General features: G+C 39.1%; 15 protein-coding genes and 1 long non-coding RNA gene across 41 annotated transcripts; 7 read left to right on the top strand and 9 right to left on the bottom strand.

The window, feature by feature from the left end:
• Positions 1-98,344: 98,344 nt before the first annotated feature.
• On the bottom strand, positions 98,345-151,402 carry plpp3 (phospholipid phosphatase 3). Of its 2 annotated transcripts, none has more exons than XM_057840610.1 (7): positions 150,960-151,402; positions 128,615-128,769; positions 125,501-125,593; positions 125,237-125,424; positions 124,872-124,929; positions 118,781-118,957; positions 98,345-102,541 (listed from the first exon to the last, which is right to left on the bottom strand). In XM_057840610.1, exons 1-7 carry the CDS (start codon positions 151,096-151,098, stop codon positions 102,413-102,415), a joined length of 939 nt encoding a protein of 312 aa, XP_057696593.1. In that variant the 5' UTR covers positions 151,099-151,402; the 3' UTR covers positions 98,345-102,412. The 2 variants fall into 2 exon arrangements, with proteins under 2 accessions (XP_057696593.1, XP_057696592.1); XM_057840609.1 differs by lacking the exon at positions 128,615-128,769 and adding an exon at positions 128,172-128,329 and having other exon boundaries at positions 150,960-151,399.
• On the top strand, positions 104,284-113,515 carry LOC130918690 (uncharacterized). The gene is made up of 4 exons (XR_009063812.1): positions 104,284-104,669; positions 107,722-107,882; positions 108,780-108,861; positions 113,068-113,515. It is a non-coding gene; the product is annotated as an uncharacterized LOC130918690 (long non-coding RNA).
• Positions 151,403-157,175: 5,773 nt separating the features above from the next.
• On the top strand, positions 157,176-171,463 carry prkaa2 (protein kinase, AMP-activated, alpha 2 catalytic subunit). 2 transcript variants are annotated; one of them, XM_057841399.1, is made up of 10 exons: positions 157,178-157,494; positions 159,212-159,353; positions 160,053-160,146; positions 160,347-160,491; positions 164,942-165,029; positions 166,340-166,564; positions 166,623-166,785; positions 166,864-167,202; positions 170,636-170,762; positions 170,829-171,463. In XM_057841399.1, exons 1-10 carry the CDS (start codon positions 157,395-157,397, stop codon positions 171,077-171,079), a joined length of 1,674 nt encoding a protein of 557 aa, XP_057697382.1. In that variant the 5' UTR covers positions 157,178-157,394; the 3' UTR covers positions 171,080-171,463. The 2 variants fall into 2 exon arrangements, with proteins under 2 accessions (XP_057697383.1, XP_057697382.1); XM_057841400.1 differs by lacking the exon at positions 170,636-170,762 and having other exon boundaries at positions 157,176-157,494.
• Positions 171,464-174,225: 2,762 nt separating this feature from the next.
• On the bottom strand, positions 174,226-207,469 carry LOC130919440 (uncharacterized). Of its 4 annotated transcripts, none has more exons than XM_057842161.1 (20): positions 207,265-207,469; positions 202,707-203,797; positions 202,519-202,652; positions 196,036-196,236; positions 191,371-191,638; positions 191,182-191,294; positions 191,012-191,040; positions 190,890-190,924; positions 189,630-189,807; positions 189,405-189,564; positions 187,052-187,175; positions 185,644-185,678; positions 185,499-185,580; positions 185,381-185,415; positions 185,223-185,292; positions 185,061-185,132; positions 184,955-184,974; positions 179,176-179,209; positions 177,216-177,305; positions 174,226-177,092 (listed from the first exon to the last, which is right to left on the bottom strand). In XM_057842161.1, exons 1-19 carry the CDS (start codon positions 207,271-207,273, stop codon positions 177,227-177,229), a joined length of 2,769 nt encoding a protein of 922 aa, XP_057698144.1. In that variant the 5' UTR covers positions 207,274-207,469; the 3' UTR covers positions 174,226-177,092; positions 177,216-177,226. The 4 variants fall into 4 exon arrangements, with proteins under 4 accessions (XP_057698144.1, XP_057698148.1, XP_057698146.1 ...); XM_057842165.1 differs by having other exon boundaries at positions 202,707-203,812; XM_057842163.1 differs by lacking the exon at positions 207,265-207,469 and adding an exon at positions 204,504-204,577 and having other exon boundaries at positions 202,707-203,812.
• A 5,166-nt stretch (positions 207,470-212,635) lies between these two features.
• On the bottom strand, positions 212,636-764,730 carry dab1a (DAB adaptor protein 1a). Of its 13 annotated transcripts, XM_057840956.1 has the most exons (20): positions 764,587-764,730; positions 749,898-750,041; positions 611,388-611,466; positions 527,001-527,114; positions 474,456-474,515; positions 469,856-469,936; positions 386,056-386,268; positions 342,742-342,881; positions 325,747-325,845; positions 300,984-301,115; positions 288,463-288,582; positions 288,035-288,073; positions 259,503-259,658; positions 253,415-253,477; positions 253,244-253,340; positions 237,438-237,829; positions 236,765-236,963; positions 235,778-235,926; positions 227,099-227,196; positions 212,636-215,950 (listed from the first exon to the last, which is right to left on the bottom strand). In XM_057840956.1, exons 7-19 carry the CDS (start codon positions 386,123-386,125, stop codon positions 227,116-227,118), a joined length of 1,737 nt encoding a protein of 578 aa, XP_057696939.1. In that variant the 5' UTR covers positions 386,126-386,268; positions 469,856-469,936; positions 474,456-474,515; positions 527,001-527,114; positions 611,388-611,466; positions 749,898-750,041; positions 764,587-764,730; the 3' UTR covers positions 212,636-215,950; positions 227,099-227,115. The 13 variants fall into 13 exon arrangements, with proteins under 13 accessions (XP_057696939.1, XP_057696938.1, XP_057696941.1 ...); XM_057840955.1 differs by lacking the exon at positions 469,856-469,936; XM_057840958.1 differs by lacking the exons at positions 469,856-469,936; positions 527,001-527,114.
• Positions 764,731-830,548: 65,818 nt separating this feature from the next.
• oma1 (OMA1 zinc metallopeptidase) lies at positions 830,549-856,599 on the bottom strand. The gene is made up of 8 exons (XM_057842294.1): positions 855,894-856,599; positions 851,982-852,210; positions 851,737-851,910; positions 851,550-851,657; positions 844,790-844,918; positions 838,794-838,868; positions 837,311-837,460; positions 830,549-837,212 (listed from the first exon to the last, which is right to left on the bottom strand). The coding sequence occupies exons 1-8, from the start codon at positions 856,196-856,198 to the stop codon at positions 837,015-837,017; spliced, it is 1,368 nt and encodes a 455-aa protein (XP_057698277.1). The 5' UTR covers positions 856,199-856,599; the 3' UTR covers positions 830,549-837,014.
• A 937-nt stretch (positions 856,600-857,536) lies between these two features.
• mysm1 (Myb-like, SWIRM and MPN domains 1) lies at positions 857,537-873,899 on the bottom strand. The gene is made up of 19 exons (XM_057841422.1): positions 873,796-873,899; positions 873,468-873,531; positions 873,311-873,381; positions 873,167-873,241; positions 872,998-873,079; positions 872,815-872,913; positions 869,667-870,145; positions 869,465-869,595; positions 869,293-869,396; positions 867,414-867,491; positions 867,275-867,345; positions 867,141-867,195; positions 866,970-867,020; positions 864,819-864,893; positions 862,447-862,635; positions 862,252-862,384; positions 861,386-861,491; positions 861,260-861,317; positions 857,537-858,749 (listed from the first exon to the last, which is right to left on the bottom strand). The coding sequence occupies exons 1-19, from the start codon at positions 873,849-873,851 to the stop codon at positions 858,474-858,476; spliced, it is 2,253 nt and encodes a 750-aa protein (XP_057697405.1). The 5' UTR covers positions 873,852-873,899; the 3' UTR covers positions 857,537-858,473.
• A 2,324-nt stretch (positions 873,900-876,223) lies between these two features.
• On the bottom strand, positions 876,224-933,615 carry suco (SUN domain containing ossification factor). 4 transcript variants are annotated; one of them, XM_057841127.1, is made up of 23 exons: positions 933,349-933,614; positions 905,325-905,454; positions 903,219-903,302; positions 902,785-903,119; positions 901,995-902,135; positions 901,599-901,779; positions 899,774-899,885; positions 899,525-899,652; positions 899,376-899,443; positions 899,195-899,302; positions 897,398-897,503; positions 896,715-896,735; positions 896,346-896,401; positions 895,689-895,780; positions 894,116-894,181; positions 892,024-892,107; positions 887,292-887,385; positions 884,204-885,406; positions 884,028-884,115; positions 881,264-881,368; positions 880,809-881,073; positions 880,550-880,605; positions 876,224-878,918 (listed from the first exon to the last, which is right to left on the bottom strand). In XM_057841127.1, the coding sequence occupies exons 1-23, from the start codon at positions 933,399-933,401 to the stop codon at positions 878,379-878,381; spliced, it is 4,116 nt and encodes a 1,371-aa protein (XP_057697110.1). In that variant the 5' UTR covers positions 933,402-933,614; the 3' UTR covers positions 876,224-878,378. The 4 variants fall into 4 exon arrangements, with proteins under 4 accessions (XP_057697110.1, XP_057697111.1, XP_057697113.1 ...); XM_057841128.1 differs by lacking the exon at positions 896,715-896,735 and having other exon boundaries at positions 933,349-933,615; XM_057841130.1 differs by lacking the exon at positions 901,995-902,135.
• Positions 933,616-934,910: 1,295 nt separating this feature from the next.
• Positions 934,911-944,701, top strand: tmed5 (transmembrane p24 trafficking protein 5). Its single transcript, XM_057840039.1, has 4 exons — positions 934,911-935,226; positions 940,093-940,190; positions 940,264-940,432; positions 943,508-944,701. The coding sequence occupies exons 1-4, from the start codon at positions 935,038-935,040 to the stop codon at positions 943,700-943,702; spliced, it is 651 nt and encodes a 216-aa protein (XP_057696022.1). The 5' UTR covers positions 934,911-935,037; the 3' UTR covers positions 943,703-944,701.
• A 189-nt stretch (positions 944,702-944,890) lies between these two features.
• pigc (phosphatidylinositol glycan anchor biosynthesis, class C) lies at positions 944,891-955,949 on the top strand. The gene is made up of 3 exons (XM_057840780.1): positions 944,891-945,141; positions 949,858-950,090; positions 950,160-955,949. Exons 2-3 carry the CDS (start codon positions 949,863-949,865, stop codon positions 950,814-950,816), a joined length of 885 nt encoding a protein of 294 aa, XP_057696763.1. The 5' UTR covers positions 944,891-945,141; positions 949,858-949,862; the 3' UTR covers positions 950,817-955,949.
• On the bottom strand, positions 946,841-1,009,796 carry dnm3a (dynamin 3a). 3 transcript variants are annotated; one of them, XM_057840777.1, is made up of 22 exons: positions 1,009,539-1,009,796; positions 1,008,852-1,009,113; positions 1,006,266-1,006,339; positions 1,003,743-1,003,892; positions 1,003,470-1,003,673; positions 1,001,233-1,001,331; positions 999,798-999,958; positions 999,571-999,713; positions 999,303-999,438; positions 994,271-994,338; positions 994,055-994,193; positions 993,907-993,993; positions 993,735-993,805; positions 993,606-993,666; positions 990,732-990,758; positions 989,447-989,551; positions 979,545-979,654; positions 968,363-968,474; positions 963,931-964,092; positions 962,051-962,262; positions 961,876-961,980; positions 946,841-954,974 (listed from the first exon to the last, which is right to left on the bottom strand). In XM_057840777.1, the coding sequence occupies exons 2-22, from the start codon at positions 1,008,986-1,008,988 to the stop codon at positions 954,941-954,943; spliced, it is 2,397 nt and encodes a 798-aa protein (XP_057696760.1). In that variant the 5' UTR covers positions 1,008,989-1,009,113; positions 1,009,539-1,009,796; the 3' UTR covers positions 946,841-954,940. The 3 variants fall into 3 exon arrangements, with proteins under 3 accessions (XP_057696760.1, XP_057696761.1, XP_057696762.1); XM_057840778.1 differs by lacking the exon at positions 990,732-990,758; XM_057840779.1 differs by lacking the exon at positions 961,876-961,980.
• A 202-nt stretch (positions 1,009,797-1,009,998) lies between these two features.
• Positions 1,009,999-1,021,102, bottom strand: mettl13 (methyltransferase 13, eEF1A lysine and N-terminal methyltransferase). The gene is made up of 9 exons (XM_057841645.1): positions 1,020,849-1,021,102; positions 1,019,622-1,019,894; positions 1,017,361-1,017,835; positions 1,015,957-1,016,156; positions 1,015,696-1,015,885; positions 1,015,410-1,015,559; positions 1,014,922-1,015,134; positions 1,011,220-1,011,351; positions 1,009,999-1,010,846 (listed from the first exon to the last, which is right to left on the bottom strand). The coding sequence occupies exons 1-9, from the start codon at positions 1,020,999-1,021,001 to the stop codon at positions 1,010,575-1,010,577; spliced, it is 2,058 nt and encodes a 685-aa protein (XP_057697628.1). The 5' UTR covers positions 1,021,002-1,021,102; the 3' UTR covers positions 1,009,999-1,010,574.
• Positions 1,021,103-1,021,423: 321 nt separating this feature from the next.
• Positions 1,021,424-1,028,254, top strand: itpa (inosine triphosphatase (nucleoside triphosphate pyrophosphatase)). The gene is made up of 8 exons (XM_057841450.1): positions 1,021,424-1,021,516; positions 1,021,743-1,021,800; positions 1,021,980-1,022,044; positions 1,022,164-1,022,237; positions 1,025,729-1,025,760; positions 1,025,824-1,025,936; positions 1,025,999-1,026,075; positions 1,026,245-1,028,254. Exons 1-8 carry the CDS (start codon positions 1,021,454-1,021,456, stop codon positions 1,026,375-1,026,377), a joined length of 615 nt encoding a protein of 204 aa, XP_057697433.1. The 5' UTR covers positions 1,021,424-1,021,453; the 3' UTR covers positions 1,026,378-1,028,254.
• A 6,049-nt stretch (positions 1,028,255-1,034,303) lies between these two features.
• On the bottom strand, positions 1,034,304-1,039,025 carry rangrf (RAN guanine nucleotide release factor). Its single transcript, XM_057841679.1, has 2 exons — positions 1,038,865-1,039,025; positions 1,034,304-1,035,421 (listed from the first exon to the last, which is right to left on the bottom strand). Exon 2 carries the CDS (start codon positions 1,035,369-1,035,371, stop codon positions 1,034,799-1,034,801), a length of 573 nt encoding a protein of 190 aa, XP_057697662.1. The 5' UTR covers positions 1,035,372-1,035,421; positions 1,038,865-1,039,025; the 3' UTR covers positions 1,034,304-1,034,798.
• A 642-nt stretch (positions 1,039,026-1,039,667) lies between these two features.
• On the top strand, positions 1,039,668-1,058,185 carry vamp4 (vesicle-associated membrane protein 4). Of its 4 annotated transcripts, none has more exons than XM_057842206.1 (9): positions 1,039,668-1,039,824; positions 1,040,604-1,040,716; positions 1,040,838-1,040,945; positions 1,048,098-1,048,144; positions 1,050,190-1,050,240; positions 1,052,977-1,053,077; positions 1,054,001-1,054,080; positions 1,054,154-1,054,205; positions 1,057,418-1,058,185. In XM_057842206.1, the coding sequence occupies exons 2-9, from the start codon at positions 1,040,714-1,040,716 to the stop codon at positions 1,057,441-1,057,443; spliced, it is 468 nt and encodes a 155-aa protein (XP_057698189.1). In that variant the 5' UTR covers positions 1,039,668-1,039,824; positions 1,040,604-1,040,713; the 3' UTR covers positions 1,057,444-1,058,185. The 4 variants fall into 4 exon arrangements, with proteins under 4 accessions (XP_057698189.1, XP_057698191.1, XP_057698188.1 ...); XM_057842205.1 differs by having other exon boundaries at positions 1,039,679-1,039,847; XM_057842208.1 differs by lacking the exon at positions 1,040,604-1,040,716 and having other exon boundaries at positions 1,039,671-1,039,824.
• A 10,009-nt stretch (positions 1,058,186-1,068,194) lies between these two features.
• On the top strand, positions 1,068,195-1,090,577 carry myoc (myocilin). Its single transcript, XM_057840037.1, has 5 exons — positions 1,068,195-1,069,042; positions 1,074,942-1,075,007; positions 1,075,092-1,075,166; positions 1,079,315-1,079,526; positions 1,087,968-1,090,577. The coding sequence occupies exons 1-5, from the start codon at positions 1,068,577-1,068,579 to the stop codon at positions 1,088,547-1,088,549; spliced, it is 1,401 nt and encodes a 466-aa protein (XP_057696020.1). The 5' UTR covers positions 1,068,195-1,068,576; the 3' UTR covers positions 1,088,550-1,090,577.
• The last annotated feature ends 4,843 nt before the right edge of the window (positions 1,090,578-1,095,420 follow it).

Raw genomic sequence — 1,095,420 nt, forward strand, 5'->3', positions numbered from 1 at the left:
TCTTTTCCATCAATGCCTTTAAAAATGGATACTATAGCTTCTGTTTTTAAGCGCGTGTAGCCTATTCATCATCATGTGGTCTCTGTGTGATCATCTGGATGTGAGATGTGGCCTACACCAGCTTCTTGCAATTCTCATTTTGTGTTTTAATAGACTTTCCTTAATCATTATTAATCTCCTCTTTACACTATTTAAATCCCTTTATTCGTCAGAACAAACGTTTGTTCCATTTTTCATGTGTGTTTAGCGTTTCACTGCCTTTCGCCTCCTTCTGGTTTGTGTTTCCTACTGTTGGCGTGCTAATAATTTTCTGCGGATACATAAAGTTGAATAGAACATTGTGTTGGAACAGAACGTCCCTTCCCAGGCTGCACTGTGAGGACATCAGCTTGTCATTTCCTACAGTACCTTCATGATTTTGTACATGAACAGGTTCTGAGGACCGTAATTGCACCAAGCTGTGAGTGAAATAACACACTTGTGAGGACATATTATGTAAAACTGACTTTTTAATGCCTTCTATGCAAATGGTTAAGTCTCTGGAGTTTGACAAAAAGATGTTAGACTTTGTAGACAAGACACATGGCAACTGTTTAATATTGTGATAGGGTGTGTCGTGTTTCAGTTTGTTATTGTAGGGGACATAAAATGTGTTAAAGTAGTCAAAACATGTTAATTTATCGTTGATGATGTCGTTTAATGTCATAAAACCCAAACTGGGTCATTCCCTCTTTCCCCTGCCGCCTAATAACAAAAATATTGACCATTCAATAAAACAACTCGTGGGGGAAAAAAAGAAAAAGTCCACAGGGAACAAGTAATAAAGATTGCGTTAAGCCCCTAAGGCTGAGTTTGAATTTGTAATCTATCAGCTTCAAGTTCAAGGCTAAATGAAATTTAAAGGGAATGCGGGGGTCTGCATTGAGTGGATGCTTTGCCTTCAGCCTGTGGTCATGCCAGGTTCATGTTGGGAAAGTGACACACGTCCTTTTTCAGGGTCCTTTTTTGATTAAGCACTTAGAGAATCAACTCCAATAGCTTTAAAGCCGTAATGTGACACAGCCAGAGTGGAGGCTCAAAGATTAAAGTCTATTTTTTGTGTTTATCCTCATATACGCTTATCACAATATTCTGGACACAGCCCTGTCTAATATAAAAATATGTTTTTGGCGTCATCTTGTGGCACTTGTAAATTACACTGAATGCAAGTGAAACAGATACATTAAAAAAAAAAAAAAAAAAACAAGTGTTGCTACCTCTCTGTTGATGTGACACAAACTCACAGCACTCACAGAAATGTACATTGTCCAAACTGTGAAACATGGAGGAAGTTCTGTTATGTTCTGGGGCCAACTGTTTTGATAAAAGATGTGGTTGTTCAATAATATGTCCCCTTTAGTATTATGATTCTAAATAGAATGCATGATTAGCCGAAAGAGTGCACACCTTCCACAGCACAGTATGAATGTAAAGACATCTTTGTTTGTCCGCTGATCAAGTTGAAAAGAATCCCATTCTCATTCTCCCATGAATTATCAAACTGTTCAAGTAAAACATCACATCGGTGTCTCAATGTTTAGACCAAGTGTTTCCAAACTACGGTCGACGGACCAATTGCGGTCAGCAGGCCAGTTTCTATTGGCCCGCAGCAAACTAAAAATACCATTGAATATGGCTGCACAAGAAGCTTAAATTCAGTTAACATTCTGTTGCACTTCTCAGCTTTAGTCACTTAAACAGTGCGTCTCCATATGCTCAGAAGTCAAAGCCTGACAACATGTTTAAATCAACGGGGGAAACTGAATAATTTCAGTACAGTGGTATTGCTACTTACGAAATTAATTGATTCTGGAAGTAGATTCTTGACTTGAAAATTCTGTAAGTAGAGGCGCATTTTCCATGTTAGGTCCTAATCAATTCCAAGCCCCCCAAAATTCAGACATAAATCTTTTATAATGCATGAAAATGCATCAAAACATGTAACAAATATATGTTACAATTCGATAATTGCACAATAAACATAAAATTTGAGTTGTGCTTAATGCAAAAGTTAATACACTCACATAAAGCTGTCGGAAAACGAGGAGCGAATGAACAGGCCGCAGGGATACATACATACAAATACAGTAGAGGTCCCTCTTAGCCAATTGGATGCCAAGAATGCTAGGCAATAGCCAATGGCAGAGCAGCTACAGTATAAGTATGTTACATTCAGTAAACTCTGGGGGCTGTGAATACCAGCCAATAGTGTATTTTGGCCTTTCTTATCCTGAAATTTCTTTCTTATCAAGAGGAAATATTTTCACATTGAGGTGTGTCTTAACCTTAAAATTCTGTATGTAGAGATGTTCGTTAGTCGAGGTACCACTGTATTTTGTTTTAGATGAATAAACCTTTATAAATAATCTATATCAGTAATAATAATATAAAAAAATATATCATTATATAGAGGATATACTAAAAAAAAAATCCAGTGTGATAAATTTAGCTATCTTGGTTGTGGTTTTCCTGACCTTTTCTGCTGCTGCTGGACATTTTTTCTTTGCTTTTGCCAAGTTTTTTTAAAAGTAGTTTATAAATAAATATGCATTTCAATTAGTGCTGCAACGATTAATCGAATAACTCAAGTAATTTGAGTAGGAAAAAAGCTTCAAATCAAATTTTGCTGCGTCGAGTATTTGTTTAATAAAAGTTGCGTTGTAATGGTTTGTTTTGAAAGCGTTTGCATTTAGTTTTATTGATTTGGGTGGATACACTGCCTTCTAGTGGCAACAGTGAATTTGACATAACTCATTTCACATGGCTCAATCCAGCTGCTCCCTGTTAAGACCAACATAAGCAAAGTTTTTGTTTGAGCTGTTTAAAAAAAAAAAATTTTTTTATGCATCAGTAATTTAGTTTATAAGTTTATTTAGCCATTTTTGTGGGAATATGTGTTTGAACCATTTGTAAGAGCATTGTAAAAAAAAAAAAAAAAAATTTGCATTTTATAGCATTTAAGCTAGCGGACTTTTGCTATGTAATTTAGCCAATCGTTCTTTTGTTGTACTTAGATCCTCATTTATTTATTCATTTATTTATTCAGTTTGAGGCTCAGCTCAGGTATTTAGATTTTTTACTTTCCTTATCCTATTACGCAATTATTCGTACTAGCTTGTTCATCGATTAATTGACTACTAAAATAATCGATAGCTGCAGCCCTAATTTCGATATTCTTATACTGTATCGGCCCGAATATAAGACGGGGTTTTTTGCATTGAAATGACACTCAAAAATTGGGAGTCGTCTTATATTCGGGGTCTAGACATTATACCCATTCACGACGCTAGATGGCGACAGATATCATTGAAGCGAATGCTGAACTTGAGGAGTAATGTTCTGTCATGACAGATCTCAGCTACTCCCAAGTTTCACCAGTTTGCATTATTTTTTTGCAATGTTTTTCCTTATTCAGATTTGTTTCAAGACTACAGTTACAGTTAGACCTCACTTTGATGGTTAATGCAGTTATTGCAAATTTTTTTTTTAATCACAATAGATTGGTTTATTTACATTTCAAAAAACAGAAGCCATTCATTTACGAATGTGATTGCAATTTAGTTTACATATTTAAATGTTCAGATATTAAGATTTGAAAGAGGCAAAATAACATGCTTTTTCTCTCAAATATATTGTTATAATCATTTGTTTCGGATGTACTGTAATTATTTTCTGTATAAAAATTAATTTGGTATTCAAAAAGTATTTTTTCAAACTTCAGTCTTGAAAAAGAGGGAGTCGTCTTATAATCGGGGCCGTCTTATATTCGGGCCAATACGGTACTTCTTGATTCTTCATCCACTGCCATTGACAGTTCTAGACATCAAAGCAACAGTTTCAACTGGTAACACTGAGTGATCATGTTTCACTGCCACTGACGGCAATAGACGTCCAATCCAATTTGACTGGGAGGGTTGCCCTCTGTTTAACAAATGAGAGTGGAAGGATTTCAAGTTGACCCATGCATCCTTTGATTTTTCTGAGAGTGCACCATGGAGAAAAAAAGTTTTGACCCCCTCCCTGTTTAGAGGGTGAAGGCCCGTGCATTTTATTGAGTTTATTGAACGCACACACATTTCATTTTGGCAATCCTGCTCTGCTATTGCAATTGCTTGAACTTGCACAATACAGTATTGGCTGCATAACTGTGTGATCTAATGCCATCCTGCCTCATGCAAATTGCCAATTAACGCACAAGGTCAACTCTGATTTATGAAAAGAGGTCGTATAAGCTATGACATAAGCATTTTGTGTTTCCCATGGCAGTTTCTGGCCCGTTGACAACCTTGAGTGTGACTGATTAAGCTATTTCCACCTCCGATGATGCAATTTGGTCTCAAATGCACAAGACAAATTTGAGTGTAAATACAGCTGAGCTTTATTACTTTTTTCTTTCTAAAAGTCACTTTGAATCCATCTTTTTCCCATATTGTTGGGTGAATATAAGTGTGCAAAATTCTGCCGTTACCCTGTCGCATTGTTTTAACATTACATTTTTTTAAACCAGTAGATTAAATAATATACTTAACCAATATACAGTACAAAAAATATAAAATATTTAATGTGATTGCTTTTTCTATATCAATTTAATTGCGCAAATATTTACATTTGTGAATTACGATGATTACTTTATCTATGTATGAGTAGTTTTTTTAACTTGGAAAAAAAAAAAGAAAATTACCCCCTTTTTAAAAGAATGTATTTTTTAAATTTTTATTTTCTAATTTAATTAATACCTATTTCATAGGAGGAATCATATTGTCAGTACCGTAAATTTCAGACTAGAAGGCGCACCTGACTATAAGCCGGTATCCACCAAATTTGACACGAAAACGACATTTGTTCATAGATAAGCCGCACTGGACTGCTGCAGCTGTCCTCACCGTATTATGGGATACTTACACCAAAATATATTAACTGATAAAACTTTATTTGACAGCGGCATCCTAAGACTGTTAGAAGCTCAAATAAACCACCATTGCTTCAAGAAGCTTCATTTGGCCATCACTGCTCTCATGAGACAGTCAACCTTTGATGCCACCTGCTGTCAACACTGTTGTCGTCCAACATGCCTCCTAGCATGCATTACAGCGCTACAGATGTAAATAATACTAAAAATTTAAGTTGTATCTTAAGTATTGCTTTAATTACTCTTCCAGTTATTTCATTAATTTAATGCCATAATCTGCCGATAACAATTAATGACATCTGTCATAAGCATTCAGTGCCCATTATAGTTTCATGTCATAATTAGGAATGTCTTATGACAGTCTTATGAGCCACTGTCAAAGAGTTACCTACCAACCCAAATACAGTGGTGAGAACAAGTATTTGGCAGTGTATCAAATACTGTAAATCAGCAAATAAGATGCACTGGACTATAAGCCGCATGATTTAAAATGAGGGAAGAAAGTAGCGGTTTATAGTCCGAGAATTATGGTAGCACTTTTTTTTTTTTTTTTTTTTAACTTTTCATGTTTTAATGACATTTAAATGCTAGTACATATTTAATTAACTATAGGCCTATGCATTATAAAACATTATTCAGTTCACTCTAAATTATTTGCAGACAGCCAAAGAATACTCACAAAAAAACCTTTAAAAAGAAATATGTATACAGTGGGGCAAATAAGTATTTATTCAACCACCAAATGTGCAAGTTCTCCTACTTGAAAAGATTAGAGAGGCCTGTAATTGTCAACATTGGTAAACCTCAACCATGAGAAACAGAATGTGGGGAAAAAAACAGAAAATCACATTTTTGGATTTTTAAAGAATTTATTTCCAATTTAGAGTAGAAAATAAGTATTTGGTCACCTACAATCAAGCAAGATTTCTGGCTGTCAAAGAGGTCTAACTTCTTCTAACGAGGTCTAACGAGGTCTAATGAGGCTCCACTCATTACCTATATTAATGACACCTGTTTTAACTCATTATCTGTATAAAAGACACCTGTCCACAAGCTCAGTCACTCCAAACTCCACTATGGCCAAGATCAAAGAGCTGTCGAAGGACACCAGTGACAAAATTGCAGACCTGCACCTGGCTGGGAAGACGGAATCTGCAATAGGTAAAACGCTTGGTGTAAAGAAATCAACTGTGGGAGCAATTATTAGAAAATGAAAGACATACAAGACCACTGATAATCTCCCTCGATCTGGGGCTCCATGCAAGATCTTCTCCCCGTGGCGTCAAAATGATAACAAGAACGGTGAGCAAAAATCCCAGAACCACATGGGGGGACCTGGTGAATGACTTACAGAGAGCTGGGACCACAGTAACAAAGGCTACTATGAGTAACACAATGCGCCGCCAGGGACTCAAATCCTGCACTGCCAGACGTGTCCCCCTGCTGAAGCCAGTACACGTCCAGGCCCGTCTGCGGTTCGCTAGAGAGCATTTGGATGATCCAGAAGAGGACTGGGAGAATGTGTTATGGTCAGAGGAAACCAAAATAGAACTTTTTGGTAGAAACACAGGTTCTCGTGTTTGGAGGAGAAAAAATACTGAATTGCATCCGAAGAACACCATACCCACTGTGACGCATGTGGGTGGAAACATCATGCTCTGGGGCTGTTATTCTGCAAAGGGACCAGGACGACTGATCTGTGTAAAGGAAAGAATGAATGGGATCATGTATCGAAAGATTTTGAGTGAAAATCTACTTCCATCAGCAAGGGCATTGAAGATGAGACGTGGCTGGGTCTTTCAGCATGACAATGACCCCAAACACACAGCCAGGGCAACAAAGGAGTGGCTTCGTAAGAAGCATTTCAAGGTCCTGGAGTGGCCTAGTCAGTCTCCAGATCTCAACCCCAAAAAAAATCTGTGGAGGGAGTTGAAAGTCCGTGTTGCCCAACGACAGCCCCAAAACATCACTGCTCTAGAGGAGATCTGCATGGAGGAATGGGCCAAAATACCAGCAACAGTCTGTGAAAAGCTTGTGAAGAGTTACAGAAAACATTTGGCCTCTGTTATTGCCAACAAAGGGTACAAAAAAAAGTATTGAGATGAACTTTTGGTATTGATCAAATACTTATGTTCCACCATGATTTGCAAATAAATTCTTCAAAAATCAAACTTGATTTTTTTTTTTTTTTTTTTTTCACATTCTGTCTCTCATGGTTGAGGTTTACCCCTGTTGACAATTACAGGCCTCTCTAATATTTTCAAGTGGGAGAACTTGCACAATTAGTGGTTGACTAAATACATATTTGCCCCACTGTATTTTAAATACTTTTCGCCCCCTATACCAGTACATATTTTTCGGTTTCCTCTCTAGATCATATAAACGTATAAATGTGCTCGAAAGAACCCTTGGAACCACTTCCATATTCTTGGAAGAAAAACACAATTATAGTCAATTAAGACAAACATTAAATTCAGCATAAAAGTCAGGCCTGGACATTATTAATAGTATAAATCACAGTTTTCGCTGGAATTAACAGATTTTTCTTGGATTAGTAACAGAGCAGCATTTTTAGCAAGCGTCGGTCCTGTGAGCCAAGTGGCAAATTTTCTCTTTCTGGCGTAAGGAGCCAACAAGATTGTTAGAAAACCAACACGCCATCACGCCAAAGCAGCTGGAAACGGTTGCGCTGATTAAAGCTGAAGTTTACTTGGTCGTCCTTCGGTGATTTCCAAACTGACAGAAAAAAAGTTTGCATTTTTAATCTAGGAAATGGAAAGTAAGTACTAATAGTAAATGTAATTTAGGCGAGACACTCATTGAAATAAAAGGAAATGCATTAAGTAGTTACTTGGCTGGACTTGCTTGATTTTTGACACAGTTCCTGACAACTTGAAAATTATAAGATAAGTCCTGTTACTTCTTCCCACTTGGCACATTTGTTCACTTTACCAACAGGAAGTTGCCTGTCTGAATTTGTAGTTTTGTCCATATCCACACTAAATAAGAAATTTCCATGAACTGACACATCACTGCTACTTTGCCGCTGTGGGAAAAAGGGATGTGTGGCCGTCTACAGTATGTGTGTGTTAGAGAGAGAGGATTTGGATTTAAGTCGGTGACAAACAGTCATTTTCCGCCCTGATAGGCACCGCAGTGGGAACTTCCTGTGGGCAACACACTCACACCGCAGCCCACTGAATCCACTCTGCAGTCAAGAAAAAAGGTGATACTCTATGATGCTCCCTCATAATACAAATGGTTTGTTGTCATTCGCTGTCAATGTTAGCCACTGAGTTAATCAATGGTCACATATCACAGTGGTTCTTGATCACAGTAGTCTAACAAGTACAAAAAGTGCCAAACTATGGCTGTTCAGTCCTCATGTTATGTTGGTTTCTTTGTTCCACCCCAAAAAGTTCACCTTCGTGATATCATCAGATTGTTAAAAACATACATGCATGGGGTATATGTTAACAGGGTCAAAAGTAGATTTTCACAGTGAGGGGGAAGGAACTGCGGTGGACTTTAAGTAAGCAACAAAACTCTTCTCCCAAGAGGGTAAACAAACGTCAACTGATGATGATGATTACCAGCTTGCCTGCAGTAGTTGTTCATATGCCCCTTCCTGGCATTCCTGATAGTCTCCAGCAAAGTGTTGAGTTAAGGTCTCTGCGGTACGTGTTGTCATACTGACAGTCTGCATGTGTTTGTGGTGAAGTTACACAATGTGAGTTCTTCTGAATCCCACTCGAGAAGGAAATTTGGTCAACTTGCTCCCAAAGAGACAAGACTGCAGTACTTTTTCAGCATTGTGAGCTATCCCTGGAGGGCAATTGCATCCATCCATCCATCCATCCATCCATCCATCCATCCATCCATCCATCCATCCATCCATCCATCCATCCATCCATCCATCCATCCATCCATCCATCCATCCATCCATCCATCCATCCATCCATCCATCCATCCATCCATCCATCCATCCATCCATCCATCCATCCATCCATCCATCCATCCATCCATCCATCCATCCATCCATCCATCCATCCATCCATCCATCAGTTTTTCCAACCAATCACTCACACAACCAACACTCCATTTGGTATATATTGTAGTGTGTAATTCATTGATACACCATCACATCCTAAGTTTTTCCAACCAATAAATAACTCATATACAGTATATGTACTGTATAGTATATTAGCCCTTAAATACCTGCAACATGAAGCAATTATCAGAGAATCCCAAAATTTGAAAAATAAGGTCGTAATGAAACCTTTTTTTCAAATTTGTAAAAAGGAAAGTCAAAATGAATATGTGTAATATGCGCTCTGATATCTATAACCCTTGCTAAATCCTGTTTTTTTTTTCTCTCATGGAACCTGCAGATGCATGTGTTGACTTGCATCCATCATTTTTTTTTCAAAAAGAAATGTCAAAATTCTGAATTAGTCTCAAAATCATGAAATTTCAGGTGTATCAAATGTGATACATTTGGCAATAAAGGGTTAGAGCTGAAACGATCACTCGAATAACTTGAGTTTTTAACTCAGTTTTAAATGTTGATTGGGGAATTTTCTCCGCCTCGATGAATGGTTTAATTTTGCCAGCTCTAAGTATGACGTATTGCCCGGACTACTTTTAATGTGGCACAACGCGCTGACGTCACGTGCGTACAGGAGGAAGGGAGAGGGAGCGGCTATATTTGATTTCAACCATGCATGAAAAATAGAGGTAACGACGAAAAAGCCGACAAAAGCGACAAGAAAGGCACCAAGAAAAAGCGAATACTGTTTCATGGATTCACTGTAAGACAGCGCTTGCATAACCAGGGGTGAAAGTGGACCGGAACGAGCCGGAACGGAGTTCCGCTATGAATTTATTAGGCGGAACCGACTGGAACGCCGCTTTGATCCCGCAAATATGACGGCAACTGTCCAAACACTGTTTAAAAAAAAAAAAAAAACCCTGCCACGCTGCCACACACGCATCTCCAATAAGAATATACTAACGTCAGATTTACATAAGTGTTCACAACAAGCCTAATAAAGAGCTTGTGTAGCGTCATCCATTTCCACCGATATTTATTATGCATTTATTTCTTCGACGTAGTTCGTTCCAGCGTCTCTGTCTCTCTACCTCTGACAAGTGGCGTCGCAGGCAGCAAAACAAAACAAACAAAAAAATAAAGACATGGACTCTGCTGTCCGTTCAATTGGCTGACATACTGACACGTGATGAGCAAGGATAATTATCTCTGACAGGAGACTGAGATGAGCGGAAGAGGAGCCTGAGAGGGACGGTTTGCAGCCAGAGTTCTCTCCGTTTTTTTGGAACAGCAAATAGAGGAAAAAAAACAAGCTTATTGAATTAAAGGAGCAAAGCAACGGAAAATTGATCAGATCTTTAAGAGAAAGGAGAGAATTGATGAGGTTTATTTTATTTTAATCTTCAATGTTAACGTGCACTTTGGACTTTTGTTCATGTATGTAAGGCTACTTATTTATTTCCTTATAATTTACAACAAAAAAAAAAAATCTGTTTGCTTTGTCTTCAAAATATATTCCATTTCACTCTGCATACTGTATGTTATTTGTACTTATTTTTTTGTTAATATATACTAGTAGGTAACATACATTATTTAAAAAAGTCAATTTTTACATTAGCTTCCATTTTAAAGTGCATCCTGTGTTATTGAATAGTTAAAATTGAGGTTTTCCTTTTTAAATTTGGAAAAATGAGGGGAAAATAAAAATTAAATGGAGTTTTAAATGGAATTTTGTAAATCAGTGAAAAAAAATACAATTTTGAATGGAAATCAGTTTCTCATTTATGCCTTGTTCCAGTGTAATGCAGTAGCCTAATGCATGTGTTAAACCTTTCATTCATTCATTTTCTGAGCCGCTAATCCTCACGAGGGTCACGGGGACGCTGGAGCCAATCCTAGCTAACTATGGGCAATATGCGGGGTACATCCTGAATCAGTTGCCAGCCAATCGCAGGGCACAAGGAGACGAACAACCATTCACGCACAGAGTCATACTTAGAGACAATTTAGAGCATTCGATCAGCCTACAATGCATGTCTTTGTGATGTGGGAGGAAACCGGAGTACTCGGAGAGAACCCACGCAGGCACAGGGAGAACATGCAAAGTCCACACAGGAAGGCCGGGGCCCGGGATTGAACCCTTGATTTTTTGCATTTCGGTGGTTTTAGGCCGGCCCGCCTTGCACACTGCTTCACTGAAGGCACCGTTTACTCTGAGAGTGGAGGAGCAATACTCGGGACAAGATAAATTTAAGTTAATGCAAGGGCGTAGGTTTGCATAGGGACGGCAGGGACGTAACACTACCAACTTTTGAGGATGCTCAAATTGTCCCCACCAACTTTTAAGCAACCTTATTTGCATTATATAATTATTTTAGATATATAAGAAATGCAGATTGTCGTCCCATATGTTGTAAGGATAGAATAGACCCTACCATTATTAAGTGAATTATTTTCATTATGTTCAGACTTACATTTATCCCTTTTCACTTGGTGAATGTGCCTGTCCATTTTTTCCCCTCAAATGCACATTTGATTGGCTGATGATTTGACCCCCTCCCCTCCCCGCCACACACAACACACACACCCACACAGCCCCAACAGATTTATGTCGACAACATGCCGCCTCCTCCGCCCCCTAAGAAGAAGAGGAGGAATATTAGAAGTTCAGCAGGTGTAATTGAGTAGTGTAAAAAGACATCAATGTTGTGGAGGTGGGGGAAACACCACTGATTTTGATACAGAAAGTCAAACCTGCATCAGGAGTTAGCATAACATTAAACTGTGTGAACTAGCTAACCTGCAAAACTACTTCGGTCAGGTCATCCTCCACAAGGACCAACGAAGTCAAGCTAGCTGTCCCTCATGTGGATCATTGATTGAATTATGTGCATTATGGTTATGTAACGTGGTGGCTTCAGACTGCAAGTCCCTTTAAAAAAAAACAAAAAAAACTGGGCGCTATCCAAGAATGGGGCCACTTCAAGGGGACACTGACATGAACATGAACTGACACGGAAAAAAATTTTGTGAAATGAAATCGCACATCAGAATTTCATAGATGTTGTTATATCGTCCCTACCAATGTTAAGACCAAACCTACGCCCCTGAGTTAACGTAGCGCTAATAAATAAGATTAACGTTACTGTACTTTGCTAACGTAATGTTAGCCCTGCGGAAGGCTAGGTTTCTAATGATTATGACTACTGTCGATGCGTGGCTAACGTGTCTTTCATACAGGCTTTATTTATTCTGTTAAAACACAGCCTGTCGAGTGATGAGGGTGTAAAATAAAAACAGAATAAAGCTAACTGTCTATTTTAATCTGCTCCAATACAGCAGGTATCATACATTTATTTTGAACACTGCAAAAACTTAAAATCCTATCAGGACTAATAATTTAGACTTTAACTTAAACCTTAACAACAGCTTAAAAATAGTTTGACACAAATGGAAATTCAATTAATACAAGTAGGAAAAACACCTTACTTTGAAGTGATGTGTGTTATCAAGCATAATTAAATTTTTAGGTAAGAAATAAGATTTTTATTTTTATTTTTTTTAGTTTATTTTTTTTTAAGATCTTAAGTTTTTTGGGTGAAAGCAGTGAATTTGTTGTTGATTTTTTTCTAATAACATCTGAGGTGCAATTGTTGGCTGTATTCAACAATGTACATCTAAAATAAAGACATTGATTGTCTGAAAATGGTTCAATATTCGGTGAAATGTCTCATGTATTTTTACAATTTTTATATTTTTATAATTTTTCTTTACCTAAAAAAATGTTTTATCCGATTATTCGATGGAATTTTCAGAAGAATGCCTGATTACTAAAATATTCGATAGCTGCAGCCTTGCAGTATAGTATATAATTCCTTCCTCCCTTATGACATTATAGGATGAAACAAAAATCTTAGAAAATACAATAAACGAAGCAGAAAAAAAACACCCTGAATGTACACTGTTACTGTTCACCTCTGTTTATTAAATAAACTGCAATCCCTCCAAGTATGTATTTCACCTCTGCTTCTGCAGCCAGTACATTTGATTTCCTGCTGTCTTCTCACTTCCTCCATTCCAGCAGTTCACCTGGGGCAAGTTGAAGCTTTATAAATTAAAAAAGACTGTCTTCAAGTAGTTTAGGTCAGTTGGACCATCATTGTATATTCCTGTGCGTGTGTGTGTTTGGACTGAAGTGACTCACATTCTTTCCACGTTCTCAGGTGCATGTCCACGTAACCAAACGTGTGTGTATGTGTGTTGAATGAGTTTGCAGCAACATGGTAAAGCCATCATTTCAATGGGATTTCAAAAAGGAGGCCGTTGGGTGCTTAGGTAGTCGTTCTCTTTTATCCAAAGAGACAAACACACACTTTTGCTCCAATTCAGGTGATAGATCTTTCAGAATAAACATTCAGTATTGCAGCCTTGAGGTCCTGTTTTTTCATCCAAAACTAAAATCCAGTTGTGCTTGGTGGATGATTTTACTACTTTCCTTTGACAGTAGATCATTTGACGGGTTGGAGCCTATTTCTTTTGCTCTGGAAACACCACTTTTTTTTTCGGGACAAAAAAAAAAAAAAAAAAAAAAAAGATGAGAAATTTTGCTTTCATTTTGAATTTAATGCCTGCAAGATATTCCAAAAAGCTGTGAAAATGGCAACAAAATACTGGGGAAAAACTCCAAAAATAACACGCTTTTGGTGAACAGATAACTGGAAACAACTTTCCAAAGTTTCATTATTGGGTAAGAAAAAAGATGCATCCTCGAAAGGCAGGTTTAGTTAGAATAGTTATAGAATAGTTAGGGGAGGTTGAACAATTTGTAAATCATTGCGTGTGCAAAAAAAAAAAAAAAAAAAAGTAAAAATTGCAACATTACAACACTGTAAAACGTTGACATTTCCCCCAAAATATTACGTTTTTTAAAGCTACAACAGAATTATTGTAATACAACCACTTTTTTAATACAATATTTTACTTTTGTCAGTTTTTTGCAAATTACTACAAAGTTCAACCTTTTTCTTTTAACATAGTGATCAATCATTGATGGTTTTGACGTCCCAATTAAAATTGACTGTTTTTCTAGTGTAACTCTCTTGAAATCATAACACATGACCAGTCACAAACAAACACTTAGCATCTTGCGCAGACATACCTTTACAAATTAGATTTGAACCCTATTATTCAATTTATATCATGTGAGCAGATGCCTTGTACAATTTTAAGAAAAAGGAGAACCACATTGAGCGATGTTTTGGGGAAAGTCCCGCTCCTGATCCCCAAACTGGAAACATCATCACATGTTGATTTTTAGCTTGGTTCCTACACGAGTCACATGGAAGACAGCTAACGCACACTCAGTCATCCTTCAGGGCTTGTAACTGGTGTCATGGCCTAAATTTAATGCCCTCGCAAGTTGAAATTTACAGCTTGGAAAGTACTTTTATTGTGTTAGAATTACAGACACTGACAGTGAACTGATCCTGTGGGGTAGAAGACAATTGCCTTATGTCTAACAGTGCACCTGTGGATTATTTTACACGATGTATTATTTTCACCATAATGTAACATAACAATAGTTGATCGTATATTTTTTCTTCACACCTTTCCAACAATTTTAGTTTTCTGCAAAATGATGTCGTTGAAATAAATAGAGAGTACTGATATAGCGCTTTATCTACATTGTTACAATGCCCAAAGCGCTTTACATTAGCACACATTTACCCTTTCACGTACACATTCACACACACACACCAATGGTGCTGCTGCCATGCAAGACGCTGCCAACCCATTGGGGGCAAGTTAGGGTTCAGCGCCTTGCCCAAGGGCACTTCGACAGTGGGCAGTCATAGCCTGGAATCGAACCGCTGACACTTCGGTCCCAGGAAACTCAAGCTACCAACTGTGCCACGGCCGCCCATACAAAATGCAAATACAAAAACGTTTGCTTAGTTAAAGCAACACTAGGTAACTTTTCAGTTTTGGTCGATTTTAGCGACGCCGGTTGACAAAAGCGGTTGTGTTATGCCTTAAAGTGCCTGTGACACGAAAAAGCATGTTTATTTCATAATACACGCGGTATTTTATGCCCCTGAATGATATGGGCCGCTTGGATGTGTGTGGAAGCGATCGCTATTTTTATTTAGTTTTTTGAATCCCGCGCCATGAAAATGAGTGACTTCCGGCTTCGGTCTTGCATTGAGGAGGAGGGCGCTGTGACGTGTACGGTAGAAGACGTCCTCTTCACGCTACAGTGTACTGTTGTGTATGAGGACGAAGGATTCAGCTGATTTTGCGGATTAATACGTTTATTTTTCGCATCACGCCAGCCAAACGGCTGCAGAAAAATCATTCTGTATGAGGGAGAGGCGTATGCGCCTTTTTGGAGTTTCAAAAGGTTCCCATTCACCGTGGATATTTACTGTGGGACAATTGGACTTACGAGGAAGTGAGTAAACATCTTGTTTTGTATTATGTCAAATACGAATACAGCGATTACAAAGTAATCACTACAAACTTCCTTTAAATGAAGGACTACTTACGTTTGATCATTGATAGGCATGTAAAAAGCTCTCCTAATGCTCATTAGCAGCAGCACGTTAGCTGCACAACAACTCCAGCCACCCTCCTCTGGGGAACGAACTGTAAATTGCTCTCCGCCAGGCGGTTTGCCGATCCGCGAAGACAATCGACAACCGGGTCGTCATGTCAAATAATCCAGGATAGTTATGTGTGATTTTCCGCTTCGAAGACTTTGAAACATCACTCGGTTCGGGTTAGCATGTCGGCTAGCTGTCACGCCTTCTGGTTTGTTTACATTCTCTGAAGCCAGGGAAGGGAAATGACATATGTCCGATTTAGGTGTCATAAAATATCGTTCGGGAGGAGCGACAGTAAAGGTGAAGTCGACAGTTTTGACCATTATGGAGTAATTTTGCCATGTCGTCCTGAATAAATGCAGTTTTATTATTTCATATTCCATCCAGCACAAGACTGTTATTTGACATATTTGTCATGACCATGCCATTTATTTAGCAATTGGGGAAAATACTTGGATGAAAAGAATATCCTGTAAAAATATTGAAGTAAAGAGACAGAAACAATGACATTTTGCCGCTCTCTTCGTCGCGTTTTCCTCGTTGTGAATAGTTCCCCCTCGACGGGCTGACTGGTCCTTCTCAAGCCATTTATATAGCTATTGGGGAAAAATACTTGGATAAAAAGAATATCCTGTAAAAATATTGGAGTAGAGAGACTGAAACAATGACATTTTGCGGGTCTCTTCGTCGCGTTTTCCTCGTTCTGAATAATTCCCCCTCAATGGGCTGAATAGTAAAACCAATGAGCCCAGTCTACCGCCGACGTCATCCACCTGTTGGGGACGCTAAAGCCCAATAATGGTAGGCGTGGCTAACCGGCAGATTAAAAGACTAATTTCTCGTCATCTGTGCTTTGCTAAATTGTTGTATATAGTCGAATCGTCTCAAAATATGATTCTAATTCACATAATAATGCCATTTAAGACTTTTTTTCTCGTTTCATATGCTCTTTAATGAAGACTGCATTTCCCATGAGGACCAGCGCACACCCGCACAGTGTCATAAAATGATCTCCGTGTCGCCTGCATGTGCCTGGATTAAAATGACATTTCTGTTTCCGGCGGCTGTGTGAAGGATGAATAGCAATAAGGTATGGAGTCCAGTAAACAATAGAATATGATGGTTAGCAACCGTGTGGCTTAGTGTGGCTAACCACCCCACCCGAAAACATTAAAGTTGACGAGTTCGGTTGTTGGGGGAGGGGTTGTCACACCAGCGAGTGAAAGCCGGGCCAATGTTTATTTTTGAGTATTCTGGTAGCCTACTTTTTTTTCCTCCCCGGACAAAACTTTTTCTCCTTTATTGCTCTGCCATCTCTGCAGAATTTGCGTGAAAGCGTTTGCATCGACTTCCGTCTTTATAATGAATGAGGAAAGGGGGAAATGACGTATGCCATAAAGCAGTCAGCACATTTGTAATTTTTTTTGGTGTGTGGAAGGGTTTGTGCCACCCTCTTCATAGTTAATTAGTGCTGGTGAAAGCGATACAGACCCCTCAAGATATAACATATCACAAATGTTATGAAAATATTTTATAAAGGTTGAAAAGTTACCTAGTGTTGTTTCAAACCCTTTGCCCACCGTATAATATTAAAATTCCTGTAAAATTAATTAAAAAAAAAAAATCCTCTCATGAAAATTGTATACAGTGCTGGCCAAAAGTATTGGCACCCCTGCAATTCTCTCTGTCGGATAATGCTCAATTTCTCCCAGAAAATGATTGCAATTACAAATGCTTTGGTAGTAATATCTTCATTTATTTTGCTTGCAATGAAAAAACACAAAAGAGAATGAAAAAAAAAAATCGTTATCATTTTACACAAAACTCAAAAAATGGGCTGGACAAAAGTATTGGCACCCTCAGCCTAATACTTGGTAACACAACCTTTAGACAAAATAACTGCGAACAATCATGCGGTATCCATCAATGAGTTTCTTACAATGCTCTGCTGGAATTTTAGACCATTCTTCTTTGGCCAACGGTCCAGGCCTCTGAGATTTGAAGGGTGTCTTCTTCAAACTGCCATTTTCAGATCTCTCCACAGGTGTTCTTTGGGATTCAGGTCTGGACTCATTGCTGGCCACTTTAGAAGTCTCCAGTGCTTTCTCTCCAACCATTTGCTAGTGATTTTTGAAGTGTGTTTTGGGTCATTGTCCTGCTGGAAGACCCATGACCTCTGACGGAGACTCAGCTTTCTCACACTGGGCCCTACATTATGCTGCAAAATTTGTTGGTAGTCTTCAGATTTTATAATGCCATGTGCATGGTCAAGCAGTCCAGTGCCAGAGGTAGCAAAGCAACCCAAAAACATCAGGGAACCTCTGCCATGTTTGACTGTGGGGATCATGTTCTTTTCATTGAAGCCTTCGTTTTTTTCCCCTGTTAACTCTATGTTGATGCATTTTCCCAAAAAGCTCTACTTTTGTCTCAACTGATGGGAGAACATTCTTCCAAAACGTTTTTGGATTTCTCAGGTAAGTTTTGGCAAACTCCAGCCTGGCTTTTTTATGTCTCTAGGTCAGAAGTGGGGTCTTCCTGGGTATCCTACCATAGAGTCCCTTTTCATTCAGACACCGACGGAATTTTTTCCCCGTCCACATCTAGGGAGGTTAGCCACAGTGCCATGGGCTTTACACTTATTGATGACACTGCGCACGGTAGACACAGGAACATTCAGGTCTTTGGAGATGGATTTGTAGCTTTGAGATTGCCCATGCTTCCTCACAATTTTGCTCAAACAGTTCTTTGGTCTTCTTTCTTTTCCCCGTGCTCAATGCGGTACACACAAGGACACAGGACATAGGTTGAGTCAACTTTAATCCATTTTAACTGGATGCAAGTGTGATTTAGTTTAGATTTCCACCACCTGTTATGTGCAACAGGTCAGTCACAGGTGGTGTTAATTACAGAAATTAGAGAAGCATCACATGATTTTACTTTTGTCCGGCACATTCTTTGGAGTTATGTGTAAAATGATAATGATTTATTTATTTATTTTCCCATTCTCATTTGTTTTTTTCATTGCAAGCAAAATAAGTGAAGATATTACTACTAAAGCAGTTGTAATTGCAATCATTTTCTGGGAGAAATTCAGCATTATCTTACAGAATTGCAGGGGTGCCAATACTTTTGGCCAGCACTGTAATAATATCAAATATGTTTCTTCATGATTTGTTATTTATTACTGATGAAACCACTTATAAATCTTAACACTATTTGTGTATACCAATGAATATTGACACCAGAGTGTAGGTTTGGTCTCAAGATTGGTAGGGACAATGTAACAGCATAACCTGCATGTACACTTTTTGCTCGGGATGGGACATTAATAGGACCAAACAGATTGGGTGAACGGGGGTCAGGGCTACATTTCTCAACAATATGCACCTAATTAATTGATATGCTAAATCAGGGGGGCTCATTAAGTCGATCACGATCGACCAGTCGATCGCAACGCTAGTGTGGGTAGCTCGCGGCATCCAAAAAAACCCAACAAAAAAACAAACCAACTATTTTTTTTAATGTATATAGTTAATTATGATTATGTTGTGTGAGCAACGTATGAGGTTATGTAGCTTCTTGCTCACGTTTTTCGGGGTTCTATAGTTTCCACTACATTTCCCAAAGTTTGCTTATTGTTAACAGCAGAAACCACAATCAGAAGGACACTTCTAAGCAGCTCCCTACTTGAGTTTTGCAGGTTGGCAAGTTCACACAGTTTAATGTTATGCTAACACTGATGCTGGTCGGACTTTCAGTAGCAAAATTAGTGGTGTGTTTCCCACCTCCACAACATTGGCGTCTTTTTAAATTACATACAGTGGCTGCTGCTGGCTGGAAAAAAACAAAAAAAAAACAACTTCTAATATCAAACATCTTCAAAGGGGGCGGAGGAGGCGGCATGTTGTCGACATGTATTTCTGTCGGGGCTGTGTGAGTGTGACCGTGTGTGTGTGTGTGTATGTCGGGGGTGGGTCAAGTTATCAGCCAATCAAACGTGCAATTAAAGTGGGAAAAAAGTGGACCGTTGCATTCAGCAAATGAAAAGGGGTAAATTTAAATTAGAACATAATGAAAATAATTCACTTAATAATGGTAAAGTCAATTATATCCTTACAACATATCGGAAGAAATTCTAAATTACCTGTATAACTCATATATATATATATATATATATATATATATATATATATATATATATATATATTAGGGCTGTCAAAATTATCGCGTTAACGGGCGGTAATTTATTTTTTAAATTACATTAAAATATTTGACGCAATTAACCGCACATGCCCCGCTCAAACAGATTAAAATGACAGCACAGTGAAATGTCCACTTGTTGTATTTTTTGGAGTTTTGTCGCCACATGCTGGCGCTTGGGTGCGACTGATTTTATAAGCTTCAGCACCCATGAGCATTCGGTAAGTAATTATTGACATCAACAATGGCGGGCTACTAGTTTATATTTTGATTGAAAATTTTACAAATTTTTTAAAAACGAAAACATTAAGAGGGGTTTTAATATAAAATTTCTATAACTTGTACTAACATTTATCTTTTAAGAACTACAAGTCTTTCTATCCATGGATCACGGATCGCTTTAACAGAATGTTAATAATGTTAATGCCATCTTGTTGATTTATTATTATAATAAACAAATACAGTACTTATGTACCATATGTTGAATGTATATATCCATCTTGTGTCTTATCTTTCCATTCCAACAATAATTTACAGAAAAATATGGCATAATTTATGGTTTGAATTGCGATTAATTGCGATTAATTACAATTAATTAATTTTTAAGCTGTACTCGATTAAAAATCTTAATTGTTTGACACCCCTAATATATATATTTATATATAACGTTGCTTAAAAGGTTGGTGGGGACAATTTGAGCATCCTGAAAATTTGGTTGTGTTATGTCCCTACCGTCCCTATGCAAACTTACGCCCTTGATTGACACATTGCACATTTTCCCTCACAGCACACGTTAAACTATGTCTTCTCAACATTGCAACTTCACTCAGTACAAACACACACATGCTAGGATTTTTTTTGTTGGTCAGCAGCAAGCCTCATGTCCATCTAAGAGTGAATGTGTGTATACATAAACACATTGAAGGGGGATATACGTAGCTGCAGGGGTAGTGACAGAAATGTCATTACTCAGCAGTTATTCACTCAAACACCAGTCCTACATTCTCATCCTGGTCCTCGCTTATGAGTGATGTTCAGGAAACAGCTTAGGCGTCAGCCACAATGCACTTAGTACACACAAACACACACAATATGGCAGGGAGAGAAGGTTTTGACAGTTTGCCCAATAGGAAAAGATAACAAGCCTTTGATGAAGTCTAGAAAGACACTTTTCTCACCAGCGTTGCATAATGACTTGCTGCTTTATGAATGCCTGATAAAAAAAACAAAAAAACATCACAGGCGCCTCGTGAAAGATGTTTCCTTTTCATATTAACTCGCAAAAATCGCTAATTTGTAAGTGCTCATTAAGCCAAAGTGGAGGTTTACACAGTAGGAGCTTTGTAAAATGCGACAAAAGCTGCGTTCAATTCAAACAAAGTTGTTCAATGGCTTCGGAGGTTTGCCAGCCCTGGTGCCCTCTAAGGCTGATAGACAAGCATGTTGGATGCTTAGCTGTTTATTACACGAGTTCAGCTCATTTCCTTTCGGCCACTTAACAAAACACAAGGCAGGCGTTGACGGACATTAGATTAAAATTGGCGTTTTTGTTTACGTCAGAATGCGATGCTCTTTGACACCTGAATGTCCGAAAGGGTGTGTTGGGGTCAGAGGTGAGAGCTCATGGGCTCTTGTGGCCTCCTATCAGGGGAATTGAACTTCCTGTTCAGACTTGAGCTTGTCTGTCTAGAAAGAAGGGATATCAAAGGGTGAAACCTCAGTAAATCTGCTGAGACGTCAGGCTGTCTAGTGATGTCATTAAACGTTTTGAGATTTGACCAAATCGTCAAAGACTTCGCTAAACCTGGTTGGAATGCAAAAAAATTGTGAAAACCCTCCACAACTTAAAACAGATCTGGTCTAAATGTGCCAGCAAATCTCTTGAGACATCAGGGAAATCTTCAGAAGATTATGTGAGATTTCAGTCTTGTAAAATTTAAGTCAATTTTAAGAGATTTCAGTCAATCTGGTGTAACTGCACACAAGTTTTAAAGGGATCCACAGATAGAAAGACTTGTAGTTCTCAAAAGATGAACATTATTATGAGTTAAAATAATTTGAACAATTTGAATTGATGAACATTAATGAGCATGACAGCACTGTTGATATCTCACTAAACAAACAGCAAAAGCAAAATGAACAGGAAAGAAAAGGAAAAGTGTTCTGCCGAAATGTGCTACACCGGCAAAACGTGCTACAAGAGGCAAATTCGACACCCAAAGTACTACTGTGTGCTTTCAGCTTGTTTTTTTTAGATGCCTACAGACAGAACATACTAAAAATGCCTTAGGAAAATACTTAAACATAGTAATATCAAATAAGGGTGGTTTAAATATGCTACGTGACTAATGTGGTCAACAGATCAACAATCTGCTTTAACGCTACCACAAGAAAACATAATGCTTAAAAGTTTGAGAGGGGAACACATGCAAAATGTATTTTGAAGCAATGAAAAAGTAATAAAAGACTCAATAAAAACACAAATCGTAAATACTCGCTGCTTTTAACCAATGTGCGCATGTGTTGGACATCTCACCGTGTAGAAGGAATTGCAGTAACCCGGTAGTGTTCGTCTAGCGACAGAGACAGACTACGTCATCACCGCGAACGTCCATTGCACGCATAAAACATGGCGACCTGCGTAGGTGAAAACATGTACTAAATATTATAGATTTTTAAATAAATGGCAATATTTTATCTTTTTCTAATAACATATTTTAGTAAAGAGAACAATTGTGGCATATTAGAGCATATAAGTCTTTAAGTCCAAGGTTCCCTGTAAGACTTGTAAGGCGTCACTAAATCTGGCTATAAAATCGTGAGAGATTTCAGAAAATCTGATGACACTGCAGAAGTCAGACCTCTTTCGGACCTTGTTACTGGGACAAATTCACACCTTAGACTGGAGCATAATCTCATATAGTAATCGCAAAAGACACAACTGTTTGTTGTCCTTGGTGGGGGATAAGGCAGCACTGAAAAAAAACTGACTTCTGTAAAACATGTTAAACTTCTTAAAATCTTTTTAGATCTCAGCAAATCTGGCAAGCAAATCTTGTGAGACTCCAATATATATTATGTAACCTCAGAAATCCTAGTGAGACTTCGGTAAATCTGACAAGACTCCCCCAATTGTGCCAAATTTTAATCATATCAAATGCTAATAAATCTTACAAGATAGTTATGCTTCTGAGACTTGCTACTAAATACTAGAGATGTGTTTTGATTGTTATTTCCTTGTTTGTTTCTCATGATTCCATATTTTTTTCCTTAGAATGGAGTGATTCATATATATTCCCCTGAACTTGCTCTGTAAAATTAACATTTACTGACAACCACAATGTTTTTTCTTTCTTTCTTTTAGTTTTTCTGAATGCTAAACAGTGGCCCCACTTTGGCCACCCCACTGGCCACCCTGCTTGCCAGTATATCGTTAGATTGTTGTAGCATCAGTTATGCATTTCATCCCATTAGACAATTCAGTAATTATTTTTGCGTTACATTAAACAACGATATGTGTGTATGTTGCACATACGGTATAGCCAGATGATCTGTTGATCCCCGTTGGGAAGTACTTTTTATGTTTTGTTCATTCAGTAATAATTATTTTTGTGTCACATTAACATAGTGTTGGGAAATATCCAATTAAGATGTGATTGCCTCTGTACTTGCTTTTATTTTTATCTGCCAGCACCTGCTTTTCCCCAGTAACTATTTTGTTTTGTTAAATGTACACCTTATGCCTAATATATACAGTGGGGAGAACAAGTATTTGATACGCAGTCAATGGGAAAACCCATTGGCAGTGTATCAAATACTTGTTCTCCCCACTGTACATAACACAATAAAACAAAATTCTTGTGGAACTCAAAATGTTCACTGGACAGTTATGGACTATGCACATTAAATCACTAGTAACATAAAATATTTCACAATACACCAAAGTATATCAGTAGCCATGTCCTTAAGTCTTTCTGATAGTTTTCCCCTGACCTTTTTACTGCAATAATATAATGAAAACCTGAAATTATGGCTTTTAGTTTTGGTGTGCCACCCCAAGATTTTAAGTGGCCCCACCTGGCCACCCCTATGAAAAATTTCTGGAGGTGCCACTGATGCCAAAGAGTTGCACTTTTGAACTAATTAATTATTTTTTTCAAGCTTTTTATCTGAGTTTGTTCTATATGATAAAATGTCTGACTGAGTGCTTGTCCGAGACTTCCATACTTTTTGCTTGGGGTTGTACTTTGGTGAATCCAGAAAGGTTCAGTAAACTTAGCCAGACAGAAGATGGACACAAAATGTGTTCTAAAACCATGCCCCTCCCAACTCCACCTCCTCTAACTGACATTTTTATCATTCTGGCGAGCTCAGCTGTTCCAGATATTCTAACTCTCCAAGTCTTCCACTCAAAGTGGGTCACCATTACAACCTCCTGCATGAGGTCAGCCTGTCAGTTGGACACTTCCTCTTCTGTGTTTTGAATGTAAAGTGCAAAAAAAAACAAAAAAAAAAACAAACAAACTCAAAAGCATATTTCCTTTGCCTCTAAATGCAGTTTGACAGGCATGCTATTGCAACCTGGAAGATCGATCCTGACAGGGGTAGCTTGGCGACTGGCATGGCGGCAACCTTCTCTGCTTACACTTTCAATCACGCTAACTATGCTTTGATCGGCCACAACAGCTGCTGGAAATGATGGTGGTGATGTCCCACCCAGATTCCTGCGCTGCCCTTGGCACTGCCAGGTAGATGTAGCAACTATGGTAAGTCCGGTGTTTGTGTGTCTGTGTGTGAGTCATACAGGGAATGTTAGTGAGTGACTGCAAGGTCAACAACCAAACTTGGTGGGGTCTATTTTGGAAGAGGAAGCGTATACTGTAAAGAGGTATGGTTAGCTTGATGTTGAGCATAAGCAGCAGTGTTGTCAGTAACACGTTGCTAAGTAAAGCCTTACTGTAATCTGATTACTTTCTTTAAGTAAGGAGCAATGTAACGCGTTCATTTTTTCAAACCAGTAATCTGATTAAAGTTTCCTTTGAGTCTGTGCGTCACTATTTTGTTATTGCCTCATAATGTATGTAAAAAGAGGATTTCAAATGGAGAATGTTAGAATGATTTCTCACTACGGGTTCATTTCCATGGTAACCACTCACCGTTACCTGTTTTGGTCTCGAGTCACACGCACTAAGTGTTTTGGGACTGAGAAAGGTGTGTGCCATCGGCCCAGCGCGAATGCAGCCACTTGTTGAGATGTACAAGGGAATGTTGATCTGTTTGCGTCCATGAATGAACGGAGTATTTTCCCTTCATTTTGGAGGGTTCCAGCGATAGGTTGGGCCGCTACATGAGTGGCCGGTTCGTAGCTTTGCCGTTGCAACGTAGGGTAGTCATCGCTCCAAGTCGGCAAGCATTTTTTTCATCATATTCGTCCATCCATCCTGTTGCACATTTAGGCTGTAAGGTGATGTGTTTGTTGAGCATCTTTGGGCTGTGTTGTCAGTCCGATTGAGTGTAAAGTGCTTAGTTGCCGCCATGTTTCGTGGCCAAATTGACAGCGTGAGTGTACAGCGTACGCATTCACGCCCGCCCCCACCTTTGTGTTTATTGCACTGTGCAAGTCATTGGTGTGTTATTGATTATTTTGCAGTCAGTTAGTATTGTTTTACATTGGCACTGAGATGCTGCTAAACCCTAACCTGAAGTTCAAAATTTTTGACATTAGGCGGAATCTTCGAGTTAGCGGGGGTTTAATTAGACAATGGAGTTGATTAGAACAAATTCCATGCAGTTTTTCAGTTACAGTGGTACCTCTACATATGAAGTTAATTTGTTCCAAGACCTTGTTTGTAAGTCGAAATGGTCGCATGTCGAGCAGGATTTTCCCATAAGAATACATTATAATTCCATGAATTCGTTCCACAGCCCAAAAACCTACACTAAATCTGTTAAAAATGGCAGGTTGTTTGCATATTATGTGTTTTGGATCCCCCCTAATGGCAAGTTGCAATTTGTTGTTTTTCTGATCAGGCATATTTTGGCTACCTAAAGAAAGCTAAGACCTACGTTCTCATAGAAAGAAAATAAAAAGGCAACGCATTGATGAGGAGAAAGTTTTGGTCTGATTAATTCGGGATGGGCATCATTATTGTTCTAACCGGATTATCTGCAGTGGTATCCATTCTTCTAGTCAGACCAGCTTAGTGCTTTTTTACAAAATCCTTAATAAATACTACTGGTACTATTGCAAAAAGCAATTACAAGAGCAAAACAAATATATTATGTATTTTGCGTAGTGTACCTGAATGCACCGCGGGGCTGACGGGAGAGTGAGAGAGTGCAGCTGACTTTCTCTTTTCACGTTTTGTTGTTGCTATCAGTTGGCGATGCATGTTGTGTTCCACAAGTTCTGAAATAAATGATTAAAAACCTGACGAAGCTGCTGGTGATGGTACCAGAATAATAATTGTCACCTTAACTAGGCCTGAACGATATTGGAAAAAACTATTGCTGCGATTTTTTGGGGGTTTTCGATATATTGCGATATTATATTGCGATATTAAAAAACAATGTATATATTTTTTTTTTCAAGAAATTTTCACAAGATTACTTAAATAGCTGTTTGGAAAGACTTTAGAGGACTCACCATCACCACAGTGTACAGTCATCCCTTGTTTTTCGCGGTTAATGGGGACCAGAACCCGCCGCGATAAGTGAAAAACCGCGAAGTAGCGCACCCCCCCATTATTTATTATTATTATTATTTTTTGTGTGTGTGTTTTTTATGCCCAATGTATTTATTCAGATTTAGCATTGGAAAGAGATACATATAAGACATGTTTTTTTTCTCACTTTTCCCCCCAAAGTGATTTAAAAAATGTATATAAATAAATGGTTTTTAAGCACTTCAAATGTCATAATTATGATAAGTTTTAAACACAACTGTCCAACCAAATCATTTTTGAACAAGAATAAAGTTACTGTAGCAGATACATTTTTGGCTTTATTAAATGCTTCTATTTATCTACTTTAGCTGTGACCGTTGAAGTGACATGTAGAAATTTCAAACTCCTCATGATCACTTCTGGCATTTAAATGTCTCCAACATCCCCACAGTACACACATTCATTCCAGCGCGGCTTCCTTGCAACTGTTTAACAAGTTAAACGATGATTGACGGATGCCCGTGTGAAGTCTGCTTCTTTGGCCAGATCAAAGCCATCGTTGTGCCGCAGTGACTGAGAGGATCAAAAGGCTGGGAGAGGGAGGGTAGGAGGCTGTGCGCAGACCAGAAAGTGAGGCTTATGTGGATCAAAAAAAAGAAAAACTATCGCACGTGCTTGCGATGGGACTATCGCGCACACGCACGTCGCGATGGCGATGTTTAAACGATATATCGTTCAGGCTTAACCTTAACGTATAAAGACTGGCGAACAGAGGTCAAGCAGTTCATGGACATGCACCCCACGCTTATATTTTTCTATCATTCCATCTTCATTTCAATGGTAAGCCTCACCTTTTTTTCTTTTTTCATCACCTGCTTTAACATTCTTGGAACCCATGTTGATTTCTCTCACAAGAAAATCTGCCATGCGTCCGTCTTGCGGGAAAACAAAGAAACTGCGGTGCTGTCATAGATCTTTGTATTTAGAGCATGTCGTCTGATGTAGAAACAAATGTCGAGTCAAATTTTAAGTCTTGAAAAGATCGTGTGTCGAAGCGATCGTATGTCGAGGTACTACTGTATTTGTTAGCTTCAGGGCTCCGGAGTGGCTAAGCTAGCATGAGTCAATTGTGGTTGAACTCAACTCCATTGAGTAATTAAACCCCCGCTAACTCGAAGATTAAGACTCACGTGAAAAATTCTGATCTTCCCCTCTAAATTCAATTATCGGAAAGTCAATTACATGTGATGGCATTTTTCTGTTGTCATTATTATGTTGAGGTAGCAAAGAGAGAGAAATTAGTAAAAGATAGCTGAAAATTACTTTTAGAGTAACCTAGTTACTTTGATAGTAATCAGTAAAGTAGATTACTTTTTTGAGGCGTAATCATTAATCAGTAATTCAATTACTTTTTCAAGTAATACTTGACATCATTGATAAGAAATGACGTTTAACCTTTTAACCTAACAAAAAACACATCAATGTATTGGTGAATTAATTTTACTGAATAGATTTACAAAGGATTTTGGTCTCTAATGCACACGCTAATTTTTTTTTTCACATCTTTTTGATGCCTAATTTTATGGAATGTGCGACTGCAGTCTTCCACAGTTTCAGTGTAAACTTTATATAACTGCCTGAATTGTAGCAGCAAGCAATATTTAACATACCGTCCAAATGGACAGAAATGTCTACACAATTTCATGCCAATAAGGAAAACTTTTTGCACTTTTTTTTTCACTGTAAACTTTCCACAAGTCGCAATTACTGTATGTGAAGAATTGGTTATTTAGATCTAACTGGCCAACCTCTTGTTCAATTTTGGGAATGGGTTTTTGAGACTTTTCTGGTCTGTCCTCTTATGGTAAACACATCCAACCAATTTCACAGTGATGCGTGAAACTGGTGCCAGCGTCAGATTTATTCCCCCTTCCATTTCAGTGCTGAGTTTTTGCAGATTTCATAACTCTTTGACGTGAGATTCTAGAGAGAGCTCTGTTCAACATTGCAAAACTATTTCATTTTTTATTACCCTCGATTTGGCTGCTTTAATGTACATGGAAAATATTTTGTTGCTGAAACCAGACCGCCCAAATTTTTCACTGGCCTGTCCAAATGCCCTCGATGCACCTGCTTGCCCTGAGCTTCTTTATGTGCATGTTAAGTTGAATTCAAACCATTTGTTGCACATTATTGTGGATCATTTTCCAATAAAATCACATTACCATCTGTGATGTAAAACCTTAAGTACGACACCCACACCCTCCTTGTGGATCACTTTCAATTCCGACATCACTCACATCATTTTATCTGTGTTGTGCAAATGGTTAAACTCTTCTGTGAATCATTTACGAGCCCACTTATCATCTCATGTTCGCCAGGATTGTTGGAGCCAATCCCATCTATGTGCTTTACTGTATATTGGAAAGAATGGGCCATTGACGGCTCTAGATGTTCAATCCAGGGAGGAGGGCTGTCGAAAAAAGTTAACTGCTTGGTATCCCTAAATGTCACGTAAGTGTAAAATGGAGGAACAAGCTCATTTTTCCTCAATAACTCCACACCACCACTGAAGTGATGAGACCCTCCTCTGTGGGGGATTGATGGGGTGCGGAGGGGTGACTGGGATTCCAGTAAAGTGTTGTGAAACAGCCCCACCGCCATTTGCCAGACGTCATTCCAGTGCGATGGTGTGCGCTTCCAGTGTGTCAGAGCATCCAGGCTCAAGCATTCCACAAAGATGGAGTCAACACTTCTGCTGTCTGGCCTAAACAACTTGGGAGGAAATCTTTTCAAGACAACAAAAACAGACCATTTTCCTCTTTAGGTTCATCCAGAAATCACCTTTATATGGAAGAAACTGGCCGAGTTTTAGCTGTACAATGTGACCCCATTCAGCTCCCAGTTGTCTTCATCCAGGGCCTGTAAGCAGGTGATGAAAGTTTCTGGCTCCAGCAGTATGGAAGTGTAGCCTCTTCCTGAACCCAACTGCAATGTTTTTGTCTGATAAATCAGTCATTCAGAGTTTTACCGTAGAAAAGAGAATTACTGCTCTAGGTATCAGGGTCTGAGCAAGCCAAATAAAACGCCGTTTGAGGCCTGTCGGTACTCAAAATCTAGCCACATTTGGCAAGAGTATTCATCCTGAGAAATATTTATGTTGAATAGAGGTGGCAGGTTTGATGCTCCAAAATTGACATTGAAGCACCTTCTGGAATCTTTGGAAAATTCAAGCCTGTTACACAAAGCAACACGAGATATTTTTTCGGCAAGTCTATAACGAATAGTGCCAAAAGCAACAATGCCTGAAAAACACAGGAAGTCTGCCGTTTTAGGTCATTGTCATCATTACCGTATTTTTCGGACTACAAGTCGCACCTGAGTATAAGTTGCATCAGCCATAAAATGCCCATCGAAGAGAAAAAAAACCATATATAAGTCGCACCGGAGTATAAGTCTCATTTTTGGGGGAAATTTACTTGATACAAGTCCAACGCATAGAACAGATGTCATGTTGAAAGGCAATTTAATATAAAAATACAATAGAGAACAACATGCTCAAGAAGTGTACAGTGCATGAACAACGAAATGCGAATATACTGTTCTCACCAGGACGGTACGGCTCGGTCCTGGCTATACAGCGAGCAAAACTCCCAAATGACGATGCTGGACGTCCGTATAATTTGCTGAATCAATTTCGCCCTCGATACCAAACAGGTTCGCATCAACGTAAATAAATGATAATTAGGTGCTATTACAGCAATGACACAAACGGTTAGCATGGTTTCGCTAGCATTAGCACATCGTTCAAACAACCACAAAACTAGCTCTAAGTGTCCGATCGCGGGTGGAAAACACACAACAACAACAGAAAAGATTATACACACAGGCGTTGCCTCTGTAGAGATATTTTACAAGCATAAACAATGAACGTAGGTTCGCAGCCATGTTTCTCTCTCGCTGACTCGGCCACTCACCCAGAGCTGTGTAGCTGTCAGTCTTCTTCTGGCGTGTGAGTGCTCATCTACACGTAAACAAGTGCGAGTGCGCCCCCCCGTGGGCTTGAACGCGCCACAAACTAAAAGCATGCATTTCAATATAAAAAAGTCCAATAATACGATTGAACACACATTGCCAAAGGCAGAACGCGAATGTGGCCAAAGCTATTAAGAATTATTCAGATAACTATAGCATAAAGAACATGCTAACAACTTTACCAAACCACCAGTGTCACTCCAAAACACCAAAATAACATGTGAAATGATATCACAATGTGTTAATAATTTCACACATGTCGCTCCTCAGTATAAGTTTCACCCCCAGCCAAACTATGAAAAAAACTGCGACTTATAGTAAAAAAAAACGGTGTAAGGGCACTATCATGAAACAACTTATTCCTATCTTATTTTTGTGCAATAGCTAATAAATTTGTCTCAGATCTTAAATAATTAACAGCTGCTTGACACAACTGCCAAAAATTGCAGTTGCAGAAAAATATGACTCCTGTATCCAGTTCCATTCAGAGATGAAATGAGTTGAAGCAGTGCCTAAAAAGTCACGGGAAGTCAGCCGTTTTAGATTGGAGCGTTTCCCTCAGAAAAATAAAATACGATGTACAACTTATTTACACAATTACTAACACATCTGAACCTAATATGGACAACTGGTTGGAGCTGAAGTGCAAATATTTCAGTTTTCATGATTGTATGTGATCTGAACAAGATGCCTGAACAAAATCAGCCCCGCAAATCAGTTTTATTTAGCAACATGAAATTTGGAGGACATTATGTATCAGGATTCAATGCAAAAACAAAAAAATAAAAAAACACCTTAAACATCTACAACCGATAAGTCTCTGAGGGTCAGCCATTCTGGAACAAAACAGTCATTTGCATTATTTCTATTGGCCATTTGGAAAACATCTAGTGAAGCACTGGTAACATTTTTTTCTTTTGGCTCCGATACGGATTCCAACACCTGGTTGTGGATGCCGATACTGTACCGATACCATGTTTTTTTTTAAATTAAAATAAATAAATAAAATCTTTTAATACTAAAGTACTGCTTACTCACTTAAATGTAAAGTAATTGTGGTCAGACACTGCTTAACTCATTGTCTGCCATTAACGGTAGACGTGAGACGTCCCATCCATTTGAAGTGAGAAGGTGGGAGCGAATGAATGTTCATTCATTGCTTCCTTCCCACTTTAAATGGATGGAACTTCTATGAGAGATAAACTCATTTGATTATTGGATACCACAAGATTGGACATCTATTACTAATGGAATAATGGGAGCAATTTTAACAACTTTTAACCATTGATTCAGGGTAACGGGTAAATTAAGGTAAAAAATTGGGCTAGGGCCAATTGTCCCAAAAACCTTTTACACTTCACATAGTTTGAAGTTTTTTTTATTTATCTATTTTTTTTGTTTTTAGGAAAAAAACAATAACAAAAAATAAAAAAAAGAAAATTATCACCAGTTACTTTGCCAAGTAATTAATTACTCTTACATTCAGGTAACTGAGTTACTAACGCAATTACTTTTTGGGAGAAGTAGTTTGTAACTATAATTACTTTTTTAAAGTAAGATTAACAACACTGATTATCATCTTGGGAAAGAAAGAAAGTGTGCTGTATATTTCTGGCGAGTGTGTAACTTGAGTAGAGCAACTAGTGGTTGGAAACTATACAGTGGAACCTCTACATATGAAGTTAATTCGTTCCAGGACCTTGTTTGTAAGTCGAAATGGTCGAATGCCGAGCAGGATTTTCCGATAAGAATGCTTTATAATTCCATTAATTCGTTCCACCTACACTAAACCCATAACAAATGCTGCTGGTACACAGAACAGAGCAAATACCAGAAAAACTTGACGAAGCTGCCGATTTTTGGGCGATGTTACCACAATAATAATTGCCACCTTAACTTATAAAGACTAGCGAACGGAGGTCGGAGGAAGTCCTTCGAAATCGTCGACATTCCACGGCCATATTGTCGAGCCAGTTCACACTCAAATTTTTCTATCATTTCCATCTTCATTTCAATTTTAAGCCTCACCTTTTTCCCTGTTTTCACCACCTGCACTAACATTCTTGGAACCCATGTTGATTTCTCTCACAAGAAAATCCGCCGTGCGTCCGTCTTGCATACTGTCTTTCTACATCTGTCGTATGTAGAAAAAAAGGGCGTGTCAAATTTTACGCCGAATGTCGAAAAAATCGTGTGTCGAAGGACCACTCTATCTCGTAAAATACATATTGCACAGCATTGGGACATTATTTCTTCATACTCACCGATACCAACGATATCATTCTAGTGTATATCGGTATTGATAACGATACTAGTATCAATATCGGTGCAACACTAAAACTAACAACAATTGTGCGCCTTTTACACTAGACCTGTGGTTATTAACATTTCTAAAGGTGCCGAACCCCACAAGTTTCACATGTGAATTCCCCGAACCCTTCAGAATTAGACAATAAACCAATTTTTTTTCAAATTCAAAACCGATATATCTAAGCTAGCAAGCAAATAATTTATCAAATTATTATTTTGACTGTAAAAATTTAAGACAACGCTGCCCATTGGTCTGTTGGATTCCCTCATACCAAGTGCGAGTCAACCTTCCACTGAGCAAACCAGTTCCTCCTCCCACAGATCGAGGACTAACAGTTAAAAGAAATGGAGTAAGCCTGTAAATTGGGAGCAAACCGGTTGGAAACCTGGTCCAAAAAGCAACTTTGCCTGGATTTAATCAGGATACGAAAATAGGGCTCTGCGTTTTTTTCCCTCAGCCGAACTCCTTAGACTTACTCACCGAACCCCTGGGGTTCGATCAAACCCAGGTTAAGAACCACTGCACTAGAGATTTATGTGACACTTCATTCTGAAACATTTTACATACATTTATCAAAGAGGTGCTCGAAATAGAAAAGCATGAACTTATTTGTTAAAGGAAAACTGCCAACCCTCCAAGTCAAAATGGATTGGACGGCTTTCACCGTCAATGGCAGCCAAAGAGTCAATTCATCTTTGGTTACTGTAGCACATGACATCATCTAATAACACTGCCTGTGTGCTCGTTAACCACTGACTGCTGATGACCGCCTTGGCCAAGCGGTACTGGGCGGGTTCACTTCAGAACGAGTTCAGTTTATACTGGGATTAGTTAATTTGTAATTGATGGTATTATTTGTAGATTAGCTAAGCACATCAGGAATAGCGGTGCTCCCACACTGCATGATTTACACTGCAAAAATGTTTTTTGGAGCTCATCTTACACAGCGCTTGCTTCTATAACGAGTCCAATTGGGGATGAAAAACAGACTTGGTGCCACTCCACATCTCCACCCCTCATTCTGCAGGGATTGCCGCCATATGTTCCCTATAGAAGCATCATTAGAACACGTCCACCTTTCTGCGGGCCTCCCCGGGCGACGTAATCGTGGAGATGGGACTGTGTTTTAACGATACGTCACTGCCGCTGTGTGCGTCATGTTGACATCTTCTGTCTTCTGTCTCTTCACCTCATCCGTCTGCTGCCACCCTCCTCATCATCAGCACTCCTGTAGGTCATTTGTCACTGCAGACATCACAGACTCAAATGGTTAGAGTATGTATATCCTATAGCGGGATGGATGGACAAAGTATGGCACGGGTGCCATGCACAGCCATGAAATTTTTCATTCTTGGAGGGGTTGATTTTCAAGATCGCCGGAATAAGTATAGGAAAAGTCTCATAACTCATTGGATTCCAATAACAGCAATGTCAAGCTCAAGACTGAGTCAAAGACTGGACCAAGAAACCAGAAAACCCTGTGACCAATTTAAAAATGAATTTAAAATCATGACTATTTGTAGTCAATACCCTGCCTCAGGCAAAGACCGAAACCAAGACCTAGACCAAGGCTGAGTGTTTTGGGAGATATGAGTAGGGCTGGGCATCGTTTGAATTTGAACGGTTCCAGTTCCAATTCCATGTTTCGATTCCGGTTTCAAACGATTCTCGATTCTAATTCTTTTAATAGGCAGGGTAAAAAAATTGCATAGTTTATATTCATTTCTTCTCGGTTATTTTTTAAATCATATGAACTTTCAATTAACTATGAATTTTTCACAGGGCTATTTTTAACTTGTATATATGTAGATATCAGTCTTTGAACTTGAATATGATGAATTTTCTTTCTACAGGAGTACACTTTATTTTTCAAAAGCTCACAGAGCAAACATTTACACATATTCTTTTGCCTATGTTATAGAGTGCTGCAGACATTTTTACTTGTTATTGAGCTTCCACCAATGGGCTAACCTAACCTGGTGCAGAATATAAAACAAACAAACAAACAAAAAAAAACCAACAACTTTTAAAACCCAGTCCAGATTAGCAGCGGGGTTACAGTACAAAATCAGAAACAGTTTTTGTTGAGGAAAATGATCATAACTGCCTTCTGAGGCAGTAAGCTTGAGCGTTCTGGACAGATATTGTTTCCTGCAGTGGAGAACACATGTTCACTGGGCGTGGATGAAGCTTGAATGCATAAATATGACAAAGCGAGAAAAAGTCGCAAATATTACGTATGGGTAAGGTAGCTGTGAGCCGCTACGCACTTTATATACATGTACCTTAGCTGGGAACTACGACAAAGCATTAGTATAAATTCTTCTATTGATTATAATTTGATGTAGATGAGGCAAAATAATAAGGTTTCCTTATTGGTAAAACCGATTCTGTTGCGTTTACAGATACGCAATGTTTACGTTGTGACAATACCAGTTAGGCCAGTGAGTGATGCTGTATAAGTGTGTACATATAATACGTAGAAGAAGAGATGAGAGAGTCTGGCTAGGATGCTATGGGATGTCTGCATGTGCTCACTGCTACGAGTTCATTAAAAAAGTAATGGAATGCTTCATATGGCTACTTCTTTCTAAACATGCAACACAACAGATTCTAAAACAAAAGATGCTTTTAATACTGTTGATTTTAATGGAGGCAGCAACGCGCTACGTAAAGTACATAGTTGTTTATATAGCTACATTAGCCCCGATGTAATAATAAGACTAATTCTATTCTATTCTATTCTATTGTATTCCCATCCATCCATCCATCCATTCATCCATCCATCCATCCATCCATCCATCCATCCATCCATCCATCCATCCATCCATCCATCCATCCATCCATCCATCCATCCATCCATCCATCCATCCATCCATCCATCCATCCATCCATCCATCCATCCATCCATCCATCCATCCATCCATCCATCCATCCATCCATCCATCCACTGAAACAGAATCGAAATTTTAAAATTTGAACGGTTCCAGGAGCATCGGAGTGTTGGTCCCGGATCCCATTGATGCACGATACCCAACCCTAGATATGAGGCCAGATCAGAATAGAATAGAATACTACTCTTTGTCCATTTATATCAGTTGTATTCCCAAAATTCTGCAGTTTGGGGAAGACCCTTTTCTTTTCCAGCAGGGTTTGGATGAGTTGGTGCGGACTTACACACCCTGTAATAGAGATGGGGCGCAAGCAGGTCCAACAAAAGTGATTTTAATCCTGAAAAAATGTTATTCTGGCTGAAATTCCCACGGACTCACTCCAAAAACCACGCGTGAGGAATGACCCAACGTTCCAATGCTTATTGTTATGTTTTGACCTCAACTTGTCCAAATGTGCTTTTAGCCACGAGAAACAAGACTTACGCAAGAGCACGCTGTTAACCTTGCTATTTTCATAGCAGCCACACAGTCAGCAGTGAATACTAGAATGAGCCAAACCAGCCGATTTTGCGACCGTACCGCAACCGACATGATTGTCAACAATTACTGTACGTGCTTGTAACGGATGTGTCCGACCTTTTGGTTTCCGCTATATACCGACAGTCCGAGGGATCTTTTCTCCTTTTAAACAACAGAACAGTGAGTCATGTGCTCTATAAAATAAAACAAAAAAAGAGAAGACCAGCGGGATTCAAGCAAACCGTCGGTACTTTTGCTGTTTCATACCCAACAGCTGACTGCACTTAGGTGTTGTTAACCGCACAAGAACAAAGCACGAAGGCCGCGCTTCAACGCCTCCTTTTACAAGCTGTCCCACACAAAGATGAAGGTCATTGGCTCCGAGTCAGGCCATCCAGAGCTGACAATTGTGCCGTGAGTTAGTCATGTGCTAAAAATCTTTGTACGTAAGTGTGCTAAGTGGAAGCCAAAGACATTCGTCAGACGGCCTAAATTGTTGAACATCGTTAGTCATACAGTGAAACACATTTGGGATTGGAAATGACTTGAAACAAGAGTTGTTAGGTTCTGAGTTAACTTGGAAAATCACATTTCATTTAGTTTGATTTTACACCTGAAACTGTTCATTATATATTTATTCGTCACTATATTCACATTGCTATTAGTGAAACGTAATAATTTTTCAATTATATAATAATAATCATAATAAATAGTCAATATGAATATACAATTTCAATTTATTTTACAAAGTGCTATGTAAATGAACAATACACACTTTACGTTACTTTTGATTTACTTTTTTAATATTATCTGAACAGAACTATTGAAAAAAGTAAATAATTCTTGTTTTAATTTTTTTTAAATTTCAAAGTAGTATTTTGAGAGAATGATTATAATCTTATAATCTTAATCCTATTAATAATAATAATAGTAATGCTACTTTAATTTTCCTTTTTTTTAAAAAAAAAAAACCCTATGAGTTTCTTTTAATACCAATTATAAAAAGTTTATTATTATTATTATTTTTTTAATATATTTGAAATGTTATATATTTTAAGCAACACTTGGTAACTTTTCAGTTTTGGTGGATTTTAGTGATGCCGGTGGACTAAAGCGATAGTGTTTTGCCTCAAGGAAGATTGTGTTTCCCATGAGGACCAGCGCTGTGTTTCCTACGAGGACCAACGCCTGCCCACATAGTGTCGTAAAATCATGATGGTCGCCTTCAGATGGATTAAACAGTTGTTGTTTCCAGCAGCTGTTTGAAGGATGAATGTTAATAAGGTAATGAATCCAGTTGTGGCTAAACAATAGCATATGACGGTTAGCAACCGTGTGGCTTTGTGTGGCTAACCCCCACAACCATGAGTTCGGTTGGGGGGCGGGGCATCACGCCAGCGAGTGAAAGCCAGGCCAATGTTCATTCCTGTATATCCTGGTAGCCGCCCTTTATTTTCCACTTCAGACAAAACTTTTTGCCTCTGTTGCTCTGCCATCTTTGCAGAATTCCCGTGAAAGGGTTCGCATCGACTTCCGTCTTCATAATGAATGGGGAAATGGGGTAGTGACGTATGCCATAAAACAGTTAGCACATTTTTAGTTGTTTTTTTTTTTTTGTGTGTGGCAGGGTTCGTGCCATCCTCATCAAAGTTAAATAGTGCCGGTGAAAGTGATACAGACCCTCTCAAGATATAAAACAGGTGTCATTCAACTAGTTGTCAGTAGAGGTAAGATCGGGCCTAAAAAATCCAGCCCGACCCAACCCGGCCCGCGGGTATTAAAGCCTGACCCAGCCCGAGCCCGATCAATTAACTTGATTTGAAGGCACGAGCCCGAAACCGCCTGAAATTTTATGATTTATTTGTGAGGACTTAGGAGAAGGAGGAAATGTGGAATTTGATGTGTCACTCAGACCTGGACAGAGAACTGCTTGGAAAAAGGGAGTCGGGACTGGTTGCGTTTTGTGTGATCACATTTGTGACGAAGCCTGCGCATAATGATGACAAATTAAAGCCTGTCTTCTGTAACGAATTCTCCCAGTTAAACAAGACTTTAAGATGTGTAGTCCGTAATCATTTATATGTTTTATATTTGTGTATCTGTTCTATCAGGCTGATAGTGGATTTGACAATTATTTTAATTTCTTTGAGTTGGCAGAAAGAAAAAAAACGTTTTCGTAATGTTTAAATAGTCTACATATTTTTATGATTATTATAAATGCATTTACACAATGCATTACAAAAATAACACTTGAAAAGTTTGTTAAATATATTTCTCATATGAGAGCAAAGCGCCACTTTTGTTTACATTCAGCAAAGCCGACACAGGTTTCTGTATCCCATCTTCAACAATAAATTTGAAGCCTATCCATACTCCACTCCTACGGGTGCATGTTTGCCTTTTCAATTCCCCCGTCTTTAGTTTGATTTTCACTTCTCGCATCTTTATATCGGAAAGGAAATACCAGGATCCAGACTCACGCAGGGCGCCAGGGCGGGAGGGGAAGTTTAAAAAGAGGGCGGGGCCACGGCGTTCACGTGCGCAGGCAGGCACTGGCTCTGCGGATCCTGTTTGCAATTACCATACAGAGCCTTCTCTGTTTTATCCAAATTATTTATGACAAGTATTCCTTAGTTTAACATCTATACATCATTTTAGTATACATATATAAATATATATTTATTGAAAAAAGTTGGTGAGAGAGAAGTCCGGCGAGACCTGAACATAAATAATTGACATTTTGGGCCCGAAATTCAGGTCTGGTTCAGGCTCAAAATCTTACCTCTAGTCTAGATATATCACAAATGTTATGAAAATATTTTATAAAAGGTTGAAAAGTTACCTAGTGTTGCTTTAAGTCATGAGTTTTTTTTTTTATACCAATTATAAAAAGTTTATTTAATTATTTTTAAATTATATTTTTATTTTTAATAACTAGTGAACTTAGTTTTTATTTTTTTATTTTTTTATTTTTTAAATCAAAACAATTTATTGCATTTAATTGATATTACAAACTCTCCCAGAAAAATGAGTGATTTTTTACTCTTCCTTAAAAAAAAAAAAAAAATTTAGGATCAACAATGACAACAAAGTGATAATAACAGAAGAGGCCGATTCTTTGGTGATGCGTTTGAGATATCGAAACTATAGACAATTATTTTGCCAATATAGGCTTCCTCAAATTCAAAAGCTTGATTGACAACTCCATTTGGTCAAGAGGTTGAAAACGGATCATACATGGAGACAACCTGCCCTTTTTTTATGGTTACGGCTATAAATATATATGATAATGGCTATAATAAACATATACATACTCATGGCTGTCTGCTCCTCTACCAAATTTCAGGGATTCTGGTGGCGCTTATGACAGCAAGACATCGTCACTTCTGTTTATTTCACCTCTTCCATAAGCCCCTTCTCGTCTCTCGCAGGACTCGATCTTTGACTCTTTGAGTTGGGTGGGGTGCAACACGCTTCAGTGAAAGCCCCCTTTTCGGAGACCACTGAAAACACAAACGTTCCCAAACGCGGTTAACCGCATATTAGTGGTCAGTACAGTTGCATAAAGTGGAACAAAATGAAGCATCTCACGAACTGTGATGTCAAGTTTCAGTTTTTACGTTAAGTCAGCTTTCACCATCAACAGTGAAAGTCTTTGTGTGATTTGGGGTCACATTTCACAATCCCATGTTGCAACATGGGTTTAAAAATCATTTGTATTATTGTCCGTAATTAGTAAATCAGCTGGAATCTCGTCGAAATCCTGCGGTTGGAGCTGAATAGGGAGTAGAACGTGTGGTTTACCCCTAGCAGAGGGACGATAGTAAATACCACCCCCCTCCGAATAGTGACCACCCACCATTGTGGGACAGCTTCCCTGTCTTTTGCCTGACCCAGATTGCTATTGCCAGAATTTATCATCGTGCTGAGTGAATTATGGCAGACACAGTATTTGGTGTTAGTGCTGATGTTGAACAAAAAAATATCATCAATTTAATAATGTATTACAAAATCCACTGTACTCAAATCCACAAACCAGAGGTGTGATAAATCACTACACAACACAAACATATGGTGCTAAAAATCAATTAACTCATTGGCTGCCATTAAGTCAAGTCACGTTTATCCATATGGTGATAGACATCCATTCCATTTGAAGTGGGAATGGGTTGGGAAATAGAATGTCTTCATGATGATTGACTGGATGTGAATGATTATTCGCTGCCAGCCTTTCACAGTTCAAATGGATTAGATGTCTGTCACTTTAAATTGTAGTGAATGAGTTAAAAGAAAAAAAAACTTTTTGTCCAGGATTTCTTGGCTGAACCAATGTTTTGTGTTAACTTGAATACGTTTCCATTAGAATTCCAGATCCTCAACATCCTGATGCAATATTTACAATCATGCTCACAGTTAATGTGCTCATCAATCTCCCTACAGGCCATTGTAAACATTTACAAGACACATTTGATTTCCCCCAAAGTATCTAAAGGGAATACAGTAAATGCAATCCAGATCAAGTCACTATAAATTCCATTGACTTCCTTTTCGGCATTGTATGTGTCTATTCCATATGTGGTATCTGACTGACATATTGGCGATCAGTCCTTAGACTGCCTTTTGTCTGGACTCGGATAAGTTTTAGTACAGGAAAAACCTGAACAGACACGAGAAGGATGGAGGAAGGGCGTAGGAAGAGGAAGCTGCCAGTCTTGCGGTCATCAAACGGCGGTCCTGTGCCAGGAAGAGCCGTCCCGAATCCCGATAGCGCTCATGGGTCAGCTCATCACCGTGTGGGCTGTAAATAACCACCCTTATGACTCTATTGTTCCTGGCACGGCCTTCCCATGGCCGCCTCCTCCACACGTCCACTTTCACCTCGTTTTGTCAGGAGTCGGGAAGTGCGTAAACCCTCTGCTTTCTCCGTGATTTAGCTTGGGTGGAGTTTTCCCTCATGTGACCGTTGTTTGCGGCCTTAATGACTTGCTGTCATAACAAAGCAGTCTTCATCCGCTTTTTATTGCTAAACTGCAAAGATGGGCTAAGGAATATTTTAACACAAACGCTGCGTCAGCACATACATAAAGACTACATCAAAACCACAGAGTTAGATGTGAACCGTGATGTATTATGCCCTTTGGAGAAATGTGTGTATTTTATCCCATAAAAATGTATGAATAAACTCTCACCGCAGATATTTTCATCAGAAGGTTTGCATCAAACAATTGCATTGTCTGTTTGTTTGATTAAAGGATGGTTCCCAGGAACTATTGAAAGGCAAACATGCCTCATGGCGCCTTTGGCCATTGTATCAAATTTTCTGATTTTAAAGTTCATCAAATTTGAAGGAAAAAAATACTGCTTGTGCTGTGCTTTGGTCCACAGCAAGGCCTGCAATGATGATCTTGTCGGGAAAACGCGGGCAGGCAGGTGGTGTGGACCCAATTGCAGGGAAACAAAAAGCAGCAAGGCAGGTGGCGGTGAACTCAAAAAACGTTTTAATAGTAACTAACCAAAAGCACAAAGTACAACCATAAGGACTGGTGATCAAAAAGGCAATGTTCAAACCAAGGGCGTAGGTTAGGTCTCAACATTGGTAGGGACGATATGGCATAACCTGCACGTACACTTTTTGCTGGGGACGGGACATTTTTAATGATCAATGCAAAATAAATCTGTATTGACTTGTACTAACTTTTATGTGTATTCGTTCATCCTACACCGTTCAATTCAAACCTTTGTTTTCAAAAATGACTAATGAAACATTTTGAAAAATTCCAGAAAAAATGTCCGGATTTTATGAGCAAATTTAAATTGCATTATTTGAACATGAATTATATCAACATACACAATATATACAAGCTTGTTAATCATCTCTTAACTATCCAGGAATAAAAAAAAAAAAAACAACAACAAAAAAAACATTTGTCTGAAGACCTCTCAACATTGTCTAAATAAAGAAATTAAATATAACTGAAAAAAAAACTTCATTGTCAGGGAATAACAAAAAGAAAAAAATAACATAAAAATGGAGCCGTCCTTCATGTAAAACACTACTGCTTTTGTCCACAAGCACAGCCAAACTCAACAAAAAAAGAAAGGTCCAGTTAGCTGCTTTAAGACCACATAAATCAAATAATAAGTAAAATTGGGGAGATGGGGTATAACTCGGTTCACTACATTTCTCACAGTTTAATTAACGTTAACAGTAATGGTAAATGGTGTTACACTTGTATAGCGCCTTTCCAGAAAACACATAAAGGAGGACACTTCTCTCTAAGCAGCTACCTATACTCGAGTTTTGCAGGTTAGCAAGTTCACACAGTTTAATGTTATGCTGACTCTGATGCAGGTCAGACTTTCAATAGCAAAATTAGGGACGTGTTCCCCACTTCCACAACATTGGCATCTTTTTACATTTCTTACAGTGGTTGCTGCTGGCTGGGGAAAAAAAAACTTACCTAAGTTTGTGTGTGTGTGTGTGTGTGTGTGGGGGGGGGGGGGGGTTAGTCATCAGCCAATCAACTGTGCGTTTAGGAGGAAAAAAATGGACAGGCACATTCAGCAAGTGAAAAGAGGTACATGTAAGTCTGAACATAAATCACTTAATAATGGTGGGGTTAATTACAACAATTAAAACATATGGGAAGACAATCTAAAGGACCTGTATAACTTAAGTCATTATAAAACACAAAGTTGCTTAAAAGTTGGTGGGGACAATTTGAGCATCCTGAAAAGTTGGTAGTGTTTTGTCCCTACCGTCCCTATGTAAACCTACGCCCTTGGTTCAAACCAAAACTTACTTAATCGGAGGGATTGGTACACAAGGGCTTGACAGGACTTGAAATTGACATTGACATAGACAATGATGCAACAAGGAGTGAAAAGAAAATGGGAGCTTATATAAACACATGCAGACAAGTGGTTACGAGACAACGAGGAACAGCTGGGCAACACATGAGGATGCAGATTGGAGGATAAACTTGGAGCAGGCACAACAGGTGAAATCAATGGGCAATCACAGGGACGAGTCACACTAGGAGAAAACCAACACAAAACCTAACAGATCTGGCAACTGCAATCGATGAGAGTTGGCACCAAATTGATGACAAATACCGTTGGTCACTCATTAAGTCTATGCCTCAGAGACTGCAAGCTGTCATAAAAGCCAGAGGTGGTGCAACTAAATACTAGAGATGTGTTTTGATTGTTATTTCTTTATTTGTTTCTTGTAATTCCATATATTCTTCCTCAGAATGAAGTGATTCTATATTTATTTTCTTGCACTTGCTCTATAAAAGTAACATTTACTGACATCACAATGTTTTTTCATTCATTTCTTTTATTGTTTCTGATTGGTAAAGAGTTGAACTTTTGAACTAATTCATTATTTTTACCAGCTTTTTATCTAAGTTTGTTCTGCATGATAAAATATCTCAGTGAGTGGTCGTCCGAGACTGGTGATTCCATACTTTTTGCTTGGGGTTGTATCTTCCATTTCACTGTGCATACTGTAAGTCATTTGTATTAATCTTTGTTAATGTATGTTACTTATATCAATATTATTTAAATATAAATAAGTAAATGTTTACATTATCTATAATTTTAATGTACATCCCAGTGTTGTTTTTGTCAGCGATGACGATAACGAAAATATTTCGTCAATGAACAATTTTTTTCATGACGATGACATCACGACGATGCCCTGAAGACGTGTCTTGGGGGACATAAGCATAACGAGATGGATGCCTGTTGTAGTCTGACGAGACGAGAACGAGATAAAAATTAGTAAATTCACAATGTGTGATATTTTCCAATGGCGTACCGCACGCAGGCTAATTTTAGACCGTGACGTCGCATCATAAAGCGGAAGTAAAGCCGAAGTGGGACATTATAGACCCACCCTCGCATAGACACAACGTAATTTCTGCTACTTTTCTCCGGTAATCTTTCAAAAACGAACATGCCGATCACGCATTGCTTTTTTGGAACTTGTAGAAACGACTCTAGTCATGAAGGATGTTTTCTTCATACGTTTCCGGAAACCAAAAACTTGGGAGGAAAAAATTTTAAGACCGAATCAACTTGCGCGGACTTTAACACCAGCTCGGTGAATCCATTCACATTTCATATGCAGAAAACATTATGTTGGGTTGGCATGGTCTTTCAGAGGACAAAGAGGTAAGCCATTTTTATATTTTTAACTTATTTTTTTAGCGTGACATTGTGCCGTACTGCTTCTGTCTGACAATGAATGACCTGAAAAGAATTACAATGGTATCTGACTGCCACTGCTACCGTTTCTGTTATATATATAAAAACAACTACTTTAATAAGGCGGAAGTGTAAATAAATTATAGAATTAAGATGTGTTATCAATGAAAAAATTAAAAGTGTTCGTTGGCTGTCACTGAGTAGCATTTGCGATCGATACACAAAGCTAACTAAATTACCCCGCAGGACGTAGGACAACCAGAGGATATATAAGAAAGACAGGGCTGATGGTAAAGGATAGCTTGTTGAAACAGGAGAATGTCATTGTGAACCGCATCGATAAAAAAGCTAAAGCTATGCTTAGGTCGGCTCGTTTTTTTTCCGTCTTTTTCAGCCTTCGACACTAAAGCCATCTCTTTAACTGAACATTTTTATGTTCTTCCACATCTTTGCCAGTCAATTTGGCACCAGGCACATCATTTTTGGAGAGAATTGGTAGGTTTAGCTCTGTAAACATCTCCTTCGTACACGAGTTCCATTCATTTCCTATTACTGTTGCTAAGTAGGGACAAGCCACCGTTTGTCCCTACTTAGCAACAGTAGCTAATGTCATGAATATTAATGAGCGGAAGTGACGTGTTGCTTGTAGTACGCCATTGTATGTGTAGTTAGCAAGCATTTAGCAGTGTGTGGTCGTGTCACTCATGTGACGTGCTGCCCCCCCCCCCCGACCACCGTGCTCCCCGCCCACATGCGTACTCACCGGCCAGTGAGTAAGACTGTGCCCATTCTAGGCTCCTTTTGTGAAACATACGTGTTGTCAACATAAGTTTTGCTTCTGTATCTTTGCTAGATATGCCATGTTGCCTTAGCCTTTAAAGGTCTGTGCTGAGTGATCATCACACACTACGTAACTTGTAGCGTTAGCATAGCGTTCGTGTTAGCATTAGCATTTAGTGTGGTAAGTGTCATCTTAACCTCTTGGAAAACCTTTTATATATAGTTTGTGGCGTCAAGGTGAGTTTAATTAATTGCAAATATTGTGCTGTTTTCCTGCTGAGTGTGTATTATCATCATGAAAATGTTGCTGTCCCTGAAGACGCTACAGTTATGTGCTCGTCTGTTATGTTCATTTGAAATTGTTGGAAACCTTTTATTTATTAATTTTTTTATATACTCATGGACTACATTTTTGAAGTTTATAGACAAAAACATTTTGAGAATTGTTGACTAAAACTAATGAAGACGAACACATTTTGAAATGCCTAAAATATGACTAAGACTAATAAGTATTTTCATCCAAAAGGCTAAGACTAACTCATTTGCTCCCAAAGATGTATAAATACCTTCTATTTTTAATTGTTTCAGTGTCCCAAAAACGTATTTATACGTCTTTTACGTTTTTTTTTTCTTCTTTTTTACAAAAGACATCTCTAGGTTTTGATGCATCTTTGCTCCAAAGCACAACGTTCAAAAGCCATTTTAAAGTAATAAAACTGGCCACTGGAGGGCAGTAGCACCTTTGGTATCCTTTCATATTGGACCATGAAAGTAAATGAATGAAGAAAAATAGTCAGGAAACGGAAGTTGGAAGAAGTGAAAAGCGTGAGAAAAATGTCGAGAACGATGGAAAACACAAGGCACATGCCCCACACAAGTTCTCTAGGTGAATTCTGTTATGAGGTATTGGTCACTACAACAGAAAGATTAAAAAAAATCTATCTTGATGAGACAGGACAGGCGGTGATGAGGGAAAAATTTACCCCGTCTGCCAATACAGCCGCGGCCACAACAGCGTCATCTCTCAGTTCAATAGTTTAGTTATGTGTAAATAAATTGTTACTTTGCTGTCAAAAGCTCTATTTGTCTTGTTGTTTACGTTATTTTCTAGAAGGGAAACATTATTCAGATGTTTGGGATGTCACAAAAGCAAAAAATAGTTGTGTTAAAGTCAAAGTTATGTTTGAAATGTATGCTTTTACAAAAAGCTCAATTTCTCTGTTTTTTCAACAGAAATTGGAAACTTGCTCAAACTAAGCTATTTTCTAATGCTGATTTTCAAAGAATGGAAAAATATATGAACTCTTTTTTCTGCCAAAAGAAGAGTCTAATCTTTCTTTTGGTGGGTTCCATGTTTATATAGCAATAGAACAGAATTTTCTGTGGGCCTTGCAAAATCCTTCAAAATCCAGTAAAACGGCCGGGAGCGAAGGGGGTTGCTCCGGTTAAAATGGCTGGGAGTGAATGAGCTAAGGTGAAAATTAAAATGGCTGCCAAATTCAACATTGGTACAACCTATGTTTTTAAGTAGTTAAAATTGAAGATTTTGAATCTAGATGTGAGGAAATGAGGGAAAATAATAATTAGGAGATGTGGGTTGGGGTTACTGCTCTTTTGATGTGAACTACATCTGAAGAAATTTGAGCAATTACATTTAAACTAACAGCAAAGAAGTTGGAGGAGTCTTTCTAGACAACCGTCATGTTGATTCTAAAGCAAGCACTGTGGCCTTTCCTTCTGTCCTCAGACAGCCACGACTAAACACAATCTTAAGCAATCTGTCGTTTTTGTTTCCATTGTTGTTTTGTCCCATGCGACACACACACGTACACTGAGGCCCCTCCAACATTCTCCAGAGCTTTGAGTCTGTCATCCAATTTTGTGATGTGGTTAACATGTTCTCCAGAACTCGCTGGTTTGGTTCAAAGTGTGTGGCTTTTAGCACCAAAAGCAAATTTTCTGGGATTTTGTTTTGTTTATGTCGCGCGGTCACCGACGATAAATCAGGTTTTAAAGTGACAGTGTCGCAGCCTATTTGACAAGATCGTCTCACATATAGACACAGTGAGTGACTTTTATCCCAGTCCTTGAATCTTCACTAAGTAGACTTGATGCCGTCATAACCGCAGTGAACAGAAAAATGTAAAAAACACGTCCCAATGCTTTCAAAGGCTTGAAGATGTTCTGAATTTAAACATGACGGAAGCAGATAAAAATGTGCTTTCGGGTTTGTTGCCACGTCAGTTAGTGTTTGTCGATTTAATGACTACTCCTTTATTTATTTATCTATTTAAATTTTTTTTTTTTTTTTTTTTTAAACCATCACAAAAGATGATAATGGCTGCCATTGGATGTCTATTGCGCACAATGACAGTCGAAAATACCCCATCAACATACAGTGGCATTAAAAGTATCTTAACCTTTTGGAATTTCTCACATTTCTGCATGAAATCACCATCAAATGTGATCTGATCTTTGTCAAAATCACATAGATGTAAAATCAGTGTCTGCTTTAACTAAAACCACCAACGTTTATAGGCTTTCATATTTTAATGAGGATAGTATACAAACAATGACAGAAAGGTGAAAAATAAGTCAGTGAACCCTCTGCCTAAGGAGGCCTAAAGAGCACTTGAAACCAATTTTTACTAAACAAGTCAGGTGTGTGCCCAATCACTGATGAGCGGTTCAAAGCTGCCCTGCCCACTATAAAACACACACCTGGTATGAAGTGTCGTGATGTGCATCATGGCTCGGTCAAAAGAGCTTTCTGAAGACATGAGATCAAGGATTGAAGGATTGTTGATTTGTATAAAGCTGGCATAGGATATAAAACCATCTCTAAAAGTCTGAACGTTCATCAATCGACAGTCAGAGAAGTTGTCTACAAATGGAGAGAGTTTGGCACTGTTGCTTCTCTCCCAAGGAGTGGCCGTCCACCAAAGATGACGCCAAGAGTTCAGTGCAGAATACTCAAATAGGTAAAAAAGAACCCTAGCATGTCTGCTAAAGACTTACAGAAATCACTGGCACAGTCCAATATCTCCGTGCACACATCAACTATATGTAAAACTATGCCCAGGAATGGTGTTCATGGGAGGACTCCACGGAGGAAGCCACTGCTGTCTAAAAAAAACACTGTTGCTCATTTATTGTTCCCAAAAAGGCACTTGGACACTCCACAGATGTTTTGGCAAAATATTTTGTGGACTGATGTAACCAAAGTTTATTTGTTTGGGAGTAACACACAATGTCATGTGTGGAGGAAAAAATAGAACAGCTCATCAACATCAACACCTCATCCCCACCATGAAGCATAGTGGAGGGAGCATCATGATTCGGGGCTGTTTTTCTGCCTCAGGGCCTGGACAACTTTCAATCGTGAATGGAAGAATGAATTCTAAAGTTTTTCAGGATGTTTTGCAGCAAAACCTGAGGCTGTCTGTCATACAGTCAAAGCTAAAAAGAGGATGGATATTTTAACAAGACAATGTTCCAAAACACAGAAATAAATCAACTTCATAATGGTTTCAGAAGAACAAAATACACGTTCTGGAGTGGCCAAGTCTAATCCCAGACTTGAACTCCATTGAGATGCTGTGGCATGACCTAAAGACATCATCATTCCACCAGACATCCCTGGAATCTGACTGAACTACAGCAGTTTTGTTGAGAAGAATGGGCCAAGATTAGTCCTGATCAATGTGCCAGACCGATCTGCAGCTACAGGAAGCTTGTGGTTGAAGTTATTGCTGCCAAAGGGAGGGCCACAAAATCTTAAATGTGATGGTTCACTTACTTGTTTTTTCCCCTTCTGTCATTGTTTGCATACTATCCTCATTAAAATATGAAAACCTATAAATGTTTGGGTGGTTTTAGTTAAAGCAGACACTGTTTTTACATCTGTGGGATTTTGACAAAGATCAGATCACATTTGATGGTTATTTTATGCAGAAATGTGAGAAATTCCAAAAGGTTCAGATACTTTTTCATATCACTGTAGTTTAAAAGCTATACAACGTCTCACGTATTAGAGGTAAAAAAACAGAAGAATTCTTTCATGTTCATGAACGTGACATTGGTAGCATGTTTTAATAATTTCCTGCTTATTCAGAAGCAAATTAATTCCTTCCCCAGCGAGTCAGTGAATGTCGCATACCTCCATCATACTCATTATTATTATTGTTCAAACATGTGCGATCCATCTACCCACAACAAAGGAAGTGCCAAGTTAAAGACAGGAAGCTGAGCCACATTTGAAGGGGGTTTGTTTCATTCTTCAAAGTGTGTGCGTGTTACTCAACCTAAATTCATTTAAATAACACTTTAACATCTAAAAGTTGAGTGTGAATTGACAAACATCACATGGAAGCAGACCGTTTTAGTCCCGATTGTCCCACAAACCTAAACTAGGCGTGAAACCCTACCCTTGCTTTTGAAAACCTACTTTGAAAAAAAAAAACTTGCTTGAAATTTAATTTAAAACCCAGGCTTCTTGTTAAAACCTGACTTATACTAGCCTACTTAAAACCGAAACACAGCTAGAGATACTAATTCAAAACCCTAAACCTGTAGTAAAACCCGACCGTGAAACCTCAAAACGTTGCCTTGAAGATGTGACCCTGATTTGATGGCCTAAATTGAATTTATCTTAAAAACCCAGTTTGAAAGCCAAATCCTCTATCAAATGTTGCTTATATTAATAAGCAAGTAATTCCAGGAAGTGGTTGCCCAACATCAAGACAAACAATTTTCAGTGCCGGTACTATTTTAGCAAATCAAATGCGAGTATCCCAGATTGTCCGCCCTTCCTCATCATTAATATTCAATATCACATGTATGTCCTTGAGTCTATCAGCATGTGCGCACGTGGGTTTAACTAACCTCACAGAGTGGCTGCGCTGTTAAACGTTGTCATTTTTTCTGTGTTTAAGCATTATTTTCTCTAATATCAGAGTTCTAAGAAATTCGAATATTTGCATACTTAAAGCAACACTTTGTAACTTTTCAGTTTTGGACGCTTTTAGCGACGCCGGTGTACGAAAGTGGTAGTGTTTTGCCTTAAGGATGACTACGTTTCTCGAACTCGTCAGCACTGACGAGTTTGGTTGGGGGGGGGGTTGGCGGGTGTCACGCCAGCGAGTGAAAGCAGAGCAAAATGTTTATTCTGTATATCCTGTTAGCTGCCCTTTCTTTTTTCTCCTCAGACAAAACTTTTTGTCTCTGTTGCTCTACCATCTTTGCAGACTTTGCGCAAAAGTGTTAGCATTGACTTCGGTCTTTATAATGAATGGGGAAAAGGGGAATTGACGTACGCTGTAAAGCAGTCTGCACATTTGTATTTTTTTTTTTATTGTGTGGCATGTTTCCTTCCACCCACCTCAAAGTTAATAAGTGCCGGTGGAAGTGATATAGAGCCCCTCAAGATATAAACGAGGTATCATTCAACTAGTTGTCAGTCGACATATCACAAATGTTATGAAAATATTTTATAGAGGTCGAAAAGTTACCTAGTGTTGCTTTAAATACCGTAACTGTCTTTCACCTGAAGGTCATTTATATGAGGTGCTGTCTATCCTTTTAAAACCAGGAAACTTCTTGAAGTGCTACTTTGAAACCTTAACTCTCCTCAAAACATATTCCTAACTCTTACTTGAATCTGTAAATTGAAACACACACCCTACTTTGAAACCCCAACACAGTTTTGAAACTAATTTAAGACCTGTCTTACTTGAAAAATCTCTTTAAACACAAAAAAATGCCTTAAAGGAAACTTTGAAGCCTGATTGAAACCTTTATTTGAAACTCCAACCTGTCATAAAACCCTACTTTGAAACCCTAATTAAAAAACTTACCTTGGTTTAAGACCCCGATTTTAAACAATAACCCTACTTTGAAACCCTAAAAGAAAAACTCACTAATTTCCCACCCATAATTTTGTCTCAAATCCCTACTTAAAAACTCCAACACTGGCAAATTGAAGCTCCAAACCTATCTTGAATCCCCAAATTGAAACCTTAAAGGGGAAGTTCAGAATTTTTGTCATCAGGTTTAATCATCAAGTTAGCTAGGGTTTAGTTAGTCGGTGGAGTTGATTTCAACAAATTCCGTGTAGTTTGTTAGTTATTGGTTATTTTCTGGGCGCTGGAGTGGCTAAGCTAGCGCAAATCAATTGGGCTGACTTAGCATGCCCCAAAAAAATTACATATGCGCAAATGAAAATCAACGATGACCCATGCAATCAATAGTGTTGGCTATGTTTTCAGGATAAAGTTATTACAACTTACCTTTGCATGTCAATAATTGCAATATGAACAGAAAAATGTGTAATCCAACAGCTCTGCAGAGGAGCAGAGCGGAGTGGTATCACATCATTTTTTTTTTCCACCAGTGACTTTTTATGTTCTAGCCAGCAGCAAAGTAACCACTTTATATTGCTCCTCGTTCTTCATAAGGAATTTGTGGAAACTTGCTTTGCCCATTTCTTCTGTCTGTTTTCTAGAGCTTCTAGATACACATTTCGCCATATCGCTGACCGTTAGTTAACTCAGCAGACAGATGTTGCATTCGAGGAAGGTGGGAAGTGGGAGTTTCCAATCTCCGATCTGGAAAAATATAATTGGAACACCTCCAATATTTGATTGCTTAAAAGAAGGAAGGTTTGCTGGAAGAAAAAAATGTCTTATGATGGCCAAAATAAAAAACTCCTTGTCGCGATCATCCGAGCGGGTTAAGTCGGACTTCCCAGAGTCCTCGAATGCAGCGTGAGGACGAGTGGCCGAAGCACCCCTATCTATTGTGGTCGTATTACGCATCCCCAAAAAAAAGTCCTGCAGAATGAAATGAATTACGACCATCGACTCACTCTAGCTTAGCTACTCTGGAGCCCTGAAACTAACAAATAACTTACAAACTGTTGAAATCAACTCTACCAACTAATTAAACCCCAGCTAACTCGAAGATTAAGCCTAATGTCAAAAATTCTGATGTTCCGCTGTAACCGTAGTAGGATTGACATTTGCTTTTCTGGAGGAATGTCTCTTTTTATTACGGGAACGTAAGCCTCAGACGGGTTCAAAGGTTGACATACTTCCCGCTATTTCAACCCCACTACCAACGCTGTCAGCCACCCCTCCCCCACCACCCCCACACAAATTAGTGCCACCCTTCCGCTTAAGCATGTTATCTCAGCTCTGCCATCTTGCTCACATTTTTCCTCAACTAATGCTAAGCGACTGGAATGTTCTGTCAGAGGCACAAAACAGCAGCACAGGGCCAAGGTGGGAAGGCTGAACTTTGACCCCTTGGCCCATCATGCCTTTAAATTCAATAGGGAAGCCAGACAACTTGATAGGATTTGGCGGATCTCGGGAGTCCGTCGACTTGAACGTGACCTTAAACCAGAGGTGGGTAGTAGCGCGTTACATTTACTTGAGTAACTTTTTGAGAAAAATGTACTCCTAGGAGTAGTTTTACTAAGCCTTTTTCTTGAGTAGATTTGTGACGAAAAAACGCTACATATACTCCGCTACTTTAGGCTACACTAGTCGTTACATTTTTCCTCTTTATTCCATATACAGTATTAGATTTTACTTCTCTTTTTTGCAAGAGACTCACACTGAGAGTGGCTCTACCAGTTTCACCAATGAGACGTCGCAACAATAATCACATGACTTTATTATACCAATCAGACTGAAGTTTGCCGTTCTACGACCACACTCGCCTGGTCAATCACGTGGCGTCATTAAAGCACCGTAAATAATGAGGTATTTGACATATATGACTTGAAAGCGCGGATTTTAATCTTTATCCTACTTTTTATTTGGCACCGACTGACCGGAGATATGATCCTTTTAGTTTCATAAGTTAGTTTCAAAATATTTTCTCCACTAGTGGGCACTCATGCTCTTTGGTCGAATAATGGCTCATTTCTGTAGATTTTTTTATCTGTCGCCGGAATTCAATGTTTTTTTTGTGTGTATTTCTTTGGCTTAATGTGGTTACGTAATATGTTATACAGTGGTACCTCGAAATGCGATCGCTTCAACACACGATCTTTTCGACAGCCGACGTAAGATTTTGACTCGCCATTTGTTTCTTCATCCGACGACATGCTTGAAAAACAACGATTTATGACAGCGCCGCAGTTACTTTGTTTACCCGCAAGACTGACGCACACTGGATTTTCTTGTGAGAGAAATCAACGTGGGTTCCAAGAATGTTAGTGCAGGCGGTGAAAAAGTGAAAAAAGTGAGGCTTACCATGGAAATGATTAAAAAAAAAATGTGAGCATGGTGGGCACGTCCATGAAGTAACTTGACAATACGGCCGTAGAATGTCTACAATATCGATTGCCCTCCTCTGATATCCCTTCACCAGTCTTTATAAGGTGACACTTATTATTGTGGTAACATCGCCAAAAAATTGTCAGCTTCGTCAAGTTTTTGTCAGTTATTTCAGAACTTGTGCAACACAACATGCCTATTGTCCGCCCCAGCTGAACAAAGTGAAACTAAAAAGTCCTCCCTCACTCTGTCAAGTCAGCCATGCGTTCAGGTACACCATGCAAAACACATTCACCACATTAGAACCCCATTTGTTACATTATTACAGGTATTATTATTATTATCATTACTATTGAAATATTATTCAGATTTTTATCCATTATTTATTTTGCTTTGTGTAATTGCTATTTGCAATAGTACCAGCATCATTTATTAAGGATTTAGTGTAGGTTTTCAGGAATTAATGGGATTATAATGTATTCTCATGGGAAAATCCTGCTCGACATATGACCATTTCGATTTACAAACACGGTCCTGGAGCAAATTAACTTTGTATGTAGAAGCACCATTGTAGTAGAGTATAACAAGCACAGTTCATATAGATAACTTTGTGCTGAAAAAAAAAAACATTGTTTTAAAAATAATCAAATATCTTAAGCAGTTACTCACATTGTTACCCATTACTTGAGTATTCTTTTTTACTTGTACTTAAGTACAGTTTTTGAATGACTACTTTTACCCACACTTGAGTAATATTATTTTAAAGTAACGCTACTCTTACTTGAGTACTACTCAACTGATGAGTCATAGTAATGCTGCAGGCTTTACTTTCTAAGTCTTCTTAATGGGACACATGCCAAGTTATGGATTTTATTTTTGTCATGTACTCATCAGTAACTCAACATGACACCTATTTATTCTGCAAATGGAAAAGGTAACTATGCTTGACACCCTAATTTGAAATTTCATCCAAGTTTTGAAACCTGAACATTTGCTTGAAAACCTTCTCTTGAGGTTTTTATTTAAAATTCTAACTCTCCTTTTAAACCCCAAACCTGTCTTAAAACTTTAATTTAAAACCTTAAACATGTAATAAAATTGCAACCCTAACTTCAAGACCTAAACCCTAACCCAGACTTCAAGCCTACATTTGAAACCCTAACTCTGCTTGAAACCTAAATGTGAACCCTGAACTCCATCTTGATACAATTATTGTTTTCTACAACGATGACTATTACCAAAATTTTTTGTCAACAAACAATTTTCTCATGACAATGACGAGCTAAAAACGTGACTTGGGATACTAGAACATAACCACGCGAATGCAAAGTTTGGTCTGACGAGACACGAGACGTAAATGCAACATAGTTTCTGTCATATGTTCAAAATGTGTGACATTTTCATATTGTGTGTGGAGTACGTCACCTCGCGTCATAGCAGTGTTTAGGCCGTGTCATTAATGTGAGGTGTGCTGTGCCTCTTCCTCGCTCTCCTAACTGGAGTTTAGGAAGTGTTTCAAGCTAGGCCTCGTTCCATCTTGAGTGTTTGGAAACACATGATAAGATTTGTTTTCTAATCTTGACAAGAGAGAATATGCAATGTTATTTTAGCCTTTAAAGGGCTGTGCTGAGCAGTGTTGGGCACGTTACTTTAAAAAAGTACTACTCACTACTTCTTCCAAAAAAGTAACTGAGTTAGTAACTGAATTACTCTATAGTAAAGGTAACTAGTTACCAGGGAAAGTAACTTTTTCCGTTACTTTAAAAAGAAGTTGTTGTATGTCAAAGAATTTGAAATTTTCTGAGCAGTATTCGAGTCAGTTGAATAGAAAAGAACAGACAGGTAGTTGTGTTATAGAACCTTGTAATATTTATTGCACCTCACCAGCAACAGATTTTTCCTACACTTGAAGTGCAACAAAAATAAACAGATTTGAATTGCTTACCACAGATGTCGACAAAAGCTTTGCCCCGGGACATAAATTACACTTTACATGCACGTTCTTTCCTTTAATTTCGACCAACTTGAAACAGTATTTATATCTCCACCTTGTAAAAGACAAATTTTCCTCTGAATGCTCTGCCATCATATCCCTCTGCATCTGCTTTGCGAGTGTGTGTTTGCCGCTCGCGCTGTTCCGGTTCGTGTGTGAAAACACCGGCTCTGAAGTACGTGCGCTTCTAGGCTCGAGTGTTTACGTCACAGAATGGGAGATCACGTGAGATTTGACAACAACGCAGCCGTAGTGGAAGCAGGTCTGGCTCGCGGGACATTAAACTTTAACTTGCCAGTTCGATAAAGAGACAAACTCGTTACCAAGGCGAAGAACAGATATGTGATCAAACTTAAGGATGTGAACAATGTTGACCCTTACGAGCAAGCCGAAGACAAATGGAGTAAAGATGTCGATGGGCTTCCACAATTATGCGAAATGGACATTCTGCTGTATTTATTTTTTGGTGTATGTTACTAAACTCATCAGCGATTCCAAAATTACAAATCGGTACAAAGCTACGAACAGTTTTGCTGCGGATGGGTGCAGGACCTGCACATTATGACCATATCAAATGGCAACTCCATCGTTCTTGCAAAGATAGGCTATGTGTGTTTACTATTTTCATTGCCATGAACCTGAACGCACCCCAAGTCTTGGATGACAAATAAACAGAGCAGAGTAGACTCGCTAAGGCTGGTAATTTCTTCAATCTATTCAAAGTAAGTAACGCACCGCTTTTGACCGTCAGTAATGGTAACGGCGTTGTAACGGCGGAAAAAATAGTTAGATTACCCCGTTACTGAAAAAAATCACGCCGTTATGTAACGGCGTTATTTATAACGGTGTTATTCCCAACACTGGTCCTGAGTGATCATCACACATGAAATGTAACGCATCCTGTTAGCAAAGTATTCACGTTAGCATTAGCATTAATTTTAGCGAGGCGAGCATCCTCTTAAACACTCAGACAACTTTTTTTTTTTTTTTTTACTTACAGTTCCTGGCTTCTAATTAGGTTTACGTAATTGAAAATAATGTACTGCTTTTCCTGTTGAGTGTGTATTATCATCACAAAGTTGGTGTTGTCCTTGTAGATGCTAAAAAAAACGCTCTTCTGTTTATGTTCATTCGAAATTGTTGGTAACATTTTTTTTTGGACTAAAACTTTTGAATTTTACAGACAAAAACATTCTGAGTAACTGTCGACCAAAACAAAACGAAATTTGCATGAGATTTCGTTGACTAAACCAAGACGATCACATTTTGAAATGGCTAAAATATGACTTAGGGGAAAAACATGCGAGAGGAGCGATGGCGAAAATGCAAATGTCATCGCCGTCGAGCTGAAAGCCAACACTCGGGGCACGATGCAACTGTTGCTGCAAGCGACCTGTGCGTCATCGCTCGTCTTTGATTGGAAATGAATTTGGATTTAAAAAATTTCCGGTGTTTTCTGAGCACCAACAACTTCCCATACTGCTGCTTTTTTATTTATCGTCCCAGAAATCATGCCGAGAGGTGTCATGAAGTATGTGCAGTTCGCACGTACACTGCTAAAATGATACGCTCCTCCATATTTATTTTATTTTTTTCTGTAATGACAAGCTATGTTATGCAATCATTAAAACAGCAACCGTACAAGAGATAAGAGAGAAAAATTAATTATCCATGTTGACAGTTTTTTGTTTTTTTCCCCCCATTTTGACAAAGTGTGGTTTGTGGATGTCAATTTCCGGGTTGGCCAATCTTGGCCAGTGGCGATCAATAAATCTGTTGCTGATTGTTTGTAGTGCCAGTCGACAGCGACAGAACTAGAACCATGTCCTATTTCTTATATTGCTGGTGCACGAACGTCCCGTGTTGCTTCACCACAATTTGGCAATTTTTGCCTCGCCGCGCTCGTTCCATAGGAAATGTATTCAACGTGAGCGTCCAAAAGACTAAGACTTAGAAAAAATTAAATGGGCTGCCAAAAACAACAATGCCTGAAACCTTAATTTAAAACCCAACCCTTTCTTGAAACCGTACTCAGGAACCCTGACTGAATTTGAAACCCTAACACTGATTTGACAACCCAAATCAAAATCTTTACTATATCTTAAATTGAAAATCTTAACACAAGTCTTAAAGGGAAAGACCACCCATAGTACAGATAGCATTCATATGGAAGACAGTTACTCAAAGTAATTAAGTATGCAAGTCACACATCTATAAGAACTCTGATTATGGGGAATATCATGTTTAAACACACACGAAAAAAATGACACAGTTTATGGGCGGAGCCATTTTGTGATGTCACTTGTACTCACGCACAACATACACATTGATAAACTCGAGCCCAGGTACATGTGATAATGGGTATTAATGACATAATGAAGAAGAGTGGTAATTTGGGATACTCACATTTGATTGGCTAAAATAGTATTTAGTACTAGTAAATGTAAGGAAGGTACATGTTTATCCACATGTAAGGCGGCCACTTCCTCGAAATACTGGCTTTTATTGAAAAATTTCTCCAATATGCCATATTAAAAAAAAACTGAATTCAGTGTTTTTTTTTTCAATTTAGTAAACAAGATTCTTTCCACTGGGATGATGTGTTTTCTATCCCTTTAACTCAAAATATGTGATTTGGTCTTAAATCAACTTTAATTATTGGCAATGGAACTAAATGAATTGTAAAAGTTGAAAATAATCATTTTAATTTGTGTTTTTGTTCTTGTTTAGTTCTCCTGTTGAAGTCTTGATCGTAATACGGTCTTATCTTTTTTGTTATTCTTATTCTTATTATTGCCCCGACTGGCCAGGTACGGCAACTACAATCGGGAAGTATTTTTTGATTGTATATCATCTAGCCCTCCAACATCCGAAATAAACTTTTTCACATTGTTACCAGGAGGTTCTTGCAGTCTGCACATATAGTAACTGGCCAGACAGATTCTTTGACTCATTAGCTGCCAGCAGGGGTGAAAGAGGGCCAGAACGGTCAGGAACGCAGTTCCGGTATACGATTTAGGGCCTGAATGCTGTTCCTGTATACGGTGCTTTGATTCCAAAAGTATGACGGCAACTGTCATAACGCTATGTAAAAAAAAAAAAAAATGCTAACCTGCCACACATGCATTTCATCTCCAAGAATTAAACAATCTTCCAGCATCAGATTACATAAACAAGTGTTAACAACAAGCACAATAAAGTTGTTGTGTAGCGCAATCCGTTTCCATCGATATTTATTATTTATTTTATTCCAAGGACGGCATGGAGGTTTCCCCAGCTGCTGCAGTTATCTGAGTCTGATGATGATGAGTCATGTCAGTGCGAATGCATGCAGCAAAGCAAAACACCTGGACTCATTTATCCATTCAATTGGCTAACATACTGACATGTGATCAGCACAGATAGTTAGCTCTGTTTGGTTCAAATGTGCATTTTTTTCTGGAACAGCAAAAAAAAAAAAAAAAAAAGTTTGTTGCATGGATGCGACAAAAAAAGGGCAAGGCAACAGAAATCGATGAAATCTTTAAGAGCAAGGAAAAAGTTGAGGAGGGTTATTTATCATATTTAGTTTTATTTGCTCTGATGGGGAGGTTCAGAACATCTTAGCTGTCAATGTGCACTTTGGACTTATATTTGTTCATTCATGTTAGGTTACTTATTCATTTTCTTATGATTTAAAAAAGTCAATGTTTGCGCGAACTTCAAAATATATTCCGTTTCACTCTACATAATATAAGTCATTTGTACTTATTTTTCTGAATGTATGTTACTTATAGCTTTACTAAAGCAAAAGTAAATGTTTATATTAACTTCAATTTTAATACACATCCTATGTTCTTAAGTAGTTAAAATTGAGATTTGGCATTTAGTATGTGAGGAAATGAGGGAAAATAAAAATTAGGACATGGAGGTTGGTTGGGGTTATTGCTGTATTTGTTGACTTTTATTTTGCAAATCATTGAAAAAATATAATTTTGAATGAAAATCAGTTTTTGTATGTGTTATAGAAATAGCCGTACTAAAACAGTTTTCTTTGCATTTCACTAGTTTAAGGAGGTTTGACACAAAAAAATGAAAATAAATAAATAAACAAAATTTCTGGCTCCATGGCGACCTACACGTCGGGGAGTTCCGGTAAGAAATTGTAGCCACTTTCACCCCTGGCTGCCAGTGACAGTGATAGATGTCCAATTCATTTTGACTGGGGGTGTAAGCAATGATGATTTGGCTTTCACCGTCAACCGCAGCCAATGAGTTTACTCATTCTCATTCTTAACTCATTGATGATTTATCGCATAGGGAGTTATGTACAGTGCGTATTGTTTATTGAGTCCAGTGAAGGATGTTCACTCACGTTATTCTGTAGTTGCGGGCTGACTAAAGAAAATAACAGTTTACTCGCGTTGGCTCTGACCGCACCAGTCATACTTCAGGAATTCTTGTGGTTGGACACAACACTTGCAAAGAAACTCAGATGTTGTTGCGCAACGTGACGAAATGATGACGCAAACTCATAAGGGGGCAGACGTCTCTTCCCAACAATATTATTTGGCTTCACTGGAAGCAGACGCTAAGCAATATGATAACAAACCTATTGGGAAGTCACTTTTGGGAAAGTCTCCAAGCTTTGTCTTGCTCACTTCCTTTGTTAATTATTATTATTTCTTTTTAAATTCAGACTTAAGTAATATAATACGTAGTGTAATGCAGTTATGCTCCAACAAGATAGGTGGGTACAAAGTCATGAAGTACAACCACAATTTGTAGATAAAGGTCACTCAATTACGCACTGTCCTTTTTTGGTAAGAGTGAAGGCTTTTAAGTGTGTCTTATACTTAAAAAATATCGTAAATATATGGCGGAAAACACAGACAAGACTGAAAAAGCAGTTTCTGCTCTTGCACTCCTCTTTAAAAGAAACTACTGTATTTTAAGCCAAAAGAACTGTTGTGTTTGATAGAACAATATGTCTATATGCTGCCATAGCAGATTCATGGCGCATTAAGCCCCCGAACTATTTTTAATTTGTTCGTTTTACCCTGAAATCCTCATTTACAGACGTCAAGCAACCTCTTTTGTTTCAAACCAGCCGTAAAATGAAGGTAATTTATTTATTATTCAAAATGTCTGTCATTTTTAGCTTAAAGTCATTAATTGATCTCTAATATTTCGTTTAAAAAAACAAAACGACTTTAAAAATGATTCACGAATATATTTGAAACTTTTAAACAAATTACGTAACAATGAAAAAAATGGCATCTGTAAAAAAGTCACGGATATCTACCTCATAACTATTGCTTAATTGTATTTTTTTGGTACTGTTGCATTTTCTCCGATATGTGAGATGATAAATAATGGATCCAAACAAAGAATAGTTACATTTACATTTAAAAGGGTAAATATATGAATAAGAAACTCTCAACCACTCCTTGATGTCTGATTTCTGCATTGCGACCCTTGTTATATTACAATGTTTCACCCATAAAATCCCCCTGTGTCTTGAAATCAGTGATACATGCTACATGGAGTTTTTGGATCAAAACAAGGTAAGTACGCGATAATATCTCGTTAAAGTTATGGCGTCTGTAATTCTGCTCTCATGTGCTCCCTTCTCCAGATTTTGCTGTCTAAAAAAAAATTATTATTATTTTTTTTAAATGTCCCTCTGTTCAAAATTTTTCTTCCTCCAGAAAATTGAGATTTTAAGCTTTACAATGATGTATCACACATGCATACTGGACAGTTTTGAAAGTTGGCCAAATTGGGGGTCTCAGAGCGGAACTTCACGTCACCTGAGTGTTTTCAGCCATATATATATATATATATATATATATATATATATATATATATATATATATATATATATATATATATATACTGGACTGTCTCAGGAAATTAGAATACACAATATTCTAATTTTTTGAGACAGTCCTGTGTATATATACAAGACTGTCTCAGGAAATTAGAATACACAATATTCTAATTTCCTGAGACAGTCAGGAAATTAGAATATTGTGTATTCTAATTTCCTGAGACAGTCCAGTATATATATATATATATATATTCTTTCCAAATTCAAAAATAAAGACTATATTTTCAGTTTTTTTTCTATTTGTTTTTGTCACTGAAAATAAAATACAGTGGTACCTCTGTTTATGTACGTCTCATACTGGTTTAGCTCATTGAGTTTACTGAATGTAACATATAGCTACTCTGCCATTGGCTATTGCCTAGCATCTTCCTGGCATCCAATGGACCTATCGCAAAGCCCCGCCCCATTGGAAAACTTTGACAACCCGAGGCTCTGTTAAATTCTCTCAGTGACAGTGACTGAGTGAACGAATGATTTATGGATGGTGGCGGCATACATGTGCAACATGTATACGACGTAAACAAATGCTCAACATTGAGAGAGCGGCATGCATTCGAGTTGATCGTAGCCAAATGCTAGGTGTGTGCTTGAGGAGAACTTTCCCTCATGTGCGTCCGTGACCAAACGTAAGTACATCTTCTTTTCTTTTTAATAGAAAGATAGTGGTTTTAACTTTGGACTTTCAGTGCTGGGGTCTTGACAGCTTAGATCACATATATTTTATTCTATTTGTGTAGTGACAGGCTAGTAAACAAGTTGGCAGTCAAATGCTTGCAAAATTAACATTAATAGTTAAGTCTACGTTTTTACTACATGCATTCATATTTTTTTACAAATCGATTATTAACTTACCTTTGAGCAAGCATAAGTGTCCTTGAGTGACTGTCTTGACATTCATTTGTTTTTACCGTATTTGGTCGACGACAGAGACTTATCCATAGCTTGCATTTGGCATTTGACACAATAAAATCCTCCACCCAATCTTTCAGGGTACTTGGTGCTGGAATTTCAGGTAACTCACGCACAGCCTTAAACCATCAGGTTTTTGCAATTTTAAAGTTAGAAAAAAGATGTTTTAAGTCACGACCACACAATACATCCCTTTGCAAGTTTCCGGCTGGTGACCGACATTTCGGATTTGGGTGCATGGTTTTGCGATAGGTCATTGGCTAAGAGAGACCTATACTGTACGTGTATGTGTGTATCCCAGCGTCCTCTTCATTTGACCCTCATGTTCCGACAGCTTTACCTGAGTGTATTATCTTTTATTCTTCATTCTTTGTTTTAATGACATTATGCACAAATCTCATTTTATGTTGATTGTATAATTATCGAATTGTAACAGGTATTTGTTACATATTTTGATGCATTTTTATGCATCAAAAGATTTATGTCTGAATTTTAGGGGCCTTGGAATGGATTAGGGCATTGAAATGGTAAACGCGTCTCTACTTAGGGAATTATCACTTTATAAAACTACTTAGTATGTAGAGGTACAAAAAAAAGAGATTTTTTTTTTTTTTTTGCTGAAAATGGGCTTCCTGCCTTTAGTAAAAAAAATATGCTGTGGTACCTCGACATACGATTGCTTCGACACACGATTTTTGTGACATCAGACGTAAAATTTGACTCGCCATTTGTTTCTACATCCGACGACATGTTCGAAATACGACGATTTATGACAGCGCCGCAGTTTCGTTTTCCCACAAGACAGACGCACGCAGGACACAGACAGACAGCTAATCACGCACTCACTCATGGCTAGGGACAATTTGAAATTGTCAATCAGCCTACCACGTTTTGGATAGTGGGAAGAAACTAAAGTACCTTGAGAAAACCCACGCACGCTTTGGGAGAACATGCAAACTCCACACAGGAAGGCCAGAGCCAGAGATTGAACCCTTGATCTCAGAACTGTGAGGCCGACGTGCTAACCACTGAGTCGCCGTGTTGTTGATGGACAACATTTGAACTTCAATTTTGAAGTTCGAATGGCTTGGACATCCCTCTCCGTCGATGGCAGCGAAAGAGTTTATTGTGTGTTCTCAACTGGTCTCTGATGTCTGAAGATTTGCCTTTTTTACTGCAGCCCCCCCTCCCTTATTTGGAGATGGTGCTGAACCTGTCTTATTGCTCATTCCAAGTGCTCTCCAGGGTTCTCTATTAGGATGCACTCATGTTGGCCTGCATTTTTCATTATTTGGCTTCAATTTCAGTCCGGTGAGGAATGCGCGCATGACTTTTGTGTATGTTGGCGCCGTACCAGAACCGCCTTTTCTTTTCGCCTCTGACCTCCTGCGAGCTCTCCGCGGAGGCCTTCTTCTCTTCATCATTCATAACAGCAGACACCAGGCGGAGGGGTTGAACGCGGCGGGGAGCGAGGGGGTACGAGGCACAATGATGGGAACGCGTGTTTGTGCCAGCTCCAATTTAACATTGCACAATCTGTGAAACTGGCACACACACATACCACAAAGACGTCCACTAAATGCTTCCAGATAGACAAACGTGGTTTTCCCCAGGCTTGCTGTCCTCGAAAACATCTTTCAACACTTTTAAACATACTGTGATAGTTCAAGAACAAACTGTATGAGAGTAGCTTATTTTTGGTACAAGTGGTAAAGGGTGACACTTTAAGGAACCAGATGAACAAATTTGGTCGCAAATTTGCATGGACTCATTTTAAAAAATGTAGCTAGATGTTTATCACTTTTTTTGGGAACTGTTCTACTAAGTAACACATACATACCTGTGCCTTATTGGAAAACTTTTGTTGTCAAAACAATCCAATTATGAGTACAGTGATCCCTGGTTACTTCGCGCTTCAAACTTCACTCACATTGTTTTTTTCAATTAAAAAAAAAAAAATCTATATAGAGATGAGCTGTCCCGAGCCGATCTTGTAGTTTCACTCTCGCTCCCTCCCTCGCTCCCTCTCCCTGCTCTTTGTTCATCAGGCAGTGCACGTGCACTGGAATTGCTTATTAAAGTTAACGATTATTGACGGATGTTTGTGTTTAATCTTACCAGAGACACGAACTTCAAAAGCGCCGCATGTGTGAATCATCGTTTAACTTGTTAAACAGTTGCTGTGGCAACTCATTGTGTATAAGTGTGTAACCGATCAGCTTGAGCGGATTTGAGTAGACTCGTTCAATGAAGCATTTAATAAAGCCAAGCATTTTTCTACTACTTTTTTCTTTGTTTATAAATAATTCGGTGGGACAGTAACATTTAAAACAAACATTTGAAGTGCTGAAATTTTTTTTTTTTTTTAATTATACTTTGGGAAAAATGAAAATACATGCCTTGCATGTATTTCTTTCCAATGCTAAATCTGAATAAATACATAAAAAACACACACAAAATTTAAATAAATAAATAAATAAAAAATTGGGGGGGGGGGGGGGGGCGCTATTTCGCAGAATTTCAGTTATTGCGGCGGGTTCTGATCCCTACTGACAGCGAAAAACGAGGGATCACTGTATGAGACCTATGCCACTTTTTGGAGAATCTAAAAAGCCATGCAAGGTAATGTACAGTGGGGCAAATAAGTATGTAGTCGACAACCAATCGTGCAAGTTCTCCTACTAGAAAAGATTTCTGGCTGTCAAAGAGGTCTAACTTCTTCTAACGAGGTCTAATGAGGCTCCACTCGTTACCTGTATCAGTGGCACCTGTTTTAACACATTATCAGTATAAAAGACACCTGTCCACAACCTCATTCAGTCACACTCCAAACTCCACTATGGCCAAGACCAGAGAGCTGTCGAAGGACACCAGAGACAAAACTGTAGACGTGCACCAGGCTGGGAAGACTGAATCTGCAATAGGTAAAAGGCTTAGTATAAAGAAATCAACTGTGGGAGCAATCATTAGAAAATGGTAGACATACAAGACCACTGATAATCTCCCTCGATCTGGGGCTCCATGCAAGATCTCACCCCGCGGCGTCAAAATGATAACAAGAAAGGTGAGCAAAAACCAGAACCACACGGGGGGACCTAGGGAATGACCTACAGAGAGCTGTGACCACAGTAACAAAGGCTACTATCAGTAACACAATGCACCGCCAGGGACTCAAAATCCTGCACTGCCAAACGTCTCCCCCTGCTGAAGAAAGTACATGTCCAGGCCCGTCCGCGGTTCGCTAGAGAGCATTTGGTTGATCCAGAAGAGGACTGGGAGAATGTGTTATGGCCAGATGAAACCAAAATAGAACTTTTTGATAGAAACACAGGTTCTTGTGTTTGGAGGAGAAAGAATACTGAATTGCATCCGAAGAACATCATACCCACTGTGAAGCATGGGGTTGGAAACATCATGCGTAGGGGTTGTTTTTCTGCAAAGGGACCAGAACAACTGATCTGTGTAAAGGAAAGAATGAATGGGGCCATGTATCGAGTGATTTTGAGGGAAAATCTCCTTCCATCAGCAAGGTCATTGAAGATGAGACGTGGCTGGGTCTTTCAGCATGACAATGATCCCAAACACACAGCCAGGGCAACAAAGGAGTGGCTTCGTAAGAAGCATTTCAAGGTCCTGGAGTGGCCAAGCCAGTCTCCAGATCTCAACCCCATAGAAAATCGGTGGAGGGAGGGAAAGTCCATTATGCCCAACGACAGCCCCCAAACATCACTGCTCTAGAGGAGATCTGCATGGAGGAATGGGCCAAAATACCAGCAACAGTGTGTGAAAAGCTTGTGAAGAGTTACAGAAAATGTTTGGCCACCATTATTGCCAACAAAGAACTTTTGGTATTGACCAAATACTTATTTTCCACTGTGATTTGCAAATAAATTCTTTACAAATAAAACAATGTGATTGTCCGTTGTTTTTTTCTTCTTCCCCACATTCTGTCTCTCATGGTTGAGGTTTACCCATGTTGACAATAACAGGCCTCTAGAACTTGCACAATTAGTGGTTGACTAAATATTTATTTGCCCACTGTATGACTTTTCCAAAGCGAATCATTCTAAAATGTGTATCACGTGTAACATTGGGACATTTTTTCGTCTGTGGATGGTACCAAATTAAAAGATGAATGAACCATTATAATGCAAAGTGTGTTCAAATGTGAAAATTCTAACAAGTGTGACCATTTGGTGAACGTTTTGTTGTCAAAACTGTTGAATGGTACAACATAAATAAAAAACACAGTAACAGAACTCTGCAATACGAACGGTATTTTTCCAAAGTACAAAATTCTCAAATATGTATCCGTACAATCTTTTGTTATCAAAAGGCGCCAAATCAAGGGACCAGTGTCCCTTTTTAGAACACTTCCAATGTGAAGAAAATGTGATGATAAACCGATTCAACAGACTATCTGTTTGTAAAGGCACTATTGTTTTTTTTCTCCACATCATATCGAATCATATTGCTTTTAAAACAAACCGTAACCGGAATATTGCGTCTTTAAAGATATCAAATCACCACTCCTTTATCGTCTAATCCCACTGATTCCCAAACGTAATGTCCCAGGGGTCGGCAACCCAAAATGTTGAAAGAGCCATATTGGGCCAAAAGAACAAAAAATATGTCTGGAGCCGCAAAAACTTAAAAGCCTTAAATAAGCATTATAATGGAGGCCACACATGCTGTCTGTATCTATGTTAGCTATATTAGCCTACTCAAAATCGCTAAGTTGGCTACAAATATATAATGAGTCTTCATTAATAAATGTGTATTTTACCTGCAGTGCATCCTATAGAGAATAAGGCACCACGTGACTACTCTGTTGTACGACGCTGCCTCAAGTTTAACTTCATTACAATTAGGGTTGTTCCGATCCTGTTTTTTTGCTCCCGATCCGGTCCCGATCGTTTTAGTTTGAGTATCTGCCGATCCCGATATTTCCCAATCCGATTGCTTTTTTTTTTTTAAACTATAACTAAATAACATAGGGTGTTAAGAAAAAGATCAACTACTACCTTTCTTCCCCTCATTGATTGCCACAATATTTCTAATGGTTCAGAAAGGGATTGTACGGCTTTAGCCAATTAAAAAAGGGCTTCAAAGGCTGCCAAAATTCTCTCTGCTCATTTTACGTTGCCTTTTAATTCTATGAATACGTAAGATGAGGCCATTATAGATTGAATGCGAAAATGCGTGAGTGGGTAGTGCAGCGCATGCGTTCATTGTGTTAAATATTTAAATGTTATTACCGCCGTTATCTCGATAAAATTGATAGCCCTAGTTTATGCCAAAACTACAGACTATGGATGAGTGTAAGACATTTTGTCTGTAACGTTACATACAATTAGAAAACGATTTAATTAGAAAATACTTCGTGACTTCACAATGGCTCCAGGGATATGAAGTTTTTCGTGGTGCTTTCAGTTATGAAAAAGGACAAGGTATGATGGAAATCTGGACATACAGTAAACACATGGTCCATGCAGCGTTTTAATGTTTATTTGTGAGCGCCTTGAAAGGTGGAAAAGCGCGATATAAGTATAACACCATAACATCATAACCATATGAGGGCAGTAAAACTATAAAACTTAAATGATATTGATTGACTTCAAGTAAAAATGGGCATGGACCTCAACTCCCGCACTTTCAAATGAGACCAACCAGCACACGTGGCTGACGTAATTACAGCTTCAAAGATGATATGCCTAAACATGCCACCACTGACACGTTCAGTGTCATAGGGCTAAAACAAAAAGTATATTTCTCCCACCTCTTTTTTTCATTTTCAAAAATCTTTTACAAAGCTCCAGGGAGCCACTAGGGCAAGGCTAAGGAGCCGCATGGGGCTCTAGAGCCGCGGCTTGCTGACCCCTGGTCTAAGTTTACCTTTTTTTAATCAAAACTAGGGCTGTCAAATGATTAAAAATTTTAATCGAGTTAATTACAGCTTTAAAATTAATTAATTGTAATTAATCGCAATTCAAACCATCTATAAAATATGCCATATTTTTCTGTAAATTATTGTTGGAATGGAAAGATAAGACACAAGACGTATATATACATTCAACATACGGTATATAAGTACTGTATTTGTTTATTATCACAATAAATCAACAAGATGGCATTAACATTATTAACATTCTCTTAAAGCGATCCATGGATAGAAAGACTTGTAGTTCTCAAAAGATAAATGTAAGTACAAGTTTTAGAAAATTTATATTAAAACCCCTTTTAATGTTTTCGTTTTATTAAAATTTGTAAAATTTTCAATCAAAAAATAAACAAGTAGCTCGCCATGGTTGATGTCAATAATTACACCATGCTCACTCATGGTAGTAACCCATAAAATCAGTCGCATCCAAGCGCCAGCAAAGGGCACCAAACACCAAAAACAAGTAACAAGCCGACATTACATTGTCCTGTCATTTTAATCTGTTTGAGCGGTGCATGTGCGTTAATTGAGTCAAATATTTTAACGTGATTAATTTAAAAAAATTAATTGCCGCCTGTTAACTCGATGATTTTGACAGCCCTAATCAAAACCTGTGAATAAAACCAAACTAAGCACTCCATCACACCTTCTTATTGGCATGTATGTACACATACCAAATATAACATCAGTACCATGTTGTTTTTGGCACACTTTCGTTGACAAATAATGTAAACTATATGTGAGCAGCTTCACTTGTCATAGTTTTGTCTATTTGGCGCCCTGCCGATTGACTAATGAATATGTTTTCCTGCTTGTGCATATCAACAGGAACCATCAAGTAACTTCCTAATGACCTAATTACTTAAGCACACTCACACACATAGTTGATATTCACACAGAGCCCCTTCTTGCTCCAATAAGGCCATAAACAGAAGGATTAGTGCAGCCTGTTAAGAGTAAATCTTAGTCCGTGCCCGCACATTCTTTGGCCAACCACAGAAAGGCACTTAATACAAGGTTCATTCAGTTCACGCAACAAACAAACTGCTGACGTCCAATCATGTGGCTCTTTTCATCCTTTTGCTGTGGATTGAAATGAGTATCAGTAGTCGACATCCAATCCATTGGAACGTTCATTCATTCTCTGCCACCCTTCCTACTTCAAATGGATTGGACATCCATGGCAGTCAATGGCAGCCAGTGAGTTAATGATGACTTTTTGAATGAAACTCTTTGGTTGCTATTGAAAGTGATAGACCTCCAGACCATTTTGATTGTTTTACTAGTTTTTGTTTTTTTAATTATATGTATGTGGCGGAAAACACTCAAGTGACTTGAAGTTTCGCTCTGAGAGCCCCAATTTGGCCAAATTTCAAAATTCAAAATTGTCCTATATGCATGTGTGATACATCATTGGAAAGCTTAAAATCTCAATCTCAATCTCAAAGAAACATTTTGAACCAGAGGGAATTTTTTTTTTTTTTTAATGTTTTTCAAACAGCAAAACCCTAACTGGAGGTGAGAGCACGCAAGAGCAGAATTACAGACGCCACGACTTTAACGAGATATTATCGCGTACTTACCTTGTTTCGATCCAAAAACCCCATGTAGCATGTATCACTGAGTGTCAAGACACAGCTGTGAATGGTCACAGCTGGATTTTTGGGGGATTTTATGGGTGAAAAATGGTAATATACGAGGGGCATTCAAAAAGTAATGCACTCAAGAGCATTGCTCGAACAGGAGCAATGCTTACCAATCTTGTTTATATTTGGCACAAATATGATAGGACGCACCTTTTTGCGATTGTTATACTTGTTTTTCTTATTTTCAGATTTTTAAAGCTTAAACTAGCTTTCAAAATGGCAGCCCCTCTTGAAGCTCGTCAGAGGTGGATGGCGACCACTACGGGGCTTATTGGCTATGCTGGCTTTACCCACCTCTTCATGGTCTTCAGTACAGTTTTTAAATTGCTGTACCCATCTTTTTACAGTACTACAGTCTATGGTATCATCCTTGTAGACATTTTTCAGCCGGTTGTGAATCCTCAGAGGGTTAGGGTTTTTCGATTACAGCTCTTTGTTTCTGACGAGCTTCAAGAGAGGCAACCATTTTGGAAGCTAGTTTTAAGTTTTAAAAATCTGAAATAAGAAAAAAAAAACATATCAATCGCAAAAAGGTGTGTCCTTTCATGTTTGTGCCAAATATAAACAAGATTGGTAAAATCCTGTACGAGCAATGCACTTGAGTGCATTACTTTTTGAATGCCCCTTGTAACAAGGGTCGTGATGCAGAAATCGCAAACACCAAAGAGTGGTTGAGATTTTCTTTTTCATATATTTACAATTTTAAACTTTTTAAAATTTTTCTTTGTTTGGATCGATTATTTATCATCTAAAATATTGGGGAAAATGCGACAGTAACAAAAAAAATACAATAAAGCGATAGTTATGAGGTAGATATCCATGACTTTTTTACGGACGCCAATTTTTTCACTGTGACGTAATTAGTTTAAAAGTTTAAAATATGAGAGTGAATATTTTTTTGATTTAGATTTTTTTTTTTAAAACAACATATTAGACATCAATTAATGATTCTAAGCTAAAAATGACAGACATTTCAAATAGTAAATATGATTACTTACTGTACCTTCTTTTTATGGCTAGGTCAAAACAAAAGCAGTTGCGCGACGTCTGTAAAAGGGTAAAACGGACAAATTAAAAATAGTTCCAGGGCTTATCGCGCCATGAATCTGCTATGGCAGCATATAGACATATTGTTCTATCAAACACAACAGTTCTTTTGGCGTAAAATACAACAGTTTATTTTAAGAGGGGTGCAAGAGCAGAAACTGCTTTTTCAGCCTTGTCTGTGTTTTCCGCCAAATGGTTCCAGCAAAATTGGACAAAAAGCAATCACTTATCAATCCACTGCCATTGAAAGTCATGGACATCCAGTGTTGTGCACGAACTCGTTCAATAAACGATAGTTCATTAACACGTTCATATTTTGGGTGAACGTGAACTGAACGCATATTTTTGTCTCATGAACGTTACTGTGAACGCACTCATTCTAGCGGTTGTGAGCGGTGTTCATTGTTAAGTTCTGGAGTTGTGTACCAAGGAAGAAAAGAACTCTCGCGCACGTCTCACTAGATCTCATATTGTTACGGCAGTGTTGTTTTGCAAATATGGGAGCTTTGCTCCCGAAGCTTTTATGGCGGCGAATAACCATTCTTTCACATTTAGTTAGGTTTTAAATATTATCCATAGATGCTAAATAAACAGGTTGCATCATAAACATACTGCAACATGAATACAGCATAAATAGACGCCGTGAGAAAAAAATTCCTTTGTGTGCGTCCATGAGCAATCGTAAGTACATAATTTCTTTATTTCTAGAATGTTTTTGGTGTTTACTTTGGAATCACTGAATTCGCGGCCGTTTGTAACGTTACGTGCATGTGCAGAACAACAAAGTTTATGATGGGGTAGAAATCTGACAGAACACTTGCACAGTACCAACATTTAAGTGAGTTTTACGAACAAGTCGGTACCAACGCAAATTTGAAATTGAATATGAAGATAAATCTGACACTGTTTCAGTGTTTAAGTGGATAATATAATTGCTGTTGTGGTTCTAATATCGACTCTGTCAATAACAGCTTGCAGCAATTATTGGGGAGAAGAAAGAACTACAAGTTTTTTTTTTTTTTAATCTTCAATTTTAGTTCAAAATTTTGAATCATGAACTATGAACTGAACAGCTCATTTTAAAATTTGTGAACTCCAATTTGAACTAGTTCATGTAGAAAATGAACTTTCCCAACACTATACATTAAATCCATTTCAACCAAGATGGCTGGAATTAAGTGAACATGTTTCACTTTAAATTTAGCCAACCCTCCCGGTCAAAATGGTTGGACGTCTATAGCCGTTAATGGCAGCTAATGAGTTGACGAACATATTCACATTTGTGAGGGTGCGCAAGTTGGAGAGGATTCAACAGACAAGGTTATGATGACTACTATTTATTCATTAACTACCACAAGAACGAGATTGTGACTGGTGCGAGAGCCAAGGCTTAGGGCAGGTGTGGATCGTTCTGCTCTCCTTCTACGCGGCGAGACGTCCAACACATGCGCTCATCGGTTAAAAGCGGCGAGTACTTACTATTTGTGTATTTATTCCCTCTCATACTTTTAAGTATTGTGTTTTCTTGTGGTAAATTTAATGCAGATTGTTGATCTGTTGACCGCATTAGTCACGTAGCATATTTAAACCACCCTTATTTGGTAATATTACATTTAAATGTTTTCTTAAGGCATCTTTGCATGTTCTGTCTGTATGCATCTAAACAAAACAAGCTGAAAGCGCACGGTAGTACTTTGGGTTTCAAATTCGCCTCCTGTAAGACGTTTCGACGGTGTAGCACATTTTGGCAGAACACCCTACGCTCGTTTCATCTCATCCCTTCTTTCCTGTTCATTTTGCTTTTGCTGCTCGTTTTGTGAAATATCAACTAGTGATGCACAATATTACATTTTTCAACCGATACCGATAACCGATAATTTCCTCCTCATTCCAACCGATGTCAAGCCGATAATTCTATTAAAAGAAAAAATTTTAAAGTATACATAAGAGAAAATATTGCTGTGCAAAAATATAATTTATTGCTCTTTTTTTTAACATCAAATCTGAACAAGTAGTCAATTCCAACATCTAAATAATGACAGATTGTCTGACATTGTGTAATGGTAAACTTTTGACAACAATTACTTACAGAGTAAATACCAAAGTTGCACAAAAATGCCTTTAAAAGTAAGCCATTCCTAACATATATAACATTAGTACACTGCAAAAACACACCTCCTTAAAACTAGTAAGTTTTAAGTGTAAATCAATTGGAAATAAGTGAAATTATCTGCCAGCGCTTCAAGTGTATTTCTCTCAGATTTCTTGGAAGAAAAATAGCTAGCTGAAAAAAAGCTTAACAGCCTTATTTTAAGCAGTAAATTATTATACTGTACTTAATCCTTAAAAAAAAAAAAACTTGGAAGAAGGAAAGATTTTGAATAATATCTGTGGCTACAGAATATTGTTACAACAGGAATGTGCATATTTAATATGATAAGTGTTAATAAGTGCCAATAAGTTTTGATTATCTACTGTGACTGTTATTGAGCAGACAAGTAAGTTAAATAATTTGAAAAGTTATTGCTAATGTTATATGCTTTGTTGCACACTATGAAAATGATTAACTCAAAAGAGGGAGATGTCATGTATCCATTCTGCAGCACTTTGTTTACATTTGCGGCACTCACGACACTTGCTTTATAGCAGCTAAACTGATACACGGCAGTACTATTTGAACGGAGTTAGAGCTCGCATCCCCGTGCGTGTTGTTTTGTGCCTGAGTTTGTTTAGCCGTAAATAAAGGCAGCGTTACAAAGTCATCTGACCGCTCTGCAGTTTACATACTGAATGCATTAGTGACGGGCTGACTTCTTGTGTGCTTTTCTGCATGTTTAAATTATCATCTAACCACTGTGCCGTCATGATAAGCTTGCTTACTAGACATCACTTGTCGTAATGTCCGTGGTGAAACTGATGTGATTGTCATGTTTTTCATGAAGAATGGTGGTCGTATAAACGGCATTATTTTTTTTATCCGGGGCTTTTGCTCTCGGGTCACTTAGGTAAAAAAAGAAATCGTCTTTTGCTTTGTCTTGGCGGCGGCAGCTACGTTCGTCCCGGATAATCCGCCTGCCCCGGCTGGTTTGCCGTGGCGTATTCGAGGCCTGGCTCTGCTCCGGACGGAGGCGCACGCCTCGCGTCCCGCACGCCATGGGGGAACGCTCGAGAAACCGGGGTGTTCGCCGGAGGTCCTGCTGCCGGGGAACCGGGCTCGGCCCGCCTCGCCCTAGGGTGGCCTGCCGGACCGGCCAGAGCGGCGGGCTCCGTCGGAAGACTGCTACTTGTCAACTATCGGTCTCGAGTCGTGCCGGTGTTTAGCCTTAGATGCGAGTTTACCACCCGCTTTGGCTGCATTCCCAAACAACCCGACTCCGGGAAGACCGCAGCGTCTCCGTCACAAGCCCCGTAGTTTAGCTTAGTTTGTGTTTACAATAGCTTTAGCATTCCGGTAGCAGCAGCCTCGTATTCGTTCCAAAAATCTTTGTGATGCAGTTTTAAAAGGCTGCTGGGTTAGTGGTGTTGAATGAAGACGCTTTCTTTCCGCCTCGTGGAAGTTCTGCAGTGCATGTTTCGCAGATGGCGAGAGCGTCCTTTTTAAAAAAAAAAATTTTTGTTTTACACACTATAAATCCAGCCAGGCTAGTAACAGCCGCCATAATCTACAAGTGCTTCTTGTCGTGTAACTGCGCCTCCTCAACCCCTCCTCCCTCAGGGGCTTCAGAGAGGGGAGGGGTTGAGGAGGCGGCATGCTGAATTGTTCGGTTGCGCACATTTGGAGGCTAAATCAAGTATATAATTATCGGATTGCATTATCAGTTGAATTTTTCTATTATCTGGATTATCTGTATGACGTCATAATTGCCATTATCGGCCGATAATTATCGGTGACTGATATTATCGTGCATCTTTAATATTGACAATGCTGTCATGCTCATTAATGTTCCTCTCGCGTTCAAATCGAAAGGGTTGAACAGATGACATGTTTATGTTGCTAGAGTCATACTCTGGAAGCCCGGCAGGGTAACCATGTGACGTCACCGCCCTGCAACATAAAAAATGATTTGTATAAAAAAAAAAAAAAAACATCAAGAGGGGTTTCAATATCAAATTCTTTTAGCTCATAATAACTTGTATCTTTTAAGAACTACAAGTCTTTCTGTCCGTGGATCCCTTTAAACACACCGAGATATTGAGTAGCCATTTTTTCCTGTCTGGCATTGGACAGGAAGTGACAGTGGCATGCGAATAAATCACGGCGATGGGCCGCTCGCAGATGTCGTTCATATTCCACATCCTCAGTCACATCGGATAAATGGTGCTTCTGTAAATGTTAAATAGAAAAAACAAATTCGCTCTCACTCTCTTGGGAACTTGGCTGCATTATACCCCAATGGACGCAAAAAAAATTCAAGACCCTCTCAGTTCTCCGCCCCACATCTAGCTTCTTCCACATTGAGACGGGAAGGTGTTCTGCTTATAGAAGCCGAGCGTGAATGAAGGATTGTGGGACTGCGGCCACAAGGGGGGGGAGAGAAGCGGACCGTTCACCCTGCTGGAGCTGAGCCCTAACCTGGGTACACACTGAATCTTTTGCCCTTTAGTATGGAGCTTGCACGTGGATATGCGCCTGTCAGAGGGCAAGCAAAGACATTTCACGTGTCGCTACTCTGAGGGACGTTTCCAACATTTCCTGAACAATCGGAAACATGATACTACTTCATAAAAAAAGTTCCCATGAGAACTAGTGTATGAATCGTTAATATTAGTGATGTTCCTTTGCACAGTATCCAAAGAAATGTGGAGTTATTATTCACTTTACTTACTAAAATAGTACTTTTAGTTGATTAAAAAAAAAAAGAATCTTTTGTTTTAATTGTGCTTAGAGGAAGTACACAACAATTAGTTTGTTCAAACATGTTGATATATAACTGAATGGTCCAATTGTTGATGAAATTGAGAAATATTATTTTGCATTTTTATAAAACAATACAATTTCCAAACAATTTGTTTTCATTTTTATTTATTTAATGGGCTTTTCAATAGTTTATTATTGAAAAAAAAATATTGAATATATTATGAATTTACTTTATAAAAATAAAAACCTTATTTTTTATTATTCTTTTTTAATCAAAATCAAATAAAATTACTCTCACAGCTGAAAGAAAAAAAATGGGCGGGAAAAAACAGGTCTAATAACAATTTTTATTTACTGTTCAACACGACAAAAATTAAAAAAAATAAAAAATAAAAAAACATTGAAATAAAAACACATGCATAAGTACACATGGAAAAATTTTTTGTCTTTACATATTGTATCGGCTAGAATAAAAAGAATTAATTAAAAAATAATAATACAAGCAGTATATTATGAATCCTACAAAAAACACATGATACCGTTATTTCACATTTTCATTAAAAAAATTTAAGATCAGCATTTTGAAATATAAACTTGAAAAAAAAAAAGTGTTTCATTTATTGAGATTATTGTTATGATTATAGGAATTTGATTTTATTTAATTTTTTCCATATTGCTGCAAAAAAAATATATATATATTTTTTCGTAAATTAAAACATACCCCTAATTAAATCTATTCCAATATTGGGGAAGGGTTTTTTTTTTTGTTTGTTTGTGTTTTTTAAACCGCCAAAGCCTCACATAAAATGGACTTCGCATTCGGTCATTGTTTGCGTATGACCCCCGTCAAGGTCAAACACAACCTTTTTAGGATCCTGACGTTTTCCGCCGAGTGAGCATTTCCACCATTTCCGACACATAAAGAAGACATAAAAAGTGTTATCCTTTTGGGACGAAGAGGAGATAGGGCGGGTGACAGCAGACAATGGACAGACAAGGCCCAAGAGGAGGAGGAGAAGGGTCACAGCAGGAAGCCGAGCCGGGCGGCTCCTGGTCCTCCTCGTCTTCGTCTCCGCCATAGACGAGCCTTCGCTTTCATCCCTCGACAATCGAACGCCTTACCTGTTAACCTCTGACCTCCGAGCACATGAGCGCCTGCCTCCTGACCCCCGACCTCTCACCCGGGCAGTGTCCTGTCATCCATCACCCTTCCTCTCCCCTTCCCCCGCGCCTCAGCATCCACTTTGCAGGTTAGGCAGTCACAAAATACAGCATGTGATCAAATCAAAAGCCATGACGGCTAACTTGACATTTTTACATTCCTTCCAGCTCAGGAATGAAACTCGAAAAACACCCCAATGTAGTCAAAGACATCCGTGACATTGTCCCTTAGAGAGATCGTAAATACTCGCGGACAGTTATAATGTGGAGGAAACACTATCTCGGTCTTCCATGGGCCAACAATGACAGACAGACAACAAACAAACATCTGCTCAGCGTTTGTCTGTGACGCTTTATTAGGTACACCTGAACTCAGAATGTGTTTAAGTTATTCTGCCATTGACAGCGATAGATGTCTAATGGAAGCCAATGAGTTAACCTATACAGGATACAACGAAAAAGCTGCATACTTTAAGGCTAGGTTCATACTTCAGGTCTTAATGCACAAATCCGATTTTTCTTCATATCTGTTTTTTTGGCGTGCTTGTTCAGACTGCCTTTTTCCATTAAGCCATGTGAAGTATTCCGCACTCGAACTAACTCGCAATCCGATATGCGCTGAGAAAACTGACCCACATGTGCAGAAGCATCAAGACAAATGACATACACATGCTGGCTCTATGTCATTCTAGGGTGATCATATTTTGATTTCCAAAACGTTTAGTGTCATATTCAAAGTTTCTAAACAAGTTTTAGGGGTACTTCCGCTTTAGATCCTTATGTCTGCTTGCAACTTCCGTTTTAGAATTTCTCCATCCAAAACAACTGCTGGAGCTGGAGTAACATTACTCATCAAAATCCCTTAAAAAAAGACAATTTGGAAATACCGCATCCATCTGCTATCATTACGACAGGGGAGGACAACATGTTCATTAAGGTAGATATAGAACCAAGCTCATGCCACCACAAAGACTGGGTGTTTTTGTAGCCATGTTGCCGCTGTGTAATGGAAGGTATGTATCCCTGCATTTTCATGTGTCCGGTGCTCAAAAAATACCAAAGCTAAAATCTTGCGCATTAAACGACTTGTTGCCTTTGATATTGTTATTCCGATGATGATTGTAATTATGGTGATCAGAGGCGTAGCAAGGGTCCCTGGGGGCCCCAGGCAACATGGAGCCCTTTGAGCATGTGCAAGTCAGGGGGACAGCTGGACTTGGAGCAATAGCATATTTAATAAAAGTCTAATAACGCCTCACTCTCTTAAAGCGCTTTTTAGGACACTCAAAGTGCCCCCCCACCCCCAGCATCTTATCGGTTTTTGGCTTTTATCAGTAAAAGTGGCGAAAACTAAGCACTTTACACTCATATGGATGTACAACATCATTTTAAGATGCTAAACTAACACCTTCCCTCTTAAAGCAAATGTGCAATGCGAATATAATGTAAAGAACGCTCTCCTCAATGCAGCGAGAACGAGTGGGATCAACCAGCCGACGTAACAGGAAAAACACGAAACGGTCGCGCTAATAATGGCTCTGACTTATCATAAGAACTTTATGGCATGAAGAGGAAATACTTACATTCTTTCATGGACGCACAGATTAATCCTCTAACAGGTGGGGTGGCCGTCCTCTGCTCGAAATGTGTACCTTACGCTTACGCCTATTCTCGTTCTCAGAATATGCAGCGCTTGTGACGTAGGACAATAACAGGACAGGTTGCTATGGGAACGTGCGCAGCGGCATACCGCATACCCAAGGAACCTTGCTAAAAGGAGTATTAAAATTGCTAATAAAATCGTTTAGGATTCTTTTAGATGCATATATGTTATATTTTTCATATAGAGTATTCAATGAGGAATACGATAGACCCATTACTAGACTTTCTTGGAAAAATCACAATTTCTTTAAGTAGTCACATGAATAATGAGGTGGCCTGTGAAAACCAACATCAAATATTGCAGCAAGGACTTTTCATAAGGTACTTGGTGAACAACTCTTAGCACATACCTGCAGTGATAAAACCGATTGGACTTGCTTAAACAAGTATGCTAATTGGGACTGATCACAGAACTGTTACAGAATCTGACAAATGATTCCATGGTACTGAATCACACCCAATACTTGTCGCTATGACAGTGCGGTGAAGCTGAATGTGCTAATTCTTTGTGTGCCAAATCTGATGGCCCTCTGAGGGCCCCTGCTGGCTGGGGGGCCTAGGCAATTGCCTGCGTATGCCTAATGGGACGCTACGCCTCTGATGGGGATCTTTAATAGTACTAACTACAACTATCCGGGGGTGGCCGAGAGGCTGGGACAGACGGTGGCTCGCCTTGCGGCGGACCGTCAGCTCGAGCCAGAGATCCAACTACGAGCTTTTTAACTGCAGCAACTTTAAGATACGCTATTGCAAAAAAATGGCATATTTTATAGATGGTTTGAATTGCGATTAATTACGATTAATTAATTTTTAAGCTGTGATTAACTCGATTAAAAATTTTAATCGTTTGACAGCCCTAGTATTTTTCTTACGCTCAGACTTACATTTAACCCTTTTCACTTGCTGAATGTCTAAATGCTGAATCAATTGGTGAAATTTTCCCCTCAGGCGTACGTTTGATTGGCTGATGACTAGAACAAACAAACACGCACACTCACACAACCCCGACAGAAATTCATGTCAAGATGCCACCTCCTCCACCTCCTTCAAAGACGAGAGATGCTAGAATTTTTTTTCGGCCAGCCGCATCAACAGCCACTGTAAGTAGACGTCAATGTTGTGGAGGTGGGGAACACGCCACTAATTTTGCTACTGAAAGTCTGACCTACTTCACAGTTAGCATAACATTAAACTGTGTGAACTTGCTAACCTTCAAAACTCGAGTAGGATTTTTTTTCCTACCGTTTTTAAGCCCCCCCCCCCCAAAAAAAAGTAACACACAAAAAAACACAACCAATGTAAATTTCCTTTATATGAAGGGGGATTTCCCCCATTTTCTCTCTTGAAAGATTACAGAAAACAATTTTAATCTTTAAACATTTTTTTATCTTAGACAACACATCAGCATATTTGTGAGAAATGTAGCCCTGACCCCCGTTCACCCAATCTGTTTGGTCTTATTAATGTCCCGTCCCCGGCAAAAAGTGTATATGCAGGTTATGCTGTTATAGTGTCCCTACCACTGTTTAGAGCAGGGGTGGGCAAACTATTCCACAAAGGGCCACAGTGGGTGCGGATTTTTGTAGCAACCCGTTAAGAGGACACATTTTCACCAATCTGCTGTTTTACAAGTGCAATCAGTCGATTGCAGTCAGGTGCTTCTCATTTCTGCTGAAACCTCATTGGTTATGCTATCTGTGCTGGGTCAGTTGGAACAAAGACCAGGACCCACTGCGGCCCTCGAGGACAGGTTTGCCCACCCCTGGTTCAGAGCAAACCCTTGAGCTATTGGAGCTGGAATTACCAAGGATAGCGGGAGAAAGCCCGTCTGTAGGCTGCCGAGGGTCTGCGGAATGTCGGGTCAAAGTTTGGCGAGGCTCCCAGGTCTCTCCGGAGCTCAGCTGTCTGATTTCACATTCTGGTATGCTATTTTTTCTAATAATTTTATTATTAAGAAGAAGAAATGGAATCATATTGTCCAAATGTTTTATTGTGATCAATATCTGCATTAAAAAAGAATTACATACTATTTTTGTTTATATGTACATACCTTGTAGTATTTCCTTGTAACAACAAAATCCGTGTCAGCCCTTCTGCATTCGGCAAATGTAATATTATTTGTAATGGCATACCGCACGCATTCTATTGTTAGACCGTGACGTCGCATCGCACTTAAAGCAGAAGTGGGACATTATAGATCCGCCCTTGCATAGAGACGATGTTATTTTTGCTACTGTTCTCTGGTAATCTTTCAAAAATGAACATGCTGATCACACATTGATTTTTTGGAACTTGTAGAAACGACTCGAGACATTACAACATATGAAGGATGTTTTCCCAAAACCAAAAACTCGGAGGAATAAATGTGAAGAATGAATCAATTTACGCGGACTTTTAACGCCAGCTCGGTGAATAAATTCACATTTCATATGAAGTAAACATTTTGTTGGGTTAGCATGGTCTTTCAGAGGACAAAGAGGTAAAAATATTTGTAAACCTATTTTTTTGCGTGACGTTGTGCCGTGCTGCTTCTGTCCGACGATGGATGACCTGAAAATAATTAAAACTGTACCTGACTGCCACTGTTATTGCCCTTTTCTGTTATAAAAAACAACATTAGTAAGAGGCAAGTGTAAATAAATGATACAATTAGAAGTGAAAAGTGTTCGTTGGCGATCACCGCGGTCATTTACGATCGCTACACAAATATAGCAATGTAAATTACCCCCAAGAACGGTTGGTGACTTAGGACAACCAGAGGATATAATATATAAGAAAGACAGAGCTGGTTTGTAAAGGATAGCTTGTTGAAAAAGGAGAATTTCATTGTCAGTTGCGTAAGAAAAAGGTGTAGATGAAAAAGCTAACGCTATGCTTAGGTCGGCTCGTTTTGTCGTCTTTTTCAGCCCTCGATACTCAAGCCAAGACATTTTTATGTTCTTCCACATCTTTGCCAGTGAATTTGGCACCAGGGACATCATTTTCAGATAGAATTGCTAGGTTTAGCTCTGTAAAAATCTCCTTCGCAAACAATTTCCATTCATTTCCTCTTGGGGACAAGCTCCCGTTTGTTCCCCCCCCTTAGCAACAGTAGCTAACTTCATGAATATTAATGAGCGGAAGTGACGTGTTTCTTGCGGTACGCCATTTCACCTCATTTTGGTCACTCATGTGGCCGGTGTATCAATCTATACCTCACGTCAACACAGGCAACGGGTTGTTATAATTTTGTTCACAAATGATCAACGGAGCAATCAGAACAATCATACAATCTCATCAACGTCTCATCTACGTCGTGCTGAATCCATTTTTGGATATTCAATGGGTTTCTCTGGCATGATTTTGCAGTTTTAACGTTTTAAACACACTGCTTACTTCATACGCAATTTATGTCGTTCTTTATGAACCGGAAGTTCGGAGCAGACATTTTCCAAGATGACACTTTTTGCTAAATTTTGCATTAGAAAGCTTTCATGCAGGTTGGTTTCCTGCAAGTGGGTACAGTGATGTGGAATGATGTTTAATGAAGTGATTTAGACGTGATTCCAGGTCACTTTCTGTTGATTTTCAGTCACTTCCTGCTGATTTCCGGGCAATTCCGGTTGATTTGGGAGGTTTTCCTGGTCACCTCCAGTATATTTTGGGTCATTTCCTTTTGATGTCTGGGAAAACTAGGTCAGTTCTTGTCGATTTTTGGTCACGTCATGTTAATTTTCGCTAAATTTCAGGTCACCCATGTGGATTTCGGGTCACTTTTTGTTCATTTCCGTCTGGGAAGTACCACCAATGTCACTTCCTAATCATTTTGATACCAACTGCAGCAAGTGATCTAATCAAAACCCTCGAAAGCTCATGTGACATTTTCACATTCCTTCTTCGCGCTTTCAATTTTGGGGCTGCTTTGCGTCACAGCAACGCGTGTTCAGAATTTGCGAAATGAAAAGTTGATTTTCAAAGACTGAAGAAATTCTGTCTGAAATGTGCTGTTCAATGTCAGCAACACTAATACATGTAACTCATTATAGTTAAGAACAGCCAAGAATTTCACTTTAAAGCCCGTCGTGGCCCCTTCTTTACATTCTGTACTTTTGGTGCTGATAAGGCTGATGCTCTCCCTCGATCCGAACATAAACAAGCTGTACCAGGTTGAAGCCGATGACAGGCCAACTATGTGAGTTTCTACAACAACAAAAAAAGATTCATAACATATATCTTGGCCCACAAAAAGGCAAACTTCATCACCCTTCAGTCCTTCTGATAGCACGCTTGAATGATGCTCACCATAAAAGCAATAATTCTAGTTTGCGATCATGTTCGGAGTCTCCAGAGTGCACATTCCAACAGATTCCTGAATGGAATCGTCACAGCGTGACGAGAAGGACCTTCGGTGGCAAATGCTGGGAGCAGCTTGCAGACTCTATGCGCCATACGTAAGTGTTCATCTCACATGCAAGGCCAGGAATTCTGGCAGCTGTTTGTGGATAGAAGCCAGAGAAACTCAGCTAATCGGCAGTCCATGACAGTGCGTTTAACCCCCTTGATGCATCGGAGGAATACATAGGAACATGGAAAGAATAATCATTTAAAAAAAAAAAAGAAAGAAAATCCTAAATTAAATGGAAAAACCATAAATAAAAAAATATATTTGAAACATGAGAAAACAAAATTTGAAAAACACAATAATTCATTACAACATTTCAACATTTCATATAAAACATGAATAGGATTCTTTTAATAAAATTATTTTTTATGATAATTAATATATATATATATATATATTAGGGCTGCAGCTATCAATTATTTTGCAGTCAATTTATCTACTACTTAGTTCAAATAATCGAGTAATCGGATTAAGAACATTTAATGCTTTGCAAAATAAATTTTAGGAGATCTAAAACAGTCTTGCTTAGATTGTACTTTCAACAGAGCATTAAATATAGATACAAAATAAAATCCCCCGAGTGTTTCTTCAAACTATGCAGAACTGCACTTTCATTTAAAATTCAATTAAAAATACTTGAGCTTTGCTCCAAATGGCATACAAAAATGACAAAACGAGGATCGAAGTACAACAAAAGAACAATTGGCTAACTTGCATAGCAAAAGTCCGCTAGCTTGAATGCAATAAAATGCTAGAGGTGTTTTACAATGTTCTTAGCAAATCGTTCAAACACATATCCTCACAAAAAAAAAAAAACAACAAAAAACGGCTAAATATACCTATAAACTAAATTATGAATGCATTATCCCACAAAAAACAAAAAAACAAAAAAAAAAAAAACGTCTAAATATACCTATAAACTAAATTATGAATGCATTAAAAAAACATTAGCTCAAAGAAAAGCTTACTTAATGTTGGTCTTAACAAGGTGCAGCTGGATTCAGCTATGATAAATGAGTTATGTCATTTTCACTGTTGGCATTTGAGGGCAGTGTATCAACCCAAATCAACGAAACTAAATACAAACACTTTCAAAACAAACCATTACAACTAGGGTTGTTCCGATTATGTTTTTTTGCTCCCGATCCGATCCCGATCATTTTAGTTTGAGTATCTGCCGATCCCAATATTTCCCGATCAGATTGCTTTTTTTTTGCTCCCGATTCAATTCCAATCATTCCCGATAATTTTTCCCGATCATATACATTTTGGCAATGCGTTAAGAAAAAAATTAATAAAATTCGGACCAATATATACAGTACTGTGCAAAAGTTTTAGGCAGGACACCTGCCTAAAACTTTTGCACAGTACTGTATATATATTTTTTTAATTATTAAATTTATTAGGATCATGGAAGCTTCCACTTGGGGAAAATATATACATACAATATATCCTGTATACACGTAATATAATAAAAATATACAGTACTATGCAAAAGTTTTAGGCAGGTGTCCTGCCTATGACTTTTGCACAGTACTGTACATTGAACATACAGTACATAAGTACTGTATTTGTTTATAATGACAATAAATCCTCAAGATGGCATTTACATTATTAACATTCTTCCTGTGAGAGGGATCCACGGATAGAAAGACTTGTGACTTTGTATATTGTGACTAGTTATTGCCATCTAGTGTATTTGTTGAGCTTTCAGTAAATGATACTGCAGCCATGCCCAAATGCATGATGGGAAGTGGAACCATGACTGTGCGTAGTGCTACCAATTGATATATCTTCTCTGCGTTGGGAAATAACAAGGTGTTAAGAAAAAGATCAATTGCTACCTTGCTTCCCCACATTGCTTCCCATGATATTTCTAATCGTAGGGAGAGGGATTGTAAGGCTTTAGCCAATTAAAAAAGGCTCCAAAGGCTGCCAAAATTCACTGTACTCATTTTACGCTGTCTTTTATCTCTCTATATAGGTAAAACGGCGCCATTACAGATTGAGCGCGACAATTTGTGAGTGGGTCGTGCAGCGCATGCATTAATTGCATTAAATATTTTAACGTGATACATTTTTAAAAAAATCAATTACCGCCGTTATAGGGGTAAATTTGATATCCCTACCTGAAGCCTAAACTAAAGACTCTGGATGAGTGTAACATATTATGTCTGTAACGTTAAATACAATTAGAAAACAATTTAATTAAAAAATATATATATTAAAAAAAGGCATGGCCGATATTTTTTTGCCAATTCCGATACTCTGAAAATGACGTGATTGGACCCGATCTATCGGCACATCTCTAATTACAAAGCCACTCTAATCAAACGAATACTCGAAGCAGCAAAATTTGATTCGAAGCTATTTTATAATTGAATTACTCGAGTTAATCGATTAATCGTTGCAGCACTAATAAATATATATGAATAGCCTTAACAAATAATATCACCACTCATTGCTTCCATTGATAGCACTCAACTTCGTCCTTCCGGTACAAATGGATTGGACGTCTACTCGAGACAAATGCATTTCAATTCACAGCACAAGGATGACTGGACGCCACATGGTGGGACGTCTAGCATCTTCAATAGCTCTGAATGACTTTAAATATAAGTAGTCAAGCATGTGTGGTGAGACCAGAGTTATTATCACTAGCAGAAGCGTGAAGGCGTTATTTGGAGGTCCGGTTGTTACATAAGCGCCTTTAAAGTCCACGTAGTTGACGTCTGCTTTCACTTAAAACGTCTGACCGCCGCAACCTAGGGTGATGAGTTTTCAAGTCCTCGGGCCAGTCCTCCTGCTGAAAGTTAGCAACTGGAATCCCTGGATGGACTTCAAAAGGGACCCAACGAAAACAAGAAAACTCGAGAGTAACCAAATTCCTGCGTCGTTCCATGTGGGCCATTGGCAGATGTCTTTTCCGTGCACCGGTGAAGAGAGGATGAGTTGGCGTTGGACGTTGTGCAAAAGGGCCTCACTGGGGTCACGAGGGGGCCCCGTTGGGGTGGGGTGGGCGGCACGTCTGGAGAAATTAAATCCGAGGAATGGCGAGGCGGAGCAAGGGAGTAGGCGGATGTCAAAGTCATTGATGTTGCCCTCACACCTGTTTGCACTCTTACAGTTTCCAAATGTATTTTCTCTTGCAGTTTTTTTTCAGCACAGTCTAATCGAATGGAAGTGATGAATGTTTTTAAAATAATTCGTTAATTACGTTCACGATGCGAAAAAAATGTTTTGTATGGACTGTACTACCGAATTTGTGCAAATTGCTGTTGCACATATTAGATATTTTCAAAAGTTTTTTTTTTTTTCCTAAAACCTGGCCCGTGCATATATAGTACCATTTTTCTGTGGTACTTACTGTATCTAGTAAAGGCACATTCAAATTTATTATATTAGTGTCTGCCTGTTCTTGATTTTATTTTTTATTGTAACAATCTATTACAGTTGTGAAACTTTAAGCTAATTCCTAGCATAACTCAAACATGTTAACAAGTAAATGGTTAAAAACAGATGTTGAACAGTTGTAGACACAAAGAAACATCATCATCACCGATCCCCCAAAAGTGTACTTGCTAGTAGATAATATGTGCTCCATTCATGTGGTAAAACAACTCATATTACAGTCGTGACATGCACATGTAGGACAGCATTTTTAAAGCATGTTTTTTTAATTAACATTTTAATTATTTTTAGCCATTCCAACTTCAAACTCCTCATGGAAATTTTAATTTCATGATCTTTTCATTTCGACGAAATTTTCTTGTTCATTTCTAACTCTTTTCATTTAAAGTTAATGTTATGGTAATTTCAAAGTCATTTCATTTCAAGGTCATTAAAAGGGCAGGTGAAGAGCTTTTCTGATTTTGGTGTAATTTTACAAATATAAACTTTGGACGACTTCATCGAAACAACCACGTTGCGTTTTTTTAGCCCTTCCGTCAATATAGCATTCCTAAACCAGGAAGTGTGATGTAATGCAATAGACTATCCACAGCGAGCATAGCAGCAGCAACAATATAAGTGATATTTCCACCAAAAATAACCATTCAGGATCGCTCTTTCTTGATGCTAACGATGGCAAAGGCTTCCAGGAAAGATGATCAACAATGAATCCCTACATGTTTGAAGCTGATGCATCAAATGATGACAAATTACTCGGCACAGCAGACGTTGGTGATGAAGTCGATTGGCAGCTCGACACGATATGAAAGGAAGAGTGGTAGGCCTATGTCTAGCATTGTGAGTTCTCTCTGAACCTTTCTTTTCCCAGTCATTGTGTGATATAATTATCAGTAATTGCAAAACGAGATGAGTAGTTATATAGATCTAGTAATAGATGTATCAAATTGACATGAATAGACAGGCATATGACAGGCAAGCAACAACAACAAAACTGGTCGCACGTCAACGAACAGGCAGTTGGTTTTCCCTCCTATATCAACAGAACTGCATCAAATTTTATAATTAGAAAAGCCAGTAAGGGTCTACTTATGTCTTTGAAAAACCAAGGTTGTATCCTCCTAGACCGGGGGTCAGCAACCCGTGTTTTGAGAGCCGCATGCAGCTCTTCAGCGCTGCCCTAGTGGCTCCCTGGAGCATTTTCAAAAATCTTCGAAAATGGAAAAAAAAAAGGTTGAGGGAAATATATTTTTTGTTTTGATATGGTTTCTATAGGAGGACAAAAATGACACAAACATTCCGTAATTCTCGCTATATGACTGGCTGAAGAGTCAAAACGAACTCCCATAAAATGCATGTTTAAAAATGGAACGTCGGTGACAACAACACTTGCCCGAACTGTTGGGTTCTTTTTTTCTGTAACCACGGACAATTTATATGAGGAAATTTTCCACTACGTAAAAACAGGAGAATGCAGCAACAAGCAACAGGACTCTCTCCTCAAAATGTCCCAAAATGTGTGCGCACACATTTGCCCATTTATATAACTTTGACATTTGTCAAACACTCTCTGTGTGTGATATCATCAATCGCTTTACATACGCATTTTTAAATAGGCACTTTAAGACAACGCATTCAAGAACAACCGGACCATTTTTAAACAGGAATTTTGTAAACCCTTACGAAACGTCACTGTCAAGCGCAGGCCCCCCGAGGGGATAGTGGGGGTGAATGGATAGTGTACTGTACCTACACCGGGAGATAATAAAGCGTGGTAAGTACATGAAGGATACATTCATCAACATATCAGAACACCTATTTGCAGACTTCAAAAACAAAATCGAGATAAAAAAAAACAACAAAAAAGAACAAAGACCAATGTTCCATTTTGTTGTTTTTTGAAACAACAAAATAAAAGTTACATCAAAAATCAGATTTCTTTATTTTATTTCTATAATTTCATAAAAGCAATGAAACAAGTCATTAATCTTGTAATGAAGTTAAACTTGAGGTGGCATCATACAACAGAGTAGTCAAGTGGTGTGTTGGATGCACTGCAGGGAAGATAAACATTAAATCATAAAGGCTCATTATGTATTTTTAGCTGACTTTGTCATTTTGATAGTAGGCTAATATAGCTAATACAGATACATAGTTACCTGGCACGGCCAGACTGTTCTCCCTGTATTTTTCAAACACTGTGAGAATAGTCTGGGGCCCAGCCCATTAACGGCCTCTCGAGCAAGCACAAAATCAACCGTCCAATCAGATTCGTTTATTTGCGTGATGTGTTTTTAACGAGTAACATCAGTCTTCCGCGTCGGAAGTCGTCTCCACAACAACACAGATGGCGAACAGGAGAGCCGAGAATATGTTCCAATCCACGGTAAAATCAGTTTTAAATTACCAAAAACACATCGACACAAGTAATTGACAACAGTCTGTCTCGCGCTAGCCATGTTGAATAAACTCCGCTCGCCTCCTATGTTCGCTTCCGCGCGCAAGTCCCTCGTCGCTTTACTAACGTCATGTCCGCCCGTCGCTGATTGGTCCACTCCGCTGTCTGTTTGCTGTGGCTTACTCCGCCCTGGAAATTTTATACGCTGAATGGTGGCCAGACTCAATAGCTGAAACAGCAGTAAGTCTGGTGTACCAGGCTAGATACATACAGCATGTGTTGCCTTCGTTATTAGGCTTATTTAAGGCTTTTAATTTTTTGCGGCTCCAGGCATATTTGTTTTTTGTTATTTTTTGGTCCAATATGGCTCTTTTCAACATTTTGGGTTGCCAACACATGTCCTAGACTTTCAAAGCTGTCGTGGCTGAAATGTTTAAAACAGACATGTTTGGGGAGCTGGGGAGAAGTTCTTTCACTTGTCTCTCAAAAAAGATGTCCAAATCCTTGAAGAAGAAGGTTTTTTGGGTCACTGATAGAGTCTTGAGCTTTCGTGAATCTCGCAAGTATAACCAAGAAAATGTTTGCAGTATATGGTGAGGATATCGCTGTGCTATACTTTTGTATTGGAGTGCTGGCGAGGTCTTCGGGAAATGACGTTATCAGGTAGCGGCCGGCAGCAAGCCGCATCCCTCGTTGCTAAGGTGTTGCTATGGCAGTAACTCAAAAACTTTGCGGTCAATTCTAAAACTTTTTTTAGTAGTGTGAGTTTTGAGACGAAAAATGATGCATTCAATACAATTTAACCCAGTAAAACACTCATGAATTGAAGTCTTCACCTGCCATTAAATACAAAGATTAATTTATGGTTATTTCATTTCAAGGTCACTTCATTTTCATGGTCATTTCAAGGTAATTTGATTCCAAAACCATTTTTTGACCATAAAATGAAATAATCTTGAAATTAAATTACTTAAAATAACCTTGGATTCACCCCTGCCAGTCAAAATAAATTGGACGTCTAGTGCCATCAATGAAAGATGAGCATTCAGCAAGACCTAGCAGCTTAAATTAATTTGATGTCTCTTGAAGTCAATGGCTGGCAGTTAATTCTGGTTCGCTTACATGTTAATTCTAGGGTAATTTCTGTGGATTTTGGGCCTTTCCGGGCGACTTCCTATGCGTTTTGGGGCACTTATTGGTCAATTTCTGTTTTGGGTCACTTTCAGATCATTTTGGGAAATTCCCGGGTCACTTCCTTTTGATTTTGGGGCAATTAAAAAATGCAATTAAAATTTTTTTCTCAAATATAATGACCAACAATTAAGATTTTTTTGCAGGTCAGAGAGAATGGGAACATTTTTGTTGTAGTTGAATGTGAAATTGGATGAAAATGTAAGGGAAGGTTTATGCGAATAGTTTTTAAATCTGTTACGAAACAGCTGTACTGAAACACTGAAGTGATTATTTCTCTATTACATCGTTCTGTTGTCAGTCTACTGCAGTTCAAATAATATTTAAGGCACTTAATCCACTCAAGTAAATGCCTGGTCCATTTGTCCCTGCTGTATCCTCGAGCCCCAAAATGGGAATGCAGGAATGAGGTTAATCCATCCTTCCTGTGTGCCATAGTTAACATGAGCCTCTGCTCTAAGCACATTTGACGCCCCCGCCGGATTGATTTTTGATTCATTTTCACATCCAAAGCGCCAAAAGATCCCCCGGTGCTGGACAAAGACACGACGTTCTCATGTCAGATCATCGTCAGAAAAACATCGCATTAATCCTGGATAATAATCCTGTCGCTCCTGCCTACACATTGACTGACTTCATTTTGGTGAGAGCATCCGGCACCCCATTGTGCCCTCCTTTTCATACAAAAAAAAATAGGTTAATACTTGACTCAAAATCTGTCTTTTCTTTCACTTTGAAGGCATTTACATAGTGGTCGGATGACACTCCTACTATTAATCCAAATTTTGTTCAATGGGTCTTATTGTGTCTACAATCTGCTTCCGTTTGCCGAAAGGAAGTATCTTTAAATTGAAACTTCCTGATCACTGGTCGAGACCAAACGCCGTCAGTCAAACACTAGCATGCTTGTCAAATGGTTTGCTTTTCACACTTAATTTAACTGATTTGTACCTTTGACAGCGATAGAATACATTTGCACTTGGAGGGATGGCAGCAAATGAACATTCGTTCAGATGAAATGGATGAGACATCTACTAGCGACATACTCATTTCAGTTCACAACAGAAGGATGAAAATAGCAACATAATTGGATGTCCATCGTCGTCAATGGCAGCAAATGATTTAAGGCTCATACATGAAGGAATCTGACCTTCTAGCAAGACCGCCGGAATCGTGCCAGCCGAACTGCTGGACCCGTGCTGGCGCAGCTCCAACAACCCGGGCCGGCGAGACCCCGACAATCCGGGCAGAAGGCCAAACTCCGCGCGTTCACCTTAGTCATAACCCCTTTGTATTGACTCCATTTTGAAAGGTTTAAAGAAGGCTCACCGAAAACAAGTTGACAATTTATCCGGGTCGACAGCGATCAAACAGAAAGGTGAAAAAGACTCAGGCGAGGAGGCAAACTCGTTCCAAAGTCACCATATCACATGTCAACAAAAGGTTCCCGAGAAAAAAAATGACGCTTAGTTAAACATTCAGTCTTTTGAAGGCTCTCGTGGCGGGCCGTGGGCAGGAAGAAGGGTGTGTTTGGCATTATTGTCTGTGGATTGGACAGGAGGATTTGGGAGTTACTGTTGTCAGGGCAACGTGGGTTGTGGATTTTTCTACCTCAGCATCAAAGGGGCTCTTGGAGTCATCAGTCGTGTTATCCATTGGATATCGGGCGTTCTCCGGTGTTCCTTGTGTTGAGACAGGGCATTCCGCCATTTGTTCTGGACTGTCCAGGAGAAATGATTGCGAGAGTTGGTGGTGCAGACGTGGGCCTGTCAGCGTCAATCTTGCTCATGACGCACACGTAGGGCTTCCGTGATAAGAAGGCGTCGTGTATCTTTTATGCCCTATTTTCTGCTTGTTTTCCTTAAACTATGGTATAAGTGCTATTTATTTTATATTGGGTTTGTTAGAGTAATACAAACAGTCAAACAGTAAATACGACAAACGACGCTATTCCCTGATTGATTATATTGTGTGTTAGAATAATGCAAACAGTTAGATGGTGCCCATGAGAAAAGGTCCTTCATACAGATCAAGTGCATAGTGACATTTAAGTGCTGTATAAGTACATGTGTTTTTTTTTTTTTTTAGGGCCCGAGCACCAACTGGCACGAGAGCCTTATCAGAATGCAAAGGACCATTTTTTTTTTTTTTAATGGCAAATGAGAATGGCCAATTTGGAGGCCTTAACTTGCACAAAAACTCACCAAAATTTGCACATACATGCGGCTTTGGGTAAATGTCGATAATTTTGCAATGTTGCGACAAAATGAAACAAATGGCTCAGTGGCTCCCCCTTGAATTTTTCAAAAAGGGCTTTCCTATTAAGTTTTTTCAACGTAGAGCAATGAAATTTGGGGAGTCGATACGTTGTGCAAAACTGCTCCAAAAATTAGGTATTTTGGATTGAATGTAAGACTTATATCAATTTATAGGGTGCACATTTGAGACCTTGGAGCCTAGGGAGTTAGTTGGATCCTCCTCAAAATTGGTGAGACTGTTCATGAGACATATGAGATCTTAAATTATCAAAATGGTCAGTTTTCATTCACGGGCCTGACCTGGGCGGGGTGCCAAAGTCGGCCATTTTTATGGCAACATGCCATAGTCAGTAAATGACTAATAACTCCCTGATACAAGGTGCAGTCTGTTTCATATCTGCCATTTATGAAAGGTATCTCAGCCTGAACACAACTGCATTGAAATATTACTCATTAGGCCTGGTGCCCCCTGGTGGGAACAGGAAACTGTCTAATTTTATGAGAGAGGCTCCTCCTCCAAGGGAAAGAAATCAATTGACCTCAAATCTGCATCAGTGGAGCCTGAAGACATGTGTTCAGCTGCCTGATGAAAAATATTAAGTTAGTTAAGTTATATTAAGTTAATTTTCGTTGAATCTGAGGGGTCCAAACAGGAAAGTGAAAATGACAGTCGCCATTTTATCTCACCACAAATTTTGAACATTCATTACTTGGCAGATATACAACATACAGTGCCTTGCAAAAGTATTCGGCCCCCTTGAATCTTGCAACCTTTCGCCACATTTCAGGCTTCAAACATAAAGATATGAAATTTATATTTTTTTGTCAAGAATCAACAACAAGTGGGACACAATCGTGAAGTGGAACAACATTTATTGGATGATTTAAACTTTTTTAACAAATAAAAAACTGAAAAGTGGGGCGTGCAATATTATTCGGCCCCTTTACTTTCAGTGCAGCAAACTCACTCCAGAAGTTCAGTGAGGATCTCTGAATGATCCAATGTTGTGCTAAATGACCGATGATGTCCCACTTGTTGTTGATTCCTGACAAAAAATTAAAATTTTATATCTTTATGTTTGAAGCCTGAAATGTGGCGAAAGGTTGCAAGGTTCAAGGGGGCCGAATACTTTTGCAAGGCACTGTATCTGCGCCAAACTTCCTTGCTTGGTGAGAGTCGTACCCTGAAGTGTCATTTGTATCAACTCTGCAGCGCCAACTATTGGCAACAGAAAGTCACTCTTTTACTTATACATGTCCAGTTCTTTTCAGGTTGGTCATTGTAGTTACAAGACCTTTTGCAAGGTGACATTTAAAAGCCAATGTCCACATGTCTCTGTTTGTTGCCATGACGACTCTCTGTTTGCTATTAAAAGAATGCAGATTTTTTTATGGACTTAGGCACCTTATAGAGCCACAAAATTTGGCACACTAGGTCAGATTGGGCCAAAAACGCGAAAACCGCGAAAATCAAGGGAACACATATACATTTTTTTTTTTTTTTACTGTATTCCTGCCCTTTTCGCGTGGTTCGCGGTTTTTACGAAAAACGAGGGAATACAGCGAAAAAAGTTTTGTAACGTAACGTATTACAATTCTCGTAGCAAATCGCTCACACGTAACCTCACAAGCTGTAGGTCTAAAATTAATTACAAATGCATACACAAACATATACTAGCTGAAACTACTTACAGCCTTATGTGGGCCAAACCAGAGCGCAGGTATCCTTTATCAATGTCAGACATATGAGTCTGCAAAGTCATAAAGGGCGACAGTTCAGCCAGACCCAATGCTGCCAACAGAGGGCAGTGTATCCGCCATCATTAATCAAAATACAATACTTTTGGACTTTTGGATCGTTATTTCCGGGTACTTAAAGGGTTAATTCCGACTTATGCGGAAATTCGGGTTACGTCGCCAACGTAGGAATGGAACTCGTTCGTAAACCCGGGGGACTTCCTGTATAACAATTTAGTAACTAAATAGAATAACAGCGCTAGCCACAAAATTAATGCATGGTAAACATGAACGTGATTGCGTGCTAACTTACCTTCAAAGTTGTGAATATACTTAGAAATAGCCATTCTCCTTCTTGGAAGCTGACGTGAGCAATTCATCTCATGTCTTTTAATGAAAAGGGAGTTAAGTCGAGCATCCTGCGAGTGGAAAACACATTTTTCTAGGATTTAGACGGTCAGAGGTAAGTGAGTAAATGAAGGACTGTTCTGCATAAATGAGGATGTTTAAGGCATATTACTTTCTAGATTGTCTGTCTGACTTCTGTTTAAAAAAAAAAAAGAAAAGCCACAAAAGATTACATAAAAAAATAAATACGAACACACACTCAGACTAAGGCAGCAAGTTGCAAGTGTAGAAAGGTCCGATGAAACGATTAAGGCCCGAGCAGGTTAGCCCCACGCCAGCTGGGCTCACGCCAAAAAACACGACCACAACACGGGCCTCTCTCTGGCTTGGCTAGGGCCCTGGGCTGTTACAGCCACGCATGGTTGGGCCCAGTCAGGCCCGCCAGCTGTTCGCTCCTGACTGCGCGCTTTCAAGCTGACCTCAGAGCAGCCAAACTGTCATTATTGACGAAAGGCGGCAAGCTTGGAAAACTTATTGTCATTTTGAATGATGAATTGTAGTAAGAAGTGATGACTGAGTGATTAAACCCTGTATAAGTGACTATTTCTGGTAACTAAAAAAAACTCCATAAAGACCACTATCCACAAAGACGATTAAATTGCTCCATCCATGTTAATCTAATTACCGATTAAATATACAGCCATACCTCTACTTACGAAATTAATTGGTTCTGGAGGTAGTTTCGTGAACTGAAAATTTCGTAAATCGAGATGCGTTTTCCATGTAAAAACCCTAATTTGTTCTAAGCCCCCAAAATTCAGACGTAAATCTTTTGTAAAACATAAAAACGCATCAAAACATGTCACAAATACATGTTACAATCAGATTATTGGACAGTAACCACAAAATCTGAGTTGTGTATAAAATACAAAGAATAAAAAACTAAAAGTTAATTCACTTACAAAAATGTAAAGTTGGAGCGCCTCATGGCGAATAAAGAGGACACTGGGATACGCACATACGCATACAGTAGAAGTCCCTCTCAGCCAACTGGGTGCCAGGAAGATGCTAGGCAATAGCAAATGGCAGAGGAGCTATAAGTATATGTTACGTTCAGTAAACTATGGGAGCTGTGAGGAGCAGCCCATACTGTATTTTTTGCCTTCTGTATCCTGAAATTTCTTTTGTAACAAGAGGCAATATTTTCCTGTTGAGGAATGTCATAACCAGTGTTGTCACTAACGCGTTAGTAAAGCCCCTTTCCCTTACGCCGAAACACCGTTAAAATCCCGGGATTTAAACGGGCAGCCATTGTATGTTAGAGCAATTTCCCGGGTCGTCTGACACGTAGATTACGTGGACATTTCACGGGTCGCGTTTTAGTATAATGTCTGGGAAAGTAACGGGATGAGGTGTATGTGAAAGCAAGCGTTAAATTCCTGGGTCACAGCATGATGGCTGATGACTGCAATATCATGGCGGGCCGATTGTCAAATCCTCTTTCTTCACAGTAAGACGAAAAGTGGTAAACAAACATCGCAGTTATCAACATAGCAAGCTAGAAATAGCTAAATTAAACTGAAAACATAACGAAAGTAAATTGCTACTGGATCCTAGCCGCGGAAGAAAGTCCATCGTCCATCTTTGAAAATGTGTGGTTTATTTTGTTGCCGATGTTAGGGTCTGCAACTGAGGAAACAAGGTTGTACCTCAAAGCAAAAAACAACAGAGGGAAGCGTTCAAGGGTTTATTAACAAAAATACACGCGATCGCGGAAAAGTGGGAATAACATAATGGGTCCGTGACAGTAGGTCAAAGGGGATCAATAATACTAACGTAAGCAGTAGGCAGAGAGGCGATAAGACAACAAAACAAATACACTCGAATATCAGCACAACGTAGGGGATTTCGAAACAAGGGCAACAGAGATGTTGAATGGCGCCCAGCAAATTAATATCTCAGCACCCTTCTCTTGGATCGCTTGTGCTCAAATACAGTCTTGATGAGCTTGAATTGGCTGCAGTTACAACGTCGTGAAGACGTGAATGCTCCCACAACCGGCTCTGTAAAAAAACACAATTTGACCAACATTGTGACAGCCGATGCCGACCAAAAATGACGTAATGTCCGGGTTATATAATCGTGCCAGCAGCCCTTCTCGCACAGTGCGACAGTGGGCAACACAGGACAAGTCTGCGAAAGTGTCCAACCCGCGTCTTTCCCGGGATATCTCTACATGCCTGAAAGCAATTATGCGAATAAATTCCGTGTCACATTGCACAGGAATTTACCGGGATATGTTTGTGAAAGGGGCTTAAGTAACACGTTATTGTAATTTGATTACTTTCTTTCACTAACGAGCAAATCTAACGCGTTCATTTTTCCAAACCAGTAATCTGATTAGTTTCCTTACTGTTTGCGTGTTACTATTTTGTTATTACCTCATAATGTATGTAGAAAGAATAGTGTTGTCATGTACGAAGAGCATTTTGAATAGAAAATGTTAGAAAGGTTCCCACTACGCCAACGTTTCCATGGTAACTGCTCATAGTTACTTCCTGTTTTGGTCACACGCGCTAAATGTTTTGGGACTGAGAAAGGCGTGTGCCAGCACAGGTGCACATTCGAGCCCAGTGCTGTCACCTGTTGAGATGTGTATTTTTCCTTCATTCTGGAGGGTTCTAACTAGAGATGTCCTGATCGATCGGATGCCGATCGATCGGTCCGATCACGTCATTTTCAAAGTATCGGAATCGGCAAAAAAATATTGGCCCGGCCATGCCTTTTTAAATATATACATATTTTTTAATTAAATCGTTTTCTAATTGTATTTAACGTTACAGACATAATATGTTACACTCATCCAGAGTCTTTAGTTTAGGCTTAAGGTAGGGTTATCAAATTTATTCCTATAACAGCGGTAATTAATTAAAAAAAGAAAAAAGTATCACGTTAAAATATTTAACGCAATTAATGCATGCACTGCATGACCCACTCACGCATTGTCGCGCTCAACCTGTAATGGCGCCATTTTACCTATATAGAGAGCTAAAAGGCAGCGTAAAATGAGTAGAGTGAATTTTGGCAGCCTTTGGAGCCTTTTTTTTAATTGGCTAAAGCCTTACAATCCCTCTCCTTACGATTAGAAATATCATGGGAAGCAATGTGGGGAAGCAAGGTAGCAATTGATCTTTTTCTTAACACCTTATTTTATTTCCCAACGCAGAGAAGATATATCAATTGGTAGCACTAGGCACAGTCATGGTTCCACTTCCCATCATGCATTTGGGCATGGCTACAGTATCATTTACTGAAAGCTCAACAAATACACTAGATGGCAATATTTATTCACAATATACAAAGTCGCAAGTCTTTCTATCCGTGGATCCCTCTCACAGAAAGAATGTTAATAATGTAAATGCCATCTTGAGGATTTATTGTCATAATAAACAAATACAGTACTTATGTACTGTATGTTGAATGTATATATTTGTCCGAGTTTTATTCATTTTTTTCTTAATGCATTGCCAAAATGTATATGATCGGGAAAAACTATCGGGAATGATTGGAATTGAATCGGGACCAAAAAAAGCAATCGGATCGGGAAATATCGGGATCGGCAGATACACAAACTAAAACGATCAGGATCGGATCGGGAGCAAAAAAACATGATCGGAACAACCCTAGTTCTAACGATAGGTTGGAATTGCTACATGCGCAGCTGTTTCGTAGCTTTGCAGATTATTTACATCATATTCGTCCACATATGTGGACACCAGGTCTTTATAAGAATACCGTTCCAATGTTGATTTAATTTTTATTTTTTACAAAATATTTAACTCATTGCCCACCATTGACAACGTTTAAACTAAGAAGGCTGTGAATGCTAAAATTTCAGTGCCGTTGACGGCATGGGAGGGCTAGCAGCGATCATTCGGTGCCAGTCTCCCCCTGTCAAAATGGATTGAACGTCTTCCGCCGTCAGTAGCAGCCAGGTATAATAATAGATTAATTAGGACAAACCCCAAAGTATGTTCGTAACGAGCTTTTTTATTTAAAAGCACATGTAGTAGAGCTAGTTACATTTTGCAGAAAAACAACAACATACCACTATTTCTTTTGTACAAAAGACAACACAAGACAATACAAAAATACTAATATGGAATTGAATAGAAACTGCAGGTGTATTTACTGGGTGCATATTACAAAACGTTACTATGGCAATATACAATACTTGTCTAGATACAAAAAAAGTCTGTCCGCTGTTGCTTTTCAAGCAGCATTTTGCAAAGAACACAGGTCTGTAATCATAGTGGATATATCTTAAACATGTACACAGTTACTTTTTTAGTGATCTTTACATTATTTATATATATATTTTATATATAAAAAAGGAAAACAGCGTTTGAGAGGCCATCGGACGGACTTTAACGTGATGATGTGCAACCGCGTGTGTGTGCGAGGCTTGAAAAGGGGACAGCGAAACATATGAGATCCACAGTTTTTTGTAGAACCACGACAAAAACAAACACACACACACACACTTAGGACAGTGACACAAAGGGTTCATTCACAGCGCACAATGCGCACACATACACACACATGTATTGCTAATGAGTGACTGGGGTGTGTGAGGGCCCCTCCCTGCCCGCAGAAAAGAACCCTAAAAAACCCCACATGATGTGCCAGATTGGCTGTCAATCACCCTGACCTCACCCCTTGTCAGTTCTTCCTGTTTCGGAAACCAATCAGAATAGCCCCGGCACTGAAGGAGGGCGCAAGGCACAGCCACGCCTCTCACATGCACTACTTACGAAATGTTTGGGATACTTGGCTTGGTTTAGGTTTAACCTAAAATACACTATAATCATTAGAGGTTAATTCAACTGTTGTATGCGTACACAAAAAATAAAACGTCGTATTTTAAGTAGAAATAACTCAAATTCCTAAGTTCTCAAGTTAATATCTGAACTTGATTAAATGAGTACAGTTAACTTGATCAGGTTTGTGGGCCGTACTTTAATTTCTGAGGAAACTGAACTTGCAATGTTATGTGAATTTAGCCTTACTCACGATGCTTCAGATGAGCACACTGTGAACTAGACTGCTTTGCAGAATGGTTTTAGCTCAGTTGTCTGCCTGCTCCGCTGCCAGTGTGAAACCCTGAGTTCGAGCAATGATTGGAGCAAAGTAGTTAGATATTTATTTAAAATGAAGTCCGGTGTAGGTACACAATCAGCTCAGGTTATTCAAAATGTTCGGGGCTAAAGACGACACAACAACACTCGTGTTGCACAGACTGTTTGGGTTGTTTTTTCTATTGTGTCAATAATGGATGATTTATCTGAATACATTTTTCACCATTCAAAGAAAGGAACATACGACATCAGGCCTGATGTAAAAAGCATGCAAAACAAACAAAAAAAAAAACAAATGAACGACAAAAAAACCCATAATACATTAAAAGGGTTGAGTCTGACGCAGGGTGGTATGAAAATGCCACGGTTTCAAACATTTTTCATCATACCGTTCCTAAGGTATTAGCTATTTTTGAAAAATGCAGGGAGAAATCCATCGCTTGCAGCTGCAGGGCTCAGCCCTCCCCCACCGGTTGTTGCTCAGTGTCAGTAAGTAAGCTGTGCTACACGATGGCTAGAGGAGGTGAAACTCCTGAACTTTTTCCCCCATCGAAAAAACGAAATCGCTGGTATGGGAATACTTCTGCTACAGAAAAGCTATAGACAGCCGCGGCTTACAGGAGGAGGGCCAACCAACATGAAAAACATGTTTGCGGAGGGTGGCTGCTGAGGAGGCAATACCTCCAATTTGATTTGGCATTTATACTAAATTAAAGGTTATTAAACACTGTCATGAACGTTTCCGACCAGCTACGAGAGTTAACTCCAGTGTGTTTAGTGTGTCTAGCGGTGGTAAAACGTGGTGTTTTTTTTCTCTCTGGAAACTGTGTATTGAGAAAGACTGTGTGTATAATGTAAACATGATAGGAGTTATAAACACGTGCTTTTTCTAGAAAATAATTATTTTTGTTCTGATGGTAATAATGTTGAACTGTGGCTGTGTGTTTAGGCTCAATTAAAGGACAGCGTTTACTTTATTTCATTTAGAATATTTCAGTTATTTTTTTGTTATTTTAACTTAACATTACTTCCAATTTGCTAATATGTTTTGACAAACAAAAATCCTGTTCAATGTGTAAAAAAAAACAAAAAACATTTGGGTTTTTTTTTCAAACATTTTTTTAACCCAGATATCTCAAAGTAACACATTTTAGAGCTGTATTTGCAACACGTTGATACTGTGAAATTTAAAAGCCAGCGAGTAAAACTGACTGATTTTTGCAAAACTAGTTTAAAAATGGACAGAAATGGGCCCTCATATTTAATGTCCTGTAACATGAGAAAGATGTGTGCCTACACGTTTGCTCTTTAATATAACGTTCACATTCATTTGTTAATAATCACCTTTGTGAGTGATATATTCAATCGCTTTACGTGCGCATTTTTAAACAGGCACTTTTGAACGAACGCATTACTATGACTCTCAAAAACATATGGCGTACTTTTGAACAGGCATTTTAGAGGAGAGCAAGGCTGTGGGAGACCTACTCTTCGGCCAATCATATAGCCATAATAACGAAACGTCACTGTCAAGCGCAGGCTCCAGAACAGTTTGTGCAACCTGAGCTGATTGTGTACTTACACTGGTTTACTTAACCCCCCTCCCCCAAGTTTCATTAATTCTCAAAGTTTCAAAATAATATGAGGCCCTCTAGTGGCAATATGTATTCAATATTATAGAGTTGATTTTTGAACATCTAAAACTAAAACAAAAAACAAAACAAAAAATTAGAAACATTCACTTCAATATTTCCTTTAAAATTGTTTTCAAGTGTGCCCTTTTAAAACAGACTACTCATCTGACTAAAAAACAAACTTGCCAATTTTCTGGTAATTTTATCACATTTATAATTTTTAATTTTTGCAAATTTAAAGGGCCATAATTAACGGGACCTTGAGTGTTGAATCTTAAACGTGATCTTGAATTCTTGAATTGTCCGGCCATTTTCTCTGTTTTGTGATCTGAGAATTTTAAGGGAAAATAAATCCAATCACCTCTACAACTCTCATCGGATTTCAACTATCTTCACAGTTCTTGCAAAGCTTTTTATAAACCAAGTAGTATCTTGTTCTGGTGGGATGACTCACATTTTGGCATCATGAAACAAAAACGATAACTAGCAAGAGAGAGACTGGTATATATAAGGGAAAGGCATTCCAGTGGACTCGTTGAAAACTGAAAATTGTGTAAAAAGTACTGAAACCATAGAAGCTCAACTTTGGAAAAAAAAATCAAATTAGGTTCACTTGTAATGGTTATAGTGCATTTTAGGTTCATTCTGATACCTCACCCAAGGCCAATATAGTGGACACCAACTTTTTCAATACATTTAAAAGAACTGGTTGCAAAACAAGGAGTCTGCCAATATGTGGGAGTCCAATGTTTTCCTCCCATTTGGTGGTAGTGTTAGTGCCGGGGGGCCACCCACCCACATAACTCCAACCCCCCACCCAGATTTGACCTAAATCTAAAGTAAATGCAACATCCCGGGTTTTAGGCCGCACTGAGCGCGCTTAGTCGGACGCCCGTCGAGTGAGGCCGGCGTGACATTCAAAAACAGCGTCGTCGGGTTTCCGCCTTGACGCGCCAGGCAGCGAGTGGTGATCATGGACAACGAACAAAAAAAAAAAAAAAAAACAACAACAGAAAAAGAAAAACAGTGCTTTAAATTACATTTTTTCATCCTTCCTGTCGCTAAGGAAGTTGTTGCTGCTGCTCCAAGGCCACGGAGGCTTCAGAGAGTAAACATCGCTAGAATTCCTTCTCTCCCTTTCGTGGGAAGTTTGTTTTTGTCTCTTCATTTTCATGATTTTGTTGTTTTATTACCTCTTTCAAGCTCCGCCTGTCATTTTCCAATTTGGGGTTGAAACTCCCCGCGGCCGCCGAGATAAGCTACATTCTACTGTCCGACGGGAGGTGAGAGGCGACGTGATTGGTCGCAGGAGGAGCGGGGTCTTGCTCACACCATGTTATGGTGGTTGTTTCTCTCGATGATGTCGGACGAAGGGAGCAGCTCCTTCTTGATGGGCGATGGTGGTGGCGTGGCCTGCTTCGGTCTGGGCTTGAACAGGTCGGACACGTAGTACACCTGGAAGTGGGACATCATCACAATGAGCTTAAGAGGAGATAAAAGAAGATAACTCATTGACAGTGTCATTATTTATCATTAGTTCTTATTTTAAATGTTTTTTAATTTATAACAATATTCTTTATTACTTATTTATGTTATGATTTCATAATTACAGTGAACCCTCACTTAAAACTTTGCACCCTCAGTCCATCCCAGATTTTTTTTTTCAACGAAAAAAAACAAAAATAAATGAGCTGTCCCGAGCCAATCGCGTAGTCTCACTCTCACTTCCTCCTCTCTCTCTCCCTGCTCTTTGTTGGTCAGGCAGTGTGTGCACTGGAGTTGCTAAATAAAGTTAAAAATGACTGACACATGTTGATGTTTGATGTTGCCAGAGAAGCGAGCTTCAAAGCGCCGTATGTGTCAATCATCGTTTAACTTCTTATACAGTTGCTGTGGCAACTCATTGTGTGTCAGTGAGCAGCTTGAGCGGATTTGAGTGGACTCAATGAGGCATTTAATAAAGCCAAGCATTTTTCTGCTTTATTCTTGTTTAAAAATAATTCGGTGGGACAGTAACATGTTTAAAACTTATCATAACTAATACATTTGAAGTGCTTAAAAACCACATATTTAAAAAATTATATATAAAGGTTTTTTAATCATACTTGGGAGAAAAAGGTGAAAAAACATGTCTTATATAGATATCTCTTTCCAAAGCGATATCTGAATAAATACATAAAAAAAAAAAAAAAAATGTAATGTTAGTTTTTCACTTATCGCAGTGGGTTCTGGTCCCTTTTAACCGCGAAATATGAGGGATCACCATATTACTTTTTAGTTAATTATTAATAATATAATTGCTGTAATTTTTGGACTATAAGGAACTACTTTTTTCCCCACTTTGGACCCTGCAGTCTTTTTTAGTGTAAATATCCCATTACACAATCTGAAAACTAGCATTTTATAATCCAAAGTCGCTTGTATATTAGCAAAAACTTTTTTGGGTAAAATTTGGTAGGTGCAACTTATAGTCGGGTGCGCTTTGTAGTCCGAATGTTATGGTAATTTAGTATTCTTAATCAATTGTTTGTGATAAATCCCTTTGACTTGATATTTGAGATGTAATAGTTCTTAGATGGAGGAAAACAATAGAATGCCATCAAAACAAATTTAATGGCCTTTTAACTTTCATCCTTTAGGGGCACTTTTTTTTTTTTTAAGTATAAAGATTGATATTATTCATACTTCTTATATTTGCTCCAAGACAGTCACACAATTTTGTATACAAGCTATATAAAGACTAAAGTTATGATAACAATTTAAAATAGCATGAAGTATTTAAATTCTTTTCTTATTACATAATTCTACTCAATTTCAAAATAAGTCCCCTAATAAGTTTTCTACTTCTGGAACGCATCAAGGTAAAAGCTGCATGACCTCACATTTTGCAAAACTTTAATTTCGAGCACCAGCAGGTGACTAATCCGCCAGACGGAAGTGACTTGCGCGCGGCTCACCCAAACATGAAATGTATATTCTGGCTAATCCCCAATTACGCGACACCATCGACCACACTGGCCACATGACGAAAGAGGAAAGAATGGTGCCGGCAAAATCTCTTCCTACCATCAGGATGACATCATAAAGGAAATGAGGTGAACAGGAAGTGTTGAATGTAATATCTAGAAAACCCACAAAATTATACTTCTTTGTCATTGCTCTGATAATAAAACTCCCTTCAATTACCGCGTGACATTCACCGACCGTTTCTTGACCTTCATGCTTGACCTTCGTCTTGTGCATGACATCACCCACACAAAGCACACAGCTGCCTTTATGAAGATAAAGGCTGTCTTTGTGTGTGTTGACGATCTTAAGCGTGTAATATTGCATGAAAAGTTTGTTTTGGGATCATTTTTAGTGGCATATTTACAGTTTAAACTACTAATAAAGGAAATTACATAGATTTTCAGCTTCTCGTGACAAGGCTGAGTGTTTATTACTGTAATAAGGAGAGTAATGGTGGGCTCATACCCCCGGGCCTCCTCCACGAGACGTCATGGGAAGCCGTCGAGACACTTTTCCCATCGGAGGCAGCTGTGTTGGCGAAGCCTACGAACTTTCACCCCCTAAACCTGTCACGGTAATGAACTTATCACCACTTCCTGTGCACGGACACGCGCCTCCTCGTATAGCCAACTGTACAAATGTGTGTGTCCATGTGCACTGGCCCCAATCACAATTGAAATGTCAAGGCTGACACATAAAGGACGCCGCGGCACGCAGGAAGTGAATGTGCAGCAACTGTTAGTCATTAGCTTTGTTCGCAATGGCGACTGCTACTCGCGATAATATACTTTAATCATCTATTCTTTCTCTTTTTGCATGGGTGGTTGCCGGATTACAAATTGATGTCTTCTTAATGATGCAATTTCCAGAAAAACATACGCTGAGTACCGTATTTTCCGCACTATAACGCGCATTGGAGTATAAGGTGCATTTTGATTGAATGGCCCATTTAATTTTTAAAAAATATATCTACAGGGCGCATGGCATTATAAGCAATACTAGCAATAATTGTGGTTGAGTTTGCATTACGCATCCACTAGATGGAAGTGCGCTAAAGGGAATGTCATGCCAAGTTGAACTAATATTGATCCATATATCTAATGGACACCCATGTTGTTTTCGTCAACGATGACGACAACAAAAATAATTTGTCAACAAACATTTTTTTCATTTTAATGACGTCACGATGACGCGCTGAAAACGTGTCTTGGGAGACTAAAACATAACGAGATGGATGCCAGTTGTGGTCTGACGACACGAGAATGAGTTAAAATTTTGCTTGGTTTCAGTCATAAAATTACAATATGTGATATTTTGTTATTTTATGTGTGGTTAGCACGCATTTAGCAGTGTTTGGTCGTGTCACTCATGTGAAGTGCTGCCCCCCACACACTTACTCACTGACCGGTGAGTAACACTGTGCCCATTCCAGGCTCCTTATGTGAAACATATGTGTCAGGTGCTGCTTGGTAAGTTTTGCTTTCCTATCTTGGCAAGCTAATCCATGTTGCTTTAGCCTTTAAAGGTATGTGCTCAGTGATCATCACACACTAAACTAACTTATAGCGTTAGAATAGCAATCGCGTTTGCATAGTGTCTTCTTGAACTCTTGGAAAATACCGTTTTGGGCCGAATATAAGATTGTGTGTTTTGCATTGAAATAAGACTTAAAAGGGGGAGGGGGGGGTCGTCTTATATTCGGGGTCTAGACATGATACCCACTCACAACGCTAGATGGCGGCAGATATCATTGAAGCGACTGCAGAACTTGACTCCCCAGGCCAAAGCGACCCCTTATGGTTAATGCAGTTATTGCAATTTTGTTGTTTTATAATATATACACTATGTATAATATAATATATAATATAATATAATATAATTGATTGGTTTATTTACATTTCAAAAACCAGAAGCCATTCATTTACGAATGTGATTGCACTTTAGTTTACATATTTAAATGTTCACATATTAAGATTTGAATGAGGGAAAATAACATGCTTTTTCTCTCAAATATATTGTTATAATAATTTGTTTCAGATGTACTGTAATTATTTTCTGTATAAAAATCAATTTGGTGTTCAAAAAAGTCTTTTTTCAAACTTGAGTCTTGAAAAAGAGGGGGTCGTCTTATAATCAGGGCCGTCTTATATTCGGGCCAATGCGGTATTTTACATAGAGTTCGTGGCGTCCCGGTTAGTTTAATTGATTGCAAATAATGTGCTGTTTTCCTGCTGAGTGTGTATTATCATCATCTACAGTTATGTGCTCGTCTGTCATGTTCATTCAAAATAGTTGGAAACCTTTTATTCATTCATAGACTAAAACTTAAAACTACACGAAATTTGTCTTTGACTAAAACTACACGAGGACGAACACATTTTGAAATGACTAAAATATGACTCAGACTAATAAGTATTTACATCCGAAAGACTAAGACTGGGACGAAAATTAATATGGCTGCCAAAAACAACATTGATGGACACAAAACAAAAATCATGCTTCATGGTCAGAGGTATTGAAATATTATCCAATGTGAATAAAAAATCCCCCCAAATATTCTATCTGCATATTATCGGTATTGGCCAATACCACACAGCTGGGTGCCAGGAGCCAAAATATGGTATCGGTGCAACCCTATGTACAATGGTCCATTACTGCCATCTGCTGGCGGTTGTGTGGCAGTCAAATTGTCATTAAAGCAGTGTTGTTTTTGACAGCCCTTTTAATTATCGTTTTAGTCATTTAGACGATAATACTTATTAAGTCATATTTTAGTCATCTCAAAATGTGTTTCTCTTTGTTTAGTTTTTGTTAACAAAAACTCAAGACTAATTTTTTCTAGTTTTAGTCAAAGTATACTAAAAATGTTTTCGTCTGTAAAATAAAAAATACTTTAATAAATAAATAAAGGTTTCTAACTATTTTGAATGAACATTGATGGACGAGCATATATTGTAGTGTCTACAAGGACAAGGCCAACTTGGTGATAATACACACATTTAGCAGGAAAACAGCACATTATTTTCAATTAATTATACCCACCTGGACGACATGAAGTGTATGTAAAAAATGTTGTCCGAGAGTTTAAGAAAATGCTCGCCGTTAGCATTAGCCTAATGCTAACGCGAGTGCGAGGCTAGCTGCACAGGTTACAATTAGTGTGGGATGATCACTCAGCACAGACCTTTATAGGCTAAAGCAACACTGCTACAATGCAGGCTAACTAAAAATAAACATTGTGAATTTGTGACGGAAACTATTGCGCATTTTCGTCTTGTTCTCGTCTCATCAGACGAAGACTGTCTCCTGAAACACATTTTTAGCTCGTTATCGTCTCGTCATCGTCATGAAAAAAGGGTTCGTTAAGGAAATATCTTTGTTTTCGTCATCGCTGACAAAAACAACACAGCATTGGAGCATTTTGTGATCAAAGTCAGAATAGGCCTAATAATCAGCAAGATTATCATGAGCCTGGTTTCTTATATACTTGATTAACTTGCTGCTAGAACTCCCAGTAAAAATGGATTGGACATCTATTGCCATCAATGACAGTAATTACGGGTACTGATTGTGTTGTGTGTTGTCTTTAGTTCCTCCACCTCGACTTTCCTTTTTTCACCCCTCAGAATCGCTGACCTGACGTCTCAACCGCAGCGACAATGAACTTTGAAAAACAAACGATGCAGTTTTCCCCCCGACAGCTGCTTCCTGCTGGATGTGCCTCTCGCGACCTTGCTTGAGCCGCATGTTGAAAAGTGGGTCATGCTGTCTGATAAGGAAGTGCCAGGTAAGATGCGTGAGCTGCTTCCTGTTTTTAGTTTCATTGGCTTCTAAGGGTGGGTAAAAATATGGAATGGGTTTATGGAAAGACAAATTGATTGGATGGACGCGTAAAATTTAATTACAAGTTGCGGCGTGAACATATTAACTCAATGGCTGCCATTGACCGTGAGGGACGTGCATTCCAGTATGACTCTTCCAGTTCAAATTGACTGTACGTGTATCTTTTGACAAACATTACAGTAGAAGTGTGAAAATAACCACAAAGAGCCTCAGGTTGCATGCCCCTGATTGAATGCCCATTGTCGTTAAATGCATTGAAAGAGTTAACAATTATAATGTTTTTTGCTTAACTTTAAACTATCTAACTATTGTTATGTATTTACAAAAAAAATTAAAAGTCAGAGGCTCCTAAGACAAATTTAGAAATTTACCAAATAGAAAAAGTAGCACAATTGGGGTTGAGGTTGTTTCGCTTTAAAACATACATTCATTATATAATAGCCACCATCTGTTTTCACATTGTGATCACATTTATGTCTGCACACATTAAACCACACCATATGTAGACTAATCAATTATAGTATATTTACAGTGGGATGACATCTTCTTAAGATGTCATCAACCACGAAAATCACGCGTGCACTCAGTGACCTTTTTCCCCCCGCTTCGCTCTGACATTATTTTAACGAGCCGACTCGTGTTTTCGTTCACTCTAAAGTCATAATAAATAATGAGGGAGCCGCGCCGGCATCTATGATGTGAAACATTTCTGTAGTAAGTAAGATTTATTCCTCACACGGTCGCCGTGGCGGCATCTATGATATGAAACATTTCTGTAGTAAGGAAGATTTATTCCTCATACGGTCGCCGTGGTCGCTCATCATCTGTCACTTCCCTGCAGTGCCGTGACTATTCACAGATGTGCATGCATGCCATTGGGACCAATCAGCAAAGGTGGTGAAAGTACTCAGAGTCTACTTACTGTAAGTAGAAGTACAGTTCTTTTCCACAACACACATATTTTTATTGGGGCACTGTGTTAACCTGCGCCTTTAAGTATAAATAGTGCAAACTCCAAAATGTACTTCAGTACTATGTACAGAGTTCTATATGTATATGGCGGAAAACACAGACAAGACTGAAAAAACACTTTCTGCTCTTGCACTCCTCTTTAAAAGAAACTGCTGTATTGTAAGCCAAAATAACTGTTGTTTTTGATAGAACAATGTCTATATGCTGCCATAGCAGATTCATGGCGCATTAAGCCGCCAAACTATTTTTAATTTGTCCGTTTTACCCTGAAAACCCCCGTTTACAGATGTCGCGCAACTGCTTTGGTTTCAACCCAGCCATAAAATGAAGGTAATTAATTATATTTATTATTCAAAATGTCTGTCGTTTTTAGCTTATAATCATTAATTGATATCTCATATTTTGTTTAAAAAAAAAAAACGACTTTAAAAATTTATTCACTCCAATATTTTAAATTTTTAAAGAAATTATGTCACAATGAAAAAATGGCGTCTGTAAAAAAGTCACGGATATCTACCTCATAAGTACCGCTTAATTTTATTTTTTTTGTTACTGTCGCATTTGCTCCGATATGTTAGATGATTAATAATCGATGCAAACAAAGAAAAATTGAAAAAAAGGAAAAAAAAAATGTTTAAAAGGGTAACTATATGAAAAAGAAAATCTCGACCACTCCTTGATGTCTGCGATTTCTGCATCCCTTGTTATATTACCATGTTTCACCCATAAAACCTCCCCAAAAATCCAGCTGTGGCCATTCACAACTGTGTCTTGACACTCAGTGATACATGCTACATGACGTTTTTGGATTGAAACAAGGTAAGTATCCGATAATATCTCCTTTAAGTCCTGGCGTCTGTAATTCTGCTCTCGCGTGCTCTCACCTCCAGATAGGGTTTTGCTGTTTAAAAAAATTTGTTTTAAAAAAAAAATGCCCTCTTGTTCAAAATTTTTCTTCCCTCAGAAAATTGAGACTTTAAGCTTTCCAATGATGTATCACACATGCATATTGGACAGTTCTGAAAGTTGGCTAAATTGGGGGTGTCAGAGCGGAACTTCAAGTCACCTGAGTGTTTTCCGCCATTTACTGTACATATTTTGATTCTATAAAATAAAGTGACACCTATGGTAAAAACGTCTCAAAAACTGGCAACTTTGGGTTATTATTTTTTAGCTAACTTGACACTAACTCAAGCACAACTTTAGGATAGAAATCTCGAACTGAAAGTTTCTGAGGGGAGAGTTTAGGTGTAAATCATTTATGCACTCGAACAATGAAATGTATTGATTTTTTTTCCTGTTCATGTTTAGTTTTATCGTACCTCACCTGGATAGTATTAAACCGCTTTAAGACCATCAATTTATTTTGAGGGAATGGTCTAAATCTGCCAAACTCTGTTTGGATTCGAATTTGCATATGGTCGATCAAATTTCGAGCTCAATTTATAATTTATTTTTTGATCTTTGATCTCGATGTTAAAATGGTTTAGCCCTTGTAAAAAGCTTGGTAAGAAGAACGCACAGACTTCCATTTATAAATTTAGGAAGTAAAAGTAAGAAGTCATCACAAAAACAAATACTCATGTAGAGATACCTGAAAAAGATACTTAACTGACTGAAGCAAATGCATTGAAGTCTTCTGTTGCTGCGCGGCAGTGTGCATGCGCCATGCCCAGAGGTGGGTACTAACACATTATGTGTACTCCTTTACATTTACTTGAGTAACTTTTTGACAAAAAAATACTTCTAAGAGTAGTTTTACTGAGCCATACTTTTTATTTGAGAAGATTTGTGAAGAAAAAAACGCTACTCTTATGCCCCTTTCCCACTGAAACTAGTGGGTCAACGTGCGTTTTTTCCAAGCCGATGCAACCCACTAGCAATTGGCATTTGGCACCTTTCCCATTGTCGAAAAAAAGCTGTGCTTTTTTTTTTTTTTCACCCCAGCCCTCCTCAGCTGTGCGTAAGGTTACGTGACGTCACCACGCTATGATGCGCGTCGACAAGTGGGACCGAATTCATTGAGTTCAAGGAAGTAAACAATGCAGAGCAACATGGAAGCCTCCTTTCCGTTTGTGTTCTCTGTTTTCATGCTTTTTACTGCCCTCAAAATGGTCGAAATGCAGCAAAGGATCAACTCTGTGCTTGTGCTGAGGCAACGTAGGCGACATGAATTTTGGTTTGAAATTGAAAGGAGTTATGACTCATCACGTAAGAGCCTACGTCACCACGTAGATTAGGGTGTTGACTGTTGACCCGGGGTTTTGCTTTCACACTGCATGACGACCAGAGCCGAGGTGATTTTAACGTGGGTCGCTTGGCGGGTTGATTGACACGGGTTGAGGCGGGTCGCTGCACCTTTCCCACTGCCACCAAAAGCCGATTGTTAGTGGGTTGACATGGTTTTTTTGGCCAGTGGGAAAGGCCTATTACTCTACACAAGAGTCATTACATTTTTCTTCTTTATTCTACATATAAGATTTACCGTATTGGCCCGAATATGAGACGGTGTTTTTTGCATTGAAATAAGACTGAAAAAGAGGGGGTCGTCATATATTTGCGGTCTAGACATTATACCCATTCACGACACTAGATGGCGCCAGATATCATTGAAGTGATGTTCTGTCATGACAGATCTCAGCTACTCTCCCCATTCACGACGCTAGATGGCGCCAGATATCATTGAAGCGATGTTCTGTCATAGACTTCACTTTGATGGTAATGCTGTTATTGCAATTTTGTTGTTTTATCACAATAGATTGGTTTATTTACATTTCAAAAACCAGAAGCCATTCATTTACGAACGTGATTGCACTTAAGTTTACATATTTAAATGTTCGGATATTAAGATTTGAATGAGGCAAAATTACATGCTTTCTCTCTCAAATATATTGTTATAATCATTTGTTTTGGATGTACTGTAATTATTTTCTGTATAAAAAATAATTTGGTGTTCAAAAAGTATTTTTTCAAACTTGAGTCTTGAAAAAGAGGGTGTCATCTTATAATCAGGGCCGTCTTATATTTGGGCCAATTCGGTATTATTGCCAATAGTAGGTCTACTAATTTCACCAATGAGACGCCGCAACAATAATCACGACTTCATTAAACCAATCAGACGCAAGCTTCACGTTCTATGCTCACGCAAGCCTGTTAGATCACGTGGCGTCTTAGATCATGTGACGTCTTTAAAGCAAAAAATGAATTATTTCACATAGAGCTCTGCCCTCAACATGACTCGAAAGCACGGATTTAAACTTCTCTCCCAGTTTATCTTTGGCCCCGATTGACCGCGGAAAACTGGAGATGCTTTGAATTTCATAATAGTAACTAGGAAGGAGCTATTCACTATTCATACTAGGAACTATTTTCTCCACTTGAGGGCACTCAGGCTCTTTGGGCGAATAATGCTTCATTTCTTTTTTTTTTCTCTCGCCGGAGGTCGATGATTTTTTTGTTTGTTTTTTTTTTTGCTTAATATAGTTATGTAATGGGTTATTCTACAGTATCTTTATAACGACAGTTCATATACATAAATTTGTGCTGAGAGAAAAAAAATACAATTGTTTTAAAAAACATAACTCACAATGTTACTCAATACTTGAGTATTCCTTTCACGAAATACTTTTTTATTTCTACTTGAGTACATTTTCTGTATGACTACTTTTACTTTTACTTGAGTAAGATTATTTTGAAGTAACGCTACTCTTACTTGAATAAAACTTTTGGCTACTCTACCCACCTCTGGCCGTGCCAACATCAGTCTCGGTGCCATAGCTCCTCTCTTGGGTATTTTTTATTAATCTAATCCGTTCCGTGATGCATGAAGGTATGATTTAACTGTAAGTGTGTGCTGATACTTTTCCCCACCGGCAGCCAAGTTAAGCCAAGAGGCCCACTGTGCTGATGGAATTGCCTAAAAAAAAATCCCCCAAACTGAAGTAATTAACAGGTTCATTCCTGTTTCAAAGGCTTATCGTCTCTCTTTTTCCCTTCCACAATTCTGGCTCCTTCAAGCTCTCCTACATGATGACTATGATGATGATGAAAATCATCTGGGGGCGTAATTCACCCTTTCGCCGAGAGTAGATTTACATTGAGACAAACACAACCGCGCACCAGCAAACAAGCTTCACGCAATGTGTTTTTCATTACAGGGAATCGCATTCTCCTCACTTCACTGTTTGCTCCTTTCCATTTGTGGCCAAGTGGAGCAGAAGAGGAAAGAAGAGGTGGACTTGGCTTTAATCCTGATACTGCGTGTTGTTTGATGTGAAAGCATAGCGCCACAAGCAATTATGTTTATCAGAGTTTTTTGTTATTTTGTTTTTTTTACTCAGCCATAACGAAAATCTAAGGTTAAGTGTCTCAGGTTTGGGAAAATATGCCTTTTATTCTTTGAATGCCACAATATTTATAAATGGGTCATTCCCTATGTGGAGGATGTTTTATGTACTCAATTCATATAATTCATACAGAATAACTAAAACATGCTGTTGAAGAATCTATTTATTTGTCCTGAGACCACAGGAAAAAAGCTGAAAAAAAAAAAGCTTAAAAATATTTACAATACCAAATAAATCGGGATGTACCCCCATTGTCCAAATTGAATGTCAAATAAAACAACGAAATAATTGTTTATTTTTTTAATTATTCGTTTCATTGCTGTCTCTTTTAACAGTGAGAAAATTTGTTTTAATAAACAAAATATTTCAAATGTGAATTATTATTTGTGAATCCTGCAGCTAATAGTCTAGTGCGGCTTATTTGTTTATTTATTTGGGTTAATAGGTAACACTTTATGTGACAGCGGCATCATAAGACTGCAGTAAGACTGTCATAATTATGACATGACACTGCCATGAGCATTTATGAATGCTAATGACGGATGGCTGATTAAACCCTGCTGTCACACATATCATCATCACAAATGTTATCACACAAAAAGCGGGTCGGGCTTTAATACCCGCGGACCAGTTTGGGTCGGGCTGGACTTTTTAGGCCCGATTTTACCTCTATCTTAAAGTCTTGATGAGCTTAAATTGGCTTCAGTTACGAAGTCGGGAATGCTCCCTTCGGAACAAAAACACGATTTAAGCAACATTATGTTTAACAAACTTTTCCAGCGTTATTTCATTGTGTACATGCATTTATAATGGTAATAAAAATATGTAGACTATTTAAACATTAAGAAAATGTGCATTTTTTTTCTGCCAACTGAAAATTCATTACAAAAGACAGTTAAGACATCGGGAACGCTCCCTCTTGAACAAAACGCAATATGACCAACATTGTGACAGCCGATGCCGACCAAAAATGACGTAATATCCGAAACAGATCACCAATGGACTCATTTGAAGTATATGAATGGTGGTCTGTTTTGGTGTTCAGAATCCACGATACTTCTGCCTGCAGGGTTTTCGTTCCACCGACAAACGGACGCATCCCCGATGCAGAGGTGGATGGACTCACCGTTTTGCAGGTTGTGGTGGTTTGGCACGCATGAGTTGCATTTCGATTTGTAGTGCAGTGCATCGTAAAAATTCTATGCGTCATCTTCGTTATGGATTTAAAAAAAAAAACTTCACGGATATAATTTAGGTTGCACTGAGATGTTCTTGAAAATTTAAGACCACGGTGAAAAGATTCAGACTTACAACAGCCAATTGAATACTTTTAATACCTTTAATAATGGAAAACTAAATACAATGCTTTTTTAATACTTTTAATAACCCGCAGGTACCCTGATATATATATATATATATATATATATTTATATAGAGAGAGAGATGTATATGTATGTATATGTATGTATATATATATATATATACTGGACTGTCTCAGAAAATTAGAATACACAATATTCTAATTTTTTGAGACAGTCCTGTGTATATATACAGGACTGTCTCAGGAAATTAGAACAATATTCTAATTTCCTGAGACAGTCCTGTATATATACACAGGACTGTCTCAAAAAATTAGAATATTGTGTATTCTAATTTTCTGAGACAGTCCAGTATATATATATATATATATATATATATATATATATATATATATATATATATATATATATATATATATATATATATATATATATTAGGGCTGTCAAAATTATCGCGTTAACGGGCATTAATTAATTTTAAAAATTAATCACGTTAAAATATTTGACGCAATTAACGCAGATGCCCCACTCAGAGAGATTTAAATGACAGTACAGTGAAACGCTCACTTGTTGTGTTTTAAGGAGATTTGCCGCCCTCTGCTGGCGCTTGGGTGCGACTGATTTTATAGGCTTCAGCACCCATGAGCATTGTGTAAGTAATTATTGACATCAACAATGGCGGGCAACTAGTTTATTTTTTATAAATATATATTATTTTATATAGTTTGCAGTGAATAAGTAAACAATGCTGCATCCTAATTATGACCTACAAGGCTGGCTGAAAGCAGCAAAGCCACTATCCCAAAAACAAAGATTAAGAGTTAATAATATTACAAATGTATGAGCAATAAGATGTAGTACCTGCTAGGTTTTGCCAGTGAACACAACCTGGAGTGGTTAAAAAATATATTTAAAGTTTGTTACTCCATTTTTGCAGACTAAATCCAAGGTCAAATTAAAAAATACCTCATGATTGGAGTAAGACAATATGACAAAAAAGGAAGAAACTAGTGATTAGAATGTAACAAGTTCCTCAAGTCTTTCGTAGAAGTATCAGATTAGAATGTAACATGTTCCTCAAGTCTTTCGTAGAAGTATAAAATGGAGAAGTTCTTTGTCAATTACCAAGTAGAGAATGTTAATGAAAAGGTGGCCGATCAGATAATAGAATTTAAATAGGGAAGCGAAAACCACTGTGACAGTTGCATGACGAGATGCCATTTTTGAATAAGCCCTATATAAAACTTATTTTAAAAAAACAAAAAACAACTTCCAGTTTTCTATGATTGCTGTTTCCAGATCAGATTAGTTTTGCATATAGAAGCCTTGTAATGGACTTTTTCCCCCCTCCAAAGCCTGGCACATATTTTTAATTAGATTAAGATCGAGATTATTTGCAGGATCAAGGCCCCCTACCAAAACTGTGCCATCAGTGCATTTACACACCACACGCCGTGCATTATCACAGATGCTTTTTAGGCCCTACCCTCACCCACTCGGGCCCCCATTGTGCCCAAGGGTGCAGCCGCAACCCGAGCACCCCACTCAAGTGCTGACTCTGTTGTGTGTTTTTAATTTTTGCTTGACGGCGAGATGCATTATCGTCTTGATGGATGATTTCATGAGCCTTTACGTCTTTTCAAATGATGGGTTTAACGGCAGGTGAAGACCTCATTTCATGAGTGTTTTGCACGGTTAAATCGTACTGAATGCCTCATTCGCTTTCTCAAAGTCACATTAACAATTTTTTTTTTTAATTGACCGCATAGTTTTTTAGTTACTGCCGTAGCAACATCTTAGCAACGAGAGCCACGCCTTGCTGCCGGCTGCTACCTGATAACGTAGTTTCCTCAAGACCTCGCCAGCACTCCAATACGAAAGTATAGCACCACGCTATCCACGACATACAGTGGTATGTAAAGGTATCTGAACCTTTTGGAATTTCTCATATTTCTGCATAAAATCACTATCAAATGTGATCAGATCTTTGCTAAAATCACACAGATGAAAAAGCAACGTTTGCTTTAACTAAAACCATCCAAACATTCATGCAGCTGCAAATCAGTCTGGCACATCGTGCAGGACTAATCTTGGCCCATTCTTCTCCACAAAACTGCTGTAGTTCAGTTAGATTCCTGGGGGTATGGCATGAATTGCTGTCTTTAGGTCATGCCACAGCATCTCAATGGGTTCAAGTCTGGACACTCCAAACGTGCATTTTGTTCTTCTGTAACCATTCTGAAGTTGATTTACTTCCGTGTTTTGGACCATTTTCTTGTTGCAGCATCCATCCTCTTTTTACCCTCAACTGTCTGACAGACGGCCTGAGGTTTTTCTGCAAAACATCCCGATAAACCTTAGAATTCATTAATTCATTCTTCCATTGCGAGTTGTCCAGGCCTTGAGGCAGCAAAAAAGCCCCCAAATCATGATGCTCCCTTCACCATGCTTCACGGTGGGGATGAGGTATCGATGTTGGTGAGCTGTTCCATTTTTTCTCCACACATTAAATTGTGTGTTACTCCCAAACAATTCAACTTTGGTTTCATCAGTCCACAAAATATTTTGCCAAAACTTCGACAGCAGGGATTTCCTCCCATGAACACTATTCTTGGTCATAGTTTTACATATAGTTGATGTGTGCACACAGATATTGGACAGTGCACGTGATTTCTGTAAGCAGACACTCTAGATTCTTTTTTACATCTCTGAGTATTCTGAGCTGAACTCTTGGCGTCATCTTTAGTGGACGGCCACTCGTTAGGAGAGAAGCAACGGTACCATACTCTCTCCATTTGTATACAACTTCTCTGACTGTCCATTATTGAACATCCAGACTTTTAGAGATGGTTATGCATCCTTTCCCAGTTTTATACAAATCAACAATCCTTGATCGAAGGTCTTCAGACAGCTCTTTTGACCAAGCCATGATGCACATCAGAAATGCTTCTCATCAAGACATTTCTTACCAGGTATATGTTTTATAGCGGGCAGGGCCACTTCAAACCACTTATCAGTGATTGGGCACACACCTGACTTAAAATGTTTTGTAAAAATTAGGGCTGTCAAAATCATCGCATTAATGGGCGGTAATTAATTTTTTTAATTAATCACATTAAAATATTTGACGCAATTAACGCACATGTCCCGCTCAAACAGACTAAAATGGCACAACAGTGTAATGTCCGCTTGTTACTTGTTTTTTGGTGTTTGGCTCCCTCTGCTGGCGCTTGGGTCCAACTGATTTTATGGGTTAGTACCATGAGTGAGCATGGTGTAATTATTGACATAAACAATGGCGGGCTACTAGTTTATTTTTTGATTGAAAATGTTACAAATTTTATTAAACGAAAACATGAAGAGGGGTTTTAATATAGAATTTCTGTAACTTGTACTAGTTATTATCTTTTATTTATTTTCTATAAATTTTTATAAATATTTATATATTTTATTTATTTATATATTTATATATTTTATTTATTACTTTTATTTATCTTCTAAGACCCACAAGTCTTTCTATCCATGGATCGCTTTAACAGAATATTAACAATGGTAATGCCATCTTGTTGATTTATTGTTATAATAAAGAAATACAGTACTTATGTACCGTATGTTGAATGTATATATCTATCTCGGTCTTATCTTTCCATTCCAACAATAATTTACAGAAAAACATGGCATATTTTATAGATGGTTTGAATTGCGATTAATTGCGATTAATTAATTTTTGAGGTGTAATTAACTCGATTAAAAATTTTAATCGTTTGACACCCCAAATATATATATATGTATATATATATATATATATATATATATATATATATATATATATATATATATATATATATATATATATGCTGTATATAGGTCAGCAGTAAACTGCTAGCTAAACAGCTAGCTTCTCCTCTTGAGAAAAAGCTAACATTAGTATGGATTTGCAACCCTGTTACCTGCAGTCCTGTTAGTGTGATTATGCCACATATTACAAATATCAAATCAATCATCTAATAAAACTTTTACCATTGATCGTGGAGATCATGTAATCACGCCTTGGTAATTTATTACCTATTATTTATGAATATGTAGCAGAAAACCAGAAAAGCGAAGGCTTATTTTTCAAGAATATCAGAGCCCAAACATCCTGCAGTTCTTGAACGATTATCAGGAGAACACAAGCACACAAGATATAATTTGTAGGCACTCACTATGCAGTAGGCCACCAGGGCTCCTTGCACAAAGCCTGCCAGCACGTCAGTAGGGTGGTGCTTGTGGTCGGAGACACGCGACAGGCCGGTGTAGAACGCCATCATCAGCAGAGTGAACTGGAGTAGCGGGCGCAGGAGACGGGCACCACGCCACGTGAAGCGGGACTGGAGATAGAACTGTAGAGATAAAGCGTGTTGTGTGACATAAAAGTACAGCATTATTTATAGAATTGGTGTCAAACCCATGGCCCAGGGGCCAGATCTGGTCTACCAAATCATTTTGGGTGGCCCGCAAAACAACTTCATACTTGTTGCTGTTATACCGAAGTTGCAGATAGTCGTTATTTATAATAATATTGAAACATTTGTTTTTACCAATCCAATGGCTTCTTTTTTTCAGAAACTGATATAATTCTTTTTCTTGTGTTCATGTAATATTAAAAGGAGATCAGCTGTAGATATGGGTTTGCAGTCATAATGGCTTTCAAAGGTAAACCACAACTACCATGTGGCTGGTGACAAAAACATGTTTTGACGTCCCTGATTTATAGACATAAGGATTAATTAGATCAACTTAGTTTGAAATATAGCTACCATATATTTTTTTAATTACAGTACTCTAAATCACATCTGAGTATAAATAGCACACACCAAAAACAAACATACAGCAAACATATTTTCAAGTAATAACAATGAAATGAAGAACAACAGGAGAAATTGTTAACGTAACATACTTTATTGACACTTATTCAGATAACTACAGCCTAAACAACACAATCTTACTCCAAATTACTACTAAATCCATTCCAGTCTTCGGGGCAGTTTACATGGTGATGCTCCGAGAATACGACAAATTTCATATTTGCATTTATATGGTTCCGTCTCCATTCGAACAAGGTCGCAATTCCGTTTGAAAACGATATATCGTAATTTCCCGAATATAAGGCGCACCCGTGGATAACGCGCACCCCAAATTTACTTGTAAAATCAAGGGAAAATTATTGTACCCGTGTATAACGCGCACCCTAATTTTAGCACCAATAAATAGAACAATATAAGAAAACAGAGCTCGTGTACAGATACAGAAATGTCATTTTACTGACTGGTGAAACACAACACAAGCATAGCACATTGGTAGTTCAAAACATTACCGTAAACTGACAATATGTATGGTAATAATATGATCTGAAAACTTCTTGAATTTACCAGAATCCAGGAGAAAACAAAACAGAGGTGACTTTTCTTTTAAAGGCTGCTGTATAACTTGCTTGTTTCATCATGATGAATAAATTTTTCCTCCATGGATTGATACGGTAAAATGAAAGTGAGAACGTAAGTCGGAAATCCGAGAGAGCTCATCGCTGTCGACATGACAGTAACAATAGGAACTATTGTTATTTGGGTTTGAGTTTCCCGAGGGACAGATATAGTTGACGGACACAGGAAGTCTGTGTTGTTACGTTTGTTATGGTCCGAGTTGCCGAGCTGCAATAAACGCTGACTCAAATGAGTTCAAGAAACTAAATTCTGTGCTTTATGAAGAGTGAAGAAAGCAGAATTTTACACAGACGAAGTCATTCGGCCGATCAGAGAGAAGTATTACCGAAACAAAATGGTGACGTCACGTACCGTAATGGTCGGCAACGGATCGCCGCATACGTTTCTTCAACACAACATGGCCATGTCAATTTAAAAAAAAAAAAAAAGTTTTTTATATTATATATATATATATATATATATATATATATATATATATATATATATATATATATATATATACTTATATACTTGTAAAATCATGGTGTGCATTACCAACGGGTACATGGATGGAGACAGAAATATGTATGTATATATATATACATATATATACATACATACATACATACATATTTCTGTCTCCATCCATGTACCCGTTTGTAATGCGCACCATGATTTTACAAGTTGATTTTGGGGAAAAGAAGTGCACGTTATATTTGGGAAATTACGGTAGTATTCATGTCACGTTCTAGGGGGCAGTGCACTTTGACACCAACAACCTCCTTAGCCCGGGAGGCAACATACCCGCCCACTCCAAGCATGGCATTATTTGTTTTGCTCCAAAAGGCACAAAAATGGAAATACTAAACATATTTAAATTAAAAATATTATCGAAACAGTAAATTAAAGCCGACGTTCCACCATGTTTGCTGTTTTTAATGTTTAGTAGCAGTGCTGACGTCATTGGCGCGAGAGCTTTCCATGATATGGTTGCGGAGCAACCCTCCACAATCAAATCCTTGGAGCTCTGAATCAAAGGTTTGCGTCTTTGCCTTCCATTTTCTCCGACACCATATAAAGGCGAGGCCATTCCGCAACATAATCATTGCGTCTTGGTGTCGCCATGTAAACTGCCCCTTCAACTTCAGTACCGCTTCTGAATGACTCTGCCAACTCTGAAGGTAGAGGCCACGCCTAAAGCACCCTTCCTGTCACAGTAAGCGGTATAAATTGCACCTGAGTATAAGTGGCATGCACAGCCAAACTACAAAAGAAGTGTGACTTATAGTCTGGAAAATACGGTACTACTTTTATACTTCAAGAACACTTCATAGACTAGACGTAGGGTTTTCTCATGAGCAAATTTCTAACAGACTGTCATCATTGGCAAAACAAGTGCTTTAACTCACTTTTGTCTGTTTACGTGTAGCCGCGTTCACAAATGCAAACTCGTCTGTGGTCATGAAAACGCTTGTTTTGTATTCTCGCATTGCCTTTCTCACCCTGCACCTGCACACCCGGGCCAACTTCCTGCGGGCGCAAAAAGTCTAGACCATATCAAAGTGGACGTGGCCCAGGAGAAGTGTAGAGCTTCACACACCCTCAACTGCCCGTGACCTGGACTGGCCGATTTCATGGCTCTACACGCCAGCTGTAAAAACATCAGCGCACAGGTTTGGGGGGAGGGGGGGATAGACAGAACCGCAGACTGACGTACACAGTTTTCAACAATTTCTATCCTGAATTAATGTAAACGGATGCAGCTCTTGAGAAGGTTCTGGTTCACGATCGGGTGGGGGGGGTTCCAACCACTGTATTCCCACGCGTTAAGTGGTGAGGTCAGATGAGGTGCCTCAGACATCCTCTCGTTTACCCTTCGCTTCCTGTTTCTCACAGAAGTGGGCAAAGCCTCCGCCAAGGTCTGCCCAGCCCAAAAAGTCTGACGTGTGTGCATCTTATAATCAGTCATGCTAACAATATCTGCAGACAGCCGCAGTTGAGCGAGAGCCCCGCTAGGCGTGGACCCCAAAAGCTCCTGTGCGTTTCCTTTCGGACACTCTATCATTGTTACTTTTTCTGCATTTCGGAAAGAGAGGAAGGAGATCCCTCCCATCCCTCCCGGTCGTGGCAGGGATTGTTTAGACTGCAGACTTCCTGTGCGGCGGTTCTCAGGTAGTCGGGGCGAGGACGAGCCAGCCCTCGGCTGACATCCTAAACCTCTCGACTTAAAGTGCACTTTCTTGAGGGGCGATGAGAGAAGGCTAAGGCTGGATACTAAGGCATGACTGGAGCCATAACAAGTACTGTAAATGAAAATGCTACAAATGCGATAGATACTTTAGTCTACTTTGCATGTTAATACTTCAAAACAGATATTTGACATTCAAGAATGGGAGGACATTTTACATCTTAACCTTCCAGTTTCTGAGTCAATTTACTTGTTCTGAGACCAAATCTAAAAAAACTGAAAAAAGAATGCTCCTTTTTTATTTTTAAATTTCAAATAAGTCTGGAGTACCTTGTAAAAAGGCCTAGAAGTGACATCATCAAAGTTTTCATGCAGCAGCAAATTCATGTTCTTGCTTCTATTTTTCATATTTTTATAAACTAGTTTAAATGTCCTAATCATTTCATGTCCATCATGTCCTGTTAAACATTTGACCAAACATACAGAATATATATATTTTAGGGCTGTCAAAATTATCGCGTTAACGAGCGGTAATTAATTTTTTTAATTAATCACGTTAAAATGTTTGACGCAATTAATGCACATGCCCCGTTTAGATGAAAATGACAGCAGTGTAATGTCCGCTTCTTACTTGTTTTTGTTGTTTGGCGCCCTCTGCTGGCGCTTGGGTCCAAATGATTTTATGGGTTTGGGGAGTGAGCATGGTGTAATGACATCAACAATGGCGAGCTACTAGTTTATTTTTTGATTGAAAATTTTACAAATCTTAATAAAACGAAAACATTAATAGGGGTTTTAATATAAAATTTCTATAACTTGTACTAACATTTATCTTTTAAGAACTACTAATAAACAAATACAGTACTTATGTGCCGTATGTTGAATGTATATACCGTATCCGTCTTGTGTCTTATCTTTTCATTCCAACAATAATTTACAGAAAAATATGGCATATTTTATAGATGGTTTGAATTGCGATTAATTACGATTAATTAATTTTTAAGCTGTAATTAACTCGATTAAAAATTTTAATCGTTTGACAGCCCTAATATATTTACTTATGTACAGTAAGTTTGGCTTCTTGGTCAGTGGTAACAGCTAGCTTCTAGTCCTGGGAAAATTTTTTACTACTGATCGGCAATCTTTTTACCTATAACCTATATATGTGATTATGCCAATGTCATAAATTATGAAATAATAATTGTACTATAAATGTGTAAGATGAGATCAAGCCTTTGATAGTGTATTACCTATTATTGATGAATAGTTAGCAGTAGATAAAACTTTTTGTTTTACTTTTTTTTTGTTTTTTTTTTTCTTTCAATTCTAGAATGACCCATATCTTGATACATATATATATTTTTTTAAGTAAAATGAGTTACGACAACGAAATCCCAAACCACATCTGTGTTCTGTTACGTTGACTTTAGTGGGTTGGGAGGCAGGCCTTTGGAATGTCAGTTTAAAAGACTCCCCAAACGTTTTTGTCTCACCCAAACAGTCTGATCTGAGCAGAACGACAGAAGACTCCCATATTCCCACAGCAGAGACAGACAAAAGCGACGTTAAGTCTAGTCATTTCGAAAATCCATCCAGCCCACTCCAGTCCAATCTTCTCCTCGCTGCCTTTCTGGTTGCTTTGTTTCAAAGAGTGCGTTAAATGAAAACACACAGAATGTGTTTTATGCCCTTCTTCCCCCTCCCCGCATTCACACCAGGCTCCGATAAAACGTCATAACTGTGGTCAGGACCATAAATATCCCACGCATGTTGTTTCTATTTGTCCAACAAATGTTTGGCTCTGTTACCCAAGTTTTTTGGGGAGGTAAAACCTGCTAAAACAGACACATATAGTGTGCACATTGAATAAAACAAGTGAGAGGAGAGCTTAAGACAACTGCCAACGGAACGTCTCTGGAGGATGTTCAAGTTTATACTCAAACCACATCAGGCGTTGTTTATTCCCATGAAATACAGTATATTGTTTCCTGGGTGGGCGACTGGTGTTTGGGGGTGTGTTGAAGTGGTTATATGGTGGACAAATCAACATGTTACCATTCCTTGCCTTTCTGGTTTGCGGGTGGTTGGTTTTCCGCCCCAAAGTGAATCCATCACGGCAACAAACAAGAACCATGGAGGAAAACAGCTCCGCTCATGAACATTTTCGACCACATAAATTTGCATAAAAACTACAACAGCCTTTTTTGTTTTTGTGTTTTTTTTCAACTTCTTCTCTCAAGGGAGAACAGCTGAGTTTTTTTTTCTCAACTCTTAACTCAACTCTAACACGAGAAACATGCAAAGGGTTGATCGTGCGAGTATGTAATTTAGGCCTCTGGAAGTACAAAATTCCTCCAGGGTGCTGCACCCAAATGGACCCTCATTAACAGATGTATGGGGAGGGGCGTAAAACGGGGGTAGGAAGTGCACCAGCAGCTGCAATGAAGAAAACAGGTGGAGTGTATCCATCCATCCCTTAGATGAGGATGTTTTTGTTCCTCTCTTTCATTCTTTCATTGCAGCGCCCACACCCTCTTCCCACATGTTGGCTACAATCAATGAACAATTGTTTTTTTTTCTCTATCTTGTCTATGTAAGATAACTATGACATCATCCAAACTTTACCCCCACAGGTGGGTTACTTACCGCCAGGTAGAGCATGGAGAACATGGAGAAAGAAGCATGTCCGGAGAAGAAAGACTTCCTGTGGAAATAAATATCACAGTTCAAAAGAGGGTCGTTGCAACAAGTGGTTTAAAAATGCCTGGCCAAAGAACTCTGAAAAAAGTCAAGGCAAGGCACACGAAAAAGACAACAGCGTCATATAAAGGAAATTCAAGGCAATTGCATGTTACTATTACTGTATGTATGTCACATAAAGGAGTTAAAAATGATTACCCTAGAACAATGCATTTGAAAAAAAATACAAATAAAGGTAAATAGTCTAATTAAACCTCTAACAAACACGTTTAAACACCGAGGATCATGGTGTTAAAAATGTTTCCAACCACCTGGCCTCTTGCACGTCACTGTCCTTCCCACTGCAGGTGTACTCGGTGATGTAGCCGAGCGAACAGTTGATGGCGGTGAAGTCTGGCTTGCACACATCCAGGAAGTGTGGCCTCATTCGACCCACGGAAACCTTGGCAATGTCCGTGAATGACTGGCTAATGGCACAGCCAAAGATAAACACGCCTATCTGTGAGACAGCATCACACATTTTACGGAGAATGTCACCTGCACATCACATTTAAGTGAACGGATCGAGTACTGACCTGTTTGTAGAAGGCGGCGACATATGGGTTTCCTACAAAGGACTTAGTCCCTTCATGTAGCTGGTGAATCCTGTAGGATTCTCCGATCACGATCTACAAAGAGAGGACTAGTTGATCTCTAAAGGATTGGCTGAAGCTGTGACTCAGAGACAATCATGCGCTATGACGTTGACTCGTGCAAGAAACCATCTCAAAATCACACAACAGCGACAATCACACAAAGACACACACATAGAGACACAATGAGCATGGCCTGCCTTTCCCTCAGGCAGTTTGAATGTGATGGGAGATTATTAACGGGTGTTTAAAAATGATGGGACCTTTAATGGAGATGGATGAAGCCAATGTAATGAAATATGAAGCCCCTTTCCTCTCCTAAGGTGTGTTCATAGGTGTGGTTCGCCTAAACATACAAAGAGCATTTTACAGACCGTTAAAAGCCCTACTGTACGAAATTTTCTCGTCTTGGGTTAATATCTCTACCATGAATGCCCTGACTTTGATGGTACTTAAATGGTACTAATGGTATTAGTTGGGGTGGACGAACCTCCCTATGAGTCCTGCGGTATTTCAACCAAAGTGGTTTTATATAGCCTAAGGCCCCATGACAAGGCCCTGTCTGTACTTGAGGAAGGCTTAAGCTTGAGCTAGCCTTCGAGCCACGGGCCTGTCAATCACCTCCACACCTCAAGGGGTGTCTAACTGACATGCTGACCACTCTCTATCGTTAAAACTATATCCGCTAGATTCAGTCTCCGACTTCCAGAGTATAGACCTGACCGTCGTCTTGGACTCAGACATGCTAGCAAGACGAAGATGCTATCTCCTGTTTGTTTATTAGAATAGCACAGTATGTGTTACTCCTGATAAACACACCTATCGCTGCCTAATGGGTGGTCACCTGGCAAGCTCACAGCCAGAGCAAACAAACACTGAGATTTACTCGTGTGTTTGTGCTATTGTCTGTAAATCAGTGGAGATTAATCTCCCAAGAGGCCAATGCGGTCCTTAACAGCTTATTTAGACTGCCAACACTTACATTCAGTCTTCTGTCTTCTTAATTGCATATTTGTGTTTATCTGGGATAATATGTAAGGAATACAACCAACGACACAGCAGGGAATTCCCTTATGGCATACATGGAATGGCTCGTACAGTGTACAGACTCAAAGGAACTCCGTCGGCATGGCAGCAGACGCCGCTAATGGAGTACAGCTGCGCGAGACACGCCAGCTTTGCCCACACATGAGCGTGTACGAGCTAAACCGTACAAGCACACAGAAAGAAGAGCTGAGCTAGTGCTATGTACTGTCTGGGAACTTTTGATGGGAGGTTGTGCTGCAAAGATCATCTAGCCTGACCATGTGCCACTAATTGACACCTACAAACCCAACCGCATGTCATTAAAGCATGTTTCCACTAACCCTGACACCTCCCCTTTTCTCTCTTCCCTTCTAAGTCGGTGGAACAAGAGTTGGGTCATTGGAATGAACACTTCATGCTAACTTGGGTGACTAGCAGCTTAAGTATGAAACAATTCACCCGCCATGTCATGCAAAGGGACACTGGCAATTGGCATATAAGTTATGACGATGGGTAAAAACTCTTTAGTGTTTGGCAAACACACACAGAAACACTTGTGACGCTTGAGGAAGGGGTGGCGGGGTTTCTCATTTGTACTGACTCACTTGGGGAACAAATAGCTTTGATGATTCAAAGTGGATGGAGTATGTTTTAGGAAATATGGAAGGAGGAGGACATGTAAAGCACATTTATAGCATCGGACTACATGATAACATACTGGCAGAGATGGGATCTAGGCACGCTTGCAGGTCTCTGGTAAGTCTTCAGGCCTGAACTACAATTCTCAAGCAAGTCCAAAGTCGTTTTGTTGTTGCAAGTCAAGTCACGGGTTACCTATAGTCCTGTGATGAGCCAAGTCCCAAGACAACTCAAGCTACCAATGCCCTTCAAGTTAAGTGTCACATTGTGCTGCTGGTCAGATTTTGTTTTGTTACAGAGATGTTACTGTGGGAGCGTTCCCGACATCGCATCTGCAACTAATTCCAATTCATCAACAGTAATTTATAAACGCAGGCTATCTAAGAGAAGGGTGCTGAGATATTTTCTCGCTGATCGCCATTTGACATCTCGTACTCTCGTCTCGTTGCATTTACTTGTTTCGCACCTACGTGGGGTTTTTGTTCGTCTGCTGCTCTCGTTTGTATCCTCTACCTCTTGCAGGTGTTTGAGTGTCTTCATTTATTTTTTGGGCTCTCTGCCTATTGCCTTAGTTACCCTCAAGTTAGCATTATTGAACCCTGTCGACCTGCTGTCACAGACCTGTTTTGTTATTTCCACTTTTGCGAGATCGCTTGTTTTTTTTTTTTGTATTAAATAAACCCTTGTACGCATCCCTCAGTTGTTGTCTGCTTGTCCAACCTTGTTTCCGCATTTGCGGACCCTAACATCAAGTCTCAAGTCTTGGACTCTCTCCAAGTTTAGTCGCAAGTAATCGAAACAGTGACTCTAATCCAAGTCACAATGACTTGAGTTCCCATCTCTGCATAATGGACTAAGGTGGAGCTACTGTCATTTAATAGCTAGTTAAGGGGAGTAAAAGGCTTACATTGAAGGAAAAAAATAGAGGGAAGTGTGTAGGTCGACTTACAGAGATGATGGCAATAAGAATGCCAACACCACAAAGCATGGCATCGCTAATGGTGTCGCCCTCTTTTTGTGGGTAGCGGATGGACTCGTCCGAACAGTAAAACCCGCGCTGGTATGGCTTTATGGTGCTAGTCTCAATGATCAGGAAAGGCAGGCTAGCTACAAAACAGAGAGAGGGAGGGCAAGACAGGAAGAAGGAGAGAGAGAAAGTACCAGGTCAGTGACACGGACATAAACAGGAGAAAGCACAAGGAGCGCCCTGGCACTACGGGCTCATGGGATATAACAGAAGTCGGTGGCCGGAGGATGTCACTTTGCACTTTGCTGGTGACTAATTTCACCTCTATAAGCTTTTATGGTCAAAATGTTTTCAAGAAGCCCCCGTTTCTGCTTTCCATTGTTCCCCAATGCAGAGGGCGCTCGTTGTGGGGTTGGGTCACTTACAGACACCGCGGGCAGTGTCAACCCAACAGAAGTGAGCACCGAGGATGGCACGGTGCTGTTCTTGTAGGGGTACGTCAGGCTGGAGTCCCCACAGTAAAACCCTCTCTGGTATGGACGAATAGAAGTACGGTGCAGAACCAGGCTGGGCAGCATTGCTAAACACACATACACAAATGGATGGATGGATGATGACACACTCATACACATCTCCATCAGGAATCAACACCTGCTGCATGTAAACTCACCTGTAACCTGAAAAGAAAACATATTAAAGGACCCCACAGGTGTGTGACAGCTAACTGGATGTTTATGCAGCAAACACTCTACCACTGCTCTGATGACAGAGCAACACTGAGCTGTTTATCTTTTAGCAGGAGAACCCCAGCCCCCCTCTCAAGTCCATACCACCATGGCAGAGCAAATAGACACTTGGGGGTAGGGAGGTCTATTACTACAGACAAATGAAGCAAATGCGACAGGCAGTCCAGCCTAGTTCTCTGAGGATGGGTTTACAGTGGTGAAAACCTACCATAGTACTATGGTTTCTGTATTTTTAAAAATGGACAATGGTCCATTACCACTGTCAGGTAGACAAGTGCTTTTGTAAAAAAAATACAATTTTGTCAGTACATCTTGGCACCTGGGTTGTTGGGTTGGCTCCCAGGGGACCATTCAAGATTGAATTACCTCTTGACCAAATAGAATATCGCAATAATAGGTGCTGACAGTCTTCACGCATGAGTGGTGATTATCAGATCTACCTAACAGTCTGGAGATATGCAAATACTTTGCAAAAGATTCTACATTGTTCATAGGTGTGATTTTGACTTTTGCCTATTATATCCATCCAGGGTGTACCTTGTGTCTCTTATCTTAAGTCAGCTAAGCTGGACTCCAGCTCAAGAGAACATTAGCTATAGAAAATGGTGAGATGAAGGCATCTAATACCATGAGAGAAATATAAAAACACAAATCCCCTAAATCCTGGCATGGAACCCTTGGTTTCAAACGTGTAGGGAACTTTAAAATGTGTTCATATTAAGGCAAACAAACCAAGCCCTCCCAACTGTGGAACATTTTTGCACATGAGAGCATGTTTGGCACTGCAATGGCTCATAAATAAATGGAGAAGAAGACACTGAGGCGTCCCGAAGACCCACTGACATACGAAGCCAGAGACTGTTCTTCTCAGTGTCTTTGAGATTAGGTTCGAACCGAGAAGTCTCCCCTCCACTCGCAGTGTATCCCCACCTAATGAAGCAAAGAACCACAGCCTTTGTCTCACCACTGATGGGGAGGCATGGAGATTGTGTTACCGAGTGCCTGTCCTCAAAAACACACCAGTAAGGAAAAGTGGGGGAAAAATCCTCAGCACACATCTGATCCAGAGTTCTTTTGCATGCCATGCTTTAACATCTGCTCCTACTTGGAGGAAGAATGCACTGCCTCAGGTGTCAGACTGACCACTGACTTAATAATGAAGCCACGTCTACTTGTGGTTTGCACGATCGGCCTGCATTCTTTCCTCAAAGTAAAGATGATGTCGGTAATTTTGGTTTTGACCTGTAACAATAATGACACTACAGCAGGTGCATTTATATCCTGAATTTACAAAATGTTTACGTATTTTAAGAATTAAATTCGGTCTTTGACCTAGATAGATCTATTTTACTTACTCACTAACAAAATAAAAATACTTGCTGCAACTAAGCTGGCCATGTACCCTGCCATGACATCATCTAAGTTTTGTACTACAAGACAAATAATCATGCTTTAAAAGCCTTTTTTAGAAAAACAGAGCCTTTCGATGAGGTCAAGGTGTAGATTTCATCGATTGGTGGTAAACTCCATCTGTTGTCGAGCGCCATGTGATCATCTAAAGCTCCCAATCTTAGGGGTCAACTGTTTATGATATCTCGAGGGAAACGTGGCGGGTCTGTGTGTCAAAGGGCAGCAGATGGGATGGGCACCTGCGCAAACAGGGTGCAGTGCCAGGGTTCCTGGTGGGGGCCAGTTTAAGGGCTCAGGCTACTCTTTGATGGTGAGTCATGAGAACAAAGTCAATGGTCGATTTCGGGTGCAGATATTCACGTGAATCGTTTAGCTTAACGCCTGAGTGAACTTGGCAGCACTTTAATACGTTAAACACAGTGAAAACACCAGTGGGCGTTGTGCTAATGCCCAGCGCAAAGCCAGTACCGCTGGGTAAACAATCATCACGAGTTGAACCATTTTCTTCTGTGTTGTTGTGTGAGGGGAGAGGTCCATGGGAGGGGGTTGGGGGGATTCTTATGCTAATTCTGAGAAGGGAAAGAAGGTTAGAGGCTTAACAGACATGAGAAAGACAACCACACACGCTAACCAATGCTTAGCGATGCAAGGACACCATGGGAAACTTGGTGGCTGACTCAGTGAATAGAAAGTGAGGGTAAGCGTTTGACAATAAGTGAATGACTCGCTTGTGTGTGAATGCCAAGACATGCCAACCTATTGTACACCACCAACCCTATTCTGAAAAGTTGCCAATGAGTGCTATAGTTGCGTACGGAATGGTAATTGCCAATCTGCCTTGTGTAAAGCAGTGTACATAGGTTCTCTGGATTTTATCTCCAATGTCTGCTCAGAAAATAATCCGGTTTGCAAATTGTACCACTCAACTGAGAGCAGTACGAACACACACGGTGCTTTCCCCCCGTCATTAATTTTCGATTGCCAGAAGTTAGTGGGTTTTAGGTTGGTTCAAAATACAAAACATGTTCCAAAAATCACTGTTGTAGCTGGCAACTTCAAACAGATCTCTTAAATAAGGCCATGAGAGAAAAATATGTTACTTCTCAGAATCTGCTGCTTCTTTCTCCTTTATGCTTCCTGGTTACTGCTCTTCCACGTAAACGGTAACTCTGTTTTTTTCTCCCCTGAGACCACAAGATCTCAACCAATCAATATCTGAAGTAGGGGTAAACTGATACATCACCTAGATTTTAGGATCAAGACAGTAGCTTATAAAATGTTTAAAACAACGTACTGACATATTGTCCCCAAAATATTACCTCATCCACGAATGGTGAGACACCTTCAACTGGAATTGGTTCAGAACTGTATTTGTGCACTGTGAACCCCGTTTTAACTTCCGCTGTAAGCATCTGCAGATGGAAGAAACATGACCCTCTTTGTTGGGCTAAAGAGTGACTGACCTTCGCAAGGCCCGCTGACCCAGACTGATTGGAGGAGTGATGGGGAGAGTGGCAGAGGAAGTGTTGAAAACAAAAGGTATGGTCGAGGCAGGGGGAGAAGAGAAAGAGGTGGGCTGGCTTGTTGGCAAAAGCCCGCTGCGCTTCAGTGAATTAAAAACTATAGGCTTTACTAACTCAATCATGAGGTCAGTATCATTCAGTGACACTTGAGAATCTCCTGGGTGAGAATGAGCTCGAAAACAGTTCAGCCTCTCATCGTTGTGGTCTGGCCTCTCTCTCTGACGGGCGCCACAATTCTTTACGGCAAAGCCTGAAAAAAACATGTAGCGTGCAGAAACACAGGGTGGGTGGTTGGTCGGGGAACAGTTCTATTAGTCTTATCAGATGAGGCTATGCAATTCTTTCTTTAAGTCTGTGAGGGGAAACCACTGCGGACCATTTGACATCAGTTGCCCCTTCCCCCAGGCACTGGTCCAATTCAGAGAGGCGGAGGGATGGAGGTATTTCTCCGGCTGCTTGAAGTAGTGTTTATGTGCGCAGTTCACGGCTGGGTCTTTTGAGCCTGTGTGACTGCCATCCACTCAAAATCCAGTCACATGACTCCTGCATGTCGACTATCTGGAAAAAGCAAATTGGTGTTGCTCTGCTGTAACACGGTTCGTCATTGGCATCCCCTGCTATCTCATCTGTTTGTCCGTCCATCTTTATTTGAAGACTGAATCACACTGTTGTAAAACTTGGTGGAAGAGTCTATCTTGGCCAGAGTAAGAAGGATTTTATATTTCTTAAGCGATTGATCAACAAATGTCCTCAAACTTGGTAAAACTTCCATATGAATGAATAACAGATAACTTTTTTCAGTGTCGACCACCAGGCAACTGTTCCCCACGGATCGGAAGAACGACTAGAAACAAATGGCCTCTAATTCATCGAAATCGGTAAAAATGTAATGGTCTGCCTTGCTAAATCAAAAGAATAACTATATGCATTTTGCAGGCAATCTTCGGCCCTCCCTGTGCAAATTGTGTCAATGCTTTCCTTGTTATCTCATTTACATGTGTCTATTGGCTATGTACATCTTTTGTATTTGTACGTGGCGACACTCCTGTGGCTGAGGGAGCGGTACCAAGCCCATAGCTGAGGGTAGGTGCGCTAGAATGTGTTAAGATTTGTTTTGACGGCATACTTTCTGTCCATTAACTTGCCTGATTAGATATAGTGGTGCTAGTGTGATTTAGTCAGAGTGTGCACCTCCATATACAGTGGGGCAAATAAGTATTTAGTCAACCACTAATTCTTACCCATGTTGACAATTACAGGCCCCTCTAATCTTTTCAAGTAGGAGAACTTGCACGATTGGTGGTTGACTAAATACTTATTTGCCCCACTGTACATTGGCCCATGTTTTGTTTACCTGATATTTGAAAGCTTGAGTGAGGAAGATTACGTAGTTAGTGCCCGTTTGATTGGTTTAGAGCTAATTTTGGTATAGCGGGAGTCAGATTAGCTGTTTGGCTCCCTTCCGAGTCTCAAACTGTTCATCTAGCAGACACAAAGAAAACAAAAATAGGGTAAATTCTGCGCTTGATCCACGTTTACACTGAGGGATGATTCAGTTCAGCTCAATTTTTGGGGGGGAAAAACTGCATAGTGTGTAGTGAGGTGGGAGTAAATAACTTTTATAAATTCAAAATCTTTCACTGTAAAGTTAATTGTATATATATATATATATTTATAAGAAAAGACAAACAAGCCCTAAAATTGGCAAATAAAGTCTGATTTAGCTGCCCAAACTCTGGTAAGCAGGATGGCAACAGCTGAGTCAGTTACCTTAAAAGTGTGACATCATAGGCTAATAGCCTGCGTGCTGACATGATGTGTAAACAAGAGAGCAACAGCTTTAAATCCTCCCTCAATCTTAGTCATAATCCAGTTTCAACACACAGCTGTGTATCTAATATTACCTGCCATTAGTACATCACTACACAGGCTGCAAAATATACAGAATTCAATGGGGACCAACGTTTATCAACAGTGCATTAAGTCTGTAGGCACCGTTCTGTTATATCTGCTGTTATATATGCTTCTGGGAATAATCGCAAACAATAGCCGGTTTTACATAGACTAATGCGGCAAGTGGATTCCACTTGACACGATACTAATATCCCCATGGAGAAAAGGAAAGTCTTCAGCCCTAAGCAGCACCCTTCTGTGCCCGCCATTCACATTTTAATAGGCTTTGGAGGCTTTTGCGTGCAGAATTAGAACAATATATCCCGATTATAGCGAGCGACGGCGAGCATCAGCCAGTGCGAGAGTTGACATAGGGTGGAGCCTCGCGGAGCAAGCTGTATTGTCGTATGCGCGAAAGGAGGATTTCCATGTACAGCAGGGGTGTCCAAACTTTTTGCAAAGGGGGCCAGATTTGGTGTGGTAAAAATGGTAAAAAATCTTGGCTGACGTCCTTTACGCAGAACAATATATTTAAGCAAATTTTAGCAAGCCATTCTGTGTGTCATATTTGCTTTATTATTATTTTTTTAATTTATAATTTCAACAATCTCGCAACTAGCATTCTCTTTCGACTCTCGGGCTCTTGCGAAATACTGCTGCTGTGAAATTAAACTAGCTTCAAAAGTTGCTTCAATTTCTCGCTGCCTATCTTCCCCGTAATCTTGTCGTACATATCAGCGTGTCTTTTTTGGTAATATCGCCTCACATTGAATTCTTTAAAAACAGCGACTGTCTCTTTGCAAATGAGGCAGACACAGTTGTTGCGTATTTTATTGAAGAAATAGTCCAATTTCCACCTATCCTTGAAGCGTCAGCCGTCGCAGTCAACTTTTTTTGTTGTTGATTGTCGCCATTTTAGAAAATTGGAAGTCAAGGATCACACGGGGTAATGTTGCTTAGCGTGCTGCTGCCTTTTAGTGGGTAAATGAGGAGCAGCATTTAGTGTGTAAGCTACTTCATATGCTGGTAGCTGTACTGCTTACCAATTTATTAAGTCTATGTGCGTGCCAGACGTTACTGATCTTATGACAGAGGCTGGGGGCCGGATGAAATTTGACCACGGGCCGCATTTGGCACCCGGGCCGCACTTTGGACATGTCTGATGTACAGGCTCTCGAAATGGGCCACATGACCTGTTCCACGAAAGAACGAGACGTGTTAAGAACAATCGTTTGGGAAGTTAGTGAGGATCTGAGGCCTCTTGACGTATTCTTTCTCCACTCAGTCAAACTTTACCCTTATTGTTCTTTATTCAACCTCTGGTCACTACATAGAAAACAGGACACTGATGCCTGTTTTTATTCTACACAGAAATGAATTGAAATACGTAAAAAATTATATGGTAGAAGAAAATTACACTTGCCGTCGCTTGGTAGGATTTTGACGCTAAGTAGCTGTAAGTACTAGTAGAAAATTGCCAAATTTGTATTGTTCTGCCTTACAGATAAGGAGTGATTTGTGTGACGAAAAGTACTTGTAATCGGTCAAAATACAACATCCATTCATCTTTTATTCTCTGTACAGCTTATTCTCACACATAGACTTTGTATTTAGTAGAAAACGAGTTCTTTTCTAACTGTACAAATATTGTTTTGTTTGCGCTAATCAAAAAACTGATAACCTAAACAACACATCTATCCCTACACATCCTCACTAAACCTGATATGTACGTATATATTTGTGAGTCACTGTTGCCTGGTTTATGCGTACAGATCCATTACCTCCAGGCCCATCCCAGTCTCTTGAGGAAAGCCGACATACTTCCAGCAATTCAAAGTCCCTCTATTTTACACTATCAATGCAGCGTAACCTGAGTAAACACTATAGCAAAACACTCAAAAGAGGCCTCTACGTGCGGATGTTGTACTGTATGTTTTCTAGCCACTCTATATTTATGTGACAGCGTGGGAGCACTGTATTTTTGGGGAAAATACGCCACACAGGAGTGAATCTAAGTTGCACCAGCAAAAAAATGCACAATTGAGAGGAAAAAAACATATACAGTAAATAACGCCTGAGTATAAGTTGCAGACATAGCTAAACTTTGAAAAATGAGTGGGACTTATGGTCGGGAAAATATGGTAGGTGTGACCTTTTCTTGAAAATAGGTATTTAAGAAAAAAAAAAATCTGATGTCTTTGGTTTAATTGGCCATTAAGTGTCGTTTGTCCCTAAAATTGATAGAAACCCTTATCTAAAAGGATCTTGTTGCTTAGCAAGCATATCTGAGTGTATTTGCTGATCTTTCCTGATGCTGTTAAGGCATTAATACCATCCTGTGTGCATCCCGCCTTCCGCTGCTTCACACACAATAGGATTAGTTCTTAGCAGATCTCTGCTAAATCTTAGCTGAGTGTTCCATCTTGCTTTCATTGTCAGTCGTCTCTGGTCACGACACGTCTCATTTTTTATTATTTAACCCATTCACCGCCATCAACGCCAACATTAGCATGATTTAATGGAAGAACCAATGAGCGAATAAGCAACTGGGTGAACTATAAATCCTTCTCCACACCCTCTTGGGATGAAAATACAGCCAACCTGGGATCCCTCCAATGTGAGGAATGCTTTACTTTTATATCCTGAGGTCACTGAAGAGAGGTAGCAAAAGTACTCACACTTGTGTAAATAAAGACTCACGTACAGTGGTTCTCAACTCCAAATCTGGTTCACGTTTCTCCATGTCACTGCTGTCCCTATGTTTTCCAAAGATTTCTATCATTCAAATAATCAATTTGGATCTGAACCGCATTCAAAATTTAAAAGCTCAGATTGCACAGACGTAATTCCACACTTCTCCATATGCCAAATGTTAACCTGGGTATTTTAACACCATCTACGTTTGAATTTGAAATTCAGGTGTTAATTTGTTCAAACTTCCATTTTGGGAGTGTGAGTGAAAGTGAGCAGAACCAAGAAAGGCAAAAGGTGAGGGACATGACACACATAGCTCTTGGATTCTTCTGCAGCGCGTCTGTGTCACAAAGTCTTCGTCTTGTGCCTGTGTGGGCCCGCGTGGGTGTCAAGAGTGGATGACTGTGGCTATACTGGCAGCGTCTGCAAAGATTTCCCCCCACAAACATTTTTTAGATGCTCACCGCCAGAGTCTCCCGCAGTTAAAAACACAAACTGGGCTTGTTGCAAACAAACCCCAGGTCTTATTTGCACACGTTCATTGTGGTGCTCGTAGTGTATTATGAACTCATATGCGTCCAAGTGGTCAAAACATCACACATATAAAATTAATTCACCAAACTCTGCCCGTTTCTCAACGTACTGCCCAGTCCATGCACTTTGACGGATTCACAGGCAACATTTTTGCCCAAAAGAATACAAGAACACATGGTTTGCTCATAAAGGGGTGGGGTTTTTTTTACCCTTCACCCCAAGAAAAAGCGAAACAAAAAAAGTTACCGAATGTATTTACTAGACTCACATTTTTTAATCTGATTCACATTATTTAAATTAGAAAAAAATTACAAAATCAAAGCAGACCAAGACTGTAAAGTATTTGGTTTTCACCAAGAATGTACGGTTCCACTAAAATTTGTCAAAAACATCCCCATTTTGGCCCCATTCATTCCAATGGCAAATTCAATACCTACTAAAGACCCACAAAAACCTTTCCATTCACTCTCATAGACTTTCAATACGAATTCACAAAGAAATTTTTGTGGGTGTTCATTATTTTTGACCAAAAAATGTCATGAGTGACCCAGAAATCTATACAAAATGACCTTGAAAATGCCCCCAAATCAACAGGGAGTGATAGAAAATCACCAAGCTGTGACCTGGAATAGCCCTAAATCAACAGGGAAGCACCCGAAATCAACAAGAGGTGACCCGGTATTGTCCCACAAATCAACAGGAAGTGCCTCACGGGAGTTCACCAATCATTATTAGCCCAAATTAGGAGTTTCACTTGAAACATCCAGTGTGAAAATATCTTTTTCCCTGATATGTGTCACACATGAAATAACAACACGTGCACACACATACAGTGCAGTGGCTGAGGTCAGCAGAGTGGTGTACACATTGAATCCCTGTCCTACCCCTCCCTCTATGTGGCAAACGGGGGGCCGCTGCAGCAGCATGTGCTTACTCAGAGAGATTTTATTCAAAGGAATAAATGCCATTTCTTTTTTCCTCTTTCTTTTTCTCCCCCAGCCCTCTCTTTTTTTTTTCTTTCTTTTTTTTTTTTTACTAGCAGGCATTTGCTGGGACACCCTCGAGAGGGCTTTGATCAACAGCAGAGCCCTGTGTTGCTATTAGCTTGCAGGCACAGATTAAACAGGATATATTTTGGATTTTTGGACTTTTTGTTGTTAGTGGAGGCTCCACCCTAATCAGGATAATTGGCATAGAAAATGGATGAATGTCACATACATGTTACTGAAACACCTGGAAACGGTTTTAAAATGTGAAATAAATGCATAAAATATCTCCTTTAAGAGACCCCCGGAGCAGTTTTGTTGGAAATCAGATCCACCTACCCCCGTTAACAAGAGGAGAGAGAGGACGGGATATTTATAATGTCTTTTAAAAAAAGATCTCATCAACGGGCCACGCTGGTGTTTGAAAAGGCAGGCCAAGCGCTCAGCTGCTGCTATGAAGGGGAAATCTGAGCAGCGCAGAAGGGGGTCTCAGGTTTGGTTTGGGGGAGCGGGATTCCATCAGGGTATTTGGCTGGCCGGCTGACTGGGCGTTGCACTCTTGATGCCATAATGGCATTATAGCCCCAAGGGACAAAAGTCTGGCAACAGAGAGGAGGGCTAGGCGCGTCTTTGAAACCCGACGCCTTTGTCCTGGATAACGGCTCGCGGAATTCCTTCCCTTTCTTGTCCTCCATTGCCACTCATCTGCTCCTCATTACCTCTATCACAGAGGGGACAATGGGTGTCAAACCACAGCCTCGGTGTGACTGCTACAACGACTAGCATAGAGTTCTTTGTATGTAAACAGGATAGGGCGCTGTGTTAGCAGGCAGAGGCAGCAAAAGTACTCATACTCTGCACTCAAGTAGAACTTATTACAAGTAGCCTACTGAGTAGAGCCCTTGACTAAAGTTAAACAAAAAAAGTACAGTCTTAAATGTACTAAAATGGAAAACAGATGATTTTTGTAGTGTTTGTTTTGATAACTCTGTACAACAGTAAAAAAAAAAAAAAAAAAGTTGTTTTTCGTGTTACAGTGAAATATTATGTAAAATATTACACTAAAGAACAACAACAACAAAAAACCTTAACTTATTTACTGTCATTGGCGACAATAGACGCCCAAACCAGGGCTGGCGAATGATCGCTGCCAAACCTCCCAGTTCAGGATTCGATGTCACTCGCCCTTAATGGCAGCCAATGAGTTGATAGAATATTTAATATTCAAGCCACTGTAACGTTAAACAGAATTTGAACTTATGCAAAATCAACAGAGAAAAAAATTACATAAATAATGATTCACAGAGAATGTCTGAATACCAGAAACAGTTGTTTTTTATTGTTGACACAGAACGCCGTTCATAGATAAGGCCGTGCTCTCCGATAAAGTTACAAAGCTGATTAGAATCTGAAAGAAAGGGGCAGTTTACATGGCGGCTCTGCGACACGAAGACGCAATGACTGTGTTGCTGAGTGGCCTCGCGTGCATATGGTGTCGGCGAAGACGAAAAATTCAGAATCCTGCCTCCAAAGTGGAAGAATTCGATTGCGGGGGATTGAGAGGGGGCAATCTCGGCATGCATATCAAAGGCTCCCGCGGCGCGACACCGCGCCTATAACGTCAGCACTCGTACACGTCACGTTGGGCGTGCGCATCGGTGCTACTAAACATTAAAAACAGCAAATATGGCAGAATGTCGGCTTTAATTTACTGTTTTAATAATAATTTTAAATTAAATATGTTGAATGTTTCCATCTTTGTGTCTTTTTGAACAAAAGAAAAATGCCATCGCTTCGAGTGGTCGGGCATATTTTTTTCCGGGCTGAGGAACTTTGGTGGGGTCAAAGTGTATCATTCGCTGTCGCCTTGTAAATCTGCACTGCCCCCTAGGGCCTGGTATGAATACTACATCGTTTTCATGCGGAATTGCAACATTGTTCGAATGAAGACGGGCCCATATAAATGCCAACATGAAATTTTTTTGTCTTCTCGGAGAGTCACCATGTCAACGGCCCCAAAGTCTCAGCCGAGCAGATAAGCGCTCCACCAACCCTCCATCTAAAAATGTGGCTTGGCGTTGAAATAAACTATTGCCAGATCATCAAGTAACCATGAGTGCATTTTTCTCATTCACTTATTCGCCCTCTGACCCCTCCCAACTCTGTCTGCCACCGGCCCGTTGGTCCTCATTAGCAGAAACAAAGGCACTCCGAGATGCATCAAAAGGCTTATTGTCTGCAGTATTACAGTGAAAAGTCCCAAGCCCCGCCCCCCAAAACATTGCATCTCTAAATCCACACAATATGCACACACACATAGAGAGGATTGCGCGTAGTAAGAGAAAGTGACAGACAAGAGAGGCCTGTGTAACAGCAGGGAGGCCACGACTGGGACAGCATGGTGCACCACAAGCATGCAGTGAGGACCGCAGCTTGCTGTCTGGCGGGCACAAGAGAGGCTAGAAGTACACACACAGGCTTCTTTTTTTCATAACATGCAAGCGGAGCGACGCAAGTCACTTAATCAGTGCATTCATATAGCAGAGGTTAGGCAAAGTTCTCTAATTTAATCCAACAATTGCTGTGTAATTATGAACGCAAACCCATATAAATATGCTATCGCCTCATTTTTTACATAACATTACATTACATTACATAAAAAACAAATACATGTGATTTTGAAATCAGAAGCCCAAAAACAAAACAAAAAATGCTTGCAATATCTCAATTTTCAACAGTTGAGGTCATGAAATTTGCCACAGAATTGGCATCAAGTTATTTTCTAAGTGGTCTTAAAAATGTCTTTAAAAGTCTGATATGTCACTTGATTAAACCACATAAAAGGATGTGACGGGACTTACAATGTTGCCTTCAGATACCTTTTGTGTTCTAAAATCCTCTTTTGATGCCAATTACGAGCAAACTTGTCAAATACAGTCCTAAAATGAACTTCCGACGAGGATATTCTCCTCCACTACCTTATTTCACTGCGATTGACAATGAAAAGATGTATTTTCATTTCAATTTGGTTGCAACAGCCTCATGCACCAACATTTTTGTCCTCATGCTATTTTCCCATGAATGCAGCTTGAGTGTGAAAAAGCCTAGAAAGCCTCCCAACTCTTATTTTCCCTGGGAGTAACAACATCCTGAGTTGGTCGAGTGCCCGCAAAGGCAATAAAAAATTCAAACACACACACACACACATAGAAAAGTTTACAGTGAGGCGCTGACGAGTAATTGCACACTCATCTAAATAAGCACTTGCGAGTGTGTTTACCTGAGAGGGCTGTAATCATGAATGATCGTAAAGACTATTGTTGTACAAAAGTAAACGTTATCTGCACTGTGAAACGTGAACGTTGACAAAGTTGTCAAATGTAAAAAAGAAAACACTAACCGATCAAATTTCTCGAAACACAAAACCTCGATCAACATCTTCATCTTTTGGATATGCTGTTTTGTCAAACAGAATGTTTCTCATTCAAATGTCTGAGAAGTTTCAGCAACAAAATAATCAAAAATGTCAAAATTGCATTTTTTTTTTACTGTTTTAGGTGAAATGTAATTGTGAAATGTGTACATAATATCCAAGGTTTCTACAGTTTTAAATCAAGTGAAATTTAAGGCTTTTAACAAACCTTTTAAAATCATTCTGAACAGAATTTGACTCCAATTAGGAGCAATGTCAGTGGCCAACCTTGCAAAATAACAACTCCTACAATGCAAGAAAATGTCAAAACTTTATAAAATTAATAATTAATAAGTCATTTAATATTGTAGGAATTTATAACCTAACAGCCACACAATAATATAAGACACTTGGTCAAGATAAGAGGTTTTTTCTAGTCATTGTCAATGAAAAAGCTAAAAGTCCTATTTGGGATACAGTGCTGCTGTAGAGTTCTAATGACAGCTTTGGGCACCCATAAAGCCCATGGGACACACATACACTCATGCTCACACCTCTTTGGTAGACACAAAACCCCAGGGGTTCATTCATTTTTAGTCAAGTGACAGACTAGCACACAAAACACCACATGGGGATGCAGAAAATATACAGTGCAGCATACATTCTCACCCTTGTTGTCATCTGTTGCAAATACAACCGTGCCATAGGGACCTCGCAACATAAACATGTGCATCCACAGCCAGCTTAAGGTGTTTATATCTTTGTCTCCGTATTTTTGACTGTTAGATTGCCAATAAATATTCTAGTGGCATGTCTCGTAAGTGTCACAAAGTAAGCACGTGGTTGCTAAATGCATCTTCCCTCAACTTTGTGGTGAAGTTTAAGAAGAAATCTAAATCAGCCATGTTATATTTGTTGGTCAGGAATAAGCAGTAAGGTTCGTAGTTTAATTCGACTCATCATTCACTCCCAGTCAAAATTAATTAGACATCCAACTGTCGATGGCAGTAACTGAGTCAATGGGGCAAAAAAAATCTGGAATGTAAAACAAAAAAATTCAAAACCTAAAAGGGCACAGTAGTTTATCGTACATTTACAAACAACTGCGCATATAAAGGAAAAGCGTATTCTTGCGCTGCAATGAACATAGCTGGAAATGTGCAGAAAAGTTGGTATGTGAATACTATATACTGTAACTACTAGTATGTAAATGTATCATTGTTTTCCAAAACTAAATCAGATGTTGGCAAATATTTCATTTAGATTCATTTTAAATCGGCTTATACTTGTACAGCACCTTTCTACTTTCAAGGTACTCAAAGCGCTTTGACTCTATTTCCTCATTCACCTACTGATCAAGCAGCATCAGGAGCAATGTGAGTTTCAGTATCTTGTTAATGGACACTTTAACATGGTCACTTTGGGTTGGGACACAACTACTCTACGACTGAGCCATGCCACCATCAAGCAAATTCTTTTATCAAAGAATAGAAAAAACAGAAAATGTTTTTTTATTTTCAAATATATTTTCCTTTGACAAATAATAATTTAAAACATATATTTTATAAATAAATAAAAAGGAGAATATATACAGTATATCACAAAAGTGATTACACCATCACATTTCTGCAGATACTTAAGTCTATAAACCCTAACCCCTAAACCCCAACCTAACTCTAACCCTCACTGACAAAATTACACTTTGACACAATGAAAAGTAGTCTGTGTGCAGCTAACTCAAAATATAGCCATTAACATACTGTATAAACCCCTGGCAACAAAAGTGAGTACACCTCTTAGAAACTACGTACATCCCTAAATGTCCAAATTGAGTACTGCTTGTCATTTTCCCTCCAAAATGTCATGTGACTCTTTACAGGAGTGCTGTCAGCATTGCTGCAGAGATTGAACAGGTGGGGCGTCAGCCTGTCAGTGCTCAGACCATACGCCGCACTCTACATCAAATTGTTGTGCATGGCTGTCACCCCAGGAGGAAGCCTCTTCTGAAGATGGTACAAAAGAAAGCCCGCAAACAGTTTGCTGAAGACATGTCAACAAAGCACATGGATTACTGGAACCATGTCCTATGGTCTGATGAGACGGGCGGGATTTCTTGTGTACTGTCTACAGGAGAGGCTGCCTCCTGGGGTGACAGACATGCACACCAATTTGATGTAGAGTGCGGCGTATGGTCTGAGCGCTAACAGGCTGTCCCTCCACCTCTTCAATCTCTGCAGCAATGCTGACAGCACTCCTTTAACGAGTCACATGACATTTTGGAGGGAAAATGACAAGCAGTACTCAATTTGGACATTTAGGCATGTACATAGTTTCTAAGGGGTGTACTCTCTTTTGTTGCCAGGGCTTTAGATATTGATGGCTATATTTTGAGTTATTTGAGGGGAAAATAAATTAACTCTATTATATAAGCTGCACACAGACTCCTTTTCATTGTGCCAAAGTGTCATTTTGTCAGTGTTGTCCCATGAAAAGATATACTTAAATATCTGCAGAAATGCGAGGGGTTTACTCACTTTTGTGATACACTGTACTGTTTTCTCTTTTTGATAAAAATAAAATAAATAAAAAATTATAACTACTTTTAAGAGGTTAAAAAAGGAGGAATTTGACAACTTTCAGGCTAACAATGTCTTTAAACGATTAATCGACTATCAAAATAGTTGCCATCATGCGCTGTCAGCCCTCTGTCGTTGTCAATGGGCAGCCAATGATTCAAACTCTTGATTCGTGAGGAAAAAAGCCAAATAAATACAGTACAGCACTTTACATTACAGTAACCCTGTGACTAAATCATAGCATGCACTCTGCTTCACTCCCAAAATGACACCAGATGTCACATCAAGAGCGCTTTGGTCATGGCACGGCAACCAGATGAAGAATGTGAGAATTTCCAGGAAATATTTGTGGAGCCCAGCTCGGGATTGAAGTGGCCGAGAAGCCCGAGAGGTTAAAGCTGTCCGGCTTTAATGAGCTGAACCGCGTGACTACTTGTGGTGCTATGCCGGCTAATGGTGAAAGGGTGTATTAGGTTAAAGTCCCCAGGGACACTCAGCGAGCTGATTCCTCAGGGCAGAAAGGCAGAACTGCAGCTACTAATTTCCCCAAATATCACTCATCAAAGTGCCCGACGCCTTTTGGCCAAGGGTTACTGCGGCTCATGTTCTGATATATCAAAGAACCATCAGACCAATGTTAACTTAAAATGTCACTTAATGGCGTGTTGACGCCTAAAAAATTCCTAATTGGGATCGACAACCAACTTTTACATGGGTTAAGTTTTCTCATGAAGAGTCATGACTTTGAAAAAAAGAAGCTCTGTCTGGCAATGCAAGCAAAATGTATTTCCTCTAACAGTGCCCATATTTTTCCCCATCAAAAAGGTTGTGTCTAGAATTGTGAGAAGAGTTATTGCAAGTCTCCCAGATGAGTGAAATGTTGACTTTCGTAAAAGAGTTCTGTGCGAGGTATTAAAGATGATTATACGATAAAAAACTCAATGCTCTGTTGCTGTCAAAACACACACACAAACAACACCAATAGAAGCACGTGAATCGCCTTCTGGATTAATTACAAGTAGGGCTGGCAAAAACGAATATTTTGATAGCCAACTAATCACAGATTATTTTTGTGATTAGTCGGTACACATTGTACATAAATCACATGTTATTTACTGTTTTATTATTCTGGTTCATCTGGAAATGTGCAATAAAACTAAAAACTATGCAGTTAGAAATGTTGGACAATGAATGCTATGTAACTATGTAAGCAAAAGCAGATGTTTGCAAATATTGTATTTGGATTCATGACAAAGACAATACTGGTGAACAAAATTTTTGTTGTGTTAGGTCTAACAGCTGGATCTAACAACAGATCTCAGTTTCTTCATATCCCTTATCAACTATAAGATCTTGGTTTTCTTCAAAAATATGACTTTGTGTTTGCTTTATTGAATATTGACATACGATGAAATACGAAAACAGGTATTACTGTAGTGTATATTTAAAGGGATCCACGGATAGAAAGACTCGTAGTTATTAAAAGATAAAGGTTATAATGAGTTAAAATAATTTTGATATTGATACCCCTCTTGATGTTTTCATTTTTATACAATTTGTAAAATTAGTTTAACTAGTAGGTCGCCATTGTTGTTGACGTCGCAGGGCAGTGACGTCACATGGTTACGCTGCCAGGCTTCCAGAGTATGACTCTAGTGACACAAACATGTCATCTGTTTAACCCTTTCAATTTGAACCCAAAAGGAACAATGAGCATGACAGCACTGTTGATATTTCAATAAACGAGCAGCAAACGCAAAATGAACAGGATAGACGGGATGAGACGATAGGAGAGTAGGGGGAAAAAAAACGGTGTTCTGCCAAAATGTGCTGCACCGGCAAAACGTGCTACAAGGGGCGAATTTCAGCTTTCAGCTTGTTTTTTCTTAGATGCATACAGACAGAACATACTAAAGAGGCCTTAAGAAAATACTTAAACATAGTAATATCAAATAAGGGTGGTTTAAATATACCACGTGACTAATGTAGTCAACAGATCAACAATCTGTTTAAAGCTACCACAAGAAATCACAATGTTTAAAAGTATGAGAGGGAAACACATGCAGAAAGTATTTTGAGGCAATGAAAAGGTAATAAAGACGAAATAAAAACACAAATAGCAAGTACTAGCCGCTTTTAACCGATGAGCGCATTTGTTGGATGTTTCGCTGCGTAGAAGGTATTGCAGTAACCCGGTAGTATTCGTCGAGTGACAGTGACAATCTACGTCATCACCCCGAGCGTCCATTGCGTGCTTAAAACACGGCGCCCTCCGTAGGTCAAAGCATGTACTAAATATTATAGATTTTACAATATTACAAACAATATTTTATGTGTTTCTAATAATATATTTTAGTAAAAGAGAACAATTGTGGCTTATTAGAGCCTACAAGTCTTTTGCGTCCGAGGTTCTCTTTAACACAATTATGTTTTACAAAGGATATGGCTAGTTGTTTGTGCGTAGTAACAACATAGAAATTAGGTAAGCCGTGGAGAAAAAAAATGACCTGATAAAGAGAAACAGAGATCACTTTTGGATTCTTCACTCGAAAATTAGTTAAAAACAACTGTCATCTAAAACAACGATTTCTTTTCAAAATTGTTGCCCAGTGTGCAGAATCACTCTGCTTTCATCAATAACAAAATTTTGTTTTTTTTAAATCGAAGAGATTAACAGGCTAAAAAAAGTCTCAAAAAGATTATTCAAGTATTAAAATAGTTGTGATAAATTTGATAATTACTTGTCAATTACTCGTGACAGCCCCAACTGAAAGTAATTAACAGCATCTCAGAAATGAATTCTTTCCGTAGTATCAAAAATGGGGTTATATTTTGTTTCACTAAGATAAATTGTAATACACCATTTACTATATCTTTTACATTTCAATTCCTTCCAACAATAAAACAAACTACTATGTTGTAGAAAAAGCAACCAAGCTAATTTTAGAGCTTTTTTAGTGCGCTCTTTCCCCCTGGAGGGATACAGGACAATTGTGTAGGAATTTTCACAAACGCGACAATGCAATGTCGCAACCCGTGGTCTCGCTGTTGTGAAACTGCAGGGCCAAACATAACTCCACTTCGCTCATAATAGCATAAAGTAAACCCAAAAAAAGAACTACATGGAAGATTGTGAAGCCAGATTCTATGACTGCACTTGCAACTGCGTGTTTGTGAGTCTATAAATTTGTTGTGCGTGTGTGTCTCCATCCTGCTGTGTTTATGCATCATTAGCAGCTTTGATTACCAGAAGCAAAGCAAAAGAGGCCCTTTTTTGAAGGTACCCACGGGTGTGATTATGGAGAACCTCAGATGTTCTTTTCGCCTCAGGTTGTGTTGCTGTTAAGACAGTTAAAAAGTGTGTTTGTGTGTGCCAGCTGGACAAGAATGGCAGGCATCAATGTATAGCGTGCGCCTATTCACCCCACAACACAGAAACAGGACAATCTGAGGCCCTTCACACTCACACATTCCTTGCACCCCCATTCACACCACTACCCCCTTATCCAAGCCCGGATCACTAGAATTGGGCCAACCAACCACAACAAGGCGGCCAGATTGTATTTAGCATTACAAAAGTGGCCATTTGCTTCTTTTGTGTCAACGTGCATACATACAACTGCTTACCGTATTTTTCGGACTACAAGTCGCACCTGAGTATAAGTCGCACCAGCCATAAAATGCCCAACGAAGAGAAAAAAAACATATATAAGTCGCACTGGAGTATAAGTCGCATTTTGGGGGACATTTACTTGATAAAATCCAACACATAGAACAGATCTGTCATCTTGAAAGGCAATTTAATATAAAAATACAATAGAGAACAACATGCTGAATAAGTGTATAGTGCATGAACAACGAATTGCGAATATACTGTCCTCACCAGGACGCTACGGCTCGGTCCTGGCTATACAGCGAGCTAAACTCCCAAATGAAGATGCTTGACATCCGTATAATTTGTGGAATCAATTTCGTCCTCGATACCAAACAGGTTCGCATCAACGTAAATAAATGATAATTAGGTGCTGTTACAGCATTGACACAATTGGTTAGCATGCGTTGGCTAGCATTAGCACATCGTTCAAGCAACCACACGACTGGCTTTAAGTCTCCGATCGTGGGTGGAAAACACAACAACAACAGAAAAGATGATACACACAGGGGTTGCCTCTGTAGAGACAAGTATAAACAATGAACGTAGGTTCGCAGCCGTGTTTCTTTCTCGCTAACTCGCCCACTCACTCAAGCTGCGTAGCTGTCCATCTTTTTCTGGAGTGTGAGCGGTCTTCTTCACGTAAACAAGTGCGAGTGCGCCCTTACGTGGGCGTGAAAGCGCCACAAACTTAAAGCATGCGTTTCAATATAAAAAAAAGTCAATAATACTATTGAACACACGTTGCCAAAGGCAGAACGCGAACGTAGCCATAGCTATTAAGAGTTATTCAGATAACTATAGCATAAAGAACATGCTAACAAGTTTACCAAACCATCAGTGTGACTCCAAAACACCAAAATAACATGTGAAATGATATCATAATATGTTAATAATTTCACACATAAGTCGCTCCTGAGTACAAGTCGCACCCCCAGCCAAACTATGAAAAAAACTGGGACTTATAGTCCGAAAAATACGGTAAATGTAACTTCATAAAGGTAATAGATGCCCAATTAAATATGATCATTGAATGCTAACCATCTGAGATCAAAAGAATTTAATGTGTATCGCTGTCAAAGGTAGTGAATGAGTTAACCGTTGGCTCCCCCAATAGCAGTCAATGAGTTAAAATTGGTATATTTTCATGGAATTTCCTGCTCCATACATTTGCTTAATTGAGTTCAAGCGTATTATAACACATAACATTCCCTCTCATTTCTACCAAATGTCCTTCTCCATAATAAAAATAAAGAGAAAAGAGACAAGTTTAACTTTACCCGTTGTTATTTCTATCAAAATTTTACATCACCTTCATTCGAGCGAGCAATGACAGTTATTAGACTGAGAAATGTCATTTCCTTTGGAACATTCTCTATATCTACAGATGTGTGTGTTCTTGAGTCTTAACATGTCAAGGAAGTTAGTGAAGCCAGGAAAGTTGTTTCATGTGCACTTGGAAAAGCTCATCTGTGTTTTTTTTCCCCCCTCCTTTTTTTTAACAAGTGCTGATGAAACACTTTAAAGCTCTCGGAAAAAGAAAAAAAAGTGTGAGCTTCTCAGACAAGGCAGTAAAAACAAACGTGTAACATCTCAGGAGCCTCTGCATCACATCTTTGGCGACTACCAACTAGTAACTCCTGATGCCTTTTCCATGGACTGATTATTGACAGTGCGAATCCCACCTGCTCTTCCAGCGCAGGGTCCTTGCTTTGGATCGGAGACGAATTCTCCTCGTGCCACAACACATGCATAAGCAATTATTAGGCACAAGGCCGTGGAAAGGAGGGGCAAGAGTGCACTTTTTAACAACAGGTGAAATGAAGCGATTGGAACTTCTGTATAAAGAGGCGAAAGAAAGGCTACTGGATATTAGAAAGTGAAAGAAAAAGCCAGAATTAAAATTCATAGCTGATAGGATACTTCATGAATTTAAAAAAATTTGGTTGGTGGTGCAGGTTTTCCTTAAATGTTTCAAATGAGGGTTGGAAGTCCGTTTATTTAAATAAAGGATGTTGACTAAGGACTTTTAACTTGTTCACTGCCACTGACAGCGACATATGTCAAATCCATTTGAACTGGAATGGCTTGCATTGAATGATCATGTTTTAGTGCCATTGACGCTTATAGATGTCAAATCTATTTGTAGTGGGAGGGCTGTAAGCGAACGAACAACGTCCAGTCCAAATGGATTGGATGTCTATCGCTGTCAGTGGTAGCCAGTGAGTTATTTTATGTAAAATGTTAAATCTGTTTGAACAATAGGAAAGTATTTGGTCTGTTTCCTTGTTTTGAGCATATCAAGTGGTAATTCGACAAAATTACAGCGTGCTCAATATGAAAACAGCAAATGCGCAATGGCAGCCTATGAGTTGACTCTTTCAGTGCCACTGACAATAGACAATCATAGCCGCAAGCTGCAGCTCCACAGCCACATGCAGGTCTTTTTATGCTTCGATTGTGAATTTAAATTAGTTTTCCAGTAGATAGATGACCAATCCATTTGGATTGAATTATTATTATTTTTTTTTTTACATTAATTTAGCTCAAATATGATGAGGGTAAAATGCAATTGCTTCACCCACGTTAACCATGCATGTGTATATTTAATTAATTTTACAGTTGGAGAAAGCTCTTTTAAAACACATTAAGGACAATATAATATGGAGAGATGAAAAAAAAAATTCAATTTTTGACTTATTGTGATTAATTTGGAATGGCTTGTAAATGTAATACCCAGTGAAAATCCGCATAAGCAACATAAACTGAATCTCTCTAAACTTTAAGAAAGACATGGCAAACCTTAGCAGCATCAACAAGACAGCAACTCAAACAGAAAATAGACAAAGTAGAACAAACCACGTGAACACAACAGGGACTCATGAACAATAAAATAATTCAACAATAATTTGTCTACATGAACAGCTCTGGTTGGAATGACAGCTTTTGTATCTTTTTTTTGGCTGGCTGGGGGTTCAAATGACCAAAGTTTAGGGGGGCACGGGAGGATGGAAGCGGGGGGGGGGGGGGGGGGGGGGCACCTAGTGCTATTTAAAGGGCACGTCACAACACTTCAAAACATTTATGCCCCCGGGGAGTAGCATATGTAAAGTGAGTGATCATCATGCTACCTGCTTTGTGCTTGACAGATAGTAGAAAACAGCACTGTGCATTCTTTACTAGAACTATTTGTGCAGTTCTGGGGCACTGGCGCTGCATGATAAGATGTTACAGCACATTACATTGGCAGATAAACTTTTTTTGATTGACAACCGTTACAAACCACGGAAGCACAAGTGCAACATGAACATTGAAAAAATATGAAAATCGTGTTTTGCGCTTACCAAGTAGAAGACATAAGATGTCCAGCGCAACCAGAAGCTTCCTCTTGCTGCTGTCGACACCGTTGTTGTTGTTTAACGTGGAGTTCCCTCCGTTCCTTGTCTCTTGAGCCATGGCTTTCTCATACATGTAGTTTTGCATTGGACAACTCCACTCGTTTCGGCTCCGGATCCCACAGGCGCACCTCGTACTAGTGTCAGTTCTTTAGGAGGGTTAAAAAAAACAAACTAAAAACTAAAGGCAAAAACGGTGTTAAGTGGAGAGTTTGCGTTTTTTTTTTTTTTTTTTTTTTTTTTTTTAGAGCCGGTGACTAGTAAATTAATGTCAGCCAAACGCTACTTTGTAAATCTATTGAGAAAAGTGGCGCACATCGACAGACGCTCTTGTTATATCTTCACCCTTCTACTGCTCCTCCTCCAACTCTTCCTCCCCCTGCGCGCTCTCTCTCTCTTTAAGTTCCCTCAATCTGTAGAATGTCCACAAGGCTCAGCCCTCAAACGCCTCCATCCCGGCATGGAAAACTTTTTTCCCTTTCCAGGATTGAGGAGCCCGGACGGCTAAACGCGTCCACGGCGCCTCTGGTGGTAAAATGCGGTAGGACATGCGCACCAGAGCGCTGAAGGCTCGGAAGAAAGGGGGGGAAAGACGTATTTAGTGACACCCACCGGCCAATAATGTAATAACCCCACATTAAAATGTACTTTGCAGTACATAAAAAAAAAAAAAAAAAAAATCAGAGGTAGGTAGAGTAGCCAAAACATTTACCAAAGTAAGAGTAGCGTTACATCAAAATACTCAAGTAAAAGTAAAATTAGTCGTCCAAAAATGTTCTCAAGTACAAGTAAAAAATTATTTGGTGAAAAGAATACTCAAGTAATGAGTAACATTGTGAGTAACTGCTCACATTTTTTTTTAAACGATGGTATTTTTTTTCTGAGAACAAAGTTATCTATATGAACTGTTGTTATAATGATACTGTACAATTACCCATTACACACCCACATTAAGCCAAAGGGGGGGGGGGGGGATCAAAATCAATTGAATTCCAATGAGATTAAAAAAAAAAAATACATAAATGAAGCATTATTTGTCCAAAAAACATCAGTGCCCTCTGGTGGAGAAAACAGTTCCTAGTTTGAATAGAATTCACAATTACTGTTATGAAATTAAAAGGATCATATCTCAGTTTTTCCGTGGTCAATCGGTGCCAAATAAAAACCCGGAGACAGTTTAAAATCTGTGCTTTCGTGCCATGTTGAGGGCAGTGCTCTATTTCAAATACTTCATTTTTTTTACGGTGCTTTAAAGACACCACATGATTGAACAGGTTGGCGTGAACATAGAACAGCAAGCTTGCATCTGATTGGAATAATGGAGTCATGTGATTAGTGTTGCAACGTCTCATTGGTGAAATTGGTAGAGCTACTCTTGGCATCGCAGGCAAAATAAATCTAATATGTGAAATAAAGAGGAAAACTGTAACGACTCTTGTGAAGCCCAAAGTAGCGGAGTAAGAGTAGTGTTTTTTTCTTCACAAATCTACTAAAGTAAAAGTAAAAGTATGGCTTAGTAAAACTACTCTTTGAAGTACATTTTCCTCAAAAAGTTACTCAAGTAAATCTAACGGAGCACATTTAACACGTTACTACCTACTATTACAAATAATCGATGTATCAAGACCAACATTAAAATACTTTTCATCAAAAACATGAACATCATTTCATTAATTTGCTGTTATTGACAGCAGTAGGCAGTCAATCCATTTGAACTGGAATCATCAAATGAATTGGACATACAATGGGGTCAATGAAATCTAGTGAGGTAATTATAGGAACTTTTTCAAATGTTTCAATCTTTTTTTTTTAAACAATTGACTACACCTAGTAGAATAACCATGTGAAATACAGTAGCACAAAGTATTGAAGTATTCAAATCCTACGTTTCTTATACCTCTGATGATTAAGAAAAGATTGTAAACCCTCAAAATTACATGCAAAGCCATTGTGAAATGAATGTGATGTCAGTTACGCCAACGTGTACAGGTCATAAATGGTGATAACGCAAAACAGGTAAAAATAGCTGAGAAAATAGGACTCTTTATAATTTCTGTACCTGTTCAGTCTGTTGCTGTCTTTCTCTGTCTGGGACTTATACTAAGCACGTGTCACTTGCTAGATCCATAATAGCTTGTTTCTCCAATAGCCGCACATAACACTGTGGGTAGCCAATGTTGTGTGAGACGTCGGGATACTCTGATACTCACATTTGATTTGCTAAAATAGTACTGGCATTTTAAAATGTCTGACAATTGTTATTTCGACTACTTCTGTGGAGAGTGAAATTTTGTGCTTTTTTTGCTTTATTAAACAAGATTCTTTCTAATGCGATTGACATGATTAAAGTGTTTTCTATCCTTTTAGCCCATTAATAACGGTGTTGGAGTATAATGGCATACTAACAGCGTTATTTTTGTCAGTAGTGAGTAATTTAAAATTAATTACTTTTCCCATCTTTGCAACGCCGTTACCGTTACTAAGGATGTGAAGGCTCGCTTTACTACAATTTGGGTGAATGACACCGGAGACACGGAGAGGGCAGAGCAGGAGGAGGGAAGGCGGTCGTGACACCGTTGCAAACGCGATGCTTGGTGGCTCGGAGAGTTAGCAAAGCATTCGCGTTTTCGCGAGCATTAGCATTTAGCGTGGCGATCATCATGTTAAACGCTTGGGAAACTTTTTACATTGTAGAGATATATTTCCATTTATTCAGACAAATACATATATGTTCATTTCACATGGTTGGACATGATCTTCTTATATAGCTCTGTGTGATCTACAGTACAAGAACTTCTGCTCTTTTTGGGTTGTCTAGCTATGGGCGGCACTAGACAGATTAATATATAAATGGTATGCGCGCTGGGATTTGGGGCACTTATTCTGGGGTCACCTCGTGATGTTTTGGGAAATGTGTCCTGATCGATCAACTTTTTCCTTAATAAATGTATATATCTTAGATGATTAAATCTCTCTTTATGTTCCTGAATTGTGTGTTGTCATCTCCGGTTCGTTAAGAGAATTAAAGAACCCGTAAAAAGACAAAATCGACTTTCTTTTCCTTCAACATACAGTTTGTGGTGTTCAGGTGGGTACAATTAATTGAAAATGATGGACTATATTCCTGTTCAGTATGCATTATCATCACCAAGTGAGCGTTTTCCTTGTAGATGCTACAATTTAATAATAATTTGATTTTGTTTTTTATTACCAAAAATAGTCACTTGCACTACATTTTTCTAGAATGACATATCCATAAACCATGTGTGATGTTTTTAAAATCAAAACAACGAGAGCAAAGATAGAAGAGGCGAGAGATTCAAGCCCCACCTGCATATTGAAAAATATATCTATATATATTAGGGGTGTGACGGTACCCACAAGTCACGGTTCTGTACAACATGAAAAAGTTTTTTTTTTCTCAGAGCATTTGAAAGTTAAAAGTTTGTATACCATTACACTCTTATATGGGTGAAATTGAAAAAATATACCCTAATTTTCGGACTATAAGCCGCTACTTTTTTCCCTCATTTTGAATCTTACGGCTTATAGTCCAGTGCGGCTTATTTGTTGATTTATTTGGGTTAACAGGTAACACTTTATTTGACAGCGGCATCATAAGACTGTCATAAGAACATCATAATTATGACATGACACTATCATGGGCATTACTGAATGCTTATGACAGATGTTAATATGTGTCATATTATTTCACCAACTCCATTTATGTCCAGCTCAGATCTTTTGCGGCCATTCAAAAGTGAGATAATTTGTTGGATGACACTAACCGACCTCTATTATAAGCATTCATTAATGCTTATGACATTGTCATGTAACAATTATGACTGTCATATGACATTATTATGGCACCACTATCCCAGAAAATGTTACCAAATACCATAACTAGCAATTAATGAAACAACTGGAACAGTAACTGAAGAAATAATTAGCACAGAACATGATTGTTATTTACATCTGTAGCACCGCAATGCATGCTAGGAGGAATGTTGGATGACAACAGTGTTAAAAGCAGGTGGCAGCAAAGGTTGACTGTCTCCCCCGAGGGAGCATTGATGGCCAAATGAAGCTTTTAGAAACAATAAGGCTTTGCACCCAATTGGTTCAAAGCTTAATGGTGGTTCATTTGGTCTCATGACAGTCCTATGATGCCATTGTCAAATGAAGTGTTACCAGTTAATATCTTTTGGTGTAAATATCCCATAATACAATGAGGACAACTGCGGCTTATAGTCCAGTGCGGCTTATCAATGAACAAATGTCGTATTCGTTTCAAATTTGGTGGGTGGCGGCTTATAGTCAGGTGCGCCTTATAGTCCAGAAATTACGGTATATATAAAAATGTTTTTTTTTTTTTTTTTAATGAAAAAGGCAGTTCAATTCAAACAGTTGATATAAAAATATTTGATGTGAAAGATGTTATAGACTGGATCATGTAATAACGTGTAGAACATGAAAAATAACGTCAGTTACTTTGCAGAGTAACTAATTACTAGTGATGGGACGAAATGGGCCGAGGTTCCGAAGCTTGTGTCGAGTAATGGGAGGGGCGTTTCCACGAAGCTTGTAGCGAGGCGCGCGTCATTTCGGCAAAACCCGGAAATGATGACGTGGGAAGCCTCGCCGGTGGCCGGTGTTGTGCCGGCTGCGGCGGCTGAATCTCGTGAGCGCTTCGGAAGTGATCTGACGTTTGGCACGCATTGCAAAAACAGGACAGACTACGGTATAAATTGGTTGCAAAACGCAATGGCGATCGCCTATTATTTCACATTTTGTGGATTTCGGGCTCCTGTACTTGTTACTTCTGTGCGCAACAGTGCAACCAGTGCAATCTTTTTTCGAGCCTTGTCCTTTGCTTGCGATGGAACCTGCGCGAAAAAAGCGATCCTCCCCTGTATGGGAACATTTTGATTTGATTGCTTTCAATAAAGTAAGGGAGAAAAACTACTTTAATATAAATGTGAGTGTGTGTGTGTACCTATCTGAACCAAACATCAACAGATTGAACAATCCATTAGTGTACTTGGAGGCACAAAAGAATACCTACCCAGATTTATATAAACTGCCACTCACATTTCAATGCACCCCAGCTTCATCTGTGCCTTGTGAAAGAATATTTTCTAAAGCTGGTGAAATATTGTCAAAAAAAAAAAAAAAAAAAAGAAACCGTTTACAGCCAGCCACTGTGGGAAAGCTATTATTTCTAAATAAAAATGAATAACAAATTACCCTACTAAGCACTTGTTGTATTTCTAACAAATTACTAACACAAGCATATTCATATCTTTGTCATAAGCAAATAGCCATTGAATTCTTAACAATGTTGACCTCTTGGGCTTCTAGACCACTTGATGGCGCCATAGGGTAAATGAAGCACCATGAAGCTTTGCTACATGTGCAAACCAATTGGCTGCAAAGCTTCATTGCTTCATGAGGCTTCATTTGGCCATCACTACTAGTTACTCTTATGTTGAGGTAACTGAGTTACTAATTCAATTACTTTTTGGGAAAAGTAATTACAGTAAGTACCTGTAGCTAATTACTTTTTAAAAGTAAGATTAACAACAATGGTTGTAAGTGATCTTTGTCAAAACTAGTACAGGTAATACAATTGGTTGCACTTGTAGAATGATTTGGCAAATAAATGAATAACTGTCTTAACAGTGTGTTTTTCCCCACATAACCAAACATGAGCATGACAATTTATTCACTTGCTGGAAAATATTATGAAATCACGGTTAATCACCAGTCTTGGTGTTCAGTCAGTTGTTCAATTATGCTAAAAAAAAAGTACATAATTGACACGACCAAAAAGTAAAGTCATTACAAATGGAAACTTTTTGACTTTAGGAAAACTACAGTAAATCTAGGGAAAATTTGTGGTAATCAGTAAAGGTAACCTGGCAAGAATAAATGGAGAATGGAAGAATGCAGTGTACAGAAGACATGAAGGCTACAGAGTACGAGCGCAAACTGTTTTCCAAAATTAGGCCTATCCTGACACCTAGTGACCATACATGCGAATTAATCCAAATCAAACCTGCGAGAGATTCGGTCCACCATTCATAGTCAGATAGTTTGTGTTGTATTTTACAGGCCAGTTTATCGGTTTTGTGATAGGGGAACGTTTATTATGAAACGCTGGCGAGAGACCTAGTTGACACTGAAAATTGCTTTCAAGGGATCGACGTAAAGCAGCGAGTCCGCTCATGGTCACCTTTAAAGCCGAGAGAGGCGGAGAGCAAAGACACGAAGCGGCCCTCCCCTCCGCGCGCCCCGCTGGGTGACAGGCGAGCAAAGCGAGCACACCCACTCGCCCACTCCGCGCGAAGAGAGCGGAGCCCCGGCCGTCGGCGAACAGAGAAGATGGCAGAGCGGCAACAGCAGAAGCACGAAGGCAGGGTCAAAATCGGACATTACATCCTGGGCGACACGCTCGGAGTGGGGACTTTCGGCAAAGTAAAGAGTTAAGTCATGTTTATATTTGTGCGCTTGTCGGTTTGGGAACTAGTCGGCGTGAACCCCCTCCACTCCGTCCCTTTTTTGGACGTGTAGAATCCAAGTTAGCGATGTTTAGTTGCTTTGCGTAGCTGGGCCGAGTAACGCTAGCTACGGTAGATAGCCTAAGCGTAATTGTGCTTCGAGAATACGCAAGCTTCAAAGTCAAATTCTGTCACCAAAACCGACTACCGTCAGTATCTATTCATGGGGCAGGTGGATTTACACCGGCACAATAAACGCAACTAGGTTTTAATATAAACATTGAAACGTATATAATATAGTGAGCTTTATGAGTTTATATTGTAATATTTTGGCGCCTGCGTTGCAGTAAAGGACACCCATTTGCTTGTCATTATCCAACCTTCTCTTTTAGATTAATAATTGTGTGGCCCAAAGTCACTCTCCCCGTGTTGGTAGCTAAAATAACAATTTAAATGTAATATAACTCAGGGAAGAAAGCCACATACTGCGTTCTGATATTACAGAGGCGTAGCATTTGATTTCGCGCCAGCTAGTTTGGACCACCTGGTGACCTTGTGAGCTTCAACTTGTCAACTCGCCCACTTTAGTGTAACAAAACGTTATATCACAACGGTAGGTATAGAAATATAAAATGTTCAACATGTTGTGACAAATGAAACCCATACATTCTTTAAAGACACAATCCACTCAATTTATTTAAAAATGCATTTACTGTAACCAAAAATTGATACTAGCTACTCAGTGTTAATAAAGAAATCCTCACCCTCCAAGTGTATGTGCTATTACTTAATCATTGTAGCTTAAAAGTAGACAATTTTAAACAGTGAAAAGCGGTGCAACAGGTTTCCAAAACAACTATCAGCAACCACTCTCCCCTTAGAACCCACATGCACCCACCTGCAAATCCCAAATGTAATCTTGAACTCCCGAAGTTGCAAAATAAGCATGCTAAAATAGTTTAACCGTGTACAGTGTGATACAGCACAATTTGATACGGTGTCAGAATTTTAATTTCAAACCCAAATAATGAGATTTGTCCTTCAATGTCAACCAGCACATCTACAAAAAGATCCTTCGGCATTTACGAGAAGACAAGAAACCAGCAGGACGAATTGTGGCTGCTTCTCTATGACAACATACCTGCTTTTCCCTTCCCATCTTTCCCAAGCTAACAATGGATTTAAAACTTAAAAACAACTTATGCAAAAATCTCTCACCCTGATGCTCTATATCCGCATCAACCCACAGACTCTGGTTAGACACTTGCTCTCAAATCGAACAATTTAATTTAATTCCAAGAGAGGTAAAAATGCTGTATAATTGGTATCTGTGTATCCCCGCTTCAAGAATGTTGGCCTGACTATTTCCAGCAGGCAAAACCTTAACAGAATAATTAACAGACCACAGGATAATTGCCAAGGACAATCTTTCATGTCTGACAATCGGGCATTTGCTGACTATATTAAACGAAACTACAATACAATACATTTATCCTGTCCACCCCAGAGGAAAAAAATCTTGTTAAAAAAAAGTTGCGAAAAAAAAAAACACAACCTAATTTTTCAGAGGTCTAAAAAAATTTGTGTATTTAACTTGAATGTCATCGGTAATACAGGTTTTCTTTCCCCATAAGATGGCAATTAATGCATGCACATTGCTTCAGCTCTAATGTTAACCTGCTTTGTATCTATTTTCCTCAGTCGGGGAGCACCAATTGACAGGTCATAAAGTGGCGGTGAAGATCCTGAACAGGCAAAAGATCCGAAGCCTGGATGTGGTGGGCAAAATCAAACGGGAGATTCAGAATCTGAAACTATTCAGGCACCCACACATCATCAAGCTGTGAGTAGAGAACCTCACACTCACAGTTCTACTTGTTTCGTTTGCTCTGCTCGTTGCTGTTTGTTTACCACAGCTGCACCGCATGCCTGCGAGGCTCACAGAAGGTAGAACGAACTCAGGCCAGCCTGTTCAAGTTAATATAGCACTCCCTGCCTGGCTAAATCCTCTTCAAGGGGTCTTGGCTCTACTTGTATTTTCCCTCTGACCTTGCCAGCTTCCTCTCGCTTCCTTTCCCGTGCTCTCCTTCTGCCAAACCACGTCTCGACAATCTCTGTGTTATTTTTAGGCCCCCTCTGAGGGTCAAGCCTCTGTCACCCTACGAGTTACAGCAGATATGCGTACTCCGCGGCATTGTGCTGTGGATCACTGCTACAAACCCACTTTTACAAGGCACTGGGCGACATAAAATGTAGACGGTGATGAACGGCCAAATCGCTCAGGGGCAGCCATTCATGAGATAGGGCCTTTTATTTCTTGTGACCTTTTATCTATCTAATAATCATTAGGTCCCACTCAGCAGCTGTATATCACAGTTTGGCCTTGCCGTGCTCTTTTTCTTTTAGTGCCTGAATGAATTATGCATACTGTAAATACATTAGGAGGCTTTCTGATCAGACAGCAGCCTTGACCAACGTTTTTATAGTTTTGTAGAACCTAGAGGCTCAGTATATAAAACAGAATTATGTGTTTGGGTTTCAGGTACCAAGTGATAAGCACACCAACAGATTTCTTCATGGTCATGGAGTATGTGTCTGGTGGAGAGCTCTTTGACTACATCTGTAAACATGGACGGGTAAAAGTTGATGTATTCATTCACTGGAAGGACATTTAAGGTGGAATGCAGTTGTTTTCGCCTTTACTTAAATAATAATACTTCATTTTTCATCAACACTAAAAGCAAATCTGTGATTTAAACCCAGACATAGTCTAAACAACGTTTAGCAACAACCATCCTTCCCCTTTCCTTTGACTCCCTTCTCCTTCATCTGCCAGGTGGAAGATACTGAAGCTCGCCGCCTTTTCCAGCAGATTATCTCGGCCGTTGACTACTGCCACAGACATATGGTGGTCCACAGAGACCTCAAGCCTGAGAATGTCCTCCTGGATGCCAGCAAGAATGCCAAGATCGCTGACTTTGGTAAGATTTTCTCAAAGCTAGCCTATTTATTGTGAAAAGGTTTATTTATTTATTTTATTTTATTTTTTTTTATTATAAAAATTGGGTTAAAGGTGCAGAACAGAGATTTCTGTACCTTTCTCCCACCACCAAGTGAACTAATTGGCTGCCGTTGATTATCTATCACTGTCAATGCCAGCCAATGAGTTAATACTGAAAAATTTAATAAATCTTGAAAAAACTTTTACTGGATTTTAAGGGTGTAACGATACATGTATTTGTATTGAACCGTTTCAGTACGTGGTGGTCGGTTCGGAACGGAGGTGTACCGAACGAGTTTCTGATGTAATGTAACCCTTACTTTTCGAGGCTGTGAGTCGATCGGGTTAAAGTTTCTTTGTGTCAGGCATGAAAATCTCTCACCTTTAGGCGAAATTCGCCGTTTTGAAGTCAAAAAGGGTGACCTACGTGAATTGCGTTTTATTGAATTATTATTATTATTATCATGTGATTAACTTATTACGTAAACTGAGCACTTCAGAAATCGGTCCTTTAAAAAAGTGACACTTTGACAGTCAGCAAATCCTTCTAGATGCTTCGCTGACGAGAACCAATCATCGGCCCAAACTGCATTCCATTATTCCAATTGCGCGCACTCTTTACGTGTACATGGAGTGCTTGGAGAGCCTTTGGTTGCATTGCAAAGCTGCGAAAACAAAAAGCAGGCCTTATCCACACCGGGGCAAACCAGAGCGCAGCATACACGCTTGTCTGCATTTGCCAGTAGATTGAATTTGGTGAGTAATGCTTTCAATCGTTTTCATATTTTGCAATATAAAAAAGTTACTGCCTTTCGTTGCAGCTTGCGTTGAACACTGCCAGAGTTAGCCAAATCTCCCGTAAAAAATAGCTCCTGTTAAATTAGCGTCAAGCTTGTGTATTTAGCAGTAATATAAACGAAGAAACACACTGTTGAGTCAAATTAAGCGGCATGGTCTCGGATGGAGGGGGGCGCCTCGCATCGCTCCCGTTGTCCGCCTGAGACGCGTTATTTTCGGCTGGGACTTGAGTTTACGGCCGGTGTCGGCACAACACCGGCCCGACGAGTGGTGGGAATGATTCTTGCTTCTTAAAGCTTTTCAGAAATACAGTGATCCCTCATTTTTCGCGGTTAATGGGGACCAGAACCCGCTGCAATAAGTGAAAACCGCGAAGTAGCGCCCCCTACCCCCAATTTTTTTGTGCGTGTTCAATGTATTTATTCAGATTTTACATTGGAAAAAAGATGCATATATAAGACATGTTTTTTCACTTTTTCCCCCCCAAAGTATCATTTATAAATGGGTTTAAGCACTTCAAAATGTAAGAATTATGATACGTTTTAAACATGTTACTGCCCCACCGAATTATTTTTAAACAAGAATAAAGTAGTAAGAAAATGCTTGGCTTTATTAAATGCTTCATAGTGAGTCTACTCAAACCATCTCAGGCTGCTCACTTTGTTAAACGATGATTGACACATGTGTAAACTTTTTCTATGATTGAATTGGTTTTTTTTGGGGAGATTTAAGTGAGTTATATTTTTCTTTTGTTTGAAGCAACTTATTTTTTGATTGAATAATAAAGACACAAATGTCCTAGCAAAAATGTGGTCCAAACGCAAAACATCATTACTTCAATGGAAAAAGTTTTTTCAATCAAGAAAAATAGTTTTCAAATGCTTTTTTTTTGTCTCAAATTTATTTTTGCAATCAAAAACTTTTTTTTTTGATTGAAGTGACTTTTTTGGGATTAAAAAAATATATTTTGATTGAAGCAACTTTGTTTTTGATTGAAGCAACTTTTTTTGGGGGGGGGGGGGTTGAATTATAAAGACACAAATCTACCACCATACTTATTGAGAGAGAAAGAAATTAAGAAAGCTTTAAGAATAAAAGCCACAGGGGAGTCAGATTTTTTTTTTTTTTAAGATTTATATTTCATTATATAGACATGCCTCGTAAGGAAAGGAGATTGAGGGATAAAGAAATGAGTTGGATGAGGCTGCTAAAGGCAGTGGATACCTCATCAGCTGGGTGAATAGGACACTTGGTAAGAATAAGTTTGCAAGGATAGTCGGGTATAAAATACAATTATAAACACAATTACAATGTTATTTTTCTAGAAGATTTTATGTCATTGCTTTATTAATTATTAGGTGCTAGAGTTGTTAAGTATGGATAATAATGAAATAATAGTTTTGAGAAAACTGCAGTTGGTGGCTCAGTGACCATCTGATGTGGTTTGTTCTCAGATGAACAAGTTGAGGAAGGAAGTTTTGATGCAGAGGTTGAAGGAAGAAAAGAGGCAGACTGACTGAGTCACAGCCAGAAAGTGTTGATGACAGTGTTGATTTCTATTCACTGTTGCCCCCTCCCAATTAAAGTATGTCACAGTCGCAGCCAATTATTATCTAAAGCTGGTTAAAATTGAAGTTATGTTGTTTTGAGGTGTATTAAATACTTGTTCATGTGCCCCTTTTGAGCTACGAGCACCCGCCACTCCACCGGTCTCTGCACGGCCCTGCTGAAACACAGTGTAGGTCGAAAGAGCTCAATATTTTGTTGGGTTTTACAGTGTACCGGAACATATTTCATCCGAACCCTTCTCACCTTTTTAAGCCCTGACCCATTTTCATGCCTGTTGTGTAGATTATATTTACTCCGTCTTCTCTATTATAATGAGGACCAACACGGTTGACAGTATAACCCAGAAACGTCAATGGCGCGACAACGTGGCCACCGTGAGAATGCAGTGAAACGCGGGCATTAAAGTCAATTAGCCAATGCACACCAGTCGCAGTGCGGCCGCACAACACGACGCACGCGAAAAGAACGGCAGAGTTCATTATTTCACGCGAGACGCGACCCTCCTGCGTCAATACTACTACCGGTAGCTAGGATCGGGCAGACCGGAAGTCACTCGTGTAAAAATACGGTGGATCTGGTCGATTTTCAAACTAATATGCAATCGTAACCCACTTTTTGAGTCCATCAGATCTCTTGAGTGGTAGATCGGGGAACAGTTGACTTGTCTTTGTTGATTTACTGCTGTCTTCTCTGCTATAATAATAACCAACACGGCCCCGTGTTCAATACAAAACCCTCCTACCACAACAAAACAAGTAGGAAGTAATATTCACATAGGAACTAAAGTTATACAACATAAAATATACAATATAAATGAATACTACATCACATTTGTAAAATATAAACACATAATAAAATAAATAATAGCCCATTTAAATAAAATTAATTGAAATGAGGTAAAACACCTGTAATTAAATATTAAGAATAATACACAGATCTTGCTTACACAATTAAATTTATTAATATCTGTGTGGCGCTTTAGCTTGAGAAAATCCACCAATAAAGCTTTTGAAAACCGTTCATAAGGAAAAAAAAAAAGATTCATTGAGGCATTTCATTTGTAAAATACATGTTTTTGTCATTGGGATTGCTTTTCTCTTTAGCACAGGACTTTTTTCTTCTTTCTTTCAGAAAGAAAGCGGACCAATAGGCGGGGTCTGAAAGGCAAATTGTTGTTGGATTATCTTTAAATACTCGCTACTTTTTGAGCAGAATTCTAGCTTTGTATAGGGTAATGTTCCTATTGTTGAAAGCACAAAGGTGTGTAATAAACAACTAGCACATTTATATTTTGCTCTTTGTTTTCTTACTGTACCGAAAATGAACCGAACCGTGACCTCAAAACCGAGGTACGTACCGAACCGAGATTTTTGTGTATCGTTACACCCCTACTCGATTCCAATCCTCTGAAAACTACGTGATCGGGCCTGATTTCCGATCACATGATCGGATTGGGGAAATCCCTTGTTCGGACTTCATAGAAATGTATTACTTACTGGAAAAGCGCTATATAAGTATAACACCATAACCATGACCATGAAGTGGGTCAAAGCATTTTCCAAAACAGACCTCTGAGCAGCAGGGTTTGTGAGGTGCCGAGCGAGGTCACCTAGCAACGGGTAGGTCTCATATCAACCCTGGCAAGACGCCTTGAGGCCCAGTGTCATCTGATAGGAAGCGAACCGGAGGTTGGCCGGGTGGGGGGGGGGGGAATTATGGGGGGAGGTGTTTTGTTGGAGAGATTCGGACTGGCAAGCAGTCAGAATGGAAGTTAGTTAAGGACACCACAGTTGAACGATAAAGGGAGGCTAAGCACGTAGCAGGGCTTTTGGTGTCCGAGTGTCTGGCTGAGGCCTTGACGAGCGCAGGCAGCGTCATCCCATTAGGTGAGCTTTCTTGTTCGAAGCTTAGAGACTTGGCCGCTAAATGGGGATAAAGATATCAGCGCGCTCTTTCACCTCGTAAAGTCGCCGGCCTCTCTCAAAACAGAACCTTAATATGCTCAAATGTTTACTAACTCATTCACTACCAAGTTCACAATTGTTTGCTTCACTGGGTGATAGGTCTATCAAACATGATGTCTGACGGAGAGTTCCTTAGGACGAGTTGCGGTTCTCCCAACTACGCCGCCCCTGAGGTCATCTCAGGAAGGTCTGTGTGTGATTTTACCTTCATGATAATTATTGTACTGGTGTTTTATGAACCCTAACCGTTTTTGACTTTTTAAGCTTCTTTCGTCATATTGTTTAAAACAACTCACACGTGGATCTTTCAATAACCATTAGAATTAGAAAGCCGCCCATTTTAAGGAAAACAACACGTGAATTTTTACTTAAAGAAAAAAAGTTGTGTTGCTATCATGAAATAAATTTTGCCAGAGATGATCTCTGAATCTTTACAAGAGACAAAACTTAACAGTCCTAGCCTTATCCGAATAAAACCCGTTTTCAATGATTCCTCCAAACTATTCATAAATCAAAAGAGAAGTGGAAAGAAAATCATGCATGTTACTTTTCATCAAAATACAAATTAGGCTTTAATTTGAGAAAAAAAAGGCCTTTTCTCTAAAAAAAATTAGAATTGAACTTTTAGGGAAGGAAAAACCTGTTATAATATGCCTATGAGTTTTAAGATAAATAATTTGATAAATATTAATTGAATACTAGCTCATTACTGTAATTGTATACCTATAGTATTCACATAATATGTGTTGTGGCAGTTAGTAATTTTTATATTTAAAAAAAAAAACAAAAAAAACATTCACTGCAATAGGTGTCGATTTTGACAGTCAAAATGGATCGGACTTTAACCGTCAATGAGCTAATTATTTTTGGACCCCCGAGCCACAGCTCATTTTCAGAACCACTGGCTTAGTAACTGTTTAATCCATTTCACAGTTAGTAATGAACCATAAAGAATGTAATTAATGCTTAAAACCTGTGTTAGTTTTAATCTGTTTCCATTAAAGGGACATATAACACCTAGTATAAAAGAAATTCATGAGAAAGACAGTTGCTCACAGTGTTTGAGTATGCAAATAGTAAATTTCATTTCATCAATGGAGAAATTAATTTATAAACTCAAAAAATGAGACTGCTTACATTCACAGTGTTTTTGTGATGAAAATTATACACACACATACACACTGATCAACTCGAGCACCGGTCCATGTGATGATGGTTAATAATGAAGTCATGAGAAAGGCTAAGCAGTCTGAGATAAGGCTAGGCAATCTGAGATGCTCTTATTTGATTGGCTTTAACAGTACCAGCATTGAAAAAATGTCTACCCCCATGTTGGACAGCCTATTCCGAGAAATACTAGCTTTTATTTATGTTTTTCTCCGTTGCTACACATTAGAAAAATGTAATTATGTTGTTGTCTACAATGTATAAAAGAAGATTCTTACCACTGGAGTCTTTCCCTTTAAGTAATAACGTCATATTACGCCTTATCATCAGGCTGTACGCGGGCCCAGAGGTAGACATATGGAGCTGTGGCGTGATCCTGTACGCGTTGCTATGCGGGACGCTGCCCTTTGACGACGAGCACGTGCCCACACTGTTCAAAAAAATCAGAGGGGGCGTGTTCTACATCCCCGAGTACCTGACACGTTCGGTCGCCTCGCTGCTGATGCACATGCTGCAAGTGGATCCATTGAAGAGAGCTACCATCAAGGACATCAGGTGGGAGAAGTCTAAATTTTAAAGCCAGCAGGGAGAAAATGCTTTATCCTTGTATCAGGGAGCACGAGTGGTTCAAACAAAATCTGCCGTGCTACCTCTTTCCTGAGGACCCGACGCATGACACCACAGTCTTGGATGAGGAGGCTGTCAAAGAAGTGTGCGATAAGTTCGAGTGCAATGAGTGTGAGGTGGTGTCTAGCCTTTACAGTGGTGATCCTCAGGTAACAGCCATCACCAATGATTTCCCCATCATCTATGGACATTGAAAATTGATGTTCCTCCTCCGTGTGTCCATGCAGGACCAGTTGGCAGTGGCTTATCACCTCATCATAGACAACCGGCGCATCATGACGCAGGCCAGCGAGTTCTACCTGGCCTCCAGTCCGCCGCAGGGCTCCTTCATTGAAGAGGGCATGCCACTACCGCCAGGGGTCAAGCCGCATCCGGAGCGGATGCCGCCACTGTTGGCCGACAGCCCCAAGGCGCGCTGCCCGCTTGACGCCCTCAACACCACTCGACCTAAGCCGCTCGCCGTCAAGAAGGCCAAGTGGCACCTGGGCATCCGGAGCCAGAGCCGACCCTACGACATCATGGCCGAGGTTTACAGGGCCATGAAGCACCTGGGTTTTGACTGGAAGGTGGGTGGACTACATTTGATTTTGAAAATAGACACAAAGACTAAGTCGTTTTAGAATGGTATTTGGGTCAGAGTAAAATGCTTTTTTGAAGTAGTTAAGTTTAAATCTCTAGTCCTCGATGACCACCACTTAACCTTTAACCCTGTTGAAGAATAGAAAATAGATTTATCAGTTCAAGCAAAATATTTTTTGTGTCAAAAACATATTGTAATAATAAATGTATTTTACAGTAAATATGTTACCAAAGTACTTCATAAAAATCAATAAAATATTACATGTAAATATATTTATTTAACTACCGTATTGGCCCGAATATAAGACGGCCCTGATTAGACGACCCCCTCTTTTTCAAGACTCAAGTTTGAAAAAAGACTTTTTGAACACCAAATCAATTTTTATACAGAAAAGAATTACAGCACATCCGAAAAAAATGATTATAACAATATATTTGAGAGAAAAAGCATGTTATTTTGCCTCATTCAAATCTTAACATCTGAACATTTAAATATGTAAACTAAAGTGCAATCACATTCGTAAATGAATGGCTTCTGGTTTTTTAAATGTAAATAAACCAATCTATTGTGATAAAACAACAAAACTGCAATAACTGCATTAACCATCAAAGTGAGGTCTAACTGTAACTGTAGTCTTGAAACAAATCTGAATAATAAAATAAATAAAATAATGCAAACTGGTTAAACTTGAGAGTAGCTGAGATCTGTCATGACAGAACATTACTCCTCAAGTTCAGCATTCGCTTCAATGATATCTGGCGCCATCTAGCGTCATGAATGGGTATAATGTCTAGACCCCGAATATAAAACGACTCCCACTTTTTCAGTCTCATTTCAATGCAAAAAACACCGTCTTATATTCGGGCCAATACAATATACAGTGGGGAGAACAAGTATTTGATACACTGCAGATTTTGCTGGTTTTCCCACTTGCAAAGCATGTAGAGGTCTGTAATTTGTATCATAAGTTCTCTTCAACTGTGAGGGATGGAATCTAATACAAAAAAACAGAAAATCACGTTGTATGATTTTTAAATAATAAATTTGCATTTAATTGCAGCAAATAAGTATTTGATACATCACAAAAATCGAACTTAATATTTGATACAGAAAACTTTGTTTGCTATTATAGATACCAAACGTTTGCACACACTGCAGCAGGGATTTTGGCCCACTCCTCTATGCAGATCTTCTCCAGAGCCTTCAGGTTTCGGGGCTGCTGCTGGGCAACACGGACTTTCAGCTCCCTCTATAGATTTTCTTTCGGGTTCAGATCTGGTGACTGGCTTGGCCACTCCAGGACCTTAAGATGCTTCTTACGGAGCCACTCTTTAGTGACCTTGGCTGAGTGCTTTGAGTCGTTGTCATGTTGGAAGACCCAGCCACGACCCATCTTCAGTGCTCTCTCTCACTGAAGGAAGAAGTTTGTCAGCCAAGATCTGGCGATACATAGCCTCATCTATCCTCCCCTCAATACGATGCAGTCGTCCTGTACCCTTGGCAGAGAAGCAGCCCCAAAAAATGATGTTTCCTCCTCCATGTTTGACGGTTAGGATGGTGTTCTTGGGGTTGTAGTCATCCTTCTTTTTCTTCCACACACGACGAGCCGAGTTTAGACCAAAAAGTTCAATTGTGGTCTCATCCGACCGCATGACCTTCTTCCATTGCTCCTCTGGGTCATCCAGATGGTCAGTGGCAAACTTCAGACGTGTCTGGACATGCACTGGCTTCAGCAGCGAGACCTTGCGTGCGCTGTAGGATTTTAATCCATGACGGCGTAATGTGTTTCCGATGGTTTTCTTCGAGACTGTGGTTCCAGATCTCTTCAGGTCATTGACCAGGTCCTGCCGTGTAGTTATGGGCTGATCCCTCACCTTCCTCATGATCAGTGATGCCCCACGAGGGGAGATCTTGCATGGAGCCCCAGAACGAGGCAGATTGACCGTCAACTTGAACTTCTTCCATTTTCTAATAATCGCTCCAACAGTTGTTACCTTCTCACCAAGCTCCTTGCTTATTTTCCTGTAGCCCATCCCAGTCTTGTGCAGGTCTATTATTTTAACCCTAATGTCCTTACACAGCTCTTTGGTCTTGGCCATTGTGGAGAGGTTGGAGTTTGTTTGTTTGAGCATGTGAACAGGTGTCTTTTATACAGGTAACAAGTTCAAACCGGTGCAGTTACTTCTGGTAATAGTGGAGAACAGGAGGAGTTCTTAAAAAAGAACTGAGAGCTGAAATATTTACTAGTTCGTAATGTATCAAATACTTATTTCATGCAGTTAAATACAAATTTATTATTTAAAAATTATACAAAGTGATTTTCTGGATTTTTGTATTAGATTCCGTCCCTCACAGTTGAAGAGAACTTATGATACAAATTACAGACCTCTACATGGCCTGCAAGTGGGAAAACCAGCAAAATCGGCAGTGTATCAAATACTTGTTCTCCCCACTGTATATTTAATGAGCTGAATTAATAAACGTGTGCTACTACAGGCTGAAGGCTATGATGAAGAGCAAGCATGCCCACTACTAGCTAACTCCTAACTTACAAGCGTCGATTATTCAGGAATCAATTTATCAGCCCTGATACAAAAACAAACACAGGTGTGCTACAGTACACTGCAGGCAGAAGACTGTACGAGCATGCGCTGTACTGGCTAACTCATAACTTACAGCAACAATAAATTTGCAAATAATCACCAATGATACAAAAAAAGTCTCAGAGAATCGATAGATACTGGCCCATGCTACATAGGTAACAAGTTTCAAGATGATCAGTTCAAGAATGGAGTAGGACTTCAAAATTAGTTTCCACAAGAAGAACAACCAACTACTTGAGTGCCGCCTTGACAGGCCTTCAGCCTATAATCAATCAAGCTCCGAGGATTGTTGCTTCTGCATCTTAACAATATATCTACCACATTTCCTTGCAATCAGTCTACGAGAAACGGTTAAAAATGGTGTACACACCCCCAACAACAGGAGCGGCGACTTGACAGACCTTCAACCTGTAAAAACATGTTTTACAATTTTATTGGTTTTGAGAAGAATGGCAAAAATTTAACAAACAATAAAGAAGTCGTCTTGACACCATTTTTTTTTTTAACTATGAGGCACTCCTGACTATAAGATGAACCCACCATATTTTACAAGAAAAAATGTTCGTATATAAGTTTTGGTCGTTGTATTATGGGATATTTAAACCAAAAGACATTGTGCTCATTAACCTGTCAAAACCCATACATTAGCCTCACTGGATGATAAAATGCAGTCATTCAAATTGAAGGAAAAAATAGCTGCTTATCGTGCGAATATTGCAGTAATTAAAGATGAATGAATAGAGCGATTACAATACACGGTCTAATTTTTTATCAGTTGGACATTCAGTACATATCACAACTATGCTTGTGCGGTAGGTGGTGAACCCGTACCATCTACGAGTGCGCAGGAAAAACCCGGTGACGGGCAACCTAGTGAAAATGAGCCTTCAGCTCTACCAGGTGGACAACCGATCCTACCTACTCGACTTCAAAAGCATCGATGGTCTGTGACAAACACGTCAAACATGTATCATTACTAAAATCTAAACGAGCCATTCTGTCCTAACAGACGACATCATCGAAGCGGCTGGCTTCAAGTCGGGCTCGTCCACCCCTCAGCGATCCGGCTCGACGGCGGGCCTGCACCGGCCTCGCCTTAGCATCGACTCGGCGAGTCAGACCACGGAAATACCTCAGCTCAGCTCATCCTTGCCAGGCTCGCTTTGCGGCAGTTCCCCGACGCTCGTTCCGCGCCAGGGCTCGCACACTATGGATTTCTTCGAAATGTGCGCCAGTCTCATCACCACATTGGCTCGCTGAGTAGATGCCAGATAGATGTGAAGGAGAAGACAATCAGTCTTGGTGTCAAAAGCAACCTGGTTCTACACAGGATGTCAAGGGACCCATGAAATCTTCACTCAAGATGGTAAAGGTTAGGGGGAAAAAAAACACAATCTCTTTTTTAACTGCTGGAACATCGCCGCCTACTGTAACGCTTCATCCTGACACTGATCAGAGGTCAGTTTGAAGTCTTGAGGGAGCACGTAGATGATTCAATTCCGGATCTGTGGAAATGGCCGTTATCCATGTATATTACAGTGCCTTGCAAACGTATTCGGCCCCCTTGAACCTTGCAACCTTTCGCCACATTTCAGGCTTCAAACATAAAGATATAAAATTTTAATTTTTTGTCAAGAATCAACAACAAGTGGGACACAATCGTGAAGTGGAACAAAATTTATTGGATAATTTAAACTTTTTTAACAAATAAAAAACTGAAAAGTGGGGCGTGCAATATTATTCGGCCCCCTTGCGTTAATACTTTGTAGCGCCACCTTTTGCTCCAATTACAGCTGCAAGTCGCTTAGGGTATGTTTCTATCAGTTTTGCACATCGAGAGACTGACATTCTTGCCCATTCTTCCTTGCAAAACAGCTCGAGCTCAGTGAGGTTGGATGGAGAGTGCTTGTGAACAGCAGTCTTCAGCTCTTTCCACAGATTCTCAATTGGATTCAGGTCTGGACTTTGACTTGGCCCTTCTAACACCTGGATACGTTTATTTTTAACCATTCCATTGTAGATTTGGCTTTATGTTTTGGATCATTGTCCTGTTGGAAGATAAATCTCCGTCCCAGTCTCAGGTCTTGTGCAGATACCAACAGGTTTTCTTCCAGAATGTTCCTGTATTTGGCTGCATCCATCTTCCCGTCAATTTTAACCATCTTCCCTGTCCCTGCTGAAGAAAAGCAGGCCCAAACCATGATGCTGCCACCACCATGTTTGACAGTGGGGATGGTGTGTTCAGGGTGATGAGCTTTGTTGCTTTTACGCCAAACATATCGTTTTGCATTGTGGCCAAAAAGTTCAATTTTGGTTTCATCTGACCAGAGCACCTTCTTCCACATGTTTGGTGTGTCTCCCAGGTGGCCTGTGGCAAACTTTAAACGAGACTTTTTATGGATATCTTTGAGAAATGGCTTTCTTCTTGCCACTCTTCCATAAAGGCCAGATTTGTGCAGTGTACGACTGATTGTTGTCCTATGGACAGACTCTCCCACCTCAGCTGTAGATCTCTGCAGTTCATCCAGAGTGATCATGGGCCTCTTGGCTGCATCTCTGATCAGTTTTCTCCTTGTTTGAGAAGAAAGTTTGGAAGGACGGCCGGGTCTTGGTAGATTTGCAGTGGTCTGATGCTCCTTCCATTTCAATATGACGGCTTGCACAGTGCTCCTTGAGATGTTTAAAGCTTGGGAAATCTTTTTGTATCCAAATCCGGCTTTAAACTTCTCCACAACAGTATCTCGGACCTGCCTGGTGTCTTCCTTGGTTTTCATAATGCTCTCTGCACTTTAAACAGAACCCTGAGACTATCACAGAGCAGGTGCATTTATACGGAGACTTGATTACACACTGGTGGATTCTATTTATCATCATCGGTCATTTAGGACAACATTGGATCATTCAGAGATCCTCACTGAACTTCTGGAGTGAGTTTGCTGCACTGAAAGTAAAGGGGCCGAATAATATTGCACGCCTCACTTTTCAGTTTTTTATTTGTTAAAAAAGTTTAAATTATCCAATAAATGTTGTTCCACTTCACGATTGTGTCCCACTTGTTGATTCTTGACAAAAAAATTCAATTTCATATCTATGTTTGAAGCCTGAAATGTGGCGAAAGGTTGCAAGATTCAAGGGGGCCGAATACTTTTGCAAGGCAAAATCACTTTATAGTTCAATAATTCTATTCAGATTGCTATTTATTTTTTGGAGAGAGTTTATTTTTAGGCATCAATGGTATTCTTTTTATTTTAAATGAGAGCAAACCTCGAAGCATAGCAGGACAAGTGTTGTTCTGCTCAGTACTGACCACTGTTGCATTTATCACAGTACGGACACGCATCATCTCATTTAGTTGAACCTTCAAAGCCATCCTTTGACTCACCGGCTGCCATTGAAGATGATAGATGTCCAATCAGATTTGACTGGGAGGATGGGCAGCAAATGATCATAGCCAGCTTCTCCCAGTCAAAATAGATTGGTCGTCTATCTCCGTCAATGGCAGCCAGTGAGTGAACTTACACATTTGCAAAACTGTGTAAACACTAAAACACAACTAGATAGAAAATAAAACCGCAAATGGCTGACAAAAATCACAAGAAAATTTTCAATCATCTAATGACGCCACAAAATGTCAGCAAGGCGGAATAGATGAAATTCCGAGCCGTAACTATGCGAGTCTCAATTTTTTTGAAGCACTGTTAGATGTTGCGTGTTTGTGCACGCCACATTCTTTCCTCCAGCTGCCTTAAACAAATGCAAACTACTTATATGAGTGCGTGCGTGTTGTGTATCTCCGTCACGTAGCATAATGTTATTTTTATGAATGTAAAATATGGGGGAAAGTTTGTTCAAGTTTAGTCGTTCTTATTACAGATGCGCAATGTTGCCTTCCTGCTGTTTTCAATTGAGCCATCTGTTGCGTTGGGATTTTACCAACAATGTTCACATTGTCTGTGTAACATGTAATCGTTACCCCCAAATTAAATGAACAGGGCCAGCAATTTAATCCTAAATCTTACTTTTGTCAGTTTAAATTTTGATATTCCTTAACAACCCATGACATAGTATAGTACACTACAATACCCTTACAAATCACAAAGTCAGTATTTAATATACCAAAATTGACAAATCAATAAGACCAGTTCATTTTCTAACATTTTATATTGATCATTTTACCCTGTAACTGGTGGTCACGCAAAATAAAAATCTACATCTTTAATATTTATGTTTATTTGGGGGGAAAAAAGCTAACAAAAAATGAAGGCCATATCCAGGTCAAATAACCTGTTCAAGTGCGAGAAGCCAGTAATCAGGCCATGGTTTTTTTTTTTTTAATTAAAAAACAAAAAAACAAGTGTTGAAACTTAGCCAGACCCTGAAATGAACAAGACACAGAAAATAATTAGAATATCTTTCTTCTCGTTGTTTATTAATAGTTTTATACTTCTGAATATCAGACTTTATACAAAGAGATAAAAAAAACACAAGGATACATAAAAAGTGACAAGGCAAAAAGAAAACTTACCAAAAGTTGTATAAAAAATGTATTTTATGCAGTCAGTCAAAATATACTTTACATATGCTAATATGTTAGCATGAACCTGGCTTGAGCTTTTTTTAATTTGGGTATATTTTTCACACTGATACTCTGAGGGAAAAAAAGTCGAGAGTCAAACAAACAAAAAAAATCTCTTCTTTTACATCAGTTTTTTTTTTTTATTATTTAAAATAAGGTAATCTGAACAATGAAATAAATATTTCAGGACAAGTTGTAAAAGGATATAAAATAATGGTCAATTCCCAGATTTCTACCATTCTTAAAGTCACAGACATGCTTTTTTCCTGTTTATTATCAGAAAATAATTCTTTTCTCTCACTTCGAAAACAAAAACAGATGTCCTTTAGAACACTTGAATAATTCATGCCACTTCTATCCATTTTATTGGAGAAAGATAATTTCAGGCTTTCAAACATAGAGCCATGAAACATTAAAATTGCATGTCAAGGCACAACTGTATTTTAAAAGTCCTTAATGACTTTTTCTTTTATTCTAGTAAAGTTAAAAATATTTCCCTCTTCATTTTCTCTTTAATCAATATTAAAAAAAAAAATAAAAATCTCACAGCTCAAACGACATTTTTGGAGTTACTTATAAATTTCCCCTTAAAATTAAAACTTTTTCATAAATTTTTAGTTATCCTGTTGTTTATTCTACCATTTATTTTCTGGTTTTTGGGCTTTGAATCATAAGTCGCACATTTCCTTAAAGTACACCTGAGCTGGAAGGCACCACAACTAGCATTTGACCTTTGAAACTGTACTGTATTTCAAAAAAGTGGCATGCTAGTCATGTAAACGATAAAAATGTGTCCACTACTGGAGCGCACACACACAAACATGCTCAAAGGCCTGAAATATCAAGCAAAGTTGACATATTGTACCAAAGTGAGTGTTGTTGTCCTCTTTTTGTGTTACCATATTCCTATATGTGTGTTTTTGTGAATGTTAATTATGCGAATGAGTTCACTGTTTCTGTCCGATTGATCTTGTTAATGTTGCATTGCATGGAGTTGCTGTTATGTTTTTTTGCACTTTAATGAGTATTTATTGAAAAAGAAAAAAATTATATTAAAAGTACAAAAGCAAGATGTGTTGATGGTTATATTTTGATACACTTTGATAGAGGGAAGAAATTTCGTGTTTTGTGGGGCTCCATTTTAGTCTTTTTGATGCTGCCTATCCTCCCAGTAAAATGGGTTGGATGTCAGTTGCCATCAATGGTCAATGAGTTGACAGAAGTGTTGTTTTTTTGTTTTTTTTTAAAAAATAGTGACATAGTCATAATGACCTGAACATTAGCTAACCTAGTGATCAAACACTAAATGTTCTTTGCTCAAAAATGTATTCACTCCAGTCTTGGTGAAGTAACAAATGCAAACAGACAATATAATTCATAATGCAAAAAGGGATGAATGGAGTTTCAAATGATAACAAGAGGGAACGATGACTTGTGATACGAGCTAGATGGCGGAAAGGATCAAACTTATATTCAAACTTGATTTCTCAAGGTACTGCTGCAAAAGCAAAAATTGTAGCATTGAAAGACAAACCTGAGAGTGCCAGCTGATTTAGAGCATTTTGACTGATGTTTCAAGGCCTCTACAATATTTTGTTTCATGACTTACATTGATTTTCTGATCCCATATAACAGATTTATTTATTTATTTTTTTTGGTAGATGGTAGAACATATGTTGCGTTTCAACCAAATCACCCGTTTTAAATAGAAATCAGATTAACTTTTTGCCGAAACATACTTTTTTTTGTAAATCAGTGACATTGTTGGCAACTTTTAACTTCATATTGACACTGACAGTTAAAATGACAAGAACAATTTATCACAAAATTGGAAATAAAAAAAAACATCAATTATACATATTTTTTTGTTTTAAAATATTTAATCATTATTTTGAACAATATTTTAATATGTTTTAAAAATATATATACATTAACCCTTTCATGCACGAATTATCATAGCCTAAATCAGGATTCTTGCTTCAAGTGTTTTTAGGCATGATAACCTATCTGGCCATTGTAGTGACCTATATGTCTGAAAGGAATAATACAATGTTAATAAAAGCTAACTTAATTAAAATGAATAAAACCAGAAAAACACACTGGTTACAGCTTTAGCAGGACTCTAAAAGTGAATATTATTTTTAATAGTAATTAACTCAATGCACACTATATATGGCTATAGATGTCCAATTGTATAAAACCAGGAAGGATGGCTGTGAATGCTCATGTTTCAATGAAGATTCATTCATTCGCCCCCACCCAGTCTGAATGGATTGGACATCTAGTGCCGTCATTGGCACTTAAAAAAAATTGAAAATCATAAATCGTGATACGTATTCAGACTCAGGGTGTACCTAATTATTTGACCCTTTATCCATCCATGCTAGCTAACAAGTGAGGCTAACCAATGTTTAAAAATGAAATATGGACTACAGTTGAAAGATGAATATAACAGCAGAGGAAATTGGCTAGTTAAGAGGATTATAACTTTATTCTTAATAGGCTAAAACACTGCAAACTGGTAAAGTCTCGAGAGGGACCTTGGAAGGGAACTTGATCCCATCGTGGTTGTGTTTTATCCCATTGAAATCAGCAGTTCATTGCTCTGATGACCCACCGTCTGGAAGAAGGTCTGCTCTATTGTGATTTCAAAAACAACAACCAAAAGGTCCAAAAGGTGAAGGTGTCGAGAGGTCTCTTCTCGTTGCAAACCAAATCAAAAAGACAAAAAAAAAAAACAACAAAAAAAAAACTTAGAAAATGTAATGTAAAAAATGTAAAAGTCAACACTCAGTAGTAGCAGATCGGCTGCATCCTTACCTGTTCGTCTTTTACCCGCTAAAGTCAGCATACAGCTCAGGGGGAGGCAAAATGAGCAAATCAGGATTGTTGAAATCCATTGCTTCGGGCCTGTTATGAGAACAAAGCAGATTGTTTTGTTTTGTTATTTAAACGTAATATTCCCAATGGGAGCACTGGCAAAACGTGAGGCCGCACTAATTGGACAACGCACTGCTTAATATATATATAGTGTTGGACCTATACCACTACTTTTATTAGTATTGGAACAGATTCCGTACTATAATGATATTATCGGTATAAGTAGGTAAGAGAAATAACATTCTGATGCAGTGCAATATGTACTTTATGAGATCTAGTTTCCAACTGCTGCTCGCCCCACCCAAGATGGCCGCATGCTATGCACACTGCTGCCAACCAATGAGGTCAAGATGTACTATCCCACCACTAGTACATCACTCGCAGGCGAATGTTCATTCGCTGCCACCCTTCCACTTCAAATTGATTTTTAAAAATATTTTTTCAAAAAAACTTATCCGTACATTGTCGGCCAATAACAGCCGGGTGTTGGAATCGACTACAACACTAGAAAGTTAGCATGCTGGGAAAATTATTGCGTTTTTCTTTATAAAGTCAATATAGCAATAATAGATATTGTAAAATTAAATCTTTACTGTCAAATTTCAAATTTGTTCTGGTTTTACACAGGATTTTTCAGCCTCCAATCAAGAAAATGTATTCTTTTTTTCCTCGAAGATGAATCAAAAGATGTAATTTTACTTTAATAACAAAAGTTTTGATTTGGTCATTTTTGTCTATAATTGCATACATAATGACATGAATTGCAACTTTATCCCTATTTACAAAATTCTTCAATATCACGTTTCCTTTTTATTATGAAGGTCGTCTGGAACGGGTCTTCTGCATGTTCCAAGAACAAGAACCAAGCAGGGTGAGGCAGCATTTAGTTATTATGCTCCTCACCTCTGGAACAAGTTACCCGAACGTCTGAAGTATGCTCAAACTGTTAGCTCCTTTAAATCAGGGCTAAAAACGCTTTTGTTTAGCACTGCATATCCATAACTGTCTATATATTTCAATCTACCTGCCTTCTATTCCTCTTGTGCTTATCTCCATTGCTGATTTCAATGATTATTAGTAGTAGTAGTTTTTGCTTTATTTCTATTTTTGTTTTATTTTTATTTATTTATTTTTATTCTGTGATTAAATGCGATCTTTTGTCTTGGTTTTTACGTTGTGTTGATTTAAATGTGATTTTTATGGTCTTCATGTGATGTAAAGCACTTTGAATTGCCTTGTGTTGAATTGTGCTATATAAATAAATTTGCCTTGCCTTTGCCTTGAAGAAAACGTAAAAATTATCATGACTGTTTACTGTTATTATCATAATTTCTCTTATTAGAGTACAATTACTATCAATACTACCATCACATTACTATTATTTTCTTGTTAATGTTTCATTTCTAAGTATTTAATGAATTTTGGACTTATTTGTATTTGATAAAAATGACAGAATTCAATGTATCAGTCTTTTTTTAGCTACAATAGTTGCCATTGTCAAGTTTTTCTCCTTTAATCATGTAAATTAATTCATGCGTAGTGAATGAAAAACTGCCCTTAATTGGCTACACAAAGGAAACAATGGAATATTTAAAATTCCAATGCCATCTGTTATAACCAACCTTTTATACCTACAGTATGATTTTTTCCCCCCTCTTTACCCTCATAGATTCATTCGTCTTTCGCTAATGAAAGTCATAATCGACTTTTTCTTTATTAAAAACAAGTAGAAAGGGAAGAATACACATTAACCGTAAAGGAATTTTAAAATCCAACCCACACTGAATAATAAGTAACCAAATGTGCTTTGATCACTCCCGTCATATTTTCTCATGCGGCACCCAAATGACTCAGATGGCATGCAAATATGCGTACATGTGTGCGTGCATGTGTGACTTACTGGTGAACCGCATGCTCGTTGTCAGGCACATCCACTACAGAGCAAGCAGAAATGCATTATTTGGCAGAGTGTCACCCGACAAACACGTCAGGAAAAACAGAAGAACGTCTGTCAACTAGTGTTTGAAAATCTTTGTGGTTTCCCTTTAAATCTTTCTCCTTTTGAATAATTTCTGGTAACTGCTTGATGCTTTGCCACAAATACAATATGGAAAACCTTATTTGTAAACCAATGATTTACAATCCATAAACCCATTTTCCTAGCGATCACGACAATACGATGGTATAGTAATGGTAAGTACTACCCTGTGAAGTTCCTATGGCAACTAGATGCAGATAAGTGATCAGTTACGACAAAAATATTTACTCCTGCTGTAAATTATGCTACCTTTTGTTCATTCTTGGTAGGTACATTAGCCTTGCAAGCAAAAAGGTACTTCCTGAGTAGTTGATTAATCATTCAGTACCGTCTTGAAAACCTCAACTGTCCAACCACTTCCACGGTGGTCTGATATTCAAGCCAATTGTGAGAAAGAAGCGAGAGCTGCAGACGTGACCTAGAAGCACTGGCATCGTTAGGCCTAATTTAGGGGGGCTTCAAAATAATCTCAAGTCCCTCTAAAAATATTGGTGTCGTATTATTATTAAAAAAAAAAAAAAAAAAAGTCATATTCACTATGAAGTTGCCAGAATATTAGTTTAAATCACTAATCATGTAACCTGTTATTATTAATTTCAATATGATCATAAATCCGTCAGTTTCCCCTCACTGCTAGAGAGCCCCATCAGTGCGTAATTATCCTTGCCTTACCAGACTCACCGCTGTTCCAGCTATAGACCCTACTCACATGACGTCACAACCACGCCTCCGCGCCACATTGTCCGTCAACTCGTCGTGTTGACGCATTACAGCTACGTAAATTCCTCCTATTATGGCGTGTTTTTCTGCTCGTTAACATTAATAATCAAAATGGTGAAGGCGTGTGTGGCGGTTGGTTGCAATAACAGAGAAGATAGACGAAGAGACTTGAAGTTCTACCGTATTCCGAGAGACCCAGAGAGGAGAGCGAGATGGACTGCTGCAATTCGACGAGAAAACTGGGCTCCAAACGATTACCACAGGTTATGTAGTAGTCATTTTATATCTGGTAAGATGCATTTAATATATATTTAGAGGGTTTTGGGCTGACAACCACAATTAAGATCATTGCGAGGCTAATCGCCATCAACATACAGTTTCAAATTCAAGATGCTTATTTCTTCCACCATGATTACATTTTGAATAATATTTAGCTGGTACCAAGTGAAAGAAGCTGGCCTCGTCTACGGATCATCAGTTAAACAGGTGTGTCCAAACCTTTTGCAAAGGGGGGCAGATTTGGTGTGGTAAAAATGCGGGGGGCTACCTTGGCTGATTTACATAGAACAATATATTTAAACAGATTTTAGCAAGCCCTTCTGTGTGTCACATTTGCTTTATTATTATTTTTAATTCATAATTTCAATAGCCTCGTCTTTGTGGCGTTCTCTTTCGACACTTGGGCTCTTGCGAAATACTGCTGCTGTGAAATTAAACTAGCTTCAAGTTGCTTTAGTTTCTCGCTGCGTATCTTCCCTGTAATGTTGTCGTACATGTCAGCGTGTCTTGTTTGGTAATATCATTATCGCCTCACATCGAACTCTTTGAAAACAGCGACTGTCTCTTTGCAAATGAGGCAGACACAGTTGTTGCGTGTTTTATTGAAGAAATAATCCAATATCCACCTATCCTTGAAGCGTCGGCCATCGCAGTCAATTTTTTTTTAATTGATTGTCGCCATTTTAGAAAATTTGAAGTAAAGGGTCACACGGGGTAATGTTGCTTAGAGTGCTGCTCTTAAAGTTTTTCAAACTTTCGTGAGAATAGGCTGATTTTGTGTGGACAAGATAGTTGTAGATATCAGGGTAGCAGATGTCAGGCAGAGAGGGCGAAGACAGCGGGTCGAAAAATATCGATTTAGGCATCAAATATGGATCTGGCGAATGGATAGACTGAAGCTTTTCCACATAACGTAATTTAAAACTGATTTTACCGTGGATTGGAACATATTCTCGGCTCTCCTGTTCACCATCTGTGTTGTTGTGGAGACGACTTCCGACGCGCAAGAGTGACGCTGCTCGTTAAGGACATGTCACGCAAATAAACGAATCTGATTTGTCGATTGATTTTGTACCTGCTCGAGAGGCCGTTAATGGGCTGGTTCCCAGACTTTTCTCTCAGTGTTTGAAAAATACAGGGAGAACTGTCTGGCCGTGCCAGGCAATAATTATCCAATTCATTCCACTTTTTCATATAGAGAATCCCCACATCACTAAAACTCCAGTCCGCGTTTTTCCTGTGACTTGCTTTTACCGGCAATGTGTGCGTGTGTACCTCTGACACCCACAGTAGCGCGTGAACGTGAATAGATGAATGAAGGATGGACATAAGACGGATTTCAAGAAAGTGAGTATTTATCACTGCTGGGAGAAACAGTTAGTTAGCTCCAACCCCCAACTAACAGTGAAGTCCCATGTAATTAATTAACCAAATTTGACAAATCAAAACCTGGCTTCCACACTACAGACAATCTCTGCGCACGTCTTATCTTTTTTGTTTTGCGGTCAAAAGTTACATCCCAGCGCTAAAGTAACGCTGCTACTTAACTTATGCTAGCTAGTCAGTGTGAAATGCTTTGTGAAGGTCCTAGTAGTTTATAGAGTTAGGTCTTTTTTTCAACTATCTTTGGGTGACTTCCTTCGAATTTAGGGCATCAGTGGTGTTTCTCACTTTACACATAGATGAGTACAGGAGCTAAACATAGATGAGTACAGGAGCTGAGCTCATTCACGTACAGCACAGGCCAAAAGCTTGGACACAAATGGAACACAAATGAAGGTCCCAACCCCAAATGGTGAGAGTGTGCAAAAAAGTAATCAGAGCAGAGGGTGGCTACTTTGAAGATACTAGAATATTATACATGTTTTTGGTCCCCTTTTTTGCGAAGTACATAATTCCACACACTTTCATTCATAGTGTTATTCCCTTCAGTTAGAATTCACAATGTAAATCGACATGAAAATAAAGAAAACGCATGAATGAGAACGTTTTGGCCTGTACTGTATGATTGGCTGGCAACTAGTTCAGGGTGTCCCCTGCCTACTGCCCGTAGTTAGCTGGGATAGGCTCCAGCACCTCCGCGACCCTCGTGTGGAAAAAGCGGCATGGAAAATGAATGAATGAATGTATGATTATCATCAGTGGTCATAATAATATACTACTAATAATCACTCCACCACCTTTATTGAGCTGTAGGAGTCAGCGCAGAGGAGCAAAGAAGGTGAGAGGGGAGAGACCTCTATTGGAAAGGTGAGTAATAGCGTAATGATTAGAAAGCGGAGAAAACCGAGAAGACGATTATATATAACATACACACACACACCGACCCCCCCCCCAACACTATAGATAGATATACAGTATATATACAGTATAAACACACACATAGTATGTATGTGTGTATGTATGTTAAATATTTGGATATACATTTGTTTGTGGGGGTGTGTATGTATGTATTTATATATAACGTTCACTTACATCCTGGTCATCTCCTGAAGGCTAAGCCCCCCAAATTCTTAAAAGCTAGTGACGCCCCTGCCTAGAAGCAACTATCTGGTTAAATACAATGACGGAGTGCAAAATGGTTCTTGTAGATGATTTCATTCCTAAAATGTCAGAAATAGTCTTAATTTAATTTTTAATGAGTTTTTTAAAATTTTTTATGTTATTTTTTATTTAAAGAGCAGCATCTTGACACTGTTCGTGTTCAACCCTCGGTTCAAGTTCAGTTGTAATTGAAGCTTTTGAAAGCTTAGGTTTAAAGAAATCCCGAATATCCAACTTTTCTCGTCAGGTGTGGTTTTGGCCAAGAAAAGAAAAGGACCATCTTTCAAGTGCAATTAACATGATCTGTTTGGAAAAATTATTTAATTATAATTAGGGCTGTCAATATTATCGCGTTAACGCGCGGTAATTAATTTTTTAAATTAATCACGTTAAAATATTTGACGCAATTAACGCACATGTCCCGCTCAGACAGTATTCTGCCTTTTGGTAAGTTTTACAGCAAGGTTTTTTGTGCTGTCTAACAGCGAACTCTTGTGGTCGCTTTGCGACATGGTTTATTGCTTTCTTGCCAGTTCAATATGGCTGCACGACGTCTCGGGCTGACGCCTACGTTGTAATGTTGTGCTTATATGATCCTTGGACAAGATTTGTCTGTAAGTATGGTTGTTGTAAAGAATGTACATATTATGTTAGTATGCGAAATGTTCTATTTTTTGTATGAGACGCTTTTTGTTTATGTTTAGTGAACCTGTATAGCGTGCTAAGCTAACGTTGTTGCTAATGCAATGCTTGTGTACTTTTTTTTTGTAGTTTCACTACGGTCTAAAGAGGACAGTGGTTTGAGGCCATTTTATTAATAAATCAGATGAAAAAGGAAGAAGTCTGATTATTAAGGCGTCGTTCACTAGCTGTCTAGCTTTGGAAAAAGTAGACGCTTCGGAGTGAGGACAGCATAGACAGATTTAAATGACAGTAGAGTGAAATGCCCACTACAGTCCTTATGTACCGTATGTTGAATGTATATATCCATCTTGTGTCTTATCTTTCCATTCCAACAAATTATTTTACAGAATATATATATAATTTACAGAAAAATATGGCATATTTTATAGATGGTTTGAATTGCGATTAATTGCGATCAATTACAATTAATTAATTTTTAAGCTGTAATTAACTCGATTAAAAATTTTAATTGTTTGACAGCCCTAATTATAATACCATACTTTGTAGGATTCTTGTTCATTTCATTAATTTTTGTTGTTTTATTGCTTTACAACTTTTATGGACAACATTTTACCAACAAGGTGTTTATTTTAAATTCATATATAGGAAAGTCAATTAGATGCACTGAAAATTTTCAGCCACTAGCAGTGGGCACAGTCCCGTTTGCCTCCCCTCGATCTACGCGTATGCGTGTATGACGAGAAGACCTATCATCCAGTCAGCAGCAGTATAGTTTTTTGAAGGTTCCTTCCATAAAAGAGGTTTCGATTGGCTATTTACTAGGTTGATATGTGGAATATATTCGTAGCAGATATATGGAACAATCAGTCTGGCATGCGTTATGGGTATATACAACTCAAAGAAACAAAAACGTAATAAAAATAAAAATAAACTAATTGTTGTTGCCATGTCCAATCAGGATTCAACTGTCATTAACTTGAAAATCAAAATTCATCATTCCTAAATACTCAGATTAATAAGGATATTGTCCTTTGCAAGAGTTCCAATTTTGAGGAGAAGATATTGACAGCAAAATTAGCAAACAAAGGCTTATAGAAACATTGTGTGTAAACGGCTATTGCAAATAAAATTGTAATTTTTGAACAATATATTACATTAATAAGTATTCATTGTGATTCCAGGAGATTTCTTTCTTTTCTTGTTTTCATTTTCACAACCCTTTTCTGTGTTTTTCTACACAAATTCTTCTACAGATTTTCCTCAGTCGAACTTAGACTGTCACTTTGAAGTTAAAAGATGAAAATTGAAAAAGAAAAAAAAAAACAAAAACAAAAATGAATTTTTAGTAAAGTGGCCCCTTAACTTAAAACCCAAATTCCAAACTGGAACTTTTCAAATCCTAAAATCTGACTATGACACATCTATCAAATAAAATTTTTTACGCATGACTTACTTGTTTCTGGTGCGGTGCGGCTATAAAAAAAAACACAAAATAAGCAACACATTGTTTCATGTGGTTTCTTATTGTGTATTGTGTTATATGATAGTATATTCATTACCTGGTAGTTGGTTGCACAGCTTTAGGTGATTGGAAAAAAGTCGCCAACTTTTGAAGTGCTTCATTCTTGCCTCTGAAAAAAAAAAGAAAAAAACATCACATTAAAAAAAAATATATATAAATCATAGAAATAACCAATGTTAGTGATTAGCATCAAACTCACTGGGCGTCAGAGCCACCTGCATTGATATCACCGTGACTGTGTTGTTGCGTAACGTGGAGATCTGTGTTTTCTTTGAGGAAATCCAAGTAAGTAAATACACTCAGTGTGGGAGAATGCTAGTCACCTCCATGCCTGCTAGGATTATGAGTAATTATTACCTCTGTTTGACATGGACAACGCATGGTTTTGGCTTCTGTAGATAGAGCGATAATAGAGCATGAAGGGAAAATAGGTAAAAAGCAGCAAAAAAAAAAGACACATTTAAATTGAACTAACAGTGGGTGCGGGTAGATGGTGTCCGTCGGGGAGGAGAACGCATCATCTTCATCGGCGGTCCATTCCTCGCTGTCGTCCGAGACTGCAAACATTCAACTCAGTGAGAGGATACAATCAAAAACAGCGAAAAGAGGATAACACTTACAGCTCGCTGTAGATTGTTGGAAGTGTTTTGAATTCCTGTGAGGGAAAACAGTGGAATCACTTAAAAAAGGTTGTAATCATTTTTTGAACAGGATTGTGTAAACTTTTTAAATGCATTGCAAAATTCGACTCATTATGTACCAAAAGACATGTTTTGACATCTTTTTAAAGCGGATGGACTGTCGATATGTTTAAGGCTGCTCTACTGAGAATCCCAAGTTTTTAGATAAGGTTAAAACATTGGCTGTCATTGATGTCTATTATCGTCAATGGACGCCGAGTTAAAAATTCCTTCATGTAACACAATCATGACTAACATTAAAACGCATTAATCAAAAATATCGACACTAGGGCCATGTGTACACGTAGCAGGGTATTTGGCAAAAAGAATAACTTTTTCCACAGTTTGGCCTATAATCCACACGCACATTTAAAGAAGGGTTCTTAAAAACTGCGCCCAAAGTGAAGATGTGTGAATTCTGCGTTTGTGGCGCCATCATGTGGACACCGATAACCGAAGATTTAACTGTGGAAATGTCACTGAATGCGACAAATTGTCCCTACTCAAACATGAGACCAATGTTTACATTTGGAGTAAATTTGACAGGTGTTTTTTTTTTTTTTGGCTTCGTTTATTTACAAACTCTTGCAGCGCTTCCTTTTGAAGAATACATGCGAAATATGGGGGTATTATGGACAATTATTTTTCATGCAGTTATGAATGTACTGAAAAATGAATGAATGCTGTTGGCTGTGGAAGCTGTTTTTTCTCTACAAAGGTGCTCGTGTTGCCATAATTTTTTTTCACGACGTATTAGAGCAGGATACGTAGTTTACTGTTTAAAAAAACAACAAAAAAAACTAAACCTTAAACCCTGCTAGGTGTAGACATGGCGTAAATTAAACCTTTTTCCCATCTATATTCATTAAAAATCAATAGGAAGCGACTTGGTATTGCTTCAAAATAAACACAAAGTGCCCCCAAGGAAGTGACCTGGAAATGCCCCAAAATTAACAGGAAGTAACCTGGAAACGCCCCAAAATGAACAGAAAGGGACCTTGATATTTGCCCGAAAATCATGAGGAATTCCCCAAAATTAAAAGTTTACCAACCAACCTGAAAGCATTTCCACTCAGTCTTTCCAAAATTCTCTAGTCAAACTCAAATGTATTCCTCTTCAATGCTGAGTCAAATTCTTTAATGCAGTAGTTGTACTGGTAGCAAAGAGCAACCAACCATGTTTTCCTCACTACTAAATTGTAGTTGTCTTACTTGAGAATTTCTATTTACTACTCCAATCCTTGTCCTCAGTATTAATACAATTAAGGGTACCGATAGAGTCACTTGGCAAACGATTGAATGACTGTTTCCGGGAGGCCATTTACATGGATGTTTTCACAACACATACCCACTTCCTGGGATAGTGATGGCCCCCCCCGGTGGGCTGCTCACATGACTGCCGGTCACTTTATTTTTCAGTTCTAGCATTTCCTTGATGTCCAGCTCCACATGCTCCACTGCCACATACCCGTCTGGGGAAAAGAGAAAGTGGGGAAAAAAAAAAAAACATACAGTATATTAGAGATGTCACCGAAAATTCAGTGCCGAAAACGATCGGTTGAAAATAGCTAAAAATACATTATCGGTTTTCTGTTTTGAAGACAGTTTCCCACCGAATACTGTGAAGAACCTTACACGCAACACGCTGGTTACTACTGGCTCACAGCTAACTTATCCGCGGTTTGGAAGTATTTTGAGGTATCAGATAAATATATTAATTATTTAATGAAGGGAAAAAAATTGCTTCATTGCTGCTACACGCCTGCTCTGAAGTTGCCTTCTTTTGATGTCTCGAGTCAAATCGAGTGCAGTGCATTTGAGCCCGTGCGTGAGGAGTTTGGAGTTCAATCTAGCGAACAGTATACAAATAAAGTAGTATTTAAACGCATACACCTGCATTTGCTGTGGTTGAATACAATACGTTTATGACATGACCACTTCCTCTTTCGTCACATTTTTTCCTTAGCAGCGACTCTGCTCGGCTTCGTCACCACTAGAACTCGGCCCACCTGCGTGGCCCTCGATTGATTCCACTTGTTGCACAAGAAAATAGCGAGTCTTATTTTAAGCAGTAGTTGTAACAGCCTTGTAAAGAGCTTTACTAGTTTCGGCGAGAACTGAATAGCCTTTTGTTGTTGTTGTAAACTACAGTTCTACACAAACGTACATCGAGATCTCATTTAGCTAAGCAAATGGAGGTGTGGGACCCATTTTTCGACTTTCCCAAACTTCTAAGGAAATGCATTTAACGAGATTTCATCGGCCGTGACGTGTGTCTCCGTCCGAACGGAATGCTATGATGACGACAGCTTTGCTATAGGACGCGTTCAGAGTTTGCTACAAAACACTCACTGTAGAACCAATGCCAAGGGAATTAATCAGAAAATAATGAAATTTAAATAAATTAATGAATAAAAGATAAAATATGAATTATATAAATGCATATTTTTCATTCTTTCGGTTTTCGGCCAAGTTTTTCCAATATTCGATTTTTCAGTTTCGGGCCTTCGGCCAAGAATTTTTATTTCAGTATGCCCTTAGTATATACTGCATATACAGGATATATATCCTGTATATACAGTATATGTATATACGTATATATATTTATGGCGGAAAACACTCAGGTGACTTGTTCTGCTCTGAGACCCCCGATTTAGCCAACTTTCAAAATTGTCCCATATGCATGTGTGATACATCATTGGAAAGCTTAAAATCTCAATTTTATGGGGGAAGAAAATTTTTGAACAGGAGGGCATTTAAAAAAAAAAAAAAGAACGTTTTTTAAACTGAAAAACCCTATCTGGAGGTGAGAGCACACGAGAACAGAATTATAGACGCCATGACTTTAACGAGATACTATTACGTACTTACTTTGTTTCGATCCAAAAACTCCATGTAGCATGTATCACTGAGTGTCAAGACACAGCTGGCAATGGCCACAGCTGGAGTTTTTGTGGATTTTATGGGTGAAACATGGTAATATAACAAGGGTCGCGATGCAGAGATCGCAGACATCAAGGAGTGGTCGCGATGTTCTTTTTCATATATTCACCCCTTTAAACTTTTTTTTTTTTTTCAGCTTTTTTTTGTTTGGATCAATTATTTATCATCTAACATATCGGAGAAAATGCGACAGTAACAAAAAAAAAAATACAATGATTCGATAGTTATGAGGTAGCTATCCGTGACTTTTTTACAGACGCCATTTTTTTCACTATGACATAATTTGTTTAAAAGTTTAATATATGTGAGTGAATTATTTTTTTTTAAGTCTTTTTTTTTTTTTCTTAAAACAAAATATGAGACATCAAATAATGATTCCAAGCTAAAAATGACAGACATTTTGAATAATAAATATAATTAACTACTTTAGTTTTATGGCTGGGTTGAAACAAAAGCGGTTGCGTGACGTCTGTAAACGGGGGTTTTCAGGGTAAAACGGACAAATTAGAAATAGTTCGGGGGCTTAATGCGCCATGAATCTGCTATGGCAGCATATAGACATATTGTTCTATCAAACACAACAGTTGTTTTAGCTTAAAATACAGCAGTTTCTTATAAAGAGGAGTGCAAGAGCAGAAACTGCTTTTTCAGTCTTGTCTGTGTTTTCTGCCATATACATATACTGTATATACAGGATAATGTATGTCATGCCATCAAGAATCAATTTTCGCAAGAGAAAACATGCAAATTTGTCTCACAGTTGTTGGCTAGATCCCTGGCTAGCCATTTTCCTTTTGGGCAGTTGGCGGTGCGAATGATGCTGATGTTGTCGCCTTGATGGACAGGCAGGTCGCTCTTGCTGCCTTTGGCTGTCACTGTGACGGTCGCTTGGTACATGGGCTCCTCTTTACCGGTGATCTATGGAGGAGAAAGATATTTAAAAACAGGGTGGGCTCAAAGCAGACTAGTCGTCCAGTGCGTACCTTGAATTTTTTCTTCATCTCATTCTTCCGCTTGTCGCGCTCCTTCTGTTCCTTCTTCTCCCGCTCCTGCTTTTCCTTCAATTCCTTCTTTTCTTTTTCCAGCCGCTGCTTCTCTCGCCTTTTCAGCTCCTTATTGTCTTGCCCCTCTGCCACCACCGCTACGGACTTCTTGTCACCTCTGTTGACCATATCAAATTTAATTAAATTGACTGATAAAAAAATTAGTTAAAACACATAATTGATCCGTCGCTACTTTGCGCTACAAACTTCGCTCCCTCTGGCCATCGCATATTTTTTTTCAATTAAATTTTTTTTTTAAATGCTGTGTTTTATAGAGCTGTCTCGATCTGATTACGTAGTCTATCACACTCTCTCCTGCCACTTGGTCAGGCAGTGTTTTGGAGTTGCTTATTAATGTTAATGATGACTGACGGACGTTAAGGTTTGATCTTGCCAGACACGCTTGGAAGCCGAAACTTCAAAGCACTGCATGCGTGGCAACTTATTGTGTTACCACAATGAGTAAGTAAAAAGCTTGAGCGGATTTGAGTGGACTCACTCAATGAAGCATTTAATAAAGACAAACATTTTTCCACTTTATCTTTGGGTAAAAATAATTTGGTGGGACGGTAACATGTTAAAACTCAACATAATTATTACATTAAAGTATTTTTTTTCGTGAGAAAAACTGGAAAAAAAGTTTTTTTTTGGCGCTACTTTGCCATTTTTCACTTATCGTGGTGGGTTCTGGTCCCCCTTAACTGTTAAAAACAAGGGATCACTGTATAACTATATACAGTACTGTATATAGAAATATCAAATACACATCGATAAGAATAAATGGAAATCAAATCAACTAATTACAAAATAATGAAAGAATAAATGAAAATTATAAAAATACATTTAATCAGTTAAAATACATACAAAATGGAACATCATTAAAAAATATTTTTATAAATCAAAAAATACACTGAAAAAAGTAATGAAAACAAAGGTTAAATAATTAAATAATTAAGATAAAAATACAATTAACACTAAAACAAAAATGAAAATATATAATTAATATTAACTAATAAAAAAAGTCAGTTTCATTCTGTTAGTAACACAATAAAAAATTTTTGAAAATACTTAAGATACAATTATGATAATAGTAATTATTATACGTAATAATTTTGTAGTAATGAATTATTTAGAACTCCACAGTAAAATGATAAAAATTTTAAAGTTAAAAAAAAAAAAAAATTAAAATTGCAGCCTTACTTTCCAAACAAACTTGTCTTGTCATTGTCTTCATTCTACAAAATGGGCAGAAGGTTTGTTATCAACATGTTTTAACAATTTTCTGGCAGATGATCAGCTCTGTTAGAAACAAATCCACTTACAATATCCTGGGGTGGTTCGGCATATGGATCTGTGGTAACAGAGCCAAAGCGGTCATTAAATTATAAATCAATTAAGTGATGTGAAAGTTTTCATGTCTATTAATTTGCCTGATTTATAAACTAGAATAAATGATAGGTGTGGTTTTACTTAAGTTTTCTGGACTTCTTACTCTTTGGAGGTCCTTTCTTTTTCTTCCCCATTTCAGTCTTTTGCTTCTTCTTAGCCGACCAGTACACATCCTCATGGTTGCCTCCTGTACTGACACTGTTGTGCACTTGATGCCTGCAAAGGAATCACAAACACAAACGCTCCAAAGAAATTCTGGGGTCCAAAAAAATTATTCATTTGTGACTCTTACCCAGCGATTGCTTGACCTTCCTCCGAGGTAGGAACGTGGACGTTTGCCTGATACGGTTGTTGTCCAAACACCGGCACCCCTTTGGGGCTGGTTAGAGCGATACCGTTGCTGTACGAAGGTTTATGGCTGTTTCCATCAGGAATATCATGAAAGGTGTACTCCCTGTTACCCAATTGGGAAACTGCCAAACCATGAGAGGGTGCAACACCACCAAATTTTGGCTCGTTGGTGGATTGCTTCTCCGGTAATTTGGAAGGCACCGGTATTTCTGAGGAGCCGCATAAATAGAAATTAGAGAGCTATTGAGTACATTGTAAAACGAAAAACCCAACAACTTTTTTTCTACTATGATTTTTTTGTTTAAAACAACAACAACAACAATACTGGTATACCGTATAGTATACGTGTTTATTTTTTGTGGCTGGGAGGGTAACTTTATCTTGACCCTTTTTCAGAGAGAAGGTAATTCTGTGTCATCTAGGGATGGGAATCGAGAACCGGTTCCTATAGAGAATCGGTTCCATGTTTTTCAATTCCATGGAATCGTTTGGCAGTTTATCTAATGATTCTCTTATAGATTCCAACCAGCACGAATTACGTCACGTAACTTATGCATGTTACGGACGCTCGATTCAGCAAGTACGACTACGCGATTAGGTTACGCTTCCCCTCGCTTGCTTCCCTAGCATGCCCTCCATCTCCTCCAAGCATAGGCGGAGTTTGACTTTTGGGGCAGGGGGGGCACTACTGTACATGTTGATGACCCCGAAACGCAGTGTCAGTAATAAAATTAAATTATAAGAATATTTATAATAATAAGTTGACAATGAACATTTTTCCCATCATTCTTGAGGGGAATTCTAAATCAGGTAGCTTAGGCAATACTTTTCGCCAAGATCGTCATCCATTGAATATGGTACGCCTGCCGGTGTCGTGCCAATGTGGTTACCTCAGTCAAAAATTGTATCCCATGGGCGGAGCCATATGGAGGTAGATTTGTGTTTTTATTATTCAATCAAAAAAAGTCGCTCTAATCACCCCAAAAAATGTGTTTGAATGCCAAAATACATTTGAAACTTAAAAAAATGCATGTGAAAGCTTTGGGGTTTTTTTTGATTGAAGTTTTTTTTTTATTGAAGTAATGTTGATTTGATTTTGGGCCACATTTTGGCTAGGACATTTTTGTCTTTATTATTCAATCAAAGAATAAGTTGCTTCAAAAATATATATTTTCAAAAAGAAAAATCACTTCAATCAATAAAAGAACATTTTCAATCATGGAAAAAGTTTTCGAATGCAAAAAAATATTTGAGATTGAAAAATTTGCATTTGAACACTTAATTTTGTATTGAAAAAGTTTTATTTGATTGAGGCAATCCTTTTTGTGTTTGGGCCATATTATGGGTAGGACATATGCATCTAAATCATTTAATCCCCAAAAAAGTTGCTTCAATAAAAAAAAAATAAAAAAAATCATTTGAAAAATAAAACTGCCCTCCCCTATTTGTTTTTATTTTTTAATTTTTTCTTTTTAAATTATATGGAAAGAAAATGACCGTCTAAGTTGCTAGTCACATGATCTGTTCGAAGTCTAATTTTGACCCATTATTAATTTTTTTGTTTTGTTCATTTAATTCATTTTTGTTGCAGTTTTATTGCTTTACAATTTGTATATACCGTATGTAGCAGTCAATTACATGCAATGCCACTTTCGGCCACCGGGGGGGGGGGGGCCTGGCCGCCCTGGCCCCCCCTTAAAATCCGCTTATGCCTCCAAGAGCCACACTATAGTAGTGGAACAAAAGCGATACTCTGGACTAGCTGAAAACTTTCTGTGTGTGCAGGCTTCCTCCACCCCATCTGAGAGAGTGTTCTCCACTGCTGGAGACACCATAAGTCCAGAAAGATCACGTATCCTTCCTGAAAAAGCAGACATGCGAATTTTTCTGCAATAGAATTGTTAATTTTGCACATTTGCACTATGCACTGTTCTGTTGTATTTGATAGTATCTTTTTTTTTTTTTTTTTTAATTATTTTTGAGTGCTATCAGCTCATATGTCCTTTTAAAAAGTAATATTTTTTATATTTCTATTTGAAACATGTTTCAGTAAAATGCTACACATTCTTGTGTAATTGCCACAGTTAACGTTGAGGCTTTGGGCCTCTTTTGACCTCGTTGTGAGTTTGTAAGGTTGTGACTTCTGATTAAACAAACTCGATGCCAATCAAAATCTCTTCTTTTTCCCCAAATTAGAATCGATAAGAGAATCGATAAAGAATCGAATCGTTAAGCAATATCGATAATGGAATCTGAATCGTAAAAATCGTATCAATTCCCATCCCTAGTGTCATCTAAACTTTATTATTCACTTCTCTATGTTTGCTGTATTTGCTTGTATCCACCCCATTAAAGCAATACTAGGTAACTTTTCAACCTTTCTAAAATACTTTCATAATATTTGTGATAATATGTCGACTGGAATTATTTCAATAACACCTCTTCTATATCCTATAGGGTATCGCTTTCACTGGCACTAATTATCTTTGAAGAGGGTGGCAGGAACCCTGCCAGACAGCCACACACACAAAAAAAATAACAAATGTGCTGACTGCTTGATGGCATACAGTGCCCACCGTAATTATTGACACCCCTGGTTAAGATGTGTTTTTTAGCGTCTAATATATATATATATATATATATATATATATATATATATATATATATATATATATATATATATATATATTTAATTCAAATAATATGAGACCTTAATGGAAAAAAAAGAGAAAAATCCAACCTTCAATACAAGTGCATTTATTCAGTGGGGGAAAAAACCCCACATAAAGAAATAGTTATTTGACATCAAATAATTTGTGTCACAATTATTAGCACCCCTGGTGTTAATACTTTGTACAACCCCCTTTTGCCAACAAAACAAGGTCTGGGGACTGAGATGTCCATGGGAGGAGCTTGATTTTGTGTCTGGTGAACCATTTCTGTGTAGATTTGGCCATATGTTTATGTTTATGGTCATTGTCTTGCTGAAAGACCCAGTGACGACCCATCTTCTGCTTTCGGGCAGAGGGCAACAGATTTTGATGTAAAATGTCCTGGTATTTCATAGCATTCATGATGCCATACACCCCAAAAAGCTGTCTACATGCCAACAAGCTGTTTGGGAGGCATGCACAGAGAAAACCTTTCCTCACTCACAATCATAAACGCAAACGTCTGGAGTTCGCCAAGCGGTATTGGGGCTTCAACTGGGACCGTGTGCTTTGGTCAGATGAGACCAAGATTGAGCTTTTTGGCAACAAACACTCTTAGTGGGTCTGGCGTGCCACGAAAGATGCACATGCTGAAAAGCACCCCATACCCACTGTGAAGTATGGGGGTGGGTCAGTGATGCTGTGGGGCTGTTTCGCTTCCAAAGGCCCTGGAAACCTTGTCAGGGTGCATGGCATCATGAATGCTTTGAAATACCAGGACATTTTAAATCAAATTAAATCAATTGCCCTCTGCCCGAAAGCTGAAGATGGGTCGTCACTGGGTCTTTCAGCAAGACGATGACCCTAAACATATGGCCAAATCTACACAGAAATGGTTCACCAGACACAAAATCAAGCTCCTCCAATGGCCATCTCAGTCCGCAGACCTCGTTTTGTTGACAAAAGGGGGTTGTACAAAGTATTAACACCAGGGGTGCTAATAATTGTGACACACATTATTTGATGTCAAATAATTATTTATGTGGGATTTTTTCCCCCACTGAATAAATGCACTTGTATTGAAGGTTGGATTTTTCTTTTTTTTCCATTAAGGTCCCATATTATTTGAATTAAAAAAATATATATTAGAAGCTAAATAACAAATCTTAACCAGGGGTGCCAATAATTATGGAGGGCACTGTACATCACTTCGCCCTTTCTCCATTCATTATACAGATGGAAATCGATGCGAACACTTTCGCGCGAATTCTGCAAGTATGGCAGAGCAACAAAAGAGACAAAGTTCGGTCTGAGGAGAAGAAAAATTGGCTATGAGGATATACAGAATAAACATTGGCCCAGCTTCCACTCGCTGGCGTGACGCCCTCACCCCCTCAACCGAACTCGTCAGCGCTGACGAGTTTGGGTGGGATTGGGGGGCTAGCCGCACTAAGCCACACGGTTGTTAATTGTTATATACTATTGTTTAGCCACAACTGGATTCATTACTTTATTACTATTCACCCTTCACACAGTCGCTGGAAACCGAAATATTGTTTAATCAATCTGCAGGCAACCGTGAGATTGTTTTTGATTGATTGATTGATTGATTGATTGATTGATTGATTGATTATTTTACGACACTGCACGGGTGTGCGCTGGTCTTCATGGGAAACGCAGTCTTCCTTAAGGCAAAACACTATAGTGTTTGTCCACCGATGTCACTAAAATCGGCCAAAACTGAAAAGTTACCAAGTGTTGCTTTAATGTGTGAAAAATATTTTTGAAAAAACAAATAAATAAATCTACCACAAAATTTAGTTACTGAAGCTTTTACTGCTTTTACATATATTTTACAATAACTTTGAAGGGTTTAAACAAAAAAACAAAAACAATTTTTTTTTCTTTTTCCAGTGTAGGACTGAGTGCTATTTTCTGGAAAACCCTCAACATACCATTATGTTGCATAGGATGAGATGGAGGGTTGAAATTGGGGATTTTGACGACAGTAGGTTTGGCGGGCTTCTCCGGAGGAACCCCCAAAGCGGCTCGGTCTGGAAGAACGTTCCTGGGCTGAGTAGATGGAACATCCAGCAACTCCGGAATGTCCTTACCACCTTCCACAATAGGACTCTCCAACACCGACTGTGGCTGCCCTGTGAGCAGCAGTTTTGACCATGTTAATCCCAGAAACTCTGAGGAATTGCAAGGTGTTATGTCTTCGGAATGTTCGGCATCTGACTGCGCTGTCTTACTTATTAACACAGAGAACGGAATGCACTCAGAGGTCTAACGGTGAACAACCTGCAGGAAAAATTATGGGAGTGGCGGCAATGGACTTGCGAGGAAACCAAACCAGTTGAGAAAGTTGTTGCAAGGTGACTGAAGCGCAAACGTTGGCCTTCTGAGAATGTTTGCAGATTCAACTTTGAAGTAAAGCGACTTTCTCCAGCAATAGACGAAAGAGGAAATCTGAATACAGGAATATTTTTGTAGGATTTTACAGTCCCCCGAGGCGACAAAATGCATTACGACTTCAAAGCTTTTTCATTTGTATAAATATTGTTGTGATTGACTCACTAAACCTTGCACGGTGTGTGTTCTTACAAAAATAAGGGGGCAGATGTTAGTCAAAACAGCAACGTGTGTCATATTCGGGCCCTAATCTCACTCATTGCTGCAACGGAAAAAATATATTGGCCTCCAAAACACAATTAATGTCCAATGAGAATAACCACCACTTCATTTCAACCTCAATATTTTTATCAGCCAAAATATTCGTAGTACTCGCCGAAAACCCACATTTTTCAGCAAAAAAATGCTCAATTCATTTCCATAACACATTGAAATTGGGCAATCATTTCACATTTTAGCTGATTAACACCCACTCCTATTGACTTTCAACTGGGACCCACCAAAAAAATAAAAATAAATCTCCATTGGCAGACCCACCAACTAAAAACATTATATGGGGGATTTCAAACATTCATACTTCCAAGTTTTCTGATTGTTTGTCTTGTAATACATTTGGGGGAAATTCCATCAAAAAGCACACATTGAACCCTTTGGAGTTAATTGACTCCTTGGACCCTCAAAAACTCCCCATTGGCTTCCATTCACATTGAACTCCAACCCCAAACAAATCTCTATTGTCTCTCATATTCAACATTCAACTACGACTCACAACAAATTCCCATTGGCTCCCATTGACTCTCACCATGGACCCACTGAAAATGTCAACTGTCAGACACACACACACAAAAACTCAATCGGCTCTAAACTAGGGGGCCGTTCACATGGTGACGCTCCAAGAATACGACAAATTTCATGTTTGCATTCATATGGTTCCGTCCTGGTTCCGTCTCCATTCGAATGATGTCGCAAATCTGCGTGAAACCGATGTAGTATTCATGCCGGGCCCAAGAGGGCAGTGCAGTTTTACAAAGCGACAGCCAATAATGCACTTCCTTGACAACAACCTCTTCAGCCCGTAAGGCAACACACCCACCCACTGGAAGAAATTGTGTTTTTTCTTTCTTTCTTTTCCCCCCTATGTTTTATTTTGCAGTTTTATATTATATTACGTTTTTTTCCTATGAACAGGGGTGAAAGTGGGCCAGAACAGTCAGGAACGCAGTTCCGGTATAAGATTCAGGGCCGTAATGCTGTTCCGGTATAAGATTCAGGGCCAGAATGCTGTTCCGTTACACGGTGCTTTGATTCCGAAAATATGACGGCAACTGTCAAAACGCTATGTAAAAATTTTTTTTTTAAATGCTAAGCTGCCACACATGCATTTCATCTCCAAGAAGCAAACAATCTACCAACATCAGATTTACATACACAAGTATTAACAACAAGCATAATAAAGTGCTTGTGTAGCGTAATCCGTTTCCGCCAATAGTTATTATTTATTTAGTTTCATTGATGGCATGAAGGTTTCCCCAGCCGCTGCAGTTATCCGAGTCTGATGATGATGAGTCACGTCAATGTGCGAATGCATGCAGCAAAGCGAAATGCCTGGACTCATTTATCCGTTCAATTGGCTGACATACTGACAGATAGTTAGCTCTTATACATTTTTTTTCTGTATGTGTGTGTGTGTGCATACGGAGTTTGTTATTGTCCATTAGTATGTTTCTGAATGAGAACACTGTAAAATACGACAACTCACCCTTCTGCTCATCTGATCATTTTCTTTCTTGATTGCCTTGATGTTCGCAGGCTCCTGACTATAAGCTTTTAGTAGTAGTAGTAGTTAGACCTGACTCACACATAATCTTGGCTCAGCACTATGATATGATGTACAGTTTGTAAATATGAATGTGTGTGAATAAATTGAAATTGAAATTATTGGTTCAAATGTGCATGTTTTCTGGAACAGCAAAAAAAAAAAAAAAAAAAGGTTGAATTGATGCGACAAAAAAGGGCAATGCAACATAAAATGGATCAAATCTTTAAGAGAAACGAAAGAGTTGAGGAGGCCTATTTATATTTGTTCATTTACTGTATGTTAGGCTACTTAATCATTTTATTATGATTAAAAAAAGTCAATGTTTGCGCTATTTTCAAAATATATTCCATTTCACTCCGCATAATATAAGTAATTTGTCCTTATTTTTCTGAATGTACGTTACTTATATGTTTATTATTTAAAAAAACAAAGTAAATGTTTACATTAACTTCAATTTTAATATACATCCTATGTTCTTAAGTAGTTAAAATTGAGATTTGGCATTTAGTATGTGGGGAAATGAGGGAAAATAAAACTTAGGAGATGGAGGTTGGGGTTATTGCTATTTTTGTTAAGTTTTATTTTGCAAATCATTGAAAAAATAATATTTTGAATGAAAATCAGACTCTGTATGTGTTATAGAAATAACTGCTAAAACAGTTTTCTTTGCATTTCAGTAGTTTAAGAAGTTTGACCCCCCCACCTCCCTCCAATTAAAAAAAAAAAAAAAATTAAATAACATTTCTGGCTCCGTGGCGACCTTCACGTCGGGGAGTTCCGGCAAGAAATTCTAGCCACTTTCACCCCTGCCTATAAATAAAAAAAATTTCTTGTATTTCTTGTACCGTATTGGCCCAAATATAAGACAGCCCTGATTATAAGACGACCCCCTCTTTTTCAAGACACAGGTTTGAACACCTAATTAATTTTTTCATGCAGAAAATAATTACAGTACATCCGAAACAAACGATTATAACAATATATTTGAGAGAAAAAGCATTTTATTTTGCCTCATTCTTAATTCTCAATCTTAATATCTGAACATTTAAATATGTAAACTAAAGTGCAATCAGATTCGTAAAATAATGGCTTCTGGTTTTTGAAACGTAAATAAACCAATCTATTGTGATAAAACAACAAAATTGCAATAACTGCATTGACCATCAAAGTGAAGTCTAACTGTAACTGTTGTCTTGAAACAAATCTGAATAAGGAAAAATATTGCAATAAAATAATGCAATAACTGGTTAAACTTCAGAGTAGCTGAGATCTGTCATGACAGAAACATCGCTTCAATGATATCTGGCGCCATCTAGCGTCGTGAATGGGGAGAGTAGCTGAGATCTGTCATGACAGAACATCGCTTAAATGATATCTGGCGCCATCTAGCGTCGTGCATGGGCATAAAGTCTAGACCGCGAATATAAGACGACCCCTTCTTTTTCAATCTTATTTCAATGCAAAAAACGCCGTCTTATATTCGGGCCAATACGGTACGTTTGCTGCTTCTTTACAAGTTAAATGATCGTATGACATCGCTTCTCAAAAAAAAAAAAAAAAAAAAAAAAAAAAACTCGAAGCAATGGCGTCCATGCCTTTTTTTCTAATGCTTTAAAAGGCACAAAACCGCAAAAATAAAATATATGTCTGTGCACGTCCAAAGTCACGTGCGAGTGCTGATGTCATCGGAGCAAGAGTGTTCCATGCATATGGTTGCGGAGCAATCCCCGCAATCGAATCGTTCCGCGTTTTCGCCGTCACCATGTAAATTGTTGCATCTTGGTGTCGCAGTGTCACCATGTAAACTACCCATAGGAACCACAAAAATGTCCTTTGACCAAATTAACCCTTTCAGAAACACAGGTTACTCCAGTGGACAGCTATTCAAAAGTTGACACTTGCAGACGTATAGGCTCTAATAAGCCACAATTGCTCTCTTTTACTAAAACATTTCATTAGAAACATATAAAATATTGCCATTCATTCAAAAATCTATAATATTTAGTACGCTTGGACCTACGGAGGGCGCCATGTTTTATGCGCTCAATGGACAATCGGAGTGATCACGTAGTTTGTCAGTCACGAGACGAACACTACCGGCTTACTGCAATTCCTTCTACTTGGGGAGACGTCCAACACAAGCGCGCATTGGTTAAAAGCGGTGAGTACTTACAATTTGTGTTTTTATTTAGTATTTTATTGCCCTTTTATTGCCTCAAATACTTTTTACATGTGTTTCCCTCATACTTTTAAGCATTGTGTTTTTAAAGCGCACAGTAGTACTTTGGGTGTCAAATTTGCCTCTTGTAGCCGGAGTAGCACATTTTGGCGGACCACATTTTTTTTCCTACTCTCATCTTGTCTCATCCTGTCTTTCCTGTTTATTTTACTTTTGCTGCTCGTTTTGTGAAATATCGAAAGTACTGTCATGCTCATTAATATTCCTATCTGTAGAGTCATACTCTGGAAGCCCGGCAGCGTAACAATGTAACGTCACCGCCCTGCAACGTCAACAACAATGGCGACCTACTTGTTAAACTAATTTTACACATTGTATAAAAAACAAAACATCAAGAGGGGTTTCAATATCAAATTATTTTAACTCATAATGTTTATCTTTTAAGAACTACAAGTTTTTCTATCCGTGGATCCCTTTAAGACATTTAACCTTTTATAAGTTTCAAGTGTCAAGCAAAAAAAAAAAAAAAAAAAAAAAAATATTATTATATTTCTCTTAATTATTAATCATTGTATTTTTCCTGTATAATTATACAAACATTTATAAATTAGGACAATCTTGATAAAAACTAAATTAACGACATTGAAATGAAGATAAACAGAAACACACTCTGGTTACGGCCCAAGAAAATTTCTATACTCTCACTAAATATATAGGGGTGAATCAACGTTCGTTCATTCCCCCCTCCCAGTCTAAATGGATTTGACGTCTAGCGCTGAATGGTAGCCACTGAGTTAAATCCCCTTTACCCCTTTAAGGGTAGAGAAAAAAAAATGCAAACCCTATTTTTCGGACTATAAATTGCGGTTTTTTTTTCATATTTTGGCTGGGGGTGTGACTTATACTCAGGAGCGACTTATGTGTGAAATTATTAACACATTATGATATCATTTCACATGTTATTTTGGTGTTTTGGAGTGACACTGATGGTTTGGTAAACTTTTGTTAGCATGTTGTTTATGCTATAGTTATCTGAATAACTCTTAATAGCTATGGCCACGTTCGCGTTCTGCCTTTGGCAATGTGTGTTCAATTGTATTATTGACTTATTTTTATATTGAAATGCATGCTTTTAGTTTGTGACGCTTTCACGGCCACGTGGGGGCGCACTCGCACTTGTAAAGAGCGCTCACACGCCATAAGAAGACTGTCAGCTACGTAGCTCTGAGTGAGTGGGTAAGGGCGAGAGAGAAACACAGCTGCGAAACTACGTTCATTGTTTATGCTTTTAAAATATCTCTACAGAGGCAACGCCTGTGTGTATCATCTTCTCTGTTGTTGTTGTGTGTTTTCCACCCGCGATCGGAAACTTAAAGCCAGCTGTGTGGGTGTTTGAACGATGTGCTAATGCTAGCGAACGCATGCTAACCGTTTATGTCATTGCTGTAAAACAACCTAATTATCATTTATTTACGTTGATGTGAACCTGTTTGGTATTGAGGACCAAATTGATTCAGCAAATTATATGGACGTCCAGCATCGTCATTTGGGAGTTCGCTGTATAGCCAGGACCGAGCTGTAGCGTCCTGGTGAGGACAGTATATTCACATTTCGTTGTTCATGCACTGTACACTGTATGTTTGTTCAACATGTTGTTCTCTATTGTATTTTTATATTAAATTGCCTTTCAAGATGACATATCTGTTCTATGTGTTGGATTTTATCCCCCAAAAATGCGACTTATACTCGGGCCGACTTATATGTGTTTTTTTTCTCTTCGTTGGGCATTTTATGGCTGGTGCGACTTATACTCAGGTGTGACTTGTAGTCCGAAAAATACGGTAATTTATGCATGAAAGGATTAAACCACTACTTAAAACTCATTTGCTCATTCATCATGACAACAAACAAAAATCCACCATCGGCATAAAAGCATTCCCATGCAATTTCACCTGAAATTTCACCTTTAGAATAATTGAGTCTTTTGACCACGAGCTTGCAAAAAAAAGATCAGCAAGGATTTACCTCCATCTATACTGTTAAGCCGTTCAATCCCAGAGTTGTAGTTGACAGGTAGGATGTCTGTGAGCGAAACATTGGGGCTTTCAGGTAGTTCCTCTGGAGGCGGCGTATTGGATACCGAAATTTTTGTCTGGGAGCTGAGAACAAAAATGTCAGCTTTAAGCATCAACATAGCGCAATATCTGGTTTACCTGAGGCTCGGCTTCCTGCGAGCGTTTTTCAGCGCATTGAGGATCCTTTGGTCTGCAGAGGTTGTCCTTTTCACTTGGCTCATGTCTTCCGCCCTCTCCAAGAATGAGAGAGCTGAAACGGAACTCTCACCTGAGATGGACGAAGACACAGATGGGGGGTTTTCTACAAGGTTCCGAGGTTGAAGCATCGCTGCTATATTAATGCCTCCCGGAGAGCCATTGTGGCGCGTGTGGGGGGACTTTTCAGGTGAAGGGATGGAGATGTTCTGGTAGATGTCCTGTGGGGTTTGCACAAGGCTGATTTTACCTTGACGATCAAGTATGGAAATGGGAGGGGTGGGAGTCTCTGTCTCTGGGGGAGTTTCACTCTGTGGTGACGGCAGGTGAGGAGCTGGAATATCAGGAATTAAGGAGGGGGAAGTGGTTAAATCTCGAGAAATTGGCATTCCCACATCAGAATAAGGTGAAGATAAACTGTTTAGTGGAAGAATTTCCGACTCTGGTTTCACGTCGTCAAATTCTGGAGGAATTGGGATGAGTGGATTAAGGGCGAGTTCCTCCAAGGTGGGACTGTCCAAAATGGGATCGGCCGCAACCTCGTCCGGCTGACTTTTTCCAGACCATTTCAAACCCAAAAATCCTTTCTTTTTAGTATTTTGAGATTTAGGGACAGCTGGGACTGGCACCAGATCCTCAGTGGTCACTGACGGGGCCTTTTCTTCTTTCTTTAGCTTTTGATAGAGGGAGTTTTCATCCAGCGGTTCCTTGCTTCCTTTGCTCAGTTTGTTTTTTCCAACCTTTATCTTCCCTTCGCGCTTCTCCATGGAGGTTGTCTTAATGAGTGGCTTCTTGCTCTCCTTCTTGTCATCCTTGAAGACCACTCTAGGGGCCATGGCCCTACCGTCCAGAGTCTGGTTAATGGTAGTGAGCAAGGATGGGCGCGCCCCTGCTGGCAGATAGCGTGTGGGGCTGTTGGGAGGCGGGACCACCCTAGGTTTATCTGGAAGGACAGGTTTCATCCTGGGCTGAATCAGCGGGAGTGGTTCCTCTTGGAACTTCGCCTTCAAGGCGTTGAAGTCCATCTTTTCCACCTAATAAAAAGAGAACTGCAAAATATCAACCTTACTTGAACTGCAGTTTTAAAATTTTTGTTTAGAGCAGTGATTCTCAGGGCCAATATTAACTCAGTGGCTACCATTGACGGCACTAAACGTCCAATCCATTTTGACTGGGAGGATTGACAAAGGCAGCGATCATTAGCATTCACACCGACACCTAATTTAACTAATTGGCTGCCATTTAGGACATTAGACTTCCAATTTATTTAGACTCAAAATGGACTGGACTTCTACCACCCTCAATGGCACTGAAACAAGAGAATTCATTGTCATTCATCCCAGTTCACATGAATTGGACATCTATTAGCGTTAATGGCAGCTAATGAGTTAAAATACTGAAGAACAAACCCAAGCTCTATTAAGTGGATTGTTGTAGTACATGGGAAAACTAACCAATAAAAAAACCGTACCAAAAACAAAGACCGTTTCAGAAATGGTTACTACTCAATAAATTTATCAAAATGATACAAAAAAGGGTGGATAACACAAATGCACGAGGGATGTGGCAACTGAAAAGGTATATAGTCATGGATTCAAAGCTAATTTTTTTTAAATTTTGACACATTTACTTTGTGAAGGTTTTACAATCTGATCATACCTACAAAAACACAGACATTATTGCACAGTATTGGTGGTGTCAATCTTTGGACTTTAAAATAAAAGGCCACGCAAAACTTACAAAGAGTCAGTGAAGAGCTGACAATCTGTAAGAACACCAAAACACAGAGACCACTCACGGTGCGATCTCTATACTTCTAAGGGTCATCTGAAAAGTGCCTCTGCCTCCCTTATATACCCAGTCCAACAATCAGCAGCAGCTGAGTGGCAGCTCCACACCTTTAGCCCGTTTGTTCCTAACGACGTGGTCTCCAATGAAGGTAATATCAAATAATCAATTACACACACAAAAATACTTTAGCATAGTAGGCCAAATGTTCACAAAAAAATTGTCAGATGTTTTATATACTTTTTTTCATAAGCCACAGTTTAAACAAAAACCCAGTGATTAGATTTTTTGAGTTAACTTCTATTACACCATAAAATAAGTCGGACATCCGGGCATTAATGACGTCACCAGCCACAACAAAGCGTCGCCATATTGAAAACGGGGCAAAAGATGAGTCACACGCAGTTGCTCTGTCGTGCATTGTAATACAAACGCGTTGAACTTTCGTCTTATTTGCGATCTTTTTTTCGACGGAATGGCTAAAAGTTGCTGTGTTGCGGGTTGTCACACAAGGAAGAGTTCGGAGCCGCATTTAAGTTCTTCATTCTTCCTCGTGAGAATAAAAGGAGAAACAAGCAATTAATCGAGGAACAGTAAAAGAAGACGGTTCCGTGGACTATTCTCGCCTGTGGGAACCTAAATCCAAGCACATTTACGTTTGCAGCCGACATTTTAGTACTGGTGAGTAAACTTTAATCGATTTTTTTTTGCCCCAATTAGCTGCTAGGAGGATTCAATTGACTAGGCAGTGGTTATTACTACCGTAACCGGCAACTCGCAAAGCGTTATTTTTCTTTTGCCGTGAACTGCTCTGATTAGTCAATCAGTATATTATTGGCCTGGTGGGAATTGGTTATTTTGCCATGACCTGTTCACGGCTAAATAACGCTTGGAGGTGAATTACCGTTTACGGCAGAAATAATCACTCCATATATACTACCAGTTTTCTTAGTTCCATACAGGGCCGGCCCAGCCTATACGCAGACTATGCAGCTGCTTAGGGCCCCTGACCACTAGGGGGCCCCCAATCTGGCAATTGTTTAATTTATACAGTATTCTATTTTGTTGACTACAGTTTGCTTTATTTGACTTTTGTGAGTTTTGATACTTGATTACAAGCTTAAAAAATAAAAGTTCTTCCTTAACTTCTTTCTTTTTTAGAAAAAGGTTTGACGCTATCTACTGTAAGTACTGACAATCATTTAGGGTGAGAAGTTTGAAGTCTGCAGTGCAACAAAATATGATTAATATACAAAATATGGACGTATGGGTTGGATTGCAAGTATGGGGTTCACAGTACACCATGACGAAATGGTGGGCCAAAAATATGGGCCCCTTTGCATTATTTTGCTTAGGGTCCCCAAATGGCCTGGGCCGGCCCTGGTTCCATACAGTACATATTCCACATAATTGATAAAGGTCAACTTACTGGGTGACTTTATGAGGTAGTTAGTCCTGTGGATTGTTCATCCAGCTATCAGCTGCGACTTTGTATGCGCAGATTTGCAAACCAATACACAGTAATTTTAAATTGTATCGCCTCCTCCGTCTGTCGGCAGTGACTCGTGATAATAGTAAGCCATGTTTAGGACGTTTTTATGAAAAAAGACGCAAAACACACCTGTCTAAGGAATGTTTAGCTGTGCGTGCCCCCTTCCCAAAATGGCGACACGTTGCTAAGCGAGGTGACGTCAACGTGACATCACGACGACTTCCTCCATCGATCAGGGGTCTCCAAACCAGTCCTCGAGTGCCACTGTGGGTCCTGGTTTTTGTTCTTACCGATCAAGAACAGACCTTTTAACCAATGTAGTTTGCACTAAAGCAAGCAGCCCCTAACTGCAACAACTGATTACACTTATAAAACTCCAGACTGGTGAAAAGGTGTGGTCTTGTTTTGTTGGAGTGAAATCCTGCACCCACTTCCTATGTGGAATAGCTTGGAGACCACTGCCATAGATGTTGTTCGTAAATATCTGAAAAGAAACTAATCTAAAAGATTCAATGTGAATCTTTCGTAGTTTAAGGTGAATACAAATAAGCTGTACTTGATAAATGCACTGTCATAAATTATAAAATGCACTTTCTTCTTTTAATTCCGTTAATGTATCGCGCACCACTAGAGAGAATTTACGCACCATTGGTGGTACTCGTACTACACTTTGAGAACCAAGGGTTTTGAGTACAGAGAAATTACTTTAAAAAAACGGTGATTTTCCTGAAAATCTTTTTTTAAAAATAAAAATCCAATTGCCACACGATTTTACTTTCATGCACCACAACATGGGGTTCCCCATTTTAGAGCAGACAACACCAGGATCACCTTTCCCAACCTTTATAAGCAGCACCCCTTTTTATACTCCTACCCGAGGCAGTCCCACCACTCTCCTTTTCACACCCTAGTCACAAAGTATTGTGACAAAGTAATGAAAAAATGAATAATATAAAACAAATAAGACTTCACACACCCCAGGAGGTTCACACAATGTTTGAAACCCCAGTTTTCAAACACAATTTTACAGCAACTTTCCCCCCAATTTTTGGACAACACACCCTCTTTAACATCCAGTACCAGTAGCGTACCCCTTTTCTATGCACACCCTCCAAAACAGGGATAAATGCAGTTTTGGCTCACAGCAACCACGTGACAAACAATCCGATACATGAGTTGTCCTCAGCAGGTCGCGATGAGGACAGACTGTAAAAATTGTACCTTCTCCATCACGTTTTGATGTCCTTCAAGTCAGACAAGTTGATCGGTCATCTTAGGTTCGGCCCAAACATGGACAATGAAATAAAAGTTGAAATCACGGCAGGAAAAGCAAGAAGTTTCTTTTCACAACTCTCATACACAATGAAGTTGGTTCCTATGGAGGAATGAAGGCAAGTAGAAACACAGGCACAAACAGTCCTTTCCCGTCCAACGAGTCTGCCTAAGGACGGATTCTCGAAAGAGTTTGGATGTTTTTTTTTCTTCTCATCCTAGAGGAATGTTGCCCGGCCGGTGTGAGGCACCTTAACAAAACCTCGCCACTGTTGCGGAAGTTGAGTGATTTTACTAAAACAAATAAATGCAAGATGACGCCCCTGTATTTGAGGTGTGTGATATTAACGATGCATTTTTGGGATATTTTTTGTTGCCTCTTAATTTTTGCAGGGAAAGATGTCAGACAAAAAGAAGTTGGGTGACATTCCAGGATGGGAGCAACTTAGTTATAACAAGTCATACAGTCATCACATAGCTGCCAAACAAAAACGCTTTCGTGATTATTGTTTGACAGCTTAGGAACTTCAGCAACTCAATTTGACAGCTTTTGTGACTTTGCGTTTTTACCTACTCATCCAAAAGCAAATTGGGCATGTAACATGGCCATTACCTTCTCTAAATAATCGATATTCAATGAATTAAATAAACACATTCAGATAAAAATATATACTGTATCTAAAAATAAATCCACATCAGTAAAAAAAATGGTGTCATACTTGAAATAAAATGTAACATAAATGCTAACTTTAATGTGTATATTGATGTGATTTTAATTATTAAAGGCTATATATTAGTGAATATATTTAAAACTAAATACTACATTTAATTAATACAAACTGTTTCCCTCTCATATGAATTTTCTAATTAGATTACACCATGACTTTCAATGCAACTGTGACATCAAAAACCTTAAGTAAAAAAATAGAATGGAAATTAGGTTTGTCAAAAGTATAAAAGTATCGATCCTGAAATGCGGCATCCGGATAGATTTCATCGCAAAATTATCGATACTCATTTATTTATTTTTTTCACGATTGCAGGTCACGAAATAGCTTGTTTTCATATGGCAAATTTGATTTTGCACTATTCTTGATCGTAATGGAGGATATTTTTATATATGGTGGCAAACACAGAGAAGGCTGAAAAAAAGTTTCTGCTCTTGCACCCCTCTTTAAAATGAACTGCTGTATTCTAAGCCAAGAGAACTCTTGTGTTTGATAGAACAATATGTCTATGTGCTGCCATAGCAGTTTCACTTTTAACTTGCCTGTTTTACCCTGGAGACCCCCATTTACAGACACCACGCAACCGCTTTTGTTTCAACCCAGCCATAAAAAAATTGGTAAGTAATTATATTTACTATTTGAAATGTCTATCATTTTTAGCTTAGAATCATTAATTGATGTCTTTTTTTTTTTTTTTTTTTAAAGGACTTTAAAACATTATCACTTGCATATTATAAACTTTTAAATAAATTACGTCACAATGAAAAAAATAGTCTTTAACTAGGTCACGGATACTTACCTCATAACTGTCGCTTGTTTTTTTTTTTTTTTTTTTTTTAACTGTCGCAATTTCCCCGATATTTTAGATGGTAAATAATCAATCCAAACAAAGAAATTTTGAAAAAAACAAAACAAGACAAAACGTCCATCCATCTTCATATGTTTCATATTCCTTCGTAACTCAGTGGCCAGACGGCGCTAGACATCCAATCCATTTGAAGTGCAAGGACTGGCAGCGAATGAATGAATGTGCATTTGTCCACCTTCCCACTTCAAATGGATTGGATGTCTACTGGTGATAAACTCATTTAAAGAGTTTTAATCTTGATTTTATGAGTTTAATGATTGGACATCTATATTCGTCCATGGCACTGAAAGAGTTAATATAACATTTAATTTTGGGTTTTTATATTGTATCGAAAATTGTGTCGAGTTGAAAATGTTAGTATTGTGACAAACGTAATATATGGGAAAAATCATTAATCTGATAAACTGTACCCCTAACGGTTTTAACTACAGTATATGATACTGAGTATAAAAATACCCATTAATAAATACATTAAGAATAAAGATTAGTCAATACAATATCCTATTTATTATAACAAATATATATGCTATATATACGGTAATTTAATGAAATTGCATGCCATTTAGATCAATATTCTTTCCAATAAAAAAGAAATCTCATGATTTGCTCTCACATAAAGTCTTAAATAGATTCAATAATTTCAGTGAAAATCTGACCAATCAAAAATAAAAACAGAAATGTACAAAAAAAAAACAAAATTCTACTGTATTTATATACTTTATATTAAAAAAATAATAAAAGAACAATATGTGCCTTATGTAAAAAAGTTCCTGTCCCACTTTAATCCTCTACTTTAAAACTATCCCAAAAGTAGCCCAAATATATAATACATACTTTAAAAACCTAAGAAATACACTCACGACTCACAAGTATAGATTAGTAAAAAAATTAAAAACTAAATGATTCTACTGCATTTAGATTAATCATTTCCTTTCCATTTTAAAAAAAAAAAAAAAAAAAAATGGTTTTGCTCTTGCATTCACGAATCTTTATATAGGTTCCACGGCAATACTTTCATTAAAATGTGACAAATCAAATACTTGAATTGAGGGGGGAAAAAAACTACAAATATATAAACAAAAATTGTTTTTCCACTAGACGCTTCAAACTATATCCCTAAAGGGACTTAAGTATATACGTATAATATAGAGAAAACATAGTTGAAACAGCATTGTTGCGGTTGTTTCTAGCTGCAGTCACCACACCCAATCTTCTAAATGTTGTGTTAAGAATGCTCTACGTAAAAGATTTCTAACTAATGATTCACTCATTGTGATTGGTGTAATGATTAATATGTGTTATGTGAATTGTAGACAGAAACCGTAGGTAATTGGGTTGTTAAAAAAACACTCATATGTGCAATTTCTATACACGTTAAAAAGACGTCCGATTTCAGTAAGTCAGTGGCATCCATTGCTGGCGATTGATCAGCCAGCCCTCTCGGTCAAAATGTATGGGACGTCTATTGCAGTCAGTGGTCCAAAATGACTTACAGTGAAGAAAATTAGTATTTGAACTTCCTGCTATTTTGCAAGTTCTTCCACTTAGAAATCATGGAGGGGTCTGAAATTTTCATTGCATCTAAAAAGAAAAATCCAGAAATCACAATGTATGATTTTTTGACAATTTGTGTGATACAGTTGCAAATAAGAATTTGAACACCGAAGAAAACGAATGTTAATATTTGGTACAGTCTTTGATTGTAATTACAGAGGTCAAACGTTTCTTGTAGTTTATCACCAGGTTTACACACACTGCAGGAGGGATCTTGGCCCACCCGTCAGTCAGAGAAACACCGAGTTTTCTCCAAAGGTTTTCTATTAGGTATAGGTCTGGAGACCAGCTTGGCCATGCTAGAACCTTGTTATGCTTTTCACGGAGCCACTCCTCGGTTTTCCTGGCTGTGTGCTTGGGCTTATTGACATGTTGGAAGACCCAAGCACGGCACATCTTTAATGCTCTGACTGAAGGAAGGAGATTGTTCCCCGGAATCTCACAATACACGGTCCCAGTCAACCTCTCAGTGCACTCATCCTGTCTCATGCGCAGAAAAACACCCCCAAAGCATGATGCTATGACCCCCATGCTTCACAGTAGGGATGGTATTCTTGAGATAGTACTCATCATTCTTTTTCCTCCAAACACGGTTAGTGGAATTATGACCAAAAAGCTCTATTTTACTCTCACCTGACAACAAAACTTGCTTCCATGACTCCTCTGCAACATACAAATGGTTATAGGCAAACCTAAGACGGACCTTGACCTGTGCTGGTTTAAGCAGGGAAACCTTCCGTGCCATGCATGATTCAAACCATGATGTCTTAGTGTATTCCCAACAGTAACCCTGGAAACGGCGGTGCCAGCTCTTTTCAGATCATTGACCAACTCCTGTTGTGTAGTTCTGGGCTGATTCCTCACCTTTCTTAGGATCATTGAGACCCCACGAGGTGATATCTTATATGAGGCTCCACTCTGATTGAGATTGACCGTCATCTTTAGCTCCTTCCATTTTCTTACGATACATCCAACAGTGGACCTTTTTTCACCAAGGTGCTTGGCAATTGCTCAATAGCCCTTTCCAGCCTTGTGGAGGTGAACAATTTTGTCTCTGGTGTCTTTGGACAGCTTACTCAAACTTGTAACATGGTCTTGACCATGTTACAACTTTGAGTCTTACTTACTGTATGGGGTGGATAGGTGTCTATATACTGCTATCGACCACAAAAAAGTGCATATGATTCAGGATAATACCGTATTGGCCCGAATATAAGACGACCCCCCTCTTTTTCAAGACTCAAGTTTGAAAAAAGACTTTTTGAACACCAAATTAAATTTTTATACAGAAAATAATTACAGTACATCTGAAACAAATGATTATAACAATATATTTGAGAGAAAAAAAAAAATGTTATTTTGCCTCATTCAAATCCTAATATCCGAACATTTAAATATGTAAACTTAAGTGCGATCACATTCGTAAATGAATTGCTTCTGGTTTTTGAAATGTAAATACACCTTGTGGGCATATAAAATAATAAAAATAAAATATAAAATACAATTTAAAATGTAAATAAATATTGTGATAAAACAACAAAATTGCAATAACTGCATTATCCATCAAAGTGAAGTCTAACTGTAACTGCAGTCTTGAAACAAATCTGAATAAGGAAAAACATTGCAATAAAGTAATGCAAACTGGTTAAACTAAAAGGAGTAGCTGAGATCTGTCATGACAGAACATCGCTTCAATGATATCTGGCGCCATCTTGTGTCGTGAATGGGTATAATGTCTAGACCGCGAATATAAGACGACCCCCTCTTTTTCAGTGTTATTTCAATGCAAAAAACACAGTCTTATATTCGGGCCAATACGGTAATGGAGTGGAGGTGGACTTTTAATAGGCGAGCTAACAGGTATTTCAGGGTCAGAATTCTGGCAGATAGACAGGTGTTCAAAAACTTATTTGCAGCTATATCACACAAATAAATTGTTAAAAAAAACAAAACATGCATTGTGATTTCTGGATTTTTCTTTTTAGATTATTTCTCTCACAGTGGACATGCACCTATGATGAAAATTTCAGACTCCTCCATGATTTCTAAGTGGGAGAACTTGTAAAATAGCAGGGTGTTCAAATACTTATTTTCTGCACTGTATAATGTAGTTCACAATACAGAAACATGTCAACAAAGTGGTGATAGAAAAATGACAGCCAACAAGGAATGTCATCGGGATTTGTTTATTTGGAACAGTAATACATGGTTGGTATATGGAAATTAAGAGAATCCAAACTGAAGAGAAAAAAATCATGTTAAAAACCCCACTGTAGAATGCCATATATTCATAAAGATAAAAATAATGTCATTTACATTAAGAAACTGTTAGTTGAGGTAAAATCTAGAAATGTTCCCGTTCACTGTTTCGTGTAAGTCGCGCTCTAGAACAGCTTGTTAATCATCATCATCATCATCATTAGGGTCCCAAAAGAATGACGTGAGGAAGACTCTGGGGCCATGAAACAGGGAGACGCCGCATGAAGATGTGAAACCTGTTGAAATGGATGCTGGGTAACAATGTTTCGTTTCCAATGTACATTATTACTTCAAAAGGGATTTTCCTTACAGCAATCTAAGTGAAAAGCAGAAATAACCATACAAGCAGCAAAGATTTGTGTCTTCTTATTGTGGTCACACCAGAATAAAGAAAAGTTCAGAATTTTAACATGAAAAGTTTCACTACTTAAAGAGAATTTTTTTGTTCAGACTATTGAGAGTTTCATGATTTAATATAACTTTCACATTTCAGCGTGAATAAATTCAAATGAGAATAATACTTTTCAGGTTTTAATGCAACTGTTTAATGATGAGTTTAATGACTGATTTGAATGATGAGTTTTAACAAGTTTTACGTTAGCATGTGAAGTTAGTGTCACATGATGAAAATAGTTGTAATCCTTTTTTTTTTTTCCTTCCATTGCTGCCATTAGCAGTTAAAATGGTCGCCAAGTGCAAACCATCCCAGTTCAAATGAATTTGATGTCTAACAGTACCAATGACCGTGAATGACTTAACATGGTAAAATTCCAGTTTTAATAAGCTAAGTGTTGCTTTTGAACATGACAAACGTCACTTTTCAATGTGAGAAATTTCACGTTAAAGGTGCACAATGTAGGATTGATTTCCAAAAATGGTACAGCAACTCAATCAAAAATATTGACTAGCACAAAATGCCCTCACATTGGAGAACTTGCAGAAGGTATATCTTATTTTTAATTTTCATGCAAAATGTTTTCAATGTAATAATGTCAACATTTAGTAATGACGATTAAAAGAACCGTGACACGAGGTGCAAGTTAGTTTATGTCACCATGACCTAAGTGAGGAAGGGCTACTTTTCTCAATGTATATGCTGACTGGCAAAAAATATAATTTGCTAATGCATTGACAGTATCCACATAAACGATTTCATTGCTCCATCCATTTTAATTTCAATTACCAACTAGCATGACCACGCAAATCCTTGTTTTACGTCTCTGGTTGTCTAGAATCCTTTGAGATTTGTTACATTTAAAAAATATATATATATTTTTTTACTTGAGTGGTAGACATAATGCACACTGTTTGTCAAAGTTGGCTCAGCCGTAGAATACGGGGCGCACAGAGCTGTGGCAACCCTGACGAAGACTGGAAACTGGTCTTGTGATTGGCTGATGAACACGGAAGCAAAACAGGAACAAATTTGCGACGTGTAAATCGTCTTTTAAAATGGGAAAATCTCCGCTTTACCATTGAGATCTGTTTTGGAAGTATTTCCAAAAAACATGTTAAATATCTATTGAAATATTATGGCCATTTCATGAAAAATTGAAGAGCAAATCCTACACTGTGCACCTTTAAAAATACATTTTTACTTCCACACTTGGCAAAACAAAATGCTTAGTTACACTTGATTTGAATGCTTCTTGTGACAGTGCCATAAAACTGGCATAAGCCTGACATGACACCTGTCATGAATAGGAATGCTTATGGCATATGTAATTAAGTGTCATTCAGTATATTGTCACTTTTGATGAAAATTTGAGGTTGGGGTTAGGGACTTCACTCCCTAATTTATGTTCATGAACAGGTGTCATGATTATGACAGATTTATGACAATGTCATAAGAAACATTCAAATAAATTGCTACCATTTTTTTTCTCGTGCAGGTCTATGGTGTAGTGCTTGAAAATGTATCACGTTCTCTTGTGAAATTCATTGCATTAAAACATCAAATTAATCAAGTCGTTTGAATGTGAAAAACTGACCGTATTTGTTTCTGTCTGGTGTGACAGCAATACACTTTCATAATCAGGTATAAAATGGCCAACTCCTGTTAAATTTGAAACATGGGTCCTTCAAACTTTTGTGTGCAGCCTGTTTGGCTAAACATGCCAATGCAATTTAACGTCAAGGATTTAATCATCCTATTTTTCATGTCCGCTAACCTGACAGTTAAAAAAATTTAAAATACATTTTAGGATATACTCCACACCAAAACCCCCAATAAACATTAAAACAAAAACGGCCAATCACACGCATTCTTTCACGGCTGGAATTAAAGTCCAAATAGAGAATTTGCCCTTAGATGTTCCACTGTAGAGTGGTGCCTTGTGTTTTGAGATCAATTCCTTCCGCAAATGAGCCCCAAACTCACATTATTTGTACTTTAAATTGTGAGAACAACTCTGGATGCTGTGCGACCACAAAGCGGTAAATCGGTGCGCTCGTAATTCACGAGAGAACGAGTGGCTGACCGTGGGTGCTAGCAAATGAACAAAGGCTAGAAAATGCACATGGCTATTGCGCGGAATTCGAGATTTGCATAAGTGGACACCTCCCTATTTGATGGCGCAGGCATCCAACGCGGTGCTGATGGTGGCTCGAGTTTATTTACAAAATGGCGGATGATCCATAATGCCTTGAAAGCCACTCTACAGCGCCCTCTCCAGAGTTCAACCCCACATTGTGGCTTGAGTGAATTATAAAATAATACCACCCCCCCTCCAAAAAAAAAAAATCACAATGTTTCCTTTCAATTGGCTCTTGGTTACTTCTTCCCGTCGTTAGTATTGTACAAAAAAACTATAGATCATGAGCGTCTCTTCATAGTTGATCTGATCCTGTGAAATCAGTCTGCCAGGAGACTGCTTGGGCCAGTCGTATGCATGTAAATGTGTGTGTGGTTGGCGAGTGAGTAGCTCCCAGAGAGTTTGTTCCTGCACCCGAGTCAAAGCAACGACGGGCCTCTGCGACCGAGTCCACACGGACGGTAAAGATGGAGGAGGAAAGCCAGTTAGGAAGGGGTAGTCCATTTGTGGGGCAGGGGAGCAGGGGGTTAGCTGGCCTGCCTGCAGTCAGTCAGCAAACACACACATACAATCAAGTTGGGTTAGGGCAGGGATGGGGTGGGGGGCTGTCCCTCCTCCAGTTTTCTCAGTGCTGGTCCGGGCCTCTATTTCTTCCCTTTGTTGATGCGAGCGTACAGAGGGTCCTTCGCCTTCTAGGAAAAAATAGACAAAGTACATTCATCAAGAGCACTGAAACACTTAACTGAAGGGCAACCTCGCCAACCAGAAGATAAAATAATCTTATTGAAAACAATAAACCCCCACCCAGAAAAAAACAGACACAAAAACAATGGAGAAACATTAATATGTCTGTTCTTCAATTTCTTTTAGCTATTATTTCCCCAAATATATTTCCCTCAATCGCCAAACTAAGCAACTTCTTAAACATCATTTAACAATATTCCATATCATTCTACTGTATTTTGCATATTATTTAATGATGATAGCCATATTAACCCTTTAACAACGGACCTGTCGGCGGTGACACGTTTACGGATATCATCTTTGAAACCTCATCATGCTGTAATTACGTCAACCACGTGTCACATGTTGGTCTCATTTTAGTTTTATAGTTTTATTGCCCTCATAAATAAGCATTAAAACGCTGCATGGACCATGTGTTTATGTGCATATTTCCATTATTTTTTGTCCTTTTTTTCAAAACCAAAAGCACCACGAAAGACTACATATCCCAGGAGCCATTGTGAGGTCATGAAGGACGGACGTAATGTGAACATTTTTAATAAATTGCCGAGCGAGGCGCCGCCTAAGGAGAGGAAGGCGAGGTTTGAAACGTGCGGAATGAATCGAAAACTTGAAATTTAGAGTACGCTAATGCAATTTTTCTAGGCCTGTCAAACGATTAAAATTGTTTATCGAGTTTATCACAGTTTAAAAATTAATTAATCGTAATTAATCGTAATTAATCAGAATTCAAGCCATCTATAAAATATGCCATATTTTTCTGTAAATTATTGTTGGAATGAAAAGATAAGACACAAGACGGATATATACATTCAACATACTGTACATTAGTACTGTATTTGTTTATTATAACAATAAATCAACAAGATGGCATTAACATTAACATTCTGTTAAAGCAATCCATGGATCGTAAGACTTGTAGTTCTTAAAAGATAAATGTTAGTACAAGTTATAGAAATTTTACATTAAAACCCCTCTAAATGTTTTCGTTTTAATAAAATTTGTAAAATTTTCAATCAAAAAATAAACTAGTAGCTCGCCATTGTTGATGTCAATAATTACACAATGCTCATGGTTCTGAAACCCATAAAATCAGTCGCACCTAAGCGCCAGCAGAGGGCGACAAAACACAAAAAAACACAAGTAACAAGTAGACATGACACTGTGCTGTCATTTTAATCTGTTTGAGCGGGGCATGTGCGTTAATTACGTCAAATATTTTAACGTGATTAATTACAAAAATTAAATACCGCCCGTTAAAGCAATAATTTGGACAGCCCTAAATTTTACATCAACTCGAGGAAGAGGATGGACCAAATTTGTCGTTGTTTTCTTCGGATGAGTCAGCGAGTTGAGAAGAGTTACAGGCTGACAGCGCAAACAGCGGAAGAGTGGACTGTGTGACGCAGTGTAAGACGTCGCTCTTTGTCTTGTTCAAGGGGGAACTGAGTGGCATGCCTGAAAAAAAGTGAAATTAACTAGTTCATTGTCAATATTTTTGAAAATACTTTTTTTCAATGTTATATTTATTTTTTTTGTCACTATCAATCTTTTCAATTTGTATATTGACGTGTGTGTGAGAAGCTTGATTGCATGTACAGTATTTACCTTTGAAAAGGTGATGGGTACAATACCTAACCTCACAAAGATATACCAGTATATATGACCACACCTGCTGTTTGTGTTGAATTGTTAAATATAAAACTATTCAGTCTTTTTTTTTTCTGTTGAATGTTTATCCTAACAAGTTGAATAAATATTATCAAGCTTCAAAACGGTTTGTCGAGCATGTTTGGTTGTCAATGGGACGTCAATATTACAAATTTTGACAAAAGATTTAGGCATTTCTTGGGTCCAAAATGTTGATTATAATTGGTCAGTGAAGAAACAACAGTTTGTAAATGAAGGTTATGGTGTCCTCCAGAAAAGTGCGACCCAACCAGGCCATTGTGAACATTTTTTTTCTTTGAAATATAAAGGCAACATCAAAGTCATGCAAATCCGGACAAAATAGGCTCAGGTGTCAAAGGGTTGAACTAATTTGTCTTAATGCCAATTCTGACACTGTAACCTATAACTGGCTCCCCCCTGAAAAAAAAAAAAAAGAATAAATAATATAAATAACACGTTGGCATCCTAACCCTGGCTTGGCCATACGTTAAAATCCAAGTCATAGTTTTAAATCTAATCCCTAATTTGAAATTCAAACATAGAGGGTTCTTTATTTGCTCTGAAACTACTTTTAAAACCTAATTCTGATTTAAAACCATTAACACAGGGGGTACCGCAATCTGAAACGCTATTTAGGAACTACTGATGCACTCCATTTCCATGTTATGTTGTTCCCATATTGGCCAGCAGGTAGCGCCTCAGGATAAAAACTGAAATTCTCATTTGAGCCAGTGCTTATTATTATGTGTTTTTCTCAAGTTTTTAGGATCTGGTTTTGAACATTGGGCGTTCACTCCGTGTATGATCTCATACAGGTTTTTAAAGCTCATTTACAAAGTTCGGGTTTGAACAGATTTAGGTTTGAAAAAGGGTTAGCAAGTCAAACAAGGACTAGTTTCAAACTAGGATTTCATGATCTAGTTAGGGTTTGTTAGGTCCGGTCAGGAATTCAAACAAAGGAATAAAACCAAAAACTTGTTTTGAAACCCTATTTCAAACCCTAAATGCTGGCTAAAAACCTCAATTAGACCAAAACTTCATCCTTCATGTCGTTTAAAATACTTACCTGAAATGTTCTACCTATCGTACCTATAATGACTGAATTGAGGTCATAAATTTATTGACTAATATTGACAGTGATCGATTGGACATCTACTGCCGTCAATGGCAGCTAATGTGGCTGTAGAAAAAAAAAAACATATTTAAATGAAGAAATCAATCAATAATTATTTAAAAAGTGTGAAAAATGTCACAGCATCTGAAGTCCATGCTACAAATATACTATGACAAACAAAGGCCTTGAAAGCGTGATCCTAATAAAATGCTCAAGCGGGTGTTTGAGACAGATTGAGGGTTGGGGGGCGGGGGGGTGTTGGCTCATGACCTGAACAAGAAGAGCGAAATGAGATCGTTCGGCGAACCGTGACGGAGGGTCGTTTCGCTTTCTTACTGGACACCCCCACACCGAACCAACCCCTCTGATATAAAAACACTTTCTAGATGAAAAACGGCACACACATCCACAATATGTGTGCTTTGGACTAAGTACAACTACAGCAAATAGGTGAGTTTAGCAGCAGGCAACAGTAAACGTCTTAAGTCATTCAAAGCCATTGAAAATGAAATCCAACTGAACTGGGATAGCTGGTACTGAATGATCATATTTCAGTGTCATTAATGGCAACTGGTGTCCAATTCATTTGAAGTGGGAGGTCTGGCAGTGATTGTTAATTTTTTAAAAATCATTAAAGCTGTTAGAACAGTACAAAGGTTGTTGATCTGTTTCCATAGTTTGAGTGCTGTAAATTATAATATGGCAAGGCCACTGTGAAAACAGCCAATTTTTGGATTGAATCTAGTTTGTCTATCACTGAAAGAGTTCAAATTTAACCTTAATGCTAGTCATCTATCACTACCAACACCAGCCAATGATTAAGAAAAATAAAATGGAAAAATTACATGATCACCCTCACTAACTTCTTTCATACGGGCTGCCATTATTAAATGACTAATCTTTTTTCAACTTTTTCCCCCCAATCTTCTAATTAAAAAATAAATAAAAAAAGAAAAAGCTGTGAATATTCATTTTACAGTTCTTTTCTATTTTCCTGAAATTTATTTTAAACAAACAAAAAAAGGGAAGTAAAAACTCTTTTCACGCATTTATGATATAAAAAGTTTAATTTAAACAAAGGCCAAAAACAGTAAATATTCTCTCATTTCTGTAGTCTTCGATGGACTCTTGGCTCTGAATCCTAATGAGATATTTGCAAACATCTGATTTTGCTTTGCCAACCAATACACTGATACACAATACATTTTTGTTTAAATCCCAATGCACATTCCCAGCGAAAATGTAAAGCCAAGACTAATATAATAGTATAAGACGATTAATTCATGTGAGCCAATTTGTCAAATAAAAAAGACGATTAATCGAATACCAAAATAATCGTTTGTGACAGCCCTACTCTCCACCCACATGTGCATGGAAACGTCTGGCTATCGTAGTAGCCCAGTTGGTCACCGTATCAATCACAGGTGTGCTAGTCCAAGTGCTAAATGGGCCTAATAAGCTACTGTGTGTGAGTGGATGTGATTGAGCAAGTAAACACCATATGGGAGTAACATCACTTGCAAAGCTGCCCGCCTCCTACACAAGAAAGGCTCAGAGACTTTGGCCAAAGCAAGCGCTCAGTTGCCCCCCCTCGGGGACCCCCCCACTTCTCCCAATCCCCCCTTCTGGTCCACCCGCTGCCCTTCAGCTTCCAAGCTCTGGGAAGATGAGAGGAGCGAGTGTGGAGGAGTGGAGGCGGGATCAGGGGGGAGGTTTCTCGGGTTTGTAATTAACGGCAATTACGCGGAGGCGGTCATTAATCTTGGCAGGCCAGAATTAGTGGATGAAAAACAAAAACGACCGTCGCCTTTCCCTCATTCACGAATAGTGTCTGGAAGTCGTGGGTGACGAAAAGAGCAGTTACAAATATAAGAAGCCCAAACTTTCCTTTGAAACCGGGCTGCCATAAACAAATATTTTGATAGCAGTCATAATAGCAGTCATAATAATTTTTGTGATTAGTCGAAACATTGGCTCATATATAAATCATATTATTTACTTATATATTACTTTGACTGGAAATGTGCCTTAGCAGTGTTGTTACTAACACGTTACTAAGCAATTCTTATTGCGTTATTGTAATCTGATTACTTTCTTTCAGTAACGAGCAATCTGACACGTTCGTTTTTCCAAACCAGTAATCTGATGACTTTCCTTAGTGTCTGTGCATTACTATTTTGTTATTGTTGCCTCATAATGTATGATGAATGAAGAATATTGTAGTCATGTACGAAAAGATTTTTCAATAGAAAATGTTAGAAATGTTCCCACCACGCATTCGTTTCCATGGTAACTGCTCATCGTTACTTCCTGTTTTGGTCTCAATCACACGCGCTAGTGTTTTGGGACGCGTGAGGATCGCGGGTGCACATTCGAGCTGAGTGCAGGCACCTGATGAGATTTTTCCTTCATTTTGGAGGGTTCCACCGATAAGTTTTCGTTTTTCGTAGCTTTTCCGTTCTTCACTCTTAATGCCCATAAACTGCCTCATTGTATTCTATTTGAGGCAATATGCGAGATGGTCATTCACCCAAGCGATAGCAGGGGGAGGCAAAACTCGATAACAACAAGTGAGCTTTTCACTGAACAGTCATTTAAAACTGTCTGAGCGGGACATCTGCGTTAAATGCGTCAAATATTTTAACGTGATTAATTTAAAAAATTAATTAACGCCCGTTAACGCGATAATTTTGACAGCCCTAGTAATTAAATAACTTTTTCAAGTAATCTGTGACGACACTGTGCACTGGAACCAATAACTATGTATAGGTTATCCCCAGGTTACCATGTACCACCTGACTTATGTGATTTCCACTTTACGACGAAGTCTCGTCCTCAGTTTTGTCTCCTGTAGTTTAAAAAAAAAAAAAATTTTAAGCGGTGCAACAGTGTCCTCCGCCACGTCTCATCATTGATGGTAAGTACAATATATTATTTGTCATTTAATTTTGTTATTTATTAAATCTAAATGGTTGATCTCTAATTGCTATGCATATCTTGTATTTCATTATACTATATGTGCGGTCCGATTTCTTTTGTTGCACTCGAACTTGTATGACGTCACACCAGCGCTACTTTCTGTTAATTTCAAGCGTTGCTTTCACGTTGGGAAGCGGCGGTGAATGCCAGTTAACATTACAAGAAGGCAGAGAAAGTGGCTCGGCGATGCCCCCTCAACCCCGTTAGCTAGCTAGTAGCTCGCTAGTTTTCACTGCTGGACTGGTGCCACTAATAGCTGTTTTTTTTTTCTTTGAATTGGCCACGAGTTGGACCTTATTTCCCTCGGTATTATTGTGTAGCCATTGACGTGTGTTTTTTGTAAGCAAATACAGTATGTCTCTCTTGATTTACCTTTCCAGTAGCATTATTGTATGCTCTGTCATGGTTGTATTTTCTAATTGTGTGTTCATAGTTGGATGGTGAAAAATAAATAAATGTCAGTTGTAAGAAGAACTATGGTGTGATTGATGTTAAGGGAGGGATTGTTTACTTCATTTTATTAATATGACGTAAAATACATGTTAATACATTTACTATAAAACATACGTACGTATAATAGATGTTATGCATGTATAATATATGTTTTCGGATAGTTATTTTGAGATTACGGGTACTTAAAGGGTTAATTCCGACCTGTGCGGAAATTTCGGTTATGCCGCCAGCGTAAGAACAGAACTCGTCCATAAACCGGGGACTACCTGTGCTGAGAAAAGTTGGACTATGACTACAATAGAATTTTATCACTGACTAAAACAAAAGTGCAAACAAATTTAAAAGCCCAAATATGGTCATATTCTCTTACTAGCTCTTAGGTAAACCTATAGCAAATAGCTGGCCTAGTAAGCGCCATTTGCAAATGCATCTTGGGTGTTTTGAGTACTGGAAGCACGGTAGTTGTTGTTATATATTACCAGTGTTGGGAGTAACGCCGTTATAAATAACGCCGTTAGGTAACGGCGTTATTTTTTCACTAACGGGGTAATCTAACTAATTACTTTTTCCGCCGTTACAACGCCGTTACCGTTACTGATGGTCAAAAGCGGTGCGTTACTTACTCTGAATAAATTGAAGAAACTACCAGCCGTGTCGAGTCGACTCTCTGCTCTGTTGATTTGTCATCCAAGACTTGGGGTGCGTTCAGGTTCGAGAATAGCGCACGTACTTCTGACTCCAAGCTGTTTGTCCATGCTCATTCAATTAGACAATGCTTTCCAAAGTTTGGTAACGTTTCTGTGTTTGCTACACCTGATGCTAGCCTCGTTCTCATCTCCCACTGTCAGCCAGCAATAATTCTGCTTCCATCTTGAGGACAGTAGACGCTTTGAAGGTGACGTGAATTGTCGGGAAACTAGCTTACCTGAATGCAGCCCCTAGAGAGATGTGATGGAAGTGATTGTGATTTGCTGAGGGTTAGAGTCATGTGTCGTGGTAAGCCAATCAGAGCCGGTGATTTCACAAGCAAACTGGAACAGCGCGTGCGGCAAACACACACACGCAAAACACAGGATCGAGATGGCAGAGCATCAGAAGAAAAAATGTCCTTTAAGAGGTGGAGATACAGACACTATTTCAAGTTTGTCGAAATTAAAGGAAAGAACCTGCATGTAATGTGTAATTTATGTCCCGGGGCAAAGCATTTGTCGACATCTGTGGTAAGCAATTCAAATCTGCTGAAGCACCTAACAAGTTAACTACCTGTCTGTTCTTCTCTATTCCACTGACTCGAATACTGCTCAGAAAATTTCAAATTCTTTGACATACAACAAGTTCTTTTTAAAGTAACGGAAATAGTTACTTTCCCTGATAACTAGTTACTTTTAAGTATGGTAATTCAGTTACTAACTCAGTTACTTTTTGGAAGAAGTATAAGTAATGTAACTAATTACTTTTTTAAAGTAACGTGCCCAACACTGCATATTACATAGTAAAAACAATGCCAAAAGCTTTTGGAGTCAAAAATAAACTCTTGAATCATTATTACTTGGATATACCTTCGGTTTTTCATATGTTTGACTTGATTCAGACTTCATTCATACTTCTTCCCATTTGATAACATTGTAACACCGGTGTCAGTCTACAATAAGGAGACGTTTTGGGCCAACTTATTTAATGTGATCGACATAGCTTTTTAAGAAAAAAAAAAGGCACAATATAGTCCCTTTCACACACTCCGAAACACTGTGAATACTGCAGGATTTAATCGTGCAGCAGTTGCATGTGAAAAAATTTCCCGGGTCGACTGACACGGAGATTACGCGGACATTTCACGTGTCGAGTCTCAGTATAATGTCCGGGACTTTCCTGGGAAACGGTGTGCGTGAAAGTAGACATTAAAATCCCCGTTCACAGCACCCTGGCTGATGACGTAAATATCATGGCGGGCTGATCATCACTTACTCCCTCTACGCAGTAGGACGAAAAGCGGTACACAAACATCGCAATTATCAACATAAAAGGCTGGAAATAGCTAAATTAAACTGAAAATATAACGAAACTAAATTGCTATGCAATCGTAGAGCCAAGGAAGAACGTCCATTGTCCATCTTTGGAAATGTGTGGTTTATTTAGTGTATTTTTGTTTTGTGTTTTTAGCTTTACAGCTTAGCTCCGCTGAAGTCTAATAAACTGCTTGAAAACCAACAGCATTTGATTCTTTTTAAGGGACCGTTCAAAATATGTTCCCAGTTCAGATGGATTGGATGTCCACTAGTGACAAACTAATTTAAATTCACAACAGAAGGATAATAAGAGCCACATAGTTGTGATGTCTATCATCATCAATGGCACTGAACGAGTTGGCTCAGCCCTTATCACTGAGCTAATGGGTCCAAAAAGCCGCATAGGCCATTAAATGGGGGTGTCCAAAAATCAATCAAAATTTGCAAATAATTAATGGTTCATCAAAGTAGTTGTAGATGAATTTCGTAATCGATTTGTTGTCGATTGGTCGATTAATCATGATAGCCCTAGGGGCAGTTTACATGGCGACTCAAAGACGCAATGACTGAGCAGCGGAATGGCCTCGCATGCATATGGTGTCGGCGAAGACGGAAGGCGAAGACAAAAAATTCTGAATCCTGCCTCCAAAGTGGAAGAATTCGATTGCGGAGGATTTGAGGGGGGCTTGCTCCGCATGCATATCAAAAGCTCCCGCGGCGCGAGACCTCGCCGATAACGTCAGCACTCGTATACGTCACATTGGGCGTGCGCAGCGGTGCTACTAAACATTAAAAACAGCAAATATGGCGCCATATAAATGCAAATTTGAAATTTTTCGTATCTCGGAGAGTCACCATGTAAATGGCCTCCTAGTTTCAAACGCCAACCTTGGCACGATAGTCCAATTCAAAAGGCGTACTTTAAATCTTAACCCTACAGTGAAATCCAAACCCATCAACATGATAGAAACTGGGTTTCCATTATAGTTCTTTTTTTTCTAAAAAAAAAGCGTTACTGTATTTCAAAAATTTAGTCTCTATTGAGGCGTGAAGGCGGACTGCTCAGGAGGGTGCCGTGGATCTCCTACGCTATGGCGTCTGCAGGGCATGTTCCCCCAAGCGCCTTTCCCCTCCACACACATGCTTTGACTTCCCCTTAGCCCCAGTTTTACACATAAGGCATCATTCTGCTAAGTAGTGCTGCTTCAGACTTTTCCACTTGCTTATACTAATATACTGTAGTTTAGGGCTGCAGCTATCGAATCTTTTAGTAATCGAGTAATCGACTGAAAATTCTATCGATTAATCGAGTAATCGGATAAAACATTTTTTTTTAGGTAAAGAGCAATTATACATATAGATGAGAAAACAATACATTTCATGTAATATTGAACCATTTTCAGTCAATCAATGTCTTTTTCGATGTACATTGTTGAAAACAGACAACAATTGCATCTCAAATGTGACTAAAAAAAAGACTAATTCACTGCTTTCACTCCAAAAACTTTTAGATTATATATATATATATATATATATATATATATATATATATATATATATATATATATATATATATATATATATATATTTCTTACCTAAAAATGTCATTACGCTTGATAACACACATTACTTAAAAGTTAGGTGTTTTTCCTACGTGTTTCAATTGAATTTCCATTTGTGTCAAGCTATAAGTTCTAGTTAAGTTTTAAATTAGTCTAAACTGTAAATCCTGATAGGATTTTGAGTTTTTGCAGTGTTCAAAATAAATGCTGTGCTGTATTGGAGCACATTAGGCACCAGTGCTACTTGGTGTTTTATCCAGCAATGACTACTGAGCTAAAATTGATAGTTAGCATTATTATGATTTTATTTTACACCCTAATCACTCTACAGCGCTGTTTTCACAGATTAAATAAAGCCTGTATGTAAGGGATAACGTTACGTGAGCGAGTGAAAGTAACGTTAGTCTTATTTATGAGCGCCGAGAAGTGTACTGCTTTAAGATGGCGGCTGTTTCATTAACGCCGCCGAGTCGGTCATTTCGCATCTACAGTAGTTCTACGTACATGTGATATCTATAACGTGCATCAGACGCTACCTGCTAGGCTGCTACCACCGTAGCAACATGCGGGCGCAGTTTGTAACGGCTGTCGGCTGCAGTAAGGTATTTTTTTATTACTTCTTCCTCTACGCATATGACGTCAGCGCGTTGTCCCGCATTAAAAGTAGTCCGGGCAAAAGGTGATGCTTAGAGCTGGCAAAATTAAACGATTCCTCGAGGTGAATAAAATTCCTCGGATCAGTTTTTAAACTCGAGCTACTCGAGTTGCTCGAGTATTCGTTTCAGCTCTACTATAGTTAGTCGTATTGTTTCTCCCTCATTTCCCTCTCTATTCGTTATACCATGTTTAGTCTAAGAGAATTGAGGAGAACTGATCCTGGGTACATCACGTCCTGTGAAGTATAAAAAAGTGTTTATATTGCGCTATTGCGATATATTCCAATATCAAAATGTCAGAAAACACACCTCATCTAACTTTTTGCGATATATGGGTGGGGGTTTTTTTCCTACGAAATTGAGGCGTTTAAAAAAATGTAGGTTTCGCGAACTACTACGGCCAGCTATTGAAAACTATCATGAGTACATGCTAAGACCAACAGCAGTCTCTTCTTGCTTATCTGACATTGTACTCACTGTCAGAGTGTGAGGCGTGCTCTTCAGGGACATGGCTGACCCCAAAAAGCTGACTTTAAAGGTCACATGATCACATCTGACTGATGGACATCCATGATACAGCGAATTAAAGTGTAAATATGAGATAAAAAGAAAAGGAAATAAAAAGGAGAAAGTGGCGGAGATGGTTTCTACCTACCGTGCCCCTGCTGCTCTCTAGCTCCCAGGCTCTGGACTGGCCCGGTCTGGGCCGGGCCCTGTTGGCTCACTGGGACAAGGGGACCCAGAACCGCAAGCCTACCAGCGCATGGCCGAGGGCGTGAAAGATGAGCAGGCGGAGGAAAAAAGGTTGTAGAGAGGAAGAAGAAGATTGGCAAGAATTAGGAAAGAAAGCAAGTCATACGGCAGCTTGTTAATAAGAAAAAGAAAAAAGGAAGTCAACAGGAAATAAGAGGTTGCAATTCAGGATGTTAATATTCACAAAGACTGTTCAGATAAAAGGGAACTGAATTAAATTCTACATACTCGCACAATTAAAAACTGATGTTCACAGAACAGAAAATTTGAAAAAAAAACAACAACAACACATGTATCCTGAACATTGGGATTATATATTACAAATACAGAAAATTGATTCAAATACTTAAACATATTTACAGCAAATATTTTATTTCATTTAATTAATTCGATAAAATTATTGAAACGAATAAGGAATGATACACTGAAAAAAAAATAATGAAAAAATATACTGTATATACAGTACAGGCCAAAAGTTTGGACACACCTTCTCATTCTTGCGTTTTCTTTATTTTCATGGCTATTTACATGGTAAATTTTCACTAAAGGTAATAGAACTATAAATGAACACGTGTGGAATTATGTACTTAGCAAAAAACGGCAAAATAACTAAAAATATGTACAATATCCTTGTATCTTCAAAGTAGCCACCCTTTGCACTGATTACTTTTTTGCACACTTTTGCCATTCTCTTGATAAGCTTCAAGAGGGAGTCACCTAAAAAAGTTTTTGACTTCACAGGTATGCCTTCTCAGGGTTGATTAGTGGAATTTATTGCTTTACCAATGGGGTTGGGACCTTCATTTGTGTCGCATTGAATGAGGTGTGTCTAAACATTTGGCCTGTACTGTATTTAACTACCTTTCATATTTAGCTTTTGTATTGTTGTGTTCTATTTATTTTGTTATATCTAAAAATATAACACATGTAAAAATAAAAATAAAAAATACTGTCAAGTGCAATGAATGACTAAATATATCTTAATTTTATTTTTTTTTTTCTATAAACAAAACTCAAAACTCACCTGTTTAGATTAGCCTATACAAAATAATCACTTAGTTTTGGTCTTTTTAACTGCCCCTATATCTCTTTTAGTATTTTAAATTTCCTTATACATTTTCTCACTTTTGATATTTTTAAATGGTTGTACGCCGACCTTGAGTGCCAGAAAGGCGCCTTTAAATAAAATGTATTATTATTATTCTATATCTTCATGTAGATACTTTTGATTAAATATTTGTGTTTTACTAATTTATATCCAGTAACAAAATGACATCTTTTCCTATTTTATATTTGTTAAAATAAAATCTTACAATCATTGCAACACAAAAAATGCATATACACTGATCCCTCGCTACTTCGCGCTTCAAACTTCGCGCTCTCAGTCCATCGCAGATTTTTTTTCAATTAAAAAAAACAAAACAGATGAGCTATCCCGAAGTGTAGTCTCACTCTCGCTCGCTCCCTCCCTCCCTCTCCCTGCTCTTTGTTCCTCAGGCAGTGCACTGGAGTTGCTTTTTACAGTTAACGATGTTGACAGATGTTTGTGTCTGATCTTGCCAGAGTCACGAACTTCAAACGCGCCGCATGCGTCAATCATCGTTTAACTTGTTAAACAGTTGCTGTGGCAACTCATTGTGTGTAAGTAAACAGTGGAGTGGAGTTGGTGGACTCAATCAAGCATTTAATAAAGCCGTGCATTTTTCTACTGTAGTACTTTAGTCTTTTTTTTAAATAATTCGGTGGGACAGTAACACGTTTAAAACTAATTTTTACATTTGAAGTGCTTAAAAATAATTTATTAAAATATATATTTAAAAAAAAAAAAAATACTTTCAGGAAATAAAGGGACAAAAACATGTCTTCTATGTATTTCTTTCCAATACTAAATCTGAATAAATACATTGAAGACAAAAAAAAAAAAAAAAAAAAGAAAAAAAGAAAAAAAAAGGGGGTGGGGTGGGGGATGGGGGGTGCGCGACATCCCGTTTTTTACTTGTTGTGGCGGGTTCTGGTCCCCATTAACTTAAGTAACTTAAGGGATCACTGTATACTAAAATCACAATAATAATAATAATGATAATAATATTTCGTCCATATTTTATAGTATATATTTGTATTATTTCATGATAGGGATTGTCTCCCTGATATATTTAGCTAATTTATGCATTCATTCTGACAAAATGGGAACATGCTAAGAAGAACAGTAAGTGACAACTTCATCTTGTCGTAAAGTGTTGACAGGAGCTTGCGAACAAACATGCCAAACAAGTGCATCACACACAACGAAATCCCCCCCATCCCGCCTCCATGCACACATACAAAAAACACATTGTGTTCCCTCCAAGGACCTGCTGCTTTTCACACCTGGCTTGACAAAAAGCACAAGCTGTGTTTTTCTCTCTCTCCTGCCTTCACTCAATCACTCTCGTCTTTATTTTGCGACCTTTTCATCACGCCGCCACCCTTGTACACTTTTATTTTGTAAAGCTTCTCTGTGTTATTCAGGCAGGCCTGGTGACATTTGCCGCGGTCTAAAAAAGTCTCTCTCGCACTCTGTCTTTTAGTTTTTATTCTGTCTTAAAACGAGTGGATTGGAGGCATAAAAAAAAAAAGAATGTTTCACGCCTGGCGAGCGAGCGGCGAAGAGTGGAGGAGGAAGGACTTGAAAGAGAGAGAAGCCATAAGGGTAAAAAAGCACCAGAGAAGGTCAGTGACTCTGCAATGGAGTAAAAAGGGAGTCGCTTTGGATAATAAATATTAACGACACGGCCGGACATCTACGCTTCTGTCCGAGAAGACATTGAATCTTAACGCTTTTTATCCTGGCAGCTAAAGACAGCTCGGTAACTCTTTCTTATAGTCATCGACTGCTGAAAGGATCACACTAATGCTAATGTTCACTTAAAATGAGGAACAACAATGCTAAAGTGGGATACTGAAGCAGTGACACAACCATAGAAATACAGTGGTACCTCTACATATGACGTTAATTCGTTCCAGGACCTGGTTTGTGGGTCAAAATGGTCGTATGTCGAGCAGGATTTCCCCATAACAATACCTTATAATTCCATTATTTCGTTCCACAGCCCGAAAACATACACTTAATCCATAATAAATACTGCTGGTACTATTGCAATTACACAGAGCAAAACAAATTAATTATGATTAAAAATCGGAATAATAATATAATAGTAATGATAATAATAATGCCTGTAATAATGTGACGAATCAGGTTCTAATGTGGCAGATGTATTTTTGCGTGGTGTACCTGAACGCACCGCGTGGTTGATGTGTCAGAGTGAGTGAGGACATTTTACTTTCACTTCACTTGTTCAGCTGCGACGGACAATAGGCATGTTGATAATAATTGTCACCTTAACTTATAAAGACTGGCGAACGAAGGAGGACCGCCGAGATCATAGCTCGTCTACGGCCGTAATGTTGAGCCAGTTCAAAAATGCGCACCACACTCTTATAATTTTCTTTCATCTATTTTCATTTCAATGGTAAGCCCCACCTTTGACCTTTATTCACCACCTGCACTTACATTGTTGGAAGCCATGTTGATTTCTCGCACATGAAAAATCTGCCGTTGCGAGAAAACAAAGAAACTGCGGCGCGGTCATAAATCATCTTTGGATGTAGAAAAAAATGGCGAGTCAAATTTTACGTCGGATGTAGAAAAGATCGTGTGTCGAAGCGATCATATGTCGAGTTACCACTGTATATAGATAAAATGATTTTTGTTGCTTTAGGTATGACATCTGTTTTAAACAATTTTTTAGGGGAGGAATCCAAACCAGATCCCAATTTTCCTCTATCAAATCAAGATTTTTTTAACCATAGGATCTCTTTTTTTTTTTGGCAAGGGTTAGGGTTTATAACAAAAAAATGGGGAACAACAGGCTAAATAGGCATCTGTTAACCTTATATTCATTCATTCATTCATTCATATTCTGTGCCGCTTATCCTCACAAGGGTCGCGGGGGTGCTGGAGCCTAACCAAGCTAACTATGGCCAGTAGGCGAGGTACACCCCGAATCGGTTGCCAGCAAATCAGAGTTAACCTAATATATTAAGAGCTATTCAGATAACTGTAGCCTAAACTAGAGGTCTCTAAACCGGTCCTCAAGGCTTGCTGTGGGTCTTCATTTTTGTACCAACCAATCCAGCACATACAGTTGAACCAATGAGGTTTCTGCTAAAACAAGCAGCACCTGACTGCAATCAACTGATTACCCTTGTAAAAGACCGGCTGGATGAATAGGTCTCATCTTGTTTGATTGGAAAGAAATCATGCACCCACAGCAGGCTTTCGTGGAATAGGTTGGTAACCCCTGGCCTAAACAACACAACATAACCTTTTATCAAACACTCTATTTGACTCCAAATCACTGCCAAATCCATTAAGCCTTCATCTTTAGTATCACTTCTGAACATCTCAGTCGACTCTGGAATTACTTAAGCGCATGCCTAATTTGCTCTTTCGCAGTTGTTAGGGGCAAGACACACGGGAGGCGACGTTGCTCGCGTTCAATACATTTTCATTCATTTCGTTCATTACTTATGTACGGTGGCCGAGAGGTGTCAGGCAAAATGCAAAGTCCAAACACTTTGCAAATAGAAAAAATCACGAACCCAAATTGTAAACTCTTTGCAAAAGTAAAAAACACAAATGCAAACTGCCACAACACGATCCCCAATTCCTAAAGCGCGATTGCAAATTGGCAAAAGCACAAACCGCAATTGCCACAACAAGACAGCAAATGGCTCGTAGCACGAATACAAACTGCCACAACACGATCCCCAATTCCTAAACCGCGATTGCAAATTGGCAAAAGCACGAATCCCAACTGCCACAACACGACAGCAAATAGTTTGTAGCACAACAGCAAACGGCTCACAGCACAGCAGCAAAATCACGCAACACAACGGCAAGTGGATGACCCGGAAGTTTAAAAAAAAAAAAAAAAAAAGGACGACACTTTATATGTGCTTTGTGACCATCTATACGGACCTCCATGAAGTTGCCCCCCCCAATCAGACGCAAATTTATATAAAAATTATGTCAATCGTTTGTGCTGCAACGCTATTTGCTTTCGTGTTGTGGCAGTTGGGATTCGTGCTTTTGCCAATTTGCAATCGCGGTTTAGGAATTGGGGATCGTGTTGTGGCAGTTTGCATCCGTGCTACAAGCCATTTGCTGTCGTGTTGTGGCAATTGGGGTTCGTGCTTTTGCCAATTTGCAATCGCGCTTTAGGAATTGAGGATCGTGTTGTGGCAGTTTGTATTTGTGTTTTTTACTTTTGCAAAGCGTTTACAATTGGGGTTCGTGCTTTTTTCTATTTGCAAAGTGTTTGGACTTTGCATTTCGCCTGACACCTCTCAGCCACCGTACATATGTGTGATTCCACTTGTCCACATTAGAAGGCACAATAGCGCCCCCAACTCGTGTAGTGACTATAAATAGCTGGGCGCGCCGCAGATGGCGCCAGTTGTAATTTGTCATCAGCAAAGGTGAGTTGGATAGCATTGCTAAGTTGCTATTAACTTAGCCCCAAAGAGCTAACCATTTTCAATTATTCTTTAGTATGTTGTGGCGAGGCCTGTGAGAGTGACCTGTTACACATGTATACGTATACAATGCGACCAGCGAAGCGATAAAAGAAAATGGTTCTATTTCCGTCACTGTTGCCTGGCACCACAACCAATCAGCAACAGATTATTGATCAACAAATCACCTGTGAGGATAGTGGCCAACCCGGAAATTGACATCCACATGCCACACTTTGTCAACATGGCGGAATAAAAAAAAAAAAAAAAAAAAAAAAAAAAACTGTCAACATGGATTAGGGCTGAACGATATTGGAAATTTTTTTTGGGGGGGTTGCGATATATTGTGATATACGTATATTGCGATGTTAAAACTAAAGGGATTTTCACCAGACTTGAATAGCTCTGTTTGGAAAGACTTTGGTTGACACACTATGACCACATTTTATTCATTAGAGATGTCCCGATCCGATCACATGATCGGAAATTGGGCCGATCGCGCTAATTTTCAGAGCATCGGAATCGGGTGAAAAGGATCGGGTTTTTAATTAAAAAATATATATTTCTGTTTTTGGTTGTATGTCTCCTTGTGCCCTGCTATTGGCCGGCAACCAGTTCAGGATGTACCGTGCCTACTGCCCTTAGTTAGCTGGGATAGGCTCCAGCACCTCCGCGACCCTCGTGAGGAAAAGCGGCATGGCAAATGAATGAATGAATGGATTTTTCAGTTTTTCTGCTTCATGCTCGTACAGCCCCTTATGCTCCCTCTTGAAAAGCAGGGCAACCAAACTGTTTTTCTTTGTCACCAGTGCAGCTGGCGTTTGGTACTTAAGTTGACGATGATTGACAGGTTTGTAGCTTTGATCTGGCCCGAGACGCCTCGACAGCTCAACGATCAAAGGCACAAATGTGTTAATCATTGCTACGCTTGGTACACAGTCTGAAGAGTGCTGTGTGACCTCATTCATTGTGTAAGTGAGAGGCTGTTCTCGGCAGCGTGAGGGTCAAAGAAAAAAAAAAAAATCAGATCGGGTCTCTGTATTGGCAGATTCTCAAAATCAGGTGACTTGGACAGGCTAAAGGCAGAGTTATGCTTCCGCGTCAGACCTGCGGCGTCAAGGAAGACCTGATTTACAACCCTGCGCTGTAGCCTGACGTGCTCCTATTTTTTTTTCAAACCGTAGCGTCGCGTCGACGCATATGACGTGGCGGAAATGGAACGTGATTGGTCCGCTCAGGCTGTTGTTTCCGGTGCTGCGCAAAATCACCGCCATTATAGAATAGAATCAAACGTTATTTTTCTACACGCAAAAATGGACCAAGCCTACGGGAGTATCATGAAAGAGCAAGTCTCGTCAAGACATCATAAAGATTGCCAAATGACAAGGTCAGCGATTGAATTAAAAAAAAAAAAAATGGAATAACCACCGAGACGTGTGTGTCCGGAATCGAGCGGCCACACGAAGCGGTGACCCAGTCGACCAAAAACTGCCAGCTTTTTATCACTTTATGATGTATTTTTGGTTGTTGCTCTTCATCATTTATTGTGTACATATGTTTGCTGTCAGTCTGTGACTTATTTACGAGTCACACTTCAAATATCTGAAGAATAAAGCACAGGTTTGGTGCCAAGGGTTGTTTTGATATTTAATTTTCAACAACAGACAGTTCACACACGATACATCATCACTGATTGAGAGTGCCTTGGTGCTTTTATGATAACGTTAACACCAAGGCTTCCAACGCAGTTGGGGAAGTTCCATAGACCCAGAAATCTGCTATGGCTTCCCACTGGCTGGTTGTAGAACCCGGCAAACAAATCGGGCCAGAGGGCTTTGCAGACCTCGGACAAAACGCTGGACGCAGTGCTGGACGCCAGTTTGAAGCTAGCTGCCACAGCTAGCTGGTCCCCACCCGAGTCTAGAACTCTCTGTGCGGCATCAAAAGTTGGCCAGACCGCCTGGAAACCGTCTTCTGCGTCGCCGGCCCCTCAACATTTGTATGATCAACATTTATTCAGTGTTGATGAGCTGAAGATTTACATTCAAGCTTTCCATCTTGCATTGTTTATTTTTTCTCCGTTAAACAAGCATGCCCCAAAACCGTACAAACATAACGCCACACGCCTCTAGTGGCTTGGCGGTGAATTACAGAGCAACGCGTTCCCTCACCGCAGAACTATCGAATGCTCATTGATGCCGTGTAGTCACTTTGCCGTCACCGCAACGCAGGAGCATAACTCAGGTTTAAGGGGGTTTATTTGTGAACGATGAATATTGGTGTAAATAAAAGGGATCCAGGGAGCTATGTCTCTGCAAATCATTGGTTTTGTTAGGAAAAACAGAAGTTTACATTAAAAAAAAAAAAAACAATTGAACGTCCTGCGATGGGACTAATGAGCATGTGCATATTTAATTATTCTCTCGTATTTCTTGTACGTTTCAATGATGGTATAACATTGCTTAAAAGAAAAAAAAAATGTCAACATGGAGGAGCCTGTCATTTTAGCAATATATGTGCGGTCAGCACATACTTTATGATACCTCACGACATGATTTCTGAGACATGAATAAAAAAGCAGTAGTATGTGAGTTGTTGGTGCTCAGAAAAGAACGGAAATTTTGAAATGCCCTCCAAATTCATTGCCAATCAGAGACTAGCGTTGACGCATAGGCAGAGGACAATGTGTGTTGCTGTCGCTTGCCGCTACAGTCGCATCGTGGCCCGTGTGTTCGCTTTCAGCTCAATGGCGATGACTTCTACATTTCGCCTTGCTCCTCGCCTCCCGTGTGTACAGTAAGAAAATAGAGTAACTAAGAAAGCGAAAGAAAAGAAAAACTATGCCACAACGAAAAACTCAATTTTGGATTCCGCACCCAAAAATTCGTTAGAAAACAGCTGTCAGACAAAAAAGCAACTTTTTTCTTTTCAAATTATTGCCAAGAGTTCACTGCATATTGGCTTGATAGCAGTATCATCCATTTGTTGCATGTACCATATTTGCAAAAGGACTGGTCAAACTTACGACATCTTCCTCTCCGCTACGGCTCGGGCTGCCCTCAGCTTCCCCGAACGAGTCGTCGGTGGGTGGGTCAGTGGCATCGGTGGGTGGATCGCTGACGTGCGAGGCGGGAGATTTGGAGGGCGAGCTCTGGTGGGGAGCTGGTGTGGGGGCTGCGAGGGGAAAGTAGAGTTACACAGGGAGTACACTCGCAGCCAGCTGCCATATTGTATGAAGTACAAAGTCATATAGTAGTAGCACTTATAATTATTGTTACTTAATAATATTAATTGCTACTTTGGCGGAAGCTCAAGCAATCCTGTACAACTCATGTGTCAAAAAGAAGGCTTGTGTGCCAGATCTGGCCTGACAAATATTTTTGTGAGGCCTGTGAAAGTAAATCACTTCACATTTGTTCTAAAATAAAATTTAAATACAATTTTTGTAATCCTCGATGAAAAGATCGAGAACTAAAAATCAGAATAGTTACTGATTTTTCTCCCTTTTTTTTTTTTTTTTAACTATTCATTGTATAGGAAAATATATGAATGGAATACTCACTGTTTTTGCTTTTTGTTTCTTAAATAAAAATAGAATGTTGATTGTCCCCAATTATTATTTTTAAATAAAACAGGAATTTAAAAAAGTGAAAAAAGTAATTAAACATTTTTTAAATATTAAACACAAAACAATTTTGAGATCAGCAATGTCTCTAAATGATTAAACAACTATCAATTAGTTCTATTATGATTATTACTTGACATTTGTTGTACTCGACTTCTTCACTTCCCTCGGCTATAGAAGGCCAATCCATTTGAATGGGTAGAGACTGGCAGCGAATAGTCACTTTTAGCCCTTCCAGTTCAAATGGATTAGACATCTTTCACCATCAACGACACTGAAACATGGTTACAGGAGTGTATGTTAAAATTGCCTGGTAAAAAAAACAAATCTGTGTAAAATTTACTCAAAGAATCAGACTAGGACTGTTGAGTATTGACAATAACTCACGAGAGTTGGTGGAGGGCGTCGTGGAGGTGACCGGCGTCAGGTTCATCTGGGAGATGTCAAAGTCATCACAGTCGTCCGTGTCCTGGGCGGTGCCGACGCGGCTGAAGTAAGAAGTGAATGCCTCCGAGGTGCCCGCTAAGCTGGGCTGCTGTTCGCCCTTCTTTGACGGCATCGCTGGCGGTTTTGCCAGCTGAAAGTCCTGAGATAAACACAATGACTTTGTTAGAATTAAAGGGACAGACAACAACTTTATCATGCGCTTCCCAGCCGAACGAATCTTGTTAAATAAGTTGGAAAACAGATAAAAGCCAGTATTTCCAAGAAGTGGACACGCCATTTTATCAATACCGGTACTATTTTTGCCAATCCAATGTATTATTCTTCCTGACCTCATTAATACCCACTATCACATGCATCTATCTGTGGATGAGTCTCAGTGTTTATATTTGTGGGTATAACTGACATCACAAAATGGCTGCACTCATCAGTGGTATGATTTTTTTTCTTCTGTGTTTAAACATTATTTTCTCGATTATCAGAAGTCTAAAAAATTTGCCATTTGCATACTTAAACACTCTGAACAACTGTCTTCCACATGAGGGTCATTTATATTAGCTCTTGTCTGTCCATTAAAACAAATTAAGGGTCAATAAACACCTATTCTAGGTCGTACCTTAAACATCTCCTTGCTCATCTTCTTCGCCCGCTCCTCATGTTGCGGACTCGATGACGCGGAGAGAGTTGGAGCGCCCGCACCTGATTGGCTATCGCCTGCCGGCGTAACGGCGGAGACGGGGGTGATTGTTTGGAACATGGCGGCGGGCAGGGTGCCCACGGGCTGAGCAGGGAGGTAGGCTGTGGGAGGAAAGGCGCCGGCCGCCATGGCCGCCCACTGTTGCTGGGTGGCGGGGAAGATGTTTGCCTGCCCCCAGATGAGAGGCTGGCCGCTCGGCAGCACCTGTGCCACCGGGCCGAGTGGGGACTGTACCCCGAAGGCCAGCGGCGTCTGGGTGGCAAACTGCTGGGACCAGTGTCCGGAGGGAACCGCCCCCATTGTCACATAACCTGGAACAAGACAGAAAAGAAGGGGAAGAACTCATTATCTAACTGGATGCGAACTCATTATTTTATTGGTTGCAACTGAAAGTGATAGCTATACTAGAGTTGCTCTATAAATGAACTGTTTTACATTGACCCAAAGTAGCTTTGGCATTTTACATCTTACAAAACTCAAACTAAGGAAACACGTTGACAGCATCCCAACTGTTCTAATGGCTTTAATGTTATTTCATAAATCACCTCATTGGCTGCCCTTGACAGCATAAGGCATCTAACCATTTCAGTAAAACATAATCATTCAATAACAGCCACGCCAAATTAAAATGAATTTGATGTGGATGATGAAATACTATGAAATAAAAAGATAAAATAAAAATCAACTTTTGTTATTAGAGACCATAACTACAGTTTATTTTATTGTTTTTGTTTATTGTCATTTATTTATGTTTTTATTATAATTTTATTAATTTATAAATGAATGTATTCATCCAAAATATAATAAACATAACTAAATCCAATAAAAAAAGAATACAGTAGGAATGAATAATAAAACATCAAAAATTGTATACTTATTAATAATAATGTCTCATATCTAAGTGCAGTAAATGACCAAAAATAGTCACTTGCTCTATAAAGTTACTTAAAAGTATTCACATTCAGCAGTGTGCATTGTATATTCTGCCAATGCACGACATTTGCTGTCAATGGTAAGATTACCCAGGAAAGTGCTAACAGCAAATGGTTTTGGCTGATTTGCACAGTAAATGGCATGGAGAGGTAGGAGGCTGGAATAATAAATGCTCTGTGCCAGTTTCCAACATAAGAAAAATGAAAAACGGTTTACTTTTCACCCCAACCAATGAGAAAAACCTCTAGGCTACTTCGTGGTTGGGCGCTTAGCAACAACTACTACGGTACTACTATAAGTGTGAGCTGTTCCACAGAAAGCAGAAACTTCAAATGAGAATTAGCGCCATCTTTATGCAATATTTATATTTCAGAGGTTGGTAAAGTAGCCAAAAATTTTAGTCGAATAAAAGTAGCATTACATCTAAATGTAAAAGTAGTCATCCCAAAATTTACTTAAGTAAGAAAGTATTTATTGAAAGGAATACTCAAGTAATGAGTAACATTGTCAGTAACTGTCTACAATGTCTGATATTTAAAAATAAAACTATTTTTTCCAAGCACAACTTCATCTATATGAACTGTTATCATTATACTGTACTTTAAAAAAAGTACAAAAAGATGACTGGAACACCTAGAGAAACTAGAACAACACTATGAAACATCACCCGTCCAGAGAGCATGAGTGCCCTGTAGTAGAGACAAAACATTGTTATCTCTGATTGGTATAATGGAGTCATGTGGTTATTTTTGCGGCGTCTCATTGGTGAAACTGAGACAGCCACTGTTGGCATCTCTAGCAAAAGTAGAGTCAATATGTAGAATAAAGAGCAAAAATGTAACGACTCCAGTGTAGCCCAAAGCAGCAGAACACAAACTTAATAATGATATTGACGGAACACGGGGCGCAGCACCGATTAATAGGGGGCCTGCAATGTGGCGGCTATAATATGTAAACAGAGCTTTTCCGGTGAAAATTCTTGTGAATAAATTCTTAAATCCCTGAACTCTTTATACATATGGGCGTAAAATAGTCTTGATTCCTGGTAAAAGCCAAAAAAAAAAAAAACGTGCAGGTAGCATTTATTTTACGTAAATATGTCGAAGTACGATGCTAGTCTGTCAGTCATTGTGGCAGCCACAATATGTAAACAGAGCTCTTCCGGTGAAAATTCTTGTGAATAAATTCTTAAATCCCTGAATTCTTTATAGATATGGACGTAAAACAGTCTCGACTCTTGGCTAAAAGCAAAGAAAAAAAAAAAAAAAAACGTGCAGTTAGCATTTGTTTTACGTAAATATGTCGAAGTACGATGCTAGTCTGTCAGTCAATGTGGCGGCCGCCATTTGTAATCAGAGCTTTTTACGTTGAAAATTCTTGTCAATAAAATTCTTAAATCCCTGAATTCTTTATAGATATGGATGTAAAACAGTCTCGATTCTTGGTTAAAAGCAAAAAGAAAAAATGTGCAGTTACCATTTATTTTACGTAAATATGTCGAAGTACGATGCTAGTCTGTCAGTCAATGTTACGGCCGCCATTTGTAAACAGCTTTTTCCGTTGAAAATTCTTGTGAATAAATGCTTAAATCCCTGAATTCTTTATCGATATGGACGTAAGAGTCTCGATTCTTGGTTAAAAGCAAAAAAAAAAAAAAAACGTGCAGGTAGCATTTATTTTACGTAAATATTGCGAAGTATAATGCCAATGCTGTAGCTGCTAATTTCTCCCATTGATTTTCTTCACGTTTCAAAATGCAAGCAGTGTACGAAAAATATAATAATTACCTTGAATCCTTGAACAAATCACTCCTGAGACAATCCTTCCTGTTTGTATGCGGTACAGCTTACGTACTTTTTCAACATAAATACGTCGTTGGATCGCTGCATGTGTCGCTGCGACCGACTGCGAATAACTGAAGCGGATTGTGGGATGGCCCCCTACTTGAAGGCGTTGCGCACTGAAGGTCAAATCTGACCCCTCAATATCATTATTAAGTCTATGAGCAGAGTAAGAGTAGGGTTTCTTCTTCACAAATCTAATCAAGTAAAAAGTATTGCGTGGTAAACCTACTCTAAGAAGTAGAGTTCCTCTTGCAAAATGTACTCAGGTAAATGTACCTGAGTAAATGTATCGCATTACTACCCACCTCTGGTATATTTTATCATTTTTTTCCCGTCATGTTTTAAGAACAAACTTTCACCTTTAGAAACTTGCACTTCAAGGTTTGCATCTTAAAGCTGTGTTTGACCATGCGTTTCTTGGTCGTCCTATCATAGACATTGAGACAACAACTAAAGGAATACCCATAAGATGCCTGTGTTCAAGCGGCTTTCATTAGGTTTATTAATATTATGTCATTAATGGTGAAAGACGAACTAGAGTTGCCCTGAAGATAAAATTGTTTGAGTGAACAGTAACTCTGGCGTGTACTACTTTCGACACTCCACTTAAGGACTATTTTCTTCCAACTGTTTTAACTGCTTTAATGTTATTTCACAAACAAACTCATTGGCTGCCACTGGAAATAACTTTATTTAAATAAAGCATGGTTGCAAATGACTTTTGAAATCTAAACTTGTCCCATCTTTGGCCATTTTCCCAGATTTGATCTAAACTGCTTTGCCAATTCTAATTTTGAAAATCTTTCTTTCGCTTTGGAAAGCTCACCAAAACAAAATAAGGGGAAAAATGTCATTTTTCAATTTTTGACGGTCATCTCTGTGCTCTTGTTGTTGTTTGGAGCTTGGCGCCCTTGCAGCCCCACTCTGAGGCAGATGGGGGTGCAATTAAAACATCCCCATCTTTTCTTTGACACACAAACTCACACATGCTTAGATAATAACGCATGCATCACCGGAGAGCGCTGGCCTACTTGCGCCTGTAGCTAATGTAGCATCTCTTCACGGTCACGGTGAACTGGCATAATTACCTCCGGAATGAGGTGGCGTCGTTTGATCGAAACACACTCATTAAAATGGCTGAAATTCATCAGCGGAATCTTCATCTACGACGCTCTCGCTCATCTTTCCAAAGCCGACATTCCACCTAGCTGACGTGCGGGGGTAGTAGCGAGACTGAAGGGGGTTGAGAGCCTCTGCTCACGTCTCATTCGCACACAAATACTGCGACTGGCGAGCCAGAGGTCGCGGCCATCTTTCTTCTCGGCCGCCTCGGCCCGCAGGTAAATCCACAGCATCTGAGTCAGCGAGCTAATGATGCATTTTATATTCCACACACAGCCGACGCCACCTCCTCTCCTCATCAACATTTCATTTCTATTCCATCCCTCTCTATTAATCACATCCTGTTCTTTGCTTCCCTTCTCACATCTACCAATAGGGCAGTTTATGAAGGAACGACCTATGGGATGGATAGATTGCCCAATTTTTGATCATGTGGAAGTGGACCACCGGAAAAAAAGCAAATACAGTATATCACATGGTTAACTCAAACAAGTTTGCAACCTAAATAGGCTTCTGTTAACCATTTCAGGGACAGTGTTTACTAGAGGTGGGAATCTTTGGGCACCTAACGATTCGATTACGATTCAGAGACTACGATTCGATTATAAAACGATTATTGATCCCCCCCAAGCTATTAGCTGCTTTTAATATTTCGAACATTAGTCACAAAAATTGTACAAAAATCCACTCAGGCTTAAATAAATGACTATTTCAGTATCAAGTTAACATTTCAAAACAGTAACTAAAATACACAAGTCCTCATTCTGTATCAGCAATTTTAAAAGATATCCCATTAACTCATTTGCTCCCAAAAATGTAGAAATACGTTCTATTACAGTAATTTCAGTGTCTCAAAAACGTATTTATAAGTCTTTTACGTTTTTTTTTTTTTTTTTTTTTGACAAGAGGAATCTCTAGGTTCTGTTGCACCTAAACTGCAATGCACAATGCTCAAAACTCATTTTAAAGCAATAAAACTGGCCACTGGAGGGCAGTAACGCGTTTTGTAAGAACTCATCTCAGGCCAAGAAAGGAAGTGAAGGAAAATAGGAAACGGAAGTTGGAGGGATCTTGTGAAGACGTGTGAGAATTTGAGAAAAATGTGGAGAACGATCGGAAAAAAAAGCAAACAACACTGGAGGAGTGTTTTGAAAAGAAAAGGAAACCATCGTCAAGGAAGGATAAAAAAAAAAAAAAAAAATCTATCTTGATGAGACGGACGGTGACGGCCAAAACAGCGTCAGGTTCCACACGCATTCTGCGGAGCTCACGTTGCGTTATTCCTGAGCCCGAGCTTGAAACCAACGATGAAGATGATGAAAAAAGTGAGACCGATTTTGATCCGGACTCATCAGATTACTGGGAGCCACCTCATTCAACCGGGAGCAGCCGAGAGCCTTCCCCGTTGTTAGCGCAAGTAGTTCAACAGTTCAATAGTTTAGTTATGTGTAAATAAATTGTTACTTTGCAATCAAAAACTCTATTTGTCTTGTTTTTTATGTTATTTTGTAGAACAAAAACAATATTTAGATGTTTGGGATTTCACAAAAGTGAAAAATAGCTGTGTTAAAGTCAAAGTTATGTTTGAACTGTTTTTTCATCAGAAATAGGAAAATTGCTCAAACTAAGCTATTTTCTAATGCTGATTTCTAAAGAATGAAAAAAGATATGAACTAACTTTTTTTTCTGCTGAAAGAAGAGAGTCTTATCTTTCTTTTGGTGGGTTCCATGTTTATATAGCAATAGAAGAGAATTTTCTGTGGGCCTTGCAAAATCAGTCAAAATCCAGTAAAACGGCCGGGAGCGAAGGGTCTTGCTCCAGTGAAAATTGCTAGGAGTGAATGAGTTAATTTAATGTTGTGAATCAACCGTTAAGGTTGTTGAAATTTCTCCCGTTATTCCATAATTTCCCTTCTGTCTACTGTCGACATGTGAAAGTTTTAAAACTTCCATCATTTAAAGATAGATTCAAGTCTAGATCTTGCCGAATTAGGAGTATTTTAGATGAAAAGTTAATTAAGTTCACTTGGAAGGTTCACTACAACAGCCTTCCAGGGAAGTCTACTGCTTTAAGATGGCGACTGTTTACTAACGCCGGCATGTCTCATTCCGCATTTAGTTTTCTATACATGTTCTGCTAATGCCGCCGAGTCTGTCATTTCACATCTAACTCTTTATACATGTGATATCTACCGTACCATTATGTGGGCGTAGTTTTTAGCGGCTGTCGGCAGCAGTCAGGTACAGTATTATTGTTTTTTTATCTAGCGGCATGAGAAACCAGAGCCGTAAGTTGAGCATTGTCATTACCCGGGTAATGATTAGCATGTTTACTCTCGGTCTGTTCCTCATTGCGACTAGAAGACCGCGCTGACTGTTTTAGTTCCGCTTTACGTGGCGTATTTCATAAATCGGAATCTGGATGTTTGTGAATCATTTTTTAATCTTCCATGGCCAAATCGCGAGTTATCTAAGAATCGGAAATTTCGCACACCTCTCGTGTTTACTATAATGGACATCTATTCAAAACTTATCATTAGCTTTACTCATTTACTGCCAGTTCAGGCCACACATTATTTATTGTGGTAGTTAGTAAAACTGAGAAATTGAGAGAAAACACTTATTGACGGCAATAGACGTCCAATCCATTTTAACTAGGAGGTGCCCAGTTGCAATGGATTGGACGTCTATTGCCGTCAATGGCAGCCAAGGAGTTAAACTCACAAAACAAAAAAATAACATTCCCAGAGCAAAATACACGCCCATCAAACCTCTTTGAATTTTTCTTCATCCTTCTTTTTTTCCCCAAATAATTACAATTTGCTTTCATGTATTTCTTGAAGTTTAAAATTTTTCAATTTTTAAAAATTTTTTATTTATATAACTCATGCCATTTTTAATTTGTGTTTTTAGTTTTTTTATTTCATTACTATTTAAATATTTGTTCCCCCCCAAATGATTCTTTTAAATTCTAATTCTAATAAATTAAATTTAATTTATTTGAAACTATGAATTTTTTGTTTGGTCATCGTAAACATTGGATATACAATTGGATGTCGAATAGGGGCCGCAAAATTTTGCCCTGCCGCACATTACAGATCCCTATTCTGTATGAATGTAACAAAAACAGTTAAAAAACAAAACAAAAACAATTTGTGCATGAAAGGGTTAAAATAAAAAATGGTAGCAAATTTGCAATCTACTGAATTACTGTTTTGTCTACACTTAGAAAATATGACTTAACTTTAATGAGCAGCTTTAGAGGTTTAAAAAAAAAAAAAGACCAGTGAAAGCGTATGGACTTGGGCTTCTGTTGAACTTATAATATTGAAAGACATACTGTTTATTTTTGTCTGTAATCAAATGTACAGTATTTGTTGCATTACAGTAGGTGTGTGACAAAATATCGAAATGGTGATATATCGTGATACTTTGTATCCCAAAAGGTTATCGATATGCTTCTGCCAAGAATTGAGATATCGTTTAGAAAAGGTGTCAATGTCTAAAAAAATACAAATGAACCAACAAGTTGCTACCAAAATCTTCCACCATTATAGTGTCTCAGTTAACTCTAAGGCTGCAATGACAGTGCTTGACGCCCAATCCATTTAGACTGGGAACGTTTGTTCATTCCAAACCAGAGCATTCACAGTCATTCTGTCCGATTTTCAGGGCATTTACAGGTCACTTGCTGTTCTTTTTAGGGCATTTACAGGTCATTTTCTGTTGAGTTTGAGTCACTGCCTATTCATTTGGGTGATTCCCAGGTTATTTCCTGTTCTGTAACTCAAAATAAACAGGAAGAGACCCATAAAATACCCCAAAATCAACAGAAAGTAACTGAAAATTAACAGGTCAATTACTTTAAATGGCCCAATATTACCTCATTGCCTGGCATTGGCTGCCACTTTCGGCAATAGATGTTCAATCCGTTTGAAGTGGGAGAGATGGCAGTGAATTAACAAATGTTCATTCGCTGCCACCCTCCCAGTTCACATGGATTGGACGTCTACTAATGATAAACTTATTCCAATTCACAGCAGAAGATTGTTTTTCTGTTCATTAGTTGTTTGTAGAATATCCTAGAATGATTTCCTAACCAATGTATCGATAATCGTCGTATCGCCATATCGTCAGATCATCGTTATCGCGAGCTTTGTATCGCAAATCGTATCGCATCGTGACTCGTGAGGTACTAAGAGGTTCCCACTCCTAAATTACAGTATATTCATAATCAAATCAAATGGATTCGATATCTATCGCTGTCAATGGCAACGAATGAGTTAAGGTCCTCCGTACTGATAAAGCATTTCATTCAAGTCTAACTAGTGACAGCCTTTTACGATCGACTGTAGAGGGGAAAAAAAATCATCTCTCTCGTGAGGACTGCTCTTCCTTATTTTTTCCACCGTGCTTCCTCGTCTTCTTCTGAATATTCATTGCGTATGTGTGCCACTTGGAGGAATGCCAAGTCACCCCCGCTGACAACGGGCATGATATATGACAACCAAATAAACGAGAGAGCGCGCTATGAAAGATGCACTTAGAATGCATTTGATTACGTATTGCAGAACCCTGTATGGCTGGCTGTAAATATGTATGTTATGAGTGTGCTTTCAAAACTTTTCACCAAATGTAACTCCAAAGTTCGTTTTCCCTTTTATTAATGGGTGATAGGTACAGAGCAAGCAATGAATAGTTGAAAACACTGTAATTGACAATATTCTAATTGCCCTATTACTTAAAATAATACAGACTATGACCCCGAAAACTGTCATTTTAAACCTACATTACCTTTAAACATTGTGCACCAGATGTTTTCAGAGGTGCCAAAGCCCAATTTAGAGTACTTTGACTGATTTTTCAGGACCTAAAGAAAATTACGTTCTTTGATTAAACCTTTTTCTAATATCAGGGAAAAAAGTTTGATTCTATCATTTTCTGTCCTTAATTCATTAACAGAAAATTCTAATCAATGTTTTGATTCTATTGTTGATTCAGTTTGTTCTTTATTAAGTAGCAATAGAACTTAAATAGCAGCAGAATTGGTTTATTTTTACGTAATGTACAGTAAGTTCACCCAATTCTACAAGAAATGTTGCATTATGCCTCACAAACTGGGATGCGTTCACATGTAAAATGTAACATCGCTACCATCTATTGGTGGTTATGGATGAGTAAAACATTTCCGAGCTTGAAATTCACAGTAAAGTTGCATCAGAAAGTCCTCCACACCTTTCAGTTTAAAAACTCAGTTAGTAAATGGGAGCGACAGTTCAGATTTTAACTGACGAGTATACTTGTCAATACCCATGAAAGAATTGGAAAGAAGAAAATATGCATGTATAAAGTATGCGTCTACATGCAGGAAAGATTCTCCATAATTCAATTTGTTTTTATTTTAAAAGGTTAATAAAGAGGTTTTCGGATTTCTGAGTAATGTTCGATTTCAAACTTTAGTTTCTCAAAACGACTATGTTCAAGTATTTCTAATGTGTAACTTCAAGTGGAATTTGTGTGGAGCGAGTTTTTTTATCATTCCGTCAATCCTACTTCCCAAACACGGAAATGTGACGTCATTTACAGAAGAATGACAGACTGTATAAACAGTGAGCATAGCAGCAGTGATATCAGTTTCCAGTGAAAGCAGCCGTTCAGGATCGCTATTCAGTGACAACAATGATAGTGAGGGTTCCCAGGGAAGGATAACTACATTTAATCTGTGCATGAATGAACTTGAGGCGTCAGATGACGATGATTTTCTCAGCTGTAGACGGTGGGGATGACACCGATTGGCGGCTCGATAAGTCACGAAAGAAAGAGTGATAAGAAAACAACATAAAAAGCCAAAATACAGTAGAACAGTGGTGCCCCACATTTAACAATATTAATGTAACGAGCAGCACAAACCTAGCATAGCAACAGATTAAAGCAACAAAGTGATATATCAGTGATAAGATAAAGGGAAAAGACTGTGAGAAGCAATTTAGAGTGAAAAAGTTATTTATGTGTATTGAAACACTTATGTGAATAAACCTGCAGATAAAGTAAGAAAAAAAGTTATGCTCCCGCGTTGCTGTGACTGCAGGTGACGCGTTGCTCTGTAATTCACCGCCAAGCCACTAGAGGGGTGTGGCGTTATGTTTGTACGGTTTTGGGGCATGCTTGTTGACTTCCTCTTGTCTAGTTTAACGGAGAAAAAAATAAACAATGCAAGATGGAACGCTTGAATATGGATCTTCAGCTCATCAACATTGAATAACTGTTGATCATACAAATGTTGAGGTGCAGGCAACGCAGAAGATTGTTTCGAGGCGGTCTTTCCAGCTTTTGATGCCGCAAAGGGTTCTAGCCTCGGCTGGAAACCAGCTAGCTGTGGTGGCTAGCTTCAAACTGCCGTCCAGCACTGCGTCCAGCCCGATTTGTTTGCCGTGTCCTACAACCTGCCAGTGGGAAGCCATAGCAGATTTCTGGCATCTATGGAACTTCCCCAACTGCGTTGGAAGCCTTGATGTTGACGTTATCATACAAGCACAGAGGCACTCCCAATCAGTGATGTATCGTGTGTGAACTGTCTGTTGTTGACAATGAAACATCAAAACAACTCTTTTGACACCAAACCTGTGCTTTATTCTCCATATACTTGAAGTGTGACCCGTAAATAAGACTCACAGACTCACAGCAAACATATGTACACAATAAAAGATGACGTGCACCAACCAAAAATACGACATAAAGTGATAAAAAGCTGGGAGTTTTTGGCCGACTGGGTCACCGCTTTGTGTGGCCACTCGATTCCGAACAGACGCATACTTGTCTCGGCGGTTCTTCCATTTTTTTTTTTTTTTTTAATTCAATCGCTGGCTGACCTCGGGCCCCGTATTTTCAGCAATCTCCTCCCACGAATTGCTTGCCATTTGTCAATCTTCATAATGTCTTGACGAGACATTGTAGAAGTTGTCGTACTTGCCCTTCGTTGATACTCTCGTCGGCTTGGTCCATTTTTGCGTGTGGAAAAATAATGTTTGACAATGCCGGTGATTTCGCGCTGAATCGGAAACAACAGTCTGAGCAGACCAATCATAGTCCGTTTCCACTACGTCACACGCGTTGACGTGAGGCGAAGACAGAAAAAAAGGAGGGAGCCAGAGAGGCTACGGCGGAGAGTCGTAAATCAGGTCTTCCTTGACGGCGCAGGTCTGACGCGGAAGCACAACTCGGCTTTTAATCTCATATATCCCCAAAAAATCATTATGGTATGTTTGCTTACGGTGAGTAGCTTTCACCAACATCTTTCTCACAGAATATCCACCCATCTTGTACTTGGGGAATACAATGTTGTATTGCTGTTGCTTGACTCTCATGAAATCTCCAAATCCTTGGTAAAGTTATTTTTGGGGCCAATGATACAGTCTCGATCCTTCATGTGAGCAATTCATTGCTACACATCGACATGGCATGATGGATCTCGCGAGTAAAATTGTTGTGCAGTAAGGTGAGGATAGTGTGATGCTATACTTCCGTAAATGGAGCGTTGGCACTGCTTCTGTAAATGACGTCATCAGGCAGAGGTTGGCAGCGAGGAGCATCCCTGTTGCTAAGGTGTTGCTATGGCGGTAGCTCATAAACTACACGGTCAATACCAATTTTTTATTTTTTTTTTATATATATGAGATCTGAGACAGCAAATGATGCATTCAATGAAATTTCATTCAGTAATACGTTTACAGAGTTGAACTCCATTCACCCTTTAAGTCGTCCTGTTCAGCTACTTCGACACGCAGCGGGGTAAATCTGAATACCCTTTAACTACTCCTGAAAACGTTTTAATGTGTTGCAGGGGAGTCTTGGAAACTCCCTATGTGTTTGTTTATTATTGTGGGACGGTTGGCTCAGTGATTCTGTTACCCTGGTGACCAAGCCAAAGTGTCCTTGAGAAAGAGACTGGCCCTATGTTACTCATGATGCTGTGTCATACTAGGTGAATGAAGAAATTGTGTCAAAGTGTTTCGAGTACCTTGAAGGTAGAAAAGCGCTATGTAAGTGTTAGCCCATTTACCATTGTTCATATTGTCGTATTTATTTAAAAAAAATAAGCTGGACAGAAGACTGTTTAAAGGGACAAAGAAAGAACGAGAGGAAAGGTAATACAAAAATACAATTGAATATATACAGTGATGAGCAGGAATATTTGCACTCCTTGTGATTTTGCAAGTTCACCCACTTAGAAAATAGGTAGAGGTCTGAAATTTAAAGCATAGATGCATTTCCACTCATAGAGACAATCTTAAAAAAAATCCAGAAATCACAATGTATGATTTTTTAAACAATTTATTTGTAATTTACTGGTGTTTATAAGTATTTTTACTCCTGAGAATCAGCAATAATTATGACACTCAAAGAGTCAGTCTACCTTAGAAAAAGTCCACTTTTAGTCCATTAGTAACTACCCACCCACCACCTGTTTGAGCTTAATATTGTAACCTGTGCAACCCACAGTCAGTCATAATCCAACTGCTACCATGGGCAAGACCAGAGACCTTTCGAAAGACACCAGAGAAAAATTGTTGAGCTCCACAAAGCTGGAAAAGGCTATAGGACAATTGGAAAGCAGCTTAGTGAGAATAAACCAACAGTTGCAGGAATGGTTAGAAAATTGAAAAGACGAAACATGACTAATAATCTACCTCGGACTGGGGCTCAACGAAAAATGTCTCCTCGTGGGGCATCACTCATTATGAGAAAAGTGAGTGCTCAGCCTAGAACTGCACGAAAGGGACTAGTCAATGACCTGAAGAGAGCTCGATGCACAGTTTCAAAGGCTAGTAGAACACTACGGTGCAATAGTTTAAAATCATGCATTGCGCAGAAGGTTCCCCTATTGAAGCCAGTACTTGTGAAGGCCCGTGTAAAGTTTAGCAGGGACCATCTGAATGATGTGGAGGGGTCATGGAAGTAAGTCATGTGGTCAGATGAGACCAATGTAGAACATTTTGGTGCAAATTTTACTCATCTTGTGTGAAGAAAAAAGAAGGATGAGTACAAACTAGGGCTGTCAAAATTATCGCGTTAACGGGCGGTATTTAATTTTTTAAAATTAATCATGTTAGATTATTTGATGCAGTTATCACACATGCCCCACTCAAACAGATTAAAATGACAGCACAGTGTCATGTGCACTTGTTACTTGTGTTTTTTGGAGTTTTGTCACCCTCTGCTGGCACTTGGGTGCGACTGATTTTATGGGTTTTGTGTGAATTGTGTAATTATTGACATCAACAGTGGCGAGCTACTAGTTTATTTTTTGATTGAAAATTTTACATATTTTATTAAAACGAAAACATTAAGTGGGGTTTTGATATAAAATTTCTATAACTTGTACTAACATTTATCTTTTAAGAACTACAAGTCTTTCTATCCATGGATCGCTTTAACAGAATGTTAATGCCATCTTGTTGATTTATAATAAACAAATACAGTACTTATGTACAGTATGTTGAATGCATATATCCGTCTTGTCTCGTATCTTTCCATTCCAACAATAATTTACAGAAAAATAGGGCATCTTTTATAGATGGTTTGAATTGCGATTAATTACGATTAATTAATTTTTAAGATTTGAATAACTAGTTTAAAATTTTTAATTGTTTGACAGCCCTAGTTCAAAGCCAAGAAAACCATCCCCACAGTGAGTTATGGGGGTGGAAACCATGCTTTTCGCTAGGGTTGTTCCGATTATGTTTTTTTGCTCCCGATCCGATCGTTTTAGTTTGAGTATCTGCCTATCCCGATATTTCCCGATCTGATGGCTTTTTTTTGGCTCCCGATTCAATTCCAATCATTCCCGATAATCTGCCCGATCATATACATTTTGGCAATGCATTAAGAAAAAAATGAATAAAACTCGGACAAATATATACATTCAACATACAGTACATAAGTACTGTATTTGTTTATTATGACAATAAATCCTCAAGATGGCACTTACATTATTAACATTCTTTCTGTGAGAGTGATCCACGGATAGAAAGACTTGTGACTTTGTATATTGTGACTAAATATTGCCATCAAGTGTATTTGTTGAGCTTTCAGTAAATGATACTGTGGCCACCCCAAATGCATGATGGGAAGTGGAACCATGACTGTGCATAGTGCTACCAATTGATATATCGTCTCTGCGTTGGCAAATAACATAAGGTATTAAGATAAAGATCAATTGCCACCTTGCTTCCCCACATTGCTTCCCATGATATTTCTAATCATAGGGAGAGGGATTACAAGACTTTAGCCAATTAAAAAAAGGCCCCAAAGGCTGCCAAAATTCACTCTCCTGATTTTGCGCTGCTTTTTATCTCTCTATATAGGTAAAACGGCGTCATTACAGATTGAGCGCGGCAATGAGTGAGAGGGTCGTGCAGCTCATGCATTAATTGCGTTAAATATTTTAACGTGACACATTTTTAAAAAACTTAATTGCCGCCGTTATCGGGATAAATTTGATAACCCTACCTTAAGCCTAAACTAAAGACTCTGGATGAGTGTAACATATTATGTCTGTAACATTAAATACAATTAGAAAACGATTTAATTAATATATATATATTTAAAAAAGGCATGGCGGATATTTTTTTGCCGATTCCGATACTTTGAAAATGACGTGATCGGACGCAATCGATCGTGACGCCGATCGATTGGGACATCTTTTCTGTTATCTACTTTTCGCCAAAGGGGACAGGACGACTGTATTGTATAAAGCAGAGGATGAATGGTGAAATGTAGCTTCAGATTTTGAGCCACAACCTCCTTCCCTCAGTCAGAGACTTGAAGATGAGTCGTGGCTGGATCTTCCAACATGACAATGATCCGAAGCACACAGCCAAACTGACCAAGGAGTGGCTGCCTAAAAAATATATCAAGGTTCTGGAGTGGCTTAGTCAGTCTCCAGACCTCAATCCACTTGAAAATCTTTGGATGGAGCTGAAACTTCGTGTTTCCCAACGACAGCCCCGAAACTTGACAGATCTAGATTTATGTGGAGGAATGGGCCAAAAGTCCCTGTTTCCATATGTGAAAACTTGGTGAAGAACTACAGAACGTGTCTGAACTTTGTGTTTGCAAACAAAGGCTTCTGGTCTAAATATTAGCACTGATTTTCTCAGGGGTACAAATACTTATGAACTCCAGTAAATTACAAATAAATTATTGAAAAATCATACAATGTGAGTTCCAGATTTTTTTTTTTTTAGATTATGTCTCTATAAGTGGAAATGCATCTATGATTGAAATTTCAGATCTCTACCTATTTTCTAAGTGGGTGAACTTGCAAAATCACATGGGGTGCAAATACTTCTGCTCCTCACTGTATATGCTACATAGCTATAAGTAACGTTACAAATTCATTACGACTTTTACTGAGGTGACATCATGTATACTCCTAATAGCCGATAGGACAGGAAAAAGAACAAAAAGACAGGTTTGGGTATTTAAGGTGCACTTCTATTCATTGATCACTTCCTGCCCGTCCAGTTCAAATGGATAGGACATCCATCACCGTCAATGGCAGCCAATGATTTAAACATATTTCTTTGACACCAGTTACAATGATGAAGGCTTTGGTGCTATCTTGTGGCATTATGAAATGAAATATGGTTTTCAAACAGCTGAAAGGGTTCCAATAAGAAAAATGGTGGATTTGCAAATCATTTATATTTGATCTAATATTCAAGTACATTGAGATAGTAATACCATGATCAGCATTATATTTAATACTGAAAACATAATATTTCAGCTTTCATAATCCTCCGAAACTCAAAAGTTTTTCCAAACCTGAGGGCACAGACGCAGGGTTGAAGGGAGCAAAGAGCTCAGTGGGAGGCTGCAGGCCCTGCAACGGGTCCAGCGTGTTAGCAGGTGAGGCTGGAGTCTACCAATGTGATCAAAAACAAGAGTTTCAAAAGATGCCAAATCCCAAATTTTGCATGCGAGGTGGCTACTCACCGACGGCGAGGTTATGTCGGGAGGTGTGGACATGTCTCCGAAAAGCTCTAATTGGTTGATGTTCTGAGAATCACAACACAAAGGACACACACTGGGAGTCAGAAAAAAATAGCTGCTCAGCCACGTTGGCATCCCGCAGCCCATTGAGAAACATGCACGCCTCACGCCGCATGCGACACATCACACGGGCGACGTTTCCTACCTTGACAACTGCAGAGGAACAGAGAGGAAGATGTACAGAAATGGGGGTGAGATGAGATGAAATGATTATGATGACATACTTACCGTGAACATATTCTCTCAACAGCCAGAGGCGATAATAAGTACAAATACAAATTCTTGCATACGGAGTTGAATAATCCATAATGTAAAGGTAGGTTTTGGGTACAGTACAGTACAGTGCTCCCAAAATCTTTTTGTACAACAGACAGGTTTCACATTAACGCATTGACGGCACTACATGTCCAATCCATTTTGACTGCGAGTAGGAGTGGGAACCTCTTAGTACCTCACGATACGATCAGTTTGCGATACAAAGCTCACGATAACAATGATCTGACGATATGGCGATACAACGATTATCGATACATTGGTCAGGAAATCATTCTAGGATATTCTACAAACAACTAATAAACAGAAAAACCATCTTGTGCTGTGAATTGGAATAAGTTTATCATTAGTAGACGTCCAATCCGTTTGAAGTGGGAGGGATGGCCACCCTCCCAGTTCAAATGGACGTCTATTGCCGGGAGTGGCAGCCAATGCCAGGCAATGAGGAGATATTGGGCCATTTAAGGTCATTTACCTGTTCATTTTCAGTTACTTCCTGTTGATTTTGGGGTATTTTATGGGTCTCTTCCTGTTTGTTTTGAGTTACAGAACAGGAAATGACCTGGGAATCACCCAAATGAATAGGCAGTGACTCAAACTCAACAGAAAATGACCTGTAAATGCCCTAAAATGGACAGCAAGTGACCTGTAAATGCCCTGAAAATCGGACAGAATGACTGTGAATGCTCTGGTTTGGAATGAACGAACGTTCCCAGTCTGAATGGATTGGGTGTCGAGCACCGTCAATGCAGCCTTAGTTTTCACTGGGACACTATTATGGTGGAAGATATTGGTAGCAACTTGAAGGTACATTAAAATTTTTTTTTAGACATTGACACCTTTTCAAAACAATATCTCGATTCTTGGCAGAAGCATATCGACAACCTTTTGGTATACAAAGCATCACGATATATCACCATTTCGATATTTTGTCACACCCCTAATGCTGGGTAGCCAATGATGGTCAAGCGCCGTCAATGGCAATGGAACATGAACATTCCTCGCCACTCCTCTCAGTTCAAATGAATTGGACTTTGCCTGTCAATGGCAGGCAATGCGTTACAGGTACTGGATATGTGAACAATTACATCAAAAATGAGAAACAGTATGATACACTCGAGAGATAATGAGTGTATTTTCTGTTTTTTTTTTTAATGTTATTGAAATGATTTGCAAATAAACTCTCATCTAAGATCATATATCACATCAAGTACAGTGCATTTGAGCCTGCGCGTGAGTTTAACCAAGCGAATAATATCCAAATAAAGTAGCATTTAAGTGCATACATGTGCATTTGCTGTGGTTTAGTACAAAACGTTTATAGCATGACCACTTCCTCTTTTTGTGATATTTATTTCCCGCGACTTCCACACCCCCTCTGCCAGTCGCCATTTAATCCGGACGGGAGCGACTTCGCTCGGTTTCATCGCCGCTAGAACTCGTCCCAATCGCCTGTTTTTCCCAGTGTCCCAAACTAGCAAGATGCCGTGACCTGTGTTGCTATGCCAGCAACATTCAGAGTTTGCCACAAAACGCTCACTGCCCACAGGATCACACCCTCCCATGGAGTTTCAGAATCGACACCTTTCAAACAAGGGCTAGGTTCATACTGCACAAATCCGATTTTTTTTGTTTCAATTTGTTTTTCCGACTCGAGTGAGGCATTAACTTGACGGTATGAACAGGACAAGTGGCATAGACGTGGACCATTTCAAATCCGATCTAGGTCACTTTTGTTTGTGGTTAAAATCCAATTTGGGTCATATTTTTCGAGAAGGTGGCCGTGGTCCAAACTCGCAAGTCTTCCAAATTGGAATTCATGCAGCAATTACGTCAGCAAAGAATGAGAGAGGCAGGGAGCTACGGCATCGATGGAGCTATGCATTAGCGCCTAGCTTAAACTCAGCTTTCAGGCAGTAGGTGGGTTTGACCACAATCATAAAAAAATATAATGAAAAAAAAAAGGATACACCTGAGAATGCTCGTTTTTCTTTCTGTGCACCAAATAAACAACATTTCAATATTGCTTGAATGGCCGAGAAACGGGGCAAACTGACCAAATGTGTGTGCGTTACTGTGCGTGCGTGCATAACTCACACATGCGGTCAGTGCATGTGTTCTATCAATCCATATAAACTTTGAATATAAGACTAAACAGGGATTATTTATGTCTGTTATTTGTGTCCGGTGTCCACTTTTTGGAAATCAAAATATGATCACCCTAGAATGACGTAGAGCCAGAAGGTGTAGTCATTTGTTTTGATGCTTCTGCGCATGCAGGTCAGTTTGGTCAGCGTGTGTCGGACTGCGAATTAGTGCGCATGCGTAATACTGAACGGGCTCAATGGACAAAGGCAGTCTGAACGGGCATGCCAAAAAATCAGACATGACAAAAAAATCGGAATTGTGCATTAAGACCTACGGTATGAACCTAGCCAAAATGTCTCGAGCCCCTGGGGTTGTACAACCAATGCAAAGGCAAAGGTCATTAATCGGAAACAATTAAATGAAATAATAATTACAAAAAAAAATGTAAATTAAAAAAAAAAAAAAAAAAGAATTATATGCATGTGTATTTTCCGGCCTTTCGGTTATGGTTTTCCGGCCAAGTTTTTCCAATATTTGGTTTTCGGCCATGAATGTGTGTGTGTTTGTGTGTGTTAAAAAATATACTTCTTGCTTTGAGCTACATTAAAGATATCAGTTGCAAAAATCAATACCCTGGATAGCAGGTTAATACCGTAATAATTTCTTGAAGTCCATTGATTTTAAAAAAAGATCCGTTGCTTGGGAAACCTAATGGCTTCTTTCTGCGTTTTCTCATCCTTGATCTTGATTTTAAATTTAAAGAGGGAAATATGTGATTACTCTCCCAATTCAAATCAGACTTCAAACATGTTTGCTGTTTTGTAAAGCCTTGTAAAGCCTTCAAAACTACGAGGACAACTACAAATCACATTTTTCCGTTTTTGGCCATTGTATCTGGTTTCAGTAAATTTGCTCATGTATTTCAACAGACCGCCCCCCCCAAAAATAAAACAATTTCAAATACAATGTATTTGTTACCCAAGTACCTATTTCACCTGTACTTTTCATGCCAGCTCATTTTTTTGTGTGCAGCCATTTACGTACAGAATATCTACGCGCTAAGACAGTGGTCGAATTCCACCACCATCGTCAAATAAAAACAGCAATAATAATAAATAATACATCATTTTCATTATTTATGATACATCTTTTAATAAAAATTCAAAATCTTTCTGTTGCGTGTCAGCATCCGTACTGTAGCGGCACCCCTCTGGGTGAGTCATTAATGTCCTCCTATTATGGAGGCTCAGCGGCGTGCCTCCGAGCATCTCGCTATCAAAGACAGCAGCCTTTCCATTTGATCCGAATCTATTCTGTATTTCGGCGCTCCCATAATTTGCCCCTCGTTCCGTGCATTAATAATATCTTAAGGCCAGCGTGAAGCGGAGGGAAACTATTTTTAGGTGGGGAGGAATTTAGGAGCCTTGAATACACGGTCCGAGATTTGCATAAATCATGGATCCGGATCATTTCTTTCCAGATAATGAATGTTCTTAGAATATCTTGCTGCTTGCCCGCTCGACAAGATCGCACATAAACCATGAGGCTTTTATACATTTAAAGATATATAAATATATAGCCATATAGTATATCAGAAAATGGAATCAGTGTGCATGGATTTTTACATTTATAGGGACTGCATGGTGATTTAGCAAGAAAAGAAGTGGGCTGCGAGACTGAGTTATGGGCTATTGAGGCTGCGGAGAAGATGGAGATCGCTCAGCAAGACAATAAGATGGGATATTGATGATAGCTATGTAAAACGATGTATGTTAGCCTGTGTGATTGAAAGCGAGGCTTCTTTTTACGCTTTCATAATGTCAGCACAGAGACTTTGCTTGGTGTCTCCCAGGCGATTATGGAACAGACAAAAACTGGCTACTCTGGGCTTTAAATCGAATGATCAAACTCAAAACCTGATTTTGAATCCAAAGCGTTGTTTGAAAACCCGATTTTAAACCTGGCTCTAAATCTTTTCGTACACTTTTAAAGTCAGAAATACAGTGGGGCAAATAAGTATTTAGTCAACCACTAATTGTGCAAGTTCTCCCACTTGAAAATATTAGAGAGGCCTGTAATTGTCAACATGGGTAAACCTCAACCATGAGAGACAGAATGTGGAAAAAAAACCCAGAAAAAAACATTGTTTGATTTTTAAAGAATTTATTTGCAAATTATGGTGGAAAATATTTGGTCAATACCAAAAGTTCATCTCAATTCTTTGTTATATACCGTTTGTTGGCAATAACGGAGGCCAAATGTTTTCTGTAACTCTTCACAGGCTTTTCACATACTGTTGCTGGTATTTTGGCCCATTCCTCCATGCAGATCTCCTCTAGAGCAGTGATGTTTTGGGGCTGTCGTTGGGCAACACGGACTTTCAACTCCTTCCTCAGATTTTCTATGGGGTTGACATCTGGAGACTGGCTAGGCCACTCCAGGACCTTGAAATGCTTCTTACGAAGCCACTCCTTTGTTAGTCTGGCTGTGTGTTTGGATCATTGTCACACTGAAAGACCCAGCCACGTCTCATCTTCAATGCCCTTGCTGATGGAAGGAGATTTTCACTCAAAATCTCTCGATACATGGCCCCATTCATTCTTTCCTTTACACAGATCAGTTGTCCTGGTGCCTTTGCAGAAAAACAGCCCCAAAGCATGATGTTTCAACCCCAGAGCTTCACAGTGGATATGTTGTTCTTTGGATGCAATTCCGTATTCTTTCTCCTCCAAACACGAGAACCTGTGTTTCTACCAAAAGTTCTATTTTGGTTTCATCTGACCATAACACATTCTCCCAGTCCTCTTCTGGATCATCCAAATGCTCTCTAGCGAACCGCAGACGGGCCTGGACGTGTACTGGCTTTAGCAGAGGGACACGTCTGGCAGTGCAGGATTTGAGTCCCTGGCAGCGTATTGTGTTACTGATAGTAGCCTTTGTTACTGTGGTCCCAGCTCTCTGTAGGTCATTCACTAAGTCCCCCCATGTGGTTCTGGGATTTTTGCTCACCGTTCTTATCATTTTGACGCCACGGGGTGAGATCTTGCATTGAGCCCCAGATCAAGGGAGATTATCAGTGGTCTTGTATGACTTCCATTTTCTAATAATTGCTCCCACAGTTTATTTCTTTACACCAAGCGAAGAGTGAAGAGTTAAAGAAAACGTTTGGCCTCCGTTATTGCCAACAAAGGGTACATAACAAAGTATTGAGATGAACTTTTGGTATTGAGCAAATACTTATTTTCCATCATGATTTTCAAATAAATTCTTTAAAAATCAAACAATGTGATTTTCTGTTTTTTTTTTTCACATTCTGTCTCTCATTGTTGAGGTTTACCCATGTTGACAATTACAGGCCTCTCTAATCTTTTCAAGTAGGAGAACTTGCACAATTGGTGGTTGACTAAATACTTATTTGCCCCACTGTATACCAAATCGTAGACCTTTCGTGACCTTCATCCCGACTTTTTGCACACATAGTCTTTTCAAGCACGTCCACATGCATTCTAACTCAGGTCGCTATGACAACAGCAAGGTTACATGTTTTATTCATGAGCGAAAAGGGGTCAGGAGTCGGGGCGACGGCTCCCTACTGCTAGTAAAAAAAAACAAAAATGCGGTCCAGATGATTGGAGGTCGCCTCACAAAATTTCCCCCGGACCACCCTTACCTGAGAAACCGTTTCCAGGTCTAAGTCTATGAGATTCGCCTGCTGATGCTGAAGCTCCGGATGTTCGCTTAGTCCTGCCTGGGAGATTTGTGGATGAGAATGAGGATGATGTTGATGATGATGAAGTTGTTGATGATGGGTGCTTTGATGTCCGTTCTGCAATCAACAACCTCGGCGTTAGATAAGCGGGTGGCACGAGAATGGGCTAGTATACGCAGAGCACATTAGAGGTTTCACACTGAGGCAAACGAGGTTGATTTAGAAGGGCAGGTGTTGCTCTCGCCAGGTGCTCCGCATGCACTCGCACTTTATACACACACCGCAGATTTAAAGAGGTTTAAAGATCATCCCTACCTTCGTCTAAACTACAGCGCTGAGCTCCCTTTGTGTTTCTCTAAATCCTCCCTGAGAGTCACAATGTGCTAAACTAAGATGCCGATACATCTTCATCGCTCTTTTAAACACATTGAAATCATAAAACAATGGACTGTTATTGTTTTGTTATGGCCATAAAAAGCCCAGCTGTAGTAAACAATGAGGAAGCCGTGAATTAGCAGACGACTAATGGTGGGTTTTGTTACCGTTTCAGTAAAATGTAGCATCGATTAAAAGAATTGTTTCAATATAAACAACTAACAAGTTTGTTCCTGGGATGGCGGGCAGTCTGATTATATTTCAGTGCCATTGACGGCGATAAACCTCTAGACAGCAGATGATTGCTGCTAGCTGTCCCAGTTCAAACAGATCGAACGTCTAGCGTTGTCATAGAAGCCAATGAGTTAACCAAAATGTTTGGAGACATTGGAAAATGCGACACTAATGAAAAAATACCAAAAATGCAGTGGCTATCGCTAGTTTGTTGGTGAGGTAGTTGAACGTAGGGCTATCCTGATTTATCAACTAATCGACAACAAAAGTGTTAGTGAGAGAAGGAGTGTATATTGCCAACTTCATGACAATATGATATCGATTCTATGCACGATACGACATTTGCCAATAGTGCAACGTCTGCAGATTTAATCGATTTTAATAGGACATGTAACATTTAACAGTTATATTTGACCTACGGTATGTGGAAAGTAAAAATTTGTTTTCTGTAACATTTCAGATATTTGAACGGAAAGCATTATTTTAAACAAAACGGCATATTGAAATAATGTTAAATGTTGTTTTGTATGGTTTTTTTTCTTCAGTTGTGCTTAACAAATCAATATATTGAACCATACTGATTAATTGTTACATCACCTACTTAACAGTAAAAGATTCGATGAAAGCAGAATTATTACATTACGAAAGAATTTAAAGGGGAAAAAAAGTGTTAGATTTTTATGCTGATTATAATTGCCAGTGCTGACTCCATAATTGTAGTCAGTTTTTTTTCTAGTAAGTTTTTTTCTCCACAGTTTAACTACTTACTATGTATGTATGTTGTTACGACACAATTATAATCACGTTAGCCATATACTTTGAAAATACATGATACAGTTAATTGCAGTTATGTTTCTTTCATTGTCAATATCTGGTTAAAAAAAAAAATGAAGTACGCACATAAGCTAAACACAGTATTTTTCATGTTTTTTAAGTAAATGGGTATTTTAATTCAAAAACCTGACATGAGACAGAAAAACTGAGATCAGTTTTGGAATCCGTTCCCAAAAATTATCCATAAAACAGCTGTCAGAGCTAAATCAACAAATATTGTGCTCCCCGGTTTTATCTTTGTACATTACCGTAATTAATCCAAATGAGCTACAGTGGTACCTCGACATACGAAGTGAATTCGTTCCAGGACCATGTTTGTAAGTCGAAATGGTTGTATGTTGAGCAGGATTTTCGTGTAAGAATACATTATAATTCCATTAATTCATTCCACAGCCCAAAACCCTACACTAAATCCTTTATACTGCTGGTACAATTACAAATGGTAATTAAACATAACAAAATAAATCAATTATTAATAAAAACCAGAATAATGAAATAATAATAATAATAATTCCTGTAATAATGTAACGAATCGCGTTCTAATGTGCCAGATGTGTTTTGCATGCTGTACCTTCATGCACCGCGTCGCTGATGTGACAGAGAGCGGGAGAGGTGTGGTTGAGATATTACTTTCTCTTTTAAAGATTTGTTGAGAACACTGTCGACTGCGGCGCACAGTAGGCGCGTTGCGTTGCACAAGTTCTAAAATAAATGATAAAAACCTGATCAAGCTGTCGATTTCTTTGGCGATATTACTTCAATAATATTGTCACCTTAACTATAAAGACTGGCGAACAGAGGTTGGAGGAGGACCGTGGGGATCGTCGATATTCTTCGGCGGCATTATTGAGCCAGTTCACGCATTCCACGCTCATATTTTTCAATCATTTCCATCTTCATTTCATTGGTAAATGTCACCTTTTCCTTTTTTCACCACCTGCACTAACCTTCTTGGAACCAGTGTTGATTTCGCTCACAAGATAATCTGCCGTGCGTCCATCTGCGGCGCTGTCATGTCGTCGTATTTCGAGCATGTCCTCGGATTTGGAAACAAATGGCGAGTCAAATTTTACGTCGGATGTTGAAACGATCGTGTGTCGAAGCGATCATATGTTGAGGTACCACTGTATTTGCAAACATCTGCTTTTACTTTTAAATATTTACATAGCTCAACTTTTCTCAACTAAGACTTTTTAGTCCTAATACATAATTACACCCAAATTGCTAGGCCTAGCATAAAATAACAGTGAATACAATGATTTATACAGTGCCTTGCAAAAGTATTTGGCCCCCTTGAATCTTGCAACCTTTCGCCACATTTCAGGCTTCAAACAAAGATATGAAATTTAGTTTTTTTGTCAAGAATCAACAACAAGTGGGACACAATTGTGAAGTGGAACAACATTGATTGGATAATTTTCAGTTTTTTATTTGTTAAAAAAGTTTAAAGTGGGGCGTGCAATATTATTCAGCCCCTTTACTTTCAGTGCAGCAAACTCACTCCAGAAGTTCAGTGAGGATCTCTGAATGATCCAATGTTGTCCTAAATGACCGATGATGATAAATAGAATCCACCTGTGTGTAATCAAGTCTCCGTATAAATGCACCTGCTCTGTGATAGTCTCAGGGTTCTGTTTAAAGTGCAGAGAGCATTATGAAAACCAAGGAACACACCAGGCAGGTCCGAGATACTGTTGTGGAGAAGTTTAAAGCCGGATTTGGAAACAAAAAGATTTCCCAAGCTTTAAACATCTCAAGGAGCACTGTGCAAGCCATCATATTGAAATGGAAGGAGCATCAGACCACTGCAAATCTACCAAGACCCGGCCGTCCTTCCAAATTTTCTTCTCAAACAAGGAGAAAACTGATCAGAGATGCAGCCAAGAGGCCCATGATCACTCTGGATGAACTGCAGAGATCTACAGCTGAGGTGGGAGAGTCTGTCCATAGGACAACAATCAGTCGTACACTGCACAAATCTGGCCTTTATGGAAGAGTGGCAAGAAGAAAGCCATTTCTCAAAGATATCCATCAAAAGTCTCGTTTAAAGTTTGCCACAAGCCACCTGGGAGACACACCAAACAGGTGGAAGAAGGTGCTCTGGTCAGATGAAACCAAAATTGAACTTTTTGGCCACAATGCAAAACGATATGTTTGGCGTAAAAGCAACACAGCTCATCACCCTGAACACACCATCCCCACTGTCAAACATGGTGGTGGCAGCATCATGGTTTGGGCCTGCTTTTCTTCAGCAGGGACAGGGAAGATGGTTAAAATTGACGGGAAGATGGATGCAGCCAAATACAGGAACATTCTGAAGAAAACCTGTTGGTATCTGCACAAGACCTGAGACTGGGACGGAGATTTATCTTCCAACAGGACAATGATCCAAAACATAAAGCCAAATCTACAATGGAATGGTTCAAAAATAAACATATCCAGGTGTTAGAATGGCCAAGTCAAAGTCCAGACCTGAAACCAATCGAGAATCTGTGGAAAGAGCTGAAGACTGCTGTTAACAAACACTCTCCATCCAACCTCACTGAGCTCGAGCTGTTTTGCAAGGAAGAATGGGCAAGAATGTCAGTCTCTCGATGTGCAAAACTGATAGAAACATACCCCAGGCGACTTGCAGCTGTAATTGGAGCAAAAGGTGGCGCTACAAAGTATTAACGCAAGGGGGCCGAGTAATATTGCACGCCCCACTTTTCAGTTTTTTATTTGTTAAAAAAGTTTAAATTATCCAATAAATTTTGTTCCACTTCACAATTGTGTCCCACTTGTTGTTGATTCTTGACAAAAAATTTAAATTTTATATCTTTATGTTTGAAGCCTGAAATGTGGCGAAAGGTTGCAAGGTTCAAGGGGGCCGAATACTTTTGCAAGGCACTGTATTCTCGCAGTTGGACATCCAGGCATTAATGGCATCACCAGCCACAACAAAGCGTCGCCGTATTGAAATGGGGGCAAAACACGAGTCACAAGCAGTTCTATTGAGCATTGTAGTACAAACGCGTTGAACTTTTGTCTTATTTGCGGTGTTTTTTTCTGTCGGAATGACTAAAAGTTGCCGCGTTGTGGGTTGTAACACAAGGAAGAGTTCGGAGCTGCATTTCAAGTTCTTCATTCTTCCTTGTGAGAAGAAAAGGACAGGCAATTGGCTGAAAGCAATAAATCGAGGAACAGTAAAAGAAGACGGTTCCGTGGACCAGGCACATTTACGTTTGCAGCCAACATTTTATTACTAGTGAGTAAAGTTTAATCGATTTTTTTTTTTGCCCCAATTAGCTGCTAGGATTCAATAGACTAGGCAATGGTTATTATTACCGTAACCGACAACTCGCAAAGCGTTATTTTTCTTTTGCCGTGAACTGCTCTGATCGGTCAATCGGTATATTATTGGGCTGGTGGCAATTGGTTATTTTGCCGTGACGTGTTCACGGCTAAATAACGCTTGGAGGCGAACTACCGGTTACGGCAGAAATAATCACTCCGTATATAATACCAGTTTTCTTAGTTCCACACAGTACATATTCCACGTAATTGATAAAGGTCAACTTACTGGGTGACTTTATGAGGTAGTTGTAGATGTTTCCGAACTCCACTGCAGGCAATTCCTTTGGATTGTTTGTCCAGCTATCAGCTGCAACTTTGTATGGGCAGATTTGCAGGCCAATACACGCTATTTATAAGATGTATTGCCTCCTCGAGTCTGTCGGCAGTGACTCGTGATAATAATAAGTCATGTTTAAGACGTTTTTATTAAAAAAAAGACGCAAAACACAGCTGAAATATATAAATTTCAGACAACGTTTGTCTACGGCTGTTTACCTGTGCGTGCCCCCCACTCAAAATGGCGACATGCTGCTATGTGAGATGACGTCATCGTGACATCACGCCAACTGCGAGAATAGTGTATGAGCAGATTAGTTAACTAATTGCAAAATCAATCAGTGATTAGTAAACTATTAAAATAATCGTTTATTGCAGCCGTAATTGAAAGTATAGGAAACTGGCCTTTTCAACACCATCTGCTCAACAAATGGGTAGCAAAAACACCTGATGCTCGCTAACTTCAAAGTTTTTCTTTTGACGCAACATAGCAGAATGAACAACAAAACACCTCATGCTAATTTTCTGTGCGGATCCATCTGTCCGGTAATCCCGTCTAACCTCTCCTGGCCTCTTCCTTTGTCCTCGTACGTCCCGGACACTGCTTATCAATTAGCCATCTCCAGTGGGGGAAACTGTAATTACCTGTGTACGTGTTCCCCCAAGTAATTAATGCAGGCTCTCTAATTAATGCCATCTTGCTGATCCCCTGCAGAGTGACTGATCACAACTGCAAATACACTCACACACACTGGCCGGCCACTATTGAAGCTAAAACACACACATTTGGAGCTGATGTGAACACGACACAAAGAGATTACGGACATGTTTCTCCCCCAAAGATAATAATCGGTGGTAAAAGCGACTACTCTGTGTGGACTCTGCGAGGGCGTGTGTTGATTCAACACTAACACTCGGCGCGAGGTCAAGGGCTCGCTAGATTGGAATGGCCTCGCTCGCGTGTGTGTTTTATTGATCGCCGGCCGTTTAAGATGGTGACACAGTAAATAACAGAAGCGATTGCTTTGCGCGGCGGGTCATACACGGGAGGGCGTTATCATTTCTTTCCGAAAAGTTGTCGCCTACGCACATACACGCGGTGCAATGATCTCGGTTTAACGCTGATGCCTGCTATCAATTCACTCTTGCCGATGAAATAAAGGCTTAAATCTACTCCAAAGCGACACCGCATGTAATCACTTCCCACAAAAAAAAAACAGAAAACGTTAAAAGCATCTCACCAGGGGTGATGAGCCGCGACGAATCCAATTGCAAAGTGCATTATTTCTACATTCTTTGTTGTTTATTTTGACTTACTTACTAGTTTAGAGAAGTGATTTCCAATCAGAGTGCTGCAGGAAATGATCCAATTTACTGAACTCAAAGTATAGTACGAATACCATCAGTGGTACTCAGGCTTTCTCTAGAGCATAGGTGTCAAACTAAAGGCCCGGGGGCCAGGTTTCCCCTGCCACAACCTTTTGCTTGGCCCGTGACCTTTTGCGTGGCCCGTGATAGTAAATCATTATTCAACTTATTGTTTCTCGCTGCAATGAAATTCAAATGAAATTTCTGTCGTACTTAATCAGGAAATCAGGGAATATTTAAGCTTTTTTTTGTACTTTTTTTTTTTTTAAAGAAATTAAAAATAATGAATAAACGAAAAATAATAATTTCCGCCTTTTTGTCATTATTATTAGTTTTAAAAATTGAAAAAAAAAAGTTTAAAAGGGTAAATATATGAAAATGAAAATCTCGCTTACTCTTTGACGTCTGCAATTTCTGCATCGCGACCCTTGTTATATTACCATGTTTCACCCATAAAATCCCGAAAAAATCCAGCTGTGGCCATTCATATATGTGTCTTGACACTCGATGATACATGCTATATGGAGTTTTTGGATTGAAACAAGGTAAGTACGCGATAATATCTCGTTAAAATGAGTGTGTTTAATTCTGCTGTCGCCTGCTCTCACCCCCAGTTAGGGTTTTGCTGTTTATTAAAAAAAAAAAAAAAATGTAAAAAAAAAATATATATATATATATATATATACAAAATTTTTCTTACCCCAGAAAATTGACATTTTAAGCTTTCCAATGATGTAACACACGTGCAGATCGAACAATTTTGAAATTTGGACAAATTGGGGGTCTCAGAGCGGAACTTCAAGTCACTTAAGGGTTTTCCGCCATGTTTTAAGTTGAAAAAAAAAAAAAAAAAAAAAAAAAATATATATATATATATATATATATATATATATATATATATATATTTGCTGTTTTACTGGATAAAAATAATGTAAATAAATAGATACAGAGAGTAGTTAATTAATTAAGAGCCTCAAAAATAAGGATTTGGACAATTTTAGGTTGAAGTGTGTAAACGATTCCACGTCTATAAAATAAAGTGATACCTGGCTACTTCACGCTTCAAACTTCGTGCTCTCAGTCTCAGGCTCGCAGATTTTTCTCAATTTAAAAAACAAAAAACAGATGAGCTGTCCGGAACTGATCACGTACTCTCACTCTCCCTCCCAGTCCCTCCCTCTGTCCCTCCATGTTTCCAGAGAAACAAGCTTCAAAGTGCCGCATGCGTCAATCATCGTTTAACTTGTAAAACCGTTGCTGTGGCAACTCATTGTTTGTAAGTGAGTAGGGCTGCAGCTATCGAATATTTTAGTAGTCGATTAATTGATGGACTAGTTAGTTTAGTTCAGTTAGAACATTAAAATTAAAATACCTGAGCTGAGCCTCAAAAGGTATAATTATTATTATTATTATTTTTTTTAATGAGGATCTATGTACAACAAAAGAACAATTGGCTAACTTACTTAGAAAAAGTCAGCTAGCTTAAATGCTATAAATGCTAATGTTTTTTTTAAATTTTATTTTATTTATTTATTTTTTTTAACAATGCTCTTAACAAATGGTTCAGATACATATTCCCACAAAAAACGGCTAAATATACCTATAAACTAAATTAAGAATGCATTAAAAAAAATAATTAGCTCAAACAAACATAGCTTACGTTGGTCTTACCAGGGAGCAGTTGGATTCAGCCATGTGAAAAGAGGCAGACCAGAGGGCAGTGTACCCACCCTCATCAATAAAACTAAATGCAAACACTTTCAAAATAAACCATTAAAATGCCACTTTAATTAAACGAACACTCGAAGCAACAAAATTTAATTCTAATATTTTTTTTCTAATCGAATACTCGAGTTAATCGATTAATCGTTGCAGCACTATAAGTGAGCGGCTTTGGATTTGAGTGGACTCACTCAATGAAGCATTTAATAAAGCCAAGCATTTTTCTGCTTTACTCCTGCGAGTAAAATGTTTAAAACGTTTCATAATCATTACATTTGAAGTGCTTAAAAACATTTATTAATATATCTATATACACGGATACGTTTTTTGGAAAAAAAAAAAAATACTATACTTTGGGAAAAACATGTCACATCTATATATATATCTATATATCTTTCCAATGCTAAATCTGAATAAATACATTGAACACACACACAAAAAAAAGAAATTTGGTATTTTCTGGGGGGGCTTGCGCCACTTCGGGGTTTTTCACTTAACGCAGCGGGTTGTAGTCCCCATTAACCGTGAAAAATGAAGAATCACCGTCGTTTTTAAAACATTGGATATACGATTAGTTGTCCATTATAGTGGCAGCCCCAGTTGGCAAATGTAGTGGCCCTCTGAAGGAAATCAAAACTACGAATTGGAACACATCAAAGACTTTATGGCATCGATGTGATTTTGGTTCCGTTTACCTGAGATTTGAGCTGTGATTCAAGCTACTCAAGCAATCAAAGGCCGACCTCCTACCATATTCCAAGCCCTCATTAAACCTGACTATTCGTAAATGCAACCTAATTATCATCAAATCCCAGCAATGCATATTTACATGCCTGTGATTCATTTAATCGTCTGTGATTGCTGCCTTTGACTGATTGCAGGAGAGAAAAAAAGACACTGAGACGACTGCAACAAGCAGCAAAAATGTTGCATTTGTCCGTTTCCAGACACCTGCCAAGACTACGGCCATCCAAATCGCAGCATGTGCCGCAGGATGCAGGAAGTCGAACACGCGCACACACAAATGTGCTAGGGTGCCTGTAAGCTTCTTTGCAAAGCTCGGGATGAGATGCCCAAAGAAGAAAAATGTGAGACTAATTCCCAGCCGGCCAGAAATTCACACAGACCCACCGCCTGCGGTGAGGTGGCCCGGTACGCTTTAGCCTTTCAAGGCGGACTAAACATACTCGCTCACGTGCACGTTCAGGGAATGAGCGAAAGTGAGTAGTCTCTTGGGAACGATGGCTCAAGGTATCAACAAGAGACTGAGTGTTGAAAAACTTCATGTGCACATAAATGAGCTCTCTATATATCTAAGAGTTATGGGAGAATGTAACTCTGTTTTTGACTTCAATGGACATCCAATGTTTTCTCTCATGTGTCGCAATACCATTAACATTTGATGGAGACTGCGCAAAATCGAAAAAAGTAAGAGTCATTGAAAACTCCTCAGTTGCACAATCAAAGAAACAATGTATTTTAAAGGAAAGCACGGACTTAAAAGACTTGTGGGCTCTTATAAGCCACAATTGTTCTCTTTGACTAAAATATGTTATTAGAAACACAAAAAATATTGCCATATTGCCAAATCTATAATATTTAGTTCATGTTTTGACCTTCGGAAGGCGCCATGTTTTATGCGCGCAATGCACGCTCGGGGTGATAACTTAGTTTGTCACTCACTACATGAACACTACCAGTCTTCTACAATTCCTTCTATGCGGCAAGATGTCCAACACATGCGCACATCAGTTAAAAGCGGCAAATACTTATATATTTGTGTTTGTGTATATATGTCTTTATATTGATTTTATTACCTTTCCGTTGCCTCAAACTACTTTTTGCATGTGTTTCCCTCTCATACCTTTAAGCAGTGTGTTTTCTTGTGGTAGCTTTAAAGTAGATTGTTGATCTGTTGATCACAATAGTAACGTAGCGTATTTAAACCACCCATATTTGATATTACTATTTTTAAGTGTTTAAGGCATCTTTAGTATACTGTATTATTCTGTCTGTATGCATCTAAACATAACAAGCTGAAAGCGCACTGTGGTACTTTGGTGTCAAATTCCTGTTGGACGTTTAGCCGGTGTAGCACATTTTGGCTGAACACCTTTGCCGCTCATTTTGTGAACTATTGACAGTGTTGTCATGCTCATTAATGCTCCTCTCGGTTTCAAATTGAAAGTGTTGAACAGATGAAATGTTTATGTCGCTAGAGTCATACTCTGGAAGCCTGGCAGCATAACCATGTGACGTCACAACCATGCGACGTTAACAAAAATGGCGACCCTTTAGTTAAACAAACTTTACAAATTGTATGAAAACAAAAACATCAAGAGGGGTTTTCATATCAAATTATTCTAACTCATGATAACGTTTATCTTTTACGAACTACAAGTCTTTCTATCTGCGAATCCCTTTAAAAACAGCATTTTATGTAAACTACACTTATCTTTGTATCATATTTATGTTTTTTCTTTTTTAAATGATCTTAAACCTTAAATTATGTGAATGCGAACATTGACAGCGATAGATTTCCAATCCATTTAAACTAGGAGAGGTTAGCAAGAGTTCAAATGAATTAAATATCTATTGGCATCAATAGCAAAAAATAAATTAAGTACATTTAAATAGATACATAATTGAATCTCAGCTTGGTGTTATTTGTGCCATAGTATTTGTAATACGGCTTAAAATGCCAACAGATGCCATCACTCACTTCAACTTAGTTTCCTGGCAGCAAGATGACGATAAAGAAATATTTTAATAATTTATAAATATACCTACACTACCTTAGTGTTTGAAGTATGAGGCATAGTGTAATATTCGACTCAAAATTGAGTGAGATTCACATATATTTCGGCGGGATGTAACAATACATTGAAATGGACCAATAATTAGATCGAAGCCCCTCGAATCGAATTTAATTGTGGCCAACTTTGTAATAACAGAAAATATGTTGTGGTCCAAAGAATCGATATTTTATCTTTTATTGTGATGAAATTAAATCGAAATGCAAAACACTGATCAAGATGTGGTTTTGTTAAAAGAATAGTTTTTATTCAACTTTCAATTTCTGCAAAATAAATAAATAAAGAAAGAAAGAAATCAAAATTGCTTTTGAGACGAATCAATTCAAAATTGAACCGTGGCAGACTGTAATATCGGCATGTATCGTATCAGGGTCCAGAACCATTAATTTCATTCATTAATCATCATGAAATTGGCAATTTACGTCCCTAATATTTACAATTTTGAATTATAAAAAAATCTAACAAATTTTTGTTTTCGCTTAAAATGTGTGCTTTATTCATCATTTGGACTTTACCTCATAACCTTTTGACGCAGGCTGATTTTTTTATTATTTTTTTTTTTACTAGACTTCCCAATAAAAAAACATGCAGAGACTGGTCTTTGAACACCAGTGTTTTACATGCGCACGTAGGATGCATGCACATGTAAACGATGCAATATATTGTGCCACTTCCCAAACACACCATGCAATGTTAAAATGCCGCTTCTCACACACATACACGCAACCACAAAGCACAGAGACACACGTGTGGGAGAGCAGCCCGCTTATTACGACTCTGGAGATTTTAGCAGATTAAATCCAGCAGCAATATAAGCTGCATCTTTATGGGCAGATAAAGAGCAGTGGAGTTACAGCCCGCCGCTACCGCCTGACAGTAGCCAAGGTCATCTTTCATTAGAACTGCCGGCAGCGGGAAGCCAATAACTAAAAAGATATACCGCGCACGCGGCGTACATACACTGGGATGTGGATTTGCAGTGTAATGTATGAGCAGGTGGTGGAAGAATTCTGAAAAATACAGCTATTAGATGCCATAATGTTGTGGCTGCTTGGTATATACATACAGTACATGTAAATATGAAATGATAGTGACGGAATATGTCACGTAGGCAATCTGGTACAAGGTCATGCGGGTTTACACTGGATGCACCACCAGGCATGCTTAATTGAGCACCACAAACACGTTTCCACACACAATACACATAAGCGGCATCCCGCTTGACCACATGGAGGACGACCAGCCACCACAAGCGGGGGAGCAGCACACTGCACAAAGCACTGGGCCCCAGCAAACCTCTCAGGGGGAACCAGAAATAAATCACTGAGTGGGGGAGATTCGCTGAAGGGGAAAAACAAGGGTGTGATAACGGCAGGTCGGTCTGAGAGGTTTGACTGGGGATGGGGAGGCAGGCGGGCAAACACGGCGTCACTCACTGGGTGTCGCTTTGGGACGTCATAGACCCCTTCCTTCTGCTGGCTGGTGGGAACCTACACAATCGACCGCAAATCCAGAGCACAGCCGGATCAGCAACGGAACAGGATTTGTTTAACACGTTTGACTAGACCTTTGTCTTTCTGAGTGTAATCGATTTGACGTTTTTATTACAGGGTTTTTATTACAAGTAAAATTTTAAAGGACATCTAGTATAAATGACTTTCATGTGAAAGACGGTTGCTCAAAGTATAAAAATTGTACATTTTTTAGACTTCTAATTATGGAGAAAATATGCATAGTCGGTCTGAGTACATTTAGGCCATTCATTTTTCCTTATAATTTTGGGGAAAAAAATGGAAAATGAGCTCTATTCTGCTTTTTGTTTTCATGTGTTAACAAAAAAACGAAAAATGAATCGTCTCCCGTTTCCTGATTAAAAACTGGTAATGGTAACTGCTAAACTGGTGACTAGTTCTTCTTCTTAAATCATATTATGCGGCTACACCAAGGTTTAGTTCGGGGTTCAGCAACCGCATACGGCTCTTTAGGGCTGCCCTAGTGGCTCCCTGGAGCTTTTTCAAAAACGTTTGAAAATGGAAAAAGATGGGGGAGGGCAATGTATTTTTAGTTTTAATATGGCTCTTCTAATTCATTAATATTGTCATGAAACTTGAGGCTGCATCATACAACAGAGTAGTCATGTGGTGCGTCATTCTCTATAGGATGCACTGCAGATAGAATAAACATTTACCGTATTTTTCGGAATATAAGGCGTATCGGAGTATAAGGCGTACCTTCAACGAATGGCCTATACTAAAACCATTTTGTCACCGTTAAACCCGCATTATAAGGTGCAGTAGTAGTAGTAGTAGTAATGGTTTGCATTGTATTATGCATCCACAAGATGGAGCTGAGCTAAATGGAAGGTCATGCCATGATTAACCAATATTCATTCATATATAAGGCACATCGTATTATAAGGCGCAGTGTCGGCTTTTGAGAAAATAGAAGGCTTTCAGGTGTGCCTTATGGTGTTGAAAATACAGTAATCATGAAGGCTCATTATGTATTTTTAGCTAGCAAAGTCATTTTTATTGTAGGCTCAATTAGATACTTTGCTACATAGCTAGCATAGATACATAGCTAATATAGATACAGTACATACAGCATGCCTTCATTATAAGGCTTTACATTTTTTGGACCTTCAGACATATTTGTTTTTTTGCTCCAATATGGCTTTCAACATTTTGGGTTGCCGACCCAGACTAGACTCTAGTTCGTCTTGTTGAAGAAGAACATCGTCATCCAAGTCATGGCTCATGGTTAAAGCGAACTTGGTGGAAAAAAAATATTGGACATATTTTGTTTTTTTGACTTCAGTTCAATCAAGTGATATTGGAAAAATAGATTGAGGCTCGTTTTCCGTTTTTTTGTTTTGTTTTCCAAAATCCGAAAGGTACATGGACCGTAGCCATCTTGTGACATCAGTTATACCCATGCACAGTACATACACACTGACAGGCTCAAGCACAGGTGCTTGTGATATTGAGTATAAAGGGAAGGAATTTGGGATACTCTCATATGATTGGCTAAAATAGTACCTGACAGGGCTGAACAATATGCCCCCCCCCAAAAACGCATTTTCAAATCATCCGATCTTGATTCCTTTCACGACCCCCCCCCCCCCCCTTTTTTTTTTATGCTGTTGTTTTTTGTTTAACTGGAAGTTTTTATATATCGGAATCTACCATTGTACGGGGACGTACAAAAAATTATATGTACAGTTTTAGTGTATGTGGTAGAATTTTCAATGTTTTGAGTGATTAGCTTGACAATTGATCTCACCTACAATGTAATAAACCACTTGAAATGCATATGGTTGATTAAATAAAGAACAGCTGTTCACAGAGTTCGATTGAAATTTTTAAAAATTGCCTAGCCAGCCCTAGTATCACGATTGATAAAATATCTGCCTCGCCTTGGAAAAAAACTGGCTTTTATTAATATTTTTCTCCACTATTACGCAGAAAAGTCAAATTCTGATTTTCTTTTTTTTTCATTTACAGTATTAAACAAAATTCTTTCCGCTGGGTTTCACATGATAAACATGTTGTCTGTCCCTTTAAGACTTCTTAAAACATTTTTAAGGTTTACATTTAAATTCAATGACAATTCTGCAGCAAATTTCACGGTGTCATTGATAAAATCGACCTACAGTTCGCTAAATGGTGCCTATTTTCATTTGAAATAATCAGGTCGGGATAGGTCAAAATAAGTTTTTCTTCGCTGCTTGGGCATTTCTCAAACATGCCCAAACCGCATTTTTAAAATTTAAGGAAATTAAGACCTACCAGACAACACACTTTATCAAGATCAGTAGATGTAAGACTTTTTAAGACTATTTACTACTCTGTGGGAACCCTGTCATTGACGCATTCACTGCCGATTGGATTAAAAATGGATTAGACATCTATCACTGTCAATGGCAGCCAGTGAGTCAATTAACAAAGTATCAGTCTCTCTAGTTTCAGGGAATACATGTGTCAAAATATCTTGTAGCATTTCTGAATTATCTGAAACAATAAATCGCTAACAATCGTTAAATGATCGCAATTTTCCCCGGCTCATCAATCAAGGAAATTTAGCCGAATGCCCGGGGATGACATTTAGTGTTGCTGCTAATCAGAATTAAAATCTACACCGCAAGACCTCATGAGTCGTGTCGGGACCCGCGGGGGGACGGTTCTTCTGTCTCCCGGGTTGGATAATGAAGCTTTTCACCCCCGCAGATGTGTAATAACTCAGTGTCACGAACATGGCGACACGATAATATTCCATGCCGCAAAAACGGAAAAATCTGACAGCGTGGGTGCCATGAGCAAGAACAATAAGCGCTGATGGCAAACTGAGATTGTCGAGTTTGGAACAGCAGGGACATTTTGATGGATTTAAGGTGAAACCTAAAATAAGTGGAAACTCATTAGTGAGAGATGGCAGCTAATGGAAATAAACAATTAGGCAAATGGTAATTTTGGGAGAATTTTGGAATACATTGACTCAGTCGCATCACTAAAGGACTGAATACAGTGGTATTTCTACTTACGAACATCTCCACATACAGAATTTTAAGGTTAAGACATGCCTCAACTACAAAATTATTGCTTCTTGTTATGAAAGAAATTTTAGGATATAAAAGGCAAAAATACAGTATAACTGGTACTCACAGCTCCCAGACTTTACTGAACGTAACATACTTATAGCTGGTCTACCATTGGCTATTTCCTAGCAGTCCTACCATCCAATTGGCTAAGAGGGATCCTATATTTTATGTGTATGTGTGTATCCCAGCGTCCTCATGTTCCAACAGCTTTACATGAGTGTATTATAACTTTAATTTTCTATTCCTGTTTTTTTACATTACGCACAACTTTTTAAAACAATTTTATGTTTATTGTGCAATAATTTGATAGTAACATGTATCTATTACATGTTTTGGTGTATTTTAAAAGATTCATATCTGAATTTTGGGAGGCTTGGAATGGATTAGGGCATTTACATGGAAAACGCATCTCGACTTACAAAATTTTTAAGTTACGAAACTACTTCCAGAACCAGTTCATTTTGCAAGTAATGGTACCACTGTAATCATGAGCAATTTTTTAGCGTTTCAAACCGAAATGCTAATCTTAAATACAATGGTACCTCTACATACGAAGTTCATTCATTCCAGGATATTGTTTGAAAGTCGAAATGGTCGTATGTCGAGCAGGATTTTCCCATAAGAATACATTATAATTCCATTAATTTGTTCCACAGCCCAAAAACCTACACTAAATCTTTAATAAATACTGCTGTTACTATTGCATATAGGAATTACAAAGAGCAAAACAAATAAATTATGAATAAAAATCTGAATAATAATATAATAATAGTAATAATAATAATTACATCTGTAATAATGAATCGGGTTCTAAAGTGGCGGATGTATTTTGCGTGGTGTACCTGAACACACCACGTGGCTGACGACAGAGTGAGCGAGAGAGTGTATTAGAGTTTTTACTTTCATTTTTACGTGTTCTGTTGTTGGGCAACAGCTGCGGGGGACAGTAGGCATGTTGTGAAGGCAAGTTCTGAAATAAATGATTAAAAACCTGACGATTTCTTTGGCGATGTTAAAAATAATAATAATAAAAATTGTCACCTTCACTTATAAAGACTGGCAAACGGAGGAGGACCGCTGAGCTCGTAGCCATACTCCGGCCGTATTGTCGAGCCAGTTTACGGACGCGGACATCACGCTCATATTTCCCTATCATTTCAAACTTCATTTCCATGGTAAGCCTCACCTTTTTCCTTTTTTTCACCACCACCGCACTAACATTGTTGGAACCCATGTTGATTTCTCTCACAAGAAAATCCACCGTGCGTCTGTCTTGTGGGAAGACAAAGACACTGCTGGGCTGTCATAAATCGTGGTATTTCGAGCATGTCGTCGGATGTAGAAACAAATAGCGAGTCAAATTTTACGTCGGATGTCGAAAAGATCGTCTGTCGAAGCGATCGTATGTCGAGGTAACACTGTATTTAAAAGTAATTATTCTAAGTATTATTTTAAAAAACATATCACACACCTTAAATAATCACAAGTCACAAAAAATAAATGACTACAAGGCACAGTGATCCAGATAAGGATGGTTACGCCTGGCACTGGCGTCATGGCTGCACTGACTCACTATCACCTCTGTAGGCCTGTAGTGGTATTACTAACGGAGATGAAACCACGACTGTATTTGCATTTTGTAAACATTTTATGCAAAAAAATAAGTTAATAATAATGATAATAGTACAGTGGACCTTTTTCACCGCAAATTATTGACTCTCATTTAAAATAGATTGAAAGTATTCTTTTTCCCGGAAACTGTCAATAAGTGTTGATGAAAGTATTACCCAGCAGTTTCCAAGAGGTTTTTTTTTTTTTCATTTGATTTTTTAAAAGTATTTTTTTACTCAATTTTAACCCTATTAAAAAATCCCCAAACACAAATTAAGAAAAAAAAAACTAACTAAATAAATCCACAAATTGATGAACTGGGTCTCAAACAGTGAATGTGTGATGGACCACTGTTGAAATAATAATAATAAACTAATGAATTGAATTGATAACATTACTCGAAATACATTAACTTTACATATTTTAAATGAAATGAATAATATGTGAATACAATTAGAGATTTCCCGATCGGGTCCGATCACGTCATTTTCAAAGTATCGGAATTGGCAAAAAAATATCGGCCATGCCTTTTTTTAATTTTTTTTTTTTTTAAATTGTTTTCTAATTGTATTTAACGTTACAGACATAATATGTTACACTCGTCCAGAGTCTTTGGTTTAGGCTTAAAGTAGGGTTATCAAATTTATCCCGATAAAGGCGGTATTTAATTTTTTAAAAAATGTATCACGTTAAAATATTTAACGCAATTAATGCATGCGCTGCACGACCCACTTACACATTGTAGCACTCAATCTGTAATGGTGCTGTTTTACCTATATAGAGAGACAAAAGGCAGTGTATAATGAGTAGAGTGAATTTTGGCAGCCTTTGGAGCCTTTTTTAATTGGGTAACACCTTACAATCCCTCTCCCTACGATTAGAAATATCATGGGAAGCAATGTCGGGAAGCAAGGTAGCAATTGATCTTTTTCTTAACCCCTTATGTTATTTCCCAACGCAGAGAAGATATATCAATTGGTAGCACTACGCACAGTCATGGTTCCACTTCCCATCATGCAGTTGGGCATGGCTATAGTATCATTTACTGAAAGCTCAACAAATACACTAGATGGCAATATTTAGTCACAATATACAAAGTTACAAGTCTTTCTATCCGTGGATCCATCTCACTGAAAGAATGTTAATAATGTAAATGCCATCTTGAGGATTTATTGTCATAATAAACAAATACAGTATTTATGTACTGTATGTTGAATGTATATATTCGTCCGAGTTTTATTCATTTTTTTCTTAATGCATTGCCAAAATGTATATGATCGGGAAAAATTATCGGGAATTATTGGAATTGAATCGGGAGCAAAAAAAAGCAATCGGATCGGGAAATATCGGGATCGGCAGATACTCAAACTAAAACGATCGCTATCGGATCGGGAGCGAAAAAACATGATCGGAACAACCCTAAATACAATGAAATTGATCAAAAGACTCAATAAGATATTTTTCAAAAAATATATAATTACATATGACAACTGAATAAAAACACTAATGACAATGATAATCGTCAAAAATTATTACGTAGAAAATTAGGAAGAAAATTCTTATGGCTGGGTAAATATGTGGTGTGGTTTACTGTAGTAGTAATATTAATAGTAATAATTTGATTGTATTCTTTATGTTACTTATAATTCACTTATAAATTTATTGTGATTGTTTGGTAACCAATTCAGGGTGTACCATGCCTACTGCCCATAGTTAGCTGGGATAGGTTCCAGCAACGCCATTACCCTTGTGAGGATAATTGACATGGAGTATTGATATTATAAATGTATTAATAAATAGCATAATTAATAAAAATGCCGATTTAAATATGTAACTATAAAAAAAATAAACTAAAGTGTGAATAGCATAAATTGACAAAACATTTTAAAATCTAAAAATACAACTTGCTAATCGGCTAAAATAAGCCGTTAAATGCAACTTTAGAAGGGAAGAAAATTATTTACGATGTCTCAATCGAGCCTTTTCCTCTTTGTTTCAAAAACAAAAACTTAAAGGGAATGTAAAAAAACACACACTGACTGAATTTTATATCCAACCCCCTTTTCGGTGAACAAAATGAAAAGATCTTCCACTTGCACAGACTCACAGAGATGTTACACTCAGCCGAGGGCGGGTTGAGGCCGTGTAATATTTAAAAGTGAGCGGGGAAGCAGCTTTAAAAAATAATTGGAACAAATCCAAAGTATCTGGCCGCCGTAAGAGGCCTACCAGAGAGACATGATGTACTCGTCTCAATCATGCGAGCGCAGATATGTGGAGTACTGAACACAAATGTGCACAAATCCCACACTTTGGCTTTAAAACTATATTAGGTCGGAATCACAGCCTCGGTGGTGTTCACTGCGCGCGTTCGTGCCGTAAATAAATGCATGTAGCACTTTCTGTCCCTTGTTTGCTTCCTTTACATGTTTATTTCCAGAAGCAGCCATCTTTATTCATACATCAGCTCCGCTGTGGCTGCGGGCGGCCTCACGTTTTTGGCGTTGTGCGCACGCCAGCGCTTTCGCTCACGCGCGTCTTATTTTCAATCCATTTTATTTAAAGATCAAACGAGAGTCTGGTGATTAATCTTTCTTTTCTTTCATCTCTCCGGGAGAAGAGGATAAGGAGGAGCGTCGGGCGCAGGGTGGGGGCAGGGCCCTGTCTTCCGCAACGGACAGGAATAACCTCGGCATCCGCTCACCCCGCCTACACCTTTTCCTGCCCCCTGGAGGTCTACCCACGCCTCCATGGGGGGCAAAGACTACATGTTTGCCTTGTTTTATTTTATTACGGTGTTCCCCTGCTACTGGTTGTCGCGATTTACCTACCAATGCCCTGCTACGTTGTATAAATTTTATGGGGTCTGCCGTGGAAAATCACATTTATTAGGTGAAATTCTGCATTTAGGGTGTTTTCTCAGAAAATTAAAGTGACAGACAACACTGAGTATAAATGACCTATAAGTGAAAGACGGTTGCTCAACAGATTTAAGCTAGGTTCAGACCCCATGTCTAAATGCACAATTCCGATTTTTGTCATATCTGTTTTTTCGCATGCCTGTTCAGACTGCTTTTGTCCATTTGGCCCTTCCATTTATCACGTATGTGCACTAATTCGCAGTCTGAGATCTGCTGAGCAAACTGACCCGCATAGGCAGGAGCATCAAAACAAGTGCTGGCTCAACGTCATTCTAGGGTGATCATATTTTGATTTCCAAAAAGAAGACATAAATAACAGACATGCAGTGGGGCAAATAAGTATTTAGTCAACCCCTAATTGTGACAATATTAGAGAGGCCTGTAATTGTCAACATGGATAAACCTCAACCATGAGAGACAGAATGTAGAAAACCCCCCCAGAAAATCAAATTGTTTGATTTTTAAAGAATTTATTTGCAAATCATGGTGGAAAATAAGTATTTGGTCAATACTAAAAGTTCATCTCAATACTTTGTTATGTACCCTTTGTTGACAATAACGACGGCCAAATGTTTTCTGTAACTCTTCACAAGCGTTTCACACACTGTTGCTGGTATTTTGGCCCATTGCTCCATGCAGATCTCTAGAGCATTGGTGTTTTGGGGCTGTTGTTGGGCAACACGGACTTTCAACTCCCTCCAAAGATTTTCTATGGGGTTGAGATCTGGAGACTAGCTAGGCCAATCCAGGACCTTGAAATGCTTCTTACGAAGCCACTCCTTTACTGCCTTGGCTGTGTGTTTAGGATCATTGTCATGCTGAAATACCCAGCCACGTGTAATCTTCAATGCCCTTGCTGATGGAAGGAGATTTTCTCTCAAAATCTCTCGATACATGGCCCCATTCATTTTTTCCTTTACACAGATCAGTCATCCTGGTCCCTTTGCAGAAAAACACCCCTAAAGCATGATGTTTCCACCCCCATGCTTCACAGTGGGTATGGTGTTCTTCGGACGCAATTCAGTATTTTTTTTCTCCTCCAAACACGGGAACCTGTGTTTCTACCAAAAAGTTCTATTTTGGTTCTGGGATTTTTGCTCACCGTTCTTGTTATCATTTTGACACCACGGGGTGAGATCTTGCATGGAGCCACAGATCGGGGGAGATTATCAGTGGTCTTGTATGTCTTCCATTTTCAAATAATTGCTCCCACAGTTGATTTCTTTACAACAAGCGTTTTACCTCTTGCAGATTCAGTCTTCCCAGCCTGGTGCAGGTCTACAATTTTGTCTCTGGTGTCCTTCGACAGCTCTTTGGTCTTGGCCATAGTGGAATTTGGAGTGTGACTGACTGAGTTTGTGGACAGGTGTCTTTTATACTGATAATGAGTTAAAACAGGTGCCATTAATACAGGTAATGAGTGGAGCCTCGTTGGACCTCGTTAGAAGAAGTTAGACCTCTTTGACAGCCAGAAATCTTGCTTGTTTCTAGGTGACCAAATACTTATTTTCCACTCTAATTTGAAATAAATTCTTTAAAAATCAAACAATATGATTTTCTGTTTTTCCCCCCACATTCTGTCTCTCATGGTTTAGGTTTTCCCATGTTGACAATTACAGGCCTCTCTAATCTTTTCAAGCAGGAGAACCTGCACAATTGGTGGTTGACTAAATACTTATTTGCCCCACTGCAAATAATCTCCGTTTTGTCCTATATTCAAAGTTTATATGGATTGATAGCATGCACGCACAGTGCGTGCATGATGCACACACATACGGACAGTTCGCCCTGACTCTCAGCCATGTAAGCGATCTTGAAATATTGCTCAATTGGAGCACAGAAAGAAAACTGAGCCTTCCCAGGCTTACCACTCCCTTTTTTATTTTTTTCATGACTATTATCAAGCCCGCCTCATCCCTAAATGCTGTGTTCAAGCTAGGCACTTACGTTAATACACAGCTCCATCTCTACCGTAGTGCCCTGTCTCTCTCGCTCTTTGCTGATGTATTTGCGACGTGAATTCCGATTTGGGGGACTTGACAGTTCAGACCGCAGCCACATTCTGGAAAAATGTGGCCCAGATCAGATTTTAACCACATACAAAAGTGACCTAGATCGGATTTGAAATGGTCCACTTTTGTGCGACTTTTCCCGTTCAGACCGTCAAGTTAATTCCTTTCTGGAGTCGGAAAAACAGGAAAAAAATCGGATTCATGCATTAAGACCTGCGGTATGAACCTAGCCTTGGTTATGCAGATGGAAAATTCCGTAGACCACTGATCATGGAGAAAATATTGTTGAAACACACACACAAAAAAAAAAAAATGACACCACTTACAAGGTCAGCCACCTTGTGATGTCAGTTATACCCACGTACGTAAACACTTGTAGGCTGCATTTGAAGGCCAGTTACGAGACGAGACTCAAAGGCCTGTCCCAATCCATTAAAAGTCAAAGGATGCTTCTCTCACAGACTTAAAACAAGTCTCCCTTCATATTTGTGTGCGTTCACAGTTTTTTTTTTCTTCATTCCAGTACCTGATTGAGCTGGATGGGCGGGGCAATGCGAAACACCTTTGGCGCATTAGAAGCGTTCGTTATTTATGGACACCTGTCAACATCTGTGAGTGTCAGACTATTGCTTGCTTGCGTACTGCTGTGTGCACCATCTTGAGTTCTGCCTGCGTATGGTTGTATTCGTTGTTATCACGTTGGTTTTGTTGGACTTTGCCATTATTTGTTTTGCCTTTTCTGGCCATCATTGTCTTCCCCATGTTTCTCTTGCACACTTGGTTCTTGTCTCTTTTTGTTTGTGTTTTTCTCGCGTGCTCGGGCGTGGTTCCTTAATTATCTTTATTGTAATAAATTCGACCAAAAAAATCCTTGTCTGTGTTGGGAAACAATATTTAAGGGCTTGCCGTTTCACTACACTTGTCAGCCAATTTGAGCCAATTTTGGAGGACACAATGGCACAACACTGCGAATGGCCATATGCCAGAATGCTTTTCGTGCTGCTGCTGCACGACTGCAAGAAATCATCTTAAATGGCGACACCTCCAAGTGACAGGACTTATAAATGAGAGTACGCATTTATTTTATCATCTAAAACCACAACATTTTGTTAAAACATGACTGGTAGTGCTTGATAATCATAAGCTTGACGCTATAAAAAGTTTTTCGGTTCATAGGCTACTTCCATGAAATATACATTGAGGGCTAGACCATCACATTTGGGGAGGAGGAATCTTGATCAAACGTGTCATGCAGGAGGCTCTGCCAACAGAGGAGGACAGAGGAGACCCTGACTTAGGACAGAGCTATTGTCTCAAGCACAGGCGCATGTACAGTGCCTTGCAAAAGTATTCGGCCCCCTTGAATCTTGCAACCTCTCGCCACATTTCAGGCTTCAAACATAAAGATATGAAATTTAATTTTTTTGTCAAGAATCAACAACAAGTGGGACACAATCGTGAAGTGGAACAACATTTATTGGATAATTTAAACTTTTTTAACAAATAAAAAACTGAAAAGTGGGGCGTACAATATTATCCGGCCCCTTTACTTTCAGTGCAGCAAACTCACTCCAGAAGTTCAGTGAGGATCTCTGAATGATCCAATGTTGTCCTAAATGACCGATGATGATAAATAGAATCCAAATATGTGTAATCAAGTCTCCGTATAAATGCACCTGCTCTGTGATAGTCTCAGGGTTCTGTTTAAAGTGCAGAGAGCATTATGAAAACCAAGGAACACACCAGGCAGGTCCGAGATACTGTTGTGGAGAAGTTTAAAGCCGGATTTGGATACAAAAAGATTTCTCAAGCTTTAAACATCTCAAGGACCACTGTGCAAGCCATCATATTGAAATGGAAGGAGCATCAGACCACTGTAAATCTACCAAGACCCGGCCTTCCTTCCAAACTTTCTTCTCAAACAAGGAGAAAACTGATCAGAGATGCAGCCAAGAGGCCCATGATCACTCTGGATGAACTGCAGAGATCTACAGCTGAGGTGGTAGAGTCTGTGCATAGGACAACAATCAGTCGTACACTGCACAAATCTGGCCTTTATGGAAGAGTGGGAAGAAGAAAGCCATTTCTCAAAGATATCCATAAAAAGTCTCGTTTAAAGTTTGCCACAAGCCACCTGGGAGACACACCAAACATGTGGAAGAAGGTGCTCTGGTCAGATGAAACCAAAATTGAACATTTTGGCCACAATGCAAAACGATATGTTTGGCGTAAAAGCAACACAGCTCATCACCCTGAACACACCATCCCCACTGTCAAACATGGTGGTGGGAGCATCATGGTTTGGGCCTGCTTTTCTTCAGCAGGGACAGGGAAGATGGTTAAAATTGACGGGAAGATGGATGCAGCCAAATACAGGAACATTCTGGAAGAAAACCTGTTGGTATCTGCACAAGACCTGAGACTGGGACGGAGATTTATCTTCCAACAGGACAATGATCCAAAACATAAAGCCAAATCTACAATGGAATGGTTCAAAAATAAACGTATCCAGGTGTTAGAATGGCCAAGTCAAAGACCAGACCTGAATCCAATCGAGAATCTGTGGAAAGAGCTGAAGACTGCTGTTCACAAACACTCTCCATCCAACCTCACTGAGCTCGAGCTGTTTGGCAAGGAAGAATGGGCAAGAATGTCAGTCTCTCGATGTGCAAAACTGATAGAAACATACCCCAAGCGACTCGCAGCTGTAATTGGAGCAAAAGGTGGCGCTACAAAGTATTAACGCAAGGGGGCCGAATAATATTGCACGCCCCACTTTTCAGTTTTTTATTTGTTAAAAAAGTTTAAATTATCCAATAGATTTTGTTCCACTTCACGATTGTGTCCTACTTGTTGTTGATTCTTGACAAAAAATTAAAATTTTATATCTTTATGTTTGAAGCCTGAAATGTGGCGAAAGGTTGCAAGGTTCAAGGGGGCCGAATACTTTTGCAAGGCACTGTAACTATGGGTATTTATGATGCCATGTGGATTTATTTTTTTCAATGAAAAAAAATAAAAATAAAAATATATAAATAAATGCAGTATTTCATAGAGTTGTCCTGATCCGATCACGTAGTCTCTATCTCACTCCTGCCGCTTTTCTTGGTCAGGCAGTTTATTGCAGTTGCTTATTAAAGTTAACAATGATTGACACACGTTTGATCTTGTCAGAGATGCTTGGAAACCGAAACTTCAAAGCGCTGCATGCGGCAATCATTGTTGAACTTGTTCAACAGTTGCTGTGGCAACTCATTCTGTGTAAGTGAGCAGCTAGACCCGATATGAGTGGACTCACTCAATGGAGCATTTAATAAAGACAAGCATTTTTTACTTTATTCTTGTATAAACATAATTTGGTGCAACAGTAACATCTTTAAAACCTATCATGATAATTACATTTGAAGTGCTTAAAAAACATTTATTAAAATATATACATACACACAAACAAGTTTGTTTTTTTTACTTTATACTTTGGGGGAAATTTTTTTTTAAAAACGTTTCTTATATGCAGTTCTTTTCAATGCTAAATCTGAATAAATACATTGAAAAAAAAAATTATAAACCACTACTTCACGGTTTATCAGTTATCGCGGCGGGTTCTGGTCCCCATTAACAGCGAAAAACGAGAGATCACTGTACCCACATTTCATTGACCAAATACTACCAGCATTGATAAAATGTCTGTCCCCATGTCGGGCAGCAACGTACAGGAAGTACTGGCTTTACTTGTTTTCCAAATTATTTAACAAGATTCTTTCAACTGGGATGTGCACAATAAAGTTGTTGTCTGTCCCTTTGAATTTTTCCTCCACTATTATATGTAAATCAGAAAAAAAATTCTGTTTTCCAATTTATTAAACAAGATTCTTTTTGCTGGGATGCCGATACTAAAGGTGTTGTCTGATTTTTTAAAAACTGTACATTACTGAAAATGTGCAGTGTTATTGCAAAAATTCACATGGGATTTACACCCCAGAAACTTTTAAGAAATGCCTAGACCAGGGGTCGGCAAACCAAGATGTTGAAATAGCCATATTGGACCAAAAAAAAAAAATATGTCTGGAGCTGCAAAAAAACTAAAAGCCTTAAATAAGCCTAATAATGAAGGCAACACATGTTTGTATGTAATGTATCTTAGCTATATTAGCCTACTATCAGAATGACTAAGTCGGCTAAAAATACATAATGAGCCGTCATGATTTAATATTTATTTTCCCCGCAGTGCGCCCAACGCACCACTTGACTACTCTGTTGTATGATGCCACCTCAAGTTTTACTTAATTACAGTATTATTGAATTGTTTCATTGCTTTTATGAAATTATAGAAATGCAATAAAGAAATCTAATTTTGTTGTCGTTTTTATTTTGAGGTTTTGAAAAACAAAAAAATGGAACGTGCATAACATGCCCCTTATTTGGGCATGTCTTTGATTTTCTTTATTATCTCCGTTATGTTTTTGAAGTCTGCAAATAGGTGTTCTGATATGTCGATGAATGTCTCCTTCATGTACTCACCATTGTGAACGGTTTTCCACGCTTTATTACCTCTCGGGTTGCAACAAAACACGCAGCAGTAGTGGACTTTGGCGATGCAATCCACTTCTTTAACCTATTTTTGCACTCCTCTAAGTTCTTCAGAAGTAATGGAATCGCACTTTTTCTCTCACTCCCAACTGTGTACTCGGCTGGCGGTTTGTTTACAACAGCCACCTGCCTGGCATCCTGCCCTGCTGATAGAAACGTGTGTCGCAGGCTATGACGCAAATCATCCTAGACAGAAATGTTGAATATTTATTCTACACATTTTTACAGCAATGGCAAACGTTAAGAATGTTTGTGTCATTTTTTTTCCTCCTACAGAAATCATATCAAAACAAAAAATATATTTCCCTCCACCAATACTTTTTCATTTTCAAACATTTTTGAAAATGTTCCAGGGAGCAACTAGGGCAGCGCAAAAGAGCCGCATGCGGCTCTCAAAACACGGGGTGCTGACCCCCGGCCTAGACAACGGTACCTTGAGTTAGGAACTCAAGAGCTACTTGACCATGCTGTATAAATCTAGTCCTGTTTCTCAAATCACCTTAGCTCATTGATATGTAAAGGCACATGTTTGTGCAGTTTCTCGTGACGTCAGTCATATTCATTATTACATGCATATGCGCTTGAGGATATCACTTTATATGTGCGTGGTTATGACTATTATCACAAAATGGCTCATAAGTGGTGCAATTTTTTGGTTTTTAAATGTTATTTTTACTATTTTAAATTGTTTGAGAAATGCCAAATTTGCACATTTAACCCCTTGATGCCTATTATCGCGAATTAGTGGCATTCCAGATGAAAGCACCCTCAATGTTTTTGTCAATTTATTTTTTTACCATAGAGGCATGTTGTCGTTGATTAGCACCATTAATAAAAAATTATTATTATTATTTATTTTTTAATTATTTTCTTTTACAATCATCGAACAATTGCAGCAAACCTTCCAGACAAAATGGATTAGACGTCCATCGCGTCCAGCCAACGATTTATTTTTTATTTTTTTTTATTTGGTGTCAATGGGTTAAAAACTTTGAGCAACTGTCTTTAACGAAGTCAGCTATACTGTGTGTTGTCTGTCCCTATAGGTTAGACATGACTACAGCCTGATTAAAGAAAGCTCCTGCGGTGATCAATCATTGCCAACAGCCTCTCAAAATATCCACTTTCTTGATTTTATCCCCTTTTTCTTTTCTTTGCAGAAAGGTGTTTTTCCTTGAGAATCACTGGTTCAATAACAGAATAGTTTGGTTCCACTTTAGTCATGTTTGATTTGTCAATAGTTTACTTTATTTTCTTTAGATTTTATGTTTGAATTCTGTATGAAATTTGTTCACATTTAGGGTTTTTAAAGAGTTTCTGTCATAATATTTCTTAATAATACAAGGTCAGTGAATTCCTGACCTTTCCTTTTGTAAGTTAATCAAATATCAAACATCCTCTGTATCTGACTTCCCTTCCAGGTGATGATAAAGAACTAATCTGTATTTTCCTTGCGAGTATACCTGATAAATGCTCTCGTCTGATTGGTCACGGATGGGCTCGTGTCCGGCCTCAAACACAATGTACTATGGCGTCGGAAGCACAGGGAAGAGACAGGGAAAAGAAAAAAAAAAGAAGTGGAAGAAGTCGAGAGAAAGTCAACCAGCATTTTTTTCAAGAACAGCTTAATCATGCACCCCACAAACATGCACATTGTGAGAATATTTGAACCCAGCTGTAGTTCCATTAGTAGCGAGGGGCTGTCTCCCCACACAGTGCGCGCACACACACACATGCACGCACACGGGCAAACCAAAAAAAAAGTGGGGGAGTGGGTGGGCTCAAGTAAGGCTGGCGAGGTTACCTGGTAGACTGGATCCTCCAGATCTTCTTCCAGTATCGTCTGCAGGCGAGCAGAGCCAGGAAAAAAAAGGAAAGAGGCATAAAGGGTTAAAGATGGAGGAGCAGAGAGCGTAGGTGGAAGGCAAAGGCAAAAAAAAAGGAAAGTAAAAAAGCGTCTCCGGCTTCTCATCTTTCGGTAATTTGGCAATCATGAGAGAATAGGAACAGAGAGCACAAAAGGCAGACAGCGCCGCTGTTGAGACCTTAAGTGTTTCTTTTTGCTCTCATTATTTTTCTAAGCTAAAGCTAAATTCAAGCAAACCTTTTTTTTCATCTAATGCGCTCAATGTTTGTTTCTTAATGCTCTTATGGTGATATTTTTTATTTTTTCAGGACATCCGATAATCTGGCCTTCACTGACTTTTAAGGAAAACGGATTGATGAATGTACCTGGTAGACGGCCTGCTCGCACTGTTTGTCCTTCTGGGCCTTCTTCTCCATCTCCTCACGCTGCTTAATCTCGTAGATGAGCTGGAACAAGTCCCGAAGGTCCAGGATCACTGGTTCTGCCTGAGGGATGGGGTGTTGGAGTCTCAATTACAAACACAAACTAGAAAATGCCATATCTGGAGAAATTGCACGGGGCTGCTTTGCTCTCCCATGGGTCACTTTCTGTTAATTTAAGGGCATTTTTTGGATCACTTCCTTGTTAACTCATGGGCTGTCATTGAAGGCGCAAGACGTCCGATCCATTTACCGTAACTTTCTGACTATAAGGCGCACCTGACTATATGTCGCCACCCACCAAATTTGACACAAAAACAACATTTGATCATAGATAATGTAACCAGTGTGCCCGCGCCGCACCCGTTTTCTGATCCCCACCTTGTTTAGGTCAGGACTCAAACCTGCAGCACACAAAGCGTCCACACGATAGGAGGCGGAAGCACTAACCGCTAGGCCATAGGCATCAGAGGGAAGGGTTTTTCCACGCATGGCTCACACACGCGGACCTGTGTGTACCCATTACAATAAGCCGCACTGGACCATATGCTGCAGAGGTGGTCCTCACTGTATTATGAGATATTTACACAGAAAGATATTAACCGATAACACTTTATTTGACAGTCGCATCATAGGAACTGCCATAAGATCAAATGGACTACCATGAAGCTTTGAACAAATTGGCTTCAAGAAGCTTCATTTGGCCATCACTGCTCCTTTGGGGTAGAAAGTAAACCTCGGCTGCCACCCGCTTTTAACACTGTTGTCGTCCAAGATGCCTCCTAGTAGACCTGTCGCGATAACAAATTTTAGTGCGCGATAATTTATTTCGTAAATTATTGCGATATGTGATATTATTGCACCCCTCCAATTTGAGAAAAAAAAAAAATACAATAACACTGTGAGAATACAGTATATATTAATAGATCACGTACACCCATTTAAATGCAGTAAATGTTTACTCTTAAATTCAAAAATACTTTGTAAGAAATCACAACTAAAACAATAGACCATGGCTCTTTTAAGTACAAAGACAATATTAATACTGCACAGAAACACAGAATAAAATGTGTTTTTTAAAAAATAAATAAAATTCCACTTAATAATTTAAGCATCTCGGCAAATGAAAACTTTTCCCCTGATAGCTTCTGCTATGACGTTCCATGTGTAATACAGTGGTACCTCTACATACGAAGTAAATTCGTTCCAGGAGCTTGTTTGTAAGTCGAAATGGTCGTATGTCGAGCAGGATTTCCCCATAGGAATACATTATAATTCAAATAATTCGTTCCACAGCCCAAAAACCCACACTACATCCTTAATAAATACTGCTATTACTATTGCAAATAGCAATTACAAAGAGCAAAACAAATAAAATATTAATACAAATCAGAATAACAATAATAATAGCAATAATAATAATACAGTACAGTACCTGTAATAATGTAACGAATCGGGTTTTTTGCTGTACCTGAACGCACCGCAGGGCTGACGGTGAGCAGGAGAGCGCTATTTTACTTTCTGTTTCGATCCTGGCGTCAACAGCAGTGGACCGTCGGCGAGTTGATGGAATAAATTATTAGAAACCTGACGAAGCTGGCGATTTCTTTTTACCACAATAAGAACTGTCACCTTAACTTATAAAGACTGGCGAACGAAGGAGGAACGCTGACCGACACCGACATTCTACGGCCCTATTGTCGACCCAGTTACGGATGCACACACCATGCTTATATTTTGCTATCATTCACATCTTCATTTCAATGGTAAGCGTCACCTTTTCTTTCTTTTCCTCCGCCTGCACTAAACTTAAACTGCACTAAACTAAAAAAAATAGCCTAAACCATCCGGCGGGCTGGTCCCAGAACGAAAATGCATTTTGCGTAGTTGGTAACAAGGGAGCTGAACCATTAACAGCACGTCAGCCGCATGTGCACGCGGGGCGATAAATCGCAGCGGGAAAATTACCACCTACATTATTATTTACCGTGCGATAAATGGAATTATTGCATATTGCGACAGGCTTACCTCCTAGCATGCATTGCAGTGCTACAGATGTAAATAATAATTAAAATTCATGTTCTGTGCTAATTATTTCTTCAGTTACTGTTCCAGTGATTTCATTAACTCATTTGCTCCCCAAAAGGAATAAATACATTCCATTTTTAATTGTTTCACACTCCCAAAGACGTATTAATGCGTCTTTTACGTTTTTTTTTTTTTTTTTCATAAAAGACATCTCTGGGTCCTGATACAACTGAGCTCCAAAGCACAAAGCTGAAAATCCATTTTAAAGCAATAAAACTTGCCACTGAAGGGCAGTAGCGCATTTGGTAAGACCCGCAACCCGATCCAACAGCAACGAGCAGCCGGGCCGCATGGTCGGAGCGCTGGCGGAAGCGGAAGGCGGACCAAGCAGAACTACTGAGAGGACGCCCAGGATGCCAGGCGCTGGACGACCGAGCAGAACGACTGGGACCACCAGTGCTCGCCGAGACAAAAAAAAAAAAAAAAAAAAAAAAAATCCATCTTTATGAGACAGGGAACGATGAGGAAAAAGTTTACCTGGCTGTCGCTGCTACAACAGTGTCATCTCGGCGACAGCAGTGTCATCTCTCAGTTAGTTATGTGTAAATAAATTGTTACTTTGCTATCAAAAGCTCTATATGTCTTTTATTCATGATACTTTGTAAAAGGAAAACATTATTCAGATGTTTGGGATGTAACTAAAACAAAAAATAGCTGTGTTAAAGTCAAAAGTAGCAACTTATAGTCAGAAAATTCCGGTAGATTGGGAGGGGGAGTGAGCAGTCTTTCAGTTGACGTTCGCAGTCAAAATGGATTGGACGTCTGGCGCCATAAATGGCACAGAAAGACAGCTTTCATAGCATTCCTCCCAGTTTCAATGTATTGCACGTCTACGGTTATCAACAGCTAGTTAATTTTAGGGTGCCATCAGGTCATTTTCTGGTGATTTTGGGAAATATTTTGGCATTCCAGGGATCACTGCCTGTACATTTTGGAACATTTCCTGTTATTTTAGGGCATTTCCGGGTCACTTCCTGTAGATTTTTGGGCTTTTTCAAGTCACTTCTCGTTGATAGATACTCATTGCCCTCCCATTATAAAAGAATGGGGCCATTGGAAATGAATTGGGATGTTTTTGATCAGATTTAGGTGTTTTCAGCAAAAACATTTTGTGCACCTTGATTTCCTGAATTTGTAAAATGTGTGAATTATGTGAACTGGATAAAAACTGTGGGACGAGATAGTTTTTGAAATGTAATTTTGTTGCCACTGCAAACAGATGGGCCTGTTTAATTCTGAAGAACTATCAGTTTTGCCACAGAGGTAAACGCTAGGGGTGAAATCGAAAGAGGATGTGTCGCATGAATTTTGTGATGTTTTGAAATTAGAACAGTGACAATCCGACACAGTGTGCTTTACCGCTTGCCGAAAAAGTAGACAGGAAAAAAAAAGTCCATTTTATATGTGGGAGCTTTGCAAACAATCCCCACAATTATGAAATTTACACAAAAACAAGCCACCAATCGAGTGTATTGTTAGCAGCAGCAGCTTTCATTTTCACATCTGTGACATAGTGTTCCTTCATTGTCAGAAAAAAAGCCACTGTCTTTCAAACTGGATTACTGAATGATCATTTACAATTGACAGAAACACTACCAGCTTCTCAATCAAAGACAGTTTATTTATGAAATAACTTTAAAGCAGGTACAACAAAAAGAAGGTTGATCTGTTCCCTTAATTTAAATGTTTTAAGTTGTAACAGGGGTGTGCCAATTACTGGTTTCAAGGTATTCAAAACAGCAAAAATTTTCCGTCATACCGTCCCTACAGTATTAGCTATTTTTTATGTCCCAAAAATGCAGGGAGAAATCCCTCGTTTGCAGCTGCAAGGCTCAACCCTCGCCCACCCGTTGTTGTTCAGTGTCAATACGTCAGTTGTGCTAAAAGATGGCTGGAAGAGGTGAAACTCCTGAACTTTTTCCCCCATCGAAGAAAACGAAATCGCTGGTATGGGAATACTTTGGCTACAGAAAATTTACAGACAGCCACGGCTTAGAGGAGGAGGGCCGACCGACATGTAAAACATGTTTGCGGAGGGTGGCAATACCTCCAATATGATGTCGCAGTTATACAAAATGAAAGGTTAGTAAACACCGTCATGAACGTTTCCCACCAGCTACGAGAGTAAACTCCAGCGTGTTTAGTGACTAGCGTTGGTAAAACGTGTTGAGAAAGAGAGTGTGTGTATAATGTAAACATGATACGAGTCATACACACGTACTTTTTATGGAAAATAATTCAATTATTTTTGTTCTGATGGTAATAATGTTGAGCTGTGGGTTTAGGCTCACCTAAAGGACTGCATTCATTTTAATTTTATTTAGATTTTTTAATTTTATTTACCGTAATTTCTGGACTATGAGGCGCACCTGACTATAAGCCGCCACCCACCAAATTTGACACGAAAACAGCATTTGTTCATGGATAAGCCGCACTGGACAATAAGCCGCAGCTGTCCTCACTGTATTATGGGATATTTACACCAAAATATATTAACAGGTAACACTTTATTTGACAGCGGCATCATAAGACTGTCATAAGACCAAATGAGCCACCATAAAGCTTTGAACCAACTGGCTGCAAAGCTTCCTTGCTTCAAGAAGTTGCATTTGGCCATCACTGCTCCCTTGGGGGAGACGGTCAACCTCTGCTACCAACTGCTGTCAACAATGGTATCGTCCAACGTGCCTCCTAGCATGCATTGTAGCGCTACAAATATTAAATAATAATCAAAATTCATGTTCTGTGCTAATTATTTCTTCAGTTACTCTTCCAGTTGTTTCATAAATTGCTAGCGCTGGTATTTGGTAAAACCTTATTTGACAGTGGCACCATAAAACTGTCATAAGACCATCATAATTATGACATGACACTGCCATGAGCATTAATGATATCATGACAGATGTCATTTTGTGTCATCCGGCAAATTATCTCACTTTTGAATAGATGCAAAAGATCCGAGCTGGACATATATGGAGTGTTGGTTACATAATTTGCCAGATGATACGTAATAACATCTGTCATAAGTAGGGTTGTTCCGTTCATGTTTTTTTGCTCCTGATCCGATCCCGATCGTTTTAGTTTGAGTATCTGCCGATCCCGATATTTCCCGATCCGATTGCTTTTTTTTGCTCCCGATTCAATTCCAATCATTCACGATAATTTTTCCCGATCATATATTTTGGCGATGCATTAAGAAAAAAATGTATAAAACTCAGACGAATATATACATTCAACATACAGTACATAAGTACTGTATTTGTTTATTATGACAATAAATCCTCAAGATGGCATTATTAACATTCTTTCTGTGAGAGGGATCCACAGATAGAAAGACTTGTGACTTTGTATATTGTGACTAAATATTGCCATCTAGTGTATTTGTTGAGCTTTCAGTAAATGATACTGTTTCCATGCCTAAATGCATGATGGGAAGTGGAACCATGACTGTGCGTAGTGCTACCAAATGATATATCTTCTCTGCGTTGGGAAATAACATATGGTGTTAAGAAAAAGATCAATTGCTACCTTGCTTCCCCACATTGCTTCCCATAATAATTCTAATCGTAGGGAGAGGGATTGTAAGGCTTTAGCCAATTAAAAAAAGGCACCAAAGGCTGCCAAAATTCACTCTACTCATTTTACGCTGGCTTTTATCTCTCTATATAGGTAAAACGGCGCCATTACAGATTGAGCGCGACGATGTGTGAGTGGGTCGTGCAGCGCATGCATTAATTGCGTTAAATATTTTAACTTGATACATTTTTTAAAAAATTAATTACCGCCATTATCGGAATAAATTTGATAACCCTACCTTAAGCCTAAACTAAAGACTCTGGATGAGTGTAACATATTATGTTTGTAACGTTAAATACAATTAGAAAACGATTTAATTAAAATATATATATTAAAAAAAGGCATGGCCGATATTTTTTTGCCAATTCCGATACTTTGAAAATGACGTGATCGGACCCGATCGATCGGCACATCTCTAGTCATAAGCATTCATTACGGCCATGATAGTGTCATAATCATGTCATAATTATGACGGTCTAATGGCAGTCTTATGACACCATTGTCAAAGTGTTACCTATTAACCCAAATAATGAACAAATAAGCCGCACTGGACGATAAGCAGCAGGATTCAAAATTAGGGACAAAAGTAGCGGCTTATAGTCTGAAAATTATGGTAACATTATACTTACAGTAAGTTCCAATTTGCTAATGTTTTGAAAAATAAAAATCCTGTTCAATGGAAAAAAATAAAATATTTTTTAAAAAACCCAGATATATCAAAGTAACACATTTTAGAGCTGTAATTGCAATACCATGTGTTAGGGCCTCCGCCCCTCCCTCCTGAGGCCTGACCCACCTTGGGCAGGTTTGCACGTTTTTAACTGATTACAGGTTGGGACGGGTGGAGCGGCCACAAGTGTGGACAATTACCATCAGCCATCCTTAAAAGCCAGTGGATGCTTCCACCTCGTTGCCCGATCAGCTCGTCTGTTTCCCACGTCAGTTGTATCTCGCCTTACCTATATGATATCACTGATCACTGGCTCACGACTACCTTGTTCTTGCCCCAGGTGCTGTTTTCTGCGCGCCCCTCGTCGGATTCCGCGCCTGCCTCCCTTCCGAGCTCCCTTGTCTTACGCCAGCTCAGCATCTCCGAGCCAAACAATCTACAACAGCCACTTTCTTGTAATTACCAATAAAATACTACTGGCCACAACCCCCGTGTGTCAGCATTTGGATCCCTTCTCGTCGCACACCCTAACAACTATGATACCCTGAAGCCATTGTATTTTGGTTTAAGATTATCATACTGTCAGAATCTCATACTGGCATATACCTAAATGGTAATATACTGTGTGGTGGATGTGAAAACAGTTCATTTTTGAGCAGATCTAGTACGTCTTTCGATATAAACCAATGAGTTAACAAGAAAAATGTTCAAGGTTGATAATAGCACCGGCCCTACTTTGACAAAGGTGAAAAAAGGACAGATATCTGCTTTTAAATGTACGTATTCTGTAAAAGTACCTTTACCAGAAAAACACAGTTAACTTCCTAGCACTTCTCTGAGTGTTTCAACACTTACAGTACGTCGACTGTCAGTGAAACAAGCGGAACAAGCCTTCGACTATGACAAGAGTTTCAGCCTTAATCAATTATTGACCGCCAGCTTTTTGCGTAGTGCACTCGGAGTTCACAGACGGAATGCCGCCGTGCATAAAGCACAACTCTATTTTAGCGCCGCCGTTCCGTGAGACAGTTTCTCCGCCTTGTGTCGCTCTTGACAGGCCCGGCCCGAGGGGGGGTGTGAACGTCTGCTTCTGCCGGGCCGCCGACACCGAAACATATTGTCATGCTGTCACATTCATCTCGCCTTTAAAAGTAGAGATTCAAACCGTCTTCCTCTCGCAGCCCAAGTGACTCCTTTTTAATGAAGCCAGGACACCAAATCAGATTCAAAACAAAATCAGAGCTGCGTGAAGGAGGAAGAGCGATGAAAAGGACAAACATGCAACACTGTTCTTCTTTAGATGAATAAATTACTTTGTTTGGAGGTCTTAAAATGCCTGAAAACTCACTAATTGCATCCTATGAAAATATTTGCACTTTTGGAAATACCTTATCACCATGTAGCACCCCCAGGAAACAGGCAAAAATGAGACGCTAACGTAAGGGTGTCAAACTCATCTTTGACACAAGTCACATAACAAATGTTTAACTCGTAGGGTGGTTATGTTTGCCGACAAGAATTGACACATTTAATCGGCTAATCAACTATTAGTGGATAAGCAATTGGGAAATAATTATTTGGATAGTTAATTGTTTAGCTTTTTTTTTTAACAAAAATTGTGCAAAGTCTTTTTTTAGCCTCTTAACAGCAAACTTCCAATGTGTGTCCTTTTGAAAAAAAGACTCCTGAGAATTTTTTAAAGAAACCTAATCAGTAAGAAGTATAAATCCTTGACTTCACTATCAGCTGACAGGAATAGGAGTGCAGGGCCGATCCCTAGGAGGCCTATTTTCAAAAACTTAAAATTCAAATATTTTCAAAACCAAAGCTCTTAGCGACCTAAAACCAAAAACAGGCACCTCCCTTAGGCATATGCAGTGGTATGAAAAAGTATCTGAACTTTTTAAAATTTCTCACATTTCTGCAGCAAATCACCATCAAATGTGATCTGATCTTTGTCAAAATCACACAGATGAAGAATACAGTTTCTGGCTTAACTAAAGCTGCCCAAAAATGTATAGGTTTTTATATTTAAATGAGGATATTATACAAACAATGACAGAAGGGTAAAAATAAGTAAGTGAACCACATTTAATATTTTGTGGCCTTCAACCAGACGCTTCCTGTAGATGCAGATCAGTGTGGCACATCGATCAAGACTAATCTTGGCCCTTTCTTGTTTACATAACTTTTGCAGTTTAGTCAGATTAAGTGATGCCTGGCATTAATCACTGTCATTCATTTTTTAATGTTTCAAAGCGTATGCAGGATGCTATTTTATTACAATAATTGCCTTGAATCCTCAACCAAAGCATTTTTAAGCCAATCCACCAGCTTGTATGCACTAAAACTTGTCCTGTTTCCACCTAAATCGGCCGTTAGAACGCAGTGTGTGTTTGCGTTTATCGCAGTGAAAGCGCCCACGACGCTCTGCCTGGCCCGGCCCCCTACGGGAAGCTGTGGCGCAATGTCTGTATGAGCTGTCTCGTCAAGTGATAGTGAAGTCTATGTATAAATACTAGAGATGTCCCGATCCGATATTTGGATCGGATCGGACGCCGATATGGGCAAAAAAATGCGCATCGGTATTGGATCGGAACACGGAAAAATTCCGATCCAGACTTCCGATTCAGTTTTTTTTCTTCAAAATCCGGTCCGGGTTTTCCAGCGCACCGATTTACCTAATCCATTCCAGTTTTTGCTTTGGTTTCCCTAAAATCCGGTCCGCATTTTACGGCACACCTTCAACACACTACATTTACATTACCGTCTCACAATTTACCAAGAGACTTTATCGGTAAAAATGTCAGCTGTGTGGGATCATTTCACCTTAAAGGACGACAAAGACGAAGAGGCAGAGTGCAACATATGCCACAATAATGTCAAGCGTAGTGGTAAAGCTGTAAGAAGTTTTAATATAACCAACCTAATCAAGCATTTAGCGAAATACCACCACAAACAATATAAGGAGTATGTTAAGAAAACCGAAGACAAAAAGAAAGGTCCTACGCAACTAACACTGGCAGAAACTTTTGCTATGCGTGACAAACTGGCACTCGACAGTCCCAAAGCCCAGGGAATAACAAGAGTCATTGCCGAAGAATTCATTCTGGATGACGAGCCATTATCTCTCGTGAGTAAAGACGCACCATCCAACACTTATGCTGCATTCCAGAAAAGTGGGAAGTCGGATTTATCCCACTCGGATGGTACCAGTTCCGACCTCAAAGCGTTCCAAGCAAATGTAAACAACAAAGATGGCTGATCGCGACGAGGTGTTTTTTATTTTGGCCATCCAAAGACATTTTGACCTCCAGCGAACCTGCCTTCCTATAAGCGATCAAATAGTAGAGGAAAAAAGACAGCTGCGTTATAGCCCACACTGTAAACTGCCTTTTTTTAGTTACATCCTTTGCCGATCATCAATATAAAAACATAGCACAACAAAGATAATTCACTGTATGAGAAAAAAATACATGACGTCTCAAATAAACTTGATTTACTTCATCATTGTGTTATCATTCAATACGTTTTCATGAGCGCCATTTTGTCCAGTGACGTCAGATTGAAACAACTTGGAAGTCGGGGTAGTTATTTTTTCTCCGACTACGCGACTTGGACCTCCCAGTTCAAGTGGCGTTCCAATGATATTTTCCTAGTCGGAGGTCGGAAAAGTCCGACATCCCACTTTTCTGGAACGCAGCAATAGACCTGGGTAATGCCAATGCTCAACTCACGGCTTTTGCTCAACTCATGCCGCTGGATAAAAAACACAAGGATACCTGACTGCTGCTGACAGCCGCTACAAACTACGTCAACGTCGTTTTACTGGAGATAATAGATATCATATGTATATAGAGCTAGATGCAAAACGACAGACTCGACTGCGTTGGCAACATTGAAGTATTGGAAACCAGATGCGTTAGTAAACAGCCGCCATCTTAAAGCAGAAGACTTCCCTAGTAGGCTGTTGTGAACCTTCCAAGCGAACCTAATTAACTTTTTATCTAAAATACCCCTAAATCGGCAAAATCTTGACTTGAATCTATCTTCAAAACAGTTTTTAAACTTTCACATGTCGAAAGTAGACAGAAGGGAAATTATGGAATAACGGGAGCAATTTTAACAACTTTAACAGTTGATTCGCAAAATTAAATGAATTGAATGTAGTTTGAAGCTGCTGATACAGAATGGGGACTTGAGTATTTTATTTACTGTTTTAAAATGTTAATTTGATACTGAAATAGTATTTTATTTAAACCTGAGAGGCTTTTTATACAATTTTTGTAACTAATGCATGAAACATTAAAAGCATCTAATAGCTTGGGGGATTTGTGGGATTTTCCACTGAGGTTGATGGTGTGTTTTGCTTTTTTAAGACAGTTTACAATATTATTTGCACGTTTTACTGACTGACTATGCCATTTCTGTTTGTTATTTATAATGTTTTGTGTTTGTCACTAAATAAAAAGGTCAGTTTCTTGTTACCAACCGTTGTGTGTTATTCAAACTCACCTAATTCAGCTGGCTAGTTGTTATCAAGAGTACTAAAACCTTTTTAACATGAGTCTGACAACTATGTAAGGAGGCTAAATAACTTTAAACTTTAACACATGCTCAGATAGGTCGGTATCGGCCAGTATCGGTATCGGATCGGAAGTGCAAAACAATATCGTATCGGATGTGCAAAAACCTGGATCGGGACATCCCTAATAAATACATTAGCTCCCCTGTTGAACTGGAGTGCCATCCATCCATCCATCCATCCATCCATCCATCCATCCATCCATCCATCCATCCATCCATCCATCCATCCATCCATCCATCCATCCATCCATCCATCCATCCATCCATCCATCCATCCATCCATCCATCCATCCATCCATCCATCCATCCATCCATCCATCCATCCATCCATCCATCCATCCATCCATCAGCTTTAGTAGGGAAGCCCAGACTTCCCTCTCTTCAGCCACTTCAACCAACTCCTCTGGCAGGATCCCAAGGCGTTCCCAGGCCAGCCGAGAGACATAGTCTCTCCAGCGTATCCTGAGTCGTCCCCGAGGCCTCCCGCCTGTGGGATATGCCTGGAGCACCTCTCCAGGGAAGCGTCCAAGAGGCATCCGAACCAAATGCCTGAGCCACCTCAAGTGGCTCCTCTCAATGCTGAGGAGTAGCGGCTCAACACCGACTCCCTACCGGATTACCGAGCTTCTCACCCAATCTCTAAGGGGGAGCCCGGACACCCTGCGGAGGAAACTCATTTCGGCCGCTTGTATCCGGGATCTTGTCCTTTCGGCCACGACTCACAGCTCGTGGCCATAGGTGAGGATAGGAACGTAGATCGACTGGTAAATCGAGAGCTTCCACATTAAGCTCAGCTCCTTCTTCACCATTACGGACCGGTGCAAAGTCCAAAACTGGAACTGAACTGGAGTGGTATTCCTATTTTTTTTAGTTATAAAAAAAAAAAAAAAAGTTTGCTGAACCTAAATGTATCTTTTTGATATTGCCCTACCTATCTTGGCACATGTCACACAGCAAACAAAGAAATCTGGAAAGCTTTTCAGGTGTAAATTACACTTGCAGGTCAAGCTATGGCTGGTCACAACCTTCGTATATAAAAGTAAGCTTATAATAGCTACATTTACTCAGACTCACGTCAGGTAAATGCCAGCTAAAGCTGACCGATAGCACTCGGACTGGGTCGCCTTTGGTGACAACCAATTTTGTGATCTCTGATCTATGCCGCAATAAGGTGTGCATGTGTGACTGTGCTGTTTGTGTCGCCGTGAGTCAAAGAGCAGCGCCCGGGAGGATGGATGTGCCATTAGAGCCGGTGACACACACTCAAACTCCCATCGACTCAGCATGGGAAATCGATACGGCGACAGAGAGAGCTGGCCGGATGCGAACAGAGCACAACAAGAGGTCCGGAAAGGGCTGAGGTATTGGTGTGGAATTGAACACAAAGCTCCACGAAGTAAATGGCGCCTTGATAAACAGCACAACGGGACAAGAGCCGCTGTGCAAAGGTCCTTATCTAAATGTCAAGAGGTCGGCGGCTTTGAGAGGAATCTCATGAATTATTCATAAAGCTTGTTGAACAGCATGAAAATATCCAAATACTGACCGACTGCGCTGTTTTGATGGCCACAAAGCGGTGGTTGCCTTCCTTTCCGCAGACGTAGCCAAACGCTCTGTGGTCCGTGATGTCCTTGGCAATGTAGGATATCTCATGGACGGCGTGGTGGTGTTGCAGAACCTGAAGGGAGTGAAATGTATCAATCACTAGAATTGTGAAACATTAAAGGTGCTATTGCATACTACAGCAATTGACTTTAAAATGATGGCTGACCACCCCACCTAGTGGCCATAGTTAGCTGGGAGAGGCTCCAGCACCCCCGCGACCCTCATGAGAATAAGCCGTAGAGAAGATGAATGAATGAATGATAGATTGAATAAAATCTATGAAGGCTTAACTCATTCACTACCAAAGTTGTTTATAATGTTCAACTGCTCATAATGAAAGAACATAAAAGAGTGAAAACAAACCTATTTTTATGATGAAAAATGGGAATCTAAACTTTCTTTTAGTAAGTTCTGTGTTCATGTAGCCATTGAACATAATATTCTGTGGAGCAGGGGATGTTTGTTAGTGAATTATTTAACTCATTCATTCCCAGCCATTTTCACCGGAGCAAGGCCCTTGCCTCCCAGCCGTTTTACTGGATTTTGACTGATTTTGCAAGGCCCACAGAAAATTCTGTTCTATTGCTATATAAACATGGGACCCACCAAAAGAAAGATTAGACTCTCTTCTTTCAGCAGGAAAAAAAGTTCGTATCTTTTTCCATTCTTTAGAAATTAGCATTAGAAAACAGCTTAGTTTGAGCAATTTACCAATTTCTGATGAAAAAAACAGGGAAATTGAGCTTTTTGTGAAAGCATACATTTCAAACATAACTTTGACTTTAACACAGCTATTTTTTGCACAAGGTACATCCCAAACATCTGAATAATGTTTTCCTTTTACAAAATATCATAATGACCAAGACAAATAGAGCTTTTGATAGCAAAGTAACAATTTATTTACGCATAACTAACAGAGATGACGCTGTTGTGGCCGCGACAGCCGGTTAAACTTTTCCCTCATTGCCGCCTGTCTCATAAAGATGGATTTTTTTCTGTCTCTACGGGGTCTGCTCGGCGAGCAGCACGGACTCAAGGACATCATTTGCTGCACTGCTGGTCCCGGTCGTTCTGCTCGGTCATCCAGCGCCTGTCCTCCCGGGCGTCCTCTCGGTTTTTCTGCTCGGTCGTCCGCCGCCTGGCATCCTTCCACAGGCGCCCCGGCCGTGCGGCCAGCCCGTTCATTGCCGTTGAATCGGGTTGGGGGTCTTACCAAATGCGCTATTTATTGCTTTAAAATGGATTTTTAGGAAAAGACGTATAAATACGTCTTTGGGGCATTGAAACAATTAAAAATAGAACATATTGATATGTTTTTGGGAGCAAATGAGTTAATAATGAAAGTCCTCAGAATTGCTTCATTCTCAGCTACTTTTGCCTCACCCACATTTTTTTTTCCTTTGGAAAAACCAGAAAGAGTTAGAGATATTTGCAGTCTGCAGCATGTTACACAACGTTTTCTATTCAGTTTTTGCTCTGTAACCGTTCTGTCTTATATTCAGACTACAGGGCATGATGGACAATTCGTTATTTGGATTAATTCCGATAATTTTGTGTAGCTTTGCACATTGCAAAAACAAATGCGACTTGTAGGTGTTTGGAAGGCATACCTGACGTAACAAGCATGCGGACTGTAACATTTTGTAATGTGTTGCACGGTTTACAAAAGTAAATATGATACCTTCGAGAGGTCACACTTTTGAGACAATATTGAGGATTGTAGCCTACCAGAGCAAACATTTGCTTAAACAGATAGCTTCACATGTGATAGCAAGAAGTAAAAGGTATGTTCTGCACCTTTGTCCGCCGCTTCTCGGTCGCGACTGTTTGTTTTGCCTAACAGTGGTGACATTTTTCACTTGTTGATTGAACATACAGTAAGGAAAGTAAGTATTTCAACACCCTGTGTTTTTACAAGTTCTCCCACTTGGAAATGATTGGTGGGTTTGAAATTTTCATGGTGAGACACAATCTAAAAAAAAAAAAAAATCCCTAGATCAATCAGGTTTCTGAGCTGTCACTGAGAAATATGTAGTTTGAGTTTCCTCCAAATATTTTCTATCGGGTTTCGGTCTGGAGACTGGCAAGGCCCCTCCAGAACCTTGATATGCTTGTTACAAAGCCACTCCTTGGTTTTTCTGGCTGTCTGCTTCGGGCCATTGTCATGTTAGAAAACAGTCACGACCCATTTTCAATGCTCTAACTGAGGGAAGGAGGTTAATCCCCCAAATCTCATAATACATAGCCCTGGTCATCCTCTCTTTAATACAGTGCAGTCGTCCAGTCCCATGTGCAGAAAAACACCCCCAAAGCATGATGCTACCATCCTCATGCTTCACAGTAGGGATGGAGTTCTTGGGGTTGTACTCATCTTTCTTCTGACATGACAATAAATGACAATGACAATAAATTCATTCATTCAAATTCATTCATTCATTCTTCCTCAAAACACTATGAGTGGAAACAGGAAGTTCCATTTTGAGCTCATATGACCACATAAATTTTTCCATGACTCCTCTGGATCATCCAAATGGTCACTGGCAAAGTTAAAACAGGCCTAGACATGAGCTGGTTTAAGTAGGGAACCTTCAGTGCCATGCATGATTTTAAACCTTGATGTTTTAGTGTATTACCAACAATAATTTTGGAAATTGTTGTCCCAGCTCCTTTCAGGTCATTGAGCAGCTCCTCCTGTGTAGTTCTTGGCTGATTCTTCACCATTCTTGGGATCATTGAGAACCTATGAGGTAGATCTTGCATGGAGCCCCAGTCCGAGGGAGATTGATAGCCATGTTTAGCTTCTTCCATTTTCTAATAATTGCTCCAACGCAACGGTGGATCTTATATCACCAAGCTGCTTGGCAAATTCCCTGTAACTCTTTCCAGCCTTGTAAAAGGTCTACAATTCTGTCTCTGGTGTCTTGGACAGCTCTTAGGGGCGTATGGTGTGGACAGGTGTTTATATGCAGCTAACGGCCTCAAACAGGTCATAAAATCAGACTCATATAGTCCACCTCCACTCTACTTATTTAGGAGAATAAGTGGTGTGGAGGTGGACTTTATAAAGGTGACTAACAGGTCTTTGAGGCTCACAATTCTAGCTAATAGACAGGTGTTGAAATACTTATTTGCAGCAGTATAATACAAATAAATTGTTTAAAAAAAAATCATACACTGAGATTTCTGGATTTTTTTAAGATTGTCTCTTACAGTGGACAAGCACCTGCTGTTAAAATTTCAAACTCAACCATCATTTCTAAGTTGGAGAACTTGCAGAATCGCAGGGTGTTCAAATACTTATCATGCTCCCTATAGGTCAGAGATAGAGATCCGATTTATATCCACATACGAATTAGAACGAGGTCCGATTTGAAAAAAAATTTGGACTGTACTGTTTACACTAGAGATGTCCCGATCGATCGGGATGCAGATCGATCGGATCACGTCATTTTCAAAGTATCAGAATCGGCAAAAAAATATCGGCCATGCCTTTTTTTAATATACAGTGATACCTCGGCTCACGAACGCTTAAGCTCACGAACTTTTCGCCTCAAGAACATTAAATTCGCGAGCATATAGTCTCTGCTGACGAACTAGTTTTCGGCGGACGAACCAATTCACGCGGTCGAAAAGCGCCACGAGAAGCTGACGCACGCTCACGGCGTCCCAGTTCGTCCCCTCACTTTCGTTGAGTGCGGACGTGGTTTGTGTTTGATAGAGATTTTGGACCATATTGAGTGTACTTTTGCTATTATGGGGCCGAAAAAGAGTTACCTACAGTCCTTATGGAAGGTGACTCGTGTTACCAATTCGCCCTCGACTGGTAATTGGCGGTGCTTTCAGCTTCCCACCGTAGTGAGAAGTGGACCGGCGAGTCACGTTGGCTCGTTGTCGTCGGTTGTCTTCGGTTCGCCCGATTTCCTCTCCAGAAAGGTGGCGGCGTGCATACAAACACCCAGAGGCGTCGGATGGCTTTTATTAACAACCAAAAGCATGTGGTGGGCACAGCAGTGGAGTCTAGCTAACTGCGCACTTTGCCGGTAACACTCTCCTTCCAAACAGTAACTCCCTCCCTCCTCCCACTCCATTCCATCAAGCCATCAACTACCATCACAAAGGTAAATAAAACGACTTTATTATACAGTACAGTTTATTTCTTTAATTATAACACAATAGCACAATTATTATACATAAAATAAGGTATATTTTTGTGTAGTTTTAAGGCTTATTTAGTAGAAAATTATGTTTTATGGGGACCTGGGAACGGATTATTCTCATTTTAATGGTTTCTTAACTTTTCGCCTTACACACACTTTCTGGGAACCAATTATGTTCGTGAGCTGAGGTATCACTGTACATATATTATTTAAATCGTTTTCTAATTGTATTTAACGTTACAGACATAATATGTTACACTCATCCAAAGTCTTTAGTTTAGGCTTAAGGTAGGGTTATCAAAAATATCCCGATAACGGCGGCAATCGATTTATTAAAAAATGTGTCAAGTTGAAATAATTAACGCAATTAATGTATGCGCTGCACGACCCTCTCACTCATTGTCGCGCTCAATCTGTAATGACGGCTTTTTAACTATATAGAGAGATAAAGGCAGCGCTTAATGAGAAGGGTGAATTTTGGCAGCCTTTGGAGCCTTTCTTCAATTGGCTAAAGCCTTGCAATCCCTCTCCCTATGATTAGATATATCATGGGAAGCAATGTGGGGAAGCAAGGTGGAAATTGATCTTTGTCTTAACACCTTAAGTTATTTCCCAAAGCAGAGAAGATATATCCATTGGTAGCACGACGCACAGTCATGGTTCCACTTCCCATCATGGTTCCACTTCCCATCATGCATTGGGGCATGGCTGCAGTATCATTTACTGAAAGCTCAACAAATGCACTAGATGGCAATATTTAGTCACAATATACAAAGTCACAAGTCTTTCTATCCGTGGATCCCTCTCACAGAAAGAATGTTAATAATGTAAATGCCATCTTGAGGATTTATTGTCATAATAAACAAATACAGTACTTATGTACTGTATGTTGAATGTATATATTCGTCCGAGTTATATTCATTTTTTTCTTAATGCATTGCCAAAATGTATATGATCGGGAAAAATTATCGAGAATGATTGGAATTGAATCGGGAGCAAAAAAAAGTAATCGGATCGGGAAATATCGGGATCGGCAGATATTCAAACTAAAACGATCGGGATCAGATCGGGAGCAAAAAAACATGATCGGAACAACCCTAGTTTACACTGCATGAAAAAAATCAGATGTGTTGCTTTCAGAATCAGAATTGACTTTTACTGTGAACCTAGCCTTGGTTTGTTAGTTCATTCGCTGCTAACCCTCCCACTTTAAATGGACTGGACATCAATCGCTGACAATGGCAGTCAATGAGTTCACACTAGAGGATGTCTTACCATTTTGACACTGTGCTTGAAGCATCTACTTTCGGTAGAATGGCATACAATTGTTGCCATGAATTTATGTAGCAACAAACACCCTCATTGAGGGCCCATGTTAAACTGTGGCCTGTTTAGATAGAGGGCGCCAAGCTGGCATTGCCCAAGGCAGATGGCAGTGTTATTGCTTTTTGCAGGGGGTGGGCTTTCAAGGGGGGGCGGGGGGTATCAGTGACAATCACAGCTCGGCAAGCTGTCGAATTGATCGCTTCATCTGTTCCCATATGACAAAAACACCACAAGTCCTAGAAGTCAGGCTAAAATGTGCAGTCTGTTGTTCGTGCCTGTGCCAGATGCATGCTGGGAACACACACACGCGCACGTGCACGCACACACACCTGTGACAGAGATGTAATCCTAAATGAGTCATTTATAATTAACAATTAGACTAATGATTATGATCGTTCCCCCTGATTGACCTGAAAATAGCAGCCAAGGCGACACACAACCCAAAGTTGTTATTAAATTATCTCTGGGAAAGTGTGTGCGTTTGTGCGAGCGTGTAGGTGACAGAGTGCGCAGAACAGCTTGAAGGGGGCAACGGCCTCTCCAAATTCAAATTGATTTTACGTCTCAAGAGCCAAAAACGCGACAATCACCTCTGGACTGAGATTGATTGATAAACTGCGCAAGTTGCAGCCCTCTCATGAAAACAAAGAACAACTTTTGAAAGGAGTTACTGAGGGCATATTAACTTTTTCCTGGTACTTTAGAATTGTTTACTAAAAACAAAAACAACAAAAAAACAGTATGATTAATCTGGGACTGTGATTTTAACATAACACAGACACATGACTACTTTTGCTTCCATTACCTTACCAAGTCACTTCAACATAGTTCCTTGGCACTAAGATGTCAATAATTGGTGGCAAAACACTGCTTTTGTTTCAATGAAGCATCTCAATCTAGTTCAATATAGTTGTCGCTTGGCACCAAGATGCCACAAGATTGCGCCAAATGAATATTTCATTGTTGGCATGATCACAAAAGCAGCTAAAAGATGGGTTTTTAGTTACTATTGGAGGGAAGATTCCCCCAAATGGATACATGAAAATGTCAGCATAACGTCAGTGGCATACAATGTTAGTTTTTGTGCAGATTTCTCCAGATTTCTATTTGTTTGTTTATGATACATTAAAAATTCCCCAAATTCCTTGTAATCGTGCATGTAAAAAAAAAATGTTTTCAAAACACTGGACTAGGCATGTGCCGGTTACCCGTTTCAAGGTTTACCGTGTTATGAAAACATCACAGTTTCAAAACCACTAAAAATTTCCATCATACTGAAGTACGGTACTAGCTATTTTTTTTTTCAATGCAGCGAGAAATCTGTTGCTCGGAGCGGCAGCGCTCACCCCTCCCCCTCCGGTTGTTCTTCTGTCCTGTGTCTGTCGCTGTGCTGTAGAATAGACACAATAGCTGAAGGTGTTGAAACAACACTAAAAAAGTCGCTAGTATGGGAGTACTTCGGCTACTGCTAGGCAACAGACAACCGGACCTCCAACATGATTTCACGTGACCACCATCCATCACTTTACACCAAAATTTAAGGTAAGTAAACGCTGTCATGAACATTTCGTCCCAGCTACGAGAGTTCACTCCAGTGTGTTTCGTGTGTCTAGGGATGGTAAACAAATAGTATGACGTAAAGCTTGTTAGCGTGGCCAGTTAGCTTATCGAGACGGCTAACTATTTTCTTCTCTACCTTTAGCCTATTTTGTAAACCATTGTAAACATCTGTTCAAAATAACCTTTTCATAATACAGCCTGTGGTGGTACTGTATTTCTCTCTAGCAACTTTCTGTGTTGATAGAGGGTGTGTGTGTGTATATATATGATGTGTAAATAATAATATGAGTCATACACACGCACTCTGTCTTTTTCTCTTGCTCTCCATTAATATTCAACTAATTAATATTAATTAGGGGATGGGAATCGAGAACTGGTTCCTATAGAGAACCGGTTCCGTTTGTTACAATTCCATGAAATCGTTTGGCAGCTTATCTAGCGATTCTCTTATAGATTCCAACCAGCACGATTTACGTCACGTAACTTACTCATGTTACACACATTCGATTCAGCAAGTAAGACTACATGACTACTCAAAGAGGGACCACTCACCAAGAATAATTTGAAGAATTGTCGCCGAGTTATCTTGCATTTATTTTCACAGGCCAGAAATCAATGCAAAGAAATGGTGATTTTTCCCAAAAAGTCTATTAATGGGTCTATCGTATTTCTCGTGGAATACTCTGTAAGAAAAATATATATGCATCTAAAATAATCCTAAATGATTTTATTAGCAATTTTAATATTACTGTTAGAAAGGTACCTTGGGTATGCGTTTGTTCCCATAGCAACCAGTCAATTACTTCCTGTTATTGTCCTACATCACACGCGCTGCGTATTCTGGGACCGAGAATAGGAGTAAGGTGCGCATTTCAAGCAGAGTGTTAACCACCTGTTCACGTGTGTGCGAGGAAGTGTTAATCTGTGTGTATCCATGAATGAATGTAAGTATTTCCTCTTCATGTCATAAAGTTCTTATGATAAGTTAGAGCCGTTATCAGCGCGACCGTTTCGTGTTTTTACTGTTACGTCGGCTGGTTGCTCCCGCTTGTCCTCGCTGCGTAGAGGAGAGTGTTGTTTACAATATATTCGCATTGCACATTTGTGTTAAGCGGGAATGAGTTAGTTTAGCATCTTAATCTGATGTTGTACAATATGAGCGTAAAGTGCTTAGTTTTTGCCACTTTTATAGTGAAGATGACCGCACGTGCACGCAGCGTGCTTCCAGGTTGTGCGTGCGCACTCGCGCCCCCCACCTTTGTGTTCATTATAATGCGCGAGTCATGTGTTATTGACTGCTTTACAATCAATTTGCATTTTGTTATTGCATCAGCTCTAATATGATGAAATTTTCTTTCCTTTCAGAACCACACATACAGTGGGGAGAACAATTATTTGATACACTGCCAACATACAAATACATCAACATCTTTCCACGCATGCGCTCATCTGCTCATTGAGTGATTCTCATATCAAGTGCCATTGCCTGTAAATAGTTGTGCCTGTTGCCAAGTTGGATTAAACGTGCCAAAGACCAACTCCACTCTCCACTCCTTGTGGTCTAACAGACACGCCGAGGCGAATGAACCATAAAACATATTGAACCCAGAACCTCATACAGTCCATTAGTCCGAATTAGAATCGATAAGAGAACTGATAAAGAATCGAATCGTTAAGCAATATCGATTTTGGAATCGGAACCGTAAATATCTTATCAATTCCCATCCCTAATATCCATAGTAGTAATGGTATGTGTTTTACATAAAATTAGATCATATATTGTTTAATTCCAGTTTTATTTTTGTTGTTCTATTGTTGAGGAACTTGAGCTGTGAATTTAGTTTATAAGTTCTATTTATTTCAATTTTATTCAAAATATTTCAGTTATTCATTTTTTGTTATTGATTTATTTTAACATTATATTCATGTTGATGTTCCAAATTACAAATATGCTGCGAAAAAAAAAAAAAATCCTGTTTAATGGTTTTTTTTTAACCCATACATCTCAAAATAACACATTTCAGAGTTATAAATTGCAATACCATGATACCGTGAAACCGCGGTATTTTTGCTTAAAGTTATCATACCAACAAAAAATGTGTTGCAGTCGTCAAACTCAAAATGTCAGAATTTTTGCAGCCCTCCCCCCAAAAAAATTGTGTTAGTCATTTTCTGACATGTAATATACACACACACACACACACACGCATATGAAATATTCAAGTGAAGAGATATTCAAATGATTGTATTCTGTTTTTATTTACAAGAAATCAGTGTAATTGGGGTTTATAGATTTTGTTAAATCATATTAGTTTAGCATGCATGCTTCTTGCCAATAGAAAATACAAGCTTCTTTCCCCCGACAGACTGTCGGTGACAATGAAGTATGTTCACACAAACTCAGTCAATAGCGAGTGATGTCTTGTTTTCCCTTCTGGCGATCGTTCGGTGTCTCTGTTACCCAACCCAAATGATAACAAAGCCTCTGATGACTAATTAATGTAGTGTAGACAACCCTGCCAATACAAGTGAAGGACTTGTACATTGTTTGGTCCACACAAAGACAGGTAAGGGTGGTTTTGTTGTGTAAAAATCCCTCTTTCAATTAATTGAAATGCCAAGACATTGGAAGCCGAACAGATTTAGACACCTTACACTTGAACAAAGAATGTATATGTTTCTTACTAAGTGTGTGTGGCGATCAACACACATCATGTTCAAGAGTTGCATATGTGTAAAAGAAATAATCATTTTGCCATCAAAAGTACTTTTTCAATTTTGTTTTTCTTGATTTATATTTTGAAGTGTCACAGAAGCTAAAAATATTAACATCAGGTGATTCTTGTGAAAGCTAACCATGTCCCGTTGCTGATTACTACATAATGGGAAAACAAAACAAAACAAAAAAATTCTAGTGAAAGGGGAGAGTTGACTTTTTTTGGTAGGTTCACTGCTTGTATTGGTTTAAATAGCTGGCAATATGTGGAGCTTTGAAAACAGTTGGCAGCTAAAAAAAAAAAAAAGTGCCAAAACTGCCTGCGCGAAAGTTTAATGACCAAATGCTTTGGTTTGTTTTGACATATTATTTTCCAGGTTCTGTGTCCAATCCCGATGTAAAATCAAAGCTGAACTGTTTCATGTAGCAAATGTTGTATCGGGAAACGACATTTGATTGCAGATGTATTAATACCAGAGGTGGGCAGAGCAGCCACAAATTTTACTCAAGTAAGAGTAGCGTTACTTCAAAATAATATTACTCAAGCAAAAGTAAAAGTAGTCATCCAAAAAAGTATTTGGTGAAAAGAATACTCAAGTAATGAGTGACATTGTGAGTAACTGCTTGCATTTTATATTAGTTGTATTGACTTCATTTTTTTTTTTTTTAAACAATGGTATTTTTTTCTCAACACAAACTTACAGTATCTATATGAACTGTTGTTATAATAATACTGTACAATAACCCATTACATAGCCACATTAAGCCAAATAAATACAAAAAAATGAAAAACAAATCTTTTAATTCCGCCGAGAGAAAAAAATATGACAGAAATGAAGAATGATGAATTATTTGTCCAAAGAGCATAAGTACCCTCTAGTGGAGAAAATAGTTCCTAGTTTAAATAGTGAATAGCTCTCTCATTACTATTATGAATTTAAAAGGATCATATCTCTATTTTTCAGTGGTCAATCAGCGCCAAATAAAAACTGGGAGAGAGGTTTAAATCCACGCTTTCGAGTCATGTTGAGGGCAGCGCTCTCTGTCAAATACTTAATTTTTTTTACAGTGCTATTAAGACGCCACATGATTGAACAGGCTGGAGTGATCATAGAACTGCAAGCTTGCGTTTGGTTGGTATAATGGAGTCATATTATTATTGCTGCGACGTCTCATTGGTGAAATTGGTAGAGTTACTCTTGGCATCGCTAGCAAAAAATAAATAAATCTAATATTTAGAGGAAAAATTTAATGACTCTTGTGTAGCCTAAAGTACCGAAGTAAGAGTAGCGTTTTTTTTCTTCACAAATCTATTCAAGTAAAAGTAAATTATGATTTAGTAAAACTAGTTTTAAGAAGTACATTTTTTCTCAAAAAGTTAAGAATATGTAACGGACCACTGTATATTTACATCCACATGATTTTAGCTCATTGTAAAATGTGACTGTGGAGTACAACTGTTTTCCCACACCTGAGCCTAAAGTAGGTTCAATTTTCACCAACATTCCAATGAAACAGTAACATTGTTCCGCACGTGTACATTTCCAATAAGCGTGCACGTGTCTGAAAGCAAGCTTGAGAAAGAGGAACATGCCCTCTGTTAAGATTAATGTCTCCTCTCCTCTTCTCCTCATCTCAAGCGCCCCCCTTCCTCCGCTCCGGACGACCTTCCCTCTTCCGAGAGAGAGCGGCCATCCATCCTGGCGACCGAGCTGGCGCATCCATCCGCCCATCCGGCTGAGTGATGCGCAGGCCGGGAATGAGACTGTCAAGAACCCTGAACCTCAGCAGAGTCATTCCGGCTGTCTCTCTCTTTCTAGCTATCCATTAGGACTGATAGTGAGGACGGCATATCGCTATAGTTAATATTAATGTGTGCAGACAGAGGACAAAGTCTCCCTATGGGAAGCTTTACTTTGACATATGCTTGCCTTTTCCCCGACCGTCTTCCGACTTGGTCCGCCTCGTGTCTTTATTCCGTCGTCCCACTGTCTTGGGGCTGAGACAAAGACTGACGACGAACATAAAAAGAGGCATGACAAACGACACTGCCGGCGGGATGAGCTGGTCCACGTGAAATATGGCCGCCACGCGGGAGGCCACCGGTCACCGGCGCCGTGCCTCTGAGTTACAGCTGGATATGCACCATCGACGTGTAAATCTTGGGGCTCAGCGTCTCAGCTAATAAAGGCGGGTACGAGCAGGGCATCTGGCTGCATGTTGCTGCTTGGCACATTCACGGTCATTCGGATAAAGTGAGGCGGGCTGGTGTTGCAGTTATTTATGGGATGTCACAGAAACACATGCTTATGCTGCGTGTTCTTGTAAAATTAAGCAGAGTGATCAAACCCGAAGAGGAAAAAAATCTCATGTGACTACTCAGTATTTTGACCAACAATAGGAAGTCCGGTCAAATGATTTGGCTGTTTGAACACTAAGCAGAGGCTCTTTTCCGCCGTGTGCGACGAGCACTTCGAACACAAAGAGCAATCAGAGTGGACATTGAGGGGGAAGTCAGCACAATGGCCACTGATGAATGCAGTGGCCAGACAGATTTCTGTTGCCTACATCAAAACTTCACGGTTACTCTTTACTCGTGTAAAGTTAAGTTGTATAAAACACACAAGTTAATAACTTTCGGCTGCCATTGACAGTGATAGACAAACCAGAGTTGCTTTAAAGAGCATACGACATGAGAAAAAAAAGTCTTAAATGGCATTATTATGTGAATTAGAATAATATTTTGAGACGATTCGACTATATACAACAATTTAGCAAAGCGCAGATGACGAGAAATTAGTCTTTTAATCTGCCGGTTAGCCACGCCTACCATTATAGGGCTTTAGCGTCCCCAACAGGTGGATGACGTTAGCGGTAGACTAGGCTCATCGGTTTTACTATTCAGCCCATTGAGGGGGAATTATTCCGAACGAGGAAAACGCGACGAAGAGAGCCGCAAAATGTCATTGTTTCAGTCTCTCTACTCCAATATTTTTACAGGATATTCTTTTTATCCACGTATTTTCCCCCAATAGCTATATAAATGGCTTGAGAAGGACCAGTCAGCCCTTCGAGGGGAACTATTCACAACGAGGAAAACGCGACGAAGAGAGCTGCAAAATGTCATTGTTTGTCTCTTTACTTCAATATTTTTACAGGATATTCTTTTTATTCAAGTATTTTCCCCAATTGCTAAACAAATGGCATGGTCATGACAAATAACAGTCTTGTGCTAAATGGAATACGAAATAATAAAAATGCATTTATTCAGGACGACAGGGCAAAATTACTCCATAATGGTCAAAACTGTCGACTTCACCTTTACTGTCGCACCTCCCGAACGATATTTTATGACACCTAAATCGGACATATGTCATTTCCCTTCCCCGGCTTCGGAGAATGTAAACAAACCAAAAGGCGTGACAGCTAGCTGACATGCTAACCCGAACCGAGTGATGTTTCAAAGTCTTCCAAGCGGAAAATCACACATAACTAGCCTGGATTATTTGACATGATGACTGGGTTGTCGATTGTCTTCGCGGGTCGGCAAACCGCCCGGCGGAGAGCAATTTACAGTTCGTTCCCCGGAGGAGGGTGGCTGCAGTTGTTGTGCAGCTAACGTGCTGCAATAACATGCATGAGGAGAGCTTTTTACATGCCTATCAATGATCAAACGTAAGTAGTCCTTTATTTAAATAAAGTTTGTAGTGTTTACTTTGTAATCGCTGTATTCGTATTTGACATAATACAAAACAAGATGTTTACTCACTACCTCGTAAGTCCAATGGTCCCACAGTAGTAGGGCTTGGCCAATATCCACGGTGAATGGGAACCTTTTGAAACTCCAAAAAGGCGCATACGCCTCTCCCTCATACAGAATGATTTTTCTGCAGCCGTTTGGCTGGTGTGATGCGAAAAATAAACGTATTAATCCGCAAAATCAGCTGAATCCTTCGTCCTCATACACAACAGTACGCTGTATAGTGAAGAGGACGTCTTCTACCGTACACGTCACAGCGCCCTCCTCCTCAATGCAAGACCGAAGCCGGAAGTCACTCATTTTCATGGCGCGGGATTAAAAAAAACTAAATAAATATAGCGATCGCTTCCACACACATCCAAGCGGTCCATATCATTCAGGAGCATAAAATACCGCGTATATTATGAAATAAACATGCTTTTTCGTGTCACATGCACTTTAAAAAAACAGTAAAGCCCCTTTCTGACTTATATCCCGGTAAATTCCCTTGTAAAGTGATGCGGGATTTGCCCGTTTCATGGCTTTCACACATGGGGATATATCCCGGGAATTACCCTTGGGACACTTTCGCAGACTTGTCCCGTGTTGGCGACACTGCGCTCTCTGTGCAGGGAGGGCGGCTGGCACGATTTTACAACCCGGATATTATGTCATTCTTGGTCGGCATCGGCAACAAAATAAACCACATATTTCCAAAGACCCAAAGATTTAATTTCATTATGTTTCCAGTTTGCCATGTTGATGATTGTGATGTTTGTTTCCCGCTTTTTGTCTTACTTCAAAAAAAGAGGAAATGACGATCAGCCTGCCTGCCATGATACTTACATCAGCCCTCGCGCTATGACCCGGGAATTCAACGACTGCTTTCACATATGCTGCGTCTGGGTAAGTCCCGGACATTTTACTAGGATGTGACCCGGTAAATGTCAGCATAATCTCTGTGTCAGTCGACCCGGAAAATTGCCCCGATACGGCATTAAAATGCAGACATCAACATCAGCTAGTACTCAGAAATAACGTACCGATGCTGCACAATATGTACTCTTCGAGATTTAGTTTCCATACTTCCAACTGCTTCCCACTCTTCATAAATTGGCAGCTAATTACAAACTGCGCTTGAAAAGAAGCAGCGCTTGTCGCCATTTTTAAGATGGCCACTGATAAAGATGTCCCGATCGATCGGGTCCGATCACGTCATTTTCAAAGTATCGCAATCGGCAAAAAAATATCGGACATGCCTTTTTTTTAATATATATATATATTTTATAATTAAATCGTTTCTAATTGTATTTAACGTTACAGACAAAATGTCTTACACTCATGCAGAGTCTTTAGTTTTGGCTTAAAGTAGGACTATCAAATTTACCGCGTTAACGGCGGTAATTAATTTTTTAAAAATTAATCACGTTAAAATATTAAACGCAATTAACGCATGCGCTGAACGACCCACTCACGCATTGTCGCGTTCAAACTATTATGGCGCTGATTTACCTATATATAGAGCTAAATGGCAGCGTAAAATGAGTAGAGTGAATTTTGGCAGTCTTTGGAGCCTCTTTTTAGTTGGCTAAGGCCTTACAATCCCTTCCTTAACAATCAGAAATATCGTGGGAAGTAATGTGGGGAAAAAAGGTAGTAGTTGATCTTTTTCTAAACACCCTATGTTATTTCCCAACGCAGAGAAGATATATCAATTGGTGCCACTACGCACAGTCATGGTTGCACTTCACATCATGCATTTTGGCAGAACAGTTAAATGGCTACAGTACCATTTACTGAAAGCTCAACAAATACACTAGATGGCAATATTTAGTCACAATACACAAAGTCACATTTATCCCTTAAGAATTACAAGTCTTTCTATCCGTGGATCCCTCTCACAGAAAGAATGTTAATGTAAATGCCATCTTGAGGATTTATTGTCATAATAAACAAATACAGTACTTATGTACTGTATGTTGAATGTATATATTGGTCCGAGTTTTATTCATTTTTTTTTTTAATGCATTGCCAAAATGTGTATGATCGGGAAAAATTATCGGGAATGATTGGAATTGAATCGGGAGCAAAAAAAAGCAATCGGATCAGGAAATATCGGGATCGGCAGATACTCAAACTAAAACGATCGGGATCAGATCGGGAGCAAAAAAACATGATCGGAACAACCCTAGCCATTGATGACGAACACCGCCAAAATGAAGTAGAAGAACAGGAGGAGGAAAAATAATAAATGTTTTTAGGAGAGCTTTTTTTCTGGTAAGTGTTGTTGAATGTGCTCATTAGGCAATCATATTTTGGATGTATGTCCCTAACGTTGAATAGTGGATACATGTGGCGGAAAACACGGACTGAAAAAGCAGTTTCTGCTCTTGCACTCCTCTTGAAAAGAAACTGCTGTATTTTAAGCCAAAACAACTGTTGTGGTTGATAGAACAATATGTCTATATGCTGCCATAGCAGATTCATGGCGCATTAAGCCCCCAAACTATTTTTAATTTGTCCGTTTTACCCTGCAAACCCCCGTTTACAGACGTGACGCAAGCGCTTTTGTTTTAACCCAGCCATAAAACTAAGGTAATTAATTATATTTATTATTCAAAATGTCTGTCATTTTTAGCTTAGAATCATTAATTGATGTCTAATATTTCGTTTTAAAAGAAAAAATGCCTTTAAAAAATTATTCACTCACATATTTTAAACTTTTAAACAAATGACGTCACATTGAAAAAGATGGCGTCTGTAAAAAAGTCACGGATATCTACTTCATAACTATCGCTTAATTGTATTTTTTTTTTGTTACTGTCGTACTTTCTCCGATATGTTAGATGATAAATAATCGATCCAAACAAAGAAAAATTGAAAAAAAAAAAAAAAAAAAACGTTTAAAGGGGTAAATACAGTGGGGAGAACAAGTATTTGATACACTGCCAACAGCACATTGGCAGTGTATCAAATACTTGTTCTCCCCACTGTATATGAAAAAGAAAATATCGACCACTCCTTGTTGTCTGCAATTTCTGCATCGCGACCCTTGTTATATTGTCATGTTTCACCCATAAAATCCCCCCAAAATCCAGCTGTTTGAGTTCACAACTGTGTCTCGACACTCAGTGATACATGCTACATGGAGTTTTTGGATCAAAATAAGGTAAGTACGCTATAATATCACGTTAAAGTCGTGGCGTCTGTAATTCTGCTCTCGCATGCTCTTGCCTCCAGATAGGGTTTTGCTGTTTAAAAAACTTAAAAAAATAAAAATAAAAAAAAAGCCCTCCTGCTCAAAAATTTTCTTCCCCAAGAAAATGGAGATTTTAAGCTTTCCAACGTTGTATCACACATGCATATCCGGACAATTTTGAAATTTGGCCAACCTGGGGGTCTCAGAGCGGAACTTCAAGTCACCTGAGTGTTTTCCGCCATGTACGAAGGGCATTCAAAAAGTAATGCACTCAAGAGCATTGCTCGAACAGGAGCAATGCTTACCAATCTTGTTTATATTTGGCACACACATGATAGGACAAATCTTCTTGCGATTGTTATATGTGTTTATCTTATTTTCAGATTTTTAAAGCTTAAACTAGCTTCCAAAATGGCTGCCCCTCTTAAAGCTCGTCAGAAACAAAGAGCTGTAATCAAATTCCTTGTTGCAGAGGGAGAAACCCCTCTGAGGATTCAACCCCGGCTGGAAAATGTCTACAAGGATGATACCATAGACTATAGTACTGTAAAAAGATGGGTGCTGCGATTTCAAAACAATACTGAAGACCAGGAAGAGGTGGGTAAAGCAAGCATAGCCGATAAGCCCAAAAAGTTCAAGGCCCAAAAATCAGCTGGCAAAATTATGGCCACCGTTTTCTGGGATTCTCTAGGTGTAATTATTGTGGATTTTTTGCCGAAGAGGGAAACCATTAACTCTGAGGTATACATTGAGACTCTTAGGAAGCGCAAAGCAAGAATTCGACGTGTTCGGTCTAACTTGGACATGGCAAACGTGCTCCTCTAGCATGACAATGCACGTCCTCACACAACCATCAGGACCAGGTAGGTCATCACTTCATTTGTATGGACTGTGATACCACATCCGCCATATTCTCCTGATTTGGCACCGTCAGACCACCACCTCTTTGGTCCAATGAAAGAAGGACTCCAGGGCAACCGATATGGCAATGACGAAGTGAAAACTGCTGTCAAGAATTGGTTTAGAGATCAATCGGCTGAGTTCTACCTCACTGGTATACATGCCCTTGTTCATAGGTGGACTGTAGCTCTTGAGAGACGTGGAGACTATGTGGAGAAGTAAAAATGTAATCCTCACACTTGTACCTTTCTTTTGATGTATAATACATGTTGCTATTATAATTTGTTTGTACATAATAAAGTTGGGTGCATTACTTTTTGAATACCCCTCGTATATATTAAGTGGTAATACCACTCAAGAGTTTAGGTATTACGAACACTGACAATGACATGAGTATGCATAAAGATGTTAGAAGGAGGGAAAACTTAAAAAGTAGACTTGCGAACTTGTGTCTTCTGCTTGCATAAGGAATTAGCAGATGAGCTAAGCTAATGCGGTATAATGGCCCGGACTGTGGACTTAATACAGGCATTAAATTTGAAAAACAAGGAAAAAAAAAAAAACCCCGAAACATTTTGGCCTTTTAGGGCATTTTGAGTCTCAAGTTCAAGTTCTTTTTATTGTCATCCATACTAGGCAGGCACAAAAGTTGTTAAGCAGTGTCTGACCTTTCCTTTATAGAATTTATTTTACATCATGCAGTAATTAAGCACTAAGAGGAAAAAAGAAGTTGTACAAGTTTTGTTTTTAAGAAAAAAGTTGGTATCAGTTTCATATCACTCCATACCATAAAGCTGGGTAGCGGAATTGGGAACCAAAAATTGGTATCGGTATCACACTTTATTAGTACTGTATAGTGATCCCTCGTTTCTCGGGGTTAATGAGGACCAGAACTTGCCGCGATAAGTGAAAAACCGCGAAGTAGCCGCTCCAGCAGCTTACTTACACACCAAAGCAACTGTTTAACAAGTTAAACGATGGTTAATGCATGCAGCGTTTTGAAGGTCGAGTCTCTGGCAAGATCAAAGCTCAACTGTCTGTCAATCATCGTTTACTTTAATAAGCAACTCCAGTTCACTCTCTGACAAACATAGAGCAGGGAAAGGGAGGGAGGGAGGGAGCCAACATGAATCGCCGGTCCATAGCACCGCCAATTACCAAGAAGGGCGAATTGGTAACGCAGGCATTTATTGGAGCCGCGCTATAAAATGGAATAAGCGGTGGCATCTCTTCCACATCTTTTATAACTATTGTGGCAAGTGACATGGGGAATAATAACTGGGGATGTTCTTTTTCTTAACACCATGTATTGTGCTAAAGGCAGAGAAGATATACCATTTGCAGCAATCACTGTGACTCATAGTTGCTCAAATCCCATCATGCATTTGCGCAGTTAAGAACATTTAAGTCGCTACAGTATCATTTAGTGAAAGCACAACAAAAATAATATTCCTATCTCTCAAAAATAAAATAATGTTCACAAAAAGAAAAGTGCTCAATGCAAAAAGATCTGGCATTCCCAATCAAAATAGCTATGCAAAATAATACTCTATTCAAACATTAAGTTTAGCTCAACAAATACACTAGATGGCAATATTTAGTCACAATATACAAACTATCAAAATTACTATAACTTGTACTCACATTTATCTTTTAAGAATTACAATTCTTTCTATCCGTGGATCCCTTTCACAGAAAGAATGTTAATGTTAATGCCGTCTTGTGGATTTATTGTTATAATAAACAAATACAGTACTTATGTACAGTATGTTGAATGTATATTTCTGTCTTATCTTTCCATTCCAACAATATTTTACAGAAAAATATGGCATATTTTAGAAATGGTTTGAATTGCGATTAATTACGATTAATTAATTTTTGAGCTGTGATTAACTGGATTAAAAAGTTTAATCGTTTGACAGCCCTAAATTTTACCAAACCATTAGTTACTGTCTGGTTATGCATTAAGTAATGCATTAACTAGTGCAATAACTAATGCATTAACTCATGTTGATTAATATATTAATAAATGTTAAATTAGCATTTATATTAATTATTGTAATGTTACTTAAACATTAGTTATTATCTAAAAATGTATTAACTAATGTTAATTAAGGGACCCTTATTGTAAAGTATTAACGTATATTTTAAAAAATATCTAGCCTTGATTAAAACTAATGCAACCCTTTTAGTCATATGATCACCATAGGACCACAATGTTTTTTCAATTTTTGATTGAATTATTATAAAAGTTTGTCTTTTTGTTTGGTTTGCAGTAATAGCTAGCAAACCAATTTGCAACCCTGTTACCTACTGTATAATGACTATACGTTTTGAAGGTCGAGTCTCTGGCAAGATCAAAGCTCAACTGTCTGTCAATCATCGTTTACTTTAATAAGCAACTCCAGTTCACTCTCTGACAAACGTAGAGCAGGGAAAGGGAGGGAGGGAGGTAGAGTAAGACTACGCGACCGGCTTGGGACGGAAAAATCTGCGATGGACTAAGGGTGTGAAGTTTGAAGCGCAAAGTACCGGGGGATCACTGTATTATCTTTATTGCCACTTAGAACACTGAAAATGAGGAACGACATAAACATTTTCGACTGCTGGAAGCCCTGATTTTAGTAAACAAATTAATGTATTGGCTGACAATCACAGCGATAGATCCATTTTCACTGGGAGGGGTGGCAGTAATTTTTTGATCGCTGCCACTCCTTCCAGTCAAAATGGTTTGGACGTCGACTGCCGTCAATGGCACTGAAACATGATCATTTAAATTTCAGCCATCAGAGTTTAAATGGATTTGTCGTCTATCTCTGTCAATGGCAGTGACTGAGTTAAATGCTGAATTTGAAATGTCGCAACACACATTTTTACATGTGGTATTTGGCCAGACATTTGTTAATGGAAGCATGAAAAAATAGAAATATCATTTTATTGTAAATTTAAGAAGGATACAAAATGTGAGAATAATTGGAGATTAATTGCAAGTTAAATGTTGAGCTGTAGATGGCTCTAACAATCAGTTTATCACTCAATTTATTCTTTTCTTTGCTGGTCTGTCAAAAATATTTCTATACGAAAACAGACCAGTCACAAAAAAAGGTTTGATAACCCCTTCAAAAGAAACAACCTCAATTTGTCTGGCTTGAAAAAAACACATTTTCCACTAGCAAAAGAAACTGGGAAAACTGATAAAACATTTATTACTTTTACAGGCGACACTGAATGCTTGCTTTCCAGCAAAGTTACAGGTCAAGCCCCAACAGGTTATATAAAATTCACCAATAGTAGCCGCCTAACACAAAAAGTTCCTTCCTAATTTCGTACTGTACATTGTTAAAACCCCAAATGCACTGTATACAGATTTCAACAATTGAAATTTAAGAATTATTAAGCTCAATTTCCACGTGGAAAAGAATTTATTCCTATTACCTGGGTAAATTTCACAGCTAACCTCGCAAAAAAATAGAAAATAAAATAAAAAAATCAGTAACTCCTACGAACATAATTTTGAACATAAAAATTAGGCGTAATGCTAACTAGTTTTGCACCAATACAATATTTAGGTTCCCGATACCCGGCTATTTAAATTTCTGCATACTAGCTTGAATGTAAAGATCATCATGGCTTGGTCAGATAATGTTGAAGTCATTGGCTGCCATTGACGGTGCTAGACATCCAAACAAATTGAAGAGAAAGGGATGACTGTGATAAACTCATTTAAATTTATAGCAGAAGGGTGAACAATGGACTAGAGCTGTCGCGACTATTCAACATCATCAATGACGTAAATGCGTCGACAAGCAGACCATCCCGTCGACGGTTAATCAAGTATTAAAAAAGAGTAAAAAAATATATACGTGGAAAGTTGAGGAAGGTGGAGGCTTGGGAGTTAAGCAGGGAAAAGTGCACCAGAGTGACCAAAGCATGGACTTATTTCAATGAAACAAAGGAGGGTACACTGTCGTGTGCAGTCTCTGTAAGGCCAAGCTTGCATAACATGGCAGCACGTAGGCCGTCAATGAACACCTGAAGCGCCATCACCCAGGTATAATTTTGGAAGATGACAGGAGACAACAAGCTGGCGGATCCTACGTCCATAAAACGACATTTTCTATTGATGTTGCCATTATGTAGGTCGTACGACAGAGTAGTAAGGGCTAATGTCGGGCTAATGTAGCTGAATACGGAGCTACGTACTTTAGTGCATTGCCGCCTCCGTTAAAGTCAACAATATTGAAAGTATCTTGTGTTTTAGAAATGCTTTTACAAATGAGGAAATCCTTATTATTTTGCTACATCTAAATTAGAAATTATAATCGATAGAAGAATTTATACTAATGCTTCATCGAAGCTCCCAGCGAAGGTACATGTATGTAAGGTGCATAGCGGCTCAAAGCTACTTTACCATTACATAATAATGCAACTTTTGTTTCTCGTAGCAATATTACGACTTTAATCTCGTTCTTTTTTTTTTTTTTTTTTTTTTTTTTTTTAATATTTATTTGGCCTTAATACTCCGTCGTAGCGTCGTATAAATGTGCATCATTAAGTTTTTTTCACGTACCAGTGATACGTGACATTTATTTTTCTACTGTGCTGGTGCTCACTCTAATGCTGAGAACAGTATAGATCTACCACAAAAAGAGAAAGTAAGAATTGTTTTGAATCTTGTTGGAAAAGTGTTCTGAATCAGTTTAGATTCCACTCTTTTGCAGTAGTTAATGCTATCAGCATTTGACCTCATTGTTTGTGATTTATAATAATAATAATAATAATAAATTTTATTTGTAGAGCGCTTTTACCAATGCTCAAAGACACTTTACAGTTGAAACAAAAGCAGCAAACAACGTGAACAGAACAAAACAATAAAGAAAAATAATAATAAGTTAAAAGCTAGTTTAAAAAAGTGAGTTTTTAACAGTTTTTTGAATGTGTAATGGTCTGAACAGGTACAGATAGGTTTAGGGAGTGAGTTCCAAAGGGAGGGGGCAGCAACGGAGAAGGCTCTGTCCCCCCAAGTTCGGTGTGCTCTTTGTTGGGACAGTGCGAGGATGTTTCCATTAGAAGAGCGGATGTGGGGTGTGTGTGTGTGTGTGTGTATGTGGACAGAAAAGGTCTGTGAGGTAGGGAGGGGCCAAGTTATTGGGTGCTTTGTAAGTGAGAAGGATGATTTTGAACTGTATCCTGTATGAAATAGGAAGCCAGTGCAGTTTGTGGAGGACGGGGGTAATGTGGTTCCTATTGGGGGTCCGGGTGAGAAGGCGTGCAGCGGAATTTTGGATATATTGTAGTTTATTGATGAGTTTTTAGATGGAGAACCAAGAAGACTGCTATTACAGTAGTCAAGTCTGGAGGTGATGAAGGCATGGATGAGGGTTTCAGCAGCGGAGAAAGTGAGGGAGGGGCGAAGACAGGCAATGTTCTTGATGTAGAAGAAGGCAGTTCTGGTGATGTGGTTGACGTGCTGGTCCAATCTTAGTTTATTGTCGAAAATGAAACCTAGGTTGCGGGAATGTGTTGAGAGAGGCAGAGTGCAGTTGTTGATGGTGAGGGAAAATTGACAGTCTTTGATGTGAGCTGCAGGGTCGATGATGATTATGTCCGATTTGTTACTGTTGAGTTGAAGATAGTTTGCTTGCATCCAGGATTTAATTTCCCTGAGGCAGTTGTGAATTGTGGATTCTGTGCTGTGCGAGATTTGTTTTGTGGAGATGTAAATTTGGATGTTGTCAGCGTAACAATGAAATTTGAGTCCATATTTCCGGATGATCTGACCAAGGGGGAGGATGTAAAGAATGAAAAGGAGTGGACCAATAACTGAACCTTGAGGGACACCTTGTGGTAGGGGAACTGAAGGGGTTGTGCAGTGGTGATGAATTGTCGTCGGTCGGTGAGGTAGGAGCGGAACCAGGAAAGTGCAGTGCCAGTGATGTGTACAAATTCTAATCAGGAGAGCAGGATGGTATGGTTGATTGTATTGAAAGCAGCAGTGAGGTCCAGGAGGATGAGGATGGTGAGTTGTCCAGAGTCCGAGAAGAGGAGAATATAACTGGTTATTTTGAGAAGCGCTTGTTTCAGTGCTGTGCTGTGCTGTGAGCGGAAGCCAGATTGAAAAAGTTCAAACAGGTTATTGTTGGTGAGGTGGGTTCTGAGTTATGAGGCGACGGCCCTTTCCAGAATTTTAGATAGAAAATGGAGATTGGAGATGGGGCGGTAATTGCTCGGTATATCGGGGTCTAGACCAGATTTCTTTATGATGGGAGTGATGGCAGCCAGTTTGAGAGTTTGGGGGGACAGAGCCAGAGCGGAGGGAGGTGATAAGGATGTCGGTGATAAGTGATAAGTGTTATTGTTATTTATGTGTTTATTTGTACTTTAATAAACAATTTAAGTGTCCAAAAATGTTTTTGTGGATTAATGAATGTCAACAAAAGATTAATTGCAAGATTAGTTATAAAAAATAAAATAAAAAAAACATTAAAAAATTATTAGACCAGTCGACTAATCGTTAAAATAGTCTGCAGACTAATCGGGAGAAAAAATATCGTTTGGGACAGCCTTACATTGGATCTATCATCATCATGGGAAAGGTGACAAGCGATTCTCTTTTAACAGCGGTGTGCATACTGTAGCTGGCGGCCATCTTGGGTGCGGCGACCTTTAGTTGGAAACTAGATCTTAAAGTGAACATCTTGAGCAGCACTGGCACGTTATTTATTAGCACTCCATGATAAAGATGACGTTATTTTAGTGCTGTATCAGTGCGACACTAACCATGTCAATAATCAATATTCAAATCAATAGTATAAGGCAGAACTCCCAACTGGTTGTTAAGACTGGCCAGGAGGCGGGTGGGGGATAATCAACAAACAAAAGTTGTGTTGTTTGCATAGTGGCAGACAATGGGACAACCATGTTCTCTCATCTACTGAGGCCCTTGTTCTCAGGGTTTCAATTAGGGCCTAGTGATTTCCCCCGGGGCCCCCCATCGCTCGCCCAGAGATGCCTCATTAACGGCGGGAACACACAACACTGCGTGTTGGCCAAGCCATTAACAAACACACACACACGCACACACCAAAGATAGAGCAGTTTGCTTACCCCTGACTTCTCATCAAAGATCTTGATCCCTCCAAAGGAAACAGTCAGGAAGACTTTCTGCTTGTGTTCTCCTTTGGACCTCGCCGCTGCAGCGATACCCTGAGGGCACAACATTGAAGTACAACAAAATGTATTTAAAGAGCCGCACAGCACACTTGACATATACTCGACATCAATTAAGGGCTGATCCTACAGTTTGACCAAATAATGATCTTGGATACTAAAAGCAAGAAAACACGAGAGATAGTGTTTTGGTGAGTTTATTCCAAGAGGCAAGTGTATTTTAACAATCCTCTCTCAATTATGTCCCAATTAAGCGGTAAGTGCATTTCAACACTTGAAAATGCGATGAAACATCAGAAATTGCAGCTTGGCGCTATAAGGGTCATTTGAGAATTGGAGGACATTTTATACCTCATCTTTCAAATTTTAAATACTCCACGTACAAAATACAAAAACATGCAGTTTCTGAGTAAATGTACTTGTGATGAGACATAATCTAGATGAACAAAGGGAAAAGAATGCTATAAATGTTCCGAAAATATCCAATAAGCCTGGAGTACCCCCGAAAATGCCATTTTTCTTTTATCCCACCTCTATAATGCTGTTGTAAATTTAATTTTTGGGTATTGTTTGTTTCATTTATGTCTTTTGTAACAGTGGGGACATATGTTTTAGTAAACATAATATTTTAAATGTTAGTACTGGTGGAACGTGTGTCATGTACACACTCCTGTGTTTTATCATAATAGAAGATGAAATGATGGACCCAAAATCATTAGACAGTTTTCCAAAAGAATGAGTCGAATACATTTATGTCCTCTTTTCTGTTTTGTATATTTGGTAACACTTTACATTAAGGGTCCCGTAATTAACATTAGTTAATGCATTTTTAGATAATAACTAATGTTTTATGTAACATGACAATAATTAATTTAATCCCTTATCTAACCTTAATATATCAATTAACATGAGTTAAAATCCCTTATCTAACCTTTATTATTATATCAATTAACATGAGTTAATGCATTAGTTAATGCATTTTAAGACAATAAATAATGTTTAAGTGAGATTACAATAATTCATATATGTAATCCCTTATTTAACATTAGTAATATATTAATTAACATTAGTTAATGCATTAGTTAATGCATAACCAGACAGTAACTAATAGGGTTAGGGTTTAGGGTTTGTTAACCTAAGCATTTATAATTTCTTAGTTAAGGGACACATGTGCTACACTTTACAATAAGGGTCCAAAAAACATTCAGTAATGGTTAATTAAGGTTAAGTAATACTTATCAGGTACATTCACGTCAAATAATACCATACTTAAGGTTCAGTTTTAATACATATATATCATACATTACTTAACATTAATTCACATATACATTAGTGCATAATAAATTGTTATTAATGTATACCGGTACTAGTAAGTGATTGCTATTTTAAAATGAGAAACATTGCTCTTTGAGTCCTTGGGTGCTGCTAACCTAACCTTAAGTATGGTATTATTTCATGTGAACGTACCTCCTAAGTATTACTTAACCTTAACCATTACTGAATGTTTTTGGATCCTTATTGTAAAGTGTAGCACATGTGTCCCTTAACTAAGAAATTATAAATGCTTAAATCCCCCCCCCCCCCCCCCCCCTAACCTTTATTAACTATTACTGAAAGCTTTTTGGACCCTTATTGTAAAGTGTAGCACATGTGTCCCTTAACTAAAAAATTATAAATGCTGAAGTTCACCCCCCTTAACCTTTATCAACCATTACTGAAAGCTTTTTGGACCCTTATTATAAAGTGTAGCACATGTGTCCCTTAACTAAGAATTTATACATGCTTAAGTGAACAAACCCTAACCCTAAACCCTAACCCTATATAGGATTATATATTTTTTTAATTTTACTAGGGCTGTCAAAATTAACACGTTAACGGGTGGTAAATAATTTTTTCAATTAATCACGTTAAAATATTTAACGCAATTAAAGCATGAGCGAAACGACCCACTCAAGCATTGCCGCGAACAGACTACAATGGCGCCGTTTGAAGTATATTGAGAGCTAAGGGCAGAGACAAGCAAGTGGAGTGGACGCAGGTTATCGGCACCCGCCAAGGGGGCCGCTGTTATTTTCAATGTGACCGGCATTGTCAGATTGAGCAGTGAGGAAGAAAGTGATCGAGCGAGAGAGGGAGCAAGAGAGTAGAGAAAGTGCGCAGTTAGCGCAGGCTCAAGTGCTGCGTCCCCCACATGCCTTTGTTTTGTAAATAAAAGTACCCACAAAAAAGCCATCCAACACCTCTCGGTGTTTACATATACGCCGCCGTCTTGCTCAGGAGGAAATAGGACGAACCGAGCCAACCGACGACAACGAGCCAACATGAATCGCCGGTCCATAGCACCGCCAATTACCAAGAAGGGCGAATTGGTAACGCAGGCATTTATTGGAGCCGCGCTATAAAATGGAATAAGCGGTGGCATCTCTTCCACATCTTTAATAATAAAGGAATAATAACTGGGGATGTTCTTTTTCTTAACACCATGTATTGTGCTAAAGGCAGAGAAGATATACCATTTGCAGCAACCACTGTGACTCATAGTTGCTCAAATTCCCATCATGCATTTGCGCAGTTAAGAACATTTAAGTCGCTACAGTATCATTTAGTGGAAGCACAACAAAAATAATATTCCTATCTCTCAAAAATAAAATAATGTTCACAAAAAGAAAAGTGCTCAATGCAAAAAGACCTGGCGTTCCCAATCAAAATAGCTATGCAAAATAATACTCTATTCAAACATTAAGTTTAGCTCAACAAATACACTAGATGGCAATATTTAGTCACAATATACAAACTATCAAAATTACTATAACTTGTACTCACATTTATCTTTTAAGAATTACAAGTCTTTCTATCCGTGGATCCCTTTCACAGAAAGAATGTTAATGTTAATGCCGTCTTGTGGATTTATTGTTATAATAAACAAATACAGTACTTATGTACAGTATGTTGAATGTATATATCCGTCTTATCTTTCCATTCCAACAATATTTTACAGAAAAATATGGCATATTTTAGAGATGGTTTGAATTTTGATTAATTGTGATTAATTATGATTAATTAATTTTTGAGCTGTGATTAACTGGATTAAAAAGTTTAATCGTTTGACAGCCCTAAATTTTACCAAACCATTAGTTACTGTCTGGTTATGCATTAACTAATGCATTAACTAGTGCAATAACTAATGCATTAACTCATGTTGATTAATATATTAATAAATGTTAAATTAGCATTTATATTAATTATTGTAATGTTACTGAAACATTAGTTATTGTCTAAAAATGTATTAACTAATGTTAATTAAGGGACCCTTATTGTAATTTATTAACGTATATTTTATAAAATATCTAGCCTTGATTAAAACTCATGCAACCCTTTTAGTCATATGATCACCATAGCACCACAGTGTTTTTTCAATTTTTGATTAAGTTATTATAAAAGTAAGTTTGTCTTTTGTTTGGTTTGCAGTAATAGCTAGCAAACCAATTTGCAACCCTGTTACCTACTGTATAATGACTATAATTATGTAAAGTATTGTTAAGCCCCCTCAAAAAAAAAAAAAAAAAAAAAAAAAAAAAGAACTAAGATGACCCAATCAAGTCTTTGATGGCTTACCTATTATTGACAATTTTGCAGGAGAAAAGGTTTAGTTTTCAAATATTTTGAAGACAGAATTTCCTCCAATTCTAATCCAAATGTAATTCTAAAATAACGTAAAACAAAACAAGATGTACAGCAGTGTTGTTTTCGTCAACAATGACAATAACAAAAATATTTCATAAATGAACAATTTTTTCATGATGATGACGTCACGATGACGCGCTGAAAACGTGTCTTGGGAGACTAAAACATAACGAGATGAATGCCAGTTGTCGTCTGACGACACAGGAACGAGATGAAAATTTGCAATAGTTTCTGTCATAAATTCACAGTGTGTGATATTTTCTTATTTTATGCGTAGTTAGAACGCATTTAGCAGTGTTTGGTTGTGTCACTCAGGTGACGTGCTGCACTTCCCCGCCAACCCTCACACCTCACACATGCTTACTCACGGTGAGTAAGCCTGTGCCCATTCCAGGCTCATTTTGTGAAACGTGTCAGGTGCTGCTTGGTAAGTTTTGCTTTCTTATCTTGGCTAGATATGCCATGTTGCTTTACCCTTTAAAGGTCTGTGCTGAGTGATCATCACACACTAAACTAACTTGTAGCGTGCCGTTTCCCTGCTGAGTGTGTATTATTATCATGAAAATGGTGATGTCCTTGTAGACGCTTCAGTTATGTGCTCGTCTGTCATGTTCATTTGAAATTGTTGGAAACCTTTTCTTATTTATTTATTCATGGACTAAAATTTTTGAAGTTTATAGACGAAAACATTATTAGAATTGTCGACTAAAACCAGATGAAATTTGTCTCAGTTTTCATTGACTAGAACTAGATGAAGACAACACACATTTTGAAATGACTAAAATATGACTAAGACAAATAAGCATTTTCGTCCAAAAGACTAAGACAAAGACAAAAATTAAAATGGCTGCCAAAAACAACACTGATGTACAGCACTTTGTTGCAGCTGTGTTTGGCCTTAAAGTTCAAGTGCATCCCAGCGGAAAGTATCTTGAGAAAAACGTCTATTATATATATATATATATATATATATATATATATATATATATATATATATATATATATATAATTTCCAATACATAAGCAACATAGTCATTGTTAGACATTAAAAAAGAAAAAAAAAAACGCCAGTCCTATATTTTAGCCAATAAACTGCAAGTATTTCAGATGGTCCCACCTACTTGTCATGCATTAGCTACCCACTGTAGTATGCGTGTCCTTGGAGAAACAAGTTTTAATGCAAGCAGGAAGTGGAGTGGGCTTTTTTTTATTGCTGCATTCGAGGAAGTTGGCGGTTGAAGTTTTCCAATGTCCAACCAGGAAAAATATAATTGGAACACCACTCAAACTGGGAGGTCTTAGTTGCGAAGTCGGGAAAAAAAAGTATCCGACATTACGAGTTGCTTCAGTCGGACGTCACTCGACAAAATGGCGCTGCCCATCGAAAAGCAGACCGAAAATGGTAAAACATAAATTACATGATTATAAAAATGTATTTATCTGTTTCTATTCATTATTAAAATAATTTAATTCATCAACAAAACTATCCGTAACAGTATATGATTTTTACAGACTCTGGGTTAGGATATGCTGCTATCTCTTTGCATGAAGTTATCCGATGATTTGTACAAAAAGTATTCTTTTATTTATAGAAATAAAGTCAATTATACAAATATAATTATCTGTATCTATTCATTAATAAATTAATTAAGTTATCAACACAACTACACATAACACAATATGATTTTACTGAATTTGCGTGAGGATATGACAAAAAAAAAAAAAAAAACTTGTCCTGAGCCATCTTTGCTGTTTACATTCGCTGGTAAGGCTTTGACGTCGCAACTGGTACCATCCGAGTGCGTGACGTCCGACTTCCCACCTTCCTCGAATGCAGCATGAGTCTCAAACGGAGAAAGAGACATATTGCACAAGTCCAGAACTTATAAAGAACAGAAGTAGGAGGCTCTGATACAATATGATTTGCGATACAAGGCTCACGCTAACGATTTCACAATATGGCGATGCAACAATTATCGCTACATAGGATATTCTATGATACAACTATTTAAATGGAATAATAAAATATCTTTTTGCATTGTGACGGACAATCTTTCAAAACCTCCTCAGTCTCACAGTCTGAGAATATTTCAGGGCAACATTACTGTAAATTTATTTAGCAGCACTATGTTATTGTAAAATTCTTGTAACAAATGAGTATCTTTTTTTTAACTCTTTGCCTGCTATGAACAATGAGAGATGTCCAATAATTTAAACTGGGAAGACTGGTTTTGAATGCTGACATTTGAAAACTGACAATTCATTTTGACTGGGAGGGGCAAATGTCTCAGTCAAAATGAATTGAACGCCTAGCGCCGTCAATGACAGCCTATTCCGTCTTCTTTTACAGTGCTATATAAATAACATTGAATTGAGTCTCACATTTGAAATGTAACTGGTTTACAAAGGTGTTTTGACAAAAAGGACATTCCTTTCCCCAAAAGGTGAGTTTGCAAAATGAAAATACTTTCATTTCTATTAATTTTGTGGAAGTTGGTTCACATTATTGCTTAGAAAACTACTTGCTGGAAAAATGCTCTATCAAAGCTTGTCTGGTATCATAAAAATAAAGTAAATCCCACAAGGGAAAATAAATACAAACAAAATGTGTTTTGAATAATGTCATTGCCATTTGCTTTTGTTTTCATCAGCAAAGAGGGAGACAAACTCAATTAAAATCAGAAATCTTTTTTTGTCTCAAGGCCATACCAGCCGTATTTGGGATTCAGATGTCTCAGAAAGTAAAAGTTCACAAACTGAGTTGTCCAAAGACTCCAAGGAGGCATAAAAAAATCAATGGTGAGTGAAAAAATAAGCCAGGACAGGTGCGGGGCGAAGTTCATTTGCAACGCTTTATGAAAACATAACCCCCAGAATGACAGACTGATGATTAATAAATGCCACCACTGCACCCGCGAGATGTTCACCTGTGCCGCATTTGCGTGGCTTGAAGGAAGGAGGAGAGGCTCGCGTGAAAGAGAATATCAGAGTTTGCAAAGCTCTTGATGGATTTGCCATAACCGTAAATGAGAAGGAGGGAAGGTGTTTGATCAATGAGCTGTCTTTCCTCTCCTCGGCCCGTTTGCCACTTCGAGCCGGAACCTGCTTTTTCGCTTAATTTAAATCCCTCTTGTAGGACAATAAATGATGACTCGGCCTCAACCGTCTTGCAACTCTTCAAGACGTTGACGTGAAAACACGCTTTTAAGATCCGTGTGATGTGAACAGCTGCCACTCCGTATGAAAATGCTTTTACAGCACAGGTGTCAAACACTAGACCCGAGGGCCAAATCTGACTAGTCATATCATTTTGTGTGGCCCGTAAAAATGAATGATGTGTCTCGACTCCTGAAATGGAATTCATAGCTCATAGGTCCATAGTTAACTAACGATTAACCGTTTTTTTTTTTTTTTTTTTTAAGTTTTTATTGCAGAAATTATTATACATTTTAAGGTTCAAATACACCTTATTAACACAGGAAACAATGTGCTTACCTTACATAATTGAAATTTAAGCCTCTTAAAAAACATCCACCTCACAGTTTTGAGATCAAGGTTTCAAGCCCGGGCTTTAGGGCTTCCTGTGTGGAGTTTGCATGTTCTCCACGTGCCTGTGTTTATTTTTCCAGGTACTCCGGTTTCCTCCCACATCTCAAAAATATGCATGGTAGGATGGTTGAACATTTTAAATTGTCCTGAGGTATGAGTGTGTGTGTGTCAGGGGCGTCACGAGACCTAATACAATATTGGGGCACTGTGGGGCACAGGCGTGCGAGCAAAGATTTTTTAGCACACATCATAAGACTGTCATAAGATCAAATGAACGGCCATTAAGCTTTGAACCAATTGGCTGCAAAGCTTCATTGCTTCAAGAAGCTTCATTTGGCCATCACTGCTCTCTTGGGGGAGACAGTCAACCTCTGCTGCCAACTGCTGTCAACACTGTTGTTATCATACATGCCTACTAACATGCAATGCAGCACTACAGATGTAAATAATAATCAAAATTCCTGTTCTATGCTCATTATATCTTCAGTTACTCTTCCAGTTGTTTCATTAATTGCTACTTATGGTATTTGGTAATACTTTATTTGACAGTGGCGCCATAAGACTGTCATAAGACCATCATATTTATGACATGACACTGCCATGAAAATTAATTAATGCTTATTATAGATGTCATTTTGTGTCATCCGGCAAATTATCTCACTTTTGAATGGAATGTAAAAATCCGAGCTGGACATAAATGGAGTTGGTGACATAATTCATAATGTCATTAATGTCCATGATAGTGTCATGTCATAACAATGACAGTCTTATGGCAGTCTTCTGACGCCGCTGGCAAAGAAAGTGTTACCTATTAACCCAAATAAATCAACAAATAAGCAGTCTGGACGATAAGCTGCAGGATTCATAATGAAGGGAAAAAAGTAGCAGTTTATAGTCTGAAAATGACGTTAATTTATAGCTTGATTGTGTTCATTTCGGTCATATAAACAAATAGTAATAAATAACATCAGTATTGATACAATTCCAATACCACATATCACACAATTGCGCAGACAAAGCTCTTGAGTGAGAGTCTCTCACTCAAATCATATATCATATATCATATATATGTAAAAGACAGCAGTTAATCTGCTACTTCAATTTGCGACCAGAGTAGTTTACCGCAGTTACCTGCCTGATAAATGAAAAGTAAATTTAAATTCACAATTCATGGGAATAGGCAACCAAACAAACATCAACACACAGGTAAAAACGAACGACAAGGATGGGCAGTTAATCTGGCACTAACCTGTAAAGCAGGTAGCATTCACGTGTCGTTGGAGTAATTGAAATGATGATTCTCTATTACATGGTGTCTATAATAAGCGCCAAACAGTCACTCAACTTGATATGTGTCGATGGAGCATTAAAATAGACTGCTCTTCTTTGTAACAACATCGTTTTTATCCCAGATTACGACTTTACAACACATCAGAACGATTTTCAAACTTGGGAACTCAGATCTCCCGACACACATGAACGCAGCATAACTCCCGAAGGTGCTTCGCGGGATTATCAAGTCAAATGCCTATCACAGGCAAAGTTCCGTGCATAAATTACAATATTAAGGAGCCATGTGCAGATTGTGTATATGGAGTGAATAGAGTACCGTAATTTCCCGAATATAACGCCCACTTTTTTCCCCCCAAATCAACTTGTATAACCATGGTGCGCATTATAAACGGGGACAGAAATATATATATATATATATACAGTGCCTTGCAAAAGTATTCGGCCCCCGTGAACCTTGCAACCTTTCGCCACATTTCAGGCTTCAAACATAAAGATATAAAATTTTAATTTTTTGTCAAGAATCAACAACAAGTGGGACACAATCGTTAAGTGGAACAAAATTTATTGGATAATTTAAACTTTTTTAACAAATAAAAAACTGAAAAGTGGGGCGTGCAATATTATTCGGCCCCCTTGCGTTCATACTTTGTAGCGCCACCTTTTGCTCCAATTACAGCTGCAAGTCGCTTGGGGTATGTTTCTATCAGTTTTGCACATCGAGAGACTGACATTCTTGCCCATTCTTTGTTGCAAAACAGCTCGAGCTCAGTGAGGTTGGATGGAGAGTGTTTGTGAACAGCAGTCTTCAGCTCTTTCCACAGATTCTCGATTGGATTCAGGTCTGGACTTTGACTTGGCCGTTCTAACACCTGGATACGTTTATTTTTTAACCATTCCATTGTAGATTTGGCTTTATGTTTTGGATCATTGTCCTGTTGGAAGATAAATCTCCGTCCCAGTCTCAGGTCTTGTGCAGATATCAACAGGTTTTCTTGCAGAATGTTCCTGTATTTTGGCTGCATCCATCTTCCCGTCAATTTTAACCATCTTCCCTGTCCCTGCTGAAGAAAAGCAGGCCCAAACCATGATGCTGCCACCACCATGTTTGACAGTGGGGATGGTGTGTTCAGGGTAATGAGCTATGTTGCTTTTACGCCAAACATATCGTTTTGCATTGTGGCCAAAAAGTTCAATTTTGGTTTCATCTGACCAGAGCACCTTCTTCCACATGTTTGGTGTGTCTCCCAGGTGGCTTGTGGCAAACTTTAAACGAGACTTTTTATGGATATCTTTGAGAAATGGCTTTCTTCTTGCCACTCTTCCATAAAGGCCAGATTTGTGCAGTGTACGACTGATTGTTGTCCTATGGACAGACTCTCCCACCTCAGCTGTAGATCTCTGCAGTTCATCCAGAGTGATCGTGGGCCTCTTGGCTGCATCTCTGATCAGTTTTCTCCTTGTTTGAGAAGAAAGTTTGGAAGGACGGCCGGGTCTTGGTAGATTTGCAGTGGTCTGATGCTCCTTCCATTTCAATATGATGGCTTGCACAGTGCTCCTTGAGATGTTTAAAGCTTGGGAAATCTTTTTGTATCCAAATCCGGCTTTAAACTTCTCCACAACAGTATCTCGGACCTGCCTGGTGTGTTCCTTGGTTTTCATAATGCTCTCTGCACTTTAAACAGAACCCTGAGACTATCACAGAGCAGGTGCATTTATACGGAGACTTGATTACACACAGGTGGACTCTGTTTATCATCATCGGTCATTTAGGACAACATTGGATCATTCAGAGATCCTCACTGAACTTCTGGAGTGAGTTTGCTGCACTGAAAGTAAAGGGGCCGAATAATATTGCACGCCCCACTTTTCAGTTTTTTATTTGTTAAAAAAGTTTAAATTATCCAATAAATGTTGTTCCATTTCACGATTGTGTCCCACTTGTTGTTGATTCTTGACAAAAAAATTAAATTTCATATCTTTATGTTTGAAGCCTGAAATGTGGCGAAAGGTTGCAAGATTCAAGGGGGCCGAATACTTTTGCAAGGCACTGTATATATATATGTGTATATATATATATGTATATATAAAGCACACAGACTTCCTGTGTCCGTCAACTATATCTGTCCCTCGGGAAACAAACCCAAGTAACAATAGTTCCTATTGTTACTGCTGTGTCGACAGCGATGAGCTGTTACGTACTTCCGACTTACGTTCTCACTTTCATTTTACCGTATCAATCCATGGAAGAAACATTTATTCATCATGATGACACGAGCAAGTAATACAGCAGCCTTTAAAAGAAAAGTCACATCTGTTTTGTTTTCTCCTAGATTCTGGTAAGTTGGAGAAGTTGCCAAATCATATTATTACCGTAAATATTGTCAGTTTATGGTAATGTTTTGAACTACCAATGTGCTATGCTTGTGCTGTGTTTCACCAGTCAGTAAAATGACATTTCTGTATCTGTACTCGAGCTCTGTTTTCTTGTATTCTTCTATTTATTGGTGCTAAAATTAGGGTGCGCTTTATAAACGGGTACAATAATTTTCCCTAGATTTTACAGGTAAATTTGGGGTACGCGTTATACATGGGTGCGCCTTATATTCGGGAAATTACGGTAATATGATCGTATTAAATAGGCACATTCGGTAGATTATCCTATGTAGACTTAAAACTCCAAAGTAATCCCCCGCCATTTTTTTAAACCTGTGAAATGTATACTGGGGCACTGCAGATCAATACTGGGGTACGTGCCCCCAGTGAAATGTGTCTAGCTCCTGTCTGTCTCCTTGTGCTCTGTGATTGTCTGGAGACCAATTCAGAGTGTGCCCCGTTAGCTGGGAGAGGCTCCGGCACCCCCATGACCCTTGTGAGGACTAGCAGAACGGAAGATGAATGAATGAATGAATGAATGAACGAATTTTGTAAAAATGCATCTCCAACTTCCCCAAACTCATTCGCTGCCATCTTCTCTCAGTCAAAATGGGGTGTACACCCATCACCGTCAATGGCAGCCAGTGAGTTCATCACTACTTTATATACACAAAATTTAACAATGTCAGTAAACAAAAGAGTTGATTTTAGTCGATTATCCATTTCAAATTATGAAAAAAAACATAATATTCCTCCTTTAAACCTTGGCGCTTTTTCTTCATTTATTTTCATCCTTCGTCTTCCTCACGCACCTCTCATCCGAATTATTCTCCGGTGGGGCTTTCCTTTTTCCGGCTAACTAGCCCATCTGTCTTCCTCTGCCTGTAATTGTTCCTGTCCTTGCAAATGAGACTTTCACCCCGCGTGCCCCTCTCTTATCCATACAGCTAACTTCGCCTATTGATGTTTTTTATTCTAAAAACCTTAAAAAAAGAAAAAAAATCCTATTTCAACTTTCACCATGCTGCGATTGTAACAACAGTAGAAATAATTAAACACATCACAGTCTCTCCTTCAATAAATGCCCATTTTACATTTCTAACATGCTGCTAAAGTGCTGTAACAGTCTGGGTCTTTCAGCAGGTGAGTGAATAAAGACCCTGTAAAAGGAAATAAAGGTCTTACCTCTAATAAATGCCTGACTTACAGCTCTTTTTGTATTTTCTGCTTTACCTAACAGCTTAAAAATCAAAACAAAAAACACTCTACTTTTTTGGAGTCACTGCTTGAAGAAATAAATATGAATAATGAATGAATAATGAATAGATATAATCAGTGCTGCAACGATTAATTGATTAACTCAAGTAATTCCATTACAAAAAAAAAAAGCTTTGAATCAAATTTTACTGCTTTGAGAATTCGTTTAATTACAGTGACGTAATGGTTTGTTTTGAAAGTGTTTGCATTTGGTTTTATTGATTTGGATGGATAAATTGCCCTCTAGTGGCAACAGTATAGGTGATATAACTCATTTAAAATGGCTGAATCCAGCTGCTCTCTGTTAAGACAAAAATAAGGTAAGTTTTTGTTTGAGCTAATACGTTTTTTTTAAGCATTCGTAATTTAGTTTACATCTATACTGAGCAGTTTTTTTGTGTGTGTGTGTGTGTATGTGCTTAAATGATTTATTAAGAGCATTGTAAAAAAAAGTTAGCATTTTATAGAAACCGGACTTTTGCTATGCAAGTCCGCCAGTTGTTCTTATGTTGTACTTTGATTCTCATTTGTTATTAGCTTTATACAGTTTAAAGTGCCTGTGACACGAAAAAGCATGTTTATTTCATAATACACGCGGTATTTTATGCTCCTGAATGATATGGACCGCTTGGATGTGCGTGGAAGCGATCGCTATATTTATTTAGTTTTTTGAATCCCGGGCCAGGAAAAGGAGTGACTTCCGGCTTCGGTCTTGCATTAAGGAGGAGGGCGCTGTGACGTGTACGGTAGAAGACATCCTCTTCACGCTACAGTGTACTGTTGTGTATGAGGACGAAGGATTCAGCTGATTTTGCGGATTAATACGTTTATTTTTCGCATCACGCCAGCCAAACGGCTACGGAAAAATCATTCTGTATGAGGGAGAGGCGTATGTGCCTTTTTGGAGTTTCAAAAGGTTCCCATTCACCGTGGATATTTACTGTGGGACCATTGGACTTACGATGAAGTGAGTAAACATCTTGTTTTGTATTATGTCAAATACGAATACAGCGATTACAAAGTAAACACTACAAACTTCCTTTAAATGAAGGACTACTTACGTTTGATCATTGATAGGCATGTAAAAAGCTCTCCTAATGCATTAGCAGCAGCACGTTAGCTGCGTTAGCTCCAGCCACCCTCCTCCGGGGAACGAACTGTAAATTGCTCTCTGCCGGGCGGTTTGCCGATCCGCTAAGACATTCGACAACCGGGTCGTTATGTCAAATAATCCAGGATAGCTATGTGTGATTTTCCGCTTTGAAGACTTTGAAACATCACTCGGTTCGGGTTAGCATGTCGGCTAGCTGTCACGCCTTCTGGTTTGTTTACTTTCTCCGAAGCCGGGGAAGGGAAATGACATATGTCCGATTTAGGTGTCATAAAATATCATTCGGGAGGTGCGACAGTAAAGGTGAAGTCGACAGTTTTGACCATTATGGAGTAATTTTGCCATGTCGTCCTGAATAAATGCATTTTTATTATTTCATATTCCATTCAGCACAAGACTGTTATTTGTCATGACCATGCCATTTATTTAGCAATTGGGGAAAATACTTGGATAAAAAGAGTATCCTGTAAAAATATTGAAGTAAAGAGACAGAAACAATGACATTTTGCCGCTCTCTTCGTCGCGTTTTCCTCGTTGTGAATAGTTCCCCCTCAACGGGCTGACTGGTCCTTCTCAAGCCATTTATATAGCTATTGGGGAAAAATACTTGGGTAAAAAGAATATCCTGTAAAAATATTGGAGTAGAGAGACTGAAACAATGACATTTTGCGGCTTTCTTCGTCGCGTTTTCCTCGTTCTGAATAATTTCCCCTCAATGGGCTGAATAGTAAAATCGATGAGCCAAGTCTACCGCTGACGTCATCCACCTGTTGGGGACGCTAAAGCCCTATAATGGTTCTCGTCATCTGTGCTTTGCTAAATTGTTGTATATAGTCGAATCGTCTCAAAATATGATTCTAGTTCACATAATAATGACATTTTAGACTTTTTTTCTCGTGTCGTATGCTCTTTAAGGCTAAGTTCAGGTATTTTAAAATATTTTTAAATGCATTTACTGCTCTTGAAAAATGAAAGTGCAATTCTGCAAAGAAAAACACTCAGGAATTTTATTTTGTATTCGCATTTAATGCTCTTTTGAAATTGCAATTTTAGCAAGCATTTGTTTTACATCTCCTAAAATTTATTCTGCAACACAGCAAATGTTCCTAATCCAATTACTCGATTATTCGAACTAACTAACTAAGATTAATTGATTACTTAAATAATAGATAGCTGCGGCCCGACATATAACAAATATTAATGTGAAACAGGGGTGTCGACAACCATTTTGAGAGTCAATGAATCATTTAGAGACATTGTTGATCTAAATATTAAGGAGGTCCCATTTGCATATTTTTGCACTCGAGTCCGAGTCACCTGATTTTGAGAATCTGCCGATACAGAGTCACAATCCGGTACCAGGATTTTTTTTTTTTTTTTTTAGACAAAAGTTCCAAACATGTTACATACCGGTAAATATTTTTTAAAATCAAAAACACGATCCCTTTCACCTGATTCCATTCCTCTGAAAAATGGCCCGATCGGCCCAATTTCCGATCATGTGATCGGATCGGGGACATCCCGACTATATATTGTCCAAATCCTCTTTTTTGAGCTGAAACTAGGAAACATTCTGTTGTTTTAATTTTTCTCATTTAAACATTTATTTACAAACACAAGCTGTAAATATCATGTTTTGTTATATATATTTGAATTGTTCTGCTTTTTGGGGGAAAAAAAAAAAATTTGGGGCTGTGATTTATTTTTAATTTTTAAGATACAGTATATACATAAATATGCGTATTTCTGGGGACCTCGATTGATTGATGTACTTTGTTGGCCCACACAAAAGAATGTGGTTGGCCACATCTAGCCCTTGAGCCTTATAATAACAAATATTTCTTTTCAATTTATTTATATTTTTTTTTTAAGAAAAAAAGGCAATTAAAAAAAAAAAAAAAAAACAGATTTCTTTTTTTATATATTTTAATTTAATTTTTAGGGGGGAATTTAAAAAATACGTACATTTTATTCTTCTCTTCATATTTTTAAACTTTAAAGTGCATGTGACACGAAAAAGCATGTTTATTTCATAATACATGCGGTATTTTATGCTCCTGAATGATATGGACCACTTGGATGTGTGTGGAGGGGATCGCTATATTTATTTAGTTTTTTTAATCACGCGCCATGAAAATGAGTGACTTCCGGCTTCGGTCTTGCATTGAGGAGGAGGGCGCTGTGACGTGTATGGGAGAAGGCGTCCTCTTCACCAAACAGCCGTACTGTTGTGTATGAGGACTAAGGATTCAGTTGATTTTGCGGATTAATAAGTTTATTTTTCACATCACGCCAGCCAAACGGCTGCAGAAAAATCTTGCTTTATGAGCGAGAGGCGTGTGCGCCTTTTTGGAGTTTCAAAAGGTTCCCATTCACCGTGGATATTGGCCAAGCCCTACTTCTGTGGAACCATTGGACTTACGAGGAAGTGAGTAAACATCTTGTTTTGTAATATGTCAAATATTAATACAGCGATTACAAAGTAAACACTACAAACTTTCTTTAAATAAAGGACTACTTACGTTTGATCATTGATAGGCATGTAAAAAGCTCTCCTCGTGCACATTAGCTGCACGTTAGCTGCACAACAAATGCAGCCGCCCTCCTCCGGGGAACGAACAGTAAATTGCTCTCCGCCTGGCGGTTTGCCGATCCGCAAAGACAATCGACAACCCAGTCGTCATGTCAAATAATCAGGGCTAGTTATGTATGATTTTGCGCTTTGAAGACTTTGAAACATCACTCGGTTCGGGTTAGCATGTCGGCTAGCTGTCACGCCTCTTGGTTTGTTTACATTCTCCGAAGCCGGGGAAGGGAAATGACATATGTCCGGTTTAGGTGTCATAAAATATCGTTCGGGAGGTGCAACAGTAAAGGTGAAGTCGACAGTTTTGACCATTATGGAGTAATTTTGCCATGTCGTGTTGAATAAGTGCATTTTTATTATTTCATATTCCATTTAGCTGAAGACTGTTATTTGTCATGACCATGCCATTTATTTAGCAATTGGGGAAAATACTTAGATAAAAAGAATATCCTGTAAAAATATTGAAGAGACAGAAACAATGACATTTTGCAGCTCTCTTCGACGCGTTTTCCTCGTTGTGAATAGTTCCCCCTCGACTGGCTGACTGGTCCTTCTCAAGCCATTTATTTAGCTATTGGGGAAAAATACTTGGATAAAAAGAATATCCTGTAAAAATATTGTAGTAGAGAGACTGAAACAATGACATTTTGCGGCTCTCTTCGTCGCGTTTTCCTCGTTCTGAATAATTCCCCCTCAATGGGCTGAATAGTAAAACCGATGAGCCCATTCTCCCGCTGACGTCATCCACCTGTTGGGGACGCTGGAGCCCTATAATGGTAGGCGTGGCTAGCAGGCAGATTAAAAGATTAATTTCTCGTCATCTGCGCTTTGCTAAATTGTTGTATATAGTCGAATAGTCTCAAAATATGAATCTAATTCACATAATAATGCTATTTAAGACTTTTTTTCTCCTGTCGTATGCTCTTTAATTCTTTTTTTAAAAACTATTTTAAATGTAAAAATCAATTGATTTACTTTCGTGGGGCACACAAAATCGCATGGTGGGCCGGATCTGGCCCACTGGCTGTGAGTTTGACACCATTGATATAAAGGGTGTTTAGTAGCTGGCCATCCTTACCTTGAGCTTCATCATGGAGTCCTGACAGAGTTTGTCTCCGCGGGCCGCCATGACCTCGTCCAGGCCGATGAGCTTAGCCTTGTAGCGGACGCCGTCGCCCTTAAAGCGCCTGATGAGAGTCGCCTCGCTGCGATCCTGCCCTGGAACCACACATGCACGCACACAATTTTAAGCCTGCCGTTCAAGGTCTTCCATCATCTTTTACCTTGGGATAATCAATCTCACACGGGAGAAAGACCATCACTGATCTTAGTAAAAAAAGAAATGTTAGCCGTGAAATGTGCTTTCATATGAATGACACCAATCAATACACTCGCATTTGTGGACATTTTTACCATTCTTATAGTCTCTATTGTGTGAAAATGTCAGCATTGGTGTCATTGGCAATAGTACTCTATGCTGACCTAAATCTTTGCTTTCTGCGTGTTGGCTGCTGTTTTCAATACACAACAGTGAAAGAGAAGGAGCATCTACTCAGTGAAAAAAATGATCGTTATCACAAGTATTGGATCATCTGGGTGCACATTAAATTTTAAGTCAACCAATTTCAATTGAATTATTATGTTTTGATGGAAATCAACAACAACTTTGTAAACTCAACAGTCTTAGTAAAGTGGACTTAAGTTAATAAGTTTGACTCAACATTTTAAGTAAACTGGACTTAATTAAGTTAACTGAACTCAACATTTTGAGGGAATTGGACCACTACTGCGGAGCGCAGAGACAACTGAGCTAAATACCCTGTCTCCAGTACACTCTTTTAAAGGCATCGGGAGTGAGGCAAAATTCCCACAACCTATAATTTGAAGTTCATGCCCCACAAACCTGATTGTGGAGATTAATCCGATTCATATAATCAAGTTAATAATACAGTATTAACTAGACAAAATGAATTATAACCACAAAATAACACGTTACTGAAGAGAGCATACTGTAAGTTATTGACTGCCAATGACAAGGATAGACGTCAAATATATTTGATTGTGGAGATTAATCCGATTCATATAATCAAGTTAATAATACAGTATTAACTAGACAAAATGAATTATAACCACAAAATAACACATTACTGAAGAGAGCATACTGTAAGTCATTGTCTGCCATTGACAAGGATAGACATCAAATATATTTGAAGAGGGAGAACTGGCTGTGGATGTTCATCTTTCAATGCCACTGACGGTGTTAGACGTCTAATTCATTTAGATCGGGGGTTGGGGTGAATGAACATTAGTTTATTCGTCATTACTTTTTAAGTTTTAATGTTTTCTTTTTACATATCGAGATTTTTAGATTTTGTTTAAAGATAGTTTATTTCATTTTAGAATAAGGTGATAAAATTGTGTCCCTAAATACTTTCTAATGTCCTATACTCTATAGAGTGTGATGCTTACAAGCTACAGCGTAGTAAACGATATAACTCTCAGTGTAATAGTTTCTTTCTTGGCCAGAGGTGTTAAGTAATACATTAACACTGCTCTGACAGGGGGAAACCCTTTTAATGTTTTTAATCTCCATTCCACTCCAGTAAATGCTCTAAATCAGCAGGTAGCACCACCGAATGCCTCCACAGTGTAATGATAATGCGTCATCGCTCTTATAATGCATCGATGCATTAGTGGCATGACCCTTAGAAGGTCGTACAGCTGTGGAGGCGATGAAGAGGTCCCTCTCCTCCTCTTCATCATGAAGACCTTCCATTGTTGCCAGTGTTGCCAGGCAACAAATGTGTAAGTGGCGGTAACTTTTCTGGATTCATTTTAATGCATTTTTACACAAATTGATATGCCTAGTGGCAAGTTATGATTCACCAAGGAAAACATTGAAGTTGTTATTCAGTAAAAATTCACTTATTTCCTCTTATTTTTGCCCTTTCTGCACAATCTGAGTTGGTGCTAACGCCTTGTCTAAGTAGACAACTACTAAGTGGTGTCAAGGAAGTACTCTATGAGAAGGCGATACATCTCGTTTTTGACACAAACTGTTTATGTCAGGAATGTTGAGTTTAGCATGGCGTCTTTGCTGCAAGTAGAGCATTTTAAAATGTGCTACATTTTAGATTTTAACTAGTCATTCACTGCCAGATTTTCCTGTTATCTCCTTGGCTGCTATTGACGGTGATAGATGAACCAGATGTACTCTAAAAATCAACTGTTTTTACATTTACCACACAGTAATTTTGGCATATTACCACTAAGAGTGTACATCACTTTTTTTGTGATGATTCAATGTCATTCTTTTGACAATAATGCAATATTTGTCAACATTACAAAGTCTGCCAAAATTCGATTCCATTTGATTGATTTAAAACAATATTTTTTAAGCATTCAAGTCAAACTCGACCGATATATCGGACCTATATATGGACCTTTTTGCCGCCAAGATTGGCTACTGGCCAATTTACAAATAAAAGGCCGGGATAACAGCATAAATGTTATGTCCATTGTTGGGGTGATCGTTGTTATTTGTGATTTTGCATCACAAGAAGAAGATAAAGGGCAGGAAGTTGATGAGCTTCATGAAAGCAAGCTAGCAGCTCTTTTCAAAGGTTTTCTTGTGTTTCCTCATTTAAGTAAGCTCTTAAACACAAATGTGTCTGTAACCCATATGTAATGTAGTTGGTGTTGTCTACCTAAAACGTTATTGATTGTGCTATGTAGACGCTATCCGCTAACGCTACACTAGCGTTTACGCTATTTGCTAATGATATCCGCTAACACAAACTAGTTACCCTAATCGTTGTGTGCAATAGCTAGCTACTTTGTGGATTTTGTGATGACTACGGCTTTCAAATCCAATGTTGAGTGCGTTTGCAGTTTCATACGAAATCCATGGACTGCTTTATTTTCTGCATGCAATGGAAACACGAAAATGTAATCCAGTAAGGGAGCATTTACCCAGCCAATTCCAGGGACAGCCAAATAAATGCAATATTTGTTGCAAATCTGTTGGTATGGGAGCAGTTGTTTACAAAAAAAAAAATGTACACATCAAAACTGTTGAGTCATTTTGTTAGCTTATTAACAAAGAATCCGGAAATTGTTTAAACCTAGTATTCCCAAGGAAACCATTTGTCTTATAGGTTACTGTTTTAACTTCATTAAACATTGTATATTGTCACTTTTTTTTTCTCCTTACTGTACTTTTCGTTTTACTTGGTTGTATACAGGCAGGTATACTTTAATTTCAATAAATGTTTGGAGTTCTATTAGTGTATTTTTTTTAAAATACATACATTTATACAGTAAATGTTTCAACTACCGTTCAAATCAACATACTAAAAAAAAAAAAAAAAAAAAAAAAAAAGCTTTACCTTCAGCTTTAGAGACTGGCTGTTTTTTTTAAATGTATTTATTATTAATTGATATCAATATCGGTCTTTGAAAGTCCCGTATTGGTCGACCTACACTTAATACAATTGCTTACATTTGACCTAAAACGATAAAAAATGCGAAGCAATTTTGATGTTTTTGACAATTATTTTGCTGACACATTTCACCCATTTGATTGATAACTTAAAAAAAAATTTTTTTTAAAGAAAACTATTACAGTGGTACTTCTACATACGAAGTTAATTCGTTCCAGGACCTTGTTTGTAAGTCGAAATGGTCGTATGTCGAGTAGGATATTGCCATAAGAATACATTATAATTCCAATAATTCGTTCCACAGCCCGAAAAACGACACTAAATCCTTAATAAATACTGCTGGTATTATTACAAATGGCAATTACACATAGCAAAACAAATAAATTATAAATAAAAATCAAAATAATTTTATAGTAATAATAATAATAATAATAATTGCTGTAATAATGTAACAAATCGGGTTCTAATGTGAAGGAAGTTATTTGCATGCTGTCCCTGAACCCACCGCGTGGCTGACGTCACAGTGAGATCGAGAGTGCGGTAGAGCTTTTACTTTCTCTTGGAATGTTTTGTAGTTGGAGTCAACTGCGGCGGACAGTAGGCGTGTTGTGTTGCACAAGGTGATGGAATAAATGATTAGAAACCTGACGAAGCTGGCGATTTCTTTGGCGATATTACCACAATAATAATTGTCACCCTAACTTGTAAAGACAAAGATCAGAGGAGGACCGTAGACATTCTACGGCTGTATCGTTGCGCCATTTCAACAATGTGCACACCACGCTCATATTTTTCGGTTATTTCCATCTTCATTTCAATGGTAAGTAGGAGTGGGAACCTCTTGATACTTCACGATACGATACGATTTGCGATACAAAGCTCACGATAACGATGATCTGACGATATGGCGATACAAAGACGATCAATACATTGGTCAGGAAAGCATTCTAGGATATTCTACAAACAACTAATGAACAGAAAAACAAGCTTCTGCTGTGAATTGGAATGAGTTCATTACTTGTAGACGTCCAATCCGTTTGAAGTGGGAGGGATGGCAGCGAATGAACGTCTATGGCTGCAGTGACAGCCAATGCCAGGCACTGAGGTAATTTTGGGCCATTTAAGGTCATTTACCAGTTGATTTTCAGTTACTTCCTGTTGATTTTGGGGTATTTTGTGGGTCACTTCCTGTTGATTTTGAGTTATAGAACAGTAAGTGACCCAGGAATCACCCGAATCAATAGGCAGTGACTCCAACTCAACAGGAAATGACCTGTAAATGCCCTGAAAATCGGACAGAATAACTGTAAATGCTCTGGTTTCGAATGACCAAACGTTCCCAGTCTAAATGATTGGGCGTCGAGCACCATCACTGCAGCCTTATAGTTAACTGAGACACTATTATGGTTGAAGATTTTGGTAGCAACTTGTTGGTTCTCTTTAATTACAAAAAAAACAAAAAAAAAACAGTGACACCTTTTTAAAACCATATCTCGATTCTTGGCAGGAGCATATCGATAACCTTTTGGGATACAAAGTGTCATGATTTATCACCATTTCGATATATTGTCACACCACTAATGGTAAGCGTCACCTTTTTTCCTTTATCACCACCTGCATAAACCTTGGAACTTGTGTTTTCTCTCACAAGAAAATCAGCAGTGCCTCTTTCTTCCGGTGTTCTGACAAATTTTCCAACCCATCAAAAATGGCTACTTTGCGGTTCTGAGCATGCGCGTAACGTTAAAAATGGCCGCGAATGCAGCGATTCCAAAGTAAACACTACAAACTTTCTTTAAAGAAATGAATATTTACTTAAGTTTGATCATGGAAAGACATGTAGAAATGTTCTCAGACACATCCTACCATGTTATCCGCACACAACAACTGCACTCCGCTCTCTCACTGTTAACGACTTAGCCATGTCGTTATGTATTAATTTACGCCATTTTCGTGTTGCACATGTATGTTTATGATGTATCTGGTTTAGTTAGCACCTTTGGATAACACTGAGAGTCCAACTGAATGTAAAAGAGGGCTTTTTGAGCGCCACAAAAGTTTTGGGAGCAAAATTTTATAAGGGAGCACATTTTGACAGAACACCGGCAAAACAAAGAAACTGCGGCGCTGTCATAAATTGTCTTATTTCGAGCATGTCGTCAGATGTAGAAAACAATGGAGAGTCAAATTTTACGTCAGATGTCGAAAAGATCGAACCCGCGCGTCGCGACAATTCTAGTCGGCAGGCAAGTTCAGTAACCACTGCGCCAATAAGCTCGAGCCAAAGGCACAGCCGTTAGCGTCGTTACATGAAGGAAGGCGGGGAGGTTTCCACGTGCTATACAACGGATACACTGTGTACCCGTTACAAGTATATGGTTAGTATCATACAATAGGCAATTTCAGTTCAAACTGGAGGACTTGTGACTTCCATCACTGTCATTGTTGCTATATTTAGCAAATCGCGGAAGTCAAAAAGAGTTCCATTGCCGTATCTGTATGTGTGTGTCAAGAGAGGTAAGCCATTCTAATCTCCTATTATTAAATGTGTGACTGCTGCGACCCTGCTGAGCGTCAAAGACAATTAATGAAAGAATCTTTGGTTTCATCCTCCTCCTACTCACACACGCACACGGGTCACGTCTTTACCATCAGAGAAACACAAAGGCGCGCACAAAGTGAACACTGAGGGAATCTGCCAACGTGCCAGTCAGACATGCCGCTTGACGGGACGTGGGGGCAGATGAAGAGGAGGATGGATGGTGACGGATGGTTGAATGAGCAAGGCCTCCCTGGATAAATGTCACTCAGGATTAGAGCGTTATGACAGCGAGAAGCCTCTTGACACAGACACGCACTTGTGATCGATGGCAGGTACAGTACAGTCGGGCCCGTCAGGAAAACCCCCAGCGTCGCCCCCGGCAACCGTAACCTTCTGTCCGCTCGATGCCACTCCATCACTCTCATCCAGAAGGCCTTTCCATCAACATTCTTACACAAAAGCACGAAATTGCATTTCTCCCATCATGCAACAGGGTCACACCTTGCCCTCCGTGATGGTTCACCTTTGGCCTTGTCGTCAAGGTATAGCCATCAGTTTTTTTGCTTAAGGAGGCCATTTGTCAAAGCTCTTCTCGCAAAGCAAATAGCGTTATGCTTTCTTTGCTGATGATAAAGAATATATTCTGTCAAAAAAATAAATCCAACGTGTAATTGTCTTTGTTTTATGATGACAAAGTAATGTTCAGCTGGGAGTGGCAGTAAAGACAAGTCTTACATTTGAAGAATATGTAACTATTCATTACATCTGCCAAATGCTGATCGTTGCGAAGTGAGTTGAGCCACATGCCACCATACAGTCGATATTTTTCAGGCGCGCTAGCCACTTAACTCTTTCACTGCCATTGCTGATTAGACATTCACCGATTACCGGTTTCAAGGTGTACCACGGTATGAAAACATCAAGGTTTCAAAACCGCCAAAATTTTCCTTCATACCGTCCCTAAGGTATTAGCTATTTTTTAATGTCCCAAAAATTCAGAGAAATCCCTCAAGGCCATCCCCCACCGGTAGTTGCTCAGTGTCAGTGAGTCAGCTGTGCTACACGATGGCTAGAGGAGGTGAAACTCCAGAACTTTTTCCCTCACCGAAGAAAACAAAATCGCCGGTATGGGAATACTTCGGCTACAGTAAAGTTATAGACGACCGCGGCTTAGAGGAGGAGGGGCAACCGACATGTAACACATGTTTGGGGAGGGTGGCTGCCAAGGAAGCAATACTATACCAATATGATTTCGCATTTGTACAGTTCAAAGGTAGTAAACATTAAGGGTGTAAGGGTACATGTATTTGTATTGAACCGTTCGGTACGTGGTGCTCAGTTCGGAATGGAGGCGTACCGAACAAATTTCTGACATAATGTAACCCTTACTTTTCGAGGCTGTGAGTCGATCGGGTTACAGTTTCTTTGTGTAGATTATATTTACTCCGTCTTCTCTACTATAATGAGGACCAACACGGTAGGACAGTATAACCCATAAACGTCAACGGCGCGACAACATGGCCGCTGCGAGAACGCAGTGAAACGCGGGCATTTGTGCTTTTATGTTTATTTCTTTACATTTCACTTTAAAGTAATGGCAATTTTGTTGTGCCAGTTGATGTTAATCAATCATTAACTGTTAATGTAATTAATTAAAGTTAATTGGCTCTAAGTAAAGCTTGTCATAATTTTATCGCATCAGGCGGGTCGGCTCTCAAGCTCAATGAGGACCAAGTCACATCTCCAGGTCCTCTTCTGAGAACCTGGGCAAAAAAAATATGTGCACCCCTGAATATAACCCTTACTTTTCAAGGCTGTGAGTCGATCGGGTTACAGTTTCTTTGTGTAGATTATATTTACTCTGTCTTCTCTGCTATAATGAGGACCAATACGGTAGGACAGTACAACCCAGAAACGTCAACGGCGCGACAACGTGGCCGCTGCGAGAACGCAGTGAAACGCGGGCATTAAAGTCAATCAGCCAATGCACACCAGTCGCAGTGCAGCCGCGTGTTAGACGCGTCCCAGAAGAGGCTCAACACGACGCACGCGAAAGGAACGGCAGAGTTTATTATTTGACGCGAGACGTGACCCTCCTTCGTCAATACTACTACCGGTAGCTAGGATCGGCAAGACCGGAAGTCACTCGTGTAAAAATACGGTGAATCCGTTCGATTTTCAAACTAATATGCAATCGTAACTCACTTTTTGAGTCCATCAAATCTCTTGAGTGGTAGATCAGGGCACAGTTGACTTGTCTTTGTTGATTTACTGCTGTCTTCTCTGCTATAATAATAACCAACACGGCCCCGTGTTCAATACAAAACCCTCCTACCACAAGAAAACAAGTAGGAGCTAATATTCACATAGGAACTAAAGTTATACAACATAAAATATACAATATAAATGAATACTACATCACATTTGTAAAATATAAACACATAATAAATAATAGCCCATTTAAATACAACAAATTGAAATGAGCTAAAACACCTGTGATTAAATAATAAGAATAATACACAGATCCAACTTCCACAATTAAATTTATTAATTTCTGTGTGGCGCTTTAACTTGAGAAAATCCACCAATAAAGCTTTTGAAAACCGTTCATAAGAAAAAAAAAAGATTAATCGAGGCATTTCATTTGTAAAATACACGTTAAAATCTTTGTCATTGGGATTCCTTTTCTCTTTAGCACAGGACTTCTTTTTTCTTCTTTCTTTCAGAAAGAAAGCTGACCAATGCACGGGATCTGAAAGGCAAATTGTTGTTGGATTATCTTTAAATACCCGCTCCTTTTTGAGCAGAATTCTAGCTTTGTATAGGCTAATGTTCCTATTGTTGAAAGCACAAAAGTGTGTAATAAACAACTGGCACATTTATATTTTGCTTTTTTTTTCTTACTGTACCGAAAATGAACCGAACCGTGACCTCAAAACCGAGGTATGTACGAACCAAGATTTTTGTACTGTGACACCCCTAGTAAACATTGTCATGACCGTTTCCCACCAGCTACGAGAGTTAACTCCAGCGTGTTTAGTGTGTCTAGCGGTGGCAAAACATTCGGCCTTTTTTCTCTCTCTGGCAATCATCTGTGTTGAGAAAGAGAGTGTGTTTATAATGTAAACAGGATACGAGCCATACACACATGCTTTTTATGTAAAATAATTCAAATTTTTTTGTCCTGATGGTAATAATGATGAGTACTGCATTTGTTTTAATTTTATTTAGATTTTTTTCCCTTTTTTTTTTTTTTTAACTTAACATTATACATATGTTCCAATTTGCTAATATGTTTTGAAAAATAAAAATCCTGTTCAATGGATTTTTTTTTTTTTTTTTTTTTTAACCAAGATATTTCACAAGTTAATCAACACATTTTAGAGATTAATTACGATACCGTGAAACAGAGATATTTTTGCTTAAGGTTATCATACCATCAGAATCTCATACCAGCACATCCCTATTGATGAACGATGTCCAATCATGTCGTTTTTTCCATCCTCCTGCTGTGAATTTTAAATTAATTTATCACTACAAGATGTCCAATCCATCTGAAGTGGGAGAATTGGAATGCTCATTTGCCGTTTTATTTGTATATTATGAAATGGATTTTTGGACAAACTCTCACTTCAGAAACTTTCACTTCAAGGTTTGCAACCTTAAATTAGGTTTGAACATTCCAATTTTTCATAAATGATCAAATCAAGGCTCTGAAGTCTATTTAAATTGGTCATTTTCTCATATGATATGATCTTGAATTTCCTCAAATATAATGGACAAAAAAAAATGTTTACTTTGCCAATTCTAATCCAATTTTAAATATCTTTGAAGAACGATATGGTACTACAAGCAGGTTGCTATCATATCTCAGTGAGCACATGTCTTTTTTCTGAGATGCTATAAATGTGCACCGGGGGAACGTGGTCAGGTATTCTTGTTAACTTTAGCGGTGCAAAAGAAACGATCATCCAGCTCGTAAATGGAAGCAAAGTGTAAGCTCAATAATGCTTAATGGTCTCGCTCGTTACATTTATTAGACATGAGAGACCAGAGGCCCAGTCATCTGAGACTACCCGCTAACAATCAGCAAGAGCCACCGAGTGCCCTTTGAGAATCAGAGATTAGCAGTGATCTTGAGTCTCGAAATGTGCGCGCTTGTTGTTTTTCAGCAGTCGTGCGTCATTTCTGGCAGCTGGTATTTCGTATCCGAGAGCTCCAGATGTAACTGCAGCTGTGACGCTTCGCGGGCAAAACACTCGACGGCCCGACAATTAATCCCGCTCCGATGCCGTTCTGTGCGCTTCTGTGCGTTAGTTCACCTCGCCGAAGACAAAGCGCTGACTGAAAGCCCCACAAAGGAAAAGCCGGTTCCAGCCCAGCAAGATTGATTCAGCGTATAAAAGCTGGCACTTGACTGACGAGACGCGTATGCAAATGTGCCACGGCAAGTGTAAAATGCGATGATAAAGTGAGACTCATCGAGTAAACAAATTGCCTCGCGCATTTGCTGACGCGAGCGTTTTTTTTCTTTATAAGCCCGCCGTGTGATGGTTGTTGTGTTTATGAAGACGGGTTTAACTACAAGTTTGTGCCATTAAGTGTTTAGGTGTTCCAATCTAAAACAGAAAAGAGACAAGACAGGCCATATCATCAAACTGAAAATTGTTTTCAGAGATTTATCTATCAAAGTAATGAGGCCTGCTTTTCTTTTGTATTTGCTAATATCTTCATGATCTCTTTTGTATACCAACCTTGACCACCTGCTGCACTGACCCGGACCCCGTGAGACTAGACCTGAGTCTGTCTGCAGGAGGATGTGCGTGCACAGACAAATGTGCCCTGAGGCGACGGCTCCCCGGTTTGTGGCCCTGGATCAGACGCATCTGATGTCAAGGTCAGTTTTGAAAGAGCAGATAGATAGAACTTTTAACTTGTAGAGACAGTTGGCTCCTGAGAGGAGGCTGGGGTTGTTTTGAGTCGCGTGTGGCGGTATGTTGGCATTCTTTTGAGTTGAAGTTTAAATCTCCTGTGTCCATTTGCTAAAAGAAGCAAAAGCTATTTTCACAAATCAGGAGCCGTGTCCTTTGGAGGTTCCATTTGAAGGCCTTTGAGGATGTCAAAACACAACTCAAACGCAGTCCTAAAAGGTAGCTTCAAATATGGCATTTCTAAATTCCTTTGTGGCCTGTCCTGAATAAAATCATCCCATGTTTATAACGGTGCATCTTTCGCGCCCCCATTGTATCGTTTTATTATGTTACCGCCAGTGTAAATGTCGGCATTAGAGTATAATGGCGTTACTAACAGCGTTCCTTTTGTCAGTAGTGCGTAATCTAATAAATTACTTTTCCCATCTTTGCAACGCCGTTAACGTTACTGAGGATGTGAAGGCGCGCATTCCTGCAATTTGGTTGAATCACACGTGCGATGAGGGAGAGAGAGAGCAGAGGAAGGGAGGGGAGGAAGGAAGGAAGGGGGACACCCCCTAAGTTATATTTTGGTTTCATCTGACCATAACACATTCTCCTAGTCCTCTTCTGGATCTTCCAAATGCTCTTTAGCGAACCGTAGACGGGCCTGGACGTGGCGTGCTTTCTTCAGCAGAGGGACACGTCTGGCAGTGTAGGATTTGAGTCCCTGGCGGCGCATTGTGTTACTGATAGTAGGCTTTGTTACTGTGGTCCCAGCTGTCTGTAGGTCATTCACTAGGTCCCCCTGTGTGGTTCTAGGATTTTTGCTCACCGTTCTTGTTATCATTTTGACGCCACGGGGTGAGATCTTGCATGGAGCCCAAGTTTGAGGGAGATTATCAGTGGTCTTGTATTTCTTCCGTTTTCTAATAATTGCTCCCACAGTTGATTTCTTTACACCAAGCATTTTACCTATTGCAAATTCAGTCTTCCCAGCCTGGTGCAGGTCTACAATTTTGTCTCTGGTGTCCTTCTGCAGCTCTTTGGTCTTGGCCATAGTGGAGTTTGGAGTGTGACTGACTGAGCTTGTGAACAGGTATCTTTTATACCGATAATGAGTTAAAACAGGTGCCATTAATACAGGTAACGAGTGGAGCCTCGTTAGACCTCGTTAGAAGAGGTTAGACCTCTTTGACAGACAAAAATTTTGCTTGTAGGTGACCAAATACTTATTTTCCACTGTAATTTGGAAATAAATTCTTTAAAAATCAAACAATGTGATTTTCTGTTTTTTTCCCCCCACATTCTGTCTCTCATGGTTGAGGTTTATCCATGTTGACAATTACAGGCCTCTCTAATCTTTTCAAGTAGGAGAACTTGCACAATTGGTGGTTGACTAAATACTTATTTGCCCCGCTGAAACTTGTTTTGACCATAGTATGTGTAAAAGCCAAAAACGCCTGTGACCATACATGTTTCTTCTGTGATTTATCAAATATAAAACTATTCAGTCGTATTTTTTTCTGTTGAATGTTTATAAGTTGAATAAATATTATCAAGCTTTAGATTGGTTCGTCAAGCATGTTTGGTTGTCAATAACACATCAATATTACAAATTTTGACAAAACTTTTAAAGATTTTTTTGTCTTTTTGGGTCCAAAATGTTGATTATAATTGGTAGGTGAAGAAAACAACAGTTTGGACATCAATGTTATAGTGTCCTGAAAAAGGGACCCAACCAGGCCATTGTGAACATTTTTTCTGTGAAATATAAAATTAACATCAAAGGCATGCAAATTCAGATAAAATAGGCCCAGGTGTTAAAGGGTTAACTTAAACTCACAATGGAGTTTTTTTGATTTATTTTTTTGTATTTATTTCATACTGGGATCATATGTCGATGGTGTTTTCTCATTCCACACCTTTTCCAACCAGGATTCGAACCTGCCATCTTGGCAGTCAAGCGTGCGGACTACTGAGCAACTGCAGACTGGTTTGGGGAAATGCTGTGGGTTGGAAGTTGAGGAAAACGTTTTACTCTGTGAAACCACGAGAGAATACAGGCAGCTGAAACTTGACTGAGTTGTTGGCTCAGAATTCAGCACGCTCAACTACCACCGTGACAATGTGGATTCAAACCCTGGTTGCATCGGGGGGGGTTCCACATATACATTTCCCCCTTTTGCTGTAAAACAGTGAAAATGTAGCTTTTTACATTTGTTTTTAATGTTTCAATTTGACAGATGAACAATTCTTCAGAATTAGGTGTTTTTTTTTTGTTTTTGTTTTTTTTAGTAAAAAACATCTCAAAGTGGCACTTCCCTTCCTTTCAATGGGGAATGATGATTTGAGATGTGTTTTCAATGTGTAGTTATATACTGTACTTGTGCCATACTCTTATTCTTTCATTGTGGCTATCTGGAAAGGTGTGTGGTTAATAGATTACCACCACATTTGATATGAAATACAGTAATTATTATTTTTGGTGGAGCCACGTAATATCGTAGAATGACACTCAAAGAAATATCATGAATCCATCCGACCATTTCTCGACCCGCGTAAGACTGAAAAAGCGAGCTGAAATTGGTTTCAAACAACGGCTCTGCACAGAGATGTAAGCACATTTTTCCAACAGTTCTCTTTTCTCATGTTGATTGAAGATACCGAGATGTTATTTTGTCACCATTTGTCAGCGGCGCAGACTTGAAGAGAGCCCTCGCCTCAGATAGGCCCGCCGGAGGCTTTTTTTTCCCCTTTGCTCATTGTTATGTTATGTAGCCACAAACTAGCGCACTGATATTTTTAGAAGGTGCTAATTGTTGTTTCTCAACATGGAGTTTGAGGAAACACCTCAAGCTCGTAGAGTCAAAGAGGCAGAAAGCTCATCTTGTTGCTGCTTTGAGGATGTTGTACTTATTCTAGTGTTTAAACCACAACAAGACACGTTGAGCAGTCTGTTCGAGGCTACAACATGAAACAGAATCTGCTGTGTGTACATCAGCTTTTTGATTAGCGCTAATGAAAGCACGCAGATGGCAGTGGTTTGTCGGAGTATTTTTCAGGGTGGGTAATCACTAGTAACTCACACACTGCAACATGTTTATCTATATCAACACAAACTGCAAGATGATCTGATGAGATGTGAAAGAGATACGAGCATTTTGAAAGGGAATTTGCTACGTCAACCTGTGTAATCTGGATTCGATCAGGCTTAAACAAAGTTTGACGTTACAGCTTTAGACCTTGTACAGTGTGTGAATAACCTTGTCTACCTTGTTCAAATCAAAGAGGATTTAACAGCGATAAAAGGGTGTGAACTTGTTAAAAGCAGGTTTCCATGTCAATCACTGACAAACTGTGCAATTTGAGAAACACTGATAGTACTTTTTTTTAATCTTTTGAAAGGCTAAATCTTAATCAATTTTTTTCATGTAAGGGCAACATCAATAGAGTTTCTTCATTTTAGGAAAGCACCATAAGTATGTCTCTTTTCCTGTTCCTCAATACTTGTCTTTTTGGGAAAGGCGCAACATCAATATTTGTCTTCTTTCTAGCCCTGAAGCGCCAAATGTATTATGTTTGATACATGAGTTTTTCCCAGCCCTCCACATGAGAAATATGATATTTCTCTCCCTGAAAAACCTGATGTATACAATCATGTAAATGCATTCCACAGATAATCTAACAGGAAAGAAACTTTGAGAATTGTGACCCAATGCATGAAATATGATACAAAAATGATAAATGAAAAAAAAAAAATATATATATATATATACCTTTTTTTTTGTTTGTTCTGAGGGAAAATTAAATGATCCAGATAAAAAAAAAAGTATATATATATATATATATATATATATATATATATATATATATATATATATATATATATATTAGGGCTGTCAAAATTATCGCGTTAACGGGCGTTAATTAATTTGTTTAATTAATCACGTTAAAATATTTGACGCAATTAAGGTACATGTCCCGCTCAGACAGATTTAAATGTAGGTAGAGTGAAATGCCCACTTGTTAATTGGGTTTTATGGAGTTTTGCTGCCCTCTGCTGGCGCTTGGGTGCGACTGATTTTATAGGCTTCAGCACCCATGAGCATTGGGTAAGTAATTATTGACATCAACAATGGCGGGCTACTAGTTTATTTTTTGATTTAAAATTTTACAAATTTTATTAAAACGAAAACATTAAGAGGGGTTATAATATAAAATTTCTATAACTTGTACTAACATTTTTCTTTTAAGAACTACAAGTCTTTCTATGCATGGATCGCTTTAACAGAATGTTAATAATGTTCATGCCATCTTGTTGATTTATTGTTATAAGAAACAAATACAGTCCTTATGTACCGTATGTTGAATGTATATATCCATCTTGTGTCTTATCTTTCCATTCCAAAAATAATTTATAGAAAAATATGGCATATTTTATAGATGGTTTGAATTGCGATTAATTGCGATTAATTACGATTAATTAAGCTGTAATTAACCCGTTTAAAAATTTTAATCGTTTGACAGCCCTAATATATATATATATATATATATATATATATATATATATATATATATATATATATATATATATATATATATATATATATATATATATATATGGCGGAAAACACTCGGGTGACTTGAAGTTCCGTTTGGAGACCCCCAATTTGGCCAAATTTCAAAATTGTCCGATATGCATGTGTGATACATCATTGGAAAGCTTAAAAATCTCAATTTTCTGGTGGAAGAAACATTTTGGACAGGAGGCCATTTTGAATAATAAATATAATTAATTACCTTGTTTTTACAGCTGGGTTGAAACAAAAGCGGTTGCGCGATGTCTGTAAACAGGGGTTTTCAGGGTAAAACTGGCAAATTAAAAATAGTTTGGGGACTTAATGTGCCATGATTCTGCTATGGCAGCTAATAGACATATTGTTCTATCAAATACAACAGTTGTTTTGGCTTAAAATACAGCAGTTTCTTTTAAAGAGGAGTGCAAGAGCAGAAACTGCTTTTTCAGTCTTGTCCGTGTTTTCCGCCATATACTGTATGTATATATATATATATATATATATATATATATATATATATATATATATATAATTTTAATAATTTTACAGACTGGGTTTAAATTTGATGTGCAAATGTCCGCTTACCTTCCTGAGGGACTTACTGTACAACCATCGATTTTATATGGTAAATGTTAAGGACAATAATTTAGAAATGTATTCAGGCTAATATACGGTATATTTATTGCTCACATCATCACAGGTGCGACTTACAATAGGGTGTTTATAGTCAGCAAGCGGAAAATGAAGTTTCACAGAAGTGAGTTCTTGCAAAACACACAATCTTCGAACATGTATTTGTGTGCAGGATTTTTCATTTAGAGACTGAGATAGCCGTCGTGACTCTGTAGTCTTTATTTTAGTGAACAACAGCTCATGCAGACAACACAGTATAGAATATAACATCATGGTATTGAAATGCTCTCATGAGAGCGCACAGAAGGAAAAGAGTCACAATGTTGGTTTCAATCACATTATTAACTTGTGGCAAAAAAAAAAAAAGAAAAAGTTGAAAGTACAACGCGCCATTGTCGGCTGCTAGAACACAGCAAACAAGATCAGTCACTGAGAAGGCCAGACTGACTTCTCTCTTCTGCATATATGTATCTCTAAGGCAGACATGTCCAAAGTCCAGCCTGGGGGCCAATTGCGGCCTATGGTCAAATTTCATCCGGCCCCCAGCCTCTGTCATAAAATCAATAACATCTGGCCCGCACACAGACTTGATAAATTGGTCTGCCGTACTGCCACCAGCATATGAAGTAGCTTACACGCTAAATGCTGCTCCTCATTTACCCACTAAATGCTCGCAGCACTCTAAGCAACATTACCCCGTGTGACCCTTTACTCCCAATTTTCTAAAATGGCAACAATCAACAAAAAAAGTTGACTGCGACGGCCGACGCTTCAAGGATAAGTGGAAATTGGACTATTTCTTCACTAAAATACGCAACTTTGTCTGCCTCATTTGCAAAGAGACAGTCGCTGTTTTTAAAGAGTTCAATGTGAGGCGATATTACTAGAGGCCTGTAAAATTTCCGATTCTTAGATTATTTGCGATTCGGCCATGGAAGATTCGAGAACGATTCACAAACATTCAAATTACGATTATTTAATTATACCAGGTACAGCGGAAATAAAACGCAGTCAGCGCGGTCTTCGGGACGCAATGAGGAACGGACCGAGAGTAAATTTCGTGTGCAGCTAATGCCGCTAGGTAAAAAAAAAACAATAATACCTGACTGCGGCCGTCAGCTGCTACAAACAGCGTCCAGTTGCTAGTTGCTACAAACATACGGCAACATACGGCTATGGTAGATATCACATATATCTAGACTAGATGTGAAATGACAGACTTTCCCGTGCTAGTAAACAGGCGCCATCTTAAAGCAGTAGACTTCTCTAGAAGGCTCTGTTGTAGAGAACCTAATTACTTTTTATCTAACATACCTCTAAATCGGCAAAATCTTCACTTGAATCTATCTTTAAATGATGAAACAGTTTTAAAACTTTCACATGTTGAAAGTAGACATGAGGGAAATTATGGAATAACGGGCGCAATTTTAACAACTTTAACAGTTGATTCACAACATTAAAGTAAGTTTAAAGCTGCTGATACAGAATGGGGACTTGAGTATTTTATTTACTGTTTTAAACCGGTAACTTGATACTAAAATAGTAGTTTGGTTTATTTAGCCTTAGAGGATTTTTGAACAATTTTGGAACAAATATACAAAACATAAAAAAAAATACAAATAAAAAAATGGGGGGAGGGGGGCATCAATAATCGATTTATAATTGAATCAGAGTCTCTGAATCGTAATCGTAATCGAATCATTAGGTGCCCAAAGATTCCCACCTCTAGATATTACCAAACAAGACATTCTGACATGTACGACAAGATTACAGGGAAGATACGCAGCAAGAAATTGAAGCAACTTGAAGCTAGTTTAATTTCACAGCAGCAGTATTTCGCAAGAGCCCGAGAGTCGAAAGAGAACGCCACAAGGCTAGTTGCGAGATTGTTGAAATTATTAATAAAACACCATAATGAAGCAAATGTGACACACTAAAGGGCTTGCTAAAATTTGCTTAAATATATTGTTCTCCGTAAAGGTCGTCAGCCAAGGTTGGCCCCCCACATTGTTACCACACCAAATCTGGCCCCCTTTGCAAAAAGTTTGGACACCCCTGCTCTAAGGCGACACACAAATTTACAGAAAAGACAGTACAGTGATCCCTCATTTATCGCGGTTAATGAAGACCATAACTCGCCACGATAAGTGAAAAACTGAGAAGTAGCGCCTCCCCCCCGCCCCAAAACTATGTTTATTTTAATTATTATTTTTGGGTTCAAACCATAGACATCATCACTATTGACGTGTCACGTCGTCACTCTTTGTGCGACGCCTTATCAGAAGGGGACGAGCTTCATTTAGTGATAGCCGAAGACGGCACACGCCCATGTCGGATTTAAGCTTATATTTACTTACGATTGGATTTAACTACGAAAGTTGTACCGCATACAAACAGGAATGATTGTCTCAGGAGTGATTTGTTCGAGGATTCAAGGTGATTATTATATTTTTGTACGATGCAAGCGTGATTGATCATTTACTCGCAGGAATTTTCTTCTTTGTATACACAAGGAGGCGGCTAATTTTCGTAACTGACTAGCCTCATAGTTTACTTTTAACCAAGAATCGAGACTGTTTTACGGCCATATCTGTGAAGAATTCGGGGATTTAAGCATTTATTTTTGCCAGAAAAGCTCTGATTACGCCAACATAGTAGCATTGTACTTCATCAATATACGTAAAATAAACGCTAACTGCACGGTTTCTTTGCTTTTCACCAAGAAGCGAGACTGTTTTACGTCCATATCTATAAAGAATTCTGGGATTAAAGCATTTATTCACAAGAATTGTCGCCAGAAAAGCTCTGTTTACGCCAGGCGGCCGCTAGCCTCATTCGCTAACATAGTAGCATTGAACTTCGTCAATATATGTAAAATAAACGCTAACTACACAGTTTCTTTGCTTTTAACTAAGAATTGACATTGTTTTACGTCCATATCTATGAAGAATTCGGGGATTTAAGCATTTATTCACAAAAATTTTTGCCAGAAAAGCTCCTTTTACGCCAGGCGGCCGCTAGCCTCATTTGCTAACATAGTAGCATTGTACTTCGTCAATATACGTAAAATAAACGCTAACTGCACGGTTTCTTTGCTTTTAACCAAGAATCGAGACTGTTTTACGACCATATCTATGAAGAATTCTGGGATTTAAGCATTTATTCATAAGAATTTTCACCAGAAAAGCTCCTGTTATGCCAAGCGGCCGCTAGCCTCATTCGCTAACAGTGTAGAATGTATAATGATAACGAAGGGCTATTCTATTCAATAATAAGCTGTGATTGTATATAGAATTTATTAATAATCTATTTACATATTATTTATAATTGATTCTGCACGTTTTCCACGAGCATTAAGTTTCTGATGTTAAATTGAGTGATTTGTTAGCCGTTGAAAACTTGAAGTAAATAAAAAAAAAAAAAAGTTGTTATTTTGGTCAAAAACTTTTATGATATGGTAAATATTGCTATTGATCCTGAAAATATAGGTGATTATCTCTGCATTTGGTGATTTTTGTGCATCTAGTGTAAAATCTGAGACTTTTATAGCTATTTTAAGTTGTGTTATACTTATATAAAAAAATAATTAATCAGGATTTTAAAAGGGAACGACTTTTTTGATGCCACTGCTCATGGAGACTCATATATGGCTAAGGTAGGTGCCTGTTGTTTTTGGCCCTCTTTTCCCGTGTCATGTCAATAGGTTGTGAAGTCTATGTTCATACATTGAACATTTCAAATTTCATTGTCATCTGTGGCTGGACAAAGTAATAGAAATTGTTGGCTTTCGTGAAAAAATGGGAAAAGTTGGATTGAAAGTTAAACATCCTAAGATAGTTTTGAAACGGCTGTCTTTAAATTCAATACATGAAAATAAAATGTCGCCAAGGGCACAATGACGGCCGTGTTTGTGTTGACGCCTGTGCATTTACGATTGTGATGTTTGTGTACGCACCTGTGCGCTGTCCGCCTCCTGACAAGGTGTCACAGTAGGCTTAAAAAAAAACAAACTCTCTCGTCCTGTCATGCAACACTGAATCCGCTCCCCTACAGGCCTGCACTGCGGGCCACTTGTGCACCATGACAATCATTACAAGAGGCATTCTTGTGTGTGTGTGTCACTACCAGCGCTTTCTGTGAGAGCATCAGGTAGCCCCTCAAAAAGCAGCAGTTGTCTTTTCATGCCAAGAACAAAGTGTTTCCTCTCGCCACTTGAAGTTGTGGCCCCGTTTCTTTTATTTCTTTTGACAGTTCCTAACGAAGCCGTTCCTCGGTTGGGATGCCGGAATAGCATGGAAACGAAAAGAGAGATGGAGGAACATCACAAGAGGACGCCACCTGCTCGTGCGTGTCAACCTCAGTAGGGGAGGACACGCGGACTTTCATCACTTCCACAAAGGAAAGTCTCACTCAATTACATATTTAAACTACAGTGGAAACTCTTCTTTGGACCTCAAACAACATCCATTTTCTTTACTGCATGTGAGGTGGAACCGATCCCAGCTGACTTATGGGCAATTTCGATTCAGTGTACTTCAGTAAGTGAACATTTTACAGAGTGAGCGTGAACGACACGCCGCAATCATAAACTAAATGATGACAAACAGAATAATTGTCTTAAAAAATAATTTTAATGAAGTAATTCTCATTAATATGGTATAGTACCGATACTAATACCGGAAGGTGTTCTGACATGGCGCTAAAATACTGGTATCAGTATCCGTGAGTAGTAACAAATATCAGCTGATACTACTTTTTGAGATTAGGCTTCCCACCACCAGAAAACCACAGAAGATGACGAAGATTTGTGATGTAGGATTAGTCACTGATTTTTAGCATGATAATACTTTCCTGGCTTTTATTTATCATGTACAGTGATCCCTCGCTACTTCGCGCTTCAAACTTTGCGCCCTCAGTCCATCCCTGATTTTTTTTCCACAATTAAAAAAAAAAAAAAAAGATAAGCTGTCCGGAACCGATCACTAGTCCATGTACTTCATAATATATTGACCGGACACGGGGCGTGGGGCCAATTAATAGGGGGGCCTCCGTCAAAGCTGACTGAGTGGAAACACCGAGAAAATTCTTGTGCATAAATGCTTAAATCCCTGAATTCTTTATATATATATATATGGACGTAAAACAGTCCCGATACTTGGTTAAAAGCAAAAAAACGGGCAGTGAGCATTTATTTTACGTAAATATGTCGAATGTGCTGCTAGTCTTTGAGCCACTGTGACGCAGTCTTATCACCACAAAGTGCTTTTTACGTTGCAAATTCTTGTGAATAAATGCTTAAATCCCTGAATTCTTTATAGATTTGGACGTAAAACAGTCTCAATTCCTGGTTAAAAGCCCCCCCCCCCCCCCCCCCCCAAAAAAAAACAGGCAGTTAGCATTTATTTTACATAAATATTGCAAACTTTGATGCCAATGCCGTAGCGATTAATTTCCCCCATTGATTTTTTTTCACAACGTTTCAAAATGCATGCATGGTACGAAAAATATAATTATTACCTTGAATCTTCAAGCAAATCACTCCTGAGACAATCCTTCCTGGATGTATGTGGTGCAGCTTACTTTTTCAACCTAAATCCAGCGTTGGATCCCTACAAGTGTTTGAGAATAACTGCGACCGACTTCAAATGACTGAAGTGGAGTGTGGGACGGCCCCCTACTTGAAGACGTGGCGCAGTGTCTGGGGAATGTATCCCGTCACTATCATTATGAAGTGTATGACTAATCTCTCAGTCTCCCTCCTGCTGCTTTTCTTGGTCAGTAAGTGCAATGGAGTTGCCTGTTTAATTTAACGATGAGGCTCGAATCCACGCTCTGGAGTTCTTACTTACTCCCAGTCCTGGTCTAGGGTTTCAAAGTGTGCGCTGTTCCTACCACATTCCCAAAATATGTAGACGGTTAACTAATTTGCTGCCATTGACAGAGAAAGCTGTCCAAGCCATTATAAACCTTGCATTGTGTTAGGAATCTGCCCATATTTTGCTAGTGGATTATATTTGATCTGTGGTTTAACTTAGCCTGAAAATACTAAAACTTTGCAGTAAATTGTTTTCGGTTCAAGATTGACCTGTTTGGGCATGACAAAAGTACGATTGATTTTTGCATACCCAAACTTCAAAACCAGTCAATTCTGACCTGAAGACAATATGGCTAGGTTCACACCGCAGGTCTTAATGCACGAATCTGATTTTTTTGTGTGTTTTTCCAACTTGAGTGAGGCATTAACTTGACGGTCTGAAAGTGTGAAGTCTGAATTCGCATACAAGTGGACCATTTCAAATCCAATCTGGGTCACTTTCGTATGTGGTTTAAATCCGATCTGGGCCACATTTTAAGAATGTGGCGGTGGTCTGAACTATCAAGTCTCCCAAATCGGAATTCATGCAGCATTTACATCAGCAAAGAGCGAGAGCGGCAGGCAGGATGGCAGCGATGTAGCTGTGTGCTAGCGCCTACTCGGCTTTTACGCAGTAGGCAGGCTTGATCACAGGCATGAAAAAATAAAATGAAGAAAAGGATAAGCCTGATAATGCTTGATTTTCTTTCTGTGCACCAAATGAGCAATATTTCAGTATTGCTTACATGGCCGAGTCAGGGTTCAACCAATCCATAAAAACTTTGAATGAAAGACTAAATGGGGATTACTTATCTCCTCTTGCCAGCATGTGTAGTCATCAGTGTTGGGCACGTTACTTTAAAAAAGTAATTAGTTACATTACTCACTACTTCTTCCAAAAAGTAACTGAGTTAGTAACTGAATTACTCTATAGTAAAAGTAACTAGTTACCAGGGAAAGTAACTATTTCTGTTACTTTAAAAAGAACTTGTTGTATGTCAAAGAATTTGAAATTTTCTGAGCAGTATTCGAGTCAGTGGAATAGAGAAGAACAGACAGGTAGTTAACTTGTTAGGTGCTTCAGCAGATTTGAATTGCTTACCACAGATGTCGACAAAAGCTTTGCCCCGGGACATAAATTACACATTACATGCAGGTTCTTTCCTTTAATTTCAACAAACTTGAAATAGTGTCTATATCTCCACCTCTTAAAGGACAATTTTTCTTCTGACTGCTCTGCCATCCCGACCCTGTGCATCTGTTTTGCGTGTGTTTGCTGCACGCGCGGTTCCGGTTTGCTTGTGAAATCACCGGCTCTGATTGGCTTACCACGACACATGACTAACCCTCAGCCAATCACAATCACTTCCATCGCATCAGATAGGTTAGTTTCCCGACAATTCACGTCACCCTCAAAGTGTCTGCCGTTGTCAAGATGGAAGCCCAATTATTGCTGCCTGATAGTGGGAGATGGGAACGAGGCTAGCATCAGGTGTAGCAAACACAGAAACGTTACCAAACTTTGGAAAGCATTGTCTAATTGAATGAGCAGGGACAAACAGCTTGGAGTCAGAAGTACGTGCGCTATTCTCGAACCTGAACGCACCCCAAGTCTTGGAGCAGAGAGTCGACTCGACACGGCTGGTAGTTTCTTCAATTTGTTCAGAGTAAGTAACGCACCGCTTTTGACCGTCAGTAACGGTAACGGCGTTTCAACGGCGGAAAAAGTAATTAGTTAGATTACCCCATTACTGAAAAAATAACGCCGTTACGTAACGGCGTTATTTATAACGGCGTTACTCCCAACACTGGTAGTCATTATTTTTTATGCTTCTGCGCATGCGTGTCAGTTTGCTCAGTGCGTGTCGGACTGCGAGTTAGTCCACATGCGTTATAGTACTTGAACGGGCTCAATGGACAAAGACAGTCTCAACGAGGAATCCCAAAAAACAAATAAGACAAAAAATCGGAATTGTACACTAAGACCTGCGGTGTCAACCTAGCCTATGAGGGTTAATTGATCAGTCTGCCCTCCTAGTTCAAACGGAATGGACGTCTATTGCCGTCCGTGGCTGCTATCATTTGAAGACTAAACTGTTTGGTCTAGCTGTTAATATGAGCTCTCTATCACACCAGTCGAAATGCTTCCACAACCTCCCCTATCATTCCACAGTTTGTCCTGTCCTCCCTCTTCCTGTCCCATCAGGTCGCCGGTGTATTCCTTCCACACACGGTGTCACATCGAAACAAAGTCATTACTACTTCGTACTTTGTAGTCTGGTAGCATATATATTCAATCGGGTTTCTCTATTTCTATTCAACATGCTTTTTCTTTTCTATCTGTCCCATAAACCCTGTCCCGCTGCAACAACCACAAGCATTAAAAGGCATTCCGATCAATCATTTTGCATATCCACGCAGCTGAACAGGACAGGTTGAAAAAAACATAAAAGAGGGTGTGAATGCGTGTTTGTCCTTAGGTTCGCTGCGAGTGAAGCTAGAACTTTTAGAAAAGTGGATACGAAAATCGTTGATCAGCGATGAAAAAAAAAGGCGTCTTCAACTCTCATAAGCCCACTCTGTTGTCAAGCCTGTCAATATCACCAAAAAAGCAAATGTCCTTTCAGTACTTACCAAGGCGAGTGAGTTGTCCTAAATTGAGTGTGTGCTTATGTGTGTGTGTTTTTGTGACTCGAATGTTTTCTCCTTCTGTGCAAATTATGAGCAGGGAACCAACTGTTGCTATGGAGACCGTAGTTAGTAATGCGGCGGAGGAGTTGAACACACTGACACAATTGCGAGGTGCACAAATGCGAGCACACACTACACTAAGACACTGCAATAGTCACACATACACAAAGGTTCGCTGGTTAAATAAAAGGCTTTTAGTGTTCTATATCTTTTCCTGCGTGATTGGTGTGATGTTTTTGGCCGTGAGTGTCATATAGGCTGTTTATTACAAAGAGTGGGTGAGTGAGGCCTGTTGCGAATACGATGAAAGTTGGTTTGTCGCACCAGAATTATTAAGCTTTGTCAATCTATTATATCCGTCTTAAAGATCTATATTTTTAAGATGCAACATGCACAAAAACATTTTCCCATTATTTTTATTGTACTTCTTCTGGTTTTATGAGAGTATTTTTTTTCCATCAAGTTCGATGTATTGATTTATTTTCGAGTAACCCCCAACATGATAAAACTAAGATTTTCACCTTTTTTAATTATTGTATTTGATAAAGGTATGAAATCTTAAAGTGACACAACTTTTACAATGAACCTCACAGGGTGTCCCCTTTTCAAAATAAAGTTGTATTTTGTAACGCCATTTATAGTTATGTAGCAATGGCATGTGTTTTCAATTATGCCTTTGATGTATTATTCCGCACGTTTGTTCATTGTCTGTTGCCTTAAACCCATGACTATTATTAATAATTAGATAATTATTTCAAACTCCTATGTGTCTAAAACATTTAATTTATGGTTAAATGCTGGCAGCAGTGATTGCCAGAATTATACCCTTAAAAAAAGGGTTAAACGATAAAACCTTCATTCTCAAATTAACAACAAACTAACGTAAAAATAACTATATGTTATTATTCAGTGGTACCTCTACTTACGAACGCCTCTACGGTCCGTGTCTCTTTTGGTAATTGGATATTACGTTTTGAAACGAGTTTGAAAAACAGAAAAACGGCTGGTTATTTGGTTTTCGTTTTAAAACGGAAAAATCAAAATTGAAATACAGCTTGATTTTCTTGTTTCTTATATGGAACGAATAAGGAAAAGTCCCAAAACAGTTTAATTTTAATTTTAAATTCTTTAACCAAAATAGAATTTAGCACGAGACAAAAATCGAAAAATGGTCCGTATATTTGTTTTTAGTTACCGGAAGTTCTCCTACTGACCGGGAGATGGCGACAGCTTGACGCCTACACATATGTCTGCCATCCGGTCTTTGTCAGGTGACGTAACACTTGCAAAAGCTGCAGTGCATTGTGGGTCGAATCGCCATTTTGGATGTAAACAACTGAACAGTGATAAACGTCTGCTTTCATTATTGTCTTTGATAAAATGGGACACTCGTGTTGTCTGAAAGGCTGCCATACTATATCACAAGACAAAAATGGCACTACGACGTAAGATTTTTTCGTTTTCCCACTTGGAAAAGAGGATATGGACAGCAGGTTGAACGAACGAAGCGGCGTCGGATGGCCTGGGTCAGAGCGGTGAGACGGAAGGGCATCACTTTCAACACCATATCTCCCTTCATGCGTGTTTGCTCTCGGCATTTTCATAAAGGCAAGTCAGTTTTTTTTCGTTTAAGTATGGATACTGAATGCTGTTTTTTTTGCTTTCTAAAGTCGCTATTTTCTCATTGGCTAACCTTAGCTAGCTAGCTTCAGTTGTAAACTACAGGCAAAGAGGGGGGCAGTGGAAATGGGTTAAACTGTTCGTGATAAATCAGTGTTTATTTAGTCATCGTTCATAAAAACATTACAGAGTGAATGATTTGAAAGATAAACAGCAAAAATGCACAGAAATATTTATCAATGCGTGAGTTTTGTGATCTGATAGGATGGTAGCATTTCTAATTACGTGGTTACGATTGTGAAATGCCATGGAAACATCCAATCTTACCTAGCTTTCAAAATAAAATATAACGTGATTGCAGGTGAACCAGCTTATGAAATGATGGAGACTGACCCAGACTGGTCAGTGGTCACCTACATCTGGGACACACATCTGTTACACCAACATACACTGCACGCTCTGCAAGTAGGCGTGAGCAGCTACGGAAAGAGAGACTGCAAGCACCAGAAATGGGGGTCCAGCAGGATGCAAACATTGAAGAGCTGCAGACCAAGGAGAGACCATCTGAGCCTGGTGAAATAAACAGTCACCAACAGAATAAGGAGGGGACACCTGATGCTGGAGAAGAAAATGGTCAGCTACAGACTGAAGAGGGGACACATGAAGCTGAAGAAGGTGATCAGCTAATCACAGAGGATGAGACACACAACACCAGTCAGGATGTGACATTGTGTGTAAAATTGAGGCGTTCGATTGTATGGCCAGGTAGAGACGCTCTGCACACAATTATGCCTCACCAGTTTGTGGAGGCCTTTGGAAACAGAGTGGCAGTGATTATTGACTGTTTTGAAAATTTCACTGAGAAACCATCAAATATGAAAACATGTGCCCAAATGTTTTCTAGCAACAAGCACCACCACACTATGAAGTACTTAATAGGTATTACACTCAAGGGAGCCATTAGTTTCTTATCAAATTTGAGAATCCATGTTTAAAGGGTCATCTGAAATGTTTGTCAGAAGTATAAGCTCTTAACAGGAACCATGCCCATAAACATGATTTTTCCATGTGAAGGTGAAGAAGCCAGAATGTTGGATAAGGTTGTCACTGTGTGCTGTGCACTGACAAACCATTGCCCAACAATAGTTTAATACAATTAGTTTTCTTTTTGTAGTATTTGTACAAGCAAAGTTTTTATACGTTTTTAGATCACTTAAACCTGTTTAATAAAGTATGTCAATGACAATTTTGATGTCTTCTTGACTCTCTGCCTCTCAAGTACATAAAGAACCAGTGTTGGTTTTGATAATGAAAAGTTCTTTACTAATTACATTCAATTTTGTGGAGATTAACACTGAATAGGAAATACGATGTTTGCTAACAAAACGAGAAGCTTTACAGTTTTACTTTTTTTAGATGTATAATTTTTACTAAAATTCTCAAAACAGCAGCAACACAATGGTAAACAGAAAATAGCAATACAAGGAAATATAAAGTGTGCATACGAAGTAAAATAACACTAGTTGTAGAATAACGTATTCAAGTAAATTTGTCCCACTTCACATGTCAAGTCCTGCGTTGAGAGAAGTGCACATCTTTACATGGCAATGTCAACACTGAAACAATATATTGTGCACTATACATGAATTTGCATGTCATTATGACAGTTCCTTCACCTGTTTTAGTCATGTGATGTTTAAGATGATATTCAAGGAAGCGCTATATAAGTATAACACCATTTACAATTCAAGTTCAACAATGTTCAAGCATGGTCTATGGTTCAAGTGAGAGCTGTATCATGTTTCTTGGAGGAGCAACGAGAGCAGATCCAAAAGTCTTCTTTAGCGTTCCGTGTTGTCGCAGTCCTGCGGTCGAAATGCTGAGAGATCCTGCACCCAGCCATTCGAGAAATGTCCGTGAGTTTCGAGAGATTTATAGTTTAAACTGTTCATATGTGTAAGCAATGATACCGTAAACGAGGTAGTTTGTTATATCCAGCGATGAAGTTGGAGGCAGTAATGTGGCGTCGGAGCTCCATTCTTTTGTAGGGAGGTCGTACGGATCTATATTATTGATAGTCGACAATTTAGCCAAATACCGATCCCTGGCCTCCTTGATAAGTTTGTCCCTGTACGGTATCCTCTCATGCTTGAAACAAAAAGTTTTAAAACGGTTTAAAAACTCACTGCTTCCCTGGCTACTCCTGCTCTGGTTTGTTTACATCCGCGGTACACCCAAAATGGCGCCTGGGGGCGCGTCCGCTAGTTTGGGCACGTGACTGACAAAGACCGACGGATGGCAGGCATATGTGTAGGCGTCAAGCTGTCGCCATCTCCCGGTCAGTAGGAGAACTTCTGGTAACTAAAAACAAATATACGGACCATTTTTCGATTTTTGTCTCGTGCTAAATTCTATTTTGGGTAAAGAATTTAAAATTAAAAATTAAACTGTTTTGGGACTTTTCCTTACTCGTTCTAGATAAGAAGCAAGAAAATCAAGCTGTATTTCAATTTAGATTTTTCCGTTTTAAAGCGAAAACCAAATAACCAGCCGTTTTTCTATTTTTCGATTTTTCTATTTATGTAATATCCAATTACCAAAAGAGACACGGACCCTCTACAAACGTAATTTTCAAATTAAGACATGCCTCAATGGGAAAATATTGCCTCTTGTTACAAAAGAAATGTCAGGAGATTAGATACAAAAATACGTACAGTAAGGGCTGCTACTCACAGCTCCCTGAACATAACATACTATGGCTATGTTGCCTAGCATCTTCCTGGCATCCAATTGACTAAGAGGGACTTCTTCTGTTTGTATATTTGTGTTTCCCAGCCTCCTTTTCATTCGCCTCTCGGGCTATGGGGTGTTCCGACAGCTTTACATGTATTAACTTTTATTCTTTACTCTATTCTTTGTATTTTACATTATGCACAACTTTCATTTTCTGTTTACTTTCCAATAATGTAATTGTAACATGTTTTTGTTACATGTTGTGATGCATTTTTATGCTTTCTAAAAGATTTATGTCTGAATTTTGGGGGCTTGGAATGGATTAGGACATTTATATGGAAAACACCTCTTTACTTACAGAATTGTCAGTTTATAAGACTACTTCTAGAACCAATTAATGTCACAAATAGAGGTAGCACTGTATCTTCTTATATATATTAAAATCCTATAATGTATAACTGTTGTTTTACATCAGGAATGCCCAAACCAGTATTCAATGGCCATTGTGGGTCTTGGTTTTTGTTCCTACCGATCGAGCACAGACCGTTTAACCAATGAGGTTTCTGCTAAAACAAGCAGCAACTGACTACAATCAACTGATTAGACTATCAAGACACCAGATTGGTGCAAAGGTGTTGTCCCGTTTTGTTGGAAAGAAATCCAGCACCCACTGCGGCCCAAAGTGGAATAATTTGGAGACCGCTGTTTCACATCAAAGAACTGTAAATAGTTTGCAATGTATGTGTAACTTGTCTGATGGTTATCTCACCCTTTTCAGACTAAAGTTTGCTCAGTGGGTGACTACAGAGCAAATAGCACAGTCTAGGTTCAGCTGCCAGTATACTCAGTGCTTAATTTGTAAATTATTAGTTGCCGGAACGCAAAGTACATATGACAGGGCAGAGATGACGACACGGGCACAAGTCCCGGAGCATACGCAGTAAATGGTGCTGAAAACAAAACGCAAATGCCCATTTGCCAGGCTGTGGGACTTTTCTTTTTTTTTTTTTTCTTTCTCTGTGCTTTTCTGACTCGTTTTGAACCATCTTCCTTCTTTTTGAAAAAAATACAGTAAATGCAACTGTCTTTTTGGGATGTTGAAATACCATTTGATCCTGGCTGCTTGCTCCCCAGATGCCGCAAATTTCAATTTTTTATTCATTTATTTTTTCATAAATATCAGGGGCGTGATTTGTTGGTCCAGCTTTTCAGTGCATCAGCAAATCCCCGATTCTTTCAAATGACGTTACATTTTTATAAACAACATGCAATTCTTGGGATTTGTTGTGTAAATGAATTTGTCCGTAACTATGTGTAATATTCTGTTATAATGTTTTCTGAGGCACCCTGAAGTGCACGCAACGTTACTGTTGTTTTGGTCACGTGATGCGGAAGAGCGATAGAGAGACACAGCCTGCCAAGAGCCCCAAGCTGTGTTCGTGCTGTTAGCTCCATGTGTTAATAAAGAAACAAAGTTGTCAGCACGTCATGTGTTCGATAACTTTGTCAACAAAAAGCTCAAAACAAGACACTATGCACGATCCGTTTTAGCGACACTGGGGCTGGAGAGCTGTGAGTAGTAGGAAGCGAGGGGGAGAAGCAAAAGTTTGCGGTCGAATGTGACGGCTGTCCACACTTATTTTGTTTATTGTTTTCTTATTGTTGCCACAATAAAGTGGAGAATGCCATCAACGACTCCTCTCCTTCTTTCCCCCCAGCGTTTTAATATTATTATTATTCTATATGCGCAAGAGGTGCCGGATCTGCCCAAATAAGTCCCGAAACACAGGAAGGCCAAAATCAAGAGGTGCCAGATCTTGTTCTGGCAAGATCCGACTCAAATTAACCCCTGAGAATGCTCTTTTAAGATCTGAGAGTGTTATGCTTTCTGAACCTTCCACACGCAAAGAACTTCCACCAACTGATTTACAGTAGGCTAGTAGTTAGCTTGCTTGGCTGCAAAGATAACATTGTGGGTTTGAGTTTGGAGAGGTAGAACAGCGAGAAAAGGTGTGACATGATGTCCCCACAATGATTACTTGTCACGTAGAAATTATACTGTAATGCAGTATGTAACGATATATACATATATATATTTTTTTTATTATCATGATTTTTGTTTAAAGAAAAAATATATACCTTAGAGTTGATGGTTACCGAAGCAAAGAGGTGCATTAGATTTACTCCGTTACATTTACTTGAGTAAATTTATGAGAAAAATGTATTTTTAAGAGTAGTTTTACCACGCCATACATTTTACTTTTACTTGAGTAGATTTGTGAAGATGAAACGTTACTCTTACTCCGCTACTTTGCGCTACACTAGAGTCGTTACATTTTCCCTGTTTATTCTACATATTGACTTTATTTTTTGCAAACAATACTGACAGTGGGTCTACCAGTTTCGCCAATGGGATATCGCAACAATAATCACATGACTCCATTTTTCAATCAGACATAACAATAGTCACATAATCAGACGCAGGTTTGTCTTCAGAATTCATATGATCACGCCGGCCTGTTCAATCATGTGGTGTCTTTAAAGCACCGTAAAAATTAAAACTATTTGACATAGAGTCAAGAATTACTCAAAAGCGCGGATTTGTTTGAGCCTTTCTCTGAGCAGCAATTTAGTTGACACAGTTGACACTGATGGCGTGGCTCAGTGGTAGAGTAGTTGTCCCCCCCCAACCCAATAGTTGTGGGTTCGATTCTCTGCCCTGCTGAACTTGCCTAAGTATCCTTGAGCAAGATACTGAACCCCACATTGCTCCTGGTGCTGAGTCCCCAGTAGGTAGATGGCGATGTAGTGTAAAGTGCTTTGAGTGCCTTGAAAGTTGGAAAAGCGCTAAATAATTTTCAATTTATGGTGGGAAATATGTATTATTCTCCACCAGAGGGCGCACTTGCTCCTTGGACAGGTAATGTTTAATTTTTCTAATATGAATTTGATGATTTTGTTTTTTAGCGTAATATGGTCATGTAATGATGTTTTATCGAGAAAACAAATATACTATTGTTAAAAAGAAATATCACACTGTAAGCAGTTACTCACAAAGTTACTCTTTACTTGAGTATTCTTTTCACAGGATACTTTTTTTTTTACTTGTACATAGACTTCATAATATGAAGTCTATGATTTGTACTTCAATCTTTTGTTGTTGTTGTTGTTAATTGTATGTCAAAATGCAGCTGAACAGGACAGGAAAAAAACTAATACATTTTGATGAAACATTTCTCTCGAATGAGACAATTACTTTTATTTTCAGAATTTCAAACCAAACTTTTACCCCGCTTTGAACCTTGAGACTTATAGTCCTGTGCAACTTATTGATGGACTTTTGCAGGGAAATGATCTGCATGTCTTTTGGAAATCTGATCGGTGTGGCTTATACTGTAGTCAGGTCTGTCTAATAGTCTAGAAATTATGGTATTTGTATAAAATATTTTCTAAACTTTTAATCAATTGCACGAAGAAATTATGTATGATTTTTCGGAAAAAAGGCAAATGAAGGGGACCAAAGCAAAGAACAAAGAGGTCACACAATGTGTCATAGGAGGACTTTTTTTGTCCTCTTGTAGCCACTTCTGCCCAGCATAGAGTACCTCATCAGCAATGAGCCAATTCAATTCCGTCTTGGGTTTGATTGGCGGGAACGGATCTGATTACTGCTCACGGAGGACACGCACACTCACACATTAAAAATACTGTTGTCCGTGTCCTAGAATTCCCTGGGGACAAATATTAGGCTCAATAGCTACAGTGATTGCTCCAGATAGACTGTATGTGTGCATAATATCCACACCAAAACAGATTATGTGTGGGCCAATCATACATTGGAGACATGGAAACATGCACCGTTTTTTTTTTTTTTTTTTTTTCTTTGCCTGTGTGCTTTCAGCAGTGCCTGTATGTGTCAGTTGTTATCCTATTTGCATTGTAAAATGAAGGCAGATGGGGTTGTCCACATGTCTTGCTTGGATAATGCAATTACACTACAGTACAATGAATTACTGTAGGATTATGGTTAAAAACATAGTAAAGAGCCTACAGTTATTCACTAGTGATGCAGAGACCAGAGTTGACGCATTTGTTAGGTCTCACCTTGACGACAGAAATGTGTTGCTCTCTGGTCTTCCCTGTCTAGCGTTAAAAGCCTACAATTAGTAGTAAAGGCCGCAACAAGACTTTTCACGAGGACGAAAAAGTTTTATCACATTACTTATACTGGCAAACGGTCCATTTACGTTGTGACTTCAAGGTTTTCCTTCTTATTTATGGATTATTACACAGGCTACCACTTTTGTACCCCGACCACCCTTCCCGAAACCTATGTTCTTTAGTTATCCGAGGGAAAAAACAGATATATTCGGGCTCCAGAATAATGGAATTGCTTACCTATGGAAGTTTTAATGGTTTCCTGGGTAGCAATGTTTAAACCTCAACTTAAAAAGTATTTTATGCACTTGCATTTAGCTAAACTTACATGTGGAACTCTCTTATTTTCCCCCCAATTCTTGTGTTGGGTGGAGGGGTTGTGTGATGATGATCAAAACAGTTTTCTTTTTTGTCTTTATGAGATGCAGTCCATCTATGGACTAGTGTGGCAGCAAACTGTGGCAGTTAATAGGATTAACCAGATCAGTCACATGGTTGGCATTCATCTTGGATTGGACATCCGGAAAGAAGGTTCCCTCCCTTTTTATGTGTCTTCCATGTCTTTATTTTGTCCCTAGATACTTTTTTTTTTGCGTTTGTCCTTGGCCCTTATTTGTAGCATTAATTGCTTTTAATTAAAACTTTTATATAGTCAACTGTTTATTAATTAGTGCTAGTATCTGAATACTTTTATATCTTTTGATGATTTAGGGCTATATAACTCAACATTACTTGACAACAGAGACAACAGACCAAAACTAACAGTCAGAAAAATAATTTGTTCCTGACACCAGCTTCAAAAATCATCATGAATTTTAGTGTCCAAATATTATATAAGCTTCTCAAAGAATCCTGTCCAACAATACAATGATACTAAATTATATGTAACCGGAATCAAGCAAAAGTCTCAAGGAGACTAATTAAAATCTAAAATTTGATAAAATTTGTAAAATTTTTAATCAAAAAATAAACTAATAGCTCGCCACTGTTGACGTCACCGAGCGGGACGTTACGTTGGCTCCCTGCCTTTCTTCCACAGTGTCTTTAACTACGTAAGGTAGTGATTGAAATACACCACAAGGTGTCAATGGTGAGTTTTAAATTAATTAGATATCTAACCAAGGCAAAGTCTGAGTAAGTTTTATGTGTATTTTGCATAGCTATTTTGATTGGGAATGCCAGATCTCTTTGCCACTTGTTACTTGTGTTTTTTGGTGTTTTGTCGCCCTCTGCTGGCGCTTGGGTGCGACTGATTTTATGGGTTTCAGCACCATGAGCTTTGTGTAATTATTGACTTCAACAATGGCGAGTTACTAGTTTATTTTTTGATTGAAATTTTTTCAAATTTTATTAAAAGGAAAACATTAAGAGGGGTTTTAACAAAATGTCTATAACTTGTACTAACATTTATCTTTTAAGAACTACAAGTCTTTCTATCCATGGATCGCTTCAACATGTTACTAATGTTAATGCCATCTTGTTGATTTATTGTCTTAATAAACAAATACAGTACTTATGTACAGGACTGGACTGTCTCAGAAAATTAGAATACACAATATTCTAATTTTTTGAGACGGTCCTGTGTATATATACAGGACTGTCTCAGGAAATTAGAATACACAATATTCTAATTTCCTGAGACAGTCAGGAAATTAGAATATTGTGTATTCTAAGTCCAGTATGTTGAATGTATATATCCGTCTTGTGTCTTATCTTTCCATTCCAACAATAATTTACAGAAAAATATGGCATATTTTATAAATAGTTTGGATTGCGATTAGTTACAATTAATTAATTTTTAAGCTGTGATTAACTCGATTAAAAATTTTAATCGTTTGACAGCCCTAATATTAACATCTTTGATGTGAAAGAACAGAGTGTAATGTATGATGTAATAACATACAGAAAATGAAAAGTAATGCCAGTTACTTTGCTGTGTAACTAATTATTCTGACAATTAGGTAACTGAGTTATTACCTCAAATACTTTTTGGGAGAAGTCATTTGCAACTGTAACTAATTAGTTTTTTAAAGTAAGATTACCAACACTGCCAACTAGTTACCAAAAAGTTCTGAAGACCAAGTATTTGGGATTGGAGTGTTGCCTAATTCAGAGGCAATTTTGAGCGTGGGATGGACCCAATCCCTACGGATTTTCCGAAGATTAAGCGGTTACGAGAAAAGCTTGACCAGTAATAATAACAGCGACCTGTCGGCCGTCGTGCCGAGCAAAGAAAAAAAGTTAGGGCTCCTTCAAATCGACAAAGGCCATGGGTTATCTCTCTCTTTGTCATGGTAATTGAATGGGAAAAAAACTAAGCAAAGTCTGGCGCCACAGAAAGCAAAAGATCAAAAGTCACCAAGGAAGTGACACAGCGTGCGTTAGATGCGACTTCGCTTCGTTGTCATTCAGAGCAGAGCTGGCAGACAAAAGGCGGGAGATTAAACGGCTCTGCCTCACATTAGTCTGTGCTCGTCGCGCATCCTCCCGCAAGGTCATTTAGGAGTCAGGAGGAGGAGGAAGAGGACGTCGGAGGAGTGAGGGACTATCCTGCTGAGATCCTCCTACTTAATGATGATCAGCTAAGGGGCCATTTTCATTTAAAGGACGCCAAGAGTGATATCCAAATAGAGACGTGACGCACATGCCGGCTCGGCTGACGTCGTACACATAATAACAACATCAGCAAACTTTACTATACTCTATTGTGTGCTGAATGGTTGCATTGGACTTTCATCACACTACCCCGTCTGTGTGTGTGCGAGCAAGTGTTTAAGTGCGCGTGCGTTTGAGAAGGAATGACCCAGATAAAACGAGTGATGAGTTCCCACTGCAAGTTTGCAGTCTGTCGACAAGGAAGTGAGAGATAGGAGTCTTTTTCATGTTGATGATAATACAGGCTTGAGCAACTCAGATTTTGCAATGTCTTGTTGTAGTGGATTCTAAACTTGGTGTCTTTCTATTTATTATGAAATTGTTATGACATTTTTAATTCAATTTTTGTCATTTTTTTATTTTAATCAACAATCAATTTTCATTTATATTGTATTCATATTTAGTTTGTATTTCAATAGATTTTTTGTGTTAATGCTTTCTATTTACTAGCTTTGCATAGTGTTTATTACCTAAAATTGTTTCCCATTTTTTCATATTGTGCTTTTCAAAAACTATTTTATCAAAGCATTTTTCTTATATTTATTATCATTTTATATCATTTGTAATTTTTTTTTTGCTGTCTTTGTACAGGATTTCCACCAACTGTCATTATTTTGGTGTAATACTTTTTCGCTTTTTATATCATACTTTTCAAAGAGTGTGTATTATTTAATTTTAAAGGGAACCTCGGACTTAAAGAGTAGTAGGCTCTATTAAGCCACAATTGTTCTTTTTTTACTAAAATATGTTATTAGAAACACATAAAATATTGCCATTGATTTAAAATCTACAATATTTAGTACACATTTTGACCAACAGAGGATGCCATGTTTTAAGCGCGCAATGGATGCTTGGGGTGATGACGTAGTTAGTCACTCACTAGACAAACACTAGCGGTCTTCTGCAATTCATTCGACGCAGCGAGACATGCACATCTGTTAAAAGCGGCGAGTACTTACTATTTGTTGTTTTTATTGAGTCTTTTATTACCTTTTCTTAATTTTTTCATAATTTTTTTCTTTAGTTTCCCTCTCATACTTTTAAGCATTGTGTTTTCTTGTGGTACCTTTAAAGCAGATTGTTGATTTGTTGATCACATTAGTCACGTAGCGTATTTAAACAACCCTTATTTGATATTACTAAGTTTAAGTATTTTCTTAAGGCATCTTTAGTATGTTTTGTCTGTATGTATCTAAACAAAACAAGCTGAAAGCGCATGGAAGTACTTTAGATGTCAAATTCGCCTCTTGTAGATGTTTTACAGGTGTAGCACATTTTGGTAGAACACTTTTTTCATTCTCTCATCTCGTCTCATCCCGTCTTTCCTGTTCATTTTGCTTTTGCTTCTTGTTTTGTGAAATATCGACATTGCTGTCATGCTAATTAATGTTCCTCTCGGGTTCAAATTAAAAGGCTTGAACAGATGACATGTTTATGTCGCTAGAGTCCTACTCAGGAAGCCTGGCAGCGTAACCAAGTGACGTCACTGCCCTGCGACATCAACAACAATGGCAACCTACTAGTTAATCTGATGTTACAAATTTGCATAAAAACGAAAATATCAAGAGGGGTTTTAATATCAAATTATTTTAACCCATAATAACATTATCTTTTAAGAACTACAAGTCTTTCTATCCGTGGATCCTTTAAACATTTTTTTTTCCTTTTTCATATTGTTATACATTTTAACATTTTATTTTAAATTACCTTTAAATTCACTTCTTTTACTTTTCATTTACTTTCCTTTTTAAAAGGTATTTTAATTGTTTTCTTATTTTTTTTTTTAATCTTAATGCTTTTCACTAATTTATTACACTTCATTCTATTTTTCATGTATCCTATTGCTCGATTTAAACATTTTGATTATTCATTAAAAACACTGCTATTTTAAAAAAAATTTTTGTTTTGTTTGTTTCTACATCTTGAAGCAGCTATTATTTTCATCTTCCTTTATTTGTAACAGCACCTCTCTGCAATCCACTAGTATTTCCCCTCCTTTACATCGCTTCATTTATTATTTTACTCATTTCACATTTTCCACGGATATTTCCTACGAGGACTTAATAAATTATTTGAAAAAAAAAAAAACACTGACACAAGGTTTGAAGGTTGCGTGCATGTGTGTTTGTCCTACGTGTGTTTGAGGAAGCTAAAAGGCAAAGAGGAGATGTTAAAGCACCCCAAAGTCTCAATGCTGAAGGCAAACCATTAATCTTACCTCTCATATGCACTTCTGGGCTTCAATCCCAGCCGAGTGTGCTTGTGTAGCCTATGTGTAAATGTGCGAGAATGAGTCTTCATCTCGCCCAAATACAGAGACAAGTGCAAATGACGAAGATGATTTCCATTGTGGCGAAACAGAGGTGTTTCCTAACAGGACATAAGGGGCATCCACTTCCACATGCACATCTGGCAGCTGCGTGTGTGTGTGTTGGCTGTAGTTGTGTCCAGCTTTTTTTGTGCTACATCAGTCAGGTGCTTATTGGGAGATGGCTACACGGCGCTCACAGCCAGCCAGGTGGCACCGAGCAGCTGGGCTGATGGGCTCCCTGCCCGGCCCACCTTGGCCCCTGACATCGCACACACACAGACACACCTGCTCTGGGACTCAGGGTGGAATTCTGGAAAAAAACATGTATGGGATTTTTTCATTGAATTTCAATAGTAGTTATTTTTATTCTTAGAAGTAGTTTTTAACCTTCTTTATAAATTTTTATCCTGTTTAGTTTCTTTTATATGAACAACTATTTGAACTGGGATGGCTGGCATTGAGTGATCATGTTTCACTGCCAGTGATGGCGATGGGCGTCCAATCCATTATGACTTGAGATCTCCATCCTTCTAATTTCAATCACCTTCCGAATCAATTCTTCACATGATGCATAAATAATGCCTTTTTATCATACCGGAAGAGATTTAAGAGCCAAGCAACCCTCAAACAAAATTGACTTTAATGTATCTCAGACTGAAAAGTTCATTTGACGCCAAACCTTGTTAATGTTGGAGATTTTGTAGCTAGCATGGATTTAAGGGGCTGTTTACATGGAGGGAGTCGGCGTGATGTCACAATGACGTCACCTTGCTTAGCAACGTGTCGCCATTTTGCAAAGGGGGCATGCACAGCTAAACATTCCGTAGACAAACGTCTGAAATTCATATATTTCAGGTGTGTTTTGCGTCTTTTTTCATAAAAACGTCTTAAATGTGACTTAGAATTATCACCAGTCATTGCCGACAGACGCGAGGAGGCGATACAATTTAAAATTAGCATTTATTGGCTTACAAAGCTGCCCATACAAAGTTGCAGCTGATAGCTGGATAAACAAAGGAATGGCCTGAAGTGGAGTTCGGAAACATCTACAACTACCTCATAAAGTCACCCAGTAAGTTAACCTTTATCAATTACGTGGAATATGTACAATGTGGAACTAAGAAAATTGGTAGTATATACGAAGTGATTATTTCAGCCGTAAACGGTAATTCGCCTCCAAGCATTATTTAGCCGTGAACACGTCACTGCAAAATAACCAATTCCCACCAGGTCAATAATATACCGATTGACTAATCAGAGCAGTTCACGGTAAAAGGAAACACTTTGCTAGTTGCCGGTTACGGTAATAACCACTGCCTAGCCTATTGAATCCTAGCAGCTAATTGGGGCAAAAATTAAAGTTTACTCACCAATAATAAAATGTCAGCTGCAAACGTAAATGTGCTTGGATTTAGGTTCACACAGGCGAGAATAGTCCACGGAACCGTCTTCTTTTACTGTTCCTCGATTAATTGCTTTCAACCATTTGCTTGTCCTTTTCTTCTCACGAGGAAGAATAAAGATCTTCAAATGCGGCTCCGAACTCTTCCTTGTGTGACAACCCGCAACACAGCAACTTTTAGTCATTCCGACGGAAAAAAGACCGCAAATAAGACAAAAGTTCAACGCGTTCGTATTACAATGCACGACAGAGCAACTGCTTGTGACTCGTCTTTTGCCCCGTTTCCAATATGGCGACGCTTTGTTGTGGCTGGTGACGTCATTAATGCCCGGATGTCCGACTTGCTCTATGGCGACTCTGCGACACCAAGACGTTACGTTGCGGAATGGCCGTCGCCTTTATATGGCCTTTATACGGAGAGAACGGAAGGCGAAGACGCAAACCTTTGAATCCTGGCTCCAAACTGGAAGGATTCAATTGCAGGCGCATGCTCCGCAACCATATCGATGGAAAGTTCTCGCTCCGATGACATCAGCACTCGCACACGTGACATTGGGCGTACGCAGCGCTGCTACTAACATTAAAAGCAGCAAACATCGCGGAACATCGGCTTTAATTTACTGTTTTTAATAATATTTTTTATTTAAATACAGTGGTACTTTGACATACGATCACTTCGACACACGATCTTTTCGACATCCGACGTAGAATTTGACTCACTATTTGTTTTTACATCCGACGATATACTCGAAATATGACGACATGACAGCACCGCCGACTAACGCACGGCGGATTTTCTTGTGAGAGAAATCAACACAGGTTTAAAAAAAAGTTGGTACAGGAAAGAAGGAAAAGGGTGACGCTTACCATTGAAATGATGATGCAAAATATAGAAAAATATGAGCGTTGGGTGGGCATCTGTGAAATGGCTCAACAATCCATCTCCACGGTCCTCCCCCAACCCCCGTTCGCCAGTCTTTATAAGTTAAGGTGACAATTATTATTGTGGTAACATCGCCAAATAAATCGCCAGCTTTGTCAGGTTTCTAATCAGTTATTCCATCAACTTGAGCAACGCCTACCGTCCCTCGCAGTTGACGGTGTTCTCAAGAAAACATTGAAAGTGAAAGTAACTCTCAACCTTATCACTCCCTCTCTCTGTCACGTCAGCCGCACGGTACCTTCAGGTACAGCAAAAAATGTCCGCCACATCAGAACGCGATTCGTTACATTATTACAGGAATTATTATTATTTAATATTATATTATTATTCCGATTTTTATTTGTAATTCATTTGTTTTGCTATGTGTAATTGCCATTTGTAATAGTACCAGCAGTATTTATTAAGGATTTAGTGTAGGTTTTCGGGCTGTGTAACGAATAAATGTAATTATAATGTATTCTTATGGGAAAATCCTGCTCGACATACGACCATTTCGACTTCCAAACAAGGTCCTGGAACGAATAAACTTTGTATGTAGCGGTACCACTCTATGTTTAATGTTTTTTTGGAGCAAAATAAAGATATCATTGCTTGGAATGGACGGGTATATTGTCTTCCGGGCTGAGGAAGTTGTTGGTGTCAAAAGTGCATCATTGGCTGTCGCCCCCTGCAATGCCCCCTAGGGACTGGCATGAATACTGCATCGTTTTCACGCGGAATTGCGTCATTTTTCGAATGGAGACGGAACCATACCCCGGTAACACACCAGAAACGTCTACTGCGCGTGAGCGATGCCGGCGCGTCAACGCAACAGAGATGCTAGGCGTCAGTTTCCATTGGATGCGTCTTACGAGCAGGGCGTCTGTGAAGCGGCTCGATCGGCTCACGTGAGGATTGCAAACTCGCACGAGAGTAGCGGGTATTTAAAGATAATACAAAAAATCATTTGCCTTTCAGACCCCGCGTATTGGTCAGCTTTCTATCTGAAAGAAAGAAGAAAAAAGAAGTCCTGTGCTAAAGAGAAAAGCAATCCCAATGACAAAGATTTTAACATGTATTTTACAAATGAAATGCCTCAATGAATATATATATTTTTTATTATGAACATTTTTCTAAAGCTCTATTGAGGGATTTTCTCAAGTTAAAGCGCCACACAGAAATTTATAAATTTAATCGTGTGAGCAGGATTTGTGTATTATTTATTTTTTTTGTATGGGCTATTATTTATTTATTATGTATTTATATTTTACAAATGTGATGTAGTATTCATTTATATTCTATATTTTATGTTGTATAATTTTAGTTTCTATGTGAATATTAGTTCCTACTTGTTTTGCACTTTTGTACTTGTATTGAACACGGGGGTACTGATGCGCCGAGATTAAAAGCAGAGTTGATACTGACCTGACCCAATACCGTGTTGGGTATTATTATAGCAGAAAAGACAGCAAGAAATCAACAACGACAAGTAAACTGTGACCCAATCTACCCACAGCCACAAGAGATCTGATGGACTCGAAAAGTAGGGGGTTAGGACCAGTGTCGTTAATCTTACTTTAAAAAAGTAATTAATTACAGTTACAAATTACTTCTCCCAAAAAGTAACTGCTTTACTAACTCAGTTACCTGAATGTAAGAGTAGTTACTTGGCAAAGTAACTGGCGATAATTTTTATGTTTTGTTTTTCCTCAAAAACATAGGTCACACTATGTGAAGTTAATAAGGTTTTTGGGACAATTGGCCCTAGCCCAATTCTTTACCCTAATTTACCCTTTACCCTGAATCGATCGTTAAAAGTTGTTAAAATTGCTCCCATTATTGCATTAGTTCACCACTGTCTACTTTCGACATGTGAGTTTTAAAATTGTTTCATCATTTAAAGATAGATTCAACTCAAGATTTTGCCGATTTAGGAGTATTTTAGATAAAAAAGTTGCTTAGGTTCGCTTGGAAGGTTCTCTACAACAGAGCCTTCCTAAGAAGTCTACTGCTTGATGGCGGCTGTTTACTAACTCATCTAGTTCCTACACTGTACATGTTGCTAACGCCGATGTGTCTGTCATTTCGCATCTAGTTCTATATATATGTGTTATCTACCATGTCTACCACATCTAGCATATCATGTGGGCGTAGTTTGTAGGCTATTGGCTACAGTCAGGTATTATTGGACCCACCTAGCATCGCGTTTGCTCGGCGTCACAACTGTTTTTGCCTTCTCCCCACTCCTGCTCTGCTCTGTCGTCTCGGTGAGTCGGTCTCCCTCAGACTTTTCTCGCGTCATTCAACCAATATAGTAACGCATAGTAACGCACGCCTTTCCATCCTCAGTAACGGTAACGGCGTTGCCAAGATGAGAAAAGCAATTAATTAGATTACTCACGACTGAAAAAAAATAACGCCGTTGGTAACGCCGTTATATTCTAACGCCCTTATTAACAACACTGGTTACGACTGCATCTTATTTTGAAAATCGACCGGATCCACCGTATTTTTACACGAGTGACTTCTGGTCTGCCCGATCCTACCTAGTGGTTCTGATGCAGGAGGGCCCCATCTCGTGTCAAATAAATAAACTCTGCCGTTGTTTTCGCGTGCGACACGTTAAGCCGTTCTGGAACACGTCCAACACGCGGCCGCACTGCGACTGGTTTGCATTGGCTGATTGACTTTAATGGCCACGTTTCACTGCGTCGTCGCAGCGGCAACGTTGTCGCGCCGTAGACGTTTCTGGTGTGTTACAGGGGTAAGCCACCGTGTGCCCACGTGTAGCAAAGCAGCCCCAGAATATAACTGGGTTACACAGTTTCTGACATGAGACATGATAAACCACTCTTTGAGATTAGAAAATTTGATGAAATAAGTCAAAATCATCAACATTCTTGCTACGATAAGGTTCTAATGTGTACTATTTGTCATACCTTTCCTCCTGGAGTCCCGCCTGAGGCTTCCAGGCCGGACCGCCGGCTGCAGCTCCGTCTCCGCCGACATCCTTCAGGCTCCGAGCGGTCTCGGCTGGGCTGGCGGGTGCGTGCGTGGGCGCCGGGTGTGTGTGTCCGGGCACACGGGCTCATGGGAGGGAGGGTGGCGGGGCTTCAGCCCTGACGCGACATCCGGCGCACACCCACGCCGAGCTGCGAGAACAAAAACAAGACACTTTAGATAAAGCACGAGATTACAAAACGCAATTTCACATGTCGCATACACATTGAGCCATTGCATTGCCCTCGAGGCCAAATTTTGCCCATCCCTGATTTTAGGGTGAGCTTGTTTTGACTGCTGTCAAGCATGACAATGAGCCGCTCGACTGGGCCTTGAGTGCATGTTGCCCGTGGTAACAGTGGAGTGGAGAGACCTGCTCGACACTTCCTGTCAATAACGTGTCTCAGCATGGGTGCCGCTCATAGAACAGTCCTGAATCACTAAACAGACGACTTCAAAACAGAACAACAACTCTGTTTTTCAGCATTGTGAGTTTTCATGTTTTTTCCGAAGACAACTTGAAGTGTTTTGAGTGTTAATGTTTTCGGACAATGTCATTTTCTTTTCAAACTCATATTTGAACTCTATTGGTGCCATCTACAATGACAGAAGTTCAATCGTGTGGCTCTTTCTCATCTTCCTGCTGTGAAATGAAATGAGTTTGTCGCAAGGAGATGTCCAATCCATTTGAACTGGGCCACCCTCCCAGTTTAAATGGATTGGATGTCTAGTGCAGTTACTTTTGGGGTAAACTGATCTTGTCACAGTTGTATTAATGCATCACTTTTTTTACTTTTGGAGCAGAACTTTGAGATAAACGTTTAATCTGTTCTGTCATCACACTGATATTGCAAATACAGTGCCCTCCATAATTATTGATCAAAGCACACGGTCCCAGTTGAAGCCTGGGACCGTGTGTATTTTTGTGTGAGACCAAGATTGAGCTTTTTGGCAACAAACACTCCAAGTGGGTCTGGCGTGCCACGAAAGATGCACATGCTGAAAAGCACCTCATACCCACTGTGAAGTATGGGGGTGGGTCAGTGATGCTGTGGGGCTGTTTCGCTTCCAAAGGCCCTGGGAACCTTGTTAGGGTGCATGGCATCATGAATGCTTTGAAATACCAGGACATTTTAAATCAAAATCTGTTGCCCTCTGCCCGAAAGCTGAAGATGGGTCGTCACTGGGTCTTTCAGCAAGACAATGACCCTAAACATATGGCCAAATCTACACAGAAATTGTTCACCAGACACAAAATCAAGCTCCTCCCATTGCCATCTCAGTCCCCAGACCTTGTTTTGTTGGCAAAAGGGGTTGTACAAAGTATTAACACCAGGGGTGTTAATAATTGTGACACACATTATTTGATGTCAAATATTTTTTTCTTTATGTGGGATTTTTTCCCCACTGAATGAATGCACTTGTATTGAAGGTTGATTTTTTCTCTTTTTTTCCATTAAGGTCCCGTATTATTTGAATTAAAAAAAATATTAGAAGCTAAAAAAAACATATCTTTTTCAAGGATGCCAATAATTATGGAGGGTACTGTGCATTCTTCATTCTATTCTAGGTTCCCAAATATATCACTTAAAATGTTTGTAATAAGAGAAATCATCACTATTCTTATATTGTCTTTCTGCATGTTTTGCTCCACCAGAATTGGGGATAATCACATTCTACTTTATAACTATTCTTACATAATGAGTAACAACATTTTTTTAAAAAAGTTAACAATATCCAGGGTAATTAGCCTGCTAAAATTTAACTATCAAGTGGTACCTCGACATACGATCCTTTCAACATCTGACGTAAAATTTGACCAATCATTTTTCTTGACATATAACGACATGCTCGCAATACGAAGAGTTACAACAACCTCGCAACTTCATTGTTTACCCGCAAGACGGCAGCGCGGGGGATTTTCTTGTGAGAGAAATCTACATGGATCCCAAGATGGTTAGTGCAGGTGGCGAAAAAAGGAAAAATGTGATGCTTACCATTGAAATTAAGATGGAAATGATAGAAAAATATGAGAGTGGTGCGCGCGTCAGTGAATGTGTTCGACAATACGGCCGCAATATGTCTACTATCTTGACGGTCCTCCTCCGATCTCCATTCGCCAATCTTTATTCAATTATCATTATTGTAACATCGGCAAAGAAGTTGCCTGCTTCATCAAGTTTTTAATCATAAACTTTTTTTTTTTTTTTTTTTTTTTATCTTTAAACTTGTGCAACAATACAACTACTGTATACCGCAGCCAACGCCAACAACAACAGAACATGAAAAAAGGAAGTAAAAACTTCCCGCTCTTCTGCATCTCTCTCACCCTCTTGTCTGTCACACGGTGCATTCAGTAACAGCATGCAAAACACAACAGCCACATTAGAACCTGATTTCTTACATTATTATTAGAATGATATTATTATTATTATTTCAATTTGTATTTATAATTCATTTGTTTTGTGATGTGTAATTGCTATTTGTGATTGTACCTCCTGTATTTTATTTTGGATTTAGCGTTGGATTTTGGGGTGTGGAACGAATTACCGTATTTTTTGGACTATAAGTCGCAGTTTTTTTTCCCATAGTTTGGCTGGGGGTGCTACTTATACTCTGGAGCGACTTATGTGTGAAATTATTAACACAAGATTATATCATTTTACATGTTATTTTGGTGTTTTGGAGTAACACTGATGGTTTAGTAAACTTCTTAGCATGTTCTTTATGCTATAGTTATCTGATTAACTCTTAATAGCTGTGTTACGTTAACATACCGACCACGTTCACATTTAGTTATTTATGCATCATGTAACATTATCATACTGTACACTTATTCAGCATGTTGTCATTTATTGTATTTTTATTTTAAATTGCCTTTCAAGAAGACATATTTGTTCTATTTTATCAAGTAAATTTCCCCCAAAAATGTGACTTATACTCTGGTGCGACTTATAGTCCGAAAAATACGGTAATCGAATTATAATGTATTACTATGGGAAAATCCAGCTCGACATACGACCATTTTGACTTCAAAACCTGGAACAAATTAAATTTCAATATATAGGTACCACTGTACATTTGAAGTATTTTTAACCCCTTCAGACCCGCATTTTTTTCTGCTGGGCAAAAATAAATAAATAAATAAATAAATAAATCTTTGCTGATTTTTACTCTACACAAATACCAGAACAAAGTGCAATGTTTTTTGGTCAGGGATAATTCATGCTTTTATTGGTTATTGTCAATGACAAAGTTAACATTGTTTTTAATGAGAAATGAGCACTTACATTTGCCTTTTTGAAGTTGCGTTTTGTCTCAGCCATTTTCAAAGAACCAATAATAGCAAAGAGGGTGTGCTAAACCTCATGATTTGATTTCGAAGGGTAAACTTCCGTCCAATCATCTCCCACAATCGGCAAGAGCAACTAAATTCAGTGTATTTATTGATTTAGAGGCACGAATGCGTCATGTCCTTCAGCAGTGTGCTTAGCTCTGAAAGGGTTAATCAAGATTGGTGCTCTACTTCACAGATTCTAAAACTTTTATAACACTTTTTTTTTTTTTTTTTTTTTTAAACCATGGAAGTTCGCAAGAAATGAAGTCATAATATTACATGAAAATTAGAACACATTCTCTGTATAAAAAAATTTGATAGGAATAAAGTTGAAATATTATGACCAAAAAAATAAAAATAAATTAAATTAAAAGGAATAAAAATACTCATTTTTCCTATAGCCATTAGTGGCTTAATCTTCATGATGGTGATATAACAAAACTGAACATTTTTTTAGAGCACGAAGTTTGAGAATCATAAATTGAATAAAATTAAATAGTAATATAAACAGAAATTAAATTATTTTCTTTTCCAGGTAGTTGCATTCATTTTAACAAGTACAGTTATTCAGCTTTCAACTATTTACATTATAAGTGAAAAAACATAACAAAACAAAAATGCTCGAAAGGGATTGAGACGAACATATTAAATCCCACCCCATATTCTCGTTTATAATGCATATAAATAAATATTTTTCTGCAACCTATTTTTGCCTTAAGTAATTATATGGTAAACTTACGACCAGCAATGGTAAAACGTCATGCACAGGGTCATTTTTTTCCTCTTTGTTTGTGCATCATAATTTTAAAAATGACACGTTTTAAGCCCAGGTAAAACTTTCACTGTCCATATACTGGATTTGTCCAATGGGCCTTGATTTTGACACCTTTACTTTAGCACCTGAGACGTAGCTAACAAAGTGTGTTCAGTGGCAGATGTCAATAGAAGCCATACACTTTTCAGATTTGCACTATGAGGCAAGGAAAGGCGAATGCGGTCAAGCGTGGTCAGGTGCCAAAACAAGTGAATGAATCACAGAGGATAGGTGTTCCCCTTAGAATATCATTCCTGACCTCTTCTTCTCCATCTCCCTTTACTCGAGTGCGGACTTGAACGAAATAAAAAGCAGCGGGCACTTCTCGAAGAAGGGTGGTGGTAGTGGGGGTCTCCCGACCAGCCTCCTCGCCATCCCCAACCCTGTCTACCGTGTTTCTATGTGAATAGAAGGCCCCCCCTGTAAGCCTCGGGCGAGAGCAGATGAATTGAGAGCCTTTTAATTTGCTGCCGACAGAACAGAACAGAGTCCATTTAATTCCGCCAGACGAGGCCGTGTCGGCAAAACGCTGACAATATTCTTTATCTGGTCCAAACACACTGGAAAAGTGCGAGTCACTCCAATTACAGGCATTATCTGCAGGGCGGCTACAGCAAATGGATGGATGGAGGAGAGAGAGAGAGAGAGAGAGAGAGAGGGGTTAGAGAGAAGAGAAATGAGTGGGAAGAAAAGTAAAGGGTGAGAAAACCGAGGACGGTAATGAACAAGGGCTAAAAGTGGAGGAGCAGTGGGGAAATGGAAAGCCAAAGAAAGTCAAATAGAGAGAGAAAGGCTGGAGCGTAAACCCTCCTTTCACAGTCCTCCCACTCTTGCCTTTTGTGTCCTCTCATTTTGTTCTTTACCCCCTTCCAGCCCGAGCCTTTCACGAGGCATCTAGATGTGGTTGACGAAAAGCAGTTCGGTTAATCCTTCACTTGGACCAGAAAACACACACACTCCACTTGGTGTTCACTGAAGGCCCTCTAAGGCTTAAGGACATCATTTTAAGAAGACCTCCGCTAAGGTTTAGGCGAATACTTTCATGAAAGATGGCAATGAATGTATAGTGAAAAATAAAATCTGTATTTAGGCTTTACGAGCCAACCGTAAATGTTTCAATCATCTACAGATGCCGCAAGATATTGGCAAAGCACACTTCTGTTTAAATGAAGCTACTCCATGCACTTCAACATAGTTAAATTAGGGCTCGGCGATTTTAAGATCGAGATCAGGAAAAAATTTTAATCGATTTTGTGATCGGCTTTGGTTTATATAATCAACCATATGCATATACTGACTAGCTTGGCAAATTTTGAACAGTCTCTAAAGAAGTCCAATGTTGATGGTTTTCAGGTGGTTTATTACACTCCAGGTGAGGTAAACTGTAAAGCTAAATACAAAGAAATTGACATCTATCAAACACAAATACAAAGGTATAAAATAATTTTCATTTTTCAAACACCTGCTGCATCAGTGCTAACAATGCTGGTTGCCATTATATAACAATTACCAGTTTAAAAAAACACAAAATAAGAAAAATGTTTTAAAAATCATGGAAAGAATTAGCATCATACGATATAAAAACAGTGAGCATAAAATAGGTGGCATTTATTGTAAGGCTGGGATCTACAACAACAGTTTTATGGGGCAAGTGACTAAACTTTAATAAGATAACTTATTTGTTTATGTACTCATAGTCATTATAGTATTTTTTGTTGATTAATCATTTTTGCATTTTTAAATATAATCAATACTACATATTAAAACATATTATTATATTCGGTTGCGAAAGTGGCTAGAATTTCTTGCTGGAAATGCCTGATAAAAAGTTCGCCATGCATGCATTAGGCTGCTGCATTGCACTTACTGTAACAAGGCATATATAAGGAACTGATTTTCATTCAAAATTGTATTTTAAAGTAACATACATGAACAAAATAAGTACAAATAACATATTATGCACAGTGGAATATATTTTGAAGATAACACAAACATTGACTTTTGTATATAATGAGGAAATAAGAAGCCTAACATATGTAAATGGACAAAAATACCAAATGTATCACAGTTTGAGACAAGCATTTCTGGACCTCATTGCAGTAAATAAAAAATGTGTAAAACCTTATTGTGTTGAATCTCACATTAGTTATATTTGCATGGGAACTGCACGTAATGCTTGATGTATCATTTATGATACAAATTAGAGAACATATACAGTATATACAAATTGATTTGAAAAATAAATATATTACGTAAAGGACAACATAAAACTTTCAAATTGAAAAAATATCTCAATTTTCTGTTCAATATTTCTGAGGTCAGGCATTATAGGGTTAACATGATGTTCTAAACCTCCCCAAAAGAGAAAATAAAATGTCTCTTCAACGCTTTCCTTTCTCTTAAAGATCTGATCAATTTTCCATTGCATTGCCCTTTTTTTAATAGCATTAATTCAACAAGCTTGTTCGTTTTTTGTTGTCCCAGAAAACATGTGCAATTGAACCAATCAGAGCTAACTATCCATGCTGACCACATGTCAGTATGTCAGCCAATTGAACTGATAACTGGAGTGCAGGCCAGGGAGGCTAGTTAGCTGAGCGCATGCGCACATCGACGGAACTCGGCAGACTCAGATATCTGCTGCAGCTGCGGAGGTCTGTGCTGTCCGTGGAATACATAAATAATAAATATTCGTGGAAACGGATTATGCCACACAAGCACTTTATTAGGCTTGTTGTTAACAGCTGTGAATGTAAATCTGACGTTAGTAAATAGATTTCTTCTTGGAGATGCGTGTGTGGCAGCCTGGCAGTTTTTTGTTGTTTTTTTTAACATGGAGGTTCGACAATTGCCGTCATATTTTGTGGGTTCAAAGCACCATTCAGCACCCGAATTTTATACCGGACTGGTGTTCCAGACCGTTCCGGTCCACTTTCACCCCTGATTATAATTAGATAATATTAATACAATTACCATATGTTTGTGCACTTTTTTAAAAATATGCATTTATAAAACAAACAAATGCAAGTAAAAACTAAATGCATTCAATTAAAATTAATAAAACCAGAAAGAAACCCGCTCTGATGTTGATTTTTAACATTTCATAGTACCGCATTGGCCCGGATATAAGACTTTGTTTTTTTTACATTGCAATAAGACTGAAAAAGATGGGGTTGTCTTATATTCGCGGTCTAGACATTATACCCACTCACGACGGTAGATGGCGACATATCATTGAAGCGATGTTCTGTCATGACAGATCTCAGCTACTCTCAAGTTTAACCAGTTTGCATTATTTTATTGCAATGTTTTTCCTTATTCAGATTTGTTTCAAGACTACAGTTACAATTAGACTTCACTTTGATGGTTAATGCACTTATTGCAATTTTGTTGTTTTATCACAATAGATTGGTTTATTTACATTTCAAAACCCAGAAGCCATTCATTTACGAATGTGATTGCACTTTAGTTTACAATATTTAAATGTTCAGATATTAAGATTTGAATGAGGCAAAATAACATGCTTTTTCTCTCGAATATATTGTTATAATCATTTGTTTTGGATGTACTGTAATTATTTTCTGTATAAAAATTTGGTGTTCAAAAAGTCTTTTTTTCAAACTCTTGAAAAAGAGGGGGTCTTCTTACAATCAGGGCAGTCTTATATTCGGGCCAATATGGTATTTAAATGAGTGCCCAACAAAGGATCAATATGTGACTACAGGTCCGGCTGGCACAGCAGCTTCAGAAAAATAATACACTTTTGTAGTTTCTTCCTGGTAAAAAAAAAATTTGGAGAGGAGCCTTTAAATCCTATAAACCCTATTAACTTATGAATTTCAACAAAAATGTTTCAGCCATGTCCCACACAATTCAGCCGCAGGGTTCTAACTCCAGTAAACTATACAGGGAAAAGGCAAGACACATTGTATTTTGGTGAGGATTAGCGTGAAGCAGCAGATAAAATAATTCATTTTCATTCTTTGACTTCTTTTTTCTTTCTCTATCAAAAACCTCTTGCTGTTGAACATAAACAAACCCACATTGGAGAAAACTTCATGTCCCTTGGGAATGTATAATATAATTAAAACGAGGAGTTCAGACATTTAAAAAATCCTCCTACACGATCACAATGCTACCAGCCCAACACATTGCTAACATAACAGCTGCTAGTCCACCTCTAAGAAGTGGGAAAACTGTTCCACAGAGCCACTATCCAGATGTCTCCTTGGCTCCAGACATATGATCATTCCTCTGGAGGAGGCCAGTAGTAGAAGACTGTTTTGGGTGCTTTTGAGTGCTTCAAATCACCTTCAGACCCCAGAAGAGGAAATTCGCTGATCTTTAAACCCTCCCGAAATCTCTTCAACTGGTGAAACCCACATAAATTGCTTTCCTATTTAAAGATGTCACCAGTCAGTCAAAAATGCATTGTTTCATCATACTTTAATCTATCAGAATCTGTCTGTCTCTCCAGCTGTATTTAGAGACTATGAATCACACTGTGGTCAAACTAGGTGGGAGGGTGCATCTTGGCCAGAGGAACAACAAGTTCATATTTTTCCAAGCTACTGGGAAGCTAATGGCCTCAAAAATTCATAGACATGTTACATACTTTATTAAAAAACAAGTCATTGCTTCAGTTTCAACCATCAGGAGTTGCCATCGCCTCAAATAAAACAAAAATGGTAAAAAGATATCATGTTATCTAATTAACAAGTGTCTGGGCTGTAAAGATTAGTTGTGTGATTATAATGCTTTGGATGGTGGGTGCTTTAATTGTCATTATTTGGCTAATTGCACTATTGTTTAGCTTTCAATTTTGGCATTATAGCATAATAGTTATACTGAATTTTATATACAGTGTGCATGGAAAATTTGACTACATCATATATTATAATTTCAATGAAACATTTCCATTCAATAAATGTAAATGTGAATGAATAGCATCCTAATTGGGGTGCATCATAGGTTCATACCGCAGGTCTTAATCATTTCAAATCCGATTTTAGGTCACTTTCGTATGTGGTTAAAATCCAATCCGGGCCAGATTTTTCCAAAATGTGGCTGCGGTCTGAACTGTCAAGTCCTCCAAATGGGAATTCATGCAGCAATTGCGTCAGCAAAGAGCGAGAGGCACAGAGGACGGCAGCGTTTTGGAGTTGTACATTAGCGTTAGTACCTATCTTAAACTCTGTTTAAGCTCGGGGTGAAAAAGGATACGCCTGAGAGTGCTCGATTTTCTTTCTGTGCTCCATATGAGCTATATTTGAAGACAGCTAACACGGGCAAGAGTCAGGGCAAACTGCCCATATGTGTGTGCGTGATGCACGCATACATGTGTTCTATCAATCCATATAAACTTTGAATATGAGACTAAACAGGGATTATTTATGTCTGTTGTGTCCTCTTTTTGGAAATCAAAATATGATCACCCTAGAATGACGTTGAGCCAGCATGTGTAGTCGTTTGTTTTGATGCTCCTGAGTATGCGGGTCAGTTTGCTCATCGCATCTCGAACTGCGAATTAGTGTGCATGCGTAATACTTGAACAGGCTCAATGGACAAAGGCAGTCTGAACGGGCACACCGAAAAAACAGATATGACAAAAAATCTGAATTGTGAATTAAGACCTGCGGTATGAACCTAGCCATAATGTATTATAATGGGACAGAATCAGATCGTAATGGGAATGCATGGTATGGTATTCTGCTCAAATCGTCTCGTAAAGTGAGCCAAAACAGTTTTGTTGTACGTTAAATTCAAAGGAATCATATTGTAATTGCAAAGTGAATAATACTGTATGTCATTGTCATAATGGCAGTAAATTGCATTATATTATTGGAGTGATTTGTATCGTATCCTTGCTTAATAATTTAATACCACAGTGTAGTAATGTGATCGAATTGGGGCTCGCCTATGGAATACATGTGATGCAGCGCTTACGAGTATAAAATCATTGAGTTATTTCAAAAAGATGTACAAAGAAACTATACTAAATCGCTACATGGACCAAAATGAGTCATAGCTGCACTGTGCACACACATCCGCTACAAATTGTTCCCACAACAAAAAGGCAGACAAATGATGATTAAATGTCAGGGACAGAGACTAAGACATAACATTGCTTGCTCTGAGGATATGCCCTCCAGTAAAATTAGATCACTGATCTGCCATTGCAACGTGAGCGCTGTGTTTAACCTGCTGTGAGATGGAGCTCCTTGACTGGACACTTAACTCATTGGACAAAATATTTCTACAATGAGACCCACACCAAACTAACGGACAATATTGCGAAATGCCATGGCAATCAATGACTTTTTGAAAGATATATGAGCAAAAAAATGGACTATGCAACACTAACATGCTAGACTGTGCGTCCCGGGCTGTTGGGGGACGGGTATCGATAAGCATTTGCTTTTTTCCCGTCTTCCTTTGTCTGTTATCGTCTTATTTCGGGCAAATTATTCCATATTCTGTGTCAATGTTTCTCCTTTCTGGCTAAACTATCCCACACTCTGTAACTGTCAATGATACTGATGATGATGACAATGACAATTCATTCATTCATTCATTCATATTGTAACTGAAATGAATCAAATCATATTTGGAGTGAATTTCGTTGTAACATAATTGAAGTGAACTGAGTGTTAGATTATTCGAAAGAATAGCATCATAAATGGACTAACTCACATAGTAACTATAGTTAAACGTCATATCATATTGAAATCAGCATGAATCGAACTGGAAATTCTGTGAATTTTATTGTAATCGGGGTGAATTGTGTTGTAACTGGAGTGAACTGTATCATTATTAGAGTAAATTGAATGGTTATGTCTATGCAACACGAATGTAGTTCATTAGCCTCAGTGTTAGATATTCGCAACACTAAGAACTAGCACTGTTGTAGCGCTTTGACCTGGAACCGAAGTAGTGGGCATCTGAGCTAAAAGTAACGTCCGAATCGGATGTGAACTCGACTCCTAGCGTCTGGATTTAGCCCATCGAGTCTGGCGAGTAGACCACAGCAAGCTGTAAATTGGGCGTCCATAAATGGGATGCTGCCAACTAGTTGCCCATGCCAGGATCTGTGTATTAGTGCGTGTGTGTAGATGTGTGTGTGTATGTGTGTGTACACAGCGGCAAGAATGCTGCCAACTGGAGCCGAGTGCCCAGAAATCAATAAAGTCTGCCAGGCGGACGGAAAGGGAGAAACGGAGCTAGGATGTATTTGGACATGACCCAAAATCAGTAAAACATCAGTGAATCAAACTCCCACCTTCCCCCTTATGACCCAAACAACCTTTTTGTCCATCCTCTCAAGTTTACCAAAAAGTTTTGGGACATTTCCACCAACAGGAGGTGAAAATGAAAGTCAGTGTTGTACAGAGTGAACTGTCAACTGAGTTCACAATAAGCAGCAATTTGGCAGAGACAACATAGGATATGACTGTGGAAAATGGGACCTCCCAAAGGTTGTTTTTTTTTTTAGGTCACGTTCTTACACACCAAACTCATCTAAGCATGCCTCAAAGGGTTCTGTCTCTGCAGAAAGTCACTTATAATACCACTTTCACTCTTATCTTCAGTCCAACTCCACACCCTTGTAGATAAATAATCCAGGTGTCAGGTAGCAGTGCGTGCTAAAGGTTATACCTGCTGACAATCTATGTGCTGTCAGGTTCCGATCAGGACTTGACCTGCTCAGCATGGATGAGCGCTTTTAAAGAAAAAGTGTCATCTCGGTTCATCACTTACATTCCATGTTTGATGGATGGCTTTCTATACACGTTTTGCGTAAGCCAGGCAAATCTTGACAATCGATGACTATTTTTTTGGACTATGAGCAACAACAAAAAATGCACATCAAGAGAAAAAACTAATCTCAAGTTGCACTGAAGGATAAATTGCATTTCGGGGCCAAGAAAAAAACAATTCATGAACATAATCGATAAGGCATCCAACAAACTATCTGCAGAATTACTTCTGAACAACAAGAGCACCTTTCCCACAGCTGTCAGTAGGATTTTTTTAAAAGTCACACCTGAGTATAATTCACAGGCACAGCCAAACTATGATAAAGTATAAGTTATCGTCCTGACAATACGTTTATTTTACAATATCCAATTAATCAACATACGCATTAAGCTTCATGATCTCACATGTTGAGAGGTGGGTAGAGTAGCCAAAATTTTTACTCAGGTATGAATAGCGTTACTTCAAAATAATATTACATGAGTAAAAGTAAAAGTAGTCATCCAAAAAATATACTCAAGAAATAGTTACAAGCAACTATTTGGTGAAAAGAATACTCAAGTAACGAGTAACATTGTGAGTAACAGCTTACATTTTTCTTTTTTTTTAACAATGGTAAATGGTAAATGGTGTTATACTTATATAGCACTTTTCCACCTTTCAAGGCGCTCAAAGCGCTTTACAATGGTATTTTTTTCTCAGCACAAAGTTATCTATATGAGCTGTTGGTATATATATATATATATATATATATATATATATATATATATATATATATATGTACACATATATTAGGGGTGTCAAACGATTAAAATTTTTAATCGAGTTAATTACAGCTTAAAAATTAATTAATCGTAATTAATCGCAATTAATCGCAATTCAAACCATCAATAAAATATGCCATATTTTTCTGTAAATCATTGTTGGAATGGAAAGATAAGACACAAGATGGATATATACATTCAACATACGGTACATAAGTACTGTATTTCTTTATTATAACAATAAATCAACAAGATGGCATGACCATTATTAACATTCTGTTAAAGCGATCCATGGATAGAAAAACTTGTAGTTCTTTAAAGAGGAATGTTAGTACAATTTATAGGAATTTTATATTAAAATCCCTCTTCATGTTTTCGTTTTAATAAAATTTATAAAATTTTCAATCAAAAAATAAACTAGTAGCCCGCCATTGTTGATGTCAATAATTACTTACACAATACTCATGGGTGCTGAAGCCTATAACATCAGTCGCACTCCGAAAAACACAACAAGTACACCTTTCACTGTGCTGTCATTTTAATCTGTTTGAGCGGGGCATTTGTAAATGGTAAATGGTGTTATACTTATATAGCGCTTCTCCACCTTTCAAGGTGCTCAAAGTACTTTACACTATCTCGCCATCCACCTACTGGTGATGCAGCACCAGGACCAATGTGGGGTTCAGTGTCTTGCTCAAGGACACTTAGACGAGTTCATCAGGGCGGAGACTTGAATCAACAACCTCTGGGTTGGGGGACAACTACTCTACCACTGAGCCACGCCACCCCCATTTGTGCATTAATTGCTTAAAATATTTTAACGTGATTAATTTAAAAAATTAATTACCGCCCGTTAACGCGATAATTTTGACAGCCCTAATATATATGTGTATATATATATATACATATATATGGTGGAGAACACAGACAAGACTGAAAAAGCAGTTTCTGCTCTTGCACTCCTCTTTAAAAGAAACTGCAGTATTTTAAGCCAAAACAACGTTTGTGTTCGACAGAACAATATGTCTATATGCTGCCAAAGCAGATTCATGGCGCATTAAGCCCTCGAACTATTTTTAATTTGTCCGTTTTACCCTGAAAACCCCTGTTTAGATGTCGCGCAACCGCTTTTGTTTCAACCTAGCCAAAAAAAGAATTATATTTATTATTCAAAATGTCATTTTTAGCTTAGAATCCTTAATTGATGTCTAATATTTATTTTTAAAAAAAGAAAATAACTTTAAAAAATTATTCACTCACATATTTTAAACTTTTAAACAAATTAGGTCAAAATGAAAAATTTGGCGTCTGTAAAAAAAGTCACGGATATCTACCGTATAAGTTTCGCTTAATTGTATTTTTTTTGTTACTGTCGCATTTTCCACGATATGTTAGATGATAAATAATTGATCCAAACAAAAAGAAAATTGAAAAATAACTTTTAAGGGGGTAACTATATGAAAAAGAAAATCTCAACCACTCCTTGTTGTCTGCAATTTCTGCATCGCGACCTTTGTTGTATCACCATGTTTCACCCATAAAATAAAATAAAAATCTTTCTGTGGCTCTTCACAGCTGTGTCTTGACACTCTGTGATACATACTGCATGGAGTTTTTGGATTGAAACAAGGTAAGTACGCGATAATATCTCCTTAAAATCGTGGTGTCTTTAATTCTGCTCTCGCATGCTCTCGGTTCCAGTTAGGGTTTTGCTGTTTAAAAAATGTTTTTTTTTTTTTTTAAATGCCCTGCTGTTCAAAATTTTTCTTCCCCCAGAAAATTGAGATTTTAAGCTTTCCAATGATGTATCACACAAGCATATCGGACAATTTTGGAAGTTGGCTAAATTGGGGGTCTCAGAGCGGAACTTCAAGTCACCTGAGTGTTTTCCGCCATATAAATGATGGAAATTAAGCATTATTCGTCCAAAGAGCATGAGTGTCCTCTAGTGGAGAAAATAGTTGAAAATAGCAACCTGCATAGTTACTATAATGAAATTAAAATAATCATATCTCCGATTTTCCGTGGTCAATCGGTGCCAAATAAAAACTGGGTGAGAGGTTAAAATCCACGCTTTCGAGTCATGTTGAGGGCAGCGCTGCATGTCAAATATAGGGTTGGGCATCATTTGAAATTGAACGATTCTGGTTCCGATTCCAGTTCCATGTTTCGATTCCGGTTCCGAACGATTCTCAATTTCGATTCTTTTAAGAGGTAGGGTTTAATTTAAAAAAAAAACAAAAAAAAAAGGAATCGTCAAACTTACATGAATTTAAAATTTATTATTATTTATATGAATTGAAAATGTTTTATTATTATTTATTATAAATACAATTAATTTGAACTTTATGAATTATGTGAACTTCTCACAGGGTTATTTTTAACTTGTATATAAATATCAGTCTTTGAACACGAATGTGATTAACTTTCTTTCCACAGGAGTGCACTTTCACAAAGATGTTTATTTTTCTGAAGCTCACCGAGAAAACATTTACTTATATTCTTTTGCTATACATGTACCTTAGCTGGGAGCTACAACGAAGCATTAGTATAAATTCTTCTATTGATTACAATTTGATGTAGATGAGGTAAAATAATAAGGTTTCCTTATTTGTAAAACTGATTCTGTTGTGTTTAAAGACACATGCAATGTTTATATTGTGAGAATACCAGTTAGGCCAGTGAGTGGCGCTGTAGGCGTGTACGTATAATGAGGAGAAGCTGAAAGAGCGTCGGGCTAGGATGCTTTCTGATGTGATGCTGTGTTTTCCCTGCTACGAGTTCATTAAAAACGTAATCGAATGCTTCATATGGCTGCTTCTTTCTAAATAAGCAACACAACAAGTTCCAAAACAAAAATCCTTTTAATACTGTTGATTTTAATGGAGGCGTCTACTGCTTTAAGATTGCGGCTGTTTACTAACACCAGCGAGTCCGTCATTTCGCATCTAGTTCTATTTACATGTGATATCGAACATAGCCTGACGTAATAATACGATTTATTTTAATACTATTTTATCCAGCCATCCTCTACTGCTTAATCCAGGGTCGGGTCACTGGGACAGCTGAAGACAGACGTAATGTATTGTTTTACTTACCTAGTTCTGACGGCGCAGCGTGTCAACTACGTAGCACTCAGCTAGCTTTGCACTTAGCACTTAGGCTATATGCTACCTTTGCATGATATAGTTGTGTTGCAAACGTTGCACTGAGCTGACTGGTCTTTTTTTTTTTTTTTTTTTTGTAAAGTTATGCCAAACTTTTGAGCGCCGCCACCGCACCGTGTCCATGGTTGCAATGAAGTTGCAATGCACAAACACGCGCTTCTTGTGCCTTCTTGTTCGTGGTTTTTGGCAGCATTTTTTTCCCGCTCGGCGGTCAGGGCATCGAAACATGGAATCGAAATTTCGAAAATTCGAACGGTTCCTGGAGAAAGGAGTGTTAGAACCGGGTCCCATCGATGCTCAATGCCCAACCCTAGTCAAATACTTTTTTTTAAGGCGCTTTAAATACGCTATGTTATTGAACAGGCTTACTTGATCATAGAATGTCAAGCTTGAGTCTGACTGGTATAATGGAGTCATGTGATTATTGTTGCGACGTCTCATTGGTGAAATTGGTAGAGCTACTCTTGGCATTGCTGGAAAAAAAAAAATCTAATATATAGAATAAAGAAGAAAAATATAACGACTTGTGTAGCTCAAATTAGCGGAGTAAGTCGCGTTTTTTCTTTTTTGCTTTTCACAAATCTACTGAAATAAAAGTAAAAAGTATGGCTGATTAAAACTACTCCTAGGAGTACATTTTTCTCAAAAAGTTATTCAAGTAAATGTAACGCCCATGTACATGTAATGTGTTACTACACACCTCTGCATATGTCAGTCCCCATTTTCCAATTCTGGAAGCAAACTGTTACCTGATAAAAATGACAGGTGTGCTGTATGTCAACCAAAGCCAACACATAAGAGGAAGAATTGATTTCCTCATCATTTCCAGATGAGTGAAACACGCTTGAAAAGAGGAGATATTGAATGAAGTGCTACAGCCTTACCAGTGTGAGAGTCCTAAGATGTTGACAGCGTGTCTAAGTGTGTGTTTAGTGACTCAAGTTAACCTCAGCCCATTACTGAACTTTGCCCACAGCTCCAAATAGACGTCAGTTATTAACAGGCAGCTGCGTGTGCGATACCTCAAATCTGACAGAGTAGATCGTTTAAGTAATTATGTTCCTCGCCTCTTAAGTTGTGAAATAACATCTGTGACAGTCTGCTTTAATGATCGATAAGCAATTCATCTGTTACAAAAAAAAAAACAACAACAACAACAATCCCCAAAACTCATTAATATACCACTTGACCTCCAACAAAGTCAAACTGACAGGAGCAAGTTTTTATTGGCAGTTTCTCAACTACTTTCATGGTAAATCAGGTGTGGGAAAATTCAATTAAAGAAAGAGAGTAAACTGCAGTTCTTTTTAACAACACTGACAATACTTTTGTTTTTACTTAACTGAAATATAGAAAATATATTTTGGTATGTTGGTTAGTTGGTTTGTTATGCTCGGCTTGATTTGTTTGGATGATGGGTTTGTTACAGTTGGTTAAGTGGGTTCGGTTATTTGGGGAGTGGATAATCTCAATGGGAATATTCTGCAATCCTCTTTCCATGCCATAATTAATTCAAGACTTCTCAGCCGAACTGACTTTTATCCTAGTTTTAGGGGATTTGTTTGACCTAAATGTGTCCACAATGCCTCGTTAGAGGCTCCTTTCCATCTCCATTTTGAATGTGATTTTGTTTTAAAATCAACAAGCTGCTCGCCTGCAGGGAGACACACTGCTTGAAAAAAAGATCAGGGTTTTGTGACTGGAGTTTGGAACCGTTGTTGTGGAGGGTGAAATGGTGGGGAGATACTGACTGTGACACCACCATCACCACACACATTTCCTTTCTTGAGAGGCTTGACACCGTTTAATTGCGTTAACGATGCAAATTTGTGTCACTGTTTGGCTGCCAAACAAGGACAGCAACATTGTTGTTGGATGTCGGACAGTCCCTTCAGAGATGGAAGCAAAGAAAGGAGCAAATTGAATATGTTCTTGGTCAGTCAATTGGTGGAATTAGTTTACAAAGTTTCAGTTCTCAGTTGCTTAAAGTGGTGGAAACAAAAGAAGGAGATAAATATAAATATCACTAAACCCAAATGCATGATGGGAAGTTAGGTAACCAAGAATGTCAATGGTGGCTGCAAATGGTATACAGTATGTTCTGCATGGTGTTCAATTAAGCGTGTTGAGAAAAAGATTACCTCCTGCCCCGCCCAAATGCATGATGGGAAGTTAGGCAACCATGACTGTCAGTAGTGGCTGCAAATGGTATACAATATATTGCGCATTGTGTTCAATTAAGCGAATCAAGAAAACAATCATTCCTGCTCCGCCCAATTGCATGATGGGAAGTTGGGCAACCACGACTGGTAGAAGTGGCTGCCAAAGCTTAAGCCAATAAAAGGCGTGGTCCAATGAAAGCCTGTGTCCACTTGCATTTAAAACGGCATCATTGTAAAATGTTTGAGGCAACGCATGAACGGGTGATGCCGTGCATGCGTTAATTGCGTCAAATATTTTAACGTGATTAATTTAAAAATTAATTACCACTCGTTCATGCGATGAATTTGACAGCCCTAGTTACTATAGTTCAGGGGCTTAATTGTTTGGTTAGATTACTGCAGTCATTTGGTTTTGGCGCTTTAGGGCGCTTTCAGATGAGACCAAGAGCACCAGGGCCCAGTTGGAGAGCTACCTCGCAGCAACACTTGCAAATGAGTTGTTGAAAAGGTTAAGCATTCACACTGAGCTAACTGTACTTTCCGAGTAGCATCACGTGGACGAAAGGCGCACGCGTGGTGCTGTGACACTGCACGTAAGGTAGAATAACATAGCAAGTTGATCCTCGGCCAGCGGCGGCGTTCCCCCCCAACTCAATGCCGAGCAAACTGGAGTATATAAAAATGCATATGGGAAAATTACTCAACGAAAGGGAACAGCGTGGTACCCCAAGTCACACAGGCGTGCAATGGCTCTCACTTTCGTGACTGTTTGGAATGTCAAATTGTTGCCACTTCTAGGAAAGCGAGACTCACGAAAAGGCCGCCCCGAGAGGCTCCACACTGTCACTCTCACACGGTATGTTTAGCAACAGCATGCAAAACACAACCGCCACATTAGAACCCGATTCTGTGTATCAAATGCAACTGCTTAGTGCAGCACAACATTTGGCCATGGCAAATGATATGTCATCTTGTCTTTGCTGATGTTGAAAAGTGTGTGGGATGTACTTCCGCTTCCAGGGATGCCCTGCGTTTACAGTCACAGCCTGGAGCTGTGATGCTCCACATAAAGTAGCAAATGCGGACCCTGTCTGGTTGCATTCACAAGCAAAGCAGAGTGCGCTTAAAGCGGACCGAGACCCACGATTTTTGAGCGGACCAGAGTTCGTTTGTTTGGTCCGGACTAGAGTTCAGATGTGCGTTCACATTTACAAATTGCCGTGGACAATCTGAGAAAAAGAACTCTGGGCCGAACGGAACGGACCAAACAGTGCTAGTGTGAAAGTGCCCTTAGTGTGCTTAGTTTGCTGGTCGGTCGGTCGGTTGGTTTTATGTGTTGTTTACTTCTTGGAATTGGTTGGTTGGTTTTGTTTGTTATTTACTTTATTGAATTAGTTGGTTGGATTATTCACCGTTATTATTTATTGACCTATGGTTGGTTGGTTTATTATTGTTTGCTGGTTGGCTTGGTTGGTTCACAGTTGTTTGTTTAGATGTCTTTACCACAGTTGGTCAATTTATTACAGTTGACTGGCTTGGTTACTTTATTATGGTTTTGTTGATTTTTATTGCTTAAAAGAAGTTAGCCTACCTCGCTAACAACTGATAATTTTTTATTTTTGAGTTTGGTTTGTTACAAGACGGTAAGATGAAACAGTAAATCACATTGTAGAAGTAACCGACAATAAGACTCTCACTTCACCACAAATTGGAATATTTTACAATATTGTATGGTTACACTCCAGATTTCTCGTAGCAAAATGTCATAATTATGGAACGCCCCCTCATCAGCTCTGCTAAAGATGTCCACTCATTGTGATTTAGCAGCCCCCGCGGCCCCCTCCGGACCCCCCGTCGGCCGCGCCTAAAGTGAGTGATGGATTGTCTCCATCTGTGAAGCGGAATGGAGCACAATTGTGAAGCATAAAAATAGAGCGGGGGAGTCTGCAGAAGCACACAACTGGGACTTAATGAGGGATGCAATCATCAATTATTCAAAACTCTTAATCATGGTGCCTCACAAACACACATGTGCATACGCACCCATACACACTGACTTGCCACATGCCTCTCAAGGCGTTGCCGGAGGCAGACAGATCCAAATAGATGAAGAGCGATCGAAAGAAGAATAATTCCTGTTGCTCTACTTAGCTTTCGCATTATTTCCAGTAATAAAAATGGCCTGAATCAAACTTTGTATTATTCTGCATCTTTCCTGTTGAACAAGAAAGTGGGGTGTAATAGCAATTTTACACCTTTCCACAAAGACGGTGTTCTATTTTCTCATGATTTGGAGGCTCTTTCAACTTGACGTTATCTCAATTCGGTTAAAAGTTAAAAAAAAAAAAAAAATCAATAGACGCCTTGTTTTTTGAAAGAGCAACATAATCCCAGACAGAGAAAGGGACACTGACAAAATGACCACCGGAAATCATTCTGCAAGTTGGTCTTAATTTAAAATCAATGAAGACCTTTTACGAGAGAAAAATAAAAATAAACATACTGTATTCGAAAATGATAAGAAATTCAACACGAGGCCTGTCGGCCTTCATCACCTTGAACTTTAATTCACGATCAATAAACATCCTGTTCTAGTGTAGCAAAACAACTCTGCCAAAAACATTTGAGGAAGTGCTGTTTAAACCTCACAACCTGGCAAATTCAACATATTTCATAATGACAGCATAAACCAGACTTGAGAAGGGCATTTGTCCCCTGCCACACAATTGAAAAAGACTCCAATTTATCACAACACACTTGGAAAAAAATCCTCCACACCTGCTCCTCTTCACTTTCAGGAAAAGGAAGACATCATATCACATTACTCTGAATGAATGACAATAACAAGATGATTTTATATTAGACGTTAAATAGGAGCAATGATTTTCAAAGTGCATATGCACGCTCCCTCTAGTGGTACGTGAAAAAAATGACTGCTAAAGTAAATTCAGTTGTATTTAACTTTGAAGTTCAATATATTCATAGATTTAACCTTCAAAAACTTTTATTCCAAAACAGTTTGTGCTTTTTACATTTTGACCTAATTCCTATGAAATTACATTTTTTCTTCTCTTCTTTTAAACTTCATTGTCATGAATGAGAAAAGGTTAGCATGAATTATTACGAGACAATTATATTCTTTTTTTGTCAGTATTTTTCGACTTTGTCCATACAAGGAATTTGTTTCAATTTTCTTGTATTAAACTTAACCCTTTCATGCACAAATTATGACTTTTTAAAAAACCCTTACAGAGCACTCATTAACTCATTGGCTGCCATTGACGTCTCTAGAATATTAGTCTATTTTGACTGGGTGGGCCGGACAAACGTTAATTCACTGAAACATGAGCATTCACAGCCTTCCGTGTTGAATTAACTTAGATGTCTATCGCCATCAATGGCAAGCAATGTGTTAAATACTATGGGAAGGAAAAAAAAAAAAAAAAAAAAAAAAAAAACGGTACTTGGGGCCATAACAAGTGTTTATTGGTGTTTTATTTATTTATTTATTTATTTTATGAGCAAAAATAGTCACTTGACCTGTAAAGGGTTAAAGTTCTTAAATGTAAATAAATAATAAAGTTCTTAAATGCAATAAATAAATACATACATACTAGGCATGTGCCTGTTACTGGTTTCAAGGTATACCGTGGTATGAAAACATCACGGTTTCAAAACCGCTAAAATTTTCCGTCATACCGTCCCTACGGGATTAGCTGTTTTTTATTTCCCAAAAATGCAGGTCTCACCCCTCCCCCTCAAGTTGTTGCTCCGTGTTAGTGGCTGGAGGAGGTGCAACTCCTGAACTTTTTCCCTCATCGAAGAAAATGAAGTCACCGGTATGGGAATACTTCGGGTACAGGAAAGTTACAGACAGCCGCGGCCTAGGTGGGCCAACCGACATGTAAAACATGTTCGCGGGGGGGTTGGGGGGGTGTAACATAAGCTTGATAACGAAGCAGATAATGTGGCTAATTAGCATGCCAAATTAATTTTATTTTGAATATCTCTTTTTTTTTTGTTTGTTATTTTTTTAAAATTATTTAATTTAACATAATGCTTATATTCCATTGTGATAATACGTTGTTTTGAAAAATAAACATTCAGTTTAATGGGAAAAAGGGGTATTCTTGTAACCCAGAAATCCTAAAATAAAACTTTTAAGAGCTTTAAATGCAATACCGTGAAACCGTGATATTTTTGCTTATTATCATATCATCAGAATCTCGTATTGGCACGTGCCAAATGCATACATTAAAATAAATAAATAAACATAATAAAAGAATATTAAAAAAATTCACTTGCTCCATAAAGGGTTAAAGGTCAACTTTTGAATAGCTGTCAACTTTGGTGTAGTTTTCCACATCAAATTTTGACTTTGAGAAAAAGTTTTTTTCTTTGCATAGATAAAACTTAACACAAACCATATTTAATGGCAGCCAATGAGTTAAGCACACACAATAATACACAGCATTGAATATAAACCCTCAAATGCCTTTTTCCACTCTCACATACAGACCTTAAAATGCGTATGACACCAAAAAGCATGTTTATTCCATATTCCACTCCATATTATTCCATATTCCACTCCATATTATGCTCCAGAAGAAAATGGACCGCTTGGATGTGTGTGGAAGCGATCGTTTTATATAATTTTTTTTAATATAATTTTTTTTATATAATGTTTTATTTACAAATGATTTAATCCCACGCCAAGAAAATGAGTTACTTCCGGCTCCAGTCTCGGGTTTAGGATGAATGCGAATGTGACGTCACCCGGGTCAGCATCTCACAATTCAGCATTGTTTTATAGCTTGCAGATGGACTGCGGATTCAGCTGATTTTGCAGATTAATTTGTATATTTTTTGCATCACCCCGGCCAAATGGCTGCAGGATTTTGTAGCTGCACCAGGGAGAGGCGTGTGAGCCTTTTTTGGGTTTCAGAAAGTTTCCGTTCACCCCGAGATCGGTGAGAAGTGTGCGCCAACTGTGGGACCATTAGACTTACGAGGAAGTGAGTAAACTTCGTGTTTTGTATTATGTCAAATACTGGGATCATGGCACACGTTTTAATACTTAGGTGGCTTGCATTTTGTGGCTGACAATGCTCCTTGTCCACCGAGAATGCCACTTGGCCAACGACCGGCGTCTTGTTGCACACCCCCTTGCCGGCGGAGCGCTGTACTCGGCTTATTGCCCCCTTCATGTGCCCGGTGTTGTGCCGCAAATACAGCGATTACAAATTAAACACTACAAACTTTCTTTAAATAAAGGACTATTTACTTACGTTTGATCACGGACGGACATGTAGAAAAGTTCTCCTCGGACACATCCTGCCATGTTTGCTGAACAACTGCAGCCGTTCTCGTATGACTCACTGTTTACGTCTTCGCCGTGTAGTAAAGCATTATTTTACACCATATTCGAGTTGACCATGTGGCAGCTACGCGCTCCTTCGATGTCGGCTGGTTTGTCCGGCGGTCACTGTCCAGCTGCTTCCCCGCAAACGAGCCCTCTGCCCGCAGCAGGGGAACGACGAGCTCTAACTTGTTCGCCGCCGGACGGGTTGCCGATCGGCGAAGACAATTGACAACCCCGCTGCCGTGTGACATGATCCGGTCTAGTTTTGTGCGATTTTTCGCTTCGAAGACTTTGAAACATCTTTCGGTTCAGGTTAGCATGTCGGCTAGCTGCCACCCCTCTTGGTTTGTTTACATTCTCCGAAGCCGGGGCAGGGAAATGAGAAAAGCCTGACTAACTACGGTGGCATAAAATATCATTCGGGAGGTGCGACAGTAAAGGTGAAGTTGACAGTTTTCACCATTATGGAGCAATTTTGCCATGCCGTACTGAATAAATGCATTTTTATTATTTCATATTCCATTTAGCACAAGACTGTTATTAGTCATGACCATGCCATTTATTTAGCTATTGGGGAAATAAATACTTTGATGAAATGAATATCCTGTAAAAAAATATTGGAGTAGAGAGACTGAAACAATGACATTCTGCGGCTTTCTTTGTTGCATTTTCCTCATTCTGAATAATTCCCCCTCAATGGGCTGAATTCGAAATCAGATGAAACCATGACGGCTGACGTCATCCTCCTGTTTGGGACGCTAGAGCCCTATAATGTTAGGCGTGGCTAAATGGCGGATTAAAAGACTAGTTTCTCGTCATCTGGGCTATGCCAAATTGTTGTATAAAGTTGAATCGTCTCAAAATATGATTCTAATTCACATAATAAGGCTATTTAAGACTTGTTTTTTATCCGGTCGTACGCACTATAACCCTCTCCTACGTCAAACACACGAAGCTGTCATGATCAATCCTCCCTTTAATAACACCCTGTTGGTCCAGATTCTTCATAACAATATGAACCATCACATACCAGTACACTCACACACATACACGGTGGGTTGTGATACGGACCAGCTTGGCCTCATCAGCAAACTTGCCGTTGAATCACCGACAGATTATCAGACCCGGGACGAGATTTGCATAAATTCCATTGGTAAGTCTTTGAACTTTTCTGTGACACATACACGCGCACACACACGGATAAAGGCAAAGTGCAGAAATGTGTTCGCTAAAGTTCCTGGAGGTGAAGCAGCTCTGGAAGAAGAGAGCCTTTTAGCACCCTGCGGTCTATTGCGCTGTCGGTCGGTATGCGTGAACTCTCCCAGGGAGCGCAGAATATCGCCATTCTCTCCCCAGCGGGGGCCTCCGGTCAATACAAAGCTCTTTCAAAAAGTCGGGAAAAAGCTCATGTGTGCGCGCGCGTGTGTGGCACAGACTGGGGGTAGAGCAGGGATTTTAACATTCAAATGGCATCTTTTTTTCAGCTGCAAGCAACTCACTGGCACTATTTTACAAATGTGGGCAGATTTTGCATAATGGACGGGATTATCATTCATGAAAAAACGAATGATACATTGAAATTATAACATCATATCAGCAATATTAATGTTATTTATTTTGCGACGATATGAAATAAATCAGAGTCAAGTCTTACAATCCCAAAAGCAATGTATTTAATCACAAAAACTGCTTTATATGGCAACACAAACATTTAACCAAACAACACTAAATGGGCCACAAAACCCTTTATTGACCCTAAAATTCCATATTTCCCTCCAAAGTAATGAAACAAACAAAAACAATCAGGGATGCAGTGAAATTAAAATTTATGTTCGAAACTGAAAACTGAATATTAGAAAACCGAAACCCCAATTATTATTTAAAATATTTCATATAAATAAAATAAAAACACAATTAAGCGAATTATTATCCAGATTATTAAAAAAAAAAAAAAAACATTTGACATCACATTTGACACTCTAGTAAGTAGAGAATTGTGTGCTACCAAGCTGTTTGCTTGCGGCACACAAATTCTAGTTTTGGTAATGTTATTTCAGTCAAAAAACACATTTCAGACGAAAATTTTAAGCCACTGAATTTTTGGTCCATCTCTAAAAACAACAACCATATTTTCCACAACATAAGTAGGGCTCCAGACCAACATTTTTTTCTAGGAGCACAGTGGTCCCTAAATTAAAATTTTAGGGGTGCAAGCAGACGATTCAAGGGTGCACACTATAAATCAACAAGCAAAGTTTTCCTCTATTTTTCACTGTTTAACCGATAAATACTTTCATAATAAATGCATAAAACTACAAACTTATGAATCTATATTTTCTACATCTCTATCAGATTTGACATCAACCAGTATACTACTTAGAAATATGGTTAACATGGGAATTGTACCATCATTTTCGCAATATGAGGCTCACCTGACTATAAGCTGCACCCTTCAAATTTGGCACGAAAACGGCATTTATTCAAGGATAAGCCGCACTGGACTATAAGCTAGGGCTGCAGCTATCGAATATTTTAGTAATCGAGTAGTCGACTGAAAATTCTATCGATTAATCGAGTAATCGGATAAAATATTTTTTTTTTTAGGTAAAGAGCAATTATACATATAGATGAGCAAACAAGACATTTCATGTAATATTGAACCATGTTCAGTCAATCAATGTCTTTATTTTCAATGTACATTGTTGAAAACAGCCAACAATTTATAAAAAACATATTTCTTACCTAAAAATGTCATGACGCTTGATAACACACATGACTTAAAAGTTAGGTGTTTTTCCTACGTGTTTCAATTGAATTTCCACTTGGGTCAAGCTATAAGTTCTAGTTAAGTTTTAAGTTAGTCTAAACTGTAAGTCTTTATAGGATTTGAATTTTTGCAGTGTTCAAAATAAAGGCTGTGCTGTATTGGAGCACATTAGGCACCACTGCTACTTGGTGTTTTATCCAGCAATGACTACTGAGCTAAAATTGACAGTTAGCATTATTATGTTTTTATTTGACACCCTAATCACTCTACAGCACTGTTTTCACAGATTAAATAAAGCCTGTATGTAAGAGTTAGCCACGCATCGACAGTGGTCATAATGAATAGAAACCTAGCCCTCCGCAGGGATAACGTTAGTGAGCGAGTGACAGTAACCAGAGGCGTAGCAAGGGTCCCCGGGGGCCCCAGGCAACAAGCAACTTGGGGGCCTTCGAGCATGTGCAAGTAAGGGGGATAGTTGGACTTGGAGCAATAGCATATTTAATAAAAGTATAATAACGCCTCGGTCTCATAGAGTGCTTTTTAGGACACTCAAAGTGCCCGGCTTCTACTACATTAGCATATAAAACTACAGTAACATTTTACACTCACTGCTGTCTTGTTTCCTTTTCTCCTCTTCTGCTTTTTTTCTTTTGTCGCTTCCAGAAGGATAACTTCTCTTCATTTTGGATGTACGCCAATTAAAAAAAAAAAGAGCCAAATCGGCACTCACTCTCACTCTGAGTCACGTGAGGGAGGGGGGTGGGTTTACAGCGAGTGAAGGGGCCCCTTCAAGGAACTCAGACACAAGGCACTGTGTCACTGGCACTGTTGCACTTGTCGCTGCGACAGTGCAGTAAAGCTGCGTTTGCTAAATCTGTTGGCTTTCTGAGGGCCCCTACTGGCTGGGGGCCCTAGGCAATTGCCTGGTTTGCCTAATGGGACGCGACACCTCTGACAGTAACGTCAATCTTATTTATGAGCGCTCAGATGTGTACTGCTTTAAGATGGCGGATGTTTCATTAAGGCCGCCGAGTCGGTCATTTTGCATCTAGTTCTACGTACATGTGATATCATGTGATGACACGCATCAGACGCTACCTGCTAGTGTGCTACCACCGTAGCAACATGTGGGCGTAGTTTTTAGCAACGTCGGCGCAGTTTGTAACGGCTGTCGGCTGCAGTAAGGTATTTTTTTATTGCTTCTTCCTCTACACACGTGACTTCAGCGAGTTGTCCCGCATTAATAGTAGTCCGGGCAAAACGTGATGCTTAGAGTTGGCAAAATTAAACGATTTCCCGAGGTGAATAAAATTACTCGGATCAATTTTTAAACTCGAGTTACTCGAGTTGCTCGAGTATCCGTTCCAGCTCTACTATAAGCCGCAGCTGTCCTCATATGGGATATTTAGACCAAAACATATTAACCGGTAACGCTTTTTTTGACAGCGCCATCATACGACTGTCATAAGACCAAATGAACCATCATGAAGCTTTGAACCAATTGGCTGCCAAGCTTCATTGCTTCAAGAAGCTGGCCATCAGTACTCCCTTGGGGAGACTGTCAACCTCTGCTACCACCTGCTGTCAACTCTGTTGTCGTCCAACATGCCTCTTAGCATGCATTGCAGCACTACAGATATAAATAATCAAAATTCATGTTCTGTGCCAATTTCTTCCGTTATTGTTCCATTTGTTTCATTAATTGCTAGTTATGGTATTAGGTAACGTTATTCGATTTTGGCGTAACATAAGACTGTAATAAGACCATCATAATTATGACTTGACAATGCCATGAGCATTAATAAATGCTTATGACAGATATCATTCTGTGTCATCCGGCAAATTATCTCACTTTTGAATGAATGTAAAAGATCCAAGCTGGACATAAATGGAGTTAGTGACATAATTTTCTGGATGACACTTATTGACATCTGTCATAAGCACTCAGTAATGCCCATGATAGTGTCATGTCATCATTATGACAGTCATATGACACCGCTGTCAAATGACGTGTTACCTATTAACCCAAATAAATCAACAAATAAGCCCCACTGGACTATAAAACGCAGGATTCAAAACGAAGGAAAGGAAAGGTTTTATAGTCCGAAAATTACGGTATTCTATTTCTCTCGTCCGTCACCTGGCACTACAACCAATCAGTAACGGATCGACAAATAACCTGCGAGGACACTGGACAACCCGGAAATGGACATCCAAACACCACACTTTCAACATTGAGAAGCGTATCATTTTAGCAGTGTGCGACCAGCACATACTTTATGATACTTCTAGGCATGATTTTCGGGACATAAATAAGAGAGCAGCAGTATGGAAAGTTGTTGGCACTCAGAAAAGACCGGAAATTTTAAAATGCACTCCAAATTCATAGCTAATCAGAGACGAGTGATGGCGCACAGGCAGCGGGTGGTGCGTGTCGCTTGCCGCTGCAGTCGCATCGCGCCCCATGTGTTGGCTTTCAGCTCAACAGTGATGACTTTCCCATTTCGCCATCGCTCATCGCCTCCAGTGTGTCAAGCCACCAATACATAGACTACTACGCCGCCTTATGAAGCAGTGCGCCCTATATATAGGTCCATACAGTATATCAATTTTGAAATAGGCCATTCATTGACTCATCATGCCTTATACTACGATGCGCCTTATCAGGTCTCCAGACTGCTCCTAAATGGGGGCATTTCACCCCTAAAATTTGACACGCAAGTTTTCATTAACCGTATTTTTCCGACTATAAATCGCAGTTTTTTTTTTTCATAGTTTGGCTGGGGGTGCGACTTATACTCTGGAGCGACTTATGTGTGAAATTATTAACACATTATTATATCACTTCACATGTTATTTTGGTGTTTTGGAGTGACACTGATGGTTTGGTAAACTTGTTAGCATGTTGTTTATGCTAAAGTTATCTGAATAACTTAATAGCTATGTTACGTTAATATACCGGCCACGTTCGCATTTAGTTGTTCATGCATCATGTAACATTATCATACTTTACACTTATTCAGCATGTTGTTCTCTATTGTATTTTTATTTTAAATTGCCTTTCAAGATGACATATCTGTTCTATGTGTTGGATTTTATCAAGTAAATTTCCCCCCAAAATGCAATTTATAGTCTGGAGCAACTTTTATGTTTTTTTTCTTCTTCGTTGAGCATTTTATGGCTGGTGCGACTTATACTCAGGTGCGACTTATAGTCCGAAAAATACGGTACTTGCACCTGTGCAAGTAGGACTTTTGCAGATTTTATTTAAAAAAACAAACAAACATTATTATTCTTAAATATTTTTTAGCCTGACAAACTTTTACTCCACACTTTAGCCTAATCATTGGCGTCAATGCGCAAATAAGTTGCTTAAGCATTTTATTTGTCAGTTATATAGTAAAAATGAGTGGAAATAAAAATATTGACAGGGTTCCTCCATTTCATGGAAAGTTAAATTCAAGACTTATTAATGTTGTTTGAGACGGGGCGGGCACAACAGGACGTCAATTAGTGTGATCTAGTTGTTGCTAAAAGTCACACCCAATCAACTGTATGACCTCCGACAAATGGAGCCACATAAACAACATAATAGAGTATCGCGAAGTGATATTACATGATTTATATGTTTTATTATTACCACAAAAATAAACATTTCTTGCAATAGACCTGCAAAGCCAAGATTATTTGTTGAATTTCATCATTTTAACAGTGCCATTGTTTAGTTACGCTTGCATGGAATCTCGCAAAAACTTATGAGATTAGTGCCATTTTGCTCTCAGAAATACTACATGGGACGAGTTTTAAAAGTATTAGTGTTTAACATGAAAAACATCAGGGCTCAAGACTGCGACCAAATTGTCGCATTTTGCGACTAAATTTGAAGCCAGTATGAGTATTTTTTTCATCTACTTGCACATGCGCGACCAGTAACATTGCAGGTTTCTGCTGTTGTTGCTGACAAACTCCTTAACGGTTAAATCTATTAGTTGGTGGTAATGTAACGAGCTGGTTTGTCAAGAGAAAATACAACTGAAGAAAAAGAAGGTGGGGCTGAGCGATGCGTGGAGCATTTTGTTATGTCTCTACTAGATGGAGATGCACTAAAGGGAATGTCTTGCCATGATTAACCAATACTGATATAACGCGCATCAGATTATAAAGCACATGGTCAGCTTTTGAGGAAATTGAAGGCTTTTAGGTGCACCTAATAATGCAGAAAATACGGTATTTAAGTTGGTAGAGTTCACCACAAAATGACAAATTTCTAAAAAAAAAAATAATACAAACTAGAGGTGTGCAAAATTTCCGATTCTTAGATTATTCGCGATTCGGCCGTGGAAGATTCGAGGACGATTCACAAACATCCAAATTCCGATTATTGAAATATGCCAAGTAAAGCGAAAGTACAACACACTCAGCGCGCCGCGCGGTCTTCGGCACAATGAAGAATGGAGCGAGAGTAGCTAAACATCATGCTTCTCATTACCCGGCCCCTCGGGTAATGCCAATGCTCAACTCACGGCTCTAGCTCAACTCATGCCACGAGATAAAAAACACAACAACATACCTGACTGCTGCCGAAAAGCTGCCACAAAGTACATCCACATAATGTTACGGTACATATCATTTATATAGGACTAGATGCATATAGACTCGGTAGCGGTAGCAGCACATCTACAAAAAGCTAGATGCGGGCGTGAGTAAACGGCCGCCATCTTAAAGCAGTACACTTCCCTGCAAGGCTGTTGTAGTGAACCTTCCAAGCGAACCTAATTAATTTTTTATCTAAAATACTCCCAAATCGGTAAAATATTGACTTGAATCTATCTTTAAAATAGTTTTAAAACTTTCACATGTCGAAAGTAGACAAAAGGGAAATTATGGAATAACGGGAGCAATTTTAACAACTTTAACGGTTGATTCACAACATTAAATTAATTGAATGTAGTTTAAAGCTGCTGATACAGAATGGGGACTGGAGTTTTTTATTTACTGTTATTTTTGTATGTTTGTTTACTGCTATATGTTAACTTGATACTGAAATAGTAGTTTGGTTTAGCCTGAGAGTATTTTTGAACAATTTTGGAACTAATGTACAAAACATTTATTTAAAAAAAAAAAAAAAAAAGGAGGGGGGTGCATCAATAATCGTTTTATAATCAAATCGGATCCTCTGAATCGTAATCGTAATCGAATCGTTAGGTGCCCAAAGATTCCCAGCTCTAATAAAAACATGATATTGATCCACCAAAATCTGATATTTTACAATAACATAGGTAGTCTCCTGGTTCCCAACGAGTTCCGTTCCTACGCTGGCGATGTACTGTATCTCGAAATTCCACCTAAGTCGGAATTAATCCTTTAAATACCCCTAAATAACCCCCAAATCTCAAAATAACAGTCCAAAAACCTTGCATTATACGTCCTTGTACTGTCCTCGCCAAGACGTTGGAGCTAAGTCCTAGCTAGACCACGAGCTAAGCTCCGAAATGACGTTCATGTGGTTTGCTGACTTTATTCAGCTGCTCATGTCATCAAAACTTGCAGAATTAAACTAAAATAAAAAATTAAATGAAATCAGTTTCATCTTCAATAACAGCAACCCCAAATTTGCGTTTAGAACTAGCTGCTGATACAGCAATAACAATCCACACATACGATTAGTATGCATCAGTTAGCATCCACAAATAATCAAAAACAATCACATAAACTTGCCCCATGTATTTGACCACAATTGAAAATGCACAATAAACAGTGCAAAAGGTGCTACAGAATTGTCGAAATCACGAAAGTCGGATACATCGTAACCCGGGGACTACCTGTTTTATAAAGTGTCACTAAGGTACTGTAATTTACCATGAAACTTCAAAGTAAAAACAATTAAATAGGGGTGTAAATCAATTTTATGCTGATGTAATATAAAAATTTGGCCACAATTCGATTTGATGGCTTTAAAGTGATTTAATACGTTAATGTACACATTTAACACAATAAATTACCATTTCACCTAAAATAAGAAATATATAATTGGATTTTTTTTAGATTATTTTAACAAACAAAACAAAAAAACAAACTGTCATAAAATAATTTTTTAAAATACATTTTAAAAACTATTTTACCATGAAAACACCATGTTTGACCAAAAATAACTTGCTTTAAAACTTCTATATTCACCTCTAAAATCATATTTCCCACCACAACACTCTCTGCAAGCACCCCAATGTCACCATTTGTTCTGCTGTCATCATTGTAAACACCATGATGTGAGACACCGTACGTGTGTGTATGTGCAGGTAATGATGGTACCGTCCCAGCCCGTTAATGTCCAGGCCTCCTACTGCCATCCATCATAGCGCTGTAGCGCTAACGATAGCGCAGACACCGGATGGGGGGAGGAGAGAAAAGAGGACAAGGATTGATAAAGACAAAAGAGCTGGAGAGAAAGATGGCTGAGGGTAAAATATACCTTTGGGGATTAAAAGAGACAAATACACTACTCTGGAAAAAATTAGGGCTTTTGGGTGAAATTTCCAGCTCAACCACTGCTATGCCTTTCTGTGACTCTTCCCTCCTCCCAATTAATACCCTGCCTCAATTTGATTTGGTGTTTAACCAGTTCTCATCGCTGTTCATATTAAGATGACACCATTTTTCTGTATGTATGCCACTCTTAAAAAATTCATTTAAATATGTGTGTGGAAGAGGAGGAGGAAGGCAAGCCGGAGGAGCATGAAGCTGTCACACATTCAGCACTCAATGAGTGTGTATTTTCAGTATGTGTCCACAATGTCCTCGTCTTAAACACACACAAACAAATATTCAGCGCAACAATATGTATCTTGATGAATATAAATTCTCCAAGTAAAAACAGGCTTCATGACAATAAAAAATCAGTGCAAGGCAGGGGTGAAAGTGGATAGAATTTCTTGCCGGAACTTAAACCTCTTAAACTACTGAAATGTAAAGAAAAATGTTTTAGCACCATTATTTCTATAACACATACATAAACAGATTTTCATTCAAAATTGTATTTTTTTTCCAATGATTTGCAAAATAAAAGTTAACAAAAACAGCAATAACCCCAACCTCCATCTCCTAATTTATATTTTCCCTCATTTCCTCACATACTAAATGCCTAATCTCAATTTTAACTACTTAAAAACATAGCATGTACAGTATATTTAAATTGAAGTTATTGTAAACATTTACTTTTTGTTTTTTAAATAATAAAGACATAAGTAACATACACTCAGGAAAAATATGTACAAATGACTTATATTATGCAGATTGAAATGGAATATATTTTGAAGATCGTGCAAACTTTGACTTTTTTAAAGCATGCACATTGACAGCTAAGATGTTCTGAACCTCCCCATCAGAGCAAATAAAACTAAATATGATAAATAAGCCTCCTCAACTCTTTCGTTGCTCTTAAAGATTTGATCAGTTTTATGTTGCATTGCCCTTTTTTGTCACATCAATCAAACAACCTTTTATTTTATTTTTTTTGCTGTTCCAGAAAACACGCACATTTAAACCAATCAGAGCTCACTATCTCTGCTGATCACATGTCAGTATGTCAGCCAATGGCGTACCACAAGCAACACGTCACTTCCGTTCATCATAATTCATGACATTAGCTACTGTTTCTAAGTAGGGACAAGCCACCAGTTGTCCCTAATAGGAAATGAATGGAAATTGTGTACGAAGGAGATGTTTACAGAGCTAAACCTACCAATTGTCTCCGAAAATGATGTGCCTGGTGCCAAATTCACTGGCAAAGATGTGGAAGAACATAAAAATGTTCAGTTAAAGAGATGGCTTGAGTGTCGAAGGCTGAAAAAGACAAAAAAACGAGCCGACCTAAGCATAACCTTAGCTTTTTTATCGACGTGACTGACAATGACATTCTCCTGTTTCAACAAGCTATCCGTTACCATCAGCCCTGTCTTTCTTACATATCCTCTGGTTGTCCTACGTCTCTTACCGTTCTTGGGGGTAATTTAGTTAGCTTTGTGTAGCGATCGCAAAGCTACTCGGTGACAGTCAACGAACACTTTTAATTTTTTCATTGATAACAAATCTTAATTCTATAATTTATTTACACTTCCCCCTTACTAAAGTTGTTTTTAAAAAAAAAAAAAAATATATATATATATATATATAACAGCAACGGTAACAGTGGCAGTCAAATACCATTGTAATTCTTTTCAGCTCATTCATTGTCAGACAGAAGCAGTACGGCACAATGTTACGCAAAAAAAATAAGTTAAAAATATAAAAATGGCTTACCTCTTTGTCCTCTGAAAGACCATGACAACCCAACAAAATGTTTACTGCATATGAAATGTGAATGGATTCACCAAGCTGGTGTTAAAATCCGCGCAAGTTGATTCGGTGTTCAGATTTTTTCCTCCCGAGTTTTTGGTTTCCGGAAATGTATGAAGAAAACATCCTTCATGTGTCATAATGTCGAGAGTCGTTTCTACAAGCTCCAAAAAAGCAATGTGTGATCGGCATGTTCGTTTTTGAAAGATTACCTGAGAAAAGTGGCACAAATTACGTTTTTTCTATGCGAGGGCGGGTCTATAATGTTCCACTTCAGCTTTAATTCCGCTTTACGATACGATGTCACGGTCTAAAAATAGCATGCGTGCGGTACGCCATTGAACTGATGAATGGGTCCAGGCATTTTGCTTTGCTGCGTGCATTCGCACATTGACGTGATTCATCCTCGTCAGACTCAGAAAACTGCAGCAGCTGGGGAAACCTCCCTGCCGTCCGTGGAATAAAATAAATAATAGATATTGTTCGAAACAGATTACGCTACACAAGTACTTTATTATGCTTGTTGTTAACACTTATGTAAATCTGATGTTGGTAGATTTTTTCTTCTTGGAGATGAAATGCATGTGTGGCAGCTTAACATTTTTTTTAACATAGTGTTTAGACAGTTGCCGTCACATTTTCGGAATCAAAGCACTGTGTAATGGAACTGCATTCTGGCCCTGAATCTTATACCGGAACTGCGTTCCTGACCGTTCTGGCTCACTTTCATCCCTGGTGCAAGGTAAAAGTAATCATTGCTCAAACTTTTTTTCAAGCATTTTACATTTTCCCTAAAACTTCTACATACAGCCCTCCCTGATGTCAGTATGGAAATGTTTTGGGTGAACTGAAACATTGAAATGTTTCTGAGACAGTATTCAGCCATGGAATTGCTACAGTTCAGTAGCTCGAGTGGTAACAACTCTTTCCTCAGGTACACAATTGCCACATTCAGCTATAAAAACACATTTTCAGACATACTGTGTTGTACTTTGTTATAGGAAGAGTGCATTTGATCAAAAATAAGAATTTGCATATCAACAAATGCTGTATTTAGCGATAGAATTACACTACAGTAAAAATCACACTTTTTTCCAGACGCTCAACAATTTGTCAAAAAGCAGTAATTCACAATCCAAGACCACCAAAATTTCACCACAAATTGCTATTTTTCACAACTGAAGACCTATTTAGCCACCAAGTTGTCACAAAAAAGCGACATTTTACTCTTGTATCTGGTTATTATAACGTCATAAGAGTTAGAGTATATAGCAACAATTTTAAGCAAGAGAAAAGTAAGATTTAGCGATAAACTTTTTTCAACCACTAACTCTTTTTCCACCACAAAATGCTATATGTTGTTCTTGAAAACACATTTAGTAAAAATCTTTGTCCATTCATTTAAACTTAACTGGCCAAGGAAAACAGACTTTAGAGCCAAAATTTGAGATAGTGGCATTGAACTAAACCACCTGCACAAAAACTACCGATTTGAGATTGTGAATACCGGTAGTTTTTCAAAATACAAAACTCAAGCTGGTTGATGCAATGCAAATTAAAGGGCTGTTTACATAGTGATGCTGCGACACCAAGGCTACACTACACTAGAACAGATAATTTTCTCCAGGGTAATTTGCCGACTATTTTTATACCTGTCCGAACTACGCTTCTGCAATGTACAATTGCATTTGCGCAACATACGCATGTGAAGAAAGCAGCAGCCTTATGTGTTACATTACGTCATAATTTACTTCTGAATCGGAAACTCTTTACTCCCTTTTGTGATCAGGGTTTTTTTTTTTTTTTTTGTGAAGGAATTTGAACGCATCAAACAGGAGCAACAGTGACAGGACCGAGGGCACACTCTGCTTTTACGAGCAGTAGACAAGGTTTGATTGAAATAAATCTTTAGAAAACAACAACGAAAGCCTGACATCGTTACTTGGGATGTTACAATCGATTCTCAGTTGCGCACTCACCACTTGGAAAATAACAACTAGAAACATATGGTGTGGCACTGTGTATATTTCCTGGAAGTGGAAACCGCAACCAGGAGTGCTTGTGCATAACTGCGGTGATCCTGGAAGTGGCGACAGTTTTGACAAGCAGAAATGTCATGGGAAAAAACTGACCGCACGCCTCTGTGACTGGGGGTACCACGCAGTTCACATTTCATGGTTTAATTTTCCCTGACGCAATTTACACTACATACTCCGGTTCGGTCAGCATTGAGTTGGGAGGGGCAAGACCCGCAGCTGCCTGATCGGAGACAACGCGGGAGACAAGCGCTGTAATAAAACGCTCATCTCTGTGTAATCCGCAATGGGAGGACCACCAATGGGCCCTGAATTGAAGCATATTATTGTGACGTACGTTTGAAGGTTCAAGAAAAAGGTGTGAATGCATTATCAGCTCATCACAGCTCATTCAAGTCGAGTGAGCCGGCCGGTACCACGTTTGAAATTGGCGTGGAGGCAGATACACTCATCAAAAGAGCCAGGAATGACTCGCCAAGACATTGTTTCCTTACATCTGGTCTACTCTCTAGATGATAAACTAAACAATGAACGCGGAAAAGAAACATGGAGCAGGAATGCCACGTCTTGATCGTCTGCCTCCATTGTTTACAATGCCGTCATGTCGCACTAAAAATAGCGATGGCACTCTCCATGACGTCACTTTGTACCCGATTGTTGTACGGAGACACTCGTCCATATTAAGTTGCGGGTAATATTAGCCGGCTTGTCCGTGTAAGTTGTTAGGGCCTCTGCTCCTCCCTCCTGAGCCCTGGCCCACCTCTGGCAGGTGTGATTGTTTTTATTTTGATTACAGAGTGGACGTCAGATGGGTGGAGCGGCCACAGGTGATGGAGATAATAATCAGCCCTCTTTAATAGCAGCGGACGCTGGCACCTCGTCGCCCGATAAACGTGTCTGTTTGCTAAGTCAGTTGTATCTCGCATTTTTTACTTATTTCTCTGATTTTTTTGCTCTCATCCCAGGTCCTGTTTTTTGCGCGCCCCTTGTCGGATTTCATGCCACCCTCCTTCCCGAGCTTCATCGCCTCACGCCCACTCGACTAACCCCAATCAGGGACTTCCACTGCTTTTGTGTTGGACACAAATAAAGCATTTTGGTTCATTGCCACAACGGGCCTGTGTCTGCATAAGGATACTCCCCATTCCACGAATCCTAACAATAGTCTTACTAATTACACTTTTAAGGCAAGGCAAGGCAAGGCAAATTCATTTATATAGCACAATTCAACACAAGGCAATTCAAAGTGCTTTACATTACATGAAGATCATAAACATCACATTAAATCAATAGAAGATATAAACAAAGACAATCTAAACAGGAAATAAAATTATGCATAAAAATCGCATTTAATCACCAATAGAATTTAAAAAAAAAAAAAAGCCATTATCCGTCCTAGTTTAGATGAGTGTAGACAACGCCCAAGATGCAAAGATTGTGTTGCAGAATTACCTCGCCTTTACATGGTGACAGCATAAACCGAATGCGAAGGCGCAAGCTTTTGATTCCGGCGTCCAAAGTGTAACGACTCGATTGTGGAGCTTGCTGCGGAGCCATATGAATGGAACACTCTCGCTCCGACCTCGTCAGCATTCTCACAGGTCACTTTGGCCATGGGCAGTTGCTAAAATACTAAACATTCACAACAGCAAACATGGTGGAACACCGGCATGTCCTTTAAGTGGTGCGCCACAGATTTGCAGTTTTGTGCTTCCTGAAGTAAAGGCTTCTGATATTGCAGAATTTCACAAAAAAAACATGTGGGCGCAATTGCTTTGACTGGGCTGGTATGCTGTCTTCCGGTCTGAGGAGGTTATCAAGGAAGTGCGTCATTAGCTGTCGCCTTGTAAAACTGCACTGTTCCTTCGGCCTGGCATGCACACTACATCGTGTCCACGCGGTATTGCGACATCAATCCAACAAAGACGGAACTATGTAAATGCAAATATGAAATGGGTTGTATTGTGTTGTTTTTTGTTGGAGCGTCACCATGTAAACGGCACCTAAGTTTAAAATGTCAAACTAAACAGAAAGAAGTATTATAAGGACAACAGTGGAATGATCAGTTATTATTTCAAAAGTCTTTACATTCTATTTAAAAATGTCATTACTGTTGTTATCTGTGCATTATAATAGAGGGTTGTTATTATAATTACAATAATTTTTTCTAAAATATTTCAAAAACTTTTGTCGTTTGTTTGAGTGACTGGAAGGCAGTTTTGGCAAGTATTTTGGATTGAGAGTCTGGTCACGGAACAAATGAAATTCATATCTCAAGGTGCCTCTCTCTGAAACATAAGTGTGGCCCTTGACCTCCTCATTATGTAAAGTGGCACTTTATGAATAAAATGGAAACGACACAATATGACTTTTTGTGTCGCTTTTGAAACATGACATCTATTGTGAAGATATAATAAAGGATCCGTCAGCATTGTTCTGTGATGTCACCCTGGAAATGACTTCTTGAAGGGTTTCTTTATTCACGCAGGTAGATGCAATGAGAGGGTTACGGTTAGAAGGCAAAGTCCCGAGCGCTTTTTTTTTTTCTTCTTTCCTATCTTCTCCCTGGCAGCCCGGAGCGAGATGGAGGCCGACGTCGCTGTGAAATTGGCCTGTCAGATGCCTCCACTGGCGGAAAAACACAAACTGCGAATATGTTAATAGACTGCAGATTAAGATAGAGTACAGTACTAGCTGCGGGCACATGCAAGCGCATTGATATGCACTCGCATGCGCGCACGCCGGCTGGCTGCGGCGCTAATGCGGTGTGGAGTGGATTGAATGGAAAGAGGAGGGAAGTGTTTGATGAGGTTGCAGGTGACGCACAAGAGAGGAAATGCGACGCCACGTATACTTCTGCGCATTTGAATGAGAATTTAGGCCAAAATTGCACAAAGAGTTAGAGATTATCATTCATTATTCACTCTATTCAGCCACAACGTTACATTTGCCCATGAAAATTATAGTTTACCACATACAATTTTTATTTTACCATGAATGGGGAAAATAAGTATTTAGTCAACCACCAATTGTGCAAGTTCTCCTACTTGAAAAGATAAAAGATTCCTTTAATTGTCCACATGGGTAAACCTTAACTATGAGAGACAGAATGTGGAAAAAAAACCCAGAAAATCACATTGTTTGATTTTTAAAGAATTTATTTCCAAATTAGATTGGATGATAAGTATTTGGTCATCTACAAACAAGCAAGATTTCTGGCTGTCAAAGAGGTCTAACTTCTTCTAACAAGGTCTAACGAGGCTCCACTCGTTACCTGTATTAATGGCACCTGTTTTAACTCATCGGTATAAAAGACACTTGTCCACAAGCTCAGTCAGTCACACTCCAAACTCCACAATGGCCAAGACCAAAGAGCTGTCGAAGGACACCAGAGACAAAATTGTAGACCTGCACCAGGCTGGGAAGACTGAATCTGCAATAGGTAAAACACTTGGTGTAAAGAAATCAACTGTGGGAGCAATTATTAGAAAAATGGAAGACATACAAGACCACTGATAATCTTCCTTGATCTGGGGCTCCATGCAAGATCTCACCCCGTGGCGTCAAAATGATAACAAGAACGGTGAACAAAAATCCCAGAACCACACAGAGGGACCTAGTGAATGACCTACAGAGAGCTGGGACCACAGTAACAAAGGCTGCTATCAGTAACACAATGCGCCGCCAGGGACTCAAATCCTGCACTGCCAGACGTCCCCCTGCTGAAGCCAGTACACGTCCAGGCCCATCTGCGGTTCGCTAGAGAGCATTTGGATGATCCGGAAGAGGACTGGGAGAATGTGTTATGGTCAGATGAAACCAAATTATAACATTTTGGTAGAAACACAGGTTCTCGTGTTTGGGGGAGAAAGAATACTGAATTGCACCGGAAGAACACCATACCCACTGTGAAGTATGGGGGTGGAAACATCATGCTTTGGGGCTGTTTTTCTGCAAAGGGACCAGGACGACTGATCTGTGTAAAGGAAAGAATGGATGGGGCCATGTATTGAGAGATTTTGAGTGAAAATCTCCTTCCATCAGCAAGGGCATTGAAGATGAGACGTGGCTGGGTCTTTCAGCATGACAATGATCCCAAACACACAGCCAGGGCAACAAAGGAGTGGCTTCGTAAGAAGAATTTCAAGGTCCTGGAGTGGCCTAACCAGTCTCCAGATCTCAACCCCATAGAAAATCTGTGGAAGGAGTTGAAAGTCTGTGTTGCCCAACGACAGCCCCAAAACATCACTGCTCTAGAGGAGAGCTGCATGGAGGGATGGGCCAAAATACCAGCAACAGTGTGTGAAAAGCTTGTAAAGAGTTACAGAAAACGTTTGGCCTCTGTTATTGCCAACAAACGGTACATAACCAAGTATTGAGATGAACTTTTGGTATTGACCAAATACTTATTTTCCAACATTATTTGCAAATAAATTATTTAAAAATCAAACAATGTGTTTTTTTTTCCACATTCTGTCTCTCATGGTTGAGGTTTACCCATGTTGACAATTACAGGCCTCTCTAATATTTTCAAGTGGGAGAACTTGCACAATTAGTGGTTGACTAAATACTTATTTGCCCCACTGTACATGACATAGCCACAGAATTGTCATTTGCCCCACAAAGACAAGACATAAATGATAAGAAAGTGCAACATTACAGCATAAAATACTACTGTGTTTTTACAGGATCAAGGCCTGTCAAATCACCATTCAAGTAGTTGTTACCCTTGTGGACACTAACTTTGAAGTCTTACTCCTCCGTTATACATTCTGTGATCATCTTGAAACTTGATAGCTATGTAGCATGTGCCAGTATCTATCAATTCTCGGAGACCGATTTTTGATTTTTTTGTATCAGGGCTGATTAATTACTTGCAGAGTTATTGGTGTTTGTGTGGCCTGTAGATTACACGTCAGCCAGTAGATGGCATGCGCGCACATGCTTTTGCATGTTATGTACAGGTACAGTACATGGCGACTTGTTGCCAAGGAAGAACCTTCGTGCCACTATGGCTAGCTATTGTCGGTTTGACAGATTTTTTTTTGTTTTTAAACAGGATATCGAAAATTTGATACAACAAAGCTGCTATGCTGGCATGAAATTCATATGTAACTGTGGGGATTATTTTGCCGAAAAAGGCTTTGCCCAATGCTTGGTGACATTACAGAATGGCTTAACTTTTAAACGAATGGACAACCACAGTGTGCGACAATTAAGCTGTTATCCTAGGGCTGGCGCTGACAAGTTCATCAAGAACTCATACATCAAGGTGAAGTCACTTTTATTATCACCTCTTTATAATTATAGCCTCCTGATTTCGAAAGTTAAATACAGGTATTCCCCGGGGCACGACATACCCGACTTACGTGATTTCGACTTTACGAGCCTCTTCCGCAATTTTGTTTCCAGTCAATTTTTTTTTAAGTCGCCTAAACAGTACCTAGTTTTTGCCATGTCAGGATCCCTTCCTCCTTCAGCAGCATCGCCGCCATCCTGCAGTTCCTGACGGCGTCAAGTACCACTTCCTTGTTCTCATGCTGCTGCTGCTGCGCGGATTCATCTTGCGATTCCCTATCTGATTTTTTTTTTAGTTCGGACAGTGGGCTCGTGTTAAGAGAGGAGGCGCAGGCGATCTGAGCGGCCATGATATCCCATTTCTCTCACATCCCTACTCTTTCTCTCAGCAAGGCGATTTACTTGCGAGTAAAGCCCAAAGTTTTTTTTTTCTTTCTTTGTTTATAAAGCCGGAATAGTCATTGAATGTAACGGCATTTAACACAACGTACCTCACAGTATCTTATTTTTTTCCTTTATCTTATTAATAGGACGTAAACTACATGTTTTTCTTTAAGTTATTTTGAGGTCCAGGTGGTATCTTGGGGTACCTAGAGGGTTAATGCCAACTCAACCAGAAATTTGGGTTACATCGCCAGCCTAGGAACGGAACTCGATGGTAACCTGGGGACTACCTGGCCTGTACTTTGGTGGTTACAAACTGATTACGAACACTTGCAAAACTGCTTGGCTGTATACTAATGATGAAAACGCCGGATATGAATGAAAATAGAATAGAATAGAATAGAATAGAAGGCTATTTGTTGTGTTGATATTAATTTGGTTAATTAAGACATTTTTGATCAGCTTTTTCTGTGCACCATATTTCTATGTAAACATCACATATTAAAACAAACAACACACACGTGTGGCTTATAATAGAACGTTCATCATTCCATAGTGCATAATTTACCGTATACAGACAGCAATGAATAATTTTACCATTAAGAAATACATTTAGCTACTGTATATGGATATTCACTTCCCAGAAGGACAACAAACTGCAATATTCCACAATAAAAAATACTATACTTTCACAAAAACACACTTTTAACCAGAATGGGGATTTTTATTTATTTATTTTTAAAAAAAAATTTTTATAGTGGTCAGTAATAAAGTTGGATTTCGTGCCATATTCCACTATGCAAACAGCATACAGCCACAACATTACATTGTGCCATTAAAATGCTATGTACCTCAAAACGGGGACTATTTAAGCATGTAAATGTATTGTAAGATTTAGCCCGAAAAAGTGTCGAGGGTTTAACAGTACCAGCAATATTGAAATAACCCAAACATTGGCCATAATTATTTTGACATGACAAGAAAAATAGCCTGTTTTAACTTGAAAACCATTTAATTAACCTACAAAATACTACATTTCACTAGAAAAGCCACATTTTAAAATCACAAAATATTTAACCACCAAAATGTAGAAATGTGAACTTGATATAAAACATACTGTTTTTTTTTTTTACCTGAACTACCTGCCATTTTGAGTCCAATATTTGTCAAAAGCAATAGGTTTCTTGCCTTGACCACTTTGAGAAAGTTGGGCAAAATAAGTGTCCTAATTTGACTTTAGCCACCTGAACACAACATTCACAAGAAGACCTTTTGCCAGGAGCTGCATTGATATCATTATTTCATGCGTGCGCGTGTGTCCCTGAGGGTGGGCATGTGATGGATGTCGGCAGCGGGACTAATAAATTGCCCGGGGTCAATCCACTCCAGTGAGGAGGTCCAATCCCTGGAATGTCCGCCAGTTATGCAGGCTTCCAAATCTCCCCTGCAGCACAAATTCCCGGAGAAGCTGTTCATCAAACCTAGGATCATTAAGTCCTTCTCTCAAGAGGGAGCAGGGAGGGGTGAGCGGGCAAGTTCAAGAGTCTGACTCCAGCTAAGTTTACCGTATAACCACCAGTTACCATTAAGTACATGTTATTAAAAAATAAATATATATTATATTCAGTTACAGAATAGGATAACGCCTTCAAATATCCAACAACAAATATCTCTCCCCTATATACATATGACATTTTGCCATTTAAAAAAAAAACATGAATTGTAATATAAAACCAAAAATGGTAAATTTTACTGTATGGACCAACTAAACAAAAAAATTCACCAATATCACCTTATTCAGCCACCAACATTCTGCGTTTTGCCATTAAAAAAAAAAAAAAAAAAAAAAAAAAACTACGTAAAAACATCCACAAAAAAAACTGTTTGACCTCAAAATTGATTTTTTTTTTTTTTTTTTAATTGCCGTAATTTTCGGACTCTAAACCGCTACTTTTTTCTCCTAGTTTGAACCCAGCGTATTACAATCCAGTACTGCTAAATTAGAATTTGGATGGACGGATGGTTTGATTCTGAAAAATTACGAATAAATGAAAAATATAAATAATCACCATAATTTTGGGATTCGAAATCGTCAATAGTTTTTCTTGACAAATTTCGTGAGTGAGGCTTATAGTCAGGTGCACCTTACAGTCCATAATTACGGGACTTTTTTTTTTTTTTTTACACCAAAATTTAGTATTTCAGAGTGTGATAATAAATCTACCTGCACAAACTGTACTATATGTTAACATACCAACATAGTATTTAGCCACAAAAAAGTTTGAATTTCACCACAGAAATTTTTCCCTTGACCTCCATGTAACACAATAATAAGGATGTTTATTTCCACAAGTCAACAAAAAAACATTTCACTACACTGTCATTTACAATCTACATGCTATGTTTCACTAGGATTTACAAAATTATTTTACGATAAGATCAGATTCATTCACAAAAAATATATTTTACTTCAAAAGCACTACTTACACAAAAAATAGTGGTAACACTTTACAATAAGGGTCCCTTAATTAACATTATTTAATTTTTAGACAATAACTTATGTTTAAATAACATGACAATAATTCATTTAATCCCTTATCTAACAATTATTAATATATTAATTAACATGAGTTAATGCATTAGTTGATGCATTTTAAGACAATAACTAATGTTTAAGTAACATTACGATAATTAATATAATTGCTTATCTAAAATTTATTAATATATGAATTAACATGAGTTAATGCATTAATTAATGCATAACCAGACAGTAACTAATAGTTTGCTAATATTAAAAAAATATATATGCCTATATAGGGTTAGGGTTTAGTTTTTTTTTTTAACTTAAGCATTTATAATTTCTTAGTTAAGGGACACATGTGCTACACTTTACAACGAGGGTCCAAAAAGCATTCGGTAATGGTTAATAAAGGTTAAGGGGGTTAAATTATAACTTAAGCATTTATAATTTCTTATTTAAGGGATACAATTTACAATAAAGGGTCCAAAAACATTCAGTAATGGTTAACTAAGGTTATGTAATACTAATGAGGTACGTTCACGTGAAATAATACCGTACTTAAGGTTAGGTTATAATATATAATATATATAATACATTACTCAACACTAAATCACATATACATTAGAGCATTAATAAACAGTTATTAATGTATACTGGTCCTAGTAAGTGATCATGTTATTTTAAAATGAGAAACATTGCTCTGTGAGTCCTTGTGTGCTGCTTACCTAACCTTAAGTATGGTATTATTTCACAAGAAAGTACCTCATAAGTATTACTTAACCTTTAATTAACCATTACTGAATGTTTTTTTTGGACCCTTGTTGTAAAGTGTAGCACATGTGTCCCTTAAATAAGAAATTATAAATGCTAAGTTAACAAACCCTAACCCTAAATCCAAAACCCTAACCCTATATAGGCCTATATATATTTTTAATTTTACCAAACCATTAGTTACTTTCTGGTTATGCATTAGCTAATGCATTAACTCATGTTAATATATTGATAAATGTTAGATAAGGGATTAAATTAATTATTGTAATGTTACTTAACCCTCATGCGGAATTTAAATATTTTGTAATGTTTTTGATGCTTTCTTCTTTTACATCAAAGAGTAAGCATAGAAATAAAAACACTAGGGATCTGAAAATTCCCCCGGATTGCTAAAAAAGGCAGACGTTCAAAATGAAACAGTGCCGTCATTTCTAAACTGTTGCATTAAGTGGCTAGAGAAATTGAGTACGTATGAGTTCAAATTACATAATATGTAACCATTGACTACCATTATAATTCATAATTTTTTATTTATTGTAAACCTGATGTAATTCATTGCAATTTCCGTGGTTTTTGCATGAATCTATTCAAAGGTGGTCAAATAATGTGCGTATCGTGCTTTGAGCGTGTTTGGACCACTAAACCAACAGGTGGCGCCATAGACCAACTAGTGATTTTCCTTGCAATCCAACGCAAACATTGGTGCTCTTCTTTCTCTCCGCGACTGCTTGCTGCAGTACTGCTTGGTCACACATGACCATGAATGGTCGTGCATGCTCGTGCATGCTCGTGCACGCTCATGCACGCTCATGCACGCTCATGCACGCTCGTACGTGCACGTGCACGCTCCTGCACGCGCGCTACTTGCAGGAAGATTGAATTGCATAAGAATATTGACGGAAGTTTAGTGTCATTTGAAATCGTGGGGTTGTGTGAGTGTGTGCACACTCAAGTTGCAAGTTTTGTTTGAAATCCTGCAATTTCATTGGTCGAAACACCAGTCCCCGTTTCTAACATCAAAGGCAAAGGTGAACACGTAGGAAAGGCAGAGATCAAAGCCCAAAAAAGGGACGGGAAAAAAAGTACTTCCTTGAATCTCAAATGTTATTGGTCCAGCGTTCGAATTTTGTTTCAAACTTATTGGCTCGTGAACTTTTCAGTCAAGTATATAAAAGAGTCGACTGTGGGAACATTGTCCCAACTGACTCAGGCAGGATGGAGCGAAGATTCACAGCGGAGAAAGCGATGAACAGAATTTATGTCAATAGAACAACTAACAAACTATAACAAATAATAACTAACTACTGCAACTACTAACTTTCAACGAACAACAACAACAATAATTACAACTACTAACTTTTTTTTTTTTTTTAACAGTTCCAACATAGTCTCTTTGTGTGCTTGTTGCATATAGCAACCTCACATGGGTTAAAACCCCATCACGTCATCGGGAAAAAAAACAAATCAAAAGCAGTGATGGGACTGCTGCAAGCATTATTCATAACATCCTTCCTTCGAAGACGATGATTGATGTTTTTGTATGATGTACTGCAAAAATGCCTCAAGGTGTCGCTATGTACCTTGTTATGAATAATATTTGCAGCAGCCCCATTGATTGACTGCCTTTGATTTGTGTTTTTCCCGATGACGTGATGAACGTCATGGGGCAGAGGGGGGTTAATAAATAAATAAAAACTACATATGTATGGATAGCTGAGACGCTAATGAACATTTTGAGTTGTTGAAAGAAAAAAGATATTCAAAAAGGACTTATTTATCACACCTCAAAGTAGCCTTACATATTATGTAAAATGACGCGAGAAGGGCGTTTTCAGTAAAAACTCATTGTCAAAAAAAATTTGTTATGCATAGAAAATATTGTTGTTATAACTTATTGCCTCATTCAAAGTTCTAATTATGTCAAATGAAGTATTATTTATATTATTTTATTTATATATACAGCACAGTTTTCTCCAAAGTCCTTCTATGGGCTTGTTTTGTCCTAAGTGGGGAGTGGGATAAATAAATAAATAAAAACTACATATGTATGGATAGCTATGACCCCAATGAACATTTTGAGTTGCTGAAAGAAAAAAAAATGTTCAAAAATGACTTAGTTATCACACCTCAAAGTAGCCTTACATATTATGTAAAATAACGCGAGAGGGGCGTTTTCAGTAAAACTGTCATTGTCAAAAAAAAAAAATTGTCATGCACAGACAATTTTGATGTTATAACTTCATGCCTCATTCAAAGCTCTAATTATGTCAAATGAAGTATTATACTTATATATATATATATATATATATATATATATACAGCACAGTTAGTTTTCTCCATAGTCCTTCTATGGGCTTGTTTTGTCCTAAGTGGGGAGGGGGATAAATAAATAAATAAATAAATAAAAACTACATATGTATGGATAGCTCAGACCCCAACGAACATTTTGAGTTGCTGAGAGAAAAAAAATGTTCAAAAATGACTTAGTTATCACACCTCAAAGTAGCCTTACATATTATGTAAAATAACACGAGAGGGGCGTTTTCAGTAAAACTGTCATTGTCAAAAAAATTCTCATGCATAGACAATTTTGTTGTTATAACTTACTGCCTAATTCAAAGCTCTAATTATGTCAAATGAAGTATTACAATTATTATTTTTCTATAATATATATACAGCACAGTTAGTTTTCTCCATAGTCCTTCTATGGGCTTGTGTTGTCCTAAGTGGGGGGGGGCAAATAAATAAATAAAAACTACATATGTATGGATAGCTCAGACACCAATGAACATTTTGAGTTGTTGAAAGAAAAAATATATTCAAAAATGACTTCGTTATCACACCTCAAAGTAGCCTTACATATTATGTAAAATAACGCGAGAGGGGTAAAAACAATAACATCGCACGAGGGTTAAACATTATTGTCTAAAAATGCATGACCTAATGTTAATTAAGGGACCCTTATTGTAAAGTGTTACCAAAATAGTGTACACCAATTTAATGAAAAATTTCTCATTCAACCAATAAATATCTGTTACGTTATTAACACACACACACTTAGCCTCAGAAATGCCATATTTTAAGAAAAAAAAAGTCAGAAGAGCATAAAAAACACCTAAATATCATTAATTTCAACAAAACAATATATTTAGTAACAGAAATACCCTACTTTCCCGCAAAACCCCTCTAACAACCCCAGTTTCTTTGCTTTCAACACAGCTATCCCGATCATCTTGTGTTGACCATCAGTGGAATTTAATAAGGTACTTCTTTTTATCTATACAGAGAAGATTGGTCCATATAGCTACTATGACCTCCCTAAGATTGATCAGACCTTTACTTATGTCCGAATTCTATCATTCTTCATTGGTTGGAATACACTTAACCGACTCAGTTAATGATCGCTGCTAGCCCTCCCAGTTCAAATGGATTGGACGTCTATCGCCACCAATAGCAGCCAACGCATTGACACTTCAATCAAGTGCAGCTTTGTCATGTCACCGAAACCAATCAAATCACTTTCCAGTCATTTAACCTCATCGCTTTCATTAATCCGGCTTCACACACACACAAGCAATGGCCCCTGTGGCTGAATGGGTGGTCCTTGAACGCCCCTCATTTGGAAAAGTGACTTATCGTGCTAATCGGAGCGCTATGTCGGCGAGCGGTCGTTATCTGGCAGAGAGCGGGGCTAATTGAAAGTCGCCTGTCCTAATGTATGGATGCAGAAAGGGAGGGAACACAATTACGGAGTAAAGGCACGCACACATGCGTTCAACTGAATGATCATGTTTCAGTGCCATTGACGGTGATAGACGTCCAATCCATTTAAAGTAGGAGTGCGACGGTTAGTGTGGTTGTGAGCTAACTTTTGTCTTTGCCAGAAAGTACTATGCTAGGCCCGCTTTAAGCTACTTTGCAAATACGTGAAATTGACGGCACCGGCGCGCTTTATACCCCGTCAAAAAGCTTGACTAATATAATAAACGCACGCTTACAAGCCTCTAAAGCTTCTAAAGCCGCGCCTCGCTAACTGTCTCCGGCGGTTGTGATTTGGCGTGTGTACACGGGGAGGCCTGGGTCTTTGTTAGCGTGCCGCTAATGTGTATTTACGCGGGTCAAATCCTCTTACGTGTGTGCCAGTAAACAAGGCTAAAAAGGGGAAAATGTCATCTCTGCGACAGGGGGGACGCATGCTGGGGTCATCAGGAAGCATGCTGACATTATAAAGAGCGTGGTCCTTTGGTATTTCAACATATGTCAACATAGGCAGTGTCCATCAGTGGCTCGCCATTTATGATTTGACTGCGTTTGCTTCAAGTTTAGTGTGCTGTATTCTTAATGTGTGTACTGTATATTGTTAGAAATATTTGTTTAATGTATGCACCTTGGCTGTCTATACTAACTCACTGACTGCCAATGGACAGCCGCTCCCAGTTCGAATGGATTGGACGTCAATGGCAGTCAATGAGTTACCAATAATAAGAGCAGAATTAGAAATTCCTTAATTCCTCCCCATGAAAAAACAAACGATGTGAAAAAAATCCTTGGTACTAAATCAGTATTCGTGTTTACACAAACTATTTTAGCCAAAGCACTCTGGAAAGTAAACTGGGATTATTCTGAAACCTAGACACTAAATGTATCCATTGAGTTCAAACTCGCCTGAAAAGTTAGACCAATTAGACCAATTTGAAATATTTAAATTTGGTAGTCAGAGATGACTAATCGCCTAATCTCCATTTTTTTTTTTTTTTTTTTTTTTTTTTTAACCTGTCCTGTTCAGCTGTTTGACACAGAGAATGGAAGTCTAAGTGCCCGGATTCTGAACAGTTTTAATGTTTCACATGGAGAGTCTGACATACTCCCATTGTGATCCTTCAAAATACCTTTTTATTATGACAAAGCAGCGAACAGGAAGGGATTATGGGGGGACAGAAGAAAAGAAATACAAGAGAAGAAAGAAAAGAAACACATAAACAACAACAAGAAATACATTGAACATCTAAACTAGTTACTAATATGCTGGTGCTATCGTCAGCGAGATGTATTTCCGGTTTACACCATGTGGGGGCCAATTGGCCAGCGAAAGAGGAGAATGGGGGTGGGGGTGTCTATAAGACTATAAGCTAAGTGATTGAAAGGGGTAGAGTGTACACAAATCAGTTCTGTGATCTAGAACCCAGTAATCGTGTGAATCTCTTATGAGTGTAAGCCCGTTGGCGACCAACCCTACGCCGCCGCATCGCCAATCCCGGCACCGGAACCCCCAACCCGAGCATGCCCTACCACATCCAGCAGCACGCAAGCCCCACCGGGCGCGCGACAGCCACGCAGACGGGCGGAGAAACCGCGCGGGCGCCAACCCAGGGCCACGGCCCCCACCCAGCCAGCCCGGGGAGCCTAATCTCCATTTTTTAAAAGAGATTAGTCGACTAATTAACTAAAATATGTGTGTACCGTATTTTTCGAACTATAAATCACAGTTTTTTTTTTTTTTTTTTCATAGTTTAGCTGGGGGTGCGACTTATACTCAGGAGCGACTTATGTGTGAAATTATTAACACATTATGATATCATTTCACATGTTATTTAGGTGTTTTAGAGCGACACTGATAGTTTGGTAAACTTGTTACCATGTTCTTTATGCTATAGTTATCTCAATAACTCTTAATATCTATGGCCACGTTTGGGTTCTGCCTTTGGCAATGTGTGTTCAATTGTATCATTGACTTTTTTATATTGAAATGCATTCTTTTAGTTTGTGGCGCTTTCACGCCACGTGAGAGCGCACTCTCACTTGTTTACGTGAAGAAGAACGCTCACACGCCAGAAGAAGACAGTCAGCTACGTAGCGTCGCTGTCTGAGCGAGTGGGCGAGCTAGAGAGAGAGAGAAAGACACGGCTGCGAACCTACGTTCATTGTTTATGCTTGTAAAATATCTCTATAGAGGCAATGCCTGTGTGGATCATCTTTTCTGTTGTTGTTGTGTGTTTTCCACCTGTGATCGGAAACTTAGAGCCAGTTCTGTGGTTGTTTGAACGATGCTAGCGAAGGCATGCTAACCATTTTTGTCATTGCTGTAATAGCACTGAATTATCATTTTATTTACGTCGATGCGAACCTGTTTGGTATCGAGGACAAAATTGATTCAGCAAATTATACGGACGTCCAGCATTGTCATTTGGGAGTTTAGTTTGCTGTATAGCCAGGACCGAGCCGTAGCGTCCTGGTGAGGACAGTATGTTCGCATTTCGTTGTTCATGTGCTGTACACTGTACACTGATTCAGCATGTTGTTCTCAATTTTATTTTTATATTAAATTGCCTTTCAAGATGACATATCTGTCCTATGTGTTGGACTTTATCAAGTGAATTTCCCCCAAAAACGCGACTTATACTCCAGTGCGACTTATATATGTTTTTTTTTCTCTTCGTTGGGCATTTTATGGCTGATCCAACTTATACTCAGGTGCGACTTTTAGTCCGAAAAATATGGTATGTACATATGAACAAAAATAGTATGTCATTCTTTTTTATTGCAGATCTTGATCGCAATAAAACTTTTGGACGACATGATTCCATGGTGCAATAAACGAGGCACGTTGAATGATCACAGTGGGACTATGTCATACTCCCATGTGATACATTAAAACTGTTCAGACCAATCGGACACTCACATTTCCATTCCCTATGTCAATCAGCTGAACAGGACAGATTTAAAATATATATATATATATATATATATATATATATATATATTTACATATATATATTAACAGACCGGACGCTAGGCGTCTATATTGCTAGCTTGCTATAGCCTATTGAGTTATCTATTTTCATCAACAATCATGAATTGAAAGACTAAGCGCTATATCGATCTATCTATTTTCAGGTTTCATTAAAACAAATAAGGAATATTTTTTCATTCGTGCAATGTCGAGAATATTTCATGCGGCTGTGCCTCCTTGAATGGAGCATTTCATCCTTCAACCCATGAAATATTCTGTGCGTTGCACTCAAATATTCATTTTTTGTACTCTGAGCTGAACATTATGCACTGGAAACAAAAACTATTATGAAAACTTAATTATGTAACTATATCATTGTTTTCCAAACTAAAAGCAGAGGTTTGCAATGATCCTATTTTGAGTAATTACAAAAATGATCATTCTACTGTCAAGGAATACAAAAATCTGGGCATAATAAGTGTCACGAGGAGCAAAGAAGCAGATTTGGATCATTTATAGATTAAGAATGGTAATAACGATTGACTATCGAAATAGCTGTCGATTAAATTGATAACAATCTATTAATTAACTGTGGCAGCTCAGATTAAAAGCAGACACTTTGGGATTGCACGTTGACAAATCCCCTAGATATATTATTTTATTTTTTTGTATTCCAAAACATGACACTTGTTTTACTAATCAATAGAAAAACTCGGCATACATTTCTATAAGACGCATTACCCCCTTCAGATCCAAGCATGCTGCTGAAGAACATGACATGTTCACGTCTCTAAACTAATAAAGACACTGAATCTAGTTGCTATTGCCACTTCTGGGAGATATTTGGATGAAACTTTATCCATCGTAATCAAACCATGAGGTTTGGCACTTTCTCTTTGCTATTTTGGCTCTTTGAAAATGGCTGACCAAACGCAGCCTCAAAACAATAACGTACAGTGCTCATTTCTCATCAAAAACACTTTAACATTAAAATAACCAATAAATGCATGAAACATCCCCTACCAAAAAATTGCACTTTGTTCTGGTGTTTGAGCAGAAATCAGCGTGGATTTTTTTTGCCCAGTAGAAAAAATGCGAGTCTGAAGTAGCTAAATAATCTCTAGAAAGCACACCCAAAATTTAAAAGGTGGCCGCTTGAGAGCATAATAATGGGTTACAGCAAGGGCGTAGGTTTACATAGGAACGGTAGGGACAAAACACTACCAACTTTTCAGGATGGCCAAATTGTCCCCACCAACTTTTAAGCAACCTTATTTGCATAATATAATCAGTTACATACTGTAGGTCACAGGTGTCAAACCGATTCCAGAAAGGGCCTAGTGGGTGCTGGATTTTGTTCCATCCGATAACGCGCAGAGATTTTGACCAATGAACTTCCTGCTGTAACAAGCAGCACCTGACAGGGTTTAACTGATTACACATGTAAAAGATCTAATTGGTGAAAAGGTGTCCTCTTCATTGGTTGGAAAGCAAACCTGAACCCACTTGGCCCTTTCTGGAATCAGTTTGACACCTGTGCTGTAGGTCATTAAGATTGTCTTCCCATATGTTTTGAATGCTCTAATTGACGCCACCATTATTAAGTGAATTATTTTCATTATGTTCAGATTTACATGTACCTCTTTTTACTTGCTGAATGTGTCGGTCCTTTCCCTCCTAAACGCACATTTGATTGGCTGAGGACTTGAACCCCCTCCAACACACACATAAGGTTTTTTTCCAGCCAACAGCAGCCACTGTATGAAATAGCTTTTTTGGAACTTTTAGAAACGACTCTAGTCATTTACTAGAGGTGGGAATCTTTGGGCACCTAACGATTCGATTACGATTACGATTCAGAGGCAACGATTCGATTATAAATCGATTATTGATGACACCCACAAACCCTCCCAAGCTATTAGCTGCTTTCAATGTTTTGTACATTAGTAACAAAAATTGTACAAAAAGCCTGTCAGGCTTAAATAAATTACTATTTCAGTATCAAATTAGCAATTCAAAACAGCAAATGAATACTCAAGTCCCCATTCTGTATCAGCAGCTTTAAACTAGATTCAATTAATTTAATGCTGTGAATCAACTGTTAAAGTTGTTAAAATTGCTCTCGTTACTCCATAATTTCCCTTCTGTCTTCTTTAGACATGTGAAAGTTTTAAAACTGTTTTAAAGATAGATTCAAGTCAAGATTTTGCTGATTTAGGAGTATTTTAGATAAAAAGTTAATTAGGTTCACTAGCCTTCCAGAAAAAGTCTCCTGCTTTAAGATGGCGGCTGTTTACTAACGCCGGCAAGTCTGTCATTTTGCATCTAGTTTTCAATACATGTGGTGCTAACACTGTTGAGAATCTCATTTTGCATCTAGTTCTATATACATATGATATCTACTACCTACCGTAGCATGATGTGGACGTAGTTTGTAGCGGCTGTCGGCAGCAGTCAGGTATTATTGTTTTTTCATCTAGCGGCATGAGTTGAGCCAGAGCCGTGAGTTGAGCATTGTCATTACCCGGGTAATGACAAGTTTGATGTTTACTCTCGGGACACAATGCGGTCCGTTCGTCATTGCGTCCCGAAGACCGTGCTGACTATGTTTTAGTTCCGCTTTACTTGACATATTTCAATAATCGGAATTTGGATGTTTGTGAATCGTTCTCGAATCTTGCACGGCCGAATCGCAAATAATCTAAAAATCCGAAACTTTGCACACCTCTAGTCATTACCACATAAGAAGGATGTTTTCTTCATACGTTTCCCGAAACCAAAAACTCGGAGGAAAAAATGTGAAGAATGAATCAACTTACGCGGACTTTTAACGACAGCTCGGTGAATCCATTCACATTTCATATGCAGTAAACATTTTGTTGGGTTGGTGTGCTCTTTCAGAAGACAAAGAGGTAAGCCATTTTGATATTTTTAACTTATTTTTTAGCGTGACGTTGTGCCGTGTGGCTTCTGTCTGACAATGAATGACCTGAAAAGAATCAAAATGGTATCTGACTGCCACTGTTACTTTTTCTGTTGTATAAAAAAAACTTTAGTAAGGGGGATGTGTAAATAAATTATAGAATTAAGATTTGTTATCAATGAAAAAAATTAAAAGTGTTCGTCCGTTACCCCCACGAATGGTCAGAGACGTAGGACAATCAGAGGATATAATACTGTATATAAGAAAGACAGGGATGGTGGTAAAGGATAGCCTGTTGAAACAGGAGAATGTCATTGCCAGTCGCGTAAGGAAAAGGTGTCGATAAAAAAACTAAGGCTATGCTAAGGTCAGCTCGTTTTTTTCCCCGTCTTTTTCAGCCCTGGACATTCAAGCCATCTCTTTAACTAAACATATTTATGTTCTTCCACATCTTTGCAAGTGAATTTGGCACCAAGGACATCATTTTCAGAGAGAATTGGTAGGTTTAGCTCTGTAAACATCTCCTTCGTACACGATTTCCATTCATTTCCTATTGGGGACATGCTATTCGCCATTCAAGCAACCACTGAGTTTGTGCTTGGCTGAACTCTTCCGATTTCAGTCAAGAGAGTCCACATTAAGTCCATGGCTTAATGGATGGCCTTTCCTTGTTTTCTTGACAGGTGGCCTAATAAATTTGTTCGCCGACATCTGTTTATGTAGAATATTTGCAGGCCTGAGTGGCGAGACGGTGGAAATACAATACATTTATAATGCCGCAAAAAAGGCTGTCAAAACATTTTTAGAGCCTTTCAATCAAAGTCAGAGGTTTTCCGGTGTTTGCCTTTATGCTGCATTAAAAATAAAATGTTCTATTTTTTTAATCTTTCTTCCTTAATTGGAACTTAACTTGTGATGAGTGTATTTCATGACCCGTGCAAACCCGTAAAAGCCGACGCTCGAGAAGCGATGGGCTGCGACGGCGGAGTGCTGACAGCCAACAACTCTGTTAACGTGTTTAACGCTGATGTGGCACGACTGAAGCCAGCTTTCCTTCAAGTGCCATGTGGCTTTTTATTATCACGAAGAAAACAATAGGGCGTTTTTGGGGAATCTTTGGCACTCTACCCAAACCAAGCAGGGGAGTTTTTTGTACACATTTTTTTTTCTGTGGTATTGTACAAAATTGCCCCACACAAACAAGGGTAAATCTTTTTTGTTGTTTTTTATTTTATTCATTCTTTGTTTGTTCAGTTATTTGTTAGGTTTTTTAAAATCATTATTACTTCAAGAATATTACTTTTTGTCTTGAAATTAGGGGTTCGGCATTTGGCAAAATGTCCTTAATGACGCAGGCAAAAAATATTAATTCATTCATTAGTTGCAAGAAAAATACTTTTTGTTCACTAAAGACTTGATATTTGACAATTTATTCAGTTGACTAATGGGGAATCCATCATTCAATGCATTTTTGATTCCCGTTTTAAAACAAGTTCAATATGAACTTTTGCTCCGAGGATCGATGCATATACATGCCTAGCAAATTTCATGGTGAACCATCCATGAATAACAGAGGAGTAGAAATTGTACTTAGTGTCCTGTTTTTTTATACCAGTCTAAATATCATATTAATTCTAGAATTGTTTTTTTTTAATTTCACACTTTTTGCTTTACTGCGAATTGGCCTGTTACACAAATTTTTACAATATTTTAAAGCAACACTCGGGAACTTTTCAACCTTTATAAATTGTTTTCATAACATTTGTTATGATATGTCGACTGACAACTAGTTAAATGACATCTCTTTTATATCTTAAGGGGGTCTGTATCATGCAGCTGCTTCATGGCATATGTCACTTCTCCCTTTTCCCATTTATTATAAAGACGGAAGTCGATGCGAACACTTTCCCGTAAATTCTGCAAAGATGGCAGAGCAACAAAAGAGACAAAAAGTTTTGTATGAGGAGGAAAAAGAAAGGGAGGCTACCAGGATATAGAAAACTTTCCTGAGCGACACATGGGCGGCGCCATCTTGGAAAATTTCTGTTCCGAACTTCCGGTTTATACAGAACAACATGAAGTGCGGTTGAAGTAAGCAGTATGTTGACAAAGTTAAAATTGCAAAATCAAACCAGAGGAACCCATGGAATCTCCAAAAATGGATTCAGCACGACGTAGATGAGATTCCGAGACCTTCTGTTCTGTGCGTGAACTCCTGGAAGCCCCTATATACAGTAAATCGTTGGAAGTGTAATGTTTTGAATAGCGTCCAGCTTCAAAGTGCCAGTGTGGATCTACCTCGCCATACGCCTTAAATCGAAACCAGCTACAGACAATTAATTAAGGATGTGCTTTAAACCTAAGGATATACCGAAAATATTCTATCTTCTTATCACTTCATTGATCATTCGTGGGCAAAATTATAACAACCTGTCAGCGTGTGTTGACGTGAGTTGTAGATTCATACGCCGGCGGCCACTTGAGTGATCAAAATAAGGTAAAATTACAAATAATATTACAGTTGCCGAATGCAGAAGGGCTGACATGGATTTTGCTGTTACAAGGAAATACTACAAGGTACAGTATTTTTCGGACTATAAGTCGCAGTTTGTTTTTTTTTCCATAGTTTGGCTAGGGGTGTGACTTATACTCAGGAGCTACTTATGTGTGAAATTATTAACATATTATGATATCATTTCACATGTTATTTTGGTGTTTTGGAGTGACACTGATGGTTTGGTAAACTTGTTAGCATGTTCTTTATGCTCTAGTTATCTGAATAACTCTGAATAATAATAGCTATGGCCACGTTCGCGTTCTGCCTTTGGCAATGTGTGTTCAATTGTATTATTGACATTTTTATATTGAAATGCATGCTTTTAGTTTGTGGTGCTTTCACGTCCACGTGGTGGCGCACTCGCACTTGTTTACATGAAGAAGAGCGCTCACACACCAGAAGACGGACAGCTCTGCGTAAGTGGGCGAGTTAGGGAGAGAGAAACACGGCAGCGAACCTACGTTCATTGTTTATGCTCGTAAAATATCTCTACAGAGGCAACGCCTGTGTGAATCATCTTTTCTGTTGTTGTTGTGTTTTCCAGCCGCAATCGGACACTTAGAGCCAGTTGTGTGGTTGTTTGAACGATGTGCTAATGCTAACGAACGCATGTTAGCCGTGTTTGTCATTGCTATAGTAGCGCCTAATTATCATTTATTTACGTTGATGCGAACCTGTTTGGTATCGAGGACGAAATTGATTCAGCAAATTATACGGACATCCAGCATCGTCATTTGGGAGTTTAGCTCGCTGTATAGCAAGGACCGAGCCGTAACGTCCTGGTGAGGACAGTATATTCGCATTTTGTTGTTCTTGCACTGTACACTGTACACTTATTCAGCATGTTGTTCTCTATTGTATTTTTTATATTAAATTGCCTTTCAAGATGACATATCTATGTGTTGGGTTTTATCAATTAAATTTCCCCCAAAAATGCGACTTATACTCCGGTGCAACTTATTTATGGTTTTTTTTCTCTTCGTTGGGCATTTTATGGCTGGTGCGACTTACACTCAGGTGCGACTTTTAGTCCGAAAAATATGGTATGTACATATGAACAAAAATAGTATGTCATTCTTTTTTATTGCAGATATTGATCGCAATAAAACTTTTGGACGGCATGATTCCATGGTGCATGTGCAAAATAGGTCAATGAATCACAATTTATAAAATTATTAGAAAAACATTAACGAAGGTGGAGCTTCCGAGAATGTGATAGCAGAGGTCCGGAGTGGCTTAAGGGAGCCACACTAAGCAACACGGTTGCGTACCCTCATATGCTATTGTTTTGCCTCAACTGGATTCAATACCTTATTACTTTTCAAACTTCACACAGCCGCTGGAAACAGACATGTTGTTTAATCAATCTGTAGGCGACCATCCTGATTTTATGACACTATGCGGGTGTGCGCTGGTCCTCATGGGAAACACATGAGGACCATGTGGACTTTAAGGCAAAACACTACTGCTTTTGTCCACAGGCGTCGCTAAAATCGACTAAATCTAAAAAGTTACCAAGTGCTGCTTTAAATATTTATAAAAAAAAAAAAAATTATAAAATATTTTCATTATCAATTTAGAGTTGTGTTTTATTGCAGTAATATGTGCTTTGTTTAAACAACTGCTTTCACAAGAAAGTGTGAAGTGACGAAAGTGATATTTTGTTTGAAATCTTGTTTTCATATCACTGAGCACAATAAGGTGTAACCGCAGATACTTTGTAGTTGGAATTCTTACAATTAACTTCACGCCGGTTTTCTTTCGACAGCAAAGTAGTTGAGAGTGAATCAACAGACTCGCTAAATAAATACAAACTAATCTTTCTCCTCTCATAGGCAGCAACATATGGCCTCGTATCCACTCTTTGACAGTTTGGATCTCGTCCCGGAACAAGATGCAAGCATAACACGATGGGGCAGGGGGAGGGGAAAAAAAAAAAAAAAAACAGATAGAGGCCGTCTGGACAAGGATTCCAACTTGGAATGTGATTGGACGACATGTCAAATCCATGAGGCGGCCAATCAGATCAAGTATAAAGTCCTGCTTAATGCTTTTGTTGAAAAGATGCCGTCTCCGTGGCAACATCAATTCTAATCTAGTTGAGTGCTGCCATTGTTTAGCAGCTGCCTTTCACTTCCTTTATTTTTTCCAATAGGAAATACAGAAAATTATTCATACTGTATTTTGAACCCAAACTTTTGATTAAATTGTTCAAAATGTGATGTTGTAAGTCGACAGCATACACAGAAAGTCTGCTGTTTTCTAGATTTGGTGACGTGGCATTGGTAATGTTCCCGAGGGTCATTGTGATGTTAATTTTGGTAGCAAACAGGGTAACATTGCTTAACATGGTGGCTTCATGAGATCAATAAATATTGATTAGGATCAGTAGAACTAGTACAAAAAAAGTGGAACCTCGGAATATAGTGCCTGAGTTTATAGGTCTTTTGAGCTACCTACATTCTCATTTATTATGTTTTCATTCAATGCCATGTGAATTTTCTTTGTTAAAACACTTTTAATGAGTTTTTTGCTTGGACTCTTAATGGATTAATGAAACTCCAATTCATTTTCATCAGTAAAATGCATTTAAATTGAGTTACAAGCATGGCCAAGGAACAAATCTTAATTCCTAACCTTTAAATAATGGCACATCTCTGTAAATAAATGGTGTCATGGTAGTATTGTATACGAAGTTATACATATAGCTTGGGTTTGTCACTAGAAGTTTTAGAAATTCTGGTGCATGTAGTTGCCTATTTAGTAATGATAGATAGTGACCCAAAATAGGAAGTGAGATAGAATTTCCCCAAAATCAAGAGGAAGCAACACAAATCAACAGGACTTGACCGGGGATGCCCCAAAATCAACAGGAAGTGACACGTAAATGCTCCAGACTCAACAGGAAGTGTTCTAAAATTTACAGGAAGCCACCCGTGAATGCCCCAGAATCATCAGGAAGTGACCTGTGAGTTTGCATTTCTTTCTGACATGAGAATTATATTTTTTGATCAAAATCATATCATCTGGACATTTCTTCTAAAAGCAAAATTTTGTAAAATGTTTTAAAGGATATGTTCGAGAACATAGTTTGTGTTGGATTTACAGGTTAAAAATTAAACTCATTGGCTGCCATTGACTGTGATAGACGTCCAATCGGTTATGACTGGGAAGTCATGCCGCCCAGTCAATGGGTTGGACGTCTATCACCTTCAAATATGATCACTCAATCCTAGCCATCACAGTTGAAATGGACTGAAGGGAGGAAATAGTTTATTCCAGCCAGCCCCCAGTCAAATTACACTGGATGTTTATCACTGTCAACGGCAGTGAATGAGTTAATATAGGCAATTATCAAACTAAATGAAAGTGTAAATTACTGGCATTTCATCATTTTTTTCTGGAAGGGCTGAGTGCCTATCCTAAATGAATTATGGCATTAATGTTTAAATTTGATTATTTTAAAGCCCGCCCCTTGGCCGCCGCTAATGCTGATTGGACAAGAGCTAAATTAGGCGCCGCCAGACACGTCACTAAGCGCGGCTATCGAAGCGAGTCTAATATCGACAACAAAGAGGAGATGCAGGCTTGGAAATTAATTAGTAAGCGAAAAGAAGGAAAGGAGGGAGTGATACAAAGTGGAAATCCTCAGAGGAAAACATCTTTGGCTTATTGGTTGCTCCTATGCAACTTTTTTTCGGCTGCGACGCTAACTACGCAAACACCCCTCCCGGCAACTCCTCTGCGCGCGCATTCATTAGCCACCGTGCTCCTTGAACAAAGAATATGGCATCAGTCGCTGGCAGGCTTAAAAGAGGGCTAATGTACTGGAGAGTGTTTGTTTGCGGCTTTCTTTTGCACTCCTAAAAATGTCAGAAGGAGCGTTTCATTGGGCCGAGGTGGGAGGTCGTGCGTCACTGCGAGGGGCGCGGGTGCGTGCGCACTCTGTGGGGAGTTTGACATCAGCCAAACGAGTGTGAGAAGATGTAAAGCCTTGAATTAATTGAGGTGTTAATGTGCTGTGACTCCAGTGTGGTGCAAACCCTTGTGTGTAAGTGTATGTGTGTGTGTGTAGGGTGGCCACTTTTTCTCATGCAGAGGTTGTTTCCTGGCATCTTTTCCTTCCTTTCTGACATACTTCCCGCCTTCCTTCCTGACCATTTTCATTTATCTTGCTCATCTTTTCATTCTCCTTCCACCCGCCATCCTGTGCTTTTGGTCTAAACTTTCATTCTTTGCATCTTTACTTCTTTTTCTTCACTCGGTACCACTAACTTAAACCTGCTTTTCTGCCTTCCTGAATCATCCTCCCCTTCTTACTTACTATACATTCCCTCATCCTCCCTTTTATTTATTTATTTTAAACCTGTTTTTTTAGCTGCTTAGACAGACAATATAAATCCGAGTGTCCTTATGGTCTGAACAGTTTTAATGTCTCACATGGGAGTTTGATATCCTCACCATTGTGGTTGTTCATTATTAGGCATTGTTTGAATTTGAACGGTTCCGGTGCTGATTCAGATTCCCCATTTCAATTCTGGTTCCAAACAATTCTCGATTCCAATTTTTTTAATAGGAAGGGTAAAAAAAAAAAAATGCCTAGTTTATATCAGGGCTGCAGCTATCGATTATTTTAGTAGTCGATTAATCGATGAACTAGTTCGCTCGAATAATCGAGTAACTGGATAAGGAACATGAAAAATTAAAATACCCGAGCTGAGCCTCAAACGTTATGAAAAAGTAAAATAAGGATTTATGTACAACAAAAGAACAATTGGCTAATTTACACAGCAAAAGTCTGCTAGCTTAAATGCTATAAATGGACACTAACTTTTTTTTTTTTTTTTTTTTTACAATGCTCTTAACAAATGGTTCGGACACATATTCCCACAGAAAATGGCTAAATATACCTGTAAACTAAATTACGAATGCATTACAAAACATTAGCTCAAAACAAAAACCTAGCTTATGTTGGTCTTAACATGGACCAGCTGAATTCCGCCATGTGAAATGAGGCAAACGAATACTCGAGGCAGCAAAATTTAATGAGAATCTTTTTTTCTAATCGAATACTCGAGTTAACCGATTAATCGTTGCAGCACTAGTTTATATTAATTTCTTAACGTCTCGATTATTTGTTTAAATTATATGAACTTTCAATTGACTTTGCTATGAATTTCTCACTATTTTTAACTTGTATAATAACTATCTATCTTTGTACTTGAACATGATGAAGTTTCTTTCGACAGGGGTGCACTTTCACAAAGATGTTTATTTTTCAAAAGCTCACGAGAAAACATTTACACATATTTTTAGCCTATGTTTCAGAGAGTTATGCTGCTGGCATTTATTATATTGCATCATTTGTTTTAGGTGGTATTTCTACAAATTAGTTAAGGGCTGAGGAGAGTGTTCTGTCCCTTGATCTTAAGTTGACTACTTTTAGGTTTGATTTCTTTTAAACTGATATAGTGTTCATCAGTGCACAAGATGTCACTAATGTAACTCCGGACTCTACAGTTTTTCTTTTGTTTTGCTATATGCGCTTGGCTTCCCCTACTGGTGACTTACTTGAAGCAGCAGGCAAAAAGCACTTATTGCTTTAGTTGGAAAGGAATCCTTGAGGTGTACAGACGCCACACACCTCCTCTGCACTACACATCATTGGGAATCCTTGACAAAACAAAATCTAAGTTTGCACGTTTTAATAGAGGGTCTGATATCATTTTGGTGTGTTTATTCTGTCACTTTGTTTTCATTTATGTAAAGCAAAGCAACACGTTTTTGTGCTAAGCTAAATTAGCCACTTTATATGATTTGCTTATAACAGAGCTGATCCTTATGTGGCTTCTTCTTCGTGGTGAAACAAAAAAATTCAAATGGTTCCGGGCGAACCAGAGTGTTAGTGCCGGATCCCATCGATGCTTGATGCCCAACCCTATTCATTTATGTTTTATTCTTTAGGAGAAAGCAATGAATGGGAAGGTGTTATGGGGGACAGAGAGGAAGGAAGCAGACAGAAGAGGGGAAGAACACACAACAACAACAAATACATTTTTACACGCCTATGCTACATATGAACAACTCCCAACTCTTTACTTTCTGGTAAGTCGGTTGGGAACATTGGTTGGAGCATATGAGTAGAGTTGTCCGATATTATCGAGTAGCATATTATATCGACGAATAAAAGCATTTTAATATGATATCGAATAATATCGACATCGGTTTTTCATTATCACTTTTGAGCCAATGTGCATGTTGCCTTCAAAGTGAATGTAAAAGCCAGGCCTTTGTACAAGGGCTGGTCACAGCTAGCACATCAGTTATGCTAATGACCATTAGATGTCTTCAAACTAAGATGCTTGGGATTTTTTATGTGGGCAAACCATTTGCATTCATGGTGCAAAAATTAAGACTGAAAAATAATGAATATGTTAAATCCATGACCGCATATATCGGTATCAGTTTAACATTGGTATCGGATTTTTGGAGTTGGACAATATCGGGGTATCGGTATGTCATTATCGGACAACTTTAACCCCTTCAGACCTAATATATCTAATATAGGCTATATGAAAGTCTAATGTTTATCAGTACATTACAGAAAATAATGAACTTTATCACAATATGCTATTTTTTGAGAAGGACTAGTACATGCTGTTTTTAATATATAAAATACTGTATATTCTGTCATTTCATAGCTATTTCATCCCCCCAAAAAATGCAGTGCATCAGGTAACGGGAACCCGCCCCCCAGCAATTGTGGGCGTGACGTCATAACTATAATTCATGATCATGCCTAGCTATTAAAGCTGCACTAGCTAGTACATGTTGACAGAATGACAGAAAGGTCACACGGTAACAACAGAATAGAAAGCCTTTGGATAGCATGATAGACTACAAAAATCTGCAGCTCATTTTGGATGTGACATTTTCTTTTGAAGATTTTTATGTGGGTAGAGGTAGGCAGCTGAGAAAGGAAGACTAGTTAGGATCTACTTTCAATGTTAAGCCTTTTCTGACACTTTTTTTGATTGTTTTGTGTCAAAAATATGGTCTGCTATCATTTTAAAGCCACCTGTTGTACTTAATAGCACCTTCAACAGTTGCGCATATTATACTACTGCAGTAGTGGATGAAGTACTCACATTTTTTTTGTTTAGGTGAAAGTACAGATACAGTGAAAAAACTACTTAAGTAAAAATACAAGTATCTTAGAAAAAAAATGCTTTGGTACAAAGGTACTTGCTTTAAAATTTACAAGTAAAAAACATTTTTTCTCCCGATGCAAAAAGTTGATATTTAGATGCCAAGATCTGAGCCACAATTCAAAGAAAGAAACAGAAAATTCCTTGACTACTCAATTTTATTTTAAACTGTGCAGAGTGGAAAAAACAAGCAATAAAACTGACTGCACTGTAAACAGAAGCTTAACAAGCTCAAAAACCTAATATCTCCTGGCAAAATAATTAATATAAGGTTGATGGCGGATTGCAAGCAACTATCAGTTGCACACACCCACCTACTATACAAAAGTGTGCAGCACCAATCTGAAAGCGTGCTGCTCTCAATGTTGTTTTTTATTTGTCAATATCTTATTCACCTGCCTAATCTTGCTTGGACTCGTGTTGCTGCCTCTAGTGCTCAATAATGGTACAGTTGCACGAGGTTTATTGATTGCGCCGAAGGAATGAAAACGAAATTATCAATTCACAATGAAAAAAAGCCAACAACAAAAATAACGCGTAAAGCAGTCGACAATTTGAAAAGTAGTCAAGTAATGGTACGTGCTGTAAAACGTAGTGAAGTAAAAGTAAAAAAGTGCCACTTCATATTTGTACTCAAGTAAAGTACAGATGCACACCTATCATTTAAGGCTCATATTAAACAAACCTGCAGAACAACCTTTTTTCACCTGCGTATCATAGCCAAAATTTGAAATAGTCTGTCTAAAAACGATGCAGAAAAATTAATCCACGCGTTCATTACATCTAGATTGGATTACTGTAACTCCTTACTTGCAGCTTGTCCTAAAAGTTCCCTAAAAGATCTTCAGCTAGTCCAGAATGCAGCAGCAAGACTTTTAACAGGAACTAATAGAAGAGACCACGTCACCCCTGTGCTCCAAGCCCTTCTCTGGCTTCCACTCGAGTTTAGAATTAAATTCATAATCATCCTTCTTACATTTAAGACCATTAATGGCATGGGGCCATCTTATCTCACAGATGCTCTGGTTCCATACCGCCCCAACAGAATACTTCGTTCTCAGAATGCAGTTCTACTGGTAGTTCCCAGGGTCTCTAAAAGTACAGTAGGAGCTAGAGCCTTTAGTTACCAAGCTCTTCTCTTATGGAATCAGCTTCCAGCTAATATTAAAGAGGCCGACACAGTCTGTACATTTAAGATTAGACTAAAACCGTTCCTATTTGGCAAAGCTTGTGGTCAGGCTAGTTGAAAACTGAATGGACTCACAGTTCAGTCTAAGCTCCCCAAGGAGCTATAATGCTGGGGGAAGTACAGCCACCGAGTCCTATCTCCTGTTTTTCACTCTACCTGCCACTTGTCTTTATTTCTCTTTTCTAATTCTAATATCTGTTTGACTACTCGCTTCATCACTAGTCACCCGGTGTCCCCTTTCCCCTGACTATCCTGACTCCTGGCTGGATGGATGTCCTCGCCCCCCCCCCCCGTCTCATCTAGCTAGATGGACCCCCCTCATGTTGCCTCACCCCATTGCATCTCTACAAACTTGAACTCCTTCTGCTAATATCCATCATCAGTCCTGGCGCATCTACAGTATAGCCTGTCCGTCCTGGGAGTGGATCTCTACTGACCGTGGTTCTCCCAAAGGTTTTTCTTTTCCCACTGGGTTTTTGGAGTTTTTCCTTAGCGCCATGGAGGGTCTAAGGATGGGGGATGCCCAGGACATGAACTCATCTCATTTATCTACTGTATCTGACTGTGTATCCAGTTGACTCTGTAAAGCCCTCTGAGACAACCTTGTTGTGATATAGCTATACAAATAAAATTGAATTGCATTGAATGCACAAAAAATGTACTTAAGTACTAACAAAGAACTTTTACTCAGTTACATTCCACCACTGTAATACTGTATATGCATACAACTACCCATATCATTCATGGTGTTAAATGAACATTTCAGTCCTGGCTGTTTCTTTCATGTTTCACTGTATGCCAATGCATAGATTTATTTTTCTAAATAAAACAAGCACATATGTTAAGTACAGTGTTTATATATATATATATATATATATATATATATATATATTTTTTTTTTTTTTTTTTTTTTAAATGGAGATCCTTTAATTAAAAAAAAAAAAAAAAAAAAAAAAAACATGACATGACATGATGGGGGGAAAACAGAAGAGTTTTGGATTCTGCACCCGAAAAAATTGTGAAAAACAATTGTCAGAACTAAAACAAAAAAAAAAAAGTGATCCCTAGTGTTATTATTATAAACCAATTTACTTCCATTGACAGCGATCATTCAATGGCAGCCAATGAGTAAATATTTTTATAAATAGGGGAATGGTCCTCAACCACAACACCAGTAAACCTGCATTGGACACACAATAACAAACAGCCTCCATCTAGACAAAGAAATGAAATTAAACAACAAGCACGGATCATTTTGGATGAACAACAACTTCCAACAACATGCAGTGTACGTGCATGTGTGTTTGTGTATGTGTGGACTGCTCTTGTGTCTGCAGATGCTAATCCCACCACTGCGAGCGGATTGTGAGTGTTTTAAAAGATTACACATTACAGCCGGCAGTGACAGATTAGCTGGCGGATTGACCTGCACCATCTCACATATACTGGAGCTGAATAACCATGATGGCAGACAGACAGATGTGCTATACATTGGATCACAATCTGTTTCAAGGATGAATTAGTGGCAGAAGATGTGATATGCTTTGGATAGTACCCCTCACCCTTGATTGATGTCTTACTTTAAACCTTAACCCTGGATTGAACCTGTAATTGGAAACCTTAATCTATCCTTGAAATGTTGATTTGAAACCTTAAAACGCTAATCCACAATTGTCAAACTCAAGGCCCCCAGGGGCTAGATTTAGTCCACCGCATCATTTAATGTGGCCCTTGAAAGTAAATCATGTGCGTTGACATTACGTTTCTAAAATCAAATAAAGTCCTCAATAAACAATTGGAGACTACAGAAATCATCAGAGAATGCTTTGTTGTTTCCTCTTTTTAAAAAAAATAAATAAAAACAGCAAATATTTAAAAAAAAAAAAAAAAAAAAAAAGCTTTAAAAGCTTTAAATGATTACTCGACAATTTAATTTATGATTGAACACCCTTACAGTACTTTGAAACCCAAACTCAGGCATAAAAAATGAATTGGTATTATTTGGATCACCAAATGTCCCATGAGTGGATTGATATATTATGGACTGCATATTTTTCCACCCGAGGCCAAGTCAACTGATTTTGAAAACTCCCGATCCGCTGTTTTGTTAAAAAAAAAAAAAGTTTCAAACATGTTACAGTACTGTACTTATTACAGTTCCGTACTCTTCCGCTTTTTTCGGGAGTTTTGCGGAGTATAAAACATACCGTATTTTTCGGACTATAAGTTGCAGGGGGGGGGTTTCCCCATAGTTTGGCTGGGGGGGTGCGACTTATGTGTGAAATTATTAACACATTATGATATCATTTCACATGTTATTTTGGTGTTTTGGAGTGACACTGAAGGTTTGGTAAACTTGTTAGCATGTTCTTTATGCCAGGGGTTCCCAACCTATTCCACTAAGGCACACTGTGGGTGCAGGATTTCATTCTTACCAAACAAGATGACAACACTTTTTCCCCAATCTGGTGTTTTACAAGTGCAATCAGTTGATTGCAGTCAGGTGTGGCTTGTTTTAGCAGAAGCCTCATTGGTTCAACTGTCTCTGCTGGATCGGCTGGAACAAAAACCAGGACCCACAGTGTGCCTTGAGGACTGGGTTGAAAACCCCTGCTTTATGCTATAGTTATCTGAATAACTTAATAACTATAGCCACGTTCGCGTTCTGCCTTTGGCAATGTGTGTTCAATTGTATTATTGACTATATTATATTGAAATGCATGCTTTTAGTTTGTGGCGCTTTCACGCCCACGTGGGGAGCACTTGCACTTGTTTACGTGAAGAAGAGCGCTCACACGCCAGAAGAAGACCGACAGCTACGTAGCTCTGACTGAGTGGGCGAGTTAGCAAGAGAGAAACACAGCTGCGAACCTACGTTCATTGTTTATGCTTATAAAATATCTCTACAGAGGCAACGCCTGTGTGTATCATCTTTTCTGTTGTTGTTGTGTGTTTTCCACCCACGATCGGACACTTAGAGCCAGTTGTGTGGTTGTTTGAACGATGCGCTAATGCTAGCGAATGCATGCTAACCGTTTGTGTCATGTCATTGCTGTAAAAGCACCTAATTATCATTTATTTACGTCGATGCGAACCTGTTTGGTATCGAGGACGAAATTGATTCAGCAAATTATACGGACGTCCAGCATCGTCATTTGGGAGTTTAGCCCGCTGAATAGCCAGGACCGAGTTGTTCATGCACTGTACACTGTACACTTACTCAGCATGTTGTTCTCTATTGTATTTTTATATTAAATTGCCTTTCAAGATGACATGTCTGTTCTATGTGTTGGATTTTATCAAGTAAATTTCCCCCAAAAATGCGACTTATACTCTGGTGCGACTTTTTTTTTTCCTCTTCGTTGGGCATTTTATGGCTGTTGCGACTTATACTCAGGTGTGACTTTTAGTCTGAAAAATACGGAATATATTTTTGTTTCTTTTGGCAATGCCTTTGTATTTCTGGATTATTTTGTTATTTTTTGCCCTTATTTTTTTTTTAAATCGAAAATAAAAAAAACAATCTTTTCCACCCCACTCCGATCCTCTGAAAAACTGCCTGATCAGCCCTATGTCCGATCACATGTTCGGATCGGGGACATCTCTACTTATCAACTGTCAAAAAAGAGATAGACATAGTTAGGCATTTAATGTGATAACTAAAATAGCTTTACAACGTATAAGAAAAAAAAAGTCATCATATAATTACCATGTATCGCATTTGTATACAAGCACAACAATGTACTGTGCATTACATGTTTTCTCCAGGGACTACAAGACCCTGAAATGGAGAACATACATACACAAATATAAAATAGAAGCACATTCCCAATGGACTGTGCAAGCAGTGTGACTTGATTCCTAATTACACGTGAAAAACAAGATTGCATGTAGTATGTCGAACAGTCTTCGCGGTTATAGAGTGACAAAAAACAAGATTTAAGAGGCATAAAGGGGGTGTGTCATGCTGCTTTTCCTTCCTGCTTATATTAGTGAGAACATTCTCACAAGAAGACGAGTGCTTTGGCAGCATCTTTATCTCCAGCTGTGAAATCTACGGGAAGTCCTGGTTTCATCATGAAAGAAGGACAGAAAGAAATGGACTGGTACTCCAAAAAAAATAAAAAATAAAAAAACCTTCCTTCAATATTATTCACGAGAACACATTACAGTCGAGGACTGACAGAACCTTATTTAGCCAAGATTGACTCGAACTGAGCATGGCTGGAGTGGGCTTGAAAAAGTCACATTTCTTATATCTGAATGTCAAATTCGAATAAGAAAGAGGCCTTGATGAGGGAATAAGCATTGGAAAATTCTTCACGGACAAGGTATTTATCTTGAATTAGCTGTGAAATGATTTCTCCCAGCAAATCCTTGAAGACAATATGTTGTAGTTTCCCAAAAAGAGAGAACTCGAGTCTTTCATTGCAGCCAGATGGCTAGCATTGTGCCTTTGTAAAAATAAAGGCTACTTTTGCATTTAAGGTCAACAAACAGTAGCTCTTCGTGACTCACAATGAAGCCCAAAACAACTTTTTTAGAGCGCAATGATTCCCCCAAAAACTGTTGACGCGAGGTTGAAAAACACAACTTGAGACGAGTCCAAGAGGGCGAGAGTGTAAGGAGCTGAAATTTGAAGGAGTGCAAAAGAGAGGACTCAATAGTTTGTCTTCCTTTGAGCTTCCAAACAATTCTCCAGGGGTTACTATGGCGACCAGGCTCGCCTGCCGGGCTCATACAAGCGCACGTAAGAGGCAGAGGAGGGGGGGCAAATGCAAGAAAGGCTGAACTTTTGGAAAGTAGCTGGGGGGGTGGATCAGGAAAGACCAAATTTCAGCATTTATTTTGACCTTTTATGCAACGCTAAGTACACATTTAGACTTTTTTTTTTTTTACTTTAGCCGATACAGTATATATAGGGTTGTTGTTTATAGTACTCATCACTGGCCACCTGATTTGCATTATTCAATACCTTGACACTAGGAAACTATTTTTATTTTTTCACTTTTACAGTTCTCTGCATATAATGGCGCAATGAAAGATTACACCTGATCAATAGTCACTGGCGTGAGTAACAGTCTATATATTGGGCCATCTACTTTAACTCTTTCAGTGCCAACGATGAGAAAATGTGTAAAATAGAAGAAAATTAATAGAACTTTTCCATCAAACTTCATATTTCATCCATTCATTCATTGGCTGCCATTAACAGCGCTAGATGTCCAATCTACCTTGACTGGCAGAGGTTGGAAACGAATGATGGTCAATGGTACTAAGACATGAGAGTTCACAAACAGACCTCCCATTTGTCAGGTGTTAAGTGTATGCTATTCTGTTAGAAATTTACAGGGTGTTCCAAAATGGTTGACCACATTCTAAATGCCCATATCTCGGAAACTACACGATGGATCTTAATGAAACTAAATACACTTTATGTTGAAGGTCATAAGTTTAATTGGTTAAATTTACAAAGAAAAGTACAAATATTTGTTGGTTCTATGACAGATTTTCATAAATGTTCAATATGAGCGCCGTCTATTTGAGCTCGTGCCAAACTCCAAACTCAGACTTGAATTTTTTGGTGCCAAGTCCTAATTTGCTCTGTAGTTGGTGCCTTCTTTGCAAAATTTGTGAAGAATGCACACTGCACTGTCTTCGGTGACTGAGTCCTAGCATACTCTAACACGCAAAATGCATTTTCCTTTGAAGTGAATGGCATTTCTTAACCTGAAAAGATAGAAATGCCAAACGTTACACACAAAAACTTGAAATGTTTCTACACAAGCTGTGAAAATTTGAGGTCAATCCGACGAAAATTGTCAAAATTATTGGCTTACGAAATGGGGTCAAACATTTTGGAACACCCTGTACTTTTACAATTGTGTGTATATTTATGAATTAACTAAGCAGACAATGCACTTATAAACAGCAAAATATGTGGGCTTGCTGACAGGGTGGACATATTAGCTAAAGCTAGCATTTCATGAGAATGTGATTCTGTTTAGCGCATTTCTGGAAGATTTCTATATTATGATTAATATTCCAATGTGACAGAGTAGATATGTATAACTTGACAACATCTAACTACACAAAATACGCAACTCAACTTTTTCCATAACAATACAAAGAAGCTGTAACGTTCAGAAATTCTAAACACCAATAACAGTAACTCACCAAAAAAAAAATATATATATATATATATATATATTCGAAACACCCCCTTTTAGCAAAAAAAAACATTGTTAATTTTCTTTCAAAATGTGAGCCTACAGTTTTAATCTGCAACTATTCATTACTTCAGCTTTCACTGTAGAAAAACAAAATGCTGGCCATAATGGAAAATTGAAAAATATAAGAGGATTTGTTTAGGGACAGTTACCTCATAAGGATAAAGTAGACGATTTTACATTCAATGTCTCCAATTTGATGATGAAAATAGAAAAAAAAACGGTCTAAACTGATTTTTTTTTTTTTCTCAAAATAAAAACTGTAAAAATAGGTATAAATCGAATGAAATACATATTGTATTAGTATGTGGACAAATGTTGGCCACAAACATCAGCTTCATTTATCTGCTCCATCTTCATGATGACTGACTCATTCTAATAAGGACACGAATGGCAATTTATAGTTGTTGACCCACATTTTGGAACATGGCAAGTATACCTAATGACATAGCCAAGTGAGTCACCCTCTTCTAGGGCAAGGAAGGGAGCATATTTAGCTAATTTAGTAATCTTTATGAATGAATGGAGCGTGCTCAAAATATTAGAAACTGTCAATCACATTCAGCACAACAAGACTACAAACCCTCATCTACACTAATGTATGTGTACCTAATAAAGTGACGAGAGCATGCTTCCCATCCTGCCCCCTCCGGCCTTAGGTTGGACACCGCCGCCCACAAGCGGACTGCACCCCGGTCGATCTCAGCCCCAAAACATGTTGATCAGTACCGAAATAAACTTTTAAAAGCATTTATCTCCCATCTTTCTGGGTCAGAATTAGTGACACGCTGATGAACAGACACCGTTGAAATGCAGCAGTCTTGTGTGCAGCTCCCGCCTAATCACACGCAACCACACTATATGTTTCACTGATGGAGGCTGTGCGCACACACGCATGCACGAAACATCTCAATGCACCAGCAGATACTGCGTCGCCACCACTGGAGCGCATCATTTCTCGGACACTTTTAACACCTGTTCTGCGCCTACCTTTTCATAGCAGCAAAAAGGAGTACACTTAGTTCCCATCTTTGAGAAAAAAAATTAAAATAAAAAATCAGGCTGAGTGGGGATCCGCGTGCCTCCTACTTGTCCTCCTCCTCCTGCTGCTCCTCCTGGTTTATTCACACATCCACAGAGAGTTGCGGCAGTCGCAATAATCCAGTTTTCCATGCCGGGGAGAGCGCGCGCAAGCTTCCTCACATCTTTTCTCTCCCTCAATCCCTTTTTCCAAACTATGCCGGTCTTCTTTCAGCACCTCCTCCTCCTCCTCCACCACCCGCTCTCTCACTCTCTCTCCCCGAGGTTGCCTGGTTACCTCCTTCTGCCGCACGCTAGCCAATGACAGGCCAGGGTTCCTCTTAACCCCTGCGATGCCAGACTGTCCTATTTGCAGCTTTCAAGGAGTAGGGAAAAGGGGGAGGCTGAGGTTGAGGAAAAAATGTATATTACCAAACTATAATGAGGAACGAGAAGATGAAAGGAGTGCGACGGGGGAGGAGGGACTCAAGGCTGGGATTGAGTTTTGAAATAACAAAAACAAAACAAAAACATTGTTGTGTTGTGACATTACGTTTTCAGGGCATTTATAGTTTTCTTATATGAAAGAATTAAAAATGGAAGTGAGAATCCATTTGAATTAAAGGTGAGGCTGGCAGCCGTCCAAGTTCAAATAGATTGTATGTCAATTGACGTCAATGGTATTAAAATATGATGAAAAAAAACTTAAGATTACTACTACTACTCAAGAACTGTTATTACATTAACCACACAGTAACTTTGGCACATTATTGTTTCAGTGTTTGACTAAGGGAGAAATTACTTTAAATACATTTTAGATTTTATAATGAAATACAAAGGTTATGATAAAATATAAATATTGTATATAGTGTATCACAAAAGTGAGTATACCCCTCGCATTTCTGCAGTTATTTAAGTATATCTTTTAATGGGACAACACTGACAAAATGATACTTTGACACAATGAAAAGTAGTCTGTGCGCAGCTTATACTGTATAATAGAGTTACTTTATTTTCCCAAAGTAAAGGATGTAGTAAATACGTACATCCCTAAATGTCCAAATTGAGTACTGCTTGTCATTTTCCCTCCAAAATGTCATGTGACTCGTTACAGGAGTGCTGCTTGTGACGGTAGACAAGAAAGCCCGCAAACAGTTTTCTGAAGACATGTTAACAAATCACATGGATTACTGGAACCATGTCCTATGGTCTGATGAGACGGGTGGGTTTTCTTGTGTACTGTCTTCAGAAGAGGCTTCCTCCTGGGTGACAGCCATGCACACCAATTTGATGTACAGTGCGGCGTATGGTCTGAGCACTAATAGGCTGACCCCCCACTTCTTCAGCAATGCCGACAGCACTCCTGTAACGAGTCACATGACATTTTGGAGAGAAAATGACAAGCAGTACTCAATTTGGACATTTAGGGATGTACGTAGTTTCTATGCAGTGTACTCACTTTTGTTGCCAGGGGTTTAGATATTAATGGCTATATTTTGAGGGGGAAATAAATTGACTGTTATATAAACTGCACACAGAATACTTTTCATTGTGTCAAAGTGTCATTTTGTCAGTGTTGTACCATGAATAGATATACCTAAATATCTCCGGAAATGCGAGGGGTGTACTCACTTTTGTGATACATTGTAGTTCACACACATTAGCGCTGAGCTGGGAAATTACCAGATTACCTTAACCCTTGAGAGTCGAAGGACGCGCCGGCGCGTCCTCAGCGCACGTCGTCTTTGAAGCGCCCTCACGTTTTAATTACGTCACCCACATGCCGTTGGTTGGTCTCGTTTTAAAGTGCGGAAGTTGCGGTTTACTCTCGTTATTATTTGAAGTCAATCGACCAACTAGAACGTGAGATATTGTCATTTAAGTTTTATAGTTTTATTGTCCTCTCAAAAAAACATTAAAACGCTGCATGGATCATTTGTTTATGTCTATATTTCCATCATTTCTAGTCCTTTTTCAAAATGGAAGCTCCATGAAAAAAACACAAATCAAACGAACCCTTTCGAAGTCACAGTGGAAGCACAAAATGCGTTTTTTTTTTTGTTTTTTTTTTTTATAAATATAACTGCGGTGCGAGGTTCAACCGAACGAGAGGGAGGAGGAGTGTTCTGAAGCAGCGAGGTGGCGAGCGACGGCCAGTTGGATACTGCTGGATCGAGCAGCGACTTTGTGTGACTTTGACAATGAACGGAAAACTAAATTTAGCGCAAGCAATTGTGCTTCTGATCAACTTGAGGAAGAGGATGGTCCAAATTCGTCATCATCGTCTTCTTCGGAAGAGTCCTCGAGTGAAGATAGTGACGGATTTGAACACGTGGGTGACGCCATCGACGAGCAGAGGTAAACCAACTCACTCTTTTTTTTCATGCTGAAAACGTTTCTTTTGAAAGTTTCTTTTGATATTGCAAGACAAAGTTAATTTTGATGCAATATAAGTGTGTGTTTGTGTATATAATAATAAAATGTGCATATCAGATCAAAGTCGTACGTGCACTGTGGGTATCCCAGGCAGGAATTTATAATTTGTGGTGTTCTTCTTTCTATATGAAGATTAGGGATGTAGCACATATTCAGCTATGGTATTCTTTCTATTGTCATACATATAGATTTCCATTATTATTTATTGCTGTATATATTTTTATTTTATACTTTATTATTTTCATAAATACTGACTTATTTTCATGTACATTTATAGTGACAATGAAAGCAAAGTGAAATGAAAATGGAAGGGTGGAAAGAGGACCGACACCCCATGGAAGTGTGAGCTGTGTGATGTAGCCGTGTCTAATTCCAGGACGAAACTGCTTTTCGGAGTGGCATGACTGAAAAAAATTTAACTTGTTTATTGTAAATATTTTTGAAAATGCTTTTTTCCCCCCAATGTTATATATATATTTTTTTCCCACATCAATCTTCTCAATTTGTGTATATAAATGTGTGTTCAAGAAGCTTGATTGTGTGTACATAGTTTTCATCAGGCGATTGGCCGCAATACCTAAACTCATAAAGAGATGGCCTCTAAACACTTTTTGTGTTAGATGGTATATATTTTTTCACTGTTCTTCACTGTTAGGTTTGCTGTATATAACCTGTTTTGACTGGAGCATGTATAAAGGCAAAAAACGCCTATGGCTATACCTGTTGTTTATGTTGAATTGTCAAATATAAGACTATTTATTCTAAATTTTTTTGGTTGAATGTTCATCCTAACATGTTGAATAAATATTACAAAGTTTCAAAACGGTTCGTTACGCATGTTTGGTTGTCAATTGGACATCAATATTAAAAATTTTGACAAAACGATTTTGGAATTTTTGGTCTTTTTGGGCCCAAAATGATGATTTATAATTGATCAGTGAAGGAAACAACAATTTGGACATGAAGTTCAAGATGTCACAAAAAAAGGGACCAAACCAGGCCATCGTAAACAATTCTTTCTTTGAAATATAAAGGCAACTTCAAAGGCATGCAAAATCAGACAAAATAGGCCCAGACCTTAAAGGGTTAAACTACCGATAAATTACCCAACATTAGCGGGTCATCAACATATTGTGAATGTCTTTTTACCTTAAGCAGAATCCAGCCAGCAAGTTTTGCAGTATTTATACGCAGCGTGGCTTATCACAGTAAATGATATTCTCCCAGATTTAAGGGGGCAGTAAAAAGTGTCTACAGCATAAGAACAACACTATACTGTAACAAAAGAGCCTTATGACCCTCCGCTATAGCCAGAAGTAGCTCATCTTCCCAATGTTATGCTGTGCATTAACAATTAATTCAAAATAAATAAATTAATTTGAAGACTTGGTCATCAGGATTTACAGTACAGTGGTATGAAGAAGTATTTGAACCTTTTGGAATTTCTCTCATTTCTGCATAAAATCACCATCAAATGGCGTCTGATCTTCACACAAATTACACAGATGAAAAAACTGTCTGCTTTAACTAAAACCACACATTATAGGTTTTCATATTTTAATGAGGATAGTATGCAAACAGTGACAGAAGAGGGAATAATACGTAAGTGAACCATCACATTTAATATTTTGTGCCCCCCTTCCCTTTTAACAGCAATAACTTCAACTAGACGCTTTCTGTAGCTGCAGATCAGTCTGTCACAATCTTGGCCCATTCTTCTCTACAAAATTGTTGCAGTTCAGCTGTATCTTAGGTGAAGCCACAACATCTGAATGGAGTTCAAGTCTGGACTTTGACTTGGCCACTCCAGAACGTGTATTTTTTTTCTTCTAAAACCATTATGAAGTTGAATTACTTCTGTGTTTTGGATCAGTGTCTTGTTGTAGCATCCATCCTCTTTTTGGCTTCAACTGTCTGACAGACGGCCTCAAGTTTTCCTGCAAAACACCCTGATAAACTTTTGAATTCATTCTTCCATTAATGACTGCAAGTTGTCCAGGCCCTGACGTAGCAAAACAGCCCCAAATCATGATGTTCCCTCAACCATGCTTCATGGTGGGGAAGAGGTGTTGATGTTGGTGAGCTGTTCCATTTTTCCTCCACACATGAGGTTGTGTATTACTCCCAAACAATTAAACTTTGGTTTCATCAGTCCACAAAATATTTTGCCAAAACTTCTGTAGAGTGTCCAAGTGCCTTTTTGCGAACATTAAACGAACAACAATGTTTTTTAGACAGCAGTGGCTTCCTCCGTGGAGTCTTCCCATGAACACAATTCTTGGCCATAGTTTTACATATAGCTGATGGTTGCACAGAGATAATGGACTGTGCCAGTGATTTCTGTGAGTCTTTAGCAGACACTCTAGGGTTATTTTTCTACCGCTCTGAGTATTGTGCGCTGAATTCTTGGTGTCATCTTTGGTGGACGGCCACTCCTTGGGAGACAAGCAACAGTGCCAAACTCTCTCCATTTGTAGACAACTTATTTGACTGTCGATTGATGAACATCCAGACTTTTAGAGATCGTTTTGTATCATTTCCCAGCTTAATACAAATCAACAAAGCTTGATCGCAGGTTTTCAGACAGCTCTTTTGACCGAGCCACATCAGACAATGCTTCTCATCAAGACAATTCTTACCAGGTGTGTGTTCTATAGTGGGCAGGTGTAGTGGGTCAGTGATTGGACACACACCTGACTTAAAATGTTTTGTAAAAACTGGTTTCAATTGCTCCTTAAGTCTCCTTAGGCAGTGGGTTCACTTAATTATTTTTCCCTCTTCTGTCACTGTTTGCATGCGCCCCTCATTAAAATATAAAAACCTAGAAATGTTTGGGTGGTTTTAGTTAAAGCAGACACTGTTTTTACATATGTGTGATTTTGAAAAAGATCAGATCAAATTTGATGGCGATTTTATGCAGAAAAGTGAGAAATTCCAAAAGGTTCAGATACTTTTTCATACCACTGTAGATGGATTTATTTCAGTGTCATCAATGGCACTAAAACATGACCATTCAATGCCAGCCACCCCATTTCAAATGGATTTGACATCTATTGCTGTCAATAGCAGTGAAGGTTCAGCAATTCTAATCCACTTCACTTGTTATCTCGTGAGTTGCTGGACTACTAACATTCTATTCTGTTCCATCATCAGCCTCCCTCGCCGACACAATCTCACGCTTTCATTGTACTTTACATCTGGGACTGACAGAATCTGGAGTTTACCTTCCCTATCGGTGCGGAATCCTCCCACACCTCCATCTCTTATTGCCCTTCCTGCTGTATTGCTCATTTTCGTTGACTTGAAGCACAGATAACTCTCACTCGCTATCGTTCGACACTTAAAGTCCAAAGGAGGATATCCTTGTATGTCTACAACTGGGAGGGCTAGCAGTGAATAATCACATTTCAGTGCTATTGATGACTATTGACGTCCAAATTTATTTGAACCAGGAAGCCAAAATGATCCACAAGTGGACGTATGAAGAACCTGCCTGTTGCTCTACTACGATATCTCACCGCAAATAGCAAACATTTGTCCCTCTCTATCTCTGTCTGGAAGTTAGTTTGAAATGTGTCCCTTTCGCAGAGAGAAAACCCCTACATGTGCCCTCGGGGAAGGGAAATGATGCGAATAGCGGCGTGTCTTGCTATGCAAAGATAAGACACCTGCGTTCTCCTCTGATATCTTGGCAACATGCTAATGATATACAGAATGCCGTCCCTCGAGACAGAATTGGATCCCAAGTAGAGAAGGACGGTTTCTTTGGGACAACTGAAGTTTTGTTAACCTCTACTCTTCGGATGTGAGATATACTTTGAAAACCTTAACTTGCTTCAATTTTGTTTTTCCAATATCATGTCTTGTCAGATGTAACTCTCCAATGAGTGAAGCATAGCATATATCTTCAAAATCAATATGTATTCCCCTGATAATACAGCCTAAACCTCTTGCTGTCTCTAATCCAAATCGACAGAATTCTCAAGACGATAAAAACCAATCGTCCCAAAAGCTTATCTCAATCACTGCTATTGACGGGCACGATCCATCAGTAACTGATAGAATAGGAAGGAAGACAATCTTAATTTGATATCTGGCCTCTACTACCACCAGATTATTAGAGACCTGTGACAAGAAACAACTGCAGAAAGAAGTGCAAAAGGAAGGTTTAAACAGAAGAACCTTTTTTTGACATGAAAATAAATAAATGCAGCCAACTAACCCTTAAAATGCAACTGGACGGGAAACGGGGTTTATGGGGATGAGGAAGAAAATAATAGAATAGTGATACAGAACATGATTGAATATTCATATGCGACTTAGCTAGGAGTATTTCAGCAAACTCATTACAACTTTTTGATAGGACAAGAAGAGAGAAGACAGGACAGATTACGGTATGATTAGGGTCAGTGTGCATACAGCACTAATAATGTGTTGTGAGGAACACAGTATTAAGTCATGTTACCTACCTGTGAGAATTAAGCCACTTTCACACATACCATAACACCATTAAAATCTCAGGATTTAAACAGGTAGCTTTTGTGTGTGAAAGCAATTTCCCAGGTCGACTGACACTGAGATTACACGGACACTTAACGGGTCGCTTCTTAGTTTTATGTCTGGGACTTTCCCGGGACGAGGCGTGTGTAAAAGTATGTGTTGATTCCCGGGTCAAAGCACAAAGGCCGATTACGTAAATATCATGGCGGGCTGATCATCAATTCCTCTTTCTGCGCAGTAAGATGAAAAGCGGTAAACAAACTTCACAATTATCGACGTGGCAAACTGGAAATGGCATAATTAAACTGAAAACATAACGAAATTAAATTGCTACTGGATCATAGAGTCGAGGAAGAAAGTCCTTCGTCCATCTTTGGAAATGTGTGGTTTATTTTGGTGCCGATGTTAGGGTCCGCAACTGTGGAAACAATGTTGTACCTTAAAGCAGATAACAACGGAGGGGTGCGTTGTAGGCTTTATTAAATACAAAAAAAAAAAAATACACGTGATCACGGAAAAGAGGGATAACACAATGGGTCCGTGACAGTAGGTGGACGGGGATCAATCATACTAACCTAAGCAGTAGGCAGAGAGCTGATAAGACAACAAAATAAATACACTCAAATACCAGCACAACGTAAAAGATTTCGAAACAAGGGCACCAGATGAACAAGCTAGCAAATGCACGAAATTCGAGAGTGCAAGGTGTCGAATGGCGCCCAGCATGTTAATATCTCGGCACCCTTCTCTTGGATCACCTGGGCAGTCTTGATGAGCTAGAATTGGCTGCAGGTACAACGTCGGGAACGCCCACACAACCTTTTAAGGAACGAAACAGGATCTGATCAACAGAATGTGACAGTCGATGCCGACCAATAATGACGTCATGTCTGGGTTATAAAATCGCGCCAGCCGCCCTCCCCGCACGGAGAGCGCCGAGACGCCACGCCAATCAAAACACTTTCACACGTACAACCCGGTTTATTCCCGGGACATTTCCCCATGTGTGAAAGCCATGACAAGGCTAAATCCCGCATCACCTTACAAGGGAATTTACCAGGATATAAGTCTGGGAGGGGCTTTAGTAAATCGACATGTAACTGTGTTATTTGCTCTTCCCGGCATCAAAAATGTAATACCAGTATGTGCTTAATTATGACTATTCGTAAGTGTAACAATTCTACTCAGGGGAATTACAATAATGTCCTCATTAATTTGGACTTTCACTAATGTGACCCAAAATGCACACTATATCCACGTCAGCGAATGAGATAAAAACATTCAGATTACCGTAATTTACCGAATATAACACACACTTTTTTCCCCAAAATCAACTTGTAAAATCATGGTGCGCATTATAAACTGGTACATGGATGGAGACAGAAATATATATATATATTAGGGCTGTCAAACGATTAAAATTTTTAATCGAGTTAATTACAGCTTAAAAATTAATTAATCGTAATTAATCGCAATTAATTGCAATTCAAACCATCTATAAAATATGCCATATTTTTCTGTAAATTATTGTTGGAATGGAAAGATAAGACACAAGATGGATACATACATTCAACATAAGGTACATAAGGACTATTTATTATAACAATAAATCAACAAGATGGCATAAACATTATTAACATTCTGTTAAAGCGATCCATGGATAGAAAGACTTGTAGTTCTTAATAGAAAAATGTTAGTACAAGTTAGAGAAAGTTTATATTAAAACCCCTCTTAATGTTTTCGTTTTAATAAAATTTGTAAAAATTTCAATCAAAAAATAAACTAGTAGCCCGCCATTGTTGATGTCAATAATTACTTACACAATGCTCATGGATGCCTGTAAAATCAGTCGCACCCAAGCGCCAGCAGAGGGCGGCAAAACTCCATAAGACACAACAAGTGAGCGTTTCAATGTGTACTGTCATTTAAAACTCCCTGAGCGGGGCATCTGCGTTAATTGCGTCAAATATTTTAACGTGATTAATTTAAAAAATTAATTAACGCCCGTTAACGCGATAATTTTGACAGCCCTAATATATATATATATATATATATATATACACCTTTTTATTTTTAATTGACACGGCAACGTAGTGTTGAAGAAACGTATGCGGCGACCCCTTGCCGACCATTACGGTACCTGATGTCACCATTTTGTTTCGGTAATACTTCACTCCAATTGGCCTAATGATTTCGTCTGTGTTAAATTCTGCTTTTTTCCACTCTTCATAAAGCACAGAATTTAGTTTCTTGAACTCGTTTGAGTCAACGTTTATTGCAGCTCTGCAACTCGGACCATAACAAACATAAGCACACAGATTTCCTGTGTCCGTCAACTATATCTGTCCCTCGGGAAACTCAAACCCAAATAACAATAGTTCCTATTGTTACTGTCGTGTCGACAGTGATGAGCTCTCATGGATTTCCGACTTAGGTTCTCACTTTCATTTTACCGTATCAATCCATGGACGAAACAGTTATTCATCATGATAAAACAAGCAGCCTTTAAAAGAAAAGTCACATCTGTTTTGTTTTCCCCTAGATTCTGGTAAGTTGGAGAAGTTGTCAAATCATATTATTACCGTAAATATTGTCAGTTTATGGTAATGTTTTGAACTACCAATGTGCTATGCTTGTGCTGTGTTTTACCAGTCAGTAAAATGACATTTCTGTATCTGTACACGAGCTCTGTTTTCTTGTATTCTTCTATTTATTGGTGCTAGAATTAGGGTGCGCGTTATAAACGGGTACAATAATTTCCCCTAGATTTTACAAGTAAATTTGGGGTGCGCATTACACACATATTCGGGAAATTACGGTAACCAGATCCTGTTAAATCACAGAAAATGGCAGCAACGGTGTTAAACAGGAAATTATTTAACTGTGCATGTCATATTTTAAAGTATTCAAGAGGGAGTTTGAAACAGTCCAGAGAACTGTCTGTGTTGGTTTTAAGACTCATGACGGAATCTCAAAACAGTTTAAAATTGAAACGGCATGTTAACGATCATACATAATAAACATAGGGAACAAGTCATACACAGGTTACAGGGTGCCTTGACACAGACAAGATCTAGACCTGCAAAATTACACTTTCTCTTTTACCTGAAAAGTTGATTAAGAATTAATCATCCATTCATTAATGTCAGAGAGGGTATTAATACATTTTTTGAAAGATATGTCGTTCATAATTTGATATAGACAATTATCTTAAGGATATTTTTGGCCTAGGTCAAAATTAACCTGGAACGGTAAAGCAGCACCAGCAGTGGAAGTAAACTAAATGAGGTAAGCACAAGTCCTCAAGTGTCACTTACCTGAAAAGATAACATGCATCAAGACGAGACGAGACCGCATAGGATAATGGAAACAAGTGCGGGTGTTACAGCGCTTTGCTTCGCTTTGTATGTTAAATCACAGCACAAAAGATTCCCCGCCTCATTAAAACGTGTAACCCTGCAAGCATTCAGTACATACCATTCATATGTATCTTGCTTTCATCAGGAAACAGTCAACTGCTTGAAATAATGACGTCCTTTCCCGGCTCCGTCAATATGTCTGGAGGTGAATTTACGACAGTGCGATGAGATTAGCCATGACCTGTTTCACCTACAAGCTTTCACAATGCAACAGTAGCTTCACACATAAAACCTTTGCTTACACTTTTAACCCATTGGCTGCCATTGAAAGTGATAGAGGTCCTAGCCATTTTAACTGGGAGGGATGGCGGCGATCATTCGATTGGATGTCTATCAATGTCGTTGGCAGTGAATTAAGACATTTTTTATGGTGAAAAATCTAGTCCATTTAACCCATTTAAAAATACATATACACATATATCTCTTAGGCTCCAATGAAGCGAAGTACCGGGATAGAAACCTCGCTTGACCTCTGTTTAACTGGGCGTGTGCACTGATGGCGATGGCGGGGAGAAAAATCCTGCCGACATGGTGGCAGGGTATATTCTCAATATCGTGAATGAATAATTCAAGGTTGGCTCTTTCCTATAAATGTTGTCCTCATTCATTTTTCAGCGTCTCGGTTACATGCTCAGGCTCGGCTTCAACGCACTATCCATGTCTGTACGGAGTCCAAAGCCTTAAAAGACCCTCTGGTGAATCAGGAAACATTTGAACACTGAATTGAATGAAATGTTGGTGGCGTACCACACATTTTCGTTCATGAATTCCTCGATAGCTTTGAGATGGACACTCAATCTTTGTAATGTACATTCAGGGGAAATTCTTATCTTGTTTGATTAATCGAAAAATGATGTGTCAGTGCAGAAAATGCATATACAGTGGGGCAAATAAGTATTTAGTCAACCACCCATTGTGCAACTTCTACTTAAAAGATTAGCGAGGCCTGTAATTGTCAACATGGGTAAACCTCAACCATGAGAGACAAAATGTGGAAAAAAAACAGAAAATCACATTGATTGATTTTTAAAGAACTTACTTCCAAATTAGAGTGGAAAAGAAGTATTTGTTCACCTACAAACAAGCAAGATTTCTGGCTGTCAAAGAGGTCTAACGAGGCCCTACTCGTTACCTGTATTAATGGCGCCTGTTTTGACTCATTATCGGTATAAAAGACACCTGTCCACAAACTCAGTCAGTCACACTCCAAACTCCATTATGGCCAAGACCAAAGAGCTGTCAAAGGACACCAGAGACAAAATTGTAGACCTGCACCAGGCTGGGAAGACTGAATCTGCAATAGGTAAAACGCATGGTGTAAAGAAATCAACTGTGGAAGCAATTATTAGAAAATGGAAGACATACAAGACCACTGATAATCTCCCTCGATCTGGGGCTCCATGCAAGATCTCACCCCGTGGCGTCAAAATGATAACAAGAATGGTGAGCAAAAATCCCAGAACCACACGGGGGGAGCCTAGTAAATGACCTACAGAGAGCTGGGACCACAGTAACAATGGCTACTATCAGTAACACAATGCGCCGCCAGGGACTCAAATCCTGCACTGCCAGACGTGTCCCCCTGCTGAAGCCAGTACACGCCCAGGCCCATCTGCGGTTTGCTAGAGAGCATTTGGATGATCCAGAAGAGGACTGGGAAAATGTGTTATGGTCAGATGAAACCAAAATAGAACTTTTTGGTAGCAACACAGGTTCTCGTGTTTGGAGGAGAAAGAATACCGGATTGCATCTCAAGAACACCATACCCACTGTGAAGCATGGGGGTAGGAACATCATGCTTTGGGGCTGTTTTTCTGCAAAGGGACCAGGACGACTGATCTGTATAAAGGAAAGAATGAATGGGGCCATGTATCAAGAGATTTTGAGTGAAAATCTCCTTCCATCAGCAAGGGCATTGAAGATGAGACATGGCTGGGTCTTTCAGCATGACAATGATCCCAAACACACAGCCAGGGCAACAAAGGAGTGGCTTCTTAAGAAGCATTTCAAGGTCCTGGAGTGGCCTAGGCAGTCTCCGGATCTCAACCCCATAGAAAATCTGTGGAGGGAGTTGAAAGTCCGTGTTGCCCAACGACAGCCCCAAAACATTACTGCTGTAGAGGAGATCTGCATGCCGGAATCGGCCAAAATACCAGCAAAAGTGTGTGAAAAGCTTGTGCAGAGTTACAGAAAACGTTTGGCCTCCGTTATTGCCAACAAAGGGTACATAACAAAGTATTGAGATGAACTTTTGGTATTGACCAAATACTTATTTTCCACCATGATTTGCAAATAAATTGTTTAAAAAAAAAGAAAAATAGAAGAAAAAAAAACAATTTGCTTTTCTGTTTTTTTTTTTCCGCATTCTGTCTCTCATGGTTGAGGTTTACCCATGTTGACAATTACAGGCCTCTCTTATATTTTCAAGTGGGAGAACTTGCACAATTAGTGGTTGACTAAATACTTATTTCCTTCACTGTAAAAGCCAGTATTTCCACCTGACTTGGGGCCATTCATTTTTATCGATGCCAGTAGTATTTTGGCCAGTCAAATCCGAGTGTTCCAGATTGCCCCCACTTCCTCATGATGTCATTAATACTCATTATCACATGAGTCTTGTCTTTAAACAATATTTTCTCCATTATCAGGGTTCAAATTAATTTGCAGACTTAAATTCTTTGTGCAACTGTCTTTGTGTAAAGTGCTGTCTTTCCCTTTAAGAAACTTCAGCTGGATGTAGCAAAGCAACCCCAGACATTACCGACATCAATCTTTATGGTGCTAAACCGCACATTTTTGCATTTTGATAGTCTTCATATTTCAATGTACCTGGGATGGGTTCAGGATGTCCAGTGCTGGATGAAGCAAAGCAACCCCAAAACAAAAGACAACAATTTCCAAAACTAGAAATGACACATTGCTCCAGAAGGCCATGTAGTCTTGATATTTTACTGTAGCCAGTAAAGGCACCCAGTGCCGGATGCAGCTAATACATTCATTCCAGGATCATTACGAATCACTTCAGTGACTTTTGTGGGTTTTTCCCTCTTTTCAGTGCCACTTTCATGTTAGAGTGTCTATTAATGAGCCACTATCCGCAGTCCTTTTGATCGTAAAACAAACCAAAGAAGCTCCCCCCGTAGTTTTAATCCCAATTTAAATCTCCTGCTGTTGCCCATTGAGATCTCTGTCATTAACCGGATATGACGCACGTTAAATAAGTCTTGCTGTTTTCCTGCACATTTCAACATTGTTTCACCATCATGCCAATCGGCTAGCAGTTTTGTACTGAAAAAAATGGATAACAGAAATCGCGCCAACACAAACTCTCTCGGGAGAAATGCAGTTGTCCCAATTTTGGCATGGGAGTAAATTTTTATCACTAAATATGCAGAGTTATTTTGTCAAATGCCCTGTTTTAAATGAAGAGTTGATGACAATGCTTTGGTTCCATCTTCCAGTCAGTGTTGTTTCTGGCAGCCCTTTTAATTTTCGTCAGTCTTATGGATGAAAATACTTATTAGTCATATTTTAGTCATTTTAAAATGTGTTCGTCGTCGTCTAGTTTTGGTCAACGAAAGCATGTGCATGCACGTCACATGAGTGACACAACCAAACACTGCTACGATGCGAGCTAACTACACATACGATAAGAAAATGTCATAAATTGTGAATTTATGAAGACAAATTTTCATCTCGTTCTCGTCAGAGGAAAACTGGAATTCGTCTCGCTATGTTTTAGTCTCCCAAGACACGTTTTTAGATTGTCATCATCATTAAAAAAATTGTTTGTCAAAGAAACATTTTCGTTATCGTCATCGTTGACTAAAACAACACTGCTTCCAATACAACAAGATTAGGCATTGTTGGCCCATCACCAAAAGCAGTTACCAAACAAATGCAACCGATTTTGTATTTTCAGACAATATTTTTTTCCCCCAATCGCTGTTTGGTGCAGTCTAAATTTGATAGACGCCCGAGATGACAATGTGACCTATGACCTGATGAGCTTTCGCTTTTACAAACTGAATCTGGTGATTCTGTCTCCAGCCAGAACGATAAAATTACAGTGATCCCTTGTTTTTCGCAGTTAATGGGGACCAGAACCCAAAGCGATAAGTGAAAAACCGCAAAAAAAAAAAAAAACATCCTTGGTGTGTTCTATGTATTTATTCAGATTTAGCATTGGAAAGGGATTCATAGAAGACATTTTTTCCACTTTTTTCCCCCATCGTATAATTTAAAAAAAAAAAAAAAAAAAAGCAACTTATATATACAGTATATATAACTATCAACTTCGAATTCTACCTTGGCGCACAATAAAATAATTAGTGTGAAAAACTGATGAAAGTTCAACTTTAATGGTAGGCTACTGTCAATTTTGAATGCCAATGCATTTCATATCTGTTTATCAAAGTCTGGTTTAAATTACTTAAAATACACCTTTCGTTACCATAACAACCGGGAACCAAGCAGGGACGTTGTGACCAAGTCAGAACTACTCAGTCTTATCAGGTTTGTTGCTATATTTAGAGTTATCAGGGACTTGACTGAGAGACTGTAAGAGTCCCTCCAAAGGAGACATTCACCAGACTGCACATGAATGGCAACAAGCACATCCGACACGACTTGTTAGCATCTCCTACTGAGCGACCCACCTGAGCGTCAGCACACCTGGCATCCATGTCAGAGCTCCTCAAAGGCGGGCAAATGTGCACCTGCAGGACAAGGAGAAGGAGAGAGGGTCGAGTGAGGGAGGGGGCACGACATTAAGAAAAAGCACTTGTCAGGTAGACCATTAGAGCAACATTACAATACCAATCCGAGTGTGTGTGTGTGTGAGTGTATGTGTGTGCGACTGCTTTTGTTCCTCTCGACGCCAGCGGGAAGATGAGATCATTACCTGTGACTGTGAGGCTAATGTAGCACAAAGCCCACAAAAAATACACGTACACACATTGGGAATAGACGAGGCTAATGTGAGTGCGCTTCAGGAACAAAAACCGAGGCGACCGCAGGGCTCGTCTCCATTTGGACAGCGCCGCGGTTCCCATTTTTACAAGCGCCGTGGCGAGATGACAAGAGACAAGAACGGCGGGATGTCTAATTGGTCACGAAACGGGAATGAATCTCTGCGTTTTCAGTTTTGTCAATGAATAAAACAGCTACAGCTGAAGGTAATATTATATTTTTCTCAGAGAATAAAGAATATAAGCCTGTGAGTACAATAACATTGAACTCATTAGCTGAAATTGATGGCGATAGACATCCAATCCATTAGAATCGGGAGAGGCTGACCTATTTTCAAGCTTGGGTATGTAAAAAATTCCATTGATTTTTGACCCGAACAAAATAAAATATTAATTTAGTAAGGGAGGGGAGCAGTGAATATCTTTTTGTTTCTGTATTCCTTGATCTTTCATTGAGGACTACAGAAATTACTGTACGCTTGAATTTTGCTTAAATGAGGAACATGAAGTCAATGCATACGATTTTCATTCACAGGTCACACAAAATGATGCGGCGGATTAGATCTGGCCCTCAAGCTGCAAGTTTGACACCTGTGCTCTAAACAAGGCAGGCCTAATTATGCAGAATAAAAACAGTCTGAAGATTGTAATCATGTAATCTAGTGGTTTTCCCCCAGTGGGGAAGTTAACGTAAAGACAATGAGAAGTGGCAAAATAAATGAGTTGTAATTTTCTAGTGTATTTGCATTGGGGGAATGCAGTGACTCCACTTCTCTAGTCATCCCCTCTAAATTGCCTCTTTCACTTCCATTTTTGTTTCTACTTTCAATTACTTAAGCATTACTGCTGAGGCGAAACGGAATTAACAAAGTCATTTACAAAATCGTGCTGTCTTCTTCGTCCTCTTTTTCACCCCCTACAAACGCACATGCCACGCGCCACACTTTCATAATCATGTTGCAATCATATGCGTGCAAAGCAGCATATAGGACTATTGAATATTAAGTGCACATTAATTCCCAGCAAAGAAGAATACGAGGTGAATTAATCATGGCTGATATGGAGTCTAACCTTGCTTCTCATCCGCAGTTATGATGCACGCTGGGAAATTAGCATCATCCAATGACATATGCCTGCATTTGTGCAGTGTGTAGTATTTGTACATATTATAGGACAGGGTATGCACTATATATTTTAAATGTGCACTTACAGTAAATCATATGTGCACTTTAGCGCATACACAATCTACTGGAGTGCATACATGCATGTTCACAGTAGCACCACACATTACAGTATACTGTACTCAAGTAATACATGCAGGTACAGTACATACATGCTCCATTTAGTAGAAAAGATGTACGCTTTCAAGACTAGATATATGTTTCATGGGGGTTTCGCAACAGAGTTGTGGTTTCAAAGTAGAATTTAAAGCCTTGATTGTTGTTTTAAATAAAGCCTTGATTAGGGTTGTTTTTGAGGTTTTCAAACTAGGGTTAGAGGTTCAGATTAGGACTGGAGTTTCAAAGAAGAGCAGGGGCGGACTGGGACTAAAAAGCAGCCCTGGACTTTGACTCAGCCCAGCCCACAAGAATCGCTATACGAAGGGAAACACAGACCCCCTAGGGGTCCGGGGGTATGGGGGGCATTCCCCCCACACACACCCACCCCACCCCCGGGAAGACTTTTTTTTTTTTTTTTTTTTTTTTTACATTTTACTGTAAAATGTATCAATTTCGTGCACTTTGAGAGAAAATGAAGAAAATGTGTCTAGACTGTGACTGTCTGACTTGGGGCACTCAAAGTACTGCAAGGCTGAACTGGAGTTGGGTTCATTTTCTGTACTAGCTCTATGATCAACCTGAAAAAACAAATGAAAGAATTTATTTTTCAAAGCAAGTTTTATGTATCTAGTTTATTATAATATATCTCTATATATCTATGTCTATAAAATGATTTCATTGTTAATGCCTTAATTCAGTGGTCTCTAAACTATTCCACATAGGGCCGCAGGATTTCATTCCAACAAAACAAGACAACACCTATGCACCAATCTGGTGTTTTACAAGTGCAGTCAGGTGCTGCTTGTTTTAGCAGAAACTTCATTGGTTAAACTATCGGTACTCGATCGGTTGAAACAAAAACCAGGCCCCACAGCGGCCCTTGAGGACCGGTTTGGAGACCCCTGCCATAATTAATCTTGCCATACAAATAATAAATTTCAATGAAAATACCAATAAACATTTCAAGACAAATCCTGGATACATAACCTTCATTGGAAAGTATTAACCAGAAAACAAAACGATATATACATGATTTAAAAAATATATCAATTTATCTTACTAAACTTTAAAAGTAAAACCATTCATTTTATTAATATTTTGTTATATTTCTTATGAATTAATATTGCTGCTGCGTGTGCATACATTGTTTTACAGCTAAAATATTTTTCTTTAGGAGAGTGATAGGAGGACTAGCATACTGTAACTTGACACGATTGCAAAAGGACTAGCTGGCACTAACCCTTTGATTGTCATTTAAAATGTAGCTGCCTGGTGGATAACAATTGCCAGTATACCGAGCAAGTGACCCTCTTCATCCCGTTTTACTTGCCCTGCGCTTGTCTGGGGAACTTCCACCAGCTTATCATTACACCCTTCCTCTTCTTTTCTCTCTCCCTGCACCGGCTGCACGTCAGAGCGGCTCCCGCTACCCCTCTCACCATTGCCGGGGGCTAGGCTGCTGTTACCCGACGTGGCCGTTGCAGCCAGACTGCTGCTTGCGAAAATATTTCTCAACTTAAGACATTTTAATGCTTTGCTCTCCTGTTTCTTTAATTTTTTTTCTCCCTAACCTTCTCCGCGCCACCCTTTTTTTTGCCACCACCATCCATATTGTGCATTAATGCTCGTCGCTAGTTTGCTTCCACAAAGAACCAATGAAGGGTACTTTGTGTTTTCTTCGTTCTTCTATCAGACTGGCGATGAACAGCCAAGCGCATTGCTGCCACCTGTCGGATTGGATGCGAACTGAGTCTGTAGATAATGAGAGGCTAGAGGGGATAAAAACAGTGATGTATAATGAATGGCGGCCGCCGGCCGTCCAGGGCACCGGCCGTTCTGTGATCCTCCAGAACCCACAGATTACCAGTCCGCCCCTGAAGAAGAGTATCATGCAAAAATCAGGGTTTTAAAGTAGGATTTCAAGACAGGAGTGTGGCTTCAAACTAGAGTTAGTGTTCGGATTTCAAACCTGGTTTACAGTTCATAGCAGTGTTTTCGTCAACGATAATGAGAATAAGAATATTTCGTCAACGAACAATTTTTTCAGACGATGACGTCACGTTGACGCGCTGAAAACGTGTCTTGGGAGACCAAATCATAATGAGGTGGATGCCAGTTGTCGTCTGACGACGCGAGAACGAGATAAAAATTCGCCATAGTTTCCGTCATAAATTTACAATGTGTGATATTTTCTTATTGCATGCGTCTTTAGAACACATTTAGCAGTATTTGGTCGTGTCATTCATGTGATGTGCAGAATGTGGGAAAAACACAGAAAATCACATTGTTTGATTTTTAAAGAATTTTTTTGCAAATCATGGTGGAAAATATGTATTTGGTCTATACCAAAAGTTTACCTCAATACTTTGTTATGTTCCCTTTGTTGGCAATAACAGAGGCCAAACGTTTTCTGTAACTCTTCACAAGCTTTACACACACTGTTGCTGGTATTTTGGCCCATTCCTCCATGCAGATCTCCTCTATAGCAGTTATGTTTTGGGGCTGTCGTTGGGCAACACAGACTTTCAACTCCCTCCACAGATTTTCTATGGGGTTGAGATCTGGATACTGGCTAGGCCACTCCAGGACCTCGAAATGCTTCTTTCAAAAACACTGATTTGTTGCACTGGCTGTGTGTTTGGGATCATTGTCATGCTGAAAGACCTAGCCACGTCTCATCTTCAATAACCTTGCTGATGGAAGATTTTCACTCAAAATCTCTCAATACATGGCCCCATTCATTCTCTCCTTTACACAGATCAGTCGTCCTGGTCCCTTTGCAGAAAAACAACCCCAAAGCATGATATTTCCACCCCCATGCTTTACAGTGGTATGGTGTTCTTCGGATGCAATTCAGTACTCTTTCTCCTCCAAACACGAGAACCTGTGTTTCTACCAAAAAGTAAACTATTTTGGTTTCATCTGATCATAACACATTCTCCCAGTCCTCTTCTGGATCATCCAAATGCTCTCTAGCGAACCGCAGACGGGGCTGGACGTGTACTGGCCTAAGCAGGGGGACACGTTTGGCAGTGCAGGATTTGAGTCCCTGGCGGCGCATTGTGTTCCTGATAGTAGCCTTTGTTACTGTGGTCCCAGCTCTCTGTAGGTCATTCACTAGGTCCCCCCTTGTGGTTGTGGGATTTTTGCTCACCGTTATCATTTTGACGCCATGGGGTGAGATCTTGCATGGAGCCCCAGATCGAGGGAGATTATCAGTGGTCTTGTATGTCTTCCATTTTCTAATAATTGCTCCCACAATTGATTTCTTTACACCAAGTGTTTAACCTATTGCAGATTCAGTCTTCCCAGCCTGGTGCAGGTCTACAATTTTGTCTCTGGTGTCCTTTGACAGCTCTTTGGTCTTGGCCATAGTGGAGTTTGGAGTGTGACTGACTGAGTTTGTGGACAGGTGTCTTTTATACCAATAATGAGTTTAAACAGGTGCCATAAATACAGATAACGAGTGGCGCCTTGTTAGACCTCGTTAGAAAATGTTAGACCTCTTTGACAGCCAGAAATCTTGCTTGTTTGTAGGTGACCAAAGACTTATTTTCCACTCCAATTTGGAAATAAATTAAAAATCAAACAATGTGATTTTCTGTTTTTTTTTCCACATTCTGTCTCTCATGGTTGAGCTTTACCCATGTTGACAATTACAGGCCTCTCTAATCTTTTCAAGTAGGAGAACTTGCACAATTGGTGGTTGGCTAAATACTTATTTGCCCCACTGTATGTATATGAAAATGTATATGTATGTATGTATGTATGCATAAGGGATGCAACAATACAGTTAAGTCACGGTTCGGTACAATTTTCAATGCAAATCAATACGTTTAATGCTCTGAAACAGAAACTACAACTTTTTTAGGGTAACCTAACCCTAACCATTGGCTTAGGGCTTCAAAGTAGGGTTTGGCATAAAAGAAGATTTTCAAACCCTAGGTAGCGTTCTAAATTTGGGGTTACAAATGTGTTTTTTCCCAGCAAGAGAGTTTCATATTAGAGTTTCAAACCCAGGGGTTTAGCGATCCAAACAAGGCTTTCAAATCTGAATTAATTAAAATTAGGTTTTCAAAACCATCGACCAAGTAGCGTAGCAATGAAAGAACAAAAGACCATGGCTAGATGAGAGGAAGTGAGCATCCTATAACTGCATTTAAAAAAAAAAAAAAATCTTCCCTACTTGTCAAAGTGAATTACATTTGAGCTGTCATATTGGATTAAATCTTGAATAATCAAAGTGTTCAACAATTGTAAACAGTTTATACATATGTTAAGACCTTTAAAAAACAGAATCACGTTCAAAAATCTGGTCAGTACAGGCAGCCACATCCAAGGAACCTTGCAATGTCATTGCCTCCCCTACCGCAAATGGACAAAGATTTTTGGCAAGTTGATGCACAACCTACCTGACCATTTCGAATGTCAAAAATATATTATTTGCGGCCCGCAAGGTGGGGGAACTGAAGTTTACAAAATTTGATGATTAACAACTTGCTAAAAAAATATATCTGGAATAAACAATAGGTTTGTATGGATGACATGGGGCATTGGGGAGATCAATGTACGTTAAAGCACTTATCCGTCCTAGGGTGGACGTAGCCTTAGAGACATGATCAGTTTGATCATTTAATAAGAATCACTCGTCTCTTTTTCATCTTTGTATGGCGTGGCCCTCCCTCTTCAACCCCGTGGCATCCCGCTTGCTCCTAATAACCAATGATGAGTCCTCCACACTTGAGCACCCTCTCACCAGACACCCACGGAGACCGTAATACACACGCACACACACACACTATGATGACAGCCATCTGCAAGGGCAATTAATAGCTCTGTCTATGACACAAAAAAGCAGAAGCGAAACCATATGACTGGAAGCTAACAGTATCTTTGGCGGTGCAGGATAGAGAAATCCAGAGCCAGGTTCGAGTACTGTTTGTAGTTTTAAGACAGATTTTGGATTTCAAAGTAAGGTTTAAGATAGTAGCAGCGATTCGAATGAAGGTTTAAAGATCACTGTTACGGTTTGGTTGTTATAGGGTTGTTTTTTATTATCATTATTATTATTATTATTTCAATGTAGGGTTAGGGTTACGTGGGCAATCTTTCAAGATTGGTTCCAAATGATTAAATGTTATATTTAAACTTGGAGTTTAAAGGGGAAGGCATCACGTAGTATAAATGACCTTCATGTTGCTCATATTTCAGAAATTGCGAATTTCTTAAACCTCTAATAACTTAAAAAAAAAAAAATCTTTAAATACAAAAAAATGACTCACTTATAGGCGCATCCATTTTGTGATTTTAGTTACTAGTCCTTCTCAAAAAATAGCATATTGTGATAAAGTTCATTATTTTCTGTAATGTACTGATAGACATTAGACTTTCATATATTTTAGATTCATTACACACAACTGAAGTAGTTCAAGCCTTTTATTGTTTTAATATTGATTATTTTGGCAAAAAGTCCAGAAAAAAAAAAAATCCCTATCTCAAAATATTTCATCCGACCAATACAAAAAAGTGTTTTTAATACAAGAAAAGTCAGCCTTCAATTAATTATATCAGTTATGCACTCAATACTTGGTTGGGAATCCTTTTGCAGAAATGATTGCCTCAATGCGGCGTGGCATGGAGGCAAGCAGCCTGTGGCACTGCTGAGGTGTTATGGAGGCCCAGGATGCTTCAATAGTGACCTTAAGCCCATCCGCAGTGTTGGGTCTGGCGTCTCTCAACTTCATCTTCACAATATCCTACAGATTCTCTATGGGGTTCAGGTCAGCAGAGTTGGCAGGCCAATTGAGCACAGTAATGCTATGGTCAGTAAACCATTTACCAATGGTTTTGGCACTGTGAGCAGGTGCCAGGTCGTGCTGAAAAAAGAAATCTTCATCTCCATAAAGCTTTTCAGCAGATGGAAGCATGAAGTGCTCCAAAATCTCCTGATAGCTAGCTGCATTGACCCTCCCCTTGAAAAAAACACAGTAGACAAACACCAGCAGGTGACATGGCACCCCAGACCGTCACTGACTGTGGGTACTTGACACTGGAGTTCAGGCATTTTGGCATTTCCTTCTCCCCAGTCTTCCTCCAAACTCTGGCACCTTGATCTCCGAATGACATGCAAAATTTACTTTCATCTGAAAAAAGTACTTTGGACCACGGAGCAACAGTCCAGTGCTGCTCCTCTGAAGCCCAGGTCAGGCACTTCTGCCGCTATTTCAGGTTCAAAAGTGGCTTGACCTGGGGAATGCGGCACCTGTAGCCCATTTCCAGCACAAGCCTGTGCACGGTGGCTCTGGATGTTTCTACTCCAGACTCAGTCCACCGTTTCTGCAGGTCCCCCAAGGTCTGAAATCGGCCCTTCTCCACAATCTTTGTCAGGGTGCGGTCACCTCTTCTGGTTGTGAAGCGTTTCCTGCCACACTTTTCCTTCCCACAGACTTCCCACTGAGGTGCCTTGATACAGCACTCTGGGAACAGCCTATTAACTCAGAAATTTCTGTCTGTGTCTTAGCCTCTTGCTTGAGGGTGTCAATGATGGCCTTAAGGACAGCAGTCAGGTCGGCAGTCTTGCCCATGATTGCGGTCTTGAGTAATGAACCAGGCTGGGAGTTTTTAAAAGCCTCAGGAATCTTTCGCAGGGGTTTTGAGTTAATTTGTTGATTCAGATGATTAGTTTAGTAGGTTCTTTAGAGTACCTTTTCATGATATGCTAATTTTTTGAGATGGAGATTTTTGGTTTTTCTTGACTTTTTTGCCAAAATCATCAATATTAAAACAATAAAAGGCTTGAACTAATTCAGTTGTGTGTAAGGAATAAAAATATATGAAAGTCTAGTTTTGTAGAAGGATTTTAAGACAAGGTTTAGGGTTTCAAACAAGGCCTTTGTTTGAAAATAAAGGTTCCAAGACATAGATACTGTAAGTGTTTTAAATAAGGGTTTGAAGTCAAATTATGGTTTCATCTTTGGGAAAGAGGCTCAAAGTAAAAGTCAAAGTCAGGATATTGGGGTATAGAATTAAGTTTTCAAGTCCGGGTTTCATCTCAGAGTTTCCAATGAGGGAGTCAAGTCAGGATTTTAAATTGAAGTTAGCGTTTAAGGTCGGGGCTTGAAGTTGCGGTTTAAATGATGTGATAATACGTTCTTGTTGGATTGCTGACAATGGAGAGCTCCATATTTGGGCTGCGAGTGAACAGCTTGCTAGAAAGCGAGGTAACCCATCCTTCAGTGGTGCAGTAAGTGAAGGCCGCGATGGCAGCTAACCCAAATGGAGCTCCATTTTCCTCTCAGAAAGAAGGATGAGCTGCAGAATGAGGGCACACACAGACGGGTGGAGGTATGACTGAGAGTGGGAATCATAAAGGCGAGGTGGACGCGGGGAGAAGGGGGGGAAGGGAAAGACACATGACCACGCAGCCAGCATACTGATGCTGCAAGCAGGCAACCCGGTGTGCGTGCGGCGTACTGTCTACGCCAGTTCCTACTGGAACAAAGTACATCATTCGTGTGCTGCCTTGACTTACAAGTTATATTTGTTTCTTGACAGAACTCGTAACCAATTTTACTCACAAAATACAACAAATCAGTTTTCCATATTAAAATGCATTGAAATGCTGTTTGTCGGTTCCATCCACCCCCCCCCCCCCCCCCCCAAAAAAAAAAAAAAACAACAGTCTTTATCGGTCCATCTTGATCAATCCTACGTATACATGTACGTATGTGCTTCACAGATTATGCTGCAGTGATTCTGCTGCAATGTTGCGCCGATCACAGCAGAACCTCGCTTCAGTATCAAACATCCCCTAGGAACATCCTAGGCTGGAGAAGCGAACCTCCTGGTAGGATCAGTACTTTGGTCTATTTAAGCTTTAAAAATGAAGTTAAGGTATTAAATATTGCTTTTAAGTTACAAAAGAGGTTGAGACGGTTCAAGTTGAGGTTTTAACTTGGGATTCAAAGTGGGAATGTCCTGTTCACATATTTTTGTAACCAAATCCGAGTCACCAGATTTTGAGGATTTGCAGGTATAGAGTCCCGATTTTTCCAAAATTTTGGCAATACAATAAGGAGGGAAAAAAAGCACTTCCAAATGTTAAGTTTTTCCATACTGTCGACAGTATAACGCCTACATAATGCTATTTTACCGTTAAGAGTCTACTACCGGCAGCATTTTCCTCCACTTCCACTCTTTCTGGCTGTGTTGCAATATTGCATCATATCAAACATATATTTTTTTTTCTTTTGGCTAAATCCATGCACATTTGAATTATTGTGTTGTAACACTTTCATTCATTCATTTTTCATGCTGCTTTTCCTCACAAGGGTCGCGGAGGTGCTGGAGCCTATGAAACATTCAAATAAAAAGTTTTTCACATGACCTTGATCCTCTGAAACAGTGTTGTTTTTTTCAACGATGACTATCAAGAAAATATTTCATCAACGAACAATTTTTTAAAGGCGACGGCGAGACTATAACGAGCTAAAAACGTATTTCGGCAAACTGAAACGTGACGAAAAGAATGCCGGTTTTCGTCTGACGAGACGAAAATACGCAATAGTTTCCGTCACATGTTCACAGTGTGCGATATTTTATTTGTGGTTAGTCTGCATCGTAAGGGTGTCTGCTTGTGTCACTCATGTGACATGCTGCACCTCCCCCCCCCATCCACAACTCCCCTGTACCCTCTCCAGGCTTGCTTGTTTTGAAACATACGCGGTAAGATTTTTATTTTTATCTTGGGAAGAGAGAATATGCAATGTTGCTTTCGCCTTTAAACGTCTGTACTGAGTGAGCATCACACACTAAATGTAACTTGTAGCATTAGCATAGCATTCAGGTTAGCATTAGTTGAATAATAGCGGCGAGCTTCCTCTTAGACTCTCGGACAACTTTTTTTTTGTTTTTTAACATACAGTTCGTGGCGTCCAAGTGGGTAAGTGTGTATTATCACCAAGTTGGCGTTATAAACAATATATGCTCGTCTGTCAATGTTCATTCCAAAACCTTTATTATTCTATTTAATTTTGGAATAAGTGTTTTAAAAACGAAAACATTTTTGTAAACGTCGACGAAAAATAGACGAAATTTGTCTTGAATTTTCGTCAACAAAAACTACATGAGGACAAACGCATTTTAAGATGACTAAAATATGACTAAGACTAATAAGTATTATCCTCCCAAAGACTATGGCTAGGTTCATACTGCAGGTCTTAATGCACAAATTCGATTTTTTTCATGTTTTTACAACTCGAGTGAGACATTAACTTGACGGTCTGAACGGGACAAGTCGCATAGAAGTGGACCATTTCAAATCCGATCTTGGTCACTTTCTTATGTGGTTTAAATCCGATCTGGGCCACATTTTTCCAGAATGTCGCGGCGGTCTGAACTGTCAAGTCTCCCAAATTGGAATATATGCAGCAATTACGTAATCAAAAGGCATCAATGCGCGCTACGTTAGCGGTGCAGCTGTGTGTTCGCGCCTAGCTTGCCTTGAACACAGCTTTTGGGGGAGGGGAGGGCTTGACAACAATCATTAAAAAAATAAAATGAGTTGAGGATAACCCTGAGAATGGTCGGTTTTCTCTCTGCTCCATATGACCAATATTTCAAGATTGCTTACACGGCCAAGAGTTGGGGCAAAGTTAATGTGTGTGTGTCATGCACGGGCAGTGCGTGCATGCTATTGATCCATACAAACTTTGAATATAAGACTAAACGGGGATTATTTATGTCTGTTATTTGTGTCCTCCTTTTGGAAATCACAATATGATCATTATTGAACGACGTTGAGCCAGCATGTGTGGTCACTTTTTTATGCTCCTGCGCATGCGGGACAGTTTCCTTACAGCATTTTGGAGTGCGAATTACTGCGCATGCGTGATACTTGAATGGTACAAAGGCGGTCTGAACGGGCACCAAAATCCAGATATGACAAAAAATCGGATTTGTGCATTATGACCTGAGGTATGAACAGAGCCTAGGACTAAGACGAAAATTAAAAAGGGCTTGCCAAAAACAACACTGCTCTGTAATTGACATGATTGAGTTCGATTTCTGATCATGTGATCGAATTGGGGACATCTCTGATTCAATTATTAATTATTATTATCAATTAATCTTAAGTCTTAGTTGGGAGTTTCAAATTTCAGTTTCAAGTAGGGCTGTCAAAATTATTGCGTTAACGGGCTGTAATTATTTTTTTAAATTAATCACGTTAAAATCCTTGATGCATTTAACGCACATGCCCCACTCAAACAGATTAAAATGACAGCACAGTGTCATGTCCACTTGTTGTGTTTTTTTGGTGTTTTGTCACCCTCTGCTGGCGCTTATGTGCCACTGATTTTATGGGTTTCAGCACCATGAGCATTGTGTAATTATTGACATCAACAATGGCGAGCTACTAGTTTATTTTTTGATTGAAAATTTTACAAATTTTATTAAAACGAAAACATTGAGAGGGGTTTTAATATGAAATTTCTATAAGTTGTAATAAGATTTATCTTTTAAGAACTACAAGTCTTTCTATCCATGGATCAATTTAACAGACTGTTAATAATGTTAATGTCATCTTGTTGATTTATTGTTATAATAAACAAGTACAGTACTTATGTACAGTATGTTGAATGTATATATCCGTTTTGTGTCTTATCTTTCCATTCCAACAATAATTTACAGAAAAATATGGCATATTTTATAGATGGTTTCAATTGCGATTAATTACGATTAATTTTTAAGCTGTGATTAACTCGATTAAAATTTTTAATCGTTTGACAGCCCTAGTTTCAAGCCTATGTCAAGATATCAAAGGAGGGTTTTTAAAGATGTGAGGGGTTCAAGTTTCAAGCCAGGGCTATGGTTTCACTGCAGACTAAAATTTTTTTTTTTAAAAAGGTTATTGTTTAATTAAATTAAAAAAAAAAAAAAGAATAAAAAGTTCCATACCGGGTTCAAAGTTCTGAACTCAGGTTTCAGTTTAGGTTGAAAATGTCATGTTTACAGTCATGGTTAGAATTTCAAACGCCGCTTTTATCAAACGTTGAGTTTTAAGTCGTTGTTTTTTAAGCCTGTTTTGGTCGGGATTTAAAGTAAAAAATCAAAAATAGGGGTTAAAGTCAGTGTTTCAGGTATGGTTTACAGTTTAAAGCTTGGGTTGGGATCAGTTTCCGTAACTTGGGAGACAGCCAGAAAACTACTGCAAGCATGGATAGAACACAAGCACCCCAAAATCGGATTTGCTCATTATATAGACCCCAATCACGTGACGTCACAACTCCGCCCCCCGACTGGTGCCGCCATATTGTCCGTCAGCTCATCGTGTTTACATATTACCGCTACGTACATTCCTCCTATTACTGCGTGTTTTTCTGCTTTTCTAAGGAATCATCGCCTAGTAAACGAACCCCAAAACCTTCCTGACAATTGTTAACATTGATTAATCAAAATGTTGAAGGCATGTGTAGCGGTTGGTTGCAGTAACAGAGAAGATAAACGGTCATTTTAGTAGTTGCTGTGTGCCCATTGTTAAAAGGGCAAATCTCGAAAGCAGCACGGTTTGTTTATCTCGGTCCATGATGCGTTTGTGTCGACAGCCGTTAGACAGCGGCGAAAACATCAATATGATGCCAACACGATCGCAGACATCATCAGACGGAGACTACGAAGCTCGTCGCCACGGTCGCACAGCAAGAAGGTGAGCGCAACAACAGGTGTTGTGCTGAAAAATAGCCGCCCTGCGTGAAATGTCCCCCCTGACGGGAGCGCCCACACGGAAACGACTTTCTTGTACCGTGAATATGTATTATTTCAGTCTGCTTGAACTAATAAATGTCATACCTGTGTGATTGTCATTGGGATATGGTCGTGAAAACCTGTAGAGTAATACATTTCTGTTCAAAGATGGTTATGTGGCCCAGTCCACGATTTGTTACTAAAGTACAGTACTAATAATTTGTGTAATTTAATTATTTAAAACCGATCTTACAGTCGTAAATCCATTACTGTAACGCGTCCATGAAAACATTTAATGTTTTCACGTTAATAAAGTGTTATAAATAAGCGCTCCCGTCAGGGGGGACATTTCACGCGGGGCAGCTATTTTTCGGCACACACCGGCCCGTTGTCAATCAAGTTTCATTGTACAATCATGACAGCTGACCACATGTCGGTTTAAATTCAGGCCAGTGCCGATTTTGGGTACCCGACTTCTCATCGTGACATAAACTGGAGTATGATTGGAAATTTTGTGGTCTCAGGACGAGCTCTGACGCACGGGACGGGACAGGACGGGAGGAAACATCGGTTTGGGAATCAAATATGGATCTGGCAACTGGATCGACCGAAGCTTTTCCAAATAACGGCTTTTATGCAACTCATCCAATGAGTTTACAGTGTCTGAAAGCACCAGGGCTTCCATAATTTGCAAGTGAATCCACCTTTAGAAACTACGATCAATGACAATACAGACACACAATGACGGACAATATAGCGGCACAATACAGCGATCACGTGATTGTGTGACATTGGTGATTGGGGTCTATAGACCCTACTCACGTGACGTCAGAGCCACGCCCCCGCGCCATGTTGTCCGTATACTCGTCATGTTAATGCATTAGCGCTTCGTAAATTCCTCCTATTATGGCGTGTTTTTCTGCTCGTTAACATTAATAATCAAAATGGTTGCAAAAACAGAGAAGAGACGGAAAGACTTGAAGTTTTACCATATTCCGAGAGACCCGGAGAGGAGAGCGAGATTGACTGCTGCAATTCGACGAGAAAACTGGGCTCCAAACAACTACCACAGATTATGTAATAGTCATTTTAAATCTGGTAAAATGCATTTAATATATATTTAGAGGGTTTTGGGCTGACAACCACAATTAAGATCATTGCTAGGCTAATCGCCGACAACACACTCAGACGTTGTGAATGAACTACCTGAAAATATATAATTATAAGGGGATAATCAGACAGTTGTCATACAATTAATTTACAATTTCACTATTGAGGTCAAAAGCCAAAAAATAAATTCAACTAGGGACAATCTGGAGTAGTGCTATCGCACTTCATATTTATTACATATTATATATGTATGTAGTGAGAGTGCTATCGCTAAACCATATAAACATTAAAAGCCCTAGCTCCATTGACAAATGACATGAAATACATTAGACTTGACAGTGAATGTTAGCAAGAACAAAAGATTTTGAATTGAAAATTTCGTAACTCACCTTCCCGAGCACACGATAGATTCCTGCCGAATTTTCGTGGACGAGGACCTGTTTCACCCAACCAGCAACGAAGTATTTATAAGCCTCCAAGCTCTTAAAGTTTTTCAAACTTTCGTGAGAATAGGCTGATTTTGTGTGGACAAGATAGCTGTAAATATCAGGGTAGCCAGCAGATGTCAGGCAAAGACAGAGACAGCGGGTCGAAAAACATTGATTTAGGCATCAAATATGGATCTGGCGATTGGATAAACTGAAGCTTTTCCACATAACGCCTTTTATGCAACGCATCCTATGAGTTTACAGCGTCAGATAACACCGGGGCTTCCATGAATTGCTCTATAACTTGCACGACAAATTGAAAACAATGAGAATAAGTCTAAAAAATACGGACAATATGGCGGCCGGATACAGCGACACGTCATTTTGTGACGTAGGTGAGTAGGGTCTATAGCAGACGTGTTCACCACTATTTTGACCAATGCAGGTAAAAGCAGTGGAGCAGTTATAGAAAGTGCCCATTTTCTGCCCCTCTCTAAGTCGCAAAGGTCTGAAATGTAGCAACTTTATTCAAAAGCAGCAAGCGGAATCTCTGGAGACATTCCGGCAAATGCTCTAATGCTGCATCCTGCACAAACAGCCATAGCAGGACTGTGATGAGACACCTCCCGGGCCCCGACGCATCTACTCGGAAGGAACGCCGCACCGCAGGGACAGTTGGCGGCGGCGGCCGGCCGAGCCGAACCGAGCCTGTCCGCGGCCATTTCCCCGCTCTTTAATCTCAGCGGGCCCGCTGTGGAGCAACCGGCGCGGCACATTCCATTAATGTAAAGTGGGGCTTGAAGGCCCGTAATTTATTGGCTCTGCAGACTTGCCTCCGCTACCAAATACTTCCCTTGACACCCTGAGCTTCCTCCACCGACCGGTCGCTAGTGAATCATGTTCCAGAGCCATTGACAGCGATGTACATTCAATTCATTTGATCTGGGAGGGATGGTAGCAATCATTAACTGCCAGCCTTTAGCAAAAAACAACTAACCAACCAAAAAAGTAGAACAGCATAGAATTAGTCAGGCAATGGCCTACTCATTATTAATGCTAAGGGGTGGATGAGGGTATGTGTTGGGGGGGTGGTCATCCATCCCTCACTATTAATTATTAAGATCCTTTTCTTAGTGTGTGTGTGTGTGTGTGTGTGTGAGTGTATGTATGTGTGTGATTGTGAGTTAATTATGTGTATAATTTATGAACAGTTGCAGTCAGCTTCCCTTTAGTGAGGTCAATGGCCATCCTGAGGAAAGAATATTGTGCTGTCGCTGTGTGTGCGTGTGTGCGTGCGTGCGTAATTTGATTACCTAACAAAGATGTGGGAAGAAGTGTGTCCCAAAACAATAATGAACCCTTAGTTACTTAGAGACAGACAACGCCATCATATGGATTCCAGCAGAAATAAGTTTGTTAAATATATTGGGAAAAAATAATAAATAAATAACACAGAACTTAATTTTTCTGAGGCGTATTTGTAAAGAAAAATATCAATAAAAATGGCTTTCCAGGATGTAGCTGCCTGACGCGGAGGCATTTGATCAATTCTGGTACTGCTATAGCCAGAGATTTTAACAATGGTGTTACTATTTTATCCCATCAAATGTAAGTATCCCATATTACCGACTCTTCCATATTATTTCGTTAACTCATTCACTCCCAGCCATTTTCACCGAAGCAAGGCCCTTCGCTCCCGGCCGTTTTACTGGATTTTGACTGATTTTGCAAGGCCCACAGATAATTCTGTTCTATTGCTACAGTATATAAACATTGAACCCACCAAAAGAAAGATTAGACTCTCTTTTCTCAGCAGAAAAAAAGTTAGTTCATATCTTTTTCCATTCTTTAGAAATCAGCATTAGAAAATAGCTTAGTTTGAGCAATTTTCCAATTTCTGATGAAAAAACGGAAAAATTGAGCTTTTTGTGAAAGCATACATTTCAAACATAACTGACTTATACACAGCTATTCTTTGCTTTAGTTACATCCCAAACATCTGAATAATGTTTTCCTTTTACAAAATGAGATAAACAATAAGACAAATAGAGCTTTTGATCGCAAAGTAACATTTACACATAACTAAACTATTGAAATGTTGAACTATTTGCGCACATAACAGCGGGGAAGGCTCTCGGCTGCCCCCGTGGCTAATCTGATTAGTCCGGATCAAGATCGGTCTCACTTTTTTCATCATCTTCATCGTTGGTTTCAACCTCGGGCTAAGGAGTAACGCAACAAGAGCTCCGCAGAACGCGTGTGGAACCTGACACTGTTGTGGACGTCATAGTCTGTCTCGTCAACATAGATTTCTTTGAATCCTTCTTTGACGATGGTTTCGTTTTCTTTTCAAAACACTCCTCCAGTGTCGTTTGCCTTTTTTTCCCGATCTTTCTCCACATTTTTCTCAAATTCTCACTCGTCTTCACAAGATCCCTCCAACTTCTGTTTCCTGACTATTTTTCTTCACTTCCTATCTTGGCCCAAGACAAGTTCTTACCATATTCGCAACTGACCTCCAGTGGCCAGTTTATTGCTTTAAAATGGGTTTTGAGTTTTGTGCATTATATTTTAGATAGATCGGAACCTATTGATGCGTCTTGTCAAAAAAAACAAAAAAACAAACAAACAAACAAACAAAAAAACGCAAAAGACGTATAAATACATTTTTGGGACACTGAAGCAATTAAAAATTGAACATATTTATACATTTTTGGGAGCAAATGAGTTAATAATCATGATTACATGCACCTATACTTGAGTACTAGTAGCGGTGCGTCATCGTTTCCTCGATTATCAGAGATCTAAAAAATTTGTGCTAACCATCCTAACCATCTTCCTTATTATGGTCATTTATGCAGAGCATTGTCAGTCCCTTTTAACTAATATTTTGCTGGTTTTTTTTGATAAAGTTTGTAGATTTTTCACGAAGTTTCACGTCAACTCATTTCACTTAAATTTTCCAGGCTTTGATGGAAAAATCATGTCTTCACCTTTCAGTTACACAATGTAGGATTGATGGCCAAAAATGGTACTGCAACTAGATAAAAATTTTGGCTAGCATGAAATGCGCTCCCCCTTCAGGTTGCTAGAATACCGCTTCAAACTGGAAAACCTGCAGGAAAATGACTAAGTGGCAAGCGACTAGCCCTCAGCAGAAGGTTTATCATGTAAGATGTTTTCGATATAACAATGCTAACATTTAGTAATGACGATTAAAAGAGTCGTGATACAAGGTCCAAGTTAGTTTATGTCACCATGACCAAAGTGAGGGAGGGCCACTTTTCTCAATGTATAAGCAAACTGGCAAAGAAATATATAATCAGGGGTGCACATAAGTGGTCCGCATGCGCGCATGCGTACTGGACGTAGACAAACGCGCGGGCCCTCAACGGATTCCATACGCTTTTGCGTACCGATGGCTGACCACTGTTTTTGCGGCGGACACGAGAAAATCACTTCTCAAAATGTCAGAGGCAGGCCCCACTGAGTACCGGTAATTATTTCCGAGTTCCCCCACCCCCGTCAAAAGAAAGACGAGAGAGACGTCACCGGAGCTACCGAAAAAAAGGACATTTGCTGAAAAGTGGCTGCAGGAGGTAGGTACCATGGCTAGAAGCAAATGATGCTTGCACGGAAATGTGGTACAAAATTTGCCGTGAGAATTCCAATGTCGCTAATAAAAGCAGCGCATTTTATGTAGTAGGGTCAAAGAATTTCAGCCATCCAAACTTTGAAAAGCACGAAAAAAACAGAGCATGTGGCACTTAAGCAAACTATCGATGTCAGACAGCACCCCACTCGCCCTGCACAGCGCTATGCACTGACAAACGTGTTTTTGCTCGCATTTCACAAAGCTAAACATGTACGTTCAATGAGCTCTTATGAGGAGGAGGGCATCCCACTTTTACAAAGGCTTGGAGTTAATGTGGGAGCCGCATAATGCCCTTTATTTTGAATTGGTGTTTTTATGTTTATTTCTTTACATTTCACTTCGAAGTAATGGCAATTTTGTTGTGCCAGTTGATGTTAATCGAGCATTAATTGTTAATATAATTAATTAAAGGTAATTGGCTCTAAGTAAAGCTTGTCATAATTTTATCGCATCAGGCGGGTCGGCTCTCAAGCTCAATGAGGACCAAGTCACATCTCCAGGTCCTCCTCTGAGAACCTGGGCAAAAAAATTATGTGCACCCCTGTATATAATCATGTTATGCATTGACAGCATCCACAAAGACGATTTAATTGCCTCTATCCATTTTAAATTCAATTGCCAATTAAATATATACACGCGTAAAGACTATCTTTGCCCCAGTCAATGGCAGAGGTGGGTAGAGTAGCCAAAAATTTTAGTCAAGTAAGAGTAGCATTACTTCCAAATAATATTACTCAAGTAAAAGGGTATCCAGTGAAAAGAATATTTGAGAAACTGCTTATCATTATTTTTTTAACAATGGTATCTTTTTTTTCTCTCAAACCTATCTATATACACTATTGTTATAATGATACTGTATAATAATCCATTAAATAATTGCAAAAAAGAAAGCACATCCAAATCTTTATACTTGGCAGAGCTGTAATTTTGCTCCTTAGAAAAAAACACGGACATACATTGAATTCGTATAACTACCATTCTTCTTTATCAATTAACTAATAAATAAATGCATATTGTAGAAAATATCAAAACTTAATAAGTGCAACAGTAATAACAGCTGTACAGCAGCATCATCTTATGACAACATATCACACACACAAGCACCTACACCCCAGCAGGAAAAGGGGAACAGGTGTGATTCTCAGTGTAGGTCTCTCACAGTACAGAGCGGGCTGTTTTAACCTTCAAAGTCAGAACAGCCGACTTTTACATTTTGTCTTGTTCACTAGCAACTTAAACAGTGAATTTTGCATAATTTTAGATTTTATTGTATATTGCAAATATAAAAGATGCCTACCTTAATTTGATCCATGGCACGGTTTTCCATGAATTTTCATGTTTTGTCTCATAGTGGCGTTTGACACTTGTTGTGTGACACACAACGCTCTCAAGGCATAATGCACAAACAGAGCTAGCGGAAGTAACCCGCCAACCAGATGTTACCGGCATCCCCAAGTGGCCGCTGTCCCCTACAATATGACTGGCTTACTAGTTAAGTGTAGAAGAAGATGTGGGCGTCTGGGAGAGAAAACGACAGCCTGGAACTCCACACTCACCGCTGTTCCAGCGATTGAGTCTGGCGACCGTCCGGCGGATCAAATTTCGAGGGTGGAGCAAGCCACAGCAAACAGACAACAAAGTGGACCAATCAGCGACGGGCAGACGTAATGTTGTTAAAGCGACAAGTAATTAGCGTGAGCGGAGAATGGAGAAGTTTATTCAACATGGCTAGCGCGAGCCATGTTGACTGTTGTCAATGACTTGTTTCGATGTGTTTTTGGTCATTTAAAACTGGTTTTACCGCGGATTGGAACATATTCTCGGCTCTCTCGTTCGCCATCTGTGTTGTTGTAGACACGACTTTCGGCGAGCAAGAGTGACGTTACTCAAGAACACGTCACGCAAATAAACGAATCTGATTGGACGATTGATTTTGTACCTAGCTCGAGAGGCCGTTAACGGGCTGGGTCCCAGACTATTTCTCACAGTGTTTGAAAAATACAGGGAGAGTAGTCTGGCTGTGCCAGGCAAGTGAAAAGAGGCTGTGTCCCCGGCTGGTTTTTGTTTTGTTAATAAAAGTCTCCAGCATAACGCCATCCAACGCGTCACTGTGTTTTTATACACATCGCCACCTCTCCGAAGTAATCCCCGGATGCATCGACGACAATGAGCCACGTTAATCGCCGGTCTACTCCATACTACAGTGCGGAGTTGAAAGCAACGCAATTACCAAAAGCTGCAGATTGGTAACACAGTATACTTCTGCCAGCTCTGATTGGTTGGCTTCGTGACACGTTAGTAACATGTGCTGAATTGAGTGCACAGAGAAAAAAAAACCACGAACGCAGGAATCGAGAAATTGAGGAAGAGGTGGTGGTGTAATCAAAATCCATTATTGCTCGCATATAACGCTATAGGCAGAGGGGGTGGGAGGGGCGCTCCCGTAAAGCCCCTAAATAACAGGGCGCGCAACTGAAAATATCTTAGTTTCAGGTAAAAAGGCGCTTTAAAAAAATTTTTTTTTTTTTAACCATGCGCTCGTGTGTCACTGGTTAAACCTTCACATGACAGTGCTGACACGTGTGTCATAGGTTGCCGACCCCTGCTGTACCGCATTCAAACAGGAATGATTGTCTCAGGAGTGATTTGTTCGAGGATTCAAGGTAATTATTATACTTTTCGTACCATGCATGTATTTTGAAACATTGAAAATCGTGAAAAAAATCCATCAAAATTTGCCGCTACAGCATATATATATATATATGCAATATACTTTGCAATATTTGCGTAAAATAAATGCTAACTGCACTTTTTTTTTTTTGCTTTTAACGAAGAATCGAGACTCTTTTACGTCCATATCTATAAAGATTTCAGGGATTTAAGCATTTATTCACAAGAATTTTCAACAGAAAAAGCTCTTTGTATACATATGGCAGCCGCAACTTCCCTGACTAGCCTCATAGTTCGTAATATTTACATAAAATAAATGCTACTTGCACGTTTTTTTGTGCTTTTAACCAAGAATCGAGACTGTTTTACGTCCATATCTATAAAGAATTCAGGGATTTAAGCATTTATTCACATGAATTTTCACCGGAAAAGCTCTGTTTACATATGCCAGCCACCACATTGACTGACAGAATAGCATCGTACTTTGACATATTTACGTAAAATAAATGCTAATTGCAGTTTTTTTTTTTTTTTTTGCTTTTAACTAAGGCTGTCAAACGATTACAATTTTAATCGGGTTAATTACAGCTTAAAAATTAATCGTAATTAATCACAATTCAAACCATCTATAAAATATGCCATATTTTTCTGTAAATTATTGTTGGAATGGAAAGGTAAGACACAAGGTGGATATATACATTCAACATACGGTAAGTACTGTATTTGTTTCTTATAACAATAAATCAACAAGATTACCATTGTTAAAATTCTGTTAAAGCGATCCATGGATAGAAAGATTTGTAGTTCTTAAAAGATACACATTAGTACAAGTTATAGAAATTTTATATTAAAACCCCTCTTAATGTTTTCGTTTTAATAAAATTTGTAAAATTTTCAATCAAAAAATAAACTAGTAGCTCGCCATTGTTGATGTCAATAATTACACAATGCTCAAGTGGTGCTGAAACCCATAAAATCAGTCGCACACAAGCGCCAGCAGAGGGCGACAAAACACCGAAAAACACAAGTAACAAGTGGACATTACACTGTGCTGTCATTTTAATCTGTTTGAGCGGGACATGTGCGGTAAATGCGTCAAATATTTTAACATGATTAATTTAAAAAATTAATTACCACCCGTTAACGCGATAATTTTGACAGCCCTACTTTTAACCAAGAATCAAGACTGTTTTACATCCATATCTATACAGAATTCAGGGATTTAAGCATTTATTCACAAGAATTTTTACCGGACAAGCTCTGTTTACATATGGCAGCAGCCATACTGACTGATAGACTAGCATTGTACTTCGACATATTTATGGAAAATACATGCTAATTGCACGTTTTTTTTTTTTTTTTTTTGCTTTTTAACTAAGAATCGAGACTGTTTTACGCCCATATCCATAAAGAATTCAGCGACTTAAGCATTTATTCACAAATCACAATTTTCAATGAAAAAAAGCTTTGTCTGTGATTCCACACGGTCAGCTTTGACGGCCACGCCAACAATGCAGGCTACCTATTAATCGGCCCCGCCCCCCATGTCTTGTCAATATCATTATTAAGTCTATGGCAAACCTACGCTCTTGGTTTAAAGCTTTTTATGTAGGATGGTATTTAAAAGCTGTTGTGTTCTTTCTGCTAATAAACTTTGTTCAAACGCTGTCCTCACAGTCCAAATAGCACATTTGTCTTTCAATATCAGTAGTGTTCAAGCATTGGTAGTTGTTGAAGTGAGCAAGTAAAAGCTGCCTTCAGCTGAAACAAACAAACACTTTTTAAAATAAATGTATTGCCACAAAGTGCTTGTAATGAATTACCCAGCTTGTGTTGTTTGATCTCTCAATTTTGCTCGCTTTGTGTTTGTTTGCTCGGCGACGAGCGCTTTTGGCTTATTAGCAAAAGCGACAAAGTGACATGTGAGGAAATTTCGGTGGCCCGGGCGCTAACTGACTAAAACGTTAATGAACACCCACTCGCGCTATCGCTTAGCCTAGCATTTAGCCTAACGCCGCGCTAACAGCCGCTGTCATGGGAACACTAACGAACGCCGGCTTAAGAGAAAAACAACAAAAGTGAGTTTAATGAGAGCTCAGAGATAAGGCGCGCACGCGTGTGGATGCACGCACACGCGCACACTGTGACAGGCTCTTCTGCTTCCACTCTAATTAGACAGGAAGGAGTGCATGTGGAGAATGAGCTAACTAAGTGTCCACGTCAATACAGCATTGTGAGAGTATGTCTGGACCTCACGGAGATCCATGGAGGAAGCGAAAGAGGAAGAGGAGGACAGACAAATTAGAGCAAGGCCAAGATTCAGAGGGCAGCAGAGAAGGAGGAGAATATGCTGCAGTGAGAATGAAAACATACTGTAATTCCATCTGTCTGAGTATGACAAGTACAATATGAATTCTGTGTGGAAAACTAGGCTACATGTCTGGTCCTGCTCTTGTTCAGATGGAGGTGAACTGATGGACCAGTTACTACCAATAAGACAAAAAAATAAGGTTCACATAAAGGCCATAATATCAACCCTCACCCTTTCGCAAGTCACAGATTCATTCACTCTTATTTTTGTTTTGTTTGGAATTTAACCGGTTGCTAAAAAGCAGCTTCTTCACAGGAGTCTTCGCACCCTAATTTTAGCACCAATAATTCTGAATCTCGTGTCTCAAACTTTTCTAAAGTACGCGGTTGCAGCATTTTTAAATCCTTTTGTCAAATATTAAAAAAAAAAAATAGAATATTAATTTTCTGTGGTAAAATTGCTCACAGTTTACGATAATAATTTTCACAAAGTAAGGAGTTGTAGCGAGTTTTAACAGAATTCACCAGTGAAACTAATGTTGGCAAGTTGTGTAGTTCCCGTGGGGAAAAGTTACGGGAACAGCCGGAAGTAAACAAATGTCCCGCGATTTGCGTGCAAGACGTACGTTGTTACTTTGTGAGTTATAATGTAAATAAAACAACGCGGCTTGGCTCAGTGGTTCGACACTATTCCTCAGACTCCTGTCCTAGCTCGCCACACGGTCAACATTTATACGAAATGGATCGCCGTATACGTTCTCTTCAAGACAACATCGCCGTGTGCCGGCATGTTGCAAAGCAATATTTAGAAAAATGTACTGGTAAATAATAAACGAATAGTACAAAAAACATTTTCATTTTATTAGATGTGAAAAATATCATGAAAACAATTATTTACCACATGAAACTTGATTATTATATCACTGTCGTTCGGATTAGGTAATATTGTGCTGGTCCATGCTTACAATGGAATATGAATCATGATAAATGTTTTCTGTCTCCGTCCCTGTACCCGTGAATAACGCGCACCCATGATTTTACGAGTAAATTTTGGGAAAAAAAGTGCGCGTTATATTCAGGAAATTATGGTATATTAATATATCCTTATTATATCATAATATTCCAATTACAAAACCCCAAATATTGTATGAACATGGATTCTAAAACACCTGGAGATTCTTCAAACTCATCGCTGGCGCATGTTGATAACCCATGTAAATAACAATTTCTGCTTTACTTATAGACATTTCTCAAAGCGAACAAAAGACATTAATTTTTTAAAGATAAGCGTTATTATGAGGTAAAATAAATTGATTTTTATAAAATTTGTAAAATTACTTTAACTATTTGGTCGCCATTGATGTTGACGTCGAAGGGCGGTGCTGTCATTGGACCATGCTGCTGGGCTTCCAGAGTATGACTATCGACATAAACATGTCATCTGTTCAGCCCTTTCAATTTGGACCCGAGGGGAACATTAATGTGCAGGACAGCACTGTCTATATTTCACAAAATGAGCAGCAAAAGCAAAATGAACTGGAAAGACAGGATGAAATGAGAGTAGGACAAAACCGGTGTTCTGCCAAAATGCTACAGCGGCGAAAAGACCTATAATTGGCGAATTTGACACCCAAATTACTACCGTGCGCTTTCAGCTTGTTTTGTTTAGATGCATACAGGCAGAACATACTAAAGATACCTTAAGACAACACTTAAACGTAGTAATATCAAATAATGTGGTATGAATACGCTACGTGACGTGGTCGATAGATCAACAATCTGCTTTAAAGCTACCACAAGAAAACAATGCTTAAAATTATGAGAGGGAAACACATGCAAAAAGTATTTTGAGGCAATGAAAAGATAATAAAAGACTCAATAAAAACACAAATAGTAAGTACTCATCTCTTAACCGATGTGAGCATGTGTTGGACGTCTCGCAAAATTCTATAGATTTTTAAATCAATGTCAATATTTTATGTGATTTTAATAACAAATTTTAGAAAAAAAAGAGAACAATTGTTACTTATTAGAGTCTCCAAGTCTTTAAGTCTGAGGTTCTCTTAAAGGTTATTGAGTCAGTAGATATTATATATCTTTAAACACTATACATGCACAATGCAGTGAACCCCTGCTTATACCTAAGTATACGTTCAAGACCCATTTTCAAAAAAGTGAAAGTCTCAGAACCAGAAAAAAATAACCCTATAGTTTATAGTCTTAACCTTCCTTCACGCTTCAAAGTTCAAACACATTTAAACCTATTAAGATGCACTTAAACCTCACAGTGTAATAGGCAGAAATGTATCTGTATGCATTTGCTGCCAAGGCTGCACACTTCCTCCTGCACGGCAACACAACAGCTACCCATTTAAGCTCACTCTTAAGTATCTAACCTGAATATTTTCAATCGTTATCATCTAAATTATAAAAAAAAAAAAAAAAAAACAGTCATTCTAGATGATGGTAACATAATTACAGAAAGCAAAGAGCACTAAAGCAAAATGAAATAATGTTAGCAAGTAAAAGCAGACTCATTCCTGCTCGAAATGTTAAACAGTAATGAACCTTCCAATTTTTTTTTACTATACAATATACACTGCTGGCCAAAAGTATCGGTACCCCTGCAATTCTGTCTGATAATTCTCAATTTCTCCCAGAAAATGATTGCAATTACAAATGCTTTGGTAGTAATATCTTCATTTATTTTGCTTCCAATGAAAAAACACGAGAATGAAAAAAAAATTAAATCATTATCATTTTACACAAAACTCCAAAAAATCGTCCGGACAAAAGTAATTCACCTTCAGCCTAATACTTGGTAGCACAACCTTTAGACATATAACTGCGAACAACCACTTCCAGTATCCATCAATCCAATTCAGAAGTCCCCAAGGCTTTCTCTCAAACCCTTTTCTAGTGCTTTTTGAAGTGTGTTTTGGGTCATTGTCCTGCTGGAAGACCCATGATCTCTGAGGGAGACCCAGCTTTCTCACACTGGGCCCTACAGTATGCTGCAAAATTTGTTGGTAGTCTTCAGACATCATAATGTCATGCGCTCGGTCAAGCAGTCCAGTGCCAGAGTCAGCAAATCAACCCCAAAACATCAGGGAACCTCTGCCATGTTTGACTGTGGGGACCGTGTTCTTTTCTTTGAAGGCCTCGTTTTTTTCCCCTGTAAACTCTATGTTGATGGCTTTTCCAAAATAAGCTCTACTTTTGTCTCATCTGACCAGAGAACATTCTTCCAAAAACGTTTTTGGCTTTCTCAGGCAAGTTTAGGCAAACTCCGGCCTGGCTTTTTTATATCTCTGTGTCACAAGTGGGGTCTTCTTGGGTACCCTACCATAGAGTCCCTTTTCATTCAGATGCCAACGGATAGTACGGGTTGACACTGTTGTACCCCCGGACTGCAGGACAGCTTGAACTTGTTTGGATGTTAGTCAAGGTTCTTTATCCACCATCCGCACAATCTTTCGTTGAAATCACTCGTCAATTTTTCTTTTCCGTCCACATCTCGGGAGGTTAGTACCGTGGGCTTTACAATTATTATTATTATCATGACACTGCGCACGGTAGACACAGGAACATTCAGGTCTTTGGAAATGGACTTGTAGCCTTAAGATTGCCCGTGCTTCCTCACAATTTTGCTTCTCAAGTCCTCAGACAGTTCTTTGGTCTTTGGCCATGCTGAATGTGGTACACACAAGGAAACTGGACAGAGGTTGAGTCAACTTTAATCCATATTAACTGGCTGCAAGTGTGATTTAGTCATTGCCACCACCTGTTATGTGCCACAGGTAAGTAACAGGTGCTGTTAATTACACAATTAAGAGAAGCATCACGTGATTTTTAAAAGGGTGCCAATACTTTTGTCTGGCCCATTTTGGGAGTTTTGTGTAAAATGATGATTATTTAATTTTTTTCCCCCCCATTCTCTTTTGTGTTTTTTCATTGCAAGCAAAATAAACGAAAGCATTACTACCAAAGCATTTGTAATTGCAATAATTTTCTGGGAGACATTGAGCATTATCTGACTGAATTGCAGGGGTGCCAATAGTTTTGGCCAGCACTGCATAATGTATAATGATGAAGATGTGTTTTTCTGACACTCAGCCGCACAACAATGTGATAGCATAATATTTTTTGCTAACTAAAAACGTGGCCATTATACTAAAATAAGTTGTTATACATTAAAAACACCGTACAGATACAGTAGACATGGTTAGGAACAATGCCAAACATAGAGGGGTGTAGCGCAGGTTGAGGGGTGTGAATTCATTGTTGGCACTCGGGCGCCGTCCATTAGCATTCATAACAGACAAATGAATCTCAATGTGCGGCTTAATTCAAATGACTTTTGATCACCTTAATCAATTAGAGCTGGTTTCATCAAAAATGAACTGCTGCGTGTCCGTGGGCGTCTATTTAGAAGAAAGCCACACCGGACATTTTAATTTCCTCATCAAGGTGACGGATGGAAGGATATTTGCACCCTTTCTCCCACACTTGTGCGCAAACACAAGCGGCCACACGCACGCAGTTATTACATTCCCTTTATTAAATATCCCAGCGGACCCTTAATGGACAAATAGCATCTGATTCTATCAAGTCGCGTGTGGAGGACGCAAAGAAGAGGAGGAGGAGAATATTAACCAGGTCCTCGGCGGCCCAGAGAATATGTCACGCCAAGCAAATGAGTAATTCCCAAACTGATTGATTGTGCCGTGGAGAAAGCAAGAAGAGAAGAAGAGCGACTGATAAAAGGGGTCATAAATGTGCTGAGAAGTGGAGGTGATTGGAGGTGATGAGGATGAAATGGAAGGAGAAGAGGAAGAGAGAGACTATCCTGACGAGCTTGCCGGACCTTTGACAAGGCGCCCATTCCTCGCATCCTGACACAACAGGCTTTTTCTAAACAGAAGAAAGTGATGGGTCAACGGTCACTTAGGTGGGTCACATACTTGGAAAACTATTTTACTTTCATTTTCCCTCCAACAAGAACACACTTAACTGCAGTTTAATGTAATGCAGTAACAGTGGTATGAGTGCTTTATGGGGTTCCCTTTTGTGGTATACAAAATACTTAATATAAAGCAACTTATTTTTGGAATCCACTACAGTGCATTCGCCAAGAGCAGGTTAGCACTGAAAAAACTACCACTTCGAAAATGAGTAAAAATTTCTTTAAAACATGTTACTTGCTTAGAACAGGGACTTGGGGTGGGGTTGGGCAATTCAAATTTTTAATCGAGTTAATTACAGCTTAAAAATTAATTAATCGCAATTCAAACCATCAATAAAATATGCCATATTTTTCTGTAAATTATTGTTGGAATGGAAAGATAAGACAAGATGGATATATACAGTATATTCAACATACGGTACATAAGTACTGTGTTTATTACAACAATAAATCCACAAGATGGCATTAACATTATTAACATTCTTTCTGTGAAGGGGATCCACAGATAGAAAGATTTGTAATTCTTTTATAGGATAAATGTGCGTTTGTATATTGTGACTAAATATTGCCATTAATGTATTTGTTGAGCTTTCAGTAAATGATACTGTAGCGACTTAACTGTTCTGCCCAAAGGCATGATACGTGGTGCAACCATGACTGTGTGTGGTGGCTGCAAATGATATATCTTCTCTGCGTTGGGCACAATACAGGGTGTTAAGAAATTGATCAACTCTTGTCATTCTTCCCCACGTTGCTTCCCACAATAGATATAATTATTGTAGGAGAGATGTGAAAGCTTTTGTCAATTAAAAGCAAGGCCCCAATACATGTTTGTATCTAGACCATTCATTTGACGCTGCCTCTTAGCTCTGTATATATGTAAAACTGCGTCAATGTAGGCTGTTTGCGGCAATACGTGAGTGGGTCGTGCCGCGAATGCGTTAATTGTGTTAAATAATTTAACGTGATTAATTTAAAAAATTAATTACCGCCCGTTAACGCGATAAATTTGACAGCCCTAGTAAAAAGTAAAAATTGTCTCAAAATAAGACTTTATACGGTACCTACCTGGAATTATACTTTTTATATTATATGTTATGTCCGTCTCTATGATCCCACAACTGGTTGTCAACCACTTCAAGGTGTACCCTCCTCCTGCTCGTTGTTAGTTGGGATAGGCTCCAGCACCCACGCAACTCTCGTGAAGATAAAGTAAGCAGTTCTGAATGAATGAATGAATATTATATTTTATCTTATTTTAAGCATAATTATTTTTTTATTAACGAAAAACTACACATATTCTTGGTAAGAATGCCACCCGGAGAGGGTACGCCTCCCCTTTCCGACTGAGGATCATGATCCCGGAATTGGAGTTGCTGATCTTCATCCCGACCGCTTCACACTCGGCTGCGAACCGCTGAAGAGGGTCGGGGATGAGATCCTGCCCCAAGTGGCGGAGTTCAAGTATCTTGTGGTCTTGTGCACCAGTGAGGGTAGGAGGGAGCGAGAGATCAACATGCGGATCGGTGCAGCGTCTGCAGTGATGCAGACTCTGCACCGGTCCATAGTGGTGAAAAGGGAGCTCTCGATTTACTAGTCGATCTATGTTCCTACCCTCACCTATGGACACGAGCTGTGGGTCATGACCAAAAGAACAAGATCCAGGATACAAGCGGCCGAAATTATTTCAACACTTTACAAAACTTAAAAAATAAATATGTGAATTTAAAGAATTCTACATACAAAGTTAATTCGTTCCAGGACCTTGTTTGTAAATCGAAATGGTCGTATGTCGAGCAGGATTTTCAAATAAGAATAGATTACAATTCCATTAATTTGTTCCACAGCCCGAAAACCTACACTTAATCCTTAATACATAAATACTGCTGGTAAAACAGCAAATAGCAATTACACGGAGCAAAACAAATAAATTATGAATAAAAATTGGAATAATAATATAATGAGAATACCTAATATTAACGTAACAAATTGGGTTCTAATGGGACGAATGTGTTTTCGTGGTGTACCTGAACGCATCGCGTGGCTGACTTGACAGAGTGAGCCCCAGTGAGATGGGGCTTTTTACTTTCACTTTACTTTGTTCAGCTGCAGGGGACAGTAGGCGTTGCACAAGTTGATGAAATGAATGATAAAAACCTCACGAAGCTGGCGATTTCTTTGGCGATGTTACAACAATAATAATTGTCACCTTAACCTATGAAGACTGGCGAAAGGAGGTCGCAGGAGGACCGTCGAGAGTAGACATTCTATGGCTGTATTGTCAAGCCAGTTCACGGATGCGCACCCCACGCTCATATTTTTCCATCATTTTCATTTCAATGGTAAGCATCACCTTTTTCCTTTTTTTCACCACCTGCACTAACATTGTTGCACCCTCTGTTGATTTCTCTCACAAGAAAATCTGCCATGTGTCCGTTTTGCGGGAAAACAAACTGCGGCGCTGTCGTAGATCGTCGTATTCAGAGCATGTCCTCGGATGTAGAAACAAATGGCAAGTCAAATTTTACGTCGGATGTCGAAAAGATCGTGTGTCAAAGCGATTTGTATATCGAGGTAACACTGTCATTGTTTTGTTTTGAAAGTTAAAGCAAATTTAGCTCACTGTCGTTAGCGTGTGAAGGGCGTCTTTGAGTCTATATTTGCATTGGGATAGTGGGTGGTCGAAAAACAAATAGTATTTTGTATTTTAAAGCACAGTACGTTTAATTTTCTTTATATGTATTTAGTGTTACAGTTTACCTCAACTAGCAGCCATTAACGGCGATAAACGTCAAATGAATTTGAACTGGGAGGAATGCTAATGTTTCAGTGCCATTGATGACGCTAGACATCCAATCCGTTTTGACTAGAAGGGCTCGCAGCAATTATTCGCAGCCAGCTTCTCCCAGTCAAAATGGATGGGACATCTAGCATTGTCAATGGCAGTCAATTTGAATGTTGGCTCTGATCGTAGTACAGGAAAAGCAAAGTATTTTTTGATGTGGTACATACTTGAACATGTTTGAATACCACTGCTATATCAAATGCATCAACTCATGTATGTTTTTCGATGCACTTCATGTAAAGGAATGAGCAAAGCCACCCTGAGACATGCAAGTCAATGGTTGATAGGGGGTGGGGGAGACCATAAATATGGAGATTGAAACAGTCCCCCTTTTGGGTGCAGTAAGAGAGCAATGCATCTTGCACACAAGCAGATATCGACGAACGAGAGGAGACACCGCCAGTGATGGAGAACAATTGGTGACTGATGTTAACCGACTGCTTTTAGCCATTCTGCTGCAATGAGTTATTGATCAGCTCAGTGGGACACACCCGGGAAGAATATTTGCCCTGAGAGAGTGTGCCGCAAAGAGGAAACTTAAAAAAAAAAAAAAAAAAAAAAAAAAAAAAAAACTCCTCTGATGGGGTATCATTGTTAACGTGTATGCAATCAAGTGGCTGTTGAGCTAAATTATGGCGATCCAAATATCACTCTAGCCATTAATCCATTTCCTAAATAGTGCATATTGTCTGTAAATGGTAAATGGTGTTATACTTGTATAGCGCTTTTCCACCTTTCAAGGCGCTCAGAGCGCAATCGCAATCCACCTACTGGTGACGCAGCACCAGGAGCAATGTGGGGTTCAGTATCTTGCTCAAGGATACTTAGGCGAGTTCATCAGGGCAGAGAATCGAACCCACAACCTCTGGGTTGGGGGACAACTATTCTACCACTGAGCCACACCACCCCTAGCCATTAGCCTCTAGCCATTAATCCATTTCCTAAATAGTGCATATTGTCTGTACTGTAGAATTGCAGGACATTTTGGCCTGTAACTTATTTTCTCCTAATTATTTAACATGAAAAGGTTATAAACTATCAAACACATCGATTAACTCATCCTACAGCGCAATAATACAATTTTTATTACATGATTTACAAATAGTCCCCGGGTTACCACGTAACCGATTTACGTGATTTCGACTTGTTTTTCCTCGTCATGTAACAGTGCTTTGTCCGCCATTTTCAGCTTATTTTTTACTTTATTTTATCAATTTGACGTATGATACATGTTTTTGGATAGATATTTTAAGATTTAGGGGTACTTACGTACAGGGTTCAGTCCAATAGGAGAGAGTGTGCCGCATAGAGGAAACTTAAAACAAAAACAAACAAACAAACAAACAAACAAAAAAAAAAATATATATATATATATATATTTACACGTAGTCCCCGGGTTACGACGTAACCGACTGACGTGATTTCGACTTTACGACACCGGCTCTTGTCCGCCATTTTGTCTCCAGTCTTTTTTTTCTCACGCAACAGAGTGTCATCTGCCATTTTCCGCTTATTTTTTACTTTATTTTAGTAATTTGACGTATACTACATGTTTTTGGATAGTTATTTTGTGCTTTAGGGGGCGTTAAGGGGTACTTAAAAGTTTCGTTTTGACTTATGTGGAAATGCGGGTTACGTCGCCAGCGTAGGACGAACTCGTTCGCAAACCGGGGACTTCTTGTATTTGATGTTTGCAATATTTGGCATAATCCCAGTCACAGGATTGCAGGTAACAGAGTTACAAATCAATACTAAGGTCAGCTTTTTCTCAGGAGTCGAAGCTAGCTGTTTAAGTCACTGTTTCTCCTAACAAAGAGGACTAGCGTATGTAAATAAGTATAGAAAAAAAGAAAAACCTCTGATCATGTATATGAGTTGCATGAGCTAGCGTGAGACAAACAATCAAGGCAAACTATTTGATTAAAAATATGAAAAATAAAAGAGGACATAAAATTATTGCTCTACCCATTCTTTTGTAAAATTGATTTCAAGTTCAGCATATCATGTGATTCACTCCTTTATCTACCGTGCTAAAAATATCATGATAACAGGGTTGCGTGCATTTTGTGGGTCACACATTTCACCAATTCATTTTACAAATAATTTGTTCAATTAAACAAATGTTCCCAGAGTTACACGAGACAGCAATGAAACAAAATACCCAATAAAAGTCATTTTATCTGTCTTATTGGAGAGTTAATTCGGTCATTTGAGGAAGGGACAAGAAAAAAATGCATTTGCATAAATGTGCATTACGTCTTTGTTTATTCTAAAATTAAGCTCGGGACAATTGTGTTTACTCAAAAACGACATGCTTTGTATTTGGATTCGTTGAAATTTGAAATTTGACCCAAGTGCAAATTTGAGAGAGTGTACTGGTTAGACTCCAGCTCACCTGAGACCTAAATGAGAACAAGCGCCTTTGGAAATAAATGAATGGATGGCATATGCTTGATCATTGTGTGTGTCTCTGTTGATGAACTGAGAAGTCGAGCGTGATTAAATGAACGCAATACAAGAAGTGATACGCTGCTCTGGATGTAATGGGAAAGGGAAGAAAAAGCCACAAGCAGACATTTAATTAAAAATATGCAAATATGTCCACAGATTGGTGGCTATCAAATTTAACTTAACAGCAAAAAGAGAAAAACAGTTTGTGACGACATTTTGATTACAGCAATTCGAGACAATGAGTAAATTATAACGAACGGGAACAGGCATCTGATTAGGATGCAGTTTGGGCACCTCTCTATTGAGGTGTTCCCACTGGGAGGAGAGCCCATGAACGATCCAGGATAAACTGGCTTGGGAATAAGATGAACGAAGTTGCTGGGGAAAGGAAAATCTTAATTTTGTTTGCTGAAGCCCAGAAAAAAAAAAAAAAGAATATAAAGAATATTTATAATAATAAGTTGACAATGAGCATTCTTTGTTCCCCATCATTCTTGAGGGGAATTCTACATCAGGCTGCTTAGGCAATACTTTTCGCCCAAATCGTCATCCATTGAATTTGGCACGCCCACCTATGTCGTGCCAATGTAGTTACCCCAGTCAAAAATTGTATCCCCTGGGGGGAGTCATAAGGAGATACATTTGTGTCTTTATTATTCAATCAAAAAAATATTTTGCTGCAAAAAAAAAAAAAAGCTGCTTCAATCAAAATATATATTTTCAACCAAAAAATTTAAAACTCAAAAAACAAAAAAAAATGCATGTAAAAGCGATTTTTTCTTTCTCTAGTTTTTGTTTTATTTATTCATTTATTTATTTATTTTTGATTGAAGCAACTTTTTGATTGAAGTAATGCTGATTTGTGTTTGGGCCACATTTTGGCAAGGAAATTTTTGTCTTTATTATTCAATCAAAAAATAAGTTGCTTAAAAAAAAAAGATTTTCAAAAAGAAAAATCACTTCAAAGAAAAATGTCAATCATACAAAATAGTTTTCGAATGCGAAAAAATATTTGAGATTGAAAATTTTGAACACTTAATTTTTCATTGAAAAAGTTTTCTTTGATTGAAGCAATTCTTTTTGTGTTTGGGCCGTATTATGATTAGAATATTGGTGTCTAAATCATTCAATCCCCAAAAAAGTTGCTTCGATCAAAAAAAATATATATAGTTTCAATCAAAGAACAAAAATCATTTTTTAAAATATTTTTTCTCTTATATATTTTTTAAATTATATGCAAAGCAAATGACCGTCTAAGGTGCTCGAAAAATAATTTCAACCCATTATAAAAATGTTTTTTTTGTTCATTTCATTCATTTCTGTTGCAGTTTTATTGCTTTTACTACTTTTATATATGTATAGGGAAGTCACTTACATGCAATGACACTTTTTGGCCACCAGTGGGGGGGGTGGCCCCCCCTTAAAATCCGCTTATGAAAAAAATCACAATAAATTCTTCTATAAGTCACGACTGTGCCTTTGGGGGGGAAAGAACGTTTTTGAAAAAGAGCTGAGTTCACTTGTAAGGCAACGTGATTCCCCCGTGTCCAATTACAGCCATCAAATCTTGCAAAGCTATCGATCACGTTGACCCCCGTGTGTGGCCACACATGTAACTTGTCCAGCCGTCAGCCGACGCAGCACTTGACCTCTCATGACTTCCCATGTGTCTGTAATAATAACTCAAGTGTCATGTGACAAAAGTCAGCTTTTTCCAAGCAGGTTTCATCATGTGCCTGATGATAATTATTACGTATTATCATGATATCCGCACGGAAGGGATGCCGTGCTCTTGAGTCCCATGCGTGCGTCATCCTGGTTAATTATTCATGGCTCAAATCTACATATGTAAATTAACTGATGTTGAGGAGAGTACAGTGGAGGAAACTGAGCGATGAAATATAAAAGAAAAAGAATAAGCTTTTTTCAGTTTGACTTGCTGACATTTCTTCTTTGTAAATGCTAAAACATCTCGTTTAACCACGGGCATATTTTTAAAAGTCATTTTGCTCTCATTTTTCTTGCCAACCAGCTAAAAAAAATCTTTTTGCCATATGAGGGAAAGAAAAAACATGACCTACAATACTCAGCAGAAATGACATCATCAAGCTAATGGCGTGAGCGTGGGTAGACCTAAGGTGAGTGTCATATTTTTTCAATGTTTTCTGCCATAAGAAGATAACTTAAAGCAAGGCATTATACAGTGGTACCTCAACTTATCAGAGGCACGACTTGCACATTTTTTGAGCTACAAGCAATCCGTTGCAGTCAATTTTTTACTTGATTTGTGAGCAAAACTGTGATCTAAGAGCACAAGTGACAGCAAAGTTCATAACAAGCTGAAATGTCAAATAAACTGCAAAAAAAAATGTTAGCATCTGTGACCTGCTACAAAGAACTACTCCAAACCGCCGCTCCACTGAATCGACCGAGCCAAAGGAATGCCAATAAACGAGTTGTGCTAGCACTACGACTACGAGTCAGCTTGCGTCTGACATTCGCGGCTAGTCCGTGGGAGAAGCCAGGCCGTTTCTGACAAGGAGTTGCACCGGCAAAGGATTATGGGTCGAGGCTGACAGACCGCAAGCGGCGGCCCATTAGAGAACGCGCCGGGTAGCTGGTGTGCCGCTCTGCTTCCTGTCTGCGCTCGCCTCCTCCCAGAGCCTTGATTAGGGCTTCGGGGAGAAGGCGAGCATGCTGAAGGGCAGTGGAGAAAGAAGAACGGAAGAGGGAGGGTGAAGACAAAGACGAGCCAAAGAAATGAGATGCAGTGATACAGGAGAGATATGTGGAGAGCATCCTACTTATGTATTTCTATGCAAGTCTGAGTTTGGCTTAAAATGTGCTTGTAACCTCTTTTCCTTTGTTACCTCCAAATCATTGTTAAGCACATAAAACTCTCTGAGCATAGTAACTTTCATCCTTACAGCCATCAACAAGAGTTTGCATTTGTGTACCTAAAACAGTTTACCTCACACATCTTACACCCTGCTGTTCTCCATTTCCACCTCATTTATTGTGTCAATCAGCCATCAAGACACGCTAAAAAAACAAGGAAGAAGGATTGTATGTACAGTGTCACCAGAGATGGGTAGAGTAGCCAAAGAATTTACTCAAGTAAGAGTAGCGTTACTTCAAAATAATATTACTCAAGTAAAAGTCAGTCATCCAAAAATGTACTCTTGTACAAGTAAAAAAATATCCATTGAAAAGAATACTCATGTAATGAGTAACATTGAGAATAACTGCTTATTTTTTAAACAATGGTATTTTTTTTCCTCTCTGCACAATCTATATGAATTACTGTTATGATGATACTGTACAATAACCCATTACAGAAATAGAAAAAAAAATAATAATAATTGAATTCCAGTGAGAGAAAAAAAAAAAAAAAGACAGAAATGAAGCATTATTCGTCCAAAGAGCATGAGTGTCCTCTAGTGGATAAAATAGTTCCCAGTTTGAATCGTGAGTACCGTATTGGCCCCAATATAAGACGGCCCTGATTATAAGACGACCCCCTCTTTTTCAAGAGTCAAGTTTGAAAAAAGACTTTTTGAACACCAAATTATTTTTATACAGAAAATAATTACAGTACATCTGAAACAAATGATTATAACAACATATTTGAGAGAAAAAGCATGTTATTTTGCCTCATTCAAATCTTAATATCTGAACATTTAAATACTGTATGTAAACTAAAGTGCAATCACATTCGTATATGAATGGCTTCTGTTTTTTAAAAATGTAAATAAACCAATCTATTGCAATAAAACAACAAAACTGCAATAACTGCATTGACCATCAAAGTGAAGTCTAACTGTAACTGTAGTCTTGAAACAAATCTGAATAAGGAAAAACATTGCAATAAAATAATGCAAACTGGTTAAACTTGAGAGTAGCTGAGATCTGTCATGACACAACATTGCTTCAATGATATCTGGCGCCATCTAGCGTCGTGAATGGGTATAATGTCTAGACCGCGAATATAAGACGACCCCCACTTTTTCAGTCTTATTTCAATGCAAAAAACACCGTCTTATATTCGGGCCATTACGGTACTTCCTTCATAGTTACTATTATGAAATTAAACAGATCACATCTCCGGTTTTCCGTGGTCAATAAAAACTGGGGGAGAGGATTTAATCCATGATTTCGAGTAGGGGTGTCAAACGATTAAAATTTTTAATCGAGTTAATTACAGCTTAAAAATTAATTAATCGTATTCGTAATTAATCGCAATTAATCACAATTCAAACCATCTATAAAATATGCCATATTTTTCTGTAAATTATTGTTGGAATAGAAAGATAAGACAAGATGGATATATACATTCAACACACGGTACATATGTACTGTATTTCTTTATTATAACAATAAATCAACAAGATAGCAGAATGTTAATAATGGTAATGCCAAAGCGATCCATTGATAAAATGACTTGTAGTTCTTAAAAGATAAATGTTAGTACAAGTTATAGAAATTTTATATCAAAACCTCCCTTAATGTTTTCGTTTTAATAAAATTTGTAAAATTTTCAGTCAAAAAATAAACTAGTAGCCCGCCATTGTTGATGTCAATAATTACTTACACAATGCTCATGAGTGCTGAAGCCTATAAAATCAGTCGCACCCAAGCGCCAGCAGAGGGTGGCAAAACTCAGAAAAACACAATACACCTTTCACTGTGCTCTCATTTTAATCTGTTTGAGCGGGGCATTTGTGCGTTAATTGCGTCAAATATTTTAATGGGATTAATTTAAAAAATTAATTACCGCTCGTTTACGCGATAATTTTGACAGCCCTACTTTCGAGTCTTGTTAAGGGCAGCGCTTTATGTCAAATACTTCCTTTTTTCGGTGCATTAAAGACACCACCTGATTGAACAGGATGGCGTGATCATAGAACAGGAAGTTTGCGTCAGATTGGTGTAATGGAGTCATGTGATTTTGGCATCGCTGGCAAAAAAATAATAAATCTGATACGTAGAATAAAGAGGAAAATTTTAACAACTCCGTAGCCCAAAGCAGCAGAGTAAGAGTAGCGTTTTTTTCATCACGAATCTACTCGGTCACGTCTCGGAAGTCTTGTTAATGTTTTGTGTTGGTTCATGTCAGATTTTTTTATTTTGGTAGTGGCGTGCCTGCTTGAGTTAACTTTACTTCCTGCTCTTGCCAATCTGGCTGATCGTGTCCACCTATGACCTTCTGTATCAATAGCCTGCTTCTAACCTTGCCCAGTGTCAGTTTGTCTGCTATCCTGCCACGTCCTACGCCACATCCTAGTGTAAGCCCTTTTTGACCACAATTGATGTTTTTTCAACCAATGCCTTTTGTTTCTTGGAATTGACTCATTTGATTGATGTCCAGCTGTTGCTGTGATTTTTTGGAATCTTCCTTTACTTTGTAACTTTACGAACTAGAGAATAAACACTTATGTTCGAGAATGTGGGTCCTTGGTGCATCAGTGTCATACTCAAGTGAAAGTAAAACGTATGGCTTAGTAAAACTACTCTGAGAAGTACATTTTTCCCCAAAAAGTTACTCAAGTAAATGTAACAGAGTACATTTAATTGGTTACTACTCACCTCTGAGTGCCACCCCATAATATGTTTGTCTGTCGCATGTAATCAGTAATTGGTTTTGGTGTACCCCACTGAAAGCAGTGTAACGTAGCCTTAATAAGTGTGTTGAATTAATATTTTACTTAATGTTTGATAATACTTAGTTTTTTACTTTGATTTACATTTGTTTCTGATCCTGTCATGCTGCTGTCTTATCACTTGCCTGTGTTTTAGGTCTTTGCGATAGAGAGAATTAGGCTAGGTTCATACCGGAGGTCTTATTGTACAAATCCGATTTTTTGTCATATCTGGTCTTTTTGCATGCCTGTTCAGACTACCATTTTCAATCGCGGACCAAAAAGTGTTGCACATGCGTAGAAGACCAATAATAGACACGTCACAAATCACGCGAATGCAAGAAAAATATGTCACAAAAAAAGAAGCGCCGACATATACTAGCATAATTAACAAGGAGATCTGTGAGGTCACTGTCCAAATCTCCTAAAACTACTGAAATGCAAAGAAAAAAATTTTGCCACAGTAATTTCTATAACACATACAAAAACTGATTTTCATTCAAAATTGTATTTTTTTCAATGATTTGCAAAACAAAAACAGCAATAACCGCAACCTCCATCTCCTAATTTTTATTTTCCTTCATTTCCTCACATACTAAATGCCAAATCTCAATTTTAACTACTTAAGAACATAGGATGTATATTAAAACTGAAGTTAATGTAAACACTTAGTTTAAAAAAAAAAAAAAAAAAAAAGTAACATACATTCAGAAAAATAAGTACAAATGACTTATATTATGCAAAGTTAAATGGAATATATTTTGTAGATCACGCAACATTGACTTTTTTTAAATCACAAGGAAATGAATAAATCGCCTAACATAAATGAATATAAGTCCAAAGTGCACATTGACAGCTAAGATGTCCTGAACCTCCCTATCAGAGCAAATACAACTAAGTATGATTTTAAAAAAAGCCTCCTCAACTCTTTCTCTTAAAGATTTTATCCATTTTATGTTGCATTGCCCCTTTTTTTGTTGCATCAATTCAACTTTTTTTTTTTTTGCTGTTCCAGAAAACATGCAGATTTGAACCAATCAGAGCCAACTATCTCTGCAGATCACATGTCAGTATGTCAGCTAATTGAACGGATAAATGACTCTAGCCATTTTGTTTTGCTGCGGGCATTCGCACATTGACGTGACCCATCATCGTCAGACTGATAACTGCAGCAGCTGGGGAAACCTCCATGCCGTCCTTGGAATAAAATAATATTGGTGGAAACGGATTACATTACACAAGCACTTTATTATGCTTGTTGTTAACACTTGTGTATGTAAATCTGATGTCGGTGGATTTTTTTTTTCATGGAGATGAAATGCATGTGTGGCAGCTTAGCATTTTTTTTTTTTTTTTTAACATAGCGTTTTGACAGTTGCCGTCATATTTTCGGAATCAAAGCACAGTGTACCAGTACAGCATTCCGGCCCTGAATCTTATACCGGAACTGCGTTCTTGACCGTTCTGGCCCACTTTCACCCCTGGTGCTAAAGGAGATCAAAAGAAAGACCTGGAAGAAAGTGTTTTGACTTGTGAGAACACACCTTCGGCCACTTTCTTTTGGGGACACCCGCTGTTGAAGTTGTGAATAAACAAGCCGCGTTGTTGGAAAGCTTGGCGTCCCGAGCTCCTTCCTGGCCAGGCCTACCTCGTGTGATGTCACAACGTCCAGCATCACTTAGCCACATTAGCCTGCTAGAAATTGGTAGTGGACATTCGTCGTCGTTAATAAGCACATATAAGCGCACCTTTTGGGTACTTTAATACTCTCATGTCCCCAACATTATGTTTATATAGTAACATCTGCTGCTATTTGTTAATTAATATGGGAAAGAGTGGAATTTGCATTGGTGTTCCATGTAGTCACTGTGGTCTAGCTGTTTTGCATCCAAAGCGCCAATTAGACATTCAAAGTCAACTTTGGTTTTGACTGGACAATTTTTTGTTGATGTAAATTGCAAAAACATAAGTAGCCGTCAATGTTTACAGTAAGGGTAACCTGGCTGAACAGGTGGTAAAGTCCAAAATCAGTGTGATATGCAAGGGGCAAAAAAATAATCCGAAGCGAGGATGATCGGACTTTACAAGATTTTATAGGATTTTATAAGATTTTATAAGCTAGCCTCATAAAACGATGAAAGGCAACTTACGTACAAGGTCAAAGTTTCCATTGACATCCACGTTATGCAACAAGCGAGTTTCAAATATGCTACTGTTTAAGTGAAATGGGGGGGTGGGGGGGGGGCACAACAGTCAGATACAAAATGAAAGCCCAACGACAAGATGTTCACTTTGAACTGACCTCATCAGCCTTCGTACCTGCTACAATGGAATAAATGTGACTCTCAGTGTTCGTGACTCATGAATGAGTTCAGCTTCAATATGATATGATAGAGTACCGGTCAAGTAAGAAGCGAGTAACAATAATAAAGGTAAGTGTGCATGTACTATGGTGAAGGTACATGTACTATTTTATCCGGACTATAAGTCACACCTTATTTCTTCGTTTGGCTAGGTTTGTGACTTATACTCAGGTGTGACTTATAATGGGGTTTCATCACCCCAAGAGCTGTGAGAAGGGCGCTCTAGGCATGCCCTCTGATTTCAGAGTTAGTGGGGTTGTTGTGATACTTTAGATGTAGATTTTAATGAATTTGGTAGCGCTACTGAGTGAGATCAAGAGTTTGGTAAACAAGCTATGATGTGTTGTTTAGGGTTTTGTTATTGCTGTCTTTAACAGATATCTCTTTATCCTGATGGTCTCCATTTTATTGTTATTACGATGTTTGTTATTTGTCTCTGATAAGAAAAATTCCCCTAATATTGCGATTTATGGGTTTTCTTCATTTTGCACTTTCTGCTGGCGCAACTTAAACTAAGGTGCGACTTATACCCTTAACTCTGAAGCGTGAACTTGGATGTACCCGGAGAGTGACATACAGCACATTTTGGCAACAGTCACTGAATGCACGCTTCACTATTTCACTTACATGACGTATATGTAGTTTAATATTAAGGCAAACAAGGAAAAGATACATACAATACAGTATATAGATGGCGGAAAACACTCAGGTGACTTGAAGTTCCGCTCCGAGACCCCTCAATTTGGCCAATTTCAAAATTGTCTGAAATGCATGTGTGATACATCATTGGAAAGCTTAAAATCTCAATTTTCTGGGGGAACAAAAATTTTGAAATGGAAGGCATTTTTGAAAAAAACATTTTTTTAAACAGCAAAATCCTGATTGGAGGCGAGAGCACGCGAGAGCAGAATTAAAGACGCCACGATTTTAACGAGATATTATCGCGTACTTACCTTGTTTCGATCCAAAAACTCCACGTAGCATGTATCACCGAGTGTCAAGACACGGCTGTAAATGGCCACAGCCATTTTTTTTTTTTTCTTTTATGGGTGAAACATGGTGATATAACAAGGGTCGCAATGCAGAAATCGCAGACAACAAGGAGAGGTTGAGATTGTCTACATTGTTACCCTTTTAAACATTTTTCAATTTTTTTTTTGTTTGGATCGATTATTTATCATCTAACATATCGGGGAAAATGCAACAGTAACAACAACAAAAAAATACAATTAAGCGATAGTTATATGGTAGATATCCGTGACTTTTTACAGACGCCAAATTTTTCATTGTGACGTAATTCGTTTAAAAGTTTAAAAGATGAGAGTGAATAATTTTTTTAAGTTTTTTTTTTTTTTTTTTAAACTAAAATTTAGACATCAATTCATGATTTTAAGATAAGAATGACAGACATTGTGAATAAATATATTTATTTACCTTCTTTTTATGGCTAGGGTGAAACAAAAGCGGTTGCACGACGTCTGTAAACTGGGGTTTTCAGGGTAAAACGGACAAATTAAAAATAGTTCAGAGGCTTAGTGCACCATGAATCTGCTATGGCAGCATATAGGCATATTGTTCTATCAAACACAACAGTTCTTTTGGCTTAAAATACAGCAGTTTATTTTAAAGAGCGTTGCAAGAGCAGAAACTGCTTTTTCAGTCTTGTCTGTGTTTTCCGCCATATATATTAGGGCTGTCAAATTTATCGCGTAAATGGGCACTAATTTTTTAAATTAATCACGTTAAAATATGTGACGCAATTAACACATGCACAGAATGACCCGTTCATGCGTTGCCTCAGTTTACAGTGACACCGTTTTAGCACATTGAAAGCGAAAAGGCAAAGAAATGCGAGTGAACACAAGCGTTCATTGGACCGCGCCTTTTATTGGCTTAAGCATTAGCAGCCACTACCAACAGTCTTGGTTGCTCAACTTCCGATCATGCATTTGGCCGGAGCAGGAAATGGTCTTTTTCATAATACGCCTGATTGAACACAACGCAAAACATACTATATACCATTTGCAGCCACCACTGACAGTCATGGTTGCCCAACTTCCCATCATGCATTTGGGCTGAGCCAGAAAGATTATTTTTCTTAACTCGCCTAATTAAACTCAACGCAAAACATTCTGCATATTTGGGTGGAGCAGAGCTGTTCTTTTTCTTAAAACGCCTAATTGAACACAAAGCAGAACATACTGTATAGCATTTACAGCCACCACTGACAGTCATGGTTTCCCAACTTCCCATCATGCATTTGGGCGGAGCAGTTAAGTCGCTACAGTATTATTTAGTGAAAGGACAACAAAACTAATATTCCTATCTCTGTACTGTATGTACAGTATGTTGAATGTTTATGGCCGTCTTGTGTCTTATCTTTCCATTCCAACAATAACTTTAGTAATTTTATATATACTGTGTATATATATATATATATATATACACACAGTATATCTTGGAAGACAGAACAAGCATACTTCACCAGTCATCTTAGTTAAATTTGACTTTTTTACTGCTAAAATAGTACCTCATCATACCTGCTGACAGCAATGGAAAGTGTCACTGGTGCACAAAAGGGGCTTTACTTCATAATCTGACGACAAGGCTCGCTACATGTATTTCGACAGGCGGCTTTGTTACCTGATGAAAAGAATATTTCACTTTCTATTTCCATCCTCAGCTAAGTGCTTGTGTAGAGTGTTGCTCTCCAAAGGGGGGCCAATGGGGTCCGCCTGTGATGTCTGAAGGAGAAACGCACACTTTCAATGTGCTTTTTCGACCACCTGAAGGCAATTTTCTGCCAGTTACATTTATGAGTGCGACATTCTAGTATTCAAGTACTGAAGCTAAGAAACATATGATGTTGAATGGTGCTTATGTTCATAATACACATTTATATTTATTCATTGATTTGACTTTCCAATGGAATTAATATTAGTTGAAAATATGCAAAATATTTGCCAATCAAAATTAGCCTTGTTTGGCCTTGGTGGAGGTCAGTGCTTGTTGTCGTTTTTACAGATTAGCTTGCAGGTGACAAGAGGAAGAAGAAAGGCGTGTCATGAGATTTTGAAGATTTAGCGCAAATCCGACCATTATTTTGCCAAAGCCAAAGCTTTTACCCGCTCTGCTATGGGTTATCTGATTGCACGCGGAGAATTTCCTCATCGCAACTGCCGCAAATTGGATGGTGAGACGCCCGAGAGGAACCGGCTCGAGAGGGACGGCTGGCAATTAGAAGACACCTTAAACTCTTTCGCTCATTAAAAACACTTCTCTGTTCTTTTTCGGTCACCAAAAACGTGAATGTTTGAACTCCCCTGCTGAGGCAGCTCAGGGAAATCAAACGACTCGTACTCCGCCGCTTGTTAGCGAACGGCTTCTGTCAGGTTGCATTACACGGGGCGGCGTGAGAGCTTGGCGGCACAAGGACTCATTTAAAGCATCAAACCGAATGAGCGTAAATGTTTTTGCCAAATAGCCCCGAGCCGTCGTCGAGACTTATTAGTTGGTGGGGGCTGAGATCTAACGTAGGAACATCAGCATCGGTGGGGTTGCGCTAAAAGCAGAAATATGACTTTGCTGTTTGGGTCTGAAGTGAAAACCTGCAATGGGATTTGGCAGGAATTCTTTGTCACTGCTGTTCTGGTCTTTTTTTCAAGAACTGAAGCTAACAATGGATATTGAAATGTTACATAAACTTAAAGTGATTGAACATAACACAACTTTTGCGATATTGGGACAGCCAAGGAGCCTCCCGTCTGGGAAAAGGACTCCTCAGAAGTGTTTTAAAACCCTGCAGTAAAGATTGCCACTGGAGGCTGGTTTTAAAAAGAGAACCGTCGTCCAAACATCCAATTTTATCATCAAATTAAACCTATTTGAAGCGTGTTACACTTTGAATTTAGATTGTATGGTGACACCATCGCTAGAAGACCATTTTTCAAGAGCCTTTTTTTATAGCCATAGAAGTCATGAATTCATGAAATATAAAAATTAGGGCTGTCAAACGATTATAATTTTTAATCGAGTTAATTACAGCTTAAAAATTAATTAATCGTAATTAATCGCAATTAATCGCAATTAATCGCAATTCAAACCATCTATAAAATATGCCATATTTTTCTGTAAATTATTGTTGGAATGGAAAGATAAGACAAGATGGATATATACATTCAACATACGGTACATAAGGACTGTATTTGTCTATTATAACAATAAATCAACAAGATGGCATTAAAATTATTAACATTCTGTTAAAGTGATCCATGGATAGAAAGACTTGTAGTTCTTAAAAGATGAATATTAGTACAAGTTATAGAAATGTTATATTAAAACGCCTCTTAATGTTTTCGTTTTAATAAAATTTGTAAAATTTTCAATCAAAAAATAAACTAGTATCCCTATTCTGTCCTCAATGTGTGTGAGTACACAAATTGACAGATAGCTAACATAAGTTCCAAAAAGAAATCAGACAGTGTGGCAAAGTTGCATGGGCTTTACTGAAGTCATCTCTTTTTGACAGGAGCACGTTTCTTGTATTTTTGTAAAACTGAAAATAACAAGGCAATGTGTCAATAACTTGCATAAATCGCAAAATAACATAAAATGTTCACACACGTGTCCATTTGAGCAGTAGCACTAGCCAATTAGCTCACAAACATCTAACAATGTAACTGCATTTCACCATATATGTGAACAAATTCAAATACACATCATCAATAACTATCTAATGCTCATGAATATAAACAAAGGAGGAATATAACTCACAAGCGATGCATGTATTAGACACAAACAGTGTGATGGGGCTATGAGAACTGCCACTGAATACTGGATGCGGACGTTAGCTGGTCTGAATACCACTGTCTATTACTGTGAGTTCGCGTCGACATATAATCACGCTGAAACCCAAATAATCAGCTGCACTGAATCGCCAGCAGAGGGCGACATTACGCCACATAACATATGCAAGTCACACCCAAGCGCCAGCAGAGGGCGGAAAAACTCCATAAAACACAATTAACAAGTTGGCCTTTCACTGTACTGACATTTAAATCTGTCTGACCGGGCTTAGTGCGTTAATTGCGTCAAATATTTTAACGTGATTAATTTAAAAAATTAATTAACGCCCGTTAACGCGATAATTTTGACAGCCCTAATAAAAATGCATGACTTTCTGGGTCATGCCCCCTGCCGCCGCGGACACCCAACTGTCGACTGATGATTCCCCCCCCCCCCCCCCCTTTCATATGCGTTGTTGTACTGGCAGCCAAATTCTTGATATTTAGTCCATCCAGATTAAAACTGGATGGCTCTTTCGTAGTCTGAACAGACACACAGCACATAAATCTGATTTGTGTAAACTGGATTGAAACCATATATGGGAGTTAGTTTCATATTAGATATGGACACGTTTCTTTTTTTATTCAAAACTAAGCAGAGTTTAGCTTTAGGACTTGACAAACATGACCTAAATGAACTCATCCAAATACCTCATATATACAGTGAGGAGCAGAATTTTTTGCACCCCTTATGGTTTTGCAAGTTCACCCACTAAGAAAATAGGTAGGGGTATGAAATTTCAATCACAGATGCAAAAAAAATCTGGACCTCACATTGCATGATTTTTTTTTTCAATAATTTCTGGGGTAATTTACTGAGGTTCATAAGTATTTGTACCCCCGAGAAAATCAGTGCTAGAATTTAGTGCAGGAGCTTTTGTTTGCAATTACAGAGGTCAGACGCTTTCTGTACTTCTTTACCAGGTTTTCACATATGGAAACAGGAATTTTGGCCCATTCCTCCACACAAATCTTCTCTTGACCACATAGGTTTCTAGGCTGTCACTGAGAAACATGTAGTTTGAGCTTCCTCCAAAGACTTTCTATTGGGTTTAGCTCTGGAGATTGGCTTGGCACCTCCAGAACCTTGATATGCTTTTTACAAAGTCACTCCTTGGCTGTCTGCTTCGGGCCATCGTCATGTTGGAAAACCCAGTTTCACCCTTTTTCACCCATTTTCAATGCTGTAACTGAGGGAAGGAGGTTATTTACCAAATTCTCACAATATATGGCCCTGGTCATCCTCTCCTTAATACAGTGCAGTCGTTTAGTCCCATATGCAGAAAAACACCCCCAAAGCATGACGGTACCAACCCCATGCTTCAGAGTAGGGAGGGTGTTTTTGGGATGGTACTCATCATTCTTCTTCCTCTAAACACTGAGTGGAATTAAGACGAAAAAGTTCCATTTTGATCTCATATGACCACATAACTTTCTCCCATGACTCCTCTGGATCATCCAAATGGTCATTTGCAAACTTAAAACGGGCCTGGACATGTGCTGGTTTAGGCAGGGGAACCTTCTGTGCCATGCATGATTTTAAACCATGACAACTTAGTGTATTACCAACAGTAACCTTGGAAATGGCGGTCCCAGCTCCTTTCAGGTCATTGACCAGCTCCTCCTGCGCAGTTTTTGGCTGATTCCTCACCATTCTTAGGCTCATTGAGATCCTACAGGGTAGATCTTGCATGGAGACCCAGTCCGAGGTAGATTATCAGTCACGTTTAGCCTTTTCCATTTTCTAACAATTGCTGCAACAATTGTTCTATTCTTATCAAGCTGATTTCCGATTGTCCCAAAGCCTTTTCCAGCTTTGTGGAGCTCAACATTTTTTTCTCTGGTGTCTTTCGAAAGCCCTCTGGTCTTGCAAATGGTAGCAGTTGGATTATGACTGACTGTGGGGTGCTCAGGTGACAATAATGAGTTGAAACGGGCGGTGGATGGGTGGTTACTCATGGGGTACAGGTGGATTTTTTAAGGTAGACTGACAACTCTTTGAGTGTCATAATTATTGCTGATTCTCAGGGGTACAAATACTTATGAACCCCAGTAAATTACGAATAAATTATTTAAAAGCTCATACAGTGTGAGTTGCGGATTTTTTTTTAAGATTATGTCCCTATAAGTGAAAATACATCTAGGATTGAAATTTCAGACCTCTCCCTGTTTATTAAGTGGGTGAACTTGCAAAATCACAAGGGGTGCAAATACTTCTGCTCCTCGCTGTATGTTTCACTAGGCCTGTCACCATAATTACTATATCGACTTATACTACAGTATATTAAATGGCCAACAATATAAATTGACTTATCGTCCGATACATAAAAGTGCCAACGATTCTGTTTTCAGAAATTCTGTCTGACACACAGACGGTGTGGAGAGTAATGCTGTGCAGTACTTCATATTTTAGCATCGATTTGGTTTAGGTGACTTCAGGGACGATACAGATACTATATACTATTTAAGGTAGATGACTCATTAAGTCACTAAATCATTCTTTTCAGGACCTTCAAGTGTTTCCATGATGATTAATTCAACATATTTTAATATTAGGCTAGCAAGGGAAATATATATGTATAAAATCCCCGAAACGAGTTTTTGGGGGGGAAAAATTGTCCCAATAAAAAAAATTTTTTTTAAAAACTGGTGGCTGGATGGAGCGAATGGATCTGCACCTAATTCTAAGTGTGACATAATCAAAGGTGTCCATTTTTTATCTTCTCAACAGTCGATTCGGACAGCACATGCTCCAAATTATCTTTGATTTGATTCTATTTGGATTTCATTATACCACCCAGTACTTTTGACAAAGGGACAAGACACAAATGTTGGTTTCGCTATGTTCTGCTTTGTTATATCCAGCAATACATTTCCTGATTCAGTGCACTATATAATCTCATGACGATAAATGCATTGTGAAAACATGCATTGGACTTTGGGAGCAATTCTTTGTTGTTCTTATTCTGGGCTTTTTTATAAATATATTTTTTTGCAGCTCAGGCTAATGTGACTGTTGTGTTTTGGGCTTTTAATACCCGCTCTGCAGCCAATTAGAGCTGCTGCGAGCAGCTTGTCAGTGTGGGTCCAATGAAGCTGGTCTCTGGTTCTGTCCAAATGTGACACCTCAAGCCCCAACTCACCTCCCACTTAGTATTGTGTACGCTCGATGACCCTCTTCACGTGGAGGCCACCGATGTCAAGTGTGATGCTTCCTCTGGGCCTCAGTGAGCGGCTGGACCTGTCTAAGTACCATATGTGTGCTCTTGTCTTTTTATTTTTGGCATGATTTCAACTCATTCACTGCCCTCAATGACTATAGATGTTCAATCCGTTTTGACTGGGAGAGGCTGGCAGCAAATAATCGATGTCAGCCCTCCAACATCCCACATCGATCACCATCAATAGCAGCTAAAAAGTTAAAAGTGGCCTCACTTCTATTGTCACTGATTTCATAGGAAATTTTCAGGAAATATAAATAATTATTTCAAAACTCAATCCCAGCTCTGGGTACCTCCTCCCCAGCACTTCCCAATGGAGTGGTCTATCACCATCAATGCCAGGGAACCAAGAATCAAAACCCATTTAGGATATGGGGGAAAACACTCAGGTGACTTGAAGTTCTGCTCTGAGACCCCCAATTTAGTCAACTTTCAAAATTGGCCGATATGCATGTGTGATACATCATTGGAAAGCTTAAAATCTCAATTTTGAAAAAATTTGAACAGGAGGGCATTTTTTTAAAAAATAATAATTTTAAACAGCAAAACCCTATCTGGAGGTGAGAGCATGCGAGAGCAGAATTACACACGCCATGACTTTAACGAGATATTATCGCGTACTTGTCTTGTTTCAATCCAAAAACTCCATGTAGCATGTATCACTGAGTGTCAAGACACAGCTGTGAATGGCCACAGCTGGATTTTTGGGGGGATTTTATGGGTGAAATATGGTAATATAACAAGGGTCGCGAAGCAGAAATCGCAGACATCAAGGAGTGGTCGAGATTTTCATATATTTACCCCTTTAAACGTTTTGGGGTTTTTTTTTGAATCGATTATTTATCATCTAACATATCAGAGAAAATGCGAATAACAAAAAAATACAATTAAGCGATAGTTATGAAGTAGATATCCGTGACTTTTTTTCAGACGTCTTTTTTTTCATTGTGACATAATTTGTTTAAAAGTTTAAAATATGTGAGTGAATAATTTTTTTTAAGTCTTTTTTTTTTTTTTTAATGAAATATGAGACACCAATTAATGATTTTAAGCTAAATACGACAGACATTCTGGATAATATAATTAATTACCTTCGTTTTATGGCTGGGTTCAAACAAAAGTGGTTGCGCGACGTCTGTAAATGGGGGTTTTCAGGGTAAAACAGACAAATTAAAAATTGTTCCGGGGCTTAATGCGCCATGAATCTGCTATGGCAGCATATAGACACATTGTTCTATCAAACACAACAGTTGTTTTGGCTTAAAATACAGCAGTTTCTTTTAAAGAGGAGTGCAAGAGCAGAAACTGCTTTTTCAGTCTTACAGCAATAGACACACACAAGACAGACACACAATCCTAACCACTTGAGGAACAATCATACAATCCCCGTCTCATGTGCACATTAACACATTGGAAGGCATTACAACATACAAGTAGATATAATCCTCGGTGTGGTATAAGGATTTAGACAACGATGATGATACATGCTTTAGAGAAGAAAGCTCTATACTGATGACCTTTCACAGTGAAGAGGAGGAGGAGGAGGAGGAAGAAGATGTCGACTATAGATGGCAAATCGCACAAGTGTGGGGGTGGCAGGGTGACACAAGATACTCTATGGGTGTGTGTTCACGATCTCAAAAAGGCAAGCATATAGAAGTACAAACTACTTGTGTTGCCACCTCCATAAAACCTTTTTTAATGTACATATGGAGGATAAGATGTAAAGAAATAGATACGTTCTGTTCATTTTCAGGCAACATTTTAATTCTTTGCTGATTAGCTGGAAGAAATATGGATCTGCTGGCTTACATTCCAGTTTTGTCCCGTATCCAAGTAGCTAATACCTACATCAGTATTGGTGTTGCAAAACAGTTGTTTTAAGCAATAAACGTGTTTTCTTCCATTTAAAAAAGAAAAACATGGCCTGCAGCTCCTTATTTAAACTATCACATGTAGTGCAGATCTTAATTGCTTGCTTAGCACCATTTGAATGCTTAAACGTGCTTATTTGCAACAACAGAAAGAGGAGGGGAATGGTGCTCTAACTTAAGCCATTAGCATGGAAGGAGAGACTAGCAGTCAGATGGACTCAGGAAGAAAAAGAAATGGAAACGGCTGAAATTAAGACACTTAATTTCCTCAAGCGTTTTGTTGCTCGGTGGCTTAAAAGCTGCTTTTCCTCTCTCCTTCACCCCTTTCCCCCCTCGGGGTGACAGAGACATGAGAGCCAGTGACACAAGTTAAGTGATTCCCAGCCTCACAGGCCAAAAAAACCCACTGGCACAATGCGCACGCACACACATGTGCACACATAGTATACTAGTGCATCTCAAAGCACCACAGAGTCTTTTTTATTTCAAATTCATCGATTTCCTCCTACTGTCTATTTTAATGTCGGCAGCAGCAAGAACGCCTCAGCATCCGTCTAGACGCACACTCCTACATGTCTCGTCAGAATGGAATGGTTCACGATGACCTTAGTGCTTTCTGCTAGTACTGTTCACCCTTCACATTAGGTACACCTACACAATGTAATGTGATCCAATACAGGAGCTATGTTAAATGTAATGCATGATATTTTTGAGAGAAAAAAAAAAACACATGAAGTGAGAACCCTGTGAGGCTGCATTCAGCATGAGGAAAAAGAAAATAACTTATTTGAAGTAGAGAATTAAAGAAAAAACTAAAAACCTTGTGTGTGAATACCTTGGAAATAACTTAAATGCCAGCATTAGCTCATGGTTCCTTCACAGCAAACACTGGTAAACGCCTGCTTTCTGGATCTTGCTTTGAATTCTGGGTAACAGTAGAACTCCTTCCCTGCACAAAGGTGAAAATACACATTGTTGCTGAAAAAAAAATCAGGCACCACTGACACATTAGGATTTCCTGCTGTGCCTTAAAAGCCTAAAAAGGAGCTATTTAAATAAAGTACAGAATGTAGAGATGTGACAGAAAATTTGGCATTTTCGGCATTTGCATTTTCAGTTAAAAGGCCGAACGTTTACCACTGAATAGTGTGATGAACCGTAGTACTCTTGTGATGACGTAAATAAACCATAGCGAGAAGAAACACTACTGGCTCACAGCCAACATGTCTACAGTCCTCTTGAGGTATCAAAGAAATATATACCGTAATTCATTAAATGCAGGAAAATAAAGTAAATTTGCTTCATCGCTGCTACACCCGCATTCTGAAGTTGGTTTAAATTGATGTCCCGCATCACATCGAGTATGGTGCATTTGAGTCCATGCGTGAGAAATTTGGCGTTTAATCAAGCAAACTTTACTTCCGCATTTCTGCTCAGGACTAAGGGGCCGTTTACATTGTGACTCTCCGAGAAGACAAAAAAATTCATGTTTGCATTTGTATGGGCCCATCTCCATTTGATCAATGTTGCAATTCCGCATGAAAATGATGTAGTACTAATGCCAGGCCATAGGGGGTGCAGATTTACAAGGCGACAGCGAATAATACACTTTGACTCCACCAAAGTTCCTCAGCCCGGAAAAAAATATGCCCGCCCACTCGAAGCAATGGCATTTTCTTTTGTTCAAAAAGGCACAAAAAATGGAAACATTCAACATATTCAATTTTAAAATATTTTTAAAACAGTAAATTAAAGCCGACATTCCGCCATATTTGCCGTTTGTAATGTTTAGTAGCACCGCTGCGCACGCCCAATGTGACGTGTACGAGTGCTGACGTTATCGGCGCGGCGTCGTGCCGCGGTAGCCTTTGATATGCATGCGGAGATAGCCCCCCTCAATCCCCCGCAATCGAATTCTTCCACTTGGGAGGCAGGTTTCAGAATTTTTCGTCTTCCCCTTCAGTCTTCGGCGACACCATATGCACGCGAGGCAACTCCGCAACACAGTCATTGCGTCTTCGTGTCGCCATGTAAACTGCCCCTTACTTTTTACACTTTCTCTAACCAAAACAACAGTGGAGGTGGAGTGGCATTACTAATCAAGATTCCTCAAAAAAGACAATTTGGAAATGCCGCATCCATCTGCCATCATCACGACATGGGAGGAACACATGAAAAAATGGCTAAGAGTCGCCACAACCATAATAGTTTTGCATTTTACTGATTTAATTGCAGTGGATGGAAACGCAATCAGGGACCTGAAAAACTCCGAAGCATCCAGTTGAACGTGTCCTTTTACACGAATATGGGAATGTTATGTTCATGAAGGCAGATGTGGAACCAAGACAGTGCCACCACAACGCAATAACAGGTACAATTATGTTCAATTTTAGGGTTAAAGCATATCCTTAACTTATTGTCTGCTGCTGGTTTCGATTTAAGGCGTATGGCGATGTAGATCCACACTTGCCTGGTACACCAGACTCACCGCTGTTCCAGCTTTTGAGTCTGGCCACCATTCAGCGGGTACAATTTCCAGGCGGGAGCAAGCCACAGCAAACAGACAGCAGAGTGGACCAATTAGCGACGGGCAGACGTGACGTTAGTAAAACGACGAGGGCAGGACGAGGGACTTGCGCGCGGAAGTAAACATACGAGGAGAGCGGAGTTTATTCAACATGGCTAGCGCGAGAGACTGTTGTCAGTGACTCGTGTCGATGTGTTTTTGGTCATTTAAAACGGATTTTACTGTGGATTGGAACATTTTCTGGGCTCTCCTGTTCACCATCTGTGTTGTTGTGGAGACGACTTCCGATGCGCAAGGGTGACGTTGCTCGTTAAGAACACGTCACGCAAATAAACGAATCTGATTTGTCAATTGATTTTGTACCTGCTCGAAAGGCCGTTAATGGGCTGGTTCCCAGACTTTTCTCTCAGTGTTTGAAAAATACAGGGAGAACAGTCTGGCTGTGCCAGGCAAGATCCACACTTGCGCTTTGAAGCTGGATGCTGTTCAAAATATTCCACTTCCAAGCATATATATAGGCTCTTCCAGGTACAGCACAGAAAGCCCTGGAGTCAAATCTTGGTCATGCTGAATCCATTTTTGGAGATTCCATGAGTTCCTCTGGTGTGATTTGGCAGTTTGAAACTTTGTCTACTTCAACCGCAAATCATGGTGTTCCGTCTAAACTGGAAGTCCGTACCAGAAAATGTCAAGGATTGCTCAGCAGCGCGGACGGTAGGCATGTTGTGTTGCACAAGTTCTGAAATAAATGATGAAAAACCCAACGAAGCTGGCGATTTCTTTGGCGATGTTACAATAATTGTCACCTTAACTTATAAAGACTGGCGACTGATGAGATCATAGAACGTCAATGGCGGAATTGTTGAGCCAGTTCACAGATGCGCACCCAACGCTCATATATTATTTTTTTTATCATTGCCATCTTCATTTCAATTTTAAGCCTCAGCTTTTTGTTTTTTTCACCATTAACCCTAACCCTGCTCTAACATTGTTGGAATCCGTGTTGTTTCTCTCACATGAAAATCCACCGAGCGTCCGTCCTGCGGGAAAACAAAGAAACTGCAGCACTGTCATAAATAGTATTTCGAGCATGTCGGCGGATGTAGAAACAAATTGCCGAGTCAAATTTTACGTCGGTTATCGAAAAGATTCTATGTCAAAGCGATCGTATGTCAAGGTACCACTGTAGTTGTCAGTCGACATATCACAAATGTTGTGAATTTTTTTATAAAGGTTGAAAAGTTACCTAGTGTTGCTTTAAAGGGCTAAAAGTAACCAGCAAGTTATTGTAAAACATTTCATTTTTGCTAAAACTAATAATACTTTGTTTATTTTTTTCCCCCCCAAAACATTGGAGGTCACCGGTGGGCTTCTGTACCACCAAGCTTTGCAAGTTTTCTGAGGGAAACCTGTACATGTATATCTTAGAGGGATTATCAGCCTACGTCACTGTGTCCACTGCTGTGCATGTTGGTTGCAAAAGAGCTGTCACCATGTCTTGCTTTGCTGTAAACCATTTTGACAAAATTTTACCAAATATCATCACCTGCTATTGAAGGAGCAGAAATTCCTGCCTAATTTCACTAGGCGTGAGCTCCATTCTGTCAGTTATGAAGCTTTTGGCGCTTTAATTTTTTCAATTGTACAGTGGGGCAAATAAGTATTTAGTCAACCACCAATTGTGCAAGTTCTCCTACTTGAAAAGATTAGAGAGGCCTGTAATTGTCAACATAGGTAAACCTCAACCATGAGAGAATGTGGGAAAAGAAAAAAAAAACCTGAAAATCACATTGTTTGCTTTTTAAAGAATTTATTTCCATATTAGAGTGGAAAATAAGTATTTGGTCACCTACAAACAAGCAAGATTTCTGGCTGTCAAAGAGATCTAACTTCTTCTAACGAGGCTCCACTCGTTACCTGTATTAATGGCACCTGTTTTAATTCATTGTCGGTATAAAAGACACCTGTCCACAACCTCATTCAGTCACACTCCAAACTGCTATGGCCAAGACCAAAGAGCTGTCAAAGGACACCAGAGACAAAATTGTAGACCTGCCCCAGGCTGGGAAGACTGAATCTGCAATAGGTAAAACGCTTGGTGTAAGGACATCAACTGTGATAACAATTATTAGAAAATGGAAGACATACAAGACCACTGATAATCTCAGCCCGTGGCGTCAAAATGATAAGAACGGTGAGCAAAAATCTCAGAACAACACGTGGGGACCTAGTGAATGACCTACAGAGAGTTGGGACCACAGTAACAAAGGATACTATCAGTAACACAATACGCCGCCAGGGACTCAAATCCTGCACTGCCAGACGTGTCCCCCTGCTGAAGCCAGTACACGTCCAGGTTAGTCTGCGGTTTGCTAGAGAGCATTTGGGTGAACCAGAAGAGGACTTGGAGAATGTGTTATGGCAGGGGTGGGCAAACTATTCCACAAAGGGCCGCTGTGGGTGCGGGTTTTTGTTCATACTCATCATGAGGACAACCTTTCACCAATCTGGTTTCTTACAAGTGCAATCAGTTAATTGCAGTCAGGTGCTTCTTGTTTCCACTGAAACCTCATTGGTTAAACTGTCTGTGCTGAATCAGTTGGAACAAAGACCAGGACCCACTGCGGCCCTTGAGGACCGGTTTGCCCACCCCTGTGTTATGGTCATATGAAATCAAAATAGAACTTTTTGGTAGAAACACAGGTTCTCGTGTTTGGAGGAGACAGAATACTGAATTGCATCCGAAGAACACCACACCCACTGTGAAGCATTGGGGTGGAAACATCATGCTTTGGCCTGTTTTTCTGCATTTCTGCAAAGGGACCAGGACGACTGATCTGTGTAAAGTACAGGTGTCAAACTGATCCCAGAAAGGGCCTAGTGGGTGCTGGATTTTGTTCCAACCGATAACGCGCAGAGAGTTTAACCAATGAACTTCCTGCTGTAACAAGCAGCTGACAAAGTTTAACTGATTACACATGTAAAAGATCTAATTGGTGAAAAGGTGTCCTCTTCATTGGTTGGAAAGCAAACCTGCACCCACTAAGCCCTTTCTGGAATCGGTTTGACACCTGTGGTGTAAAGGAAAGAATGAATGGGGCCTGAGTGAAAATCTCCTTCCATCACCAAGGACATTGAAGGTGAGACGTGGCTGGGTCTTTCAGCATGACAATGATCCCAAACACACAGCCAGGGCAACAAAGGAGTGGCTTTGTAAGAAGCATTTCAAGGTCCTGGAGTGGCCTAGCCAGTCTCCAGATCTCAACCCCATAGAAAATCTGTGGAGGGAGTTGAAAGTCCGTGTTGCCCAAAGACAGCCCCAAAACATCACTGCTCTAGAGGAGATCTGCATGGAGGAATGGGGCAAAATACCAGCAACAGTGTGTGAAAAGCTTGTGAAGAGTTTCAGAAAACGTTTGGCCTCCGTTATTGCCGACAAAGGGTACATAACAAAGTATTGAGATGAACTTTTGGTATTGACCAAATACTTATTTTCTACCATGATTTGCAAATAAATTCTTTAAAAATCAAAACTGATTTTCTTTTTTTCCCCACATTTAGTCTCTCATGGTTGAGGTTTACCCATGATGACAATTACAGGCCTCTCTAATATTTTCAAGTGGGAGAACTTTCACAATTAGTGGTTGACTAAATACTTATTTGCCCCACTGTACATGTTGAAGAAGAAGGACAACCATCTTTTAAAATATGGATTCTCCACTTTGCTGTCCCTTTAAGAGCGCCTTTTTCGACAACTGGATGTATTTTGGAATAGTCGGCCTTGTATAAATGCAAATACTATTGCTTTGTTATGGGCCAATTTGAATAAGGTTTAGCAATGCAAGTCACTTTAACAAGAGCACGGCGTTTAGTTCCGGGCCTCGATGAGAGAACACCAACTGTTTCTGTTAAGTGACATAGCTTTTGTCTCTATAAAGTGCATTAACAGAAGGACAGGACTGGCACTTATTTACACCGCAGATGTCTAGCAGGCTTTCATTCCAACGTAGTTATTTTTTTTTTATTTTGGTGTTTGGTGCCCAGTGCTAAGAGTTCTTTCTTCAAAAAATGTGACCACAGTTAAACTTCTACTCAAATACAGAACGGGAGTACTTTTCTGATCTCTGCCCACAGACCCGACTATTTGTATACAGGCCATTAAAAAGTCAATTTTTCATATGTCCCCTTTAAAGTGCCCTTACAGTTCGCGCGTTGCAGATGACAGCGTGTTATTAAATGTGTTTAAACTCATCATCATCCCTCATGGTAGCTTCTGAGGCTTTTACTGCTTTGACCTTAAAGCGTGGTCGCTCGCGAGATGACACACGCCCTCACCCTTCAGCTTGTTTTTTCTCTCCGTTGCTGCTTTTATGGTACGCCGTGATCCGAGTATTCCATTTCAGAGAGAGTCACTTTGAACTTTTCATGACAATTTACTCCTCTGGGCCTTTTTTGTATGTAATGAGTAAAATTTCCCTTCCAAAAATATAGAGAGAGCGGTAGAGATCCATGCGGAGCTCCTTCCCAGATGGGGGGATCGATGAGAGAGCCTGAGAGTCTAAATGTATCAACTCCCTCAATCTCTTCCTAATCACCACTCAATCCATTTTGCTGGGAAAACAACAGGAGTGCAGTAGCAGGCTGACATTTTAAAACACTAATTTTGCTAGAACAAGAATGAAACCGCTAAAAAGCTGCTTTAAGTTAAGGAACACATCAACAAGTGACTGCAAAGGGAGTCTGACTTCTGACTGTCCTGACATACGATGTTTCAAGGTTCCAAAAGGCCCTCAAAGAAGTATTTTGTGGAGCTGCACAAGAATTTGTTGTTGGTTAATTGCAAGAAAGCATGTCAGGTTACCTCTGTTAATGTTTTTAATTTGATTCTTCTGTTTTGTGGCTTAGAAGTTTTTTTTCCCAGACAAAAATCGCAGGGAACAGAGAGAAAGCCCTGCCACAAATGGCAAGATAGTTATGCTTCCCTTTGAAAGAACTCAACAATTGATGATATTGTTTTAGCTGTAAATAAATATAATGGTTTTCAGTCATGGTTGCGAAATGCCACCAATTTTACAAGTGGGAAACCCATAGAAGTTAACAGACATGACTAAAGGCCAAATTATACCAGACGCGTCTGCAGGATTTTGTGATTGTCAAAGATTTTTCTTTCTCGGGCAAATTATTCCACATTTTGTAACTGTCAATGAAACCGATGATGATGACAATAAATATTTCATTCACTCATTCATCAAACAAATCTCACTCCCAGATTCATCTACCACAAGACGCACTGAAGTACTGGCTGATGATGTGAGTAAACAACTTTATGACCCCCAAATGCCATTTGTCTAATTGAGCGGTGTTTTACAGTTAAAGTTACTGTCAATAATTATGCTTGCACCTTAATGACAGAGCTTGTCATTTATGTTCTGTACATATAAACATGTACTGTACTACTTGCACGTTTTCTTTTTTGTCCAGCCGTGTTTTACAGTTGCAAAATGTACTGTTTGCACCTTAATGACAGATCTTGTCAATTATTTGTGTACATGTATAAACTTTGTACTTGCATTTTGTTTTTTTGTATTTTTATTTTAAGTCAAGAAAATATTTTGTTAATTTTTATTTAATCAGAATGTGCATTGTATTTTTGTTTGGTCAAAAGAAAACCACCTTTACCACCTTCAACCTGCCTTGTACTTGACCAACATTAAGAAATGGGCCCATGCTTGTATGGAAAAAAAACAATTGTGGACCTTCAAGGTTTGTATTTAAGGACCCCTGACCTACATCTACATTTTATGGATGTCTTGTATCAAAAGTAGAAAACAATATCTATGCTTGAATGTAACTAAATTAGGACTCCTGCCCCCTGAGCCCTGATCCTCCTCTTGTCTGAGGCTACATCTACGCTAGGACAGATACGTTTTTCCAGGGTATTTTGCCGACTCTTTTTATACCTGTCCACACTTTGTTTAAGGTGTGTTTAGGGCCCCCGCTTCTGCAAGGTACGCCTGCATTTGCGCAAACCACGCATGCATAGAAAGGAGAAGCCTCATATGTTACGTCATCGTCCGTGCAGTTTACCTCTGAACCGGAAACTGATTACTCGCCCGCGGCAAATTTAGAAATTACTACACTTTCTAAACTGTCATTATTTTGTGATCACTTTTTTTTTGTGATCGCAATTGAACGCATCAAACAGGAGAAAGAGTGAAGGGAGAGCATGCACGGCTTTTACGAGCAGCCGCAGAGTTGTGATTGAAAAAATCTTTATAAAACAACAAAAGCCTGACATCATTACTTGGGATGTTACAATCGATGCTCAGTTGCGCTCTCACCACTTGGAAAATAACAAATAGAAGTATATGGTGTGGCGCTGCGTATATTTCCTGGAGGCCGCAACCAGGACTGCTTGTACATAAAAGTGGTGATCTTGGAAGTGGCGACAGTTTTGACTGACAGAAATGTCTTGGGGGGAAAAAAAACTGATCACGCGCCTCTTTGACTGGGGGTACCACGGAGGTCACGTTTTGGGGTTAAATTTTCCTCTACGCATTTTTGTATACGGTACTCATGTTCAGTGGGCACTGAGTTGGGAGAGGCCAGCCCCGCAGCTGGCTGATCGGAGACAACTCGGGAGACTAGCTCTGTAAAAAATGCTCATCTCTACCTTATCTGCGATGGGACCACCCCAAATGGGCACTGAATTGAAGCGTATTATTGAGAGGTAGTTAGAAGTTTCAAGAAAAATGTGTAAAAGAAAAGAGGAGCAGGAATGCCACGTCGTGATCGTCCGCCTCCATTGTTTACGATGCTGTCATGCCGCACTAAAAACAGCGACAGCATGACGTCCCTTCCTGAGTATCCGAATGTTGTACGGAGACAGCAGTCCATATTAGGCGGCCCGTAGGCGGCGGGTAACATTACCCGCCTACATTATCCGTCAAACAACTAATCAGGATAATAGGCATACTAGCCGACATGCCGTATAGTCCAACTAATTACACGTTTAAAGCCATTATCTGGTGAGCTTCGGACCAGATGCAGGTGATCATCGTTACCGGGTTACCTAAACCAGTCCCTGGCCTCAACTCATCGTCACATCAACAACTCCAACAGTTTGTGACTCTAGCTTTTGATAATTCCAGAAATCTGTATTGCCTCGCTTCAGCTCAATTTGCCTTTTTTCACAGATCCTGCCTTCACAGCTCACCTGCTCACTAACCAACTGCCCGCCTGACCATTTGGACACAGACTGCCTTTACATACTGCAATAAACAATTGTTACCACAGCCACCTTGCCTTCAGCCTTTGAGCTTGGGTCCTCCGCTCACGCAGAAACCTAACAAATACGTTTTCATTAAAGTACTCACAATTGACATTCATTCAACAACCCAGATATATCACTAGCGATGTCCCGATCGCATATTGTTGCACCCGACTCAGAGTCACCTGATTTTCAGAATCTGCTGATACCGAGTCCCAATCCAAAAGAAAAACATGTTACAGTACTGTAATGTACTGTACTGTTTACTTCCTCTTCCGCTTTTTTGAGAGGGAATGTTGCAGAGTGTAAAACATATACAGTATTTAGTTTCTTTTGGCAATAACATTGTATTTCTGGATTATTTTGTTACTTTTTAGCCCTCAAGAAAATATATGATCTATTTTTTGTTATAAACCCGATCCTTTTCACCAGATTCTGATCTTCTGAAAAATGGCTTGATTGGCGTGATTTCCCATCACATGATCGTATCGGAGACATCCCCATATATCACTATTACTTCACTGACACCAGTTAACTCATGACATATTCGCCAACACTTTGTGGGCTCTTGTTTTGCAGAGCGAACGGGAAAAAACACACAATTAGGCGTAGTTTGCAGCAATTTCTCCTTGTCATGACACCGCCAAAATGACTCTGGTTTTGTCTTCTTTGTGTTCCCACCGAGCAGCTAAACACTCGTCTTAAAAACACTTTTGTTTCCTCTTTGGCGTCGGCTGTCATCATGTCACTCGTTTCCTTTTCATACATCGACGGCTGACATGCAAAAACAACTCGGCATTGCTTTTGGGAAGGGGCCCTGGGTGGGTCTCCGCATGAGACTGAGATGCCATTCACGTACGAAAATGACAAAAGACTAAGCAAAAAGCTGAGTCGTCGTTTGAGGTCTTCAACTTATCTTTTCTCCTCACCACCCACCATTAACAGGCTAATTAGGCTCATGAGTCTCTTTAAAATAATTTTCTACATGATTCTTTATCTCTATTTCAGTTTTTTCTTTGAGATTGGATCACATTAAAATTTGACAAGCTTGCACAATAACTTTAAAGGGCTGCCTCTTATTAAAATGTTAACTCATTCGCTGCCTTTGACGACGATAGTCATCCAATCCATTTTGACTGCGAATGATTCCTTCCAGTCAATATGCACTGGACATCTACTGCTGCCAAATGAGTTAAGATCATGGAAGAGGAAGCAGTACCACTACTATATAAAGCCTTTGTGTGCTGAGCCAATAAGCTGTGCATCGCCTCGTAAAAGGTTGATTAATGGCTTCACATGTCCTTGCCTGTGTATTAATTAGTAAAGCGGACGTGAAGTAGAAGCCTCAGACGGCTGTTCGCTCGCTTTGCATTGTGATATATTTGCTCCCTTATGCAAGCACGTGTGTGTAAATCCATTTTTGATATACGATACTTCGCTTCTGGTGCTTTGTTAGCAGCTCATTCCCCTCACTGAATCCTGACAAGCTTCTTCCATACGCAGAAGCGCCAAAAAGCTGCTCAGTCAACACAATGTCATCGTTTCTTTTTGACAGAAGAGAACAATAAGCGGCGTCTCCGCCGCTTCTGATAGTTCCGCGCCAGCCGTGCAAACGCAGCATCATCAGATTACATTCAACTTTAATGAGTCACGGCACAGAACTATCACGCAGTCAAAAGTGGAAAGAAAAGTGGAAAACGTGCGGGGAGTGGTTATGTATGACATGCTTTTGATGGCAATAGACGTCCATTACATTCGTTCTGAAAGTGGGGAGGAAAGTTTTTCTTGGTGAGCAGATGTACCCTTGACCTGTCCTCCAAAAGGTTTGCCAGATTTGAAGGACAGTCTCCTGGCCCAATTACTAAGAATGTCCCCAATCCGACCACGATCAAAAATCGGGCCTGATCACGTCATTTTCAGAGGATTACAGTAAAAAATATTTGGTTTTTTTTAATATTATTTGTTTGTTTATATTTTTTTAAATATGAATTAATTGGCTGCCATTGACGGCAATAGATGTCCAAAATATTTTGACTGGGATGGTTGTCAGTAGGCCTGCACAATATATCGCTTGAACATTGCCATCGCAATGTGCGCATGCACATTAATCACCGTACCGAACCGAGATTTTTGTGTAACGTTACCACCCTAGTACTTAACGTTAAAGGTGATTGACAAGTTTGTAACTTTGATCTGGCCTGAGAAGCCTCGGTAGCTCTATAATCTAAGGCACAAATGTGTTAATCATCGTTAAACTTGCAGCCCAGTCTGAAGTATGCTTTGCCAACCTGTTCATTGTGTACGTGAGAGGCTGTTCTCGGCAGCGTGAGTCTCAAAGCTGGTGCACCTTAAGGAAAAATGTTAGGTGCAACCAGTGCAACCAATGCTAAAAGTAAGTGTGGCGCCTTGGCAATATATATATCGCATATATTTTTTTACAAATATTGTTCAGGCCTATCCCAAACAGAGCTGTTCAAGTTATTTGGTGACCATTCTTCTTGTTTTAATATGACAATATAATTTCGCAATTTATTATGAACCCCCCCACAAAAATCGCAATGATAGTTTTTTCCAATATCGTTCAAGCTTAGTTATCAGTGAGCCCCCAAGTCTATATATATTATATACAGTATTTATCCCCGAGAGAGGAATTTGTGTGAAAAAAAAGGGTGGGTTTATTGAAAGGAATTGAAAAGAACCAAGGAATTTTATCTAAAGTAGCGCAAATTTTATCACCTTGCCCAGTGGATTTTTCTTTCGCTCCCAGACTGAAAATAGCCCAACTGGGCAGGAAGGCGGCCAGTCTGGCAACACTGTCCTCAAATACAGCAGATGAATGGACCGAGAACGTTTTAAAAGTGTTTGTAAAACACGTAAAGCATAATTTCATACCGATTCTGGAGCAATTTTCCAATCAGACAACTCAAAAATTCACAGCTGCACAATAGTGTATGAATGCGCGCGTGAATGTGCACACATATATAAAGCGATTTGTGACACCTGTCTGTGAAAGACGCTGTACAAGTTTTGCTTTGCTTAACACATAAGAACATTCAGATTCACCGTCATCAAACTTCACCATGTCGCACCAAAATGGAATGACAAAAACACTGAAAAATCTGTCATGTTCTTATGTGGTTCAATTTCAGCTCTTGTATGATGTCACACATGACCGAGGTTATTGCGATTCCCATGTGACCGTCTCAGAAGACTTGAGTCAACTCTCGCCGAGATGCAGGTGTTGGCAGCCAACGTTCACTTGGGAGTTATGTGAAGACCACGGCAACACATCGCGCACAGATGCACACTCACACCCGCATAGCGCATTGCATGAAGGGACAGGCATGCGAATCTCAGCGACAACGTGCGATCCTCCGCGCATCAATAATGCAGCGCCTCTGACAAGTAAAGGAACTCCTGCTTCTCGCAATGCATCACTCCGTCACTTCTCGCCCTTGCAGCCGCCTCTGTGCTTTACTTCTTTACCTCCTCTGAGATGGGTGAGAAAGCAAGTCGCCAATAGGAATCAGCAGACGGGAATGGGACATGAAATGAGTGACATGTTGGTCCTCGTGGGAGCTAAGTGTAACTAAATGTGTGTGGGGGAGTGTGTTTCATTCAGGCATTGGGCTGCTACAGGCGTACAGTTGATTGAAATGTGTGTTGTAACCAAAGAGCACAGCACACACACAAACACCCATACATAGTGCCAGAGGCCCACTGAGTGTAAGCTAGCCACTACAATGCCCTCATACTTGTCACCAGTCACCACACCATGATGCGGTTTTCATGAAATATATTTATTAAGGCACATGTAGCATGGTGATGTAGTGTTCAGCAGGTATGCCTCTGAGTATGGATATTTTTGAGAGACATCTTAATGGAAACCCCAACCCAGCACCATGTCAGGTTAGTTTAAAGTGTGGAACCCCCTACCCCACACCATGTCAGTGTAGTTTAAAGTACGGCAAAAAGGCAACCCCAATAACAGGTGACTCCGTGTCGGATCCAGCCTCAGCTCGACAGATTCACATAGCAATCACGCTTGCTGAACGTCAGTGCGTCAGATGCAGCTCGGCTCATCAATCTGACAGTCCAAATGATAGGTTATGCACTGGTCCAGGGCGCACCGCGCAGACCAGATGTGCTAAAAATCAGAAATTTAATGGTCGACGTGTGATGTCACAACAGTGCGCGCCCTGAAGGTGGGCATCCGCTGCGACACTAAACAGGAGAACACATACCTGTCGAGTTGTACGGTTTCAGCGTAATTTGTACAAGTGAGCATTGTTTTTTAAATGTGTACGTCGTACATTCAAAATCTGTACGTTTTTCGTGCATTACGGGGTTTTTTTCTCCGTTTGGATTTTGTCACCGTTTCGGCAACGAGACAATGTGCGTTACGATGCGTTACTACGTTGGTTGAAACACGCGAGAAAAGTCAGAGACACAGAGAGAAGAGTGTTGTGACGCTGTAGCAAACGCGATACTAGGTTAGGTGCCTCCAATATTTTCTGACTCTAGCCGACAGCCTACAATCTACGCCTACATATCAAATGCTTATAGAACTACATGCGAAATGACAGACGGCGGCGTTAATAAACAGCCGCCATTTTGAAGCAGTAGAAAGGCTTTGTTGTTGTGAACCTTCCTAACGAACTTAACTTTTTATCTAAAATACTCCTAAATCGGCAAAATCTTGACTTGAATCTATCTTTAAATGATGAAACCGTTTTAAAACTTTAACATGTCGAAAGTAGACAGAAGGGAACTATTGCAAAAACGTTAGCAATTTTAACAACTTTAACAGTGGATTCACAACATTAAACAATTTTCAAACATAGCAAAGGTTACTATGTTTTTTTTTTTTTGTTTTTTTATGAAAAAAAAACATAAAAGGTAACACCAGTTACTTTGCCAAGTAACTAATTACTCTTACCTTCAGGTAACTGAGTTACTCTATTACTTTTTGGGAGAAGTAATTTGTAACTAATTACTTTTTAAAAGTAAGATTAACAACACTGGTGATAAAAATGAAGTCTGCAGAATGAAAAGTGACGAAAGCAGAGATTTCATTCTGCCAATTTGTTGCCAAACAATTTGCCTGCAACTATTGCTGATCACTTCTCAGAAATAGCAACAAAAAAAAAAAAAAATCCCTAACTTAAAGATTGCATCGGTGAGTTAATTTTATCAATTGACCTCTTTAATTTGTATTGGACACACTAACAAACTACCTTCAAGTCAACCTGAATTGCAAGCTGAAGTGCAGCCATCAAGACATAAAAATTGCCAAAAGTGCTACATACATTCATTCATTCATTTTCCAATTGTAACAAAATTATAACACTGTTAAATTTTAGTAATCATGATGTAGCTGAAGATATTGATTGTTCTTTGCACCATGTTATATGTTACAATATTACCAATAATAATAATAATATTACTATATATATATATATATATATATATATATATATATATACATACATACATACATACAGTGGGGAGAACAAGTATTTGATACACTGCCGATTTTGCTGGTTTTCCCACTTGCAAAGCATGTAGAGGTCTGTAATTTGTATCATAAGTTCTCTTCAACTGTGAGCGACGGAATCTAATACAAAAAAAACAGAAAATCACGTATGATTTTTAAATAATACATTTGCATTTAATTGCATGAAATAAGTATTTGATACATCACAAAAATCGAACTTAATATTTGGTACAGAAACCTTTGTTTGCTATTACAGATACCAAACGTTTCCTGTAGTCCTTGACAAGGTTTGCACACATTGCAGCAGGGATTTTGGCCCACTCCTCCATGCAGATCTTCAGGTTTCGGGGCTGCTGCTGGGCAACACAGACTTTTAGCTCCCTCCATAGATTTTCTATCGGGTTCAGATCTGGTGACTGGCTAGGCCACTCCAGGACCTTAAGATGCTTCTTACGGAGCCACTCTTTAGTTGCCTTGGCTGTGTGCTTTGGGTCGTTGTCATGCTGGAAGACCCAGCCACGACCCATCTTCAGGGCTCTCACTGAAGGAAGGAGGTTGTCAGCCAAGATCTGGCGATACATAGCCCCATCCATCCTCCCCTCAATACGGTGGGGTCGTCCTGTACCCTTGGCAGAGAAGCAGCCCCAAAAAATGATGTTTCCTCCTCCATGTTTCACTGTTGGGATGGTGTTCTTGGGGTTGTGCTCATCCTTATTTTTCCTCCAAACACGACGAGCCGAGTTTAGACCAAAAATTTCAATTTTGGTCTCATCCGACCACATGCCCTTCTCCCATTGCTCCTCTGGATCATCCAGATGGTCAGTGACAAACTTCAGACATGTCTGGACATGCACTGGCTTCAGCAGAGGGACCTTGCGTGCGCTGTAGGATTTTAATCCATGACGGCGTAATGTGTTTCCAATGGTTTTCTTCGAGACTGTGGTTCCAGCTCTCTTCGGGTCATTGACCAGGTCCTGCCTTGTAGTTCTGGGCTGATCCCTCACCTTCCTCATGATCAATGATGCCCCACGAGGTGAGATCTTGCATGGAGTCCCAGAACGAGGCATTGACCGTCAACTTGAACTTCTTCCATTTTCTAATAATCGCTCCAACAGTTGTTATCTTCTCACCAAGCTGCTTGCTTATTTTCCTGTAGCCCATCCCAGCCTTGTGCAGGTCTATTATTTTATCCCTGATGTCCTTACACAGCTCTTTAATCTTGGCCATTGTGGAGAGGTTGGAGTTTGTTTGTTTGAGCAAGTGAACAGGTGTTTTTTATACAGGTAACAAGTTCAAACAGGTGAAGTTACTTCCGATAGTGAGTGGAGAACAGGAGGGGTTCTTAAAAAAGAACTAAGAGCCGAAATATTTACTAGTTGGTAATGTATCAAATACTTATTTCATGCAGTTAAATACAAATTTATTATTTAAAAATTATACAATGTGATTTTCTGGATTTTTGTATTAGATTCCGTCCCTCACAGTTGAAGAGAACTTATGATACAAATTACAGACCTCTACATGGCTTGCAAGTGAGAAAACCAGCAAAATTGGCAGTGTATCAAATACTGTTCTCCCCACTGTATATTTTTTTTAAATTGAGTTTTATTTTTGTTTCATATTGCACGTTATATACAACGTTGTAAGATTAGTCACCAATTTGTAAGGGAATACGTCACTATTTGTCAGCTTGCCAACGGACTCGGGTTGACAGGTATGAGAACACGCGGGATTCAGGACATGTCATCTCGCCGTACGGAAATTTTCTTGGTAAGTGCTTTATTCAAAGTCATAATAGCATTTTGAAGTCATTTCTTGACTGCTAAACAAGTTATTCAATCGAGCGTTAATAAAATGGCCGGTGTATTCAAGTGATCTGCCATGTCTGTGTTACAGGTACGCGCAGGTCCGTAGTGTGCGGTGCGTGGAAAGCTCACTCTTAATGCCTTCATGCGGGTGTGCTGGCAGCTAAGCCATCAGCTCGAGCTTATGGCTTGGTGGTCAGTGCACCTGCCTGCCATGTGGACGTGTTGTGCGGCGCGAGTTCGAGTCCTGACCTAAATGAGGGGGACGGTTCACAGCGCTGTTCAATGCAACACCATTTACATCTGCACGTTAAGTAATTCAAAATTTGTTACATAATAACATATGTTGGGAAAAAGAATTAAGTCTGTTGCTGTAAATGTTTCAATGTTTGAATAATATTATTCAAACTGAGCCCTCCTCCTTGTGTTTGTGTATTTGTGTCACTGCCTTGATTGCAGAGATGGGTGAGCCTGGGTCCAGGTGCCGCTGATCATCGTCAGCAGCTTACTTAAAAAGGTCTTTGGCCTCACATCATTGCCAGATCAACAACTCATCGACATGACTTTCAGGTAACGTGTGTGTGTCACATTCAGGCCATACATTAATGTAATGTCTGCTACTTTGGACCAGTTCTGGCCCAAAAATGTTGATCTGGCAAGTGACTCCCTACTGAGTTTGGGCCATTATTCAAAAAGACACTGGGGCAGATCTGTTTTACAAAGTAGGGCCTGAATTTGCAGTACATCTGGTGCATGAACGTTCCAGTTATATTTTGCTATCTGGGAAGACACAGCCGTCGCATGCCACAGAGCCAAGTTTCGTACAACAAAACGGCAAAAAAATTCACAATTTCAAAACTTTCCGGACACGTCCTCAGTAATGTCCGTCATGGTCATCGGATTTTTTAGCCACTACCACCACAGTAGATGTCCTCACTGAAGGAAGGTCCAATCGGGTTAATCAAGACCTAACTGTGTCCAGTTGTCAGTCATGTGTACAATTGAATTTTAAAAATATAGCATCCCCACAAATCGCAAAAAAGTAATTCAACTAGAAGGCATACTATAAGTGTCAGTGCAGTCCATCAATAGTTAGCTTAGAGCATTTGCAAATCCGCTGAGCTTTTTTGGATTGAGAGAAAATAAACAAAATGATATATAGCTTCAAAATCTGGCACACAGGAGAGTGTTGTTAAATACCTTGCCACATCTGAATGATCGAAAAACGCTTTGTTTCTGTATGGGTACCAAAAAGACAAATTCATGTGCATTCATGGAATTCTTTATTTCCTCATTCACCTCATGCTCTGCCACTTTCTAACGGCAGAGGCACAGTCAACCGTGCCGCCGCCGAAGCCCCTAAATGCTAAATGCACTGGGTTAACTCCTTTCCATCCTCTTCAGCGCTTTGTCCAAAGCCTCACCTGCAGTCTAAATAGCTCTGACAAGAATGTACACATACACACGTGCAGGAGCATGGGCATCAAGTCATCCATTTTTTGCTGACGGGCCACACTGCCCTGCAGAGAGATATTACTTAGCTGTATTGCATTGCTTGCACTTGCAGTAGAGAGAAGCGTATTAGTCAAAACGCCTCCGAGGAGTGAGACTGCACTTCGGCCGGGACACTTGTCATCCGACTAAAGTCACTTTGCTTGTTATCATTTTGGCAACTGAATTTGCTTTTGGGTGGGGCCTTGCAGTAGTATCTAATTTGCATAAGACAAAACCACCCCATCAAAACACCGTCAGCAATGAGGTGAAATCCAGGAGGTGAAGATGTGATCTGTAATTCTTGATCTTCGTGGCATTTTGACAAAAGAATGCCACTAACTTGTTTGAATACCCAGACAAAGGCAGCTGGGTGACTTTGATGTGGAATTGGTTTCCTGCTGGGATGGCGGCGGAGCATCATGGGGGTCGAAGGCGGACGGGGGAGGGTTTCATGACTTCTATTCAAAGACAGACGCTTAAGGGAGGGCGTATGCGTGACGAGGGCAGAAAAGAGGATTCAAGCATGGAGAGAGCGAGGAAGTCAGAGAGGGTCTCACTTCCTCAGCTTGATGAGCAGCCATGCGGTCTATTTTGAGGCATGTGTAGATTTTTAAAATTGTATATAAGACATTCAACTCCATCAAACGAGTAAAGTTCATCCCTTTCACCCATTATTATGAAATATGTTTAAAATTAAAAATAAATCTGGCTATTTCATTTTTTGGTATCTCAACAAGAACCCATGCACAAGAGTTTGCTAATAAGCAGCCATTTCAGGTGTTGTCCAGACCCCAACAGAAAATAGGCAAGTATTGTAATTGCCGGATTATATGGCGCACCTGACTAAGCCACACCCACCATAATTTTACAAGAAAATTGTATTTGTTCATATATGAGCTGCACTGGACTATCAGCCAAATATCCACATTGTATTACGGAAAATTTTCACAAAAGACATGCCGCTCGTTTGCCGGTAAAATTCCTAAATTAGCACTGGACTATAAATAAAAGATAGCGGCATATAACGCTAAAATATGGTTGTACATACAGTGGGGCAAATAAGTATTTAGTCAACCACTAATTGTGCAAGTTTTCCCACTTGAAAATATTAGAGGCCTGTTTTGTCAACATGGGTAAACCTCAACCATGAGAGACAATGTGGAAAAAAAAAAACATAAAATCACATTGTTTGATTTTTAAAGAATTTAGTTGCAAATCATGGTGGAAAATAAGTATTTGGGGCTGTCGTTGGGCAACACGGACTTTCAACTCCCTCAACAGATTTTCTATGGGGTTGAGATCTGGAGACTGGCTAGGCCACTCCAGGACTTTGAAATGCTTCTAACGAAATCACTCCTTTGTTGCGCTGGCTGTGTGTTTGGGATCATTGTCATGCTGAAAGACCCAGCCACGTCTCATCTTCAATGCCCTTGCTGACGGAAGGAGATTTTCACTCAAAATCTCTTGATACATGGCCCAATTCATTCTTTCCTTTACACAGATCAGTCGTCCTGGTCCCTTTGCAGAAAAACAGCCCCAAAGCATGATGTTTCCACCCCATGCTTCATAGTGGGTATGTGTTCTTCGGATGCAATTCAGTATTCTTTCTCCTCCAAACACGAGAACCTGTGTTTCTACCAAAAAGTTCTATTTTGGTTTCATCTGACCATAACACATTCTCCCAGTCCTCTTCTGGATCATCCAAATGCTTTCTAGCGAACCGCAGACGGGCCTGGATGTATACTTTCTTCAGCAGGGGGACACGTCTGGCAGTGCAGGATTTGAGTCCCTGGCTGTGCATTGTGTTACTTAGCCTTTGTTACTGTGGTCCCAGCTCTCTGTAGGTCATTTACTAGGTCCCCCCTGTGTGGTTCTGAGATTTTTGCTCACCATTCTTGTTATTTTGACGCCACGGAGTAAGATCTTGCATGGAGCCCCAGATCAGGGGAGATTAGAAAATGGAAGCAATACAAGACCACCGATAATAATTGCTCCCACAGTAGATTTCTTTACACCAAGCGTTTTAACTATTTCAGATTCAGTCTTCCCAGCCTGGTTGCAGGTCTACAATTTTGTCTCTGGTGTCCTTCGACAGCTCTTTGGTCTTGGCCATAGTGGAGTTCAGACTGTGACTGACTGTGTTTGTGGACAGGTGTCTTTTATACCGATAATGAGTTAAAACAGGTGCCATTAATACAGGTAACGAGTGGAGCCTCGTTAGACCTCGTTAGAAGTCAGACCTCTTTGACAGCCAGAAATCTTGCTTGTTTGTAGGTGAGCAAATACTTATTTTCCACTAATTTGTAAATTCTTTAAAATTCAATGTGTTTTTTTTTTCCCCCCACATTCAGTCTCCCATGGTTGAGGTTTACCCATGTTGACAATTACAGGCCTCTCTAATTTTTCAAGTAGGAGAACTTGAACAATTGGTGGTTGACTAAATACTTATTTGCCCCACTGTAAATTTGACTGAAGAAATTAAACATGACAGGATTTATGAAAAAGTGAAAAGGATCTACAGGATCCTTATGTGAACTTAAACAGTAGGTGAGCAATTTTGGGCAAAGGCCTGGGCATGTGCTATAATTTCTCGAAAGTAAATCACTAACCCATCCTATGATTCCTGCATTTTACAGTCCAGTGATGCGGATTTGTGAATTTTTACCAGCTAGTGAGGTGCATCTCTTGGTGTAAATATCTCGTAATACATTGTTTAAGTCAGTGCTTCTCAATTATTTTTTGTTACGCCCCCCCAAGGACGACGTAAATGTTTCGCGCCCCCCCAAAGTCTGCCGCCACTGTAAATAGTATCATTTGTCTATAATATTACCATTATAAGTACGCCTCTGCTTCACATTGTCATTTTTTTCTATTACAGAAAATAACAGAGATCAACTTATAAAGTATAACTTTATCAACATTGTTTTGTTTGTAACAGAAAAGACTTAACGCGCATCAATTTGCCTGAATTGAAAAAAAAAAAAAAAAAAAAAAAGTCACATCCAAACTGTAAAAATACACTCAAGGTACATTTTTAACATTTGATACTGAAAAATAAAATCAGTAAATAATAACAAATTCACCTCCGGTTTGCAATAGTGTGGGGTTATTTTCCACTGAGCATGCTAACAGTGCTCACTGGTTTACTTATATAACACTGACAAAGCGGGACGATTATTGGCAATATTCGGCACGTTTTCGCTGAAAAACAACCAAGCGGCTTATCAATGAGATTGGGGTCTAATGTCTTTAAGTGGCGTTTTGGCTTCCGGCTGTCCGCTATAATCATTTTCAGGCACAGTAAACATTGGTCTTTCCTCACCTACCACTGTATTAAATGTCAAAGCCAAAAGGCAAACGGCCCGAAAAAAGCGCAATGTCGGCGGCCGAGGGAGAACTGTAGGTGACGGCGGTCGTCGTGACAATCCCAAGCCGAAAATGTCACATCTCGGGCGGACACGTGAGAACCGGTGTTCGGCCATTCCTTACTACGCAGCGAAACGACCTACACAATGCTCAGCGCGCTTGCGCAAGCATCCAGACGCATGCGCACATCGGTTAGAAGCGGCGAGTACTCAATATTTTTGGTTTTATTTAGTTATTTAGAACCTTTTCACTGCCTCAGAGATACTTTTTGCATGTATTACCCTCTCATACTTTTAACCATTGTGGTTTTTTGTGTTAAGCTTTGAAGCAGTTCACCACATTAGTCACGTAGCATATTTAAACGGTCCTTATTTGATATAACTACGTTTAATTATTTTCAGCAGGCATTTGTTTAGTACGTTATTCCTGTATGCATCTAAACAAAACAAGTTTAGAGCACACGGTAGTACTTTGGGTGTCAAATTCGACTAATGTAGCACGTTTTGCCGATGTAGCAGATTTTGGCAGTTACACCGGAGAAGACAGTGGGTCGCTGCGCGAGTCCTGCCGGAAAACGGCTTTCGAAAACGGCGCACAGCTCTTCATATCTCTCGTCTGTGTGCTCTTGCTTACTTTAAAAATACTGCGCGCACTTTGAAAATGAGAGCGCCACTGCCACCCACTGAGTGGATGCGCAAGTACACTTTATTCTAGTATGGCAAAAAAAGAAAAAAAAAAAAGCATGTTCTCCGAGGTCACATGCGCCACCCCTGGCATCACTCTGCGCCCCCCTGGGGGGGGCGCGCCCCACTATTTGAGAAGTACTGGTTTAAGTGGTTTATAGTCAAGTATGGCCGATATGAAAAAAATAGTTTTTTGTATAATTTGGTGCTTGTGTAACAGAGTTATTATGGATATGTGTGATTCCACTTGTTCACATTAAAAGGCACAATAGCGCCCCCAACTCATGTGGTGACTATAGCTAGCTGGGCGCGCCACAGATGGCGCCAGTTGTAATTTGTCATCAGCAAAGGTGCGTCGGATGGCATTGCTAAGTTGCTATTAGCTTAGCGCCAACGAGCTAACCTTTTTCAATTGTTCTTTAGCTTGTGGCGAGGCCTGTGAGAGTAACCAGCTCGCATCGTGTACGTGTGTTGTGCAGGTACAATTATTGTTCATTCTTATTTGTTCGTGCTAGTTGTAATTTTTCATCAGCAAAGCATGTTGTGGCGAGGCCTGTGAGAGTGACCAGCTCCCATCATGTACATGTGGTATGCAGACAATAAAAGTCGAAACCATCCACCTCTCCTGTAACTGTATTAAAACAACACAACGCAGAGTCCAGGAGTTCGACGCTCCAAATCGCAGTAGACAAAGAAAAAACGGTTACATTGGTGCCGTGACCCAGATCGGTAGCGAAGGTTTTCGGGGGGTGAGTGTGACGGGTACACGCAGGTCCGCGTGTGTGAGGCGGAGTGTGGAAAACCTTCCCTCCGATGCCTTTAAGAAGGGACGCTGACGGCTGCTCCATTGGCTCGGGCTTTATTGACGCAGTGGTTAGCGTCCTTGCACTGTTGATATGGAGCGCGTCGTGGGTTCGCGTCCCAGCCTGGTCAGAGAGGTGGGAGCGGATCGCATTGGGGCGCGGCGTGTTTCAAACCGATTACACTTGCGAGTTATAGTCAAGTGCGTCTTCAAGTCCAAAAATTACTGTCGCCTAACTCGTACTTGGGACTCTGCTGAAACCAGCCTCAATAGATTCGAGAGCGCTGTGTCAAAGTTTTGGCATCGTTTTGAGGATTTGCCATGAAAAAGAGGGTCCAAACATTGCTTGCAGTTTTACTTGAAAGGCTAACCATACTGAGGTATTTCCTTTCGGAAAATAGTTTGTCGGGTGCTAGGATTAAGGGACAATGAGTGAAGTAACGGAAGCAGAAAAGGGATAGTTTGTGGGGGAAAGAGGTGGGGCTATAGGCTAGAAAATGCTTCCCCCTGTCCAACATGCTTGTTTGGCAAAAGAGCATTTGCATAGAACCAATGCGGCTGAAGCAGCGTGTCATGCTTATTTGCATGCATTTGCATGAATTAGCTTCTCCTGCTTCCCCCTTCCGCAATTGCCGTGTGATTGTTTGCCATGCTGAAAATGAGTGGGGCAGCCGCATTTTCACCCTCCCACACACACAACATGCTAAAGGAGAGTATGTGCGTCAGTGTATCTGCATACTTGCGCATGTGACAGCGTATGTAATCATTTCAGCAAACACAATAATAATGTCTACAGGTACCATTTGTGTTCGACTCTCGCTGCCCACTATAGAAGGCAGTTTTTTTTCAACCTTTTCTGAGTCACGGCATGTTTTTACATTGGAAAAATCTTGCAGCACACCACAAACCAAAAATGTTCCAAAATTACGTACTGTACAGTATATTTAATCATAAAACAATTTCTCAATATTTATACTTAGTGTGAAACTTGAGCCTGTTTAGATGAACACAAAGCCGATATCCTGGCAGGAATCTTCTTCAACAGCTCTCAGTCTCTGTTTTTATTTTTTTTTTAATAGCAATTAGGGATGATTTAGGCTTCTAAAGTTCCGGTGACGGCAGAGCGTCAGCGTAAACCCTACTCAGTCATTGAGCATTTGCAGTTCTGTGTCAAGGGAACGTGATGCTCTGTAATTCACCGCCATGCCACTAGAGGGGTGTAGCTGTCTTTGTAGGATTTTGGGGGAGTCCTGTCGAAGTCCTTTAGTTTTGGCAATGCCAACGAAAATGGAACGTGTGTATTTGCACGGAAGAAGTTTGCAAATGCTGTAAAAGGGCGGTGTTGTTGTGCTGAACCGGAAACATTCTGAGCGGACCAATCGCAGTCCTTCGACGTTCACGTCACGCGCGTTGACATGACTCGTAATCAGGATTTTTTGGGAGGTGCATCTAAGGCAACGGTGTAGGGTCGTAAATCAGGTCTGCGCTAACGGCTTAGGTCCCCTGTCACCTCTACGCAGAAGCATAAATCAGCCTTTAGGCTTGAAAAGCTCAGAATTATCAGACAGGGGGACTTTAGCAATGTCTTTAAGTGCATCAGGGCCGAGCATCTCGTTGACAACGGCTTTGCAGGCAGGTAGTATTACGTCTCTGCCACAGTGTGGGACTTTTTGGATTTCGCAAGAAGTTCAGCAACAAGGTAACTGGCTCTGAGGGATTTCTCATTTACCTTTGTAGTTTTTCTCAAAAAAGTTGCCAGTTTCTGTGTGTTTTCACAAAGGCGAACAAAATAGTCGATCGACTTGTTTTGAAGCAAAGAGCGTTTCATTTAGAGATGACGGTTAAGCTTGCTTGGCACCATGGCGCTGTTGGATAGCGTTCAAGAACTGCTCACATTTCTAGCCATTAGCCACCTTGCTGTCCTCAACAATGTGCTGGAATAAAACATAGGGGGAGGATTAACGGTTGACACAGATGGATAAAATCGAAAGGACACTTTCATGTACAGTGGAGAGAACAAGTATTTGATACACTGCCATTGGCAGTGTATCAAATACTTGTTCTCCCCGCTGTATATCGACACTTGACGCGTAATCAAATGATGTACAGTAGACGTGATGGGGTTGTTTTTATTAGCCCTTTTAACTTTCGTCTTAGTCTTTAGGACGAAAATATTTATTAGTCTTAGTGGCATTGTATTCATTTCAAAATATGTTTGTCTTCGTCTAGTTTTAGTCGACGTTTGCTCAAAATGTTTTCGTGTGGAAAACTCAAAGGTTTTCCTCCAAAATTAAATAAAGGTTTCCAACAATTTCGAATGAACATTGACAGATGAGCACATACTGTAGCATCTACAACAACTCCAACTTGGTGATAATATACACTCAACAGGAAAACAGTACATTATTTTTATTCAGTTACATCCACCCAGACGCCAAAAACTGTATTTAAAAAAAGTTTTCCGAGAGTTGAACATTTGCCGTTAGCATTCGCCTAATGCTACCGCAAACATGACTCCTGCGCTAACACTACGAGTTACATTTAGTGTGTGATGACCACTCAGCACAGACCTTTAAATGCTGAAGCAACATTGCATATTCTCTATTGCCAAGATAAGAAAACAAATCTTACCGTGTGTTTTTCAAAACAAGCAAGTCTGGAGAGGCAACTGGCGAGTTGGGAACGGTGCAACACATCACATGAGTGACACAAACAGACACAGCTATGATGCAGGCTAATTACACATAAAATGTTACACATTGTGTACATGTAATTGAAAATATGGTGCATTTTCGTTTGGCATTCGTATCGTTATGTTTTAGTCTCCTAAGACATGTTTTTAGCTTGTTATCGTCTCGTCATGAAAGAATTGTTCGTCAACAGAATATTTTCCTTATCGTCATCGTTGATGAAAACAATCTGTCAAAGGAATTGTGATTATGGATGGGAATTGATAGGATTTTTACGATTCCGATTCCATTATCGATATTGCTTAACGATTCGATTCTTTATCGATTCTCTTATCGATTCTAATTTGGGGGAAAAGAAGGGCAAACGTTTTGATTGGCATCGAGTTTAATCAGAAGTCACAACCTTACAAACTCACAACGAGGTCAAAAGAGGCCCAAAGCCTCAATATTAGCTGTGGCAATAAGTGGCAAATGCACAAGAATGTGCAACATTTTACTGAAACATTTTTCTAATAGAAATAAAAAAAAATATGAAAATGAATGAATGAATGAATGAATATTGGCATATAGGTCGTTGTTCTGCCGTTGGCAATATGTGTTAAAGCAGGGGTCCCCAAACTTTTTCCTGTGAGGGCCACATAACTTTTAACTGATGACGGACCGGAGTCAGTTTGAACAGAACACAGAAAAAGTGTGACGATTGCAGGAGTGCCGAAATGTAAAAAAATTATTGCTTTTCAGAAAGCCGCAATCAAATAACCCTTTCTGGATTCTTTAAAGAACAAAAGTAAATAAAATAAAAATAATAATACAATATAATAATAATAATAGTAATAAATAATAATAACACTATTAATCAAATAGATAATAACCAAATAACCCTCTCTGAGTTCACAGAAAAAGGACAGAAAATAAATAACACTATTCACCCTTTAAGGTCTGGGCCTATTATGTCTGATTTTGCATGCCTTTGAAGTTGCCTTTATATTTCAAAGAAAATTGTTTACGATGGCCTGGTTTGGTCCCTTTTTTTGTGACACCTTGAACTTCATGTCCAAACTGTTGTTTCCTTCACTGACCAATTATAAATCATCATTTTGGGCCCAAAAAGACCAAAAATTCCAAAATCGTTTTGTCAAAATTTTTAATATTGATGTCCAATTGACAACCACACATGCGTAACGAACCGTTTTGAAACTTTAATATTTATTCAACATGTTAGGATGATCATTCAACCAAAAAAATTTAGAATAAATAGTCTTATATTTGACAATTCAACATAAACAACAGGTATAGCCATAGGCGTTTTTTGCCTTTATACATGCTCTAGTCAAAACAGGTTATATACAGCAGACCAAACAGTGAAGAACAGTGAAAAAAATATATACCATCTAACACAAAAAGTGTTTAGAGGCCATCTCTTTATGAGTTTAGATATTGCAGCCCATTACCTGATGAAAACTATGTACACACAATCAAGCTTCTTGAACACACATTTATATACACAAATTGAGAAGACTGATTGTGGGAATATATATTATATATAACATTGGGAAAAAAAATATTTTCAAAAATATTTACAATAAACAAGTTAAATTTTTTTGAGGCATGCCACTCCTAAAAGCAGTTTCGTCCTGGAATTAGACACAGGGCTACATCACACAGCCCACACTTCCATGGGGTGTCGGTCCTCTTTCCACCCTTCCATTTACTTTACTTTCATTGTCACTATAAATGCACATGAAAGTCAGTATTCATGAAAATAATAAAGTATAAAATAAAAATATATACACCAATAAAAAATAATGGAAATCTATATGTATGACAATAGAAAGAATACCATAGCTGAATATGTGCTACATCCCTAATCTTCGTATAGAAAGAAGAACACCACAAATTATAAATTCCTGCCTGGGATACACACAGTGCACGTACGACTTTGATCTGATATGCACATTTTATTATTATATACACAAACACACACTTATATTGCATCAAAATTAACTTTGTCTTGCAATATCAAAAGAAACTTTTTCAGCAAAAAAAAAAAAAAGTGAGTTGGCTTACCACTGCTCGTCAACGGCGTCACCCACGTGTTCAAATCCGTCACTATCTTCACTCGAGGACTCTTCCGAAGAAGACGATGACGAATTTGGACCATCCTCTTCCTCAAGTTGATCAAAAAGCACAATTGCTTGCGCTAAATTTAGTTTTCCGTTCATTCTCAAAGTCACACAAAGTCGCTGCTCGATCCAAACGGCCGTCGCTCGCCACCTCGCTGCTTCAGAACACTCCTCCCTCTCGTTCGGTGGAACCTCGCACGGCAGTTATATTTATAAAAAAAACGCATTTTGTGCTTCCACTGTGACTTCGAAGGGGTTCGTTTGATTTGTGTTTTTTTCATGGAGCTTCCGTTTTGAAAAAGGACAAGAAATGATGGAAATATAGACATAAACAAATGATCCATGCAGCGTTTTAATGTTTTTTTGAGAGGACAATAAAACTATAAAACTTAAATGACAATATCTCACGTTTTAGTTGGTCGATTGACTTCAAATAATGAGAGTAAACTGCAACTTCCGCACTTTAAAACGAGACCAACCAACGGCATGTGGGTGACGTAATTAAAACGTGAGGGCACTTCAAAGACGACGTGCGCTGAGGACGCGCCGGCGCGTCCTTCGACTCTCAAGGGTTAAGAAAAAAAAAATTTCAAAATGCTCTCTGGTATTGTTCAGGGGCCGGACCAAATGTGGGGGCGGGCCGTAGTTTCGGGACCCCTGTTAAAGTGTATTATTTAGCAGTATATTGAAATGCATTAGTTTTTATGGCGCTTTCACGCTCAAGTGGGGGCGCCCTTGCGCTTCCTCACGCGAAGAAGAACACGTTCACGTGAAGAAGAGCGCGCTTACACGCGAAGAAGAAATGCCGCATCCAAGCGAGTTAGTGAGAGAGGGGAAGCACTGCTACGAGCCTACGTTCTTTTTTAATGTTTATAAAATATCTACAGAGGCAACGCCTGTATGTATCGTCTTTTGTGTTGTTGTTTGCTTCCACTCGCGATCGGACACTTAAATCCAGTTGTGTAGTAGATTGAACGATGTGCTAATTCTAGCGAACGCATGCTAACCGTTTAGCTGTATTAGCAGCTAATCATCGCTGATTTATGTTGATGCAAACCTGTTTGTTATTGGGGACAAAATTGATTTGTTTCATTTCTATTTTTAGTTTCACTCTTCAAGTGATGGTTGAATAAAGTCAGCAAATTATACCAACGTCTACTGTATCCTCATTTGGGAGTTTAGCTAGCTATATAGCCAGGACTAAGCCTTAGCGTCTCTGTGAGGACAGTGCAGTCTTATTCCCTCCCGATGCAGTTATCTCCACCTTGCAAGACTGCAAGTCGTTTTGTTGTAATTTTTCCTCGTGAAGTAAAGACACACTTTCGAGCGTTTGTACCTATGTGCTGTCATTGTTATGTTTACGGCTGCAATGCTCGTGCTAAACCATCGTAACCTTTCATTTTCACCCTCTTTCCTGGTGAAGTGTAGCCAAACTTTGGGGTGGGTGGTTCTTGGCGCCATGCTAGTTTGATGCGTCTGGACAACAAGACATGTCACAACGCAATATGCGTCTTTAGGAATCGTTAAAGGGATCGTTCAGGCTTTTTCATTGTGATGTCGAGGCCTCGAAACACAAGGAACCGGTTCTGAATTGGAATCGGATTTCGATTCCCATCCCTACTGTGATCGTATTGTATGGTCATGTAATGTGTGTTGTACACTTCTACTAAATAGCGGAAAGCTGGAAGCAGTTATTAATGGTATAATGCAGTCCTAAAGGATTGGCTATTGATAGGTCAGTGGTGAAAAGACTAACCATTACCAATCTTTTAAAACATTAGGGTGTGAAAATCTTTTAGCAAAACTCAGACCGAACAGCAATGAAGGCCTATTATATTACAATCTTTATAACTATTTGAAGGGAAAACGTATTTTATTGTCAATTTGCAACAGAAAATTGTTAAAAAACCATTCATCTTTTATACTAAACAACCTATACTAATCTCCCCATGACCATATTATTGCATATTCATTCAAATGGATACATCGTTTTATGATAAATTAGGAAAACATGTTGAGGAATATTTTGACGTTAATAAAACAGTGGAACATTTATCTCAAATTACAACTAGACAGCTGTAAACTGAAGTATCATTGAAAAACATGTCACACCTTTTGCAGCAAAGCTTGACAGAAAGTATATAAGCATGACTACATTGCACCACTTTGATGATGATCAATGCATCCAAAGACAAGTGCGTCTTATTTACCGGCCAAAAGGAAATGAAGAAAAACAAGATTTCATCACAAATCGTTTTATCCAGATGATCAATTTGACCCACGGAGCATGAAATAATGGATCAAACACATTCAGGTGGTTTTGTAGCAGAAAAAAGACGATCCAATTGATCCGAAAAAGCCGCAAATGGAATTTAAGTAAGACCCACGGTGGTGGGCAGCAGAAGCCCAACCTACTCACCTCACACATACAGCACAATTTTATTCACTTCCCACAGCCCTCTCTGAGTGCCAGTGACTGACGGTGTGCCGTGCAAAACGTGATAGAATGCGGCAATTAGCTGGAATCAATGTTTGCAGAACTGGAAACAATAGAGGACATCAAGGTAGAGGTGTTGTTGTCTTCTTGGCAATACGCGGCAGTCGATATGGGCTAAATTATGGGATTTAAAAATTGTCGCCTGGTGTGAGCAAACTCACCATGAAAGGAAGAAAGTGACCTTTCCGTGCTTGTTTTTCCTGCGTGTATTCTTAAATGGTCGCCCATGCATAATAACACGAGAAGAATAAAGCTTAACTCATTAGCTACCATAAAAGGCCCTCCCAGTCTTAATGGATTGGACGTCTACCGCCGTCAATAGCACTAAAGGATGATCATTTACAGTGTCAAACACAAGTACGATAAAAGTTGAGAGCAGCAATGAATGGGTATTCCCAACCTCTTTTATCATCAAAATGCCTATCCAACTTTGAAGCTGACATTGGCAGAAAAGCTTCAAAATGTTGTATGGTCCATCTGTTAAGTCTACCTGCATCCAATAGTGGCCGTTTTGGATGAAATCCCAGTAAAAGTTGATCAAAGTGTGGGCCCTGGATTTCACCCAAAATGGCTGCTTGAAACCTTTTTCGTATCCTTTTATGCGCTTATTTCCACATTGACTGGTAACACGGGTGTCAAGATTACTATTTATTTAATTTGTTTCTTGAGTCTTCTCATTCATTTAACTTTGATGCCAAGCTCAGAACGCATTAGACAAATTGCCTATTTGTTTAGAATAAGTCCTGGTGGCTCCCCCCCTCCGACCGCCCTCCCTCCCTGGGCTGGCTGGGTGGGGGCCGTGGCCCAGGGGTGGCGCCCGCACTACGTCTCCACCCGCCTGCGTAACTGTCATGTGTTTGGTGGGGCTTCCGCGCGGCTGGATGTGATTGGGCACACTCTGTTGGGGGGCCCCGGTGCTGGGATTGGCAATGGGGCAGCATAGGGTTGGTTGCCGACGGGCTTGCACTCACAAGGGATTCACACGATTACTGGTTTCTAGATCACAGAGCTGATTTGTGTACACTCCACCCCTTCTAATCACTTATCCTATAGACTCCCCCACGCCCTTCCCCTTACTTTCCCTGGTCAACAGACCCCCCCCCCCACCACCACATAGTGTCTGCCAAATTTATCTAAACATGTTAATTAAAGTTCTGCTCTTTTTCACAAAAAGGTGCAAAAAAAGCTGTTTTAAAGGCAGTACTTATTTCTGGCAACAATACAATAAATTTTACACTGGTAGAATGAATTCCACACTTTCTAGAAAAAACAAAGTGCCTTTAGAAATAAGACTCCTTTCAACCAATATACTTTGTTTTCACAGATTTCTGTACTGTTTTGTAGTGTTACCGCTATACTTAATCCTGGTTTTACATGTTCTGTATATGGGGTAACATTTGTACACCAACAAACAACGTACAAATGAACATGGAAATACACATTAGCGAATTCGCTAATAAGCTTAGCGCTCGGTGCTAACTGTTAAACTCTCAAAAACAACAACAATAAAGGCTAAACAGTATGAGAGAGTTCGTGTACTCACCTTTTATAGACGCACCTCTTAGCAACACACAGGACATTTTTCAATTAACATGACTCGAAACTACTGCTGGACAGCTGAAAGGCAAGGAGCAGTGAACCATCTCTTCCCCTCTCGCTCTAAAAAATAACTAGCGCATAGAAGGCAAAGTGTAACAACCCGAATTACCTGTCTCATACACAATTTTATTCTTAAATTTAGTCTTTTGTACATAAATAAATCTCTCACTCAGTAACTTCCGCTGCTGCCATCCTCACCTTGTGCGTCCCTTAAGGTCTCTGGGCAGCAAACTAGCAGCGCCTGTCATTAAGTTATTAGGGAAAATCGTTTTTTTAACATTCATGAATCGTAATAGAATCGTCACGTGTCGAATCTCGATGAATCTAATAATCAATGTATTGGCACACCGCTACTAAACATGTTTTACCTTTTGCTCAAATGTAGTTGTTACTATATGTTTATGCTGTATATCCTGTACCTAAATTTTATGTTAATTGTGGAATTGTGGTCATGGTCTAACTGCTTCAAACAGGGACTGAGGATTGTGCAATATGGCATAAAATTTATATAACAAGATAAATCGAATCCCTACACAGTAGCAGTATATCTATTGTGATTAGCCTAAGTATTTTTTAAAAATGTATTATAAATATTTTGAAATATAAATATTTACTGTGAAAGGGTCAGAAATAAACAAGTTTTATTAGTTTGCACACCAGATCCTGGGGCAGTCTAGCGTACGTAAAATAAATCGTGGCCTTTGTGATTTCAAAATTGACGATTTTGACGTAAAATTTGTCTTTTAATCTTTCAATCCGACCTGGAATTTCCATGAAATTGCAAGCTTAAGCCAAACTTACCATTTTCAAACATTCCTCCTTGAAGCTTTGTCACACATCCTGCTACATCTCACATGCCCCCCCCCACCAAAAGAAATTTGTGTCTGAGACCATCCCGCCTAAAACGTTCCAAGAATCTTCAAAATGGCAAAATTTGACATAATGCTCCACTTGTACCAGATGGCGCAGGCAAAAACTTAGCATCATATTTTTATCTGTGATACCTGGTTGTCAAATTATCAGATCCGGAATTTCCCCAAAACATCTGCTTCAAACCAAAATGGCCAATTTCCCATTCTATTTCGGGCCTGTGTCCTTGAGATTTTGTGTGTGTCCTGTTGTGATAGAAGTGTCCAGAAATGACCTGGAAATGGCCAAAACGAGAACAAAACGGGTCCACTTAAAATGTAATTAAACTGTTGGACCATTAGTTTTTACAATATCCCTCATAATTGCTCACCATGATGATAATAAAATACTTTTCAATGCAAAACTAAGACAAACGACCGCAAAATTGATGGCAGTGTTGTAGTAGTGATGTAACAATTCAGTCATCTACCTGCATGTAGAAGCATCAAGCAAATGGCGATACATTAATAAAGTGTGAATTAAACACGTGCCTGTGATGAGATCAAAATGAATGGTGTCCACATTTACTGTGTCACAGCTGGATGTGACGGACATCTGCTGGCCGTGTTTAATAGTTAATAACACTCGGATGATGAAGTAGAAACCCATAGCAGGTGTACATTACTGCTTTTCAGCAGGAAACCACTTGTGAGTTAAATAAGTGCTCTTCAAGACTTCTATCGCACTATGTCAAGTGAGAAAAGAAAATAAGGTTCGACAACCACAACAACACACCCAGCGTCCCATACAGTAGACCAAAGCTCCAATTATGTAATGTGAGGCAACATTGGGTCATAAATGAAGTGATACAAATACAAAAGCACTGACCTACAATCACTGACTGTAATAATAATGAAAATGGGATGCAGGGAAATGAAGGACCGGGTAAGTAAGTCAAAATCACACCATGAATAAATAAAGAGTAGAGAACAAATAAAGTACATGGAATATACAAAGCAAACCCTTGCAAATCAGATAAGCAGAATAATACTGTAAAAGCCTTAACAAAATAAGTGGTTAAAATAAACACAAGTCAGAATATTTTGAGACATTTTGAGAATTCTAATCGTTTTAGCTAGAGACACCACCATGATGCATGAAAAAAATGCTTCAGCAGACTTTCAGCTTTAAACAGCTTGCAACACACGCCCTCGACCTCACGTGTAACAATCATAATTTCCAGTGTGACGTCAGAAGAGAATCATGGGATATGTAGTTCAATACAGTGCTGTCCGATTGGAAAAAAGAAAAAAAATATTGACATAAAAACATGGTAGCTTTTTAATGCATATTAATGAGGGCAATAAAAATATAAAACTCGAAGGGCATTATCTCCCGTTTTTACTTAGTCTATTGACTTCAACTAAAAATGAGGGTAAAGCTCCACCTCCGCACTTTCAAATGAGGGATACCGCAAGCTCAAGGGTGACGTAATCACGAAGTCATGAGGCTTGTAAGATGGCCTGCGCACAGGACACGCCGGTGCGTCCGCCGACATTAGAGGGTTTATTGGATGGATGGATGGATGGATGGATGGATGGATGGATGGATGGATGGATGGATGGATGGATGGATGGATGGATGGATGGATGGATGGATGGATGGATGGATGGATGGATGGATGGATGGATGGATGGATGGATGGATGGATGGATGGATGGATGGATGGAAGTTTAAACCACATATCCAATGAAGTCATCACATTGTGTAAAACGTAAATAAAAAAATAACTGATTTGTAAATCCTTTTCAATCGAAAGTATAATTGAATACGCAAAAAAAAAAACATTGTTCAAACTGATCAAATGTAGTGGGTTTTTTTCGTCAAAATGTATTTTCAGTTGGGTGCTTGCAACATGCTCTGCGATTGGCTGGCATTCAGTGTGTCCCGCGCCTTCTTCCCATAGTCACGTGGGTTAGGCTCCAGCATCCCTGAGACCCTCATGAGGATGAAGCGTTATGAAAGATGAATGAATGAATGCCTGCAACACGTTCCAAAAAAACTTTATGGGCATGTTTACCACTGCGTTACACCTGCTTTCCTTAAAGGGATCCACAGAGAGAAAAACTTTAGTTCTTAAAAGATAAACATTATAAGTACTGTCAAATTTATTGCGTTACCGGGCTGTAATTATTTTTTTAAATAATCACGTTAAAATACATGATGCATTTAATGCATGCGCAGAATGACCCGCTCATGCATTGCCTCAAACAAATTACAATGACGCCATTTTTTTTGCACATTGAGAGCTAAGAGGCAGAAAAAGGCAAGTGGACACAGGCGTTCATTGGACCACGCCGTTTATTGGCAAAAGCTTCGGCAAGTCCTTCACAAGAAAGATAAGTATCATTTAATGAAAACGCAACAAATATTCCTATTTCTCAAAAAAAAAATTCACAAAAACAAAAGTTGGCATTTTCAATCAAAATAGCTATGCGAAATACATATAAAACTTACTCAGACTTTGGTCAAATTCTATTCAAACATTTCGTTTAGCTCAACACATACACTGGAGCAATTTTTTGTCACAATATACAAAGTATCAAAGGTCTCGAACGTTGTGAAGCACTCATTGGCTTGATTTCTAAGTAATTTAAAACTCGCCATTGACACCTTGTGGTGTATTTTAATCACTATCTTACGTAGTTAAAGACACTGTGGATGGAAGAACGGCAGGGAGCCCATGTGACGTCACCGCTCAGCGACGTCAACAATGGCGAGCTACTAGTTTATTTTTTTGATTGAAAATTTTACAAATGTTATCAAAACGAAAACATTAAGAGGGGTTTTAATATAAAATTACTATAACTTGTACTAACATTTATCTTTTAAGAACCACAAGTCCTATCCGTGGATCCCTTTAACAGAAAGAATGTTAATAATGTTAATGCCATCTTGCGGATTTATTGTTATCATAAACAAATACAGTACAGTACATGTACACGTACAGTAGGTTGAATGTACAGTATATATGAGTCTTGTGTCGTGTCATCTTTCCAATATTAATAATTTACAGAAAAATGTGACATATTTTAGAGATGGTTTGAGTTGCAATTAATTACGATTAATTAATTTTTAAGATGGGATTAACTCGATTAAAAATTTTAATCGTTTGACAGCCCTAGTTATTATGCGTTATTCCGTTTTTATACAATTTGTAAAATTTAGGCTAGAGTATGACTATAGCGACATAAACATGTCATATGTTCAACCCTTTCCATTTGAACACGAAAGGAACATCACTGAGCATGACAGCACTGTCAATATTTCACAAAACGAGGAGCAAAAGCAAAATGAATAGGAAACACTGAATGAGACGAGAGTAGGACAAAACCGGTGTTCTGCCAAAATGTTCTACACCGGCGAAACGTCTACAAGAGGCGAATTTGACAGTACTACTGTACGCCTTGAGCTTTTTTTTTTTTTTTTTTTTTTTTTTTTTTAATGCACACAGACAGAACAAGTTAAAGATGCCTTAAGAAAATACTTAAACATTGTAATATCAAATCAGGGTGGTTTAAATACACTATATGACTAATGTGGTCAACAATCTGCTTTAAAGCTACCACAAGAAAACCCAATGCTTAAAAGTATGAGAGGGAAACACATGCAAAAAGTATTTTGAGGCAATGTAAAGGTGATAAAAGACTCAATAAAAACAGCATTAGTAAGTACTCGCCGATTTTAACCGATGTCCGCATTTGTTTGGCGTTTCGCCATGCATTAAGCAATTGCAAAACACCAGTGACAAACTACGTCATCACCCCGAGCGTCCATTGCGCGCATAAAACATGCCGCCCTCCGTAGGTCAAAACATTTACAAAATATTATAGATTTTTAAATCAATGGCAATATTTTATGCGTTTATAATAACATTTTAGTAAATGAGAACAATTGTGGCTTATTAGAGCTTACAAGTCCAAGTCCGAGGTTCCCTTTAAAACAACACTCAATAAGCATTTAGGAACAAGACCTCCAAATTAAACCAGTACTGGGGTTGATAGATTAGATTAAATTGGATTGGAAGATGCAAACTATAAATATTTGGTAGATGTTTGTTCTCTATTGAGTGTTTTTTCTCCAAATTGGATCAAATCAAAGCAGAATTAGAACCATAAGATATACAAAGCACCAACCAATTCTCTCATGAAAACTATTACAGGGACGGAGATAAAAACATGATCATGAAAAAAGTACATGCTGAGTGTGGACCAGCGGGAGACATGTTGGCTGGAGGCTCACTCAGTGTGATGAGAGCTAACATTCTCATCCACACCATGAGGCTGCCATCTTGCCAATTCAGTTTGCAAACAAATACACAGTCACACTCTTGTTGCTGGCTCCACTCATGAATTCCACACTTGTTGATATCCTCAGACAGCACAATTCGATCCCAGTCACATATCATCCAAATAATCAAACGCAAGGTAGAAGGTTTTGTATGACAGTGTAGCAATTCCCATACTGTGGATGATCAGATTTCCACACATCATCTGGCAGCCGATCAATACTACGCTTCATTCCTCGGAGGCGAGCCGCCAGAAGACAAAAAACATGCCCTGATATTTATTTGATGTCGCCTGAATGTTTGACAGGCATTTCCCCCACGGAAAACGCACCGAACGAGGGCGTCATCAAAGATTCAAATGAAGCCTGATTGATTTTCAAATATTTGCATCTGGCACTAAAAAGTAGCTTCTGACAGAATGAGAGAAACGAGGAAGGAGCTGGTGCTTGGGGATGTGTCATACATGATTCACACTGACAGACGCAAAAGGCACACAAAACATATGAACAACAAACGTGCATCGCCTGCCAAATGACATTTTAGTCACAATGTAAACGTCTCCCCCAGTCCAAAATTATAAATGGCAGACTCATGTGCCTTTGTACTAACTCCTTACATATAAAAAATCCACAATACAGATATTAACATTTTCACGCCTTTTTCTGCGGGGCAATTCTAAAAAAAAATTTAACTATTGTGCAATGTTTGTGTTGTTTAGAAATACTCTAAAATGTCCGCACAACCCTGTCTAACTAGGGCTAGGTTCATACTGCAGGTCTTAATGCACGAATTCATTTTTTTCCCCGACTCGAGTGAGGCATTAACTTGACGGTATGAACGGGACAAGTCACAAAGATGTGGACCTTTTCAAATTTGATCACTTGGGTCACTTTGTTATGTGGTTTAAATCCAATCTGGGCCACTTTTTCCAGAATGTCGCAGCGGTCCAAACTGTCAAGTCTCCCGAATCAGAATTCATGCAGCAATTACGTCATCAAAGAGCGAGAGAGACAGGGCGTTACGTTTGCGGTGCAGCTACGTATGCGTTAGCGCATAACTTGCCTTGAACACTGCTTTTGGGGAAGTGTCAGGCTTGACAACAGTCATAAAAAAATAAAATGTTGAGGATAAGCCTGAGAATGCTTGGTTTTCTCTCCATTGAGCAATATTTCAAGATTGCTTACACGGCTGAGAGTCCGGGCAAACTGTGCGCATGTGTGTGTGTCATGCACGGACAGTGTGTGCATGCTATTGATCCATATAAACTTTGAATATAAGACTAAACAGGGATTATTTATGTCTATTTGTGCCAAATAAATGATCACCTTTGAATGACGTTGAGCCAGCATGTGTGGTCATTTGTTTTGATGCTCCTGCTGCGCATCTCGGACTGTAAATTAGTGTGCATGCGTGATACTTGAACGGGCTCAATGGACAAAGGCAGTCTGAATAGGTATGCCAAAAAAACATGACAAAAAATCGGATTTATGCATTAAGACCTGCGGTATGAGCCTATCCTAAGAAAGTCGTACAACAATTGTGTTAGGCCGGGGTGGGCAAACCAGTCGTCAAGGGCCACAGTGGGTCCTGGTCTTGTTTCAACTGATCCAGCATAGGCAGTTTAAAGGGCAGCTGAAGAGCTTTTCGGATTTCATGAGTATTTTACTTGATTAAAAATTGTATTGAATGCATCATTTGCTAACTCAAAACTCACACTAAAAAAAAAATTTTTTTAATTAATTGACCGCGTAGTTTTTGAGTTCCTGCCATAGCAACACCTTAGCAATGTGGGACGCGCCCCGCTGCCGGCCGCTACCTGATAACGTTCATTCCCAAGGACCCCACCAGCACTCTAATACAAAAGTATAGCACCACGTTATCCTCGCCATGTATTGCGAACATTTTCTGAGTTTTACTCGCGAGATTAGTCATGCCATCTCGATGTGTAGCGATGAATTGCTCACACGAAGGCTCAAGACTCTGAGTGGCCCCATAAAATGTCAACAAAGATTTGGACCACTTTTGTGAGAGAAGCTGAAGAACTCCCCGGCTCCTCGATCGGTTCAATGTTTTCATCATTTCAGCGACGACAGCTTTGAAAATCTAAAACAATGCAACCTTGGTTTTACAAAGACGTAAGTAGACCCTTACTGGCTTTTCTCATTCTAAAATTTAATGCAGTTCTATTGATATACAAGTGCAAATCCTACTGCCTGTTCGTTGAAGTGCGACACGTTCTTTTTTCTTTTGTTGTTGTTGCTGGCCTAATCTAAGTAGATAGGTTAGCTGACAGGTCGTCTACTCATGTGAATTTGATACATTTTTACTAGATCTATAAGTATTGTGTAAATTAAAATGTCCCCAGAACTAAATAGGTTATTTTTTGGTCTGTCATGGGATAAATATAAAACCTACTAGCCTAGCAGTGAATTTGGATTGAGTTTGATCAGTTGGTCATCACTTAGTTTGGTTGGTTATGATTTGGGGCTTTGGGTTGACATAACTAAACTGTGTTGGCAGTGACAGCTAATTATATGATATAATGACTGGTGAAAGAAAGGTTCATAGAAAAATCACGATGCTGGACAAAGGCTTACCACTCTTCCATTTGTGAATGTCGAGCTGTCAATTGGCGGCGTCACCAACGTCTGCTGTGCCGAGTAAATCGTCATCTGACGCTTCAGGTTCAAGCATGTAGGGATTCATTGTAGATCATCCTTCCTGGGAACCCCTGCCAACGTTAGAGTCACGAAAGAGCGATCCTGGAATTCTACTTTAGGTGGAAATAACACTGATATCCCTGCTGCTGCTATGCTCCCTGTGGATAACGTCTGCCATGTCTTCTGTTCCCTTCTGGAAGTTACGTCACACTTCTGGGTTTAGGAAGGGACTATTAACGGAGTGCAAAAAAACTACAAAAACACGAATGATCCTCACAGTTATGAGTTAAAAATGACATGGTTGTTTTGACGGACCGATCCAAAGTTTATATTCATAAAATGACACCGAAATCTGAAAAGCTTTTCAGCTGCCCTTCAACCAATGCGGGGTCGGGGGAAACAAGAAGCATTCAACTGCAATAAACCATTGCACTTATAAGACACCAGATTGTTGAAAAGGTGCCCCCCCACTGCGGCCCTTTGTGGAATAGTTTGCCAACACCTGTGTTAGACAGATTGACAGAAACTTGTCGTGTTTGGTAGTAGACACGGTGCCAACAATGCACTAGTATTATTCCAGAATTGGAGGACATTTCGGTTTCAAAATTCTTGTCCAGTAGCTCTTCACCTTTTCTGCTGCATATTCATCAATGAACAGTAATAAACTACCAATGACTTGATAAGATCATCTTACAGAACAATGTTAAAATTTTCATGACATGATTTGTTTAATATTCAACATATTTGGCATAATCACAGCAGCAGGGTTACAAGAGGATTTAGACGACAGGGTTAAGCCCGAGTTATGTTCCCGCGTTCGTTACAGTGACGGCGACATTCGATGGTTCTCCGGCCAGGTGACATGTTGCTCTGTAATTCACCGCCAAGCCACTAGAGGGGGTGTGGCGTTATGTTTGTATGGTTTTGGGGCATACTTGTTGACTTCCTCTTGTCTAGTTTAACGGCGGAAAAATAAACAATGCAAGATGGAACGCTTGAATGTAAATCTTCAGCACATCAACATTGAATGAATGTTGAGGCGCAGACGACTGTCCAACTTTTGATGCCGCATAGAGAGTTCTAGCCTCGGGTGAAAACCAGCTAGCTGTGGCGGCAAGCTTCAAACTGGCGTCGAGCACTGTGTCCAGCGTTTTGTCCGAGGTCTGCAAAGCTTTTCAGCCAGATTTGTTTGCAGTGTTCTACAACCAGCCAGTGGGAAGCCATAGCAAATTTCTGGCATCTATGGAACTTCCCAAACTGCGTTGGAAGCCTTGATGTTAACGTTGTCATAAAAGCACCGAGGCACTCACAATCAGTGATCATGAATCATGTGTGTGAACTGTCTGTTGTTGAAAATTAAACATCAAAACAACCCTTTTGACACCAAACTTGTGCTTTATTCTTCATATACTTGAAGTGTGACACGTAAATAAGTCAGACTCACAGCAAACATGTACACAATAAATGATGAAGTGCACCAACCAAAAATATGACAACTTTATAAAAAGCTGGCAGTTTCTGGCCGACTGGGTCACCGCTTCGTATGGCCACTCAATTCCGAACACACACGTGTCGGTGGTTCTTCCATTTTTATAATCAATCGCTGACCTTGCCCTTTGGCAATCTTTATGTCTTGACGAGACTTGCTCTTCGATGATACTCCCGTTGGCTTGGTCCATTTTTGCGTGTAGAAAAGTTCCCCCTGAACCGGGAACAACAGTCTGAGCGAGTGGACCAATCACAGTCCATTTCCGCCACGTCATATACGTCGACGTGACGCTGGGGTTTGAAAATTCAATAGGAGCACGTCGGGCTACGCAGGGTCGTAAATCGGTTCTTCCTTGACGGCGCAGGTCTGACGCGGTAGCATAACTCGGCCTTTAGATGGAGACAATTGTTTCGCTGTGGCGACCCCTGAAGGGAAAAGCCAAAAGGAAAAAAAGATCTTTTGGTATTATACAGGTGGTTTATTTAAAATTTTAAGTGTGATACATAAAATGTCCTCCAATTCTATAATTGTAATCCACTGTATATATTTCAGTTTATCCGTTACTTTAAAGCTGACTGTTCTGCTCAGTGGAAATTGAGCTACTGTATCTGAGCTTCTCCTCACATGCCATGAAAAGTAGTAGTACTGCAGTTCCATGTGATGAATTCCGCAAGGAAAAGGTATTCTGGATTCCAACCACTCATTTACAGAAAGAAAAATGACCCCACAAAGACAACATTAGCTCGCTTTAAAAGCTTAGAAAAGAGATACAATGATTTACTGACCTGTTCTGGAAGTTCCACAGGGAAGTAGGTAGCGGGGAGTAATACTCAGTGGAAAAATATCTAGGACATGCAAAGTCGATTAATGCGTAATTGTATGTAAGTTTTCAAACACAAATCTCTTTCCTGCCGCTGGGAATTTCTACAATCTATGGCTGTATTATTTTTTTTATTTTTTTCAATAATCCGGCATACTGAGCAATCCTGTGTTATTAATTGCTCTAAATGTACTTCTTTTTTTGCTTTGCATTCATAATGGCATCAGTTCAATACTGCTGGTTCTTTCAAATGTACACACAGGATGTCATGCGTTGTGAGGCCAAACGCAGACATGCGTTCACAAATGCACGAGTGCAGCCATACAGAAAGACAAGCATGCACCGGTGAGGTCTGGAATAAATTGTTCTCCAATGCATGCCTGCCAGAGCACAACGCATAGATATTGCTGCTTGCCTATTATATATGAAACGCCATTTTCTCCCCCTGCCATCCACACACTACTATTTCGCATGTTCATATGTACAAACTCCCACAAGGCCCCGCTGCTCCCTTCCACTTCTGCCAAAGTGTTAACGTGTGACCTTTCACTTTACCGCCTAGCTAGTCACTTTACCAGTATGCGACCCCGCGCGCTGGAAATGGAAGCATTTAACCTCCTGATCTTTTCTCACACATTTGCAAGATGCAGCTCAGGTTCATTAACAAGCAACTACAGTTACCTCTCACTGCACATAGCAACAAATGTGCTTCATTAAAAGTGCGTGGATGCATTAGTGTAGGGTGAGAGTTTCATATTTATCATTCAAGTGTGTTTTTTTCTGCCGGGATGCGTGAAGGGGCCGAGGAGCCCTTCCCTGCCGCGGCGTTCTATCAGAGAGAACATCAATCTACAAGAGTGACATTTAATCCCAAGGCTGGGCAGGTAGCGGAGCACGCAAATATGCACACGCCACACAAACAAAAGATGCTTAGAGTCCAGAGGATGGGATATCTGGCATATTAACTCAATTGCTACCATTGGTACCGAATAGGCATGTGCCGGTATGATATTCTGAAGGTATGATAACCATACCTGTCAAGTTGTACGGTTTCAGCGTAATTTGTACAAGTGAGCACTGATTTTTAAATGTGTATGCCATACGTTCAAAATCTGGACGTTTTTCGTGCATTACGTTTTTTTTTTTCTCCGTTTGGATTTTGTCGCCGTTTCAGCAACGAGACAATGTTCGTTACCACGTTGGTTGAATGACGCGATAAGTCAGACACAGAGAGAAAAGTGTTGTAACGCAGTAGCAAACGCGATGCTAGGCTAGGTGGCTCCATAGACTGTAGCCGACAGCCTACAATCTATGCCTAGATATCAAATGCTTATAGAACTACATGCAAAGTGACAGACGGCGGCGTTAATAAACAGCCGCCATTTTGAAGCAGTAGACTTCTCAGAAAGGCTCCGTTGTAGTGAACCTTCCTAGCGAACTTAAGTAATTTTTGATCTAAAATACTCCTAAATTGGCAAAATCTTGACTTGAATTTATCTTTAAATGATGGAAGCTTTAAAACTAACATGTCGAAAGTAGACAGAACTAATGCAAAAACGGTAGCAATTTTAACAACTTTAACAGTTGATTCACAATATTAAACGATTTTCAAACATAGCAAAGGTTACGTTTTTTTTTTTTTTTTTTTTTTTTTTTAATGGAAAAAAAACATGAAAGGTAACACCAGTTACTTTGCCAAGTAACTACTCTTACCTTCAGGTAACTGAGTTACTAACGCAATTACTTTTTGGGAGAATTTGTAACTAATTACTTTTTAAAAGTAAGATTAACAACACTGGTCATGAAGATGAAGTCTGCAGAATGAAAAGTGACGAAAGTGGAGATTTCATTCTGCCATTTTGTTGCCGAACACAATTTGCCTGCAACTATTGCGGATCACTTCTCAGAATTAGCAAAAGAAATTTTCCCTGACTCAAGATTGCACCGGTAACCTCATTTTATCAATTTACCTTTATAATTAATAATTGGACACACTAACGAACTACCTTCAAGTCAAACTGACTTGCGAGCTGAAGTGCCATGAAGTGCAGCCATCAAGACATGATAGAAATTGCCAAAAGTACTCCATACAATTATAACAAAAGTCACTTAAATTTTAGTAATCGTGATGTAGCTGAAGATGTTATTAGATTGCACCAGGTTATATGTTACAAATTTACCAAAAAATTCATATTTTAAAAATTGGGTTTTATTTTTGTTTCATATTGCACGCTATATACAACTTTGTAAGATTAGTCACTAATTTCTAAGGGCATACTTCACTATTTGTAACATTGCCAACGGCCTCGGGTTGACAGGTATGGATAACCATAAGCAAAAATATCAGTTCACGGTATTGATATTGCAGCTCTAAAATGTGCTACTGTGAGAGGTCTTGGTTATAAATTTATTTATTTATTTTTTTAATTCTTTGAACAGGATTTTTTATTTTTCAAAACATTTTGGCAAATTGGAACAAAAGCATAATGGTTTTTTTATTTTTTTTTTTATTACTGAAATATACTAAATAAAACTAAAATAAGTTCAGTATTTTAGGTGAGCCTAAACCCACAGCCACAGCTCAACATTATTACCATCAGAAAAAAAATAATTGAATTATTTTCCATAAAAAGCACGTGTGTATGACTTGTATCATGTTTACATTATACACACACTCTCTTTCTCAAAACAAACACTTTCCAAAGAAAAAAAAAAACGCGTTTTACCACCGCTAGACACATTAAACAAGTTGGAGTCAACTCTCGTAGCTGGTGGGAAACGTTCATGACAGTGTTTACTAACCTTTAATTTTGCACCAATGCGAAATCATATAGGAGGCATTGCCTCCTCGGCAGCCACCCTCCGGAAACATGTTTTACATGTCGGTTGGCCCTGCTCCTCTAAGCCGCGACCGTCTGTAACTTTTCTGTAGCCGAAGTATTCCGATACCAGCGATTTCGTTTTCTTCGATGGGGGAAAAAGTTCAGGAGTTTCACCTCCTCCAGCCATCATGTAGCTCAGCTGACTCACTGACACTACGCAACAACCGTTTCGGGAGGGTTGAGCCTTGCACCTACAAGCGAGAGATTTCTCCCTGCATTTTTTGGGACATAGAAAATAGCTAATACCTCAGGGACAGTATGACAGAATTTTTTTGCGTTTTGATACCAGGACGTTTTCAAACCATGGTATACCTTCAAACTGGTAATCGGCACATGTCTAGCACTGATAGTTGTCCAATACATCTGAGGTGGGAGCGTTGGCAGCGAAAGCATATTTAGATCAGAAATGGGTGAAAAACACCAGCTTTTTAAAAGCATTTGATGTGTTGTTTTGTTTGTTGTATTTATTGTATATGTCTGAGGTGGTGTTATGCACTTGTTTTGAGTTTTACTCTGTTAAGCACTTGTTTTGAGTTTTACTTGTCTTGTGTAACTTGATTTCTTGACCTTTTAAAATCCTTTGTTGTTACTGCTATTCGTGGAGTTTTTATGTTTGTATGTTTTATGTGAAGTTTTTTCATTTCATGTTTATTCACGCAAGACAATATTCAAATGTAATGGGTGTGCAGCCATCTTCTGTGCCGCAAAACAGATGTGCAAAAAAATTATTAGTAAATTTGTTAGTTTGTTTAACGTACATATGACATGACAACACATCTTAAATAACATTGTTATTGGAATTAAAGTCATATTTTGAGACGATTCAACGATATAGAACAATTTGGCATTGTGCAGGTGACGAGAAATGAGTCTTTAAATCAGCCGTTTAGCTCCTCCTGTCATTAGAGCGCTCTGGCGCCTCCATATTGGTGATGATGTCAGAGAATGAGCAATTTCAGCGGGTTTAGCACTGAGCCCAATGGAGGAAGCGTTTTTCAGCGATTCTGGTTCAAGTGTGGATTTTTCTAACAATATTGTCGATCCAGAGGAAGTATGTGACATACAGCCATATATGTTTGAGACATATTTGGAGGAGGAGGAAGATTGACAACGATAAAAAGGCGACAGAGGCAACAAACACGAGGCTGATGACAAGTGCAGACTGCAAAATGTCCTCAATGTTTTTATCTTTATACTGCAATATTTTTATAGGATATTTTTTGTATCTAAGTATTTTTCCCTGATTGCTAAATAAATTGTATGGTCATGGCAAATAACAGTCTTGTGCTAAATAGAATATGAAATATTAAAAATGCATTTATTCAGTACGACAGGGATAAATTACTTTATAATGGTCAAAACTGCCGACTTCTTAAACCTCCTGAATGGTATTTTATGCCACCGGAGTTAGTCCGGCCCTTGTGATTTACATGCGGGGACTCGGAGACGGAGGAAAGAGCGTAAACAAAAGAGGAGGGTGAGAGCTAGGCTACATGCTAACCCAACTGAGCAGCTCTTCAAAGTCTCCTCGCTTTTCGAACATGACAAATCACACAAAGCTACTGCGACTCATGTCAGACACAGCAGCGGGGGTGATTACTTTCACCGATCAGCCAACCCCCGGTGGCGAGCAAGTTTTGGCTCGTCGTTTCCCTGCTGCGGCCCTGGCAGGAGTACTCGTCGCCAGGGACACAGCAATGGAATGAACGTCGGTGGACAAACCGGCCGACGTTAGTTTAGCGAGTATAGCCGAGTAAAGCGCTCTCTAGGCGAGCACACAAAGAGGGACGAGGGGAGCGGGAGCATTAACACAATTGAGAACCAGAGACGAGAGCGGGGGTGCTCCCTGGACCCAAGCCGAGAATAGCGCTCTCTAAACGGGCAGGTGAAAAGGGTCGAGGGAGGTGGAAGTCTTGACACAACCAAGAACCGGAGGCTGGAAGTCTCTCATTTTCATAGCCCCGGATTAAAAAATTTGAATATCTCGATTGCTTCTGCACACATCCAAGTGGTCCATTTCATTCACGTGCATTAAATACCGCGTATAATATGAAACGAACAGGCTTTCTTGTGTCACATGCACTTTAAACAACAGCTGCACTATTCGTTTTTAATGGTAGTCATTTTTGGATAGTTTTGCTCAAATATTTAAAAAAAAAAAAAGATTTTTTGATCTGCTTTTTTGCACTCATCGCCATGGTATTGAATAGCGTCTGGTATCGGCAGAGCAGGTGACTCCGACTAGTACTAGAGAGCAAAAATATGTGATCGAGGCATTCCTAATTGAGTGGTACCATGATTTAAAAGTCATAACTAATAGATTAATTTGTATAAACAGAATTTGAGCTGTGAGCATAAGATCCAATGCCACACGCATCCAATACATGGCTGCCTTTGGGTGTTGATTTCATTGCATTCCATTCAATATTTTCAAGCATTATTGTTGAGTTTTTACATGATCCTTTCCAGGACCTCAAAAAGTACATTTTTAATGGAAGTATTATCTGAAGTATATGATAGTATAGAATGGCTTAGTTAATGCGATGCAGTGTCGATTAAAATCAGAAAGTGAAGCTATACAAGTTGATTTAATTGGACCCGCAGCGGAGGGCAACGCCATAATGACAAGCGAATGTCGGATAAAAAGCCGTGATCCTTGACACACCTTCCTCCATATCCCGCCACACGGCTATGACTCCAGGTAATGCGTAGCGCTAATTAAAATAGATTAGAGTTCATGCATTAATACATGTTATAAAGCGAAATGAAATCAGCGGAAAAAGCAAAGTACCGCTGGAGAGAATGATAGTCGTCACTAATGAGGACATTCAAATAATTTCTGCAACCAGCATGAAAAGAAAGAACATTACCGTAGAAGCGGGAAGGAAATGTTCTGTGGCGGTTCCAGTAACAGCTGACTAGATTTTTTTAATGATAAGGGGGGAAAAAAAGCTTTAAATGGGTGAAGCGTGGCGACCTAGCTTGATTATTATTTTCAAGATTTGCTTTAAAAAATATTGTTATAGCTACGATATCTCCTTTGAAAAGTATGAAAGTAATGTAAAATAGATGAATCACGAAAACTGGACTGTGGTTTTGTAAGCGTTTACTATAAATCTAAAGGCATAAACAAAGAACATAGCAGTACACTGATATTTCCCGGTTGGTCCTCAAAAATTATTTGCGTGCCTGGTGCAGTTCAATTAAAACAATGCTTGATTAAACCTGCAGGAATCAAGCAGAGCGACAGCATGAGATCCGTTTCACTGCGAGCGCCGACACATTAGATGATTACACTGTGTGCTACTGACAGGTAAAACACACGCACACACATCAGTTACAATACTCTATGCTAATTCTATTTAAAAAACACACACCTACAGTTAATCTCTAAAGCAACCACCAGTTCATGAACATGACCACTATGAGATGTTGGTTTATGATCCTTTAAGCTTCTCCTTTGTTCAATATTTACATTACAAGATTGAACATGCGTGTTTATTTCTGCCGTGCAAGGTGGCGATTATCGTGAATAAGCATTAAAAGGGGTGTTTACAATTTAACCCTCTTAGTGCCAATACGGAGAAATATTGGCAACAAACCAAACCGAGTTTCAACGACTTATCTAACTTGTTTCCTGCCAGTGGGAATGGGTTACAATTAGCGGTGGGCAATTTTACGATCGTGATCATAGATGGCGTAAACATATCAGCCCGATTTTAACATCTCTTCACTGGCTCCCGGTACATTACCGGATACATTTTAAGATATTATTATTTGTTTTTAAATGTTTGAATAATCTTGCGCCGCCATATCTGGCAGAACTGCTTCAGCTTTACAGTCCAACCAGAACCCTCAGATCAGCTGACCACCTGCTTCTAATAGGCCCTAGATCAAGGATGAAGCTTAGGGATAGTACGGCAACGATTAATCGATTAACTCGAGTATTCGATTAGAAAAAAATATTCGAATAAAATTTTGCTGCTTCGAGTATTCGTTTAAAGTGGCGTTGTAATGGTTTGTTTTGAAAGTGTTTGCATTTAGTTGTATTGACTCTAGTCTGCCTCATTTCACATGGCTGAATCCAGCTGCTCCCTGTTAAGACCAACATAAGTTTTTGTGTTTTTTTAAATGCATTTGTAATTTAATTTATAGGTTTATTTAGCCATTTTTTTTTTGTGGACAAATGTGTTTGAAGCATTTTGTTAAGAGCATGGTAAAAAAAAAAAAAAAAAAAAAAAAAAGCAATTTGCATTTTAGCATTTACGCTTGCTGACTTTTACAATGCAAGTTAGCCAATTGTTCTTTTGTTGTACATAGTAGATTCTCATTTATTTTTTATACCGTTTGAGGCTCAGCTCAAGTATTTTAATTTTTTATGTTCCTTATCTGATTGCTCGATTATTCGAACTAAGTAGTTCATCGATTAATCGACTACTAAAATAATCGATAGCTGCAGCCCTACTTAGGGGTGACTGTGCATTTGCGGTGATGGTGCCCAGGCTGTGGAAGCAATTACAGGCCCCTTACGGATTTCAAATCACACCTTAAAACATTTTTTCTTCAGATTTTAATGTGCAATGACCATTTAGGACCTCGTCTTTTCTTTATTTTATTTTTTATGCGTTTCTTTTATCTTTGAATTAACTTGAGTTTTATGGTATGTAAAGCACTTTGGACTCTTTCGCGGATTTTTTAAATGTGCTATACAAATAAAGTTGATTGATTGATTGATCAGCCATGCCATATTTACTCAACCATCTACTTATACAGATGCAAACCGACTAGGATGACAGTCAGTCCATCAAAGAGTCCAATGTTGATGGTTTTTTAAGCGTTTTCTTTCCTCTCCTGGTAAGGTAAACTATAAAGCTGAATACACAAAGAAAATTACACATATTGTGCGCTGTAATACAATATATTTTTGGAGCACCTGCTACCTTAATGCCATTACACAATGGTAGACACCATTATATGAAATGCTACCAGTTAAAAACAGCTTTAAAATCAGGTTTTAAAAAAAGTTTGAAAGAATTGAAAAAAGGAATGATTTAGAAAAAAAAGATCTTATATTTGGTGCCATACCACCAAACGTTAGTTACAACTGAATTTTCTATTTTCAAAAAAACAAATACAAACTTGGTCTTATTTTAAGGGAAGGGACTATTAACGGAGAGCCAAAAAACTAAAAAAAAAAAAAAAAAAGCAAATTATGCTCGCAGTTACGCGTTAAAAATGACATGTTTTTTTTGACGAACTCGTCCAAAGTTTATATTCGTAAAATTACACCGAATTCAAAAAAGCTCTTTACCTGCCCTTTAAGTCGATGGAGGTTCATTAGTTCAGTCCAATTTGTATGTAACAGTGTTGTTTTCGTCAACAATGACCATAAGTAAAATATTTAGTAGACAAACAATTTTTTTCATTACGATGACATCACGATGACGAGCTAAAAACGTGGCTTTGGAGATCAGAACATAACGAGACAAATGCCGGTTTTCGTCTGACTAGACGAAAATGTGACAGTGTTTGTCATATGTTCACAATGCGTGACAGTTTCATATTGTACGTGGTGTACGTCAGCTTCATCGTAACAGTGTTTGGGTCGTGTCACTCATGTGAGATGTGCTGTGCCTTTCCCTCACTCTTTTCAACGAAGTTTAGGATGTGTCTTAAGCTGGGCTGCACTCCATCTTGCTTGTTTGGAAACACGGTAGGCCTGCACAATATATTGAATATCGCCATCGTGATGTGCGCATGTGCAATAGTCCTATCGCAGGATGTGCGATAATTTTAATTTTTTTGGGGGGGGGACACAAACATTTGGTTTAGGGCTGCAGCTATCGATTATTTTAGTAGTCGATTAATTGATGAACTAGTTAGTTCGAATAATCGAGTAATCGGATAAGGAACATGAAAAATTAAAATACCTGAGCTGAGCCACAAACGGTATAATTTTTTTTTTTTTTTTTTTTAATGATCTACAGTGGGGAGAACAAGTATTTGATACACTGCCAATGGGTTTTCCCATTGTGAGTGTATCAAATACTTATAAAAGAATAAAAGAACAATTGGCTAACTTACATCGCAAAGGTCCGCTAGCTTAAATGCTATTAAATGCTAAAAAATTTTTATAATGCTCTTAACAAAAGGTTCAAACACATATTCCCACAAAAAATGGCTAAATATATCTATAAACAAAATTACGAATGCATTAAAAAAACATTAGCGCAAACAAAAACTTATGTTGGTCTTAACAGGGAGCAGTTGGATTCAGCCATGTGAAATGAGGCAGACCAGAGGGCATTTAATTAAACGAATACTCGAAGCAATAAAATTTAATTCGATTTTTTTTTTGATCGAATAATCGAGTTAATCGATTAATCGTTGCAGTACTAGTTTAGTTTGCTTCATTAAAGCAGCAAGTGTGCCGAGACATTGCTTCCTGTATCCCTTTTATACACAGCAATCTTCATCATTCAGAAATAAACCAACTTAGCCTGGATGAAAATGTATTATAAGAATAAAATCATATATCGTGGTTTTGCAATTTTTTTGCACTTTCAGTTCCTAAGTAAATGAATAATAAATACAATTAAAGTAAATTGAAGCTCCTTAAATGCAACAATGAAAAAAATTACAGAATCTAAGATAACATTTTTTACAATGAAAAATATGATAAATTGTTTAAAGAATATAAAATGAAGAAAAAAAATAGTATACAAGGATAAATGAGAAAAACGAGGGGGGGAATAAAAAAAATACTGAATGCAATACACTAATACAAAAACATGGTGAGTCAAAGTTTTCCCAAACAGAGCTGTTCAAGTCATCTGCTGAAAATTCTTCTAGTTTTAATATTGCATTATAGTATATCGCAATATATCGCAAACCCCCAAAAAGTCGCAATGTAAGTTTTGTCCAATATTGTTCAGCCCTAAAACACTAAGATTCGTTTTCTCATCTTGGCAAGAGAGAATAAGCAATGCTGCTTTAGCGTTTAAAGGGCTGTGCTGAATGATCATCAGACACTAAATGTAACTGCTAGCATTAGAATAGCAGGCGCATTCATATTAGCTTCAGAATCGTGAGCATCCTCTTAAAACACAGTGGCCAGTCTTTAAGCAGTTGGCGATATGGCATTTAGCTAATAGCCCACTTCAGCTGTTTTGTTTGGTAAATGACCAATTACTGGGAAATACTGATTATTTGCAACTTCTGGCTAGACTAAGAATATCAAAAACTAAATCCAGGACTTCCCAGTGTTAACCGCTCATACAACATTTTTTTATGTAGAGTTCGTGGCTTCCAAGGTGGAAGCTCTTTTAAATGTTTGTCCCGCTTGATGGGATGGCGAGCAGATATGACGCGAGGCAAACTCCAATTTTTATTCGTTTGAATATTCAGAAGGAGAAAAGCAGTTTGAAAGCCTTGAAACAAAGCAAACACTAAAAAGAGTGAAAATGTTTGTGTACTATTTACAGTGAAATATTTACAAAATAATCAAACATCGGTGTCATGAACTTAAACAATTCCTATCTTAAACTAGACCAATTGATTACTTAATCAACTTATTTAATAAATCATCATTAATGATCATTCAAATTCAGTCAAGCCTATTTTAACATGAAGTAACGTGTCATCGTTTTAACTTACAAGCTGAAATGTACTCATACTTTGCTAAATATTCAAATTCTAACAGAAAATGCTTACAAAAAAAGGGCAGTCTCACATACCACTCTGATCAATACCTAAATTCAAACATATCAGGTCACATATCTGTCTAACCCCTTGAGGTTAGGCTTATTCTAGCAGCCTGATCATTCTTTATTTGGAAAGGCAAAGCAAACAAACGCAAACTGCAACTCACCAGAAACATCTTTGCTCTGTTGTTTGGGTGCTTACAGACACACCTGATTCCCCTTACCTATATGACATTGCTTACAGACACACCTGGCTCCCATCCCCAATCAGTGGAGCATTAGGAGCCAATTCTTAGGTGGTGCTTCATCTAGTGGCACCAGGGGTTACTACATTAAAGTTCTAAAAAGGGTGAGTCCGTGGTAAAGACATTAAAGGAAAATAAAGGAAAAAAAATGAGAAAGTGAAAAAATGCTTTTGCTAGATCTGCAGATCTTTCTTCGCCGCGACAGTAATAAAAAATGATGTACTGCTTTTCCAACTGAGTGTGTATTATCATCGCCAAGTTGACGTTGTCCTTGTAGATGCTACAATATACAGTATGCTCGTCTATCTATTTCATTTCAAATTGTTGGAAACTTATTTATTTTCGGACTAAAACTTTAAAAAATTTACAGACGAAAACATTTTGGGTAACTGTCGACTAAAACTAAAAGAAATTTGTATGAGATTTCGTCGACTAAAACTGGACGAAGACAAACATATTTTGAAATGACTAAAATATGACAAAGACTACCGTAATTTCCCGAATATAACGTGCACTTTTTTTTCCAAAATCAACTTGTAAAATCATGGTGCGCATTATAAACGGGTACAAGGGATGGAGACAAATATATATATATATATATATATATATATATATACACATACATAAGACGGAATTTTTTTTTTTTTTTTTTTTTTTTGGACATGACCATGTTGTGTTGAAGAAACGTATGCGGCGATCCGTTGCCGACCATTACGGGACGTGACTTCACCATTTTGTTTCGGTCGTGGCGAGCTAGGGAAGGAGTCGGAGGCGGAGTATCAAACAAAGGAGCTAATCCGCGTTGCTTTATTGACATTTAGGCTGCAACACAATACGGTAGCAATGTCTGTCTCACATGCAACCCGTGGAATATAACTATCTTTCTGGCTGTTCCCTCAACAAAATAACCCCCCCCCCAACAACGTGCCAACATAAGTTCCGCCGGTGAATTCTGTTATAACTCGCTACACGGTAATACTTCACTCTGATTGGTCGAATGATTTCGTCTGTGTTAAATTCAGTTTTTTTCACTCTTCATAAAGCACAGAATTTAGTTTCTTGAACTCATTTGAATCAATGTTTATTGCAGCTCCGCAACTCGGACCGTAACAAACGTAACACAACACAGACTTTCTGTGTCCGTCAACTATATCTGTCCCTCGGGAAACTCAAACCCAAATAACAATAGTTCCTATTGTTACATTCTAGTCAACAGCAATGCGCTCTACTGATTTCCGACCTAAATCACCACTTTTATTTTACCGTATCAATCCATGGAAGAAACATTTATTCATCATGATGAAACAAGCAAGTTATACAGCAGCTTTTAAAAGAAAAGTCACATGTTTTGTTTTCTCCTGGATTCTGGGAAGTTGAAGAAGTTGTCAGATCATATTATTACCGTACATATTGTCAGTTTACGGTAATGTTTTAAACTACCAATGTGCTACGCTTGTGCTGTGTTTCACCAGTCAGTAAAATGACATTTCTGTACCTGTACACGAGCTCTGTTTTCTTGTATTCTTCTATTTATTGGTGCTAAAATTATGGTGCGCGTTGCACACGGGTACAATAATTTCCCCTAGATTTTACAAGTAAATTTAGGGTGCCCATTATACACGGGTGTGCCTTATATTCGGGAAATTACGGTATTAAGTATTTTCGCCCAAAAGACTAAGACTAAAACAAAAATTAAAAGGGCTGCCAAAAACAACATTGGTATGTAACATTTTTATTCTAAAATTTGATAGCCATCCAAAGTCCGTCACTAAATCTGCTTATTACCACCTAAAAATATAACCAGATTTAAGGGCCTTCTGACTCAACAAGAGATGGAAAAACTTATGAATGCATTCATTTTCAGCAGATTGGACTATTGCAACGGTATATTTACGGGTCTTGATAAAAAATCAGTCAGGAAGCTGCAGCTAGTACAGAATGCTGCAGCCAGAGTTCTCACAAATACAAGGAAGCTGGACCACATTACATCGGGTTTGAAATCGCTACACTGGCTTCCAGTGAGTCAAAGGATAGACTATAAAATACTACTGCTCGTCTACAAAACACTTAATGGCCTTGGACCAAAATACATGCTTGATTTGTTAGATTCCTATGAGACATCGAGACCCCAAAGGTCATCTGGAACCGGTCTCCTGCATGTTCCAAGAACAAGAACCAAGCAGGTTGAGGCAGCATTTAGTTATTATGCTTCTCACCTCTGGAACAAGTTACCTGAACGTCTGAAGTATGCTCAAACTGTTAGCTCCTTTAAATTAGGGCTAAAAACGCTTTTGTTCAGACTGCATATCCATAACTGTCCATATATTTCAATCTACTTGCTTTCTATTCCTCTTGTGCTTATCTCCATTGCTGATTTCAATTATTATTAGCAGTAGTAGTTTTTGTTTTATTTTTATTAATTTTTATTGTATTTGTGATAAAATGCAATTTTTATGTATAATTTTATTTCCTATTTTGATTGTCTTGGTTTTTACGTTGTATTGATTTAAATGTGATTTTTATGATCTTCATGTGATGTAAAGCACTTTGAATTGTGCTATATAAATAAATTTGCCTTGACTAAAATTATCACCTCTTTTTGATTTTCGATCATTTCTACTTGTTCCCAAAGAAACTATGGATATTGACAGGTTCACTGGAAAGGCCTGCATAAAGACAATACCATCGGTAAGTGGATGTGTGATAGTATTCATGAAGCAGCTCTTTAGCAGCCATGTTTATACATGAAGATTTAAGGCGGCGGAGGCCTGAGGCCAGCCGAGTCACATCAGGGACGTGAAGTCTCTTTATGGAGATGGTCACAAAAGCCCAATCCCCCACATTAGGAATCGAATTGTCTCTTGCATATATCTATCCATGCGGCTGGAACTCTTTTGTACAAAAACATACCTTTAATGATAGCCTTGTCTTATTTCCGCCTGCGTTGCTGGCACGGCACCCCCGGAGGTTTGCTTAACAACACTATTTCCCAACTGTTCTCGACACGTCGCTTTAAAGACAAGGTGCAAATTAAAGTGGCTGTTGCGTTTCCTCTTAAAGTCTGGCACTTTCCACGAAAACAGCTCGCGCGGCTGCTACCGATAACACATTAGTGACGATTAGCCCACGGGCGTGAGGGGAGAAGACAAACGAGGACAAAACGATGCTGTAAAGCCGTGACAACAAGAATAACTATCACCTAATCATACAAGAGGCAACCAGGGGCATGTAAGGTGAATATATGTATGTAGCGCGTATACAGTAAAGGTTGTTTTTTTCCTGCATACAAATTCTGAGGCAATCAACTCTGCCTGATTTCAGGGTTTAAAACATGTGACGACATGACGACTGCAACTATCTGACCAACACAGGAATTTACAGGAATTTCGAGATATCACGCCATCCAATTTGTAATTGAATATTTACAATGTCTTAACAAATAAAATCATTTGATTTAACCTTAGGCTAGGTTCGTACTGCAGGTCTTAATGCACAATTCCGATTTTTTGTCATATCTGTTTTTTTTTTGGCGTGCCCGTTCAAACTGCCTCTGTTCATTGAGCATGTTCAAGTAGTTACACATGCGCACTAACTCGAAGTCCAACATGCGCCGAGCAAACTGACCCGCATGCGCAGAAGCATCAAAACAAATGACTACACATGCTGGCTCTGCATCATTCTATGGTGATCATGTTTTGATTTCGAAAAAGAGGACACAAATAACAGACATAAATAATCCCTATTTACGCTTATATTCAAAGTTTATACAGATTGATAGAATGCATACATCATGTGTGTGTGCGTCGTGCGTGCACGCACACACATACGGTCAGTTTGCTCCGACTCCCGGCGATGCAAGCAATATTGAAATACAGTACTGCTCATTTAGCAAACCGAAAGAAAACCGAGTTTCTTAGCTCCCACCTCTTTTTTTTTTTTTTTTAATGACTGTTGTCAAGCCCGTCTCTTCCCAAAAAGCCGAGTTCAGCCCAGGCGCTAATGTTAATATACAGCTCCATTATTTCCGTCCGCTGTGCCTCCCGCTCTTTGCTGATGGAATTGCTGCATCATTTCCGATTTGGGAGATTTGACAGTTCAGACCGCAGTCACATTCTGGAAAAATGTGGCCCTGACTGGATTTAAACCACATACGAAAGTGACCCAGATCAGATTTGAAATGGTCCACTTCAATGCAAATTGTCACGTTCAGTTAATGCCTTACTCGAGTGACAAAAACAGGAGAAAATCGGATTTCTGCATTAAGACCTGCAGTATGAACCTAGCCTAAAAGGGATCCATAAATAGAAAGACGTGGTTCTTAAAAGATAAATGTTAATACGAGGTATAATAATTTGACATTAAAATCCGATCGATCGGGTCCGATCACGTCATTTTCAAAGTACCGGAATCGGCAAAAAAATATCGGACATGCTTTTTTTAATATATATATATATATATATTTTTTTTTTAATTGTATTTAACGTTACAGATATAATATGTTACACTCATCCAGAGTCTTTAGTTTTTGCTTAAGGTAGGGTTATCAAATTTATCCCGATAATGGCGGTAATTAATTATTTTATAAATGTATCACGTTAAAATATTTAACGCAATTAATGCATGCGCTGCACGACCCACTCACGCATTGTCGCGCTCAATCTGTAATGGCGCCATTTTAACTATACAGAGAGCTAAAAGGCAGCGTAAAATGAGTAGAGTGAAATTTAGAGGCCGTTGGAGCCTTTTTTAAATTGGCTAAAGCCTTAATATCCCTCTCCCTATGACTAGCAATATCGTGGGAAGCAATGTGGGGAAGCAAGGTAGTGATTGATCGTTTTCTTAACACCCTATGTTTTTTCCCAACGCAGAGAAGATATATCAATTGGTAGCACTACGCACAGTCATGGTTCCACTTCCCATCATGCATTTGGGCATGGCTACAGTATCATTTACTGAAAGCTCAACAAATACACCGGATGGCAATATTTAGTCACAATATACAAAGTCACATTTGTCCTTTAAGAATTACAAGTCTTTCTATCCGTGGATCCCTCTCACAGAAAGAATGTTATTAATGTAAATGCCATCTTGAGGATTTATTGTCATAATAAACAAATACGGTACTTATGTACTGTATGTTGAATGTATATATTCGTCCGAGTTTTATTCATTTATTTCTTAATGCATTGCCAAAATGTATATGATCGGGGAAAATGATCAGGAATGATTGGAATTGAATCGGGAGCAAAAAAAAGGAATCGGATCGGGAAATATCGGGATCGGCAGATACTCAAACTAAAACGATCAGGATCGGATCGGGAGCAAAAAAACATGATCGGAACAACCCTACTCTTAATGTTTTCATTTTAATAATATTTGTCAAATTATTTGAACTAGTAGGTTGCCATTGCTGACGTCGCAGGACTGTGACATCACAAGGCCACGCTGCTGGACTTCCACGTGTCACTATAGCAGGGGTGGGCAAACCGGTCCTCGAGGGCCGCAGTGGGTCCTGGTCTTTGTTCCAACTGACCCAGCACAGATAGTTTAACCAATGAGGTTTCAGCAGAAATGAGAAGCACCTGACTGCAATCGACTGATTGCACGTGTAAAATAGCAGATTGGTGAAAAGGTGTCCTCCTAATGGGTTGCAACAAAAACCCGCACCCACTGCGGCCCTTTGTGGAATAGTTTGCCCACCCCTGCTCTATAGTATGTGAATTAATCACCCTATGTTTGTATATTAGTATTTGTAGATAATAAAGTTTTTAAAAAGTGTCACTCTTTAACGGCATTAACATGTTCTCGGTTCTGCCCTTCCAATTTGAACCCGAGTGGAACATTAATGCGGAGGACACTAAAATGACCAGAAAAAAACGGCATGAGTCGAGTAGTGTTCATGTGTAAAGTACACTAGTGACAGCACTCCCCTGCTCTAGTGACGAGAGCAGGGAGAGTGTTTGATGTCAAATACTGTTTGCAGAGCTTCACAGTAAACTATTGTGTGATCCAACTTATTCCAATAGAATTATGGCGATAGTTAGCATCCAGAGCTGCCTTGTGCTTTACATATGATTTTGGTACACAGTGAAACACAGCAGTTTGATTATTTTTGCCGGGGCCGTGCATCGCAATGCACGAAAACGTTTGCCTCTACTGACACGTCTAATGGCGTCTGACCTTATTTTTCTCAGCTAAAAGCAGATGTCCAGATTGTTGATCATCCTGCCGGTTGCTTCACGACGACACGAAAAACGAATAAATGTATTAATGCCAAACAGATTACAATGATGCAGTTTTTTGCACATTGAGAGCTAAGAGGCAGAGAAAGGCGAGTGGACACAGGCAATCATTGGACCGCACCGTTTATTGGCATAAACATCATTTAATGAAAGCACAACAAAAATAATATTCCTATCTCTCAAAAAAATAATGTTCACAAAAAGAAAAGCGCTTCAATCTGTATTAATGAGTCCCTATTCTCACACAGTTAAACAACAACGCAAAGAACTGGCATTCCCAGTCAAAATAGCTATGCAAAATATACATAAAACTTACTTACTTTGGTCAAACTCTATTCAAACATTTCATTTAGCTCAACAAATACACTGGATGACAATATTTATTCACCATATACAAACTATCAGAGGTCTCGTACGTTGAGAAGCCAGCACTCAAATGACGTGGATGGACCAGTAATAAGGGAATTACGGCGTCAGTCGAGTGACAAAACACACTCATTGGCTTGATTTCTAAGTAATTTAAAACTCGCCCTTGACACCTTGTGGTGTATTTCAATCACTACCTTACGTAGTTAAAGACACTGTGGAAGAACGGCAGGGAGCCCATGTGACATCATCGTTCGGCGATGTCAACAAAGCGAGCTACTAGTTTATTTTTTAATTGAAAATTTTACAAATTTTGTTAAAACAAATACATTAAGAGGGGTTTTAATATAAAATGACTATAAGTTGTACTAATGTGTATCTTTTAAGAACTACAAGTCTTTCTATCCGTAGATCCCTTTAAATGTGCCATGACTCACTACAGCAATTGAAAATTAAAATGACTGCAGGACATATTCATGACACATTCATTTTTTGAAGTGATAGAAAAGGCTTAATAATGAAAGAAGATCATATCTAGTAGTCAGCTACCATCACCCCATCCACCCAAATAACTTCTGAGTTGACGTAATAACCAGAACAAAATGTTGAACTTTGCAGCCGTTCGACGGTTCTGTCATTTGTAGTTTAGGCTAATGGATTACACGTACTAGCGCAGCACTAGAAAGCGAGGCACGACCATAAAAGCGTCAATTCCGGTTGTGGTATCACGACCAGGTCTTTCCTGATAAATTGTTTTGAATGGAACAAACAGGAACTGGTAAAGGACAGAAAGATTTCAGTGTCATATTTGTTTTGCAGATAAAGAATTACATACTTTCAGTCATTTTGATATTTTGAAGTGTGTCTTACATGTCTTGACACCTTTAAACTGAGCCACTTCTCCAAGGTGAGGACCAAGAGCTGCCGGCTTACAAGGTATTAGGGCAGGAGTGTCCAAATTTGTCCTCAAGGGCCACTTTGGCTCCTGGCCTTTGGTCCTACCGATCGAGCCCAGACTGTTTAACCATTGAGGTTTCTGCTGAAACAAGCAGTACCTGACTACCATCAATTGATTACACTTGTAAGACACCAGATAGGTGCAAAAGTGTCATCCTGTTTTGTTGGAAAGAAATCCTGCACCCACGCGGCCCGATGTGGAATAGCTTGGGGACCCCTGCATAAGGGTATCTTACAACCCACCCACTACCATCACCCCAGAATAGAATCTTAAATCTACTGCCTGTAACTGTGAAAAGTATTTTGTTGAATACATGTTTGAGGAACATCGAAAAAGTTAAATAACAATAAAATAGATGTAAATAGTTCACAGAAAAATTGGCCTCTCTTCCATAATGGTGTCCATTAATTTGGGTTGTATTTCATTACCCGGTTTGGCAAAGTGTTCTCTTGCTAAAAGGCGGCGCCCTCGTTGCAATACAATTAGTCTATCAGCTTTTCATTTGGCCTTTTATTACTACACACTTGAGATTGAATTATTCTCTTTTAGTTTCATTTCCTCTGCAAGCGCTGACCTTCCAGCGAACAATCAGTGCGCATCTGAGCCCGGAGCCTAATAGAACTAATATATCCTTTTTGGAATAGTTTTCACAAAAGGGAAATGACATGCGGCATGAGTATTAAGGAGGGGGAAAATGAGATCTATAATGAAGCGGTGATTCCAAGTGCGTCCCATATTTGCTGGGGCTGGGACCCCAATTTTAACCGTGATCATTTTGCCCGTGCTACAGAACAAACTGGCCAAGCGGGAAATCTTATTGGCAACAAATCTGACATCTTGCATCCTAATTTATTTAGTGAGCGCTATTAGGACATGAGAATATTTCAATTCTGTTACTCTTGGTTTTACAAAATGGGATTCGCTTAACATCATCAAACTTTGTAGGGTCATCTACCATGAGTTCACCAACAAAAAACTCTCAGAAAGCCATGCCCAAAAAGACTCGGGAAGTCAGACGCTGTGGCTCAAAGCAATTCATTCATTCTTAGTTAATTTTGGCTATTTGCAAGGTTTCCTTAAAGATTACTTTGTCCTTGGGATTTTGTCCTAATTGCTCCCATTTTGGAAATGAATATCAGACAGATGGACAAGGCTTACACGTAAAAACAATTTAGTTTTTGTCATTGCGTGTTAGTTAAGCATAGTGGTGATGTTTGATGACTGTGAAGATTGACCTTTCTCAGACAGTTTTATTCAGCAAAAAGACACTTGACCATTGGTTCCAGTTGATGGAGATAGATGTCAAATCTATTTGGACTGTTTTTTTTTTTGTTTTTGTTTTTTTTTTTTGTATCGGATCGGGACTCAGTATCTACAGATTCTCATAATCAGGTGACTCGGGACTCGGACATCCATAAAACATTCCTCCTGTTCTAACGGCTTTTTTTTTTTTAATTCTATGGCAAATTAACTCATTGGCTGCCATTGCAAATGCATTGGACATCTACTGTCGTCAGTCGCACTGAATCATTCAGTGTCAGCCATCCCAGTTAAAATGGATCTGATGTCTATTGTTGTCAGTAGCAGTGAATGAGTAATTTGGCAAAAGAAATTGGTTTTGTCATTAGGTGCGGGCAGAAAAATCGGATGAATAGTCAGACGAACAGCTACAGAGTATCACAAAAGTGAGTACACCCCTCACATTTCTGCAGATAGTTAAGTATATTCTTTCATGGGACAACACTGACAAAATGACGCTTTGACACAATGAAAAGTAGTCTGTGTGCAGGTTATATAATAGAGTTAATTCATTATAAATACCTCAAAATATAGCCATTAGTATCTAAACCCCTGGCAACTAAAGTGAGTCCACCCCATAGAAACTACGCACGTCCCTAAATGTCCAACTTGAGTACTGCTTGTCATTTTCCCTCCAAAATGTCATGTGACTCATTACAGGAGTGCTGTCAGCATTACTGCAGGGATTGGAGAGGTGGGGGGGGGTCAGCCTGTTAGTGCTCAGACCATACGCCGCACTCTACATCAAATTGGTGTGCATGGCTGTCACCCCAGGAGGAAGCCTCTTCTAAAGACAGTACACAAGAAAGCCCGCTTGTTTCATCAGACCATAGGACATGGTTCCAGTAATCCATGTACTTTGTTGACATGTCTTCAGGAAACTGTTTGCGGGCTTTCTTGTGTACCGTCTTCAGAAGAGGCTTCCTCCTGGGGTGACAGCCATGTACACCAATTTGCTGTAGAGTGCGGCGTATGGTCTGAGCACTAACAGGCTGACCCCAACCTTTTCAATCCCTGCAGCAATGCTGACAGCACTCCTGTAACGGGTGACATGACATTTTGGAGGGGAAATGAACAGCAGTACTCAATTTGGACATTTCGCAATGTACGTAGTTTCTATGGGGTAGACTATTATACTTTTGTTGCCAAGGGTTTAGATATTAATGACTATATTTTGAGTTATTTTGAGGGGAAAATAAATTAACTCTATTGAATAAAATGCACACAGACTACTTTTCATTGTGTCAAAGTGTTATTTTGTCAGTGTTGTCCCGTGAAAAGATATACTTTAATATCTGCAGAAATGCGAGGGTTGTACTCACTTTTGTGATACACTGTAAAATTCCAGCTGTACTATTGCATTTTTTTAATGTACAGGAGTAATTCAAATGCAAAGACCCACTATGGACTCATGCGAGCATACAGTACAAAGTAGGCCTTAACAATATTGGAAAAAACTATTGCTGCGATTTTTGGGGGGTTTGCGATATTATATTGCGATATTAAATTTTTTTTTTTTTTTTTTTTTTTAAGAAATTTTCACTAGATGACTTGAATAGCTGTTTGGAAAGACTTTGGATGACTCACAATGACCAGTGTATAGTGATCCCTCGTTTTTCGCGGTTAATGGGGACCAGAACCCAGCACGACAAGTGAAAAACTGCGAAGTTGCGCATCCCGCCCCCAAAATTTTAATTTTTTTGTGTGTGTGCTCAATGTGTTTATTCAGATTTAGCATTGGAAAGAGATACATATCAGGCATGTTTTTTTCTCACTTTTTCCCCAAAGTTTGATTGAAAAAAATGTATATACATATTAATAAATGGTTTTAAGCACTTCAAATGTAATAATTATGATCAGTTTTAAACATAACTGTCCAACCAAAATAATTTTTGAACAAGAATAAAGTACTGTAGTAGAAAAATGCTTGGCTTTATTAAATACTTCTGTTTATCTACCTTAGCTGTGACTCTTGGTGGACATGTAGAAATTACAAACTCCTCATGATCACTTCTGGCATTTAATTTATGTCTCAAACGTCTCCACACGCACTCACATTCATTCCAAAGTGGCTTCCTTGCAGAAACTGTATAACCAGTTAAACGATGATTGACAGCTGCTGTGCTGGGATGTCCGCTTCTTTGGCAGGATCAAAGATACCAGCATCATTAACTTTAATAAGCAAGTGCCGCAGCGACTGTGAGGTTCAAAGAGCTGGGATAGGGAGGGTGTGAGGCTCTGGGCAGAGCAGAAAGCAGGGCGTATGTGGATTTAAAAAAAAAAAAAACTATCGCACGTCCTCGCGATGGGACTATCGCGCACGCACACATCGCGATGACGATGTTTAAACGATATATCGTTCAGGCTTAGTACAAACCCACAAATACATTAGCCACATCATCATCAGTTACTTCTGTCATGATTGTGTATTTTGTGTTTAGTTAAAGAATTAAGCAGAAAAAAAAACACACAAACGTAGTTGTGTAACGTTTTTCTTTAGAAAACACAACCCTAGCCATATTAAGACTAAGATTCATTCGATGACAAAGTGAATCCCTTGCATATATTTTACCAATGAAATGAACTAAAACACCAATAACCTTATCTATTACCGATGAGCCTTCTTGCCCAAATTCACAGAAATTACAGCACCTTCATTGCTCTGTTTTTACCCTTTCCTTCCCGTGAGCGACCATCTTTTTAAAGCTCACTTCTACCTCAAATATGTGTCACAACTCAAAATCAAAAACCAAACAATAGACCAAACAACAGTGGGAGGGACTGGTAATTCTAGGAACCACTATATGCATTTCTATAGCACAAAAGGTGTTTGTATGTTCACTTCTTTCACACATTACTTGCACAACACCCACACGTGACAGAGGTGACTGATGACTGGGCTCAGCTGATGTGAGCCCCGTTGGGATAATCTCGGCTTCTCGTTCCATCGCCAGGGAATCACACTGAGGGTAGCAACCAGCGGCGTAACACAGTGCTTCTGTGGCTTTATTACAAACACAAACACACACACATAGAAAGAGCTAGTGATTTGATGCGGAGTGGAGTGTGTTGTCCCCTAGGGGGGATATAGGATAGTACACAATCAATAAGCTCCTGTGGTTTGTCCATGTGATACACCTTAAAGAGACAAAATACAACACAAATAGAGAGACAGCCATCCCCCATTGTCACCGCTGACTTCCTCTAGACGCCACATGAAGTACGCAAGCATACAACCCACATCTTTTGTTTTTCATTTTAAATCCTGCTAACGAACAGGCAATGCAATGCAGATTGTAAATTATGTCATTTTCTTTTAGCGTCCAATCACGATGGGATCATTAGCCGCACCATTAGGCCCCTCAAGATAACACGGACAGTTTGCTTCATATACTCGCCTTCTGCCATCTGTCTCACCAACATGTGGGTGTGCAGGTGAGTACGAGTGTATGAATAGTATGACGATGCATCACAAGCTTCTCTCACAACAAGCCCCGTTGGTATAAACTTAACTTCGTAAAAGCAAACGTCTGTCCTAGTCTCCTAGATTATCTTCCGAGGTATTTTTCAAAGCCATACATCATATAGTTAGGTTGAAATAAATATGTGTACCTCAGTGGTTATTTTCTTTGAGCCATTTTTTTGGTGCAGCAGTGGTGGATTGTGATCCACACGAAACTAGAAACATTCTAAATATTGTTGTGTATTGTAAGTGTTCAAGAGTGATAACAGAATTTGAACAAATTTAACACTTAATTAAAAATTGTGTGTAAAAAATAAAAGAGACGTGATGAAAGACATACAAGTATGGGAAATGGGCTGACCTCCTAAGGGTCATCTAGTTTTGAGAAGCGTGGGATTTCCAAAATGTGTTTAAAAAAAAAGGGGGGGGAAAGCGGTCCAGTATGCCATTCCGGGAAAAGATTCGGGGCTGGAACGGGACGGAACGGTGCTTTGATCCCGAAAATATAAGGGCAACGGTCAAAACCCCATGCTAAAAAACCTGCCTGGCTGCCACGCGTGCAGAAGAAAACAATCTATTAACGTCAGACAGGGTTTCCCCTACATATAAATGATTGTCAGACAGGGTTTCCCCTACATATTAAAAGCTTGTGGTGCACCACCACACCAAAATAAAAGCCTTATAAATCAAATGTATTAATTTTTGAATTTATTTTAAGATTTAAAGAAACATTCCAATTTATAGTTCGTATAATTCTCCGTTTTTTGGTGGCACGGTTGATGAGAGGTTAGCACGTCCGCCTCACAACCTCAAGGCCTTCCTGTGTGAAGTTTGCATGTTCTCCCCGTGCCTGCATGGGTTTCTCCTGGGATTCTGGTTTCTTCCCACATCCCAAAAACATTCGTGGTAGGCTGACTGAACACTGTAATTGTCCATAGGTATAAGTGTGTGCGTGAATGCTAACGTCTCATTGTGACCTGCGATTGGCTGGTGACCATTTCAGGGTGTACCCCGCCTACTGCCAATAGTTAGCTGGGATAGGCTCCAGCACCTCTGCGACCCTTGTGAGGAAAAGTGGCATGGAAAATGAATGAATTCTCCTTTTGCAAGCTTGCACCTGACAACGTTGGCGCGGATTGGAAACCAGGAGAAAAATCCACGGAAAGGTATTTCAAGTTAATGAATGTAATTCTGGTTTAAGACTGAGAAAAAAATAATATATGTGTTTCTAATGACATATATTAGTAAAAGAGAACAATTGTGGCTTATTAGAGCCTACAAGTCTTTAGGTCTGACGTTCCCTTTAAGAATTGTGCAACTACTATTTTTAATAATCATAATGGTATTGTATATTGCAAAAAAACAAACAAAAACAAAAAAAACTTGAAAAAAAAATAAAAACATTTTAAAACATTCATGAGATATATTTTAAGATTGAAACATCAGAAAAACTGTCACAAGAGCGCAATGGAGACACTTCGAATTTATAAGCCACTTGATATGACTTAACCACTGAAATGATCATGTCTCTCCATGCAACAGGTTTTGGACATTTATCTATCTCCAGTAAATATGGATGAGACTTCACAAGAGTTGCAAATCTTTTCGAAAAACAACCTTAAGTCACAATTACACTTTGACAATATTTTTAAGTAATCCCTTTTATTTTTAAAAGCTGTAAGGGAAATGCAGCTAATTTTTTTTTACATTTGTGAGGCCCTTAAAAATTCATGTGATGCTGGAAAGATAAGTCCTTAATGGTTCTAGCTTGATTTATAAATTAAAGTGTGTCCAAATACTTTTGTTTCCAAAGTAGTTAAAGTATAATGGATGTTTCTTCCCTCTAAAATTTTAGCTCCTTCTCTTTCTTCCAAATAAAGATGCTCTCATCAGCACTGACAGGAATCTAATTGTCTTTGCCTCATTATGAATAGCAGCCAAACTACTTGTGTACGCGTGACTGATGGTTTCTCCTCCAACCACGATCCCAAAGCTATTACCAGAGCTGATTCTCTGCTACATTACATAGTGTGTCTCCATTGTGCAGCTCCACCTTCAGTTGTCAATTTGTCACTCTATGGGGGCGCTCCAGAGGGTTAGGGCATTGTCCGTGACGGTGCGGTGATTTCCCAACATCACTATTTCATGTTTGTCGCAATCTCAAGTTACGGTTGGGATTTGTGTATGCCTTCAAATTTGTGAAACGAGTTTGAAGAAGGTGCTTTACTGTTTCAGCAGGTACGGCCTTGTTCTGTAAGTTATGAGGGATAGTTGTGGAAGAACCTGGGTTTAACCGATTAAATCCCTTTAGATTATTTCCAAATAAACATTCCTGAAATCTTGTCACTGTCATTCAAGAATTTCCTCTTTATTTAACACATGTTTGTTTGTGCTTAGGAATTCCAAATCATTTTCATTGGCAAAACTTGTATTGATTTTTTGTGTGATTTAAATGTTATGGATGATTAAATAATATTATCACACGCACTACAGTAATTATATTCATATATGGCGGAAAACACTCAGGTGACTTCAAGTTCCGCTCAGAGACCCCCAACTTTCCAAAATTGTCCGATATGCATGTGTGATACATCATTGGAAGGCTTAAAATCTCAATTTTCTGGGGGAAGAAACATTTTGAACAGGAGGGGATTTTAAAAACAAACAAAATTTAAACAGCAAAAATTTTGAACAGGAGGGGATTTTAAAAAACAAAAAAATTTAAACAGCAAAACCCTATCTGGAGGTGAGAGCACGTGAGAACAGAATTACAGACGCCATGACTTTAACGAGATATTATCGCGTACTTACCTTGTTTCGATCCAAAAACGCCATGCAGCATGGCGTTTTTGGAGTGTCAAGACACAGCTGTGAATGGCCACAGCTGGATTTTGGGGGGATTTTATGGGTGAAACATGGTAATAAAAAAAGGGCCGCGATGCAGAAATCGCAGACATCAAGGAGTGGTCGAGATTTTCGTTTTTATCTATCTTTTTTTTAATATCTTTTTAAATGTATTTTTATTTATTTATTTATTTATTTTTCTTTGTTGGGATCGATTATTCATCATCTAACGTATCAGATAAATGCGAAAGTAAAAAAAAAAATTTTTTTTTAAATAAAATCAAGCGATAGTTATGAGGTAGATATCCGTGACTTATTTACAGGCACTATTTTTTTTATTGTGACGTAATTTGTTTAAAAGCTTAAAATATGCGAGTGCATCATTTTTTTTCAGTCGTTTTTTTTTTTTTTTTTTAACTAAATATTAGACATCAATTAATGAGTCTAAGCTAAGAATGACAGACATTTCGAAAAATAAATATAACTAGGCCTGCAAGCAGGACTGAACGGGCCCTCGCAATCTAGCGCAACTCGGACGTCACGCAACTCGGACTGTGTGCAGGTCAGGGTGGTGGCAGATCCTCCTCTCTAATCATCTCATTAGAACCTAACATGCTCGAAAGTCGCCTAATTACATTCCCACACCCAAGAGATAAAAACCCCTATTGGAGAGAGTACTACAAAAAAGGAGCCACTACTGAGCTGTGCAGCCAAGCCCTTATTCAAAACCAAAATTAATCTTCTAACTTGGCCAATTCGACCAAGTGTGCCAAATATTGTGGCTCTATAAGCTGCCTGAGTCTCTGAAAAAAAATATTTCCTTTAAATGGCGAACAAAGGGTCGTCATGGCAACAGACAGAGACACGTGGACATGGGCCGTAAAAAAGTATTTTAATAGGTCTTGAAACTACAATGACCAACATGAAAAGAACTGGACATGTTTTGGAAAAACGAGTGACTTCCTATCGCCACTAGTTGGCGCTGTAGGGTTGATGCAAATGACCCCTACAAGTTCCTTCAGGGTATGACTCTCAACAAGCACGGGAAGTTTGGCGCAGATATGTTCTATATCTGCCGAGTTATGATTGTTCAAAGTTTTTGGAGAGAAAAATTGTTGACAGTCATTTTCACTTTCCTGTTTGGACCCCTCCGCTTCAACGAAACTTCAATATTTTTCATCAGGCACCTGAAGACAGGTCTTAAGGCTTCCCTTATGCAGGTTTGAGGTAGATTGGTTTTTTCCCTTTAGAGGAGGAGTGTGTCCCGTAAAAAAGGGCATTTCCTGTTTCCACTAGGAGGCGCCAGGCACAAATGGTAAATTTTCAATCCAGTCCTGCTCAGGCTGGTATACCTCACACACATGCCAGATTTAAAATAGATTTAACATTGTATGAGGGTGTTATCAGTCATTTTCCGAATTTGGTGTTTTGGCGAAAAAATGGAAGAATTTGGCGCCCCGCCCAGGTCAGGCCCGTGAATGAAAACACACCATTTTTATAACTTAAGATTTCATATGCCTCATGAACAGTCTCGCCAATTTTGAGAATGATCAAACTAATTCCCTAGGTGCCAAGGTGTAAAATGTGCACACTGTAAATCGATAAAAAGTTCACATTCAATCCAAAATACCCGATTTCCTGTAGGATTTGGAATGTGTGTGCAAGAGACTTTTTGGAGCAGTTTTGCACAAAGTTTTGACTCTCCAAATTTCATCACTCTATGTTAGAAAAACCTAAATGGAGAGGCCTTTTTGAAAATTTCAAGGGGGCGCCACTGAGCCATTTTCTTAAATTGTTTCGTAACGTTGCAAGATTATCGAACGTTATCCAAAGCCGCATGTATGTGCAAATTTTGGTGAGTTTTTATGCATATTCAAGCCTCCAAATGTAAACTCTTACTGTGAACCCATGAAAATTTCACATTCGATCCAAAATACCCGATTTCCTGTTGGATTTGGAATATGGGTGCAAGAGACTTTTTGGAGCAGTTTTGCATAAGGTATCTACTCCCCAAATTTCCTTGCTCTATGTTGAAAAAACCCAATAGGAAAGGCCTTTTTTAAAACTTCTTTCTGTCGCCACTAGTTGGCACTGTAGAGTTGATGCAAATGACCCCTACAAGAACCTTCAGGGTATGACTCTCAACAAACACGGAAAGTTTGGCGCAGATATGTTGCATATCTGCCGAGTTATGACTGTTCAAAATTTTTGGCGAGACAAATTGTTGACGGTCATTTTCACTTCCAGTTTGGACCTCTCCGCTTCAACGAAACCTCAATATTTTTCATCAGGGACCTGAACACATGTCTTGAGGCTCCCCTGAAACAGGTTTGAGGTCAATAGATTTTTTTCCCTTGGAGGAGGAGCCTGTCTCGTAAAGAAGGCCATTTCCTGTTCCCACTAGGGGGCGCCAGGCCTAATGGGTAATATTTCAATGCAGTCGTGTTCAGGCTGGGATATCTCATATACATGCTAGAAATGAAAAAGATTGAACGTTGTATCACGGAGTTTTTAATCATTTTCTGAATTTGGTATTTTGCCCAAAAATGGCCGACTTTGGGACCACGCCCAGGTCAGACCCTTGAGTGAAAACTCCCCATTTTGAAAACTTAAGATCTCATATGTCTCCTGAATAGTCTGACCAATTTTGAAGACTATCCAACTATTTTCTTCAGCGACAAGGTCTCAAATGTAAATCGATAAAATTTCACATTTGATCCAAAATTTCCGGCTTCCTGTTGGGTTTGGAATATGGGTGCAAGAGACTTTTTGGAGCAGTTTTGCACAATGTATCGACTTGCCAAATTTCATCGTTCTACGTTGAAAAAACCTAATAGGAAAGGCCTTTTTGAAAATTTCAAGGGGGCGCCACTGAGCCATTTTGTTAAATTTTTTTGTAGATTATCAAAATTTACGCAAAGTTGCATGTATGTGCAAATTTTGGTGAGTTTTCGTGCATGTTCAGGCCTCCAAATGTAAACTCAAACTGTGAACCGATAAAAATTTCACATTTGATCCAAAATATCCGATTTCCTGTTGGATTTGGAATATGGGTGCAAGAGGCTTTTTTGAACAGTTAGGCATAAGGTATCTACTCCCCAAATTTCATTGCTCTACGTTGAAAACCTGAGAGGAGAGGCCTTTTTGAAAATTTTAAGGGTCAAGGGGGCGCCACTGAGCCATTTTTTGACATTTTTTCAAAACGACACAAGATTATCGAAATTTACGCAAAGCCGCACGTTTGTGCAAATTTTGGTGACTTTTCGTGCATGTTCAGGCCTCCAAATTGGCCATTTTCATTTGCCCTGAAAAAAGAAGAATAATAATAATAACTAGGCCTGCAAGCAGGACTGAACGGGCCCTCGCGATCTAGCGCAACTCGGACGTCACGCAACTCGGACTGTGTGCAGGTCAGGGCGGTGGCAGATCCTCCTCTCTAATCATCTCATTAGAACCTAACATGCTCGAAAGTCGCCTATTTACATTCCCACACCCAAGAGATAAAAACCCCTATTGGAGAGAGTACTACAAAAAAGGAGCCACTACTGAGCTGTGCAGCCAAGCCCTTATTCAAAACTAAAATTAATCTTCTAACTGGGCCAATTCGACCAAGTGTGCCAACTATTGTGGCTCTATAAGCTGCCTGAGTCTCTGAAAAAAAATATTTCCTTTAAATGGCGAACAAAGGGTCGTCACGGCAACAGACAGAGACACGTGGACATGGGCCGTAAATAAGTATTTTAATAGGTCTTGAAACTACAATGACCAACCTGAAAAGAACTGGACATGTATTGGAAAAACGAGTGACTTTCTATTGCCACTAGTTGGCGCTGTAGGGTTGATGCAAATGACCCCTACAAGGCCCTTCAGGGTATGACTCTCAACAAGCACGGGAAGTTTGGCGCAGATATGTTGTATATCTGCCGAGTTATGACTGTTCAAAGTTTTTGGAGAGAAAAATTGTTGACAGTCATTTTCACTTTCCTGTTTGGACCCCTCCGCTTCAACGAAACTTCAATATTTTTCATCAGGCACCTGAACACAGGTCTTAAGGCTTCCCTTTTGCAGGTTTGAGGTAGATTGATTTTTTCCCTTTAGAGGAGGAGTGTGTCCCGTAAAAAAGGGCATTTCCTGTTCCCACTAGGAGGCGCCAGGCACAAATGGTAAATTTTCAATCCAGTCCTGCTCAGGCTAGTATACCTCACACACATGCCAGATTTAAAATAGATTGAACGTTGTATGAGGGAGTTATCAGTCATTTTCCGAATTCGGTGTTTTGGCGAAAAAATGGCCGACTTTGGCACCCCGCCCAGGTCAGGCCCGTGAATGAAAACACACCATTTTTATAACTTAAGATTTCATATGCCTCATGAACAGGCTCGCCAATTTTGAGAATGATCAAACTAATTCCCTAGGTGCCAAGGTGTAAAATGTGCACACTGTAAATCGATAAAAATTTCACATTCAATCCAAAATACCCGATTTCCTGTAGGATTTGGAATGTGTGTGCAAGAGACTTTTTGGAGCAGTTTTGCACAAAGTTTTGACTCTCCAAATTTCATCACTCTATGTTAGAAAAACCTAAATGGAGAGGCCTTTTTGAAAATTTCAAGGGGGCGCCACTGAGCCATTTTGTTAAATTTTTTCGTAACGTTGCAAGATTATCGAACGTTATCCAAAGCCGCATGTATGTGCAAATTTTGGTGAGTTTTTATGCATATTCAAGCCTCCAAATGTAAACTCTTACTGTGAACCCATGAAAATTTCACATTCGATCCAAAATACCCAATTTCCTGTTGGATTTGGAATATGGGTGCAAGAGACTTTTTGGAGCAGTTTTGCATAAGGTATCTACTCCCCAAATTTCCTTGCTCTATGTTGAAAAAACCCAATAGGAAAGGCCTTTTTTAAAACTTCTTTCTTTCGCCACTAGTTGGCACTGTAGAGTTGATGCAAATGACCCCTACAAGAACCTTCAGGGTATGACTCTCAACAAACACGGAAAGTTTGGCGCAGATATGTTGCATATCTGCCGAGTTATGACTGTTCAAAATTTTTGGCGAGACAAATTGTTGACGGTCATTTTCACTTCCAGTTTGGACCTCTCCGCTTCAACGAAACCTCAATATTTTTTATCAGGGACCTGAACACATGTCTTGAGGCTCCCCTGAAACAGGTTTGAGGTCAATAGTTTTTTTTCCCTTGGAGGAGGAGCCTGTCTCGTAAAGAAGGCCATTTCCTGTTCCCACTAGGGGGCGCCAGGCCTAATGGGTAATATTTCAATGCAGTCGTGTTCAGGCTGGGATATCTCATATACATGCTAGAAATGAAAAAGATTGAACGTTGTATCACGGAGTTTTTAATCATTTTCTGAATTTGGTATTTTGCCCAAAAATGGCCGACTTTGGGACCACGCCCAGGCCCGACCCTTGAGTGAAAACACACCATTTTGAAAACTTAAGATCTCATATGTCTCCTGAATACTCTGACCAATTTTGAAGACGATCCAACTATTTTCTTCAGCGACAAGGTCTCAAATGTAAATCGATAAAATTTCACATTTGATCCAAAATTTCCGACTTCCTGTTGGATTTGGAATATGGGTACAAGAGACTTTTTGGAGCAGTTTTGCACAATGTATCGACTCGCCAAATTTCATCGTTCTACGTTGAAAAAACCTAATAGGAAAGGCCTTTTTGAAAATTTCAAGGGGGCGCCACTGAGCGATTTTGTTAAATTTTTTTGTAGATTATCAAAATTTACGCAAAGTTGCATGTATGTGCAAATTTTGGTGAGTTTTCGTGCATGTTCAGGCCTCCAAATGTAAACCCCAACTGTGAACCGATAAAAATTTCACATTTGATCCAAAATATCCGATTTCCTGTTGGATTTGGAATATGGGTGCAAGAGGCTTTTTTGAACAGTTAGGCATAAGGTATCTACTCCCCAAATTTCATTGCTCTACGTTGAAAACCTGAGAGGAGAGGCCTTTTTGAAAATTTTAAGGGTAAAGGGGGCGCCACTGAGCCATTTTTTGACATTTTTTCAAAACGACACAAGATTATCGAAATTTACGCGAAGCGGCACGTATGTGCAAATTTTGGTGACTTTTCGTGCATGTTCAGGCCTCCAAATTGGCCATTTTCATTTGCCCTGAAAAAAGAAGAAGAATAATAATAATAATAATAATAATAATAATAATCCTTTGCAAAACAATAGGGCCTTCGCACGTCTAGTGCTCGGGCCCTAATAATAATAATAATAATAATAACTAGGCCTGCAAGCAGGACTGAACGGGCCCTCGCAATCTAGCGCAACTCGGACGTCATGCAACTCGGACTGTGTGCAGGTCAGGGTGGTGGCAGATCCTCCTCTCTAATCATCTCATTAGAACCTAACAAGCTCGAAAGTCGCCTCTTTACATTCCCACACCCAAGAGATAAAAACCCCTATTGGAGAGAGTACTACAAAAAAGGAGCCACTACTGAGCTGTGCAGCCAAGCCCTTATTCAAAACCAAATTAATCTTCTAACTGGGCCAATTCGACCAAGTGTGCCAACTATTGTGGCTCTATAAGCTCCCTGAGTCTCTGAAAAAAAAATATTTCCTTTAAATGGCGAACAAAGGGTCGTCACGGCAACAGACAGAGACACGTGGACATGGGCCGTAAAAAAGTATTTTAATAGGTCTTGAAACTACAATGACCAACATGAAAAGAACTGGACATGTTTTGGAAAAACGAGTGACTTTCTATCGCCACTAGTTGGCGCTGTAGGGTTGATGCAAATGACCCCTACAAGGCCCTTCAGGGTATGACTCTCAACAAGCACGGGAAGTTTGGCGCAGATATGTTGTATATCTGCCGAGTTATGACTGTTCAAAGTTTTTGGAGAGAAAAATTGTTGACAGTCATTTTCACTTTCCTGTTTGGACCCCTCCGCTTCAACGAAACTTCAATATTTTTCATCAGGCACCTGAAGACAGGTCTTAAGGTTTCCCTTATGCAGGTTTGAGGTAGATTGATTTTTTCCCTTTAGAGGAGGAGTGTGTCCCGTAAAAAAGGGCATTTCCTGTTCCCACTAGGAGGCGCCAGGCACAAATGGTAAATTTTCAATCCAGTCCTGCTCAGGCTGGTATACCTCACACACATGCCAGATTTAAAATAGATTGAACGTTGTATGAGGGAGTTATCAGTCATTTTCCGAATTCGGTGTTTTGGCGAAAAAATGGAAGAATTTGGCGCCCCGCCCAGGTCAGGCCCGTGAATGAAAACACACCATTTTTATAACTTAAGATTTCATATGCCTCATGAACAGTCTCGCCAATTTTGAGAATGATCAAACTAATTCCCTAGGTGCCAAGGTGTAAAATGTGCACACTGTAAATCGATAAAAAGTTCACATTCAATCCAAAATACCCGATTTCCTGTAGGATTTGGAATGTGTGTGCAAGAGACTTTTTGGAGCAGTTTTGCACAAAGTTTTGACTCTCCAAATTTCATCACTCTATGTTAGAAAAACCTAAATGGAGAGGCCTTTTTGAAAATTTCAAGGGGGCGCCACTGAGCCATTTTGTTAAATTGTTTCGTAACGTTGCAAGATTATCGAACGTTATCCAAAGCCGCATGTATGTGCAAATTTTGGTGAGTTTTTATGCATATTCAAGCCTCCAAATGTAAACTCTTACTGTGAACCCATGAAAATTTCACATTCGATCCAAAATACCCGATTTCCTGTTGGATTTGGAATATGGGTGCAAGAGACTTTTTGGAGCAGTTTTGCATAATGTATCTACTCCCCAAATTTCCTTGCTCTATGTTGAAAAAACCCAATAGGAAAGGCCTTTTTTAAAACTTCTTTCTGTCGCCACTAGTTGGCACTGTAGAGTTGATGCAAATGACCCCTACAAGAACCTTCAGGGTATGACTCTCAACAAACACGGAAAGTTTGGCGCAGATATGTTGCATATCTGCCGAGTTATGACTGTTCAAAATTTTTGGCGAGACAAATTGTTGACGGTCATTTTCACTTCCAGTTTGGACCTCTCCGCTTCAACGAAACCTCAATATTTTTCATCAGGGACCTGAACACATGTCTTGAGGCTCCCCTGAAACAGGTTTGAGGTCAATAGATTTTTTTCCCTTGGAGGAGGAGCCTGTCTCGTAAAGAAGGCCATTTCCTGTTCCCACTAGGGGGCGCCAGGCCTAATGGGTAATATTTCAATGCAGTCGTGTTCAGGCTGGGATATCTCATATACATGCTAGAAATGAAAAAGATTGAACGTTGTATCACGGAGTTTTTAATCATTTTCTGAATTTGGTATTTTGCCCAAAAATGGCCGACTTTGGGACCACGCCCAGGTCAGACCCTTGAGTGAAAACTCACCATTTTCAAAACTTAAGATCTCATATGTCTCCTGAATAGTCTGACCAATTTTGAAGACGATCCAACTATTTTCTTCAGCGACAAGGTCTCAAATGTAAATCGATAAAATTTCACATTTGATCCAAAATTTCCGGCTTCCTGTTGGGTTTGGAATATGGGTGCAAGAGACTTTTTGGAGCAGTTTTGCACAATGTATCGACTCGCCAAATTTCATCGTTCTACGTTGAAAAAACCTAATAGGAAAGGCCTTTTTGAAAATTTCAAGGGGGCGCCACTGAGCCATTTTGTTAAATTTTTTTGTAGATTATCAAAATTTACGTAAAGTTGCATGTATGTGCAAATTTTGGTGAGTTTTCGTGCATGTTCAGGCCTCCAAATGTAAACTCCAACTGTGAACCGATAAAAATTTCACATTTGATCCAAAATATCCGATTTCCTGTTGGATTTGGAATATGGGTGCAAGAGGCTTTTTTGAACAGTTAGGCATAAGGTATCTACTCCCCAAATTTCATTGCTCTACGTTGAAAACCTGAGAGGAGAGGCCTTTTTGAAAATTTTAAGGGTAAAGGGGGCGCCACTGAGCCATTTTTTGACATTTTTTCAAAACGACACAAGATTATCGAAATTTACGCAAAGCCGCACGTATGTGCAAATTTTGGTGACTTTTCGTGCATGTTCAGGCCTCCAAATTGGCCATTTTCATTTGCCCTGAAAAAAGAATAATAATAATAATAATAATAATAATAATAATAATCCTTTGCAAAACAATAGGGCCTTCGCACGCTGAGTGCTCGGGCCCTAATTATAATTATATTATTATTATTATTATTATATATTAATTATAATTAATTCTTTTTATGGCTGGGTTAAAGCAAAAGCGGTTGCGTGACGTCTGTAAATGGGGGTCTCCAGGTTAAAACGGATAAATTAAAAATAATTTGGGGGCTAAATGCCCCATAAATATGCTATGGCAGCATATAGACGTATTTTTCTGTCAAACATAACACTTCTTTTGTCTTAAAATACAGCAGTTTATTTTAAAGAGGGTTGCAAGAGCAGAAACTGCTTTTTCAGCCTTGTCTGTGTTTTATACATTTATTAAGAAAATTTATAATTTATATGGAAATTTTCCATTGTGACGTGATTTGTTTAAAAGTTTAAAATATGCGAGTGAATAGTTAACTTCGTTTTATGGCTGGTTTGAAACAAAAGCGGTTGCGCGACGTCTGTAAAAGGGGGTTTCCAGGTTAAAACGGACAAATTAAAAATAGTTCGGGGGCTTAATGAGCCATTAATCTGCTATGGCAGCATATAGACATATTGTTCCATCAAACACAACAGTTGTTTTAGCTTAAAATACAGTAGTTTATTTTAAAGAGGAGTGCAAGAGCAGAAACTGCTTCTTCAGTCTTGTCCGTGTTTTCCGCCATATATTTAATTTTTTAAACTGCAGTTACAATACTAAAACATTTTGGTCAATGTTTTACATTTGTTTGTATTTATTTTTAAATATAGCTGGGCAAAATGACTACAATACTGAGGCACATCTTGAATGGTTTTCAGGGTCCGTGCTGGTTTAGGAGGTTTTGGGATTTGGCCAACTTGTGATTTTTGGACACAAAATCAATGTGATGGTTTTAGAAGCCATAGGATGTAATCCTTTAAATCAGAGATTACAAGAAATGTTATAGTCGTCTAAATCAAGGCTAGGGGCTACATTTTACAGTGATTGATTGCAAATCCAAAGGAAAATTCAAATAAAACATTGCATTCACAACGTCGTAAACCTTAGCTCTTCATTCAGCTGAGCGAGCAACGCGGATCAATACTGGCGTTAATAACACGGTAGTCGGCTCATACGACTTCATAAGAGGGCCTGTGCTTTACGTTCAATTAATTCTCAAGCAGTTGCATTGGCTTGATAAGAGCAGACTTCCGTCGAGGTAGGTTGCGTTAACGAGATGTAATAAAGTTCCTGTGAGCTGGCTCGCAACGCTATATCACTTTGAGAAGACGAGAGGTGTTCAGATTTAAACCCTATAGAACGTGTATTTTACCAGCAAGGCAATACAATTGCTTGACTGTTCATTTCCTCATTGAGTGGCCTTTAATTACTAATTATGACCCTACAACAGTGTTAAATAAATCTGACTTAAATGTACATGCATACGTAACTACCAGAACTACAAAAATCGATCATTATAAACAAAATGTATTAATGTCGTCATTTTGATGAATCAAGAAGCCCCTGCGATCCATTTAAAAGTGAATTGTATGACAGTTCTGCTTGAGAGTGCGGCGACAGATCCAGTTCACATATTTCATTAACATAGTACAATACGCACTTAGGTTGTAAGCAGGTGGCTGTATTTTATCTTCTTTTCATGAATCAGATTAAATCTCTGCACAGAATCAATACGTATCCGATTTAAAAGTTGAAAAGGCAGACATATTGAAAACAGGCACAACGTCGCTTGTAAAGGCGGGGGGGGGGGGGGCCTTTGAGGGCTCAGCTGCTTGCTCTCAAAGTGTGCGCAATAGCATTCATTGTCACCGCCATCGCGTGAATTAATTAAATTTGGAAGACGGCAACGAAAACGAGTTAGCATCACCGTTAGCATTCAGCCGGTAACAAAAGTCGTGATTAGCGGAGCGGCACGGCGCAATCGCTCAGCCCATTTAGGGCGGTGTTAACCTTATTCACACACTCCTATTCAAAGAGGGTCTTTTATTTCCTTTGGCTAATTGTACTCAAGGGTGGCTTTTGAATGACAGCCTTGTGCGAGGTTGGGGAAAGGTGCCTTTCTAGACTTCTCAACACTTGCATTAATGTCAGACATGCACCTGTTTTCTTAGAAATAAATCACAGCCGACAAAATATCGTTTAATAAAGTCAAGTCCTACATTTCATTTGCCATATGCCATTAAATAATTTTCACTTCCTATTTTTTCTACACAGACCTAATAACCACTTTTGTATTTTTTTACATTCAGAAAAATGTTGCATTGCACTTAGTATAGTTTCATGTTCATCTAAGACAGGCATGTCGAACTAATTTTTGTTGCTGGCCACATCATATTACTTCTTCGGAGGGCTGTTATGCCTGCCAACAAGGGCTGCCATGTTTAATCGGCTCATATATAAATAATCGGTTATCAAAAGAATTGACATCAAAATTCCCTTTTTTATTTTTTATTTTCTATTTTACAAAAGGGTGAAATTATTACTTTTATTCTATTCTATTCATTTTATTTTATTTTTTTCTTTATGAGTTGTCCGGGTAGCTGATAATGTCGGCCGATAAAAACATTTTAAAATGTTATAGAATAATATCGACATCGATTTTTCATTATTGGTTTTGCGCCAATATGAATGTTGCCTTCAAGGTGAATGTAGAAGCCTTCTGCCTTCGTACAAGGGCTAGTCACAGCTTAACACAGCAGTTATGCTTATTGACCATTAGATGTGTCCAAACTAAGATACAAAGATGAATATTTATTATGTGTGCAGGCCATTTGCAAGCATGGTGCCAAAAATTAAATGAACAATAAATGATTGAAAAATAATGAGTATGTTAAGTCTACAACCACATATATTGGGATTGGATTTTTGGATTTGGACAATATCAGTTTATCGTTTATCATTTAAAAAGTCATTTTCGAACAACTTTAGTTTTTTTTTTTTTTTTTTTAATAAAAAAAGAAAAACAAATATTTATTCTTTTTTAAATTGAAAACACAACGGGAACAAACTAAATATTCTCGGAACTCTGCAGTCTTTGATCTTTCATTGAGATTATAAAACCTTTATTAAGATTTTATTTTTGCAAGCTACATGAAGTTGATGCGCATGATTTCCTTTCGCCCTCTACGCAAACTGATGTGGTGGGCCAATCAGTTTGAAACCAGTGCTCTATGAGGGCATTTGACGAGAGCGAATGGTAGAGTATTGTCAGCTAATTTGCTAGATAACAAACATTAGCAATTTATCTTCTGCAATTTAACATCAGTAGAGTTGTCCAATAATAACTTTATATCCAATAACCAGATGTTGCCAAACTCCAAAATCCGATGCCGATATCAAACCAATACAGATACAGTACATGTGGTCATGGACTTAACATATTACTGCTAATGGCATACCGCAAGCAACGCGTCACTTCCGCTTATTAATATTCATGACATTAGCTACTGTTGCTAAGTAGGGACAAGCCACCGTTTGTCCCTAATAGGAAATGAATGGAAATCGTGTACGAAGGAGAGGTTTACAGAGCTAAACCTACCAATTCTCTCCGAAAATAATGTGCCTGGTGCCAAATTCACTGGCAAAGATGTGGAAGAACGTAAAAATGTTCAGTTAAAGGGATGGCTTGAGTGTCGAAGGCTGAAAAAGACGAAAAAAAACGAGCCGACCTAAGCATAGCTTTAGCTTTTTTATCGATGCGACCGACAATGACATTCTCCTGTTTCAACAAGCTGTCCTTTACAATCAGCCCTGTCTTTCTTATACTGTATATCCTCTGGTTGTCATACGTCTCTTGCCGTTCTTGGAGGTAATTTAGTTAGCTTTGTGTAGCAATCGCAAATGCTACTCAGTGACAGCCAACACAACAACATTTTTTCATTGATAACCAGTGTTGGGAGTAACGCCGTTATAAATAACGCCGTTACGTCACGGCGTTATTTTTTCAGTAACGGGGTAATCTAACTAATTACTTTTTCCGCCGTTACAACGCCGTTACCGTCACTGACGGTCAAAAGCGGTGCGTTACTTACTCTGAATAAATTGAAGAAACTACCAGCCGTGTCGAGTCGACTCTCTGCTCTTTTGATGTGTCATCCAAGACTTGGGGTGCGTTCAGGTTGGAGAATAGCGCACATACTTCTGACTCCAAGCTGTTTGTCCCTGCTCATTCAATTAGACAATGCTTTCCAAAGTTTGGTAACGTTTCTGTGTTTGCTACACCTGATGCTAGCCTCGTTCCCATCTCCCACTGTCAGCCAGCAATAATTCTGCTTCCATCTTTAGGACGGCAGACGCTTTGAAGATGACGTGAATTGTCGGGAAACGAGCCTACCTTAATGCAACCCCTCGAGAGATGCGATGGAAGTGATTGTGATTGGCTGAGGGTTAGAGTCATGTGTCGTAGTAAGCCAATCAGAGCCGGTGATTTCACAAACAAACCGGAACAGCGCGTGCGGCAAACACACACACGCAAAACAGATGCACAGGGTCGGGATGGCAGAGCATTCAGAAGAAAAATTGTCCTTTAAGAGGTGGAGATATAGACACTATTTCAAGTTCGTCGAAATTAAAGGAAAGAACCTGCATGTAATGTGCAATTTATGTCCCGGGGCAAAGCTTTTGTCGACATCTGTGGTAAGCAATGCAAATCTGCTGAAGCACCTAACAAGTTAACTACCTGTCTTCTCTTCTCTATTCCACTGACTCGAATACTGCTCAGAAAATTTCAAATTCTTTGACATGCAACAAGTTCTTTTTAAAGTAACGGAAATAGTTACTTTCCCTGGTAACTAGTTACTTTTACTATAGAGTAATTCAGTTACTAACTCAGTTACTTTTTGGAAGAGGTCGTGAGTAATGTAACTAATTACTTTTTTAAAGTAATGTGCCCAACACTGTTAATAACACATCTTAATTCTATAATTTATTTACACTTACCCCTTACTAAAGTTGTTTTTATATATATATATAACAGAAACGGTAACAGTGGCAGTCAGATACCATTGTAATTCTTTTCAGGTCATTCATTGTCAGACAGAAGCAGTACGGCTCAACGTTACGCTAAAAAAATAAGTTAAAAATATAAAAATGGCTTACCTTACATAATGTTTCATGCATATGAAATGTGAATGGATTCACCGAGCTGGTGTTAAAGTCCGCGCAAGTTGATTCAGTCTTCACATTTTTTCTTCCCGAGTTTTTGGTTTCCGGAAACGTATGAAGAAAACATCCTTCATGTGTCGTAATGTCTAGAGGCGTTTCTACAAGTTCCAAAAAAGCAATGCATGATCGGCATGTTCGTTTTTGAAAGATTACCGGAGAAAAGTAGCACAAATTACATTGTGTCTATGCGAGGGCGGGTCTATAATGTCCCCCTTCGGCTTTACTTCCGCTTTATGATGTCACGGTCTAAAAATAGCCTGCGTGCGGTACGCCATTATATTGCTGCCCCACTGAATGCTTTAACAATGATGAGGCGACAAAGCATTACAAATACAGGCAATTATAGGACACATGGATTTGAGAGAAACAAAAATAATTTGACTGAAACTTTTCTTTTTTTTTGGACGTTCCAAAAATTTGGGTTCGAAGTATTTATTTCAGTAAAGGTAACCCAACCCTTTTTTTAGGAATTGGACATTTATAATGAAGTTTTCAGTGTAGATGTATTTCAATTACAATACGCTACAATGCAATAAAATACAGCTATCACAATATATTGCATTACATTTCTATATTTTGTCACACCCCTAGTGTAGAAACATGTAGAGGTCACTCTAAGCACAGCTGATGTGACCGACCCTGCAAACTGTGACCAACCGATGTACAAGGCTGCAGGTTTGTACATTGGCTTATAACCTATCATACATACGGGCGCAAACCCAATAACGATATTTTCCAATTATTTTAATTGCTTTTATCGGCCGATATTATCAGGCGGCTGATAATATCAGACAACTCTAAAAACCAGTATAAAAAATAACACATCGGTTCTTCAGCTGTTCAAGAATCAGCACTGCAAAGGACACAGTCAAGAGAGACCATTTTTGTTTCAATATTGTAGTCAACGCTCTTTAATCAAAATACAAATCATCTGCGGTCAAATTAGCAGCTCACATCATCAACAAAATTGCTGCTTGGCTAAATGTTAATTATCCACCATCAACCATTAACAGCTGATTTATCGAGCACAAACCCAGATTCCAAAATGCGCTGACCGACACGTTTGCATCTGTAAGACTGCTCAACATTTTTTTTACACCGGTAAAGCCATTGGCGCTTGGCACAGGAACTCTGTAGACAAACCCATCTCTTAGATGCTGGCTGTAATTTGATTTCAAGGCCCCACCGTGATTGGATTACAAGGCTGACATCCATGTCCAATTTACAGGAGTCATGTCTATTTTGCTCCGCACACTCACAGTCACGCACAGAATATTAATACAGAATATAAACTAACATCAATCTACGATTATGTGTGTTTTACAGCATTTACACTCGAACAGGCAAATACTGCTTTCAGAAATTAAGTCACCAAACCGCCCTATCACTGGGAATCAATGGTGGTTAGTTAAACATGACAAGCCAGTCACCTCATTCTGTCAATGACAAAGCAGTGTTTACATTCTGGTGCAACAGGTTGCTGTGGATGTTTATAAAAAAATAAATAAATAAATAAAAGCTTGAAACACGCGTCTCGCTGAAGCCCGAAGCGTGCGTACAAGAGTGGAAGTAAGTCGTTTGTAGTGGTGAAGCTGGAAAGTCTCACGGGCTCAAGCGCCATGAATCATTCAAGTTGGTCACTTCAAAACGTTTGCACAACAAAGAGACGCAAGAGGCTATATCAGCTCAAATTTATGTACAGAATCCAGAGTCCATTTTTACTTGGCAGTGTTGCATTGAGCAAAAAAAGAAGCAAAAAATTATCTTAAAGGTCTGAGCTGTTGTAGCCTGCCCTGGCTGTGCACAGTAATGCACTCAAGCACACCCCAATGCTTTATAAGCGTGGTGGGTCGCCAGGCTTCTTTTGCCCCCACAAGGCTAAAATAGTGCTACAAACAAAAGCATATACATATTTTAACCACATTTTAACCGGATCTAGTAGTTTTCTTTTATGGACTAAAGCCTGTGTACATGTGATCCTTAATTCACTGAAGATTTCCATTTCATATGTGTTTTAACTCATTTGGATGTGATTCTCTTTACATGTCTATCACATTCCAGGCAAAGAGCTTTATTTTTTTTTTACATTACAAACTCTAAATTCAGATTTTAAGCTTCAATTTTCTTTTTCTGTTCTTTTGTGACTGAAGCTCCAACGATTGGTTGGCAACTAGTCCGGGGTGTACACAGCTAAATATCAGTAAGGATAGCTTACTCACAAGCAGCATAGAAGAGCAATGCAATGAAACCTCAAAAATGGTTCCTAATTCACAATAGTTTGTCAATATCCACACACGAAGTAATTCATTCAGTCATTCGTATCACCCCAAAATACCTAAATGAAAAACACTTTTAGCCATTGACAAAGCATTGGCATAAAAAACATTTAAAAAATGAACTAATCCTTACCTTTAGAGCCGGGTCGACTTGCAAACTAGTTCATTGCCACGGCCGCTGTAGGTAAAGACCCTCCTGAACCGCGGACCTCCTGTATACAAACAAATAGAAGATTCAAACCAAAGTAAGAAAAGCCCCCCCCAAAGATTGACTACCTCTAACCGTTATTCTAAACAATTATCCTGTTCTGCAAAGGGTTCTGAAGGAAAAGAAAGTCGATTTTTCCATTTTACTGGTTCTTTAATTCTTTTAGCGAACAGGAGATGACAACACACAATTCAGGAACAAAAAGAAAGCATTAATCACCTAAGATATATACGTTCATTAAGGAAAGAGTAATTTAAAGGCAGCCTAGTGGCGCCCATAACTAGACAAAACAAAAGAAAAGAAAAAAAACAAAGATCAGAAGTCCTTGTACTGTAGATAACACACAGCTATGAGAAGATCATGTAAAACCATGTGAAAAGAACAGATAGGTATTTGTGTGAATAAATGCAAATACATATCTACAGTTTCAAACTTGTTTTTAGGGCTTCCATACATAAAGGTGTTGATTAATGCGTGGATCTGAATGACCAGAAGAAGCCATAAAATTGACTAACATCTCCAAAAAAAAGAATCTGACTGGGGGGGAAAATGCTGTGTGTGTAAAAGAACAGAGCAATCAATCTCTTTGTCCTTCTTGGAGTCATGCATATTCATGTCAGATACACAGACCTGAATGCACGTGCAAAATACACTCACAGCCGCAAGGACTCAAGTAGAATAATCTACATACATCAACTCCGAAGATCCTAATGAGCTGATATCAACATGCGAATTGTGCTGTTGGCAACAAACAAAGAGTCGGGTAGAGTATCACTGGGACCCAAAACATACACAAATGCTAGTTCACGATCCCAACAAGAACTTATGAGAATGCATGTTGGAGCTCGACTGATTAAGTTGTGTATGTGTGATTACTGACAGAGACTAACTCTGCATTCTGGAACTGTGTGTTGTAGGGGTGTGTATTCCCTCATGTCTGGCAATACAATTCATATCACGATTTACAGGTCATGGTTCGATCCTGATACTACACTTGAAGACAATTATTGCGATATTTGTATATCACTTTAGACAAAACCAAATCAAAATGGACATAAAAGTACAGTGGTACCTCTACATACGATCGCTTCGACACACAAACTTTTCGACATCCGACGTAAAATTTGACTCGCCATTTGTTTCTACATCCGACGACATGCTCGAAATACGACGACAATGGCAGCACCGCAGACGAATGCACGGCGGATTTTCTTGTGTGACAAATCAACACTGGTTTCAGAAAAGGTTGGTACAGGTGATGAAACAAGGAAAAAGTTGACGCTTACCTTCTAAATGAAGATGCAAATGACAGAAAAATATGAGCGTAGGGTGGGCATCCGTGAAATGGCTCAACAATACATCTCCACGGTCCTCCTCCGACCATCGTTCGCCAGTCTTTATAAGTTAAGCTGACAATTCTTATTGTGGTAACATCTCCAAAGAAATCGCCAACTTCGCCACGTTTTTATCATTTATTTCACAACTTATTCAAAACAAAAACACCTTCTGTCTGCCGCAATAGACCCTACCCACCGACGTCACAAAATCACGTGATCGCTGTATTGTTCCGCCCCCTTGTCCGTCATTTTGTGTCTGTATTATCAATGGTCTCAATTGATCGAGCAACTTATAATGCATTTCATGGAAGACCCGGTGCTTTCGGATCCCGTAAACTCACTTGATGCGTTGCATAAAAGGCGTTATGTGGAAAAGCTTCAGTTTATCCATTCGCCAGATCCATATTTGATGCCTAAATCGATGTTTTTCGACCCGCTGTCTCCGCCGTATTTGCCTGACATCTGCTAGCTACCCTGATATGTACAACTATGTTGTCCACACAAAATCAGCCTATTCTCACGAAAGTTTGAAAAACTTTAAGAGCTTGGAGGCTTATAAATACTTCGTTGCTGGTTGGGTGAAACAGGTCCTCGTCCACGAAAATTCTGCAGGAATCTATCTTGTGCTTGGAAAGGTGAGTTACGAAATTTTCAATTCAAAATCTTTTGTTCTTGCTAACATCCACTGTCAAGTCTAATGTATTTCATGTCATTTGTCAATGGAGCTAGGGCTTTTAATGTTTATATGGTTTAGCGATAGCACTCTCACTACATACATACGTGTATGTTGTCGGCGATTAGCCTAGCAATGATCTTAATTGTGGTTGTCAGCCCAAAACCCTCTAAATATATAATAAAAGCATCTTACCAGATATAAAATGACTACTACATAATCTGTGTTAATCGTTTGGAGCCCAGTTTTCTCGTCGAATTGCAGCAGCCCATCTCGCTCTCTCCTCTCCGGGTCTCTCGGAATCCGGTAGAACTTCAAGTCTCTCCGTCTATCTTCTCTGTTATTGCAACCGACCGCCACACACGCCTTCACCATTTTGATTATTAATGTTAACGAGCAGAAAAACACGCCGTAAATAGGAGGAATGTACGTAGCCGTAACAGGTAAACACGATGTGTTGACGGACAATTGGGCGGTACCAGTCAGGAGGACGGAGTTGTGACGTCACGTGGGTAGGGTCTATTGACGGTGTTCTCAAGAAAACATTCAAAGTGAAAGTGAAATTCAAGCTCACCGGTCTGTCTCTGGCACGTCAGCCCCGCTGTGCGTTCAGGGTCAGCAAAAAACGTCCGCCACATTAGAACCCGATTCGTTACATTAATATAGGAATTATTATTATTATTATTCCGATTTTGATTTATAATTTATTTGTTTTGCTATGTGTAATTGCCATTTTTAATACTACCAGCAGTATTTTTTAAGGATTTAGTGAAGGTTTTTGGGCTGTGGAACGAATTAATGGAATTATAATGTATTCCTATGGGAAAATCCTGCTCGACATACGACCATTTCGACTTACAAACAAGGTCCTGGAACGGATTAACTTCGTATGTAGAGGTACCACTGTACATTTATATCGATTTATTTCTGAAACCTTATCCAGCACTCAAGTAAAAAAATTTTTGTTTTATGTTTGAACAACATATGGCTTTCATTATATAATTTTCTCTTTTTTTAGTGCAAACTTGCTTTAGTTCAGACCTGCTTACATGCAGGACCTTGCCTACGTTTGGCCAGTAAAAAGCCAAAACAAGCCTAAATTTCAGATGACTAAACCGAGCAAAACGACCGGAAGTCACCCATCCGCCAAAGCTGAAGTGTGCTGCCTGCAGACAGCCGTTAGCAGCTAATATTACTGTTAACATTGACTGACACTAGGCTGCTAGAGGTGTAGAAAGAACTAGTAATGGCGGTCAACCACTAGAGGACGACGTACACAAATCTCTACTTGGATTAAAATAATGTTGTTACTTCAGCAGACTGCAAGGCAACGCTGTTGCACACTGCCAACCAGTGGACGAGAGTAGAACTGCAGCTATTTGTTTATTTCAATCAAAAACACATTTTTAAGGATTGATACAGACGGATTTTGAATTGATGAGAGAACTGCATGACTTAATAACGCAATATATCTCAATCGAGTTTTTTTTAACACCCCTAGTGTGTGGTAATAGGTGCAAAATCACACATTTCTTGCTCAATTTTGCTAGCAAACAGGCAAAATCTCGTCAATTTTATGTTTGAAGATTGCCTGGCAATGCCCAAAATCCTCCCAAAAAGTTCAATGTCGAACAAAAAGTGCAGGTTCGCAGTATTTTCGGAGATGTTTCTGTGAGTTTGCTCACGTCCTACCTGCATAAGTCAATGAAAGCTTGTGAATTCACTTGCTTAAAGCGTTTTGTGTTTTATGACACATCATAAAAAATCACCACCGTGTTTAGTCCACATGTAATGAAAAAAACTTTCGGAATTATAGCCTTACCCATGTCTTGGAAGGAAAATGGCCAAAATGACCCTAAAATGTCCACTTCAATACAAAATGGCAAACCAGCTTAATCCTTTACCGAGCAAGTAACTTATTTTGGTAATTTTAAAAAATTAAACCTCATAAGGACCTGGCATCCACATATGTAGTGAAGTCAGTATGCAACTTGTCTAATGCAATCAAATGGAGTTGTTTTTCATAGAAACTGCTGCATCTTGCCTAATGCAATCAAATAGAGTTGTTTTTCACAGAAACTGCTGACAGTTAGTTTTGCCGCAGATAATCATGGACTTTTAACTGCCTACCAGCAAGACTCATGACCTAATCACCAAACGTTCCAGACACACCTCCTCATCTGTACAGCATATAAGCAACGCCGAGCCATCTGTCTAGCGTGCATTTCTCTACACTGCCTTTGCTCTGACATTGAATGCACCCAGAAATTTCTGAAATTAAAACTGCGCAGTATTGATCTCTTAACTCCAGTCTTTATTGAGCAATCCCGTCTAGCCGTCTCACCTGAATTGAAAACGAACACGCAGAGGACCTGAACGACTGCCTCCAGTTTCAAATCCATCTGATTTAAAGCCATACAGGCCACAATATTAACATCTACATCAGGGGTCGGGAACCTTTTTGACCGAGAGAGCCAAAACACCCAACATATTTAAAAATGTGATTTTACGAGAGCCATATAGAGTGTTTGTGCCTATGTGTGTATATACAGTATTTTATATAGTCGCCAACTTGTGATTGATAGATATCTTGAGAAAACAACAACGAAAGCCTAAAATCATCACTTGAGATTTTACAATCTTTGCTCGGTTGCGCACTCGGCACTTGGAAATAAACAAATAGGAACATGAATTGGCGTTGCGTATATAGGGAAAACCAGTTGGACGTGTGCATCACAGTGGCCGAGTCAGGTGGAACCTCTCAAGGCAGCCGTTTCGTGAGCCTCACTCTCCTGGAAGTGGCAACAATTTGACAGGCGAAAAAGTAATGAAAGTGAAACCAATCTCCCGGCTGTGTGACTTGAGGTACCACGCAGTTCACTTTCTTAGTTTCATTTTCCCTTACCCATTTTTATAATTATAGTTTTAACTCCTTTACTATACTTTATTGCCACGCTGCTGGCTGAGCGGAGACTTAAAGTGCTTGTGACACGAAAAAGCATGTTTATTTCATAATACACGCGGTATTTTATGCTCCTGAATGATATGGACCGCTTGGATGTGTGTGGAAGCGATCGCTATATTTATTTAGTTTTTTTGAATCCCGCGCCAGGAAAATGAGTGACTTCCGGCTTCGGTCTCGCATTGAGGAGGAGGGCGCTGTGACGTGTACGGTAGAAGACGTCCTCTTCACGCTACAGTGTACTGTTGTGTATGAGGACGAAGGATTCAGCTGATTTTGCGGATTAATACTTTTATTTTTTGCATCACGCCAGCCAAACGGCTGCAGAAAAATCATTCTGTATGCGGGAGAGGCGTATGCGCCTTTTTGGAGTTTCAAAAGGTTCCCATTCACCGTGGATATTTACTGTGGGACCATTGGACTTACAAGGAAGTGAGTAAACATCTTGTTTTGTATTATGTCAAATACGAATACAGTGATTACAAAGTAAACACTATAAAATTCCTTTATATAAAGGACTACTTACGTTTGATCATTGATAGGCATGTAAAAAGCTATCCTCACGCTCATTAGCAGTTAGCACGTTAGCTACACAACAATTCCAGCCGCCCTCCTCCAGGGAACGAACTGTAAATTGCTCTCCGCCGGGCGGTTTGCCGATCCGCAAAGAAACTCGACAACCGGGTCGTCATGTCAAATAATCCAGGCTAGTTATGTGTGATTTTCCACTTCGAAGACTTTGAAACATCCCTCGGTTCGGGTTAGCATGTCGGCTAGCTGTCACTCCTTCTGGTCTGTTTACATTCTCCGAAGCCGGGGAAGGGAAATGACATATGTCCGATTTAGGTGTCATAAAATATCGTTCGGCAGGTGTGACAGTAAAGGTAAAGTCGACTGTTTTGACCATTATGGAGTAATTTTGCCATGTCGTCTTGAATAAATGGATTTTTATGATTTTATATTCCATTTAGCACAAGTTATTTGTCATGACCATGCCATTTATTTAGCAATTGGGGAAAGTACTTGGGTAAAAAGAATATCCTGTAAAAATATTGAAGTAAAGAGACAGAAACAATGACATTTTGCCGCTCTCTTCGTCGCGTTTTCCTCATTGTGAATAGTTCCCCCTCGACGGGCTGACTGGTCCTTCTCAAGCCATTTATATAGCTATTGGGGAAAAATACTTGGATAAAAAGAATATCCTGTAAAAATATTGAAGTAAAGAGACAGAAACAATGACATTTTGCTGCTCTCTTCGTCGCGTTTTCCTCATTGTGAATAGTTCCCCCTCGACGGGCTGACTGGTCCTTCTCAAGCCATTTATATAGCTATTGGGGAAAATACTTGGATAAAAAGAATATCCTGTAAAAATATTGGGAGTAGAGAGACTGAAACAATGACATTTTGCAGCTCTCTTCGTCTCGTTTTCCTCGTTCTGAACAATTCCCCCTCAATGGGCTGAATAGTAAAACCGATGAGCCTAGTCTACCGCTGGCGTCATCCACCTGTTGGGGACGCTAAAGCCCTATAATTGTAGGCGTGGCTAACCGGCAGATTAAAAGACTAATTTCTCGTCATCTGCGCTTTGCTAAATTGTTGTATATGGTCGAATCGTCTCAAAATATGATTCTAATTCACATAATAATGCCATTTAAGACTTTTTTTCTGGTGTCGTATGCTCTTTAACGCACAAGGCGAGCTCTGTAATGCCCATCTCTTTGCAATCTACGACGGGAGGACCACCAATGGGCAATGAATTGAAGCATATCATTGCGACATATGGTTGAGCCTTTGTTACTGTGGTCCCAGCTCTCTGTAGGTCATTCAATAGGTCCCCCCGTGTGGTTCTGGGATTTTTGCTCACCGTTCTTGTTATCATTTTGACCCCACGGGGTGAGATCTTGCATGGAGCCCCAGATCGAGGGAGATTATCAGTGGTCTTGTACGTCTTCCATTTTCTAATAATTGCTCCCACAGTTGATTTCTTTACACCAAGTGTTTTACCTATTGCAGATTCAGTCTTCCCAGCCTGGTGCAGGTCTACAATTTTGTCTCTGGTGTCCTTCGACAACTCTTTGGTCTTGGCCATAGTGGAGTTTGGAGTGTGACTGTCTGAGATTGTGGACAGGTGTCTTTTATACCAATAATGAGTTAAAACAGGTGCCATTAATACAGGTAACAAGTGGAGCCTCGTTAGACCTTGTTAGACCTCATTAGAGGTTAGACCTCTTTGACAGCCAGAAATCTTCCTTGTTTGTAGGTGACCAAATACTTATTTTCCACTCTAATTTGGAAATAAATTCTTCAAAAATCAAACAATGTGATTTTCTGTTTTTTTTTCCACATTCTGTGTCTCATGGTTGAGGTTTACCCATGTTGACAATTACAGGCCTCTCTAATCTTTTCAAGTAGAACTTGCACAATTGGTGGTTGACTAAATACTTATTTGCCCCACTGTATATTCGTTATTATAATAAATAAATGAATGTATGACATAGAAAAGCACTCAGAGAGCAGACCACTGCTAAAGCAGCCAAATTCCAAAACATTGCCATATTTGGTAGCTTGGGCATTCTCTTCCCTCATGCCCAAAATGTCATCAGTCTTTCTCTAGTCATCATATCGCCTAGCCTGCAAATTTGAGTTACATAGACTAATATGTTATGAAGCCATCAGTTCATCACCTCCTGTGTTTTATATTACAAATATATCCAGCGAATTTGAAAATAATGCCTTTCTTTGTTCTTGAGTTACCATGATCACAAGCAAACGTATGGAACTGAATACAACCTCCCTTCTGTAGGTTTTACCTTCTGGCGGATGTAATTAATATAATGTTAATATAAACACAATTAATGAAATTAAAACAAATTTTAAAATAAAAATTTTTAGAAAGTGGCTATAGCCCCAATAAAACTTCAGATTGTTTTTTAAGTACTTAAATCATCGTCTGCTATTGTTAAGCATTGAGGTCCAATACATTTAAACCAGGAGGACTGGCTGCAAATGCTCATGATTCAGTCACAATGGATTGTACGTCTAGAGCTGTCAATGCAGCCAAAGAGATAATGAGTAACCCTATATAAAGGGATAAACATGGAAGTAACACTCACATACTGCACATGTGGGCCGCAGCTCAGGAAATGAACAATCAAGAGAGAAAAATCAGAAAGAGTGGCAACAAGCTGAGAGACGCTTTGATTGGGACCCACGCGTACAGTTGAAGCAGGAGGCGAGAGATTGACAGGCAGCATTGTGGGCGAATTTGCATGCGTTGTCACGGTGATCTCACGCAACTTAACCTGTGTTCTCCTCATCGCACTGCACCGAGAGTGGGGGGTGAAGACGAGATGGAACACTTGTAAACGACACCTGTTTGAATGAATTTTCTCTCTCTTGGTTCACACTCGCTTTCATCTCCTCTGTTCACTTTGAGAAGGCGGCTATTAGAATTTATGTGTATTCTCAAGTCCTAAATGCCAATTTGAAAGCTGCAGTCAGTCTTCTTCCGTATAAGTAGAGTTCGTTTGGAAGGAGATAGATGGACATAGTCGTTGTACATGAAAGTATGTCGTACAGCAGTTTGCTAGTCACAGTCAGTTATTTGCATATTTTTTCTTTGGAACATATTAGGGTAATTTTTTCGCTCCTTCTGCAATGACAAGATTCCGTCAAAGCCGTGGCAAATAGCTATGTTCAGCAATATTGGAAAAAAACTGACATTGCGACATTTTGGGGGTTTGCAATATATATTCAGATATTAAAACTAGGGCTGTCAAAATTATCACGTTAACGGGCGTTAATTAATTTTTTTAATTAATCACATTAAAATATTTGACACAACGCATGCACTGAATGACCCACTCACGTATTGCCTCAAACAGATTACAATGACGCTGTTTATGCACATTAAAAGTGAAGAGAATGCCACCGGCCGCTCGGGGGCAGCGCCGTTCCATACTAATGTTATTCCTTCTAATAGTGGGAGAATTAGTAGTTGTGAGACATTTATGCTGTTGCATTGTGATATTTGTGCTACACACATATTTCTGTAAGTTTTCTTTCTTTTAGTGGCAATTATATGTCTCTTGTTGTATTTTGGGTAAGATATGTACAGATATATATATGTTATAAAGGCGAGTGGACACAGGCGTTCATTGGACCGCGCCGTTTATTGGCATAAGCTTCGGCAACTCCTTCACAACAAACATAAGTATCATTTAGTGAAAGCACAAAAAAAATAATATTCCTGTCTCTCACAAAAAATAATGTTCACAAAAACAAAAGCACTTCAGTCTGTAGTAATGAGGCCCTATTCTCACACAGTTAAACAACAATGCAAAGTGAACTGGCATTCCCAATCAAAATAGCTATGCAAAATACACATAAAACTTACTCAGACTTTGTTCACTCTATTCTTATTATTGTTATTTTTATTCTTATTATTTTATTAACTCTACTTTTGATTGAAAATTTTACAAATTTTATTAAAACGAAAACATGTAGAGGGGTTTTTATTAGGGGTGTCAAACGATTAAAATTTTTAATCGAGTTAATTACAGCTTAAAAATTAATCGTAATTTATCGCAATTAATCGCAATTCAAACCATTCATAAAATATGTCATATTTTTCTGTAAATTATTGTTGGAATGGAAAGATAAGACAAAAGATGGATATATACATTAAACATATGGTACATAAGTACTGTATTTCTTTATTATAGCAATAAATCAACAAGATGGCATTACCATTATTAACATTCTGTGAAAGCGATCCATGGATAGAAAGACTTGTAGTTCTTAAAAGATACATTTTAGTACAAGTTATAGCAATTTTATATTAAAACCCCTCTTCATGTTTTCATTTTAATAAAATTTGTAAAATTTTCAATCAAAAAATAAACTAGTAGCCCACCATTGTTGATGTCAATAATTACTTACACAATGCTCATGGGAGCTGAAGCCTATAAAATCAGTCGCACCCAAGCGCAAGCAGAGGGCGGCAAAACTCCGAAAAACACAACAAGTCCACCTTTCACTATGCTGTCATTTTAATCTGTTTGAGCGGGGCATTTGTGTGTTAATTGCGTCAAATATTTTAACGGGATTAATTTAAAAAATTAATTACCGCTCGTTAACGCGATAATTTTGACAGCCCGAGTTTTTATATAAAATTACTATAACTTGTAACTATAACATTTCTCTTAAGAACTACAAGTCTTTCTATCCGTGGATCCCTTTAACAGAAAGAATGTTATTAACGCCATTTGTGGATTTATTGTTATAATAAACAAATACAGTACTTATGTACAGTATGTTGTATGTATATATCATTCTTGTGTCTTATCTTTCCATTCCAACAATAATTTACAGAAAAATATGGCATATTTTAGAGATGGTTTGAATGCGATTAGTGACGATTAATTACGATTAATTAATTTTTAAGTTGTGATTAACTTGATTAAAAATTTTAATCGTTTGACAGCCCTAGTTAAAACGAGAAGAATTTTCACCAGATGACTTGAATAGTTCTGTTTGGAAAGACTTTGGTTGACTCACTTTTGAAGGAAAAGAAAATCGATTTTTCCTTTTTACAGGTTCTTTAATCATCCAAACGAACAGGAGATGACAACACACAATTCAGAAACAAAATTAAATCACCTAAGATATAGTATATGGCGGAAAACACTGACTTGAAGTTATCTTCAAGTTACTTGAGGTATTTGGCCATATTTTGAAATTGTCCTATATGCATGTGTGATACGTCATTGGAAAGCATAAAATGTCAATTTTCTGGGGGAAGAAAACTTTTGAACAGGAGGGCATCTAAAAAAAATAATAATAATTAAACACCAAAACCCTAACTCGAGGAGAAACCAGGAGCATAATTAAAGACGCTATGATTTTAACGAGATATTATCGCGTACTTACCTCTTTTCGATCCAATGCCTCCATATACAGTAGCATGTATCACCGAGTGTCAAGACACAGCTGTGAATGGCCACAGCCGGATTTTTGAGGGATTTTATGGGTGAAACATGGTAATATAACAAGGGTTACGATGCAGAAATCGCAGACATCAAGGAGTGGTCGAGATTTTGTTTTTCGTATATTTACCCTCTTAAATGTTTTTTTCAATTTTTCTTTGTTTGGATCGATTATTTATCATCTAAAATACTGAGGAAAATGTGACAGTAACAAAAAAATACAATTTAGCGATAGTTATGAGGTAGATATTCTTGACTTATTTACAGGCACTGTTTTTTTCTCCATTGTGACATAATTTGTTTAAAAGTTTAAAATATGCGAGTGCATAATTTTTTGGAGTCTTTTTTTTTTTTTTTTTTTTTTTTTTTTAAACTAAGTAACAGACATCAATTAATGATTCTAAGCTAAAAATGACAGACATTTCGAATAATAAATATAATTACTTACTTTCTTTTTATGGCTGGGTTAAAGCAAAAGCGGTTGCGCGACGTCTGTAAATGGGGGTCTCCAGGGTAAAACGGACAAATTAAAAATAGTTCGGGGGCTAAATGCCCCATGAATCTGCTATGGCAGCATATAGACATATTGTTCTATCAAACACAGCAGTTTGTCTTAAAATACAGCAGTTTATTTTAAAGAGGGTTGCAAGAGCAGAAACTGCTTTTTCAGCCTTGACTGTGTTTTCCACCATATACATTTATTAAGGAAAGAGTAATTTAAAGCTGATATATCAGGACATATCTCCCAAGAAACCATGAGGTGGCCCCAGAAGAAGTGCCCCGAATCTCAGAAACATAGTTTATATTTAAAAACCAGCAGCCTAGTGCCGCTCATAGCTCAACAAAAAAATGGAAGCGAAAGTCCTTGTACTGTAGATAACACACAGCTATGAGAAGATCATGTACAACCATGCGAAATGAACAGATATTTATTTGTGTGAATAAATGGAAATGCATAAACACATCTACACCTTTACAACATTGTATTCAGAGAATACCGTTTGATCCTGGCTAATGGAGTTCATCTGTGAATGATGAAAATTGCATTATATTAAAGTGCCATGTCTCTGCACACTTTCTGCTTATATGAAGCAAAACAAAAGTTTACGTGTTTATTAAAAAAAAAAAAAAAAAAAAAAAAAAAAAAACAGTCGCACACCCTGCGATGGGTCTATTGCACATGCGAACATCGCAAAGGCGAAGTACAAACTATATATTTTGCAGGCCTATTAGTAAGTGCATCTCAACCTTTTCAAGATATTTTTTTAACTCAAGTACGTCATTGGTGATAAACGTCGATCGGAAGTCTATTGCTGTCAATGGCACTGAAACAATCATTTAGAACCTCGAAGGTTACATAAAAAGTCCTTTATGAACTGACTTTGCTTTATTGTTCCTTAACAACATTCATAAACTAAGTATGCGGACTTCACTATCACCCTGGGTGCTGTACACCATATGGCGATTAAGTGTGGGGGGGAAAAAAAGTTCAAATTCTCGTATTCTTGAATGCTGATTAACGCTGATGAATATGCAAATCGAACTGTCTAAGTCGCCATCAGCCGACAGGGGTGTCACTGGTGTCAAGGGAGGGGGGTTGCCAACACCCTTCAGGGAGCCCGTGTGTGTTAGTTGTGAACCTGCAACAGATGCTCTTGTATATTTATGATGACAGTGGGTCTAAAGGCTTCGTTGTGCAACCTCTTTTAAAGGAATGACCTCAGCAGATGCCCGAGGAGGTGACTCAAACTGTTGATTATATACCCATTCAAAACTGTAAAACATTCTTAACAGTCATAAAAGTGTAAAAAAAAAAAAAAACTTGACTACTCTGTAAAAATCTGAAATACAGTGGTGTTGAGACATGAAGGTCTCAACTAAGTTTGTTTATTCAAGATATGAATGGTTGTTTGGAGACGAGCAGCAGTTTGGCATCGTTAAAAAGAGAGGCCTCTCGCTGATTAATGCCACTCCCATTTAGTCTATGTTCAAACTTAAATATTATCCCTTTATAGGGCAGTCATTTAACTAATCGGCTGCCACTGACAGCGCTAAATGCTATGCAATATGACAAAAAAACAAACAAACAAAAAAACTTCTTGGAGGGCATAGCCAGAGTATTTTATTAACATATACTTTAATTCATTCATGAAAAAAATCCACTTCATTTTATTTGGGGTTTTAAAATAAAATGTTTATGTATATGGACACCATGTCTTTATGCAATTGACTTTATATAAATAATAAAAAATATTCACTTGCTCTATAAAAGATCCAACCTTGTGTATTTAAAAAAAAAAAAACTAAATTTTGTTGGCTGGCTTAATGCTGCTAACAGCATAGACAGACTATCGAATTGTGTGTGTGTATATATATATATATATATACACACACATACAGTTGACACCACAGGGTGAGGAGGGAGTTGAAAGTCTGTTTTGCTCAATGACAGCCCCAAAACATCACTGCTATAGAGGAGATTTGCATGGAGGAATGAGCCAAAATACCAGCAACAGTGTGTGAAAGCTTGTGAAGGGTTACAGAAAACGTTTGGCCTCCGTTATTGCCAACAAAGGGTACATAACAAATTATTGAGATGAACTATAAGTATTGACCAAATACTTATTTTCCACCATGATTTGCAAATAAATTCTTTAAAAATTAAACAATGTGATTTTCTGTTTTTTTTCCCCACATTCTGTCTCTCATGGTTGAGGTTTACACGTTGGCAATTACAAGCCTCTCTAATATTTTCAAGTGGGAGAACTTGCACAATTAGTGGTTGACCAAATACCTATTTGCCCCACTGTATATGTACATTATATATATTTCAATAAATATTGTTTTTAAGCACTTCAAATGTAATAATGATGATAACTTTTAAACATGTTGCTGTTCCACTGAATTATTAAAAGAAAAGAAAAAAAAAAAGTAGTAGAAAAATGCTTGGCTTTATCAAATGCTTTATTGAGTGAGTCCAATCAAATCCGCTCAAGCTGCTCACTTACACACAATGAGTTGCCACAGCAACTGTTTAACAAGTGATACGATGAATGACGCTTGCGGTGCTTTTGAAGTTTGCGGCTCTGGCAAGATCAAACACAAACATCTGTCAATCATCGTTAATTTTAAGCAACTCCAGTGCACGTGCACTGCCAGAGGAAAAAAGGCCAGGGAGAGGGAGGGAGGGAGGGAGCGAGATTGAAACTATGCGACTGGCTCGGGACGGCTCATCTATATGTATATTTTTTTAGTTGAAAAAACATCCACAATGGACTGAGGGCGCGAAGTTTGAAGCGCGAAGTAGCAAGGGATCGCTGTATATGGAAATGATACGGGGATCCTTTTCTCAGTGAATATTAAACAGCCAACACTTGCAAAATACAGCACAATTAGTTATGTTGACGCAAAAGGCTACTTGCTCATTGGTGACTGTATCCAATATACATTAAAATAATGGCTGAAGACACCGTTTCAGAGCATCCCTGATGTGATATTGAATTTCACCCGAGACAAATGCAACAAAAAAACTCAAAGTATGCACAACTGCTATTGTTATTAATGAGCTATGTGGCAGATTTCTGCTCCTGTAGAAAACTATTTATATATTTTTCTTCTTTCCTAACAGCTCAATTGCTCACCCGGGACAGAAAATGGATTCAAAGTGTTTTTTTTAAGAGTCACACAGCGCCTGAGAGGCAGGCCATACGTCACTGGAATGGTGCATGGCGTAACATAACCTGGTTACTGTGAAAGTGCGAGATAGATGGAGACTGATGGCGGCGGCTGCCGTAACTTTATTTGTTTCTGTACACTTGGATGTTCACAGATCAGGCTTGCTACACTCGCTTTGCACTGCAGCTCAATTGTAACTTATTACACTGTATAAAAATGTCTGGATGCCTGTTTAATAACGATAGGATTGAATTGAGGTTCCCAGGTGACTGATGCTCGCCGCCGCTCACTGTGTCACCGCGTAAATGACACAAGCAAAGGCTGAGCCCGAAAAAAGATTAGCTAATATACAGCTCGAAAATCATTTGATTTGTGAGAAATAACTCATGTTTTTATTAAGTGGCACTAATTGATTGCATCATAGCGACTGTCCTGGATGAATGAGAATATTCACAAGTATCTGCCTTGAAAAAAATCTCCGAAAAGAAAAGAAAAAGATTTGACACATACCATATTTTTGGGGTGCTGCTTTAAATTATGTGTGTTCTGATTGAGATAAATCAGAAGTTCCTTAAATGTTTTTACAAACATTTACAGTGGAGCAAATAATTATTTGAACACCCTGCTATTTTGCAAGTTATACCACTTAGAAATCATGGAGGAGTCTGAAATTTTTATCGCAGGTGCATTTCCACTGCGAAAGAGATCTCAAAAGAAAAATCCAGACATCACAATGCATGATTTTTTTATCTATTTATTTGTGTGATACATCTGCAAAAAGGTATTTGAACACCTGTGTAGCAGCTAGAATTCTAACCCTGAAATACATGTTAGTCTGCCAAATAAAAGTCCACCTCCATTCCATGTATTATCTTGATCCAATGCACTTGTTTAAGGTTTATAGCAGCATAAAGACACCTGTCCACCCCATAAAATCAATAAGACTCAAACTTGCAACAAGAGCTTTCCAGAGACACTAGAGATAAAATTATTCACCTTCACAAGGCTAGAAAAGGCTACGGGGCAATTGCCAAGCAGCTTGGTGAAAAAAGGTCCACTGTTGGAGCATTGGAAATTGGAAGAAGCTAAACATGACGGTAAATCTCAATCGGAGTGGAGCTCCATGTAAGATATCAACTCATGGGGTCTCGATGATCCTGAGAAAGGTAAGGAATCAGCCCATAAGTACATGACAGGAGTTGTTCAATGACCTAAAAACAGCTGGGACTATCGTTTCCAAGGTTACTGTTGGTAATACACTGAGACATCATGGTTTGAAATCATGCATGGCACGTAAAGTCCCCTTGCTTAAACGAGCACAATTCAAGGCCTGTCTTAAGTTTGCCTATGACCATTTGGATGATGCAGATGAGTCATGGGAGCAAGTTTGGGGTCAGATGAGAGTAAAATAGAACCATGTTTGGAGGAAGAAGAATGATGAGTACTAGCTCAAGAACACCATCCCTACTGTGAAGCATGGGGGTGGTAGATCATGCTTTGGGGGTGTTTTTCTGCGCATGGGACAGGATGTGTGCAAAGAGAGGATGACAGGGGCCCTGTATTGTGAAATTTTGGTCAACAATCTTCACTGAAGATTGGCCGTGCCTGGGTCTTCCAACATGACAATGACCCAAAGAACACAGCCAGGGAAACCAAGGAGTGGCTACGTAAGAAGCATTACAAGGTTCTAGCATGGCCTAGCCGGTCTCCAGAACTAAACCCAATAGAAAACCTTTGGAAGGAGCTCAATATCCGTGTTTCTCAGCGAAAGCCCAGAAACCTGACTGATGGGTGGGCCAAGATCCCTCCAGCAGTGTGTGCAAACCTGGTGAAAAACTACAGGAAACATCTGACCTGACCAAATATTAAAATTTGCTCTCAGGTGTTCAAATACTTATTTGCAGCTGTATCACACAAATAAATCGTTTAAAATTATGTTTTCTGTTTTTTTCTTTTTAGATGATAAAGAAGGAAACGCAGGGTGTTCAAATACTTATTTTCTTCACTATAATTGTAAAAGCGTAATTAGTGGGGTGCCAAAAATAATCATCATACTGCACCTTTAAGTTCTGATGTTTAACTTGGGGATGATATTTTTTGGGGTGAAAGGCAAGATTAATTAGGTTCTCTATTTGATATAATTCAGATCTTAACCCTCAACTCTACCATTTCAGATATCATTCAATATTATACAAGTTCTGGATGAAAAAAACAAATTACAATAAACCTTTTAAAGGAAAGATTATCTTTGTAGAAGTGAGAGAGAAACAGTGCCCGCTGACAGAATGGGTGTTTGACTTTCGACATATTTTGTGTATCAGTCTAGTTCAAGTTTATGATATCAAACTTCAAAAGTTAACGACTGTATTTTTACAGAATCAATACTGGTGGCCCTCCTCAAAAAACTGACCTTCAACCTTGGTCGATTAGGTTGAATTAAATTAAATTAAATTAAATTAATTACCCCTTTGTTCAGGGTAATTTACGGGTGTCCCGATACAGATCTCTTGACTTGCAACCTTGCGATCTGATCTATATATATGTATGTATTCTTAGACCATTGAAAATGCAAAATAAATAAATAATAATAATAATAATGCAACCAGTATTATGTATATCCTTTTAATTTTGGTTTACAAAATGACACTGCATTGCAACAAACATTCTCTGCAAACCAGGCATTAAAAAATAAATATATAAATATCAAATAGTTCAAACTCAAAGTTTATAATACCAAAAAAAAATCACATTCAAAAGATCAAGAAAAAAAAAAAAAAACGCTTTAAAATGCTGGCATTATGTAACACCTATGACGTGATTACAGTCAATTGCTATGGGCTAGTACTAGGTTCGACTACTGAAGCAGTATATGCATAAACCAAACAAATGACTCGGACAAGTTATGTTATGAACTGCCGGCCTACTTTTTATATACAAACAAAAACATACATACAATGACATACAGTTAACAAAGAATTGAAAAAAATATAAATTTCACAAAAGGAAATTTGTTCCCTTATTGAATAAGTCAGTTTCTCCCGTTAAGTTCTCTTCCTATGTTATAATCAGTTATTTTTGATTATCTGTAGGATCTATTTATCAACTTCTTTTCCTATATTATAATCAGGTTTTTTTTTTTGGATTATTTTTAGGATCTATCAACCCGGGTTGTTTTTGTTTTTCAGATTTCTAATTTTTCTTTTTAATCAATTGATTTCTTCAACTTCCTCAATTTTATAGACGTTTGTTTTCTATTTTGAGTTTCAATATTCAATTTTTCCCATCAGTTGTTTTGCTTTTGTTGATCAACAAAATTCTTAAGTCAATAACACTAAAAGTATTAAAGACAAAAGTAGAAAAATAAAAATGACAAGAAGCGGTAACTCAAAACAATTCAGCAAAAGGCTGAACGGCTCCAATAGAAAGGAGTCTGTCTTTTCGCTGTATCAATGACCGTTTTTACAGTCTCTTTTGGCTGCTTTCTTGTGATCCGGGTGGGACGATCCTCCGCTGGGAAAAAATAATATGGTGGATCCTACCAGAATGAAGGATGTCAAACCGAAGTCTCGCGTGCGTCTCGCTCCTGCGTGAGGCACAGTTCAATGGTTCGTCTTGGGATTAACTCGCCATCTTGTATCTCCGTTGGAATTTCTCGCTCCAACAATTGTTCAGTCATTTCTGAATCAAGCTTTAATAGCCTATCGAATTCACAAAAATACATAAATAAATAAACTAATTCGCACACTAAAGAGCTCTAAGTATGATTAAAAATAAAGTTATCGTCGAGTGAAGTCGACAAAAGTGCAGTGACGCACGTTATAAACCGACAGAGCAGGTGGCTAGGCTAGGCAAAAAGGAGACATTTTGCGACGTCATACGTTCAATTAACCACCATTTCTTGGTTTAGAACAATCGTGTGACAAAAATATCATGAATTGACACTTTTAGCATACACTGGCTCAAATAATATGAACTAAAATATTAAAAAAATATAAGGAAGTATATTTTTGAACTCACCAAGTCCCTTTCAGCAAGCAGTTTGTCATGAAGATGAACAGTGCTTGCGAGTAATCCAAAAATACACCTTTCACAGTTAAAAAGAAGGTTTTAGTGTCATAGTTTAAATGAAATTTTAATCTTTTTAGCAGTAACTCTAAGTGGACTCACCGTTTCCCTTCCTCAATCACGAATGAGCAATAGACCCTACCCACGTGACGTCACAACTCCGGCCTCCTGACTGGTGCCGCCCAATTGTCCGTCAACACATCGTGTTTACCTGTTACGGCTACGTACATTCCTCCTATTTACGGCGTGTTTTTCTGCTCGTTAACATTAATAATCAAAATGGTGAAGGCGTGTGTGGCGGTCGGTTGCAATAACGGAGAAGATAGACGGAGAGACTAGAAGTTCTACCGGATTCCGAGAGACCCGGAGAGGAGAGAGCGAGATGGGCTGCTGCAATTCGACGAGAAAACTGGGCTCCAAACGATTACCACAGATTATGTAGTAGTCATTTTATATCTGGTAAGATGCATTTAATATATATTTAGAGGGTTTTGGGCTGACAACCACAATTAAGATCATTGCTAGGCTAATCGCCGACAACATACACTTATGTATGTAGTGAGAGTGCTATCGCTAAACTATATAAACATTAAAAGCCCTAACTCCATTGACAAATGACATGAAATACATTAGACTTGACAGTGGATGTTAGCAAGAACAAAAAATTTTGAATTGAAAATTTCGTAACTCACCTTTCCAAGCACAAGATAGATTCCTGCCGAATTTTCGTGGACGAGGACCTGTTTCACCCAACCAGCAACGAAGTATTTATAAGCCTCCAAGCTCTTAAAGTTTTTCAAACTTTCGTGAGAATAGGCTGATTTTGTGTGGACAACATAGTTGTACATATCAGGGTAGCTAGCAGATGTCAGGCAAATACGGCGAAGACGGCGGGTCGAAAAACATCGATTTAGGCATCAAATATGGATCTGGCGAATGGATAAACTGAAGCTTTTTCACATAACGCCTTTTATGCAACGCATCAAGTGAGTTCACGGCATCCGAAAGCACCGGGTCTTCCATGAAATGCATTATAAATTGCTCGATCAATTGAGACCATTGATAATACAGACACAAAATGACGGACAAGGGGGCGGAACAATACAGCGATCACGTGATTTTGTGACGTCGGTGGGTAGGGCCTATAGCGGTGAAAGTGCGCATTCTACAGGTTAGTGCATTTCGCCAATTGAGATTTTCTAAATAAAAGCGTAGCGGAAATTTTTACTTTTTATTTCTTTTAAATCAAATAATTGTTAGTATACTAATTATATCAGGTTTTAAATATTTTTTAAACAGATTTTTAAACAACTTTCAAATTTAATGTTTAGACAATGTATTCTTTTAATGGTTATCTTAATCAATGGCTCTTAATTTGGTAACTATGCTAACCTGGGTTACAATTAACTTTGTCATTGGCTCCGCTGTAAATGACGAATGATGTTTTCACGTGAGTCCTGCTGGTACCTGCTTCAAAATGGCTCCATTTACAAATATTACTCTATGTGCTTTCATTATCATTGGTTTCTAATAGCGGTGCTGTTTGCCAAGTGGTTTGAATTACAACAGCCAAAAAGCACGACGGTGCTGAAAACATACATGAACACTGGATCGGTTGTCGATCTTGTGACCAAATCCAGTACTGTCCGATACTCAAGAAATAGCAGTATCGGACGCAGATACAGAGTATTAGATCAGGCCAACAATTACCATTCAACAGCAATTTCGTCCAATTAATGTACAAATATACTCTTAAAGTATACAAAATAAAGATCATCGTAAGCTTCCATTGAAGTGCCCAAAAAAAGTATGCACAGGCAGATCATACTCTACCTTCACCCTCAGCTGTAAATTGGTGTTATCAATCAAAACGAATAGGGTTCTGTCAACGACAACCATTCCTGAAAGTTCATTCAAGAAGTAAGCAGAAATTACCCTAGTGGTATCATTTGAAATCAATTCTATTCACCCTAAAATGTAAAACAATAACCCGTAAAGGTGTTCACGAACTGTTGCTGATAGAAAGACAAAAAGAAACCTAACAGTGTGTGTCAGATTTTTTTAGCTGTTATTTCATAAAAACATGATTCATAGAAAGGTTTACCTCACTTCGACCTCGGCCGTATTGTTTTGGATATCTTTTGAAATGAATCAAGTTCTTTCTGTGAAACTAAGCAATAACCCCTGCAAGGTTGGAGGAGAAGTGTAGAACTACTACTGGTCGAGAGATTGGAAAAAAACAAACTGCCAAGTGATCTAAAGCCTGCAGTGCATGCTCTTTTTGCAAAATACTCATTAGGGTTCTTTGCGGTGACATAGACAAATCCAAGACGAGAGTTAAGAAAGAAAATGTGACGAGAAAAGAAGAATGACTCTATTATTTGGGCAGATCAATGCAAACTCGCAGATTATTTTTTTAATGTTAAAAAGACTATTACTAAAGCCTGTTTTGCTATGTTTCAAATCAATGACATGAATTGAAAAGTGATGGTGTATTGAGTCGCCTGTTTAAAATGCGCTAGTGCTGAGTTTAAAAAAAAAAAAAGTGGAATTGATTTTCTTTGAGGAGGTTTTAATAAATGTGGCTCTTGATTATTGAGCACACAAAAAAGAGGAACTTGTCAACCGTCACATGCAAATACAAAGCATGCTTGCCACTCTACACGTCGATCAATAGCAAATTAACAAGTACACACATGAGACATTCTCTTGGAATCCAGTCCAAAGCGAAGAATTGATGAAATAAAAGACCAAACTGGAACACATTTTGGATTCATAAAGCAATCAAATAAATGAAAAATATCTTGAAAAAATGTTTAAGACTTTTAAAAGGATTTAACAAACTGATTTAGCATGTCTAAAACCATTCCAGAGGTGGGTAGTAACGCTTTACATTTACTCCGTTACATTAACGCGAGTAACTTTTTGAGAAAAGTGTACTTCTAAGAGTAGTTTTACTAAGCCATACTTTTTACTTTTACTTGAGTAGATTTGTGAATAAGAAACACTACTCTTATTCTGCTACTTTGGGCTACACTCCATGTTGCATTTTACCTCTTTATTCTACATATTAGATTTTACTTTTAGCGCAGAAATCGCAGACATTAGGGGTGGTTGAGATTTTCTTTTTCATATATTTACCCTTTTAAACTTTTTTTTTCAAATTTTCTTTGTTTGAATCGATTATTTATCATCTAACATATCGGAGAAAATGCGACAGTAGCAAAAAAAAAATACAATTAAGCGATAGTTATGAGGTAGATATCCGTGACTTTTTTACAGATGCCATTTTTTTCATTGTGACTTAATTTGTTTAAAAGTTTAAAAAATGTGAGTGAATAATTTTTTAAAGTCTTTTTTAAAGCGAAATATGAGAAATCAATTAATGATTCTGAGCTAAAAACGACAGACATTTTGAATAATAAATATTGCAAAACGTTTGTAAACGGGGGTTTTCAAGGTGAAACGGACAAATTAAAAATAGTTTGGGGGCTTAATGTGCCATGAATCTGCTATGGCAGCATATAGACATATTGTTCTATCAAACACAACAGTTGTATTGGCTTAAAATAGAGCAGTTTCTTTTAAAGAGGAGTACAAGAGCAGAAACTGCTTTTTCAGTCTTGTCTTTGTTTTGCGCCATGTGTATATATATATATTAGGGCTGTCAAACGATTAAAATTTTTAATCAAGTTAAATACAGCTTAAAAATTAATTAATCGTAATTAATCGCAATTAATCGCAATTCTAACCATTTATAAAATATGTCATATTTTTCGGTAAATTATATATATATTCTGTAAAATAAATTGTTGGAATGGAAAGATAAGACACAAGATGGATATATACATTCAACATACGGTACATAAGGACTGTAGTGGGCATTTTACTCTACTGTCATTTAAATCTGTCTATGCTGTCCTCACTCCGAAGTGTCTACTTTTTCCAAAGCTAGACAGCTAGTGAACGACGCCATAATAATAAGACTTCTCTCTTTTTCATCTGATTTATTAATAAAATGGCCTCAAACCATTGTCCTCTTTAGACCGTCGTAAAACTACCAAAAAAAAGTACACAAGCATTGCATTAGCAACAACGTTAGCGTAGCACGCTATACAGGTTCACAAAACATAAACAAAAAGCGTCTCGTACAAAAAATATAACATTTCGCTTACTAACATAATATGTGCATTATTTGCAACAACCATACTTACGGACAAATCTTGTCCAAGGATCATATAACCACAACATTACAACGTAGGCGTCAGCCCGAGACGTCCTGCAGCCATATTGAACTGGCAAGACAACAATAAACCATGTCGCAAAGCAACCACAAGAGTTCGCTGTTAGACAGCACAAAAAGCCTTGATGTAAACTTACCAAAAGGCAGAATACTGTCATGAGTCACAGTGGTTGCTGCAAATGGTATATCTTCTCTGCGTTGAGTACAAATGGTGTTAAGAAAAAGATCATCTCCAGGTATTCTTCCCCATGTCGCTTGCCACAATAGTTCTAACAGTTGTAAAAAAGATGCCACCGCTTACTCCATTAAATAGCGCGGCTCCAATAAATGCCTGCATTACCAATTCGCCCTTCTTGGTAATTGGCGGTGCTATGGACCGGCGATTCATGTTGGCTCGTTGTCGTCGGTTGGCTCGGTTCGTCCGATTTCCTCCTGAGGAAGACGGCGGCGTACATATAAACACAGAGAGGCGTTGGATGGCTTTTTGTGGGTACTTTTATTAACAAAACAAAAGCATGTGGGGGACGCAGCACTTCAGCCTGCGCTAACTGCACACTTTCTCTACTCTCTCGCTCCCTCTCTTGCTCAACCACTTTCTTCCTCACTGCTCAATCTGACAATGCCGGTCACATTGAAAATAACAGCGGCCCCTTGGCGGGTGCCGGTAACACCTGCCTCCACTCCACTTGCTTGTCTCTGCCCTTAGCTCTCAATATACTTCAAACGTTGCCATTGTAGTCTGTTCGCGGCAATGCTTGAGTGGGTCGTTCCGCGCATGCGTTAATTGCATTAAATATTTTAACGTGATTAATTAAAAAAATTAATTACCGCCCCTAACATATACATACATATACATACACATGTATATATACTTTATAATATATACGTATGTGTGTTAATTTCACATCGTCACACATAATCGTGTCTACATTTCTTCACTCTAGTGTTTTTCCACTGTTTTTCATGAAGAGGCAGGCTCTTGCCTGCCGCCTGCTATAACAACAAATATAAACTGTATGATCTTGAAGGTCGGAGCCAATCTACTTGGGAGGACCTGCGTTGGGCTCTCTGGGACATTAGTCCTGACTGGCCAGCTATTAATTATTCTTTCCTTAATAAATGTATATATCTTAGGAGATACTGCTCTTTTTCCCGAATTGTGTGTCGTCATCTCCTGTTCGTTAAGAGAATAAATGAATCTGTAAAAGGAAAAAAATCAACTTTTTTTCTTCTTCACACTGTAAAAAGTTAAGGATTTGACATACAGCCCTCAACATGACTCAAAAGCGCGGATTTTAACCTCTCTCCCAGTTTTTATTTGGCACCAACTGACCACGGAAAACCAGAGATATGATCATTTTAATTTAATAATAGGAACTATGAAGGAAAAATTCACTATTCAACTATTCAAACTAGGAACTATTTTCTCCACTAGAGGGCACTCATGCTCTTTGTATGAATGATGCTTCAGTTCTGTAGATTTTTTTTTTCCCCTCGCCAGAATTCTTTTTTTTTTTTCTTTAGTTTAATGCAGTTATGTAATAGTACAATATAATGATAACAGTTCATATAGATAACGTCTTGCTGAGAAAAAAATTCCATTGATAAAAAACATCGTAAGCAGTTACTCACAATGTTAGTCATTCAGTATTCTTTTCACCAAATACTTTTTTTTTACTTGTACTTGAATACATTTTTGGGAAAACTTTTACTTGAGTAATATTATTTTTGATGTAACACCACTCTTGAGTAAAATTTTTGGCTACTCTACCCACCTCTGCCAGAATCCCTTTTGAGAGCAGATTTTTTTCTGCCAATAACCTTTTAGAGAACCTCTGACAATTTTGCAACAATCATTCCAAGCTTTTCCTTTGCCAGTGCAAAAACACCACTGTAAGCAGTGTCTGGCACGTTACTTGAAAAAAGTAATTATAGTTACTCACTACTTCTTCCAGAAAGTAACTGAGTTAGTAACTGAATTACTCTATAGTAAAAGTAACTAGTTACCAGGGAAAGTAGCTATTTCCGTTACTTTAAAAAGAACTTGTTGTATGTCAAAGAATTTGAAATTTTCTGAGCAGTATTCGAGTCAGTTAAATCGAGAAGAACAGACAGGTAGTTGTGTTATAGAACCTTGTAATATTTATTGCACCTCACCAGCAACAGATTTATCCCACACTTGCAGTGCAACAAAAATAAACAGATTTGAATTGCTTACCCCATATGTCGAAAAAAGCTTTGCCCCGGGAATTAAATTGCACTTTACATGCACGTTATTTCCTTTAATTTTTGACCAACTTGAAATAGTGTTTATATCTCCACCTTGTAAAGGGCAACTTTTCCTCTGAATGCTCTGCCATCATATCCCTCTGCATCTGTTTTGTGTGTGTGTGTGTGTTTGCCGCACGCGCTGTTCCGGTTTGTGTGTGAAAACACCGGTGTGGTGTCGGTATGGAAATAACGGACACTGTTTGAACTCAAGTGGAACTCTTTACTGTGCAGTCGGTATAAAATAAACAATGCAGTAGTAGCAGCTTGTAGGCAGCATGCATAGCACTCACAACATAGCATAGCAAAGTAACAGACAATATTGCATAGCATTGCAGACTCATCCTCGCGTCTCTTACTTCTACTGAGGTAACATTGCCACCTAATGTTACTTTCATGGAACACAACAACCGGCTCTGAAGTACGTACGCTATTAGGCTCTAGTGTTTACGTCACAGAATGGGGGATCATGTGAGATTTGACAACAACGCAGCCATATTGGAAGCAGGTCTGGCTCACGGGAAACTAACTTGCCAGTTCGATAAAGAGACAAGCTCGTTACAAAGGCGAAGAACAGATAAGTGATCAAACTTAAGGATGTGAACAATGTTGACCCTTACGAGCAAGCCGAAGACAAATGGAGTTAAGATGTCGACGGGCTTCCACAATTACACGACATGGACATTCTGCTGTATTTATTGATGGTGTATGTTACTAATCTCATCAGCGATTCCGAAATTACAAATCGCTACAAAGCTACGAACAGTTTTGCTGCGGACGGGTGCAGGACCTGCACATTATGACCTATCAAACAGCAACTCCATCGTTTTTGCAAAGGTAGGCTATGTGTGTTTACTATTTTCATTGCCATGAACCTGAACGCACCCCAAGTCTTGGATGACAAATAAACAGAGCAGAGTAGACTCGCTATGGCTGGTAGTTTCTTCAATTTATTCAAAGTAAGTAACGCACCGCTTTTGACTGTCGGTAACGGCGTTATTTATAACGGCGTTACTCCCAACACTGACTGTATGTGACGTCTGATTAAAAATAGCCAAGCAGAAAAGTCTCGCTTTCTCTCGCACCCCGATTACTAGTCAGGACGAGGCCTTTCCAGGTGCCACGCGAGTGTGATAATGAAGTGTACACAAGAGAGGATTACGCTACCCTTCCACTCCCACCGTCCTCGGCTTTGTGAGCTTGCACAGGTACACACGGCAACACGGCGGCCGTGATGATGCTGAATCAGAATGTGACGCTTTGGTTGGAGCACGGAAAGTTTCGATATCTCACACAGGCCATAACGCTGCTGGCACTCCTGCCACGTGAACGGCAAGAGTACAAACGTACTATGCAACATTTTAGCTCGTGACCTACCCAGAATTAAACCCGCAGAGACCCAAATGTGAGGAAAAGCAGGTCAGGAGATAAAAAGCTGTCGAGCTAAAAATATATGACCCGAGATGCCTCGATTTTTAGGATTTGATAGCAGCTGATGGAACTACCACATGCAACTGTAAAAATCAGATATTTAATCATAAAAAATGAGGGGGGGGGGGGGGGCTTTCACATCCACCATCTGTCAAAAAACCCTCAAAAGCTTTAAGATTCTCGCCAAAACGTTTGAAGGCTTGCACCCAACAAGAAAGAAACATGTCTTTAATTACAACTACAGCATCCATCTTGTGTCAGGAACATTATCATTCCAAATCAAGCATGTTCACAGACTGTTCGGATATCATTCCAGACAAATAGCGTTCTCTCTCAGATTTACATGGCTTTTTAACAGCAAAGAGTTGATCACACTCTGTCGTCTCTGACAGTGATCCAGCTGCAGCATCTGCGACCTTCCCCTCCTTCCATTACCTTCATTTATCCTTTCATTCATCCAGCCTTCCATTCATCTTCAACTCATCTCCGGGCTTGTCAAAGCAGCGGGACTACACCATCTCAGTGAGTGAGGGCAGGGGTCGTATGTCATGGCCGTCGCCTGCCTGCGGAACCGTTTTATCGATTGGAACTGACGTCACTCCTGCGCAAACAATGGTCCTGAATGAATGCACTAATTAATGGGCCAAGGGCACAGCCGGATTGAATATTGTCAATCAAAGGTACTTTTACAAAATTTGGATGTACTTGCTCAATGAAAATTGTATGAGAAGTTTTTATTTTTTAAATACAGAGAGCCCATGAGTAACAATGTTTCCGCACCCGTGTCTTGTCCGCCATTTACCGTAGTCGTCACTCGTCATTCCCAAAGTTTCTTCATAGCAAGTGCATAGTGCTTTTTGGTGTTTGTGCATCGGGAGTATCTTTACCTTTTTACCTTTGCTTTGGCAACTTAGTACATTTACTTTAAAAAGTGCCTATGACAGCAAAAGGCATGTTTTTTTTTCATATTTTCCGCTGTATTTGATGCTCCTGAATGAAGTGGACCGCTTGGATGTGTGTGGAAGTCATCGCTATATTTATTTAGTTTTTTAATCCCAAACCATGAAAATGAGGGACTTCCGGCTCCAGTCTCGAGTTGAGAAAGAGGGCGCTGTGACGTGTACAGTAGGAGTCCTCTTCACTGTCCAGCTGTACTGTTGTATTAGAAAGACTAAGGATTCAGCTGATTTTGCGGATTAATTTGTTTATTTTTCGCATCACGCCAGCCAAACGGCTGCAGAAAAATTTTGCTGCACCAGGAAGAGGGGTGTGAGCTTTTTTGGGGTTCGAAAAGGATCCCATTCACCGGTAGATATTGGCCAAAACAAGCCCTACTACTGTGGGACCACTGGATTTTACGAGGAAGTAAGTAAACATCCTGTTTTGTATTATGTCAAATACTGGGATCACTTTAATATGTAGGTGGCTTGCATTTTGTGGCTGATATGCTCCTTGTCGACTCTGCCGACGACACCGACACATTGTCGCACATCCCCCCGCTGGAAGAGCACTATACTCGGATTATTGCCCTCTTCATGTGCCCGATGTTCAGTCAAATTTTCAATCCCATCAGAAATTGCAACTTTGTGTTAAAAATGGCCGCGAATACAGCGATTGCAAAGTAAACACTACAAACTATCTTTAAATAAAGGACTATTTACTTACGTTTCATCATGGATGGGCAGGTAGAAAAGCTCTCCTAAGACTCATTCTGTCTGTCATGTTAGCTGCACAACAACTGCACGCCGCTCTTTGTTTATGTCGTCGCCGTGTAGTAAAGCATTATTTTTCATTATATACGTGTTGGCCATGTAGCAGCTACACGTTCCTCCAATGTCGACCGGATTGTCCGGTGGTACTCTCCAGTTGCTTCCCCGGCGAGCTTTCCAGTCCGTAGTAGCAGGGGAACGAGCTGTAACTTGCGCTCCACCAGGCCGGTTGCCGATCGGCGAAGTCAATCAATAACCTCGTGGCAGTACCAGCCCCAACAGTGAGAAAGTAAAAATACAATGAATGAACTGAATGAACTTTAAACCCTGAGTTTTGGCTCTCAAAGGCCAAACAGTGCAACTATCATGAAACTATAAGTAATAATTGACCACAGCATGTCTCTCTATTAGCCTCCCTCTCTGTGCACCAGCAGCAACATACACTTAGCCATTTAGCTTAGCTTACTTCTACAGCACTTTTGAATAGGCTTGCCACCCGTCCTTTGAAATAAGGAATCGTTCGTTTAAAAGTTGTGTTCCTTATTGAACCAATACGGAATAAATATAAATACATATATTTCTATGTATTTTAGGAGTTTGGGGATGTCCCTTTTTTTCGTCGCCTGTACGGCTTTGGGCGAGAGGGGAGAGTCCCTTATTTCTATTTCTCAAAGGTGGCAACCCTACTTTGGAAACAGGTCTCAAATTACTGCGGCATTTCAGTAAAACACAGTAAAAGTAAGGTAGACGTAGTGAACTGACCAGAGATTGTTGCTCCAGTCCAGCCCCCTTCCTCTGGATAGCAGTCCTGCTGTTGCAGCCTCAAACTCTGTGTTCAGTCACATGTTTCAAAAATAGGCCGTCGTCAGATGTTAAAATACTGGACCGGTAAATGGTATCGGCCCCCTTTTTGTTGGTACTCGCCGATACCGCTACCACCATTTCGGGCCGTAACTGCCCCCCCTGCAGATACTGGCATCGGTATCGGTGTGTCTTTAGTTCAAATGTGGCAGTTGTGTTTTGCATGCTGTTCCCGAACAGTGTGACTGATGTGAAAGTGAGAGATGTGCGGAAGAGTGGAAAGTTTTTACTTTGTTATTTCATGTTCTGTTGTTGTTGTCGAGGGTGGCGGCGTCCAGTGAGCCGCGTTGTTTATAATGCTGATGTACACCACAGAACGTATTAAATACGATGTGTTAAAAAGCTCAATATCTTAATGTTGATGATTATTAAGTTTAATGACAGATAGTGAAGTAAGGCTAAACTTTATCACCGTTAGAACCATTTCAAACTAATAAAATAATATCATCTTGATTTACAGTTTGATTGAACATCCAGAATATGTCAAACCGATTTCAAGATGTGCATCCATCAATCAGCTTTGGTTGTTTATCATTGAACCACCGGTTGTCAGCATTCAGTTTTTTTTAATCAAAGACTCTTTCCCAAGACAAAAATCAACAGTGCAACGAGTAGGTCAGCAACCGATCATTAGGCATGTTGATCATTTGGATACTAACTCAAAACCACCAGAGTGCACAAACCACATCAATTGCTCACAATCAATCCTTAATGATCAATCAATCAATTATGATAACATCCCTGGAAAAAGGTAAGACAATACAGAGCAACATCAATACATAGACTAAATCCTGAGGCTTACATTTACCCAAGCAAAGCTATCAGGGAAGCTACATAACACAAGTCATACAGATTGATTTGCTACAGAAGTGCAAAATGAGTCCAACAGGCTGGAAATGGCGTCAGCAAAAGGAAAATAGGAGATGCACTGATAGGATGTGCAGCTCTAAGATGTCGTTTGATAGGCATGAAGGTGAACCAATCAATTATTCTCCCTTGTCAATAATTCAGAGTAGACCAGGGGCACTGTGTGTACAGGCCAACACATGTATATACACACACACGCACGCAACCCCGCACACACATTTACTAGAAACACAGACCAGTGGTCTGATTTGATTTAAGATGACCAGTCAATGTGGATCCAAGGCTTCAGAGGGAGCCTTGCTTTAAATTATTGCTGGGCTGAAAGACACAGGCCCAGCACTATTTTCTTCACCCAGGCTAAAGCCATTTTTGATTCCAGTTCACTACTATTTCAAGGCAGCACCCCGTCAAATATAAGGTTGTGTTTTACACTTTTCTTCATGTGAATTACATCCCCGTCAAACATAAGGTTGTGTTTTACACTTTTCTTCATGTGAATTATATTAATGTGTCTCCAGTATCTAGACAAATACACAAGATAACAAAACATGCTGAAAGGGTACGGTAGTAGTTAGGGCAGGGGTCGGCAACCCAAAATGCTAAAAGAGCCCTAATGGACCCAAAAAACAAATATGGCTGGAGCCGCAAAAAAAATTAAAATCCGTAAATATACCTAATAATAAGGGCAACACATGCTGTATGTATCTGTATTAGCTATATTAGCCATATATCAAAATGACTAAGCTAAAAATTAGGGCTGTCAAAATTATCGCGTTAACGGGCGGTAATTAATTTTTTAAATTAATCACGTTAAAATATTTGACGCAATTAACGCACATGCCCCGCTCAAACAGATTAAGTGCAATGTCCACTTGTTACTTGGTTTTTTGGAGTTTTGTCGCCCTTTGCTGGCGCTTGGGTGCGACTGATTTTACGTGCTTCAGCACCCATGAGCATTGTGTATTGACATCAACAATGGCAGGCTACTAGTTTATTTTTTGATTGAAAATTTTACAAATTTCATTAAAATGAAAACATATAGAAGGGTTTTAATGTAAAAAATTTTTAACTTGTACTAACATTTATCTTTTAAGAACAACAAGTCTTTCTATCTATGGATCGCTTTAATAGAATGTTAATAATGTTAATGCCATCTTGTTGATTTATTGTTATAATATACAAATACAGTACTTATGTACCATATGTTGAATGTATATATCCATCTTGTGTCTTATCTTTCCATTCCAACAATAATTTACAGAAAAATATGGCATATTTTATAGATGGTTTGAACTGCGATTAATTACGATTAATTTTTAAGCTGTAATTAACGCGATTAAAAATTGTAATCGTTTGACAGCCCTACTAAAAATACACAATGGGCCTTCATGATTTAATGTTTATTTTCCCTGCAGTGCATCCAACGCACCGCGTGACTACTCTGTCGTATGATGCCACCTCAAGTTTAATTTCATCACAGTATTAATGAATTGTTTCACTGTTTTTATGAAATTATAGAAATGCAATGGAGAAATAAGACTTTCGATGTCGTTTTTACTTTGAGGTCTCGAAAAACAACAAAATGGAACGTCTAATGTATTATTGTCACATGTACTTTAGTAATGATATTGTCTCATGTACTTTAGTGAGGAGAATAATTATGATAATAAATACTGTCGTATATTGTTTCAATGAAGTCACCCTTCTCCCGTTGAAGCTGTCCGTCGTCCTTGCTTTTTCCAGGCAAATGTAACAAGTGATCTAATTGGAGGGTAAAACAGCCAACCAGTGTACTTCCGCTAGCTCTCTGATTGGTTGGCTTCGTGACATGTTAGTAGCGTGTGCTCAACTGAACGCACAAAGAAAAAAAAAACTGACAAGCGCAGGAGGTGTGCTCAAAATCCATTATTGCTCACTCAGAATAGAGGCTGCACAGGTGTGCTTAAATATTCTGAATCTGAAGCTGAATTAACAAGCATCATTTGTAACAAACATAATTCTGAAGAAGAAGAATTTGTCCAATGCAGATTCTTGACTCTTGACAATGTGATGATGCTGGAACTTTGGTTTGGTGCTGTTCCAGTGAGATTTACAAAGATGACTGCCTGAAGAAAACATCAAAATTCCCTCAGTCCTTGATAATATGGGGCTGCATGTCAGGCAAAGGCACTGCGGAGATGGCTGTGGTTAAATCTTTGATAAATGCACAAGTTTACATTGAAATTTTAGACAGCTTTTTTAAAGCAAAGCTGTTAAAGCTGACTGACTGTTCCTTGGAGAAAGACTCGTCCAGTCAATGTCACGGCCTGCAAATAGCCGAGATCTCAGCCCTATTAAAAACCTGTGGTGGAAACTGAAAAAAAAAAGGTCTACAGCAAGGCTCCGACCTGCAAGGATGATCTGGCAACTGCAATCAAAGAGAGTTGGCACCAAATTCATGAAGAATACTCATCAAGTCCATGCCTCAGAGACTGCAAGCTGTCATAAAAGCCAGAGGTGGTGCTACTAAATACTAGAAATGTTTTTTGATTGTTATTTATTTGTTTTCTCATGATTCCATTTTTTCCTCAGAATGGAGTGATTCCATATATATTTCCCTGCACTTCCTCTATAAAACTAACATTTAATGAACACTACAATGTTTTTTATTCATTTCTTTTAGTGTTTCTGAATGCTAAAGAGTTGCACTTTTTAACTAATTCATTATTTTTTCAAGCTTTTTATCTGAGTACATAATAAAATGTCTGAGTGAGTACTCGGCCGAGACTTGTGATTCCATACTTTTTACTAGGGGTTGTACAGTGTATGTAACTCTGCACTCCAGTGGTCGAGTTATCGCAAGTGTGAATACCAATCTGTGTGACAACGAGTTTGCAAGACAACAAACCCCGTTGTCCAGTACATAGACAGAGGACAATCTATTGGTGTGGCACTTTCCTAAAGAATAAATGAACCACTGATATTGAATACATGCACAACTTGATTGTAATCGAACAGAAGCCCTGGTTGTTTGCCACACTACCTAAACGAATTAGATGGTAGAATTTCCCTAAGGTGGTACATCTTCAACAGAGAATTAGAGGGGCAACTCTATCCTTTTCTAATCTTGTGTTTATCTCCTACCACATATACACACACCTCCTTCAAACCCACACATTTGTGCAGCTAGTGAAACTGTTCCAGCAGCCCCAGCCTCATCTTTCTTTCTTGCTGCTTTCTATTAAAATATGAATGGGCTAGTTAAAGCACAATTTGTCTGAGGGAGTTATTTTTTTCTTAAGCACAACTGTGTTGCTATTCACAACAAGAGGCTCCCCGAGATATGCGAGGGCCGGATAAAAGGGGCCGTTTTTCCCCACTCCACTCTGCCTGAGATGGAAGCAACGAGAGCGATAAGAGATAAGTCATCAAGGTTTGAAGGGATGCAGTCTCCAGGCTGCATGTTTCTGCTCCTTCCAAGCTGAGACCAAGCACATTTCGCTCCAATACACCTCAAGAGTTGTGGGATTTCACTGCACCGTGCACATATTCCAAACAGCCTGCGCCAGATGTAGCAAAGCAGCCGAAAACATAACAAACAACAATCATTCTAAGACTGGAGAACACAGCTTTCTGGAGCAAAATGTGCTGCCTAGTTAGAAAGATTAGTGTCTGTTCTAGTATTTTCTATGGCCATTTTTTCTGCATCATTCTCTGTCAAAAGGAAATACTCAAAATTTGAGGAGGATCAATTGACAATACAGTAAAACGTAATGCTTTATCGCTATGATGCAATATTTAACATTCAGTGGGGAAAATACATGCAGCAGAAATGTGGTTTTACCGAAGATTACTCAGAATCAGCTGGAAAGAAAGAACAACAAATTTAAGCATTCTCAAGGAACTAAACATCAAGCGGCAACTTCTACCAGTAATAATTGAAAAGAAAATGTCTTACTTTGGACATATAAGTAGGAACAGAAAGTGCAGCATGATGAGAGACATAATTCAAGGAAAGGTGGAGGGTCGACGTAAAAGGGGAAGACCAGGAACAGCATACATGGACAACATCAAGAAATGGAGTAACAGCACAATACGGGAAGCCTTTAGAAAGGCAGAGGACAGAAAAACCTGGATATAGTTAACAAAGGAGGCAGCAGGGTCAGCAAGCGACAACGTCGACGCTGTAGAGTGAGTGAGTGAGTGAGTGAGTGAGTGAGTGAGTGAGTGAGTGAGTGAGTGAGTGAGTGAGTGAGTGAGTGAGTGAGTGAGTGAGTGAGTGAGTGAGTGAGTGAGTGAGTGAGTGAGTGAGTGAGTGAGTGAGTGAGTGAGTGAGTGAGGCAAATAAGTATTTAGTCAACCACCAATTGTGCAATTTCTCCTAGTTGAAAAGATTAGAGAGGCCTATAATTAGCCACGATTACATGCTGACTTTTATTCATACCGATTCAAATCATTCCGAATGGAAATTTCAGATCAGCTGTTTACATGTCACTTCATCTATTCCGATCCAGCGTTTACATGTGTCTGCCTTTATTCCGAAAGGACGTTTGACAACTGCCGTCTGACATGCGCAGATTAATCAAAACAAAGCGTCACGTTGCAAAACATGGAGATCGATCGTCAGAGTGCTGCTGTTTTAAACTTTAACCCACTTGTTGTGTTTGTGGGGTCGTATCCGCTTCTGCTGTTTTGCTCTTTTGCCTTGTAGTAGCCGGTTTTCCACCGGTTTCTAATCTGGTCAACGCTCCGATCTATTCAGGCTTCGTGTAACCTCTCGTGAACTTTTTTAAATAGTTCACTGTTCCTCGTTTTACGCCCGTCTAAGCGAGCAATTATATTCAATTCTTTTAAAGTTTGAATTAAATACAATCATTCCGCTGGACTCCAATTAGGTGCGCTGTGCTTGGAAGCCATGTTGCAAGTGGCGTTACTTACGTCACCAAGTGACGTCACCACGTCAGTACGGAGCATGTGCAGAAAGAATGCAACCAGACACCATTCCGCTTCCCTGTTTACATGATATAATTTTACTTCTAATCGGTTTGGGAAAAGGAATATTCCACCCCTGTGAATCGGAATGAAATTCCATTCGGTTTGGGCCTGTTCATTCCGAATGAGGTGTTTATATGGAACACATTTATTCGGTTTGAACATCTAAACCGATTGTAATTGGAATATTTGGCTCCATGTAAACGTGGCAATTGTCAACATGGGTAGACCTCAACCATGAGAGACAGAATGTGGGGGGAAAAAAACTGAAAATCACATTGTTTGATTTTTAAAGAATTTATTTCCATATTAGAGTGGAAAATAAGTATTTGGTCACCTACAAACAAGTAAGATTTCTGGCTGTCAAAGAGGTCTAACTTCTTCTAATGAGGTCTAACGAGGCTCCACTCGTTAACTGTATTAATGGCACCTGTTTTAACTCATTGTCAGTATAAAAGACACCTGTCCACAAACACAGTCGGTCACACTCCAAACTCCACTATAGCCAAGACCAAAGAGCTGTCGAAGGACACCAGAGTCAAAATTGTAGACCTGCACCAGGCTGGGAAAACTGAACCTGCAATAGGTAAAACGCTTGGTGTAAAGAAATCAACTGTGGGAGCAATTATTAGAAAATGAAAGACACACAAGACCACTGATAATCTCCCTCGATCTGGGGCTCCATGCAAGATCTCACCCTGTGGCGTCAAAATGATAACGGGAACGGTGGGCAAAAATCCTAGAACCACACGGGGGAACCTAGTGAATGACCCACAGAGAGCTGGGACCACAGTAACAAAGTAGTAACACAATGCGCTGCCAGGGACTCAAATCCTGCACTGCCAGACGTGTCCCCCTGCTGAAGCCAGTACACGTCCAGGCCCGTCTGCGGTTCGCGAGAGAGCATTTGGATGATCCAAAAGAGGGCTGGGAGAATGTGTTATGGTCAGATGAAACCAAAATAGAACTTTTTGGTAGAAACACAGGTTGTCGTGTTTGGAGGAGAAAGAATACTGAATTGCATCCGAGGAACACCATACCCACTGTGAAGCATGGGGGTGGAAACATCATGCTTTGGGGCTGTTTTTCTGCAAAGGGACCAGGACGACTGATCTGTGTAAGGAAAGAATGAATGGGGCCATGTATCGGGAGATATTGAGTGAAAATCTCCTTCCATCAGCAAGGGCATTGAAGATGAGACGTGGCTGGGTCTTTCAGCATGACAATGATCCCAAACACACATCCAGGGCAACAAAGGAGTGGCTTGGTAAGAGGCATTTCAAAGTCCTGGAGTGGCCTAGCCAGTCTCCAGATTTCAACTCCATAGAAAATCTGTGGAGTTGAAAGTCCGTGTTGCCTAACGGCAGCCCCAAAACATCACTGCTCTAGAGGAGATCTGCATGGAGGAATGGGCCAAAATACCACCAACAGTGTGTGAAAAGCTTGTGGAGAGTTACAGAAAACGTTTGGTCTCAGTTATTGCCAACAAAGGGTACATAACAAAGTATTGAGATGAACTTTTGGTATTGACCAAATACTTATTTTCCACCATGATTTGCAAATAAATTCTTTAAAAATCAAACAATGTGATTTTCTGTTTTTTTTTTCCACATTCTGTCTCTCATGGTTGAGGTTTACCCATGTTGACAATTACAGGCCTCTCTAATATTTTCAAGCAGGAGAAATTGCACAATTCGTGGTTGACTAAATATTTATTTGCCCCACTGTATGTAGCGTTCCTGGCCAGGTTACTGCAATACTTTACAAACTGACCTGCAACTGCAGTAAATTCAATGTCAGATATGATACAAAATTGATTGATATCTCACTCAAACAGGAACACTTTCACGGTGAGAACATCAATGACAAAGTACCAATTTAACATTGACATCAAGTTGACCGCAGTCAATTTCCGCCGTTGCAAAGAATGGCCTCTTTAGGATTCATAACGCATCTGACAATGAGCCAATGTGCGAACGTGCATGTTACAGCAGCTCGTTTGTGCGACAAATGTGCCGAGCCTCCGCCGCCGAGTCGACAATTGCCACTAATTGCCATTGTAGATATCAGTGAGTAATGCTGGCTCGGCAGCATTGTGTGACACGCTTGCAATATGCAGTGACAAAAGTATTCATTAAAACAATCAGGAAATCACACCCTAAGAGAAAAAAAAAAAATGTTTTTCTGAGCTCAACAAATAACAGGTTGAATTATGACGATAGAATTTTGTGGACGTTCTCACTTTGGTAAAGGCCATTTCACACTAGCGTCATTCCAGTGTTAAGATCAGTCCACGGCCAGAGGCGTCGCGTCCCATTAGGCAAACCAGGCAATTGCCTAGGGCCCCCAGCCAGCAGGGGCCCCCAGAGGGCCAACAGATTTAGCACACACAGCGACAAGTGCGACAGTGCCAGTGAAAGCTTTGTGTCTGAGTTCCCTGAAGGGGCCCCTTCACTAGCTCTACACCCCACCCCACCCTCACGTGATTCAGAGTGAGAGTGAGCGGCGATTTGGCTTTTTTTTAATTGGCGTATATCCAAAATGAAGAGAAGTTATCCTTCTGGAAGCGACAAAAGAAAGAAAAAAAGCAGAAGAGGAGAAAAGGAAGCAAGACAGCGGTGAGTGTACTATGTTACTGTAGTTTTATGTCCTAATGCAGTAGAAGCCGGGCACTTTGAGTGTCCTAAAAAGCGCTCTATGAGTCCGAGGCATTATTATGCTTTTATTAAATATGCTATTTCTCCAAGTCCAACTGTTCCCCTTAATTACACACTCGAAGGGCCCCATGTTGCTTGTTGCCTGGGGCCCCCGGGGACCCTTGCTACGCCTCTGTCCACGGCAAGCATAAAATGGGTGGAGCTACGTAGTTCACATAGACGCTGTCAGGAAGTGAAAAGCAGCAAGCATATTTACTACAGTCCCAAGCACCAAAGTGTTTATTTTTCATTGTTGCACAAGAAAACAGCAAACTCCACACAGGACTCCACACTTGATCTCAGAACTGTGAGGCAGGCGTGCGAACCACTCAGCCACCGTGCCGCCACACACAACACAACACAACAATTCTTTTGGCTTAAAATACAGCAGTTTATTTTAAAAAGGGGTGCAAGAGCAGAAACTTCTTTTTTAGCCGTGTCTGTGTTCACCGCCATATACTTTTATTAGGACACAAATAGCCCTGGAGTCTATACTAAACGGACTAGAATCTAAGTTGAAAATGAATTCCAGAAAATGATGGCCATTTTGCAAAATTTTATTTGCTCAAGAAAATGGAAATATCCTGCAATTTTATTATTTTATTAGCCGCACAATGGCATCCATACATTAGGAACCTAACGTCAGCTGAAATAAGGGGACCAGGACTCCTCTTTTCCTCATATTTTAAGGGATTTATCTGGGATTTAATGAAAGCTGGCACATGCATTGCTCCTATGGTTCCAGATTGGATCACACCTTCCTCCTACACTGTCTGCGCCGTCATTGGCTGCCTTTTAATTTGGACTTGTCAAACATTAGACTTGCTATTTACCCCTTTGAATTGTTGAGGGCTAATAAAAACTGACGGCTACACCAAAAAAAAAAACAAAAAAAAAACGGTGTACATCTACTTGGAAAAGTAAGTTGTGGCGGTGGGAATTAAGTTTCCTCGATCCCCAACGTTCGCTGTATGCTGCTACGCTGCACTCATCATGAAGCCACGATGGAGAAAGTCTGGCTTAACAGGGCAAGAAATGTGAGTGTCAAGACTGATTCGGTCAATTTCCAGACTTATACCTTATTGAGCATGAGTTTACCCTGCTAAAGAAGAGATTTGAAGAGCATAAGTGCCACAAAACCATACAAACCCGATCCAAACATTTGTATTATATTTTGTAGTCAGGTCAAATTTTATTTTTTTCCCCTGCAGACAAATGCCAGTTAACAGTTTAGTGGGTTTTTTTTGTATTTGTTCCCTTTGTTGTAGATGTCTTGTGGCTCTGATTAATGTGTAATGACAATAAATGGCTATCCTATTCTAAAACAGGACCAAAGGCAGTTCAGTTTCTCATATTTTGCATTACCCAAATGCAAGATGCCTTCCTGCCTCCCCCTCTGGCCAGCCAACCAGACAGCGTGGAACAGCCTGCCTTTTAATTACCTGCATCGTGATAAAGACAGTGATGTGTGTGTATGTATGGGAATGAAGCAGTGATGCTTGACGTTCCAGTGTGCCTCATAAACTGTAAACTGATATCTCTGGATGCAAAGCCAAGGAGAGTAAAAGGAAGGTGCAATTTGGGATGGTCGGATTGGTATGTGTGTAGGTATGCGTGCATGTTTTCGTGTGTGTGTGTCTGTTAAACCAGAGCAAATGGTGGCTCCTAGTGCGCAGCAGATTGCCTCAGCTCACACCACTGCCTCTGCAAATTAATACCATTGATTTTCTTCCTGCCCACACATTTTTATTTTTTGCAAAGTGACACACAAAAACTTACATAGACGCTTGTTAAAAAGAGTGTCGATAAGGCACCAAACTCAAAGTATCTTGGCGAGTTCAAAATCGACAAAACCCTCGCTCAAGCATTGGAAAAATCTATGAAGAGGACCATGTCGCCAACGGGTACAAACATTGTCCAAATACAGTATGTGTAACTTTATAATTTTCCACAGGTTGATTATATTGGTCTCTGCATGTAGAACAATTATTCACCCAATATACTCAGCTTTATTTATTGCATTACTCGTGGTTCTTAGACCTAGAAAAACAATTTGGGAAGATGATGTAACGCAGAAATTTGCTGAAGCGCTATATAAGTACAGTGGTACCTCTACATACGAAGTTAATCCGTTCCAGGACCTTGTTTGTAAGTCGAAATGGTCGTATGTCGAGCAGGATTTTCCCATAGGAATACATTATAATTCCATTAATTCGTTCCACAGCCCAAAAACCTGCACTAAATCCTTAAAAAATACTGCTGGTGCTATTACAAATGGCAATTACACGTAGCAAAACAAATAAATTATAAATCAAAATTGGAATAATGTAATAAAAAGAATAATAATAATTCCTGTAATAGTGTAACGAATCGGGTTCTAATAAGGCGGACGTTTTTTTGTGTACCTGAACGCACCGCGGGGCTCACGTGCCAGAGACGGACCGGTGAGCTTGAGTTTCACTTTCACTTTGAATGTTCTCTTGAGAACACCGTCAATTGCGGCAGACAGCAGGCGTTTTGTGTTGAATAAGTTGTGAAAGAAATGATGAAAGCTGGCGATTTCTTTGGAGACAATAAGAATTGTCAGCTTAATTTATAAAGACTGGCGAACGATGGTCGGAGGAGGACCGTGGAGATGTATTGTTGAGCCATTTCACGGATGCCCACCCCACGCTCATATTTTTCTGTCATTTGCATCTTCATTTCGAAGGTAAGCATCAACTTTTTCCTTGTTTCACCAACTGCACCAACCTTTTCTGAAACCTGTGTTGATTTGTCACACAAGAAAATCCGCCGTGCATTCGTCTGCGGTGCTGCCATTGTCGTCGTATTTCGAGCATGTCGTCGGATGTAGAAACAAATGGCGAGTCAAATTTTTCGTCGGATGTCGAAAAGTTCGTGTGTCGAAGCGATCGTATGTAGAGGTACCACTGTATAACACCATTTACCATTTACCATTTTGTGAAGTCTGAGAATGCTCTTGTTCACTATGGGGGTGTCAGTTTGACTGCAGACTTTAATGTGTATGGCTGTCGCTAGCGCAATTAGAAGCATTTTAATCAATGACGTCATAACAAATTAACAATTTTCCACACATAAAATTAGCGATTGAACATAATTTTGTAGTTAAGTTGTTTGAGTGTCCTGTGGTATAGGTTAGCAATACATGGTATAATACAAGTTAAGGAGGCATTGTTTGAGAACTCAAGTAAGATTTTGCCTCAACGGTGTCCATACCATACATTCCGCAACTTACAGTGGGGCAAATAAGTATTTAGTCAACCACCAATTGTGCAAGTTCTCCTACTTGAAAAGATTAGAGAGGCCTGTAATTGTCAACATGGGTAAACCTCAACCATGAGAGACAGAATGTGGAAAGAAAACCTGAAAATTACATTGTTTGATTTTTAAAGAATTTATTTCCAAATTATAGTTGAAAATAAGTATTTGGTCAACTCCAAACAAGCAAGATTTCTGGCTGTCAAAGAGGTCTAACTTTTTCTAACGAGGTCTAACGAGGCTCCACTCGTTACCTGTATTAATGGCACCTGTTTTAACTCATTATCGGTATGAAAGACACCTGTCCACAAACTCAGTCAGTCACACTCCAAACTCCACTATAGCCAAGACCAAAGAGCTGTCGAAGGACACCAGAGACAAAATTGTAGACCTGCACCAGGCTGGGAAGACTGAATCTGCAATAGGTAAAACGCTTGGTGTAAAGAAATCAACCGTGGGAGCAATTATTAGAAAATGGAAGACATACAAGAACACTGATAATCTCCCTCGATCTGGGGCTCCATGAAAGATCTCACCCCGTGGCGTCAAAATGATAACAAGAACGGTGAACAAAAATCCCAGAACCTCACGGGGGGACCTAGTGAATGACCTACAGAGAGCTGGGACCACAGTAACAAAGGCTGCTATCAGTAACACAATGCGCCGCCAGGGACTCAAATCCTGCACTGCCAGACGTATCCCCCTGCTGAAGCCAGTACATGTCCAGGTCCGTCTGCGGTTCGCTAGAGAGAATTTGGATGATCCAAAAGAGGACTGGGAGAATGTGTTATGGTCAGATGAAACCAAAATAGAACTTTTTGGTAGAAACACAGGTTCTCGTGTTTGGAGGAGAAAGAATACTGAATTGTATCCGAAGAACACCATACCCACTGTGAAGCATGGGGGTGGAAACATCATGCTTTGGGGCTGTTTTTCTGTAAAGGGACCAGGACGACTGATCTGTGTAAGGAAAGAATGAATGGGGCCATGTATCGAGAGATTTTTAGTGAAAATCTCCTTCCATCAGCAAGGGCATTGAAGATTAGACGTGGCTGGGTCTTTCAGCATGACAATGATCCCGAACACATAGCCAGGGAAACAAAGGAATGGCTTCGTAAGAGGTATTTCAAGGTCCTGGAGTGGCCTAGCCAGTCTCCAGATCTCAACCCCACAGAAAATCTGTGGAGGGAGTTGAAAGTCTGTGTTGCCCAACGACAGCCCCAAAACATCACTGCTCTAGAGGAGATCTGCATGGAGGAATGGGCCAAAATACCAGCAACAGTGTGTGTAAAGCTTGTGAAGAGTTACAGAAAACGTTTGGCCTCCGTTATTGCCAACAAAGGGTCCATAACAAAGTATTGAAATGAACTTTTGGTAATGACCAAATACTTGTTTTCTACCATGATTTGCAAATAAATTCTTTAAAAATCAAACAGTGAGATTTTCTGGGGGTGGTTTCCACATTCTGTCTCTCATGGTTGATGTTTACCCATGTTGACAATTACAGGCCTCTCTAATATTTTCAAGTGGGAGAACTTACACAATTAGTGGTTGACTAAATAGTTATTTTCCCCACTGTAAGTCTCAAATTTAAATTACGTCAGTTAGCGTATGGGGTATACAACGTGTTTTTAATTTTTATTATTCACTTTGTTATACATTCACTGTCAGGAATCATTTATGCTTTGTATATTTCATTTAAAACTGAAGAGATGATGCAGAGTAATAATATGAGGTTATAATTATAGGTATGTCAGATTCAGGATGTTAAAGATGAATCATGACTAAGTCCACCATGTTTTTCATACAAGACGCACTGATTGCAGCCGTGTGTTGTTTACCAACAGAAAGTAGCAGCCTGTTGCAAACGGGCAGTTGCCGCAGTCACTCTGACGAAAGATACAAAACACACACACACACCTGCCATCTCTAATGATGATTTATGCTGAGACCGAGGGGATGGCGGTCATGCATAACTGTAGCAGTCACAAACACACACGGAGGCATGGTCGTTGGGGATGCGACACCCCTCGCCCCGGTGCCCCTTGAAAGGAGAAAGAAATGACAAGATGGATATGTCGCAACAGCTGTGAGCACAGGGCCAACTGTACAAATGCATATTGATGAATGACAAGCGAGCAGATACATGAAAAATGCATGCACGACTGCACGAGATATACTTATTTCCCAAGCCGACTAGCGCAGTGCGAGCTCATTTACCATTTGTTATCTTTGACACTGGTGTAGATGCACAGTCCTTGTGCAGATATTTCCTCGGAGGGAAAACTACCTCTTTTGTACTCATCTTCACACACATTGAACTTGCGCTCTTTTGTGGAAAACACGCTTGAGACAGGCACTCGTTGTCCATACGGTGTATGTACAAACATGATGTACGCACTCATGCTCGCTTCCCATGAGTAGTGCTCTTTGACGCTGATGCTAATTAGCATTGTTTGCGCAGCATAAACAGAGAATTTCACTTAAAACGTCCTACATCATTGTATCCATAGTAAAAACTTGTGATTCAGGAGTGTTAGGTTGCAAACTTTGATGCGAATGGAGAATATTTGTGCACCCATAAGTCTTTGCAAATGGGCTGGGTATTACGGCTTGTAGCATATTGCAATATGATCCCATATTGCAAAGGCATACTGCGATTCGCACTATATGGGGCAATACTTGTGAAACATGAAAAATAAAACGATGTTAACTTCCTTTTATTACATAGTACCAAGGATGTCCCAATCCGATCACGTGATCGGAAATCGGGCCGATCAGACCATTTTTAGAGGATTGGAATCGGGTGAAGTGTGGTGTCTACATTAGGGATGATGCCGATCGATCGGGTCCGATCACGTCATTTTCAAAGTATCGGAATCGGCAAAAAAAATATCGGACATGCCTTTTTTTAATATAAATATATTTTTTAATTAAATCGTTTTCTAATTGTATTGAATGTTACAGACATAATATGTTACACTCATCCAAAGTCTTTAGTTTTGGCTTATGGTAGGGTTATCAAATTTATCCCGATAACGGCGGTAATTAATTTTTATAAAAATGTATCACGTTAAAATATTTAACGCAATTAATGCATGCGCTGCACGACCCACTCACGCATTGTCGCGCTCAATCTGTAATGGCGCCGTCTTACCTATATAGAGAGCTAAAAGGCAGCGTAAAATGAGTAGAGTGAATTTTGGCAGCCTTTGGAGCCTTTTTTCAATTGGCTAAAGCCTTACAATCCCTCTCCCTAATATTAGAAATATCGTGGGAAGCAATGTGGGGATGCAAGGTAGTAATTGATGTTTTTCTTAACACCCTATGTTATTTCCCAATGCAGAGAAGATATATCAATTGGTAGCACTACACACAGTCATGGTTGCACTTCCCATCATGCATTTGTGCATGGCTACAGTATCATTTACTGAAAGCTCAACAAATACACTAGATGGCAATATTTAGTCACAATATACAAAGTCACATTTATCCTTTAAGAATTACAAGTCTTTCTATCCGTGGATCCCTCTCACAGAAAGAATGTTAATCATGAAAATGCCATCTTGAGGATTTATCGTCATAATAAACAAATACAGTACTTATGCACTCTATGTTGAATGTATATATTTGTCTGAGTTTTATTCATTTTTTTCTTAATGCATTGCCAAAATGTATATGATCGGGAAAAATTATCGGGAATGATTGGAATTGAATTGGGAGCAAAAAAAAGCAATCGGATCGGGAAATATCGGCAGATACTCAAACTAAAACGATCGGGATCGGATTGGGAGCAAAAAAACATGATCGGATCAACCCTAGTTTACATGGTATTTGTATACCGGCTTGTCTTGTGCAGTTGTGTTATTAAATGCATGCATGTTTCTTTGTTACAGTTTCACAAACAAAATATTTCATGCGGAAACAAGAAAAGACCAAGCCTTGTGATTTATTGGAGGACATACAATGTTAGCTGGCTGTCGGGCAGTGCACAATGAAACACACTGTTTTGGGCAGTACACTTAGATATTTTTGTTATATTTTTAAGCTCTAGAAAGTAACAAAATAATTGTCATTGCCAAAAGAAACCAAAGTCTATACATTTTATCCTTCGCAACACTCCCGGAAAAAGAGGAGGAGGAAGTACTGTAAACAGTAGAGTACATGTAATCCCCAGGTTACGATGTACCCGACTTACATGATTTTGACTTTGGGACGCATGCCTCATTTGGTCTTTTCTTTTCCAATCTTTTTTTCTTTTTTTTTTTTAAAGTTGCGTAACAGTGTCTCGTACGCCACCTCTCAGCATTAATGTTTAGTACAGTATATTATTTGTCATTTACTTTTGTTATTTATTGGGTCTGATTAATCTAAATGGTTGATTAATAGCTATGCATATCCGGTATTTTATTATACTATAGTATATGTGCTCTCCGCTTCCCCTTGTTACTTTCTGTCAGTTTCGAGCGTTGCTTTCACATTGGAAAGCGGGGGTGAACGTCAATTAACATTTCAAGAAGGCATAGAAACGGTACAAGGTGCAGGATCAGCGATGCCCCAATGATGTTTTTTTTTTTTTTTTTAATTTAGAGGGTGTTAAAAGGTACTTAAAGGGTTAATTCCACTTACATGGAAATCCGAGTTACATCGCCACCGCAGGAACAGAACTTGTTCGTAAACTGGGGACTACCTGTACTGTAACTTGTTTGGAACTTTTGTTAAAACAACAAAACAAAACGGATTGGGAAAATCGTGTGACTCGGACACAAAATATGCGATTGGGACATCCCTACATAGTACTGTTAGGAATGTCCTGGAGGTAAAAAGAGTGTCAGATAGAGTAATGAGCCTGAAGCTAGAAATCGAAGGTGTAATGATCAATGTTGTTAGTAAATATGCACCACAGGTAGGATGTGAGCTGGAAGAGAAAGAGAAATTTTGGTGGGACCTTGATGAAATGATGCAGAACCTCCCTAGAAGTGAGAGAGTTATCATTGGAGCAGACTTCAGTGGACATGGTGGTGCAGGAAACAAAGTTGAGGAGGAGGTGATGGGCAGGTTTGGTATCCAGGAGAGGTACGCAGAAGGACAGATGGTGGTTGACTTTCCAAAAAAGATGGAAATGGCTGTCATGAATACTTTCTTCCAGAAAAGGCAGGAAAATAGGGTGACCTACAAGAGTGGAGGGAGGAGTACGCAGGTAGAATACATCTTGTGTCGACGGTGTAATCCGAAGGAGATCAGCGATTACAAAGTAGTGGTAGGTGATAGTGTAGCCAGACAGCATAGGATGATCGTGTGTAGGATGAATTTGGTGGTGCGCAAGAGAAAGAGGACAAAGGCAGAGCAGATGACGATATGGTGGAAGCTGAAAAATATAGAGTGTTGTATGACTTTCAAATGTGATCAGGGAGACAGTTAGGACAGTCCTTGGTGTGTGATCTGGAAGGAAAGGTGATAAGGAGACTTGGTGGTGGAATGAGGAGGTGCAGAGGTGCATCCGAGAAAGTGGTGAGACGGGCATTGAAGAGCATGAAGAGTGGAAAGGATATAGGTCGAGATCATATATCTGTAGAGGTATGGAAGTGTCTGGGAGAGGTAGCAGTAGAATTTCTGACTGTCTTGTTCAACAGGATCTTAGATAGTGAGAAGGTGCCTGAGGAATGGAAGAGAAGTGTGCTGTTGCCCATTTCTAGGAAAAAGGGAGCCATGAAGAGTTGTGGCAAAGAGGAATAAAGCTGATGAGCCACACAATGAAGTTATGGGAAAGAGTAGTTGAAGCTAGACTCAGGGCAGAGGTGAACATTTGTGAGCAGCAGTATGGTTTCATGCCCAAAAAAAGACTACAACAGATTCAGTATTTGCTTGAGGATGGTCATAGAGAAGTACAGAGAAGGTTAGAAGGAGCTCCATTGTGTCTTTGTGGATCTGGAGAAGGCTTATGACAGGGTGCCCAGAGAGGAACTGTGGTTTTGTATGAGGAAGTCTGGAGTGGTAGAGAAGTGTCTTCAAGTAGTGTGGGACATGCATGAGGACTGTAAGACAGTGGTGAGGTGTGCTGTTGGTGTGATGGAAGAGTTCAAAGTGGAGCAAGGACAACATCAGGGATCAGCTCTGGGTCCCTTCTTGTTTGGTATGGCAATGGAAAGCATGACAGATGAGGTCAGACAGGAATCTCCATGGACTATGATGTTTGCAGTAGAGATGTCCCGATCCGATATTTGGATCGGATCGGACGCCGATATGGGCAAAAAATGTGCATCGGTATCGGATCGGAACACCGAAAAATTCTGATCCAATCTTCCGATCCAGTTTTTTTTACAAAATCCGGTCCGCACCGATTTACCTAATCCATTCCAGTTTTTGCTTCGGTTTCCCTAAAATCCGGTCCACATTTTACAGCACACCTTCAACACACTACATTTACATTACCGTCTCCCAATTTACCGAGAGACTTTATCGGTAAAAATGTCAGCTCTGTGGGATCATTTCACCTTAAAGGACGACATAGACGAAGAGGCAGAGTGCAACATATGCCACAATAAAGTCAAGCGTGGTGTTAAAGCTGTAAGAAGTTTTAATACAACCAACCTAATCAAGCATTTAGCGAAATACCACCACAAACAATATAAGGAGTATGTTAAGAAAACCGAAGACAAAAAGAAAGATCCTACGCAACTAACACTGGCAGAAACCTTTGCTATGCGTGACAAACTGGCACTCAACAGTCCCAAAGCCCAGGGAATAACAAGAGTCATTGCCGAAGAATTCATTCTGGATGACGAGCCATTATCTCTCGTGAGTAAAGACGCACCATCCAACACTTATGCTGCATTCCAGAGAAGTGGGAAGTCGGATTTATCCCACTCGGATGGTACCAGTTCCGACGTCAAAGCGTTCCAAGCAAATGTAAACAACAAAGATGGCTGATCGCGACGAGGTGTTTTTTATTTTGGCCAACCAAAGACATTTTGACCTCCATCGAACCTGCCTTCCTATAAGCGATCAAATAGTAGAGGAAAAACGACGGCTGCGTTATAGCCCACACTGTAAACTGCCTTTTTTAGTTATATCCTTTGCTGATCGTCAATATAAAAACATAGCACAACAAAGATAATTCACTGTATGAGAAAAAAAAACATGGCGTCTCAAATAAACGTGATTTACTTCATTATTGTGTTATCATTCAATACGTTTTCATGAGCGCCATTTTGTCCAGTGACGTCAGATTGAAACAACTTGGAAGTCGGGGTAGTTATTTTTTCTCCGACTTCGCGACTTGAACCTCCCAGTTCGAGTGGCGTTCCAATGATATTTTCCTAGTCGGAGGTCGGAAAAGTCCGACATCCCACTTTTCTGGAACGCAGCAATAGACCCGGGTAATGCCAATGCTCAACTCACGGCTTTAGCTCAACTCATGCCGCTGGATAAAAAACACAAGAATACATGACTGTTGCTGACAGCTGCTACAAACTACATCAACGTCGTTTTACTGTAGATAATATATATCACATGTATATAGAACTAGATGCAAAACAACAGACTCGACTGCGTTAGCAACATTGAAGTATTGAAAACCAGATGCGTTAGTAAACAGCCGCCATCTTAAAGCAGAAGACTTCCCTCGTAGACTGTTGTGAACCTTTCAAGCGAACCTAATTAACTTTTGATCTAAAACACCCCTAAATCGGCAAACTCTTGACTCAAATCTATCTTCAAAACAGTTTTAAAACTTTCACATGTCGAAAGTAGACAGAAGGGAAATTATGGAATAACGGGAGCAATTTTAACAACTTTTAACAGTTGATTTGCAAAATTAAATGAATTGAATATAGTTAAAAGCTGCTGATACAGAACGGGGACTTGAGTGTTTTATTTACTGTGTTAAAATGTTAACTTGATACTGAAATAGTCGCTTATTTAAACCTGAGAGGCTTTTTATACAATTTTTGTAACTAATGTACAAAACATTTAAAGCATCTAATAGCTTGGGGGATATGGGGGATTTTCCACTGAGTTTGTTGGTATGTTTTGCTTTTTTAAGACAGTTTACAATATTATTTGCACGTTTTACTGACTACGCCATTTCTGTTTGTTATTTATAATGTTTTGTGTTTGTCACTGAATAAACAGGTCAGTTTCTTGTTACCAACCGTTGTGAGTTATTCAAACTCACCTAATTCAGCTGGCTAGTTGTTATCAAGAGTACTAAAACCTTTTTCAACATGAGTCTGACAACTAAGTAAGGAGGCTAAATAACTTTAAACTTTAACACATGCTCAGATAGGTCGGTATCGTCCGGTATCGGTATCGGATCGGAAGTGCAAAAACCTGGATCGGGACATCCCTAGTTTGCAGATTACGTTGTGTTATGTCGTGAGAGCAGGAAATAGGTGGAGGAGAAACTAAAGGTGTGTAGGTTTGCCCTGGAATGGGGGGTAATGAAGGTTAGCCGTAGCAAGACGGAATATCTCTGTGTAAATGGGAGGGACCCAAGTTAGAGGATTTGGAAAGAAAGTCAGAGAGGCCAGACTGAGATGGGTTGTGCATGTGTAGAAGAGAGATAGTAGGTATATACACTAGTATATATACTGTGTGTATATATATATATATATATATATATATATATGATTTTTATTCAGGAATCTCACAATGTTTCCATAGCTAATACACCGACAAAAGAAAGAAAATACCACCGTACACACAGAGACATAGTAATAACGTAACTAGAAAGGGGGGGGGGGTAGAAAAACAAAACAAAACATCAGGAAGGCACTGGCTATCAGTCCTATATTGGCAAAAGGATGCTGGATTTGCATATACTAGGCAGGAGGTCTAGAGGACGACCAAAGAGAAGTTTTATGGATGGAGTTAAAGAGGACATGAAGGTAGTTGGCGTAAGAGCAGAAGATGCAGAGGACAGGGTTAGATGGAGACAACTGATTTGCTGTGGCGACCCCTGAAGGGAAAAGCCAGAAGAAAAATAAGTTTAATGTTCGAGCACTTTGTGCACTACTTGTGGCCCAGAAACAAGGAGAACAATTAACATTTGTTGACTTCTCGGCTGCCTCCAGAACAGTCAATATCCACAAAATAGCGACTAAATAATTAAATATGCATACATATAATGTACATGCATACATACTTAAAATTACATGACTGAATGTACAGTACATACAGGTGTACAGTATACCTTTCAAAAGGTGGGTCAGGTCTGTTGAGTGAGTGATAGTCACTGTCGTGAATTAAGCTAAAGTAAAGCAGGGTGAGTTGCAGGCAATCATGCGACAAATAGAGTAAGAACAGGGAACAAGAGAAGACGGTGAAGCCATCATAACTGCTTATCTAATGTGAAATGAGTAGCGCAACACCAGAAAAAGTACTTTGTTGAAACACGATGCTTCATTCAAATGAACAGGTTGATTAATACAGTAAGGGTAAGTGTGCAGAAAGAAAAACAGCTGCACAACTATGCTCATACGAAAACTACAAAATGAATATTAAAGCTGGTTAAGTTAGCAAGTTAACTTCCAAATTAAGTAACATAGGTAATTATTTTAATCGCGCATGAACATCAGAGCCACCAAATGAACAGTTAAAGTGCGTATGACACCAAAAAGCATGTTTATTTCATATTTCACGCGGTGTTTTATGCTCCTGAATGAAATGGACCGCTAGGATGTGTGTGGAAGCCATCGTTTTATATATTCAATTTTTGAATCCCGCGCCAAGAAAATGAGTGACGTCCAGCTTCAGTCTCGGGTTTAGGACGAATGGGACGTCACCCGGGTCAGCATCTCACAATGCAGCATTGCTTCATAGCAGGCAGATGAACTGCGGATTCAGCTCATTTTGCGGATTAATTCGTTTATTTTTCGCATCACACCAGCCAAACGGCTGCAGAAAATTGTTGCTGCACCAGGGAGAGGCGTATGAGCCTTTTTGGGTTTCAAAAGGTTACCGTTCACCGTGGATATTGGCCAAAACAAGCCCTACTACTGTGGGACCCTTGGACTTACGAGGAAAAGAGTAAACAAAGTATTTTGTTTTTATTCGGAGGTGGCTTGCATTTTGTGGTTGATTGTCCACCGAAAATCACTTGGCCGACGACTGGCGGCTTGACGCCCCCCTCCTCACAGGGAGAGCGCTATACTCGGCTTACTGCCCTCTTCGTGTGCCTGGTGTTCTGTCAAATTTTCAACCCCATCAGAAATTGCAACTTTGTGTTAAAAATGGCCCCGAATACAGCCATAACAAAGTAAACACTACAAACGTTCTTTAAATAAAGGACTATTTACTTACATTTGATCATGGACGCACATGTCGAAAAGTTCTCCTCAGACACACCTTGCCATGTTAGCTGCACAACAAATGCATGGCGCTCTTTGTTTACGTCTTCGCTGTGTAGTAAAGCATTATTTTACGCCATATTCTTGTTGACCATGTGGCAGCTATGCGCGCCTCCGACGTTGGCCGGCTTGTCCGGCGGTACTCTCCAGCTGCTTCCCCGGCATGCTCTCCTGTCCGCAGCAGGTTAACCAACTGTAACTTGATCGCCGCCAGCTGGGTTGCTGATCAGCAAAGACAATCAACACGTCGGCTGAGACGTGTGACATGATCCGGGCTAGTTCATTTTTTGCTTCGAAAAGCGAAAATAAGACTTTGAGGCGTCACTCGGTTTGGGTTAGCATGTCGGCTAGCTGTCATGCCTCTTGGTTGGTTTACATTCTCCGAAGCCGAGGCAGGGAAATGACAAAATCCGGACCAACTACGACGGAACAAAATATCGTTCGGGAGGTGCAACAGTAAAGGTGAAGTCGACAATTTTGACAATTATGGAGTAATTTTGCCATGTCGTACTGAATATATACATGCATTTTCATTATTTCATATAGCACAAGACTGCTATTTGTCATGACCAAACCATTTATTTAGCAATTGGGGAAAAATACTTCGATAAAAAGAATATCCTGTAAAAAAAAAATCGGAGTAGAGAGACTGAAACAATGACATTTTGCGGCATTTTCCTCGTTCTGAATGATTCCCCCTCAATGGGCTGAATTCTAAATAAGATGAAACCATGACCCTGCTGGTGGCATCCTCCTGTTGGGGACACTAGAGCCCTATATATATATATATATATATATATATTATATACATATACATATACATATACACGCACACATACACACACACATATACATATACATATATATATATATATATATATATATATATATACTGGACTGTCTCAGGAAATTAGAATACACAATATTCTAATTTTTTGAGACAGTCCTGTGTATATATACAGGACTGTCTCAGGAAATTAGAATACACAATATTCTAATTTCCTGAGACAGTCAGGAAATTAGAATATTGTGTATTCTAATTTCCTGAGACAGTCCTGTATATATACATAGGACTGTCTCAAAAAATTAGAATATTGTGTATTCTAATTTCCTGAGACAGTCCAGTATATATATATATATATATATATATATATATATATATATATATATATATATATATATATATATATATATATATATATATATTAAGGGTGTAACGGTACATGTATTTGTATTGAACCGTTTCGGTTCGGGGTCCTCGGTTCGGAACGCAGGCGAACCGAACGAATTTCTAACGTAATGTAACCCTTTTCGAGGATGTGAGTCGATTGGGTTACAGTTTCTTTGCATAGATTATATTTACTCAGTCTTCTCTACTATAATGAGGACCAACACGGTAGGGCAGTATAAGAAACGTCAACGGCGCGACAACGTGGCTGCCGCGAGAACGCAGTTAAAGTGCATGTGACACGAAAAAGCATGTTTATTTCATAATACACGCGGTATTTTATGCCCCTGAATGATATGGGCCACTTGGATGTGTGTGGAAGCGATCGCTATTTTTATTTAGTTTTTTTAATCCCGCGCCATGAAAATGAGTGACTTCTGGCTTCGGTCTTGCATTGAGGAGGAGGGCGCTGTGACGTGTATGGTAGAAGACGTCCTCTTCACGCTACAGTGTACTGTTGTGTATGAGGACGAAGGATTCAGCTGATTTTGCGGATTAATAAGTTTATTTTTCGCATCACGCCAGCCAAACGGCTGCAGAAAAATCATTCTGTATGAGGGGGAGGCGTATGCGCCTTTTTGTAGTTTCAAAAGGTTCCCATTCACCATGGATATTTACTGTGGGACCATTGAACTTACGAGGAATTGAGTAAAAATCTTGTTTTGTATTATGTCAACTACGAATACAGCGATTACAAAGTAAACACTACAAACTTCCTTTAAATGAAGTACTACTTATGTTTGATCATTGATAGGCATGTAAAAAGCTCTCCTAATGCTCATTAGCAGCAGCACGTTAGCTGCACAACAACTGCAGCCACCCTCCTCCGGGGAACGAACTGTAAATTGCTCTCCGCCGGGCGGTTTGCCGATCCGCGAAGACAATCGACAACCGGGTCGTCATGTCAAATAATCCAGGATAGTTATGTGTGATTTTCCGCTTTGAAGACTTTGAAACATCACTCGGTTCGGGTTAGCATGTTGGCTAGCTGTCACGCATTCTGGTTTGTTTACATTCTCCGAAGCCGGGGAAGGGAAAGGACATATGTCCGATTTAGGTGTCATAAAATATCGTTCGGGAGGTGCGACAGTAAAAGTGAAGTCGACAGTTTTGACCATTATGGAGTAATTTTGCCATGTCGTCCTGAATAAATGCATTTTTATTATTTCATATTCCATTCAGCACAAGACTGTTATTTGTCATGACCATGCCATTTATTTAGCAATTGGGGAAAATGCTTGGATAAAAAGAATATCCTGTAAAAATATTGAAGTAAAGAGATAGAAACAATGACATTTTGCCGCTCTCTTCATCGCGTTTTCCTCGTTGTGAATAGTTCCCCCTCGACGGGCTGACTGGTCCTTCTCAAGCCATTTATATAGCTATTGGGGAAAAATACTTGGATAAAAAGAATATCCTGTAAAAATATTGGAGTACAGAGACTGAAACAATGACATTTTGCGGCTTTCTTCGTCGCGTTTTCCTCATTCTGAATAATTCCCCCTCAATGGGCTGAATAGTAAAATCGATGAGCCCAGTCTACCGCTGACGTCATCCACCTGTTGGGGACGCTAAAGCCCTATAATGGTAGGCGTGGCTAACCGGCAGATTAAAAGACTAATTTCTCGTCATCTGTGCTCTGCTAAATTGTTGTATATAGTCGAATCGTCTCAAAATATGATTCTAATTCACATAATAATGCCATTTAAGACTTTTTTTCTCGTGTCGTATGCTCTTTAAAGTCAATCAGCCAATGCACACCAGTCACAGTGCGGCCGCGTGTCAGAAGCGGCTCAACGCGACGCACAATAAAATAACGGCAGTTTATTATTTGACGCGAGACGCGGCCCTCCTGCGTCAATACATACTACTAGCTAGCATCGGGCAGACCGGAAGTCACTCGTGTAAAAACACGGTGGATCCGGTCGATTTTCAAACTAATATGCAATTGTGACTCACTTTTTGAGTCCATCAGATCTCTTGAGTGGTAGATCGGGGCACAGCTGACTTGTCTTTGTTGATTTACTGCTGTCTTCTCTGCTATAATCATAACCAACACGGCCCCGTGTTCAATACAAAACCCTCCAACCACAACAAAACAAGTAGGAACTAATATTCACATAGGAACTAAAGTTATACAACATAAAATATATCAATGAATACTACATCACATTTGTGAAATATAAACACATAATAAAATAAATAATAGCCCATTTAGATAAAATATATTGAAATGAGCTATAACACCTGTAATTAAATAATAAGATCCTGCTTACACAATTAAATTTATTCATTTCTGTGCGGCGCTTTGAGAAAATCCACCAATAAAGCTTTTGAAAACCGTTCATAAGAAAAAGAAAACTTTCATTCACTGAGGCATTTCATTTGTAAAATACATGTTAAAATATTTTTCATTGGGATTGCTTTTCTCTTTAGCACAGGACTTTTTTTCCTCTTTTCTTTCAGAAACAAAGCTGACCAATAGGCGGGGTCTGAAAGGCAAATTGTTGTTGGATTATTATCTTTAAATACCCGCTACTTTTTGAGCAGAATTCTAGCTTTGTATTGGCTAATGTTCCTATTGTTGTAAGCACAAAAGTGTGTAATAAACAACTAGCACATTTATATTTTGCATTTTGTTTTCTTACTGTACCGAAAATGAACTGAACCGTGACCTCAAAACCGAGGTACGTACCGAACCGAGATTTTTGTGTACCGTTACACCCCTAATATATATATACATATATATATACATACATACATACATACATACATACATACATACATACATACATAGGCGTGGCTAAGCGGCGGATTAAAAGACTATTTTCTCGTCATTTGTGCTTTGCCAAATTGTTGTATATAGTCGAATCCTCTCCAAATATGATTCTAATTCACATAATAATGCTATTTAAGACTTTTTTTTATCCTGTCATACGCACTTTAAGCTTTTTGTCTGCTTCATCTCAGACTTATTCCTAACAGATTCAACTGAGAACACTTTGCTTAACTACAGAGCAGAACCCAGCATGAGTTCAAAGTTCTTTCCATTAAATTGGTGGTCCAAACATGCAGGCTCACTCAGCAGGCTTGCCACCTATGCACACGTTTTTAGCCACACTGACATTTTCTCCAGGAAACGTTTTTTTCTCTTTTTTTAAAGAACATGCCTGTTTTTGAATTTATTATTGGATTGTGTGTATGACATCATGGTTAATCACAAGGGTCCAATTAATCAGTTTTTTTTTTTCTTTTTAAAGGTTGTCCAGCCCTTATTAGTACTTTATCATATATGTCAGCCAGCAGAAGCCCTTATGGTCAATGGTATAGATATGTAAATGCATGGAAAGCTCGCATTCTTTTCCCTGAATGCCAATCTTAAGACATTTATGCTTTTACAAATGCTACGAGACAGGGAAAAGTGAGAAGGATTTTTGCACTTATCTTTCAAGGATAGCAGGCGTCTGGATGAGACACCGTGTAGCTTCCGCTAACGAGAAAAGGTCAACAATTACTGAGTGTCTAATCATCAGGCATGGCAAAGTACTTGACAATATGTTTTGCTCTGTCCAAGTCATGGGCAAACTACATGAGAACAAACTCATTAGAAGAACCCTTGCCTTACCTTAGGACATGACATTTTTCTAATTAACGTGCGGAATTACAATCAGTCGCCTGGATGCCGGAGCAGCGTGTGGGAAAGGTGATTAATCTTAAGATTGGCGTTTCTAAAAGAATATAAATCATCAACCCTCTCAAACACCATGCCCAAAGCTATAGTTGTGAACTTTAAATGTGCTTTTTTCCCCATCTTTCCAAGTTAGCTACATCAGTGGGGAAATTAGGAACATGTAAAAGCAAAACAGCTGTGTATACACTTAGCATTAAAACGGGGTTTAATTTAGCCAATCAAGCACATACTCCTTAGAGAGATTTCACACCTTGATTACTACAAGGACTTCAACCACCACAAACTTCCAGTTTAGTTAGTCACATAAAGCTTTCACTAGGAAACTAGAAATAATACAGCTAGCTATTCACACCCGCACAACTGGCAATTGCCTTCACACGTAAAAGTACCGTAAATTTCAGACTATAAACAACACTTAAATATAAGCCGCAACCCACCACATTTGACACGAAAACGACATTTGTTCATAGATACAGTGGGGCAAAAAGTATTTAGTCAACCACCAATTGTGCAAGTTCTCCTACTTGAAAAGATTAGAGGCTTGTAATTGTCAACATGGGTAAACCTCAACCATAAGAGACAGAATGTAAAAAAAAAAAAAAAGAAAAAAAAAAAAAAAAGCTGAAAATCACATTGTTTGATTTTTAAAGAATTTATTTTCAAATCATGGTGGAAAATAAATATTTGGTCAAAGCCAAAAGTTAATCTCAATACTTTGTTATGTACCCTTTGTTGGCAATAACAAAGGCCAAACATTTTCTGTCACTCTTCGCTTGGTGTAAAGAAATCAACTGTGGGAGCAATTATTAGAAAATGGAAGACATACAAGACCACTGATAATCTCCCTCGATCTGGGGCTCCGTGCAAGATCTCACCCCGTGGCGTCAAAATGATAACAAGAACGGTGAGCAAAAATCCAAGAACCACACGGGGGGACCTAGTAAATGACCTACAGAGAGCTGGGACCACAGTAACAAAGGCTACTATCAGTAACTCAATGCGCCGCCAGGGAATCAAATCCTGCACGGCCAGACGTGTCCACCTGCTGAAGCCAGTACACGTCCAGGCCCGTCTGCGGTTCGCTAGAGAGCATTTGGATGATCCAGAGAAGGACTTGGAGAATGTGTTATGGTCAGATGAAACCAAATAGAACTTTTTGGTAGAAACACAAATTCTCGTGTTTGGAGGAGATAGAATACTCAATTGCACCATACCCACTGTGAAGCATGGGAGTGGAAACATCATGTTTTGGGGCTGTTTTTCTGCAAAGGGACCAGGACGACTGATCTGTGTAAAGGAAAAAATGAATGGGGCCATGTATCGAGAGATTTTGAGTGAAAATGTCCTTCAATCAGCAAGGGCATTGAAGATGAGACGTGGCTGGGTCTTTCAGCATGACAATGATCCCAAATACACAGCCAGGGAAACAAAGGAGTGGCTTCGTAAGAAGCATTTCAAGGTCCTGGAGTTGCCTAGCCGGTCTCCAGATCTCAACCCTATAGAAAATCTGTGGAGGGAGTTGAAAGTCCATGTTGCCCGACGACAGCCCCAAAACATCACTGTTCGAGAGGAGATCTGCATGAGGGAAGGGGCCAAAATACCAGCAACAGTGTGTGAAAAGCTTGTGAAGAGTTACAGAAAACATTTGGCCTCCGTTATTGCCAACAAAGGGTACATAACAGTTTTTGTATTGACCAAATACTTATTTTCCACCATGATTTGTAAATAAATTCTTTAAAAATCAAACAATGTGATTTTCAGGGTTTTTTTTTTTTCCACATTCTGTCTCTCATGGTTGAGGTTTACCCATGTTGACAATTAAAGGCGCCTCTAATATTTTCCAGTGAGAGAACTTGCAAAATTAGTGGTTGACTAAATACTTATTTGCCCCACTGTAAATCGCACTGGACTATAAGCCGCAGCTGTCCTCACTCTATCATGGGATATTTACACCAAAAGATATGAACTGTTAACACTTTATTTGACAGCAATGTCATAAAACTGTCATAAGACCAAATGAACCACCATGAAGCTTTGAACCAATTAGCTGCAAAGCTTCATTGCTTCAAGAAGCTTTATTTGGCCATCACTGCACCCTTGGGGGAGACAGTAACCTCTGCTGCCACCTGCCTTCAACATTGTTGTCATCCAACATGCCTCCTAGCATGCATTGCAGAGCTACGGATGTAAATAACCATCAAAATTCATGTTCTGTGCTAATTATTACTTCAGTTACTGTTCCAGTTGTTTCAATAATTGCTAGTTATGGTATTTGGTAACACTTTATTTGACAGTGGTGCCATAAGAATGTCATAAGACATAGTCATAGTTATGACATGACACTGTCATAAGCATTAATGAATGCTTATAACAGATGTTATTTAATGTAATCAAAAAGCAAATTATCTCACTATTGAATGAATGTAAACGATTCGAGCTGGACAGAAATTGAGTAACTGCCATAATTTGTTGCATGACACTTAATGACATCTATCATAAGCATTCAGTAATGCCTATGATAGTGTTGGATCATAATTATGACGGTCTTATGACAGTCCTATGACGTCACTGTCATATAAAGCGTTACCTATTAACTCAATAAGCCGCAAATAAGCTGTAGGATTCAAAATGAGGGGGGAAAAAGGTTGCAGCTTATAGTCCGAAAATTACGGTATATACCAAATTGAAACTTGACTTGTTGATGTTCTAATGTAGAAACCATGTTTTCAACCTTCAGGTGTTTTTCTGTATTATTACAACAAGGCCTGGTTGTAAAAGAAGAAGCGATAAGCCTTGGCCATGAAGGATGGACTTTAAAAAGCACTCTTTGATTTATTTATCTTTCAGTTTGTTCATATACAGTATATTGTAATTAAGATGTCGCCAGCTGTGAGAAACACTTAAGAATGTGACCCATACCTCATCAACAGGTGAAATATGTCATCACAGTTTGATAAAACGAACAACAGACGAGAACTATCAATGTCGAACGAAGTTGTGGATGACATTTTTTTCTTTCTTGATACCACATGTGAAGCTATCAGGTTTAAAAACATGTTGGCTCCGATAGCATAAAATCCTCAAATTTCCCAGCCTGATGAAATGAGACCTCCCGAAAGGGCCAAATTTACTTCAGTAAACACCATGACACGTCGTGTCACACATGGCACATGCGTGTTTTTTCGCGAACGCATTCCCTTCACAAGGAAGGTAGCATACAGCTAGGTACAGCTACTAAAAAAAAAATAGATCTTACAAAAAATTAAAACTCTGCATCACACGTGAACGTAGCTTTCCAAGTTCAAATGGATTGGATACCTTAAGAAAAGGTCCGTACTGTTCTCATGACCTTTACAAGAAATCTCATGCAAACAGCTTCTAGTATGAATGCACAGCATAGTTGTCATGCAATAAAACTCAAATTTAATCTTGCGCACACTCAAAGGACATTTGAATCCATCCCGCAGGGTTTTGTGGCATCAAAGAGTCAAGCATACGGCGACGGGTGTTGCTTTGGTTTGCCACCGCTCGACAAGCCACACAGGAATACTGCGTTTAGCTGCCATAACTACATGTCAGCCTCTCCTCCGCTCCCATCTGTTCCCCTCCGCTTCCATTATCTCTCCTCCATGCCGAGCGGCGTGGCGTCCTTGCAACCTCCTCCATCATCGTACTGCGCAAGGGGGGAGACTTGGAGGGCCTCCAAGTCCAGTCCCTTGAGTCCTGCTTGGGTGACTTCCATCCTCTCTTCTCCTCCTCCCTGCCCGGCCCGCTCCTCAGGCTTTACCGGTCCTGTGGGCCTGACAGTCGGCAACTTGGGGGAGCCCATTGTTGGAAGGATTAGCCACACACAGTAACTATTGTACAGGACACACACACACCTGGACAGATGGAGGGTCACATATTCCAGTGATTCCCAACTACTATTCTGCACCACATTAGTGCACCGTGGGAGTTCAACAGATGTATCTAAAATGGTCATATTTCCTTTAATTGGCCTGAAAATGATGAACTATAGCAACTGCATGGAAGTGATGAGTCTCTTTTGGATGTTTTCAGAGTTTCACAGGAAATACACTAAAAGAGAAAATGGTGATGCATCGTAAATTTCATGTTAAAACAGATAGTTCTGCTCAAATAAAGTTTTTCTCACATAATTTTTACATAAATTGTTATTTTGTCAACAAATATGTGTGCATTGTTATTTTTAGTGTCTTATAGTAGAACTGCTCTTGTTGTGTTCCCAAAGAAAAATCCATCATTTGCATTTGGCATTAGCGTTGAGCAGTGTTGGCCACGTTACTTTAAAAAAGTAATTAGTTACATTACTCACTACTTCTTCCAAAAAGTAACTGAGTTAGTAACTGAATTACTCTATGGTAAAAGTAACTAGTTACCAGGGAAAGTAGCTATTTCCGTTACTCTAAAAAGAACTTGTTGTATGTCAAACAATTTGAAATTTTCTGAGCAGTATTCGAGTCAGTGGAATAGAGAAGAACAGACAGGTAGTTAACTTGTTAGGTGCTTCAGCAGATTTGAATTGCTTACCACAGATGTCGACAAAAGCTTTGCCCCGGGACATAAATTACACATTACCTGCAGGTTCTTTGCTTTAATTTCGACAAACTTGAAATAGTGTCTATATCTCCACCTCTTAAAGGACAATTTTTCTTCTGAATGTTCTGCCATCCCGACCCTGTGCATCTGTTTTGCGTGTGTGTGTTTGCCGCACGCGCTGTTCCGGTTTGCTTGTGAAATCACCGGCTCTGATTGGCTTATCACGACACATGACTCTAACCCTCAGCCAATCACAATCACTTCCATCGCGTCTCTCGAGGGGCTGCATTTAGGTAGGCTCGTTTCCCGACAATTCACGTCACCTTCAAAGCGTCTGCCGTCCTCAAGATGGAAGCAGAATTATTGCTGGCTGACAGTGGGAGATGGGAATGAGGCTAGCATCAGGTGTAGCAAACACAGAAACGTTACCAAACTTTGAAAAGCATTGTCTAATTGAATGAGCAGGGACAAACAGCTTGGAGTCAGAAGTACGTGCGCTATTCTCGAACCTGAACGCACCCCAAGTCTTGGATGACAAATCAACAGAGCAGAGAGTCGACCCGACACGGCTGGTAGTTTCTTCAATTTATTCAGAGTAAGTAATGCACCGCTTTTGACCGTCAGTAACGGTAACGGCGTTGTAACGGCGGAAAAAGTAGTTAGCTAGATTACCCCGTTACTGAAAAAATAACGCCGTTAAATAACAGCGTTATTTATAACTCTGTTACTCCCAACACTGGCTTTGAGGTTAGGGAGATTCCTTAGGAAAGGCCGAGTTGTTACTTTAAGTACACAATTTCTAGTTGTCTTTGCTTTATGCTAAGTTTGAGTCTAAAATAAAACTATTTGCAGTATGAAACAAAAAATGTATTTTGCTGAGCCAGAGGCAGGCTCAAAAGGTCACTTGTTATGTTCTTCTTGTTGCTACTTCTACGTTGTCTAAGAACAAATTAGAATGAAATTTGATAGGTATATTCAAGGGACGTACAAGCATTGATCCTAAGAGATATATTTAGTAAATAGGGTGACGCATGCATTGTGACATGACTTCGCGTGCATCATGAAACATTAGCTCGAATGCATTCCGTCAGGTAGTCTTTGTTCAATGAAAGTATCTTAAAATACGATTCACTAACCAACCGCTGCTAGCTGATAAGTGAGTTTGCCGCCAATATCAGGTGTGTCAAGTCGAAATTTTGCTTGCAAGTCGAAGCAAAAAGAAATTAAATAATTGCGCAGCGCCTCTTATCTTGTGAAAGTTGAAAAACAGGTCACTCCAAAAGTCAAGACGCAATTGTATCTACTTTTTTGCGGATTTTTGTTTAGTGATATTTTTTTTACTTTTTTTTTTTTTTTTTTGTAATAAATTTAAATCTAGTTCTATACTCAAACAACTGCTTAACATTACAATGGAAGTATTATGCAACACTGTAGCCACTATCGTCTTATCGGACAAGGCCATGTGACGTGGGTGTGTCTGTTCATCAATCCAAATGAGCTTTATTGATCAGCAATTGTGCGACGCCCCAAGACTTTATCAGCATTTGGAAAAACACTGGTGATATTGAGGGTGTAATTCATCACACGTGAGATGATCTCTACCAGAGGAGTTCCAGATAAGAGTCCTTCTCCAGGGTCTGGTCTGTATAATCATGTTAATTTGCTCTCACAGACACTGGGAATAAAAATGTACACCAAGAACCCCAGCACAATAAACAATAACACAGTTATCCTATCTTACTCATTGGCAGACATTTACAGCCTGGTCAGGCACTCTCTTGAAACAACTTGTAGAGAAGCTATTAAAATTGACAGAACAAGTCTGCCTTTTCCTTGCGAGTAAAATTTCGACGTATTCTATAAAAGAAATGTGTCAAGTGCTGAAAGCTACTTCAGCTACATTCGCATGTAGTAAGCAAACAAGCACACACATACAAATATATTAAATATATTTGCCTAACTCATGTTACCCAAATAAAGGTAAGTGCCTGGGGGCCAGCAGATGATGGCAGATGAGATAAGAAAAATGAGGGAAGAAAAAGTAGTGGAATTGAAGCATGTTTCTGTGTCCCACATTTACATTCCCTCACTTTCTCTCCACTCTAATCATACCCACCCCCGGGCCCACCCCTTTCTATGCCTCCTTCCCCCTCTTTTCACCAATCTGCACAATCCTTTCGCCCACAAGCCCAACCCCCCAATCCTCCACCACCCCAACCTGCACTGCAGAGTCCCAGCAGCAGCTCACAGGAGAGGTGGCACACTTTGAGGATAAATTTAGAAATGAAGCAAAATCCCCAGGCCGGCGCACAAAAGAAGGGAAGTAGAGACAACACGCACACTCACACACACGTGTCTGATCACATGCGGAAAACCGTCGACATACTTTTGGCATGCTGAGATGTTACCATGAAAGAAACATGCATTTGAGGGCGATCGGCAAGGCTTTACCGCAATTCAAATTAGGTGAATGGAGAAAATTGAATGGCGGTGAAAAATAAAATATGAAACGAGTTCAAAAGAAGTTCGAAAGGATTTTAGGACCCACACTTAAAGGGAAAGAACAAGAAAATTACAGCAAATAGGTCAATGCTATGAGAATAGAAAAGTTATGATTAAAGTTAAATAGTAATATCACAAAGAATAAAGCTTTAATATTAGCAGAGCAAAGTCAATATAAGCAAAAAATGTATTACATGTAATGTCTGCAGTACTGCATGGAAAAAAAGTCTTGAGAAAAATTTCCACAATTTAAGAAATCATAATTTTACAAGCATTAAATTAAAATATTACATTCAACCTTAATAAAGTCATTATTCTCCAAGAACACAGCTGTTAAGATTCATGAATAAAGTAATAATTTTTAAAGAAAAAGTTGAACCATAATACAGGGTTTCTATAGGTTTCAGCAAGTCTCAATACATGCTTTTTAATGCAACTTTAAACAAATTTAATGCTCATGCCCAACTGCAAATCGTTTAACATACACAAATTATGAGTTGTTCAATAATGACTTTTTAACCGATATCCTGAAACTGTCCAACTCCAAAAAATCCGATACCGATATACTACATGTTATGGCTAAATGTATTGTGATGCCCCACTGGATACTTTAATAATGATAAATGTAACAACTTCAAAGTTTTACAATAACCATTCAGAAAATAGGAGAACATCTTCAACTGAAATTTTGGAAAAAGTGCCTATATTGCACCATTATATTGTTGAAATCAAAATAGAGCAAACAACAGTTTTTTTGGACCAAGTGGAAATGCAAAGTGACAATAAGGCACTGCCACATCACATATGACACACAATGCTTCTGGCTCAAAATAACAACGACATATGTACGTACATATTTGGATGTCTCCGTTATAAAATAAATAAAAGTACAGAGGAAACCCACACACAGCAACCAATACCTTCTATGGACATCTGAACACCCCATAATCCACAAACTGTCAGTAGTCAGAACATTCCATGAACGTAATCACGGACCCGGATTACAGAACTCAGGAGGAAAAGCATATACAACTTGCACTAAAAAGGTATCAGTATCCACAGTGGGCAATACCGAAAGGTGCAGGACAGGATAAAAACAAAAATAAACAAAACGAGAACACAACAAATAAAAAACAAACAAAACAAGAACACAGAGATACAGTACTGGCCAAAAGTAATGCCACCCCTGCAATTCTGTCAGATAATGCTCAATTTCTCCCAGAAAATGATTGCAATTACAAATGCTTTGGTAGTAATATCTTATTTTATTTTGCTTGCAATGAAAAAACACAAAGAGAAAGAAAAAAATAATAATCATTATCATTTTACACAAAACTCCAAAAATGGGCCAGACAACAACCTAAGACAACATTTAGACAAAAAAGCTGAACAACTGCTTCCGGTATCCATCAATGAGATTCTGACAATACTCTGCTGGAATTTTAGACCATTCTTCTTTGGCCAACTGTTCCAGTTCTCTGCGATTTGAAGGGTGCCTTCTCCAAACTGCCATTTTCAGATCTCTCCACAGGCGTTCAATAGAATTCAGGTCTGAACTCATTGCTGGCCCCTTCAGAAGTCTCCAGTGCTTCCTCTCAAACCTTTTTCAAGTGCTTTTTGAAGTGAGTTTGGGGTCATTTTCCTGCTGGAAGACCCATGACCTCTGAGAGAGACCCAGCTTTCTCACACAGGGCCCTACATTATGCTGCAAAATTTGTTGGTAGTCTTCAGACTTCATACTGCCATGTACACGGTCAAGCAGTCCAGTGCCAGAGGTAGCAAAGCAACCCCAAAACATCAGGGAACCTCCACCAAGTTTGGCTGGGGGGACTGTGTCTTTTCTTTAAATGCCTTGTTTTTTTCCTCTAAACTCTATGTTGATGCCTTTTCCCAAAAAGCTCTACTTTTGTCTCGTCTGACCAGAGAACATTCTTCCAAAACGTTTTTGGCTTTCTCAGGTAAGTTTTGGCAAACTCCACCCTGGCTTTTTTATATCTCTGGGTCAGAAGTGGGGTCTTCCTGGGTCTCCTACCATAGAGTCCCTTTTCATTCAGATGCCGACGGATAGTACAGATTGACACTGTTGTACCCTCAGACTGCAAGACAGCTTGAACTTCTTTGGTCTTCTCTCTTTTCTCCATGCTCAATGTGGTACACACAAGGACACAGGACAGAAGTTGAGTCAACTTAATCCATTTTAACTGGCTGCAAGTGTCATTTAGTTACTGCCACCCTCTGTTATGTGCCACAGGTAAGTAACAGGTGCTGTTAATTACACAACTTGGAGAAGCATTACATGATTTCCCCTGTCACCCCAGGAGGAAGCCTCTTCTGAAGACGGTACACAAAAAAGGCCCGCAAACAGTTTGCTGAAGACATGTCAACAAAGCACATGGATTATGGAACCATGTCCTATCGTCTAATGAGACACGTGGTCCTTCTTTTGTACAGTCTTCATGCGCACCAATTTGATGTCGAGTGCAGCATATGGTCTGAGCACTAACAGGCTGACCCCCCACCTCTTCAATCTCTGCAGCAATGCTGACAGCACTCCTGTAACATGTCACATGACCTTTTGGAGGAAAAATGACAAGCAGTACTCAATTTGTACGTAGTTTCCAAGAGGTGTACTCAATTTTGTTGCCAGGGGTTTGGATATTAATGGCTATATTTTGAGCTATTTTGAGGGGAAAATAAATTAACTCTATTATATAAGCTGCACACAGACTACTTTTCATTGTGTCAAAGTGTCATTTTGTCAGTGTTATCCCACGTAAAGATATACTTAAATCTGTAAAAATGCAAGGGGTGTACTCACTTTTGTGATACACTGTAAATGAAGATATTACTACCAAAGCATTTGGAATTGCAAACATTTTCTGTGAGAAATTGAGCATTATCTTAAAGAAATGCAGATACCAATACTTGGCCAGCAGTGTATGGTGACGTTGCCGTACATGTGAAGAGTTACGGAACGTATGCAAAGAGTCCCGAGAAAATACAACATAAACACGACGGTAAAACCACACACAACACTCCGCCAGATATTGGTCCATCCAAAGGACATAATCCACCCAGAAAACAAATGCAACTCCATGTATGAAATTCCATGCAAATCATGCAATAAATCATACATCGGGGGGACAAGGAGGAGCTTTATTAAAAGAAAAAAAAAACACAAGAAGGATTATGAGAAGGAGACAGCAATAAGACAAACAAGAGCAGTAAAAAAACAAGCAAAACAGGAACACCACAAGTTAGCCATCACCGACCAACTGCAAAAGGGAAAACCACATTATGGACTGGGAAACGACCAGAGTCATCCACAGCAAAGAAAACAAACATCAGCGCTGGATCAGGGAGGCCACTGAAATCCACAAGTGGGGCCCGAGGACTATCAACAGGGACGAGGGGGCTTACATGCTCTCTTCTACCTGGACCAGCATCCTGGAAGAGTGAATGGTCAGCAGAGGTCGTGACTCGCCTATCAAATCTGACAGGTGAGTCACCCCTTCATCCATCAGCTGATAAAGAGCGTCACACCAATACGAGTGACCCTCTGATGAAGGCGGAAGTAGTCACCGAAACGGAAGTAGTCACCGAAACATGTCAGGTAAACAAAACAACCTGAAACAATTGTCTGTGATAGAAGAAAAAAATCAACTACCGTATTTTTCGGACTACAAGTCGCATTTTTTTTTCCCCCATAGTTTGGCAGAGGGTGCGTCATATACTCTGGAGCGACTTATGTGTGATTATTTATGGTCGGGTCCGGCCAACTTCTCTCTCGCTAACTTTTTTTAAAATAAATATATATTCATATACCGTAATTTCCCGAATACAAGGCGCACCCGTGTATAACGCGCACCGCAAATTTACTTGTAAAATCTAGGGAAAATTATTGTAACCGTGTATAACGCGCACCCTAATTTCACCACCAATAAATAGAAGAATACAAGAACACAGAGCTCGTGTACAGATACAGAAATGCCATTTTACTGACTGGTGAAACACAGCACAAGCATAGCACACTGGTAGTTTAAAACATTACCGTAAACTGACAATATGTACGGTAATAACTTGATCTGACAACTTCTTCAACTTACCAGAATCCAGGAGAAAACAAAACAGATGTGACTTTGCTTTTAAAGGCTGCTGTATAACTTGCTCATTTCATCATGATGAATAAACGTTTCTTCCATGGATTGATACGGTAAAATAAAAGTGGTGATTTAGGTCAGAAATCAGAAGAGCGCATCGCTGTTGAATAGAATGTAACAATAGGAACTAATGTTATTTGGGTTTGAGTTTCCCGAGGGACAGATATAATTGACGGACACAGAAAGTCTGTGTTGTGTTACGTTTGTTACGGTCCGAGTTGCGGAGCTGCAATAAACGTTGACTCAAATGAGTTCAAGAAACTAAATTCTGTGCTTTATGAAGAGTGAAAAAAGCAGAATTTAACACAGACGAAATCATTCGACCAATCAGAGTGAAGTATTACCATGTAGCGAGTTAAACAGAATTCACCGGAACTTATGTTGGCACGTTGTATAGTTCCCGGGGGGAGGTATTTTGGTGAGGGAACAGCCGGAAAGATAGTTATATTCCGCGGGTTGCATGTGAGACAGACATTGCTACCGTATTTTGTTGCAGCCTAAATGTCAATAAAGCAACGCGGATTAGCTCCGTTGTTTGATACTCCACCTCCGACTCCTTCCCTAGCTCGCCACGACCGAAACAAAATGGTGACATCATGTACCGTAATGGTCAGCAACATATCGCCGCATACGTTTCTTCAACACAACATGGCTGTGTCAATTAAAAAAAATCGGTCTTTATATAATATATTTATAATTTTTTGTCTCCATCCCTGTACCTGTTTATAATGCGCACCATGATTTTACAAGTTGATTTGGAGGAAAAAAAGTGCGCGTTCTTTTCGGGAAATTACGGTACTTATACTAAAACGATGTATGGATGTTAAATAAAATAAATATTTTGAATAAAACAGAGAAGGCGCTGTGCATGCCTGCGCACGTGAACGCAGTGGCCCTGGTCTCTTTTCAATCTTGCCCTCCGCGAGCATCCTGGTATTTCCTTTTCAATATGGAGCAGCTATAGGAGTGAAAAACAAACTAAAGACAGAAGAATTGAAAATCAAACAACTGCGGTAGGAGTGGGATATGGGAAGGATTCAAATTGATTGTTGAAGATACGGAAACCTGTGTCAGCTTCGCTGAATGCAGTGTTGTTAATCTTACATTTAAAAAGTAATTAATTACAGTTACAAATTACTTCTTACCAAAAAGTAATTGCGTTAGTGACTCATTTACCTGAATGTAAGAGTAATTAGTTACTTGGCAAAGTAACTGGTGATAATTTTCATGTTTTTTCTCAAAAAGGTTACACAATGTGAAGTTTAAAGAGTTTTTGGGACAATTGGCCCTAGCCCAATTCTTTACCCTAAACTTAACTAGACACATGGGTATTGCAGATATTGCGATAACTAGATAGTAACCTTTGCTATGTGTGGAAGTCATTTAATGCTGTGAATCAACCGTTAAAGATGTTAAAATTGCTCCCGTTATTGCATTAGTTCCCTTCTGTCTACTTTTGACATGTATAAGTTTTAAAACTATTTCATCATTTAAAGAGAGATTTAAGTCAAGATTTTGCCGATTTAGGACCATTTTAGATTAAAAGTTACTTAGATTCGCTAGGAAGGTTCTCTACAACAGAGCCTTCCTGAGAAGGCTACTGCTTTAAGATGGCGGCTGTTTACGAACGCATCTAGTTCTTTATATATGTTGCTAATGCAGCCGTGTCTGTCATTTCCATCCAGTTCTATAATATGTGATATCTACCGTAGCATCATGTGGGTGTAGTTTGAAGGCTATAGGCTACAGTCAGGTATTATAGGAGCCACCTAGCATCGCGTTTGCAATGGCATCACAACTCCCTTGCCTCCTCACCACTCCTGCTCTGCTCTCTCGTCACCGTGAGTCCGTCTCTCTCAGACTTTTATCGCGTCATTCAACCAAGATAGTAACGCACGCCTTTCCCACCTCAGTAACGATAATGGCGTTGCCAAGATGAGAAAAGTAATCAATTAGATTACTCACTCCTGAAAAAAAAAATAACGCTGTTCGTAACGCCGTTATATTCTAACGCCATTATTAACAACACTGGCTGAATGTAAACAAATGTGGCACTTTGGTCTCATACCAGGAATATATTTAACAAACTCTTATTTCGTTATTTCGTTGTGTAAATGCATTTGTGCATTTATAATGATCATAAAAATATGTGGACTATTTATGGACATTTTTTTTCTGCCAACTCGAGGAGATTACAATAAATGTCAAATCCACTAACTGATCAGACACGCAAATATAAAAGATATAAATGTTTATTGAATATCCATCTTACAGTCTTGTTTAACCGGGAGAATTTGTTACAAAAGACAGGCTTTAATTTGTTATTATTATGCATATATGCACAGGCATCGTCACAAACATGATCACACAAAACGCAACCACGCATCGCATCCCCGCATTTCCTACTTCTCCTGACTCCTCACAAATAAAAAAAAAAAAATTGTTTTTTTTTGGGCTTGTGCCTACAAATAAAACATAAAATTTCGTTTTTTTTCGGGCTCGGGCAAGAAAATTGCAAAAATGTTAATTGATCGGGCTCCGGTCGCATCGGCTTTCTTTAATACCCGCGGGCCGGTTGGGTCGGGATGGATTTTTTAGGCCCGATCTAACTTCTAGCATCATGTAATGTTAGCATACCATACACCTATTCAGGCTGTTATTCTCTATTGTATTTTAAATTGTCTTTCAAGATGACATGTCTGTTCTTGGTGCTGGATTGTATCAAATAAATCTCCCCCCAAAAATGCGACTTATACTCCGGTGCGACTTATACAGTATGTTTTTTTTCCTTTTCATTGCGCATTTTATGGCTGGTGCGACTAATACTCAGGTGCGACATGAATGAATTCAATACAACTATTTAGTTGAATGTTTTTAAGGCCTGAATTTTGACAAAATTCATTTAATGCTTTTAATGACCTGCATAAACCCTGTAATAGCTGCTGGCAGACAAATTTTCATTTTCATACTATGATGTGAAAAAATAGCCTAACCAAGTTAGGTTGGTAACCATTAGACCAGTACTTCTCAAATAGTGGGGCAGAGCAATGCCAGGGGGGGCGCATGTGACCTCGGGGAACATGTTTTTTTTGGTTGTTGTTTTTTTTTGCCGTACTGGAATAAAGTGTACTTGCACATCCACTCAGTAGGTGGCAGTGGCGCTCTCATTTTCAGAGTGCGCGCAGTATTTTTGAACTAAGGAAGAGCACTCAGCACACACAGACAACAGATATGAAGAGCAGTGTGCCACCGCCGTTTTCGAAAGCCGTTTTCCGACCGGACTCACTCACGCAGCGACCCACTGTCTTGTCCGGTTCTCACGTCGCCGCCCGAGAAGTGCCATTTTCGGCTTGGGATCGTCACGACGACTGCCCTCACCTACGGTTCTACCTCAGCCGCCGTGAATGCGCTTTTTTCGTGCCGTTTGCCTTTTAGCTTTGACTTTTAATACAGTGGGTGATGATGAAAGACCACTGTTTACTGTGTCTAAAAATAATTATAGCAGACAGCAAGAAGCCAAATCAATTAAGACGCCACTTAAAGACATTAGACCCCAATCTCATTGTTAAGCCGCTTGATTTTTTCAGTGAAAACGTGCCGAATATTGCCAACAATCGTCCTGCTTTGTCAGTGTTATATCAGTAAGCCAGTGAGCATTGTTAGCATGCTAATTGCAAAATAACTCCACACCATTGCAAAGGAGGCAAATACTGTGAGCAGCAAAAATAAAAACTGTCCTGTCCAAGGACACTTTTTTTCCCCTTTTATTCAGATTTGTTTTTTCGGTCAAATTTTTTGGCACATTGTCCTCATGAGTGAATGTTTCTAATCAATTTTAATTTGGTATTATTTACTGATTTTATTACATTTTATTTTTCTGTATCAAATGGTCAAAAATGTATCTTGAGTGTATTTTTTAGTTTGGATGTGATTTTTTTTTTTTTTTTTAATTCAGGCAAATTGATGCACGTCAAGTATTCTCTGTTACAAACAAAACAATGTTAATAAAGTTATACTTTATTATAAGTTGATCTATGTTACTTTTTTTCTTTATTAGAAAAAAAGGACACAATGTTAGGCAGATGCGTATTTATAATAGTAATTTTATAGACAAATTATACTATTTACAGTGGCGGCAGAGAGTTTGGGGGGGCGCGAAACATTTACGTCTTCCTTGGGGGGGCGTGACAGAAAATAATTGAGAAGCACTGCATTAGACGAACATGAAAAAAATCAGCTTGATAGATTGAACGGCTGATGAGATATTTAGCATTTTTCATATTTGTAAATACATTTTTCCTTCCATTATTGGAAATGCAACATCTGTCTTCTACAGCCCAAAATCAAATACAGAAGTTTATCTTCTTTTTAAGGAAGTGCAAAATCAATACCTAATCATTTTATGGAAATGAAACTTCAGCAGTCTTGCCTCATTTTGGGAATGTCTAACATCAATAGCTTGAGCTAAAAACTGAAGAAGAAAAACTAAGTCAGAGGAAGCTAGTGTGTAAGTATGTCCCAAGAAAACAGCCTTTGTTCGCAAAAAAATATATGAGAAACTAAAAAATAGGTGCTAGTTACATTTTTCACAAGAGGCTGGCTTGAACATATTATAAAATTACACTCAAAAGTTATGGTTTGCGGTGTAATATTTCCTACTTGAGTCCCAGCACGAATAATAATATTTTTAGGATTCCCCTAGTGCTCGCTAAGCCTTTACAGCCCTCTTGGTGGCAGTTGGGAAAAGCGGCGTGATACTAATAATAAGATTGGATAAGAAAAACCAGGGGAGAGGTGGAGGGCGGGATGGTTGTCATGTAGAAGGAAAAGAGCTTGTGGAGGTTTGAGCTGGGACGCACAGTGTCCTCCCGTCGCCTCAAAGTCACTCTCCTCCTTGGTCTATCTCCCGCCACGCTGCCTTCCTCTCGTCGGGGGGTCCGGGGCTACTCCGGTATTAAGAGTCCCATTACGCCCAATCCCCCCCACCCACAGACCATCCGGCCTCTGTGGAGCATTTGATAAGTCTGTGCTCATCTGGTGCTGAAGGCACAGCGAATTATGAAGACTGCTGCCTCGCCCCTCTGTCCTAACCTAATAATAGGACTAATCCCTGCCAAGGTCAAACTTGTAAAATAAGCAGTAGTGACAAAAATAATTTTCTTTTTAGGAAAATGAAAGACCACAAGTTCGTGTAGCATGCCCGGTCTACAGCAGAGCCACTTGGCTTCCGAAACAACACTCTTGTAGAGAGTACATTTTCTGCCTACCTTCACCTAAATCTGTTTCATAAGGTTTCTTTTTTTATTGTTGTTCTTTATTGTTTTATTGTTCAGACCTTTCTATCAAATCAACACTTTAGTATTTTGCTTTTTAATTTATTGGAGCTATTAAACTTTTGACTTCTGGCACAGGCACACAGCTATTCTGTCAGAGCGATGGTAGCGTCCACTCGAATAAAACGGACTCCAAATATAGGCAATCAAACGTTTGCCTGTGCATTAAGAGACTTAAGGTTCCATTGTGAAGTGCATACAGCCAGTCAGTGGGTTGGGTGTGCAGTGACCAGGGCTGCCATTTATGAGTGCTTCTGCTTCTAACCGAGACAAATTGTCCAAGAGGGACACCGTAGAAGAGGCAGAGAGGGATTACTTAACACTTGCTGCAGGAATAAACACTGGTGGGATCCTCTGCCGATCAATAGCCACACTGACTAAAACACACAAACACAAACACAAACACACACATGCGCACTGAGAGTCCGACGTGGATCAATGCTCGCCATGCAGTAAAGCACATTAATCAACACACATTTGTATGCAGCACATAGCGCAAACAAACATGTCACTGTGTACGGAAAACAAATATGACATACTGAACACACAATGACACAAAACAGATAGACAATATAGTAATAACAAAATCCGTAGTTGACAAAAGTACTTTTTTTTCAATATGGAGCCATTCAACAGTAAAATAACCTCATTCATTTACAATAGATACAACACTAACCTATGTAAAATCACGATAACAACATCAGATTATAGTTCTTGAACTTATTCCCCACCATTGACAGTTATAGAAATCAAATGAATTCTAACTGAGAAGTAGGGCATTGAATGCTCATGTTTCAGTGCCATTGATGGCCATTTTGAATGGAAGGAGCTGGCAGCAGTTTCCCGGTCAAAACAGATTGGACGAGCTAAATTTGAATTTGAATTTCAATTACTTAATTGATTTTAAAACTCAGATTACAAATTACTTTTTAAGTGGCATTCAGCAAACTTTCGGTTTCAGACACTACATTATCATCTTTGGCTGACATTATGTCAAAATAGTGCCTGTACTCAATTGTCGTTGGTTGCTTTCGATGGACTAAACCATTTTTCATCATCTCATACAACTGGGATTTAAAGTTCATACTCTCAATTTATGTTATGAATATATTTGAAATCATTTATGTTACATTTTAAAACTTTTTTTTTTTTTTTTTTTTAATCAGGATTTTCTTGGTGCCCCCTATCTCCTTGGGCAAAGGGCAGTTAGGTCCACCCCCCCATCCATTCCCATGTGAGCTACTGTATAAAAACTAAAAACATAAAAACAAAGTGAAAAACAAATTGCGACAAGAACGGAGATTGAATGATATTTAAAAAAAAAAAAAAAAAAAAAATACATGAAATTGTGATTTTTTTTTTTTTTTTTTTTGCCAAGATCGCCCAGCATAATTGATAGGGCTGCCAGTCCAAATGAATTAGAAGTACATCGCCGTTAACAGCAGCAAATTATGTCTTGGTTTCAGATTTGTATACTAGAACACTATAAGTAGAAAATATGTAACTTACTGAAAAAGAAAATCTACTTAGAGCCAATAAACAAATATTGACCATAGACTTTATAATGATATTGACGGTCACATTCAGCAGACACTGCACCACGCCTTCAAGTAGGGGGCCATCCAACACTCCGCTTCAGTCGGTAGAAGTCGGTCGTAGTTATTTAACACATGCAGCGACCCAACTCCTGAGTCAGGTTAAAAAAGTACAAAAGCTGTACCGCATACAAACAGGAAGGATTGTCACAGGAGTGATTTGCTCGAGGATTCATGGTAATTATTATATTTTTGGTAACATGCATGCATTTTGAAGCTTTGTGAAAAAAAATCAATAGGAGAAATTAACCGCATTGGCATTGGCGTCATAATTCGCAATATTTACGTAAAACAAATGCTAACTGCCCAGTTTTTTTTTTTTTTTTTTTTTTTGCTTTTAACCAAGAATTGAGACCCTTTTATGTCTATGTCTGTAAAGAATTCAGGGATTTAAGCATTTATTTCCAAAAATGTCTACGTAAAGAGCTCTTTGTTGTGATAAGGTGGCGCAACAGTGGCTTAAAGACTAGCATCATATTCGGCATATTTACGTAAAATAAATTCTAACTGCACGGTTTCTTTTACTTTTAACCAGGAATCCTGACTGTTTTACCTCCATATCTATAAAGAATTCAGGGATTTAAGCATGTATTCCCAAAAATTTCAACGCAAAAAGCTCTTTGTTGTGATAAGGCGGCACCACAGTGGCTTAAAGACTAGCAGCACATTCGGCATATTTACGTAAAATAAATGCTAACTGCACAGTTTCTTTTGCTTTTAACCAGGAACCCTGACTGTTTTACCTCCATATCTATAAAGAATTCAGGGATTTAAGCATTAATTCACAAGAATGTTCAACGTGAAAAGCTCTTTGTGTTTCTATTCGGTCAGCTTTGATGGCGATAGGCCCCCTATTAATCAGCCCCCCACCCCGTGTCCTGTCAATATCATTAAGTCTATGTATTGTTGTATTTTCAACAGTGTACACCCCTGCTATTCAATTTGAATAGGGACCAAGCCGTGTAGCCAATAGAACGATACTATTTTTTCTATTTATGGCATACAATCATTTTTCATGGATATATTTCACGTAATTATGGCATTACTAATGCTTTAAGTTAGTTAGTGAGTCACTTTTGGAACAGAACCCTATCATAAACAATTTTCCAGAACGCTTGACTTCATCTGATTGTTAAAGCGTGAACTCAAAAATCTTCCCATAGAATTCTCATTTTAAACTATTTTGCATGCTAACACGACATCCGTTTGATTCAATCTCAAAAGGGAAGCTTTGCACCGGTCCCAATTTATGAATGGTTTATTAAAAAAAAATTAAAAAGCTGCAACCTTCCACTGCAATTTGTTTCACGAGGAATTAAAAAGATGGCAGGTGTGAAGACGCCCACGTGGCTCCAATAAGTGATGCTGCTATAGTGAGACAGTATAAATAAAATCTGATTAGATAGAAGCGTAATCTCTTGAGCTCTGCTGTCAATTAAAATTCAATTTTGCCGGCACACAAACTCACACACTTGCGCACATACCTTCAACAGGCAAAAGACTCTCGTAGGTGTTTGCTGTTTGTCTTTCTTGTATAAGCCCAACTATACTTGCCAACTTAATGTGTCATCATGGCTCAAGATGACAACAAATTGTTGACTATCAGGAGATGCCTTTTTGTACAGAGACATGTTTGAAATCTTTTATTTTTTTGGGGAAGGCGAAGTTACAATTGTTCCTAAGAGAGAAAAGAGTTCAAAACCAACTGAAATTGACATGGAATCCATCTAGGAGACTGTTCAAATCCATTGATAAGGTTCTGCCATTTTGGTGAGCGTGTGAACATAAAAAAAAAAAAATGCACTTACCTTTTTTTTGTTTGCTCAGGGGACAAAGTGAGAGATCTTTATCATTCTCAAGAGGTAATGGAGAGAATATTGAGGACATGTGAGGTATAAAATAAAATTTTACTACCGGTGGTACTCAGTTTATGATGGTCCCAATGTATTAGGTTTTCAGGTCACGAACAGCAGACAATGAACTAGTTTGCAAGGCTGTGTAAGAATAAATGGTCACGTGGCACAAGAAGTCACGCTCAGTTACTGCTGAATTTACAGTGTTCAGTCTATCGTTTTAGATTGTTGGCTTAAATACTAAATCTTCATACAAATACTTTTATCAGGACTTAAATACTTTGCTGAAGTTTGTAAAATATACATTGTGATAGAAATTAGATGTACTGTATATAAAGGTGAGCGAAACAAGTGACATCCATTTTATTCCCAGACAGATTGAGGTTGATGGTTATTCATGCAATTTAACAGTTTTTTTTCCCTCTCTTTTTTTGACACACAACCTCTCATTGCTTAACGCTGCCTAAAGTGGAGGCTCCTTAATTAGGGACTGTCTTTTTTAATCCAAAGCTTTTATAGCAAACCCCACAGAGAAAGCACCAGCTGCCAGCTCTGATTGGGGTGGGCCATAAAAATTAAGTTTAAAAAAAAATGTAAAAATGTAAGGGATTTTGTGAGGCAGATGCAGCTCACTAACAAAAGAAAAGCCCCCCTCGATGTTTGTTTAAATGAGAGACGCCAGATGTGATTTTGTCATAAATGCTAATGGCGCGCATACACATACAATATTTAAATGAGGAAAAACAACAGTTAAATGATATAGTATGACTAAAGCTTAAAAAAGACCCGTGGTAGGTGTTGGTACACTATGGACTGACTGGTCAACCATGGGACAGTTTAGAGTAGAACTAGCAATGAAGTGAATAGGATGTCTGTCATTGTCAATGGCAAGGAATGCGTTAAATGTTATGAAATAATAATTTAATAAGTTTAAATATTGCATGAAACATAGCCTGTACACAGTGTTGTTTTCGTCTACGATGACGACAACGAAAGTAAGACGTTGACGTGACGATGACTAACTAAAAATGTGTCTTGGGAGCCAAGCTTTCATCTGATGAGATGCAAACCAGATGAAAATTCGTCATAGTTTCCGTCATAAGTTCGCAATGTGGGACATTTTCTCATCGTATGTTTAGTTAGCACGCATCGTAGCAGCGTTTAGTCGTGTCACGCATGTGACATGCTGCGATTGCCTGGTACACCAGACTCACCGCTGTTCCAGCTATTGAGTCTGGCCACCATTCAGCGGATACAATTTCCAGGGCGGAGCAAGCCACAGCAGACAGCGGAGTGGACCAATCAGCGACGGGCAGACATGACATTAGTAAAATGACGAGGGCAGGACGAGGGACTTGCGCGCGGAAGTAAACATACGAAGAGAGCGGAGTTTATTCAACACAGCTAGCGCGAGACAGACTGCTGTCAATGACTCGTGTCGATGTGTTTTTGGTAATTTAAAACCGATTTGACCGTGGATTTGAACATTCTCGGCTCTCCCATTCACCATCTGTGTTGTTGTGGAGACGACTTCCGACGCGCAAGAGTGACGTTGCTCGTTAAGAACACGTCATGCAAATAAACGAATCTGATTTGTCGATTGATTTTGTACCTGCTCGAGAGGCCGTTAATGGGCTGGTTCCCAGACTTTTCTCTCAGTGTTTGAAAAATACAGGGAGAACAGTCTGGCCGTGCCAGGCAAGTGCTGCGACACCCCACCACCCAACACACACGCTTAATCACCGGTCCTCTCCAGGCACAGGATTTGCCTTTTCTGCTGCTTGCCAAGTTTCTTCTTATCTTGGATAGATGTGCCATGTTGCTTTAGCCTTTAACGGTCTGTGCTGAGTGATCATCACATACTAAAAGTAACTCGTAGCATTAGCATAGCGTTCACATTTGCATTTACCGTGGTGAGTGTCCTCTTAAACGCTTGGATAACTTTTTACATACAGTTTGTGGGGTCCAGGTAAGTTTAATTACCGAATTTTTTGGACAACAGGTCGCACCTGAGTATACTACGCACCAGCCATAAAATGCCCAACGAAGAGAAAAAAAACATATATAAGTCGCACCGGAGTATAAGTCGCATTTTGGGGGGAAATTTACTTGATAAAATCCCACACATAGAAGAGATATGTCATCTCGAAAGGCAATTTAATATAAAAATACAATAGACAACATACTGAATAAGTGTACAGTGTACAGTGCATGAACAACGAAATGCGAATATACTGTCCTCACCAGGACGCTACGGCTCGGTCCTGGCTATACAGCGAGCTAAACTCCCAAATGACGATGCTGGACGTCCGTATAATTTACTGAATCAATTTAATCCTCGATACCAAACAGGTTCGCGTCAACGTAAATAAATGATAATTAGGTGCGATTACAGCAATGACACAAACGCTTAGCATGCGTTTGCTAGCATTAGCACATCATTCAAACAACCACACAACTGGCTCTAAGTGTCCGATCGCGGGTGGAAAACACACAACAACAACAGAAAAGATGATCCACACAGGCATTGCCTCTGTAGAGATATTTTACAAGCATAAACAATAAACGTAGGTTCGCAGCCGTGTCTCTCTCTCTCTATCTCTCTCTCTCGCCCACTGGCTCAGTGATGCTGCATAGCTGTCAGTCTTCTTCTGGTGTGTGAGCGCCCTTCTTTGCGTAAACAAGTGCGAGTGCGCCCCCACGTGGGCATGATAGCACCACAAACTAAAAGCGTGCAATTCAATATAAAAAAGTCAATAATACAATTGAAAACACATTGCCAAAGGCAAAACGCGAACATGACCATAGCTATTAAGAGTTATTCGATAACTATAGCATAAAGACCATGCTAACAAGTTTACCAAACCATCAGCATCACTCCAAAACACCAAAATAACATGTGAAATAATATCATAATGTGTTAATAGTTTCACACATAAGTCGCTCCTGAGTATAAGTCGCACCCCCAGCCAAACTATAAAAAAAAAACTGCGACTTACAGTCCGAAAAATACGGTAATTAAAACTACTATATTGTTTTCCTGCAGAGTGTGTATTATCATCACAAAAATGTCGATATATTTGTAGACTCTGCAATTATTTGCTCGTCTGTCAATGTTCATTCAAAATTGTTGGAAATCTTTTAATTTATTTATTCATGGACTAAAACCTTTGAAGTTTACAGAAGAAAACATTTTTGAGTAATTGTCAACTAAAACTAGTCGAAGACAAACACATTTTCACATTTCTAAAATATGACTAAGACTAATAAGTATTTTTGTCCAAAAGACGAAAAGGGAAATTAAAATGGCTGCCAAAAACAACACTGTCTGTACACTTCCTACAGCTTTTAGGAAAGCAGCACTGAGTCTGGAATTCTAGGGAGCCTTGTGCTTACAGGGTCACTCCGAAAAAAGAAAACGTAATTTGGGCAATAAAGCACTCTATGTATCATAGGAGACTCGCACAGATTTAAAAATTCTACTTACACACCCTCACACATACACCAGGCTGTCTGGCGGGACCTGCGGTGTCTAAGAAAAGCAGACAGTGTGATGCTGGAATCTCCTGCTGCCAACTGGCATATGTAGGCCAGCACTGAGTTATGAATCTCCTCCTTACCACTCTCTCTCAGCACACAGACACACACGCAACAACAACAGATTGCTATAATAATACAAACTACTGTATTACTTCAACTGCAATCATTGTGTTGCTACTCTACTCGTTTGTATTCTACATGCTGTCAGTTGTTTGAATAAAAGATTATAGCCTAAATAAAAGTGTGAAGAAACTTGAGCGTGGAACAAATTAACCGTAAACAGTAACGCTTTTTCACTTTTCCTCATTTTACACTGTGGTTCATTGGGAAAAAAAGAGGATTCAATTAATTGGTTAGTATTTGAGCAAGTTGAAGCCTCAAAAAAGCAATTATGGGACTTTAAAAAAATGTCTAATTGCTTAAACAAGGCCAAGATTCACATCTAAAATTAATACTAGAAGTTGTACATGCCATTCTCAAGAAGCACTGGTCAAGAAGGAGAAAAAGTGCAGTGAGTGTGACGATATGGATGGATGATGGAAGGATGAAGCAAAAGAAGATATTGAAGGAAAGTAAGAAAATAAAGTCGACTTGGCTGCTCCACTGGGTCTCATTAATTCGGCCTATTCAGACAATATATTGCTGAGAAAACACATCCTGCCACTGCTGTGTGCTTTAGCGTGCGCGCGTTGACTTCCGATGAGCGTCCCCCCAAATGCGGCGGTGGCAGTTTTGCAGCTTCCTGTGCCTTCATTCAGGTGTAAGAAGGACACTTGGGTCCAAAAGTGCATTTCGGTGAGTCACTGTTTACATTTGTGCTGCTCGACGACCTTCGGAAAAACCCCTCTGACGTCTGGATAATCTTCGTCAAAACATTCTGCCCGATCTACATCCCCTGAGAGGCAGCGGTAACGGCATGGCAAGAAAAAAAAAATAAAGCTCAAATTGAGGCAGAGATAAAGCCAAGTAAAGATTTAACCGAATCGGACCCCTGAGGTCATGCGATTCAGAATGCTAGCAGCTTTCGGGAATAAACTTGTCTATAGAGTCGCAGAAAACTCAGCATGGGTTGTTAAGCCAAGAAGAATATAAGCAAGAAGTTACCATATTTTCCAGAGTATAAATCGCCCACTGCCCCACACCGTTTAGCTGAGCCTGCAACTAATGATTTTTTTCCTCTTCATTGTGTTTTCATTGGCTGGTTCAACAAAAAGTCCCAAAAATATGGTGTGCTTAGTCATTATTATACTGATTGTACTGATTGATGAAAAAGTCAGCGAGTTGAAATTTGTTGAGAACGTGAGCCTCTTATGTGAATAGTTCACAACTCAATCACAAGTAGTGAATGATCATGTGTAAGTGCCATTGACGCGGATAAACGTCATATCTATTTGAACTGGCAGGAGCTGGCAGTGTTGATTAAGGAATCTCCACTCTCTTTAAAAGCAGACCTGGACACGTGGGCACTTGTTTTTACAGTCGTTAAAACGGAAGGTGCACTAATCGATCACGTCCAATTTCATAACATTTGGGGATCGGTCAATCACAAAAAAATAGAACCAATCTTGGCCGCACATCACGTCGAGAGTCCATTAGCTACATGATCCCTCATTTTTCACGGTTAATGGGATCAGAACCCGCCGTAATAAGTGGAAAACCACGAAGTAGCACACTCCCTCAAATATTTTTTTTCCAAAAGTAAAATTAAGAAAAACATATATTTATATACGGTATATATAACTGCAAAATAAAACCAGAGGAACCCACAGAATGTCCAAAAATGGATTCAGCACGACGTAGATGAGACTCAGAGACTTTCTGTGCTGTGCGTGAACCCCTGGAAGCGCCTATATATACTGTATGGTTCATGTTTCAAAGCTACTGTATATGTGTATATATATATATATATATATATATATATATATTTTTTTTTTTTTTTTTTTTTTTTTAAATACCGTATTTTTCGGACTATAAGTCAGTTTTTTTTCATAGTTTGGCAACGGGTGTCTTTTACTCTGGAGCGACTTATGTGTGAAATTATTTACACATTATTATATCGTTATTGCTTGTGAGCATGTTCTCTACGCTATAGTTCTCTGAATAACTCTTAATAGTTATGTTACATTACATACCAGGCAGGTTCTCAGTTCGTTGTTTATTTATTTAATATTTATTTATTATGTAATGTTAGCATACCGTACACTTATTCAGCCTGTGGTTCTCTATTGTATTTTTGTTTTAAAATGCCTTTCAAGATGACATGTCTGTTGTTGGTGCTGGATTCTATCAAATCAATTTCAACCAAAAAATGCGACTTATACTCTGGTGCGACTTATGGGTTTTTTTGCCTTTTCTTTGCGCATTTTTTTGCTGGCGAGACTTACTGTGTACTCAGGTGCGACTTACAGTCCAAAAATACGGTAAATAGTTTTAACTAGTGTTGCACCGATACCATTTTTTGGGCCCGATACCGATACAGATACCTGGCTGTGCAGTATCGGCCGATACCGATACCATTCCGATACCACTCTGTTAGCAAAAAAAAAAAAAAAATACACATACACATATACTGTGCATATTTATATATATGTACGTATAAGGGATGCAACGATACAGTTAAGTCATGGTTCAGTACGATTTTCGATACAATTCAATACATTTAATGCTCTGAAACAGAAAATACAACTGTTATTTATTTTTTTTATTTGCTAACAAGCAAAAATAACATCATATAAAAAAGCATTTTAGTGCATAATATTTACTTACTTCTTACTGATCTGAAGAAATTTTGTATATAGTGCTGAGAACAATCTTTACTGTTTGTAAAGTGGGGCACACTGTTGATTGCTGCAGCTCTCTTAGCAGCTATATTTACCATATAAGCAAAACATCCTATTTGTGGTCCGAGTCCGTCTGTAACATGTACTGAATTAACAGTATTTGCAGCATTATCTATAGTCACTGGTATGGATTGATTTGGCCTGCTTAACTTCCATTCAGTCATGGCGGTTTCTAATTCATCAATGTAGTATATGGACTACGCGTCGCTCGGGGCTCACGCAGCTAATGGCATGGGATCTAACACAGGACATCTAGGTTGCTATTTGACGATATCTAGTTTGTGCGCGCGAGAGTTAGCATGGGATCTAACATAGGACATCTAGGTTGCTATTTGATGATATCTAGTGTTCGCGCTTCGCCGCTTGAGTGTTTTCTGGCCACAAAAGTCGCTTCTGCTCATTACTGCACAACACATATGACAATCGACTTTCATAAACAGGACGAGTTTGAAGTACGGTGCTCTTAATTTGCCACTCATTGTTCATCATGAAACCATGAGTTTGCTTAGTCTCCCACGATTTTAACCTTTCTGATCCCATCGGCGCAAAAATAGCAGGCGTTAGCTTACGGATACTAATCGTTTGTGAATGCCATGTTAGATGAGCAGCGTAACATCGCGGATATGCGTTGTAGTTTACATCCTTAAAATTGAAGTCGAAGGAGTTCATTTCGTTTGGTAATTTCGAGACAAAGACATACAGATGTCATGCATCGGGATTTGGGAAGTTAGCTCACGTGGGGAGGACAGTGCATTTGCGTTCAAGTGATGCCAGTAGATGGTATCGGCCCCCTAAATGTTGGTACTCGTCGATACCGATACCACCAATTCGGGTCGGATCGGCACCCCCTGCCGATACTGGTATCGGTATCGGTGCAACTTTAGTTTTAACCAATTCATATGTAATAATTATGATAAGTTTTAAACAAGCTACTGTCCAACATAATTATTTTTTAAAAAGAATAAAGTACTCTACTGGAAAATGCTTGGCTATATTAAATGCTTCTGTTATCTCCCTTGGCTGTGACTCTTGTAGAGACGAAACTGCACAGGATCACTTTTAACATGTGGCGTTTATTGCTGCGAACACAACACATCCGGCTGCCTCGAACGTCGCCACACACACATTCATTCCAACACGTGCTTCCTTATCCCCCTGCCCACACAACGCGCACACAGAGCCTGTCAGTTCCAAGGCAGCATTTATTGAGTGAGTCTACTCAAATCCTCCCACTTGCACACAATGAGTTGCCACAGCAACTGTTTAAGTTAAACGATGATTGACGCATGCGGGGCTTTTGAAGGCCGTGACTATTGCAAGATCAGACACAAACATCTGTCAACATCGTTAACTTTCATAAGCAACTCCAGTGCACGTGCACTGTCTGCCTGGGGAACAAGAGCAGGGAGAGGGATGGAGGGAGCGAAGGAGGCAGAGTGAGACTAAGCGATCGGCTCAGGACAGCTCATCCGTATTTTTTTTTTCTTTTTTTTAATTGAAAAAAAATCCGCAATGGACTGAGGGCGTGAAGTTTGAAGCACCAAGTAGCGAGGGATCACCATAGTGTGTGGTAATTATTTTAACATTAAAACAATATTCATTGAACTATTTAAAGTGCATGATGTTGTTTATGTAAAATATCACAGTCAGGAAAAACAGATTGACAGGTCAGGATTTTCAAAAATTGTCTAGCAGCCAGAAAATTGTGAACGATGCATTTCTAATCAAAACATTTTTATACTAGCTTTTATGACAGCACACTTCCTAAAAAACTGACTCTAAACCCAAAGAATGTTCTGGAACAGATTGTGTTCAACCTGCAAGAATTCAATGAAAAAAAAACTAACTAAATGAGGGACAATGGAAACATACAAAAGCATCTTTGTTCTTGCAAGGTTGCACCAGTTCCATGTTGGAATGATTGACCTTATTCACTGGGTGCCAAACCCCTGTTGCTGAGTCCAGTCCAGAATTGTGTGTGTGTTGGGTGGATGGGAAACCGAGGGGGAGGTGGATTACATGACAGGAGAGACGAGACGTGCATGTCGACACCAGTTTGTCAGCGAGGTAGTCGACAGCAAAGTGGGGGTTAATGAGGTAAGGGGGGAGGGCAATAAACGAAGGATGGGGTAGTGTGTAAGAGTGGTGGGGGTTCAGTTCCGTACTGGGTTGGTTCAATCAACACACTGGGGGATTGCCCTTTAATTGTAAGCCAACATTTAGCCTAGTGCACACACATGCACATAAAGCATCTCCTTGGGACATGTATGACATTGATATTCTGCTCGTGTCTGCAAAAATTGTGATAAGAGCACAAAGACAAGAAACCAATAAGAAATGGAAGTTAAAAAACATTTGAAAATTGTTTTTTTTTTTTTTTGAGTTTTTTTTTTTTTAATCTTAAATTGCCTTCATGTTAAAAGACAAGGTGGCACATGGTCCATGTCCTACAAACCTACATAAAGGAAAGTAAGTTCATAAGCGGACGAAGTGGTTGAAGTATGACCCAATTAATAACAACGCACACACGTACATGAAGGGAGACACACAATGTATGTTCAGGAGGCATGTAAGTGCTAAGAGCAGACCCCATTAACTCAGCTCATTTAGCCTCAGTGCAGCCATTAAATTTAAGCCTGACCCCACAGCTCCCAATGTAGCACTAGGGTTTACCCCCCGTCATTCCCAAACACACACAGTAAATATATAATTACTGAGGTTTTAGATGCTATCATGTTATTTGTTTGGTTTTTTTGCTTAATGTTTGTCATTGTACATTCAGGGCAATGACAGCTCTTGTGTAGAAAGTATTCCAAGCATGTTCATTTTCACTTTAATTGTTCTAACACATATGCCTAAGGGTAGGAGTTGGAAAAGTTTCTCAGCTGTTCTTTTTTCATTCCAGCATCTGATTGAGCTGAATGGGCGGGGTCATGCAACGCACCTATGGCACATTTGGACCGTGCGGTATTTAAGGGCGCCTGTGTCTAGCAGCTTTGTTGGACGATTGTCTTGCATACCGCTATGTGTGCCCTCATCTTCGTGCTCGCCGATGTTTCCTATAGTTGTATTCTACTTTGATCATTTATTATTTTTGTGCTCTATTTTCTGTTGGACTTTGTGCTCCCTTAGTTGTACTTTGTTATATTCGCGTATTTTTGGCGTGCTCCTTTAGTTGTACTTTGTTATACCCGCCTAAGTTTGCGTGCTCCTTTCGTTGTACTTTTTATTAAATACAAAACAGTGTTGTTTTCATCAACAATGACGATAACGAAAATATTTCGTCAATGAACACTTTTTTCATAACGATGACGAGACCAAAACGAGCTAAAAACGTGTTTTGGGAGACGAGAACGGGAAGAAAATGCGCTATATTTTCCGTCATATTCAGAATGTGTGATATTTTATGTGTAGTTAGACATGTCCCCCCCCCACGCGACCCCAAACCCCAACTCACCAGGGTCGTCTCCAGTCACTCCAGCTTCCACACACGGTAAGATTTGTTTTCTTATCTTGGCCAGAGAGAATATACAATGTTGCTTTAACCTTTAAAGGTCTGTGCTGAGTGATCATCAAAAAATAAATGTAACTCTTAGCGTTAGCATTCTCGTTAGCATTAGGCTAATGCTAACGGCGAGCATTCTCTTAAACTCTCAGACAACTTTTTTTCCTTACAGTTTGCGGCGTCCAGGTGAGTATAACTAATCGAAAATAATACAAACTCAGGAGGGAAACAGTACCTTATCACCAAGTTGGCCCTTTCCTTGTAAACGGTGTTATACTTATATAGCGCTTTTCCACCTTTCAAGGCGCTCAAGACACTACAATATGTGCTCGTCTGTCGATGTTCATCCAAAATAGTTGGAAGCATTTAATTATCTATTTTTGGAGCGATATTTTTCATTTTATAGTAAGGCTGCCAAATTATCGCGTTAACGGGCAGTAATTAATTGTTTAAATTAATCACGTTAAAATATTTGACGCAATTAACGCACATGCCCCGCTCAAACAGATTAAAATGACAGCACAGTTTAATGTTCACTTGTTACCTGTTTTTTGGTGTTTGGCGCCCTCTGCTGGCGCTTGGGTCCAACTGATTTTATGTGTAACACCATGAGTGAGCATGGTGTAATTATTGACATCAACAATGGCGAGCTACTAGTTTATTTTTTTGGATTGAAAATTTTACAAATTTTATTGAAACGAAAACATTAAGAGAGGTTTTTAATATAAAATATCTAACTTCTACTAACATTTATCTTTTAAGAACTATAAGTCTTTCCATCCATGGATCGCTTTAAGAGAATGTTAATAATTTTAATGCCCTCTTGTTGATTTATTGTTTTAATAAACAAATACAGTACTTATGTACCGTATGTTGAATCTATATATCCATCTTGTGTCTTATCTTTCCATTCCAACAATAATTTACAGAAAAATATGGCATATTATAAAGATTGTTTGAATTGCAATTAATTACGATAGATTTTTAAGCTGTAATTAACTCGATTAAAAATTTTAATCGTTTGACAGCCCTATTTTATAAACAAAAACAGTTTTACTCAACATCGGCTAAAACTTGACTAAATTAATCTTGAATTTTCGTCAACTAAAACTAGAAGAAGACAAACATTTTGATAGAGATGTTCCGATCGATCGGGTCCGATCACGTCATTTTCAAAGTATCGGAATCGGCAAAAAAATATCGGCCATGCCTTTTTTTAATATACTGTGTATATATCTTTTTATTAAATCGTTTTCTAATTGTATTTAACGTTACAGACATATTATGTTACACTTATCCAGAGTCTTTTGTTTAGGCTTAAGGTAGGGTTAGAGAGCTAGAAGGCAGCGTATAATGAGTAGATTGATTTTTGATAGCCTTTGGAATGTTATTTTAATTGGCTAAAGCCTTACAATCCCCTCTCCCTACGATTAGAAATATCATGGGAAGAAATGTAGGGAACCAAGGTAGCAATTGATCTTTGTCTTAACACCTTTAGTTATATCCCATCACAGAGAAGATATATGAATTGGTAGCACTACGCACAGTCATGGTTTCACTTGTCATGGTTCCACTTCCCATCATGCATTGGGCATGGCCTTCAGTATCATTTACTGAAAGCTCAACAAATACACTAGATGGCAATATTTAGTCACAATATACAAAGTCACAAGTCTTTCTATCCGTGGATCCCTCTCACAGAAAGAATGTTAATAATGTAAATGCCATCTTGAGGATTTAGTCATAATAAACAAATACAGTACTTATGTACTGTATGTTGAATGTATATATTCGTCCGAGTTGTATTCATTTTTTTCTTAATGCATTGCCAAAATGTATATGATCGGGAAAAAATATCGGGAGTGATTGGAATTGAATCGGGAGCAAAAAAAAGCAATCGGATCGGGAAATATCGGGATCGGCAGATACTCAAACTAAAACGATCCGGATCGGATCGGGAGCAAAAAAACATGATCGGAACAACCCTACATTTTGAGATGACTAAAATATGACTAAGAGTAGTGAGTATTATCGTCCAAAAGACTAAGACTAAGACGTACATTAAAAGTGCTGACAAAAACAACACCTGATACAAACATTCACTATCCACTGTCTCTGAGTATGTAATTGGGATCCAAATCAGTGGCTTGCCGTTCATAATAAGTGTGTTAGGTGTCGATGATGCTGCATGCTCCCCTGAGGCAGTGGGTGATGAAAATGTCCTCCAGAGATGGAAGAGGGCAGCCAGTTAGTCTCTGGGCGATGTTAATGAGCCTCTAGAGGTACTTCTTCTAAACCACAGCACAGCTGAAGCGCCACAGCGAGATGCCATGGCTCAGCTTCAACTCCGCCAAGCAGCTATAGAATGACACCAGGAGGTCAGATCTTAAGTTATTCTTCCTGAAAATCTTAAGGAAATAGTCTTTGCTGGGCTTTCTTCAACATAGAAGTGGAATTTGCAGTCCAAGTCAGGTCCTTGCGGATGTAGGTGCTCAGGGAACCCGAAAGCTGGTACAATCTCTACTCTTTCCCCATTTATAGTAATAGGTTAAATGTCCAGTTTCCATCTCCTAAAGTCGACAATCTGTTCCTTCAACCTGGAGGTGTTTTCTGATCAGGTTGTTGGTGGCGCGCCAGACAGTTGCGCCACTTCCACCTCGCAGGAAGTACGTCCCCTCAGTCCTCTATTGTGTCGTCCGCAAACTTGATGATACCTATTGTTCAGGTCAGTGGAGTGCAGTCATGGGTGTAGAGGTATTGGTTTGAATGTTTATAGCAGTCATTGGCAAACAATGAGTTAAATTTGACACATCTGTCCATCCAGGAGTGGCAAATTAATCACCTGACCAAAAATCACACAGCACAAGGGGTCAGGATTCCAACACTGTGCAATTGACATCAATTCAATCAGAAGCAAGTGAGACCGTGTTATCTTTCATGGCAGCTGAGGAGAATCAGGAGCCGGCGGGCGGCCAAAAACGGATAGTTACGCCGATAAACTAATCACTAAAGATAAGAGGAGAAGTCGCAAAGCTGGTTACAGTTCACAAAGTCAGCTGCTGGCACGCTGCAGTCGTCGCCTCAGTCTGACTGTGAGTCACAAAAGCAAGACCAAGATGAAGATGTGGCTTCAGTGGAAGCAACAGACAAGCACGAAGGTTTGACTTTTGGATGCCGCAAGCAAGGAAAGCGAGGAAAAACTTTCAGAATAATGCAGCACAGTTTTGCAGTACGCTACAGCAAACTACAACCGCAATAATGAACCTATTGTTATCATCAAATATCATATCAAAAGTAAGCATTACAAAACTTTGTTTTTCCACACAGCTATTGTGCTGGATCTCATTATATTGTGCTGGTGTCTGTATATATATATATTTATATTTATATATAAAATTTTCATTCTCCAAAAAACACCTTGGGTCAGCACTGGGAGTGTATCCAATTGAATTTAAAAGCTACAAGCAGACACTTTCAACATATTTCTAATCCCTTACAAGCCAAAATGAAGCCTTATAAAAAGGGATAGGCTGCTAAATAACACTTTTAATAGACTTGTACTTGTGTTTTGTTGTGTTTTTAATGCAATCTACCTCATGCAAACTCTTTCTAGGCCCGTTTTTCACGAGTCATGTCCAGCGGAGCAATTTGTAAACACTATAAAACGTTAACTATTCAATTAGTATTTATTATTGGCTGAGTGGGCTAATCTTGCTTGGTGCGGTGGCAAAGAAAATCCTCCTTGAAGTCACCTAAGTTAACTTTATAATTAGAACGCAAAAGGTCCAGTAAAGAATTGCATAGATGAACAAGGCAGAGCTGCAAGGAGGGAAAAAAATAAGTGAGCTCTGCTAAATACCAACAGAGCACATAAGCAGATAACCACAGAGGGGGTCTTTAGTAATCAAACATAATTATCACTGCGACAATATGCGTCAACAGCCTGATAATCACTTTCACGTGCATGCAGTACCACAGTACTCTGCTTGATTACATCGGACTGTTTTGAGGGTTGGTTAGCGGGACTACACATAAAATGCAGCATTTTGTAGCAGGTTGTTTATTGTGAGGGGTGGTCCACTGGCATGAGACAGCTGATAACTGCCCATATGTTGGTAAACTAAGGTTGCCTTTGTACAGTCCCTTTGCATGCAGGTCAATTTTAATATTGTATCTTTCATTATTTTTAAAGTGCATGTCCTGTTTCCAGTCCTCTATGGAGTTAATGTTTTTTTTCTTGACAGACATTGATGGATTTTTCACAATTTAAAACAGTTTTAATATGACTAACCAACAGGTTTGTCTGGTTTTATTTTATATTAAAACATTAACTTTTGCATTGAAATTAGCTTGTTTGAAAGGTCAAATGTCAACGATTTACTACTTTTTTCTGCCCCTAAGCTTGTCATTCAGTGACAAGAGCTTCTTTAGCAACTAAGCTGGAACACATGTCAGAAATATTTACTGTATGCATTCTAAAACAGAAAGACAATGCAAATGTGAATGACAAAAAAAACCTGACTGTTAGGTCTAAACTTACTTGTATCTAGCAAAATAATAAAGACCTAGAGGAGGACGAAGACAAGGATCAGAACGGAGACAGAGATAAGGTTTTACGCTGACGGCCGTCAGGAGGAAGGTTGATGCGGAGCGAGTGGCTCACAACAAGCTTCTCTGCCCTCCCCCTGAGGAGCGCAGCCTTTTATTGCACACACGTGAGTTTCGTTTAGCTGCTAAGGTATTCTTTACTGAGAACAGAAACCAGAATGAAACATTATGGTAACGTTTACTGAAAACAGAAACCTTACTCTTTTCATTGTGTAAACACTAAAGCACAGTCGAATAAACTGTTACATGAGAAAACATAATCATAACACCTAGTTTTAAACACACATAATTGCTTTAATTATTGTAAATACTGTTATTGTGAATACTGTTAATACTGTTATTGTGCAAAAGCATTAAAGCACATCTCACACTGACCCTATGAAATTTTTGCCTGGTTGTCAGTGTTGTTAATCTTCCTTTAAAAAAGTAATTAATTACAGTTACAAATTACTTCTCCTAAAAAGTAATTGCATTACTGTAGTAACCCAGTTACCTAGTAACTAGTTACTTGGCAAAGTAACTGGTGATAATTTTCATGTTTTTTTCTCAAAAAAAAAAAAAAAAGGTCACACAATGTGAAGTTTAAGGGTTTTTTGGGGACAGTTGGCCCTAGCCCAATTCTTTACCCTAAACTTAACTAGACACACGGGTATTGCGGATATTGCGATAACTAGATAGTAACCTTTGCTATGTGCGGAAGACATTTAATGTTGTGAATCAACCGTTAAAGTTGTTAAAATTGCCCCCGTTTCTGCATTAGTTCCCTTCTGTCTACTTTTGACATGTGTACGTTTTAAAACTATTTCATCATTTAAAGATAGATTTAAGTCAAGATTTTGCTAATTTAGGAGCATTTTAGATTAAAAAGTTACTTAGGTTCGCTAGGAAGGTTCTCTACAACAGCTTTATCATGTTTTAAGATGGCGGCTGTTTACTAACGCATCTAGTTCTTTATTATAAATGTTGCTAATGCAGCCGTGTCTGTCATTTGCATCTAGTTCAGTATATATGTGATATCTACCGAACTATCATGTGGGCGTAGTTTGTAGGCTATCGGCTACAGTCAGATATTACTGGAGCCACCTAGCATAGTAGCATCGCGTTTGCAACGGTGTCACCCTCCCTTGCCTCCTCCCCACTCCTGCTCTGCTCTCTCGTCTCCATGAGTCTGTCTTTCTCAGACTTTTCTCGCATCAGTCAACCAACATAGTGACGCACACCTTTTCATCCTCAGTAACGGTAACGGCGTTGCCAAGATGAGAAAAGTAATTAATTAGATTACTCACTACTGAAGAAAATAACGCTGTTAGTAACGCCGTTATATTCTAAACGCCATTAATAACAACACTGCTGGTTGTCCTACTTCATACAAATAAGCCACTGCTCAGGTGATTACTTGTTGAACAGCGGGCCAAAAAAGATGAATGGTCAATCAACAACAAATAGGTGGAGGCTTACAATAGTTTATCATTGTCATCAGACATGTTTAACTACAAGAGTTTAATGTTGGATACTTCCAAGTGGTCATGAATGCACCACAAGCTTCAGTGTGCTCCCTCTCGTATCATCAATACCTATTTCAATCCATTCGGGACTTTCTTTTCTCCTCGTCCGCTTTATTGATTGTGTTCATTTAGCTGCGCAACCCGCCCCTTCTTTTCCCACACACCCACACACACACAATCCCCCAACCTCTCTTACTAAATCCCATTTCCAATCGTTGGTTGTCTTCCTCACCGTTTAGCGTGTAGCGAGCGAGTAAGTGGGGGAAAGCAAAACGGCCGCTCAAATGTCATCACCATCAAGTCCGAATCTCAATCATCTCAAAAGGGATGAAGGCAAAGAAAGGCGTAGCGGGCAGGGGGAGTGGGCAGTGGGGGGTACTTGTGTCGTGCTTGCGATAAAGCTGACAGCACACTTCATTGGACAAGGAGTGAGGGAGGGTGAATTAGATTACACCCCCGCTCCTCCTCCACCTACTTTCTACTATTCCGCCGCAATCTTATTGTAGATATTAACTAAAAAGGCACCCGGGTGTCTCCCGCCTGCGGCACAGCCCGGTTCAGGTGACATTTTGACAGAGCGGGCCTCCGGCTTGGTATGCTACGACACAGATGGGATCTATAATTGAAGCGGCGGCTAGCCGGTTAACCGTGGCCGGGACACTTGTGTGGAAGAGTGTATGTTCAAGGAGCCATTGTCTGCTATCATAGCTGGAGGTGATGGGGCTATTAAAATGCAGAATTCCCGTCGACCACTCAGCCCACGACACCCACACATTATGACTGCGAGTGTGTGATGGCGGAGAGAGGTGTCTTTGGCGTAATCCACTCTGTGACACAAACCTGAGTGCCTCCCCTTCCTCGCCTCTCCTGAATAAATCTTTAATGGAGGTTTTATTGTCCCTGATCAGTATGCAGCACTGGGCATGTTTATGCAGCTTCATCACACATATAGACACACTCACTTGCACACGGTGGAAAAAACTTCCCTGTACTTATAAGTGTTCTCACACTCTCTGTACACACACACATGCTCACGCACCCTTATCTTCTGTATATGCACACCCTAACACACAATCACTCTCTCACTGACAAAAAGTTGCATAGTCCCACACTCTCTCTCTACCTCAAACACATAAAGGCTTACTCACAAGCACACCCAACATCTCTCACACTCAAAACTCTTTAGTCATTGAACATACTCTCACAAAAAAAAAAAAAAAACATACACGCGCTTCTATTTTTTATTTTTTTTTATCATGACAGAGCAGCAAACAGGAAGGGGTTATTAGGGGCCAGAAAAAAAGAAACACAAACAACAACAAGAAATACATTGAACGCCTACACTAACTATGAACATATTGGTGCTATCGTCAGCCAGATGCACCTCCGTTTGATACCATGTGGGGGGGCACGCTGACCAGGGAAAGAAGGGGAGGAAGGTGGGGTAGTCTATAAGCTAAGTACACAAATCAGCCCTGTGATCTAGAAACCAGTAATCGTGTGACTCCCTTGTGAGTGTCAGCCTGATGACAACCGACCCTACGCCGCCCCATCGCCAATCCCGGCGCCGGGATCCGCCCCACATACACGCACTTCTAAATAACTGCTAAACTCCCAAGCAAAGGGGTCTCAAAATTGCCGCCCGCAGGAGTCCTGCAGGACAGTATTTTACGGACCCCTACTTGACATCTAGGTAGTGTTTGTGGAACCCGCGCATTATTAGCTTGGCCTATTTCATGCTTTATAGGCTAGCATGGTTCAGGCTGATGATAGTTTTAAACATTTTGTTTTTGACATATATATTTCCTTTTATTTACATAAACATATCTAAAAATTTCACATCGTCACACATAATTATTTATTCTCCCCATAGCACTGTGTTTTGTCTACTTTGTGGACACCAGGGTCAAGTACTGTTTTCCTTACATGGAGTAGTCCTTTGTTCACGGCTATTGATAGAGATGGGCAGTGAGTTTGTGTTCTTCATTCCCTTTCCTGCTATGTTCCTAATGTTTTTCCACTGTTTTTATAACGACAAATATAAACTGTATGATCTCGAGGGTTCGGGCAGATCTACTTGGGGGCACATGCGTGGTGTTCTCAGGGACAGTTATCCTGGCCGGCCAGCTTTTAATTATTCTTTCCTTAATAAATGTATTTATCATCGGCGATCATTGCTTTCTTTTCATTCCTGAATTGTGTGTCATCAGTTCCTGTTCATTAAGAAAATTGTGAACCTGTATAAAGATAAAATCAACTTTTTCTTTTACAAGTAGTTAGCCAAGGTAAATTAGCGTCAGTATATCAGTGACACCAGGTGGAAGGAAAATTCACTCTGTCATACAGTCATGTCTTAACTGCCGTGAAGAGAAATGGCTGGCAACAAATGATTTTTTTTTTTTGGAAAAGTCTTAGGAAAAGGACATTTAGTTGAGTATGAGTGAATCCCGACATCAGTATGTATTACATGCACTCAACCAGACTCCACCAGACTATATATGGAGAGAAATATAAGAAGGAAGCAGGGCACCAGTCTCGATGTTCTGACGATGTGTATTTTCTCAACTCATAAAGCTTGAGAAGATTGGATCACTTGCACTTTTTTTCTTTTTTTTTTTTTCTAATCGAAGTTGAAACCCTTTTGTGGACAACTCGATATGGCCCAAACTCACCCAGACACTATCTCCAGCAGTCCCCGGATGAATTGAGTTTGAGATCGTTGCTCTAACCAATCTGCTGCAAAAAACGCACACACATTCACCAGTTTGAAACATTGACCGTTTCAAACGAGCTCGTATATGCCGTCACTTTTTCAAACACAAAAGTCTTAAACAATTAACAAAATAACCGTCATTCAATTGGATCATCAGTAAATTGTTGATTAATTAATTGTTGAACCACTCTATAGTTCATCAGGAACCTGACTTACATAGTAGTACAGTAAACATCTAGATGGTCGTGCCCTTTATTGCTGTACCAACCAATCAACTGTGCAAACCAACTTATAACCTCAAAAAATCCCTGTGATCTAACACCATTCTGCCTCATAGAAACACAAAATAAATTACACCACTTAGAAAAATATTAAGCACAACATAAACCATTCCAATTAATAGCAAAATGAAAGTGCACACATACTGTGATAAAAGCCTAAATCCATTTGCCAGAGGAGGCGACCTTGCAATTACTAGAAAGCTTCCTCCTATATGCAACCTGTTTTTGAGAACATTCTAGTGTTGTCAAAAGAAATTTAAAAGCCCGTCAAAATCTCCTCCTTGCTAGGCCTGACAAGGAAATCAACGTATGCCCCCATACTGTGTGTCAATTAGTCTAAAGCTGCTGTGAAAAAAACAGGCCAAAATAAAATGCAACAATTGCTAAACTGCCTGCCTAGCATTTGAATAGGCAACATTAAAAGCTCAGACTGATTAAAATGTGTTTCACAGTATTTTATTGACACAAGGGGGAAAATGGCGAACAGCATTATTGTGTTATAATCTCCTTTATGCAACAACCCCCATTTGACGACAAACAAGCCCCCCTTCTCCCCTTAGTGTGTGTGTATGTGTGTTTTTGTATATCGCCTGCATGGAATGGACCCTGAAGAGAATGTTGGGACAACAAAGACCAGGAGTATGATTGATATGCATCCAAGTGTGTGTGTGTTTATATGTGTGTTATGTGGCTTCTCTGTAGTCAGCAGGAGGGCAGGAGGAATTATGGTCACCGTCATGCCCTCACTAACAAACACACACACACGCACTCTGTCCTTCTGTATCTCTCTCTCGTTCAAACACACATACACAGACGCGCACCCACACACCCACACAGCACAAACAAAATTACTTTTACAATGACACACATTCATTGTCTGCATACATACAGTATACAGTACAGTATATGTAGTACACTACATATAAAAGATTGTTGTACACCGCCACACCAAAATAAAAGCCGTCACGCCTTGCAAAAGAGATGTTTTTTTTTTCTAAGGCCATTTCAAACTAGCGGCAGCCTAGTGTGAAGGGTTCAGCGGCAACCTATTCATTGTGTATTGTAATGTCCGAAACTATGCGCTGCCCCCTGAAGAGACGATCGAACTGGGAAGCTGTGATGTAAAGGGAAGTGAGTAGGAAAAATGGGAGACCGGGCGAGATAGCGAGCGATAGGGGTCGTATGTCGCAGCAGCCCGCTGTTATTTTGTTTTTGATTTTCTTTATTGTTGTTGACACAATAAAGTGGATAAGCCAATACAGACTACTCTCCTGCTTCCCCCCATCCGGGGCATTACAGTATTTTGGATCAGACTTTTCGGTGAAAGTGAGTGGTGGACGGAAGAGCAACTTTTAATGACTTTGCACCGAGAGGCGAGGCCCTATTTTCAGAGCGCCCCGGCGCTACCATCAACAATGCATCCAATAGCAGAGGGGCATGCGTACTTATATCTGTGCTATCAGGCTGTTTCTGCGGACGGATACACGGCTGACAAAACCTTGAGGAAGTCTCATACCTCTCCTTGCTAAGCTAAATGGTACCTCAATGTGCGTTTGTGTGGAAATATAGTTCATGAACAACAGGGAAAAAAACTATTCACCTTCTCACCAAAACTAGTAAAACTCCTTACACGGCTATTAGAATTTCCCCCTACTCCTTGAAATGGGTCCGTTAACAGAGGCACTATTATTATTGTGGTAATGTAGTACGTATTAGGGCCAAATAAAAGGAAAAAGAAGGACTACAAGATGTAAGTCGTACTATTGCTATGAAAAAAAAATTCTTATAAAGTATTATTACGTAGGGCAATGTAGCTGTAATCAGCTACGCATTTTACGTACATGTACCGTAGCTGAGAGTTACGACATTAGCCTGGCTAATGAAATATTTCAAAAAGATCTTTGTTATGGTTCTTCTTGGAGAAAAAAATGGGGGGGGGGAATGTCATTTGTGAGATTCGTGAGATCATATCTCCTATGACGCAATTTCGCCGTAGCACGACATGGTGAGGCTGTCCGACTCCAATGCAGCCCACCACCACAGCTTCAAAAAATCCTAGGGGAAACCCTGAACTCTCTCAGTTCATCTCTCGGTACTAACAAACACATCTGAGTAAGTCTGGGCTGCATCACGGATTCCCCTAAAAAGGGACTACTGTGACTCATTCACTTGGGCTAACTTGTTGGCATAAAAAACAAAAGCTATTAGTTTTGGTCAAGGGGCGTAGGTTTGATCTCAACATTGGTAGGGACGATATAACACCATAAAGCTGCATGTATACTTTTTGCTGAGGACGGGACATTAATAAGACTAAACAGATTGGATGAACGGGGCAAAGGGCAACACTTTTCATGAATATGAACCTATTTAATTGATAAGCTAAATTATCAATGCAAAATAAATCCGTATCGACTGATAATAACTTTTACGTGCATTGGTTCAGGTGATACACTGTTCGATTCAAACCTTTGTATTCAAAAACTTCTAAAGAAACATTTTGAAAACTTCCAGAATGTATGTCTTTTTATTAGCAAACAAACGAAATGAAAATAATTCACTTAATAACGGTAGGGTCAATTCTATCCTTACAACATATGGAAAGACCATCTAAATTCCCTAGATAATGGAACTCATTATATAATGCAAATAAGGTTGCTTAAAATTTGGTGGGGACAATTTTACCATCCTAAAAATTTGGTAGTGTTATGTCCCTACCGTCCCTATGCAAACCTATGCCCTTGGTTTTGGTAGGCCGTAAAAGATTAAATGAAAATAAAATGTTCATGTCCAATATATTTTAAATTAAATTTTTAATAATTGTTTTTTATGATTCATTTCTATATAAAATGCCAAGGGCAAATTACACGCAGACAACAGTTGTTGTTGTTTTCTAATATTACTGTAATTTTCGGAGTGAAAAAGTGTACCTGACTATCAGCCGTACCCACAAAATTTGAAAAGAAAAATGTATATAAATATGTAAATAAGCCACAGGTTTTCACCTTGTATTATGAGTTATTTTATACTAAAAGAGTTGCAGCTCATTCGCCTACAATTTTTTTTTTTTTTTTTAAATAATTAGCCGAACAAGAAATAAACAGCAGGTACGAAAAGGGGGCGAGGGTGCCTTATAATCCAATTATGGTAATATATTCCTATTTATTCTTAATTTTTCAAAATATTTTTTTAGATCGAGACATGGAAATGTTTGCGCGCCTCAATTGGCTACGGGGCCTCATGTTTAAGACCATTTCTTGAGACACTAAAGTCTCACAAGATGTTCACATGCTTTGAATAATGAAAATCCAAATGGTCCCACTTTTGGGATGTTCCACAGCGACCCCTTTGTGTTGCTATACTCCAGCACAAAGATGGAAACAATGTTGAGTCCTTTTACCGTCGTTACAAGTACTTGATAATCAGTTTACGTGTCTATGAAACACAAGTGTAGGTCACGATTCCGTTCCCCAAAGTCTTCTAACACATACGTGCACACGCACTTGCAATTGTAGACACAAACATGATATCTATCCATCTGCTTTATATTCTCAAGTCACAGCCACTGGCCTCACCAGAGACCTGCCTTCACAAAGTTTATTTGTCAAATGCGGCTTTTGTCTGGCTATAAATGTGTGTGTGTGCGCATGTGTGTGTATCTTTGAGTGAGATAGAGATAAACACAAACTCAGAGCACAACACAAGGACAGATATTTCCTGATGGAGGCAAGCGGCAACCTTGCTGCGGGGAAGACTCCTGCACAAAGGCTCAGCAATAACAAACATTTTTCATTATATTGCTTACTTGTACATAAAACTATACTTGTTAAGCAACCCGTGATGTGGTCAAGTACCACCAGTGTAGTCTCTGTCCCCTCTCATTATAGAGTAATAGCCACATTTTCACATGGCATTATAATGAAAGCTTTGAAGGGCCTGAAAGGGTGCAATTTTGTAGGGTTATTTTTTTCCAGGAACATACTGCATTTCTGCCCTCCTTTCTTTCTGTTTAGTCCTTCATTTTTTTCTGCCATATTACCAGCCTTCCAAAAAAGTTACGTTAGTTTCAATAAGTGTCTACCTACGTTTGACCCATGTTGTACTAACTATGATGATGGTGTGATACTAAAAATAGAACAGGAAATTGGGCTTCATCAAGGGCAATCATACTAGGCACAGGTGTCAAAATTGCACCCCGGGGCTCATATCCAGCCCTTGTGTTTACGAAATCGATGGATCTCTCCTGTCTGCCGGTGAGAGCTACTGCAACGCTCGGAGGAACCTAACTCCGCCTCTTTCCCTGAGCTCCTCCTCTGCTCTGACATGTGCCACATTGCCTAGCCTCCCCTGCCTCTACCACTCAAGACACGTTAGAGGCAGGGGTGAAAATGGCTAGAATTTCTTGCCGGAACTCCCCGATGTGAAGGTCGCCATGGACCCAGAAATTTTATTTATTTATTCATTTTTTTCTTTTGGGGGGGGGCTTGGGGGGTCAAACCTTTTAAACTACTGAAATGCAAAGAAAACTGTTTTAGCACAGTTATTTCTATAACATATACAAAAACTGATTTTCATTCAAAATTGTATTTGTATTTTTCAATGATTTGCAAAATAAAAGTTAACAAAAACAGCAATAACCCCAACCTCCATCTCCTAATTTTTATTTTCCCTCATTTCCTAACATACTAAATGCCATATCTCAACTACTTAAGAACATAGGATGTACATGTATATTAAAATTGAAGTTAATGTAAACATTTACTTTTTTTTTTTTTAATGACAAAGATATAAGTAACATACTTTCAGAAAAATAAAGTACAAATAACTTATATTATGCAGAGTGAAATAGAATATATTTTGAAGATTGTGCAAACAGTGGCTTTTTTAAATCATAAGGAAATGAATAAGTAGCCTAACATAAATTAACAAATATAAGTCCAAAGTGCACATTGACAGCTAAGATGTTCTGGATCTCCCCATCAGAGCAAATAAAACTAGATATGATAAATAAGCCTCCTCAACTCTTTCGTTGCTCTTAAAGATTTGATCCATTTTATGTTGCATTGCCCTTTTTTGTCGCATCAATTCAACTAACTGCAGCAGCTGGGGAAACTTCCATGCCGTTTGTGGAATAGAATAAATAATAAATATTGGTGGAAACGGATTACGCTACACAAGCACTTTATTATGGTTGTTGTTAATTAACACTTGTGTATGTAAATCTGATGTTGGTAGATTGTTTTGTTCTTGGAGATGAAATGCATGTATGGCAGCTTAGCATAGCGTTTTGACAGTTGCCATCATACTTTCGGAATCAAAGCACCGTGTACCAGAGCAGCATTCCAGCCCTGAATCTTATACCGGAACAGCATTCCGGCCCTGAATCTTATACCTGAACTGCGTTCTGGCCTGAATCTTATACCTGAACTGCGTTCCTGACCGTTCTGGCCCACTTTCACCCCTGGTTACAGGTCATGCTACAGTTTAGCAAACACTTAGCGCTTGGGCAGATGGAGGAAAAACACAAACAGCAGCTTTTAAAAGAATCATTTTACAGATGAAATGTGCTTTTGGATGCAAGGGAGAGTTTCCCCTTTGTTTCACACTTCCAAACGACGACGCGCTTTGTCAGAAATGGCTGGTCTATGAAATGTAAGCCTTGTGTGTAAAGAGAGAGAGAGACTGAATGAGAGCGAAACAGTATGAGGGAAAAGAGGAGGAATTTCTTAAAGAGACAGAGTCCCATTTCCATGCATTTGAGACAGCCATGATGCAAAGGCAAGTTAATATCAAGTCGTGTATAAAATGTATAGCTTTCATGATAATCAACTCAAGGTAATATTGTTACTTGAATGTGCTTCACAATGAGACCATACACCTGAAAAAAAAGATGAAGCACCCCCTTTTGAAAGGATATGCTTGTACAAAATTTTAGATAGTAACCAATACACAAATGTTTGGCGACTTACCATTTCTCCCCCTAAATGAAATGCGGCATCGTTACGAGGTTAAAGGGGGGAAACTGAGAGCAAATGAAAGGCTAGAGGGCACGGTGAAAGTAGCGAGGGGAGACAAGGGCTGAAGAGAGGATGGCGCTTTCATTAGCGAGATTGATTAGATGAATGCTGAAGCTAACGGCCTTTCTGCTCTTTAGCTAAATGCCATCTCTGGGCCTATCAGTGTGGAGGCTTTAAAAACAACACATAAATTAGTGCAACTGAGACATGGGCCGAGAATAGGAAGAGAGCAAAAAAAAAAAAAAATGTGTAATCATGAGAGAAGCTCTCAGCATCTAGGCCCAAGATCATCAACAACAACAAAAAGCTGATGACCTCATTAAGTGCAAACAATGCAACGAAACTATCATGATGACTTCTGTTTGTGCGCCCTTGGTTTTATGTACATTTCCCCCAACCAACACATTTCAAAGTTCACTATTGCTGCTATCCTTGTTCATAATCTATTCACAATTTGAACAACTTGTTTGCTGAAACTGACAGCAGGAGATGTCAAATATGTTTTTACTTATTGGCTGCTGTGACAGTGCTAGACATCCAATCCATTTTTACTGGGGGAGGCAGGAAGGCATCCTTCGTTCCTCTGTCAGTTAAAATGGCTTGGGCGCCTAGTGCCGTCAATGGCACTGAAAGATGAGCATCATAGTCAATCCTCCCAGAACTGTGCGTGTATCATTGCCGATGGCAGGCAATGAGTTAACTGGGAGGGCTGGCAGGGATCTTTCATTGCTAAGCTCTTCCAGTAAAATTGATTGGGCGTCTCTTGCAGTAAATAGCACTGAAACATGATTGTTCACTGGTCAATGTAAGTGTTTTAAAAAAAAAAAAAAAAAAAAGTCCACAATTAATTTATCAGCCCTGCTACAAAAAAAAAAACAATAAAAATCAGGCCTCAAAGAATCTAATGATACTAGCCGATGCTTCATAGCTACCAAGTTTTACAACGATCAGTTCATGAATGGAGGAGTAGGACCACAAGTAGAACAACAACTTCTACTTCTACTGCTACTTGAGTGGCTACTTGACAGGCATTCAGCCACTAAAATGTATCAAATAAATAAATAAATTAGGGCTGTCAAAATTATCGCGTTAACGGGCATTAATTCATTCATTCATTCATTTTCCATGCCGCTTATTCCTCACGAGGGTCGCGGAGGTGCTGGAGCCTATCCCAGCTAACAACGGGCAGTAGGCAGGGGACACCCTGAACTGGTTGCCAGCCAATCGCAGGGCACAAGGAGACACACAACCATTCACGCACACACTCATACCTACGGACAATTTAGAGTGTTCAATCAGCCTACCATGCATGTTTTTGGGATGTGGGAGGAAACCGGAGTTCCCGGAGGAAACCCACGCAGGCACGGGGAGAACATGCAAACTCCACACAGGAAGGCCGAAGCCCGGGATTGAACCCTTGATCTCAGAACTGTGAGGCAGATGTGCTAACCACTCAGCCACCGTGCCGCCCCCTCGGGCATTAATTAATTTTTTAAATTAATCACGTTAAAATATTTGACGCAATTGACGCAGATGCCCCGCTCAGACAGATTTAAATGACAGTACAGTGAAACGCTCACTTGTTGCGTTTTATGGAGTTTTGCCGCCCTCTGCTGGTGCTTGGGTGCGACTGATTTTATAGGCTTCAGCACCCATGAGCATTGTGTAAGTAATTATTGACATCAACAATGGCTGGCTACTAGTTTATTTGTTGATTGAAAATTTTACAAATTTTATTAAAACGAAAACATTAAGAGAGGTTTTAATATAAAATTTCTATAACTTGTATTAACATTTTTCTTTTAAGAACGACAAGTCTTTCTATCCATGGATCGCTTTAACAGAATGTTAATAATGTTAATGCCATCTTGTTGATTTATTGTTATAATAAACAAATACAGTCCTTATGTACCGTATGTTGAATGTATATATCCATCTTGTGTCTTATCTTTCCATTCCAACAATAATTTACAGAAAAATATGGCATATTTTAGAGATGGTTTGAATTGCGATTAATTGGGATTAATTACGATTAATTAATTTTTAAGCTGTAATTAACTCGATTAAAAATTTTAATCGTTTGACAGCCCTAAAATAAATAAAACATTTTTAATGTCGACTAAATAAATAAATAAAATCGACTATTGCTGATATTTTTGCGATGAGATGATTCATTGGCTCATGCATGAATCAACATTATCTTCTGTTATATTACATTTTCACTGTGCAGCAGAACCAAAAACTATGCACTATGAAATCTTAGTCATAATATAACGCAATTATGTAACTGTACTGTACCCTTCTTTTCCAAAGCAAATGATTTCAAATACTTTATTTTGATTACTTACAAAGATAAACAGTCCGCATTCATCAAGGTTGACAAAAATCAAAGAACTGTTCACTGTTCAGAGGTCTAAAAAGAATATTTTGACAATTTTTGGGGTAAACAATGTGTCTCGTGTGAAGGCGAGTGGGCTAAAAAACAAAGGCGAGGTGGACCCAACTGCAGGAATGCAAGGCAAGCTGCCCAAAACAAAGTACAAACAAAAGACTGGGGAACTATAGGAATACAAAAGTGCTAACGAAATATGAAACCAAAAAAAATTATAATCAACTTACAAGAACCAGGAACATGGAACAATGCAGCAAGGCTGTTGAATTAATCGATTTTGAACCAAAACCGACTTTTCTGGTTAAAACAATTCAAAAACATTCAAATCGGTAAGTCCGATTTTCAATACCGCACACCATTGTGGTTCATCTAAGCCGCAGAACTTTCCTCTGCGTTTCCGCTATCTCACACAAGAGTGCGCCTTAAACAACAAGAACAACAGGTGGCTACTGGCAATTTTGCTACTTTTGCCCAGCCAACTTTGGACACAAATTGCAAAAGGCCATGAGTAAGTGTATTACCTCATGATGTATTTAAAGTATTGTTGTATATGTTGAATCATTGCAGTGGATTGTCAAATAAAACATGCAGCCTTGAAACGTTCAGCACTTCCTCATTTACTTTGTCTGCACTTTCATGTACAACACAATGGCAGACAGTGATATAGCATCACGTCTGGCTGAGTGTATATTGCACTATAACACAAGTACGAAATTATATGCGTGTTTTTGTTTCTGTCTTGCTGTGCGTGTGTATGAGTGCTTCTCTGCATCATGCTTGCACAGACTTACTCTCCCTCCTCCTGCTTTTCTTGCTCACCAAGCAGCTGCTTGTTTAAGTTAAAGATGAGTGACAGCTTTGAAAGATTTAATCTTGCAAGAGAAATTTGGGAGTACTAATGTGAAAGGTGCCAAATTTATGAGCTTGTTAAAGACTAGCGGTAGTGTGCCGTGAGGCTTTCTCAGCAGTAGGACAGTAACATGTCTAAAATGACATGGGGTTGTTTTTTGTTTTATTTTGTTTTTTTAACACCACTTTTTTTTGGTATCGGCTCAGGACTTTGCAGATTCTCAAAACCAGGTGGCACGGGTGCAAAAATATGTTTGAAACATGTTACTGTCCCACCATGCCGCCATCGTAAAAAAATGAAAATAGTGTGAATTATTTTTAAACAACAATAATGTAGAAAAATGCTTGTCTTTATTAAATGCTTCATTGAGTGAATCCAGTCAAATCCGCTCACGCGGCTGAGAACAGCCTCTCACTTGTACAATCAGTTGCTACAGCATACTAACGATAGTGTTTAACAAGCTAAATGATGATTGACACATTCGTCCCCTTTGATGGTAGAGCTTAGATCTGAGACGAATACTTGAGTAACTCGAAAGTAAAAATGGATCCGAGTAATTTTATTCGCCTCTAGGAATCGTTTAATTTTGCCAGCTCTAAGCATCACGTTTTGCCTGGACTACTTTTAATGCGGGACAATGCGCTGACTTCACGGATGTAGAGGAAGAAGCAATAATACCTGATTGCAGCTGACAGCCACTACAAACTATGCCAACTTGCTGCAAACTACGCCCGCATGATGCTACGGTGGTAGCAGGTAGCGTCTGATGCGTCTCATAGATATCATATGTGTATGGAACTAGATGCGAAATGACAGACTCCGCCACGTTAGCCCATGTATATGGAACTAGATGCGAAATGACAGACTCGCCACCGTTAGTAAACAGCCGCCATCTTAAAGCAGTAGACTTCTCAGCGCTAATAAATAAGATTAACGTTACTGAACCTTGCTAACATAACGTTAGCACTGCGGAGGGCTAGGTTTCTATTAATTATGACTTCTGTCGATGCGTGGCTAACGTGTCTTACATACAGGCTGCAAAAACAGCGCTCTAGAGTGATAAAGGTGTGAAATAAAAACATAATAAAGCTAACTGTCAATTTTAGCTCAGTCATCATTGCTGGATAAAACACCAACTGGCACTGGTGCATAATGTGCTCCAATACCGCAGGTATCATACATTTATTTTGAACATTGTAAAAACTCAAAATCCTATCAGGACTTACAATTTAGACTAATTGAAAACTTAACTATAACTTAAAGATAGCTTGACACAAATGGATGTGGTTAGCGTAATGACATTTTTAGGTATGAAATATGTTTTTCGTTTTTTTTTTGTTTTTTTTTACAAGATCTAGAAGTTTTTTGAGTGATAGCCGTGAATTTGCTGTTGTTTTCTTTCTAGTTACATCTGGGATGCAATTGTTGGCGATTTTCAACAATGTACATTGAAAATCAAGACATCGCTTGTCTGAAAATGTTTCAATATTAGATAAAATGTCTTGTTTTCTCACGTATATTTATATTTGCTCTTCACCTAAAAAAAAAAAAAAAAAAAAAAAAAAAATGTTTTATCCGATTACTCGATTAATCGATAGAATTTTCAGTTGAATACTCAATTACTAAAATATTTGATAGCTGCAGCCCTAGATGCAATTGTTGGCCGTTTTCAATAATGTACATTGAAACTAAAGACATTGATTGTCTGAAAATGGTTCAATATTAGTTGAAATTTCTTGTTTTCTCATGTATATTTATAACTCCTCTTTACCTAAAAAAAAATACAGTATTTTATTCGATTACTTGATTAACCGATAGAATTTTCAGTCGAATACTCGATTACTAAAATATTCGATCGCTGAAGCCCTAGTAGAGCTACCAAGCTTCTCCAGCAAGATCAAAGCAGACCCCCAGTCAATCACCGTTACCTTTAAATAGCTAACGCCAGGGCACTGCTGACCAAGAAAAGCAGCAGGGAGAGTGAGAGGTAGCATGAGCATGAAGAAGAAAAACATCTATTTATTTATTTTTTTAATTTTTTTTTTTAATTAAAAACCCGATCCTTTTCACCCGATTCAAATCCTCTGAAAAATGGCGCTATCGGCCCAATTTCCGATCACGTTATTCAGTCAAACAAGAATGAAACCAAACCAAAACACACCAAACAAACACAAATCACTAGACATTTATCAAAATATTTTACCATTCACTTGATAATCAATTAGTTGTCAATCAGTCGATTAATCGTGAGTGCCCTCGTGGGGGGTGTCAATTACATGCAGTTTTCACAACTCACGACAGTGCTCGGTCCCTATTACTGTATCTGTGCGTTAGTGACGCACACACATTCATCCCGCAGGCACCCTTCTAAAATGTTGCCTTTTACATGGAAACTTAACAAGTGTGAAATTGGAAAGGATTCCAAATTATCTTCTCTCACACACACATTCCAATGTGTGTCAAGTGTGTGTGGTGGAGAATGGCACTCATATGCTCAGGGGGAGGCGTCCTAATTGAAAAAGCCTCCTCTTTCCAGGATCATGCTCCTGAGGAGATTCAGCACAAAGAGGCAATATGAAAAAGAAAAAGGAGAAAGCTTTATCTCAAAATCGTCACAGACAGATTGATGTGGATTTACATAAACAAATATAATTTTACGCCCTGTTGACCATATTGGATACGATTTGCTTGCTGAGTAGCCACCTAGTACTAACCCAGTTTATGCCATTCGATTGTTGCCAGTCGTCCTATTCAACCAGAGGTTGCACTAGACTTTTTCGTTGTCTGTCATTTTGACTGACAGGGTCATAAAAATCCGGTCATAATCTATTTTTACCTGTCACTTAAATTTTTAAAATGTTAATAATGACATATTCAATAGTATTTAGTTTTCATTCATCGTTAATTAATATTCTGTCCGAACAAGCTTAACAGAGAATCCACACCGCGCCATCACACATCAAGCAGCTGTGCGTTATTAGCGCCTAGCTTGCCTTGAACACGGCTTTTTAGGAAGGGTCGGGCTTGACAAGTCATAAAAAAAATAAAAAAGGGTTTGTGGATAAGCCTGAGAATGATCGGTTTTCTCTCTGCTCCATATAAGCAATATTTCAACATTGCTTACACGGCCGAGAGTCGGCGCAAACTGCTCGTATGTGTGTGTGACATGCACGAACAGTGCGTGCATGCTATCGATCCATATACTTTGAATATAAACCTGTACAGGGATTATTTATGCCTGTTATTTGGGTCCTCTTTTTGATAAGCAAAATATGATATCCCTGGAATGACGGATGACAGCCAGCATGTGTGATTGTATGGTCATTTGTTTTGATGCTTCTGCGCATGCGGGTCGTCTTGCTCAGCGCATGTCGGACTGCGAATTAGTGCGCAGATATGACAAAAAATCGGATTCGTGCGTTAAGACCTGTAGTATGAACGTAGCCATAGGCTTGTTGCTGTTAAAAAGAGGACACAAATAACAGGCATATATAATCCCCGTTTAGGCTTATATTCAAAGTATATGGATCGATAGCATGCACGCAGTGTTCGTGCATGTCACACACACATACGGTCAGTTTGCCCCGACTCTCGGCCGTGTAAGCAATGTTGAAATATTGCTTATATGGAGCAGAGAGAAATCCGATCATTCTCAGGCTTATCCTCAAACCTATTTTTATTTTTTTATGACTGTTGTCAAGTCCGACCCTTCCTAAAAAGACGTGTTCAAGGCAAGCTAGGCGCTAATAACGTACAGCTGCATCGCTACCGTAGCTACCGTACCGTCTCTCGCTTTTTGATGACGTAATTGCTGCATTAAAAAATCCGATTTGCGGGACTGGACAGTACAGACCGCCGCGACAGTCTGGAAAAATGTGGCCCAGATCGGATTTAGACCACATACGAAAGTGACCCAGATCGGATTTGAAGTGGTCCCGTTCTATGCGACTTGTCACGTTCAGACCGTCAAGTTAATGCCTAACTCGAGTCGGAAAAACACGAAAAAATCGGATTCGTGCATTAAGACCTGTAGTATGAACGTAGCCTTAGTTCGGACGCTCAGTTGCGTTGAGTAAGGCCAACGACGTCATGCATCAAGAGAGACAATAGCTAATTAATATGCTCACTCGCCACCCTGTGGTCTGGGGTGTGAATTGCAACCTGTCAAAATGACGGATGGACTTCAGTTTTTTCCGTCACCGTTTTAAAAAAACGGTCAACGACGGAAAATATTCAGTTAACGCGACCCCTGTATTCAACATACGTAAATTGGCAGTTCCTGCTCGTGTTGTTTTCGCGAATGATGACAAAAATCTTTCATTGACGACCCGTTTTTTTCATGACGTTTTCATGACCACGTGTCTTGGATCAGTAAAACATAATGAAACGTTTGCCAGTCTATATCTGACGAAATGAAAAGACAAGAAAATGCTAAGCAGGTTTTGTACAATGCACAACGCATGACATTTTTTGCCTTATTGCACATGTAGTTTGTCATAACGAATCCTAGCTGTGTTTGGTCACTTGACATATGCTCAGAAACAACCCATGCAGGCTAATATTTTAGCGTCTTTGCGCTGCAACTTGCAGATCGGGACGAATACCGGTGGGCCGGTCCAGGTGTTTCACATTTTTAATACTATTATAATTTTATGTTTGGTATTTATTCATGACAGTGACTATTACTTACATGCTGTTACCACTGCCCCTGTGAGCAGTCTTTAAAAAATATATAAGGTGGAAAACACAGACAAGGTTGAAAAAGCAATTTCTGCTTTTGCACCCTTCTTTGAAATAAACTGCTGTATTTTAAGCCAAAAGAACTGTTGTGTTTGATAGAACAATATGTCTATATGTTGCCGTATCAGATTCATAGTGCATTAAGTCCCTGAACTATTTTTAATTTTTCCGTATTACCCTGGAAACCCTCGTTTACAGACGTCACGCAACCGCTTTTGTTTCAACCTAGCCATAAAAAGAAGGCAAGTAATCGTATTTATTGTTAGAAATGTGTCATTTTTAGCTTAGAATTATTAATTGATGTCTAATATTTAGTTTAAAAAAAAAAAACTTTAAAAAAATATTCACTCGCATATTTTAAACAAATTACGTCACAATGAAAAAATTAGCGTCTGTAAAAAAGTCACAGATATCAACCTCATAACTATCGCCTAATTGTATTTTTTCGTAACTGTCACATTTTCCCCAATATTTTAGATGATAAATAATCGATCCAAACAAAGAAAAATTGAAAACAAACGTTTAAAATGCGTAAATATATGAAAATTAAAATCTCAACCACTCCTTGATGTCTGCAATTTCTGCATCGCGACCCTTGGTAAATTACCATGTTTCACCCATAAAATCCTCCAAAAATTCGGCTGTGGCCATTCACAGCTGTGTCTTGACACACGGTGATACATGCTACATGGAGTTTTTGGATCGTAAAGAGGTATGAACGCAATAATATCTCGTTAAACTCATGGCGTCTTTAATTATGCTCTCACATGCTCTCACCTCCAGTTAGTGTTTTGCAGTTTAAATTTTTTTCTAAGCTTTCAAATGATGTATCACACATGCATATAGGACAATTTTGAAATTTGGCCAAATTGGGGGTCTCAGAGCGGAACTTCAAGTCACCTGAGTGTTTTCCGCCATATATTCTATTTTTATTTTTTATTTTTCCAGACGCAACCTAATGTGTGCATGAAAATAAATAATAAATGTAGCTCCGCCCGCCAATCGATGTCTGTTTTGAGTCAAATTAGCTACTAGCTCGGTGCTCGGATCATGGATAAAAAGAGCAAGGGTGGAGCCGAAAATATAAGAATTAAAAAGAGAAAAGCACTGGTAAAAGAATCTGAAAAATTTGCAAAAACAGCAATTTTTTTTAATGCAAGAATTTTGGTGGAAAATCATCCACAAAATGCAAGCCACCCCCGTATTAAAACGTGCCATGATCCCAGTATTTGACATCATACAATCCAATGGTCCCACAGTAGTAGTGCTTGTTTTGGCTAATATCCGCGGTGAACGGGAACCTTTTGAAACCCAAAAAGTCTCATACGCCTCTCCCTGGTGCAGCAACAATTTTCTGCAGCTGTTTGGCTGGTGTGATGCGAAAAATAAACGAATTAATCAGCAAAATGAGCTGAATCTGCAGCCCATCTGCATGCTATAAACCAATGCTATATTGTGAGATGCTGACCCAGGTGACGTCACATTCGCATTCGTCCTAAACCCCAGACTCAAGCCGGAAGTCACTCATTTTCATTGAATTGAATATATAAAACGATCGCTTCCACACACATCCAAGCAGTCCATTTCATTCAGAAGCTTAAAACACCACGTGAAATATGACATAAACATGCTTTTTGGTGTCACACGCACTTTAAGACTAATAAATATTTTTGTCCAAAACACCAAGACTAAAACTAAAAGGACTGCAAAAAACAACACTGATCCCAACTGTAGAAAGGTTGTTAATCAGTTTCCTTAAAGCAGTAATGTGAAGTAATTTTATAACATGCCAAATAGGGTCACAATTAAAGTAATTAAACATTGTCCAACAAATAAAGCATGAAAAAATAATTTATATGTTGTATATTTGACAAAATAATCGCGTTTCCGAAGTTCGAGCCTGAAAGGGGACGAACCCGGAAGTGATACGTCACACCGGGAACAGCAATGGCAGCTCCATACGTACGGCCACCATACAAAGCCCTTCAAACAATGATTCAAACAGCGATATAAGCGATAGATCGAGCGCAAGGGAGGAGATCCAAGTTTTTGAAGAGTTGGAGGAAGAAGAGGAGGTTGGAATTTTATGTTGGACCTAACATGTTTTTGCCAAACGCTCATAAGGATGCAAACAATGTGCCTAGACTACCTGACATGGAATGGATACAAGACCCACCGAGATTACAAGATTGGTAAGATATAGGCTGTTATTATTTTCATGATTTGAAGATGCAGGCATTTGCACATAATTTTATGTTTTTGTCTATCTGATGACATTGTTAAAAAAAATAATAGTCAGACTTCATGTTCATTTTGGCAGATCCGGCAGCTCTCGTGCATATAAGATAATATAAAAACGTTGGGGGGAAAGAAGGAGATGAGTCGTTGATGGCTTTCTCCACTTTATTGTGGCAACAATAAGAAAACAAAATAATAGCGGACTGCCGCCACATTCGATCGCAAAGTTTTGCTTCTCGCTGATCTCCTCCTCTCCTCCTACTACTCCAGCATTTCTTAAACGGATCGTGCATAGTGTCTTGTTATGAGCTTTTTGTTTACAAATGTATCGAACACACGACGTGCTGACAACTTTGTTTCTTTATTAACACATGGAGCTAACAGTACGAACACAGCTCGGGGCTCTCGGCACGAAGTGGCGTCTAATGGCGTGAGGAAATGTAGTTTTTTTTCACACAAGCGAACAGATTACAAAGCACCACTTCATTGTTGTCCCGAGACTACATTTCCCATGGTTCACTGCGTGGCCTGCGCGCTCGCTGATTCGCTGCCAGACATTAAAACCAACACGCTTGCTGTTGTCACCTGTCAGCGGCTCTCGTACGTAAAACACAAACTAGAAGGCTATCAAGCGATCACCGTGAAAGAAACACTGACCCGTACAAATGCAATGCAATGCTTGTAGCATGAAGGTGGAAATACATAATACAAATACAAATAAATGTGCACAAACTCACCGGCGGTGTGTGACTCTTACGGCAACGAGACCGTGAATTACCGCGACGCCGACCCTGTTTATATGCACATCCACACCCCTTTCCCGATTGACAGTGGATTAACCCTTTCGGACAAGATCGTAGATGACGCACAATTTAAACACGCTTAACCTAGCGAACGCAACAACGACTATGATTGGGGATTGCCACGAGTTAACTTTCGGCTAACGTCGCTAGCTTATACTGTTCATTCCACAACAGTTGGCAGCTCTGCTTTGACAAAGTCATCAGTCATCTATCCAAAAATCACACTTACTTTTTGGCAAATCCTTGATCATAAGCAGACCGGTTAAGGTAGCAGGCATCTCCGAAGTGTTTGCAGCAGAGAACACTACTCGATGATGGTGTGAAATTCATTCGCTTCGTGCGAACGAAAGATGTCCATTTACGTGCCCTGCTATCCTTTGGCCACTCATACAACTTTTCGTTTGAGTGAGAACAAAACATCGCCACACACCGCCGTGGCATCTTACCGAGAAGCAATGCGACAAACAATACTGTTCTATGGCGCACTTCCCTCGCACTGCCCGGTATGACGTAATTTCCGAAGATTTCCGAATATTGCCGAAGAAAAGCATTTTCGTTGTCAAGGGCGTTGCTATGGGTTAAAGAATCTGGAAGGGTTGCGTTAAAAAAAATTACGAAAATATGCTTATAACTGTTTAGCCATTGATATTATTCAAAAACATGGTTGGCCAACCTTACTTCACATTACTGCTTTAATTTCAGTGGTGCACATAAGTGGCAATATGCCAAAGTTACTGTGCGGTCAACGTAAAAGCATTTCTATCTCACAGTAAAACAGATCTGGTTCGTCTATCATCGTCAATGGCAGCCAATGAGTTAACAAACTTGTCACCCATTGTGCGCAGGAGAAGCTGTCGAAAAACTAGTGATGGAACGCTGGTTTCTTTCCACTATCTTAACCCTTTATTGTCTGGAGGGCATGGGGTTCATGCTATTAAAACTGTAATGAGATGCTAATGAGATGCAAATCCCCCCGCTGGAGTGGACTACTGGAAGGAGGCTTAAAAAAAAATAAAAGCAGCATGAGGCAGTAAAGATTCACGGCTCTGTGGTATATTTGTATGGGTGCTCAATGGCGGAGGGGAAAAAAGGTCCTGAGCATTGATCGCAAGTGTAGAAAAATGTTTTTGATTTATCTCGGGCGCAGGCAGCAGAATGGGACTTTCGGTATCGCCGCTCAGGCAGAAAAACTGGGCAAAATAAAAACACTCCATCTGTCCGGCGTGCGGTTGTAGATATGAAGCGAGAAAAAGGCGGCCTAGATAGGAAACGTGAGCAAAAAGCTGCTGATTAGGAGTCAAGGAACTGTTGACAAGAGCAGACGGTGTGAGAAAAAAAAAAACATTTTAAAGAAAACACATTTTCACCTTTGTGGTGTTGTAACTTTTGTTATGTACAATAGTATTTATATTTGTGGTGTATAAAATAGGTAAAAGTGTTCCGTTTCTTGCCCAAAGAAAGAAACAAACGTGAGCTATGAGGTTGTTATCAGCACAACTGTGCAGCCAAGACTGTCTCGATCTGGCGTCCACTCTGTCCAGAGGGCCATCTTTTTTAAGTCCCGTTTTATGCTCAGCTGTGGCTTACAGATAAAGGCAAAGAGTTGGCACCAAACACAGAATGCAGCCCATCTTTCTCTCTGTAAATCGGGCTCAACATGACAATCCGGCACCCAAGGGCCCGTGTGACGGTGATAGATCTATGCTATTTATGTCCCACAACAGAAGCTTTACTGAACAGTACAATCCAATACGATCCAAAACAACAGAAATTCTGCCTTGGACTTGGACTGTGATGCAAACATTGTTCAGTTCTGAATGTGTGATTGTTTCATTTGCTTTTTTAGTGTAGCTAACCTCAGTTTTGGCAACTGTACTGCACAGTCAGAGGATACTAGGCTGTAGTTTATGACGCAGAGCACATCAGGGGGAGGTCATTTTGTATTCAAAGCGCACGAAACTGCTGCGCCGCATGGCAATGAACAACACGCCAACGTGACGTGAGTACACACAGCTGCGCAAACACACATCCGTCCATATTTATATTCACAGTGTACACTGCTGCCCTTCTGCTGCTGTGATGCAAATAAAAACTGCAGTGATGCAACTTTGGATTTGTATTCATTATTGATTTAATTGAGGCGCAATGATTCAAATGCTTTTGACTAAACTGATGAAAATTAGCCAGCCATTGGTGGTGGAAGAAAAGAGAAACTACATTCATGTTCACTGGACAGATTTGCTGTATGCCTCCGTCCTTGTGTCTACTCTACCGTCCTAGCATGGTGGTTTATTTTACACTTTCCATGCCTACAAGGAGCAACACCAGAAAAAAGGAGGGTTTACGTCTGCCTGACAGTTTTTAGACCATCCGATGGCTGGCTCAAAAGGTCATTCACTTTGTTCATGTTCATGTTCTCTTTGTTGGAAACACTAACTATGCGTCTCTGCCGTGATATGTGGATGGATCGGAATGAACTGTGTTAGATATACTGTTCTAGGGATGTGTAGGCATCGATCCTCTGAGCCCTTTTTTTTTCTCTATGCCCAGAGGTAGGGAGTAATGCATTGTATTTACTCTGTTACATTTACTTCAGTAACTTTTTGAGAAAAATGTACTTCTAAGAGTAGTTTTACCACACACACAGACTTCACTATTAGTTGACAGGCTCGGGGCCGATCCGTAGGGGGACTATATTCAAAAACTTAAAATACAAATGTTTTCAAAACCAAAGCCGCTAGTAACCTAAAACCAAAACAGACACCTCCTTTAGGCATATATGAGTCTCCATGAGCAGCGACATCAAACCATTCAAAGTCGTTCCCAGATAAAATCCAGATTATTTACTTTTTATACAAGTATAACAAAACTATAAACTTCTCAAAATTTATGCAAGATGCACAAAAATCACCAAATGCAGAGATAATTACCTATATTTTCAGGATCAATAGCCACATTTAACATATAAGTTTTTGCCCAAAATAGCAACTTTTTTTTTTTTCATTTAGTGCAAGTTTTCAACAGCTAATAAATCACTCAATTTTCACATCAGAAACATAATACTTGAGGAAAGCATGCAGAATCATCTTAATTTTACTCAAAAAAAGCAAAATTTGCATTTTTCTATTTACAATCACAACTTATTTAGGTTGAATGCCGATGTTACTATTGCCTCAGCACGGAAGCACGTCTTGCTGGCTAGCTGGCTCTCGTCGTTTTTAGATTGAAAGGTTACATAAAATAAAACACGTAAAAGGTGAATTTTTTTTATATGTACGCAGAAATGGCTTAATTTTCTACTTTTTGCCAAAAAAAAACAGGGAGTTGGCTAAAAATTACCTGCTCATTTGAATGTAAAATACACTACTGCATATGGATAAAACATGGCGGCCATCACAAAAAAAAGAGCTTTTTAAGTTGAAAATTCTTGTAAATAAATGAGTTCATCCCTAAATTTCTATAGATATGAACATAGAACAGTCTAGATTCTTGGTTAAAAGCAAAAAAAAAAAAAAAAAAAAAAAAAAAAAAACGGGCTGTTATCATTCATTTTACGTAAATATTTCGAGCTCAAGTTAAGCTAATATTTTTCCATGCATTTTTTTCGCAACGTTTCAAGTGCATGCATGGGGCTATTTCATAGACAAGTTTCCTGAGCGAAACATGGACGGCGCCATCTTGGAATATTTCTGCTTCGAACTTCCGGTTTAGAAAAAACCTTACGAGTTGCGGTTGACAAAGTTAAAACTGCAAAATCAAACCAGAGGAACCCACGGAATCTCCAAAAATTGATTCAGCACGACGTAGACAAGACTCCGAGACGTTCAGTGCGTGAACTCTTATCACTTCGTTGATCATTCTTGGACAAAATTATAACAACCTGTCAGCCCGTGTTTATGTGAGGCATAGATTGACACGCCGGCCACTTGAGTGGCCAAAATGAAGTGACATTACAAATAATATTACATATGCCGAATGCAGAAGGGCTGACACGGATTTTGTTGTTACAAGGAAATACTACAAGGTATGTACACATAAACAAAAGTTGTATGTCATTTTCTTTTGCAGATATTGATCGCAATAAAACATTTGAACAACATGATTCAATTTCTTGTTGTATTTATAACGATTGGTGCATGCGCAAAACACGTCAATAAATCACAATTTATAAATTATGAGAAAAATAGCATGCAAGAATGTGATAGCAGACAGCACAGCTCCTGAGCCTCACCAAACTTTCACCCAACATTACGGAGACCACTGGCGGCCTCCTGACGGGCTTTCTCCCTCGGTCCTTGGTAATTCCAGCTCCAAAAGTGTCTCATAAAGTTGCTGCAGTTACAAAGCTTGTAGTTGATCTCAGGATCGAACTGACGGTCCACTGCGAGGCGAGCCACCGTGAGTCCTAGCCCCTGACCTCTCGGCCGCCTCCGGGAGTCGTGCCTTCCATCATCAAAGTTGAACGCATGTAGTCTCGATACATGTTCATCAACGTACAGTAAGTGTTGTGAATGTGAGGCACATCAACTTGTCTTCCCTTGCCTAACAGCGTTTTCCACCTGTGAACAAACGAACAAAAAACTTGCATTTATGCGTTGACATAATTATGCCATCTACATGTACTGAATAGCAACAGATATAGTAGTTGTGGTAAATAATATTAAAGATCATCATAATTACAATCATCATCGTAATAACAATATCAAAGGCAACAAGTCGTTTCATGCGCAAGATTTTAGCTTTAGTATTTTTTGAGCACCCGACACATGAAAATGCAGGGATGGGAAGAACATACCTTCCATAGCACAGTGGCAACATGGCTACAAAAACATCCGGTCTTTGTAGTGACACGTCCTTGGTTCCACATCGGCCTTCATGAACATGTTGTCCTCCCCTGTCGTGATGATGGCAGATGGATGCAATATTTCCAAATTATCTTTTTTAAGGGATTTTGATGAGTAATGTTCCTCCAGCTCCACTGTTGTTTTGGATGGAGAAATTCTGAAACGGAAGTTACTTGCAGACATGCGGAACTAAAGCGGAAGTACCTTGGAAACTTGTCTTTATAATAATTACGTTGAATCCTCGACCAAATCACTCTTGAGACACCCCTGCCTGGTTGCAGTAAAACTTTCGTCCTTTTTCCACCTAATCCGGCGTTTGAACTCACCGTGTGTTTTGGTTTATCACAGTGAAAGCCAAATGCTCTGCCTGGGTCTCCCCCCAATGGGAAGGCGTGGTGCAATGTTTGTGGGAGCTGTCTTGTCAACTGATGGTGAACTCTATGCCACACCATACATTTTACATTTACTAGAGTAGATTTGTGAAGAAGAAACACTTCTCCTACTCCGAAGAGGATAGAAATTTCACAAATTATCAAGTTAAATTGTGAAGGTAATTGGAAAAAAGTGACATTTATAAGATTAATCGATTATAAAAATAATCGTTAGTTGCAGCCCCGTGTTAATAATAATTTTTGAAGTGAGTTGAGTTCATCGTCACCCTTTAACACATACAGTAGGGCAAATAAGCATTTAGTCAACCACCAATTGTGCAAGTTCTCCGACTTGAAAAGATTAGAGAGGCCTATAATTGTCAACATGGGTATACCTCAACCATGAGAGACAGAATGTGGAGAAGGAAAAAAAAACAGAAAATCACATTGTTTGATTTTTAAAGAATTTATTTCCAAATTAGAGTGGAAAAAAAGTATTTGGTCACCTACAAACTAGCAAGATTTCTGGCTGTCAAAGAGGTCTAGCTTCTTTTAATGAGGTCTAACGAGGCTCCACTCGTTACCTGTATTAATGGCACCTGTTTTAACTCATTATCGGTATAAAAGACACCTGTCCACAATCTCAGTCAGTCACACTCCAAACTCCACTATGGCCAAGACCAAAGAGCTGTCGAAGGACACCAGAGTCAAAATTGTAGACCTGCACCAGGCTGGGAAGATTGAATCTGCAATAGGTAAAACACTTGGTGTAAAGAAACCAACTGTGGGAGCAATTATTAGAAAATGGAAGACATACAAGACCGCTGATAATCTCCCTCGATCTGGGGCTCCATGCAAGATCTCACCCCGTGGGGTCAAAATGATAACAAGAATGGTGAGCAAAAATCCCAGAACCACACGGGGGGAACTAGAGAATGACCTACAGAGAGCTGGGACCACAGCAGCAAAGGCTGCTATTAGTAACACAATGCGCCGCCAGGGACTCAAATCCTGCACCAGCAGACGTGTCCCCCTGCTGAAACCAGTACACGTCCAGGCCCGTCTGCGGTTCGCTAGAGAGCATTTGCATGATCCAGAAGAGGACTGGGAGAATGTGTTATGGTCAGATGAAACCAAAATAGAACTTTTTGGCAGAAACACAGGTTCTCGTGTTTGGAGGAGAAAGAATACTGAATTTCATCTGAAGAACACCATACCCACTGTGAAGCATGGGGGTGGAAACATCATTCTTTGGGGCTTTTCTTCTGCAAAGGGACCAGGACGACTGACCTGTGTAAAGGAAAGGGGCCATGTATCAAGAGATTTTGAGTGAAAATCTCCTTCCATCAACAAGGGCACTGAAGATGAGACATGGCTGGATCTTTCAGCATGACAATGATCCCAAACACACAGCCAGGGCAACAAAGGAGTGGCTTCGTAAGAAGCATTTCAGGGTCCTGGAGTGGCCTAGCCAGTCTCCAGATCTCAACTCTATAGAAAATCTGTGGAGGGAGTTGAAAGTCCGTGTTGCCCAACGACAGCCCCAAAACATCACTGCTCTAGAGGAGATCTGCATGGAGGAATGGGCCAAAATACCAGCAACAGTGTGTGAAAAGCTTGTGAAGAGTTACAGAAAACGTTTGGCCTCCGTTATTGCCAACAAAGGGTATATAACAAAGTATTGAGATGAACTTTTGGTATTGACCAAATACTTATTTTCCACCATGATTTGCAAATAAATTCTTTAAAAATCAAACAATATGATTTTTGGGGGGGAGGGGGGGGGGGTTCCACATTCTGTCTCTCATGGTTGAGGTTTACCCATGTTGACAATTACAGGCCTCTCTAAAATTTTCAAGTGAGAGAACTTGTACAATTAGTGGTTGACTAAATACTTATTTGCCCCACTGTATATCTAAAAAAAATTTGCACGAAGCAAAAAAGCAGAACGACGGCTTGTGTTGCAATAATGTATGATTGAGCAGAGAACTATGTACAAATTTACATTCATACCTATGGCCAATTTAGTCTTCAACAAACGTAACTTATGTAAATGGACTTGGAAGCTAGTACCAAAGAGAGAACACGCAAGCCTGAAACATGACAGATTTGAACCCAGAACTTACCTTGTCGTCCTAACCATTCATCCACTCTGCTGCCCATTTCCGCAATAACCTGAAACCTGAGGAATATTTTACGCAGCTCTCCCCAGCTGATAAAGAAGCGTGTCCCTGGTTCTCGGCCACGCTTGAGCGCGCCGTACTCAGGCCTCTGCTGCTCATTAACCACGACAGCGAGAGGTGAGCGCTTCAATCAGGATATTAGGACAGAAGATGAAATGGACGGAGGAGGAGGAAGGAGGAGAAGGAGCTCTGCAGAGTTTTCCAAGGTTAAAAGAGGGGAGAGGAGGATATTCTCTGGCGAGCCGCCCAGATGTGATGTATCGTCCTGTGACTGTAAGTGTGTGTGCACGCGCGCACCGTCCACCTAACGCCTCTTAACAGTAATAACGTATTCCCTCCCATTAATGTTATGGATCAGAGGGCATATTATCGATCCGCCACCTCAGCTATATAGTCCCCTCGCTCCATTTCCCTCACTGACTTCATTCTTCTTTTTTTTTTCCTTCTACCAGGGCCACCGCTGCAGCTCTATGGCTTTATCTAAAATGTCAGCATGGCGGATATTTCACACGAACTTTCTTTAACCTCATGTGTGCTGTGCACTTTAAAATCTTGACTGTACAGTGCTTGGAAATAACCGGGTTGCATTTGAACCTTCCAATGAGAGCATTAGCGGTAAAATTTACTTACTAATTTTCGTTTTTGAATGTGTGGTTACGAGTCGTACGCAGTTATAGAACATTTTACATTCCACCCGTCAAATCACACTGTAATTCACCATTCACATTCAATTCACATGCTTCATTCATTCATGTTCATTCAGTAAATTGACTTGTCCTGAGACAAAAATGTTTAAAAATTAAAAGAAAATAATGCTTGAAAGTTTTATTAAAATAGCAAATATCAGTCATTACTCACAAAGCTGGAAAACAGTATCACTGTAATAGTACAGCGGCAATTAAAAAAATCCTAAAATCCTTTTGGATCAGTTGAATACTAGTTCTTATATTACATTCGGTAGTACATTTAGTACATTCCCTTGCCCTAAGACCAAATAGCAGAAAATGTAAGAGAAAGGAATGGTTAATGGTTATATTTTATTTAACAAACAAACAAAAAAAAAAAAAACATCAAATAATTCTAAATTGGAAAATAACTGTGCCCTGGACAGCTATAATAAAAATACTTTGACTCTTTTTTAATTATTTAGAATCCGTTGAATTATTGTATTTGTTGACCAATCACTAAATAAATATAAACTCACTCCTCTAGCCAACACACACGGGCCCATCAAGTTTGATGAACATGTAAGTCATAGGCTAGGTTCATATCGCAGGTCTTAATGGATAATCCCTTTTTTTTTTTTTTTTTTTTGTCATATCTGTTTTTTTGGCACGCCCATTCAGACTGCTTTTGACAATTGAGCCCGTTTAAGTATAAGCATCAACTTAATGCCTCACTCGAGTCTGAAAAACATATTTGAGCATTAAGACCTGCGGTATGAATCTAGCCATAGTCTATAAATCACGCTGGACAGACGGACAGACATATTCTTGTGATTCATAATGTAATACAAAAAGATGGGCCTCAGGAGTGACTTCCCACCCATCAAGTGTGAAATTAAACAATCATCTATATTTTTTATCTTCCCCTTTTAGAATGTCTGTTAACCAAACATTCTAAAAGAGAATAGACTGAAACATAACAGTGGAGTTAAATTACAGTGTATCACAAAAGTCAGTACACCCCTCGTATTTCTGCAGATATTTATATCTTTTCATGGGACAACACTGACAAAATGACACTTTGACACAATGAAAAGTAGTCTGTGTGCATCTTATATAATAGAATTTATTTTCCTCTCAAAATAACTCAAAATATAGCCATTAATATCCAAACCCCTGGCAACACAAGTGAGTACACCCCTTAGAAACTATATACAGCCCTAAATGTTGAAATTGAGTACTGCTTGTCATTTTCCCTCCAAAATGTCATGTGACTTGTTACAGGAGTGCTGTCAGATTGAAGAGGTTGGGGGCGGGGGGGGGGGGGGGGGGTCAACCTGTTAGTGCTCAGACTAGGAGCGGGAACCTCTTGGTACCTCACGATACGATATGCGATACAAAGCTCACGATAACGATCTGACGATATGGCGATGATACGATTATCATTACATTGGTCGGAAAATCAATTCTAGGATATTCTACAAACAACTAACTAATAAACAGAAAAAAAACAAGCTTCTGCTGTGAATTGGACTGATTTTATCACTAGTAGACAGTGTTGTCAGTAACGCGTTACTGTAATCTGATTACTTTCTTTCACTAACGAGCAATTTAACACGTTCATTTTTCCAAGCCAGTAATCTGATTAAAGTTAGTTTCCTCAGTGCCTGTGCGTTACTATTTTGTTGTTTCCTCATACTGTATGTAGAATGAAGAATACTGTAGTCATGTACGAAGAGCATTTGAATAGAAAAACTGCTTGAGTTTGGGAGTGAGTGACATCACATCGTACGTTTTCTCATCTGAAAAAAAAACGGGTCACGTGTATTACCATGCTGTGTGCGCGCCGTCTGCCACGGCGGTCAACAACGTAGTTAACATCAGAATGCTAACAGTAAAGGAGCCGGAGAGATACAACAAATGGCTGCATTTGCTCACTGGAGATACAGCCATTACTTCACATTTCTGTCTAATAAAGATGACAAAAATATCTCAGTGCGTTGCAAACTCTGCGCTGGCTCAGAAAGACTGTCGACCGCTAAAAACCCAAAATCCAATTCAACAAGGAAGCACTTGGAATTACAGCACAACGCGAAAAAACTCGAAACAGAGCCGAAAGGTAACGAGACAGCCAGCACTCTACAGTTTGTTTGTAATATGTGAAATTATGTACATTTTATAGTTAGAGTTTGTGATCATAGGCGGAGTTTCACATTTGTGGGACTGGGGGGAGAAGCATGTTGCAGACTCTGAAACAAAAGTCAAAAGTTTGGACACACTTCATCATTTTGGCTTTTACATATTTTCACTGCACTGTAAATTCTCACTGAAGACATCAAAACTGTGAACAAACATGTGGAATGGCAAAAAAAGGTGAAATAACTGAAAACAGGTTTTGCATTCTACATTCTTCAAAGTATCCACCTTTGAGGTCTCCAAACTTTTGGCCAATATTGTATATAAATATATATATACACTATGCATCTTGACACTGTTCGAGTTCAATCAACTGTTCAAGTTGTTGCTGGTAGCGTTTGAAAGCTTAGGTTTAAAGAAATTCTAAATATCCATCTTGCCTCCTCTGGTGTAGTCTTGGCTCAGCAAAGCAAAGCATAGTCTCCAAGGTGCTAGTCACATGATCCGTTCGAAAAATGATTTTGACCCATTATGAAAACTGTGTGTTGTAGGATTTTTGTTCATTTCAATAATTTTTGTTGTTTGTTTTATTGCTCTACAACTTTTGTAGACAACATTTTAATGGCTAGGTCTTTATTTCCAAGGGGAAGTTCAGAATTTTTTACACTAGGCTTAATCTTGGAGTTAGCAGGGGTTTAATTAGTCGTTGGAGTTGATTTAAACAAATTTCGTGCAGTTTGTCAGTTATTTGTTTGTTTTAGGGCTCCGGAATGGCTAAGCTAGGGCGAGTCAATGGTGGTTGAAATCAACTCCATCGACTAATTAAACCCCCGCTAACTCAAAGATTAAGCCTTATGTGAAAAACTCAATTACACACGATGACATATTTCTGTTATTTTTATGTTGAGGCAGCAAAATGAGAAAAATTGGTAAAAAGTAACTGATAAGTTCATTTTAAAGTCACTTAGTTACTTTGATAATAAAGTAATCAGTAAAGTAACTAGATTACTTTTTTTGTGTAATCAGTAATCAGTAATTAAGTTACTTTTTTAAGTAATCCGTAACAACACTGCTAGTAGATGTCCAATTGATTTGAACGTCTATTTCCGGTAGTGTCAGCCAATGCCAGGCAACGAAGTAATTTTGGGCCATTTACCTGTTAATTTTCAGCTACTTCCTGTTGATTTTGGGGTATTTTATGGGTCACTTCCTGTTTATTTTGAGTTACAGAACAGGAAGTGGCCTGGGAATCAACCAAATGAATAGGCAGTGACTCAAACTCAACAGGAAATTACCTGTAAATGCCCTAAAATGAACAACAAGTGACCTGTAAATGCCCTGAAATTCGGACAGAATGACTGTGAATGTTTGAATGAATGTTTTTTTTTTTAGACATTGACAACATTTTAAAACGATATCTCGATTCTTGGCAGGAGCATATCAATAATCTTTTGGGATACATAGTATCACGATATATCACCATTTCGATATTTGTCACACCCTAGCTCAGACCATACGCCGCACTCTACATCAAATTGGTGTGCATGGCTTGTACCCCCGGAGGAAGCTTCTTCTGAAGGCGGTACACAAGAAAGCCCACAAACAGTTTGCTGAAGACATGTCAACAAAGCACATGGATTACTAGAAACATGTCCTATTGTCTGATGAGACTGGCGGGCTTTCTTGCAAGGGGTGTTCTCACTTTTGTGACACACTGTGCATAATAACTTCAGTGAGTTTCTCAAGCCATGACTTGGCAGCTCGGCCACAATCATTTGTATATTTTTGCTGAATAATGTCAGACCTCTTGCGGAAAAAAAAAAAAAGTTTCTCTACATTCTACTAAAATGTAAAATGACAAATTGCACATGTCAGCTAAACACCCCCTTTTTACAGTGTAACAACACATGGCCAAGGAAGCTGATCAAGGTCAAGGTCTCTGTTTTTGTCTGCACTTTATACCAGTAATCATTTTGTAATCGATCTTCACCTATTGCCTTTCTGTCCCATAGAAAGAACAATATTGATTTCTTAAATTCTATTTCACCATCATGCTAGCGGAGATGTTCTTTCGTTGCCTCTCCCAATCTTTAGATTTAAAGGCATTATTCATTGTCAAAAGCAAGAATTATATTGATTTTTGACACCTGAACTTCAATTTTCAGGAGGGAGATAAAAACTTTCAGGGGCTAAACCTATTGCTTTTGATTGATATCGGATCAGAGTTGAGGTCAAGGTTTACGTGGGTGCAGAGCAAGATGCTCGCTAATTTTGAAAGATATCTGACACTTGATGCATAGGTTAGCAGAGTTCAAGTTCACAGAGTATCAGTTTGTGTTAGCAGTCTATATTAGTAAGAAATTGTCACTGTAGCAGTTCAATACTATGAATTTAGAAACAATCACTGAAATTAATATACAGGGTCTTTTCAAAAATTGTGTCTACGCATTTTTTAAATCAGATGATTTAGATTTCAGGCTGAAGATGCTGAGGTCAAAAGTCGCATCAACAATTTAAGGACAAGGAAAGAACCCACAGGATTTACAACGATGACTAACCCAGACAAAAAGCAGCGTTTCATTACTTGTCTGTCTCATCTGAGACACAAACAGAGACGCCGCAGTGGCTACAACCCAAACAATAAAAAGCCGCACTATCATTCCCCTCACTGTAAGAAGCCTCCGTGACACAGCCGATGGATTCATCGCAACGACAAATAGTGGCGCTCGTGACGCTCAGAAGGAAATGAAAAATGGTGCGTGTATCTTGTGTCCCGCTGAGTGGCAGGCAGGATAGTGATTGTGTTGACTAAATGTGATTGCCGAGGAGTGACTCTCTGGAGCCAAAACATCAGAGTTATTACACTCACACTAATATTACTGGCTGACAATCACCTGCAAAGCATCTCTAAGCACATTTGGACGTGTATGTAGAGGGCAAAATATTCCACACACAGACAGACACAAAGAAGATTATATATTAAATATAACGCTAACAAATTACTGTATTGCACTTTTAGGACTATAAGTCGCCCTGCAGTATACAGTTACAACAGTAAAAAAGCTCTGGACTATAACTCACATATTAGGGGAGAATGTATTTTTCAAAACTGAGACCACGAACAGACGTTTCGTATTGAAATGCAAGTTGTAATATTAACAGAATAAGAAACAGCAGGCTAAATACACTGCTGGCCAAAAGTATTGGCACCCATGCATTTCTGTCAAATAGAGGTCAATTTCTCCCAAAAAATGATTGCAATTTCAAATGCTTTGGTAGTAATATCTTCAATTATTTTGCTTGAAATGAAAAAACACAAAAGACAATGGGGGGAAAAAAATAGATATAATTTTACACAAAACTCCAAAAATGGACCGGACAAAAGTATTGGCACCCATTGAAAAATCATCTGATGCTGCTCTAATTTGTGTAATTAACAGCACCTGTTACTTACCTGTGGCACATAACAGGTGGTGGCAATAACTAAATCACACTTGCAGCCAGTTAAGATGGATTAAAGTTGACTCAACCTCTGTCCTTTTGTGAACCACAATGAGCATGGAGAAAAAGAAGACCAAAGAACTGTCTGAGGACTTGAGAAGCAAAATTGTGAGAAAGCATGGGCAACCCCAAGGCTACAAGTCCATCTCCAAAAACCTGAATGTTCCTGTGTCTACCGTTCGCAGTGTCATCAATAAGTGTAAAGCCCATGGCACTGTGGCTAACCTCCCTAGATGTGGACGGAAACGATAAATTGACGAGAGATTTCAACGAAAGATTATGCGGATGTTATGCGGACATCCAAACAAGATTAAGTTGTCCTGCAGTCCAAGGGTAAAACAGTATCAACCCGTACTATCCGTCGGCATCTGAATGAAAAGGGACTCTACGGTAGGATACTCACGATGAACCCACTTCTTACCCAGAGACATAAAAAAGCCAGGCCGGAGTTTGCCTAAACTTACTTGAGAAAGCCAAAAACATTTTGGAAGAATGTTCTCTGGTCAGATGAGACATAAGTAGAGCTTTTTGGGAAAAGGCATTAACATTGAGTTTACAGGAAAAAAACGAGGCCTTCATAGAAAGGAACACGGTCCCCACAGTCAAACATCGCGGCGGTTCCCTGATGTTTTGGGGTTGCTTTGTTACCTCTGGCACTGTACTGCTTGATCGTGTGCATGGCATTATGAAGTCTGAAGACTACCAACAAATTTTGCAGTATATTGTAGGGCCCAGTATGAGAACGCTGGGTCCCTCTCAGAGGTCATGGGTCTTCCAGCAGGACAATAACCCCAAACTCACTTCAAAAAGCACTAGAAAACGGTTTGAGAGAAAGCACTGGAGACTTCTGAAGTGGCCAGCAATGAGTCCAGACATGAATCCCGTAGAACACCTGCGGATCTGAAAATGGCAGTTTGGAGAAGGCACCCTTCAAATCTCAGAGACCTGGCACAGTTGACCTGAGAAGAATCGTCTAAAATTCCAGCAGAGCATTGTAAAAAACTCATTAATGGATACCGAAAACGGTTGTTCGCAGTTATTTTGTCTAAAGGTTATGCTACCAAGTATTAGGCTGAGGGTGCCAATATTTTTGTCCAGCCCATTTTAGAGTTTTGTGTAGAATGATCATGATTTAATGGTGTTTTTTTTCATTCTGTTTTGTGTTTTTTCATTGCAAGCAAAATCAATGAAGATATTACTAGGGTTGTTCCGATCATGTTTTTTTTGCTCCCGATCCGATCCCGATAGTTTTAGTTTGAGTATTTGCCGATCCCGATATTTCCTGATCCGATTGCTTTTTTTTTGCTCCTGATTCAATTCCAATCATTCCCGATAATTTTTCCCGATCATATACATTTTGGGAATGCATTAAGAAAAAAATGAATAAAACTCGGACAAATATATAAATTCAACATACAGTTCACAAGTACTGTATTTGTTTATTATGACAAATCCTCAAGATGGCATTTACATTATTAACAATCTTTCTGTGAGAGGGATCCACGGATAGAAAGACTTGTGACTTTTTATATTGTGACTAAATATTGCCATCTAGTGTATTTATTGAGCTTTCAGTAAATGATACTGTAGCCATGCCCAAATGCATGATGGGAAGTGGAACAATGACTGTGCGTAGTGCTACCAATTGCTATATCTTCTCTGCGTTGGGAAATAACTAGGGCTGTCAAAATTATCGCGTTAACGGGCGTTAATTAATTTTTTAAATTAATCACGTTAAAATATTTGACGCAATTAACGCACTAGCCCAGCTCAGACAAATTTAAATGTCAGTACAGTGAAAGGCCAACTTGTTAATTGTGTTTTATGGAGTTTTTCTGCCCTCTGCTGGCGCTTGGGTGTGACTTGCATATGTTATGTGGCGTAATGTCGCCCTCTGCTGGCGATTCGGTGCAGCTGATCATTTGGGTTTCGGCGCGCTTTTCTGACGTTATTATATGTCGACGCGAACTCACACTAATAGACAGTGCTATTCAGACCAGCTAACGCCTGCATCCAGTATTCAGTGGCAGTTCTCATAGCCTCATCACACTGTTTGTGTCTAATGCATGCATCGCTTGTGAGTTATATTCTTCCTTTGTTTATATTCATGAGCATTAGATAGTTATTGGTGATGTGTATTTGAATTTGTTCACATATATGGTGAAATGCAGTTACATTGTTAGATGCTTGTGAGCTAATTGGCTAGTGCTACTGCTCAAATGGACACGTGTGTGTACATTTTATGTGATTTTGTGATTTATGCAAGTTATTGACACATTGCCTTGTTTTCAGTTTTACAAAAATACAAGAAACGTGCTCCTGTCAAAAAGAGATGACTTCAGTAAAGCCCATGCAACTTTGCCACACCGTCTGATTTCTTTTTGGAACTTCTTATGTTCGCTATCTGTCAATTTGTGTACTCACACACATTGAGGACAGAATAGGGCTACTACTTTATTTTTTGCTTGAAAATTTTACAAATTTTATTAAAACGAAAACATTAAGAGGGGTTTTAATATAAAATTTCTCTAACTTGTACTAACATTCATCTTTTAAGAACTACAAGTCTTTCTATCCATGGATCACTTTAACAGAATGTTAATGCCATCTTGTTGATTTATTGTTATAATAAACAAATACAGTCCTTATGTACCGTATGTTGAATGTATATACCCATCTTGTCTTATCTTTCCATTCCAACAATAATTTACAGAAAAATATGGCATATTTTATAGATGGTTTGAATTGCGATTAATTACGATTAATTAATTTTTAAGCTGTAATTAACTCGATTAAAAATTTTAATCGTTTGACAGCCCTAGAAATAACATAAGGTATTAAGAAAAAGGTCATTTGCTACCTTGCTTCCCCACATTGCTTCCCATGATATTTTCTAATCGTAGGGAGAGGGATTTTAAGGCTTTAGCCAATTTAAAAAAAGGCTCCAAAGGCTGCCAAAATTCACTCTACTCATTATATGCTGCCTTTTATCTCTCTATATAGGTAAAACGGCGCCATTACAGATTGAGCGCGACAATGCGTGAGTGGGTCGTGCAACGCATGCATTAATTGCGTTAAATATTTTAAGTTAACGTGATACATTTTTTTAAAAAATTAATTACCGCCGTTATCGGGATAAATTTGATAACCCTATCTTAAGCCTAAACGAAAGACTGGATGAGTGTAACATATTATGTCTGTAACGTTAAATACAATTAGAAAACGATTTAATTAAAAATATATATATATATTAAAAAAAGGCATGGCCGATATTTTTTTGCTGATTCCAAAACTTTGAAAATGACGTGATCGGACGTCCGATCGATCGGGATGCCGATCGATGGGACATCTCTAGATATTACCACCAAAGCTTTTGTAATTGCAATCATTTTCTGGGAGAAATTGAGCATTATCTGACAGAATTGCAGGGGTGCCGATACTTTTGGCCAGCAGTGTAGGTATTCAGGAGGTTAATGTAAGATAATAATGGTTATTCAGCTACACGATGCATAAACAACAAATTACTGTGACAATGTTCCCTCCTTGGTTATGTCAGTCGGTGTGAAATAACATTGAAGAACCAGAGAAATTACATGTTTATATACAAGTTGCACAACCAGTCAAACTATGAAAAAAGTGACCTATAGTCTGAAAAATAAAGAAACAAACATGCAAATACTGTACTAAATATACCATTTAAACCCCTAAACCTTGACATGAGACGCCAGACCTAAACCTTGATCTGTTAACACACAACGTGAAGTGTAACTTCCAGATAGCACATAAACAGTATATCTCAGTGTCCTCTCGAGACCAACATCATGAGGGTAATCACCCTCTTCATCTAAAGAGGAGAGGAATAGTCTTTGACCAAATTAGGCGATGCCACTTCCTGTCAGAGTTAAGCAGCAATCAGCGGTGACTGGACAAGGTCATGGCCAAGCATTGTTTCCCTGAGAGCTCTCAGAAGCTCTTAAATGGAGCATACGGCTTGTGAAGCTCATCATAACATTACTCAACCTTTAGCCAGTGGGAAGAAAATGATGGTGTGTGACAGTTTAGCTTCAAACCCTTTTAAGTCACCTGTTGCTCTACAAATTTTGGAGGGGGATCTTTAGTGCTCAAAACCTAAAAACATAAAAACGAAGCTGCCCAGTCACACTTGGGATTGTGTTTCCATGGCAATTTGGGGTAGAAGGCTGCAAAGAAAAGACAGGGCATGATATGAAATCAATCACTATAATTCACCGAAATCTAGCGATCGGTCCTTCCGCCTGGTGTAAATTTTTGGGGTTAATTACTTCATTGCTTGGGTTTTATAGGGTTAAAGCTATTTTGAGGAGGCATTCCTGTCATGCAAATGAGCCACTGCTCATTCTGCCCCTTTCTTCTGCGGGTTATGCAAACTTGTGAACAGTGTCCACCCAAGGTCAAAAGTTTTGAGACACTTTCTCATCCAACTGAATGGTGAAGTGTCTCAAAACATTTGACCGCCAGTGTAAATTACTAACGGGGGGTGGCGATAGGGGTTTTCCAAGAAAGGTAGCATCTGATACGGGACTACTAGAATCTCAAGACAAAAATAAGTCGTAAAAACTAGGGCTATCAAACGATTAAATTTTTTAATCGGGTTAATCACAGTTTAAAAATTAATTAATCGTAATTAATCGCAATTCAAACCATCTATAAAATATGCCATATTTTTTTGTAAATTATTGGTGGAATGGAAAGATAAAACACAAGATGGATATATACATTCAACATACTGTACATAAGTACTGTATTTGTTTATTATAACAATAAATCAACAAGATGGCATTAACATTATTAACATTCTGTTAAAGCGATCCATGGATAGAAAGACTTGTAGTTCTTAAAAGATAAATGTTAGTACAAGTTATAGAATTTTTATATTAAAACCCCTCTTCATGTTTTCGTTTTAATAAAATTTGTAACATTTTCAAACAAACAAATAAACTAGTAGCACGCCATTGTTGATGTCAATAATTACACAATGCTCATGGTGCTGAAACCCATAAAATCAGTTGCAGTGACTCACAAGTACCAAACACAAGTAACAAATGGACATGACACTGTGCTGTCATTTTAATCTGTTTGAGTGGGGCATGTCCGTTAAATGCGTCAAATATTTTAACGCGATTAATTTAAAAAATTAATTACCGCCCGTAAACGCGATAATTTTGACAGCTCTTGTAAAAACAGTAAAAGCATGAATTCCCTCTTCAGCGGTGGAGGAATAACACTTTTAAATAATGAAATCATGAATGTAAAACAACCAAACTGCCCTTTACTCTTCCTTATTCATCTATGTTAATTAATTCAATTCTGTATACGGACCACTAATGGAGTGCAAAACTAAAGAAAAACTATTTCTGGTGTATCATGTTTGACCCATTTTAGCTTCTCCCCTAATCAAATACAACAGGTACATCAATAGGCACTCTGTTTGTGAGCCTTAAACAACCATTGTCAAGTACAAAAACACACACACTACACGACCGTGGCCTAAATATAATACACGCAATCATCCTCATTCCGCTGCAATCCCGAATGATGAGATTGCACCAAGATGGAGATAAATGAGCCCTCATTATAGCCGCGAAGGGAGAAAGAAAAGCTCTCCTCGTTTTCATTGCCTTTGTACCGTTATTTACCACAACCAAGGATCCTTTAAAGGACACAAAGAGGACATACAATAAATATGTGCATTAATACGGTGGCACATGAAAACATGCTGCACAACAAAAGAAATATGTGCATTTAAATTGCTCATTCATACATGGCATCTACAAAGCACCATCCACGAAGACTGCCCATGGAAGAATGATAATAGGATTCTCCCGTAAGGATACGCAGTGCAAAAGCCCATACCACTTCCACGACTTAACTCCACGGCCATCACGCCGTCACCGTATTATGGGCACGTCCCATGATTGAAGCAGATCTGAGCAATCAAAGTTATCAAAACGCTGCTTCGTAGAGAGGCAGACAGTGCGAGACTGGTGTAATTGGATTTTCCCCTCACGGTTTAACAGATGACGCCCGAACGATGGTGGTGGTGGCAGGGTTACAAGAGGCTCGTGCGGATTCAGCAAACACCATATTGCAGATGTAGACATCAAAATGTAATATCAAAGCTTGTATGCACTCTCAGTACTCAATACCAATACGAACAGTCAATATTCAGCACTGTGGCAATAATCAGGGTTCTTGCCCACTTTTAAGTCATTTTAAGACCTTAAAAATATTAATTTAAGGGCAAAACATGTCGCGACAATATCTGAGGAAGGATAAAAACAATTTTATTTCACTGTAAACACAGAGTTGCTGCCACAGACCACTGGTGTTTTTCTCCCATCATGTGCAACTCGAAGGCTTTGACCCTCTTTGTTCCTAACGACAAACATAGACAAACCTTTGCACCCCTAGTGCAAAGTCTGCAAAAAGACTTTGCACTAGGGCTGGGAACCAGAGGCAATGTATGACTTTTGTGGCAAGGGGGGTAAAATATGTTGATGACCCTAAAACGCAGTGTCAGCAATAGAATTAATTTACAAGATATATGCTCGGATAGTAGCTTAGCCCATGCTTGTACATACAGGCATCCCAGCTCTGTGTGTGTGCGTGTCCGTGAGTCCGAGAACGTTTTTCTGTCTTTCCTAGTGGAGAAGTACACGCCGTATCCTTTTGACCGAATATTCCGGCCAGGAATATTCATAATAATACGTTAAAAATGAGCGTTTTTATTGTTTCCCATCATTTTCGAGGAGAATTCTGAATCAGGCTGCTTAGGACAGCTGTGTTTTTGGCCAAAGATCTTCGTCCATTAAATATGGTACAACCGGTAGTGGCTCTGTTGTATAATTAACGTCTTTAGTGAGCAAACTGTAACTCCGCTCACCATTTTGGCGGTGGTCTCCTGTGTTTTATGGTCCACATCTTCATTCCTTGGTTCTCGTTCAGTGGTTGTTGTCATTTTTGAAAGCTTGGGTTTGAAAAAATTATGTAAATGGCAGAAAACACAGACAAGACGGAAAAAGCAGTTTCTGCTCTTGCACTCCTCTTTAAAAGAAACTGCTGTATTTTAAGCTAAAACAGCTGCTGTGTTTGATAGAACAATATGTCTATATGCTGCCATAGCAGATTCATGGCACATTAAGCCCCCGAACTATTTTTAATTTGTCCGTTTTACCCTGGAAACCCCCGTTTACAGACGTTGCGCAACCGCTTTTGTTTTAACCCAGCCATAAAACAAAGGTAATTAATTATATTATTCAAAATGTCTGTCGTTTTTAGCTTAGAATCATTCATTGATGTATCATATTTCGTTTAAAAAAAAAAAAAAAAAAAAAGACTAAAAAATTATTCACTCATATATTTTAAACTTTTAAACAAATTATGTCACAATGAAAAAAATGGCGTCTGTAAAAAAAGTCATGGATATGTACCTCATAACTATCACTTAATTGTATTTTTTTATTTATTTTTTTTTTTTTTTTGTTACTGTCACATTTTCTCCGATATGTTAGATGATAAATAATTAATCCAAACAAAAAAAAAGTTGAAAAAAAAAAAAAAACGTTTAAAAAGGTAAATATATGAAAAAGAAAATCTGTACCACTCCTTGATGTCTGCGATTTACGCATCGCGACCCTATGTTATATTACCGCGTTTCACCCATAAAATCCCCAAAAAATCCAGCTGTGGCCATTCACAGCTGTGTCTTGACACTCAGTGATACATGCTACATGGAGTTTTTGGATCGAAACAAAATACGTACGCAATAATATCTCGTTAAAGTCATGGCGTCTGTAATTCTGTTCTCGCGTGCGCTCACCTCCAGATAGGGTTTTGCTGTTTAAAAAATATTTTTTTTTAAAAATGCTCTCTTGCTCAAAATTTTTCTTCCCCCATAAAATTGAGATTTTAAGCTTTCCAATGATGTATCACACATGCATATCGGACAATTTTGAAAGTTGGCTAAATTGGGGGTCTCAGAGCGGAACTTCAAGTCTCCTGAGAGTTTTCCGCCATATCTATCTTCTGTCCTCAGGTGGTTTTTGCTAAGCAGAGCAAATGACCGTCTCTAAGTTGCTAGTCACATGATCTGTTCGAAAAATAATTCTGACCCATTATAATTTTTTTTTTCATATCATTCATTTTTGTTGTTTTATTGCTTTACAACTTTTAGACATTTTACCAGCAAAGTCTTAATTTTGAATTCATATATATATACAAAAAGTCAATTACATGCAATGAGATTTTTGGCCACCAGGGGGTGCTATGCCCCCTTGGCGCCTTCTTAATCTATGCGTATGGTGGAAACCTCTGGGTACCTCGCAATACGATATAATTTGCGATACAAGGCTGACGACAACGATATGGCGATACAACATTTATCGATACATGGGTCCGGAAATCTTCCTACGATATTCTACAATAGAATTGGAATTAATTTATCACTAAAAGACGTCCAATCTATTTGAAGTTGGAGGGTGCAAACCAGCAAATGAAGATTCATTTATACACTGCCATCTCTCCCATTTCAAACGGATTGGACATATGTGGCTGTCAGTGGCAACCAATGCCAGGCAATGAGTTCATTTTGGGGCATTTGACATCATTTCCTGTTGATTTTCAATCAATTCCTTTTCCTGTTGAGGCATTTATGGGTCACTTTCTGAGGATTTTGGGGCATGGACAGGTCTTTTCCTCTTGATTTTGGGTTACTGGAATGGAAGTGACTAAAGAATGTCGCTGACGTAAACAGAGTTTGCCGACAGTCTACCGTAGTCTATAACAATCCCAAACTCTCATATTTATTGCACGGTCATTATTCAAACAAATAGACACCATTAGAAGTTTTATGGCAGACTGCAGTAATTTCCCTGGCATTAAACACCTCGTCTAGAAATGTAATACCTACTGCAAATTTCCACCAAATTTAAGAAAATTTAGGACTTTTTAAGGACCTGTGGGAACCCTAAATATTAACTGCTCCAAAAAAGATGAAAGGTCAAACTCAATCAAGTCGATCACTACTAAGATATCAGCCAAATACTGGGACAGACAACAGTTGGAATGGATAGGCAACTCTCAAGACAACCACTTTAAGGGAGGGGTCTGCAATTACAAAATAGTGCAGCTCTCTAAGAATATTGAAACGCTTTGTTGTATGAAAGTTTGTTGCTCCTCTCAAGTGTGTGAAAGAGAAACCAGGAGATAGGAGAGGAGACCAGGAGATGTGGCTTGACCCATGCAAGGAAGGAATACAACCAACCAGCAGGAAGATAACTGCGAGAGCGAGTACTATGCAGGTTTCTGCTTAAACTGGCCGAGGGCCTGACATCCACAAATAAGGCCTGTGTTCAGAGCTCAACACCCTTCAGCCCAATTGGTATTTGCCAGAGATGTCCTTCACCACCTTCACGGATGAGAGCAAGTTCCCACTGTGACTGCCCTTTGGTTTCAGGATGTGATCATCAGGCCCACTGTCAGACTGTATTATGGTGTCAATGAACAATGCGTTACTATTGATGCATGGAAACACTCACACCTTATGTGGCTGGGGTGTGTCAACAGTAAATGCTCAATTCAGTCATTGATAGCATGGACTGGAATGGCCATTCCCCATATATGAACCCAATTGAGCACCTATTAAACATCACGATGATGCAACAGAAACTGGGGAATGATGCCCTGAGGTGCGCTGGTCAGAGATTCCTGAGACGAACATCTTTCATTTAATCAGGAGCATGAAGGTCATGGATACAGCATTTACTATGCAGACCTGAAGGATTACTTCTTTGGATTTCAAATGATCAGTTTAGGGTTTTCTCCTTGAGACATTCAACTATGTAATAAATCAAGGGTTTTTTTCTACAGTAAATAATTTATTGCACTTTCGTGTGGTTTAGATTTTCCTGTATTATTTGGGATTCGTTTAATTTCGCGCGGGTGAGTGTTGCTGAGTCACACAGGCACTACAATGGATTAGGCTGAGTCACACTTGCTACCTGATTAGATACATATGCACTTCATCTCTCTCCTCCGCCCCCTGACTATTGAACATAATAAACAGTGAGTTGCAGCAAGGAGGAAGCTAGTCAAAAGGGGGTGCTAGCACATTCTGTGTTTAAAAATTACCATAAACAGTTTACATTACATCAGATTCCAGCATTTGCAAATTCATTGTAGTGACAAGACAAGTTAATGGAATGACTGTCACTGAGCAAGATGACTAAAACGGATGGCAGAGTTTGACCAACCTTTCTGTATGTTCCTAACAGATGAACTTTCAGATGTTGGAAAACTAGTTGTTTGCTATGATTATGAACTGTGACATGTCACCTTCATTCTAGCCAATGTGGATTCCACTCTTGTTCCTTTCTTATGTTGAACTGATTTTTTTTAATCCTGTGCAACAGCTTCTAATAAGATTTTTTCTAGATATGTTTTGCCGATAAGGATACCTAGATTTTTAGACAATTAAAAATAATGGGCGGCACGGCAGATAAGTGGTTAGGGCAGGGGTGGCAAACCAATCCTGGAGGGTGGCAGTGGGTCCTGGTATTTGTTCCGACGGATTCAGCACAGATAATTTAACCAATGAGGTTTCAGTGGAAACAGGAAGGAACTGACTGCAATCAACTAATTGCATTTGTAAAACACCAGATTGGTGGTGTCATATTGGGTTGGAACAAAATCCCACACCCACTGCTGCCCTTGTGGAATACTTTGCCCACCCCTGGGTTAGGGAGTCTACCTCAGTTCCAAGATCTAGAGTTCAATCCCAGGCTCTGGCCTTACTGTTTGGAGTTTTCCCGTTCTCCCCATGCCTGCATGGGTTTCCTTCGGCTTTCTCCCACATCCCAAAACATGCATGATAGGTTGATTAAAAACTATAAATTATCCATATGTGTGATTGTGTGTATGAAAATTTGTTTTTCTATATGTGCCCAGTGATTGATAGGCAACCAGTTCAGGATGTTTCCTGCCTCCTTCTCAATTATCTGGGATAGCCTCCACCACGCCTGAGACCCACATGAAGATAAGTAGAACGGAAGGTGAATGAATGAATAAAAATAAATGAAACAAGTGAATGACTAATCATATTTTTTGTATTAAAGGGTGGACTGCTAGTACCTCCTTAAGAAATGCTCTGTTTACAAATATAACACGATGCTCTTTTATTATTTTAAAATTCTAAAGAGAAGTAGTCCCACACGGCGGAAATGTTTGCCTAGTAGTTGTATTTTTTTGAATTGCTGTAAACACACGTGAGTACTGGATCGTGTCCGATCCTGTGACTGTCAGATACTCCAAAAATAGCCGCATTGGTCGCCGATATTACAACTGCGTATCAGATCGGAACAATACTATTTAGTACGATTCTGTTTGATTTACAGCAATTCAGTAAAAGCCTCTATGTAAATAAAGTTGGTTTTGGGTTAACTAGCATCAGTAACTCTCACAGGTTATTCCTTGTCACATTTTAAGGTTAAGAGGTTACAAATTGATGTGGGTGCAAGCTGCTTTGGGTAGCTTTATGGGCTTCATACCACCTTCATCTGTCTCCTGAGGCATGAGTAAAGATGTCTCATAAATAAAGTGAAGGACAGTCACTGTGACGTGTTGCCAATTGAGACTGAGAAATGATGACCGAGTAGCCTGCAGGCTGTATTTGGGGAGTTTAGATTTACATGGGAAGCATGAAAACCTGGTCTGAGTTCTTACAGGGCCGGTGTGACGTGTTATGAGCTGATGTGAAGCACATTTCCACACAGAAACTGCCAGAAAAGCAGCAAGCCAGCGCCCAGCCATGCTGTGATTGATATCAGATTTCGCCCCCACCAGAGTACAACAAGCCATTAAGAACAAACACGTCCATCAGCGTCACAGAGCTGACACAACATTCGTATCATCATCTTTCATATTTATATTCCCCTCGCCGCATCCCTGTATTACATACACTATAGGCTAGCTACTATAGAAAATAGTACAGTTAATTCTGAGAAGTCGAAACGGGAAGAAACTCATTACCAAGACATGACGAATGAGACATATGTAATCCCAGATGCCCTCGAGTGGCAGTGAGAAGCATTACGAATAAAATTAACGTAATTGAGATGCAGTCACACCGTCACTTTTCTTTAAATATGGACTTTTGATGGAAAGATCAGAATAAATAAATCTTAAGTACAAAATGTTGAGTTTGAATCCCGAGTCTGATTCTCTCACATTGTTGAATATTTTGTTCTTAAAGTTGATCAGAAATCAGTGATGTGTTTTACAAGGTTGCTCCCCGCTAAGCATTCACTTAAAGTTTATTTACAGTAATAAAGATGATACAGTGCATATATTTCATATAAAGTAAGCTGACTGGTCACACACCTGATGGACAGTAGGGTCACTCCCAGATCTTCCTCTCGGCCACCACCCAGCACTCTTCTTCCTCTTCTCTTTTTTTCCCTTATTGGTCCAGAAAGCAGAGAATCCTTGCACAGGCAGGAAATCCCGACCTGCTCCGGCAGAAACCTGTAGAGAGCGAGTGCAGTTAAAGACGTCTGCTGGGGTGGCGGACGGATAAGAGAGAGAGGGTGTTTAGGCGAGACGAGTGCACCGGCACGCAGCCGGTGTGGGTGGATGGGGTGGGGGGGTTGCTGGCTCACAAGTGGTTAGCTCGACAGTCACCGCTGCAGAGCTCAGCATCTCGACATACCCCGCACCCCTCCATCAATGCACGCTCCCTCCCAACCTGCTTCGCTGTTACCACGTTACACCAAATAGCAGAATCTCCTCTCATAAATGTCACAGCCAGCAAATCCGATGACAGTCCTCCTCACACAAGTTAATATGTTCTCTTAGGTATTACCTGAGGTGCATTTGCACATGATTAATTTTTGTTTAGTTATTTTTAGTGGTGTATTTAAACTTTAGGAACACAATTTCTACACGATTAACTTCTGTATAGCGAATGTCATGACGAAGCATTTTTTGAAATGCCATCACAGCATCATGAATACAATGATGGAAAAAAAAGATTTGGCAAAAACTAGCCCTAAATTGAAAATTTTATTTAAAACCTTAATCCAAGAAACTTTTGCCTTGACCGTAACATTTTAGTATGAAATTACAGTGGTACCTCGACATACGATCGCTTCAACACACGATCTTTTCGACATCCGGCGTAAAATTTGACCCGCCATTTGTTTCTACATCCAACGACATGGTCTAAATACGATGATCTGTTACAGCACCGCCGTTTCTTTGTTTTCCCGCACCGCATATTTTCTTGTGAGAGAAATCAACATGGGTTCCAACAATGCTAGTGCAGGTGGTGAAAAAAAAGGAAAAAGGTGATGCATACCATTGACATGAAGATGGACATGATAGAAAAATATGAGCGTGGTGTGCGCATCCATAATATGGCTCAACAATACAGCCGTAGAATGTCTACCTCAGCGGTCGTCATCCGTTCGCCAGTCTTTATAAGTTAAGGTGGCAATTATTATTGTGGTAACATCGCCGAAGAAATCGCCAGCTTCGTCAGGTTTCTAATCATTTATTCCATCAACTTGTGCAACACAACACGCCTAGTGTCCCCCGCAGCAAGTAAACAAAATGAAAGTAAAAAGGCTCACTCTGTCAAGTCAGTCACACGATGCGTTCAGGTACACCACGCAAACACATTCGCCACATTAGATCCCGGTTTGTTACATTACTACAGGTATTAATATTACTATTATTATATTATTATTCAATTTTTTTTCCCATAATTTATTTGTGTTGCTCTTTGTAATTGATATTCGCAATAGCAATAACATTATTTATTAAGAATTTAGTGTAGGTTTTCGGGCTGTGGAACGAATTAATGGAATTATAATGTATTCTTATGGGAAAATCCTGCTCGACATACGACCATTTCGACTTACAGACAAGGTCCTGGAATGAATTAAATTCCCATGTAGAGGTACCACTGTATTTTTTTTTTTATAGTATTAACAGTATTTTGTTAAAAAAATACAAAAACGCTGCAATGGGCTAGCAATCAGTTCAGCCCAAAGTTAGTTGGGATAGGCTCCAGCCATTCCCTCACCCCTCGTGAGTACAGTGGTGCCTCTACATACGAATTCAATTCGTGCCAGGACCTGGTTCGTAAGTCGAAATGGTCGTATGTCGAGAGGCGTTTTCCCATAAAAATACATTATAATGCGATTAGTTCGTTCCACAGCCCAAAAACCTACACTAAATCCTTAATAAATACTGCTGGCGCAATTACAAATACCAATTACACATATCATCAACAAATCAATTATAACTACAAATCGGATTAATAATTGTCACCTTAACTTATAAAGACTGGCAAACAGAGATCAGAGGAGGACCGTCGAGATCGTAGACATATTCCAGACGTATCATTGAGCCAGTTCACTGACGCGGACACCGCTCTCATATTTTTCTATCATTTCCATCTTAATTTCATTGGTAAGAGTCACCTTTTTCCTTTTTTTCACCACCTGCATTAACCTTCTTGGGACCCATGTTGATTTTTCTCACAAGAAAATCCGCCATGCATCCGTTTTGGGGGGAAAACAATGAAACTGCAACGCTGTCATAAATCGTCATATTTCGAGCATGTTTTCATATGTCAAGACAAATGGCGAGTCAAATTTCACATTGGACGTCAAAAGGATCTTATGTCGATCAGGGCTGCATCTATCGATTATTTTAGTAGTCGATTAATCCATGAACGAGTTAGTTCGAATAATCGAGTAATCAGATTAGGAAAATGAAAAATTAATACACCTGAGCTTAGCCCCAAATTGTACAAAGTATAAAAACAAACTTTTGATGAGGATCTAAGTACAACAAAAGATCAATTGGCTAACTTCCATAGCAAACGAACGCTAGCTTAAATACTATAAAATGCTAACCTTTTTTTTTTTTTTTTTTTTTTTTTTTTTTTACATTGCTCTTAACTAAATCGTTCAAACACATATTCCCACAAAAAATATATCTATAAATTAAATTACGAATGCATTAAAAAAAAAAAAAAAACATTAGCTTACCTTATGTCGGTTTTAAGAGGGAGCAGCTGAATTCAGCCATGTTAAATGAGTTATGTCATATTCACTGTTGCCACTAGAGGGTAGTTTATCCACCCAATCAATAAAAATAAATGCAAACACTTTCAAAACAAACCATTACAACGCCAATTTAATTAAATGAATACTCGAAGCAGCAAATTCAAAGCTTTTTCCTAATCAAATTATCGGAGTTAATCGATTAATCCTTGCATCAATAATCGCCATATCGCAACATCATCGTTATCGTCAGCCTTGTATCGCAAATGATCATTGATAATGATTCAGCGACAGTTTTGGTCCGTGACATGAAAGAAAACCGGTAAAAATGTCGTTCATTGTTTTTCCAAAGTGAAAGCAGATGTTTGCAAACCTCTTATTTTATTTAAACACAAATATAATCAGTTTGTGTAGGACTAAAGAAATCGAAGAATATTTACAATATGACATGAAAGGACAGCATAACATTATAATAAATAAAATATTTAATGTCGAGATTCTGAAATTTTGAAAATTTCGACAGTATTTCAGACAAAGATTCTTAACAATTCATGATTTTCCTACATAGTTGGTAAATACAACTGTACAACACAATTTGGAACCCAATTTACTGACTTGAACCCCTGCTTGAAAACTATGACTCTAGTTTGAAAACCTAACAATTAAGTTTTGACACATTAAGTAAGGGAGGGTAAAAGGAACTGTCTAGCATTTTAGCCACACATCTGATTACTGAAACAAACATTTTGAGACTCTTACCCTGACCTTGAAACGGTGACACTTAAGTTCACACACAGAACAACAGGTAAGTGGCTTAAAGTGCAACCGCTACCCACTCAAGCCTCCGTAACCAAAGTGCATAGTGCAGCTACGCCTCCAGCTAGCACCAAATCATTAGCTTAAGCACTTCATCAACTTTGTTAACTTATTTAAATGGCATCACGACCATATGAATATCAGTGGAGCACAAATTCACATTTCAAAAAATGGGCGCAACTTCCAACTGCATTGAAGATCAAAGAATTCCTTTCCCTCAGACTGCAGTGATTTCTTCAACAAACCTAATTCATTTTAGCAATGTATACCAAATACCACTAGGATACAGTATCCTGTCCTGCTCCAGGAAATACAGACGAGCTAGTTTACAAAAGCATTTAAATTGCTGTCAATTTAAGAGATTTGCTTGCTATATTTAACAACTTTTCTGAACCCTCGCGTAAGTCGTTTTCAAAAAAGCGATAAGCGACTTTAATGCCTCCTTAGAAACAGACAACATGAGCGAATCTTTTTTTTTTTTAAACATTTTTCCAGTATGACGAGAAAGGAGCTTGATGGAAGTCATCTAAATGTGCAAGTAGCAAAAGTAGTCCTTTATAAAAACATTAGAAGTCTGTGATTTCAATCAGAGGAAATATAGCAGTCCAAGACTCCAGGTGCATTTTAAGGCCCTTCGATGATGTGATGGATGCTAAAATTGTACAGTATGGTGATTGCCAGAGGTGGAGTCATCCAAAAAATTAAAGTAAAAAAAAGTAAATAAAAAATAAATAAATAAATAAATTGGGTGTAAAGAATACTCAAGCAATGAGTAACATTGTGAGTAACTGCTTAATTTTTTTTTTTCTCAGCACAAAGTTATCAATTTGAACTGTACTATAATATTACATGACCACATGAAGCCCAAGAAATTTTTTAAAAAATTAAAAAGTTAAAAAAAACGGGAATTCCGGCAAGAGCAAAAAATGAAAGAAATGAAGCACTAATTGTCAAAAGAGCATGAGTGCCTTCTAGTGGAGAAAATAGTTCCTCGTTTGAATAGTGAATAGTTCCTTCATAGTTATTATTATAAAATTAAAAGGATCATATCTCCGGTTTTCCGTGGTGAATCGGTGCTAAATAAAGACAGAGAAAGGTTAAAATCCCCGCTTTTGAGTCATTTTGTTGGCAGCACTCTATGTCAAATACTTTATTTTTTACGGTGCTTTAAAGACACCTTGTGATTGAACAGGCTGGCGTGATCTTAGAACAGCAAGCTTGTGTCTGAATGGTATAATGGAGTCAAGTAGGCATGTGCCGGTATGAAATTTTGACGGTACGATAACCGTGAGCAAAAATACCGCGGTTTCACGGTATCACGGTATTGCAATTATAGCTACAAAATGTGTTATTTTAAGATGTATGGGTTAAAAAAAACTTTTTTCCATTGAACAGGATTTTTTTTTTCAGAACATAGTTGCAAATTGGAACATGAATATATTGTTAAAATAAATAAATTATCAATAAAAAAACAAATATTTTAAATAAAATTAAAATATAACTTATAGACTATACCCACAGCCACACCTCAAGTTGCTCAAGATTAGAGCAAGAACAAAATAATTTTTATAAAAAAGTAAAAACACTTCTGAATAAAATTTTTAAAAAATTTATACTGCATCACTTTTTTTTTGAGGGTGGAAAAGCTCAAAAGAAGTTTTGCCAATTTCAGCCACTATGTCAAATCTAGTCTACATGATGTCATGCCTTTGTGTTAAAAAGAACAAAGAGTTCATAAGTTAATAAGTTAGTTAAAAATGTACAAGTTAGTTAAAAATGTAAAAGTTGGTTAAAATGTAAATATTGCTGTGGAAAGGTTTCATCTTAAAAAAAAAAAAAAAAAAAAAAAAAAAAAAAAAAAAAAACATTCGGAGTGAGACCTCGCCTTGAGCTAACGAACGTGGATTTGTGCTTAGGGCAAGATCATCTTTCGCAATTAACGATCTTTGATGCTATCCTTTTTTCCCCCCCTTCATTCAAGTGAATCAAGCTTGTTTTCTCACTCTGTAGCTGTAACACTCGACGAAGTTGCTCTCCCAGCTAAGTCTAGGCTAACATTCATCTTTGTAAGCTTTTAGTTAGTGTGTATATCGAATTTGAAAGGAAAATGTGTGTTTTGTTTTTGGCGAACTTTTCCACGATGCTAATCTGTTGAAACTACTCACACATGAAAAAATACAATTGTACAACGTTTTAAAGGTTTTCATTTTGTATATTACACTTACCACGATTTGAGAGCTCAATAAATTGAAGAAAAGAACGCCTTATGTTTGGAGGATTTGTTTTTGGGTTCGCTGGCTGTCTAGCTGATAGCGTCACTTTCACACACAGCAACAAACGGGAGGGGGTGAGCGCTGCCGCGCCATGCCACTTCTAGCTGCATTTTTGTCACATGAAAAATAGCGAATACCGTACTACGGTCTGACGGAAAATTTTAGTGGTTTTGAAACCGCGACGTTTTCACACCTCGGTAAACCATGAAACCGGTAACCGGCACATGCCTAGAGTCAAGTAATTATTGTTGTGATGTCTCATTGGTGAAATTGGTAGTGCTACTCTTGGCATCACTGGCAAAAAATAAATAAATCTAATATGAAGAATAAAGACGGAAAATGCAACAAATTTTGTGTAACCCAAAGTAGCGGAGTGAGAGTAGTGTTTTTTCTTCACAAATCTACTCAAGTAAAAAGTATGGCTTAGTAACACTACTCTTAGAAGTACATTTTTCTCAACAAGTTACTCAAGTAAATGTTACAGAGGACATGCAATGCATTACTACCCACCTCTGGCGATTACATTATGACACAGGTGTCAAACTCAAGGCAAAGACTTCATAATGTATTGACGGGACACAGGGCGCGGGGCCAATTCATAGAGGGCCTATCTCCGTCTAAGTTGACCGAGTGGAAACACGGACAAAGAGCTTTTTCCGTTGAAAATTATTGTGAATAAATGCTTAACTCCCTGAATTTTGTTAGAGCCCCACAGCAGGCCTGCATGCCTTTTCCTTTTTTTTTTCCCTCCAAGTCATCAGCACTAATTCCACACACCTGTCCTGCACACCTGGTCATTACCACAGCCTCCCTACGTAAACACCCACAGCCCTCTGCTCCATTTCAAGTGTGTTAGCCTTCACTGCAACATATGAGCAATTCTAGTTACCCTGTCTTCCCGGATTTTGATTCTTTTTTGACTTTGTGGATTTTTTGCCTCTAGCCTTCTCCTCGTCTGTGCTTCTGCCTTGTTTCTGCGACCGGCTACAGGACCGGATCTGGAATGCCTCCAGCCTGGGCCATCGCCTTGCTCGTGCCCCCCCTGCTCGAACAGCCCTCCGTGCCTCACCACAAGCCAAGACTTCTCCCTCTCAAGATCATTGTCAATAAACCTGCTGTAATATTGGGTCCGTTTGTTCCCTGATCCTTGTCAGAATTCTTTATAGAATATGGACGTAAAACAGTCTCGATTCTTGGTTAAAAGCAAAAAAAAGGTGCAGGTAATTTTACGTAAATATTGCGAACTATGAGGCTCGTCAGTAAGGATATTAGCGGCCGCCATATGTAAACAAAGAGCTTTTTCTGTTGAAAATTTTTGTGAATAAATGCTTAAATCCCTGAATTCTTTATAGATACGGATGTAAAACAGTCTCGATTCTTGGTTAAAAGCAAAAGTTGTTTTACGTAAATATTGCGAAGAATAATGCTAATGCTGTACCGGCTAATTTCTCCCATTGATTTTTTTGTCAGGTTTCAAAATGCATGCATGGTACGAAAAATATAATTACCTTGAATCCTCGAACGAGTCACTCCTGAGACAATCCTTCCTGTTTGTATGCGGTACAGCTTTCGTACGTTTTCAACCTAAATCCGGCGTTGAATGTGCTGACTAACTCCGACCGACTGCGAATAACAAGCGGACTGTAGGACAGCCCCCCTTACTTGAAGGCGTTGCGCAGTGTGACCCGTCAATACAAATTAGTGCTCAAGGCCAGGTCTAGCCCACCACATCATTTTTTGTGGCCCGCGAAAGCAAATCATGTGTATTGACTTTGTGTTTTTCATTAAAATGAAATTCAAATACAATTTCTGTAGTCCTCAACGAAAGATTGAAAACTAAAGATTTTTTACCATATTTTTTTTCTTTTGAAATATTAAAATAAACTATTTTAGAATATTCACTTTTGTTTTTTTAAACCTAAGAAAAACAAAATGTAATTAAAAATTCAAACCCCTCTTTCCTTTTTCATTGAAAACCAAAAAATATTGTGTTTCACATTTTTGTACTTGAAATGTAAATAAAAATCAAAAATGAAAATAGAACATTTAAAAAAACAAACTTTTTTGCTATTAAGAGACTCAACAAAGAAGGATTTGGACCATTTTGAGGTCAACAATGTTTGATTTGATTTGATCATTAATTAGTTGATTAACCATGGCAGCCCTAGTTGTTAGACATAATGGCCTTCCAAAGGAAACTAGAACTACAGTACAGTGTAGCCCATGACAAGTATGACTTTACCACGTGACTTGCCGTCCATTTTAAATTCAAGAATTTAAAATGGTCTTTAGATGTGAATGTCTGTTTGTCCATGTACGTGCCCTATGATTGAATGGAGACCAGTCTAGAGTGTACCTTGTCTCTATACCAGAACTGAGAGGACCAAATGAGGATAAACAGCATAGAAAATTGATGGATGGGTGAATATGAAAGGTGTGAAAAATATATAATTGAATCTCTTTGGTTTCTACCTTTGCTACAAGGACACTCGTTGCATTAGCACAACAACCAAAATCCTCATCTTCCTCTCCACTTCACAGCTGTTGCTATGGCCACTGCAATAAACCCTTACAGTACTGCTTGGTTAAATGAGTGCTGTGTAGGCTGCAAGGAAATACAATCTCTTTTTAAACCACACACCACAGCTTGCTGCACCTAGAATGTCATTAAGTGACTTCTCCCGCCAAAGTGTTTCCCAGTGAAAAACCCTTTGGAAATTAAATGGGGAGCAAAAAGTTAAGAAAGGCCTGTTAGAACATCTTTCATATGGGCTTAACCACTAGGACTGATATACGGATAAGATAAGCAGTGAGCTAATAGCTAAATAGCCAAGTCAGACTCCCTAATAAGCGAACAAGATGAATAAAATTAATAGATAACCGGTGAGGTAATAGCTAATCAGCTAGTCGGGCTATCAAGAACTGATGAAGAGATATTTTATTCATCTCTTAAGGGAAATTAAGGATGTTTTTCATTTCATTTCAGTATTTCTAGGCAGTGGTGAGCATTCAGCCTGTGTTCCGTTGGGCTTCCAAGACGTATTCAACCTCAGATCGAACTGTAAAAGCTTGTTAATTACAATCGCTTGCGGCTGAGGAGGAAGAAGAGGATGGATGGGGGGGGTGAATGGACCTGTGTCACGGACCGATGGAATGCTGAAGCAACTGACTAACTGCACATCTCACTTTTCTTTGCGTGTGGAAAGCAGTCAGCTAGCACGAGTGTAGTATTGCGTGAAAGTTGGGGGGGGGGGCGCATGTACAACCTTTGACTTCAGTTACTGTGGCCATTTTGTGTCAGAGATTACAAATCAACATGTTGCTTTAACTATAATGACAAGAACGCAACAGATGTAGAAATATGGCCGACATAAATAATAAAAATACACCCTAGTTGAACCATTGAAGACAAATCAAAGGAATTCATTTGTGATGTTACTTTAAAAAATCAGATAATTATATTTAAGTGATCATAGATTTTGTTTTGAAAAGGTTTAATATGAATGCAACTGCTGATGTATATGGTGATCATTTATTTTGTTTCATACCTGCTGCTTTATTACTCCCGCCACCAGGAGACACTAAGATAAGATTGTGTTTATGTTCAAGATAACGCAAGAAGGTAAAGGGATTATAATCAAATTTGCAAGATACATTTGTAATACGAAAAGGCAGAGGTGATAAAATTTTGGGGTCACAGAGGTCAGAAATATGTGTTCACCATTACTCCAGAACAAATAAAGTGATTTTTATCAAACCTGCAGGATATTTTGTTAATACAAACCAGAAGAGGTGATTAAATTTGGGGAATGAAGTCTGTGAGAGAATTTTATTCGTGCTTAAAACACAACCATTATAAATCATATTTTGTATGCTTTTGTTATGCTTGCATGAGAACATTGTAGCATAGAGCATCATTGTTATATTAACCTGTTTGAGTGTGCCTTCCCATAGCCTTAAATAGTGTAGACTGTATCACAATATGCCCAAATATGGACTGTTACTTTCCTGTGTTTTGCAATATGCCCTGAATAAATACAATGGGCGACTGTGGCTTATCAGACTGAGCTCATCATCGTTCTAGCCAGAGCCGGTGTTCAAGGTCATAACTTGAGGTGTTTTTCCCCTACTAGAGATATTTTTCTGTAACTTGAGATGTTTTTACCAGGATATGCTATGGTAAGTTTCGGTTTTGTTTCTACGATGTCAACCCATAAATAGAGGCATGCTCTGCATTTCTCTTTTGTCCACATGCGGAGAGGACGCTTTGTGCGTGGCTCTGCGTCTGTACCCGAGAGCTCTTGTTCATAAAGCCTTCGAAGCAAAGCAATCCATGGTTGGGGTCTGATTCATTTCTCATCGCGCTATCGAGCTGACACTTGTCTTGGAGTTCAAAGTTGAATTTCCCTGATAAAGTCAAAGGTCAAAGAGGTCAAAAATATGTTGTGTTCGAATTACCCAATAATGAAAAAAGGGATTACCCTAATTTCCTGAATATAATGCGCTTTTTTTCCCCAAAATCAACTTGTAAAATCATGGTGCACATTATAAACTGGTACATGGATGGAGACAAATATATATGTATATATACATACTGTATATATATAAAAAACGATTTTTTTTATTGACACGGCCATGTTGTGTTGAAGAAACGTATGCGGCGATCCGTTGCCTGCCATTACGGTACGTGACGTCACCATTTTGTTTCGGTAATATTTCAATCTGATCGGCCGAATGATTCCGCTTTTTTCACTCTTCATAAAGCACAGAATTTAGTTTCTTGAACTCATTTGAGTCAACGTTTATTGCAGCTCCGCAACAAACTTCCTGTGTCCGTCAACTATATCTGTCCCTCGGGAAACTCAAACCCAAATAATAATAGCTCCTATTGTTACTGTCGTGTCAACAGCGATGAGCTCTCTCGGATTTCCGACTTACGTTCTCACTTTCATTTTACCATATCAATCCATGGAGTAAACATTTATTCATCATGATGAAACGAGCAAGTTATACAGCAGGCTTTAAAAGAAAAATCACATCTGTTTTGTTTTCTCCTGGATTCTGGTAAGTTCAAGAAGTTATCAGATCATATTATTACCGTACAAATTGTCAGTTTACGGTAATGTTATGAACTACCAATGTGTTATGCTTGTGCTGTGTTTCACCAGTCAGTAAAATGACATTTCTGTATCTGTACACGAGCTCTGTTTTCTTGTATTCTTCTATTTATTGGTGCTAAAATTAGGGTGCGCGTTATACACGGGTACAATAATTTTCCCTAAATTTTACAAGTAAATTTGGGGTGCGCGTTATACACGGGTGCGCCTTATATTTGGGAAAATACGGTATTAGAAAACTTGGATGTGTTTGTAATGTAAAACACAAGAGGTGATTGAATTATGAGGTCAAAGGTAAAAAAAAAATCAGAAATATGTTTATGTTCAAGATTTCCCAAGAACGAATAAAGGGATTTTCATCAAACTTGTATTTATTTACTGTATCTAATTTATTTAAGTAATCCATATGTATGTACAGATATAGTAGGTATTGTTAATGAGTTTTGGTTCCATTCCACTTTTTGTTTTTAACATTGATGTTACCTTATTTACACACAAGAGGGTCAAAATATTGGAAACATCTAGGCAGGAAACACTGCATTCCCAGGAGTGCATCTATTGGCTAATGAATGCCTCTCTGACAAAAGGGAGCATTTTATATTGGCTCTCATTGGATTGTGACTAATCATTTGGCAAGTGAATAAATGTATAGACACAAAAAACACACTACTAAGCACATTTGAGTCCAAAAAAAGAAAATGAGTTTTTGTCCTTGACTAAGCTTTGCAACAGGGGTTTGGAATCTTTTGACTGAGTAAGCCAGAAAAAAATAAAGTCACGTATTTTAAAATGTGATTCCAGGAGAAACATTTTTTTATTTTCATATTTTCATTTCACATCGCGGACACGTTGGCTTAGTTAATATTTCTGCGACAAATTTCAGGGACGACAAGGTAGCAGCCAATCAAGTACATTTTCTCATTCACGTGACTTCAAATGCCGCCCAGAACCTTCCTTATCATCCAGTCAACAAAAGACTGGATGACTAGCAGAATGGTCAAAATATTAGGAGATAAAAGTCACATTACTACAAGAATGAAGTCATACAAAAGTTGTAATATTAAGAAAATTAAATCATATATTGTAACATAAAAGGATTAAATTTGTAATATTACGAGAATTTTGTCACAAATTCCATTTATGTCCAGCTCAGATATTTTGCATCCATTCAAAAGTGAGATAATTTGCCAGATGACACTAAATGACATTTGTCATAAGCATTCATTCATACTCATGACAGTGTCATGACAGTGTGCAGTGTGACATGACAGTCCTATGACAGTCTTATGACACCGCTGTCAAATAAAGTGCTACAGGTTAATATTCAGTGTATCACAAAAATGAGTGCACCCCTCGCATTTCTGCAGATATTTAGGTATATCTTTTCATGGAACAACACTGACAAAATGAAACTGACACAATAAAAAGTAGTCTGTGTGCAGCTTATAGAATAGAGTGAATTTATTTCCCCCTCAAAATAACTCAAAATATAGCCATTAATATCTAAACCCCTGGCAACAAAAGTTAGTGTACCCCTATCAAAAAATGCACGTCCCTAAATGTCCAAATTGAGTACTGCTTGTCATTTTCCCTCTAAAATGTCATGTGACTTGTGACAGGAGTCCTGTCAACATTGCTGCAGACATTGAAGAGGTGGGGGGTCAGTCTGTTAGTGCTCAGACCGTACGCCGTACTCTACATCAAATTGGTGTGCATGGCTGTCACCCAAGGAGGAAGCCTTTTCTGAAGATGGTACACAAGAAAGCCCGCAAACAGTTTGGGAAGACATGTCAACAAAGCACATGGATTACTGGAATAATGTCCTATGGTCTGATGAGACGGGGGGGCTATCTTGTGTACAGTCTTCAGAACAGGCTTCCCCCTGGGGTTACAGCCATGAATAGAACACTCCGCATCCATGTTACAGCTTAGTCTCCCTAAAAATTATTCCCATTTTAACCTAACTTGTAAGCAGTATATCGGTTGATGTCAAAACTGATAGAGAATAAAATATTCTTAAGTTTGTAGTTTTACCCATTTATTATGAAATTATTTATCGGTTAAACATTGAAAATTAAAGGAAAACTTTGCCCCTGAATCTTCTGCGCGCGCCCCCTGTGCTTTTAGTAAAAAATCTTAGTCTGGAGCCCTGGCTAAGGGTTGTTTTTTTTTTTTTTCAATACTCATGATGGGTCTACATACAATAGGGTGACCAAACGTCCTCTTTTGGCCGGACAAGTCCTAATTTCACGTAGTATCCTTGTCGTCCGGACGGGTTTTATAAATTCATAAAAATGTCCGGTTTTTATGATTTTTCACGGGACCAATTTGAAGAGAACCCCTCCGGCCGCTGGGTGGCAGCGCCTGCCTGCGATGACATGGCTCCTGGCAGTAGGGAGGGAAGGAAGTAGTTCTTCTTGTTTTTGTTGGCAGTTTACCCCTATCATGAGGCATTACCGCCATCTACTGGGTTGACGATTTGGCCACGATGCCTGCCCAGTTGTTAAGTTTTTTTACGATAAATACGTATATAATGGCAACTGTTGACTTCTGTCGGAGCTCTGGCTGTAAAATCCCGTTTGGTGTCGCATCGTTGCGGTGCCGATGATTGTAAACTTTTATAGCAAAGTTTGATTTTTGCCTCAGCTAGCTATCAGTAAGCTAAACCACGCTAGGCATTATGGGAAACGTAGTTTTGAATTACTACATTTGGAAACATGCTGGTTGAATCGTTTGTCAGTTTATTTCGGTTATTGTTTATGTGCAATCTAGAACATTGAATGAGAATATCAATTGAATGGGAATAACAATTCGTCAAGGACAATTGTCGTGATTGTAATTTATAAAAATGTTTAGTTGGCACATAGCCTACTGTGTGTATGTGTATTGACCTGACTACATTTCCATGGGTCTGCATTATATATATATATATATATATATATAAATTTTTGTTGTTGTTGTTTTTTTCCCAAACTGCATTTTTCCACCCAGAGGGGGCACACTTTAAATATATTAAAGTGATCTAGGCATCTTTGAGTGAACTTCGAGTAAAATTATCTTGAAAAAGTGTCTTGAGGGCCGGGCTGAGTGTCCTCTTTTTTGGAAATCAAAATATGGTCACCCTAACATACAAATGCATGCTGAAACACAACTTTAAGATGCAAAATTTTAAATGTAAATTTCTGTGGTGAGAGTTTATTCAGAAATTCGGTAAATGGAATGGAATCGAGTTGGTGTATCATAGACTTGGGTGTATCATTACTACCCTACACATTCAGCTGTAGTTCTTTCAATATCAAATCTGTATTCTCTTTACCATTAGGGGGAATGTAAGATAACTTTGAAATTATTCAGCGTTTTGGAATGGAAGCTCTGGGTATATTTAGGGTTTTAAACTACTGCACCGTGTGGCGCGGTTGCTGGCTGAATACAGACGAATACATTTGGTGCACTCAGTTAGCGCTGAAGATGGGGAGGGGAAAAAAAACACTCTTTACTTACTCAAGCAGCGTCTCCAAAGAGGCTTTCAAGTAAATTGAGTTTGGGTTTAGGGGCCTGTTTATATTAATGAGTCCTCGGCCGCTTGAGTTAGAGCCAGTGCTCTGTGTTATTACCTGCTTGATAATGAATGCCAGCTTGGCTAGCAGCAGTCAATGGAGGCCGACACACACACACATGCACACAGTGCAGATAATGCTGCAAGCTGCCACTGGCTGGCTATAAAAGATTAGGAGCGTTCCCTCTACTTTCACGCAGAGATCCAGTGGCACTCATGCTAATGTTAGCATACCCTGCTGTTGTGCCGATTGCAGTGTTATCCTTCCTGCTCTTTGTTTCCTTAGTGTGGCCAAGAAGTACATGCAGGGATCCTTATGCTTCACCTTGCTGTAAAGTTACCCTGTAGCTGTGCCGCAGCTAAATATTTATGTATAGACCCTACCCACCGACGTCACAAAACCACGTGCTCGCTGTATGGTTCCGCCCACTTGTCCGTCATTTTGTCTCTGTATTAGCATTGGTTTCAATTGATCGAGGAATTTAAAATGCATTTCATGGAAGCTGGATTTTGGGGGATTTTATGGGTGAAACATGGTAATATAACAAGGGTCACGATGCAGAAATTGCAGACATCAAGAAGTGATCGAGACTTTTTCATATATTTACCCTTTTAAACATTTTTTTCCATTTTTCTTTGTTTGGATCAATAATTTATCATCTAAAAAATTGGGGAAAATGCAACAGTAACGAAAAAAATACAATTAAGCGATAGTAATGAGGTAGATATGACTTTTTTACAGACGCAAATTTTTTCATTGTGACGTAATTTGTTTAAAAGTTTAAAATATGCAAGTGAATTTTTTTTAGTTTTTTTTTTTTTAAACTAAATATTAGACATCAAATAATGATTCTAAGCTAAAAATGGCAGACATTTCGAATAATAAATACGATTACTTACCTTCTTTTTATGGCAAGGTTGAAACAAAAGCGGTTGCGCAACATCTATAAACAGGGGTTTTCAGGGTAAAACGGACAAATTGAAAATAGTTCGGGGGCCTATTGCACCATGAATCTGCTATGGCAGCATATAGACATGTTGTTCTATCAAACAGCAGTTCTTTTGGCTTAAAATACAGCAGTTTATTTGAAAGAGGTGTGCCAGAGCAGAAACTGTGTTTTCCGCCATATATAATAATCCACTTTAATGAAGTCTGCTGCAATATGAGCGTGAGCAATACAATACGGAAGAGCCAAACATGAGTCTTGTTCATTAGTTGATGGTCGACTCATTGAGAGGGATCAATGGATTTCTGTTCCTACTTCAACTTAATCCATGTGATAAACTTTAGCGGTTTAATTAAACAATGCAACTTGGCGGGGAGTACAAAAAAAAAAAGTTGTTTGATGTTATGTTTGCCAACATTTTCCTTGACAGATCTATGAAAAACAAGACGTTGGAACAACATGATCTGAATAAGCAGTATGATTGGATAATCCTTGAAATTTCCTATATTTAGATCAATATTGTAACTATGATTATTATGCTAGAGAAACATTTTTACTGCTATATTTTTCAACAATCTATATATTGTAGTTTCGAGTATAGCCACTTTAGAATAAATAACAAAATAAAAATGTACCTAAATGAATAAGTATGTAGTCAAGACAAAACTTTAAGTCTTATTCATTTACCGTATTTTTCAGACTATAAATCACACCTGAGTATAAGTTGCATCAGCCCAAAAATGTGCAATGAAGAGGAAAAATAACATATAAGTCGTACTGGAGTATAAGTCGCATTTTGGGGGCAAATTTACTTGATAAAATCCAACACAGAGAACAGATATGTCATCTTGAAAGGCAATTTAAAATACAAATAGAGAACAACATGCTGAATAAGTGTATAGTATGATAATGTTACATGATGCATGAACATCGAAATATGAACGTGGCCGGTATATTAACGTAACATAGCTATTAGCTATAGCTAAGAGTTATTCAGATAATTATAGCATAAAGAACATGCTAACAAGTTTACCAAACCGTCAGTGTCACACCAAAATAAGGTGACATGATATAATAATGTGTTAATAATTTCACACATAAGTCGCACCAGAGTATAAGTCGCACCACTCAGCCAAATTATGAAAAAAACTGACTTATAGTCCAAAAAATACGGAATTTATTAATAGTATCATCAGTGTTCGGCCATGTTCTTAGTCTTCCTCCTGACCACCCGACAAGAGCCATCCTGTAGTTTGACCCAAAGGCTGCAGGCTGGGGACGACCACGAGGAAAGCCTCGCACTCGATGGCTTGACACCATCGCGGACGACCTCCAACAAAACGGACTTACCCTGAGCGATGTAAATCTGCTGGTCCAAGACCGCTAGTACTGGATGGGCCTAGCTCACCTGGTCAGCTCTACGCAATGGGAAGGTAAACCAGCCCCAACGCAAGAGCCGTGGTGATGATGATCATCATCAGTGTTAATTTTACTTTAAAAAGTAATTGGTTACAAATTACTTCTCCCACAAAGTAATGGAGTTACTCTGTTACCTCATTGTAAGAGTAATTAGTTACTCAGCAAGAGCTAACATTGCTTTTCATTTTCTAAAAATGATTACAGTATACATTCTATAACATCTTCCACATCAAATGTTTACATATATTGACTGATTGAATTGAACTGATTTTTTCATTCCCCCCAAAAATAAAAATAAGTCACACTTTTTACTTTTTTTTTTTTATTTCACCTGTATAAGAGAGTAACGGTACACAAAGTTTTTCAAATGCTGCGAGACAAAAAAAGCCTTTCTGTTGTACTGAACTCGCACTGAACCGTGAAACCTGTACTGAGGTACAGTGTATCACAAAAGTGAGTACACCCCTCGCATTTCTGCAGATATTTAAGTATAGCTTTTCATGGGACAACACTGACAAAATGACACTTTGTCACAATGAAAAGTAGTCTGTGTGCCGCTTATATAATGAAGTTAATTTATTTTCCCCTCAAAATTACTCAAAATATAGCCATTAATATCTAAACCCCTGGAAACAAAAGTGAGTACACCCCTTGGAAAATACGTACATTCCTAAATGTCCAAATTGAGTATTGCTTGTCATTTTCCGTCAAAAATGTCATGTGACTCGTTACAGGAGTGCTGTCAGCATTGCTGCAGAGATTGAAGAGGTGGAGGGTCAGCCTATTAGTGCTCAGACCATACGCCGCACTCTACATCAAATTGGTGTGCGTGGTTGTCACCCCAGGAGGAAGCCTCTTCTGAAGATTCCGTATTGGCTCGAATATAAGACGGTGTTTTTTGCATTGAAATAATACTGAAAAAGAGGGGGTCGTCTTATATTCGCGGTCTAGACATTATACACATTCACGACGCTAGATGGCGCCAGATATCATTGAAGCGACGTTCTGTCATGACAGATCTCAGCTACTCTCAAGTTTAGCCAGTTTGCATTATTGCAATGTTTTTCCTTATTCAGATTTGTTTCAAGACTACAGTTATAGTTAGACTTCACTTTGATGGTCAATGCAGTTATTGCAATTTTGTTGTTTTTTCACAATAGATTGGTTTATTTACATTTCAAAAACCAAAAGCCATTCATTTACAAATTTGATTGCACTTTAGTTTACATATTTAAATGTTCAGATATTAAAATGTTCAGATATTAAGATTCGAATGAGGCAAAATAACATGCTTTTTCTCTCAAATATATTGTTATAATCATTTGTTTCGGATGTACTTTAATTTTTTTCTGTATAAAAATTAATTTGGTGTTCAAAAAGTCTTTTTTTCAAACTTGAGTCTTGAAAAAGAGGGGGTCGTCTTATAATCAGGGCCCTCTTATATTCGGGCCAATACGGTACTTAAATATCTGCCGAAATGCGAGGGGTGTACTCACTTTTGTGATACACTGTACGTACCGAACCGTGACTTGTGTGTATCATCACACCCCGAATATAGATATATTTTTCAAGATACAAGTAAGGCTCTGAATCTCCTGCCTCTTCCGTCTTTGTTCTTAGTTGTTTAAAAAAAATAAAAAACACACAAGGTTTATGAATACGTCATTCAACAAAAGTTTAGGGCAACTGACTATTATTGATAATTTTTTTAAAATTATTGATTATATTGTAGCATCTACAAGGACAACACCAACTTGGTGATGATAATACACACTCTCTAAGAAAACAGTACATCATTTTCAATTAATTGTAACCACCTGGATGCCACAAACTGTATGTAAAAAAATTAAGTTGCCCGAAAGTTTAAGATGACACTCGCCACGCTAAATGCTAATGCTAACGAGAACGCGAATGCTATGCTAACACTCCAAGCCACCGAGCCCATCATCATCACATCTCCCCCCCCTCTCCGTCTGCTCATTTCCAGGTAGCTGTGACAAAATCAGACAACTCCCTCTTCATTCAACCAAACTGTAGTAATGTGCCCGTTCATATCCTCAGTAACGGCGTTGCAAAGATGGGAAAAGTAATTAATTTGATTACTCACTACTGAAAAAAGCAGTTACAAACGCCATTATACTCTAGCGCAGGGGTGCCCAATCCCGGTCCTGGAGAGCCCCTATCCAGCTTGTTTTCCGTGTCTCCCTCCTTTAACACACCTGAATCAAATGATCAGCTCATCAGCAACCTCTGTAGCAGCCTGATAACGACCCTGATTAGTTGATTCAGGTGTCTTAGAGGAGGGAGACATGGAAAACAAGCTGGATAGGGGCTCTCGAGGACCGGGATTGGGCACCCCTGCTCTAGCGCCATTATTAACAACACTGGTTATCATACTGGTTAAACTTTGTTTTGATTCTACATTGTCATATTTCTGAATTGTATTTATGTACAACACTTTGTTGCAGCCGTGTTAAGATCTTATCTCACTGAGTTACACTGCGCTGACCATTTCAAGATTGTGCCATGAAAAACTGGTTGTGAAGGCCCTTTTGTTGTGGCTCCCAACTAGAATAATTTTTGCAGTGCCTTAAATCACATTTAGATTTATAACAACAACCCGGTTTGGAGAACCTGCAGTCCCACATTATTTTTCTACTGGTGTTTATCTGAGAGGAACAGAACTGCAGTAAAATGCATCTTTAAACAGATTGGCGCGCAAGCAGCGGCTCTTCGTAAATCTTGTCCAACTCACGTCCAGATTTATAGGCCGCAAACAATGCGACAGGAGACTGGATGCTGTCCAATACACGCAACTGGACTAAGGGACACTGTGCAATCCACCAGCTTCATCCGGCATCACCGCTCAACATTCCTTATGGAAAGTGACTGTAAGCGTGGCATCTTGTGGCTATTACCAGTTCACTCAGTGTGCACAGTGTGCGTGTTGTGGTCTCTCAGCGTTCCACCGCCTCACTTTGAGCGACACTTCAGAACTCTTTAATAATTCACTAGTCTCTGTTGCTCGCAGACAAACTCTGTTCATACTGGCAGGGGGATTTGGGAAGCGAGCATCCAGGACACTTTGATTTAGTCTCAGTCCAGTGTCTGGCAAGCGCGGACACACAAACAGGTCATACGATAACAGGTTTTTAGTTCCACAACTCTGTAAACATTCTGTTTTCCACTCCCAAGAAATGTGCCGAGATGTAAACACTATATTGCGCTGAATTTATCAGTAACCATTGCAGCAAAGTGGCGATTGTGGATGTAACACAACACAAGTTCATGGTCGGTATAACAAGCTGACAACAATGAAGGAGAAGGAAACATTTTTTGTAGTTTCTTCCTGGACAACATAAGGTAAATTTTATTTTACAATTGATAAAGAGACTGACAGCCATTAGCGGATTTTAAGGGGGGGCAGGCCCCCCCGGTAGCCGAAAAGTGTCATTGCATGAAAATGACTTTCCTATATATATATATATATATACATATATATATATATATTAGTGGTGGGACTCGATTAAAATTTTTAATCGAGTTAATTACAGGGTCTGTAATTAATTAATCGAAATTAATCGCATTCTAATTGAAAACCATATATTGACAAAACAAATCGTGTTCTCAATAAAAAAGCCTTTTTGAGCTTAACAACAAATTTATTACTGTTAATATGTAATGTCATCAGCATACAATTGGTCAAAGTGCTAATACAGCTATTCAGGTTTAAAGTGTTTTAGGCACCCGGATTATTTATGTTCTTTGAAAACATTTTTCTTTAGATAGTTACTGTTTTTTAACTGTATACATAACTACTTTTCAGTAGTTACAAGATAAAACTATGAGGCATAAAATATTGCCAAATATTTTCTTTCAAATAGTGAAATGTAAACACTGATAATTAAACTGCAAGAAAATAACAATGTGCAACACTTCAACATTAAGTTATTCAACAATCCGTACCAATTGTTGTGACTTTTCGTTCAATCTCCCAGGACTCAGCTACCGAAAAAAAACTGGTCTGCACAGTTTACTGTTTAGCGTCTGTCGTTGGCTTTTTGCACAGTCAGGACGAAAGACGCCAAATGCCATTCATTGTTGACGACTTGTATTGTATGTGCGGTCACTCCGAGATAGTTAGAATTGCTCAAGAAAGTCCAGTGGTCCCGTGTCAAACATACTCGACAGACTTCAATCGGTCTACATACTCGACAGACTTCAATCGGTCTTCTTTGGTCTGCTTTTCGTCATCAAATAGCAGCTTGCACAAGCGCCGGCCGAGGCAGCCCGCCGGGTGCAACCGTGACCGCCAAGCCGACCGCGCCGGGACCCTCGCCGCCGCCGCGCCCTGGTTAAAGGGCGAGCGGGAAGAGGGGGACGAGGAAGGCGCACGGCCGCATCGGCAGCTTGCACAAAACAATGCTCTTGTCCATTGTCCCGTCAGGAAGCGTTTTATAGGGGAAAACTAGCCCCTAACTGTCCAAATAAAATGTCGCCTCCCATCACTGCTGCTGTTAGCGTTTGTTTGTGTGCGTCAGATTTACCGGCGTACCAGAAACACATGATTAGGAAGGTTCCGCATGCGGACAAATGGAACTGAAACAATTAATTGCGTTAAAATTTTTAACGCGTTAAAAGCTTTATAATTAATTAATCGAAATTAATGCGTTAAAGTCCCAGCCTTAATATATAAATATATATATATATATATATATATATATTATATATACATACAGGGGTGCACATAATTTTTTCGCCCAGGTTCTCAGAGGAGGACCTGGAGATGTGACTTGGTCCTCATTGAGCTTGAGAGCCGACCCGCCTGATGCGATAAATTTATGACAAGCTTTACTTAGAGCCAATTAACTTTAATTATATTAACAATTAATGCTTGATTAACATCAACTGGCACAGCAAAACTGGCATTACTTTGAAGTGAAATGTAAAGAAATAAACATAAAACCACCAATTCAAAATAAAGGGCATTATGCGGCTCCCACATTAACTCCAAGCCTTTTTAAAAGTGGGATGTCCTCCTCATAAGACCTCATTGAATGTGCATGTTTGCTTTGTAAAATGCGAGCAAAAACACGTTTGTCAGTGCATGTCGCTGTTCATTACCTTTATTCCGCGACTTGTCCATAGGGCGAGTGGGGTCATGTCTGACATCGATAGTTTGCTTAATTGCCACATGCTCTCTGTTTTTTTCATGCTTTTCAAAGTTTGGATGGCTGAAATTCTTTGACCCTACATAAAATGTGCTGCTCTTATCGGCGACATTGGGATTCTCACGTCACATTTTGTACCGCATTTCTGTGCGAGCATCATTTGCTTCTAGCCATGGTACCTCCTGTAGCCACTTTTCAGCAAAAGTCCTTTTTTTCGGTAGCTCCTGTGACGTCTCTGTCGTCTGTCTGTCTTTTGACGGGGGTGAGGGAACACGGAAGTAATTACTCAGTGTGGCCTGCCTCTTCGACATTTTGAGAAGTTATTTTCTCGTGTCCGCCGCAAATACAGTGGTCAGCCATCGGTACGCAAAAGCGTATGGAAGCCGTTGAGAGCCAGCGCGTTTGTCTACGTCCAGTACGCATGCGCGCATGCGGACCACTTATGTGCACCCCTGTATATATAAAAATATTTGAGATTGAAACATTTGCATTTAAACACTTAATTTTTCATTGAAAAAGTTTTCCTTTGATTGAAGCAATCCTTTGTGTGTTCGTTTGATATTATGGGTAGGACATTTGTGTCTGAATCATTCAATCCCATCAAAAGTGTTTAAATGCAAATGTTTCAATCTTAAATATTTTTTCGCATTCAAAGACGTTTTCTATGATTGTTTTTTTTTTTTTTTGATTGAAGTGATTTTTCTTTTTCAAAATATTTTTTTGGGAAGCAACGTTTTTGATTGAATAATAAAGACAAAAACATCCTAGCCAAAATGTGGCCCAATCACAAATTAACATTACTTCAATCAAAAAAGTTGGTTCAATCAAAAAACAAAAACAAAAAAAATAGCTTTCACATGCATTATTTTGAGTTTCAAATTTATTTTTGCATTTCTTTTATTGCAACAACCTTTTTTTTTGTTTTAATTGAAGCAACTTTTTGATTCAATAATAAAGACACAAATCTACCTCCATATGGCTCCGCCCAGGGGATACAATTTTTGACTGGGGTAACTAGATTGGCATGACACCGGCAGGCGTACCATATTCAAGGGATGACGATCTTGGCTAAAAGTATTGCCTAAGCAGCCTGATTTAGACTTCCCCACAAGAATTATCTTAAAAAACTGTCATTGTCAACTTATTATAAATATTCTTGTAAGTTAACACTGCATTTCGGGGTCATCAACATGTTGTGCCCCCCCTGCCTCAAAAGTCAAACTCCGCCTATGCTGACAGCATCAAAATTTGAGACTGCAGGGATCAACATTTGTTCCATAGTAAAGGCACTTCATTCACTGATCCAAAACTCTACATTCTTTTCAATATAAACGTAAAACTTTACTGGACAGATGTTATACAAGAATGTTTGCCTAGTAACTCAGTTACAAATGATGATTTTATCAGTCAACTTTAGCCTTTTAGCATTTCATGATAAACGATTGCCTCGTATTGTAGCCAGCAACACATGGATAATCGTACCTATTCTAAAGTAAAACTGAATTTGTCTTTTAAATGATTGTTTGGTTTTCTTACCTTTACTGTTGCTTGGTCTGAAATTAGGTGAACCCAGAAGTTAATTGGATTGCTGCTGCACAATATGGCGAACAAAAGTTGATGATGGGAAAAATTGAACTCATTCTCCCTTTTACTCTGGGGAACAGAGAACCCTTTTATGACAAATCTGTGGACGTCTGAAAGCGTGGTCATTGGAACCTACTGGAAAACTAGTTGTATTGAGTTCATTTTGCCTACACTTATAGATTAGTTGATTTTTTTCTTGGAAAACGTTTTAGTAAAAAATAAAGCCACTTTGCCGACCTGGAAATGACAAACTCTTTAATTTGATTACGCGGGTCATGCACCTATTCATTAGTGTACCGCACGAATGCTATTTCTAGACCGTGACGTCGCCATCGTAAAGCTGAAGTGTGTCATAGACACGCCTTAAACCCTGTTATTTCTGCTTATTTTGTCTGGTAATCTTTCAAAAAAGAAACATGCCGATAAAACACTGCTGATATGGAACTTGTAGAAACGACTCTAGACATTACAACATATGAAGGATATTTTCTTCATACGTTTCCCAAAACCAAAAACTCTGAGGAAAAAATATGAAGAATGGATCAACTTGTACGGACGTCCAAAAGACCAGTTTAACGCCAGCAAGGTGAAGCCATTCACATTTCATATGCAGTAAACATTTTGGGGACCAGAAACCGCCGCGATAAGCAAAAAAGCGTGGATTTTTTTTCTTTTTTCTTTTTTTGTGGGTGTTCAATGTATTTATTCAGATTTAGCATCGAAAAGAGATACCTATAAAACAATTTTTTTCACTTTTCCCCAAAGAATAATTTTTAAAAATGGAGTTGCTGGTCGCTGAGTTCACTGGACAGAATTTTTTCAACAATGCGACCTACATCGAACCAACGCCCATATCCGGCTAACACTTTCACGTCTGGATATACGGAGGATGGCTTGGGGAAGTGGAGGCCCATATGCTTGACGGCTCTTGAGATCAAGGATGTGGAAGATCTTTTCATTTTCAGCTCACTGCTGGCTCTCGCCCTCCTGCTGCTTATTGGCACACTCTGGCTGCACCGTTTCTCGGTGAGAGTGATGCGGCAACAAAGAAGCAATGGAGATTGCTCGCAACGTCGACGTGCGTCACCCTCAACAAGGCCTGTGATGATTTGTCCCAGGTGAAGATGGACCAAGGAGCGTCAAGTGTTGCCGCCGCTCAAATGGTGACAAAAATTATTACGGAGATCCGGGACCAAGACAGGCTCGCTCGCGGGAACCAGGCCAGGGCGGATGAAGACTAACCCACCTGAGTGGACTGCGGCGGAGGTCGGCCTCCATGACTCCCTCGGCTATTCCTCCCTACACAAATCTGACAATCACCCTAATCGATGAACTCACAACTGATCGACAACTTTACCTAAGTGTTATGGCCAATCAATAACTCTTGGGAAGAAAATTCATGTGAAGACAAAAAAATAAAATAAAATAAAATAAAATAAAATAAAATAAAAAGCTCATGTGGAATGCCTACTCTACCATGTTTTGATTGTGCATCCTTGGCTGCAGGGGATGGGACTTGATAAGCATATGCTTCTCCCGTCAGCCCTCGTCTTTTCATTTCTTTCTTTCTTCGGGTTAAACTTATCACATCTTGTAACTGTCAATGATACCGATGATGATGACAATAAATAAATACATAAATAAATTATGTATGTATAGACTTTAATAAATGGTTTTCAAGCACTTCAAATGTAATGATTATGATAAGTTTTAAACATGTTACTGAACCACCGAATTATTCTTAAACAAGAATAAAGTAGTAGAAAATGCTAGGCTTTATTAAGTGCTTCATAGTGAGTCTACTTAAATCCTCTCAAGCTGCTCACTTACACACAATGAGTTGCCACAGCAACTGTTTAACAAGTTAAACGATGATTGACGCATGCAGTACTTTGAAATCCGTGACTGGCAAGATCAAACACAAACATCTGTCAACATCGTTAACTTTATAAGCGACTCCCGTGCAGTGCCTGACGAACAAAGAGCAGGGAGAGGGAGCGAGAGTGAGACTACGCGATCGGCTCGGGACAGTTTATCTGTATTTTTTATTTATTTATTTAAATTGAAAAAAAATCTGCAATGAACTGAGGGTGCGAAGTTTGAAGCGCGAAACAGCGAGGGATCACTGTACTTTTAAATATTTGCTCCATTTTCAAACGGCTTGTTTTTTTTTGTTTTTTGTTTTTTTTTTGCGAATATCAGCGATGCAGTATATTAACCACATTCTTACAATTAAGGATAATATTTTAACATCCTAGCTAAATCATGAACATGTTGATACAGTTTGCCACATACAAACCAAACAGTTTTTAAATCGTCAAGAATTCAGTAAGAGAACTGAAGAGGAGAAAAGCATTGGTGCCTGCTATAGATGTTTTCCGACGTAAAATTGCCGCCAGTTAATTACGCCGCCAACTCCGCCTTTGGGAATCAACCATTATATATGTGATATATATGCACTATTTTTTCAACAATAAAGTGTTTTATTTTTAATTTATTTTATGAAGGTAATTTTTTTTTTTTTTTTTTACTACTTACTGTCGACTTTGTGGCCCTTGAGCACAAAACCTTGTCCACCATTGCTCTACAGAAACACACACTTTGACAGTGTTTGGTATAGAAAAAAACATAACTACATTTCTAATTTTAAACATGCTAAATATGTAGTCCTCCAAGATAAAATAAAGAAATCCTATTGTGTGCTTAGATCATGCTACATTTCCGCAACAGCGACGGGAAGTCAGGCAGACATGATGAAAGCGCAACTCGGAGAGAGAATTCATGCAAGCGTCTGTCAATGCGTGTGTCATCTACTGCATGTTTCAACATTGGGATTCACTCAGCTTGATGTCAGATGACAGCATCACTTCCAAATTGATTCAAGGCAGAATAATGCACATAGGGTCTGCCAATCCAATGCATAGACGAATGAATGCATAGGCACATCCTTCATCCTTAAAAAGCTCATTAAGATGTATACTATAAGGACTTTTAAAGGAATTATCATACAATAATTGCTTCATCTCACTTCACTATATCCTAGCAAATCATTTATTGATCTTGAGGATGTGCCCATTTATTACTATGGTTAATATTCATGAGTATTTTCATAAATCAGCATAGCATTTTTTCCCCCTCGATCCCGTTGGTGGAATTCAGTATATTGGTTTCCAGGCTCAACAAGAGACCACATCAATGGAAAATATTGACCCTAGTACCAACAAGAGCTTCATGGGGGATGTAAGAGGAGGTTGTTGAGTCGTAAATACACTCCTCTATTTATCAAAGAGTCTTTTTTTTTTTTTTTTTTTTTCAGAGACATGTACAGTAGATATAAAAAAAAAAATTACCGACTAAAATAATTCAGATGAATAATTTCAAAACCATTAAAGTGATCTTTAATCTGTCCAACACAATTGAGAAGAGAAAAAAAAAACAACTGAGGATGTTCAGAATTTTCAAACCATACATTGGAACACAGAAAGGCAGGTCATCAAGTGGAGAAAATAGTGGTACAACTGTGACAATACTGATGAAAACAAGCAGAAAACTGTCCATTGAGGCTTACAAGACATCGCCACTGAATGAGCTGACAATCTCTTGCAAGTACTGTCAGTTCAGTACATGTGACAACAGTCCCCTGTCTTCAGGCTGTTGCTAGAAAGTGAGAAATGTTAGGAAAGGGGTGCCAGAACAGACGAAATTTAGTTTGAAAGGTTCAAAGTAGTTGGTTAATTCTGAACACAGCTGTGTGGCCAGTTATTTACTTATTTTAAAAAGAGCATTTGAAAAATAAATATGAGTAGTAGAGGTTATAGGTCAAATCAGTTGTGTGAACAATGTATTTCTTTTCTAATGTTTATTATGGGTTTTGCTCATTGTCAGTGCGATCTGTTGTGAAATAGAGTAATGCAGAACATGTATTGATTCTATACTGAAAAAAGTACAACACAGAAAAATAGAGTACTTGGGATCTGAGAAAATGTTAAAAATAAAGATGAGACATTTGCTTTTTTAACTCATTGTCTACCATTGACGGCAATAGACATCCAATTTATTTTGACTGGGAGAAGCGCTCCCTGTCACAATGGATCAAACATCTATCACTGTCAATGGCAATGAAACATGAGCATTCGCATCCAGTCCTCCAAGTTTAAAATACATTAGATGTATATTGCTATCAATGGTGAAGTAATCTATCCCTTTTAGCCAGATTGCCAGAATCACGGCAGCCGAACCCAGGACAGTGAGACACCAACCACCCGGCCAAAAGGCCAAACTCTGCACGGTCACCTTAGTCTTAACCAGGGGTGAAAGTGGCTAGAATTTCTTGCCGGAACTCCCTAACATACAGTTCGCAACAGAGCCCTTCTTTTTGTGTGTGTGTGTGTGTGTGTGTGTGTGTGTGTGTGTGTGTGTGTGTGTGTGTGTGTGTGTGTGTGTGTTTGGGGGGGGGGGGATGGGGGGGGGGCTTAAACCTCCTAAAACCACCAAAATGCAAGAACTTTTGGCACAGTTATACAGGGTGACCCAAAAAAAAGTTTACACTCAGGTGACTGCTTGTTTAAAAGCCATTGAAACATATCTAAATAGGTTGTCATGCTTAAGTGATTCATTAAGGTCACTCAATGCAGCTGGTAATCTCTCGTCTCTACAATTCCTGTGCTTTTGCTGAAAGTGAAGAAAACTTTAGCTGTACCTGAATTGCTGCGTGCCGGTCTGACACCTACTGAGATTGCAGCAAATCTGAGAATATCCAGATGTGCAGTCTACAAAGTTAAAAAGAAACAAAGATACTGGAACAGCCTCACGAAAACCTGGGTCTGGAAGTGCCGATCTGTGCGGACCAAAAAGTTGATTGACAAGGTGATATGTGGCCACCCCAGAGTCCAGATCTCAATCCCCTGGATTATAGCATATGGGCAACTGTGGAGGACAGTGCCTGTAAGAAGCCACAAACTTCTGTGGCAGCCTTGGAGAGGTCCATTGTTAGATCTTGGGAAAAGATGACAGCATCCTACATAAAGAAGACCTGTCAAGCGTTCCGCAGGCGCCTGGAGGCTGTTGTGACATTTAAGGGAGGACACATTGAAAAATAGAGTGTACTGTACATGTTCTTTACAATAATGTATAATTTGTGATTAAATTCTAATTCTAAGCTGAATAAACATGGCATTTAAATTGTATTATGGCAGTGTAAACTTTTTTTTGGGGTCACCCTGTAAATATAACACACAATAAAACACAACAGGTTTAACAGTGGTTAGCACGTTCCCCTCACAGTTCTGATACCAAGGGTTCAATCCCGGGCTCCGGCCTTCCAGTGTGGAGTTTGCATGTTCTCACCATGCCTGCGTTGGCTTTCTCCTGGTGTGTGTGAAAGCAGGGCTATAAACATGGCAAGCTGGAAATGGCTAAATTAAACTGAAAACATAATGAAACTAAAATGTCAATCATTACGTTCGGGTCGGGGTTCTCGCTAAATTTTTAAAATAAATATATATTTATATACGTATACCAAAACAATGTATGGATGTTAAACAAAGGAATACTTGTTATCAAATAAATAATTTGGATAAAAAAAGACAAGGCGCTGTATGGTCATTGCAGAGCCAGAGCGTGCCATGCGCCCTCTTTTTACTCTTTCTCCTCTGGGATGCAAAACCGCATCTGTTTATTTACATTTTACAAACTTTTCCAGCAATATTTCATTGTGCAAATGCATTTAAAATGATCATAAAAAATATGTAGACTATTTAAACATTAAGAAAAGTTGTGTTTTTCTTCTGCCAACTGAGAATTCGTTACAAAAGACAGGCTTTAATGCGCAGGCATTGTCACCAAATGTGATCACGCAAAACGCAACCAGTCCATTTTTCCAAGCAGCAAGCAGTGATCTGTCCAGGTCTGACTGGAGCATCCCTTCCCTCTCCTCCTCACAAATAATACATAGAATTTTGAGGGGGGGTTTCTCGGGCTTGGGCCTACAAATAAAAAGGCCTACAAATAAAATATAAAATTTCTTTGTTTTTTCGGGCTCGGGCCTACAAATAAAACATAACATTTTGGGGGGTTTTCGGGCCTGCAAATCAAGTTAATTGATTGGGCTGGGGCGGGTCGGGCATTAATACCAGCGGACTCGGGTCAGGTTGGGATGGATGTTTTTTAGGCCCGATCTTACCTCTTGATGACCTTAAATTGGTTGCAGTTACACGTCGGGGAACGCTCCCTCTTGAACAAAACACGACAGGATTTGATCAACATTGTGACAATGCTGACCAAAAATGACGTAATGTCCAGGTTATAAAATCGCCCAGCAGCCTTCCACGCACAGAGAGTGCCAGTGGGCAACACAGGTCAAGTCTGTGAAAGCGTCTAACCGGCTTCATTCTCGGAATCTTTTCATGCACGAAAGCAATGACTAGAGTAAATCCTGCGTTATCTTATACGGGAAATTCCCTGGTAATATGTGTGAAAAGGGCTACAGGCAATGCGACTTGTCAGATAGAGAGACGCTGGGGAGAACTACATAGAATAAATGAATAATAAAAATCAGTGAAAACGGATGACGCTAAGCAAGCTCTTTATTAGGCTTGTATTGTTAACACTTGTGTATGTAAATCTGACATTAGTAGATTGTTCTTATTGGAGATGCGTGTGTGGCAGCGTGGCAGGTTTTTTTTTTTTTTTTAAACATTGGGTTTTGACAGTTGTCGTCATATTTTCGGGATCAAAGCACCGTATGCCGGAACGGCGTTCCGCCATCGTATTTCTTGGCGGAGCGCCGATCCGGTGCATTCCAACTCACTTTCACCCCTGGTCTTAACCCCTTGTACTGACTCCATTTTGAAAGCTGGAAAAAGGCTTCGAGGCACAACTTGACAATTTATTCAGGTCGACAGCGATCATACAGCACAGAGGGACCCAGGCGAGAATTCAGGGTCACCATATCACAAGTCAACGAAAGGTTCCCGAGAAAAAATGACAACGATTAGTTAAACATTGTCTTTTTGAAGACTCTCGCGGGGCGGGCTTTGGGCAGAGGAAGGGTGTGTTTTTGAGTTTAGGATTATTGTCTGTATGTGGATTGGACAGGAGGATTCGGGAGTTACTGTTGTCAGGGCAACGAGGGTTGTGGATTTTGCCACCTCAGCGTCAAAGGGGCTCTTGGAGTCTTTTCAGCCGTGTTATCAGTTGGATATCGGGCGAACCAATTGCGAGAGTTGTTGGTGCAGACGTGGGCTTGTCAGAGTCAATCTTGCTTAGTCAGTTGCATAACGCACACGTTGGGCTTCCGTGATAAGAAGGCGTCATGTATCTCTTATGCTCTATATTCGGCTTGTTTTCCTTCAACTATGGTATAAGTGCATTTATTTTATATGGGGTGTGTTAGAGTAATATAAACAGTCAAACAGTACATACGAGAAACGATACTATTCCCTGATTATTTTAAGTGTGTTAGAATAATGCACATGTTAGACGGTGCCTAAGAGAAAAGGTACCATCTCCTTCAATGGCAAGCAATGAGTTAAATGTAGAGTTATTGTGGGCCATAACTAGAGTATTTCTTTTTTTTTTTAATCATTTTAATTTGATTTAGTTTTTATTCACATTTTAATCATCGTTTTATTTGTTCATTTTAAGGATCACACTCCTCAGCATCCTCGGTAAAGTCTATTCAGGAGTGCTGGAGAGGAGGGTCTGTCGGGATGTTGAATCTCAGATTCAGGAGGAGCAGTGGGGTCTTCGTCCTGGCTGTGGAACAGTGGACCAGCTCTACACCCTTGGCAGGGTCCTCAAGTGTGCATGGGAGTTCGCCCAACCAGTCTACATGTGTTTTGTAGATTTGGAGAAGGCGTTCTACCGTGTGCCTTGGGGAGTCCTGTAGGGGGTGCTCCGGGAGTAAAGGGTACCTATCCCCTTGATAAGAGCTGTTCGGTTCCTGTACGACCGGTGTCAGAGTTTGGTCTGCATTGCTGGCAGTAAGTCGAATTCGTTCCCAGTTAGGGTTGGACTCCGCCAAGGCTGCCCTTTGTTACCAATTCTGTTCGTAGATTTTATGGACAGAATCTCTAGGCGCAGCCGAAGCGTTTAGGGGGTCTGGTTTGGTGGCATCAGCATTGCATCTCAGCTTTTTGCAGATGATGTGGTGCTGTTGGCTTCATCAAACCGTGACTTCCTACTCTCACCGGAGCGGTTCGCAGCCGAGTGTGAAGGGGTTGGGATGAAGAGCAGCACCTCCAAATTCGAGACCGTGGTCCTCCGTCGGACAAAGGTGGCGTGCCCTCTCTGGGTCGGGGCTGAGATCCTGCCCCAAATGGAGGAGTTCAAGTATCTTCGGGTCTTGTTCACAAATGCGGGTCGGAGGGAGTGGGAGATCGAAGGTGCAGCGTCTGCAGTGATGCAGACTCTGCACCGGTCTGTACTGGTGAAGAAGGAGCTGAGCCGATAGGTGAAGCTCTCGATTTACTAGATCTACGTTCTTACCCGCAATTATGGTGACGAGCTGTTGGTCGTGACCGAAAGGACAAGATCCCTGATACAAGTGGCCGAAATGAGTTTCTTCCACAGGGTATCCAGGCTCTCCTTTAGAGATAGGGTGAGAAGCTCGGTCATCCTGGAGGGACTCTGTGTCATGCCTCTACTCCTCCGTGTTGATAGGAGCTAGTTGAGTTGGCTCAGGCTTCTGGTTCGGATGCCTCCAGGACACCTCCCTGGAGAGGTGTTTCGGCATGTCCCACCGGCGGGAGTCCCCGGGGACGACCCGGAACACGCTGGAGAGACTATGTCTCTCAGCTGGCCTGGGAACGTCTTGGGATCCCGCCGGTTGAGCTGGTTGAAGTGGCTGGGGTAGAGGGAAGTCTGGGCTTCCATGCTACAGCTGCTGCGTCCGCGACCTGACCCCCAGACTAAGCGGTAGATGATGGATGGATTATTCATTTTAAATATACAAATAATCCTTAGTGATAAATATAATGTATATACATATAATTATAATCAAGACCTGTGAAATTCATTTGAATTTTTGGGGTTATGTAGGCCAGTTTTATACAAAACGTTGATATTGTTTTTCTTTTTCTAATATTGTGTTTTTGATCATATTGAGGTTTTTAAAAAATACTCATGTCTTATGACCACAACCTAGATACGCTGTGAAGCTCATCTCTGTAAATATAATACAAGCTACACAAAAATGGACAACTTTGGGGTATGTTTTATCTGTTTTCTCAATGCTTATATTGGGTCTGTTTACAAAAGAACACTCAATCCCAATTTTAGTATGCAAATCCGGAGAAGTGAATATTTCTTAGTTTGTGCGTATATTTGAATATAATTTTGAAGCTCCTGACCAACCAAAAAAAACATAAAAATAACACATTACATGAAGAAGGTATGTCTTATTTTGCCACACAGGCATGTACACAAAAAAAAAAAAAAACATTCAGTCGATTTTACATACAATATCCCCTTTGAAAAGAGCTTGACATTTTCCATTGGAGGGTAACACAGTTATACTTCCATATCAGTGGCGTGGGTGACAAATGTGTTTAATTACAGCTGCCCACAGATTGCCACGTGCATTTCACTGGCCCTCCGCGGTTCCGCTTGTCAGCGTGCGCCGAAAACGCTTAGCGACAGCGTGCTCTTTCCCCGTAGCCTGTAGCCAAAGAGCGCGGCGGCGTGCCCCACACGATATACAGTCAGGTGACATTTAAAGCACGACACATTTAACACTTTACGCCGCTTAAAAGTGTGTATGTGCATTTTGTACACGACGCTGTCGAGCTTAATGTGGCATTTCCACGCTTAGGCCGACGCCTCATTAAAGGTTATCCGTTAATTACAGCGAAGAGTCGAGGTCGTGTCAAGGGGACGGTTTGTCTTCACGCTACTTGTTTTCACACACAAAGGCCATATTTGCAAAATGGCTGTTTGGAAGTTAGTTTCTCTGAACCGTTTTCAAATTCTACTTTACTTTCACGTTTAATTCATCCGCTGCTACTGACGGCGATGGACGTCTTATACGTTTTAATTAGAGTTACCATACGTCTGGTTTTACGAAGAATAGTCCGGAATTTAAACATGCTCCGTTATGGAGTTGCACATGAGCGCAACACACCCCAACCTCCAAGGAGTTGGCCCCAATCAGACACAAATTTATTGAAAAATTATGTCATTTGTTTGTGCTAGGTTTGTGCTCGTCTGTAGTGAAACATTTTTTCGCTCGCGATGCTATCGTTTTTTAGATATTGACAATTCTTTTATAGGTAAATCTGAGGTCAACCAGCTCCCCATTTTGATTAAAAATGGCTAAAAATTGTGTCAGTCGTTTGTGCTACTTTTGTGTTGGTTTGAACTGCTGTCGTTTTTGAGATATTGAGATATTGATTTCGAATTATGACGTCACAAAGCCCTGCATTTATTGCAAATGGACCTGAAGTGGAGCCATTCGTTTATGCTATGTTTGTGCTGTAATAATTTTTCTTTGTGCTGCTATCATATAGATATAAAATAATATGAATAAAAAATACAAATAATTTCGAGTGATGACGTTAATCGCAGCACCTCCGTCGTGGCTGACGAAGCGTACCAACTCTCTCAATAACAGAGGGGTGTCCCAACAACCAGCCCAAACGTACCACAAAGAAATGGCACCCCTTTGGGACTATTTTGCAGTAAATTAGGGGGGGGCTTGAGATAATTCGAGTGATGACGTGACTCGCAGTTTGAGAACGCTACTTTTGAATTTCCTGTCACCATTATCACTGTCTTGTTGTATTTGCCAGAGCATACAGTGAAGCTGGGTATGATCTAGGTGGGCACGATATCCATTTTTTGAAACAGATATCGATAACTTCCTGCTCCTCAAAGCCGATACCCGATAATAAATATATAATTTTTTAAAAGTATAACCGGAGTTTTTGAACACCTGGAGGTTTAAAAAAAATTGTGGTGGATTCAACATAGATTTACCTTTGATCTCACCAGATTTTTCATAATGACATGAACAAAACAGTGTGTTTCACTTCTGCAATGTCTGACAGCCAGCTAAGAATGAATGCACTTCCATAAACCACAAGGCTTGGTCTTTTCTTGCTTTTATGGGAAGACACTCGTCTTAATATTGTGAAAGTACAACAGAAAAATTCACATATTCAATACTCAATATACAACAAACTGCACAATACACTTATATACACAACTATTATATGTATAGCATAGCACACTAGCTTGAGCTACTAAAAAATTGGCTGGCTTCTATAACACAACAACTTATTAAGTTCTGTACATATGACCCTTCACCACTGAAGTAAACGTATGTTGCACATCCATGTTATAGTAAACATAAAATACTTCCAGACATATATTTCCGAGGCGGAAACGTAACAGAAAGCATTCACGATTATCAATGCTACCGCTAGACACCGCAATGTGTATGTGAATGAGCTTGTAATGTGAACCAAACTACTGTAACAAAAAATAGATGCACCGAATTATTCTGACCAGCAGGTGGGGGTAATGCCCCGCAAATGGTCAACTGCTTTCCCATACTAGTGTGTAAACTGTAAAGCCAGCACAGTTCATATTATCGGTCCTATTAATAATGTTATTGGATTTATCGGGATGACGTCATAATTCTTATTATCGGACCGATAATTATCGGACCAATAATTATCGTGCACCAGTAGTATGATCCGCTCACCTAGCCAATCATCATCACGTTTGCAACGGCGTCACCAACCATCCCACTCTGCTCTCTCAGGCAGGCAGCTGATACGTGACAAAAATCACACAACTCGCGCTTCATTCAACCAAATTTTAGTAACGCGCCCCTTCACATCCTCAGTAATGTAACAGCATTGCATTGATGGGAAAAGTATTTAATTAAACTCACTACTGAAAGAAATAATGCCGTTATTACCAACACTGATTGTTTGCGAGTGATCACTGTGTAAAGAGCAGGTATGTGACCACTGCCCCTGAAAGGGTTTAACTGGGAGGGCTGACAGTCTGTCACCACTGCAATTCCGAAGTGTATGATCTTGGGGTGCTCGAGATTCTACGGTATATGAAAAAAGATCAAAGGTGAGATCCCGTGGACAAAAAAGCAATGTGATAATGATGTCCCGGGGTCACCTGCAGATCAATAAAAAAGAAAATGCGCCGCTGGCTGAAGCGTTGTGTGTTTATTATTGACTCGCAGAAGCGCAGCCACTCAGCAGGGAGGCAGCAAGCTTCCTTCTGGCTCCATTCCACCACGTCAATGTAATCATGTTAGCGCACAGGGAAGCCATTGTGGCGCTCTCGCGCGTCCGAGCTGGCAGGCTTTACACAAGCGAGAGGACAGAGCGGAGAAAAAAATACTTTGCTCCTTTCTTTTTCAATCCGGCTTTTGGGGGAAAAAAAAAAAAAGAGCTGAAGGCTTCCCGATTGGACAAGCCTCACACTGGCTGACTGTTTCATTTCACAGCAAACACAATTAGTCGGCAACAGCGGACGCACAAAAGATGCCAGAGAAAAGCATTTTTGTCATGCCCAAAATACACCTTCTGCATCATAAATGTTCATTTTTTGTGTATGATGAACATTTGGGAGGGTTTTAGGATGAGGGGTTAACGGAGGGGACTTACGAGGAGTATTAGGACCACGCTGGAAAAGAAAAAAACAAGTACTACTGTACAGCAATTTGCAAGATTTAAAAATGTGAATACTGCACTTACAAGGTGTCCCATAATTAATGTCACACCTTCACAGCGTCCATAGCATGAAAACAACAAATCTGAGAGTCACGGTTTATATAAAGATGACTAACAAAAATATTTTGTCGACTAACAATTTTTATATGACGATGACGAGACGATAAGCTAAAAACGTGCCTTTAGAGACTAAAACGTAACGACACGAATGCCAGTTTTCGTCTCACGAAACTAACATGACGAAAATCCACCACAGTTTCCATCACATGTTCCCGATGTGTGACATTTTATGTGTAGTTAACCTGCATCGTAACAGTGTCTGGTTGTGTCACTCATGTGATGTGCCCACCCACTAGTGTCCTCTCCAGTCTCCTCCTTGCTTATTTTTATACACACACAGCAGAGGTTGCGCTAGACTTTTTCGTTGTCTGTCATTTTGACTGACAGTGTCATAAAAATCCGGTCATAATCTATTTTTACCCGTCACTTACATTTTTAAAATGATAATAATGACATATTCAATAGTATTTAGTTTTCATTCATTTTTAATTAATATTCTGTCTGAACAAGCTGAACAAGAGGCAAACAGACAGCGGAGTGCACCAATCAGAGACGGGCAGACGTGCCGTTAGCAAAGTGACGAGGGCAGGACGAGGGACTTGCGCGCGGAAGTAAACATACGAGGAGAGCGGAGTTTATTCAACATGGCTAGCGCGAGACAGACTGTTGTCAATGACTCGTGTCGACATGTTTTAGCTCATTTAAAACTGAATTTACCGCGGATTGGAACATATTCTCGGCTCTCTCGTTCGCCATCAGTGTTGTTGTAGAGACGACTTTCGGCGCGCAAGAGTGACGTTGCTCGTGAAGAACACGTCACGCAAATAAACAAATCTGATTTGTCGATTGATTTTGTACCTACTCAAGAGGCCGTTAATGGGCTGGGTCCCAGACTTTTCTCTCAGTGTTTGAAAAATACAGGGAGAACAGTCTGGCCGTGCCAGGCAAACACTCAGTTGCCTTGACATTTTTCCGAGAAAGGCCAACGACGTCATGCATCAAGAGAGACAATAGCTAATTAATATGCTCACTCGCCACCCTGTGGTCTGGGGTGTGAATTGCAACCTGTCAAAATGACAGATGGACTTCAATTTATCCGTCACCGTTTTAAAAAAACGGTCAACGGCGGAAAATATTCGGTTTACGCAACCCCTGACACACAGTAAGATTTTTCTTATCTTTGCAAGAGCGAATATGCAATGTTGCTTTAGCCTTTAAAGGTCTGTGCTGAGTGATAATCACACACTAAATGTAACTCATAGCATTAGCATAGAATTCACGTTTGCGTTAGCATTGGGATATTGCTAACGGCAAACGTCTTCTCAAACCATCTGACTTTTTTTTTTTTTTTTTTTTTACAGATCATGGCTTCCAGCTGGGTATAATTAATTGAACATAACATACTGTTTTCCTGCTGAGTGTGTATTAGTACGTGATAGATTTTTAGATGCTTATTGATGCTACAATATGTGCTCGTCTGGCAATGTTCATTTGAAATCGTTTCAACTTGGAAAGTTTTTTTTTTTTATTGATTTATTTTCTGAATGAAACATTCGAATTTACAGACGAAAATATTAAGTAAATGTCGAATAAAAACTAGACGAAATTAGTTTTCGTCAACAAAAACTAGACAAATTTTTTATTTTATTATTTTTTATTTTTTTCATTTTGAAATTACTGAAATATGACTAAGCCAAATAAGTATTACTGTCTAAAAGACTAGGACGGAAATTAAAAGGGCTACCAAAAAATAACACTGGTACTACGTAGAGGAAATAGTGAGCAAGACGGCGACATTTGCAATGATGTAAAAGGAAAAGAAAGGAAGTCAAAATGTCTGCCGAACATGTCCATGGCCATCTTTCAAAAGGACAGCGCCCCAGTACATCGAGCTCGCAAGACACAGGAGTGGTACCGATCGCACTTCCCAACATTCTGGGAAAAGCAAACGTGGCCGGGGAGCAGCCCCGACATGTCGCCAATAGAAATAGAAAACCTGTGGGCGATTGACCAGGAAGAGATTAACAAGATGGCGCCAGGAACGTCTGTGCTGCCTGGTCTTAGATAATCTTAGAGACACTAGACAACCTGATGTTCGGCATACCGGACCGGATGCGGGCCTGTATCTGGGAGCATTTTGCATTACGTTCTGATATATACTTCATTACAGGTATTAAGTTAGATTAGGTATATTGAATAATTCAAATGTATTTGGCTCTTATTTAATTCTGGTTTTACCCTTATGTAAAATTTAATGTGGTATATTAGTAGAGCTTAGACATGTGCCGATTACCGGTTCCCATTTAAACCGTGCTATGAAAACGTCAAGGTTTCAAAACTGCAAAAACCGTCCCCAAGGTATTAGCTATTCTTTATGTCACAAAAATGCATGGAGAAATCTTTCACTTGCAGCTGTAAGGACCAACCATCCCCCACTGGTGGTTGCTCGGTGTCAGTGAGTCAGCTGTGCTACGCGATGGCTGGAGGAGGTTAAACTCCTGAACTTTTTCCCCCATCGAAAAAAAAAATGAAATTGCTGGTATGGGAATACTTCGGCTACAGAAAAGTTATAGACTGTCGCGGCTTTTAGGAAGCCCAACAGACATGTAAAACATGTTTGCGGAGGATGGCTGCCGAGGAGGCAGTACCTCCAAAATGATTTTGCAGGTTAGTAATCACTGTCATGAACGTTTCCCACCAGCTACAAGAGTTAACTCCAGCGTGTTTAGTGTGTCCAGCAGTGGTAAAACATATGTTTTTTCCTCTGTCTGTGTTGAGAAAGCGAGTATGTGTATAATGTAAATATGATACGAGTCATACACACGTGCTTTTTATGGAGAATTCAATTTTTTTTTCTGATTGTAATACTGTTAAGCTGTGGGTTTAGCCTCACCTAAAGGACTGCATTTATTCAAATTTTATTTTGAACTTTTTTTTATTTTTTATTTTTATTTATTTATTTTAACCTAACATTATATTTGTTCCAATTTGCTAATATGGTTTGAAAAATAAAAATCCAGTTAATCCTGTTCAATCCTGTTTTTTTGTTTGTTTGTTTGTTTTTAACTCTCAAAGTAACACATTTTAGAGTCTGTACTTGTAATACCATAATACCGTGAAACCATGATATTTTGGCTTAAGGTTATTATACCATCAGAATGTCATGCCAGCACATGCCTAGTAGAGATTTGAAAGAGTTAGGCAATTTACATGTAAAACACAATTCATTATACGAAAAATATCATGACACGAAAGCCACTCCGGATCAAATTAATTTTGTATCTTGAGGTACCACCGTACATTTAAAATTTTTAATAAAATCATATGCATAGTGGTCACTACAGTGAACAGCTACTAAAATACATTTTTTTCATGTCCTAAGTATAAAAACACATCAGAGAAAAATATTGACCAAGGATTTCATATTTCCTGTATCTCATTCACCACCAAACATCATGTCACAAGACATCCCCTTCTTCCAAGACCCAGAGAATAGGCTACATGAACAAAGATGTTCCAAAAAGAAAGATTAGATTGCCATCTTTCATCATAAAAAAAAGTTTAGCTGTTTCTACTCTTTTTTTTAGTTCTTTAGTTATAAACAGTTGAACATTATAACAAAATTGTTTATACAGTGGTATGCAAAAGTATCTGAACCTTTTGGAATTTGTCACATTTCTGCATAAAATCACCATCAAATGTGAGCTGATCTTTGTGAAAATCACACAGATAAAAAAAAAAAAAAAAAAAAACAGTGTCTGCTTCAACTAAAACCATCCAACCATTTATAGGTTTTCATATTTTAATGAGGATAGTATGCAAACAATGACAGAAGGTGGAAAAATAAGTGAAACCTCTGCCTAAGAAGAGGTAAAGAGCAACTGAAACCAATTTTTACCAAACAATTTAAGTCAGGTGTGTGCCCAATCACCGATAAGTGGTTTAAAGCTGCCCTGCTAACTATAAAACACACACCTGGTAAGAAATGCCTTGATGAGAAGCATTGTCTGACATTCATCATGGCTCGGTCAAAAGAGCTGTCTGAAGACCTGCGATCAAGGATTGTTGATTTGTATAAAGCTGGGAAAGGATAAAAAACAGTCTCTAATAAGTCTGGATGTTCATCAATCGACACTCAGAGAAGTTGGAGTGGCCGTCCACCAAAGATGATGCCAATTGTTCAGCGCAGAATACTCAGAGAGGTAAAAAAGAACCATAGAGTGTCTGACAAAGACTTACAGAAATCACTGGCACAGTCCAATATCTCTGCACACAAAAATGAAGTCAAACTATGGCCAAGAATGGTGTCCATTGGAGGACTCCACGGAGGAAGCCACTGCTGTCTAAAAAAAAAAGTTGTTGCTCGTTTATTGTTCGCAAAAAGGCACTTGGACACTCCACAGAAGTTTTGGCAAAATATTTTGTGGACTGATGAAACCAAAGTTAAATTGTTTGGGAGTAACACACAACGTCATGTGTGGAGGAAAAATGGATCAGCTCACCAACATCAACACCTCATCTCCATCGTGAAGCATGGTGGAGGGAGCATCATGATTTGGGGCTGTTTTGCTACCTCAGGGCCTGGACAACTTTCAATCATTAATGTAAGAATGTATTGAAAACTTTATCAGGATGTTTTGCAGGAAAACTTGAGGCCGTCTGTCAGACAGTTGAAGCTAAAAAGAAGATGGATGCTGCAACAAGACAATGATCCAAAACACAGAATTAATCAACTTCAGAATGGTTTCAGAAGGAGAAAATACACATTCTGGAGTAGCCAAATCAAAGTCCAGACTTGAACCCCATTGAGATGCTGTGGCATGACCTAAAGACAGTGATTCATGCCAGGATCCCCGGAATCTGACTGAACTACAGCAGTTTTGTAGGGAAGAATGGGCAAAGATTAGTCCTGATTGATGTGCTGGACTGATCTGCAGCTACAGGAAGTGTATGGTTTAGTTATTACTGCCAAAGGGGGGGGGGGGGGCGCTCAAAATATTTAAATGTGATGGTTCACTTATTTTTTCCCCGTTTGTCATTGTTTGCATACTATCCTCATTAAAATATGAAAACCTATAAATGTTTGGACGATTTTAGTCAAAGCAAACACTGTTTTTTCATCTGTGTGATTTTGACAAAGATCAGATTACATTTGATGGTGATTTTATGCAGAAATGTGAGAAATTCCAAAAGGTTCAGATACTTTTTCATACCACTGTACATCTTTGATAGTGAATGAGTTAAGTATGAAGTACGTTTTTAAAAAAAACAACCAAAAAAAACATGATTTTGAGGAAATGTAAATTCTAAGAATGTTGGGATAAAAAAAAAAAAAAAAAAAAAACGTCTTTAAAATTGTAACTTATTTCCTGCCTTACCATTGCATGTCATTTTGACTCGCAGTGTCTGGCAGCAAGTGATGAATGTCTATCGCCATCAGTGTAAGTAAATGAGAAAGGATAAATACATTTGAGTCTTGTTTCGATTAAACTCATCATACTACAACATTTACCACAGTCTTGTGGAAACCATAAACAAAAGCTGGATGAAATGCATCGGGTTGCATGAGAAAGAATATTCGTCTTTGCCAACTTTGTAAAACAATTACCGTATTTTTCAGACAATAAGGAGCACCACATTACAGTTACAAGGGGCTGAATTTGCTGTTCAGTGGTTATGGTCTCACAGCCCTCCCGGCATCTCACCAGTTGGCTTTTCTCCCCCCGCCTGCCTGCCTGCCAATGTGATCCATGCACCAAGACTTGCTGAGGCAGCAGCAGCAGCAGAGAATATTTACTGATCAGTCACACAGCAGCCACACGCTTCCAGCACCTCGTCGATCACTGCCGCGCACACGCACTGCGCACACGACACGTTGCTGCGAGCGACCAATAAAGCCCGGCTAATGACATCCAACGTTCCATTGACACTGTCAGGAGAGCTATTCATTTTTTCAGATGGGTTATTATTGTGGTTGTAAAGAATCAACAAAACTCACTTAGAAATTGCAAATGGTGTTGGCCCACTCAACTATACTTGAACGGGTCATTCCAGGATTGGAGGACATACTGTATGGGCGTCAGTATTCATGAAAAATGGACCTTGAGTCATTTTCTGCAACATATTCATGAATAATAGATAATACGCTATCAAAGGTTTGATTAGCTCAGCATACAGATCAATAGTACAGTTTTTATTGCGATTTATTTACAGTTTACAATACTTTTTTTTTTTCTATCACAGCAGCAGGGATATAGGCACCAGGGTTGCGAATCTGTGCAAATGTTACTGTAGCTTTTTCTCAGTTTTCTAGCTTTTATTGCTAATCAAAAGGACAAACCTACTTGTGTAAATCATTTTAAAAAGTTAAAACAAAATTGTTATCTTATTCTTATATTATGGATAACAGGGTTGTATAAGGTAACATGAGACATTGAATCCAGGCTTACAGTATATGCAAATAATGAGAAATAGAAGCGAGGCCGTTGCCCTAAATAATATCACTCAAGTAAAAGCAGTCATTCAAAACATTTACTAAAGTAAAAGCAAAACAGTATTTGGTGAATATACCGAATATAAGACGGCCCTGATTATAAGACATCCCGCTCTTTTTCAAGACTCAAGATTGAAAAAAAAAAAGACTTTTTGAACACCAAATTATTTTTTTATACAGAATTACAGTACATCTGAAACAAATGATTATAACAATATATTTGAGAGAAAAGGCATGTTACTTTGCCTCATTCAAATCTTAATATCTGAACCTTTAAATATAGACTAAAGTGCAATTACATTTGTAAATGAATGCCTTCTGGTTTTTAAAATGTAAACCTATTGTGATAAAACAACAAAATTGCAATAATTGCAGTAACCATCAAAGTGAGGACTAACTGTAACCGTAGTCTTGAAATAAATCTGAATAAGGAAAAACATTGCAATAAAATTGCCACCACCTTCACGTCTGGTTTTGTGGAGGATGCCTGGGGTAAATGGAGGCCGCTATGCCTAACGTCCTTCCAGATAGATGACGCGGAGGACCTGTACATCTTCGGCTCGCTGTTGGCTCTTGCCTTCCTACTGCTACTTGGTGCCCTCTGGGTTCGTCGCTTCTCGATGAGGATGAAGAACCAACTCCATGAGATACTGGAGGTTGCTCGTCGCAACGGCGACGAATTGGCACTGTTAATGAAGGAGCAAGCAACGCTAAGTGACGCCGCTGCACGACTGGCTACTAAAATTGACGCGGAGCTGCGTGATCATGAGACTCGCTCGGGCCAACCGAGCCAGGGATGATGATGACTAATCCTAAACCGGGCAAGGGATGATGACGAGAAATCTCCTAAAGGGGATACGACACATGCGAGCCTCCATAGCACCCCAGGCCTTCCCACCCTTCACCTACTTGGACATGAACTGATAAAATACACTCAAATTACTATATGCGAAATCTCCATGGCAATCAATGACTTTTGAACGAAATGTGTTAGACTATGACTGGACTGATACATAACATGCCGCTTGTGTGACCTAGGTGGAAGGGGGATGGGTTCCCGATAAGCTTCTGCTTTTCCCGTCTCCCTTGTCATGTCTGTCTTCATCTTGTCTTTCCTTTGGGTAAACAAACTCACGCTATGATAATGTCTATACTCTGAACCTGTTAATGATTTCGTTTATGATGATCGATGATTTCCTTCTTTTCTTTTCTCTTCTTCTTTCCTTATGATTTTGATTTTGATGATGATGATGATGACAATGACAATAAATTCAATTCAATTCAAAATAATACAAACTGGTTAAACTTGAGAGTAGCCGAGATCTGCCATGACAGAACATTACCGTAATTTCTGGACTATTGGGCGCCCCTGATTACAAGCCTTACCAAGTACATTTTTAAAGGAAAAACCATTTTGTACATACAAAAGCCTCTCCTGCCTATAAGCCGCGTGTGCCCACTTAGTAACAAGAGGCATTGAGAAAGAAATACACAGTTTTCAAAATTTTAATAACACACCTTAACTTTTCGTTCCAAACAGCGCCGGCAAACACGGCAGTTATATAGCAGCGGCACGGAAGTTAAATAGCATCAGCATGGCAGTGCAGCACTAATTGTGCTGGTTAATAAAAACATAAAAGTCTTTGTTAGCAATCTTCATCTTCCTCCTGTGCATTCAAACCATGGAAGTCTTCACCCTCAGTGTCTGATATGAAGACGCTCAGATGCACTTCGCCACGCAACTACTCTGTCTCTCCCTCGCCGTTGCCTTCAATGTCTCATAGGCATATTCACTCCTAGCCCATGCTGTCCTCCTCATCACGCAGCAGAATGGCCCCTTCGAAACCCGTTGGTGATGGCGGACTCTTTCACGGCGCTTCACCATGCCAGGCTCCCCCGGCAAACCTGTGCAAAAGCTGCTCTTTGCATGCGGTGAGTCTAGGCAAACGATCTCTCGCCGCTCGTCATCAAAGCTTCCCATACAACTCGGATGGCCAATTTAATTTCTTCGAGCATTTTCCATGATGCAGGTATGCAAATTCTACTCATGCACAAAGGCGGATGCACAACGCACAAAGTTAAACTACCGGTAATAGTGCAAACTAGCGTCTTCCTCCACACATATATTCCACGTGCCTCACTCCCACATTCCATGCTCGAGCGCCCCTGGCGGCCGTCAGAAAAACACACAAATTGGCCGCATCACTGCACACGCCGCAGGACCCAGAATGAGGGAAAAATGTTGCGGATTGTAGTCCGGAAATTACGGTACTCCTCAAGGTCAGCATTCACTTAATTGATATCTGGCGCCATCTAGCATCGTGAATGGGTATAATGTCTAGACCCCGAATATAAGACGACTCCCACTTTTTCAGTCTTATTTCAATGCAAAAAACACCATCTTATATTCGGGCCAATGCGGTATTTTGCAAGCAAGTTATCGGGTAGGACGTAAAATGTCCTGCAATTCTTAAATGACGCAAAACAACAATTTGAGTTTCACATTTTTTACTTCAATACTGCTCATAAACGAATTTCTCCAAATGCAATGCATCAGCTGAGATGAAAACGATGATTTATTTAAAAAAAAAAAAAATCCACTTCCTCTTCCTGCAACCTTGAGATTACCATCAGCTCCACTCAAAGGCTCCACTGATGGAATCTCTACTGCACTTTTTCTTCTCGCTGATGTCCTACAGCTTGCTACTGTGCCTTCAAGTCAAAAGCAAAATGGGGGAAACGCACACACATACATGCACTACACTATACTCCACTAAAACAAACGAAACTGGCAAAGCGAAGGTGTTGCCGACGCTAATGGTCATCTCAACAAGGTCACAGTGCCGGGCGCATATGGCGCTTGCCGTCCATCACACTGACCCGGCTCACTCGTTCAGGGTCCTCGCTGTCACCTTCAGGCCCAAGCGAGTGGGACGTCACCCATGTCGCTGGTGGGGGAGGTTTAAAGTCACACTCTGAAGCTAAATGCTCAAAGCCTTTAAGGAGGACTTGACGCTAATGGGCACTGACAAGTGCATCCGTCGGAATGCTTGCACTTGATCGCATGGGATACATTGCAAACACCCCTGACATAGGTCAAATTACGACATATACACATCTACATGCAGTACACACACAGACACAGTGTATGGAAAAAGACAGAGGGTGAGAGAAATGGGCCTAGTTCAAAATCAGTTCATGAAAATTGAGTTACGTCTGACAGGTTAACGTAAATAAAGCGTGACTTTTTTTTTTTCAATTCATTTTATTGAATCATTGATCCTTTTTTAGGGCAAGTGACTATTTTTGGTAATAAAAAATAGAGTAGCCCCACATAGACCTGGCGTGACACTTTGGGTCACATAGGGCACATGATTACACCATTATGCTATTCTAATATCTAATGCACAATTCTTGCACTTCGATGCAAAACTGTCAATGGCATTTTAAATTTGTAGTCTGTTATTTTATTGTATGTGTATGAGTTGTTGTGTTATCTGTATGCTTACCTGCTGTAATACAAGTTTCCCCTTCTTAGGGGACAATAAACTTAAACTGAACTGAACTGATTAATATTTAGTACAGTGTGGCCTACATGACCCAATTTGATGTGTGTGATTTCCACAGGTCTCAATTAGAAATATACAGTGATCCCTCGCTACTTTGATCTTCAAACTCCACGCCTTCAGTCCATCGCGGATTTTTCAACTAAAAAAAAACACACAAAAAACAGATGAACTGTCCCGAGCCGATCGCGTAGTCTCACTCTCCATCCCTCCCTCCCTCCCTCTCCCTGCTCGTTGATGGTCAGGCAGTGAGTGCACTGGAGTTGCTTATTAAAGTTAACAATGATGGACAGACTGAGGTTTGATGTTGCCGGAGAACCGAGCATCAAAGCGCCTCATGCGTCAATTATCATTTAACTTGTTAAACAGTTGCTGTGGCAACTCATTGTGTGTATGTGAGCAGCTTTGGATTTGATTGGAATCACTCAATGAAGCATTTAATAAAGCCAATCATTTTTATGCTTTATTCCTGTTTAAAAAAATAATTTGGAGGGACAGTATGATGTTTAAAACTAATCACAATTATTACTTTTGAAGTGCTTAAAAATCATTTATTAATATATATATATACCGGATATATACAAATATACATAAGGTTTTTTCTTTTTTTTTTTTAATCATACTTTAGGGGGAAAAAAACATGTCTTATACACTCACCGGTCACTTTATTATGTACACCATGCTAGTAACGGGTTGGACCCCCTTTTGCCTTCAGAACTGCCTCAATTCTCCGTGGCATAGATTCAACAAGGTGCTGGAAGCATTCCTCAGAGAGTTTGGTCCATATTGACATGATGGCATCACACAGTTGGTGCAGATTTGTCGGCTGCACATCCATGATGCGAATCTCCCGTTCCACCACATTCCAAAGATGCTCTATTGGATTGAGATCTGGTGACTGTGGAGGCCAATTGAGTACAATGAACTCATTGTCATGTTCAAGAAACCAGTCTGAGATGATTCCAGCTTTATGACATGGCGCATTATCCTGCTGAAAGTAGCCATCAGAAGTTGGGTAAATTGTGGTCATAAAGGGATGGACGTGGTCAGCAACAATACTCAGGTAGGCTGTGGCGTTCCAACGATGCTCAATTGGTACCCAAAGAGTGCCAAGAAAATATTCCCCACATCATTACACCACCACCACCACCAGCCTGAACCGTTGATACAAGGCAGGATGGATCCATGCTTTTATGTTGTTGACGCCAAATTCTGACCCTACCATCCGAATGTCGCAGCAGAAATCGAGACTCATAAGACCAGGCAACGTTTTTCCAATCTTCTATTGTCCAATTTCGATGAGCTTGCACAAATAGTAGCCTCAGTTTCCTGTTCTTGGCTGAAAGGAGTGGCACCCGGCGTGGTCTTCTGCTGCTGTAGCCCATCAGCCTCAAAGTTTGACGTTCAGAGATGCTCTTCTGCCTACCTTGGTTGTAACGGGTGGTTATTTGAGTCACTTTTGCCTTTCTATCAGCTCGAACCAGTCTGGCTATTCTCCTCTGGCATCAACAAGGCATTTCCGCCCACAGAACTGCCGCTCACTGGATATTTTTTCTTTTTCGGACCATTCTCTGTAAACCCGAGAGGTGGTCGTGCGTGAAAATCCCAGTAGATCATCAGTTTTTGAAATACTCAGACCAGCCCTTCTGGCACCAACAACCATGCCACGTTCAAAGTCACTCAAATCACCTTTCTTCCCCATACTGACGCTCGGTTTGAACTGCAGGAGATTGTCTTAAACCATGTCTACATGCCTAAATGCACTGAATGGCCGCCATGTGATTGGCTGTTTAGAAATTAAGTGTTAACGAGCAGTTGGACAGTTGTACCTAATAAAGTGGCCGATGAGTGTGTGTGTATATATATATATATATATATATATATATATATATATATATATATATATATATATATGGCGGAAAACACAGACAAGACTGAAAAAGCAGGTTCTACTCTTGCACTCCTCTTTAAAATAAACTGCTGTATTTTAAGCCAAAACAACTGTTGTGTTTGATAGAGCAATATGTCTATACGCTGCCATAGCAGATTCATGGCGCATTAAGCCCCAGAACTATTTTTAATTTGTCCGTTTTACCCTGGAAACCCCCGTTTACAGACGCCGCGTAACCGCTTTGGTTTCAACCCAGCCATAAAACTAAGGTAATTAATTATATTTATAATTCGAAATGTCATTTTTAGCTGCTCTCGCCTCCAGTTTGGGTTTTTCGTTTTAAAAAAACATTTTTTTTTAAATGCTCTCCTGTTCAAAATGTTTCTTCCCCCAGAATATTAAGATTTTAAGCTTTCCAATGATGCATCACACATGCATATCGAACAATTTTGAAATTTGCCCAAATTGGGGGTCTCAGAGCGGAACTTCAAATCCCCTAAGTGTTATATAAAATCTTTCCAATGGTAAATCTGAATAAATACATTGAACACACACTTTTACTTTGCGGTTTTTCACTTATCGCGGCCGGTTCTGGTCCCCATTAAACGTGAAAAACTAGGGATCATATAATATATATATATATATACATATAAAGATATATATAATATCATTACTAGCAGTATGGCACGGAGCTGCTCAAGTGATAAAGCGAAAATTGGCATTTTTGTATGCTAATTTTTGGAGTTTTGAATGAATTTTCCTAAGAACACTTCCAGACACATAAAGTACAACTGTGTATAGTTTAATCAAAATCTGCTTAGCCGTTTCGGTGTCCATAAAACCGGAACATGCTGACAGCTATACAGACAAACTTGCCTTTAAAGCGATTATAACATATCCAGTCGAAATGTATCCCTTTGTATTATTCCGGATAATTGTACTTTTTTTTTTTTTTCCTAATCCAGCGTCTAGTTGTGGACTATTTAAACTCAAACGTATCATCACAGCACATTCAATTTGTACATCAAAGCGCAAAGTTTGAAAGCCAACTGCGACATTACAGTCGCAAGAGACTCGTCCTTTGTCCAAAAAATCCACAATCAGGGATTTTCTATGCTAATTTTTGGAGTTTCAAATAAATTTTTCACACTAAAGGGAGCCCTACAGAGATTAACCCCACCTAAGAACACTCCCAGAAAACATGAAGTACAACTGTGTAAAATTTCGTCGAAATCCGCCAAGCCATTTCAGAATCCATAAAGAACGAACACACACATAAAGTTATATATGAATATAGCAATAGATAAATATGAAATATAAATAAATAAAATGGCAAATTATAAAATAAAATAAAATTTTATTTTATTTATTTTATTTCAAACCTCCAAAACTACTGAAATGCAAAGAAAACTGTTTTGGCACAGTTATTTCTATAACACATCCAAAAACTGATTTTCATTCAAAATTGTATTTTTTCATCGATTTGCAAAATAAAAGTTACCAAAAACAGCAATAACCTCAACCTCCATCTCCTAAATTTTATTTTCCCACATTTCCTCACATACTAAATGCCAAATCTCAATTTTAACTACTTAAGAACATAGGATGTATATTAAAATTTAACTTAATGTAAACATTTACTTTTGCTTTCTTTTTTTGTTTTTAAAAATAAAGATATAAGTGACATACATTCAGAAAAATAAGTACAAATCAATTATATTATGCACAGTGAAATGGATTATATATTTTGAAGATCGCGCATAGACTTTTTTAAATCATAAGGAAATGAATAAGTAGCCTAACATAAATGAACAAATATAAGTCCAAAGTGCACATTGACAGCTAAGATGTTCTGAACCTCCCCATCAGAGCAAATAAAACTAAATATGATAAATAAGCCTCCTCAACTCTTTCCTTGCTCTTAAAGATTTGATCCATTTCCTGTTGCATTGCCCTTTTTTGTTGCATCAATTCAACAAACTTTTTTTTTTGCTGTTCCAGAAAACATGCACATTTGAACCAATCAGAGCTAACTATCTCTGTTTACCACATGTCAGTATGTCAGCCAATTGAACAGATAAATGAGTCCAGGCATTTTGCTTTGCTGCGTGCATTCGCACGTTGACGTGACTCATCATCGTCAGACTCAAATAACTGCAGCAGCTGGGGAAACCTCCATGCCGTCCATAGAATAAAATAAATAATAAATATTGGTGGAAACGGATTACGCTACAAAAGCACTTTATTATACTTGTTGTAAACACTTTTGTATTTAAATCTGATGTTAGTTGGTAGACTGTTTTCTTCTTGGAAATGAAATGCATGTGTGGCTGCTCATGTTTATGCTGTTTTGACAGTTGCAATCATATTTTTCGAATCAAAGCAGAGTATACCGGAACAGCATTCAGGCCCTGAATCTTATACCGGAACTGCGTTCCTGCCCTGAATCTTATACCAGAACTGCGTTCCTGACCGCTCCGGCCAACTTTCACCCCTGCTCATGATGGGTTGGAACAAAAACCCGCACCCACTGCGGCCCTATGTGGAATAGTTTGGACACCACTGGTCTACAAGGACAACGCCAACTTGGTGATAATACACACTCAGCAGGAAAACAGTACATTATTTTCAATTCATTATACCCACCACGACGCCATGAACTGTATGTAAAAAAAGTTGTCCAAGATTTATAAGGATGCTCTCTGTTAGCATAGCATTCGTGTTAGCTTTAGGCTAATGTTAACGCTATGAGTTACATTTAGTGAGTGATGATCACTCAGCACAGACCTATAAAGGCTAAAGCAATATTGTATATTCTCTCTGGCCAAGATAAGAAAACAAATCTTACCGTGTGTGCAAGCCTGGAGAGTGGGGAGCAGCGGCGCGTCACATGAGAGACATAACCAGACACTACTAAGATGCAAACTACACAAAAAATGTAACACATAAACATGCGACGGAAAGTATTGCGCATTTTCGTCTCGTTCTCATCGCGTCAGACGAACACTGGCATTAGTCTCGTTATGTTTTAGTCTTCCAAAACACATTTTTAGTTCGTTATCGTCTCGTCATCGTCATGAAAAAATTGTTCGTTGACGAACTACTTTCGTTATAGTCATCGTTGACGAAAACAACACTGAATCCAAGGTAGCTTTATTTATTGTTTTCATTGCACCATCAATGGTAGCCAATGAGTTCCATGACTGCTTTATGAAGGGTTAATTATAATCATAAAATTAAAAATTCATCCCAGAAAGTTCAGCTACAAAAACGGTTAATAATGAGAACTAAAACTGCAGTGCTCGAAATATGATGCATGTGTCCTATAATAAAAGCAATTCGTCCTCCTCCCACAACACCTGGAAAATATTCCATGGGGAAAGACTTTGAAGAGTCCACTTCATAACTGATCCTGCAGACATAAATGAAAGATGAACTGACGTTCATCTCATTCCACCACACACCTTTTGTTTATCAGATTTGGGTTGTGTGCGTATTTGTATGAAGGCCTGGAGTGAAAGAAAAAGTTGTGCCATGCATGAATAATTGAGCAGGGCAGGAGCTGAGAGAATGGCTTGTGCAATATTCATATGTCATATTGAGTGGACGGACGGCCAAAAATCTCACACACTCACACACACACCCTATACAACTAAACACACCCACATATCCAGCAAAGAGTGAGAATATTTTGAACTAAAATCCCGATAAAATGGGCTTGTTTTAGGGTGCTTTCATTTTTAAAATTCATACTTATTTTTGTACATGTGAAAAAGTTTAGGAACATTTTTTTAAACCTGTCCTGTTCAGCTGTTTGATACGGAGAATGGAAGTCTAAGTGTCCAGTTGGTCTGAATAGTTTTAATGTTTCACACTGAGAGTATGACATACTTCCATTTTGATCATTCAACATACCTTGTCTATTATGACAAAGCAGCAAACAGGAAGGGGTTATGTGGGAACAGAAGAAAACAAACAAGAAAGAAAAGAAAAACAACAACAAGAAATACATTGAAAGCTTATACTATTAATATGTTGGTGCCATCGTCAGGTAGATGTATTTCCGGCTGACACCATGTGGGGGGCCTGCTGACGAGGGAAAGAAGGAGCGGGGGGCAGTCTATAAGCTAAGTAATTGGGAGGGGTAGAGTGTACGCGAATCAGCTCTGTGATCTAGTACCCAGTAATCGTGTGAATCCTTTGTGAGTGTAAGCCTGTTGACAACTGACCCTACGCCGCCCCATCGCCCATTCCGGCACCGGGACCCCCCACCCAAGCGCGCCCAATCACATCCAGCCGCACATGGGCCCCATAAAACACGCGACAGCCACGCAGACGAGAGGAGACGCCAACCCAGGGCCACGGTCCCCGCCCAGCCAGCCCGGGAATGGAGGGCAATCGGGGGAGGGGGGCATCGCAGCCCTGCAAAGGAGCCGTCGTCAACCCCCCCCCGGGATCCAGGGTGGTCCCCCTGGCCACTGGCGCTCCCATCAACCGGCCTTCAGGGATGGGAAGAGGGCACGCACCACCAATCTATCTTCGTTGCAGTTTGTACATTTATGGGATTGGGAGAACCCCATTTTGTGCATTTTAGAATGAGTAATATGCCATCTGTGCAGTATTTTGAACAGTATAACTTGAAGGTTCTTATTCTTTGCCATTGTAAATGTATTTTTTAGTAAAGGAACATTTTTATTACAAAAAGTCACTGGAATTTTTTTTTTGTAATTTCCCATATTTTTTCAAGATGATTTTGAACTACATTAAAACGGGCTTGTTTTCAGGGGCTTTCTTTTATAAAATTCACAACTTCAACTTTCTTTGTACATGTGAAATAGTAAAATTTTCATTATCTCATTGAAAAAAAATTGGGGCGGGGGTAATTTCCCAAATTTTTTTTCGAGATTTTGAACTTAACTAAATTTTAGGGGTCTTTTTTTATTATCAAATTCACAGAAACTTTTTTTGTACATATAAAATGGTAACTTTTTCATTTTAAATGTCACTGAAATTTTTTTTTGTAACTTCCCATATTTTTTTAAATGAAGTAATGACTTGGAATATTGTTCTTTGATTTAAAAAAAAATATATATATATATTTATACTTTCTGCCATTATTATTTTAATATACATTTTTGTTTTGTTTATATGTTGCTTTTAGGGAAAAATAAGTCAAGCAAAAAACTTAATTTTGTGACTTTTTATCTACCCATATATCACTCTTTAAATGTAAACACTTGTCCTGAAATTTATTAAATTCTGTATTGTGTGTATAGTATATTTTTATTTATACACTCACACACAGAATACATAATTAAACACACACAAATATACCTACACAAAGCAAAAAGCCTTATTTTAATCATATAAACAAAAATTGGCTAATTTGGGGTTTTCTTTCATTGGAAAAACACTTTCATGCATGTGAAAAAGTAAGATCATGAACTATCACTGAAAAAATAATACTTCTTTATATACATACACAGGTAGTTCCCAGGTCACGACATACCCTACCCGACTTACGCGATTTCGACTGTACGACGCCGGAGTCTCGTCTACCATTTTGTCTCCAGTGTTTTTTTTTTTTCTCTTTTTTTTTTTTAAGTCGCACAACAGTAGCCCCTTTCAGATTTATATCCCGCAAAATTCCTGTGTAATGTTACGCGGGATTTACCCGCGTCAGGGCTTTCAGACATAGGGAGATGTACAGAAAATTACCCGGGTTGGACACTTTAAGACTTATGCCGTATTGGCGACTCAGTGCTCTCTTTGCGGGGGACAGGATTTTATAACCTGGACATTACGTCATTTTTGGTCAGCATCGGCACATTTCCAAAGATGGACGATGGACTGTCTCTTCGTCGGGTCTAAGATCCAGAAGCAATTTAATTTTGTTATGTTTCCAGTTTAATTTTGCTAGTTTCAGTTTGCTGTGTTGATACTTGCGATGTTTGTTTACCGCTTTAGAGGAAATGACTATCAGCCCGCTATTATATATATGTCATCAGCCTTTGCGCTGTGAGCCGTGAATTAACCGGCTGCTTTCATACATGCCGCTTCCCGGTTAAGTCCCGGACATTATACTCTGACGCGACCTGGGAAATTGCTTTCAGACATAAGGGCTACCTGTTTAAATCCAGTTTGTCTTAAAGGGGCTAGTGTCTCATCCAGCCACCTCTCAGCATTGATGGTAAGTACAGCATCTTATTTTTTTTTACTTTATTTTCTTAATATGACGTATGATATGTTTTTGGGTAGTTATTTTGAGATTTAGGGGATATTTAGGGTTATTTAATGGCTTAATTCTGACTTACGCGGATATTCGTGTTACATCGCTAACGTGGGAACGGAACTCGTACGTAACCTGGGGACTACCAGTAAATAAATATATATATATATATACACTGTATATATGTAATATTTTCATAATTTTCCATATTTTTTTCGTGTTAGAACTTTCTGCTATTGTTTAATTTATAATGTTTTTACTAAAAACATTATTTCCTTTTCAATTACGTTTTTATGGAAAAACTTTTTTTTAAATTGATAATATATATTCACTGGTACCTCTACATACGAAGTTAATTCGTTCCAGGACCTTGTTTGTAAATCAAAATGGTCGCATGTCGAGCAGGATTTTCCCACAAGAAAACATTATAATTCCATTAATTCGTTCCTCAGCCCGAAAACCTACACTAAATTACTTACTGAATTACTGCAGGTACTATTACAAATGGCAATCACACATAGAAAAACAAATAAATTATTAAAAAAAAAATCTTAATATAATAAGAATAATGAGTGTTGCACCGATACCATTTTTTGGGGCCCCGATACATGGATGTGCAGTATCGGCCGATACGGATACCATACCGATACCACTTTGTGTGAAATTCATATATATATACATATATATATATATATATACATATATATATATATATACACACATATATATATACACATATATATATATATATATACACATATATATATATACACATATATATATATTTATCCACACACAAAGTGAATCCAGTACAACTTTTTATTGCATACCTGGCATGGGTGACAATAGTTAAATAAACCTTTGGCTCTCAAAGGCCAAAATAGTGCTAAATTCGTGAAATTAAAACATGTATAATACTAGCAGTAAGAAAGCAAAAATACAGTGAATGAATAATGAATAAACTTTTTAAAACCCTGAGTTTTGGTTCTCAAAGGCCAAACAGTGCAACTTTCATGAAATTATGAGTAATAATAATTGACCACAGCATCCTGTCTCTCTATTAGCCTTCTTCTCTGTGCACCAGCAGCAACACACACTTAGCCACTTAGCTTAGCTTACTTGTACAGCACCTTTGAATAGGCTTGCCACCCATCCTTTCAAATAAGGAATCGTTCCGAATTGGGTATTAAAAGTTGCGTTCCGTATTAAACCAATATGGAATATATATAGATCAATTTCTATGGATTTTAGGAGTTTTAGGGCTGTCCCTTTTTTTTCCATCGCCTGTACGGCTTTGGGCGTGAGGGGGCGTCCCTTATATTTCAATTCCCATAGCAAAAATTTGCTAGTCATCTGTTGCTTAATCTCGTCTCGTGAGACGAATTTGATCATCTCAAATTTATCTCATTCTCTGCTTATTTGTTTCTGAGTTTGTGCTCCTAAGGGTACCCTTAGGAGCAAGCGATAAGTCAAAATGAGCAAAGACATCTTTGAGACAAAGGAGATTGATTTGAGAAAACCAGATTTGAGCAATATTTGAGGAGAGAAATTCTCTTCATTAAAAAACAGAGACAAGATAAACAAAATGAACCAGAGGTTATTTAATTATTTGACCAATTATAATATTTTCTCAGATTTTGGCATGAGATGAATTAAGATGTGATTGGGCATGTCAGAGCAGACACTACATTTTCTTACAATGAAAGAATCTTGAAAACCCAAAATGAGCAATTGCAGACTGGAAGGAGATCAAATTGAGAAATATTTGTGACCGGCACAATACTATAAGGGTAATACTTTGCTCATCCATATTTTTTACTGAGACATTACTGAGATCGTGACTCCAAGTAAGGAGATAAAATTGACACACATTAGAGATCGACACAAGTACTCATAGTCAGGCCCGGAGTGACTAATCGGGAGCTTCTGGACGATTCCAGAAGGGCCGGCCGGCCAGAAGGGCCGGTCCGGGTTTTATTAAAAAAAAAAAAAAATTACACTGTTATAATTTTTTGTTTGGTATTTATTTATGACAGTGTCACTGAGTATAACTTACATTCTGTTACCGCTGTCCCTGTGGGCCGTCTTAAAAAAAAAAACAGTATTATTTTTTTCCAGACTCATCCTCACGTGTGCAGACGAAAAATACAGCATGCAGCTCCGCCCCCTAATTGTAGTCTGTATTGAGCCAAATTAGCTGCTATCTCGGTGCTCGGATGGATAAAAAGAGCAAGGGTGGCGCTGAAAAATAAGAATTAAAAAGAGAAAAGCACTCGTGAAAGAATCGGCAAAATGCGCGAAAATAGCTAATTTTTTTCATGCAACGACCTTGCTGCCTCAAACTACAGAGGATTACAACGAAAGTGGTAAGGCCAGATGGCGAATAAAATGCAACTTGCACCGTGTGATACGACAATATGTAATTGTGGAAACTTTGGCTTCTTGTAGCACCTCACAAGGGATATGTAGCAGCAAGCATTAGCCATAATGAACACACCACAGGTGCAGAGCTGGAAGGTAGGATTGCCATGTCGTTCAGCGAGTGAACATTAGAATTAATATAATCAATTACGTGGCGTTTTTAAAGTGGAAATGGAAAATGGATAATAGTATCATTAGAAGTTGTTACAATGTGCAATACGTATTCTTTATTTTTCATATTGTTATGTTGCTATGTTTGTTTTATCTGTAAGCACTCATTTTGTTAATAGTTGATGTTGCAGAAAAGGTCTTATTTATTCATTTATTTTAGGGCGGTAATTAATTTTTTTAATGAATCACGTTAAAATATTTGACGCAATTAACGCACATGCCCTGCTCAGACAGATTTAAATGACAGTACAATGACATGCCCACTTATTGTGTTTTATGGAGTTTTGCCGCCCTCCGCTGGCGCTTGGGTGCGACTGATTTTATAGGCTTCAGCACCCATGAGCATTGTGTAAGTAATTATTGACATCAACAATGGCGGGCTAATAGTTTATTTTTTGATTGAAAATTTTACAAATTTTATTAAAACGAAAACATTCAAAGGGGTTTTAATATAAAATTTCTATAAGCGGTACTAACATTTATCTTTGAAGAACTACAAGTCTTTCTATCCATGGAGCGCTTTAACAGAATGTTAATAATGTTAATGCCATCTTGTTGATTTATTGTTATAATAAACAAATACAGTCCTTATGTACCGTATGTTGGATGTATGTATCCATCTTGTGTCTTATCTTTCCATTCCAACAATAATTTACAGAAAAATATGGCATATTTTATAGATGATTTGAATTGCGACTAATTACGATTAATTTTTAAGCTGTAATTAACTCGATCAAAAATTTTAATCGTTTGACAGCCCTAATTTATTTTTCAAATGTATCATTTAATATAGTTTTTTTTTTAAATCCATTTTTAAATTTGTTCAAAATATGTTGTGTTGCACTTGTTAAAATAAAGCCACCTTGTTAAACAACCATTACCTGCACTGAATTGGAATACACAGAATTACAGTACACGGCTTTAGAGAACACTGAACACGTGTATGCATAATGACATAATTTTAAATGAGTGGGCCGGTCTGAGGCATGAAATTCCAGGGCCGAAAATGAGGCCCACTCCGGCCCTGCTCATAGTTGTCTCTTGGTGAGATCTTGAAAGGAGACAACTGTGAGACTTTATTGAAAAATCGTGCCAGTAGAACTATTTTCAAGACCTTCTCATGTAATGCTCACTATGAGACTTCTCATGAGACAAACTTGAGAAAACTGAGGAAAAACCATTGCAGTCGCGATTATTGCTGATTCATTTCTCAGAGATGTAAATGAGACATGAACAAGATGTCATCTTCAATTTTGGGTTTCTGAAAGGTGGCAAGCCCACTTTTGAAATAGTTCTCAAATTGCTGTGGCATTTTTTCAGTAATAAAAGTAAAGTAGATGAAGTGAACTGACCTTTCTCTTGGTAGCAGTTGCTGCTGTTGTAGCCTCAAACTCTCTGTGTTCGTTCACGTTTCGTCCTCAAATTGTCGAGGCAAGGTTGGCAAAGTCGATGTGGACCACGGTGCGACCAGGAAACGGAAGTGGAGTGAAGGGTTTTTATTGTTTTCATTATTATTATTATCATCATAACAATGGCTATGGCTGCGAGGGCTTGATGATTGGGAGTCCCGATGGCAAAAAACAAGATTAGTCAAGAGTTCTTTGAACGGTTGTCAAAAACTACAGGCGTAGTCGGCCAATGTACCACTGGTGACTGACAGAATCATCTGGCACCTGCTTGCTGTCCGGGCCACGCCTTATAAGCAGTGTTGATTGCGATGAGCTGCAGGTGCACTCCCAGCTCTGCTACACCCAGCCTGCCAAGGCTGAACTCATGCCATATAAAAACAGAAAGTGTAACAACAATAAAAGCCAGTAGAGGGGAGTGTGGGATAGGAACACCACACAAATGTTTTATCAGGTTCGAGGTATTGAAACTGGCCGATTTAACTCCACCTCTCGAAACTTTCAGGCCGCAAATCTTGCATGCATCCATTGTACTCGACAGATTATAAACCGTATTTCCAGACAGACGACATTTTCCTCTTGTAGTTTCTTTTTCCTCTATGAAAAACCTGCCCCGGCATTGGTTAAGAGCGACTATTGGCCCGCTCTCATTGGTCTAGAGCAGGCCAATAGCGATAGCTGCTTGGCATGCAAAGCGATCACGTGTCATCACACAACAGAGAGTGTAGCGAGCATCAGGAGAAAAAAAAGCTACGGTAAAGTGTTATAATGCTGGACCGGTAAATAGTATCGGCGCCCTCTTTGATGGTACTCACGGATACCGATACCACCATTTCGGGCCGAAATTTGAAAATTTCGTTCTCACAATCCCATTACGGTGCTGGGTGATGGCTGCCAGCCGGGAACCTGGCAGCCACAGTATTTGGGTGTTAGTGGGGTCCCACACTTTTTCCCTATGGCGTGGCTCATGGGGCGTGGCCTCCCCTCTGCCTGGGCTGCCGGCCTCGGGAGTGGGGGGTGGGGTCGTCAGGGCTCTGATCTTGTGTCGCCCTGTGGCGGTTCCTCGGCATTCTCCTGCCTCCGCTTTCCCCTCTCTTCTCTGACTAGATATCTGCCCTGTGCTCCGTCGCGGGTCGCTGGCTGGGCGCCGGTGTATCAGCTGGGAGTTGCCTGCTCCGGCGGGGGACCCTGCCCTGCCCTGGGCGGGCCGATGGGGGTCCCGTGGCGTGCCGGTTGGGGGGCTGCAGCTGTGGCTCGTGGTCCGGGTGGGCGGGCGGGGGTGGGGTTAGGCGTGGGGTTGGTGGTGCGACCCCTCTTGCCATCCCTGTAGGCCGGTTGATGGGTGCGCGGGTGGCCCGGGGGACCACCCTGGATCCCATGGAGGGCGGGGGTGATGGCTCGTTTGCTGGGCTGCGGGAGGAGGGATGGACTGTGTTGAACCCCCTCCCCCGGCCTCCCTCCCTCCCCGGGGGCTGGATGGGTGGGGGCCATGGCGTCTCCGCTCGTCTGCGTGGCTGTCGCGCGCCTGGTGGGGCTCGCGTGCAGCTGGATGTGATAGGGCGCGCTCGGGTGGGGGGGCGTCCCGGTGCGGGGATTGGCGATGGAGCGGCGTAGGGTTGGTCGCCAACGGGCTTATACTCACAAGGGATTCACACCATTACTGGGTTCTAGATCACAGAGCTAATTGTGTACACGCTACTCCTTTCAATCATTTAGCTTATAGACCCTACCCACGTGACGTCACAACTCCGCTCTCCTGAATGGTACCGCCCAATTGTCCGTCAAAACATAGTGTTAACCTGTTACGGCTACGTACATTCCTCCTATTTACGGCATGTTTTTCTGCTCCTTAACATTAATAATCAAAATGGTGAAGGCGTGTGTGGCTGTTGGTTGCACTAACAGAGAAGATGGAAGGAGAGACTTGAAGTTTTACCGTATTCCGAGGGATCCAAAGAGGAGAGCGAAATGGACGGCTGCAATTTGACGTGAAAACTGGGCACCAAAAAATCACCACAGACTATGTAGTAGTCATTTTATATCCGGTAAGATGCATTTAAGATATACTTAGAGGGTTTTGGGCTGACAAATAACCACAATTAAGATCATTGCTAGGCTAATCGCCGACAACATATACGTATGTATGTAGTGAGAGTGCTATCGCTAAACCATATAAACATTCAAAGCCTTAACTCCATTGACAAACGAAATGAAATACATTAGACTTGACAGTGGATGTTAGCAATAACAAAAGATTTTGAATTGAAAATTTCGTAACTCACCTTTTCAAGCACAAGATAGATTCCTGCCGAATTTTCGTGGACGAGGACCTGTTTCACCCAACCAGCAACGAAGTATTTATAAGCCTCCAAGCTCTTGAAGTTTTTCAAATTTTCGTGAGAATAGGCTGATTTTGTGTGGACAAGATAATTGTAAATATCAGCGTAGCAGATGTCAGGCAGACAGGGCGAAGACAGTAGGTCGAAAAACATCGATTTGGGCATCAAATATGGATCTGGCGACTGTATAGAACGAAGCTTTTCCACATAACGCCTTTTATGCAACACATCCAGTGAGTTTACGGCATCAGAAAGCACTGGGTCTTCCATGAAATGCATTTTAAATTCCTCGATCAATTGAAACCAATGCTAATACAGAGACAAAATGACGGACAAGTGGGCGGAACCATACAGCGAGCACGTGGTTTTGTGACGTCGGTGGGTAGCGTCTATAGCCTCCCCCACCACCTCTTTCCCTGATCAACAGGCCCCCCACATGGTGTCAACCGGAAATACATCTAGCTGACGACAGCACCAACATATTAGTAGTTAGTCTAGATGTTCAATGTATTTCTTGTTGTAGTTTGTGTTTTTCTTTTTTCTCTTTTCTTTTCTTCTGTTCCCCCATAAACCCTTCCTGTTCGCTGCTTTGTCATAATGAACGAGGTATGTTGAATGATCACAATGGGAGTATGTCAGACTCTCAATGTGAAACATTAAAACTGTTTAGACCATCTGGGCACTTAGACTTCCATTCTCCATGTCAAACAGCTGAACAGGACAGGTATTAAAAAAAAAAAAAAAAAAAAAGAAAAAAGAAAAATTTGTTCTCATAACAATGACCTTTAGCAGAGTAAAGATACTACCATTTTATTCTCGTGCGTTTCTGGTTTTTCTAGTAATACAACAAATTGATCATTGATACAGTATTAGCCAAATAATTTAGCGGCATGGACAATGAATGAATGAATGAATGAATTTACATAAAAAAACAATTAACTTATTTTATGTTCTTCTGTTTGATGATTGTGAAGACATTTTTTATTTTAGCATGAGTATTCCCAAACTTGTATTAATTCCATTATTAGTGCATTTTACGAATAAACTTTTTCTGGTCATGATACGTTTACAACATTCGAAACGGTTAATTGTGATCTTAATTTTGGTGCCAAAAAAAATCTTTAAATTTGGAGTCTTAGTTCTTTAATCAGCAATGTTAAAAGGCACAACCAGAAAAATCAAGGGGAACAAGCTGAGGGGCATCATTAGTAGCATCAGTCTGTTTGGTTTTTTTTTTTTTTTTCCAATTCTGAGATCTCCTCACCAATTCAGGTTGGCCAATTAGAGAGTGCTGCAGGCGACCTCAGTCTCTGACGTTTTTAGCGTCGTTAAATCTCCAACCAGCAGGGGACGCCGGTCACTACAACCCAATTTTTTCTTCATTGAGTTCACTTTTTCCTTTTTTTCCCTAAAACTTTTAGTTATTTAAAATGTTTATCTTTGTTTCATTGGACTACACTTACAAACTAGTATTTCGACAGCAGCATCAAACAAGAAGCCCTGTACACCGTGCATTTTACTGTGCGTTTTGCGATGCTGACCTCCAGGGCCGGAGTGGGACTCATTTTCGGCCCTGGAATTTCATGCCTCAGACCGGCCCACTCATTTAAAATTATGTCATTATGCATACACGTGTTAAGTTCAGTGTTCTCTAAAGCCGTGTACTGTAATTCTGTGTATTCCAATTCAGTGCAGGTCATGGTTGTTTAACAAGGTGGCTTTATTTTAACAAGTGCAACACAACATATTTTGAACAAATTTAAAAATGGATTTTAAAAAAAACTATATTAAATGATACATTTGAAAAATAAATTAGGCCTGTCAAATGATTAAAATTTTTGATCGAGTTAATTACAGCTTAAAAATTAATTGTAATTAATCGCAATTCAAACCATCTATAAAATATGCCATATTTTTCTGTAAATTATTGTTGGAATGGAAAGATGAGACACAAGATGGATATATACATTCAACATAAGGTACATAAGGACTGTATTTGTTTATTATAACAATAAATCAACAAGATGGCATTAACATTATTAACATTCTGTTAAAGCGATCCATGGATAGAAAGACTTGTAGTTCTTAAAAGATAAATGTTAGTACAAGTTATAGAAATTTTATATTAAAACCCCTTTGAATGTTTTCGTTTTAATAAAATTTGTAAAATTTTCAATCAAAAAATAAACTAGTAGCCCGCCATTGTTGATGTCAATAATTACTTACACAATGCTCATGGGTGCTGAAGCCTATAAAATCAGTCGCACCCAAACGCCAGCGGAGGGCGGCAAAACTCCATAAAGCACAATTAACAAGTGGGCATGTCATTGTACTGTCATTTAAATCTGTCTGAGCAGGGCATGTGCGTTAATTGCGTCAAATATTTTAACGTGATTCATTAAAAAAATTAATTACCGCCCGTTAACGCGATAATTTTGGCAGCCCCAAAATAAATGAATAAATAAGACCTTTTCTGCAACATCAAATATTAACAAAATGAGTGCTTACAGATAAAACAAACATATTGTCGTATCACACGGTGCAAGTTGCATTTTATTCGCCATCTGGCCTTACCACTTTCGTTGTAATCCTCTGTAGTTTGAGGCAGCAAGGTCGTTGCTTGAAAAAAATTAGCTATTTTCGCGCATTTTGCCGATTCTTTCACGAGTGCTTTTCTCTTTTTAATTCTTATTTTTCAGCGCCACCCTTGCTCTTTTTATCCATCCGAGCACCGAGATAGCAGCTAATTTGGCTCAATACAGACTACAATTAGGGGGCGGAGCTGCATGCTGTATTTTTCGTCTGCACACGTGAGGATGAGTCTGGAAAAAAAAATAATACTGTTTTTTTTTTTTTTAAGACGGCCCACAGGGACAGCGGTAACAGAATGTAAGTTATACTCAGTGACACTGTCATAAATAAATACCAAACAAAAAATGATAACAGTGTAATTTTTTTTTTTTTTTTTTAATAAAACGCGGACCGGCCCATCTGGCCGGCCGGCCCTTCTGGAATCGTCCAGAAGCTCCCGATTAGTCACTCCGGGCCTGCTGACCTCCAAAATATGCAAGTACTGTCATTATTATCTGCCTTCAAATGAAACCCTGTATTACATGTAAATACTTGACAAAATAACATCATTACAATTCTATGCACACTTAGAAAGGATTGACACGTCACGCTTAAAGGAGCAAATAAGCACTTGGCACACATTAACTACCACTTGACCCCATCTTGTATTATTAATCGACAAAAACGCAGTAATTAAAAGCACAATTAAGCCAAATGATGGTGCGCTGTGGAAACGAACATGTTGTGGAAGTCTTTATGTTGTCTTCATCACCATATTGACCTCTTAATATACACACACACCAACGCACCCCAACAGTGTGGGTTTGTCTATCATTGTCCTGCAAGGGGAATATTGGCGCTACCGCTGGCAACCTATCCACACTCTTCATAACATTGTGTTAGCGTGTGTGTGTGTGTGTGTGTGTGTGTCAGACAGGCCTGTTGTTGTTGATAAGAACTGAGGGCTTATTCCACACTTGCTCTCTCTTTTACACACACACACAGCGGAGGCATTAATGAGGCCTGGGCACAGAGGAAGAGCATGTGCCAAAATCAAAAGGGCTCTTTATCAGCTAGCATGTGGCTGGATTGTGTTTGAGTTGTGTGCGTGTTAGGAAAAGAACCCTTATGAGTACACACACGAGATGTACAGAAGTCGCCAAAAGGTTGAGAGAATTAAGAGTACTCTCACTTTAGAAAAATATGACTAAAAAAAAAAATAAAAATCTTGAAGATACCAATGGGGAACAACATTTTAGTTGGTTTATTTTGAGCAGATTTTGGGGTATGGAATCCAAAAACTGGTCTCAGTTGTTTTCCGTCATGTCAGGTTTTTACTGTCACATTCCCCTTTTCAAATAAATATGAAAAATATCGTATATAACTCTGCACTAGGCATGTACCGATATGATACTCTGGCGGTATGATAACCTTAAAGTGCATGTGACACGAAAAAGCATGTTTATTTCATAATACACGCGGTATTTTATGCTCCTGAATGATATGAACCGCTTGGATGTGTGTGGAAGCAATCGCTATACAGTGATACCTCAGCTCACGAACGCTTAAGCTCTCGAACTTTTCGCCTCAAGAACATTAAATTCACGAGCATATAGTCTCTGCTGACAAACTAGTTTTCGGCGGACGAACCAAACCACGCGGTCGAACAGCGCCACAAGAAGCTGACGCACGCTCACGGCGTCCCAGTTCGTCCCCTCCCTTTCGTTGAGTGCGGACGTGGTTTGTGTTTGATAGACATTTTGGACCATATTGAGTGTAATTTTGCTATTATGGGACCGAAAAAGACCCCACCACAGGCTAGTGTTAAGCCTAAGAAGACATTAAAGAAAATTACGATCGAGCAGAACAAGGAGATCATTGAAAAACACGAACGAGGTGTGCGTTTGTGTGACTTAGCGTCCCAGTACCAGTACGCTAAGTCTACCATTGCTACCATCCTTAAGAACAAGGAAGCTATTAAGGGTGCGTGTGTGGCACACCGGAGGTTGAGTTACCTACAGTCCTTATGGAAGGTGACTCTCCTTCCAAACAGTAACTCCCTCCCTCCCTCCTCCTCCCACTCCATTCCATCAAGCCATCAACTACCATCACAAAGGTAAATAAAACGACTTTATTATACAGTACAGTTTATTTCTTTAATTACAATACAATAGCACATTTATTATACATAAAATAAGGTATATTTTTATGTAGTTTTAAGGCTTATTTAGTAGAAAATTATGTTTTATGGGGACCTGGGAACGGATTATTCTCATTTTAATGGTTTCTTATGGGAAATAAATGTTCGGAAGACGAACTTTTCGCCTTACACACACTTTCTGGGAACCAATTATGTTCGTGAGCTGAGGTATCACTGTATTTATTTAGTTTTTTTAATCCCGCGCCATGAAAATGAGTGACTTCCGGCTTCGGTCTTGCATTGAGGAGGAGGGCGCTGTGACGTGTACGGTAGAAGGCGTCCTCTTCACTATACAGCGTACTGTTGTGTATGAGGACGAAGGATTCAGCTGATTTTGCAGATTAATACGTTTATTTTTCGCATCACGCCAGCCAAACGGCTGCAGAAAAATCATTCTGTATGAGGGAAAGGCGTATGCGCCTTTTTGGAGTTTCAAAAAGTTCCCATTCACCGTGGATATTGGCCAAAACAAGCCCGACTACTGTGGGACCACTGGACTTACGAGGAAGTGAGTAAACATCTTGTTTAGTATTATGTCAAATATTAATACAGCTATTACAAAGCAAACACTACAAACTTTCTTTAAATAAAGGACTACTTACGTTTGATCATTGATAGGCATGTAAAAAGCTCTCCTCATGCACATTAGCAGCACGTTAGCTGCACAACAACTGCAGCCACCCTCCTCCGGGGAACGAACTGTAAATTGCTCTCCGCCATGCGGTTTGCCGATCCACAAAGACAATCGACAACCCAGTCGTCATGTCAAATAATCCAGGCTAGTTATGTGTGATTTTCCGCTTCGAAGACTTTGAAACATCACTCGGTTCAGGTTAGCATGTCGGCTAGCTGTCACGCCTTCTGGTTTGTTCACATTCTCCGAAGCCGGGGAAGGGAAATGACATATGTCCGATTAGGTGTCATAAAATATCGTTCGGGAGGTTCGACAGTAAAGGTGAAGTCGACAGTTTTGACCATTATGGAGTAATTTTGCCATGTCGTCCTGAATAAATTGATTTTTATTATTTCATATTCCATTCAGCACAAGACTGTTATTTGTCATGACCATGCCATTTATTTGGCAATTGGGGAAAATACTTGGATAAAAAGAATATCCTGTAAAATTATTGAAGTAAAGAGAAAGAAACAATGACATTTTGCAGCTCTCGTCGTTGCGTTTTCCTCGTTGTGAATAGTTCCCCCTCGACGGGCTGACTGGTCCTTCTCAAGCCATTTATATAGCTATTGGGGAAAAATACTTGGATAAAAAGAATATGCTGTAAAAATATTGGAGTAGAGAGACTGAAACAATGACATTTTGAGGCTCTCTTCGTCGCGTTTTTCTCGTTCTGAATAATTCCCCCTCAATGGGCTGAATAGTAAAACCGATGAGCCCAGTCTACCGCTGACGTCATCCACCTGTTGGGGATGCTAAAGCCCTATAATAGTAGGCGTGGCAAACCGGCAGATTAAAAGACTAATTTCTCGTCATCTGCGCTTTGCTAAATTGTTGTATATAGTCGAATCGTCTCAAAATATGATTCTAATTCACATAATAATGCCATTTAAGACTTTTTTTGTCCTGTCGTATGCTCTTTAAGCCAAAATACCAGTTTCATGCAAGAGTGTAGGTTTGCATAGGGACGATAAGGACATAAGACTAGCAACTTTTCAGGACGCTCAAATTGTCCCTACCAAATTTTAAGTAACCTCATATGCATGATATAATGAGTTCAGTTATATATATAATTTAGATTGTCTTCACATACTGTATGTTGTAAGGATAGAATTGACCCTACCATTATTAAGTGAACTATTTCAAACCCATTACCTCATTTCACTTGCTAATTGCAGCAGTCCATTTTCCCCCCCTCTAACGCACGTTTCATTGGCTGATGACTTAACTCTCCCCCCCGACACACACACTCACAAAACCCCAACAGAAATACATGTCAAAAAACACACCGCCTCCTCCACCCCCTTCGAAGAGGACGGATATTAGAAGTTTGTTTCTTTTTTCGGCCAGCAGCAGCCACTGTAAGTGATTTAAGAAGACGCCAATGTTGTGGAGGTGGGGAATACACCACTAATTTTGCTACTGAAAGTCCGACCAGCATCAGAGTTAGCATAACATTAAACTGTGTGAACTTGCTAAGCTGCCAAACTCGAGTAGGAAGCTGATTAGAAAGAAGTGTCCTTCTGTTTATGTTTTCTACAGTTAACGTTAATTAAACTGTGAGAAATGTAGTTAACTCTGCTGAAAACCATAGACTAGAAAAACGTGAGCAAGAAGATGCTTAGAGAGAGAGAGGGGTGCTGCATAACATCATATGTTAATCACACAACACATCAGACACACAACATAATAATAATTATCTATGTATATTTTCTTTTAAGTTTTTTGTGGGGAAGAGGGGGTGCCGCGAGCTACCCACACTAGCGTAGCAATCAACTGGTCGATCGTAATCGACGTGATGAGCACCCCTGATTTAGCATATCAATTAATTAGGTCCATATTCGTGAGAAATGTAGCCCTGACACACATCTACTTGGTCTTATTAATGTCTCATCCCGAGCAAAAAGTGTACATGCAGGTTATGCTGTTATATCGTCCCTACCAATGTTGAGACCAAACCTACACCCTTGGTTTCACGGTATCACGGTATTGCAATTAAAGCTCTAAAATGTGTTACTCTGAGATATCTGGGTTTAAAAAAAACAAAAAAACTTTCATCCATTGAACAGGATTTTAATTTTTCAAAACATATTAGCAAATTGGAACATAAATATAATGTTAAGTTAAAATTTTAAAAAAGTAGCTGCAAGCAAGGGATTTCTCCATGCATTTTTGGGACATGAAAAATAGCTAATACCTTAGGGACAGTATGATGGAAGATTTTTGCGGTTTTGAAACCTTGGCGTTTTAATACCACGATATACCTTGAAATGGGTAATCGGCCCATGTCTACTCTGTACAGGCATGTATGTCAAATCCAGTTGAACTGGGATAGATGGCAGGGATTATCATGTTTTTAAAATTATTGTAACCGTTAAACTTGTTTGTTTTGTTTATGCAGTTTGTTTAGTTTTGCCATCTCAAGTACAATGAATTTATAATTGGAAATTCTACTTTTTTGGGTATATTTACCCACCCAAAAATATAGCTGTGGTTTTCGACCCAAAAATTTACATTCAAACCTATTGACATCAGCAGGGAAACGCACAAAAAACTGTTATTGGTACGTAGGCATGTCCCAGTTACCGGTTTCAAGGTTTACTGTGGTATGAAAACGTCAGGGTTTCAAAACCACTAAAATTTCTCATCATACCGAAGTACGGTATTAGCTCTTTTTCATGTCCCAAAAATGTATCTATCTATAAAAGAAAAACAAACTCATGAGTACTTTGGCTACCGAAAAGAAACAGACGGCCGCAGCTTAGAGGAGGAAGGACACCCGACGTGCAAGACATGCATGCGGAGGGTGGTTGCAAGGGGGGCAACACCTCAAACATGCGGGGGTTTAATTAGTTGGTGGAGTTGATTTCAACAAATTCCATGCATTTTGTCAGTTATTTGTGAGTTTCAGGGCTCCAGAGTGGCTAAGATCGCGTGAGTCAATGGTGCCTTATCATGCCAATAAAAAAACAATGGCAACAGATCTAATATAGTCAAATAAATTCAAAATGCAGATCATTGTTCGAAATATACATGCGGCCAAAACAATGTCACACCAAACTGCAGTAATTCATGTCATTCTGCAGGACAATTTTTTTAGATGCGTAATGCGACCACAATAGAGAGGAGTGCTTCGGCCACTCGTGCTCAGTCTGCTAGGGAGCACCTTTTGTTCCCACCGAAAAAAATCTGCAGTGAAAAAAACGATATGATATCACTCCACCCAGCTTGCCTAGGCAGCCTGTTTCCTGCAGAGCTGCTGGATTAAAAATGTCCATACAAATGTTCACAATACAATTATTGATATGCAATGGTAAGTTTTAATAACTTTATCCTGAAAACATAGCTACCACTATTGATTGCATGGATTATCGGTGATTCTCATACGTGCATATGTTGTTTTTTGCTGGTATGCTATGCAGGCACCATTGAGTCGAGCTATCTTAGCCACTCCGGAGCCCAGAAACTAACAAATAACCAGTGTTGGGAATAATGACGTTATTTTTTTCAGTAACGGGGTAATCTAACTAATTATTTTTTCCGCCGTTACAACGCTGTTACCGTTACTGATGGTCAAAAGCGGTGCGTTACTTACTCTGAATAAATTGAAGAAACTACCAGCCGTAGCAAGTCTACTCTGCTCTGTTTGTCATCCAAGACTTGCGGTGCGTTCAGGTTTGAGAATAGCGCACGTGTTTTGTTTTGTGCTTTTTCTTAGCAAAGATATACCACACAGGACGTGCTGGCACTCTGTTTCTTTAATAGCACATATAACTTCAAAATTAACACAAATGTACGGCTCTCGGCAGGCCGTGTCTCTAACTCACTTCCGCATCATGTGGGCAAAACAATATTGGCGCCGTGTGCACTTTAGGGTGCCTCGGATAATTCTGTATCAGAATATGACAGCACGTACTTCTTTTATGACTGTTTGTCCCTGCTCATTCAATTAGACAATGCTTTCCAAAGCTTGCTAGCTTTTCTGTTTTTGCTACACCTGAATGCTAGCCTTGTTCCCATCCCCCACTGTCAGCCAGCAAGAATGCTGCTTCCATCTTGAGGACGGCAGACGCTTTGAGGGTGACGGGAGGAGTAGGGGGACGAGGCTACCTGAATGCACCACCTGGATAGATGCGATGGAAGTGATTGTGATTGGCTGAGGGTTAGAGTCATGTGTCATGGTAAGCCAATCAGAGCCGATGTTTTCACACACAAACCAGAACAGCGCGTGGGGCAAACACACACACGCAAAACAGATGCAGAGGGATATGATGGCAGAGCATTCAGAGGAAATATTGTCCTTTACGAAGTGGAGATATAAATACTATTCCAAGTCAAAATACTTGAAGTACAGTAGGCTATGTCTACTTGACCAGTTGTCTCAGGTTGTGAGAGTTAGATTTAATTGGTTAAACTCACTTTATATTGTTTACTGCTGATTGTTATTTTATTATATTGATTACTGTTTATTTTTGTTGCACTTCAAGTGTAGGATAAATCAGTTGCTGGTGAGGTGCAATAAATATTACAAGGTTCTATAACACAACTACCTGTCTGTTCTTCTCTATTTAACTGACTCGAATACTGCTCAGAAAATGTTTAATTCTTTGACATACAACAACTTTTTTTAAAGTAACGGAAATAATTATTTTCCCTGGTAACTAGTTACTTTTACTATAGAGTAATTCAGTTAGTAACTCAGTTACTTTTTGGAAGAAGTAGTGAGTAACTATAACTAATTACTTTTTAAAGTAACGTGCCCAACACTGCAAATGACAAACAAACGACACAGAATTTGTTAAAATCAACTCCACCAACTAATTAAACCCCCGCTAACTCAAGGATTAAGCTTTGTATCAAAAATTCTGAACATCGCCTTTAAAGAGAACAATACTTGAAAATTCAAGTGAAATAGGTTTACTTAAAATATTTAAAATTCTGTAATTTTTTTCATCAGAATGAACATCTAACCCAACATTTTTTAAAAAAATGTTTTCCAAGTGTGGCCAGGTACTAAGTTAACTGGTAGCTTATTTGAGGCTCATTTAGTCTGATTGAGTGGTATGGAATTATTGTGTCAAATTGTATATTTTCCTGTTTCTTTTAGAGGCCTAATGGTAAAATTCAGATTTTGTTGCCATGAAATGAAAAAAGACAACCCTGGTGTAACCACTTGTTGAGTCTAAAAGCGCGAGCACAACTACAAAGCACACGCAAGTGCTTAATAAATTGCCAAATGAGCGTGGAATGCATTTTCCCTTGTGGCGGCAACACTTCATCACCAAGTCGACCAATTACAATAAGCTAATTAGTGTCGCGCATCAGTCAATGTGGCGCACGGTAACAGTCCACAGTGTGGTTCTTCAGACAGCATACGTCGACTTTTTAAAATTAGCAGTCATTACTGCACCGGCGCAACTTACACACACACATATGCACACAGTGAAAGTGTCCGTCACGTTATCAAAGCAGCCGCTAGCTTATTACTCTGCCTCAGCGCCACTCAATTATTCAGCCGGACTCCACGGGGAGTGAGGAGGAGCAACGTGGCCGTGTGTGTGTGCTACTTACAGCACTAAGTAGGGCAAAGAGACGCAAAGCAAAGTGGCACACTTGCACACACATGTATGATTGGAACAAGAGTGGATAACAGACCATAGGAGGCCATTTTGTAATTCTTGCAAGTTTGTGTTGAATATGTGAATATGTTGCTGTTGTACGCGTGACTGTATGTGTTAGACTGAGTGCATATGTTGAGCACAAGCCAGACAAAAGTGTCTCCAGGGGAAAAATACATGAGTAGAAAATGTGTGCCTGGGCTCCAAGTGACTTCAACCTAATGGCTTGTGTCACTTTATACAAAAATATGAGAACTCATGTACCTTAAAGTAATGTGTTTACACTCATAGACACTAATTAACCTCCGTATTTGTCTGACTATAAGGCCATGTTTACACAACAACGATCATTCGCAATAACGCAAAAGTGGTATTTTGCTGTTAATTTAATTCCGTGTTTACACGACCTATATGTGTGGGGAAAACTGAGTGCACACCGAAGCGAAAAAGTGCATGAAACCTCCAATGTGCTGATGTAGTATGCATTCCGAATGTGTAAGTGGAAGCTTCTCTTCTACAGTTTCCTCTTTCGTCCTGGTCAAATAAGAACATGGCGAAATTTCTTTTATCCGCTGAAATGTTCTTCTCTGTTCTAAATGGGTTTCTGTTATTTGAGTAGCAAAAAGTTGACTAGATTCTTGAACAATGTTGAACGCAGTTAGGCTGTGTACGAGGTTAGTACTTGAAGACATGTTTTTATACACTTTTGGATTGTCCGCGTGCACTGATGGCAGCGGTATTTTCGCCCCCTTCATTGACAATTACAGGGGTTAGACTAAATAATGGAAACACCTAACATAACATCATATCATTGAACATAATTGCTAAAGAATGGCACGAGGAGCATTCTAATGAAGTTGAGCATCTCGTATGGCCGGCAAAATCCCCAGACCTCAACGGGGCTGGATGTATGGGGGGGCCGGGGTGGGCACGGCCCACGCAGACGTGAGTCGTGACCACCCAATCAAAATGTCGGGAATATCTATTGTAGCGTCGCACTGGATATAGAGAACGCACGGAGAGTTGGTCTCACCTACTTTTTTATTGCAGGATTAACGGTTACTGTTGGCCGCAACCTCGCTAAACAAGCAATCACCAAAACAAGCTGTTTTTTTATGTTTTTGTTTGTTATCCGCGCGCTTCCTCTCTCTCCTCCAGACACATTCTCGCAGTCGGACATCCAGGCATTAATGACGTCACCAGCCACAACAAAGCGTCGCCATATTGAAATGGGGGCAAAACACAAGTCACAAGCAATTGCTCTGTCGTGCATTGTAGTACGAACGCATTGAACTTTTGTCTTATTTGCGGTCTTTTTTTCTGGAAGAGTTCGGAGCCGCATTTGAAGTTCCTTATTCTTCCTCGTGAGAAGAAAAGGACAAGCAAACAGCTGAAAACAATCAATCGAGGAACAGAAAAAAGAAGACTGTTCCGTGGACCATTCTCACTAGTGGGAACCTAAATCCAGGCACATTTACGTTTGCAGCCGACATTTTATTACTGGTGAGTAAACTTTAATCGATTTTTTTTGGCCCCAATTAGCTGCTAGGATTCAATAGACTAGGCAGTGGTTATTATTCCTGTAACCGACAACTCGCAAATCGTTATTTTTCTTTTGCTGTGAACTGCGCTGATCGGTCAATCGGTATACTATTGGCCTGGTGGGAATTGGTTATTTTGCCGTGACGTGTTTACGGCTAAATAAAGCTTGGAGGCGAATTACCGGTTACGGCAGAAATAATCACTCAGTACATACTACTAGTTTTCTTAGTTCCACACAGTACATATTCCACATAATTGATAAAGGTCAACTTACTGGGTGACTTTATGATTTAGTTGTAGATGTTTCCGAACTCCACTGCAGGCAATTCCTTTGGATTGCTTATCAGCTGCGACTTTGTATGGGCAGATTTGCAGGCCAATACACGCTAATTTTAAGTTGTATCGCCTCCTCGCATCTGTCGGCAGTGACACGTGATAATAATAAGTCATGTTTAGGACGTTTTTATGGAAAAAAGACGCAAAACACAGCTGAAATATATGAATTTCAGACAACGTTTGTCTACGGCTGTTTACCTGTGCGTGCCTCCATCTCAAAATGGCGACACATTGCTATGCGAGATGACGTCATCTGGCATCAAGCCGACTGCGAGAATAAGTAGATAGATGAATGGAAAAATAAATAAATAAATAAACCCCCCAAAAATTAATGCAGCCTCAACGAGACACAAGCCAGCGTCCTACTTGTGCCGGTCCCAAACCCGGAGATATGCAGAGGGTAAAAAAAAGCCTGCATTGGGGGTGCCCCCTCAAGATGTCGATTTTCACCGCCATCAAGAATGTCTTAAAATTCTTTTGGAAAGAATTCACAAGTTGAATGAATCAATACCTCGGAGAACTGAGGCTGTAACTGCCGCAAAAGGCGGAGCTACGCCATATTAAATTTTTGTTGTTGTTGATTTTTTTAAAGTCTTTCCATTATTTTGTACAAACTCTGTATATTGGAGCATTATCGCCACCTACTGTTCCAGAATACGGATGTCGGTAGTCACCCAAAGCTCACTTTTGCGTTTGTTAACTGTTTAGACAGAGCAACATGGGGGAGTGTTTTCAAGATTTCCACTCTGGAAGGCGTTTTCAAATGTTTGCGTTTTTCAGCCCCCCAAAACGCCATCACCGTGTAACCGATAGGGCTCTCTGGAAAAGTTTTTGCGTTGTCACCCCCGTTGCCGTTAACCCTAACTGGAAGTGGGTCAACATAGAAGCGACCTCGCATACAACCCATGTTGGTACTGCTTGTTTTCTGCCGGTAATCTTTCCAAAAAGAACATGTCGAGTAAACACTGCTGCTAGAAACGACTCTAGGCTAGTGGTTCTTAACCTGAGTTCGGTGAGTAAGTCTCAGGGGTTCGTTGAAAAAAAAAAAAAAACTCGGAGCCCTATTTTGGTATGCTGATTAAATCCAGGCAAAGTGGCTTTTTAGACCAGATTTTGGACTGATTTGCTCCAATTTACAGTATTAATTTCTTTTAACTACTAGTCCTACATCTGATCTGATAGGAGGAGGAACTGGTTTGCTCAGCGAAAAGTTGACTCGCACTTGGTGTGAGGGAATACAACAGACCAATGTGCAGCGTGGTCTCAAATTTTTGACCAGTTTTTAAAACATACTGTCAAAATGAGAAGAATTTTGAACAGGAACTTGTTCAATTATTAGCTTGCTAGCTTAGATATATCGGTTTTGAATTTGAAAAAGAATTGCTTTACTATCTAATTCTGAAAGGTTCGGCGAATCCACATGTGAAACTTGTGGGGTTTGGTACATTTAATAAGGTCAAGAACCACTGCTCTAGACATTACGACATATAAAGGATGTTTTCTTCATACGTTTCCCGAAGCCAAAACTCAAAATGTGAACAATGGATCAACTTGTGCGGACGTCCAAAAGACCAGTTTAATGCCAGCAAGGTGAAGCCATTCACCTTTATATGCGGTAAACATTTTGTAGGGGCCATGGTCCTACAGAGGATGAAGAGGTAAGCCATTTTGATATTTTTACTTATTTTTTAGCGCGGCGTTTTGCCATGCTGCTTCTGACATTGAATGACCTGAAAAAAATGAAAATGGTATCTGACTGCCACTGCTTTTACCTTTTCTGTTGTAAAGAAACAACTTTAGTAAGGGGGAAGTGTAAATAAATTAATAGAAATGGGATTTGTTATTAATGAAAAATTTTAAAGTGTTTGTTGGCTCTGAGTAGCATTTGCGATCGCTACACAAAAATAGCAATATAAATTACCCCCAAGAACGGTCAGAGACGTAAAACAGGATATAATATATGCGAAAAGACAGGGCATATGGTGGTAAAGGATAGATTGTTGCAACAGGAGAATGTCATTGTCAGTGGCGCAGGGCAATGCACACAAGAAAAAGGTGTCGATAAAAAAGCTACCTCTGGATCAGGACGGCTTTTTTCCTCGTCTTTTTTAGCCCTCGACACTCAAGCCATCTCTTTAACTGAACATTTGTATGTTCTTCCACATATTTATCAGTTAATTTGGCACAAAGGACATTTTTTTTGGACAGAATTGGTAGGTTTAGCTCAGTAAACATCTTGTTCGTACACTACTTACATGCATTTAGCATAAGGGACAAATGCGAGCTTGACCCACCTAGCAACAGTTGCTAACGTCATGAATACTAATGAGCATAAGTGACATGTTGCGTGCTGTACACCATTTCTAGTAATAGCATTCCTTATGCTACATTTGAGAAAATGAGTTATTTTCAGGTACATGCTGACTTGTTTTTAGAACAAGACCCTTAGTTCAACTACAGAATAATTATGTTTTTTAAGGACTTAAGATTTACCGTAAAGCGAATCGACACCCACTTTACGAATTGACAAAGTTGCTCTGCTAGCACCGCTGATAACGGAGCTAAACTTGATCATTCACATGCAGTCCTCAAATGAATATAGTCTATCATTGCCAAAGGCAACCAATGAGTTAATAATATATTAATATGCATTATTTCTTGTGGTCACCAATTTTTATAAATAAGTTGCTATGTGTGCGTGCGCGTATGTATATTGACATACTGTCTTTTCTGTTGTCGGTACCTTTATGTTTTACAAAGTACGGCAACTAGACAGGAAACAACAACAACGAAATGGGTTGGACACAGCGTGTAACACCTCAAGTGTGATTTGGATGGAATCATGTAAAATAAGAAAAACAAACAAAAGGTGACACAATCATCCACCAACCGACAGGATTATTGTGTGAATGTATTCTAATGTATTCCAGGCTTAATCCCTCCTCCATCCTGCTAAGTAGTTGTAAGCGCATTCACTCACCATCAGCTTGCATTAACAACAGCGCGATAACGCACAACAGCAGCAGTAATCACTGTTTTTTTTCTTCTGCTTACCTTGTGTTTGACATATCTAATACATTCGCGTCTCTTTTTATACTACTCATTATTTTGGAGACTACATATTGGAAGAACCGCATGGCATAAATATATGCAATGACATGAGTGGAAGAAGTACAGGCAAGTTTATGTAAAATGACAACTAGATATTAATGTTGTGTTTACTTTAGAAAGGATACCTTTGAAGCTTAATAATACCACTGTGATTTTTTTCTATTTAAACTTTGAATTTCAAGCACCTAACCCTAACCCATCAAGGTCAGTCTTTTTTTTTTTTTTTTTTGCTGTATACCGAAGACATTTAGGTTTCAGATAAAAAGCCAAATATAACACAAACGTTCAGCATTCCAACTTTCATTTTGCGTTTTTTTCCATCAAGATGTGTTAAATAACCCATTTTGTCCGGCAATTTACAGAAAAATGCATTCAAACTAATTGTGAGAAGCTTCATCGTACAACAAGACAATGACCCAACACATACTGCCAACATAACAAAAGGACTTCATCAGGGGGTGAGTGTGGAAGGTCTTGTACTGGCCAAGTCAATCACCAGACGTTAACCCAATAGAACATGCAATTTACCTCCTGAAAAGGAGAAAAGACTGAACGGAGAAACCCCCGGAAACAAACAAAAACTGAAAGAAGTGGCAGTACTGGCCAGGAACAGAATTTCTAATGACAACTGCAACAGCCTGGTAAAGTCAACGGGTAGCAGGCTCAATGCAGTTGTTGTAAGTAAGGGTTATGCCACCAAATATTAAATGTTATTCACTTAGGGTGCTTTCACACTAGCACTGTTTGGTTTGAACATTTTGGTTTAAATGGAACAGACTTCTTTTTTTTTAGATAGTCCGCTTCGTTTGGTAAATGTGAACGCGTATCCGAAATCTAGTTCGGACCAAACAAACAAACTCTGTTCCGCTCAAAAATCGTGGGTCTCGGTCTGCTTTAAGCGAACCCTGCTTCGCTTGTGAATGCAACCGGATCAGGGTGCGCTTTTGCTACTTTATGTGCAACATGGAGCTGTGATGCCACAGGCAGGGAATCCTTGGAAGCGGCGTGCACGCTTTTCAAAATCAACAATGGCAAGATGACAGACTTAACCATGGCCAAATGTTGTTGTGCTGCATTAAGCAGTTGCATTTGATAAACAGAATCAAGTTGTAATGTGGCGGTTGTGTTTTGCATGCTGTTCCTGAACGTATCGTGTGAGAGTGACAGTGACCAAGACAGGCGAAGTCTCTCCGGGCGGCCGTTTCCTGAGTCTCCTTCTCTTGGAAATGACAATTTGACAGTCCAAAAAGTCACGAAAGTGAGAGCAATTGCACGCTTTGTGTGACTTTCGTAGTTTAATTTTCCCCTATGCATTTTTACATACTCCAGTTCACTCGGCATCGAGTCAGGAATCAATAGTCAATAATCGATTTATAATCGGAGCCTCTGAATCGTAATCGAATCGTAAGGTGCCCCAATATTCCCACCTCTAACCATGACAGCATCAAGCTGTGACTCTCCATACTCCCGCCCCTCCCAGGAGGGAGGTATTTCATCGTTTGTTTCTCCAATCAGTGAGTGCGCCTTTCGTTCACGTGATGCTACTCGGAAAGTTCGGTTGGCGCAGTATGAATGCAGAACTTTTTCAACAAGTCAACTGCAAGTGTTGTTGCAAGGTAGCTCTCCAACGGACCCTGATCCTCTTGGTCCAATGTAAAAGCGCATTAAGTAATTTAATGTCTCCCAATGCATTTACTCACATGAGGCTCAAAGAAAAGGTCATATTTCCTAGGTTGTTTAACACATCTTGATGTAACAACCAAAAAAGAAAAGCTGGAATTGTAAACTTTTGCATCATATTCAGCTTTTTATCTTACAGTGTACAACAAAAACAAAGAAATTGAACTTGCTATTCCAATACTTTTGGAGGTGACTGTACATATATTTTAAATCGCCCAACACAAGTGTCTAAAGTTTTTGTTTCCAATTTTCAATATGTAAAAATGTTAAGCTGAAGTGTACTTTAGCAACTTTGGAGTCTGCTAAATAATTTACAATAGATGATGCATCGTTTTGTGAAAGTACTGTACATAAAATATTCCATTCCAATGCGTCACCCACCTGCCACATGTTTCCAGTAATTGATGCGTGGCAACTTTTGCAAAGGTCAAAGTTTAGCCAAAGTGCATAACTGGATGCGGCAGGCCCCGCCCACGGAGCATCTGCGTCCCGCACACTCTCACAATACCTGGAAATAGCTGCCAGCGTTGGCGCCTCATCGCAGGCGTCCCGTGTGGGCGCCTTTCAAGAGAAGAAACACAAGATTGGAATAAAAAGCGTCGACTTTTTGCTTTGTCTTGGCCCGCCTTCCCAAATCAAATGTTTGATTTCAATGGAAATGACGGCAGCTCACCAGAAAACGGATGTTCTTTTGTCTGTGGGCTTCCTTGTCAATTGAGACGCTACCACGTTGTCTTTTCACTATTTCTGGAATTGAAATCCGCCCAGCGACTTGCTATGGATGTGAGTCATCTACTTGTTCCAGTTTCAAGTTCATTTGGTGTTACGTTTAAACTTTTCAGCAATTTGAACAAACACTGAACAAGTAAATAGTTTTCATGGCATTTTAATTTTGACACAGTTGACTCAGCACTGTCAATGGTACTGAAACATGATAAATCTCTGCCAGCCCTCCTAGTATATACAGTGAAGAAAAAAAGTATTCAAACACCCTGCTGTTTTGCAAGTTCTCCCACTTACAACTCATGGAGAAGTCTGAAATTTTCATAACAGGTGCATGTTCACTGTGAGAAAGATCATCTAAAAAGAAACATCCAGAAATCACAATGCATGTTTTTTTTGAAAAATTTATTTCTGTGATACAGCTACAAATAAGTATTTGAACACCTGTCGATCACCAATAATTCTGACCCTGAAAGGCCTGTTCGTCCGCCTAATAAAAGTCCACCTCCATGTATTATCCTGAATCAGATGCACTTCTTTGAGGTCGATAGCAGCATAAAGACACCTGTCCACCCCATACAACCAGTAAGACTCAAACTTGTAACATGGTCAGGACCAAAGAGCTGCCCAAAGACACCAGAGACAAAATTGTTCACCTCCCCAAGTCTGGAAAGGGCGATTGAGCAATTGGCAAGCAGCTTGGTAAAAAAAAGGTGCACTGTTGGAGCAATTGTAAGAAAATGGAAGAAATTAACATGACGGTCAATCTCAATCGGAGTGGAGCCCCATGTAAGATATCACCTCGTGGGGTCAACTCATTCGCTTCCAAAAACGTAAAAATACGTTCTATTTTTAATTGTTTCAGTGTCCCAAAGACGTATTTATACGTCTTTTACGTTTTGTTTTTTTTTTCCAAAAGACATCTCTGGGTCATGATTCAATTTATCTCCAAAGCACAAAGCTGAAAATCCATTTTAGAGACCCAACCGACCACTGGAAGGCAGTAGCGCATTTGGTAAGACCCGTGGCCCGATTCAACGGCAACGAACGGCCAAGCCGCATGGCCAAGCCGGCGGAAGACGACCGAATAGATGCCAGGCGGTGGACGACCGAGCAGAACAACCGGTAGGACACCCAGGATGCCAGGCGCTGGACGACCGAGCAGAAGGACCGGGACCACTAGTGCACCGGACGATGCCTTTGAGTCCGTGCTGCTTGCAAGCAGAGCCCGCAGAGACTCAAAAAAATTCATCATTATGACACAGACGGCGATGAGGGAAAAGTTTAACCAGCTGTCGCGGCCAGAACAGCGTCATCTTTCAGTAAGTTATGTGTAAATAAATTGTTACTTTGCTATCAAAAACTCTATTTGTCTTGTTCATCTTATTTTGTAAAAGGAAAACATTATTCAGATATTTGGGATGTAACTAAAGCAAAAAATACCTGTGTATAAGTCAAAGTTATGTTTGAAATGTATGCTTTCACAAAAAGCTCAATTTCTCATTCTCTGTTTTCATTAGAAATTGGAAAATTGCTCAAACTAAGCTATTTTCTAATGCTGATTTCTAAAGAATGGAAAAAGATATGAACCAACTTTTTTTTCTGCTGAAAGAAGAGAGTCTACCCTTTCTTTTGGTGGGTTCCATGTTTATATAGCAATAGAACAGAATTTTCTGTGGGCCTTGCAAAATCAGTCAAAATCCTGTAAAACAGCCGGGAGCGAAGGGCCTTGCTTCGGTGAAAATGGCTGGGAGTGAATGAGTTAATGATCCTAAGAAAGGTGAGGAATCAGCCCAGAACTACACGACAGGAGTTAGTCAATGACCTGAAAAGAGCTGGGACCACCGTTTCCAAGGTTACTGTTGGTAATACACTGAAGGCTGAGTTTATTATTATTATTCTTTTGCGGCAGACCTACGCCCCCCAAGGCAGACCCGATTTACGACCCTTCGCCGTAGCCTGACGTGCATCTCCGCAATTTTCAGACTGGTCGACGCGTCAACGCATGGTGACGTGGCTCAAATGGACTGTGATTGGTCAGCTCAGACTGTTGTTTCCAGTTCAGCGCGAAATCACAGCCATTTTCAAACATTGTTTTGCTACACGCAAAAATGGACCAAGCCGACGAGAATATAATCGAGGAGCAAGTACAACAACTTCTACAATGTCTCTTCAAGACATTATAAAGATTGCCAAATGGCAAGGTCAGCGATTGCATAAAAAAATGGAAGAACCACCGAGACAAGTATTCGTGTGTTCGGAAGCGAATGGCCACCCGAAGCGGTGACACAGTCGGCAAAACACTGCAAGCTTTTTATCACTTTATGTCGTATTTTGGTTGTTGCACTTCATCATTTATTGTGTACACATTTGCTGTGAGTCTGTGACTTATTTACATTTCACACTTCAAGTATAAAATAGTAATAATAACATGCGACCACTAACTTTCGCTTTCTCCCGTTCTTTCCACTCGCATCCCACTACGTCACCGCTACCCAGTCTGATCGCCTCTTAAAGGACCCGCGCTTAGTTACGGACATTACAGTATGATCAACATTTGTTGTTCAATGTTGATGAGCTGAAGATCCACATTCAAGCGTTCTATCTCCGTTGGCATTATTTTGTAACCGGAAGAAAACTAAAGGAATTCGACAAGTGTACAAACACAACGCCACACCTCCCTAGTGGCTTGGCAGTGAATCACAGAGCATTGCGTTCCCTTGCCGCAGAACTATCGAATGCTCTTTGACGCCGTAGTAGCTTCGCCGTCACTGCAACACAGAAGCACAACTCAGGCTTTAGACGTCATGGTTTGAAATCATGCATGGCACGGAAGGTTCCCCTGCTTAAACCAGCACACGTCAAGGCCCGTCTTAAAGTGCCTGTGACACGAAAAAGCATGTTTATTTCATAATATACGCGGTATTTTATGCCCCTGAATGATATGGGCCGCTTGGATGTGTGTGGAAGCGATCGCTATTTTTATTTAGTTTTTTTAATTCCGCGCCATGAAAATGAGTGACTTCTGGCTTCGGTCTTGCATTGAGGAGGAGGGCGCTGTGACGTGTACGGTAGAAGACGTCCTCTTCACGCTACAGTGTACTGTTGTGTATGAGGACGAAGGATTCAGCTGATTTTGCGGATTAATACGTTTATTTTTCGCATCACGCCAGCCAAACGGCTGCAGAAAAATCATTCTGTATGAGGGAGAGGCGTATGCGCGTTTTTGGACTTTCAAAAGGTTCCCATTCACCATGGATATTTACTGTGGGACCATTGGACTTACGAGGAAGTGAGTAAACATCTTGTCTTGTATTATGTCAAATACGAATACAGCGATTCCAAAGTAAACATTACAAACTTTCTTTAAATGAAGGACTACTTACGTTTGATCATTGATAGGCATGTAAAAAGCTCTCCTAATGCTCATTAGCAGCAGCACGTTAGCTGCACAACAACTCCAGCCACTCTCCTCCGGGGAACGAACTGCAAATTGCTCTCCGCCGGGCGGTTTGCCGATCCGCGAAGACAATCGACAACCGGGTCGTCATGTCAAATAATCCAGGATAGTTATGTGTGATTTTCCGCTTCGAAGACTTTGAAACATCACTCGGTTCGGGTTAGCATGTCGGCTAGCTGTCACGCCTTCTGGTTTGTTCACATTCTCCGAAGCCGGGGAAGGGAAATGACATATGTCCGATTAGGTGTCATAAAATATCGTTCGGGAGGTTCGACAGTAAAGGTGAAGTCGACAGTTTTGACCATTATGGAGTAATTTTGCCATGTCGTCCTGAATAAATGCATTTTTATTATTTCATATTCCATTCAGCACAAGACTGTTATTTGTCATGACCATGCCATTTATATAGCTATTGGGGAAAATACTTGGATAAAAAGAATATCCTGTAAAAATATTGGAGTAGAGAGACAGAAACAATGACATTTTGCGGCTCTCTTCGTCGCGTTTTCCTCGTTCTGAATAATTCCCCTCAATGGGCTGAATAGTAAAACCGATGAGCCCAGTCTACCGCTGACGTCATCCACCTGTTGGGGACGCTAAAGCCCTATAATGGTAGGCGTGGCTAACCGGCAGATTAAAAGACTAATTTCTCGTCATCTGTGCTTTGCTAAATTGTTGTATATAGTCGAATCGTCTCAAAATATGATTCTAATTCACATAATAATGCCATTTAAGACTTTTTTTCTCGTGTCATATGCTCTTAAGTTTGCCTATGACCATTTGGATGATGCAGAGCAGTCATGGTAGCAGGTTTTGTGGTCGGATGAGAGTAAAATAGAACTTCTTGGTCATAATTCTATTAACCGTGTTTGAAGGAAAATGAATGATGAGTACTATCCCAAGAACACCATCCCTACTGTGAAGCATGGCAGTGGTAGCATCATGCTTTGGAGGTTATTTGTCTGCGCATGGGACAGGATGAGTGCACTGTATTAAAGAGAGGATTACCGGGGCCCTGTATTGTGAGATTTTGGGGGAACAACCTCCATATTCAGTCAGAGCATTGAAGATGCGTCGTGCCTGGGTCCTCCAAGATGACAATGACCCAAAGTACACAGCCAGGAAAACCAAGGAGTGGCTCTGTAAGAAGCATAACATGGTTCTAGCATAGCCTCGTCGGTCTCGAGACCTAAACCCAATAGAAAACCTTTGGCAGGAGCTCAAACTCCGTGTTTCTCAGCCACAGCCCAGAAACCTGACTGATGGGTGGGCCAAGATCCTTCCTGCAGGGTGTGCAAACCTGGTAAAAAACTACAGGAAACATTTGACCTCCATATTTAAAAACAAAGGCGACTGTACCAAATATTAACATTAGTTTTCTCAGGTGTTCAAATATTTATTTGCAGCTGTACCACACAAATAAATCGTTGAAAAAAAATCATACAATGTGATTTCTGGATTTTTCTTTTTAGATTATCTCTCTCACAGTGGACATGCACCTACGATGAATATTTCAGACCATTCCATGATTTCTAAGTGGGAGAACTTGCAAAATAGCAGGGTGTTCGAATACTAATTTCCTTCACTGTAAATATTTTCATCTAACAAGTACTAAAACCTTACAAAAATAGTCTTGCATTTTTTATATAATTGTGATTAACTATGGGAATCGTGTGATTAATCACGATTAAAAACTTCCAAATGATTGACAGCGCTAGTTTAACCCTTTATGGTCTGGGCCTATTTTGTCTGATTTTGCATGCCTTTGAAGTTGCCTTTATATTTCAAAGAAAGAATTGTTTAAGATGGCCTGGTTTGGTCCCTTTTTTTGTGACACCTTGAACTTCATGTCCAAACTGTTGTTTCCCTCACTGACCAATTATAAATCATCATTTTGGGCCCAAAAACACCAAAAATTCCAAAATCGTTTTGTCAAAATTTTTAATATTGACGTCCAATTGACAACCAAACATGCGTAACGAACCGTTTTGAAACTTTGTAATATTTATTCAACATGTTAGGATGAACATTCAACCAAAAAAAATTAGAATAAATAGTCTTATATTTGACAGTTCAACATAAACAACAGGTATAGCCATAGGCGTTTTTTGCCTTTATACATGCTCTAGTCAAAACAGGTTATATACAGCAGACCAAACAGTGAAGAACAGTGAAAAAATATATTCCATTGTCATCTAACACAAAAAGTGTTTAGAGGCCATCTCTTTATGAGTTTAGGTATTGCGGCCTATCACTTGATGAAAACTATGTACACACAATCAAGCTTCTTGAACACACATTTATATACACAAATTGAGAAGACTGATTGTGGGGGGGGGAACAATATATATATAACATTGGGGAAAAAAAGTATTTTCAAAAATATTTACAATAAACAAGTTAAATTTTTTTCAGGCATGCCACTCCGAAAAGCAGTTTCGTCCTGGAATTAGACACAGGGCTACATCAGACAGCCCACACTTCCATGGGGTGTCGGTCCTCTTTCCACCCTTCCATTTTCATTTCACTTTACTTTCATTGTCACTATAAACGTACATGAAGAAAAAGTCAGTATTTATGAAAATAATAAAGTATAAAATAAAAATATATACAGCAATAAATAATAATGGAAATCTATATGTATGACAATAGAAAGAATACCATAGCTGAATATGTGCTACATCCCTAATCTTCATATAGAAAGAAGAACACCACAAATTATAAATTCCTGCCTGGCATACACACAGTGCACGTATGACTTTGATCTGATATGCACATTTTATTATTATATACACAAACACACACTTATATTGCATCAAAATTAACTTTGTCTTGCAATATCAAAAGAAACTTTCAAAAGAAACTTTTTCAGCATTAAAAAAAAAAAGTGAGTTGGCTTACCTCAGCTCGTCGATGGCGTCACCCACGTGTTCAAATCCGTCACTATCTTCACTCGAGGACTCTTCCGAAGAAGACGATGACGAATTTGGACCATCCTCTTCCTCAAGTTGATCAAAAAGCACAATTGCTTGCGCTAAATTTAGTTTTCCATTCATTCTCAAAGTCACACAAAGTCGCTGCTCGATCCAAACGGCCGTCGCTCGCCACCTCGCTGCTTCAGACCACTCCTCCCTCTCGTTCGGTGGAACCTCGCACGGCAGTTATATTTATTTTTTTTAAAAACGCATTTTGTGCTTCCACTGAGACTTCGAAAGGGTTCGTTTGATTTGTGTTTTTTTCATGGAGCTTCCGTTTTGAAAAAGGACAAGAAATGATGGAAATATAGACATAAACAAATGATCCATGCAGCGTTTTAATGTTTTTTTTGAGAGGACAATAAAACTATAAAACTTAAATGACAATATCTCATGTTTTAGTTGGTCGATTGACTTCAAATAATAACGAGAGTAAACCGCAACTTCCGCACTTTAAAACGAGATCAACCAACGGCATGTGGGTGACGTAATTAAAACGTGAGGGCGCTTCAAAGACGACGTGCGCTGAGGACGCGCCGGCGCATCCTTCGACTCTCAAGGGTTAATATATATTATTGTGTTGACTTGTTTTTGTTTATATCAGATGGTTTGTAAATTGCTTTGGTATTGCAGCAATTGTAATGAATGTGCTTAATCAGGGGTCTCAAACTTTTGGGCCATTTTGTGGTCCCTTTCTTCACAACTAAGTTATATTTTCAGACAACTTGCACATCTTTGGCCTGGGCTATTTTTTAACTCTCTTACAGTACAAGCTAGCAAAGCTAAAGCAAGTGAGCCAAAGTGAATTAGCTGCTCTTTCTTGCGTGAAGTAACACGAGGTAAAAAGAAAATATATACTGTCAGCAGGTCATGTCTTCCCCAAAACCTGTCGTGATAAGAAATTTTGGCAACCAACATAGCCAATTTTACGAAACGTGGGAGTCGGAAAATTGTTTCCTGACCCGATGTGTAATATTATATACGCACAGGGAAAGTTGCAATGCTAAGAATTATAATATGAGGCAAAGTCATTGCTTAACTAGACACGTTGAGGAATATATAAAATAGCAGAGGGAGGAGAGAGTAGAGCAGGTCAACAATCTTCATGTCCTGAAGAAACGTTCATATTCTCATAGAGATTGAGAAGATTGAATGTGTTGTTTGTGGAATATTTAATGTGGGCCACATAAACCTAGACTCTCTCTCCAGTGACCCCCTGGATAGGTTTAGTTCGATACCCCTGCTGTGTATAAATAAACTTAACGTAATGACGGACCTGTTTTTCCACGAGATACTCACGAGGAGCGTAATCAGTAGTACAGGAAATTATTTTTGATGGACTGGCTCAGTGTATGAAAGAGTAGCATCAGTACTTTCATTGGGTCCGTTCATGAGGCGGGGTTTGGGCCATTAGGGCCGCGGGGACCATCACTCCGGAAGGCCCGCCAGGTAACCGCGCCCCGCCCACACCCTTTGCATCCTTCAGCAGCACGCGTACACTCGTAGAGAAAACGATGCGCGGGTCACTGGACGGCAGAGGCGGACACACGCAGCGCTCCCTCAACTCCAGAGCCTTGGAAAATCAGGAAGTCCTTGTATTTGCTTTTTGATTTAACACAAACCCATGACTTCCAATTGCGTGCACGTGTGTGTGTGTGTGAGAAGTCATACTTGCGGCACGAGGCGGTCAAGTTGCGCCACGCGGTTCTTGTGCGACGGATGCGTAGACATCCACTCGGGCAGGCTGGGCTCGCCGCTCAGCTTCTCCCTCATGTCCATCTGTTGCCAGAAAACGGGACCCGCACGCACGTCAGCGCACGCCTGCAAACACACGCAAACAAACACATGCGTCTGCCAAATCTTGGTATGTGGCCCTCCTAATTATTTTGTATCATTTCAAACCACTGGCTTAATAAATTGGACCTAATAGACTGGGACATCGTTTGTATAATTTGACAATGGCGCTCCCTAGTGGCACATATTGGAATGATAGTGAACAAATGTGAATCTTGTTCTCTGTAATAACTAAAATCGTTATGTTTGATTACACACACTTTTGTAATTATGTATATGCATTCAAATATTTTGTTTGTGCTAAATTAGTCAATTTTTAAAATTACATTTACTTAACTACCTAATGCGCAATTAATTACTTTCAATTTTGTTTAATACAATTCCATTCATTGCGGGTATTTAATCATTTGATATATATTTAAAATTGTATTTCCTTCATATGTTTTAATTAACATTTAATGAACATTATTTGCTATAGTTATTTAATTTCGATTTAATTTGAATTTCAATTGTAATTAATTTAAATTATATATTTTTTAAATCATTGTGTAATCAATGAGATTGAATTCGTATACATTTTTTATTCAATAATTTTGTGTAACCAATCAGTTTTTATTTTATACAGTTATCCCTCGCTACTTCGCAGTTCAACTTTCACGCCCTCAGTGCATCGTGGATATTTTAATCTTGTAAGTATCTTATTATATGAATAAAAGAGTTCTAAAACATATTTATGTACACTTTATTTACATCTACGTATGTAGAAACACATAGACACCCCCCCACACATACACGTATCATGTGAGAGAATGAATGTATAGTAAGTATTATTTAGGTTTTAGATATATATTAATATTTTATTCACGCTTCATTCTTTAATATTCTCATGGTAACATGTATATCAGTAGTTGTTTTTTTTTCCTTAAAGTATGTAAAAAATGGGGGGGGGGGGTGACACTATTTCGCGGGTTTTCACTTTATATGCTCAGTTCTGCTCCCCATTAACAGCGATAAGTAGAGGATCGCTGTATTTTAATTTCTTGTGTAATTAATGTCTTGTAATTTCTAACCGGTGTTAACGATTTGTTTTTTTTCCTCATCAATATTTTTAAATCATTATATTACTATTTTTAATTCAAAAATCTTATCGGCAATCTATATATCATGTGTAAGCTTAAGATATTTTTTTACCTTAATACATTTGTGATTGCATATTTTGTAATTTTTTCTTTTCTATCTCTTCACCTTTTTAACCGATAGACCATTTGAATGAAACCATGTTTGTATGTACATAATTTAGACTAAGAACCTATCATCAAGTCAATCCATCGCAGTGTTACGAGTGAAACTGAGTGTTTACCTTGGCCGCCAACTGCAAGCCGACTTGGTCAGCCTCCGCCTCCAGCTTTCTGCTGTAAGGACGGTTGAACATCACCTGCAAGGGGAGCCACATTAAGGGCGTATTTATGCTTCTGTGTTCAGTTCACGGCTGAGTGACTGCGTAGATCCTACATCGTCATTGCGCATCAAGGGAACGTGTTGCTCTGTAATTTACCGCCAAGCCACTAGAGGGGTGTGGCTTTGTCTTTGTATGGTTTTGGGGGACTCTAGTCAAATTCCATCAGTTTTCCTCCGGTCACAGACATCAATGGCAACGGAGATGGAATGTGTGTATTAGCAGTTCCAGCTAATAGATATTGAACAACAAACATACGCGGCGATTGAGGGGAAGCAGGCGAGGCAACGCCCTCCCCCAGAGGGCGTAAAATATCGTTGCATGTAATTGTATTTTCTATAGAGCCCAATCACGTGACGTCACAACTCCGCTCCCCCTGACTGTTGCCGCCATATTGTCCGTCAGCTCATCGTGTTTACATATTACCGCTACGTACATTCCTCCTATTACTGCATGTTTTTCTGATTGTCTAAGGAATCACCGCCTAGAAAACGAACCCAAAAACCTTCCTGACAATCGTTAACATTGTAACATTGATTAATCAAAATGGTGAAGGCATGTGTGGCGGTTGGTTGCAGTAACAGAGAAGATAAACGGTCATTTTAGTAGTTGCTGTGTGCCCATTGTTAAAAGGGCAAATCTCCAAAGCAGGACGGTTTGTTTATCTCTGTCCATGATGCGTTTGTGTCAACAGCCGTTAGACAGCGGCGAAAACATCAATATGATGCCAACACGATCGCAGACATCATCAGACGGAGACTACGGAGCTCGCCGCCACGGTCGCGCAGTAAGAAGGTGAGTGCAACAACAGGTGTTTGCCAAAAAATAGCCGCCCTGCGTGAAATGTCCCCCCTGACGGGAGCCCACACGGAAACTACTTTCTTGTACCGTGAATATGTATTATTTTACTCTGTTTGAACTAATAAATGTCATACCTGTGTGATTATCATTGGGATATGGTCGTGAAAACCTGTAGACTAATACATTTCTGTTCAAAGATGGTTATGTGGCCCAGTCCACGATTTGTTACTAAAATACAGTACTAATATTTTGTGTAATTCAATTATTTAAAACTGATCTTACAGTCGTAAATCCATTACTGTACTGCGTCCATAAAAACATTTGATGTTTTCACGTCAATAAAGCGTTATAAATAAGCGCTCCCGTCGGGGGACATTTCATGCAGGGCAGTTATTTTTCGGCACACACCGGCCCGTTGTCGATCAAGTTTCATTTTACAATCGTGACAACGGTGACGCTCAGCTGACCAAATGTCTGTTTATATTCGGGCCGGTGCCGATTTTGGGTACCAGACTCCTCATCGTGACATAAACTGGAGTATGATTGGAAATTTTGTGGTCTCAGGACGGGCTCTGACGCACGGGACGGGACCGGACGGAAGGAAACATTGGTTTGGGTATCAAATATAGATCTGGCGACTGGATCGACCGAAGCTTTTCCAAATAACGGCTTGTATGCAACTCATCCAATGAGTTTACAGCGTCTGAAAGCACCGGGGCTTCCATAATTTGCAAGTTAATCCACCTTTAGAAACTACGATCATTGACAATACGGACACACAATGACGGACAATACGGCGGCAAAATACAGCGATCACGTGATTGTGTGACGTTGGTGATTGGGGTCTATACAGTGGTACCTCTACATACAAAGTTAATTAGTTCCAGGACCTTATTTGTAAGTCGAAATGGTCGCATGTCGAGCAGGACTTTTACATAAAAATACTTAAGTCCATTAATTTGTACCACAGCCTGAAAACATACACTAAATCCTTAATAAATATTCCTAGTACTATTACAAAAGGGAATTACACATAGCAAAACTAATGAATTATAAATAAAACTCAGAATAATAATGCAGTATAATCATAATTCCTGGAATAATGTAACAAATCGGGTTCTAAAGTGGCTGACGTGACAGTGAGATAGAGAGTGCGGTAGAAATATTACTTCCTCTTTTAATGTTTTGTTTTTGTTGGCGACCTGGCGTCAACTTGGGCGGACAGTAGGTGATGTTACCACAATAATAATTGACACCTTAACTTATAAAGACTGGCAAACAGAGGTCCGAGGAGGACCGTCCAGATGGTAGACATTCTACAGCCGTAGTGTCAAGCCAGTTCAGGGATGCGCACACCATGCTCATATTTTCCATCTTCATTTCAATGGTAAGCGTCACCTTTTCCCTTTTTTCACGACCTGGACTAACCTTCTTGGAAATCACGCTGATTTCTCCCACAAGAAAATCTGCCATACATCCGTCTTACGGGAAAACAAAGAAACTGCAGCGGTGTCATAAATCGTTCTATTCCGAGCATGTCGTCGGATGTAGAAACAAATGACGAGTCAAATTTTACGTCAGATGTCGAAAAGATCGTGTGTCGAAGCGATTGTATGTCGAGGTACCACTGTATATGAATTTAAAAGAAAGACCTGTGTTGACTATAAAAGTTGTAGAGCAATAAAACAAACAACTAAAATGAGTGGAATGAACAAGAATCCTACTAAGTATTTCATAATGTGTCAAAATTATTTTTCGAACAGATCATGTGACTAGCACCTTAGAGACCCTAACCCTACTAACAGAGCATATACACCCACCGGCCACTTTATTAGGTACACCTGTCCAACTGCTCGTTAACACCTAATTTCTAATCAGCCAATCACATGGCGGCAACTCAGTGCATTTAGGCATGTAGACATGGTTTAAGACAATCTCCTGCAGTTCAAACCGAGCATTAGTATGGGGAAGAAAGGTAATTTGAGTGACTTTGAACGTGGCATGGTTGTTGGTGCCAGAAGGGCTGGTCTGAGTATTTCAGAAACTGCTGATCTACTGGGATTTTCACGCACAACCATCTCTAGGGTTTACAGAGAATGGTCCGAAAAAGAAAAAAGTATCCAGTGAGCGGCAGTTCTGTGGGCGGAAATGCCTTGTTGATGCCAGAGGTCAGAGGAGAATGGCCAGACTGGTTCGAGCTGATAGAAAGGCAACAGTAACTCAAATAACCACCCGTTACAACTGAGGTAGGCAGAAGAACATCTCTGAATGCACAGTACGTCGAACTTTGAGGCAGATGGGCTACAGCAGCAGAAGACCACGCCAGGTGCCACTCCTTTCAGCTAAAAACATGAAACTGAGGCTACAATTTGCACAAGCTCATCGAAATTGGACAATACAAGATTGGAAAAATGTTGCCTGGTCTTATGAGTCTCGATTTCTGCTGCAACATTCGGATGGTAGGGTCAGAATTTGACATCAACAACATGAAAGCATGGATCCATCCTGCCTTTTATCAATGGTTCAGGCTGGTGGTGGTGGTGTAATGGTGTGGGGAATATTTTCTTGGCACTCTTTGGGCCTCTTGGTCCCAATTGAGCATCGTTGGAACGCCACAGCCTACCCGAGTATTGTTGCTGACCATGTCCATCCCTTTATGACCACAATGTACCCAACTTCTGATGGCTACTTTCAGCAGGATAATGCGCCATGTCATAAAGCTGGAATCATCTCAGACTGGTTTCTTAAACATGACAATGAGTTCACTTTACTCAAATGGCCTCCACAGTCACCAGATCTAAATCCAATAGAGCATCTTTGGGATGTGGTGGAACGGGAGATTCGCATCATGGATGTGCAGCCGACAAATCTGCACCAACAGTGTGATGCCATCATGTTAATATGGACCAAACTCTCTGAGGAATGCTTCCAGCACCTTGTTGAATCTATGCCTTGAAGAATTGAGGCAGTTCTGTAAGTTAATTTTATTGCTGACGCTGCGTTTCGGTGTCATCAACAAGTTTCGCCCCTCTCCCATAAAAGTCAAGCTCTGCCTAGACAACCAAATGTGTTTGATACAAATGTAGAGGCGTAGGCGACACAGAAGACGTTTGCGAAGATGTTTGAATGTTTGAAAATGGCGGTGTTTTTGTGCTGAACCGGAAACACCATTCTGAGCGGACCAATCAAAGTCCTTTGACGTTCACGTCATGACGCGTTGATGTGACACGTAGTCAGGACTTTTGGAGCCGCTCGTCGGGCCACGGCATAGGGTCCAAATCAAGTCTGCATTAACGGTGTAGGTCCGCCATCAAGCACAAATCAGCCTTAAGCGTTAAAGAGCATACGACAGGAGAAAAAAAGTCTTAAATGGCATTATTATGTGAATTAGAATCATATTTTGAGACGATTTGACTATATACAACAATTTAGCAAAGCGCAGATGATGAGAAATTAGTCTTTTAATCTGCCGGTTAGCCACGCCTACCATTATAGGGCTCTAGCATCCCTAACAGGTGGATGACGTCAGCGGGAGAATGGGCTCATCAGTTTTACTATTCAGCCCATTGAGGGGGAATTATTCAGAACGAGGAAAACGCGACGAAGAGAGCCGCAAAATGTCACTGTTTCAGTCTCTCTACTCAAGTATTTTTACAGGATATTCTTTTTATCCAAGTATTTTGTCCCAAACATAAATAAATAAATCATTGAATACCGGAAAGAGAGGAAAAAAAGACAGAAATGAAGCATTATTTCTCCAAACAGCATGAATGCCCTGCCCTCTAGTGGAAAAAATAGTTCCTAGACCTTAATAGTGAATACTGTAGATCCTTCATAGTTACTATTATGAAATTAAAAGGATCCTATCTCCAGTTTTCCGTGGTCAATCGGTGCTGAATAAAAACTGGAAGAGAGGTTTAAATCTGTGCTTTTGAGTCATGTTGAGGGCAGCGCTCTATGTCAAATACCGTATGGGCCTGAATATAAGATGGCCCTGATTATAAGACGACCCCCTCTTTTTCAAAATTCAAGTTTGAAAAAAAACCTTTTTGAACACCAAATTAATTTTTATCCAGAAAATAATTACAGTACATCTGAAACAAATGATGATAACAATATATTTGAGAGAGAAAGCATTTTGCCTCATTCAAATCTTAATATCTGAACATTAAAATGTGTAAACTTAAGTGCAATAACATTTGTAAATGAATGGCTTCTGGTTTTTGAAATGTAAATAAACCAATCTATTGTGAGAAAACAACAAAATTGCAATAACTGCATTAACCACCAAAGTGAAGTCTAACTGTAACTGTAGTCTTAAAACAAATCTGAATAAGGAAAAACATTGCAATAAAATAATGCAAACTGGTTAAACTTGAGAGTAGGTGAGATCTGTCTTAACATAACATTACTCAAGTTCAGCATTTACTTCAATGATATCTGGCGCTATCTAGCGTCGTAACTGGGTATAATGTCTAGACCCCGAATATAAGACAACTCCCACTTTTTCAGTCTTATTTCAATGCAAAAAACACCGTCTTATATTCGGGCCAATAAGGCACTTCATGTTTTACGGTGCTTTAAAGATGCCATGTGATTGAACAAACTGGTGTGATCATAGAATGGCAAGCTTGCGTCTGATTGGTGTAATGGAGTCATGTGATTATTGTTGCGACGTCTCATTGGTGAAATTAGTAACGCTACTCTTGGCAATGGCATCGCTGGAAAAAAAAATCTAATATGTATAATAAAGAGGAAAAATGTAATGACTCTTGTGTAGCCCAAAGTAGCAGAGTAAGAGTAGCATTTTTTTCTTCACAAATGTACTCAAGTAAAAGTAAAAAGCATGGCTTAGTAAAACTACACTTAGATGAACATTTTTCACAAAACGCTACTCAAGTAAATGTAATGGAGTACATGTAATGCATTACTACCCAACCTCTGAGAATCAGAATAGTAATGTCATGAAACTGGTGACTAACATTCCATTCAAGAGGTTCAAAATGATGATTTTTTTAGGTCTCTAAACGATTTGTCTATCAGTCTTGGTAGCCCTACTTTTAACATTCATCATCATCATAGTTGGGTATGCAAGTCACCTGCATGAGCTTTTCCTGGGCCCACTGACCAAGCAGCGCCAAGCTGTCGCGGGGACACACGGCCCAGATGGCAGCGAGCAGGACCACCGACAGGAGGTCCAACACGTGGGACAGGCTGGCCTGCTCCGCCTGCGTACCGCAAAGTGACAGAACGGACAGAGGTCAGGTTAAGTTAGAAAGAAGCCATGAGGCAGTTGAGTCAGTATCTGAGCTAATCAGGCATCCTGTAGCTGCTCATTGCCTTCATCTAATTACAATGTGAAACTCCCAGCGTGAAACTCCCAAAGCGCACCAGTTGATGACACACTTGTTCACGCGGCAACGACAATGGACTTTTAACGAGGCCGTAAACACTCGTCGACCGCCCAAACGACTCCGATGTCATGTTTACGCCCGTTCAACGGCTTTTTAATGAGCTCAAGGTGTAATTGCATTATGATTGGATTTCATTTACTGGTTAAAATATTTGCTAAACAAAACACCAAATCAGCTTTGGGGACTTATTACAAAAAAATCTAATTATGTGTTGTCTTGTGTATAAATTTAAATACTATTACTTGCATGGCACAGTGTTTGTTAAAAGATGTTTTTATCATTGAGGCTTTTTTTTTTTTTAAAAAAGCAAAAGTTATCCAATGTGTAGCCAGATTGTCAAATTTCCTGCATTCAGACTGCAGCCATATCCGATTCCTCCTCAAATCTGAATTTTATGGCTAACTGTTCACACTTATTTTAGCAAGTGTCCAAATCAAATCTGGACATGTTCAGCCTGGGCCACATTATTGACACATCTGACTGGTTGCTGTGGCAACGAAGGCGTCAAATCCCATTTTAGCTGTTCAGAGACTGAGGCCATGTCTACAACGAGCAGGGTTTTTAAAATCCGGGGATACTGCCCTAATACGTCTGGAAAAAATAATTATGTCTACACCACAAAGTTTGTGGGAAAAACAAAAAAAACTTCCACATCCATCCGCATTCATTTATTTTTAAGTACTGTTCATTCATAACAATGCGCGAAAAATAATTGTCCGTAACACCCCCATCCTTCGCATGTGTTCCTCAATATGAAGCACTGCAAGAGTTTCTAATTAATGAAATAAAAAAGTACCTGTCTAATTAATTCAAATGTAAACATTGATCTCATGTGTGACGTACGGGCCAATGTTTGTCACAGTCTTTTCTTTGAAGGCCTCGTTTTTTTTCTCCTGTGTACTCTATGTTGATTCCTTTTCCCAAAAAGCTCTACTTTTGTCTCATCTGACCAGAGAACGTTCTTCCAAAATGTTTTTGGCTTTCTCAGGTAAGTTTTGGCAAACTCCAGCCTGGCTTTTTAATGTCTCTGTATCAGAAGTGGGTTCTTCCCGGGTATACTGCCATAGAGTCCCTTTTCATTCAGATGCCGACTGATAGTAAAGGTTGACACCGTTGTACCCTCGGACTGCAGGACAGCTTGAACTTGTCTGGATGTTAGCTGAGGTTCTTTATCCACCATCTGGAGAATCTTTCATTGAAATCTCATCAATTTTTCTTTTCCGTCCACATCTAGGGAGGTTAGCCACAGTGCCATGGGCTTTACACTTATTGATGACACTGCGCACGGTAGACACAAGAATATTCAGGTCTTTGGAGATGGACCTGTAACCTTGAGATTGCCCATGCTTCCTGACAATTTTTCTTCTCAAGTCCTCAAACAGTTCTTTGGTCTTCTTTCTTTTCTCCATGCTCAATGTGGTACACACATGGGCACAGGACAGAGGTTGAGTCAACTTTAATCCGTTTTAACTGGCTGCAAATGTGATTTAGTTATTGCCACCACCTGTTATGTGCCACAGGTAAGTAATAGGTGTTGTTAATTACACAAATTAAAGACGCATCACATGATTTTTCAAAGGGTGCCAATACTTTTGTCCGGCCCAGTTTTGAGTTTTGTGTAAAATGATAATGACTGATTTTTTTTCCCATTCTCTTTTGTGTTTTTTCATTGCAAGCAAAGTAAATGAATATATTACTACCAAAGCATTTGTAATTGCAGTCATTTTCTGGGAGAAATTGATCATTATCTGACAGAATTGCAGGGGTGCCAATACTTTTGGCCAGCAGTGTTAATACAAAAAACATTTAACCCTTAAAGACCTGCAACATGAAGCAATTGTCAGAGAATCCCAAAATTTGAAAAAACAAGGTCTTAAATGGAACCTTTTTTTCAAGTTTGTAAAAAAAGAAAACTCCAAATGAATATGTGTAATAAGCACACCAACATCTACCACCTTGGTAAATCCTGATTTTTTTTTTCCCTTCATGGAACATGATGCACTTTGTATGCATCAATTTGAGAAAGAAGTGTCAAAATTCTGAATTAGTCTCTCAATATCATGAAATTCTAAGTGTATCAAGTGTGATATATTTGGTAATAAAGGTTTAAATAGGAAACATCACTCGCATAAGCCCGCCACAATGCTGGCACCTGTCGAGTGACAAGTCCCGCTAGGGCTTTTTATTGCTGGTTTTATATGCAAACATTTGATCCAACTTATTTTCTATTGATACTGGTCACATGTTTTTTTTTTCACCGATAAATCCGCAGATTTTTGTGCCAAACTGTTGAGAGTGATCTATTACACTTCTGTCTTGTTTATAGCACAATGAGATGAAAAGGAAGCATTTGCCATAACTATTTATGATTGGCCACCAAAGCCAGGAAACACAAAACTCGACTCTGATGGGGGAATAGGTTTGTCACACAAGTCACTCAAATGGGAGAGTGGTAAAAACAAATAATAACAATTGGGGGGCGGGAGGGACTGTTTCATGAGGTTAGATAATCACAGCAGTAAAAACCTCAATGACCATGCGATGTAGGTTAAAGGTTCGGCTCCAATTACGATCACCATCTTTTTGATTAACTCATTTATTGTCAGTCTGTGTAAGATGTTGCAGGTGTACCCAGTGCTTAATTTCTAAATCATAAGGTGCCGGAACGCAAAGTACATTTGACAGCGCAGGGATGACGAGATGGGCACAGGTCCCAGAACATACGCAGAAAATGGTGCTGAAAACAACAAGCACGAAAAAAGACAGTAAATGCAACTGTCTTTTCGGAATGTTGAAATGCCTTTTGATCATGGCTGCTTCCTCCCCGACGCCGCAAATTTCCAGTTTTTTTTGTTTGTTTTTTTTTTGTTTTTTTTTTATGTCAGGGGCTTGATTTGTCCAGCTTTTCGGTGCATCAACAAATCTCAGACTCTTTCAAATGACGCTACATTTTTATAAACAACATGTAATTCTTGGGATTTTTTCTATAATGGTAAATGGTGTGAATTTATGCATATTATTATTGTATTTTATATAGTAATGTCCGTAACTATGCACGTTCCCTTTAAGAGACGCTGGGACTGGAGAGTTTTGAGGTAGTAGGAAGCGAGAGGGAGACGGGTGAGAAGTACAAGTTTGAGGTCGAATGTGGCGGCATTCCGCTGTTATTTTGTTTATTTTCTTATTGTTGCAACTAGAGATGTCCCGATCGGGTCCGATCACGTCATTTTCAAAGTATCGGAATCGGCAAAAAAATATCAGCCATGCCCTTTTTTAATTATATATATATTAAATCGTTTTCTAATTGTATTTAACGTTGCAGACATAATATGTTACACTCATCCAGAGTCTTTAATTTAGGTTTAAGGTAGGGTTATCAAAAATATCCCGATAACTGCGGCAATTATTTTATTAAAAAATGTGTCACGTTAAAATATTTAACGGTATTAATATATGCGTTGCACGACCCTCTCACTCATTGTCGGCTTAATCTGTAATGACTAGAGGTGTGCAAAATTTCCGATTCTTAGATTATTCGCGATTCGGCCGTGGAAGATTCGAGAACGATTCACAAACATCCAAATTCCGATTATTGAAATATGCCAAGTAAAGCGGAAGTACAACACACTCAGCGCGCCGCGCGGTCAATGAGCAACGGAGCGAGAGTAGCTAAACATCATCCTTCTCATTACCCGGCCCCTCGGGTAATGCCAATGCTCAACTCACGGCTCTAGCTCAACTCATGCCACGAGATAAAAAAACACAACAACATACCTGAAGCTGCTACAAAAGTACGTCATCCACATAATGTTACGGTAGATATCATTTATATAAGACTAGATGCATTACGGTAGCGGTAGCGTTTGCAGCACATCTACAAAAAGCTAGATGCAGACGTAGTAAACGGCCGCCATCTTAAAGCAGTACACTTTTCTGCAAGGCTGTTGTAGCGAACCTTCCAAGCAAACCTAATTAACTTTTTATCTAAAATACTCCTAAATCGGTAAAATATTGACTTGAATCTATCTTTAAAATAGTTTTAAAACTTTCACATGTCGAAAGTTGACAAAAGGGAAATTATGGATTAACGGGAGCAATTTTAACAACTTTAACGGTTGATTCACAACATTAAATTAATTGAATGTAGTTTAAAGCTGCTGATACAGAATGGGGACTGGAGTTTTTTATTTACTGTTATTTTTGTATATTTGTTTACTGCTATATGTTAACTTGATACTGAAATAGTACAGTGGTACCTCTACATACGAATTTAATTCGTTCCAGGACCTTGTTTGTAAGTCGAAATGGTCGTATGTCGAGCAGGATTTTCCCATAGGAATACATTATAATTCCATTAATTCGTTCCAAAGCCTAAAAACATACACTAAATTCTTAATAAATACTGCTGGCACTGTTACAAATGGCAATTAAACATAGAAAAACAAATAAGTTATAAATAAATAAGTCAGAATAATAATAATAAGAAGAATAATTAATAATTATTCCTGTAAATAATGTAACGAATTGGATTCTAATATGGCGGACACTTTTTACTGTCCCTGAACGCACCGCGAAGCTGACGTCATAGTGAGATAGGTCGGTGCGGTAGAGATAATACTTTCGTTTTCTTGAGAGCAGTCAACTGCTTAAGACAATGGGCGTTTTGTGTTGGATAAGTTCTTAAATAAATGATAAAAACGTGACGAAGCTGGCGATTTCCTTGGCAATGTTACCACAATAATAATTGTCACCTTAACTTATAAATAGTGGCGAACGGTGGTCGGAAGAGGACCATGGAGCTGTATTGTTGAGCCAGTTCAGGGACGCGCACCCCAAGCTCATATTTTTCTATAACTTGCATCTTCATTTCAAAGGTAAGCATTACTTTTTTCCTTGTTTCTCCAACTGTATCAACTTTTTTTGAAAACTGTGTTGATTTCTCACACAAGAAAATCCACCGTGCGTTCGTTTGCAGTGCTGTCATGTCGTCGTATTTCGAGCAACTCGTCGGATGTAGAAACAAATGGCGGCTCAAATTTTACGTCGGATGTCGAAAAGATCGTGTGTCGAAGTGATCGTATGTAGAGGTACCACTGTAGTTTGGTTTAGCCTGAGAGTATTTTTGAACAATTTTGGAACTAATGTACAAAACATTTAATAAAAAAAATATTTAAAAAAAGGGGGGGGTGCACCAATAATCGTTTTAGAATCGAATCGGACCATCTGAATCGTAATCGAATCGTTAGGTGCCCAAAGATTCCCAGCTCTAGTAATGACGCCGTTTTACTTACTGGACTGTCTCAGAAAATTAGAATACACAATATTCTAATTTTCTGAGACAGTCCTGTACATTAATCCACCATTTAAAGCAGGGGTGTCCAAACTTTTTGCAAAGGGGACCAGATTTGGCGTGGTAAAAATGTGGGGGGCCGACCTTGGCTGACGTCCTTTACATAGAACAATATACAGGACTGTCTCAGAAAATTAGAATATTGTGTATTCTAATTTTCTGAGACAGTCCAGTATATAGAGAGATAAAAGGCAGCGCAAAATGAGTAGAGTGAATTTTGGCAGCCTTTGGAGCCTTTCTTCAATTGGCTAAAACCTTGCAATCCCTCTCCCTATGATTAAAACTATCATGGGAAGCAATGTGGGGAAGCAAGGTGGCAATTGATCTTTGTCTAAACACCTTAAGTTATTTCCCAAAGCAGAAAGATATATCCATTGGTAGCACGACGCACAGTCATGGTTTTACTTCCCATCATGGTTCCACTTCCCATCATGCATTGGGGCATGGCTGCAGTATCATATACTGAAAGCTCAACAAATACACTAGATGGCAATATTTAGTCACGATATACAGTCACAAGTCTTTCTATCCGTGGATCCCTCTCACAGAAAGAATGTTAATAATGTAGATGCCATCGTGAGGATTTATTGTCATAATAAACAAATACAGTACTTATGTACTGTATGTTGAATGTATATATTCGTCCGAGTTTTATTCATTTTTTTCTTAATGCATTGCCAAAATGTATATGATCGGGAAAAATTATCGGGAATGATTGGAATTGAATCGGGAGCAAAAAAAAGCAATCGGATCGGGAAATATCGGGATCGGCAGATACTCAAACAAAAACGATCGGGATCTGATCGGGAGCAAAAAAAAAACATGATCGGAACAACCCTAGTTGCAACAATAAAGTGGAGAAAGTCATCAACGACTCTTCTCCTTCTTTTCCTCCATTCGGGGCTATTACAATGCATTTTTTAAAAACCTTTTTACATCATTATTATTATTATTATTATTATTATTATCATCATCTATACACAAGAGGTGCCGGATCTGCCCAAATGAGCCCGGGACACAGGGATGCCAAAGTCAAAAAGTGCTGGATCTTGTTCCACAAATAAACTCCTGGGTGTACTTAATGAAGTGACTTACAGCATGTCCCAGTAAAGCGTGGGCCATCTCGTGCGCCAGGACGATGGTGAGCTGGTGGATGTCCGTCACAGCTTGCAGCATGCCCGTGAACATGAACACTTTGCCATTCTGCAACAACAACCCAAAATACAAGTGATGAGTTTCATTAAGACTTTGTGTGACGTATGATAGTTGCATGGTCACAGACCGGGAGCACGAAGGCATTAGTGATGTCACTCTGCACCACGTGGACGCTCCAGTCAATGTCGGCCATTTCGGGGAGGTCCAGGTTACGCCGTGCTAGGTGCTGAACCACTTGCTCCACTGCCTGATGGCGAGCGTCACTCTTGGGGAGCAGAAGCTCACCAAACTCCTCCATGTACTACACCAGAAGAAGTTGCATTCAGAGTAGAAAATGTTATACTTTCAATGGAAAACATCACGTCCACTCACAAATTTTGAGGTAACAGCTGCTAACTCCATGTAGTTCTGCCTGCTGAAAACCAGGAGGCGTGTGCGTCCAGTCAACGGGGATTGGTCTAGGTGCGTAAAGATGAGGAGGACCGTGACCGCCGCCGCCATGCCCGCAGCCGCTGCCAGCCTCCAGCGCTGCCGCCACGCCCACTGGCGGAAGAGCTCACGCCGATTGTCAGGCAACGCCACCCACCATTTCCTTAAACTCCTGTAAATTGTATGTTTAATTAGATAGACTATAATCATGTAATATTACAACCTATTAAAGGGTGGGAACCTCTGGGCACCACACGTTACGATACGATTTGCGATGCAAAGCTCACGATAATGATGATCTCACGAAATAGCGATACAACACTTAACGATACATGGGTCAGGAAATCATTCTTGGATATTATACAAACCAACTAATAAATTGAACAACAAGCTAATTAATCACTAGTAGACGTCCAATCCATTTGAAGTGTGAGGGTAAGAGCGAATGAATATTCGTTCATTCGCTGCCATCCCGGCCACTTCAAATGAATCAGATGTCTATGGCCGTCAGTAGCACAAGATGAGTTCATTTTGGGGCATTTCACGGAATTCCCTGTCTATTTTCAGTCACTTCCTTTTCCTTTTGGGACATTTACGGGTCACTTCCTGTTGATTTTGGGGCATTTACGGATCACTTTCTGTTGATTTCCGGTTACTGAAAAGGATAGAGGCGTGCGAAATTTCCGATTGTTAGATTATTCGCAATTCGGCCGTAGAAGATTTGAGAACGATTCACAAACATCCAAATTCCGATTATTGAATTATACCAGGTAAAGCGGAACTAAAACACAGTCAGCGCGGTCTTCTGGACGCAATGAGGAACGGACCAAGAGTAAATATCAGGGGTGTAACGGTACGCAAAAATCTCAGTTCGGTACGTACCTTGGTTTTGAGGTCACGGTTCGGTTCATTTTCGGTACAGTAAAAAAACAAAATGCAAAATATAAATGTGCTAGTTGTTTATTACACACTTTTGTGCTTTCAACAATAGGAACCGTAACCTATACAAAGCTAGAATTCTGCTCAAAAAGTAGCTGGTATTTAAAGATAATAATCCAACAACAATTTGCCTTTCAGACCTCACGTATTGGTCAGTTTTCTTTCTGAAAGAAAGAAGAAAAAAGAAGTCCTGTGCTAAAGAGAAAAGCAATCCCAATGACAAAGATTTTAACATGTATTTTACAAATGAAATGCCTCAATGATTTTTTTTCCTAATGAACGGTTTTCAAAAGCTTTATTGGTGGATTTTCTCAAGTTAAAGCACCACACAGAAATAAATAAATATAATTGTGTAAGCAGGATCTGTGTATTATTTTTATTATTTAATTACAGGTGCTTTAGCTCATTTCAATTTATTTTATTTAAATGGGCTATTATTTATTTTATTACGTGTTTGTATTTTACAAATGTGATGTAGTATTCATTTATATTGTATATTTTATGTTGTATAACTTTAGTTCCTATGTGAATACGAGTTCCTACTTGTTTTGTTGTGGTAGGAGGATTTTGTATTGAACACGGGGTCATGTTGGTTATTATTACATCAGAGAAAACAACTGTAAATCAACAAAGACAAGTCAACTGTGCCCCGATCTCCCACTCAAGAGATCTGATGGACTCAAAAAGTGGGTTACGATTGCATATTATTTGAAAATCGACCGGATCCACCGTATTTTTACACGAGTGACTTCCGGTCTGCTAGCTAGTAGCATTGACGCAGGAGGGCCGTGTCTCTCGTCAAATAATAAACTCTGCCGTTCTTTTGCCGCTTCTGGGACGCGTCTAACACGCGGCCGCACTGCGACTGGTGTGCATTGGCACTTGGCACTTTAACGGCCACGTTTCACTGCGTTCTCGCGGCGGCCACGTTGTTGCGCCGTTGACATTTTGTCCTACTGTGTTGGTCCTCATTATAGTAGAGAAGACGGAGTAAATATAATTTACACAAAGAAACTGTAACCCGATCAACTCATGCCTCGAAAAGTAAGGGTTACATTACGTCAGAAACTCGTTTGGTACGCGTCCGTTCCGAACCGAACACCAAGTACCGAAACAGTTCAATACATCTACCGTTACACCCTTAGTAAATATCATGTTCAACTCATGCCGCTAGATAAAAAAACAATAATACTTGATGGCCAGTTGCTAGTTGCTACAAACATACGGCCACATAACTCTACGGTAGATATCACATATATGTAGAACTAGATGCGAAATGACAGATGACGGCGGCGTTAGAACACGTATAAAGAACTAGATGCGAAATGACAGACTTGCCGGCGTTAGTAAACAGCCGCCATCTTAAAGCGGTACACTTCTCTGGAAGGCTCTGTTGTAGCGAACCTAATTAACCATTTATCTAAAATACTCCTAAATCAGCAAAACCTTGACTTGAATCTTTAAATGCTGAAACAGTTTTAAAACTTTCACATGTCGAAAGTAGACGGAAGGGAAATTACGGAATAACTGGAGCAATTGTAACAACTTTAACTGTTGATTCACAACATTTAAATTAACGGAATGTAGTTTAAAGCTGCTGATACAGAATAGGGACTTGAGTATTTTATTTACTGTTTTTAACTGTTAACTTGATACTGAAATAGTAGTTTAGTTCAGCCTGAGAGGATTGTTGAAAAATTTTGGAACTAATGTACAAAACATTAAAAGCGGGGGTGTGAATCAATAATCAATTTATAATCGAATCTTTAGGTGCCTCAAGATTCCCACCTCTAATAAGACGGTGTTTTTTGCATTGAAATAAGATTGAAAAAGAGGGGGTCGTCTTATATTCGCAGTCTCAACATTATACCCATTCACGACGCTACATGGTGCCAGATATCATTGAAGCGATGTTCTGTCTTGACAGATCTCAGCTACTCTCCCCATTCACGACGCTAGATGGAGCCAGATATCATTGAAGCGATGTTCTGTCATGACAAATCTCAGCTACTCTCAAGTTTAACCAGTTTGCATTATTGCAATGTTTTTCCTTATTCAGTTTTGTTTCAAAACCACAGTTACATTTAGATTTCACTTTGATTGTTAATGGAGTTATTGCAATTTTGTTGTTTTATCACGATTTATTTCTTTACATTTCAAAAACAAGAAGCCATTCATTTACGAATGGGATTGCACTTTAGTTTACATATTTAAATGTTCAGATATTAAGATTTGAATGAGGCAAAATAACATGCTTTTTCTCTCAAATATATTTTTATAATCATTTGTTTCAGATGTACTGTAATTATTTTCTGTATAAAAAATAATTTGGTGTTCAAAAAGTCTTTTTTCAAACTTGAGTCGTGAAAAAGAAGGGGTCGTCTTATATTCAGGCCAATACGGTATATATTTTTTAATAAGTGGGTTTTAAGCACATTAAATGTAATACCATATTACATTTAAAGTGCTTAAAACCCACTTATTAAATTTTTTTTTTTTCAAATTTATACTTTGGTGAAAAAGGTGAAGATCGTGTGTTATATGTATATTTTTCCAATGATAAATTTAAAGAAATACATTGAACACACACACAAAAAAAATTTTATTGGGTGGCACTACTTCGCGGTTTTTCACTTATCGCGGCGGGTTCTGGTCCCCATGAACCGCGAAAAACGAGGGATCACTGTAATTACAATGTATTAGTTTTTCTAGCAATATTACGACTTTATTCTCGTAGTCCTACTTTTTCCCCCTTTGTTTGGCCCTCCGTCGTAATATTTTAAATACGTAGCTGCGTGTATTTTAACGTACTGGACCATTAACATTTTTTAAACTAAATAAATCACGTGATTTTGTCCATAAAATATTCTAGTAATTTTCTTGTCTTAAAAATCAAGTAGGTATGTCGTCTCCTACCTGCCAAGTATGATGGCAATGAGCTTCTGGACAGGCTTCAGCACCATCCAAATAAGTGGAGCAGGTAAGGCCTGTACCCGAGCAGAGGTCCGAAACTGATGAGCCTCACGTGGAAGCGACTGAATGCGGGAAGTTTTGAACAAGAGCGTCCCGGGAGTGCCGCCTGGGACCAGAATTGGCCGAGAGGTTCCATGTAGAAGCCGTTGTGGTGCTCGAAAAAAACGAATGTGAAAAGTGTGCGAGCACCCGTGAAGATGTCTTGCCAGGTGGGTCAAGGGAAGCCCTTTTAAAAAGGGAAACATCATGCAGCTTTACCTCAAATCACCACAAAGTCAAATTTTTACTCATAGTCACAATTGGTCGTCAATGTCATTTGAACTCCGTGTAACCTTGGTTACATTAAAAAGATTTCCGGTGGAAAAACATATTTCGTCTCGTTTAATCCAAATGTTGTTTAATTTGATATCTTTTTTCAGAAATGAGCGACATTGACAGTCAACTTTACCAGTATTGGGGATTTGTTCCAGCGTGCAAAATAGCCCCCCCACCCCGAAAACAAGTCTCGAAGAGAGGTTCCTGATTTGTTCCTTGTTATCAACTGGATACTTTTTAAAATTAGAATTTTTTAAATCGTCGAGTCGTATTAGTAAACTCAGTTTCTTACCATTACCAGTACCATGAATTATTACCAGTGGTTTGTTCAGGAAATGAGTCCTCCCGGAAGTGCAGCAAGAAGGTTCCGAGTTAAAATTTGTCAAACTTTTTTAAAATATATGTTTTTTTTTTCTTTAAGGTCTTCTGTAGCATTTTGCTATTTTTTCTAGTGTGATTTTATCAAAATGAATAATTATTGATTAATAATAATTATAAATCCCAAAAACGTACTGTAACTCTGCATAGAAACAAGTCAGCAAGGTACCCACTAACGTCGGTATTTCTTAAATAAGCATGTTCTAACATGTTCACCACTTTTAGCAGCATGTTAATAGTGTTATTAGTTTTATCTTCATTCATAAGTGCAGCGTTATTAGTAGTAAGTGATCCCTCGTTTTTTCGCGGTTAATGGGGACCAGAACACGCCGCGATAAGTGAAAAACCGCGAAATAGTGCGCCCCCCCCCCATCCCCGTAAAAAAAAGGGGGGGGGGGCAGTCAATTATTTATTCAGATTTAGCATTGGAAGGAAATACATATAAGACATGTTTTTTCACTTTTTATCCCAAAGTATAATAAAATATATGTGTATATATATTTTAATGGTTTTTGAGCACTTCAAATGTAATATTTATGATAAGTTTTAAACATGTTACTGTCCCATCGAATTATTTTTAAACAAGAATAAAGTACTGTAGTAGAAAAATGCCTGGCTTTATTAAATGCTTCTGTTACCACCTTTAGCTGTTACTCTTGGAGTGACATAAGGAAATTACAAACTGCTCAAGCCCACTTTTAACATGTGGCGTTTATTGCCGCGAACTCATGTCCAGCTGCCTCGAACGTATTATCCAATTAACAACAGTAATATTTCTTATTAGTAGTAATTGTAGGAAAAATAAAAGTTCAATTAAATGTTGACACATTAAAACATTTACATTTCAAAAATGATTCAACACAAATATATTTATATACAAAAACAAACTTTATTGTGCATTAACGATACACTTTGATTTTACCAAGATGTATTTTGAGGTATTTCTTTTAGGTGATTATTACTTATTGACATTTTCTGTGCACTACATTTTTTTCTGTTAACACGCGATCAAAACCAGTGGTTCTTAACCTTGCTAAAGGTACCGAACCCCACAAGTTTCACATGTGGGTTCACCGACCCCTTCGGAATTAGAAAATGAAGCAATTTTTCTCAAATTCAAAACCGATCATCTAAACTAGCAAGCTAATAATTTAGCAAATTCCCGTTCAAAATTCTCATTTTGACAGCATGTTTAATAACAGTTCAAAATTTGAGACCACACTGCCCATTGGTCTGTTGTATTCCCTCATACCAAGTGTGAGTCAACCTTCCACTGAGCAAACTAGTTCCTCCTGCCATCAGATCGAGGACTGGCAGTTAAAAGAAATGGATTGAGTCTGTAAATTAAAAAATAAAACAGTCCAAAACCTGGTCTAAAAAGCCACTTTGCCTAAATTCAGCGGACGAAAATAGGGCTCTTTGTTTGCCTTCGACAAACCCCGTAGACTTACTCACGGAACCCAGGTTCAGAACCACAGATCTTAACATTTGCGATGGCAAGTTTTAAGAATTTCTTATACACTTTAGCTAATCATGGCCATGATGCCAATCCATGATTTGAAAATCAAGACCGATAAACAACTTGCAAAAAGAAACTGGGATTTTAAGGAAATTTCTAGGATGAATACAAATGCACGGTGAAATAAAACATGCAGTAACGATACAATTAATTTGTTGTGACTGAATTTCCCAGTTCCCAATCGGACGTCTATTGCCATCAATGGCACTGAAAAATGATCATTCTTTGCTAGCCCTCTGAGTTAATATGGTTTGAATGTCCGTAAACTGTACATGTCTCGTTAAAAGCAAAATGTATACAAATGTACAGCATCAGAGTAAATAATCGTGCCCAGTGGAAAGCACAGAGCCGAGATGCAACACAGTATTGGAGTGTGTTGGCTCGCCACCCGTATCGTCCTCCACATCACCCGACTTCATGTGTACGGGCGAGTTATTCAACAAGTTGCTCTCCTGGCGCTCATTTTCAGTTTCCTGCTGCTGGTGGGCGATGAAATCAGACAGGAAGATGGCGTGGATCTGATTGAGGAAAGCTTCTCCCTCCTCGTCGGGAAGCGGCTCCAGATACCTGGCAAGCGACGACAGCATCTGCACAAAGAAAGTGAGGGGAAAAAACATGGTACCTGACTCCTTTTTCATGGAGTGGCTACTTTCTTTCCAACAAACCCACCGGCACTGTTTCAAAGGAGGCCGACGAGGGTTATAAGTCCGACATGGACTCGACACACTCAATGAGTAATGGCAAAATGTGAAAGTCATCGCCGTTGAGGTGACAACCAACACACGGGGCGCGATACGACTGCAACGGCAAGCGACTCGCACAGTCCTCTGTGAATCATCGCTCGTCTTCGATTAGCTGCGAATGCTGGTCGCACACAGCTAAATATGCTACCCCATTTTGACAAAGTGTGGCGTGTGGATGTCAATTCCTGGGTTGGCCAGTGTCCCCGTAGGTGATTTGTTGATCAATGATCTGTTGCTGATTGGTTGTCGTGCCAGGTGACAGCGACAGAAATAGAACAAAATCCCCATGTTAAACTAATTTGTAAGTAGTATGCTGGTTGATGTCCAGACTGATAGAGAATAGAGATTCATAAGTTTGTAGTTTTATGCATTTATTATTTAAGTATTGATTGGTTAAAAAGTGAAAATTAGAGGAAAACTTTGCTTGTCAATTTACAGTGTGTGCCCCTGAATCTTCTGCTTGCACCCCTAAAATTTGAAGTTAGGGGCCACTGTGCTCCTTGTAAAATATGTTATTCTGGGGCCATTCTTGATGATAACCTCGGACTTAAAGACTTGTAGGCTCTAATAAGCCACAATTGTTGTAATTTACCAAAATATGTTATAAAAAAAACACATTAAATATTGCCATTGATTTAAAAATCTATAATATTTAGTACATGTTTTGACCGCGCCATGTTTTATGTGCGCGATGGACACCCAAGGTGATGACGTAGTTTATCACGGTCACTAGACGAACACTATCGGTGTTCTGCAATTCGTTCCTGCGCGGCAAAATGTCCAACACATGCGCACATTGGTTAGACATGGCGAGTACTTACCATTTGTGTTTTTATTGAGTCTTTTATTGCCTTTTCATTGCCTCAAAATACCTTTTGCATCAGTTTCCCTCTCATACTTTTTAATCATTGTCTTTTCTTGTGGAAGCTTTCAAGAAGATTGTTGAGCTGTTGACCAAATTAGTCACATAGCATATTTAAACCACCCTTATCAAATATTACTACGTTTAACTAGTTTCTTAAGGCATCTTTAATATGTTCTGTCTGTATTAGGGCTGTCAGATTTATCACGTTAACGGGCAGTAATTAATTTTTTAAATTAATCACGTTAAAATAATTAATGCAATTAACGCATGCGCGGCACGACCCACTCACGCATTGCCGCAAACAGCCCACAATGGCGCAGTTTTACTTATAAACAGTGCTAAAAGGCAGCGTCAAGTGAGTGATACAAGCATTCATTTGGGCCGTGCTTTTAAATGGCAAAAGCTTCAACATCTCCCCCAAAACTACTATAAATATTGTGGGAAGCAACATGGGGAAGAATGACAACTGCTGATCTTTTTCTTAACACCATGTATTGCAATCAACGCAGAGAAGATATATCATTTGCAGCCACCACACACAGTCATGGTTGCACCACTTCCCATCATAAATGTGGGCAGAACAGTTAAGTCGCTACAGTATCATTTACTGAAAGCTCAACGAATACACTAGATGACAATATTTAGTCACAATATACAAACTCACATTTATCCTTTAAGAATTACAAGTCTTTCTATCCGTGATCCCTTTCACAGAAAGAATGTTACTAATGTTAATGCCGCCTTGTGGAGTTATTGTTATAATAAACAAATACAGTACTTATGTACAGTATGCTAAATGTATACATCCGTCTTGTGTCTTATCTTTCCATTCCAACAATAATTTACAGAAAAATATGGCATATTTTAGAAATGGTTTGAATTGCGATGAATTACGATTAATTAATTTTTAAGCTGTGATTAACGCAATAAAAATTGTAATCATTTGACAGCCCTAGTCTGTATGCATCTAAACAAAACAAGCTGAAAGCGCACAGTAGTACTTTGGGAGTCAAATTTTTCTTGTAGACGTTTCGACTGTGTAGCACATTTTGGCAGAACACTGTTTTTTCCTATTCTCATCTTGTCTCATCCCGTCTTTCCTGTTCATTTTGCTTTAGCTGCTCGTTTTGTGAAATATCTACAGTGCTGTCATGCTCATTAATGTTCCTCTCGGGTTCAAATTGAAAGGGCTGAATAGATGATATGTTTATGTCGCTAGAGTCATTCTCTGGAAGCCCGGCAGCGTAACCCAGTGACATCACCGCTCTGCGACGTCAACAACAAAGGCGACCTACTAGTTAAACTAATTTTACAAATTGTATAAAAATAAAGACATTGAGATGGGTTTCAATATCAAATTATTTTAAATCATAATAACGGTTATCTTTTAAGAACTACAAGTCTTTCTATCGGTGGATCCCTTTAAGAGCAGGATCCCTTTAAGATCCCTTATATCCGTGGATCCCTCTAAGAGCAGAGTTGAGCTTACCTTTTCTAGACATGTGAGGTGGGAGTCCCTCCGGAAAAATCGCTCCATGTGCACGCTCCTTGAAAGACAATGTGTTGGACTGATCAAAACAAACTAAAATAGCTGACTTGTAGAAAGATTTCTCACCCTGATTTTTGTGAGTACTTGTGGACGATCCACAGGGCTCGTCTTAAAGTTTGATCCCAGTCAGGGATGTCCTGTGATGGCAGGAAGTCGAATTTGTAGGGAAGCTCTAGGGAGAAAGAAAATGTCCACTTTATTCTTGAAATTACAAGCATATAGAAGACTATTTTTCAAAATGAGTATTCATTTTTTTTAGGGCTGTCAAAATTATCGTGTTAACGGGCGTTAATTTTTTAAATTAATCACGTTAAAATATTTGACGCCTTAAACGCACATGCCCCGCTCAGACTGATTAAAATGACAGCACAGTGTCATGTCCATTTGTTACTTGTGTTTTTTGGTGTTTTGTCGCCCTCTGCTGGCGTTTGGGTGCGACTGATTTTATGGGTTTCAGCACCATGAGCATTGTGTAATTATTGACACCAACAATGGCGAGCTACTAGTTTATTTTTTGTTTGAAAATTTTACAAATTTTATTAAAACGAAAACATTAAGAGGGGTTTTAATATAAAATTTCTATAACTTGTACTAACATTTATCTTTTAAGAACTACAAGTCTTTCTATCAATGGATCGCTTTAACGGAATGTTAATAATGTTAATGCCATTTTGTTGATTTATTGTTATAATAAACAAATACAGTACTTATGTACAGTATGTTGAATGTATATATCTGTCTTGTGTCTTATCTTTCCATTCCAACAATAATCTACGGAAAAATATGGCATATTTTATTGCTGGTTCGAATTGCAATTAATTACGATTAATTAATTTTTAAGCTGTGATTAACTCGTTTAAAAATTTTAATCGTTTGACAGCCCTAATTTTTTTATGTTGTTAAACAATCAAGACGTTTTCGTTCCAACCTACTTTGCGGTGTCGGGGACTCTTGGCTGTCTTTAACCAATAAACAGGTAGTTTGGGAATGATGGGAGGGATTGGCGGGGTCATATGGGCTCACTATCATCCCGATAAAGGGCGCGCCACCGCGGGAAAAGTACTTCTACAAAAGAAAAAATGTAAATGAGCACTTAAGGAATCGCAGCCCAACTTATTTCACATCACCTGGAACTGGTCCTGCGTGTTGATATCCCTCACGGAAGGGTTGGGGTGGAAGGACGGGTGGGAGTGGTACCAGCCCACCACACTGAAGCCCAGAGAGGAGATCATGTCACAGGCCTGCGTCTGAGACAGAGGGTCCATCTCGCACTGGAGGCCTGTGCTCACGCTGTTGCACGGCTCGGCCACGCAGATCTATAAACACGCTTGCATTTGTCAAGTATACTGGTGCACGATAATTATTGGTCCGATAATTATCGGTCCGATAATAGGAATTATGACGTCATCCCAATAAAACCATAACATTATTAATAGGACCGATAATATGTACTGTGCTGGCTGGCCTGGAAATCAGTTGACCATTTGCGGGGCATTGCTGCCACCTGCTAGTCAGAATAATTCGCTGCATCTATAATTTGTTCCACGAACTCATTCACTTTACACAGTGCTGTGTCAAGCGGTAGCATTGACAATCGTGAATGCTTTCTGTTATTTATGTTTCCGCCTCGGAATTATATGTCTAAGTATTTGTTTACTATAACCAGGGGTGCACATATTTTTTTTGGCCAGGTTCTCAGAGGAGGACCTGGAGATGTGACTTGGTCCTCATTGAGCTTGACAGCCGACCCACCTGATGCGATAAAATTATGACAAGCTTTATTTAGAGCCAATTACCTTTAATTAATTATATAAACAATTAATGCTTGATTAACATCAACTGGCACAACAAAATTGCCATTACTTTGAAGTGAAATGTAAAGAAATAAACATAAAAGCACTAATTCAAAATAAAGGGCATTCATATGCGGCTCCTACATTAACTCCAAGCCTTTGTAAAAGTGGGATGGCCTCCTCATAATAGCTCATTGAACGTGCATGTTTAGCTTTGTGAAATGCGAGCAAAAACACGTTTGTCAGTGAATGGCTCTGTTCTTCAATAACTTTTTTCTGCCACTTGTCCATAGGGCGAGTGGGGTCCTGTCTGACATCGATAGTTTGCTTGATTGCCACATTCTCTGTTTTTTTCGTGCTTTTGGCACGAAGTTTGGATGGCTAAAAATTCTTTGACCTTACATAAAATGCGCTGCTCTTATTAACGACATTGGGATTCTCACGGCAAATGTTGCACCACATTTCTGTGCAAGCATCATTTGCTTCTAGCCATGGTACCTCCTGCAGCCACTTTTCAGCAAAAGTCCTTTTCTCCGGTAGCTCCGGTGACATCTCTGTCGTCTGTCTGTCTTTTGACGGGGGAGGGGGAACACGGAAATAATTACTCAGTGGGGCCTGCCTCTTTGACATTTTGAGAAGTGATTTCCTCGTGGCCGCCGCAAATACAGTGGTCAGCCAACAGTACGCAAAAGCGTATGGAAGCCGTTGAGGGCCAGCGCGTTTGTCCAGTAGCATGCGGACCACTTATGTGCACCCCTGACTATAACATATGGATGTGCAATATATGTTTACTTTGGTGGTGAAGGGTCATATTTACAGAACTTCATAAGATGTTGTGTTATAGAAGCCAGCCAATGCTAAAGGCTAGTAGCTCAAGCTAGTGTGCTATGCTATGCATACATATAATAGTTGTCGTGTAATGTTAGTCCTGTCAGCATGCTTGGTAGGAGTTTATACTATGCAGAGAAACCTCATACTTTATTGAATATGGGTTCACTCACCGCCGTTTATGTTGATTATTATAAGGCAAGCCATTAATCCATTTTGTTCTACCATTTTTTTGTTATGAGGAATGAGTGATAAACCTTACTATATAATGTTTGCATTTTACAGTGTTAGTTATAAATTAGTAAGTTATTGAGAGGCCTTTTGGTTATTGATAGGCTTGCTGTCCTAACCTGTCTCCCAGGTTAAGAAAGTTGTTTCATGGACCAAGATCACGAAAGTCTCCTGTAGCGCCAAATATTTTTATCTGATGACAAAGCACAATACCTGTTGGGTTTATGTTTTAGTTCAGTGCTCATTGTTCAAGAAACACATCTTCAATTATACTGACTAATTGATTGTGATTGACTCAAATTATATTTATTTGAAAAAATAAATATTAGCACTTTATTTGAAGTCAAGACTGTTCTTGTCTTTGTTTTGGTCATTATAATAATGTTCATGTCATTATGAAAATTCTGGTGAGGTCAAAGGCAAATGTATGTTGAATCCACCATTATTTTTTTGTTAAACCTCCAGGTGTTCAAAAACTCAGGTGAAAATAAATTTGAAAAATTATATATTTATTATCGGTTATCGATATCGGTATCAGCTTTGAGGAACAGGAAGTTATCGATATCGGTATCGGTTTCAAAAAATGGATATCGTGCACCCCTAGTCAAGTATATAGCTGTGGACACTTTTACCAAACGCAGGCCCACCTTCAACACTTTTTCCACTTCGTTGAAAGTTCCACCGAGCAGACCGATCACTTCGCCTCGAGACACGTGAGCATGCTAGACAGAAATAAAAGAAAATAAATAAATAAATAGATTGAAATGAAATTAATCCATTAGATTCTTAGGGATATGATTTTAAAATCAACAATCGTGTTAGACATGATTCATGCATGCATGAGGTGTTCTTTTTACACTTCTGTAAAATTGGCTTTCCCTTTTAAATTGTATTATAATTAGGGCTGCAGCTATCGAATATTTTACTAATCGATTAATTGATGGATTAGTTAGTTCGAATAATCGAGTAATCGGATAAGGAACATGAAAAATTAAAATACCCGAGCTGAGCCTAAAACGGTATTTTAAAAAATCTAAAAATGGGGATCTATGTACAACAAAAGAACAAATGGCTAACTTACACAGAAAAAGTCCGCTAGCTTAAATGCTATAAAATGCTAGGTTTTTTTTTTTCTCTTAAAGGGTTAAGACACATATTCCCACAAAAATCTGTTAAATATTCCTATAAACTAAATCATGAATGCATTCAAAAACATTAGCTCAAACAAAAACTTGGCTTGGTCTTAACAGGGAGCAGCTGGTTTCAGCCATGAGAAATGAGTTATATAATATTCATTGTTGCCACCCAAATCAATAAAACTACATGCAAACAATTTCAAAATAAACCAATACAGCGCCACTTTAATTAAACGAATACTCGAAGCAACAAAATTTAATTCGAATATTTTTTTCTAATCGAATACTCGAGTTAATCGATTAATCGTTGCAGCACTAATTATAATACAATACTGCTATATCTATTTCACTTGTAATATTACTATCAATTCTTAATGTTTTAGTCTTGTTATAAACACTTATTAAGAAATTCACATTTTAAAAAATTACAGTATGTTGGCATATTAACCCTTTCTATGGCATTTGGTTTAATTCTTTCAGGGACAGTGGTCACTAGAGTGGACAGCTATTCAAAAGTGGAGAGCTAGTCAAAATGGATTGAACGTTTAGTACCATCAATTACAGCTAATGAGTGCCCTCATCATGATTCATCCACGAAAGGGTTAAATTTAAAAAATAAAATTGTACTCATTTTTCAGAAAATTATTAACATGTCATTTTTTTAAATATACTTTTGCATAGACTTCATTATAAATTGGCAGGACACGGGGCGCTGGGCCAATTAATAGGGGGCCTATCTCAGTCAAGGCTGACCGAGTGAAAACGCAGAAAAAGAGCTTTTTACGTTGAAAATTATTGTGAATAAATGCTTAAATCCCTGAAGTCTTTATAGATATGAATGTAAAACAGTCTCTATTCTTGGTTAAAAGCAAAAAAACGGGCAGTTAGTATTTATTTTACGAAAATATTGCGAATTATGATGCCAATGCCGTAGCAGTTAATTTCTCCCATTGACTTTTTTCACAACGTTTCAAAATGCATGCATGGTACAAAAAATATAATAACTACTTTGAATCGTCGAACAAATCACTCCTGAGAAAATCCTTCCTGTTTGTATGCAGTACAGCTTTCGTACTTTTTCAACCTGAATCCGGCATTGGAACGCTGCATGTGTTTGGGAATAACTGCGACCAACTGAAGCGGGGTGTGGGACAGCCCCCCTACTCGAAGGCGTGGCGCAGTGTCTAGGGAATGTGTCCCCTCAATATCATTATGAAGTCTATCACTTATTTCTTGAAAATATGGAAAAAATACAATAATAAAGAAGAAATAATAAAATAACATTAAAGTTATCTTTAATTTAAAAATTATTTAATTCCCATATAATTACAGTTTTTTTTTCTTGCAATATAACATGTATTAATACACAAGTAATTTTATTACTGTTTAAAAAGAAATCCCAATGGTATTACATATTTCATACTGTACCTGTAATTTAAAATGTTAAGTACAACACTAAAGTTTACTGATGCCTTAAAAACATCTCATAAAATTAGGACTAATAATGTAAAATCAACATTTTTTTTTTTTTTAACAGATAATTATATCTTAATAATTAGATATTCTCCTCCTTACAATTTCGATACAATCTCATGAAATTGCATTTTTTTGCTAAGTTTTTTGCTAGCGGACAGCATGTAATTTTTGTGAAAGTGTGCTTACCATGTCCATAATCAGCAACGTTTCAGCACACACAATGACTCTGAATGGTTCCTGGAGAATGAAAAAAAAACTGTCAAACAACGCCAAGAACGATACATAATTTGCATAATTTAGCTTTACTATTTAAATATCATTCATCCAATTACACTACAGCCAGTGTTAATCACTAACCTGCACTTCCTCTCCAAAACAACGACATGGAATAAGTTGAAAGGGATCAAAAGACCTAAAACATGTCACATGAACAGGAGGTGTTAATAAACATAAACGGTACCTAATGGATGCTATGTGAAATTGCGTCTCACTCTTTGTGTCTTGACACCTTGCAGGCTTTGTTTCGCTCTCTGCGCATGGCTAGCTCCTCGGCGCTTAGATGCTAACAACAACGGGGATAAAGCTGTCTAGCAGTGTAAGAAAAATGGTGTATGTTTTATATTTATGTACCTCATATGTCTGTCCCTCCAAGTCTTTGGCATCACACCAATTACCCCACGTGTCCCTCACGCGACGCTTCCTGGTCCGCTAGAGGCAAACAAATTCATGTTTAACTGATTGGCTGCCACTGACAGCCATAGACAAACAATCTATTTGAAGCGTAAGAGTGACGGCGAAAGAACGAACATTGATCGCTGCCACCCTCTCACTTCAAACTGATTGGATGTCTACCGGTGACAAACGTACAGTGGGGCAAATAAGTATTTAGTCAACCACAAATTGTGCAAGTTCTCCTACTTGAAAAGATCAGAGGCCTGTAATTGTCAACATGAGTAAACCTCAACCATGAGAGACAGAATGTGGGGAAAAAAACACAAAATCACATTGTTTGATTTTTAAAGAATTCATTTCCAAATTAGAGTGGAAAATAGGTATTTGGTCACCTACAAACAAGCAAGATTTCTGGCTGTCAAAGAGGTCTAACTTCTTCTAACGAGGTCTAAGGAGCCTCCAATCGTTACCTGTATTAATGGCACCTCTTTTAACTCATCGGTATAAAGGACACCTGTCCACAATCTCAGTCAGTCACACTCCAAACTCCACTCTGGCCAAGACCAAAGAGCTGTTGAAAGACACCAGAGACAAACTTGTAGACCTGCACCAGGCTGGGAAGACTGAATCTGCAACGCTTGGTGTAAAGAAATTAACTGTGGGAGCAATTATTAGAAAATGGAAGACATACAAGACCACTGATAATCTCCCTCGAGCTGGGGCTCCATGCAAGATCTCACCCCGTGGCGTCAAAATGATAACAAGAACGGTGAGCAAAAATCCCAGAACCACACGGGGGACCTAGTGAATGACCTACAGAGAGCTGGGACCACAGTAACAAAGGCAACTATCAGTAACACAATGCGCCGCCAGGGACTCAAATCCTGCACTGCCAGACGTGTGCCCCTGCTGAAGAAAGTACACGTCCAGGCCCGTCTGCGGGTCGCCAGAGAGCACTTGGATGATCCAGAAGAGGACTGGGAGAATGTGTTATGGTCAGATGAAACCACAATAGAACTTTTTGGTAGAAACACAGGTTCTCGTGTTTGGAGGAGAAAGAATACTAAATTGCATCCGAAGAACACCATACCCACTGTGAAGCCTGGGGGTGGAAACATCATGCTTTGGTGCCGTTTTTATGCAAAGGGACCAGGACGACTGATCTGTGTAAAGGAAAGAATTAATGGGGCCATGTATCGAGAGATTTTGAGTGAAAATATCCTTGCATCAGCAAGGGCATTGAAGATGAGACTTGGCTGGGTCTTTCAGCATGACAATGATCCCAAACACACAGCCAGGGCAACAAAGGAGTGGCTTCGTAAGAAGCATTTCAAGGTCCTGGAGTGGCCTAGCCAGTCTCCTGATCTCAACCCCATAGAAAATCTGCGGAGGGAGTTGAAAGTCCGTGTTGCCCAACGACAGCCCCAAAACATCACTGCTCTAGAGGAGATCTGCATGGAGGAATGGGCCAAAATACCAGCAACAGTGTGTATAAGTTTGTGAAGAGTTACAGAAAACGTTTGGCATCCGTTATTGCCAACAAAGGGTACATGACAAAGTATTGAGATGAACTTTTGGTATTGACCAAATACTTATTTTCCACCATGATTTACAAATAAATTATTTCTTTTTGAAAATCAAACAATATGATTTTCTGTTTTTTTTCCCCCCACATTCTGTCTCTCATGGTTGAGGTTTACCCATGTTGACAATTACAGGCCTCTCTAATATTTTCAAGTGGGAGAACTTGCACAATTAGTGGTTCAATAAAATTTGCCCCACTGTATCTAAATTCACAGCAGAAGGATGAAAAACACTACAAAAATGGCCGCCTTACCATACTTTGTAGCCTCTGGGCCAGCTGGTAGGCCTCCCGCACGTCTTTGCCCTCCTTCTGCTTCGTCCGATCCGCCACCTGCGGCCGATTGTACACCGCTTGTTCTGACAAAGCAGAAAAACAAAATCAGTATTCAACAAATTGAAAATGGAGGAGTCATGTAAATCGTTACCGCAGTTGAAATTGATGGCACCGATGAGCTCCAGGTACGTGTGAATCCTCCCGATACAGTTGACGTCACCGCAGTTCTTCAAACCCGGTCGGACCGACGTCTTGTTCAGGTATTTGGGTTTGCTCTTCAACCTGCAACAAAAACGTTAGCATCGGACACACTTATGCTCCCTGTGTGCTAGTACAATGTCGTGGAGCTTCACCACTGGTCCAGGATGTAGTTGCGGATCTTCAAGTATCTCTGAGGCGTCTTGGAAGGGCGACCCTCGAAGAACTCTGGAATGGCTTGCTTCTCGTCCTCGCTGATGATTTCTACATCCAACTCCACTTCCTGTTCTGGTGCTTTCAGTTCTTCCTCCTCATCTTCTTCCTCCGGATTTTGTTCAGGCCTGTCAGGTGCCAAAGCTTCGTCCTCCACTTCGTTCTCTGCCTGCTTGAAGTCTGTTGATGCTTCATCGTCGGGGCTTTGTTCCTCCACTGGCTCCTCCAAAAGGTCAGGCGATGACGCAGGGGGAGGGCTGGATTCACGCTCGCCGCAGGTGTCGTCTGTGATGTCCACGTCTTCATCCTCGTCTTCATCTGGTCTCTCCATGCGCACTGTGTTGGTAAAGCTTGGCTGAGCAGGGGGTGAAGCAGAAGTGGTGCCCGTAGAGGGAGCTGCCACAACCGGATCAAGTTTGATCTGAGGGGGTGAGCGAACCAAATAGCGACAAAATTAGCGGTTTGATGGTCAAACTCCAAAAATTTGATACCGATATCAAACAGATACTGATATACAATGCTGGCCAAAAGTATTTGCACCCCTGCAATTCTGTGAGATAATGCTCAATTTCTCCCAGAAAATGATTGCAATTACAAATGCTTTGATAGTAATATCTTCATTTATTTTGCTTGCAATGGAAAAACACAAAAGAGAATGAAAAAATAATAATAATCATTATAATTTTACACAAAACTCCAAAACTGGGCCGGACAAAAGTATTGGCACCCTCAGCCTATTACTAGCAGAACCTTTAGACAAAATAACTGCAAACAACCGCTTCTGGTATCCATCGATGAGTTTCTTACAATGCTCTGCTGGAATTTTTGACCATTTTTCTTTGGCCAACTGCTCCAGGTCTCTGAGATATGAAGGGTACCTTCTCCAAACTGCCATTTTCAGATCTCTCCACAGGTGTTCTGTGGGATTCAGGTCTGAACTTATTGCTGGCCACTTTATCAGTATCCAGTGCTTTCTCTCAAACCATTTTCTAGTGTTTTTTTAAAGTTTGTTTTGGGTCCTTGTCCTGCTGGAAGACCCATGAACTCTGAGGGAGAACCAGCTTTCTCACACTGGGCCCTACGTTATACTGCAAAATTTGTTGGTTGTCTTCAGACTTCATCATGCCATGCACACTGTCAAACAGTCCAGTGCCAGAGGTAGCAAAGCAACCCCAAAACATCAGGGAACCTCCGCCATGTTTGACTGTGGGGACCGTGTTCTTTTCTATGAAGGCCTTGTTTTTTTCTTGTAAACTCTATGATTTATATATATATGATATATTTCCCAAAAAGCTCTACTTTTGTCTCATCTGACCAGAAAACATTCTTCCAACACGTTTTTGGCTTTCTTAAGTAAGTTTTGGCAAACTCCGGCCTGGCTTTTTTATGTCTCTGTGTCAGAGGTTGGGGTTTTCCTGGGTATCCTACCATAGAGTCCCTTATCATTCAGACGCCGACAGATACAGTAGTACGGGTTGACACTGTTGTACCCTCGGACTGCAGGACAGACTGAACTTTGGATATTAGTCGAGGTTCTTTATCCACCATCCGCACAATCTTTCATTGTAATCTCTCATCAATTTTTCTTTTCCGTCCACATATAGGGGCGTTAGCCACAGTGCCATGGGCTTTACACTTATTGATGACACTGCGCATGGTAGACACAGGAACATTCAGGTCTTTGGAGATTTTTGGTCTTTGGAGACTTGCAGCCTTGAGATTGCCCATGCTTCCTCACAATTATGCTTCTCAAGTCCTCAGACAGTTCTTTGGTCTTGTTTTCCTCCATGCTTAATGTGGTACACACAAGGACACAGGACAGAGGTTGATTCAACTTTAATCCATTTTAACTGGCTGCAAGTGTGATTTAGTTATTGCCACCACCTGTTATGTGCCACAGGTAAGTAACAAGTGCTGTCAATTACATAAATTCGAGAAGCATTACATGATTCTTCAAAGTGTGCCAATACTTTTGTCCAGCCCATTTTTAGAGTTTTGTGTAAAATGATGATTTTTTTTTTTCCATTCTCTTTTGTGTTTTTTTTTTCATTGCAAGCAAAATAAATGTAGCTATTACTACCAAAGCATTTGTAATTGCAATCATTTTCTGTGAGAAATTGAGCATTATCTGACAGAATTGCAGGGGTGCGAATAGTTTTGGCCAGCAGTGTATGTGGTCATGGACTTAACATATTGTGGCTAATTGTATTGTGATGCCCAACTGGATTCTTTAATAACGATAAATCTTACGTGTCATGCTTTCCAAGTAAACATTCTGTGAAAAATAATAGCAACTTCAACTGAAGATATGGAAAAAGTGCCTATATTGGACCACTATATTTATTGTTGAAATCAAAATAGTGCAAACATCAGTTTTTTTTGGATCAAGTGCAAATGCAATGGAAAAAGTGCCTATTTTGGACCACTATACTTATTGTTGATATCAAAATAGTGCAAATATCAGTTTTTTTGGATCAAGTGCAATGTGCCAATAAAGCACTGCTGTATCACAAATGGCTCAAACAGTGATGTCATATTGGCCCAAAACCAATATTGAAAAAAAAAAAACAACTATGTCGATATTTTCCGATATAATTTTAAAATGCTTTTATCGGCTGATATTATCGGCTACCTGATAATATCGGACAAACAAAATACTAATTCATTTTAAGTTGATTTTGCATTCTGAAACTCATATCGCAGTCAGTGTGACTTTAATTCAGGGCTTGGTTTTTGTGCCATTTCAAGAAGAGAAATAGGGAAAAATGTATAAAATACATGAAATTAATTTCAAGCTAAAGAAAATTTTATTTTTTTAAACATTTATCAATATGTATTTGCTATAGTTAGCCTTTAGTTTTCATTTATTTTTTAAGATGAAGTAAAAAATATGAAGTAAAAATGGGATGATTTTTAATTATATCATAAGCTACTTTATTATTAAAATGAACACCCAAAAATGTTCAAATGTGAAATGAATTAAATCAGAAAGTAAACAGCTTCCTTAAAAATGTGACTGCATATAAAATATGTTTGTGTTAATTTTAAGATCAAACAGAATGCAATGGAAGTCACATGACCATGACTCACTTTGTGTTTCAAGTACTGTCTGGCATAATTCTTGACCTGAAGGACGCTGCGGCTGCCCACCAACTTTGCGATCTTGGTCCACCGTCGGCCAAACTGAGCCTAAACACCAACACCCAGGCACACATACTCGTACTTGAAAAATAGCAATAGGAGGATGATGACGATAACATTTTCGAGACACACCAGCCCATCTTCGAACAACTCTTTCTCTTGTTTGGACCACCGGGACGAAGAGGAGGAGGACGACAAGTTCTTAGCTGGAGACCTGAAGAGAGAAATCAAAGGAGAACGAGTTCAGCATTATTAGAAGAGGACATATTACAAAAAAAAAAAAAAACACTACTGTACTTACTTCTTCACTTTAGGCTTGTTGTTAGCATCGCTTGACCAAATATGGTTGGGAATAGCGTGGCCTTTCAAGTAGTATCTGCAAGTAGTTTAGGTCAAAAGCTTTAAAAAGCGTGCTGCATCCACAGACATTGGGGGGAAAGGATACTGCTCCTCCAATAGCATTCTGTGGATGGCCTCTCGGTTTTCTTTGCTGATGGAGGTGTCCAACTCCCATGGCTTGGACAACAAGCACATGAGTTAAACAACGCAAACACATTAATGTTTGTGAAGCTCAGTGTTTTATTTATAACTCAGTTTATTACCAGAATCCCTGCGTTGCTCCTCCATGCAGAATGCTCATTTAATAAACCTCCAGTATCTTGCTCACTAAATAGAAATAAAAGATTTTCAAACCAAGCAGGATGTTAACAATTGCTATGATGTGATTGTCACAACGTATTTGAACAACACTGCAAAAGGATGTGAACATAAAGAAAACGACAAAAGCTTGACACTCAAGTTCAGCTTTAGCTTGGCTCGTGGAACGGAAAATGCTACACCGGAAGTCCAGGAATTAACATGCAATGCAGCGAGTCAAGCAACCAAAGCGTGAGAAGCGAGAATTGTAGGAATTAAGAAAAAGAACATTACCCATTATCAGCATCAAACTCGTCTCCTTCGATGTCAACATCCACTTCGTCCTCCATCTTGAAGGATGGGATAAACAGTCATGAGATGACCGGAAGTGATAGCGACATCATGTGGCTGGAGGGAAGAACCTCGCCATTGAAAAATTACACTGGCCGTTTTTTTCCATGTACAGTGGGGCAAATAAGTATTTAGTCAACCACTAATTGTGCAAGTTCTCCCACTTGAAAATATTAGAGAGGCCTGTAATTGTCAACATGGGTAAACCTCAACCATGAGGGACAGAATGTGGAAAAAAAAAACAGAAAATCACATTGTTTGATTTTTAAAGAATTTATTTGCAAATCATGGTGGAAAATAAGTATTTGGTCAATACCAAAATTCATCTCAATACTTTGTTATAAACCCTTTTTGGCAATAACGGAGGCCAAATGTTTTCCGTAACTCTTCACAAGCTTTTCACACACTATTGCTGGTATTTTGGCCCATTCCTCCATGGAGATCTCCTCTAGAGCAGTGATGTTTTGGGGCTGTTGTTGGGCAACACGGAATTTCAACTCCCTCCACAGATTTTCTATGGGGTTGAGATCTGGAGACTGGCTAGGCCACTCTAGGACCTTGAAATGCTTCTTACAAAGCCACCCCTTTGTTGCCCTGGCTGTGTGTTTGGGATCAATGTCATGCTGAAAGACCCAGCCACGTCTCATCTACAATGCCCTTCCTGATGGAAGGAGATTTTTACTCAAAATTTCTCGATACATGGCCCCATTCATTCTTTCCTTTACACAGATCAGTCGTCCTGGTCCCTTTGCAGAAAAACAGCCCCAAAGCATGATGTTTCCACCTCCATGCTTCACAGTGGGTATGGTGCAATTCAGTATTCTTTTTCCTCCAAACACGAGAACCTGTGTTTATACCAAAAAGTTCTATTTTGGTTTCATCTGACCATAATACATTCTCCCAGTCCTCTTCTGGATCATCCAAATGCTCTCTAGCAAACCGCAGATGGGCCTGGACGTGTACTTTCTTCAGCAGGGGACACATCTGGGATTTTTGCTTACCATTCTTATCATTTTGACGCCACGGGGCGAGGAGGGAGTTGAAAGGCCCTGTTGTCCAACGACAGCCCCAAAACATCACTAGCGGAGATCTGCATGGAGGAATGGGCCTAAATGCTAGCAACAGTGTGTGAAAAGCTTGTGAAGAGTTACAGAAAACATTAGGCCTCTGTTATTGCCAACAAAAGGTACATAACAAAGTATTGAGTTGAACATTTGTTATTGACCAAATACTTATTTTCAACCATGATTTGAAAAGGCATTCTTTAAAAATCAAACAATGTGATTTTATGAGTTTTTTTCCACATTCTCTCTCATGGTTGAGATTTACGAATGTTGACAATTACAGGCCTCTCTAATATTTTCAAGTGGGAGAACTTGCACAATTAGTGGTTGACTAAATAATTATTTGCCCCACTGTACGTTGTATATCAAAAATAAATGGAAGCTTGAGATAAATGTTATAATTGAGGAATCTGAATGGGGGAAAATGTGTACTGGTTGCCATAAAGGGATTAATAGCAACACATGGAAAGAGTTTGATTGGAAGACAAAAACAAGGTTGTTTATGACTCCCCTGGCTGTCTCCAAATTTGTAAATGACCCAAATGTAACAAAGTGCTGGAGGGACTGTGGGTTGATTGGTGACCATACTCATATATTTTGGGACTGCTCAAAGTTGCAGGCTTTTTGGAGAGGTGTAAAGGAAGTAACTGACAGAATCCTGGGTGTTGTCTTGGAACTTACCTCAAAACAGATTACCCTGGATTTAACACGTGAAGAGGTCTACACTAGTGAACAAAAGTATCTCCTACACATACTGGAGGAATCCACAGCCCCCAACGATGATGCAGTGGAGACATAAACTGAGGGAGGTGTATGAAATGGAAGCTATAACTGCCAGGCAACAAATGAGGTATTTGAGTTTCCAGAAAAGATGGAGGCCTATTGAAGAGTACTTGTTTTCTTAAAGAGAAACCCAGAACATGAGTCGAGTGCAAATGTGTCTGCTTTTCATTTACCAGGTCTGATTTGTTTGTTTGTCCCGATGTATATATTCTAATGTTTTGTGTGTTGAATAAAAAAAGTTAAAAAAAATAAAGGATTCTGAAATAACTTCTAGAAGGGAATTAAAAATAATACAGTGCGCCAGCATGCAACCCTCGAATTAACTAATCACATTCAAACACGTCAAACAGAAGTCAGCACACGCAAGTTAAACCTTCATTACATTACAAACCTAGATCTCTCTGAACCCGAGAAATCTCAGGTCAATCAGTTAAAACCCTACCCACTGCATATTTTCTAGATTCTAATAAAGCATTTGCTGCCTTGTTCTTCCATGTACTAAAAAGAAAAACATGAAGCCCAAGTGAAAGACAAAAAAAGATTTTTATTTAGAAATTCACAGTTTCTAATGGCACTACAACTTTTGTAGTAATTCACACCTGCTCAAAAAACAAAATACTGTGCAGCTTTTTAAAGGAATTAGAGAGAACCTCAAGACAAAAGACTGCTTTAACAAGTTAAACATCCAAAAAGGCATGAGGAGTCATTAAAAAGTGCACACAGAGCTCATTGAGCAACCTCTCTGTTCCGCTGTGTTAAGTAGAATCAAAGTCGCCTCTTGTAACACACAGAAAAAAGTAATCTCAGATCAACCCACAGACAAGAGTTAAAAGGACAAAAGCGATGACATGAATAGTGTTCAATACAACCCCTCTCTGCCTGAATTTCCCTTTTAAACGAAATCTGCGCAAAACTTGCAGTAAGTGAACAAAGGACACACACGGATGCAGACTCACAAAGCTTATGATTAAATGTTCAATCTTTCTTCACAGTTTGTGCAAAAAAAAGGCGGGAAAGTGGGGTCTTGGTATCCCAGTTTGTCAAGATGGACAACCACTCGGAGCCTATCAGAAAACCTTTTATGTATTTAACAACTGATGAGAATACATGCACTTTTCCACCAATCAGAAAGCAGCAGCAGAGTGAGATCAAGCGTTTTCTTAAGTCATGTACCAGTGAGTATTTGCATGTACAAGAAGATATTTACTTTTTTTTTTTTTTTGCTGTTCTCGTTTCCGCTGCAGAGACTGGCCAGCCAGTGTGTGAAAATAAATAAATAGATAAATAAATCTGCTCTTTCAAACTTGTGCGGGAACCTGGGTTGGCTCAGTGATAGAACAGACATGGGTGAAAGTGTGGAAAAAGTTGGCAATTTCAAGTAAACAACAATATGCAACGCATTGGCTGTATTGAAAGCTATAGACGTCCAATTCATTTGAACTGGGAGAGGCTGGCTTCTCCAGATCCAAATGAAGTGCCCATCTATTGCTGTCAGTGGCAGTGAATGATAGATGGAACTTGCATTTTACGGAATCTGAGAACATTTTGGGAGAATTTTCGAAAAAATGATTGAGTCGTGTACGGTTTAAAAAAAAACAAAGAATAAACGCTCTGAACGAAGTTTAAATCAATCTGATCTTTGTATTTGTTTTGAATAAATTCGTGTTATTGGGGGGGTCATAACTAGTTTTTCCTGTTATTTATTCAATTTGAATAATATTGTTTTTATTATTTCATAATATTCATAAAAATCTATAAAAATGAATATCAAAATGATTAATAATGCAATTAATCACATTGTGTAATAATGAATTTAAAAGTAGTAATTAGCACACTTTTATTTTAAATGTACTGCCCTATAAATGAAATCAGATACATAAACTTCTTGGCTGCCATTGACAGACAACCAATTAATTTGAACTGAGAGAGGCTGGCATTGAATGATCGCTGCCATCCCTCCCAGTTCAAATGAATTGGATGTCGACCGCCGTCAATGAGAGACCAAGAGTTAATGCAGTTAAAATAATTAACTGGGAGATTAATTGCAATCAATCACAGTCTGTTTAATAATGAATTCAAAAGAAGTATTTATTTCTAAATGTACAATCATATTAATGAAATATTAAGCTATATCAACACAATGACTTAATGCACAGTTAAAAATAATTAACTTAATGTGCGAGTTAACTCGCCTGTGATCAAGGACGCTATGGAGTTTTGTTTTGTTACTCACATGCCCAAAAAAACTGATAAAATGTTGAGTTCAGAGCATTATTATTATTATTATAATATATATATATTTTTTAAACGTTGTGTGCTGCTTTTCTGAAAACGTACTGAAACGTAAAAGTTGTTTTCTTCATCAGGCTGCTGAGGGAGTCAGACAAAAGCTGGGAGGGGATCTATGAACAAAGACTGTGGTCCCGGAAGTCATAATGGCAAGACAGGAAGGATATGAATGCAACAAAGAGAAGAGAAAAGATGTATTTTGTAACTTGGTTCTCTCACTATGACATGCTTTGAATACTTTGTGGATACTTTAACTAAACTTGTCCACGCAAACAAACATTTGTGTTTTGAACACAAATTCAAAAGGGGGCAATAAAGGCACGTAACCGTTAAAAGGTCTGTTTGATGGGAGTGGAGGAGGGCGAATGCGGTTCTTTGGGATGATGCGGTTCAGACTTGCCCGCTGAACGCGGTCACCTGGATGGTGCCGATGCTGAGTTCTTTGCTGCTCTTCATGAGGTGTTGCAGGCCGGACAGCGAAGCCGCGCGATTGTCCGCTAGCTCGGCGTGCCGTGACTTTCGTCGCTTGGTGGAGCGCCTCTCTTGCCGGGACTTGGACGGCGGACGCGCTGACTGAAGGGACGTCGTTGGGGGCAGCTCGGCGTAGGAGAAGGCGGGCGAAGGAGGCGGCAAGCGCACGGTGAATGAATCCTCGGAGTGGGTTGACGAGCTGGAGCTAGGTGTCTCTGAGACGGGCTCCTTTGAGGAGTAGCGGGGCAATGATGTGGTTTCCACAGGGGCAGATGAAGTAGTAGTAGGGGGCGGAGGCAGTGGTGGCAGGGCAGGGGGAAGCCCAAAGACTGGGAGCGAAAGGTGGGGGCTTGCATGGAAGCCGTTGCATTTGATGTCCCCATTAGTGAGGGGCACTAAGGGGCCAGACGGCTTCAGCGTTTCTACTTTGTCCAAAGACTTTGATTTACAGCGTTTTTTCTGCAAAGAAGAGGAAATATTTATTTAACGTGAAGCATCAGCATCACCTTTATCATGCGCATCCCAGCAGAAGAATCCTGTTTAATAAATTGAATAAAAACAATTGAATTTTTCTGATGTGCAATAGTGGAGAAAAAGGTAAATAAACACCAGTTAATTCCAGGAAGTGGCTGACATTTTATCAATGCTGGTAACATTTTAGCCAATCAAATGTGAGTATATCAGATTGTCTGCCCTTCCTTGTGGCATTGTTATTACTCATAATCAAAGACACATGTGCTCGAGTCTATCAGTGTGCATGTTCGTGGATATGAATGACGTCAAAAAAATGGCTGTGCTCATAAGTTGTGTCCTTTTTTTATTTTATCCATTATAAGAGGTCAGAGAAGTTCGCAGTTTGCATATCGTTAGCGCAACAGTCTTTCACATAACGGTCATATATACAATTGTTCACTTAAACTTTGGGGGGGGGGGGGTTTATGGTTGTGCAAATAGTTGATTATTTTTAAGAAATGGTAGATTTTGATTATGTTAGACTGGAGTCGAGCAATTATTTGATGTGTGAAAATAGACATGTGCCGATCACTGGTTTCAAGTTATACCGTGGAATGAAAACGTCATGGTTTCAAAACCGCAAAAAAATTTCCGTCATAATGTCCCTAAAGTTTTTTTTTTTTTTTTTTAATGTCCCAAAAATGCATGGTGAAATCCCTCGCCTGCAGCTGCAAGGCTAAACCCTCCCCCACCGGTTGTTGATCAGTGCCAGTGAGTTGGCTGTGCTACACGATGGCTGGAGGAGCTGAAACTCCTGAACTAAAATGAGTAGAGTGAATTTTGGCAGCCTTTGGAGCCTTTCTTTTAATTGGCTGAAGCCTTACAATCCCTCTCCCTACGATTAGAAATATCATGGGAAGCAAGGTAGCGATTGATCTTTTTGCTAACACCTTATGTTATTTCCCAACGCAGGGAAGATATATTAATTGGTAGCACTACGCACAGTCATGGTTCCACTTCCCATCATGCATTTGGGCATGGCCACGGTATCATTTACTGAAAGCTCAACAAATACACTAGATGGCAGTATTTAGTCACAATATACAAAGTCACAAGCCTTTCTATCCGTGGATCCCTCTCACAGAAAGAATTAATAATGTAAATGCCATCTTGAGGATTTATTATATTAAACAAATACAGAACTTATATACTGTATGTTGAATGTATATATTCGTCCGAGTTTTATTCATTTTTTTCTTGATGCATTGCCAAAATGTATATGATCGGGAAAAATTATCGGGAATGATTGGAATTGAATCGGGAGTAAAAAAAAGCCATCGGATCGGGAAATATCGGGATTGGCAGATACTCAAACTAAAACGATCGGGATCGGATCGGGAGCAAAAAAAATGATCGGAACGACCCTATTGATAACCGATGGCGCCAATTGGCTGCCTCACTTCTGTCAGACTGCCCCGAGGGAGCTGTGGCTACTATAGCACCAATATCTAGTGTGGAGTGAAAGAATAATGCATTGTAAAGCATCTTTCAGTGTCCTGAAAGTGCAATATAAATCTAACGCAAAATTATTTGTATTGTTTCAAAATGGTAAAATAGTAGTCTGGGAGACACTTTACCTTTTTCTCTGGAGAAAACCTTAGCGGCTCTACAATATACAAGTCATCTGGACCTACTGTAGAGAAAAGAGGAACAGATGAAGAACAGTAACACAAGTTGAACCTTTGAATTAGAGCGCAGCTGGCAAAAGCCTACCCCTAGCCAGCAAAACTTCACACTCTATTCTTATTCTCCTTAAGCCTCCATGTGCACACAAGCTGCCACCGACAGCGTTCAGCGTCAAGGGCAAGTGCATAAACAGATTGATGTCATGTTTACCTTCTGTAGAAGATGACAGGTGGAAGGACTTTGAGCGCACGAGCGGACACGTGACCCTGCGCTTCAGGCTCATGTCGTCGTAGGAGGAGAAGCATCTCTTAGGACTTGGGTAGTTGTTGCTTTTGGGCGGCACTACCAAGGCGCCGGCAGTCACGTCAGCCCTGGCAGCGGTGCAGGAGCTGCGGCAGCACTGCACGCACACCAGCAGGCCCAGGGACAGGCACAAGACCAAAGAAAAGACCAGGTAGCACTGACGGTCTGATACCTGAATAGGGGAATAGGTTGTGGGTTTTGGGGCCAAAAAACAATAAATAATTGCTCACTTTTAAATCATTGGCTGCTATTGACAGTGATAGCTGTCCAATCAATTTCAGCTGGCGGCAAATAATTGAACAATCACAAGTCGAAATGGATCGGACGTCTATCGCCATCAATGGTAGGGAGTGACTTTTCACCTCTTTCTGAAGTTGTGTGACAGTGTCTGTGAGATTGAGCATCAGTTTAGTGAGGTTCCCCAGCTGAGTCTGAAGAGCCTGGATGGAGTCTTGTTGCTTCTGGTCCTGATAAACAAAGCAAAGTCTGAATCAGCTCATTTAAAGGAACCTCGGACAAAGACTTGTAGGCTCTAATAAGCCACAATTGTTCTCTTTTTCTAAAATATGTTATTAGAAACACATGAATTATCTATAATATTTAGTACATGTCTTGACCAACAGAGAGCGCCATGTTTTAGGCGCGCAATGGACGCTCGGGGTGAGGACGTAGATTGTCACTGTCACTCGACGAATACTACCGGATTACTGCAATTCCTTCTACGCGGTGAGACGTCCCACACATGTGCTCATTGGTTAAAAGCGATTAGTACTTACTATTTGTGTTTATATTGAGTCTTTTATTACCTTTTCAGGGCACCAAAATACTTTTTGCATTGGTTTCACTCTCATTCTTTTAAGCACTGTGTTTTCTTGTGGTAGCTTTAAAGCAGATTGTTTATCTGTTGACCACATTAGTAACGTAGCATATTTAAACCACCCTTATTTGATATTCCTACGTTTGAGAATTTCTTAAGGCATCGTTAGTATGTTCTGTCTTTATATATTTCCAAACAAAACAAGCTAAAAGCAAATGTCAGTACTTTGGGTGTCAAATTCGCCTCTTGTAAAACGTTTCGCCGCTGTAGCACATTTTGGCAAGACAGTTTTTTTCCCCTACTCTCGTATTGTCCTGTCTTTCCTGTTCATTTTGTTTTTGCTGCTCGTTTTGCCAAATATCGACAGTGTTATCAGGCTCATTAACTAATTTGCTTCCAAAAATGTATAAATACATTCTATTTTTAATTGTTTCAGTGTCCCAAAGATGTATTTATCTGCCTTTTACGTTTTTTTTTTTGTTTTTTTTTCAAAAGAGACATCTCTGGGTTGTAATTTAGCTCCAAAGCACAAAGCGGAAATCCATTTTAAAGCAATAAAACTGGCCACTGGAGGGCAGTAGCGCATTTGGTAAGACCCTCAACCCTATTCAACAGCAAGGAACGGCCAAGCCTCAAAGCCGGGACCACTAGATGCCGTTAAGTCCGTGCTGCTCGCGGGCAAAGCCCGCGGAGACTCAAAAAAAATTCCTCTTCTTGAAACAGGCGGCGATGAGGGAAAAGTTTAATCGGCTGTCGCAGCCACAATAGCGTCATCTTTCAGTTAGTTATGTGGAAATAAATTGTTACTTTGCTATCAAAAGCTCTATTTGTCTTGTTGTTTATGTTATTTTGTAAAAGGAAAACATTGTTCAGATGTTTGGGATGTAACTAAAACAAAAAATAGCTGTGTTAAAGTCAAAGTCATGTTTGAAATGTATGTTTTCACAAAAAGCTCAATTTCTCCGTTTTTTCATCAGAAATTGGAAAATTGCTCAAACTAAGCTATTTTCTAATGCCGATTTCTAAAGAATGGAAAATGATTTTTTTTTTTTGCTGAAAGAAGAGTTTCTAATCTTTCATTTGGTGGGTTCCATGTTTATATAGCAATACAAAAGAATTTTCTGTGGGCCATGCAAAATCAGTCAAAATCCAGTTAAACGGCCGGGAGCGAAGGGCCTTGCTCCGGTGAAAATGGCTGGGAGTGAATGAGCTAATGTTCCTCTCGGGTTCAAATTGAAAGGGTTGAACAGATGACATGTTTATGTCGCTAGAGTCATATTCTGGAAGTTCGGCAGTGTGGCCATGTGACGTCACCGTCCTGCGACGCCAACAACAACAATGGCGACCAACTAACTTTACAAATGATATAAAAATGAAAACATCAAGAAGGGTTTCAAGATCAAATTATTTTAACTCAAAGTAACATTAATCTTTTAAGAACTACAAGTCTTTCTATCCGTGGATCCCCTTCAAGGGCGAGGGGAGACCTTTATCATGTGCATCCCAGTGAAAAGAATCTTGTTGGGACTATTGTAAGTGGTGGCAGTCATTTTTTCAATACGGTACCATTTCAGCCAATCAAATACAAGTGTGCCAGAATGACTAACATTCCTTGTGACATCATTATTAGTCATTAAAACATGGACCTGGGCTCAAGTCTATCAGTGTATTTTTGCGTGGGTATTGTTGTTACTAAAATGCGACAGGCTACCCAGTTGGTCCAAACATGTGCAAAACCTTTGTCTCACATCCTCTCGAAACCGTGAAAGCACAATAGATATACTGTATATACGATGGAGTCAGACTTATTAGAATAATATTCTTCGACTGGTCATGCATGTGGTGCATACTTGAGCCATACTGCTCATGTGCTAAAAAACTGAAATCTTAAAATTCAAATGCTATAAATTATTTTTAAAATTTTTATTATATATGTACAGATTATTAAATTTAATTTAAATTCTTTTAATGCAAAATGTGTGTCCCCGACTACACGCATTTGGACTGCGCATGCGTGAAACCTGCCTCACAAGCCGCGGTGGTGGACTGGCCAGAGACAACATATAAATCAATTATTCTTCAACCAGCAAGACCGACCAGTTGAGCAATATGTAAGTAATATGTCTGAATCTATAGTGTCATCAGGGCTCGAGAAGAAGTGACGCAGGTTTCATGTGAGCACGTACCAATTTTACACGTCACAATCAGGTAGACAGGTATTACTGACGTCATGAAATGGCTGCAGTCTTGAATGGTGTTCTTTTTGGTGTTTAAACATTTTCAGAACACTACACTAAAAAAATGCCCACCTGCTTCTCAGCGATGCGTGAGGTGTTCTGCAACTTGATGATAGTCTTGTTGAACGCTCTCTGCATCTCCTCCATCTGTTTGCGGTATCTAAGCGACAATGAGCTGGTCAGAAACCAGAATCTTCCAAGAAGAAACCACAAGTAAGAACTCTGGTATGGATGACCCGTCTCTTTACCTCTGGCTAAGCTCCTCCAGGTATCTACCAGATAGACTCATGTTCATCTCCAGGGCTTTGATTCGGTTATTAAGCCTCATGAAGACGCTCTCTTTCTGGCTGGAGCCGTGTACGGCTGCCCCGTTGGACGTTGCACTGCTGCCGCTTGTTGGGACACCGTTGTTGTAGTCCACGCCATTCTGCAACTCGGCGTAGAAATCGGTGGCCGCCCGGTGCGCGGTGCCGTTTAATAGTTCATCCTCTGCGGTGTCCACCCGATGAGGTTCTCCTCCTTGAGGGTCCACGTGTTCTTCTAAATTTATGTTAGGTTTCTGCAGGTCCCCAACTGCGTTAGGGTCCATTACGGGAGGAGTGGTCAGTTGCTCAGTGGGTGGGATGATGAGGTCTTCGGGTCGTGACGCAGTGGGAAGATCCTGTTCTTTTGGGGTGGGGAGAGCAGTGTCAGGAGCATCCATCTTCTGGGTGGGAAGTTGTGGTGAGGGGCTCGGCACTGAGGCAGGAGGAGTGGCGCTCAACTGCTGCGTGTCGGGCAGAGGGGCAGCCTGGAGGGGAGGAGTGGAGACAGGGTTCAGGGCAGCATCCTTGATGGGGGGCAATAGTAGGTCCTGGTGGGTGGGAGTCAGGGAACTGTGGATATCCGAGAAGCTGTGCGGGAAAAGGGTGGACGTCCTACTAGGCTCCAGCTGCAGGTCAAGCGGTGGAGTGTGCGGTGTGAGTGGGAGATCGCTTTGTTGTCCACCCTCGTTTTGGTCTGGAAGCGGTGCCTCGGGCTCTGGTGTTTTTTCAGTGAGGGGAAGGACATCCTGTGTAGGTGTCGGTGTGGGATTGGGGATCTGTGGAGGTTTGGATATCGGGGTCTTTACAACAGGGCTTGTCTGAGTGTGAAGTTTACGGAGTCTCTCCTCAGCTAACACGACGGCGCACCAGCGGTGAAGCAATTCCGGTAGTGTGGCGAGGCAGGACACTGAAGCCAAGAAAGGACAGTACATAGAGGTCTCCCTAGCCACCATTTCATCACTTTTCTCCTCTTCCTCTTCCTCCAACAAGGTGACAGTAGACTGTCGAGGTTCTTCGTCCTCATCTTCCTCTTCCACCAGGGTAACAATCTGTCTGTCCATGTTGGGTTCGAGGGATGGGGTGGATGTAGAAGAAACAGCAGCATTCTGAGGGTCCGTGTCATCTTCTAATTTTACGGGTGTCTCTCTAAAAAAATGGAAAATCAAAGTTACATATCGATGTTGTTAGGTCTCACCAGCCAACCAGGGAGACGCTCACTACTGCTAAGTTTCTTTAATGCACTGCGGTGGAGAAGTTCAGTAAGAAACTGATTAGTATCTGTACTGAATTTTATCTAAAAGATTAGCAAATGTGCAAAAATGCTAAATTCAGATGGGGATAAGAATTCAGCTTCGGACCTTCTTTCCTTTGTGAGGAGTATTACGAACGTAGTATAGAGTTATTCAAATTGTTCATGTAAGCTGTGCATAGATTATTTTAAGTACAGATAGTCCCCGGGTTACGAGCAAGTTCCGTTCCTACGTTGGCGACATAACCTGAATTTCTGTGTAAATTGCAATTAACTCTTCAAGTACTCCTAAATACCCCCTGAATCTCGAGATAACTATCCAAAAACAGATATTAGAAGTCATATTAACAAAATAAAGTAAAAAATAAGATGCTGTGAGGTACAATAAGTTACAGTTTATGAGACTTCAAAAAACACCGGAGAAAAATTGGCAGACGAGACTCCAGAGTCATAAAGTCGGGTACGTCGTAACCCAGGGACTACATGTACCTTGATTTACAAGCTCACAACCTAAAGGGCAGATGAAGAGTTCAATTCTTGAGCGTTTCACTTGGTTAAATTGTAATAAATGCATCACTCGCGGTCTCAAAACTCATATTACAAAAAACTTTTTTCATTGACTGCGTATTTTTAAGTTACTACCATGGCAACACCTCACCTTAGCAACGAGGGACGTGCCTCGCTGCTGGCCGCCATCTGATGACTTAATTTACCGAAGGCCTCGGCCAGCACTCCAATATGGAAGTATAGCACGATGCTATCTTTGCCATATATGGCAAAGATGTTCTGGGTTTTTCTCGAGAGATTCATCATGCCATCTCGATGTGTAGCGCTGAATTGCTCACACGAAGGCTCGAGACTATCTGTGGCCCAAAAAACCTTCTGCAAGGATTTGGACATATTTTGTGAGAGTCAAGCTGAAGAACTTCTCCCCGGCTCGATCACTTCTTTATTTTTCAACATTTCAGTGACGACAGCTTGGAAAGCCTAAGAGAAAACAACCTTGGTTTTTCAAAGACGTAAGTAGACCCCTACTGGCTTTTCTAATTCTAAAATTTGATGCAATTCTGTTGATATAGGGGCAAATCCTACTGCCAGTTCGACTAAGTGTGACCCGTTTTTTTGTTGTTGTTGTTGGCTTGTCATAAGTAAAGAGGACAGCTGACAAGTCATCTATTCATGTGAAGTTTATACTTTTATTACAACATCTATATAACTAGTCGTCTGTTTTTGCACTTACTGATAATTATGACACCCAGAATGGCCGGGTAAAGAAAGGTTCAGAGAGAAATCACGATGCAGGTAAGAGGGGTTTTCACTCTTCCTTATGTGAAGTGTCACCACCGTCTGCTGTGCCAAGTAAATCGTCGTCATCTGATGCCTCAGGTTCAAACACGTAAGGATTAATAATCTTTCCTGGAAGTCCTTGTCATCATTAGCGTCACGAAAAAGCGATCCTGAATGGCTACTTTCGATGGAAATATCACTATCGCTGGTGCTGCTATGGATAAAGTCCACCTAGTCTTCTGTTGCCTTCTGCAAATGACGACACACTTCCGGCTTTGGGACGGCAGTACTGACTGAGTGTTGAAAAACTAAACATTCTCTTGCAGTTACGTGTTAGAAATGACAGTCGTTTTGATGAACTCGTCCTAAGTTTAAATTTGTCAAAATACACAGAGTTCAAAAAGCTCTTCATCTGCCCCTTTAATACTTTACTCCTTTCTTCCACTTTACTTGGTATACCACATAAAAACGCCAACCCTTCATTATGGCTCTTACAGTGTCGAGTCTTGAGGCGTTTCCACTGGTGTAGCATTCGTGGCATGTACACTCTCCTTGTTGGTCAACAGTTCTTCCGTCACGTTACCTGTGACTAAGAAAACAGCATTAAGATGAAAGTCTTAAACTAATGCAGACCTTCTCAACCAGTTGGGCAGGCTTCCCAGGGATGCATTTTTTCCCCCCGCCCTACTAAAGTGTAATTGCACATGCAATACAGTAGATGTCAGTTGTGCACCGACTACTTGTGTGTGCAGAGGAAGTATTAGCTGTATGTGTCTTTACGAAACAAAAGTGTAGAACTGCCTGATATTGACTAACAGTATTCGATATGGATATTTTTGGAATACCAGAACTCGCTTATGTTTACAGCACTGCCGTGCTTTTTAGCTGCTGTAAATCAAACCACTATGCCAACATGCCTACTGCGTGGGAAACAATTTCAGACAAATGATATTAAAAGAACTATTTGGGATTCATATGTTTATTGTTTAATGTATAATAACCTAGTTGGCAGAGCAAGTTTTTTCCAATACAGTTTATTTTGTAAACCAAAATAATAGCGGTTGCATAATTTCACTGGTCTAAAAACACAGGTATTTGATTGCCATCAGCAAAACATGAAAAAAAAAAAATCATCCCTATCAGAAAGAAATGTCTCCCACATACTAAGACCAGGAAATATGATGCAAGTTATGTACAGCATGTCTTCAAAGTGAAGATAGTGGGAGACGTACATAGATTTGTGTTTACTGTGTCTAAATGTTGGCAGACAGCATAAAGGGGAATAAATTGCATCTCTTACAAACATCCCACCCTAAATCACCATAATAAGCTGCTTAAGTTCATTCTTTGAAAATGTGCCCAAAAATGCCTTAAATCTCAATGAACTTGAACAATTTAATAGACATATTTATCATCACAGCGGAGAGTGAGGGGGACAAATTAGTTTCCTCTTCCTCATGGAGGCATGAGAGAAAATAATTGAGATGCACTGGACTAATGGCTCCACAGTGCCTACAGCAGACATGTCCAAAGTCCGGCCCGGGGGCCAAATGCGGCCCGTGGACAAATTTCATACGGCCGCCAGCCTCTGTCATGAAATCAATAACATCTGGCCCGCACACAGACTTAATTGGTCAGCAATACTGCAACCAGCATATAATGTAGCTTACACACGAAATGCTGCTCCTCATTTACCAACTAAAAGGCAGCAGCACTTTAACCCTTTATTGCCAAATGTATCACATTTGATAAACCTAAAATTTCATGATTTTCAGACTAATTTAGAATTTTTACATTTCTTTTTGGAAAAAAAAAAGATGGATGCAAGTCAACACATGCATCTGCAGGTTCCATAAGAAAAAAACATGATTTAGCATGGATTATAGATATTAGAGCGCTGATTACACATATTCATTTTGACTTTTCTTTTCACAAATTTGAAAAAAAAAAAAAAGGTTTCATTAGGACCTTATTTTTCAAATTTTGGGATTCTCTGATAATTGCTTCATGTTGCAGGATTTTAAGGGCTAAGCAACATTACACCGTGTGATCCTCTACTTCCAATTTTCTAAAATGGCGACAATCAACACAAAAAAAGTTGACTGTGATGGCCGACGCTTCAAGGATAGGTGGAAATTGGACTATTTCTTCACTAAAATACACAACAACTGTGTCTTGCCTCATTTGCAAAGAGACAGTCGCTGTTTTTTAAGATTTAAATGTGAGGCGATATTACCAAACCAGACGTGCTGACATGTATGACAAGATTACAGAGAAGATACGCAGCCAGAAATTGAAGCAACTTGAAGCTAGTTTAATTTCACAGCAGTAGTATTTCGCAAGAACCCGAGATTCGAAAGAACGCCGCAAAGGCTAGTTGCGAGATTGTTGAAATTATTCATAAAAAAATAATAAAGCAAATATGACAAATGGCTTGCTAAATTTTGCTTAAATATATTGTTCTATGTAACAGCCAAGGTCGGCCCCCCACATTTTTACCACGCCAAATCTGGCCCCCTTTGCAAAAAGTTTGGACACCCCTGGCCTACAGTCTGTAGCAGGCAGTGTGGAGATGAGACCCTTTTCCTGGCAGTTTGACTCACAAGCCTATGTTTGGGCAAGTCAGGAGACAAACTGGTCTGATCCAGTTAGAACTCATCATGCCCTTAGCAAAGCTAGTCGGAGTAACAGAGAAACAAACTCATTTAAACTATTTCAACATTTCAACTATTTAAAGTTATTCAGTGCCATGGTTAGCTGATCACTACCAGCCCTTCCAGTCAAAATGAATAGAATGTCTATCATAGGTAGTTAAGAATGTTAAGTATTTTGATAAGCATAAAAAGTTTTAACACCTCTTTTGCTGCCTGTCAAAAAGGTAAAAACACCACACAATTGATTTGTACATGTTAAAGGACACAACGTTTCAAATTTGTTTGAGTCATTCAATCCCCTCTGCAATCTCCTCCCATCTGAGATCTGCCATTTCCTCAACGATCCATTCCATTCATTCAGAAGTGCATCAAAAGGGAAAGGCCGAATACGGTGACTCATCTATCTGTATAGAAGACTGAATCAAGGCTAAATAACTTGATGTTTAAAGATGATTTTTTTTCTGTGAGTCATTCAGACAAGCCAGGGCCTCATCTAACTGCGTAAGCTTTATAACGTTGTGAAAAAATTTACCAAACCTGCTTTTAAGCATGCAAACGTCAATCTTAAAGAAAATGCTTATATGGCTGTGTGTGGTGTCACATAATTTCCAGCAGAATTACCATATTTTTCAGACTTTAAGTCGCAATTTTTATTTTCTCTCCAGAGTTTGGCTACGGGTGCGACTTATACTCTGGAGCGACTTATATGTGAAATTATTAACCCATTATTATATCATTTCACATGTTGTTTTGGGGTTTTGGAGTGACACTGATTGGTAAACTTGTTAGCATGTTCTTTATGCTATAGTAATCTGAATAACTCTTAATCGCTATGTTACGTTAACATACCGGCCACGTTCGCTTTTCATTGTTCATGCATCATGTAACAGTAACATTAGGGGTGTGACAAAATATCGAAATGGTGATATATCGTGATTAGGGCTGTCAAAATTATCGCGTTACCAGGCGGTAATTAATTTTTTGAATCAATCACGTTAAAATATTTGACGAAATCAACCCACATGCCCCACTCAGATTAAATTGACACCAGTGTAATGCCCGCTTGTTACTTGTTACTTGTTTTTTGTTGTTTGGCACCCTCTGCTGGCGCTTGGGTCCAAATAATTTTGTGGGTTTGGGGAGTGAGCATGGTGTAATGACATCAACAATGGCGAGCTACTAGTTTATTTTTTGATTGAAAATGTTTTCGTTTTATTAAAATTTGTAAAATTAAGAGGGGTTTTAATATAAAATTTCTATAACTTGTACTAACATTTATCTTTTAAGAACTACAAGTTTTTCTATCCATGGATCGCTTTAAGAGAATGTTAATAATGTTAATGCCATCTTGTTGATTTATTGTTATAACAAATACAGCACCTATGTACCGCATGTTGAATGTACATATCCGCCTTGTGTCTTATCTTTTCATTCCAACAATAATTTACAGAAAAATATGGCATATTTTATAGATGGTTTGAATTGCGATTAATTACGATTAATTAATTTTTAAGCAGTAATTAACTCGATTAAAAATTTTAATCGTTTGACAGCCCTAATCGTGATACTTTGTATCCCAAAAGGTTATCGATATGCTCCTGCCAAGAATCGAGATATTGTTTTAAAAAGGTGTCAATTTCTAATAAAATAAAAAGGAACAAACAAGTTGCCACCAAAATCTTCCACCATAATGGTGTCTCAGTTAACACTAAGGCTGCATTGATGGTGCTTGACGCCCAATCCATTTAGACTAGGAACGTTCTATTTTTAGGGCCTTTACAGGTCACTTGCTGTTCATTTTAGGGCATTTACAGGTCATTTCCTGTTGAGTTTGAGTCACTGCCTATTCATGTGGGTGATTCCCAGGTCACTTCCTGTTCTGTAACTCAAAATAAGCAGGAAGTGACCCATAAAATACCCCAAAATCAACAGGGGGTACCTGAAAATCAACAGGTAAATGACCTTAAATTGGCCAAAATTACCTCATTGCCACTGCCACTGAGGGAGGTGGGAGGGAATGAACATTCGCTGCCACCCTCCCAGTTCAAATGGATTGGACGTCTTCTAATGATAAACTCATTCCAATTCACAGCAGAAGCTTGTTTTTTCTTTTAATTAGTTGTTTGTAGAATATCCTAGAATGATTTCCTGACCAATGTATCGATAATAATTGTATCGTCAAATCATCGTTATCGTGAGCTTTGTATGGCAAATCGTATCGTATCGTGAGGTACCAAGAGGTTCCCACTCCTAATTAACATACTGTACACTGATTCAGCATGTTGTTCTCTATTGTATTTTTATTTCAAATTGCCTTTTAAAATGACATATCTGTTCTAAGTGTTAGATTTTATTAAGTGAATTTCCCTCAAAAATGCGAATTATACTCCGGTGCGACTTATATATGTTTTTTTCCCTCTTCGTTGGGCATTTTATGGCTGGTGCGACTTATACTCGGGTGCAACTTATAGTCTGAAAAATATGGTATAAAATGGGTGCATTAATTGAGTAAAGTAATGAAACAGAAAGGGGCTGACCGAAGACAGGATGGGAAAAAAGAATAGCACACATACCTGGAATCCCTGCTTGGCCCTCCAGCTCAGGTTTCCCACCTAGCACATTAGCTGCTATGTTGTTGACCATGTTGAGGATGGCATCTAAAAGTTTACACAACGTCGGCATTTTAGCAAGAGTCCTGTATCATGTTTTATTATTCTCTAAACCTAATGAAATTGTTTTTTTGTTCACTTTTTTTTTTAATTAAAATCATTGCTAATTGTCTTTCCCTGAGAGGAGCATGTGGCCATGAATGTAAAAGAGTGAATAATAAGTGAATGAATATTATGAGAGATTTCAGGTAAGAAAAAAGTGGAAAAACTCAACCCCGAGCCACAGGAAAAAGACTAGCTAATGAAGTGTAAAAAAGGCACCCATGTTTGCTTGCATGGAGAAAGCACTGACTTGGCATTTTTAACTTTACACAGCACTTTGGCTGTTTGCCTGCCCAAGTGCTTGGGCAGTTTTTAGCCTCGACATAAGAAAATGGTGATGCAGCATGTTCTAGATAATAATACATTTTTTGTTCCATTTTCCTCATCAAAGCAACAGTGTTTTTTTTTTTTTTTTTTTTTTTTTTTTTTTTAAACAACTTTTCAAACAATGACATTAATTTTGAAAATCATGACAGGGGGAGCTGCATTTAATTTTTTTTTTTAATTAAAAAAAGTTTTTAAAAGTATCACACACAACAATTTTAAAAGACAGAATTACTCAAGAAAAAAAATGTCTTATCTGCCATTATGTAGGGACTTAAAAATAATAATGGAAGCACTTTCACTAGCATACTCCATTGAACTCACAAATTTGTATATAGGTTTTGCCTAATCTTATAAATCATTTCATTAGACTACAAAATGGGTGTTTTTTTTCTTTGTTTATATATGACAGGAAATTACTTGTTAGTTACAAAAGAATGTCTGCATATTTTGCTGAGGTCATTGTGAAAGCTTTTGGCCTCCTGCAGTGGCCTAAAATCTCACCCCAAAATAGAACTCCTCTACTTCAAATGTTTATTCAATTTAAATTAGGGCTGTCAAAATTATCGCGTTAACGCGCGGTAATTAATTTTTAAAATTAATCACGTTAAAATATTTGACGCAATTAACGCACATGTCCCGCTCAGACAGTATTCTGCCTTTTGATAAGTTTAACAGCAAGGTTTTTTGTGCTGTCTAACAGCGAACTCTTGTGGTCGCTTTGCGACATGGTTTATTGCTTTCGTGCCAGTTCAATATGGCTGCACGACGTCTCGGGCTGACGCCTACGTTGTAATGTTGTGCTTATATGATCCTTGGACAAGATTTGTCCGTCAGTATGGTTGTTGTAAAGAATGTACGTATTATGTTAGTAAGCGAAATGTTATATTTTTTGTATGAGACGCTTTTTGTTTATGTTTAGTGAACCTGTATAGCGTGCTAAGCTAACGTTGTTGCTAATGCAATGCTTGTGTACTTTTTTTTTGTAGTTTCACTACGGTCTAAAGAGGACAATGGTTTGAGGCCATTTTATTAATAAATCAGATGAAAAAGGAAGAAGTCTGATTATTAAGGCGTCGTTCACTAGCTGTCTAGCTTTGGAAAAAGTAGACGCTTCAGAGTGAGGACAGCATAGACAGATTTAAATGACAGTAGAGTGAAATGCCCACTACAGTCCTTATGTACCGTATGTTAAATGTATATATCCATCTTGTGTCTTATCTTTCCATTCCAACAAATTATTTTACAGAATATATATATATAATTTACAGAAAAATATGGCATATTTTATAGATGGTTTGAATTGCGATTAATTGCGATTAATTATGATTAATTAATTTTTAAGCTGTAATTAACTTGATTAAAAATTTTAATCGTTTGACAGCCCTAATTTAAATCCATTATGCCAGTGGTTCTCAAAACTTTTTTAAAACCAATGACCACAAAAACAAAACTGTTTAAAAGTGTGTATTACACTTCAAACTTAAGTACAATTTAACCTTACTTCGCTTTGTTCGAAAAACTAGAGGGAACTCTCGTACTACAGTGATATGGTGACCATACTTTCACAATCACTGAAACATTTGTCATTTTGGACAAAGTGCAATATTCTTGTTTTGTGTGTACGTACTGGTTGCCGAGCCAAGCAAGTTTTTAGACGCCTTGTCATCTGATGGTTGAAAGCCAGGTGGATAGTCTGTAAGACAGAAAAATTACAATGCATTTACTAACCAATAATTGAATCAATTGCCCAGTGGAGACTTTATTGGGTACACCTTATGACCTCTAAATTTTGCATATTGTACAGTGGTATCTCGACTTATTAACACATCGACATACCATCCTTTCAACATCCGACGAAAAACTTAAGTCGTCATTTGTCTCGACATGACATGTCTGAAATACGACGATTTAAAACAGCGTCACAATTTCATTGTTTTCCCGCAAGACAGCAGATTTTCTTCTGAGAGGAATCAACATGGGTCCAAGAAGGTTAGTGCATGTGGTAGGAAAAAAAATGAGGAAAAAGGTGATCCTTACCATTGAAATTAAGATGGAAATTGTAAGTGCCTAAATAACGTTTGGATAATTATTAATGTCAACTAAATTTATTTGGTTCTATAAAACAGGTTGTTAATTGTTATTTGGTTATAGAAGACAAAATTTCGTGGAACTACTTTGTGACGTCACGTTTGACGTAGTGTCGTACGATATATGGGGAAGGGCTCGGTGCGCGAATTCAGTCGGCGTGAGGCATGAATGAGGAAGCATATTAAGCATATAGCCCAAACAGTTTTTGACGTCTCCTTATCTCGATCTTCTTAGTTAAATTAGTCTCTCTAAATAGCTCTCAGTTGCCCCTTTGTTTGTGTTGTGGATGACAAGCGTTTGGATTAATCTCTGTTGGATTACACGAATGAACTGGGAACGAGCTCCGTGAGACTTTTCTTCCCCGCTTGAGCGGCGTGCATGCGAGTGGGACGGAGCGAGGAGATCGTTGGGCTGAAGGCTTTTTTGGCGTTTCAGATCCTACAGAAATGATAGAAAAATATGAGCGTCGTGTGTGCGTCAGTGAACTGACATGACAATACGGCCAGAATATGTGTACGATCTCGACAGTCCTCCTCCGACCGCCTGTCTTTATAAGTTAAGACAATTATTACTATTGTAACATCGGGAAGGAAGTCACCAGCTTCGTCAGGTTTTTAATCATTTATTTCAGAACTTGTGCAACACACCACTGCAGCTGTCCACTGTCGGCAACGCCAACAGAACATGAAAAGAGAATGTAAAAACTTCCCATTCTTTCGCAACTCTCTCACGCTCTCTCGTCAGTCACACAGTGAGTTCAGGAACAGCATGCAAAACACAACCGCCACATTAGAACCAGATTCGTTACATTATTTTTATTATATATTACCATTATTTTCATTAGTGTTTATAATTTATTTGTTATGCTATGTGCAATTGCAATTTGTAATTGTACCTGCAGAATTTATGAAAGATTTTCTTTTATTTCAGTATTTTTAAAGGATTCAGCATAGGTTTTTGGGCTGTGGAACAAATCAATCGAATTATAATGCAGTCTTATGGGAAAATCCTGCTCGATATAGGACAGTTTCGACTTGCATACCAGGTCCTGGAATGAATTAAATTCGTATGTATCGCTACCACTGTATCCGGTTGTGTATCCGGATGCTTACCGAAATCTTCATCCAGGTACTCCAGCCTTTCAGAAGGATACTGAGAATCTGATATCTCCTCATATTCCTCCACCATGCTTGTACCAAACACCCTACGCAAAACAAATACACTCGTTGTTAGATCCTGTTATTACAAAATAAATAAGTGATATTATATCCTTAGGGTGGGGAGAAGCTTTGTTGGACACTACAATATGATTCTGTATGAGAGATCACATTCCGTTATACAGAAATTTGCATATTAGTGATTGTAATTTTTGCATTTCAATGAAGTAAGAAAAGACTGCAATTTTTTTGCTGTCTTTTCTGTTGTAATTAGTCAACATTCTATTTAACTTTAGCATAATCTTGACATTTTATGGTCTCATTTAAAAGTTTCATAAAAAACGAATGAATTGAATTGTATACAAAACAAAACAAAACAAAAAAGCTATTTCATGTAATGGGGGCCAAGACCAAATAGAAGTATACAAAAACACTGTTTAGGTCATCATTATTTCTAGAAATCTATGTGAAAGCTTCACATAGCTTTCTCAGGATTTCCCTGTCTCCTTCCTGGTGAATGTAGTAATTAGTGTGCCAAAACAGACTATAATTAACTTTTGTGCTATAAATCGAAACAAAACCATAAATAGAAGCAAGAGCAGCCTGTCTTACCTGAAGAGACTGAGAGGACAGAAGTGTTCGGAGCCAAAGTGGGAAAGCAGCTCAACCTGCAAAAGTCAGACATGAATTAGCAGCAATCCTGACAACAAATACACAACACACACATAAAAAAAAAAAATCACCTCAAAGTCTAAAATTGCCAACCTTTTGTGAGCTGTAAATGTACACCCCATTTATCACACTCTAACCACAAAACTACCAACAAAAAGAAGCGGACAGCGTAGTCAGTGCGGCTGTTAGTTAGCTAGCTAGCTAGCTTCCATCACAATTGTTTTCCCCACCCACCAGCTCACCAGTTAGGACATTACCAAAGGTTAAGACAGGTGAACAGCCTTGGACAGACAGAAACACAATGCTAACCTTGATGTACTTGATGAACATCTGAAGCCAGAGCAAGACAGCAGCACGGAAGGTAGGAGAAATAAACAAGAAAATGAGTTCAATCAAAGGTGTTGCAAGCATTTTCTCAATCAATTGTAAAAATTATTTCTGATGGTTCCACGTGAAGGAGATCATTCTAATGAGCTCAAAAGAAAAGAGACTGGCAGCAGGATAAGGACAGAAAAGTAAGAAAGATGACAGGTTCATTCAGAGATTTTTGCAGCAATTCAAGAAATGCTGAAAATTTTCACAAATTTGAAAAGAAACGTAACTGTACAATGCCAGCTATCCTAGTTTAAAAAGGAATTAATGTGTATAGTTGTCAATGGTACTGATTGAGTTCAATAACATGACATATTTCCCACCATACAAAGCACATCTAACCTTCAGCTCATACAAGCAGAGGCACTGTGACTGATACACAATGTGGCGGCCATCAATAAGAGTCACATTTCGCCATTCACTCATTCCCATGATAGAGTTTCGCACCAACACGGCAGCATAGAATTACTGTGAAGTCATAAGAGGGTCCCCTGAGCTTTAAACCATGAATGCCGCTGTGTCAACTGAAGCAGATAACCATTAAATACACTCTTCGTGACTTCCCCCACCCTTAGGCATGAGTGTACTTTTACTGAGCAGAGAAAAAAGAAGCAAAGTACCTTGACATATTTTGCGTAAAGCTGTTCATCCAGTGGAAAGCTCTGTATGATGCGCTCATCCCTTGCGTGGAATGTCCCCAGTTTCACCCATTTGTTGGTGGGGTATCTACAAAACATAGTGAGGCTAAAAGTGAGGCCTTGGACTTCTGCTGAGCATGCCGTGCCAACACTGAGGCTGGTGCAAAATACCACGCAGGTCGAGATATTTATGAACAGAGATAAATCATGAAAGTCAAAACGGACGATAAGCTGACCCATTTTCTGGGCCACAATGGTTGTCATCAAGGCAACCATTGTTTGATTTAGTAAGTGCAAAAATAATAGGAAGCAAGACATAAAATATTGATTTGAAAAAGCTAATAAAACATTCATGCTAAAAGCTTTTAAACAAAAGAACACACAGACATTAGGTATGAACCGGTTCATGAAATAAAATTTCTAACAACATTGAAATATCACTGCTGTATTGTTAAAAAGCAACTGGATAAAGTACTTAAATTGACAAAACCAACATCTGGAGGGACATTTAAATCAATGTTGGTACAATATTAATGCAAGCGTCCTATATTGCCCGCCATTCCTCACAACGGCACTAATGCTCATTATCACCAACACCTGTGATTTCAGTCTACAACAGTGTACAGCAGACCTCACAAAATGGCTGCATTCGTAAATCATGTCTTTGTGGTACACATTTTCTCCATTGTCTGGAGTCTAAGAAACAGATTCTGTCCTCTAGGGCAGTGGTCCCCAACCACCGGGCCGCGGACCGATACCGGTCCGTGGCACATTTGCTATCGGGCCGCGGAGAAATAATTTATTAATGGCTGCAATCTGCCCTGTGGCTCGTGACACATCACATCACTGTGGCTACTCTATAGACTAATCCGAGTAAAGATTTTTATAGGTCGCCGTCTAATGTTTGGCCGCAATTACTAGGGTGTTTGCACACCTATAGCAGGCCAACGCCAGTCAATGTAAACAGTAACTTTAGCTGATGTTGGTTGTGTGCTATAGGCGGGGATGTCTTTGGACAGCTTTTTTTTTTTTACAGGGAAAAGGCCACCTGCTGAGCCAGAAGAGGAGCCTACAACCAAGTCCATTCTGCAGTATATGTGGCTAAAAGCTACCAAACGAGGCAACAAACGCAAATGCACTGAGAGGATCATACTTCATGGCGAACCGTATGGCTAAAGCTAAGAAACCTTTCATGATTGAAGAAGAACTCATTATGCTTGCGACCATTGATATTTGCCGACAAGTTTTAGGAGCGGCTGCTGTTAAAAAAAAAAAAAAAAAGTGGAGTCAAGGTATGGTGAATGACATTTTCCCTGCACTTAATAATTGTTTTTAGCCTCGACGTGTTATCTTATGTTTCTTGTCATTTTCTGCCACACATTGCTGGTCCGTGAAAAAAAGGCCCACATTACACCGGTCCATGGTGAATAAAAAGGTTGGGGACCACTGCTCTAGGGGGCCTGGTTTTTGGATGTGTGAAGGTAGGGTCCCCCCCACGTTGGACTATCTTCATGGGGGCCCAGGCAAAATGTATCCCCTAGCAACACCACTCCCGTCGGACTGTCTACTCGAGGGGTCCGTTGATACTCATCGCACCCGGGCCCTGTCCACATTTGTTCCGCCACTGTACTATATCCAACCATCTTTCACATGAAGGTAATTTATACTAGGCGTTGCCTTTCCTTTTATGCAAGATAACTGTAATACGAAAAATTCTACCTGACATAAAAACACGTGAAGTGCAGACAACATCTACAACTTTTTTTTCACATGACGTACCTGTCACTTAGTGAGACAAGGAAGTCTTTAGGTGTCGATGAGAAGAGTTCAAAATTAGCAATGTCCAGCTGCTTAACTTGAATGGGCTCACAGAGCTCAATCACAAACCTGCAGAGTAGTATATTTTAAATACAATTTCATAAATGTTTATTACTACTATTGTAAAGCTTCTGTCACTTACCAGATTTTGTTGCTGCAGGGATTCAGCATGTAAAGATCCATATTCTCCATGAGAATAGCTGACGTGCTCTAGACGGCAAATATAAAATCAATCTGACTGCACGGTACATAAAATTAAATATGTACGAGTTTAAGAAAGAGTTCACCAACCTTGGCCTCATTGTTTGCAGATAGTATCTTAGCGCCACACTCCACGGAGGCGTAGTTATTTTTGAAGTTTTTCTGCACTTTCTTCACAGGTTGGACGATGCTGCTGGTGGAGGTGTGGAGATTTTGACCTGTGCACCAAAACAGAAATTGAGAGGAATGTATACACAAGAAATAAGTAGTAGGGAGGCACAATAGAATGTACTCCTCCAGCTACAGCATTTGGAATATTCATGCATGTTCCATACTTACTTTTCTCCTTCTCCACCTCCATGACTTGTTTTTTCCACTCGTCAAAGGTCGGGATGTCATCTTTGCCGGGGACCGAAGGATCGGACTCTCTGCCAGGAACAGACTCCCCCACCTGATACACACACACAGTTACATAAACACAAAAAATAACCAACTCTTTCTTGAAAAGAAAAACATATAATTTTAAAGACTAAATTCAAATACTTGGTCATAAACATTGTATTTGCTTCAAAGCATATGACTTTATTCCTCCTAATACATCGGATTGTTCTGGTAAAATTGCAAATTCAGTCCAATATATCCCCAAAATATATGGCGGAAAACACAGACAAGAATGAAAAAGCAGTTTCTGTTCTTGCACTCCTCTTTTGAAGAAAATGCTGCATTTTAAGCCAAAAGAAGTGTTGTGTTTGATAGAACAACATGCTGCCATAGCAGATTCATGGCGCATGAAGCCCCTGAACTATTTTTAATTTGTCCGTTTTACCCTGAAAACCCAGACGACGCGCAACCGCTTTTGTTTCAACCCAGCCATAAAACGAAGGTAATTAATTATATCTATTATTCAAAACGTCTGTCGTTTTTAACTTAGAACCAATAATTGATGTCTCATATTTCATTAAAAAAAAAAAAAAAAAAAAAAAAAAAAAAAAAAAAATCGACTAAAAAAAATTATTCACTCCCATCTTTTAAACAAATTATGTCACAATGAAAAAAATGGCGTCTGTAAAAGTCACGGATATCTACCTCATAACTATCGCCTAATTGTATTTTTTTTTTTTGTTAGTCGCATTTTCTCCGATATGTTAGATGATAAATAATCCATCCAAACAAAGAAAATTGAAGAAAAAAAAAAACGTAAAGGGTAAACATATGAAAAAGAAAATCTCGACCACTCCTTGTTGTCTGCGATTTCTGCATCGCGACCCTTGTTATATTACCATGTTTCACCCATAAAATCCCCATAAAATCCAGCTGTGGCCATTCACAGCTGTGTCTTGACACTCAGTAATACATACTACATGGAGTTTTTGGATCGAAACAAGGTCCCGACATGATAATATCTTGTTAAAGTCATGGCGTCTGTAATTCTGCTCTCGCATGCTCTCACCTCCAGTTAGGGTTTTGCTGTTTAAAAAAAACTTTTTTTTTAAATGCACTCCAGTTCAAAGTTTTTCTTCCCCCAGAAAATTGAGATTTTAGGCTTTCCAATGATGTACCACACATGCATATCAGACAATTTTGAAAGTTGGCCAAATTGGGGGTCTCGCCTGAGTGTTTTCCGCCATATATATGTATATATATTCTGAATTTTAAAAAAAAAAAACACCATTATAATAAACTTTATTATATATATATATTATAAATAATATTTATTTATTTATTTGTTTGTTTCATCTTTATTTCATCTGCTGTTTCTGACTGATCATATTGCCTCTGCAAAGCCCTTTGAGACAACCTTGTTGTGATATAGGGCAATACAAATACAATTGAATTGAATTGAATTAATATGGTTTAAAAAAAATGATGTAGGATTCAAGATGACACAATTATTTAATATCGAAGTTCAATTATCTAGCAAAAACAACTTTGTAGCCGTAAAATCATCAAAACAAATATCTAACAAATCTTAACAACATATCAAGGAAATAATAAATAAAACAGTAAAGTAATAAGAATCTGGAATATAACATTCAGACTATCAATAACATCACCATCAATTGCAGCCAATGAGTCAATTCACTGGTCTGTCTATCACTTTCAATGGCAGCTAATGAGCTATAAATAATTCTAATATTAAGTTAGAATTTAGAACAAAAATGACCTGCTGCTGGTGCAAGGAGGCGTTGTTGTCCTGCTGCACCTCGCCGTGTCCCTCCTGCTGCTGCTGCTGCTCCTCCTCCTCCTCTTGTAGCAGTTGCAAGTGGCCCGAAACGGATGAATCCACTCCTTCAAGACTGGAATCAAGGATCTGGTCCAACTGCTGGCCCTCTTTATCGCCCTCTCTAAATCGAAAAGTGGGGAAAGACAAATGAGTGCTGGCTCCATTCACATAAAACAATTACATTGGCAGCCAAATGATGGCGAAATTAAATTATTGGGCTGGAAGAAAGAAGCAAGATAAAAGGCCAGCGGTTGATGTTTCTGCACAGCTGATTGAGCTTGCGTCGTCATTACCTGTGATTATTGCATCCCTTGGGGGACAGGAGGGGAAACTCACCTGAGGAGGGGGCTGCCAAAAAAGGAGTTTTCACAGGTTGCCAGTTTGGGGGGATTGACCCCGCACTGCGAGTCAGAGCACTCAGCAAAGACAAAGCTGTCTGCTGGGGGCTTGTCTCCTGCACTGGCAACCCGCATTGCACTACGGGAAAGAAAGGACATGGCGTTTACCACATCTCCTTACAATAGGGATGGAAGGAGACAGGAAAATAGAAGTGCAAAAGGATAGGCCGCTGAGGGAGGGGGCTTGAAATGATGGGTTTTATCCTTATAGTAGGTCCCATCCACAAAAGAGATGAGAAAAAGAGTCCATATTATCCTCAATTCCGTTTGGAATGGCCATTAGTGTGTGAAACTTCTACATGGAGCAGTCATTTTCATTGTAAGAATGTAAAATCAGTAAAAGGAAGGCTTCAAATTACTGTATCGGGATGAAATTCGTTTTGGAGTCTTGTCTAACTGGACTAAGTTGCAATTTCGGGGAGAAATGTATTTTCAAGTACTGAAACCAAAAACACATTTTGTATTAAAAGTGTAACGGGTTATTCAGCTCCATGACACATGAACAAAAACATCACTGTGTGTAATGTTTACTCCTTTGCCATGTACACAGCGTGGAAAAAAAATTTTTTTGTATAGAAGTCACAGAAAACCTTTGGAGGTGTGCCTTGTGCAACTTGTAGTTTAAAAAAATAGGGTTATTTGCTTGTATGGCCAGTTTGGGATAAGTCCTCGAACAAGTTAAAAAAGGTTTTTAAGAAATTTCAAGTGGGGCAAGACGTGACTCTTACTTCGTAGAAGAGGGGCCATCACTCTGTGAGGTAAGGGTGTCGTCCACTTCATCCTCAGGTACGAGTGGGTCCGAGCTGGGGGGCAGCTGATTTGCGACAGTCTCGTCGACAAGCAGCTCCGGAGTATCGATGGTTACATGACCCTGTTCTGGACTTGGATCTAAGACTACAGATTCCTGTTCACTGTGCTGGTTCTGAACCTGCGCGTCAGTTTGCAGCTCTGACTCAATCACGGGTTCTGATGAGAGTTCTGGCTCAGAATCAGCAGGTGCAGGATCAAACTTTGGGTCTGCAATTGTTCCATCTTCTTCTTCAACTACTTGTGGAATTATAGTCTGTAGAGACCAAAAGAAAACAGAAGTGGTGTTGCCGTTTTAGTTTGCAAGAGTTTATAAAGTGTGTAGGTGCCCCCATTTTAAGTAATGTAACTGTACCTCTTCTTGGTGTACATGGTGCGCTGCTTTCTCAGCCTCTAGTCCCACATCGTAGGAGGTGGGTATCGTCCATTCCTCCACCTCCTACAAAATACACAAATCCTTTATTTATCGACCTCATTCACGTGTGTCAGAAAGTAAAAGAACCCAATGTTTTGAGGTTTATAATCGTAAAACTGAATTCACGTTTATGCTATTGACCAATCTGAAAATCTATCAAAAAATCATTTGTCTGACTTTTTTTATTATATTTTTTTACAAGGAACCGTACTGGCCCGAATATAAGACAGCCCTGATTATAAGATGACCCCCTCTTTTTCAAGACTCAAGTTTGAAAAAAAGACTTTTTGAACACCAAATTATTTTTTTATACAGAAAATAATTACAGTACCTCCGAAACAAATGATTATAACAATATATTTGAAAGAAAAAGCATGTTATTTTGCCACATTAAAATCTTAATATCTGAACATTTAAATATGTAAACTAAAGCTCAATCACATTCGTAAGATGAATGGCTTCTGGTTTTTGAAATGTAAATAAACCAATCTATTGTGATAAAACAACAGAATTTCAATAATTGCAAAAACCATCAAAATGAAGTATAACTAACTGTAGTCTTGAAACAAATCTGAATAAGGAAAAACATTGCAATAAAATAATGCAAACTGGTTAAACTTGAGAGTAGCTGAGATCTGTCATGACAGAACATAGCTTCAATGATATCTGGCGCCATCTAGCGGCGTGAATGGGTATAACGGCTAGACCGTGAATATAAGACGACCCCTTCTTTTTCAGTCTTATTTCAATGCAAAAAACACCGTCTTATATTCAGGCCAATACGGTATTTGCATTGTGTTATACTTTGTGATGGTTAAACCGAGTGGTGTCACTTTGAAAAAAAGAACATGTTGCTAAGAAACAAACTAACATTTTAAATATTGCAAAGCTTTCTCTGAACTAAGAAAATTGTTATTGTAGTGTCAGTGCAAAAATGTGTAATACGACCAACTCTTACCATTGGTTAAACTTAAGAGAACATAACATGTGTAATGCAATGGTTGCGAAAATCAAAGTGGAGGTTTGCTTGACTTCAACGATGTTACTTTAGCATTTTCTTATCTTAGAAAACAGTATTTAACAGCGAAATGGCAAAGAAAATACACAGCAACATTGGGAAAAAAATAATACTATGATGTTTTCCTTGGTATTTGTTTGACACCCATCCATTTCAGTTTTTTGAAGGCCGCATTTAACAGCATTATTTGCATAAAAGAAATTCCTGTGGTTCAGGTTTGTGTGCATGAAGGGTCTAGTGACATGGCCTTGTCTGTGGTGAATATACAGATTTGTCTTGTTCCGTGGTCAGAATCACACAGGTTTGAACTCTTCTGATAATTCTAGCAAGCCAAAACCACACCGCTCCCAGTGTACATGCAAACAGAGTCTTAAAAATTTGAACCAAGCCATTTGTGAAGATCGAGGTTAGCAGTTGTATTTACTTTCAATAAAGCACCAGCTTGATAAAGCTTGATAAACATTTACGACTGCTGACCACAGCTGTTTTCCTGAGCACATGGGCCTTTACACTCCCACCGATCACTTAGAATATTTCAAAGCCATTCCACTATCGGGCTTGGCGGACTTTAGTGCTCAACCCAGCTATGTATGCACTAGGTGTTTTGTCCTGAACTTTAAACCCAAACCACTGGTTTTAACCTAATATTGATACCCCCTGTAAAATGACTCAATAGCCAGAAAGGACCCTGACAACGTGGAACCAGGCTTCTTTTTATGAGGCAGGTATCAGTAATTTGACACTTTTGTGATAATCAGCTGTAAAATTGGCTAGATAGGTTGACAGAAAAAAAGAAAAACTCCAATCCGTTTAATGAATGTACACTCAAAACCCGGACCTGTACCGGATCCTCCTCCGCCTTTTACCAGGTCAATAAGAGCTTGACCTCACAATCTGGGCGTGTGCGCACTCGCCAGTCTAATAATACCACTGCTAGGCAAGACAGCATGGCAACGCCAAAGTGTTGATGTTAAATCAAGCAATTATTGCCACATCTAATTCAACAACAACAACAAAAAGGAGCAAACCTGGAGTTGCATGGAGTCCTGCTCCTGCTTACGGTCATTAGGGTTGTTGTTATTGTCGTCTTTGTCCCCAGCAAGCTGACCTGGGTCAGACAAGCTGTGCTCTGAACAATTGGCATGATTATTGGGGTACCTGAAACACACAAATTATATCATAAGTACTCAATTAGTAAGACCACAAGTAGTTTTGTATAAAAACACGTGTAAACAGCTAGTATCTCAAACGGAGACATTTTAATACCATTTACAACATACGGTATACTAGATTTTCTTCAAGAATTATTCCGTTATGAGACTATTCCTCAATTTTTTGCCACAGAAACAATTACTAAGTACCTTTACCAAATTGTCTCCAGTATAAAATAAAAAAAAAAAAAAAAAAATGAGATCAAGATTATGATTCCTGTCCCAAATACAATTGAACACACTGCCTCGACATTACAAAATCTAGGTTAGAAAAACAATGGAAATATTTTCCGAGTTTGTCAAGTGAACAAAGTGAAAGCACAATTAGTATGTATGCGGATTAGGCCAAGAAGCAGGTGATTTACGTACTTCTTTATTGTAGTAAGACACCACAACCAAGCTTATCATGGCTAAAGCTATGTTCAAACTGCAGGGTGTGATACCCACGTCAGTTTTTGTTAATTCTGATTTGTGTAGTCGTTAATATTGGAGGGACAATTAAATAATAGGTGAGCGTAACACTTTGGTGAAGTGACACGTGTGCACACAAAACATGTCGTAAGGTGTTTACAGATATAAATATTAAAGACGCACCGATACGGTACAAGAGTCGGGAATCGATTACGATTATGACTCAGAGGCTCCGATTCAATTATAAATCGATTATTGATGCACCACCCGCTTTTAATGTTTTGTACATTAGTTCCAAAAATCACAAAAAAAAATTGTTAAAAAATCCTCTCAGGCTAAACCAAACTACTATTTCAGTATCAAGTTAACAGGTAATAACAGTAAATAAATTCTCAAGTCCCCATTCTGTATCAGCCGCTTTAAACTACATTCAATTAATTTAATGTTGTGAATCAACCCTTTAAGTTGTTAAAAATGCTCCCATTATTCCATAATTTCCCTTCTGTCTACTTTCGACATGTCAAAGTTTTAAAACGGTTTCATTATTTAAAGATAGATTGAAGTCAACATTTTGCGGATGCAGGAGTATTTTAGATAAAAAGTTAATTAGGTTCGCTACAACAGAGCCTTCTAGAGAAGTGTACTCCTTTAAGATGGCGGCTGTTTATGAACGCCGGCAAGTCTGTCATTTCGCATCTAGTTCTCTAAAACCGCCATCGTCTGTCATTTTGCATCTAGTTCTACATTTATGTGATATCTACAGTAGCTGTATGTTTGTAGCAACTAGAAACTGGGCGTTGTTTGTAGCGGCTGTCAGCCGCAGTCAGGTATTACTTGATTTATCTAGCGGCATGAGTTGAACATGATATTTACTCTCAGTCCGTTCCTCATTGCATCCCGAAGACCGCGCTGACTGTGTTTTAGTTCCGCTTTACCTGGTGTAATTCAATAATCGGAATTTGGATGTTTGTGAATTGTTCTCGAATCTTCCACGGCCGAATCGCAAATGATCCAAGAATCAGAAAATCCACACACCTCTAACCGATACAAGTATCGGCAGGGGTGCCGATCCGGCCCGAAATGGTGGTATCGGCGAGTGCCAACAAAGAGGGCGCCGATACCATTTACCGGTCCAGTATTATAAAATTTGACAGCAGCCTTTTTACCTCCTGACGCTTATTCCACTCTGTCTCTGTGTTGTGTGATGACACATGATCACTTTGCATGCCAAGCAGCTATCCCTATTGGCCAACTCCAGACTAATGTGAGCGGACCAATAACCACTCTCAACTAATGGCGGGGCAGCTTTTTCATATGTAGGAAAAACAAACTACGAGTAAAATGTCGGCGATCCGGAAATATTTCCGTTTATAATCTCCGTCGAGTACAATAACTGCATGGTCTGAGTTTAATGCTCCAACTAAATTAATTTTTCACCGCCACCACCTCCTGAGGCTTAAAGACCACAACTATTACCAAAATGCTTGTGTAATGTATAAGATTATCTATAGACTAAATTATAAATTAGGTGACCTCGTCCCAGTCTGTACTCCTCAACACACATACACTACCAGAAGAAAACATCAAATCACAGGAAAAAAACGAAGGCTAAAGTGTACAAGTTTTAGCATTGTGTGCAAAGGACCACAGATTTGGAATGAACTGGATGAAACTAGGGCTGTCCCAAACGACTAATTTTCTCCCGATTAGTCAGCCGACTATTTTTACGATTAGTCGACTAATCTAATAATTAATTTTTTATTTATTTATTTATTTTTTTTTAACTAATTTAGCAATGAAATTTTTGTTGACGCTTATCAATTATAAAAAAAACATATTGGAACACTCAAATCATTTATTAAAGTACAAATAAACACGTAAATAACAATAATAAATCACAAATAAACAATGAGTTCAAATGCTGATAGAATTAACTAGTGTAGCATCCCGACTGAAAAGATGGTCTCTTAAACTGATGGTTTACAACTTTTATTCCATCCTTGATGTAAACACACCGTAAGAGCTACGGCGCACACAAATGAAGCAACACAATTAGAAATTAACAAAAACTTTTCACATTTTTCCTTTTAAACCTTATTTATATATCAATGAATTGCCTATATGAATTGCCTTTACCTTATTACCTTATCATTGACAATCTCTCCCTTGAGTGCAATCACTGTATATACTGTATATATTTATGACCTTTTAACCTTATATAATTTTCTATACCATAAAATAAACCATAACATGAAATAAACCTTTCAATTAGCATTAAGAACAATACTAATAGCACTTATAGGCCAATTGTCAATGAAACATTATTATTTAGTAAGGCGACAGCACCCTCTGGTGTACAAAAAATGAAAGAAAAAAAAAAAACCTTACAAACTGCGTGAAGGCGCTTGAGGTGTTTATTCACGGCCGACGTGCAGCTAAGCTTGGCACTGAAGAGACAGGACAGAAGAGTGTACTCTCCTTTGTTTCTTTGAAATAAGTCAATGTTTTGGACACTCTGGTGCGCTTTTTTTGGCTTTGTGCCGCTTTCCCTGCTTGCAAACAGAGCATCCGACATTCTAACTTTCCACGCATATATTTTTTTTAACCCTTCATTTACCGTCGACGGCATGTTGTGCTCGTCGACGGATTTACGTCATCGATGACGTCGACGTCGACTACGTCGACTAGTCGGTACAGCTCTAGATGAAACACTTAAAATGTCACACTCCATCTCCATCTTTAAGAAAAAACTCAAAACTCATCTCCTAGCAATGTATATATAATATGCTGATTCTCTGAATAATACTACTGGTGTCTCTTATCAAATCCAATGTAACCAAAATTTTGAAATTGCCCACAGTTAATTGTGTGTGTGTGCATGTGTGTATGTGTGTTTTGTCTAACTGGGCCACTGCTAAAAGCTTTGAATAGCTTCTTTGGAGTGTCCGATTCGCCCACCTTAACATGTGAACTGCTAGCGTATGATCATGTACTGTATTTGTTGATGTGCGAATAAACTGAAACTGAAAAATTTGCGGCCTGAAGGTTTCGAAAGGCCAGTTTCAATACCTCGAACCTGATACAACATTTGAAGACGAAACAAGTGGACGGACGAAACATGTGGACAAACACAAAGAGTCTGAGGCTGCAACAGCAGGACTGCTACTCAGAGGAAAGAGGAGAACAGCAGGACTGCTATCCAGTGGAAGGAGGAGACCGGAGCAAGAATCTCTGGGCAGTTCACTACGTCTACTTCACTTTTATTGTCTTTTACTGAAAGAAATGCCGCAGTAATTTGAGATCTGTTTCCAATTAAAAGTTGTGTTCCGTATTGAACCAATATGGAATATATATAAATATATAGCTGTGCATTTTAGGAGTTTGGAGATATCCGTATCAGGGCCCAAAAAATGGTATCGGTGCAACACCAGTAAATATACAGACTTATGTTATCGCACGCTTTGTCCGCCATTGCTCATATGAATCTATTTTTCATTCTGTCAAACTGTGGTGACGTTATCGCCTGTTGATGACGTATAGATTTAGATGTGTACAGATAAGAATTCATCCTGCAGACACATTATTTGACTTATATCGATAATCAAAAAGAGGCCCTAGTTGGATATGAAAAAATATATATAAAGGTAGTCCCAAACTACGAACGAGTTCCTAGGCTAGCGATGTAAACCGAATTTCCGCGTAAATTGGAATTAATCCGTTAAGTACCTCTAAATTCAAAATAACAGTCCAAAAACACATTTTATACATCATATTATAAAGTTAAAAAAAAAAAAAAATCCTGTGAGGTACGTTGTGTTAAATGCCGTCATATTCAGTGACTATTCAGGCTTTTAAAAAAAACTGTTCGGGCTTTACTTGCGAGTAACGCGAGGCCACCATCAGAACTCAAAATACGGAATCGGGACTCGCAAGTAGAGTCTGCACTGGGGACGAAGCAGCGGCATAAGCAGCAGCAGCAGCATGATAGCAAGGAAGTTGGACCTAACGCCATCAGGAACTGCACGATGGCGGCGATGCTGCTGGGGGAGGAGGGGATCCTGACATGGCAAGAACTAGGTACTGTTTACAAGACTTGAAAAAAACAAAAACAAAAAAACACTGGAGAGGAGACTCCAACGTCGTAAAGCCGAAATCACCTAAGTCTGGTACGTCATAACCCGGGGACTACCTGTGTATATATATTATATATATCTGAATCGGACAGTTCACACTGCATGAGCGGGGGAAAAAAATAATGATAAATCACATCACATATGGGCAAAAAATCCTAATTGACCTGCAGGCTGAACGTAGTCTTAGACATTAACCACATTGTAAAACTACCAAATTTATGTGTACAGTGTTGCTGGAATTTTACTGCTTATAATGTTGGGCTGTCAAAATGAATCGACAAGTACACGATACCAAATTAATTGACTACTATATTGAATATTAATTGTTTAGAGGCTTGGAACCATTGTCTATGTGCAAATCATCTCGTTTCCGCTTGGCAAGAGTAAATTTTTTTTGTTTTGGTAGTCCTCAATGAAAGAATATGGACTATATTTGCAATTAATCAAAATATGACAATTGCCAAAATCTGATTTTGCTTGGAAAAACATAACATTTTTTGATAACTTTTCTATGGACTAAACCGGTAACTGAATCAGCTCATCTAGAAAACTGTCAATTTAACTTATTGTGAAAAACAAAATTGCAGTCATAGTATGAATAAGATGCAATTAACAAGTAATACAGACGGTACATATTAAATGCAGTCTATAAACCTTGCTGCCAGGAACATGACAAGTTGTACGTGCATAGATCTCCCAGAGAAAACTATCTGTGTGCTGTCATTCAAAAACAACTTTCACTGACTCATTCATTGAAATAAGTAGTTCATGGACAAGAAAAATATTCTTAATGCAAATTATAAAAAACTAACTTCTGTGCCAAAAGTTGCTTAGTTAGATGAAAATTACGAAACCAGGTCAATTTACAAAGCTATAGAGAACATACAGTTCATGAATAAATAGCAAGCATGAGATAATATAAGCTGCAGGCTAAGTTTAGGGTATCTGCTTTAAAGTATCTTGTGTTGCAAGAATGTTTCCTATGCCCTTCTGGTCTGTGGTCAACCACGCCAAGAATTGTGGATGCCACACAGCATTTCACGCTCCATGACATTTAGCTTATACAAGACCGGGTTGGGTATGGATATGTTCACAAAAACAGGACGACCTCGAGTCCTAGGCAAATAAAAATAGGCATACATTTTGCCAAATAAACCATAATTGGTGTCAAACAATTGAAAGACTGTTTAATCTGGTTTCAAGGCATGAATTGGCATGAACTGTGGTAATAAAAGTAATATTTCATGACATTACCACCTGACATCCAAATTATACAATTATTCAAATAATTCCATTTTACGGTTCCCTCACTGACATTCGTAAATCTTGAACTGGGCCATCGAACGCTCAAATAAGGATGTTTAAACACCTGACTTTCTCGCATTGCGTCACACCACTATTTTGGCAAACATTCCAGAGTAAACAATCCTCTACAAACCTTTGCGGTGACAAGCACAAATATCTCTTTGCTACTATAAAATGACTTAATTGGAAGCCGCAGAGCGTCATGCATAAAACACATATTTACAAAGCGATTAACTTAAGCGGCGGGGCAGTATTCTCAGCCTCATTGCTGGACCCAGACGAAAGGGGCAAAGGTACCTTGGCTGCCCTCATTTAGCATCCTAAAGAGGGAAAAGACAGGATTCCTTGTGAATGAAAAGAAAAAAGATTACAAGTCAGGGGCTCCTATGGGGGGCGTAGCGTGACCTACTTTTGGCCACTAAATGTTATGCAACAGCGAGAACAGAAAATCAAGTCCCACAAATGGCTAGAAGGCATATAGTCACCATAGATTATAAGAGTCTTAAGTGCACAATTGTTTGCTACAAACAAAACAAGCAAGGAAGTGCCTTCAGCGAGACAAGCAAGTCGGCAACTGCAAACACACTCATTCTTACAAGTCCAGAGTTACTTTCCTTCTACAAACAAGCATTTTTAAAAATTAAAATTTTACACTGCAGTAGTTCCAGACATATGTAAATGTGACATAAATGAGAATGCCTTCACCACGACTTGAAATAATCGTTACGTTGTATTTGACATGTGCCGATTACCAGTTTCAAGGTATACCGTGGAATGAGAACGTCACATTTCAAACCCGCAAAAATTTTCCGTCATACCGTCCCTAAGGTATTAGCTATTTTTTTATGTTTCAAAAATGCAGGGAGAAATCCCTCGCTTGCAGCTGCAAGGCTCAACCCTCCCCCACCGGTTGATGCTCAGTGTCTGTGCTACATGATGGCTGGAGGAGGTGAAACTCCGGAACTTTTTCCTCCATCGAAGAAAATGATGATCGAAAGAAAATCGCTGGTATGAGAATATTCGGCTACAGAAAAGTAACAGACGGCCGCGGCTTAGAGGCGGCGGGCCAAAAGACATGTAAAACATGTTTGCGAAGGGTGGCTGCCGAGGAGGCAATAGAGCAGGGCGGTAAACCGAAAATTTACCGTCACCGAAATTCTTAACGATGACCGACGTAATTTTGACCATGTCGGTAAATTCGGTAAATTAATAAAACAAGAAAATATAGTCTTTTCATCCCGCTTTGATTCTGTGTTGTTCGTCTATGTTCATTCCCCTTTAAGAAAGCAGTGAATGTGCTTACGTAGGGAGTCACGTGATCATCAGGAAGCCAATCAAACAAAAGCCCGGTAAGCTAACGCTAGCAGCTAACGCTACAAGCAAAACGTGATGGAGTGTGGCTTAAGGGAGGTTCACCAAACTTTCAACAGACATTTAGTAGACTCTTGGTGGCATCCAGACGGGCTTTCACCCGCTGTCCTCCTTTGTTCTCACGATTTCCGGAGATGGTGCTTTCAGTGCTTTCTACTGGTAGCCAGGCTAACGCTAGCTAGCGGCTAACGCTACAAATGAACGTTATGGAGTCTGATAGAGGCTCTAAACTTGTCGAAACGGCTTAACTTAATGAGTGGATTAGGCACGGACTGCATCTAGCAATTACAATGTGGCGTTATTTTGTATCTGTCTGTGTGTGATTCCTCTGATAGCTTTTGTGATGGTAAAGCATTCAGCATAAAGTACAATCCAACAGCGAAACTTATACTGTAATGACCGAGAAATGGCCCCAGCTATTTTTATTGTGCGTGCATTTATTAAAAAATGCACTGGGGGAAAAAAAACCCTGAAACCATAAAGTAAACACTTGTATTTAATAACTATGTCACAGCAGCCATTAACAATAAGTTGTCTTTTTGAAGTGTACTGTTCAAGCTGCAAGTCATTTGTGTTACAATTACATGTTTGCACAGGCATATTGATTTTGACAATGTACATTGTTCAAGTCATACACGCTGTTATAAATGTTCATACTTGAATTCTTATTGCTTACAATACATTTTTATAAACTTAATGTTTAGACTGCATGTACAATTGTTAAATACAGTATATCAAATTGAATGCTGGTAAATAAATCAACAAGAAATAGTTAATCTGTATTTCATGCATTGATTCAGATTTTCAAATTATATAACAGTCCGCTTGGGCGAATTTATCGTCATTTATCGTTATCGAGATAAATCTGCTCAATTTATCGTGATACATGTTTAAGGCCATATCGCCCAGCCCTAGGAGGCAATACCTCCAATATGATTTTGCATTTATATAAAATTAAAGGTTAGTAAACTTTGTCATGATCGTTTCCCACCGGCTACAGGAGTTAACTCTAGCGTATTTAGTGTGTCTAGCGGTGGTAAAACGTCATGATTTTTTCTTTCTGGCAACTGTCTTGGTTAAGAAAGTGTGTGTATAATGTAAACATGATATGAGTCATACACACATGCTTTTTATGGAAAATCACTTTTGTTCTGATTGGTTATAATGTTGAGCTGTGGCTTTAGGCTCAACTAAATGACTACATTTATTTTAATTTTATTTAGAATATTCAGTAATTTTTTGTTTTAATTTAACCTAACATTGTACTTATGCTACAATTTGCGAATATGTTTTGAAAAATAAAAATCCAGCTGAATGTTTTTTTTTTTAAACTAGATATCTTAAAGTAACACATTTTATTTTGGCTGAAGGTTATTATATCGTCAGAATCTCATACACGCACATACCTACGTTCTATCGTATTTGTTGAAAGTTGAAAAGCTTAAGCTAAGTCAGGGAGAAGTAGCAACAGTACTTAGCATGTCTGCTTCACAGCTATGAGATGAAAGGTTGGATCACTGCTCCTTGGGTGGGTTTTCTCTGGGTACTTTAGCTTCCTCCCACATTGTAGGTGTGAATTTATGAGGGTAAAATCCCTGAAAAAATGCCTAGCGTGGGAAATTGCACACTTTTTGGTTGCTTTGTAAATTAAAAAAAGGCTAACAATTAAGGGTGTAACAGTCCATGTATTGGTGTTGAACCGTTTCGGTACGTGGTGCTCTGTTCGGAACGGAGGCGTACCGAACGAGTTTCTGACGTAATGTAACCCTTACTTTTCGAGGCTGTGAGTCGATCGGGTTACTGTTTCTTTGTGTAGATTATATTTACTCCATCTTCTTTACTATAATGAGGACCAACACGGTAGGACAGTATAACCCAGAAACGTCAACGCCGCGACAACGTCAACGCCGCGAGAACGCAGTGAAACGCGGGCGTTAAAGTCAATCAGCCAATGCACACCAGTCGCAGTGCGGCCGCGTGTTATACGCGTCCCAGAAGCGGCTCAACAGGACGCACGCGAAAAGAACGGCAGAGTTTATTATTCGACCTCAGATGCGACCCTCCTGCGTCAATACTACTACCGGTAGCTAGGATCGGGCAGACCAGAAGTCACTCGTGTAAAAATACGGTGGATCCAGTCGATTTTCAAACTAATATGCAATAGTAACCCACTTTTTGAGTCCATCAGATCTCTTGAGTGGTAGATCGGGGCACAGTTGACTTGTCTTTGTTGAATTACTGCTGTCTTCTCTGCTATAATAATAACCAACACGGCCCCGTGTTCAATACAAAACCCTCCTACCACAACAAGTAGGAACCAATATTCACATAGGAACTTAAGTTGTACAACATAAAAAATATAAATGAATACTACATCACATTTGTAAAATATAAACACATAATAAAATAATAGCACAGTTAAATAAAATAAACTGAAATGAGCTCAAACACCTGTAATTAAATAATAAGAATACACAGATCCTGCTCACACAATTAAATTTATTAATTTCTGTGTGGCGCTTTAATTTGAGAAAATCCACCAATTAAGCTTTTGAAAACAGTTCATAAGAAAAAAAAATGATTCATTGAGGCATTTCATTTGTAAAATACATGCTAAAATCTTTGTCATTGGGATTGCTTTTCTCTTAAGCACAGGACTTCTTTTTTCTTCTTTCTTTCAGAAAGAAAGCTGACCAATTCGCGGGGTCTGAAAGGCAAATTGTTGTTGGATTATCTTTAAATACCCGCTACTTTTTGAGCAGGATTCCAGCTCTGTATAGGCTAATGTTCCTATTGTTGAAAGCACAAAGGTGTGTAATAAACAACTAGCATTTATATTTTGCATTTTGTTTTCTTACTGTACCGAAAATGAACCGAACCGTGACCTCAAAACCGAGGTACGTACCGAACCGAGATTTTTGTGTACCGTTACACCCCTACTAACAATCACAGTTAATCAGGATTTACTCAGGGTCAAGTTTGAGATGATTTGTCGACGACAGGTAATTGCACAAATAATTTTTAGTGGCATCTTTCGACGGTGATAACAGGCAGTGATGGATAGGACATTGATTGCCGTCAATGGCACTGAAATATAATTCACTGCCAGTCATCCCACTCAAAATGGATTGCAAATCTATCGCAATCATTGGGTTCAGGAGTCGCAGTCCTTTATTCAGTTAATGGCCACTTGCAGTTTTAATTCCCGTTGGTGTTGGGACCGAATTAGCAGGTAAACCTATTAAAATGTCAGCCCAGTACTGTAGGAGTTAAACTGCTGACGTTGATGGGGAAAAAGAAACAACAGGCTGAAGTTGGTTAAATCTGCTAGGTCAAATAATACCGACAGCTGCACACCACACTATCAGGCCTTGATCCTTTCTAGGCCCGGATGTTGGAGTGGTGATTACAAGTGTTCCGAGGTGTCAAGCATGACTGCACACGTGAGCATGTTTCTGGTCCGAAAGCCTTGGGCCCTTCCATTTCTTTGTGTGAAATGTTGTATGACTGACATGCATTCCGTGCAGTCCTATAATGCTGACTCAGGACAAGCGTTGCCCCTGGGTCTCGCATGAGGAAGGAGCTGGGCTGAGTCAGAAAATGACGCTGCTACTGCAGCTCAGACTGGAATGCGAGTAGAGCTGCCTGGTGGCTCAGAAGTCGCTACTCCTCTTCCCCCATCCCCTTTTTCCTTTCTCTCTCCTGGCCCTGATCACAGATCAGTTGCTCAATAAAGTCGCTCGAACACCGCTGTTACAGAAGCAAAATGGCTGCTTGTGATGTGCGCTAAACAGTCTCGTTTCATGATCTTAAATCTGTGGTTACATAAAAATGGTGGACATACTGTAATGGAGCTTCATTAAAGTGTTTAAAGGGACAGACAACTAGGGATGTCCAGGTTTTTGCACTTCCGATCCGATACCGATATTGTTTTGCACTTCCGATCCGATACCGATACTGGCCGATACCGATACCGGCCTACCTGAGCATGTATTAAAGTTTAAAGTTATTTAGCCTCCTTAGTTGTCAGACTTATGTTGAAAAGGGTTTTAGTCCTCTTGATAACAACTAGCCAGCTGAATTAGGAGAGTTTGAATAACACACAATGGTTGGTAACAAGAAACTGACCTGTTTATTCAGTGACAAACACAAAACATTATAAATGACAAACAAATGGCATAGTCAGTCAGTAAAACGTGTAAATAATATTGTAAACTGTCAGTGGAAAATCCCACAAACCTCCCAAGCTATTAGATGCTTTTAATGTTTCGTGCATTAGTTACAAAAATTGTATAAAAAGCCTCTCAGGTTTAAATAAACGACTATTTCAGTATCAAGTTAACATTTTAAAACAGTAAGTAAAATACTCAAGTCCCCATTCTGTATCAGCAGCTTTGAACTACATTCAATTAATTTAATTTTGCGAATCAACTGTTTAAGTTGTTAAAATTGCTCCCGTTATTCCATCATTTCCCTTCTGTCTACTATTGACATGTGAAAGTTATAAAACTGTTTTGAAGATAGATTCAAGTGAAGATTTTGCCGATTTAGGATTATTTTAGATAAAAAGTTAATTAGCTTCGCTTGGAAGGTTCACTACAAATGCCTACAAGCGAAGTCTCCTGCTTTAAGATGGCGGCTGTTTACCAAAGCACCTAGTTTTCAATGCATGTGTATGTCACTAAATGCTTGATTAGGTTGGTTGTATTAAAACTTCTTACAGCTTTACCGGCACCCTTGACTTTATTGTGGCATATGTTGCACTCTGCCTCTTCATCTTTGTCGTCCTTTAAGGTGAAATGATCCCACACAGCTGACATTTTTACAGATAAAGTCTCTCGGTAAATTGGGAGACGGTAATGTAGTGTGTTGAAGGTGTGCAGTAAAATGCGGACCGGATTTTAGGGAAACCGAAAAAAACTGGAATGGATTATGTATATTGGTGCGCTGGAAAACCCGGACCGGATTTCCCCCCCCCAAAAAAAAAAAACTGGATCGGAAGTCTGGATCGGAATTTTTCCATGTCGGCCGATCCAATACCAATCCGCATTTTTTTGCCAATTTCAGCGTCCGATCCGATCCAAATATCGGATCGGGACATCTCTACAGACAACAGCTATCATGTATATCCCAGCAGAAAGAATCATGTTAAATAAAATGAAAAATAATTTAATATTTTGATGTGGTTAATGCATGTCGTCACATGTCGAGACAAATGAGGAGTCAAATTTTTTGTCGGATATAAAAAGGATCGTATGTCGATGCGTTCGTATGTCCAGGTACCACTGTAGATGGGTTTAACTGACGTCCCAAAATGGCTGCACTCTTAAGATGTGTCATTTTTTTGTGTTTAAATATTAGTCTAAGAATATATAGAATAGGGATGTCCTGATGGCATATTTTTGTACCCGAGTCAGAAGAATCTGCCGATAGTCTCATTCTGACCCCCCCCCCCAAAAAAAACAATAATTTTAACATGTTACTGTCCCACTGTGCTACCTTTATAATGTGATTTTAAACAACAAAAATGTTTGTCTTTATTAAATGCTTCATTGAGTGAATCCAATCACGCTTTGATGCTCATGCTGCTGAGAACAGCCTCTCATTTACACTACGAGTTGCCACGGCACGCTATCACTAGTGTTTAACAAGCTAAATGATGATTGAAACATTTGGGCTTTTGATGGTAGAGCTACTAAGCTTCTCTGGGAAGATCAAGGCTACAAACCTCTCAATCATCAATAACGTTAAGCAGCTAACTCCAGGGCACTGCTGACAAAAAGCAGCAGGAGAGAGAGTGAGAGGCTGTCCGAGCATGAAGCAGAAAAATAAATATTTTTTAAATTAAAAACCTGATTGTTTTCACCCGTTTTCGATCCTCTGAAAATTGACGCGATCGACCTGATTTCCGATCAAGTGATCGGATCATCCCTAATATAGAATATTAGGTCTAAGAAATGCACGATTTGCATACTTTGAGCAACGGTCTTTCACGAGAAGGTCAGTTTTACTAGGTCTTGTCTATCCCTTTAAGTTAATTTTGCCCAGTGAAAATTCAGTATTAATGTGAGTGTACTACTAGATAGCAATCGGTTAATGTTAACGCTCTATTATGTCATTTCTATTACAGACACCAAAAAAGATGATGCTAACTATCAGCCTTTTGTTTAATCACTGCCATCCCTAAGTTCAAAAATGGATTGGACATCTACAAGACAAAGTAAGCAAAAAAAAAAAAAAAAAAAAATTGGGAAAGTGGCTTAACATGTCAACTTTGAGCCCTGGTACTGTATGTCTAGTCATCCCGGGGAACCATTGAGTTAACAGTCTGACTAAAACTGACCAAACAAATGAAGAGTTACCAAATACAGTAGCAGTAAGAATACAGTTGATATTTAAACAAAACACTGGAATAACAGACTTAAAAATTCACTACAACTTTTGGCATAAGTCTATATTGGGTCAAGGCGCTAGGCCAAAAATTGCTTGAGCAGAAGTAGGCCAGTCAAATCTACCGAGGAGATGAGGGAATGTGGGTAAAGATTGCATGCACGCTCAAATTCTTCCTCAACACTGAAGCATGGACTACGGTAAAACAGCAGTTTGCTGTAAAGCCAGCTGATCCCTTTGTAATCCCCTGGCCTGCACTAATGTCTCCCTGGTGCAGCCGGGGCATAGAGTCTGAGCTTGGGAAAAGACTTGAAACAAATAGCAGGAAAAAGAAATAAAAATCACATTTCAATTTCCAGCAACCTATATATATATATATATATATATATATATATATATACACACACACACACACACACACACACACACACACACACACACACACACACACACACACACACACACACACAGTGGAGAGAACACAGTCAATGGGAAAACCCATTGGCAATGTATCAAATACTTGTTCTCCCCACTGTATATCCAATCCATCAACCACCAATACCACATAAATATCTTAATTAGCCTGGACATAATCTTTCACCCGTCATAGATATTAAATTGGGCTAACTGAAATTATTTTACTTATTTAACAATGGGGTTATTATCATTAACGAATGAATTTACAAAAACTGTATGGGGGAGGAAAAAAACTTAAAACTGTATTGTTCACAAAACCAACTAAAACATTGAAATTAAAGAGACTAATCCCTTCATTTTTGTATTTTATCCCAGAAGTTAATATTTTTATCAAAATGACAATATTTTTTTTTAATTTATCTTTTTTGACTTTTCATTGTAATTCTTGCACCTGTCCAACAGCCCAATTTATGAAAAACTAAATAACAAAACTACTTGAGAAATAAAGTAAAATTGAGCAAATCAGCTCTAAAAGTTCAACAAACTTAATTTTGTATTTTTTTAAAAATCTAAAACTTGGTACAGACGCACCTAATGCGGATAATTATTTAGACCATATAGTATTGAATGTTCTGTTTTGCATTCAGGTTTAAATTTAGAGCATATATCCGAATGTGTTTGGGTTGCTGGAGTAAGCTAGCATCAATGGGGGAAATTCCAACTGTGTTTACACTGAAGCCATTTTGACAAATATCTACATCAGAATTTATTTAGACAGCACCAAGAGGCTTGATTCCAATCTGAAGATGCAATGATAGGAGTAAACAAAACAAAAACATCTGCATTGTGTCACTTGACCACTCAATGTAAATCAAGCCCATGATTGATGGCAATTGGGCTTTTAAGGTAACTCATAATGACACATCTCCCGTTTGTCTTTGGCAGCACAACGAATACCATCAAAACAGAGGATCTCACTTTAAGCAGCGAAGCGAAAAGGATTTTAGATCAGTCTGGCCAACTTTTTCATAGCATGACAGGCTCATTCCTGTAAGAGCTTTAATGTGTGCCGACTTGCTGTATCCCACGAAAGCCAAATCACATTAACCACCCACTCTAAGAATGATGTACGCCCAGCTATGACAAATACACTATCCAATAAATGACCAACGATATAATGGCCCTATTTACATTTTGGTATGTTGTTAATTTGGATGATGAAACACTTGGTGCTTCTTTAGTCAGTTTTTTTTACCACAGCGTTGTGCCATGACACACCTCCTTGGCAACATCAGCCAAGCCTCTGCAGGCCTTTCATTGTATTAACAATGACGAAGCTGCCATATTTAGTGAGTGTTAAAATGTGCAAAACATCAAAAGTCAGACTCTTGAAAAATGTTGGGCTGGACTCAAAAGTGTCAAGACAAATTTTGTGCTTGATAAGTTTACAAAGGTCATCACAGCAACAAGTATTATGACGACTACAGCTGTGGCCATCATTATGCCATAATTATAACAATAGCCACAGGGCTCGGTCATTATATAACCGTGATCATCTATCGCACAATTTTGGTAGCACATTTAAGCACGCGTTTTTTTTTTGTTTTGTTTTTAATTACACGTGACAGAAATACGCGTGAATAAAGCCAATCAGAGTTGACATTTTCCTATCCAAATTCTGCTTGGAGAACATAAAACTGCTTTAAGATAAATACCCAATGTGGAGCCGAGCAGTAATGTGGAGATCGATCAATGCGGTCAAAACGTGCTTTGCAAAATCCAATCAAAATCAACCATTTATGATGAATAATATTTCGGTCATATCATGACTAAAAAATGTTTTCCCTAGTTTAAGTTTGTATAAAAGATTGTTTAAAACTTACAACATAAAAATCACGTTCTAAGATAAAAGCGTTAAAAATATTTGTTAAGCAAAACAGAATTAAAATCTATTCAAAACAAAACACCTGATTAATCGCCATTTACATATGCTATTTTGGTGAACATTTTCATTAAAATGTCAGAAATGTTTCAGCAATGAAATTGTAAAAAAACATCAAAATTGCTTTGCATATTTTATTGCTTTACAATATAAGACCCATGAATTGAATTGAGGCAAACTTTGGAATATCGCCAAAGAACTTATCATATCATCATGAAATTGATTTACTCGACCAATAACAATCAAGATTGGACAATATCGGGAAAATAATGTGTATTTATCATTTTGTTGCTAGGCTGCCCAGCCTTGCTGAGTAATCTGATAAAAATTGATTTTGAAGGCATCAGATGCATTCCAGGAATGACTCTTCAAACTCTGATACTACATCAACTAGAATGGCAACAAGGGATCTAATCCTTATCAAAAATGCTTTTCTTATCAAGTGATGGGCACGAGGCCCAAAACTATTCTAGATTTTATACTGCACTCTAAACCTGTGGGCTGTCCAAACTGACAAGTGTTTTTATATAGGACCGTGCCAGGGTTGTGACGCTTGCAAAATACGTACACTGAGTGGCGTCTTTCTCCTAGTGTGCAAACAGAAACACACAAACACTATGTGCCACTGTAGTACACCTACAAGTTCAGTGGAGATTATTGACACAGGCTTGTATAAAAACGTCAAAATACGCAAACCAGGGTCGGGAGAATCTGAAAAGGGAAATCAAGGGGGTGGGGGCATGTGAATTAACGTAGCATGGTAGGATGAGCCCAGTTTGCCTAAGGGTGGGTGTGGAAGCGTATTCTTGGTCTTGCCTTGAAAGAGGGTGGGGGACTTCATTAAAATTTTAGCGCGGTACATCGTGTACTCATTGCACTATAGGATGTAAAAGAGTGGCTGTATGTTCCTGTGTAAACAGTCACTTCTTAATTAGCATAGATACCTCATGTTTGATGAAAATTAGCATGTTCCTGCGAATAATGGTATTTTCAATGAATGAGACATTCCTCAAACCAATGTATGCAATAATACAGGTGTTATACACAGGACCCCTGGGTAATATCCGGACCGTCACATCATTGTGTGGCTCATGAAATCAAATCATTGAATTTCATGTTTCTCGCTAAAAACGCAAGATTTTATATTCTCGCTACTTTTCAGAACGTTAGATGTTGCAAGCATTTGTTAACAGTACCCTTTTCAAAATAAACAATAACTTTTGAGGAGAACATTTTTTCTGGCTTCAAATTTCAACATCAGTATTTGCGCTGATAACATTTTCACACCTGATGCAGACTCCGATACGTGGTTGTTTAGTATTGGCCAATGCCTGCACCACAGCAATTTGCCAGCATAAGAATTTTTCTTCTATGGTTTTATGGCAGTTCGAAGCGAAATCTCAAAGGGTACATAAAGGGGCGCAGGAAGTGGGGTGCTGCAGCACCCCCTGGTGTTGGGGAAGAAAACATTTTGGTAGATTTTTTATTTTTTTTTCCCAATTACTGGATTTATTTTTTTGTTAAAAATGAATAAAACGTATTAAAACAACAGCGTATCTAACTTTGGGGATTAAATATATATGATGAAAATGTTTTTTGCTGTTAATAACATGGTCACCAACTGACATCTCACATGCTACCAGGAGACGTTGAATAAGGCGCTACGTAACGGAAAACTTAACTTCACAGACGAGTCATTAACATGGCGCAAAAATGAATTAGTTAGTTTTTCTTTACAAAAACAGCTCATTTTTCCTAATATTCAAGGTCGAAAATGAAGATGATTATGATAGTTTATAATAGTGCCCAGCAAGGAAAAGTTAGCTGTAGTTTTAGACCGTGGAGAACTTCATAGAGGTAAGACACGCTTGCATTGTAGCCATATTATTGTTTGTTGTTGCTGTTGAAGTGCCGCCGTGCAGAGCGCTTTTGGATATTTGTGTAAAATTTATTTGACTCGTGAAAAAAGGGTGTTAAACCGAGGCTTTTTGGACCTTTTAGTTTTCAAATATGTTTGTGTGACATTGCACCGGCTAACTGCGGGGATTTGCATTATACATGGGCACTTTTGTTTCCAATACAAAACTCCAACAACCACTGCAGGTGAAATGGAACTGTATTTGTAGTAGCCTGGTAGTACTACGCCAACTATCCAGCATGCGTGTTTACTGCCATTGTGCAAGCATTACTGTATATGGAGAAAATGTGCAAGCATGACAAATTTGGACCAAAACGGCTGTTTTTGGATGAGAAAAACAAAATAAGATCCTCAGAACCCCCTGCGATGAGCGTCCCTGGGCACATACAGTGCCCTCCATAATTATTGGCACCCCTGAAAAAGATGTGCTTTTTAGCTTCTAATATTTTTTTTTTTTCAAATAATATGGGACCTTAATGGAAAAAAAAAAAGAGAAAAATCCAAAATTCAATACAAGTGCATGTTTAGGGTCATTGTTTTGCTGAAAGACTCAGTGACGACCCATCTTCAGCTTTCGGGCAGAGGGCAACAGATTTTGATTTAAAATGTCCTGGTATTTCAAAGCATTCAAGATGCCATGCAGCCTAACAAGGTTCCCAGGGCTCATCTGACCAAAACACCAGTTGAAGCCTGGGACCGTGTGTATTTTTGTGTGAGACCAAGATTGAGCTTTTTGGCAACAAACACTCCAAGTGGGTCTGGCGTGCCATGAAAGATGCGCATGCTGAAAAGCACCTCATACCGACTGAAGTATGGGGGTGGGTCAGTGATGCTGTGGGGCTGTTTCGCTTCCAAAGGTAATGGGAACCTTGTTAGGGTGCATGGCATCATGAATGCTTTGAAATACCAGGACATTTTAAATCAAAATCTGTTGCCCTCTGCCCGAAAGCTGAAGATGGGTCGTCACTGGGTCTTTCAGCAAGACAATGACCCTAAACATATGGCCAAATCTACGCAGAAATGGTTCACCAGATACAAAATCAAGCTCTTCCCATGGCCATCTCAGTCCCCAGACCTTGTTTTGTTGGCAAAAGGGGGTTGTACAAAGTATTAACACCAGGGGTGCTAATAATTGTGACACACATTATTTGATGTCAAATAATTTTTTCTTTATGTGGGATTTTTTTCCCCACTGAATGAATGCACTTGTATTGAAGGTTGGATTTTTCTTTTTTTCCCCATTAAGGTCCCATATTATTTGAATAAAAAATATATATATTAGAAGCTAAAAAACACATCTTTTTCAGGGGCGCCAATAATTATGGAGGGCACTGTAAGTCATTGCCGAGTTAGTTGTTCATACACACAATACCGATGCCATTGTTTTAGAGCTGTATAGAGCACTCTTCAAATATTAGTATCAGTACAACACTATTCAAAACTAGATCCTCAATTTCTCTCCCCTTCCCCATGCACATCGACTCGAATATATGCGACTGGCAGTTTTGCAGTTTTTAGTTTTTAAATTTTTTGAAATCATTATTATTATTTATTTATTTTTATTTTTTTTACAAATATTTGTTCCACACTTAAGTCCAGTTCTTTTTAGCTGTTCGAGTGCTGCATCTATTGGTAATTTAGTCAAAATTAGAAGAAATGCCAATATTTACTTTTAGTGAGTCGATTTACATAAATGTTCTACTTATAACCATAAAAAATTCAATTTAAAAAAAAAAAAAAAGCCCTGGGTATTATTATGTTGTGTATTTGTACATTGGTTGACAAAATGGCTCTTTTAGGGGAAACCCTAACTACAACGTGGCCCACAAGAATTGTGTTTGACACGCCTGTTCTATAAGATTTTGCGAGACATTTGCAGGACTGCCTGCCTATACGTCTTCCTGTAAAAAAAAAAAAAAGCCATGCAAGCTTGAGAACACAATGTTCCCATGCAGTACTATGGACAGGGCCTCTTTGTGATAATGACCCTCAGCTGGGGGTGTGGAAAGACGCTCGTGCGCTCGTTGCAAACAAGACGAAAAAAGGAGGTAGGGCAGTCGGTGCGAGCAGAGAAAGGTAAATAGTAAAGAGCGAGCAAGGGGGAGGGAAAAGCACACCGTGTTCTAGAAAGTGAAGCAATCACCGACTTGGGGGTTAAGAATTAGCAATTTTCTAAAATGACCAATTTGGACTATGTCATATAAAGACAGGTGCCACTATGTTGCATGGCAAGTTCATATTGTTAAAAATGGTTTTTTCACTGATAACAGGCACTACCACTAGTAAAACAACTTGTTCATGCCTGAGAAGCTCTGATGTTTCACAAGCTTTATTAAACATTTTTAAAAAAAAAGAAAGAAAAAAAAAAGCTATGCAAAGAACCAGAAGCTAAACACCGCAAAGTTTATTTTCTATCGGTGGTCTACAGAGCTTAGTGGTCTCTATGGTCGGTGGGCAGGAACAATCGAGTGCCAGTCCAGCTTAGACACCGTGCAGTGCAAAAAAGAACTGGATCTGGCCAGTTTGTCATGTACAGAAACTGATCTAGTGAGAAGGCAAAAGGGTAAGATGCTTTTTACAGCTACAGCCAATTACATTCTCATCATGGACTCTACAGTTCTAGAAGAATCCATTGTTAAGTTTATACGACTAGGGATGCACGATTTGTAATATCAGCAAAAATTGTTCTCTAAAGAATATCATGGCATTGAGAAAAAAATGGTGATTGACATGCCACATTTTAACATGTTAAACAATTGCTAATAATTCATGTTAAAACCTAATTATTTTCAATTTTATGTAAACATTATTAAAATATGTTGAAGCTGTTCAGCTTAAGGTCATTGGCGAATTTACCAAAATACATTGAAGCTGTTCAGCTTCAGGTCATTGGCGAAGTCCTTTTTGTGTCTTAGAAATTAAAGCGGAAATGTGAACTAAGGTTGGCCAACCATGTTTTTGAATAATATCAATGGCTAAACAATTATAAGCATATTTTCATTATTTTTTTAACCCAACCCTTCCAGATTCTTTGTTTAACCCATAGCAACGCCCTTGACAACGAAAATGCTTTCCTCCGACAATCTTCGGAAATCACGTCACACCGGGAAGTCCGCCATAGAACAGTATTGTTTGTTGCATTGCTTCTCGGTAAGATGCCACGGCGGTGTGTGGCGATGTTTTGTTCTCACTCAAACAACAAGTTGTATGAGTGGCCAAAGGATAGCAGGGCACGTCACGTAAATGGAAATCTTTCGTTCGCACGAAGCGAATGAATTTCAGGCCATCATCAAGTAGTGTTCTCTGCTGCAAACACTTCGAAGATGCCTGCTTCCTTAACCGGTCTGCTTATGATCAAGGATTTGCCAAAAAGTAAGGGTGATTTTTGAATAGATGACGGATGACTTTGTCAAAGCAGAGCTGCCAACTGTTATGGAATGAACAGCATAAGCTAGCAACGTTAGCCAAAAGTTAACTCGTGGCAATCCCCGATCATAGTTGTTGTTGCGTTCGCTAGGTTAAGCGTGTTTAAATTGTGCCTCATCTACGATCTTGTCCGAAAGGGTTAATCCACTGTCAATCGGGAAAGGGGTGTGGATGTGCATATAAGCGGGTCGGCGTCGTGGTAATTCACGGTCACGTTGCCGTAAGAGACACACACTGCCAGTGAGTTTGTGCACATTCATTTGTAATTGTGTTATGTATTTCCACATTCATGCTTCAAGCATTGCATTGCATTTGTACGGTTCGGCGTTTCTTTCACAGTGATCGCTTGATAGCCTTCTAGTTTGTGTTTTACGTACGAGAGCCGCTGACAGGTGACAACAGCAAGCGTGTTGGTTTTAATGCCTGGCAGCGAATCAGCGAGCGCGCAGGTCACGCAGTGAATCATGGGAAATGTAGTCTCGGGACAACACTGAAGTGGTGCTTTGTAATCTGTTCGCTTGTGTGAAAAAACTACATTTCCTCACGCCATTAGACGCCACTTCCTGCCGAGAGCCCCGAGCTGTGTTCGTACTGTTAGCTTCATGTGTTAATAAAGAAACAAAGTTGTCAGCACGTCGTGTGTTCGATAAATTTGTAAACAAAAAGCTCATAACAAGACACTAGGCACGATCCGTTTAAGAGACGCTGTAGTAGTAGGAGGCGAGGAGGAGATCAGCGAGAAGCAAAACTTTGTGGTCAAATGTGGCGGCAGTCCGCTATTATTTTGTTTTCTTATTGTTGTCACAATAAAGTGGAGAAAGCCATCAACGACTCATCTACTTATTTCCCCCAAACGTTTTTATATTATTATTTTATATGCACGAGAGCTGCCGGATCTGCCAAAATGAACATGAAGTCTGATTATTTTTTTTTTAACAATGTCATCAGATAGACAAAAACATAAAATTATGTGCAAATGCCTGCATCTTCAAATCATGAAAATAATAGCAGCCTATATCTTACCAATCTTGTAATCTCGATGGGTCTTGTATCCATTCCATGTCAGGTAGTCTAGACACATTGTTTGCATCCTGATTAGCGTCTGGCTAATACATGTTAGGTCCAACATAAAATTCCAACCTCCTCTTCTTCCTCCAACTCTTCAAAAACTCGGATCTCCTCCTTTGCGCTCGATCTATCGCTTATATCGCTGTTTGAATCATTGTTTGAAGGGCTCTGTATGGCCGCCGTATGTATGGAGCTGCCATCGCTGTTCCCGGTGAGACGTATCACTTCCGGGTTAGTCCCCTTTCAGGCTCGAACTTCGGAAACACGATTATTTTGTCAAATATACAACTTATAAATTATTTTTTTATGCTTTATTTGTTGGACAATGTTTAATTACTTTAATTGTGACCCTATTTGGCATGTTATGAAATTATTTCACATTTCTGCTTTAAAGGTTAGTAGCTATGTAACTATGCTGCATATAAGCAGAACTCCATTAGTGGTCTAACATTACCATGTTAACATGTAAAGTTTATGACTATATGTGGTGCTTCAGTTGTTTTCTTGTGTAGCAACAGTACACTTCTGACACGGCACATACAGTCTGTCTGCCAATTTGTCATCAATCTTATCACTCCTCATACTATACAGAACCTTATACCTTCCCCACCAATTAACATGTACAGAAAGTCCCTTTTTTGATGCCAACATTCTTCTTCCAAAACTAATACTGGTGTCATGTTAGCCTATTGGCACTGAGCCAAAACACGTACATACTCTATGCATGTGTATCCACATGTTTATGACCATCACAATGTGACTGGTGGAGTAAGAGGAGAAGGAGGTGACAGGTTATGCAAGAGCATGCGCACGCTGACAAACCAAATCAATCTTGTGAGCCAACATTGTTTTATTTCCCCGAATATTAGCTTTAGATCCTCTTGTTCAAGGCGAGCTTTGTTACTGTTGTACCCCCCTCCCACGCCTCACCAAACCATGCACAGCAGGGAGAGATAACGCTTAGAGAGTCTTTTCTCTTTTACTGCCGTTCACTTTCAGTGTCTAATTAAAAGGTGTCGCTGAGGGCTCCCTCAACATGCCAAAAGGAGTGAGTGATGCATTTTATGACTTTGGCGGAGCTTGTATTAAAAGTATGACACTCGTAAAAAATTTTCAAGTAGCCTGACATGTCCTTTTCATGCAAAGGCTGACATTGATGGCGTTAGACATTCAATTTTAAGACGGAGAATAAAATTGATATCTTTCTTGCTTACCAGCAGTGCCATATTTAATCAAATATATACAAATGTGGATGCAAACTGATCAGTTTGACTAATTCCGAACAAACTTCATTAATCAAAATATATATGGTAAATAAAAAAAGTGCATTCCAATGTAGAATATTGGTTTCCAGGCAGTTTATTACACATCAAGTGAGGTACAACAAACAATGGAACTAATCAAGACGCTAACTGACTGGTTAATTGTATCTATGCTAAAAAACACATTCTATTGCATTTTTTTTTTTTACCTGGATGGCAGTAAATTTTTTCAGTGAGGGTATTGAATTTAGGGCTGCAGCTATTGATTATTTTAGTAGTCGATTCATCGATAAACTAGTTAGTTCGAATAATCGAGTAATCGGATAAGGTACATGAAAAATTAAAATCCCTGGGATAAGCCTCAAACAGTATAAAAATTAAAATGATCTATGTACAACAAAAGAACAATTGCCTAACTTGCATAGCAAAAGTCCCCTATCTTAAATGCTATAAAATACTAGTTTTTTTTTTTGTTTTTTTAACAATGCTTCTAACAAATTGTTCAGACTCATATTCCCACAAAAAACGACTAAATATACCTATAAACTAAATTACGAATGCATTAAAAAAAACATTAGCCCAAACAAAAACTTAGCTTACGTTGGTCTTAACAGGGAGCAGTTAGATTCAGCCATGTAAAATGAGGCAGACCAAAGGGCAGTGTTCCCACCCTAATCTATAAAACTAAATGCAAACACTTTCAAAATAAACCATTACAATGCCGCTTTAATTAAACAAATACTCAAAGCAACAAAATTCGAATATTTTTTTCTTATCGAATACTCAAGTTATTCGATTAATCCTTGCAGCACTAATTGGATTTAATAGGGAGAAAATAGTAAAATATTTTGTTCACATGAGTTTTTTGCCCCTTCACATTATTTATAAAAGGTTTTGAACATCTCATTTTCTTAACCATTTCAGCGAACCGTCATTTACCAAGGGCCGTATGCTATCACATCTACTATGATCGCTAGCCTTTCCCCACAGTTGAAGCATTACAGCATATTTCTAAGAAACTACGGTATATATGACAAGTTTGTGCCAAAGACTGGGAAACTACTACACACTAAACATGTAGTGAGGCTTACAACTGCCCTGATTCGTCACAATGTCATGGTTCACACTGTATCTAGTCAAGCAAGATGTCACATATTGTACAGAATAATCTCCACCTAGTCAATTAGCTGCAGCGATATCACTGAGCGATAATACTGTTGCATAATGACTCTGACACAGGGATGGACTCAATGGAACATGAATTGATGATCAGCTTTAGTAGATTAGCTTAGAAACTGTCAATGACTGATGCCTTAACTTTGTTCGTTTTCAGTTACTGCTGTATTTAAAAGTACCAGTTAAATGGTCAAACAGATTCCACTACAAGTATTATTATCTATTTGGGGTATAAATCATGTAAAGATTGAAAGAAAAAACAAAATCAGCATTCTATCACGTTTTGCCACTGATGAACCAGCTATAGGCACACTAATCAATTCCAACACACTAGTGCGGCGCTAACATACATTTTTGCAATGACACACCATATTGGTAAAAGTAGGATAACGCCAACATCACGCTGCACCTTCTGGATCACACTAAGGAGTGAGGGGACACACCAGTGAGGTTTTGCGTCAGTAATGCGGTATACTTGTCACTGCATGCTCATTAGCAGCCGTGAGGAACAAAATTACCGTAAACATGAAAGGAGGAATGGTTGATGATGTTGGACTTAAAACTCCAGATTTGAGCCCTTTTGTACACTAGTGGTCCTAAAAGAAGCTAAATTGACTAAGCTTCTCTGGTTGAATAAACCTAAAATGTAGTCTCAACGCATGTGACCACCAGATGTTTAGGGTAATTTATAAGTGTGGTAATTATGGGAATTTTAGTGAATGAGTGTGAGCATTCACAAGTTAGCCTTAAACGCAGTTTAATCTGATGATTTGTGAATGCTCGCAATAGCCCACTTCAACAGTGCAAGATTCTTCAACTTCACAGATTATGAGACAAAGCACCACACAAATTCACGAGCATCAGTTTCAAGAAAAGATTATTACATTATAGTTACATAAAGCAAAAGTTTCCGTCATTCTTGCTAGCATTTTTTCTTTCTCCTTCTCTGTTCCTACCATCTCCTCCCTTCCTTGAACAATGACAACGAAGTCCTAAATTGTGGGTAAATAAAACCTAATATGTCACCAATAAACTTAAAGTGCACAATAGTAAAATCTAAAAAGTGCGCAATGGTAAAACTTAAAAAGTCATTGTCTTCTGCTGCAATGAGGAAACAAATCATTGGAAAATCACCTACAATTAATAGACAGTATGAACAAAAGCACAGATTCCAAGAATCCAAATAACAGGTTAGAGTTGTTGTATGAAAGTTTTTTAGGAATCCTCGTAGTTTACGTCACCACATCGAAGAAACCAATCAGGCAAAGCCACAGAGACAGATTGGTCACCAGCCAATAGTCAATCAAGCTGGCAGCCAAAAAGAACAGTCTTTCAATTGCTGTCAATGTCAACCAATGAGTTCAGGTTTCCAATTAACAACACTAACCATGTTGTCAACATGAATTCCGCTTGTGAGTTAATGACAAAGGACCTTTATTCCCTAGAATGGAGCGCCAACAATCTGAGCTTTAATTCGTTTTTTTCCCCTATTTATTAAAGTAACATTTGGATCGGGCATAAATCTGCTAGCCATGCCTAGAGGCAATAGGGGATAGTACCTTTTCTCGTAGGCACCGTCTTATTGTCTGTATTACTCTAACACAATATAATCAATCAGGGAATAGTATCGTTTCTCGTATTTACTATTTGACGGTTTGTATTACTCTAACACACCCAATATAAAATAAATAGCACTTATACCATAGTTTAAGGAAAACAAGCAGAATACAGGGCATAAAAGATACACAACGCTTTATCACGGAAGCCCAACGTGTGCATCATGAGCAAGATTGACGCACCAACTTTCGCAATCAGTTCTCCCAGACAGTCCAGAACAAATGGCGGGATGCTCTGTAGCAACACAAGGAGCACCGGAGAACGCCCGATATCCAACTGATAACACGACTGACAAGAGCCCCTTTGACGCTGTGGTGGCAAAATCCACAACTCTCGTTGCCCGGACAACAGTAACTCCTGAATCCTCCGGTCCAGTCCACAAACAAACAATAATCCCAATTACACTCTTCTTCCTGCCCACAGCCCTCCCCGCGAGAGCTGTCAAAAGACAATGTTTAACTGACCGTTGTAATTTTTTCCTCGGAAACCTTTTGTTGGCTTCTGATATGGCGACCTTGGAACAAATTTGCCTCCTCACCCGAGTCTGTGTCTGTTAGATCACTGTCGATCCGAATAAATTCTCAACTTGTTCTCGGTGAGCCTTCTTTATACCTTTCAAAATGGAGTCAGTACAAAGGGTTAAGACTAAGGTGAACGCACGGAGTTTGGCCTTCTGCCGGATTGCCGTGTTCTCGCCGGCCAGGATCATTGGATCTGCGCCAGTGCGGGCCCGGTAGTTCGGCTGGCGCAATTCCGGTGGTCTGGTTTAATTTTCCATTAAATTTTAACTTTTTAATAAATCGAAAATAAGAGCATGTTCAACATCAGAAGTATTTGCACATTGTACTGAGGTTTTGTGGTTGAATTGGCATGGGGCCACCGCACAGTATATTTTGTGAAACTTTATAACAAGGTGATTGAACAACAGTTAGCAAGCACAAACTAACCAAAAACAAATGCCCGACTGCAAGACTGTTAAATTAACATAAGCAGTGTTGACATTGGTCAAGAATCGTATCCCCTGTCACCCATTTTTAATGTCAACTATCCAACTTAATCATTTTAAAATGTTCCATTAACGACCACCGTACAGGTGACACCAACTAGCTTGCCTGCTATACAACGAGTTTTAAAGCAGAATAACTGAAAAATACGTCATTCTACTTCATTGATTAAAGACAAACTTTACCGATTACGATTTTAAATATTTAGACATAACTTGTGTCGTGTTCTTTAATTCGTCGATATCCCCAAACACTGGTGACAGATGGACGACGTTCAAGTAGACACGAAGGCAAAGACATGTTTCCCCATTGAATAACAAAGCGCCGAATACAATGGTTTAAAGCTTAAGTTATTTGTTCAATTCATGAGGAAAAATGATGGATGCGGAAATGTTTCTTACCAGAATAGGAGAGCAACAATGAGGCACACGACCAGAACACGCAGCCTCTTCATTATCTTCCCACGGGGAGCAACATCCTCGCTCTTTGGAGCTTTTTTCGAATCTATCACATAAATAAAACTGAAAATATTAACCTCAATCCTTCGTCGTGTTTGAATTTAGAAAACGACTACGCAGCTGTCTACGTGCGCCTCGTGTGATTATCTTTAACGTGTGCTAATTTTCATTGTGCGTTTCAGGCTGCTGGTGACGGCTAGCTTGGCGAATTCAGGCCCGCCCTTATCAAGGAAAGTGGCAAATGGAAAGACAGATACAGATTCGTCGGCCAATCAACGGAGACTATTCAACAACTGTGCGGAATTAGCACCGCCCACTAGACTGAGTTGGACATTGTTGGAGCGCTACGCGTCATCGTTTACTTTGATAACAAATTGATTAGATTCATGTTGCAACAGAGCTGCGAACGTAGCACTTGGAGAGCGTGTTTTTTTGCGGAATTTATTTCATGGTTGTGTGCGGACGCTAGTTAAATTGGCCCAAATCGTCATTCATGCCCGCAGTTGACTCGTGGGGGTGAACATTGCGTACTTTGGGGATTTTTGCCTGTTAATGTTTTCATTGAAAACAACGTGTAATCAAATTATATTACAGTACAAACTGGTTTTTTTTTTTGTTTTGTTTTTATTTTGACCCGCTTAAATCTTACTCAAAATCAGCGTTTCCCAGAATGTAATTCGTAATGGATCTCTACCGATATTTTTTTTTTTAAACCTGTAAATTAAATTAGTCTGTCAATCATATACTTAAAATGAAATACACTGACACCGAGGTCTCCTTTTCAATAGTAATTTTACGAAGTAGGAAAATAATTTACATCATAATAATACGATTAAGCTCTTTGAATGCCATCTGAGAATATTTGTTCCCCTTTTTCGATATCCATTGTTAAAATTATTTCCAAAATGTTTGGGTATCAGTAGAGTACCATAAAAATTGCTGAAGTCAAATTAGATTTAATTATTGTAAAAAGATAAGAATGAAAGGAATGGCTCCATAGTTAAATTATTGCAGGGGCAGAATTCTGATTAAAGATACATTGCATATAGATTTACTACATTTAAAATATATAAAAAGATTCTAATTGTCGGATTTGTAAATACTTCTCATTAATTTATAACTACCCATTGATTGCCAAATTATGGAAAGGTATGACCTATTTTCTGTTTGTATAGAAATATTTCCTTTTGCTATGAATATGATTTGCTTCATCGTGAATAATTAAATATAACAGTTTGTCATTTTTTTTTTATAATTCTACGTATTTATTGACATTTTCACAATCAAACGTTTGCATGTCTCCCCCTGGCGGGTATATTTATGTAGTGTTTATAGATAAAACGCGGGAGTAGAGAAGGGGTGGAATATTTCCAATTATTAACAAAAAAGGTAACCATGGACAACAAGTCATTAAAATTGTTATTAGAATACACCAAATAAAACATTGGGTGATTAATGTTCTTTATTTATATATATATATAAAAGTAGATAGATTAATTATTTTTGATCAGGCGGGGTCCTTGGCTGTCTCGTGTACTCGGGCTCAACTCGAGCTAAAGTTTTCTCTCTCCCTGTTAAAGCAAACATCTCATACTCATTACCAGCGTTACTGGTCGCACCACTTTGGCGACAATGGCCACTGTGGGGCCGTTTGCTTGTGTATTGTCGGTGTTTTTTGTCGTCCTTTCAGAGAGATTTTCGGTGCTGGCCGGTTTCTCGCAGTCTTTGGACAGCGACTTCACGTTCACTCTGCCCGCCGGTCGCAAGGAATGTTTCTACCAGACTATGAAGAAAGGTGGCTCGCTGGAAATAGAATATCAGGTGGAAAACACTCAAGTGAAATCTATGTTATTACAGAAATCACTCTTTTGCTTGTCTGATTGTGCAGCACGTGCTGTGGACAATGTCATGATTTCAATGTCAATATTATGTATGATTTTGGGAGACAAAAACTTTATGCACGTTTTAAATTTGCTTATTTATTTGACATATAAAAATGACAAAAAATTTGGGAAAATGATTCGCATCTCGCACGTAGGCATGTGCTGGTGTGATATTCTGACGGTACGGTATGATATTCTGACGGTATGATGACTTTAAGCCAAAATATCACGGTGTGATACCGTGATATTTTGGCTTAAGGTGAAATGTGTTATTTGAGAGATCTGGATTTTTCTTAAAAATCCATTGAACAGCATATTAGCACATTCTCGCTGTTGGCGTGATGTCACGAAGACGTCTCTCACGTAGCAACGTGTCTCCATTTTGAAAGGGGGGCACGCACAGGTAAACATCTGTAGACAAACGTTGTCTGAAATTCATATATTTCAGCTGTGTTTTGCGGGGGTTTTTTTCATAAAAAACGTCTTAAACATGACTTATTATTATCACGAGTCACTGCCGGCTAGGGCTACAGCTATCGAATATTTTAGTAATCGAGTAACCGACTGAAAATTCTATGGATTAATCAAGTAATCGGATAAAACTTTTTTTTTTCCTTAGGTAAAGAGCAATTATAAATATACATGAGAAAAAAAGACATTTAATCCAATATTGAACCATTTTCAGTCAATCAATGTATTTATTTTCGATGTACATTGTTGAAAACAGCCAACAATTGCATCTAAGATGTGACTAGGAAAAAAAATCGCTGCTTTCACTCAAAAAACTTCTAGATCTTATTAAAAAAAAAAAACATATTTCTTACCTAAAAATGTAACAACTCTTGATAACACAAATCACTTGAAAGCTGTGTGTTTTTCCCACGTGTTTCAATTGAATTTCCATTTCTGTCAAGCTTTTTTTTTTTTTTTAAAGTTTTAAGTTAGTCTAAACTGTAAGTACTTATAGGATTTGGGGTTTTTGCCGTGTTCAAAATAAATGTATGATACCTGTTGTATTGGAGCACATTAAGGACCAGTGCTACTTGCCTGGTGTTTTATTCAGCAATGACTACTGAGCTAAAACTGACATTTAGCTTTATTATGTTTTCATTTTACACCCTCATCACTCTACAGCGCTGTGTTTTTACTGATTAAATAAAGCCTGTTTGTAAGACACGTTAGCCACGCATCAACAGTGGTCATAATCAATAGAAACCTAGCCCTCCGAAGGGCTAACGGTACGTGAGCGAGTGACAGTAACGTCATATTTATTAGCGATGAGAAGTCTACTGCTTAAAGATGGCGGCTGTTTATTAACGCTGCCCAGACACGGCCGAGTCTGTCATTTCACATCTAGTCCTAAATGCATGCGATATCTATGAGACGCATCGGACACTACCTGCTACTAGCATCATGCGGGCGTAGTTTTTAGCAACGTCGGCGTAGTTTGTAGCGTAGCTGTCGGCTGCGATAAGTTTTTTTTTTTTTTTTTTTTTTTAATTGCTTCTTCCTCTACGCACATGACGTCAGCGCATTGTCCCGCATTAAAAGTAGTCCGGGCAAAACGTGATGCTTACAGCTGGCAAAATTAAACGATTCCTCGAGGTGAATAAAATTACTCGGATCAGTTTTTAAAGTTGCTCGAGTATTCGTTTCAGCTCTACTGCCGACAGACGCGAGGAGGTAGATACACCTTAAAATTAGCGTGTATTGGCCTGCAAATCTGCCCATACAAATTCGCAGCTGATAGCTGGGTAAACAATCCAAAGGAATTGCCTGCAGTGGAGTTCGGATACATCTACAACTACATAAAGTCACCCAGTAAGTTGAACTTTATCAATTACGTGGAATATGTACTGTGTGGAACTAAGAAAACTGGTAGTATATACGGAGTGATTATTTCTGCCGTAACCGGTAATTCGCCTCCAAGCGTTATTTAGCCGTGAACACGTCACGGCAAAATAACCAGTTCCCACCAGGCCAATAATATACCGATTGCCCGATCAGAGCAGTTCACGGCAAAAGAAAAATAACGCTTTGCGAGTTGTCTGTTCTGGTAATAATAACCACTGCCTAGTCTATTGAATCCTAGCAGCTAATTGGGGAGAAAAAACAATCGATTAAAGTTTACTCACCAGTAATAAAATGTCGGCTGCAAACATAAATGTGCCTGGTCCACGGAACCGTCTTCTTTTACTGTTCCTCGATTTATTGCTTTCAGCCAATTGCTTGTCCTTTTCTTCTCACGAGGAAGAATGAAGAACTTCAAATGCGGCTCCGAACTCTTCCTTGTGTTACAATCTGCAACACGGTAACTTTTAGTCATTCCGACGGAAAAAAGGACCGCAAATAAGACAAAAGTTCAACCCGTTTGTATTACAATGCTCGACAGAGCAACTGCTTGTGACTCGTGTTTTGCCCCCATTTCAATATGGCGACGCTTTGTTGTGGCTGGTGACGCCATTAATGCCCGGATGTCCAACTGCGAGAATTGGAACATAAGTATAATGTTAAGTTAAATATATATTTTTTAATAACAAAATATTCTAAATAAAATTAAAATAAATGCAGTCCTTTAGGAGAGCCTAAGCCCACAGCGACAGCTCAGCATTATTACCATCAGAACAAAAATAATTGGATTATTTATTTTCCATAAAAAGCGTGTGTATGACTCATATCATGTTTACATTATACACAGACTCTCTTTCTCAACACGGACAGTTGCCAGAGAGAAAAAGCACATGTTTTATCTCCGCTAGACACTAACACGCTGGAGTTAACTTGTAGCTGGTCTGAAACGTTCATGACAGTGTTAACTAACCTTTAATTTTGTATAAATGCGAAATCATATTGGAGGTTTGCCTCCTCGGCAGCTATCCTCCACAAACATGGTTTACATATCGGTTGGCCCTCCTCCTAGCCGCGGCCGTCTGTAACTTTTCTGTTGCCGAAGTATTCCCATACCAGCAATTTCTTTTTCAAAGATGGGGGGGAAAGTTCAGGACTTTCACCTCCTCCAGCCATTGTGTAGCACAGCTGACTCACTGCCACTGAGCAACAACGGGTGGGGGAGGGTTGAGCCTTGCAGCAGCAAGCAAGGGATTTCGCTCTGCTTTTTTGACAAAAAAATAGCTAATGCTTTAGGCACATTATGACGGAAAATTTTGCAGTTTTGAAACCTTGACGTTTTCACACCACAGTATACCTTGAAACTGGTAATCGTCACATTTCTAGAAAGGATTTGTGTGGGGGGGCTATCCCCAAAGAATAATCAACACCTAGGAAATGAACCGATTGTCAAATTAATAGACTAAAAAAACATGTCCAAATCGTCTTTTTTTCAGACTTTTAAAGGTAAAAAAAAAAAAACTGATTAGACCGATATCAGCTCTTTAGGACAAAAAAAAAATACGATCGCACCAATAGCAAGCCCCTCAATCGATGCAAAATCCAGAGATACATTGTCGAGGTGTGCTTCGTCTGTTGTGAGGCTGGGAATTGATTATCAGCGCTTTTATAATGGGTGTTCGCAAGGAGAAAAAAAGGACAGTATGTTAAAATAGCTGTGTAACGATATTGCCCAACATATATTTTCTTTGATTGCTGCACGCTTGGATGTACAGTAAATTGATGGCCTAATTTGTGAGTGATTGAATTCCTGTAAAATTAATTTTGCTATACAGTAGTTTGAAATTTTTGTTTCGGGCTTTATAATTTTATTGTATCATCTGTATATAGCCTCATTTGTATTTTTGTTTTGTTCAATTTTAGGGGGAAAAAGTAGCAAGGAGGAAGTGGCGGCATGACTGCGTTCATGGACCAACTTCAGAATAGTGCTGCAACGATTAATCGATTAGAAAAAGTTCGAAATAAATTTTGCTGCTTTGAGTATTCACTTAATTAAAGTGGCGTTGTAATGGTTTGTTTTGAAAGTGTTTGCATTTAGTTTTATTGATTTGGGTGGATACACTGCCCTCTCGTGTCGACAGTGAATGACATAACTCATTTCACATAGTTGGATCCAGCTGCTCTCTGTTAAGACCAACATAAGCAAAATTTTTGTTTGAGCTAGTGTTTTTTTTTTTATGCATTTGTAATTTAGTGTATTGGTATATTGACTTTTTTTTTTTTTTTTTTTGGAATATGTGTTTGAACCATTTGTTAAGAGCATTGTATTAAAAAAAAAAAAACTTAAGCATTATATAGCAATTAAGCTAGCAGACCTTTGCTATATAAGTTAGCCAATTGTTCTTTTGTTGTACATAGATCCTCATTTATTTATTTTTTATACCGTTTGAGGCCCAGCTCAGGCATTTTAATTTTCTCTGTTCCTTATCCGATTACACGATTATGCAAACTAACTAGTTCATCAATTAGAATCATCGATAGTTGCAGCCCTACTTATGAATAAGTCTTACCAATACTGCTTCATCTTACGCATGATTTATTGGGCTTTTGAAGTTTGTGTTTCCGATAAATTATCAAGATATTATTTGACACACCAAAAATATGATCCCTTTCAAAAAATGTCATGCATATCAGAAGTCCCTAATCAGTGATAGGTCCACTATCAAAATACTAATTTGTGGCAGCACTAGTTGGAACGATGCCTGTGGAATATGGGGTTATATATATAACCCCATAGTGGAAGGTTGGTCTGAGGTGGCAGCATTGAGCAAGGCAGAAAAGTTCAAGAAAGGACAGTATGTGGAATAAGAAGCTTACGTATGGAAATAAAAAAGGCAAGATTGAAGATTAAAACACTTTTTTTGTAATAATATATTTGTACTATATGCTAACACAGGTCTTAGATGGCCCAGGTTTGGACGTTAATTTCGACATCTCCTCTCCAACTGGCCAGCTATTGTACATTGACCATCACAAGTCGGACGGAATGCACACGTGAGTTAAACATCACATCATGGGCAAAGAATCACTATTATTCTGTCATTTGAGTCAAATATACCTACTACAGTGTGGAGACGGAGGACGGAGACTACGCGTTCTGCTTCAGCAGCGACTCGGAGAAGCTCGTTTTCTTCGAGCTCATTCTGGACAACATGGAGGCCGACGAGGAGCCGGATAACTGGAAGGAGTACATTCACGGCACGGACATATTGGACATGAAGCTGGAGGACATCATGGTAATACAGCAAAACAATCCGTTTGAATTTTTCTTGTTTCATTTGTTCGATATTGATTGGCAGGATAGTAGTGGTATTAAAAGGCAGACTTTGGCCAGTGGTGTATTTGACAAATTGGGTGCAAAGCGACCTAGCAGACAAAATTGGACACTTTGCATGCCAGTTTTGTGAACTCTCGCCTATCAGCTCTGTGAGTCCAAGCCAATTGTTTTGCGACCGCGAGCTCCATCCTGGCGAATTGTGTCAAAGGGCACACATACGTCACTTGGCTCAGAGATGGGAAATGCATCTGCTATTTTTGTTTTTTTTTTTCCAACTCATTTTCCTCACACATTAATTGCAATAGCCGTCCAATCCATTTTACCTAGGAGAGCTACAAATGTTTATTTTGACAGATTATTAATCACTAATTATTTTTGTGATGAGCAGACTAACGAATTACATGTCGTATACAGTTATATTACACTAGGCTTCACATTTTGGTTCAAAATGTACATTGGAAGCAAAAACTATGCACTAAGAAAAGTTCTGCTATGATTATGATGTAAGTATGTAACGATCATTGCATACTGAAGCATAAGATGTTCAAAAAAATCAAAATTTCAGTAAATACAATAACCATTTCCTCTGCTACAGGATCAAATTATTTACAGCGTTTTCTTTTTTGTCTTTTAACCTGTCCTGTTCAGCTGCTTGACACGGAGAATGAAGATCTGAGTGTCCGATTGGTCTGAACAGTTTTAATGTATCACATGGGAGTATGACGTACTTCCATTGCGATCATTCAACGTACCTCGTTTATTAGGAGAAAGCAGAAAACAGGAAAGGGTTATTGGGGAACAGGAGAAAAGAAGAGGGTGACAGAGAAGCTAAACACTACACTATGAATATGTTTTGTTTTTTTCTTGACGAACACGTTATAAATATTTTTTAATGTATGGAGAGAAAAAATATTTTTTACTTTGTCTCCTTTTCATTTTTTCAATTATTTTTTGGGATTACATTCAAAACAGCAAAATGGATGTTAACTGTTTCCTTTTTCATTTGAACACGTCTATATGTTGTACACATACTTGTAGTACAAGTACAGTGGGGCAAATAAGTAGTCAACCACTAATTGTGCAAGTTCTCCCACTTGAAAATATTAGAGAGGCCTGTAATTGTCAACATGGGTAAACCTCAACCATGAGGGACAGAATGTGGGGAAAAAACAGAAAATCACATAGTTTGATTTTTAAAGAATTTATTTGCAAGTCATGCTGGAAAATAAGTATTTGGTCAATACCAAAAGTTCATCTCAATACTTTGTTATGTACCCTTTGTTAGCAATAGCAGAGGCCAAACGTTTTCTGTAACTCTTCACAAGCTTTTCACACACTGTTGCTGGTATTTTGGCTCATTCCTCTATGCAGATCTCCTCTAGAGCACTCTAGGCCACTCCAGGACCTTGAAATGCTTCTTACGAAGCCACTCCTTTGTTGCCCTGGCTGCGTGTTTGGGATCATTGTTATGCCTAAAGACCCAGCCACGTTTCATCTTCAATGCCCTTGCTGATAGAAGGGGATTTTCACTTAAAATCTCTCGATACGTGGCCCCATTCATTCTTTCCTTTACACAGATCACTCGTCCTGCAGAAAAACAGCCCCAAAGCATGATGTTTCCACCCCCCCAGTTCACAGTGGCTATGTTGTTCTTCGATTGCAATTCAGTATTCTTTCTCCTCCAAACACGAGAACCTGTTTTTCTACCAAAAAGTTCTATTTTGGTTTCTTCTGGCCATAACATATTCTCCCAATCCTCTTCTGGCTCATCCAAATGCTCTCTAGCGAACCGCAGACGGGCCTGGACGTGTACTTTCTTCAGCTGGGGGACGCGTCTGGCAGTGCAGGATTTGCGGCGCAATGTGTTTGTTACTGTGGTCCCGGACTCCCAGCTCTCTGTAGGTCATTCACTAGGTCCCCCCGTGTGGTTCTGGGATTTTTGCTCACCGTTCTTGTTATCATTTTGACACAACGGGGTGAGATCTTGCATGGAGCCCCAGATCGATGGAGATTATCAGTGACCTTGTATGTCTTCCATTTTCTAATAATTGCTCCCACAGTTGATTTCTTTACACCAAGCGTTTTACCTATTGCAGATTCAGTCTTCCCAGCATGGTGCAGGTCTACAATTTTGTCTCTGGTGTCCTTTGACAGTTCTTTGGTCTTGGCCATAGTGGAGTTTGGAGTGTGACTGACTGAGATTGTGGACAGGTGTCTTTTATACTGATAATGAGTTAAAACAGGTGCCATTAATACAGGTAACGAGTGGAGCCTCGTTAGACCTCGTTAGAAGAAGTTAGACTTCTTTGACAGCCAGAAATCTTGCTTGTTTGTAGGTGACCAAATACTTATTTTCTTCTCTAATTTGGAAATAAATTCTTTAAAAATCAAACAATGTGATTTTGTGGGTTTTTTTTTTTTTCCACATTCTGTCTCTCATGGTTGAGGTTTACCCATGTTGACAATTACAGGACTCTCTAATCTTTTCAAGTAGGAGAACTTGCACAATTTGTGGTTGACTAAATACTTATTTGCCCCACTGTACACGCACTTGTCGTACACGCATATCCTTGTCTTATTTCTGCAACCTTAGTTTACAAAACCAAGAGAGCTCTGACAACCCAGACGAAGACATAGAACTTGTCTCATAATTGGCTGGTGGTTGAGTCTGGGACATCCATTTTAAACACAGAATAAAAACAACAACAACTTTTACAGACTTACAATTGACCTTTAAAATGGCAAAATCTCAGTTTAACCATTGAAAACTGTGCGTCATTATAATATTACATAATATTAAGTAATATTATATATTACTCCTTTAAGATCAACTATATAATCAATGATTAATCGACTGTCAAAATAGTTGATGAATTTGATAATCAATTAGTTGATTCATCGTTGCAGCCCTAACTCTTGGTTCAAAGGGGTTGGTTGTTTATTGCTGACAATTGCTAATGAGTTTATACATAAGTTTGCTCTTTAATGATCTATTTTTACAAGTTTTGTCTTGTGATTTCGACTGGATTTCCAGGACACCATCACAAGTGTGAAGTCGCGGCTGGGCAAGAGCATACACATCCAGACGGCGCTGCGTGCCTTCGAAGCCCGCGACCGCAACCTGCAGGAGAGCAACTTCGACAGGGTCAACTTTTGGTCGATGGTCAACCTGGTGGTCATGGTGGTGGTGTCAGGTGTGCAGGTCTACATGGTGCGCTCACTGTTCTAGGACTAAGGGAAAATGCACACATAAACTGTATAAGTGGAGAAATTATGAGGGGGATATTTCAAAAACACAATTATTAAGTCTCGGATTTATTTCTGCTTTTTCAGTCCACTGGATATTGAAGCTGTGTTGTCTTTTTCAAAATCATTGCTGAATGTTTTTAATACTGAATGGACTCGCCAGCTTTTACCTAACAGGTGTCATACTGTCAACAGTTTGCGTAGAACTCCAAGTTTTGTTAAAGGGACAGACAACACTTCTATCATGTGCATCCCAGCCGAAAGAATCTTGTTTCATTCTTTAAAAATCAATATTTTATTTTTCTGATGTGTAATCAGGGAGAAAATTGTAAACAAAACCAAGTATTTCCAGGAAGTGGCCGTCCTTAGTGCAGGCAAACATTTGATCAATGCCGGTTGTATTTTAGCCAATTAAATGTGAATATCCCAGATTGTCCAGCCGTTCTCGTTACATCATTAATACCCACTGTCCTATGCACATGTGCCCAATTCTATCAACGTGGATGTGCATGGGTTTAACTGAAATCACAAAATTGCTTTTCTCATAAGCAGTGTCTTTTGTTTAACATTTTTCTCCATTATAAGAGGTTTAAGAAATACTCTAATTGCATACTTACTTTTACATGAAAATAATTTATAGTAGGTGTTGTCTGTGCCTTTAATCTGCAAATATGCAATTGGGCACTCACCCGCATACTCTTATGTTCGTACACGCACACATACTTGTCTTCCTTTTAGGTAAGTCGTATTTTTGAAACGTCATGTTTATTTGCTGCCTAGTTTCATATCTATCCAGTGTTATTTTTAAGTGATTTTCTGAATCTAGGTATGCAGTGCAGAGAATGGATGGATAATTTACCACTAAGTGAATTGCCTGTTACAATCATAAGTTATGTATGGAGTTTACTGAGCAGGACTTGACTCAAGTTGTGTCTAAAGTGTGAGATATTTACTTGTAAATGTGTAAATTAATAAATGATTTTGACTTGTACTACTTCGTTGTGGTTTTTTTGTTGCGATTTTTCATTTTTCATGATGAAAATTGACCAGTTGCATGTTACGGAGTTCGTTTCCATATTCCAACGCTTGAAGGCGCTGCTCGCGCTGAATGACCATAGAATGTATAAAAGGGTAGATTAAGTTTGCACTAAATATACGGCATCTCTTGCGATTATGAAAAACCAAGCCGTTTGATAATAGGTTAAAAATTGAGGTAGCAATAGCTATTTCAACGTTCGCACTCGATTACTTCAACGTACTGAATGGCTCTGCTGCGACGACGGCCATCTCCATTGGCTCACAGCACGCATCAGACATCTACCTTCATGACGACAAATATATCTATGAGAACGCCGTGCTTCAAATTCCGGGTCGCTGTCATGAGTCCGGCTTAACATTCGACGCTAAGGGCTACGTAATCAGGTAAATATACCAATAAGCGTTTATGTAATTACTAACAACTAGTTAACTTTAATAACAAAATAGATTGACACATGAAGCTGCTGTTTGCAAATCACGCAACCGCGTTGAGTTGACGCTCACATCTGGTTGCGGTGTTAAACTGGTGAAGCCTTATTTTTAAATGTATTTCTTGACACTCACTCACACCTGGTTGTGTTGTTTAAAAAGTACAGTCTTATTCTTTTTGTATGTATCTTTTTATCAATTTTATAAAGCACTTGAAGTAAACCGGAGTACACCCTGAGTTGATCGCAAGTAGGGGTGCGCCATCTAAGCCACGATTCGATTATGATTCAGGGTGCCACGATTCGAATATTGAACGATCTTCGCGGTACTCATAATGATGATCACGATTTTTGATGCATCTGTCCCCCCAACCTTTCAGGATTTTTTTTTTTTTTCTTACTACGTGCCGGTTACCAGTGTTGCGGTTTACCATGGTATGAAAACGTTGCGGTTTCAAAACTACTAAAATGATCTGTCACACAGTAGTACGGGATTCGCTATTAATTTTTCGTGTGTCAAAAATACAGCCAAAAGTGGCGCGGCAGCGCTCACCCCTTCCCCCGTTTGTTGCGGTGTGTGTCAGTGAACCCAAAAACAAAACACAAGACGTACTTTTCTTCAATTTATTGAGCTCTCAAATCGTGGTAACTGAAATAAAATGAATACATTTAAAACGTTGTACAGTAGTATTTATCCATGTGTGAGTAGCTTCGACAGATTAGCATCATGAAAAAGTTCGCCAAAAATAAAACACATTTTCCTTTCAAATTCAATATAAAAACTAATTAAAAACTTACAAAGACGAATGTTAGCCTAGGCTTAGCTAGGAGAGCAACTTCGTCGAGGTTTTAATTTGTCTCACAGCCGCTGAGTGAGGAACAAGCTTGAAGTGAGAAAAAAGGATAGCGTCAAAGATCGCTAATTGCGACAGATGATCTTACCCTAAGCACAAATTCACGTTCGCTGGACGAGAAGAGGTCTCACTCCCAATATTTTTTTAGATGAATGCATTTGCCAGCATAATGAATTTGGTGGGTAATGGTTTAGCTCCTTTTCATATTTTGCGGTATAACAAAGTTACTGCCGTTTGTTGCAGCTTGTGTCGAACACTGCCACAGCTAGCCAAATCTCTGGTGAAAAAATAGCTCCCGTTAAGTTAGTGTCAAGCTTGTGTATTTAACGGTAATTTGAAAGAAGGAACACAAGCTTCTTTTTAATATCACTGTAATTGGTATTTCAGGGACGTGTGGCGCCTTTTTTTCAGCGCGACATTCGTGCAGTGTTGAACACCTAACTCGTTTAGCTTCAAAGTAAACTTTGTTTCTAAATAAAACATGGCCGACCATTTAAACTTACAAACAAGGTCCTGGAACGATTTAACTTCATATGTAGGGGTACCACTGTATAGACAAACAAGCATTCATACTAAAGGAAGTAGAGCCTAAAATAATCCCAACATCAGGCATGAAAATGAGTCAGGGGTTAAAAAGGTGAGAAGCGTGTGGAGGAAATACAGTGGGGAGAACAAGTATTTGATACACTGCCAATGGGTTTTCCCATTGGCTGTATATCAAATACTTGTTCTCCCCACTGTATGTTCCAGTACACTGTTCAACTAAGGCTGGCCCAAACGACTAATTTTCTCCCAATTAGTCAGCCAACTATATTTACGATTAGTCGACTTATCTAATATTTTTTCCCCCTTTTTTTACTAATTTAGCAATGAAGTTTTTGATGACGCTTATTTATTCACAAAAATATTTTGGAACACTTAAAGTGCAGGTGACACGAAAAAGCATGTTTATTTCATAATACACGCTGTATTTTATGCTCCTGAATGATATGGGCCGCTTGGATGTGTGTGGAGGCGATCGCTATATTTATTTAGTTTTTTTAATCCCGCGCCATGAAAATGAGTGACTTCCGGCTTCGGTCTTGCATTGAGGAGGAGGGCGCTGTGACATGTACGGTAGAAGACGTCCTCTTCACTATACAGCGTACTGTTGTGTATGAGGACGAAGGATTCAGCTGATTTTGCGGATTAATATGTTTATTTTTCGCATCACGCCAGCCAAACAGCTGCAGAAAAATCATCCTGTATGAGGGAGAGGTGTATGCGCCTTTTTGGAGTTTCAAAAGGTTCCCATTCACCGTGGATATTTACTGTGGGACCATTGGACTTACAAGGACGTAAGTAAACATCTTGTTTTGTATTATGTCAAATACGAATACGGCGATTACAAAGTAAACACTTCGAACTTTCTTTGAATAAAGGACTACTTACGTTTGATCATTGATAGGCATGTAAAAAGCTCTCCTCATGCACATTAGCAGCACGTTAGCTGCACAACAACTGCAGCCTCCTCCGGGGAACGAACTGTAAATTGCTCTCCGCCGGGCGGTTTGCCGATCCGCGAAGACAATCGACAACCCAGTTGTCATGTCAATAAATCCAGGCTAGTTATGTGTGATTTTCCGCTTCGAAGACTTTGAAACATCACACGGTTCGGGTTAGCATGTCGGCTAGCTGTCACGCCTTTTGGTATGTTTACATTCTCCGAAGCCGGGGAAAGGAAATGACATATGTCCGATTTAGGTGTCATAAAATATCGTTCGGGAGGTGCGACAGTAAAGGTGAAGTCGACAGTTTTGACCATTATTGAATAATTTTGCCATGTCGTCCTGAATAAATGCATTTTTTATTATTTCATATTCCATTTAGCGAAAGACTGTTATTTGTTATGACCATGCCATTTATTTAGCAGTTGGGGAAAATACTTGGATAAAAAGAATATCCTGTAAAAATATTGAAGTAAAGAGACAGAAACAATGACATTTTGCAGCTCTCTTCGTCGCGTTTTCCTCATTGTGAATAGTTCCCCCTCGACGGGCTGACTGGTCCTTCTCAAGCCATTTATATAGCTATTGGGGAAAAATACTTGGATAAAAAGAATATCCTGTAAAAATATTGGAGTAGAGAGACTGAAACAATGACATTTTGCGGCTCTCTTCGTCGCGTTTTCCTCGTTCTGAATAATTCCCACTCAATGGGCTGAATAGTAAAACCGAAGAGCCCAGTCTACCGCTGACATCATCCACCTGTTGGGGACGCTAAAGCCCTATAATGGTAGACGTGGCTAACCGGCAGATTAAAAGACTAATTTCTCGTCATCTGCGCTTTGCTAAATTGTTGTATATAGTCGAATAGTCTCAAAATATGATTCTAATTCACATAATAATGCCATTTAAGACTTTTTTTCTTCTGGCGTATGCTCTTTAAATTCTTTATTAAAGTACAATTAAACACGTAAATAACAACAATAAATCTCAAATAAACAATGAGGTCAAAAACTAATAGCATTAACTAGTGCAAAAGAATGGAATGTAAACAGATGCAGAACACTGACTTCACCTTTCCAACATGACTCAAAACAGTTCTTTAAAAAAAATATCTAGCATTGATATTATAGTACACTACTATATATAATGGAAGTATAATAATTATTCATTGCCAATAAGATTTTTCATAAAGGGTGTCATTTTAAAGCTATTCTTAGTGTAGAATCTGAATTCTGAAGTATGTGGGATTAACTCCAGAAATCGTTATTTATATGACAAACATGACGTGCTTTTATTTTGAAATGTTCACCGGAAGTACACTCGCTAAACCGCTAACAGTAAGCTTTACACTCCGCAAAAAAGCTCTTTTTGTCATTGCATGTGGTGTTCGTAATCAATTTTTTACCCATTTTTTTCATTTGTAAATGCTGTTAACCAGCGATTTTTCATGTTTGAAGTGTCACCTTTTAACCGCACATTTGCGTTTCGGAGAAGACTGCGAATGTTTTATTGCAGGCTAAAGTAGGTTGTATTTTTTCCTCATTAGCCTCAATGTAGCAATGCTCACGTTTACAGGGTTTAATATAAATGTGTTTCCTTATTTTGAATGTATGAATTTAAATTCTACGGCGTGTTGATGTCCAATAAACATCTATGAAAAGAACTTAAGTCTCATATGCCATCAGCAGGCACGCACAAATGTATGCACGGGGCAATAAAACTCAGCCATGAAAGTTATCGCCCTCATTTTTATTTACCGTACGATAAATGGACTCGCTGCATATCGCAACAGGCTTAGCAATTTCAATTAAACATGTCGTTAGTTAGTTTGATGGACTTACGATCTGCTAGCTTGTAATTGTCTCCTGTTGTCTTCCAAAATTACAACTGGGTGACGGCACTTTAGGTGTTAATTCACGGCCGACGTCCAGCCAAGCTTGGCATGAAGAGACAGGACAAAAATGTGTGCCCTCCTTTGTTTTGAAATCAGTCAATGCTTTGGCCACTCTTTTTTGGCTTTGTGCCACTTTCCCCGCTTGCATACCAAGCATCCGACATAAACCCCCCCCAAAAAATTTCTCCTCGGATCTACACAATTCCTATAGGTCACCCTTTTTGACTTCAAAATGGCGAATTTCGCCGAAAGGTGAGAGATTTTCATGCCTGGAACATATTCAAGAGCCTATCCCAGGAAAAATTTGAGACGTGAGGATGGGTATAACCTGGATTGGTTACTAGTCGACCACAAGGGCGCTATGGGAAAAACAAGCATTTACATTTCCTGACAGGATTTGCTTTGCTTCCTAATGGAGCAATTCTGCATGTGTCCAGGGGTGATGGGGCCAGACGACGGACCGGGTACGGTTGTAGCCTGGAGGAAAGTACTGTGGGAGCGTCAGCCCTTCCCCGACAACTACGTAGACCAGCGCTTCCTGGAGGAGTTGCGTAGGAACGTGGGTGTCCGCCAGTACCGCTACTGGGCTGTGGTGCGAGAGGCAGGTCTGGTAGGGCAGCAGCTTTCCTGCGTGGCCATTTTCATCACACTCTGGCTCTACATGGAAGAGGTAAAGCATCTTAAATATTACTTTCTGCTCAGCCTGTTTATCTATCCAATCCATGTGCTCTTCTCTTAGGGCCTCCTGTCCCCAGGCACCCTCCTGGTTGTCAGCCTAGCTACCTCGCTAATGGGCTATGGACTGTACCAAGCCCTCGCGTCGCGAGTGGAACCTGTTCTCTCACATCGGACCTGTCTGGCCGATTTACAGAGCGCCACCATTTACCTCGCGTTCATCTTTGGCTTCTCACCAGTCTTAAAGACACTAACGGAGTCTGTGAGCACAGACACGGTGTACGCAATGTCAGCCCTTATGCTTTTGGCTCACTTGGTCTCCTTCCCGTATGCCCATCCCTCACCTCCGGGCAGTCTGTCCCTCAACGTGGCCCTATTCGCGTCCGTCTGTCTGGCTTCCCGCCTCCCAGACGCACTGGACACTTTCACTATGCTCAGCTGCGCTCTTATGATCTTTGCACTATGGCCCTGCCTGCTGAGGAGGGTGAAGGACAGAGCCCCATGCCACTTCGCTGTGGTGTGCGCGGGGGTGTGTGTGGCAGGCGTGGGTGGCCTGGCGTCTCGTTGGCCGGGAGGGGCGGTCCTTCTGGCGCTGGCATTGGTCTGCGTGATGCTACTTTGCCCTTGGCTGCTGGTTCGGTTACAGAGGCATAAGGACAATATCCACGGGCCATGGGATGAGGCAGAGATCCACGAGGACCTTAGTCGCTTCCTCCACTGAAGGACGCCTGGATGAAACACAGATACCTGCTGCACACAAGCTCATGAGGTCCAATATGTGTAACACTTTGCCTTTACAAAAATAAGGATAAGGTCTTGGAATATGTTTGAAAAGGAACTTTTTAAAAGTGCGTGATCTTTATGAAGCCATTTTTTTGTATTTGCTTTAATTATCTAATTAAGGGCCAGTGAAAGGATTAACTGTCACATTGTTTTGCATTGCAAAATGTATTTACTTGCAGGTAACATTTTTAGAGATTCAGCTACTGTTGTAATATTTCGAGCGATTACCTCAATTCAAGGGAAAGATAGTAAAAAAAATACCTTTATGTTGCTCATATATGAACAGCAAATTTCATAAACCAATAATGTTTAAGCACTGCTTACCAGAGCCATGGAGAAAGAGTTGTGACACTCTTGATTAGTAGTTCACGAAGCCCTGAATAGTTCCAAGCACAAGCAGCACTGTAATGGTTTTCGATGGAACTGACAGCGGTAATTACGAGATTTATAGTAAAAAAAAATTTTTGATAAAAATCACATATATCAGTACTTGTTTGATTATCTCATTGGGGTCCGCCCTTGCCGAAGGGATGTTTGGAACTATTTGAAATCGTGTAATGGATCTCTATGGGAGTCACAACTTTCTACATGGCTCTGCTGCTTAAAAGTGCAGCCATTTTTTGACATCCGTTATACCGATGCACATAGACAATGACAGACTTAACGCAGGTATATCTGATAATGGGTATTAATGACATCAAGACAAAGGGTGGGCAATCTAGGATATTAAATGAATTGGCTAAAATAGCACCAGCATTGATAAATGTCTGCCTGCCCAAAGGGTTGACACTTCCTGGAAATAGTTTTTTTTCTGTGTGTGTTTTTCTCCACTATTACACCTCAGAAAAATGAAATTCTGTTTTTCATTAATTAAGCTAAAGGTGTTGCCTTTCCCTTTTAAGGTTACTGCTGCTACATGCACTCTTTTCCTTCTCTATTTTTTGGTATCACCTTATTACATAATTGATTAGATTTTTTTTCTGTCCCCCAACAAAAAAAAAATCTTTGCACTTTAAGTCTGTTGATACAATACAAAATAGGATTTATGTCATGTTTTATTTAAGTCCCTCAAACAACGTGTTGCTAGAATATGGAAATGGTGAAGCACACTGAACAACTTCCTGACTGGGTTCTAATGTGATTCAATATCATGTACTAACACTACTGAAATAAATGATAAATAATAATACAAAGAATTACATGATGAACTTGAATTTTTCAAATAAAAGCCCACAGTTCCTGTAGATTGCTCCATTATTAGGTTGTATCTTCACTAGAACTGGGACTTTTAATGTGTTAATTACACAACATTTAAGGAGTTTGAAAATAAACATTTTAATCGCAGAATATTAAAAACAACACAGCCAATCCACAATTTTCTCACACACTATTGTACATATTGTTACATTTTATATATAATGATCTTTACATAATTCACGAAACTAAAGGCCAGCTCGCTGAAAATGAACGTCAAAATATGTCTTGAAATGAAATCAGTCAGTGTTGAAAAAAAGGTTAGAGACCACCTAAAGTACAAAATTATTATTTTTGCTAGGGCTACTTGAGTTTTAGACCTCCCATTTTCAGAAGATCTGCACTTTATGCTGCTTTTTTAACCATTTAAATGTCAAAGTAGTAGTTAAACTAGGTTTTTGCCTCATTTAATGTTTTTCTATTATTTTGTGTTGAAATGCAATTAAGTGAATACTATTTTTTTTTTTCTTCAAAAAAGGCTTTTTGTGACATATTACATTACGATTTGATTAATTAAGATAATTACAAAGCTATTTAATTAGATATATACAGTGCGGGCCAAAAGTATTGGCACCCCTGCAATTCTGTCAGATGACGCTCAATTTCTCCCAGAAAATGATTGCAATTACAAATGCCTTGGTAGTAATATCTTCATTTATTTTTCTTGCAATGAAAAAACACAAAAGAAAATGAAAAAAAAATTACACAAAACTCAAAAATGGGCCGGACAAAAGTATTTGCACCCTCAGCCTAATACTTGGTAGCACAACCTTTAGACAAAAACTGCGAACAACCACTTCTGGTAACCATCAGTAAGATTCTTACAATGCTCTGCTGGAATTTTAGACCATTCTTCTTTGGCCAACTGCTCTAGGTCTCGGATATATGAAGGGTGCCTTCTCTAAACTGCCCTTTTCAGATCTCTCCACAGTTGTTCTATGGGATTCAGGTCTGGACTCATTGCTGGGCACTTTAGAAGTCTCCAGTGCTTTCTCTCAAACCATTTTCTAGTGCTTTTTGAAGTGTGTTTTGGGTCATTGTCCTGCTGGAAGACCCAGTTTTCTCACACTGGGCCCTACATTATGCTGCAAATTTGCAATTTGTTGGTAGTCTTCAGACTTCATAATGCCATGCACACGGTCAAGCAGTCCAGTGCTAGAGGTGGCAAAGCAACCCCAAAACATCAGGGAACCTCCGCCATGTTTGACTGTGGGGACCGTGTTCTTTTCGTCGAAGGCCTCGTTATATTCATGTAAACTCTCTGTTGATACCTTTTCCCAAAAAGCTCTATTTTTGTCTCATCTGACCAGAGAACATTGTTCCAAAACGTTTTTGGCTTTCTCAGGTAAGTTTTAGCAAACTCCAGCCTGGCTTTTTTATGGTCTGGGTCAGATGTGGGGTTCTCATGGGTATCGTACCATAGAATCCCTTTTCATTCAGGCGCCAACGTATAGTACGGGTTGACACAGGACAGATTGAACTTGTTTGGATGTTAGTCGAGGTTCTTTATCCACCAGTCGCACAATCTTTCGTTGAAATCTCTCGTCAATTTTTCTTTTCCGTCCACATTTAGTGAGGTTAGCCACAGTGCCATGGGCTGTACACTTATTAATGACACTGCAAATGGTAGACACAGGAACATTCAGGTCTTTAGAGATGGACTTGTAGCCTTGAGATTGCCCATGCTTCCTCACAATTTTGCTTCTCGAGTCCTCGGACAGTTCTTTGGTCTTCTGTCGTTTCTCCATGCTCCGTGTGGTACACACAAGGACACAGAACAGAGGTTGAGTCAACTGTAATCCATTTTAACTGGCTGCACGTGTGATTTAGTTATTGCCACCACCTATTATGTGCCACAGGTAAGTAACAGGTGCTGTTAATTACAAACATTAGAGAAGCATCAGATGATTTTTTTAAAGGGTGCCGATACTTTTGTCCGGCCCATTTTTGGAGTTTTGTGTTTTTTCATTGCAAGCAAAATAAATGAAGATATTACTACCAAAGCATTCGTAATTGCATTCTCTTTCTGGGATTGATAATTCTATCATTATCTGATAGAATTGCAAGGGTGCAAATACTTTTGGACAGCAGTGTATATTAATAAAGTCCACCCTTAATCTTTACTACAATCGAGGAAGAAACGGTTTTCCACCCGTGTAACTATAGTATAAGCATCTTGACCTCTAGAGAGCAGCACACTCCTTCCAGCACAAGAAGGCAGTTACTGCAGTACTTTTATTAAAATTCACTTACCTTGTATTTATGGTCTACAAGTCTTTTAATCCAACTATTAACTATGATTATGACTTTGTGATACATTACGGGTAGAAATTGGCATTATGTTGCAGAGGTAACACCCTGCATGAAGTGTCCAAAAAAATGTGTACATGAAGGTCTAATTTCATGAGAATAGAGTTTTATGATTATTGTTTTTGTTGGTTTTAGATTTGAAAAAAGATTACCTACTGTACTTGCAGCAAGGTTCACCCAGATAGACAAACAAACATGCCACTGTCATTCCGAAAATTCAAGTTGAAGACGAACACTATTGAAAAATAAAAAAGCTCTTTATTTAAAAAAAAAAAAAAAAAAGTTATAAAATAGTGTTTTATCTCTCCTGTTCATAGAATAGCTGTTATTTATATTTACACAAAGTTGAGGCACTTGAGGAAAAGTCAGCAGCTAATGTATTATAAGGTATGCACAAAACAGGCTCACGATTGGAGGAAGTGTGACAGCGGCGGAGGTTCTTGGGTCGGGTGGCACGATGCACAGCTGGATAGTGGTTGCCGGGATGGCCGGGTCCTCCTATTTGGAAAATGGGGCTGCAGGAGCAGGCCTCCTGAAGGGACAGCATCAGAAGTAGTAGTCTTGCATAGTAAAACTAAATGTTATATTGCAGTATTTGTTAGACTAAATTCACATTCTTAACTCATTGATGGCAATGTACGTCCAATCCGTTTTGACTGGGAGAGGTCGGCAGTGATCATTTGCTCCCAGTAAAAATGAATTGGACATCTATTACCGTCAATGGCAGTGATGAGTTCATTGAAATATGTGTTTTAGTCAAGGGCGTAGGTTTGGTCTCAACATTAGTAGGGACAATAAAACAGCATAATGCATTTACACCTTTTGCTGGGGATGGGACATTAATAAGACCCAACAGATTGGGTGAAAGAGGGTCAGGGCTACATTTCTCACAAATATGAACCTGATTGATTAATTAATACGATGAATCAAAGGTGCTCATTACATCGACCACAATCGTGTGAGTGTGGGTAGCTCGCGGCATCAAACAAAAAATATTTTCTATGTCCATAGTTAATTATGATTATGTTGTGTTGTGTGAGCAACAAATGAGGTTATGCAGCACCCCTCTCTCTCTAAACAGCTTATTGCTCACGTTTTTCTAGTTCTATAGTTTCCAGCAGAGTTCACTACATTTCTCAGTTTAATTCACGTTAATAGTTGAAAACACAAACAGAAGGACACTTCTCTCTAAGCAGCTTCCTAATCGGTTTTTGCAGGTTAGCAAGTTCACACAGTTTAATGTGATGCTAACTAATGCAGGTCGACCTTTCAGTAGCAAAATTAGTGGTGCTTTTCTCACCTCCACAACATTGGCGAATTTTTAAATAACTAACAGTGGCTGCTGCTGGCCAAAAAAACTTCTAACATCCCTTTCTTCGAAAGGGGCGGAGGCGGCAGCATGTTGTCGACATGTATTTCTGTCGGGGATGTGTGTGTTGTGGGTGTGGGTGTGTGTCGGGGGTGGCTCAAGTCATCAGCCAATCAAATGTGCGTTTGGGGGGGGGGGGAGGGCGGTGGACCGGCAAATTCAGCAAGTGCAATGGGGTAAATGTAGGTTTGAACATAATGAGAAAAATTCACTTAATAATGGTGGGGTCAGTTCTATCCTTACAACATATGGGAAGACAATCTAAATTACCTATATAACTAAACTCATTATGGTATATAATGCATATAAGGTTGCTTAAAATTGGTGGGGAAATTGGAGCATCCTGAAAAGTTGCTTGTGTTATGTCCCTACCGTCCCTATGCAAACCTACGCCCTTGGTTTTAGTACATTCGTCTTTTTGGCGGAACAAATTTTAGTCTTTGAGCTGAGAAGCTCAGGAAGATACAACAAAAATAAAACCAGTCTGATTCATCATTGCAATGCGTAATGAAGCAGCAAGCAGAGTTATTGATGACAAGGAGGAGGTCAGGAGAAATGATTGATTATTGGTAGATAACATTGAAAGAGTTAGGGTTACTCCTGAATCCAAACTCACGCATGTTTTTCACGAGCATGTTTGCAAAATTGTTTATTTGCTCAGTCTGGGTTGCTTCCCATTCAACTTGACCTGAAGTGAATTGGGCAAGCCTCACTGTTAATTGTATAGGTCTCTGTGATCACCTGAGTATTTATTCTTCTGATGAGTTTTCACCATTTGTTTAAACAAAAAATGTGACAGTGAATGAGTTAATTTTTAACATTTTGTCACAAACATTCGTGGTTATTAATATGAGCATATAAACACTTGTTGCGTATTTCCATACTTTCGCAACTGTTTACGATCTGTAACATCTGCTGTCCGTTTGCTACGTTAATCCTTACATGCACGAATTAAGATTTTTACATTTGTTTAATACTTAGAGGGTACTCATTTCACACATTGGCTGCCATTGACAGCGCTAGACATCTAATTTCGTCTGGGAGTTCCTTTGCCCCTCCCAGTCAAAATGAATTGAACGTCTATCGCTGTCAATTGCATGCAGTTAGTTAATTATTTAATTACTATGAAGAGAAAAATAAACTTTTAAATGTTACTTGGAGCCATAGCCAGAGTGTATTTTTGTCTTTAGTCATTTTAATTTTATTAATTTAGTTTTTAATTAAGATTGTATTTATTCATAAATGTATTTAACATTATGTAGAAATATTAGGGGGGAAAAAATAATAATAATTTTAAAAAACCTACTGTACAAATTACTAGTATCTGTGAGTGGCTGGCACCCAATTTAGAGTGTACCCTGCCTGCCTGTTGTTACCTGGGATAGGCTCCAGCACCCTCGCGTCCCTCATAAGGATAAGCGGTTCAGAAGATGAATGAATGAATTGCTAATATTTACAAGTTTTTTTTAAATGACCAAAAAAAAGTCATTTGCCCTATAAAGGGTTAAAGGTCTTAAGTGGATTTTTTCTTTTTTCTTTTTCACATTCGTATAGGAAAAGGCAACTTTATAATAGCTGTCCACTGTAGTAACCACTGTCCCTGAAAGGGTTAATGTGGGAAGGAGAGAAATTTGTCATAGTCACTGTGTGGTAATTGTTGTGCGGCTGCAGATGGCCTTGTTACTCTGTTTTGCCTTGGTGAGTGAATTCAGTCAGCTAATAACCTGTTTAATTTAGCTCACATTTGGCTCACATTCATACTGTTCCAGCGTTAAAAGGCTTTAATATGCGACAAAAGAAAGACTTAGAGAAGTAGTTCAATTCTCCAGAAAACTATCATTTTCCTTAGGCCTTGTGGTTTCTTTTTGTAATGCAAAATACTGTTGCATTTTAATTCACGTTAATTTGGAAACTAGAACGCAGTAGTTTGGAATGAAAGGTTTTTCATTTTTTAAATGTATTAATTTTAGAGACGATCACATATGCAATTTATTTATATAGCCCCTTTGCAGTTAAAATGTCATAAAAATTTGATTGGAACAGTGTTGCAACGATTAATCGATTAACTTGAGTAATTCGATTAGAAGAAAGATTCGAATTCAATTTTGCTGCTCTGAGTAATCGTTTAATTAAAGTGGCGTTGTAATGGTTTGTTTTGAAAGTGTTTGCATTTAGTTTTATTGATTTGGTGGATACACGGTCCTCGTGGCAAATGAATATGACATAACTCACATGGCTATATTTAGCCGTTTTTGTGGGAATATGTGTTTGAACCATTTGTTAAGAACACTTATATTTTCTTTTTTTAAAAAACGTTAGCATTTTATAGCATTTAAGATAGCGGACTTTTGCTATGTAAGTTAGCCTATTGTACTTTTGCTGTACTCAGATCCTCATTTATTTACTTTTTTACAGTGGGGCAAATAAGTATTTAGTCAACCACCAATTGTGCAAGTTCTCCTACTTGAAACGATTAGAGAGGCCTGTAATTGTACACATGGGTAAACCTCAATCATGAGAGATAGAATGTGGGAAAAAAACAGAAAATCACATTGTTTGATTTTTAAAGAATTTATTTCCAAATTAGAGTGGAAAATAAGTATTTGGTCACCTACAAACAAGCAAGATTTCTGGCAGTCAAAGAGGTCTAACTTATTCTCACGAGGTCTAACGAGGCTCCACTCGTTACCTATATTAATGGCACCGGTTTTAACTAATTATCGGTACAAAAGACACCTGTCCACAACCTCAGTCAGTCACACTTCAAACTCCACTATGGCCAAGACCAAAGAGCTGTCGAAGGACACCAGAGACAAAATTGTAGACCTGCACCAGGCTGGGAAGACTGAATCTGCAATAGGTAAAACGCTTGGTGTAAAGAAATCAACTGTGGGAGCAATTATTAGAAAATGGAAGCCATACAAGACCACTGATAATCTGCCTCGATCTGGGGCTCCATGCAAGATCTCACCCCGTGGCATCAAAATGATAACAAGAACGGGGAGCAAAAATCCCAGAACCACACGGGGGTGCCTAATGATTGACCTACAGAGAGCTGAAACCCCAGTAACAAAGGCTACTATCAGTAACACAATGCGCCGCTAGAGATTCAAATCCTGCAATGCCAGACGTGTCCCCCTGCTGAAGAACGTACACGTCCAGGCCCGTCTGCGGTTCGCTAGTGAGCATTTGGATGATCCAAAAGAGGACTGGGAGAATGTGTTGTGGTCAGATGAAACCAAAATAGAACTTTTTGGTATAAACACAGGTTCTCGTGTTTGGAGGAAAGAATACTGAGTTGCATCAGAAGAACACCATATCCAATGTGAAGCATGGTGGTGGAAACATCATCCTTTGGGGCTTTCTTTCTCTAAAGGGACCAGGACGACTGATCTGTGTAACGGAAAGAATGAATGAGGCCATGTACAGTGCCCTCCATAATTATTGGCACCCCTGAAAAAGATGTGTTTTTTAGCTTCTAATATATATATTTTTTATTCAAATAATATGGGACCTTAATGGAAAAAAAGATAAAAATCCAACCTTCAATACAAGTGCATTCATTCAGTGGGGAAAGAATCCCACATAAAGAAAAAATTATTAGACATCAAATAATGTGTGTCACAATTATTAGCACCCCTGGTGTTAATACTTTGTACAACCCCCTTTTGCCAACAAAACAAGGTCTGGGGACTGAGATGGCCATCGGAGGAGCTTGATTTTGTGTCTGGTGAACCATTTCTGTGTAGATTTTGTCAGGGACGCGGGCAGGCAGGCAGGTTGTGTGGACCCAATTGCAGGGAAACAAAAGTGGCAAGGCAGGTGAACTCAAAAAACATTTAATGATATCTAACAAAAACACAAAGTACAACTGAAAGCACTGAGGATCAAAAGGGCAAGATTCAAACAACACTTACTTAAATCGGAGGGACTGGTACACGAGGGCTTGGACCGGACTTGAAATTGACGTGGACATAGACATAGACATAGACAATGACGCAACAAGGGGTGACAAGGAACTGGGTCATTATATACACACGCAGACAAGGGGTAACGAGACGAGGAACAGCTGGGTAACACAGGTGGATGCAGATTGCAGGATACGCTGGGAGAACACACACAGGTGAAATCAATGGGTAATCACAGAGACAAGTCACACTAGGAAAAACCCAACACAAAACCTAACAGATTTGGCCATATGTTTAGGGTCATTGTCTTGCTGAAAGACACAGTGACGACCCATCTTCAGCTTTCGGGCAGAGGGCAACAGCTTTTGATTTAAAATGTCCTGGTATGTCAAAGCATTCATGATGCCATGCACCCTTAAAAGGTTCCCAGGGCCTTTGGAAGCGAAACAGCCCCACAGCATCAGTGACCCACCCCCATACTTCACAGTGGGTATGAGGTGCTTGTCAGCATGCGCATCTTTCGTGGCACGCCAGACCCACTTAGAGTGTTTGTTGCCAAAAAGCTCAATCTTGGTCTCACACAAAAATACACACGGTCCCAGGCTTCAAGTGGGACCGTGTGCTTTGGTCAGATGAGACCAAGATTGAGCTTTTTGGCAACAAACACTCAAAGTGGGTCTGGCGTGCCACGAAAGATGCGCATGCTGAAAAGTGCTGAATATATTAGAAGCTAAAAACCACATCTTTTTCAGGGGTGCCAATAAATATGGAGGGCACTGTATAAAGAGATTTTGAGTGAAAATCTCCGTCCATCAGCAAGGGCATTGAAGATGAGACTTGGCTGGGTCTTTCAGCATGACAATGATCCCAAACACACAGCCAGGGAGACAAAGGAGTGGCTTTGTAAGAAGCATTTCAAGGTCCTGGAGTGGTCTAGCCAGTCTCCAGATCTCAACCCCATAGAAAACCTGTGGAGGGAGTTGAAAGTCCATGTTGCCCTACGACAGCCCCAAAACATCACTGCTCTAGAGGAGATCTGCATGAAGGAATGGGCCAAAATACCAGCAACAGTGTGTGAAAAGCTTGTGAAGAGTTACAGAAAATGTTTGGCCTCCGTTATTGCCAACAAAGTGTAGATAACAAAGTATTGAGATGAACTTTTGGTATTGACCAAATACTTATTTTCCACCATGATTTGCAAATAAATTCTTTAAAAATCAAACAATGTGATTTTCTGTTTTTTTTTTTCCCCATATTCTGTCCCTCATGGTTGAGGTTTACCCATGTTGACAATTACAGGTCTCTCTAATATTTTCAAGTGGGAGAACTTGCACGATAAGTGGTTGACTAAATACTTATTTGCCCCACTGTATATCATTTGAGGCTCAGCTCAGGTGTTAATTTTTTATGTTCCTTATCCAATTATTCGATTATCCGAACTAATTATTTCATCGATTAATCGACTACTAAAATAATCGATAGCAGCAGCCTCTAGATTGGAATATTAAAGGCGCAAGGAATTGTTTCTGAAAAATCACCATCTCAAAATTGAGATCGGCAGGTCAGGCTTTTTGAAGAAGTGGTAATGGGCCAGACAAATGTAATTGGTGCACCCCTATATTGCACCATAGTGTGGTAGATTTTACAATGAAAATAGTATAGTAAAGCACTGTACAAGTAGTTTATTTTTACCAGAGTATGTACTTTTGCCACGTCTAGCTATAGGAAGTGAGACTGATGGATACGGTACAATGAAAAGCGTGAGGAAAGTGAAAAGAGGTGGACCGCGAGTGGGAAAGAACCTAAGGAACCTTGGAGAGCGCAGAGGAAATGAGGCAGGGAGAAAAGGGAGAGACGGGCCAAGAAGCTGGGGAGGAACCAAAGTGAAGAAATGTATGAGACAAGTCGGAGGGAGGGAGGGAAGAAAAATAACGGCCGTTGCATGAGGGAAATCTGGGACAGCCATAAAACATGCGAGCACAGAGACCAGAAAAGGGGGGCAGCTTGACGAGCCTGTTGTCTCTGGCCAGCGTAGAAAGCATGCAGAGAGGGGTCCGGTCTGGTGGCCAATATGAGAAACACATTGCGCCTCAGACCCCCGCCCAGCTCGAATAACAGCGCCATGCAGCTATGAGCCCGAATGGCGCGACTTCTACCTGGGCACGCAAGTCGGGCCTGGGGGGGCGGGGCCGGGCACCGGCGGGGCACGGCCACGGGTTCGAGACTTTCCGCTGGTCGCCGACTTTTTAGGGATTGTGACGCTGTGTCGGGCGGAGACAGGGTGATGCCCTACTAATCGTACGCTTGCTCGCGCAGGAAAATGTTGCCTACCTGCCATACTGCCTAGGGCACATGTCCAGGGGGGTGACATGGCCAGACGTGGAGATCTCGCCGATGATATCGAGCGCGGCCTGCAGGGCGGCGTGCTTGCTGAGCACTTGCTCTCGATGCTGCCGCTGCTCCGGTGACTCATCCATCAGCGCCGAACAGTCTCCCAAAGCGTAGAGCTGGGCCAGCAGCTCCGAGCTAATGAACTCCTTCACCTTGCCAGAGGAATTATAAACAGATGCGACAAGTCAAACATGTTGGACGCTCTCAGGTGATGTTTTATTCGATTTAAAGGCACAGATAACACCATTATCATATTTATCCTAGCTGAAAGAATGTTTTTTTAATATATAGGATCTTTATTCAGGAGTCACATAGGGTCTCCATAGCACCCAAACCAACAAAAAAACTGACATAAAAAAAACACAGGAAACTAGAAAAGAAAGAACATTAAAAAGGCACAACTATCTGTGCACAACAAAGAGTCAAGAATCTGCATTGGACAAGGTGTCAAGAGTCAAGAATCTGTATTGGACAAGGTGATGATGCTGGAACTTTTGTTTGGTGCTGTTCCAATGAGATTTACAAAGATGACTGCCTGAAGAAAACATCAAAATTCCCTCAGTCCCTGATGATATGGAGCTGCATGTCAGGCAAAAGCACTAGGGAGATGGCTGTGATTAAATCTTCAATAAATGCTTACATTTACAAAGTTTACATTGAAATTTTAGACAGCTTTCTTATCCCTTCAATTGAAAATATGTTTGTCATTTTCCAAGATGACAATGCATCATGCCACAGAGCTAAAACTGTTAAAGCATTCCTTGCCGTCATGTCATGGCCTGCAAATAGCCCATATCTCAACCCTACTGAAAACCTGTTGTGGAAATTGGAAAAAAAAAAAAAAAAGGTCCACAGCAAGGCTCTGATCTGCAAGGATGATCTGGCAACTGCAATCAAAGAGAGTTAGCACCTAATTGATGAAGAATACTCATCAAGTCCATGCCTCAGAGACCGCAAGCTGTCATAAAAGCCAGAGGTGGTGCTACTAAATACTAGAGATGTGTTTTGATTGTTATTTCTTTGCTTGTTTCTCATGATTCCATATTTTTTTCCTCTGTGTGGAGTGATTCCATATATATATTTCCCTGCACTTGCTCGACAAAAGTAACATTGACTGACCACCACAATGGTTTTTATTCATTTCTTTTAGTGTTTCTGAAAGCTAAAGAGTTGCACTTTCAAACTAATTCATTATTTTTTCAAGCTTTTTATCTGAGTTTGTTTTACATGATAAAATGTCTGAGTGAGTGCTCGTCCGAGACTGCTGATTCCATACTTTTAGCTAGGGCTTGTATATATATGTAAGTCAAAGTTGGAACTCTTGTTAACTTTTAATGGTGTCATTACCAACAACTTAGCCAAAGTGAATTAGAATTTTTTGGGGGGAATCCTTAATGCAGCCCGGACTTGGACCGACTATTTCCAGTAGCCCCCTGAATAAACTAGGTATAAGACCCCAGTTATAGAGAATGTACTGTATATGTATGGCTATACTACTGGTGACCAATCAATGTTCATACCTCGATTCTCTTTCCAAGAATCAGCTGGGATAGACAACAAAATTAATTGTGACTCGAAATGTATTCTACTCATTGTAATCCCTCAAGGGGAAATCCAGCTGTGCCTCATGATTGGCCGGCGACCAGTTCTGTTACTTCTCAACTAAAGTCAGCTAGGATAGACTCCAGCTCACTCTAAATGAAAAAAATGGTTGGATGCATTACACGGTAGTTTCTAGGATGAATCAGATCCCAAATGAGTCATCGCACTGAAGTGGCTTTTCATGAAAACAGGAAAATAATAATTAGAGTTTAGCATACGCTGTTGATCATCAGGTGCATGATCGCCTTGGGCATCAAGTCCTTAATGGTCTTGTGGATGATGCCCATGTAGGAGTCCACCAGGTTGCGAATGGTCTCCACCTGGCGTTCCAGCTGGGGGTCGGTGAAGTTCTCAAACAGCCCATTTCCCTGCGCATTCACCTGGGTGACAGAATGGATTTAGTTTTTCCCATACAGATGCGGGGAAAGATAACGCCATGAGCTGGGAATAAGAGCAATATGGAGGGGAGGTACACGGGGGAGTGGGCAGGAGGAAGAAAAAAATAAGGGGGTGAAAAGACGGGGATCTGCTGATTAGAACCAGACTGGAACACACACGGATTGCAGTGACATCACAGGCCAAGAATTTTGCGCCGAGGAGCCAACGATGGAGCGAAATGTGAGGGGTGGGGGGGTTCGTACACGAGGGGGTGAAAAAGGGTTACAGCTGGGGTGGGCAAAGTACAGCCCATGGGACACTCTGTGCTTTATTGCAGCACACTGAACATCAAGATTATTTCAATATTTAGTGCATTCGTCAATTTTTTTTCTGTAAGTGATGAATTCACTTTATTCATTATTTTAATTCATGTCAATAAAAAGACCTAATAAAATTAAAAAAATTAAAATACATATGTTAAACATTTCTGTACGTCTTCTAAATCCTGCAATATTTGTTGCAATAATTTGACAGTCTGTTCTCAAAAGGTTTTATCTAAACTAAAGGTAATGTATGTAATTAATATTTTAGGTGACGGAGTGTAAAAAAAAAACTTTTTACATGGACGTCTACGTTTTGTTTTCTCTGCCTCATCTTTGAATGTAGATGTAATATTTGATGCATTTTTTAAAGTTGACATGAAAATGTCTTATTTATGTAATATTGTGTTTATTTAATTACAAATACAATATTAAAATAAATCTACATTTTATGATTAGAATTAAGAATTTTAAAAACAAAACAATATTATAATAAATCTATATTTTATGATTAATATTAAGAATTTTAAAAACAGACACAACAAACAGACTTTTTGTCAACATGACAAAATGGCCTATCAAAAGTCCTGTGATATTTGGTTCATTATTAAAAATTATCTATTCATTTTTAATCAATAACAAAATGTGTATTGCATTTGTTTCCATTATACAACTATATCTTTTTTTTTTAATTATATAAAAAAATAATGAAATAAAAATACTTTACTAGTTAGTTATTTTCAATTATTAGCAAGTATATTTAACCACTAATTCAGTTAATATTCTACATTATTTTATTCAATTGTACAATTACATGTTTTTAAAATATATTTTATTATCAAATAATAAACACACATTACTTATCATTCATATTAATTTTTTAGGCATGTGCCGGTATGATATTCTGATGGTATGATAACCTTAAGCCAAAATATCACGGTTTCATGGTATTGCAAATACAGTTCTAAAATACGTTACTTTGAGATATCTGGGTTTTAAAAAAATTTAATAAAACTTTTTTCCATTGAACAGGATTTTTTTTTCCAAAACATATTAACAAATTGGAACCTAAGTATATTGTTAAGTCAAAAAAAAAAAAGTAACAAAAAATAACTGAAATATTCTAAATAAAATTAACATAAATGCAGTCCTTTAGGTGAGCCTAAACCCACAGCCACAGCTCAAAATTATTACCATCAGAACAAAAATAACTGAATTATTTTCCATAAAAAGTACATGTGTATGACTCATATCATGTTTACATTATACACACACTTTTTCTCAACAGACAGTGGCCAGAGAAAAAAAATCACATGATTTACCATCGCTAGACACACGATACACGCAGAGTTAACTCTCGTAGGTGGTGGGAAACGTTCATGAGTCATGACAGTGTTTACTCATAAGCGGAGTTTAACGGGGGTTCGGGGCCAGGGGCCCCCTGGTGGCCGAAAAATGTCATTGCATGGAATTGACTTTCCTATATATGATTTTAAAATTAGGAATTTTCCGGTAAAATATTGTCAATAAAAGTTGTAAAGAAATAAAACAAACAACAAAAATGAATGAAATGAACAAAAAAATATATTTTTATAAATGGTCAAAATTATTTTTCGAACAGATCATGTGACCACCTCCTTAGACGGTCATTTGTTTTGCTTAGCCAAAACCATCCAAGGACCGAAGAGGCAAGATAGATATAGGGTAATTTTTTCAAACCTAAGTTTTCAAAAGCGACACCAACTACTGTACAAGAACCAAGGATTAAAAATGTGGACGTTTTCGCTAGAGACCACCGTCAAAAAGGTGAGCTGAGTTTCAATTTGCCCCACTAAAGACGGTAATTGTACAACAGCGCCACCACCGGTGTCTTGCCAATTTGTCAAAAATTGTGTCCCCTGCCCGCTGGAGCAAACACACACATTATGAGTTATGAGTTATGTCGACTTCAACAATTAACTTGAAGCCAGAAAAGAACCACAGTTATATATTTTGGACATTGACGTTTATTAGATTGGAGAAACTCCAGACAGGACTTTGATTACAGTAATAACAGTTATCGGTCATCCTACGAGTAAAACAGTGAATTATTTTCACAATTTTTTCACGTTCAGTTCTTTTGGTACGTTATACAACAGAAAAAAAAGTTGTTTTTGATGGATGGGCTATGTTTTAAAACCTTGTAGATAACAACATCACCAAAACACGGAAATCAAGCAAATCAGTGCAGCGCAGTGACTCTGCCCAGGGAATACAATTTTTGACGGGGTAACTACACATTGGCGCGCTACCGGCGGGCGTACCATATTCAATGGATGACGATCTTGGCGAAAAGTATAGCTGTCCTATGCAGCCTGATTTAGAATTCCTCTCAAGAATGATGGGAAACAAAAAAAAAAAACGCTCATTTTCAACTTATTAATAATATTCTTGTAAGTTAATTTTATTGTTGACACTGCGTTTCGGGATCATCAACATGTTGTGCCCCTCCCATTGCATTCATTCATTTTCAGCAGATTGGACTATTGCAATGCGACATTTACGGGTCTTAATAAAAAATCAGTCAGGAAGCTGCAGTTAGTACAGAATGCTGCAGCCAGAGTCTTCACAAATACAAGGAAGCTGGAACACATTACACCGGTTTTGAAATCGCTACACTGGCTTCCAGTGAGTCAAAGGATAGACTATGAAATACTACTGCTCGTCTACAAAACACTTAAAGGCCTTGGACCAAAATACATGCTTGACTTGTTAGATTCCTATGAGACATCTAGACCCCTAAGATTGTCTGGAACAGGTCTTCTGCATATTCCAAGAACAAGAACCAAGCAGGGTGAGGCAGCATTTAGTTATTATGCTCCTCACCTCTGGAACAAGTTACCTGAACGTCTGAAGTATGCTCAAACTGTTAGCTCTTTTAAATCAGGGCTAAAAACGCTTTTGTTTAGCACTGCATATCCATAACTGGCTATATATTTCAATCTACCTGCTTTCTATTCCTCTTGTGCTTATCTCCATTGCTGATTTCAATTATTATTATTAGTAGTAGTTTTTGTTATATATATATATATTTTTTTTTAATTTATTTATTTTTATTCTATTTGTGATTAAATGCGATCTTTTGTCTTGGTTTTTACGTTGTATTGATTTAAATGTGATTTTTATGATCTTCATGTGATGCAAAGCACTTTGAATTGCCTTGTGTTGAATTGTGCTATATAAATAAATTTGCCTTGCCTTGCCTCCCCCCCACCCCAAAACTCAAACTCAGCCTATGTGTTTACTAACCTTTAATTTTGTATAAATGCGAAATCATATTGGAGGTATTGCCTCCTAGGCAGCAACCCTGCGCAAACAAGTAATACATGTCGGTTGGCCCTCCTCCCCGAAGCCGCGGCTGTCTGTAACTTTTCTGTAGCCAAAGTATTCCCATACCAGCGATTTCGTTCAGCAGTTTCACCTTCTCCAGCCCTCCAGGCACAGCTGACTCACTGACACTGAGCAAGAACTGTTGGGGCAGGGTTGAGCCTTACAGCTGCAAACGAGGGATTTCTCCATGCATTTTTGGGACCCTACAAAATAGCTAATACCTTAGAGACGGTATGACGGAAAACTTTTGCGGTTTAGAAACCGTGACCTTTTCATACCACGTTATAGCTTGAAACTAGTAATCGAAACATGTCTAATGTTAAATTTTAACAAGTTAATTCGATTATACAGTACAATGAGTGTTTACTATTTCATGGTTATGATTATGTATTCTAAATATACATTTTGACTTTTTTTTTTTTTTTTTTTTTTTTTTTTTTATGCTTTCGTACTTTTATCTTCAGATAACCGGTCCCATGCGCCTGTTTTCAAAATTTGGCAACATGCGTGCCAAAAGCAGGTAGAAGCCACACTGGGGGGCATGGTTCACCACGGGGTTGTGCAAAGAGGTCAGGGTACTCACCGTGACCTCCTCTGGAAAGACGCCAGCCCGTAGTAGAGAGGACTTCCAGATGTCCAGCTCCTCCTGCGTGTTGCAAACCAGCTCCAGAAACTTGTGGTCCTTGTACACGTTCCTGTGTGAAATCATACAATCATGGGAAAACAATGCACAAAAAGGTTCAACCAACATTCAGTGGAAAACATCTCATCATCTATCTTGTCATACTTGTTCATGCTATATGGAGACATTTTTACAGCACAGATGTCACCATATTTAGTGTCTGCTATTCATAAAGCAGTGCAAAAGACACATATGACTTTTTCCCTACCTTGTCCCAAGGATATTTATGTCATTAAAATATAATTAGTGTACCATAAAGTTATAAATTACAGTCTTGCAAGGCGCTAGACTCCATGAAGTTTGGCATTTTGCCACTGTAACCGCATTGTTTTCTTTTGAGTGCTCTACTAATCTTAACAGGATTGTAGAAGTCATGATTATGAATGATACCAGACCTTTAACCTTCTATAGGGTAAGTGATTATTTTTGACACACACAAAAAAAACTTAACTCATAAGGACCTGGCATCCACATCCGTGGACAACACATTTTGGGTCACGCAGGCCACAATTTTAACATTTGGTATATGAGTGTGGCCCACATTACCAAAAAATTTGATGTCCACAGATGTGGACGCCAAGTCTCAAGTCTGTTAAGACTCAACATAAGCCTTGTTTTTTGTTTGAGCTCATCTGTTTTTTAATACAGTCGTAATTTAGTTTATAGGTATACTTAGCCGTTTTTTGTGGAAACGTGTGTTTGAACGATTTGTTAAGAGCATTGTAAAAAAAAAAAAATCGTTAGAATTTCGTTGCATTCAAGCTAGCAGGCTTTTGTTATGCAGTTCAGTTCAGTTTAAGTTTACTGTCCCCTAAGAAGGGGAAACTTGTCTTACAGCAGGTAAGCATACAGATAACAGAACAACTCCTACACATACAATAAATAACACTGACTACAAATTTAAGATGCTATAGACAGCTTTGCATCTAAGTGCAAGAATTATGCAAATTTAGCAACCGAATTGCACTGGGTAAGAAGAAGTTCTTTGTCCTATTTGACTTAAAACAAGGGACTCTGAATCTCTTGCCTGAAGGGAGGACCTCAAACGAGCAATGAAGGGGATGATTATGCAAGTTAGCTAATTGTTCTTTTGGTGTACTTAGATCCTCATTTATTATTTTTTTTATACCGTTTTAGGCTAAGCACATGTATTTTAATTCGTTTTTAAATGAAAGTGCAATTCTGCACAGTTTGAAGAAACACTCAGAATTTGTATTTTGTATTCGCATTTACTACTCTATTGGAAGTGCAATTTCAGCAAGCCTTTGTTTTACATTTCCCAAAATTTACTCTGCAACGCATTTAACGTTTCTTATCTGATTACTCGATATTTCAAACTAACTAGCTGATGGATTAATCGACTACTAAAATAATCGATAGCTGCAGCCCTAGTTCACGATAACTCTAAAAGGATTACAATAACACATTGACAACGATAGACATCCATTTCATTTAAAGGGTATTATAATTCTAAGGGGCTGTGAGATATCAATAGAACCGTTATGTGGCAAGATAACAAATATCAATAACGTTAACAAAAAAAAAAAAATCAGATTCATGAGCAATTATCGAAAATAGATCGAAAATTACGAACATTTCCAAAAGTATTCCGGAAACAGCCGAATGGGGCGGAGACGTCACAACAAGGAAACAACAGGACAAAGCAGGTGCCATCGTTGTTTATCGACGAGCGAGTTGCGTTCGTGTTTTATCAAAAAATCGCTAAAATGGTTCAAACCTGTTATGCTATGTGGTGCACAAATAGCCATTTGTCGCAATGTAGTACCCATGAGTTCCCGAACGCAAGAAAAAGAGCTGGACTACGCAGACAATGAGTAAAGTTCGTCCGTGCTAAGAGGGCTAATTTTGCAGACCCAGCCTCCGGCACGGTATTGTGTGGTGCACATTTTACACCTGATAGCTATTCGAACTATGGACAAATGAAATCAGGTTTTACTAAGAAAGTGCTGCTGAAAGCAGATGCGGTGCCCACCATACACGCGCAGCCACCTAAATGTTCCGAGATTTCAAGAAAGAGGACGATGACTGGCTCTGATGAGACCACCCCACCACCCCGGGCTAACCAAAGGAGCGGAGCAGCCAAGCTCGAAATGGCCAGAGTGAGTACTCTTTTATAATAAAAAACATATCACGCATTGGATATAGGACTGGACACATGTATAAATTATCGCTCGTAAAATATATAGAACAAATCCTCTAATCCCATTCATATTTGTGTCTGTTGGCAGAGCGAAAACCTATGATAGCACAATAAATGATAATTATTCTATACATGACTTTATTTTGCGGTCACGGTGTATCAGCTTCACAAAAAGAAATGCAAAACAAGCCATTCGGTGTTTCCCACACGATCTGTTGCCGGTGTTTCATCAGTGTGATTGCTCCCCTCAATGATCCTTTCATCAGGCTGCATTGGCATTCGTTTGGGCTCAAATTGATAACCCAAAACACCAAAGAAAGGTTCATAATTCTCCTCGTCACCATTAGAAGAACGTTCGTTACGTCGGATTCGTCGCTGCAACTAGAAACAAAACTGTCCGCCATCATCGCCGCCATTCAGTACTAAGCACTGAGCCGGTTGTTTCCTTGTTGTGACGTCACGCACACAATATGCCAGATTTCCGGGATCTCGGGCGCCAGTCGTTTTAGCTTGACAATCGATCCAAATTTCTATCATTTTCTTGGTGTTGCGATGTGTGTAATTACACGAAGTGGCATGATATGAATCCAAAAGGCATGCGTTTATGGATAAATGATGGAATATTAGCATTTCCCCAGGTGTTGTCATACCCTTTAAACAAGGAGAACTGGCTGTGAATGCTCATCTTTCAGTGCCATTGAGGGCACTAAACGTCCAATCCTTTTTGACTGTGTGGGAATGCTGACAGCGAATGATCGCCCAGCAACGTCAATGGCAACCGATGAGTTAAATGAGTGCGGTAAGAGTCACACATCTCTTCGGTTATTGACAAACTCGTACTATCCTTCCCTTTTGTTTGAATTTTATGTCCTTGCTTCCACATCATTTATGTGCTTTGGCTGAAAAATCTACTCAACCAGGAAAAAAAGTCAACAATCTGCGTCCCATCTGTAAGACATTTTTCTTTAATCGCTCGGTTGTTTCTTCCCTCCTCTCTCTGTTCCCGCCTCACACTCACAACCTCAAATATGTGAAATCTGTGAGTGTGTGCGTGAGAGATAGAGCGAGACAATTGCAAAGCTGAGAGAAAGAGAGCGCAAGAGAGAAAAGGACAGCTACGAGGAGAGATCAACAAATAGGCCGGAGCTACATTTGGGTGAGGCTAATAAGTCAGGGTGTGGTGGCTAGCAGTCAGGGCAGAAAGCCAACAATGACAATAGGAGAATGCTATTACTCTACAACAGAGCTGGAGGACCTCCGACCAGATGCAGCCCACAAATATATCTGATGTGGTTGGTTACTCAACTCTAAAAATTAACACGTTTGTTGATCATAGACGTCCAATCCATTTTGACGGGGAAGGGCTGGCAACGATCAAATGATGAGCAGTTCCACCTAGCAGTGCAACGGTTCGCGGTTCAAAACCGAACCGAACGGTTCGCCCTGTTCGGTTCAATACGCCTTTATGAACCGCGCCTTTTTGGTTTTGCAATGACAGTAATTTATTCCGAACGCTTGTGGAATGAATTGGTCAAACTCTGTGTGCCTGTGTGTGACGTGAAGCGCAGCTGTGGAGAAATTCCCGCCCCACGAGTAAATGTCCAATCGCTGTCAAGCACCTGTGTAATAGGAGCCGAGTAACGCCCTCTCTCGCTTACGAGCGAGGTGAAAGTGAAACAAGAAAGAAAACAAAAAAAGTTATGGCGAGCGGAGGAGTCGACAGACCGAATTTTGACGAAGCACCGGCTTCTTTCAAATCTGCGGTGTGGCAACATTTCGGTTTCCCCGTGGACTACAATGCAGACGGAGAGAAAATATTGAAAAAAACATAAAACAATTTGCAAGCATTGCTCAGCGCTTGTTCCCTATGCTAACGGCAAGACTTCTAACATGACTCAGCAGTCAGCACTTCAGCCGGTGTTCTGACAAAATTTGCAACCCATCAAAAATTGCTACCTTGCGGGTTTTGCGCATGCGTGTAACGTTAAAAATGGCCGCGAATGCGGCGATTCCAAAGTAAACACTACAAACTTTCTTTAAAGAAAGGAATATTTACTTAAGTCTGATCATGTAAAGACATGTACAAAAGTTCTCAGACACATCCTACCATGTTAGCTGCACACAGTAACTGCACTCCGCGCTCTCACTGTTAACAACTTTGCAGCGTTGTTAAGTATTAATTTACGCCATTTTCGTGTTGCACATGTATGTTTATGATGTATCTAGTTTAGTTAGCACTTTGGATAACATTGAGAGTCCAACTGAATGTAAAAGAGGGGTTTTTCAGCGCCACAAAAGCTTTGGGAGCAAAGTTTTATAAGGGAGCAAATTTTGACAGAACACCGGCATCACCCACAGACATCGTTTTCTCAGAGCAGGACAACCCCGAAGATGACACCAGTGAAAACACACGGGTCTATAGAAGAGGCGTTCCAAAAGCCTTACAATATCAGGTCAGAAAAACACAAGAAAATAACCCACGAAGTGGGGATTTGCATGGCAAAAGACACGCAACCATATTCCGTGGTTGAAGATGCGGGCTTCTTTAATTTAATTGCAACGCTTGACCCGCGTTAAATTGTTCCCTCGCGGACATATTTCGCTCACAACATAATCCCCGACATTTAAGAAATGGCACGCAAAGCGATTGAAGATGATTTCACGAAAGCACATAGTTTCGCCCTGACCGCTGACAGTTGGACGTCCCGTGCTACAGAGTGCTACTACCTAACTGTGACGGTCCACTATAATTCATACGCCGTCCGTTACGTTCAAAATCTGCACGTTTTTCGTGCATTGCGTTTTTTTTTTTTTTCATCCGTTCGGATTTGGTCACCGTTTCTGCAAGGAGCCAATGTTCGTTAATACTTGTATGACACGAGAAAAGTCAGACACGGAGAGGGAAGAGTGTTTGTTGAGACGCTGTAGCAAACGTGATGCTAGGCTAGGTGGCTCCAATTTCCTGACCGTGGCAGACATCATACAATCTACGCCTAGATATCTCATGCATATAGAACTACAAGCGAAATGACACTCGGTAGCGTTAGGAAACAGCCGCCATTTTAGAGCAGTATATTTCTCAGAAAGGCTGTTGTAGTAAACCTTCCGAGCGAACCTAAGCAACTTTTTATCCAAAATACTCCTAAATCGGCAAAATCTTGACTTGAGTCTATCTTTAAAGGATGAATGAGTTATAAAATTTTCACATGTCGAAAGTAGACGGAAGGGAACTAAGGCAAAAACGGGAGCGATTTTATCAACTTTATCGGTTGATTCACAACAGTAAATGACCTCCAAACATAGCAAAGGTTACTATGTTTTTGGGTTTTTTTGTTTTGTTTTGGTTTTTTTTTTAATGAAAAAAAAACATGAAAGGTATCACCAGTTACTTTGCCAAGTAACTTTTTTACTACTGTGTGTGTATTTCAGTAGTCAGTCACTACACTTGCCAAAGAGCTAAGAGGCATTTTAACTGTCAAAAATGTTTACATTTTAAGTGTTTATTTCATTTTTTAAAAAGCAAAATAAAGGCAGTTTAAAAATAAAAAATAAAAAAAAGCAAAACGCAAACCGAAACCGAACCGAAACCGTGATCCCAAAACCGAGGTTCAAACCGAACCGTGGGCTAACTGAACCGTTGCACCCCTAGTTCCACCCATATTGGAGGTTTTAAGTTTATCTGTAAAATACTTGACATTTGATTGGTTGAATTCAAAAGTATGACTACAAGCCCTGGACATCACTCAAAATGGCTCCTTCAGCCGTTTGAATGCAGGTCCTTGAGACTTAATTGATACGACCATCTTATGGAATTTGTCTCATCAAGGCAAAATATGTTGATAGTTGGTTTATCGTTTGGAAACCCTGTTGAAATAAGAATTTCTCAAATCCTCTTTTCGAGCCTCTTAATAGTAAATAATCATATTCATGATTTTATTTCAAAAACAAATTTACAAAAAACAACACAAAATAGAATAAAATAGTTAACCTTTTATTTCTTTTAATTCTAAATAAAATAAAAGGGGGAAAGATATGTAGTATGTTACATTAAAGTAATATATACATATTTTTTGATTAATTTAGATTTTATTTTAACTTGTACTTTTTTAAAGGAGGGGAAACATTATATACAATCTTACAAAATGGGGAAATATAAATCATTCTCTCTATGATTTATTTATATTTTTGGTTTTGGAAGAAAGCAGAGAATGATCTTTCTATCTAATCGAATGAAATACAGTGATTCCTCGCTACTTCGCGCATCAAACTTCGCGCCCTCATTCCATCTTGTATTTTTTTTTTAATATAAAGATAAAAAAATGCAGTACTTTATCGAGCCATCCCAATCCAATCACATAGTCTCTCTGTCTCTCTTTCCTGCTGCTTTTCTTGGTCAGGCATTGCACTGGAGTTGCTCGTTAAAGTTAACGATGATTGACAGACGTTAAGGTTTGATCTTGCCAGAGACACTTGTACCCTTTTCCCACTGAAACTAGTGGGTCAACGCACGTTTTTCCAAGCCGATGCATTCCACTAGCAATTGGCATTTGGCACCTTTCCCATTGACGAAAAAAAGCCGTGTCTTTTTTTTTTTTCTCCACCCGTCTAACCCCCACCCCTCCTCAGCCGTGCGTAAGGTGCGTGACGTCACCACGCTAAGATGCGCTTCGACAAGTGCGACCGAATTCATTCAGTTCAAGGAAGTTAACAATGCAAAGCAACATGGAAGCCTCCTTTCCGTTTGTGTTCTCTGTTTTCATGCGTTTTACTGCCCGCAAAATGGTCGAAATGCAGCAATGGATCAACACTGTGCTTGTACTGAGGCAACGTAGGCAACATAAATTTTGGTTTGAAATTGAAAGGAGTCGTGTACATCACAGGAGGAGGAGAAGAGGCTTTGTTTCGTCGGTTATGGCTATTGCTAACGCTACTACACCGACTGTTCGCCGTATGTGGATCCGGGCTAGAGCACATAGTTTTTGTTTTTTGTTATGACGCATCACGTACTAGCCTACGTCACCACGTAGATTAGGGTGTTGACTGTTGACCCGGGGTTTTGCTTTCACCGGAGGTTGCGCTAGACTTTTTCGTTGTCTGTCATTTTGACTGACAGTGTCAAAAAAATCCGGTCATAATCTATTTTTACCCGTCACTTACATTTTTAAAATGATAATAATGACATATTCAATAGTATTTAGTTTTCATTCATTTTCAATTAATATTCTGTCCGAACAAGCTTAACAAGAGGCAAACAGACAGCGGAGTGCACCAATCAGCGACGGGCAGACGTGCCGTTAGCAAAGCGACGAGGACAGGACGAGGGACTTGCACGCGGAAGTAAACATACGAGGAGAACGGAGTTTATTCAACATGGCTAGCGCGAGACAGACTATTGTCAATGTCTCGTGTCGATGTGTTTTAGCTCATTTAAAACAATTTACCGGGGATTGGAACACATTCTCGGCTCTCCCGTTCGCCATCCGTGTTGTAGAGACGACTTTCGGCGCGCAAGAGTGACGTTGCTCGTGAAGAACACGTCACGCAAATAAACAAATCTGATTTGTCGATTGATTTTGTACCTACTCGAGAGGCTGTGTCCCAGACTTTTCTCTCAGTGTTTGAAAAATACGGGGAGAACAGTCTGGCCGTGCCAGGCAAACACTCAGTTGCCTTGACATTTGTCCGAGTAAAGCCAACGACGTCATGCATCAAGAGAGACAATAGCTAATTAATATTGCAACCTGTCAAAATGACGGATGGACTTCAGCTTTTTCCGTCACCGTTTTAAAAAAACGGTCAACGACGGAAAATATTCGGTTAACGCGACCCCTGGCTTTCACACTGCATGGCGATCAGAGCCGAGGTGATTTTAAAGCGGGTCGCTAGGCGGGTTGATTGACACGGGTCGAGGCGGGTCGCTGCACCTTTCCCACTGCCACCAAAAGCCGATTGTTAGCGGGTTGACACAGGTTTTTTGGCCAGTGGGAAAGGGGTCTTGGAAGCTGAAACTTCAAAGCACATTACGCGTCAAACATTGTTTAACTTGCTAAACAGTTGCTGTGGCAACTCACTGTACAAGTCTTTTTTATATTGTGTTTTATTGTGTACATACTTTTTAATCCATTCTTTGAGTGTGTGTGCACTCTATGGGGCAGCTTTAAATCTCATGACAATTTGTGTAATGACAATAAAGGCGTTCTATTCTATTCTATTTCTGCTCTTGCACCCCTCTTTAAAATAACCTGCTGTATTTTAAGCCAAAAGAACTGTTGTGTTTGATAGAACAATATGTCTATATGCTGTTGTAGCAGTTTCATGGCACATTAAGCCTCCAAACTATTTCTAATTTGTCCGTTTTACCCTGGAGACCGCCGTTTACAGACACCGCGCAACCCCTTTTGTTTCAACCCAGCCATAAAAAGAAATAATTATATTTATTATTTGAAATGTCTATCATTTTTAGCTTGGAATTATTGATTGATGTCTAATATTTAGTTTAAAAAAAAAAAAAAAAAAACCTTCATAAAATTCTTCACTTGCATATTTGAAACTTTTAAACAAATTACGTCACAATGAAAAAATAGTGTCTTTAATTAAGACATGGATATCTACCTCATAACTATCGCTTAATTGTATTTTTTTCATTACTGTCGCATTTTCTCCAATATTTTAGATGATAATCAACCTAAACAAAGAAAAAGTGAAAAAAAATATTTAAGAGGGTAAATATTTGTAAAAGAAAATCTCATCCACTCCTTGATGTCTGCAATTTCTGCATTGTGACCCTTGTTATATTACCGTGTTTCATCCATAAAATCCCCACAAAATCCGGCTGCGGCAAATTCACAGCTGTGTCTTGACACTTGGTGAGACATGCTACACGGAGTTTTCTGATCGAAACAAAGTAAGTACTCGATAATATCTCGTTAAAATTATGGTGTCTTTAATTACGCATTCTCATGCTCTCACCTCGAGTTAGGGTTTAGGGGTTTTTAAAAAATACTACCGGTACTCCTTCTAAAAAAATTTGCATATTGTGATAAAGTTCATTATTTTCTGTAATGGACTGATAAACATTAGACTTTCATATATTTTAAGATTAACTACTTCAGTTGTGTGTAATGGATCTAAAATATATATGAGTCTAATGTTTATCAGTCCATTACAAAAAATAATTAACTTTATCACAATATGCAAATTTTTTTAGAAGAACTAGTACTATATAAGTATAACACCATTTACCATTTACCATTACAGTGGGGAGAACAAGTATTTGATACACTGCCAATGGGTTTTCCCATTGACAGTATTTACTGTCCCATTGACAGTATTTACTGTCCCATTGACAAGTATTTGATACACTGTCAATGGGAAAACCCATTGGCAGTGTATCAAATACTTGTTGTCCCCACTGTATAAAAATTTAAATGTCCTCCTGTTCAATTTTTTTCTTCCCCCAGAGAGATTTTAATGATGTATCACACATGCATATCGGACAATTTTGAAGTTTGGCCAAATTGGGAGTCTATGAAGGGAGCTTCAAGTTACCTGAGTGTTTTCCACCATATACATATATACAGTACATAGAAGTTGTTGTTTTTTTAATTATACTTTAGGAAAAAAGTGAAAAAACATGTCTTATATGTATTTCTTCCTAATTCTAAATCTGCATAAATACGTTGAACACGCACGAAAAAAAAAAAGTGCTACTTTACAGTTTTTCACTTATCGCGGCGGGTTCTGGTCCCCATTAACAGCAAAAAACGAGGGGTCACTGTATTCTAACTAATCAAAATGAAATATTTGCCAATATTTTCTTTTGATTGAGAAAGCAACAAAGTTGGTTACAAAATGTTTTTGTCCAACTTTTCTCTGTGACTAGATCTTGGTTCTAATGTGCACTTACAGCTAAAGAAAACCCAAATTAATTTGACAGTAAATTACATAACATTTATATAATCAGCCATTTAGTCAGCCATGTAAAATTCGTTTGTGGCAGCCCTACTATAATTACACATTAACTTATGCTACTTGCAGACAGCCTCTCCCAGTTCAAATGGATTAGACGTCTATAGCCGTCAATGGCAGCCAATAAGTTGAGTATGGTAATAAAACTGAAAGGACCCCCGATGTGAAAAATCGTCCCCCACTGCTGCTCTACAATCCCGACACATGCACATGATAAAAGTGCTCCATGCACAAATTCATCACACATCCTTGTAAACGAATTCCTTTGCACAACACTGCTGCTTTCGATTTCAAGCCGTTTTTCAGATTGGTGAAAATACAAAAAGAGAAGCGGCACAGGAAAAGGAGGCGGGAGGAGATGTTAGTGTCGGTTGGGGGGGGGTTGAAGGCAGAGGACAGATTTTGACACATTCCTGGCCGATGGCGCTGATACGCTGATTCGTCCTCCCCTCAACCCCTTTTTCTCGTTCGTCTCCTCTTACTCTGCGGTGAGTCGAGCAATTCTTTCCAAAGGAGAGCCGCCTCCTTTCTGATCCAAACTCTCTGGCTTTGATTAGTTACTTAATGAGCCTGCCGTCGGTATGCTGGACTCCACACTCTCGCGAACGAACACAGGTTGTGTGCGGTACAATAAACGCAGCACACATGCGCTGCTCCAATCAGCTCCCATTACATTCATTCTCCCCCTAAGTTCTCTTATGTTCTCTCCATCTGTATCACACACTTGAAGGTAACATATCCGCGCGCTCCGCAGTCTGGCGTTTACATGAAGACAATAAAACCACACCCGCCGGTACCAACTGGATATCTGTATGACAAAACTCATTAGGTCACAGTAAGGGCAAACGCATCTTCCCGTTTCCTCCCTTCAAGCACACTTGGTCGAAAATGCCGAAGGGAAAACACAACAACTCTACCTTGTCTAGCAGACTCACACACGCTGATTTGACGAACCTTGACTCCGTATGAAAGAGGGCGAAGGCAAATTTGCTGGACATGAAGCTTCTCTCTACATCTCGGACCTTGAGGTTATTCAGGGGGAGCATGTACCTCTTTTCCGTCTCCTGGACAAAAGCAGAAGGAAAAAATTTACGGTCATTCCAGAATTGGAGGACATTTTTTTAATAATACCAATTACATCTGGAGTAGCTCCTAAAATGTCATTTTTCTCATGTCTGACCCACCAACCATCAAAATGAATCACCAGTCAAGCAGTTAAATTTCATTTATTAGTGATTTTATTTGTTTCATTGCTGTCTTTTGTAACCACATTTGTTTAAAAAAAAAGTCATATTTAAAATATTAATTATTAGTTGTGGAATGTGTGTTTACCATTTTATCATGGTAGAAAAAAGTAGTGAATCACATGATACACTAGACTTGACATTAGTTTTTCAAAGGAATGTGTAGAGCAAATGTATGTCCACGCTTCTATTTTTCATACTTTTATCAAATATTTAGTCTTTATTGAATGTCTCACTCTACTTCATGTAACCCTGATATTCATATGACCAGAACAAGAAAATTATATTTGTTCGTATGTGCTTATAAGTTTGTCCTCTTCGTCAGCATAATAGCAAGCTTAACAGCTAGCTTCTACTCCTGAGAAAAAGCTGTAATTTGTACGGATTTGCAACCCTGTTTCTTACCACAACTTTGTTGCGGGGAATATGCTAAGTACATATGTACATGTACATATGTACATATTATATATTACATTGTACATATGTACATATTGTACATATGTACAATACAAAATTTTACCAATGATCTGTAATATGAGTTAATCAAGCTTTTGATAGTTGATTATTTATTAGTGATGAGTATGAATCGAAAAGGCTTGTTTTTCACGCAGGCGCGCGCACACACACACACACACACACACAAAGGGTAAGATAAAACTTGACAGTGGTATGCGCGATAAAATATGACACATGTGTTTTTTTTATTTTTTTGTTCTCTGGGCCTAGTGCAGTCACATGTCTAGTACTAAACATTTTTCAGGCTGCGTCTAAAGGTCTGTCCAACCGTATGATAGGACATGTGCAGAGGTGTGACTAAAAGACGATACTGACTGGCACATACAAATATTTGCTCATAACCAGTAAAAAAAAATCATTTAATACACTGTAAAAGATGACTGATGTTACCATCTTCCTGAACTCTTTTTAAAGATTTTAGAGCCATGAGTGACTGAATAAAATGTTGAGCTGACTAAGTGGTTTAATAGGTGGAAATCAGTACGTCATGGTTTGTGTTGATAAAACAGGCTTACTCAAATGTACATAAACGGAAGGGTACTGCCAGCCCCTCGCAGTTAAAATGGATTAGATGAATTTGTGAATTAGTCACTATATACAGTGGGGCAAATAAGTATTTAGTCAACCACCAATTGTGCAAGTTCTCCTACTTGAAAAGATTAGACAGGCCTGTAATTGTCAACGTGGGTAACCCTCAACCATGAGAGACAGAACGTGGGAAAAAAACAGAAGATCACATTGTTTGATTTTTGGAAAATACGTATTTGGTCACCTACAAACAAGCAAGATTTCTGGCTGTCAAAGAGGTCTAACTTCTTCTCACCAGGTCTAACGAGGTCTAACGAGGCTCCAATCGTTACCTGTATTAATGGCACCCGTTTTAACACATTATCGGTATAAAAGACACCTGCCCTCAGTCAGTCAGTCACACTCCAAACTCCACTATGGCCAAGGCCAAAGAGCTGTCAAAGGACACCAGAGACAAAATTGTAGACCTGCACCAGGCTGGGAAGACTGAATCTGCAATAGGTAAAACGCTTGGTGTAAAGAAACAACTGTGGGAGCAATTATTAGAAAATGGAAGACATAAAAGACCACTGATAATCTCCCTCGATCTGGGGCTCCATGCAAGATCTCACCCCGTGGCGTCAAAATGACAACAAGAACGGTGAGCAAAATCCCAGAACCACACGGGGGGGACCTATTGAATGACCTACAGAGAGCTGGGACCACAGAAACAAAGGCTACTATCAGTAACACAATGCACCGCCAGGGACTCAAATCCTGCACTGCCAGACGTGTCCCCCTGCTGAAGCCAGTACACGTCCAGGCCCGTCTGTGGTTTCCTAGAGAGCATTTGGATGATCCAGAAGAGGACTGGGAGAATGTGTTATGGTCAGATGAAACCAAAATAGAAATTTTTGGTAGAAACACAGGTTCTGGTGTTTGGAGGAGAAAGAATACTGAATTGCATCCGAAGAACACAATACCCACTGTGAAACATGGGGGTGGAACCATCCTGTTTTGGGGCTGTTTTTCTGCAAAGGGACCAGGACAACTGATCTGTGTAAAGGAAAGAATTAATGGGTCCACGTATCAAGAGATTTTGAGTGAAAATCTCCTTCCATCAGCTAGGGCATTAAAGATGAGACGTGGCTGGGTCTTTCAGCATGACAATGATCCCAAACACACAGCCAGGGCAACAAAGGAGTGGCTTCGTAAGAAGCATTTCAAGTTCCTGGAGTGGCCTAGCCAGTCTCCACATCTCAACCCCATAGAAAATCTGTGGGGGGAGTTGAAAGTCCTTGTTGCCCAACGACAGCCCCAAGACATCACTGCTCTAGAGAAGATCTGCATGGAGGAATGGGCCAAAATACCAGCAACAGTTTGTGAAAAGCTTGTGAAGAGTTACAGTGAATGTTTGGCTTCCGTTATTGCCAACAAAGGGTACATAACAAAGTATTGAGATGAACTTTTGGTATTGACCAAATACTTATTTTCCACCATGATTTGCAAATAAATTATTTAAAAATCAAACGATGTGATTTTCTGTTTTTTTTCCACATTCTGTCTCTCATGGTTGAGGTTAACCCATGTTGACAATTAAAGGCCTCTCTAATATTTTCAAGTGGGAGAACTTGCACAATTAGTGGTTGACTAAATACTTATTTGCCCCACTGTATGATATTACTTTATGTGAAAACCTTGCTCATGTTAGTAATTTCTCAATGACTTAATTACGAATTTTATCTGGATAGTAATTGGCTTAGGCTCTGTAAGAAATTACAGTGTCATCAATTAGGTTTAATAGATATATTAACTTTTTTAGGGACAGTGGTCAATACAGTTGACAGCTAGGTAATGATTTCTGGCCATGCCTACAGCTTAAAAATATTTACGAAATGATTCCTGAATTAGGTTGTCATAACTTGTGCATGAAAAAAAAGCCACCACAACCACATCTGCACAATTCAACATTACATAGATTTCATTCATTTTGCATGCCGCTAATCCTCACGAGACTCATGGGGGTGCTGGAGGGTCCATGTCTCTTTTGGTAATTGGATATTACGTTTTGAAACAGGTTTGAAAAATAGAAAAACTGCTGGTTATTTGGCTTTTGTTTTAAAAGGGAAAAATCCAAACTGAAATACAGCTTGATTTTCTTGTTTTTTATCTGGAACGAGTAGGGAAAAGTCCCAAAACAGTTGATTTTTTAAAATTATATATTCTTTATCCAAAATAGAACTTAGCACGAGACAAAAATCGAAAATGGTCTGTATATTTTTTTTTAGTTACAGGAAGTTGTCAACGGCAAGAATATGTTCTCATACTGACCGGGAGCTGGCGACAGCTTGACGCCTACACATACTGTATGCCTGCCATCCGAAAACACGGTAGAAAAGAAGAGTGTGCAATTACTGGTAATAAAGATCTTACCTTTAATGTGCGCACATACACATACATAGTGTAGCACTTGCAACAAAGTAAATAATGTTAATAAGAGTATTATGAATCTAATTTTAAGCATATTTTATTGAAATTTACACAAAACAAAATGTTTACAGGTATTTCAATTTTGATTTTTCCGTTTTAAAACGAAAACCAAATAGCCAGCCGTTTTTCTATTTTTCAAACCCGTTTCAAAACGTAATATCCAATAACCAAAAGAGACACGGACCCTGGAGCCTATGATGAATGGCAAGCCGATTATGTGGATCTCAATCACAGACACAGAGATCAGAAATAGCGAATAAGTTTGTATTTAATAAAAAGTACAATAAAGGAAGCATGCCAAACAGTACGCAAATTAAGCAAAGTCCAATAGAAAACTGAACAAAAAAAGCCAAACTGATCAAACTCAAAATAGGATACAACCAGAGAAGCATGAAGATAAGGGCACAAACAGCTGTAAGCAAGGCTATCGTCTGACAAAGCTAAGACACACAGGCGTCTTTAAATACCGCCGGTGTACTCCTTAATGCAAACTATACTATAATATATATGTGTGTATATATATATATATATATATATATATATATATATATATATATATATATATATATACACATATATATATATATACTAACTATAATGAACTGAGAATACAAAATGTCATAAAGAACAACTAAGTACAAAACATGACAGAGCCTATCCCAGCTAACTATGGGCAGTAGGAGGGTTATACTCTGAATTGGTTGCCAGCCAATAGAAATGAGACAAAAAAAATCATTCAAACACACCCTCATACCTACGAACAATTTGAAGTGTTCAATCTGCCTTCTATGCATGTTTTTGAGATGGTTAGTACCTGGAGAAAACCCACACAGACATGGGGAGAACATACAAACCCTACACAGGAAGTATGTGAATTGGTGCGAAAACAGTCACTTATCCCTAATTACCCTGCTCATAATATCACGGTGGAACCTTGTCTTTCTATGACATTTGTGGATTTAGAAATGGCTACAGATGAACAAGAAATGGGGTTGAGACAATTACCATATCATTTACATAGAATTAAATGCTAAAAAAAAGCAGACACGACTGAAGTATTTATTTAACATTACTGCGTTTTTACAAAGGATAAACAGTCATGTGAAAAAATTAGGACACCCTATGGATGCCTGTGTGTTTTCTAACATACGGTATTTGGTCATACGGACATTTAATCTCAATTTTAACAGTCTTGAGAGATTCAAGTAATAGAACTAAACAATTAAAACCAAAAAGATTTGTTAATAACTTTCTGGAAAATCTCATTTTAAATAAATGCAATTTCTGTTGAGGAATGAATTAGGACACCCCCACATTCAATCCCACTTAAAATGGCTAAAATCACACACAGGGGTATCACATCAGGTGCACATAATTAGAACATCATTACCCAGTGTTTTGAAAGAGGCTTGCCTTATTTAAGCCTCAAATTTAGTTTGGTGTGCCCCTGACTGTTGAAGTGAGAGAAAACACCAAGGTGAGATCAAAGAAGCTATCTGAGTCCTTCAGAAGGAAGATTGTAGATGCTTATGAGTCTAGTAAGGGATTTCAAAAGATCTCAAAAGAATATAAAATCAGCCATTCCACTGTTTGGAAAATACTATACAAGTGGAGGACATTCCCAACAACTGCCAACATGCCCAGTTCTGGCCATCCAAGCAAGTTCATCCCATGAGCAGACCGCAAAATGCTATAAGAAGTCTCCAAAAACCCTAAAACGTCATCATGGGACCTACAGCAGGCTCTTGCTACTGTTGATGTGTAAGTGCATGCCTCTAACAATCAGAAAGAGACTTCACAAGTTTAATCTTCATAGGAGGTGTGCAAGGAGGAAAGCTTTGCTCTCCAAGAAGAACATGAAGGCCAGATTGAAGCTTGCCAGAGTGAATGTAGACAAAGACCAGGACTTTATTTTTAAATTTATATTTTTGAATTATTTGGACACCAGAACAGAAGACATGTTTGGCGTAAACCCAATACAGCATTCCAGGAAAAGAACTTCACCAAGTGTGAAGCATGGAGGTGGAAGTGGCTGGTGAAGGTTTGTGGCTGCTTTGCTGCAGCAGGACCTGGCCAGCTCACCATCATAGTATCCACCACGAATTCTATAGCGTATCAGAGGGTGCTTGAGGAACATGTCTGTGAGAAAATGAAAGCTGAAGCGGAACTGGACCCTGCAACATGACAATAACCCAAAATATACCAGTAAATCCTACAAGGACTGACTGAAGAAATGGAGAGTCCAGGGATGGCCGAGTAAAAGCCCACAGGTGAAAGTATTCTGCGTTGTGGAGTGGGGCAAACTTTCTTCAGACTGATGTCAAAGACTGGTAGATGGCTACAAAAAGTGTCTCACTGTAAGTTATTTCAGCCAAAGGGGGTAGCACTAGCTATTAGGTGGTAGGTTGTGTCCTTACTTTTTCCTCAGTTAGCATATGCATTCTTGTTGCTAAGTTTGATTTAATGAGTAAAACAATGTTAATTTTTGTTGTTTACCTGCAATTAAATAACCTTTGTTTCCAGAGATAAAGGGAAAAACAAGATCAGACATTGATATGTGAACATTTCTTAATAAAGAACTGAATATTTAATGGGTTGTCCTAATATTTCACAAGACTGTAGCTACTGTAAATTGATTTCTGTGCAAATTGGAACAACATAGTAAATAGGTAAGCTGTGGAGAAAAAACTTGACATGCTAAAAAAACCTGACTGCAATTATGGAATCAGCATGTCAATTTTAGTTTGAATCAGCATAAAAATCCCACTCTTCTTTTTTTCCAAATTGTTCCCAATGTATCAACACAAATCAATGCATTTACAAGAGAGGATCAAAGAATGAGGGAATCCAAGTCTCAAGTCAAAAACAAACACCAATGAATGAATGTCTGAAAGTGATCACTACTCGCCCCTCTCAGTTCAAATGGATTGGACGTCAATTGCCGTCAATAACTGCCAATGAGTTAAAAAACTAGTACAAATGAAGTCCTCCCCCGAATTGCCTCCTCCCCTTTCTACTGTTGAGTAATGAACACCCTGAGCCATTACTTCGTCCCACCAAAATGCTGGCACAGAAATTGCCAAACATCTTTTTGTTTCATTGTGAAAACACACACAGTTGTGGCAAAATCCCGCCTTTTGTAGAAAAGTCCTTGTGTGGGATCCATGAAAACGGAATAATGATGTAGCGTTCTGAGAAGTGAGGAGAAGCAGACAGTGTGGAGGACGGCAACACAAGAGCTCCAAGCTGGCAGCCGACGAGAACGGGGGGGAAAAAATGCTAGTTCCACATGTGAAAGCCATTACTCAGATTCAGGCTCTAACGCACAACATTTTTCTCCAAGGGTGAAGCCCACCCCCCCTTAACTTTTAAGAGCGGGGCTTCCAAAAGGCCGTCGCAGTAGAAGGTACAGCTGTTGATGAGGTAGTCTCGGAATGGGAATCGGAGGTCGTATGACTAACACCAAGAGCAAACACTTCGTTTAATGTCTTTGATGGCTTCGCAGGTGTGCATGCATCTGCATTTTCTTTTTAAAGATGCACTGGTAGGACATTTTGGACTTCCCTCTCCCTCCCAGTGCACCCCTGAACCCGCCGACTCTCTTCCTCCGCTGACTCTTTCCTTTTTTTCCCAAAAGGGGCCCACTTCCTGTAACAGAGGCCGAGGGAAAGAAAAAAAATGACAGAAAGCGATTGGCGCTGTTACAGCAACATCTGGGATCGTTTTAGACGGGAGGGGGGAGGAGACTGGATGGAGTATAGGGTGCTCCAGAGGCAGAAAGTAGAGATGAGGAAGAGGAAGGATAGAGAGAGGTTAATTTCGCTGGAGGAGATGCGGAAAAGGGTTTGAAGAGCCGAGCTAGAAAAGCGGGGAGAGAGTACCGACGATTCCAAAGTTGATCCCGGTCAAGCCATATATGGCCGCCGGCTTCCTTCCTAACTCTCTCTCCTTTTCTATTTCCTTATGCCTTCCTGAGCTTCACGGTGAGTCAAAGTGCCACGTCGAGAACTGGATACTATCCCGGGACGCTAAAGTCTCAGAACTGAGGACGAACACCCTGAAGATGGATGGCGGACTGACCGACTTACAGCTCGCAGGAAAAGGATAAGACAGACGAAAACTTTTTTGCCAGAGAGACAATTCGGGTGAAGGCTCCTGCTCCGTCATCCCAGTGTTCAGACTACCTGTTCAGGATCTTGGTGGTGTACAGTAGTCTGCACATTGGTTAGACTGTGCACGGAAATGCTTCATGGGTGTAATTGTTAGTGCAACTTTACAAAGTTTTACCTTAGGGGGGTGTTTGTTTTTTAGTGCAATAACTATCCAACTTTACAAAGTCGTCACGGCTGTATGTGTTTTTTTTTTTTTTTTTTAATTTACTCAGTCCAACTTGACAAAGTTTGTTCCTATTTGCAACCAAAAAGTGTCTCGATGGGCTGTCGTTTTGAGGGTTTGTGCATGGATACATAATGAGTGGACTACTATTGGTCTTAAATCTGGCGAGGTGTCATAGATCAGAGCTGCTGTGTCTGAAGCAGCGTCTAATGGATGTTAGATAGGGAACAGGCCTCAGACACACACCCACGCACAGTGAGTAGATTAAGTGTATGCATTAGTTAGCTGTCTGTTTATCCTCAGGAGGGCCGTGGGGTCTGAGCAAGGGTGAAGGAATGTATATCTGCTCTATGCAATATGATAAGAACATGTATTCTCATAGAATGTGAGAGGAACTGTTTGTAATCTAGGAAAAAAAGAGATGCAGCATGTAGAGTTACGAATCAAGGGATGGAAAGGTGGATGTTTGTGAGTAAGAGGGAGGAGGAGATTGGGGGTGGGGGGGTGTTCTGCGATGTAGAAACAGCCATGTGGGATTTCTCTGGGCAAGAAGATCTTGGAAGCTGGTGTTTGGACAAAGCTTCAAATTTTCCAGCCAGGAATGTGCATAGTCCCAACGAGACTGCCAGCCACAGAGAAAGAGGGGTGGAGGGGGTGGATAGAAAATAAAGAGGGGGAGAGGAGGAAAAAGGGAGGTAAAGAAAGAAAAAAGGCGGCGAGAGTGGAGGAAAAATGTCTGTGGACGCAGCGTGGGCGGGAATGTGTGAGTAGGAACTGCAAGAGAGGAAGCAGACGCTTGGCTAGCATGCGCGCACACACGCACTTATTTGGGAATGTCATATCAGTGACTTGATTTGTGCAATAGCGTGGATGACTGAAAAAAGCATTCAAGCGTCACATGTTTAAACCCTCCTAGGGATGCGACAGTGATGCCATCAAGGCTTGTTTGAAACTTGTGAAGTAAAGAAAACACAAGTGTGTAAATTGAGCTAGCCCGAGGCTGCTACGTCTGGGAACGGGCTGTTCAAAATGAGTGTATATTTTTCTACGCCATTTGCATGCCAGAGTGTTTATATCAAACGCTGCATGTGTACTGTATACTGTATATACAAGTCTGTCCTCTGTGTGTGTGCGTGCGTGTGTGTTTGCTGGTCTTTGTTTGGATTGGGGCAACTCCAGCTGTGTCAAAGTGAGCCGTTCCAAATGCCTGAAATCCCAGAGGAGGAAGAAGAGGGGGAGCAAAGGGAAGAGTGAATGAAGGGCGAGACCAATGGGGGGGCAAGGGATAGGAGGGGGTTAATGTGGGAGGGCTTAGTGGCAGGTCCAGGTGGTAAAAGAAAACACTTGGGTCAAGGATGCTCTTATGAAGTAGCTGTGAGTTCAATATTTAACTATTTCTACCATCTGCATCTGTCATTTTTGGTTTCAATGCTTTTTTCCCCTCGCATTCATCAGCTCTGATATCACTTCCTGCCGATCTCCCCATGACATCAGCCGTTGACCAGACTGTTGTGGTGTGTCTGCCTGTCTACACTTGCTGTGCAGACCTTCTGCTCCTGTACAGCAGGCACAGACAGGCAGACAGATGGCAGCCCCACTGACACCAGGAGACCCCACTTTGGTCCAACTAACGGTTCGACACCGCGCTTGCTTCGGTTTATAATTGGAATTCTGTTACATGTCTTTCAAGATGAGCTGTTTTAATAAAGCAACAGTGACTCAAAAGTGTTCTGCTGTGTTTTGTTGTAAATGTCAAAACTTCACCTCATTGTCCTTGAACCAGGAGAGACTATCGGCAGTGAGAATGAACCAGTACTCCTTAGCAATAATGCTGACGTTGTTGATGCTGAGCCATCCTTTACGTATCACCTGCACAGGTAAAAAGTAAAGCATTTTAGACTAAGAGCGACAGACTGCAGAACTAATATTTTAAGAGCAGGTTAACGGACTAATCCAGGAGTCCTCGATTACAAATAAAAGAGATTTAGTATGTATTTTTTTCTCAACTCACTGCCTGTCATTGACAACAATAGACATCCAAATCATTAACACTGAGGACTGGCTGCGAATGCTCATATTGCAGTGCCATTTACTGGGCTAGACGTCCATTTTTCAAAAATGTAAATACATAAGAATTTTTTTTTTTTTTTAATTTAAATTAAAATACTGTACATATTTTTTTATTAAAATAAAACATACAGATACAATAACTGTATTTCTTCATTTATTCTTTTTTAAAATGTAATGTTTGAAAAATTCCAAAATAAATGGTGAATATTTACTACCAACTAATTTCTTGCCATTGACAGTCATAGTTGTCTAATGCATTTAAACTGCATTATTTAATGTTTAAACTACAGAACCTGGAAAATATTCAATTAATTTTTCTTTATTTTTTTTTTTTCATTTAAAAAATTGTAAAGAAATTGACATTTATTTTTTTTTCTCCAATTGTTTTTTTTTTTTTTTTTAAAGGACACATTTTTTAATTAAATTTTATACAATTAGTAAAAAAAAGATATTTAGTGTTTATTTTTCTTTTTAATAATGTCAAATCAATTAATAAATGAAATGTTTACTACTAAAATTTTCTTAACCAGTGCAAGGGGACAGAACTGACAGTATCTGTTTTAAATGGGAGAGAGAAGCTTGTCAAAATTGGTCTCGTTTTGTATTAATGAGGACCCCTGGATTCCGAAGTGATAAAGCAGGACCCAACTATTGAACATGGAACAGAAGTTGTGAAAATGAAAAGAAGATCAGCAGCCATTTCCCAGGAGATTGCAGCACTGAACAGGAAAAGTAGTTTCCATCAGAAAGTTATAAGACTGAAAGAAATACTTGTGATGAATAAAAGAAACAAAGAATTGGTAACTAAAGTGGGGGAGAAAGTTAACATTAGTAGCTCATGAACACCAAATGACAAAAACACACAATTAATGAAGCAACACAAGGCATTTTTTTTAACGTGCACGTTCGCAACAGTCATGCAGACCCATAATCCTGCACATATATGTCCAGTAGAGCCTTAAAGAGACTGGTATCCTACTATTAGACTGGAGGGAGGGGCCACAGCCTGGAGAAGGAGGAGGGGGGGAAACAAGGAATGAAGACACAATCCAACTGTCGCTGGTTTTTATAAACATTTTGGCCGAGTGACACTGATAAGGCAACATTTAAAAAAAGGGGGCTGTGTCAAGAAATACGTCTGTGACAATTTAATGTCGCCAAAGTGTCCCTTGGTTTGAAAACAGCGGGTATCGCGAGGAGCTAAGAAAAAAATCATTGCTGGAAACATTTTAAAAGACAGTCTTACATTAATTCTGCTGCATGTGTGGGATATTAACTCGACAAAAACAAGTATTATTCTGATCCATTTGATTTGGGAGGGCTGGCATCGAATGATCATGTAGAGAGGCTGACAGTGAATAATTGCAGCCAGCCCTCCCAATCCTAATGGATTGGATCTCTATCCCCATCAATGGCAGTGAATGAGTTAGAGACAGACAACACCTTTATCATGTGCATCCTACCAGAAAAAAACACTAAATTTATTATTCCTGATCATTAATAGTGGAGAAAAACATTAAAAAAAGCTAAAGTTTTCATCTATTGTAGGTGGATGTGGATAGTAATTCACACACCGGAAGAAAAAACTGTGTTTTAGTTTAGCTTGGTTTGCTGTGCTTCATGCTTTGTACTAGGGGTGGGAAACTCTTGGTACCTCACGACTAGAGATGTCCCGATCGATCGGGTCACGTCATTTTCAAAGTATCGGAATCGGCAAAAAAAATTTCGGCCATGCCTTTTTTCAATATATATATTTTTTAATTAAATTGTTTTCTAATTGTATTTAACATTACAAACATAATATGTTACACTCATCCAGAGTCTTTAGTTTAGGCTTAAGGTAGGGTTATCAAATTTATCCCGGTAAAGGCGGTAATTAATTTTTTTTAAAACGCGTCACATTAAAATATTTAATGCAATTAATGCATGCGCTGCACGACCCACCCACGCATTGTCGCGCTCAATCTGTAATGGTGACGTTTTACCTATATAGAGAGATAAAAGGCAGTGTAAAATGAGTAGAGTGAATTTTGGCAGCCTTTGAAGCCTTTTTTTAATTGGCTAAAGCCTTACAATCCCTCTCCCTACGATTAGAAATATCATGGGAAGCAATGTGGGGAAGCAAGGTAGCAAATGATCTTTTTCTTAACACCTTATATTATTTCCCAACGCAGAGAAGATATATCAATTGGTAGCACTACGCGCAGTCATGGTTCCACTTCCCATCATGCATTTGGGCATGGCTACAGTATCATTTACTGAAAGCTCAACAAATACACTAGATGGCAATATTTAGTCACAATATACAAAGTCACAAGTCTTTCTATCCGTGGATCCCTCTCACAGAAAGAATGTTAATAATGTAAATGCCATCTTGAGGATTTATTGTCATAATAAACAAATACAGTACTTATGTACTGTATGTTGAATGTATATATTCGTCCAAGTTTTATTCATTTTTTTCTTAATGCGTTGCCAAAATGTATATCATCGGGAAAAATTATCGGGAATGATTGGAATTGAATCGGGAGCAAAAAAAAGCAATCGGATCGGGAAATATCGGGATCGGCAGATACTCAAACTAAAACGATCGGGATCGGATCGGGAGCAAAAAAACATGATCGGAACAACCCTACTCACGATATGAGATGCGATACAAAGCTCACAAAAACGATGATCTTACAATATGGCGTTCCAACGATTATCAATATATTGGTCAGGAAATCATTCTAGGATATTCTACAAAACAAGTAATAAATAGAAAAACTAGCTATCTTCATCCTTCTGCTGTAAGTTTATCACTAGTATACGTCCAATCCATTTCAACTGGGATGGCGGCAGCCAATGAACCGCCCCCCACTTCAAATGAGCTCCTCCCACTTCTATGGCTGTCAGTGGCAGACAATTCCAGGCAAAGAGGTCAATTTGGGCCGTTTCAAGTCATTACCTGTTGATTTTCTGTCACTTCCTGTTGATTTTTGGGCATTTTATGGGTCACTACCTGTTGATTTTGGGTTACAGAACAGGATCGTGCCCGGGAATGAATGGGCAGTGACTCAAACTCAACAGGACGTGACCTGTAAATGCCCTAAAATGAACAGAAAGTTACCTGTTAATGCCCCGAAAGTCGGAAAGAGTGACTGCGAATGCTTTGGTTTCGAATGAGCAAACGTTCATTCACCCTTCCCAGTCTTAATGGATTGGGCGTCGAGCGCCGTTAATAGCAGCCATGGAGTTAACTGAGACACTTGGAAGATGGTGGAAGATTTTTGGTAGCAACTTGTTGGTTTCTTATTAATGTTGTTTTTTGTTTTTTTTTAAACATTGTCACCTTTTTTAAAACGATATCTCGCATGAGCGCATCGATAATCTTTTGGGATGCAAAGTATTACGATATATCACCATATTGATATTTTGTCACACCCCTACTGTGTACATGTCTTGTCTATGTGGTTGCAAATTAATTACATCTGCATACTATCTGCCTACTCCTTGTGTGTCTACCAATCAGCTTCCATCAGCCTCTCGTGTCTTGCCCAGGTATTAACTCATTTTCTCCTCACTTTGTTTGTGTATATGCTTCACCTGTTTTCTTGCTGTACTTTGTCAGATTATGGCCACTGTAATGGTTCCTGCCATTGTGTAACTTTTTATTTTTTTTTCATTTTATTTTTGGTTTGCTACTTTGTGTTTCATTATCTATGTACTTTAGTATTTCTGTAATTTTTCACTTTTGTAAATAAACTCATTAGTTTGTACCTGATTGTTTTGCCTTGATTTCCAGGTTCTTTATCCTGTTCCCCAAACAAAAGTAGCTATATTTCTACAAAGCAGTCAGGCCTAAATTTCTCACCTGTTGCACTCCACTGCCGGTCACAATCTTTTTATCACTACTGTGGCACACGGGCTGAGCTCTGATGGGATAAAATGGTATTTAACAAAATATATACCCCTTGAATGCCCTTTTTAGAGATTTACTCACTGAGTGAAGCCGATAAAATCTTCATGTTTGGTATTAATGTAGGCGAGTTGCATGTCAATGAGCAGAGTGATCTGAGGAGAGGACGTTAAGTGAAATGGAGTAAAAACAGAATCCCGTGAAAGTTATCTGGTAATGGAAAACAAATGCGCTAGTTCGGATGTGCGTGACTGACCTGTTGTCTGCATGTGCTTTCTTGTTCTCGGATTTCACTGGTGACAAGCCGCTCAGTTTCTTCCCGCAGCTTTGGAAAACAGCTAAGCTTTACGTAGAAGAAAATGCTAGAGTCAGGGTACACAAATGGCTCCATCATAGATTCTTACCTTACTGAAGCACTCATATACGGTGGAGACCAATTCCTTGCGAACCATGTCGACAAACCCGAAACAGGGAATTTTTAGTTTGGAGATCTGTTTCTTTACAATGGCCTGAAAAGCCATGTCTGGGGTGAACAGGCCCGTCCTGCAGAGGAACAAAGGAGAAAGTTAGACAAAAAAACAACTCTGTCAACATGAGAAGTAATGGATGAAAGAAAACACCTGACGCCGTGGATGTTCCTGATGGCGTATGCAATTTCCAGCCGCAGCTTACTTTCATCACACTTCATCTGTGACACACCGAAAGTAACATACGTTAAAGTTAAAAACAAACATGAACTGGCCTTTGTTTCCATGGCAAATCCTCCAAATCATCACCAAACATTGACACCATCCTGTACAAGAAATAAGGCCAAATTCCGAAGAGTTTGTCAAAATACTTGCCAATCCATCCATTACACTGTAAAAAATAAAACTTGATATTACTCAGTTTAGTTAACTGAAGATTTTAAGAAAACATTACAAATTATTGAAGGGAACCTTGGACTTAAAGACTTGTAGGCTCTAATAAGCCACATTTTTTTCCCTTTACTGAAATATTTTATTAGAAACCCATATATTATTGCAATTGGTTTAAAAATCTATAATATTTAGTACATATTTTGACCTACGGAGGGTGCCATGTTTTACGCGCGCAATGCACACTGGGGGTGATGACGCAGTTGGGCTGGACTGAGAAAATAGCTTTGCAACTAGCAAGCAAAGCTAGTATGACGACCGGCATGATTTTGTCACATTCTGCTGCGGTCAGGTTGTTTTGCTACAGAGATGTGGGATAAGTTCCTAAAATCGTACCTGTATACAATTCCAGCTCATTATCAGTGTCTTTATACCGATCTTAGGCGGCTTGCCGAGATATTGACTTGCTGCCATTTGACAGTTTGTATATCCCTTCGATGCTAGTTCCATCATTGCCTTGCTTTTTTCTTTTGTCTGCCTCTCACCTTGGTTTTCCCTCGTTTTTTTTTTTTTTTTTTTAATTGATCCCGACCTACTATGACGGACCCTTTTTGTGTCTTCTTTTTCGCTATCGCGTGTTTTTTTTTGTGTGTTCAATAAACCCTTTCATCCAATCACTTTTGTATTGTTGTCTGCTTGCTGTCTGAATTGAGCTGTGTTTTCTAATTCCGTGGTCAAGAGAGCTACACTTTCTTTTAGTTGCGTTTCCCTTTCAGGTTTTACCGCACAGACGGACAACACATGTGGGTTGCGATTGCTTTATAAGGAAAATAATGACTAACGTCACGCAGTAGTCCTGTGGTCTACGCGCTCATCTATTGCAAGGGAAACGCAGCTTCGAATCCTGCTGGAGACCTTCAGTTCGTTTTGTGAAATATTGACAGTGCTGTCCTTCTCATCACTTTTCGGCTCAGGTTGAAATTGGAAGGGCAGAACCAACGACATGTTTATGTAGCTAAAGAGTGACACTGTGGAAGTATGGCAGCGGTGCCCAGTGAAGTCACCGCATTGCACCGTCAATAACAATGGCGACCTACTGGTTAAAACTAATTTTTCAGATTTTATAAAAAAGAAAACATTATTAGGAATATCACATTATCATAACTCATACTAACATTTATCTTTTAAAGAACTACAAGTCTTTCTGTCCGTGTCTCCTTTAAGTACTGTTGAGTTGTTATTCAGAGCATTTATTTTATCAAGTTAATATTTTGAACTTGATTAACTGAACTGAATTAATATGCAGTTACCGTGTTGGCCCGAATATAAGACGGTGTTTTTTGCATTGAAATAAGACTGAAAAAGTGGGGGTCGTCTTATATTCGCAGTCTAGACATTATACCCATTCACGACGCTAGATGGCACCAGATATCATTGAAGCGTTGTTCTGTCAAGACAGATCTCTGCTAACTCTCAAGTTTAACCAGTTTGCATTATTTTATTGCAATGTTTTTCCTCATTCAAATTTATTTCAAGACTACAGTTAGACTTCACTTTGATGGTTAATGCAGTTATTGCAATTTTGTTGATTTATCACAACAGATTGGTTTATTTACATTTCAAAAACCAGAAGCCATTCATTTACGAATGTGATTGCACTTTAGTTTACATATTTAAATGTTCAGATATTAAGATTTGAATGAGGCAAAATAACATGCTTTTTCTCGCAAATATATTGTTATAATCATTTGTTTCAGATGTACTGTATTCTCTGTAAAAAAATTAATTTGGTGCTCAAAAAGTCTTTTTTCAAACTTGAGTCTTGAAAAAGAGTGGGTCGTCTTATAATCAGGGCCGTCTTTTATTCGGGCCAATACGGTAAGAATGTGGGCCATACTTTAAATTTCTGTGTTTCCTGAAATGATAAGTTGTGTGAAACAATTCTGTGCCTCAGACGGAGAAAGAAGAAAGACAACGAAAGATTGAACAGCTATTGTAACTACGTATAAAGAGTGTGCGCCTATTTTTTTTTTTTTTTTTTTAACCTAATTTGTACCTGTTTTGAGTGAATCAGCATTTACAGTGCTGGCCAAAAGTTTTGGCACACCTGCAATTCTGTCAGATAATGCTCAATTTCTCATAGGAAATGATTGCAATTACAAATGCTTTGGTAGTAAAATCTTCATTTATTTTGCTTGCAATGAAAAAACACAAAAGAGAATGGAAAGAAAATTAAATAATCACAACCTTTAGACAAAATAACTGCGAACAACCGCTTCCAGTATCCACCAATGAGATTCTTGCAACGGTCTGCTAGAATTTTAGACCATTCTTCTTTGGCCAACTGCTCCAGGTCCCTGAGATTTGAAGGGTACCTTCTCCAAACTGCCATTTTCAGATCTCTCCACATGTGTTCTATGGGATTCAGGTCTGGACTCATTGCTGAGCACTTTAGAAGTCTCCAGTGCTTTCTCTCAAACCATTTTCTAGTGCTTTTTGAATTACGTTTTGGGTCATTGTCCTGCTGGAAGACCCATGACCTCTGAGGGAGACCCTGTTTTCTCACACTGGGCCCTACATTATGCAGCAAAATTGTTGCTAGTCTTCAGACTTCATAATGCCATGCACACGGTCAAGCAGTCCAGTGCCAGAGGAAGCAAAGCAAATCCAAAACATCACGGAACTTCCGCCATGCTTGACTGTGGGGACCGTGTTCTTTTCTTTGAAGGCCTTGTTTTTTTTCCTTTAAACTCTTATGTTATGGCCTTTTCCCAAAAAGCTCTACTTTTGTCTCATCTGACCTGAGAACATTCTTCCAAAACATTTTTGGCTTTCTCAGGTTCTCAAGTTTTGGCAAAGTCCAGCTTGGCTTTTTGTGTCTCTAGGTCAGAAGTGGGTTCTTCCTGGGTATCCTACCATAGAGTCCCTTTTCATTCAGACGCCGACAGATACTGTTGTACCCTCGGACTGCAGGACAGCTTGAACTTTTTGGGATGTTAGTCGAGGTTCTTTATCCACCATCCGCACAATCTTTATTTCAAATCTCCCATCAATTTTTCTTTTCCGTCCACATCTAGGGAGTTCAAGTTCAAGTTCAGCTTTATTGTCAAAAGTAGGCCACAGTGCCATGGGCTTTACATTTATTGATGATACCGCACACGATAGACACAGGAACATTCTTGTCTTTGGAGATGGACTTGTAGCTTTGAGATTGGCCATGCTCTCACAATTTTACTTCCCAAGTCCTCATACAGTTCTTTGGTCTTCTTTCATTTCTGCATGCTCAATGTGGTACACACAAGGACACAGGACAGCGGTTGAGTCAACTTTAATCCATTTTAACTGGCTGCAAGTGTAATTTTAGCTCTTGCAACCACCTGTTATGTGCCACAGGTAAGTAAAAGGTACTGTTAATTACACAAATTAGAGAAGCATCACATGATTTTTCAAAGGGTGCCAATACTTTTGTTGGGCCCAATTTTGGAGTTGTATGTAAAATGATAATGATTTAATTTTTTTTCATTCTCTTTTGTGTTTTTCCATTGCAAGAAAAAAAATAAAGGTATTACTACCAAAGCATTTGTAATTTCAATCATTTTCTGGGAGAAATTGAGCATATCTGACAGAATTGCAGGGGTGCCAATATTTTTGGCCAGCACTGTATGTACGTGTGTGCATGTGTGTAACTGACGTCACGTTTGTAACAAAACGGCTGCGCTCGTAACCGGTGTCAATTTTTTTGTGTTTAAATTAGGGCTGTCAAAATTATCGCGTTAACTCGCGGTAATTAATTTTTTTAATTAATCACATTAAAATATTTGACGCAATTAACGCACATGTCCCGCTCAGACAGTATTCTGCCTTTTGGTAAGTTTTGCAGCAAGGATTTTTGTGCTGTCTAACAGCGAACTCTTGTGGTCGCTTTGCGACATGGTTTATTGTCTTCTTGCCAGTTCAATATGGCTGCACGACATCTCGGGCTGACGCCTACGTTGTAATGTTGTGCTTATATGATCCTTGGACAAGATTTGTCCGTAAGTACGGTTGTTGTAAAGAATGTACATATTATGTTAGTAAGCGAAATGTTATATTTTTTGTATGAGACGCTTTTTGTTTATGTTTAGTGAACCTGTATAGCGTGCTAAGCTAACGTTGTTGCTAATGCAATGCTTGTGTACTTTTTTTTGTAGTTTTACGACGGTCTAAAGAGGACAATGGTTTGAGGCCATTTTATTAATAAATCAGATGAAAAAGGAAGAAGTCTGATTATTAAGGCATCGTTCACTAGCTTTCTAGCTTTGGAAAAAGTAGACGCTTCGGAGTGAGGACAGCATAGACAGATTTAAATGACAGTAGAGTGAAATGCCCACTACAGTCCTTATGTACCGTATGTTGAATGTATATATCCATCTTGTGTCTTATCTTTCCATTCCAACAATTTATTTTACAGAATATATATATATAATTTACAGAAAAATATGGCATATTTTATAGATGGTTTGAATTGCGATTAATTACGATTAATTAATTTTTAAGCTGTAATTAACTCGATTAAAAATTTTAATCGTTTGACAGCCCTAGTTTAAATATCATTTTATCTATTATCAGAGGTCTATGAAATGAACAATTTACATACTTAAATACTTTGAGCCTTTCACATTGTCATTTATCCTAGGTGTTGTCTTTCCCTTTTTATTCAGTGGCTGCCATTGATCGCTGCCAGCCCTGCCAGTCAAAATGGATTGAATGTTTAGCACCATCAAAGGCAGCTGATTAGTTATTAAGGCATACGTACTTTGTGCAGTAGATATGGGAAGCGCTCATGAAAGATCTGGTTGATCCTTGCACCTCCTGACAGGTTTGTGGTATTAACTTCATTTGCTGAGCCCTCGATCAGCTTTTCAAAGTCACCGGATAGTTGCTGCACTAGCCTGGAAATACAAAAAAACAAAAATAATAATGTACGCAAAGCTATCCAATTAGAGAAGCATCTGTGGTGTATTCACAGTTTAAACATTAAATATAACAACTGCGAGGGTTAATGATACACTTTGGAGACTAACCTGATGAGGGTCTTGGTCCTGCAAATGGGGTCATCGGGATTATACAGTTTGTATGTATCAACATCTTTACTGATAGACACAAGCAGGCACTGCAGGTGGCCGTGAAGTGCAGGCAGACTGTCCCGGATGTGGCTTGTCAATTGCTGCAAACACAAAGATAAAACAAGAAACTGTAAGACACTATTGGTACTTGGGTGATGGCGTTCAACTTCCTCTGCCTCTCTGACCTGGTTGAGGGATCTCTGTAAGTACGGTGTGCCCATTCTGTCGCACATGTGCCTATAAGCTGGGTGGGACAGGAAGAACTTCTTCTCCGTTTGCAAGGCTGTGTTAATATCCTTTTTCCCGTCGATGTCCTTTTGACTGCGGTTCACAAGCCCAATGTAACCTGTCAGGGGGAATGAAATCACTCTTAACACATCACAGGTAACAGGATAATCATTCCAAATATATAATGACCCAATAATCAGGCCTTTTGATCAGAAAAGAAATCAAATGCTCCAGTTTGGCCCAACTGTCAGGGTGTGTGTACCCCAATTTAGTTAAACAAAAAGTGTCATTAAAAAGATATTTCAGTTACAATTTTTTGCTGTTGTGCAATGTGTTGGGGGGGGGGGGATTAAGAAATATAATAAATAAATATTGAAATAAACAAATAAATGTTGAGATGAATAAATATGATTTTGAAAATTAAATTAATACATGAAAGTAAAAGAAGTATTTTTGTTTTATAGAAATGATTTTTTTTTGCAATAAACAATTAAATAATTAAGTAAGATTTTAAATAAATCAAAGTAGAAAAATAAAATACATATATTGAAATAAATATTGAATTATTATTGAATATTTAATTGATAATTTAATTATTTATTCATCCATTTTATTTTGGCCCTCCTGGTTCTCCATACTAACCCAGTGTATTACAGCCTTCACTGAACAAAGTTAAAAGATTATTAAGCATAACCTAATATAGCAGTACACACAAACTTTCGCAGTTAAAACCTGAAATAATTACACACTTGCTCTATTGTAATCTTGGTAACACTGGTTAGTTGCACCTACTGCCATCTAGTGGACGGGAAATTTGATTGTTCCGCCTGTCCCTACACGGCATCGACACAGGTGAGACAACAAAAATATACATTTAATTTAAAGTTTAAAAGATTAATAAATAAGTAAAATTGGACCATACGCCCCAGCAAACAGATGACTTCTCACGACACAATAATGTGCTGTTGCAAAGCTGTAAGAAATCACTGCCTTAACCAGATAGTATACTGATTGTGGGCACAACAGAACAATTTATACAACAAATAAACTATCCCAAAACTCACTGAGGTTTTGTCTAAAACAATTTGCTGACATATTCAATAATGTGATACCTTGAACTAACTCACAACATCTATTTAGACTTCTGAGGGATATTTTTAAAGAAAAGTCCAGTTATTCCTCTGAGTGTTTTCCACTGTAGATGTAAAACACGAAGCTCCATGACTAAAGTTTCAGCTCTGAACTGCTGACTTCAGAGGCATTTCCAGGGATAATGCATTCAAGTGTTTTTGGAAGAGGTTAGAGCAGCCCCACACCTGGTATTGCTTCACAGCAAATCCTTATCGCAACACATATACACACACACATTCCCATGCACACACAGTGACTCACCTCTTCTCAGTGGAAGCAATCTATTCTCTAGTATTTCCCGAGCATCTGTTCCTTTATCCATGAGGTCCAGCATTGTGATCACACCTATCGTGCGCTGACCTAAATGAGAGTGAGGTGAAAGTCAATGATACAAATTTACACATTCCCAATTCAGATTTGAACCACCAAGATAATCTTAGCGGTTTGCCATATTTGCGAAAAATGTTTTTGGGCTAGTTGTGTGGAATTCTTTGGAAAAAAAACAACAACAGTAATTTGGCACTTGTTGATGAAATACTACAGCTTCTTTCATGCTTAGGGTATGTTGCAGGGGTGTAACAATGAATCAATCAAATAATTGCGGATGTTTGTCCAAAGAATTGATATAGTGCAGGGGGTCCAAACTATGGCCCATGGGCCAAGTGTGGCCCGCTGCCCAGTTTCTATTGGTCTGCAGCAAATGGCAAAAATATCATTCAATACGGCCCGCATTAGAAGCTTCAGCCTACAATCGGTTGCGCTTCTCAGTTTCAACACCAGAGCTATTTGCTCAAACAGAGACTTTCCATTAGCTCGGGTCAAAACCTGACAACATACTGAAATCATTGCAGGAAACAATGTGGAATTTCACTTTTTTACATAAATAAACTAATAATAATATAACTACTGAAGTCAGTATACATCTCGCCTAATGCAATCTTCTAATATGCTTGCAAGCATGACCAGTTGTTTTTCACTGAAACTGCTGATAGTTAGTTTTGCCTCAGATAATCATGGACTTTAACTGCCAACAATAGTCATGGACTTTTAACTGCCAACCAGCAAGCTCATGACCTATTTTGTAAGATAAGTTAATCACCAAACAGACACACCTCCTTTTAAGTACAGCATATAAGCAACGCCGAGCTCTCTGTTCGGTGTGCATTTCTCCACACAGCTTTTGTTCTGTCATTGAATGCACCCAGAAACTTCTGAAATTAAAACTGCGCAGTAATGATCTCTTGCCTCCAGTCTTTTACTTTGCAATCCAGTCTAGCCGACTCACCTGAATTGATAACGAACACGCCGAGGACCTGAAAGACTGCCTCCAACACTACTAAAAATATTAATTTAAAAATCAAATGTGATAAATTGAGCTAATTGGTTATGATTTTGTTGACTTTATTTTGTTGTTGTCGCTAGACGTTTATTTTCTTTTTGTTCTGAAAAGTTTCAGTAGTGTAATTATATATGTGTATGTATATATGTGATCATGTTTCACTGCCATTGACGTCGATAGACGTCCAATCCAATTTGACTGGGGGGCTGGCAGTGATCATTCCCTTCTCAGGCAAGATGGATTAGGCAGCTACCGCCCATGAGCTAATATTTGGAGATAGAGAAAATCAATACAATAAACTCAATCATTTTTACCCGACTCCAATCCTTTGAATATGACGTGATCGGATCAGGGACATCCCTAACATGTATATACATATACACAAAGTATGCATATACATGTATGCATATACGAATATTAGTGCTGTATAATACTTGCCTGGTATACCAGACTCACCGCTGGTCCAGTGATTGAGTCTGGCGACCGTCCGGCGGATCAAATTCCGAGGGCGGAGCAAGCCACAGGAAACAGACAGCGGAGTGGACCAATCATCGAGAGGCAGACGTGACGTTGTTAAAGCGACAAGTAATTAGCGTGAGCAGAGAATGGAGACTTTTATTCAACATGGCTAGCGCGAGCCATGTTGACTGTTGTCAATGACTTGTGTCGATGTGTTTTTGGTAATTTAAAACTGGTTTTACCGCGGATTGGAACATATTCTCGGCTCTCCCGTTCGCCATCTGTGTTGTTGTAGAGACGACTTTTGGCGCGCAAGAGTGACGTTACTCGTTAAGAACATGTCACGCAAATAAACGAATCTGATTGGACGGTTCATTTTGTACTTGTTCGAGAGGCCGTTAATGGGCTGGGTCCCAGACTATTTCTCACAGTGTTTGAAAAATACAGGGAGAATAGTCTAGCGGTGCCAGGCAAGTATAATACGATATACTGTACATCGTCAAGTGTAGCAAAAGAAAGTGGAAGAACTTTAAGTTGGTCTTTACTCCTTCAATTTTTATGAAAGCGACCCTCGAAGAAAAAAGTTTGGACACCCTTGGCATAGGACGTGGTCATGAAAGTTCATTTTTCAACTCAGCAACTCTGGTTCGTCTTTCACTGTCAGTTGGAGCCAATGAGTGCGGCACGCTTATTATCTCACCCTGTGGATCCACATCTTTGGCTAATTTGAGTGCGTCCGAGTTGGCCAGGTCCATGTTGGCAGGCGTCACAGCCAGGATGAGGCAGTTTTCGTTGCAGATGTACTGCATAATCATGTCCCGGACCTGGTACTCGATGTCTGGCGGCTGGTCTCCCACGGGTATTTTGGTGATTCCAGGCAGGTCCACGAGGGTCAGGTTGAGCACTGCACACGAAGGATGTTAATGTTTTAGGGGCGGATGCTTGATGAGGATGGAGCGTAGGGTGATATTACCATTAGGAGAGAAAATACGGAGGTTAATGGGGATAGGAGAGATGCCTTTTTTGGTTCCTGTGAGCCTGCGGGTTTCCGCCTCAATTTCTTGGCGGATTTCATCAAAGTTGATGAACTTCTTCCCCCTGCAGTGCAAAAATTCCCCGTACTCTAAAAAGACAAAATACAACTAGGCTATACATCAGACAATAAACTTTATTTATTACTACGTGTGTATTCATTTTATATATTGGTTAATAAATCTTTCAGGGAGTTGTCAGATGTTTTGTTTGCCAATGAGTCAGCTGCAATGCTCCAAATGCGTGGATCCGTACTCTGAGAGCAGCTAACGAAAATACGCTTCATACTTTTACTATCTTTAAAGGGGCCAATTATAGTTATGAAGCAATAGTAGTAACAGAACTCTGTGTGCTGTCAAAATGTAACCAAGTTAACGCTGCTCCTAAGCCCCCAAAATGACTTATTTTTCTCTCTTACGCCATCAAGTGGCAGCTACTGAGTGTGTGCGAATCACAACCATCAACGTGCACACATTGATAATTAATTAGAAACATACAGATATAAATCACAAGTTATTTACAGTTATATTACTCTGGGCTTTCCATTTTACCTGGAAACGTTTAACTGGAACCAACAATTTCGCACTGAGAAAAGTTTGACTATGAATATTATGTACAGTGAGGAGCTGAAGTATTTGCAACCCTTGTGATTTTGTAAGTTCACCCACTTAGAAAATAGGTAGAGGTCTGCCATTTCAATCATAGATGCATTTCCACTTATAGAGACATAATCTAAAAAAAAAAAAATACGGAACTCATCTTGTATGATTTTTCAATAATTTATTTGTAATTTACTGGGGTTCATAAGTATTTTGTACCCCTGAGAAAATCTGTGCTACTATTTAGTGCAGAAGCCTTTGTTTGCAATGACAGAGCTCAGACGCTTTCTGTCGTTCTTCACCAGGTTTTTTACATATGGTAACAGGGATTTTGGCCCATTCTTCCACAAAATTTTCTCTAGATCTGTCAGGTTTCGGGGCTGTCGTTGAGGAACACAAAGGTTCAGCTCCATCCAAAATATTTTCTATTGGATTGAGGGTCTGGAAACTGGCTAGGCCATTCCAGAACCTTGATATCCTTTTTACGTAGCCACTCCTTGGTCAGCTTGGCTGTCTGCTTCCGATCATTGTAATGTTGGGAAGATCCAGCCACGACTCATCTTCAAGTCTCTGACTAAAGGACGTTATAGCTCAAAATCTGACGATGCATTTCACCGTTCATCCTCTCCTTTATACAGTACAGTCGTCCTGTCCCCTTGGCCACAAAGCAGCCCCAAAACATGAGGTTTCCACCCCCATACTTCACAGATGGCTTTCTTGGGATTGTACTCATCATTCTTTTTCCTCCACACACGACGAGTTCAGTTTGCACCAAAAAGTTGTACTTTGGCCTCATCTGACCACATGACTTTCTCACATGACCTCTCTGCATTATTCAGATGGTCCCTGGCAAACTTCAGACGGGCCTTCACATGTACTTCAACAGGGGAACTTTCTGAGCAATGCATGATTTTGCACTGTGGTGTTCTACTGACAATAGCCTTTGAAACTGTAAATCCAACTCTCCTCAGGTCATTGACAAGCTCCTGTCGTGTAGCCATTGTCCACCTTGCTGTCCGCGACAATGTGGACCTAGTAATGTAACAAGTACACATGCTAGGGTACTGTACATCATTTGATTAAACACGTCAAGTGTCGATATACACAAAAGTGTCCTTTCCATTTTATCTATATGTGACTACCGTAAATCTTCCCCCCTGCGTCTTATTCCAACACACTGTCGAGGACAGCAAGGTGGCTGATGGCTACAAAACCGAGCAGTTCTTGAACGCAACACGAGCAGCTACCAACAGCGCCATTGTGCCAAGCAAGCTTAAATTTCTTTTCCAAACTAAACACCCGTCACTAAAAAAAAAGTCAATAGACTATTTTGTTCACCTTCTTGAAAACGCAAAGAAACAGGCAACTTTTTTGAGAAAAACTATGAGGGTAAATGAGAAAGCCCTCAAAGCCAGTTACCTTGTTGCTAAATCTGAAAAGTCCCACACTGTGGCAGAGACATTAATACTACCTGCCTGCAAAGCCATTGTCAGCGATATGCTCGGCCCTGACGTGGTTGAAGATATTGCTAAAGTTGCCTTGTCTGGTAATTGTGAGCTTTTCAAGCCTAACTGCCATAAAGAAAATGAAAAACAGAGAAAGACTGACAGTTGTTGAAGAAGATCCCTGCCAGGATATCGGCTTCGTGTTCATCTAAACAGGCTCAAGTTTCACACTGAGTATAAATATTGATACTGTATTATACTGTACAAAAAGTATTTTTTGGGGTTTGTGGTGTACCGCGAGACTTTTTCCAGTGTACAAAACATGCCGTGACTCAGAAAAGGTTGAAAAGCACTACGATGATCAATTAATTGCCAATTAGTCGATTAATCATGGCAGCTCTAATTAGAAGTCTCGCTCACCATTGTCAGCGTGATGCAGCTGCAGGACTAAAGGTCTACGTGTGACAATTCCAGTACCACGGGGAAGGAAGTCTCTGTCAAACAAAACAAAACACACACTGAAAAGGAGAAGGAAACAGGAAACAAACAAAAACACTAAGGCAGACACACAAAAACGCTTTAAAAAAATATTCCTATTTCCCATATAAAATCTTGATTGGGGATGTTTATTTTCACCGCATCCTGCTCACATTTCTGGCAGAGAGCCCACATTGGGAGTGTCATACATTATCCTCAAACAAAGGAACCAAAACATATCAATGCACAATCAGGAAGGCGAGTACAAAACAGGCTTCACGCTTAACTGGGAAATACTTCCCAGGCGAACTGCAAGGATATCGACTGGTCTCCTCCTCTTCACCAAGCTGCATTGTGTATAAAAAAAAAAATGTGAGGAATTTTTGGACAACTGTGTCACAAGGCACTGTGATTTTCTGGAACACAATTAAATGAACACTTTTTGTCACATTCCACATCATGATCTGACTTGTACTTTTTGGTCTGAAACATGAAAATGTGTTTTTGTATTAAATTGGGAATACAGTGGATGACAACTTTGAAAACAAGGCTTCCCATAGGAAATAATGGAAAATAATTTGTTGCAGACTCAAACAGTTCACGCTGATAACATATTTGACTGTACATTCCTACTCATTAAAAAAATGCCAACAGGCAACACATAAAAGATGTAAAAACACGTCTTCGGCACTGAATGACTTACGTTAGCATGTCTGGAGTCTGCTACAAACAATTATTTTGATAGTAGAATAGTCACCAATTATTTTTGCCATTAGTCGCATACATACACACATACACGTATATAACACATTAATTAATTTATATGACATTAATCTGGAATTTACATTTTAGCCCGAAAGTTGCAAAAAAAACAAAAATAATAGTTAGACTATGACTACTATGTAACTTTGTTACTGTATCATTGTTTTCCAAAGATGTTTGTAAAAATCTAATTCATATTAATTACAAAACTATCATCAGCAAAAATCAGACGATGTTTACTCTTTTTTTTCCACTTTTTTATCAAGAAAAACATTTAGATGAAATAATGAAAAAGACAACATTAACTTTTTATAATCTTTTCTACATAGAGTATTCTAAGTACCTTGGGACCCTCGTGTAGAAAAGCGGTACAGAAGATAAATGAAAGTAGATAAAACTTACAAATAAGCAGCTAAAAGGGGATATTTGCTGGATTTTTTGTTATTTAAAAAAACTTATGCAAAAAAAAAAAAAAAAATAGAATAAAAAATTAAAAACAAAATGAATTACTTAGATAATATTTAATATAAAGAAGCTCTAAAAGAGGACTTAGAGCATTTTCAGGTCAACAATCAAGGGCGTAGGTTTGCATATGGGCGGTAGGGGCACAACACTACCAACTTTTCAGGATGCTCAAGCTGCCCCCACCAACTTTTAAGCAACTTTATTTGCATTACAGTATATAATGACTTCAGTTGTACAGGTAGTTGAGAAAAAAACACCTCTTTCAAACTTTTTTGGGGGGAGGGGGGTTAACTTCCCTTGTTTTCAGTATAAATCTACTAGAAATAAGTTAAAACATCTGCCAGTGCTTCAAGTACACTTTACTAAGATTTCTTGAAATAAGAAGATAGCTAGCTGAAACTAAGCTTAACAGACTTATTTTAAGCAAAAAGTTTGTATATTTAACCTAAAAAAAAAAAAACATTGTCAGAAATGTTCTTAATTCAAGAATGGATATTGTTCAAAACATTATTTGAAAGAAATTTTTCTTGCTTTAGGTGAGAAATGAACAATTTTTAGGGCTATGGGCTTAACAAGAACAAATAGTAATATTTACTTAAAGTAAATTCAAATTCAAATTCAATTTTATTTGTATAGCTTTACAGAGGCAATATGATACACAATTAGAAATGAAGCAACAAAGATGAATAGATACAGTTCAAGTCCTAGGTATCCCCTATTCTTAAGACCCTCCATGCCGGCAAGGAAAAACTCCAAAAACTCCAAATTGACTTTAGAAAGTAAATGGAAGAATCTGACACACTAATCGGTTAACTAGTCTTTAAAACTCAGAACAAGAAGAGAAAATTATTTGACTAGATTTAAGAAAAATGATCAGATTACGACGATGTTTACAAAATTGCAGTGTAAAAGTATAAGTCAATACAGATTTAGTTTGCATTAATCATTTAGCCTATCAATTACTTAGGTTGATATTGGTGAGAAATGTAGCCCTGACCCCCGTTCACCCAATCTGTTTGGTCTTATTAATGTCCCGTCCCCAGCAAAAAGTTTACATGCAGTTTATGCTGTTACATCGTCCCTATCAAAAGACCAAACCTACGCCCTTGTCTACAATGTCACAAAATGATTGATTCACAACCAAAATAGTTGTCGACTAATTTGATGATTGATTAGTTGGATACAAATCATTAATTGGCAAAATCACATTCTTTCTAAAAATGTTTCCAGAACTTTTAAAAGTAGCTGTAGGATCCAATAGTTAGCATTAACTAGCCCTCCCAGTCAGTCAGATAAGCTTACCTGCCCACAAAGTTCTCCAGCACGGAGGTCTTCCCGGAGCTCTGGCCGCCGACCACCGCGATTTGGGGCAAGAGGAGGTTGTAGTTCAGTCCCGCGCTGCCCAGGGCATCCTGGAGGCGATTGACCATCGAGATCATGCTTCAGCGCTCCGATAGTGGAGGAGGGAGTGGAGGTAGCGGTGCGTGTTTGAAGCCGGAATTTCCCAGCCCCGGAATGCCCCCCTGAACTCCCCCTCAACTTGAGTATCAACAGCAAGTTGGAACTAAAAGACAACAAAGCAACACTCTTAATCATAATTAACACACTTTCAAGTCATTGAAGAGACACAAATGGGCACGTTGTATCACTAAAAAGAATTAATGCTGTTATCGTCAGATGATGCGTTCAAGAGCCTTTGACGTTAAACAACATTCACGCGACGACCCATCCCGCTGTTGCCCGTAGCAACGGCGCGACCAAGTTCTATTCTCGACAAATAAACAACGAGTGGATTTATACTTTTCTATGACTTTTATACAACAAACAAATTTATTCTCAAGGGGTTTGAGTAAGGGGCGTGTTTGCTGACTTGTTCGTTCACAAGCGCTAACATTCAGATTTCGACCGAATTAGCAACCGTTGCTGACACAATTCCGGTTGTTTCTTTTGACACAAGCTCACTTTTCACATGGTTTCGCTTCTCCTTACCTCCGTGTAGACATTTAGGAAGTTAGCCGAAGCGGTGAGTGGCCTCCACGGTTAGCTTGAAGGTGGAGGAATAGGAGGGGAGTAAAAAGGGAAAAAAACACCCAACTTTTGACAGCTAACGGGCGCGAAACATCTGCGCATGCGTAGCGGCCAAAATTGGGAAAACGTCCCTCGTGAAAACAAGCCTTTTACATGTTATTTGTGTGATAAAGTCGTAACATGCATCCCTTCTTCAATTTGGCAACTTCAATGATCGAATTAAGCATGTGGGGTGCGATCCCAACTTCTCTAAATAACTCTTCCTCATTCCAAGGTCGTGAGGTGTGTGCATGGCAATGCAGTGCAGCCTGAGGGGAGTGAAATTGAAGCACAGTCCAAACTAAAATTAATGTTGAAATAATGTAGTATAAATGAGACATATAGGACTCACCTGGATTACATAAAATACATTGCTGTTTTATTTTATAGTACATGCAACACTTAACATTCGGGGGCCTTAGGGAAAGTATTCACAGCAACTCTTTCCTCTCAACCACGAATTGAATCAGCTTGGACAGCTCTAAAAATACCTAAAAATATCTTTGTACCACAATATTCATCTAAAATGAAACTGGCCAAAGACAGGTGTGGGCAACTTGTGGCATCACAGTTCAAAAAGCTTGAATCTGCCCTGAATTCAAATGCTGTGAACACTATCTAGGTGCCTTGTGAGATCATTACTCAATTCATTTTTTGTATAAATGTGGCTATATTAATCACTTTTCAACATTGGCTGTAAATACTTGTAGTGATTTCTTGATTTTTACTCACGGTTTGTGTTTAAAATCAAGGATATAACTTTTATTGAATAAGCCTTTGACATAAAATATAGGGAAAAGTACAGTGGCCAATAGAAAACCCTCTGCTCATTGGCCACTTCAATCTTCCAAAAGCCACACATAATTAATGAAAAACAAAGTGTTTCTTATTATTCAGTATATTTGCATTTTGTTTGTAGCTATAGGTTCCCCAACACTGCTTTCAGTCCCAGACACCCTCACGCCACTTTCATATCTTTCAACAACTCAGCAATGTCTATTTTTGGGCTCTGGGTCGTGCTGGAGCGCAGGGCTCTCTGCAGATCATGTCCTGCTTGCTTCAGCGACGGTGGTACACCCACAGTTTCGCCTTGGCGTCGACAGAGCAGCACCTCATTGACCTCCCCGTCAATTTTCCGTGAGAGGATGTCGGGAAACACGCGGCTAACACGCTCCAGCACGTCTTTCCTCAAGGCGGGGTCACGGCACACCAGATTGAGTATGAAAATACCTAACAAACCAATACAACAGATCAATATGATATGTTTCTTTCTAATTTCTTAGGGCCAAAATTTCATTTGCTATTACACTGACATTCAAGGGGGAAGACAGGAAAGATTAAGGTGTGACTGGGCAGGGGGTATAAGACATTTAATTCATTAGCTGCCATTGACAGCGAAAGACATCCCAACCACTTCAACTTGGAAGGTCTAGCAGCAAATAATTGCTGCCTTACCTCTCTATCAAAATGGATGTGATGTCTATCGCTGTCAGTGAATAAGTTAAGAGTGTAGTTTTTGACAAACTATTACCTACAGATAACTATTTGTAGAGTAGACACACAATTAAAAGTTACATTTGTTATGATAAAATGAGTACTACACCTTTAGGGGTCAGGAGGTTGCCGACTTTTTGCAGGATGGAGCTTTCGACAAAGGCGGCAGGTGGACAGCTCATACCCAACGTGCTGTCCTTATTGTCAACATCGAACATGATGGCATCAAACGAATGACCCCCTGTACACAAAATGTAATCCATCATTTCTTGGCTTGGTAGTTACTAACTTTTTGTGATGAATGATTTGGACCTTCTGTGATTTTGACAATCGGTGGTATTAATAAAAGACACAACTAGCCACAGTTAAAGAACAAAACAAAAAGCTGAAAAAGTCCAAAAGCCAACCAGTCAATTCAATTTAGCCTGGAAGGGAGTAAGAAGAAGTAAACCTATTTAATCCCACCCGTTTCACATATATTTGACACAACCATTTACTACTTTCTTGCAAAAGAACAACATATTTAGTGCAATTTCAATAAAATAATGCAGATGATAGAATTCAAGCCATTTGTAAGGGTTAGTACCAATAGTTAGCTTACTATGAGTAAAAAAAATTGATGACATAACTAAAATTTTATACCTGAATTGCAAAAAATCGAGTTGTTCAAAACCATAAAAGCATTTTAAAATGATGTTATAATATCAACATCGGTTTTCATTATCGGTTTTGGGCCAAGATGCATATGGCAGTACTGTCATGTCCAGTTATTGCCTGCCTGTGTTTCTGGTGTTTTTTCGCCCCCTGCTGCCGCTTAGGTGTTATTAGTTTTGATAGGTTCTAGCACTTTCTGTTGGCGCAATCATATGTTGACATGGGCTCATTGCGACTAGAGAGAGCTAAATGAACGAGCTAATGTCTGCAGCCAGTATACCAAAGCATTTCTTGCAATTTCACCACGTCCTTTGTGCATCGCTTGTTATGTTGTATTTCGTTTTGTTTGCATTTGTGGTCAAATGTGGTTGCATTATTTCCTTGCTTGCAAGCTGTACTACCAGTTGCTATTCAAATTGACACATGGTGTAAACTTTGCTTTATTGTGTGACTTTATTTCATATTATTGATACAATGTTTTGTTGTTTTCAGTTTTACAAAAATGTATCAGCGCTTGTCGAGAGAAAGACGACCAAAGTAAAGCCAATTCAACTTTATTCTAGCGCAGTAGTTCTTAACCTGGGTACGATTGAACCCTAGGGGTTCGGTGAGTCGGTCTCAGAGGTTCGGGGGAGTCTCTGCCGCTGAGGTCAAGACACACCGACTCATCATGTCTATACGCGATGGCATGCCCCGCTTGGCCATCACTGGCCGCAGATGATCACGTGACATTACTTGGCCAATCAGTGCTGCGATGAATTTAGTGCACTCAGGAGTGATACAACGTTTGCCTGGCGCAGCCAGACTATTCTCCCTGTATTTTTCAGACACTGTGAGAAATAGTATGGGGCCCAGCCCATTAACGGCCTCTCGAGCAAGTTACAAAATCAACCGTCCAATCAGATTCGTTTATTTGTGTGACGTGTTCTTAACGAGTAACGTCACTCTTGCGCGCCGAAAGTCGTCTCTACAACAACACAGATGGCGAACGAGAGAGCCGAGGATATGTTCCAATCCGCAGTAAAACCAGTTTTAAATTCCTAAAAACACATCGAAACAAGTTATTGACAACAGTCAACATGGCTCGCGCTAGCCATGTTGAATAAACTACTCGATTCTCCGCTCACGCTAATTACTTGTCGCTTTAACAACATCACGTCTGCCCATCGCTGATTGGTCCACTCCGCTGTCTGTTTGCTGTGGCTTGCTCCGCCATCGGAATTTGATCCGCCGGATGGTCGCCAGACGCAATCGCTGGAACAGCGGTGAGTCTGGTATACCAGGCAAATACAACATCTGAAAGTCATCGTAGTACGTCGTATAAATGCTTTCTTTATATTTTAATTAGGGCTGTGAAAATTGTCGCGTTAACGGGCGGTAATTAATTTTTTAAATTAATCACGTTAAAATATTTGACACAATTAACGCACATGCCCCGCTCAAACAGATTAAAATGACAGCACAGCCTAATGTTCACTTGTTACTTGTTTTTTGGTGTTTGGCACCCTCTGCTAGCGCTTGGGTCCAACTGATTTTATGTGTTACACCATGAGTGAGCATGGTGTAATTATTGACATCAACAATGGTGAGCTACTAGTTTATTTTTTGATTGAAAATTTTACAAATTTTAATAAAACGAAAACATTAAGAGGGTTTTTACTATAAAATTTCTATAACTTGTGCTAATATTTACCTTTTAAGAACTACAAGTCTTTCTATCCATGGATCACTTAAAGAGAATGTTAATAATGTTAATGCCATCTTGTTGATTTATTGTTATAATAAACAAATACAGTACTTATGTACCGTATGTTGAATGTATATATCCGTCTTGTGTCTTATCTTTCCATTCCAACAATAATTTACAGAAAAATATGGCATATTTTATAGATGGTTTGAATTGCGATTAATTACGATTAATTAATTTTTAAACTGTAATTAACTCGAATAAATATTTTAACCGTTTGACAGCCCTAATTTTAATCCATACCAAGTCGAGCAAAAAGAAAGTGGTCGGACAAATATATACAATATGGATTCTTATGTATCACGGAACGGGATAGGAGTCAGCATCCTAGCTGCATGATTTGCAATGCCAAGTTGAGCAACTCTAGCCTTGCACCGGCAAAACTAAAGGAACACTTTAAGAAGTTGCATGGAGATGGGGAATATAAGAACACAACGTTTGCTGAATTCAAGGTGAACAGAGCAAAATTCGAAGATAAGGCCACTTTGCCTGATCTTTGATTAGTACCAAATAACAAACCAATCCTCACAACATCATATGAAGTTGCGTACCTGATCGCAAAGCAGGTATGTAATTTGTTGTGAGTTCATGCACTATGTTGGTTTTGTTCTGCAAGGTTTATTTTGCGCACCAGTAGAAAAACTATATGTCTTAAATTTGAAAAAAAAAAAATCGTATTCTATTTAACACTAAAGTAGGGTTCGGTGAATGGGCATATGAAACTGGTGGAGTTCGTTACCACCAACAAGGTTAAGAACCACTGCTCTAGCATCTGACTTCTCTTGAAAGCCTGATTTGTTCTCAGATTTGTGTACACACACACACACTGAGGACAGAATAAGTGCCTTGTTGGCACTTTGCACTTGATCCAAAAAACTGATATTTGCACTATTTTGGTTCAAACAATAAATGTAGTGCTGCAATAAAGGCACTTTTCCCTCAACTTTAGTTGAAGTTGTTCCCATATTTTTCACAGAATGTTTATTTGGAAAACCTTGAAGTTGTTACATTTATCAATATTAAAGTATTTAGTGGGGCATCACAATACAGTTAGCCATAATATGTTAAGTCCACGACCGCATACATCAGTCTCGGTTTGATATCGGTATTGGATTTTTGGAGTTGGACACTATCGGGATATCGGATAAAAAGTCATTATCGGACAACTCTAGTAAAAATAGCATATAACGTTCATAGTTAGACAACACAACTGTACCCACTATTATAACAAACAAAAAGGCAAACAAGCACACTAACGCTACTATCATAGTATTGACAATTAAGATGCTTTCTCTAAATACAGTGAGTCAGTGACCAAACTACACATTTATTACAGTCACAGTTTAAAATGTGAATGTTTTGTCATTGTTATAGTGTATATAAAGATAGTTCCAAAGTATTTCTACTTGCCTTCTTTCTCCAGGGAACAGATGCGCTCAAGGCCATCCCCGAGCGTGACGGTCAGGCGATCGTCCGGTCGAAAGTTGAACCACTCTTTGGCCACCTCCAAAACGACGGGATCCAGCTCCACCACCTCCACTGACGCGCCGGGTACAAAGTCCCGCAGAAACTGGGGCAGGCCTCCTCCTCCAAGTCCAACCAGTAGCACTGACACTGGGAATTCTTAAGGAGGGCATAGGTTACTCATAAAACAGTGAAAACCAGGGTTAATATTCACAAAAAAATGCAAATCATCTGTGATCATCAATCAATGTTATGGCCTCTAATTGGATCTCAATCCAATTGGAAGTTTAGAAAATTTTTTGTGGGGGTGGGCGCTTGGAGTAGACATCCACCGACACTGGTAATTCCATCATTTATGCCAGGGTTTGTAATTGCAGGAGACATACAGACACTAAATGAGAATTTATTTATATAAAATGCATACTCCAATTCACCTTTATTTTTTTCCTTGCCTATACCCAGCATGGCGAGACCAGCCACCATGACTTCGTGGTGGGCGCAGCAGAGGAAGCCGCTGTGCACTGACAGGGAAGACGATGGCGGCATCTTAGTTTTCTTTTTGTTCTTCTTCTTATGACTTGACGCTGACAGAAAAACACATTGTCAGAAAGTGTGTCATTTTGTTTCAAATCAGCCATTGTTGGGAAAAAAATTCAACATGAAATGTGGTGGAAGATTTAATCAACAAGCAAATTGAATTTTTGTAAAACATCAACTGACTGCTATTAGATGAAACAAGACGACTCTCGGACTGCACCAGCGTCGCATTAGACAGGAAAACCAGTCTACGATACAGCTCGCCGTCCTCCCCCCTAACGTTTTCCACGCAATACTCGCCGCTGTGTTTGCTCACACCCCTGCTCACCTCCTCACGCCAACCCAGGTCACCGCCCACTGATAGAAACGGGACCTGATTGGGAAAAAAAAAAAAAACTTCTAACATAGCCTCAAGTTTTTGGTTGGTCCATTCGCAGTATCCACCTGCTGATTTTCTGGCATTCCCGGTGGGGCCAGGTCCATCACCATGGGTGATAGCTCTGATTGAACGGCCTGCATGTCAGCGTACTCTTGATTTCTGTGCATAGCCACGATAACCAGGCGGCGAAAGTTGGCGCTGGCCGCCAGTTGCCGTCGGCCCTCACTGGAGCTGTAGAGCCATGCTGTCTCGCTGCCGTGAGGCACTGCAATATAAAGCAGGTTTAAAAAATAAGGAAACACTGAATTAAACTGCACTGGTGTATCTATTGTTGCATCTGAAGGGAAAGGGGAAAGACAAAACCATTATCATGTGCATACCAACGGAAATAATCTTGTTTAATGAATTAAAAGATAAAAAATAAAAAAAACACACACAATAGTTCATATTTCTGTTCTGCAATAGTGGAAAGTGCCACCCTTAGTAGGTGCAGATGTTTTATCAATAATGGTACCATTTTCCCCAAACAAATACGAGAATCCCAGATTGCTCACATAGCATACTTAAAGGGACAGACAACACTTAGTATGCTAAATGACATTCATGTAAAAAGACAGTTGTGCCAAGTATTTAAGCATGCAAATTGCAAATTTCATAGTACTATGATATTTCATCCTTCAGCTGCCACTGACAGAAATAGATCTAATCTATCCCATCTATTTTGACTGGGAAGAACTGGAAGCGTTCAAATGATTGCTTCCATTCCTTTCCAGTCGAAACGGATTGAAAGTCTTTTGCCGTTAATTGGTGTTTTCGATATACATTTCCTTCTTTGACCAACTACCAAAATACATACCTGTACTCTGTAACCTGGCCTGACAGTTAATGAATTACACACAAAAATGCCACAAAAATGGCACAATCCAAATTCACCATTGTTGTGATTGTGAGTAAAAAAAGGTTCGTCTAGATGTGCTCTGCGATTGGCTGGCAACCAGTTTAGGGTGGAGCCCACTTCCTGCATTTTCTGAGGTGGTGCAAAAGATAAATTTTGAATCAGCAAGAAATTGGCATCAAATACAAACGCAGCCATTTTGTGAAGTTGGTCATCCCCGCGTACACTACATAAATACTAATAGACTAGACTTAAGTCGCTTGTAATACTGGGTATTAATCACATCATTATGGAGGGCGGACAAGCTGGGATACTCATACTTGTTTGGCTAAAAAAATATCAGCATTGATAAAATGGCCAACATATGGAAATACTGGCTATTATTTACGTTTTTCTCTGCCAGAAAAAGGAAATTCTGGGTTTTTAAATTTATTAAGTAAGATTCTTTCCTTTGGGACGTACATGATAAAGATGTCGTCGGTCCCTTGAAATACTTTAAGCAATTGTTATTCACATGAATGTCATTTATGTTGTCCTAAAACGGGGGAGAAAAAAAAAAAAAAAGAGTGCTTACCAATGAAAATAGCAAATTGGTTGAACCTTGGCACCTTGGCAGTTGGGGGCAGATCCTGTACAGTAAGAGTATATCTGGGTAGACCAGTCTTAGCATGGCAGAGTGTGAGTGAGGGGTCTGCATCGGCGTCTGTGCGAGTACGCAGCCTCTTTCTCAGGACTGAGTAGGCCTGCCGTTCCTGCACGGCCGCCAACAAGTCGCCCGCCAGTGCCAGACGATTTGGGGCGCCGTCATCACCTAGGCACATCTCCAGAATGGGCATCGGCATGGGCTGGCGGAACTTGGTGCAAACCAGAACGAAAACAGGAAGGGCGAAGGAGTCGCCGTCTTCCTCAGCGCTCGTTTCTTCCTGCAGGCAGTGAAGCCTCACTGCCCAGCCAAGCTGGACAAAGTGCTCCACTGCCAGGCGTATTACACTCTCCTGAGCTAGTGTGATACACACATACCTTCCGCCAACACTGAGGACACGGCCCACCTGCAAACACATAAAATTATAGTTAGTTGGATTCACAAAGGCTAGATACAGTGGGGAAAATAAGTATTTAGTCAACCACCAATTGTGCAAGTTCTCCTACTTGAAAAAATTAGAGAGGCCTGTAATTGTCAACATGGGGAAACCTCAACTATGAGAGTGACAGAATGTGGAAAAAAAACTGAAAATCACATTGTTTGATTTTTAAACAATTTATTTCCAAATTAGAGTGGAAAATAAGTATTTGGTCACCTACAAACAAGACAGATTTCTGGCTGTCAAAGAGGTCTAACTTCTTCTAAAGAGGTCTAACGAGGTATAATGGGGCTCCACTCGTTACCTGTATTAATTGTTTAAATCTTTTTTATTGGTTTTATCATAGTAACACAACACTATACAAATACACACAAACAATATGAGCGGCATCTACAAGTAGACATAGAAACAGCATTTGGTGCACACATTCAATGACGGGGAAAAAACAAAAAGGGAAAAGAGAAAAAAAACAGGTAGACGAAAAACAAATACATAGTCTGGGATACACAAGATGACTACTTAGTTTGACATTTCTACGCCAGTGTCACCACGACTCAAAGGAGACGAGTCGGCTATGTAGAAAGGTAGACCTGGACAGCACCTGAGCATATTTCACAAGGGAGATACAAGTTCAGTATTGTTTACAAGACAATATATGGAAAACAGACTAAATTGCAGAAGAGTAAAAGGGGGGGTTAGGCTGTAGCAGCTTAGATAATGATACGGAGCTATGTTTTAGCTCAGATCTCAAAAAACGGTTACGTTACCTGTATTAATGACACCTGTTTTAATTAATTATCGGTATAAAAGACATCTGTCCACAAACTCAGTCAGTCACACTCCAAACTCCACTATGGCCAAGACCAAAGAGTTGTCGAAGGACACCAGAGACAAAATTGTAGACCTGCACCAGGGTGGGAAGACTGAATCTGCAATAGGTAAAACACTTGGTGTAAAGAAATAAACTGTGGGAGCAATAATTAAAAAATGGAAGACATACAAGACCACTGATAATCTCCCTCGATCTGGGGCTCACTGCAAGATCTCACCCCGTGGCGTCAAAATGATAACAAGAACGGTGAGCAAAAATCCCAGAACCACACCGGGGGACCTAGTGAATGACCTAAGAGAGCTGGGACCACAGTAACAAAGGCTACTATCGGTAACACAATGCGCTGACAGGGACTCAAATCCTGCACTGCCAGACGTGTCCCTCTGCTGAAGAAAGTACACGTCCAGGCCCGTCTACGGTTCGCTAGAGAGCATTTGGATGATCCAGAAGAGGACTGGGAGAATGTGTTATGGTCAGATGAAGCCAAAATAGAACTTTTTGGTAGAAACACAGGTTCTCGTGTTTGGAGGAGAAAGAATATTGAATTGCATGCGAAGAACACCATACCCACTGTGAAGCATGGGGGTGGAAACATCATGCTTTGGGGCTGTTTTTCTGCAAAGGGACCAAGACCACTGATCTGTGTAAAGGAAAGAATGAATGGTGCCATGTATAGAGAGATTTTGAGTGAAAATCTCCTTCCATCAGCAAGGGCATTGAAGATGAGACATGGCTCGGTCTTTCAGCATGACAATGATCCCAAACACACAGCCAGGGCAACACATTCTGTCTCTCATGGTTGAGGTTTACCCATGTTGCCAATTACAGGCCTCTCTAACATTTTCAAGTGGTAGAACTTGCACAATTAGTGGTTGACTAAATACTTATTTGCCCCACTGTATACTGCAATTTTGATCGGACCTCAGTTAACATATTCCTCGCCAGTTCTCCTCCTTCCTCAGATGCCATCGCATCCAAGGTGCCTTTGTCCAAAGCTGCCTGGAAACACGCGTCTTCGTACGGCATCTGAGTGGCATCCACTTGCTGGAACGTCAGGCTCGGTCGCCGCTCAGCATTGCGCTGATTCATGTGGGATACTACTGTTTCACTGATGTCAATGTTGGTTAGGTGCTTGTAACCCACGTCGTGAAGCTGCTCGCTCAGCTCAGAGTTGCCGCAGCCCACCACCAGCACCTGAAATATGAAATTTGTCAGCTTTCCGGCAAAAGCTTGTTCAGTATTCAAACTGTAGTGTTAAAATACCAAATGTAACCTTCAAAAAACGTAGCTCTTTCGGAAACACAAATGATCGATTATATATTTGTCTAATCACATTTTGATAGTTGCAATTTTCTCCACCTGTCTCAACAAAACTCTCCAATTGGGTAAAAAATTGCTGCCTGCCAGGCATTTGTCTAGATCCCACAGGTTCAGCCAGATCCCTCTCATTCCGGTGTCCTTGCATTAACGCTCTACAAAACGCTAACATTCACTACCAAATCAGTGGATAGGTTGGCAGACCTGATGTAATTTTTGTCCTTATACGTAACTATGTAAAATATTTGCAAGTGGTCTCTGTATATAGTGGTACCTGGAATTTAAAAAATAATAATAATAATTTCTCTTTTACAGAACAGTGTGTCTAGAAAAGACACACCTGAAGTTTATTTATCTTGTAATAAGAAGTAGACGTTTCCATCGTTTGAGGCTCATTTCCTTTTGCTTTGCATTATTTGTAAATGGTAAATGGACAGTACTTACATAGCGCATTTATCTATATAGTTACCATGCCCAAAGCGCTTTACATTAGACATTTACCCTTTCACGCACGCATTTACATACACCAATGGTGCTGCCAATCCATTGTAGGCAAATTAGAGTTCAGTGCCTTGCCTTGCCCAAGGCCAATTCGACAGTGGGTAGTCGTAGCCGGGAATCGAACCAATGACCCCTCCATCCCAGGGAAAGTCTAGCCACCAAATGAACCACGCACGGTTTGTCATAATAAATATTGAAAATCAACTAAATGTAGTTTATGAGCTCCTTATGCTGCAAGTCTGCAGTACTATTTTTCAAAACGAGTGTTAAAAATGATTTCAGTACTCAGGTTTCATTAACTCATATTCATCTATGCAGGGGTGTGTTTACCTGGTCTTGCATTTTGATGTACTTGTGCAGCACGCCGCATAGTTTGTTGTAGTCTCCATACCACTCGAAAGACTTCTCTCCGCGCTTCTTAAAAAATCTCTCCCAGTACTCAGCCGAACTGAATTCCTCTGCAGTTCTAGGCAATAGACTCATTTTAACTTTAATTTAGTTTTAATTTTTGTGCATAAAATCTTAGTGACCTGTGGCGATATACATTTATGTCAGACTTGCAACCCTCATGGTAATGTTTCAGCCCGGACAACATTACAAGACGGAAATGAATCTGATTGGATACACCTAGGTTATGCTATTTCTCGTCGCTCGTTGATTGGTTGAAAATAATGAGTACTAATTTTCTATTGGTCGTTACTTGGTGCTTGGTGTTAAATCTCCGTGTGAAATTAAACTGGACTTTTTTTGTTTGTAGACTGAAATAATTAATATGTATATCGGATTTAATTTATAAACCATAATAAACATTTTCTTATCCATATAAACTGTTAAAACGCGTTTGTTATCTGGTTCTACATTGATTTCACGATGTCTAGTCGGTAATAAACCACAGAAGAAGAAAAGGTAGGCAACGAAGAAGAATAAGAACCGACATGGCGGTCCCGGCAGGTCGGTCAGTGGTGTTTGTCACTGGAAACGCGAAAAAACTTGAAGAGGTAAGATGTGTTTGAGAACCAACACTACGTCTAGTTTAATAGTAATTTTTAGTCACTCAAATATTTTTTAAAGCCGTTTCTGTCTACGTCGAGAGAGGAGAGACGTATTAAACCGATTCATTTGACTCGCTTTTAGGCTCATCAGGCACTCCAGAGACATCTGCTGGTTACATATGGCGGTGCAGCTAAATCATACTAATCAATTCGATGTTACTTTGCTTCACAGGTAATTCAGATTCTTGGTGATAAGTTTCCCTATAAACTTATCTCAAAGAAAATCGACTGTAAGTAGGTGGTCTTTATAGAATTAATAATGACTATGGAAAACATTTGTTTATCTATGTTTCATCAGTGATTACTGTAATATTGATACAAATGTTTAATTGTTTTGACTGTTTTTTAGGGGTGAAAAACGTGTGTATAATATATTCATTTTCATCCATCTATCTATCCGCTTATGTAGTGCCTGAATACCAAGGAGAGCCTGATGAGATTTCCATCCAGAAATGCAAGGAGGCTGCAAAAGAGGTGCACTCACAACTATGAAATATTATATTTTGATCCTATGTATGGGGCCCTCGGGTCAAGAAGGAAAAAAAGAAGACTTTAAAATTGGTGCAGATTTATTTGCTGTGTATCTTATTCAGATTGATGGCCCAGTCATCGTGGAAGACACCTGTCTGTGTTTCAAGGCATTGGGAGGATTACCAGGCCCATACATGTTAGTTTTTAGACTTTGTAGTGTATGATACGGCTGCCAAAAATTATTATTTTGATAGTCGATTAATCACCAAATATTTTTCGATTCTTCAACTAATTGGCAAATATATAGATCACGTTATTTACTCAAAGCAAATAAGGTTTAAAAATATTTTGTTTCATTATAAAAGAATCACAGCTTACTAAATAAAGGAGTAAAAAGACCAGTTTTTCTTTTTTCTGGTTTAAAATATATATATATATATATATATATATATATGAATCCTTTGTATTTTTCCTCAAAATATATTTTTAAATAAATAAAATGAAACAATTTAGATTAATATAAATTAGAAAACATTTACTGATTTGTTTCCATTTTTAAAAATGAATTTAAAAATACATTCATGTGTAATATTAATGTTAAGTGGATCAAAAAAGAGGAATTAATCAATTCTTAGGTCAACTATGTCTTGACTCGATAAATCCACTATCAAAATTTATTACGGTAATTTGATGATTGATGCTGTCCATTAGTTGATTAATCATGGCAGCCCTACTGTGAAGAGTGTGTGTGGGTGTGTGTGTGTGTATATATATATATATATATATATATATATGGTGGAAAACACTCAGGTGACTTGAATTTCCGCACTGAGACCCCCAATTTGGCCAAACTCAAAATTGTCCTGTATGCCTGTGTGATACATCATTGGAAAGCTTAAAATCTCAATTTTCTGGGGGAAGAACATTTTGAACAGGAGGGTATTTTAAGAAAAAAAAAATGTTAAACAGCAAAACCCTATCTGGATGTGAGAGCACGGGAGAGCAAAATTACAGACGCCATGACTTTAACGAGATATTATCGCGTACTTACTACCTTGTTTCGATCCACTGAGTGTCAAGACACAGCTGTGAATGGCCACAGCTGGATTTTTTGGGGATTTTATAGGTGAAACATGGTAATATAACAAGGGTCGCGACGCAGAAATCGCAGACATCAAGGAGTGGTTGAGATTTTCCTTTTCATATACAGTATTTACCCTTTTAAACGTTTTTTTTTTTCTTTCTTTTTTTAATTTTTCTTTGTTTGGATCCATTATTTATCATCTAACGTCGGAGAAAATGCGACAGTAACAAAAAAAAATACAATTAAGCTTTAGTTATGAGGTAGATATCCGTGACTTTTTTACAGACACCATTTTTTTTCATTGTGATGTAATTTGTATAAAAGTTTAAAAGTTAAAATATACGAGCGAATATTTTTTAAAATAAATATTAGACATCAATTAATGATTCTAAGCTAAAAATGACAGACATTCTGAATAATAACTATTATCAATTACCTTCGTTTTATGGTTGGGTGGAAACAAAAGCGGTTGCGCGACGTCTGTAAACGGGGGTTTCCAGGGTAAAACGGACAAATTAAAAATAGTTCGGGGGCTTAATATGTGATGAATCTGCTATGGCAGCATATAGACATAGTGTTCAGTGTTTCCCACAGGATTTTAGGAGACTGTGGTGGGAGGCTCTCTGACCATAGGATTTTTCGAAACTGTGGTGGTGGGCTGCATCGGAGTCGGACAGCCACACCATGTCGTGCCACGGCGATTTTTTTTTTTTTTTCATTATTTTTCCCCCCCCAAGAAGAACCATAACAAAGATATATTTGAAATATTTCATTAGCTAGGCTAATGTTATAGCTCTCAGCTACGGTACATGTATGTAAAATGCGTTGCTGATTACAGCTACGTTACCCTATGTAATAATGCGACTTTTTTTTCTCGTAGCAATAGTACGACTTACATCTCATAGTGACTCAGGGTTGGCAACCCAAACTGTTGAAAGAGCCATATTTGACCCCCCCCCCCCCAAAAAAAAAAAACTGATACAGTATGTCTGGAGCAGCAAAAAATTAAAAGCCTTGTACAAGCCTTATAATTATCGATACTAGCTATATTAGCCTACTATAAAAATGAATAAGTTGGCTAGAAATACATAATTAGCCTTCATGATTAAATGTTTATTTTCCCTGCAGTGGATCCTATAGCGCACCACGTGACTACTCTGTTGTACGATGACACCACAAGTTTAACTTCATTACAATATTAATGAATTGAAAGAATGTTTGTATCGTGTTTGTCCTCCTAGAAATCCTATTAAAACAAAAAATATATTTCCCTCCCCCATCTTTTTCCATTAAAAAAAAAAAAAAAAAAAAAAAAGCTCCGAAGCAGCACTAAAGAGCCGCATGCGGCCCAAGAGCCGCGGGTTTCAGACCGCCGTCGTAGCCCTCCTTTTTCCTTTTTATTTGACCCTCATAAGTACTACATTACCACAACAATAACAGTCCTTCTGTCAACTGACCCATTTACAGGACTGGGGGAATTCTAATGGCCGTGTAAAGTTTTTCTTGATTCGGTGAGAAGGTGAATAGTTTTTTCCCCGTTGTTCGTGAACTAAATTTCCACACAAACGCACATCGAGGTACCATTAACTTAGCAAGGAGAGGTATGAGAGTCATTTTTCGAGTGTCCCAGAGCTCGCGAAATTGGGGGGGCGCATTTATCCAACTTTCGTCAGCCGTAATTGTCTGAAGTTGGCGCGTCGGTGTTGTGCCGAAAAATAGCCACTCCACGCGAAATGTCCCCTCGACGGGAGCGCCCACACGTCACTCGTACAAACAGCCTTTTCTTACCAATCGATGGACACGGAAACGACGTTCTTGTACCGTGAATATGTATCATTTTACTCTACTTGAACTAATAAATACTTTACTGTGACCAACGCTCTGAAAATAGAGCAAGGCTTTATTTTGGGCCCCGCCTCTCTGCGCAAGTTCAATCAAAGTTTGCTTTCCGTCCAAGACGGCCGTCCACCGCTCACTTTCGCCGAAAAGTCCGATCCAAACTATTGTAATGCCCCGGATATGGGGAAGAAGGAGAGAAGTCTGTATTTGCTTACCCACTTGATTGTGGTAACAATAATAAAGAAAAACAATAACAAAATAACAGCGGGCTGCTACGACATGCGACCGCTATCTCTCGCTATCTCGCTCGTTCTCCCATTCTTCCTACTCGTTCCCCTTGCGTCTCTTAAATGAATAAATAAAATACTACTCTAAAATGCTGCTCTCACTCGCGCGGGTAGTAGAGTGGAGTGGGCTACAGCTGTGTAATCGGCTGACTGACGCATCTGATTAGTATCTTTTTTTTTTTTTTTTCCTGCGGGGGGGGGGGGGGCGCAAACGAGACTGTGGCGGGCCCAAACGAGACTGTGGCGGGCCGCCACAGTCTCTTTCATTGGTGGGAAACACTGTTATCAAACACTACAGTTGTTTTGGCTAAAAATACAGCAGTTTCTTTTAAAGAGGAGAGAAACTGCTTTTTCAGTCTTGTCTGTGTTTTCCGCCATATATATATATATATATATATATATATATATATATATATATATACTGTATAATAAAATCCTTAAAGCTCACAATTTCAATATAAATGTTTTGTTTTTCAGAAAGTGGTTCCTGGATAAACTTAAACCAGAAGGTGAGCAATAGAGTAACACTGTTAACATTGAATGTGAAGCCTGTCATTGTGTTCCTTTAAAAGGCTTGTACAAACTCCTCGCCGGCTTTGAGGATAAATCCGCATGGGCTCTCTGCACCTTTGCCTTCACACCTGGAAAAGACCAGCCAGTGCAGCTTTTCAGAGGAATAACACAGGTCCGTTCACACCCTCAACATTTTAATGTATGCTCCAAGTCATGTTGTTTTGATTTTTTCAGGGGCGCATCGTGGAACCGAGGGGACCTCGAGACTTTGGATGGGACCCATGTTTCCAGCCGGAAGGTTATGACAAAACGTAGGTGCTTGTGTTATATTTTTACCACATGGGGGACTCAGAGATCAACTATTGTCCTAACCCTTTACGGCTATAGCACTTTGGAGCCACTGTTTATATATATACAAGCTATTATAATGTAAATTCCATAATGTTATTTTTCAAAACCTCCTTTTTTTCTTGTTTCCAGCTATGCAGAGCTGCCTAAAGAAGTAAAAAACTCCATCTCTCACCGATACCAAGCACTAGCGGCCATGTCGGAACACTTTTCACCACAAGCCAAGCGTAAGAAGACTGATCATGGAGAGGCTGCGTTATCGTAGAAAATACAACTGAGTTTAATGTGTGCTTGGATTTTTTTTTTTTTTTTTTTTTTTTTTTTTTTTAATAAGTGTGTTATTCTAAAGGGGAAACATGAAGAAAACATACACACATTTTAGTCAGTGAATCAAAAGCTATTTTACTGTTCCTCCCTGGCTCTTTAAGATGTAATCTGGCAAGTGTTAGTGTACGTTTCAGTAAGTATTCACTGTGCTTTGCTTTTCCCTTATATCATTTTAAATCATTATAACAAAAGCAGACTGCACAGACAACTGAGCTAAACACCCTGTTGCTTCTTTTGAGGCATCGAGAGTGAGGCTGTAACCGTTTCACTTATTTTAAATTCATTTTTTTTCTGAAATTTAAATATGACCCACAAACTTAATCATGCAAGTCAATTCAACTAATTTTATCAAGTTCACAATATTAACTTCATCAAATGAGTTAAGAATTGAAAAAAATAAAAAAAGTTAGGGTACTTAATTAAGTAGACATAACTTGAATTCTTAAGATCTTAAGTTAGCATGACTAGGAAGTTTTCATCTTTTAGAGTGCAAGCACGTGCGGGGGGCGGAGGGTGCTTGAGTACCTGCCTCTTTGCCCCTATATGCCCAAAGGGCCCCTTTTGACTTTTTTTGTTGTTGTTGTTGTGCGTATGTGTGTGCTGGCCGACTGTGCAGGCACGCCCCAAGTACTTTACTTGAAGACCGAAAACACCTTTAAATTTAAAAAAAAAATTATTATTATTATTTTTTTTTTTAAAGCTGTCCGTGTGCCAATAAGCCGGTGCATAACCTCACCCCCTCCCTGTCACGCTGTTCCTCTGTGACCTGGGTGTGTGGTGAGGAGTCTGAGGTCATCTAGTGGTTGAAAACAAACGGTGGTATTCGAGCTGTTGTGAAAATTCTTACACCAGGTTTATTGGGGTTTTTTTTTTCAAATAATATGTAATTTTCTCTTATATAGTTTTCTACTTTCATAATGAATTACACCCCGCCCCAAAGCTATTTCGACCCGTGTGTCTCTACTCTCTATAGGCAACCATATTTGTCTGTTCTCTTCACAACGTTATCTAGAAAGGTACACATCTTTAAGTTCTATAATGATGAAATAATAGTTTTGAAAAAAACTGTCCTGATTGTGGCTCAATGAACATCTAATTTGGTTTGTTCTCAGATGAACAACAAGTTGAGTAAGGAAGTTTTTTTGTGGAAGTTGAAGGAAGAAAAGAGGATAAGACTGACGGAGTCACAGCCAGAAAATGTTGATGACAGTGTTGATTTCTATTCACTGTTCCCCCTCCCAGTTAAAGTCTGTCACAGTCACAGCCAATTATACTGTAAAGCTGGTTAAACTAGAAGTTATGTTGTTGTAAGGTGTACTAAATTTTTGTTCATGTGCCCCTTTTGAGCTATGAGCACCTGCCCCTCCATCAGTCTCTGCACGGCCCTGTTGCAGTGTAGTGCTTTAAGACCAATCAGCAGTAACCCGGTTCAGCAACACAATGAACATGGATGAGACGTTAATAAACACTACAAAAAGTTTGCTCAACGTTTTTTTGTTGTGGTTTGTTTCCTGAATAGTGGTGGTTTTGGTGATGCTGAAATTTCGCCCGACTCTAGTAGATTTTTGTTTCATAAAACAAAAAATAATTCATGCATTGATTTTCATGTTGTCAATATGGAGTATTGTGTTTAGAATTGTGATGGGAAAAGTTAGTTATATTTTGTATTAATAAAGTATAACATTATTTTGGGGTGGGGGTGAAGTGACATGAATACTGGAAAATATTTACAGGCACTAATTTTCTGCATTTAGGTTATTTTTTTTAAACTTGCAACAAAAATCCTTGTCATTGTTGGATATAGCATGTAGAACTGAGGGTAAAATTTGTATTGGAATAAATCTGAAGTAAAAGCACAGTGTGGGGGGAAAAAGTAAAGTACCATGAATACTGGGAAATTATATATTCAAAGGCCTCACTTTTTTCCAAATATAGCTTTTTTTTTAACTGTATATCCATTTGCAACAATGTCATCCTTTTTTCCGGTCATCCCTCCTAAAAGCTGTTATTACGGGATGTTTGTAAAATTTTTTTTCTTTGAAAAATGCGTCAAATGTAAAGCAAGCACTAAGAATACTTTCCGATGCACTGTGGCTTCCAAGCGCAAAAGATGTGAATTTAAAGGAGCATAAATCACACAAGAAGCACTAGAGCCCTGATGAGAGCAGCAGATTACAGCCCAGGAATCATGATGATTGTTCAGGCTGGCTGGTGCAGGGAGGGAGGGGGATGAAAGGGTCTGCAGCCCAAGCACAACTGTAGCAACTAGGGAATTTTGGATAATAAATGACCCGTTGGAGTCAAGACTCAGTACAGGATGTTAACATGTGACTGATACGGCCCACGTGTAGCACGTGTGCTTTCAAATGACGTCATGTGCATGTGGATAAAATCTGAATGCAATGATAAGGAAGTGCCAAATTTCAATATTTTCTTCAGAACAGAACATAGATGACGGGTCAAAAGTTGAAACTTAAAATATATAATTTAAAAGTTACATTTTGTTGAGGTTAAATTCCATAGTGGTGTCCACAAACCACAAAAAATATACAGTGAAGAAGCAAAGTATTTGAATACCCTGCTATTTTGCAAGTTCTCCCTAGGCGCATGTCCACTGTGACAGAAATAATCTATAAAAACAAAAAATCCAGAAATCACAATGCATGTTTTTTTTAAACTATTTGTGTGATACAGCTGCAAATAAGTATTTGAACACCTGTCTATCAGCTAGAATTCTGACCCTGAAAGACCTGTTAGTCCACCTCTTAAAAGTCCACCTCCACTCCATGTATTATCCAGAATCAGATGCACTTGTTTGAGGTTGATAGCAGCATAAAGACACCTGTCCACCCCATACAATCAGTAAGACTCAAACCTGTAACATGGTCAAGACCAAAAAGCTGTCCAAAGACACCAGAGACAAAATTGTTTACCTCCACAAGGCTGGAAAGTGCTACGGAGCAGCTTGGTGAAAAAAGGTTTACTGTTGGAGCAATGGAAGAGGCTAATAAGCATGGTCAGTCTTAATCGGAGTGGAGCCCCATGTAAGATATCACCTCGTGGGGTCTCAGTGATCCTAAGAAAGGTGAGGAATCAGCCCAGAACTACATGACAGGAGTTGGTCAATGACCTGAAAAGAGCTGGGACTACTGTTTCCAAGGTTACTGTTGGTAATACACTAAACGTCATGGTTTGAAATCATGCATGGCACGGGAGGTTCCCCTACTTAAACCAGCACATGTCAAGGCCTGTCTTAAGTTTGCCTATGACCATTTGGATGATGCAGAGGAGTCATGGAAGCAAGTTTTGTGGTCAGATGAGAGTAAAATGGAACTGGGTTTAGGTTAAAATGGTCAATGATGAGTACTATCTCAAGAACACCATCCCTACTGTGAAGCATGGGGGTGTTAGTATCATGCTTTGGGGGTGTTTTTCTGCACATGGGACATGACGCGTGCACTATATTAAAGAGAGGATGACTGGGGCCCTTTATTCTGAGATTTTGGGGAACAACCACCTTCTTTCAGTCAGAGCATTGAAGATGGGTCATGCTTGGGTCTTCATGCATGACAATGACCCGAAGCACACAGCCAGGAAAACCAAGGAGTGGCTCCGTAAGAAGCATATTAAGGTTCTAGCATGGCCTCTCCAACCTTAAACCCAATATAAAACCTTTGACTCGGTGTTTCTCAGCAACAGCCCAGAAACCTGACTGATGAGTGGGCCAAGATCCCTCCTGCAGTGTGTGCAAACCTGGTGAAAAATTACAGGAAACGTTTGACCTCTGAAATTGCAAACAAAGACTACTGTACCAAATATTAACACTCGTCTTCTCAGGTGTTGAAATACTTATTTGCAGCTGTATCACACGAATAAATCATTCAAAAATCGTACGTTGTGATTTCTGGATTTTTCTTTTTAGATTCTCTCTCTCACAGTGGACATGCACTGACGATGAAAATTTCAGACCCAGCCATGATTTCTAAGTGGGAGAACTTGCAAAATAGCAGGGTGTTCAAATACTTAATTTCTTTACTGTATATGAGAAAGCCATTTTCACCACTGTGAAGGATCCTTTTTTTCTTGTAACACTCTGCAACGTCTGGGGACTGAGGAGACAAGTTTTTCAAGTTTATAAATAGGAATGTTGTCCTTCCCTTGTCTAATACAGGGCTCATAACTTTTCAACTGTCTTTGGCCTACTTTGTCCCACCTTCGACCTTCCTGTTTATGGTGTGCCAAATGTTCGCAATAGGAGTAAGAAAAACTGCAGCCTTACCATTTCAATACCCTGATCTTTGCCTTACGCAGCTTTGAGTTTGTAATTAATGCTGCTTGTGGTTAAGATACATTTGGATGGGGAGCATATGTTGTTCTAGAACCTGATTATATCTTTCTGCATTGAATGTCCCTTTCCAGATGTCCTACCTGCCCATGCCACATGCACTCAGGCAACCCCACACCCTCACAGATGCGGGCTTCTGAAAAGCGCACTGATAAGAACTTGGGTTGTCCAAGTCCTTTATTCCTGATGACATGGCTCCCAGTTTTCCACTCAAAAAACCCTTGGAATCATCATTCTTCTGACCACAAAACATTATTTGACGCCGTTAAATTTCAAAATCAACATTTGTTTCCGTGAAAATATTTTCTGTTTAAACTTTTGATTTGTCATCTCTGATCTATTTTAAATATTGAAATTTGACCCTCACACATTTTTGCATTCAGTCACAATTTGTAGAGTGCTCCAACTTCTTTGGAATTTAGTTTTGTACAAATGGCAGAAGCGCCAAAGTACGACAAAATGTTTCTTTTTGTTGTTGTAGTGAAGCCAATTTTAGTTTAATCAGTATAAAAATTTATAAATTCCATCTAAATGTTCTCCAGAGCAATATGACAAAGCCTGCTCAAAAATCCTATAAGATACGAGCAAGGGCGTAGATTTGCATAGGGACGGTAGGGATATGACACTACCAACTTTTCAGGATGCTGAAATTGTCCCCACCAACTTTTAAGCAACCTTATTGGCATTAGTTCAGTAATATAGATCATTTAGCTTGTCTTTCCATATGTTGTATGGATAGAATTGACGCTACCATTATTAATTGAATTACTTTCATCATGTTCAGGATGACATTTACCCCTTTTCACTTGCTGAATGTGTCAGTCCATTTTTTTCCCTCAAACACACGTTTGATTGGCTGATGACATGCCCCCCCCCCCCACACACACACAAACACACACACGCACTCACAGCCCAGACGGAAATACAACATGTCAACAACATGCCGCCTCCTCTGCCCCCTTCGAAGACGACGGATATTAGAATTTTATTTCGGCCAGCAGCAACCACTGTAAGTAATGGAAAAAGATGTCAATGTTGTGGAGGTGGGGAACATACCAATAATTTTGCTACTGAAAGTCCGACCTGCATCGGAGTTAGCATGACATTAAACTGTATGAATTTGCAAACCTGCAAAACTCGAGTAGGAAGCTGCTTCGAGAGAAGTGTCCTTCAGTATGTTTTCTACTGTTAGTTATTTTTGAGAAATGTAGTGAACCGAGGTTTACCCCTTCTCACCAATTTTCATTTTTATTTTATTTATGTGGTCTTAAAGCAGCCCAAAGGAGGTTTCTTTTTTTATGTTGTGTTTGTGGACAAAAGCAGTAGTGTTTTACCTGAAGGAAGGTATTTTTGGTACTCCCTAACTACTGTAAGACGTTTTTTTCAGTTGTATTAAATTTCTTTATTTAGACAGACAATGTTGAGTGGTCTTAAGACAATTATTTTTTTTGCATTCCTAGATAGTTAAAAGATTATTGTGTATGTTAATATAATTTAAATTCTGTTCAAATATTGCAATTCAAGTTTGCGAAACAAAAAAAAATCCAGACTTATTCTGGAAGATTTCAAAATGTTTCTTTTGTATACGTAGTTTAAAAAAAAAAAAAAAAAAAAAAAAAAAAAAAGGTTTGAATTGTACGATGGATCACTTGAACCAATGCACATAAAAGTTAGTATAAGTCGATACAGATTTATTTTCCATGATCCATTCAAATCAATTGAAACACAAACCATCAACTTCATCTTTTAAATATGCTGTTTTGCAAAAAATGCTTTCATTTAAATACCTTAGATATTTCTGAAACAAAAATGAGAAAAAATTTTTTTGCTTTAGGTGAAATGTAGTATTGCATTATGCCATTGAATCTAATCGTGGCACTTTGTAAAACTGGTAAATATGATATTGTCGAAAGAATCAGTATTGTATCATATCATGAAATTGCCAATTTACGTTGCTGTAAGCTATTATTGCACTAAAATATCATACAGTGTGGGTTCAGAGGCACTGAGGTAGGCTTTGCGCTTCTGACACAAGGATGAAAAACAGGAAAAGGACTGCAAGACTTGAATCAGGTGTCCGTCTGTAACGATTGCACAAGAGGATGCGGAGGTTTTGATGTGGCTTCCAGTGGGACATACCTAACACAAATGAAAACCTCCAGATGCTCTTAAAAAGAATAACTACAACCCACAGGAGTATAAGAGAGCTTTGTGCCGCATACCAAATGGCTGACTGATGGGTTTTGTTTCAAAGGCGGCGAACTAATGACTTTCCATAAATGTTTTCAGCAAAACGGGAGCGAGGGGAATAAACTTTTGTTCCTACTAAGTGACGGGAAATTCCATCTTGTATTTCTGGAGTTTAAGAGTAAAGTTGTGTAACTGGGAACTGCTATTTGTGCCAGTTCCTTACAATTGAATTTAGCAGCAGTGCTGAACTATTGCTGCCATTGATGGTAATAAGACGTCCAATCCAAAATGATTGCATTGACAGAAACATGCTTCTTCACTGTCAGTGTGTGTACTTTGTAAATGGCTCTCTGATTTAAAGGGACAAACAATACCTAGTAAAATTGAAGTCTGTGTAAAATATGGTTGCTCAGTAAATGTAAGTATATGCAACTGAATTTCATAAGAGTTCTTATAATGGAGAAAATATAGGAATGGAGTAAACAAAAAAGTGACAATGCGCGACCATTTTGTGACGTCAGTTATACCTATACGCAGATTCAAGGGCAGGTGCATCTAATATTTCTATTAATGGCATCACTAGAAAGCAAAGGTAATCTGGAATATTCACATTTGATTAGCTAAAAAGTAATGATTGTATTAATGGCACCACTAGGAAGTGCAGTTAATCTGGAATATTCACATTTGATTAGCTAAAATAGTTTATGTAAATGCGTATACTTGATATCAAATAAGGCTGCAACTAACCATTATTTTCATAATCAATCAATCAGACGATTAACGATTAATCAGATAAATGTTACTTTCCTCAATTACCTTCACACTTTAGCCAAATAGCAAAGCAACATTGAATAAACGTTGATTAGCCATCAAAATCATCAGCATGGTTGACATCAAAATTTTCGACGTCAAGTGACGTTGAAACAACGCTGTTCTATGGTATGTCAGGCGATGGTTGGGTTAACATTGTTTTATAGTGACGAATGTTGACAAATAGTTGATTTATGATTAACCAGGAAATAGGATTGAAAAGTCATTGAATTATGGATGGGCGGGCGTTTTGGTTGAAAACATTGATTCAACGTTGTTCCAATATTATTAATAATCCAATATTATTAATAATCGAAATGACGTTTGGGTTTTGTAAGGATTTCAAGGTTGAAACAACATTAAATGAGGGTGCAAAAGTGATGTCGATTCATCGATATAAGATAGACAGCGAAATGTTGATCCAACATCTTTTCAACGTAGGTCTGCTATCCGGGTACCTTGAAGTTGTTTTAGGCATGTTGTAAGTAGCAATGAAGACAAAATGGATGACCATTTCCTTAAAAAAATATTTTATTACAGCTTCCTGACTTAACTGTAGTCTACAACTGTATCAATTATCAAATTCGTTGGTAACTAATTTATTAATCGATTAGTTGTTGCAGCCTAATGAAGAGGCTGGTTTAGAGCGTAAGATGTCCGAAAATTGGCAAAATTGTGAATTGTTTTCCCAAAAACAGATTTTTGTTCATGTCCCACTTTGGGAATTAACAAAAATATAATGAAGAAATCTGATCATATTTACGACTGAGAAGTTATACGTAAGTTAGAATTTAGACAACATATTTAAGGTCAAGCAGGTCTTATAAACGATTAATTGGTTATCAAAGTAGTTGTTGATTAATTTGCTAATCGATTAGTTGTCGATTCATAGTTGCACCTCGAATATCAAATAATGAAATACTCATTTTATTTTCGAGCAAATTAGAATTTATCATTTTGGACAGTCCGCAGATACAAATTAAATGGTTTGTAAAATGTTCCACTGTCCAGGTTTTAACCAAACAGCTCTGGGTTGTGTAGTGTTAGGGACTGCAGCAGTTGCTGGAAGTCGTCGGGAGTCCACGGCAAAATGCCGGGTTCAACGGCTGCGGGAATGCTGCTGCTGTCCGGGCAGATGCTTTGCGGGTCGTTGAACGTCACCAGCACGTCGGTTCCGAACTGTGGCAGTCGGAATACCCCGAGGTGGAGCATCACCCGGTTCCTCGCCGTCTCGTTGTATTTGGAAACGCACTGGATCCCAGTCAGCACCCAGGCAGAGTTGCACGCCGACAGGGAGAGAGACGAATTGGGCAAGGCGATCACGCTGATGATTTCGTGCGCACCAGGCTGCGAAGCGGCATTGTTGCCTGCGATGTCCTCAAAGTGGTATCGGGCCGCGTCCTGGTCCGCAACGTGGCCTTGGTATTCGACCAGCTCCACGATAAGGCTCTGGTCAGTGTTGGGGTGAACGAACGCCTCCTGATTGTCCGGAATCTCCCGCAGCTGGCTCACGTCCGCGGCGCTGTGAGGGAGGGCGGCCGAGAAAGCACCCCCGAACAGCGGATGAGGCTCGTTGACCTGCTGCATATCCGTTTGACGAGAGGAGACTTTCACCCTTTTAGATTTTTCTTATTTATCTGCAAATAAAAATACTTTCGTTGAAATTAGATTCCAAAAAGTGAAGAGCGTAACTAGCATCATAATAGGCACAGGCTTCCGGGTTATGTTTCTTCGTTTTACCTAGACGCTTAGAAGCCACGCTGCTGCCATCTACAGGCGAGCTAGAGACAAACAGTAATCAAACTAGATTCCCCCATTCTTTTTTTTTTTTTTTTTTTTTTTTTTTTTTTTTAAATCAGGGCAGATTAAAAATTGACACTTTATTGAATTATCTTCTCATGCAGTGGCGGGGGTTTTGTATCAAATTAATATGTTGAGTTTATTTTTGTTTGTATTTACTATATTTTTTGCTGAAACTGTGTTGCACTTCAATTTTTTTTCTACTCTGTGTATATTATCTATTATAAAATTCCAGTGAAAATGCATGTGAAGAAAAAAAGTTGACACTTTAGACCAGGGATCGCCAAACTTTTTCCTTTGAGGGCCACATAACTTTTCCCTTCTCTGATGGGGGGCGGGGGTCAGTTTGTAACAAAAAAAAGTGGGATGATTGCAGGAGCGTCTAAATGTAAAGATTTATTGTTTTTCAGAAAGCCACAATCAAATACCCCTTTCTGTATTCTTCACGGAACAAAAGTAAATAAAATAAAAATAATAATATAATAATAATAAATAATAATAACACTATTATTTGAATACATAATAACCAAATAACCCTCTACGAGTTCTTCACAGAAAAAGGCCAGGAAATAAATAACACTATTGAGAATGGACAAAAAAAAAAAAGGTATTGTTCAGGGGGCCGGACCAAATGCCCGCGGGCCGTAGTTTTGGGACCCCTGCTTTAGACTTAACCCCTTTATAGATTAAGTGACTATTTTTGGTGATTCAAAACAGTTTTTTGACACTGAAAAACTTTACCCTTCAAGGGCCAAGTGACTATTTTTGGTCATCAAAAAAAAACCTTTATACTAGAAATATATGTTAAATATATTATGATAATAATTATATTCTTTAAAATATTTTTGTAATTAGAAATAAGTGAATACAATGTAAATTAAAAACGAAATAATGAAATCAAAATGAATAAAAACAGAAATACACACTGCTTACAGCCCCCTCCCTGTCAAAATGAATTAGACATCTAGCGCCATCAATTGCAGCCCGTGAGTTAAATGAGTGCCTGGTAAGGGTTAAAAAAATATGCATCAAAGAATTCATGTATTTTAGGGCTGCAGCTATCGATTATTTTAGTAGTCGATTAATCGATGAACTATTTAGTTCGAATAATCGAGTAATCGGATAAGGAACATAAAAAATTAAAATACCTCAGCTGAGCTTCAAATGGTATAAAAAAAAAAATCATAAAATGAAGATCTATGTACAATAAAAGAACAATTGGCTAAAATCTGCTAGCTGAAATGCTATAAAATGCTAACTTTTTTTACAATGCTGTTAAATGGTTCAGACACATATTCCCACAAAAAATGGCTAAATATACCTATGAACTAAATTATGAATGCATTAAAAAAAACATTAGCTCAAACAAAAACTTAGCTAATGTTGGTCTTAACAGGGAGCAGATGGATTCAGCCATGTGAAATGAGGTAGACTAGGGGGCCGTGTATCCACCCACATCAATAAAACTAAATGCAAACGCTTTCAAAAAAACTCTTTACAACACCACTTTAATTAACCGAATACTCGAAGCAGCAAAATTTAATTCGAATATTTTTTTCTCATCACATTTTTTTCTTGCAGCACTAATGTATTTACTTTGAAACCTACTCATGGTCTTCCTCTGAAAATGGCAGACGTCCAATTTATTTAAACTGGGGGGTCTGGCTGTGAATGCTCATCTTCAATGCTGTTGACGGCACTAGACGTCCAATCCATTTTGACTGGTTTAAATGGAATGGATGTCTAGTGCCGTCATGGGCAGCCAATGATTTAATTTAAATAAATGCAAATGTTTCCTCTATATTTTTAATAAAATGTCACGATGCAGGGATTATACATACATACATTATATATATATATATATATATATATTATATATATAAATCTGAAAACCAATGTGATGAATGGATGGAGGAAAATTGTGACATGTAGGAAATCATGAATAAGCAGGTATAATGAAGGAATAAACAGATAAGGGGATCAAGGGAAAAAACATGCCTGCAAGTAATGAGGTAAGAAAAATATAAAAGCAGGTTTGCCTTGAATAAAAAACAGGTGTATAAATTTTCTTGACAGTTTAGTTTTATTTATTTTCTGGCTTTTGTATACGTACAGCATTTCCTCTATGGAGATAGAATAGTGACAAAAGAGGTGACGTTGTAAAATGACAATTTTCCTTTTTATTTTAATTTTAACTTGTAAAAAAACTTTTACGTATTCCCAAATTTTACTTTGTAAAATAAACATGAAAAAAAAAAACATGTTATAAATTGTTCTACAAGTTCGTTTTTTTTCTGTTTGCAAGTGATTTTTTTTTGTTCTACTGGTGTTTTTTCTTTGCTGTGGGGTTAAAAATTACCAATTACAAGTGCACAAGTTTTGTCACATTCTTTTCGAGTTTTTGGAGCCAAAAAGTTACTTGTTGCAGTTGTAAAATTAAATTGTCCCTGTAAAACAGTGCTTCTCAATTATTTTCTGTCACGCCCCCCAAGGAAGACGTAAATGTTTCGCGCCCCCCCAAACTCTCTGCCGCCACTGTAAATAGTATCATTTGTCTATAAAATTACTATTATAAATACGCATCTGCCTAACAGTGTGTCCTTTTTTTCTAATAAAGAAAAAAAGTAACATAGATCAACTTATAATAAAGTATAACTTTATTAACATTGTTTTGTTTGTAACAGAGAAGACTTGACGTGCATCAATTTGCCTGAATTAAAAAAAAAAAAAAAAAATTCACATCCAAACTAAAAAATACACTCAAGGTACATTTTTGACCATTTGATACAGAAAAATAAAATGTAATAAAATCAGTAAATAATACCAAATTAAAATTGATTAGAAACATTCACTCATGAGGACAATGTGCCAAAAAATTTGACCGAAAAAACAAATCTGAATAAAAGGGGGAAAAAAGTGTCCTTGGACAGGACAGTTTTTATTTTTGCTTCTCACAGTATTTACCTCCTTTGCAATGGTGTGGAGTTATTTTGCAATTAGCATGCTAACAATGCTCACTGGCTTACTGATAGAACACTGACAAAGCAGGACGATTGTTGGCAATATTCGGCACGTTTTCACTGAAAAAAATCAAGCGGCTTAACAATGAGATTGGGGTCTAATGTCTTTAAGTGGCGTCTTAATTTATTTGGCTTCTTGCTGTCTGCTATAATTATTTTTAGACACAGTAAACAGTGGTCTTTCATCATATTAAAAGTCAAAGCTAAAAGGCAAACGGCACGAAAAAAGCGCATTCACGGCGGCCGAGGTAGAACCGTACGTGAGGGCAGTCGTCGTGACGATCCCAAGCCGAAAATGGCACTTCTCGGGCGGCAACGTGAGAACCGGACAAGACAGTGGGTCGCTGCGTGAGTGAGTCCGGTCGGAAAACGGCTTTCGAAAACGGCGGTGGCACACTGCTCTTCATATCTGTTGTCTGTGTGTGCTGAGTGCTCTTCCTTAGTTCAAAAATACTGCGCGCACTCTGAAAATGAGAGCGCCACTGCCACCTACTGAGTGGATGTGCAAGTACACTTTATTCCAGTACGGCAAAAAAAAAAAAAAAAAAAAAAAAACATGTTCCCCGAGGTCACATGCGCCCCCCCCCCCCCCGGCATTGCTCTGCGCCCCCCCAGGGGGGGCGCACCCCACTATTTCAGAAGTACTGCTGTAAAACAACAAATTTTAACTTGTTAAAAAAAAAAAAAAACTTGTATTCCCAAATATTGCATTGTGATAGAAACACAATACAATAAATTGTTTGACAAGTTGTTGGTTTTGTTGTTTTTTTGTTTTACTGTCATTTTACTGGGAAAACTTTCGTTTTACAACTTCACTTCTTTTAGCCACTATTCTATCTCCATCTTCCTCGTGTACCCTTTAAGCCTTAGTGAGTACATTGCTGCCATCTATAGGGGAGGCTACTGAATAACAACTACATTTGCTTTTCTAAAATCTATCTGATTTAGAAGTGTTTTATTCCGGTAATACAGGCAGGTTTTCAGTTTATATTTTTTATTTATTTATTCCATTTAAAAAGCAAAATACTATTTTTTTATATTTTGGAACGGGTGGGTGCGGTTTTCCGACGGACTTCCTGGCATTTCCTGGTCAGCTGATCCGTGTCAAGCTATCGCAAAACAGTAGCAGGAGTAGTGACGGAAGCTTGATTAACAACCACAATGTTCTCTTTTATGGACATTATTTGGTAAAACCTCGCACCAACCTGGAACTCTAAAGAGTGAGTCTTCCTCCCACGTTGAGGTTTGTTCTTTTTGTCAACCGAAGCGAGTGGCGGTGTTGTTAGCATCCGTAGCTTAGCATGAAGGCTGCGACATGTCAAAGAGCAGTGACACAGCTTGTTAATTTGCAAAGTGTTCGTTCATTTGACGACATGAAGCTTGCTTTGTGACTGAACTATTGTTTTTGGTAATGCTTATTTTAGAGCTGTGTGACAGCTATGTTTGTCAGAGAAGGCCAAATGTAGAACAGTAAAGAAAACAACAGCATCTTTGCCTTTCTCACATCCTTCTCTATTTTGACATTCATTCCTTCTCTGATGAGTTGCATTTTAGTCATGTATTCTTTCTTTCTCTTTTCGTGACGTACTTTTTTGTCTACCTTCATTACCTCCCAGACCTGTTTTTCAGCGTGTACATCATTTGGTTCAAATGACCTGTTTCTAACCTCAAGTTAAAAAAGCAAATTCTTAATACTTGCTCACTTGGTATTATTTTCTTCATGACACCTATACTTTTCCCTTGCGACTTGTGATGGTTCTTTCCCAAAAGCTTGTGCATGTAAAACCTGGATAAAGGTCCCAAAAATAAAGTCTGTAGGCCCAAAATGGCCCTTGTGTCATTTTGTTTAAAAAAAAAAAAAAAAAAAAAAAAAGCGGACTGAGCATTTGGGATTGAATAATGCATAGATTTGGAGGCTTTTCATGTTTCTTTTCTAACTTTTCTGCGTTCCTAACATGCTAGCTTTCATTACCCCTATTGCTCTCTTTCCTCGCCATAGTTGGTTCTCTTCTGCATTTACTGGAAACTTCCTTGCATTGAAAGCTTTCCAGCCGCAGTGCCAGAATCAGACGCGGGGAAAGCAACTGTTTCAAAACTGAACTGGACTCAATGGTATATTTTTTATGGTTGATAGTAAAGGTTATGTGACAGCAACATCATTGTGTTGGTATCTAATGAAATATCATAATGCAAATGTCCTAATGACGTGATTGCTTATGTCCCCTGACTGCAGAGGGAGCCCGACCGGGAGGAGCAGCAGCAGCTTGACGACAATATGCCCCCCAAATTTAAGAGACATCTGAACGACGATGAGGTCACGGGATCGGTTCGCAGCGAGAGGGTTAGTTTGTCTCTAATATTGTGTTTGTCTGTATTAGTGGTGTAAATTCACTACGATACAATTAGGCCTGTCGCGAAAACAAATTTTAGTGGGCGATAAATTCTCTCATAAATATTGCGATATTATTGCCCCCCCCCCCCAATTTTTTTAACCAATTTACAGTAATACAATAAGAATACTGTATATATTAATAATACTAATTAATATTAAGTACACCCATTTAAACACAATAAATGGGTGTGCCTGTGGTCAAGCCTGCTTCTGCATAAAAGCAGAGTTCAAGCTAGAAGCTAATGCACAGCTAAATCGCTCCCGTCCTGCCTGCCGCTTTCGCTTTGCTGATATCATTGCTGCATGGATTCCAAAAGTTCAGACCGCCAGCCATATTCTGGAAAAATGTGGCTCAGATCGGATTTAGACCACATACGAAAGTGACCCAGATCGGATTTGAAATGGTCCACTTCTATGCGATTTGTCACGTTCAGACCGACAAGTTAATGCTTAACTTGAGTCAGAAAAACACGAAAAAATCGGATTCGTGCATTAGGACCTGCAGTATGAACCTAGAAAGTGTCAACATTAAACAGAGGTAAAACGGTCTAATTTCTTCAGCAATGGAGGGACTACACTTACTGTGAGGGAACGCTATTTCGCGCGATCTCGTTTGTGTTTCTCAAATCAAGCGATTACCTCTGTAATTGTCGATTGCCATGACGAGGAAGGCTCCGCTTGTTGCGATGCAGTTTTCTTACCAAGCAGTGAAAACTAAAGAGGGTTTTAGTGTTTCAGATGTGCATGTAGATTTGTTGTGTTGGCCCTCTTTGTTTAAATAACCTCCAAAAACATTTTGCAGACCGGTTCATCCTTTTCGGTTGCCTTGCCATTTTCATTTGGTTTAAAATCAAAATATTCCCACACCGGGGCTGTGGTGTTTGGCTTGGAAATCAACATTTTCCGTCCATTTTTGTCTTCCTCACTCTGCTCGCTAATTGCTGTACGCCGATAGTGCACTCGGCCCCGCCTCTCCCCTTTGAATGATGGTCACGCAAACTCAAATGTATAAAAACGAACATATCCAGAAGTCAATAAAACAGAGTGAATCCTCGTCACCGCATATTGCGCTGTTGGTAACAAGGAAGCCGAACTTTTAATAGCACGTCCGCGGCACATCTGCCGCAGGTGCGCACGTGAGGCGATAAATCGCAGCGGGAAAATTACCACCTTCATTTTCATTTACCGTGCGATAAATGGAATTATTGCATATCGCAACAGGCTTAGATACAATATTGATTCTTTAGACAACTGATGCTAATTCAATTTAAGGTCTGTTGTTCAAATTAATATGATTGCTGTTTACACTAGTGTTGTCCCAAACAATTATTTTACTTGCGATTAGTCTGCAGACTTCTTTAACGATTAGTCGACTAGTCTAATAATTTTTTAACTTTTTTTTTTTTTTTAAACTAATCTTGCAATTACATTTTTGCTGACGATTATTCATTCCCAAAAAGCTTTTAGAACACTTAAATTCTCTATTAAAGTGCAAATAAACACATCAATAACAATAATAAATGACAAATAAACAATGAAGTCAAATGCTGATAGCATTAACTAGTGCAAAAGAATAGAACGTAAACAGATTCAGAACACTGTGACTTCACTTTTCCAACAGGATTCAAAACAATTCTTACTTTCTCTTTTTGCGATATGTCTTTATTGTTCTAAGAGTGAGCACCAGCAGAGTAGATAAACAAATGTCACATATCATTGGAGAGAAGTACGTGAAAAACTTAATGTTGCATGTTGCCACGACGGACTGTTAGGGCCAAATAAATTTTTAAAAAAGGACTACGGACTTAAATTTGTACCATTGCTATGAGAAAAAAAGTCTTATTATTAAGTAGGGGTAATTCAAGTGTGAGCCGCTACGCACTTTACATGCATGTACCTTAGCTGGGAGCTACAACGAAGCATTAGTATAAATTCCTCGATTGATTATAATTTGATGTAGCTAAAACAAAATAATAAGGATTTCCTTAATTGTAAAATTGATTGTAAAACACAGATACTTTCGATATTGTTGATTTTAACGGAGGCAGCAACGCACTACGTAAAGTATGTAGCTGCTTTTTCAGCTACATTAGCCCCTCTTACTCTGTCATACGACAACATAAAGGCAACTTCTATTAAAAGATGTTATCATATGGACTTACGATCGGCCAGATTGTTGTCTTCTGTCATCTTCCAAAATTATAGCTGGGTAATGGCTAGAGGTGTGCAAAATTTCCGATTCTTAGATTATTCGCGATTCGGCCGTGGAAGATTCGAGAACGATTCACAAACATCCAAATTCCGATTATTGAAATATGCGAAGTAAAGCGGAAGTACACAACACAGCGCGCCGCGCGGTCTTCGGGACGGAACGGAGCGAGAGTAGCTAAACATCATGCTTCCCATTACCCGGCCCCTCGGGTAATGCCAATGCTCAACTCACGGCTCTAGCTCAACTCATGCAACGAGATAAAAAAAACACAGCAACATACCTGACTGCTGCCGAAAAGCTGTACATCCATATAATGTTACGGTGGATATCATTTATATAGGACTAGATGCAATATAGATTTGGTAGTGTTAGCAGCACATCTACAAAAAGCTAGATGCAGACGTTATAAACGGCCGCCATCTTAAAGCAGTACACTTCCCTGCAAGGCTGTTGTAGCGAACCTTTCAAGCAAACCTAATTAACTTTTTATCTAAAATACTCCTAAATCGGTAAAATATTGACTTGAATCTATCTTTAAAATAGTTTTAAAACTTTCACATGTCGAAAGTAGACAAAAGGGAAATTATGGAATAACGGGAGCAATTTTAACAAATTTAACGGTTGATTCACAACATTAAATTAATTGAATGTAGTTTAAAGCTGCTGATACAGAATGGGGACTGGAGTTTTTTTATTTAATGTTATTTTTGTATATTTGTTTACTGCTATATGTTAACGTGATACTGAAATAGTAGTGTGGTTTAGCCTGAGAGTATTTTTGAACAATTTTGGAACTAATGTACAAAACATTTTTTTTTTTAAAAAGGAAAAAAAAGGAGGGGGGTGCATCAATAATCGTTTTATAATCGAATCGGAGCCTCTGAATCGTAATCTTAATCAAATCGTTAGGTGCCCAAAGATTCCCAGCTCTAGTAATGGCGCTTCAGCCCGACGTGCTGCCATTGTATGCAAGCTCGAATTGCAGAGACTCCACACATCTTTTGTAGTTTAACCTTTTATAGGGCAAACAAGTATAAATAATAATAATATTAATAATTTAAAAAAACACCATAAAGACCTGGTGTCCACATAGGTGGAGGTCACATTTTGGTTCATGTAGTCCACAACATTTTGTGTATAAGTCAACTGTGGCCTCCACGTTTATGGACCCAAGGTCTCAATAATAATGTTTTTTTTTTTTTTTTTTTCATTATTAATGATTACATTTTTGTTATTGTTTTTTTATACACTTTTTAAAAAATGAATAAATTCAATTTACTAATTAGTTAATTGTTAATAAAAACATAATACATTTAAAATGAATAAAAACAAATACATTCTTGATATGGTCCCAAATATCAAAGTACTCAAGTTGTTTTGTTTTTTAATTTCATTGTATGTAACACAATGCCTGCCTTTGACAATAATGGAAGGACAAATAATTTAAACTGGGAGTACTAGCTGTGAATACTCATCTTTAGGGCTGCAGCTATCGATTATATTAGTAATCGATTAATCTATCAACTAGTTAGTTAGAATAATCAAGTAATCAGATAAGGAACATTGCATTGTAGAATAAATTTTAGTTGTAAAACAAAGGCTTGCTAAAATTGCACTTTCAAGAGTGCACTAAATGCATACAAAATAAAATTCCCCAGTGTTTCTTCAAACTATGCAAAACTGCACTTTCATTTAAAAATAAAATACCTGAGCTTAGCCTCAAACAGTATAAACAAATAAATGAAGATCTAACTACAACAAAAGAACAATTGTAAAACTTGAATACAAAAGTCCGCAAGCTTAAATGCTACAAAATGCAAACATTTTTATTGCAATGCTCATAACAAATCATTCAAACACATATTACCACAAAAAGAATTCTAAGTATACGTACTTATAAAAAAATTACAAATACATAAACATATTAGCTCAAACAAAAACTTACCTTGTGTTGGTCTTGACAGGGAGCAGCTGATATCAGCCATGTTAAAAGAGTTATGTCATATTCACTGATACCAGTAGAGTGCAGTGTTTTGACCCAAATCAATAATACTAAATGCAAATACTTTCGAAACAAACCATTATAACGGCACTCAAATTAAACGAATCCTCGAAGCAGAAAAAATTGATTCGATGCTTTTTTTAAATGAATGAATTACTCGTATTAATCGATTAATTGTTGCAGCACTACTCATCTTGCATTGCCATTGATGGTGTTAGACATCCAATCCATTTTGACTGGAAGATAGATGGCTGCTAGCCTCTTGGATTAAGACATCCAGCGTTGTTAATGGCAGCCAATGTGCTAATTAAGCAGTAACAGATAGAAAGCATTCATTATAACACAACTGCATATCTGAAAGATGACAGTGTTGATCAATGTTTTGTATTTTGATCAATTGCGATTCAGTTGTACCAACCAATCGTTATATTGATCCAATTCGTTGTAATGTTACATGGTAACACTCTAGTCTGTATGACATGTATTTAGAAATAAAAGTTACATCGTTGTTATCAAGATGGCACGGAGGTCTGCAACCCGTTGTAATTTTAGCTTGATGAAAACAGTTTCCAAGTCACGTTGACGAGTGGAAATAAAAGAAAAACTTCCCTTTTGTTGCTGTGTCAACACAGGATTACCTCGACATGTCAATCCAGTCAAAATGGATTGGACGTCTATTGCTGTCAGTGGCAGCTAATGTGTTAAGAATGCACCTGTTTTGGTGTGTTGTGGTTACTTGGTCAAGGTTACATGATGGCCTGCATCCTTTAGTCTTGATGATTCCACAGCATCTGTAGTCCAAACACCACATAATCTCCCGGAACATCCCATAATGCGCGGCGTGTTTAGACAACCACGGCAACAGCGATCTCCCGCCAAGCCGCCGTCCAATCACAACGCGAGCCATTCTCCTCCTGTGAGGAATTTAATGCATCAGCCCTCACCGATTCTCCACGAATAGCGTCGGGTGTTTGGTGTCGCTGCTTCTTTTAGACCCTCGTCCGTGCCTCTTGATCCTCGCTCACACTTTGGATCCGGTCCCTTGTTGGCTGGGACTTGCAGCTTTTGATGTTGGCTCAGGTGGAGACAGCGAGCAGAGTAGTAACTGCTCATCATTATCATTGTAAATCTCAAAGTTCAGTGCGCCGTCAAAACAAAAACGTCTGCTTTTACTGAAGTAATAATGCTCTTTCAGGGAGATAATCATTTAGTCTTATTATGATTGCAGTTTTCATTTAATCCAACTGAGAGCTACAGTGGGGCAAATAGGTATTTAGTCAACCACTAATTGTGCAAGTTCTCCTACTTGAAAATATTAGAGAGGCCTGTAATTGTCAACATGGATAAACCTCAACCATGAGAGACATAATGTGGAAAAAAACAGAAAATCACATTGTTTGATTTTTAAGTAATTTATTTGCAAATCATGGTGGAAACTACCAAAGTTTATCTCAATACTTTGTTATGTACCCTTTGTTGGCAATAATGGAGGCCAAACATTTTCTGTAACTCTTCACAAGCTTTTCACACACTGTTGCTGGTATTTTGGCCCATTCCTCTATGCAGATCTCCTCTAGAGCAGTGATGTTTTTGGGCTGTCGTTGGGCAACATGGACTTTCAAATCCCTCCACAGATTTTCTATGGGGTTGAGATCTGGATACTGGCTAGACCACTCCAGCACCTTGAAATGCTTCTTACGAAGCCACTCCTTTGTTGCCCTGGCTTGGGATCATTGTTATGCTGAAAGACCCAGCCACGTCTCATCTTCAATGCCCTTGCTGATGAAAGGAGATTTTCACTCAAAATCTCTCAATACATGGCCCCATTCATTCTTTCCTTTACACAGATCAGTCGTCCTGGTCCCTTTGCAGAAAAATAGCCCCAAAGCATGATGTTTCCACCCCAATGCTTCACAGTGGGTATGGTGTTCTTCGGATGCAGTTCAGTATTCTTTCTCCTCCAAACACGAGAACCTGTGTTTCTACCAAAAAGTTCTAGGTTGGTTTCATCTGACCATAACACATTCTCCCAGTCCTCTCCTGAATCATCCAAATGCTCTCTAGCGAACCGCAGAAGGGCCTGGACGTGTACTTTCTTCAGCTGGGGGACACATCTGGCAGTGCAGGATTTGAGTTCCTGGTGGCGCATTGTGTTACTGATGTAGCCTTTGTTACTGTGGCCCCAGCTCTCTGTAGGTCATTCAACAGGTCCCCCCGTGTGGTTCTGAGATTTTTGCTCACCGTTCTTGTTATCATTTTGACGCCACGGGGTGAGGTCTTGCATGGCGCACCAGATTGAGGGAGATTATCAGTGGTCTTGTATGTCTTCCATTTTCTAATAATTGCTTCCACAGTTGATTTCTTTACACCAAGCGTTTTACCTATTGCAGATTCAGTCTTCCCAGTCTGGTGCAGGTCTCCAATTTTGTCTCTGGTGTCTTTCGACAGCTCTTTGGTCGTGGCCATAGTGGAGTTTGAAGTGTTAATGACTGAGGTTGTGGACAGGTGTATTTTATACCGATAATGAGTTAAAACAGGTGCCAATAATACAGGTAATGAGTGGAGCCTCGTTTTCCCTCGTTAGAAGAAGTTAGACCTCTTTGACAGCCAGAAATCTTGCTTGTTTGTTGGTGACCAAATACTTATTTTCCACTCTAATTTGGAAATAAATTCTTTAAAAATCAAACAATGTGATTTTCTGTTTTTTTCTTTTCCACATTCCGTCTCTCATGGTTGAGGTTTACCCATGTTGACAATTACAGGCCTCTTTAATCTTTTCAAGTAGGAGAACTTGCACAATTGGTGGTTGACTAAATACTTATTTGCCCCACTGCATATTCAAAACACAGGTTTTGTACCTTTTGTAATCTGAGTTTTGTCTTCACAGAGGAACCTGCTGGAAGAAGACTCTGATGAAGAGGAAGATTTTTTTCTGTGAGTTTGTGTGTATGCGCAGGGTGCACAAAACGTTTACACAATCCCATGACTGGCGCTTAATGATTTTAGAAAAAAAACTAATTCACTGCCATAGACAGCATTCCACATCCAAGAGGTAAGACAGGAAAGATTAGGCTATGACTCGGCGGGGTTGAGTGAACATTTTAACTCATTTGCTGTCATTGACAGTGATCGCGGTCCTATCCGGTTCGACTGGGAGGGGCTAGCGGCGAATGATACTGTTTATTGTATGTAAATCTTATGTAAATTATGGTAACTGTCCAACTACATCAAACTGACTGAGGGCAGCGCAATCTGGCATAAAATTCATGTCATGCAATAAATAGAATCCCGTAACAGTAATGTTATATGTACTATCATAATGTTGAATTAAGGTTATTGAAATGTGTAATGTAAATATTTTCTTTCAAAGGGGTAGAAATGTGTACAGTGAGCCCTCGTTTTTCGCAGTTAATGGGGACCGGAACCCGCCGTGATAAGTGAAAACCGCGAAGTAGCGCGCCCCCCCCCCCCCCCCCCTATTTTTTTTGTTGTTTTTTTGTGTTGGGTTCAATGTATTTATTCTGATTTAGCATTGGAAAGAGATACATATAAGAAATGTTTTTTCACTTTTTTTCCTAAAGTATAATTTAAAAAAGTTATTAAATGGGTTTCAAAACATGTTAGTGTCCCACTGAATTATTTTTGAACAAGAATAAAGTACAAAAATGCTTGTCTTTTTTAAATGCTTCATTGAGTGAGTCCACTCAAATCCGCTGAAGCTACTCACTTACTCACAATGAGTTGCCACAGCAACTTTTTAACACGTTAAACAATGACGCATGCAGCGCTTTGAAGTTTCGGCTTCCCGGCGTCTCTGGCAAGATCAATACTTAACGTCTGTCAATCATCAACTTTAATAAACAACTCCAGTGCACTGCCTGATCAAGAAAAGCGGCAGGCGTAAGAGTGAGAGTACGTGATCGGATCAGGATCATTTATTTATTTTTTAATTGAAAAAAAATCTGCGATGGACTGAGGGCACAAAGTTTGAAGCGCTAAGTAGCGAGGGATCACTGTAGATTTATTAGTTATCACAACAAATCCTGAGTCAGTCAAGCACACATGAAAAAAAATTGCATCCTTGGCCATTTCAAAGTTGCAATGTAAAAATTGACGATTGTAATGTAAAGTCGATTTATCTTTTTAAGTTTTTTGAGTCATGGAGAAGGGAAGGTTATAAAGAAGGATCAAGGAAGAAGCTGGCATGAAAGGACAGAAAAAAAGATTGAAGGCAGGTAACAAGGAGGGGTGAAGGCAATGAAAAGAAAGCAAGTATGGTATATAAATAGTGAGGCAAAATGAGAATTGAGGGAAATATGATGGAAGAAGGAAAGGGAAAAAATATGAGAGAAACAATAGATAGAAGGAAGGGTGAAATGAAGGACGTATATATAAAAAGAATAGAAAAAGGAAATTAGTATGACAGGAAAAAGGGTGCATTACAAAATGAATGAGACCTTGAGAGAGGAAACGATGAAATAAATAAAAGGATGTTCACTGCTGGTCTCAGCTTTCCATCAGGTCAAAACAACCTGGAAACCCTTTCCTGGTCTTGAAACCCTAATTTATAGAATTAATAATTGTATAAAAACCCAACCATTGCTTGACAGTGTAAGTGTATGTATACCTGCTGTATCCAGTATAACCTATATATATATATATATATATATATATATATATATATATATATATATATATATTTTTTTTTTTTTTTTTTTGCGTTAACGCATTGGCTGCCATTGACGGCGATAGACTTGTAATCCATTTGAACTGGTAGGTCTGGCAGCCAATGAACATTTGTTCATTCAACCCTCCCAGTTCAAATGGATTGGATATCTATTACTAACAAACTCTTTTGAATTCACAACAGAAGGATAAAAAGAGCCACGTGACTGGACGTCTAGCATCCTCAATGCTATTAAAATAGTTTTCCACGATGTTCTTTCATGTTCCTGGCTTGCTTTCTCCCTGTTCTTCAGGCGCGGCCCGACAGGACCCCGAATGGGAGGACAGAATGAAAAGCTAAAACAGTGAGTCCAAACACATTCCTCCCCACGACGCGGTGCCAGAGTTCAAACTTAGCTTTATCCATCTTGCAGTCAGGCGCGCCTTTGTCTCTGCGGTGTTACATAAGTTGCTTGTTGTGTTTACAGGGGGCTTGCAGGTAGTTAATGTATTGTGTAACATGCACTTTATTGCGTAATCTTCCCAATGCAGTCTGCCTTCATGTTAACTTGTTGGCCCTGAACAGAGGAAGTCTCTGTTGGGAATCAATTTGAACATTTAAAGGGCATGCATGTGACTTGGTATAGCAAAAACGAGTCTGTAGTCGCATGTACATTCCAAGATAAAGGACAGTAATGTATCACGAAGTCAAGGGTCCCCAAACTATTCCACATCAGGCCGCAGTGGGTGCTGGATTTCTTTCCAACAAAACAGGACGCCACCTTTTCACCTATCTGGTGTCTTAAAAGTGTAATGAGTTGTTTGTAGTCAGGCGCTTCCAGAAACCTCATTGGTTAAAGGTCTGTGCTCGATCGGTAGGGAAAAAAAACAGGACCAACAGCGGTCCTTGAGGACCGGTTTGGACACCCCTGCACTAGGTGAACATTTTCCAATTTGACATTCCCCCATTAAAAGGTCCATAAGCACTGCTTTGATCAAAGTTCCATTATCCTGAAATAAACACCTCGATTTAAATAAATATATTAATTGCATTTTATTAAATGTACTCCACGAAGATGTCAGGCATCATCTAACAATTTATCATTTACTTTCAATTTTCATAAATATCCAAAACAGAATATACTTAGGTGTATCTGTATGAAGATTAAAATTACATTTTCCAAATTTCATACCCATTCTGATAATTCTACATCAGTGCATTGTGCATCGGGTCTATGGTCAGGAAACATGCAAAGTGACTATTTCACAAACCTTTCTTTGGATTTTCAAAGTCAAAAAGTGTATTAATTGAAATACTTTTTAGAAGAGGTTAATGACGGTGTTTATTGTTTGGATGGTCCTGCAAATGCATGGCAGAGGACTGAACTCATTTCCAGATACTTCTGTGATGATAATGGGCAGAAAGGCAGTGACTCAGAGGAACCAGATATCGATATCTCTAGTCGACTTCAAAATGATGCTGACGATGGTCAAATCAATGGCAGTTACAATTATGCTTCAGGTCTGGACGTGAATTGTGAATGACTCTGTTTCAGAAACAATTTTTGAAGTTAAATATATGCAAGTCATTATTTCATAGCTGAAATGTTCAATAAATTGTTCTTCAGTTTGTATTGAGTTTCTGTGCCATGGGGGATTGCTAACAATTAGAGGTTGACCGATTTGGGATTTTGAAATGCCGATACTGTATCTAAAAAAATTTCAGCCCGTTGCCAAAATCCAAAACCGATTTTGTAAGCAGATATTTGAGGCCAATATATGTTTTCTAAAGCACATACGTAGATTGCGAAAGACAATTTTCAAAAAATTGTTTCAAGAGCTTCAAATTTACAATGATTATTTTTGTCTTGAAGGATTAATTCAGTCTAGTGTTACCAAACCAACGAACGCAGCACTTCTTTTTGTGATTATACACACTCAGCAATAATAGTACATTATTTTGAAATAATTAAACCTACCACGACGAAATGTAAACAAGTGAGAGTTGTCCTTAACCTAATGCTAACAGGAATGCTATGCTAATGCTACCAGTTACATTTAGAGCGTAAGAATTAACCCTTTCCGATCTGAGTATGCTGTGAAGGACATGACATGTCCGCGTCTCTAAACCAATAAAAACACTGAATTTAGTTGCTGTTGCCACTCCCGGGAGATGATTGGCTGAAACTTTACCCATTGAAATCAAATCATGAGGTTTGGTATGCCCTCTTTGCTATTTTTGGCTCTTTGAAAACGACTGCCCAAAAGCAACTTCAAAAGGATAACGTAAAGTGCTCATTTCTCATCAAAAACACATCAACATTAACATTAAAAATGACCAATAAAACCGTGAAATATTCCTGACCAAATAAATTGCACTTTGTTCTGGTATTTGAGTAAAGTAAAAATCTCTGCAGATTTTTATTTTTGGCCCAGCAGAAAAAATGCGGTCTGAAGGGGTTAAAAGGCTAAAGCAACATTGCATATTCTCTCATGTAAGATAATAAAAAAATTTCACAATATTTACAAAACAGGCAGGTTTGGAGCATCCTGTAGCAGCCTGCCTTCAATCTGCTGCAGGGTCCTTTCAGGGTCCTACTGTCAGTCAGCGGCGACCACAGTTGCCCACACAGATGCCTGATGAAAATAGTTTTTTATCGACTTATTTTTTCTTGTTAATCGGCCGATGACTGATATTAGAAAAAAGTCCATATATCAGCCAAATATATCGGCTGGCCGATATATCGGTCAAACTCCACTAACAATAAGGGACGAGTTGTTGTAAGAAATGAAAGCTCCATTTTGGAATTTGTCCATTTTTGATGTTAGAAAGCCAAGATGTGCAGATTTGACATGATGATGAAATTATACATTGTAGCTAAATGATTAATATCATTGGAAAACTGTGATTAAAACATCAATTTTGAAAAATGATCTATGTACATACATTTGGAAATGTTAACAGATATATAGACACTATTAATCAGTTACAAAAAAAAAAAAAAAACACAAATATGCTTGACATGTTAATCTTCATTTGGTTTACGGTGGACTAGACGAAAAAAAGTGTTGACCACTCGCTGTTCCTTGGTGGTTGCTAGGGTGCAGTCGCAGGTGGACGAGGTGATCGACGTGATGCAGGAGAACATCTCTAAGGTGATCGAGAGAGGCGAGCGTCTCGACGACCTGCAGGACAAGTCGGGTGAGTCATAGAAAACGCTTGAAAAAAATAACAAAATCTACATTATACCAGGTCTTACTGTATAGTAAGAGTTTGTGAGTGTATTGTGATGCAAACGTGTTTAAAAGAAAACATCCGTCTGGAACCAGTGTGCGTTCTGAACAACAACTGTCGTCACCTCAGTGATGAAGACATTAGGTCAGGGGTGGCCAACCCTGGTCCTTGAGAGCCGCAATCCAGCTTGTTTTCCATGTCTCCCTCCTTTAACACACCTGAATCAAATGATCAGCTCATCAGCAAGCTCTGCAGAAGCCTGATAACGATCCTGATTATTTGAGTCAGGCGTGTTGGAGGAGGGAGACATGGAAAACAAGCTGGATTGCGACTCTCCAGGACCAGGGTTGGCCACCCCTGCATTAGGTCGTCGCCAGTTTTTCGGCATTCAAACAGTTCTCGTAGCCGAGTGGCCAGCAAAACACATGTGGCCAACAACACTCATGTGGAAGACATTTGCGTGTCGATTACGTGAGTGTTGCCCTCAGGCACCCGCCACAGGTGCTGCTTCAGTAGTTGGACTTGATTACATTCCTCTGGGTTAACAAGCGTCTTCATAAGAGGCGGCAGACGCATGACAAAGGTTCACAGGGGAGGTCCAACCAACCTAGGATGAGCAGACTGGAGTGTTTCTGCACGCTAACGAACGATACATTAACAAGAGGGTTCCGTATCCAGGCAACGGGCGAGCGGGAGGACATGAAACAGCCATAAGTAGTAGGCAGCAAATGTGTTTTTGTACTGTTGTGTATAAATTGGCTACTAGTCATGTGTTCTGGAACCTTGCGTAACCTCCGCGGAGTCTGAGTCACATCAGTCCAAGTAAACGTGATCCACAGCTTCTAAAATTTCTCCTCACGTGTCTGAATGTGACTTTTTTATTTTTCCAGAGAGTCTGTCGGACAACGCATCGGCCTTCAGCAGCCGATCCAAACAGCTGCACAGGAGGATGATGTGGCGGAACATGAAGGTATGTTGTCAGCACCCTTTTACTCAAAAGTAATGAGTATCACGAGGCTTTTGGTGTGCTTTGCCATTTTCAGATGAAGATGATCATCGCTCTGGTCGTGGTGGGTCTGCTGCTGATTATTATCGGTGAGATTGAAGCAATTAATAGACCTTATTCACGTGACGTCATACCCTCTTCCGGGTTTGCCGCTAGGAGTGTATCCCGTTGTGAAACTTGATTGAGTTAATGTAGACCACAGGATCTGGAAGGAAAAACCATTCAATTTCAAAAGGTGTATTTAACATTAATATTATTTACGACAAAGCAATATGTTGTCTTGCTAAATGTATTGTGGCGAGCCACGTGGAGAAGAATGAGAGACAGTTTTTATATTTCACACTTGCTGCGCTTGTGCCCAATACACTGCACGACCACAAGAGACAGAGCACTTAATTAAACCTTATTACTTTTCATCCTTTACATAGCGACTGGAAACAAAAATGTTGTTTAATCCATCTGTAAGCGAGATTGATTTTTGATTGATTGATGATTTTACGAAACTTCGCGGGTGTGCGCTGGTCCTCAGAGGAAACGCAGTCTTCCTTAAGGCAGTGACGCTTTTGTCCAACTATGTCGGTGAAAAAAAATTACACTGTATAAGCTATACTTGAGTATAGGCAGCAGGTGTCCATGCTTTAATAGGGGATATTTACATTGAAAGATGTTTAATATAAAGATTTGATTGATAAAAAAATATTTTTACTCACCCAATTAACATCATGAATATGCGAAGTTGGGGTGCTTTTCATAGCAGCCAAACTGTTACAGCCAGCTGAAACCACAAAGAACGTTATTTTACAAACCAGGTGGCTAAAATTACTGAGAAGAAATAATAATCTTTACCTTGCCTTTCATCTTGTAGAAGACAGATTCCTCTTAAAATCCTCATAGTGCTTGCGGGGCTAACAGCTGTCAATGCTAGCATAGCAGCAGCTTCATAGCATGGCTAGCCTTAACTTGCTCCTCTGTAATGGCCCCAAGCATCAGATAGCAGGGATGTATCAGTACATCGATCTGCATTGATATGCAGTGGGGCAAATAAGTATTTAGTCAACCACCAATTGTGCAAGTTCTCCTACTTGAAAAGATTAGAGAGGCCTGTAATTGTCAATATGGGTAAACCTCAACCATGAGAGATAGAATGTGGGAAAAAAAACAGAAAATCACATTGTTTGATTTAAAAAAAAAATATATTTTCAAATTAGAGTGGAAAATAAGTATTTGGTCACCTACAAAGAAGCAAGATTTCTGGCTGTCAAAGAGGTCTAACTTCTTCTAACAAGGTCTAACGAGGCTCCACTCGTTACCTGTATTAATGGCACCTGTTTTAACTCTATCGGTATAAAAGACACCTGTCCACAACTTCAGTCAGTCACACTCCAAACTCCACTATGGCCAAGACCAAAGAGCCGTCAAAGGACACCAGAGACAAAATTGTAGACCTGCACCAGGCTGGGAAGACTGAATCTGCAATAGGTAAAATGCTTGGTGTAAAGAAATCAACTGTGGGAGCAATTATTAGAAAATGGAAGACATACAAGACCACTGATAATCTCCCTCGATCTGTGGCTCCATGCAAGATCTCACCCCGTGGCGTCAAAATGATAAAAAGAACGGTGAGCAAAAATCCCAGAACCACACGGGGGGACCTACTGAATGACCTACAGAGAGCAGGGAGCACAGTAACAAAGGCTACTATCAGTAACACGATGCGCTGCCAGGAACTCAAATCCTGCACTGCCAGACGTGTCCCCCTGCTGAAGAAAGTAAACGTCCAGGCCCGTCTGCGGTTCGCTAGAGAGCATTTGGATGATCCAAAAGAGGACTGGGAGAATGTGTTATGGTCAGATGAAACCAAAACAGAACGTTTTGGTAGAAACACAGGTTCTCGTGTTTGCAGGAGAAGAATACTGAATTGCATCCGAAGAACACCATACCCACTGTGAAGCATTGGGGTGGAAACATCATGCTTTGGGGCTATTTTTCTGCAAAGGGGCCAGGACGACTGATCTATGTAAAGGAAAGAATGAATGGGGCCATGTATCGAGAGATTTTGAGTGAAAATCTCCTTCCATCAGCAAGGGCATTGAAGATGAGACATGACTGGGTCTTTCAGCATAACAATGATCCCAAAAACACAGTCAAGGCAATAATGGAGTGACTTCGTAAGAAGCATTTCAAGGTCCTGGAGTGGCCTAGCCAGTCTCCAGATCTCAACCCCATAAAAAATCTGTGGAGGGAGCTGAAAGTCTGTGTTGCCCAGCGACAGCCCCAAAAAATCACTGCTCTAGAGGAGATCTGCATGGAGGAATGGGCCTAAATACCAGCAACAGTGTGTCAAAAGCTTGTGAAGAGTTACAGAAAACGTTTAGCCTCCGGTATTGCCAACAAAGGGGACATAACAAAGTATTGAAATGAACTTTTGGTATTGACCAAATACTTATTTTCCACCATGATTTGCAAATAAATTCTTTAAAAATCAAACAATGTGATTTTCTGTGTTTTTCTTTCCCACATTCCGTCTCTCACGGTTGAGGTTTACCCATGTTGACAATTACAGGCCTCTCTAATATTTTCAAGTGGGAGAACTTGCACAATTAGTGGTTGACTAAATACTTATTTGCCCCACTGTCCTGTATCAATAGCACAATCGAATCGAAATGATGGATGGTTGGCAAAACATTGATAAACATTGTCATCTTTTGGATGAGCCATTTTGTTGGTTTAAATCTCTGAAATGATTCAGCAAAAAAATTGTCAAAAATATCAAAATTGTATCTTTTTATTTTACTGATTTCGAGTGCTCCATAAAAAGAGCTAGCCGTGTTTTAGCGCTAGCATAGCAGCCTTGACAATTGTCGATTTCTGTTCTTTTTAAATCTGTCTCACCATCCATGGTGAGCATTACATTTTTCTACTGGGACACTGCCAAGGGTCATCTCTTAACAAGTCAGCATGTACCTGTAATTAACTTTTTTTTTTTCACAAATGTTGCCTTATCAATGCTACTCCTACGAAATTAAGCTGAGGTTGTGTTGGCGCTGCTACGTACAGTAACTGAGAGTTTGTTAGATAATGTAACGTTTGTGCTAGTAGGTGGAGGCTCTGAACATAGTGGCAACATCACCATGATAACCACACCAAGTTAGCATGAGGCTAGTTAGCCCATAAAGATCAAGAAATAAGCCGCTTCATAATTAAAACTGCATGTTTCAACTGGAGAGAATATTGAGCGGTTTATATACTGAAAATTAAAGTGTGTACTGACTGAACATTTGGGGTTCTATTGCTATGTCAGTTCCAGTGATTCTGCGGTATCGCTAATATCCATGAATGAGGACGACGGACCACCTTCATCCTCGTATTTTGCGAAATCTCTTCAATTGGTCCTACTATCCAGTTAGGGGGGTGGACGCCGGACGACACCGCCCTTCCCTCCTCATCACTAAGGTTGGCCGCCTTCATCCCTGCTCTGGAATTTTAGGAAGCGTAGACTCGTTTTCATTGGACGCATCCCTCTTCACACCGGTAGTAGTTTGATATGTGACATTATCGTGTAACCTGCCAATCTATTTAATCAAGGGAACAACAAGGGACTTTTTCATACTCTTCAGTATTTCCTAAACTCATTTCCTGCCCGTAACGGCGTTAGACGTTAAATCTGTTTTAACTGGTTTCGCTGCTTGCCCCTCCCAGTTAAAATGGATTGGATGTCGGTCGGCGTCAATGGCAGCCAATGACTTAAAAGGCACTGTAGTTTTTACAGTCTGTCAAAACCAAAACTACAAGGTGATGAATGTCTCTGAACCAGGAATGGTCGACACCTACCAACCCACTCAGCCGATTGTTTTTGGTTCTGTTGAATTTTGTGACGCTTGGGTCGTAAGAATTCCAGATATCATTCTTGAAGATGTGAAGCAGTCTGGATTGAACAACCCTTGCTATTTTATTGTTCTTTAATTTATTCCAAGCTGTACATATCGATTGTGTAACGCCACACTTGGTCGTAACCATTCCAATCCTTCTCTCATCCTCTCTGTCTGAAATAAAGTGCTTTTAAAAGTCAGTGTTCCAGTTTGGTCTGGTTTGAGCAAGCGGTCAGAAGGAAGCCGTTAAGATGAAGTGACAAGTTGGACGAACTTGTGAGAGGGTTGATGGAGTGAAGCATGAAGAGGGATGATGAGGGAACGCTTCAATTAGATGATCTCTTATCAACCTTAACAGCTAAAGAAAAATACAATCGGTTTGATAAGGGAATGAAACTAGCAGATCCTAATTCCATCCCGTTATCCAAATAAAACCACCAATACAATAACAAAAACTGCTTTTCAGTGTGTCTTGAATTTTCTGATTGTAAAATAGACATTTAGCTAGATTGGGAATAGCCCAAATTAGTTTAATACTGTTGTAGATTTTTTTTGTGTTCCATTTTAAGAACTTCAACGACTAATTTGTTGTACAGTGGTACCTCTACATATGAATTTAATTCTTTCCAGGACCTGGTTTGTAAGTCAAACTGGTCATATGTTGAGCGGGATTTTCCCACAAGAATACATTATAATTCGATTAATTCGTTGCACAGCACAAAAAGCTACGCTAAATCTTTCATAAATACTGCATACAGGCACAATTACAAATTCCAATTTGACATAGTAAAACTAAATATATAAACAAATTTTAATAATATAATAATAATGCAACAGATTGGGTTTGGATGTTGTGGTTGTGTTTTGCATGCTGTTCCTGAACGCACCGTGTGACTGACGAGAAAGGTGCGAAAGAGTGGAAAATTTTTACGTTCCCTTTTCATGTTATTGGTGTCGGCTACAGCGGACAGTAGCCGTGTTGTGTTTTACAAGTTCTGAAATTATTAAAAACCTGACAAAGCTGGCGACTTCCTGCCAATGTTATAATAATAAATTGGAAATAACAAAAAGCGCTTTTATTGTCAACCTATACAGACTGGCCAACAGAGTTCAGAGGACTAGTGAGATCGTAGATATGTTCCGGCCATATTGTCGAGTGAGTTCACTCACACGCAAACCTCGCTCATATTTTTCTGTCATTTCCTTCTTAATTTCAATGGTAAACGTCCCATTTTTCCTTTTTTCACCACCTGCACTAACCTTCTTGGGACCATGTTGATTTCTCTCACAAAAAAATCTGCAGTGTTTCCGTTTTGCGGGAAAATAATGAAATTGCGACACTGTCATAAATCATATTTCGAGCATGTCGTCATATGTTAGGGCAAATGACGAGTCAAATTTTATGTCGGATGTCGAAAGGATTGTATCGTGAGGTACCACTGTAGTTATAAATGTTCAGTCGCACTTAGCTCTCCCACTTCAGAAGGATTGGATGTATAGCGATGTCAATGGCAGCCAATGATTTAAGCAGTGTTTGATAGCCATTACTTTACAGTCAAGTAAGTATGCAATAATTTCGTATTTTCAAAAAATGTATCGGCATCGGCCAATACCACACAGCTGGGTGACCAAAAATGGTATTGGTGCAACACTACTTGTTATATTTGAGCTCATCACAATTGCTGTATCGGGCATACAATATATGTCGTCTCAATTTTGTCCAATTGCTACAAAATTTGAAGCCCATGTACCAGATAGATGTGACAACTAGGCATGTGCTGGTATGAGATTCTGACGGTATGATAATCTTGAGCAAAAATATCAGTTTCACGGTATCACGGTATTGCAATGGCGTACCGCAAGCAACACGTCACTTTTGCTCATTAATATTCATGACGTTAGCAATTGTTGCCAGGCGGGTCAACCTCCCGTTTGTCCCTAATAGTAAATGAATGGAAATATCGTACGAACGAGATGTTTACTGAGCTAAACCTACCAATTCTGTCCGAAAATGATGTCCCTGGTGCCAAATTCACTGGTAAAGATGTGGAAGAACATACAAATGTTCAGTTAAAGAGATGGCTTGAGTGTCGAGGGCTGAAAAAGACGAGCCGACCTGATCCAGAGTTTTTATTGACACTTTTTTCTTGTGTGTATTGCTCTACGCCACTGGCAATGACAATCTCCTGTTTCAACAATCTATCCTTTACCACCATATGTCCTGTCTTTCTTATATAATATATCCTTTGGTCGTCTTAAGTCTCTAAAAGTTCTCGGGGGCAATTTACATTGCTATTTTTGTTTTGCGATCAGTGTGAGCAATGCTACTCAGTGACAGCCAACAAACTTTTAATATTTTCATTCATAACAAATCTTAATTTTATTATTTATTTATACTTCCCCCTACTAAAGTTGTTTTTTTACTACAGAAAAGGTAATAGTGGCAGTCAGATACCTATTTAATTTTTTTCAGGTATTCATTGTCAAACAGAAGCAGCATGGCAAAACGCCACGCTAAAAAATAAGTAAAAACATCAAAATGGCTTACTTCTTCGTCCTCTGTAGGACCATAGCCTCAAACAAAATCTTTACTGCATATGAAATGTCCACGCAAGTTGATCCATTCTTGACATTTTTTCCAACGAGTTTTTGGTTTCGGGAAACATATGAAAAAATCCTTCATATGTCGTAATGTCTGGAGTCGTTTCTACAAGTTCCATAGCAGCAGTGTTTGATCGGCATGTTCTTTTTTGAAAGATTACCGGAGGAAAAAAGCAGAAATAACATGGATTGTATGCGAGAACGTGTCTTTAATGTCCCACTTCTGCGTTACAATGGCGACGTCACGGTCAAAAAATGGCATTCGTGCGGTACGCTATTACAGCTCTAAAAAATGGTACTTTGAGATATTTGGGTTAAAAAGAATACAACTTTTTTCCAATGAACAGGATTTTTATTTTCCAAAACATACCAGCAAATTGGAACATAAGTATAATGTTAAGTTAAAATAAATTTGAAAAAAAAAAAAAATTACAAGTATTCTAAATAAAATCAAAATAAATGCAGTCCTTTAGGTGAGCGTAAACCCATAGACACAACATAATTATCATCAGAACAAAAAGATTTGAATAATGTTCCATCAAAAGCACGTGTGTATGACTCTTATCATGTTTACATTATACACACACTCTTTCTCGACACAGACAGTTGCCAGGAATAAACACATGTTTTACCACCACTAGACACACTAAACACACTGGAGTTAACTCTCGTAGCTGGTGAGAAATGTTCATGATCATGTTTACTAACCTTTAATTGTGTATAAATCATTTTGAAGGTATTGCCACCTCAGCAGCGAACCTCCGTAAACATGTTTTACATGTCGGTTGGCCCTTCCTCTAAGCTTCATCTGTAACTTTTCTGTCGCCAAAGTATTCCCATACCAGCGATTTTGTTTTCTTCGATGGGGGGAAAAATTCAGGAGTTTCACCTCCTCCAGCCATTGTGTAGCACAGCTTGCAGCTGCAAGCGAGGGATTTCTCGCTACATTTATGGTACATAAAAAATAGCTAATACCTTAGGGACGGTATGATGGAAAATGTTTGCGGTTTTGAAACCATGACGTTTTCATACCACGGTATACTTTGAACCGGTTATCGGCACATGCCTAGTGACAACTCTTAAAAACTCTTTCCACTCAACTCAATCGATGCATCTTCACAGATTGTGCCCACAAAGTTCAACATTTTGCCATCATTCTTTGTGAGTAACATACAATTCAAACTCGTGATGGCATAATGTTTTGGGATTATTTTTGTGTAAAGAATGAGAGAAAAATAAAGTTTTGACATTTCATTGGTCTGGCAGAAGTTGAAAAATATCTCGGACCTCATTATTTTTCGACCAGGGTCTTTTATTTCACTCGGGGCCCCAACCATGGCACTTCCACCCAGGAGTGACGGTTTTATTTGACGTTTTAAAAAGAGGTAGTCTGGGACTGTTAAAAACATCCACCCAATCACATGGCTGTTTAAAAACAATCGTGCAGAAAATCTCATCCTCCTGTAACATTGTGAGCAGGGGACTTTTTTTTATTTTTTATTCTCCTTCCAGCTTTTCCAGCCTCCCACATTGGCAGCACAGTATGTTTTGGTCCTGTGTTAGGGATGACTTCAGATTCCGGGCATAGCAGCGGTTACGTGAGTCACATGAAAGGAAATCAAACTCACACGAAGAAGAGTGCCAAGCGGCATTAGTCACACATGCACACGCTGAGAAATGATACGGGTGTCTCGGTAGCTGCAAGTAAAGACAACAAATCTCCAATGAAAGACATTTTAAGCCATTTGGATGAGATTTGTGAAAACAAGCATGGTTAAACACTTAATCCTGCTGCTCATATCCTCTTTTTCCCACCAACTTTCCTTCCCAAAAGTACACAGACATACCTCTTCATAACTTTAGTCTAAATTTGGCCCGCGGGTTATAAAGTTAAAGAAGAGGAAGCCTGGCTGTTTTTTCAAGCAAATCTTTCATCATGCTGCTCATCTGAAAATAAAAATGGGATCACGACGGCTATCGCGTGACGATAGAAGTCATTCGGGGGAATGGGGAATAAATAGTAACCTGTCCATTAACATCGGAGTGCGTGTGTAGTGTTACAATGGGTTGGACGTCTATTGCCGTCAGTGGCACTGAAACATGATCACTCAAATGATTGTTCGTTGCCTATGTTATTGTCAATTCAGCTATATAAAAGTTATAAAAATTTATCATTTACAATAAACAACATTAGATCTATTTTGAAAAATAAGTAAAAATATAAAAATGTGAGATTTTAAAAAAAAAACTCAATGGGGGGGGTGTATATATTTACCAATGTGAAAATAAATGCAAAGATCATATATTTTAGTGCACTAGTTGTATTTTACTTACAATGGATTACCCTATTGAAATGTAAAAATATTGAAGTATTTACAGTATTTATCCACAGCACTTTATTTTAGGGGTGTCAAACGATTAAAATTTTTAGTTTTAATTTAAAAATTAATTAATCTTAATTAATCGCAATTCAAACCATCTATAAAATATGCCATACTTTTCTGTAAATTATTGTTGGAATGGAAAGATAAGACACAAGACAGATATATATACATTCAACATACGGTACATAAGTACTGTATTTGTTTATTATAACAAATAAACAAGATGGCATTAACATTATTAACATTCTGTTAAAGCGATCCATGGATAGAAAGACTTGTAGTTCTTAAAAGATAAATGTTAGTACAAGTTATAGAAATTTTGTATTAAAACCCCTCTTCATGTTTTCGTTTTAATAAAATTTGTAAAATTTTCAATCTAAAAATAAACTAATAGCCCGCCATTGTTGATGTCAATAATTACTTACGCAATGCTCATGGGTGCTGAAGCCTATAAAATCAGCAGCACCCAAGCGCCAGCAGAGGGCGACAAAACTCCGAAAAACAAAATTAACAACATGACGTTTCACTGTGCTGTCATTGTAATCTGAGCGAGGCATGTGCTTTAATTGCGTCAAATATTTCAACGTGATTAATTTTTAAAAAAATAATTACTGCCCGTTAATGCGATAATTTTGACAGCCCTACTTTATATACGTCTTTTTGTCATTTCCAATTAATGAACCAATTATTTTAATGGATTCTTTTATTCTAATTACACTATTTACAACTAGTTATTAAAAATAGTTTAAAAGTATACATTTTATTTTACTTTTTAATATTTAGAATTACAAAAAATACACCATTTTTTTTTCCAAGACAATGTAAAATGCATGTTTAACAATTTTATATTTTCCTAGTTGACTAATTGCTTCAAAAATATTTCAAATTCATTGAAAACACACATTTATGCTTGTTTTTTTTGTCATTTACAATTAATGAACCAATTATTTTGAGAGAAAATTTCTTTTTCACTAACTAGTTTATTTACCTATATATTAAAACAACACTAGGTAACTTTTCAACCTTAATAAAGTATTTTCATAACAGTTGTGATATATGTACAAATGTGCTGACTACTTTGCGGCATATGTCACTTCTGCAAAGATGGCAGGGCAACAGAGACAAAAAGTTTTGTCTGAGGAGGAAAAAAAGTGCTGCTACCAGGATATACAGAATAAACGTTGGCGCGGCTTTCACTCGCTGGCGTGACACCCCACCCCCCCATGAACTCATCAGCGCTGACGAGTTCGGTTGGGGTGGTTAGCCACATTAAGCCACACTGTTGCTAATCGTCATATGCTATTGTTTAGCCACAACTAGATTCATTCAATCATTCATGAACCTTATTAGTTTTCATCCCTTACACCAGTGGTCCCCAACCTTTTTTGCACCACAACAATGTGTGGCAGAAAATGACAGTAAATACAAAATAACACGTCGAGGCTAAAAACAAGTAATAAGTGCAGAGAAAATGTCACTCACCATACACTGAATCAACCTTTCTTTTTTAACACCGGCCTCTCCTAAAACTTGTCGGCAAATAACACAAGCGTAATGAGTTCTTTTCCAGTCGTGAAAGGTTTCTTAGCTTTAGCAATACGGTTCGCCATAAGGTATGATGCTCTCAGAGCATTCGCTTTCGTTGCCTCAGTTGCTAGCTTTTAGCACCATATTATGCAGAATGGACTTGGATGTGGGCTCCTCTTCTGGCTCAGCAGGTGGCCTTTTCCCCGTAAAAAAGCTGTAGAAAGACGTTGCCGCACACAGCCAACAGCAGACAAAGTTACTGTTTACATTGACTGGCGCTGGGTTGCTATAAGTGTGCAAACACCCTGGTAATTGCACCCAACCACTAGATAGTGACCTATACAAATCTTTACTCGGATTAGTCTATAAAGTAGACACGGATATTGATGTCGAGAGCCACAGGCCAGATTGCAGTCTTTGATAAATTATTTATTTCTTTGCGGCCCGGTAGCAAATGGTCCTTGGCCCGGTGGTTAGGGACCACTGCCTGACACAGCTCCTGGAAACAGAACTGTTGTTTAATCCATCTGTAGGCGCGACCATCATGATTTTACAACACTATGCAGGTGTCCGCTGGTCCTCATGGGAAACGCAAATCGACTAAAACTGAAAAGTTACTAAGTGTTGCTTTGACTAGTTATTACTTATGAATAATATATAATTTACAAATATAAAGTTGAAAACATGTGTTCACTTTTCTATTTTTTAAACCATGAAATAATTATTGAAAAAAATTAAAATGCTATTTTAACTATTTCCTTTTGTATTGCTATGCATAAATTAACTACTTATTTTAAAAAGTGAGTTGTAATCATATTATTTTAAAAGAATTTACATTAGAAAACAAGTTAATGCATGCATCTAATTTTTCGAATATTTTCTTGTTTATTGTCACAGTTACTCACTTACTTACAGTTACTCACGTCCTAAATTGCGAAAACGTATATCATATTTGATCAATTTTTTCAGAACCCCACATCAAAAATGTTTTTTCCTCTGAACAACCTGATATATACAGTGATCCCTTGTTTTTCTGGGTTAATTGGGACCAAAACCAGCTGCAATAAGTTTTTTTATGTTCAATGTATTTATTCAGATTTAGCATTGAAAAGAGATACATATAAGGCATGTTTTTTTCACTTTTTCCCCAAGTTTAATAAAAAAAAAAACATTTATGTATATTTCTATTTTAATAAATGGTTTTTAAGCACTTCAAATGTAATAATTATAAGTTTTAAACATGTTAGTGTCCCACCGAATTATTTTTAAACAAGAATAAAGTAGAAAAATGTTGTCTTTATTAAATGCTTCATTGAGTGGGTCCACTCAAATCCGCTAAAGCAGCTCACTTACACATAATGAGTTGCCACAGCAACTGTTTAACAAGTTCAACGATGATTGACGTATGCGGCGCTTTGAAGTTTCGGCTTACAAGCGTCTCTGGCAAGATGAAACCTTAATGTCTGTCAATCATCGTTAACTTTAATAAGCAACTCCAGTGCACTGCCTGACCAAAAAAAGCTGCAGGAGCGAGAGTGAGAGACTACGCGATCGGATCCGGACAGCTCTATAATTTATTGCTTTTATTTATTAATTTTTTAATTGAAAAAAAAAATTCTGCGATGGACTGAGGGCGCGAAGTTTGAAGCGCGAAGTAGCGAGGGATCACTGTATAATCGCATACATTCATTCAAGGGCGTAGGTTTGGTCTTAATATTGGTAGGGACGGTATAACAGCATAACCTGCATGTACACTTTTTGCTGGGGACGGGACATTAATAAAACCAAACATATTTGATGAATGGTGGTCAGGGCTACATTTCTCACCAATATGAACCTAATTAATTGATAGGCTAAATGATTGATGCAAAATAAATCTGTATTGACCTATACTAACTTTCACACTGCAAATTTATAACGTCTTAACCTGATAATTTTTGTTAAATCTAGTCAAATAATTTTCTCCATCTTTTTTTGAGTGTTAAAGGCTAGTTAAAAGATTAATGTGTCAGATTTTTCCACTTTAAATATTACTGTTTGTTTGTATTGAGCCCATACATCTAAAAGTTGGTCATTTTTCACCTAAATCAAGAAAAAAAATCTTTCAAATAATGTTTTGAACAATGTTCTTGAATTAAACTTTTCTTTATGATTAAATATACAAACGTTTTGCTTGAAATAAGTCTTGTTAAGCTTGTTTTCAGCTATTTTTTTTCTAATTTCAAGAAATCTCAGCGAGTAAAATCGACTTCAAGCACTGTAGCTGTATCAAAATTAATGAAGTGTTCCCCACCTTCACAACATTGACGTCTTTTTACATTACTTACAGTGGCTGCTGCTGGTGGAAAAAAACTTCCAATATCCCTCGTCTTTGAAGGGGGCAGGGGAGGCGGCATGTTGTATTTCTGTCGGGCTGTTAATTGGTGTGTTTGTGTGTGTGTGTGTGTGTGGGGGGGGTCAAGACATCAGCCAATCAAATGTGCGTTTGAGGGGAAAAAATGGACTGGCACATTCAGCGAGTGAAACAGGATCAGTGTAAGCCTGAACATAATGAAAGTACTGTAATTCACGTAATAATGGTAGGATCAATTCTATCCTGACAACATATAGTGAGACAATCTAAATGACCTATATAACTGAAATCATTATATAATGCAAATAAGGTTGCTTAAAAGTTGGTGGGGATAATTTGAGCATCCTGAAAAGTTGGTAGTGTTATGTCCTTACCATCCCTACATTTATTGCAAGGGCGTAACAAGAAAAGAACATCCTCTGACAATTGTGACCTGTGTATTCAAATTAGGGGTTTCAAATGATTAAAATTTTTAATCGAGTTAATTACAGCTTAAAAATTAATTAATCGCAATTGATCGCAATTCAAACCATCTATAAAATATGCTATATTTTTCTGTAAATTATTGTTGGAATGGAAAGATAAGATACAAGATGGATATATCCATTCAACATACGATACATAAGTACTGTATTTCTTTATTATAACAATAAATCAAAAAGATGGCATTACCATTATTAACATTCTGTTAAAGCGATCGATGGATAGAAAGACTTGTAGTTCTTAAAAGATAAATGTTAGAACAAGTTATAGAAATTTTATATTAAAACCCCTCTTCATGTTTTCGTTTTAATAAAATTTGTAAAATTTCCAATTGAAAAATAAACTAGTAGCCCGCCATTGTTGATGTCAATAATCACTTACACAATGCTCATGGGTGCTGAAGCCTATAAAATCAGTCGCACCCAAGCACCAGCTGAGGGCGCCAAAACTCCGAAAAACACAAGTACACATTTCACTGTGCTCTCATTTTAATCTGTGCGTTAATTGCGTCAAATATTTCAACGTGATTAATTTAAAAAATTAATTACCGCCCGTTAACGCGATAATTTTGACAGCCCTAATTCAAATATTATATAAAGTTATGAAAAGTAAAAATTATGTTTTTGTTTGTTTTTTTCTTTATTCCCTAAGGGACTAATTAAGGCCCCAAGTCTTAAGATTTGGAATTTTCTGTTAATTATTGAATGTTTTGTTCTTAAAATTGTTAACAAAAGTACTTAATGGCTTTCTGTTTTTTGGCATATGGTAAAGAACTCTCAGGGGACCCCACTCTGCACAGTTACCACCTTAAGAGTGTCATCGCGTGGCATCAGCCAACTCATGAACTAGACGCCCCCACCCCACCGTTCACGAAAGGTGACACCGCTGTAACCGTACCCCCTGAGGCCCCGACTTTCTTGGAATGCGCCTGCCATATCCCAATAATTATCGCAGGTTATTAAATAAAACAACCTGGCCGTTACATATAAAGCAGAGGTTTGTTGTTGTTTTGAGGTCGACCGTGGGTTAAAATAAATCCTTGGTGATCGTGAAAACACACAAGCCTGCTCCTCCCGTAAATTCTAATTTCTCCCCTCCCTCGCTCTCTCGCTCCCTCCTTTTCACCTCTTCACTCACCGTATAAATATCTGCGAGGGGCACAGGGGAGATCAGTGGAAGCGACCTGCTCGCAAGAGAGAAAGCCACTAAAAAGTCCATTTTTGGATTTACTCCTCATTACTTCATGATGCTCCTTCTACTCTCATTGTGTCTATTGGGGTTCCTCGCCCAGCGGGGTGAAGCCCAAGACCGAGCCGCCCTCTGGAGGGGCAACGACCGAGCCGGGCGATGCCAGTATACCTTTACCGTGGCAAGCCCCTCTGAAGTCAGCTGCCCCCAAGCTGGAGGCCCTGAAATGGAAGGCGTCAAGTCCAGACTCTCCCTGCTGGAGGCGATGGTGTCCAGGCTGGCAGGAGGAGGAGCGGGGGCGTCCGCGCCCGACGCAGGTGCTGAGCTTAGGGAGGCGCTGAACAGGGCGGTGGGTGAGAGGAACCTGCTTCAAGGGGAGAAGGAGCGGCTGGAGAGGGAGCAAGAAGGACTTCGGAGGCGCCTGGAGGAAATGCTGAGGGAAACTGAAATGCTGAGGAGCAGACCGTGTCCCCCACAGACCCCAGCCGTGCCAGACACTGGAATCATGAGACCTGCAGGAGGTAAGAAGTGCGACACTATACACCACAGGTGTGAAACTCCCGGCCCAGGGACCAGATCCGGCCAACAGCATCATTTTATGTGGCTTTAAAGTAAATCATTTACTATCTGTATTTACTATCTACATTTACTATCATCACTTCGCCTGTTTCTCGCTACAATAAAAATGCAATTTCTATAGCTCTGGATCTTTGCTCAAATAAGAGCTCTCTGTTTTTTTCCCCCTTTTTTAAATTTAACATAATTGATTAAACATTTTTAAAACTTCAAAACGTAAAAAGAATATTATTTCTTTAAAACCAACCTGTTTTTTTTTTATTAAAAAAAACTCTTAAATTAAACTTTTAAAATTAAAAAAATGCAAATCTAAATAATGTCAACATAAAAAGAAAATATTTTTTATGAACTCATTGGCTGCCACTGATGATGAGAGGAACCAGAATTGCTCTAAAAGGAACTGTTTTTACTTTGACCAGACAGTAACTTTGGCATATATAGACTGGTATGACTATACAACTACCTCAAAGAGTTTCAGTTCACCAGTTAAAATGGATTTGATCAGAGGTGATTGCTGGATGACTATAAGGGAAGCTCAGCTTCCCCCAAAATGTAAAAAAATAAGTGATCAAATGAATACTGTTGTGTGTACATGTCATTGACTAAATATGCACTACAACACGCTCAGAATTAGCTTCTTATCACTGGTTACCATCAGTGTTGTCACAGATTACTTGAAAAAGTAATTTGATTACTGATTCCGCCTCAAAAAAGTAATCTAGTTACTTTATTACTTTATTATCAAAGTAACTAAGTTACTTTAGAAGTAATTGATACGTTTCTTTCACCAGTTCTTCTCCCTTTTCTGCCTAAGAATGACAACAGAAAAATGTCATTGCATGTAACTGACTTTCTGATCATTTAAAAGAGAAGATCAGAATTTTTCGCATAAGGCTTAATCTTTGAGTTAGCTGAGGTTTAATTAGTCGATGGAGTTGATTTCAACCACCATTGACTTGCGCTAGCTAGGCCACTCCGGAACCCTGAAACTAACAAATAACTGACAAACTGCATGGAATTTGTTGAAATCATTCTATCCGGTAATTAAACCTCCGCTAACTCGAAGATTAACCCAAAGGTAAAAAATTCTGAACATCAGGTTCGGGTTTAGGCGTTAACAGAATATCAGTGCCAATGTAAAACAATCCAAATTGACTGCACAATAATCAACAACACACAAATGAATTGCACAGTGCAATAAACACAAAGGTGGGGGCGGGCGCGGATGCACGCGCACAACCGGAAGTACGCCATACGCACACTTGGTCAATTTGGCCACAAAATGTGGCGGCAACTAAGCACTTTACACTCAATCGGATATACAACACAGCCCAACGATGCTAAACGAACACGTCACCTCACGGAATAAATGTGAAACACGGATATGATGAAAACAATGGCTGCCAGCTTGGAGCGATGACTACTCGCCGTTGCAACTGCAAAGCTACGAAACGGCCGCGCATGTAGGGGGTCCAACCTATTGCTGGAACCATCCAGAATGAAGGTAAAATACGTTCATTCATGGACGTACACAGATCAAAATTCACTCGCACATCTCAATAGGTGGCTGCACTCAGCTCGAATGTGCACCCGCGTTGGGACACGCTAACTCAGTCCCAAAACACTTAGCACGTGACTCGATACCAAAACAGGAAGTAACTGTTAAGCAGTTACCATGGAAACAAACGGGTTTATCCCGCCCATCGGAGGCTTCGCGTCTCTAAGGGTCAATGGGCAGTGGGCGGGACTCGCCTGGCCCGGACACTAAGTTTCTCTCCATTATGACTGGATGATCTGTCTGATGCTGAAACCCTTCTTGATTGACAGGTAAATCAGCAAATCAATGAGTGATGTATTTTTTAAATTTTCACTCCGTTGTTGACTCCGTTGACTTACATAATCATCCTAGAGACACTTGCTTTGTTAAAAACAACTAGCGAAAATTTGAGCTCATTTCTGGTGTTTCTTTTTTATTGTAGCTGCTTGTGTTTGAAGACTTGCACTCTAGTTTCTTTTCCTACCAAGCAGCGGGTGCCACTGAGCCAGTCCACCGTCACAAACCACTCACAGGCGGACACACTTTGTGCTTCCCCTTATTGAAAGACCAGCATCCGCCACTGGATTTGATGTCTACCTCCGTCAGTGGCAGTGAATATGTTCAGAGGTGTGACCATTTGTAGCACAACAATGTCTTTATAAGAGGAATCTAGTATCAAAATAGGTGTTAACGCAAAAAATTTGATATTCGATTAGTTGTCGATTTATCTATCAAAAGCACCCACTGATTGTTCAATAGAAGTCAAAGAGTTCATTGTAAATATTCTCTCATTTATATATTTTTAATCATTTCATTATGTATTTATATTTCATTTACATTATGCATTTTTTAAATGTGACAAAAAGTAGGGAATGGGTTAGGGTTAGCACGTACATATTCTCTTTTTAACGTATTAAAATGTATTAATATTTAAAAATTTTAAGCTAAAATATCAAAAAGGACAAAGGTAAATATTCTTTCATTCTTTTTAACAACGGTACTTTATTGTATTTCTATTTTACTTTTGAAAACAAGTTTTAGAAAAAATATATACGCAATAATTTAAATAATAATCAAAACGTTAATTACCTCCTTTATTCATTTTTCAAGTTAAAAGTTTTTTTTTAAATTCTCAAACATAATAAATTAATTAATCAACCCCTTCAGACCTGAGCATGCTGCTGAAGTACATGACGCATTGTTGTCTCTGAATCACTACATACATTGAATTTAGTTGATATTTCCACTTCTGGGAGATGATTGGACAAAGCTTTACCCATTGAAATCAAATCATGAGGTTTAGCACGCCCTCTTTGCTATTTTTGGCTCTTTGAAAATGGCTGAGACAAAACGCTAAAAACTTTTTAAAAAGTTGAACGTAAGTCCTCATTCCTCATTAAAAACAATGTAACATTAACATTGAAAATAACAAATAAAAGCATGAAATACCCCGACCAAATAAATTGCACTTTGTTCTGGTATTTAAGTAGAAAAAAAAATTATATATATTTTTTTTTTGCCAAGCAGAAAAAACAGCAGGTCCGAAGGGGTTAAAAAAAAAACAAGGGGCAGTGCAACTGAATATTCTGATTTTGTAGTCCTCAATCGAAGCAGATCTTTTTGACATTTGCATCATAAGCGGATTTTCAGGGGGGGCCAAGGGGGCCAGGCCCCCCCTGGTGGCCGAACAGTTTCATTGCATGAAATTGACTTTCATATATATATATATATATATATATATATATATATATATATATATATATATATATAAGTTGTAAAGCAATAAAACTGCTACAAAAATGAATGAAATGAACAAAAAATATATACTTTTACAATGGGTCAAAATTATTTTTCGAACAGATAATGTGACTTTAGACGGTCATTTGCTTTGCATGTAATTTCCCCCCAAAAAAGAAAAAAAAAATAGGGGAGGGCAATTTTATTTTTTAAATGATTTTTTTCTTTGATAATATATTCATATTTGAAAATATTTTCTTTTGATTTTTTGGGGATTGAATGATTTAGACACAAATGTCCTACCCATAATATGGCCCAAACACAAAAAGGATTGCTTCAATCAAAGAAAACTTTTTCAATGAAAAAATAAGTGTTCAAATGCAAATTTATCAATCTCAAATATTTTTTCACATTCACAAACGTTTTCTATGATTGATTTTTTTCTTTTTTTGATTGAAGTGATTCTTCTTTTGAAAATATATATTTTTTTGTATGAAGCAACTCATTTTTTGATTGAATAATAAAGACAAAAACGTTCCAGCCGAAATTTGGCCCAAACACAAATCAACATTACTTCAATCAAAAGAGTTGCTTCAATCAAAATAAAAAACATAACCCCAATCAAAAAAGGAAAAAAAAATCTAAGAAAAATGGCTTTCACATGCATTTTTGGAGTTTCAAAATTTATTTTAGCATTTAAACACATTTTTTTGTAGAAGCGACTTTTTTTGATTGAAAATATATATTTTGATTGAAGCAACTTTTTTTTTTATTGAAGAAACTTTTTTTATTGAATAATAAAGACACAAATCTACCTCCATATGGTTCCGCTCAGGGGATACAATTTTTGACTGGGGTAACTACATTGGAACGACACCGGCAGGCGTACCATATTCAATGGATGACGATCTTGGCGAAAAGTATAGCTGTCCTAAGCAGTCTGATTTACAATTCCTCTCAAGAATGATGGGAAACACAAAAAAAAAACGCTCATTGTCAACTTATTATTATAAATATTCTTGTAAGTTAATATTATGGCTGACACTGCGTTTCGAGGTCATCAACATGTCGTGCCCCCTGCCCCAAAAGTCAAACTACAGTATGACTACGCCTATTATTTGCATCTGATTAGTCAAGGAAGTAGTCAACTAATACGGCCAGTCCCTCCCAGTTCAAATAATTGGATGTCTAATCACCATCAAAAGCAGCTTAATGTTTAGCTCACATGACCATGCAGTATACCCCCCACCACCTTCATATTTTCAATATTCTCAATTAGTGAAAGTTTGTGCGTAAACACCCGACTCGGTTTACTCCCAGTGGGTCAGCTCACTATTTATGAGCTTTTATGACGGCTGCTTCCCTTCGCATGATGAGCAGGATGCCAAGTCGAATGTAATGCACACCCTGGAAGCGGACGTTACACGCTCGAGACTTTTAATGATGCCGTTGAAAGGACCCAAAGGGGGGTTGGGGTCACCAGTGCCTTACAAGGAGGTTAAGCTCTGGGCTTGTGTTTGCTTGGCAGTGTCAAGATGCTGAGATATGCCGCCCTCTAAATGCAATGTTATCATTACTTTTTGTAAAAAAAAAAAAAAAAAATTGAATAAACTCTCACCCCAGAAACTTTCATTTAAGTGCCAAAGTCGCAAAATTGCAACAAAAACGTTGCTCACTTTAACAAGCTAAGAGCTGCAATTATGATGCCTCATGTCGTACTAAAAATGATTAAATACAAAAAAAAGTTTTAAAAAGTGGCTTGCACATTTGGTAGCTATTTTTCAGCAAGTTAGCCAAAGCGAATTAGCAACATTTGTCTTTTTTTGGGGGGGAATCCTCGATGCAGCATAGATTCCATTACCCCTAAATGACGTTTGAAACTCCTGCTTCATACCTGTCCTATGTTTTGGCAGAACATTTAATAATACACTTGTTTTGAAGAAAATAAGTATCCTCACCATGGGAAAACTGAGAATGATAAACAAAGATGGCGTCCCATCTGGACCACACACCTCACACGCAAGTAGTAGCTTAGAAAGTGTTTACCTGCAGTACTGATGAATGACTGTCCATTAACCTCCTGTTCTGTTTTTTTGGGCACCATTTGACTTTAACCATGTTAATGTTATTGCTTCCTGGCATTTCTGTCATCAGCGGACTACACATGAAAGCCATTAGAGTTTTCCGCACCATTAAAGCTTTTTGTTTATGCGCAACCTAGGTTGACCTTTTTGTCAACTTGTTCGTGATTCATTCAGTTATTAGTCAAGACTTCTTTCAAGCAAATACCAGAATGAAAACAAACTAATTTGCAACAAAGTGGGGCGCCCACCGGGGGGTCCGAGCGTCACGTCCCTCGCATCACCTCGTTTTCCGACTGACTGTCTCCACAGCAGCTGAGAATGCGTGGAGGTGGCGGGTGTCCACTTCCTACTGTGGCATTCCTTGCTGTAATTGCCCTCGCACAGCTTCACAAACTACCGGTTTATTCCGGTTTAGTTCATCCTCCAAAATCACTGTTATTACTGTGTTATTACTATGTTATTACAACATCTTTTGGATGTGTTCAGGTTCAAGCCCTGTGTCCCACCTGATAGCACGTCCCAACAGGCAGGGTGACAGCAGCAGTTTGAGAGGTCAGGAGGTCATCTGTGCCTGCGTCAAATTTTTCATGTCAAACACTTTCAGCTATTTAACAACTGTATTTATGTGTGTGACAGACTCGGTGTGGCAGCAGGGCTTCCAGGAGCTCAAGGCGGAGGTGACCGAAGTTCCCGCCCCTGAAGAATATACAGGTGATGAACTCAAATTCTGAACTCATAGAAAACTCTCTTGTCACAAATATAAAAGAAGCTTAGTTTTTGTAGGCATACGTATGGCATATGATATTTAATATCAATTTTAACAATCTTGAGAGATTCAAGTAATAGAAATAAACAATTAAAACTGAAAAAAAAAAGTTTTTTCTTTTTTTAATAACTTTCTCTGATTTTAAATAAATGCAATTTCTGTAGGACACCCCCACATTCAATCCCACTTAATATAATAATTAATAAACTTATAACAAGAATACTTAATAATCATCCCTGATTTCTTTGTGTTTTAGTTTTCTGCTAATTATTTTTATCTAGAAGTATTTTTATTGTTTTAAATATTCTATACTTAATTATTTTTTGTGTTTTAGTCTTTAATATTTTTGTTTTTTAAATGAATTACGGCGACCTTGAGTGCCAGAAAGGCACTTTCAAATAAAATGTAGTATTATTATTATCATTAATACAGCTAAAATCACACACAGGGGTATCACATTAGGTGCACATGATTAGAACATAATTACTCAGTGTTTTGAAGGAGGCTTGCCTTGTTTAAACCTCACATTTAATTTGCTGTGCCCCTGACTGTTGAAGTGAGAGAAAACACCATGGTGAGATCAAAGGAGCTGTCTGAAGCCTTCAGAAAGAAGATTGTAGACACTTACAGTATTAGTTTGGTAAGGGATTTCGAAAGATCTCAAAAGAATTTAAAATCAGCTATATATAAGTGGAGGACATTTAAAACAACTGCCAACATGCTCAGGTCTGACCGTCCATGCAAGTTCACCCCGAGGGCAGACTGCAAGATGCTATAAGAAGTCTCCAAAAACCCTAAAATGTCATCACGGGACCTACATCAGGCTCTTGCTACTGTTGATGTGAAAGTGCATGCCTCTACAATCAGAAAGAGACTTCATAAGTTTAACCTTCATGGCGGGCGTGCAAGGAGGAAACCTTTGCTCTCCAAGAAGAACATAAAAGCCAGACCGAAGTTTGCCAGAGTGAATGTAGACAAAGTCCGGGACTTCTGGAATAATGTTCTTTGGACAGATCAATCTAAAATTGAAACACCAGAACAGAGGACATGTTTGGCGTAAACACAATACAGCATTCCAGGAAGACAACCTCATACCAACTGCGAAGCATGGAGGTGGAAGTGTCATGGTTTGGGGATGCTTTGCTGCAGCAGGACCTGGCCAGCTCACCATCATAGAATCTACCACAAATTCAATTGGGTATCAGAGGGTGCTTGAGAAACATGTGAGATCATCTGTGAAAAAATTAAAGCTGAAGCGAAACTGGACACTGCAACATGACAATGACACAAAATATACCAGTAAATCCACCAAGAACTGGCTGAAAAGGAAGAAATGGAGAGTCCTGGAATGACCGAGTCAAAGCCCAGATCTGAATCCCATTGAGATGCTGTGGGGTAACTTGAAACGGGCTGTACGTGCAAGAAACCCCTCAAACATCTCACATCTGAAAGTATTCTGCGTTGAGGAGTAGGGCAAACTTTCTTCAGACCGATGTCAAAGACTGGTAGATGGCTACCAAAAAAGCGTCCCACTAAAGTTATTTCAGCCAAAGGGGGTAACACTAGCTATTAGGTGGTGGGGTGTCCTAACTTTTTCCTCAGTTAGAATATGCGTTTTTGATGATAAATTTGGTTTAATGAGTAAAAAATGTTATTTTTTGTCATTTACCTGCAATTAAATCACTTTCTTTTCCCGAGATAAAGAAGAACAACATCAAACGTGAACATTTCTTAATAAAGAACTAAATATTTAATGGGGTGTCCTAATTTTTTTCACATGACTGTAAAAGTTTTTCCGAAATATTTAAACTTTTTTGTTGTTGTTGAAAATATACTTTTGCAACAATATACATTTCAATTGAAATATTAATATTTCCCAAAATATGCATTTTTCTCTTCAAAGAAAACTTTTCCTTTCGAAAAATCCTTTTCTCTAAGATAAATTTAAAGCAAGGGCCCATTCTTAAAAATATATATATATGGCGGAAAACTGGTGACTTGAAGCTCCGCTCTGAGATCCCTAATTTGGCTGAATTTCAAATTGGTCCCATATGCATTTGTGATACATAATTGGAAAGCTTAAAATCTCCATTTCCTGGGGGAATAAAAATTTTGAACAGGAGGGCATTTAAAAAAATTTTTTTTTTAAACAGCAAAACCCTAACTGGAGGCGAGAGCATGCGAGAGCATAATTAAAGACACCATGATTTTAACGATATATTATCGCGTACTTACCGTAATTTTTGGTCTATAAGCCGCTACTTTTTTCCTTCATTTTGGATCCCGCGGCTTATACTTCAGTGCGGCTTATTTGTTGATTTCTTTGGGTTAATATGTAACACTTTATTTGACAGCAGTGTCATGAGACTGTCAAAAAACGTAATAATTATGAAATGGCACTATCATGGGCATTACTGAATGCTTATGAAAGATGTCATTAAGTGTCATCCGGAAAATTAAGTCCAGCTCGGATCTTTTACATCCATTCAGAAGTGAGATAATTTGTCAGATAACACTAAATGTCATCTTTTATAAGCATTCATTAATGCTCATGACAGTGTCATGTCATAATTATGATTGTCTCATGACATTCTTATGGCGCCACTGTCAAATAAAGTATTACCAAATACCATAACTAGCAATTAATGAAACAACTGGAACAGTAACTGAAGAAATAATTCGCACAGAACATGAATTTTGATTGTTATTTACATCTGTAGTGCTGCAATGCATGCTAGGAGGCATGTTGGACAACAACAGTGTTGACAGCAGGCGGCAGCAGAGGTTGACTGTCTCCCCAAAGAAAAGCTTTGCAGCCAATTGATTCAAAGCTTCATGGTGGTTCATTTGGTCATAAGAGAGTCGTATGATGCCGCTGTCAAATACAGTGTTATCGGTTAATATCTTTTTGGTGTAAATATCCCATAATACAGCAAGTACAGCTGCAGCTTATGGTCCAGTGCCGCTTATTTATGAACAAAAGTCGTTTTCAGGTCAAATTTGGTGGGTGGCGGCTTATAGTCGGGTGCGCCTTATCGTGCGAAAATTACGGTACCGAGTTTCAATCCAAAAACTCCATGTAGCATGTATCACCGAGTGTCAAGACACAGACGTGAATGGCCACAGCCGGGTTTTGGGAGGATTTTATGGGTGCAACACGGTAATATAACAAGGGTTGCGAGTCAGAAATCGCTGACATCAAGGAGTGGTCAAGATGTTCTTTTTCATATATTTACCCTTTTAATCTTTTTTTTTTATTTTTCTTTGTTTGGATTGATTATTTATCATTTAACATATCGGGGAAAATGTAACAGTAACAAAAAAATAAATAAAATTAAGCGATAGTTATGAGGTAGATATCCGTGACTTCTTTACAGACACCTTTTTTCATTGTGACGTTATTTGTTTAAAAGTTTAAAATATGCGATTCATTATTTTTTTTAAGTTGTTTTTTTAAACTAAATATTAGATATCAATTAAGGAGTCTAAGCTAAAAATGACATTTTGAGTAATAAATATAATTATTTATATAGCATATAGACATATTGTTCTATCAAGCACAACAGTTCTTTTGGCTTAAAATACAGTAGTTTATTTTAAAGAAGGGTGCAAGAGCAGAAACTGCTTTTTCAGTCTTGTCTGTGTTTTCCGCCATATACTGTATATAGTATAATGTAGCATGTATGTAGTCATGCCTGTTAGTGACAAAAACAAAAGCACTGGCTTCATCTTTGACTAAAAGACACAAAACTGCGGCCTTTATTTATATTTTTAAAACAAATTATTTTTTTGTACAATACTTGTATAAGTAACCTTGGTCTAAATAAAATAAAAAGACACCCTTTCTTCCCATTTGGCCTGCCAAAAATGACACCGACTAACATGACACCCCCCCAAAAGTCGCCCCCATGGTGACAGCACCAAAGCAAATAGCACTATTAATATAGAGTGTCGCGTTGGACTCCTGAATAGCAGAGTCACGCCGGCCCGTGTCTTGCCCTCATGACTTCCTCAACATGTGCTTACACGCTAAGTCCCACCCAAAGTGGTAATACTGAGCATCAATGACATGGTCGTTGTGTTTTTGGTCCAGGGTGCGGCGTGTTGACGTCCGTATCGGAGCCCGTCACTCACAGGAAAGCGGACAGCATCGCTGGTAAATACGGTGTCTGGATGCAGGACCCTGAGCCCGTGGCCCCCTACGGGCCTGACATGGTGTGGCGCATCGACACCGTGGGCTCCGACGTCAGGCAGCTCTTCGGATACGAAGACATGGAGCAGCTCTCCAAGGGTTTCCCCTCAAAGGTGATCATTAGTTTTAAGGCTTATTTTTCAAGGAAATATTAGTTCAGGGCCGCAGAGTGGTTAGCACGTCCCCCTCACAGTTCTGAAATCAAGGGTTCAATCCCGGGCTCCGGCCTTCTTGTGTTGCGTTTGCATGTTCTCCCCATGCTTGCGTGGTTTTCTCCGGGTACTCTTTGTTCCCCCCACATCCCAAAAACATAAATGGTAGGCTGATCAAACTCTCTGAATTGTCCCAAAGTACAGTGGGGCAAATAAGTATTTAGTCAACCCATAATTGTGCAAGTTCTCCCACTTGAAAATATTAGCGAGGCCTGTAATTGTCAACACGGGTAAACCTCAACCATGAGACAGAATGTGGGAAAAAAAAACAGAAAATCACATTGTTTCATTTTAAGAGAATTTATTTGCAAATCATGGTGGAAAATAAGTATTTGGTCCATACCAAAAGTTCATCTCAGTACTTTGTTATTTACCCTTTCTTGGCAATAACGGAGGCCAAACATTTTCTGTAACTCTACACAAGCTTTTCACACACTGTTGCTGGTATTTTGGCCCATTCCCCCATGCAGATATTTTTGGGGCTGTCGTTGGGCAACACGGACTTTCAACTCCCTCCACAGATTTTCTATAGGGTTGAGATCTGGAGACTGGCTAGACCACTCCAGGACCTTGAAATGCTTCTTACGGAGCCACTCTTTAGTTGCCTTGGCTGTGTGTTTGGGATCATTGTCATGCTGAAAGACCCAGCCACGTCTCATCTTCAATGCCCTTGCTGATGGAATAAGATTTTCTTTCAAAATCTCTCGATACATGGCCCCATTCATTCTTTCCTTTACACCAGACATGTCCAAAGTCTGGCCCGGGGGCCAAATGCGGCCCGTGGTCAAATTTCATCCGGCCCCCAGCCTCTGTCATAAAATCAATAACACCTGGCCCGCACACAGACTTAATAAATTGGTCAGCAGTACTGCAACCAGCATATGAAGTAGCTTACACACAAAATGCTGCTCCTCATTTACCTACTAAAAGGCAGCAGCACTTTAACCCTTTATTGCCAAATGTATCGCATTTGATACACCTAAAATTTCATGATTTTCAGACTAATTCATAATTTTGACATTTATTTTTGAAAAAAAAAAAAAATGATGGATGCAAGTCTACACATGCATCTGCAGGTTCCATGAGAAAAAAACATTATTTAGCATGGGTTATAGATATTAGAGCGCTTATTACACATATTCATTTTGATTTTTCTTTTCACAAATTTGAAAAAAAGGTTTCATTAGGACCTTGTTTTTCAAATTTTGGGATTCTCTGATAATTGCTTCTCTGATAATTGCTTCATGTTGCAGGTATTTAAGGGCTAAGCAACATTACTCCGTGTGACCCTCTACTTCCAATTTTCTAAAATGGCGACAATCAACTAAAAAAGTTGACTGTGATTGCTGACGCTTCAAGGATAGGTGGAAATTGGACTATTTCTTCACTAAAATATGCAACAACTGTGTCTTGCCTCATTTGCAAAGAGACAGTCGTTGTTTTTAAAGATTTCAATGTGAGGCGATATTCCCAAACAAGACACGCTGACATGTACGACAAGATTACAGGGAGGATACGCAGCGAGAAATTGAAGGAACCTGAAGCTATTTTAATTTCACAGCAGTAGTATTTCGCAAGAGCCCGAGAGTCGAAAGAGCACGCCGCAAAGGCTAGTTGCGAGATTGTTGAAATTATTCATTAAAAAAATAATAAAGCAAATGTGACACACTGAATGGCTTGCTAAATTTTGCTTAAATATATTGTTCTACGTAAAGGACGTCAGTCTAGGTCGGCCCCCCACATTTTTACCACGCCAAATCTGGCCCCCTTTGCAAAAGGTTTGGACACCCCTGCTTTACACAGATCAGTCGTCCTGGTCCCTCTGCAGAAAAACAGCCCCAAAGCATGATGTTTCCACCCCCATGCTTCACAGTGGGTATGGTGTTCTTCGGATGCAATTCAGTATTCTTTCTCCTCCAAACACGAGAACCTGTGTTTCTACCAAAAAAGTTCTATTTTGGTTTCATCTGACCATAACACATTCTCCCAGTCCTCTTCTGGATCATCCAAATGATCTCTAGCGAACCGCAGACGGGCCTGGACGTGTGCTTTCTTCAGCAGGGGGACACGTCTGGCAGTGCAGGATTTGAGTCCCTGGCCGCGCATTGTGTTACTGATAGCAGCCTTTGTTACTGTGGTCCCAGCTCTCTGTAGGTCATTCACTAGGTCCCCCCGTGTGGTTCTGGGATTTTTGCTCACCGTTCTTGTTATCATTTTGACACCACGGGGTGAGATCTTGCATGGAGCCCCAGATCGAGGGAGATTATCAGTGATCTTGTATGTCTTCCATTTTCTAATAATTTCTCCCACAGTTGATTTCTTTACACCAAGCGTTTTACCTATTGCAGATTCAGTCTTCCCAGCCTGGTGCGACAACTCTTTGGTCTTGGCCATAGTGGAGTTTGGAGGGTGACTGACTGAGATTGTGGACAGGTGTATTTTATACCGATGAGTTAAAACAGGTGCCATTAATACAGGTAACGAGTGGAGCCTCATTAGACCTTGTTAGAAGAAGTTTGACCTCTTTGACAGCCAGAAATCTTGCTTGTTTGTAGTTGACCAAATAGTTATTTTCCACTCGAATTTGGAAATAAATTCTTTAAAAATCAAACAATGTGATTTTCTGGGTTTTTTTTCTTCCACATTCTGTCTCTCATGGTTGATGTTTACCCACGTTGACAATTACAGGCCTCTCTAATCTTTTCAAGTAGGAGAACTTACACAATTGGTGGTTGACTAAATACTTATTTGCCGCACTGTATGAGTGTGTGCATGAATGGTTGTTCGGCTCCTTGTGCCTGCAACCGGCTGGCAACCGATTCAGGGTGCACCCCGCCTACTGCTCATAGTTAGCTGGGATTGGCTCCAGCACCCCCGTGACCCTTGTGAGGATAACCGGCTCGGAAAATGAATGAATGCTCATAATTTAAAATGACTTTTTAGGCATTGGCCGACACTGACGACTATCCCTGTCAATGGCAGATGATAGTTCAAATGTCGCACTCACACCTGCCCTGTCACACCTTAGTGTTTCCTGTCCTCCCTCTTGGATTCTCAATAGCACAGAATGAGAGAAAAAAAAACAAATCATTTTTTTTTTAGTTACTTTTAATGTTTCCTTGTATATTTCCTTAAAATATAACAGTAAAATATTTTGTATGTTCGTTTCCAATTTAAATTGTGACGGGTGTAATTCAAATATTTTTGTATGTAAATAGTAAAAATTTTGATTGGGTATTTTTCCCCTCCAGAAAAAATTGGTACCAATTTCAAATTGTAAATTTGTGGAACATTTTTAGGGAATTTTTACGAGGGTGCTTTTTTTTTTTTTTTCAACAAATTTGAACAACAAATGGATTTTTTTTTAAATAAGTTTTGAACTTTTAGGTTTTGGGTCTAAAATGAAAATCTTTAGCCAAAAATTTAAAGTTTGTGCTTTGATGATATTTTCCCCCCTCTCAAATTAAGTTGACTTATACGGCAAATCTGGCTCCTCACTCAAATTGTGTAAATTCTCAAATTTAAATTTTATATAGTGTATATATTTTTTGTCATCCAGAAATGTCCAAAACATTTAAGGTAGTCAGCTAAAAATACTTTTTTTTTTTTTTTTTTTTTTTTTTTGCGAGTTAGGTCATATTTTCAAGGAGATTTTGCTTCAAAATTATTTTTCCTGTCTCAAAAAAGGCCCAGAACATTTTTTGTGTGTGTGTGATTTAAGTTTCCCTGGATTTTTTTTTTAAAAATTCAAGCAGTTTGTCTTTTTGAAACGCCTTTTTACCTCCTGTAGTAAAAACCAACGAAGGCTGAGGTTATGTATTCAGCTGCATGCAGAGGTGGTTAGAGTAGCCAAACATTTTACTCGCGTTACTTCTAAATAATTTTACTAAAGTAAAAGTAGTCATCAAAAACTGTACTCAAGTACAGGTTAAAAAATATAGTGTTCATTGAAAAGAATCCTCAAGTAATGAGTAACATTGTAACTAACTGCTTACAATGTAAGATTAAAAAATAATAATAATGGATTTTTTTTTTTGCAGCACAACTTATTACTCTATTATACTGTTATTATTCTACTGTATTATAACCTATTACATGACAATATTCGGCCAAACTGATGACACAAAAATCATAAAATTCAGACCTGAACAGCTGTATGAAACTCGGGATGGAAAAACCGAGGCTTTCTGAAACAATGAACCACTTTTGAGACAATTGCCCTAAATTGAATCACTGTTTCGAGGCGTTTGACACACTGCAAGAGCTCCATCTACTGGATAAACAGTGCATGTTTCTTTTTAAAACTAAAGTTGTCAAATTGCCTCAGCATTACATATCTTCAATAGAATTAAGTGGATGTCGTCTATTTCAACTGAGATCGTGTCGTCATTAAGTGTGATTTACACAATTAAAGTTGACCTTTTTAAGCCCGTGTTATTGCTTTGTCTGTGAAGACGTGTTCAAAGCAGTATTTATAATACACGACAGTGCTAGTCTTGTTAGTGGCTCGTCCTAGATGTCAGGGAGTAACTCTGTATTGTTATTTTTTTGTAAATATTACAGTACAGTAAGCACAGTGCTTGGGAACAGGGATATTATTTATTGCATACTGTAAGGATTTCTAAAATCATAAAATGGAAATAATTGAGCCGAATAAAAGTTAGGAGAGGTTTCTGAAATATTTTATTTTTTAATTAAGTATAATTTCTGGGGGGGGGGGCGGGGGGAGTTGTGTTGTATGTGTATCTATTCTAAATAAACATATGCCACTATCTAGTGTATAACAATGTGAATGAATTTAAGGAAATTTAGGTGATGATATTCCCACTCCTGACTTGAAAATGAGCAAATGTTTGTAGCACTCGTTAAAATCCCTCCTCTCAAAAAACTTTTTATTGCGTTCCCACCGATTGAGCGGGCGGGCTCCCATCGAGTTTTCATTTTCCTGTAGAAACGGTGTGACTCGCTGACACATCTGTGACGTTCGAGGCCTCGTCAGCAGTGGTCACGCGATTTTTGTCTTGCTCGACGCCGTTTTCGGAACAGAGCTTTGACACACCTCTACTTCATGTGCTCAAATCAGATTCGAGCAGGAAGGCTCGAGCATCCCGTCTCTATATGAAACATCACCCGTCCAAAAAGCATGGGTGCCCTCTAGTGGATAAAAAACATTGTTACCTCTGATTGGTATAATGGAGTCATGTGATTATTGTTGCAACGTCTCATTGATGAAACTGATACAGCCACTGTCAGCGTCTGTGGCAAATATAAAGTCAATATGAAGGAAAAAAAGAGGAAAAATGTACAGACTCGTGTAGCCCAAAGTAGTGGAGTGAGAGTAGTGTTTCTTCTTCACAAATGTAAGTAAAAGGAATTGCATGGGAAAAACTACTCCATTTTTTTTTCAAAAGGTTACTCAAGCGAATGTAAAGAAGAAAATGTAATGCATTACTAGTATCAACCTCTGGTTCCGTGTCTCTGTTCAAGATAACTCAGTGCTTCTCAATTATTTTCTGTTATGCCCCCCCACGAAGACGTAAACGTTCCGCCCCCCCCCCCCCCATTCTCTGCCGCCACTGTAAATATACTGTAGTATCATTTGTCTATAAGATTATTATTATAAGTACACCTTTGGAAAACGTGTCCTTTTTAATATTAAAGAAGAAAAAAAAGTAAAAATAACACATCCATACAGTAAAAATACACTCAAGATACTTTTTTTGACCATTTGACACTGAAAAAAATAAAATAAAATCAATAAATAATCATAAATTCAAATTGATTAGCAACATTAACTCGAGAGGACAATATGCCAAACTATTAGACTGAAAAAACAAAAATAGAATAGAACTAAAACGACAGTGTCGTTGGACAGAGAGAGAGTTTTTATTTTTGCTGTAGGCAGTATCAGCTCCTTTGCTCTGGTGTTGGGTTATTTTGTTTTGAGCAATTTGGTATGCCACCTAATGTGACGCTGACAGTGCTCGCTGGTTTACTGATGTAATACTGACAAAGCGGACGATTGTTGGCAGTATTCGGCACGTTTTCGCTGAAAAAAAAAATAAAAAATTCTGCTGCCCGCTGCGAACATTTTTAGACAAAGTAAACAGACTGGTCTTTTTCTCGTCTCCCACTGTACTAAAAATCAAAGCCAAAAGCCAAATACTACATACGCTTTGTCATATTTCTTCGTCTTAGCTTTTCATATCTCCAGTGCTCTTTGCTGTGTGCTCTTGTTTGGTTCAAAAATACTGCGCACATGCTAAAAATGAGAGCGCCACTGCCACCCACTCAGTGGATGTGCAATTACACTTTATTCTAGTATGGCAAAAAAGTATGTTCCCCAAGGTCACATGCGCCACCACAAGCATTGCTCTGCGCCCCCCAAGGGGGCCCAGCCCCACTATTTGAGAAGTACTGAGATAACTCAAGAACAAATAGAGGGATAATAATCAAACTTGCAGGATATGTTCATAAAATGAATTGAAGAATAACGAGGTCAAAGGTCACAGAGGTCAGAAAATAATTTCACAATAAATAGGCTAATCTGTTATCAAGGTAACTCAAATTTGCAAGGTGTTTGATATTGTGATAGCTACTTAGCAGGGGTGAAAGTGGCTAGCGGCACAGAGCCCTTTTTTTTTTGTGTGTGTGGGGGGGCGGCTTAAACCTCCTAAAACCACCAAAATGCAAGAACGTTTGGCACAGTTATAAATATAACACACAATAAAACACAACAGGTTTCACAGTGGTTAGCACGTTCCCCTCACAGTTCTGATATCAAGGGTTCAATCCCGGGGTCCGGCCTTCCATTGTGGAGTTTGCATGTTCTCACCATGCCTGCGTTGGTTTTCTCCTGGTGTGTGTGTGAAAGCAGGGCTATAAACAGGGCAAGCTGGAAATGGCTAAATTAAACTGAAAACATAACGAAATTAAAATGTCAATCATTACGTTCGGGTCGGGCCGGGGTTCTCGCTAAATTTTTAAAATAAATAATATATATTTATATACGTATACCAAAACGATGTATGGATGTTAAACAAAGGAATACTTGTTATCAAATAAATTGGATAAAAAAGACAAGGCGCTGTATGGTCAATGCAGAGCCAGAGCTTGCCATGCGCTCTTTTTACTCTTTCTCCTCTGCAATGCAAAACCGCATCTGTTTATTTACATTTTACAAACTTTTCCAGCGTTATCTCGTTGTGTTAATGCATTTAAAATGATCATAAAAAAATATGTAGACTATTTAAACATTAAGAAAAGTTGAGTTTTTTTTCTGCCAACTGAGAATTCGTTACAAAAGACAGGCTTTAATGCACAGGCATTGTCACCAAATGTGATCACGCAAAACGCAACCAGTCTGTTTTTCCAAGTAGCAAGCAGTGATCTGTCCAGGTCTGACTGGACCATCCCTTCCCTCTCTTCCTCATAAATAATACATAGAATTTTGAGGGTTTTTTTCTCAGGCTTGGGCCAACAAATAAAATATAAAATTTCGTTTTTTTTCCGGGCTCGGGCCTACAAATAAAACATAACATTTTGGGTTTTTTTCAGGCCTGCAAATCAAGTTAATTGATCGGGCTCGGGCGGGTCGGGCTTTAATACCAGCGGACCTGGGTCGGGTTGGATTTTTTTAGGCCCGATCTTACCTCTTGATGACCTTAAATTGGTTGCAGTTACACGTCGGGGAACGCTCCCTCCGGAACAAAACACAACAGGATTTGACCAACATTGTGACAATGCTGACCAAAAATGACGTAATGTCCAGGTTATAAAATCGCCCAGCAGCCTTCCACGCACAGAGAGTGCCAGTGGGCAACACAGGACAAATCTGTCAAAGTGTCCAATCGGCTTCATTCTCGGAATCTTTTCATGCATGAAAGCAATGACGAGAGTAAATCCTGCTTTACCTACGGGAAACTCCCTGGTAATATGTGTGAAAAGGGCTACAGGCAATGCGACTTGTCAGATAGAGAGAGACGCTGGGGAGAACTACGTAGAATAAATGAATAATAAAAATCAGTGGAAACGGATGAAGCTAAACAAGCTCTTTATTAGGCTCGTATTGTTAACACTTGTGTATGTAAATCTGACATTATTAGATTGTTCTTATTGGAGATGCGTGGCAGTTTTTTTTTTTTTTTTTTTAAAGATTGGGTTTTGACAGTTGCCGTCATATTTTCGGGATCAAAGCACCGTATGCCGGAACGGCGTTCCGCCATCGTATTTCATGGCGGAACGCCGATCTGGTGCGTTCCGGCTCACTTTCACCCCTGCTACTTAGACGGATGTCTGCTCTGAGTACAAGTTTGTCCCTAAATTGAGCATCCTGTCACCAGGTGGTGTTGCTGCCAGAGCCCCTTGAGGGCACAGGTGCCGTCTTGTACCGAGGTTCGCTGTACTACCAGCGTCGCCGCAGCCGCACGCTGATCCGCTTCGACCTGGCGTCTGAGCGCGTGGCGGCACGGCGCGACCTGCTTCACGCCGGCTTTCACGGCCAGTTCCCGTACTCATGGGGCGGCTACACAGACATCGATCTGGCGGTGGACGAGCGTGGCCTGTGGGCCGTGTATTCAACCAGCAAGGCCAAGGGCGCCGTGGTGCTGTCCCGCCTGGACCCGCACGACCTGCGCGTCACCAAGAGCTGGGAGACCAATGTGCGCAAGAACGGAGTGGCCAACGCCTTCGTCATCTGCGGCCGCCTCTACACCGTCGCCAGCTACTCGGCGGCCAACACTACCGTCAACTACATGTACGACACCGACCGCAGCCGCGGCAGCGTCTTGGCCATCCCCTTCCAGAACAAGTACCGCTACAACAGCATGATCGACTACAACCCCACGCAAAAGAAGCTCTTCGCGTGGGACAACTTCCACTTGGTCTCCTATGACCTAAAGCTGGGGCGTCCCCCGGCGGCCTGAGGCCCCCACCAGGCCAAAAGTGACTCGACCGCTCTCGCTTTAAAGACTCATAGCTTTGGTGAAGCTGCCAGTTAGCTTAAAGGCTACACAAATCCACAGCTTTTTTTCTCTTTATGTATGTTGTAACTTAACAAGTTTGACGTTTAAACTTCAGATTGTCTATTTTTATGGGATAAAATTTTTGTTTTATTACTTTGTCAAATTGAAGTCATTGCATGTCTTTGACAGTGATGGTGGTCCAATCTATTTGGACTAGCTGAATGGCAGCAATCTTCCGCTGCCAGCATCTCATATGAATTGGATGTCCATTGCCGTCAATGGCAACCAATGAGTTAAGGAAGGAACTATGTAATCCTAAATAAAAATGTTAAAACTTTAGTACGAAGAGTTACATGATTTACAAATGTTGACGAAACAAAGGTTTTACAAAAATCCTGAGTTATAAAGAGAAAAACGAAGTAAAAATGGAAGACAAAACATTTTTTCATGAGAATTTTCCCTGTTCCCAGTCCAAAAGAGTATTTTTCATTAAAATTGTAATGAATCGGTAAAAACAAAAATAGTGATCCCTCGATCCGATCACGTAGTCGCTCACTATCGCCGCTTTTCTTGGTCAGGCAGTGCACTGGCTTATTAAAGTTAATGATGATTGACAGACGTTAAGGTTTGATCTTGCCAGACACGCATGGAGGCCGAAACAAAGCGCCGCATACGTCAATCATCGTTTAACTTGTTAAACAGTTGCTGTGGCAACTCGTAAGTGTGCAGCGTGAGCGGATTAGAGTGGATTCACTCAATGAAGCGTTTAATAAAGACAAGCATTTTTCTACTTTATTGTTTAAAAATAAGTCGGTGGGACAGTAACATGTTTAAAATCTATAATTATTACATTTGAAGTGCTTAAAACAATTTATTAACCCATGGTGGAAAACACTCAGGTGGTTCCGCGGAACCTCCGCTCTGAAACCCCCAATTTGGCCAAATTTCAAAATTGTCCTATATGGATGTGCGATACATCATCGGAAAGCTTAAAACTTCATTTCTGGGGGAAGAAAATTTTTTAACAGGAGGGCATTTTTAAAAGGAAAAAAAAAAACAATTTAAACCCCTAAAACCTAACTCGAGGTGAGAGCATGAGATGGCATAATTAAGGACACTATAATTTTAACTAGATATTATCGTGTACTTGCTTTGTTTCGATCCAAAAACTCCGTGTAGCATGTCTCACCGAGTGTCAAGACACCTCCGGATTTTATGGGTAAACACTAGAGATGATGCTGATCGATCAGGTCCGATCACGTCATTTTCAAAGTATCGTAATCGGCAAAAAAATATCGGACATGCCTTTTTTAAATATTTATATATTTTTTAATTAAATCATTTTCTAATTGTATTTAACGTTACAGACATAATATGTTACACTTATCCAGAGTCTTTAGTTTAGGCTTAAGGTAGGGTTATCAAATTTATACCGTTAATTTTTTAAAAAATTATCACAAAATAACGCAATTAATGCATGCGCTGCACGACCCGCTCACGCATTGTCGCATTCAATCTGTAATGGCACCGCTTTACCTCTATATAGAGCCAAAATGCAGCGTAAAATGAGTAGAGTGAATTTTGGCAGCCTTTGGAGCCTTTTTTTAATTGGCTAACGCCTTACAATCCCTCTCCCTACTATTAGAAATATCGTGGGAAGCAATGTGGGGAAGAAAGGTAGTAATTGATCTGGTTCTTAACACCCTATGTTATTTCCCGAAGCAGAGAAGATATATCAATTGGTACCACTACGCACAGTCATGGTTGCACTTCCCATCATGCATTTGGGCATGGCTATAGTATCATTTACTGAAAGCTCAACAAATACACTAGATGGCAATATTTAGTCACAATATACAAAGTCACATTTATCCTTTAAGAAATACAAGTCTTTCTATCCGTGGAGCCCTCTCACAGAAAGAATGTTAATAATGTAAATGCCTTCTTGAGGATTTATTGTCATAATAAAATACAGTACTTACGTACTGTATGTTGAATGTATATATTTGTCCGAGTTTTATTCATTTTTTTCTTAATGCATTGCCAAAATGTATATGATTGGGAAAAATTATCGGGAATGATTGGAATTGAATCGGGAGCAAAAAAAAAAAAAAAAAAAAAAAAAAAGCAATTGGATCGGGAAATATCGGGATCGGCAGATACTCAAACTAAAACGATCGGGATCGGATCTGGAGCAAAAAAAACATGATCGGAACAACCCTAGTAAACACTGTAGTATAACAAGGGTCGCAATGCAGAAATCGCAGATATCAAGGAGCGGTCAAGATTTTCTTTTTGAAATATTTATCGTTTTAAACTTTTTTTTACTTTTGTTTCGATTGATTATCATCTAAAATATCAGGGAAAATGCAAATGTAACAAAGTCCAATTAAGCGATAGATATCCGGGACCTATTTACAGACACTATTTTTTCCATTGTGATGTAATTTGTTAAAAACAAAATTGTTAAAATTATTCACTCGCGTATTTTAAAGTTTTTTCTTTTAACTAAATATTAGACATCAAGTAATGATTCCAAACTAAAAATGATAGACATTCGGAATATTAAATATAAATAGCCCTGCTACTGAACAAGCCCTCGCACAACGTATCTACTCCCCAAATTTCATCGCTCTCCGTAAGTATGTGCAAAATTTGGTGAATTTTCGAGCATGTTCAGGCCTTCAAATTGGCCATTTTCATTTGCCATGAAGAAGTAGACTAATAAGAATAACCTATTTCCTGTTGGGTTTGGAACACGGGTGCAAGACACTTTTTGCAGCACTTATACACAAGGTATCGACTCCCGAAATTTTATTGCTCTCCGTTGAAAAAAACCTAAATAGAGAGGTCTTTTAAAAAAATTTAAGGGGGCGCCACCGAGTCATTTTTTTTACAACGCTTCAAAATTATCAAAATTTACACAAAGCAGCATGTACGTGCAAATTTTTAGTTTTAGTTTTCGAGCATGTTCAGGCCCTCAAATTGGCCATTTTCATTTGCCATGAAGAAGGAACAGGAAGAAGATTTGAACACCGCTGCTTCAACAAAAACTATTTTTCATCAGATACCTCAACACATCTTAAGACAACACTGATGCAGGTTCGGGGTCAATTGATTTATTTCCTGAGGAGGAGGAGCCTTTCTCGAAAAAAGGGTGTTTCCCGTTCCCACTAGGGTGCGCCAGGCCTAATGGGTAATATTTCAATGCAGTCGTGTTTAGGCTTGGATACGTGACAGGCATGCCAGATATGAAAAAGATTGCACCATCAGGAAGTTATTAGTCATTTACTCAATTGGAATGTTTCCCAAAAAAAAACCCCACATAATTTAACATCTCGTATGTCTCAAGAACAGTCAACAATTTTGAGGAGGATCCAACTAACTACTTAGGCGCAATGATCTCAAACGTGCACGTTGTTTATCAACTAAAACTGCATGTTTTTAAAAGTTCAATCCAAAATACCCGATTTCCTGTTGGGTTTGGAACATGGGTGCAAGAGACTTTTTGGAGCACTTTTGCACAAGGTATCGACTCCCCAAATTTCATCGCTCTATGTTGAAAAAACCTAAATGGAGAGGCCTTTTTGAAAATTTCAAGGGGGCGTCACCGAACCATTTTGTTACATTTTTTCGCAACATTGTAAATTATCAAAATTTACGCGAAGCCGCATGTATGTGCAAATTTTGGTGGGTTTCTTAACTGCAATTTAATCAATTGCAATATAAAAGCTTAAAAAAATCGAAAGGTTTTTAGTATTCAATTACATGTCAATACAAAACAGCTGAAAAACAATTTCAACAGGGAGGGTGGCAGCAAATTCAGGTACTTTATCGTACCAATAACTGCATTTTGGTGACGTAACGGTGCAACACGAAGATGCTTTCATATAAGGGTGCCCTGATTCAATCACCTGATGGGAAATCGGGCCGATCGGGCCATTTTTCAGAGGATTGGAATCGAAAAAAATGATGCGAGTTTTAATTTTATGTTTTTCTCGTCTATGCTTTTACAGCGACAGTCTCTCATCCTCTTTCCTGCTAAGCAGTGTGCAGGCATGAAAATGGGTCAGGGGTTAAAAAGGTGAGAAGGGTGTGGAGGAAATATGTTCCGGTGGGGCCGTCCCAAACGACTAATTTTCTCCCGATTAGTCAGCTGACAATTTTTACAATTATTCGACTAATATATATATATTTTTTAAATAATTTAGCAATGAAATTTTTGTTGATGCTTATTAATTCACAAAAACATTTTGGAACACTTAGATTCTTTATTAAAGTAGAAATAAACATGTAAATAACAAAAATTAATCACACATGAACACTGAGGTCAAATGCTGATATTTTTTTCCAATATAGTTCAGGCCTACTATCATTACGATTTTTGGGGAGTTTGCGATATTATATTGCGATATTAAAACGAGAAATTTTTCACCAAATAACTTTAATAGCTCCGTTCGAGATAGCTGCACTGTTGACGAAGAAAAACAATTTGGTTGCGCTGCCTAGCAGGAGGGAGAGAGACACTGTGGTGCTGTATGAACATGAAGCAGAAAAACATGAACGTGTTGTTTTTAAATAAAAACCAGATCCTTTTCATCAGATTCCGATGCTTTGAAAAATGGCGCCATCGGCCCTAATTTTTATAACTTTAATCCAGGATCTGCACACTTGCTGCGTTCATGAAGTAAAACAAAAGTTTAAATGTTGAAATTTTTTTTAAAAATTGCACGTCCTGCGATGTGACTATTGCACATGCGCACATTGCGATGGCGATGTTCAAACGATATATTGTGCAGGCTTAGCTAAAAGCATTTACTAGTGCGAAAGAATGTAATGTAAACAGATTTAGAACACTGACTTTGCCTTTCCAACAGTATTCAAAACAATTCTTATAAAAAAAAAAAAAATGTCTAGCATTATTATTATACTAGTACTACTATATATAATTATAATATTAATTGCCAATAGGGTTGTTCCGATCATGTTTTTTTGCTCCCGATCCGATCCCGATCGTTTTAGTTTGAGTATCTGCCGATCCCGATATTTCCCGATCCGATTGCTTTTTTTTGCTCCCGATTCAATTCCAATCATTCCCGATAATTTTTCCCGATCATATACATTTTGGCAATGCATTAAGAAAAAAAAAATGAATAAAACTCGAACGAATATATACATTCAACATACAGTACATAAGTACTGTATTTGTTTATTATGACAATAAATCCTCAAGATGGCATTTACATGATTAACATTCTTTCCGTGAGAGGGATCCACGGATAGAAAGACTTGTGACTTTGTATATTGTGACTAAATATTGCCATCTAGTGTATTTGTTGAGCTTTCAGTAAATGATACTGTGGCCATCCCAAATGCATGATGGGAAGTGGAACCATGACTGCATCGTGCTACCAATTGTTATATCTTCTCTGCGTTGGGAAATAACAAAGTGTTAAGACAAAGATCAATTGCCACCTTGCTTCCCCACATTGCTTCCCATATTTCCATTCATAGGGAGAGGGATTGCAAGGCTTTAGCCAATTAAAAAGAGGCGTCAAAGACAGCCAAATTTCACTCTACTCATTTTGCGCTGCCTTTTATCTCTCTATATAGGTAAAACGGCATCATTACAGATTGAGCGCGACAATGAGTGAGAGGGTCGTGCAGCGCATACATCAAATGCGTTAAATATTTTAACGTGACCCATTTTTTAATAAATTAATTGCCGCCGTTATCGGGATATTTTTGATAACCCTACCTTAAGCCTAAAGACTCTGGATGAGTGTAACATATGTCTGTAACGTTAAATACAATTAGAAAACAATATATATACACACACACACATATATATATACGTATATTAAAGGCATGGCCGATATTTTTTTGCCGATTCCGATACTTTAAAAATGACGTGATCGGACCCGATCGAACGGGACATCTCTAATTGCCAATCATATTTTTCATAAAGGGTGTCATTTTAGTTATTCTTAGTGTAAAATCTAAATTCTGTAGTATTATAGTCTTTACATATTATAGTATTAATTCTGAAGTATGTGGGATTAACTCCAGAAATGTTTATATGACAAACGTGACGGGCCTTTATTTTGAAATGGTCACCGGAAGTACATTCGCTAAACCACTAACAACTTTACACTCTGCAAAAAGCACTTTTCGTCATTGCTTGTGTTGTGACCAAGTTTTTTTTTTTTTCTTTCATTTTTCCGTTTGCAAATGCCGTTAACCAGCGATTTTTCATGTTTGAAGCGTCACCTTTTAACCGCAAGTTTGCATTTTGAAAAAGACTGCCAATGTTTTATAGCAGGCTAAAGTAAGTTGTCTTTTTTCCCCATTAGTCTCACTGTAGCAATGTTAACGTTTACAGTGTTTAATATAGAAGTTTCCTTATTTTGTATGTGTGAACTGTAATTCTACAGCATGTTGTTGACCAATAAACATCTGGACACAACAACTGGAGTCTCATATGTCATCTACACGCACGCACAAATGTATGCACGCACGCGGTGATGTGTGGCCAAACAGTCCAGCTTGCGTTTGGTACTTTAAGTTAACGATGATTGACAGGAGTGTAGCTTTGACCTTGCCACAGAAGCTTGGTAGCTGTACGATCAAAGGCACAAATGTGTGTTCTAGACATGAAATGCACACTTGAGTCGTCTTAACGGTATTTTATTTTTATTAGTTTCTGTAACCAAACCAAGAGAATGTAAATAAGACCGTACATATTTTAATACAGCGATGTAACCCCTGTACAAGTACAACAAAACAAAAAAGCATGACACTCCTTTCCCTCTCTCGCTCTCATTCATCCATC

Source organism: Corythoichthys intestinalis, chromosome 7, assembly GCF_030265065.1.
Source record: "Corythoichthys intestinalis isolate RoL2023-P3 chromosome 7, ASM3026506v1, whole genome shotgun sequence".
Lineage (NCBI taxonomy): Eukaryota > Metazoa > Chordata > Actinopteri > Syngnathiformes > Syngnathidae > Corythoichthys > Corythoichthys intestinalis.

Excerpts from the sequence above, each read along its gene's own strand:
- vamp4 (XM_057842206.1), top strand. Across the intron at positions 1,040,946-1,048,097 it reads GATCGGTTCGCAGCGAGAGG|AGGAACCTGCTGGAAGAAGA; the intron begins GTTAGTTTGTCT and ends TTGTCTTCACAG. Across the intron at positions 1,053,078-1,054,000 it reads CGACCTGCAGGACAAGTCGG|AGAGTCTGTCGGACAACGCA; the intron begins GTGAGTCATAGA and ends TTATTTTTCCAG.
- suco (XM_057841127.1), bottom strand. The coding sequence starts at position 933,401 with ATGAAGAGGCTGCGTGTTCTGGTCGTGTGCCTCATTGTTGCTCTCCTA. Across the intron at positions 895,781-896,345 it reads TGTCCTCTCAGTCTCTTCAG|GGTGTTTGGTACAAGCATGG; the intron begins GTAAGACAGGCT and ends TGTTTTGCGTAG. Across the intron at positions 881,074-881,263 it reads TCACACAACTTCAGAAAGAG|GTATCAGACCGTCAGTGCTA; the intron begins GTGAAAAGTCAC and ends TCCCCTATTCAG.
- oma1 (XM_057842294.1), bottom strand. The coding sequence starts at position 856,198 with ATGATGTTTCCCTTTTTAAAAGGGCTTCCCTTGACCCACCTGGCAAGA. Across the intron at positions 851,911-851,981 it reads CAGCTGTTACCTCAAAATTT|TACATGGAGGAGTTTGGTGA; the intron begins GTGAGTGGACGT and ends CTTCTGGTGTAG. Across the intron at positions 837,461-838,793 it reads GCTTGCAGTTGGCGGCCAAG|GCGTGCGCTGACGTGCGTGC; the intron begins GTAAACACTCAG and ends GTGTGTTTGCAG.
- plpp3 (XM_057840609.1), bottom strand. The coding sequence starts at position 151,098 with ATGCAAAACTACATGTATGAGAAAGCCATGGCTCAAGAGACAAGGAAC. Across the intron at positions 124,930-125,236 it reads AGTGACGTGCAAGAGGCCAG|GAAGTCTTTCTTCTCCGGAC; the intron begins GTGGTTGGAAAC and ends TTATTTCCACAG. Across the intron at positions 102,542-118,780 it reads CCCTGGTGGCCTACTGCATA|GTGTACTACGTGTCCGACCT; the intron begins GTGAGTGCCTAC and ends TCCCACTTCCAG.
- mettl13 (XM_057841645.1), bottom strand. The coding sequence starts at position 1,021,001 with ATGAGTCTATTGCCTAGAACTGCAGAGGAATTCAGTTCGGCTGAGTAC. Across the intron at positions 1,017,836-1,019,621 it reads CGAGGAATATGTTAACTGAG|GTGGGCCGTGTCCTCAGTGT; the intron begins GTCCGATCAAAA and ends ATGTGTTTGCAG. Across the intron at positions 1,015,135-1,015,409 it reads AGGCAAGGAAAAAAATAAAG|AATTCCCAGTGTCAGTGCTA; the intron begins GTGAATTGGAGT and ends GCCCTCCTTAAG.
- pigc (XM_057840780.1), top strand. The coding sequence starts at position 949,863 with ATGGGGCCAGACGACGGACCGGGTACGGTTGTAGCCTGGAGGAAAGTA. Across the intron at positions 950,091-950,159 it reads TCTGGCTCTACATGGAAGAG|GGCCTCCTGTCCCCAGGCAC; the intron begins GTAAAGCATCTT and ends CTCTTCTCTTAG.
- tmed5 (XM_057840039.1), top strand. The coding sequence starts at position 935,038 with ATGGCCACTGTGGGGCCGTTTGCTTGTGTATTGTCGGTGTTTTTTGTC. Across the intron at positions 935,227-940,092 it reads CGCTGGAAATAGAATATCAG|GTCTTAGATGGCCCAGGTTT; the intron begins GTGGAAAACACT and ends ATGCTAACACAG. Across the intron at positions 940,191-940,263 it reads AAGTCGGACGGAATGCACAC|TGTGGAGACGGAGGACGGAG; the intron begins GTGAGTTAAACA and ends TACCTACTACAG.
- itpa (XM_057841450.1), top strand. The coding sequence starts at position 1,021,454 with ATGGCGGTCCCGGCAGGTCGGTCAGTGGTGTTTGTCACTGGAAACGCG. Across the intron at positions 1,022,045-1,022,163 it reads GCAAGGAGGCTGCAAAAGAG|ATTGATGGCCCAGTCATCGT; the intron begins GTGCACTCACAA and ends TATCTTATTCAG. Across the intron at positions 1,025,761-1,025,823 it reads GGATAAACTTAAACCAGAAG|GCTTGTACAAACTCCTCGCC; the intron begins GTGAGCAATAGA and ends TTCCTTTAAAAG.
- rangrf (XM_057841679.1), bottom strand. The coding sequence starts at position 1,035,371 with ATGCAGCAGGTCAACGAGCCTCATCCGCTGTTCGGGGGTGCTTTCTCG.
- dab1a (XM_057840967.1), bottom strand. The coding sequence starts at position 386,125 with ATGTCGGCGGAGACGGAGCTGCAGCCGGCGGTCCGGCCTGGAAGCCTC. Across the intron at positions 342,882-386,055 it reads GCGGGACTCCAGGAGGAAAG|GGCAGGATCGCAGCGAGGCG; the intron begins GTATGACAAATA and ends GTGTGGTTCCAG. Across the intron at positions 253,341-253,414 it reads CCGACATAACCTCGCCGTCG|ACTCCAGCCTCACCTGCTAA; the intron begins GTGAGTAGCCAC and ends TCACATTGGTAG.
- prkaa2 (XM_057841399.1), top strand. The coding sequence starts at position 157,395 with ATGGCAGAGCGGCAACAGCAGAAGCACGAAGGCAGGGTCAAAATCGGA. Across the intron at positions 157,495-159,211 it reads GACTTTCGGCAAAGTAAAGA|TCGGGGAGCACCAATTGACA; the intron begins GTTAAGTCATGT and ends TATTTTCCTCAG. Across the intron at positions 159,354-160,052 it reads CACCCACACATCATCAAGCT|GTACCAAGTGATAAGCACAC; the intron begins GTGAGTAGAGAA and ends TTTGGGTTTCAG.
- mysm1 (XM_057841422.1), bottom strand. The coding sequence starts at position 873,851 with ATGGAGGACGAAGTGGATGTTGACATCGAAGGAGACGAGTTTGATGCT. Across the intron at positions 873,080-873,166 it reads AACAAGCCTAAAGTGAAGAA|GTCTCCAGCTAAGAACTTGT; the intron begins GTAAGTACAGTA and ends TTCTCTCTTCAG. Across the intron at positions 861,492-862,251 it reads AGAGTCCCCGACACCGCAAA|AGCTTCCCTACAAATTCGAC; the intron begins GTAGGTTGGAAC and ends CTTTCTCCCTAG.
- LOC130919440 (XM_057842161.1), bottom strand. Across the intron at positions 191,041-191,181 it reads AAAGAAAGGACCTCCAAAGA|ATCCATATGCCGAACCACCC; the intron begins GTAAGAAGTCCA and ends CTGTTACCACAG. Across the intron at positions 185,133-185,222 it reads GCAGGTGGCTCTGACGCCCA|AGGCAAGAATGAAGCACTTC; the intron begins GTGAGTTTGATG and ends TTTTTTTTTCAG.
- myoc (XM_057840037.1), top strand. The coding sequence starts at position 1,068,577 with ATGATGCTCCTTCTACTCTCATTGTGTCTATTGGGGTTCCTCGCCCAG. Across the intron at positions 1,069,043-1,074,941 it reads AATCATGAGACCTGCAGGAG|GTTCAAGCCCTGTGTCCCAC; the intron begins GTAAGAAGTGCG and ends GGATGTGTTCAG. Across the intron at positions 1,075,167-1,079,314 it reads CGCCCCTGAAGAATATACAG|GGTGCGGCGTGTTGACGTCC; the intron begins GTGATGAACTCA and ends TTTTTGGTCCAG.
- dnm3a (XM_057840777.1), bottom strand. The coding sequence starts at position 1,008,988 with ATGATCTCGATGGTCAATCGCCTCCAGGATGCCCTGGGCAGCGCGGGA. Across the intron at positions 968,475-979,544 it reads CTCTTTCATACGGAGTCAAG|GAACGTGTACAAGGACCACA; the intron begins GTTCGTCAAATC and ends GATTTCACACAG. Across the intron at positions 964,093-968,362 it reads TCTTTCCAGAGGAGGTCACG|GTGAATGCGCAGGGAAATGG; the intron begins GTGAGTACCCTG and ends TCTGTCACCCAG.